Source organism: Phyllostomus discolor, chromosome 2 (assembly GCF_004126475.2).
Source record: "Phyllostomus discolor isolate MPI-MPIP mPhyDis1 chromosome 2, mPhyDis1.pri.v3, whole genome shotgun sequence".
Taxonomy (NCBI): Eukaryota; Metazoa; Chordata; class Mammalia; order Chiroptera; family Phyllostomidae; genus Phyllostomus; species Phyllostomus discolor.
Genome location: NC_040904.2, coordinates 6,196,360 through 7,279,652, shown reverse-complemented (window position 1 = coordinate 7,279,652; position 1,083,293 = coordinate 6,196,360). Strand labels below are relative to the sequence as shown.

At 50.1% G+C, this 1,083,293-nt stretch overlaps 6 protein-coding genes, 1 long non-coding RNA gene and 1 pseudogene across 8 annotated transcripts in view; 4 read left to right on the top strand and 4 right to left on the bottom strand.

Moving 5' to 3' along the window:
• The first annotated feature begins 174,965 nt into the window (after positions 1-174,965).
• DSCAM (DS cell adhesion molecule) lies at positions 174,966-706,981 on the top strand. Its single transcript, XM_036017445.1, has 33 exons — positions 174,966-175,121; positions 281,002-281,319; positions 291,206-291,352; positions 480,302-480,448; positions 490,112-490,390; positions 494,064-494,339; positions 501,057-501,353; positions 502,068-502,343; positions 521,558-521,836; positions 533,824-533,943; positions 548,466-548,639; positions 584,243-584,439; positions 585,436-585,532; positions 586,222-586,350; positions 593,018-593,185; positions 601,360-601,430; positions 615,804-616,044; positions 617,604-617,750; positions 623,247-623,402; positions 629,700-629,833; positions 644,379-644,532; positions 647,082-647,199; positions 648,552-648,715; positions 650,533-650,631; positions 653,690-653,878; positions 655,057-655,347; positions 658,656-658,832; positions 672,160-672,190; positions 678,197-678,312; positions 681,524-681,673; positions 689,866-690,063; positions 691,385-691,687; positions 704,435-706,981. The coding sequence occupies exons 1-33, from the start codon at positions 175,079-175,081 to the stop codon at positions 704,785-704,787; spliced, it is 6,039 nt and encodes a 2,012-aa protein (XP_035873338.1). The 5' UTR covers positions 174,966-175,078; the 3' UTR covers positions 704,788-706,981.
• A 69,374-nt stretch (positions 706,982-776,355) lies between these two features.
• PCP4 (Purkinje cell protein 4) lies at positions 776,356-830,933 on the bottom strand. The gene is made up of 3 exons (XM_028505059.2): positions 830,794-830,933; positions 804,479-804,530; positions 776,356-776,778 (listed from the first exon to the last, which is right to left on the bottom strand). The coding sequence occupies exons 1-3, from the start codon at positions 830,800-830,802 to the stop codon at positions 776,651-776,653; spliced, it is 189 nt and encodes a 62-aa protein (XP_028360860.1). The 5' UTR covers positions 830,803-830,933; the 3' UTR covers positions 776,356-776,650.
• Positions 830,934-873,222: 42,289 nt separating this feature from the next.
• IGSF5 (immunoglobulin superfamily member 5) lies at positions 873,223-910,857 on the bottom strand. Its single transcript, XM_028505204.2, has 9 exons — positions 910,195-910,857; positions 906,863-906,941; positions 900,362-900,679; positions 895,297-895,596; positions 887,563-887,706; positions 884,472-884,496; positions 880,927-881,027; positions 879,353-879,426; positions 873,223-873,990 (listed from the first exon to the last, which is right to left on the bottom strand). Exons 2-9 carry the CDS (start codon positions 906,918-906,920, stop codon positions 873,895-873,897), a joined length of 1,116 nt encoding a protein of 371 aa, XP_028361005.1. The 5' UTR covers positions 906,921-906,941; positions 910,195-910,857; the 3' UTR covers positions 873,223-873,894.
• A 39,856-nt stretch (positions 910,858-950,713) lies between these two features.
• Positions 950,714-955,986, top strand: LOC118498767. The gene is made up of 4 exons (XR_004901224.1): positions 950,714-950,726; positions 952,221-952,223; positions 953,252-953,254; positions 954,334-955,986. It is a non-coding gene; the product is annotated as an uncharacterized LOC118498767 (long non-coding RNA).
• An 810-nt stretch (positions 955,987-956,796) lies between these two features.
• Positions 956,797-990,688, bottom strand: B3GALT5 (beta-1,3-galactosyltransferase 5). 2 transcript variants are annotated; one of them, XM_036017444.1, is made up of 5 exons: positions 990,464-990,688; positions 980,639-980,728; positions 971,571-971,649; positions 959,923-960,083; positions 956,797-959,055 (listed from the first exon to the last, which is right to left on the bottom strand). In XM_036017444.1, the coding sequence occupies exon 5, from the start codon at positions 959,053-959,055 to the stop codon at positions 958,120-958,122; it is 936 nt and encodes a 311-aa protein (XP_035873337.1). In that variant the 5' UTR covers positions 959,923-960,083; positions 971,571-971,649; positions 980,639-980,728; positions 990,464-990,688; the 3' UTR covers positions 956,797-958,119. The 2 variants fall into 2 exon arrangements, with proteins under 2 accessions (XP_035873337.1, XP_028361039.1); XM_028505238.2 differs by lacking the exons at positions 971,571-971,649; positions 980,639-980,728; positions 990,464-990,688 and adding an exon at positions 966,936-967,410.
• On the top strand, positions 990,465-993,230 carry LOC114490708 (annotated as a pseudogene).
• Positions 993,231-1,035,466: 42,236 nt separating this feature from the next.
• SH3BGR (SH3 domain binding glutamate rich protein) lies at positions 1,035,467-1,066,250 on the bottom strand. Its single transcript, XM_028504483.2, has 7 exons — positions 1,066,002-1,066,250; positions 1,059,122-1,059,307; positions 1,057,494-1,057,574; positions 1,050,384-1,050,458; positions 1,048,913-1,049,005; positions 1,038,516-1,038,657; positions 1,035,467-1,035,907 (listed from the first exon to the last, which is right to left on the bottom strand). Exons 1-6 carry the CDS (start codon positions 1,066,233-1,066,235, stop codon positions 1,038,550-1,038,552), a joined length of 777 nt encoding a protein of 258 aa, XP_028360284.1. The 5' UTR covers positions 1,066,236-1,066,250; the 3' UTR covers positions 1,035,467-1,035,907; positions 1,038,516-1,038,549.
• Positions 1,066,251-1,081,505: 15,255 nt separating this feature from the next.
• Positions 1,081,506-1,083,293, top strand: part of LOC114490707 (lebercilin-like protein) — an 18,949-nt gene continuing 17,161 nt past the window's right edge. Inside the window, 2 exon segments of the mRNA XM_028504747.2 lie at positions 1,081,506-1,081,830; positions 1,082,099-1,082,245. Coding sequence (XP_028360548.1) covers positions 1,081,506-1,081,830; positions 1,082,099-1,082,245 — 472 coding nt within the window.

Sequence of the window (1,083,293 nt, the reverse complement as noted above, 5' to 3'; positions counted from 1 at the left end):
GTTAATATTTTTAGATGTAATAATGGTGGTGTGTGTGTGTGTAAGTGTTCTCATCGAGCAGAGACATGCTGCAGTGTTTATGGATAAAATCAGGTTTCAAAATAATACGGGTCTGGTGGGGAACGTGCCAGGCAGTGCGCTCAATGGAATACAGAATTCTAAAAATAGCCCTATCTGTGGGCACCGTTAGTATGCCCATTTTACAGGTGAGAAACTGAGGCACAGAGTCGATATTTGCTGGTGGCGGGAAGGGGACTCAAATCCTGGGGTCTGATTTCCCAGCCTGTGCCCCTCCCCGAGGGCGAGGGCCTTTTATGGGGCCTCTCTGAAGACCACGGCGTGGGCAAGAGGGGGACCCCCGGAGAAACACAGAGGATGCAACGGGCCGGGGAGGTCCCACAGACAGCGTCCCCGTGTCCATATGGCTCGCTTATCCGCGTGGCTGGGATTTGGGGTGCTGATGGGCACGTCGTCCGTCCTTGCTACTTGGTTCCAGAGCTGGGTCCCCATGTCCTCTTCTGCCCTGTGACCTCACTCCTCTGTCTTCCTCACTGCAACGGGGACAGCTCCCACGTGTCATCCTAGAGGCTGGGAGTCGTGGGTGAGCATCCCTCGGAGAGAGAGTGGACTCCTCTTCCCCACATCCGGTATTCTTCTGGAGTTCACAGCTGTCTCTGACACCATCACGATTAATTAATATTAATGTCAGTGTTGGCGGCAGCAGCAGCAGCGGCGGCGGCAGCATCGGAAGTGGGTTGCTGGCGCGGACCCGCTCCTTCGGCGTCTCCTGCAGAGCGCTGACTTTATTTTGGGCCCCGTCCATCCGAGAGTCTTCATCGCTTCCCTTTCCTGACAGACGTCTGCAGGCGGACAAGTTCGCTCGCGTGAGTGCCTGCAGACGCATCTGTTTTTGACAGGGGCCCTTTGGAGGATGGAACTGTCCTTCGTGAGGATTGAACTGGCTTTGGTGAGCTGGTTGGAGAAGAAAAAAGAGAGTGAAGGAGGGAGGGAGGAAGTGAAGGAGAAAAAAGAAGGAAGAAAGGGCAGGAGGCAAGGCCAGCCAGGCAGCAGTGGGGGGTGGGGTGGGGAGCTGCATTGTCACAACCCCTCCCAGGACACTCCAGTGCTTTTGAGGTTTCAGAACTCCTGGCTGGTCTGGTTTCCTCTCCCCACTGGAGAGAGAAGCCATGTGGGCCCTCCACCCCTGAAACCAAGCTCAGGGTGCAGGAGTCCATCTGAGCCGTCCTGCTGGGGTCAGAGGGGGGGAAGGCAAAGGACGTCCCTATATGTAAAGCAGCCAGCCGTGGCACTTGGCCTCCATGGGCTGCCTGCTCTGGGGTGACGGACATCTGTCTGGTCTGGCAGGGCCCTCCGCAGGCAGCAGGGACCCAGGGGGAGAGGGCAGGGCTGCAGTGCCCTTCAGGGTGCCACAGGAAAGCAGATGGGGGAGGATCCCAGGCAGCAGTGGAGCGCCCGAACCTGCCTAGCCCCTGCGGCGAGCTTCTCTGGCCCTCCCCTTGGCCCTCAGAGACAACGTGAAAATCCCACTGGCAGAGAGAGGCTGGCAGTGCCGGTGGACAAGCCTGGAGCAGTTACGGGAGGACTCATTAAAAATCTCAGGAACTCGCCTGGCTGGCGTAGCTCAGTGGATTGAGCGCGGGCTGGGAACCAAAGTGTCCCAGGTTCGATTCCCAGCCAGGGTACATTCCTGGGTTGCAGGCCATGACCCCCAGCAACCACACATTGATGTTTCGCTCTCTCTCTCTTTCTCCCTCTCTCTCTCTCCCCCCTCCCCTCCCTCCCTAAAAATAAATAAATAAAATCTTTTAAATAAAACACCTTAAAAAAAGTTATAAAAAAAAATCTCAGGAACTCCACAGAGTGACCCCTCAGCCTTTGTCTACACCCCGGAAGGGCCCACGGCCACCCACGTGGCTGAATAGTGCAGCCAGCCCCTGCGAGCTGGTTCTTAGCTGGGCCCTCCTGCCCCCCCAGCCTCCGCACCACCCCCAGAGCACGCCTGCTGGCTGATTCCTGCCCCCCCACCCAGTTCCATTCTCTACTCTCTCCCAAAGACCCCCCCCGGAACTGGCTGCAGAGAGATTCCACACTAGCTTTTACCTGCACACACGTGCAGACAATGAGAGGCCCCCCGACACGGGCCACTCAGCAATGGGGAGGACTTCACGTTTCATTCTGATATGTTTTCCCTGAGGAAAAGTTCAGAAGCTATTAAAGGAAGGAAGTAATGGCTTCGGTTGTGAAACTAAGAACCATTGGAGACCCAAAAAAGAATTCTTGGACATCAAAGCCTCAGGTTGGAGGATAAAGGGAAAACGCAGTAGATGGTGGAAGGGAGCAGCTAAGAGCTGACAGTGATGAATTCCGCTCAGCGCAATTCAAGGAAGCGCCGCGAGCCGGGAGCGAAAAGGCCAACAGGTGGGGACTACAAAGGGGTGATTTATGGAGCAGGGGAAGCCGGGGATCCTGTTTCGGCCGCATCTCGGGTTCGGGCAAGGGCGAGTGGAGGTGGTGGAGCTGAAGCGGTGATCAGAGAAACCAGACATTCTCGAGCTGGAGACGCCGGATCGGAAGTGCTCCCCAGTGCTGGGCGGGATTCCTTTAAAAGGCACTTAGGCATTCCAAGGATAGAGAGAGGGTTTTTTTTTTTAAATGTGTGCCTGGCTGGCGTGGGTGTCCCCCTGGCGGAACCCAGGTCAGCCCCGTCCTTCCTGCGCGGCCAGCAGAGGAAAGCGCGGTGTACAGGGACGGACCCCTTCTGGAAAAGGTCTGAGTCACAAAACACTTGGACCAACTGAAAAGAGCAAACCAGGAGGAGGAACGCAAGGAAAAGAAGGCGTCGTTTATAGGGAGGGGCCAATGAGAGGACTGAAACTCGGGCTGGGCTCTGACCGGCCGTTGGTAACACCACTGAGGGGCTTCAGACGGTTGGTAAGTTTCTCGAAACCAAGGAGGCGTGGCGTAAAGACGAGAAGAGTCCAAAACCACCGAGAACCAAAATTCTGGGTTGTTTCCCCAGGCTCTTTCTGTCTGGGGGAGGGTGGGCGGCGCTGGACGCCGGGGGCCTGGGGAGTTCCTGGAAGGCTTATTTGGAGGAGGAGGGGGACACATCTCGTCCATCGCAAGGACGGCGTCCTGCTGTTTGCCTGCTGTTTGCCTCGTTGCACCGCCTCAGCCTCCTCCTCCTCCTCCGTCAGAGGGGAGAGGGAGCTCACTCCACTGGAGACTGTGAAGTCGAGACGTGACCCGCGCCCATCGCCTCACACAGGGCTGGCTGGCACGCTCTCAGTGCGTCGTAGTCACTAGCTATCACTTTCATTGGTCACGATTATTATGATGGATGGCGATAGGAAAATGTAGATTCAACCATATTTAGTTGTGTTTTGTTTTAAAAACCTAGGACCTCAGTTATGCCATCCTAGAAACTTGCCAGAAACCTTTCCAATGTGCCATTTGGGTTGGAGACGTCGACCTTCCCCGCCTGGTGATAAACCTGTGCCCCGTGGAGTCCTGCGGAGTGAACCCCTTTCCTGTGGACCTGGGGGAGGTGGGCAGGTGGGGTGCCCTGTCTCCGAGAGAGAGCCCCCCCGCAGCTGGAGCCTGGCCCACCAGGGCTGGGTCGGTTTTGGTTCAGAGGGGGGGGTTTGTGTGCTTTTTCTGGGAGGTTGGGGCATCTCCCCCTTGGACGTGGGAGGCCAAGTCCAGGGCCAACAGAGAAGCACCTGACAAGGAACGTCACCCTCTGAAAACTCTCGTCCGGGGCGAAGAGCAGGAGGCAGGCAGTGCTCACAGCAGGATGGCGACCGGCACTTTTCAGACCGCGGGCTTGGGAACTAACTCCCAAGAAAGACAGCTTCACTCAGCGGCTGCCTTCAGGCGTCCAGCGCCTGCTAAGGGCCTTTCTCCCATGTGAAGAGGAGAACAAGGCCCCCGGGGGGGCCCCCGTGGGGCCCCGGGACCAGCAGCTCCCATCTCAGGAATCCTCCCTTAAGGGTCACTTAGTAGCAGTGCGGGTTTTGGTCAGGGGCGGGGACAGGGTCAGCGATGATGGCCGGACGGGACTTTGTGACTTCCTGGGGTGTTGGGGGAGGAGGACTGGGAACTGATCTTCTTGGGTGAATTTAAAGTCAGAGAGTCACCAGTATAACAGTTACTATTTATCAGCGGCTACCTGCTAGGCTTTTGCACACTTTCTCTCATTCAACCCTGAAGCAATGGAGGGCACTAGCATCCCCACTCAGGGGCCCCAGTTTACACGCCAGGCACCCGAGACCCAGCGAAGGTCAGGTCCTCGGCCCGTAGTCGGGGAGGGAGATGCGGGACCTCAGGGCCGGAGCAGCTGGTCCGTCACATCACTGCAGCATGGTTTTGAGGGCGACAGATTTACTTAGGCCTTTCCTTTGTATTTTTAGGTTATTTCCTTTTATTTGGTTTTGAAAGAAAATGCTCCAACGCGCCCATAGTTTGTGAGGGTTTAGAATGTTAATGCCCCCTGCCCTTGAAATGGAAACAACCTTGCCTTATCAGTTCTTGAAGGCTGGCTGCTGTCTGTCTATGAACTTGGCGACTGGGTGGTGAACTTCATGTTGCTTGGGAATGTGATGGCGGGAGTGTTTTTATTTTTCTAGCCTTCCGTGATAACCTTGGGCTAGGTCACTTTGTACTCAAAGCTCACGGCTGAATAAATAAGCTCCTGTCCTTGCCTCCCTGTCGTCACCACATTGGACATTGAACTGGAAGGGGTCCCTTGATGGAAACCAAGTGTGAACCCCGGGGACGAGCTTTTACACCCCAGGAAGGACAACCAAGGGCATGAAAAGAGTCTTCGAGCCCTGGCTGGCGTAGCTCAGTGGATTGAGTGCGGGCTGCGAACCAAAGCATCGCAGGTTCGATTCCCAGCCAGGGCACATGCCTGGGTTGCACACCACGGCCTCCAGCAACCGCACATTGATGTTTCTCTCTCTCTCTTTCTCCCTCCCTTCCCTCTCTAAAAGTAAATAAATAAAATCTTTAAAAAAAAGAGTCTTCGGCTCTGAGCCCCAGAGGGAGTTGGTGAGTTTTCATGTCCATCTGTCCTGAGTCTTTGTCAGCATTTGCTCCAGAGCAGGCTGTTCCCCTTCCTTCTCTTCTTCCCTGGTTTCTCCGCCCACTCTCTCCCCCGGCTCCCCTCTATCCTCTGGGGTCTCCCTCCTGGTTCTGGTTCTGGTTCTGGTTCTCCTCTCCTCAGCCCCCGCGGCTGGAGATGCCAGGGGCAGGCCTCGGTCCTCTCTTGTGCCCCACGGGGTCTCACCCAGAGAGCCGTGGCCTGAAATACGGTGCCAGGTTGGAGTCCCAGCTCAATCCCCTCCTCCACTGCCAGCCCCGGGCCTCTGCAGCCTCCGCCCCCTTGACAGCCCGCTGGGGTTTCCAATAGACACCTCAGTGCAGCCAGAGCGAAGTGGGACTTCTGCTTCCTCCCCTGCCCCTCGGCCCTCTGCCAGCCAGTCCTCTCCACCCCAGCCTTCCAGGTGCTCAGACCGTGAACTCGGGAGGTGCCTGGACTCTGAATGCCCTCGCACCCCACATCCAGTTATCAGGAATCGTGCGGGCTCTTCCTTCCGAGTTCACCAGAAACCAAACACCCAGTTTTCATTCCTCTGCTGCCACCTGGTCCGACCCGCCATCTCCCGCCCACCCTAGCCTCCCAGCGGGTCTCCCTCACGGCCCACAAGCTTTGCTCAGAGGTCACCGCTGCCTACTTGCGGTCACACCTGCGTCCTTTCTCCCCACCCCGGCCCGGGCACTCCCTGACCCTCAGCCTCTTCTATTTTATCTTCCAAACAGCCTTTCTCCCTCCCTCCCTCCTTCCCTCCATTCTCCCTCTCTCTCTTTCCGTCCACAGTGCTTATCACTTCATATCAAACCATAAGACGAATCACGTGTTCTGTCCACTGTTCTGGTCTCCCTGCATGCCTCCCTTCCACACCACATCCGCTCCAGGGGGGGCGCAGTCTTTATCTGTTTTCTTTACTGACACATCCCCAATGCCTCCAGCGGAGTCTCCCTGGCTCTAGGTGCTCAGTGCGTATTTATGGAGGGAAGGAATGAAGGAATCCCAGGGGCCCCAGAGATCGCCCCCCAGGCCCCTCCTGGCTGCTGTGCCTCCTGCCGCCGCAGGCTGCTCTCGCGGTCTCCTGAGCCCCGCTGGCCGCCCCGGAGCCCAGCGATGCTGCTCTGGTGAGCAATAGGCCGCCTGGCTTCCCAGCCGGGCGGGGCCATCTACTCATCTGTGAAAACGGCAGAGCTTTGGGCCCACACGTGCGGTGCGAACCGCTCTCCGTCTTCGCCCGGGACGGACAGTCCGGGTGCTGCGGACCGGAGGCAAAGTCTAGCAGGCAAAGCCTGTAGGAGCGAGCCGAGGACACTGGAAATCTTGTTTATTTTTCTACAGATGTCAACAAGAACATCCCAATAAATAAAACTTGTATGAGCAATCATGTGTAGGGTTTTAGGTCATTTTCTAATGAGTGGGCACTAAGACTTTCTTTTTTTAAAAAATATTTTATTTATTTATTTTTAGAGAGGGAAGGGATGGAGACAGAGAGAGAAACATCAATGTGTGGTTGCTGGGGGTTATGGCCTGCAACCCAGGAATGTACCCTGACTGGGAATCGAACCTGCAACACTTTGGTTCTCAGCCCGCGCTCAATCCACTGAGCTATGCCAGCCAGGGTGGCACTAAGACTTTCATTGACACCTTTTGGCAAACTATTGATGACCCAAAGTTTCATCATTTTGTCAGTGAATACTTAGGATATTACTGTAGGCACCTCCCCTTTGACGTGTCCATGTAAATCAGCACGTTTCTAAGCTATGATTCCTTTAAGCCCATGTATTTCCCATATTCTAAGCTCATTCCCTCTATGACATACTTTTGTGCTATAATGTGTTTGAGAACGGTCACGCTCTTTGGAGTTAAGATATGTAAACTCCGAAAATCCTGCTGATGGGAGCGGATCCGGGTGTGGGTGTTCAGGGTGAGGGGTGTTCAGCTGCGCCCCTAGCCGGAGAACACAGGGAGGTGCCCGATGGGGCCCTGGCTCCCGGGTGCTGGGAGACTCTACTTTTTAACTCCTTGGCACTCTCTGGGGTTTGCTTTGGCGGATGTCCTCTGTCAACCAGGACGACTGACCCTAGAACCTCAGGTCCAAGCACCTGGAGTAAAGCAGGAGGCCTGCCCAGCGGAGGGCAGCTTGGGAGGCTGGCGAACATGGGGGGCTCTCACTGTGTACACGTGTGTGCATTTCGTTAGGTCACTTACGAACCCCCCGCCCTGTTTCACAGAGGCAGAAACTAGGGTGCAAGAGGGTCAGGGTGTAGCCTGAAGAGCAAGTGGTAGGTAGGTAACTGGTGCGAGATGACTTTGTATCTGAGACTATTTTGCGAAATGTGAAATCCTATGTAAACTTAAAACACCAGGGCTTTCTTATTTGTGTATCTCTGGAGGACAGGAAGAATAGCTTAGTCCAATGCCTGAATAAACTATTTCGCTGCAGGAATATATTACAATATTAAAGAAATAATATGACAGGGCACAATTAACCACAGCTTTAAGGGCTTCGCTAGCAACACTTGGGAGCTCTTATCATGTAACAGGAGCTCTTTGTGTGAAAGTCCTCGCCCTCCCTAGAGCCCCAAGGGCCGTTGTCCTCACGTCCTCACCGCTTCTGGCGGGGGAGGGCTCAGTGCCTGCTGCTCCTTCCTCCGCCCCCGCCGCCCTGGACTCCCAGCCCTGCGTCTGCTCGCTGGAAGCCAGCCGGGGGCTCAGACAGGCCCCATCCTCCCTCCTGGCTGACAAGTTCCACTGCACTCGGAGGCTCCCGACCAGCCCAGCCCACAGCGACCTCTGCCCTCCTCCACCTCACATGTGCACACACCCCACAGCACACCCGTGTGCACATCACATGCCACCGGCGCACATGCACACGCAGGAGCAGACGATCTGTGAATGAATTGTGAACCACACGCCACTTAGCTTCTGCTCTCAGTGTGTTGATGCCCGTCCCACCTGGCCCCGCCCAGCACTTGGACTTGGGGCCCACAGCTCTGGGATAAAAGGCAGTTCTCCCAAGAGTGTCAGCAGAGATGGGCTGGGGCCTTGGGGGGCCCTTGGAGTCATGGTGTGGACATGGGCACAGGGCGGGTGGCTGTTCTCCAGGGGCGCTCGCTGCAGGGTCTCCTTGGGGAGAGTAACCTCCAAGTTGTGCTCTTTGCCTGCAAAGGGGGGGTTCATCACTGACCCCGCTGATGGGTGGGCATTCCCAGACACCCCCATTTCTACAAGAGCAGCTGTGCCTCCGAACGTGTACAAAATGCCTTATGGGTGGGGAAAACTGACTGTGTTGGCTTATCCAAGATCAACCCACCCGCCGGAGGAATTTGTAAACCTTGACCCACGTCTTGCCTGCAAACATTTCTCTTCCATCTCGGTCACTGCATTGACGAAGCTTCGGAAGAGCCAGCTAGTCTGGCTGTCCCCCTCCCCCCCCCCCACCGCCCCCCAACACATGGGCACCGTCTCTGCGGCCTGGAGCTTTGGCCTCCAGGGCTGGCGGAATCTGTAAGGTCGGTTTTCCTTTCAGTTTTATCTTGTTGGGTTTCCCCTGTGCCCCTTAGTGGTCAGGCCATCATCCACTTTCCATGGAGCTCCCCTCAGCCCCCGGCCCGGGCTTGCCTGCCGCCCACCGTAGGAGCCTCAGGAAGGGCCGAAAACCGCTCCAGTGACACTTGGGCTCCTTTACGACCAGGTGCATCTTGGGAAATCCCATTTGTGGCAAACGGCCCCTCGCCCCAGGGCCCGCTGCTTCAGCGGGCAGGGTCGTCAGGCGGTGGGGGTGGGAGGGCCTTTGAAAAATATGCATGTGGACAGCTCGTCTGTTTGCATTAAGTTCAGTCTCCCATGGATTTTTCCTTCCTGAAGCAAACTTTCTTTTTTTTTTTTCCTGGCTAGAATATTTTGAAAAACAAACAAAAAGAAGGTGTCTATTGGTTTGTCCACTTTGTGCACGTCTTACAGCCGGGAGGGCAAGGAAGCCTCTTTGTCCGCTCCTGCAAGCCCGGCTTTCGTGCCCCCTCTGCGAGCCCCTGCGTGGAGCCCTGCACCAGGCGAGGAAAGGGTTTTCTTACGTGTCCGTCCTCTGTTTTGAGGGAACGGCAGAGAGGGGGTATTTCCAGGCACGCGCATCCATTCCCAGAATCAAGCGGCGGAGGCAAGAGAATCCTGGAGAACAAAGCTGAGTTGGAGAGACCTCGGGCCGCGTGTCCGAGGGATGACTCACCGCATTCCACCAGGAGAGGGGAGAGGCGGCACAGGGCCAGCAGAGGGGCCTGAACCCGCAGGGACCCGGCTTTCGGACCCGCCGGAGTGGAGCCTCCTGGTACCTTTCCTGGCTTCAGGGCACCCATTCCTAGCAGGTCCTCGGGAATGAGGGCCCGAGGCCTGTGCTGTCCCCACCAGCCCCCTGGAGGCCTCCTGTGCTCAGAGCCTAGGGAAAACACCAGTTTTATCAAGCTAATTAGATTCATGAGCCCCTGCTCTTTTGCAGGGAGAAGCATGAACCTCCCTGCTCAGCAGAACCGCCAGGGAGAATGAGGGAGCTTCCCACGGACCCTCTGGGAGTCCATCGCCTTCAGCCCCAGGAACAGGTCTGAAGGCATCAGCCAGCCTGGCCACACTCTCAGCTGTCACCTGCTGCACCATCCTCTTCTTCTGGGGTGTCCCAGGGTGCAAAGGGGACACGGCAGTTGCAGTCATCCAGCAGAGTGGGATCCACAGGGAGAAGGATGCCGAGTCCCGGCAGCTGTGGGCTCAAAGGTCAGGAAGGAGGGTGGGCAAGAGCCAGGTGCCGGGGTGTTGACGTAATGACTGGAAAATGTGCCTGAGGCAAGACAGGCGTCTCAGGACGTCGTTCTGTTTCCTGGCCTTCTCCGGGCTAGAGTCTCCTGATGTGTCTGTCCTCTGCCCAGCGAGGCCCTCTGCTCAGGTGTGACCCGGAGTGTAGTCTTTTGAGAAAGAACAAGGGTATCTATCCCTCAGGGGCCAGGGGATCCCCCTCCCGTCTGGGGAACCTCTGTGCACTCTCTTTTCCCCCATTCCTCCCTTTCCTGGCTATCCACCCCCCCCCCCCGCCCCCTGCCATGCCTTCTCCTTCCTTAGCATGCAGTGTGTCAGTTCCTCCCTCTGGTGGCACTCAGGACTAGCCACGTTGCTGCCCCCTGGCTCACTCTGCTAAGGGCCTCAGCGACGGACAGGGGTGGCTTCTCAGAGTTCCAGGAGGTCCAGCTGCACCAAGTCCTTGTTCCTCCCGGCAGCCACGGGAAAAGGGGAAGACCCTGGGTTCTTCTTCTAGAGACACATTTATTAGGTTTTAATAAACACTGGGGTTTTTTTCAGACATCACATATTTTTTAAAATAAGATTTCTTGATCAATATACAGTGAGGGTTTTAGGGGTTTATATAATCTGGACTACATCTTTACTACCACAAAGCCTTGGAGGAGAATGTGGTGTAATGACCCCAGTCACCCTCATTTTTCCCTTGACTGCAGGGCAAGGATAAATACATTGCGTTTTTACTGCGCTTTATATTTTGAAAAAAGCATATTCAATTCACAGTATAATGGGATTGTCTCAGCAATCCTGTGAGGTGGGGGGAGCAAGAATTACCCTCTCTAGTTTACATATTGAGGAAACGGAGGCTCATAAAGCAGAACGGTTTGTTTGGAATCTCAAATAACCCATAGACAGCAGAGCTAGAATTCGATTTGAGATTTTTCTGCCTTTTTTTTTTTTTAGCACAGATCTCAATTCTTCCCTAAGATTATGGTTTCTGGGTATGGATACAAAACCAAAGGCCTGTGTCCCTGGGTCCCTTCTTCTGCTGCCAAAGGGAACCCTCAGGGACACTTCCTTCACGGCCCATTTCAGGTGTCCCACGGGACACACACCCCTGTCCGCTCCCCGGCACACACCTTCCGCTCGTGTTTCATGCCCTTTTCTCCAGTTTGTGTCACGGAAGCTGACCCATCGGCACACACAGTCTCTGGTGGCCCCACTGTCCCTGGCGCGGCACCAGAGATAGACCTGCTGGTCCTAAGGCGGCAGAGAGAGGCCGGGCTGGGCTCACCCCCTGACCTGGGCAAAGAGGCTTTCTGGGCAATTTTGCTGAAGGATAAACGAGAGCAGCCACGTCAGCTGATGGTTTAAGAACATGGTCGTCGCTGCTTACCCTACTGGAAGCACTGGTAATGCAATGGTCTCAATAACACGCCCTTTTTATTGGGTGGTGGCTGCGATGTCTTGTCTGCCCCGAGTGCCTCGGAGTCCATGGTGCTCTGAGCTCCTGGAGAGGGCACAGGCCCTGGGGTGGACTCCTGTGATTTGGTCAGCTCAGCAGACCTGGAGCCCCAGGGACCCAGGAGCAGGTGTCAGGCCCGGCGGGCAGGGTGGGGGGTGGGTGGGGAGTCAGAACAGCTGTAAGCCCAGAGGCACCTGGGATTGGGACACAAGGAGGGGAAAGGTGGAAAATAAGGAGGAGACTTCAGCCACGGTCCCAGAAGGACCAGCAGGTGAGGAGGGCCAGCCCAGCCCCCAGGGCCCCTGAGGTCACTTTGAGGTTTTAGAGAAAACCAGAAAAACCAGTTTGGTGACCGGTCATGCTTTCTTCTTGTTTGAGCTCTGAAACACTCAGGTCCCCTCCAGGAAGGGGGCTAGCGGGCCTCTCCCCAAGCCAGCAGGAGCCCTGTGCTCCCCAGCGTTTTCCCCTTGAACCCCTGGTTGGCTGGGTCCCCAGCGCTGTCTTGTCAAAGCTGTCTTCCCGTCTTCAGTCTCCAGGCCACGCTCGCTGGGGCTTAAAAAGCCCTTCCTCATCCTCCCTTGTTTATTCTTCTCATAACCCTCGACAGCACCACCCTGGGAGGGCTCACCACCCTGGGAGGGCTCTCCGCCCTGCAGCCCGCCCCCTGGTGAGACAGGATCTGCTGATTTACAACCCAAACCCGTTTCCACAAAAGCCTGGAGGATCCAAGTGAAACAGCAGTTCCGGGTCACGCAAAGGGCACGGCCTCGAAAGTCAAACATCCTGGCGTCACCTCCTCCTACCCGAGGGACACTGGGTAAAGAAAGGTTCTCGCCCTCCCTGGGCCTCAACTTCCTCCTCTGCGAATCGGGACCAGTCGTGGGCCTGCAGGTGGGCCCCTCCAATGCTGCTTGGTTTCCCCGGCCCCTCTTCCCACCGCTTCAGCCCGAGAACCAAGGACACGCGAAACACTCACAGTTTACTCTGTGACTCATTCAAAAAAGTCAGCTCCAACGTGACCAACATCAGGATACAGGCCCGCTCTGCTTCGCTGTGCACACAGGGAAACTCCGAACACCTTTGTCTGCAAATCCGCCGGATCTGCGGCCAGAGCCAGCCCTTGGTGAACCGGAGGAGGGAGACAATCTGGACGTTTAACAAAGCATCTGATGGGATTCTTCTCCAAAGCACGGGCCGTCCACGCCGGGAGGGCTCGAGTGCAGCGCCGGCAGGGGGCAGCCGTGCGGCTGGGAGGCTGGAGGGCTGCTGACCCCACTTCCGCACGCTCGGCCAGAAGCCCTTCGACACCCTTTCCTGTCGGCCTGGTTGTGCCAACACGGGAAGGACCCTTGTCCCTCCAAGCCGAGGTTGCGTTTGTCAGATCAGGGGGACAGTGTGGTTGCCGGGCTGGTGAGCGGATGAAGGTCTACGGGGCACGCCACGGCCCGTTGGGGCCCCAGGCAGTGAGCACGCCTCTAAGCTGCCCGAATGCACACACGGGAGACTCTCCTCCGCCTGCGAGTGCTTCGAACACCCTGTCAGACCGTGCCGCTCACGGGAGGTGTGACCGCCCGCTCAGTTGTGCAATGGAGGCAAAGCTCTCTGACCACTGAGCGCTAGTGGCTGCTCACCCCAGGGCAGGGTGGTGGCCTCTGGGACACTTTCACAGTGGTGGCTGTCCCTGCAGTGTGGGGCGAAGGTGGTGGCAGGCAGGCTGGGCCGTGGATCCAGCCAGGACAGCGTGGGGACAGGTGAGGGTGCCCGGTCGCAGGAGCCTGGTGCCGCCCTCAGTGCTCCGGCTGCTGTGCTGCTTCCTTCCACTAGGGCGCCCCACAGACAAGGACGCCCAGGTTCGCCCCAGGGGCCCGGGGGTTTCAGCAGCCCCCTCCCACTTTCCACAGCGGCTTTCCCCTTTTCTCAGTTCCCCACGTTGGGTGTTTAAAGAAAGACCCTTGTCCACATGTCCGTGGGGGGGCGTGAAGAGTCCATGTTCAACTGCGTCCTGGGAAGGAGGCGGAGTGAACGGGGCTGCGACAGAGACCCTGGTTCTCAGCGAGGCTGCGGGAGAGTTGGTTTGCTGCGTCATCGTCATCGGAGAGCAGGAGCGGTCAGGGACTTCTGTGTCTAGACACTAAGGTTCTTGCTTTTACACACGTATTTTTTAAATGATTTTATTGATTTACTTGTAGAGAGAAGGGAAGGAAGGGAGAAGGAGAGGGAGGGAAACATCGTCAGTTGCCTCTCGCATGCCCTCAAGCACCCCCCCCCCCCCCCCAGCTGGGGACCTGGCCTGCAACCTGGGCATGTGCCCTGTCGTCAGAATAGAACCGGTGATCTTCCGGTTTGCAGGATGATCCCCGGACCCGCTGAGCTACACCAGTCAGGGCTAAACAAGTGAATCGGAGTAGAGGCAAAGAAGTCCCTTTGTGAGCCCTGGCTGGCGTAGCTCAGTGGATCGAGTGCGGGCTTCAAACCAAAGCACCGCAGGTTCGATTCCCAGTCAGGGCACATGCCTGGGTTGCAGGCCATGGCCCCCAGCAACCGCACATTGATGTTTCTCTCTCTCTCTCTTTCTCCCTCCCTTCCCTCTCTAAAAAATAAATAAATAAAATCTTAAAAAAAAAAGAAGCCCCTTTTTTTCCTGAAATGAAGCAAGAAAGTCGAGACTGTTAAACGCCTCAGTCCAACCCGCCCTAAATGTGGAAAAAGAATTGCCGTGGGTCAAATTCTGTGTTCCCCTCCCACCCAAGCCCATAAGCTGAAGGACAAATCCCCTCCCCCCCCCCCAGGACCGGTGAATGTGGCCTTGTTCGGAACAGGGTCTTTGAGAGGTATTGGGTTGGCCAAAATGTTCGGTTGGCCTTTTCCGTAAGAGGGCTCTAGGAGTGCTTTGCTGTCTTTAACTTCACTTTGAAACAATTTTGTTAGATTGTATTGTGGCCGGTGTCATATCAGTGTGCATTAAAAGAAAAACTTATCAAAACTGGTGAATTTTTGTGTAGCCATTGTAACACTGAAGATGGAAGAAAATAAGCAACGTTTTCAGCATATTACGTTTTATTATTTCAAGAAATGTAAATACACAACTGAAACACACAGAAAAACTTGTGCACGGTATGGAGAAGGTGCTGGGACTGATGGGACATGTCAACAATGGTTTGTGAAGTTTCATGCCGGAGCTTTCTTGCGGGCTGTTGCTCCACAGTCAGGGAGACGGGTTGAAGTTGATAGCGATCAAATCGAGACATTACTTAAGAATAACCAGTGTCACACCATGTGGGAGATAGCCGACATACTCAAAAGATCCAAATCAATAAAGTGATTGGTGAAAATGAAAAATGTGTCTTTTATTTTATGGAAAAAACTAAACCGACTTTTTGGCCAACCCCCAAATTCCTGGGGCAGGGTGGGCCTACCCCTGTTATGACGGTGTCCTTGTAGAGGGGAAATTTGCCCAGAGACACACAGAGAAACACACAGAGGCGACACATCTACAAGCCAAGGAACCCAAGAGCGGCCAGCAACCACCAGAAGCCGGGGGAGAGGACGGGACAGATGCATCCTCACGGACCCCTGCGGACACCTTGGTCTTGCACTTCCATTCTCCAGCGTTGTGAGATGGGGACTTCCTGTTGTTTTGGGCCACTCCATTCGTTGGGGCGGCCCTGGGACGTTCGTACAAGAATCCTGACCGGGCATCAGTCCTGGGCCCTCCTCATTTCTGTCCTGGGCAAAGGGGAGGCCATGTGAACCTGCACCGTCTTGACACAGGGGCGCTGGCTGACCCCGAGCACTAGCGCCGGGAGTGTGGGTCACCCTGCTGCCCCTTCCACCAGCTGCCCCCAGCCTCTGGTTGGGGTGGGGGCTCCTGGGGTGCCAGGTGCTGGCTTCCGGCCCTAAGCCTCCTGGCTCAGTGAGGGAAACCCCTCAAGCTTGCCTGCTCTAGATAGCTTTCCGAGCAAGATTTCTTTGGAAGAAAAAAAAATTCTGTGGTGGGGAAAAAACTGCACACGGCCAATCCAAGCGTGACCCAGTGTGACGTGCCCAGGTCACGCTGCCCTCCGTCTCTCGGTTTGTCGTCCACGGCCCCCTCCCTCCACCAGTGGGCAGAGGGGCACGGGACAGCTGGGCCGCTCTGGCGGGAGTCCACGCTTATTTTCAAGACGTGCCGCTCTCTCTCTCGCCTGTCCCTCTTTCTTTCCAGAAACGCCTCTTCTCTTTTCTCCCAGTGGTAACTCAGCCAACCATCTTCCCTGATTTGTTCTCCCACGCCAAGCACCAGGGGTTTCTAGGGCCACGGTGCCCTGGGGTTGACAGCTCTTTGGGCATCAGGTGGGCGTTTATAACGAAGTACGTATCAAAATTACCCACAAAGCAATGAAACCGAGGACAATGGGGGACTGCCTCCTGACATTCTGTCCGACGCCAGTGGCCAGTCTTTGGGCTTTAGAGCTTCAGGGAGCACTGAGAAACCTCCTCATTCCTAAACAGTCCTCATAACGCCCCCCCCTCCGCCCCCGTCACCCCCAGCCTGGTCTGCCCAGCCGTCCTAGGCGAGAACAGGAGGGCTGGCTTGGGTTCTCCAGGATGTCTGGTGTGACGGAACCTGGAGCTCAGTGGCCCCTCGACACATGTGTGCTGGTTTAAAGGAGCCAGAAAAATCTCCCTGTGGCCAGTCCTGCTTCCCAGTGTCAAGGGCAAATGGGAGAGAGTCAGTTCTGGAAGGCCCTGGATACAGAAGCTTCTGGAGATTATCTTCTAACCCCCTCCCATTAGCAGGAGGGCGATCCAACCAGCTCCTCGACCACCTTGGGCCCCAAGGGACCCCTGAAATCAGAAGAGCTCGGTGTGTTGGGGGAGCTTGTGGACGGCCCCGGAGCAGAGGCCTGGGGAGGAGTCCTGGCTTGGCCGCCTGCCCGCTGGGTGGCCTTGGGCAATTCCTTAGTTTGAGCCTCAGTCTCACCTCCTGTAAGATGGGTATGCTAATAATAGTATCAACCTGCAGGCTGCGTACTGTTCACGTACATGAGGCACCTAGAACGGTGCCAGGCCCAGCACACGTGTGAAATGAGACTGCAAAGCCAGCAGCTGGCGGCGGGCAGCGCGGGGCAGAGAGGCAGCCGCACGGGACAACTGGGAGACAAGACGGGGGCGGGGGTGCCCCTGGGGGGGAAGCGTCCCGCAAGGTGAACTTCTCCTGCCTCACCGTGCGTGCTTCCCGCCTTGGCTCTCTCCGCCCATCCGGATGGGAACATCATGGCCGACTCCCACCGTGGCTTCTTTTTTCTGCCAAAACGCCTCTTCGAGGCAGTGAGCAAGAGAGGCGCTCGCGTGGGGGAAGCCAGAGGCCCACGTGGCAAGAAGGCGGCTTTGGAAAACCATCAGCGCGTGGGCCAGGATGAGTGTTCGTGACCTCCGCGGCCTCACGGGAGCCAGGCTGAGCCGAGTTCCGCTGAGCGAAGGCCGGGCGGCAGATGGACAGAGATGAGTCTCAGACGTCTCTTTGAACCAATTTCAAAATCAAAGAGGAAAAAAAACCCCTTGCTGTCACTTTCAGTTGTGAGGTTTCAGATGTAGACGCGATTTTTATTTTTTATTTTTTTTCCTCCCAGTCAGATGTTTGGAGATGCAGGGATGGGGAAGACACTGGTAAATGTCTTGAGGAATTTCTCACCCCAACACCTATACCCTGTCCTATACTTTTCACTGCCCCTAATTCAAGAAGCAGGGGAGTAGGTTTTTGCTCAAGTGTGTGTGTGTGTGTGTGTGTGATGTTCAAAATGATTATGGTACATTTGAACTAATTCTGTGGGAGTAAATAGGCAGAGTCAGGAGTTTTGGGTCCGCTCACTTCTCAGCTCATGCAAATCAGCCATCCTGTTGCTTGCTTGCTGTCTTGCTTGATTGATTGCTCACTTACCGAGCACCCACTACAGCCAGGCGCGCGGCTAGGCCCTGGGAACCGGCAGTGGATGGAGCAACAAGGAAGCTGCCGTGTGGACCTGACACTGGGCGAGGGGTGGGGAGCCGTGAGGCGGGAGAGGCCGCGTGGAAGGCGGCCCCGAACACGGGTGGAAGCCCACAGGGGAGGGTGGAGGTGCTGCCAGGAGAGAGGGGGGCTCTGCCACAGAGCTATGGGGAAAGCATTCCGGGAAACCCCCCTGTGGGGTGGAAATGGAAGGCTGCCCCCGGATTCCCGGTGCCCCATTTCCACCCACCCTGCTGCAGAAAAAGTCCAATCCCATCTCCGTCATGCTCAAAGCCAAGGCCAAAACCCCAAAGCTCTGTGCCATCGGTTCAGTTCCCGTGAAAGCCGAGTCCAGTCCAGCCCCGCCTCGCAGGGAAACAGCGAGGTGGCACACCAGCAGCGGCCACAGCCGCCGTGCCCTCCCCGTTGGCCTCCACAGAGGACCTGGGCACGCCCTTGGACAGAAACAGTGCTCTCCGGGAGGGCGTTCCAGCAAAGTCTGCCCTGTCCCGCTCCGAGGCGTGAGCCACGCCCAGAGCGCGAAGCACATCCTCCACGTGGTAATGCTCCTCCAGTTAAAGTTGGGGGAGGCTTTCACTTTCCCCTCCTCTCCACCCGCCGTCTCCGGCCTGGCGTGTTCCGTGGGCTTCTCGGCAGTCCGTTCGCTCCCCGCCGTTTCCAGGTTGACACTCTTGTCGGGAAGCGTGACGGTCCCGTTCGGCTCTTTGCCAGCAAGAGGCGGCAGCAGAGTTTTGGCGAGTATTCCTCCTGTGCGGGTGATAGTGCGGGCAGATTTATCATGCATCGTCCGCCCAGGTCTTTCCTCCTTCTTGCCGACTCGGAATGGTCCTTCCTGGGTCAGCTGCCGGTTAAACGGGTCCTCCCAGCCTCCTTTGAGGTATTTACCTGCCTTCTCGAGAACCAGAGGAGTAAGTTGACGGACTGAATTTGCAGCTCTGCAATTTCACCTCCTGCCTCGTTAGCTGCACGGGGTTGGTGTGTTCTCCGGTCTCCCTCGGAACTCTGCAGAAGTCGAGCTGTTCCACCTCTGCTTGGCAGTTTGCGGCAGGAATCTTCGGAAGATGAGTTGACATCGCGAGAGGCTGCTGGCGGTTCTCAGCCATGCCGCCCGCCCGTCCTGGGAACTTGGGGAGAAGCGACCAGAAACCCTGGCGGGCAGCTCCCCCTCCACCTCCACTTCTACTTAAGGACAGTCAGTGTCTGGACCCTCTGGGCTGCGAGGTTTCCCTGTGCCCCCAGGAGGACCGTGGCCAGGGCAGAGGACATGCTTGGGGGTGAGAAAAACACGTTTCCCAAGTTGTCTTCACCCACATCTTTCAAAAGGTTTAAGGCGAGAGTGCCATTAGCTTCCAACAGAGCATCCAAGGGGGTGAGTCCCGGAGGGTTGGCGACGCCACTAGAGTAAGTGGAGCAGGGGCAGGAGCTCCCTGATTCTGGTGGACGAGGAAGAGCCAACCAGGTGAAGATCAGCCCTTTAGGAAGATCCACGAGCAAGGGGAAGGGCCTGAAAGAAGACCTTTGGCAGGTTTGGGGGGAGAAAAGGAAGACCCGGTGGCTGAAGCCTGATGAGAGAGAGCGGACATCTCCGGAGCGGAGCCGGCTCGGGGACCTTGTTCTGAGTGGGGAGGGGGGTGCTCGTGGAGCGTGCTGGTCGGAGGGGAGAGACAGCTCGGCCCTTCCCGAGGCTGCCCCGGCTGCCCGGTGGAGGGAGGGCTGACTGCTGGGGGCTGAGACAGGCAGGAGGAGGACCACTGAGGGGCTGCTGTGTTGTTGTCCCGGGGGCGTCTTGTCACACTGGTGGCGGGAGGAGAAAGGCGAACAGAGCTGGGGACAGTTTGAAGCTCTGGCAGCGGGTCATGCAGGCGGACGGGACTCAGGAGACCAGGTAAACGGGGACGCCGAGGGTGACCTGCTGGTCCAGAGGCGGCGGTTCCACGCGCTGAGAGGGGAAGGTGAGGAGGCTGAAGTGCGGCCGGGGCAGCCGCACTCTCTGTTCTGTTCAGGGGCCTCTGGCACCTACAGCTGAGCTTGGATGCCCTCGGAAAGTGGGCCCTGTGACAAGAGTGCACATGCGCATCATTTATTGGGGCCCACGATCCCCGGGACTGCGAGGAGGTGAAACCCAGGAGGAGGAGAGCCACTCCGTGGGTGGGTGTCATTTCGAGTTCCCACAGTGGGCCCCTGGGCTCAGATGTGCTGGGGAAGGGGAGGTTCCGTCACCCACCGGTGCCCACCCCCACTCCCAGGGGTCACCTCACTGTCCTGGTGCCCCAGGTGCACGTACTGTTGTTCCCACTCGGCCTAGCCAGTGGGCTCCGTGGGCTCCGTGGGTTCCCTGCCGAGCAGCCCCAGAGCAGTCCCGGGGAGGGGGGAGAGCAAGGATGCTCAGGGCCGCAGGGCCAGGTGCTGCCGGCCGCTCCCGCGGGCAGCTGGTGGCACGGCGATGGCCAGAGCGGAAGGCGGCAGAGAGGACACGAGGTGACACTTGAAAGACGTCAGAGCAACACCCGAAAGAGAGGCCCTGTGAACACTCGTACAAAGGAGCCTGGAGCTCAGAGAGAGCTTAGGCCGAGCTATAAATGCAGGAAATGAGGGCAGATGAGGTAAGTGGGTGTCATGGAATCCTGAGAAGTTACATCAGGGCAGGAAAGTCACCTGCTAGTCCCCGGGGAGCTGGTCGGGGGTGTCTCCAGGGCAGCAGCGAGGAGCAGCCTGGCTGGAGGGTGGAGGGGAGGCCGCACGCCAGTTCGAAGGGCCGGGCTCTAATGGAGCAGAGAGTGAGGCCGGCAGGGGAGCCGGGCGCCTGGTGTGCGGCTCAGGTGGACGAGAGGCCCCACTGTGCGCCGGGAGGCCCTGCCCTGCCCCCGTTTGCTGCCCGTGTTCCCTCCCAGCCCTCACAACCTCCTCTTGCGTCACCTGTTATTAGTCACATTTACAGAAATGGCTGTGGAAGGCGAACCTTCCGGAAGGTGGTATTACTTGCCCACGTTCCGGTGGGTAAGGGGCAGGGAGGGGATTTGAACCCAGTGTCGTGGGCTTTGGCGTCTAGTTAGTTTTTGTGTAGAAGGGGCAAAAGCCCGGGGTGACCCTCGTGCAGAAGGGTAAGGGGCAGGAGTCATTCTCGAGGTGGCGTTGCTCTCTGCAGGAACTCGGGTCCTGGAAGTTCACCTTACAAATTCTAACCTCTTTTCCAGAATGGCCCATAACAGTGTCGTTTTCTGCCACTGACCTTTCTGTGACGGGCTGGTTATTGCAGCGCCACTGATGCCATCGGAACATTGGAACGAGCATGGTGGGAAGTCAAGAGCAGGCATCTGACACAACGTGTTCTCAAAACCGTGACCCCCGTTTCTCCATGACCACCCACCCCATCTCCTGCTCCCACCCTACTCCTGTGTGCTGTGCTGAAGACCCAAGCGCTCCACTCGGGGACCCTTGGTGAACATAAGGTAACTGGGTAGCAGTCGGAAACGTTCCCACGCGTTTACTTTTCCTGCCGCCGACGCTCGGACAGCAGGGCTGTGTGAACGTAGCCGGCCGACCAGCTGCAGGGAACGGCAGTGGAGACGCAAAGAGGGACCTGAACAGGTGTCGTCTCGACTACAGATGCGGCTGCCCAGGGACACGGGTCTGCGTCGTCACCAGAGCCATGGGAACGGAATACCAACTGGGGGCGGCCCCCTCAGGCAATGGCAAGCCTCTCTCCATTTCCAGGAGCTGTCCCCGCCCACCAACGATGACCTCCGAGTGACCGGCAGATGTCAGCATGACGTAGGGCTGGCCAGACCTGCTTCCAGGGAGTGGCGTCCGCTCTGGGGACAGCTGCTCTGAGACGCGCAGGGCCCCAGGTGGCACGGGCTGGCCTGGATCTGTGATGCCGTGGGGGGGGGGGGGGGTCGCCTGTCCTTGCTCGTGCCGCAGCGTGGGCAACCGTTTGGGGAAATTCGCTTCCTACTTCAAGGAAAATGCAAAACAATATTCAAAGAGCTGCAAGCATAGAAAGCAAATATTTACTTACGTTAACCTCATTCAAAGGCCTTGAGGTAAATATAGGCTAAAAGAAAAAGCCAAAGAAACCTGATAGGATAGGATATTCTAGAACATTCTAGAAAAATGTTTGTGGCTATTAATGCCATTTATGGCATATTGTTGTTTTTTTAAAAAATACATTAAATTAGCACGCACCACATAATCTTTTAACAAAGTGTTCATTCTATACATTTTAATTTTGGAAAATTAAATAAAAAGATTTTCTTTTGTGCAAAAATAATAAAGCTCTTGAAGACACCCACTGTGTGGCCTCTCTCAGGCAAAGCTGCACACCTGGAATGCGTTCTCACGCTTCGTGACGACGGAGGTTCATGTAGGTTGTGTTTTCTCGGTGGCCACTTCTCTCTGAAGCTGGAAGCAGGGCAGACCAGTCGTGCACTTTATTCCTGGCTTCATGTTTCTTGACCTCAGATTTCTCTAGCTCAGCACAAAAGAAAAAATGCGTCCGCAAGCTTAGTTAGAAAAAAGATGCGTAAGCTTCAGTCATATCCCCCCGGGAATTCACACCTGGCGGGAGACAGAACACTCGTGTATTAGTGAGTGTGGGTACCGCCACTCCTTTCCTGGGACGCTCTGCCTCCTGCCCCTCCTTACCTGATGACTCAGGTTCACCCACCAGCACCCCTCGCCCCCCGGAAGCCTTCCTGAGCCCGTCACATTATCTGAGGGTGGCTTTCACTGTTAGTGACATTACTGATGTCACCTCAGTGACACTAACAAGGTCTCTGAGGGGCGTCATACACTCCTGCGCCTCTTCTCTGTCCTGGCGCCTTCGCACAGAGTGCAGGGCCATGGAACATGCCGGTGATCGCAGCCTCCAGAGCAGCCCTTGGTCCGAGGTGCATGGGAGAAGATGGTAAACACCCAGCTCCTCACCCCTCGGTTGGACAGCCTGAAGGCAGGGACTGCGCCGTCTCCCTGACAACCCCCAGCGGGGCTGGCTGGGCACAGGTGACCAGCCACAGTGTGCACGGCCCCTCCTCTCCTCTGTGCCATTTCCTCAGCCCCCACAGTCTCTATTCCAGCTGGGGAGCTGGTGTCTTTATGGCAGACACACGTGGTGTGTCTGGTCTTTCTCCCTAGGAGACTGGAGACCTCACTGCGCAGTGCATTTGCACAGGCCGTTCCTCCTCCCTGGAGCCGCCCTGAAGCATTCCCCCCGGTCCGGTCCCGTCCGCCCCCTGGGCCTGGCCCACCGCTCCCGCTCGGCCTCGCTCCGGACACCCACACGGAGGGGCTTTACCAGCACGCAGGTCTGCAGACGCTGGCCCGGCCCGGCCGCCCCTCACCCTGGGCCCATCTCCGCCACTGACCTTCACGATGACGTGTGGCTGTCGTTGTCCACTTCCTGTCCTCCCCACCAGCTTGTTCTACGTGTCTTCTGGTGCCTTCTCCGCCAGTGATGGCTCAGCAGTGCGATTCTCCCAGCGCTGTGGCCGCTCTGTTCGAGCCGTGCATTCCACTCCTTCCGGTGTTGCAACTCACGGTTACTATCTCCGCTTTTACCGGCCCATTAGCTTTTAAAGATGCTATATTTTAGAAAGGGTTTGTATGCCTGCCCTGGTTTTTGTCTGTTTTTCCCATTTCTGGAATTCTGCTTTCTTTCGTAAACGTCTGTTTCCACACGGCTTCTCTGCATTGTCTGTGGAAACCGTCCTTAGTGTTTCTGGTTGTCCTCGTGGGCCGGTGGCAGAAGGGTTGGCTCTGGCTTGCCTGAGAAATGCTCTTATTTCCCCTTTATTTTAGAATGATGTTTTTTGGATATAAAAATCACAGATTGACAGACTTTTCTTGTTTTTTTTTTTTTTTTTAAAAAGGTTTTCTTTATTAAGCTATGTTCTTTTTTTCTGGCAAGGAAAAAGGGAGCTCCTATCTTTTCATGGTTTTTCTGTATGCGCTGTGCCTTTCTTTCCCTCTGGCTGGTTTTAGGGTGACGGAGTCTCACTAGTTCTCGGCAGTTTGATGACGATGCGCTTTGGTGTTGGTTTTCCTGAGGAGTTTGTGGGTTTCCATTTTCCATGAAATCTGGAAACATTTTGGCCATTCTTTCTTCACATACTTTTTATGCTCGAATATCTCCTTCCTCTCCTTCCGACACTCCGATTATTTATGTATTAGACGACTTTATCTGGTTCCACAGGCTGCTGAGGTTCTCTTCATTTACCTCCCGCCTTTCTTCCTCTTCACGTTTGGATAATTTCCATTGTTCAGTCTTCAAGGATCAACGATCTTTTCTCCTGAAGTGTCAAACTTGCTGTTAGATCCAGCCAGTGACTGCTTTGTTTTACATACGATGGTTTTCTGTTTTAGAATTTCCACTCCATTCTGTTTTATAGCTTCCACTTCTCTCCTGAGGGTTCCCATATGTCCCATTACTACATCCCTGGGGTTTCTTTAAGTCTGTGACCATATTTACAATAGTTCCTTTGAAGTCCTGCCTGCTAATTCTGTAATTCTTGTTATGCCTGGGTCTTTTTCCAGTGACTGACTTTTCTTCAGGTGACAGCCTGGTTTTCATGAGCACACACCTACTGATTACTCAGTTTCACGCTGGCCGTTGTGGCTGCTGGCTTTGTTAGATGTCCGCATTGCATTGTCTTCCGTAAAGAGTGTTGAGCTTTCTTCTGGCTTAGCTGGTTTCCTGGCAGTTCAGTACAGGTCTTTCGAGGCTTGCTTTTAAGCTTTGTTAGGGTGGGGATGGAGTAGCTTTGACTCCGGGGCCAGAGATCCGGTTTCTGGGGTGGGACATTTCTGAGGTGTCAACGGAGGGTGTTCATTGAGATCTGTTAATCCTGGCAAGCTGGAACGCCCCTGTCTCCAGCTCCTTGCAAGTTTGAGAATCTCTCTTTGGCTCAGGGGTTCCTGGTCATCCTTTGTTGCCTGGCCCTGCGGAGTTTTCCTACACACCCATAGTTGAGTATTCCGCCAGGCTCAAGGGGACCCCTGTACAGATTTCTGGAGCCCCTTCTGTGAAGATCCCCCCTCCCGCTGTCTTGTACTCTGTACCACACACCCTCATTGTCTTAGCACCCAAACTCTAGTCTTTGTCTTCTCTGCGTAGCAAAGCTACCCTGCTCTGTGTGGGCTGGCTTCCTCACGCCATGATCTGGAAGGTGCCTTAAGGCATAAAACTGGGGGAATTATGGGGCTCCCCTCATTTCTCCTGTCTCAGAGATCTCAGTCCCGCCGTGCGTGATGATAACACTGCAAACAGTCGTTTCACGGACTGGGTCCGGTTTGACAGTTCTCTCCGGTGGGTGGGCTGGTCTGGTTCCACTTACTCCCTCTGACCCCTCTGGGTGTTAGGAGTTCAGGAGGTAGAGACAGGGGTTTTAAATCTTCGACCCCCCGGCTCTTACAGAGACAGGGGGTCACAGCTGATTCCTGCGGCAGGTGAATAATGGCCCCACCTGAAGCTGCTCACATCTCAGCCCCCAGGACCTGTGACTAGGGCACCTGATAAGGCAAATGGGACTTGGCCGACGAGACTAAATTAAGGACCCTGAGAGGGGACATTGCTCTGGATTGCCTGGATGTGCCAACCAATCCCAGGGTCCTTTCGAGAAGGAGGTGGGAGTGACAGCGCAGGAAAAGGCGGTGGGACGATGGAGCCGGAGCTCGGAGCGATGAACTCGGAGATGGAAGGGGAGGTCACGAGCCAGGAAGTGCAGCAGCCACCGGGTCCTGGACGCAGCAAGGACACACATGCTCCCTGAAGATTCCAGAAGGAACGCAGCCCCGCCAGCTCCTCAATTTCAGACTTCTGGTTTCCAGAACTGTGGGAGAATAAGTTTGTGTTGTTTTAATCCACAGTACACAGGGATTTCTTACAGGATCCACAGGAAGTGAATAGAGGGCCTTATCCATGTCTGTTCAGCAGACTGAGTAGAAAAGTCTTGAGGACGTGAAGTTTCCTGGATGTGAATGCCTTGGTGATAATTAGCTAAACATGCTTTACAAGTTGTGACAAGTTAGATTTGGAACCAAAGGAGGATCCTTCCAAAGACGAAGACCTGCGAAGAGGCAGGAAGGGGCCCAGGATGTGAGCCGGGCAGTGGGGCCAGGGAGGAGCTGGCTCAGCCGCTCATCCTCTAGACACGTGACGAAGGGGAGGGGCTACTTTGAGCTCGTTCTGCGGATATGAGAGTCAGGGCATCCCTGTATCTGCTGACATAATTCTTCTCCAGCATCTGTCGCCCAAATCTTAGCTCAGCTCCTTGGACTCAGAAAGTCAGGGACCGTTAATGCAAACGTCCGAGAATAACAGAAGGTATTCGTAGGAATGGAAACTGTTGACCAGCCGTAGTATATTTCACAGATATAATGAAGTGACTTGAATAAACTCACACTGAGATGGGATTCAAACCTGGGCCTTTCTGACCCTAAAGCTCAGGGCCTGGATAGCCTCACGGTGTGGCCCTAGTGAAGAACCAGGTAGACACGAACATCTCAGGGGCACTGCTTTAGCTTTACCTGAGCAAACAGGTGAGTCCGTGCATAACCCCTGAGTCCTCACATTAACTCTCTTCAGGATAAACTACTTGCCTATTTTACTTCTCAATTGTCCCTCCTTGGAAATAAAACCCAGCTCTGTCAATAGGAAAAGAACCATTTTAGCCCTGGCTGGTGTGGCTCAGTGGATTGAGTGCTGGCCTGCGAAGCAAAGGGTCGCTGGTTCGATTCCCAGTCAGGACCCACGCCTGGGTTGCGGGCCAGGTCCCCAGTAGGGGGTATGCAAAAGGCAACCCCACATTGATGTTTCTCTCCCTCTCTTTCTCCCTCCCTTCCCCTCTCTCTAAAAATAAATACATACAATCTTAAAAAAGAGGAAAAAAACCCATTTTATTCATACCCCTGAGCCTGGCCCCCCTCCAAAATTCCTCTTTTGGTATCTACACCTCTGGAAGGTGCTAAAATAGTCACCCCAGCATGTGACTCAAAACCTTTCTTTGAGTCACTTCGGGTCTTTTCAACCTCCCCTCTCTCTGCGAAGGATGGCTGGTGGCTTACTGCTACCGGCCGGGCCTGTGAAGGCTTGTCCCTCTCCGTGCGGCCCCTGCCCCGAGCCCTCACCTACAGGGCTGCGTGCGGTGGGGGCTGCGCTGCCCGCAGTTGGCAGCGGCCCCCTCGCGATGCTTCGTTTAAGTCTCAGCCCCTGCGCTGGGGACGAGCCTGCCGTTGTCCACACTTAACTCCGTTCCCCAGTCTCCGCGTGACTATAAATAGCTCGGTGTGTTCCAGGACAAGTAATTCAGGGCTCACACTCCAGTCTCCGTTCGATTGTAATTATGTAATCACATCTGTGCACGCCGCGTGCGTCTCGACGGGAAGGGATAAGTACCAGCTCGCTGACGCTCACGGCTGGCACCTTGGCCGAGGTGGCTGTGCTTCCCCTTGTCCCCAAGAAATGGGTGTCGGGCCGGGCGTTCAGCAGTTACGGAATGTTATACACAGGAGTCCAACCGCCACTGGCAAACACCAGGGGAGACCTTCTGCTGTGTTGGAGGTTGATCTTTTCTGGCACGATCTGAGACTGTGAGGGGGGAGGGCAGAGTGTGGAGTGGTTCTTGATGATGAAGCCACACAGACCAAATTAACGCTAGAGACGGCACTAACTTTATAGAAAGCTCGTCATGTGCTCGAATGTGGATGGCAATGGTAATACTCCCGTGTGCTTGACTTTTAAATGTCTCGCTGAAGATTTTTATTAAGGGCATCTTATGGGCACACATATTAATGTAGGGCTCGCTCTGGCAACCAGATGCTAGTCAGGTGCTGGGGTGTATTTCTGGGGAAGAGTGAAGCGCAAACAGAGCTATTTCTAAGATGATCGTCTTTGCTTGATGGGTGCTAATTTCCTGCTGGCATTTTCAATCAATTCCTGATGTTGACTTGGTATTAAATAGTGGGTACCCTCCCTTTCCTCCAAAGGATGGAAAAGCGGATGGGGAAGGGCTTATTTGGACACCTGGCGGGCTCATCCCCACGGTTAACGGAAAATCGTGATTGGTGATACATGTGCTCGTTGAAAGATTTATGTTCAAAATTTGAAAAAAGCAGGAGGCTTGCGTTAAGTAGGCAACTCGTGCATTTTCTCTTTGTCCGTTTGGACGGCTACCTCCACAGTCTTGGAGGACGCGCCTCACCGCGGGCCCCCCACCCCCTGTAGCCCCCCAGGGAGCCAGCCGCCCCTGCTGCATCAGCTCATTGTGCAGGACACACGAAGCCTTTCTTGTGTGCCAGGCTGCGTTCCGGATGCTGCACGGACTTCCCGTCCTCCTGGAGCCTGCATTCCAGGGGCCCTGCCTTTACGACAGTGGAGAGGTACTGGACAGGCCTTCGTCATGGCTGGAATACCTCCGGCCACATCTGCTCTGGGTGCGGTTCCCTCTGGCCTTTCTGGTGCAGGGACACCGTCCCTGTCACTGCCACCTTGAACGCCATCACTGTCATCACCATCTTGAACGCCATCACTGTCCCTGACATCTTGAACCTCACACACTGGTTGTGCACCGACACACACACACATAGCATTGGGCCAATCCCACTCATTTACATAACTGGGTGCACACTTTTGCACACCCCCTCTCTTACTTTGTTGTTTATTCATTAATGTGTTCGTTTCTTTTTCTTTCCATCCCCACTTCTATTCACCCCTTGTTCAGACAATCATAACACTATGCTTAATGTGTATCTTCTTAATTTGAAGGTTATCTTTTAGAAGGGTGTACTCTTGTTTTATGGGTATATATTTTAATTGTGTGTAAGAAATGAAGAATGTGGCCCCTTCAGCCAGTCAGCGTGGATTCAAATCCAAGTTCTGCCGGGCATCATTGGCTGACCTTGACCTAGTTTCATTACCTCTTTGGGTCTCTGTGTCCTCATCTCCAAAGCGGAGCTGATAATAGTAACGCACACCCCTGGGTCGTTGTGAGGATTAAATGAGCTAATCTGAGTGAGGTGCTCAGAGGGGGTCTGGTGGTGAGTCCTCCCTCCGTCAGGGTTAGCCACTGTCCTCGCTAGTCTATCTGATCTTTGTATTCCCCGCCATAACTAGGGGGGAAGAGCAAACACCAGCTGGTTTAGTTGATTAACTTCGTTAGCCTCGCCCCTCATCGTCTTTCACAAGCTGATGTGTGGGCCACCCTGGGGGTCTGTTGTTCAGACCCCAGTGGCCCCATAAGTGGCCCCTTCCGGCAAAAAACAACTAATGACCCGCCCGAGTAGGACCTTTGCGGTGAGAAGTCTGAGTCTAATGGGGAGGTCGCCGCAGTGGGCCAAACAGAGAGGTTCGATGTAAAGAACTCTGGCCGTGACAAAAGAATAGAAGCCTTCAGGGAACACCAAGAAAGGGCAGACCCCCGAGTTCAGGTCTCCTTGGAGAAGGTGCTGTTTGGCCTCTGGACAGCAGGGGGCGTGCTGGCCGGGCGGGGCCCAAGCTGGTCTGTAGCCCCCTGACCAGACCACGCAGTGCTCCCGGGACTGCAGGGGCATCGGCGTGGCGGCGGCGGTGGGAGCCCTTCGGAGCACAGAGTTGCAGGGAAGGCCTCGGCCAGCTTGCCACCGGGCTGAGTCTCAGAGGGATGCATTCTGGGCCAAAGTCTGGGGCCCGTCCCCCAGGATGTCCTCACACCTACGCCCTGACCTCTTTTCTTCGCCAGAAATAGCAGGAAGCCTCTCCCTTCTACGTGGCCTTCCAGCGCCCTCTACTGAGAAAACGTAATACTGCGCTTCCTTGAAAGGAGAACCTCTTAAAAGAATGCTGTGGGTGGTCACGGAGCAGGGGACACAGAGTGGGCTGTGTGAACTTAAAAAGGCCTTTCAAAGTCAGAAGCAAACACGCGTTTATTTGAGGTTGATGAGAAGAGCGACTCGGGAAGCCCTGATTCAGGCAGAAGCCCAAACACTGCTCCGATCTGGAGACAAAGGCCAGGGGCCTTGATGAGAAAGGCGGGGGAACAGCTCCATCCGTAGCAGGAAGGCATCGCTCCTGGTGCAGAGGACGCACGGTAATCACGTTCATGCTACATAATTTAAAGCATTGTGAGCTGGCAGCCAGCACCTCTGCTTTCTCGTTATCCTTGCAGACAGTTCTCTGGGCACAGGGTTGCTCAGGTGCAGCCTCAGCTGACCTGGCCCTGTTTTGGTGCTCCGAGGTTTGAGGCGCCAGACGTGTGGGGCAGGTCCTCCCAGGGGGCAGCCCCGGCTCCGTTTTAAAGTGGCTCATTTACATTGTTGTTTCCAGGTGTGCTCATCACTGAGCGGCAGTGAATCGATGGTGTCCACCCCCACACTCCACTTTCTGTAGGAAACGCGGCCAGGCCAGGGCATGGGGACATCACCCATCTGCACTTGACTCTCAGCCCTTCTGGAGAATTGCTGGACTATGTGCAATATTTATTGAGCACCTAGTACGTGCCAGATACTGTTCCCAGTGCTGAGGGGACCCAAGGGTCAGGATGGGCAAGGGCCTTGTGCTCAGGGGGCTCACAGTCTCGGGAGGGAGTCAGGTAAGTGAACTAACACACAAGAGCATCTCGGGCAATGTGTACTGCTGTGTGGAAGAAAACAGGGTTGTGGTTGGTCCGGGAAGTGCTCTCTGAGGGGTGACATTGAATGTGAGGTCCAAAAGTCAGAAAGGGCCCTGCCAGTGGAGGAAGGGGGTCTTGGGTGTGGGGGGCTCAGCCCGGAATGCTAACATACATCTCTGACACTCTAAACATGCGTATACTTCCGCTGACACGTCCCATTACGTAGACAAAAGAAAATTGTATGCAGTTGATAACGGAACGTATTGTTTTACATAGATCTGCATTTTATTTTGATGTGCATTTTCGGAAAACAGCAGGTTTTGAACCACTCTGCTGTGTTTCCTTGGGGATTCTCAGCTTTCCTAGGTGAAATGTACCCGTGGCTGAGTTGCGGGTCTGCTCACACAGGGGGTGGGGTGAGAGAGGAGGCCAGCTCTTTGGGGCACGCTCCTCCTCCCCCTGGGCACTGAGAAAGACAGCTGCTCTCTCCTTTCCTTCTCCATTGCCCTCATTCTCCGCCTTCCGGGGGCAGCGTCCCTCTGGGCGGGAACCCGTGTCCTTTCGCTCCTTTCCGGGGCATCTCGGTTGAGTGCTATTCTGCTAAGGAGAGCGCCATGACTCAGAACCACCCTCATCTCTCCCCCATCTGTCGCCACCCATTCTCCCGTCCAGTCGATGACCGCCTCTCAGACAGCCGTCACCAAGAGCCCAGGAGCTGACGGCTCCGGCTCTGCAGCAGCCATCAGAGGGGAGCGGGCTGCCGTGTGCTGCCTAGTCCCGGGTGGATCGGGGATAAGGCATGACTTTCTACAGGGCTGCCTTTGGCCTCAGCCCCGGGGCAGCTGCAAGAGAGGGGCCTGTGGGTCAGCAAGAGGATGCTCCTCCATGCGTGCCCCAGGCTGGCCCCGAACAAAGCAAAATGAGCGCATTTTCCTTCTCGTGCATGTATGTGATCCAGCGGTTTCATTTCATTGTCTGTCCCATTGGACTTCCTTGTTGGCACACCTCCCCCGGACAAATAGCAACAGATAAATGCATAAACAAAAGGTGATACACACACATGCACACACACACAATGACATATTACTGAACAGTTTTAAACAGGAAGGGAGTTCTGATGCAACAGGGACAGACCCTAAAGACACAGTGCAGGGCCAGGGACAGCGGCCACAGCATGAGGGCTGCGGTGTGATTCCACCACCAGGCGGTGCCTGAAGGAGCCACATTCACAGAGATTCACAGAGACAGAAAGTGGAACAGAATGGTGGTTGCCCGGGGCTGGGGGGGGGGGGCGAGAATGGAGGGTTAGTGTTTAGTGGGGACAGGGTCCAGCCTGGGACGATGGAAAGTTCTGGAGATGGATGTACTACAAGGTGGACGTGCTCAACACTGCTGAACTGTATGCTTCGGAACCCTTAAGGTGACGCATTTTGGGTTGGGCGTGTTTTACCGCAGTCAAGGTAAAATCGGAAGGACTCCTGCCCCGAGGCTGCAGGCCCGACTGGTTTCCGCAGAAGGAAGAGGGAAGGAGCGGCAGGTGCTTCTTCCCCAAGGCTGATGCCCCCCCCCCCCCCCGGGACACCCCTGGGCTCGGGGGAGCACCTTATCTGGGCTACTTAGCTCATCTTTCTCAGAGTACAGCTAGTGCTAAAGTTTGCACAGATGCCTTTCATCCTGTCCCAGTGCGCCCTGAGCACAGAGCTCCTGCCATAGACCGGCCTCGGCTCCGAAAGTCCTCCCAGCCCAGGCTGTGGCGCAGCAGGGGATCGGGCAGCCGACTGGGACGGACCGCTGGCGGGAGCAGGCGCTGCGGAATCCTCGTGCCTCTTGTACGGTCTCGACTCCCAATGAGTGGAGTGGGCACGGGGTCTTTCCTCCATTATTCGAGCATCCAAAGAACGCTTTGCCAGCATAAGTGGCAGTTTGTGACAGATTGTAGCTCTCACTGGATGAGCCTCAGCGCTCTCATTTGGCGGAGTCCTGGGCATGTTGCAATATGCCTCCCCGCAGAAGACTTTGCTGGGTGTCTGCCATCCCCCAGAATGTATATAAAGCGATGGCTATTTCCTCTAATTGCATCCCTCTCGAACGTATATAAAACACATTTACCAATTAGCGAGCTATAGACGGGCGGCCAAACCTGAAGCGTCCGATTGATTGACACCATTTCAAAGAGCGGGTTTCACGAGGGCCACTGATGACTGTTATATTGGCTACGACAGCCTATTTCCCACGCATTCCACGGGGATTTGGTTGGTCAGAAGCCTGTGTACTCATAGAGAGAGCAAAACTCACCAACTCTTGGGATCCTAAGCCATCTGGAAGGACGACAGCCACCAATCAAAATCCGTTGACGGTGGCACGTTGCTATGGCATCGGAAGAAGCTTCCCACGTGTGAGAGATGTCGCTCACTCTGGCAGCACCCTGAAAACCACAGTTGCGAATGCCCCCCAGGCCAGCGTAGACGCGCGTGAGGAAGCCGGGTGCTGAGCGGGGACGTTCCCCGGCTCGGGGTTCCCTCGGATTCCCGAGGCCATGCGCTCGGCACGGGCAACGAGCTCCGTGCAGTTTGCCTGTTGTTGATTGCCCACATTCTTCCCTGCTTTTCTGGATTTTGGATAGAATTTAGAGAATGAAACAGCCCTCCGACCACAGGTCTTCCTTCCCCAAAACATACATGTGGGAGGCGGTACAGGTGGATTGGAGAATCACACACACGTTCACGGCAGTGCGTGCGTGTGGGGAGGGCTGGGGGAGGGCGGTGTCGCCGTTGGGGGGAAGGACTTCAGCTCTCTCTGAAACACTGTGTCCGTCTCACGGAACAGCAAAACAAACAGGGTAAGTATTGCTTAATTCTTAGAGTACGGGGCAGTTGCTATATTACAGTTTTTTTTTACTGTAAGTTAAAAAATTATCTACAAAAGCACAGACCAGGCTCACCTCAGGTCCTTGGCACTTGCACACTCACGTGGTGCCGTGGCCACGTCTCTGTTGCTCTCTGCACGGGCTGGTGGCTTCGTCGTCCTGCAGCTGGACGCCGGTGCTCCTTGGGACTCTTCAGTTTGCTCAAAGTCCTGACGTGTGTCAGGCACGTCTGTCGTTTCAGTACCAGCCCATCCCGATAACTCCCTGAACTGTGTGTATACGCTAGATCTTTCTCCCCGGCTTCCGCTCCCGTGAGCCACCCTCACCCATGGGACTCCTCCCTGGTTGTGCCACGGACTTCTCCAACTCAGCGCTGTCTCAGATGAAAACGAATTCCTCGTCCCCAGTCCTGTGTTACCTCCTCACACTTCTGTCTCAGGCGATGTGGTGACATCTTCTGTCACGTAGCCCAAGCCAGAAACCGGGGGGTTTTCCAGGACTGATGTCTCCCCCTGGCACTTCCCACGTTCAATCCTTCCCTTCCTTGTGTTGTTTCTAGAAGTATCGTTGCAAACATTTAGTTCTCTCCATGTCGTAGTAACTCCCCTCTTCCACCATCTTAGACCTGTATTATTATATCAGCTCCTGACAGGCCCCAGACAAGAATCTCCCTAATGCACTGCCCCCTGTGGGCAGAGCAGTCCCTCAGAAATGCAAATATGGCCCTGGCTGGCGTAGCTCAGTGGATTGAGCTCGGGCTGCGAACCAGGCATTGCAGGTTTGATTCCCAGTCAGGGCACATGCCTGGGTTGCAGGCCATGGCCCCCAGCAACCGCACATTGATGTTTCTCGCTCTCTCTCTCTTTCTCTCTCCCTTCCCTCTCTAAAAATAAATAAATAAAATCTTTAAAAAAAAGAAATGCAAATATGGCCGAGTCTGAACTTGCTTGAACCCTTCAAAGGCCCCCCATACTCTCAACCATGCAGTAGGGTGCCTTTCTCTCCAGAACCACCTTTTGCCTCTGGAACTCAGCCCTATCGTGGGGGATGGCTTGCCACCCACGGGCATGGTGCCCACTGTTGCTCCCATTCTTGTTTTCGCCCTCCCCCGGCTCTCTCACTCTAGGCTAAGCCTCGGTCCTCAGGGGCCTACTTGGCCCCTGCCTGGGCAACCTGGTCCTCCCTCTGCCCCCATCCTTTGTGGACCAAGCCAGCTCTTGTCATCCATCCATGGGGACTGACTTCACCCTCTCTCAAGGACGGTCCCCAACCCCACTCATCGAGCTCCCTACGGACCTCGTTGTAGCTCTTGCACGCGCTTCTCCAGTGTCTCCGTACTGGTCGCACCCCTCTCCCCCCCGTAAGCTCTGATCCGCTTGGGTCGCTGCTCTACTCTTGGTGCTTGGCCTCAGAGGTGTTTCATCAGTGTTTGTTCAGTGGGAGAATCAATGGGGGTGATGTGAGCGTTCCGTGGAATGCCGCGCATGGCCCACGCCCAGCTCATTCAAAAACAGGTAGATGGCTTGACTACTTACCTTCCGCATATAAACAAGATTGTGCCATATTTCTCCTTCTGTCTGGCTTAATTTACTCAGCAAAATATCCTCCAGGTTGCTAATTCTGCATTGTATGTATACTTAAAGATCTGCTATGAGGGCTGAACTTATGTTGTGTTCTTATCACACACAAACACACATAAATAAAGAGGACCGGAGACACTTTGGGAGGTGGTGGGTATGTTTAGGGCATTGATCCTGGGGGTGGGATGGTGGGCGTGCACTCATCTCCGAACTCATCACGCAGTGTGCGTTCAATGTGTGCAGCTTCTTGCACGTCAGGTAATAATACCTCAATCAAGTGGTTTTAATAAAACCTGGTAGATGGTATTATTCCTGCAGAGGGCAACCGTGCGAAGGCCCAGTGTCACCGCCACCCACGCAGGGCCTCCGTGGGCACCCGGGAGGCCACAGCAGGACTGGGCCTGCATGGGCTGCCGCCCTGGGAAGGGTCAGGGCTCCCGAGCGCTCAGTTGCCCTGGAGAAGTGGTTCAAGTCGGAGCGGGATGCGTTTTTCTGTCCCTCATGGGAAACGTCACCTCGTTTTACATCACACTCAGGGAGACGCGAGCCCTCGCGGCAGGAGCGTGGGGAAGGGGCTTCGGTCCTCGGGGAAGGCGCGGTCTTGGCCCCAGGGAAGGGCCGACCTTTTCCCCTTCAGATCTCGCTGTCTGTCGCCTGTGGGGGCTGCAGGTGGGAGGCGGAGGGAGAACACCGAGATTCACGTGTAGGGAATGTGAAGACATGTTTAGGCGTTTTTAGGGCATTGTTTAAAGACGTCCCTCCCTTCTGTTCGGTTCGTTGTAGAAATCATCCTCTCTGACCTTGGACAGAGTTTTTACACTTTTTTGCCTGGCATTTCCTCTGCTGTGACGTTGGGCTATTTCTGCTCGCCCAAAAGGTGCACCAAGACCAGAAGGAGTGAAAGGAGACATTGTTCCTTCTCATTGGCTTGTGCTGGGCGCCCAGCTGTTTCCCGTTAACCACGGACCCCACGGCACAGTGGCGTGGAGCCCACAGGTGCGTGGAGTCCGGGAGGGACACAGGGGCACCTGCCGGTGGGCAGCACGGGGCCGTCACCTCGTGGTCATACACGTGTCTCAGCTTGTGGTTGGAGCCACGGAAGGAAGGACGGACGAAGCGGGACGAAGACCAGCTTGTGCTGGGCTGATGAGTTCGGCAGCGGTAAGTGGATCTGCCCACCCTGAGGGAGGCAGGTGCCCACCCTGGAACCAGGCCGCTGGGGCTCCAAGCCCCCCGCCCCAACTTCCCACTGTGCTCACGTGGTGTGCAGCGGGGTCCTTACCTGCACGCTGGGACGGTAATGATTTTGACCTCACGGGAGAGCTGCAAGTTCCCTTGAACTCATACGAATGGGGCTCCTGGGACACTGACTGGCTCGGGATTGGCACCTGCTGGACACTGGCTGTCATCATCATCACCATCATCATCACTGTCATCATCACCGTCATCATTACCATCATTGTCGTCAATGAAAGAGTGACAAAATCCAACTTACACATAGTCTGTTGGTTCACTATCACCACACGGTTCTGCATATTGCTCCGCGTGACTATTTTCTTGAGAGTTAAAGTTTCCCAAATCACTGAAACAAAGGGATGGTTTATAGGTCTCTGATGAGTCCCAGGAGGTAAGTGCTGACCCAAAAGCTGTGCAGCAGGAGACCCCACGGCCATGACCAGCTGGGAAAGAGCAAGGACACAGCGGGGACATGTCCAGGAGGCCTGAGCGTCTGGGCTGAGGGCTCAGTGGCATTTCTGAGCGCCGGCCTCTCAGAACTGTGGGAGGGAGACGCCGCGCCCTGGGAGAAGCAGGTGAGATTTCGGGAATGGGTATCTGCTTAAATGCTGAAGGTCTGCATGTAGGGAGCTGGTTTTCTCACTTAAATGTGGTGGTCATTTTACTTACGTACGTGTTGATTTGTGCCATCTTACTGCGAACTTATTTTTACGAAAGAATGCCTCCAAGGCAGGTCATCCCAAGAAAGACATCCATGTGGATCTGAGCTTCAGGGAACCCCCCCCACTTCCTCACTTTCATTCCCTTCATTCTTTTACTCTAACATATTGAGAAAGTTTAATTTTGTAAGTTAGGTCATTTAAAAATAATTTAGATGCATAAATTAAATACATCATTGGTCTAACAAATTGCTAGAACGTAACTGTTCCAATACGGTCAAACAAACTCACATTTAAGTGAAATGTGAGTGTCCCACCCAATTCTAAACCCCTTCGTCTCGGCTCCCCAAGGCCCCCCGGGGGCCTTCACGCCCTCCTGTCAAAGCCACTTTTTAGTCTTCTTGCTCCTTCCTTTCCTAACGACTTACCCACGCACCCACTGCTCTGCCTTGATGATTGCCTTTCATTAGTTTGGCAGGATATTGTGATTGCCTTTCAATATCATGGCGTACATCTCGTTTGAAACCGGTTGGGTCACACGCGAATGCAGGTTCTTTCCGTCATTGTTGCTAAGGGTTACAGACGCTGCCCCGCGACCACCCTCATCGCTGTGTCTCTGCTGCCCTGCGCTGCTCTGGCTCCTCCGGCCCCCTCTCCAGCTGCATGGGGTCGAATCCCGCAGGAACCCCTGCTCCCCCATCACACCAGCACCTGTTCCTCCCCGAACCCTCCTCTTCACTTTGGTCATAGGCGTCTTCCCACGAGGGGTGTTGCATCTCGGATGCTCTTTCACGGCTCCTGTGCTCCGTGGGTGCAGCAGCCGGCTCTCAGCCTCGCTGGAGGCCAGGTGTGATTTGCGGTGCTGGGCTCTGCTGTAAATGGCTGGCGGATCCGACGATGGCCGTGCTTCCAGCCTTGGGGGAGGCAGGGGCTGGCATCTGTGGGCAGGAGTCCTTCCCGCTCCTCACCATGCTGCCTGGACAGGGTCCCCTCCTTGTGGTGTCCAGCAGAAGGACACGCAGAGAGAGTGAGGACTTGCCACAGCCCCAGTGTGATCCTGGGAAAAGACAAGACAAAACAAAACAAAACAAAACGAAGCTGGTTTCTGTGGTCGCTGGTCTGCAGCAGCAAAGCCAACCAGGGGAGGGAGTTTTTGTGTCCTGGGTGCTCTGTCTGTAGGTAAACGATCACTTGTACGTTTACCTGGCTTGTTTTCAAAGAACTGCACAAGACTAGACTCTGTGGCGGCCCCACCCAGAGAGTTTCCGCCGGTGTTTGTGATATTTCTGTAGCAAAATGCGGGCCATTGATCACACCCGCTTGGCATCTCAGTGAAGGGAAAGTAGTTGAGCTAGTTACCTGGTGACTGGTCTAGCTGGTGATGAGAGTGTCACTGTGTAAAATGGCACACATGTGGGTCCCCTTAAGTCATGACTTCTGTTGTCATACAGAATGTCTGCAGTCACATGTGAAAGCAAAATAATCAAACACCAACAGGGGAAAAGAAAGACACAAGGGCAACCACCTGACACCCTCGGTCAACTTAAAGAGGTTCATTTCCTTGTATGGGGCTCCATACAGCTGCAGATGGACCTCATCTGTTACTGTGGGGGCTGCTGAGGGGCCCCTGATGCTGGGCGCATTCTGCCTGCAGAGTTTGGAGCAGGAGGGACCGGGTGCACCAGCCTCCTGCAGGGAGCGCCGAGACGGCCTCGGAGGGCAGTGGCAGAGGTGGGGCCTGAGGGCGCCTGTGCAGACCCAGCCCCTTCCTCCCTCTGAAATGGCACCAGGGGCTCCGTGACCGCTCTCGGAGGCCCTGACCAAGCCCTGCTGCTGTCCCACAGGGAAACGGGGCTGTGCTCTGTGCTGTCCTCCCTGGTCTGCTGGCTGCTCCACCAGCACGCACGTACCCTCATGTCTTCCACGCTTCCCCCGGTTGCACCAGCTTTCTCCCAGGGACGCTTTCCCCACCTTGGGCATTTGGCCAGGTCTAACCGTCAGCTCATAGAGATGTTCTGGAAGATGTCCGTCTTGGCCCCCTGTGCCCCTTCCCCTGGCTTCGTGTGAGCTAGGTCACCTATGTGTTCCCGTAGCCTCCTGTGCTTGTCTCGCTCTGTCTGCTGCTGCATTTCTCTGCCCTAGGGTTGAGGTTCTGTCGGCATGTCTGTGCTTCTAGCCCTCAGTGTGGTTATGTAACCGGAAAAGACACCGGCGTTTGGGCTGCCTGTCACTACCAAATCCAATAAGCAATGACAGCGATTGAATCTTTTATAGGTGCTTTATTCAGATGGCCGGTGATCCGAGAAGATGGCGGGTTCATACCCTAACAAACCATCTTCCCCTTTCTTTCCTGGCCAGATCTTTTATCAGGGGGTTGGGGGAGGGCAAACAGGAGTTGGCGAAAGCCTTTGAAATTCAACAGTTGTCTCCAAGGGGGGAGGGGTAGTCGCCTGATACGGATGTCTCCAGGCGGTAATCTCTAGCCAGCACCGCAGAAGGTTAGCTGCTTTTTCTCAGGAGCCAGATGGGCCTCCTTATCTGTAGTTTCTTAAACAAAAACTTAACATACACATTACGTGCTAGATTTATGGCTATTTACCTTAAACTAAAATTTTTCCAAGTCTTAAACCCCCTATCAGTAACTGGCACCAGGAAGGGAGTCGATGCTTGTTTCTGTGGATGGACGAGTGGACAGCCCAGAGCCCTAAGTGACACAGGTCTCTGGGCCGATGTGGAGAGCCAGCACTACAGCAGGACTTGCTGGTGCCTGCTGGGCGGGAAGCTGGATGGGGGGGTGCAGCCCAAAGGCTATGCCCACCCGGGCTTGGACATAGACACTATGCAATAATATGTTGACCGTTGCGATGTGTAGAATCGTTTGCACACCTGCTGGGTGGTGCTCATTCAACAGATGTTCCCTTGGCCACTTGTCTGGACACTGGAGTGTGGTCGTGGACCCAGCACAGGGGCCTCTCCGGGAAGCTGGTTTGGAGAGCTCTCCGCCGTGCGCACTCAGAGAAAGACACGTCACGAGGAGAGTTGTAGCCACTCGGCACAGACCTGCTGGTGGGGAGGGGGGCATGGATGCAACTCGGGGCCACGTGTGACACATCATGCCACAGAAAACAACTCACACAAAACTGAGCCCAAGGAGTGGTGTAGCACACGGGAACCACGGGTGTGTCTGGAGTGATGGCACTTCTCCTTCTGGGGGGAGGGAGCACTCGGCTCTGGGTCTTAGGGTCTGAACTGCAGTAACCTTTGAATTTGGGGTAACCCAAAGGTAAAGATTTACTTTTTTACTTAAGGGAAAGATGTACCTTCTACTAAGGTAATGGTCTGTTGATTGGCAGCTACCATGGCGACAGCTTGAATTCTATTTTATTCCTGTTAGAGTTTCACCTGCTGTCCTGGGGCACGGGAGACCCCCAGCTCACCTGGCCAGGGTGCTGGACTGGCACCTGCAACAAGGGGTGGGCCTCCTGCCTGAGGCAGCAGACTGTGTAGAGCATGGAGGGCTGGGTGGAGGAGGCAAGAGTTCCGTGAGGAAAGACCATTTAACTAATGGAATTTTGCTCCAAATTAGAATCAGACCTTTACATAAATATATTTGAAACTTAAACCAGCTCTGTGGTCATTTGGCACTGCAGAATCAGAAGGAATGCAGGCAGATGGATGTGTCTGGGTCATCACTCTTAGTTTTCGGGAGACACCCCACCCAGCCCCCCAGAATCTGGATCAAACCATCTCCTGGAAACAATCACAAAAATCCATGGAGCACAAATAACACAGCCTCTTTTGACGGACTGCCTCTCCTGTGGTCTTCTCCTTAAGGAGAGACGGCCTGTGATGGAGAATTGTCCCCCAAGGTCACAACTAGAACAGGAACCCTCTGAGGTTAAAAGAGCAGCGAGTATTTGCAGGCAGATTCCAGCAGGGCCCTTTGCTACAGCTTAATCTGTGCTACGCTGTGGTCCTTCTTTCTGTTGGGGAGAAAACAGTTCTGGTTTGCCTCCATGCCCTCACTTCCCATGAACAAGTCTCAACATGTTGCCCTCTTGTCCAGTTTCCACGCAGCGAGGCCCTGAGGTCAGGGAGCACACTCACGAGGACAGCGGCCAGCTGGGTGGTTCCTGGCTTAGGCCTTGAACATCTGGCGGCCTCTGAACCGGATGGCATGTGATTACAGCAGGGCAGCTGGGCACCTTCCAGCATAGGTTCCCCTTTAACCTCTCTTCCCTCTTCTCTCCTCGCGCACACGTGGGGAGCGTGTGTTGGCTGCTCGGGGAGCTCGCCCCTGCACAGGTGGTCTCCCCTGAGCACCGCTGGGCTTCCCGGAGGAACCCACAGGCCCGGCGGGCCGCAGCCTCAAACAGAGCATCTCATGCCTTTCAATGGCTCCTGCTCCACCCTTCTCACTACCCCGTCTTCAGGCCTCGCTCGGAAGATGGGTGAGCTGGCAAGTGTGGTCATAGCGCAGAAGGTGAAGAGCCTTACAACTCACTGTCTCTTGGAAAAATGCCAGTTCCTTTTCATTACAGCGACCGCTGCATCGCACGTAGCTGGGTCTCACAGACATCCTTCATGCAAGTCTCCGTGGGCATCGAGTGACTGGGTGGGTGTTAGGGGGCTTCTGAGTCAGATGCGAGCCACAGTTTCTCGGGTGGAGGGTGTCTCGGGTACCTCGCTGGAGGTACGATGCTCCCCCCAGGATAAAAGCCAGGGGAATTATACGAACGACTGGGCACAGACGCTCTGGGAGACATCAGATTTTCATAGGCACCTCTGAGTCATCCTCACATAGTCATTCTGGGCATATGGTGGGCGCTCAAAAACAGCAGCTATTACAGACATGTGGGGAGTGGGAAGTGGCCAAAATGTAAACAGTCGGTTAAAAAAAAAAAAGGGAAACGGGAGTGTTAGTCAGCTAACTGAAGACTCACACTCATGTCATCTGACATTTTTCTCACGCCGCCACGTGTCCTTGGCACTGGGCGGTCCAGTAACCAGAAGCTCATCCCATCGTCCCCAGATTAAGAATGGTCCATGATGCATAATGCTTGTTTTTCATTTGTGATCCTGGGCTTTACGCAGCACTAACACGTTGGGGAATTTGAGTCACAAAACAAAAGTCCATGACACTGTCAAGAAAACAAGACCATAACTATATTCTCTTCAAGGTTCTTGGGTTCGTTCATGGTGTAGGCACTGGGACACCAGCCAGGGCCACCCAGATGCCCCTGGGCGTGCAGGAGGAGCAAGAGTTCACAGGGAGCCCTTCGTCTGAGCGAGGCTGCCGCTCCTCACCGAGCCACGGTCCCCATTGCGGCTGCTCAGACTCTGTGCACTGCTCCCAATGGTGTTCTCATCTGCCTGCGCCCTTGGAAACTCCATTTCTGACTCTGGTGGCTTGCACACTGGCCCCTCCAGATGTCCACGTCCTAACCTCTGGAACCTGCGACTGCTACCTTACATGACACACTTGGTGGGTCTCATTCAGTGAAGGATATTGAGATGGGGAGGTTGTCCTGGGTTATCTGGGCGGGCTCCAAAGGCGGTGACAAGTGTCCTTGTGAGAGAGAGGCTGAGGGAGATATGAGAGAGAATAGGAGAAGGCCGTGCGATTGTGGACGGAGATGTGAGAGTGACATGGCGACAAGCCAGGGGATGCTGGAAACCCCCAGGAGCCGGAAGAGGCAAGAAACAGGCTCTGCCCCGGAGACTCCAGAAGGACCACGGCCGTGCCAACACCTTGAACTCAGCCGAGTGATGGGAAAGAGGATACCTGGTTGGTGAGACGAGAAGGGGGAAGACACGGGTTGTGAAGGCTTCACCGTAGGCTTGCAACGTAAAATCTCTCCCCGTCTTCCTTGAGAAATTGTCTGGAAACTCTGCACTGCTCTTTGAAATTTAGGGAAAATGCATTGACTCATGGGAAATGAAAGAGGAAGGGGATTAACATGTACCAATATCAACCCTCAATCTCCATGTTCTCTCAACTATTAAGAACAATTTCTTTCTACTTTTCTTTTTTTTTTTTTAAGATTTTATTTATTTATCTTTAGAGAGGGAAGGGAGGGAGAAAGAGAGAGAGAGAAACATCAATGTGCGGTCACTGGGGGTCATGGCCTGCAACCCAGGCATGTGCCCTGGCTGGGAATCAAACCTGGGACACTTTGGTTCGCAGCCCGCGCTCAATCCACTGAGCTACGCCAGCCAGGGCCTCCTACTTTTCTTTATGTGTGTCGTTTCAGAATAAATGCCATAGACTCTGCAAAGGGGAACATGTGTTTTTAGCATAAGAAAGTACATTTCAAGTCCGTTGTACTTCAGATGTTTCTGGGGAACTTCCTGGGGTTGTGGGAGAAATTACTAAAGCCTGAGAGTTGCCTTTAGCCACGTGGAAGTGCGCTGCACGAATGAGGACCTCTGGCGTGCTGGAGTGTTGCTGCGAAAGGAAAGGAACGCTTCTAATCTATTTCCTGAGAACTGAACTGTTACAACGCTAATTTCCCTTGAACTTTACCGCCCTTAAACCCGAGTCTCTCTCGTGATTCCAAACTTACCTGGTGCTGCGCGAGCACATATACTTCTATATGTATATATGAATCTATCCATCTATCTATCCTCTATCTATTAGTTTTCAATAAAGAGGTTCCAACTAGATTTGATAGAATCCTGTTCTAGTCCTGACAAGTTGATTTTAAAAACAAATCACTCCCTTATCCCAGTGGCTTAACATGGGTTTATTGCTTGTTCCAATGAGTCTGATGTAGGCAGGTGGCTTTCTTGGGTGGGTGTCTTCCAAAGGCTAACTGAAGAGTCCAAGTTTCTTTCACCGAGTAGCTCTGCCCCCTGAGAGTCCTTCGTGTTTGGCACGGTGGCTGAGAGAGTGGGGGCATGGAGGGCCCCAGGGGACGCCTCAGGGGCCGGGTGGAAGTGGCATTACTCCTACATTCATTGACCTGAGCCCGGGGGGATGGTCCCAACCTAACTTCGAAAGAGGTTGAAAAATGAAAATATTCCTTGTGCCCAGGGAGGCACGTAGGGATTTGGGATGCATCTAGCTAGTCTCTGACACTCATCATTAAGGAAGGTCTTATGTCATTGATAGCTGTCAATCATGTATATACTTCCCACAGGGTAATGTGTGTGTTGTTGCTGTGTTCTTCTAGGGCAGAGCTGGGGGCACGATACTCCTACGATCGCGGCACACGCGCATCATTGTTGTGGGAGGTGCCTCTTTCCTTACTCCCCCTCCTTACACTAGCCCCCTCTCCCTCCTTCTCCATAGCCCCCTCATGTACTTATTACGTGTTCTTTGTTGGGAATAAGAAAATTAAGAACTAAATGTGACCTTAGTAAACAGGAACCGCATTGTAGCTAAAAGGAACTAACCAGGGAGACAGAGGGTAGGATATAGTTAAGCAAATGTCTTGTGTCATGCAAATATTCTCCCCTGGGGCTGCTAAATAAGCAATGCTTTGTTTAGCTTTAAAAATTTGAATTTTACCCTGTTCCGGAGCGCAGTCTCTGTAAGCAAATAGCTAACTGCCACATCAGCTTCTGTAAAACGCTTGCTTGCTTGCTCGCGCCAAAACCCCTATATAAGAACCTAGCTGTGAGCGCTCGGCGCGACTCTTTCATCTGCAGCCCCTGTGGGTACTGTGTGTCCGGACACTTTAAGAGTTCGCCCCTGTGCAGGTTAAACTTGGCCAATAAAGCAACATCTTTGATATCCTGAAAGTCTCCGACATTTGTCCTTGCGTTTGCTGAATATAACATTCTTCAATAGTCACGCATCTTATAGAACAAGCAGTGTAGCACAGAAAATGTCCTCGTCTCCAAATATTTCCCTGCTCGGGGTATTACTTACCATGTCTGCAGAGTGGTCTCTCTGGTTGGTGGTTTTATTTTGATCGTCAGGGATTCGATGCCCATTTGTACATATCCTTCTGTAATTGTTTATTTGCGTCTTTTATAGGTTTTCAATTTTCTCCAGGGTTGTCATTTTCTTTGATGTATAAGACTTCTTGTATGTTCTGGACAGTAACATGCCGCTGAGTTTTGATGTGGCAAATGCCTTCTCTTAGCTTGTCATCTCCCTAGTGACTGTGGCATTCTTCACACCAACGTAAGGATGTTTATGAGTTTACGTCAGCAAAACTGATGACAACGGCCAGGAAGCAAAATCTCAATGGGTTGAGAAAACACTCCAGAAAATGGCAGTTTTGCACCTTATTTTATGCATGACAATAAAAAGGAAGATGAAATGGGTTACAACAAATCCATTGGTGACAGGTTAGGGAGCAGGCGGGGAAAAAGCAAAGTGGGAAAATGTCGGGGATTTGATAAACAAGAAAACTATGGACACAGACTTCTTGTACATCGGTGGGTGCGGGACAGTTATCGGTCAACACTGGCCACAGTAACAATAACAGTGAGTCCCTGGTGTGGTGTCTGTGCTGTGAGGGGTCCGGGAAAAGGAAATCCGACATTCCAAAGGTGTGTTGTCATAGACGCAAAAAGGCAACAGACAGCCTCGGTTAAGGTCAAGATTGACTTTTGTTGGGGAAGACTCTAGCCTAGGACGCGACTGCCCACCACGGCCTGCTTTCAGCTAGAAAGTGTTTAATTTCAGACCCTTCTGTGTGGTCACTCCAGGTCTCTGAGTTTGCGAGGCAGCCACGCAGGCCTCCCCTGAGCTTGTTGGTTTTCGGATGCTGTCCCTTGTTTGTACTATTATTAATATCCACTATTAATGTTTTTCACAAAGGTATCACATACTCCCTTGCAGGCTAATTGTTGTAAAGCACTGATCTTAGTCATAACAAAATTTAATGGGGGTGTGCCTTCTGCTAAGGAGCTTCTTTTCTGTTCCATGACAAAAACCAGCCAGAGTGGGCACGCTTGACTTGTATTTCCAACCTGCCTCTTAGATGGACCCTTCAGAAAATTTTGGAAGCTCCAATTAATAAAATACACTAAGTGCACCCTGGGGTTATGATTTAAGACCTGAGCCCCGCCTGAGTAGGAGAATGCCAGCCAGCCAGCATGGGGTCACCGGCACCGACACCCCTGGGGGCCGTGGGACCTGTGCTTGTCACGTGACCTGCATTCTGAAACGAGGAAGCTGGGAACGAGTGTTCTTTTGGAGAAAAACTCAGGGCTCCTCAAACTTCCCTACCGTAATGTTTGCAACAGAAAAAAAAAGGAGAATTTGTACCCCTAGGGTGTCTAAGGAGCCAGACTAGGGTGGTCTGAGGCCAAGGCAAATTTTATTTTGAAGTCCTGTGCTTTGATAGTACAATTTTGAATAAAATACATATTTCTCCAAAAGACGTTGGTGGCTTCTTCTTCTAGGCATAACACGGTGTGAATGAACGTGGACTGTCCAGGACATCACACTGCATGTAGCCCGTGGCTTTGTGTACCTCCAAGCCCATGGTCAGGGGCAGGGGGTGGGCAGCTGGAGCAGGGTGATCTGATGGATGTGTGCTCCAGTTTGGTCAGGGCGAGTTAGGGGCTGAATTGTGTCCTCTGAGCATTTAGATGTTAAAGCTCTGGCCCCTGGTACCTCAGACCGTGACTGTATTTGGAGATACGGCTTTCAAAGAGGTAATTAAATTAAAAGGAGGCAATTAAGTAAGCCCTGCTCCAATCTGACCGGTGTCCTCATAAGAAGAGATCAGGACACAGACACACACGTAGGGGTGACCACGTGAGGACACAGGGAGAGGACAGCCAGCTACACACCGAAGAGAGACAGGCCCCAGAAGGGGCTCACCCTGTCAGCACCTTGACCTTGGACTTGTAGACTCCAGACTGTAAGAAGTTTCTGTTCAAGCCATCCAGTCTATGCGATTTTGTTGCAGCAGCCCGATCTGACTAAGCAGGGATAGAGCTGTAGTTTAGATTTTTAAGGAGATGCCTCTGCAACCTGGGGGTCCTCTAGCCTTCCCCGGCCCTTCCGCAAATCACTGGCTTCTTGGACTTAAATGCCAGAAAGAGCTTAGTATGGGCCAGAGGAAGGAAGGAAGAAGCGTGAGGAATACCAGGTAGTCCAGCGTGACCTACCTACCAGTGGATGGGAAGACGGGAACTCTCTCTAGCGGTGAAGTGGTGACTTTCTAGAGAATTCTGAGGAAAGCAGGTCACTGGTTGCAACATGATCATAACACTAGGATTAGAACAGTAGGTGAGAAAGGTCATTCTGCCAGGGTCAGGGTCTGAGTGGCGGACTGGACTCAGAGGCAAGCCAGCAACCCCCAGGGTAGGGAACTGGGGGCAGAACAGAGGTCAGGTCATAGCTGGCGTCCAGTTCTAGAACCCCTGGTGATCCTAGGGTGCCATTGGGCAGGGAAGGCCAGTGAAAGACGGACGGCCCAGCATGAACAAAGCCAGCACTCACGAAGAGTTTGGGTGCAGCTCACGGGGCCCTGACCAGTGCACCTGTGATCGGCAGTGGGAGACCCAGCTGCGTGTGGCCGGGCTCAAGGTGGGGCTCAGCGATGGGAACCCGAGAAGACACAACAGCAGGCAGGATGCTCGCTCGTGGCTGGTGTCTGTGCAGACACTTGCAGAAGGGTCTCCCGGGACGCAGGCACTGGGGAAAGTGCTGGAAGATAAACTGGCTTGTTTCCGGTCACACCAGCTACCAAACTGGGACCTGGTCCCCTTCCTTTCACTAGACACACAGAATGGTTCTGCAAACTTGAGCAGGGACCTAGCCTACGGGCAGGAGAAGGACCTTCGGCTCCTGAAAGCTGGAAGGCTGGGGGAGGAGCCTCGGCCAGGTGACTTCAAGTGGGGACTTAGAGGCCGTTTTGGAGGCGAATGCTACCTCGAGGACGGAGAGCCTGAAGCTCTCCAGATGTGCACCCTGTGGCTGGACGTGGGGGACCCGCCCCCAGGGAGAGGGAGGTTGGCGCTTCGTGACGGCACTCGGCCACAGGACAAAGCCCAACGCTGCACGATTCGAAAACAAACAATTATTTTCGCTGAAAATGAGGGACCAGCTTCAAGTCTTCTCGTCAAGGACTTGTTTCTAAACAGCTGAATAATTACCGTCGTCTATTTGAGATTTCCAGATGGTTTCTGAAATTTTCCGCTTTCTTCAACATTTCTCAGCCTTTTTACACTTGTCTCGAAGATTGCTGCAACATATCTAATTGGATCGCTGCATTTACAACAAACAAGTCTGCAAGGCCCCCTCGCTAAACGCTGCTGAGTGAGATGCATGTAAACTTCCGGGCTATTTTAAGGAGAGACGAGGGTTTGTATGGTTTAGTGTTGTTAGGTCCGCCCCCCCACCCTTCATTATTTCACTAGTAAGTCAATACTGACAAATCAAATACTGATTTGATAAGTTGTCTAATTCTGGAAAAGAATAGAAAATTTCATCATTTTCCCATAAAATGGTGTTTTAAGTTGACTTTACGATTTGTTGATTTGTTTGAAAGACTTTTTCTGACATTTCTTCAAATGTTCTCAAACCGGAGTTGCTGTAAAATCTCCCTCCCTCAAGCTGACTTTAAAAACACAGAATAGGAACAGTTTGTGCTTTGTTATCCTACATAAGCACTGTGGGCTTTTCTAGTCTTTTGCAGGAAAGTTAAGTTTTTCTGAAGATTCTCTAGCTCCTAATTTTGTCACTCAGAAAATTAAACAAACATGTCTCCAGGTCCAGAGTGGCCACCAGGCTCACGATGTCGTCTGTTACAAAGATGTGTCATCGACGCGGCGTTTCAAGCCCATGGGTCTCATGAACCGAAGGTGAGGCTTGTTTACGTTGCAAACGTTCTTCTAAATTCAATGCGCAACGCACCGCGGCAAACACGCCGCGACAGGAGATGTTTGCCTCCGTCCCTGCAAAGTTTGCGAAGGGCTCGTATCTGGTGCAAGTGGGGTTTTGGGGGAATGTGGAGGAGCTGGCACGTGCCTGAGGCGGCGTCTGTCCAAATAAACACGATCGGGTGGATCTGCCACTGCGGGCGCACGGAAGGCTCAGGGGCGCCCTGCGCCTCCGCAAGGTGCGAGGACCCAGCGCGCAGGCAGCCGCGGCGCAGGCGAGGCCGAAGTTGGGCTGCGGAGTGTCCCGGCGCCACCTACTGACGCCACGTTCCATGTGACCCGTAGCTTCCCGTTACTACCCGTCTTTAGCCTAGTTTTATGGACGCTGCAGGCTGTGGCATCGGCAGATGACAAGTGAGTGTTCGTTCCCACGTCAGATGTAAGTTTACCAGAACTTTGCCAAGTTTCTCACGATTCTGTTTTCTCCCGGGTTTTAGGAAAAGACAATCCCTGTGTCTCTCTCTCTTTTTAAATAAATGATACCATGTTTGGGGCTTTACATTCAATTCAGAGTGTAAAATAAGGGCTCCACTGAAGGAACGAACTAAGAGATGGTTTGATAATTTAGTTTTTTCCTTTGCTATGTATTACGTACCTGCTAAAAATGGAATTTTTGTGCAGTGCACGCCCGCACACGTGCACCCTTTCATCTCTCTAAGGCTGGCCTTCCTGCTAGTTCCGGACCCCACAGCCCCGCCTTCTGCATAGCCCATGGCAAACTCGGGCTCTGGGCCCCAACCTGACCCCGAGACAGGCCCAGCAGCCTGCTCTAAGGCAGAGAGGGTGGGGTCAAGGTCAACCAGTAGCCTCTCTTGCCTCTCTCTGTTCCCCTTTTCTACTTTGATTTCCCCTTCCTCTCCACCCCTTCCCTCCCTCCGCCTCCCTCTGTCTCCTCTCATGACCTCCTGTTCCTCCTGAGAGAGGGGCCCAGACAGAGGTGGGGAGACCCACGCCCCTTTGTTTCCTGTTTTGAACTTGCCCTCCTGAGTTACGAAATCTTCCTCGTTTGCACACACTTCTGTGTGGGGGGCTCTGAAGGTGGGTCATCTGAATCTCCCACGTGTCTCTCTCCACTGTTCAGGGCGCCTGAGTCCTTTTTCCCAGCCCTCGTACCACTCTTTGAACTGTTAAAATAATGGGGTTCAATGTATGGGTTTTTTCAGAGCCCTTTGGGGTGCCGTGTCTGGGGCCTCTGCGTGTCTCTCCTTTACGTTCTGGACAGAGTGAGGAGGCAGATGGAGGGGAGGGACAGAGGGACACTTCCTGCCGTGTCCCTGACCACCAGGCCTGGCCCTCCTTTTCTCTTCCTCATCATGGGACGTCCCCACCCCGGGACTGTCCCTGGGTGCCCACCGGGACCCCTCGCCGGCCCAGGCCCTGTGGACCCCCACCCAGCAGAGCCGTAAGAAGTTTGCAGTGGATCAGGTGCACATGTGATTCCTAAGCCTAATGCGCTCTTCATTCCCCCTGTCCTCGCTGACACCGTGTTCTTCTGTGTGCGTCATTTAGTGTAGTGTGACGAATGCCTGGGACATCAAACGCACCATTTGAACTATTTTTAAGCGTACAGTTCAGTGCCCCCATCATCCCACCCTGTGTGTGTGTGTCATTTTTCACATGCGCGTTCCGGTGAATCACTTCCGGCCCTCTGTAAGTCATTGGGGATATTTCTGGGCAGTGATGGGTGTTCCGCCCAAAGGAGGGAATTAAGGAAGATGGCTCTGCAGGAAACACAGCCAAAACCCCGGGAGGTTTTAAGTGGCTGCTCCGGCCAGGCCATTTACTCCTCGCGGCCAGCAGAGGGGGCCAGGGAGTTCTCGTTCCTTCCCACAGGCCCCGAGGCCGGGGAGGAAGGCAGGCAAGGCAGGTGCAGAGAGTAAGTCGGCATTTACTCAGCAAACACCCACTATCTAAGCAACCCTGGAGCCGGAAACTGTTTAGTTGTTTAATGTATTTTTCCACTAATTTTTAGGAGTGATAGCATCAAGAAAGAACAACAATTCTCCCCTCTCTTGCAGAGGTTTCTTTCTTTGGTTCCTAGTTCTCTTGCCCTAGGAGGCAATTAACAGCACTATTTGGGTATTTTAAGCCTGGTGGACTGTTCTCGGGTGCCACCCGAGTCGGGGAGAGAGACCCATGGTTTGTTGCCAACTCTGGTGCGGAATGTAAGTCGATCTCGGGAAAGCGAAGTACCGAGGGGCGTTTCTTGGGCCTGGAAGGGTGTGGAGACTGACTGCGGATGCTGGGACCCGCCGCCGCTCCTCGGTGTTTCCGCACGGCGCCGGCAGGGGGCGCTGCAGAGCTTGGAGCCCGCGGGGAAGTTGGGGCTTCCCGTCTCCAAGGTCCCAGGGTGGGTCCGGCTGTGACTGACAGGCCGGTCCGCTTGCAGGCGGATAGGACATTTGTAGCAAATTGCCCACAGTACCCGGAAGAAGTCGTTAGGAAATAAGGCCCTGGCAATGAGAGCCACCGATGGGCAGATAAAAATGGGAGGGTATTGTGGACCAAGAAAGTAAAAAAGATAACTTGATTAATTTAAAACCTGATAACCTAGAGCTAGTTGAGAAGAAAACACAACTTAAATACAAAGAGACAAAAGAGAAAGAAAGAGAGAGAGAGAGAGAGAGAGAGAGAGAGAGAGAGAGAAAGAAAGAAGCAAGCCAGAAGAAGCCCCAGTCCTTAACAAACTTTTACTGGGCAACAACTCATTATCTGACACGAAGAAGCACTTTTTCTCCCTGCCCATTTATTTGCCCTTTATCTAGGACAATTTCCAGAGTCAAAGATAAAAACAGCAACAACGAGAGAAAACAGAAAAACAGAACCCCGAACATCTGCCCTGAGTTGCCTTGACTCATCCTCCCCAAACCACACTTCCAGAGCCACCTTGCTTCACTGCCAGCAGACGTGCCCCGAGCTTCGAGGTTCCCTTTCTTGCCTGTCCGTGGCTGGAAAATGCAGTTATTTATGCAAATTATTGCCTTACCTCTGGCTGTCTTGAGCCCATGTAATGGGGTTGCCGACATTTCTTTGACCTCCTAGTGGAATAATTAGGTGCTCCAGTTACCAAGCAACAGAAAGTCAGATGACCCAGGAGGGAGAGACCTGGGCAGACTCGATGGAAGGATAAATCGGCTTCCGGAAGAGCTGCCACCAGACATGGGGGTGGTGAGCTTTCGGCCAGGGGGGCCCACGCTCCCAGGTGGCCCCCTGCCCGCCACTGTCCCCAACAGGGCACCGGCAGGACGCCAGCCCGGGTGCAGAAGTCGGTAACCCTTCGTGGTTTTATTGGTTACTTTTCATGTGGTTAAACACACACACACACACACACACACACACACACACAACGTGAGATGGACCCTCTGAACAAATTCGGTGCCCAGGACAGGATCACTACTGCAAAACATCGTGGCACGGGAGCTCTTGGGGACGTTTTCATCTTGCGTGATTGAGACTTTATAGCCATGGAACAGCCGTGGCCCGTCTTCCCGCCCGGCCCCTGGGACCCACCGCACATTCTCTGCGACCCTGCGTTTAAGCGCTTCAGACGCCGCGAATGGGGGCGTCATGCCTGCGTGTCCTCCTGGGACCGGCTGGTTTCACTCCGCGTCCGGGTTCCTCTGAGTGCTTGGGCCTGGGAGTGACGCCAGCTGTTTACCTCTCTGGGGTTAGAGCCTCAGCCGGGCGGAGTGAGACGGCCCCAGGCACTGGAGGTGGGGCTGTGGAGGGCAGAAGGGAAGTTGTGGCGGATGAATTCTGTGATTCAGACCCCCAAAGCCCCCAAGAGAAAAACACAGCACCAGATGATTGAGTCTCCCTCCCACGTTTTGTCCCGTGAAACCACATAGCTCCTCCATGGGGCATGTCAGGCATGTCCCCAAGCGGAAGAGACGCCCTTTCCCAAAGTGTATGTGTGTTTGGGAAACAAACAACAAACAAACAAACAGGCAAATAAACCAAAAACCCCAGACCACCAAGGCCGTGTCCCAGAATGCCAACTGTCACTTTGCCCAGTGTTGGGGTTATGTATGATGAATAACTCCTAATTATATTCATACTTTCCTATATTTTTCAACTTTTCTACACTTGACATTGCCTTTATATTGGCAAACATAAGCATGTAAAAATGTATTATGCATGTGGTATATATTGTATGTACAAAGGAGGACCCCCAAAATGGAATTATCATGTAGTATAGACTCCTCTTGTTACTGGGTGAGTGTTCTAGGAATGCCTCTGTAGCAGTGTGCCAGCTGGTGTTGTTGTGAGAGGCTGCGTTTGGCTTCAGTGAATTTTTCTGAAGACTCTTTCAATGTGTTTGCTATTTCATGCCAGGTGATTTATAAACATACCTGCCCACACCGCGCTGAGTGTTCAGCAGTTTTGGGCCAAAAACGGCAGGATCCCTGTGCGCCACTCTCCCTATTCACCCGATCTGACTCCAAGCTACTTTTTTTGTTTCTCTGGATGAAGAAAAGTCCTCAAAGGGAAATGTTTTGCTGATGCAGAAGAGGTAAAACAAAAAACAGCCCCAGAAGGCATCAGAATTGATGAGAGCAAAGCTGTTTTGAGCAGTGGAAGGAAGTCTCAGCAGGCGTGTTGTATCACAGGGAGAGTACTTTGAAGGTGGCTGAAGTTTGAACACGTGAGAATAAATACACAATTTTTTATAAATTCCATTTTTGGGTTCCCCCTCATATGTGTATGCACGCATGCCTGTTATGTTGTATAGGTGTATAATGTCCAGGGGGTTGTTCTCCAGAGAGTGGTCCTCTTTGTAAAAATGAGTTATTGTTACATAAATCTGCCTGTTCTCCCAAGGGGAGAAGTGAAGCCCCTTTTGGGCAGTGACCTGAACTGTCCCAGTCACTGGTGGGGACCAGCCACAGGACTCAGAGGGTAGTAATTCCGTGCCTGGCCCTGCAATGCACTGGCTGCATATCTCAGCCACTTTCCTGAGACAGAGCCTTCACCCATAACTGGTAAAAATGAGAGTCAAGATTCGCTGAGCACTGAACATTTCCAGACCTGCCAAACATTTCCCTCCATCCTCCTTACCCCACACCTGAGAGGGAGGGTTGGCCATCGCCCCATTTTCCGGATGGGAAGACAGAGGCATGAACAACCAGGTGATTTGGAACAGCTGCCCAGGGGGGAGCTGAGTCCAGGAAGTGGCCTTCAGGGCCCATGTGCCCACTACCAGGTTGTCCTGCCCCTTTAAGACAGGGGGGCAGGTATGGGGACAGCCCTCGGGGCCATGTGAGACTTGCAGAACTGGTGGCACTGAAGAGGCCCCGGGGACCAAAGAGCATAGCAATTCATTGTTTCAGATACATTGGGAATTTTGCTATTTACAGGAGTGTCCAGGGTCTTGGCTTCCAGTCCTGAGTGAGAAGGCGCCTTCCTGTGGGGTCCGGCTGGGTTTACAGGGCCGGCGGGATTGTACTTGGACACAATTGTTGCCTGGCCCAGCTCTCTTTAACATCAACCTTCTGCTGTGGCCCTGGGACGGAGCTGACCTGTGAGCACCTGAGCGACCGGGACCTACCCCCAGGCATGGCCGTGGGGGTGAGACTAAAGCAAAGGACTCCAGGATTTTCCTTCCCCTTCGGGGTTTCCCTGGAGGCAAAAACCTCGATGCCTTTCGGAGCTGAGGTGTAGTAGTAGTGTATTGACTGATTCATACCCACATTCAAGAGCGTGGCTGTCTCGGTCAGCCTGGCTGCTCTAACAGAATACCAGGGACTGGGTGGCTGCTAAACAATGGATCTTTATTGTTCCCAGTTCTGGGGGCGGGGAGTCTGAGATCCCCGAGCCATCACGGTTGGGTTCTTGAGGAGGGAGCATGAGCGCCCTCTAGTGTCTCCTCTTACAGGGGCGCTAACCCCATTCATGAGGACTCCACCCCATGACCCCAGGGCTTGCCACAGCCCCACCTCCAACACCATCCCGTTGGGGATTAGGGTTTCAACATACAAATGTCGGGGGAATGCAAAGATTCAGCTCATAGTGGTGGCCCATATAAAATATTTCCCTACAAACAAATTCAAAGAGGTTTCATGTTAATAATTTTAACTCGCAATCACTCTAGAGCAAATAACAGGAAAGTTGAGTTGGTTTCTGTCTGTCTAGGCACACACGGAATCATCTCTCTCTCTCAAGACACAGACTCTTGAAAAACGCTGGCCAGACTGCCTGTAGACGCACCATGTGAAACAGCAGCGTGGTTCGAACGTGGCCCAGCCCTGGGCAACGTGTTGGAGGAGCTTTGGAAGAGGCTCCTGGAATCCTCACTTCTAGTCACCTGCAGTCACGGTGTGACTTTGAATGATTGCAGCCGCCCAACCATGCCCTGACTTCTGAATTCAACTAATTCTGACCACTGCTCTCTTTTGATTGTCACACATTAGAGAAAGACCGCTTCTCAGCTATCCTTCCCTCCATAGATCCTGTGAAGTCTTTTGGGCCAAAGGCAAGCATTCTGTGGTGACGTGTGGCAGGTCTCTGCTCAGATCTGAGCAGTCATTTATTCAGCTAACAAACATTTATTGAAATATATGCCCTGGCTGGCATGGCTCAGTGGATTGAGTGCCGGCCTGCAAACCAGAGGGTCACTGGTTTGATTCCCAGTCAGGGCACATGCCTGGGTTGCAGGCCAGGTCCCCAGGTGGGGACATGTGAGATGCAACCACACATTGATGTTTCTCTCCCTCTCTTTCTCCTTTCCTCCCCTCCTCTCTAAAAATAAACAAATAAAATCTTAAAAAATATATAAAGAAGAAGCAGAAGATAATTGTCTGTCTTCAAGATTCTCCCAAACCTGTAGAGATGCCCACAGCCCTGGAAACAGTTTCTCTCTCTCTCTCTCTCTCTCTCTCTCTCTCTCTCTCTCTCTCTCCAAGGAGAAGAGGAAGCTTGGGTCAGGGCTGAACAGAACCATTTAGGGACTAAATCCATTTCTCTGTGGCTTTGGAGCTGGCCTGGCTGTGCCGGAGCTGAACACAAATGAGGTTGAAATTATGTGCAATTAGAAATTTTCACTTTCCCCTTTTGTCTGGGTTTGCTCATTTCTAATCCCATTTCTTACTTTCATGCCCATCATTGAGCCCGCCATCGACGTAGCAGAACAATGTCTATAAAATTAAATTCGCAAAGGCCTTGGCAGCTAATTGCAGATCCAGCCTTGATGTAGCCTAGACCCTGGGCTGCAGCCAACTGGTAGACTTGATCATGGGGATGCAGAGCGGATGGCTGAGCACCCACTTTAGACTAATTTTTCAATCCTGTCTGGCAGGACAGGTGGGTGGCAAAAAGCTACTGATGTCCAGAGAAACCCTGGGGGTGGTTGAAAACCTTCCATTTGCTTCTTTGGGAACACTGGTCCCCAGTTTTAAGACAGTCGAGTCTGGAGAGGGAGCCTGACCTTTTGAATGATGCCCGGCCCAAGGGTGAGTAAGTTGCTTCAAAACACCCAGTGCCAACAACCAGGATCCCAGGGGCCTAGTTCCGTGATCTTTTCCACTCTGCCAGTTTTCTTAGGGCCCGACAATCCCCATCACCCACGTATTCCCCCTTTCTTTCTCTAGCTGAATCATTGGAATTTTGTGACACAGAGTTACAGAAGGTGATTGTTTTGAGCCTGTTGGGGGATTGGCTATGTAACAGGCCTTTTAATTCCCCCAAAACGCCTTGTTCTGTGCAAAATGTGCTGTACCGTTCACTTCTTAACTCAGCCATTTCTATTCTGACACAGGCCCCTTTCACGTTCGACATGCGGTCTGGCAGTGAGAGCCAACCACCAAAAACTCCTTTGGAAAATAGAGACTTAATGTTTTTCTTTGAAGATCCTTGCCTCTTTTAGACAAGAAATTACTGTCAACTTTCTTGCTGCCTGGCAGTTGTTAACTGGGCTTCCCTCCCCCCCCCCCCATTTTGGAAAGAAAATGTGCCAGAGACCATTTCTAGAAAGACATCTACATTTAGCAATAATTATCTTCAAAAATGGGCATCCGAAGTCATTGACGGTGCTGTATTCACATCAAGGAGCCGAAGTACAGGTTAAACATCTTTCCATTGTCTGCGGACTTGGGAACTCGGGGTCTATTTTAGAATGCTTCAGTTCAGTGTAATTACTGCGGTTTCCACGGGAGTTTCTGTGTAATTACCACGCAGTTTATTGCACAGGAACTATGCAATTAACTTGTCCCACTTCTCTCAACGGAAAATACTATAATTCTCACCCAAATGGTTTGGATGCTGGTTTTCTCAACCGTACTTTAAAATATCTGTATTTTACATGCTTTCTTCATTTTTTCCCTTTGCTTTCTTCAAATACTGTATCTAGTTTAGTTAATTAGGTTTTGCTTTTTTTTTTTGCACCCAAGAAAAGCAAGGTCGCTTAAATTTTATTGTGCATCCCGAATTATCGAGAAGTCTACTGGGACATAGAAAAGTAACGGTGGGGGCTGAAGGATCCACACACAGGAGGGCTGGGCCAGGGTCTGTGGAGAATTGGTTGAGGTCTAACATAAATGAGGCCGTGAGTTCAGAAGAAAGTCAACACGTTTGTCTCTACCTCTTTTTTTTTGTACCTATTTTTTCCCAAAGATTTTATTTATTTATTTTTAGAGAGGGAAGGGAGGGAGAAAGAGAGAGAGAGAGAAACATCCACGTGCGGTTGCTGGGGGCCGTGGCCTGCAACCCAGGCATGTGCCCTGGCTGGGAATCGAACCTGCGACACTTTGGTTCGCAGCCCACACTCAATCCACTGAGCTACGCCAGCCAGGGCTTGTCTCTACCTCTTATTATGTCAGAACTGGCTTTTGGGAGGGCATCTGTGGGGTGTGGGCCCTTTGCATGTTCCGCCCTGAAGGTGGCTTTCAGAGAATGTCCCCGGCCACATTGCCTCCTGTTGGCTAAGGCACAGGCTGGGGAGATGCAACTGGGCACTAACCAGAGGCTTTGACAAGTGACCCCAGTGCTAATGACAACCTCAGGGAAGATGAGGCGTGTTGACACACAGAAATTTTCAAACATTCATTTTGCTTGCTCCCGTCTCTATGACCCGTACGGATGGTGTGTGTGTACATGGCCCATCGAGATGACTGGTGACTTCATTTCTAAAAGCAAATCAACTCACCTGTCAAGCCTTGGGCCCCAGGGCCAGCCCTGGGCATCATTCTTACTCTTCTAATACATCCATCTGTCTATCCATCAGTTCAAACAACCAATACATATGGACTGCCTCGGTGCTAGGGGTAAAGAATAGGCGCTCCCTGCCCTTGGGGACCTTACAGCCCGGCTGTGGGGGGCAGTCAGGGCCCCAGGGATTAGACTGTAGCAAGGGAGCACCATGGTGGCCAGTGCAGATGAGCTGTGAGGACGGGCTCTCCATTTCTACAAATACAGGCATACTGGGCTCTGCCTCAGGGCTGGGCGCTATTCTCTGTCGAGGAGATCTAATAAGGAAGGGGACTCCCAAGGTCCCCATCCTCACCGGGCTGCCGTTGTACCAGGAAGACAGGAAGTAAACAGGTCGACAGGTAAAAAGGCGCCCCAGCTGCAGGCAAAAACGTGTGCTGAAAGGGGCTGGGGGAAGGAATGGGGGGCTGGACAAGGGGGTCAGGGAAGGCTTCTCTGAGAAAGGGACCTTCCAGCGGACATACATGAAGTCAGGGCGTGAAACCCTCGGGAGATGGGAAGGAACCACGGTCTTTAGGGCGGGGTTGGCAGGCCCTAAAGCGAGGAGCAGCGGTGAGGCTGCACAGCAGGGCGCCGGGGTGAGAGTCCCTTGAGATGAGGCCAGAGGGGGCGGGGCTGGGTCCAGGGTCGTGTGTGGCCGCGTGAACATCACAGGGAGCTTGGCATTTCACCATTTGTCTGTCTTTGTCTATTTTTCTCGCGTCTTTTATTTATTTTTCAGTTTAATCTTCATTATATATTTTTTCCATTACCATTTAGTCCTTTTATAACCCCTTCCCCCAGCAATCCCCACACTGTAGTCCATGTCCAGGAGTCCTTTTTCCTTTTTGCTCAGTCCCTCCACCCTCTAACCCCACCCCCTACTGGCTGTCACCTGCTCTCCATCTATGAGTCTGTCTCTGTTTTGCTTGTTAGTTCAGTTTGTTCATTAGATTCCACATATGAGTGACATCATATGGTATTTGTCTCTCTCTGACGGGCTTATTTCACTTAGCATCATGTTCTCCAGGTCCATCCATACTGTTGCAAAGGGTAAAATTTTCTTCTTTTTAATAGCCAAGCAGTATTCCATTGTATAAATGTCCCATAGTTGTTATATACACTCATCTACTGATGGACACCTGGGCTGCTTCCATATCTTGGTGATTGTAAATAATGCTGCAATGAACATAGGAGTCTTGTGTGTTCTTTCCAAATCCGTGTTTTGGATTCCCTTGGATATATTCCCAGAAGTGAGATCACTGGGTCAAAAGGCAGATCCATTTTTAATTTTTTGAGGTATCTCCATACAGCTTCCCAGAGTGGCTGCACCAGTTTGCATCCCCACCAACAGTGCGGAAGGGCTCCCCTTTCCCCACATCCTCGTCAGCACTTGATGTTTATTGATTTATTGATGAAAGTCATTCTGACAGGTGTGAGATGGTATATCGTTGTAGTTTTCATATGTCTATTGACCATCTGTATGTCTTCTTTGGAGAAGTGTCTCTATTCAGATCATTTTCCCATTTTTAAATTGAAGTTGCTTGTTTTTTGGTGTTGAGGTTTGTAAAGTACTGTATAAATTTTGGATATTAATCCTTTATCAGATGTATCAGCAAATGTGTTCTCCTATTGTGTGGGCTGTCTTTTTATTTTGTTGATGATTTCCTTTGCTGTGCAAAAACTTTTTAGTTTGATGTAGTCCCATTTGTTTATTTTTTTCTTTTGCTTCCTTTGCCTGGGGAGATATATCTGATAAAAAATTTCTATGAGCAATGTCTGATATTTTACTGCCTATATTTTCTTCTGGGATTTTTATACTTTTGGGTCTAACATTTAAATCTTTGATCCATTTTGAATTCTTGTGTGTGGTGTAAGAAGGTGGTCTAGTTTCATTTTTCTGCATGTATCTCTTCAATTTTCCCAATACCGTTTATTGAATAAGCAATCTTTAGCCCATTGTATGTGCTTGCTTCCTCTGTTGAATATTAATTGACTAGAAGGGTGTGGGTTTATTTCTGGGCTCTCCACTCTGTTCCACTGATCTGTGTGTTGTCTGTTTTTATGCCAGTACCAGGCTGTTTTGATGACTATGGCCTTGTACTATAGTTTGCTATTAGGTAGCATGATTCCTCCAACTTCTTTGTATATTTCTGTGTGGAATAGAAAGTCATGGAGCCCTGGCTGGCATAGCTCAGTGGATTGAGAGCGGGCTGGGAACCAAAGTGTCCCAGGTTCGATTCCCAGCCAGGGTACATTTCTGGGTTGCAGGCCATAACCCCCAGCAACCGCACATTGATGTTTTTCTCTCCCTCTCTCCCTCTCTCTCTCTCTCTCTCTCCCTCTCCCTCCCTCCCTCCCTTCCCTCTCTAAAAATAAATAAATAAAATCTTAAAAAAAGTCATGGGAAGATTTCATGCAGGGGAAAGACAAGATCTGATTTTTGTTTTTTAAAAGAAAAAGTACTAGTCTTTGGTTTCCGCACCAAAACCAGACCACAGAGGGAGCAAGAGGGGAAGCCAATAATAGTGTGTACGGCATCCAGGGTGAAGGATGACGGTGGCTGAGGTTGGGGTGTTTGTGGTGGAGGTTGTAAGTACAGAGAGACTTCTTGATAGGTCTGGATTGTACAGGCAAAAGGCCATGCTGCTGAGCTGGATGCGAAGGGGCGGAGGATGAGTGGAGGCAAAGACGGCTCTGGAATTACGGCTTGAACAACCAGAAGAACGGACCTCTGGAGGGGGGAGGGCTTTGGGGCAGCGCTGGAGCTGATGAACCAAGGTTCATCGTTAGGTGTACTGTGTCCGATGCTGTGTGGTCTGACAATGGTCATAGCAAAGTGAGCCATTTTGCTAGCATTGTGGCCGTGACAGTGGGAAGAAACACTCTCAGCTCTGAGCTCCGCCCTGTGCCCAGTGGCCACGGCACGGATGCCCTCTCCCTGCCCCTTCCCACAAGCAGAAGGGCTGCAGGAGCCGCAGGGCTGACGGAGGCCTGACAGCAGACAAGCCAAAGGCCTTCCGCTCATCTCCCTGGGATTTCAACATTTTCCTCAGTTTAAGAAGTTGAGGCTTCTGCAAGGCAGTCCCAGGAAGACTGCCATGGAGTGGCTTTATGGCTTCGTCACTCTTTTAAACTAGGTTAAGCTGTTGATGCCATTCTTCCCTAATGTTTTTGTTACAAAATACACAGGTTAATTTTCTCCAGGTGTGTCCTTGGCTGATTTTGGGCTGGCCGAAATTTTAGAAACCAGAGGTGTGTGAGGGTTGTGCCGATCAGAAGACCTTAACTACCTGGGCTGGGGAGCTGATGGCAAGTGGGTTTTATCCTTTTCTTTTAACTTCCACTTCCAGTGCCACTAGTCTTTGTGGTTAGAAACAGAGGGAAACGGTGTTGCCTCATGTTCTCTCACTCCTAAGTCACAGAGAAAGCTGCCATCCTAACGGGGAGTTACAGTGTCATCCAATCACAGCTCTCCAGTGAGAAGGTCAGCCAATCAGGAGGCTTTGCTGAATGCTATGAGATGAGATACACTTGCATTTTGAGTTGGAATTCTGAAGTGTTCCACTCGGGTCCATAAACTCGAACAAGGAAAACAGGGAAGGAACATAAGGTGGGAGAACTTGAAGGAAGCCTCCCTGGTGAGTTGAGTTAGGGGCTTTGGTGACAAAGAAGGTGGGGAGAGAACTCTGGCCAGCTACACCTGGGTCCTTTGCTTTGTTAGGCCTGTGGCAGAGTGAGGGGTGGCAAAGCCTGTGGTTTAAGTCACTGATGAAGCATGTCAGAACTGCAGCCCCTCGTGTCTGCGAGCACAGGAGCCCCGGGAGAAGGCCAGTGGGTCTCTGGGCATGGCCTCCAGGGGAAGTCCCAGCTGGCGGACACCGACGGGCACCTCAGGCATGCCAGTGGGGCCCAGAGGTGGCTTCTGTGGAAAATGACGTTTCCCCCAGTGGATCAGCAGGTCCGACACCTCTGTAGTGAAACCTCTGAATGCCCTCCACTCCCACCCCCAGGTGGGGAAGGGACCGCTGCTTCTGGGTGTCCACCATACCCCCTCACACTTCTCTGGACCTGACCTTTGCTTGTCACTGTCCTCATGGTGTTGCAAGCTTCTTAAGAGCCGGGCGAGTGTGTCACTGACCCTAGAGCCCCAGGCGGCCTCCCAATGCCAGGTTTATAGTTGACACTCAGTACACGTTGGATGCATAAACAAGAAAGATCCTCTAAGTGAGGTGTTGGCAAACTATGGTCCTTGGACCAAATCTGGCCCGTGGCCCGTTTTGGTAAATAAAGTTTTATCGAAACCCAGCTGCACTCATGTATGTGCATTTGGTCTAATGTGCACCCCACAAAGCAGAGTTGAGCAACTGTTACTCTATCACCAGTGATGCCAAATTATTTACTCTCTGGCCCCCTTTATTAAATGATTACTGACCCATGCTCTATGGCAACTGCATCTTCTCTTAGCAATTATATTTTAAAGCCAATTACGATGCTCCATTGAGAACGTTGGGGAAATTTCCTCATTTGGTAAAATACTTGAAATACTCAGGGACGGCTTCAGCCAAATACATTCAGAGTTGAGAATGAACTCCAGCTGTTTCCTTTGTGCGGGGCTGGACTGTCCTTGGAGTCTGAAGGATTTCCTACACCCCAGGATCTTGGCAGGGCTTAGCAGCGCTAGCCTCATGCAAGAAATCCTGCAAACAGTGCCCTCACCCCCAAGTCATTTTCTCGTTCACGTGTGCATGCCTCCTAAAATTCCATCAAGTATCCCCGTGAGTACTGACAATACTACTTATTTATATTTTGCCTTTCAGTATGCTTGCCTCTTTACCTCAACCTCAGATGAGGAACGATGGTGGAATAGAATCTTTGAGAAGGTCTAGGCCTGTGGTTCCCGTGGTCGTGGAGAATGTGGGAGACAGCACAGTTGTTTGGACATGGGCCTCTTTGGAGGGAGAAGACCCGGGTGCTGTCTGAGAGCCTGGACTCCACAAGGAGAGGGCAGCAGGCCCTAGCTTCCCGCAGAGGTGGGAAGAGGCACAGAGAAAAGGGTCGTGGGACAAAGAGGGTCATAGACACGTTTCTCTACTTGTGAGGTGTGTCCTGGTCCAACAGCGGACAGCAGGACCTGCTCAGTAACTGGGCAAATACATCTGGTCCAGGGGCTCCCAGTGGGTGGGGCGTGTATTTTGCCTCCCAGGGCACTTTTGACAACGTGCGGAAACATTTTGTGTTGTCAAAACCGGGTGTGGATGAATGTTGCTGTCCTCTGTGAGTGGAGACCAGGGACGCTGCTGAACATCCCGCAGTGCAGGGGAAAGTCCCATCCTCCCCCAAACACACGCATGCTCCCCGAAGCACAGATCCACCAGAAAAAGATCACGTGCCTCCACGTGTCAGCGGTGCAGAGGCTGAGAAACCCCCGATCAAATCCTCGGCTTGTCTGCCCACTTCCTGCGACATCAGGAGAGACGCGGCCTGCAGGGAAGCTGCACGCGGAAAGGGGCGTGGCCGGGGCCTCGCGAACGCGCGTCTGCCCGGGAGACCGCGCAGTAATTAGATGGGGCGCACGTTGTGTTTGGGAGGAACGGGAAGATTATCTTGTCACCGCGGGGCAATTATCCTGTGAATATTTTGGCAGCACATTGTGTTTTCCTGGGTAATTGCAATTAACGTGAAAGTGACCTAGTGTTCTGCTGTGTGTTGTTGCCGCCCGGAAACTATATGACTCCGGTGAAGGGGACAGGTGCACGGGTGTGACCTGTGTCTAAAGAAGAGGTGGCACAGGAATTGGCCACGCTGTTGGCTTCTTACCCGGCTGGCGCCCCACCTCTCGTGTGGTCACATGTTTGGAATGAAAAGCAGCGGTAAATTACGTTGAGTGTGGTCCTGTGAATATGTCATTTTCCTGTCTCTTAGGAACACTTTCAGGGCCAATGCTGATTCTTTTAAAAATATTTTTAAAATTTATTTTTCACATTTTAAATTTTCAATTACAGTTGACATTCAGTATTGTATTGCATTCATTTCAGATGTACGGCATAGTGGTCAGAGAGAGATGCAACTGACGAAGTGATCCCCCCAATAAGTCTACCACCACCCCACCCCCGGCACCACACACGGTCATTCTAACATTCCCGCCTGTGTTCCCTGTGCCGTACTTCACGTCCCTGTGGCTATCTGGTGACCCCTCATTTGTGCTCTTCAATCCCTTCCCCCTTTCCATCCAGCCCCTCCGCCCATTCAGGCCAACGTATTCTTGATGGCAGAGAATATTCCATCTCCTGTATCAACAGAGGTGAAGTTTCTCTTGCTATGCCTTTAAATGGTCCAATGTGGATTTAAAAATATATATATCTAAAACAAATGTGGATCTTTATTTTTCTATTAGAATTTTTGGGGTGTACATTTTTCTTTAAGGCTCCGTTCTGATATATAATTGTTTCTGTCATTGTGTGTACTTAAGTATCTACTAAAAATAATTTTTCTCTGAATTTTCAATAGCGATTTGCTCATTTTCTTCAGTGAGTAAATTTTCTGACTGTTTTATTTTGAATCGGGTTTCTTTTCTCGTTCATAGTCAGTTCTTGCAGCCAAGTCGGGGAGTGAGCTTGTGTGTTTGGGTGTTGAGTGGGGGTATGGCCAGACCCTGGCGCTGTGCTACACATTGGTGGTGTTGAGGGGGACGGCGGGGAGTCTCCGTGTGGGCCACCGGTTGGAATTGGGGAGGAAGCCCTGGCTTGTGCTGAACTGGTCTCCCCTGTTGAGCACGTGGTTGGCAACCAGCATGGTAGGGAGCCCCCAGCTCTGCAGCCCTTCCCTTTGGATCTGGGGACTCAGCTTCTCTGAGCCTGTGACAGTCATCAGGGCCTTGCAGACCTTACTCACAGGCACTACACCTGCATGAGGTTGCTGCGTAAACCCTCGGGTGATCCCAGCCCTTGGGTGCTTCCATGGTGACTGAATCTGTTATGGTCCCTTGTCCCCCTGTCCATACACCCCAGCCTGACTTCCCTCCATAAACACCCAGTTATCTGGTGACGACGACAGCCTATTTTAGCTATCTGGGCTCACGTGGGCTGGTTTCTGACGCCAGAGGTGTTTGTCTCCTGCGTACCACCATCCACTGGACTGCAGGGTTGTTTTCAGCGTTTGTCTTGCTTCCTGCACCCATCCGTGCGCTGGCTCTCGGTTCCCGCAGCCTCATCATCTAAGTCAGGCAGGGGCTGGGGCAGTGATCTAACAGGGCCGGCACATCCCAGACGCAGCAGCTGGATTCATCGTCCAAAGCACAGGCACACAAAACACAAACCCCAGGAACAGGCATCATTTAACAAGAGAATCCTTCTTTTCCAAAACAAGGAATCAATACTGGTTTTCCTGTCATCGGGAGTGCACATATTAGGTTTTAAAAATAAGATTAGAACTGGAGTCACAGGTGAGCTGTGCTGACTTGCTATCCTTAATCATTGATATTTTTGTGCTTTAAAATAAAAAAATAATCCATTGTATATGCATTATCTCCCCTGGTACACTTAAAGCATAATTTGATTTTCCACAAAGATTTATTTACTCACAATTTTTTTCAGGAAAGTACGGCATATGCCTAATTCGATTCTACAAAGTGAGACGTGAGTTATTGTATGTGAGTGTGCAAAGCCAGTCGTCATTGTACACTTTTTGGTCAAGCAGCGGACCAAAGCCGAGGCCTCGCTCTGGCTCCTCGATCTGTCGCTTGCTTTGACGCCCTGCCCCCCCCACACACACACCCCAGGCTCCCCGCGTCCTCTCTAATCAGAGGCCAATGCTGCCCTCTCCCTCCTGTGCAATCATTTCATAAGGGCGCCGTCGAAGCTGCTCGTTTAATAATTGAGATAATAACACGCTTTATGCGGAGTCATTGATAATAGCAGCGTATTTGTGATCCACGCTGTGAGTGTTTTCATCTTGGGAAACACAATAATGTATTTCTCGTACCAATTTGGAATCCCTACAGGATCTCGCTTGCTTCCCATCAGCGGGTTTCTTCTCGCTGACGTTGCTGTCACCGCATGTCCAGGTGCGGCGGGGCACACCTCGCCTGCATTCACGGTCCCGCTGCCTGGGTCCCCCACTTCTGAAGTCCCAGGGTTCAGTCACGTGTCTTCCCCTCCTTCAGCACCACTGGCGTTTGGGAAACACATCCAGATGCCTCTGGTTTTAGCGCGCACCTTCCAAGAATTAAAAACACTCACAGTCCAATTTCTGCTTAATCAGTGGGGACCCGTCTAAACTGTTTGTAGGGTGCCTTGGACTTTTCCTTCACTCTGAGGGGGTGACACACCTGTTCGTGGTGACGGCACCCTTGTCCTGCTGCTCTCTGAATCAGCCACCCTCTGACTCCTCTGGGTGTGCCCAGGGGAACGGGGCTTATGGTGTGTGTGTGTGTGTGTGTGTGTGAGAGAGAGAGAGAGAGAGAGAGAGGGAGAGAGAGAGAGACAGCGGAGCTTGCAATGGCTCATCTCACCAGTGACATCTTGAGTTGTGTATAAAAAAGTTTAAAAAATGGTAACTGTGTTTAACTATTTTGTTCCAAAGTTGCTGTAAAATGTTTATGAGGATAGCATTTTGGTAAGCTCAACAAAAGTACAACAGCTTTGATCTGGCTCAGATAATAGGAGCTGGGCTTAGCTAAACATTCTTTCTGGAGTGAATTAATGGTTAATCAGTAAACCAGGAGCTCCTATCGGAAGTGGCTGACAGGTGGTTTGCAAATACATTGCAACCGGGTGTCCACCCCCAGGAGCTGCAGGGATTCGCTCCACAAAACCAGGGGAGGCAGACTGGTTCCCTCCTGCGAGGTTAGCTCTGCATCTCTGGGAACACGCACGTCACACACTGTTTCTGCCCTTCTCTTGACCTCTGCAAACTTCCAGGGAAATATCGTTTTAGCATTTGCATATGTGGGCGGGGCAAAAGCAGGTTTACTGTTGTGAGTATGAAAAACATGGAGTTTATTCTTGTATAATTACTTATTATTGTGTTATTTTCCATGCAAACAACTGTAAACTTTTGCCCACCCCTGTACACACACACACACACACACACACACAATTTGCTTAAATGTTAGTGTTATTTGAAATTGTGACAATTTAATGGAAATACATGGTTAAAACCAAGTCAAAGTTGTGCACCAAATCCTGCCTGGTGTTTAGATTATACGAACGCAGAGCAATTTACTACCGATGCACCCATGACGACCTCAGAGGTAGTGAGGCGAGCGGGCGGCAGAGTGAAAACGTTTGCTTTACCGGTGTTTGTGTTTTCACTGTCATGGGCACACATCACTGCGGAGGAGTCTGAAAGCATAAAAAATATGAAGTAGGGTAAGTCACCCCAAACCCACCTCCATGAAACAACCTGTGTTGACAATTTGCCCATTTTTCTCCCAGCCTTCAAAAAATACACTTATTCTTGTTTTAACATAGTTGAGGACACACGTCCATGTATTCCTCCTGACAAGCAAAACAGTGGGCAGAAATCCATAAAATATTGCATTCTGCCATGTGTAATGCCCACTTTTTGGCCCGAATTTTTGAGGGAAAAATAAGGATGCACATTATACATGGGTATAAGGGTTACACACCATGGGTATAGTAATGGGTGTAATAATCCCGTGTATAATGCGCACAAAACCACGAGTGCGCATTGCACATGGGAGTGTATTATACACAGCAAAATATGGGTAAATTCAAACCCAGGTGAATGCAATTATGATGTTTTGTTCAGTAAGTGTTTGTGCCGATGCTGGTTTGGAGAGAGGCCTGGCTTAACGTAGGTCAAGTGGAGAGTATCTTGTTGGGTTTTTGTTGCTGTCGGTGACTGCCCGCCGGACGTGGGGGGACAGGGCCCAGCCAGCCTTGCAGTCGGTGGAGGAGAACACTGTGCCCAGGGCAGGGCAGCTCCCCTGCAGCGTTTTTGGTTGCACAACACCATTGGGAAACAGTTTTGGGCACGTGCTCCAATATGCGTACATTTATTAGTTAATTATATAAATACAACTATAGTAATATATTTTACTTAGATGCATTATCACTTTTGCTTATCATATATACATATGTACACATACACACATGTAATTACATGTATGAAATATAGCATTTAATATATAAATATAGAAATGTATAAGACTATAAAATATATAATTGTGTAATTTATAATAAACATGTAATGTGTTATGAATATATAAACATAAATATATAAAATATATTACTATAGTTACATGAAGGTAATTAATAGAGACATATATACCGTATTTTTTGGACTATAGGACACACTTTTTTCCACATTTTTTGCTTCAAAAACTTTTTGCCTACTTTCCTCCTTTAAAACCTAGATCTGTCTTATGGTGTAGACCCCAGATGCACCTAGGTTTTAGAGGAGGAAAATAGGGGAAATATTTTGAAGCAAAAAACATGGTAAAAGCAGTGCCTCTTACAGTCTGAAAACACGGTGTGTCCTGTATGTTTCCCACATTCTGACTGATCGTCTGGATGTTGGTGTCAGCAGTTACTGCTCTAAAATCCTGTGCTTTGCCCCAGGCGTGCCAGTGTGTGACTCTCACTAGAGACCGTTCCCTGGATGATGAGAAGTCTGGGAGTTGAGTCGGCTCCCAGCTGGGGCAGCCGGGAGACCGGGTCTGCTCAGCAGCTCCGCCAGAGACTGACTTGAGGCCCCAGGGCCACTGGAAGTCCCTGCGTTCTGGTGCCAAGGCAGGTGGCATATTCTCCCCCTCACTCTTGACTTTTACCTCTTCTGTGACCGTGCCCTCTGGGTACAGTGTGACATTTATGACCATACCCTAGCATTTCCAGAACACAGGGAGGCCTTTTGAATCACTCTTGCTGTTAAAAAGAACCAACTGGAAACATCACATAATGACAGAAGTGGCCCCAATAAGAATGTGTGAACACTCGAATCATATCACATCCACGTGAGCAAGACACGCCGTTCAAAAACTCACTCTCATTGCTGGCAACTTTGGGCATAATAAGGATGGGGACATTGGTATGAAAGACCTTTGATTTTCTTTAAAGATGCACCTTGAGATCTTAATACATAGTCCAATTGTCAAATGCAATAACAACACATAACTGTACCCATGGAAGGGCTGAGGGTGGGCTTACCAGAGAGCCAGGCACGGCTGACGCGTGACCCCACCCTTCAGTACCTCCTGGGCCTGAACTTGGAGAGAGAGCGATTGCTTCTCCAGGTCGCCTCCATCCCCACTCTGGCCAGGGGCTCGCTCACGCAGCCATTCACTAGTGTAGGGAGAGAAAGGGCTCCATCAGTTCACAAGAGCTCCTCACTGTGACAGGGAGCAGAGAGCCACCTGGGTTTCTGCAAATGGGGATGCCGGGGGGTCAGCAGGCTCATTCTCCAGCCAAATCATTGGCTCCAACGTGCCAGCTTCCTGGCTGGCAACCCAATACGGGCCTTGGTGAAGTCACCCATAATTTTACGGCATGGACACTGGGGATCGGGAAGAACAGAAAATGGCAATGTTGAATGTTGAGGGGAACGTGTGATCTCTGCTATTTCTCCTTAGTTATCCGGCCTCCTGGGTATGCCCTTGAGATCGTCCCATAGTAGCAGAGGTTCAAGGTACCTCAGACAGGCTCTCATCACCTGTCTCGTTGGGCAGAAGAGGAACTCGAGGCTGGGGATTGGCCCAGGGCACTGGCGGGAGAAGCCTGTGTCCTTGTGTCCACAGTGGCAGCGAGAGGACCACATCAGCGGTGATTGGCACAGACTCCGAGAATTCATAAGACAACCTGGAGCACAATCATCATCCCTCCTAAGCTGGACCCCAGAATCCCTGAGTCTCGATCCTGCTGCGTCTTCAAGGCCACAGCTCTGGCCTTGTCCGTCTGTCCAAGGCTACGGGCTTGGCCGGTGGCCATGAAAAATGCCACTCACAACTCTTCATATAACACAGTGGTCCTATCTTTCTAAAAACAAAATCATCGTTTTCCCCTTTTCTTTCTTTCTGCATCATCATTTTCGAGAAACCTACCTTCAGAGGGAAATTGCCATGTGTGAGTTCCATGAGCCAGTACAAAATTTCCTTTTCGTGAGATATGACCAGAAAGCTTCTCTGTAATAAACAAAAAGTATTGTGTATAATTTCCCACTGGTCTTTTTTGTTAATTGGGCTCTTACTGTGGAAGCCTTTAATGCAGAGGAATAAATGAATAACTAGCTTTTATGCGCAGCCTCCTTTCATTATGTTCGAGGGCTCCAGATTTACAGCGAACTATTTTTAGATCATACATTATGATATAAAAGATTGCTCATTGCTGGTAACGCAGGGAGCAAATTGCATTTCTGTTCCCGCCTGGTTTTGCCTGGTTTCTCCGGGCGGCTCCCGCGAGCTTGCACGCCTGCTGATTCACCGTGTCCCAAAACGACCTGCGTCAACTCTGATCCTTCTGCACGTGGAAGGGAGCGTTCTCAGGCATTTCCAGGACAGCTCGAGTTCAGATTCCGCTTTGGCCAGTCGGGGCGGTGGTTCTTAGATGAAGCGAATGAAGGTGTTCTTACGTGAGCCCCATTGGGGTAAGCCCCACCGGAAGTTGGGGGTAAGCCCCACCGGAAGTGGGGTGTTGTGTGAGAGGGAGGGGGAGCATCCTCGCGATGGCTTTTGCTCCAAAGGCGGGATCTTCCCACCCTCCCTCCCTCCCTCCCTCCGTCTCCTCCTCCAAATCCCTTCTTTCTCTCCAGCTTTTCTCCCCTCCTTCCGATTCATGTTCCAATATTATGACTCTTTTTTGGAATGCGACAGCATGTCGTGGAACCTCGCCCGAGGGTCTTGTATTGTAGTGTCTGCTGTCTTAAAAATAGAAACGACACACAGAAAATGACTATGAACTCAGCCACCTCTTACACGACCATTACTGCACCCACCACAATGGTGTCTATATACATGTAAAAATACGTTCTACATAAACATGCAAACAATGATTGTTTTTTCAATGTATGGGCCAATAAGGACTCAAGGACACTTCACAACAGAGCCGTGGCTGGAAGCCGATGGACTCAGGATGCCTGAGTTTCCGTTCGTTCACTCACTGACTGCTCACTGGCTGCTGCTCACGTCCTGGGCACTGTGGGCAAGTCTATGGGCAGGAGACGGCCCAGCCTTCAGGGGGTCACGTGGGGACCGGTGGGAGGCTGGGTGTGCGGTGGCCGGGTGGGAGCCCTTCTCTCAGCACTCGGCTGTGTCTCCCTAGACAAGCTGGTCTATCTCTTTGGATGTCAGTTTGCTCGTCCATGAGTAGCTTCCTTCACTGAGCCGAGGTAAGAATTAAATGAGTGACAGCCAGGACAGCATTGGGAAGTGGCTGGTGCTTAAGAACTCGGAGTGGTGCTTTGTTGTTTGTAGACAGAGGGGAGGGTGGGGCCACGGGTCCCAGCACCCCCAGCCTGTGTGTGCATAGGACCTTACAGTTGGGTGTGTGATGGGTCTCAGGCCTGCTCCCCTTAGTGTCCCAACAAGGTAGAAGAGAGGGTGCAAGAGGTTTATGGGGAGGGATGGAGGGCGAGGAGCACAGTGGGTGGCTGGGGGGGAGCTTCAGACTACCACACCCTTGAGAGGAAGTCTCCACGCTGCGACACGGTGCCCCAGAGCAGAGGCTGTGTCGCTGGGCTGTGCAGGAGAGCTGGTCCTCGGGTCGGCTGCGGTGGGTCCTGCGTGGGCAGCAGCCGGGCCAGCAGCTCAGGACGCTCCTAGTGGCAGGTTCTCCCCAGAGGGAGGGCACCTCCACGGCAGCCTCTGGGGCCCTCAGCCTCCCATGAACCTCCACACACTTCCCCAGGGACCCCAGGTGTACATCAGGGCGGGAAGTCTGCCCAGGGCTGCGGTCCCAGCTGGCCTCTCAGTGTCCCAGCCACGCGGACACTTGCTCTGGCGCTGTGTGCTGCACCTTTTCTCCCCCGAGGGCAGGTGTTGCCCTGCAGTGGGAACAGGCAATGAAACTCAGCACCGTTTCTCTCCAAACTGGCAGGTGCTCAGAGCAAAGGCACGTGCTTGGTGGACCTCAGACTTGGGGTGCCTCCTAATCACCTGGAGGGTCTTTTAAAAACACAGAAGACTGGGGCCCGGGGCATGGCCCCTTTAATCTGCCTTTTTAGCAAGTTCCCAGTGGGGCTGATACTGCTGGTCCAGGACCCATACTCAGAGAACCCCTCTGTGCAGCATGGTGGAAACATTGTGAGACCCCGGGCCACTGCTTCCCTGTGGTGCTGAGATGTTTCTGCCTCCTTCTCCAGGACTGGCAGGTGCTGATTTACAACCCCCTGTAGCTAGTCCTTGAAGACGCCCGCCCCTTTCTCACCTCATTATCCCTTCCTGGGTCAGGGTAGACAACTGCATGTTCCTTGTATCTTAGAATATAACCATAAAGGGCGTTTGCCTTTTGATTTCCTGTTTTGCCACACTTTATTTGCCTCTTGAAATACTCAGGATTCAAGGCATTGGCTAATGTATTTAAAGGGATCACCCCCTCCCTGCCCCCTTCTCTGGAGCCTCTGGTTGTAGCCCTGCCCCGCCCAAACAGGTAACTCCGGGGACTCTGGCTACGACGGGAAATTAAGACTCAAGCCTAATTTCTCTGGTCTGCGAGTCCCCCCGCGCCGGTGCTGTGTCCTCCCCTCCCTTTCCCATCCCCAGGTGCGGCTCACCGGAAGGGTCAGTGTTGAGGCCCGAGGGCTAGTCTTTGGCTAAGGGCCTTCCAGGGACCAGAGTCCCTCTCAGGCAGCACACAGTGAGCTCTTCGGTCGGCAAAACGAGCTGGTTTGCCTACCCGGAGCTGTCTCTGGGCCGCATCGTGGTTTGGAAACGAGAGGAAGGAAAGCGGGGTTTGAGCGCCCTGCATTTCGGGGGAACTGCCAGCAGGGCGGAGGAGAGGCCAGGCTCCCACGGAGGGCGCCCCCGAACCGCACACTGGGCTGCGCAGAGCCCCGGCGGCCCCTGCCGGAGAGAGCAAGCCGCTTTGGGAAGCAGTGACACAGCGCCGCGCCGCATGGAAGCGCAGCGTAGTGACTGCAGCCAGGCTGTCCCCGCAGGCTCGCGCGCCCCGCCTGCTGCGCTCTCGAAGCCATCTTGCCGCTCCACTGCCACCTCCGGCCGGTGGCAAGACAGGCTCGGCCCCTTCCTCCGCCCGCAGGTCCGTCCTGGGCTCGCCCGGTTTCCGTCCGCCTGCCTCCTGCCTGCGGACCTGGGTATTCCAGCCCGGCTTCTCTTTCTTCTCACCGCGCTTCCGCCCTGGCTCGGGCTTCATTAAAATTTAAATATCGAATGTCTCTGAAACAATACAACTGCCTCTGGAATGGAGGATGTCCTGGCTGATTTTTTATTTGCACCTGATTTGTGGTCAGACAGGATTTTTATAAAAGGATGCTGAGGCGCACCGAGCACACCCAGTAAATGCCAGCACAAGCAATTAAAATGCACCCTGCCGCCCCGGTTAGGGGTCTGTCAGAGGCTCAATTACAAGGGCTCTTTTCAAGAGGCTGACACTGTCAGCTGGTCATTGTCACTCTGGGCTGCAGCCTAATTGGCCACAGTTTTGCATCCTTGGAGTTTCTTTAATTTTGTAAATGCTGTTATTTGTCTTTTAGAGGCACGTGGTTAAAATTGCTCGTTTGTTCTCTTGTAGGGGCATGAGAGGATTCAAACATTTTTGCTAAGAGATGGACCATTTTCTCTGGCTCGGGAGACTCTCCCCCTCACCCCCGCTCCCTCCAGCTGTCCCTCCAGCTGCCCCTTGTGCGTCCCTGCCTCCTCCTCCCCCCTCCAGCTGCTCCCCGCCCCCAGGAATCTCTGAAAGCAAACCCTGTGCTAGACTTTGCACAATTAGGGTCGTGCAATTACCTGACTCTATGGGCAGAAATTGCTTTTAAAAAAAAATTCTGTGTGAAGTTCGCCTTCATTACCATATTCCTTTTTGTGGAGGACTCCTGTCGGTGGTTTAAAGCATTGTAGACTCCGTTAAATAAAGAACCAGGAGGAGATGCGAACAACTTTTCAGCGTGTGACGAGGCCAAATATTGTGAGGTTACGATTGCTTCCTCCTCTCGACACACGCGGTTTCTGAGACGCTCAGGTGGGAGGTCACCGCTGTCCCCGCCTCCACTGTCTCAGGAGCACGAGGCTGGGTGGGTTGGGAGCGGGCTTCTGCCCGCGTTTACCCATCTGCTGGGGTCTGGCTCGCACAGTCTCCATGAGATTCCTGAGCCTCACACATCTGGTTGAGGAATTCCGGACGCTGTGTTCACCTGCACACAGGCCTCTGTCTGCCTTGTTTTCACCTTTGGTTTCTGGTTTTCACTTTACTACCCACGCACTTTCCCTGACCAGCTCCTTTCCTTATTTTATTCATTTGATAAATCTCTACTTTAGGGTTCGTAGCCAAAGTCACCATCTCCATGAAGCTCTCTCCTGCCCCTATAGGGCAGAACCAATGGCCAGCTCTCTTAGGGCGTTTGCCTGTTGTGAGTGTTTGTGTTTTCCTCTCTGAGGAATTGCAGCTCCATGGGTCAGTGAGCCATTGGCCTCATGGAAATCCACAGAGCAGAGGCTGAACAATTTTATTGAAAATAAAAATAGTTAAAAACTAAAAGGAAGAGACACACCCGCACATACATGAGAGAAAAGGCCCTAAAGAAAACAGACACAGATACTTACAGGTAATTAACCAGGACCTAGGTTCGCATAACACGAACAGTGCCTTAGAAATCATGCCCTAAGGTCCTGTCTCCTCTTTAGTGGGAGGAAAGCTTTTAGCTCAGTGTCTAGCACATAGTAAAGGCTTATTACATGCTAACTATGTTGGTGATGGTGAAGGGGAAGAAGACGAGGAGGAAGAGGAGGCAGAAGATGAAGACAAAGATGAAGAAGAATGAAGAGGAAGGGGTAGGGGAGGAGAGAAGAGATGAAAGGTAAGAAGAAAGTGATGATGGTGATGGCGATAATAATGGTGATGACAGTGGCGATGATGATGGAGGTCATAGTAATGGTGATGGTGATGATGGAGATGATGATGATGAAGATGATGGTGATATTGATAGTGATCCCTGCATAACTCTCTCACTCAAAAACTGACTGTAGTTTCTCGCCATCCTTCACAACTTGAAGCCCCTCTAATTTAGTCCCCTCGGTAGCTCCATAGGGCTGCCAAAGGAGCAGAGGCCACAGAGGTTAAAAGATTTTCCCAGAGCTCACAGAGCTAGTAAATGATTAGAATGGAATTCAATCCAAGTCTGTCCAGCACAAAAGCATGGGCTGGTTGGTAATGACTGAATGCACTTAAAACAATTGAATATGCGTGTGTGTACATACATACATTTATACACACATATGCATATATGACACAACACTGATTTCAATTTTATTTTCTTAGCAAAACCTGTCCTGTGCACACAGAGTTATTGTGTATCCCGGGCAATACAACAGGTGACTTATTTAGGAGTATTTTCAAAAGTATTTTGCTTTTTAGAGCTTTAATGATCATTATGGTCTTTTCTACTTCTTGGAAAAGTATACCTGTACTGTAAAATGAAAAATTAATTGTAGGCAATCTGAAGTACACAACATTTGGCTCGTTCCACCATCACAGTAACTAGGAGGAGAGCCTCTCTCCGACTCCCTGCCGAAGGGACACACCGCAGGGAGGGCACGGCCCTGACCACGCCTCTTCCCAAATCCCCACTTCAGTCTGCTCTGCGTCTTGCAAGTGAATGGTCGATGTGGAAAGAAATGTCCACTAATTTTTGGCAGCTTCTCTCACCAAGTGTCAGAGCCCCTTCCCCCACCCTGAGCCTGGGATGGCCCCTGGACCCTCCGTCCAGTGGAGAGCAGCAGAAAGGGTGGTGCGGGATCTCCCTGTCTTGGCAGGGAGAGGGAGGTAGGACCCTCTGCCTCCCCAAACCCAAGCAGGAGCTGAATAAAAGCCAGGTAGCCAGGATTCTAGAATTACAATGAAAAAAAGAAATGGAGCAATAGAGAAATCTATTCAATCTAGCGTTCTTACAGTACAAAAAATCACGATAACTATTCAGGCTTCATCTAACTAGAAATTAATTTTCCCTTTTGTTTGCTGCCTCGCTCTGTTCTCCAACGCATTACCCAGGATTTAATGCTTGATTTTGCACTCCCTTTGGTGCCCTTCCGTTTACTTTTTGTCAAATGAAGTCCGCCCCGTTGCAGGAGGCCCTTTACTTAACTAATGGCATGTGATCAATAAAACAAAATGGTCATTCCTCGCAGACGGTCCAGGGTTGTGTCCCGCCCCTGCACTGGGGCAACAGTGGCACATGGTGGCGAAGTGGGTGTGTTTACTTGGACTGAGTGGTTCACGGTTCACATGGCAGGTTTCTGCACACACGCCCATTGCACCAGCTGCCATTGAGGCCCGGGTCTCTGGCCCTGGCTCGGGATGCTGCCATCTCCTCCTGCTTCTCCACCATTCTGATGGCTTGGTCCTTCTCTCTGCTCCCCAGCATGGCCCCTCTTCCTCTTTCCACCCTGAAGGGCTGGTTCTCCCCGGTCTTTGGTCAGCAACCACTCTTTTCCTCCCTCTGCCTGCTCGCACTGGATTTTAACCAGATCTTTATCACCAGCCTCAGCCTCTGAACTTCACATTCATTGATTTATTCATCCAGTGGTTTTCAGCCACGTGGGCACAGAAGAAGCACCCGGGCTGCAACCCAAAGCTATCCACGTCTGGGTTCTACAGTCATCCCCCCGGATCAGAGTGTCTGAGGTGTGGCCCGGAGATGTATACTTTGGGGTAGCTCACCCAGATGGAGTGAATGGGTACCCAGAGTTGCACCTGGGTGCAGAGGTGGATCTCAGGGCTACTCACACCCAACCTTCATCTTTCCAGCACCTTATCTTTCCTCAGCACTTGTGTCTCTCCGAGATCCTGTCTCATGTTGTGGTTCCGGAGCTTTATCCAGTCTTTTGTCTTTCTGATCCAGGTTCCATGAACTGCCAAAGAGATCATTCTAATATACAGATTTGCTTGTGCCCGGCCCACCTTCCTAAAATGTCCCTGCTTCTTATCACTTGCATGATAAAGCACACCCTATTTCACTCGATATTCTAGGTACATGTGTTCCTGTTAAATATGGAAGCCCCAACATACTGAAGTCCCAGAATCTCAAAGCCTCCGCATCTCAAAATCCAGGGGCTCTGGGCTCAGCTCTCTGCAAATCCAAAGTAACTGGAAATTCCAGTTGTCCAACATGGTGTCACTTACCTATGGCTGCTTAACAAGCCATTCTAGAGCTTGGTGGCTTGGGAAACCAATCAGTTCATTTGCCCAAGACTGTGTGGGTCGGCTGGGCTCAGCGGGGCAGTTCGTCTGCTGGTCTCAGGTGAGGGGGGTCGCACACACAGCTGCAGTCATCAGACAGCTCAGCCAGGATGATGACCGAAGGCGGCCTCAGATGCTGGGCCGTGGGGTGCTCCCACTGGCTAGCCCGGGCTCCTTCCCACCTCCACAGGGCTGAGGGCAGAAACCCCTGAGTCACCATCATGGGAATCTCACCAAGTTCCTGGTAGGAAGTAGGTACTTAAAAAAACCTGCAGAATTCATTCACGAGTGGATCAACAAAAGAATGGACGGCCCGTTCTGCATGGGATTTGGGCCCGTGGCGGTGCCAGCAGCACAGGAATCGAACATGGAGCAGAGCGTTTCCGACTGCAGGTTGGCTGTCGGAGCAGGACGAAACAGGGTAATGCCGCCACACTTCCACGTACGTTTCAGAACCACCCTGTCAAGTGCCACACACAAAACCTGCTGAGATTTCGGTTGGACTTCTCCTGAATCTACAGATTAGTTTGAGGGGAACAGACATCTCAACAATACCAAGCTTTGCCATTTGTGATCATTGTACATTTCTCTATGGACTTAGGTCTTCTTCCGTTTGTTAGGAATGTCTTGCAGCTTTCAACATAGTGCTCTGATGCAGACTTTGCTATATTTATCCCTAGGCATTTAATTTGGGGGGGGGACATTGTAAATAGTATTATTTTTCCTTCCAGTTTTAGGATGTAATTGCCATAGACACTGTGTAAGTTGAAGATGTGCAGCGTTGTGACTTGTCATACATCTGTTGCAAAATGACGGCCACACTGAGTTTCGTTAACACCCATCACCTCACGGAGTGGCAGCTGTTGTTTTCCCGGTGATGAGAACTTGAAGACCTGCTCTCTCTCTCGGTGACGTGCAAACGTACCGCACAGCAGAGTGGACAATAGTCGCTGTGCTGCCCGTTACGTCCCCAGGACCATTTGTCTTATGACCGGGAGTCAAAAGGAACAAACTTCCAGCTACCAGGCAAGGACTTTTGGTGGGTTTCAATGAAGACACATAAGGTTTAATTAAAGCCTCACAGGCCTAGAATTGAAAACGAGTTCCACCACAACCTGGCGGTGACGTTTGGGCCAGTTTCTGAAGCTCTCTGACCCTCGGTTTCCTTGTCTGGCGAGGTACTGGCTCTTTTGACTGGGATGCAGACAGCCAACTGTCTCTTCTCCAGTAATGCCCCACACGATGCCACTGCATCCCCAGGATCTCTGGGATTTGTTCTCCAAAGACCACCCAGCTCTGACATTTGAGGTGTGGAGTCAACAAGGAAAAGGACGTCTGTGGCCAGCATTTTATACATGTGGGAGCCAGAGAGAAATGACCGTGAGGGAGGTACACTGTTTCCGTGGTGGGGAGGGGAAGTGATGGGGTGCCCCAGGAGAACTCACAAATAAGGGGAATCCTGTGGCCCTCTAAGGTTCCTACAGTATCGGAGCAGAGATATGTGCATTTATTTTGAGAACTAAGGCTGCCTCACCCACCTGAGGAAAAAAAAAAACTAGTCTTGACTCATTGTGTAAATAGTATTTTTAAACATTTAAAAAATTTTTAAAAGATTTTATTTATTTACTCTTAGAGAGGGAAGGGGAGGGAGAGAGAGAGAGAGAAACATCAATGTGCGGTTGCTGGGGGCCGTGGCCTGCAACCCAGGCATGTGCCCTGACTGGGAATCGAACCTGCGACACTTTGGTTCGCAGCCCGCACTCAATCCACTGAGCTATGCCAGCCAGGGCTAAACATTTTATTTAGACATTATTTATTGTTTTAGAAACCTAGGCTTGAGTTCCAGTTCTCCCATTGACTAGCTTTGTGCCTTTGGACACTTTACCTGCCTCAGTTTTCTCGCTTGTAGAGGGAGTTACGACGCTCCTTCCCGGTGTGTTAGTGAGCGGACCAGTGAGTGTCAGGGCCGGGCTGAGAGACGCTCACACTCCGCCCCGCCCGGCTGTCACTCCGAGCAGGTCGTGGGCCTTTCTGAGGCCCAAGGTCTAGGAGGACTCAGCGATTCCGACTTGCTTCCCACACATTCCCTTGTGCAGCGAGAGGCTCTCTCTCTCTCTGTGAGAAAATCAAATAGTCAGATCCTTCAGGTGGACGAGGCCCTGCAGAATGCCTGAATAAATCTGTGTTATTGGCTCAAGGGTTCACATTTTGGAAGGGGGAGTGGCTTTCCCGATTCTGTAAGTTTTGCAGCTCCCGGACAGGAAGCCGTCCTGAGAGTTCCGCGGCAGCCTCTCGCAGAAGCGTCCGCCTCGTGACCGCCATCTGGGACGTCACTGTCCAGTGTCCCCAGCACATGTTCTGCAGGAGCTGTTCTCCTAAGTAGACGGTTTCCTTTTGATCACAGTAATTGAAATTCCAGCCCCCTGAAAAGTGGGAGCTTGGAGGCCAGTTGCTCACAGAGCAGGGAAATTAGCTGAGAGGCTATACTTTCTGGTGGACTATTGATGACGGAAAATAGACTTCCTGCAGACAGCTCAGCTGGACACTTCGATCCCCCCGAACCCCATTTTAGTCCTCGCTTTCCCCCTCCCACTTCTCTGCCACATCCACTGAACTTGAACTTCTCCGTGTACCATTGGGGGTGCTCTGTCCATTGAGGGGATGGCATACCAAGGCCTACCTTTCTTCATCCATGCTCAGACCTGCCTGACAGCTGGGGAAACCTCCCCCATAAAAGTTTCCGTCCCCATAGCCACCCCCCCCCCACCCCGCCAAGGCAGATGAGGTCCATCAGGGCTGCATCTGGCTGCACCTCTTGTTCTTGCTCCCCATTCCCTTCTCTCCCCTGCTCATACGGTCTCTCTCCACACTGCTGACCGCCTCTCCAGCTACTAAACGAAGACTCAGACTCTTGCCACGCCTGTCCATATCACCCAGCCTCACGTGCGCACCTTTGAATAAAAGCCATTCTGGGTCTAAGCAGAAAAAAAAAGAAAATGAGTTAAATTTGCAGTTCAGCAACTCAGAATATGCTTGGCAGCTACGGTAACCTGTGCCTCCCGTCTGGAGAAAACATCTAGAAACGCCCCTTGTTACTTAGACAACCGTGAGCTGTCCAGCTGCCGGCATGGGTCCTCATGCAGCTTGGGGGCTGTGTGGGAGTGGGGGCTGGGCGCTTGCCCTGGCGTTTCCGTCTTGGGAGCCAGACACAGTTCTCGTGATGCTTTAGGAGTCATTGCTGCCAATGGCCATGGTGGCAGACAGCCTGCAAGTCACAGGCAGTGGCCCACTAGTGGGAGGCCCGTGGGCCAGAGCAGGGACCATCGGTGCCTGGTGCTCACGGACCCCACGCAGATTTTACTCGTTTCAGTATTTTGGGCACCAGGGCTAATCTGGGCCTTCCCTGGGAAGTGGCTCCCACTTTGGTCCAGCAGTACGAACCGTTGGTGGGGAGAGGAAGGAGGAGCCTCCGGCAGTAGAGCATTCTACTGTGTGAGGGGAAGTAAGACATCTACCCTGTTTCAGGGCACGTCTGGGAAGGGGCTCTGAGCCTGGATCTTTGTCCCAGAGGTGCCGCTGCACGCTGAGAAGCTCAGACTCTGGGCTCGGAAGAGGCCTTGGTCGCCTTCACCTCCCACCACGTAGCTGGCTCTCAGTGGGGGACTGTCACCTAAACTCACACGTGGAGAACCCGCAACAGGGTCTTCGAGGCTCTCTAGCTCACCCCTCCCCCTTCGTTCTCAGGTAAAGAACTGGAGCCCCAAACTGGCTACCTGGTTGCATAGCAACTTGGTGATGACAACTAGGACTCGGGCCTTCTGCCATGTCCCTGCTTCCGCAGGCAGGCCACATGGCCTCTTAGGGTCCTGGACAGAAGGAAGCACTGGCTGGGGTGGCTCGGGGTGGGCCGAACCTCCCACCTGCCCTGTGCTCACCTGCCGTCCTGGGGAAGCAGGGGAGGCCGAGCCAGCGGCACTAGCACGGCCATGGGGAGGGAACTCGGCTGTCCCCGGAAAGTGAGGTCAGTGGGCTCGTAGCAGCATCCCGAGGGTCGCGTCTGTCTCTTCTCAGTGAAGAGGGGCTGCAGCTCTCGGAGGCTCCCATGGAGAACAGGTGTCTAGCGCTTTCTCGTGCCTCCATGCCTTCCCCTGCAACAGGCCCGACAACAATCCCTCGCTCGTTGGGTTTTTGTAAGCACGCCTGGCGCTCCGAGCAGTGGCCGGCGCAGGGCACAGGCACGGGAGATGTGAGGAGTGTTTATTTCTCTTCGTTACGGAACAGCTTGGTCAGCATGTACCCTGGTGGTGAAAACGGCCGGTCCTCCCGGTGGTGGCAGAGCTGGGAGACACTCTCTTCGTCAAGGTCACTTGGAGGACAATCATATCTAAGTGCATGCAGATGGACGGGATGGGCTCTCCGGTGCCTCTGGGCTTCTCTGGGTAAGCTAATCTGTGAAATGTCTTAAAGGAAGACAGTTGAGTTGCCTGGGCTACTTTTTTCTTTTCTCTCTCTGTCTGTCTGTATTTTAATCAGATACTTTGTGGCAAATAAATGAGATGTTCTGATCGCTCTTATGAGGGATATTTTGAAGGTTAATATAACTCCATCTTCTGATTCCCTTATTCCCCCAATGCCTCCCCTCCACCCCGCAAAAAAAAGCCTATCAGTCTGTACCCACCTCCTCTGCCGGAGCTAAACTGTAAATCATAGCGTCAGGTTATCAATGCTCACCCAGAGGATTGTAGCAGAGTCATTAAATCTTATTACAAAGCGGAGTGCAGAAAGTAATTGCACATATTTGTAAGTAGCTTAGAATTGATTAAAAATGCATAAAGAAAATCTGCAAAATGCTCCGCAGGCCCGAGGATGCTACCCCCTCAGGGAAACTCTCACAGCTGCTCGTTCTCTGAGTAACCTTCTCCGTCTCCCTGTGAACGCCACGGAGGGCAAGCTCCCAGCTCCGCAGCCCCTCCGAGCGGAGCTGGCTGCAGCCGGGCCGGAGAGGTTGCCATGGCTCCAGGAGCCTGGGAAGCGTGGAATTCATATTCCGTTTGTGAGGCCTCAGTGAAAGTGCATCCTACTGAGCGGGTCGGGACTTACCAGCTCATGGTCCTGACCTGAGAGGCTGCACTTCTGCACGGCGGCCTGTGCTACCAGGGCGGTGGGAAGGAGAGAAATAGAGATAATGTATTGGGAGGCTAATGGGAAGGCAAGTCACCCGTATGTGCATGGCAAGCTCAAAAGGGGAGCTGGTGTTTTTAGTGGGATTTCAGCACATTTCCAGGGAAACCCACTGCTATTTGTCTCTCCCATTGACACCCTTGTGGTAATCACTACCTGCGGCCATCAGTCCCCCACTGTGCGGGTTCTGGGCCTGCCGTGTACAGACCACTGCGATGGGTGCAGGAGGGTGAGAAATGGCTTCAGCCAGCACACTTTTTTGGAACACCTTTTATGATGGAAGAACTGTGTCAGGGGTGAAACCAGCCCCGACCTCAGCAAGTTCACGCCGTGGGAGAGGGAGTGATGCTCACTATTGATGGATGTGCACGCAAGTGCAGTGCGTGCCCATGGGGAGTATATTAGTTAGGTCAGCGCTGTGGTGAGGAAAACAAAGGATCTCTGGATCTCAGTGGCTGGGTACACAAAGGTTCCTTTCCTTCTTCCCTCCCTCCTTCCCTCCCTCCCTCCTTCCACCCCTCCATTCTTCCCTCCTACTTTCTTCTTCCTTTCTTTCCTTTCATCTCTCTCTCTGTCTGTCTCTCTCTCCCTCAACACCCCCCCCCCCCACTGAATATCTACCATGACACAGGCAATATTCCAGATATCAGAAATACTGGATCAGCAGTTCTCGTTTCCAAGGAATTCATGGTCCTTACTCTAGGTTTTCTTCTGGCAATACACTCTAAAGAGAAGGATATTTGAAATATTTTCCTCTTTCTTCTTTTTATAATAGATACATTAATGAAATGCAGATGGGGAACCTTATGAAGAGAGCTGGTCAAAGTTCCTGGGGTGCACGCACCCATGTAAACTGCACCCGGGTCAAGGAATAAGACACTTTCTGCACCCGAAGCCCTAGTCTGTGCCCTCTCCCTGTCGTTACACCCCTGAGTAAACTAGGGGCTATTTTTGGCATTGTGACCTTCATAAACAAAATCCTACTTTTCACAACAGGATTACAATGTACACTTAAACATAGACTGATTCTAAAAAATGACCCCACATATCTGAATGCACCTAGGCATGGATCTTCGTGCAACATTCTAATTTGGCTGCAGATATCACAACTATTGGTAGACTCGCCAGCTCCATCAGGTTTCTTTTGACAGATTTAAAAGTCATGCATTCCCCCTCCTGACCCAGAGTCCAAGGCTTCTACCCCGGGAACACCACCTTTTCTCCCTTTTTGCCATTCTGCTTTTTTTTTTCCATGACAATCCACACCTATTTTGCAACCAATTTGAGTGTTGCACTCAACCATACATGGGTGCATTCAGATATATTTGTTCATTTTCTAAAGTCAATATACAGTCAAATGTACAGTTACCGCATGTTGATGAACATCTGTCACTTGTAGCAGAATATAAATTCCTTTGGGGCAAGGACCAAATCTCCAGTTCCACTAGCTTGTAAATCCCTTTATTAGTCCAGCACCTTACTTGGAACAAAGTGTTCCCTGAGAAAATGTCATTGAATGGAATTCCTCATTGTAACTGATTTTTTTTGAACAATTGACAAAATCTTATTCCTTTTTGGGGGGAGGTAATTACTTCCAAAAATGACTTCTGGTTCAGAATGAGAGGCTGAGCCATATATATTTCTTTTCTCTTCCTCTCAAAATCCCATTAAAAAGAGAGTAAAGCAATTAAAAATATTAGCTTACAATCCTAAAGAGAATTGGCGGGGGACAATGAAGGACAGCTTTCTATGTGTTTCCTGAAGGTGAAAACAAGTGGGGTCACAGTGACTGATGAATCAGGGGTGGGAGGTCCAGAGGGGACTGTCACTAGAAGAGACCTCAAACTACACATCTGTGTTAACGCTGGTAGATTCCCTCAGAGGCTTTGAACGTAGGCACATTTGGGGGTGGGAGGGAGGTGTGAGAGGCTTAACCAAGAGTTGAACCCTGACAACTTCCTTCCTACCCCTGGAGAACAGAAGAGCCAACAGGCCGATGTTTACCCCTCAGGCAACAAGGCAAAGCATGCTTGACTAAGGAAACTCAGCAAATTGTCTGAGAAGTAGCAGGACGGCTGGTGAGGGCTGGTGCCCCAATGCAATGCATTCTGGGGCCCCAGTAGTATCGCTTATTTCTTTCCTGCTCATGCTGGAGTGAAGCCTCCCAGGGGAGGGGACTTTTTTACAGGTAGAACTCACAGCAGTTTCACTGCAGCATTTTAAAATATAAATGGACAACAAGGGGTCATGAACATTTGGAGAGAGCCTGCAAGGCACAGGAGAAAGGCAAAGACAAACGAGCCGAAGAAGATGACCCAGGAGGAAACAAATAACTCAAGGAATGAAAGCGTGTTTTTAAAAACCCTAATTGGTGTCCTCAGAGAGATCTGAGATGGTACCAAATCCATAATATATGAACAAGATTTAAAAAAAAAAAACACTATCAGAGAACGAGAATGATCTTGTGGAAAGAAAAAAAATTTAAAGTTGAAAATTTAACACAAGATTTAACAATGAAATCAAGGGTATCTCTATAAAGTGGGGCCAATACAAAACAAAGGGACAGAAATACGTACAAGCACCTCAAAAACAACAAAGATCAATTTAAAGGGCTAAGAGGCAGTCAAGAGAATTTCCAGAAAGAGAGAGACCAAAAAGCCACAGCGGAACCAGTTTTTGAAGTAATATTAGAAGATTATTTTCTAGAGCTGACAAAAGCATATGTCCTCTGAAATCATCCTCTGTCCTCTAAAGCATGAGAAAGACAACACTGAGGCACAATGCAGTGAAGGTTCAAGATGCGCCAACTAACAGAAGATTCCGAGAGCCTCCGGAGAGTAAAAATTGTTCGCCTACGAAGAATCAGACTCAGACTGCCTGTGGGATTCTTACAAGAAACAATATCACAAGACAAGGAGGAATGTCTTCTAAATTCTGAGGTAAGTGATTTATAGCTCAGAATTCTATATTCGACAAAATTATCAACTAAGTGTGAAAAAAGATTATGTGAAAAGCCAGAAGTTTTATGTCCAAGAAACCTTTGAGACAAACTCTACAAGGATGTGCTCCAGCAAAACAGGAGAGTGAACCGAAAGTGGAAGACCTAAGGTCCAGGAAGAACAGATTTTATCCAGGTCGACAGTTGTGCAGCAGGACTAGAGGGAGATTAGTCTGGAGCAAGAGGCTCCATAACGATAAGAGAAGAGAAGAAAATGGGTTCTGTATATTTGAAAATGTTCTTGAAACATTAGGTGGTGGTAAGGATCTGATAAAAGCAGACATTACAAGATAGATAGATAGATGATAGATAGATAGATAATTAAGTGCTCCAGAAAAAATAAAATCCATACAAAAGGGAAATTTTACTGTAGTATTATTTTGGATGTTATTAACTTTTATATATCAAGATCCACCTGGAGACAAATTACAATAATGATTATGGAACAAAATTTATATACTGTATTAACCTTGGCAATAAAAAAAGCAAAGTTAACAATCTGAAAAAGTTAAACAGTTTGGAAAAGTTTAAACCTGGATTTAAAATCCATCTCTTTTTTTCTAACTTCCTCTTTACTATTCCAGAGTAAGAAGATACATTTCTTTGGATCACTGAGATTTCTTGGATGTTCCCATCATGTCCAGATGGGACACAAGGAAGGTACAGGTGCCTGTAGTTGTAAAGCTCCCAAAAGTGTCCCCCGTTTCTCCCTCACAGCTGTGGTTTGGGCTTGGGATTGATGAGCAGGCTTCTGTTTGGCCTATCTCCCCTCCCTGGCACCCTTAGGTCTTGTCTCCGTTGACTGTTTCTTTAGATATCAATCTGCCTTTGTCTGTCTCCTTCTTTTTCATTTCACCAGTTTTGCGCCCACGTGGCCTTCTTGCTTGTGGCTCTGCTTCCCATAAAGGCTACATTCCCCGAGTACCTGTGTGGTGATGGCCCCATATTCCACAGCGCAGAGGTACTTTCACCTGTAGAGGAGAGGCGGTGGGCTGAAGGAAGTACCTAATGACTAAAGTTGGCTTTAGTATTAGACGCCATGCCATGTTTATTTGTATCGGCCAGGCTTTCTCTTTGGGAAACGTCACATTCAAAATGGAAACCCAAGAGGTGATCGCTCAGGTGTATTGACTGATGAGTTTAATTGTACTCCTGGGGCAGGGCAATAGAGTTGGGTGGAGGTCACGGGATTTTGCTGCCTCCGTATTTTATCCATCTGCATTATTAAATGCTTATTCTTGGTTCCGGAGACTTGTTTTTGCTAGGCTAAACCGTTACGAGTGCCTATAGCATAAAACGTCATGCCTATGATTTCTTTTTCCTGCAAGCACTGAAAAGTGGGCATCTCCAAGGTCCTATAGTGGGGATTTGGCTCGGCTTGTTCTACTTTTCGCTGCGGGACCTGATAGTGGTGAAAGTGGGAGAGGGGGATGGGGAGGAGCCAGAGACCTGATGAGAAGTAAGGTCGAGTGCCTCACCCCTACTGGTGCAGGAGTTTCCCCTCCTCTGGCAGAAGGTGGCGCTGGTCAGCCTGGTTAGTGCCCACCGGGCTGGGGCGGGGCCCCTGGAGCAGCACCCACCGCTGCCATTCTCTTCCTGGTGGCCGAGTGCAAGCACCAGTGTGGATGAGAGGAAGTCACGGGGGTGGGTGGATGAAAGAAGACATAGAAGAAAAAGGGGGCAGAGGGTGGCCTGTACCCCTATAAAATGCATCGACAATGCTCAGTGTTTACCCTCTGCATGGTTTCCTCTCCTCGTCCTGAAACTTCCTCTCTTTCTGCAGTGTTCCTGCCACTGACAACATGTCCAGATCTGAAGGTGACTGTTCCCCCATGTTCCTGGTCATGCGTGCCTAAGATCTCCTGTCCCGCAGCCACCGTTGCCAGCGTCCCGCCTGGCTCTTCAGGGCTGTGTTCCCTTGCTCTTGAGCTCTGGCCAGCATCCTGACCATTCACTGAGATCAGCAGGGGCAGGGCTGTGCCCAAAGGGGACAGCTGGTTACCTCGCTGTGGGTGGCTCATTGTCCTGCTGCCCAGGATTCAAACCTCATTGAGTAATTTTCTGGTATCAGATTTCTTAAAGGAAGATGGCCCTCTGTGTGTGTGTGTGTGTGTGCACGCGCTTGCGTGTGCATGCATGTGTGAAGAGTTGGAAACATTTAAATGGAATCTCTCTCTCACACAGGCAAGCATCACCGACCGAAGCTCCCAAGAAAAGGCTTCGTTGCCCTCAATGCTGAGATCCCAGGAAGGGCTCCTGGGATGCAAACAATGTCCATCATACTCACACCAAGTGCTCAGCTGATTTCTAAAATATTCCGGGCCTTTCTAGAGCCCCCTCCCCCACATTTGATTCCCCTCTCCGACAGTGCCCTCCCTGTGCTCTGTCCACCGGACTGGCTGCTCTGTCTGTGCCTCGCTTTCCAACCGTGACGACCGATGTGGAGCCACAGTTGTTATTTTCTGCCCTTTTCCCTTTTGTACCACAGGAAACACTGGAAAAATAGACAGAAAATAGAATGCTCTCTCATCAACCAGGGGGTAGAGCAGGTTTGTGCCGAACACCATGATCTTTCCCAGTTTCTGGGAAAAGCCTGTTTTCTTCACCGGATTGGGTTTTAATGCATGAAACCTTGGCCGGAAGGCTGTCCCGGATGCAGGAGCACCCAGCAGGGGGGTGACGCTCGGTGAGTGCCAGATTAGTCACAGTGGACCTGGGGGCCATAGTGGTGGTAGGGATGATGACGGTATGCTGATGATGATATAGATGACAGTGATGTGATGATGATGATGGTGGTATGATGAGGAGGATAATGATAATGATGGTGGTGGTGTTGATTATAATGGTGATGGTGCTAATGATGATCAAGAGGATGGATGATGGTGAGGAGGAGGAGGAGGATGGTGATGATAATCATGATAATGATGAAGCTGTTATAGTGATGATTACAGCTATGATGGTGATGATGATGATGGTGGCAAGTGCTCCACTAGACTGAAGAGCTGAGCTAAGGATGCACACCTGCCTAGTTTCTGGCAGTGAGCGGGCATCAGGGTAGTCAGGGGGGCAGAGAACCTGTTTGGTCACCTTTCTCCTGCCTGTTATTATAGTTTAACAGGATTATTATTATAAATAGGTCTATCAGAGTTACTATTTTTTTGAACATTAGAGGGCTTAGTTTTTTCCTTTTTACAAAAATGATGCATTTTTAAAAACAAATAAAATCAGAAAATAAAGAAAAAGTAAAATAATATGCATTACTTCCTTCATCTTTACATACTCTTCTTATATAGTTTTCAACTTAGATATACACATACAACTCACTAAAATTGCATCATATTGTATAATTTTGGAAACTGGTTTTTTGCCTAAAATTTGAACATTGTTGTTCCTAAAGATGGTTCTATAACATTGTTGGTATCTGCAATCACCTTATAATTTATTTTAATCAGTTCTCTACTCTGATGTTATTTAATTTTTTTGTTAAAGATTTTATTTACTTATTTTTAGAGAGAGAAGGGAGGGAGATAGACAGATAGATAGAGATATCAATGTGTGGTTGCTGGGGGTTATGGCCTGCAACCCAGGAATGTACCCTGGCTGGGAATTGAACCTGCGACACTTTGGTTCGCAGCCTGTGCTCAATCCACTGAGCTACGCCAGCCTTTTTTTATGTTATTTAAAAGCAAGGCTTTTTTTATGTTATTTAATTTTTAAAGTGAGAAGTGAATGACTACAGTGTTATGAATGACCCAGCCCGACACTCTACTTGGACTTTAATATCTGAATAACGAATGAAGAGAAGTAAGGCCCTCTGAGGCGGCGTGCACGCATGTGGGGGGCACAGTCTGATGTTTTAGATAAGTCCTCCAGGCTCCCCTTCCCGTGTCGCTGGGTCGAACTGCCAGTTACTTTGCTCCCTTTTGTCCTCTGGGACCTGGAGGGGTGCCTCAGGGAGGTGCATATCGGACTATATTGTGACGCTCACATTCTAGAAACCTCCAATCAGCTTTTCTTCCACGTGAGATGCTGTGAAATCAACTCCCTGGCCCTCCAGCCAGAATTCGAGTGCGTTCCTCCCTGGGAATGGAGCAAAGACCATGAAAAGCATGAAAAACCATGAAAAACCATGAGTTCAGGAGACCGTGAGTGTTGCATCCAGCAAACGCAAGGACAAATGTCGGAGACTTTCAGGATATCAAAGATGTTGCTTTATTGGCCAAGTTTAACCTGCGCAGGTGCGAACTCTTAAAGTATCCAGAGACACAGTACCCACAGGGGCTGCAGATGAAAGAGTCGCGCTGAGCGCTCACAGCTAGGTTCTTATATAGGGGTTTTGGTGCGAGCAAGCAAGCAAGCATTTTACAGAAGCTGATGTGGCAGCTATTTGCTTACAGAGACCACGCGCGGGAACAGGGTAAAATTCAAATTTTTAAAACTAAACAAAGCATTGCTTATTTAGCAGCCCCAGGGGAGAAAATTTGCATGACACAGGATGTTTGCTTAACTATATCCTACACTCTGTCTCCCTTGTTAGTTCCTTTTAGCTACAATGCGGTTCCTGTTTACTAAGGTCACATTTAGTTCTTAATTTTCTTATTCCCAACAGTGAGCACTGCGATGCCCTAACCTTTATAACCGATGGACCACAGCTGTATGGTGTAGCTCCCTGAAATCCTAATGATATCACTAGATGCGGCTGGAGGTTTCCATGGCAACTGAATGATTCGCTAGCCCTTGAACAAACAGGGTGTCACAGGAGGTCCATGAACTGGAGAGGGGGATGGATATGGGCACGAAGCAGGAAGCCCCGCTTTTCCCGCATTCATGGGGGTGCTGGCACTGGGCCATGTTGTCAAGTTGGAAAGTTTGTCCTCAGCACCTCCCTGCATCTCCCCTCTCCTCCGGCTGCTTCCTCTCTTAGTCCCACCCTGCGGGCGCTTCCACCTGGCTCCCAGCTAGAAGGCACCCGGACAGCCAGGCCCGTGTGCTCCTCCTGCCCTGTGGCAGGCCATTTCTCCACCACCTCCCCAAGGCATGATGTTGCTGATGGAAGCACTCGCATCTGGAAGGCCACAGAGGGCAAATATCCACTGATGAAGTATCTTTGACAGCGTTTTGCATCAGTAGATACACTGACTCTTCCCAACATCGGCCCACAGGGTTCCTTGGGCATTCAGCCCTAGCTTTGCTGGTTGGTGACTCCGGGACCTGTTTGCACGCAAGCATTCTGGTTCGTACCCCAATTTAAACTCCCTTCCGTTATGACACATTCTTACGTCATCAACGTCCTGGGGAAGGTCGACAGGTCAGATGATGAGGGGAAAAGGACACATTCTTTGTCTCCACCACTCAGGTCTACATAGAAACTTGGGTCTGAAAAAAGTAGATTTATCTACTCTTTAGTCATCTTGTTACCCCTCAAGTCTGTCCTTAAGAAAGTATATTCTGGAACTTTGGTCCATGGGAAGGCGAAACCACTTCCCGAGGGTGCAGTGGTGAGCTGGAGAAGCACACGGCCACGTGGTCACGGGTTGCATGCTCCTCAAGTTTGCTTCCTATTGGCCAGACACTTGGAAGACAGGGCCAAATATTTCCCCCAGACTTCCATGTGATTTCTAGAACCTCCTCTGTGAGAACTTCAAAAAGGAACCTCAAATTCAATTCCTATTTAGTGACCTATCCTGCCAAAAACGGAGCATGGGCCTGATAATACAATTGCATTTTAAAAATACATTGTTTGGGATGAAAAGCTGCCCATCTTTGGTAGTGTGAGCAACTGTGATGGTGTTTACACAGCCAGATGGCAGTGACCGTGACCGTGAGCTCACTCGAAGGAGGCAGCTGTGCAAAGGGTTTTCGGCTTTTCTCGGGGTTATCCAGCATGTTGGTTTCCATTGCTCTGTGGCAAATGCCCACAAACCCAGTGGCATCACACAGCACACATTTACCATCTCACGGCTTTCAGGTCAGAAGCCCCAACAGGAGGAGTCGGCAGGGCTGGTTTCCCGACGTCTCCGAGGTCTGTTTCCCGGCCTTTCCCACCTTCTAAACGTCACCCGCATTTCTTCGCTTGTGGTCTCCTCCCCCACCTTTAAAGCCAATGGCGTAGGATCTTTAGCCTCTCTCCTTTCTCTGACTCAGACCTCTCTTCTGTCCTCACATCTCCGTGTCTCTGTCCCTCCTGCTTCCCTCTTGGACCCATCATAGTGATTAGATGGGGCCACTTTAGAGAATCCAGAAAAATCTCCCTGTCTCAGAACCCTTAATCCCAGCTGTAAATTCCCACGTGCCGTGTAAGGTGACATATTCACCGGTCCCAGGGATGAGGACAGGAACATCCTCTGGGACCATTGTTCTGTGGCCACACTAAGGACCAGGGTTCCCTGTGGCCCACTCCCAGCGGGGTCCAGGCCGCCTGGCTAAGATGCTTCAGGTTCTGCCATGAGCGGGGCTGCTGCTGGGTGAGATCCTGCCCTGGAGACCGACTTTCACCTTGGAGAGAACAATGGCAAAACCCTTTGCTCTAAGACAATAAAGAGCACGGAAGAATCGTGCTTTCTCATCCCAAATGCTCGCTGGGGCTCTCTGTGAATTAAGTCAGTTAGATTTTTTTCTAATTAATTTATTACATTTTCTTCTTTTTTTATTCTTCTTATTGTGCCTGTACTATTGTCTCCATTTTCCAGCCACCACTTTCCCATCCTGTGCCATCCACTCCCACCCTCCATGCCCGCCCCTCTCGGCTTTGTCCAGGGGTCCTTCATACAAACCTGATCTTTAGAGATAAGGTGAACACTCTCAAGACAGCCTCTTCAAACAGAGCAGTTTTCCAAATCGCAGGCCCTCAGCGCGTGGTGGTGCAGCGCCTGAGCCACTGGCCCTCCTGCTGCACCGGAAGCACCCTGAGGGTTGCTGTTTGTCTGTCTGTTTGTTTGTTCAGAATTCCGCCCCTGGCACCGAGAGATCTGACCTGGAAGTTCCATGGACTCGTCCCAGTGGAGGGCACCCCCACTGAGTCTGTGGCCGTCCGCCGTGTCCTTTCCCAGAGCTGGGTCACTTTCAACACACCAGGGAGGGAGAGTCACCACCTCCCACAGCCTCAGGCATAGGGGCGGGTCATCGGGGCTGAGCTGGAACCCCGGAGTGCTGGGTCTGGCCCCTCCAAGGAGCAGATCCCCGCCCCCCCTCCCCCCGGGGGAAGGGTTAGCGCAGGCCTCTTTGCGGGGCCTCTTGAAGCCCCTCCACGCTTGATAATAGAAACAGAAGCTCCCCGCACTGGGCTGTCTCGGCGGCAATCAGCACAGTTGTTTCAGCTGCACGACGGTGTTCCAGCCAACTCTTGGTAAACACAATTAATCCTCTTTAGAAGACAGGGAGTGAGAGAAGAGAAATTTCATTTTGAACTTCCTTCTCAGAGCTGTCACCACCGTGGCTCAGCGGGGTGGCTGTTTCCCACACCCAGAAGCGCTCCAGGTTTCCCGTGACGTGATGTGGGCGGGGCCCCGCACAGGCGGGGCGGGGCTTCGCTCCCCTCTGGAGGGTCCTGCCTTTCCCGGGGGGGCGGGGCTGGCTGAGGTCTGGGTCTTCTGCAGCCCAAGGTCTGGGGAAACATCGTGGGGTCTTTTTAAAAATATTATGGAATGGGCTAAAGTAGCCTTTTCCTAGGGCTAGTTTATCTGTCTACTAAGACACAGCACTCCTGCTGTCTGTAATGATCTCCCCTCGGGCTCAGGGAACGATCCCCATTTGGTGGGGACCTGAGCGATGTGTGGTCCTACCTGAACTCTGGAACTTTCTAGGCTATAATGATCGCAGATGAGGTTTTTTCCCGCGGTGCCTGCTCCTGGCCCAGCCCTGTGGATTTCCACCCCGGGCCGGTGCGATTCACACTCCAGGGACTCCAGGTGCAGGTTTTTAGAGCCCTTTCTCCATGTAGCCGCTTTTTCCTTCTCTCTCCGGTTCCCAGCGGCACCAGTTCCAGCTGCCACGTGCTTCCCTCAGCTCGGCAGGTTGCTGGGATCCGTTTGGATGCCCTCTCCCTGTCTCGTGGTCTGGAAATTGCCTCCAGGCCCGGAGCCAGGACAGCTATTGTGCTTACCTCATTTGTTGCCCTTGAACCAGGAACCACAGCTCTGTACTGTGTATTGTCCGATGTCTAAAATTTCCTATTTTATATGCTTTTTTTCTAGTCTGTTTTAATGGCAAGAGTGTAAATACTCTATCAGTTACTCTTCCTTGGGCTAAATTGGGAGTGTGTATTTTTAAACTTAATTCGTATAAGCCTAAGAGGTTAGTATTATTATTAATCTCACTTAAAAAAAACTTCAGCACTGAGCATTCATCAAACTGATTATGTCACTTAGCTAACAATTACTTAGATTTGTACCAGTGACTGATGGATTGATTCAGCAAACACTGAGCAGTTACTTTGTTCCGTGCAAGGGGCTGAGCGTAGAGTGATGAATGAAGCATCCGTACTTTTTTAGCTTGCAACTTCCTGGTGATGTCCAGCATCGTGCCTGGTCTGTCGCAAAAGGTAAACAAAAATTTGTCGAATTTATAACAGCATGTACAATTGATGTCCTAAGATCCTCAGCTAACGTGCAGTTGGAGGCCCTGAGTCCTGCGTCCCCACTCAGTGAACTCCCCCAGTGTTCCTGGTTTGTGGTTTTGTAGCTCTGGCTTGGTTGCTTCCCATGACCGGGAGCTCATGCTCACACAGAGCAGCGCATCCCATCTTGGAACTCTAATTAACTGGAAGGTCCCCCAGCGAGGACATAAGTGGGTGCTAGGCAGATGCAAAAGTGTGGAAGTTTTCTGCAGAGGAGAAAGGGCACAGAGTTGGGAACCTGGGAGTCGTGAAGACAGACTTCATTTATCACTTTTTCCAGTGCCAGTCCGTGTTGCTTGTCTTCCAGTCTCCCGGGTCCCTCCCTCCGTGTCCTCACTCGGCAGCCGAATGACAGTTTGTCAGAGAGGCAGGGCGAGGAATCTGTCATGTATGCTGCATGAGCGGTGGGCTGTGCTGGACCCAGCGACCCCTACGTGTCTTCAGATGTCTGAGACACTTCGGTTCAAGCTTTCTTTTTCTAGTTCCCTTCAGAAGCTTTATTTACAGCCAGACCCAAATGGTAGAAAAGCTAATTTCTGCATATACACCTTATACAGGATTTATTTAAGGTCTGTCCAGTATTGTCCTCTGTGTTGTATAATTGCATTTCATCTGGCCCATTTCCACATTTCCCCCCTTATTTTTCTGAGTCCTTGCTTCCACCCTCAAACTCTACTGTGTGCCGCTGCTCTGGAATCTCAGAGGCAACAGGATTGTTCTCAGTAACAAGGGCCTTAGAAATTCATGTCCCAGTGTCTCTCTCCGGGCCTTGGACAGACAGCCAGGAAACATGGGTCTCCCATGTGTGTGCTGTATTTGTAAACTGAGAGGTTTCTCAAGAAAGTTTTCTTTATTTTAATAAAGCATTTTAATTTACTTTGGAGAAAACGAAAGAAATCTAATTGAAAATAAGGAATAAGATTACCCTGCGAATAACATTCCTCCATCATAGTGATTTCAGGCTTTGAGTAACCTTGTTAATTCAATTCAGCTCTGTGCCTGGCCTGGCTGAGCTGACGCTTAATCCAAGGAGACAACGGGGTAAATTGGATTGCTCGTAGCTAAAGCTCACTCCCTGTCCTGCTGGCTCGCTTCTCTCGGAGGACAGTGGCTGAGGCCAGCCCTTTGGCTTTGGCCATAAATAGACCACCTGCTCCACGAATGGAAGAATATAGTTAAACGAGACAAGGGACCTTTAGAATATAATATCATCTAGGTGACTTTCTGCATAAACATTTCAAATAAAATGGATGAGACAAAAATACCGATGGTCAAGACTGACAGTATTGAAAGGCAAATGGCTCTGCCGTGCCTCACAGATGGGCCCAGGTCAGCCCTGCAGCTGCACCAGTCACTAGGAAGCCCCGTGTGCAGGTCTCTGGTAAAGGGTTTACAAACCCATCAGCAATTCTGGTAGGAAGTCCCAGTTTCTGGAACGTGTAGCCTGACTTTTAAAATGTGCTGTGGTTTGATATTTGATATGCATGACCTCTGCATGGTCACAAAACTCAGTCTTCCCAGTAATAGTCTTCCTGCTCAATGTAACCGCTTTGGCTGTTTGCACTTCTCATTAATCATCCATGCATCTTAACCCTCAAAACCGAGGGATTGATTCTGTAAGAAATTCTCTCGACGTGGCCTTGCATCAATGGTACTAATTATTTTTGCTTTATGTTCTTCCCCAAAGCCATATCCCGACTTTTTATCTTTTTTCTCCCTAAAGTCTTAGCCCAGTACCTGAATACAAAATTATTTTTTTGAGGGGGAAGACAACTTTGAGGATTACCTAGGTTATTGGGGTTTTTTTTTTTTGAGGGGGGAAAGGCTTTTAAAAATTGTATTGTTAAACACAGGAGAGCCAGAAAACCACACAAAACACACGCGTAGCTTAGTCACTCTACTGTGAACACAGTTGCAACTAACGCCTAAGTCCCAAGTCTAAAGTAATACTTTGCCTTCACTCAGAGCTTTTCCATGTTCGCTATTCCAGTCACACCAGATTCCCCCAAAGTCACTGCTGTCTTAACGTCTGTGGCTCTATTTTTTCTTTTATTTTTAGGCTTTATTTTTAGAGAGAGGGAAAGGGAGGGAGAAAGAGAAGGAGGGAAATATCGATGTGAAAGAGAAGCATTGATCAGCTGCCTCTCAAATGTGTCGCGACTGGGGACCGAACCCGCAACCCAGGCATGCGGCCTGACGGGAATTGAACTGGTTCCCCCACCCCCGCCTTGCAGTGTGACGCCCAACCCACTGAGCCACACCAGTCAGGGCTCCCTCACCTTTCTGTATAGTTGAACCCTCAGATATGAATCCCTAGACAGCATAACTTAATTTTATTCATTTTGTGTAATCGGACAGTTTCTTAAGTCTACTTGAATCTTCAGGTTTCCCTTCCATCCCTTTCTTGCCCTTACAAGTCACCTGTTGAGGCACCTGAGCTGTTTGAACTGCAGACTTTTCCAGGTTAGATTTTGCCAAATGCGCACACGACGGCGCAGCCCAGCACGTTGTTCTGCCCTCGTGATCCCTGCGCGTTGGGCGCTGGATCCTGAAGTTCAGGCGGATGGAGATTTTCAGGCGACCAGGCAAGGGTGGTGGGCATTCTGAAAGGGAGGGAGCGCACCAGGTCTCTCCCATTGCCGTAACTCGCCTCCAGCTCCCAACCCAGTTTGCTTCAAGGCTTTCTGTCTTTAGACTCAGGAGAAGATCAGGCTCCTGGAGTCCCAGCTTCTGAAATGCAAGTTTTATCATTTGTGCCTGATACCTTTCATCTGTCTATTTATCTATCCATCCATCCATCCATCCTATCATCTATTTATCTTTGTGTGCATGGCATAGACATATATATGTGTTTACATTTGTACACATATGTACACACTCACCCCCCCATTCATACTCTATATCTGCATCTATATTTATATCTATGCAATACCTTTCAGGCTGTTCCCCTGTCCCCCCAGGAATTAAGAGTGGTTTCCAGGTAGCAGCCCAGGATAATTTGGTGGAGACACCTTGGCTGTGCGCTTGGGGGTGGCGTTCGCCGCTCCTGCACCTGCTCCCGAGTCTGGGGTCTGCCTGGGAGCAGCCCTGGCAGCCCCCACAGAAAGGAAGGGCCCTGCTGACTTGGAGGATGGCTCCAGTCTCACCGGCTCTTACAAAGGAAAAAAACCCCTGCAACTCCCGTGGAAAGCTTGGGCTTGTATAAATAAATAACATGGCTTCTCTCCCTTATGGCAAACCACCCTTCCAGCTTTTTCATGTCCCTTATTTATAGAACAATTGTGAAGTGGAGCATTTAAAACATAGAAATAAGCTTTGTAAAAAAATAAAAACATTTAAAATAAATTCTTGGCTCTCTTCTCAAACTATACATGCCATCATGCTGGGCTTTGATTTTGTCACCATAACCCAGCAACGAGACGGGACTTCTCGGATCTGGTCTTCAGAGTGTCTCTTGCATCCCCGTACTGTGGCTGCATCTGCAGGACGCCCTTGGCTGACTCACTAACCCCTCATCACTCTCCTTCAAGAGCAAGTTCGATGGGCTCTTTTCTATCTTGTTCATCTGATGAGCCCCTCCCTTGAGGCTTTCTGGGTCCTCCTATCCGTTGACTGGCTGGTCAGCCCTCCAATCAGCTCGCACGTACTCCCCAGGCTTGGAGTGCGGCAGGTGGCTGTCCCCCCAATTTGCTCTTTCACGATCTCAAGCGAGCCGCTCAAGCCAGTGGCTCCATTTGTCTCCCTAGCTAAGGGACTCACAGCAACGTCGCCCCCGTGGCAGGCGTCCCGGGCAAAGCTGGAGGTGATTTATCGACTGGGGCAGGTGGAAGCGGAGAGCTTGGTACACCCGGGTGGCAGCCTTGCAAGGTGCGGAGTGGAGCCTTTGTCTCACGAGACGATGAAGAACCGCCCATCCAGGCAGACGCAGCGGTTCTGCCTCTGTTATTTCCTTCGTTTCTCTCATTTGATTTTAATGGGCTCCACATGTGTGACTTGAGCCCCGACCGTGTTCATTCCGGCTGTTCTGGCGGAAAGGGACGGTGCTGGCCACGTGGAAGGCACAGCTCAGCTTCTGACCGTGAGCGAGAAAAGCTACCATTTTTCCATCATTCATCAAGGCCCAGTCACCCGAGGATTTGAACTTTTGCCTCTTGTAGCCGCGTGCCTCTTTGCACGTGTGACAGTTGAGCAGCGTCTCTAAGAAGTTAGGGAACTGGCTTCTGCCGGGGCTAATGCCCAGCCCCATGGCAGTCCCCACGGCATGGAGAGTGGGCACCGGACCCGGAGGCCCAGGGGCCTGGGGTAAACCTGATCTCCCCACTTACTGTCCGGGAGCCCATTTCCTCTCCGAGTGCTCTCTTTTCTACAGAGTGTGGGTGGCCGGGGGCTGCTTCTCAGCACTGGGGTAAACAGTAATGCATGAAGGTACCACGGCTCTTTGAGCAGCCCCCGAACATCAGAGCCACACGTATGAGGACTAGAGGTGGCAGCGGCAGTGTCACCTCAGGCAGGAAAAAGGATTTCTTAGAGAGACACTGAGCTGACCATTTTAGGGGTTTGATAATCAGTGCCCAGGCTAAACTTACAAAATTATATTTGTCTCTTTATTTTGGCAGGGCTGTGGCAGCCCTCTAGAGTTCTGTTGCTCCCAGCATCTATTTTTCACATGCTCACGATGCCCAGAGTGGAAGCGTGGGTGTTGTAATACCATGGGAGTCCTGACCCGTCCCATCTGCGTGATTGAAGGTCGGTTACGCACAGGGACATTGCATTGATTTTGGGGGCTGGCACTTTGGAGAAGCCCCTCGTTTTCATGGTGAACTCGTATAGTCTCTGGTGACAAAGGAGATGCCTTTGACTCAGTCCTGTCTCCTTTCCTGGCCAAGCACGGCAGGAACGGGCAGCGGTGACGCTCAGCATCTCCGACTCAGGCTTTACGGTCCCCTTTGTCCCTTTGTGTTTAAGCCACATCCACTGACCACGGCTCTTGTTCTCCTGACCTCTCTCCCACCTCCCGTTCCGTGCTGGGCACCCGGGACCCGGGACACCCAGGTCAAGGACAGTAGCTTCACATCATACGCCTTCTGCCTTTGCCTTGACCTGGCTCTTGAGAACATTGACCCTTCCGGGTTCCCTCCTTTACACGTGTCCATGTGCCTCCATTTTTATTGGGCACGGTTATGGGATAAATTGTGCCCACCTCGAAATTCGTATGTTGAAGCTCTGGTCCCTCATGTGACTTTTTTTTGAGGTGGGAGTCTTTTTTTTTTTAATTTATTTTTTTAAAGATTTTATTTATTCATTTTTAGAGAGGGAAGGGAGGGAGAAAGCGAGAGAGAGAAACATCAATGTGCGGTTGCTGGGGGTCATGGCCTGCAACCCAGGCACGTACCCTGACTGGGAATCGAACCTGTGACATTTTGGTTCGCAGCCTGCGGCGCTCAATCCTCTGCACTACGCCAGCTGGGGCTGTGAGGTGGTGGTCTTTAAATAGATCATACATGTACAATGAGGTCACTAGGGCGGCTCTCATGCAGTCAGACTGGTGTCCTTTTCAGAAGAGGAGACACACACAGAGGGACGCCCAGGCGAGGGCATGGGGAGAAGATGGCCACCTATGAGCCAAGGAGAGAGGCCTTAGGAGAAAGCAGCCCTGCTGACACCTTGGTCTTAGACTTCTCAGCCTCCAGGACTTTCTGTTGTTTAAGGCACCCAGGCTGTGGAGCTTGGTTATGGCAGCCCAAGAGAACGAATACAGGCATTGAGTGCCAGATAGCAAAGGTCAGTTTGGATTCTCTGACCACGGGAGCAACCAGCATAACAGAGACAACAGTTGGCAAGCGCGTCCTCTGCCCCCGTTCTAAGTCCGATGCAGCACCTCTCGGGAGAGTCGGGGCGGGACAAGGACACCGCACGCTGGCCGAGAATATTTTTACGTTAAGTGCTCCCCGTCCTTCACTCCATAGTAAATAACTGTCGTTGCATTTAAATCAGTAATATGTACATCCCATTTCCCTTTATTATTGTTTTTGTTGAAGTATTGTTGATGTCTAACATTATATTAGCTTTGGGTGTACAGCCTAATGGTTCAATATTTGTATACATTGTGAAGGAATCACCACAATAAGTCTAGTTAACAGCCAACACCACACATGATGATGGTACGTATATTTTATGAGCAAGATGGTACTGGGTTTGTCACTGGGCGTGTTCCCTCTTTCAGTTTTGAGAAGAGTAAGGGTGACATTCAGAGTTCTGGTAATACCATATTTTGCCATGTATAATGTGCAATTTTTGGCCAAATTTTTGATGGAAAAATGAGGATGCGCATTATTCATGGGTATAATGATTATATACCATACGGATAATAATGGATATAATAATCCCATTTATAATGCACACAAAAAATGTGGGTGAATGTTATACATGATAATATATGGTACATTATAAGAATCCCCTTTGAATACAATGGGGTAACCCTTGGGAGGGTGCTGTAGTGCCTTATGTCCTATCTTTTGAGAATGAATTTTTTTAAAAATTTAAAAAGATTTTATTGACTTATTTTTAGAGAGGGAAGGGAGAGAGAAAGAGAGAGAGAAACATCAATGTGCGGTTGCTGGGGGCCGTGGCCTGCAACCCAGGCATGTGCCCTGACTGGGAATCGGACCAGCGATGCTTTAGTTTGCAGCCCGTGCTCAATCCACTGAGCTACGCCAGCCAGGGCTTTGAGAATGAATTTAACAGAGGAAAGATATGTACTGAAAATAATTGAGGGAGGAAGGAACGTTTATTTTAACATTCCAAGAATTTTTAAAGAAACCATGCAATATCCTGGGCCTATATTTTGTGTGAGAAAGAAAATACCTTTTAATAAAAAAAAAACCCACTGGGCTTTCTTGAAACATAAAGTGCCATATTTCCAAATCTCACACATGCAGCTGTTTCCTGAATATTCTACCGCTTCAGACAAGGATGAGCAGGCAGTGACCTCGCATCTGGAACCTCCAGTGGTGCTAAGCACAGCCCCACACGTGTGGTGCGGGTCCTTAACATGCCTGCGCTCACCTCCAGCTGGTCTAGGAACACGGGCAGGAGTCCGGTATGGCCTTCGTCTCCTGTCCTGGTTGTGCCGGGGAGTGCAACTGCAGCACAAAGCACCTGGAGGTTTCAGCCTTCTTGTCCATGGGCTGAAACATCACTAAACCTAGTCGCCCTTAGAAACCCAGGTCTATCACTGAGGCCTGCCCTCCACTTCTCCTGTTACAAATTAAAATCAGAGCGACGCTTTCCTGCTTTAACCCCCTCAGGGACTCTTAAAGAAGAAAGTCTGAACCAACAGGGATTGCAGGATCTGCCCTTGTTGGAGGCTGAGCGTTGCCTTAGACTGTCTGTCCTCAAGGTGTGCGGCCCCAAAGACCATTGTTGAGTTTTTCCAATGTTCTACACCATTTCCAGCTACAGATCAGACAGGTCACCCCAGCCTCCCAACCTGGATGGTGAGCCCTGTGGAATTGCGTCATGGTTCCCTGCACGTTTCCTTTGCGGTGCTGGTGATAACTAACTGTGTGTGATCAGGTGACCCCTGTCTCCCTCTCAACCACCAGCTCCACGGGGGACGGGCCTGGTCTATTCCGTTCACTCTTTCCCTCTGAACTGCGGTCCATCCTTAGAGTCTCACTGGTTGTTGACTATATGAATTAATGAGGCCCAGAACTGTTGTTTTAATGGAAATGTATACGGATCTCCTAAGCTTTTTTTTTCCTTAGGAAAAGAACGCTATCTTGGGACACTCCCTATTTTGCTGATATTCATTAGCAGCTGGGAATGAATTTTTAAGCAGTTTGAGCTGGAGGACACATTCATCACCGGAGGACAAAAGTTACTCTATTGCAGTCTTAAATGAGGTCTCCTAAGAACACTGCCTTGACCTTGGGCCATTGTGCATTTTCCTTACATGCAAATGAGGTAACTCAGATACCCTTTCCCTGGCCACCGCATTAACATTTGATTAGACCACAGACAAGTACAATAGAATGCCTATGCTTGTGTAGCATTTAATAGTTTACAAAATAGGAGTTCTGACATGCCCGTGGATTCTGGGGAAGAAAGTGTTTTGAGCATGTCTGTTTATAATTATTGATTCCCGTCCGTAAAGGCCTCTCTGCCACGCTGCTCAGCCGGCCATGTCCTTCTTCATGGCCCGCCCCAGGGACCTGCCACCGACAGACCACCAGCCACATCCAGTCCACTGTCTGTTTTCGTGTACCCTGTGAGCTAAAAATGACCTATACACTTTTAATTGGCTGAAAAAAGCCATCAAAGGAGAATATTTTGTGACACCTGAAAATCACACAAAATCCGAATTTCAGTGTCCCGCTCCTGTCGTTTTCTTGTGGTCTGTGGTTTGGGCTCTAAGAGCGGAGTTGAGTGGCTGTGACAGATGTGGCCTGCAAAGGCAAAGATATTTCCTAGGTGGTCCTCTGTAGAAATGATTTGCCAGCACCTTGCTTACACACTGAATGCCCCCCAGCCCTCAGCTGCCACCCAGGTCTTCCTCTTGCGTGCTGTCAGCTGTACCACTTTCTTCAGCATCTCAGAGTGAACGTGACTTCTCCTGGGAAGCCTTCCTCCAGGTTCCCAGTCCCTATTTTCTTGTGATTCCTGCCCCTCCCCCACCCACACTGTGCCTTGGCCTCCTCACCCTGGCTACGGTTAACACGGGGCATTCGGGAAACCCATCCCCCTCCACAGACCGTGAGCTCTGCGGGAGGCGGTGCCTGTTTGCTTCACGCACTGTGGTGTCACGGGTAGTCAACAGCACAGAAATGTCTGTGGCATGCACCGTGGAGGTTTTGAATGTCGTCTCATGCAGAGGAGAAGAACAATTTCATGTTACGAGAGGAGGGACCGCTAGGAACTCGGCCACCAGGACCCAGCCTTTGTACCATCCACTGTCCACAGTCTCAGGCCACGAGGCAATCATGGATAATTAGATCCACGGGTACAACCCACGTGCTTTAACTCAGGAAGGCTCCCAGGAACGGCTGGGCAGAAGGAAAATAACCAATGTCTATACTACTCGATGGCAATGTTTATCAAACCGTGGGGCAAGCAGCAGCACGCAGCCCCAACGATGAGCTCATAGCGACGGGTGCATATGTTACATCAGGGCTAAGTTCCGTGAGAATTAAGAGGCGGTTATCCTAGGCCCACGTTACGGATGCAAAATGCGGGTGAAAGAGCATTATTACCCTTGTCTAGTGTCTGGATTAAAACCTAGCGCTGTTTTCCCCGTTGCCCCCTAGGTGGGTAAGTAGTTCCTGCAGAGAGTAGAGTGTAGATCTCCTTGACTAAATGCTAGTCCAGAAGTGGGCCGACACCTTGACGCTCCCGGGGGCTGTCAGGTGTCCCGATGACACATGGGAAGTGGGCCCAGAGGATGGCTGAGAGCCTGTCCCAACCCAGGAGCAGCTGAGGGCCGTGGCTCGCCTTGCTTGGACCTGAGGGTGTGTTTCTAACACACCGCACTGTGAAAATTACCCATTTAGAAGGTATTTTTCTCACGATTTCCCTTGGGTAGTTCTGAAGGGCAAAGTAATTTTGAAGGCAGGAGTACACAGTATTTATGGGGCCACCTTGTAATGGGAATAATGTCACCGTAACTGCTTGGGGCCTCGGAATTCAAAAGCAAGCTGAGGGGTCCACGTAATAGACTTTTCCTGAGACCAGGTAACGCTTGTACACCACACAGACTGTGTACAGTAAATACAACTTCTGACCGCCGACTGCTGAGCAACTCCTAGGCAATAGGCTTCTCTTCGCCTCCACATCCAACCCAACAGACGGCAGCGGGGACCACAGTCTTCCTCGGTTTAGGCGCCACCCAGCCTCTGACTTACACAATTCTCCCTTTTCCCGGAGAACTGATTTCACCATTGCACTCAGCACGGATCTGTTAGCCACGGATTCGTTCAGTCTCTGTCTGAGAAAGTCTTTATGATCCTTCACTTAACAAAGAGGCATTGGACTTTATGCATTATTAACAGAATATGTTCATGGGATAGTCAAACTATTCATCATCTATCGGGCAATAAAGAAAATACTAATTCTCAGAGGAATAATTCTAACGACTATGTTTTTTTAAAAAACTGGAATACAGGAAGACCGAAAATGAATGTCAATATTCTAAAAAAAATAACTTCAACAGAAATGTTTAGGTGTTTCTTGTTTTAAGTATTTAAAAAATAAATCGCACAAATCACAGGTGCTTTAGATAATAGCTTCCCTGTCCCCCGTGGGCAATATAGGACGAAGGGCCGATCACGTCAATCCAATTAAGATTATAGCTTTTCCCCCCAATTCACATGCTTTTTACTAATATACTATCAACAATTTCAATTTAGATTATTATTTTTTATTTTTTAAAAGTTTTAATTGTTGTTCAAGTACAGTTTTCTGCCTTTTACTCCCATCCCAGCCCACCCTTCCAGTGCTCCTCACCTCCCTCCCATTTCCACCCCCCACCCCTTGTTTTTGTCCATGGGTCCTTTATACTTGTTCCTGCAAACCCTCCCCCTTTTCCCCTGAAATTCCCCCACCCTCCCCTCTGGTCACTGTCAGCCTGTCCTCTATTTCAGTGTCTTTGGTTATGTTTTGCTTGTTTGTTTTGCTGCTTAGGTTCCTGTTAAAGGTGAGATCATATGGTATTTGGCTTTCACCACCTGGCTTATTTGGAGCTGGATTGCAATTTTAGCAAGATTTTTTTTTTCCTGCCTCCTAAGTTCCTGTTCCTTGGGTGTGCTCGTTTTCGCTCGATCGTCTCCTCCGAGCATGTTCCGTGCCTCAGGGATGTTGAGCCCCTCGCTTATACGAGTTCAGAAAATGTGGCAGATGTCTTGGTCCTGCCTATTTTTTTTTTTTTCCTGGTCCCTCCCTATACAGGTCAGGGATGACGTCGTCGTCTTCTCAGAGCCCCGGGGGGGGGGGGGGGGGGGGGAGATTTCACTCTGCCGTCCTGCCCGAGCCTGTCACTGGGCGTGACTTTCCCAGACGCCTGATTGACAGTCTCTGTGTCCTCAGCTCTGAACGCTTGGCCCTTTCAGAGTTGCTGAGCTCAGTGCTCCCCTCACACAGGTTCCGACAGGGCTGGTGCCTTGAGAGGGAGACGGGCGTTGTTGTGGCGGCTGAGCTTCTGTCTCGAATAGGGCTTGGTCTTTTAAGCTCTGGACCACGGTCTGAGGTGGCCGTCTGTGTTTGCATCTGGCGGTGGAGCTCAGCAAACGTCTCAGGGGGAAGACACACACGTTCAGGGGCCCTGCTCATCTGCCTCCATCAGTCCCTCCACAGCGGACTGCCCCGTGTCTGCTAGCGGGCCCCCCCCCCCCCCCCGTCACTGTGGGCCAAGCCTGATCTGCCCCTCACATCCAGGCTGGGCCAATACACCGAAAAAAGAGAAGAGCCAGCAGTCCCCACCTCGCCTGGTGGGGCCCCTGTCCCTGGGAGTCCCGGTTCCCCTAGTCTTCCTCGCTTCCAGAGCGTTCCAACCTTTTAAAAACAGCAGTTGTATGATTTACCCAGCTTTTTAGAAAATCTTCATAGTGGTCATATAGGTCTGCCCTGTGTCACTATATCTACCTGAAATCCAAAGACGTAGATCGTTACTTTTTAATAAGAAAAAACAGAAGTCTTTCATGTTGGGCTTGCCCGTGTGGACCGCTCTGGCGGTGGATATCAGCAACGCTGTCTCCTCCTCATCTACGGGCGCATCGGATCGGCTGGGAACACGCAGTCACCCCCACACGTTTCGTGTGGATCTGTCAAGAAGAGGAGGAATCCGCTATCGGTGCTTCCAACTTTGAAAGGTGTAATGAACGTACATCCATCTTTGGTTCTTACGGGCCTGTAAGGCAACACAGTGGAGGAGAACAAGCATCTGTGAAGAGGAGCAGGGAGCACAACATTACACAGAGTGGAAGAAAACCGGCGGGTCCTCTGGGCACTTTAACTAGAGCCCAGAAACCTGCAGTGTCTTCGGAAACAACACGAAGGACAGGAAACACTCAGTGCAGGCCACAGGGGACCCCTTGGAGGCCGACCAAAAACCAGTACACCGGAAGTGACAAACAGGGGAGAGAAACTCCAAAACAAAAGAGGGAAAAAATAATTAACTTAAAAGAAATCTCAAAATGTTTCAACACTCTATAATACCCAGCAGGTCAGCATGCAGCGGAGACACCAGAAAGCCGCCACCTTCATTTCTCAGCATCCCCGGCAAGGATGGGGGCTGGGGAGCACTCCAGAAAGGGGTGAGACAGACAGTCCGTGCGACGTCTAAGTGGGCGGAGTGCGGGGCGGGGCAACGGCGGGTGGGGGCGGGGCGGTGACGGTGTGAGTCTCTGACTGCAAACAGATGTTTGTTCATTGGGGGGGTGGGGTGGGTTCCCTGAGGTTGGAGTGTCTGCCTGATCAAAGTCTGGAGACACAGCACACACGTGTGTTTGTGATGTGTGTGCGAACTAAAGCAAAGCCTGAGGATTTTTGAGTTCTAGTTTTACACTCAGGTATGGAAACTCTCCTTTCCAAATGCAAATGAGAATCATCTGATGGGTGTGTGGGTGTGGATTAAGGGTGCCAGGGAACAGAGTGCTTGCAATCAATAAAGTCCTGGGAAAATTCCAGGCGTATTGGGACGCTGTGCCTGGACGGAGAGACATGGGTTCAAATCCTGACACCACCCTTCACTAACGGAAGAAAATGAGCAAGTCATTAAACTTCCTGAGCTTCAGTCTCCTCCTGGGTGGGGCGGAAATCACATCTACGCTGCAGGGGTTTTGTGGCGAGTACATGGTTAGCACCATGCACAGTGCTGGGTACCCGATGGGTGTTCTGTAAACCACAGCTCTCATAACTACACGGTGCACAGGGAACAGGACTCGTCAGGGCGCTGTTAGCAGGGCGTGGCTGGAAGCGCGACAGGTTGAGTTGAGGGGAGAGGGTCAGTGGGGGCACATGAACTAGATGGAGTCCCTAGGAGATGAGAGGTAGGGGGAGCAGAGCTGGAAGGTGAAGGCGTCTGGTGCAGGTATTACAAGAAAGCACAGGTCCCAGGAAGGTAAGGAAGACAGATGAAGAATGTGGGACACAGGTGGGAAAACGGTGGTCAACCCCTAGGGACTCCTTTCACAGGCTCCTGAGCTGTGATTTGGTTGTGGCCCTGCCTTCCCACCACTTGCAATAAACCGGCAGCCCAGTGTCTCCAGGGCTGTCTCCGTAGAGCTAGTCTGGGGGCTGGCGAAGTTCAGGATTCACCTGGGACCTAATTCCGCTCACGTGAAGTCTGCCACGTGACCCTTGCCTGGCAAGTTCCTCAGCTGCGGCGCTCCCACTGTCCTCATTTGTAAGTGTGAGGGCTGATGTCTTTGAAGACCTTTATAAAGCTACAAATCCATGATGCCTAAATTGATGAAACACCTGATAATATTTCCAAAAAAAGGATCAAAGTAAGAAAAGAAGTAATAGAAGTGTAATATGCAATGAGAGGAAAACGATGCCACGGTCGTAGTGGGCCACAGGCCAGGTGCACATAATCAGTTAGGCCCTCTGAGAAACAGGGTAATTGGGGGCGAGGGTGAGAAGCAGGGGCAATTCCAATGTACGCGGTGAGGTCAAATGACCATCTTGGTGAGGGGAGGTGGAGGTCGAGGGAGAAAAGAAGCTAACACGGAACCTAGGACTCCGGGAAATGGGAGGCCGTGGCTACTTCTCCTTGACAAAGTCACTGTGTAGAAAGCCCTGGAATGTGGCTCACATTTTGCTTCTGTGGCTGCGAGGACTTTTTCTCTCTCTATTTTTAGCCTTTGGCACGATATGGCAAGCTGAGTAACCACCGGCCTCGTAATTAAATTGACCCGACGAAGGAGACAGTTTGTGCCGAGTCAGACAGTGCACGGGGGCCGGGGCTGGACCCGCAGCGGTGAGGGGGAGAAAGTGTACTGCTCACGAGGTCCAAAAAGAATTCCGAGGAAGAATCCAGAAGAAACTGGTCAAAGTCGACAAGGGAAGGATGGACCAGGGTTCCAGGAGCAGAAGCTTCCGTGCGTGACCCCTCATCCTGAATGAAGATGTTGGCTGTGCACAAGGTCAAGCCAAGGGCATTTGGTCCTGCCTGGGGGTGAGAAAGAGGGAGTTGGTGTGATCTCAGGTTTCCCCCGACACCTCAAGTTCACGACACGGTGACATTTCAATCTAGCGGCTCGGAAGTGATCGGACTGTTTTCCCTACCTCAGCCCCACCCCCACTCCCAATGCTGTTGTCTGTGGCCAGTGGGTCAGCGTGATGAATGGGATGGGGCCCTGCCCTCTGGCCTGGAGACCCACTGCCTCGGGACCAGCGGCATGGAAAAGGGGGGGTCCCACTTTGTAGCTCGCTTTTCCCTCTTCAGCGTTTCTCTTCAATGCAGAATAACCGTAGCTGCTGCAAAGTGAGGGTACCACGTCCTTTGCAAACAGCTGCAGGGAAGCTGGGCGGGGGACAGATGCTCTAATTCTTTGTTATTTTATTCCCCCCTCCCCCCCATGGTGGGCAGATTCCCCAGCTGACTCCCCATGACACCTGCCTCCTGGCGTTCTGGCCTTTGTGAAACCCCCTTTCAGAGAGTCTGGCTGGGGTCTACGATTTGCTTCTAGTGAAGGGAATCCAGCAAAGGAGGGGGTGTCTCCCCTGTGATCACATCACGTTATAACAAGGCTCTGTTTCACTAGAATACTGGCTCCTGCTCTCCCGCAGGCCTTGGGGAACCAGGCTGCGGACCGCCCATGGAGAGGGCCACATGGCAGGCAACGGTGGGCGCCTGTCGGAGCTGGGGACAGCCCTTGGCCCGCAGCCACGGAGGAACTGGAGCTCTCATTCCTGTAACTGCCAGAAAAGGACTCCTGCCAACCACCTGCGTGACCCTGGAAGCCCTCCCCGGTCCAGCTTCCAGATGAAACCCCAGGCCAGCTGACACCTTGCCTGCGGCCCATGAGACCCCGAGCAGAAGACCCAGGTGAGTTGTGCTTGAGAACCCCGAACCCCAGAAGCTGTGAGGTGATAACTAGGTGTCGTTTTACGCCACTCAGGTTGTGGTAGTTTGTTATGTTACGTGCAAAATGCACACACTTCCCCAGATTACATTCTCCACGAGGATTGGGTGCCTTCCTGTTGAGAGCCCTCGAGGCCGTGGGCAACGGTGCCCAGCTCTCCCATCCTGCGGGCTGCCCACATGCTGGTGCGAATGGCGCTCCAGGATGGGAGGACCTTCTGAAACACACCTGTGATCTCTAGGTGCAGCCACAGACATGGCCACAGTCTGCCGGGAGCCTCAGGAAGACAGCGCTTCTCCCAGGCATGGACTCACCCACTTCCCGATCCTCCTGTCAGGTCAGACTTTGGGCTGGCACCTCGGCAGAGACAGGAATGGTGAAGACAAGGACTGTCCACTAAAACCTACTGTCCCAGGGAGGAGAAAAACCTAACCTCGATTTAAGGCCCGTCTGTGGTCCAGACAATGAGACAGTGTGAGCGAGGACTGGAGAGGCCAGGGGAGGGTGCTGGCTGTCGGGGGGGGGGGGGGCTCTCTCTGTCTGCCGTGTCCTCATGCAGGCCGACACCTCTGCCCTGTGTTCATGCTCTGAAGCAGGTCACCCAGCAGCCTCAGGTCCCATCCCAGACGGGGCTGATTTTTATGGCATTCTCCAGTGCTGTGCATTCTGTTTTCTACATATTTCATTGCTCAGTGGTGCTCCTTCTTTGCAAAATTTTATATTAAGTGAATCTCCCCTTTCGCACCTTTGATCTTTAATTCTTACATCGTTTTTCCCCCCAGAAGTCTAAAACCTTCTCCTCCATCAAATGCTGGTCTCAAAAAAAATCTGCTGTGTGAGCCCTCTACTCTGACATTGTCTTTCAAGTGCACCTGTGTAACGAAGACCTCTCCCAGGGGCAGTTGCAGGTCAAGTCCATCACTGTGGATTAAAAGGCTTGATTACCGTTTGAGTGGGGCTCACCCATGGGGGAGTGTCCAGGACCTCTGTAGATCAATAGGTAATAACCCGATTTCTTTGTGCATAAGACTAGCTCCTCCAAAGTCACCCGTCGCTAGTGCTACGTGATGCACAGACGTGGCGTCACCTGTGCATTTACGACAGTGATTCTCAACCGGAGCGATTTTGCCCCCTGCTGGACACCTGGCAATGTCTGGAGACCTTTTTTGGTTGTTACAACTCAGGGGCGGGGTTGTCTCTACTGGCATGTGGTTCCTAGAGGCCAGGGTTCCTGCCGAGCCTCCTACAATGCCCAGGGCAGCCCCTCGCAGCGAAGAGTTGTCCAGCCCGAATCGTTAGGAGTGCTGGGGTTGAGAAGCCCTGATTTAACAGGCTTAGAGTCAGCCCCGGATACGTGGCAGAGGAAACAACACTCAGTGAACCGAGGGTCCCTCCCACTGCCCCCAGTCTCGCCCTTCCCACCAGCCCTTCTTACCCCTCGCCTGCTGGCGAGTGAAGCTCAAGGAGAAACGAAGCAGGCTCACGGGTCCCTCTGAACTGCTGTGGGGTTTTAATATTTGTCTTTATGAACTTTATTTTGAAGGTGTACTTGAGGAGTTCTGGATTAGACACCGATGACCCTGTTCATTTATATTTTTTAAATTTTTTTATTTTTAAAAGATTTTATTTACTTATTTTTAGAGAGGGAAGGGAGGGAGATAGAGAGAGAGAGAGAAACATTAATGTGCGGTTGCTGGAGGTTATGGCCTGCAACCCAAGCATGTACCCTGGCTGGGAATCGAACCTGGGACACTTTGGTTCCTAGCCCACGCTCAATCCCCTGAGCTACGCCAGCCAGGGCGACCCTGTTCATTTAGAAAGCACCCCGATTCTTCCCCCGTGGGGTAGAGTGACAGGAGCCTGACTAAATGTCCTATATACACACAAATGTCAAAGTCTTCCTCTAGGTGAAGAACGAATGTTCTCCCCTCCCTTCCTGGAAGGAAAGAGAAAACCTTTGTTCCTGGGGGTGGAAGGGAAAGATGCCCAGGTCCTCATTATAACCTCTAGGAATGTGAACACCTCCCGTCAAGGGCCTGGCAAGCCCTGGGGTTCAGCTTCGGGGACCTGGAGAGGTGTCCCAGTTCCCAGGCCTTATTTCTCCCTGAAATGCAAACATACCTCCAGAGCCCGGTAAAGCTCTCCGGGATCCGTCACTGTCTCTACAGCCACGTGTTAACTCCCCAGGCTCGCTGTGGGCCCAGGGTCCCACATTTGCAGACCCGTGTATCCAGAAAGCCCCCATGCTGCCCCCCACACACATATTTTCTGTACACCAAACCGTTTCCAGGGGCTCTGGGGACTCAGGGGTGACGTCAGGGTCTTGGCCACCTGTTCCTTTCCTTCTGGGGCCGTCGTGTGAGGTAGGCCCTCCTGTCACCCAAGGCCAGCAAGGCCACTTGTCCAGAAGGCGTTCCTGAGTCATGTCCCACAGCAATGCTCCCCGCAAACCTGATCAGAAACTTCTCCTACATTCGGTGGAGGTATCAATCAAGGTGACCCTCCTGCCACTGCTTGGTTATAGTTTAGGGGGAGCCTGGGCGGGTCAACGACCACCGGCCCAGAGGATTATGTCGTGGCAGGAACGGGGCCCTGAGGCTCTGGTGGTGGGCACACTTCTAAGTTCCCCCGAAATCAGTCTGGGGGGAGTTGTGTCACTGGCACCTGAATGGCTGGCAGTTCCGTGTCCCTGTATGTCACAGAGACACCGGCCACGGCAGTACCTGCCGCCCACCCAGCCAGCAGCCCCGGCCTCCGAGCCGATCAAGCACAGTCCTCACACAGTCTTAGCATTTGGCGTGTGTGTATTAAAAATAGGGATGAACATTACGGGAAAGTCCTTCTATGATTCCTTCGAGTTGCACTTGCTGTGCCGGACACGATTTCCAAGGGAAACAAATACTGTTGTGAGTCGCCACTGGATACCTAGACTAGAGACCACGAGGAAGCAGGGGTTTATACTCTATGACATAAAGCTCGAAGTGAAGCGTATTAAATATAGTACCCACGCTCTGCTTTGGAGGTTTAAGTATTCACGGGGGACACGTTGCTGATAAGAAACCAGCTGCTAAGCTTGGATTCTGTCTGTCATCCACGCTCAGTCCCCTGAGTGCGGGAGGCCATTCGCTTGGCATCCGTTTTTCAGGGGCCCGGTGACAAAGCAGGCTGTCAGACCCCTTTTGTCCAGAGAGCAACACAGACAATGGCAGCAGATTGTGAGGATGAGCTATCAGGCACGCTATTCTGGGAGTCACGTGACCAGAAACTCATTCTGGGTTTTCTTTAAAGTAATAAGGAGGTATTTTCAAAGCGTATCCAACTGATAGCTGAGTCTATGGCTAGCCCAGGGAGAAGCTAAGAAAGGGCACAGTGTCCTCCCGGTTCCGGGAGAGCAAAGAACCTGCCACCCGCACGTAACCGAGTTTGAGAGTCCTCAGGGAGAATGCCCTGCGCTTGCTGACTCGGCGATTGCTGTTGGGTGGTGACCGGGTGGCTCCGGGGATGTGGCCAAGAGCAAGGCAGGTCCAATCCCTTCCCTCTTAGATTTATAATTGAATGGAGGGGGAAGACATTGAAATCAGGTGGCAGCTATGAAGTTCAATAAGCAGCCAAGGAAAGACGCAGCCTGCTCCAGGGGTCAGGGCGAGTCTTGCCCAAGAAGCTCTGTCGGAACTGAGAGGTAAGGGTGGGGCACGCTCTCCCAGCAGATGCCAGCCGCTGCCTGGGGCGTGCTCAGACAGTGGAGCACCTTGAGCAGAGCGGGGCTGTGGCAGGTAAGAGAGCTTAAAATTTATCCTTTTGTCCCCTGTGGTTAGGGAAGCGCACGGTGCCCCTCCCACGTCCTCTGTGGAGGCCATATTATAGGAGGCGGTGTTTTTAAGAATAATTTCTCCCTCCCCTCCCTTTCTCTTTTTCTTTCTTTCTCCTTTGCTTTCTTTCTTTCTCTTTCTCCTTCCTTCCATCATCCTCTCTCTTTCTCTCTTCCTCCTTCCCTCCCTCCCTCTCTTTCTTTTCTTTCTTTCTTTCTTCTTTCTTTCTTTCTTTCTTTCTTTCTTTCTTCTTTCTTTCTTTCTTTCTTCTTTCTTTCTTTCTTTTTTCTTTCTCTCTCTCTCCCTCTCTTTCTTTCTTTCTTTCTTTCTTTCTTTCTTTCTTCTTTCTTTCTTTCTTTCTTTCTTTCTTTCTTTCTTCCCTTTCTTTCCTTCTCTCCTTCCTTCCTTCCCTCCCTCTTTCCCTCTCTCCTTCCTTCCTTCCTTCTTCTTCCCCTCCCCATTCCCCTTACCCCTCCACCCTTTCTCCCTTCCTTTCTTCTTCTATTTTTTGTTTTTTTAGAAAACATCAGCCAGACTCATTCATACTGTGGCCTTCCAACATCTGCTTGGGACGGTTCAGCAATCAGATGTCCTGCAAGACAACTGGAGCTGGGAAAGCCGAGCGCTTGCCACCTGAGGCTGAAGCCAGCCCTCTGGTGTGAGGGAGGGAGGGATCGCTACCATTAGACACAAACTGTAGTTGACATGCACTTGGTGATATTTAGCTGCTGCTGGCAAACAATTTTTATTATGACCCTTGCTGTATATTTGGCTGTTGTCTACTAATGCTTGTGCTCTGTCCTTAAAACCCCCCAATGATGGAGCCCTTCCTGGACCAGGAGATGCAGAGATCTGGCACTGGTGAGCGGCACAGGACCCACTGGTCTGGTGCCTGGGAAGCAGCCCTCGTCACAGTGAGGTGTCTGAGCGGGAGGTCAGGGGTCTGTTTCTCTTTCCACCGCACACTCGTGACGGGTTTCCCAGGGAGGAGCGTCTGGGCAGGAGGGCTTCCCTCCTCTTGCTCTGAGACCTCCCGGTTCTTAAGAATAGAGCTTGACCCTGGCTGGCGTAGCTCAGTGGATTGAGCTCGGGCTGTGAACCAAAGTGTCGCAGGTTCGATTCCCAGTCAGGGCACATGCCTGGGTTGCAGGCCATGACTCCCAGCAACCACACATTGTTGTTTCTCTCTGTCTCTATCTCCCTCCTCTCCCTCTCTAAAAATAAATAAAAATAAAATCTTAAAAAAAAAAACAATAGAGCTTGACCGGTCTCAGTGCTAACCTGGAATCACAGAGAAAAATCCTGCAGGCTTTGCCCAGATGGCAGGACGCCTCAGCAGGGGGAGGGGCTCTGCACACAGGGTCAGAGGAAACCAGACACGGCCCCATTTTACGATAACCTACTAATTAAGGGGTGGAAAATAGGCCACCTAGACATAGTGGCTTACAGAGTTTCAAATAACACACAAATCCAAATTGTGTGCTGTAAAATAATATCTTTTTGTGTGAGTTTGGTGTGCTCACCCAGGCAGTTGTGATGACAGACAGGCTGTTGGTGAGCGCAGCCTTTGAGCCCTGGGGTGTGGCCTGGTGGTGCTGGGCACAGACTTTTAATCAGTAACTTTGTGAGTCCTTTTTTTTTTTTTTTTTGAGTAAGGTGAATGTGGGCCATTATTCCCATGGCCTCACATTAATGCTGGCATGCCTTGCAAGAAATCTCATTACATGACTTATTTCAAAGTCAAAGTGCTTACGTTACAAAGCAGCTAAAATTTCACCTGTAGGAAAATTGGCACAGTTCCTTATTTTCCCCTCCTTGGTGCCAAGCATAAAAAAAAATGTACTTTCTGTTTGGGTAATTTTGCACAGCAGAAACTTTAAATTATTTACAGCTTTCCTTATCTGGAACCAGAGGGAGCACACCATTTCCCGTGCCACAGTTTATACTGTGAAATGTTTTTAGGGAGAAAAAAAAAGGGGGAGTAAATAACTGGTAGGTACAAGAATCGGAAAGAACACAGGCACGCCCCAAAAACAAGCGCTGGCTTTCTCTCTTGCTGTAACCAAGGCAGACCCAAGAGACCCTTCCTGGGCAGTAAACACAAAACTGACCAGAAATTGCATTGTTCTTGGAGGCTTCTGCAAAACAGTTCCAAATCAAGCTGCCGTGAGTGACCGAAAGCTTGAGTGACGTGAACAAAGCCTGGGTGTGAAGTGGGAAGCGGCGTGGGCCAAGGCACTGGTGGGTGGGGAGGTCACGGCATGAAGGTTGGCCCATGTTCTGTGGGAGACTGCCAGCCAAAGGCCCGTATGTTAGGACCGCAGTCGTCTTGTTTGCCGGGCAGAGCATCCGCACCCCTGGAGAGGCACAGGGTGAACCGAAGGGCATGCTCCCTTCCTCCCGTCTCGGCTCCCAGACTCCCCCTGGCCTGTCGTCCACGCTCCCTTCTCACAGGATGGCCCTGTGGGCCTGGGGGCATCCTCCAAATAGTGTTACTAAGCATTGCCACGTGTTAATCAGTCCTGGTCCCCACTGCTAATGAAGAATTTCACATCTCGTTTTTGAATTGATCTCCTCTCAATTGAATTAGTGAGAAAGAGCCCGTTCAGAGTCTGGACCACCACGGTTAAAGACTCCCCCTTACTAAGGAGGGAAGGGTGCAGGCATGGTTCTTCCTGGGCTCCCCTCCTCCTATTCATTGACTCAGTTCAGCTAACCAGGACGGCAGTAAACCATCACGCTGTATTCACTGAGCGGGCATCCTGATGAGTATCGTAGGCTTGTCGTCCCTCATCCGCACCCCAGTTAAATGCGTAGATGAACGCACAGTTCCCAGTTAGAGACGCCAGCACTCGCACAGGGAGGAAGAGGTGTTGCTAGGATCCCAACCAGACGCTCCTCCTGCGGAGGCCTCCCTCCCAACTGCCCTGCTGGACTGCGTCGCAAGCCAGCCCCTCTCAGTGCAAGTTACTGTTTGATGCGCTGCATGTAACTCACGGAGCCCTCCCTGCCCATCCATTTCGTCTATCAACGTCCGTTGCAATAACATTCCTGATGACAAAATACTTCCTGAGTATATTACAATTTGCAGAATGTTTTCTCATTTCTTTTGCTCTCCAGCCTCGTGGCGACCTCTCGGGCAGACAGGGCAAGTGTTTTAGCCCTGCTTTATGAGACAACAGTGTAACTCAAGCAGCTGTGCTGAAGATTAACTTGCCAGATGAGCGGAAGAACCAAACATAACCCAAGGCCTTTGTGTTTTGCTCTTTATCACGAGCCCAACGTCTCCCTCCACTCCCAGAAGCTCTGTTCCCAGTCCATAACATCATCTTCGTCAAATTTCGGCAATCACGGGTGTCAGGGTTCCAGCCGGTAAAGCGCAGTGACGGGCAGCCAGGCCGCAGAAGGTGTCAGAACTCATCTGGTTCGTTTCCACCCCGGTCTCACGCCCCAGCCAGGAGGCATGCCAGCGCTCAGGGCAGAGAAGGGGTGAGTCTTGGAAAAGGAAAATTGCCCCTGGCAAGCCTGGGCACGGTCTCCTAATGACAGCACAGGGGGTGGGCTCGAGGCGCTTCAATGAACATTAATAGAGCAGAAAGAGACTTGGGTATTATAATAATTGTTAATTTTGTTGTGCTTGATGATGGTTGTGTCTATGTAGAGGAATATTTTTACTTTTTGGAGAGCCATGATCTCTGAATACATGATCTCTGATACATTTGAAAACATTATATATGTAATGTTTTATGTATATGTATACACATTTATATATGAGTGGGGACCCCCAAACTGGTATTCATTTATAAAAAATTGTGTATTCTTACCTGTTTAAACTTCAGTCACCTTCACAGTGCTCTCCATTTGATGAAATACACCTACGGAGACATTCTTTCCTCTGCTCAAAACAGTTTTTGAATTCATTGGTTTTGATGCCTTTTAGTGCTTCTGCCATTTTTTGTTTCGTGCCTTCCATATTGGCAAAAATTTTTCCCTTTGTATTCATCTGGGGGCTTTTTTTCATCTGGGGAAACAAAAAAAGTCACTCAGGGTGAGATTGTGTTAATAGGGAGGGTGGGGCATGGGGGTCACGCCGTTTTTGGTCAAACACTCCTGAGCCCTCAGCGCAGTGTGGGCAGGCACACTTGTCAATCATACATCATAGAGTGGGCAAACACACTAGAAGAGTCTTCAAAAAATTCACTGAAGCCGAACGCAGCCTCTCACAACAACACCAACTGGTGCACTGATCCAGATGGGTTCCTAGAACACTCACCTGGTGGGGGAATCCTGTGCTATAAGAGGCCCTCCCTCCAGAAGATAATTCTGTTTTTTGGGGTCCCCCTCATATATTTCTGTACATGTTTCTACACACATGTTATATATATTATGTGTGTAAAGTCAACAAGGTAGGTAGGGTATGGGCAAATGTTGAGCCTGCTTGTTGGGTTGAAGATAATAATGAAGAAGACATTAAAACGCTATGAGAGAACACAGCCGTCTGGACAAACAGAACAGCGGACTTGGTGTTCCGACGGGACTTTGCCAGCCCTCCCTGGCTAACCTCCGCACTCAGCGCCCTTGCACGCAAGTCTAACAGCATTCAACGCTGCTAGGAGTAAACACGCTTTCCGAAAAAGAAGTTTGAAAAATTGCAATAATTCAATGAATAGAAAAGATGGATAAGCGAAAAAGAGCCTTAGGCACAGACCCAATTAAATCTAAGAATTTGAAGGTGGCATTTTCCATTAGAGAGGAAAACATTAATTATTAAATAAGGATTGTGGATAACTAGACAGGATTTGGAAAAAATAAATCGTAGAAAACAAATGTTCGACAGCTGAAACTGTAAATATACAAAAAATGAGACACACAAACATTAGAAAATACAAAATGAGAAGTTCCCCTTTAAATATTACACAAGACCTGGATTGATACATTTGACTACATAAAGCCTGGAAGTGGGGAAAACTTCAGCACAAATTCAAAGAACAAATACAGTTTTGCAAACATGCTTGCGATTTTTCTCACGAGTGAGGGGCTAATTTTGCTAGCAAACCAATGAGAAAACACTTGCCATAGACGAGGAATTGAGTAAAGGGTGTCCAGATAGTTTGCAGTGTTCTTCCCAACACAAATACAAATAGCTTCTAGACACGTGGAAATGTGTCACTCCACCTTCAAATTAAGATTCCTGCAATAAAAACCCCAAAGTTCCTGCAAACTTAAATTATATCCTAATTCTGTTGTTCAGGTACACATCGACACGGGTCAAGGAAATGCCCCTTTTGAGGAGGACAGAGAGGAGACTGGCTCAGGAGCAGCTGAGGATTGCTACGGTACTTCTCCTCGGGTGACTTGGGCAATATTTATCACAAAATTTAACTAGGTTTAATTAAGTTACATTGACTTATATATTTATACTTAATATAATATATCAATATACTATATGCTAGTAATATGTTAATTTTTATATATAATATTTAATTTTAAGATAAGTGTAGCTCTCCTCTGGCAGTGATTTATTTATAGATCTATTTCCACATCTACAAATTCATACTTGTAAAGGTTTTGCAGGTTTTTAAAAACTATAAAGCTAGTAGAAAAAAAGAGAAATAGCCCTGGCTGGTGTAGCTCAGTGGATTGAGCTCGGGCTGCAAACCCCAAAGCATCGCAGGTTCGATTCCCAGTCAGGGCACATGCCTGGGTTGCAGGCCATGGCCCCTAGCAACCGCAAAATGATGTTTCTCTCTCTCTCTCTCTCCCTTTCTCCCTCCCTTCCCTCTCTAAAAATAGATAAATAAAATCTTTAAAAAAAGAGAGAAACAATTGCTAAGTATCTGTATTAGGAAACATGTAACTTTATTACCGGGTGTTCACTGGGTGGCAGCTGGTAAAAAGGATGAGGGAAGCCGTTCATTCTGACACTGAGATGTCTCCGAAGTACGCCTGGAGGGAGACAAAGCAGGAACAGAGCACCGGGCTCGGGAGGCTGTCACGCGGGTCGCGTGTGCGTGGGCTGTTCTCTCGCACGCGTGCGGAATGTCTGCTTCTGTGGGACACTCCGGCCGCGGTGGCTGTGTTTGCCTCTCAGGTAGGGCTGTGAAAGGTGATCGGGGAGCGGCGATATCCCACTGTGTGACGTTTTCATCTTAAGTTCGGGTCACCTGCACCTACTATTTGGTCAAATTACGAAAACAACCGAAAACATAATCACTACAATAGCCAATGCGCTTGCACTCTGGGCCAGGCGCTGTTCCCAGTACTGGAGACAGGCCCACTGGCGCCGTCGCCACAGCGACCTCAGGGGGCGGGTACAGTCATTACAGCTGGTGAAACCCAGTGCAAGACCCGTGGCTGCTGAGTGCGCAGGGGACTGGCTTTCTTCCAGCCACCGGCCTCGGAGTCTCTGCTGCTTCAGCTGTTTGTGGCGGAAACACCGGTACAAAGGGGATCTTTCTGTGGTCCATGATGCAGACGAGAGAGGATACCGAGGAGAGAAGGGAGAGCCCTGTAGAGGTGCGAGGGGATGGCGTCCAGGACTCAAGGGGACGGTGCACCTGGTGGAGAAGGGAAGGATCTGGTAAACACTGATGCAATGGGCAAGATCTTTCTTTTTTATCGCTGCATACTATTCCATAGCTGCGTACTATCCCTGTGTGTGTGTGTGTGTATCTCATATCTGCATTATCCATCCATCTATCGATGGACACCCAGTCAATGATATTGTGATAAGTTTGCACCATGACAGATCATTACTAGAATTAGTGGGGTGATCACATTGTAAGGTATAGGAATGTCGAGTCTCTATATTGTACACCTGAAACTAACGGAACTAATATAATCTTGTATACCAACTACACTTGAATAAAAATTAGACTGATACAATCATCACAAGTTTTTAATGTTGATACCAAAGGAATGCGTCATCATGGATTTACATGTTTCCCAACATAGGTATCTAGGGTTGGTACTAAGGCTCCCAATATAGATGTCTGCCGTCTATTATATTTTACTTTACTTTATATTCTTACATTTTCATTTATATTTTATAAGGAGCCTGGGGCAGGCAGTGGGGGGCAGCCCGAGGGCTGGAGGGGAAGGTCGGCCCCAGCTGACTGCCTGGGGCCTGAGTCCGAGGGCCCGAGAGAAACCGGTGTGTTCTAGTGTGAGGTCACACCGGTGCTTGCAGACAGATGGCCTGTCCAGCAGCCCTCTGCGGACACGGGGGAGGAGTGCCCTCTTTGTTTTAAACAGAAGCTGAAAGAGTGCAGGTTTTTCTTAGCTTGCTGGGTCCCCTGCACGTGTGCAGTGGAGGCTGGGAGGAGCCCTATCTGAAGGGCGTCATGCCATGAAAACATGTCATTCCCCTCCCTACTGTCCCCAGTGGGGCTGTGCACCCTGGCTCTGCCCGTCGGCCCAAATGCCTTCCCAGCCCGAGTCATCATCATTGCAAGAACACACGGTGCCCTAACTTTGTTCCTGGAGCTGCGTGACCACTTTCAAGTAGATCGCTTTTGGATTTCCGTAGCAGGGACCCTGCTACTGAATGCCGCTTTATGGGCTTGGAAGCACTGGCAACCTATTCAGACCCCTCAACTTGGGGGCTTTGAGATTTGAGTGTGGGGTCCGGCTCTCGGATTGGTGGGATTTGCAGTATCCCATGGCACATCTTCACGTGCTCAGTTAGTGCTCACTGACTGCCCACCTGTGCCAGGTACACACGCTGGTGGTGAGAATACAGAGGTGGCCTCAAGGTACTTGGAAACCAACGGGGTCACCTCACCCGCCTGTGAACCAGTCACAGCCACCATCTGCACAGGAGGCAAGACTGTCCCAAGACAACCCGACACAGATGATTTGATGCCGCCGTGACATTAGCTGGGTCACAATAACCCTATCAACAAGTACAATTGCCATTCTTCAAAAAACGGTTCATGGCAGGCACTCCCAGACATGCCCGGATCCTTAACTCCTTAACTCTTAATCCTTAACTCTTGCTAAAAGGGATTTGTATTTTCTAGGGTAGCAGTTTCTGTAGTATTTCTTCCCCCCATCCTCCAAACCAACCTTCCTTCCTTCCTTCCCTTCCTTCCTTCCTTCCTTCCTTCCTTCCTTCCTTCCTTCCTTCCTTTTTTTTCTGTCCCTGAGAAGTTATTGCTTTTATGATAAGAAAAATACTAAGGATTTAAAAACATTTTATTAGATCAGGATTCACTTCTAAGGACTGTCTCCCCAGTCACCCAAAATTATACTTTTTAAAGGGATTTTGTGATACAAAATGTTACAGGACAATAGAATGAACATCCAGTTATTGAATTAAGGATTTCCTGCCATAGCTAGATGCTGATAATGAGTGATCTTGTGGCGCAATGTCCTTTCCTTCTTTCTCCCCAGGCCCGTGGCTCAACGGTGTCTGCAGACAGTCAAAAGGTGGGTGTCACCATGAAGCCCACACAGTGCGGGGTTTGTGGTGTGCATAGGACATTTTAATTTTTTAATATTATTCCTTTTTTAGATGATACAGTCTTACAATTTTTTTTACATGACACATTTGCATGATGTTTACAAAATACGTAAGAGAATGCGTTGTTTTTCTTCAGTTCTTTCCTTCAGATGCCCAGCTTCCTTCCCTGGAGGTGGCTGAGCTGTGACACACAGAAGCAAACTGGGGGTGGGCGTTACACACACACACACACACACACACACACATGCATTATGCATATGTGAATAGTACGTGTGTCCACTAATGCAGATATAATATGGATTACAGCTATAGATTGCATGTTCTACGCAAATGACAACAATTGCACATGGTGCTTCACGCTCTCCTTTCATCATCTCCCACGAATCCTGCTCTAATGAACAATGTTCTACAAACCGACGCCAGCTAGTCTAAGATGCCTAAATAATAAGACACACTATTATTTTATGTCATTAAAAAGGGGAGAAATGCCACTAATTAAACTAAGCCACAGCATGGTTTGTAAAACTCGTTCCAGTTTCTAAGATACATCTTAAGAATGAAGAGAGTATAGCAGATTGTCTGTCAAAGCCATACGACGAATTCCCAGAAGTGTAACTGCAAGTTCGAAGCGTCAGTTTATGTGTAGTTGTTAAACACCTAATTGTGCCCGCAGAGGCTCTGCCAGTTTACACTCGAACCAGCCAGTGTGTGAAAATGCCCACTCCCCGCTCCTTGTCAAGTTCAGTGTGCAAACAAACATTTTCCCTTTTTAATCTGATACACAGTAAGTGGGACCTCAGTATAATTGTATTTTGCGCTTTTTTCCTTCTAAGGGGTGACACTGAATGTCACTTACAAGCTATTTGAGTTTTCTTTTCTGAGAACTATTATATTCTTTGCTTATTTGTAATTGATTTCTTTCTCTCTTTTTTTGGCTTTATAGGTGCTTTTTTCTATTTTCAGAAATTAGCCCTTTGTGTGTGGTAAGAGTTACAAGTAATTTTTTTGGAGTTTCTCAGTTGTCTTTTACTTTGATTATGGTATTTTGTGATGCAGATTTTAAAAATCTTATCATATTTACCCATCTTGTCAGGCTTCTGGGTCTGCATCACGCTTAAAAAGGCCATTTGGCCCTGGCTGGCGTAGCTCAGTGGGTTGAGCATGGGCTGCGAACCAAAGTGTCGCAGTTTCGATTCCCAGTCAGGGTACATGTCTGGGTTGCAGGCCATGACCCCCAGCAACCGCACATTGATGTTTCTTTCTCTCTTTCTCCCTCCCTTTCCTCTCTGAAAATAAATAAAAATAAAATCTAAAAAAAAGGCCATTTGAACTTCGAGATAACTAAAAACGATTCATCCGTGTTTATTCGTGATACTTTTATTATTTGAATTTTTAAAAATTCTGCAATTTGTTTTGATTTGTGAATTTACATTCAGATTCATAATTTTCCTAAATAACTATTAAGTTCCCTATAATATGGAATGTCGCCCTAAACATATCATGAAGTCCATGCGTGTGGGTCTGGTTTTGGAATCCTCCCAGGTTCTCGTGACATCGTCACTTATTTCCATTCTCCCTTGATTCTTGTCTTTTTCACCTGGACTCTACCCACTAACTTTTGGACTTGAACAAGGTTTTTGTATTTCTCATAATATAATACACTCCCTCAACCCTACAAAACCACACCTGTGAGTCTACCCATTTTCACCTGGCTTCCAGAAAAAAATTACATTTTCTCTGTTTCCTGACTTTGAATTTACTCCTCAGTTCTCTGCCATCTGGAATCCACCCAGCACTGCACTGAAATCGGTCTAACTGCAGCCACCCGTCACCCCGAGTTCTCCTCTTACTTCAGCCCCCTGGTAGCTCTCGGCGTGGCCGGCCTCATCTCACAGCAGCCTCTGCGCTCAGCCGCTGTGGCAGCGCGTGTCTGGGAACTTTCCATCCTCTTGGATGGGCCATCCTTGATTTCCTCTGTGGGCTGGTCCCTACTGAGCTGTTCATTGTAGGCTCCCCATTCGGGACCCAGCCCCTCTTCCCTCCCTTAGAAGCCGTCTCCCTGGGGGATTCCCCGCCCCCAGCTCCGCCCCCGCCCCTGTCCACAGCTTCCTTTCCAGCCCTGGCCACCCTCGGAGCTGGCCCAGACTGGAGTGCTGACTGCTGCCTGGCCATCTCCATCTTGGAGGTTGGGTGGACAGGTCCGGCTTGACTTATCTGAGGCTAATGCCAGGATCCCACCGGAACGCCTCCCCCTGCGTGCTCACCTGGTTTCCCACTACGGTTCCTCTCTGAGTGAGTGACAGGCCAGCCTTCCAGTCCTGTGAGCCCAGCCTCCAGCTGCGCTCCTGGAGCCTCTGTTTTCTGCGTGAGTCCTATGCGGGAGTTGGCAGGTCTTGCCTCCTGACAGCTGACAGCGAAACTTTCCAGTGTTCTTTGAGCTGGGTTTCAGATACCAAACTATAAAAGTGTAATTATTAAAAATCAAATGACATTAACGTACAAGCAAATGCATTATACTAAAAAGAAATGTAATAAATACTTGAAACCCTCACTTACTATTTTACTGCATGCCGTGAGAGTCAACTTGCTGTGTGGCGTTGACAATAGAGGACGTTATGTATAGTGTGGTGATTTGTAAGTGCTGTGGTGTAGTTCTGCCTGAGAGTGAAACTTACTACCTTGATCCAGTCCTTCCCATCTCTCCAGTGAGTTGCTAGGTTCGGTTCCTAAAGGACCCGCTTATGGCCACTCCAACCTTTTGAAACTTAAACGTGGTCATTCATTTTTCCTTTGATGAATACTTCGTTGAGGGCCTACTATGTGTGCTACCCTAGAAGCTGGGTGTAAGCAGCAGTGGACAAAGCAGACACATATTCCAGTCCTCCATTGTAATGGAGAATTCCATTAAAAATTAATAAATACTCCATAGAGAAATAGAGTGGAATGGGGACTGGGGAGGGCAGGTGGCGGGTGTGCCCCCAAAATAATAAGAATTGCACAACAGTATGGCTGCATACCATTGTCCCAGGGACCTGCTCTGGCCCCACCCCCTGGTGTCACCCTCGAACCCAGCTCGTCCAGTCTCCTTGACCTCAGTGGTAGGTCTCCCCAGCCCCACCCTGTGACTGCTTCCCCTCTTCCCTCACCCAAGGTCCCACGCAGCCACTGAGCACCCAGCCGGGTGAAAGCCCCAGGCTTATCATTTGCTTGAGAAAGGAATTTGAATAAAAATCTGAAGCCTTAGTCTTAGTTCAAGTGAGATTTGTTCCCTGACAGTGATTGCTGGAGGGGAAATGTCTAGGGTGAACTAAAATGCCATTGAAAGTGCAGATGTCTGAAATGCAGCAGGTGGAACTGTACTGTGCAGCGTGATGACGCTGCCGCTACCCAAGGGACGCCGTATGCCAAGGCGCCCGTCTTTCGAGGCCGCTGCACCTGCTCCTAGAGGAGCAGTGGTCACCAGCCCGCCTGGAACTGTCCTGGCTGTGAGAAGGGCTGTTCCCTTCACGATGGCTGAGAAAGTATGTTCGTTCTCTATTGAAGTCACCACGGACTCAAGGGCTTATGGCACCTGTTACATCACAGGTCCGTCTAGAAGAAGTCCAGCATGGCGTGGCTGGATTCTCTTCTCCTCTCAGGGCTTCCAAAATCCAGGTGTCGGCCAGGCTGGGCTTCTATCCGGAGGCTCTGGGGAGGGGCCCTTTCCCCCCTAGGCTCGCTCAGGCGTGGGAAGAATTCAGTTCCATGCATTGATGGGCCAGAGTTCCCTGTTTCCTCGCTGGCCGACAGCTAGAAGTCATTCTCAGTTTCTAGGGGCCCCCGCATTCTTTCTCTCATGGCCCCCTCCGTCTTCGAAGCCGGCAGTGGCCTACGGAGCACCTCTCCTGCTTTGCAGCTCCCTGGCTTCCCCTGCTGTTACTCTGAAAGGCCCTCTGGTTGCACTGGGCCCACCAAGATAATCTAGCGAAACGTTTCTATCTTGAGGTCATTTGCCGAATAGCGTCATTACAGCTGAAATGTCCCTTGTGCCACCTTATGCAACATATTCATGGCACAACACCAGGGGTATAAGTCGTGGTGACCAACGTTCTGCCTGTCGCAGTCTGTCCTGTGGTCCCCAAGGTGCATGTCCACCCCTCACGCATCCTAAAGCCCTCGAAGGCCTCGTCCCATCAGCGCATCAACTCCAAGTCCACAGTCTCATCAGTTCTGTAAGCCAAATATTTTTAAAAATGCAGGAATAGGAGTTGGGATTTCAACAAACTGGAAACACTCACGTGGGTGTGGATGTTTACGCAGCCGCACACATGCACACACGCACAACCTTCTCGTGTGTGCTTTTGTGAGTTCTCTCGTGCACTGGAGCTGCCATCTGCGCACGGCCGCACAGTGACAGGAAGAGCCCAGGGTTAATCAGGTCGGGTGGTTGTCCCTTCATTTCAAGAATAAAGCCCTAAGACAGTCCCCAAGAGGACTAAGTTCTGAGATCCTGATGTTCAGATTTCTCTTGTCATCAGCATAAGAAAAGATGTTCTTCGGAACTCCTTGTTTGTCAGGTTATGTGGATGAGAAATGCCATCGACAAAGTGGATTTCCACCGCATCCCTCTCCCCTGCCTGTGAAGATTTCTTTTGAAGCCTGCCGGGGGAGAGGGGCGATTGTCAGGGGTCCAGGTGCTGTGTGTCAGTCCACATGGGACAGAAAAGGGTTCCCTGGGGGAGAGGAAGAAGAGAAGGAGAAAGAGGCAGTGTGGGCAGGGTTAGCAGGACTTTGGGGGGGAGTTGAGGGAGAAACATCAGACATACTGGTAAATGTGTGGTAGATATCAATGTGGTGGGGTGCTTGGTGACCCCCAAAAGATATGTTTACAGGAACTTGTGCCTGTGAACTTACTTGAAACAGTTTCTTGGAAACTGTGATTACGTTAAGGGTCTTAGGGGAGACTCTCCTGCTTTAGGGTGGGCTTTAGATGAATGGCAAGTGTCCTCAAAGAGAAGAGAAGGGAAAAACACGGATAAGGAGCAGATGACAGGAGAAAGCGGGTAGAAATTGGTGTGACTCAGCTGTAAGTTAGAGACCACCAAGGACCGCCAGCAGAAACTAGGAGAAAGGTAAGGAAAGAATGTTCTCTCCAAACCTTCAGGAGGAACCACCCCTGATAACACCGTGTTTCACACGTCTGGCCTCTAGAACACTTAGAGGACCAACGTCTGTGGCTGGAAGCCACCAAGTTCATGGTAAATCCTCACGGCAGCCCCGGGGAACTAATATATCATGATGTATGGGGTGGGGCAGAGAGGAAGAGAAAGAGAGAAGAATGAGAAAGTAAAGAAACAAAGAATTATAAAAGAGGTTTCAACTTTCAAAGGATTTTAGTACACACATTTCGGTATTTTAACTCATTTAATAAAAACAATCATAAGTCCCTATTCTATGCTCTGGACTGTTCCAGGCGCCTGGGCTTCCACAGTCGATAAGACGGTTCCAGGGACCCTTGGCTTCTTCATGTGACTTGGATTCTTTTTGACTGTGACATCGTCCTGAGGTGAGGACCAAGACAAGCATCTTCATAGGAGATACCTTTTGAAGGTCCACCAGTTATTTCCACCTCAGACACCTACCCGCCCGGCTGCCCCCTGAGTTACCAGCAGTCTGGTCACAGCTATGGCTGTGCTGGGGGGCAAGTTTTAAAGACTTCTGCAAACATTTAGGTGGCATTTCAATGCTTACCTGGTCTTTCTGGACACTGGCACCACATGGAGGTGATCCTTCAGGTGAGAGCGAGCCAGAGGGTCTGATTTTATCTGGGATCTAGCGCCTGCTTTTGAAGCAGACCTAAAAAAACTTTCCTTCTGAGCAGGCTAGTACTTAATAAACCTCATATTGATGGATGTGCAATTTCCCTGCAGGCCAGAAAGAGTTCAAAGGAATTGAAACGTGTTCCCCCATCACCTGGAGAAGCTGAACCATAAAGGTGCTGATGCCGAGTCATGAGCATATAGCTCGGAGCACCCTGGCGCTGGCTGCCATGCTGCGCCCCATGCAGAAAAAGAGATTCCCTGCAAAAAGCAAGCTTCCCACACTCTGCTGTCCCCTGAGGAACACCCACGTCTGATGGCCTCTGATTCTCTTCCGGAAATTCCCTTTGGTCAATCTGGTTTGCTGCAGAGCAGGTGCCTGCCCCGCTGAGCTCTGAATTACCGACAAAGAGACGAGCCGCATCTCAGGGAGTTTCAGCTACATCATGGACAATATATTTGTGTTAAAGGAAACAAACGTTTCATCACGTGTTGTTCGGCACTTGACCGCTACCACAATTGATGGGGGAGGCCTCATGTTATGTTTTTTTTTCCTTCTGCGAAAGCAACACTTGCATGGGAAGAATAGTAACTAACATTTTATCTCATGGATCAATTGATCCTTATATTTACCAACTTTAATTTAGTTTATCTTCCTTCGTTCTGCAAACATTTCTCAAATTCCTACTGGGTGCCAAACTGATTGTGCTGGTTGATCGTACTCATTTCTTTCCATGGTTTTGGTGGCTCACTGTCTACTTCCGTCCTGGGCTGCCTTCCCCTCTGAGGACGGCCTCGGTCACCCCCCCGTTCACCGTGAAGCTTGCTGTTAAAATCTGAATGCACGTCTCTAAGGCAGTAGTGGTAATGACTATGATTATAGCAGGTCAAACTGCTTTACCATGCTCAAATATTGACTTCCTTGCTCATTTCAATGCCAACAGAATTTAAATCACTTATATAAAAGGGGTCAAACGTGACAAGAAAAACATGAAACTCAGGTGCATTGTGCCCATCAACAACCCTTTGAGCTCGTCATAGAACCTTTAAAATTTTGACAGAGTGAAATATATAACTGGAGAGAGACATTTTAAAAAATCACACGCCGTTGTAATAACACGTTCAGCTCACTCATGGGGCCGGCTTGCAGGAAAGGCCCAACCGGACGTCCAGCCCCCAGGCCACAGAAAACGTCCACGGTGTGATATTACGTGCCCGTGGGACGTGGAGGGCGTGATGTGAAAATTACCCCTCCGTCAGGACCCTTGGAGACTTAGTGGGTCAGGCCTGTGCTTTCAAAAGAATGCAAGTGCACTTTAAAAAAAAAATTAAAACCTTAGAGACAATGGTCTTACCAGAACGGTGGTGGTTAGGTGGATTTAGCTGTAATTTTAGACCCAACACGGTTAATTTCAGGGAAGTCTCCACCAGGAGTTTTAAAAAGTTAAAGAAACCAGGTTCACACAGAGAAGTTCCGTGCCGGCTGCCTGGAGACCGGATGAATGCGTGGCCTCGGCTCAGAACAATAACAAACGGTTGCTGAGACCAAAGAAAATCAAAATATTATGTATGGAGTGTACTTAGAGTTTTTCTAGGAGTCTTATTTTATTTTATTTTATTTTTTGCTGAAATTACCTATTCCAGCAGAAAAAGCTGAAATTACATTGAGACGTCCAGTGGAAAATCAAAGCAAGTGCTAAACAACGCAGGTCAAGAGGAACACTTCTCTAAAATCCGTCCATCCATCCATCCATCCCTCCATCCATCCACCCATCTGGTGTTCAAGCCGGAAGGGGGTGGTTGTGCGCTGGGCGTTGACCTCATTCCACACGGCAACCGGCCGGGTCTTTGTTGCACGGCCACAGACTGACAGTAAGTTTGGTCTGAGGGTTTACTATTTTCCTACCACCCGCAGGAATTCCAGGCTTTTTCTCCAGGAGCTTGAAGACTCTTCTCTCTAGCCTTATGTTACCCACGATCTCCGATTCTTCCAGCTTGTGCATGACAGATAGGCGGGTCTCCTTCCTGTCCATGTTCTTGTCTTCCTTTTTCTCTTTCTCTCTTTTCTGTTGCCCCAGGACCCACCACCTTCATTAAGACCTGAGCCCTTGGCTCACCTTAAGCCTGGAAGCCTTCTCCCCTCTTTGCATGTCTGACAGCCCTTTTATTAAGGGCTTCTGCTAGTTTCCTGTGGCTGCTGTCATCAACACGACAAAGTGCATGGCTAAACACAACAAAAAAGCATTCTCCTCCGGTTCTGGAGGTCAGAAGTCCACAGCGAGCCTCATGGGGGGTAAACTGAAGGTGGTGGCAGGGCTGGGTCCTTCTGGGACTCCAAGAAAAACTCCGTTCTTCTCCTGCTAGGTCAGAATGTTCGTGTTCCCTTCACATTCACACACTGACAGCCTAACCCTCATCGAGATGGTATGAGGAGGTGGGGCCTTTGAGAGGTGAAAAGGCCACGAGGACGGGACCCTCATGAACAGGACTGGTGCCCTCGTGAGATGGACCCCGGAGAGCTCTAGCTCTCGCTGACACATGAGGACAGCTGGGTGTCGGCCATGTGCAGTGGGGAAGCGGGCTCTTCCCCGGACTGGACCATGCTGGCGTCCTCCTCACGGACCTCCAGCCTCCAGAGATGTGAGAAACAATGCTTGTTGTCTGACCCCTTGGTTCGTGGCGTTCTGTCATCGCAGGGCTAGCTGACTGAGACCATCGCTGTCCTCAGCCTCTAGGAGCTACCTGCATTCATTGGCTTGCGGCCCCTTCTCTGCGTCACCCTGATGTCGGCTCCCCTCATCATACCTCCTGCTGCCCCCTGTCTACTGCCCCCCCCTTATAGAGACCCTCATGATTGTGTGGGTCTTGGGTAGATACCCCAGGATAATCCCCCTCTCACAAGGTCCTCATTCAACCACATCTACACTTTCTTGCACCACGTTGGGTGACGGTGTCACCAGGAATTGAGATGTGGACACCTTCAGGGCCACTACTCTGCCCACCCACAGGGCTCAGCAAATTCTCTATCACAAGGGGTCCTGTCTCCTGCACCTGCCACATTCTCCTCACTGCCTGGGCCCTACAGCAGCTGTGAGCTAATGATTTTAGTTATTCATTCATGTGCCTGAGAAGTCTCCGGCCCTTAAAATACATACTGGCCACTGGCCGCTGTCAGAGCCTGTTTTTGGCCATTCTGAGCGCTGCTTCTCAACACAGTGGGGCCGGACCCACAACCAAGTCCCCAGGCCATCAGCTGGGTTCATTCAGGCTGCGTTCCTGCAGTGGGGAAGGAGGGAGCCAGGGCATTGCTCATCTTCTCTCTGGGTGGCTGGAGCTCCTGGCATCGGCTGCACGTCCTCCGTGGAGCCCCTCTTGCTGGGGGCTCCTCTCCTGCTTTGGTCCCCTCGCCTCGCCCCTCCAGACGAGGGGTGGCAGCGGCTTTCTTGTCTTGCCGATCCCTGGGTTCCCTCACGTCCCCTTACGTGCTCCTTCAATCTCATAAACACCTTTGTGTTTAGTTCTCCAAATTATATTCCCTCCATTTAATTATCCGATGGAGATTTTGTGTTCCTGGCAAGACCCTGACGGATTCCAGCAGTGCGGGGCAGGTGGAGACAAAAAGTGGCTTAACCCGTGTTCTCAGAGGCTGACGGGAGGCTGAGGACGCCCGGAAGCAAAGGGTGCCCCGCAGTCCCGGATGAAAGAGGCCGCACTCCTGCCCCAACGAGTTGCCACAGGGATGGGGTTCTGCCAGCGACCTGAAGCTGGGCAGCCATTTGATTTTGAAGGATGGGGGGAATTTCAAGATGCTAGGTAGGGGAAAACACACTGCAAGGGTTGTGGGGGGGAGAACCAGCAGGAGCAGGGAGGCAGGAAGGGGCAGGGGGTGCAGGGAGTGAGGAGTGGCCCAGTTTGGCTGCAGGGCCATGCGCAGGGATGGAGAACAAAAGGGCAGTGACAGGGAGGCGTGCTGTGTGTCAGATTCCTGGGGCTGTTGTCACAGAGGGCTGCAAACTGAATGGCTTAAAACAACAGATCGTATGGTGCCTCATTTCTGAAAAGCTCCTCCCGTCTCTGGTGGGTCTCAGCAACGCTGGGTGTCCCCGAATTATGGAAGTGTCATTCTAGGTTCTGCCTCTGTTGTCCCACAGCGCTCGCCCAAGGTGTGTTTTTGTCTTTGCCCCAATTTCCCTCTTTTTATAAAGACATCAGTCATGGTTTTGGGGCCCACCCTAATCCAGCCTGACCTCATTTTAACTTGGTTACATTTGCCAAAAGACCATTTCCAAAAACGTTCACACCCATAGGTACTACATGTTAGGGCATAGACATATCTTTTTTTGGGGGGGGCACAACTCAGCCAACCATGCATGGAGAGTCCCTGATGCCACCCTGAGACGTGTGTATTTGGGGACGGGCTATGGTTTTAGCAGGGGAGTGACCCCTGGGGCTCTTGTCTACTGGTGCATTTTCGTGAGCATTTAAACTAATCCCTGCCTGTCCTTTATGAACAAAGCCAAAAACAAAACAGCAACCTTCCTGACCCCATGCTTCTGTGTCCCTCTTCTCAGGAGACGCCTTGTCCATACTTGCTGTCCTCACTTCCACGCCCCCGTCCACTCCTTCGCCCACCAACATCTAGATTCTGTTCCCACCATTCTCACTGCTCTCTGTGTCACCAGCATCCCACCTGTTTGCTGATGGCACTTGTTCTGCTAGTGGGGCCACTTGCCTGCCCTACCGCACCTGCGACTCAGCATCTCCAAACGGAACTGCTTTCCTCCCCAGCCTCGAGTCCTCCGTGGCAATCAGCGACCCCGCTGACACCCCCTCCTTGGCCCTGTCACTCACACAATATCCCTACATCCCACAGCTCCACCTCTCCCATCTCTCCGGAGTTCCTGGACCCTCAGTCTAGCGGCCGCAACGCGCTCGGAGCAGCCAGGTGGGCCTTCATGACGTCACTCCGTCACGTGACTCTCCTGCTCAGAACCTCCTGGTGCTCCCTGACATAAGTCTGACAGAGAAAGACAGAGACCATATTATTTCTCTTACAGGTGGAATCTGAAGAACAGAACAAACAAACAAACAAAATAGAAACAGACTCAGAGATACAGAGAACAGACTGCGGGTTGCCAGAGTGGGGTCGTTTGGGGGGATGGGTGGGAAAGGGGAAGGGATCGTGAAGCACCAATGGGGACTTACGGAGCAGTCACAGGGATGTCGAGGACGGCACAGGGAATACAGTCAGTAGCACTGTAATAACTGTGTGTGCTCCGAGGTGCAAACACTGGACTGGATGCTTTGTAAAGCATATGGCCGTCTAACCAATAAGCTATACACCTGAAACCAATAGAAAAACCAATCCTGATTGTAAACTGTAATTGAAAAATAAAAAACTAAAACTAAATAAGGACCAAACAGCTCCTCACGCCTCTGACTACCTGGGAGACATACGCCAGCCCAGCTCGCTTCCATTCCTCACCAAGCAGGGCATGTGTTGCTTGTTGCAGGCTCTCTCAGATGCTACGCAACCGACATTTCTGCCCCCTGCACATGCTGCTTCTCTTCTCTTCCCTCAAGGCCTGTGCCCTGGGGAGTAAGACCCTCCTCCCCCCCTTCACCTGGCCAATGCCTCCTGATTTTATTTTAATGAGGCACTGAGCAGGGCCATTGTCACTCTGTAACTCCCCGCTCCTCCTCCCTCCAGGTCTCTTCACTTAGGACAAAACCTGGGCGCCCCCTCTCCTGACACCGCAGGACCTGAGCCAGCAGCCAGCCTGCCCCAGCCTCGCACGCCCAGAGGCCGTGTCCAACCGATGGGAGCATTTCAGATACTCGTGGGATCCGACATGGATGGGGTAGAATGAGCAGTTCCAATAGCTCTTTGATTTCCAAGCCAAGAAGAAATAATGTACATAAACGACAGACAATGCACGCTTCTTCCCATCAAAGCCCCGTGCTGCATGGACCTTCCCCCGTGGGCAGCAGGGGAGGCTAACCGAACCCATGCCCGGAAGAACATCCAAGTGACATTCACCAGTTCGTGTTGGGAGAGAGAACAATGAGATCAGTGCTGAAAAGGGCCCCAGGTGTCACCTGGTCCAACCACTCAGCTCCGTACCGATGAGAGCCGGTGGGTGTCGGTAGCACACTCCAGGTGACTCAGCTCATTAAGGGAGCGGCAGGCACAGGTACTGTGTGTCTCGAGCCCCGTGTGAGTGTTACTTTAACAGGCACTTGTTCTTTCTAATGACTTCCCATCCCCGTGGCAGCGGCGTGAAAAACAAGTCAAGAGAGATTTGGAGCCTGCTCCCCAGCTCTGTGATCCCAAGGAAGCTGCTTGCCTGAGCGCGCGTGGTGTGGGCTGGAACGCGCACTCAAGTAGAAGCGGCACCTCTCTGGCTGTGCTGCCGAGAGCTCCGTGGAACCGCAGAGATCCTTGACACGCACGGGAGTGGCTGGGGCCAGGGCTTGCTGTCAGGGATGCTCTTGGTCCGGAGAGGCCAGCCTGTGCCTGTGACGTTGGGCAGTGGCCTCCGTTTGCTCCAGGTGCCGCTAGCCACTCCGCGGTGATGCCGGGTGCCTTGGTCCGCTCGGGCTGCCGTGACGAATACCTTAAACTAGGAACTGCAACCACAGACATTTGTGTCATCACAGTGGCGGAGGGTAGAAGTTCAAGATCAAGGCGATGACCAGTTCTGTTTCTGGTGAGGCCTCTCTTCCTGGCGTGCAGATGGCCACCTTCTTACCTGGCTTTTTCTCAGTGTGAGTGTGCATGGAGGGAGGGAGGGAGGGAGAGAGAGGGAGAGAGAGGGAGAGAGATGGGGGTGGGGGGGCAGAGAGAGAGCAAGCTTTTCGGTGTCTGTCTCTTCTTATGAAAACACACATCTTGTGGCATCGGCGCCCACCCTTTGACATCATTTAACGTTCATTACTTCCTTCGAGGCCCCGTCTCCGAATACAGCCACACGAGGGGGGGGCAGGGCTGCAGGGTGTGAATCTGGGGGATGACAACCAGGGCAGGGGTGCCCACACTGCTGCTGCTGCTGTCCCCTGCTGTCCCCTGCTGCCCGGACAGCCTGTTCATGTGCTCCTGGTGTTCCCGGGAAAACAAATGTTTTTCAGGCTTTGTTCTTCGCTTGTTCAGATGAGCAGGACAGCATTTACCAGATGCTGATTTTTCTTTCTGGAATGAACGGCACTGCTCTTTCATTCCCCGAGTCCCCGTGGTTGGGGCCGTGACAGCATTGTGGCCATCTTCTGAGCTGATGGAACCCCAGTTTCTAGTTGGGCCCGGGGGGCCCTGGGTTCCTCCATCCCCCTTGCAGAGTGACGATGTCACCAACCACAGATCCTGCCCGAAAGGTCAGCTGCAAAACGCACTTTTGCAAAACACAAATGGACCAGGGGGAGGGGCTGAGATGCAGGAAAAGAGCTGATGAGAGCAGATGGCCACAAAACACATAAATCTAACGGATGATGAACTATTAAAATAAGTATTTTTTGAGGTAGGCAAATGTGGAATTAAACGTGGACAAAAATGGTAAGAGAAAATCATCTTCATCCGATCCAGGGGCTGGCTAGAGGTATGGAAACACACTTGAACATGTTGTGTTCAGTTAAGGTTGTAATAGAGTTTGTGCATTAACGAGTTAAGAGTAACAACCAAAGAAGAGAAAACAATTTGTAATTTCCTAACCAAAGGAAATAAGTACTGGCATAGAAAGCTTAATAAAGAAATCAATTCAACAAAAGACAGGGAAAGGGGAAAAAAAACAAAGCAAAGGGGGAAAAAGTGTGATCACACAAAATATGATAGCAGCCATAAATCAAAATACGTCACAAGAAACACCAGGTTGAACAATGCGAGATTGCTTTCGTTTTGTGCAAGAGTATTTGAATATTGGTGAGTGCACATAGCTTAGCTTATTGTAGGGCAGGGTTACATTTCCTCAGAAAGGATGACAAATAATGGAAAAGACTTTTCAGATTCAACCACCTGGTCCCGGACACAGGCGTGCCTGAACAGAGCGGGGGAGAGAGATGTACAGCAAAGTTGCACAGAAGACAGAGCCGTGGCTGCTAACCCAAAAGAAGCTACTGCAGCTGGAGCCGTGTCAGCAAACTACAATTTAAGGTGCAGAGCGCCACCAGAGATACAAACAGATGCCTTAATGCTGGAACGAACATTTTCCCGAGAACCAGCCAACATGCGTGCGTCTAAAAAAAAAATACGTGGCTTAATATGTACAGAAAAGACAAAGTAATGAATGAATCCACTCAGCGATCTATCTTCCTGTCTCAGAAAATTATAGGAGGAAGTTGACATAGGCACAATATTGGTGAGGAAATTTGACACAAGTCTATCAGAAATTGAGAGAACAACCAGACACAATTGGGATATTATAAGATCTATGCAAACTGCCATGTATGCTAGACTGGAAAAGTGTGTCTATCCTCTCCCTTATAAAGTTAAGACAACACCTTTGTTTCAAGTTCATAGTCAACGTTGGAAAAAATGGTCACGTGTTAGGCCACAAAACAGGTCTTCAAACAATACTAACTAATTAGGAGTATTAAAGTCACAATGAAATTCAATGCAATTGGACATTAAGCATGCAATCGCATACGCATGAAAAATGCTTACTGGGTAGGACGCTGCCTTGGTGCAGCAGGGGGCCCCGAGAACACCCCCAGGCTGCCCACCCCGGAGACGGAGCAGTAAAGGGAGCACCGATGATATCCACATTCAGGTGCTCGCACTCCGCAGCTGATTAAACCGACCTGAGTGGCGGGGGTGGGGCGGAGCACGCTGCGGGAGGTAAGAGGACACACTTCAGAGCAGGGGCAAGGGTGAGTCCCCTGAGTCCTAGGTGACAGCGTGCTCCTGGGCCCTTCCTGTCCGTGGCCGCCCGCACAGCCTTCCCGCTGAGGGTCTGGTCATGAGGATGGAGCCAAGGTGGCCTGGTCCGCTGACGCACACCTGCTCCTTGGAGAGACCGTGGGGACCAGCAGGAGTGGCGCGGCTGGGGCTCACGAGCATGGTGAGGAGCTGTGGGTTTCATCTGTGTTTCCTGGGCAGTGCCCTGGGACCCTGGAGTGGCCACTGTCACGATGGGTGGCGGAAGACATCTGGGGGAGCTACCGTCAGCTCAGATGTGACAATAATCTGGACTTGTTTTGTATCCCTTTCCTGCTGTTGGACAGAGCTGGCATCCTTACATCCCATTTTAAGGATCTACTTCATCTGACCTTGACGCGTCTTACAGGTTGCTAACTTCCAATGCTTTCTACGCTTAATGCCTCTGTCCGTTCTGCCTGCCTTGCACAGGCTGCTTATTACTCATCATCTACACCCATCGCACCCTGTGGGTCCACTGTATCTCATCAACGAAGAGCTTACTTAAAAATCTATGCTTCACTCTTGCTACGGTTTCCCAGTAAACTCTGCAGGATCTTTGGAGCACCCGAATGAGATCTTTCTTTACAGCACTTGAAGCTTTTCAGCCTGGGTACGGACCCACAGGGCTGAATTACTGCTCGTAGAAACACACGCAGGTGCGTGCGCACACACATACGGACTCAATGTACCCAAGGGGGACAGAAAGCGACTGAGCAATTCAGATGGCTAAACTGCATCGTTCAACAGCATTGCCTTTATTCCTAGAGGTCATTTATAACCGTCTGATTATGGAGGTGCTTCCGGCAAGTTCCATTCTGGGAGGAAGTAAGTTTAAACTTCCAGTGAACCCTTTGGTGGCTGTGATTGGAATACACAAAAAATACATTGTTATTTGTATTCTATGGCTATCAATATGTATATCCTATTAGTTTGATCACTATTATATCATAATATTGATAAAATGTCATAAAGTATTCTGGGCCTTGGGCTTGCTAGGACTTTAAATGAGTTCCCCTCGCTCCAAAAACCCCTTGTCCTCTCTCCCTTCGTGCCCGCTGTTTGCATTACCATTAAGCCACATGGTCTTATGAACTCTAGACCATTATGTCAGCCCTGACATGCTCAGTGTCTTCTTTCCCGTCACCTGTTTCCTTCTGAGAAGGCTGGTGGGCTCTTTGACGTTGGCCGGCAAAAATGATCAGGCCTGTCTCACCCTGTCCCTGGAAATGCACATGGAATAAACTCCATCTGAACCGCTCCCGTCCCAGGTCACGTGCAGGGAGGAGCGTGTGCCGCCCCACCTGCCGACGCAGGTGGGGAGGTGGGTGGGGCTCCTTCTCCATCCAAGGCGTGGTTTATTGGAGAAGGGGTAAGGTTTTTTTGAAAGTGAAAATATAACCTCAAAGAGCTCTTTCCATTTTGTCCTTTGACTTGAAGGGAGAAAACTGGTGAGCGTATTGTTTCTGAACTTGGAGGGCGGAGGTGATGTGCATGAGAGGGGTAGGGCGAAAACTACTCCCGTGGCGCCTCTCAACTGGTTAGGAGAATCGCATGCGTGTGAATCAAGAACTCTGACTACGAAGCGGAGGGAGATACATTTCACAGGCCGCGGCCCCGGAAGTGCGTGTTCGTCTCTCTGCATGTGGAGCGTCTGGGAGTTTCAATAATTAAAGGAAAACCCACACCCAGACACTTCCTGGGGGAGCCGGAGACTTCAGGCTGCGGGTTCTGTGTGACCCCCGGCACGCTGACACCCCCATTACGTTGGCTTAAATTGGGCGATTTAGATCAATTTGGCGGTGACGACTGGCAACGTGAAGGCAATAGGAATACATTTCTATTTATTTCTAGGTACTCGTGCAGCTGGGATAAAGTTTCTTGTAGTTGTTTATACAGGCCAACAGGGGTCCAGGCTGGTCCAGCCCCCAGTAGCATCACCGTCCTGGTCTCCATCAGCCCTGCGCAGCTGCCCCCCTCCCAGCTCTGTGGTGTCTTTCTCAGCAACCCCATCCACGTCGTGCTTCCTGGCCGCCCACGGCACAACCACCACCAGCGCCCGCAGCCTCTCCCCCCTGCCTTTGTGCCAGCACAGGCTCGGGTCCTTGTTGCCTTTCTTTTTGTCTATGCGGCCTGGGTTTTGTTTTTTACAAAAACCCTCTAATGAATGAAATGTGTGGAGTCACGATTTCCCAGGGCAGGTGGACATTCTCTGCACTTCCCACCATCACATTAAGAGGGAGCAGTTCCCCTCCAGAGACAGCTCATGGACTGTTTGCATTTGGACTTGAATTTATGGCTAGTCTGTCACTTTTCAAAGCCTCCTGGTATGAAAAGGGGGCAAACGGTAGTCACCCAGACATTCACTGAGCTCAAGGACAGTGTGTGAATTAGAGTGTCCCGGTGCAGTCCAGCAAAACGGCGCCTCTAGTGGGCAGGGTTGTCCTCAGGGACTGCACCTTCGGGTGAGGGGCTGGGCTGCCCACTAGCACTTGCAGCCTGAGTCCATGGTCACCCCTGGAGTTACTCCTTGGGTTCCATGTCATCCTGTGTCACTTACGTAGAAAGGATCAGGTAAGGTGCAAGCAAGCTCCTAAGCTACTGCTCTGCATGTGAATTACAGTTCTCGCTGGAAATGCACAAGGTGAGTTCGGGGGGACAGGGACTCTTACCCTCGTAGCACCAGGCTCTTGTCAGAGTTCACCGGCGGGGTGTCAGACAGAGGCAGTCACAGACCCTCCTCCAAGCATTTTACTGAGTAAATCTTTCCTTCCCATGAACGTACATGAGTCCCCCTCCTCATCCCCAAGTGGGAAAGCTGGTCAACCAGGAGCTAAAGGTAGGTTAAAGCAAAGAAGGACAAGAACGAGAAGGGGAAAACACTCTTCAAAGCCCCAAAGCAAAAAAAAAAAACATTTACATGTTGCATTTCTAGAGACATCCGAAACAATTCCAGAACATTAAAAACCGTGCGCCCATTTGGAATCATTGAAACTGAAATGGGAAAGGAATTGCATTTCACTAATCCATTTACGATGGTATGAATCGCTTCTCATAGCCAACTAGCAGACGGATTGCTTTATTTAATAACTTGAATGCTAAAGGTCCCCCAGGCAAGGAGACTGTTTTGCCACCAACTGTGGAATTCCCCCATCTTCTTCCCCCTCCCTGGGTGGCCTGGCTGTGGTCCAGGGCCTCCCCAGATCCTGGCCAGCAGGCAGAGGACCTGCTCGGCCTTTTCCCAGTGCCGCATGGACTTCGTTCCCCACACACGCTCAGTCTCAAGGAGACAAAAAGGGCACGAAGAACAGTTCTGCTTTGTTCCCGTGCCGTGATGGCTCAATTTCTCATAGTTCGTAGGAATAAAATATGCACGACTCTTAGAGACCTGAAGAGCAGGAACAGGCATCCCTAGAACTCTGTCCACAAATAGAATCGTCAGAGAAGCTTCTGAACCAAGGGCACCCCAGGGAAATGGTGTCGGAAGACGCCGGTGGCTGAGCCGCACGAGGCTCAGAGAGTTGCCTGTCCTAGGAATCGGGAGCTCAGGGCCTCATCAGTGAGGCTGGCTTCTCACTGATGCTGAGTTCCCCTGCTAATCAGGGTTGGGAGGACCCAGCGATCGGCCTCACGTAAAGGCTGGAGGTGGCAGAGACGTCTGAAGGAAAAGGGTCCGGGCAGCAGCCCTCCAGGGCTGGGCCGTGGGTCCCTGGCAGTTTCGACCCTGGAAGTACTTTCACGTTGTCACATTATCAACACATTTTTCTTAATACGAAGGTGCCACTTGCCTTTTTCACTCTGTTGACATCCGCACTGGTGGTGCAGAAGCAATGGTGGGCGTTCTAGGGTTCTCCAGAGAAACAGAGCCAATAGGGCATGTGTTTGTGTGTGTGCACACATGTGTACACGGGGAGAGAAGTAGTGCTCTTCGGTGGGATCATACACACACTCACACACACACACACACACACACACACACACAAAGTCCATCTGGAAAAAAGTCCATTCTTGTTCATATAACAAGAACGGTTTGTGCAACATTGATGTGACCTGGCAGCCAAGGGGAGTGGACTGGAATGCGCATGTGTGAACAATGACGACTTCACTGTACTAGTCAGTGGGGGCGGTAGACACTGTTGAGTGAGCATGTGTTGTGTGGCCATCACATTCAAAATGACTGAGTGAGCAGGGCAATGAATCTGTATCTAATTTTATGTTAGGCTTGAACATTTCTCCATGGAAACTCTTTGGAGGAGTCGGAAGGCCACACAGCTAGGAGCAGCTGGTGATTGGCAGCTTCATCACCACAATGTGCCCAATCATGCATCAGATCTTATGCAAAGTTTTTTTTTTTCCGGAACATCAAACCACCCAGGTGACCCAGCCCCCCATAATCAAGATTTGGTGCCTGGTAAATTCTGGCTTTTCCTAAGACTAAAATCAACTTTGAAAGGGAAGAGATTGTAGACCATTGGTGAGATTCAGGAAGATATGATGGGGCAGATGATGGTGCTTGGGAGAACTGTGTGAGGCCCCAAGGTGCCTACTTTGAAGGGGACTGAGGCATCATTGTCCTGTGTACAGTGTTTCTGGTATCTCATATCTTCTTCAATAAACGTCTCCATTTTTCATAGTACATGGATGGATACTTTTTGGACAGACCTGTGTGTACTATACGTACAGATATAAATTAGATAAACAGGCAGACAGGCAGATAGATGGTGACACATCCACATAAGAGAGACTCATTTTAAGGAGCTGGCTTACAAACTGTGGAGGGCTGGCACGTTCAACCTGTGTAGGGCAGGTGGCAGACTGGAGACCGGAGTGGTGGGCTGGAAATCCAAACCCAGAGAATCGGCTTGGTAGCTCCTGCGCCTAAGCACCTTGGCCCTGCTACCTGTCTGCCAGGCGCCGTGTGAGCCGGCGGCTCTGCAAGTGCTTCCGCTCCGCCACCTCAATTACTCTCCGTGGCAGCCGATGAAGGAGACAGCACAAGGGAGAGATTTAATTGTCCCCCATTCCAGGGGTCAATGAATACACCCCAAGTCATGATGTCCTTGAAGCCTGCCCATGTATGGAGGAGCAGGAACAACATCCTTGGGACTCCGCAGAGGGACTGGGGACCACAGTTGTCAAGAAAAAGGCTTCCACCACCTGATGGGAGCTCAAGCAGCCGGCGAAGGGAGCCACAGCGCATGTCCATCATGGTGGTGGCAGAGGGGGCGAGGTAGCTTCCTGAAAAACCCATGAGGGTGGCCACCAGAAGAGCTGGATAAGGGACCGCAGACAACACTGGGGAGACAAGACGAAACCTCGGGTCTCCAGCCGTCATACTTCCTCCTCGCCCCATCCCCAAGACCTCAGGGAAGGGACGGAGAGAACACGATCCGGGAAGGAGGGAAAACCCTTCTGCTGTCTGCCTTGTAGATTTTCAAGCCTTCGTCATGGCTCACCTGTGGGAAAGTCAATAAGAGGTGAAATTGAGGAATTAGAGTGGACTGACTTTTTCATGTCCGAAAACGAGGCCTTTCGGACATCTGAAATTGACAAGCAAAGCTGTGGGCTCTTCAGAGACATCCTCCAACTCGGTGGAGCGGGGGCTCGAAAGGGAGTTTGAAGATCGTGGTGCGTTACTAAAGTAAGACCGTTTCCCTGATCACCCCTCCCCAAGTTAAGCCCCTTCCATAAGCTGGTTGCACAGACCCATCAACATTGATCCTTTCAATACATTGTGCTGAGGGCGTTGTCTCCATGTTACAGACGAGAAATCTGAGGCTTAGGGCGTTAACTGATTTGCCTGATTTGAGTCGCAAACACACGCTGTTGGGTTAGTACTGTCCAGTTGCATGAAGACCGCCTGAAATTGTACATGATGATTGATGTCTCCTTCACGAGTCAGGTCCCACCTGGATGTTGGACACTTGGCTGTGGTGTGGTAGTAAGATCTCATGGAAGCGATGAGATCAGGACTTCCTGGGAAACTGGTGTGTAGTTAATGAATCATTAATATTCTTGAGAAGCAGCCACTAATTGTGATGTTTGGTAAAGAATCCAAGTCTGAGGTACTATTAATGCTTGATTCTGACACTGATTTACTCAGAAGGACGTTGGTGTTTTATTACTTGGCACGCGAAGGGACCGGGTTGAAATGACAGAACAGAGAAATCAATAATCTCTTGGGAGTAAGGATCTGTTGGGTTCAAAGAGAAACGGGAAAATGATGACAGTGGAAAGACAGTCGTTCCAGACTCAGTTTCCCCAGGATGGCAGCACGGGTCAGAATCCCTGCATCTGAAACTCTGGTGCTTGTAGTAAAAAAAAAAAGGAGAGTGTGATACGTAAGTCCTTGCTCCCATGAAGAGCGAAAACATGTTCATAGCCTTTTAACCTCTGAAAGTTGGCTGTCGGTAGCACTGTCTTTGGGTCAGCCCCAGCAGCCGGACAATCTGGTTCTGATCCAGTTGTTGTTGCCCGTAGCTCCCAGCTGTTGCCTGCGGCGCCTGAGTTGCTTTTCACTATCTTCAGGATTAAAATTATTTGCGTGTCTATTTGCCCTTTAAATCTATACCACATTATTATTGTTATCATTTTCATCACTGCTATCATCATCACTGTACGAGGTCTGTCCGGAAAAAGTCCAGCTGTTGTTAATATAACCAGAACGGTTTGCACAGCATCGATGTAACCTGGCAACCAAGGAGAGTGGACTGGAATGCGCATGTGTGAACAGTGAGGCCTTCACTGCACTGGTCAGTGGGGGTGGTAGACACTGTTGAGTGAGCATGTGCGCTGTGTGGCCACTGAATTCAAAACAACTGTGTGAGCAGAGCAATGAATCTGCATCTAATTTTACGTTAAGCTTGGACATTTCTCTATGGGAATTATTTGGAGGATTCAGAAGGCCACACAGCTATGGGCAGCTGGTGATTGGCAGCTTCATCACCACGATGCGTCCACTCATGCATCACATCTCATGTAGAGATTTTTTGGCAAAACTCCAAACCACGCAGGTGACTTAACCCCCCTACAGCCCAGGTTTGGTGCCCTGTGACTTCTGGCTTTTCCCAAAACTAAAATGGCCTTTGAAAGGGAAGACATTTCAGACTGTCAATGAAATTCAGGAAAACACGGCAGGGTAGCTGATGGCTTTTGGGAGAGCTGGGTGGGGCCCCGAGGTGCCTTCTCGGAAGGGGACTGAAGTATCATTGTCCTGTGTACAATGTTTCTTGTATCTTCTTCTATAAATGTCTCCATTTATCATGTTAGTGTGGCTGGATACTTTCTGGACAAACATCATATTGTGAGTCCCCCTCTGCCAAGAGCACTTGTACTTCTTTCATATTCAAATCAAATTCATGCTGGAAGTCACACGATTCTGTCCGGTGCAACACGCCTGCAACCTGTAGGTGCAGCAGCCACGTGAAAGTTCTCAAAACACCCACCAATTAAATTTACAAGAAAACGCTATATGGAATAATACACAATGGCACTTAAAAATGAAGTCTGGAGGATAGCATGAAAGAGTGGAGTGGAAAACTGAATATTAGCTTCAAGATACTGTATAATGTTTTGTTTTCATTCAGCCTCGTATCTTTGAATCCAAGTGCCTACTAAAAAGATAAAATAAAAGGTTCATGTGTGTGGGTAAACCTTCCTAAAAGAGAGTGAAATTTAACAATTTACTACTAAGTCAACTAAAAGGGCACCAGTGATTTCCTAATTCTGCACCCAGGCCATTGGGTGCAGAATTAGGAATTTACGAAGTTTCACAGCAACATCAAAACAGTGTTTTCCATGCCTCTAACCTACAGCCTTAGGGTGTGGTCATCAGACGCCGGGGGTCCTGCCCAGCCTGCCGTCCTGAGGAGCCCTGGGGAGTTATGCAGGTAGAAGACAGAGCTCACGGATGACGGCCTGATTCAGTTTTCTTTACTCTTTGACATAAAATTGCAAGCAAAGATGGCAGCTTAGACATCATTTTCAAAGGTGACGCCTACTGATTTGTGAGACAATCCAGGGAGCACGCAATGTGCTTCATCACGGCAATGACATTGCTATAAAAAGCACAGGGGACGGAGCGGAGTAGCGCCCCAAGAACGCCACGCACCACATTTGCTGTCTGATGTAAGTTATTTTGTGGCTTACGGGCTTTAGTGCACTTTGCTTCCAAATCACATAGACGCTCTTTCAGTTCTTTGCACAACTGTTTTTCTCCTTCCTCGCAGACAGACCTCTGTAAGGTAGACTGAGCTGGTGACCGGAAATGAATGGGGCCATGAGGAAGGTGCACAAGGATGGCTCTGGAGTCATGACTGGGACAAGGAAACACCAAGACACACTACTTTCAGGATATATTTAGGATTGTCCCTGGCTGGCATAGCTCAGTGGATTGAGCGTGGGCTTCGAACCAAAGTGTCGCAGGTTCGATTCCCAGTCAGGGCACATGCCTAGGTTGCAGGCCAGGTCCCCAGCAACCACACATTGATGTTTCTCTCTCTATCTCCCTCCCTTCCCTCTCTAAAAATAAATAAATAAAATCTTTTAAAAAAAGATTGTAATTACTTGGGAATGGATGCATTACAAGGTGGTTTTCATAATCGACTTAGGTGGGGATGGTCAAAATCTTCGGTGTTAATATTATATCACCCAGAAGCCTGAAATAGCTTACTAAATCATATAAAATAAAATTAAATAAACTTCACCTTATATCCAAATATGAGTTCTTTAAATTAAAATGGTTTTAGATGTGAACATAGCGAATAACAAACCCAACCTTTGCCATTTGTTTACATAGGATGTTAAATTTCTACTGTGCGCACCACAATCTTCAGGCTTGGCTTTCTAAAGCTCTCGTATGTTTTCAACATAACAAGCTTGCCCCCCAACATTCTTTTACCTGGATCTCTCTGTGAGCTTTTAAAAAAATCTCTCTACTGTGAAAACTGATGCCCAGAGCAATGACCATGTTGCTGTACACACTGGTGAAGCTGGGTGAGTTTGACTTTGGGGGCCCTGACCTGACATTCAGACCCTTCTCCCGGGATGCTGTTTCCTTCTTCCCCCTCTCTCAGAACTTAAGTCCTTCTTTTTTTAAAAAAAAATCATACCGATTAAGTGATGCTACAGTTCCCTTTTTTAAAGGTTTTATTTATTTTTAGAGAGGGAAGGGAAGGAAGAAGAGAGAGAGAGAGAGAGAGAGTGGGAAAGAGAGAGAGAAACATCAATGTGCGGTTGCTGGGGGCCGTGGCCTGCAACCTAGGCATGTGCCCTGACTGGGAATCGAACCTGTGACGCCTGGTTTGCAGCCTGAGCTCAATCCACTGAGCTACACCAGCCAGGGCTTTCAGAACTTAAGTCCTTCTTCATCTCCCTTCAAGTTCTGCTTCCGTACCAGTAAGTGCGTGCGCCTCAGGAGGTGCAACATGCAACTCCTTCCGGCTGCACCTGAGACCCCCTGTGAGCAGAAGCCCAAGGCGCAGAACTGACAGGCCGGTGAAGAAATTCCAGGCACCGCCGAATTGTGGAAAGGTGTTCGGGAGGCCACCGGTTGTGACCTTGCATCCCAGAAGCCAGGTGACAGAACTGGCTGTTCCATCCTGAAAACACCCTTTGACCACAAAGGCTTCATTGTGGTCAAATGGTTTGGAGGTGGGGCACTTCAGCGCAGTCTGTTGCATTTAAAGAACAATGATCTGCTCATACAGAAAAACAGTGTTTTTTTTAAAAAGTCTGTGTCAAGAAGTACCAGGCATTGTGCTAAGTGAGTCTTTTCAGATCTGGTGTGTCCTTTAAGCAAGCTCTTGGCCGTGATCAGATATCACTGCCCTCCCCCCACTTTCTGGGTCCACACAAATCCTTGACCTTCAGTAGCTCTTTCCCAAACCTTGCCTCCTCAGTGACCCTGAGCTCCCTGGATAGTGTCAGGTTTGTGGTTAACACATCATGCTGGGCTTTCCAAAAAAATCAGAAGAGAAATATTTGTGGCAGGAGAAAATTTTGTGAAATGTAGCTTTGTGCCCATACATAAAGTTTGGTGGGAGTGTAACCCTGCCCACTCCTTTCCGTGCTGCCTTCGGCCACTTCTGCACTGTGGAGGCAGAGATGAGTAGTTGACCCTGAGGTCCTATGGCCCATAAAACCTCTAATAGTTACTCCCTGATCCTTTTGGGAAAAGGTTGCCAACCCCGCACCAGGCTGTCGCTCTCCCGTGGCCGCTCACACCTTTGACATTTTCTGACCTTCTCACGTCCTGAGACACAGAAAGGGAGCGTGTGCTTCGTCCTGAACGTCACGTGAAGCCCAGGAAGTGGCTGCCACTGGACGTGGATGATTCACTCCGTGGACAGTGGGGATTTGACTAGAGATGAGAAAAGGTAGCCGGCACAGTAAATACACTGGCTATGTGGATTTCGTGTGCTCCGTGATTCAAATGTTTTACAGACACCTTACTTGTCACTTCGGTCCTCTGTGGGGGGTGTTATCACACCTCCTTCGTGGATGAGAAAAAGGCGGCACGCACTGGTGAAGGGATTCCCAAAGGTCGCAGAGGCGGCTGTTAAAACCTAATCAGTCGGACTGTACCAACCGCAGTCTGAGCCACCGTCCTCTGCTGCCTTGAGACCCTTGGGGGGCAGTCGGAGACTGAGTTCAAATCTCTGCTCCTCTCATTTTGGGCGAATTCTTACCTTCTCTGGGGGGCCTGAGACGAGCTTCCTCCTGGGCTTGTTACGATGCAAAAAGGAGGTGGTGCTCGTGGTCGGGACCGGCAGCCCTCGCACAGAACGCGGTGGTCGGGTCTCAGAGAGTTTTGGGCTTTATAAAACTCCCAAACGCCCTGCGACGTGTACCCTTGACTTAAAAGGAACTGTTTCCTTTAGTCACCGTGTTTTATTTATCGCGTGATTTTAACTCTTTTGTGTCAGGAGACTGCGATGTTGGTCTGCGCTGTGGGGAGAGGAACCGGCCCTCGCCCCCCACCCCCTGCCCCCAGCACCTGTTTTATGGGCCGCGGTGCCTCTCTCACAATTTGACTGAACGAGAGAGTGCGAACTGTAGCAGTAATGAGCTAGGGGGAGAGAAAAGGACAAAACAGTTTTTTTCTCCTGGAAAGAAAGATTTGGAAAGCACTGATCACACACACACACACAAAAGTTGTGCAATTTGCCTTTTGCCTTGGGGCTGCCAAAGAAATATGTTGCCACTTTTTTTTAAAACTGAGAACATTTAGTTGAAATTTGCTAGAAAATAGGAAAGGGAACCAGGAAAGGACTCCCGGAAGGCGCCGCCTTTACCCTGCACAGTGAGGTCCGTGGTTCGGCTGAGATGGGTTGGTGGTTCTTTTTCCTTAAATACCCACTCTTGGCTCCTGGCTTAGGACCCTCTGGTCCCGTAAACATTTTATGATTTTCTAAAAGTAATAGAGGTAGTCCGAATAGCTTAAAGTTAAAGATAGCAGTCCCCCTATTATGGGCTAGCAATCAACAGTGATTTGAGAAGATCCCTATAGAATGGGAGCCCTGATTCTCTGCCTGGGGGGAAGGGCTGGGAGAGAAAGTAGAGACCGGGGGCCGGAATGGCGGGAGACCCCGATTCCAACTGGGGGAAGGAAAAGTCCGAGTCTCCTGTTTCCACAATTCTCTCATTCGCTTTCCTCAGATCAAACCCCCTCCAACAGGTATCTGGTCACCAGGAGACTTCAGGAATGGTGGCCACTTTCCTGGGAGTCCCAGGAACCATCCCTGTCAACAGGTAATCCTGGGCAGGCATCGGCCACCAGGTGGAGCCAGACCGCTCCGGGGACTGGCCTGGGCTGGGCCAAGTGCCCAGACGGGATGGGCAAGCTCACCCTGGTCATTCATTAGCCTTGAAAGAATGCCTCCTAGCATTGACACACTGGTTTATTTTAAACACCTTTTTATAAAAATGCCATTTTATTCTAGCATTTCTAGATTTAGAAAGATACGGTGGGGTGGGGGGGTATGTTACTCTACCCCTCCCTATACCCAACTTACACACCCCAGGAGCTACTATCAACTTTTTAAGTCTCATCCACCCCGCCCCCCCAATATTTACCCCCAAGTTTCCCAATAATCTTCTCGTATTGTAGTTTCTTCATTTAGTTCAGGTGAAGAAATAATGGTCTCCACTGCCTGCCGGGATCATGGAGTTTTAGTTCTCATGCATCGTCTTCTCCCAACACAGGCTTCTTCCCAGCCTACTTGCGTGACGACTTTTGGTGAGTTCAGTATTTTAGTATTGCCATGGTCACCTTGCAGATATCGGTCACCGCTGAGCCCTCAGCCCTACAGTTACATTTCCTTTCTTGTACGTGTTTTGTTATTCCCGAAGGTAATAGGCGCTTGGTGCCTTCCATTCACTTTGCTTTCCACATGGCCACCAATAATTAGTCTTACACATTCACACAGAACTATCATTCTCTTCATTCATTCAGAAATATCAGGTGATCTCTCAGTATTTTTTCTCCCCGTGGAAACCTCCCCCTGGAATTCCCGGAGCCCCCATGCAGCATGGACCAGCTGCATTTGCCAGTGGCCAGCAGCTCCCATCCTGGGGCCTCCCTTCCCAGTGCTGCCGGGGGTGCCCCTCGCCTTTCTCTTGTGGGAGTCTCTTCTTCCTGGGGGAGGTCATGGGAACGCCATCCTCTTCCATGCTTCACTCCCCAGTTTTGGTGACGTGTGCCGGTAGAATCCTTCTTTAAGAAAAGATTCATAGCGGACTGCGGACCAAAGTGTCGCAGGTTCGATTCCCAGTCAGGGCACATGCCTGAGTTGCAGGCCATGACCCCCAGCAACCGCACATTGACGTTTCTCTCTCTCTCTCTCTCTCTCTCTCTCTCCCTCCCTTCCCTCTCTAAAAATAAATAAATAAAATCTTAAAAAAAGAGAAAAGATTCACAGGAAGAAACATGTCGGAGATCTTGTATGTCTTTATTTCACAGTTACGTTAGGAGATTGGGACAGGCCTGTATTTTCCCCCTCGGGTTTTCAGATGCTGTTCCTCTGCATTTGGGGTTGCTGCTGAGGAATAAGTGCCCTCCTGGGTCATGGCCCTTGAGTCGGGACTTTGTAGGAAACTTTTAGGGCGTTCTCCTTTATCTCTGGGGGTCATGAAATTCATAATGAAGCGCTTTGGAATTTTAATTAATTACTTAATTAATTCATTGTTGTTCGGTGTGCCTTTTTCCCTTCCAAAAGCTCGTATCCTCCAGTTCTGGGGAGCTTCCTTGAACCATTTTCTTGGTAATATTTTTCTCTCCATCGCCTTTGTCCTCTGTTCTTCAGAGACTCTGCTACTTCAAATATTGGGTTTCCTTGGTTCGTTTTCTCATTTTTCTCCCTCCTACTTTCCATCCCTATTTTGCTATGGCTCTGCTCCTTGGGAAACTTCCTGATGACTTGATTTTCCAATGTTACAAATTTGAAGAATTTCTGCTATTGCATTGTCAGTTTTCAAGAGCTCACTCGTATTGAGGAATCCTTTCATTGCATGATATTCTGGTTTCATGTTTGAAAATGTTTTGTTTATTTCTCTGGGGTCACTAATTGTAAGATTTTTTTTTAAAGATTCTTGACTTTTTTTAAAGATTTTATTTATTTATTTTTAGAGAGGGAAGAGAGGAAGATAGAGAGAGAGAAACATCAATGTGTAGTTGCTGGGGGTTATGGCCTGCAACCCAGGCACGTACCCTGGCTGGGAATCGAACCTGGGACACTTTGGTTCCCAGCCCGCGCTCAATCCACTGAGCTACACCAGCCAGGGCGTAAGATTTTTTTTTTTGTTTCCTTCTGCTTAGGTTGGGACTTCCCTAAAAAAATCTGTTAATCCTTGGCTGTATATTTATATTTCAGAGAGAAAATCCAGGTGTTGATAGGAAACTCTACACATCATTGTGGTGTGTGTGTGTTGGGGGGAGGGGTGGCCAGCTGGGGAGGGGCTTGTTAAATGACTGGGTCTGTCTGCAGGGTCATTGGCTGGACACCCCAGTTTTCCACTGGGGTGTCCCATGCCAGCAGGGGGAGGAGGGTTTCTCCTGTGAAGGTAAATTCCCCCAAGTACAGGTGGCAATTTCACGGCGGGAGAGGAGGGTAAAGGCAGCAGAAGTTCGCCTACCTGCCTTCTGGAGCCTCAGTGAGGGGGAGGGAGGCCATATGCTTAGGGTGTGGATTTCCACTGAATTCCTCTTGTCAGGAGTGACAACCCAGCCCAGTCCACAGGGTTCCTGGGGACTGGTCTGGGCGCTCTCTGGTGCTTTATATAAGTCTCCTGCTGGGACCCGGGAAAGGCCCATGTTAGGCTGCCTGGGCAAGGGCACCCAGGATGCCTCTGCTTCTGAGAGTTGCCCCTTCATGGTATCTGGTGCCTCCAGGCCCCTGGGTCATTCTAGGGCCCTACACCCCAATCACCTGGCCTCTGTTGACCCCTTTCCCACCAACAAAGGCCCCAACTTCTCTCCCCTGCCAGTCAGCACACAACAGCCCCTTCTGTGGCTTTTCAAAAATATGTCAACATCTTGTGTCTGCGGTCATTTCCCCTCCTGCTTCTTGTCTTTTGGGACACAGTTCCTTTACTGCCACGTGACTGAGGTTCCTCGGGGCAGCTGGCGTCCAGCTCTCCACCGCTAATTGGAAACCATGTAATTTCAACAACGTAGTGTACACTTGTAGGCCTTTGGGGAATGATCCACGAAGGATTTAGGAAACATTTTCTTTAAAAAGAAAAGTTAGGAAATATGGGCAATCCACAGAAAACAACAAGGGGCTCAGAACAATGGCCAGGGGCTGGAAAGGCTGAGTTTTGGTCATCGGCTCCTTGCTTGTTCCGGGACAGGCCACACACACGTCTCCACGTTTCCTCCTGCGGACAGTGAGCAGAATCTACCTGCATCACAGCGCGGTCTCGGAGGAGCCGCGGGGAAGCACGCTAATGCTCCCTGAGAAGGAGAAGCGTGGCGTCCAAGGCTGTTTATTTCCATCCCCTCTCTTAAAGGCGGCACATTTGTATGTGAGGTATATTTCTTTAGCCTTTTGAAAAAGAGATACTTTGGACCATGACTGCGATGCAGGGCCCTGCATTCAGCTTGCACACCAGCCCACCTTCGCATTTTGGGGGTTGAGTCTTCTCGCTTCCTGCTCCCCGGCACCCCGGTTCTCCGCTGCTGCTTTAAGACTGCAGAGCGCCCCGGCGGCCAGAGGCAGGGGAGGGGTCCCCGCTCGCCTCCGCTCGGCTGCTCGCTCCTCGCCCGCCCGCCCGCCCGCCCGCTCGCCCGCGCGCCTCCCAGGCAGGGAAGGTGAGCAGGGATCACTGTGACTCGGGCCGCAGGAGAGGAAAGATGCGCCTGCCCGCCCGCCGGCTGCCTGGGTGTGGAGGCTGAGGGGCCGGCGCACCGAGGCCGCTTGCTGTGCAGTCGGGGAGCCGGGCGCCCGGGATGAGCTCACGCCCGCGCGGGCGGCTGTGTGCACCTGCGGACCTGCCGGCGGCCCCCTGAGCTGACGGCGCACCTGGGCTGCAGCCCGGCGGGCCCGCTCTGGCCGCAGCGCGGGGCGCGGCGCCCGGGGGCAGGTGTGCAGGCGCGCGCAGCCCTCGCCCGGGAGCCCGGCCGCGCCGCGCGCCCTGGTGGCTCCGCAGCAGCGGCCCCCCGCCCCTACCCGGGCAAGTGGGGAGTGAGCGGAGCCGGGTGGAAGGCGGGGCCCGGGGAGTAACAGAGGCCCGTGGATGCTGGCCCTCTCCTGGCCCCAGACCTTCGCCCAGGTGAGTGGTCACCGCCCTGCTGGCGTTGCTCCTTCTCGATTTCCAGGACTCAAGAGTGTCATAAAATTAATACCAAGCTTCTAAAAAATATTCAGTGATTTATGCCCTTTTGTGTTACAAGCTGATAAAGAAACCGCAGACAACTCTGTCACCTTTCAAACTGGGGTCGCTGGCAAAGACATAGCTTAATCTAACTTTCAGAAAATGGGCCTTTTATTTTCTCAGCATCCCTGCCTTCCCATCCCCCGCTCCCACCCCGTGTCTGGGTACTTTTCAGAAGAGTCTTTTTAACTTCCCGCCAGGTTCCTCCTCTGGGTGGTTCAAAAGTGACAGATGCCGGGGCTGTGCTAAATAGGCGTGTTCAATCGCACGTTGCTGCCCAAGCTGACGGTGGAGCTGACCTGCGTGTGCCCCAGGTCGGGTGTACGTTAGGGCTGACACCCGCCTGATATTACCCACCCTTTGGTTTTGCTTTTGCATTTGGCCTGAGAGCTCCAGTGGGAAGGCTTTCCGGGACGGAACAGGAAGGGAAATAAACGGACTATTTCTGGTTGCACCCCTTTCAGCCTGGCCTTTGTACCAACCCAACCACAGGGTGCGCAGAGGCGACCGCTTCTGCACCTTGAAGCCGTAGTGGGGAAACCATCCAGGTGAACCGGTTTCTTCAATTCCAGCAGACATGTACCGCTTTCTCCCTCCCGGCGAGCTTGGGTCTCCTCGGTGGACAGTCTTCCCAGTGCTCTCCCCTCGCGGACATCTGGGAACCAACCCGAAGCTGCTGAGCGAATCCCACTCTCCCCTGTGTGTGCCTGGGGCGGAGAAGAGAAGCGGCTGTTCGTCCCCATCGTAGAGCGGGCTCCTGCGTGCCTGAGCCCGGCACTCCCGCAGCGGACGGTCTGTTTGGGGGCCAGATAAGGACGGTTGCTGTGTGGGTCATGTTTTGGCTGCTTGTGTGGTTTTCCTACTGATGACAAGCCACCGTGGCCGGCCTGCAGCCTGGCCTGAGTGCCTGCTGCATCCTCCTGCCCCTGGGCTGGTACCCTGCAGGAGTCAGTGCGTCCGATCCATGCACAGACCCTAAGAGGCCGGTGTGGTCCTCCCCGAGGCCGGGTCCACGGCTGGTACCGGTAGGTGGCGTGCCGGTGCCCACACAGCAGGGGGATGTGAACTCGTGTAATCCAGGGGAGAGGCTCAGGGACTCATGTTCCGAAGTCAGCCCTGACCCTCACACACTGTTCGTGGGCATGCAGACTTGCATGGTCACCTTGGAAAACCATCTTAGAGTTCCTTGGAAAGGTAAAAATCGAGTTACCATATGACCCAGCAAATTACACTCCTAGGTATAAACCCAAGAAAATAAAAAGAAACCTCCCCTCAAAGGCTTGTACATGAACATTCATAGCAGCATTACTCCTAATAACCCAAAAGGAAAAGCAACTGGTGTATCCATCTTCTGACAAACAGGTAAACCAGATGCGGAAGACAAACACAACGGAATATTACTCGGCCACGAAAAGGAATGGAGTACCGTTACTCGTGCTGTGACGTGGGTGAACCTTGAAAACACTGCGACGTGGGAGAAGCCAGACACAAAGGTCACACTGTGCCTGAGTCCGTTCACGTGAGATGCCCAGGACAGGCGAACTCACAGAGACGGCGAGTGGAATGGCCCGCATCTCGGGCTGGGGAGGTGGAGGTGGTGGAGAGAAATGGGAGGGGAAGGTTAATGGGCCCAGGGTTCCCTTGTGGGGTGGCAGAAATCTTCTAAATTATACTTGGTGATGGTATCCCAACGCCCTGAACTGTACAGTTTAAATGGATCAGGCGTAGGATGTGTGCGTTATCTCTTAATGTTGTTATAAGGGACGTCAGCTCTGTACGATGTATGGAGAGTAAGCCATTTAGACCTTGGGTAAAAATACCTGAAAAGAAGAGGGTAGGTTTTCCTTCTTGGACTCTTAGAGCTATTTTTGTCTTGTTGTTGTGGATTGGTTGACAAATAGGGTTGTGGATTTGAAAACATTTTAATCATTCTTTCCTGAGTAAAGTGTTAATCTGTGTTTGCACAAACAGACGGGTAATAATCCACCCTACTTGCTCCTTAATGTAGTTCAATGTAAGAACATAAATAATGGCTCCTGGAGCACCATGAAATTATTTTTAAAAAAATTTTAACCTGCCCTGGCTGGCGTAGCTCAGTGGATTGAGCTTGGGCTGCGAACCAAAGCATCGCAGGTTTGATTCCCAGTCAGGGCACCTGCCTGGGTTGCAGGCCAGGTCCCCAGTGGGGGCCACATGAGAGGCAACCACACACTGATGTCTCTCTCTCTTTCTCCCTCCCTTACTGTCTCTAAAAGTAAATAAATAAAATATTAAAAAAACTTTAACCCTCAGAATTTAAATATTAATATGCAAAACATTTTCTTCTTTCTATTTCTTAATTCATGGTAATAAAATAGAGAATTAATGATAATAATCTGTCATTCTTGTAGGCTTTTATATATTCTCAAGAACTCAATATTCTACATTTTTATTGAACAATATGTTTGTGACCAAAAAAAAGAAAAAAAGCACAAACGGTGTTGCTCCTGTCTTCCAGGTACGTACTGGCAAGGGTTGTAGAAGTTATGTGACTTATGCCTATTCACACAGTTCACTGAGGTGAGACCGAAATCCAGGGTCCCGCACCCCACTCGATCGCACTTGGCTGTGCCATTTTAATACGAAGAGATGGACTGTCTTCCCCCATCCTCATGCCCCGTGACAGATGCACACGGAGGCTCTTCTACACTTAAAGCCCTCTCTCCGATCCTGGTCCCCAACTTCTCCGTGCATCCACGCTCTCAGGAGTCAGTGGGGAGGTTCTGAAGGAAAACGGAGACATTTGCTCTTGGACACAACTTCTCCGTGTGGAACGCCCTCGCCTGGCCCCAGTTCTGAGGCTGGAGAGCAGTCAGGCACCTCCTCCTCCAGCAGATGCAGGGGTCAGTGAGGAAGGGTGGAGCTTTACCCGGAGGCTACTTTATGGCCTCTTTTATTTTTAAAAACAGACCCGGAGGTGGGGATGTAGATGAGAAACGAGGAAAGCCAGACCATTTCTCCTGCGAATATTCTCTGTTGGTGATGGAGACCATGCCCGGAAAGGAAATGCTGCCGGGGGGAGCGGAGGGTACAGGTTTGGGTCGGAGCCCTGAGCCGTAGGCTGGATCGGCAGCTCTCTCCCCACCTGACAGCCACCTCACCTAAGCCTCCTGGGTGTGCATTATTTTACCTGCAAACGAGAGCTGGGCTGCTGAGCATTTTATTTTTCACAGTGCCCGTGGAGGCAGCTGCTTGTTAACGCCACGGCCAGACATGATGGCGCGCAGTGGACATTTTGGTGAGTGAGGTCAGACGAGGTATTGTCCTTGATTTTTGATGACTGCCAACCCAGATGGTGGAGCGGTGGTGCTGCAACCCTCCCAAACCTCTCACATCCAGCCTCCGTCCTCCACGCTCCGGGAGGGAAGAAGGCAAGCGAGCAGCGTTCGCAGAGTCCACCTGGTTTCAGCTGCTCCGTCAGGAGTGTTTACACGGGCCATCCTGCTCAGGTGTGGGTCACAGAGGCTCTGTCAGGTAATCAGATAAGGGGTGAAGGTGGGACCCAGCCCAGAAGTAATAAAGTGTTAATAATGAGAAACTGGAAAGAAATCAAATCTCTCTGAGTCAGCCAGGCATTCCTTTATTTGTTCAACAATCATTTATTAAACATCGTCCCAAACATTTAGTAAGCAGCCCTGCCAGCCCTGGGGGGTTGCAGATAAGAGGCTCACACTGCCAGCCTTGTGAGGGGCTCCCGATGGGGTCCATGTCAGGCTGCGAGGAGGACCGTGGGTGTCCAGAGCGAACCAATCAGCGTATCTTGGTATCTTGGCCACGCCAGCCACTGGCCATGAGACTTTGGGCACATTTTGTAACTTTTTCAAATTTGGGTTCCCACTGAGCGAGAGGGGGAAGCATTTTGTCTGTCTCCGAGGGTGTTGGGAGGCTTGGGTGGGAGGACCCTTGGGAAGGGTGTCACGGGGGAGGGAGGGAGTGTGGCTCAAGCACGGGTGCCCTCGATGGCCCCAGGAGGAGATGTGGGCAGAGAGCCAGCCCCGTGGGGACGTGGGAGGCCAGAGGGCCTCAGGCTGGGGGAGAGGAGGTGGCTTCGGGGCAGGGTCCAGAAGAGATAAGGTCACGGTCGCCCTGGGAGGGGGGTAAGAAGGGCACTTCTGGCAGAGGGACCAGCACGGTGTTTGGTGTTCGGGCAGCCATGGAAGTGCCTCGGGGCTGGCCCTTGGCACTGCCACCCAATAGCAACGTGGGAGAAGATGCCTTCCAGGTTGGGATGTGGTTCCCAAGGTCCCTCTACACTATGGAAGGAGCCTGGGCTTTGTCAGCAGGGACTACTCTATGTTGCCGTGTATAATGCACAGTCCTCCAACCAAATTTTTGAGGGAAAAATAAGGATGTGCATTATACGTGGGTATAATGACCACATACCGTGGGTATAATGACAGGCGTAATAATCCCGTGTATAAAGCCGACGAAGCGTGGGTGCGCATTGCACATGGCGAAATGCGATAGCTGAAAGGAGTTTCCAGACCGTGTTTCCAGAACACTCGTGTTTACACTGTACTGTAGTCAGTGAAGGATGCAACAGCATGTCTAAAACAACAACAACAACAACAACAAAGGTACAGACCTTAATTAAAAATACTTTATTGCTAAAAATGCTGACCATCACTGAGTCTTCAGCAAGTACTACCAATCTTCTTTCATTGTTATTATTATTCGGACTAATATGACCAAAACATGACAGCAGAGACACCAGGGGAGCAAAGATGTTGGGAAAAAGGCGCCAACAGACTTGCGGACACAGGATTGCCACAGACCTCCAGTGTGTGCAAAAAAGTAAAATGCAATAGCCGTGAAAGGCAAGAACTCGAGGAGCAATGACACGAGGTGCACCTGTATTGTTGAAACAAACACAATGATGCAATTTTTAAAAAGATTTTATTTATTTATTTTTAGAGAGGGAAGGGAGGGAGAAAGAGAGAGAGAGAAACATCAATGTGTGGTTGCTGGGGGCCGTGGCCTGCAACCCAGGCATGTGCCCTGGCTGGGAATCGAACCTGCGATGCTTTGGTTCGCAGTCTGCACTCAATCCACTGAGCTACGCCAGCCAGAGCATCAATGATGCAATTTAAAATGTTTGTAACCTCTGTCCTCCCAGATCCCTTCCAGTCCCACCCCTGAGGAGACCAACGTCAGTAGGCTGACCGGCCTCTCTGCCCACACTCGTACAAACGTAGACACACACTTACAGAAACCCCGACTAGTAGATCACCCCGCCACCGCCAAGTGGCTGTGGGGGGTTGATACTCTCAGACACGGGGTCTGCTGGAGGCGCCCCCAGTCACACTGTCCCTGTGACCAACCTCTCCTGCTGTCAGCCTCCATGCATGTCAGAAGGCTCATGATAAGTGAAGCGTCAGAACTGGTCCCCATACTGACCGTGATAGTTGCTACAGGAAAAAAAATGCTTCTAAATGCATTTCCAGCTAGCGTGCTACTGAAGGATCTGGTATCACGTGACCTGAAGGAAAGGAGTAAATAGAGGGCACTGCGGCTCAAAGAAAAATAGAGCCATGCATTTCTTCGCCCACAAGAAAACAACCCAGAACGTTTTACTGTGTATAATTTTTAAGACCAGTTCTTCAGAGATTTGGCATAGTAAGCAAAGTGTGTCTTCTCCGTGGCGTTGCCAGTGCTGGGTGTGCTGTTATGCCTCCCGAGGAAAGAGTGCGGCTGCTAGTGTGACGGTGACACATGGGAGCTGACAGCCGTGTCATCCTGAGCTGGGTCTGAGGACGGTTTCACAGCCGAAGGCAGAGGCGGCTGCTGGAGGCACCGACCAGGACCGGGCGGGAGCCGGGGGTTCAGGGTTCTCCTCCACGATGTGCGTCCCGTGACCTTCGAATGGTATCAGGCCACCAGGTTTGTCTGGCCGTGGACTTTAAAAGTCATTTTGACTCTTACTCTTTTATTGGAGAGATTATAAAGCAGGCCTCAGCCCACACAGTTCATTCATTTGGGAGGAAAAGCTGGACTCTTAAGGTAAAACTATGTTCCTGGTGAGAGGATCTCTGGTCTCGTTAAAAACCAGAGGCTAAAGGCCACCCCGAAGAACCCGGTGATAACACGGCCCGTCCTGCCGATGTAAACCTGAAAGGCCAGGAGCTACTGGTGTCCACAGTCACACGGACACCCAAGGTCGGCCATGATGTGATAAAGCTGAATGGGGGAACGAAGCCTTCCTTTTGACCCCAGCAGCAAAAAACATGATGTGACGTGTCCTGTCTCTGCTGAGGCCCCAGCAGCAAAAACACGGCAGGCACAAAGAAGGACCCTGTTCCCAGAGGTGGGCACCAAGGAGAGAGGATGACCTGACTTAGGAACGGTGCCAGCAGGGAGACGTCCCACTCCTGGGAATGAAGGGGCGGGGGGAGCTGAGGGTGTCACAGGGCCCCCGTGAGCGTTGGGAGAACTGCACCCGACAGGGCTGAGGTCGGCAGACCACAGGCGCTGAGGACTCCGAGGGGGGGTGTGGTGGGGAGGGAGGAGGGACGGTTAACCAGATCTCCCCCCTTCCCGCCCTCTGGTCTCCTGCTCCTGTCCCTAGTGGCTGAACCCTCTGGAAGCCAAAGCATCCGAGAGTGAGAGTGGCTGATGCAGCGGAGAGGTGAGAGGCGCGGAGGGCAGGGAAGGGCCGGGGCAAAGGGACACCAGCCAGCACTCACAGCGTTGACTCTGCGTCCTTATATATTTTTTTTATAAGTTTTGAGATTTTACTTTTTTATACTTTAAAATTTTTTTTTAAGATTTTATTTATTTTTAGAGAGGGAAGGGAGGGAGAAAGAGAGAGAGAGAGAAACATTAATGTGCGGTTGCTGGGGATCATGGCCTGCAACCCAGGCATGTACTCTGACTGGGAATCGAACCTGCGACATTTTGGTTCGCAGCCTGCACTCAATCCACTGAGCTACGCCAGTCAGGGCTGGCGTAGGATATCCTTATAATATAATATCCTTATATTTTTTTAAAATATATATATTATATATATATTTTATTATATATATAATAAATATATAATATATACATTATATTTAAAATATATTTTAAATATAATATATATATTATATTTAAAATATATTTTAAAATATAATATCCTTATATTTTTAAAGTTGTAAATAAAAATGAGGTGAACTTGCATTTATATTCTATTTCTAGACACATTTTTAAGAGATCGTGAGCTGTTGCTCTGAAACACTTGGTCTCGTGGGAAGACTATCATGGCTGCGAGGTGAAGAAAACGTGATTTAGAAAGCAAAGAGCTCCCGTGCTCGCTGAGAAGGGTGGGTGAGTGGGGTCTGTGATACTCTCTGCCCCTCGCTTATGCATTTTTAAAAATAGCTACTTGGCGATCTGACGCACATGCCATGCGATTCTCCCATCTAAAGTGGACAGACAGTTCAATAGTTTTTAGGGTGTTCACAGAGATGCATCCCCATCACCACACCTTATTTTAGGGCGTTTTTGTCACCCCAGCAAAAACCCTTACCCATCAGAAGGCAATTCCCATTCTCCCCTCCCCCCCCTCAACCCCTAATCTATTTTCTGTCTCTATGAACTTGTGCACTCTAGATATTTTATATAAACAGAATCATATAACATGTGGTCCTTTGTGACTGACTTCTTCTGCATAGCATAGAATGTTTTTAAGGTTCATCCATATTGTAGCATGTATCAGTATTTTATTCCTTTTTACAGCTGAACACTATTTCATTATATGGATATACCACATTTTATCTATTTATTAGTTTATGTACATTTGAGTTGTTTCCATTTTTTTAAAGATTTTATTTATTTATTTTTAGAGAGGGAAGGGAGGGAGATAGAGAGAGAGAGAAACATCAATGTGCGGTTGCTGGGGGTCATGGCCTGCAACCCAGGCATGTGCCCTGGCTGGGAATCGAACCTGCGATGCTTTGGTTCGCAGCCTGCACTCAGTCCACTGAGCTACGCCAGCCAGGGCTGAGTTGTTACCATTTTTTGGCAACTATGACTATTATTAAAATATTCACGTACAAGTTTTAGTGATCGTAAGTTTTCATTTCTGTTGAGAAGACAGCCTAGAATTGCTGGGTCATGTGTTAACGCCATGTTTAATTTTTTAAGGAACTGCCAAGCTGTCTTCCAAGGTGGCCGTATCCTTTTACATCTCCAGCATCGCTAACTTCAAATTTTCAGTTACTTCAAATTTTTGCCAACATTTGCTATTATCTCTTTATAATGTTTAGGCAAGTGATATCTCATTGAAGTTTTCATTGGTATTTCCCGGGTGACTAATGATGTTGAATATTTTTTCATGTGTTCTTGTTCATGTGCATATCTTCTTTGAAAAATGTCTAATTTGACCCTAATTTCAGATGGGGTTATTTAGTTTTTAATCATCATGTTGCCAGAGTTCTTTATATATTCTGGGTACAAGTCCCTTATCAGATACGTAAGTTGGAAATATTCTCCCACTGTGTGGGTGGTGTTTACCCTCTCCTGATGGCATCATTTGTAGCACAAACACTCTTCAATCTGATGAAGTCTGATTTATGCATTTTTCTTTCGTCACTGGTGCTTTTGATAAGACTTCACCTAATGCAAGGTTGAAACACTCCTCTGACTTCTTCTCAGAGTTTTATAGTGGTAGCTCCTACATTTAGGTCTGCGATTGATTCTGAGTTAATGTTTTGTGTGTGATGTAAGGAGCAGTCCACTTTTATTCTTTTGCATGTGAATATTGAATTATCTGAGCACCAGGTGTTGAAAAGATTATTCTCTCTCCCTTGAACTGTCTTGGCTCCCTTGCTGGAAACCAGCCCGCCGCTGCTGGCCTCCCAGGTCCGTTCCGCTGATTTACGAGTCTGTCCTTAAATGCCGGTTCCATCCTGTTTTGATCGCTGTGGCTTTGTAGGAAGGCCCCGCCCATTTTATTGATGTTATTGACATATGACGTTGTACAAGTTTAAGGTGCACAATGTAAGGACCTGACATATAGACATGTTGCACCACGGCTACCACATAGACATTCCTGCTGTGCCGGCACTGCAGTGGGCAGAGGTGATTCTTTGCTTAGCCTCATGAGAACCTTGCAGGCGGTGTGCTGTGCGTCTTCCCACCCTGCAGACAAGAAAACTGAGGCCTTGAGAGATGAAGTGAGTTGCTTGAGCTCTCATTACTAGCAATTGGAGGGGCAAGCTCCGACCCGCATCTGTCTGACTCTGAATGCGGTATCGATCTTCATTTGTTTACATGCCATTCGTCACATAAAAGACCCATCTGTTGGGAAAATTCACTTTAAAAGAACACGTCCTTACCTATCAGCACCCTAGTAATAAACCATCGCTATGTCGACTTAAAAATTACCCACAGGAATGGACTGGATAAAGGTCAGCAAAGGTGAAGTTGTCGGTGCTTATTTCATTTGTATTCAGAGCCGCTTTGGTAGATAGAGAGAAAAATAGGACCGATTCCATCATCTTTCACCCCTTCGCATCTTCTAAATTAAGACCGATCATAATGAGGTCGTACGTGCTGGGGTTTTCCAGCCTGAGGAGCAGTGAAGAGTAGAAATATGCCCTTTCACCACGTCTGCCTCCACTGGCCTCTCTGGAGGCGCTGCTGGTGAAATGCCTGGCCTGGGACAGAGCGCTCTCTGGGAGCTGGACCAGGCCCCGTCTTTGTCTCACTGGCCTACGGGGTGAGTTCCGATCATGTTGCTATTACAAGCCAACTCTCATAAAAGTCTGTGGATAAGAAAAGGGAGTGTTCAGCGTCAGGGGGTTTATATTCCTCTCGTGGAGCAAGAAGGTCATTCTGAATATCTGCTTGCAGGGCAATACGGAGCTTGGGACTTTCTCTGCAGGTTCTAAGTTCTCTCCTCTAAGACAGGCCGATGCCGTTTCCTCTAGGAAGCCCAAATATAGAAAAAAAAAAGAAATGGACCGAAAGCACTTGTGTATTCAGCCACATTCCTTCCTCTCGCGGTCGATTGTGGAAACCCCCCACCTGGCAGATGGCTGGGTGTGGGGGCTGTGTGCTGAAGATACTATTATTAACAGAGGAAGTGCGTGTGTCCGCTCCTGAGGGCTCTCGGGAGGCCAGCGCCTCGGCCAGATGCTGATCTGAGGTTCTCTTAGCTGGGGTGAAGGCAGCTCTGCACGCGGAAGGGAGAATGTTAGCATCAGCTCCTTTCACATCCTTCTGAAGGGCAGGGGTAAGAGCTAATTCTGCATCTATCTTCCCTTAATTGGGAGGAGAAAACATCTCAGGCTTCAGAGTACCTTCCTGGGCACTGGACTGATGAAGACCCCAGTTCCGGTGGCTAGAGAGGCCTTAAATGTATACTAATCTGATTAGGAGACACCAATAAAATGGCCAGAGAAGAAACGGACGGGCAGTTGCTAACTGATTCACTGGTTCTCTGTGGTTTATGGAGCCAAACACACTGATAATACCCTTTGGGGATCCATAGTCACCCAGGCTTAACTCTCACTGGGACTGCGCTTGTGGCTTCTCCGAGTCGGGAGGGACCGCAGAAACCTACGCGAGTGAGAGCGGGAGGGAGGGACCTGGAAAAGTCAAGCGGTGCCAGGAGGCTGCAATGATGAAAAATCCAGGTGCTTTTTGGCTTGCTACTTCGTTTTTTATGACTTTATGCTTATACATGGCATCAATAAATACTGAACGACTTAGGTTTCCATGAGGCAAAAGCACCCACTCACTGGGATACTCAAAATATTTGAAAGGCAACCTAGAGCCTTAAGTGATGACACAGTAAAAGGTTAAAGGGACGAGGGTCTCGCTCTGCTGGTGGTTAAACAGGGGGAGAGAGGGAGAGATGGGAGTTATGTTTACAGAAATGCCCGTCTTGTTCTAGAAGGTCAAGTCTGTTCCGTGTTTTCTTCTGCATTAACTCTGCTATGAAGAGCAAAGGCTTGGATATTTCAAAAAACATTCTCTGGCTCCAGGTTTGAGAAGAATATTCTGCTCTGTCTGATAAAACTGTCCGCAATAACCAATGTGGATGATACCTGCGCTGTCCGCATCCTGGCCACTGGCTACAGTGACTGCCGAGCACCGGAAACGTGGCCAGAGTCACGAAGGGACTACATTTTTCTTTCAGTTTAATGAATTCACTCTCAGGGGAAGTGGCCACATGTGGCCAGTGGTTGACATATTGGTTCATGGGGTTCTGACATATTGGACAAAACTACGGGTATAACTTAGAGCTCCTTGGTATCTTTGCATGCTAGTGACTTTTCATGGGAAAAGCACATACATGCAAAGTTAGATGAAATAAAATGAGTAAGAAAATATGTCTATTTGAGAGGAAAAGCTGTGTCACGAGATTATGTATTCCTCCCATGTCCTGCCCCAGTCCCCTTTCTGGTGGAACAATGGACAACGGCTTCGTATCCCTTCGGGGAGTGGTCCATCCACGTGTGCATGAGCACATGCACACACACTTTATTGTGTAAGTGGGAACACACAGCACCCCTGTTTACCCTACTTCTTTCACTTCAGAACATTCTGGAGCTCTTGACATATGGGTGCTAAAGCTGACTCATCTATTTAAAGGCTGCATGGTATTCCACTGCCTAGGTACACTGTTATTCATTTAACTGGCTCCCAGTGGTGGATATTTGAGTTTTTACTTCCATTTGCTATTGCCAACATCACTCAACAGCCATCCATCCACTTATATCTTGGTCTAAGTGTGTCTAAGTGTGGTGTTTTCCACGGCTGTGAACTGCACGAGGAGAGAACTCTCGAAGACAACAGCAGGATACAAGTCAGTTAGGACTTAAGAAGTTGCTCTCAGGAGTGAACCAGAGTCAGTGTAGCTTCCACCTGATGGGGGGCACAATGCTGGCCGAGCCCCAGGGTGAAGCGGTCGCTGTCTGTTCACCGATGGAACTCACGTGCCCACCATCCGCACCCATAGCTGGAGCTCGGTTAGTCTTCGTTGATCAAGTGAGGAGCTGCCCTCGCGATAGCTCGTATTCTGGGTCTTCCGTCTCCTTTGGAACAATCCGCTGAGATTAATAGGTTATCTTTGTCAGAGATTGCCAAGGCTAGTAGTACTTCTGACAAGAAAGTATTTAATTTTTAATAGTGGCACACCCATTCCTGGAGCAATATCCCTTCCTGTTCCCACAGAATGGCCATGAAGAATTTAAAATACTTTGCAAATATCAGGAGTGCTTCAAACCTTTTCTTAAAATTTGGCAAATTTGCATGGAAATGGGTATGCATAAATATGTCACCGCTTGGTCTGTGGACTAAGAGTTCCGCTTAGTTGCTCCCTTAGGCCGTCCTCAGCTGAGGGGACCCCGCCCTTGACCACCCACAGTGTGACTAGGTTCCGCCCAGGCAAGGCCAGAGAGGCCAGGGCAGGAGACAAGAAGGTCGGTGTCTAGGGTCAGCATGTGAACGCTGTACACGCTCCCTTGGGCCGTGACCTTGTCAGGCTTGCTAGGTGACTTTGTGTGTTCCATGGGTGTCTTTCAATTTCATTTTGGACATTCTTATAAAAAATAAAAAGGATCCTGGCTGGCGTAGCTCAGTGGATTGAGCGCGGGCTGCGAACCAAAGCATCACAGGTTCAGTTCCCAGTCAGGGCACAAGCCTGGGTTGCAGGCCACGGCCCCCAGCAACCGCACATTGATGTTTCTCTCTCTCTCTCTTTCTCCCTCCCTTCTCTCTCTAAAAATAAATAAATAAAATCTTTTAAAAAATAAAAAGGATCAGACAACTCAGAAAAGTATAAAGAACAAAACAGATCTCGCACTGCTCACTACCACTAGCATTTTAATTTGACGTTTGTATTTTGTACAAGTGAGCTCACGTTAGACGCATTGCTTTTTCTGAATGAACCCCTTTCTTTTTCCCTGCAATGTTTGTTCCCTTCTCTTGTCCCCTCTCCCCACCTCAGCCCAGGCAGGTAACAGAAGTTTACATTGGGGTGCAGCACTTTCCCACACTTACGAGATTGCTTACAAACACACAGTCTCTAGCATGGTTTGCATTACACAAAATGAGATATTTATATACTTTTTTGCCTCTTGCTTTTCTCGTAATTAAATGTGGTGAAAATGTCCTCACATCACTGATTTTTTTTAATTGTAATATTTCAATGTTTGCATGTTTCAAAATTCAACATTTCCTATTCATGGCACTCAGGTCATGTTCTTTCTTTATCTTTACCTCTTTTTAAAGATTTTATTTATTTTTAGAGAGGGGGAAGAGAGGGAGAAAGAGAGGGAAAGAAACATCAGTGTGCAAGAGAAACATTGATTGGTTGTCTCTCCCATGTCCCCAAACGGGGACCTGGCCTGCAACCCAGGCATGTGCCCTGACCAGGAATCGAACTGGTGACCTTCTGGTTCCCAGGATGACAGAGAACTCACTGAGCACACCAGTCAGGGCTATCTTTCTCCTTTGTTTTCTCAGCAAATAATGCTGTCATGGATAGAATTGTACAAATAGCTTTAAGTACTAGCCCCCCTGCAACAAGATAGAGTTCCAACAGTAGAATTGCTAAATTGAAGGGTGAGTATATATTTTTTCATTTTATTTCTTTAAAAATACATATTGCCAGAATCTGTTAAAAGTAAAGCTACAAAAACATCACATTTCCACTTTTTTGGTAATTTTTAGAGAGAAGGGAGGGAGAAAGGGAAAGAGAGAAACATCAATGTGTAGTTTTGTCTCACATGCCCACCACCAGGGACCTGGCAGACAACCCAGGCATGGGCCCTGACTGGGAATCGAACCAGTGACCCTTTGGTTCGCAGGTCAGTGCTCAGTTCACTGAGCCACACCAGCCAGGGCTCCACTTCTTTTAAATCCTTTCAATTTTGTGGTGACAAGCAATGTCTAATTGCTATTCAGATTTGTATTTCGTTGCCTCCGAATTCGGGGGAACATCTCGGATTTGCTGGCTGTGGTGTCTTCCTCTTGTGTGACCCACCATGTTCAAATCACATGCCCGTTTCCTCGGACGCAATGGTCTCCTGGTTATCGGCTGGTAAGTGTCTGGTCTTTTGCTGATACAAGGACTCTATCTGCTGTGTGTGTGGTGAATGTGCCCCCGACTCAACCCTCATGGGTCCCTCACTTAGTTTGGCTACATATTGCAAGGAACATCTGCAGCTGGCTGTGCTTTGCAGCTCCTGGCGTTCTGTCCTGTGTGCAGGGGTGTCCCAGGCCCCCAGGTTAGACACACTTTCTCCAGGATATCCTTCTATTTGAATTGGTTGGCTTAACATTTTTTTGATCATTGAAATGTTTTTCTTGTTTAGTTTATAAATTAAGCATATTTGAAATGTGTCTGAAATGAGATCAGGGTTCGAGTTGATCTTACCCCCCACTTTGTCTGACTTCTCTAAAGCCATTCGAGTTTGATTCACGTAAATCGAAGGGAACCCTCCTGGTGACTTTCTTCTCTTTTTCACCCCCTGCCATGCTGCTTTCCTTGCTCCTTTTTTCCTGTGTCCTCCATGGTCCTGATCTGACCTATCGGCTTATACTTCGACCATTTCCTCTGCTCTTGTGTTCTCGCCTTGGCAGTAACCCCCCCCCCCCCCCCCCCAGCAGCCACAACAATGAAGACAGCTGGGATAACGGCAGCAAGCACTCACGTTCCTTGGGCTTTGTGCTCTCTGCCCACTGGGACTGTTCTAGGTGCTCCACCCACTGTAGCTCATCTAAGTGCCCTCCCTACTCACAGCACCTCACGTGGCCGAGGCAAAGTGAGTAGCGTGGTCATTTCAGGCTGGAGACTAAGTCTCTGCTCAGGGTCACACAGCTCCATGGGCCCTGCCAGGCCTGGCTCCACAGTCTCCGTCTTCCCTACCCTGTTCCGGACCCACGTCCCATGACGGGAACACAGGGTTCGTTCCCCTTGCTTTTCCCATTTGCTGTTTTGGCCCCTTGCTCCTCCCTGTCCATTATCTGCCCCCAGGAATGACAGTGGCCCCTCAGGGGTGTCATCAGTACTCTTCCCCGGTGGTGCTTGGTGTGCTGCTCATGCAACCACAGAGCTGAGCCGTGCCTGAGGACACAGGGGTCGTCCATTGACCATTGCCTGCTTCCCCTACTTTGCCTTCAAGCCACACCCACTGCCAAAGCCCCTTAAGCATTGCCCTTCCAAATTCAGACATAGGAGGTCCAAAGCATAGCTGCCTGGAACTCCTCACATCTGCAGGAACTTTTGAGAACCCTAGTCTTCCCAGAGGGAGCAGGTTGCAGCTCCTGGTTTTAGACCCAGGTGGACGGACACACAGGGTGCTGGCCAGAATGCGGGATACCTCAGGAAGAGTCCTCCCCGCTCTCCCATCCCCCATCATCCCCCCGTCCTCCCAGGCCCTTTCCGCCGCCAGCCGCCTTCCCTCCACTCTGCTCCCAGTGGGCTGGCGCCATCGGTGCTCTCCACACAGGCTGAGCTTCCCTTTGAAGTCTTCGCTGCTTCTAAACTGTATTTGATACCAACCCCGCCTTGACCTTCTCTTCTAATTCAAATCCCTAGGCTCCAACACTGTCTTCATTTGAAAAGGAACTTGTTAGAGCGCCCATCAGCAAGCCACCCGCCCAGTAGGGAGTAAAGAAATATTTATTTTGATGAAATGTTTATGCAAGTTGGAGTATTTGACATGTAAGAAGGCTGGTTTTTTTCCCTTGCATCTGAGTGTCCTTTCTGTTGCTCCAGTTCTGCGTGTGTCCCAGGGAGGGAAACAGAGGAGATGGGACTGAGGGTCTGTGTGGTTTTGCTTCCCATGAAGTTTCCCTCGGAAACCGAGTCTGTCCTTCTCACCTTGCAGCGGTTACTCACCGAGCGCTCACTACATGCTAGGCGTCATTGTAGGGGTGGTGGGTGCAGCGGTGAAGGCAAAGACAAAGTCACGGTTTTGCAGAGGTGGATGAGCCAATTCATGGATACACATGTTTATGAATAAATATAGAGATGTAGAACTTAGAGGGTAAATATCGACAGGAGAGAAATGCTGTCAGTGGGGGCGGGGGTCAGGAGAGGACCCTCTGAGGAGAAAGCACTTGCGCTGGGAGTGACGGCAGTAGGGGGAGGGCTCTGGGGGTGTCTGAGGGAAGGGGGGGCACGTGCTGGTTGTGTCTGAGGAAAAACAAGGAAGCCAGTGCTGAGTGTGCAAGTGGCAATGTAGCAGATCCACCCTGGAGGCTGGTGGTGGTGGTGGCGGTGCTGGTGGTGCTGGCGGTGGAGAGCACAGGGCCCACGTAAGGACTTTGGATTCCATGCTGTGAAAGATCAGAAGGCAGTGGAGAATTTTGAACAGGACATCATCCATGGATCTGGTGTGTGCATGTGTGTGCTTTAGAAGATCCCACTGGCTGCTTTACAGAGACTCGAGTGTGGGCGTCAGGGTGGAAGTGGAGAGGGACATTAAAACCCTGTAAGGGGTGATGGTGTTCCTGCTCTTGGTCAGTGGCTCCCCTGACCAGAGAGGCGGCCCAGGTGAAACCTGGGGAGTCATCTTGGTGTCCTCCCCATTTCTCGCCACTTCCTGACTAATCCTCACCACTTCCTGCCTATCTCTCACCACTTTCTGGCTTTCCCTCACCACTTCCTGCCTATCTCTCACCACTTCCTGCCTATCTTTCTTCACTTCCTGCCTAATCCTCACCACTTCCTGCCTGTGTCTCAACACTTCCTGACTTTCCCTCACTGCTTCCTGCCTATCTTTCACCACTTCCTGCCTATCTCTTGCCACTTCCTGACTATCCCTCACCACTTCCTGGCTTTCCCTCACCACTTCCTGCCTGTCTTACCACTTTCTGCCTGTTTCTCAACACTTCCTGACTTTCCCTCACCACTTCCTGCCTATTTATCACCACTTCCTGCCTATCCCTTGCCACTTCCTGACTTTCCCTCACTGCTTCCTGCCTATCTCTCACCACTTCTTGACTATCTCTCCACGCTTCCTGCCTCTCACCTCTTTCTAGCTCACTACTTCCTTCCTCTCTCTCACCTGCCCCTGCCTCTATTTTGCCACTTCCTGCTTATCCCTCACCACTTCCTGACTCTCACCACTTCCTGCCTATTTCTCAGTCTTTCTGTTCTTGCTGCTTCCTGCCCATATCTTACCAGGGTTCAGAGAAGACCGATTCTTTCTAGACCGAAGAGCCTTGTGCTTGGACTCAGCTGCCCCAGCACCGCCCCCGACGGGCTGGGCGCTGCAGTGCCTGTTCCTGAGCTGAGGTTTCCCCGTCTGAAGACGGGGAGTGCATCTGAAGTAGGGAGTAGCACTCACCTCCCCGACGAGAACTGAATGCACTGAGCGTGTACAGACTTGGCGTGCAACTGGACAAGCCGATGCCGAGCAAACATCGGTGATGAGCTGAGGAACTGCTACCCTGACGTGGGCAGCAACTGTCATCACTGTTAGTAGTATTTCCGAGTTCTCATCATCCCGCCTTTTAAATGTCTTCCCATATTACAAGACATACATGTGTTCATCCCAGTGCCATGGCTTTCATCAAGTCGAAATCATTTTCCATCTGGATTCAGGCTAATTCTCTAATGGTCTTCCCGCGTCCTTCTCAAATCCCACAGGTCATGCTCCACCGTGCCCTCATCGGGGAAGGCTTCCAACACACAAATCGGATCCTGACACTTTCTCGTCCCCACACACCAGTTGTTTCCTTTTACCTTCAGGGTAAGGTCCAAACACCTCTTTGCACTGGTCCTTCAATGCTGGCTGCATTTTCTGCCGTGCCTACACACGCACACCCACCTGCATGCATCCACACATCAGCTGGCGGAGGCACATGAGCCTCCTCCTGATTGCGGAGCTTATCTCCTCAAATTATTGTCCCTATTATCTGAATCCCGCGCTAAACTGTGAGATTAGTAGGGACTGCGTGTTAGTCATTTTTCATGTGCAGTAAAGTGCATGAAGTACACTAGTCATAATTGTACAGCTTGTTGAATTTTTATATATATATATGCGTCCTAGTGGCTCCCACCCAGATCCAGACAGAGACCATTTCAAGCAGCCCCAAGGCTCCCTGGTGCCCTTCCAGGTTCGTGCTTATTCATCTGCAGACTCAGGACCTATTATAACGACTTGTAGGTAGAGGCATGCTCCAGATATTTGTGGTAAAATGGACACGACATTGCTGACACTCTTGACTGTCACTGTCTTTTGCTGTTCTCAGACCAGAGGTGTAATAACATCTGATTTCAATTTAACCAAAGCTCCAGCAGCCAGAATGAGACTTTGTCAAGTAATAAATTTACTCGAAATGTTTCTAAAGGTCCAGTTGTGAACAGTAATGATTTCATGCAATTGTTCTCTGTAATCTTTATCAAAGCCAGATCCTGTACCCTTTCAGATAAGAAGAAGAGGGAGGATTGATTCATTTTCAAGGGAAGGACCTGAGACTCCAGGATAAATTGTGACCTTCTGCTCTGGGCCTCTGGGGCTTATGGTGCAGGTGAGAGGTGGGGCGAGACCCTGGAGTCTTCACTCAAGTCCGTGTTCCTGTCTCTCAGGAAACCCTTCCCACGCCTCCTGCCTTCTGATGTGAGGCATCTTGCATCTTGTTGTGGGTTGCAATGTGTCTCTCCCAAATGATATGGAGACCCTCACCACCAGGATCTCAGAATGTGACCGTCTTTACAAGTAGGGTCACTGCGAGTTGCAGATGTAATTAGTTAAGAGGAGGTCTTCCTGGCTTAGGGGGAGTCCCTCCTTGTGTAGGACCACTGTCCTTATAGGAGGAGAGGAAACACAGAGACCCACGTGGGGTAGGCCATGCGCAGACAGAGCTTGGAGTAATGTCTCTACATGCTGTGTGATGCTGAGGACTGCTGGCACCACGAGCAGCTGGAAGAGGCATGGAAGGATTCTCCCTTCCAAGTTCCCAAAAGAATGCCCCTGCCGACACCTGGACTTGGGATCCCTGTCCTCCAGCACTGTGAGAGAGTACCTTTCTGATGTTTTAAGTGAGCTTGTTTGTGGTCCTCGTTTCAGCAGCCCGAGGACACTAACACTGGTACCTGCTTATCCTCTGGTTCAGAATTAACTGCATGTGTCAGAAGGCAGGGAGCCATCCCACGGTGGCCACTGAAATGCCTCCTTACGCATCCCATCTGCGTGCAGCCCCTCCCCTCCTTAGAACGAGGCTGAGATGCCACCACTCCAGAGTGGTCTCCTTGTCCTGCCAACAAAAAGCAGAGGAGTAATAGGCAATGTCATTGGTTGAGGCTGATCGTCAGGGTGTGTTGGTTCTCTCTTCAGCTGGGAGGGCTGACAGTAGGCGGGCAGGGTTGGGGGCAGGTATTCCACACAGAAGGCTTTCAGGTCAGAGGTTGATCTTCTGGGGGCCAGGTATTAGGTCAGTTAGGACCTAGATGAAAGAATGGAAAACAATGGAAAAAAGAATTCCATTGTTGGAGGTGGTCACCAAGAGGGCCTGACTGCCCATTGACCCTGGGGCCAGCATGGGAAACTGGAGGCCTCACCCCCCACCTTCCACCCCTCCTTCCGGTACTAGGAGCCTTCAAGGATGAAACTTTGAGACAGTAGGTGTTGCTGGGATCATCTGGATCCCATACATGACTGAACCCCATTAAGGACTCTACATAAACTCTTAAGGTGCTGGTGGGTGGGTGTGGACACCCAGCAAGCTTCATTCCCTATTCATTCCCTTGCTTAATAAAACCACCACTAAAAAATCTGGAGTGGCCTTCCAATTTCACTTGGGAAAGTCCCGAGGAGGTTTTAAACCAATGCACATTACATTGGTTTGATGAAGTTGGCTTTTCCCAATATCTACTGAATCAGGGAAGGATGCCCCTTGCCTTTATTCAATGTTCATGTTGACATCTTACCTGAACTGGAAGGACCAGCTCAATTGCCATTGCTTCCAAAAGACTTTCTGAGGGTGAGTATGAAACATGCTTTCTCTTCAAAATGTCCACAGCCCATTATGAGCACATATCTTGGAGCGTGGGTCACTTTCCATGGGTGTTTGAACTCTGCATCCCATCCCAGGGATATTGATGGGGCAGGCCCATGTGCCAGGCGCTGTGCCAGCTTGGGGACAGCTTCTTGAACTGGGGAGATGCAGTGCCCCATCACGGACCTGACGGTTTCACTGGATGCGTTCTGATACTTAACTATGTTCTAATAATATTTGTGAAAAGAGCTGGGGCTCTGTTAGGCAGAGTCTAGATAATTAACCAGTGGAGTCCGTGGCAGGTGCATTAGACAGACAACCACAGAGCATTGGCTTCATGGGATGGGCCAAAAAGTTCGTTTAGTTTTTCCTGTACGATGGCTCTAGTAGTTCTTAGTTGTCTTTAACTTCATTTGACACAATTTGGTTAGATTGTATTGTGACAGCTGTCACATCAGTGTGCATTAAAAAAATTATCAAAATTGGTGAATTTGTGTGCAGTCATTTTAATATCAGAGTTGGACGAAAATATGCAAAATTTTCAGTGTATTATGCCTTATTATTTCAAGAAAGGTTAAAATGCAACTGAAATGCAAAAAAAAAAGAGATTTGTGCAGTGTATGGAGAAGGTGCTGAGATGGATCGGACGTGTCAAAAGTGGTTTGCGAATTTTTTTGGTAACTATTGACATTTTGGCCAAATAATTCTTTGCTGTGGGCTGTCTTATGCACTGGAAGATGTTTAGCAGCACCCCTGGCCTCTACCCCCTAGAAGCCAATAGCAGAAGATACTCTAAATATCCAGATCAATAAAGTTATTGGTGCCAATGAAAACTGTGTCTTCTATTTTACAGAAAAAACTACACAGACTTTTTGGCCAACCCAGTACGTACACTGAGAACCCCCCACCCTAACAGGCTTGCACTTGGAGTGGAATGCTCTGTAGCTGACTTCCTGAAATTTTTATTCATTTTAAATATTAATTTTTTTTCATGCACGGATGGCTCCCAAACCATGCTGCCTCCTTGGCAGGTGTGCTTGGCTGACCACTCCCCCTCTCCGTGGGGCCCTGGGCCTTGACCAGCCTCTGGCCCCCCATCCTTCAGTCACGGCTGCTTCCCGACAGGGCGACAGCTGGGTCACACTGGAGGAGCAGGCCTGAGTTCTTTCGTTGGTCACTCTCAGTCTGCCTGTGGGGGCCTGGTGTGCACGCAGGGAGTTGGGCATTGTATCCACACCTGGGTGGTGTTTTAGCGTGGGGTCCGGCAGCAACAGGCCCTGCCCCAGGCCACCCTTCATATGGCCGAGTCCGCAAGTGTGTTGTGCGAGCAGCTCTGATGTAAGTACAGTAACCCCCAGCTTGGGGACGGCAATCCCAAGGGTGGAAGCGTAGGGGCGGTGCTCTGTGGGAAAGGGGGATTGACTGCCCCGCCCCCAGCCCTGATCGGGAGCACAGCACGTTGGGCCAGCAGAGGGTGGTAGATGTGGGCCACTGGTGTTGTCCCGTGTCACATGCAGCCACCATGACTCTCCCTATGCCCAAGGAAGCATGACACTAAATAGCAAATAAAAACCACCATGACAAGTGGAGAGATACCAAGAAAGAAAGGGATATGTTTTTATATTTTAGTGTGTTTAATGGTGCATTTTTCCTTTTGAATAAGGAGCCCCTCATTTCCATTTTGCGTGGGGCCTAAATTACGTAGTGGGCCCTGTTCCCAACCTCAGTAATAACCACAGCCATCACTGTGACAGTGACCACGTGCTGGGAATATGCCATCAGATCTCTACAACCGTGATAAATTAGGGGCCTTGATAATCCACTCTGTGTAGGAGGACGATGTGGCAAGGTTCCGTGCACGTGGCCCCGGGTTCCGTAAGTAGCCACGCGGGGCTCTGACCCCAGGTGGGTCTGACCCCCGTGCGTGAGCGCCGGTATTAAGGCTGCGTGGAGCCTCGTGCATGGCTGGCCTGCTTGCCGTTAAGGATCTGTGAATTGACTTGCACACGTCGGGGAGCCGGATGCAGCAATGGAAATTACCCCGTCACGTGCCTCCTGCACTGCATTTGGGAGAGCCTGGGAGCGCCCCTCGCATGCACAGCCCGAGGACACCGGGGCCTGTGCCGGCGCAGGGCTGGGCGGAGGTCCTGAGTGGGCAGCAGCACGTGACCACCTGCAGCTGCAGAGTGATGGCGAGCACGCAGCACTACGGGCTCAGCTGCCCCTTCCTTGTACACAGGGCCTGGCCATCTTGTGCCCGAGTCGGGTAAAGCACCATTTTGTTTCTGCCTCACCATTTGCTTTTCCTGTTTATTTGTGAGCCGCTCCAGGTGTGTGCAATTCCCCGTTTGTGTTTGGAGGGGCACATGGGGCCGGGGCAGACGACATCCAGTGTCCAGCAAGCCCACTCATTTCCCATGAGACCACCCTCCCCCACAAATGCTCCTGCTCAGTGGGTTTGCCCACCCTCTCAGCATTCTGCCTTGGATCCTAAATTGGGGTGCAGTCCAGCCCTGTGGGTCATTATTTTGCAAAGTGAGGAAATGTGGATGCATTTCCTTTTAAAGCCTTTATTTGAATATTATGACTTCAGGAACCTTACAGAATATTCAGGAAGTGTGATCATACTGGCTTTTCACAGCGATGTGGGAGGGGTTATAGGTTTGGAATTACTCAGATTATCAGCAGTTTTAATCAGGGTTTTTTTTTTTGCACCATTCAGAGAGTAAAATTAGAATTGCCTGTGTTTGTAGTTTACAATGTATTTGAGATAATTAAAAATTAGCCGGTGAAACCACAGAGATCTTTATAGTAGCATAAAGATTTGGAAGCATCATTCCCTCCAGGCTGATGAACTGGACTTTTATGACAGTAAATACGAAGCCCGAACCCAGCTGCACATTTTATTAAAACTGCTAACATTTCATGGTCACCTCTGCTTAGCTAACAACCTTCTGGAACAGTCACCCCTGGTCGTATCTTATTTGCAGCCGGCAAGCAAATAACTAAAAATAATCGGCTGTTGAAATGATTATTTAAGCCTCTAAGAAATGCATCCTGATGACTATGCGTGAGTGTGTGGTGGCTGCGCGCTCGCGGGTCCTGCCTCCAGTTCGCCTCCACTTCTCCGCTGCTGCTTTAAGACTGCAGAGCGCCCCGGCGGCCAGAGGCAGGGGAGGGGTCCCCGCTCGCCTCCGCTCGGCTGCTCGCTCCTCGCCCGCCCGCCCGCTCGCCCGCGCGCCTCCCAGGCAGGGAAGGTGAGCAGGGATCACTGTGACTCGGGCCGCAGGAGAGGAAAGATGCGCCTGCCCGCCCGCCGGCTGCCTGGGTGTGGAGGCTGAGGGGCCGGCGCACCGAGGCCGCTTGCTGTGCAGTCGGGGCGCCGGGCGCCCGGGATGAGCTCACGCCCGCGCGGGCGGCTGTGTGCACCTGCCGACCTGCCGGCGGCCCCCTGAGCTGACGGCGCACCTGGGCTGCAGCCCGGCAGGCCCGCTCTGGCCGCAGCGCGGGGCGCGGCGCCCGGGGGCAGGTGTGCAGGCGCGCGGCGCGCGGCGAGCGCAGCCCTCGCCCCGGAGCCCGGCCGCGCCGCGTGCCCGGGCGGCTCCGCAGCAGCGGCGGCGGGCGGGCGGCGGCCCCCGGGCAGGTGGCGAGCGAGCGGAGCCGGGCGGGGGGCGAGGCCGGCGCGTCGCTCGCGGGAGGCCGGGGAGCAGCAGGGGCATGTGGATACTGGCCCTCTCCTTGTTCCAGAGCTTCGCGAATGGTGAGCCTTTCGGTTTGTGATGAATTTCATTTCTTGTATTGACCGGAGCGCGGGGCGGGGGGGGTACTGGGTGCATGGGGGAAGTCTTTCCCTGGTTTCCCCGTCGGTGCTTGCTCACATTTTCATGCTTTTATTTTTAAATTATTTTTATGGTGCGGGGAGGAGAGGAGGCAACGAAGAGAGGCCAGGGGAAAAATTGCTCTCTAATCATTTAGAAGAGCTAACCTAGCAAAGTGACAGCTTGGAGCTGACTCCAGGACTAGGTAGCTACCTCATTCAGAATCAACCCGGTTTGGGGAGAGGAGGAGAGAAGGGGCGATGGGCACTTGGACACATGACAACCTCAGAGGAAGGTGACATTCCAAGTGCAGGCAGGTGGAGGGGTCAATTAAGAGCATTTGCCTTCGGATTCAAAGCCTGACGAACATTGAAAAGGTGTGCTTTGATCCGGTTACCAGCGATACCCAGCAGCAGTGAAGGCTTTCAGAAAGATCTGTCCTTCCACCCCCGCCCCCCTTGGTACTACACTGTCCTCCCTGGCATTTATGGAAAAAAAATATGCACTCATAAGCATTACATCATCTGCAATGTGGACCAGTTTTTAAAAAACACCTGTGCAGTTGTAAAAATGAAATCAGTGAATATTGTCAATAGCCCTGCTTTCCTCATGATCAGCCCAGTACTGCATTTTGAAATGCTTTCCTCCTGGGTATTTGAAGAGCTATGGCTCTTGACTGAGTCAGACCCAATTAGTGAGTGTGCCGGCACCTTCGGCTGCCCGTCGCCGTGTAAACACGAACTTACATGTATGAATGGCTTCCTCTTATTTGGGAACGAGAGGAAATTGTCATCATTTGGCATCGCCTGGGAGTAGCTACAGCGTCGATGCCGATTTCAAATTTTGGAACGCCAATCTGCATAAAATGTGTGACTTGCTGACAGTTAAAATTAAAGCATTAAGCAGATTCCCCTACCCAGGAGAGGGGGGAGGGAGGGAGGGAAAGAAGGAGGGAGGGAGGGGGAGAGACAGAGAGAGAGAGAGAGACCAAATCTCGCCCTTGTCAGAAAATACCAGAAGCTGAGGGGAGGCTCTAAGGTTTTCCTGGAGAATGCACAGGAACGCTCTGAGTGTCAGCTGCATAGAGGCACATTTTCTTTGCCTATCTGGACAGTATTAAAGAATCAACATGCCAATAGGCCCGAGGAAGTGCATACAGTTTGTAAAATTAAACAACAACAACAAAAAAAGGATGACAGAAAGGGTAGGGCTGAAAGAAGGCTCTCCTGAAATGCACATTAAAATGGTGCTTTGCTCTCTAATATAACCTAAAGCAAAGTGTTCGAAACTTTCATTGGGAGATTTCCTAGCAGGAAAGAATTGCAACAAGTTCTGACATGACACCCATCTTTCCCAGAGGGCACTACACCTCATCAGCAGCCTCCCGGGAATTTACCTTGGGGGATAGATCTGCTTTGGCTAATGGGTGGTGATGCGTCAGGGCCCGGGCCCTTCATGCTGCTCTGCTGCTGTGCACACGCAGGAGTGCTCACGTGTGTGTGTGTGTGTGTGTGTGTGCGCGTGCACCAGGGCCACGGAGCCCTGGCGGCCGCTGTCTCGCCTGTCAGGGCGTGCAGCTTCGGACTCCGAGCAGAGGCCGGGATGACAGGATGAAATCACGCTTCCATCCTATGGGGAGGTGTGTTTCAGGATGACGAAAGAGGTTGTGCTTGTAATTGTCAGTCAATCAGTGCCTATGTCCCAGCTTCCCAGTTCTGTGTGGCAAAAATAGTGGGGAGGAATTGCCGATCCGGTCTCTGATCCAGCAGGGCCGTGAATCTGTGAATCAGTCTTCATACTAAAAGAATCATATATAAAACCTCAAATATTCTACTGTGTGGAAAATAGATGCAAAGCCTACGTGTGTGCAGAATACCAAGTTCTGTGAGCATTACGTTCTCACACCTTCTCCCAGACCTTTAAAGCTGATTGATAATCACCCTGATCAGGACTGTAATGAATGCAGGCAGATTTCACACATAAGATACAGATCGAACATGCAAATGAGCATTTTACATCGCTGTGTAATGTGTTCTGATCCTCTCTACCAGGAGGCTATGGGACCCTCTTACATAAAAATGGCCCTCTCTTTATATGATCAAGCACTGACCAAAAAATAAGTAAGTAAATAAATAAATAAATAAAAGCCTGACTATATATTGAGCTGTTTCATTTTGGGGGAAACTAGCTTTAAAGAGTTTTTCAGTGGATGATGCTCAGGGTTCAGTGCATACTGCATGAAGGCCCATAAAATATGTAATCACATTAAAAATGAAATGAGCCCAGTTTGCACGCTGCCCCTACGTAGGACAACATGCCCAAAATGTGAGATTAAATGGTGCCTGCCCGTCGGAATGAGAGTTGGGAAAAAAAAAAAGGAGAAATATTTTTTTTTGACAACTGTCGTCTTTTGGTCTACCTTCCTTTTGAAAAAATTCCCAAATGCATGTGATAAAAGATCCGTGAATTTTAGTACTTAAACTGATTACCGCTAGGCCGCAAACACCAAAAGGTCTGACATAAAAATCTATTTGTAAAAGATTATGTAGTTTGGCATGCAGGGCGCCAGCAAAAATCAGACACAGCTGCATTTTAACAGCAGACAGTAGCCTTTCCCCTGCAGATGTCATGGGATGTACATTTATTTCTTAATAAAAGCGTGGTGGCTGGACAGGCTGCAGACGGCGTTTCGGGTAAAACATGAGAAGTCGGAGGCCAGTGCATCATGGGTTAAAGCCTTGAATGAATTACCTCACCTGATCAGGTGCAGTCGTCACGTTTGAAGCCGTCCGCTTGTTCTGCGATATTCCAGAAACACTCACGGGAGAGCTTCGGCCGCAGTGAAGGATACAGGCCCGGCTGTGTGGCAGGCCCACAGCCGCGCATGTCCCTCCGTGTCTCAGCACAGGCTCTCGCTGTGCTCTGTTTTGTCACAATTTCTCTGGGTCTTGACCCCAGCGAGCACAGTCTAGACTAAATGGGGTTCTTGCTAAAGGCCTCAATGAACCTCCGATGTGCAGGATAGCGAATGAGAAGCCCCTCCACTCTACAGGACGTGTTTCTGTCCACATCCTTGCATCTCTGTGTCACGTACACATGGGTCTCTGACGTCGCCCTTTTCTGAGCTCTGGAATCTGGCGCTTTGCTGCGTTGCTGTTTTCCGGGAGCTCCTGGACACTGGAGAGGGTGCGGTGGTGGGAGCGGGAGGGGGGCCATCAGAGAGAGTGGGGTGTCTGGAGCCTTTTGGGCATCCCTGGTTCCTCTTGACAAGGATTTACGTGCCTCAAACTTGGTATTTTATTTGCATGTAGGAGCAGACCTTTGTGAGTACAAATGCACTTTCAGGGCTTTTAAGAAGATTTTTTTTCTTTCATTGATGTAAATATATGTAAGTAAAGGATTATCAGCTGAATAATTTGGGGGCCACCTCCCCTCCTTCCCCTCTCCCCTGTTTTTATGAAGCAGATTCAATTGCATCCCAGAATTTCAGGGGTCATCCATAATTTCTAAGGTCTCTTGCCCTTACAAAATGCCCTCCATAGGAGAACCAAATGTCATGCAGACCTTTAATAAATGCCAGCCGATCCCTCCCCACTCCTGGACTCTCTCCGGGTGCCACCTTGGTGCGACCAGGGTTCCCTGCTGCCTCTGGGGATCCGTGCCTCTCTGGATGGAACTGGTACAATGCAGCGTGCTGGCATGGAACACAATTGTTGATGAAAAAGAAATGCTCATCTAAATCCATAATTCCTGGACCTCTGTGTGGCTGTCACAATGTTTTATGGTCGACGTGCCCAGGAGGAGAGGCAGTTTGAGTGTTTCCGGAGGAGACTCAGGGTGGTTCGCATGGGAACTGGATGCAAAGGGGCCGGGCTTGGGGGGCGGGGGAGGGAGAGGGAGCTGGAAGGGTCGTTTTATGAGGAGAGACCTGTGAACACTGCAGGAGACCGGGCATTTATGTTTGGAAAACGAGAGGATGCGTCTCTCAGCGGACGCATTGCCACATCCAGGGCACCCAAATTTCACCAAACGAGTTGGATCCTGCAGGCGAGACTGTGAATGTGCCTCATTCATAATTAACAGGCAAGGAACGGAACGCGTTAGGCTCGGCAGCAGCATTTCCAGAGACTCCCATTTTCTTGGTTCCCCCGTGTGTCTGGCGCACCGGGGCGGGCGGAGAGCAGGCAACGGCCCCGGGGGGTGGGGGGGTGGGGGGGGCGTTCGCGTGCAGACCACTGCGTCTGGGCATTTTCTTGGCTGCCGTCCCGAAGTGCCTGCTGCCTCTTGGTGACCAGCTCCATCCGCGGCCTGGGAGGCAGTCAGGTGGTGCTACCTGCATGTCAATGGTGTCCCTGCCACAGGACACTAGTGGGCGGCAGACCTCAGCAGACTGCCGCAGCGAGCTTTCAGCAGAGCAGGCAGCCTGGCCGCCTCACAGGGAGGGAGACGCTGTGCGCGGGGCGGTCGGAGGCTTCCCTCCCCGAGATTCGATTGCTCAAGTTCACCGTGCCCAGGCTCCCGCGTCCGGGAGTTCACTCTAACAGGAGCAGCGCCAAGGCTCCGGCAGGCCCGGCAGGGTCCGAACGCCTTTGTTTCCCATTTTGCAAGGGAGGACCGTGCTCAGAGCGATGTTTTGAGATCCAGAAGGTCCACGGAGAGGCAGAGGAGGTGTCTGGGGGCTAGGGGGCCCGCACCCCCTCTCAGACGGGGCCGGGGAGCCCTGCCCTGCGAGTGTGCGGCTCCTCTGGAGGTGGCAGCTCCAGGAGCAGCCCCGCGCCTGATTGGCTGACCTTCCAATGTCATTCCAGGAGGCGCTGCTGGCTTCTCCTCCCGCGGATGGTGACAGGGGTGACGCTCCTCTGCAGTCCCGTCTCCTGGCTGCGGGGTGGTTCTAGGGAGGGCCGGGGTCCTCTCGCCCTCCCCCGGGGGGAACTGGGCGGCATCTCTTCCCCAGGACCCGACATTAACTCTTTGTGTTCCTTAGAGCTCAGCACAGAAATGCTCATCTCTCTCTCCCTTCCCCCCTCTACAGTTATATATTTTTTTTCATATTTTGAAAATGAGAGAAAATTCAAAGTTGCTTTTTCCTCCTCACATTTATGGCTTAAGATAAGAGAGTGGGAATGTGAGATTCCAGCAACCTGACCTGTGTCCCCGGTGCAGCTCTGGATTCCCAGGTTGCAGCCCAAGGGCGCCTTGTGCAGGCGACAGAGCAGCCACCGAGGTGGCAGGGGGCAAGCAGGATGGGGCTGGTGCCCACAGCCGGGCCTCTGGTTCGGGGTGAGACAGCTCCGGAGCAGGATGTTCGGAGGGGCTGGCGCAGCCAGCTGCGCCCCCCAGACCAGACACCGGCATCGTGTCCTGTCGTGAGACGGTGCTCGCTCCCTTGGTGGTGCCCAGGGCAGTCTCTGACTCTCTTTATTTGGTGCCAATTCCTTGAGTGACTGCCTCCCTCCCTGGACCGTGAGGCCCACAGGGCAGGCTCCTGGGATGCCCGGGTGTGTCTTTGCACATGCGGGTGCAGAGCGCATGCGTGGAGAAGGTGGGCGTCCATGTGCAGTGTCTGAGCAAAGAAGGGCCAGATGCCACAAGGAGCCTTCCTCTCCTCCGGAACCTCCCCTCCCCGCTCCTCCACCCTGGCCAAGGCCCCTCCTTCCCTGATCCCAACGTCTGTTTCTAACTTTGTGAGAAATGTACATACGTACGTACGTACGTACGTGAGCCACCACGTGGCTTCCTTGGCTCCCGCCGTCTCGCCCGGACACGCTGACCCCATGGCTCCAGAGGGGTGAGTTTTCTAGAAATGCTTCGGGGCATTTTCTTCTCTTTTCCAAAAGGGATTCGCATTTGGACTCTGTGATGTGGGACTTCGACACCCACGCAGCACGTGGTAGGGATTCCTTGAGGTGCCCTTCCTGCGTGGCGTGGCTCCTGTGTCTCGGAAACAAGTTTGGAGCCGCAGTGAACGCCTTGCTCTCAAGTGTGTTCCAGCACGCGGCGGGTTCAAAACCCCCCACAGCCTGTAATGCCCTGCCCGTTCTGAACGCCAGTCGTGAGCATCAGGGAAGCATGCGGGTGCTTTTCCTAGGGGTTCCTGGGGATTCGTGTCTCCATCATAGAGCTGTCCAGGACATCCAAGCAAAGCTGAGTTCCTAGGCCTTCAGTATCTTAACAAAAAACAAACAACCCATACTATTTTCTTCTTTTTTAATTTTTGGTTTTATTTATTTATTTTTAGAGAGAGGGGAGGAGAGGGAGAAAGACTGGAAGAGAAACATCGATGTGTGGTTGCCTCTCACTTGGCCACCACTGGGGACCTGGACCAAAACCCAGGCATGTGTCCTGACTGGGAGTCGAACCAGCGACCCTTTGGTTCACACAGCCCACGCTTCATCCACTGAGCCACACCAACCAGGACCCATACTATTTTCTTAAATAACTTATTTACTTACGGGTTTCTCATCAGTATCTTATTTTTTTTATTTTCACAGCAGAACTAAATGTGAAAGTTGGTTCCTTCTTCAAAGTAACATAAAAGGGATATGTTTTTATCATTGTTAAAATTATGATTTTTAGTCAAATACAAGAAGTAATTAGGTGTCTTTTTTTAAAAGATTTTATTTATTTATTTATTTTTAGAGAGGGAAGGGAGGGAGAAAGAGAGAGGGAGAAAGAGAGAAACATTAATATGCGGCTGCTGGGGGTCATGGACTGCAACCCAGGCTTGTGCCCTGACTGGGAATCGAACCTGTGATGCCTGGTTCACAGCCCACTCTCAATCCACTGAGCTACGCCAGCCAGGGCTAATTAGGTATCTTATAGCTTACAGTATTTACCATCATTTGTAGTTTGGAGATCTGCATTTGTTCAATGATGATCAATACTTAGGACTTTAAAAAATTTGTTGAATTGGATTAGGTGTTGGTGTGTAAGCCCCTGAAGTATGGAAATATGTATCTTGATTTAACAGAGAGGCGTGAGTGGGGTTGGTGAGGTCAGAGATGTGGGAAGGAGGAGAAAGAGGCCGCTACGCAGGAAGACAGAATGGTGGGGAGGAATGAATGTTGCCTGCGTCCCCATTTAAGTTATTTTTTACGCAGAAGACAGTGAGTAAGATTTAAGGGTGACCAAACAGTCCTATTTATAGAAAACCCAATTGAAACGTGGCTGCTGAGGCTGGAAAGAAAGAATGGAAAATGCGCGAGAGATCACCTCCACACTACCTGCCGGCTTCCCCTCACCTCCTGGCGCTCTGCAGAATTGTTGGAGGAGGAGAAAAAGCAGAGCAACCCTTGCGGAAATATGGAGAAACCACTTTGACTCAGCAGAACCTTCTAGAAGTGCTCACAGGGTTTAAGTCCTTGTCAGACGTGGGAGGTGGGGCTGGGGTGGGGAGCCAATACTTGCACACAGATTACTTGGAAACTGCCCTCGGCTGGCAATGGGATGTTGAGTCTGCAACCCTGCTACAAATATTTATTTCACCGTGAGCTCTTCCTTTCTGGAAGAATCCACATGCGTGTTTCTAGTAGAGCGGTTACTCAGGGAAGCCTCCCAGGTCAGGGCCTTGTGATCGTCACTGGTTCCTCCGCGTTCACCAGATACTAAGTTCCGGAGATTTAAATCGTGGTTTATGCTCTTCTCCTCGATCATTCAGGTGGGGTGGGCGGTGTCCCCACAGGCTGCTTGATTGACGTCAGTGTCACTGGACAAAGGGAAAACAACACACTGACTCTTAAAGATGAGCTAGCCTCCCCTCCCCCTCCCCAGGACGGCGTCTCTTCCTTGTGACATTCTGGTTGCACAGGTTGCACGTGGGCTGTGTTTTCCATTCAGAGTAGAATCCTCCCGTGTGTGTGTGTGGGGGGGGGGGGCAGGGCTGCTGGTCTTCAGGCTGGAAATCTGGGCAACAGCTGGGTCCTGACCCCGCCCCAGGCCTGATGCTGTGAAAAGCGTTTGCCTTCTATCTTTTGAAGAACCGTCTGCAGGATGGGGCGGGGTACGGGCGCCCCCGATGAGGGGGCGGAGAGAGATGTGAATGGGCTAGTGGCCGACTCCGATGAAGAGGGGCCCTGCCTCCTTTACTATTAAAACGAGGAACCAGGAAACCGTTCGTAGATGGTTTTGCACAGAATTTAAGCCGTTCTTGGTGTCCGCTGTACATAAATACAGTGGAAGTCAGTTTATAATTCTTTCTAGACATCCGAGCTCTCAGACTATTGGAGGCTTCTGCCAAACCACAGTGGCGAAAAGGCTCCCGGTGAAGCCCGATGACCTCAGAGTCCCCGGGGGGCCTTCGGCGTCCTCATGGGGCCGTCACACGATGATCACGTGAAGCTGGGGTGAGAACCAGGCGAATGGGTCGCCTCAGGCAGACAGGATGCTGGCTGAGGTGGCCTCTGTGACACACCGAAGGGCCATGTCATTTAAAATAGCTGATGGCCCTGGAGACTCTTACCCTTAATGCCTTTTTCTGATACTGAGCGACACACTGGTGTCTCCCAGGAGGTCCTGTTTTCCTGCTCACCGCCCCAACTTCAGGGTGACTGGAAAATTTCTGCTCTTCTGGTCAAGACAAAGGCACGGTCTGCAGATAATTAGAATCACGGCAATTCTCTGTGTTTCTAAATCTCATTCCCATTTTTTTTTACTTCCACATAAAGGCCCTGAGCTGTGCTGTGGAAACTTTGGAGTCAACACACCTTCTCATTAGAGCAGCTGCGGATGCACTTCCTCCCTCCACGGCGGCCCCGCTGGGGCGCGATTTTGATCTCGGGTTCCCACAGGACACACAACGCCCCAAACCCCAGTCTGCGCAATTACAGTGTTTACTTCTTAATATCAGTGGTAGAGCATTTTTAATAACTGATTTGTAGCTGCTGGGGTGGAAATAACAATGCTTTGTAACGTTACGCGTGGGACTTCAGGGAGGCGCTGAAGACCCCCTTCGGCAGCTGGCTCTGCAGGCGACGTCAAGCCGCAGGGAGAACAACATAGCGATGTTCTCAGCCCTCGGGACCTGACCGCTGCCGGTTCCCGCAAAGGGTGGTCAGTCCTCTAGTCCAGTGGCCGGTGAAAAGGAAACCTGTAAACAAGGGGGATGCTCTCTGAGGAGCAGAATTCTCTCATCAGTTCTTCGGGTTGGTAAAACCCGGGTTAGTCCCTGTCTGGTACCTTGACGTGCCAGCAGTACGTGGGTGGGATGGTTAATTTCCAGGCGTTCGCGCACGAACCGTGACTTACCAAGACCCATAGCTGTGACATCTCTGGAGGCTGCTGTTTTACCATAGGCTCGATGGATATTTATATAGAAACATGGGTAGGAAAATCCAACCTAGAGGTGACCTTGGCATTTGTTTTGGGTAATTACTTTGAGCGGCGGTTGGTTCCTTTGTGCCTTGTAGGATCCCACAGCACAACTACAACCCTGAGCTTGTTATTAGTAGTCACAAGGGACCCGCCTTTCTCCCTCCCACCCCCGCCCCGCCCCACTGTCCCTTGGCTGAGAACGTAGGCTTGTGTGGGATCGGATGCTTAGAGGCAATGGAAGCAAAGGTGATGAGAAGACCAAGGAGGTGGGGGAAGGGGCTGCACCAGCCCTGATGTCAGATAATAGGGATACGAGGGGGAAGGAGGGAGGAGGCAGGGTGCCTCTTGGCCACGGCCTGTGGGCACCTTGAGCCCCGTACCAGTTAATGTGCCTCTGCCTGGACCTTCCCAGGTAAGGATCAGGGGCACTGGGCTCAACTCCCAGGTGGGCTGGGTCAGAGAGAAAGAAGGTACCGGAATTTCCTAGAGAGCCTTCCCCCTCCTGAGCCTCCCACAGCAGATTTTGTCGCCAGCCACATGGTTTTGGGAACGGGCTGCAGTCTGAAAGCTCCTCGGGTCTAATTCTGGTCTATGTCCTTGACATCGTTTTGACACCCCACAGGGACCCCTCGGCTTGACGGTGCGTGAGGCTCACCGGATGGTGTGGTCTGTTACACTGGTTCCCAGGCCTGACCACCAGAGAATGTGGTTCTGCAGCCACAGGGTATGTGTGCCCCAGGAATCTGCATTACTATGCTGGTCCAGGTGACCCGTAGTTCACCTCTGAAAAAACACCCACTTGAATAAGGGGCTGCCTGGCCCCTGTTTGAGGTAGAAGGTCAGGCATGGCTAGAAAGTCAGCCAATACATTTTCAAGTGCACCTCAATGTACTGTTGGAGAACCCTGTACTGAATATGATTTATTGGGGGGGATGTATGCGCAGGGTTAGGTAGATTTGGGGAGAGTGGCAGTGGGCGCTGCTAACAGGGAAGACCCTGCTTGGAGGGAGGTGAGATCCCTCCTGAGTACTTCTAATTTGGGTGCTGGAAGCCTGGGAATGATTTATGTATATATCTACTGTCATACATGTCGGCATCCACATATATAAATATACATATGTGTGTGTGTGTGTGCACGCACCATTTGTTAAGTTGTCTCAGCATGTTCAATATTCAGGTTGATTGCTAGTGTGCATTTTGCTTGGGGACTTGCTTCCGTCGTGTTCTCTCGCCTGGACCTCAATCAGGGCTCTGCAGAGAACCCCTTTGAAACCTTTATGTGACCACAGGGCTCCTCACACGGTCGGTAGTGGGAGGCCGGTTGGGTTACTGGGTCGATCGCGCTTGAGAGATGAGCCAGGGAGGAGGGGGCTGGGGCAGGGGGAGGGATCTGTTGGCAGCGTGAGGCGGATGCAGGCCGGAAACTGAACATGTGGACCGCCCCATGGAAGCATCGGTGGTGCGTAAGCTTCTCCTGCGGCAGGATGTTGTGCAAACGGCTTGGGGTCGCTTGCTCCTGTGGCTGTTTTTGGCCGCTGCTCCCTCCTTTTAGGCCACATGACCCTAAGTTAGCGCTATTGATTGTACGAAGCACGTATCCTCGGTTGTCATAAAAAGAGAAAATAGCGTCTAGGGACAGGTGTGCATTTTGAACCTTTTCACATACATGATAAAATTGAGGACACTTATTAGTGGCAGAACAATCCTTTGAAAACACTGTGTCCTTAATTTTCGAACTAAAATAGACTGGGATGGGTGCTGGAGAGAAGCCTAAATTCGGAACCTTAAAAATATCATTTTGTGTCCTGAGATCCTATTTTAGGTCATATTAAAAATAACTCTCCCTCCCAGGCATCTCAAACAATTTTGATGTTATAAAGCTTTGGCGGTTTTATGGTGATTCACTATAGAAATTATCTCTCAGAGCGGCTGTTTTGATTTTTTTTTTTTTGAGCTTCAGAAGGAAGCGGCATGGAAGACTCCGTGGGCTGAAGAGCCGCGGTTTCTGCTTACTCACATCCATGCGACTCCGGGCAGCGGCCGCTCCCCTGCACAGCGGGCTCCGGCACCCATGCTCCTTTCAAACGGGGGGAGGGCCCCGTGCGAAGAAGTCGCAGGCTCTGCCAAGGGGAGTGTGTAGAAGAAGATGGTTTAAAATAGCTCACGATTCCTTTCTGATGTGGAGTTTTCCCAGCCTGCACAGCGTTGTACAGACTGTTCCTTTTCAAATTTCCAGCAGAGCGGGCTGACCTTTCTTCCTCTCTCCCCCTTGGCAAAGGCTCGGATACCTCTGTCATCAAGTTGAGTCACCTGAGGTAGACCTATGAGTAGCTGTCAATGGTTAAACATGTTCCTTAGGAGAAAAAAAGAAAGAAAGATGGCGTGACTCAGGTTTATTATTAGATCAAATGACCGTAGCCCAGAGGAAATACTTATTACTTACCTTAGTAAGCGAGGAGTATTCTTCCCTTAGGTTTCCAACATCTCTCCGTAAGAGCGAGCATCAGTGGGTACCGTCTGACCAAGGGCCAGGGCGTTAAGGATGGCCGTGGTAGTGCAGACGCATTTGCAAGGAATGGAGGGGCTGTCTGTAGTCTCTCGTCATCCTTTCACCTTTCTCCCTTCCCTCCTGGGAAACGGGGGGCAAATCCCAGCGCTCAGGTGCACACAGTGAGAGAGTGGGGAGACAGGGATACTTCCGCCCGGGGTCTGAGGCCTTTGTTGCTTCCAGTATCCATTTCCTGCATCACAGGTGGTTTGCTGTCACGTGGGCGGGTGGAGGGACACTGCTCTGATCCCTCAGCTGCTCAGGGCTCACTGCAGTCTGGCAGCAAAGGACAGCGGTCCTCGGGCCTGTGGGTGTCCCCCGTGGGGGTGCCCCTGGAAGTCTGAAGGGGGAGAGACTGGTATTTAGTGATTTTTTTCTGAAGCACACACGCATAGACGTTATGGGTTACTGAGAAGCTCTGAACAGAAGCATGAGGTCTGAGGTCAACTCCATGGAGTTTGTTTTAGGTTTATTATTTTTCGTGGGTCGGTGTCAAACACTTCCCCTCCCTTTACGATTTAATCATTTCCAAAAGGGTATGCTCCTGAAAAGTTGCATTGTTCGGTTAAATCCGTGGCTCTCACCAGGGGCGGTTGCTCCCCCTAGGGGACACTCGACAGTATCCAGAAGCCCTTGTAGTTGTCACCCTTCTAGGGAGGAGGGGCTGCTGCCGGCATCTGGGGGGCGGAGCCAGGATGCAGCGGAACATCCTACAGCTCACAGGACAGCATCCACGACATGCAGTTATTTGGTCTAAGGTGCCGGTAGTGGCAAGAAACAACCTCGACTGAAGTAATTTAGAGCCTCGTTGCTACCATATGACACCGGTTTCCCGTTTGTCTGTGGGTGACGGAGGGATCCTGGCGAGACAGCAGGAAGGAAGGTGGCCCTACATCTCAGCTGTGACTTCCTGGCTACAAAAATCGTAGCCATTGTGGTAATGCTTGTCGTCGACTAAACTCTGTTTACTATGTTTTCCACGAATAAAAAGAAAATCAGAATCTCTGGCCCCTTCCATCAGTCGCTAAGAACATGCCTGCCACAGTCGCCCTGGGTTCCTGGAGCCGTTTTCCCCCTCCAGTGGTTATGCTAATTAGTGTTTGATCAGATGATTAAATTACGATTCTATGAATCCTGCGAGCTGCACGCCCTGACGGCACGTCCTCTCGCCCGGTTTCCCGGTGCCCGAAGCGCTCTGTCCCGCAGCCTGACGGAGGCCGGTGCCTCCTGAAGACACAGGCGTCTGGCTTCCCAGCTCTGCGGGTCGTGGTGGCCGTGTGGGCGGAGGAAGAGGGCGTGTTCTTACAGCCGGTTCTCCCAGGCACTGCTGGGCTGCAGGGGCCTCTGGGAAGTGTGGGACCCTAGTTAGAAAGCTGTGATTATTCAAAGCCATTAGATGCAGAGAAAGGTAGGAGAGGAGGGTATGGCCCAGTGGGGAGGAAGCTCTATGCTCCCTAGTCCCCGAGCCTTTTCTCCTGGGGGAGGGACCGTGACCTCGCTGTTTGCATCCCTTTCACCTCCCGGTGCTGGAGGGCCCCATAGACCGGGCTCTGTGTGTATTGCAAATGTGTCTTTTCCTGGGAACTGTTCCACCATTTTGCTTTTGCTGCTTTGGAGTTCCGAATAGCGTGGCCTAAGGTGGTTGGTGTTCAGCCCTGTTTTCATTTCGTGAGTGTGCGTTCCACGCTGGTACGCCGGTTTGAGGTCTGTTGAGTTAAGGTGCTTCTGCAGTGCTTTCGGACAGAAGAAAACTGGGAGTGTGTAGGAAAGGACATGAGAAATATCGAGGCAGAGTTGCTACTGATGGATTTCTGCTCTTGGCTAAGGGGTTACCATGGTTCATTTTGTCATTCAAGGAGCTCAGCAATGGTTGGATTTGTTTTCATATCCCATTGCTTTTTTCACTCCATATTAGCATAATGGGGTAGTCTGGTTACCAGAAATGTACTTAGAATATGTGTAGTTTTTTTTTTTAAATAAACTTTTTAAAATTTATTTTTAGAGAGAGGGGAAGGGAGGGAGAAAGGAGAGAAACATCCGTCGGTTGCCTCTAACCAGGGACCAAACCTGCAACCCAGGCATGTGTCCTGCCTGGGGATCAAACTGGTGACGTTTTGCCTAGCGGGATGGTGCCCAGCCCACCGAGCCACACCGGCCAGGGCTGTCTAGATTTTTTTCTTCTTTTAAATATCAGGACGTGGGTGTGTTTTATCTTGCCGGTACTCAGAGCAGCTCTCACTGAGGAATGGCCACCGGTGAAACTGTGCATCACTGGCCCCACACACCATATCCTAAGAACCGCCGGCCCACCCGACAGAGGGAGTGAATATCTGCTTAGATGTTCGCATCTCCCCAGTCCACAAATTGCACAACGCCCTGTGTCAAGATTAAAATCTCTTGGTTTTCTTGGAAGAAAGAAACCCCGCCCGCAGTTGTCCCCGTATAAAAGAAGAGGGAGAGTGGAAGGGCACTTACCTCTGCAGAGCACGTAGGTGCGCAGGCACTTGGCGAGCCGTGTTCTGTGTACTCATGGGGACGATTCCCGCAGCAGCGACGACCGTGTCAGTGACAGTCGCCGACCCTGGTGATCGCTAGACGCGAGGCAGCACCATGAGTGGTCCTGGTGTCTCCCATAATGCTCGATGCTGGAGGAGGCACCATCGTGGTCACAACTGTAGAGAAGCTGGGGGTCAGCCAAGTGCCGCCGGTCACACGGCTGCTGAATGGCGGAGCCGGGCCTCCGCCCGCGTCTGGGCACAAACCCAACTGTGGCCTCCGTTCATCCTCAGACGGCCCAGTCAGTAAGGGTTTTAATGCCAGTTTTCAGAAAATGAGGCCAGGGTTTGGAGATGGAGACCATCGGCCCCTGGTCGGACGGGAACCACGATTCAAGGGCTCTGTCTTCTGCACACCACGATCATCCCCGGAGCTTCTGAACAAAGCCCCACGCGCTCATCTGACTGTTACAACTTTGAAAACGGTGTTGTTAAATTTGCTTTCAAGTTGAACAAGAAGAATTGTTTTGAGGAAATGAAAACATCCATTGTTATGAGTCTGGGTATTGATGGGAAAATTCATTTACTTTTTCTTGTCAGCCCCCAATCACCTACTTGAGTTCGGTTAGGTACGAGGAGGTGACTCACTTTCGTTCCTTTTAGTTGTTGGACAGTTTGTGACCCTGTGACCCGTTGGCAGTGTGCTTGAGAGCGAAATGGGGGGAGGGGTGACATTTATGTTACAATTATATTACATTATGGGATCTCTACTAATCTCTGAGTTCAAACTGAATATCCATCTTTAACTACATTTAACATTTCGTTTGTCCAGAACTGACCTTCAGTTTCCTCAACGACAGAATATTAGATACAAATGTTTCTGAAAGTGGTGGTTGGAGACTGATATTCAGTGTGAGTTCTGGATCACTCGGGGCTTTTATGAAAAAAGACACAAATCAGTTTTGTTACTACAAGTTGAGTCTTATTACTGCAGCTGAACTATTTTACAGTAGTTCTATGGGACCTGTTTCTGGAAGAGGGTAGGCAATCCTACCTAGACCTTCTCACCAGCTGAACTTAAATGAAAGCTCTTTTAATTAGTAATAATAACAGATTATTGTGAACATGTGTGTGTGTACCCACGCGAGCCACGCTACGGTGACCCTTTCACTGCCTCTGACATTCAGGTAACATCCAACTTGGTTACCGCATAGAACCTATTTGCCTTCCCTGGAGGGAGGCACCTCCACCCGCATGGACATGGGAAAGAGAGCCCAGCGGTGTCGGGGCTCAGAGTTGGAACGGCCCAGGCTTCCCTTGGCTGGTGGCTGGGAGGTGGCAGGGCTCTGTTCAGTGTCGGGCTGGCTTCCTTGCCCTGCACACTCTCTGCCTGGTCCTCGTGGGGCTGTGGCCTGGGTCCTGCCATTGGACCCCTCTCAGGGGGGTTGCCTTCGTTGCTATTTAACCGGCCAAGTCACAGACCTCGGGCTGTGGCCTACGAAGGGCCCGACCACAGAGAGGAAAAGACATGTGGGGTCCTCTCCACGGGCTAAGCACCCTGAAGTCCATGGCTCCGATAATGCCTACAGAGCCACTTTATTTTTTTTAATGGAGTGAACTTATTTATTTATTTTAAATCCCCTCCCAAGGATATTTTTTATTATTGATTTTAGAGAGAGGGGAAAAGAGGGAGAAAAAGAGGGGGAGAAGCATCGATGTGAAAGAGAAACATCAGTTGCCTCTGGTACGCACCTCACCTGGCAATCGAACCCAGAACCTAGGTATGTGCCCTGGCTGGGAATTGAACCTGCAACCTCTTGGTGTATGAGATGATGCTCCAACCAACTGAGCCACCAGCCAGGGCTGGGTGAACCTATTTATAATAATTTCTAATACTTACCGATCTCTTACTTTGTACCAGGAGCTGTGCTGAGTGCTCTTTGTGTCATCTCAATTCATGATCAGACAAGTCTTTGAGCCACTTACTCAAAGTTTTACACTGGGGGAAAATCGAGTCCACCAAGGTGAAGTGACTTCCTGGAAGTCATATTTTTAGCCAGTGGTAAGGGCAGGATTCGAACCTGGGCAGTCTAATTCCAGAACTCCTGCCCCTGGCTCTCAGGCCATACCCATCAGTCCCCGAGCTCCTGGTATGTGGGCTGGTTCTTGAGGACACACGGTATTTAACATGGTGATACTTACCTAGAGCACTGGAAATATGAGATCCCAGAGTGCTGGGGTGGCCCAGAGAGCAAAGTTATTTTTCTTATGTTTCACAGAAGAAGGTGCCTGAAAAATGTGGCAGTGCAGGCACTAAGTTTCAGGGTTTATTTGTTTTTTTTCTCAAAGATTTTATTTACTTTTAGAGAGGGAAGGGAGGGAGAAAGAGAGAGGGAGAGAGAGAGAGAGAGAGAGAGAGAGAGAGAGAGAGAGACACATCAATGTGCGGTTGCTGGGGGTCATGGCCCAGGCATGTGCCCTGACTGGGAATTGAACCTGCGACACTTTGGTTTGCAGCCCACACTCAATCCACTGAGCTACGCCAGCCAGGGCTTATTTGTTTTAATTACAGCATTTCTAGAACCTCAGCTCACTTCTGAGATAGGATGCTTGGTCACCAGAATATCTCCAAGCCCGTGCTGCCCAGCCTGCGTCACTGAGCACCTCCACTTCCTGCCATGCGGCCTGTGTCCCTGTCCTCATGTTATCTGTTTCTATGGCATCTGTGTTCACGAGCCACCCCTCCCAGCGTGAGTACACAGTGCTAGGTGGCTGCAACCTGTAGTGATTTCAAAACCTTTTCTGGTGTGTCACCTGCCAGGTGGCCTGCTCACCACACACCTTCCCTGCCACATGCTTTCCAGGGACCCATTTCCCGCAGGCGACCATGTCTACCCTGGGTTCCCTTGGGTGCTCAGGGGAGCATGTGATTGGCTCGTGTCAATAATTCCACACGTCTGCAGGCAGGCGGGGCACCGACTTCTGCTACTCACTCTGGGACGAGCAAGAACCCTGCCTGGTCCCTTGATAATGAGGGCTGTTGGCTGGGGGACTTTTCTTTGGGGACAGAGCAGGAGGGGAGAGCCAATGACTGGGACACTTGAGACCCTTTTGACTTTCCCAGACGTGGAGGCAACAGTTGATATGGCACCGTAGCCCATACGTCCTGCCTGCCCTCCACAACGGCGGAAACGGTGGCCTTGTTCTCCTTGAAGACGGAGACCTCCATCTGAGTCCAGAGTTTCACCATCTCCCATCCTCTCGAGGACCTGGCCTTCCAGCATATGATCTAACCCTCAAGCATCTCCCGATTTCCCTGCCCTCTGGGCAGCATACCAAGGCAGCCTTAGCTTTCCTGTAAACATGCACTAACATGTCAGCTTGCCGGGGTGTCCAACCTGTGGCCCAGGGGCCGTGTGCGGCCCAGGATGGCTATGAATGCGGCCCAACGCAAAATCGTAAATTTACTTAAAACCTTTTTTTTTTTTGCTTATCAGTTTTTGTTAGTGTTTGTGTATTTAAAATGTGGCCCGAGATAACTCTTCTTCTTCCAGTGTGGCCCAGAAATGCCAAAAGGTTAGACACCCTGATTAGCTTGCTAACAACCAAGCCCCCCAAACTGGTGATCATTCCCTTCACCCGCTTCGTTTCTCTTACACAATTCACAGCCGAACGGCTGGAGGGAGCTGCCTATGCTGGTGCTTCTCAGACTGACCCAGGGGAAGGACTAGTCTTTCCATTTGCAGCCCCTCGCTGATGGATGTCGGTCCTACCGTGCATGCTCCCTGCCACGTGAGCTCCATGGCACTGGGAGTTGTCTAAACCCAGCTGAGCGCAGAGGCTGCTGGTGACACAGTTGAGTGTTGCAGCAACGTCTCCTTTCTGCGCTTGTCCCTTGGCAGGTGGGAGGCGGCCCTGGTCTGTGCACCCTCTGAGAAGGGCGATCTAGACCGACTTTACACCTGCGTCTCACGTCCCCAGTGCAGGCTGACCAGGGTCTTCTTCAGTTTCCTTGAAACTGACTTCGTTGTTGTCGCTGACAGCCTCCATATTCCTCATCTTCACCCCGCCCGACCTCCCAGGAGCTTTGGACACAGCGGATCACTCTTTTCTTCTTGACACACCCTCCTGGGATCCTGGATATCACGCTCCAGGTCTCTGTTCCATCCACCTCGCTGGTTTCTCCTTGTCTTTGCTGGTTCCTCCTCTTGAATCAAATGCTAAATGGTGCAAAACCCCCGGGCTGAGTTCTTAGCCCTGATTTCTCCCTTCCCTTCTCTTCCCTTCCGTTCTGTTCCTGTGCACACTCACTCTCTCTGTGACTTACTTTAGGCTGAGGAATTAAACGCCATCTCTGTGCTGACGGCTTCCATGTCCATGTCTGTGCCTGTGACTTGCCCTCTGAGCTAAGAGTCAGGTGCTCGAACCCAATGGCCCACTCAGCCCCTCCCCTCAGAAGTCTAACAGGCATCGCAGACTTTCATCCGTCTGAAACAGAACTCCTGGCTACTTCTCCCACATCGGGCCCCGTCCTGTTCCATGTCTCAGTCATCAGAGTTGGGCAGCACTAGTCATTCACTTCTTAGGACGAAAGCTTTGGAGTCATCCTTGCTGCTCTCTTTCCTTTCCATGTCACATTCAAACCGCCAGCCAGTCCCATTGACTCTGCTTTGGGACTATGGCCCCTTCTTGTACTTCTGCTCCGCTCTGAGCTGTTCTCCTCTCTCCCCTGGTCTCTGCGGTAACCTGCCAGTGGGTCTCCCTGCTTCCTCTCACCCTCACTGTTGGATTCCCAGCCAACTATAAAACTATGCAAACCATAAATCAGACCGTGCCAGTCCTCTGCTCTAAGCCTGTAGGGGTGTCCCATCATCCCTAAAATAAACCCAGCATTGCCTTCTATACCCTAGAAGGCCCTGCGTGATCTGCCTCAGGCTGGCCACACCATCTCCCTCCGCTTCAGCCGCACTGGCCTCCTGGGTGTTCCTCCATTGTGCTGACCTTACTCTTACTGGAGCAACTTTCTGCTTCCTGCTTTCTCCCTGGAATGCTCTACCCTGGGGCTCTCACTTCATTCAGTTCTCTGCCCAAATAGCACCTCCTAAGACAGGCCTCCCAAGACCACTTGACCGAAAATAATACGGCCTCTGCCATAGCTCAGTTTCTCTTTGCCTTGCTTTGTGTTTCTTTGTAGTGCTTCTGGGTGCTTGAGCTCATATAGTTATTTGTTTGCTTGTTGTCTGCCTCCTCCAACTAGGGAAGTAGGGACCTTTACTATTGTGCTTGCCTCCATCTACATCTCGGGCACCTGGAGGAGTAACTAAAGACCTCAGGTGTTAGGAAGTATTCACTGATTGAATGGTTGAATCAACAGATACTGTTTAGACTCTCAGGGGTGTCCAACCCATGGTCCATGGACCACATGCAGCTCAGGATGGCTATGAATGTGGCCCAACACAAGATCATAAATTTACTTAAAACAGTATGAGACTTTTTTGTTTTTGTTGGTGTTTGTGTATTTAATGTGTGGCCCAACACAGGTCTTCTTCCAGTGTGGCCCAGCGATGCCAAAAGGTCGGATGCCCCTGGGTTAGAGGAATATAACTCTTAGAGGCCTCATGTCATTGCTCTGTCTGTTTTATTCTATTTTACATATTATTTTTCCTGAAGGAGTAACAGTCTTTCTCTGTATGCCGGGAGTTTTTTTCGTATAAGAGATTTGGACATGCACGTTGATTGAAAGATCAACAAACATTATCCCCTGGAAATTTCAACTCTGACCCATTCCTAGAAGCAGAACTATAAAAATTCCTTCATAAAAAACTGTTGAATATCAGCCCTGGCTGGCATAGCTCAGTGGATTGAGTGCAGGCTGCGAACCAAGCATCGCAGGTTTGATTCCCAGTCAGGGCACATGCCTGGGTTGCAGGCCATGGCCCCCAGCAACCGCACATTGATGTTTCTCTCTCTCTTTCTCTCTCCCTTCCCTCTCTAAAAATAAATAAATAAAGTCTTTTAAAAACTGTTGAATATCTATATAATTATACAAATGTTATATACATCATGGAGAATACAAAGATATTTGGTTCAAAACATTTAGCAAATATTTATTGAGCACCTGTTATATGCACTAACCTGTAAGCTCCAGAGTGAGCAGGGATTTTGTGCTATCCATCATGGTAGCCCCAGATCCTGGAACAGGGCCTGACACACCGGTGGCTTCATAAACATTTGTTGAATGAATACATGAGGTGAAACCATTAGACTGAGGACTGTTCAAGAAATAAAACCCTTCATTCCCTCTTTTATAGGCCATGGCAGAGCTCCACGGAAGGTAGGACGAGCCCACAGCCGCAAACAGGCTGGACACGACGGTGGTTGTCGAGTTGGACGTGCAGAGGCAGTTCTGCGCTGTTTGTGGAGCAGACGCAGCTGCTGATTAGCCTGTTGGAAGGGGGCTGGAAAGTGGGTTCAGGGTGCGTGTGTTTTTGGGTGGGTCGTGCAGAGTGGCAGAAGTAAAAGTGAAAAGCAGAGATCTTCCCGGAAGGGGAGGGGGTCATGCAGCATCATTAAGTTTCTGTGCAATGTCACAGTGGAAGATAACATCTAACAATGGAATAGAGAGCAGAATATGGGGGCACGTAAATTCAAAGTCTCGAATTAAATTTGAGTTTGAGGCTTAAACTCATTATCTCAAAGGCAGGTGAGCGATCAATGCTGTATTTTGGCTATGGTGCACAGGCAAGTTTGCAAAGCTGAGATCTGGTGGAAGGTAACCAGTCGCAGGCCATCCCTGGGGAGCAGGGAGGAGGCAGCCTGCCCTTGGGATGCTGGCGGTGGGTGCAGGACGGACAGGTGGGAGGACGGGGCCAAGGGGCAGATCGGTGGGGACAATCCAAGCTTGACTGCTTCGAAAGTCAGATCTTCCTTATCCCCATGGCAGCACCTCCCTCTGAGGATTTACTGATAAACTACCAGCATAAATAGGTTTGCAACCTCATATGTTTAATTACTACCTATACTTTTTTTTTTTGAGACTCTGTGGCATTTGCTTGTCTGCAAACTGCATGGCAGCGAACTCATGGATGGGGATTTCTAGCACCCAAGCAGAGCCATTCTGAAGTGCAGTGGTCACAGCATAGCCCTGGGATGCGAAACCCGGGCTGCGGCGTGCATGGGTCAGAGGGCACAGCCTGGGAGAGCGGTCAGCGTGAATCAACAAGTAATGCACAATTCTAACTCCTTTTACCTCCTTCACATTTCTCTTGAAAGCAAGGCACACAAAAATGTAAAATCAACGGGGAGTTGGAGTTGAGGTTCCAGTGTCGGGAAGCACCATCTATTATTTCACGGAGGATGAGCTACGCTTCGGTTCCCGTTGCTGTGAACCTGTTTGGGTCCTGCAGTTGTCAGGAGAGGGCAGGTCAACCACAGCTGTGAAGATTTGTCATTGTTGTCATGCGGTGTAACTAAATTCACTTGAGATGCAGCGGTTGACAATGTCATCTTCCAAACACCTGTTTTTTCCTTCTTTATATACCACACTTCATAGAAATCTATGGTACCGTTAACAATATGCTAAATCATTTAATCCATGTTGTGAGTTTCCAAAGTCTCTCTGTTCTTAAAGTCAGTAAAATTTAACTTAATATAACTTCAACTTCAACATAAGGCACAACTTGGTTCATATTTCACATTCATTTTATCACTCATTGATCTAATCTTTATTGTATTTTTTTCCACTACCATTTAGTACCTTTATACCCCCTTCTAGCAATCCCCACATTCTTGTCCATGAATCCCTTTTTTAATGTGACTTATATATTTTTTAATTTCTTTTATTCATCTCCTTTCTCTTTCTTTCTCTCCTCCCCTTCCACACTTGCTCACACACACAATCTGTGTCCTTAGATTAAGCATTACTTCTTATAATAACTTATTTTAAAATTCCTTTGCTTTGTAGTTATTGGTAAAGAATTATGTTTTTAAAACTGAAAAATAGGATAAGCAAAGGCTTATTTTACATCTATCTATCTATCTATCTATCTCCTTGATGCATATTGTGACAAACTGGCATTATCTAAAGTGGCTGATCATTTGTAACAGAATATTACTAATATTACTAATGACTGATCACGAATCCCACATAAACTCACCGATGGGCTTTCTCAGAAGGAAAGCGTTTCTTAATTAACCTAACAATATTTATCATGTGTACTTTGTGCCCTTGTGGAACATGGAATAAGATAAGAAAAGTGTAAAGATGATTTTTTTCCTTAAAGAGTTGGCCATTTCATTGGGGAATTATGACATAAACAAGTACAAGGGAATAAGTTCTTTTTAAAACAGGTATAAATTAATAAAATGAGATAGATTTGGTCATCTAATCGAGTTAGATTCAAAACCGAGCTGCTGATGGTTCAGAAAAGACATTACATTTAAAATGTGGGGAGGGAGCAAGCTTAGTTAGCAGAAGCAGAGCAGCTTCAGAAGAACTCCGCGAGGCATGGCTCGGTGCCGGGCAGCAACCTGAGGAATGGGCTGGGTATTGGCAGCAGTGACGTGTGTCCACGTGGGTTGTATGTGTGCATGCTGCTCGTAGGCTCGGAAGTAGAGGTGAGCCCCATAAATTTGGAGGCTGACCTGTGGCTCTGTAGGAGGCCAAGAAGCAAAATTCAGACAGGAGCAGGAAGTTCCAAAGACTCTCAGAGCAAGGCTGTGTGGGGAAGGCTCCGTGTGGCAGTACAGCGAGACACTTAGGAATGGAAGCAGCTCTACGGAGTTCAGGCTTGTGACCAACAGCCGGCATGCAGTAACAGTGGCTGGAGCTGCTTCAAACCCCAGAATTGGTTCTAAGTTTTTATAATATGGAAAGTAAAGAGTTTTAGTTTTCAACAGGAAAAGATGAATGAGTGAATAAAAGATAAAATGAGGAAAACCTAGTGAGCTCTCTGTCAGCTACAAATAAAAGGGTTGACAAAAGTAAACCCTTTACACAAAAGTAAAATTTACGGCTCTCAGAATTCTGATACCAGCCCGGTTTTATGGTTCTGTAGTGACCTAAAACGTGTCGCCCAAACCTCCCAGGTTTGCACTGCAGGTAGTAGCATGGGTGACGTCTGCACGCAGATGGTTTGACCAGAAGAGGGTCCTTATCGCCCTCTGTGAGGAGGAGTACCAGGCAAAAATATCTTTATTTATTAATGAAATTTATAACCTAGTCACATTTAGTCTTAGCTGAGACCTTCCCCTTAATCCTTTTCATAAGCGAGTAAGATTCATGTTTTAGTTCTCCGACTTCTTACGTGCTGTTTGTTAGCTGTCCCATCAACACGCCCGAGTGTCCCAGAGCCCGGCCGTAGTCTTCCATGGCTCAGAGCAGACTCGCTGCCCAGACAGCCTCCCGCTTCCTGTTCCACAGGCTCCTTCTTGAGAAGCGTGACTCTGGCTTTCAGGTGGCTGCTGCGGTGCTCCTTGAGCGGTGCCTTCAGAAAGGAGCTCAGGACGTGACCCAAAGGAACGACTGGACCCTGGGGAGCACTGAAGGTGCACACCCTTGGCCAGGCTGTCAGTGTAGCCACCCAACATGAAGGCTGGGACCCAGAGGTGGTCATTGCAAGGGAGGAAGGAAGCATCAAATCAAAAATGCCCTGACTCATAGGATGTGAACAGTCAAAAATGGCATCTTGACAAAATCAAAGTTGTAAGGTGGAAATGTTTTAAGAAATTAGAGTAGATGTGTTTGCCCTGTTGTGCTGAAGACACTCGCTTTACCAGACCATGGACAGTAGATGTTAGAGAAACTAAGTTATTCCCTCCCCTCTCCCCCCGGTCACCGTCAGCCTGTTCTCTGTTTCAGTGTCTTAGGCTATATTTTGCTTTTGTTCGTTTTGTTGATTAGGTTCTGAGAATTTCAGGGGAAAAGAGGATGGGTATACAGGAGCAAGTATAAAGGACACGTGGACAAAAACTAGGGTGGGTGGAAATGGGAGGGAGGTGGAGCGGGGTGGGTGGGTGGGCTGGAATTGGGGTAAAGGACAGAGAACTACTTGAACACGATTAAAATAAAATAAAAAAAAAGAACTAAGCCCTGGCTGGCATAGCTCAGTGGATTGAATGCGGGCTGCGAACCAAAGTGTCGCAGGTTCGATTCCCAGTCAGGGCATATGCCTGGGTTGCAGGCCATCACCCCCAGCAACCGCACATTGATGTTTCTCTCTCTCTCTCTTTCTCCCTCCCTTCCCTCTCTAAAAAAATAAATAAATAAAAATAAAATCTTAAAAAAAACGAACTAAGTTAAAGGCATAATGAAATACAACCTCTGATCCTGCTCTAGAGCAGTTATTGCGTAACAAGGAAGTTCATGCCCATCCCCACACTCAGACCTGCGGGGTCCCTGATGTTTAAGCCGACGTCAACCCCAGACGGAGTGGGCTTCCAGCCACACCAAGCTGCTCATCCAAAGGTCCCCCCTCTCGCTTTTCTTGTCTTACTGTTTTCTCAAAACCGTGGACTTCAACTTTAAGGTAACGATTTGTATTTTTTTCAATATACATGTACATGAGTACTTGATTGTGTACTCAAGTGCTTTTTGTATTTCTGGTCACATGGAGGAAGCCTTCAGTTGTGTGTGTCAACACACCTTATCTTCTTCCACAAGCATTCACCTTCTCGCCACAGCTCATTCCTGACAAGTAACGCCCTGCTTTTCCAGGGATGAGGCCTCAGGATTTTAGAGCCATGATCATCTGGAGATGGAAGGGACTTGGGCCACCACCTGCCAAAGTTTTGTTTGAAAGATGAGAGGGAAGAGAGGACCAGAGATGTAAATGAACTACGTCCACAAGACGCAATATGATTTGGCCAGAGCTGGGATTCAGCCCAAGCCGACCTGTACCCCCAGCTCTAGACAGGCGATGTGATTCCACATGCACGGAAGGGAAGGGTGTTAGAGGCAGTCGGAAAGGAAAGTAGAGGTCCGGGCAAATGGGTATGGGGTCTGCATGGCCTCATCAGGGGTCCTGAGAGCCTGGCCCACGGTCATCTCTGTGGGCAGCCGAGACGGGTGCTTTACACCTGAAGTCTGTGACGTCAGTAATTGCTTGGCATTAGCTCTGTGTTCCTGAACTTGAGGTGTAGTGGATGCTAAATACGGCTGCTGCCAGAACCACGTGCCCAGCCATATGGGCCCTGCATTTTCCTCCCAGGACCGGGTGTCATTTGTGAGCACCCAGGGAGATGTGCTAATGACCAGGGTTACCTCTCTGGCCTGGCAACGTTAACACAGGGCCGGAAAGTACCCGTCGCTGGGCACGGCCCAGAGGATGCTGTGGTTCAAGGCGATCTGCGTTCAATTACGGTAAAATGTTAAATTAGCTGAGAGAGAATTTTTCTGGTTACTTGAATCCGCCTTTTGGACTCCATTAATCATTCACTCATTAAATCATTTACGTTAACCCTTTCTCGCTAGTCCTGGAGTAGTCGGCTTTCAGGAGGCTTGCTGCTCTGTGGTTTCCCATTCGGGGTTTTCTGGGACGGTGGCCCTGGGCCATGGCAAAGACGCCAGCGCACCTTGGGCGTTCAGCGTGCAGTGAGAGGTTGGAAGAAAAGGACACTATGGGCAGCTTATTTGGTCGCAAATTCTGGTTTCTTCCTACTTCAATGGGGAACATCACAGGTGCACTGTAGATCTAAACTTCATATGAAATCTAGAACAAGTGCTTTTTTAATAAAATAATTGATCATTTAAAAGTAACGATGTCTTAATCCAAAAATCATCTGTTTTCTTCTTGAACATGTATTTCTTTTTCCAGAGGGTTTTAGTTGCTCTAGAATGTAGTGTTAGCTTCGATTTGTATCACATGTTCTGAAAACGATATTTTAGAATAAAGAATGTTTTTCATGCCACCCCTCCTTTAACCGTCTCGGTGGGAACTGGAGAAACTATATGAAGTTGGGAATTTGTTTCTAAACCTGCAGTTAACTCTGGCTGTTCCAAGAGCCCATCGTTCTGCTCGTGCTTGGGCATGGAATAAATGTGTTATGCGAGTGTCTCGCTTATTGAACAGAAAAGCAGCGCATCCCGTGGTGGGAGGGGCTCTGCGAGCATGTGGCCCTGCAGGGACAGGTGACGCCTGCTTTCCAAGGCGGGTCCTGGGGAGCTCTGGTCACCAGGAGGTTGGGCAAGTGGTGCACCGTGCAGCCTTATGCCCCTTCTCCTTTTCTCCCCCTCTCTTATAAATAAAGGATGACAAATTGCCTGGCTGTAAATTTGGAAGTCCCTAAATGGCATTTTTGTCAAAGCCTTTAGAACAAAGTGCTTACTCGGAGAGATTTTTACGTCTTGGGAGACGGGGCGGCGGGGAGCAGGCCTAATTATTATGCATCGTGACACAATGCATTATGCATCACGCTGGCTTTTCCGCTTTTTAAACACTTGTTATGGATGATGAAACTAATTTAAATGGTCAAACAGGGGGCTCTCCTGCACGCTGTGCCTGTGATGTCATATTCTTCTTCCCATGGACATCCCTCCACTGTGCGTATTTTAATAGTACACGTTAATAATGAGCTTAGAGATAATTGTCCATCAAGGGGAAAACGCCCTTTTATCAAAGGTGTCTTGAAAGGGTGTATTCGGGGGAGAAACAAGTGATCTGACTTGCACTTGCTCTTGCTTCCTCCCCCTCCCGGCACTTGCACGGAATGAAACCCTGCAAACCGGGTAAAAAAAGGCGAAGTGTGGGTGTGGAAGGGGAAGCCAGAGCTGTCAAATTGTTAAGACAAATGGGGCTTAGAGAATCCTAATTAAACTTGAAATTGCTTAGAAACAGGAAGTATGTATTCCTAATTGTTGGCACCGGGAAAAAAAAATTCTAACTTACTGCATATCTTTAAATAAGGATAACCCGTTATTCAGCTGTACAGGGTTCCCAGCCTCACCTGTTTTCTTTGCACAGGTGAGTGCAGTGATTGTCAATGCCGTGAAATTCACCTCTAGCATCCGGCATCAGATACAATGGGGGCGTTCAGAAAGGAGCTGAGCTGGAAAGTCCGCGTTGATTTTGTTTTAAATTTCCTTGTCCTGGATGTAGTCTAGCCGTATCCTGGGGATGTTTTAGAATGTCTAAATCCCCAGAAATGTTATTTGATCATTTGAAAAATAAATACAAGTATATATTCTCCAGGCTCAAGGTATATGTTCTGAAGAAAATAGACTCATTCTGAAGCCAATCCTGTTGTGCTGTTTAAAAAATCATAAATTGCCATGGACTGGGCTGGGGTTTTGCTTCTGGGAGTGTGCTCGGGACCTCCGATGAAGTGGTGACAGGCTCCCCCCTGCACTGCAGCTCTTGCTGGAGATGATCAACCCCTTCCCCTCCCCCATTTTTGGGGGTGTGTGTGGGTGGCAGAGTACAGGGAAGGCTGCCAGCATCTTGAAATCTTGAATTCATCATCGTACGGTTAGGGGCAGAGCTAAAGGCAAAGCACAAACCTTTGCCAAAGCTTCAGACCACACGGCCCCTCTCTCTCTGGCTCCCATTTATTTAAAACACACACTTGACCCCAGAGCCCCACTCTCTGCATCTCTTTGCTGCTTTTTACATTGTTTTCATGGTGGATTGGAAGAAGCCATAGACTAGGGGTCAGGAGTGGCATCTTCTACTTCTGGTTGAGTTTCTCACTTTGGGATCTTACTGGCTACGAGCCAGGTGGCCTCCTCGGTGGCGATGGTGACAATGACAGCCGATAGAAGAGTGGCAGCAGCAGCCCACCAAGCTTTCTGTGTGCCAGGCACTGTACCGAGATACTCGGTTATCACATTTAATTCCCGTAGCAACCCTTTACTTTGGAGCTCTCTGCCCTTCACAGAGGAGCAAACTGAGTCATGGGAGGGTTGAGAAAATTGCCCCCAACAAAATCCCAGATCTTCTGACGCAAGGGCCAGGATCACTCATCCAAACCCCTAAACTCTGGCTCATACCACGTGTCATGTACGCCTCTCAAAGCTATTGTGGACATCAAATCAAATGGTTTCCGTGAACATGGAAATACCTCGAAAAAGGAAACGTATCCCAGTGTCCATCACGTTGCTGCTGTTATTACCACTTTTTCAGGATATCATTTGCAAAGTGCACATCATTGCAGCTGCCCTGGCGGGGAGACACTGGCACTTATCAAGTGGAAGAGATTTGGTGAGCGCCGGAAAAGTTTGCCCTTTCATTTTTCCGTCAGCGGTTGGTGCCCGCTTTGTGCTGGGAGGCAAAGGGACTGACATTTGCTCAGATTCACCAAATAGTGTTTCGTGTCTCAGTGAGGGGACAACTGTCCTCGAGGTGTGACCTGTGTGAGCCCAGGTTGCAGGCTCCAGGAGTGGAGCCTGCTGGTTGAAACAAGCGTGTTTCGTTTAGGGGGGAAATAGCCTTATATGTGGTCAGTCCATCCATTCCTGTTTGTCCCGAGAAAACTACCAAAGGGTGGGCGCCTCCTGGGGTGCACATACGGTTTAGATTCAGATTGCTTTAGGTGGCCTTTTGTTTTTGACACTAGAAAGAAACAAAAGGGCGACCACAGGAAGGTCGAGGGTGGTGACGCTAGGTTTCCTTTCCCCAGTGAGCGGCGACCCTGCCGTGTCACCGCGCTGTGGCACTGGGCCCTTTCCCTCCGAAGCGGATCAAGCCACGTGCAGGAGAGCTGGTACGTGGCTCTTCTCAAGCGCTGGTTTTCCTGTGTGTTGATCTGAACTTGTAAATTGTCATCACATTTTTAAACCTTGTAATTGCCTTACAAATTGCTATTTTTCCACTAATAAGAGTGTGAGATAAATGGGCTGTCACAGTATTTCCTTTTGTTATTAAATAATTGAAGCGTGAAGCACCTGGGTGTTTCGGTTATCTGGTCTACCTTCTGTTCCCTGGCTTGCCCAGTCGCCTCTTGTGGATGGCCGTACTGTTTTGTTTCTGCCCGTACAGCTGCAGGGGTGTGGTTCTGACGTGCGTCCGTCACAGCTACAGGTCAGCGTCTCGTCGTATTCGTTCCTTACAGCCTTTTCCGTCCCTCCCTCAAGACTGCCTCCGATCCGGGCCTGCCAATGAGCTGCTCATTTGTCACTGTTGCTGCTGAGACTTCCGTACCAGCATAGTGGGGATACACAGCTCCCTTCCTCCTCCACGCGCCTCTCTCTGCGAGCTCTAAAAATAGCTATTAGATGTAACTGAGAAAAAGCAATATTTCTTTTTTTCACCGCACATCTTTTCAGGAGAGATTGCGGCATATCTAACTCTGCTCCTTTTTCTACTACATTAAGGTGGGGCTCCCACCCTGATTATTCTTAAAGTTCCAATGACGACACTCGCGAAGCTTCAAGCATTTTAGCTTGAGGTTACGCTTTGAAAAGTTTTCTGAAAGGTTCTGAAGGGAGCGGTGGGATGCACGCACAGCTGGAGAGCCTGCACGGTTCGGTGGTTCTTCATGTGGACGAGAATGGCTCAGCTGGTACACCCAGCCCCTCCTTCGGGGGCCAAAATAAATGGGTTTAGCAGCACGCTCCAGTGACATTCTGGTCACACGTGCTTATTAGTGCCTTTGCTTTCCGCTGCTTCTTGGGTATTAGGTGGTTACTTGGCTGCAGTGGCGATTTTCAGCTGTGTCTATGTGACCCCTGGAGAATCGCAAGTGACCTGGAGATTGAGTCGGGCCTGCCCCAAACCCTATCTGCATGGGCCGTGCTTATTTAACGACTACATTTGTTCTCATTTGCTTCTTGCCCAACTGTGGTCTTCAGGTCAAAGTGATGTGGGTCTACTGTCTGTCAACTCGTCCCCCAGGCGTTTGTGGGGGATGAGGTAGTGTTTCGTTTCTGCTCTTTCCACCATCTCTATGGTGCTAGTTAGGATGCATTTGTCTGCATCTTCATGCGCATGAGCTCTTTCTTGTTTACTTCGCCTTCTATTATCCTCTTCTCTCTGTCTTCGTACTTCAAAGCCATATTTCACCAAACACATGTCTATACTCACTGACCCCATGTCATTACCTTGGACTCACTCATCACCCAGTCAGCCCTTTCCTTTTATTGTAACAGTTTTCTCTGAGGTCGGCAGTGACTTCCATATTGCCAAGTTCAGGGACAATTTTCAGTCCTCACAGTACTTTTCAGGACTGATGACCCCTCCATTCTCATGGAAACAATCTCTTTGTCTTCCAACTTCCCTGACTCTCCTGCTTTCTCCTGTTTTCCTGGTCTCTATCTCCAGCTTCTTTGGCAGCCCATGCATGGCCATGAAGTGTAACAAGTCTTTAATGCTCAGTTCCAGGGTCTCCTCTGTCTTTACCCTCTCCTCTCTTCCTGGCGATCCCATGCATGCATGCATGCCCATAACTTACTATTTCCAGCTCCACTCTGAGTTTCAGACCTGTATATTCAATTGTCTAGCCATATCCACTTGGAACTCTCAAAGCCACTTCTAAAGCAAACAGTCCACACCGAATTCCATCTTTGTCCTTTGCTCCCCTCAGATAGCCATGCCATAAGAGTATTCCTCTGCACCCATAAAGAGAGTGCAGACATGCGTGGGAATTCAACTGTCATGGCTGCCCTGCATGATTGTTTGTTGAGAGCTGTGGTGGCAGGGGTGGCTGTCTGCTTGTTAGGGGACAGTGCAAGGGAGCCAAAGCGGTGAGTGCCAGGAGGTCCCCTGGGAAGCCAGGCTGGCCGTCGCCATCTTTCACATGCTCTGCTTGTGGCCTTTCACCCAAACACCTGCGGTGCAAGGGCAAGGTCTGTTTCTTGTGAAGAGTGGCTATTGGACCGGGGCATCTGTAAGGGTTTCTGGCTGCCTTCTGGTGGTGGTGCACTCTCGCCGCCCCTCCCTGGGTATTTTCCCCACATCTGAGGCAAGCTTCCCTCTGCAGCCATTCAACAACATCTCTGCAAACCTCACAGCCTTTCCTTGTTCTGTTGACTTTCCCTTATCAGCCATCACTTCTATCCCACCAGGACCAGGAGGTTGGGGGATGGAGAAGGAATATTCTCTTCTCATGGAAGCACCGGAGCCTCACATGGAGAACACAGTGCTCGTAAATGACCAAAGTGGACATTCAGTGGTCCCAGGTGCCTGTCCCCCAGGAGGTTCCACACGAGGTCTCATCAAGAAGTCTACCCAGCCTGACTCAGCCCGCAGGGGGGTTAGGTAGAAAGTGCAGATTTCTCAAGACGAGAAAGTAGGGCCAGACCGGAAGTGGGACCCAAAGATGGGCCAGCTGCTTTCCTGGACCCCAGGCTTCCACAGGTGTCACCCTCGTGTCAGCTCTGTTCTCTCTCTGCTCACCTCCTTTCTCTGGTCTCTGGCACGGGCCCCAGCTCTGTGGCGCCAGGCCGCCCTCCCAGTTCCTGGAGGAAAGAATCTGTCCCTGCTGAGGCCCACCTTTGGGTGAAACTTAAGTTTCTCCAGAGTACACTTGCTCCTTACGATTCACATTGGTGAAGCTGCGAGAATAATTAAGTCAATTAACATTCAATGGTCATGGTTCACCGCTCTTTTAGGTTTCAGACCAAGTGAAGCCAGATTTATTCTTGGAGGGTCAAAGTTTAAAATAGAATGCGCACTTGAAGTGAAGGCTCTCTAAAATATGCAGTCTCAGATGCTAATTTGGGGTTCTGGCTGATAGGTAATGCCCGCAAGAAGTCATTGTGTGGTTCGTGTGTCACAGGGTGCTCTTATTCTTCCTCCTGGAGTCTGCACATTACAGCTCGGGTGTGATGAAGCCAGACTCTCTCCCCATTGGCTGATGCTCCCTGGAAAGGTCTTTTGAACTCCGGCCAAGGGCATGCCGCGCCCCTGGTTTCCTGCAGTGACTGGCTGCACCAGGGCGCTGCCCATTGAACTGAGTGACCAGTTCTTTGCTGGGGGCTCCATGGCACCTAGCCAAGAGTTTCTTCCCTACACCAGTCACGGTACACCCTCTCGTTTCAAACCTGCAAAGACCTGGAGAAGAAGATGTTCTTATTATTCCAGTTGCACAAGTGAGGAAACCAAGGTCTGGGGAGGTTAGAGCCGGGGCAGCAAATAACAGATGGGGCCAGATGCAAACCCAGATCACTCGGGCCCCGAAGCCTAAATGCTCCACTCACCCATCTACATTCCTGGTTAAAAAGCTTCCCATCAGGGGTGGTTGTTGGGCCTGCAAGGCCAAGGAGAACCTCCAGGGAATCCAGCCTCCACAGAGGAAACGGCATTCCTAAAACAAAGAGCAGCTTCAGCCGCCTTCCTGGTCCAGGAGTCCAGCCACGTGACCATCACCCGACAGTGTCAGTGGAGGTGCCAGCAGCCTCTGGCGCTCTGCATCGGAGCCGTGGATGCTTGGCTGCACCCTTTTTTAATTATTTGCTTTCTCCAAAGACTGGCTCGCTGGGTCTTGAGCTAAATGTCATGTCTGCTTCTCACACCCAAGCCATCTCACTTTTCCTGCACTGTGCTCGTCAGCTGCTTACCAGGGACCGTTTCAGAGGAAGGGTTTTGTCAAACCTGTTCTTAAAGCATTATTTTTGTCATATATTTTTTGTCCTCACCCAGTGATATTTTATTATTGATTTGAGAGAGAGAGAGAGAGAGAGAGAGAGAGGGAGAGAGAAAATGCCAGTTGGTTGCTTCCTGTACATGCCCCAACCAGGGACTGAATCCGAGACCTACACATGTGCCCTGATCAGGAATTGAATCAAACCCACAACCTTTTCGCTGTACGGGATAATATTCCAACCAACAGAGCCACCTGGCCAGGGCTTAACACATTATTTTAATGTCCAGAAAATGTCTTTTTTTTTTTTTGCCTGCACTAGAGTTCAATTCAACAAATAATTATTCAGCAGTCACAACAAAGGGCTCTGCTGCGAAGATGACTAAGATGAAAAGGCCAGCTGACAAGAAGCATCCCATGCAACGGGGACACAGACACACGTCAGCTGACTCTGGGCTCTAGCAGGTGGCGGCTGAGCACAAGGCGCAGTTAATTGGCCACTTACCTAGTTTTATCGTTAACATCTTTTTTGAGGTATAATTTATGTAGCATGGGCTCCATTTGTTTTAAGTGAACAGTTCGCTGAGTTTTAGTAAATTTACAGAGTTGTATGAGTATTGCCACAAGAAAATTTTAGAACCACCCCAAAATGTTTTTTAGCACCCAAATTTGTAGTCGCTTCCCATCGCCACGCCCAATGTCCAGCCTGGTGACAACCCTTTTTTTACTTTATTTTACCACGGTGGTTTTAATTTGCATTTTCAGGTAAAGGCTTTATGTTGAGCACCCTTTCATGTGTTTACTAGCCATTTGTATACATTATTAGGTGAAATGTCCATTCAAATCCTTCATTTTTTCCTACTGTTTTTTTTTTTTTTTTTTTTTTTTTAAAGCTGTAGACAGTCCTGGCTTGTGTGGCTGTGTGGATTGAGCACCGGACTGTGAACCAAATGGTTGCTGGTTCGATTCCCAGTCAGGGCATATGCCTGGGTTGTGGGCCAGGTCCCCAGTAGGGGGCGCTCAAGAGGCAACTACTCACTGATATTTCTCTCCCTCTCTTTCACCCTCCCTTCCCCTCTCTAAAAATAAGTAAATAAAATCTTAAAAATAAAATAAGCTGTAGAGAAAGTTAAGCAAGGTAGAAGTCCACAGGTGTGGGTGATGCATCACCCATGAGCATGCAGTCAAAGGGTGCTGGTAGCTTGTGAGATGCAGCATCTTTCCCAATAACATGTCGTCATATGTGAAAATGCTCCTTGGCCCCGTGATGGAAGAGGTGGGTAGGCAATCGGGTTCTTGTACTCTCCTTAGCAGTACCGCCCCCCACCCCCCAAGTCTTCTCTTCTCCCTCTCCCCTGTGCCCTGCCGGAGTGCGGCCACCTTGTGGTTCTGGCTTCATTGTTACTTCTCTATCCACTTGCCAGGTGCGCCCTTGAACTCTGCTTTACCTCTGGATCTTTCCGTGGTCAGCTGTTGTGAATAAGTCAAGGTTTCCTCCTGCTTGGTGTGTTGAAAAGAGCTGGGAGTCTCTCGGTCACTTATCTGGAGTGCGTAAGCCTAGCGAGTGGGTTGAGTTTCCTCCGGGGCATGGATGGGAGGTGTCCCCCAGAGGGAGTGTGAGAGGAGGGAGACCAAGAGCCTGCAGTGTGGTTGGTAACAGTTAAGGGGTATCAGAAGACCACGGACAGGAACCGGTTCCTAAGTGGCCAACCGGAGGCTCAGGAGGCTGACCTGGAGGAAAGGCTGGTGTGGGAACCCGTGTTTAGGCCACAGGCATATGGAATATAAATGTCTTCCTGACAGGGAAGGAACCGACACCATGGGGTTAAGTGGCCAGTAAGCAACAAGGTTCAATAATAATAATAAACCACTGATCAAATATTTATAACCCTTTTCATTACCTATTACCTTGGGTCTGCTGTGCAAGGCCGATGTCTTAGGATGGTGAAACTGATCTGGCCCTCCAGTGCATTCGTACCTATTGTGGAGCATTCATTAATTTTTCAGACCTCCCGATTGTGAAAATGAAGGATGAGTTTTGAGTGCCTTTAGGATTTGGAAATGAATGATGTCCCTTCTTAGCCAAGGTCATCCAAAGCTGTTTGTATAGCAGTTCTACTTTATAATGTAAGAGCTCAAATGAAACTTTAAATATCAGATACCCACCAGGTATCTTAGGGAAATGAGTTTGTTGGTTAACACCTATTTATTGAGCACCTACGGGGGGCCCGGCACAGGGGGATTTGGGTACCACCCTCATGGTCCCTGCCTTGTGGAGCCAACGTTAGAAATATGTTATGAACAGCAGCCTTTCAAGGTCAGCAGTGGCAAGGTGGACTGCACGTCACGAGCGTGTCGTAGATGACTTAACACACAGCCTGTGTGTCTCATGGGGCAGCGGGAGCAGCCTCAGTTGCGACAAAACCCCCAGGACGTAACACTGGGCATACGGAAGCCTCCGAGAAGAGGTGGGCAGGACTGGCGTGCAGAGCACAAGGGTGCACCCGGCAGGATCCCCACGGGAACCGGCTGGCACTCTCCGGTTAGAGAAGACTGGGAGGGTTCAATAAGGGGACCATTTACAAAGGGGTGGCTGGGCATCAGGAGAGCACAGAGGGAGGTGCAGTGCCATGGGTACCGTGGTGGCTGACTTGTCACTCTCCATAAGTCTGGTGCGGGGGAGGGAAGGATGGAGTGGCTCCCGGAACCCGGAAGGAGAGGCTTACTTCGACAGGAGGAGTGATCTGTGGTTGACAGAGGCAGCCAGCTAAGAAGACCATGAGGGTGTGAGCCAGGGGGACTCAGAAGCCGGGGGCATGGGCAGGGATGTGGATGACCAACAGAAGGGCTCTTTCCAGACACAGAGAGGGTGACACAGGACTGGAGAAGCGAGCAGTGGCCAGATGAGAAAGAGGTGGTTGGTTCACACCAAGGATTATGTTTTAGTGAAAGGCCACCGGGCAATTGTTGAAGTGTTTAGGCAAAGGAGTGATGTTACTATGTTATAGGAAGGTAACAAGGCAGCAGAGTGGGGGTTGGGTTTGCGAGGGACAAACATTCTGGACTGCGGTGCAGCAGGTCATTGTAGCTCCCCAGGAGAGACAGGAGCCTGGACTAGGGCGGAGGAATGCAGCTGGAGAGAAAGCCGCCAATCTGAGATAGTTAGACGAGTCCAGTTTGGACAGCTGGGTGGACGAGCCTTTCATGGGTAAAGGGATCATTGCAGTTAGAGCGGTTTGGGGAGTGAGGAAGGAGCGAACCGAAGTCCAGCTGTGGTCCCAGTCAGTTTGAAATGCCCGGAATACATCCAAGTGGGGCACCAAAGCACAGGTGGAACTACGGGTTGACAACTCAGGAGATGGGCCCGGCGAGAGTGGAGATTTCGCTTATCCATGGTGAGTTAGGCAGCGGGTATGGCTGAGGTTTCTAAAGAGCAAGTGTTGAGTGAATTGAGAAGAGGGCCTTGCTCGGTTGGAACCCTAAAAAGGCCACCATTTCGGGGTCGGACCCAGAGAGGTGACTCGGTAGAGAAGACTGGCCATAGATGGTAGGGAACTGAGAGGGACGGGGCGGGAAGTAGGTTAGAGTGGGGTGTGGCGTGACTCAGAAGTGCAGCCCGGGGTGCTTGCAGCTCCTCAGGGCTGGCCCGCTGGGCGTGGGGAGGAGAGGGAAAGGTAAGGGGTGGGGGCGTCGAGGAGAAGCCTACTCAATGGGCAGACCTGAGTGTATTGAGATGGTGACCAGTCCGTGGAGAAGGAATGGTGGTAGAGAGGACAGGAATCCAGGAGGACCTGGATAACAAAGAGAAAGTTCAGAATGAGGAGGAAGCCGGAGCCTTGTCATTCTTGGCAGTGCCCATCCCAGCTTCGTAACCCGGAAGAACAACCCCGTGGTTCCACGAAAGGCAGGTGTGCAGACTCTGGGCTCTCCTGCTTCGGAACTGAACTCAGCTTTGCGAGGCCACACCCACACTTGGGACTCCAGGGGGCCTGCCTGCCACCTCCTTGCAGACACAGCCGGAGGGGTGGCTTGCATTGAACCTGTCATTGTCTCCATTGTGACCCAAGTGAGGGAAGAAGGGATCAGATCCTGGCAGGCTGGTAGCTTTGGTGGTGGTGGTGGTGGGGTGGTGGGGAAGCAGTTAAAGGGATTTTTAACCGACTGGATCCGCCTTTTCTCTATGAAGAGGGAGGGAAGGCTCACTCCTGAGAGTGGAGGTCTGAGGCTGGGGGAGGTTAGAGAAGGTGAGGGCCCTTTTGGAGAGCAGGAGAGGAAAACTCTCCTTGGAGCCGTGGAGGGGTCTGGGCAGCTTAGTGGCCATGCGTCTGTTGTGACACAAACCTTCCCAGCTGTGTGATTTTTCTCCAACAGGGCCAGGTATGGGCTTGAAGGTGACTCTCCCCAGCCTTTCTCCTTTTCTCCCTCCCTTCCTTACTAATCCATCCAAGCTGGAGTTCAGTACTGAAGTGTCTATATATTCTAGTCATTGCTTACCCACCAAATAACTCAGAGATCCAGTGATCACAGAAACACAAATAGGTGATGAACTACGAGGAGAAAGAGAAGGGCAAGCTTGGAGGGTTAAGATTGCTCCCTGGCGGGTGAGGCAAACACTCTCTCAGGAGTGATCAGCCTCCGTGGCCTGGTCTTCCCCATGGTGTCTTTATTTGACAGGTTCTCGGTAACCTCCGTGGGTGGGTCACTTTCGTTGTCCTCAGTTGGAGTCTCGGGCTTGGGGAGGGTGAGGGGGTGGCGCACGTGCATTCCCATGGCGGGTGGTGTCTCCTTCTCTCACGGCTCTCTCAGCAGAGAGAGGCCAGAGGAGAGTCGAAGCCATCATTTGCATTCGTGAGGCAGAAGCCTCCGATCACATCTGTATGGACCATATGGCAGATGTGCCGTGATCGTCGTCAACAACATGGGCGTGTTCAGCTGTGCGGCACTCGTCCGAGACTCGGGGGGAGAAGGGGAAATTCAAGACTGAGCATTCCTTTTCCTCCTAGAAATCCGCTTATTTGGCTTGCCTTCCATTAAATCCTTCTGAAGAGAATTACAGTTTATCATGATTCTAAAATATCAACAAAAATATGCCAAAGTGCTGCTCTCTGGAGAACTCTGTAGGCTGGGCATTGCCTAGTTGATTAGCAGGTGTGGTCAGCCAGATAATGCTGCCAGCTGCCCCAGGGCGCTCAGGTCCTAGCCCCCGGAACCTGTGGATATTATATTCTACGGCCGAAGAGATTTTGCAAGTATGTTCAATTTAAGATTTGGGCTGTGGGGAGATTGTCCTGGATTATCTAGTAGGCTTGGTAGAATCACAGGCATCCTTCTAAGAGGGAAGACAACCAGAGGGATGGTAGGAGATGGGATGATGAAACAAGAGGTTGGAATGATGTGAGGGAGGGGTCACAAGCCAAGGAACACAGCCTCAAGAAGTGGGACAAGGAAACAGAGTTTCCCCGGCAGCCTCCAGAGGGTGTCCTGGTCTGTCCACCCCTTGATTTTAGTCTCATGAAACTGGTCTTGGACTTCCAGCCCCTGCAACTAAGAAATGATTTTGTGTAGCTTTAAGCCACCATTTTTGTGTTAGTCACAGTGGCAGCCAGAAATTTATACTGTACTATAATTTATTTTAATTTTTTTCTCGTGCTTTAATGACCCATACCCTGACAAAGTTACATGACTGGATCCTCTAGAAAAGGGGAGATGATGATACAAGCAATCAGCTCGAGTCGACATGTTAGCTCCCATCTCAACCCGCTGGCGGTGTGGACTCAAAGTTAGGGCAGAGGCACCGTCCCATAGAAAGCCACAGGCGTCTGGTTCCCCCAACAGCACTCACTGCAGAATATGGTAGATGTTCACCTGCAAACACAGACTCAGAATTGAGGAAGTGGAATTTTTCTTTGGGTCCAAGCTGTCTCCTGACACATATGACTTAATAGTGTCCTTCGCCTATAAACGTAGCGGCTGATATCTAAGAAAGTATCAATGTAGGGTAATGACATTTGTCCAGAATTTGCCAGTTTACTCTTGGAGGTAAGATATTTTGATTGTTTAGGCTATAATTTTATAGAATTGGAAATAATTTTAACCTCTCATTCATGCTAAAGTCTTTGATCTAAATTGTTCCAGTTTCTAATTATTTTAAATTTTTTACAATGCTGATGATCATTTTTCTCTATCTGTGCAACAATATATACTGAATGTGTAAAATTTGTAAAAAAAAAACTTGAAGTGCACAAGCAAAGTTAAGAAAGCAGTTGTAGTTCTAAAATGTAGAGTAGAAACCGTTAATGTTTTGGGTTGTTTATCAGATATTCAAATTAGGTGCTTCTCTCTTTTTTTCTTCTTCCATAGCATTCTATTTTATTATAAGTATCTTCCACAATTGACTTAGCCAGTCCTCCTGTTGTTGTGAGTTTAGGTTGTCCCTGAAATTTTTTTTTTGTTGCCTGTTCATTTGCTTTGCCCATTTCTATTTTGATATGTTATTTGGAAAATAGGTTTGCAAACTTTTTGTTGTTGTGTGTTAGCATTATTTATTTTTTAACAGATATGTAAAGTTTAAAGGTCACTTTTTGCATTATAATTTTGCTTATGGTGAACTTTTTTGATATATACATATGATTAAATTTTATGTACTCTAAACTGTGGCTTTTTCTTTTTGGGTGTATCTGCGGTTGTTTCTGTTCTTTATTCATTATCCATTGATTTTCTTCAATTCTGATAATGTCCCAGAACTTAACCATTATCTCCTTTTAGATCAGATGGGGCAGCGGTCTTTCTAATTCTTAACCTACTACTTAGGTCATTCTATGCTAAGAGTAGTCTTTTTTTCTTTAGCATATTTTTGACCCCAGATCTCCTCTGTTGGCTCATTTGATGGTTTACCATGTAATTCCATCTTTTAGCAGCTTCAGGCTGAAGTGAAAATATATAAGGATCAATATTATATGAGCCTGTGAATGTGCACCTACCTACATTGTAAACTAAATACCCATGAAAGGGAATTTGCATCCAGTGAAGGCTCTTCTTTACCCTCACATGATCCTGGAAGAAAATTCCTGACACGTAGCCTCAGTTTTCCATGTTAAAATGATGTTTCTATGCTTAACAACATAAACCGATCAATTAGAAAATAACATCAGATCCTTTCCATTGCATTAAAATTTGAAGAAAAGGAATGATTTTTTTTCCTAACAAGGCAAGGAAAAAAAATGACAAGCTGAAAAAACACTGGGCTTCTGGAGTTTCCCATTCAGCTCTTTCTCTGTTTATGTTCCAAACAACTGAGCTAAAGCAATCCTGCACAAATGTGGTTAGAGGCTGCACTCTGAAATACTCGCTGGTAATGAATGCTACATAACAAGCACACCCTTTTCCCCAGCTGTTTGAATTTCAAGGATGCATTTTGCAGTGATTTTGATGACTTCATCTTGAAACAGTTCTTAACAGACATTTAGGTAATGTCTCACGTCATGAATTTATTCATAAACCAGCCTGTCAAAAACCTTCACTTTTTCTGGGGAGAATGTATCTCAGATGCTTGGGTAGCTGTTCGACCTGTATCGTCTGCCATCTTGGAAGATCATGACTCACTTCCATTACTATCTGGATGTTCTGGCTCAGGACCGCTGGGTTTTTGGACTGGGTAAGGGCTATAGTCCTCTTCATATGATCATGATAACTCGTGCTTGGGAAGCTATGGTGTTTCCTCTGATGGTTAATGGTCAGTGCCACTCCTCAAAAAGGTGATAAACCACTAATGGGGTCTTGGACCAGGAGAGAAAGATAACCATGATGTGTCATTTTGTTCACATGCTAACAGCTCCTCATGAGGACTAATAGGCTTTAATATTTATTTATTCAATGACTAAGTCATCGGGTTGTAAACAAGAGGTCAGCATGGCCAGCAGTGAGTGGGAAGCGCTCCGTGGAAAGATGTTATTTTGTGGCCAGAGAAGGTACTTGTAAGTTTTATAATAATATCACGGTAGTTACAGCACATGGTTCTCCCCCCTTTGATCTCTGAGGGGTGAGGAAGATAAGTGTGTGCTGGTGCCTTTCCATTTCCAACTGGTGGCCCTTTGACCTTCCCCTTCATGAAGCACAGCCCTTGTGCAGGAGTGAGCGTCAAGCCAGCACTTCCTACGCGTCAGTGTGAACAGACATCACCTGGAATTTTTGTTTAAAGGCTGATGCTGGAGTGGGAGGCTGATATTCTGCATTTTGAACCAACTTCCAGGTGATGCTCATGCAGTCGCCAGTCCATGCACCGCACCTGGAGCACCATGCTGATTCCAGCTTGCGGGATGGCGGGAACAGAGCCCAGCACAGTAGACCCGGGGCCTCTTCTAACAATAGGGCATGTGTTTAAGGGGGCAGAAGAGTGTAGTGGATAAAAGCGTAAGTTCTGGGTGGGAACCCTGGCTCTGCTATTGTTAAGTCTGGGGTATTAATAACCCATTCCCAAATCTCTATGGTCAACGATAACAAATATTTATTTTTTGATCACGTGTTGGAAGTATCAGGCTGAATATTGGCCACTGATTTCATTTAAAATCTACCTTGAAGGCAGCTTTATCTGGAGTGGATTCCCCCACATCTGTTGGGAACCTGTAGTGGCTCCTACAGCTTCTCCTTGGATTAGCATATGTTATGTCTGCTGACATGCCATTGGCTAGAAAAACCATATGGCTAATCTTAAGTCAGTAGGCGGGGAAGTAGACTCCTCCCATGTGACTGTAGATGGGAGTATATCAGGAAGGGTGGTGAAAAGTTGGGACAAGAACACGGCCTTCACAGCCACTGGGCAGCTCTGTGCTCCTGTTATTTTCACAGGAAAGTCACCAGGACTGAGTGAGCTGGAATGGATAGCACAGGGGACCTGACACATAGGAGTAGCCTGAAAAAAGTTTGTAATCATATTGTTATTGTGTTTGTTCTTGTTCTTCACCCTGATCCTCACTGCCGAGTTGTTGCATCTCCCAGGCAGAGGAAGATCCCCCTCCCTGCCTTCTCTGACACCTGGGACACACAGAGGCCTGGCATGAACCCTGGGATTAAGTCACTGGAGGCCATTTGGTCAGTGAGACACTCACCTGCCTTTCTGGCTGGTGGGTTATCACACAATCAGTTATTTCCAAATAATTCCAGCCAGTGGAGTACTCTTTCTTCCCATCACATGTTTTGAGTATGCTATCACTCGATTTCTCTTGTCTATTCTCGTATTTTATCTTATGACCCATTCTTTGATCACTTATTCTACAGATGTTTATTGAGGATCTAGTGTATGCCAGATGTTGTGTGGGGAGCAGATGCAGATATCTGTCTATCCGTCTCCCCATCCATCCATCTGTCCGTCTATTCATCTGGTCTGTCCAGAAGGTATCCAGCAATGCAATATGGAAAATAGAGACATTTATTGAAGAAGATACAAGATCTGAGAAACACTGTACATAAGACAGTGATGCCTCAGTCCCCTTCAAAGTAGGCACCTTGGGACCTCACACTGTTCTCCCAGTCGCCATCAGCTGCCCTGTTGTATTTTCCTGAATCTCATTGATGGTCTGAGTCTCTTCTCTTTCAAAGGTTATTTTAGTTTTTGGAAAAGCCAGAAGTCACAGGGCACCAAATCTGGGCTGTAGCAGGGCTGAGTCACCTGGGTGATTTGATGTTTTGCCAAAAAACTCTGTATGAGACGTGATGCATGAGTGGGTACATTGTCGTGATAAAGTTGCCAATCACCAGTTGCCCATAGCTGTGGTCTTCTGAATAATCTGAATAGTTTCCATAGAGGAATGCTTACGCTTAATGCAAAATTTGATGTAGATCTGTTACTCTACTCACTCAGTCATTTTGAATACGATGGCCACACAGTGCACAGGCTCACTCAATGACATCCACCGCCCCCCACTGACCAGTACAGTGAAGTCATCACTGTTCACGCATGTGCATTCCAGCCCACTCTCCTCAGCTGACAGGTTACATCGATGCTGTGCAAACCATTCTCCTTATATTAACAATGGCTGGACTTTTTCTGGACAGGCTATATATACATATATAGATAGATAGATATAGATATAGTATACAGGTATCTATATACCTGTATACTATAAATATATAGATCTATATACTATATCTACTATATATACTATATAGTATATACTTTAGCATATACTGTAGGCCTATATATCATATATATAGGTCTATATATATAACATATACTATATGTGGCTATAGAGACATAGACCTATATACTATGGTATGTAGATACCTATATACTCTATCTATAGACAGTATATCTATACCTGTAGATATCTATAGGTATGTATATACTATGTCTGTATATAATATAGTTACTGTTGAATGAGAGGTTATGAGAATCCGCTACATGTAAGCCCTCATTCCTTACCATCCAATTGCCAAGTGCTTGCATATGAGGCTGCAAAAGAGGGATCAGCCCTGAAGAAACGGGAGCATGGGAAGCTTGGGAATGTTCGGTAAGTCGAGGGGAACCATTACAGGTCTGTGAGCAGGGCAGGTGCTTTACCAGGGCTTCAGGCAAAAACAACTGGGTACTATGTCAAGGTTGTCGGAGTGTCCAGCAGCCGGGGACTCGGCAGGGGGAGAGATTACAGCAGTGTGGGCTGTGGTGGAGTGGTGGGGCTGGGGGCTGTGTGTGTGTGTGTGTGTGTGGGAGGGGCTGTAACCAGATGTAACCTCTGAAGATGCCGTAGGGAGACGCATTGCGATTAGGAAAGCAGTCGAGGTGAGGGGAGAATAATGTGTTCACTTTGAAGCATGAACTAGTGCTGCAAAAGGGATAACCAGATAGGGGTGTCAGTAAAAGGGTTTCCCGTAGTCTGCACACCGGCCAACCAGATCGACTAGCCGAGGATCCATTACATCATGTGGGTCAGAGATGTATCAGTCTTCGTGAACTGAAGGGAGGGTGTAGACAAAGATGCAGGAGTCCTTAAACAATGCTGAAGGGTGAGGCCTTAATGCAACGGCTCATCTTACCAGGTGGGTGCTGTTTATCTTTTTTGTTTGTTTGTTTGACTAAGAATAGGCACACCGTACTCTACACTCTGTCTTTGGAGCTGCTGCACGTTGCAAAACCAAGTTAGTGCGTTAAATTTCACCGTGGTTTAAATCGATGCCGCCTGAGTGCCCAGAGCCCTATGAGGTGCAAGTGCGGTGGCAAGAACAGCCACTTGCGCTGCTGCTGCAGGGTAGGGGGGATCTGAGAATCCAAGGCGTTGGCTCAGCCTCGCTGTGCAGCGAGGAACAAAACCGAATTAATAATGAATACGCTGAATAAATAATTTAAATATATCACTTACCGCCTCTTTATTGCTCAACACTTGAAAAATTATTTCAATTAGAAACTTTAAGCGGCGTTTGATAGACGGTGAAGAGTGTGCAGCTGAAGATAAATGCAAATCCCTTCGTGATATAAAAATTTGATTTGGCAGGATGAGGTCTATTAAAAAGAAATTAATAATCTCCAGAAAAAAAAAAGAGGTCACGCCAAGAAAGGCTGGCCCTTTCCCACAGAATGTGACTTATTTTAAGAGGGAAAAAAATCAATAAGCTTATTACAGAGATAATTTTTTAAGACAAACCACAAACTACTAACCGCCAACCTCCCAAGCTATAAAACGAATAAACCTTGGTTTCTCGGGTTTTATATGAAAATCGTAGAGTGGGAGTGAGTGCTCCCTGTGTCTCCCGAGATCTGAATTTTCCTCTCTGCCCAAGGACTCGCTTCCTTCCCTGTGAGTGGTGGCCTTGTTGAGCCCAGCAGAGCGATGTCCACTAGTTGCACCTGCGAAGGGAGGGATGTGCCTGGCCGAAGCCACACACGGGGCATTGTCCAGGACAGGAGTGCCTTCGAAGGTTGGCTCGCTTTCTGTGCTTCTGTGTCCTGGAGCTGCCACGCCCTCCCTCCACCATGGGAGACAGGATGCTAATGAATGGGAGCACCAGCTTTGGTACGTTCCATCTGAACCCCAGAATCCTCCCGGTCCCAGGACTCGGGGGAGTCACCGCTAGTTGATCCGAATGAGGGGGGTGCCAGAAAGCCTGCCTGCCATCTGTCTGAGGACCGAGGAACGAAGGATCTGGCCCTGTCTATCTGGCATAGTAACAGTTTGCATTGTCTGTTGGCTACAAGCTCACACCCGCCGACTGAGGTTTTAGTTCAGGCTGTAGGAAGGAGGTCGGTCTGTTCCGTCTGTGGGCAGTAGCGGCCAGAAGGAGAACTTTAAGGAAAAGGAGTGACACGTGCCGTCTACCTCTCGTCCCTCTGTACAAACCCGAGGGAAGTGACTTGGTGCCAAGAATCAGCTCCGCCCCTCCCCCCACCCCATAAGGATCGGGAACCTCATCACCCGACAGAGAGTGAACACCACGCCGGAGGACAGCTGGGCCTCCCGTGCCGGCGTGGTCAGCTCATTTTGAAAGCTGCCAGAAGTTCTACAACCGGGATTGGAAACGGATATTCTTCAGCCCGTGGATGTGTTTTGTGTGGACAGCTGGGTGTGTATGTCTTTCATTTGCCCGTGTGGGTCCCCTACTCTTCGGAGGCCACAGGCTCCCTCCTTGCCTATCATCGCCGTCCCAGCAGCGTCTGAAGACAATCGGCGTCATGACTCCTGGCGGCCGACTTCTGTCCTTCCTCATTCTCAGTCGTGTGCCTGGTCCTCCCGCCTGTCATGGACTGAAATGTGTCCACCCCAAATTCCTAAGTGGAAGTCCTGCGCCCCCAGTGTGACCCTATTTGGGATAGGGCCTTTAAGGAGGTGACTAAGGTTAAGGGAGGGTGGGGCCCTAATGCAATAGGCCCGGTGTCCTTATAGGAGGAAGAGACACCAAGGGGGTGTGCACGCAGAGAAGAGGACACGGCGAGAAGATGACCATGGACAAGCCAGAGACAGAGATCCCGGAGAAACCAGCCCTGCTGGCGCCTGGCTCTTGGATTTGCAGCTTTCGGAATGGCGGGGATTGAGTGGCTGCAGCATCACTTGCTGCAGCAACCTGAGCAGACTCTGCCACCTCCCCCTCTCCTGACGTTATGGGCGAGCCCCAGTGCCCTCTGCCCAGGGCTGAGACGGGACCCAAACCGGTGCTCCGCCCTTGAGGGACAACTCGGGCTTCCTCATGTTTCTCTTGTCTGAGCATTCAAGAATCAACCGGATCCCTGAGCAAGGGGACCCACACCTGAAAGTCCAGAAGAACTCAGGGCTTCTTACCAGAAACCTGAATTTTTGAAAGGGCGACAGACAGCATTTTTACGTTGAACATCGGTTAGGAAAGGAAAAGATAGGGCGTTAAAAGCAGTTGCGTTCTTTCCCGAGCCTCTCACCTCCTCCACTGTCCCCTGCGAAGGAAACCCCTGTGTGGAAGGGGAGGCCATCAACCGGAGGTTTCTTGGGCAGCCTGGGCAGAGGGACACCGACAGTGGAGGATCCAGCAAACCGAGGGGTTTTATACCAGGGAGGGCAGAGCATCGCTGTGGAGAAGGGTCCTTTGAAGACGGAGAGAGATGCAGAGGAGGTGGGGATGGCTCACCTGGAGGACTTGGGGTGGGATGGGAGAGTCATTGGAGGATCGGCAGCTTAGTGTGTGCGTGTGTGTGAACGTGTGCATGTGTGTGAGCGTGTGCCTGTCTGCTCTTCCCCTCCTTGATGTCTTAGGGCCCCTTGGCAGGCGGATATGAATGCACATCACCCTTCATTCATCCCTGGGGGTGCTCGGGCAGGCTTCTGCTTCCGTCAGCCAGTCAGTGCTAAACGCATTTCCACAAAACGCCTTCCCCGTCACAGGAAGCACCGGTGTGCATTCTGGATGAATGACAAACACGAGTGGAATATTTACTATTTGTTTTATGGTTCCTAAAAAAATGGATAAACCCTATGTCAGTCATCGGTTAGGCTGTGTCCTGGAGCATCCCAGACACCTGAGTCCTTCACGGCACAGTAAATGCCACAGGTTCACTGCGTCGGAACCACCCCCCCCCCCCCCCCCCCCCCGCAACCCCGCCGTCATTATTCTTTCCAAAAGTCAGCCAGCCCCAGTGGCCTGTTCCAGTGCTTCCACGTCACAGGATGATGGGAATACAAGCACCAGAAAGCCTTGATGGAAATCATTTACACGAATGCATCCTGCGTCATGTTCTTTAATAATAATTTCAAGCCCATCCCTGGATGAGGAATTCTGAAAGTAATTCCCTCGTAGACAGCCAGACAAGCTGCCAGGCCCACGATGAGCTCCATTATGTGTAAGAGAAATTGGAGTTTCATCAAGGCCGATGAGAAAAGCCACCTGCGATAAGCTCAATACAGGTAAACATTCACGTGGGGAGGGGGTTGGTAACTAAAAGGTTTGAGGCTCCTGTGGATTCTGGATAGTGGCTCGTGATCCTCGGATGTTGGGAAGGAAGGAGAATCACTCATCTGTCTCTCTCTGTTTTTTTTTTTTAAGATTTTATTTATTTTTAGAGAGGGAAGGGAGGGAGAAAGAGAGAGAGAAACATCAATGTGCAGTTGCTGGGGGTCATGGCCTGCAACCCAGGCATGTACCCTGACTGGGAATCGAACCTGCGACACTTTGGTTTGCAGCCTGCACTCAATCCACTGAGCTATGCCAGCCAGGGCTTCATCTGTCTCTTTACTGAGCCCTAAAAGCCAAGGCTCACCCCTCGCTGGGAGTGGCAAGCGAGACCTACTGACGCCACAGCGGCTGAGACCCCAGTCCGAGCCTTCGGCTGGTACCTACACGGTCCAGGCTCCCGGCACTGAGTCTGGGAGCGCCCATCTGACATCAGAAGTAGAGCAGAAAAATCAGTCTCCCCTTCTGCATCATGTGTGACATTTTAATTACCTAGGCGGCTTCTCCGGACAGAAGGGAGCAGCTGCTATGATTATGGAATTTTGTCCCAATTACTAACCAAGCCACACGGTGACTTCCGCGTCCCCGTCGTCACATCTCGCAGGCCTACTGCGTGCGTTCTAGAGCAGGTGTTAGGCCAGGTCTGTCGTCCCGCTGCGATCGTCACTCTGTTGCTGTCGCTCTTTCTTTGGCACGGCAGGACTAAGATTGGAGTTACTCCCCCAAAGTGTGATTCAGTTTTATCTCAGCTGTTTTCGTCCGCTCTCGGGGGCCCTTTCTCATCTCCCCGAGGGTCTCGGTGCTTCTTGGGTTTCGTTCTGCCTCAATGGGTTATGGGTCTCAGCTGCTCTGTCAATACCCTCCCCGCAGACGGCGTGCAGCGCCCTCCAGTTTTCCCGAAGGACAGAATGAAGCATTTGTAGTAAAGTAATTGTCACTGTTTCTTAGTAATGTTTGATGATTGTTTCAACTTCAATGCCAACCGTGTTTGGGGCAATGACATAGAAAAATATTAATATTAATAAAACATTAATAAATGTTAATAAACATATTATTTATAAATAAATATATTTATAAATAAATTATAAATTTATTTATTTATAAATAAATTTATTATATATACTATATAATAAATTAATTTTATATAAAATTTATTTTTATTTTATTTTATATTGAATTTATATTTATATAAAATAAATTTATTTATTTGTAAATTTATAAATATATAAATATAAATATATTATTTAATAATAAAACATTAATAAAATATTAATATTTTCTAGTAGAAATTCTATACTTTGACTCTGATTGCTAAGTGGAAAATGATTCTTATACTGGTTAAATCTAGAACTATGGTGCTGTTACCTTGTTACATGACACCACAAAGCCGTGTAAAAACTGCTAAATTAATCTTCGTGGTCGATTACTGAATGTCCTTCAGTAATCTGGTCTAAATTAAAAGTTGGATTATGGCTTTAGATTTAAATCACCCTGGAATCCCTTCCATATGTTTTTGTAGTAAGTGGATTCTGACGTTGAAACAAAATCCACATGTAATATTCTCCAGGGCATCAGGCATGCCCAGACCACTGAATTTATAGGACATCAGTGTTTGGAGAATGTGGTTAAAAATAGCGATTGCCAGAAGTCATCTAATATTATTAGTTCTAGGGCAGGGAAGTTGGAGGCAATAACCAGCAATCCGAACCCAGAATGAAATGCAAGAAAGAGACCAATACTGGTGAGAGATGCAATAGTTTTAGCAGGTTATGGTCCTGCTTCCAGTCTGGCTGGGAAGGCCGTGGTGGTCTTTGGGAAGGCCGTGGTGGTCTTTGCTCCTGCGAGGCGATAAAACGAAGGTTCTTTGTCTCAGCAACCAAAGCTGCCTTTTAACACAAAGGGGAGCCGGACTGATCTTCAAACAAGATGCAATAGGCAGGGTCCCATCTCTCTTGCCCGAATTTTCATTTTGTTGCCCTTTTAGATTAAAATGGAGATTATGCATGATGGTCAAACACTTATTTTTATTCAGAACACAGAGATATGGCTTTAGGAAAAAAATCCACACCTATTTGTGGGATGCTGTTTTCTTAGTGAATAGCATGTATTCATTTCAGAACTAAACACATTTGGTTAGTTGTGAACATTTAAGGAATTCTTGGAAGAGGTGAGGGACACGGAAGGCGTGTTGGATGCTGGTGTTAATTTGCTGGGGTGTCAGCACACACAGGCAGTCAGCTTCTGTTACAGCAGCACACGCCTATCCCCGGGGTCAGCTCTGCCAGCCAGCAGGGGTGTGCTCCCTGCTCACACAGCTCGGTGCCGGGTTCTGGCGGCTGCGTGTCCTACCTCGTGTTTGCCGGGCATGACCGTCTCCAACGGACTTCTTCAGCACAGTGCTGGGGAAGGAGTGGAGAAGGTGGATATTATAGCCTGATTGTTCCCGTGTCTTCTGGGTCCTACGCTCCCCGTCGCCCAAGTCCGTGAATGGTGCAATGCTGTATCTGAATATGCTAGAATGGCTCCCACTGCTGAGTGCACAGTAATTTTGGCTGGAGCAGATGGATCCCAGCTGTACATGGGAAGGGCCTCGTGTGAGGTGGAACCGCTTCTTGGTACGTGGTAGGAATGCAACGAAGAGGCTCAGAACGGGTGCACGACAGGGAGCATGTGTGCCTCAGCCACCGTGAGCAGATTCTGAGAGGGGCCCCCGTTCAGTTTTAAACAATGCAAGACAGCCCAAGTGACTTGATGTTACAAGAAAGGTGACTCTTTATTTCCCTTTTTATTGCATGTATCGGGGTGACCCTGGTTAACAGAATGACACGGGTCCCAGGTGCTCGGTCCCAGGACACATCACCTGGGCACTGTGCTGCTGTCACTGCCCCGAGGGAAGTCTAGGAAGGTGAACTTTGGGTGGGAAATGATGGAGGACACGAGTCCCAAGCATGGCATGAGCAAGTGGTGTGCCCATTCGGACCAGCCGTTTAGTGATGACGGCAGGAGTGACCGAGGTGCACTCTGTGTGTGGACCAGGCCATACGTGGCTTCTATGTACAATATGGTGGTGGCATGTCAATAAAGACAGGTGAGTGAGCAGGTGCATCTGATGTCCCAGGTCTGGAGGCAACCTTTAAAATCTGTTTTGACCCACTGAGGGACCAGAGTGCAAGCTTTACATTACAAAAAAAGAACATGTATGAATGACCCGTGGGCATGGACAGAGCTGTGCAGATGGACTGTGGGAGTCGGGGGGTGGGTGGGGCGGAGGAGGGCAAAGAGGGAAAACTGGGCCAACTGCAATAGAATAACAATAAAAAAGAATAAAAACATAAGCTTGATGTTGCCCTTGAAGGCACCCTGCACCCCACATCGCTGGGGGCGTCCCCCTGTGAAGTGTGGATCTGCTGCATTGTGGCCACTCTGGGTTTTGTGAGAGACTTCCCCAGCCTGTATTCCGTGGCCTAGACCTACAAGACCTTTACACAACAGCAGAAGGTTGTGTCCACGCTGGGGGAAGTTCAGGAATCAAACAGGTTTTTAAAACTGCCGCACGTCTCTAACTGAGCTCTCTGGCTTTGGGATCGGGCAGGCTCGGTTCTCGTCCTGGCGGGTCAGTTGCCAGCTGGGTCCTCTCGGGAAAATGAGTCGGCCTCTCTGAGCTTCAGATGGCCAGTTTGAAAAATGACAATGAAATGCACTTTTTGGTTTCATCTGAGAATGACTGTACACATGTATAGTTACATCCAGGACACGGCTTCAGCGAGCACTCTATGAATATCATCAGCTGCCATCCTTGGTTGTGTTTTGTGCTCCCGCACGCTGCTGGCTCACGGACCTTGCTGGGCGTGCAGGGGCTCAGAGTGGGTGGCCCGAGGAGCTGTGTTCCTGATATTTTTCTCCAGGTGATTTTTTTTTAGATGAAACGATACCATATCGGCAACAAGGGCAGAATGTCATCTTAGTGGGAAACATGGAGAGGCGTGTGTTCAGAGGAAAGGCACACACGTGCACTGTTGGCCTTGAGGCTTTGGTGACATGACTGTCCCCTCCGCCCTGACTAAGCTCTGAGGAGAGGGACCTGTCCTGACTGCCGGGTGCTTCTCTTGCCACCCCACAGGCAGATGAGCACGTATGTAATGGCTGACTGGGTGGCTGAGTCACTGAATGAATGAATGAATGAACAGACTTCTGTTTACCCTGGACATCTCATGAGATGCCGCACCGCAGAGTTTGGGGTGAGTCAGAAAGACACGCACAGGGCTAGGACTGAGGGGGCACGTGAAAGACAGTCTGTTCTATTTTCTGTGAGTGAAAGGTTTTTCCTGCTGTCACTGTGACAAGGGTGCTGGCCCGTGGAGGTCATCCCTGCCCTGTGTTGTAGGCCAGTGGTCCCCAACCTGTTTGGCCCCAGGGACTGGTTTTGTGGAAGGCAATTTCTCCATGGACTGGGGTTTCAGGACGATTCAAGTGTATTACATGCAAGCTCCCCTCCTGTTGTGTGGCCTGGTTCCCAACAGGCCCGGACTGGCACCAGCCTGCCACCTGGAGGTTGGGGACCCCTGGTTTAGACAACTTTGGGGGCATGTTGGGGCTAGGAAGGCCGTTTTCCACCAGAGTGAGTCCACGGTGAGTTCATGGAAGGGAGCGTGGGCGGGTCCAGTGATCTCTTTGCTTATGGCACTTTCTTACTTGCGTGGTATCGCAGCTCCTGGAGAACAATCAGAACCAGTCGGAAAGGTCCTCAAACGCAGGGTGCTTGTGAATGTGTGTGTAAGGGATGGGTGGGGTGGGGGTGAGGTTCCTGTTTACAGCTCTGAACCCCAACTGGAATTCTTGATGTTTGTGTTCAAAATGAACGGCCTTGCCCTCATATAAATTTATTCCCACTTTGATTGCATTGCTCCCTACTTCCCAAAAATGTGTGGTGCAGCGTCTTTCAGTTTGTTCAGAAACTATCTTTTTGTGCATTCAGACTTTGTGAACCTGGGGACAAAACAGTGTGCCTTAAGTGGGTAACCAAAATCATTGAATTAATAAAATATGCCATGATGGCTCCACTAGAATGGATGTGTTTATGTGAAAGTTCTGTTAATCAGTGTTGACTCGTGTCTAGAAATTAATCTACAGCATGTTTTATATGTTTTCTCATAAAACAAGGCACATAAGTAAAACCTATTTAAAAAAAACTTGCCTTGAAACAAATTTTTTTCCTTAACTCCCCAAATACTGTACGTTTGTTAGATTATAGTTAGAGTCATATCTGACCTTCACAGTATGACCTTCAAGGTGATGTGAGGAGGGCAAAGCAGTTTCACCCTCTGCTTTGGGGAACAGGCGTCTTCGGAACACGACGGGTTCCTCCAGGTGGGTGCCATCGAAGCGCTGTGGTCATTTGCTCCTCAACAACTCAGTGCCAGTGGACATGGGAAAGATGTTGTTGTGTCATTTTATGGGCGAGGGGTTCAAGATGCCCCCCAAGAGCCTCATCAGACCAGTTGTATCCAGTTTGCCCATCGCTCTGGTTTTCTAGAGAGCTCCATTTAGGAGGCTTGTCCTTGACCCCTTGCCCCACATGACTCCATAAATGCCCTTCCTTTGTCTCCCAGTGGAGAATTTCTTTTCCGTTTCAAGTTCTTTTGCAGAATGAGCCTTCTCCCAGAGAAGGGCTGAGGCCTCCCGGTGCGCTGTTATTTCATAGACACATGCACGCACGCCCCAAATCTTACCCCACCTACTGCTCCGCAAGTGCACGGTCAGTGCTCTGTAGGGACAACAGATAGATTGCTCTGTGTGTTACTGCAATGGCATGTGTCACTGGTGGTCAGAGCTGGAGAACCAGCGACCCCTGCTCTCATGGTGTAAATCCACACTGGACGTGGGGGAAATTGTGTCCCTGGACTAGCCTCCGGGGCCTGCCGATGTGCTGTGGGCCTGTCTCGGCCACGCTGCCACCTTCAGCAGCATACTGCCGTTTCCCTGGGCCTCGTCCAAGGCTTATTTCCAGTCCTCTCCCTCTCCTTTCTCACGGTAATTTGATTGCTCTGTCTGAAGGTTGGAGAACAATACCAGTAGAGCCACCAGTTGGCTCCCTGACAGGTCCAGGGGACGAGTCCCGTGGTCTGGACCTTTCTCAGAGAAGTTCGTGAAGGCAGGGGACTTCGGGGCTGCTGTGGCCAGCTTCAGGGCAGGTCACGGGACATGGTGACCTTCCTGGAACTTAATGAAAATGTACCCTGCGAGAAGAAGTGGCAAGTGTTACCATGGTGTTATTTTAAAAAAACACGGATGATGCCTCAAGAGAGAAATGTTTAATGACCTGTTTTGCTTCTGTGGAATTGAACTCCATGACTCACCCCGCACGTGGCCGCAGCACTATCCCAGTACTGTGCAGCACATGCAGTCTGTACGGCTGCCCCGTGGACGAGCGTGCTGTGGCTGCGGAGACAGAGGACCGCAGGCTGGGCAGCCTGAACCACAGAAACTTACTTTCTCCCAGTTCTGGAAGTGGAAGGTCAAGGTGTCATGGTGTCGGTCCCTCCCGAGGTCTCTCTCTTCAGTGGGCAGACGCCATCTTCTTCCTGTGTCCTCACACGCCCATTTCTGTGTGTGTCTGTGTCCTGATCTCCTCTCCTTATAAGGACACCATTCATATTAAATCGGGCCCCCCCCCCAATGACCTCCCTTTATCTTATCACCTCTTGAAAGGCCTCATCTCCAAATATAGCCCTATTCTAAGGTGCTGGGAGTCAGAACGTCAACGTATACATTTTGGGAAGACACACGCCAGTCTATCGTTCTTCATATTTGGCTTTTCATTGCCTGGAATGTCAAGACAGGAAACTAAATTGTTGCCACAAAGAAGCGATCAGAGTAGCAGGCCTAAATGCTGTTGCTCCGGACTGTGACTGTCACCTTCAAAGCAATCTTTTTATGGAAAAGTCTTTCCATTCTCAGGGTCATAGTCTGAATATGCGTACCCAGAATTCATTCTCTACTCTAAGGTAACACGTTTGGCATCGTGAAAAAAATCCCTTTACTTGTCAAGTAACTGTTATTTCCTCCTCTGGGTGGAACTCTTAAAGTGCTAGGGACAGGTTACGCAGCAGCTGCTCCAATCAGAGCTTCCAGCCCCGGGTTACCCACCTCCCAGCTGCTTGGGCGTGGCAGTTTTTGGTTTTGATTGAGAACTACCAGCTCTCTTCTTGGGGGGGCCTCAGGGAAGCTGGATCCATGTGGAAGAGCCTCTTGTGAATAACTAGGTAAACCTAACTGTTATAAAGCCAAGCCACACATTAGGATTTTTCTTCCTTATCCTTTTCTCTCTTCCGTCTTTGCTTTAATCTGCCTTCAGAGAGAGAAAAAAAATCTACTGTGCACCGCAATGTCAGCCTGTGACATTGACATTTGAAGATGGAACCCGGCGTTTCACTTTCTGCAGGGCTGGAGAGCACTGTCTGAGCTCAAGTCTCCCCAAGCGAGGGAAGCCATCCATCCAAAGGACTGCAAAAATACAGCCTCTGGCACAAATAACGCCCCTTTTATTATAAAATCCGTTATTACAAAATCATGCGCGTGCAGTTCCGTAACATAACAATATCACACTCAAGCACACCATATGACATTTTAGGTGAAGTGTTCCAGTTGAAACTATGAATTATCACACCCATATTATTACCCCACCAACCACACTCAAGCAGGCGTTTCTTCTGCCGGACCTTGTAGGACACTCTGCTCTTGGGTGCTTTCCCCCGCCCAGTGTGCATGGTAGCAGAGGGAAGATACACCACTTGCCCACACTCACATGGGCAGTTGGTAACAGCTCTGGTCAATAGAGCCACTCCCACTCCGCCATTCCCACGACTCCACTGGGTTAATGCAGGCATTGAGTATGAATAATGCATGGCACAGATTTCAACGGAGGCCTCTGACTTCTTACATAAGAAATGCAGATGGGTGACGGAAGACAGTTGGAAGTCCTCCCAGGCAGATGCTGTAGTAAATTAGACAGAATTCCATAATTATCCAATGAACTGGCCGGGCCAGACTTCAGGATGACAAGCGGCAGCCGTGATTAGAACGCGCTGAGGTCACTCTGCGAGCAAATGTAAGAAGTCCTGCAAACAGTGACCTGGCTGAGTCCCGCAGGAGACATCACAGCACGGTGGTAGGGAGCCGGGAGCCTGGAGCCAGGAGCCCGGGGCCAGCACACCTGGCCTCAGATGCTGGCTGTGTGGCTGAGGGACTGGGCGACTTCAGGCAACTTACTACATTTCTTTTTGCTTCTGGTTCTGCACTGTAAGATGCAGTTAATAATAAGGCTCTCTTATAATAATGTTGTGATGGTTAAGTGAATTAAATGTATAAAACATTTAGAACAGTATGGCATCACACAGTAAGGGCTACATAAACATTGGCCACTCTTACAGTTATCTGTTGGTGTCATACCGCGCCCTGATGTTTCCGACTTTCCAGAACATTCTAATGCTCACATAGGTAGTGTGTACCAAGTCGTGTGAGAAACGATTCCTATCGGTGTTTCTGACTGATGAGGATCACCTTGTGGTGACCCACTGATGCATCTTTGTCACCCGCCTCCTCGGCTGAGTCTCTGCACTTGAGAGATTCTCTTCTGTATCCTGTGTCTGCATGAACGTGGCTGGGAAGTTACTTTTTAAAACATTAAAATAATGCAAGCGGAGCTCAGTTTTAACTCTGTGCGAGTCCACATGCGTTTATTAAATTTCCCTAACACCTCAGAGCACTTACACTGGAGATGAGATCTCAGGTGCGATGGCAAAGTGAGTCTGCGACGCGGTTCCTCCTGCCCCTACACATGAGTGCACTAAGCGAAGCACAGCAAAAAGTGCGCATGGGCAGAAACTCAAAACGGGACAGGAGCTCATGGGTGGATTCTGAAAAGTGGGTCCTCTCCTCTCCAGGTAAGGAGAGGTAGGCAGTCTCAGGAACGAGCTTCCGCCTCAGCAGTCAGCCCAGGAAGTTGAACAGGCAGTTCTGGGAACTTCAAGAACATCCTCACCTCCACCAGATTTGGAGAAAAGCAGACTGTTGGGGGTTGGGGGGTTATGCCAGGTACGGCAAATAAAAAGAGAGGATTCCCAGTTAAATCAGCTTCAGATAAACAGTAGATACTCTTTTATGTAAGCATGTCCCCAGCACTGCATGGGACATGGTGTTAGTGTCCTAGAATGGTCCCACGGAGCCCCACGGATCGTGGGGCTTAAACAACAGAGATGTGCTTCCCCGCAGCCAGGAGGCCGGAAGTTGGGCCAAGGTGTCAGCGGGGTTGGTTTCCTCTAGGGCTGCGAGGGGGCATCTGTTTCATGCTTCTCTTGGCTTCCGGTGGTCCCAGGTGTTCCGTGGTGTGCAGCTGTGTCACCTGAATCACCCATGGCGTTACCCCTGTGTGCATGTTTGTGTCCAAACCTCCCTTGTAAGGACACCAGTTATTTTGGATTAGGAACCAACCAATCCTACTCCATATGGCCTCACCTTAACTAAGTCTGCAATGACCTTATTTCTAAACAAGGTCACATTCTGAGATCCTGGGGGTTAGGACTTCAGCATAGTCAAACATCTTAAACATTGACATGATGGAATTCTATTTGGCTATAAAAAAGAACATTTTACTCTTTGCAACAGTATGGATGGACCTGGAGAACATTATGCTAAGTGAAATAAGCCAGACAGAGAAAGACAAATACCATGTGACGTCACTCATATGGGGAATCTAATGAACACACTGAACTGACAAGCAAAACAGAGGCAGACCCATAGATGGAGAGCAGATGACAGCTTGTGTGCGGAGGGATTAAGAAAAAAGGAAAAAGGACTCCAGGATGTGGATAACAGTGTGCTGATGGCAGAGGGGAGAGGGTATAAAGGGACTAGATGCTAATGGAAAAAATATAATAAAGATTAAATTTAAAAAAGAATTTATAGGAGGGGATACAATTCAGCTCATAACACACATGTTCATACTTTGAAAGTATTTGTCGTTTATCTGAAATTTAAGTTTAACCGGGTGTCCTGTCTGTTCATTGGCTAACCCTGGCAGCCCCAGAGGGAGGTTGGGGTAGTCGGTAACACAGGGGCACCCTGGAGCCTCCTCACCCCCAGAAGAACCCTGAGGGAAGACGAGCTGGAGATAAACAGTGTGTTTTTTTATCAGTTTGCAGGGAAGAGAAGAAGGGAGGTCACTAGACTGTAATTGCCCATAATTAATCCTGTCTAGTGATAAACAAGCATTCAGTGGAAGGCAGTGGCCAGAGAAAACAATTAGCCCCGGAAGCCTGTGGCCCTAGGCAAAGGGTACGGAAAACCCTTCTCAAATTCTCTTCATTCTCTGCAGACTGACTGGGCCCAAACCCAAGGCCTTTTCCTCTCTTGTTTCTCCAGCCCTGGAAGTAGAGGCAAGGGGACTTTGCGGGCAACGGGGGGCTTACCATTTCTGGTACAAAGTCTCCCAGGCCCCTTTGGGGAGAACAATCGGAATCACAGGCTCACCCACCTCCAGCACAAATAGGCTGTGCCACTGCCTAGCTGGGGTGAACCTGGAGTCAGATTACACACGAAGCAGCAGAGACTGGGGGGGGGGGGGGGGGGCTTCCAGTCCCAGGTTCTCACAGGCCATCTGGGGCTCAGCACCCAAGCAACTCCCCCACCTCGGCTGCAAAATGGTCTCAGAGAAGCCCACGGAATGCAAATCTAGATACACATGGGAATTTCTGAAGGGAAGGGCAGCACGTTTCAGTTGAAGGAGGAGGAGAACCAGGAGAAATGGCACCTGCTCTAAAAGAAGTAGAAGGTCTAGTTTGAGCTGCTCAAATTGAATGTGATTAGTATAAGGAGAAATTGCTCAGGAACTATGCAGAAATAATGCACAGAAAGAAGAGCAAAGAAATGCAGTGTGTAAATGACATATGAGAAACCCATCTGAGAAGAAAAACACTCTGAAACAGAAGAAACTACAGTGTTTTGTTTGTAAGGGAACTTCAAACAATAAGAAATTAATGGAATAGAAAAGAAAACGATTGATTAAAAAAACAATAAAAAATGTATGATTACTAAGAAACAGGATGAGGCCCAAACTAACCTTTTACGAACTAATATATAAAGTAGATGTAGCAATAAAGGAGAAAGACACTGATGGAAAACTAACTGACTTGGATGGCACATAATAGGTATGGTATTCTTAATATGGTTAACTAATAACCCAGCCACCTGCCTCCACAAAAACAAAACAAAACAATAAAGCAGGTGCTAAAGGCGGAATGTTTGTGTTCTTCCAAAAATCAGGTGGACATTCCAACTCCCAAGGTGATGGGATTAGGAGGCGGGGCCTTCGGGAGGTGACCAGGTCGCGAGGGAGGGACCCTCCGGGTGGGATTAGTGCCTTTATAAAGGAGACTCAGACAGCGCCCTGACCCCTGCCGCCGTGTGAGGTCATAGCAGGAAGGCCCCTTCTGTGAAGGAAGAGGGATCTCCCCGGACGCTGGATCTGCTTGGTGCCATGAACTTGGACTTCCAGCCTCCAGGCCCGTGAGGAACACCTGTCTGCCGTTTGTAAGCCTCCCGGGCCACGCCGTTCTGGCAGAGCAGCCAGATCTCGGCCAGGATAGCAGGGCTCGGGAGCACTCCCACACCGTCACCCATCTCAGGACGGACTTGCTCTTGTTGTGTGAACTCCTGCATCTATGGTTTTATCCCCCAAGTGAGGCACTTTATTCTCGTCTCACTCAATGATGCTGGTTTGGATTTTTACCTACAGTGTTGGCATTGCATGTGTTTATGCCTACTCGGATCTCAGACTGCCCTTGCAGGATCGCGTTCTTTTTTCTTGAACGTTGTGTCCTAGACCCCCCTTTATTCCCGGACTCGGCGGTGCGCCCCCTTAGTTTCTGCTCTAGCTGCCCTTACTCCGTCCTGTCCGTGAAGGAGGGATTGCCTGGGCACACAGCGCTGCAACGTCTGGTGCTTTCCTGCTCCGCTTCGGAGGTTATAGATCACCGTCTCGGGTTTTACTGGTGCAGCCGGGACATCGGCTGTCATTTAGATTGTTTCTAGAGGTGATTTGTCGATTTTCTCCGGCTGCATTTATCTTCTCTCTGTATTTTATGTCCTGTAATGTTATCAAAATGCGCTTAAGTATAAAATTTCTTTTTATATGTCCTACTTTAATTTATTTCAGTGTGTTGTGCTTTTGGGGGATTTGACCTATGTTTTCTGTCAGTCCTGGAGATTTCGCTATCAACTTTCCTTTTAATTATTTCCTCTCGTTCATTTTTATGTTCCTGAGGTTCCAGTGAGATGCCTGTGGCCCTCTCATTCTAGTCTTCGTTTCTCCTCACGTCACTCATACTTTCTGTCACTGTGCTATTATTGCCTTCGAAATACAGGATCTTCCAGGATTCCTCACTGGGTATTTATTAGAGATAGTGATAATGATGATAGTAATGACCTAGCTGTTTTTTTTTTCCTGAATTATGTCTCACCCAGGGTTCAGGTTCTCCCATTGATTTTCCTTGGTTATTGCCTTTTATGATGTGGGCCTTTTATCATTCTTTCCTTGAATGCCTAATGGCTGTTGGTCCTGTATTTATATTCAAGTTTGAACAAACAGGGAGAGGAACCGGGAACATTATGTAAGTGGTTGGGGCTCATGGAATTACCAACTTTGCCTTGTGGCGTGAGGGTCTGCACTTCAGAACCTGTTGGCATTTCTTGATTGCTGATAGTCCTGCTTTCTTTGCCATCATCATGTGTCCCCATTTCCTCTTAGTCCATTACTCTTATTGAAAGGATAGTTGGGGAGAGAAGAGAGAAAGGTTACAGGCTTATTCTGCCATCTTGAATTAAAATGCCAGCGTGATTTTTTTAAAGAAGATTCTCATCATATTAACCTCTTGCTTTAAGCATAATAGTTTCCCATAGAACAAAGGCCAGGATCTTTACCTTGATCTCTGAAGTTCTAAATAGCTTTCTCTTCTAATGCACTCTCAGCCTAACATTAAGTGATTCTTTTCCCTTCTCCTCCATCCATGTGCCCCCAAACCCCAGAACAGACAAAACTCCCCTCATAAATAGCCTCATGGCATCAAGTATCATTTGTAGCACTTATCAGACAAATAATTTTACTTTTGCTTCTAAGATTATCTGGCTAAATCCGTCTCACCCGCAAATCTAAATGCCTTTAGGACAGTGGTTTTATCTGACTTTGCTTATCTTGTTATTCCCTAGTTTCTATTCAGTGAACAAATGCTGAGTAAATGAATGACAGGTGAGTAAGAGCAACACGATCTGTCTCAGCCTGTTTTTCCAGATTATTTAGATCTGAGATGAGTCCTTTGAGTGATTATAGCAAGGTGTTTAACTAAACTGATTCTCAAACTCATCTGAAATACAAGTAAGACTAAGTAATGATTAATGTGGCTTCTAGTATAAAGACGCTTTATTTATGTCTGAGGTCTTTAATGTGGTGTTACATATTTGGGCTAATTCTGTCTTTATAACTTTATGGCAATATTATGCTGGGTCATTTTACTGCACTACAGTAAGACTGATTCATGTCACTGTAAGTTATGAGAGATCATTGGAAAGGATCCATTTGGGAGTAAGAACGTTAAGATCCTCAGATACACAACCGGATGTCAGGAAAAAAAAAGCTATTGCCCAGGTGAACCCTCTGGAAACTGGAACGGGAAGCAACAGAGCCTTCCAGACAGCTCCGGAGTCCCCGTCTCATTGGCCCTTTGCACGCGCTGCACGGTCTGCCCTCTGGTTCCCGCCGTTAGCTTCGCGTGGTTAGGTTTGGGGCGTGGCCGCTTTGATCTGTGTGCCTCTTACTACGCGGCCCACTGTGAATACGCTTGTCTTCCTCTTTGCCCCTCTGATGATCTTTGACTCTGTCGTTTTTATTAGAATCTGAGAGAGGAAGAAAAGGTTGGTTCCATGGCAAAGCTCTCACAGCAGTCAAGTCTGTGGAGACTGTCCGTGTGGGACGTGGTGGAAAGAGGACAAGCGTCTGAAGGAGCTGGGGGGCTCTCTCCTGAGTGCCAGACGGGGTCTCAGCTGGCGCTTCCCCCCTGCTCCCAGCCGGCGGGGCACTCCAGCCAGTCTCGGCTTCCCGAGGGACCAGTGACTTCCTTCCCATTGGGGGAGGGGTGCACCTGAACCCAGCTTCCAGTGGATCCCCCAGGCTTTTAGGTGCTGGGCATCCCGCCCTCCCCAACAACTGCTGTGAACAGCTGGCATCTCAGCCCACACTGCCCCGGGCTCCAGCGGCCTGAGTATTCCCCTGCTTTGCAGCGTTGTGCTCACACTTGCCTTGTAAGAGGGGACAGCAGCACAGTGGAGGGGACGTCCCCGGAACTCACAGCCACAGTGGCGCGCCCATCAGTGGCCTGGCCCAGTGTGTCTTTCCGTGGGGTCAGAGAGATCAGGAACCCCGTGCCTTCCCTTGCTAACCCTGCCTCCTAGGCACTCTGCTCAATTGTCTCAGTTTGGTGTAGTGCGTTGAACAGTGTCCCCCCAAACCCGTGCTCATGGGAACCTCAGAGTGTGACCTGATTTGAAAATAACCAACAACCAAACAAAAACGCAATCGACCAAATGGGCGATGATATCGACAGACAACAGCCCTGACAAAGGGTTAATATCTAAAATTCATAAAGAACTCATAAAACCGAACACCAAACAGTCTAATTAAAAAAATGGCAGACGACGTGAACAGACACCTCTCCCAAGAGGACGTACAAACAGCCAACAGGTACGTGAAAAGACGTTCCGTTCCACTAGCTGTTAGGGAGACGCAAATCAAAACTACAAGGAGATGCCGCTTCACACCTGGTAGGATGGCTGCTCTGGACCAGACAGGCAATGACGTGGGTCCGGGAGGCCGTGGAGAAAAGGGAGCTCTCGCTCATTGCTGGCGGGGGGTAAACTGGCACAGCCACCACGGAAGACAGTTTGGAGGTGCCTCAGAGGACTAAGAATGGACCATAGGACTCAGCAGTCCCTCAGCAGCCAATTGCCTTTTGGTTTTGTTGTTGGTGATCCACCCGAAAAACTCAAAACCATGTATTGGCAAAGGTACACGTGCCCCTGTGTCCCCTGCAGCATTCTTCACAGTGGCCAAGACATGGAGACAATTAAAGTGCCCCATGACTGAGGACTGGATGGAGGAGATGAGGCACATATATCCAATGGAGTACCACTCCAGCCGTAAGAAAAGATGAAATACTGCCACGTGTGACCACATGGGCGGACCTTGAAAATATTACGCTAACTGAAATAAGTCAGAAAAAGTTAAAAACCGTATGATTTCACTAGTGTGTGGGATAGAGAACTGACACTTGTGTAAACAGCAACGTGGTGGTTGCCAGAGGGAAGGGGGTGGGGGGTGGAGGGGGCCTAACATGTGGTGACGGAGGATGGCTTGAGTTTGGGCGGTAGGTACACAGTGCGGTGTGCAGACCTTGTAGACACGTACACTTGAGGCCTGTGTGATGCTGTTGACCAATGTGACCCCAATAATTTAATTAAAAATGGGGAAAAATAGGGTCTTCAGATCCAGTCGGGACCTGGAGATGAAATCATCTTGGATTTAGGGTGGGCTCCAAGTCCAGTAATGGGCGTCATTGTGAGAGAATGTAGAGGTGATTTAGACACCGAGACGCAGAGAAAAGAAGGCCATGGGAAGGCGGAGGCAGACATTGGAAGGATGACTCTCCAAGCCGAGAAATGCCGAGGACAGAAGATGAACACCAGGAGCCGGAAAGGGCATCGTGGGCTTCTCTCCTCAGAGTCTCCAAGAAAACCACCCCGCCTACACTTCCGTTTCAGACTTCTGGTCTCCAGCACCGTGAGATAAGGAATCCCTGTTGTTTTAAGCCCCCCATTGTGTGGTGCATGGTTATGGCAGCCCTAGGGACCTAAGAGGGTTGGTTCCCTGGAGGCAGAGCCTGAGAAGGGGGTTCCTGTGCAGGTGGGTGAGTGGAGGGTCCGTGGGACAGGGGCAGTGTGAGGAGCTGCGTGAGTTAAGGACACCATGGTTTCCGAGGGAGACCGGACGTGGCCCGACCTTCCTGGAGAGCTCTGGGGCACCCAGTGTCCTGCAGGGTTTGTTCTCCCTCTGGCAGTGGGGCCATGCTTGTGAACTTGAGGTCAGCCAGTTACTGACTGGGGGCTCCCTGGGAAGAGAGGGGAGTGTCCTTCCCCTCTTTGTGGGCTCCCCAGGAAGAGAGAGAGAGGGTGAACTTGGCCTCACCAGGCACATACACTCTCAGGGGCAAGTGGGTGAGGGGAAGCTGAGAGGCAGTGGCTGTCACACTTATGGTAGTCAGGAGATGGGTCCACCGGTTTGGAACAGGGGCTCCTTGACGGGCTGCCACAGATCCCACCGTGTCAATAACGATTTCTTACTCCCAATCCCATCAAGTTGTGAACTTTGTTATAGGTCTTGATGGCTGACAAGTGCCAAGCACTTTGTGTGGCAGGAGATGCTTTTCGCATGGCAAAAGGTACTGTGTTGTATAGCGCGTCAGCTGTCCGCCATGGTGGCAGCTGTCTGCAGCTGGGAAGGGGGCGTGCCACGATTCGGAGGCTCAGGGAATTTGGCAGGAGAGGCTCAAAAGCCATAGAGGCTGTTGGGATGGGCAGGGCTCCTGCTGAGGGGAGGCCTGGGCAGTTCCTACGTCTGCGGGAGCTCCATGAGGACTGCGGAGAGCAGGAGGGGTAGGATGGATGCAGGTTCGAAATGCCTTTAGCTGTGGGGAAAGAGGCGGTAACCACGGCGTCGCTGTTTCATCTATTACTGGCAAAAATGAGGAATGAATTTGTGTTGACACAACAGGACATTGTATCAACCCTTATTATAAAAATTCTGACCTGGCTGGCGTAGCTTAGTGGATTGAGCGCAGGATGCGAACCAAAGCATCGCAGGTTTGATTCCCAGTCAGGGCACATGCCTGGGTTGCAGGCCACAGCCCCCAGCAACCGCACATTGATGTTCTCTCTCTCTTTCTCCCTCCCTTCCCTCTCTAAAAATAAATAAATAAAATCTTTAAAAAATTCTGTATCTATTCCATCAATCTTAGCCACCTTATTTTGCAGTATCAGCCTACGTAGCATAAAAGGAATATTTTTCATGGCCTTCTACCCATTAACGCGGTCACATTTTATGAAATAATATGAAACACTCACATAAAGGTGACATTATAAACTCCAATCTTCCTTTCTTTCTTCCCTTCATTGTATGCAACCCATGCAATTCCCCTGGAAATAAAACACGCGTGTAAAATTAAATTACCTGGCGGTTTCAGGTTGCCGTCCCAGTGTACCCACTTGGAATGCCTTTCCAAATCAAAAAACAGTTTTTGAGGCGGTAACAATAGCATCACAAATCAAACAAATTGGTTTCAGAGTTTTACCTAAAGTAATTCAGACTAAAAATGCACCGTGCGGCTTCCCCATTGTATCGGCATCCCATCTTCAGCTTGTGCTTGATTTACTTGGAGGCACCGTTGAGATGCAAATGAACCGTGCACCGAGGGCCTGAGACAGCAAGTTCTGGAAACACACCTCTTGGCTCTGGGGTCCAGGAGGCACCCCGTCTTGCCCGGTGTAGGTGCCAAGTAAGGAAAACTTGTTTGCCATCCTAGGGAGCAGCACGCACTTTCGAAACTCTACAGTCCAGAAAAATTTCTAAAGCGCGCTGTTCTTGGAGATGACCTTCACCGCTTTCCACTGGCAGCAGCCAGAGCATGCACCCAGGCCCTTGAAGGACGCCCGGTGCCTGCTTACGAACCACGTGCTGCTCGTGCTGATGGCTCATTCCCTTGCTCAGCCCCTCTGTCCCTCCCTCCTGTGTTCAGCACGTCCGGCTGGCGCATGTGCTACGGTTTCAAGCTGGAACTTCTCTCTCGGCCCAGGATACTCAGCAGCGCCCCCGCCTGGCCGATGCCCCAGCTGGCCCCTCGACAGCCGCCCAGCCTGGAAGTGTTAGGAGCATTGATAGCTCTACACCATCTTTTCTAGAAGGTAGCTGAGAAAATTCAAATGACTAAGAATATTTAAGGGGGAACAAGTAGGTTATCACACAGAGAAGTGAATGTCACTTTTTGCTCTGGAATGTTCCTGGTGTGTGTATGTGTTGAGAGGGCAGTGGGGGGAATCTGAGGCTGATCATGGCCACTCGGAGCCGGGGCCGTCGAGGAGATGGCCAAGGGCAGGGCGGGACCCCGTGAGCCTCCGCAGTGTGGACTCCAGGGGGTCATTATGAGCAATGCCCTCCTCACTGCCCTCCAGAGACATTTTAGCCCCAAACCACTTCACTCTGATGTCAAGAAAGGTCTTGACCTACCGTATTTTGTATTGATCCCTCTGATAAACCTGCCCTTTTGGATACACTTTGGCCATGTCCCATGTAGACCTCCACTTCCTCTCGAAAGGAAAAGCAGGGTTTTTCTCCTTCTCCACAAGCCCCTCCATCCTTACCCCCAGACCCCGCCCACGGTTCAGTGCTCGACCTGTGCTCCTGGTACCTGCTGGCTTCCCTCTGACCACAGCCGGCGCGTTCCTTGGGAACCACGCCTCTACCTGGCACCCTTCCGGATGGGACGGTCAGAGTGCTCTGGCGCTTCCGACGGCAGACGGACTTCCGCCCCGACCAGGGGAGACCGTCCCGTGGTGCTCACCAGCCCTCTCGAACACCCGGGAATGGAACCTGCGTGATGAATGTAAAGTCGGGTCTGATCGGTGCATCAGGCCCAGATCTTGGCTGGTCGTTAGTCTTGTCCTCACAGGTTACCTCGGAAGAGATTGCTGGGAGGGGCAGAGAACAATCGTTTCCCTTTATGGAAGACAAGCTGTGAGTGTGGCAGCGTTAGATCAGATAATGCCCATAAAATCACTTGGAACCCTGCATAAAAATGCAGGTGGAATATACTGTATGTCATGTGGCTGTTCTCAGCACGATCACACCGCAGACCCCAAAGGCAGTGTCGCTGCAAAGTGACAGGGCAGGTGGGCGGGTCCCCATTAGTGGCCCAGCCCTGCAGTCCCTCTGAGGGGCTGGGTGGGCTGGGGGTGACCTTGTTTCCTTTAGTGAAGTCACAGCCTATGCGGGAACAGCTTGGGTGAATTTCTAAAATCCACATTTATGTTGTTTGCCATTATCAGTCAATGTTGGAGTGTTTTATAAGTCGTTTTCTACTTAATCACACTTTTTGTTATTCTTGTTTTTTTTTCTTTTTGAGCCTGTCACCAAACCTCTATACATGTAGGGAAAATAAATATGTGCGTGTGTGTGCATATGTATATATGTTTGTATATGTGTATATGTGTGTATGTGTGTATATATATAAATGAGTAGAGAGAGAGAGAACACAACTGGCAAACTGGTGATGTCATATCACTGTGGGTAATACAGCTCAGAAGACCCCAAATGTCACATGGGGCCGCCATCTGGGGACCTGGCAGCTCCTCCCCTTGATTAGCTGTGATGCCCTGGACCCCATATGAGCAGGGCTGGAGTTCATACTGAGTGATGTCTTGCATCTGAAATTCATTCAGGGCTGCTGTGAGGTGTCCAGTCCTGAGGTCGCTGTTGTGGGTATGACAAGGCCGGCCCTTCAAAGGAGGGCTTGTGTTCCCTGGCGTCGGGAGAGCACGGGTTCTTGCCTCTCCTCCGGTCCCAGCTGCGAAAGCTTACACAGAGGATAAAGGTGCTGTCCTAAATGTCGGTCTGCTCAGGCTGAGGCAGCAAACTGCATCGGGCAAGCACACCGCCCCTGTGTGGGGGAGTGCAGGCCTGCCTCGGGTGCGGGGGTGGGGGGGTGCGGGGTAGTTGCAGCTACCAGCTGCCCAGGGCCTGCTTTGGGCCAAGGGGGTGTGGACCCCGAGCTCTGGGCGGGATCCGTCCCTGCTCCAGTTTCGCCCTGTTCCAGTCACCCGTCCAGTGCGCTGCGGGTATTTCAGACAGAATCCTTCTACGACCTGCGCCTTCAGGCTGAAGGAGCTCTGGTTACTTACGCGGGCTGGCAGAATCAGGCATGTCTGAGTCAAAGTGTTTAAAATGTTCTCTCTTATTTTTCTGAACTCACCCCTCCCCCTGGGCTGCTGACATATTTTTTGATCTTTATTTTAAAAAAATGTAAATTGCAGTTGTTATACAATATTATATATTAGTTTCGGGTGTACAACATAGTGCTGGGACATTTACAGGACTTATGAAGTGACCCCCCCCCCCCGCAAATCTAGCGCCCCCCTGCGCCGACACCACGCACAGCTATCCCAGCGTCACCCATGGCGTTGCCTGCGTCGCGCTTCGCGTCCGCGCGCGGGGTAGCGGTCACTGCAGCGAGGTTGGCGAGGCTTTGTCTCTCTCCGCCGAATCCTCACCGGCCATCCTTTTCTCACGGTGCAGAATCACACGGGAGGAGGGTCTGCAATGACCCACTTGGGAAAGAACATCGAGCCGTAGTGTGCGTACTCAGTATCGTCATATCGTCTCCCAGTGTTTAGGGTGTTATGTCACCTTCCCCTGGGTGTAGGGATGTCCTGTGTCAGATGTGCCATCGAGAGATGTTCTCCGTTCTTGGGCGATGTGTCCGCCTGCACCACATGCATGTACAACGGGAAGGATCTAGGCTGCGGCTTCCCCTGTGGGGGGGCATAGGGAGCATTTCCTTACTCTGCAATTTGGTCCTAACAGTTCATTATTTTTAATAAGTAGCAATCTCTCCAGCAGCACTTTCCAGTGCAGGTTTAATAAGCCTTTTTCCCCTCCTCTTGCTCGCTGACAGAGCTGAGAGGAGGGAGACGGCGGCAATTTGAAACCTTGTTAGAAATTTATGAAGTGCTAAAATGTTTTATTCCCAGAGGCTGGCTTGCCAGCTGTCAGCGGCTCGCTGGCTGTCTGCCTCCCCCCGGGGTCCGGGGAGCAGGGTGGAGGTGTGGCTGCCACGTGGGGCAAATGAGGCCGCGTAATTAGCACAGCGCCGGGGAAGCGAATGATTTTCCCCACCACTGGCCAGTGGTGTGGGAGACGCAGGACCAGGGGCATCTGGAGAGGGGAGCGCAGAGCCGGAGAGGCTTTGCCTTTCATGTAACGGAACACACTGGTAGCGGCATGAGAAGGCTCCGCATTGGGCGTGGACGTCAAAGCAGATGAACACCTGTCTGACAGGAGTCCCCAGCAGATACTCAGCCTCGTTCTAGCAAAATGCCCCTGAACTAATTTCTTCTGGAGAAAACGACTTCCCGCAGCAGCATCTTTTACAAGGCGTCAAGGCCAGCCCTGTGCAGGGACCGGTGCATCCCTACGGCCAGGACGTGATGCCTCCCAGTCCACCCCCTGCCTTTTCTAGAGCCTCGTATTCCTTTCTCAGGGGGCAGGTTGTTTTGTTTTGCTTTGGTGTTCTTAATTGGAGATCGCTATTTGTGGCCGCAGGCACCACGGAGAATAAACAAGGCAGAACGAAGGTGCCGTGCGTGCCCATGGAGCTCCGGGCTGCAGGGAGAGTTGCCCCTGGCACGCGCCGGCCTGTGCCTTGGTGGAGACCGGGAGGTCCTGTAGAGGCAACAGGAGGAGCAGGAGGGCAGGCCAGGGCCCAGAACGGGGCCTGGCACCGTCCGGGCTGGGAGGAGCTGGGGGCCCCAGGGACGGCACGCTCTGCCTGTCTCAGAGCGCCTCACTGGGGGAGGGGCAGGTGCACTCACTGTCCATCTTTGCTTTAATCTCCATGCGCCCAGAGGTGGCAATGACACTGTTAGGAACTGATGCCCTGAGCCCCCTGCCCCACCCACCTCTGCTTCCTCTCCAAGCTAACAGTTAGAGTCAAACAGTTTGGGTTGCACCGAATTTTCCTACAAGTTATTTATTTTAAAAAAAACCACCTTAATTTCGATGTACAAGGACCTTTTTGAATGAGGAGCTTTATTACCTGGATCAGTTTGCTGGGGCCGTTGCCCCTGCTAAATAAATGCTCTCTGTTTCAATTAACACATCATTTTGCTCTCGAACGGGCCTGTCGGCTAATGTGTGGGGGGCTTGTGTGCATGGGGACCCCCTGCTCCCCACACCACGGCCGTGGACGGCCATGGTGCCCCCTCAGCCCTGCTCTGCCGTGTTCTTTCCCTCTGCCAGCCGTTTCCATCGGGATGTGGCCTCTCAGGGGACACGGCGGATCTCCCCTCTCCTTTCGGCCCCTCCCTCCACCTCTGCAGAGTTCCTACTTCTCAAACCCCCTCTTCCCGCAGCACTGAGACCCCCCTCAAGAACAGAGACACCAGCTTGTCCCCACCACAGCTCTCCGTGTCGCAGGAACCCTGTCCTGAGGGCCTACCCCTGGTCTCTCTCAGCCGGGCTCCTTCGTCAGCCCTCCAGACTTTGCTTGCCCTTAACAGATGAGGATTCGGGAATTTAGAAAAATCCCTTTTCCTCTCTGTCACCCACGAAGCTTGGCTTTCTAACTGAATGCTCACCATGGACTCCAGGAGCAAAATTCTCCAACGCAATGACTGCCACCGACTTGGTGTGTGCAGGAGCCACAGGACAATGAGGAAACGAAAATGCCCGGTTTTGTAGCGGGTGCCACGGGCGCCCACGCAGTCTCCGTCCCTGGCATTTCCAGCAGGTGGTCCCACTTCCAGCTCCGGGCAGTGGCGACACTGTGCCTGAGGGCTCCGTCTGGAAGACAGAAGTGCCTGGGCCTTGACTCCTGGGAGCAGCCCTCCCCCATGACTGCGGGGGTGGGGGAGACACACCTGAGCCCCTTGGGCAGGCTGAGGTGCGTGGTCACGTGCTGGCTCTCCGAGCATCGCAATCGCAACAATGACGCCAGACTTGTTCATAGTGGCCACTTGCGTGACAACTCACCCGCCATTGGGCATCTTCTGTCTCCTGTCTTGCTTGCTCACTGCCCTGCCTCTGTTCTCTGAAATTCCTCCCAAATAAACTACTGTCACTGGAGTCCCTGTGTCAGGGTCTTCTTCTGGGAGAAACCAGAGGTGGACTGATGTAGTAGTAGGTCAAAAGTACGGCTCGTGTTGCCAATGTCCTAGAGAAATACCCGTTAGAAGGGTGGAGGATGGATGGGAGATGTGACACTGGAGAGGGCGCTGGGGCAGTGGTCCTGGCGCAGTGTGCTGTACGTGCAGGGAGTGGCGGTGAAGTCAGGAGGACAGGACTGTCCTGGTGACGGGGTCACCGGAGGGATTGGGCGTGGCTCCAAGGTGTTTGGTGTGGCGCAGGTGTTGGTCCCTCCCCCTGAGCTGAGCATTGGAGGAGGAGCCAGACTCACAACAAGAAAGACTTTGTCGTGAGTCCCTTCCATTTTTGTCACTGCTGTATTTGTAGGTTCAGTGCCCATGGGACATGAGAGAAAAGTCACACACTGGCACAACCCCCTGCAATTTTCAGATGGAAATTTGAAATACAGAGGTGCCAAATGGCAGGCTCGAGGTAATTGTTGACTCTAAAGCAGAAGCTGACTAGGAATTCTATCACCAGAAGAATTTATTCCGCCAAAAGAAGGGACCGCGGTTTGATACCTGTGGACAAGGAGAGCCAGGTGCAGCAACGGCGCTGGGCAGGGCGAAGGAAGTACTTCCCGGAGGGAAAGCGGGAGCCGAACTTCAGGGGAGGGGCTGCACGGCCACGGAGCTCCGCTGCAAACCGAGTTCATCCCGCAGGGTCTCGCAGTGACCCAGAGCCTGAGAGCAACTCACACGGTCCCTTCAGTTTCTGCCCGGGTGAGAGCCCGTGTCATCGTTTCAACATCATAGACGCAGAAGCTGCAGGACCGTGAACTGTGGCCACGGGGCCTGGGGCCAGCTTCGCTCTGAGGGCCGTTCAGGTTTTTGTCTGAATGCATGCCACAAAGTTAATTTTTTGTTAACTTTTTACTTCTGACTCTCGCAGTTGTCCTTTTTATGCGTATTAGGTGTGTGTCCTCCGTTAGCTTGACCCAGAGCATTTCTACAATAGAAGAGGGAGTTAAATAGGATGTTGAAGATGACTGTACTCATCTTAAGGTTATTTAAAAGCAATTACTGCTAGTAGTTGGAAGGGCCACCTCGGGCCACTCTGATTGTAGGTACACCTAACAAGCCAATTGGTTTGTAAGTGGATTAGTCTCTTGACCAAGGCACTGGCTTTCAAATCAGTGTGACCCAGGTCGGAAGAGTGTCTGTCAGTTCCAGCTGCCTACCCTTTGTGTAAATTTGTTGTTTCGTCCTCAAGTGGAGAACCTACTCATCCTCTGTCCTCAATAAATGTTACTTTATTTATATTTTTGCTTTTTAAACTCTGATTCATGTCTTTTTTAAAATTCTATAATCCTTATTTAATTACTTAGCCCTTTCTGCAATTTTAAGAATTTCTAGTGGGCTTATCCTAAGCATCTCACTGAGGCACGTTCCCAGGCGGAGGTGATATTGGGATGATGGGAAGGTTCTAGAACATGAAGCCATTTAGTGGCTGGTGCTGCTGGGCAGAAGTGACTGCTGAGCACTTGCAATGTGGTTAGAATGACTGAGGATGGAATCCTTCGTTTTATTTAATTGCGATGAACTTGAGTTTAACAGTCAGCTGGTGGCTGCCCTATGGGACAGTACATTCCTGGAGGACCAAGAACTAGAGCTGAGCCAGGGAAGGTTTGGACCAGTCCTTCCCGGAGATACAGATCTTGGTGTCGCCACACTGGTCTCACCAATTACAACCAAAGTTTCCATGGAGTACGGTTATCTTGTGGGACCCGCAGATGAGGAAAACGCCCTGATGTAATGGCTTGGATGCACCCTCGTAGATACTCTCCCTGAACACGCACTGACTAAGTAACACGGGGTGCTTGTCCAGCACCTGACTGGGAGCAGGTGCACAGACAGACTGGCAAGAGACGGGCAAAATGCTTTTCACCTGAGCTGCTCACGCGGTGGAAGCTGCAGGGCTGATGGCGCGGATTCAGGTGTGGCATACCTGACAACGTGGTAGAGACTTGGGGCCGTGTTTTCTCCTGTTATTTGACGTCCAATCCACTCCTTCCTTCACTTGATAGACATTTCTCTAGCGTCTATTGTGTAGTAATTGCTGTGGCTACACTAGCGAACAAAACACTTTTCTTCCCCGTCTCTCCCTCCTTCTTTTCCCTCTTTCCGTCTTTTCTCCACTTCCTTTCTTTCCTTCCCTCCCTCCTTCCTACATTCATGCATTTATTTATTTATTTCCTTGGGCTCCATCCACAGGGCTTCACGGAAACACCCGTGTCCTCATCCCGTGCTATAACAATACTTTAAATTAACTGCCTGTCTTCTCACACACTGCCTCAGGCTGTCCTGGTCTTCGTGCCAAATTGTCAGATGGCAGTGGAGCCACAGGTAATTTTCCTAAGAAAGAACATTTAATGGTGTCTCTGACTCATGACATGGTTTTTAGCTGCGTGAGCATGTTGAGGACCCACGTGAGTGGGAGCGGGACCCAAAATGCCCTCCAGGTAGGAGGAAGTGCGGAGCCTGCATTTCAGAAGAGGAGGAATGGAAGTAGAGAGAAGGCACCCTGCCCGCTCTTGATGAAGTTGTGGGGGACCCATTCTCTTTTCAGGGTTCTGATGCTTGTGATACTAAGCAAGACCCCGAGGTCTGTGTAATGAATCAGTAACCATTTTCATCCTGGCCAGGGCAAAGTGCTGCTGGGGTTGCAAAGTAAGAGATAACCTCCACCTTCTTCTCGACTTGACTGTCCCTGGGGGTCAGTCCCTTGGCGTGAGTTTTGTCCTCCATTTGGGCTGTGGAGCTCAGAGAACGTGGCCTGATTTGGCTGTGCAGTGAGTTTGTAAGATAGCCAAGTCAACAGAACAGATCACCAGATTAATGGTGGGACCATTTACATTGGGGAGATGCGAACACTGGATTCTGATGTGCTTTAAATGACTTGTCTTTTTAAAATGCAACTGAAAACTTTGCTACACTGACAAAATAGAAGCATGTAGAAAATCCTTGTCTCATTTAAGAAATGGAAGAGACTGTCCTTGAAAATTCCCAGGTCCCCACTCTAATCCCCCCAGAGAGGGACCCCTCCCCTGAACTCGATGTTAGTTACTCCTTGCTTTTCTCCCTAATTGCGCCGCATATGTTTGCAGCCCTAAATAGCATCTTGCTAAATGTGCGTGCTCTTGAACTTTATGTAATTAGAACCGTAGAGGAGGTGTTCAACTGGGATTGGCTTTGTTCTCCTCCACATTATTGCTTTGAGATTTATCCATGATGATGCGCGCAGTTTGTTCATCCACCCGACAGGTGATTTGGGGGGAAATTACTGTGTCGCACGTGGATTCTGAGTGCTGGGGAGATGGAATGAACCAAACAGGCAAACCCCATGCCCTAAGGTAGCTGGATTCTAGTGGATGAAAGGGGACGGATAAAGAGGTTAAACAGAGTATGCAGCCTGTTGTATTATAATGGGGTGCACAGAAAAATGAAGCAACAGAGAAGAGTGATGTGGGGGGAAGAGTAATTTTAGGGGACCTGTGGAGATTCAGGTGGGGGGCTGAGAAGGGACTGTTTGGGTGAATACCTGGCGGAGGTGAGGCAGAGAGCCGCGGAGATGAGGGGGGTGGTGAAGAGCCTTCTAGGCACAGCGGGCAGCAGGCACGGACGCCTGGCTGTGAGTGAGGCTGTGTCGGTGAGTGTCGGGTGCTGGGGGAGGCCGCTGTGGCGGAGCAGGGGAGGGAAGGGGGTGTAGTAGTTGATGAGGACAGAGAGGAAGTGGGGGTGGAGCCCACAGCAGGGGTTTGAGCAGAGTGATATTCTATGACATACGTATGACAAGGTTTTTCTGGCGACCATGGTGAATGCAGGCCTGATGGGGCAGGGCGTGGAGCCAGACAACTAGGTGGAGGTCCTTGCAGTACTGCTAACGACAGATGACACAGACGTGGTGAAAGGTGGGCATGTGTCCAGTAGATGCAAAGGCTGAGTGTGAAGGTTTTCTGGTGGGTTGAATTCGGGGTGACTGAGGAAGAGACAGTTGCTTTCTGGTTTCAGTTATAACTGCTCTAGGCGGAGCAATTAGGGTAGCAGGGGTGCTGGGGAAATGAAGAGAGGAGAGGTTGAAGGTCGTGGAGAGAAGGATCAGAGGCTCAGTTAGGAGTGTGTTGTTTGGGATGCTAAGTCAACATCCTGGAGGAGACTGGGGCGTGGGGGCATGGAGGCCGCTGGGTGTAGAAGCTTTGAGTTCAGAGGTCAGGGTGAGAAATAGAGCTTTAAGAGCCAGCCACCTGAAGATACTATTAAAACCCTCTGGGATGGATGTGCTCATCAAGGGAGGGGGTACAAATGGTGAGAAAAGGACCAGGTACTGAATGCTGGGGGGCTTCAAAATTCAGAAGCTGGGAAATGAGAGGGAACCAGCAAAGGAGACCAGGAGGGAGCAGCAAGAATCTTCCCACCCGAGGGAGGGAAGCCAGGTATGGGCCACAGTGTCGGCATCCCTGCTGGGGACATGTGGGTCACTGCTGGCTGCTGTAAGAGCAGTTTAGGGGGAGTCGTGGGGACAAAAATCTGCTTAACATGCGAGAAGAGGAGGCTGGAGTGGAGAGTGGAGCCATGACGGGGTTCGAGAGGAGAAATAGCAACATTTCATGCATTTATATGCTATTAGGAGCAATCTAGTAGAGATGGGAAATGTGATGGTTGAAAAGAAAAAAGGAAAAGTTTCTCCATAATATCCCTGGTCACATACATGCAAAGATAGATAAATAAGTAGCTGATAGATTTGAATATGTAATTAGTAAATAATATGCTCTATTATTGACAAGCATTAGTACAGTACACAGGTTTATGTGTCCTTTGTACAAGTATATACTAGCAACAGAAGCATATTTCTTTTTAAAAATAATGTATTTTTTAATTACACTCGACAAACAGCATATGTTAGTTTCAAGTGTACAACATAGTGATTAGACATTTGTATATTTTATGAAGCGATCATCCCAGTAACTCTAGTACCAATCTGACACCCTACCCGGCCATTACAATATTATCGGCTGTATTCCCTGTGCTGCACTTTACATCCCCGTGACTGTCTTTCTAACCGGCAATGAGCACATCTTCGTGTCTCCTCCTTTATCACTCGTCCCCCAACACCCCTCCCATCTGGCAACCGTCAGAGTGTTCTCTCTATGCATGTATTTCTGTTTGGTTTGATCATGTATTTTGTTTTTTTAGATTCCACTTTTAAGTGAAATCATATGGCATTTGTGTTTCTCTGTCAGACTTATTTCACTTAGCACAATACTCTCTAGGTCCATCTATGTTGTTAGAAATGGCAAGATTTCATTTTTTATGGCTGAGTAATATTCCATTCTGTGTGTGTGTGTGTGTGTGTGTGTGTGTGTGTATTCACCTCTTCTGTATCCACTTCATCTATCTACAGGTACTTGCTTCCGTATCTTGGCTTTGTAAATAAGGCTGCAATGAACACTGGGACGTGTATGTCTTTTCAAATTAGTGTTTTGGGTTTCTTTGGATACATATCCAGAAGTGGATTTGCTGGGTCCTTCTTTGTCTCTTGTTATGGCTTTTGTTTTAAAGTCTATTTTGTCTAACATACATCTTGCTGCCCCAGCTTTTTGTGTTCCCATTTGCATGAAATATCTTTTTCCATCCCTTTATTTTCAGTCTTTGTGTGTCTCTTGATATAAAGTGGGTCTCTTGTAGGCAGCATATATAAGGGTCTTGTTTTCTTATCCATTTAGCCATGATACGTCTTTTGATTGGAATGTTTAATCTGTTCACATTTAATTATTGATAGGCACATAGTTATTGTAATTTTATTAATATTCTTGATTTTCTTCTTCCTAAAGAAATCCCTTTAACATATTTTCTAATACTGGTTTGATGGCGATGAATGTCTTTAGGGTTTTTTTTTTTTTTGGTCTGGGAAGCTCTTTATCTCTCCTTTGAATCTAAATGACAGCCTTGCCAGATACAGTGATCGTGGTTATAGGTCCTTGCTTTTCATCCCTTTGAATATTTTGTGCCAGTCCCTCTGGCCTGCGAAGCTTCTTCTGAGAAATCAGCTGAAAGCCTTATTGGAGATGCCTTGTACATAACTAACAGCTTTTCTCTTGCTGCTTGTAAGATTCTCTCTTTGTCTTTAACCTTTGGCATTTTAATTATAATGTGCCTTGGTACAGGCCACTTGGGTTCTTGTTTGGGACTCTCTGTACTTCCTGGCCTTGTATGTCTATTTCCTTCTCCAGGTATGGAACGTTTTTAGCTACCTTGTGTTCCAAGCTGCCAGTTCCATCCTCTGCTTCATCTGGTCTATTGTTGATTCTCTCTAATATCTTCATTTCAGTTATTGTATTTTTTATTTCTGACAGGTTCTTTTTTTCTATTTCCATTGTTATGTTTCCTATCCCTTTATTAAAATTCTCACAGAGTTCATCTACTCTTCCCCTAAGTTCATTGAGCATTTTTATAATAATCAGTGTTTTGAGCTCTGCATCTGTTAGATTGCATGTCTCCAGTTTGTTCAGTTATTTTTCTGAAGATTTGTTCTGTTCTTTTATTTGGGATTCGTTTCTTCGTCTCCTCATTTTTGTCTGACTTCCTGTGCTTGTTTCTATGTATTAGGCAGATTTGTTATTTATCCTGGTCTGGTAGAGTGGCCTCATGTAGTGCATGTCCTGTGGGGCCTAGTGGTGCAGCGTCCCTGGTCAGCTGAGCCATCAGATGCTTCAGGTGGGTTTCTTGCATGTGTTGCGTGTTCTCTTCTGTTGTGGTTGAGCCTTGCTTCCTATTGGCACATCCATGTGGGGACCTTCAGGCTGATGGGCATTGGGATGGGTGTGACTATAATAGTGGAGCTGTTGTGCAGGGGCTGACCCCACAGAGCAGGGTTCACTTCAGTATGACTCCAGTGCCTACTGAGTCCACCACTTGGGTGTTACTTATGGAGGTGGTGGGTGGTGCTAGGATGTGGCCTGAAGCTGGCCTTTGAGTGTGTTGGCTCTGGAGCCTCTTGGGTGGGGCTCTGGTACAGGCCAAGGTCAACTGTTACCTATGCCTGGTCCAGCATCACCAGGTAGGAGCTACTGAGTGATGTACAGATAGTGCTGGGCTTTGGGGTGCCTGCGAGAGGCTTAGCTATGAACCAAGGTTGGCTGCCACTAGTGATGGGCTTAGGACTGCTCAGCAAGAGGTATAGGACATGCTGAGGCCAGACACTGCTCATTTAGGATTTGTGGATCTTTGAAAGACTTTAGGAAAGTCCGTAGCATGGGCTGAGACAGGTTGTATGGAAAAGCTGCTGAAAGCATCTTGAGTGAGCCAGCAAGCTGGGTGGGGCAGGGTTTCAGGGAATCACCAGGAAGTGGTGAACAGTGCTAGCCAGGTCGATGGAGACTCAGACGTGGCACCCATGCAGGCTGGGTGGGGAGAGGGTTCCCCACAGGGACTGTTGTTCCTTCCCAGGCAGAGCTGCCTCTCCAGCCCTCACCCTGAAGCCAGACAATTCAGTTTTTCCTTGTGTGTCCCTGGTGCTTTTTGAGCTGCTGCCCTAGCCCTGGAGTTTCGAGCAAGTGAGTGTGTCAGCAAGTAAGTTTGTGTATAAGAATGCCTGGGACTCCAGCAGCCCTCTGTCTCACTCAGCCACAATCTCTGCTGGTTTTCACCAATAGTTATAGGGGATTCTCTTTGGGCACTGGAGCCGTAAGCTTGGGAACCCGGTGTAGGGCTGGGACCCCTGCTACTCAGGGTCACTGCCATAGCTGAAGTACCCCTCCCATTTCTTAACTACCACACCAGCCCGCTCAGCCCCTCCTACCAGTCTTCACATGACTTCTTCTGTATATCCTTAGTTATAGGACTTCTGTTCAGCTAGACATCGGGCAGTACTCGATGATGATTGTTCTGTAGTTTTGTTATAATGTTGATGTGGTCACGGGAGGAGGTGAGCCCAGCATTTACCTATGCTGCCATCTTGATCGGAAGCCCAACAGAATCATACATATTTCCATTTCACCACATCCGTCCCAGCATGTGGTACTGCCAGACTTCCTAATTCTATCAATTTTGTGTGTGATATCTACATCTCCCATTGAATTTTAATTTACATTTACACTTTAACTAATGAAGTTAAGCATCTTTTCACATGTGTATGGACCGTTCATTTTCCTAATTCTGTGAAATGCTTACTAATGCCTTTAGTCCAATTGTGTTATTTATCTTCTTTCTCTTTTTCTCTCTTTAGTTCATTATGCATTCTCTGTACTAACTCTTCTTAAGTTATATTGTTATTGGTATGGTAAATATCTTCTAGTTTGTGCCTTATATTTTACCCTTTTGTTGCTTTTTTGATGAATAGGTGATCTTAGATTAATTTTACAGTTGTTAATTAGTGTTTTGTGTCTTAAAAACTGCTTTCCTACTAAAGAAAACCTCCTTTTCTCCCCCTAGAACATCTTGCATTGTCTTTCTTCTCATTAAGGCCTTAATGAAGGCAGAATTGATTTTCGTGTGGTGAGAGATAGGGATTAAATGTTATTTACCTCCACCTGGATAGCAAATTGTCCCAGAATCATTAATTGCACTATTTCTTTTTTCTTTCCCATCATCCCTCTGCCTCACGCATACAGGTTTACATGTATGTGCGGGTCCCCGGCCTCTCTAGTTTGTTCCAGAAGCCCACGGACCTACCGCTGTGCCAGCCCCACACTGACTTCACTGCCAGGGTTTCATAATCAGTCTTGTCTTCTCAGAGGGCAAGTTCTTGCTCTTCTCCCCTCTTCAGATTTTTGGGATAAACTCCATTTTCAGTGACCTACACTTACAGTCACTGTTGCTTTTTTTTAGGAGGTTCATTGTTTAGTGCAAACTGTATTTTGGAAATTACACTTTTGAGTCAGGAGACATGGGTTCAAACTCAAACTTCTTTCTTACCAGGTGGGTGATTTGGGGGGACATTGCTTAACATATTTTGTAGTTAAACTTTCTTTTTTTTTTAAACTAGATGAAATTGAATTACAATTCAAGAAAGTGAAGCTTGGTACATAGCAGATGCTCCATTAATGAGCAAATGAGTCTTTTTAAAATTTTATTATTTTTTAAATATATTTTATTGATTATGCTATTACAGTTGTCCCATTTCCCCCCTTCTCGCCCCTCCACCCTGTACCCCCTCTCCCACCCACATTCCCCCCCTTTAGTTCATGTCCATGTGTCATACTTATGAGTTCTTTAGCTTCTACATTTCCCATACTATTCTTGCCCTCCCCCTATCTATTTTCAACCTACATTCTATGCTAGTTATTCTCTGTACCTTTTCCCCCTCTCTCCTCCTCCCACTCCCCTGTTGCTATCCTTCCATGTGACCTCCATTTCTGTGGTTCTGTTTCTATTCTAGCTGTTTGCTTAGTTTCTTTTGGTTTTGCTTTAGGTGTGGTTGTTAATAATTGTGAGTTTGCTGTCCTTTTACTATACATGTTTTTTCTTTATCTTCTTTTCTTAGATAAGTCCCTTTAGCATTTCATAAAATAAGGGCTTAGTGATGATGAATTCCTTTAACTTGACCTTATCTGAGAAGCACTTTATCTGCCCTTCCATTCTAAATGAGAGTTTCGTATCTTTAAAACTGCAATGATGATGATGATGATGATGATGAAGGAGGAGGAGGCAGTGGTGGTGATGAGGGTGACGATGACGATGATGCTATCACCTTTCTCGTGTGATTGCTGTGAGCTTGAGACCTACTCCACGTAAAGTGACCAGCACACAGCCTGGCCACGAAAGCTGGGTTGGGGGAGAGGTCATTAAATTTCACTTGCTCTTAACTTCTCTCTCAAACCTCTAATAGTCTGAATTTTCTTTATTTGGGTATACAGAAGGGTATCGGTGTTACACTGCTGCTGTATCAGATAATCGCAAGCACACATTTATTCTCTTATAGTTTTGGAGGTCAGAGGTCCAAACTTGGTTTCACTGGGCCCCGATCAATATGCCAGCAGGATCATGTTCCCTGTGGGGCAATGGGAGAGAGAGCATCTCCTCTCTTTACTACTCCAGAGCGCCATCCCTCGGACCCCTGGGCTCCTAGCCCCTTCTCTCGGGTGTATGGTCAAGAAATGCAGCATCTTGCCAACGGTGGTCACACTGTTTTCTTCTTCTGCATCAAATCTCCTTCTGCCTCTCTCTTATGAGGACCCCTGTGATTACATTCATGACCCACCCAGGTGATACGGGATAATCTTCCCATCTCAAGGTCTTTAACTTAATCACCTCCGTGAAGTCCTTGTTGCCATATAAGGAAATGCTCTCTGGTTCCAGGAATTAAAGCCTGGATACCTTGGGGGGCCACGATTTAGCCTACCCCAGTGAGAACAAAGTAACTTCAAAATGCAAACACTCTATATCGGTACCAGTTCATTACAAAACAAAACCACCATGCTCAGCAAAGTCATAATCCTCAGTGTCCCTCGGAAATTAATAAACAAAGCAATTATACATAACAGAGTGATGCCAAAGCACTTCACTGGCCTTGGTACTATTGGGAATTTCTGTAAAGACTTTGTCTGTGCCAACAGCAGAGACTTGGGACTTACATATTCCGCATCCTTAGGTGACGAGGTTACCTTGGGCTTCAACCTCAGCTGTTGTGCATGGCTGTCCAGGATGCATGTAAAGACGGGAGCTGTGTAGCGCCCAACTTGTATGGTGGTAAATGGTGGGTCTTGTGTGATGCCCACCAGACTATAGATAGACTCCAGAACTGTATGGGCCACGGCTGCCCTATGCCCCCGTTGCCTCCTGCAGTGCTTGGCACACGGTAGGCATTTGCACTTCGGGGAGCAAAGGAAGGAAGAGATGAATGTTCAACACGAGAACCACTGAGTAACTGCTCATCTGTGGGACGCAGAGCGGTGGTGTGCCGACCGTGGCTGCACATTCAGATCACCTGGGAGAGAGCTTAAAAAATACAGCTCTGGGCTTGGACTCTATTCATGGAAATTCTGACTTATTTGATTTGGTGGAGCCGGGGTGGGGGGGCGCATAGTACTTATGCTTTCTGGAATGGTCCCAGATGAACCTACAGTGCGGCCAGGGAGCTAACCATTGGTCCAGACTAGTGGTTCTCAAAATTCGGTGTGCTTTATGATAACTTGGAGGGCTCATTCAAACACGGGTTTTCTGATTGCATGGGTTGGGTGGCCGGGGCTAAGATGGGCATTTCTAACAAGCTCCCAGGTGAGGCTGATGCTGTGGGTCTGGGGAGCCACACTTTGAGAATCACTGCTATGGAAGGTCATAGGCAGGTCCTGTTGCTATGCACAGGGGCAGGTAGTTGGGAGGGGGTGTCATTCTGAAAGAGAGCGTGTGTGTGTGCACGCATGTGTGCACGTGTTTATGCAGATACAAAAGACGTTAAGCGCCCTCTCTGTGCATTTTAAATGCGCAGTTTCATTCCTGGAGCCCCCTGGCCTTCCACAGCAGGCGCGGTCACTGTCCGTCCGCCATGCTGGATCTCTTCAGCATGTCACAAAGGCACAGTTGCTGGGAGACAGGAGACCGTTGTCGCTATTTTGTGTTCATTGCTTTTCTCCACTTGTGATCACTGTCCTGGCCCTGACCGTAGGTGGCTGTGCTGTGAGAGGACCCTTGGGGCGTATTCTGTCCTCCCCACTCACTTCCGGGCGGGAGGAGCAGCCTCGGCCTCCCCGAGGAGCGCACAGTGGCTGCCTACCTAAGAGAGCTTGAATGGACACGAATGGAGACCGTGTGCTGACCCCCCGGGACACGGGGAACGACAGCATTCTGATACCTGCTGAGATTAGCATCCTTCCCAACCTCGGATGTTTTGGACTAGGGCCTGGTGACGTACAGGAGACATTGTCAGGGCCTTGCCACTTAGCTCAGAGCCTCCAGGTGCAATTTCAAACCAGTCCCTCACTCTCTGCTGGCTGGCCTTCTGGCTCTCTGCACCCCATGCTCACCCCCAGGGTCCCCACCACCCAGACATGGGCGGTCCCCAGTCTTCCCAGCTCAGGTCCAAGGCCTTGACTCCATCCAGATGGACCCAACCCTTGCCTTCAATCCCCTTTATCCGAGCTGAAGCTGTGCATTCTTGAAACACACAGCAGCACGCAACCAATGCAGAGAATCATGCAGTGCAGGTAATTAGCACTCAGATGTAAATGGGGCTTGATGCTCTGTGGAAATCTGGAATTGTGAAGAGGAGCCTTTCATGGTTGTCCTGCGGGGGCAGGGGTTGGGGAAGGGGACCGCTCCTTACCTGGGCCACCCTGAGTTTGTCTGGCAGGCTCTCACACAGGCCTTTAGGTCTCTGACCAAGCTGCCCACCCCGCCCCACCCTGCTCCGCTCCCTGTATTTTTGCCAGCAGGTCGGACTTGGGCTGCCCGGCTCGGAGCCGACTGCATGTTTGAAGCTCCCCAGCTCAGATGTGGAAGAAGGCCACATCTGTGTCATTTCTTCCTCCGTACAAGGGCTTTGGGATTCAGTTACACCAAAATGTGCAGGGCACTGTGCCAGGTGCTGTCGGGCAGTCGCTCTGAAGGGGGCCGAGGAGAGGGGGTTCCTGTGGCCACGCACCGTTCTCGGGGAGAGGCCAGGGCAGGTCCGCCAGCAGAGGTTTGCTGTGGCTGCGGGTTTCAATGAGGCTCGAGGAAGCCTCGCCTGCTACTTCCTGAGCTGGTCTTTCCCCATGAGAGTTCCCCCCCACCCCTGGGTCGGGGGGGCCAGCTGCGGAAAAGCCCGTCTGAAGACTGCGGACCGAAGGGAGCCGCTGAGACGGAAGTGCCGGCCAGATTCAGGAGATTTTCTTTGCTGGAGAAGACCGTCACCTACAAGTTTGAAGTGACACGGCGATTGCAGTGACCGAAGGAAATAAAAACTGTATCTTATCCTCAGTGTTAAGGGCTGAATGATGCCCCCCCAACCCCCCAAATAAAAGTTCTTCTATGGACGCCCTTCCTCCTAGCACCTCAGAATGTGACTGGGTTTGGAGACGGAGCCTTTACAGAGGTGATTTAGGCAAAGTGAGTTCGTTAGGCCGGGCCCTAACCTGATATGGTTTGTGTCCTCCTAAGAGAATAGGACACGTGTATACTCCGAGGGGGGGCAGCCATGTGGGGACAGAGAAAGTGGCCAAGGACAGGGACCTCAGAAGACACCACACCTGATCACACTCTTAGCCTCCAGAGTTGCCGCAAAGTGCACCTCTGTGGTTTGAGCCGCCCAGCCTGTGGTATGTGTTACAGCAGACACGGCGAACCAATACGCTGGTATCAAATCAATGAAAGAAAGGGAGAGGTTATTGGTGAGCACACCCCTTTCCTATGCCAGCTTCTCTGTCACTGCCCAGCCCCCACGCAGGTCCCCGGGCGGGACCCCCAGCCTTCCCTGCTGGGGTGTTCCTGCCCACCGGGCTCCTCCCTGTGTCCTGTCGTCCCCTGTCCAGATCTGGCTGAGGTAAGGACAGGCGATGACAGGAGGGACAGAGGGACCTCCCTCACCTAAGGGTGCAAAGCAAACAAAATGTACATAAGATCTTTAGTATTGCTGCTATTTTAATACTAACAATACTAACTACCCTCATTGAACGTGTATTGGCCAGAAATAACACTAACTATTACATGCTTATTTGCAGACACCTCAGCCGGTTTTTAGTTCCCCTTTAGTGATAAATAAACTGAGGCTCGGGTAAATTAATTTGCCCGAGCTTCTATTGCTGTCCCGCTCAACAGAGCTCCTTGGAGCAGCCCTGCAAACAACCGTGGTCCAAGGAAGCGTCCACATGCAGTCAGTTCCCTAAACGTCAGGTGAGGCAAAGGCACAGGAAGGAGCTGCCCTGGGCCCTCCCCTCCTGGCTTTAGGTTTGTAGGAGGAGGAGACCAGGCAAGGCTGACCCTGGATGGATGGCTTGCTCTCGCCTCACTTGTGACTCAGTGCCATCAGCCCTGTCATTAGTAGTTGGTCTGTGACACGGGAATCACTGCCCAGAGAGCTTGCTGAGCTTTTAAGTGCAAACTCCTCCGGTAGCTGGGTGAAGCGGTGATTTATTTCCTTATACAGCTGGGTCTCTCTCTTTAGCAAATGTGTGATCTTTAGGAAATTCACTGTTTACGGATTACAGCGAAATCAAAACCTGCCTTTCTAACTAACAGTCAGAATTCAGAAATCCATTAGTAAAAGTCACCCATTGGTAAAATTAAGAAGTTTGATGAAGGGAAAATATCTTTTATAGTCCTAACTCCCATAGTTCTAGAACATGCCTTACAGTCTTTTTTTTACATAGAAACTTATCTTTCTAATTGAAATCACAGTGTAATCCCAATTTTGCTTTCTGCTTTACATTGTATCTTAACTATTTCTATAGTACCTCATAGTCTTTATTAATATAATATTCCATTAAACTAGTGCTCCATAATTAATCATTTTCTCCTTGTGGCTTAGTTAGATAATTTCCAACTTGGTAGGGTTTTGAATAAGATTGGGAAGGATAATTGATGCAGAAATCGTCTGTGCTATTTAAGGTCGTAACCCCCGAATGCATCGGGGAAGGAAAAGCCCGGATAGGGAACCCCACAGACGTGGCTTGAGTCGTGGCTCTGCCACTCTTTAGCCACGTGGCCTCCGTAGCTGTCCATGATTAGCCAAGTGTAGGAGCCCCGTTTCTCATTCTTATCAGATTGTTGCTGTCTTTTCAGGATTAAAGGGTAAAATGACATTGAAGTTTGTCAGCATGGTTGTAGCTAGATGCCTCGGCAACGGTAAATATTAATGCTATGAAATACGCTCCCCGAAGAGGACATGTTGGGTTGAAGATCTTTCAGGGTCCCGACGGGCTTTTCTGAGGCTCCGCCTATAAAGACGCCCCAGAGCAGAGTGTCCGACAGTTGGAGCCCCCTCGGTTCTTCTGGATCCTGGCACCTGTTACCAAGTTGCTTTCTAAAACGTGCACACACTTTCATCTCGAACGAGTGCAAGTGCGTTTTAAACACTGAGGCTACTTGTGCATTTCTGTAATTGCTATAACTAGTTTCCTTTCCTCTTTTGTGGCTTGTCTGCTCACATAGCCTCTGAGTTGAATTTGGCCCCATGAACAGTACCCAATGTGCACCGGCACTGCGCTAAACACTAGAAATTCGGGGGCGAATGGGATTTGGTTCTTGCCTCTCTGGAGCTTTCCTTCTACTGGGGGAGGAAAAGTGCAGGAAGCAGTATAACAGGACGGTACAGACGGTAACCGCCCTGCGGACAAGGGAGCGCGTGGTTCCCATCTGTCTCCGGACGCCTCCGCGGGTTTTTAAACTGACTCGGGAGCGGCTGACGGCGCACAGCTCACAGCAGCCAGCTCTGCTGCTTGTCTCCTAGACGCAGGTGACCACAATGAGTCAAAACCCCAGGTTCTCCCACTTCGTGTCCCCTTCTCCTCTTCCGAAAGTGTGATGCATGTTTTCTTCCACGTGAGTACATGAGGCGATGCCTCACCCCTCGGAGCCCCGGAAGATGGAGTTGACAAAGGCAGAGGTGGGGTAGAGACTGCATATGTGAAGCAAGGAGAAGAACCACCTCCGTGGTTTGGGAAGCATCCATATGGCGTTTGTGAGGAAATAAGAGGTTAACTGACAGGATAGTCCCGGACAATCCAGGGCGAACCACCCCTATCCAAACTCTGACTGCCATGCTGGGTCGGAGGGTGTAATTGAACTTGGAGCGACGAGACTGGGGTACGTCATCTGCAGACTTCATAGCAGGCCTGTTCCCCTTCCTCGAGGCAGAGCGGCTCACACAACAAGTGGGAGAAGAAAGGGCAGGGACTCGCCGCGGCCAGTCCTTGGGGGACGGACCTCCTGCCCTCCCAGCTTGGCTCCAGGCGCTGGGCGTTGGCTCTGAAAGAGGCCTTCCCCAAAGTGTGTACTGATCATTTGCAAAATATTATCTGTAATTTACATAGAATGTGATTTTTAAATGGCGATAGAGTCGACCTGTAACGTGTATTAGTCTCAGGTGTGCAACAGGATCCCCATTCAGCACACGTAACACTGCGAAATGACCCCTACGGCGAGTCTAGTTGACCTCCATCGCCACACACTGGCACATTTTTTAAATTAAAAACGTATTTCCATCCCCCCCCATGGAAAGAGCAATACAGCATACAGATGATGTGTTGTGGAGCTGTGCACCTGGAACGGGTATACTGTTGTGAGCCAGGGTCACCCAGTAAGTTCAACGACAAGGAAAGGAACCACGTTTCAAAGGCTCCTCTGGAGCAGCCCACAGCCCGATGGTTTCAGAAGCTGTTCCAGCCGAGAGTCCCCGCTTGGGTCTCCTCGGACTTGAGGCCCACAGTTTCCTCTCCAGCCCACGTCCCAAGTTCCTTCGGGGACGTGTGCACCTCCGGAGGACCCCCGGCCCACGCACATCTAATTCAGGCCTCGCCAAGCCTGACCTCTGCCTCGTTCATTAAGGGCTGACATTTGGAGAGTGTAGTTAAAGGCCTGTCTTATACTTGAAATGTCAGGGCATCTGATGTGGGGATTTGAAGGAAGCTGATGAGACATCCGGGTTTCCTTCCCACACCTGGGATGAGAGAGGGATGGGGATGGGGGTGAAGATGCGTTCCTTCCAGGACAGTCTCGGTTGGAGCCCCAGAGCCGACCACAGGCCATGGTCCCCACAGGCGGACAGGTGCCAGCAGGAGAGGGGAGGAGAGGGAACCCTCCCTTCTCCCCAGCTCGCCTCCTTCCTGCCTGGGGCGAGGGAAGGAAGGAGCGAGAGTCTGTGGGCATCACACTTACTCCGAGGCAGGGTTTCTCAGGCGTGGCAGCCCTACTGACCTTTGGCGCTCGATGATAATCTTTACCGTGCGCCCTGCCTGGGTGTCGCAGAGTGTTCAGCAGCAGCCCCAGCTTCTACTCATCAGATACTGCGGCACCACACAAACCCTGAGCCGTAACCATCAACAGTGGCTCCAGGCATTGCCGAACGGCCCCCCAGTAGAGAACCACTTCTGCTGTATAAGGAACCTCCGAATGGAAGAAAAGACCAGGACTGGGGAACGGAAACTGCCCAGCAGCCGGCAGGCAGCACTTGCCCCAGCGCCCCTCGTGAGCCCAGCGGGCGGTGTCCACTGCCCTCCTCGGCCCTGTCCCAGCTCCGTTCATACCTCCTGCTTCCCTCTTCCTCCACCCTCCCTTCTTGTCATTGCTGTAACCTGCGGGTTATAGCGAGGGCAGCGACTACCTGGCTTTGTGGTCTGCCAGAGCCTGCGTGCACCCCATGCCCTCCCCACCCAGTGCCCCGCACAGCCCTTGGCGTAGCGTGGCTTCATGGGCGAAGGGTGGAATTGATTTTACAGAATGCGTTTCTCACGTATTAGAAGGAAAATGGATGTGAACATTTTTCCATATAAAACTTGAGCTGTCGGAGTAATTTCCCCGAATCATTGTAGGCAGCCACCTGACCTGCCAAACGCATAGATCTTACCCCGGCGCGGAAAGCAGACGTTGAAAGCAGGAGGAACAATAGAGCAAGCGATCGTCATTTGGTGGTGCTGGCCCCACGCCCAGCCCTCGCACACGGCATCATTAAATGCTGATAATGGTCGCACATATTGCCTTCTCCGCATTTTGAGTCCTCTCAAAAAGTGATTTGAATTCATCATTCTTATGCTTCTACCTTGGAGTCAAGCTATCACCTTCCAGTGAGATGACACATGCAGCTAATGAGCACTGGGTTTGGGGCAAAAAGTCAGCTATCTTGCCAAGCGCGTCCACTTGGAATTGTTTCAATGATTCTATAAGCTACTCCAGGGATTACAGCCAGTGGGTAATTAATCACGGGGCCCGTTTCACGTCACTTGCACGCAGAAGGAGGTTCCAAGAGGATCACATTATGGAATCGATACATGTCTTCGAGGCAGAGAAATGTGCAACTCTCCCGTTATTTCATGCTTCTTAATGGAAAGGCGTGAGAACCTGGGCGTTGTCCAAGCGACCTTCAAGGCCTGTGGCTGCATCAGCATCTCACAGCTGAAACGCTGCAACACGAGCCCCGGCGCGGGGCACTTCCCACAGTCGGACGCTCTGCCTCATGTGGAGGCCAGGTCTGCCTGCCCGTCACCTCCTCCTGGAGGAGGCTGGGGCCGCGAGAACATCTCGTCCAGTTGCCCTTTGCTGTCATCGCAGAACCTTCAGCATTCCCCCATCCCACGTGCCTCAGATTCTCCTTTCAGACCTCCCCCATCTTTGTTTCCCTCCGGTACGGGCTGAATTGTGCCCCCCAAATCCCCATGTTGAAGCCCTGATGGCTAGTTTCTCAGAATCTGATGGTATCGGAGAAGCAGCCTTTAAGGAGGTGATCGAGACCGCCCGAGGCTATCGAGAGAAGGTGGCCGTCTGTGAGCCGAGGAGAGAGGCCTCGGGAGACCACAAACCTGTGACACCTTGATCTTGGACTTCCAGCCTCCGGAACTGCCGGAAAATGTGTTTCTGTTGTGTAAGCCCCCAGGTCTGTGGTGTCCTGCCGTGGGTGCTTGAACAGACCGACGCCCTCCCTCTCCCTCCACCCCTCCCCGAGTGCGTGATTTGTCAGGGTCCTGACCTGGCTTCCGCGCTGGGGGCGGGGACGGCAGTGGCACCTGCCCCGAGGAGCCGATGGGGGCCGGAGGAGACCGTGAACGGTGTCAGGAGCAGTGCCGAATGAGTGTTACTTACTTCTTGTTAATGTTAGTGTCGTTGCCACTGCTGTCGTTATGTTATTTTTGTGTCAGTGACTAATACGAATTAACACAGCGCTAGGACCCCTCCAATGCCCCGAGAACTCAGCACTTCCGTAAGGCTGGCTTTGATCCGTTCCTGAACGCTGCTTCGGACACTTCCCCCTGCAGGTCCCACTGTGGCGTCCACACGTGTCCTCACTGAAGTTGCAGTTCGGCGCCTGGGACATGCTGGGAGCTGAGCTGACTGGGCTCTTATGTCTTAAAGGAATGAGTCAAAAATATTCCAGTTACTTTGATTTCAAGATTGTAGAGTTGATTCCAGGAGGCAAAAACGCAAACCGTTCTCGTGAGGGTTCCTTGGAGCCGCGGGTTCCAAGGTTTACTTTCTATTGGATAGTTTTTGCTAATAGGGATAGGATTGCTTTATAATAGTCCCCAACGGGGTCCATGCTGAGCTTCAGGAATCATGAGGGAGTTGCATGTACTATGGTTTTGGGTGTGATACCGCGGCCATCCCAAAATATGCAAATGGGGGCACAACTGATGGAGAAGCCAGAAGATTGTGAGTCCGGTTCCAGCCTCCCCTCTCCTCCTCTCCTGCACTTGGGGTTGCCCTGGTGACTCTCCTGTCAGCGCCTCACACCAGATTATGTTCACGTGGGGGGAGTCAAACCGGATCAAGAAGTGTGCTGGGCTTTGATGGACTGGACGTTATTTCCTCCACGTGACCATTTAAGGTCAGAACTATTTTGTCTTTCCCGGTGAGATCTGGTTTTTATCCCACACTGGGAAGGGCTGCGGTGGCGGGCCCTGTCTTCACACACCCTCTTGGAAGTGAGCACGACCAGGTTGGTTTAATTTAAAAATTTCCAGCAGTAACTCTCAGGCATTACAGCTCAATTTGATTTTCAGAAGCCCTCGTGAAGGCACTATGTTAAAAGTCTCACTCCTCCACGTGGAAGACTGTTCTGGAGAATTAATTTGGCAACAGCCAGCCACCCACTCCAACCCCAACCTCCTGGAAGAGGTACGCCTCCAGGACATTGGCCCAGATGAAGTGTCAAATCCAAATCAAGTCCAATTTCCAGTGTGGGACAATAGACTCTATTTCCCGGCCGCCTTCGGCGCCCCAGGGCTGCTTCAGCCCATTACACAGCTGGTTGGTGCAGATCGGGCAGGGAGCTGGAGCAGCTGTGAGGTTTCTGCTCGGTGGAGCCCACGGCACGCTGCGTAGGCTCTGGGGTTATTAACAGTGTGTCTGGTTGCCCTGAAAATATTCGATCCCCATTCTGTTATGAATATTTAATAGCAGGAAGAACGTGATTCTGCTCTTCCTGGTTCCTATGACTCAGCGAACCCATTCTAGTGTGATAGGCAAACTGTCCAAATTAATGAATTCCAGCTGAGATTCGGTCCCTTGAGGGAACAGCCTCGTGCAGCTGTAAATTAGCACTAACGCCACAGTGTATTTTGAACATGCTACATTTTTCACCGTGGATTCGGGCCTCGGGGATGTCTTTAGAGGAAACCACTCTGAAAATTGCGTTTTCTGGTTTGGTTGTTTGAATCCTTAATCACAGTTTTAATTTGGGGAAGAAGTACGCCAAGGTGGATAATTAGGGTTTTCTAGAACAAAGGAAGGGAGGGAGGAGGAAAGGAAGGAAAAAGGAAGGAAAGAAGGAAGGAAGGAAGGAAGGAAGGAAAGGAAGAAAGAAAGAAGAGAAGAAAGAAAATAAGTGTTATAATCATTTCAGGGGCAGAGTTTTTTTCTTTTTTTTCTGTGCAGTTCTAGCTTAAGGATATCTTTGCTGAGCCTCCGTCTAGCTAAAAGGAAGCGATGACAGAGACGAGAGATGACAAAGACTCAGTGTATAAGGCTTTGTTTGCAAGGACCCCTGAGAAATGCAGCCCCTAGCCCAGCACACCTTGTGATGAGAATCGTGAGTCATTCTTCTGCAACAATGTTCAGATCAAAGGTGTTTTAACTTGGGGACTTTGACATTTAAGGAACAAAACAGAGAATTATAGGCAATTTTGCCTCCCTTCTGAGGAGATGACTAGGCCCAGGACTAGCCTTTATTTTTCTTTATTCTCAGAAGGTCTGAGCCCTAATAGTCCCTGTTCGAATGGCTTCTGGGATCAAATCCCATATCTGCTCCTTCCCACAGAGTTTGGAGTTTGTGTGGTTTCTCATCTCTAATGTGAAAATAGCAACGATAATGGCCTGTAACACTTATTTTGAGGGTTAATGAAATTTTGCATTAAAGTACTTTGTATAGTCCTGGCACATAATACACATTCAATAAATGTTAGCTCTTCAATTACAACCAAAACAAAGGCAATGATTATAGATTTCAGCTCAATTTAACATTTAGTAATGCATCAGTGAGACTGTCTTGGTAGAAACCAGGCTAGCGAGCCACTGAAGGAGAGATTACGATGATGTCACATGCAGATGCACCTCCCTGACTGAAGGGGGCACTCTCTCGTCCTCATGCCGCCCAGGGGCCTTGGATAACTGACTCCCGTCCCTCCTCGAAGCCTCTGTCTTGACACCCAGCACAGGGTGTCAGAGTCAACACTCCCTTGATTTAATGAGACGGTGGTGGGAGAAAGAGCTTTGGAATGGACCACAGGCTCTGTGAACCTACAGGCGGGATTAATGAGTCACTTACAGCCAAAGACACATTGTCAAAGGTTGTATTTCTCCGAGATTTATTTATTTGTATGTAATTGAACTGAGCCCAGCACTCATGTTTTCAAGAAGTGTTTGTGGAGATATATCAGGGAATAAACCCAACCAAATATCTACCCTTTAGGAACCAACATTTGAAGGGGAGGGAGAGACAATCAAAAGAGACAATTCGCAGGGAAATTCTGCAGCACACTATGTATGGGGCAGCGAATGCTGTGGACAGAGCCAGCAGAGGGGGCGGTCGGGAGTCCTCACTGTGGCCGAGGCGCTGTGCTCAGAGCAAAGCCTCAGGGAGAAGGAGGGTGGCTCGGCTTGGGCTTGGAGCATCCCAGACAGAGGGAGGACCGCGTATGAAGACCCAGAGGTTGAAGCCAGCAGGGACGGTCAAAGGACAGGAGGAAGAAGGCTGCTGTGGAATGAGCACGGGAGAGGGAGAGGAGGTGACCTCAGAGACCTGTGAGCAGGGACCATGGGGAGAGGTTGGCTGTCTTGGGAGCGAATGGGGGCCCTGGAAGGTTCTGAGCAGAGGGGAGGGCTAACTGGACATGTGTAGCTGGATCCCTCAGCTTGATGGGTCAGAGTGCAAGGTGGGTGGGTAGGGGCGAAGTTAGCGGCAGAGAGAGAGCCACGGGACACTATCCAGGGGGAGGGATGGTGGTGGCTTGGACCCGGGGAGGTGGCAGAAGCAGTGGCAAGTGTCCGATTCTCAGTCTGTCCTAGAGGTGCAGCGGGTGGACTTTCTGATGTAGTGGACCTAGGGAAGGAAAAAAAGAGGGGTGTCGCAGTGGGCCCAAGCGTTGGGTCCAAGCCACTGTAAAGATGGGTGGCTCTTAGCTCTTTTTTTTAAAAAAAACTAACATAACCCTGGGTGGCGTAGCTCAGTGGATTGAACGCGGGCTGCAAACCAAAGTATCGCAGCTTCGATTCCCAGTCAGGGCACATGCCTGGGTTGCAGGCCATGGCCCTCAGCAACTGCACATTGATTTCTTTCTCTCTCTCTTTCTCCCTCCCTTCCCTCTCTAAAAGTAAATAAATAAATCTTTTTAAAAACTAACATAAGAATAGAATACTTGTGTGCGTATCTTCTGTGCCTCCAATTTAGCTCTTTCTAAATACTGACCAATGAGGAAGGGCATCACTTGGGAGAGAAGGAAGACAGGGAACTATTTGAATTTGATGTGTTGAGGCCGTTGGACCCCACACGGTGGGTGTAACGGGGAGGACCAGGAAGTTAGGGGAATAATTGGCCTGGGTCCCAATCAACAGAATTGGTTTCTAAAGTCTGAAGTGATCGAGACCCCCCAGTGAGCCTGTGTAGGTGTGATTTCTGTTTACGTCTGCATTCCAGCACCCCGAGCGTGTGTGGGGTCGGTGGGCTCCGTGCTGGCGGGTGGAGGCGGAAGAGCAGGCCCACCGTGATGCACTTCTGGAAGCATCGTTGTCCGTCATGGTCAGTCACAGATGCTTCTTAGCACGACTGGAATGAAACACACTCTCCAGAACCACGTTTACCTATAGGCTTTGCTTTCAGTGTTGTTTTTTTTTTTTCCTTCCTAAGCTCTTTCTCCTAGTATTCAGGTCTGTACTGGGGTGGGCAAAACTAGGTGTACAGTTGTATTATGACATTTTTTGAGTTAATAAAGTTATTGCAGTAATCACAACCTGCAGTGTCTTTTTCCATGCGAACAACTGTAGATTTACTTCTGCCCACCCTGTATTTTCAAATCCTCTTTTTATATGGAAATATTTATTTTTAGGCTTATAAATCTATTTAACTTAATTTTATAGGCTGTGAATGCCTTTCCTCCTTATCTAGGTTTCCATATAATGATACTACCACTTTGGGTTAGATCAACATGCAGGGTTTACACTGTGGTAACTAGGTAAACATTGGCTGCCGCTGAGCCGCATAGTGTGTTATGCACACTTTTCCTTTCTCCCATTGCCTTGTGTGTTTCCTAGGATTAATTAATAATCACGTACTTTTTTATTTACTTGGTTTTCACTGCGTGTGTGACAAACTCATTGCCCAAAGTCTGCAGCAGGCCTGAGTACTCCTTCTAATGCATCTGGTCTTCAGCCATTTCTTTCTTTTTTTTTTTTTTTTTAAGATTTATTTATTTATTTTTAGAGAGGGAAGGGAGGGAGAAAGAGAGAGAGAAAGAAACATCAATGTGCGGTTGCTGGGGGTGATGGCCTGCAACCCAGGCATGTGCCCTGACTGGGAATCGAACCTGCGACACTTTGGTTCGCAGCCCGCACTCAATCCACTGAGCTACACCAGCCAGGGCTGGTCTTCAGCCGTTTCTTCATTCATTTATCATTTGAACCCTCTCTCTGGGGACCTTCTGTCTGCGCCCATCCAGACTGGTTTCTGCCGCCCAGTGGTTACCCGGGAATCTCTCAGAGTGGCTCTGGAAGCTCCTTCGGTTTCCCGCCTGTGGTCGAGCCTGTTTCCTGCCTATAACATCTTCCTCTTTCTCGCTTTGCTGCCTTTTCACTCCTCGTCCAGTAGCTTGTTGAAGAGGGTCCGTGACAGTTAACATGGTGGCCTTTGCATCATCTGAAAATGTCTTTTTTCACTTGCCTGACACTGCAAGCGTAGGTCCCCAGATCAGCCTCATGCGTTCTTCTCTAAATGGGCACACAGAGGTCCAGAGAGGCGAAATAGCAGGTCCTTGTCCCCCTCTTGTTGGAGAGCACGCTGGCAGGTGTGCGCTCCGGAGAACCCCTGGGAAGATGGCCCCTTGTGTCCCAAAGACACACCCTCCCTACTTCAGCAGAGGCCTGGCTTGATGGTGCTTAAGCGTTCCCTGCGCTATCTGTGTGCTCGGTGCTGCGTAAGCAGGTGGTGGACGAGGACGATGACGTCCCGTTGGGTACATCCAAGGTACACCTGTTTCAGCAGTGGCTAAAGTCACACACGTGAGCACTATCTTGATGGAGCAAAGGCAAAGAAAGGCAACCCTGGATCGGTTGCTATGCGAGTACAGCTGACCATGTGAAGTCCGGCGAGTCCGGCGGTGAGACAGAGGGCGTGTCACACCGGGAGCCCAGACACAGGAGGGTCTTGTCGCTGCCTCCGAGCCAGCACGCATGCGGGAAGACGAAGCAGCGGAGCCTCCATGCGCTGTCTCCATTCACCCATCTTCCCCCGAAGCCCCATTAAGATGATAGTAAATCAAATGACACACAGTCCTCAGGACAAGGAGCAGAGAGGTCATGCGGCGGCAGCTGTGAGATGCGGCGGCGGTGGACCGGTGGCGCGAGATTTAGGGAAGCGGAGAGCGCGCCGGCGGGGGCATGCGCAGACTGTCACCGAGGCTGGCGCACTGCCACCCGTGCACTGCACGGACCAGGGTCAGCTACAGTCAGGTCTCTAGGAGCCTTTCTCATTCAGAAGATTGTCACTTAGGGCTTAGGGCGTATTTGCAATTACGAGAACAGTCCTTCGTTTTGTTACTAAAACAAAATGCACGAAACTTAAACTTTGGGCATTGCCTGAACAATAAATCACTTTGAAAATCAGACTTATGTCTGTCTTCGAGCCAGAGGAACAGGGAAAAGTAGGTGCCCCGGGGCAGGGTGGGGTTCGAGCCCAAGAAAATGACACTGAGCAGTGAGATTAAGAAGAGTGGGTGTCATTTGCATCACTGACTTCCGTTCTTTCACTTTACCCTGGAGCTTAGGGTTTCACTACTGGCCTCAGATTTTACAGTTCTTTCCTGTCCTGGCACCGTTGGAGTCCCTGGGTTCAGATCATCTCCGTTCTGCAGTCACAGGAGAGGTGATGGAGTTGGCTTCAGTTGGTTCCATTGGGCCCGCCCCTTTGCTAGTCTTGTTTCAGCGTCGCTTTGCTGTTCTGTTTATTTTTAGTTTACGTTGCTGTGTTTTTGGACATTCTTTTTTTTTTTTTTAGTTTTCTCCCTCTCATTGAGCCTTTTTAATCTGTGCAAGACAAATTTGTCAACTGTATCATAATGTAGCTTTTTTCCCCACTCTATTTGTTGATGATTTGCTTCATTTATAATTCCTTATGTGAATTTGCATTCACCCCTCTCCATTAATTTGTTCTATTTTTGTTCCCAGATTCTATGCTCCCAAGTCTTAAGGAGTCATTTACATTATTTTGGTTTATTCATGTGCTTTGCTGCTTATAATTATCATTCCCCCAATATCTTCTGCTCTTCCCAAATCACCAGCCACTTTCATGCCTTTTGAAACCTTGGTGCCTAAAATATAAATGCCGGGACACAGCAAACTACTTACATATAACTCATTATTCTTCTCCAAAAATGTACACTTGACCTCCAGTAATGTTAGTGAGTGACCATCGTCCATTTAAAGGGACAGAGACGTTATCTCTGAATGAATTCCCTGTACACATGTGGAAATCATTCTCTGGAAGGATATTACGAACAATACTTAGACGTTTTCTGCATAAAACATTAACATTTTTCTTATTTTTTTTCCTCCAGAGATTTGTAAAACCTATAGCAAAATTGAGCTCCTATTCCTTGTTGCAAAATCAGTACATATATTGGATAAAAAGAACATTCTCACACATAGCAGCTACAGTCTCATAAATGTGTTCTTATAATATCTGAGAAGTTCTCCCAGCCACTCACTCGTGTTCCTTGACATCTATGTGATGGAATTTAGATTGCATTAGATGATGCATATGAAGAAATGTTTAAAATCATTCCTTTAAAGGAATTATGTATATGTAACTATAACATACATTATTTATATATTTTATTTTTATTGTATTGTTTCCATTACCTTTTGGTCCCCTTATGCCTCTTCCCCCCACAATCATCACACTCATGTCCTTGACCACGAGTCCCTTTTCCCTTTTTGTTCAGTCCTTCCAGCCTCCTACCCCCTCGTAGCGGTCAGCCTGCTGTCCATCTGCGAGTCTGTCTCTATTTTGCTTGTTAGTTCAGTTTGTTCATTAGATCCCACACGTGAGTGCAATCATATGGCATTTGTCTCTCTCTGACTGGCTTGTTTCACTTAGCATCATGTTCTCCAGGTCCATCCCTGCTGTCGCAAAGGGGAAAATTTTCTTTTTTTTTTATGGCTGGGTACTATTCCATTGTATAAATGTTCCATAGTTGCTTTATCTAGTCGTCTACTGATGGACACTATTTTTAAATATTTACTTATCCCTTTTTGAGGGCTTCTATTATGTACTACCCAGTGCATTATGTACCAGACATAAGGTTGCAACATTTACACAGGGCCCCTCGTGTAGATTGTAATATAGTGTGTATGGCGGGGGGAGGTAACCCACAGCAAACAACTAAGATAAGGGCTGGAAGGAATGATGTGGGAAGCTGAGAGGACCTGGGGTCTAGTCTGGGAGGCAGGAGACCAGGAATACATTCCTAAACGGTTGACATTGAAGCTGAGAGTCAAAGGATAAGTAGCACTGGGTGAAGGATGGTGAGTTATTCTGGCAGAGAGTCCAGCATTTTCCCAGGCCCTGCAGGGGGAGAGGGTCTGGGAACCCAAGGCAATGAGGAGACCACTGTGGATGGAGCCTTGGAAACCAACTCTGGCAGTGAGAGATAAGATTGGATTTCCGTATGCACAATTTGTTAGTGTCAGAATGCAAGAAGTCAAATTGATACTCAACGAAAAACACTGATATATCATTCTAATGGCAGTTATCACTGGATAAGAAATAAACTTACTTCCCAGTTCTCTGTACTCTGAAGTTCTCTTATTAGGCACATACACATTTAGGATCGTTGTCCTGATGAGATGACCATTTTATTTTTAGGAAATTACCATCCTAGTACCATTCCGTATCCTGAAATCTACTTTGATGTTTATGTGATCACTCAAGCTTTCTTTTAAGCAGTGTTAGCTTGGTGTACTATCCTGTGCTTTTGCTTTTAACCTACTTGATTTAAAAATATTTATGGTGTGTTCCCTCTGGAGGACATATAGTTAGGTCTTGATTTTTCATCTATTCTGACAATGTCTGCCTTTTAATTGGACTGTTTAGGCCATTAATATTTAATGGACTAACACCAATTTAGTTGGATTTAACTATAACATATTGATAATTGTTTCCTACTTAGTCCACCTAGTCTCCATTTTTTTCCATTGTCCCCTATTGGATTATCAGAGTATTTTTTTAATAATTACATCATCTACATTATTAATTGGTTAATATCTAAGTTTTATTGTGCTTTTTGATTTTTTTAAATGATCACTTTAGGGTTTACAATATATCTTTAAACTAACACAGCCTGCTTTCAAATAATATTGTTGTGTAACACTTAACGTGTAGCCAAAGAAGCTCATCAGAGTAGATTGTCATTTCCATCATCACCTGCCTTTGTGCTAATAATGTCATTCATTTTTTTCTCACTGTAGGTTTTAAACTCCATGATACATTATTATCACTTTTGCTGTAAACAGTAAATTGTCTGATGATTTTTTTAAATGAGCAAATGTGTTTTCTTTAAATACCTACCCACATACTTACCATTTTTGGCATTCTTTTATTTCTTTTGTGAAGACACAGATGTCTAACTGATACAATTTTCCTTCTATCTAACAAGCTCCCTTTCACATTTCCTGTGTTTCTGGTCTATTCTCAGTGAATCCTCTTAGTTTTTGAATGTTTGAAAAGTCATTATTATTTCACCTTCATTTATGAAAGGTACTGTCTTTTGCTGGGTTTAGAATTTCAGATTGATATATGTCTTTTTTCTTTTTTAAATAACACTTTAATTTTTTTCCTCCTTTGTCTTATGGCTTGTGTTGTTTTGGAGAAGTCCGCCATCATTTATTGTTTCTCTGTGTATGATGCATGTTTAAAAATATCCAGCTGCCTTCAAGAGTCTTCTTTTTCTCACTGGCTTTCAGCAATGTATTCAGATTTCGTAGTCACTGATGGACAGTTTCCCACAATGATTTTTATCAATGTACGTTCCTACCTGCAATTTAGGAGGTTCCTGCTCCTCTATATTCTTGAGACAATATATTCTGTCTTTTCCATTTTAGTCATTGAAGTGGGTGTCATTGAATATTTTTTCAATGTGCTTATTGATCATTTCTGTATTGGCCTTTGTGAAGTGACTGTCCAAGAGTTTTGCCCATTTTTATTATATTACCTGTTTTTTCTTACTGACTTACAGCATTTCATTATGTTTTTTTTAAATTTTTAAATTAAAAAAATTTTTTAAAAAGATTTTATTTATTTATTTTTAGAGAGGGAAGGGAGGGAGATAGAGAGAGAGAGAGAGACATTAATGTGAGGTTGCTGGGGGCTGTGGCCTGCAACCCAGGCATGTACCCTGACTGGGAATTGAACCTCTGACACTTTGGTTTGCAGACTGCGCTCAATCCACTGAGCTACACCAGCCAGGAATTTTTAAAATTTTAATTGTTTAAGTTTTTAAAATTAGTTTAGCATTTCATTATGTATTGGGGGTGCAGTCCTTGGTCAAACATCCTTTGCTCAACTTTTATGTATGAATTAATGATTGATTAATTATGTATCTCCCCAGGGTCCCATCTCTGGACTGTGTGTCTGCTGGTTGTTGACCCTCTCCTTGGCATATCTCACCCAGGGACGGGCGTCAGCTTCCCTTACTGCTCCATCTCTGTCTGGGGTCTTGGATCCCTGTTCCTGACTCGCTGGGGTGGTCCAAGAACAGTGCCCCGTAGCCTGAGCAAAACATTGTCGTTTCCTCTGCCCAACCAGCTCTGCCTTGTCTGTTCCCTGCCTTTAGTCAAGGTGTAACTGTGCAGCCAGGTATACAGGCTGTTAAATTAGGATCATACTGGCTTTTCCCCTGTCCTCGCTCTCATGGCTCTTACACCCCAGACCACAGACTCCGGTGGGATCATATCAGACATGTCTGTGGAGGTGGGCTTTCTCCTCCCTTCACACCGTCATTGCCTGGGGAGGCCTAAGCCACCCCCTGTCCCCCCGCCCTGCCACCACAGCCTAGTCTGACTTCCTGCCCATGGGGTCATCACTCCTCATGCCAACCCACCCAGTGTTTACTCTGTAAAACTACAGCCTGGAAAATGGCTTGTTCAGTGTCAAAATGTTCATTGACTCCCTATTTTCTTAAACAGCTTTATTGAGATAGAGTTTACATACAATAACATTCACGCATTTGTACAACTCAGTGGTTTTTCTGTAAATTCTCAGATGTGTACAACCTTCACCAGGATCAACTTTAGACTGTTTTAATCACCTCAGAAGGAACCGTTACATCTTTAGCTATCTCTCTCCCACCCTGTCATCCTTACCTCCAGCCCTAAGTAAGCCGTGCATCTCCTTTCTCTCTCTGTAGAGTTTTCTCGTCTGGATGCTGCATATGGATATAATCATACAGGATGTATTTGTTTGTGACTGGCTTTTGGGGGCGCTTAGCATCAGGGTGTCAAGGGTCATTCGTGGCTAGAGCATGTATCAGTATTTTGTCTCTCTTTTGCTGAGTAAAGTTCCTTGGCGTGGACATACCAGATTTTGTTTATCCATTTTTCATTTGATGGACACTTGCATAGTCTGCACATTGGGCAGTTATAAACAACGCTGCTTTAACCTTGTGTGCGCAGGTTTCTGTGTAGCTGCAGGTATTTATTCTCTAGGCGTATGCCCTATGGGTGGGACTCCCTGTTGCCTGTAGGATTAAGCGTCTGCTTTTCAGCATGAGATTTGACACTCTTATGATCCAGACTTTATGAGAAGCATCTGAAATGGGAGCTTCTGGAGATCCCTGCGTCAGCCTTGGCTGTCAGTATGTCCCCCAGGCCTTGGCACACAGCCAGGTGATTATTAGTTGTGAGTAGCTATGCAGAGAGTAAAGGAGTGCTCGTCAAGAACCTCAAGTTCCCTCTCCCACAGGGCGCGTCCCCAGTAGCTCTGCCCGAGGTTCCTGTTTCCCAGCATCTTCTCGCTTCCCTCCTTCCTACGACAAGTCAGCATCCTAACACTTTTATGCCCTCTGCCTAGCATCTGCATCCGCTCTTTCCCCTGGAAAGTGTTCTCGTCTTCCCCGGACTGGGTCGGTTTCTCCATCACTTAGCCTCCTGTAACGTGTTGTGGATAATTCTGTCCAAATACGCAGCCAAAGAATTATCATTGATCTTTTGCCAGCCGTGCACCCTCTACCCAGAAATTCCTTGGGAGCAGCACCGTGACTCACACAAGTGTGCGTTCCTGGGGCCTGTCCCCAGGCCTGGGCCCCGGCGAGGACTCAGGGAAGACTGTTGCACACAGGGGAAGGACGGCGGCATTGCTTCCTGGGACGTTGCCGCCTCTTCTCTTCTTTTCGCCTCCCTTGGGTTTCCCAGAAAGCGATGTTGTCTTGTTTTTCTTTTTAGCATACATTCTTCTTCCTGTTGTCACTCGAGCCACGGTTATGCCATCTGTTACAAGGATATAAAATATGGAGAAATCTGGAAGAAAGGAGCAACGTGCCCAGCCCCTCCTACGGCGCCCTTGGTGTCCGTACCCCCGGATGTTAGACCCGAGTTAGACGACGGGGGATGCCAGATGTTTCCTTTGGCTTTCTGTTATTAAACTGCCTTTGCTTTCAAGGGGCTTTCACACCCCTGTGATTCACGTTGAGATTGCCTTTGCACTTTCTGGAGGGAGCAAATGTTACTGTATTTAAAATGCATGCAGCACTCCATAAAATGAAGTACTATTATTTAAGCAGATGGATGGTCCCTTAGAGGGAAGAAACAAAAGCTGTTGGAATATAGGTTTTTTTTCTTTGTTTTTTGTTTTTTTTTTGCCTGTGGCCATATGATGTGTATTTTAGGGAATGAGTTTGTTACTTTATTGAACCCAATGGTGTGAAATAGAAAGACTAATGTGAAATACCTAAAAAAAAAACCCTTAAGGAGAAGTCACAGTAATTCCCCAGAGGACACTTACCTTTTTCACTACCAGGATTAAACATTTATTTTGCATTTTTCTCACAGTCATTTAAATGATTTCACAAGTTGGCTCTTGAAATGTGGTTTACGATAGGAAACTCTACGTTTGATTTGTAAATATATGTTATATATATTCGCATTTTCAAAGAATTGTTATTCTTAACGAGGCTACTCTTGTGATACAAAATAAATTCAAATGCATCTAAATTTTATTTAGTTCAGATGACCCAAATGCAGTTGACAGAAGAGGCATGTGGGGAGGAGGAGAAAAGAACCTAGGTGGAATGAATTAGCCCTGAGGAGGGAGGGACAGTCATCTTGGTCCTAACAATATGTCTGGGGTGATACCAGTTTCCTAGAAAGCTCAAAAGTAAAATCACAACTCTCTGAACCAATTTCTTAGTTAGCAGTGATTTTTTTATATTCTGATTTATGGACCACTGCTAAAGACTTGAGTTTGGGTTGGAAGAGAAAACTATTAGTTCCTACTTGATGAACTCCTGTCTTCTCTTGGAGCAAGTCTACTTCTATGAAGTGCATTTTCCTCTGCCATCCAATGACAGATGGCATTCACTCCGCGTTCCCAGCCCAGAGACAGTCAGCATTGGCCCCCGGGGGCGCACTCAGGGCTCCCGCAGTGAGAGGGACCAAGAGAAAGCAGGCGGATGTTCAAGGAAGAGAGCCGGAAGATACTAAAGCTCAAGAGCACAGCTTCCCCAAGATGTGGCTTTGTGGAAGAAAAGGAACTATATCATGAAATGAAATCCTCATGAGAAAGATGATTCCTTCAACCTCTTAGTCCTGAGAGTCAAGTGATAACCCCTCTGAATCTCCACATTGTCGTCTTCACAGAGGGGTCTACAACCACCCGGCAGCACTGCTGTTCATGAGAGTACATGACATAACCCCCTCAGTGTCACGGCATCACCTGGTTCAGCGTCAGAGCTCAGTAAACATTATCCTCATCTCTGCCCGGTGACGTTAATTCCAGGTGTCTAGGGCTCCTTTCGTCTCCCGTGAGGATGGTAGGCATTTGGTTTTAGAAAGTCACATATAAACATGGGACTTTCTGGCCAACGTGGGGGCATAGGTAGATATGCTTTGCTTCCTTGTACAACCAAAAGAAGGATAACAACCAATAAAAACAAACAAACAAACAAACAAAACAACAACCAGAACTGCCAGAAATCAAATTGCATGGAAGTCCAACAACCAAAGAGTTAAAGAAGAAATATTCATCCAGACCGGTAGGAGAGGCTGAAACCTAAAACTGGGGCAGCAAAGGTCGGCCTGGCGAGGCAGCAGTTGGAGGACTGGGATATCCAGCATTCCCATGTGGATAAGCTGGGAGGAACAACTGGGGAGTGAGACAGACACTGCAAACCCAGGGTTCCACTGCAGGGAAATAAAGCCTCAAAACCTCTGGCTATAAAAACCTGTAAAGGTTGTGGCAGCGGGAGAAAATCCCAGTCTCACAGGATAGTCCATTGGAGAGACCCACAGGGTCCTAGAACATACACAAGCCCACCTGCCTGGGAGTCAGCACCAGAAAGGGCACAGTCCACTTGTGGGAAGTGAGGGAAGTGACTAAAGTGGGACAAGGGCTGAGAAAATGACATGGTTTGCTCTCTGACCCCTCACCCCCAGACAGTGCCACAATGCAGCAAAGTGGGTTACCCCAACATGGTGAATACCTAAGGCTCCACCCCTTACAACATAACAGGTGTGCTGAGACAAAGAAATATGGCCCAAATGAAAGAACAGATCAAAACTCCAGAGAAAGAACTAAGTGATGAGGAGATAGACAACCTGTCAGACGCAGAGTTCAAAACACTGATGATCAGGACGCTCACAGAAATGACTGAGTGTGGTCACAAAATAGAGGAAGAAGTGAAGGCTGTGCAAAGTGAAATAAAAAATATATATATACAGGGAACCAACAGTGAAGAGAAGGAAACCAGGACTCACATCAATGATTTGTAACAGAAGGAAGGAATAAATATTCAACTGGAATAGAATGAAGAAACGAATTAAAAAAATGAGGAGAGGCTTAGAACTTCTGGGTTGCAACTTAAATGTTCCAGCATCCGAATCATAGGGGTGCCAGAAGGAGAAGAAGGAAGAATAAGACATGGAAAACTTATTTGAAAAAAATAATGAAGGAAAACTTCCCCAGTCTGGCAAGGAGCTAGACATGCAAGTTCAGGAAGCTCAGAGAGTCACAAAGAAGTTGACCCAAGCAGGAACACACCAAGACACATTGTAATTAAATTACCCAAGATTAAAGATAAGGAGGGAATCTTGAAAGCAGCAAGAGAAAAGGAGACAGTTACCTATAAAGAAGTTCCCATCAGACTATGAGTTGATTTCTCAAAAGAGACCTTACAGGCAAGAAGGGGCTGGAAAGAAGTATTCCAAGTCATGAAAGGCAAGGACCTACATCCAAGATTACTGTATGTAGCAAAACTATCATTTAGAATGGGAGGGCAGATAAAGTGGTTCCTAGATAAGGTCAAGTTAAAGGAGTTCATCATCACCAAGCCCTTACTATATGAAATGTTAAAGGGACTTATCTATGAAAAAGATAAAAAAATACAAACAGTAAAATGACAACAAACTCACAACTATGAACAACCAAACCTAAAAGCAAAAACAAACTAAGTAAACAACTAGAACAGAACAGAATCACAGAAATGGAGATCACGTGGAGGGTTATCTGAGGGGACGGGGAGAGGGGAATGGGGGAAAAGGTGCAGGGAATAAGTAGCATAGATGGTAGGTACAAAATAGACAGTGGGAGGTTAAGAATAGTACAGGAAATGGAGAAGCCAAAGAACTTATATGTACAACCCATGGACATGAACTAAGGTGGGGAATACTAGAGGGGGGTGGGCAGGAGGGAAGGAGATAAAGGGGAGAAAAAAATGGGACAACTGTAATAGCATAATCAATGAAATATACTTAAAAAAAGAAAGTCACATAAATGCAGATGTCAGCAAAGTAGATCTTAGTGACATTTAAAAATATTTTAATTTGGGGGTTCCACGTGTTGAGTTTCCTTTGTTTGCATAAACCAAACTTTGTAACTATTTGTTCCTGAGTGCAATATAGGTGTTCCATGTATGAATTAAAAAGCCAAGTATGTGCGGATAGGTTAATAGGCATTTTATTTCCAGTAATTAAAGTAGAAACCATTTAAGTAACCAAGATCAGGAAAATAGTTTAGAAAATCATATTACCTAAAATATTTTTTAATGTTGGTTAATGTGTTTTTAATGTACATATTTTTATTGTATTTTTTTCCATTTTAAGATGTTCATTCACTCCCATTTACTTGTGAAGTCCATATAGGAAAATGAAATTATATATATGAAATAATGTTGAGACGGAGCAGTCCATAACAATTATCTATTTTATGTAGGCACATTCCAGGGTAATTACATGGGTAAGGCACGCAGGCAGATGGACCAGAAGAGAAAATGTAAAATCCGAAACAGAAACTGTCATAGTCCGATGAAATGAAATGATGCTTTTGTCAAAGTTCTCTTTATTACGGCTACATATTGTCAATTAAACATGCATTGTTGCTTGGGCCCTATTTTCGGAAAACCAGTTTTGCTTTTTAAAATGCTTTACATATGATCTTCGCTGTTAATTTAAAAAATCAGAACTAATTTCTTTTCAAATGAGCCCTCCACGCCCCTGCCCACCGGAGCGACATGATCCTCGCTGCTGGCTCTGGTCATTCGCCCATTCAGCTTCCCCTCACTGGGCGCGGGGCCCTGTTCCCCGGGCGTGAGCCCCTGGGTGCCTTGTCCTCAGAGGGCGCATGTTGCAGAGGGAGACGGATCGGAAAGGAACATAAAATATGAATTCTGAGCATGGCCAGTGCAGTGAAGACAGAGCAGGGCGTAGGGCATGGGACAGAGTAATCTGTTCCCAGTTAAGAACCTGGAAAACGTTATCAGCTTGTGCGCAAAACATGAAATGCAGGTGGCGCCTCACTTCCCAGGACCAGCCTCTCTGTCCATAGTCAGCTGGGCAATTTTGAACTATTTGGTCTTAGTTACATCCTCTGATTTTTTTCTTAAAAGAGCCCCCTTAGGCCAGCCAGGCTGATGGGAAGTCAGGTTCAGCAGGAGCACGTAACTGACCGGCTCTTGTGTTGTTTTCTTGCAGTTTTCGGTGAGGACCTTCACTCCAGCCTCTACTTTGTCAATGCATCTCTGCAAGAGGTAGTGTTTGCGAGCACCACGGGGACCCTGGTGCCCTGCCCGGCCGCGGGCATCCCTCCGGTGTCTCTCAGATGGTACCTGGCGACGGGCGAGGAGATCTACGATGTTCCCGGGATCCGCCACGTCCACCCCAACGGCACTCTCCAAATTTTCCCCTTCCCTCCTTCAAGCTTTAGTACCTTAATCCATGATAATATTTATTATTGCACAGCTGAAAATCCTTCAGGGAAAATTAGAAGTCAGGATGTCCACATCAAGGCTGGTGAGTAGAGGCTGTCAGGCTTTATTCCTTTGGTGCCTGCTTGGGTGGGCGGGGGAGGGGTGGGGTGGGGGCGGGGACAAACCTTAAAGTGCCCTCAGCTGGGACTCAGGAAAACCCTTCATCCGTCCCTTCGGACACTTCCAGTGTCTCCTTGGCATCTCTCGACTGGATTTCAGAGTCCTGGGCACTGGTGGGAAAAAAATATATTGAAATGACTAGTTCTCATTCTCAGTGAAACAAATGAGCATATGCTTGTAAAATAACCATCTTTTGCTTGTTTCTTACTGAGGTGTCCCTATTTCCACTCCACGTTTGCCATTTGAACAACATGCCAAAAACTGTTCCGTGCGTTCATAAACCCCTTACAACGCTGCTTCTGTAAATCGCCAAACACTGGGACATTGGGGGAAGTCTTTCTGCAAAACTGACATTACGTTTGCGATATGATGCCTGGGTAATGTTGCATGTATTCACTCAGCAAATATTTTTCTTGAGCTTCTGTTACAGTTCTGGCACTCTGCCAAGTGCAGGGACGATGAGGTCTGTTCAGAGGGTATGCAACCATGTAATATGAAAAATAGACATTTATGGAAGAAGATACAAGATATAAGAAACATTGCATAGGACAGTGATGCCTCAGTCCCCTTCAAAGTAGGCCCCTTGGGACCTCACACAGTTCTCTCAGTCGCCATCAGCTGCTCCGTTGTATTTTCCTGAATCTCACCAACAGTCGGAAATCTCTTCCCTGTCAAAGGTGACTTTAGTTTTGGGAAAAGCCAGAAGTCACAGGGCGCCAAGTCTTGGCTGTGGTGGGGCTGACTCACCTGGGTGGTTTGATGTTTCGCCAAAAGACTCTGTACGAGATGTGATGTGTGAGCGGATGTGTTGTTGTGACGAAGCTGCCAATCACCAGCCACCCTTAACTGCAGCCTTCTGAGTCATCTGCATGGTGTCTGCAGAGGAATGTTCAAGCCTAATGAAACATTCGATGCAGATTCGTTGCTCCACTTGCTCAGTCATTTTGAAAGTGCAGTCCACACAGTGCACATGCTCAGTGGGTGTGTACTGTCCTCACCGACTAGTACAGCTGTGTTAACAATGGCTGGACTTTTTCTGTACAGACCTTGTATATGGGAAAATGAAATGGTGTCCACCCTCATGGAACTCACATCCTAATGGGGGAGTCAGACATAAACAAAGAGAGGAAGTCGGGTCACAATTTACAACGGGAAGTCGGCCTCTGTTCCAGGCATTCTGAAATTTGTGAGGATACTGAAAAATTCCGGAGAGGAAAAAGAACCCCAAACAAAAACACTATCAGTGAGCACCAAGGAAAACCCTACCATTGGTTCAGTCTGAAACTGCCAATGGCTTCTTTGAGATGCCAGAGTGTCTCTGGACGGGATTTCAGAGTGCCTCACATTGCGGGGACTGAAACTTGGAACCAGGGACCTTAAGTTGGTAAGGTCCAAACTGTTACCGAGCAACAAGGGGGAGGGGGCAAAGGCAACCTTCATTCCTTCCCTGGAAAGACTACCATGAACCGCACAACCAACCAAAGTATCAGGCTTTTCTCGTGGGCTTACACTAGCTTCGCAAGTCAATCCCAGTTCCTCAGAGCTTTCTGGTGACGACCAGAGCCCATACGTGCCTCCTTTAGGCGTGACATTCCAGTCAAAGTCTTGGTTAACAAAACCACTATTAATGACTGATCTTATTGGTTTTATGCAAAGAACTTACTGGTTTTTATGTCATCACTCACTCCTTCAGAATGCCAAATTCTGGAGGGGTCAGGTAGGGAGAAAAATACAAAGTGTGAAGGAAAATCCTTTTCCTTCTGATATCCACCAGGCTTCTCAAAACTTTCCTACAGAGTGTGAAGTTTCAACCTTCCCTGGAATCCTCAATTTCCTCTTTAGAGCAGATACAGAGCAAAATCCAAAACACAGAGTTCCAGAACAATACACAGGTACGGCATTCTCTAGCACCAATGTGTCCATCAGTGCCTTGCAGAGACATGCTCCTCCAGGCCCGGTCTCTTGGCAGAGACATGCCCCTTTGCCTCTGGCTGAAGCACTCGTCACCCCCAAATGACCCTTCCTGGGTCCCGAGTGGCAAAGGCATTCTCCCCGACTGGTTACAGGTGACCTTTCTTAGGTCTTACAGGCGACCTTAAATAGGTCTTCAAGTACAGAGGGTTTCTGATCAGAAACAACAGCAATGTTAGAAATTTGCTCTTTTCCCACGAAACCAGAAAACAAATAGTTGAGGTTTCCTTTACTCCAGGTTTAAAACTTTCACATCCTTTCTACATAATTTTACTCATCCAGATTTAACCATCATTCTCTTTTAATCCTGGTTCCTTTCCCACTCTGGGAAGGACTATACTTAAACTCAGTATGTGGCAGCCAAAAATCCCTTGCACTACAGGTACCTTCCACTAGAAGTCTCTAGATTTGCAGGGACATCCTGCAGCTTTCTGAAGCTTAGACCTTGCAAACACCCTATAAATCAGATGGTCACCCTTGGACCCTAGTTCATGGCCTTCAGAACCAGAGGCATTCCTATCAGAACCAGTTGCACAGAGAACCTGACTGGTGCAGTGCCCACACAGCAGCAGCATACAGCCCATACTCTGAAGAGAACCCTTAGCTCCCCACCTTGTCCAGTTCCAAGATGGCAGCTCCCATCCACACTGGGTTGTCCAAGATGGTGATGCCCATGCACACTGGGTTGTCCAAGATGGCGACAACCATGCATGCCAAGTCATCCAAGATGGCGATGCCCATGCATGCTCAGTCCTCCATGGTGGGGCACTCACGTGGCTCATCCTCCATTTCACCCAAAATGGCGGTGCATCCACATGGCTTGCTGTCCGATCCCCAACATACATGCAGGCTCGGCTTACGGAGTCTACAGGTTTGCTTCCTCCCCAAACCTGAGTGCAGGTTCCCTTACTGCCACCTGGGCTCCCCGAAGTGGTAAGTGAGCAGATAAGGGCACCCTGGGAGCAGCACACTAACCAAACCATCGTCCACAGCTCCACTGTTCCAAAACGGTGTTCAGAAACCAGTTTTCAACCAAACCACTTTCCCGTTTCTGCTCCCTCCCCGTGTCATTTCCTTTCCACCTTTCCAGGTGTGATAGGCAGCTGATGCCCTCAGGGGGAGCACGGAGAAACTCTCGAGACGGGAAAACCCCGAAGTCCCACTCTCTCGCACCTGAGGGGGTCGGTCTGCCATGGACAATTATCGTCCCACCGGAGTTGCCAGAAACTGTCACCGAGCAACAAGGGGGGGCAAAGGCAGCCGAGGCAATATCCTATTACCAAAAAGGACCCCCCCCCCCAGGTTTGCTATGTCTGCCGCCAGAGGAAAGACGTCTCTCAATGCCAGAGATTCGTGAAAAGGAAAAGAAATGTTTATTTAATGCTATACAAATTTAAAGTAGTGACCTAATGTCTTCACCAAAATCCCAAAGTCCCTTAAACACCCACAAACACATGCAGTCCTTCCTTCCCCCTTTGCCCAGTCTAGAGTACCGTATCTCAGGAAAAGAAATAGAAGTCCATGGCTCAGGCAGCCCCCGGTTCTTCCCAGTAATCCATCTCGGCTGGTAGGCCTCCCTCGGTTCCCAGCACCCTTAGCTGTGTCACTGGGATCTCTGCTAAAGCTGTGGTGATTCCCCCTTCTAAAGCTGCGGGGGTTGCCACTCTGGCAAAGCCACGTGATTCTCCCCTCAATGGCTGCCGCATCTGGGCTTAAATCCCCGCGCCAATCTCCCTCTGCAGCCTCACTTCCGACTCCTCCCACCATCAGCTACACCTGCCAGCACTCCCCTATCCTTCCAGCTTCACTGGGCTGCCATCGTGGGTCTGGGCAGGTGTGGCCCCATATCATAGAGCCAATCTTCTCCAAGCTCCCACCCAGGTGCTGTAACTCAGGGGCCTGCCCCCCAATTACATCTTGGTGGGGAAGTTACTTCTATTCCCCTGGCTCAGAGCATGGCCACAGCTGTTGAACGTATCTATGCAACCAGTTAAAGGTTACAGATATGTTAAATGACTATGCCAGAGGCTAGCTGCAAAGCTGTTGCTATGCAAAACAGCCCTCAGTGGCCCTGCTCCATGTGTCCCTTCCCCGAACCCACACCTGTGGAGGTGGGGTGGTGAGGACATCTTAATATTTCCTGAACAGCTTGAGTTCTGGACCCCACTTCAAATCCCTATTTGGGGCCCACCCTCCTGGCTGCACCCTGTTCTAAAATTATACCCCAAATTTTCATTTTGACTAATTGGCACTCACATGTCCAGGGTCTCAAACCCGGTGTGTTTGCTTTCTGTCCCCTCTCTGTGCCTCTCCTCCCCCCACCGTGTCCCAGAGGTGGGCAGGGGAGAGAGCGGGGCGACAGAAAAGAAGGCTGAGGCTTCCACTGGAATGAGACCGTAGCATGGGTGGGTGTTGGGAGTGAAGCAATCTCAGTCTCATATCCTTGCGTTCTTTGTGAAATAAGAAAGGCACTGTTCACGCTTTTGACTGTATCACATGTCGCTGGCACACTGTTAATGAATGAACCTTGAATTGGTTTGTTTCTCTGAACATCATGATGCATTTGAAAAAAAAACCCCCAAAAAACTGTCATTACTACGAGTCAACCTGGGGACACAGCCGCTGATTCACGGACATCAAAGTTGTACATCCAGGACACACTGCGTCATTCTAAAGACTCAACAAAACCCTGAAAAACAAGCACACAGCTGGGCTCCAGTCAGCAGACAGTGTTTTAATTTTTTTTTTTTAAGCCTGGCCTTTCAAAGGCTGGTAGACGGACTTAACGTAATGGCGGGACAAAGAGAACGTGACTTCGACTGCTGCCTTGCGCACCGGGCAGCCGGGGGAGCTTTGCTGTCATTGCTGCAGCAGGGGAGGAGGCGGGACGTGAAGGCATCACGTGACCTGAGCGGGCCATGGAACGTTCCGGAAGGCCCGCGAGCGCGCTCTTTGATGCGAGCCACCAAACGTCAGCCCGTGATGCGTTCCGCCAGCGAGCCCTTCTCCCAGCTGCATTTTGATCTCCGTGACCCACTCGTGCGTTCTAAGACTTGCGCAGAGATGCACTTAAGAAAAGAAGAAAACGATTGGTTGTAATCAAGAGATATGAAGAGCTGATATCCCCGAATAATTCAAATGAAGCAAATGAAAGTGGTGTAGGGACCTCTGACCCCGACGGCAGGGGAGTTAGGCGCAACCCCCGTTACCTAGCGGGCTGCAGACTCTTTGGAATGTGTCCTAAAAGCCACATTCGTGGACTGCAAAGTACCACTTTGCAGAAAAACCTGGAACTTCCAGCAGCTGTGCTTGGCTGGGTTCACCGGCTCTCCCTGCCTCCAGCTTCCCGCCAGGCAAAGGCACTGCATGCTCGCTCCTGGTTTAGCTGCTCTGCCCCAGATTCGTCACAGAGCTGACGGTTCTCGCCCGGCAGCGGGCGTTTAAGAGGCGGAAATGCCACCGTCCTGTCTGGAGTCCGTGCCACCTTCCACATGCTGAGTCGCGGCTGCTGACGTGTGGGGGTGTCCCCGACACCTGACGCCCCGCTGCGGCAGAGCCCGGCAGCGCACGGTGCCTGCGTGCTTCAGACTCACAAGAGGGACAGTCACGTTGTCCCAGCGAAACTCCTTTTCTCATTCCATTTCCCTTCTTATTGTGAGCACGCCGTGGCTGCAGTACTTCTTTAGATTGTTCATTGGGCGCCGGGAAACTTGGCTTCCCCGCTTCTACGTGGTTCCTGGAGATACAGAGCTGGGCGGCTGAGGGGCGGCTGAGCCTGGTGACGGCTGTCGGGCAGGTTTCAGCAGCACAAGCACTGACTCCCGGGGCATCGCCTGTGTTCCAGGTCATCCTGAACGTCTGAAGTCCCTTTAGGTGGTTTAGCTACTTTCCTGGAGTAACCCGTTGAGTCAAAGGGCCTCATAGTCTCTCCTTTGGTAGCATGAAAAATTTATTAATTTTTTTAATTAAAAAAACCTTCACCTGAGGATATGTTTATTGATTTCAGAGAGAGAGCGGAAGGGGGGTGGAGAGAGAGAAACATCAGTGTGAGAAACATGCACCAGTTGCCTCCAGTATTTACCCCACTTGGGGATCGAACCCGCTACCTAGGTATGTCCCCTGACTGGGAATCAAACCCCTAACCGTTTGGTGCCTGGGATGATGCTCCAGCTAACCGAGCCTCCCCGATCGGGGCGAACATTCTTATTCTTAATAGTCTGCAGCAAGTTGACCGAGGTCTGCGTGTCGGTGGAAGAGTAAAGGGCCATCCATCCTGTCCCGTTCACTCACCACAACCTCCGTTTCCCTAGCAACTAAAATACTGTCTGGCCCTGTCTGTCCTAAGGCCCGGAAGGCAGATGGGCCACCGGAAGTGGCACTGTCCCTTGCCCATGCTGTATTTACTGCTTAGCAAAGGGGCGAGTCAAAAAAGTTCTAGTGGCTGCCTCTCCCTTTGTGAGCTGGGGTTAAATGACCTTGGACTGGAACTGCTGCTGCTGATGGCCACGACGGAGGAGCGGGGGCTGACCTTGCCCTTGTGTCTGAAGCAGCAGCAGCCACAGACGGACACAGCAGGCGAGGCACCAGTCTTCGAGACCGCCCATCCTGGGGTGAAGGAAGGCGTCCCTGAGACACTGGGGAAAGGCAGCTGAGCCCCACGGTCGCCCTGGTTCGCTGCCCGAAGGAAAGGAGGACGCGGGACCCTGCACGTGAATTTTCACAGCAGCCTCACCCATAATCACCCAAACTGGGGGTGACACAGATGTCCTTCCGCGTGTGAGGGGATGACGACCGAGACTCTGTCCTTGGCTAGAGTTTCCTCCGGGTCCTCTGAGCCCCTGTCCAGCTAGTCCTCGGCCTTGGCCTTCTGTGACCGTTTTCCCTGGGCCTCCTTTTCCTGAGAGTCCTGCGAAGCCATCCTCACCTCTGATGTCTGATATCGGGTCACTCCTAACATGGGATCGAGTTCCTCGTCTTACCTGCCGCGTGTGCGTCTTTCGTCCACCTTTAACAGGAACCCCCCAGCCTTCGTGTCTCCCCTTTGGAATTTTCTGCCCACCGACCCGCTTGTCGGCCCCCTCTGTGAGTGTTCGTGAGTTCTGGCTGGGTTCAGAGTTGAGCACGATTTATCTCCCTATTGAAAGAGTCATAACTCCTACTGCAACGTTTTGAATAAAGTATAAGAGTATTTTTAGCAATAAACTATGGTATATCCATACAATAGACTATTATTCAGTGAGAGAAAGAAAGAGACTATCAAGCCATGAAAAGACAGAGAGGGACCTTAAGTGCCTGTGACCAAGTGAAAGAAATCCAGCTGCAAAGAGGACCTACTGTACGAGTCCTACTATGTGACATCCCGGAAAAGGCAAAACCACAGCAACAACAGTAAAAGGTCAGGGGTTGCCGAGCGTGGTGAGTGGGCGGAGCACGGGACATTTGTAGGGCAGGGACTCTATCTGGATGATGCCTGCATGAGGAATACTGGGCATTAGTACTCGGTCACAGAACTCACGGAGTGAACCTTACTATAAACATGGGCTTCAGTTGATAAAAATGTATCGATATTGGTTTGTTAATTATAAAAAGTGTATTACACTCTTTCGGATGCTAAGAATGAGAGACAGTGTATGGGAACTCTCTGTATGCTCCAAAATATTCTGTAAACCTGCAACTGATCTGAAAAAACTTTATTCCAGAAGCTACTTCAAATAACTTAATATACAAATAGAATCCCCAAAGGAATGGATGATAAAACAAAAAAAAATAGTTGAACTATTGGCCAAAATGGTCCAAATTTGATGAAAACTAAAAACCCACAGATTCAAGGATCCAAGGGAACCCAAGCACCAAGGACATGACGAAACCCACACCAGGGCACATCATTGTCACGAAACAGCTCCTCGGGGCCCAGGACAAAGAGAAAATGGTAAGAATGGCCAGAGGACAAGGACAGGTCGCACACGGAGGCACATCGGTGAGGATGGCGCCTGCCGTCGTCAGAATGGGCGGGAGCAGCAGGGACGTGGCATCTCGGAAGCACTGAAAGGACAGTGTCCTGTGACCCGGAGGTCTGCGTCAGCGCGCCCTCCAGAAATAAAGGGGCGATGCCGGCCTTTTGGACACTCAGAAGGTGAAAGAGTTCATCAGCTGCTGACTTGCTCTGCTAGAAATCTTAAAAAAAAAAGTCCTGCCATCAGAAGGAAAAGGACACCTGATGGCATCTCCTCAAAGGGGAGAAGAATAATGAAGAAAGTGATGACATGGAAAAACAAATCATATTTGTGTTGTTTAAAGCCCTTTAAAAGGTAATTGACTGTCTAAACAAAGGAATAGCAGTGTCTCGTGGGGATCGTAACGATGTGCAGATGAAGGGGATGACCGCAGTTGCCTGAAGCCCGGAGTGAAGACGCAGATGCAACCATGTTTGAGGGCTCTCTTGTTTCGTGGGGGGCCGTGTAGCCTCGCCTGCCTGTCAGTGGTGACCGTTACGGATGTGTGGACCGCCAAACCCAAAGCAGCCACGGAGTGGCCAGATGGGGAGTGTGGCTAACAAGCCAACGAAGTAGAGACACTGGACTCATTAAAAAAATCCCAGACAAAGAAGCAGAAAGAGAAAGAAGGAAACAGAGAACAAGGTGGCGTTGCTTACCTCTGCCTGTCAGGACATGTCCCTTTTGAAATGACGGTCTTCGTTGACAGGGTCATTTTCTTGAAATTCGTTTCATACCCGTGTTCTTGGCACGTATCTTTCAGTAAATGATGAAAATTGGAAGAGCGCTAATTAGTCCATAAAAAGCTGTTTTCAGGGATATTCTTAGGAAGTCGAAGGTTTGTAAACTCCAGACCTCCCCTGAGGATCTCCCTGTGCCGATGCCTCCATGCCCAGTGGGAGGGCAGTAAAGCCCAGAAGGGGGCCAGCATCCAGGTTTCACCGAGCCGCAGGGCGCTGTAATTTGGGTCAGACACATGGGTATCTCCTTTTCCTGGGGACAGAGGTCTTCCCCTCAGTGGCGATGGCCTGGGTTCGTGTCACCATACCTCAGCCTGTTGTGAGAGGTTTATCCACAATAACTGAGTTGTTACAGTCGCCCTATGAGGGCATATTTTCATCAAAATCGCTAGTATATAGATGGCAGGAGAGACAGCTTGCCCCCTGGGTAAGTGGGGCTTGGATTTGAACCCAGGCAGTTGGGATTAGAGGGCGGGCAGTGAACCCCAGCACTACCCTGCCGTTAGCCCAGACCCCCTCATTCAGGGAGGCCCCCGCCCCGAGCACTTGCTGTGATACTCTGTGGTTTGGGGTCTGGGCAGCTCCCCCATCAGCACCCCGCCCTAAGTGATGGGCAGCAGGACGCTCGTTTCCCAGACTGCTTTGCAACTGTCATAAAAACGTCACTTATGAAGCTATTTTCATTATACAGTTTTCTAGGATTTCCAGGAGACGTTACCTTTCTTGAATTTTTAAATTCCCGTTCTTCATAGTCTGAAAGTTTTTCCCTGGTCCTCAGAGGGTATGGGGGGGCAGTTTCCTGTCACCCTAACTCCTATTAGAAGCTATTTCCTACAACCAGCTGCATTGCGGGGCAGGGGGGACAGCGAGCTCTGTTTCGATGCCCTCTTGCCCTGCAGTACACAGTGCAGCTTACTGTCAATGAAATGAGAGCCCTACACTCATGAGATGTAGATCGCTTAAAATTGTCTTCGGTACATCGCTTCGATGCAACTCGTCACATATGTAAGGTACCACGTATGTACTCGAGTGAGATGCTCGCAGGACGAGGTTGTGCGTGCGTGCGCGTGCGTGTGTGACCCCAGGTCCTCTTCCTGTCTTCCAGTTTTACGGGAGCCCTATACAGTCCGTGTGGAGGACCAGAAAACCATGAGGGGCCATGTCGCGGTCTTCAAGTGCATTATCCCCTCCTCGGTGGAGGCGTACATCGCCGTCGTCTCATGGGAGAAAGACACTGTTTCACTCATCTCAGGTAGGCTCTGCGCCCGGGGCGGGGCCCGCCCGGCCGGCGGGTCCGGACGTCCCCTCGCTCCCTTCTCTGTGGGTGTGACGTCACGGAGACCTGGTGCACTTAAGAGCGGTGCTAGTTCGTGATTAACTGCCACATTGGTGTTTCACATTGACTTACCTGGCTCGACGCCAGGCTTCAGTTACTTGTATTAGTTACTTCTGCAAGGAAGCTGTGGTTTTCTTCTTGCTGCTGGAAATAGGGAAGCAGGAGGGTCATGTCTGCTAGAGGCCTCAGCGATGCCTTTAGGGTGGATAGTCCGTAATGGGACCCTGGAAAACGGGAGCCCCGATTTCATGCCGTGCTGAACCTTTTGCAGGTCTTTGAGTGATCTGGTGTCTCTGACTTTGGTTTTGAAGATTCTATTTAGGATATCCGTTCAGCACTGAAATATATATATTTGTATGTAAGTTACCTCTGGGCTTATTTGCGGCGGCCACAAATGACACAACAGAAAGCTTCTCAGAAAGTGCGTCCTTCTTTGCTGGCGGTGCTGAGGTGGGGTCTTGCTCCATACTCTTCCCCTGGAGGGGCCGCGGGGGCCCGGGGCTTGTCTGCCTGCTGCTCACGTCGCTGGGTGACGGCTGCTGGCGGCCTTGTGGGGACAGGGCTGTGCTGGGCACTGAGTGTGGTCTAACAAACTGTCAACAATTGCTTTTCTTTACATGTTGTGTATGTGGATGCAAGTGTGCGTGCCCACACGTTTTCGTGTAGTCCTTGAATGCCATCAACATTTTGTCAATTTATAGAGATGAGAAATTGGAACCAAACTCTCATGGTGACACGGCATTTTCATTTTTTGGGATATTGATTTGCCAGACAATATAGGTGACTATAAAAGAACAAGGAAAAAATCATCAAACCATTAAAAAGTCCCAATCAAAAGTTAAATATTTGGTCTTTAAAGTATGTCACGGTAAACTAGGATGGAATAGATGTTTTCAGCTTCTCTTAATATCATCTTTACGGTGAGTTTGAAATCCCTCACACGTCACTGAATAATACAATTCTAGCTATTATGTTGATTCATCATCATACTTGAGTATTGAAAACATAATACACTTAAGAGCTGAAAATGATTGCAACAATCAGAGTAGATACTCACCCGTATACTTCTATTGGCTAATTTTGGTTGTCAATGGTCTTACTTGCTTCTCTTTAGAAGTCATTTTGGTTTCTCGATGGCAGATGGAGAGGTTTGATTGTGAGGAGTTCACCTGGCTGAGCCCAGAGTCAGATCTTGTTGGTTTGGGGAAGGGGGGAGCTTGGGACCTGCCGTCTCCCACACTCAGGCGTTTAGGCTGATGGGGGCCCTGCCTGTGACAGGGAGGCTCACAGGGGAGGGCAGGCTGAGACCTGCCCCCGCCAGGCCTCAGGGCGGAGTGTTCGGGAGGCGCTGGGATTCTTTCCTTTGTTCCTTTGAGGGTTTGCATGGTCCAGTTGCATAATTCCTGACAGAGCAGCAGGACTCAGGACCGTGCGACACCGGTGTCCAGACGAGCAGGCAGGTTTGCAGAGCTGAGTGGAAAGTCTGGGAGGGAATAAACACAGGCACAGCCCATTGACTTTGCTATAATGTACGATTAGCGTACAGTGTTCTGTTCAGTCTAGGTGCACAATGAGCGGACTCAGCACCTACTTACATTACGGTGTGATCACCGTGAAAGGAAAGTCCGGCAACACTCTGCCATCGAACCAAGTTACTGTGATGTCAGGGGCCACGTTCCCTGGGCTGCAGGTCACGTCCGGTGACTAGACTTGACTTTGTAACCAGAGGTGGGACTTCTCAGTTCCCCTCCCCGCGTTTCCCCTTCTCACCGCCACCCTTCACTCGGGCAGCCACCAGTTGCATCTCTGTCCTATGAGTCCGTTTCGTTTTGGTTCTAAGATTCCACATCTAAGTGAAAGCACACGGGGTTTGTCTGTCTCTGCCCGGTTTCTTGCACTCAGCATAATACTCTCTAGATCCATCCGTGTTGTTGCACATGGCAAGGTTTTATTTATTTACCTTTTTTACGGCTGAGTAGTATTCCAGTGTTCCATGCACCGCGTCTTCGTCCATTCGTCTGCTGGGGACACCTGGGTGGCTTCTGCACCGTGGCTGCTGTAAAGGACGCTGCAGCGAGCGTGGGGAGGCATATGTGTGCTTGCATCCGTGTCTCTGTGTTCTCCGTGTGGATTCCCAGGGTGCAGTTGCTGGGTCCGACTGCAGGGCCCGGCCCGGAACAACTCGGAGGCCCCGGGAACCAGGGGGCTTTTCTGGCCTTAGCCGTGAGCTCCAGGAGCCACGCCGCAGGTGCCGGGCGCTCCGCAGGTGGTCTGTGAAAGGCTGGTGTGTCTCTGGTTGGTGACCCAGCTGAGAGGCCCAGGGACTCCCTGTTGAACCAGTTTAGACTGAGTCACCGGCAACGACTGTCACCCACCTCTCTCGTCCTGAGATTCCGAGACGTCCCAGCCTCCCGGGAGTCCGTCGGGCTGGGCACACTGCCCTTCGTCCTGACTCTGCGCCTGGAAGGAAGGTTGTGGACGCAGGCAGCCGCGCACGTGGGCCGGTGTTGTTCTAAGGCTGTGAGTGGAGAGTCGGACAGGGCGCCGGTGCTGGTGGCTGATCTGAGACAGCTGGGAGCTCACGGTCGGCACGAGAGGGCCAGGAGCCGCCTGCAGAGGGGGAGGCCGGCCTGCCTGCCTGCCTGCCACAGCGGTGGCTGCTCCCGCCCCTCAGCTCCCTGGCTCTGAGCACCCTCCTGGGAGCCCGAGCAGCCAAGGCCTGCTTTTCACAGCTGGGCATTGGGCTTATTATGCAAACGTCCCAGGCCAGGGCTCTCGGGACATGTTGGCTGAGGCACGTGGGTGTTTGTCACCTGAGAATTCCTTTTCAATGAAAAACATTAAAGTGGTGGGGTATTCCTGTAAAGAGAAACAACGTGGTTTCCGTTGGCCCATCCTACTACCTTTTGCTTTTCGTCATCGATGAGGAAAAGCAGTGGCCGGGTTATCGTCTCGCAGGGGAGAGAAGCGCCCGTCGGGGGTCTGTCTGGCCTCCCACGTGAGCTGCAGAGCGGTGTTAGCCACGCCACGGCGGCTCCCGCTGGCCTGTCGCGCAGGAGGCTGTGCACTGCTTTCTCCCCGGGGCAGGCCGGAGAGGCCCCGGCTCTAGACTCAGGGGTCAGGCTGGGCCTCTTTGTCCCAGGAGGTCAGCAGGTCACTGATATTAAGGACATGAATAAGCTCATTTATTTGAAACAGACTTTGGAAAGAATGCCCCAGTGGCCTCGCTATGGACTGAATATTTTTGTCCCCTCAAAATCCGTATGTGGTAGCCCTGCCAAGCCAAGCCACACCCCCACAATGTGATGGTGTGTGGAGGTGGGGCCTTTGGGTGGTGATCAGCAGGAGATGAGGTCACGAGGGCAGGGCCCTCAGGATGGGACTCGTGTCCTTATGAGGGGAGACACCTGAGCTCTGTCTACCACGTGGGGGCACAGTGAGAAGGCTACCGCCTACAGCCCAGACCCTGCTTGCACCCTGATCTTGAACTTCCCGTCTCCAGAACTGTCCACAGTAGATGTATCTCATTGAAGCCACCCAATCCATATGTCACTACAGCAGCCCAAGATGACGAAGACAGGACTAAAAGTAGGGCTCGCATAATTTCCCGGGGGAAGGAGAGGCTCCTAAGAAGGTCTGATGCTGTCTTTCCCCTGCTGGGCTGCCTACCTGGGCCCTTCACCTGGGCCCCTCACCTGGGCCCCCGGGGTCTACAGGCTGACCTTCACTCTCGGACTCCGAAACAGTGGGCAGTAAGAAGCTTGGAAGTATGTGGAGGAAAAACATCTCAGGGACAGGTGCATACCCCGCCACCGAATGTCCTCAGTTTCTGCAATGGGTCCCGCCTTGCTGCCTTCTGAGCTAACTAAAGTGAAAATGAGTGATGATGTTCACATGCACTTTTAAAACACCCTTATGGCCTCTCTAAGCTAAAAGGAGAGCTGTCTACATGTCAGCATATCCGTGCAGCCCGGGAAACATGTGGGAGTCGGGATAGTGCGGTGCCCGGGCAGGTCGTGCTGCTGGCGTGGAGAGAGACGGACACTGAGACTCCATCCGGGAAAAGAACAGCAACAACAGCTTCTCGTTCGGGCTTCTCGTTCGGGCTCTGTGCAATGGTCTGGCGAGGATGTCTCCCCAATCAGGGAGGCCGGCGATGAGAGAGCCCAGCACCCCGCGTCTGTTCTCACTGATAAAATGCTGAGACTCTCACTGGGGGTTTAGCTACATCACCATCAAAGCCACAGCCCAAGGGTAGCGGATTTGGAAAATTGAGAAAGCAAATAGTTCACTCTTCCCTGAATATCTGCCTCCCTCTTCAGCACGGGCCCGACTTGCTGTTACAATATTGTTACAGGGTACAGCCAAGAGGGGGGACCCCAAATGGGCATTTGAAATGGGGTCCAGAACTCAAGGTGTCCAGGAGATTTTAAGATGTCTCCACCCCTTCCCCCACAGGTGTGAGTTGGGGGAAGGGGCACACAGAGCAAGAACACGCAGGGCAGCTTTGCAGCTAATCCATGGCATGGTCATTTAGCATACCTATAGCCTTTGGCTGGTCACTTAGACATGCTAAATAGCTATGGCCATGCTCTAGGACAGGGGGATGGAAAGGGACCTGCCCCCCAAGATGGGACTGTGGGGCAGGTCCCCCGAGTTACAGCACCTGTGTGGGAGCTTGGAGAAGATTGGCTCCATGACATGGTGTCACACCTGCGCAGACCCATGATGGTGACCAGAAAAGCTGGAGAAGACAGCAGATTGAGGGCAAGTGTGCCCGAGTGTAGGAGGAGTCGGAAATGGGGCTGCAGAGGAAGATTGGTGCGGGGATTTAAACCCAGACACGGCAGCAATTGGAGGGAGAAGCATGCGGTTTTGGCTGAGTGGGGACTCCCGTGGCCCTGGGAGAGAGAACCACGTGCCTTTGCCAGAGTGGGGACCCCCGCAGCTTTAGAAGGGGGAACCACCACCTGGTTTTAGTAGAGATCCCAGCGACACAGCTGAGGGTGCCGGGAACCGAGGGAGGCCTACTAGCCAAGCACAGAGTACTGGGAAGAACCGGGGACTGCCTGAGCCATGGACTTCTATTTCCTTTCCTGAGATACGGTACTCTGGACTGGGCAAAGGGGGAAGGAAGGAAGGACCATGTCTGTTTGTGGGTGTTTTTAAGGGACTTTAGGATTTTTGATAAAGACATTAGGTCACTACTTTAAGTTTGTATAGCATTAAATAAACATTTCCTTTCCTTTTCACGAATCTCTGGCATTGAGAGACGTCTTTCCTCTGGTGGCGGACATAATGGACCTGGGGGCTTCTTTCAACAATAGTGTATCATCCAAGCCCCCCCCCCACCCTTGTTTGTTCTGTAACAATATGTCCCATCGGAGCATCTCTGTTAGTGATGAGTCAGGGAGGACTTTTTCTCTTGGGATCAATGAGTTCAAGTCCAGGGGTAATTATCTTCTTCCTGTGTTTTGGATAGAAGTGAACAATTTTCTCCCTACCTTAAATTTCAAAGGCCATCAGCTTAGCACTTCACACGAGACGTTTGTTGTAGCTCCTGGATGTGCCCTTTGGGTCTGGCCATCCTAGACAAGGCAGGGCCTGTGCCTTCAGAAGCGTCCCCCAACTCGGGCCCCCATGGAGGGGGCTTCTGCTCTTAGGGAGCCACCGGGGAGGTGACTGCGATGCGTGGAGAGTGAGAGCTCCCATGGGCACAAGGCCAAGGTGCTTCAGGACACGTAGCCGCAAACGGTTGCCTAGGGGCGGAGGTGGCCCTTTAGGAAAGTCTGTTAGCACTGGAGGATTTGGAAAAAAATACATTATAGATACAGTCAGCCCAAACAGGCAAGGTTTCCCTTCAGTATGCTCCCTCCCACAGACTTAAGGTGGGAGCAGCTTCGATGGAGCCTGCCGTCTTTGGGAGGGGAGAGGGGCTCAGCGGTTGGGGACAGCGAGGGTCATGCTGCGGCGGGTGTGTCAGCGTACATGTGTTCTTGGACTGTGACGTGGGGCTCTGGGAGTCCACGTCCCCTCCTCCTAAACCACTTCTGTTTAATGGTATTCCTAGTCACTGAGCATTGTCCGGGCAGCCTGCTGCGTAGCTGCTCAGGTTGTCATGGCGATAAGACCTCATCCTGCCCTCCAGGTGCCCATGAGTAAAGGGAGTGAGACCAGCATCGGCATGACTTAGGGAGCAGACTTGTAGTCACAGGGAAGTGCCCTCTTGGAGTGGGAAGTACCAAGGAGCTGCAGAATCAAAGAAGCATTTCTGTAATGCTCCCTGAAAACAAGTTGGTGGGGCTACATGGAAACTGTGCAGGACATTGTCTACCTGTCTGTCCTTCCTCCCTCCCTCCCTCCCTCCCTCCCTCCCTCCCTCCCTCCTTCCTCTCTCCCTCCCTCCCTCTTCCCTCCCTCCCTCCTTTCCTCCTTCCTTCATTCCTTCTTCCTCCCTCCCTCCCTTCCTTCCTTCTTTCCCTCCTTCCTTCCATCCACCCCTCCATCCATCCCTCCATCATCTGATGTCCAGCTAGTGGGAGTCACCTTTCCAACACTGGAGATTATTCTCACCACGGGAGGCATGCAGCGGACTAGAATTAGAAAGGAGGAATGATGCAATATTTTCACGGCGCTATTTTCTGGGGAGCGAGGTAACTGAAGGACACAGGGCCGGGCAAAAGTAGGTGTACGGTTGTTCGCACGGAAAAAGACACGCAGGCCATGGTTATCGCAGCAGCTGTATTAACTCGGCAGACAGCGACAGCGTCACCACCCACCCGTCTTTGCCCACCCCGGTGTAGTCCGTGTGGAAGTTGACAGGAAAGGAGGGACTTGGTCTCTTTTTCTAGAGCCACTAATTGCTTACAACTTTGCCATTAAGGCCATTGCTCACTCAGTTCATTTGTACACGTCACTCCACTGCACCTGGAAGTGATTAAAACTGGGCTGTTTACGGACCTGGAGGACATTCTTCTGCATGCCACCGAGAACGAAGGTCGTGGTGGAGGAGTGGCTCGAGTCAGTTACCCCAAAAATAACTCTCTGATGAGCTCCTGAAAGATCCAGAGCAAACAGAGAGTCTAATAAGTGTCAGCCTTTGTACAGAAGACGAATTCGCCTGCTCAAAATCGGAAACTGTGTATTGTAAACCGTAGCCACTCCGGGCCCCAAAGTATGTTTTGACTTCCCAACTGCTGGGACAGATAGACAGTTACATTGGGATAAGCACGTTCACATAATATTTTTTTTAAAGAGAAAGAAAACCATGTAAGTGTGGTATCCTTTCAGGTTTGAGGATCTCAGGAGAGTCGTGTGTGTGTGTGTGTGTGTGTGTGTAAAGTGCCCCTTGACTTCCCACTCCAGGTGTGACCGGGAGAACATGACCCTTAAGTGCCGCTCTAACGCAGATCAGCTGCGTGACCTAGAAAACGTGCCTCCTTCCCCCGCCCCCGCTCCCTCTTCCTTATGCGGATAAAAGGTGGTTTCCCTGGGCCCCTCCCAACAACAGGATATGAAAATTCCAAACTGAATATTCCATTTCTCAAGCCCACTGTGGTTCAAGTGATGCTTTTCCATCGTAGACCGAATCTCAGAATGTTTATTTCCTGCGTGTGCAGAGGCTCCGGGCTCCACGGGGTGCGTGCCCAGGGCTCGGTGCGGAGTCCTCTAGTTGGCTGTGATTAGTTACGGGGACAGGGCGCAGAGCAAAATCAGCCAAGGGAAAGCACCTCGGGGGAGAATTCTTGGGGAGACCAGCCAGGAGCCTCCAGGAGTTCTCCGCATCACACAGGAAACACTTAACCCCCCAGCCGGGAGCTGTGACAGCCAGTGTGGATGCTGCTGACCAGGGAGGCTCGTTGGAGACTCGGTGCCCAGCAGTTTTACCGGGGGCTGGTCCCATGGGCATCCCCGACTGGCACGCACGCAATTTCCAGCTCCCAGAAGGAAGGCGGGCGCCATGCACACACAGCACTGTTTGTGCCGTCCAGGCACGATGAGCCACCCCCACGCTTCAGGCTGGTGGAGCCCTAGGGCGACCCCAGCTCCTGGACCCCAGCCGAGAGTCAGCCTGGCAAGCGGGCCTCTCCCTACGGAACCTCTTGCCCCTAACTCAGTTTCCCCAGTGGTGGTGGCTCGTTTTTTCACTCATTCAACTCACTTTGTGGATCTGCTCCTGCTCAGCACCGAATGCTGGCGGAAGCCATGGATGAGACACTCTTACTCAGGGACCTCATCACCTCACGTCCGGATACTCCCAGCCTGTAGTCAGAGCTCCCCCCAATGACTCTAAAATCCCCAAACACAGTGACCCGGATTCTTTCCTGGCTCCACCTAAATGCAAACCTAGTCCTGTGTTGAGCTGGGAGGGGTCTTCAGCCTGCTCTCCTCTCTTCCTGTGACGTCTGGCCCTTTCTAGGCACGGGAAGCAGATGGTCAGCCAAGTCAAGCAGATATAACTGGGACCCAGGTGTACTTTCTGGGCTTCTGTTCCTCTGTGAGTTGTCATAGCGGGGCCATTCACAAAACAGTATCAGGCAGTGATAACAACAATACTGTTAGTATTATCAGAGTCCCCAAGCTAAAATCAGATATCCTTAATCAAAATTTGCCAAGGCAATGTGCCTTGGTGTAAGAAAGCAGGATCCGAGATTTATAAGCATACCTCTTTAACATAAAGATTTGAATGTCAAAATCTGTAAGCATCAAGAATAGGAGGCCAACATGAATCAAGGTCAAGGCCTGAGGTGGACTGAAGGGGGGTCTCCATGCTGCTCCCTTTGCGCTGGGCGGGGCCGAGGGGAGGGAAGTCGCTCACTGGGTGGGTTGGTGGCGGGAGCTCCAGGACACTGCCACGCAGAGCCCCAGTGCTTGTCGGCCTTTGGTGGCGTTACTGCTGAGCACACGGGTCAGGGAAACAGGACCGCCAGCACCCTAACCCCCTCCTTCCTCAGCAGCCGCGTCATCACCCGTAGACTCCCGTCCAGGGCGCGGCTGCCGTTTTACTTCCCTCCTCCCCCCGGTGAGCATTGCCGAGGACTGGTCCACAGGTCCTTCACGCTTTCTCCAGGCCTTCGGGTATTTCTGGGGACCCCTCTCATGTCGTTGCTGAAGGTGGCTCGGCCAGGCTCCTCCTCCGAGTCTGAAGCTCCCCACTCCCAGCCCCCCCCTCCTGGGTCTGCTCTCCGGTCTTCCAAGGTGACCTTTTTACACTGGGGGGTTTGAAACCAGCCCTCCCCGCTCCCCTCCCGCCTTGGCCCCGGACCTGTGTTCCTTTCTCCCCCAGGCTGACGGGCTCTCTCTCCTTCCGGTCTCCTCCCCAGCCAGCCTGCGCTGTTGTCACGATTCCTGGAGTGTTCTAGGACCCGGTTTCACCAGGTTTCTCCTCCTCTTGCCTCTGCCATCATCTCTTTAGCGATTGCTGTGTTCCTTCAGACACGGGTGCTCAGGTCCCCTGGTTTAAAGAAACTTTCCCTTTGCCAAAGTTGCATCCCTGTGTGTTTTCATTGTTTTTTTTCTGGAACACGTATTAAAATAATAGTCTACACCCACTATTATTGCCAATCTCTCCTAGTTTGGGCTATGCCTCTTACATTCTCCTGCAACTTAAATTCTCAAGGTCCCCCGTGACTTCCTAACGTCAGATCCAAAGATGCTGTCTCTCGGTGCAGGTTCTCTCTGACTTCTCTGCAGACTCTCACAGCTGGTGTCCTTCCTCCCTCCGTTGCCCTCCTTGGGGTGACAAGCGACACCATGTCATCCTGGTTGACTTTCTCCTCTCTGGCCATTTATGCACTATCCTTTTCTTTTTTCCCTTCCCTCCCCTCCCCTCCCCTCCCCTCCCCTCCCCTCCCCTCCCCTCCCCTTCCCTTCCCTTCCCTTCTCTTCTTCCCTTCCACCCTCCCCTCCCCTCCCTTCCCCTCCCTTCCCTTCCCTTCCCTTCTTTTTTCTATTTTTTTCTTTCTTGCTCCGAAATGTCAGTAGACCCCACACCTCTCAGTCTTCGTTCTCTTTTCCGGTCAGCCTCTACTTTCTCAGCTGCTGACGCCACCCCTTGCCCAGACCCTCACCCATCACGTCCGTGGAGATGATCCTGACTCCGGACCTGACTTCCCGCCTGGACTTGCTTGTCCCCCTCTCCCTGCTCCGCTCCCGCCACCTCCGGCCAAATGGGGATTTGCCCTCGCAGTGCTCGTCTTTTTTAGATGGGAACTGTTTCCAAAGCATCACACAGACTAGGTGAGAAACAACATACATTGAAATGACAGAAATGCATTCGCTCGCAGTTGTGGAGGCCAGAAGCCCGCGATCAGCGCCGGCGCCGGCGCAGGGCCACGCCCCCTCTGAAGGCTTCCCGACCGGAGCGTTCAGGCCACGCCTCTCTGCTGGCTTCCAGTGCTTCCGTCAGTCCGTCAGTCCTCGTTGCTCCTTAACGTGCAGATGCAGCGCTCCCATCACTGCCTCTGCTGTCACATGACCATCTGCCCCCTGTGTGTGTCCCGTGTCTCTTCTCCTTTCCCTCTGAGGACACCAGTCGTATTGGATTGAGAGCTCACCCTACTGCCTTATGATCTCACCTTCACTAATCATGTGTACAATGACCCCATTTCCAATTGAGGTCACATCCCGGGGTTCTGGGAAGAACATGAATGTTGGGAGGACGCTGTTCAACCCAGGATATTAGCACATCCTTCCAATTCCTTTCTGACCTGCTCTCGCACACATTGTACATCTCTCTGTCTCCTGTTCGACATGTCATCCAGAGCTGATAAGTGCATTCAATGAGACCCTTAAATGAACATAAGGTTTGAGAGGGAGAAAACAAAAAGCAGAAGTCCCTGGCGAGAAGGACGGATACCAGAGTGCTCCCGTGCTGTGGCTCGCGTCCCGCCCCAACTGTGTCGGAGTGCCGGCTGGCAGCCGTCCCGTCCGCCACCTGTCCCTCAGCTGATGTAGCCCGCCCCGTGTCAGACTGGGCTGGGGGCCAGGATGGGGACAGGATCAGGATGGTCCAGAGCCAAGACACCAGGGACTGCAGGCAAACGGCTAGGCGTGCATTTCCAGATCATGCTACGGACCGAGCTGTGCCCCTAGCTGCCAACGCATTTGGAGATAGGGCCTTCGGATGGTGATGCAGGTTTATGAGGTCGTAAGTGTTGGGCCCTCCTCTGATAGGAACGTGGCCTTGTAAGAAGGGGAAGGGAGACATGTGAGCACACAGCGAGGAAGAAAGCGTGATCTCACCAGAACGTGACCGTGCCGGCACCCTGCTCTTGACCTTCCCGCCTCCAGGACTGTGAGCAAGTACATGTCCATTGCTCAAGCCACCTGGTGTCCCAGGTCCTGTCCACAATTCCTACTCTGGAGTACAGACTTTTTTTGTAATGTTTTTTCCAGTTTCCCAGAGTGCATAAATATAGAAGAGTCAAAAACAAACAAACAAAAAACTAATAAAACCAAAGCCCAAAACTGTCAACTGAAGGACATGCAAATTATAACGGCCATAACTTGGAAGTAGGGACACATTTAATCCAGAAAACCATTTTTACTGTGGTACGATCCGGGTCAGATATAACTGTCTGGACATGACATAGTCAGGGGCACATCACTGTGGTTTGAGGACATTATACTTAATGCTGTTTTGAAACAATACTGCACAGCGGGAGAAATGTCAAAATAGGTGAGGCTGTTTCAGATTAAAATAGTTTCTTAATTTTAATTTAAGATCTTCTCTTCCCATTGACCTAAGTATAACATTATGATGCCTGCCACATAGTAGGATCTTACTATTTACTGAATAAATGTTGAATGAGCAACTTTTCCATCAAAATGAGGGAGCTATTTTCTTTCAAATTGTTCTTAATGTTTTAAGAAAAGCTTTCACTGTCTTCTAGTGTTCCCACTACTTCAAAGCACAGTTTCTCATACGCCACCCTCCCACTGCAGAGCATCTGGGCCAGCAAGCAAAGGGTGGCTGGGATTTCGTGGCTGACTTCTGCACTGTGACACCATCCCAAGGGTCATAGGTGTTCCAAATCCCCAAGACTTATTAGCCCCAAAGCCAAAGCTGCCTCCTTTGATCTTCATGAGATGATTTTATATTTAAAACCTCCTTACCATTTTATGTTGTAGCCTTTGTTCACATAAAGCACTGAATACGGGTGGGTGTGCGAGTCCATGGAAATCTTTACACGCCGAGACCTTCAGAGGCATGTTATAGCATTTCCTGATGTCCTGGGTCCGAGGCCATGCCACTGTGTCTGAGACTTCCCTTGTTTCTCCAAGGGGATACACACACACACACACACACACACACACACACACATATACACTCAGTAAATACAGAGAGCCAACTCTATCTTGATGGCTTCTGTGTGTGTGTGTGTGTGTGTGTGTGTGTGTGGATGGGTGGAAGGGTGGGGTGCCCTTTTCAAATAGGAACCAGTGTGCTCCATCAGTTAATGAAGCTGCACGTAAAAAGTGTAGAGTTTCTGTGTGTTAGAGTGCCAGAGCACCTTTCTGACCTTGGCGGTGGCGCCCTGGAAAGATCTGAGGGTGGGTAGCAGGAACAGCGATGCCTAGGCCATGGGCTCGCCCACGTGAGCCCGGATGAGGCTGGGAGAGCTGCCCAAAGTGTCCACCTGTCTCTAGCACGGATGGGCCAGGTTGCCCTGGAAAATGATTTCATGGACAAGGGAAGAGTCTCCAGGGCAGGGGGTGGCAAAGTGGGGACTCACACCTGGGGTTTCGTGGTGGTGGTTTTTGCTCTAGAACTTGAAAATTCCTTATTACTGTCCTTGAAGCCCTTATTATGCATAAGGCATTGTTTTTTTAAAGTTGCCATTTGTCATTTTATGACCCATTTAAAAGGCATGGGGGGCAGCTGGAGGCACTCTGGACATGACATTTAAAGTCAATAGGCTTCCTGCATTGGAGAAACTGCCAGGAGTAATGGAGTGATTGTAGCTATTGATGTAAAAGAATTCTATTGAAAATTGCACTTCTCAAAAGGAATCATTTTGAAGTAGACTTAACATTCTGAGTTTCAAAGTTTTACTTCAAGATCAAATAAATACTTATGATGCATTTTGGTGCAAGCAATATGCTATATATATGGCAATGTTTACTTACAATTTCTGAAAAAAAAATACACCCGTATGTACTCCTTTCCAGGTGGAAACGTCCTTAGATGAACATTTCTTGACTATTTTTGAATCAGGGGAGAGGTAATGAAAACTGTGGAACACTGGATGTCCAGAAAGACACGTAGGCCCCCAAAGACGCATGAATTTCGGGCCCCTTTTCCTACCCTTCGCACTGGTCGGCCATCGCTTACACTGACTGAGGGTCACACCACGTTAAACACTCCGAGAGAGGGTTGGGCAGTGCCTTTTTGTAAACTAACTTTCGTGTTGATGTCTTCAGCCCCACCCCCTTTGCCTGACCTCCTGTTTGTCCTTGCTGCCTCGATTCTTTGTCACGCACACATTTTTTCCTCTTTCTGCGCCCACTGCATCGTGCCAGTAACTTGCACTACAATTGTTCCTGTACCAGGAAAAGTACAGGGTCTTTATAAAGAGCCCTCATCAAGTCATTTTCGAACCGCAGATGATATTAGCAGAGAAAGGCCACACTGCGTTTCCCGCTCCCTAATTAGATGGTGAAATTTTTAGTTCTTGGCATTGTTATCTGTTTGAATTGAAACCCTATCATTGAGGAAGCCAAATGAACTTGAAACAGAGGATGGCTATTTCCCAAAAGGGAACGCAGCCAGGCGCGAGCCCTCCGCGGAAAGCCGGGGCGCCCACCATCTGGACGCACGTGACCCGTTTCTGCCGCTCTGATTCCGAGTTCGGCGATTCGTTCTTCAGAAAACTGTTCTAGGGTTCGGGGTTTTAAGACATGGCCTGTATTACACATTCCTGCCATGGATCATCCAATGCTGAAGAAAAAGTCTTAGCAGTTAATTTTTTTATTTTTATTTTTTAAAATTGTTCAGGTTTCCCTATTTTTTTTTCCTTTTAAGATTCTATTTATTTATTTTTAGAGACGGAAGGGAGGGAGAAAGAGAGAGAGAGAGACAGAAACATCAATATGCGGTTGCTGGGGGCCATGGCCTGCAATCCAGGCATGTGCCCTGACTGGGAATCGAACCTGAGATGCTTTGGTTCGCAGCCCGTGCTCAATCCACTGAGCTACGCCAGCCAGGGCAGAGCAGTTAATGTTTAAATGATCCACAAAAATCACTCAGGGCCTATAATCTTTGCATTGTCGTGATTTCCTGTCAGTCTGGGCCCCGATCTGTGTCCCAGCTATGCCCAGTTCTGCCGAGTTCTACTCTCTCTCTCGCCATTGAGTGAGGAAAGGAAGACCAGTATGTGTCCAGCCATTCCCCCTCCTGCTGAATGCACTGAGTGGAGAAGACGGGAACCCTCTGGTGCTGGTCACGACGTCAACAATTCTGCTCCGAACGGTTCCCGTGAAATCCTGAAGTCCATTTCAGACGGAGGTCCGCAGACCCTCTGGCTCCTCTGAGGCTGGATGAATGGCTTCCCCTGGGGCCCTCACATGGTTTGTCTGTGACCTTGAACATGGGAATGCAGGTTTCTTTTCCGAAGTCTCTTGTTCTTTGTTTACTGAGGTTGATTTGTTGATACAAAAGATGAAGCCATATATGTCCCTCGTTTATCAAAATGACCAAAATATTTATTTTAAATATTTTTAATTTTATATTGAGGTTTTTAAAAAGAATTTTTTTTTGTGGGTCATAAGTGCATGCAAAATTGTCTATTAAAGACACATAATGAAGCTAGAAAACTACTTTTCTGTACTTAAAATATACATTTGCCCTGACCTGTGTGGTTCAGTTGGTTGGGCATCATTCCACAGAGCAAAATGTCACCAGTTTGAATCCTGGTCAGGGCACGTGGTTAGTGGGTTCAGACCCTAGTCGGGGTGTGTGTGAGAGGCAGCCAATTGATGTTTTTCTCTGACATCGACATCTCTCTCCCTCTCTTTCTCCCCTTTCTCCTCCCTCTAAAATCTTATGCATATGTATGTGTGTGTATGTACACATATACACACATTTATTGCATATTCATTACAGATAATCTCAGATTAAGACCTATTTGCTATACATAGAAAACATATCCAAATATCCATTCTATTTTCAATTCAGGATCTACTATTAGACTGTGTTTTACTAATTGTGGCTTGATTCACAGATTCTTTATCTGTACCTTATGAAATAGTTACTCAGAGGGCAGATCTGAGGGTCCATGCCACGTGACCAAGGGTACTTCTTTTCTGGAGCACCTGGTAAACTGAGGCAGCATACGTGTCAAGTGTTTTAGACCCCACGTGTAACAGCTTGTCAAGCTGATGAGAGTCAGAACTGCCATAAAGATTCAGTAAAATTCTTTGTGTACGGCAGGTTGTTACACAGGATGTGAACTCCAGTTTTATAGAGAAGTTTCTTTGTTTATAAGTAACTGTCATATGTTACCAGAATGAAAAGACTGGTGAAAAAAGAACATTTTAGAATTTACTTTTTCCTTGGATGTACATGTGACTCGCTAATCTTTGGTCCCAAGTCCTCTTGTAAAAGAATTGGGTGGGACAGAAGCTATAAATGTAAACTCAGTTACAGAATTCTGTAGGAGGGACTGAATTTCCGATGGAAATGAAAGAGAAGTAGAAGAAGAAAGAAGAGGGAACAGGCCATACGTATACATTTCATTCAGTGCACCCACGCTCCCTCTGATGGCCGCACGATGAATTCAGAGATTGATTGGTTTTCCTCTGTGCTCCCTGCTGACCTGCTGGGGTTGACAGGTCTGTGTGGACCGAACGCTCTGGCCGTGAAAGGCGTGCTGCCGTACCAGTCCCCGAGGTCCGGAACAAACGTTTCGTGCCGAGTCCGTATCAGCATAACCGGGCATGGACGGGCTCCGTGAACACACCTCTCGGCCCCGCCATGAAGTGAATTTGGGGACGTGAGCCTAAAGTCTAAAGCAACTGGACTTATGTGTGTTAATAAATGTGCCCTTTGTCTGTGGGTATTTGTGTACATGGAAATGTTGGGGCGGGACTTGTGGCTTTTTTACTCATCGTAACACACGTGAACCGACATGTAGTTCTTTAAAAATACCTTTATGGTATCTGGAATTTGCTTCAAATGAGTCCAGTGTGTTGGGGGGTGTGCAGCGAGTTGATCGATGTTGAACAGGGTGGTGGATACACGGAGGCTTTCTGTGCTCGTTTTTGCCTGTTGTGTGCATTCAAAACACTCGCTAATGGAAAACGGAGGGAAATGCACCTGTCCAAGAAACCGCGGTGTTCTTTGTTTGAACCTTCAGAGTACACAGCTAAACACGGACCATTGGCGCGTCATCAAACCAGGACTAGGCAGATTACGAATGTCATGTTTTAAACATTAATGAGACATTCCGTGGAGTGTTGTCTCCCTGCTGGCCACGAACTCTGCAGCCCTGGGGCAAGACCAGACGCATACAGAAGACTGTCCTCTAAAGTTAGCGGTGCTCCTCCAGGTGGAGAGTGACCCTTCTCAGGTCAAGGCTGGGATCTGCACAGCCGGCACTGCCCAGGCCATGTGTCCCTGCAGGGAGAGGCTACGTGGGTAGGAGAAAGGTCACGTAGATCTGGGTCCAAAAAACAACTGGGAAAGGAAGTGCCAAACAATGACAGCACAGTGCTTTACCAAAGGACCGTGCACCACGAATCCTAAATGGTCGTGGCAATTTTTATTTTACTCACTTTTGTCTTTCGAGACCATCCGTGATACTCCCTATAAGACAATTTGGGAAATACAGGGTCCGGCACAAATCACGCCCCTTTCTTATTACAAAATTTTGTATTATGAAATCATAAGCGTGTAATTCTGTAACAGGACAACATCACACTCAAGCACACCATGTGACATTCTAGGTGACACGTTCAAACTGCTGTGCAGCTCATGTGAGACATTCACGTATCCTACCAGCCACACTCAAGCAGGTCTTACTCCTGCCGGGCCCCTTCTGACTTCAGAATTTAAGGCAACTGAAGCTGATTTATAGAAAAGTTGTGCTCCTCTAAGCCTTAGGTTTAGTGACTAAAGATCAAGTCCAGGCTAGCTGTTTTCAGAGGACACACAACACTCACGGACAGAACAAATCTGGATGTCATATTTTTTTAGAGTCTAGTTTCTAGATGTCAAAGGTTTTATTGGATTCAGATTACATTCCCTACCTAGCTAGGCAGGGAAGGTATTCAGGTGAGGCTGCATCAGAGAACTGAGTGGTTTAGGCATTTGAGACAAAAAGAGAGATGGTGGATTCTTCTCAACCCTCCACCCCTCCAATCCCGGGATACCGATTGACCCCTCTCTCGGTTATTCACTCTTTAATTTGGCTTAATTTATCTAAGCACCGCGTAGAAATGTCAAGAGCCTATTCTGCTCCTTTGTCTGAACTCGGTGTCTTGGAGAAGGGTCTTATGTGCTCCTCACTCTGCTGTGGTCCGTTTCCATGGAGCTTCCACGTGTCTTGAACTCATCTTCACAAGTTTGAACTATTTTCTGCTTTGCCCCCCAGTCGCCCCTTTCCTCATCCTTGTTTAGTGTGTGGATTCTTTATTTTTTTTCTAGGCTATTCTCAGTCATTTCCTCTTTAGAAGAAATTCTTTCAACCTCTTCTTAGAAGTTTTACACATTTCAACCTTTGGGTCATTTTCTTTGCTTTCTTTGATCTCTCTTCAAATACTTCTAAAAGTTTCTTCTAAAATCGAGTGGTGAGGAAAATTAACTTTTATATTTCTTCAAGCAAGTGAATGTGGTCAGACTCTAATCAATTTTCTCTAGAGAAATGTTATGTGGTCATGTTTCTAATTAGAACATGGATACGAATCATGCCCTTTCCAACGTGTGCCACACTTTTGTAGTGGAGAGCAGTGGTCTTGCTTTTTCTTAGATTTAACTTTTAAATCAGGATGCGTTTTTTTCCTAAGGCAGAGAAGTGTTATTTGATGAAGACCAAGTATTTTCTTTTGTACAATTTTTATGAAAAAATATATATATATATTTGACTTGTCTTCTGTTTGTTCTAATTGATCTTGTTTTAAGAAAGAATGATGGGCCACCTATGCAAAAGCATCCGGAGACTAATTTTGAAAAATAACTCGTTGAGGAGATATTTGCATACCCATGTTCACAGCAGCATTATTCACAGTAGCAAATTCACATTTGCTGTGACCAACGCAAATGTTCATAGACAGATGATCCGCTGAACAGAATGTGATCTATATATTCAGCCTTAAAGAGAAAGAATTGTTCTTCCATGCCACAATTGTCCCTTTAGGATGTTATGCCAAGTGAAATAAGCCAGTCACAGAAAGACAAATACTGTGTGGTTCCACTTCTGCCAGGGCCCTAGAGCAGGCCCGTCTGTGAACCACCCGCCGTGTCTGGGGTGGTAGTGGTGGGGACAGTGCTCTGATGCCAGGGGAACCCCGGCGCTCCATAACCGGTGTGAAAGGGGTGGGGGGGGAGTGTTGGCAGTGTGGACAGTCCCATGTCCTGCAAGGCTGGCCTGTGCGTGGTGGGGTGGCCTGGGCACTCATGCCAACAGGACATACACACACACACCATTGATAATCAAAGGTGATACCACTTGCATACTTCCAGAAACCTCTCAAGTTGGGCTTCCGGTGAGTACTCTGTGGCTTTTATTTTTTTACTTCCAGTTTCTCTAAGTGCCTTGAAAGGGAGTAAAACCCATCCCAATGGTATGTTTGGGGGTAAAGCAAGACTTAGAGAGGCCAGCCCAGGATACATCCTCTCCGGATGCCCGCTCGTGGGTGCCAAGAGGGGAGGTTTGGGCTCGTGGCCACTCTGGGCCATAGCGCACGCTCTGGGAAGCCTGCTGTCACTCTCCAGCCTGCCACTCTCCAGGTAAGGCCCAGACACATTACATGGGCGGACCTGTCTGTCATAGAAGTAACTCTGATAGATGGTAAATAAGAGGAAGGAAATGGATACACTGTAGGGCAAAGAGAGCCAAGAGTGGACCTCCCCAGAAAGAAATATTGACAGTGAACTTCCTTGAGACATTTGTTTCTTATAGGATTGTAGACGCTCATAACCTCTAATGCTTTTGCCCCCTTGCAATCTTTTCTACAACGTAGTATTTCAGGCTGTCAGGGTTTCTCTGTGACGCTTACCACGGCCAGTCCCCGTGGGCCACCGAGAGGCCGGGCGGGCGATGCTATGCTCCAATCCCAGGTGCCCAGTATGGACACTGAAGAAAGAAAATAAGTTGATAGGAATATTCCAAGTAACGAAAAATCTCAATTTTGTAGTTTCATGTCTTTAAATACTTACTTACTTATGGTTTACATTCATTGACCAAGCCAGGAACCTCTGCTCAAAGAAGCAGGCCCCGTTTTGGAAACCGGGGTGACACATCTCCCCATTTTCACATTGTCTCTTGTCCCTCGTTCACGCTCTGCAGCAGAGAGCCTGCTCCCAACAGACACCGTAAGAGTCTCTGGTCGTCCCTGCCTGACCAGCCCCCACGTCTTTGTACAATTTGGGGCCCTGTCCGCTTTGCTAGGGAACCTGTGACCGTTAACTCTTTTATAATCTACACTCCACTACATGAAGCAAATCCGCAGCATTCTCGTCTATGCTGTGAAAAGTCCGTTTGTCTTCTAGTGCTAAAGAGATGCAGTCAATGAATATGACCGGTTATTTTAATTATGAAACCTTTCACATTAGCATTCTGTCTGTCTGTCTGTCTTTCCCTCATCTGGTTGTGTGCCTGACCCAGAGCTGGCATTCAGTGAGGAGTTGTTTGTGGAAATGATGGTTGAATAAATCCCTGCATTTCAAATAAACAGAAAAAGACAGAGAATAATAAAACAGGCACTTCCATTCAACACAGAGACAGAGGTTTATACCTCACCACACTTTATTCTCTTTTCATAAATAATAATTTATATAGAACACAGTCCCACTTGTATTTTCTATGCATATTCTGATGCCCTTACAACGTACTTACGAATCCTAAACCACAGAAGCTGTTACTTGGTGGATTGAAAAATATATCTAAATGAAATTTTATATGTTAAGATTCACCTTTAGGTTTCTTTTAAATCATTCCTCCAAACCCTCCCTGTTTTTCTACAGAAACTGCACCGAAATATTCTGCTTCCCAAACCTCAAGGTCAAGGGTTGGTGAGCCTGGGGGTGCAAATGTAATCAGGGTCCAGCAGTGGCTGTCCTCGGGCCCGGACGAAACTGGGTTATGAAATTAGCCTGGAGGGGAGAGAGGATGATGTCAGATCCTAATGCGATAACCCTGCCCTGGGCTCTCATTGCCATGGAGCAGCCTGCTATTTCCATCAGTTATTGAGATGTATGCTGCTCTCTTCATTACGTTTCTGTCATTGTTGGTTCAGCTTGGGTCACGAGTTACTTTCGGGTGGCTCTCATCGTCAAGGACATCTTGTGGCAGAGGGATTCCTTGGGCCAGCGGCCACTCAGTCCAACCTTGGGGACCACGTGTGTTTCAGAATGTCTCAGATCTCAGACAGGCAACACTGTGTGTGTTCTGAATGTTCTGTACACCTCTCCCCTCCCCCGCCCCCGCCCCAGTGGAGCCTGGACACAGGACCGCTCCTATCTTTCTGCAGACCTCTGGGGTTGGCATTCCGGGTGTGATAATAAACCAGGACCAAACCGTCCCCCGTCGGCGAGGGCCGGGTTTTGCCGGCAGGCGAACCATGAAGATGCTTTCTCAGTCTTCGGATGTTTTTCGACTTTGGAATTGCAGCTAGGGTGCAGCTGTGTCCTGTTGCAGTAGTCCCTGTTACGTTGTACATTTCTACGCTCTCCGGCCAGCCGATGGCATCCAGCACCCACTCAGGGCCCCCTGCTCCCTCCGTCCCTCCTTCCCTTCCTTGCTTTCACTTTCTCTCTGTGTTCGCTTCCCTAGGGTCCGGAGAGAGGCCACCGTGCACACAGTCTTCAGGGACTCGGGTTTTAAGGCAAACAGACCTACGGCCACACTCAGTCTCTGCGGCTCACGCCTGAGTGACCCTTGTGCCTTGTCACTCCCAGGGCTCGCCCCCTGCGATAACCACATCTACCTGCTCAGGTGCTGTGTGGACACCACCAGGTGACAGGTGTAAAGACACCAAATGTGGTTCCTGGCACATACCCAGCGCTACGTGAGTGGCGGCTGCGGTTATCGCCGCTGTTGTCACATCGCACACACTGTCCCCCAACGCTTGCTCCTCTCTTCTAAGCAACAAATTTTGTTCACGGTGATTTTTCACATTGTGAAGTGTATTTTTTTTTTGCTTACATGCAAATGATTTGGCAATACGTGTCTGAAAATATCGTCCATCACAGTTTTCTTCATCAGCCTTTGCTGTAAAGGTCGCCTGAAGGTTACGTTGCACACAGCCCTGCTTGTCTTTGTGAGGAGGTTAGATAGACAGATACATAGGCAGATAGACAAATAGATACATAGACAGATACACAGACGGATTGGTAGGTAGATGTGGATGGATGGTAGGTAGGTGACAGATACGGACAGGTAACTGTGGATGGATGGATGGATAAGAGATAATAGATAGGTCAGTAGATACAGATGGAGGGGTAGATAAGCCATGGATACAGATGGATGGATGGATGGATGGACGGACAGATTCATCTGAACCTCAAGCGGCTGTGCACAGGAAGTGCCGTGAAACACCACCGGACTCTGCATTTACCAAGACTAGAACACACCCAAGATTCTTTCCAGAAGGGAGAAGGGAAGAATTTATACAGGCAAAGGTTATTTCTTGCTAAGAAGGCATAGCCTTGCCAGAGTTTTAATGGCCTCTCTTTTTATCAGACAGGTACACGTATGTATTTTAGACCCCGGATGACACGTCAGCACACCTCGGCGTGCGGAGCGGGACTGCAGACGGTCCCGTCCGTGTGCTGCCCAGACCCCTGACCCTGGCTGTCTCAGACGCCCCGCCCCTCTCCAAAGGAACCCTTAGGTTTCCCATTGATCATTGCAGGGGCTTCAGGCCGAAGCCTCATTGGCTATGACGGAACAGACGGGATGTGCATTCAGCCTCTGCAACTTCCTACTCATCTCAGTGGCTGAATCCACACTCATTTCAGGACTCATGTCTTAAATCCGTGATTTTATTGGACTTTCTATTCACCAATTTGCATATTATGGCTGATTGCAAGTACACACTCAGACCTTTCGTGAGATCAGTGTTTTCATTTTTCTGGGTAAATAGAGTGCCTCTTGATCTGTTTTTAGTTCTCTTGCTTTCCCTCCTAATTCCCTTTCCCCGTGCCTCTGCATAACAGAGCGGGGGGGGGTCTCCTGGGGACCGCAGTTTCCTTGTTCACGCTCCACACTTGAAAGCAGTATTCAAATGCAGCCACATTTTACAGATTGGCAATTTTGCTGTAATTAAGCTTCATGAATATGAAGATTCCTGTAGCATTCCCACGATGCCCCGTGGTGAGGGTGTGCAATGAAACTCCTTCCTAGCCACGGTGACCTGTCAGGGTGTCGCTCTGGCTCAACCGCACCAGGATGTCGGCTCGTGCGCAGTACAAACGCCATGTTAGTCCGACGCTCCGCCTTCACAGAAGCTGTCCGAGGGGCACCTTTGTCCAGAGGGCTTGAAAAAAAACCCTGAGGAATGTCTGTGTGTCCGTGTTGCATTGCAGAGCCGGAGAGATTCTGCAGTGAAATGCTAACATGGTGAACCTGGGGCGGGGGGCAGGGACAGGAGGACTTGCCCTTGTGATGGTTTCTTCTGCCAGGATTGGCTTTGCCCTGGTAAAATCTCTGAAGGAACCAACTCTCTGTGACTGCTAAGGGGCTCTTCCTTGGGGATAGCTGTCTGGTGCCAGTTCCTGGCAGGAAAAACCTTACCTGACCGATCTGTGGCCCCGAGGTAGCATCTTCTGCAGTGGGGGTGACTGCTGGCTGGTTCTGGTTATGCTAGTTACTTCCGGACATAGGTAAAACATTCTCGATTCAGAACTCAAAAAGTACTTTTTAAAGAAATACAGAAAAGCCTCATTCTAGCCCCTCCCCGCCCCCCAGGTCTGCAGACCCCACCCTCAGACACAGGTGCCTGTTGTACTGTGTTTGTGGTCTAGCCTCCCAGAAATTCTCTGCGCACAAACAAATAAAAATCTGTTGCTTTGTATGGGTCCCTTGCTGAGCCCTTTCTCATCTAACCGCCACGTTCTGGGACCTGCCTGCCTGCCCCTGGGACTTCTGGGAAACGGGGCCCTGCCGCTTCGGACTCCGAGCCTGTGGTTGCGCCCCCATCCATCCTCGCAGCCCTCGGGCTTTCCTGTTCTCGGGTGAGACAAAGCCCCTGATTAGGTCCATTTTACTTTTCTCCTTGCAATTCGAAAGGCATTTGGGCCAGCCCCCCGGTGTGGCTTTTAACTCCTTTTACGTTTTCAGAAGAGCTGTCTTCTGGTTCATTTGCTCCCATTGTCTGTGAAAATGGCCCAAATAATTAGGCCAACAGAGAAGCGCATCTTAAGGGCCGGTTATTGATGTATTTCTCGTGTCAGCCTGCACGTCACCTCCGGGGATGGGAGGCTGGGCAGTGCGGCCCTGCCAGAGCGTGGACACTGCTCATTACTCTGTGGGCCTCCGTGCACCCAGGATCGTGCCAGAGGGAGCATGTGCTTCATTACAGTCCAGGACGGCGGCCACCTACGTGAGGAGTGTAGACACCAAGTCAACTCATTCCTGCGAAATAACCAGGTTGTATCATGCAAGATTCGGTTCATCGAGTCACTAGAAAACCTTTAAAAACCTTTAGTAAGCCCATATTTTGATTTTTAAAGTGGTTGCCTTTCTTGTTCGGTAAACATTCAATGTGGGGGGACCAGATGTGCGTGAAGGGCGTTGACGTGGAGCAGCACTTTGAATGTGGGGGGCACTCAGCGTTCTGGACCCCCAGGTCCGCGGCTTCGGTCTGCATTCGATAAGACAAGACCAGGTGCACACAGCCCTCGGCCCCCGACTTACACTGAGCTCACGGCACTCAGCTCGTCCCTCTCCCTCGCTTTCCTCGCTGAGGGCCCGAGACGCCTCCGCTTGGCCATCTCTGTCCCCAGGTCAGACCCGATTAAACGCCGGCCGTCCAGCTACCAACCTCCAAGACGGCTGGGGAGACAAATGACAGGCCGGCGACTCACTGTCTCAAGGTGGCAGCCACCTCGGAAGTGATGCAGACACGGGGCAGTGGCTGTGCAAAAATGACGCTTCTCCTGCTTTTAAGAGAGGAGAACATGGCACACTTGTGTGGACACACACTTTTTTTAAGATTTTATTTATTTATTTTTAGAGAGGGAAGGGAGGGAGAAAGAGAGAGAGAGAGAGAGAGAAAAACATCAATGTGTGGTTGCTGGGGGCCATGACCTGCAAACCCAGGCATGTACCCTGACTGGGAATCAAACCTGCGATGCTTTGGTTCACAGCCCGCACTCAATCCACTGAGCTACGCCAGCCAGGGCCGGCCACACGCTTTCCGTGTAGAAGCGTCTGTGAGTGTGTCTCAGCTTTTCCCTGTCAGCGTGAAGGCCGGGCCAAGAAACAACTCACAGCTGGTTTGACGGCCACTAATGGGTCAGGTGACAACGGCTTTTGCTCAAGCACAATGGGGCTTGGCTACGGGTTGGCAAAAACAGATGAAAAATGTGCCCCTTAGGGCTCTGAAGGGACTCGTAAGGAACCTGTGGCCATTACCATTTGTGTGGGAAGATGAAACAGGAATTCCAGGAAAGATAGCAGGCAGCTTTCAAAGGGGGGTGACAAGCAGGGAATGAAATGAGAGTGACAGTGCCACTTCCCCAAGGGGGACCAGGAGAGGCGGAGTCCTCCCACGGCCACCTCCTGGCCGGCTGTCCCCACGCGTGTGGCCGGCTCCGGGCTGCTCACCGCACGAAGGCTCTCCCTTCCTCCGGCTGCTCAGCCCCTGCCTCGGCCAGCGATTGCGGGGTCTGAACATGCACCCATGTCTCCCTGCAACCGAGAGCACGTTGAGGGCAGAGGCGAAGTGTCGATTCGTGGCTGCCTCCCAACCCCTGGGCCGGAGCCTGGTCCTTACTGAGTGTGGGCAGCCGGATAACGGGTTCCAAAGGTGTCCACACCCTCCCTTCCGGAATGCGGGGCTACAGCGCCTTTGTTGGCGAAAGGACGTTGCAGATGGAATTAAAGCTCTTGAGACAGGGAGGGCACCCGTGTTATCTGGGTCGGGCTGATGTCATCACAGGGGTCTTCCCAAGGGAAGGAGGAGGCTGGAGGGCCAGCTCAGAGGGTGGGATGGTGAGAAAGACACAGCCCCCCACCGCTGGCAGTGAAGATGGAGGAAGGGGCTGCCAGCCAGGGCGTGCAGGCCGCCTCTCGAAGCCGGAAAAGCCAGGGAGCGCATTTGCCCCTGGAACCTCCAGAGGGAACACAGCCGGCCAGCACCTGGATTCTAGCTCAGTGAGACCCACTTAGCGTTCTGGTCTCTAAATCTATAAGGTAACACATCTGTGTTGTTTTAAGCCACCCAATTTGTGGTAATTGGCTGCAGTGGCCGCAGGAATTTAGCACAGTCAGCAATCAAACTGGGGCGGATGCCCTGGCCACACACGTAGCCTGTGATGGTGCCCGCATCAAAGTCACGAAGTCCTGCTGGGAGACGCTGCTGTTTCTGTTTAATTCTGTGTGCTTGTTCCTATGTGTCCGTTTCCATCTCTGGCTTGTGTCTCTCGTGTTTGTGTTATTCCCCAGTAGTTCATGTGATTTGTAAGGAAAACAAAAAGATTCTTACTAACCTGAGGAGTATCGCACTGGTGGTTGGGTTAAAAAGGTAACATATTTTATGTGTGTTGGGTAAGATTAGGCCACAAATACATTAGGCGTTAGAACTGCTATTTCTTCCATATAGCCCCGCTTCATTTATAATGCATACCGCATTGCGCTGAGCGATGGGATCGCCGTTTCTTTGGTTCATAACAATCATACTCAGTTGAAGGAGTTCTCAGGCAATTCATGGTCTCCTCCAGCTTGCATCCAGGGGGCTTCTCCGGGGTGGTCCAGATGGAGGTGGTGCGGACGGTAGAACAGGTGAGGGCTGAAGGCCTATGCAGAGGGGCGGTTGGGGGGCCGGACACCAGCCCTTTAAGTTCAGGCCACATGGAAAGGGCTGGCATCCATGACGCATCTAGTTCAAACACTTCCTGTGTGACCAGGTGCAGGGGCCTGGTGACTAGCGACCTTGGGGAAGTTAGGAAAGCAGGTGGTGCCCAAGCACGGCTCAGCCAGGGCCGCCCTTCGGCCCGGGACGTGCGTGCCCAGCAAGCCCTCACGGCAGCAGCTTCTCACGCCAGGAGAACAGGATTGACTGGGTAGGACACTGGTGCTGTGGTTTCGGACGCTCGCTGAGCAGGTTTAGTGTGTGTGTGTTGGGGGGGGGTGTGGACAGACATATGTATTCAGAGGAAAAGGTTATTTTTTTAACTTAGTGAATGATTTATGTAATCATACAGGTTGCTGAATATTTCAATATTGCCCTGGAAACACGGGCAGCACAGTCGTTACTGAACCTTTCATTCTACTTTTTCACAATCCCACTGGCAAGGATGTGACCACCACCACTTGTGCCATCTTCGTCCTTCTGTTTATTTTTTGTCAACCTGTGCGTCTTCTCCTGCATGTGCCGACTGCACTCCTTTCGTTCTCGAACTCGCGTCCATGACCCAGCCCCCCACCATGTGTGACACTGCCGCCCGCGCAATCATCATTTGGCATTTTCAACGTGCGAGACGCATGCGTGGGTGACTCCAGAGCATCCGGATGTCTGGAAACAGCTGGGTGCTGTTCAGAGTCTGATTTCATGCAGATGTGCAGCATCTCACAAACCGGCCGCATTTTCACTACTCCTGGAAGTCCTGGGGATTCTGAGTCACGAGATGAAAGATCGCTGTCACTCGCCACAATCTGATGAGTCTTGAAGGAAAATAGTTGCAGAAGGAATACCTTGAACTGCCTTGACTGCTCAAGCGGTATATAGTTTATCTGGTAACTGCACCAAAGGTTCTGTGTTTTTGCTAGATGGCACCGTGAGCCCTTTGTCCTGCGCCTAGCAGTGGCGCCACGCCAGACAGGGCAGCCAGACCTCGGGCTGCAGTTTGTGTAACGGGGTTCCCTGGAGGTCAGCCACATTTATTTAACAATGACAAAAAAGGACTTACGTAAAATTTGCCGTGATACATCATGTTACTCTGTGTCATTAACTTAAGCCTACTGTTCAATCAGGTTTTTTGTTTGAAATGTGAGATTCGGCATATTTTATAAGCTGTTTACAGTTATTTTCTCGAACTTGTCTGATAGAAACATGACAAGATTCAAAAGCACTGCAGAAATAAATATAATTTAGTAAATATAATGTATTAATAAATAAAACCACTAGAGAAACAGCCCTCGTACACATAACGCTAAGGCCCAGAATGTCGCTACGATAACACAGGTTCTTGGGGACCGTAACCGCGCCTCCAACACAGAGCCCAACCAAGTGACGACTGTGTCACGGGAAAACTCACCGTCACAGGGAAGAGTGACATGGCCCAGGGAATAGTCACGGCTTGACCTTTCCCTCTTTAAAAACCCAGACTAAAATGTAAACAGCTGCACATCTTTATGAAGTCGCAGATTCTCAGCATGAATGTGCAGGGTTACAGCAGAGAGCTAAGAGACACTTTGGAAGAAAATACTAGAAGAAAACCTGGGGGACCTGACCAGAACCCCACTTCTCATCCCACGTGTGTGCACGCAGGACACGGAGCTGCTGGGAAGCGCCGGTGAGACCCGGGGGACCGTGCAGCCACCGCGGTGAAATTCGGCCACGTGCCGCGCTCCCCTTTCTAGGTTTACTTCCCGTTCCACTCTCTCCCGTGATCCTGTAGGCCCGACAGTCTTTCCTCTTACTTTGTGTTTGAGGTCAGTATTCCTGTCATCTCTAAATATTTCATCCAAGGGAAAAAAAAAAACTAAGATAAACTTAGAGGGGAAATCCCCCGCCCCAGAAAGTGAATTTGTAAAGTTCAGTGGACAAGAAAATGGACTCTAGACCAAGTCAGTGGATCACTGTTTCCCTTTGGGAGCAAGAAACCCGAAGTCAGGGTATCCCGTCTGTGTTTCTTGTGTTTCACTCACGGTGTTTTGTTTTTGTTTTTTATCCAGCTTCCCTCATTGGCTAGAACAGTCCTGTGGCTTTAGCTCCGCCTCCTCCCCGGAAGCGTATCTCTTTAGTTACCCCGGTGACTTTCATGGCCAGAGGTGTCGGGGTTATCAGAGACACATACTTTCATCCTGCGTTATCCATGCTGTAGCCATGGTACTTGCAGAGGAAATAGAAGTACAGTGTCACGAGACTGTTTGAATAATCCATTGCTTTGGAATGTTCCATATACAAAACAAATTATGTTTTAGTGTAAACGGTGCCCTCTTTCCTCTTTCTCTCCCTCCTTCTCTTCCCTCCCCTACGAATTACCCCTAGTTTAGCAAGAAACTGTGGTAAGTAGGTACATAGACTTCCATGTTAAAAGGGTCCATGTTCCCCTTTTGCTCAACTGAGTCCAATTGAAGAGTGAGGTAGAATACTGTATGATAGCCACGTGGTATTTAGGCCCTTCGCCCAGTGCCACTAAATGTGACATTATGTAGATGATGTGTTTTGTAAACTATGGGAGTGCGAACCAGAGTGCGCGTTTGTCACCTAACTGGGACGGAGAGCACCTTGTGTGTGTGCTTGCTGACCTGCCGTGAGATCTGGGGACTCCTCTGACCCTTTGGAGCTCCTATCACTGGTGGGTAAAGCCGTAAGGAACTGGGGACTGCTTTTAAAGGGACAGCATCGAAGGGCCCAGCTACCCCACAGATAAATGGGTCATACCCATTCGCACTGCTTCCTGATAATGCAACCCACCGCCCTCCACACGGCAGCCACTTCTCATACTTACCTATCATCATCCCTTATAAAATCTTGTCTCTGTGGCTCATGAGTTACTCTTTATGAAGTTGTTCTTTATCAGGGAATTCGGATTTCGTTGCTGTGTCTTCGTGGCTCTGAGTGCCCACACTGCACATGGAGTCACCACAACCAGGAGACAAAGTGCTGGTTGGCATTCCTGGGCCCACGGACACTTGTCTTGACTGCCACAGCTTCCAGGACGTCAAACAACTGCCACAGAGGGGAGCGGTGGGAAGTATCAGGGACAAGGGAGGCAGGGAGAGAGCACGTGAGTGCTTCCTGAGAGCGCCCATTGGGCTGTCACTCTGGGAGAGTGTCACCGACGACGGCTCCCAACGTGCTGCGGTCGAGCCTGACGTCGGGGCAAAACTGAGCTTTTCTTTTTCTCCACGTGTCTTTGTTTGTCAACGTTAATGGACAGGTGGGCGTGCCTGCCTTCCAGTTCCTTCAAAAATAATTTTTAAAAATCTCGCAGTTGTGTTTTTAAGAAAATACATGTTTTAAAAAGGAAAAATATAGATATCCTCAGATTTCAAATGACTGGTCTAGTCCTTTCCTGTCCCAAGCTTTCAAGATTACGCGTGAGTTCACGAAGGTCCAAACTGCAGAGAAATGGCCCCAGTTTTTCCCCCCGACGCTCCTTGCCGGTGTGACACGTGTCGTCACATCTGAGTTCGGCTTTCCGCTCCGCTGAGAAAGAGTGGGTCCGTCCACCCGTCCGGAATGCATTTATCAAGCATGCATCCCACACTGGCTTTTCTCGCCCTGCCAAGCTGTGGGACCCAGTGGCGTTCCGAAGCCACCTCCTCCTGTCTGAACCCCCGCGCTGAGCCAACCGAGTGAGGATCTGTGGGCTGGACCCTGGGAAGCTGGGCGTTGTTTAACAAGGTCCATGAGGACTCTTATGCCCAGTAAGCCTGGCAGGCTCTGCGGAGCAGATGTGGATGGAGCCGAGCATGCCTTGCTGGGCTCGGCTGCCACAGCCAAGTACCACGGCCTGAGGGACTGAAACCGCAGGGAGGTGTCTCCTCCCATTCCTGGAGTCCGGAAGTCCAAGACCAAGGGCAGGCCACGTTCTCCCTGTGTTCACGCGTGGTCATCCCTCTGTGCACATATGCCTGCCCTTTCTCCGTGTCCAGATATGTCCCTTCAAGTGGATATCAGTACAGGAAACACACCACCCTCCTTGGGCTTCTAGAGGAGCAGGACACACCTGTGAATGCGATTCCTTTTGTGCAGGGGAGACTCGTGGCCTCCCCTTGTACATTTGTCACCTGCGCAGCTGCAGTGACGTACCCTTAGATGTGCACCCCACAGACCACGGGTGCTGCCACCAAGACGGTGGCACGGGTCACTGGATGCCCTTCTCCTCATTCCACACCCTCTGGTCTTCTCGGGAAGAAATCCCCTCTGTGTATGGCAAAGGCAAGAGGAGAACAAGACCGGACTTCCAAGTACACAGTGCTATATGCAGGGTGTTCCCTTACGGACCAACGGTGGGGGTGGGGGTGGGGGAGGGGGAGGGTGGGGGAGGGTGCTTTCCTTGAGGACCGCGCCCTCCTGCCCCTGGCCCAGGGCTGGGGTGCAATTGTTCTCTTCCGACGTGGGCGCCTGGGGTTAGGCGAGCTCATTGTTTGTATTCCTCCCTGAAAGTAGAAATGTTTTCCTAAATTGCTTCCACCTACTGTTTTAAAAAAATTATGGAATTTCTTGGCAGCTCCTCTCACAGCGGCTTCCCTCCTGCAGTGTGGTCTGTGCATGTGTGTGTGTGCTGCGTCTGTGTCCCCGTGTGGCGTGTGTGGTCTGTGAGTGTGTGTGTGTGTGTTGTGTGTGGTGTGTGTGTGAGGGTGCTTGGTGGGGGAGAGAGGGACGGAGCAGAGGAGGAGCTACTTGATTCTGTTCGTGTTTCTGCCTCTTTCCTTCTCTGTAAGCCTTTCTGGCTGTTTACACGAGTGACTAGTGGCAGATTGCACCTGTGCACACATGACACGAGTCTAAGGAACCTCTCCCACACAACATGCGTCTTGGGAACCTCTACCCTCCACCTTTCCTTTTTTTTTTCCCTAGGCTCCGCTTGGCCTTAACACCTGGCTTCCCAGACTCTCCAGCCCCCGTGTCCCCCACCTATCCATCCATTAATCGTTGGCTATCCGTGAGCCAAACTGACTTTCTTAAAAGCTTTACAGTATTTATTTTCTCTAGTACGTTTTCAGCTAAAATTCTGTGAGGCAGTTCACGCGCAATTAAAGATAGGCCTGGATGGCTGCCTCACGCTTCCCTTTGTGAACGGGAGGGTACGGGTCACGGAGGGAAGGCCCAGGGTGACCCAAATGGGAAAGGGCAGAGGCCAGAGTTGAGTCCAGAGCTGCCTCATTCCAGCTGTCTTGCAAGCGGCACACAGGGTTATTGCTGCAGCGTGAGGTCTGAGCACGTCATCTGGGGAGCTGCAGAGTCCCCTAAAAGGGAGGAGGCGTCCTTGCCTCCAGCTGTCCCCTCAAGCTCTGCCCCCACCCCCACCCCCCACCCAGTCTCTTTCCTCCTCTGCTGTTCTTGGTGCCCCTCCTGATGGCTGCTTTGAGGCGGGTTTCCTCCAGCCACATACTCGTCCCTGCTTTGCATTTTGCATCCTGGTAGCAGCACCATCCAAGGCTCATTAAGGGAACTAATCAATCCCATGCCTTGCTGTAGCACAGCAGATTAGCACACGCAGCCATTAGGAGCCATGTGTTAACACATGGCATGTCCATGAATCAATATGTAGCCTGTGTGAGACAAGGCTTTGGGCTCCCCCCCCCCGCCCCCATTAAGAAAAATGGATGCTGGAAACCACTTTTCAGATGTTTTGACATATGCCTTTTAGGAAAGAAGAAAGCTTTTTTTTTTTTTCTTGCAAAAATCATGCTTTCATAGGGGCCAATTACGGACCACGATGGCTTTTTCCTCTCCTGGGGCTGTGCCGTGGGACTCGGACTTGGAATTTCACCCTAGGTAATTGTGGTGCACGCAAAAAATGGGTTTGAAGCACCACCAAGAACTGTGCAAATGGAGAGTGTGTTATTTCACACCCAGGGACTTGCTCTAAGACGGACTCCGTAATTAGTATTAGTTAAAGCCCATGTTCCGTGAATAAGTCTACATGTCCTCTCTTGTCATTAGTATTTTTTTGAAATATACAATTTTCTAGCCCACAGAAATTAAAACTTAATAATACAGCTAGAAACACGGTTACTAAAAATAAATTCAAATACAGGCCCCCACCGGTGTTCGAAATACTGCCCATGTCTTGTTCGGTACTAAAATGTAAACATCACGCAGCCTTAGAATCAACGTCACTTGTACCGAAGGGCTTCGGAGGGAAATCTGCCTTGTTTACTGGACACTGTGTATTAAGGTTGTTCCTCACAGTGGTGGCAACAATAGCGATACATTGTTTTCATCGTTTTGTTTTTTCTTTGTTCCTTTTCCTTCAGGCACAGGTGAGTCTGTGCGTTGCTTGGCCTCTGGATACAAAAGGGGTGCAGGGGAGGTGTGTAGAGGCTGCCGGAGGAAAACAGGCGCAGGGGGTTATGGGGCTGTGATGCCTGGGACGAGCAGTACATGTGGACATTCTCTGCTGAGGAGCCGTCACAGAATGCAGGCTGCCTCCGAGGGCCCCGAGAACGCTGAGACCGTTTCAATAGGATCTAAAATGAGACTTCTGTCAACAGGGAGAGGGAGACAGGCCTCCTTCTATTTTTAAAAAAGTACCCATCATTCATGTTTTTCATATTTTTCTAGCCTGTAATTACTGCTAATCAAAGTACAACAAATACTAAACAGTAAAAATGAAATAAATGTCGTGACAGTTTGCCAATAACGAGGAGAAAATGTTCCATCTGTCTAGCCGCGAGTGAAATGGGTGTAATTACTGCTCATTTTTCCCGTAATTGCTGAGTTATTCGTTTAAAGCTCATACACCCAACTGGTGAGCAGCGAGTCCTACCCATCCCCTAATTACAGCCCCACGCTGCCGAGCCGGCGGAACCATCTGAGTTCACCCCGCTCACGGAGAGCGGTGACTGTCTGTTTCATCTGAATTTTATAAACGCCCGCTCCACTTGCCACCCAGATATGAAACCCCAGTGCTTGCGGTTCTGCTTTGAATTGCAATTTCTTTTTAGGCTAATAGTCTTGAAGCCATACCCAGGGATGGACTCATGAGGTCATTTTTTGCTAGCGCCGATCCAAGCAGACGACCACCTTTGAGCCATGCTTGTTAATGTCATACTTAGTTTCTTTACAGTCAGGGGCCTATTCCTGCCTGTGTTAGCATCTCGGCATCAAGGAAATCCCATGGGAAAGTCCAGGGATACGCGTGGGTAGTCAACCCGGACAGTACAGATTACATAGCAGGGCAAATATAGAAAAGAAGAATCTTCCTTGGTCATTTCTGCTTAATACAAATCGACACCTTAAAGCAACTATAGCTGTAGTTTATTTATTCCTAGAATGCATGGCCTTATCTCTGAGATTAGCTTAAGGAAGACTAAATTTGATTATGCCCTCATCAGAAAAAGGAAGTGTGTGGATACCCCGGCCTATGACTATTCCAGCAAGACCAGCTATTTCTGGGTCAGTTCTCCGCGGATGCAGCTCTTTGCTCTACATGGGGAATTGGAACCCGCTTCTGACAGAGGTAGTGTCCAGGTGATGAAGGGGAGCTCGCTTCTGTGCCGGCCACTGGGCTCTGGGGCGCTCTGGATGGAACCTGACTGTCCAGCAGGCCTCCATCACAGGGACATGGATTTGAAAGGCACATTCTTAAGCCAGGGAGTATTTACTGAATCCGATGTTGTGAAAAGCAGTCACGAGAATCCTAGCCTAAACTACGTAGACTGTAGGGGCATTTCCCCGCCCCCCTGTACCCCTCCCCTGTCATAAGTCAAGCCACCGGACTTGTAGAAGAGAAGATGGTAGAAATACAGCCTAGCGCCTTCACTGCCTTCCTCTCAGCCCAAGTGATAGCGAGGCATGTTTGCCGGGGGGAGGGGGGGTGTCGAGGTACTACCTGAAAAAGAAGAAGGATTATGGTACAATTTGGTGTGGAGTTTTTACTGGTGTAATCTCACATTTCAGAAAGAGGGGAGATGAGGGGAGGCCTTAGTTGCTTATGAGATAACCTAAAATCAGAATCGAAGTCATTTCCACGCCTAGCTGCAGAAGCAGCAAATCGCTCGCTCTCTCTTCTTTTCTCTCTCTTTCTCTCTCTCTTCCTCCCTCCCTCCCCCGCTCCCCGCCCCTGCAGTAGAGAGAGCACATCTAACCTCTGGGTTGAGATAAGCTAGTGCAAACCAGGGAACTGTATTTTAAAAATCACCGTCCTAAGCCCCCCGGGAGCTGCAGCCTCCGAGATTCTTTGGAGCTGCGCGCAGCCGTCCCTGCTGCTGTGGGTCCCAGCGCATTACGCATAATCCTCGGGTCGTGCGCCCGGCCGGCTGGGGCGCTGAGATAGGCGAGGCTGGAGCCTGCCGCTTTCAAAATGGTGCCGCCGCTTCGCCCAGAAGCAGAGAAATGAGACGGGAATTTGCATAATCTATCTAGAGTTGCCCGGGCGTCTTTCAATCTTCTTATCGTGGTTTTAGAAATCTATTAAGAGAACGTGAGAACAAAATGCATTTTCCTCTTCAGAGAATTCATTTTGCCTCTGACATTGGGTCCTATAGGGCTTTTCATTTATTTTAATTTCTCGTGCAGGGCATTTAATTTTTTTTTTAATTTTTTTCGTTTTTGTTTCCACCATTGTCCGTTTGAGTCCATGGCATGTTTTGGTCAGTCCTTTGGACTTGGGGACTTAGCTCAGAGCTATCGTGAAATAATAACTGAACAAGGTCCTAAATAAATCGGAGTGTGGGCATTGCGATATCTTATCTCCTGGAATTGAAGCTGAGAAACTAAAATTCCCAGTGTCCGCGGCATTTTAATTTCACGCTGATTTCTCCCATTTCCTTACAAAGGAAATGATGGCACAGTTAGTCCCTGTGTGCTTGAAAAGGCAACCCGTGCTGGGTTCTACCCCCTTCTCAAGCAACACACAGGCTCAGACACACACTGTACACACAGAGACAGGCACTCGCACACACTCGGACATGTGCACGCGCACACACACACTAACACACAACTTCTGCAGTAATGAGCCTTCTCCCCAGGTTCCGAGCTGCCTAGACCCACTGGCGGGGTGGCCTTCCTCTCTGCCTCTTTCTTCCTCAATGACATTATCCTCACTAACTCCATGTTTTAAATCTTCCCTTTAACTCCTTAGCAGTTTGCCAGCCTGGAGCCTTCTACTGCAACCGCTTTCTGGAAGGTCCCCAGCACTGAACCCCAGACCCCACAGCCAGCACACTCTAGACCCCACACACCCACCCTCGGCGCTGGTGTTGCTGTCTGTCCCCCAACCCCCCACCCTTCCTGGCTCCCTCCTTTGTCTCTGTGCCTCTCAATGCCCTTTCTTTCCCGAGGATTCCTGTTGATGCCTGCTGTTCTGCGCGGCTGCCGGTCTCCAGGTGTCCCCTCTTCCTCTTACACTGAGACTGCCACACGGGCTGCTCCCGATGCCCTCCTTCTCCCATCCCGGGAGCCGCCCAGCACCGGGGCACATGGAGAGCAGGGCAGGCAGGAGCTGCTGCCTCGGCCCAGCTGGCACTCCAGTGGGGGAAGAAGACAGAGAGCTGCTGAAGTGAACTTGTAACACACGGGGGTTTGGTGCAGAGAAAAACCGACCAAGGAAGGGTGAGACAAAGGGGAGGCTGTTGCAGCTTTCGCTGGGGGAAGGCCTCTCAGAGAGCGGCCATTTGGGCACAGACACGAGGGGGAAAGACGAGGATATATGGAGGGAGTGCCTTCCAGGCGGACAGAGAGTGGGACGTTGGTGTGCATTTCCATGGGAGAAGCCACAGAGGCCCTGCAACTGTGGAGTGGAGCGTGAGAGCTGACGTTCAGGCTGCTGTGGGGGAGGCCCACCACCTGCGGTGTGAGAGGCTGGGGACAGGGCAACGCACCCAGCAAAGAGCTGATGGCACGGGTCACGGGCAGACCAAGGACACGGCCCTTCTCCGGGGGTCTATAACTAGAGGTGCTTGCATTCTGTGTCTTTGAGACTTTTTTTAAAGGAATATGTCCCGATGTACTTAAGAAGAAATAGCTAGTAGGGTTTCTTTCCCTTTAAATAAATTAGTCTGTGTTCCTGGGGGGTTGGAAGGAAGAGAGAAAAGAAAAGAAAGAAATGGCAAATCCGTCATGTTCTTCCTTTGAGAGAAAATAAGCTTGTGTTTTCAGTAAATGGTTCTCTCCAAGTTACACACACTCAAACATCCGGTACCTTTGACCTCTTCTTCCGGTACTCACCCGGGCCCTCGTGTGTTTGCTCTATTGTGCCCATCAAATTGTTCTTACCCTGCGGTCCAAACTGATGCTCATATGGGAGGTGATCTTGTCTCCAACATCTGGCTGGCCCCTTCTTTCATCCCACTCAGTACCTGGCCAATGGAACCAGCATGTGTACATACTAAGGACATACAGATGCATATACAGGCTTTGAACTAATGTGTTGAAATCAATGCATTTCCTTAACCTGGGATTTTCTAAATATTTTTCTGAGATTTATACATTTTTAATTTTACTGGTTGCTTATTTGACTTATTCAGTTGCTATTTGCCAAGCATCGGAATTCTAGGACATACCAAGAGGGAACAGGCTGACGGGTTGGAAGTCAGGGCTGTCCCGGGGCACCGGAGCTGCGGTGCGTGTGTGTGATGTTAGCACAGCACATACCGCACGCCCAGAAGTGACGTGAGAGCAACTCTTGTGGTTGGATCTTGCAGAGTCATTGCCCGCCTCCCGGGACCCCACGGTGGACTGTGCAGAGTCTGCATTCCCCCATGGCCATGTGGCAGATGCCATGGGAAGAAATCATTACTCTCGACATCCAAAACCCACACATTGCATTCAGAGTGGGAATCTGTTAAGGTAACTAGCATTCAGCATCCTCTTCATTCTCTGGTGATGATACATTAAATGGGGGGGGCCACAGACGAGGAAGCTATCCATAAACACCGTAAAGGGGTTTGGAAAGCAAGTCGATACGGAACAATGAATGGAGGCAATGACCAGGAAATGTGTAATTAACTCCCCTCCAAGCTATTTTGCAACATCTCTGGGAATGAATTCCCTTAGGATAAATCAAAGGAAAAAGTGATGCCAATGAAAACCTTAAGCATATGGTCTGAGTGTTCATACCTACCATCCTTCAGGTGGTGCCATGGGGTGCAGGTGAGTCGACACATTTTGCAGGTACTCTCTCTCCGTCACTTCCTCTGCTCCGCACCTGAGCCGCTGGGCTCCACGTGGACCCAGTGCAGGTGCATGGCTCCTGCTTTCTTAAAGGGCTGTCCAAAGTCGAGAAACTGCAAACCACAGGTGGAGACACGGGGAGGAAGTGGGGGCACGTGCTCCCACTCTCAGGGTCTGGCAGCTGCTTGGCCTGGGCTCTCAGTGGGGCCCTCGCTCCCTGGCCGGTCTCCGAAACCCATTCTTTTCATCTGATGTCCCATGGCCTCAGGGGCCCTTAGCTGTGACTCCTCTCCTCCCTCCCGAGGATGGTCAGAGAGCAAGGGCCGTGTTCTCCGTGTTTCCCCCCTGCATGTCCGCCAAGAGCCCTGGTTAAAAGTTAAGTTGATTGTCCACTTTCGGATAACACTCTACCATGCCATAGGCCAAAACAGGTCCCTCGACCAGTCCTGACATCACAGTGTGTGGGTGTGTGACCGTCCGCAAGGAGTGTGGCTGGTGTCATTTGGGTGGATAGACGGCCCGTACACAGGAGATACACAATTGTGTATCTCCATAAAACTTGCTCCTCCAAAAGGAGTAACTTCTGTTCATTGTATGTCATTTTAATTTTTACTCTCCCAGACTCGAAGGGCTTACAGAAATTTATAAAGATAATTTATAAAGAAATTTCTTGGTCAATTCTAGGAGTGTTTGGCCCATACTTTCTGACCTTTGTGTGGGCCTTTGTGTGGGGCTAGGGACTGAATTATGTCAAAGAGCACCCAGTACTGTATATATACTATGTGCTAGTATATATAAGTATATATATTTATATATACTAAGTAGAATACACACACACACAGATGTAGATAGACAGACAGATAGGCATCTGGAGACAGACAGACAGATAAGCAGGCAGACAGAGAGAGAGAGAGACAGAGAGATTTGTTGTTCCACTTACTTATGCATTCATTGGTTGATTCTTGTATGTGCCCTGACCCGGGACTGAACCTGCAACCTTGGCCTATTAGGACAATGCTCTAACACACTGATTTACCTGGCCAGGGCTGGGTTTGTTCTCCCTCTCTCCCTCTCTCTCCCCCCCTCTTTGTTTTTAATCCTCACCCAAGGACATTTATTTTCATTGCTTTTAGAGAGAAAGGAAGGGGGCAAGAAAAACATCTATGTGAGAGAGAGACATTGATTGGTTACCTTCTCGTATGTGCCCCGACCAGGGATGGAACCCTCAACCCTTCGGTCCATGGGACAACACTCCAACAAGCTGAGCCACACCAGCCAGGGCTGGACTCTTCCTTAGTTTGTGTTATTTCTCCTGTTTGCTTTAGTTTGTTGAAGAGGCAAACCCTGGATATCATACAACCTCAGGTGAATAATGTGCACAGAGGAGTGTCTGAGAGATGGGGTGTGAGGGGAAGAATCTAGATTATGTTCAGCCTAGATCTGTTGTCCTACAGTTCCCTCGAACTGGCTGTCAGTAACGTGTGCATTTCATGCATTCCGTCATAAATGGCGGGTATTTTCTTGCTCAGTGGGAAAGATAGGAGATGTGAATGTGTCATTTCTCAACACAGAATCCTCAAGATTGCCACTTGGACTAGGACCGTTGCCCCAGTTTTGTTTTAAAGCTGTTTGATCATCATGATTTCCCTTGCGCCTGAGATATCATCCATCTCCCCATGAGATAGAATCGCAGTGTCTCATAAATTGAGCACTGTGACCCTCTGCGATGGCCTGTTACCGGCATCATCTTGACGTAAGGACACTGAGTGATAAGAACACTACCCAGACCGTGAGGCGTCTTGATGGTCTCACTACCTGCTGCCCATCCCGGGAGTAGCCGGCCCACCCTCTTTGCCAAAGCCAATACTGGCCTCCTCCCATTACCACCTAATTCCAATGAAGTGTTTCCATTCTAGAGCTCTCCTTTCTGCCCAGTTAGCATCTCCGGTTTCATGTGTGCCTTCATCCCAGCCAAGTGCTCTTCTTCCCCACCTCTTTCTTTGACTCCAGAGGTTCAGCCCCACCCCCGCTGCGTGATTAGAAGGAACATCGCGTCGTGTTATTCTACACAGAGCAGAGATGCGGAGCGCGTCCTGCGAGCATGAATCTTAACTGCCATGCTTGCCATAAATCATAAATAACCTTAGCCCGAGCACCAACACGCGTGAGGAGGAAGAAAGCCAGGCAGAACATCATAAAAGGGTATTAATTGATATCCAACCAGGTGTTCTATCTCGCTTCATTATCAATTTTATGACAACGATTTTGCTTAATTGCTTCCTCTGGCATTGAAAATTCCATACGAGGTGCACGGTTTAACCCTTCCTCGGCCAGACTAGAAAGAAAACGCTGGTTTAGAAACCTGAAGCAATTTGCCCTAGTCAAAGTATTCTCCCCAGGAAGAGCCTGAGACCGGCACTGGGTGTGAATCCATGGTTGCGCAGAGAGCTAACACGCACATTTGCGGAAGGAGAGGCAAAAAGGTGGCCGGGTACCCTTGTAACCACAGGTGCTGCATCGTTTAGGAAAATTGAAAGTTTAACTCCTTAGCCTGTGAGTTATTATTTCAGTATGCCAACAAATAAAACACATCGGTGTTCCCCAAACCAGGTGCCGTTAAACACTTCTCAGGGCGAATCCGAGACCTGTGCCCTTGCACACCGGCTTCGGCGGCCAGCGGACTAGAAAGCCACTTCACAGCAGAGATCTCTTCTGGGGGGTGCAATGCGTACAAGCTCAGAATACAAGCGCTCAGGGACTGCATAGTAAAACACCCATCTAACTCTATCTGACCCGCGTTTCCAAAACCCGTTTGGACACATAACCGTTAGCTGTGAGCCCCATCTCTTGTTTTCCTTAGCGCACCGTGCAGGAAACGCCAGCCCCCACACTGATGCTGTGTAGGTGCCTCACGTGGATGGGCCGGTTTCTATCTCGTTCCTCTTCTGGGACGATCTAGCCGGTTTCCCCTCATTTTATTGACTGCCTTTAATTGCAGAATATTCTGTTGTTTTTTACACCTTAAATATGTATATTTAAAACACCAGTCTCTAGACCTAACTGCATTCAAGTATACTTCTGCGGCATTCCAAGGTTGGAGCAATGAAACATAATGTGATGCCACCAGGTTTGTAGGACAATTTTTTTTTCCTGCTGTTGATGTGGAAATCTTTCGGTCGGGTGTCCATTATGACTGTATGCATTTTTCATAATCAACCGCTTCCTGGCGCTCATGCGCTTTTAGTTTGATACTTCTTTCTTCTGAGGAGCAGATTGCAGGTGGGAGCCACGGTGAGTGCATGGCGGGGCCTTCCAGCAACTGTCCTGCTGAAGGCTTCGCTTCCCGTGCTCTCCCTCCCCCGTCAGCCCCGTCAGCCCTGTCAGCCCCGGTGAGGTCGCACTGGCCTCCCCTTGGCCCCCACTTCCTCCCGTTTGGGATGGAGCGCAGGGAACAAGACCCGAGACCGTCAGGGGGCGAGCACTCCAACCAATCCCCTGTTTCCATTTTGCCCCTAAACAATTGAGGGTTGCTTTCTACTTCAAAAAAAAGAGATTTAAACTGAAATCCTTGGAAAGATTTTTTTTTTTTTTGGCTTAGACCAAGCCTGTGTTAAACAGGACTGGGTTGCCCAGGGATGTCAGCTCTGAATAAGTGGAAACACATTGTTGAATAAGATGTTCTTTGCAGACTTCCTGCCGCTGATTGGAACCATTTATCTTGCTGTGATTTCACAGCACACACATAATTGTGATTGTTTTATTAGTTCCTTGCTGATTAAGTGAACTATGATTGTGCTCTCTGGGGGGAAAAAAAGCAGAAATTATGAAGTTCGTTGATTTTAAAAGCTGCCTAGGAACGTAAGCACGGGGGTTGTTGGCGTCACCAGTGGAAGACTCTGTCGCGGTGGCTGGACTCAGGGCCGAGCAGGGAAAGGTTAATTCTGCGGAGGCAGCGCAAACGGTGCATCGGGTGGGAGCTGTGACCGGCGGGGTCCGCGGTCTACTGGGGAGCTACAGCACAGGTCACTCTCGGCCAGCTCCGAGGGGCGGCATGTTGGGCAAATTCTTACCTCCTGGCACCCCCTCTGGTGAAACTTGGGGTTGGCCTAGATCGGGGACAAATTCAGCCAAGAGCCAAGTTCAGCCAGACAGAATATTTGTGTTCGGTCTACATGGCTTTGTCCTGTAGGATGCTGGAAAGGTTATTTTCAGAAATTGCCAACATTTAAAATGTCAAAGGTTCCGTTGAATTTAGATGAACAGTTCTATTTGAAAACCTGTATGTTGTGCAACACAGGCCCTTACCCCCACGGTGGCCCTTTGCGCTCTCCTCTCCCGGTCATTGCTGTCCCTGCCACCCCCTGGGGGTCTCTCACATGGATACAAAATGCCAGCCACCAGTTACAGTCGCAATGTGAGGCTATTTCCTTATGGTAATTTACAAGTATTAAATAATGCGTGGTAGCCACATTGGTATGGGGAGTAAAAGATTTGTTTCAAAAAAAGTGAGACACACCATCTTTTTTGTAGACATAAAGAATATGTGTTTAATATACAAATGCACAATATTTTATTTTTTTTAACTTAAAACCCATCCAACTTTGGCCTCTGATGACATTTCAGTGTGTGACCTTTAGTCTAGAGCAGGGGCTGGCAAACCATGGGCCACAGGCCAAATTCAGTCTGCTGCCTGTTTTTGTAAATAAAGTTTTATTGGGTCACAGCCACGCCCATTCACTTGCACACAGTCTGTGGCTGCTTTCACATTCGCGCTCAGACTGGAGCAGTGGCAATGAAGACTGCGTATCTCGCAAAGCCAAAAAGATTTGTTATTTGACCCTTTGTAGGAAAAGTCTGCTGACTTTCAGTTTTAGCTCAGTTGTGTGCACACCTTGGGAGTCATCACTCCACCCCTCACAACAAGAAAGCTGAACAAACTGAAAACTGATGGCGTTGTTAAGATGCATCAGACAGTTGAGGTCACAGGGCAAACGGCCCCTCTGAAATCTGGAGAGAGGCCCAAACAGGGAACAGCCGTCAAGGTTACCTCACTGGGAACAGAGCGGGTAGGAGCAGCTGAATGGTGTTTGACAGATTGCTGGCAGCTCTGTCAACTGGAGAGTTAGAATGTCCTGGGAGTCCCCATGCTTTCCTGGGTTTTACCTCCAGGAGCCTCACCGTGTTCTCACATGGAGATCTGAGAAAAATCCCTTCTTGTCTTGAGTATGCGGAGTTGGAAGTGTCACCACTTAAAATAATCCCAGCACATCGTCGATGATAAAGTCCTGGCTCCTCAGGCAACGTGTTTGACCAGAACCTTGTCTGACCCGGGACAGAGCAATCAGCCAGCTGCAGGCTCTTTAGCCTCCCTCCCATCTCATGTAGAGGGAGGGAAAAACTTAGCAAAAATAAGCAAACTACTTTTGAAGTTTACAACCCAGGGAGGGACTCAGGGGTAGGTACCAAACTTGAGATTTAGTCATAAAATTATGGGAAGCCTCCTCTCGCCACACCTTACTAGCACGTCCTTAGAAATCTAGAATAATAGCAGTGTGTTACAATGAGGAGAGTTGCCAAACACGGGCTCTAAGAAGGCATTCCTGGAGAAACTGAAGGACCCCCGGAGAGAAAAATAGAAATAAAATAAGGAGACCGAAGCCTCTGACACCCAGCGCTATATCCAACAATAAACACAGCCCAGCTCCAACCACACTAAAAGCCTGATTATCTCAGTTCCTATTACTCGATCTAGCATGACCATCTTTCAACAAAAAAAATTGTAAAGAATGAAAACAAGTGGAAATGCATGTGAAGAGACAAAGCGGGAGTCAGAAGCAGACTCAGGGATGACACACGTGCTAGAATTATCAGACTTTAATTTTAAAATAGCTGTGGTGACTATTCTCAGGGCTCTAATGGAAAAAAGTAGACAACATGCTAGAAATGATGGGTAATGTCAACAGAGAGATGAAAGTCCGAGGAAGAATTGAAAGGAAATGCTGGAAATTAAAATCAGTGTAACAGAAATGAAGAGTACCTTTGATGGGCTCGTTAGTAGACTGGACACAGCCAAGCAAGAATCATGGAGCTTAATGATACGTCAATAGAAACTTCTCAAACTGAAATGCAAGGAGAAAAAGAAAAAAAATTCACATTGCTTGAATAGTGGGAAGATTAAAAAAGGTGTAACGTATGCATCATGCAAATGTCAGAAATAGAAGAAGGAAAAAAACAGAACAAAAGAAATATTTGAAAAGCAACAGCTGAATATTTTCCAAAATTAATGACAGACACCAAATCACATATCCAAGAAGCTCAGGGAACATCAAGCAGGATAAATGTCTAGAAATTGTACATCTAAGCATGTCATATTCAAACTGCAGACACCAAAGTAAAAAAGAAAATATTGTAAGAAACTGGAGGGAAAAAATACCTCACCTATAAAGGAAGTAGGGTAAGAATTTCATTGGGCCTTTTGCCTCAAACCATGCAGCCGAGAGAGTGGGGTGAAGTGTGTAATGTGTTAAAGAAAAAAATCAACTAACATTAGATTCTATGTCAATATAGTGATTCTTCAAAAGTGGAAGACAAATATTTTCTTTAAAAATTAAAAAAATATATTTACTACTTTTAGAGAGGGAGAGAGAAGCAGAGAGAATGAGAAAGAGAAACATCTATGTGAGAGAGAAACATCGATTGCTTGCACCCTATAAGCCCCAGCCAGGAATTGAACCTACAACCTAGGTATGTGCCCTGATCATCAATTAAACCCTTAACCTTTGGTGTACAGCTCAATGCTCAACCAACTGAGGCAAAGGCACAAAGGACAAATATTTTCTTAGACCATGAAAAACGGAAGGAATTTATCACCAGGTGACCCGGTGACCCGCTTGGGAAGCATGCTAACAGTTCTTCAGAGAGGAAAGAGCAATGATGTAAGTCAGAAGCTCAGATCTACATAAAAAGGGAGGGGCACTACAGGAGGGATAAATGATGGTAATTTAAATTTGCAAGAAAAAAAATAGACCACTCCATTGTTAGAGAGACCGCAACACCTCCTGTCAGCGACTGACCGAGCGCTGCAGCAGAGTCGAGACCCAGCAGACTGCAGCTGCACCATGAAACTGCAGCATCCGCTTGACCTTCGCAGGATGCTCACTTCAGCAGCGGCAGGACGTGCGTCCTCTGTAACGTGTGGAGGACATTCACTGGGACCACACCCTGGGCCATAAAGCACACCTCAGCAAATTTGGAATTGTAGAAATCATACCAAATATGGCCTCACACCACAATAAAATGGAACTGCGGTGGCCTTACATTTGATTCAGTGACAGAAAAATAGCTAGAAAATCTCTAAATATTTGAAGAACAGAAACACACTTCTAAATATAAAACAACTCTCAAGGGAAACTTAAAAACATTTTGAAATAGATGAAAATATAACTTATAAAAAATGTATGGAATGAATTGAAAACATCTCTTCAACAGCAACTTCTAACATAAAGGTATATGAGAAAAAGCGGACTATCTAAAATCAATCATAATGCCTTATACTTAGGAAACTAGAGAAAAAAATGCAATCAGCCTAAAGCAAGCAGAGGGGAAAAAATAGGTATTAGAGAGAAACCAATTACCTAGAAAGCAGGAAACCAATAGGAAAAAAATCGATGAAACTGAAGTCGAATTCTTTGACAGATCAATCAAACTGGTGAACCTTCCCACTAAGTTATCAAGAAAAATGGCAAAGGCACAGACTGCTAGTATCAGAAATGAAAGAGGGGCCATCACTCACTAGTGGCCCCATGGACATGAACATGATAACGAAGGCGTGTTCTAAATGACACTGTGCGCACAAATTTGGTGACTTAGATGCAATGAGCTAATTTTTTGGAGGATACAAACCACTGAAATTCGTGCAGGAGAACTAGGTCATCTGAGTAATGCTGAATCTACTGAAGAGATCCACTTCAACAACCCATGGCCCTCCACAAGACAGTGGTGGGCCCGGATGGTTTCAGTGGCGAATTTTGCCAGCCATTTGTGGAAGAAATGGTGCCATCCTCTACGATCCCTCCCCGAGAACAGAAGCAGAGGAGATACTTCCCCAGTCGTCCCGTGAGACCAGGAATGCCGCACGCAGCACAGGCCTGCCCCCCGCTGTCCACCTTGCTTTACCATGCTTCACGGTTACTGCATTTCTTTACAGATGTAAGTGTGAGACCAGCAAGAAGATGATGAATCACTGAAGGCTCCACTGATGGTTAGCATTTTTTAGTAATGAAGTATTTTTAATGAAGATATGTACATTGTTTTATTCAGACATAAGGCTATTTCATGCTTACTAGACTACAGTGTAGTGTAAATGTAACTTTTACATGCAATAGGAAACAAACATTTTGTGTGACTTATTTAATTATGATATTTGCTTTATTGTGGTATTTGGAACTAAATCTGTAATATAGCTGAGGTATGTCTGTACCAAAACCAGATTAAAGATATTATAAGAAAGGAAAACTGCAGAACAATATCTCTCATGAACAGAGATCCAACATTCCTGAACAACACTAGGAGAACCAATCTAACAACGTATAAAAAGAATTATACACCATGATCAAATTGACTTATAATATTTCATGTATCGAAGGCTGATTCAACATTTGAAAATCAATTAATATAATCCATTACATTAACAGGCTATTGAAAAGTAAACACATGATCATAACAGTAGATACATTTGATAAAACCAACATCCATTTGCAATTAAAAAATGCTCAGCAAATTTAGAAATGTGGGGTAACTTTCTTATTTTGGTAAAAAATACCTACAAAAAATCTGCAGCAAACCTCATAGTTCACAGTGAGAAAATAAGTGCTTTCCCTCTAAGACTGGGAACAAAGCAAGGACACCGGCTTTCGTCAGTGCTACTCATCATACTGGAAATCCTAGCTAATGCAATAAGATAAGACAAAGAAATAAAGGGCATATAGTTTGGGAAGGGAGAAATAAAGTGTTGTTCACATATGACATAATTATCCATTTAAAAAATTCCAAATAATTACTCTAACAAAATATGAACAGAGTTTATATGAAAAAAAACTATGATACTCTGATGAAAGAAATCAATGATCTATGTAAATGGAGAATAGTCCTTATTAATGAATCAGAAGATTCCATCTTGCTAAGATGTCAGTTCCTCCCAACTTGATCTATAGATTCAATTCAATCCCAATAAAAAAGCCCCCAGCAAGTTGGTGTTTGCAAATCAACAAATTGAGTTGGAAGTTCATGTGGACAATCAGAAGACCCAGAAGAGGCAACCCAATATTGCAGAAGAACAAATTAGCACTGCCTGGCTTAAAGACTTCCAGTGATGGCAACAGTGAGGAACTGGCAAAAGAACCGTCTATTATACCGATGGGACAGAGCGAGGACCCCATGCATACATCCACGAAACATGCTCGCCTGGTTTTTAACCAAGGGGCAAAGGCAATTCAATGGGGAAAATGGCTTTTTCAACAAGTGGTGTTGAACACAATTGGACGCCCACATGTAAAAATATCAGACTAGACACATTATTTAACAAAAACTTTACAAAATTTATTTTTTCACAAAAATGTGTAATAGAGTTAATATAAAATGCAGAACTATATGACTTCTAGGAGATAATATAGAAGAAAATCGAGGTGACCTTGGATTTGGTTATGACCTTTTAGATAAAACCACAAAAGCGTAATCCATGAAAGAGAAATGGGTGTTGTACTTCATTAAAAAGTTGTTCTCTGCAAAAGACACTGTTAACAGCATCAGAAGACAAGCCACCAACTGGGAGAAAATATCTGTGAAACACACGTATAAAAAGTTTTGCGACCGAAACATGTAAAGAACCTTTCAAATTCAATGCTACTTAAACAGTCCAATTTTAAAAAGAGCAAAAATATATGTAAGTGGCAAAAGAGTGTATACAAAGATGTTCAGCATTTTATGTCATTAGAAAATTGCAAACTAAAAAGACACCACTGCATATCTATTAAAATGGCTAAAATTAAAAAAAAAACTGTACCCAGTGCTGATAAGGGTGTGTGGCAATGGAAACTTTCTTTCATTGCTGGTGGGAATACAAAACGGTAGAACTACTTTCAAGATATGTTGGCAGCTCCTTTCAAGCCAAATGTAGTCTCATTATGTGATCCGGCGATCATTGTTCCTAGGTATTTACTCGGATGAGCTCCGTGTCCACACGCAGTCCTGCACACAGATGCTTATGGAAATCTCATTCGTAATTGCTCCGCACTGGAAGCCGCCCCAGCACCCCTCGCTAACGTAATGGTTCAGCACGTTGCAGTGTGCCTACACAGGGCGGGAATATAGTCTAATGTTTAAAACATGTGAATTCCATTTGGCTCTAAAGACATTCCTTGACTCCTTCCAGCGGGCCCTTCTGCTGCCGACCTGAGTCTCTCCAGCTCGTTAAAAGCCTTGTTAAGAGGCACCAGCCCAGGCCATCGTGGACCAAAGGAGTCTCTTCCCCGGCCTGTATAAACCCTGATTTCCTGTCTTTATGGAATGTCCTTACTGGTACCTGGATTTAGAAATCAGCAGAACCCCTTGGAGAACAACATCATTTTAAGGCTAATTCCTTGCCTTAGAATATTACATATATGTATATAAAATTCAGATTAAATTTACATTTAGTGCAAAAACTCTATTGGGATATTATCCCCTTCCTGGCAGATGTAGGCCTTCTCCTCAAATGTGACACCTGCAGCCATTCTGAGCGCCACCGGGCAGCTGGGCTGGGAGGGAGAGTCCTCGCTGAGCAAGGTCAGAGAAAAGCCCTGTTTTTCTTGGGCAATGATGTGAGTTCTAGGGCAGCCAGTTCTCTCACTTGTAAAGTGGGCTGACGTAACATCTCCTTCACAGATTTGCTGCAAGGATCCAACAAGCTGATCCTAGGGAAATAGCTGGTCAGCTGTTGAACGAGATATAAATCCAAGGCACTTTTTTCCTGGACCATTCATACAGTTACTACATGCTTGGCACGTGACTGAGGGGTTGCAGTGGAAATTATTAAATTAGCATTCACATGTCCCTCCCATAGCCATGAAACTTGCCTGGAATGTCTCTAGAGCCTGCACATGCATGTTCATGCCTCAGAAGCTCACTGGCTTCCTCCCGAACTCGACTTGAATGGAGCCACACAGGGACCTCAACCCCGGCGCACCCTTCGCTTCTCACGGCAGAACCGACGCTCTCAGTACAGTCCTCCCCTGGGGGTTTCAAACGTGTAAAGCCCTGTAACCGAATGCAAGTTCAGTGATCTTTTCCAACTTGAATCACATTCGATATATGGGCCCAAAGAGTCTGGAGTCTTTTAACGAACAGTATTTTATTAAAAAATAACATGATGTGTTCAGGCAGCAGCGTGCTCAGCTCTTCATTGGCCACGGTGGGCGTGGCCGTTGCCAAGTCCCTGGCCCCAGGGCCACAGCCGCCAGCCAGGCTGGGATATCTTATATCTTAAAAGATCCCTTATGCCTTTTCATTGTGTTTTTCAGGAAGGCATGCATGCAATATTAATTGCATTGTATTAGCTACCAAAGTATAGACATCGGATTTTGGAGGGAGAGCCTCAGGGTAGGTCAGTGGTTCTTTATTGATTATTCTCATGAAAAATCCAACTTACTGCTAGATTGCAGTTTTGTTTGAAATAATCGTTATTTTTGCGGTCTTTGAACAATGACACCTGAGAGGCTGGAAGGGCTGTGCTGGCGGGCTCTGATTTGTCACACGAAGTGACTTGCTTGGATCTCCCCTTGTCCGTGTAAATACAGCTTGGTTCCTGATTAGTAAGATGGGAAGTTTCGCTCTTGAAAATAACTCTATAGGATAATGGTGATTGATGGTGATTTCTTTTTCTTCCCATAAATGATTTTCCTTTTTTTTTCTATGAGGATGAAGTTTTTCTTCTTCCTCAGTCAAAATGATTCCTTTGTTCTTGTTCAGTTATTTTTTTTTGTGAAACCGTTTTTTTTTTTTTACATGTAGAGTAGCATAAATTGAATAGTTTACCTAGGAGAAAAAAATCCTATGTTTTTTTCTTTTGTCTGCATCATGGGAAAATGAAAGATTAGAATATTTATGAGCATTCTATACTATAATTATGTATTTTAAATGATCATTATTTAGTCCTTTGCTAGTCAGTCATTTTTATCAGTTTTTTTGAATTTGTAGTAAAACAAAGATAAAGATACAGTCTTCATGATTTCAACAAGTAGAACCTATTGCTCAAAAACATGACTGTGTTTTTTTTTTTATCATTTTCCCCTGTCATCATGAGCTGAAGCTTCTGACATCCACTAGTGCTTATAAAAGCTTTTATCCTCCAGGTTCCTTTTTGAGATTAATTATAAGTTTATTCCTCCTACTTAGAGATGTTCTGACTAATGTTGATCTTAACCAAGCCACATTCCCAAAGTACCTTCTCCTGAACGTGTGACAACATATCATATCAGGAGGTCGTGCGACACAGTGGAAGTGGACTTGGAGCAGCTGAGGGGCCGGCCAAGGTCCCTGGGAGCAAGCCCTGGGGTGTACGGATTAGGAACAGTGGGAGGGCGAGCCTGACAGCTGTACCTCCTGTCACTTGCTCAGAGGCAGGAGGACCAGGGACCAGCTTTGTCTGTGCTTTCTGCTTCCAAGGGCTGAGCAGGAGCCTGCATTGTAGATTCTCCTTGTATCAGTTCAGTGAAGTCCCGTGTATCTGGGACACCTGCCTCCCACGGAACGGAACCAGGTGGAACCAGGTGCAAGTCCTAACCCTGGGGGGTAGCAGGGCACCAGGAGCATCTCCCTGTGCTGGAGATGCAAACGACTGACTGTCGACTGACTGTCAGGCTGACTGTTGGCAGAGATAAGACCCAGGCCCACCTGGCTGGCGCCGGCTTTGATCTTCCGCAATCCACCAAGACAGCTGCAATTCCAATTTCACGGGAAGGTGACAAGGACTTTCTAAACCAAATGCAAATAGACGTTACATTTGAAGCTTTGGCTCCAGCCTGAAGGGTTTGTGAGTACATGAAAAGAAAACCCCGGCTTGTAAATCAGAAAAAAATTGATATTTACAGAATATTCCAATTTGAATGGGCTAAAAGTTAAATTACAGGCTCTTTAAAAGCTTCCAGTTCTTCCGTAGCTGATGGTCCTTGTAAGATTTCGATGGCAGACACGCGGTAAGGAGGGATCATGGTGCCCGAGTACTCCCTGGGACCTGGGGAGGACTCAGGGACTGGCAAGTTGAGTGCTTTGTGGTGGAGACCATGCGGTCTCACTCTTCCCAGAGTGTGGACAGGTACGGGCTGTGCGCCCTCTTTTCTTCTTTCATTAACCCCAATACATTCAATTAAAAAGGAAAACAGTGCAAACATTTGCCACAAAAAAATCCTCGTGTAAGTAGGCCCACACAGTTCACACCCATGCTGGTCCAGGGTCAACTGTACTCTAACAAACAGTGCGCCTCCATTTCTAAATAATGACTTTAACAATGAATAAGGATATCTTTAAATAAAAGAAGAAAATAATGTATAAAACTTAATAAACCAGAAAACATGTCCTAACATGGAAAACACGTTATAATGAATGTATACTTGTGAATGCCTTGTTAAAGTATCAGTGTATAAATAAGCACTTTTATAGGGAAAAATATGTAGTTGTGAGTTACAGCACAGATTTTGCCCTGAAAAATTACGTGCTTTGGGTTCAGACGTGGCCCTAGTTTTCTGGTCAAAAACATGTGGAGATAAAAATTAGGTGATTCCAAGGTACCGTATTTTGCCATGCATAATAAACCCCTTCTGCCTAAATTTCTGAGGGAAAAATAAGGATGCACATTATACATGGGGATTAGCACTAAAACGTGGGTGCGTGTTATACACGGCCAAACACGGGTGATTTTCAGGGGAAAGCCAGCTGTCTGTGACTTTTCCCAGGGTTCTGTGTCTCATTGAGGAGCTCATCACAGGCGTCATTATTATTAATTTACTCCTAAAGCTATCATTCTCCTTTTAGTGTGAGTTATTGTTTAGGTTTTTGGGTTTTTTTTTTTTCAGTGCAACGGTTTTACTAGACTTTTTTAATTTTTAGAAAGGAGTCTGCCTTTCAGTGGAGCCCTTGCATCTCTCGTCTGCTCTTTTTAATTGTGGGGCGATGGGAGGAGTGCTGGGCCTTCTCCTGAGATGCCACAGGGTGTGGCTGCGACCCCCGGTGTCATCTGTGCTGACGTTCAAAGTCCAGTCTTGCCCTGTGGCTCCGTGTTGTGGTTGTAGGGTTGGAGTAGGGGACTCGTAGGGACCGAGGTCGCCCTAGAAACAAGCTGAGGATCGCAGAGGCATGGAGGGAACGTTTCCAGGAACGTTGGTTGCGATGTAGGCATGGACCTCCGTCTACACCCCTCATGTCTTCTGGGCACCGTTCTACCGCCGTGTCACCAGAAACATCTCGCCGCCCGCGAGGCTGTGTGCGGCTGTGGCCACCACCTGGAGGCCGGTCAGGAAGGCAGGCCCCCAGACCTCCCCCAGACCTCCTGAACCAGGGCCCCCACGTCACACATCCCAGGGGAGGGTCTCACACCCACCCGGGTTTCAGAATCGCTGGCGAAAACGTCCTGTCCTTCACGTCAGCCTTGGGCCGGAGCGTCTGAGAGCTCCCGTGCAGGACACAGCTTTTTCATTGTGCCTACTCCCCTCTGCCTGTGGGACACAGGACATCAAACGTGCCGCTCTCCCTCCATCGGCCACTTCTGGGGAGAGGTGCGCGGGGTCGTTTTCCTGTTGGCACTGCCCCAGGAACAAGAAACCCTGCCTGACGTCATCTGGGTTTCTTGCTACTGTATTCATGCACTGAAAAAAACCCTGTGGACATATTAATACTCATAATTTTACAATGTGTGTCCCTATTTCAGTGAACAAAAAAGAGAGGAAAGAAATCTTTAAATACTGAATTTTACTTCCTGTGAGTTTTTTTTTGTTTGTTTGTTTGTTTTTGCGAAGCTCAGCGTGACAGCCCGTGGTCACACTCTGAGATGCAGCCGCTGAGTGCGAACGCGAATGCGCAGACTCGGTGGCCGGACCCCGCTGCCCCAAACTCCGCCTCCCTGCAGAGCGTGCGCCACCCCCGGCTGCGCTCCCCTTCGAGAATGGGGCGGGGGGGCGATGATGTGATGGGAACACTGGGGACTTTTTTTTTAAAGCTGGTAACTTTCTCTCACAAATGTGGTGATTTTCTTTTCCTTTTGTTTTTAGTCTTTATTGTATCGTTTCCTTTACCATCGAGTCCCCCTGTACCTCCCTCCCCCCAGCAATCGCCACACTGCTGCCCCCGTCGTCCATGAGTCCTTTTTCCTTCTTCTGCGTGGAAGGAGGCCTTTGTTCCCCAAGGACCGTGTTCGGGGGGTGCACGGCGGTGCCCTGCGTGGGGCGATCGGGACCAAGTCGGTCCCCACTTCTGGGGTTTGGCTCCGGCATCTGGAACAGCAGGTGAAGCCCCAGGATGCTCTGCATTCTGCCCTGCGGGTGCTGCGGCCCGACTCATCCTTTGCGCATGCCTGTGAGCACAATTCTTCGGCATCCTTCTGAGACTATCTGATTCTTTATTTGTTTTGTTGAATATTTTGGAAAGACTCGAGTGTTTTTTTAGACCAAAAGGGAATTCACGTTAAAAAAATTTTTGAATATATTCTCATCTGTGTGCTTTTCTACTTTCTCCGGCCCTTCCCTCTGGTTGGTCCCCTCTGAGGACCCTCGGCGTTGGGGTGATCTTGGGAAGAGACCACGGGGGGGGCAGCTGAGGCCAGGGGCGGGGGTGTGGTGTATAAAGGAAGGCGGGGGAGGCACCCATGTTCCCCTCTCCACCCCCACCCAGAAGCATATTCGCATCTGTGGGTTCACCTGTGGCCTGGAGCTGTGAAAGCCGATAAGCCACAGATGCGAGTCTCGGGCTGTCCAGTGACCCAGCATCAAGTCAGCGGAACTCAGACCCAGCCTGGGCTGGGTGATATGATTACCAAGCTAGAAACCTAGAAACCTCAACCTAGAAACCCGTGGATGCGCTGGATGGCACAGTGTGTGCTTGGCTCAAGTAGCCCCTCTGCGTTGCTGGCGAGGCCCGTACCTTCCATCGCTTCCCTTTCGCAAAGCGGGTCTCCCGGAGAAGACGGCACTGGTTTGACAGACATCCTTTCCTCATTCCATCTCGCACTTTTCTGGGTTCCTCAGCAGCCGTTCTTTTGTGGTTCATATATATAGTCAGCTGTCCTTAGTCTGGTTTTCTTTTATTGCTTTCTAAGGTTTGGCGGTAAGTTTAATCCAATTCTCTCATCTAGTTATGACTTTAATAGTTCGTTCCAACGATCGCACTGCTTCTCCATTGCTCAGGTGTCAATGGGCCATCCGCGTGAAGCCGGGCCCCTCGGCGTCCCTGGGGACAGTCGCTCCAGGTGTCTGCTGTGTCTCCCTCTGGCCCAGGGGGTGGGTCCTGCTCCTCACTCGTGCCCCCTCCCAAATCCAGAAGATTTTGTTCCCTGCGCTGACATTTTGCTCTCTGTGTTAGGCAATGCTCAGAACCCCATTTTGACTTCTAGTAAATATTTATGAGTACGGCCATGTGCTATCTAACCCGAGTTTCATTTTCTCTGGATCTTATCGTCATGTGCCTGGGACACACACGGAATCACAAGGACTGGAAATCCCTTAAATATTTATTAAGTGCGTTCATATCTGTTTCTCCACATTGCTGGCTGTCCTCCTTCCACAAACGGGGCATTTTAAAAGCACTTCCCGGGAACTGTTACAGAGCTTGTGTGTTTGCTACATATATGTTTGTGACATACAATCTATGGATTTTTTTTGGTTGTTTTTGCTTCTTTTTGCTGGGACTATTGTCTTTCTTTCTGAATTGTGGTGTGTGTGTGAGAGAGAGACAGAGAGAGACAGAGAGGGAAGGAGGGAGAGAGAGAATGAGAATGTATTTCTTCATGTGTTTTTGTCCATCTGGGAACTAAAAGAAAAAAAGTCGCTACAGCCCGAAAGTCACAGTGGAATCATTTGGTATAGGTACTTTATGATTTGTGCCCTTTGAATAAGACTCTCATTATTTCAACACAATTGCGCATCTCTTCTCGCTGGTGTCTGATGGGAAGATTCGGATTGAGACATGACATCAGCCACTGGGATCTACACTCAGAACGAACTTACGAATGAGTTACTTTGTGAATTACCTTTATCATATACATACAGTTCCCAGGACTAGGTAGCCCCAAGGAGGGCTTAATTGGTTGCTGTGAAATACCGGACTTGAGGGCTCTAATCCTAAACCACAGCATGACATTTATCTAAAGCAGTTGCCTGCGACTCGGACACATTTCCCTAGTATTTGCTAATCTCACCAGCACATGGGACCAGGGAATTAAAAACAAGAAGCCGCTCAAATAAATGACATTTTACAGGACCCTTACAGGGTAACATGTGACTCTGGGACTGAAAATATGTTTTACTTGTTTATATTTTTTAAAGGAAAAATGAAAAGAAATAAATGCTGACATGAAGATGTTGTTCAGCGTTAAAAGAGAGGAAGAGTAAACTAGTATAAGCTATGAATGAACAACTTCAATTCCTTTTCATCTGTTTCTGGGTAAGGCCCACGTGTGCAGATTCCAGTGAACCCACGAAGGCATGGGTGCGTGTGGCGCCCCCAAACCATGGGAAAATACCCTGTGCCAGGCTGACCGGAGTGGAGGAAAACCCACACGGCGACCTGGCATGTCCTTGCATCTCTGTCCCCATCCCAACCCCCCACACCCACACTGGGGAGAGCCTGGGGAAGTTGCTGCGGTTTTAGGACTATGCTCTTCGGATTGAGACACAGCTCAGTTTGCGACCGGCTTCCCCACCGAATAGCGGAGCAAACGTGGATGTGCTGTTTGACGGTCCCAAGTCTCTGTTTCCTCACCTGTGCAACAGGACGATGGTCCTCACCTCGGTGCCGGAGGATAAAGATGTGAACAGGTGCAATGCGGGTGCTCTGGCTCAGAGCTTAACCCCGAGCCCTGTAGCTCAGAGAGCTGTGTAAGCAGTAGCAGCAGCCGGGCCTGGCCGGAGGTGGTCGCTGGGCGTCAACACCAAACCTAGACTCCCTGCCCCTGCAGGACACTCCCTGAGCACTCGTGAGAGGGGGCGGGGTGTCAGTTCTTCCTCTGAAGGGCTGGCTCTCTGATTCAACGGGACTGCTGCGCTTCCCCCACCGGGGTGTCCCCTCTTCGCTCCCAGCTGTCATTTGAGCCTTGTCGAAACGTTTTTTCCTCTAGCACTCTTCTTTCAAATATATAACTTTTGGGGTTTTAAATCTCTTGTTTTACTCTTTATATCTTCCTTCTATTTTTTTGAGCTTACTTCATCCTTCTGGCTTATAAAAGTAAATAATTTACTGCTTCGTTTCCAGTCTTTCTGTCTCTTAAGAGAAGCATGTTTAAAGCTATAAATTTCTCTAATGAACACTGCAGCCACACTCCCTGAAATATATTTGGAATACATTGTAGTTTGTTTCTAATAGGCTATTTATGTCCATTTATATTTCCTTGGATTTCTGATGTATTTGGTGTTTTCTATTTGTCACACTTTGTCATTGACTCCTCTCCGGGCCTATGGAATGTCCCTCCTGCCCTTTAGATCGCTAAGTTTGTCTTATTTCCCCTGCTGGTGTTGACGTCACAAGTTCTCCCTCTTTCATTTGTTGTTCCTCTGATGACTTCGCCGCCCACACTTCGCTTACAAAGTTTGGAGTTAGTGAGCGTATTTGTCCTTCTGAACTTGACTCCTTTCATTCTAATCTCTTTTCTTCTACTTTCCATGTTGGCTTTTTTCTAGAATTTTAACTCTACCTTATTTTTAACACCCCCATTAGTCTTTTTAAAGTTTTTAAAGTTAACACTTATTGAGACTTACTATCCTATTCCGGCATTCTATTCATTATTACCTTTAACGAGATGCTCTGGGCAGTTGAGATCTGCTGTGGCATGGACCGTCACCAGTCGGGGCAGGGGCCTGTCCGGTCAGGATGGGCATGGCTGGGCACAGCGGGCACAGCGGCCGAAGGCCCACTGTTACTGCAGGACCCTTTCCTTCTTGCTGAAGTATGACCTTCAATAGTTTCTTCAGCGAAGATCTGAGACTAGTTAGTTTTCTCATTCTTTTTATGACTCAAAAGATTCTTGATGTGCTTTGTTTGGGGCTGATAATATAGCTGGGTATAAAACCCTATGATGACATTTACTTTCCTTGAGAATTTTTGTGATACCTTATTATTTTCTCACACATTGTATTGCTTATAAGCAGTTGGCCGTCAACTTATTTGTCCCTATGTTGCTAGTCATCTGCCTTTTTCTCTTTGATAGGTTTTAATATTTTTCTCTGATGCCATGAAGGTCTATCGTTTTATATAGTCAAGCCATTAATTTCTAAGAATGTGAATCAGCTTAGCTTGAAACCTTTCTAGAATCTGAAGATTCATGTTGTTCATACATTCTGGAATCCTGGTTTTGTCTCTTCACATTACTGTCCCTCCCATTGTCTTCTTCTAGGATTCCTATGAAAAATGCTTTGGATTTGTTATTCTTTCCTCTTTTTGTTTTCATTTCTTCTTCATAGTGTTCAACTCTACTTTCTTTGTTGCACTTTGGTCAATTTCATTATATCATCTCATATCATTTTTTAAATTTACTGTTCCTTTTTCCTTCTATATCTAGTCTGAAGTTTTGTTTTTGTTTTGAGCTTAGTTTCAGAGGATTCTGGGAGTCTGCTGTCGCAGTGCATCACACCGTGGTCATTGTGAGAATCCCACCCCTTTCTTTCTGTTTATTTCCTTTTATTTCCATTGTCCAGTCCCTTGGGGTTCCCCCGTCATCTGAAATGTGCTAATGTGTTTAACTTTCATCTTTTTTGTATGTATTTTTATACATTGTGTATTGCTTTGTGCAAATGTTGGTTTAAATTTACATGTTCAAATGATGTCATTCACTGTTTTATTTTCATCAACCCTACATGTTTGGGATTTTTTCCATGCTGCTATGTGTAAACTGAATTTCTTATACTTTATAGCTACATTGTGCTCTGTGGTTTGTAACCACCACATTTTTATTTATCTGCCTCCCCAGAAATGGACACACAGATTATCTTTAAGATCCCACCGACATAAATATCACTGCACCGGATGTCCTCATATTTGTCTTTTCCTAGACCTGCGTTAGAGTTTCTCTGGGAGATACGCACAGAAGGGTTGGACTGCATCTCCCCAGATTGCCCTGCGCCATGGCTGCGTTAGCCTTTGCCCTATTCTCAGGGTGCGAGGGTTCCCATATCCTTATATTCTCACCAACCCTTAGGAATATCTGGTTGTCTAATGTTTGATAAATGAAAAGCCATAAAGTATTTCACTGTTTTAATTCTTATTTTTTTCTGATTACAAACTAATCTCAGGATTTATATATCCATTTGAACTTGTGGGTTTTCTTTTCTAAAAATTGCTCATTCCTATCTTTTGCTCTATTGCTATTAGAATTTCTGTCTCATTTTTTTTGATTTTTAGGAGTTCTATATTTTTTTTTCAAAACTAAGTTTTATTGATTTGAGACATCACAGATATCTTCTCCTATTAGCTACCATTTCAACTTTGTCCATGGTCTCCCACATTATACAGAAGTTCACAGTTTTCCTTAGTTGATTTTCATGTTATAATTTATATACAATAAAGAGTACTGGTGACAAGTTCTCAGCTTAACATGTTTTGTCATTTGAATATACTCACATTAACATCTCCCAAAACAAGGTGTAGAACATGGCAATGAACTATAACCATAGAGAATCCCCCGGTTCCCACTGCTAGTCAATGTCCAAACCCCACCCCCAGGATGCAGCCCCATTCTGGTTTCTATCAAAGCAGAGTAGTTTTTACCTATTTCTGGTTCCTAGAAACAGAAACGCTGTAGGCATTTTTTGGTGCCTGGCTTCTGTTTCTCAATGTAATACTTGAGAAATTCAAACGTGTTGCAGCTTGGGAAGTTTGGGCCTTCATTTAAAAGGAAAATTTCCATTCTCCTGTTGTCAGACTTCTGGGCTATTTCCAATGTTTGACTAATATGAGAAAAGTTGGCATGCTATTTCCAAATATTTATTTTTAAAGCTCATATTATTGATTTTAATGTTAATACCATTTTTGTCAGATAACATACTTCATATGAATTATTATGACTTGAGGATTGTTTAAATGTTCAGAATATGATTTATCTTAGTGAATGTTTAATGTCCTCTTGGCAAGAATCCATATTATGCAGTTTTTCAGTGGAGAGTTCTATAAATGCTAAATATGTCAAATTGGTTGGAAGTATTACTCAAATCTTTTATAATTTTTTTTTTATTTTAGGTTTACTTGTTTATCAGTTATAAGGAGAGATATGTTAAAATCTTCCACTATAAATGTAGGCTTAATTTTTTTTACTTAATTATGTCAATTTTTATATTACGTGTTTTGAAGATCTCTGTAAGGTAAATATAAATTTAGGTTTGTTATTCTTGATAGAGTGACTCTTAATATTATGAAATACTCCCTTTTATTTCTGGTGTTACTATTTGTCTTGAATTGTACTATATCCAATATACACATAGTCTTAGAGAGTATATAGTTTTAACATTTTATTTTCAGCCATCCATTTCTTTATGTTTTAAATGTGCTTCTTGAAAGACGCATCTTTTTGGATTTTGCTTTTTTAAAAAAAAATCTAGTCTAGTCTTGAAGTGCTATTTAGTTCATTTATATTTAATGTAATTATCACATGACTGTGTTAAAGTATTTTATCTTGGTATAGGTTTCTCTTATTTCCTGCTTCCTTTTGAATGATCAAGTAATTCTTTTACTCCATTTAACTTTATGAATATACATTTTTGTTATATTTAGGGTTGCTAGAAATGAGACTATGTTCTCAAACTCATTGTTGTCTAATTTCCAACTATATTAAGCTCTACAAGATGTAGGATCTTCATGACTGTATAATTCCATTTACCTCACGCCCGCCCTGTGTGCCCTCATTTCTCTGTATTCTGTGAACATGTTGTTACTATTTTTGCCTTGAAAAATTATAGCATAAATCTATACTTCATGTATATTCATAAATATCATAAACATATGTTTATCTGCATGCACAAATACATGCATATTGAAGATAATTAATAGGTTCCTTATTTTTTACCATATATTGTATTTTCTGTGGTTTTAATTCATTCCTGCAGACCTGAGCTTCTATCTGGAATTATATCCCTCTTCCCTGAAGAAGTTCTTTTAGCATTTCTTGTAGCCACAAAATCTCTGAGTGTTTTTCCTTTGGCTGAAAGAGTCTTTAGTTAGCCTTCTTTTTTTATGTATACTTGGGCTAAATATACAATTCAATATCAGCAGCTATTTTTCACTTTTGGCACTGAAAATGTTATTCTACTGTGAGAAATTCCACCATCATCCTTATACATCCTTCGCCAGCCTGTGACACTGCTTTTTTGCAGACTGCTTTTAAGAATTTTGTTTTTTGGGTTTTAGCAGTTTTGCCTCTGATGCACTAGATGTGATTTTTAAATTGTTGCTTTAATTTATCACACTTGTGGTTTGCTGAGTTTCTTGGATATGTATCTTGATATCTTTCATCCACTTACATAGTATTGACTATTGTCTCCTAAAATACTTTTTCTCCTACATTTATTTCTTTTCCTTCTGGGACTCTAATCATTGATATTGTTTGAGAGTATGTTACAGGTCTTGGATGCTTTGTTTAATTTTTTCACTTTTTACCCCCTTCGTGCTTCAGTCTAGGTAGGATCCGTTGGCTTGCCTTCGATTTCACTGGTATTTTTTCTCTGCTGTGTCTCGCCTGCTAATTAACGTACCGACTGAATTCTTCTCTGATATCACATAATTCCATTGTGATTGTTTTATTTGAGTTTTGTTTTTATTGCTCCCAGTTTTCTGAAGAAAGTTCTCTCATCTGTCCACCCATGTTGTCAACTTTTTTTCTAGATCCTTCATTATCGTGACTTTGAAGCCCCTGAGTGATAATTCCAACATCTGGGCCATTTTCATACTTGCTTCCATAAACAGCCCCCTTTGTAAAATATGGGCCCCATTTTCTCACTTCTTCGTGTATCTTATGATTTTTTTATTCCGTGCTAACCGTTGCGTTGGGGTTGAAATAAGCACTATTTGCCTCCTGAGGAGGACACGCCCCGCTGTCAGACTCGTGGGGTGGGGCCGAGTCAGTCCAACCCAGAGCTGAGCGGGTTCTGGGCTCCGCTGCAGAACTAGACTCCTTAGTTAGATCCAGCTCACCAGGGCCTTCACACGTGGGGGAGGCGGGCTTGACACCTGGCTGCATGGGACATGGGGTCTGAGCACCAGCCCGACTCAGTGGGTCTCTGTGTGCTTGGCGGAGCCTGCCCCAGCTGCCAAACCAGGAAAACGCTCCTTCTGCGTCACGGCCTGCCTGCCAGCCTTCCGAGTTTCTGGGGTGTTCGCTTTGCTCTCTATTCTCATCCCTGGCTTTCTGCACCTGGGGGCGTGTCCTTCTTCCCTAGGGGAAGTGACCCACCCTCAGCCTTGGGAGGGTCACTACAGTGTGCCTGGTAAATGTCTAGGGACGTTTGTCAGGAGTTGTCTCAGCTTTTCTGGCCTTCTGCAAGCTCTGGGCATTTATCTTGTTGCTATATCTATTCTTGCCTCTTTACTTTTCTACCATCAACTTTCTTTTGCTATTTATCAATTATGTGCTATGAGATATTCTATGTATTATGTTATATTTAAATGTATGGTATCTTGCTGAGTTGATATCTTAAGTCCAGTTTGGGGGAACAAGGGGGGCATAGAATAACAAGGAAGCAAATAAACAGGGGAAAACCCCTAAGCTTCATAAACCTAAAAAGAACATTTCCCTTTATACACAATGTAAGCGTATGAAAGATATTATATAGCTCTGGGGCCAGGTGGGTGTGTCTGTCAAATAAGTCAGTGTCCATTGAAGGAAAACACCAGCAGGAGATAGATAGATAGATAGATAGATAGACAGACAGACAGATGATGTATTTCAAGGGCCTGGCTCACCCGGCATGGATTCAGGGTGGGTGAGTCTGAAACACACAGGGTGGGCAAGGCAGGCAGGGATGCTGGGGCAGGAGCCAATCCGTAGCCCCCAGGCAGAGTTTCTCCTTCCCCAGGGAAACCTCAGTTCCCCTTTCAGCTGATCTGATGACGCTCAGCCAGAGTATCCAGCGTGACCGCCTTTACGTAAAATCAGTGGATTGTTGGTGTTAACCAACATACACCTACAACAAAACACCTTCATAGCAACACCTAGACTAGGGTTTGAATAACTTGATGTGAGTGCCTGGCCACCAGTTACCACATAAAACTGTCACAGTGGAGAAGGGTGTATTTCACAGTGCGGCACAGAGCACGCTGGGAACGAACATTATGGAAGAGAATAAATGTAAACAAAAAAATGAGCGGGTTTACGATCATCCCACTGAGAGGCAGGTTGGGGCTAGGTATCCTAGACAATGGGTGGGTTCAGCTGAGGAACCTCTGTTGACCCCAGGACCCTGCTTTCTTATAAGACTGTGAGAAAGTCTCCTGAGTGGGTGATAGGCATCCAGTCTGGGTTTAGTTTCAGGGGCTGCTGGAGTTGTCTAAGACAGCCAGCTGCTGGCACCTGGAGACGCCCAGGTCCGTGGGGAGGGAGGCACAGTCCCTCCAGCCAGGGAGAGGAAGCCTCACTCAGAGACATTCCCCCCCCCACCCCCGCCAGCAGCAAGGGGCCCCCAGCGCCAGCGGGCTCACTGTCCAGGCCACCCTGCGTGAGCTCCTGGGCCCACTTCGGATCACTCTGCTCACCGCATCCAAACAGCCTTGAGGGTCTTCATCGCAATGTTAACTGAAGGCACTTTGTTTTTCCAACTTTGTGATCACGGTTCTCTTTTATTTCCCACCTTTCTATATTCTCGGAAGTTTTTTCCAAGGTGAATCCATTACTTTTATCATAAAAAATCAACCAATGTGACTATTAACATTTTGAATAAAGATGTATATATGGGTTTGCATTCCATAAGGAAGAAAACAGGATTGTTTATATTTTTGCCTTTTCCGTAAGTCCCACGTGTAAATACCATAAGCATCTCTGTGAACGTGCAGCCGGCGTCCCTGTGGTGGCCGTGGACCTGGGAAGACCGAGGGAGCCCTGGACCTCCGGAGAGCTCCTCCTTGTGGGGCAGGGGGGAGCTTGTAGTTCAAGGTGTTAGCAATTACCAGTCCAATAGTTCAAGATGTTAGCAATTATCAGTCCCGAGTTATTATATTTTTTCAGCTAGACCAGAAAATCTTAAAGAAAAATATCTATTTGAATCATATCCTAAAACACTCTCTGCTTTAATGAAGTTAGCCCAGTAACTTCGCTCATATGCCCTCTTTGCTCTTCCTGACTTAGGGAAAATGTTAAATTGATATAAAACTTAGATGCGAAGTTCTGGCATATAAAGAAGAATTTGACGGGGGTGGGGGTGGGGGGAGCAGGTCGTGCACATGCATCCTGCACCCCTTGCTGGAGTCTGCAGCCCAGAATTGCTGACACACCAGAACAGGAAAGAGGAGAGACGGAGAAAGTGTTCTCCGCTGTGAGACGTGCTAGGTCAAGAGCTGTAGTTATTTATGCAGAGGAAAAAACTCTCTTGGAAAGGATCAACAAGGATGCTAAAGGCTTTCATGTTTTTCATGACCAGCTCGCTTTACCGAGTAACGTTCACTGAGAGCTTGTGGCGTGCGTGACACTGACCCGCGTGTCGGGAATAATGACACAGCAGTCAACAACGCGGACCAGCGCTCGCCCTTGCAGCGCTAATGCCCCAGGGAGGGGAGGCAGATGACGGGTGTCGTGAGTCGGGGGCAGAGGGTGTTAAAATGATAGGTGAGGAAGAGAAGGCCTGGGAGATGGAGTCTGGTGTATTAGGAGAATTATTGTGAAAGGTGAAATAAAAACCCTGCTTAGTACACTTACGGAAGTGGGACGAGTTGGCCAGTTCACTTCACACTGAGTGGGTAGGTGGCCAAAACGGCTCCCACCTCAGGACACTCACTTAGTCCGGGTGCTCTGGTCCCGTCTACGAGCTCCCAAGGAGAGGCCCCCTGTGTTCTTGCCGCCGCGAGTGTCCATCAGCCTCCAGAGCACTAAACTGTATTTTCATCGTTAGCTGGTGGGGGAAGGGGGAGCAGAAACAAAGAGTCTGAGCTACGCCCCAAGCACAAAGCCAGGTGCTATCATTTCCATTTCCTTCATCCTAGCAACAAGGGCATGTGGCATTTCCTTGCCCGGGACAGGCGGCTCAGTTGGTTGGAGCACTGTCTCATGCACCAAAAGGTTGCAGGTTAGAGCCCTGGTCAGGGCACACACCTAGGTTGCAGGTTCGCAGCACAGTTGGGGCGCATATGAGAGGCAACCGATTGATGTTTCTCTCTTGCATCAAGGTTTTTCTCCCTCTCTCCCTCTCCATTCCTCTCTGTCTGAAAATCAATTTAAAAAAATAGAGAAGTGAGCTGTGTGTGCAGGAGCAATGCAGTTAGCAGGCGTGGGGAGACTGGGCCGCTGGTGTGAGGGTCTCTACGCCAGGGCCGGTTTATTCCCTGTGCAGGAGGCACACTGTCTAGTGTCGTCATGATTTTGGGAGCCTATGCAAACCTTTTCATTCCTTTTAAAATCAGAAGAAAAAAGTGAGCACAATCCATCCCAGATTATACATGTTTTTATGCCGGTGGATGCCGTCAGAAAATATAATCTTTAATCATTTTTCCTGGCGGGAGGACTGTGACTGTCCTGATGTGGCCCTGCGCACAGCCCCATGTCCTTCCTGGTACCATTGCCAACATGCGTCCTGCTATTTTGTGGTTGACATTTCTCTTTCACTTTGAAGATAAGATGCTTGTGTATGGAATGGAGCATCTTCAACTGGCACTCACGTGCACCTTCCTCATTTGCCATAGAGGTGCGTGTGGAGGAGAGATGAGGTCAAGGTTATCACCTTGCACAGCACCCCGTACTGGGTTGGTTGTGTGAGGCATATCTGTCAAATGCGTGAATACATGAGTAACTGGTGAATGGATGTTTCAATGAATGGATGCTTCCATGAATGAATGAATGAATGAATGAATAGGAGGGCTGAGTGATTGAATGAATGAGTTTATGAATGAATAACTGAGTGAATGAATGAGTAAATGAATGACTCCTGAATGAATGGTAGACTACTTAAGTCAATAAATTTTTGAGTGAATAAAGGAATGCTTCAGTGAGTGATGAGAAATGAATGAATAAATTTTAAGTAACTGTGTGAATGGGTTAATGCTTGAATGAATAAATGCTGGAGTAAATGAGTGAATGAATGGAGTGAATGATGAATGGATTCTTAAGGGAAGGGGTGAGTGAAGGGATGAAAGCATGAATGAGTAAGCGAAAGACTGAAACTGCCAATGTCCATGCTGGTGGTGGTGCCGCTGCCCTTTCTTCCCGGCTGACGGACTTGTTTTCAGAGAAACACGACATCAGCCCAGCGAATGTGGCGGACACTGAGGTGGTTTTAAAAGCATTCTCTACTACATAATATATACTGCAGGAGAATTATCGTAGAATTAAACTACATGAGAATTTGGACTACTGTAGAATTAAAAATAATCTGGAACTCAGTTAAATACAAATTCTCCGAACCCCGTCCATGATACATTCACAGGACTTTTGAGCCACGGGGAGCACAGTGAGTGGTGAGCAGCAGTGTGAGAGCCGGACTGGGCTCAGCCCCAGCCTGGGGCATCAGGGCACACAGAGGGTCTTAAACTACTTGGGTAGACTTGAGGGTCAAGGGGTCAGTCGTTTCTGGCTTTCAGTGTGGAGCAGGTCGTGCCAGTTCCCTTGGCGACGTTAGTAAGATTTCAGTCCTGCTTTTAGTCTTTCCTCCCCTCTGTGTGATGGAGTTTTGGGGTGTACGTGGGGGTCTGGCCTCCCGCCAGCGTCTCAGGATCTAGTTCCAGAAAGGACTGGCTGTCCCAGCCGCGGTTCCCCGAGTCACTGTGCCAAGTGCCCCGCTGGCAGCAGGCTGATTGGGAATCCCTGAACCGTGAAATTTAGGACAGCGATAACCCGTGTGGAAGTGGGGGAAGGATGAAGCCAAACGATCCATTTCACAGGGCGGATGGGACTGGGTTTAAATCTGAACTGGAATGTCCCCCCTTGAGGTGCGGAATTCCCATTTTAGCTTTATTCATGTTCCTTTCTCCACGAAGCTTCTATGGGCTAGTGTGTGCCGTTTGTACAGAAAAGGCTCACCTGTTGTGGTGTGAGTTGGGGTGAGGGCCCTGCGTGTGGGGGGCTGACCGGAGCTGTAATAATCCCCTTTCCCTGTGGGCGGTTTGGGAGGAAGACCTCTGTGGGTCCCTAAGTGCGGCTGAGAGTGATACATGAGGCCGTATTTCCCCTCTCTTCCTGTTAAACCTCACCTTATTATGGGGTGTGCAAAATGAGCATGGAGCCAGGAGCCCGCCCGCAGATAAGGCAGCCCAGCTGCCCTTGCTGTCCGCCCCGAAGGCCCCGAGGCACTGGCGGCGAGCGTGTGGCCGTGGTGATAACTCGGCAGCCACTCACAGCACGGGGCCAGCAGTGGAGTTCTATGCAAATGACTCCCAGCTCAAGTCTGATACGTTACTTACGCTGGCGTGTCCCCGGTGGGGGACTTATCTCTGAGGACAGTGCCATGGACACCTCTGCTCCTTAGCATTCTTTTGTTGGGACCGACACCAGCCGGGGCTGAAATGCTGGCCAGCCTGGGGTCCGCTCCAAGGCCCGGGATCACCGCCCCGGCCCGAGAGTTCGCGCCTCTCCAGGCAGCCTCCTTTCTGTACGAGCGGAGCCTCCTCTGCGTTCTCTTCTCCAAGTTCACGTCTTTGCATCTCATTGCTCCAGACGGCGCGTGAGCTGTCAGGTGATGTGAGCCTCACTGGCCACGTCAGTCATGCAGTCCCAGGTGCAGCAGCCCTGGGAAGAGAGCACAGGCCTTGTGCCTTTCCTTCGGAGTCTTAAGAGCACGTCACCTTAGAATATGACGGCGAGGACACCGCTTTGGGGTAATGCACGGGGGAAGCAGCACTCTCCCCGTCCTCTGCCCTGCCTGTCGCCGCCCCGCCTCCCCCTCCTCCAGCTTCCTTGGCGGGCCCTCACCCCTGTCTCAGGGCTGTGCGAACCCACCATGGTGTCTCGGCTTCCTTCTGCCTCTCTCTCTGCCTCCTCCTCCCGAAGGCAGCTCGGTTCTCTTCACCCTGCATCAGATCTCTTTCCATCCGCCTTCCAGCCACCCAGACCCCTCACGCAGAGGGTCTGCTGTTCAACATGCTGGCAGGGCACGCCCCTCCCCCAACGGTCAGCCTCAGGCCCAAACGGCTGTGGCCAAGGAGGTGCAAAGCCTGACCCTCTGGAAGGAAATCCTGGGGGGTGGGGGTGGGGAGGGGAGGGAGCCTTTCTCAGTTTCTCAGCCAGGGCAGGAGAGCTCTGCACCTCACTGCACCGTCTGACCCCTACAACTTTGTGTTACTCAGCTCCTCCTCTCCCTTCCCAGGGGCTGTTTGTCTCTCTGTTTTGTGCAGTTTTTTAAATATTTCTTTAAAGGTTTTATTTATTTAGTTTTAGAGAGGGAAGGAAGGGAGAAAGAGAGAGAGAAACATCAATGTGCAGTTGCTGGGGGCCATGGCCTGCAACCCAGGCATGTGCCCTGACTGGGAATAGAACCTGCGATGCTTTGGTTCACAGTCCGAGCTCAATCCACTGAGCTATGCCAGCCAGGGCTGTTTTGTGCAGTTTTTAATATCCCCTTTCACGTTCCAACATAGGCTATCCTCTTTCATCCTCCAGCAAGTCTGGAGAGCCGAATGCATTGTTCAACCTGAAAATCAGGAATGCGCTTGGTGCTTTAGGAGACGTGAGAGCTTTAAGGTGCTTCCTTGAGGGGGGGCACTGTGGGGGGCTGGGGACAGCCTGGTGCCGTGAGGCTGGTCACGGGAGGCAGGTGAACCAGGAATGGGTCCAGGTCTGCCTCCCACTATCCCCGTGATCTTGGTCTTTTCACTGTGAAATGGTGCTCCATTGCGTGGAGACACCACGTTTTGTTTACCCGTTCATGAGTTATAGACCATGTTGCTATGAGCACTTGTACACGAGTCTTCTACAAAGGTGTTGAAACATCGCTGGGGTCAGAAGGTAGCACTGTCTGTTGTTTTCAGGAGGGCCGTTGTTGCCTTTCAAAGAGTGACATTCTCTTAGAAAAGTTCTGAGCTGAAACCAGACAGACGTCCTTTAATTTATGTAATGATTACACAGTAATCACATTCTTGAAAAATTCAATCTGCATGTGGACTGGGCACAAAATATTCATGTTTCTAAGCTAAACAGAATTAGACGTTGGAATCTGGTAACAATGAACAGGTATATTCTCATCTATATCAACCCAGCAGGGTATTAAAAGGCTTGTGAAACTCGGTGCCATCATTCCCCACGGAGGACTGGTCTTCACACTGAGGACTTGGGAACCTCAGCTCCACTCCGGCCTGCAGCCCACCAGAGCCCCGGTTACACTGGAAACACCAAGTCCCCGTAGGTTTCCAGGCTGGCAGCCCACTGCCATTGCACTAATGGCGCCCACAGGCAGCCCTCTGCGGACTGTGTGTAATGTGCTGATCTGCGTGCTCACGTCTTGCCGCCTCCTTCATTTTGTCTGGACAACAACCCCAGGACGGAGGGCTTGCTCAGGGAGGGGAGCTAAGTGGTGGCTTGTGGGACGGAGGCTGCCGTCTCCAAGTTTGTGCTCAAAGGGAACCCAGAAGTGGTGAGAGAAGCAGGAGGAAGAGAGTGGGAGGAAGGGCACAGGATAAATACAGCAGCCCTGCCCTGATTGGTGCTGAGGCTCCATGGGTTGGGCTTCGACCTGCAGACGGAAAGGTCACTGGTTAGATTCCCAGTCAGGACACATGCCTGGGTTGCATGCAGGCCAAGGTCACAGTTGGTGGCATGTGAAAGGCAACCAATTAATGTTTCTCTCCCTCTCTCTCTCCCTCCCTCCCCCTATCTCTAAAAATAAATAAATAAAATCTTTAAAAAATATACAGCAGCCCGCCTCCCTCACTCGGGCTTATTCCTGTGCAAGTATCAGACCTGTTTCCTCCAACTCACTCTGAAGATGCATGACCCAGCCGGTGTGAAGAAGAACTTCGGTGAGGCCAGCTTACCACCGTTTCCGTTTCCCTTCCTCCTGGGGAAATTCATGCTGTAGAACCGTCATTTCCTTCTGAAGATGGTCTGTTTCGAAGCATTCCCTAGAGCACACTGTTTCCCACGATACCTGTGTTCCGTCCTCTAGGGCAGGGTTTCAAGGGGGGAAACCTGCCAAAGGTGTTTGATGGTGGGCTCTGTTTCCATCCTTCAGACGCCTGAGCAAACTCGTAGATTGTGGTCGTCATTAAATGTTTGGTATTTAAAACAGAGGGTGGGCGTTGCTGACAGACCGGAAGGCCGAGCCAGGGGCTGTAGCCACTGCCTCCTCGCCTCTTCCTCCCGCCAACAGACTGTCCCACTGGAATGTGCTTGTTCGGGAGGCTCGCTTTGTTGTGTATTTTTATAACTTTGCTTCTAAACGTGCAACTGAAAATCATGAGTTCCTAAATAAACGAGAGGTGATCACCCACCAGGGAATTTTATGATATATACCAGGTCTCTATGGAAAAAGTACAGCCATTGTTAACATAACAAGGAGGATTTGCACGACACTGATGTAACCTGGCAGCCAAGGAGTGTGGACTGGAGTGCACATGTGTGAACAATGACGACTTCACTGCACTAGTCAGTGGGGGCAGTAGATGCTGTTGAGTGAGCATGTGCACTGTGTGGCCATCGCAGTCAAAATGACTGAGCGAGTAGAGCAACAAATCCGCATCAAAATTTGCATTAAGGTTGAACATTCTTCCCTGGAAACTATTCAGATGATTCAGAAGCCCGCAGCTAAGGGTGACTGGTGATTGGCAGCTTCATCATAACCAGATGCCCACTCATGCATCGCGTCTTGTGCAGAATTTGTTGGTGAAACACCAAATCACCCAGGTGACTCAGCTCCCAACAGCCCAGATTTGGCGCCCTGTGACTTCTGGCTTTTCTCCAAACTGGAATCACCTTGGAAAGGGAAGAGATTTCAGACAGTCGATGAGGTTCAGATAATGTAACCAGACAGCTGATAGTGACTGGGAGAACCGTGTGAGGTCCCGAAGTGCCTACTTTGAAGGGGACTGAGGCATCATTGTCCTATGTACAATGTTTCTTATATCTTCTTCAGTAAGTGTATGTATTATTCATATTGCATGACTGGATACTCTCTGGACAAACCTCATCACACATTTTTTTCAAAATCAAGGTGAAGTCCTTGATCCAGTGGAAGTCTGCCAACTCCTGGATTGCTCTTCTTTGCTTGTCTGCTGCGCGTTAGTGGGTCTCACGGTAGCAGGGTGACTAATGCTCCTGGTGAACCAGGGACAGAGGAGGTCACCAGGACACATGGCTGGACCGTTCTGGGCAAACAGGTCACCCCTTGAGTGGTTTCCATTTACAGGAGCACCCGGGCAGTTTTGCCATTTGAGATGGTGCCACCCTTCTTGACCATGGGCTTCTCCCGCCTCCGTGTGAGCGTTTCTCAGGGAACAGTCAGCCTGTCTTGTGCTCGTCCGCCATGGCCCCCGACAGCTTCTTCTTCACTGGCTTCATTTTCACCTCTCCCTCCTGTGTGTCGGCTTGCGTGCGTGGGCTGCAGAAGTCGCACCGCCGTCGCCTGCAATGGTCATTTCCCAGGGCACCCTGCAGCAAAGAGGGGGGTTCTGTGTGTGCTGCCATGAGACCCATTTCCTTTCCCCATTCAGGGCCTCCCAGGGGACCCCTGGCTGCGCCACCGCATCACAACACAGGATGTCAGCTTCCCCCACGCGGACCCATCCCGGGCCGCCTGGTTTAAGACCTGTATCATTGTGTGTAATTATGTTCCATTGCTCATTCTGTCTCTGATCACTTTCTAATGAGCTGGTGTTTCCAAGGGTGGTAGCACATCGGTTCAGGAGGAGATGGTGATGAGAGGGAATAAACAGGGGAGTGACTGACGAGAAGGAGTTCGAGGTACACAGCTCGGCTTTCCCGGGAGGGAGCACAGCTCGGTGCTGGGAGGATGCAGGAGAGCAAACGCGGCTGTGAGGGGGCGGAGCTTCCTCTCCCCGGGAGAGGCCAGTATATACTGGTGAGGTCAGTAAAATGGACAGATGGCTAGGTTTGTGTGGTCTTTGAGAAAGTCAGCAAACTCTTTTTTTTAAATTTAAAGACTTTATAAAGTGTTTTAGGTTCACAGCAAAATAGAAGGGCAGGCACAGGGATTGGTCATATGCCCCCTGACCCACACAGGCACAGCCTTCCCCGCGATCAGCTCCCTCCATCAGAGGGTACGTTTGTCACAGCTGACGAACCTCCACAGACACGTCGCTGTCACTCAGAGCCCATAGTTTACACCGAGGTCCATTCCTGGTGTTGCACAGGCTGTGGGTTTGGAGAGACGGGGAATGATCAGTATCCATCATCACAGTCCTTTTCCCTCCTGTATCTTCACCGCTCTGAAATCCCCTGTGCTCTGCCCATTCCCAGGCCCCACCCCCGCCCCTCCCAGCCCCTGGCAACCCCTGGTCCCTGTCCTCTCTCCACAGTGCTGCCTCTTCCGGAACGCCGTACAGCTGGAATGACACGGTGTGCAGCCTTTCCAGCCTGGCTCCTTTCCCTGTGCGGTGTGCACTCAAATTGCCTTGACATCTCTTCACGGCTTGATAGCTCGTTTCTTTTTGTCGCTGAATAATATTCCATTATCTGGATGTACCACAGATTTTTTTTTTATCCATTCAGCTACAAGAAATCTTGATTGCGTCCAAGTTTCAGCAATTATGATTGAAGTCACTTTGAAATAATGAAAAGCATGGGAATTGAACAGTTGAAAAAATGAAATGTACCCTGATGTTATGAAAAATTGAAATGCGTGCACAGGGCCCCCACTCTGTTCATCCTTTTCCCTAACCAGTTTCAGCAGCTACCCCTACCTACCCTCCCCTCCCCCCGGATGGAAACGACCTCTTGGTCTGCTTGCATTTGTCGTCATTACGTTTCACGACTGTCACCTGGAGAGCTGGGACCTGAACTAAGATGGAAACAACAGGGAAAGAGGAAGTAAGGAAAACCATCTTGTGGGGATAAATCTTCACGAATCCCATGTTTTATTAAGATGCAAACCATTTGGTGAAAAGCCGGGGGAAAGCAGAGGAAATGAGGTGTCATTCCACCCAACAAAAGCTGGTGGGTGACCAGATAAAGGGTCTCAAATGGCAGCCCCCAAAGCAGTGCGGTGTCTTTGTGGAAACAGTTACTAGAAAGAGACTTCTGTGAAAAGGAGGCGTCTTACATTCTTCCTAAGACCTTTTCAGTGAGAAAATGATGGGATGACAAATATTCGACATATGCACGTGAACTTGTTTTTCGTCAGGGGGTGGTGGGTCCTTGCACGTTCAGTCTGAGAGACTGGGCTCCCGCTGCAGATGGTTGTCACTGCTAGCCAGGGCCAGGTGTGGGAGCGGAGGTCGTGCCGTGGAGGTCACGCCGTGGTGTAGGCTCCAGCCACGTTCCTTACCGACGCAGTCGGAGCTGTTAACTATCATACTGCACTGTCCAGTCCGATGCTGGCAGTATCAGAGTTGGCCATTTCAGGTTTTTCTTTTTGACTCCCAGTGTAATCCCCATAAATAAGGAGGACCTAGTGTTGATGTAATATTAACAGCGGATCAACTGGACACATCATGTCCTCACCTGGTTCAACACGGGGTGAAGTTCAACATCAAGGCGCTTGTAGATATTCATAGGAAAGTGGGGTCAGATACTCCGGAGCTGGCCAGGAATGACCAGATCACACCTTCCAGCCTCCTACCTGCCCCAGGTGTCCCTGGGGAGCTGCCTTGCCTACCTGGCTGCGGGGCTTCCAGTCTTGTTCTGAGCTGGTCCAGGTACCTCCTCATTCACAGGAAGAGGAAAGATCCTTCCGTGGGGTGAGGCAACACGGGTGGACTCCCTGAGGATCTTGCCACGCAAGCCTGACATCTTCTCATCGCCCTTAACGGTGGGTGAGCATTGGACAAACGTTGAGTTTAAAAACCAGACAATTCTGAACAACACGAAGACAGACTTTATAGAGTCACCAAGTACTCAGGTAACCTTGTGCTGCTCCATCTCAACAGACACTGTGATAAGAGGGCTTTTGTATGCCTCGCACACTCTCAGTCCGTCATATTTGATGCCTGCAAATATTTGGCTGCTGCGTTAATGAGACCGTCAGGCCCAGAACTACAATATGAACTTCTTTCTAGTGAGTTCTGTTTCTACACCCACACTGGGAAAGTTTTCATCATTTTCTTTTATACTTTCTACGGACACCCACAAGGGGAAAAGGTAGCAGATAGCAGTGCCACCTACATTTTATGGCAACATGGAAAGAACAGGAGTCAACAATTTCAACGAAGATTCTTAACTATTTTTTCTCATTTTGTTAGCAATGAAACAATTTGTCAAATGGGCCTTGGGAGAAATAGTGAAAATAATAATAATTAAGAAGAATTTTTAGTAAGGTTTTAAAAAACTTAGACTAAGCAATTCTAATTTGTTTTGGTTGTGTGAGGGACCAGATAAATATTTTTCTCTTTGTATCATATATTGATAACCAAGAGACAACAAAGGGTAATGGATTGTCAGTTGTGGCCTTTGTCAAATGAAAGTGAGACCAGTTCTAATGTTCAAGTTGGTTTAACTGGTTGGCAGAAAGAGACATAAAGTATCATTCCCCCACAATACCACTGGGAAAACCTCCCACAGGGAGAGGGTCACAGTGGGAAGCCTCAAAAAATGCCCAGTGGGACCGCCGGAAACCAGTTCATTTTCTAGTCGACGCCACCGAAGTGTGGGACAGGGAGCCAGGGGTCCCGGCCAGCGGCTGAGCACGCAGCTCCAGGGCCCCGAGCCCAGGCCCGCAGCAGGTGGCACTCAGGTGCTGAAAGTGCCTGTTCAGGTGTGCTCAGCCGGTGGCCAGAATTGCTTTCCGGGTGTGAGTGACCCTCCCCACCCAACGTCACTGCAGGGATTCCTTGCCAGGTGCGTCCTTTCTCTTTGGAAGGTAGTAGAAGGCAGTTGTGTGTGTGTGTGTGTGTGTGTGTGTGTGTGATGGAGGGGGTGTTGCCCAGACCTGCCTGGTGGGGGGACCTTTGTGCTTCTCACAGCGACAGTTGCTGGGCTCATACGTGTTAGCAACATTCAGACGGAGCTTTTGGCGTCTTCGGAACATAGATTTTTCAAGGTGCACAGTAATCACACGGAAAACTGAAAACGCAGCTGTCCTTCCCTCCCCAGCCCCCCAGAGTCAGAAAGTCTCGGAAAAGGGCGAGGACTGTGGAGTCAAGCTCCCCAGTGGAAATGGGGACTCTGCCCTTGACCTCTTCTGCCACTTAGGACATTGCCCATTTAAAAACTGGGCACGTACACGTGAACACTGCTTGTGCACATTTATGTGCATACATAGATATCTCCTTAAAAGAGGCATGCATGGATTTTTTGACTTACAAGTGGTGAGGGAGTAGTAACACTTGCTTTTTAAAAATATTACCAAAAACCCTGCAAGGCACATGTTCGCTTGGTGGCCATCAACATTTGAGCAAATCATTTCCCCACTCATTTTCCTTTTCCTCTTCAGTGTAGTCATCCAAACACCATCATCTCGTTTTCTCTTTTCTGGGGAATTGTTGGTTTTAAAATGGCTTTTTTCTAAGAGTAGATTTTCTTCATTCCTAAAGGAAATGAAACATAGTATAACATGTGTCTCTTTCTTCCTCCTCCTCCTCTTCTTCCTCTTCTTCCTCTTCTCCTTCTCCTCCTTCTTCTTCTCCTCTTCTCCTCCTCCTCCCCCTCCTCCTCTCCTCCTCCAGTGAAAGGCAATGAGAGAGCCACCCACCTTGGCCACCTCCCAGAAAACACGTTCCTATTTAGTTACCAGTTTAGAATTAGGGTTTAGGTATTTGTTTCTAATTAAGCAGAGTCTCAAATTTCCAGCGTGGCTTCGCACTCCGGACCGCCTGCCATCCTGTTGCACTTGGGAAGGTATAACCTCGCTTCCAACGCTGACAAGACTGTGGATCCCGTGAGGCATCTGTGACCGGAGGGGACGCTTCTCTGAACTTCTTCTTCTGTTTACAATCCTCCGTCTACGCTGGTACCGTCCTCAGCTAGGAGAGTGGGTTCTCCAGATGCTCCCATTCGTGCTGCTTCGGGCTTTGCTCAGTCACCTTTCTCACCTTTGTGTTGTGAGAGTTTCCACTTTAAACTTTACGTGTCTTCTAAGGTTACCTTTAAATAAAAGCCATTTTCTGGAATGACCTAGGCAGGCTGCTGGGGGCAATGTGGCTGTCCTCTAACTGGGAGCTGTTTTATGTGCATAGTAAAAATGATTTCTGCCTCTTTATCAGATCTGTGTGTGAGCTCATAAACCCCCCGTGTCATGGCGAACCCTCATGAAGGACATTTCTCCATGCACTGCCAGGAACAATCAAGGTTTACAATTATTTCCAAAGGCGATAAAATAACCAGGATGGTATGTGAAAAGGGATGGAAACTTGGTAAAAATAGCACCCAGCGTCTCACCACTTAGAGAAGGAAGACCATCCCTTCTGAAATAAACGTGAAGAAGAAGTGTCCCAGTGCTTGTCGGTACGGGTGTGGGGCTGTGACGAGAACCATCGGCACTCCTGCCTTGCCGTCAGTGAGGCACAGGGCAGGGCTTCCGTCACCGGCTTGCGGGTCGGCGGTCCGATTCCTCTTTACTTGCAAACACAGCCACCATCTCACGCTGCAGTTGACCTGCTGGACCTGAGCCTGTACTTTGTAAATGACAGTAACTTAGGTTATTTTAGTGACAACTGAGGATACAATCAAGCGATGGCATCTTTTTCTCAGTGACAGAAATCCATGATGGAAAGTTTCTGAGACGGAGAAAGGGGTGGGCTTTCCTTGAACGACCTGTGGTTATGAGTCATTTAGGTAGCCTTGTGTCACGCGTGGAAAGACACGAGGTCTTTTTAAAATAGCGTCCATGGGCATGTGCCCAAGAGCACGTGTGTTAAATGCCTCTATAAATTAAAGCACTGTCAGATTCCAAAACAAGGCCAGTATCCCTAACACCTGCAGCCAAACTCTGTTGACCCAATGCCTGCCGGATCTTTCTGACATGCTCTAGTAAGATATCCACATGTACGTAATCTCGTTTCTAAATGTTATATCACCATCGACATCCAACACACATCTTGCCTTAAAGCTGGTGATTCTACATAATGATCTTGATTTTTTTTGAATTTTAAAAACAATCTTTTTTTTAGATTTTATTTATTTATTTTTAGAGAGGGAAGGGAGGGAGAGAGAGAGAGAGAGAGAAACATCAATGTGCGGTTGCTGGGGCCCTGGCCTGCAACCCAGGCATGTGGCCCAACTGGGAATCGAACCTGTGATGCTTTGGTTCGCAGCCCGCGCTCAATCCACTGAGCTACGCCAGCCAGGGCTGATCTTGATTTTGAGGTAGAAAAAAAATTAGGGCACATAAGTAAATGTTAAAATCACTTTCAGTCTGCACATTCTCTGTTTGTACTTAGAGTAATGTTTCTTCAATAACTAACAGTATGATTCAGTTGCTTCCTCTGTCCTCCAAGTAAAGTAATACATTTTTTACTGTGAGAGCAAGAATTAGTCACAGATTTGTCAGTGTCCTGTAGTCACCATTATAATAATTATTTTATACAAGAAGGTTAAATTAATGCCATTTCTGTAGCTGAGTAGAATTTTATTTGAATCGATGATAAAATTTTCATTCTGATTCCTATTTTGGCAGCATGAAAAAGTACTATTGCAAATGAACCTTGATTTTAAGCAAGTTTCAGAAGCCAGTTTAAGAGTGTCTTCAATAAATCCGTGCTGTAGAGGTAACATGTGATAGGTAGGTTGCTGGTAGTGAGCCACGGCTATTGCTTTTGGGGCTTTACCATGAAAACATTTCTATAGCCATCTATAAAATAACTGCTTGAGTAAAGCTTTACGTGCCTTAAGCAGTCGAGGTCACATGCGCCTCTGGTCTTCCCTGGGGTCCTCGAGCAGATGGCATGCGGCCTGGGTTCCGGTTCGGCTCTCTCCTGTGAGGCCTGCACAGGCCGGAGCTGGTTGGTGAACCTCTCCGTCTTCTGAAAAGCGGAGACAGCAATGTCTGACTGCTTAATCTTCCAGTACACGTGTTAATAATTTATACAGTGTTTCGGAATATAGGCGTTTATCATGTTATTCATTCATTCATTCATTCCTTAGTTGATTTATTCATCAACCCATGCATTTGCCAACAATTTATAGGACGCCTTCTCTGTGCGAAGCTCGGGGCTTGCTGCTAGGTGCTGAAAAATAAATGAGACATGGTCTTTCAGGAGCTCACAAGGCAATGGAGGAGACTGGAAAGTAAATGCACGATTCCCACACAAGGCGTTAACTGATGCATCCTGGGACAGTGCGCTAACGGTTACAGAAACGCTGCGAGGTATCGCGAGAGTAGAGAGATCATGCATAGTGTCCTACAGAAGGTTCCCCAAATGCATTCTGTGTTTCACGTACAGTCTTGTCTGGTGTCTTCCAAGCACACCTACAAATAGGACCAACCCCTGTAATTTGTAAAACCCTAATCCAGTGGAAGACAGCCTCCGGGGAGGCATGTGTCTCCGTTTGTGACCGAAGTAATCGTCTCTGGATACTTTTCTGGGTGAGGATCACCATTCACGTTCTGTGCCCAACGCCCTGCTCAGTGCACGGTGGAAACCCAGGGACTGCGGACCGGGTGCCCGTCCAACTGTCGGCACTGGCTGATCTCCGAAGAGTTGCCCGCACGTGAGAGACTCGAGGGGCCCTGGGGAGGGCAGGTTCACACAGGGCCATCGCCCACAGCACTGGCCAGGAGCCATGAATGTGCCTGCGGAGACAAACATGTCCCGGGTGCACCGAACCATTGTTTTCGCTCCTTTTCTGCCCCAGAGTTCTGCTGTTAATCTAATTCTGTTTCACGTGAAGTGAACATAAGATATATTTCAAAACTTCATGAAAAACATATGACAAAGCTTAAAGCAAAATTCTGAATGATGAAACCATTTTCACCTTTTTTTTTTTTAAAAGTGTGTAATAGTTTATGCCATCACACGAATGGGAGCTACCCTTTCCTCCGGGTCTTCTCCTCCCTACATAAGGCTTCACCAGAACACGGTCCCGCTGTGCTCAGCTTGTGATTATGTTCTTTCACGTCTTAAATTGGTTCAATGTAACAATTTGTAACAGCATAAAAAAAACAAGCAATTAAATAAAAAAAAAACACCAACAATCTCAACTCGGACAAATGACAAGACCACGAGCCCCCGACTCTGGGGCTCGGGCTCCTGGTCTCCTCCCAGGCCTGGCACCTCCGCTGGCTGTGACCCGGCCGATCGGGCGGCCCCTCGGGCCTCCGTGCAGACACGAAGGAGCGGACTGGACTCTGAGTGATCTCTCGGGGACTTTCTGTCGCCGATAGTCTCATTTCAGTGATGCAATGGCTACCTCGGGAGGTCGAAAGAAATAACTCCGGAGAAAATTACAATTGCACTGAACTTGAGAAAAGAAACAGCAATTGCAGGCAAGTGTCTGCAGTACGTTTTTGGGTGCAAACTGACGTGCTATCTTGAGGAATAAGAGTTTTGATAGTTTATCACAGTTTTTGGTTGGCGGAGGAAGGATTGGTAAGAGAAAAAAGTTGAATGTGTATTTGGTTTAATAATATAAAAATATCTCATCTGTTTGCAAAGAATTAAGAGTTTGCCTGTATTTTCCTGCGTCGCCCGACCTTACGCAGGGGCCTCCCCTCTGCACACCATGGGGGGGCGTCTTCCACACAGAACGGTCTCTGAGGAGCCCGGGTGGCCCAGCCCGGCCCTTCCGTAGGAAATGCTCGTTCAAACGAGGCAGTGTTCTTGTGTGGGTCTCTAGAATTCTCCGGAAGTTCTCAGAAGGGAGTAGATGACCCCCAGCTAGCACACGTGCCCTTTCTGAGACGTCAGAGATAAGCCTTCCTGTACTTTCATAACGGCACTGCTTGCACGTAGCCACAACACTTGACAGAGCTTCGCTGGAGCTTTAAAATCTAGAAGGAAATGCTGGGGTGTGTGCTGCCTCTTTTCATTCTTTTTTTTTTTTAAAGATTTTATTTATTTATTTTTAGAGAGGGAAGGGAAGGGAGAAAGAGAGAGAGAGACATGAATGTGCGGTTGCTGGGGGCGGTGGCCTGCAACCCAGGCATGTGCCCTGACTGGGAATCGAATCTTTTCATTCCTAAATGCACCGGTGGAGACTGTTGCTAAGAGGCTTGGTCCCTTGATCCGAGCTGATTGTTCAGCGATTTGTTGTCCAGCAATTGAGCGCAGATGGTTTTGAGCAGTAATCAGATAAACAACGACACAGTTTAGGGATGGTTCAATTTCCGGCTTGGATTTGCATCCTAATCCTAGACTAAAAAAAAAATTAGAAAACCGTTTCCAGATGATCGGCAATGTGCTTCCACGGCCATCACAGGAACGCGCCCGGAGTCCTTGTACACAGGACCTCACGCCCTTGTTCCACGGCACGTAAAGGCAGCTTTTTAAGAACACAGCCTGCAAGTGTGGTCTCCAAACTATGCAGGGGGCACAAAGATCATAGCGAAATTCGTTCACAAAGGCAGGTGAAAGGTGGCAATGCATCAAGGTTGCGTGAGTGCCAGTTTCTGTCGATGAATGAAAGAGTTTTCCCCTGGGTTTGGTCAGCCATATTAGATTTCAGCGCAGTTTGGAACATGGCTCAGGACGCAAGTGCACGAAGCAGCTAACGTTGGGTGGGCAGCCCTGTGCATGCGGGATGGCTCAGGCGGGGTATCAGGTGGGTGAAGACGCTAGAAGCATTTCTAACACGAGGAGGCTTTCAGGGCAGTGTGGCAGGGGCTCGCCGTTGCTCCTCCTCTGGGAGCCCCGTGGGTGGGTGGGCACAGAGTCCTCGGGGAACCGTTGGACCCCAGCATGGGAGTCCCCAGTCGAGCCCGCGTTGGGAGATGCTGTGTGCCGAAGGCCACCGCCCTGATTGTCATCGTCCAGCTGAAGGCCTCCTGTCCTTGGCGGACGGGGCTGGGAGTGGCTGAGTGGCTGCTGGCATTTGTCTGGCTGTCTCACTCTGGATCCTCCCCTTTCCTTTGGGCTGTTTTTCCTGCCACTTCTGGCACCGAGGACAGGGGGTGACAGCCAGCTCCCGGAGCCTGGCAGCATCAGGCCTCCCCTTTCCAGCCTTCCCTCCCAATCCGGAAAAACAGTGAAATCACCCGGGAAAGTCCGACCTCAGACTGGCCCGACGGCGCAGTTTCCAGTGCAGGGAAGCCATGGACGGGCCCACTCCCTGCGTGCCCACACGCCCCATGCTCGTGTGCCTTGGACTCTGGGGTGCGGTGACTGGAGGCTACCAGTAGGGCCACGGGGCGTCTCCTGCCCCCACAATTCAGTTTCTTATCCAATGTATCCTAAGAGGTCCATGGTTTGATCGTAGAGTGTTTCTTTTCAGGATTTGGCTTCCTCTTTTACCAGAACTCAGCGCGGGTCTGTCTGGGATGCGTGGTGCGGTTCCCTGTGGATTCTCCCCCTTCACATGAAAAGGACGGAGGGCATCCCCTGCATGCTGGGGGTGGTGGGCAGAATTCCAGCAGGAACCCCGAAGACCTTGCCTGTGTCTGATTCTCTCCCACCGAGTGTGGCAGGAACCTGAGAGTAGGCTGAGCTCCCTTTGCTGTGACTACCTCCTGTGACAAAAGTGACTCCTTGGGCCTGATCGAAGTCCCCAATAAGCTGACCTTAAAGTAGAAAGATGGTCAGGGTGGGCCTGATCTAATCCCATGATCCCTTTTAAATCAGGGCCAGAGGTCAGCAAATGAGAAGAAGTTGGGTAGAGGGGGCCGCGTGGCGAGGAGCCGAGAACAGCCTGTAGCTGGCAGCCTGCAAGAAAACGGGGGCCTCAGTCCCCAAACCACAAGGGACTGAGTTCTACCAACAACAAGGCTACGCTCGGGAGCGGAGTGCTCCCCGGAGCGCCTGATGGGAACCCAGGCCGGCGATGCCTTTGCTTCGGCCTGTGCCATCCGCGGGCTGAGGGCGGAGAACCCAGCCCTGGGGAGCACCTGTGCACAGAGCTGTGCGCTAATAAAAGAATGTAATTCTGAGCTGCCGAGCCCGTGGGGATTTGTCTGCAGAACAGACAGCCAGTGCACAGGCTCATCCGTAGTCAGGCAGACCCGTTTGTTTGTGTGATTTCGTGGTTCCACCCCAACCCACGTTCGCCCCTCTGCACTGGCACACCGGGGCTGGCGCTCTGCACCCCTGCTTTCTCCACCCGCTTCTCCGTTGGGCCTGATGGCCGGGGCAACCAGGGTCGTCTGGAAGGCTGGTGGGGAGAGGAGGGACAGGGTCCCATGGACGGATGGACGCCTGTTTCTATCAGTAGCACGTCAGCTTTGCCCCACCGGGGCCGCTGAGCCCCGGAGCCTCATCCGGTTTCAGCTGGCAGAGGTATCATGTCTGCCCTGGCAAAGCCAGCCTCGTTGCACCCTCTCGAGGTGCAAAGGTCAGCCCACAGTGTCCTGGGTTGACAGGGTTCCTCTTCTGGGCTCCTGAAGTCCAGCATCTGCCAGTCTCCAAGGTGCCACACAGTGAGTCCCTGGTTAGTTCAGGTCCAGCTCTGCAGGCCCTTCCTTCGAGCCCCCAGGCTCCCGTGGCCCACGTGCTCCCTTTCCTTCTCTCAGCCCTGCACTTCCCGACCGTGGGGCTGCATGGTCTCCTCGGGGCTTTTCTTATCTCCAGTATCTGGTTAACAATCCTTGGTATTCACTTTTCTCGGTTAAGAAGGAGTTTCTGTGTTCCTGACTTGATCCTGAGTCTTTGCCTTCTTATTGTGTCTCATGGGGTGGGCAGGAAGAGAGGGCGTTGGAGAGGGGGCCTTGGTGTTTCTGGATCCCATGCCCGCAGCTGCCACCCGTTGTAGAGGATGTTCTGTAGGCCGAGGAATGGACAAATGCAGCCGTCCCTGGTGGGGGGGTGGGGGCTGGGCAGGGGATGTGGGCGAGCGGAACAACCTTCTATGCCCTGAGCCCAAGGAGCACGCCCTCCTCTGAGTCAGCTGACTCCAGCCTCACCTGGAGCTGACAGTCAGCCCGTCAAAGGATGAACGCATTGGGAAACACCCTCTTGTAGGAACTGTGGACCCCGATGAACACTCGGCCTGTGTTCTTGCTTTAGGGGCTCTTAACATTTTCTGCGTAATTTACGCAACCCGGAGTAAGAAAGCTGAGGCCTGGGTGAGGTATGGGTGGTGTTGCTTCGGCATGCAGTGCAGCCCGCTGTCCCCCTGCCACGGCCCCTCTCCATCCGTCACCCGAGGCCCCTGACCAGCTGGCCTGGACTGAGCCTCCAACACAGCTTTGAGGCCGGCTGGGCACCCGGTACTCTACAAAAGCACCCGAGGGTGTGGTGTGTTTGTCGGGAGTATCTTGTTAAACAGGAAGAAGGGAAGATGCAAGCAGAGTGGTGGGGGGTTAGAGCCTCTTGATTGTAATTCTGACGAGAAACCAATTTTTCTGTGCCTAGGGATTTACAAAGGCTGTGCAAAGTGTCACTGAGGTTTTAGTAAAACATCTTGAACCCAGGAACTGAGGGGCAGAAGGCCCCGGGGGGAGAGCTCAGAGAAGGGGTGTTGGCTGAGTCAAGTTGAGTGTCAAGCCTGGGGCTAGGTGGTTGCTTTGGAGCTGGGACCAATCAATGGCCAGCTCCCAGCGGGTGATGGTGGACACTCCCTGTAGAAGCAGAGCGCTGGTCTTCTGATAGGCCTCCGTTCCTTCGTCAACGAGACTAAGAACACAAAGACCCACCCACAGCATCTGATGCTTCCTAGACATTCAATAAAGCCGGGCTCTTTACTGAAATGTTCATTATGTCACTCATTTCAGTGTCATTTCACTTATTGCAGCATCTCATTTATTCACTTTATCCTGCAGGGCCTTGAGTAACAAGGCGTCACCCCCATTGTGTTGTTGTAATGTGGAGGCAGTGCCGTAGGAACTTAACATTTCCTCGTGTATCCGTGAGCCCGTGGGACCCCTGACGCATTACCCCTTCTTTCACGTCAGGCCGCAGAACCTGTGTTCGCTGTCACGTGAGGACCTGCTGCATAGGCCGCACGGAGGGGGCCCGGGGAAGCCTTGGCTCAGCAGCCGCGCCTTGTCGGCGCGTGGAGCAGCACTTCTCGGCAGCTTCTTACAAGGCCCACCTCCCAGTAGTTTGTCCCATGCCCAGACCTCACCCCTTCTCTCCGTTTGCTCAGCTACTGTTTCAAAAGCCTCAGTATAACAGACACAGCCCTTTGGTCAAATAAGCGGGAACGGGAGGCCAGGGTATGACTTGTCCCAAAATTGAGCACCTCATCCGTAGAAGGGGCAGGACGAGACGCTGGGTCTTCCAGGCCCCAGGGCGAGCTCTCCCACGCCTCATCCATGTCACGTAAACACGTAGTTTACATGACTCAGCACCACAGATGAACACTTCCGGGAGCCTTATTTCATTTTGTGTGGCCACACAAGTGCTGAGAGGCTGTCATGGTAACGGCCACCACTCACCCTTCTCAGCGGTTCTCTCCATCCTCACAGCGTCACAGCCTCGAGAGTGTTTTTTTTTTTTTTTAAATCTCAAAGCAGATGACCAAAGAACCTTCTGGAACATTCTGGAATGAAAATTTAATATCTTGGTCCCTTTGCTGCTCAGGCCACGCCTTAGGAATATTCTGCCAAGATTGGTTTAATTAAACATTGAATCTTCCCCTTAATTCATTTCTAATTTTTTTTGTACTTTCTCAACATAGGAAGATAGAAGGCATTCTTTATATTTTACCTTATTTCCACACTTGGATGGCTTTTGGGGAATGCACTAGATTTTGACTCTCTGGACCGCTTTCAGGTACAATTCCAATGCGTGCTCCCCTCGACACGCTAATTCGCCTTCTGAGTCCCGCCTGCTCTGGAAGGACGGGCCAGCTGAGCGATCACCGTGGTGTTGGACGTGAGGTCTGACCCCAGCCTTTCAGCTCGGCTTCACCCAGCGCGGTAAACAGAGAAAGGATTTCAAGAGAAGAGGGCTCTCTTTGGATGTCGGAATTGAGTGACTGCTTTAATAAAACTGGAAATGGTTCCAGGAGCTTGCTTCCGCTATTAAGCTCTTTCGCTGGTAATTCCAAAGAGGAAATAAAAACCGTAATATGTATTTTCATATATCGTGGGTAGCACGGTAGCACGTATTGTATAGAACGTACATTCTAGTCTACCAGTTTATTATAGATGTTCTACTGCTCTTTTCTAATTGGAAATTAATCACCCAGGGTCCTAAATGGCTCACGGCCCATTACCAGTCACCTACAGTCTTGCAGCCGTGCGGGAAATTTGATGCGGGCGCTTTAAGCTGAGCTGGTTGGGCATTTACTTACTTAGTTAAAGATCATCACCAAGCAGAACCCCCTTGGGAGGAGTCGCTGGCTCGTTGGGCCCCATGGGGAGGGCGGTAATTAAACTCTGAAGGCAGCTCTGATGTTCAGCTAAAAGCTTGTCTTTAAATAGTAATACACTCGCGTTGTAAAGTGGTAGGCCCTCGGGTGGCTGTTGACACAGTGAGAGGAGCCGGCGTGTTTTTTTTTTTATATATATAAAAGCCAAATTGAAGGAACTGTTATGAGCTCATCTGCATAAAGCAATATGATTCTGCCCGAGGGTGCAGGCAGCAGGGAGTGATTAGTCACCGGCGCTTTCTCTGCTCCTGCGTGGCTCGCGGCACACACGCCGCCACTTGTCACTAAAAAATTGGAGACGCCATATGCCAGGCTGCCTCTGCCAGGCGCCCCTTGCTGATGACACAGCGAGGATTCCTCCCTGACGCCGGAGGGTGCCTGGGTACCGCGTGCACGCTCCTGCCCCTCCTCCTGCTGCCCCCTCCTCCCAGCCACTCCCAGCAAGGGCGAGGACAGCCCATTGTTCCTGAAAATGTGGCCGGGCCCCGTGGGCTCGCTGAGACCATTTGATGCACATCTGAAGGGCGGGTGAAGCTCTGGGCCCCCCAGGGATTGTCCTGATGCTCCGTTTCTTCTCTTTTCTGGGCCCACGGCTTGGGTGGCAGGCAGCTTTGGGGACGGGGCTCCCCTGAGGTGCAAGTCATCACCCTTAGGAGCAGGAGAGGCACCCACGCTCCCTCCTGATCCACTGGTCCCCGCATGGCTGTGTCGACAGGTCAGGAGGCCCTTCCTCCTCCTCCAGCCCCTTTTTCCCCTTTACAACATACCTTGCATCCTGTCTCTCAGGACCCGGTGCTCGGTTAGTCATGCAAACCTCTTTCGCTTTGATGTGTAAACAGCGCATTAAAATTTTAACCTTGAGGAGAATGGTTTTCACTCGGCCTGACAGCTGAACGCAGGCCTGCGAGAAGGAGATGGCTGCGCTAGGCTCTTGAGGAATTCGCTTTGAGGTCCCCCCAGGGGACGGGTTTGGTGCAGGGTGGCTCCGGGGCCAATGTGAATTTGAGCCACCCTTCATGTTTGTCTCGGCCGGTGGTCAGGTCAGCTGGGACTAAGACCTTTGTCACGGCAGGTGCTTGAGGAGGAAAAGGGAGGCTGCGGTGTGGTGCGGTGTGGTGTGGTGTTGGAGGGAGGGGGTGATGGCGAGGCAGCTGCTGTGTTCCTGCAGATGCTGGGCCTTCCCCCCCCGCAGAGTGAGGCCACCTGCTTGCCTCCCAGGACTGGGCGGGGCCCGGGAGAGGCAGGATGGCACAGGTGGCCCTGGGGGGGGGTGGGCTGCTCAGGGCACCGTTTTGGTCCCTCTGCTTGGCCTTCCAGGGGGATTTGGGTGGGGCTGTTTGGGCCCAAAGCAGAAGTGCTCTCCGGTAACCCCCATCAACGTGTCAGCCTTCCTAAACTGTCCTCCAGGCCCCCCAGGCCGGCCCCTGCCACCGCCACAAAGCTACCTTCTCACCAACCCTCTCCGTGTGAGTCTCATCCAGTCTTGGACAGACTGTTGTTATGTCAATTGTGTTTTTAAATAAATGACCTCATCCAAAGGGATAAAAATAACTTACAAGCCTGAAATCACACGAGGCCCTCTCGTCTCCTTAGATGCCCACGAAATATATAAGATGTATAGAACCAGGACTGCTCTGGCTGAATGGAAATGAGATTTCCCTGCCACAGTGCACCCCCTCCCCCTCCCCCAGAGGCCCCGCCCCCTAGCCCTGAGAATCCCGGGACCACAGTCTGAAACCCATCTGTCTGACTTCCGCATTGTGTGGGAGGGGACCCCGGGCCAACAAATGTTCCTGTGACATGCTTCACCCTGACATGTCTCTCTATTATTATGACTTCAAACTCACATTGAGTAGGTCATTTCCAACCGTGCCTATGAAGACCATTTTACCTTTCCTCCTTAGAGATCAAATACTTATTTGTGAAACACTCTCTAGATTTGGAATAATCGAGCCCCTCTTCCAAAGCGAACTAGCGCCTTAGAGCACCCCAGGGAGACAGTCTCAGTGAGCAGCCAGAGAAGCAGCAAAGGCCACGCGAGCTCAGAGGAGTAGGCCCCCGTGGAATCTGCGAGCTGCTGGGCCTCTTCCTCCCTCTTCTTCGAGTTCTCCTTGGCTCCCTCTTTGTTCCCAGCCACTGACCTACGCAGGTGGTGTTCTCCTTGAGCATCATGGCTCCCCCATTATTCCAGCCAGCTTCCTCCCGTTCTGAGACACCTGCTGAAGGCCACCACCAGGCACTACTGCTGCCCGTTGTGACACTGACCAGGTCCAAAGAGAGCAAAGATACATGCAAATGTACCCCCAACGCCTACTTTGGATTACTTTCAAGGTTGTACGTGCTGTGGAATTTAGGTGCATTTCTTCAAAATCTTTGTGGACATCAAAAACCTGGAAAATGACTCTTCCTTGAGAACAATCTTATTGTTTAACATGTGAAGATTCATTTCCATAGATATAATAACACCGCAATTTGCCAAAAGTTCATCTTAAGGGCTTATACTCCATATATTGATGTGCACACAGATGTGTATGTGTATGTAATACCTGAAAACCCACAGGATTCCACCCGCTAGGCCAAAGTGACTTTTCCTGAACTACGTCTTGATTGCTTAAGTTGCTGGCTGCCTGTGTTCTTGTACCTTGCAGTAGGTTTCAAAGTTCAAAGTGCCTCAGATTTGAGACCTGTCAGAAAGGAAAATCCACTCCTGTGAATTCTATAAAGCCCTGCTGAAGAATGGTGAGCACACACACTAAAATGCTGTGTAGTGAACACGTTAAAGTTTCCACTCGGGAAAGGCTTCTAGTCGTTTTAGTAGCAAGAGTAGCTTTTAATTCATGCAGCAAACCGAGCCAGAAGGTGGGAACACCAGCTTGTGAAGACAGCTCTTGTTGGGGCGCGTCCCCGAACAGACTTGGAATTTAGGCTTTGCCGTTTATTCTTGTGTATTTGCAACTTTTTGTTGTCTGACAAACCGTGCTGACTTGCATGGACCTTATTCTGTTTATAAATTCACCTCCACACAGGTCCAATTTCAAAGAAAATTTAAACGCAGTCTGTGGCTAAGACACGGTGCAGGGTAAACCTTGGGACAGGGGACAGGCTCTTTGCGGAACCTCCGGGGCCGGCCAGCGTGCACAGATGTGAGTCGCCTTCTGCTCGTTGAAAATTCATACATTTTTCTGTACTTTGGAGACAACACAGATAAGCAAAAGGAAAATAATGATGGCCTGTCAGACTAATGGCATTCAGTAGTATGTTTACATAGAGAAAAGCTTCCCCAGCTCTCCCATAGTTTCATTTTCAACACCTCATCTTTTAATATATTTATGATTTCTTTTAATACAGTGTATGCCATCCACGGTTAGGTGGCTGGCCCAGGACTACTTGTGGATGGAGTCGTGGGGCTAAAACTAGGCTGGAGTCGATCCGAGTGAGAACAGATGTTCAGAAAGGGCAGGTGACTCTACCAGGGCATTTGACACACAGCAAAGGAGATACAATGGGCGGTAGGGAGACAGTGGTGTCTTTTTGTGAATGTTTGCTTCCTGATTTACAATATTTAAGTTTTTGTATCCTAGAGAATTTTATTCGTTGGCCCCTTTACTAAGCTTCTTCGTATACTTTGGAAGAACTAGAGCCTCGGTTAGTGAGAGTGGAACACGCACACGAAGAAAGGGAGCCCCGTCTCGTCCCCCAGACGCCCCCGGTGCCCTGCAGGGTGATGGAGGGAAGAGCCAGGGTCACTGAGACTGACAGGGAGGAGAAGACGGCTCGTGTGCAGGCGGAATCTCTGAGCCTTCTGGAACTGGTGGGGGGGGTGAGAGATGGGGTTGTACCTGGAAGATCGGTGGAGGCTTCTTAGAGAAGTTGTTTGATCCGTCCTTTACCTTCTCAAGAGTCTAAATGGACTTTAATGAACGCTGAGTGAGTGAGATGATGGCTACAGAGTGTTTCGTCCTCTCTGCTGTTCGGTTGTGCGTGGGAGGGGCGGTGAACGGGCATCGCAGGTAGCAGGAAAAGCCCGTAAGCCTGACAGCTGACAATCAGTCAATATTTTTAAGGAATTCCTGAATTCTAATAAGGATATTGAGGATGATAGTGCCTGAAAATAAAGCACCCCCACATGCATAACGCAACTCAACATAAAAGTGTTTACAAAAAGTTGTTTAGACCACAATACTAGGTACTAGGCCCGGGAGGATAGTTATCTTTCTTTTTTTTTATATCGTATTTCTTCCATAGCACCTGACAATTTAGAAACGTAAAAGTATTTGTAAATAATTATTTGTGAAAAAGGATTTTTATTAATAAAACCGTTAGGTGAAATGAGGCCCGCCAGGAGTTCCCTGGATGATGCCCACCTAGGGAGAACGTGCTCTAAAACCCCACGTGGAAACTGAGGCCATGTTTTCCTTTGTCAGAAACCCAGGAGCTGATTTTTCTTTTCGGCTGGCTGACCCCGGCGTCCCCCTGCGTCCTGTGGCAAGCAGGCACTCACAGGTTCCTGCTCCGTCACTGACGACAGGTGATTGGGCCACAGTCCCTCTCGCGGTGGCTGTTGGTTGCTTTGCAAATGATCGCAGGCTCTTGCGTTTGTGTTTAAGCCATAGAATCCTGGTATCAAATAAGATCTCATTTGACATTCAGTGTTTCTAGCAGGCAGGCCACCTCGGAAGCTCTGGTTGGCTCCAAGCGGGCAGCTGCAGTCCAGCCCCGCCCCTGTTCCCAGCACCTAAGCTTTTCCCTGGGAATCCTGTTATATGTGGTGGGGTGGGTGGAATGGGGGGGTGCTCCCCAAACACCCCCTGGGCTGTGATCAGGAGGGTCTCTCCAATCCCAGATCCTAACCTGTGAAAAGTGCTTCTGCATTTCTCTTTCATTCTATGAAGTACAAGCCTTTCTCTTCAGTACACGGCTCAATTACCCTAATGCCACCTCTGTCCCCTATGACTGGGCCTGTGTGAGAAAGAGGGGACCTGGAGAAATACGTCCTGACCGTTGGGAACCAGCCGGATGCTAATTCACAGGCACAGCGCTGTCCTGCTTCTCCCCCCCATCCCCCACCCCCAACCCTGTGCGCCATGCTGCCTCCCACTGAGCAAGTCAGTCTGAGGGGCCTTTGGATCTGATTTGAAAACAACATCCTTGATGCTTTTCACAGCAGGTGGTCCAGAGGGCACACTCGGAGGGAAAAACAAGACAGAAAAATTAACCTTGCTCTGGAGTCCATCTGTGGCACACATGGAAAGGAAGCCCAGAGTCACAGCAGCATTTCGTCTGGTGCTTAGCGATTGCTTCCGTTCTAACTGGGGCCAAATTCTATTTTGCACCAAAACAGAGAAATCGGAGTTCTTTTTTAAGGATGGAATCCTTTCCAAGGGGCAGTTTAAACGTGGGCACTGTGTAGTGTGGGGTCCTCATCCTAAGCCCTGTGTGAGGAAGCCGCCCACCCTGGTGTAGCCAGCAGCTCTCAGTCCCATCCAGTGGCCTCGGCCTGGGGGCGGGGCTCCTCCTGCTGCGTGAGGTGCCCCGTGCTCCCCCATTCCTTGTGTTGTGCTGTGCGTGAAATAAGGATCCCCTCATCTCTCTCGACTGAAAATGCTGGGGTGTATAACCTTGTTGGGGTCAGTGACCGAGGTTGAGGGGTTATCATCCTGCATTATTTACTTGCCCATCCAGCAGATTTTTCTTTATCTATCCTCAGTGTGAGCCAGTTTCTACGTTGTCCCTTCGTCCGTCCCCTTTCCACGAGCCCAGCCACTCACCTACTACTTAGTGTGTACCGAGCACATTGGGGAAACATCACCTCATCTCTGCCTGCATCTTTACGGGGAGTAGGGCCACCCTACTCCGGTGTGGCCTCATAGTGTCTAATCACGTCCACGACAAGCCTGTTTTCACACGAGGCTCTGAAGTATCGGGCATTTGAGATACTGAGTCTGCCCAACATGACTTGGCCAACCTGTGCTAAAAGAAAGGGAAGGGAGGTTGGAGGCAGGGAGGAAGAGACAGACGGACTGAAGACAGACTGACTCATGTAGGGGCTATCATACCTTTTGTCCTTGCAAATATTTCCAGAAATAGACAGTAATTTGGAATAACTTTGAGAAAACAAAAATTGTCCTTTCATTTGTGGCCGATGTAATGTTCCAAGAAGAAATTAATGAAAGAAAATTCTACCCGTTAAGGATTGCACTGTGCCCCCCCAAAGTCACATGTAAGGACACATTCTCTCTCCCTCCCTCCCTGCACTGCCCCTTCCTCCCTTCACCCCCTCGTTCCGTAGGATGGACGGACGGATGGATGGATGGATGATGGATGATGGATGGGTGGATGGATGCATGGATGGGTGGATGGATGCATGGAATTTTTTTACAAATATAAGTCAGATCATACTTTCTGCTCACAACCCTCTGATGGCTTTCTCTTTCATTAGAGGAAAACACGAAGTTCTAGAAAGTTCTTCCTTAACTGCCGTGGTATAAGTAGAACCAGGCCTCCTCACCTCTGACCCCCATGACCTTAACAGCATGTGACATGTCATAATCTTCTTTGTTTGTTACCCGCCTCCCCCGACTGGGAGCTGCGCCGTTCTGTGGACTGCTTTGTGGGCTGCTCTGCCCCCAGCATGTGGGGCCATTCCCAAAGGCCTTAGAAACTGGAGGGATATGTGTCAGCGTGCTGACCTCGACGACCCCTGGGGAGGGGGATGCACATAAAGGATTTACATACGCCATTATGATTTGCCAACCTGTGCATGTTAATTTATTTCTCTGGGCTTCAGTTTCTTCAGCTGGAAAATGGGGACAATAATGGTGCCAGCCTCTTTGCGTGACTCAGAGAGTTTAATAGTTGATATTGTGTGCCCTGACAGGTATGGCTCAGAGGGTTGGAGTGTCCTCCTGTAGCCTGGAAGGTTGCAGGTTTGGTTCCTGGTCAGGGCACATGCCTAGGTTGAGGGTTCGATCCCTGGTTGGGGCGCATGTGAGAAAGCAACCAATCAATGTCTCTGTCCTCTCTCTCTCTCTCTCTCACTCTCTCTCTCCCTCTCCCTCTCTCCCTCTACCCCTTTCTCTCTTTCTCACACCCCTCTAAAAGCAATGAAAAAATGTCCTCATGTGAGGGTTTAAAATTTTTTTAAAAAATTAATATTGTAAAGCTCTAGGCCAGTGCTTGCATTTAGTGAGAACAGCTAACTTCATACATTTTAACATCTTTATTCCCTTACTGTTTCTCTTAAAGTTTTCTATTGTGAACTTGAATTATTTTTATAATCAGAATTTTTAAAAAGCAGCACTTAAAAAAACCATAGAAGGTAAAAACAACAATTCTCTGGTGTCTGGGTTAAATATTGGTGCCCAGGAGCTGGGCCCTGGGGTCGGGTCTGCGCCAGGGGACTTTGTCACCACAGGCACCACACGCTGTGACGACCCAGAACTCCTGGGTCTGCTGGCGGTTTCCCCACGGCATGATAATGGTGCAGCACACAACAAACAGCTCGTACTGCCTGTTCTACCAAGGCTCATCTTATTATTTTTCCCAATTTATACATTCTTTAAAAAATTCCTCTGATCCTCAAAAACCACCCTGAAGGGCCATTATACATTTTGGGTGTCAATAATGTGGAATCTGGCCCTGGCCACGTGGCTCGGTTGGTTAGTGCATGACCCTGGTACGCCAAGGTTGAGGCGTCAGTCCCCAGTCAGGGGATCAGCTAAGAGTCAACCAATGAATGCGTAGATAAGAGGAACAATGTATTGATGTTTCTTTTCCTCTCCTCCTTTCCTCTCTCCCCCCTTTTTAAATTTCTCCCTAATGATAACAATAATGTGGAATCTGAGGCTTCGATTTCTCCCCCAAATCATGTCATTAGAAGGTGTCTGAAGTAAATGAGGAGTGTCCAACTTCAGTTATAGCTCTCCTGCTCCAGGCCGCCTCCATTGTGTCGCAATATCGCTTTCCTATAAATCTCTTTCAAACCATGCCCAGCCATGGCTGGCATAACTCAGTGGATTGAGCTCGGGCTGTGAACCAAAGTGTCGCAGGTTCGATTCCCAGCCAGGGCACATGCCTGGGCTGCAGGCCACGGCCCCCAGCAACCACACATTGATGTTTCTCTCTCTCTCTCCCCTTCCCTTCCCTCTCTAAAAATAAATAAATAAATCTTAAAAAAAAAAAGAAAACCGTGTCCAAGCCTGCCAATGCATAACTCCGTGCCAACGAGGCTGGGTATGTCTGCTAGCACCTCCTCCACGTCGCAGCCGCCGGCCCGTGGTGTCTTATGTATGTATCTGCCTGTCGTTCCCACTGGGCTCCGAGCCTCTCAAAGACAGACACTGGCTCTTGCTGCATACCCCTGTACCCTCTGCTCCCAGGACAGTGCCTGGTCCATAGTAGATGCTCAAATAATGTCTGATAAGATTTCAAATGAATATGTTTTTTAAAATATATACTCTCTCTGAAGTCGACTGAATTTTCACAGTATGATGCTAATAATGTAATCGTTGACCCCATGAAACATCGTAAACCTCATGACCTGATGAGTGAATGCAGAACGAAGGCCCCGAGGAGGCTCGCGCCCACGGAGACGCAGCGTGGCCGGCGTCGCCAGGAGCTCCACACATGTTGCCACAGTTAGTTTTCTGTTCCTGTTTCCGCCTGACTTTATGGGAGAGGACTCGAGTCTGGGGAATTGTTTGCCCAAGTTCCTACATGTTGTCAAAAGATGCGTAAACACCATTTTAAGTTATTACTCTGCAAGTAGCAGTGTTTGAAGTTTCCTAATATGTATTATCTCATTTAATTCTCCCCAAGACCTCTGGGACAGGAAGTATCCTTGTATCCATTTGACACATAAGGACAACTGGGCACAGAGAATATTAGGAAATACACAGATTGTTTAGGGATAAGTGGCAGAACAGGGTTAAAACCCAGTGACTTGGTGTCAAAGGTTACACTTCCCCCTGACTGCCTGCTGGGTGACGAAACCCCACCCACAAAGGTCTGGCACAAAAGCCCATTGTCTTCCCCGCACTGCAGCTCCCTCTTTGCCATATCCCCGGTTACATGGCTGAACCTCAATTCAGAGACTCAATTAAAATTCTATGACGGGTCCAGAGGTGATGCTGGGAGAGATCATTATGGCCACCTATTATTTGATACAGTCCTATCCATTAATTCAAATCAAAACCTAGTGCATAATAGAGAAAATAAACAATGCGGAATAAATTTAAAAATACCTATCACCTTTAAATAATGATCCCGGATAATGAGAGGGATATATGCCCTTTAGACGGAAAGGATGTGGGTCAAGGCAGCATTTCAGAAAATATGTGCACACAAATGACCACGGTGACAGACGCCATCGGCCTGCAGAGTGAAATGACAGAGCGGGTGACACTGGCAGGAGCTCTGGGTCACATCTGGAAGCCGGGCCCATGCATTTAATCACCTGGTTCTTCTCTTGACGCGGGAGGCCCCCTTCAGCTCCATACAGTCGAGACAATGCGTCTTCTAGTCGCTCTTCCTGTTTTTTAATTTGTCTTATAAACGAGAGAAAGTAAAACCTTGACTCTCTCCTGAACTGTCACAAGTGACATTTACTTTTTTCCCTGTGGAAAGCACTCCGAATAATTAATATCCAAGAATATAATCTTTATACGACTACTTTGCTCCCGGAAACGTTCGAAGGTTAGAAAATGTCAGAAGGAATCAGCACTGATTTTGCCACCTGGGGTCAAATCTCCTGGTCTCGTTATAAAAGTCAGTTTTTATTAAAAATTTTTACATACAACGACTTGGGACTATCCTAATTTCAATGGGTAAAAAAACTCATACAGTTGCCTGCTTAAATTTTTATTGTAATACAGAGCACCGGTATTGAGTTTACTCTCTATTGTATAAATTTCTGGTCTTTTCTGGTCCTCTGCCAGAATAACACAGACATGAAGTCACTTGAGTAAATTTTAAAATATCAGACTACGTTAAACTTAGATCACACTTGTAATGCACCAGGTGTCTCTAACAGAGGATTTATAAAAAAACAATCAGAAGGACTCACGTTAGGGAACTCACTCCAAGAAGTTTCCTTCTAAGCAGCTAGAATATTGTACGGGATGGCACGCTGAAATAACTCAAAGAAATAACAAACCCAGGTGGAGGAGGGAGACATAGCTGGTTAGATGGAGGGATGTTTGGATGAGTCGGGGTGGGTGGGTGGGTGGATGAGTTGGTGGGTGGACAGATAGAGGGATGGATGGATGGATGGATGGGTGGATGGATGGATGATGGATGGGAGGGATGACGGATGGACTGACAGACTGATGGGTAGGTGGGTGGGTGGAGGGATAGGTGAATGAAAAGATGGGAAAACGGATAAGGAGATGAATTCATTTCCTATAAAAATGCTTTGCATTGGTTAAGGTTTTTGCTTCAGATCTTTAATTAGGAAACCAGGAAATAGAAGCAATTTTTAAACATGTTTGGAATATTTAAAATATTGTGTGCCTGTATGTATATAGGACAATGCAAAGACAATAATTTTTACACACATTCACACACAGACCCAGTCATACACACAGGCAGAGATGGGGGGAGTTTTGATCATTACGAAGCCAAAAGAATGAGGCACCACTGTGTTTGCCATATTCTTCAACAATCTTAGGGCCCTCGAAGCCCCCGTGACCTTGAGGAGCTGACCATTTCGTCAGAAAGAGAAGACACAGGCACACACAGTTTATCGGTAACGTAGTCAGTGGTGTCAGCACATGACGGTCACAGCAGAAACCACTCTCTTGTAGTTCAAGGGCGCTCATCATGCGGTATATACAGGGAAGGGATATTTTAACGCAGGGCCGTCCTAGAAAATCCAGGACAAATGGTGAGACATATTCCATTTGTAAAAACATGTATTTTGAAACAGTTGAAATGTGTGTAAGAAAATAGCGGAGGCCAGGAATTAATGTAACAGAATGACTCCGTCATGTTCTTAGAGGAGCCGCGTTAGTAGTTAACGTGGTGGGTGTGGCCTCGCGCCTGTGACACGGGCCTGGAGCCACAGGCAGGAAAGGGGGGGATCCCGGCAGATGGCGGAGTCCTGGAGCTTCACCGCTCGCTGCGGCCCAGCGTCCGCCGGCCGCGGCCATGCCTGTCTCGTGGAGACCTTTGCGCAGTTAAACCGATCCCTTGCCGAGCCACCAGGAGGACTCTGCGGGAACTCTGTGTACGGTCTCTGCCGTGGAGGCACTCTGAGCTTTAAGATGGGGCTGTGGTGTTCTGGCACACGGAGACCGGGCATGGCTGGCAGCAAGCGTCACCCACGCTGTGGCAGCGTCAGAGACGACCGGACTAGAGGCTCCCCCTCGTTCGCACAGCTCTGCTGAGCGCAGGTGTCGGGGGGGGGGGGGGAGGGAGGCTCCCCCTTCACGGGCAGGAGCGGCTTTGTGTCTCCCGTGCACCCGGAGCGACGGCAGCCCAACCAGGCGTGGCAAGGCGGGGGCACTGGATTCGTTCCAGAGTAGATCAGTTATCACTGCAGCCGCAAACCCCTCCCCCTCGGTGGCTTCAAACGAGAGCCGCTTACTTAGCTCGTGATTTCGGAGGCTGGTGATTTGGGCTGCCCCCAGCTGGACCTAGTCGTGAGTCTGGGATCAGCTGCTGCTCAGGAGGCCGGATGGGAGGAACTGGGCCCGTTGTCTCTTGTCGCCCAGCAGGCTCACCCGGCATCTCACCGGGGGTCAGAGATAGAGAGACAGAGAGAGAGAGATGGAAAGAGAGAGCAGGGAGAGAGACAGGGAAAGAAAGAGGGAGAGAGGAAGAGGAAGGGAAAGGCGGGGAGAGAGCGCAGAGGCGCCTGAGGCCCTTGAACCCTTCAGCTGGCACCGTGACTTCTACCAGGTTCAACAGGCCGATGCAAGATCCAGAGCCACCCCGTGTGCTTCTCTTCAAACTGCCTCAAAACCTGGCCCGAAGGGTTCCTGGCCCTGCAGCAGGTGCTCAGAATGCTCTCATTGTCTTCTAAACACCCACCCTACCTGCCCTCCCACCCCCAGACCAATGCTAACCCGAGCCTTCTCTTGGCAGACACCTTGTCTGGTCTTCCAAGCAGCTGGAAAACGGAGGGCAATGGACCAGCTGCGGAATATTCTGAGCACAGGGCCATTGTCCCCTAAAGAGCCCTCCCACCTCCTCTCGGGAGCCCGAACAAGCCACGGCAGAGTGGGTGGGGCTGGGCAGTGTCCCTGGCAGTCAGTTACCAGCCAGGTGTGGACAGTGTGCCCGCCCTTTCCCCTCCACTCAGGATGCTCCTCAAAAAAAAGTGGTCCCTGCCTGGGGCTCAGAGGGGTCAAGGCGAGCGTCGAGTAGACCTTGGACAGTCACAGCTCTGCATGTGGGGGCTGTTCCCCACCTGAACTGCCGATGGGGTCTCTCTGAGGCTGGGATCCCCCAGAAGCGGACAGCCCCTGAGACAAGAAGCCGAGCACAAGCAGTTAAGTTCAGAAGCGGCGTCGGAACACACGCTAAGGACCTGGGGAAGGGGGATGGGAAGGGAAGAAGCCAGTAAGAGGGGTGACGCCCTGATAGTTACTGCCGACTGTAGCTGGAGCTCAGGCCCCCCTGGGACCCCTGAGGGACCTGGGAGAGCATCCTCCAGCACGATGTTGCCCGGGGAACGAGGCAGCTGCGTACTTGTGGCTGAGGGCTGCTCCTGTGGCTCTGGCCCCCAGCACCCGCGGTCCTGTCTGCTGGCTTGAGAAAGCTCCCAGGTGTTTGCAGGAGGACCCCCCTCGGCAGGAACTGGAACGTGGTGGCTCGAGGCATTAAGAGAACTTCATGAGGTCACACAGCCAGGAACAAATCTGCCCATCGATACCTTGTCCTGTTTCACTGGCAGAGGCCCCAGGCCACCCCCAGAGCGTGCCGTGCCCCGATGGGAAAGAGGAGACTGGGGGAACAAAATGGGCTGGGGAAGGGAGGGTCCGTGAGCTTGGAAGGTCCCTCCCACTGGAATAGCTGGGCATGTAGACCAGCCAGGTAAAACAAACAAACAAACAAACAAAGCAGGAGAGAAGAGGAAATGGTGATAAAAATGGTTGTTCAAGTCTGAGATGCAGAGGCTGGACATTTCACTGGTGCACAGAAGGCTTGGTGTTGAAAACCAAACGCACTCTGAAAAGGTACTGTTTTAAGGTTTTAGCAAACTACCGATCCATTCAGGGAAGGGTTTGTTGGCAACGTGTGATTGTTCTTGTTACCTAAATAGTGTTTGTTTCACGTCACTGGGGGGCTCCAGCACTAGGTCACTGACAACAGGTTTTGTACGGCCCCTGTACAGACTCCACTGGTCCCCAAGGGTGTCTGATCTGATCTGGTTTTAATTGGGCCCCTGCCCACTACTGGATGGAAAGGAGGGGTCTGCACCACCCTGCAAACTGCAGGCAGGGCTCACTCTTCGGTTCAGCTTTCTGTTCCCACGTGTGCACATTTGGTGCTATGTTGGGTGGAATATTACAGAGAATATTATTGCGGGCAATCAATCCATCACAGAGGCCCACTTTGGGAACAATATCTATAAACACAAATAGTCTGAGCATATTTATTTACAAAGTTATGATGTATTCTCCTGAGGCCTCTCATGCATCAAGCCATGTGAATTTCACAGATATCTGTGAAAATTTTAATAACACGTTTCTTTAAAAAATGCCCCTTTTGTCTCTGGTTGGTGTAGCTCAGTGGATTGAGCACAGGCCTGCAAACCAAAGCATCACCAGTTTGATTCCCAGGCAGGACACATGCCTGGGTTGCAGGCTATAACCCCACTACAGGGTGTGCTAGAGGCAACCATACACTGATGTTTCTCTCCCTCTCTTTCTCCTTCCCTTCCCCATCTCTCTAAAATAAATAAATAAAATATTTTTTTAAAAATGTCCCTTTCACCTATTTTTAGAAAAAGCTTGTCCTTAGCCTACTAAGTCACCCTTCATGAGATAACTTGAGCAAGAAAAAAAAAATGAATGAATTAGTTTACTAGCCCAGGTTCTGTATTGAGCTGCCATTCCGCATACAAAGAATGACAACAAAAAATGCTGGAAAAACCTTAACTCTAGGCAAAATGCATGTATCTATGTGTGTGTATATATAGTTTTATATATAATATATGATCTTAAATATATATTTAAGATTCTATGTAGTACAATCTTTACCATTACATGGACTTTGGTAAAGTAATCTAATATTTTTGAATTCCTTTATCAATCAGAGCCCCCAAAATAGGAAAGACTTTACAAGTACTTTTTATGTGACTTCTGTGCATTTGTATATCTGCACTAGTGAAACTGATGTACGAGTTTAGAAGTGAAAGTAGAGAAAAGGAAAGGAAGAAAGATAATACTTACGTGGAGAATTCTCCCATAACTACAACAACGATGAAAGTTTTGGAATATCTCCTTGCTCCTTTTTCAAATTTTAGATTTTTATGTGACATAATATTTGACAATGTCATAAAAATAAAGCTTACTTTTAAAAAATATTTGTTCACGGAAACTCTCCGATGTTCATGATCCAATTTTTCTTGGGGACCAAACTGCCATTAAACGTTTTTTTTTCTTTTTATCTGATGAAGTTCTCCCATTCATTAAGGTTCTTGAGAAATAATGAGTCTTTAAGAGTTCAAAAGTACTTGGGTGTCCGCGAGCATGAACTCATTAGAACGCTTAAACAGGAGTCGAGTTACTTCTCCAAGGGCAACGGGATTAGTAAATATATCTAGTCTTTATGTGAGCCTTCATCTCTTCTTCCTGGTCCAGAGCAGTGTGTGAGCTAATCATGAAACCAACCTCCTCCCGGCCCTTGGGTGGTCACTCTCCAGGGAGCATCATCATACGGTGGACTCACGGACTTCCTCCCTGAGCCCCAGACCACCCCCGACCCTGAGCCAAGGGGGTGCTGCAGAACTGATAGTGGTGGAAGGATAAAGGGGGTGTTGTCACACTGCCAGCCTTTGACATTCGAGCCCTCCCCATGCCCCTCACAGAGAGAGATTTAATACCTTCCTACAGTAGGATTTGTTTTGCTCATGAGCTACCATAGGCACAGCCGGCCGATTTTGTTTCCTTTCGAGGGACAACGTCTGCTGTGGACCAGCCAGGGTTCAAAGCTCCAGTCCAAAAAGACGCGCCGCGGAGCGTTCTTCCGTCTTTAAAACCGAGGGACTGAAGCCCAAAGAGATCATGGGACCAAGATGTAGTTATCAATATTTATTGTTTTAAAAGGGGAAAAATCAAATTAATGAAGGCATTTAGAATGACATGGCATTCTTATTAAATCCATTCTGTAGGACTAGCGCTTGATGATCGTGAACATCCAATCTGACTTCGCTGTTGAGCAAAATGAACGATAATCAAGTGGAACGAGTTGCATCGCCCTTTTCCCTCTGTGCGGTTTGCGGTGAGCACGTGGTAACTGGGCTGAGACGGGCTTTGTGTGCGTAGCTCCTCTCCTAGGGAGACCCGCAGGCCATTTTGCACGGCGAATTGATACCAGCTTTCTCTCCACTGGCTGCCCAGTGCCGCCCTTGCTCCCATCAAGAGGTCTACGTCCCTCTTCAGTTTAATCATAGCACACACCGGTAGACGGCACCTAGTGTATGCCTAATTTTGTTCTAGAGCGTTTTTCACCCTCAGGGTTGAGGCTGGATTTCTCGGCCTCAGCCAGAGTGACATGGGGGGGTGGGGGGGGCAGCAACTCTCTGCTCCGGGGGAAGCCGAGCTGTCCCGTGTATTGTAAGAGATCCAGCAGCATCCCGGCCTCTGCCCACTAGATGTCAGTAGCACCCACCCTCCCACGCTCAGCTGTGACCAAACCTGCAGGTGCTTACCGAATGGGCCCCGGAGGGCAAACTTGGCCCCAGTTATGAACCCCTGTTGTAGATACAGTAGGGGTTGTAGGATTATTGTAAAACCACAGAGAGAGAGAGAGAGCTTCTACAGCCTCTTGAAACCTTATTATATTAGATCTATGAGAAACTAACCGAACAAAGCCCCAGTTCTTCTTGGTTATTGTGTGCTAACCCAAATCTAATTACTTGTGATGCCCCATATACACACTGTATACAGGGGTGGGCAAAAGCAGGTCTACAGTTGTTCGTGTAGAAAAATGACGCAATGAATAAATAATAATACAAGGAAAAAATTTATATACTTACAACTGTAAACCTACTTTTGACCACCCCTGCATTTTTTTCCATCCATTTTCAGTTTAATGTCGGTGAGTTTATTTTTTTCCCCTCAAGAACTTGCAAGAACATAAACATGTTTAAGGCAGTTAAATTGTTGACAGCCCTCTCGGATTTTGAAGCACTGTAATGGGAAACACACTTGCTTAAATGTAGCGGCATTGCATTTAATCTCGCCCCTCTTGATTGGCTGGCTATAATTGGTGTAAAGAATCGCTTTTCGTGAAGAGGAAAGCCATTTAAAGTCAGGCAGAGCCACTGACACGCATGCCTCCTGGATTTCGGTGCACCACTGAAATTTAGCTCCAAGTTCATAGGTTTCTGGCTCACAGAATTTCTTCTAATGGAAACGAACCTCTGTGTGGCAAGCTACTCTACTGCATGCATAACGCGGGACAGGCAGGTGGCTAATGTCACTCAGCAAACTCACCGGTTCCAAGGAGCTGCATGCCTTCCAATAGCCAGTAGACCTGAAATAAGGTCATTGTTCACTTGTATGAGGAGGCAAGTGCCACAAATTTTGGAGCCTAGAATGATGCAAGGAAGCAAGTCACGTGCTTTATGATTGGATTTAATTTGCCCGGTGATTTAAGTTTCAATGGCGCCTGTGTTTGTTGTTTCTTGTTTGTTTTTTTTTTAAATTCAAACATTAGTCAAAAATATATCGCATCAGGGTTTTCCAGAGAAATAAAACTAATAGGATATATATTTCTGTATATATAGAGGTAGGTATTGATATAGATATATACGCATATCGAATGTATATATGCATATGCGTATATGTGTGCATATTCTATCTCTCCCTATCTATCTATATATCTCTGTATGTCAGTCGCTTCTCCAAGGTCAGCAAAATTCATACATATAAAGCCTTCATCCGAGTTTCGGTTTCCTGATTCCAGGTTAAAGGCTGCGCTGTGTGTAATGGAAACATAAAGCCCACTTACTCGTGTGTGTTGCTCGTGGGATACGTTCATGTCACTGGTTTGGTGCCTGCCTGCCCGTGTGGCCGCTGTGCTCTGCTGCCGTGTGGGACCGACGAGGCAGGCCAGGTGTGCCTGTGACAGCCCTGCGTCTGGATTTCGCCTCCTCCAGGAAACTCGGGGATTCCTCTGAAGAGCCTCCCGCTGACCAGCGGGGCCCATCTGTCTCATCGACGATAATCTTCGTCGCAGGAGGCCAACGCACTGCAGATGTTAACCGCACCTTCAAAACACCTTCACAGCCACAGCTAGATTAGCGTTTGATTAAATCACCAGGTTACTGTAGTCAACCATGTCGACATACAAAACTAACCACATGTCAGAGTATAAACACACATCTAGGAGGAATAAAATAGAAGGCCACTTGGACACTGCCAGGTTCATAAATGCTGATGCATGCACTTTCCTCCTAAAATTTGGCCTCATGGACAATGCGTGCAAGATGGTCTGTGAGATTCTTTAACCACCTGGCCGCCATGTCAGTCAGTGATGCTGGAGCCCGTGTGTCATCCAAACAGCAAAGCAGGACAGGTCTCAGGCGTTTGGGGTCTCTTGCAAATGGTCAGAACACAAGGGTGACGTGCTTCTACGCTGCAGGTGTGCGGGAATGCGCACACAGATTCCGGCTGAGATGGCACGGCTGTTGCCGCTGCTGTGTTCAGTAATACCATTATCCTGATCCCTCAGCCTCCTCAGGCCCCTGCACCCCTGCGCCCTCCCTCTGCATTAAGTACCAATGGCTTTGTGAACCAAGAGGTGTGTCAGCTCAGGGCGCGGCCAGCAGACCAGGGGCCCCAGGGTGGGGGGCTTGGACCTCGAGCTGAGGCTCAGAGTCACGTGCAGAGCCAACCAGACGACTCCCGTGAGACTGGCGCCTCACGGATCCAGGCCTAAAGCAGGGCCGGGCTGCAGCCGCAAGTCCCCAGTGACGAGGAACTGGGGGCCTGGGCCCTGTCGGCACAGACCGCATGTCGCTGACCTTCCTTTTGCTGTGACAGGAGCTGAGGGTTGGGCCCGCCCAGGCTGGCAGCCCCCAGAGACACCACCAAGTCATATCCCTGATGTGGGGGGAGCAGAGACCTATGATGTTTGCTTCTACTTAATTACTGTCCTTATGTGCTCGGTCCTATCTTCATGTGCTTAAACTGTGGTGTGTAAGTTTCTGGGCGGACGGGCTAAGGAGCGTGTATGAAGACTGAACACCAAACGCTCAACGGCGCCATAGAGATACAGGAACGGGACGGCTTAGCGACCCTTTGGGTCACCCTCCCTGTGAGGCAGGGGAGGAAATGGGGCCCTACGGGTGTTATGTAGCAGCCCTGAAAGGCTGGGTTTAGGTTCTAGGGAAAAGAAAAAAAGTACTTGGATCTGTTACTGTCTAATTAAAAAAACTAAACTGAAGGCGATTTACATTCTAAAGCAATTAGAAACAGTATGGTATGGTCGTTCCCTCTTACCCGTGGTTTTGCTTTCCGAGTTTTCAGTTACCTGTGCTCGGTCACAGTCCGAAACTATTCAGTGGAAAATTCCAGAAATAATTCGTAAGTGTTCAACGGTGCGCCACTCCAAGTAGCGTGATGAAATCGTGCGCCACCATTCAGCTCTGTTCCGCCTGGAACGTGAATCATCCCCGTGTCTGGTGTGCCCCGCCGTTCATGCTCGAGAGTCGCTCAGCAGCTCTCTCGGCTATCAGATGGACCGTCACGGTGTCGTGGCACTTGTGTCCAAGGGACCCTTATTTTATTTTATTTTTTTTAAGATTTTATTTATTTATTTTTAGAGAGGGAAGGGAGGGAGAAAGAGAGAGAGAGAGAGAGAGAGAGAGAGAAACATCAATGTGCGGTTGCTGGGGGTTGTGGCCTGCAACCCAGCCATGTGCCCTGACTGGGAATCGAACCTGTGACACTTTGGTTCAAAGCCCACGGGGACCCTTATTTTAATAAGGACCCCCCCCCACCCCGAGTGCAAGAGCAGTGATGCTGGCAACTGGGATATGCCACAGAGACGCTGCGAAGTGCATGTATCTACAGGGAGAAAATGACATATATAGAGTTCAGTACTGTCTGAGGGTTCAGGTCTTACAACCTATCCCCCCCACCCCCGGAATAACAGGAGCTACTATGTTTGGCATGAACACAGACATACAGGTCAATGAGACCGAACAGAGTCCAGAACTAAACCCACACGTACATGGTCAGCTCACTTATGAGAGGGGCCAAGAATATATATATATAGGGTTAATATTCAAAACTTATAAATAACTTGCATAACTCAACAGCAAAGAAACCATCCAATTACAACGTGGGCAGCGGACCTCAGCAGACGTGTCTGCAAAGAGACGCGCAGATGGCCGGCGTGTGCATGAAAGACGCTCAGCATGGCTCACCCTCAGGGAAACGTGAATCAAACGCAGTGAGGTACCACCCCACACCGCCAGCATGGCTATTGTCAAAAACACGAGAAGCGAGTGTTGGCAAGCATGTGGGGGGAAAACCCTCTTTGGTGGGAAGGGAAGCGGATGCAGCCGCTGTGGAAAACAGGGTGTAGGTGTCTCAGAAGCACTAGAACAGAGTGACCGTGGGAGCCGGCAGTCCCACTCTCACTGCAGCACCGTTTGCGAGAGCCGAGACAGGGAAGCAGCCGAGGCGGCCCCCGGTGGAGGGACGGACGCCGACATCGTGCTGCGTCTGTGGCCGTGCTCACACCCATGTCTCCACCAGCATGCTCCAGTGTTACACTCCGCCAGAGAAGTGAATGAAATCTTGTCATTTAGGACACCATTGGCAGACCTCAAGAGCAACATGCTAAGTGACAAAAGTCAGAGAAAGAGAAATGCCACATAAACTTTCTTATCAGTGGAATTAAAAGCAAAAACAAGCCCTGGCTGGCGTAGCTAAGTGGATTGAGCGTGGGCTGCGAACCAAAGTGTCCCAGGTTCGATTCCCAGCCAGGGTACATTCCTGGGTTGCAGGCCAAAACCCCCAGCAACCGCACATTGATGTTTCTCTCTCTCTCTCCCCCCACCCTTCCCTCTCTAAAAATAAATAAATAAAATCTTTAAAAAAATAAAATAAAAGCAAAAACAAGCAAACCAACAACAACGACAAACAAGCTCATAGACATGGAGAACAGATTGGTGGTCGCCAGAGGCAGGGCGTGGTGGGGGGAATGGGGGGAGAAGCGGGTAAAGGGTCAAAAGGCAAAAAAAAAAAGAGAGGGGGTGGACTCTTGCCTCTTGTGAAGACTTTTTGAGGCTTTAACGTGTAGTGTCTGCATATGTAAAAGGGAAACGTGGGTGAGAACGTTGGTGATAGTGCGGAGAGTTCTCAGGGTTTGGATATTTGCTGTTGCGGGGCACTGTGGGAGGCACTTCCCATGCGTTATCGTGTCTGATCCTCGGAGGAACCCAGAGAGAGGTGCTACTCTGGTCCCTGTCCAACAGATGAGGAACGGGGGCACGGGGGAGGCGCCCGGCTTGTCCGAGGGCACGTGGACAGCGAGCGGTGGCTCTTGGGCGACCCCGCTGTGGCAGCACAGGCGCCCCCGCAGATCGGAGCCCTGGCGTCCAGCCTCGGCCGTCTCGCTAATTCTGTGACCGCGACGTCTCCCAGGCTCTCTGGGTTTTCAGGGGTTTCTTGTTGTCGGCCTCTGAACAAACGAGAACGCTGGAAAACATGGACTTTACATAAGCCCTTTCTCTCTCCAACATTTGGGAACACGGAGAAATCACACTGAGAGTAAAAAGGGCCACCAGAGTGGACAACTACATAGAATTATTTCCCATCACATGTGAAAAAAATCACATGTGAAACTGGATATAATTCTAGCCCCTACAAAAGAAGATAAAAACCAGCAAGGACAACAGAAGAAGAGGTTGCCGACCCGCCGATCACACTCGGTCTCGACAGACCCCTCCGCACAAGCAGAAAGCGGGTGGCCATATCGTACTCCCCCCCGCCCCCACCCCCGCCCGCCAAGTGCTCAGGGCAGATCGGGCCTTTGGCCATTGGCAGGTCGGCGATCTCGGCCCCAGGCCCCATCCCTGTGCCTCTGTGGGGACTGAAGGGACCCCTGAAGGCGGAGCATTTAGGGGTAACAGCAATTCCCAGACCCCGACTTGGTTCCTCCAGTGGAATTCTTTTGTTTCTGTTTCCTTAGCATCCACATGTGGGTACTGGCTTGTCTCTCTGAGGCCTAGCCCAATTATTTTATTACTATTAAAAGATAATAAACAAAGGCAACGATGTGTGTGAATCCAGAAAAAGGCAACAGGGTTTCTCCACCCCCGCTGGGCACGGCAGAGCCGCTCCCTTCCCTCATTTTCCCTCCCGCCCCGGGAGCCAGCCTTTCCTTCCTTTCTGACCCCTGCCTAGTGGCCCAGAGAGATGGATTCTGACAGGGCCAGGGAGAGTTGTGCTGTTTCCACGGCAACGTTAATTCACATTCTGCAGGTACATCCGCTGCCACTTAGGCCACTGACTAAATGAAGGCTCCTGAAGGTTCTGTGTGCTGCGGTGCCTGGCCAAAAATAACTTGGCATGCCACCGCTCCTCCCAGCCCCGTGGAGAGAGGCCCCAGCCCGCCTGGATGCCAGCTGTCAGCTCCGGTCCCGTCTTCTTGCTAAAGAGGAAGAAACGGGAACAGCCTGTGTCGGGGGGAGGGGAGCCCCGGGGCCCTGGCGAGGGTTCCGTGGTCTCGGGAATAGCTGAATGGAACGGGAGCTGCATGCTACTTGCTCACCCCGGGGCACCAGATAATTTGTATTTCAGCAGAAGTATTATAATTACGTCGTTTAGAGTTAGAATTAATTAGAATGGGGGGAAGTCGTGATAAAAGCAAGCAGTTATTAAAAAATTTATTTTCATAGAAGTCAATTTGGAGAGTTCTTGCTTTCCTTTTGAAGATTTTTTTTTCATTGGACCCAGGGGTGGGGGGAGATAAAGGGATAACATGATGCAGGGATCCCACGATCAGTCTGGCGTGTCCTGGGTGTTAGCACCGGAGGTTTAAAATCCAAATCAATGGCAGCCATGTCCAGCATTTTCAAAATAAGCCGAGTTAGGGGTGGTGTTTCAGGTTTATCTGTGTGTGTAGGGGGCGGGGAAGTGTCGTATAGTGTTTTAGACAACATGCTCCCAATTACTCGGGTCACATCGGCCTCAGTGACAGTCCCCATAGCTGAGGATCCCTTTGTACACGGGGTGTGGCAAACGTGGGTTTACAGTTGTAAGTGGAACAGAGTTTTTTCTTGTATCCTTGTTTACTAATTATTGTGTTATTTTCCAACAACTGTCAACCTCCTTGTGCCCCACCCTGTATTGTTCCAGACGCACAAGATACATACATTCCAGATGAGTAACGTTTGAAACCAGCAAACACTGTCTCTGGGTGTGGTAGGTTCGAGGCTCTCCTGGGGGCCCCTGGGCCCCTGGCAATGAGGAGGGGCCGATCTTTTCTCTCCAGAAGCCTTTACTGTTTAATTCCTGGGAGTGAGGAGTCAGAAAAGACCTGATAAGGAAGGGAAAATGATTTTACCATTGACTGAAGTTTTATAGCAATACCATTCGTAAGTTATTAAATTCAAGGACATTCCCAGTTAAATTTTAATTCTCTAAAATCGATCATTGCGCCGTGGTTACATAAAAGCCTGCCCTTAGAGTCTTAGAAGATAATTTTGAAATGCTTGGGGGCAGAGAGGTAAGTTATGCTCCAACTGGGGAGCGGCAGCAAGGAGAAGAACTGCTGTTATCAGAGGAGAGCAGAAAGCGATGGAGGGAACTGACAACCTGTCTTCAGGTGACCAGGCTCAGGGAAAGCCGTGCTGCAGGTGGCTGTGATCTTTTTGTAACTGTTCCCTTCCAAAATTATAAGTGAAACATCCATGGATTATATGCACTTTAAAAAAGAACATTTATTTTTAGAGCAAAGGGAAGAGAGGGAGAAAGAAAGGAAGGGAAGCATCGATACAAGACAGAAACATCCATCGGTTGCCTCTCATATGCACCCTGACCAGGGACCAAACCTGCAGCCCAGGCATGTGCCTTGGAAATCAAGCAACCTTTCCCTCTGTGGGGTGACACCCAATCAACTGAGCCCCACTGGTCGGGGCTGGAGGACATACTTTTTGACGAAATAGTGATTTCCAGAAAAAAAGTTAAGAAACCATTGCTTTAGAAATGGTACTACTTCAAAAACGTGGATACATTCAGAAAGGAGCAGAAAATAGTGTTTTTAAGAAGAGGCAGTGGGCAGAATTTGTTTTCACTTTTCCTTAAAGAATGACTTCCGAGCGTCTAATAAAATCTAGATCTTCAGTACGTGCAGGTTTGCCACTTTGATTGCATTCAGTTTCGAGAATTGGAGAAGTGAGGAACCTGTACATATTGAAATTCTAGATTTTAATAAAGGCTCCGAGCTCATTCTTTAAGTAAAAACAAAAACAAATTCCGCACACCCCCTTGTATCCCTCCTCCTCCTCCCTAGACCACACCCTTACCGCTGTTTGGGGCTTCAATGATCAGGTGACCCCCTCAACATCTTTGTGTTGGAATCGCAGCCATTCCGTTCAGAAGGCTCAGGAGAAGGATGGCTGGGGTTTCATAGGCTCTGTGAATACACCTGTAATAGAAATGGTTTAGTAACCACTCTGATTTTATGCACCTCACACATTTATATCACATTTACTAGTACAAGAGAGAAAACAAGAAATGAGAAAGGAAGTTGCTCTGCAGGGTCTCTTTGTGCATTACTATGCGCCATAAAGAAAAAAAATCCGCCTTCATATTTAAATAGTGTCGGTATTTTTCATCCTATTTACACCATTCAACATCGCCTCAGAGCATGAGCACGGACGCTGTGACGAGATGTCCAGCTCTTGTGCATGGAAACTTCTCTCGGTTTCATGCGGCGTCAAGAAAGAAACCAGATCCCGGGGGCCCACGGTGGATCTTGAGTCAGGACATAAACTTCTTACCCAAATGCTAAATGTTCTGATGTGCTGAGTTGGAGGCTGGGGCATTTTCTTACCAATTCAGAGTTCTAGCAATGAGCTGTGTTCTAAGAGGAATAAGCATGAAATAGTAAAATTAATAGGACAGACTTGTCCAGTTCCCCTGGGATGAAGAGGCATCACGTGAGCCCAGGCGTGGTGACCACAGCGGGTGGGGGAAGGGGACTCGGGAAGTGGAAGAGGGGCGCGCAGGACCGAAGCAACCGCTCTGATCTCACTCTTTGGGAACAGAGAGTACGGTTCCCCGTATTTGTTTGGTTTTCTTTGTACTCGTCACTGTTCCCCTTAAATTATTTCAGGAGGTTGCTCTTATTTTTTGAAAGGCAATTTTTTAAAGGTTGTATTTATTTATTTTTAGAGAGGGAAGGGAGGGAGAAAGAGAGAGAGAGAGAGAGAAACATCAATGTGCGGTTCTTGGGGGCCCTTGGCCTGCAACCCAGGCATGTACCCTGACTGGGAATCGAACCTGCGATGCTTTGGTTAGCAGCCTGCACTCAATCCACTGAGCTATGCCAGCCAGGGCTGAAAGGCAAATTTTTGAAGAAAAATGTGTGCCTGCTAGTCCGTGCCCAGCTGTCCCCGTGCACACAGATGGCCTCGGACATGTGAGTTCTGCATGCAATCCATCACGGCACTGTTTACCTGGCAGTCCCGAGACCAGGGACCAGGGGCTTGGAAATTTATGAAGTGCCCTTCCGTTTCCTCCTCCGGTCTGGGATTTAGTTCCTGAAAGAGTGAGACTATTTTTCACTGAGTTATGTTTTCTTCTTGGTTAACATACATCTTCTGATTGTAAAATTCCCCTACATATGTTATTTTTATTATAACCTCTCCGTGTATTCAACACGCGTATGCATGGTTTTTGTTCTTAGATTTTTGTTTGTTTTCAAGAAGGATTGTATTCTCTTACCCGCTGCGCTTTCTGCGCTCCTGTGTAAAGAGTGCGCATGCACGTTTGGGGCGGTCGCTCCCTTATATCTAGACAAGATACCTTGCAGCACCCACATCTTCCTGTAGGGGGCACAAATCGCCTCTCTTCGGAGGTGACGAGTGACCCGGGTGAGCAGTCACTGCAGTCTCCTGCTAGGACCCGTGTTCCTCGTGGTTGCTAATCACCCCTCTGTGCTACAGTACGGTGAACTTTCTGGCGGGCAGAAGCGAAGACAAAAAGAGAAGGCAAGCTGAGTAGGATAGATAACAACAGGATCCTAGGATGTCGGAAAAGGAAACAGGAATGAGAGCAGAAGGAAATTGGTCGTAAGAAAAAGGCAGAGAGAGGAACACGAGAGCCCCCTGTGATGCACCACTGAGACACATTGTTACAAGTTGTGCAGGAAAGGGACCAGCCGGGAAGCCAGAAATTTGGGGTCCTTCCCTGCAGTTCTGGGAGCGGCCACCAGGGACAGAGCTGTGCTGGTAATCACTCCAGTGCAGGGGCCCCGCCCACTGTGACCTGGGGGTCCAAGCGCACAACTACAGAAGGTATATACTTACTGTGAAAAGATGAAGTGTGCAGCAAAATTTAAAGACCGTGTGCAAAGAGACAAAGGGACGACCATTCCCGTTACTGATTAACCGAGGAGTCAGAAAGCTGATGCTGGCTGCAGGACGTCTATTACAGGAGCCCCTGAGAGCTGCCTGCTCCTGGGCGGAGGTGGACAAGGGGTAATGGAGGCCACGGGAAGACGGCCTCTCACTCTCTCCCCCGCGCCCTCTACAAGCCCGAGGACCCTTCAGCTCCATCGTCTCGGACGGTTTAGACCCCAGAACATCACACGGCGCCTGCTATGCCCAGCAGCTGGAGTCGTGGGTGTAGACGCAGAAGCCAGTGAGCGGTGCTGCCTGCTCACCACCGTACCTCCAGTGAGCGTTAGGGCGACGCCACGGGGGAGGTGTTTCGTCGTCCCTTGTGACCTGACAGGGAGGAAGGAAAATACGCTCGGCCATTCTTGGGAGTGAGAAAGCACAGGGCTTGGTAGGGATAGGACGGACAGACCGGTGTCTCCGCACTTGCGGTCCCCGAGTGGAATTTAAGGGGAAGGAGGTCTCTGCTTGGTTGATTCCCTCACCCAGGCGGGCTCGGCCCCTCTTACTGCAGAGCTGCGTGGCCCGTCTCCCTCCCTGCTCTCTTTCTAGAGAACCTCTCTCTGCACGCGGGCCTTTCCTTCCCTGCAGTCTCGTCCCTTCCATGCTGGAGAAAGGGGGCGGGCGTGTAGCCCTGAGTGCCAGGGCCTTGTTGGGGAGGAAGGGCAAGACCGTTACTTTATCCAGTGAGAATTATAGGCTTCGTAGACACGTGGAATGTTGGGACTGAAAGGGGTGTTTGTGATCTAATTCCGGTCTAATTTTCTTCCTATCTTTTTAGTCAAAGACGCCTTTTCTTTGAAGAAGTGGTAAAGTTGCTTAACCAAGATTATGTTCATTTGGATTATTTTTGTGATTAAGTAAATGCATTGAATGCATATTTCTTTCTCAGTGAGAAGTCATATGTTACTCTAATAAAGAAGTGTATGGGAATAAGGTACATTAATCTTAGTTCTCCCCCTTTTTTAATTGTATCAAATATAAATATATTTTTAACACCATTCCTTATTAGCTGTGTTTTCTCAGGCCCTGCTATGGAATTTCTATTTCTTTATCTTTAAAATGGGTGTAGTAGTATCTGTTCTCTCCTCTCCTCTCCCAAGGGTGTTGAAAGTGTGGGAAAGCACCTTAGGAACTGTGAAGCAACAAACTATGAATAGAACTACACAAATTAATAGAAATCTTCCCAAATAAATCTAGTCTTTATTACTGACACATATGTTCATAATAGAAGGCAACTCTGACATTTTTTAAAAACTAGGGATTTTATGGAGTTTTTGGGCTATGATTTTTTCAAACATAAATTTCTTGCTTTTATTCTAATATGTAAATGAGGATGACTCTAATGTCTTCAAAACTTGACAATTAAAATACACATTTTAGTTCCTAAAAGAAGGATTTATGAGAAGGCAACAACAAGATAGGTATTAGTGATAAAAATACTAGCTTTACTGAAATTAATAAATTCTGCCCTCAATTCAATTGCCTGTTATTGAAGTATAGCCCAGATAGAGTCTATTTTTATATTAGATTTTACTATAATATAGTGAGTCCACAGTGATTTTTTAAAAATTTACTTCAGCATGTGTTAGGGGTGTTTTGGAATCTTTCAGAAAAAAATTCTAAGCGTTTCTTATAAAATTCTGTTTCTATTCTAGTTTTGGTTTGCTTCCCCGTGCACACGTGAAATTTTGACCTCTTCACCCAGTGTGAGGTCACTGCTCGTGGGCCTCGCTCCTGCTGTTTGCTGGGACTCTGCGTGACTCGCGCACAGGGCTCTCGCTGGCCCGCTGCTGTGTGGGCGGTGCTGCTTGTCAACCAGGTCCGCGTCTGGTCTCCTTGTCAATCTGAACCCCCCTCGTAGTGACCTTTGCCATTGGGGTGACTGTGCACAGGGGCAGGGAATGTTCCCTAGGGAATCAGGGACAGGCCCCTGGCTCTCAGCGAGCTTAGCAAGGAGGAGCTATCATCCCCCCACGAGGTCCCCTCTGGGGAGAAGAAAATCGAGTCTCCATAGGCCGATGCATGTCGGCGAGGCTCTGCCGGCCGTGGCGCCACCCACTGGCGTGAAAGAGAAGTCGTCTTGGAAGAGGGCCTTCTGCTCTCCCACGGGTCCCTGAGGACTAGCGGAGAGGTTTGGCATCGCAGTGGGCCTTGATGGTTCCTGTCCACGCGCCTTTTAAATTCTGCTTGGTGTTTTCTTTTCTTGGAATCCATGGCCACCAAGGACTCTGTCTGGGACCTGGGGCTCCAAGGAAAGCTCTTCCCTTTCTTCTGTGGCACACGCTGGACTGCCGATGTCCACGTCCCAAAACACGCAGGATTTGCCTGGCCTTCCATAAGCTTGTCCTTGGGTGAATACTAAAAACAAACAAACAAAAAACAAAAACAAAAACTAAGAAAAAAAAAGAAAAGAAGAAGAAAGAAAAACAGAAACAAAGACAAAAAAAAAATCACACCTTCAAATCTACCCATTTTCCCCCAAGCCTACTGAGCAAAGAGCTGTGGCTTCTGGTCACAAAGGCCCAGGGGCTGGTGCTTTTGTGCGGAGGCCTCGAGTGAAGGTGGGACACAGGGAAGGAAGGGGTCCCCGGGGGCCAAGAAGTCGCCCTGTAACAGCCCCTCTAAGGGGCAGGTCTAACCACCTCCCATAAGTGCAAGTTGTTTTAAAAAACGGGCCGCGGCTGCACGCAGCGCCTGACTGCGCACCTGCGTGCAGAGGGAGGGCACGTGCCCCTGGGCGAGGACTGCCGGCCGCCACTGCGCCCATGTCACTGGGTGAGCTGCAGGTCCTCGTGCTGCGGGCGACTGTTTTCTCACATAAGACCTGGCGTTTGGTGATCACCACTGTTATCGTAAGTTTGTCTCAAGTCCAAGTGCGACTTCTCTGATGACACGCTTTCCATTGGTGGCTGACGTCTTCCTAACTGGGACCGTCCTTTGCCTGTTTCCTCCTCTGGTCTGGTCCAGAGCACTGTCTTCCCTGCTGTGTGTGCGGTGAATATTCTAGGCACACAAAAAGGCAAAGACGTTTTATGTTTCTTCTATTGTCTGTAGCCGTCATGTTTTGGCCACCTCCAGGTCCGACACGTTGCAGGGCACAAAGGGGGAAGAGCTGCTCACCTGTCCCACCTGCTTCCCAGCAGTGGTGGGGCTTGGGCACCATTCGCTCCATCTTTGAGGGAACCAGACATTGTTTCAACCACTCGGGTTCGCCCTCGAAGCGGGATGGGGCAAATGGCGAGCCAGACCCTCTTGAACCTGTCCATCCTTCCTGTGTGAAGTCAGGGGCCAGCAGGCCCCCGGCTTTTCCCGAGCTTATCAGGGAAGCTGTGGGCAGGGGTGGGTTCCGAAAGATGGTGCCAGACCTTCAAACCGCGGCTCTCATTAGCTGGGCGACTCCTTCTTTACCACCTGGCTGGGGAACCAGAGGTGACGGGCCGTCACTCTCCTGGCGAGGGTGAGCCTGCAGGTGGAGACCAGTGGCGAGGAGGCCTGGCTGAGGCTCAGGTGTCTCTGAGATTTCCAGGGCAGCTTACGAAATGGGCTACACGTTTTTGGAATGCAGGCCTGCCCCGGGTTAGTAGCAGCGCTTCCCCGGGACGCCGCGACGGCCTCCCAAGGAGCACGAGTTAGTTCAAGAGCGTTGGGTTCCATTTGGTTTTACACCGGATGGTTTCCTATCCTAAATCATCCTGGTGTTTTTGTTTCACGGCTCTTGGCATCATTTGAAACATCTCCCAGAATGAAAGAGAGCCCGATACAGCGAGGTTGCTCATTTCATAGTTATCCACGCCGATGCATGGAATTTTTGGTGAAATGTTAAAGGTCAGGAATGCTGTTATCACCACGTCCTCAGGGACAGGACATGGGCCACGTGTGGGATTTTAAACGAGGGGCACTGCCTGTCGCCATCATTAAGCTGCTCCCCGAGTGATGTCATGTGATGAGCCGAGATTCCCCAAAGAGCCATTTAATGGGCATCTCTAAAGCTAGAAGGTTCTGACAGCCACCTCATACCTTAGCAACAGCCTGTTCTCTTAGAAACGCCAGCATTCCTGTAAACAGGTGAGGACATTAAGGGCTTCCCAGTGTTCATCAGGGGGAGAAACCTCATTATAGCACTCGCCACCAGAGGGTTCTGTGGAATCCCGTGGGACAGAGTGTAAGGAGGCAACACGCTGCAGTAGGAAGGATGAACGTCCGAGAAATGGATTTTTTCCTTAGAATTTACCAGTCTTTTCTTTTCTTTAGACTATTATGAGTGAATTATAATCCTCACTAGACTTTCTGATTCTAATCAAATAACAAGTAAACGAGTTAAAAATAACTGGAAGGACGTGTTAGCACGCGAGAATATTCACCAACACACAACAGCTTCGCCCCGCTGTTGACAGCTGCCCGGTACAACGGCACGGCGTTGCCCTCGTGACGCCGCGCCGGATCCCTGAGTTTCTGGGCTCCGCCGCCCGCCAGGGCTCGGGCCGGGCTGTGCGTCCCAGCGCAGCGGCCACCTGTGAGACGGCCGCACAGGCTGTGCGACGCAGTTCCAACCCCGGAACCAAATCGTGGGAAGGGTTTCACCTCCACAGAAATAATCAGGGACGATGCACCGTTCCGAGTGGGGGTGTCCTGCATTCCCACGCAGCCCAGTGTGGATGGCGGCGGCCCCGGAGCGGTACAGCGTGGGGACCCGAGACCTCGGCCAGCACTTGGTGCTCCGTGTTATTAGAGTCGCTTCCGTGGCCTCTGCGGTTTTGCTTTGCTTTGCAGACTTGGGCACCAAGCTGGCCGGACAGGGGAAAGCCCACTTTCACCCTGGGCAGAGTCACGCAGGACGGGCAGAGCGGAGTGGTCCGCACGGACACCCCTGTGCACGGTGAGAGGGAATGCCGCTCCCCGGGGCAGGGCTGCCCACCTCCCGCCCAGCTCTGTGTGCTCGGGGCCGTCACCATGGTCATGACCTGAGTCTTAGGGCCACATGGCCTAGGGGTCAGCCCCCTCCTAGTACAGACATGGTCTCCAGGATGGGAAAAGCCTCCTTTCTTCTCCTCTCCTCTCTCCTGCCTGCACTGTTCCAGGCCTGGCGCACCTGGTCCCCCAGGGCTGGCCGGACGGAACGGCAAGGTGAGATGTCTGTGCCCCCTGGGTTGGTCCTGCCAGGCGCTCAAGCTGCCAAGGAGAAACTCGAGCTGTTATGAAATATCCCATAGCACCTCTCCTCTGAAAACCTGGGACAGTGGTTCCGCTGGCCCGAGAACCAGCGACAGTGACACACCATGGCGGTAGTCAATGCTAATCAATCATAAATGGTCATCAATGCCATAAATCAGGGCTGAGGGTAGAGCTGCAGTTGAGTGTATCCACTGGGGTTCCACGTTCCCCAGGGAAGATGCTACCAGCTCCAAACCAGCAACAGAAACAGGTCTTGATCGTTGCGACTGGACAGATCCAGAGGAAATAGACTCCTGACTGCATCCTTCCAGTGAAGAGATCGGTCCCCAGGGACTTAAAGACCCAGGTTCCAGTTCTTCAGTGTGTTTTCGTGTGAGAGTTCTTGCCACCCCCCAAGGAAGGTAGCAGGCTGACACCCACACCACGCGTGTGGAGGGCATGGTCAGCTCCTGGAGAGCGTGGTCAGCGCCCAAAGAGCCTTCGCGCCGGCTTGCCGATTCATTCTAGCCGCTGCAGCGGCGGGAGAAACATGCATTCCCATCATAAATGCACGTTAATAAGGTCTCATTTGATACTTCGAGCAAGCTAGCAACAGGAGTGACTGGAGTCTTTTTCCAAAATGTTTTTCTATTCTGGTCAGGTGCCTTCGGAAGAGGGGGCATGTGTGGGCTGAGGTTAGCACTAATTTTTGTCTTAGTCTGAGCATGGTAGGCAGGCAGTGAGCACACTGTGATGCAGAGCAGCCTGAGAGCGGCCCCAGCTCCGAGCTGGCACAGCAGACCAGAGCAGCCTTCGGATCAGCTCTGTGACCCATCAGCTGAGTGGCCTTGGGCAGCCCGCTCCCCAGATCCCGGTTTCCTCATCTATTATGGGAACACAATAGATCCTCTCACTGAGGAAGGTGTTAGAAGTGGGGATTCCAGGGGCTATGTGAGAGCGCCTTTGTGGCAGATGCTTCCTGAGACGCGTGGTCCTCAGCGTCACTCGCCTGCGTCGGGGCCTGTCGCCCGCTGGGCACCGTGGAACTCTTTGGCAATCTGATGTGGCCCGTGGAACCCTCCTCAGAACAGTGTTTCCAAATGCATGAAACAAAACATGCCGCATCATAAAGGAAGCCATTGATCAAATGTGCGTTTATATGTGCTAGGCAGAGTAGGGACTCCCAAAGATATCCGTGTCCTAATGCCCAGAACCTGTGAGTGTGCTATGTGACATGGAGCACTGCAGACCAAATCCAGGTCACTAATCAGCTGACCTTGACATGGACAGATTGCCCTGGCATATCTGCGGATATCACAGTTTTGCTGAGTCGGTGAATCATTATTTTTGCTCTGAAAGACAGTCACTATCGAGTCTTTGTTCATTTAAATATTCCAGTGTGGCAATAAAATCTATTTTAAGTGATGATTTTTCAAAGTCTCATTTCCTAGAACCATAGGAACATAACTGAGTCGACATCTAATGGGTGTGAGTTACTGCTTTGAAACTACAGCGCTCATTTCTTGGTGGCAGGTCTGTTGTGAGGGAGAATGTGCTAATTGTGCTCAGCGGCAGAAATCGCGTGTTCACATTCCGCTCAGCAGAAACCCCCCTTTCAACGAAAGGAGAAAAGTGTCACAAAAGATTCAAAAGTTGTGCTCGTTAGAGAGCCCTCATTACTCCAGTAGGTGGAGGACGGTTGAGGGGAGGCCAGGGCGGACCGCCGAGGGTCATTGTCATACGTGAGGATGGACTGAAGCGGCAGCCGCACTGAGGCCAGAACACAGTCACTGAGCGGTCCCTCCAGACCAGGTCTTGAGTGGCCAGTGAGGGTGACTGAGCTGACCCTTCGACAAAAGTGCAGGAATGCATGACAGTGAGAATAAATCTGAACCTAAACCCCTCAAATAAGAGATGGGTTAACTCAAGAGTGGCGGGGACCCTCTATCTCTGGCTTATCACTTGACGAATAATCAGGGATCTCGCCGAGAGGTGACATGGCGCCCTGGATGGACCGCTGTTCTCTGACGGGCAGCCCGCACGGCGCCCTCCTTGCTCTCCCTCCTGTCTGTTTCCACCTGCAACTGGCAAAGCTTCAGCAACTACGGACTCTTTACGACCGCACAGATAAGACGTCACATTGAAAAATTTTAACTTTACGTTTGCAGTGAATTTCACAGAGAATTTCAAGGAAGTCTGAGTGGGGGGTTCATCTTGGTCTTTGAAACTGGCTACCGTTTCTCAGAACCACCCAGGTCCTGGAGTCTGGGCCCAGATATGCCTGGGCTGAGTTCTGGTCACCCAGCAAATTCCTGTGATGAACTCTTCACCCCCCCGGACCTCAGAATGTGACCTTATTTGGACACTGTCACTGCCCATGTAATTAGCTCTGTGAAGACGAGGTCACACTGGAGCAGGGTGGACCCCTAAGACAGTATGACCGGGGTCCCTATTCAAAGGGAAAATTCAGACACACACGCATGTAAGGTGAATGCTGTGTCAAGCCGAGGTCTACCAGAAGCTAGGAGAAAAGGCTGAAAAAGATTGTGTCCTAGCACCTTCAGAAGGATCAGAGCCCCATGACTCCTTGGCCTGACCTCCCGTCTCCAGGACCGTTGTTGAGGCCCCTCGGTTTGCAGTGCTTTGTTACGAAATTCTCAGCACACTAGCACCACCCCTTTCCCAGGTTTCTCTAGCCGGAAACCCACGGGCGCTCAACCCCTTCAGACACCAGGCACGTCACCTTCCTAAAGAGGGGGAGGCCCGGCGTCTGGAGAAATAGCTGATTCTAACATCTCCATTAGGCAGGGCTTGTCTGGGCCTTAAGTTTTATTCATCTGCTAATTGAGTAGGTTTCGTTTTTCTTGAATCTCTCCATTCGCCTACCCCTCAGGGCAGCACGACAGGAAACCCAGAGGATTTGGGATTCGCCCAGAGCAGCCAGCTGCCAGCCTAAACCATCTGCGGAACCCGTATTGAGTCTTAAAAATTCATGTGGGTTTTTATTCTTGGCAACATTGTATGCGTTTGATTTGATATTCAATTATGGGTGAGATTGCTCACCACTGAGTATCACTGAGACACTGGTATCGTGCACCACGCTTAGGCCTCAGGTTCATGTTCACGGGGCCCGGCCACTGACACTTCAGCTTGAGGTCTGCGGGCCGCACTGTCTACAGTCCTTTCCGGCGCTAACAGCCTGAGCTCCTCGGCGTCTCTGCACATGAGTTACGTCATTAAGGACCAGATTGTGAGTCCCCCCCACGTAACTTTGTGGACGCCAACACATGCACTTACGGGATGAGTCAATATGAAATGAAAGGCCCCTCGTTAAAACCGTTTCACTGGGTTGTACGAAAGTGACGTGCCCAAGTGGTACACGTCTGCTGGGCCACTCCCCGGCGGGGCGCTGTGGTTGCTGCAAACTGCTAAGGCATCCCCTCATTCTGTGTATGAGAACCGAGGACAGTCGGGAAGAGGGCCTCCGATTAGATCCTGTGATCATACGCTACTGCTTTCTCCACTGAAGTCATCTGTGACCAGGCCCCTTGAAACCAAGGCCATCACGCACGGCCTCAGCACCCCTGCGAGGGAAGAACTACCCTTGGACTTGGTGTGGCCGTGGGCCCTGCTTACACTTCTTGCCACCAACCCGGCAGGTTTTCTCCTCTGTAAAACTGGGAGAACCATCCACTGTGGGTCCACCGGGAAGACTAAGGAAGAAACTGTGTGTCAGACGTTTTTATGAATTCTGGAAGGCTGTGTGAGTGTCGTGAATTATTTGGCACATTTCTAAATAGACCCAAAGGGCACCAAGGGGCGGGGGGGGGGGTCCCAGTGGGGCTGACATGCTTCTGCTCGGGGCCAGTTTAGTTTACAATGAACTTTAGGAGGATGAGACACTGAGAGTGAGGTTCTTAAGGCTTCAATTAATGTAAACATTTTCAGGGAAGATAAGAGTAACCTCATGGTGAGACTGAGGGCAGCCCAGTGCCCTGTAGGTCAAGCGGTGAACAGATATCAAACGTATTTTTCAATAGAGGGCATTCTGACCAATCACCTTCCAAGAATGCAGTGGGTTGTGTTGTCGAAGAACCAGCAAGACCATCGGTGACACTCAAAAGGAGCCATGTGGTACGTTAAGGGTGAAGTCGAATAACAAAAAAGTGATGGACAGTTGGGCCACAGTGGCCCCTCTCCTCAGCCTCTGCCACCCAGGGCAAGGTGAGCCACACCGCTGGCGCCATGAAAGCAGGGATTCCGGAATGTTCATGCTCCACCAGGGCTGCCCAACCTTTTGGCATCTCTGAGCCACACTGGAAGAAGAAGAGTTGTCTTGGGCCACATTTTAAATACGCAAACACTAGTGAAAACTGGTGAGCAAAAAAAAGTTTTAAGTATATTTATGATTTTGTGTTGGGCCACACTCATGGCCATCCTGGACTGCGTGTGGCCCCCGGGGCGTGGCACGCAGCCCAGGAAATTCCCTTTCCTTCATTAAGGCCCCGGACCCCTTTCAAGCTGTGGAGCTGCCGTCTTGCTTGCTCTTGTAATTGTTTTTATAAATGTACGTGTTTCTCGTCTTTAAACCTATGCTGAAGATTCCTAAATGAGGGCTGTTTAGAGCATCTGCATTTCCCATCCACATAAACAAGAAGCAAAACTTCAGTGCCTTGTGACAGAATGCTAAGCCTAGTGCCTTTTTTTTAAAACAAAATAATTCTCATGAGAAAAGAGGCAATTTATGGGTGACCTCAATGGGGATAAAATCAGTACATTCTCAATGGAGACAATCTTTATATATCTCAACGAATAAAAATAGCATAATTTTTAAAAAGGGAGGGCCCAAGAAATTAAGTTGGACGGGGAAGCCAAAACAGGAAACTCACAGGATGAATACTAAATATAACGCTCGGTGGGAACTCGTGGTTTGTCCTTGTCCTGTGGGACAGAAGTCATCACTTCATGCAAAGAGACGGGGCTGTCAGATTAAATACCTGGTGCCACTTACATTTGATGCTGATAAACAATAAATAATGTCAGTACGAGCACATCCCAAGTACTGAGCGGCTCACAATCACACTGAGATCACGTACCGGTAATCAGAAATCCAGATGTCACCAGTGTCCTGCATTTTGGGCAGCTAAATCGGGCAGCCCTACGCAGGAGACGTGCCGGCTCATTATCCGCAGGCTGTGTGCAGTGACTCGTTTCTGCGGGAACAGCCGGAGGTTGCGCTGAGCGTCCTCGCGGCCACCGTTGCGTCTGGCCTTGCTGTGTTCGAGAAGGGCAGTGTTGGCCACGCCCCTTCCATGCTCCTCCCCAGGTCCTCTGTCTCCACTCTGCTCCAGGCCCAGCAGGGGGCGGGCACCGGGGGAGGGGGTGGGGTCCCTGGTCAGCTGGCTTCCCGCTGGGCTCAGCTAATGGGAGGCACGGACAGCAGGTGGGAGGGCAGGAGAAGATGGCTCCTTCCCTACCAGGTTGTGGCTCCTGTTGGGCCTTATTAGGCTTTTGGTACCAAGGGAGGCAACAGCTTTGAGCTGCTATACGCCTCCGGAAACTGCGCTGACTTTGTTCGTTGGTGGTGGGTTTTGTTTTTGTTGTGGTGGTGCTGTTGTTAATTCTCCTCAAATGACTAGGTGTGAAGGTGCTATTTTGCCCCCTCTGGAATCCTTTTGTGATAAAGGGTATGAAATAGATATCCAAGGTCAAGGGTTGTGTCTACAACCATGAAAACATGGCTAGCAAAATCGGACAAAAAAGATTGAAAAATAAAATGGCAGAGTTGGCATTCTGGCTTTGCCATTCAAACAAGAAGTCTTGATGGGCACTTAATCTCCCTTATACAATGGATATCTGCTCCTGAAAGATCCTTAGAAGAACGGGTAGAAATGACTATTAATCAGCCAAAAGAAATAAAAAATACCTCTGCCGAAATCAGCAGTGCATCCCCAGAATGCCCACGTCTCCCATGAAACAAGACCATGAATTTTGTAATGAGAAAATGTTGGACTTAAGAGGGTTTCAGAAATTTTAGAAACCAAAATATTTTGTGAGTAAAAAGGCAAAAACTAGCCAACAAGCCACGTCTCGTCTTGAAACATCGTTTCCTGCAACCTCGGGTGCCATAGGCCCCTCCCTCCCCGCGCTTCTGGGCTTCTCCTCCCAGGAATGGGTTCCGCGCCGACCTCCAGCTCAGACCCGGGCGTGACTCCTCCCTCTGCAGGTAGTAGGTGTCCAAACAGTATTTTCTAAACTTAATTACATTTCTGCTCCTTTGGCCCAATTGTCTTCGATATGGTTGGAAAAAGCAATAAAGAAATCGAGTTAAATTCCTTAACTGTTTCTCTCCACTTTCCCATACATGAATGCGCATATGGGCACGTGGCTCACCCCACGTGGTAAAGAAGCCGCTCCCTTGCCAATGGGTAGATTCTTAATCAAGAACTGAGGCCTTTTGTCTAGAGGCTGGCCCGCATCGGAAGGTTCTAGCTACTGACATCCTGCACCTAGTAGAGTCCTGTTTGTTTGCTGTAATTGGAATATCTGAGCAAGAAAGAAGAGAAGAGAAGGCAGGAGAGAAGGAAGTGAAGATACTGGCTGTTCTTGTCAACACTCTGCAGCCCTAACCGATTCCGTGGCCGGAATTAGTTGTACTGTTGCGCTGGGACCCCTCAGCAGCCGACCACGCGTCGGATGTACAGTGTTTTGCTCTGTTATGCTAGATGACCACGTGAACAGATACAGTGATTCCTTCTCAATTTTTAAATAGTAAGTATTCATACACGTATTTCAGTGTAGTCCAATTTCTAGCTAGGGTACGTTTAGAATTTCACTTGATAGTGAATTAACAATCTGCTTTATTCCCAGGGATGTTCCCCATCCTCCGTGATGGTAGGCAAAGCTCCAACTCCCGTCTTAGACCAGGAGCGGACTGTACATCGCCTTGTTTCGAGAAACTCTCTTGTGTTCTAATTAGCCTTCCCTCTTAGACAGCTCTGGGCACTCTGTGGATTCTGAAGTTCTGTTTGAGAATTACAATCGTGTTTATCCTCCCTTTATAATCTGTTTTTTCATGTATTAGTGATGGATACATAAATAAAATATTGCCTATTATAATACATATGCGTACTTTCTTATAGATTCTGAACAATGCTAAAGGCCTCTTTCATGATCATCTCAATGATGTATGTAGAAGTCAAACCATATTTGCAGTTTTCTTCCAGTCTTAGAGAAATCTGTCCCAGATGCCCTTCTAAACAGGAAGTAGCAGTCAGGACCCCGTATCTCTGGACGAGTCACTAGGTTCAGCGCTTTGCATCCTTTGTTTCATCCTCCCAGCAGTCTTGAGGAGCGGGTGGTGTTGCCCCACTTTTTGAGGAGCCAACTGAGGCTCACTGAAGTAGAGTAAGCTGTCCAAGTTCACTGAGCTAGAAATGGTGGCATCAGACATCATAGAAAAGTGACAACGGCATTCCTGTGATAACAATAGCCACTGTTTCCCGAACACCCGCGGGCGAAGCAGGCATGGTGTGCAGAGCCTGCAGGCCACCCAGTAATAAGCAAATGTTATTGTTCTTCCCACTTTACAAACAAGGAAATGGGCCGAGCAAGATCAAGTCCCATGCAGAATCCCAGCCCAGCTCCAATGCCACGGCCCACGTTCTTCACGCTGTATTGTGCAGCCTGCCGCGTGCTTAGCTTTTTGAGGACATTGAATCAGGTTCTTTATATTCCACCATGACAGCAGTTTGAAAGTTTGTGGCACACACATGAAAAGATCACGTCAGCATTTCTCAACATGAGCTGGAAACGCAAGTTGGGAATAAGCCTCCCTTTAGTGGACACAGAGCTGTGCAAAGGCATGTATCTTTTTTTTATGGACAGCAAGAAAGGTATCCAAATTACCTTTCCAGCTGAGTTCTTAGAGCACACGTGGGCAGTGAGGGATTCTGGTTGAGAGGAGAGTGACATATATAATAAATGCTAGCTGTAGCACATTTTTGAAAGCATGATCTGAATCATTCATGTTCGTTCAGTCACCACGGAGAGTAAATTAGTTCAGTGCTCGCTGGGGAATGCCCGGGCCGTACTGCACGGTTCAGTGGCTCTGCTGTGCTCCCGTGTAAAGGAAGTGGTGGCCTTCCAGTGAAAACACTCACTGTTACCTTCTGGCCGCTAGACACCCCGGTCGAGACTGGGGTGTTATGGTTCTCTCCTTCAGGCTTCTTTGCTGTTCTTCTGTGGATCTGAGAAACTTGTGGAACCACCTAAAACCGAGTGACTTGGGGAAGCCTGGCCTGGGCAGGTGTGAGGTTCCCTACCCCGTGGGGGTGGTGAGGGGGCGCGTCTCTAGTCAGCTGTGGCAAGCCTTGAAGGAAAGATAAACTCTGAAATTAACAGACACAAAGCAAAGGTAATTTTATTCTATGTTCCTAACCTCCCAGAAATTAAGAAGAGTCATGTGTCTTTTAAAAAAAATTAGTCACAACTACTTTGCTCTCCAATCTGATGAGACGTCGTTGACCGGCACCATCGGTCAACATATAAAAAGCCAATCAGATGCATTTTTGAAAATCCGTGCACAGCCAGCACAGCGAGGCCGCCTTAATGACACTCCCCAATTAGGCAGGCTGTGTGTCATTAGTGTCCCCGGTAGCACGCCGCGTCTTACCGCCTCATTGGCGAGCACACAGCTGTTGGAAGTCAGCCACTCCGCCGTCTAGTCTCAGTGCTTCTTGGCTCTGCACCTCCGCAAGTGCAGAGGTCCCTGCTCAATTAGGAATTGCTTTGCTGAAATTCTTTGGGAAAAAAAGTACAGGAGCCTAAGGGAGTCAAAAATCCTAGAATCACAGCATTGATTACCCTCCCCCGGGAGGGCCTCAGCCTCTGGGAACATGTGCTACCTGGTGCTCTAATTCTTTTTGAAATGACTCCCGAGAATGGCCAAGTGTTATGATTTCTCTGGTCTTGATGCTCAAATCCAATAAAGTTGTCCTTGAGTCCAATTTCAAAAACATGAAATTGCTTCCAGTGATGCCTGTGCGTAGCAAGGAAAAACTTTGAGAAATCCTCTACTTAAAAAGAGAAGAAAAAGCGTGTAAGGAGGAAAGGCCGGTGTGATATATCTCCATGTAACCTAAGCAGTCATTGTTTTTTTTTTATTTGGAGGGCTAAGCGTGGGTGTTTAATGGGTGCAAAGAAAACACGCCCAACTCAGTTAAGCTGTTCCATAGCTTTAAGGGCATAAAATTAATGCCTGCTAACATCTACTCTGTGAAGAGTAGGTAAGTGTACGGTAGCTATGATTAGAATCGTGGTTAGCATGGCCGTACCAAGAGTTACGACATGTAGGGAAGATCTTTACTCTTGTGCATAAAGAAGCTAGGAGTGGTCTCCTTCGCTGTGCAAGGCGGCCCTCGGCAGGGGAGGGCCTTGTGGAGACATTTGCATGTGAGAATAAGGGAGAAGTGAGCGCACAGGAAGGAAGAAGACCGCTCTTGTTCTTCCCATGGAGTAGTGTTGCTCTATCAGTGAGTAGAGTGGCGCCAGCATCTTCTGAGATGTCTTGTTTCATGCTCAACTGGGGACCTTGCATGGACCACCCCCCTGGGGAGAGGGAACAGCCTTGTGTCACTAGCATTGGCTTCCAGTTCTGGTTCTCCCTCGGTCATTCATTTGCTGGCTCATGGCTTCAGGAAATTGCTGCCACTCACCCAGCTGCCCCCTGCCCCCAAGGTACCCGACTCCCACCCTCCCAGGGGAGTCAGTGACGGAGAGCCTGCCTGTTCTAACAAAGTAACTAGGCACCCCGCACAGGAGTTAGGACAATGCTTTCTACTGTCGTGATTTACTGTTCGTACTCTTAAAGGGGCTCTGGCTTAATTGTATGTGTTCTAAAAAGTAGAAGAAAGTCACGCTTTTTGTAGTATGTTGTTTGTAGTATATAGTATGTAGTATGTTGTTGAATGATTTGGGGGCACTTCCAACAAATACTGAATAATGTTGGGCGTTGGGTTTGTTTCATGTTCCTGAGCAAGCCTGTCCTTTGCTCCCATGAGCTTCCTGTACAGTAAGTGGTTTCTGTTGCAGGGGCTTCTGTGGGAGGAGTCAAACATGAATTTAGTAGCTTTAAAAGGTTGTTTGTTTGTTTCCCTAGCAAGTGTTGCTTATTGGTTGGAGCATCCTGAAAAGTTTTGGGGTTCAATTTCCAGACAAGGCACACGCCTACTCTGCAGGTTTAGTCTCTGTGTTTGGGAGGCAACCGATTCATGTTTCTCTCACATCAGTGTTTCTCTCTCCCTCTCTCTCTCTCTCCCTCCCTCTCTCTCTCCCCACCACCCACCCCTCCCAGCCCTTCTCTCTCCCCATTCCCCTCTCCCTGGAATTAATGGATATATGCTCAGGCGAGGATAAAAAAATTTTCCCCCAGATGAATAGACATTATCAATTCTTTTCCAAATCAACATAATTGGTAGATTGACTAAAAAGTTTTTGATTGCATCAGAGAGAAAATACACACCCGTTATTGTCTAGAGTATCTTTTGTCTTTGAACCGATTGTAGAAAGTCCGAGTGGGGATTAATGATGGTGTTTCTAGTGTGCACATTTGCACAGGTTGTCACTCTAACTTGTTACACTCAGAATGTCTGGCACCTCGTCCTGTAACCATGACACAGTCTAGTACTGAGCCCTAAATTAATACCTTTCAGCAACAACGGTGCCAAATTTCTATCATCACAATCATGTACATTACATATTTAGACATGTTGTAATATGGAATGTACGTGAGCCATCCGTGATCTCTACGACGGTTGAAAATTCATCTTGACTGTATTTCAGGTGTTTAGAAAGCAAAGTCTATGGTGTTTCTCAAGGTTGCCTCAATGTGTTATGCGTGGAATCTGACCGGCTGTAGGTGAGCCTGTGAACTGACCACATCAGCCTCTGGCACGCTGTGTGTTCGACGGAACTTCGCCGTTTGAAGGGAGAGACCCTGGGGCGGGAGAGAATTCATCACCCTCCCCCACAAGCTCTGGGAAATGGCTGAGCTCAGGCTTCCATAATTCTGTGACTTTTACTGGTGGAGCTGCATCCGCATGAAGAGAACAACCCTCTTCTGAACAGGACCCCAGGCCAGGACACAAGAAAACATCTCCAGACCCTGAGGCCAGAGCAACCTCTAAGCACGACTCATGGGGAAGCGGCCTCCGACTGTGTATCTGACCCCAGGCCTCCCCTCCTTACTTCTCCAATCATGTACGGGCAGTTTCTGCCTCCACCCAGTGTGAGGGGAGGGCATTAGCGCGCAGCATTCAACTTTGCTGAGACCAACAAACAGCATGGTGAGAGGAAGCCCGACTTTATGTATGTATTTGTGTTATAGCTCACACATGTCACTACCATTTACCTGCTGCAAAGGACCGCTCGATATGTGTGTGTGTGTCTGTGTGTGTAGGCATGCGCGCTTGCACGCATGATCATAAAATCTAAAATATTAGCAACGTACGTCTCTTCATTGCCAGAATACAAAGTTTTACAATTGAAAGAGAATCACTTATGACAACCCACTTGAGAATCCCATGTGAGATGTTTCTCGAAGAACTAGCAAAGTAACCACATGAAGGAACCCGGATGAGCAATATGATAATGACCCCTCCCTCTACCGGATGTTAGTGACGCGTTGCCCCATGAGCTCCCGGGAGCGGAATCAGGGGCCTTGGGCTGCACAGAGCTTCCCAGAGCTCGGGCTGGAGTCCAACAGGCCTGGCGCGTGGCTTTGTGATCTTGGTCAGGTCACCCGTAGTTTATGTCTCTGGTTTGTTGTATCGGGGACAACTGGGGACAGTCAAGGACTCCACAGGACCACGGGGAAGAGCACAGGCACGGCTGCGTAAAGCACTCGGCACAGGCCTGGCACAGACAAGGGGGGAGTGGTGACGTGGTATGTGGTGGCAGTGGTGGCGGTGGCGGTGGTGTTAGCAGGAATCATCATGGTTAGATGGATCATTTCTTCTTCTCTCTTGCCAAGAATTGATTTTTTAGGGTGTTCCATGTATAGGGGAGGTTGCATGCAACAAAGAAATGACCATATTTTAGTATAACATCGTATTTTTATAGTTTACGACTTCATCTGGCATATAAAAAGAAAAGCAAGCGCAAGCACTGTGGAAAACTGTCACTAACTTAGAAAGCGGTCATGTGCCTGTTCTTCGACAAAGCCGTTCCCTACCCGGGTGTGTCCCCAACAGAAATATTTACCTCTGTGCACGAGGCACAGGTACTCGGATGCTCTTAACGGCACTCTCCATCATAGCTGCAAACAGGAGGCTAGCCAGATCCCCCCAAACGGCCACATGGAGAGAGGAGTTGACACATGGTCACCTAATACACAATGCTGCAAGGAGGTGAGAATGAACCGCCAGCAGGTTCGCACGCACAATGTGGATGGATTTTACACAGGCAATGTTGAGCAAAAGGAGCCAGACAGGAAAAAATATGTCACATGTGGCTCTATTTACATAAAGTTCAAAAACAGGCAAAACTATCCTATGCTGTTAGAGCGTGGTTGGCTTGGGAGGGCGAGCGGTGACTGCAAAGTCATGGGCCTGCGGAGGCGCCGCCGGGGGGCTGGCCATTTGTCGTGTCCTGATGTAAGTGCTGGCTGCCTGGGCGGGGTCCGCGGGTGAAAATCCAGTCGGACTGTTCACTTAAAATACACGTCCTCTTCCCTGGGTATTTTATGCTTTGCTGAAAGATTTTTTTAAGTAGGCAGAAAAAAAATGTCACTGTAGAACATGTATCATCTTTAACTCATAAAACACAGAGCACAGTTTTTTTTTTTCAAAGATTTTATTTATATTTATTTTTAGAGAGGGAAGGGAGGGAGAAAGAGAGAGAGAGAAACATCAATGTGTGGTTGCTGGGGGTTATGGCCTGCAACCCAGGCATGTACCCTGACTGGGAATCGAACCTGCAATGCTTTGGTTCACAGCCCACGCTCAATCCAGAGCTACACCAGCCAGGGCACAGAGCACAGTTTTAACAGTTTAACTGGGGTACGTGTCTGGATTTTAAATCAAATATACAATTTTGATAAAATTCTAAAATAGTTGTAAATGTGTGTCCAAGTTAAGAACCTACCTCTCAGGGTGGACAGACACTCTGTGTAACTGAGCACGTTGAGTGCCGTGGGGTGTCACTTTCTCTACGACAGAAGAGAGGGAACCGCTGGGCCGGACGCTCTTCCCAGTGAGCGGGCTCGCTGGAGAGGGTGTGAGTGCAGATGGTGGAAACGCTTACAGGTGGCCCGTACACATCAGCAGAACATTCCTCCGAAACTCCAGTGCACTCCGCTGCTGAACATCAGAGAATTTACAAAATTCTTTGAGCAAAGACTAGCAGATAAATGCTGTCTTAGCCATTACCACTTTTTGTTTTACTTCCTCCTTTTTAAATTATATTTTTTAAGGATGAGATCTCTTTTCTCTTATTCCTTTATTTTGGTTCTTAACTTTCATTAGCTCAAGGTTGAGTTTTCTATGGCAGAGAAAGAACTGTTTTTTTTTAGACTATTCAGTAAAAAGAGATTATTTTCATATTTCTCTTAATTTGTGAATGATATATATATATATATATATTTTTTTTAAATGTACATATAACCTTTCCACAGCACTCAAGAACTGCGTTTTTTGTTTGGGGGGGCTCTTCCAAATCTTCTAGTTTTATTCTATGAGAATATATACTTTGTCATTTAGACTTAGAAATACACAGTTTTAAAAATACTATTTTCATGAGGTCGAAAGGCCTAGGCTTGTCAGAGCTGCGGTGACTGGACTAAGGTGAGGGGGTGAATCGCCTTCCCCCTCCCTCTGCACTCCCCTCAAACCTGCTTTCCCGCTCGTGGGTGACTGCGTCAATCATACTGACTCAAACTGCATAAACACACCCAAAACCTCTTTGGTTGGTTAATTAAGATGACAGACACTTCAGCTGACAAACTTGTGAGCGAGCTCTAGTTTAAATTTTCATTTTACTAAATATTTGCAATCACCATCATTATCAACTTCATCATCCGTGTTATCATTATAAATCAATTAACTGTGTGCCAGCCACTTAGCTGTGCATTCTGCAGGCGTCATCTAAATATTTAAACCTCACAACCACCCAGTGGGGGGTATCAGCCCCCAGCTAGCGAAGGAGGAAACTCAGTTTCCGGAAATTCACACCGGAAATGAATGGCGTAGCTGGTGCACAAACTCAGAGTTAGCTGGCCTTCTCCATACTGCGCTGCTTCCTTTAAATTATCAACGTGTCTGGGCGAAGTGCCTTCCCATGGGGACCTTTCGATAGAAAACAACCACATTTCAGATAAAGCGCCTTCTCCCAAGGAGGCCCAGGGTTTAGCTGGGGAGGGGGGAAGTAGCCACACAAAGACAAAACATGGCATGGAATCAAGTAGCCTGTGCTGTAGGATAATTAATAACATAACAAGTTTGAACCTCTGACAAAATCAATAAAACAAAAGGCCAGGGGAACCTGAAACCACCCAAAATGAATAGGCTGACCATTTTGCGTGCAGAAGTCAGCACACAGTAAGAAGCAGGCTGATAATGCAACTGAGGGCGGCAGGCTCCCAATGCCCACGCTGGGGCGGAGGCGATGGGAAGAGCCCCCGACTGTAATCTACAACCTCGGGAAAGGAGGCCCCGGGGGGCGGTCCGGGAGAAGCCTTCCCGCCAGGTCCCATCCAGGGCTCTGCAGGAGGGGGAGGAGCCCCTGGGCCAGGCAGCTCTCAGAGCCAGGGTGTGCCCTGTCCCACCCTTCCGAAGGGCACAGGTCTGAATGCGGAGACGGAGATCAAAGGGGAGTTTGAAACCTCGGCCACAATACCCTCAGGAGCCCTGCGGGGCCCCTCACTCCTGGGAAACCTTCTGAAAGCTTTTCGGGTCCCTGGAACCCAGAACCAAGGGTGGTCCAGCCACCGCCAGCCTGGCTGTGGTCTGTGGGGACGGGCATTTTTTCTCTCTGGAGAGATGCAGCTCTTCAGCTGCCCCAAGATGCCTTTGCAGGCTGCCACGTCAGGCTCTCGATCTGACGTTCCCATGTCCACAGGAGCCAGGCTTCCTGCGTGGGGGGCGGGGGTGCTCCTCGCAGGGACTCTCAAAGGACGTGGCAAGAGCATCATTTCCCTCAGTCTCTAATGCACTGGGACCCCTCCCCCACACGCATGCACACGTGCGCGCACACACACACACACTCTGCCCGCACAAGCCTGCGGTCATCATTATTTATTATGTCGGGGGAGTGCCTCCAGCCCCCGTGACAAGCGTGATTAATGATAATGTGCAAACCTGAGGTAATTTGCTGACATATTAGATCTTTGCCGGGCACCAGAACGGAAGGGGCATTTTTCAAACTCTGCTCTGTCGGAGCCCCAGGGGCAGCGCTGGCCCGGGTGGGGGAGGGGGTGGGTGGAGAGGGCAGGAGTTCCTGTGGCGGCTGTGGAATTTTTAGCTACTTTATGGGATTACTGGTGTATCATTCTTGTTCATATCTTAGATCAAGATAAGTAAGTGTTGCCTACAAAAAGAATTAGAAAACAGTAGGGTGGGATATTCTGAGCTGCACAGGAGCATGCCAGGGGAATTCTTGGACCATTTTCTGGAATGTTCTAGACCTGTGTGTGTGTGTGTGTGTGTGTGTGTGTTTCGATGATCATCTGTAGTTGTTTGCTAGGGCTGCCACAACAAAGCTCCACAGACAGGGCAGTTTGAACAACAGAAATGTATTTTCACATGGTTCTGGCGGGCAGAAGTCCGAGGTCAAGGTGGTGGCAGGGTTTGTGGAAAGCCATCTTCTGCCTGTGTCCTTCTGTGTCCTCTCTCTGCGTGTGTCTGTGTCCTACTCTCTCCTTCTTAGAAGGACACCAGCCACTGGGTTACGGTTCATCCACATGACCTCTTTAAAGACCCGTCTCCGAATACAGTCGCTTTCTGGGGAGCCAGGGGTTAGGGCTTCCATGTATGATTTGGGGGCAGCCCACCAGCTGAAGAACTTGTATGTGCATCTCTTGATCTCGTGGGACCTGTATGATCCACATTATAGGTGACCCCAGGCCAGTCAGAGCCCGCATTAGTGGCCATACTTCACCTTGCGGCCTGTCGGAAGGCGTGGCTGCCTGTAGGGCACCCTGTTGTTCTGTTGTCATAACGGCTTCTCCTGCGTCCTCCCCTTTAGTTGCTCTTATTTCGGTGGTAGATTTTCAGGGAGCTCCTGGTGAATTCCAACCTTGGCCTCGTTGTATTCAAATTGCACACTTGCTGTGACGTTAATCATGGGCGGTTCCAGAAAGAATGTGTTTCTCTACCACGAACGCAGGTCACTCTGGCGTTCTATTTCAGTCTGCATGGTAAGTGCATGGACCTTGACTGAGATTAGTTGGTCGTTCTTGACCACAGGTAATCTGAGTTACTATGGCTGCTTGTAGCTCGCTCTCTGCCAGATTGGTGGACTGGTCCTTCGTCCTCTCGGAATGACCGATACTTCTGCTCAAATAGATGAGTGTTCCGAAGGGACTGTCTGGGAAACAGGTGCACAGCCCACCGAGAGGCGGAGCCGCACGAGCAGAGCAGCAGCGGCACCACCAGGGGCGCTGCTGTGTTTCTGTGATGGAGCCGCGAGGAGCTGCAAGCACCTTCTCCTCCACGGTCTCCCATCCTGGGGTGCCGTGAGGCTGCACCCTGGCTCTGCCTTGCGCTGGCCTCTCTGGGGAGTGGGCGATCCAGAGGGGTCAGAACAGGACACACACCATGTCATCGTTTTGAGAAATGAGAATGAGGGGCTTTTTTAAAAAAAAAAAACAAAAAACACATGAACATACAAAAGCTAAAAACAAGCCATCCCTACTGAAAAACATATACAGAAGAAACGAATCAAACCCCCTGTTTCTGTTTTGGATTTGGACGTATTTGCAAAATCATCTTAAATGTTCAAGTTCCCACAGACTTGGTAGTGAAAAATCCAAGATAAAATTATTCCAAAATGAAGTTTTGCCACTCCTTTTCTTCCGTTTAAGAAACAATATATCCCCTGGCTGGCGTAGCTCAGTGGATCGAGCGTGGGCTGCGAACCAAAGTGTCACAGGTTCGATTCCCAGCCAGGGTGCATGCCTGGGTTGCAGGCCATAACCCCCAGCAACCGCACATTGATGTCTCTCTCTCTCTCGTTCTCTCTCTCTCTCTGTCTCTATTTCCCTCCCTTCCCTTTCTAAAAATAAATAAATAAAATCTTTAAAAAAAGTTGGTGAAACAACCAATTGTTTAAAAAAAAAAAGAAAAGAAACAATATATCCAACACAAAAAGAGGCATGTGTACCTCCAATTAAACCAAAACAAATTTATGCAAGTTAGAACTGGTACGCTAATAGGATTAGAAGATGGTTACTTCCCAAAAGTTTTATTCAGTTTAAAAAAAAAATGATTGGCTTTGGGATTGCTTTAAATAGCTCTCCGTGGACTTAAAATATGATTCATTATGAAAAAGAATTCGCACCCACCAGCTCAGGAACATATGTTTTCGGGTGTGATGCAATCTTGAGCTCTACATTCAAGGCTCGAAGGGCGAAGTGTCCATATTCCTCCCCCTGTGTTTGTGCTCAGACACACTCGCACTTCCACGTGTCTAAACCGCGTAACAGAACACAAAGCTCCCACAATGCAACTAAGGCTCAGGAACGTGGGCTCAGTCCAGCTCTGTCACCGGACAAGCGCCGGGGACTCTGGGCCGTGTCTCGGCTCCTCGGAGCTTCCCTTCTGGTGAAATGACAGGGAAAGGACTTCTCCCTCCCAGCGCAGGGTCTGATGTGAAGACAGCATCGTGGGGTGGGCAGCGGGCTACCTGGGAGTGAAGGCTGGCTCCACCCCACCCCTTGTCAGGCCTGTGTGCTGGGGCAGGTGGCTTGTACGTGCTCAGTTTCCCCTTTATTACAATGAGGAAAAGAGGACCCAGCGACCCAGTTGGCACGAAGGAGTGAATTATTTGATGCCCGCAAAGCACTTAGCACAGAACTGGAGACCAAGTGCAGCCCAGGTCCACGGTCGGCGGCTGGTCCCTGCTCGCTGTGCCAGGCGGTCTCATAGCCTTGACATGAGCTTCTTTCTGGTACACATGAACAACCCGCTTTTTTCTTTCCACATATAAGGTCAGAACTTTAGAAGTGAAGAGTTTCGGTTGATGGGCTAATAGGCTGCTAATTTGGTCGGAGTTCATGTCCATGATGCTAAACCTGCCAAAAAAATTTGCTGTTTACAGATCTTTACCAATTATGTTTCACCTCCTCTGATGCACTAAAGGGAGGAAGTACCAGAGAAGAAATGGCTACATAAGATTGAACTTGGCAGCCAGAGTCCAGGGAAGGGAAACTGTAAAATGTCCATAATAAAAATAAAGTGGCCAAACACAACCAAAGAATTCAGTATAATTTTCCTTGTATATGTGGAGTTCCAAGATTTGGAACTGATTTAAGATTGTGGGTTATTTATTAGCCTTGAGTTAATAACGTTAATTTAAAAAAATAAAACAGTGCCAGTTTCTGGTCTGAGAGAAAGCTTCATGCCGGGCTCCCAAGGAGGAACGCTTAGGAAGGCGCCTGGGGAACTGACCTAGGCCCCGCTTTGCGGGTGACTCCGCCCACACAGGCAGGCGCCGACTCTGGACTGTGGTGAGGGGTCTTGGACCGGCAACCCTTGCCCAGGTAGGGGAAGTGCCACACAACACGGGTGGCTTTGGCGTGACATTATTGTAAGCCTGACCATGGCAGAAAGCATAGGAATCAAGGCTTTTGGGTCACTTCCAGTTACGTAGGCTTATCAATTTTGTGTCATCATCCACACTTCGGAGTATGTGCCTCCAGAAATCTCCTATATCCCTGAAAACAGAGCATTCACTCTATCCCATAAAATAATCATTTGACACAAAGATACATCAGAATTAAAAAAAACAATTTGATTTGCTTAACCTCAATACATGATCCATCTCCTTACACATATATGTAGTCACACACAGATTTAATCTATAATTAGTCTTTATTTGGTCTTTACCCACAGATTTTAATTATTGTTATACGCTCTGCCATAGTCACCCGGGTTCCTGCTTCACAGGCAACCGTGGTTACGAGTGTTCTGTGGATTCACAAGCATGCAAATATATAATTTATTTGAGCAAGTGGTACACTATAACTCACAGCTTTCTGAATAATAGTTTGATTTGCACCAGTTTTCCTGCTCTTGAACAGCAGTCTAGTTTCTAATGGATGTACTTCAATGTACTTAGCCATGCTTTCGTGATGAATATTTGGTGTTCAGCTCTTTTGCAGTCACGAACAGTGCTGCCACTAATGTTCTTGTAAATTAGTAAGTTTGTACATAGCCCTGTTTCTGCTACAGAAATTCCCAGAAGTGAGCTTTCTGAGTCAAAAGTAGTATGCTTTGTAAAATTTGATACATATTGCCAGGTTTGTCTCTCGAGATCTTTTATCCATTTTCACTCCCACTGGGGCCACATGTGAGTGTCCACCCATCCTTGGCTGGCTGATGTCATCAGGCGCCTGCATTTCAGACAGTGTGACAGGCGAAAGCAGAATTTTACACACTAGAATAACATTTCTTCTTTTGAATGAATTAAGCATCTTTTCAAATACTTCTTTGCAATCCTATTTCCTTTTCAACTAACCATCAGTTTATGCCCCTCCTTCATGTTTCGTTTGGATGGCTGTTTTTTTTAAGTGTATTTTATTGATTATGCTATTACAGTTGTCCCATTTTTCCCCTCTCCTTTACACCCCTCTGAACTGCCCCCCACCTCCCTCCAGCATTCCCCCCCTTAGTTCATGTCCATAGGTCATAGATATACGTTCTTTGGTTTGTTGCTTTTATCCTTAATGATCAGTTTCTAGGATTTCATCACAGTTTAAGAAACTATCTCTTTTGCAAACTATGAATTACAAAACTTTTTCTCACTTTGTTTGCTTTCAGTTTTGCCTTACAAAGGTATTTTTTAATATGGTTAAGTTTATAAATTGATTATGATATCACAGTTTTGTATCATGCTTTGAAAGGCATGTGTTATTTCAGGTTATATAACAGAAAAATTCACACTTTTCTTCTCATAATTTTATTATTTTATTTGTGTCATTTAAATCTCTGGAACTGTTTTGATTTGATGAGTTAAGCAGTGATGCAATTTCAATTTTTTCTAGAAGTCCCAGTTGCCTCTAGACCATTTATTGAATAATTGTTTTACTCTCCACTGATACACAATACCATTTTTATCACATGCTAAACATTCATGTTTATTTGCCTTTTCAGTCTCTCCTTTCTGTTCCATTTGGCTGCCTATTCATGAACCTTCTTCAGCCTTGAAATGCAAGGTCTGTCCAGAAGGTATCCAGCCATGTACTATGAAAAAGAGACATTTATTGAAGAGGGTACAAGATACCAGAAACATTGTGCAAAGAACAATGACCCCTCAGCCCCCTTCAAAGTAGGCACCTTGGGACCTCACACAGTTCTCCCAATCACTGTCAGCTGCCCCGTCGTATTTTCCTGAATCACATTGATGGTCTGAAATCTCTTCCCTTTCAAAGGTGATTTTAGTTTTGGGAAAAGCCAGAAGTGGTAGGGTGCCAAATCTGGGCTACAGGGGGGCTGAGTCACCTGGGCGATTTGATGTTTCACCAAAAAACTCTGCATGAGTGGCGATGCATGCATGAGTGTGTTGTTGCAATGAAGCTGCCAATCACCAGTTGCCCACAGCTGTGGCCTTCTGAGTCATCTGAGCAGTTTCCATGGAAGAATGTTTAAGCTTAACGCAAAATATGATGCAGATCCATTGCTCTACTCACTCACTCATTCTGAATGTGAAGGCCACACAGTGCACATGCTCACTCAACATGTCTCCCGCCCCCACTGACCAGTGCAGTGAGACAATCATTGTTCACTCATGCGCATTCCAGTCCACTCTCCTTGGCTGCCAGGTTACATCAATGCCACACAAACTGTTCTCACAGAATTAACAATGGCTGGACTTTTTCCAGACAGACCTCTTATATTTAAATATGTGGTAGATCTTTCTCTGAGATCCTGACACCCTTCCTCACCTCGGTATGCACCTCTTGTAGCTGGGAACAGAACCCAAACACAAGGAGAGAAAATCCTCATAACGTGGTGAGAGCTTTGACATTTGAAACAGATTAGAGAAAACAGGAAATTGCCCTTATTTATCACGAGCAGACTGCCATGGTGACAGACTGTCTAATTGGCTCACGTGTGGCTTCTCTCCGAGTGCACGATTCGCTCATTAGCATGCTGCTCTCCTTATCCCTGTTGGGCAGGGGTTCGGGGCCACTCACGGACATCATCTCCACGCGGGGCCCTGTTGGAGAGGGAGGTGGCTCTCATGGGACAGTCCCGGCCCAGGGCTCACCCCTCCCTTTCCTGCACTTACACACTAGCCTTCGCGCATCCAGAAACAACGCTTTTACTTCTTTCTCAGTCTTGTTAGTGAGCGGTCAGTGCATCCCCTGGTGTTGTCCGCTGGCGCCTCCTACAGCAGGGTGGGGGCTGTTGGCTCTGCCTCCCGCCTCGGTGCTGCAAGCATTTTCAGTTGCTAACTGATTGCTGTCCATTCTTAAGGAAGAGTTGTAGCACTTTAGAGGTTCTACATGTGTTTATCTCTCATCCCCATCAACAACAGTAGACATTTACTGACATTGTACTGTCCAACACTCAGACGGATGTTAGATTTCTCCTCCGAACTTCCTGGATCAGGAGAGGGGCCATGGTCTCCCAGGACGGCCCGCTGAAGGTGGGGGCAAAGGAAGCTCTCTCAAGCCTTTGTGGAAATGCAGAGGAAGCCCTGGCCCGTGTGGCTCAGCTGGTTAGGCATTGTCCTAGAAACCGAAGGGTCTTGGGTTCAATTCCCCATCAGGACACATGCCTGGGTTGAGGGTTCAGTCCCCACTCGGGTGCATGTAAGAGGCAACTGATCAATGTTTCTTTCTTACATTGATGTATCTTTCCCTCTCTTTCTTTTCCCCTTCCTCTCTCTCTGGAATCAACAAAAGAAAAAACGTGCAGAGGAAAACATGCATTTTGTTGTTGCAGGCATTTTGTGCAGGGAGGGCGTAACGTCATTTGCCAGGGGTGCTACAGAATCTGCCGGAACTGCAGCTGTCAGCTCGTCAGCGTGACCTTTTCCAGTGTCACATGCCATGGCATTTCATGTCACACATAAGGCAGTATGACAGAACTCTGCATTGCCTTTTCACTAGGTCTCCCCATCCCCCTTACCTTCTCGAGACGGAATACAAAATCCAAAAGAGAAAAAGAGAATATTCATCATATATCAATCCAATGAGCTCAGAAAACAGGTAGGAAGTTTGCACATTAATTAAGCTTTATTTCCTGTAATTCTATACACAAGTGTGTGTATTACGCGTGTGTGTATGTACAATTATGTGCACACACTCACACACTCACAGCCCTGATGGTTCAGAAGCAGGCAGCCATCTTTCTGTCTCACAGTAGGAAAGATTGGAAATATCAGAACTCATTTTAATGTCACTCTGAAGTTCATATGGAATTACCTAATTACATCTAATTGAACAGCTGAGACATAAACTACTAATTTCAGCCCCAGCTAGAATTTTGCAGACGTGCCCTGTTTCCTCGTATAGAATCCAGCATTTGGCACCAACCCTAGACCAGACCTTTTGTTGCAGCTGCATTGGCAAGTATTCGTCTTGAGAGAGAATTACTTGCATTGTGCACCAAGAAAAGTTTTACATCCTGCCACACCCCGTGTCTTTTTTCTCCTGGCGGAGAACTCTCACACATAGCGTCATCCCACCACCTGGGGGCGCTCACCGCTCCCCTGAATGCCGGTCACCTGCTGTGTGCTTGGTGTCACAAAAGACAAAGTTTTGCTCAATGCCGATAACCAGATACTGTATTTCATACCTTGTATAACACTGTAGGTTATTATACTAACTATTGAAATGCATGCTTATTGTAAAAATATGTTTACACGGCAAACGAGAGCTGCATGTGGTATCACTTTAACTCCTTAACTTCCCCAAACAGCCTGACTTTACTGCTGTCTGTGTGCCCACATCTCCCAAACCAGCTAGTGTCAGATTAATATTCAATTTAATAGTTGAATATTAAATTTTTTATTTTCCAAGTCAGACTGCTGCATTTACAGGATATTCCCCAGTATACCTCTCTTTCTTAGATAACTCTTGTATAGATACTGGGTTGGCCAAAAAGTTCATTTAGTTTTTTTCTGTACGATGGCTCTGATAGCACTTAGTCATATTTAACTTCATTTAACACAATTTTGCTAGATTGTATTGTGACAGCTGTTATATCAGCACACATTAAAAAAACTTATCAGAATTGATGGATTCTTATATACCATTTTAATATTGAAGATGGAAGAAGATATGCAACATTTTCAGCATATTAAGTTTCATTATTTCAAAAAAGGTAAAAACACAACTGAAATGCAAAAAAAAAAGATTTGTGTGGTGTATGGAGAAGGTGCTGTGACTGATCAAACATGTCAAAATGATTTGTGAAGTTTCTTGGTACTATTGACATTTTAGCCAAGTAATTCTTTGCCGCGGGGCTGTCTCATGCACTGGAAGGTGTTTAGCAGCACCCCTGGCCTCTCCCCACTGGAAGCCAATAGCGGGAGGTAGCCAGCACACTCAACATATCCAAATCAATCAAGCTATTGGTGAAAGTGAAAAGCCTGCCTTAGTTTACGGAAAAAACTAAACAGGCTTTTTGGCCAGCCTAATACTTACTGCTCTGTATCTACATCTGTCATGCATTTTTCTCCATATTTTAATCATGGTTTTGGTCTAGATGAGCAAAAACAAATTTTATTTTTGAAGTTTGCCTGCTTGAGGGCCTCTCAGTACGTCCTTGTCTCAGGAAGCAATATTATTGGTGACTTTCAGCAGAAACAGTAAGTATTGAGAGACCACGATCCAGTGTGCTGGGTCTCCCAGTTTCACTGTTGACCCTTCCAAGGACCCTTGCTTTGACATATTTTAAACCCGGCAAAGAAGTGAGTAGTAGCTCATGTTAATATTTCAAAGGCAGGAGGGAGAAAAGAAGCGGTGGTTTTCTATAGTCCTGTGCACCATTTCTTACCTTAAAAGAAGCCTCAATCAACATAAAATCGAGGTATTGAAGTGCTGTCCCTTCACTCATTTCTTCTAAATTTTCATTGAAAATGCTAGATTGACAGCCAGAAAGCTGGACACAAATGGCGTCTGTCAACTTTGTAAAGCAAATGGGAATATCAGCATGACGTAGAGCTTTAACGATTAAAACGTTCAAGTATCTCATGCTTCGTCCCCTGCGCTCGCGGACAGCGGGCGGATGGGAAGCCAGAGGACCCCGCGCCCATCTCCCCTGCCCCCGCCGGCATCTGTTGTTGGGACAGGGCATGGCCTCATTCTTGATCCTGTCGGTGGGAGGAGGCTGACCAAAATGAGAAGGCGCAGGTTGCTCATGTGATTTTACTTTTTGAAAATAATGGTGCTTTTTATTTGGACGTACAAGAAATGGACTATACCTGGATTTTACGGCGAGAACGGAGACTCCTCGTCATGCGTAGTGGGGCCGTGGGGAGCCCGCTTCCCCAGCAGGGACGCACACGCAGACCCGCTTGCGTGGAACCCCAAAACCCATCTGTGGTCGCCACCCTCTCACTCACAGGGAGGCCGCAGGAAGACGAGAGAGTGCTGGCGGACTGTGAAATGTTGCCAAAATAAAAAAATGGGTGTTCGGTAGCTTTACCAATCTTCTCTTACAGAATATATCCAAGTGAGGAATGTTATGTGTGAGGGCTCTATGTCAAAGGCAATGCAGATTTTAATTACAATCTTTCTTTAAATTGTTATTTTAGAATGAGTTAGAGGTTTACACTGGTGTAAAACGTTGATTTAGGGAGGTCCATAAGTAAGCCGGCGCTCACAACAAGAGCTGCAGTCTCCCCGAGGCTGACCTAGGTAGACTCCTACGGTCCGCGGCTCTGCGAGCCCCACAGGCTGTGCGCTGCCGTGAGGGCGGGAGTCACTGAGGGGGCTGCCGGGTCTCGGAGTAGACGGGTGCTGCCTCCGCGGCTGTTTTACGTGCTTCGTTGTCTCATGGTCTCACGCACATGCCGCACTGGGGGGGGGGCAGGGAAGAGGAGGTTCATCCGTGTGTCACGTGTGGTCGGTCTCTTTCATCACAGAGTACGTAGTCCCTTTGGAGAGTCTAGACATTAATCAACACTCGAATTGTGCAGGGATTCTAAATTGCACTTTGTGCTCTAAACCATGTGATGCACAAGTCGTACATGCCCATCATTGAAAAAACCACCAGGAGATACAGGTCAGTAAACCTAAAAAAAAACGTCCCTCTGGTGTCACCAGACTAAGACGGATGCTGTGACCATGCTGGTCTCCACGCCCAGACTGATTTGTTCACGTGCGCCTCTAAGTGCTTTAAAAAGTTCTGCACGTGGTATTTCACATGGATATTTTAAAAGAGATCACACAATATGTAACTTTTTAATAATGACCTTTTTTTTTCTCAGCAGTATACTATGAATCACCTTTCTCTATTGACAAATATACTTGTAGAGCAATCCACTTTTTCTGCAAATACATTTTGGTCCCTTTCCATGTGCTTTCTCTCTGGTACGTGAGTTATGCAGTTTTGTTCATCCCTTCTCTCTATCCTGTGGAGACAGCCATTGATAAATAAACAAATAAGTATTTCAAATTATGAGAAGTGTTATGAAAGCAAAACAAACAGGGGACAAGGAAAGAGAACCATGGTGGGGTGGGAGTGTGCTTGAACAGACACGTAAGATGTTGCCAGTGAGCTCGGGACCAGTTCAGCGGGAGGGACCCCCCTGGGCAAAGACCACAAGGCAGGAGGGAGGCTGGCAAGGGAGAAAGAGGAGGAGCGGTGAGCACGGTGAGCCAAAGATGGGGGCTATTCACGCGAGACTCTGCAAATCAGGGCAAGGCGTTTCAATGTTATTATCCTAGGGTCTGTGCATATCTCTTAGGCTGGGGAGGGGAATGCTCTGTGTCTGGGAACACGAAGTTCACTGGTGGCTTTGGCAGGGGAAGTTTGGGGGAAGTGGTCAGAGGCGGATGGGTGCCTCCAGAAGTGGTTATGCTGTAAATGGCTTCCTCGACTTGCAGTTATGGGTCTGCCCTTGTGTGTTTCATAAGTGGAGTGTTTAGCATCTACTTGGTTTATTACCAAAACAGAATTGAAGAAAAAAAAGACAAACTTCTGTCACCTGGGTAACTAAGTCAGGATCAGTAAACCCGCCTGTTGAGGTGCAGGACAACTGGACGCTCCGGGGTCTAAGTGCCCGGGGGCCAGACGGAGGGGAAGACCAGGGATGCACTGTGGACCAAGGAGGGGGCCTTCAGGGGTGGCAGACACACTGCTGGGGCCCTGCCCTCCTGGGCCGGGCTGTCAGGGAAGATGGCCCTACTGCTGCCTCTCCGTGGAATCCCTGGGTCAGGGTCTGGACCCGGTCTACCTAGGGCTCAGGCAGCGTCTCATCTCCTTCCTGTCTGGGAGGGGCCTCCCCTGGGTTCACCACCTCTGGCCCCCAGACGGGTAGGAACGGAGTGTCCGGTTGAGTCAGTCCAGTGTGGGGGGTTAGGGCTGAGGAGGCTCTGAGCCAGCTTCCATCCTAGGCCCCAGGCGGCCCTGTCTAATAGCATGAATGATAACTGTCAGTCACAGGAAGAGCTAACCCAGAATTCCCCCGTGTCAATTCACACACTCCTCGTTATAATCTTACCTGGCGGGCCCTGTCCTGTCGGGTGGCACCGGGACTCAGAGGGGCTGAGCAGGCTGCTCTGCAGGGCACAGCCAGGACTCGAACCTGGGCCCTCTGGACTCTGCACTGTTCGCTGCTGACCCTTTATGATAATGCCTTCCGCCGTGTGTCTCCCTTGAGACCTGTTGTTGACTTGAACAATGGGCCAGATGTTCAAAGAGTTGGAATTTGGGGCACCAGTCTCATCGTGGCCTTTCATGTCATGACTCATAATGTCAGTAACATGACAGAGACATGTCCCAACAACTTATGTTCATGGAATATTTTTTACCCTGTAGCCAGATTGCCTTATAGTCAAATACTAGGTTTTTTTTCTCCATATTTAATTCAGGTTTCCCTAAACAAGACATGGATTTTATAACATTCATCCCACCTGACTTTCCTAAGCTTTAAGGTTGTTGATGAGGTTGGCCTTTGCTGGGGACCCACATGGTCAGAGGGAGCAAGTGTCTATGTCAAAGGTCAAAGGACTATGCTGTCAGAGGCCCGCAGGGGCCACGACCGATTGCTGATGCTGGCTGCTGGGCCTCCCCCCTCTTTTCTCCCCTCCTCCCTCCTGCCAGCCCATGAGAGGAGGCTTGGACAGGCTTGGTGCCAGGGCCCTGCTCCAAGGACTTGGCCACAGTGACAGCTGATGGTCGAGGTCAGCGATCCTGCTGGTTCGGGCTGAGGCATTCAGCGTCGGGACCGGGTACAGAAGGGAACGTGCTGGATTGGAGGATGGCTCGGTGGCCCCCCTGTGTGCAGGGGGCTCCGAGCTCTGCCAGCGTCTCTCTGAGGCCCCCACCGTAGGCCTACTGAGTGCTCAGCACTGCGTTCCTTCTGTCCCAGCATCTAAAGTGGTGCTAGCCTTGCCTTCTCAAGGATGTCTTCCTCTGAATGTGAGCCTGAGCTTTCCGACAGACTCGACACTGGCGCATTTGGATGAGCAGCTGCACAGTCTGCTCCAGGCCCGGGCTGGGCTGGGCTGGGCCGGGTGACATTTTCTCGCGGGGATCTTTGAGAAGTGATCATCTGTGTTCGCATTCTCTTTTGCCCGAGAACATGGTGGTGGAGCTCACGGGAACTAATGGTGAGAGCCCTCGCCGTCCACACACACGACCACAGATGCCTCGAGGGCCCTGTCCTAACTGAACTCTCACCCCAGCTCCGCAATGCAGGGGGTGACATTAATAACAACCAACCCCGTTTTAGAAATGAGGAAACTGAGGGCCAGAGAGGTTAAGCAATTTGCCTGACTACACACAGCTGACGCCTGGTAAAAAGGGCTGTTGCTAGTCCATCTGGCAACTTCAGGAAAAAAGAGAAAGATATTTCTGCTTCAGGATACTTCCCTTTCATCTGCCAGCCCTCGGCTCCAGCTGTGGAACATGGGAAAGGTACTTCACCTGTCTGTGCCTCCGTTCCTCACCTGTGAAGTGGAACTACTAATAGAGCTTGCCTCCGAGAACTCTTATTAAGATGTTGAAGTAATTCCCGAGAAGCCTTATGCCTGCCCCATAGTGGATGATTGATGAAGCTTGGCTGCTATGAGGATGAGGATGAGGAGGAGGAGGAAGATGATGATGGTTGTTGTTGTTGTTGTTGTTGTACTTGTGACTGAGTGGACACCCCCATGTGGTCCAGCGCTTGCGCTCTCCCTGCTTGGGATGCTCCGGCGGAAGTGTCCAGTGCAGGGGAGCGGCCTCCCCGACACAAACTGAATGGCGACGAGGCCCACGAGCCCCTTTGCCCCCCTCCCAGAGGAAGCCATCTACAGAACATTCAACAAAACAGTTTTTAACTCCACTTTCCTGATCTTGATCATTTTCAGAAATTCTGAAAATAGAGTTCTACCTTTCAGTCAACTGTCGTAGATCTCCTGGGTCTCAGGTGCTGCATCTCATTACAGGTCCGAGGTGTGTCTGTGATGATTGTAACACAGCATTCCCCAAAAACAGTCACCACACATGTGTGCGCACACACACACACACACACACACACACGCATGCAGAACCAAATCCACCTGAAAAACAGTGCAGATCCTTCCTGTAATCTCAAAATGTGCAATAGCATAACTGTGGCTACTTTCCAACATTGTGAAGAAATAACCTAATGCCGGCTAGCTGGACGAGGTCCTGTACGTCCTCTCGGTTAAGGTACGCTCTCCGGAACACCTGGATGTCGTGGTGGAGCCCGTAATTCTTGTGACACCTAGTGTATGCCGATGACCGATATAAGTTTACTGAGGATAATGAATAATTATGCAAATCCAAAAATCCTTCCACTTCTCCTCACACAGGGCATGCTGGAATTGCTTTTTGTAATTATAATCGAGGTGCTGCTGTGTTATTTCGTTAATTATTTCCACTTGATGGCCTGATTAGGAAAATGGCTCACTTTGTTTTTCCTGCATAATGTGCCCTAAGGGGACCGGTTGGTGAAGAGCCTGTGCCCCGAGCCACCCCCACCCCCACCCCACCCCCACCCATCCCCCCTGAGCCGCGTCCCAGGGGGAGCCGGGCCTCGGAGTGTCCAGTGGGACTCTGAGTTCCGTCCCTTGATGTTAGCCTTGAAGTCAAATCAGCTGTTTTCTATAATCACTTTTTAATTTTTTTCAATTACAGTTGACAATATTATATATATATATTTTTAATGAAAAATCAGTCACTTTATTATTTTTTCATTTTGTCTTTTTCCTGTATTTTTATTGTTGGAAACAATAACATAATAATTATTATTATAACAATTATTATAATGGTCATAACAACAGTGTTGGCAGTATCACTGTTTCCCCCCTTTGCCCGCTCCCACGCCTCCCCCAGCCCCTCCCCTCTGGCCGTCACCACGCTGTCGTCTGCATCTGTGAGTTACGCACGTCTGTTCTTTGGCCAGTCCCGTCACCTTCTATTAGTTTCAGCTGTGCTCCCTAGTGATGGGCCATTCTAGAACTTGCTAAGTGGCCATCCCGTAAGTCTCGTACCCGTTGACTCCATGCAGGTGTGAGAGTGTTACCGACTCTGCCGCACGCACTTTCTGTCCCCGTAACTGTTCGTAACGACCACCTTGTCCTTCATAATCCCTTCGTGTTTCTTACCCACTCGCCCCCAGCCCCTCCCACCGGGCAACCATCAAAATATTCTCTGTATCTGTGAGTCTGTTTCTGTTCTGCGTGTTCATTAATTTTAGTTTTTAGAGTCACTTGTTCGTAGATGCGTGTTGATTGCCACTTTTCAAGACCGGTGTTTTGGTTAAACGGAGACGTAGGGAAGCTGCCGCGCTGTTTTCCATTTGCTGGTGTTTCACCAGGCCTGCATCCCGGATTGAGGCGCGTCAGAATCTCCCGCCGTGGGCGAGCTGTTCACCCACACGGGCTCTGCACCGGCCGGAAGGGTGGCCATTTCCCCTACACGTGCCCATTGGTGGGGCCACGAATATCGTATCTCCCGGTGGCGTTTGTGTGGCATTGACGTGTAAGGATGGGTGTGACCTGCCACTGAGTTATCAGGTGTGTGCAAACACTTGAGGAGGAAAATAGGAACCTGCGGTGGGTCGGGAAAGCAGTGGAATCGCCCGGGCTGCTCTGGTGATGTCTCTCGGCGTTGCACTGTACCTGGTGTTTTGCAAACATCTGCAAAGTGTTCCGCGGTGTTGTTTGCCATGAAATGGCTTTCCGCTGGTGCCATCTGATAACACACACAGTTGGGATCCGACTGTAGGCTCCATCAGAGCAAAGATTTTGTCTCGTCCTCACCACTCTACCTCCCGTGTCTGGTAGCCCAGCACCACGGAGGGAGCGTGTGCTCCGTGTGCGCATGTGGACTGTAAGTCATCACGTGGCGGGGGCTACCGTGGTCCTTGTGGAAGTGCCTGAAATGCAAGGTTTCTACACACGGACGCCACTCCTGCTTTATCATATTTTATTTTCCTGAATAGAAGGATTCACATGGTATGAGGTGTGTGTGTGTGTGTGTGTGTGTGTGTGTGTGCTGGGCCATCGTATGAAAAGGAAGTGCCGTGGTAGTGTTGGATATTCCCAACGCTGGCTAGGGACATTTGCCTGGAGGGAATTTTACCTTCCTTATCTTCCCCTTTGCCAAAATGCCACATACGGGGTGGGGTGAAAGTAGGTTTACAGCTGTGCATATGGAAAATGATATAATAATTAATAAATAACATAAGAATAAGCTTTTATTCTTGCATATTCACAACTGTAAACCTACTTTTGTCCCACCCTAAACACATATGAAAACACACATATATACATGTATACACATATGATATATATGGTGAGCATGTGTAACTCTAGAAGCCTATTGTTTGTGCCTGTATGTATGTTTGCATATACATGTGTACATATACACATCTATGTGTGTATATGTACAAAATGTTGACTAGGAACTACAGAATTTGAAGAAAATATATACCTCAGAATTTACCGAAGCAGAAAAATGGCTGTAATCCAATTTCATCTGGATGAAAAGAACAAGAAACGTAGGGGGAGACAACTGTAATCTCAGGACAGCATTAACTTTTTGGCCCTGGCATTCATTTAAGTGAATCAGACCTTAGTTCTGTTGTTTACTGCATGGGAGGATGGTGTTATTGTTGAAGTGTTTACTGGCATTGCATTCTGGGATAGATATTTGACTTCAGTCCACGGTACACTGTGTTGGCTTTCTGTGGCTGCCAAGATGGATGACCGACAACCATGTGTTTGCAAACAACAGAACTCTACTATCTCGCAGTTTGGAGTCCAGCATTTGGAAACCCTGGACACCCACTGGCTCGTCACTACATCACTCACTCAGGTGGCCACTGTCTTCTCCTAGTGTCTCCATATCAGCCCCCTCTGTGTGTGTCTGGCTGTGGGTCTGCACACTCCCTTTCTATAAGCACACCGGCCAGTCATACTGGCTCACAGCCGGCACTGGTGACCTTCTCTTACCTCGGTCACCTCCCTCTTCTCTCACCCACAATCCCCAACTCAGATCTTTGCCCAAGAAGACTGATAGCAGGAACATTCATATTTATTTTTTAAAGATTTTATTTATTTACTTTTAGAGAGGGAAGGGAGGGAGAAAGAGAGAGAGAGAGAAACATCAATATACGGTTGCTGGGGGTCATGGCCTGCAACCCAGGCATGTGCCCTGACTGGGAATCGAACCTGCGATGCTTTGGTTCACAGCCCACACTCAATCCACAGAGCTACGCCAGCCAGGGCCTATTTATTTATTTATTTATTTAAAGATTTTAAGCAGGAACATGTATAAGGTGCCATTACTGATTGTGTTTCACCACCGGGGAGGGCCCAAGTGAAGACCCTCAAATTGTGCGCCCATGTTTTCAGGTGTGATCCTGGCTGGAACCTGAACTCCTGCTGAGTTGGAGGCTGGGGGGCATTTCCTGTGAGGCGGGAACCCCGGGCCCCTGGCGCCGACTTGAGACTCCTGGCAAATTTTGCCACTTGATCCATAGCTGCCAATACACCCCCACGGGGCACTCTGTGCCACCAATGTCCTTATTCGAGCCATGGGCTGTAGCTGACACTTCGTTAAAATCGCTAACTTTTACTGGAACACGTAGCCTTGTTTAGGGACATTTATTTTTGTGAATCCTGAAGTGCAGAAACCAACATTCTGTTCGCATACGTGTTCTCTCTCGCTCGTGCCTTAGAGATAATGAGTCCATTAAAAGTTAGTGACTTCCCTTGTTCGTGCAACCCATGCACACTGTTTCTGTTCAGAGCCCCCATCAGGAGAGTGAGCCTGGGGAGCAGGTACTCTCTCGTGCAAAACGCTTCCCGCTTCTCCCCTAAGCCACTGCCTGGCGAAGTCAGAAAGGGTAGATCCGCTCCCCCCGCAATACCTTCCGTGCCCCCTGCACTCTGGTGCCTCGTTAGGGTCTAAGGTCACAGGAGAGAGGAACGGAGCCCCGGGGTTGCCACAGAGACATCCGTCCTGTCACCACCTCCTGCTCCACTAGTGACAAATGGTACTTATTACATCAGGACTAATTTCATCGGATGCAGCGCAGATAAAGATACTTAACCTTTACTGATAAGATTGTGTCATCACAATTACTTAGCCAAAGACTTTATTAGACAACAGTATTCCTTGTCTATAGATGCATATTTTTTGAGGCTTATTACCTATTACATGGATGGCATGCCTAAAAGTCAGCTTTTTTGGCGCAACCTTTAACTATTGAGAAAAACCTGTAGTAATGAGATTTTGGTTTTATGGCTATTTTGTTTGAAAAAAAAAAAAGAAATGAAAAGCATGCTTTCTGCAAGTTGTTATTGAAAATCCTAAACAACATACATGAAGGTTTAAAACTTAGGCTTTGCATTAAGGCTGTTAAAATAAGGCTTTCTATCCGTGCACATGAAATTAAACTAACCAGATACATCACACACCTTTTTGGGCATTTAGGGGATGTGCCCTCTAAGCCAAGACTGCAAATAAGCTACATTTCAAGGGCCAGCTCCATCAGATTGGGAGGGGCTGCCTAGGATGCCGAGCCAAGAGGCACTGAGGTCTTCTGGCTCACCAGAAAGGAGTGTAGACATCGATTAGTAATGTCTGCCATGGGCGCGAGCAGGGCTGGAGTCAGTGGACATCGCCACCCCTCGTGTCAGACCGAGAAAGAGACAGATAGGGTGTGGGCGGGGCATGCGCTGTGTCACAGAACTTTTTCTCCCTTGTTCACGTGGGCCTCCCGCTCAGAGCCCCCTCGTCCACTGTCGTTCCCAGGCAGGGAGGCCACAGCCTGGTGCGCTGTGCCCCAGGGTGGCAGGCAGGGAGCCGGGCAGGTTTCCTATCAGCCTCCCCGCTGCAGGGCGCCCAGGAAACGGTGCGTCCTCTCCCCACAGCTGTTCGTCTGGGCACCGCCACCGGCAGAGTCATGGAGACGCTGATCTTTAGGACCCACACGCGTTCCATGTCCCTTCTCCATTTCAGTGTCGCCTCCTCGGGGGCTAATCCTGCTAAAGCAGTACTTGGCGAGAGCCCGAGCTTGTCACTCCTGGCACCCGAAGACACGACCCCTCCTGGTGAAAATGCAAAAACCGGGCGCCATTGGGAGGAAGGATCTGGGGGCGTGGCTGTGGTTGCTGGTATGCCTCAGAATCACACAGCCTGGGAAGCCCTGGTGAGAACAGTTCTATTTGGAATGTAGTCTTTGTCTCCTTTAGAAAGACATCTTAAAGGGCCCACACCAGTGCCAGGAGCACACGGACAGTTCTGCATGAAGGCATGGAGGGGTCGTGGAACGGGGGCATGCACTGCTTTCCGAGCCGGCTGCACTCCTTCTGCAGGTGTCTGAGCTCATCGAAGGCCAGCCTTCCCTTTGAGGAGGGTGGGTGGGACTGCGCACCTAGTCCCTGCCCTGTGCCCCAGCAGGTCTAGAGGCAGGCTCAGATTCTAATATCAGGGGAGCGGTGCAGCCAGCCAGGGGAGGAAGGGCAGGGGAACGTGTACAGGTGAGCGGCCTCTCCATAGGCAATCGTGGCTCAAGCTCTCCTCTAGGTTTCCCAAGGTTTCAGAATACACAGCTTCCTCTGTCTTCCTATATAGCTGTAACAATTGGCAGGTTCACAGATTACCTTAGAAATTGGTGAGCTGACACTTTTTATATTGTGCCCGAGGGTATAGTAGCTCCCAGGGTCTCTCCCAATTAAACTTCTGTATCAGTCTTCCATTAAAAAGTACTGCAGACTGGCTTCACCCAAAGAAATGAGTTGTCACACAGCTCTGGGGCCTGGAAGTCCAAGATCAAGGTATGGGCAGGGTTGCCTTTTTCTCAGGCTCCGAGGGAGAATCCGTCCCATCCTCTCCCCCAGCTTCTAGTGTCTTGCTGGCCATCTTAGGGTTCCTCGGCTTGTACAGCATCACCCTGATCTTGGCCTTCCTGGTCACATGGCGTTCTCCCTGCAGGTGTGCCTGTGTTCAAATGTCCCCTTTTAATCAGTTCACCAGTCACATGGGATTATCACTCACCCTAATGAGTGATAATCCTCCTCTCAATTTATTCTACCTGCAAAGACTTGGACCTGACTCCCAAATAGGGCCACATTCTCAGTCCTGGGGCTTAGGACGTCACTGTGGAAACTTATGGGGAACACAATTCAACCCGTAATGACATAAGTTAGATTCCAACCTTACGAGTTTTCTCTGTTCCTCCCATCTGCAAGTTTCTGATTTTCCTACTTGTTCCATAAAGTTCAACTTCACTTCTTCAGTTTTCCTCAGAATCTTAGTTGTCAGCATCCTGGAAAAACCACACCCACAGGGATTCTTGGTTATAAATTTTTTAAAATATTTTTATTTATTTATTTTTAGAGAGGGAAGGGAGAGAGAAAGAGAGAGAGAGAGAAACATCAATGTGTGGTTGCTGGGGGTCATGGCCTGCAACCCAAGCATGTGCCCTGACTGGGAATCGAACCTGTGATACTTTGGTTCGCAGCCCGTGCTCAATCCACTGAGCTATGCCAGCCAGGGCATTTGGTTATAAATTTAATACATTCTCATTGTAGCAGATTTACATTTGAAAGGGATAAGGTACAACTAAACCACAGACCACCGATCACAGATCTTGAGACGCAGCCCAGCCCCTGTGCATGCTTGTCTGTTTCCTTTCAGACTTTTATGTACACGCAGACCCATTTTACAATGAGAACTGGGGTTGCTTACACATACTATCTCGCCCAGGTTATTTCGTGAATGTTTATATTGCAATTATTTCATCATATTATTCAATATTCTTGAAAACATGAGTTTCATTGAGCTATAAAGTCATTACAATTGGTATCTGTTATTTTTGTCCTGTGCTTAATGTTTTCATTGTGTCCTATTTTCAGTCTCTTAGTATTCTTAACATGTCCTTGTTTTAAACATTTTCTATATGATCTCATTTTCACGACTGCTTTTTCTCTCGAGTTTTGAAAGGCACGCATTCACTATTTAGTGTACCCATGATTGCTTCTACATATTTATAGAAACATATGCAAACATATTTTCTAGTTATAAAAGCTAAGAATAAAAAAGTCTGTGTTTCTCAGGAGGAAGGTGAGTAAGTTAGTATCCCTTTCGTTTAGTTATTTTCTTTTCCTGCCAGTACTTTGACTCAGTACCAAGAGTCCGGAACTCTACAAGGGCATGATGATGATGATGATGATGATGGCGGTGGTGGTGATGGTGATGGTAGAATTGATTGGTTATTTTATGAAGTTTTATGAACATATCAATAACACATATTTTCATGTATTTTATATTTAGCTGCATTATTGTAAGACATTCAGTATATTTCTGAGTTCTTTATGTAATCTTTTGATAGGTTTCAGTATGATTTAATGTTTTTCCAGGAAAGGCACATGGGTGGTATAGCCGGTGAGACCTTGAATGTAGAAAAATCTCTTTGCCCTCATGCAGGAGAGATAAGATGGCTGGGTATAAAAGTTTGCTCGAAGAGCTCCATATCCTGCTCCATGTATAGATATCCTGTTATATCAGCCTCTATAATTAGAAGAGTTTTTAATCCTATATTTCAAAAATTCTTCCATATGCTTAAAGTTTCTTTTATTTTCAGTAAAACTGCCTGGTACTTCATGAGTTCTTTCTACCTGAGCACAGGATTTTGTGAGCTCCTAAATACTTTTTTTACTATTTCTTTATTTTCCCCTTTAAAATAATTTCAATTATTATGATTTATGGCCAAAATGGGTTGGATATTCATGCTCAGTTCTTATTTCTTCAATTATATTAGTGTTTTAATTTTTACTCTTGATTTTTAAGGTTTTTGTTTTATGTCACTTATTCAGTTTTATGTAACATTTCATCTTCTATTTAAAGTTTTTTAATTTAACCATCATGTTCTCTCATGCCTACCTAGTTTGTTCTCGCCTCAACTTACCCTTTCATTTTAGCAGATTGTTCTAGTTTTCATAGAGGCAATGTCTTCTGTGCATTGGGATAATGAATGAGGTGTTTCTGAAACCATCTCCGATCTGTAATGTTTGCTGTAACACTCGTGCTCTCACCCTCTGGCACTAGAGGCCCTGAGCAGGAGAGGGATTGCCTTCACTGAAAACAAACAAATCCCATGTTTGTGTGGCTCTGAGCACATTTCATCTAAACATCTTCTCTGAAATGTTGCAAACTTCTCCCATGCCCAGCTACAGAACCCTAAGAATTAGACTCATAGTTCATTTGCTTCAGCATCTTCACCTTGAATTTGAGTTTCAATCAAAACTGGGTGATTGAAACATGAGCCCCTTTATATAGGGTGGCTTGCTCGGGTGGCACGGGAGGGTGTAGAGTCATTTCATTGAATCCTTCTCTCTGGCCAGCCTCATTCCCATGACTTCCCAGCTGGGCAGCTTGCCAGAGTCCGGGGTGGCTGGCACCGAAACGCTCACTCCCTGTAAAGCTGCACAGCACGTCCGGGGTCAGTCCCGGAGACGCTCCCCCACCTTCTGCTGAGAAACCTGAGTGTGCAAGAAAGAGCACGCACACTCAAGCGAAAGATCTGGGTTTGAGTCTGCGTGAGTTGTTCATTCCCTGAGTGATTGTTAGGTGAGAGATTTAACCATTTGTGTCCTCACTTTCATTATTCGCCCATGGGGATCACAGTACAGGGCAGCATTCTGCTTAAAAAGAAATGAGATAATATATATGATGAAGCTTGTTATGTCTTATTACCGTGGTCACCCGTGCCCATTCTCTAAGGAGATTTAACTGTCTGACAGGGATTTTTCTTCAAAGTTCTTTGCCTTCTTCTTGGAGCTGTCATTTATTGAGGACAGTGATTATTATTTGCTGAGTTAAATTGAATTAATCTAGAACCATACCAGAAACCTCTGGTGCCTATGGTAGCTTCAATTTACAACGGTAACAAAAGTTTGAGTTATTTACTGTCTAACATGGAGATATATACATACATACATATATATACACATATAGATATACATATATATCTACAAATCTCTTTATTTTCCTTGTCTTCATTAAGTATCAAATTCAATATATTAGACATAACAATTAACTTATGTTCATGTTTCTGAAATGAATTCTAATGTGTTTTCTGCTATACCCAGAAATTCAATTTCTTTGCAAAATCCTTATGATTAGTAGAAATCAATTATTTCTCCTGTATTATGTCTTAAAAGGGACTCTTGATCTAAAAGAACAAAATCTGTGTGAAATATCATAGATTGACAATAAAAAGCAAAATTAAAATAAAAATAGATATAGGCCCTGGCTGGTGTAGCTCAGTGGATTGAGCGCGGGCCGCGAACCAAAGCATCACAGGTTCGATTCCCAGTCAGGGTGCAAGCCACAACCCCCAGCAACCGCACATTGATGTTTCTCTCTCCCTCTCTTTCTCCCTCCCTTCCCTCTCTAAAAATAAATAAATAAAATCTTAAAAAAATAAAAATAGATATCTACTTAAATCTGCAGATTCACAATGCTAATAAAAGAGTAATTTTGGGAAACTTCCTGCTCAGTTGGGAGTGGCCGCACAGGAAAGGAAAACACAGACGCCAGAGAGCCTCCACCCCATCAGGTGACTGTCACTTAGTCAGATGACAGAAGGTTAGGTTGAGCACTAATGTGAAAGGACTCATGGACATGGATGACAGTGTGGTGGTTGTGGGCTGGGGGAGAGGGGGTGTCAGGGGACTGAATGGTAATAGAAAAAATACAATAAAAACATTTAAAAAGAGAGAAACGTGAAGAAGCATAAGCATTTCAGTGTCCTTTGACTTGCACGAACAACAGCAGTTAGCTACACGAGAAGTTCTTCGATTTTTGAACTATACAGATTTTTTTTCACAAAATTTTCATTGAATAATGGTATTTTAAATGTTATGCACACTGAACTCTTTGCCTTTCAAAAAAAAATCTTGAATTTATTCCAAGAGCATTTTGCTCTGGAATCTGGCCACTAGAGAGTACTGCAATGCTATGCTAGACACCGCCAGTCACGAAGTAGCATCGTGCCTTTTAAATACAGTATCTTTATTGTCTTATTTTATTAATTCAAGTAGTAACTAAATTTACCTTAATATAAATCCCCTTAATTTTTTTTTGCAAATTACTGAGTGTAATTTTACCCCTACATCCTGAAACTATTATTTTTCATTTTCATCTTTGCCTTAAAATAGAAAGAGTAGGTTTCATTTCTGTCTCCATACTGTTTGTCTGCTCATTTTAGCAAAACAGTAACATTTATGCAAGAAGTAGTCAAAGTAACATCTGTTTTGTTTATGAGACAGAAATTCAATACACACCTATTAAATATAAGAACCTAACAGGCACCTGGTGCTAATTACCATATTTCTACAAATAGTTGCAAGGCTTTCCCTGCCTAGACTGATAAAGCACACACAGGCATGTGAAGACATAACCTCAGGTGCACGCAGTGGGTGGAGAGATTGGTGCAGGACGGGAACTTGGGACAGGGAAGAAGCCAGTGTAGAGGGGGGCGGTCAGGAAGGCACCAAGAAGAAGCAGGAAAGTCAGAGGGAACCCAGGCTTGAAGGACAGGTGGGAATTGAAGAGTTACAAGCAAGTAGCACGGTCCAGAAAAACCTTCAAACCCATGCACCTGCTACACTGGGCTGCTTGCAGACATCCACGCTGTCTCCCCAGCGTCTTCAACAGTAACCGTTGAGTCCTGGGTGGTTCTTCGGCTTCCCCACCATGTACCCATTTCCCCTCCGAACTGTGTCCAGAAGTCAGTGTATTAACAGCACTGGCAGTATAGACAGTCCAGCAGTGGTGCTTCCGCCTCCTGGAGAGCTGTGTGGAGGGGACCAGGGATGACGATATGCTCTCACATTCAGGCACGCTGCACTGCTGTTTGTACTAGGCGTCAGGACAAATGCCATCTGCTTTTCTTTTTTTATAATAACTCTTATAAAAGAATGACTTTTAATTGTAAGTACTAAGTCTTCCACTGGAAAAAATTTGCTCCCACTGATCCCACCTTGTATCTATACAATTGATCCTGGAAAAAGTTTCAGGAATGTGAGATATGTCCAGAAGATATCCAGCCATGTAATATGAAAAATAGAGACATTTATTGAAGAAGATACAAGATACAGGAAACATTGTACACAGGACAATGATGCCTCAGTCCCCTTCAAAGTAGGCACCTTGGGACCTCACACTGTTCTGCCAGTTGTCATCACTTGCCCTATTGTATTTTCCTGAATCTCATCGACAGTCTGAAATCTCTTCCCTTTCAAAGGTGATTTTAGTTTTGGGAGAAGCCAGAAGTCACAGGGTGCCAAATCTGGGCTGTAGGGGGCCTGAGTCACCGGGGTGATTTTGTTTCACCAAAAAACTTTGCACGAGTAAGCGTAAGTGTGTTGTTGTGATGAAGCTGTCAGTCACCAGTTGCCCATAGCTGCGGCCTTCTGAATCATCTGAATAGTTTCTGTGGAGGGATGTTCAAGCTTAATGCAAAACTGGATGCAGATTCATTGCTCTACCCACTCAGTCATTTTGAATGGGACGGCCACATGGTACGCATGCTCACTCAACAGCATCTACCGCCCCCACTGACTAGTGCAGTGAAGTCGTCATTGTTCACACATGTGCACTCCAGTCCACTCTCCTTGTCTGCCAGGTTACATCAATGTCACGCAAACCATTCTTGTTATATTAACAATGGCTGGACTTTTCCTGAACAGACCTCTTATATCACAAATCTCACTATATGTAACTGTGGTTATATTTTATTGAGGGCAATAAAATTTTCTTTCAGTTACTCATGAGTACTCATATATGTGCTGAATACAGCTGGAACTTTTAAATATCTCTTCCTGCCTTTCTCCCATCTCTTGACAAATCTCTAGCTTTTCAGCCTCAAGGTTCACCAGATGCTTTACCTGAACACTTTGTAGCCTCAGGCAGGTTCATGTTACCAGGTGGGTAACTTGTTTGAGACCTTTTCTGTGCTTTGATTATAATAATCTGTTATTTTTCAAGACAAGCCTCTGTGGCTGACTGAATTCGTATATTTCAAACTGCAGGATGCAACCCATTGTTGGGTTAAAAATTAGTTTCATGTTTCAGGACAAGCATTAAAGACAAAGATTCAGGGGAGGAAAGGATAGACTAGAAATCTCTAGATAGAAAGAGTAAGTTATTTACAAATGTTTTCATTCCCACAAGTAATATAAGAGAATTCCAGTTCTCTCATTTCCTCACCAGCACATTTTAATGATAGTTATTCTAGGAATGATATAGTGAGTGGTATCTAATTGTGATTTTATTTCATATTTCTCTGATAATGAGATTAAGTACTTTATAATATGCTCATTGGCCATTCATATATCTTCTTTGATGAAGTGACTGCTTAAATATTTTGGACATTTTTAATGGGGATTTTTGTCTTCTTACAATTGAATTCTAAGAATTCTTTGTACATTCTAGTCACAAATTTTTTATCAGAATTATGCTTTGTAAATATGTGCTTTTAATCTGCAATTCAACTTTTCATTTTCTCAATAGTAATTTTGAAAGAGCAAAGGGTATTCATTGTGAGAAAATTTATTTTATCAATGTTTTTTTCTTTTCTAGTTTATTTTGTGACCTAGATAAAGCATCTTTGCATAGCTCAAGGTCATTTTGGTTTCCTCCAATGTTCTCTTCTGGAAGTGTTAGAGTTTCAGCTCTTATATTTAGGCCTGCAGTCTACTTCAAGTTACATTCTATATATGGTTTGGGGTAATAATTGAGGCCAATTTTTGGCATATGCATATCTAAGTCATTTTGTATATGAATAACCACATCTTCTAGCACAATTTTCTAAAAAAAATTCTTTCTCCATTGAATTACTGAGGTATACAGCCCAAAATCAATGGATCGTATAGGTGTCAGTCTATTTCTGGACTCTATTCAGTTCCTTTGACCTATTTGTTTATTTTTATGCCAGTAATTACTTTCCTGGTTGCATAACTCTATAATTAGACTGAAACCAGGTAGTGTACGCCTTTACCTTTGTTTTTATTGAAAGTTATTTTAGCCGTTCTCTATCTTTTGAATGTTTTCACACACTGTAGAACAAGCTTGTCAATAGCATGCTGGGATTATAAGTGGGACTCTTGAACCTAAACATAAGTTTGGGAAGAAGTGACGCCTTAACAATATGGGGTCGTCTCAGGATTGTGATGTATCTCTCCACTTGTCTAAGTGCCCTTTTATTTCTCTCATCGATATCTTATAGATTTTAGTGTATCGTTGTTGTGTATCTAAACGTTTTACTGAAGTATGTTTTATTATTTGCCCTATCATACATGGTCTTGTTTTTAAACGTAATCTCTGTTTGTTGCCAATATATAAATATGCAAGTTTATTTACTAGTATATTGATTCTGTAGCCTTGTAAAGCTCAAGTTTTAGTTCTGGTATCTCCTCTGGTAAATTACTTAAGTTTTGTTATGTAGGTGTCATGACACCTATGAATGTAGTTTTAGTTGTTGCCTTCCAACTGGCATGCGTTTTATTTCTTAGTCTTCTCTTATTGCACTGACTAGGATCTCTACTGCAATGTCTGGTGGCAGTTCTGAGAGCAGGTGTCTTTGCCTTGCCCCTGATCTTAAGGGAAAGGCATTCTTCTTTTGCATGTGTTGAGATGATCATATGTTTTTTTCTCCTTTAGACTTCGTGTCATTTGGGATCTTCTAAAAGCTGCCCAAACAGAAGAGATGTGTGAAAAATACACTAGGGACAATGCCTGCTCAGGATAAAGGGCAACAGGAACAGGTGTGGGTGAAGGGAGCTCTCAGATCACAGTGCAGGTCGGACACCCGGGGAAGGACAGAGGGAGGGAGGAGCCTCTGGCTGTGGTGCATTTCTGAGAAACTCTCAGCCAGGCAGGTGAGGAGCCCAGAGCAATCACAGCTTGTTAGAAATGTCCCACATCTAGCAGAAGTGGCTTGTTTAGTACCTACCTTGTATCCAATACTCTTCTGTGAGTAATCTGGTTACAGTGTGGTTTTGGCATTAATTCTGTAGTGGGTCTGAAGTCTTGGCAGGTGGTGGCAGTCAGCCGGCTACAGCAGCCGCAGCAGACTCTGTTGAAGAGAGATCTGACTCACGCCCCTCCTCTCCCATGCTGCCAGAGCCTGCAAATCTAGCACATTACACTGTTTGTTTTCCAGATGTTAAACCAATTTTCTCTAACCAAGAGAAATCACGCTCAGCCAAGTATGTTATTCCTGGTGTATAGTGTTGGATTCAACTTGCAAATGTTTTTAAGGATTTTTTTTTCCCTTTAATGTCTTTGGTTTTGGAACAAGGTTAATATAGGCCTCATAAAGTTAGGAAGTGTTTCCTTCTTTTCTATTTACTGAAATGCGTGATATAGAATTGCATTATTTATTTTTTAAATGTTTGGTAGAAGGTGTCAGTGAAGCCATCTTTGCCTGGGCATATTCGTGGAAAGTGTGTAACTGTAATTTAATTACTTTAGTAGTCATAGGACTATTCAGAGGTTATCTGTTTCATATTGGATGAATATTGGTAGTTTGTGGGGGGTTTTTTTTGAGAAACGGATTCTTTTCATTTAAGTTGTTGATAATACGCACAATGTCCATGTTACTTCTCTATTATTCTGTTAATATGTTGGCGATTTTAGTGATATTCCCTATTTCATTGTTTAGATCTTAGGAAGGGGGAGAGAGAGAGAAAGAGAAAGAGAAAGAGGGAGAAAAAGAGAAAGAGAGAGAGAAGGGAAGAAAAGGGAAGGGAGGGGAGGGGAGGGGAGGGGAGGGGAGGGGAGGGGAGGGGAGGGGAGATGCAGCCCTGGGGTTCTATCTTTCTGGGGTCCAGGGTAGGGTGCCTGGGGTTTCTCAGGGTCAGTCTTTTTCAGTGACTCTAAGACAAGAACAAGAGTGAGAGTTAGGGCATGAGAAGGGAGAAGTGAGGTCATGACAGAGGTCAGTTAACTAGTCACCTGGGGCTTTCTTAAAGGGGCACTTCATGGGCAGGGCTGCCTGGTGCTCTGTCTGGTGGTGCAGCTGGCAATGAGTTTATTCTACATGGATGTCTTTGCGGTGGATGCCTTGGTAATCGAATTTTACTGTTAGGCACTTACATTACAACCAAAACAGCTAACTGTCAGGGACTTACACCGACATCACTACAGTGTTCACCTCTGGTATTTTTTCCGGGGCATTCTGGTTCCCCCACCTCCTCCAGCTCGATGCTCTTTGTCCTTCACCCCAAAGAGAGACCCTTGGGTTGACTGGGTTCTGCCCACCTGCCCCGCATCGTGACTGGGGACTTCCCTCTGGGCAGCAGACGAGGGCAGCCCTACAGATCACCCACTGGTTTTCTAACTTCATGAACTGTCATTTCATCTGTCGTGTTTGTTTCTTCGGTTAGGAGGAAAGGGCACCTATGGGCCTTGTTACTCTATCACACCTGAACGTGGATGGGATTACTCTGTAACCTAAAATTTTCAAAGTCCCGGTAACTTTCTCATGAAACTTTTTCATGCTAAAAACCTCTTAATATCCAGTAGCTAAAAGCATTGGCTGTCTCAACTGTAAAGTTTTTTCATATGAGTACATATTTGAGATGTAGCATTTAACTCCACACTGAAGTATTCGAATCACTTCTTATGGTTCAGTTTGTTCACCAGCTTCCACATATGAGTGAAATCATATGGAATCCTCCTGTTGAGTAGTCACATGGTGCAGGGCTTACGTTGTGCTGTGTCCCTCAGTAACAGTACAAGCCTACTTTCGGGCGGAGATACCCAGGGTCTCTTATGGTTGTTACTGTTGTTGTGGTCAACAACTCAGTGGACACAGAGCCACCAAGTAGCCAGAGAGCCTTATAAAGAACTGGATTCCTTTAATGCGATCCCTGAGAGACAGCACTGTATAGGGAACCATTTTGTGTGGCGTGGGAATGTAGCCCAGCCCCCACTCGGAAAAGCCAGTGGGGAGCAAGGTTCAGCACACAGGTGCTACACCCATGGACAGGTTCTCTCATGGGGAGTCAGGCCTGTGTTGTACCTAGGCTGCTATGAGACTTGCTTTTGCTAAAACTCCCTCACCCTGGACTGAGGCAGCAAGTGCTTACTGTAACTTCCTAAAGTCTGTGCTAAACCTCCCCAGTATGGAGTGTGACCGGTTCAACCTCTTTCTCCCCTGATCTGCAACATCCTCCTCTTTGAAGTAATTAGCAGCATTCTTTCCTTTGTTATTTGCAAAAGGTCATCACCTGCAGTGAACCTGTGCATAGTAAATGAGGACCATCCTCCATGTAATGGTCCTCATTGGACCATTAAGATCCAGTGGTCCAGAAGAGCAATAAAAGTCTGTCCAGGCAGGGGCTGGGGCCCTCTCTCTCACTTAGAGAGCGGCCATGCTGTCCATTTTTCTCCACAGGACGTCTGTAGTCCGTGTGAATTCATCTCTCATGGCCGCCACACACGGATCCTGCCAGCCAGGGTCCGCATCAGCCTTGCACCGTGGGTGGCCTGATCGGATGTGGTCCACATGGAAAGGTCGTGTCCATTAAGTTATTAGTAGATGCATAACAGATCACCCTGAAACGTAGTGCCTAAGACGAACATGATCTTGTAGTTCATGATTCTTGGGGACAGAGCCCTTTGCAGGATGGTTTTGTGCTTGTCTCTACTCCTCATGGCATCGTCTGGACTGGGGCTGATGTACCAAAGGCAGCCTCTCAGCTGTCTGGACCCTCAGCTCACAGCACCGAAGGCTGGTCTCCCTGCGTGGAGGCCTCACCTCTCCTTCATGTGACCTTTGTGTTTGTAAGGAGCATCTCCTCCTCCCAGGTCCACTTTCCACACGGAAGGTGCCTCTTCCCATCATTATAGTTTGGACTCCTTCATACGGCTGCCACCATTTACTTGAACCAAGATAAAAACTATATATACCTTTAAAAGGTTGGCCTTGAAACTTCCATGATGTCACCTGTGTGGCACTCTTTTGGACAAAGCAAGTCACAAAAACCGTTCCAGATATAAGAGGCAGGAGTCATAGATTCTACCCCTTGAGTCTAGGATTCAAGGCAAAGTCAGAGACAGAGGAAATGTTGACATGGAGAGGCCTGGTTTATCGGGGACCATTTTTAACAGATATCCCTAAGGCTTGTTCCAAGACTGCCCCAGTGCATACAATTCTAGGTCATGGTAAATAGCACAACTTCTACATTTGAACATAACTATTACACACCTGTGGTCTCAGAAGGGTAAAGCGATAAGAAGGCTCCTCTGACCCCTCTTAGATGGGCCAGGTGCCCTGTGGTGTTTTCCCAGAGTCCCCCTTGCTCAGTGCCCTCAGAACATCAGTGTCTCTCGGGAGGGAAAGTGTCTTTGTGTCTCCACCAGACTCCTAGCTCCTGGCAATCTCGCCCTGTTCTTCTTTGCATTTCCCACACTTGGCACGGCTCCTCTTGTACAGGAACTCTCTGTCCATGGAGTGAAAAGAAATAATTCTACTTTAATATTACCTATGTTGTATGGAGCAAAATTAAATTTTTATTGTATCCCCGCTGGATTGTATTTCATATCTCCTAGGTGCTGGATCATCTGTGTCTGGGAACCTAATGCGTGGGCGAAAAATGTCTCAGATGCGGCTCTGATTTGGCTCCGCTCCCTTCACAGCACACGGAGTGCTGCTCGTCTCCTTCTGTCACTCACTGTTCTCGCCAGGCTCCCCTCGATCTGAATGACAGTCGGGGCTGAAACAGGATTCTGTTCAGTGATTTTACTCTGCCACATAAAATACGTGGGATCGTGTGCACTGGGTATGCCTGCAGACCTCACGGAAGCCGGTCATCCTGGGAAGGAGCGCCCATTCATCAAATCCAATGGGAATGAACGCCAGTCAAGCCGTGTCAGGTGTGCGCACCAAAGGGCCTTTCTAGATAGTGATAGCGTGATAAGCCCCTTTAAGGGGAGAGCACACTTTCTGCTGCTCCTCCTTCTGTTCACAGCCGAGGGCACAGAGCCATAACGACGAGGACCGCTATTTGTTCAGTGGACTTCAAGCAATGGTAAAACTTTCAAAAGAGGATATCTGAGGAATAGTCACATTCTTCCCCACATGTATTCCCTGAATGAAGTGTAATCCATAGAGCGGATTTCTAGACACAGAGCAAGCGCTTGGAAAATGTGACACCCGAGGGGGCCTGCGCTGTGTTGAAGAAGCACCTTGTTTCCAAGGAGACACTCCGAGCCCTGCGCTCACCCTTGGGTCTCCCGTCCTCAGGAGGCCACGTGAGCACACCGTCCTCCTGACCCTTGGGAAGAGTGGGTCTCAGGAACCCATCTGCATGGTTTTACCCCATGTCACACACCTCCTCTAAAACTGTTGATTTAACAGATCTCCAGCTTCCTCCTTGTTTATGGACTCAGGAAGATTAGGCTAAGTTTCATGTCCAAATCCTCTCTTTTTGGCTGTGCATGTGGATTTCAGAGCATTGCAAACGTGAAGTGTTTGCAACAGCATTTTCATTTATGCCGCAGACTAATCCCTTTGAGATTAACCCCTAGTGAGACGGCTGTCAGGGGGCATGTTATGGACATCTGGTTACTGGAGACGAGAAAGGTGTTCGGTGGGCGTCTGAGACAAGAGGGAGTCAACGTGAGACACTGAAGTCCCTCTCAGAGCTCTCTCACTTGTTGGGGAAGCACTATGGACTAAACATGTGGGTCCCCCTACAATCCTTCTGCTGAAACATGACCCCCACTGTGGTAGAGTTGGGAGGTGTGGCTCTCGGGAGGTCACGCGGTCATGATGACGGCCCCCTTACGAACAGGACCAGTGCCCTTCTAGAGGAGACTGGGGAGACCTCCCTCGCTCCTCCCACCCTGTGAGCGCACCGCCGGAAGACACCTGTCCGCGAACCGGGAGTCGGGCCCTCAGCAGACACCCAATTTGCAGACACTTTGATCTTGGACTTGTAGCCTCCAGAACGGGGAGAAATTAATTATGTTGTTTATCGGCCACCCAGACTGTGGTGTTTTCATTACAGCAGCATGGGCTGAGTGAGTGGGGAATGAGATTAGATCTCCTGCGCACATTACTGGGCTCGCTGCTGAGCAGGTGGTTCGATACATTGTCGGCCCCGTGATGGTGGTGATGGCTACTGTCACGAAAGCAGAAATGCCTGACTTCCATGGTACTTTCTGAAATATTGTGTTAATCAAATTTTCTGAGCACTTGAAACTGTAACTGCCATATCGCTGAAATACAGTCAGGAGAACATCCATACGCAAGCTTTATTGTAGATCATAACATCTTCACCAGCTTCCAAGTCTAGGGCCCTCATCAACGTTTTAGGCTCCGGTGGACTTTGCCTGATTTGGTGATCGGTATCGTCGTGACAGCATCCGGGATCCCAGTAGGAGTAGGAAAGTGCGTGTGTGCACGCGTGCTGCCTCTGTGCACATGGATGGACATCCATGACAACGAGAACGAGGATGTCAGTGTCTCGGCAGGAAGTGGACATCCCCGCGGAAGGCAAGCCGTGCCAGGGGCGCTTCCCGGCCGGCCAGTAGGCAGGCCTCTCTGGCCTACAGCTTTGAGTGTATCAACAGCATCAGCCCGGCAAACCGTCCCCAAAAGACCCGGGGTCCTATAGGGTGGGGTTAGATTTTCATGGGATCTGATTCCAGGGGGCTCTGGCCTTAATTTCTCCTTTGGAAAATATATTTATAACCATGTATACTTAAAATACTGAACACACAGCCCTGGCTGGCGTAGCTCAGTGGATTGAGCGTGGGCTGGGGACCAAAGTGTCCCAGGTTCGATTCCCAGTCAGGGTACATGCCTGGGTTGCAGGCCATAACCCACAACAACCACACATTGATGTTTTTCTCTCTCTCTATCTCCCTCCCTTCCCTCTCTAAAAATAAATAAATAAAATCTTTTAAAAAAATAAATAAATAAAACACTGAACACACATTCGCTAATTAAAGTAGGCTAGCCCGTGGGGGTATTGCAAAGGATCGTGGGTAATGCGTAATGGTGAGTTTCACATTGCCGCCCGTTCTGATCACCCTGCATCTCCCGGCACTTGCTTGGGTGCCCATCTACACACTGTGCGTCAGACATGTGCCTGACGGGAATGACGCCAGGTGGGGCACGTGAACACCTGCTTTGGGAGGGTCATGGCGGACGTGGACAGACGATTAAGTGGGCTGGCATAGGGAATTACTCAGATAAAGGAGAGAGAGGAGTGATGTGCCTTCCAAATGTTCTCAGATTTGCTAATTCACTTTTTTCCTCAACTTGTCTCTGTCGTTGCTATAAAGGGATGATTTATTGCTAGTTGCTATAGTACTCTGAGTGTTCGCATTTCATTAAAATCCAGCCTTCCATTTCTGTGTTTCAAAAGATTTTTTTTAGAAGTTAATAAAGTCATGACCTGTTTTCCTAAAATTCAAATTCAAATGTATATTTTAAGATAAACTGAACTTAGAACCTTTCCCTTGGGCGATAGTTATTAAAAACACATGGACAAAGACAGTGTTGCTTTTGAGGTAGTTCCACTTTTTAACTCGGTTACCTGCAGGGAACCACAGTCCGCCTAACCTCAGGTAAACAAAAACAATACCATTTGAAAATTCACCGGTATTTTACTCTTTTTGGAAAAATGGCTTTTTTTTCCATTTAGAAATCATCTCATATTAAGATCTCTAGAAATTTTCTTTTTCCCAAAGCAGATGCCACTTGCCCCAGAAAGTATGACATTTGCGAGACCATCAGAAGTCACAGCAGTTTCCCGTCCACGTGTGCTGGGAGTCGCACGGGGAGTCGCACGGGGAGTCGCACGGGGAGTGCACGGGGAGTCGCACGGGGAGTCGCACGGGGAGTTGGCTGCTTTTCCAGGGCCGCTGTGTCTGTCTGCGGGAAGCACCGCCAGCAAGGCTGGGCGGGCTTCTATGCGGAGGACTAGAAGACCTCACAGAACCGGCCCTTGTGAGGTCACCAGGTCAGCTTTCTGCAGAGGCAGAGACGGGCACGTTGGGGAGGCTCAGCCTCCGGAACAGCCAGGCTTCGCCGTCCTCACGGGACTCTGATGGGCACAGGGCTGTGGGGACGCCATCATTCATACCTGCCCCCCCCAGACCACTCGATGCACGCCATGGCTCCACAGCACGCTTGGACACCGTGGGAGAGAGCAGCAGCTCTCGGTCAGTGGCCCTGGACCTTCGAGTGGCTCCCAGACACTGGTAGGGACCTGCAAGGTCAAAGGCATTTTCAGAATGGTACTAACACATTATTTTCCTTGTCCGCTGCTTTGATATTTGCAAGGCCGGGTGACAACGCCATGCCTCAGCTCGAATCTAGACCTGGGCCCAGCTGCACTCGAGCTGGGCAGGGATAGAACCCTGTCCTCACTGCCACACCCCCACAGTGGGGGCGGGGGAGGAATCAGCATGTCCCTCATGCAGCCCTGAAACTATTCATTTTACTCAGCCTCAACTCTTGTGTACGTGATTTCCTCATATCCCATGTGAAGGAATGGGAAGTCCACGTAAGTTACTTCAGCAACTTGCCCAGGAAGGCTGGGTCTAGCAGGACCAGTGTGGGCGCGGCTGAGCTGCGGGCTGAGCTGCCTGTTGGTGTTTGCCGTGGGACCCCACCGACACCTAAGCGAACAGTGGGTGGGACAGCGTGACTAATGGGACTCTCCGAACTCAGCGAGCCCTTCCTTGAAAATGAATCAAGGTGAACCCGTCACCTCATGGAAAACAACAGACAGCTCAGTGGTAACAGCTGAACTTTCGAGCAAAAAATTAAAACGTAAGAAAACTTTCATCCACCATTGCGTGCTTGACAGCCTCCCAATAGTTAAAGACTTTTTCTGATGAGATCAGCGAGGATATTCACAAACATGAATTGTACATTGTATTTGGGAATGTGTCAGCAGTTAGAGGATTCGCGTAATTCAGCGAACCGGCATTTTATAGATGACCAAGGTGTGGTGTCGCGACGATCATGCACCAGTAATGGGTCTGTCAATGTTCGAGCAGAGCTCAGAGCAATGGGCTTTAGTGGAACAGTAAGAAAAGACTATTGCAACTAACGGCTAAGACCAAAGCAATTATCCACAATTATCTGCAAAGGCTATTAAAACACTCCTTCCTTTTTCCAGCTATGTATCTGTGCGGCCTGTCTTCCCGCCAAACAGCGTACCGTCAAAGACAATGCATAAGCCGGTATGATAACTGCATAGTCTTCTCTCAAGGCAGACGTTAGAGAGCTTTACAAGAATGAAAACAATGCCACTCCCTCACCCTTTTTTTTTGTTTTAGAGAATTTTGTTTCCGTTCCTTGTCATAAAGATGTTTATTTATATGAACATAAATGGCTCTCACTTCATCTTTATAAGAATTAATACATATGTCACAATCCTTTTACAGTTCTACCACACTAAATAGCTATAAATCACATTAACAAGGCTCTTTGGGGCCCCCGATGGTTGTAAGAATATAAGAAGGTATCCTGAGATCTAAGAATGTCAGATTCACTGCAGGAAGCCACTGGAGGAAGGTGCCGCCGGGAGGGGGGGCGGAGGGGGGCTGGGGGACTCTGTGCCCCCGTGCCCGCTCTGATCACAGCCCATTGACCGCTGGCTGCCGCTCACCTGGCGTTCCGTGCAAAACCCCATTGGGACAGTTCGCTCCACATCTGTGGGAAATTGAGAGCTATGTGACCTGTAGCGGAGACATTTGGGGACAGAAAAAAGCATCACTTCATTTCAGTTGCCAGGTCACATCAAAAAGTATAACTATTTTATGTGAGTCCATGTTTGTGACGCATGTACAACATGCTTCTTACTACTTAGTCTGAACAAGTGCGTGTCTAATAAAACTGACAGCAAAGTCTCCACATCTCTGAGTTATTTTCTTTTTAAGTTTTATGATTTAATTAAGAAAAAGAAAGTGAAGAGAGATTTCTTGCCATGGCACCTGTGCAACCCGTGCAGAAATCTTCAAATTGTATTATTAAAGCAATTACCACTAATTTTAGTAGTCCTCAAATATGACCTTACAAATTACTCTCAATTGTTCCAACCCAAAGCAGAAGAAAATGTTAATAATTTTCAGATCGAAACCCTGCATCATTTTACAGCCTCAATACCAAAGAGACTGAATTTTTCATGCAAAAACAGATTCTGAAAGTAAAAATAGATGTGATCTTTGAAAAAGAGAAATTCCCTGCCTTCAATATGACTTTCATTAAGACAAAAATAAAAATAAAATATCCCAGAATAGCCTCATCTCAAGTTAAAAATACAGAGCCGCATGGAATTATTTTTGGAACCAGCCAAGAAAAGAACGGGAGGAAGTTCAAATATAAGACATCACCGTTTCTTACTGGAGCTAGCATTTTCGTAAAAACCTTGCAAGTCCTTTGGCAAATTATATTAACTGGACTCATTACGCTTGTATCAACTACAATAATAAGCATCCTTTGACACCTCCCCCCCTCAATTTAACTATGCAGAATTATCTAATTCTACCTTTCCTTCCTTTTACATGTGCCTGAGGTCTCCTTGGGAAATAAGTAATACATATTAAAGATGGTGGGATTCGCTGATTTTTTAAGCTTCTCTCTCATCTAGGACTGCCTGTCTCTCAACCTTTACCCCAATGCCTCCTGAGACTCCCCAGTCAAACCCCCCAAAGTGAATGTGAACTTGTGTGCCTTTGTTGAAAATCCTCCTTTTCCCTCACCTTGAATTTTTGAAAATTCACCCATTTTCAAAAACTGAGCACAGGATCATTTCTCCCATCCTTTCCTCCTCCAGGGAAGGGATGGCATTGTCCTCCTCCTCTGCCCTTCCCTTCTGCACAGATTTCTGTTCGAGGAAGGGGCTGGGGGACTCCCTGTGCCTGCTGGGCTCAGACCCAGGAAGGGAGATGCTCCCCTCCCAGATACCTGCATGGGCAGGGCTGCCAAAGCGGTTAGGATACAGCCAGGTGCACGGGGGGCAGTGCAGGTCCATGTGGCATTGGGAATACGGCATTGGGAGTCAGGCAACCTCAGCTACGTAACCTTAGTCCTCAAGTGACATGACCTCGCTGAACCTCAGATTCCTCACTCAACCCATAGGGGGTGTTAGGAGATTGAGCGAGGTAATAACGCAAAATGCCTAGAACATGGTACTCAGTGCAGGTCACTCACTGCTCTGCTCTGTACCCACCCACGTCCACGAACAGCCTGAGTGAGGTCCACCGAACAGTCGCTGCTGTGTGTACACCCCATGCAGATCGCCGCTGTGTCAGCCCACTCCACAGCCGTGGCGTCGGACTGACTCCTTAACTAGTCTGCAAGTTCACTGACCGAATGTCTTTCTTCAAAAAAGCATAGGTTTGGCCCCAGACACTTTACGTAGGGGATCTAGTTAGAGAAATGATTAGGAACACGAGTAAAGATCTATGTGGGGAGTTTTATTTTATTTTAATTATCATAGTGAAATATTAGAAGTACCCAAGAGTGGGGAGGCTAATTAAATTATTGTGTATCCACCCAATGAATTATGACACAGTGTTAAAATGATGTATTACAAGTTTTTCGTGACAGGAAGTCCTTCATGATTTAGCAACATTTGGACAATACCCACTGAGTACACACATAATAAAAAGATCAAGTAAAATAAACTAAATGCAAAACTGTCCAAGTAACAATATAATCTCCATTATCTGAATATACATGCATATATGCAGAAAAAAGTATAAAAGGAAATACACATAAACATTAATTAATAGTGGTCAGCTATTCTGCCCAGCTAGTGGAATTAGGAAGGATTTATATTGTATTCTGTATCATTTCTTTATTTTTTAGAGTTTTTGCGGTGTGCCTGTATTTGCAATAAAAATTTAATTTTAAAAGCCTATAAAAATGAAAATATGGATTCTATATACACTGAAATTTAAATATATGCTAATCAACATACATTGAATAACAAGCTAGATTTTTCTTTGTGTTTTCTCTTCCAAAAAATATAAGCTCCCAAGGGGTAGGATTGTCTTTCATGTTTAAACCCCAACTCACTTCTTGGTGGAAATTCATTCACCTTTCGCTTTTCTCGTAACTGGTATTCATTGAATGCCATTCTGTGCCATTCGGATGCTATGTATGTGGCCCTCGGAGATTCTCAGGTGCATCTGGAGAGGGTACATACCAGATTCCTTGGGTGTGGCTTTTGGAAGTGAATGAAATTTGAAAATAACCAGCTCATTCGCTAGCTTGTATTTCTCTGAACTTGAGCTCTGGATAGGAAGGCATTCTAATCCTTCCATCCAAGAAGGCTTCCGGGGTCTCAGCCTGAAGTCGGCATGAGAGAACCACACGGGGCGTATTAATGCGCGCAGGGTGGGCACGGCGTGTGGTCTGACACTTGACACAAAGGAGGCGGAGCGTGAGCCATCTCTAGCTAATGCGCTCATGACCAGTTACGTGCACGTTTATCATCTCGTGCCTCTTGCTGATGCTGCCTTTTTGTGTTGGACTGTATGACCTTTGGAATCTTGTGTTTTAAAAATGTTTTGCATTACTAAATGTGGGCCTGGTGGCTCTCCTGAGCCTGGTGCGTCCCAACAACCCGAGTTTCTGGCAGTGTGCATGGTCGATGTGCTGGTCTTTTCACCAGTGCCGCAGGTTTCAGAGTCCCGCTGAGTCCTAACCGCGGCTTCTGGGTTGCATCGGCTACGCTGTTGCTGCTGGGTCCCTCGGTGCAGTGCCTCTGCGGCTGCGTCTCATGGAGCGTGGCGGGAGCCCGGAGCGGGAGCTCAGGGTTCGCAGGGCCCACACGTACCGTACGCCCCGCCCCGGGGCTGCGGTGCTATAACAACACGGGTTCTGTCTCATTTGTGTCTCGGAGGATCCTTAAATTCAGGTGATTATGATTTTCTGTTTTATTTGGGATGATTTCTTAGAAAACAGTTGCTAGTTTGTTCTGTACAGGAAGATTATTTCCTAATCCACTCTTGTTCGATAACTATTTTAAAAGGCTTCATTTTAGAAAGGCCGTGACCTATACAGACAAACCTCTGACCTGGTCACCTATGGGTTGTGCGACAGGTGTTTGCATCTAGTTATCAAATGTTGTGTTAAATACTTATTAAATGTTGTTTTTCTTTAGCTCACGCTGGGATAATAAATTATTTTTAGAATCTTGATAAATGCATATAATTATTTATCACTTGTAGACATTTTAAAAATAGCATTAGCATGATTACAAGTTCAGGAAACACGGAGAAGGAAATATTCAGGGATTCCTTCCCTTTAGTCAGTGTTCCAGGGTGAGACTTGAGGAGTGTATTGAATGCTTGGTGAGGACCCGTAGATGCCCCCGGAGATAAGGAGCGGAATAAGGCAGAGGGATGCAGAAGTGCAGATTCATCCTCAGGTGGTTAATACGCGCTGGCTGCCACAACCCAAATTCGTTTCTCTTCTGCACACCTGCGACCCCCTTGGAGGGGAAGATTGAGGGGCTGGTCAAAATCCCTCTCCTCGGAGCAGAGCCAGGGCCACGTGCTAACCCCTAGTGTGTGCAAGTTGTATTTACACGCTCCAGTCAGGATGGCATTTGTGGAGTTAACAATTCTTCCAATTCTTGTAGTAAGGAACTTCCCATAAAAGCAATGGAATGACATGCTTCTGTAAACCCTGTTAATAAAAAAGCGTATATTGAATGACATGCCTAGTGCTGTGCGGGGTGCCGTGGGGGCACCGACCCCCACCAGTGCATGAGGCGCGTGCAGCCTGGGGGTGTCCTGTTGCTGGCGTCGTGCCCACCCTCCCACCTGCCTGGAGGAAAGCTCTGCAGCGTACTGGAGATGCTGCAAATACTGCAGCGGAATGCATCCCAGCAGGGGCTGGCAGAATTAAGAGTGTTTTCCCCCAAAGCCAGAAAAATTAAAATCCTCTGGACTTGAACTTTCAAATCACTTGCAGGCATTTTATTTCATTTGATTAGATTGAGAGGGTCCTTTCCTGTTTTCACTGATCTGTAATTTGTATTAAGAATGGTGGCTTTCTTATCTCAAAGGCGAGGTTAGCACGTTTTCTAAAATTCCCTCAAGATTTCTGTATTTTGGGACTTACGTGCCCATAGACTACTTTGTGTAGAATTGGCTGCTGAGTTCAAGCTCATCTGGATGATTCTGTGCTCTGGAAGCCTCTGTGCTCATCGTCATTGCCCAGGCCATCCCAGGGGAAGAGCCCCCACCTGTGTGTGCACACACTGCTTGAGTGGCAGTGGCCGTTCCACGGAGCGTGTTCACAGTGATCGCGTGCCACTGTCCTCGTCGCATATGAAATGTTACATGTCTCAAAATCTCCTTCTGTGATCAAGCTATTCTCTTAGGAGAAACTCTTTCCACCTTCCTCCCTTGCAGGAAGCTGTAGGAGGGTTTGCTCACTCTTATTTCAGCCTCGTTCTGTGTGATACGGGCAGGGTATGTGCTACTTGCAGATGCTGCTATAGGTTAAATTGTGTCTCCCCCAAAATGATATGCTGAAGGCCTCACCCCTCCACCTAGCTCAGAATGAGACTTGATTTGGAAATGGATCACTACAGGTGTAATTAGTTACGATGAGGTCCTACTGGCGTGGGGAGGGGCCTTAATCCAATGACTGGTGTCCTTGGAACAAGAAGGACATCTGGGCACAGATGCAGAGGAAATGTGGGCAGGTGGACCCAGACGTAGAAGTTGGAGTTATGTGGCCGTGCACCAAGGAATGGACGGAACTACCAGGAGCTGGAAGAAATGAGGAAGGACCCATTTCCAGAGGTTCTGAGGGGAGGTTGACTTAGTCAGCAACTTGATTTCATGCTTCTGGCTTCCAGAAATGTGAGAGAAGACATCTCCATGGTACAAGCTACCCAGTTTGTGGTACTTGGTTGCTGCGGCCCAAGGACACGAACACGGATGCCGTGTTGAAGGAGGAAGCCGAAGGCAAAACACAGAACAAGTGGCTAGAGCAGGCGGCTCTTCGAAGACCTTCCCTCACCTGCCATGGATTACTCAGATCCATGGCGTGTGCCTGTCAGTCTGGAAATGGGGACTGGCATCTCTCGGAAGGCTGTGGGGGCCTTCTAATCATTGCCGTCTCACCGATGACTGATAGACCGCACACTCTATACTTCTGCGAGGTACAGGAAAAAAGAACAAGAATTGTGGATATTTGGGTGAATTCTGACCATACGCTCCCACACTTCTGAGGAGGTCAGAATATGAAACTGGGCAGAAGGGGTCAAAGGACACTCACTTAGGCAAAACGAAACGGAGACACCACCTGTCTCTTCTCCCCATGTGGTCACACGGCCGGCTCCCTGTCCAAACAGACTTCATGGGGACAGGAGGCCGAGTCACATGATGGACAGGTAACCGCTGGGATTTATTCTCAATGACATGCCATAACGATCCCCAAGATCGTGAGTGCCCAGATTTCCGGCTGCAGCCACACAATCTCTGAGATACACTTGCCCTCCTTTACTCTCCTTGGCTTCACATGTGGTGTCTCGCTTCACGTCCTAGAAAAAAGGTGCCTATGAAAAGGAAAGCATGCAGGCAGTAAATAAATAAACAAATAAAAGTTGGCCAGTGTACATGAACAAGATTTTGGGGGGAGAGCTTCTCCATCCAGTGATTGTAACATTATATTTTCTTTTTAGTCCAAGAATTAGGGGTACGCTTATAACTCATTTTATTCATCTAAGTTGTTGAGTCCAGTTGTCTGTTGCCCTTCAAGTATGGTTTTGACGGTAACATCATTGTCAGCTGGATCATATGGTTAAAATGATTTGGAAAATTTAACCAAGAGTTTTCTTAAGGGGCCCAGAAAGTATTAATGCTAAGAGATCCTTGATGATGATTCAGCCTTGACTTTGTGTAACCCTTCGTGGTATTTGTCATACACAGTGTGTCTTCAGAACAGGCCAGAAAGAATAGTGCCCATGAGTTAGATGTCTTTTTTATAACATAGTTTTTTTCCTTAATAGCCTCATTGATGCTATTTTTCTCCACCAAATGCTGGTTATTTAAAAGATATTCTCTAATTAAAGTTTAATATCAAGAAATGAAAGAAATACGGCTTCCGTGCTAGACGTTTGCAATGACTTTATTACATCCTGCCCCAGTGACAAGGTGAGGTTTTCTCAGCATGGCAGGGGGATAATTTATCAGAAAATAGCACAGTGAGTAAAGGGGATGTTGGAGAAAACCCTTTTGCCTTTCTCTCAAGGAGAGAGCAAATTATCTTCAAACACAAGGAATTTTTATTCATCCTTTATAAGGGAATGTGCTACTTTTATTAAACACATGTTGAATTAGATTGAAGGAAAGAGCAAATTTACCATCTTGTAACTCATGGATTTCTGAATGGTTCAGGATGGTTACTCTCTACACTATATTACTGTGAGAATTGCTTATATAAGCCAATATAAAATGAACATATTCTACATGGATTTCTAAACAACTGCATGGGAAAATGCGGGAAGAAAGTGTAGGAAATATTTTTGAAAAGCAAAATTCACTTACTCTGGACCATGAATTTATACAATCATACCCCAGTAGGTCATTTGCATTGGAATGCAGTCTAATAGCTTTTAGTAAGACTGGACACATTTCTCGGCATATCAAGTTGACAATGCTTATGATTTCACAAATATTTTCAAAGAATGCAGCCTGACCTGTTAGTGGAGGGATGGGGGTGCGGTGTTCAAATGGCCTGTATTCCCACAGTTTTGCTATGAAGATTCAGTAAAGTAATGATAATAAAACTCCTTTGTAAACCACAAAGCACATGGGCTGGTTTCTCAGGTGGTCAGTAAGTGCCTACTGGGTGGGGACAAGGGCGGACTGGGATTGGTGGGTCAGGGTCACAAAGGTGTCGGAGACACCGCTTCCCTTCAGGTACAGGTACAATGACCCCAACCTCCCTCGTGCTGAACAGCCAGCCTGCTTTGACACCCCCCCCCCACCTGAAAGGTGGTTGTGCAGTGTCCTAGGCACATCGTGTTTTCAGATCTACCGTACTAGACATTATCACTGTGATCGTTTCGTGCAGTCGTTATGGGTTTAGAGTTGCTCATTCATGCCCGCTTCTTTGCCTGCCATTCCTTTTTGGACCCCGCTCTGTCCTCGGGTGCACCTGCCTTTCCCAAAGCCCGTCCTTTCCTCCCGGGGCAGAGTCTGTTGTTATTCGAGAACTTATTTCTTACCAATTCCGGGAAAATTTCAGATTGTTTTCTCCGGATATTGCTTGTCTGCCATTTTATCTCCTTTCTCCTTCCGGAATTGTAATTCTCCGTATCGATCTCCATCCCTCTTCCAGGTATTAATTTCTCTTTCTTGTCTGTGTTTCTTTTTGTCTTTGGGCAATATTCTGGGTAATTTCTTTAGACCTATTTCACTGTGTACCCATCTCCCCAACTGTGTCTAATCTAAATATTTATATCGAGTTGTATTTTTTTACTACTAGACATTTTATGTCATTGTTTATCTAATGTATCCGTTTTTTTGGACATTATCTTTTTCTCTTACTCTCGATTCAATTTTACATTTCTGCACACATTTCAAAAATATTTATCAAGTACTCTATGTGCAGTGATTCCATTTTCTGAGGTCTCTGACTCTTATGGTAGGTTGCTCTCTGGTACGGTCAGTGGTTTGGGGTTGGGAGCCCAGGGCTGGAAGGAGGAGTTAGGCTTAACCTGCAAACGTTCACGGTAGCTCAGGCCTCCAGAGAAGACTTACCTTTGCTTCTGCCAGATGTCCTTGGAAACCGGGTTACCGTGTGTCCATTTCTAGGCTTCCTAGATCCTGGAGAGCACGTGAGTCCAAATCCCAGACCTGAGCAAGGCTAGAGCTATGGTGAGACGTGTTTCCTACCCAAAGCTGAGGCAGGGACAGGAAGGATATCTGCTAAAAACTTTTTCAGTCCACTCATTTAGCAAGGTAGCATCATTCTGCAGAAGCTTCCTCAACTTGCAGAGGACTGAACTCCCCACCACACCTACTGCATCCACGCGGTCTTGTCCTGGTGGGTTCCTTTCCCCCTCCATTGAAAGATCCCTCAGGGTTTTCCTTCCCTGAGGACGCTGCTGTTCACTTAAGTGGGTGTTTATTCTATTTACCCAGCATTCTAAGTTTCTAATCCCAGGAAGCAGTTCATAGTAATTAGTTTTTGTATTGTCAGAAATCAGAGTTGCTCCCAATCACATTTGAGTTATTGGCCATAATAAAGTGTTTGGGAAAAAATGTAAAACTAAGATTCTAAATGTTTTCATGACAGAAATGACCAAAAGTTAATCCAAAGAGGAATTTTTATCTCAATATTCTAAAAGAAGTTTCACTAGATGGTTGTATAACAAAAATGCAATTTTAAGAAGTAAGAATATATAGAGAATTGAAAATAGTAAGTGCTCACACTTCACGTTGAATGGGCATTTGACCACTGAAAAACAGAATTTTGCTGGTCACCCGTTTCTAGCAGAGCCAGGAAGGAGTAAACATAGGGGTTGGTCACAGGGAAATAAAACAAAAATCACGTACCGTGAACGAGGAAGTATTATGGGTTGCAGAATGCACGGGAACCCGCATTTCACTTCTGAGGGCATTTTCCACAGCGCGCTTCCTGCACCGCGCACGTGCTCAGTCCCGTCCTCCGGGGCGAGTCCGGGCCAAGCCGCGGGGCCTCCGACAGACCAGTGGGGGCACCCAGCACTCTCCACGCAGGGACAGGGCGGGGCCGGCCGCTGGAGTAAATGCCAGGCCGACTGCGGCATGGAGCACTCGGGGTCCTGCTCACCGCGGGTCTCACGAACAGCCTCGTACCTTCCGCAGGCACCTTCAGCTTCCAGCCTGGGATTCCGATCATCCGCAGAGAGACTCAGGGTCCTGCGTGGGTTTCGCTTTTAACTTTTCCAAGGAGGTTAGAAAACCCATTGACAGCTACTTTGCAATAAAAAAAGAAGTATGTTTTATTCTGGTGTTTATTCCCCTTTAAAGGCTTTATGTCATTTACATTTGACGTGGCCCACGGCAGAATGAAATAAGGCACCGTGTTGAGGTCTGCAGGGTTACCCCGGTAATTCGAGAGCATGACCTTGCCTTCCCGTGCCGGGCATCAGCGTTCCTGCAGGGCGCTTGCGGGGTGGTGGGGTCCACCCTGAGCCTGCTGTTACCATGGACGCCCTGGGCAGCGTGCTTCCAGGCAGAGGCTGAGGTTGCAGGCCACACCCCAACAGCCCAAAGGTTCCCTGCCCTGGCTGCGAATCATTTTACACTTAGGATCATCTCTTTTTTACACTATTTTACACTTAGGATCACTTCTTTACCTGGAATGACTCAACCTCTTCTTTCTGATAAAGGTTTATCGTTTTTAAAAAGATTTTATTTATTTATTTTTAGAGAGGGAAGGGAGAGAGAAAGAGAGAGAGAGAGAAACATCAATGTGCAGTTGCTGGGGGCCGTGGCCTGCAACCCAGGCATGTGCCCTGACTGGGAATCGAACCTGCGATGCTTTGGTTCGCAGCCTCGCTCAATCCACTGAGCTATGCCAGCCAGGGCTTATCATTTTTTAAAAAGGCTATAATGATTTTGAAGGAAAGACAGAGAGGTATTCAGGCTGCAGTTGGGGACGAACAGGCACATACACACTCCCACCCCGTGTCCCAAGGTCTCGTGAGCACCACCCGCCTGGGCCTCGGCACCCCCGGTGCCCCAAGCAGGCCTTTCCGAGGTCACGTGGCATCGCCAGGAAAACGGGAAACACAGCCCCTCTCAACCCAGTAATTACATACCCTTGTATTTGTCAGTGAGACTCTCAATGTGTGCCGAGGAAATCTTGTCTAAGTTTGCCTGATGAGACTTGTTTTTTTTTTGAAATAGTGGACTGTTGACATCAACCTTAAAGTGGAATGCTTTATTCATGGCAGATGTTTATGAGCAACCGGCACGCATGTGTCTCGTGCTGTTCCAGGTGCTGGGGCTAGAGAAATGCACAAAAAGACAAAGAAAAGGGTGCGTGCCTTGGCCGAGCCCCACTGCGGTGGGCTTGATGTGTTACACAACACAGCAGTGTGGAACACACTAGGTGTCTCGATGTCAACGTGGAGAGAGCCTAAGAAAGCATGATGTTGGGTGGCAAAAGCAAGTTTTTCCACAATCAATAGTAAACTGTGTAAATTTGAAAAGAAAGGAAATGCAGCATATGATGGGTAGTTCACAGATGCATGCCTGTGTGTGACGGAACAAAACCTGTCACCCGGGGATACAACCGCTGACTTCCTGAGAAAAGTGGCTTTTTTTTAGGAGAAAAAGATAGGATAGGGGAGGGAGCGAAGAGAGAAATGTACCTTTTTCTGTACAGTTTTCTTTCTTTCATGAAAGTAAGTGTTAACAGTGATCGATTCTGAGCGAAGGGCACACAGATGAGCTTTTTATGTCTGTGTGGGTGGTTGGTGGTTAAATTTAAAAAAAAAAAGGGGAAGGAGGGGGAGTGGCAGAGGAAAGCGGAGAGGACGAGGGAGGACCGGATGGAAGGACACAGACCACCGAGAGGCCGGAACATCCCTGAAGGAGCGGTCCCTTGCAAACCCGAGCAACCCCCTGCTGTGAAACCGAGCCTGCCCCGCCCCCCCCCCCACAGTGTCCCTGCCCTGGCCTCATGCTGCTCAGCTGGCTTTCCCCTGGTGGGCAGGGCAGGGGGCGGTTCATCTGTCCTGTGCCTTTCAAATCCCCCCCCCACTCAGCCCTCAGCCAGCTTCCCTCTAACCACCCCGATTTGACCTCTCCCCCTCCTGAGTCTACCTCTCGCCTCGCCATCTGAAAACCGTCCACCGCTGTCCTGGCGTGGACCCCTTGACCTCCCAGAACCCCTTGTTACTGTGAATGACTTCTGTGGTCTAACACAGAGGGATCCTCCATCAAGGCCACCCCCGGGTCACCCCCTCTGCCACTGGGCTGGCCTCCTGTGAGCCCAGATTTCTCTACAGCAACCTCGGGAGGTGTTGCGTGCAGGCGACCCGCCCACCTCTTGTCACGCTGTCCTGGTGAGTGGCCCATCCTCCCTTTCTCCCCCTGTCTTGGAGGAATCATGTGTAACTCACCTCTTCTCCGACCACACCCTTTGCCTCACTCCTGCAGCCGGGCCAGTTCTATGACAGTCACCTCTGTTCTTTAAACATACCTTGTTTCAGCTCCTTGACCCACCTCAGGACTGCTGCACGTGCTCTCTCCTCTCCTTTGTTCTCAGCCCCACTGTTCCAAGCACCTTCTGTGCTTCGTCTCAAATGCCCCCTCCGCAGACACCCTTGCATGCATGACCCCCATCTGAACAGCTCCCCTTTACCTAGTTCCGCCTCCATGTCTTAATTCTCTTCAGAGCATATGCCATAGTTAGTGATTATTTTCTTTGTCTACTTACTGTGTTTGTCTTTGTCCCAGACTAACATATTGGGTCCTACAGGTCAGGGACAAAACTGTCTGGTTCATCCTGTAAATAAATAAATACATATAATTTAAGTTTTATAAAGTTGTTTGGCTCTTTTATAAACTCCTTCAAATAATTTATTTAAATACGTCATTTTCTTTTTTTTCTAAGGATTTGCTCTTTTAAATAACTAGAAATCTAACTAGAGGAAAGATTAATGGCAGACTCGAATATCCGCTCAAGAGCGAAGATCTGATCATTAACAGCCTAAATAGGGTAATTAGGTGTACAGTCGGAATGCAGTGTGCGGGCTTAAATTAGCAGTGTGTAATTGAGCCTCATTTAACTGCAGGAGAATTTCACTGAGAGAATTTTATTTACATAAGAGACACGTCTAAGTGTGATTGCCTTGAGAGAATTTAAACATCTGTATGCCAAATGACTCCTCACTTCTCAACCCCCAGCCCAGGACTGCTAGCTGGTTCCTCACTCACGCTCCAGGTACAGAGGTCATGTATGCACTCTTTCCGGCCAAGGGACCTCTTCCGGGCAGCTCGAGGTCCAAGCTGAGGCTTCACGATTCTTGGATACTTTGGTGGTACTTCATAAACATAACAGGCCCCAACGATGGGATGCCTTATTATACAGAGCCAATTTGGGGGGGGGGGTTTAAACTACGTATGTGAACAAGATCCAAACAAGTATTGAATGCAGCACCCTGTGGGGAGTGGGGGGTTGGGGGTGGAAAGATTGGGTAAGTAAGGCAGACGGGGCTCACTTTGTCCTCGGAGAGGCTGCTGCCCTGGGGGGTGGGGGGGTGGAAGGCGGGGCCCGCACACGTAACCAACTCGACAGCATGCGGTTGGGTATGAAGCTGTGTGTTAGCCGGGCAGTTCAGGAAGATCAAGGGAAGGGACCCATGATGCGTTGGATTTGGGGGTTAGGTGTTGGGAGGGGAAGGCTTACAAAGACCCAGGGCAAATATTGGAAGCCCTCCCTTCCGTTTTTAAGCGTGCACAGATGTGATCAGATTGAAAGCCAAGCAAACCAAAAGGCCATTTTGACACATCGACTCCCAACATAAATATTTCCCCAGATTCCCCACCTGCCCCCTGCCGTGCCGCCGGCTCTGTCCATATGCTCACCACCCTCCGACGCACTCTTCAAAATACACTTCAGCTGCACAAGCGGTTCACTGATAGAACTTCTTTTAACGCTATCCCAGCCGGGCCTGTGAAATAAACAGAATTCTCCCTCCCTTTCCCTTAATCTACTCATGACGTCACAGGTAACTATAGTCTACACTTTGGTGGGTGTCCGCTGACACCTTCCTCTCTGTTCACGTCACACACACGCTTATAAGCACATGCACACATCCATTGCCTTTTGTACATAACACTGTATGTGGTTTTGTAATTGCTTTGTGCGATGTGTTAGAGATCTTTCCATGAAGTACGTATACATTTACCTAACCGTCCTTTACATGGCTACATGGTGTGGGCATACCCTAATGTATTTATTTATGTAACTCACCCTTTGATTGGCCTTTAGGTTTGTTTACGATTTTTGATTTTTAAACAATGCCGCAGTGCATTTCCTGCACACACCTTGAGGTGTGCACAAGTGCGAGTGTTCCCATGGGATCAGGTCTTCGAAGGGGGCAAGCTGGATCGAAATGCATTCATTTCTTACGTGTGGAATATGCCAGCAGATTGCCCAGCAAAAAACAAATGGCTCCATGAATTTATACTTCCCCATAGGTGCTCTTGTCCCCACACCCTTGCCAAGACTATGTATTACTAAATATGTATTTTTTAAAAAATTATTTATTGGTTTGAGAGAGAGAGAGAAAGGAAGAGAGAGAGTCATTGATTTGTTGTTGCACTCAGGCACTCATCATATGTAGGTGCCCCGGCTGGGGATGGAACCCGCAACCTTGGCACATCAGGATGACGCTCTAACCCACTGAGCTATCTGGCCAGGGCTTACATACATATTTTAATTATTTTCTAATCTCCTGGATGAAACTAGCATCTTGTTTAATCTGCATTGACTTGGCAAAGTCTAAATAAATTCTGTTCAGAAATCAAGTAACATGTAATTAATTTCATTTGTGGCAAATTGACACCTTTGCAATACTGAGTTGTCTAAATCCTGGAATTTTATGTGCCTCTCCATTCCTTCGGGTCTTCTGTTATGTCCTTGGGCAATGATAGATAGTGTTCCTTGAGTTCATTTTATGTATTACAAGTTGTTTGGGTAGGTATTTAATATCTATTGATCTAGCAAGTGGGATGTTATATCATCATTATTTATTGTAGATTACAGGTATCCTGGAGTGCCTCTCACTGGCAAGCATTTACACGGACATTCTCATTTAATGTCTCAGTCTCCCCAAGAAGGCGACATTGTCCCATTGTACAGGAGAGGAAACTGAGGCTCTTCTTTCTATTCTAGGTTATGGTAAAAAGAAGGCACAGAGCTGAGAAATTTGTGCCATCTTGTTTGGAAGTCCTCCCTCCTGTCACTTGCATAATCTCACACCTCCTGCTCTCTGTCCAGTCTGTCCCACCATGTATGTTGCTGGCCCCCTTCCCTCTCTGCCCTCCCCGGGGGTTCCTGGGCATCGGTTCCCATAAAGGGCTCCTGACATGTCGAGTCCCCAAAACTGCTTCCAGCTTGACTTTTACCTCCTCCTGCAGGTGACCCGGCCTGTGCAGGGCGGAAGTCCCGTCTTCCCTAAAACAGGGACACACAGCCTGGCCCCACTTCTCTGCTCTGTCCATGCTCTGTCAGTCCCGTGGGGCCCTAGGACCCAGCGCTGGGGGGCTCTTCCCCCCAACCATGTCTGTTGCTCCTTCAGTTTCAATATGTTTCCCCGTGTATCGCTTCCGTCCCACCCCGCTGTTCCACCCTTGGCCCGGCTTTGCTGTCTCATACTCTGGCCTCACCCAGGACCTGGGAACTCAGTGGGTGAGGTCCCAGCCATGACCCCAGGGCAACGTGCCAGCCAGGCTACTGGTAGTGCTGTGAACACAGGCACATCACGTACCCTCTCTTCTCACTCGTCTCACCCGTAAAGATGGGGGTAATGACAGTACCTGGCTCGTGGGGACATTGTCAGAACAAAATGGGCCCAAGCACACGGTGGTTGGAGCCATGATGGCTCGTGTTAAGCCTGCAATACCTGTTGGCACTGGTTAGGATTCGTATTAATGCCCAGATGTCTCCGTGTCCACATTTCTGCTAAAACCATCACATTGGATTGGCTTAGGGGTTCACCCTATTTCAGCGTGACCTCGTCTTGACTCATTACACCTGCAATGACCGTATTTTACAAATAAGGTCACATTCTGATGTGCCAAGGGCTGGTAGTCAACTTATGGATTTTGAAGGGAACCAAATTCAACCTATAACTCCAGGTTAGACATCTTATCTTAAGGACCTACCTCCTTCTCTCTGTCAGATACAGCTTCAGATGTAGTTTTTTTTTCAGCAGTCATTTCTACCAGGTCACTCGGTCACTCAAGAAATGCGTAGTTTCTTCAGGCCTGTGTCTAATCATGGCTTGACACCCACTCACCACATCACAGAATAGACACGACTCAGACCCACACTGAGTTATTGACAAATTTCATTCCAATCCACATCTGAATTAAGAGAAATTGGCCACTTTAAACTTATCATAGATTACATATTTTTTCTATTTTCACTTTTATTTTAGTTAATACTAATTTACCTTTCAAACGAAAAAGTGTAAGATAACCATTCAGAAACTCATTTCTAGCGTTACATCCTTAGAACTTAGATTTGAACGTTGTGTTCCTCTAAGTTTTCAGAAACTGTTAGGACAACTGCTCAGGAGAAAGCTCAGCTTCATGTTGCAGTACGGCTGCTGATCGGAGGTGGCAGGCACAGCTGGAAAAGGATTCATGGTGCTCTACCGCCCTTTGGCACCTTATTAGAAGAACCATTTGTTCTTGTAATTACTACTAACCCAATTCACATTGCAATAGCAAATAAAAACCCTAAGATATGTTTTTGATTAAGCAAAAAATCAAATATACTTTTAAAAATCTTCCTGAAAATATCATTGTCTCTATCGAAGATCAAATAGCTTGGCTGCACAGGAAAAGGACAGAGAACATGACAGGAGAATAATTAACACCAAAATCTCTAAATATGCTCATTTTTATAGAAGAATACATTGTCGTCACTCCAAGAGAGGAACTTATTCTCTTTATGTATGATACATGAGGAAGTTTCATGTTGGAACCTAAAAAGAGGTATTTTAGTTTGCTTTCTTTTTACCCACACTTAAGGAGAGACCTCCTTCTGTGTGTCGGCAGTGACAGGCTGTTTCATCCACCCATCTCTTTAACAAGTATCTTCGGACAGCCTCGCCAAGCACTTTTTCTGTGTGATGGAGAAGAAAAGTCGAACAAAACAAACCAAGTTCCTGGTATTTTAGTTTCAGGAGAGCACTGTGAAACCCATCTCCAACACACACAGGATAACCTCACATCGATGTGTAAAATCAAGTGCTCTGCGCATGACCATGAGTGTGGTCAATGTGGGCAGACATCGCTGGACAGTTGGCTTAAGCACTGAGGCCAGAATGATGGGGAGGAGCCAGCCAGGTAGGGATCTGGGTTCGGGGCCCTCCAGGTAACGTGATGGAAGGGACAGTGTGGCGGGGCATGGTGGAGGGGGGAGGGAGTGCAGGAATGGCTCTTGGAGATGTGCTCAAAGCCTGAATCACATAGTCTACCATTCGGTGTAGCACCACTGTTTGACACTAAATGTTCTAAATGATTCACTGTGTTTTTTCAATAAAGATTTCTTGTCAGAGAAAGGGGAAAGGAAGGAGAAAAAGAGGGAGAGAAACATCAGTGTGTGGTCACCTCTTACATGCCCTATACTGGGGATCTGGCCCGCAAGCCAGGCATGTGCCCTGACTAGGAATCAAACCAACAACCCTTTGCTTCATAGGCCAGCACTCAATCAACTGAGCCACGCCCGCCAGGGCTGATTTGCTGTGGTAAAAGCCCATGGATGCTGAGTGGAGAATGGGCTGAGAGAAGCAGGAGAAGAAACAGGATGTGGAAAGGCTGGATCCTTAGCCCTGGGTGGTGCACTGGAGGGAGAGGGAAGTGGATGATGATCAGGACATATTTTAGGAGAAGAAACAGTCGGACCTTCTGTTCAATGAGCTATGAGGGATGAGGAATGATTTAACTCGGAAAACTTCAGATTATGTATCTGATGTTCGATACTGACAAATATGCCAAAGAAGTTTCTTTTTTATTATTAAATTTATTGGAGTGATATTGGTTAATAGATTATATAGGTTTCAAGTATACATATTTCCCAAAGCAATATACCAGTTCAATGAAATCACCATCAAAATTCCAATGACATTTAAAAAAAATAATACAAAGGTTATCAGATTTATATGAAATCACAAAACACCCTGAATGGACAAAAACATCCCGAGGAAAAAAGAATGAAGCCAGAGGTATTACACTCCCTGACTTCAAACTAGACTACAAAGTGACGATAATCAAAATAACCTGCTACTAACAGAAAAACAGACGCACAGACCAATGGAACAGAATTGAGAACCCATAAACCCACATGCATTTAGGCAAATAATTTTCAGCAAAGGAATCAAAAGCATAAAATGAGAAAGAAAGCGTCTTTAATAAATGGTGCTGGGAAACTTGGGAAGCCCCATGCAAAAGAGTGAAACTAGACTACAGGTTGTCCCCATGTACAAGGATTAACTCAAAATGGATCACAGACCTAAATATGAGATCTGAAGCGATAAATTACATAGAAGAAAACATAGGTGCTAAGCTTACAAACCTGGGTCTTAGAGAAGATATTATGAATTTGACCACAAAGGCAAGGGAAGTAAAGGCAGAAATGGATGAATAGAGCTGTGTCCAACGAGAAAGCTTCTGCTCAGCAAAAGAAACCACCAACAAAACAAAAAGGCAACCCACTCAAGGGGAGAAGATTCTGGCAAACAACAGCTCTGACAAGGGGTTAATATCCACAATATGTAAAGGAGTCACACAACTCAACAGCAGCTACTATTCTCATTCAAATAATGGGATAATGCTTATGGACAAAGTCCCGGGTCTCTGTGCATATCCCTTTCTGAAAACAATGTCTACAAGGCTCCTCCCCCCACGCCCCTCCTGGCACACAGATTCCGTCTGAGCCTCGGGGGCTGCTGCTCCCTGCGCTCTCCCCCCACTTAGTCCCGCCGCAGCCGGAGGAGTGTCGCTGTAGACTTTTACCTTGAGTGTTGCTACGACGTTCCTAACTGGGTAAATGTCCCATTTCCTTGGGTACTTTTATGTCTCTAGCTAGAAATATCCCAGAAGTCCCTGGGCGGAGCCGAGCCAGGCTGGCCGAACCGCCTGGTGCTGAGCTGGGGGTTAGTTTCCGTGGCTCTAACGTACAAACGCCATCCAACTAACTAACTAGCATTGGAGAGCCGCTTCAGCACTTACTCGTAACCCATTTACCCTCGGTTTATGTAGAGTTCTCGCAGCGCTGCCATGTCTGCATTCTGCCTCTCGGCACCCCGAGTGCGTCATGTCATGAGTGTGTCCGTAGGGATTTTGACAGCAGAGAGCAACAATGGCTTTTAGCTTCGGAGGGAAAGGGGGAGCAGGTGAACTGTGAAAGACAGAGCCCAGAGCCAGGGACCGTTAAACTCCCGGGGGGCCGTGTCGTGCATGCTGAGAAGCCACCCCTCTAATACCCGAGCAGCGCAGCTCAGTAACCCATGTTCCCAGCGATGACCCTGAACCCCCGAATCACTCACTGTTGTTCAGATGACTGGCTGGCAGTGCGTTGGACGTGACACTACGTATGCACTATAATTTAGAAACGCTTTCATCTGAAGTGGTAATAGCTTTCCAAGGGAAATAAAGTTGCCCATGCAGTTTCGGTTTGCACGGTTTTACATGGCCAGACAGTTCTGAATAGTAAAGTGTGTGTGTGTGTGTGTGTGTGTGTGAGAGAGAGAGAGAGGGAGAGAGAGAGAGAAACAGAGAGAGACAGTGTGCAGCTTATTAGTATCAGTGTTTTATATTTTAATATGTTTCTGTTCTAATGGAAGCACCTTCTTCAATCCCATTTAAGAGACCATTTAATTCCAACGATACAAAAACCATGTGTGATGTAAAGCAGGAAGTGGGGTGCAGCGGCGAGTATTCCTTGCCCCCACGGGGCCAAGACACCTCCGTGGTGCCCTCGTGGTCCCCTGAGAGTTTCATGAATCTCGGGAATTGAGACTTGACCCGAGGACCCTGGGCCTTTGTGCCCCACCCCCCCAACCAAAGGCTTCTATTCTTCATCCTAGTTCTATGTGTTAAAGTGTTGACTGATTCTGAGATGGGTTTCAGTGAGCGGTAAGGGGCTAGACAGACAGAGTTCGAATTAGTCTCAGTAATTCATTCAATGTCTCTCCTCCCTTCAAGCGACTATCTCAGAAAATGTTGGAGACAGACGAGGTTCACGTTTTTCGAAACAATGTGTCTCTAGAGAGTCTTATTTACATGCATGCTGAGGTTTTTGAATGTTAGCTGTTACAGAAGCAAAGTGAGCGGTGGGATGGCATGTGCCCGCACAACGGAGCCCTCCCAGGAAGCAGCGGGTTCATAAACCCGTGCGCGCCGCCGCGCCTGTGTCCTGGGCAGCCCGCAGCGCGTCTGCGCAACGGTCCGTGGAGCGCTCTCCACTGGCCTTTGCCGCCGCTGACGCCGCGTCAATTCTATTGAAAACGCTGCACATTAGGGTGACAGAAGTCACAAGCATAATGTTCCTGGTCCTTCTTTTCTGTCACTCTGTCGCTTCAAGGAGCTGGTTATTAAAGCATTATATACGTATGCAAAATATGTTGAAAGGGAAAGTTTTTCAATTGCACACAATATATACTAGTGAGAAATGCTTGGTGTGTGATGAAGGGTGACAACTGCTAAAAAGGTATTTTTAGTTTCTTTTGTGGGGAGGATGAAGTGAAAATATCTACAATGTATAGCATTAGCTTTTCCAGCTATTTTTATATTTAGTGTATTTATAGCATTTATACACTATAGCTCATAGTGTATTTATAGCATTTATACCATGTAGTTGCTTAAAATAAGTGAATTTATTACTTAAATTGCTTAAGTAATTTAAAATGTAGTTGCTTAAAATAAGCAACGACATGGAATTGTTTAAAAAGTGAATTTATTACTTAAAATATTTGATGCAATATTTAATTTGTGTTCTTTTCAAAAGTTTATGCTAGATTAGTGTTTGTCTTATGATTTTTTCTTATCCAATTCCTTTTGAATTGCTCTTGCATAAGAAATCATGAGCCCTTTTTATTGTACTCGAGCCACTGGTCTATGAAGAATGTATGGTCCTTATACAAGATACCAAGGACTGTAGGGTTTGTGTTCGCCGTGTGAGCGTTTGAGACCTAAAGTCAGCGAAGTCAAGATCCCTGGTAAATTCTAATTAAAGTAAACCCAAGGATGTTTCCAATGAGCCTAAGGAAAATGATAAGAGAAGATGAATTGTGGGCATGTTAGTCTTTTCCCAAAGAGACAAAACCACATTCTCTTTCAAGTCCAATTGCATCAACTGCAGAAATATTCCACAGGAAAGAGTCCAACAGCGGCAGAATGTGGGCTGAGGCACCTGCTGTGTAGGGGCAACGACTCACTTTGAGGCTTATTCTTTTGCTGTGTTTTGGTTTACCACCAAATTGTAATTGAACAGTAAGTATCAGTTACATTTTCAAAAGAAAAAAATCATTGTCCTTCTTAAAGCAATACATAGTTATCTCTAAATGTTGGCCATTTCTGTACAACTAGAGCTGTACCGGCAGAAATTGTTATTGAGCTAAAAGGGATCATTCATCTGGCTGCATTAAAGCCCCATCAAATGTGAACAAGAGTTGGCCGCCAAGAAAGGAAAGGTTTATTTTTAAGGAGATGGCGCCACGCCTGTGAGCTCACACTTAAAGACCTGGCTCCTGATGGCTCAGGGGGTGGGCTCTGTAGAGGGAAACCATTACTCATGGTGAATTAGAGAGCTGGAACTGTCATTAAGGTCATGGTCGGTGCCGGGGTGCAGGGGGGTTGATGATTGCACTTGGTCCCAATGTCAGCCGCGGAATCGTTCTGTCTGGCTTCATGTGCATTTTGCTTGTGGGATTGTTCTGCTTTCCTGCATCCAGAGCTCAAGCACAGCTGAAGCTGGATGTTACCTCCCTCTGTGGTCGAGAGACCCCAGGCTTTGTCCCTAAGATTATTTGACAGAGACCGAACTTGACTGTCCCGAGGGCTTAATGATTAAGGGGATGCACGTGCAAGGAAGAGGGAGGCAGGTGAGTCTGGGTGCTAGGATGGGAAAGGCCAGTTTGAATCCAAAGGAAAGAAGGAGAAAAGGTCAGATTAAAGAAAACGAGGCTCCGTCTGCTGAGAAAGTCACAGGTCACATATAAGAGAACACTGTGTCCCATGCTGATAAGGAGTGTGGCTGAGTATGACAATAACAATAGTTATTGTCAACTACTTGAGTAGTGACTAAGAAATAGCATGAAGTCTATAGAATTTTATTAATCATTAATACCCCAAATTCAATAAATATTCTAAAAGAAGAAATAGCAAAGTACTCTAAAGCACTGAATATAAGAGGAATTGACCTTTGTCTTCAAATGTAGCAATCAGTGTCCATTATCGTGATGGGAAGTCAGATAGTCTTTTCTGAGAAGTTTGTGGAATATTTTATTGCTGTATTTCTGTGCATTCATTGAAGTACTTTAAACTGAGGCCAAAGCTTAGACTTATATGAGGTAAAAATTTGCAAACTAAAGCTAATACTTAATCTATCACATGCTAAGAGAAAAGCAATGATCATAGAAAATCTGCTAAATTAGTTATGTGCCAATTATATGCCAACTCTGTTGCTACAATATAAACGCATGACCTAGACCTAAAAAAAACTTATGACATTACATTTTCTAAGTATATATTTCTTGTGTCACATACTAAAAACTCCTAATTCAGGCCATTGAAAAATTTAACACTGGACCCTTAAAGGAACACACACACCTATCATTAGCCTCTCTAGGAGGTTTCTTCAAGTGTGAACAGTCATTCCGTGACTTTGTTTATGTGACCGGGCTGCTTCTGTCCCTCTCTTGCAGGATCTAGATTTCTCATCACATCCACGGGAGCCTTGTATATTAAAGATGTACAGAACGAAGATGGATTGTATAACTACCGCTGCGTCACGAGACACAGATACACCGGGGAGACCAGGCAGAGCAACAGCGCCCGCCTCTTCGTATCAGGTGAGAGCCCGCCGCGCCTGCGCCCGCCGCCTCTGCTCTTCCCGTGCGGGAGCCCCGCGGCGGCACACTGCACACCGTGAATTCACGGCTCACAGGAAGCCTTCGGGTTTTCCCCCCAAATATTTTATCAATTGCAGGTCATTGGTTTTTTTTTTTTTTTATTTCACCAACACCTCTACCATACAGTTCAAATCTAGACATTTCAAGTGAAGTCATTGCACACTTTTGTGAAATTCCAAATCGCTTTGGCCCAATATGCTTTCTCGTTGGAGGACAACACCTCCTTGTCCTACGTGTTTGTGTGATCTGTCACTGACACTGCCCACCGGCCCCACGGTGCCTCGCACGCGGCAGAGCCGAGGCGGAAGAGCAGGGTCATACGGAGCACACCTCTGGGTCCGCAGATGATGCCTGCAGTGTTGGGGAGGTCATCCGTATCCAAAGGTAAAGGGATATCCATGCCCTCCGGGACCCTTCCAGGATTATTCTGGAGTGAAGGAAATCTGAGAGCAGTTGATTCTACTCTGATAAACATACCAGCTTTGTGCTCTCTTTGATGGGATTTGTCCTTCGAGAAAGTATCAATCTTTGGCATAATCTCCACAATCGGCTTGTTATTGGCCCATCTGTCAAGCAAATAAGCACACGGTGATGTGTTAGCACCTTGTGGGACAAACTAGACATGTGAGGAGTTCATCTCAGAATTAGAAAACTAAATGCCAAATATCTGAACTTGCCCTATAAAATGTAAAATGGCTCCGTGTGATGAATATTTTAATTTTGCTGGTAGCGATGCTTTGTGCGGGAGAAGTGATGGGAAGATGTTCCATGTTGGGAGGTAATTAAAACCATTGCCCCCCTGGACACCTACGGATCACCCCACTAATGGTCTATTCGGACTCCCCTTCCCCACGCCCCTCAGAATAGCCTCAGCCCACCTGTTTCCTAAGGTCCAGCACAAAACGAAAAAGGCAGATTTAAGTGATTTCTCCATTGAACTTGAAAGTATTTCTTCTACCTGTTTTTTTTCAAGTCCATTGTTCCTTTCCCCCTTGTTGTAGTTATTTTGTCTTCTTGCCTCTTTTAAGGAAAATTGTTAATGCTAAATGGTGAGAACAGAGTGAGTGCAGATTACTTTTCTGAAATTCTAAGCTTTCAAAGCAAACATAAATGAACTTCATTTTTTATTAGATTTACATTTGTTTTTTAAAAATGTACACACGGTGTACACATGGTCATGGTGGAGACATGTTAATAGCAATATTTTTAATGATTTCAAACTTCTACTGAAATTAGAACAAATTGAATAACAGGAGGAAAAGTGCATGGATGACGTCTTCAGCAAACTTGGGTGATGGAAATCCCCCCAAACTCCTGGGTGGGTGTGGATAAACTACTGACAGCAACAGGACCACAGGTGACAGTAGCCATGCTGCAGAAGCAGTAGGCAGTGTAAAGACATTTTGGAACTACTATATATTCACAGAACTGCAAAATAAACAACAATGCTTATCTCCAAAAGCAGAGGATGACCTTCCAAGTGGCGACCTGGGAAAATGTGTCTTAGTCACAACCTGCAGACGGAGCTGCATGCACTCTGAGTTGACAATGGGTGCAAAGGCCATAGGTGGCAGTGCTCACACAGTTCAGGCTGGTCTGAGTCCTCAGAGATACTGGAGGTACTCAGCAAACACTCCTTTTCAAAGGATAGGTACTCACCCTGAGGGAAACTGCTGGAACAGAAGTCAAGCTGGCTGGAGAGAACGCTAGCAGTCACAGAGAGAGAAGTCTCGGGCAGCATGGGGGCTCTAGGGGAATTCCATCGCATATAATGTTATAAAAGAAAAATATGCCCTGGCTGGCATAGCTCAGTGGATTGAGCACGGGATGTGAATCAAAGTGTCGCAGGTTTGATTCCCAGTCAGGGCACATGCCTGGGTTGCAGGCCATGGACCCCAGCAACTGCACATTGATGTTTCTGTCTCTCTTTCTCCCTCCCTTCCCTCTCTAAAAATAAATAAATAAAATCTTTATAAAAAAAAGAAAGAAAAATATAGCATGAAAAATGAGAGCAAGTAATGTGGTGATCTAGGAGACACACAGCTAAAGGCGGGAACCCTCCCAAACCAGGTTTGGCTCTGAGAAATGGGCTAAATGTTGAGTTTGTTCGTGGTAATACCAAGGCGAAAAGCCAGAAGTGCCTTTTATCCTCTCCTGCAAGGAGCTTCTCCTAGTTAACCAAGAGCCCTATCTCATTTTAAAATGGAACAAAAGGAAAAAAGATGTAACCTCCCACAACTTTATTACAAGAGGAAAGATGAAAATGAATCAAATGATGTTTTGACAATTAGAAGTAATTTTAAAGATTGTCTACAAATCACATGAAAACTATAATTTAGCATCTGAAAATGACTTAATGCTCTGAAACAGCAGCATAATTCAGAAATAAAGTTCACAAATAAAGTGGCTAAACACATGAACCCGTGAAACAATGAAATGGTATAATTTAAGAAAAATATTAAAAAATGCTGTTATGCAATTAAAATTAAATTAGAAGGAATACATCAGAGAATACACACAATGGAAAGCATGAAGTGGGAGTAAAGACCAGGAAGTAAACATTTGCGGAAAATCAAACAACTAGAGGTAAGAAGGGTTGGTGGGAAAACATATACATGACGGGCAAAGATGGTAAAACACATGTATATTTAGAGTCCTTTAAGAAGAGAACCAAACAATAGGTCCAAATATGTACTTAAAGCAATAATTCAAGAACAATTCCTGTAATTGAAGAGTACATGTTACTATACTGAGGTGATACACTGATGCCTGAGAAAATGAACCCAGAATGGTCAACATGCAACATATTTTAATAAAACTTACGAACTGTAAATATTAACACTAAATAATTTGTTTATGATGACCATTCTGACCAGTGTGAAGCGGTATCTCATTGTGGTTTTAATTTGCATCTCCTGATGGCTGGTGATGCTGAGCATCTTTTCATATGTCTCTCCTCTGTATGTCCTCCCTGGAGAAGTGTCTATTCAGGTCCTTTGCCCGTTTTTTAACTGGGTGGTTTGTCTTCCTGGAGTGGGGTCATGTGAGTACTTTATGTATTCTGGAGATCAAACCCTTGTCCGAGATATCATTGCAAATATATTTTCCCATGCTGTTGTTTCCCTTTTCATTTTACTGCTGTTTTCTTTAGCAGTGCAGAAGCTTTTTATTTTGATGAGATCCTATTTGTTTATTCTTTCCTTTATGTCCCTTGCTCTAGGGGACTTACCAGTGAAAATATTGCTGAGTGGAATATCTGAGATTTCCCTGCCTATGTTCTCCTCTAGGACTTTTATGGCATCACAACTTATATTTAACTCTTTTATTCACCTTGAATTTTTTGTATGGTGTATATTGGTGACCAAGTCAGCAAACAACAAGTGCTGGAGAGGTTGTGAACAGAAGGGGACCCTAGTGCACTGTTGGTGGGAATGCAGACGGGTGCAGCCACTGTGGAAAACAGCATGGAATTTCCTCAGAAAACTAAAAATGGAACCGCCTTTTGACCTGGCAATTCCACTGCTGAGATTATACCCTAAGAACCCTGAAACACCAATCCAAGAGAACCTGTGCACCCCAATGTTCATAGCAGCACAATTTACAATAGCCAACCACTGGAAGCAACCTAAATGCCCACCAGTAAATGAGTGGATAAAAGAACTGGTACATTGACACAATGGAACACTACACAGCAGTAAGAAAGAAGGAGCTCCTACCCTTCGCAACAGCTTGGATGGACCTGGAGAGCATTATGCTAAGTGAAACAAGCCAGGTGGTGAGGGACAAATACCACAGGATCTCACCTATAAGTGGAAGCTAATTAATAAAACAAACAAGCAAGCAAAATATAACCATAAATTAAAATAAAGAACAAACTGACAATAACCAGAGGGGAGAGGGATAATGGGAGAAAATAGGGGAAGGTCCATCAAGGAATATGTATAAAGGACACGTGGACAAAGCCAAGGGGGGTAGGTTCGAGGGTGATAGGCAGGGATGGATGGGGCGGGGGGCTGTGGTGGGGTGGAAATGGAGACAACTGTACTTGAACAACAATAAAAATAAATAAATTTAAAATACTAAATCATTTGAGCATCCAGGGAACAAGTTTAAGTTACTTCTAAGGGGAAAGTGTAAAGATCTTAATAAAATAGAAAACAGATTAGAAACAGTAAAAGAAATGATAAGTCTTCTTTAAAATATCGATAAAACAAAGTAGGCTGGTTTCAAAAACAGCGAAAAAGGTGGTGATTTCTACACTAGGGCTAAGTTATTTGGACTAATCATTTTTCTCTCAGGACAACTAAAAAGGCTATTTGTGAAAAAAAAAATCTTGATGTTGTTAGAAGCTAATGTGAACAATACCAGGTAAAAATCCCGAAGAAAACGGCGGTGGGAAGCTAGTCTGTCGCCGAGGGCTGCTTTTGCAGAAGGGGCAGTTCCAGGGGAGACAGATGAAAGCCCGAGATGGTGAAATACTCTTGTGAAAGCTTAGTAGGGTCAGGTAGGTAAGAATTGTAGCCTAGGTCCCATCAAAGTAGAGCATAATAATAATAAACACCCCGTGCTTGGGGTTGAAATGTCACAGGACTGTAAGAATATGAGAAAAAAACACAAAAAACAGAAATAGGACTGCCTCCCAGGACTAATGCTCATCTTCGTATCATCCAGGAATTAAGATTGGTCGAAGTGACCTTGGATTACTAGTGCTGTAGTGATACCCCTTGTGCATTGCTTTGGGGATTTCTGCCCTCTCACCTCCCCCCAGTTCTCGATCAGTCTCTCTGAGCATTTTAAAATTAATACACCTTCGCCCTACAGGATAATGATCATATTAATAACATTTGCCACTCCCAGTGGTGGAGTGGCAAAGGAATGTCTTATGCACAGTTACTAATTTGAAGAATTTCTTAAGCAAAACCTTAGTATCTGTCAGTAGGGGGATAATTACGTAAATTACGGTGCAGACACTGAATGGAGCAACATACAGACACAAAAAAAGAAGGAGGATGAGCTCTCTTACTGAGGTGGAGTAATCTCCAGGATACATTGTTAAGCGGAAAAAAAAAGTGAGAACAGTATATAAATTATACTGTCTTTTATGTAGGGAAGAGAGAGGAGTATATGTATGCATCTACTTTTAATTGTGAAAAGCAATGTTGGAAGGGTGAATTAAAAACTAACAAAACAGTTTGCCTCTAAGGGGAAATAGTGGAGGGGACGTGGATGTAAATAAGACATATTTGAGTGTATCTTACTACATAGTTTCAACTTGAAAATCATGTATATGTTGGGGGTGGGGGGAGTGGTGGGAGGGAATGGAGACAACTGTACTTGAGCAACAATAAAAATGTAAAAAAATAAAATAAAAAAGAAGGAAAGAAATATCAATTCACACCACTCAGAATGACAATTATCAAAAAGTCAACAAATAGCCCTGGCTGGCGTAGCTCAGTGGATTGAGTGCGGGCTGTGAACCAGGCATTGCAGATTCGATTCCCAGTCAGGGCACATGCCTAGGTTGCAGGCCATGGCCCCCAGCAACCGCACATTGATGTCTCTCTCTCTCTCTCTTTCTCCCTCCCTTCCCTCTCTAAAAATAAATAAATAAAATCTTTAAAAAAAAAAGTCAACAAATAAGAATTAGTGGGATGATCACATTGTAAGGAGTAAAAATGTTTAATCCCTAGGTTGTACACCTAAAACTAATATAACCAATATAAGATTGTATACTGACTATACTTCAATAAAAAATAAATAAAAATAGTAAAATAGAAAAAATCATGTTTGATATTTTGAAATATTAAATTAAAAGCTTAATGTTAAAAATCGAAAATACTCTGAAACAAATAAATCTATATGCATAACAAGTTGTTAAGATTTTCAAACAGAAAATAATTATGTAAAGTAACTTTAAGATATAATATTTACCATATATCTATGAGAAATGTATTTTAAAGATAAATACAGCTTAAAATAAATTATTCATTTGCTTGCCTTATTTTAAAAAATATCAGTTATTTTTTGAAAAAATATTTATTTATAAAAATATTGCTATTTTTGAAAACTATATTTATATTTCTAGTAAATGAGAAAGGAAGAAAATAATTATGCTTATGTTATTTTTATTTGAAACCAAGACTTCTGGTGTAAGAAAAAAACTTAAAATCAAAAATTTAAAGTAAAATTGTTGGTGTGTCAAACTTCAAACTATCAGTACACACTTGATTTTTTGTTCTGGGGATTTTTTAAGTGTGTACTTAAGGCCTAGAAATGATGGGCAACCAATAGCAGCAAGCACCTCTACCACCTGAATGATAGTGTCTTTTAAATATCGTTCTCCATGAGAAGGGACTGTGGCCTCTTGGAAAAATCGTGGATTATAGGTCTGGGCAGGTCATGTATAAGATGAGCCTGAAACATTCATGAAGTCTCCTCAAAATGATACAAGAGCCAACTTTTCAAAGAACTTTTATTGATCAAAAGTGTGATGAGTTGAATATTAAAAAACAATTATTATATTTTACTGATAACTATTAAATATGTAAACATCTCTTGAGTTTACTATGATTCTGTATATGTACTAATGTACCAACATGCACCTACAGTATACACTCCCATGTGCACATACACATACATACATTTAATAATAACAAAAACAATAATAAGACTCTCTTTTATCTACATAGTAGTAACTAGGGTACCAGCTAAATATTCTCCCTGTCTTTCCCGTAGCTGCTGTATTTCAGTATAACCAAATAACCCTAGTTCACGTTCTTATTTACAGAGTATTTACATCTACCAAATATGGTCAAGGAAAAAAGGAAATTAGAAAATCACCATTTCAAACCCTAATAAATTAACTAATTCAAGACATACCTCATCACATAAACTTGCCGATCTGTTTATCACTGCTAAGTTTAGGAAAGCCACACGTGACATGGCGCAAAGACAAAGACACAAGGTTGAACTTGATCTAGTCAGCCCATTGGAGGTAAACTCCAGTTATGAGAGAAAAGGCACTAGCAGAACAAGTTAAAGGACTCCATGAAGACACAAATTCAGATGCAGGATTTTCTGCAGACAACTCACCCGGTTTCTTCAATAAGTCAATGACACGAGACAAAAAAAGAAAGCGAATCTGCTCTGGATTACAGAGACTCAAGATCAATAGGAACAAAATGTTAACTGTAGAACAATCCCGAGTTAATTAGCTCAATCGTAATAACCATCATAAGCTTTTTTTAGCTCATCAGGAAAAAAGGAATATAGGGTAGATAAAAGATAATACCAGGAATGTATTATTACTGTAGTATAATGTTGGCACTGTGGTTGCATACGGAAATTCATTTGTATTAGAGAAACATGCTAATGATGTAGTGGTAACAAAGGGTCTGTGATTTGACTCAAGTATGTTAGCACCGAAAGCAAAGGCCGTGTAGAAATAGATGAAGGATTAGAAAACATTGATGCCTGTTGAGTCTGGGTGATGCATATATGAAGTGCATTATATTATTTTTCACTACTTTTGTGTGAGCTTGCAAATTTTTGTGATAAAAGCTATTTTAAAATAGCTTTTAAATATTTAAATAAAATGTTGGAAGACTAAGTGATAAAAATTAAATACAGTGCTGCTGTTTAGTTGTGCTAACTCTGTATATGACCAAACATCACCACGAGAGCCTGCCCCGAGCGTTGAGCACGAGGTCTGCACGGACAAGGGCTCCACAGCTGGCACTGTGGCCTTTTAAATGTGTCTAACCCCTGCGGAGCCCCGCAGTCTGACAAGTGCGTGAGTGTAATTACGGAATACACATCCTTCCCTTCACGAAGGACGGAACTTCAGGAGAGCCCTGGAAACTCCCTCGCAGATCCCTTAGGAGATGATTTAGGTCCCCTCATCGTATCCCATGGAACAGCCACATTGTTCTCCTAAGCACCAGGGAAGTGAAGGGAGCTGCCGGTTGGCTGAGGGTCTGTGTCTCTGTGGTTGCAACAGAAGTCATGAAGTTACAGCTGATTTCATCCTGTCTTCATCTGTGCCTGCTGGCTCCCCCGGTGGCTGACTATGGAATCACAGTGTGTTAAAGAGATCTTTCTAGAAGGTTCTTACTGGGAAAGTGAGAGGATATCCAGTTCGCACTGGGGTTTACTACCAGGCGGGCCAAACAATCATAGCACTTTCCTCACGGAGACCAAGATAATTAAGTGTCAGGAGCCCACGTCTGTTTTGTAATGTCCTCGTGGAGACCAGTGTGGCTGCATCTGCTATTCTAAATAGGAAGGAGTAGAAGAGAGAGCAAGGCAAGGCCATTGAGTTTCATTTGAAACATCCGCCCTGGCTGGCGTAGCTCAGTGGATTGAGCGCAGGCTGCGAACCAAAGGGTCGCAGGTTCGATTCCCAGCCAGGGTACATGCCTGGGTTGCAGGCCATAACCCCCAGCAACCGCACATTGATGTTTCTCTCTCTCTCTCTTTCTATCTCCCTCCCTTCCCTCTCTAAAAATAAATAAAATCTTAAATAATAATAATAGTAATGATTTAAATTTACCTTTAAAAAAAAAGAAACATCCAATCAGGGATCTCTATTCTACATTCTCCGTGGTTATCCCTGAGGACATGCCTTCCTCCGAGCGAGCTTGGACACTGAGCCGAGTGGTGTCCATGCCCCAGATCTTGAGAAGGTTTTGTCCTTTCCCGCATTTGGCTCAAGACCATAATGCAGGCCAAACATCATTTGGTAGAACAGCTAAGGATGCATCGTAAGTTTCTAACAACAGGGCGATGCTATAATTGATAATCCGGAAGCTTCTTTATTTGAACCATTTAATTTTTGCCACACCTTGTCTTCATTCCTTCCTCTCAGGTCAGATAGGGTCTGTGCAGAGAGCTCACCCATAGAGACCACTCCCAAAGCCCCTCACGCCGCCCCCAACACGTTCACCTTCACTCGCCCTGCCACCCCACGTGTTCCCTTCACCGCACTTGCTACGAGCCCAGCTATCTTCGTGTGTGGGTTGCTAACACACTTCCTGGGCCCCCCCACACCCCGCCCAACTAGAACGTAAGCTCTGCGAGGGCACCTTCCCCATCGTCTCCACCACTGCGTCTCCTGTGCCCAGCTCTGGGCTGGTTCCGGGCTCGGGGTGCCCATAGTACGTGTGAAATAAATAACCAAAATGAAACCCTTCCAGATTTAATAACTATGTATAAAAATCTGTTTTGTGGCCTAACGTACACTAGTGTTAAATATTTCTGCTATTGCCGCTCTCTTGAAAGGGACAATATTCTCTGGTTATAAAAACACCCAGTTCTTGGCCTGAGAGGGCAGCTCCCACGGAAGCACACTGTTTCTGAAGCTCTTCGTGTTTAGCAGGGCATGAAAAATAAAGATGTTTCCACTTCAAACTCGTACAAATTTTGAGCAGAAAAAAATTTATATAGATAAGGCTTTTTTTTTCTGTTTCTCTACAAAACCTTAAAGATCTGTATCCATAGTTGGTATGCCATACAGAGTTTCAGTTACACATGCGGTCCTGTGAGTCTAAATGACCACTCCAGCCCCTCCTTCACTGTGTCTAAGAGTTTTTCTTCCTTCCACAGACCCAGCGAACTCAGCCCCATCCATACTGGATGGGTTTGATCATCGCAAAGCCATGGCAGGGCAGCGCGTGGAGCTGCCTTGCAAAGCGCTTGGGCACCCTGAGCCAGATTACCGCTGGCTGAAAGACAACATGCCCCTGGAACTTTCTGGAAGGTTCCAGAAAACCGTGACGGGGCTACTCATTGAGAACACTCGTCCCTTGGACTCAGGCAGCTATGTGTGTGAAGTGTCCAACAGATACGGAACTGCTAAGGTGATAGGCCGCCTGTACGTGAAACGTAAGTTGGATGGTAACTTACCACGGCGATGTCGGCTGCCACTGATGGAGCTCTTGTGACAAGCTGACCTCCGGGCTTTCTCTGTAGCATTCCACCAATTTTCCACCACAGTCCTGCTGACACCAATGTTAGCCCCATTTTGCAGATGAGGAAATTTGACCCTCAGATGACTCAAGGTTACACAGCTGGAGAGTTTGGAGCTTAGGATTGAATTCGGTCTGATTCCCATTCCCAGAATTCCGAGACTCCCATTAGGCCCCAGATCGCAGGCCCAAGATCCCATTACCTAGCTGTTGAATTAGGAAGGGCCAGCCTTCCTGGAAATCGACAGAGGAAGAGGGGCAGGGCTGTGCTGCCAATCACAGTCAGGTCACCGCGGCTGTCTTTGGCCTGTTTCCAGATGCTACTTTACATTCCCCAGTGGGGCTATAGCTGGTAGAAATTTTGGGCTGGAAATTATTCAAATATTGGATGTGGACTCAACAGTGTAGGCCATTTAGCCCAAGTGTGGTGGATCTGTCAAGTTTCCAGCTGGCGTGTGGGGTCTGTCTCGGGGACTGTGCAGAGGAGGGTGCTGGAGGCAGACTCGGAGGGAGGAGGGGTGTGAGATGGGGGGGACACCCTAGTCCTGAAGGATACCCTCCGTCTGGCTCCCGCAGAAACCCAGTCACAATGAGTCACCCAACACCACGTGGGCAGGATGGGGCGGCAGAGTGTTGGTCAAAATAGATGGCTCTAAGTTGCCAGTGTAATGTTATATTATATATATATATATATATATACACACACACACACACACATATATAGTGTTATATATGTATATATATGTATATATATATATATCTAATTCAATGAACTGAACTGAAGAAACTGGATCACGAGAGTCTGATACAGAAAGGGAGGCATGTTCTTCCCCTGGCTTTCCCCCCGCCCCTGCCTGGCTGTGGAAGTGCTCTTCAGTGTCACCCTGAGTGTAGATTGCTTGAGCACAATCCCAGCCCAAAAGAATATACTTAAATATCCCAGCGACTGTCTGACCTAGCAGCCCAGGGTGCGTCCCACAAACATCGCTCCAGCTTGCTCAAGCTGGGGTCAGAAAGCAATGGCACATGACGCTGGCACCGTTCCATGTCTGGTGCCGAGGAACCTCGCACATGAAATAATGACGCATTGGGCAGCAAATAAGAATTATTCCCACAGGCTCAAAATCTCCTTTACAGAAAAACATGTTTTATGGCTCCCTATTTGCTGTTGAAAAAAAGGTTATATCTTCTGAGATTATCGAAAGCATCCCAAGGGAACTTGCCTGGTCATATTTCCCATGGTTTTGCTTCAAAACAACCTGCTAAGCCTATCCACACCTGCTAAATAAGTGTCCCCATTTCCTAGTCCCTGTACAAACCTGTTCTTTTCCTAGTTGCAAGTCACGTTGCTCCCTCCACCTCGAGGATGGGCTTCAAATACATGAGTGTCGGAAACTTCCCATCTTCCTAAATTCAAGGCAATGCCCTTCCCCAAAGCCACCCCCACCCCCTCACCCCATCTTCTGCTCAGCTCAGAGCACTTTGTGGCTTTCTCTGCAAAAGCATTGAGCACGCTCTACATTTTTAAAGCCATTTGTGGGAACGTCTTAATTCTGAGTGTACGTTTTCATCACTGGACTCTTCTGTCACGTTTGGACAGGTTCTCAAAGGCTTCTAGAATGTTCCCATCCTCCCTTCTGACTACTCCTTTTATTTGTTTTTTTTTTCCTTCTTCTCTTGACTAACAGCATTCTCTGGGGTATCAGATCTCCATTTGATCTCTTCTCTTCCTATGGCGCTCTCTTTTATTCTTCTGGCTCAAACTCCTCCCCTCTGGAAAGAGCCCTGAATACAAATGTTGAGCCTCTGCTCTTTTTTTTTTTTGAGTGCCAGGAGAGCGTGTCTCCCAATTTTATATCCAATGTGTAGGTGGCACTTCCAAAGGGCAATGTCCCAAACCCAACTCTCCACCATCTCTCCCTTGTACATGGCTCTCCTCAGTATTCCAGGCATCTCCCCACACCTTCAGCCATCTCCAATGGCAAAGTTTAAATTTTGGGCCCTTTTTAACCCTTCTCTCTCCCTCCCTCTCTCTCTCTCTCCCTCCCTCCCTCCCTCCCTCCCTCCCTCCCTCCCTCCCTCTCTCTCTCTCTCTCTCTCTCTCTCTCTCTCTCTCTCTCTCTCTCGGCAAGTCCTACAGAATCCTAGAGGTTGAATCTCAGTGTTTCTCAGCTGTGCCATTCACCTCTGCCCTGTCTCAGATGGAGTCTTCATTGGGCCTCAGCTCCTCATATCCGATGCCTCTCCACTGACCAATGTCCCCATTCCGGTTTGCCCAACACAATGTGAGCAACCCATTCTCCTAAAAATGTGCTCGACTGTAGCACTTCCTTCTTAAAATCCCAGCAAGCTTTCTTTTGTTTCCTCTGAATGAATTGCAAAATACGGAGGCTCTTTGCAGCCTTGCCCCAGGCAGCCTTTGTCGTTTTTCTCCCGCTCCTCCCCTGCAGGACGCAGTCTGGCACCCAGACCAGGAGCTCTTCCTGCGCTGTGGCCGTGGCTGTGCTCCGCCCCCGTTCCGCAGGCCCCGGTCTCTGCAGCGCCCCCTAGCCGCAGCTCTACCCATGCCTGCTCTCTGGGGACTTCCTGTTGATGCCCTGCCACACATTTATATGTCTCTATTAGACTTCTTTGTTACCAAATTCATTCTTGTGTTTGTTTTATCCACCTAGAACCCTAGGCTCCTTGGAACCAAAGACTTCACAGTGTGATGATGTAAGCAGGAGGAATAACTGGGGTAAAACACTGGTGTTTGCCATTTACCTGTTGAGTGGATGTGGTTAGTTAATTTTTCCAAATAACCATTTCCTCTTCTGCAAAATGGAGATGACACAAAACTTGCAGGATTGTGGGAAGATTGGCTTAAATAATGTACCAAAGGTGTTTGCTAACTTTATGGTATGTGCTAGTTGTACCACAAATGTTATTCATCTTTGTCTCACCTGTGATTTTAATCCCGTCCTTGGTATACAGTAGATGTTCAATAAAAGCTTGCTAAACTGAATTGGGTTTGTTGAATGAAAACATAGGAAGTCAAGGATGAGGTTTCCAACCCTGCCCAGACCAGTGAGCCTCATTTTAATCAAGCAAACAAAACAAAACCCTGCTTCACGGTCATGAATCCTCACACCAGCTTGTTTCCTTACAACTGGTGCTAGCCCTGGTTTAGCCACAGAAGGGATGTGACTGAGTACATGTGTGTGTGGGAATGGCCCAGAGCAAACCCACCTAATCCACCTTGCGACAAGGCAGGTAAGATTTAAATATTCAAATATTTCTGTCCATCCTGGTAACCAGTGCATTGCATTTCTTATTGCCAGTGACTTAATACTCATGCGTATTCAGTGAGAAAGCAATTTGACCAACGTTAGTCTACGTGCTCCGTAGGGAGAGAAGTCCAGGAAAACAAATGGCAAAGAGGGTGCTTCCACACACAACGCCGTGCCCTCGCACAGCCCTGAGCGCAAGAACTGACGGAGTGGGTCTGCAGTGAGGGGCTTGCCCCGTCAAGAGCCCAGCGTGTTGTTGAAATGCTGTCTACACGTGTGATATCTTTACCTTCTCTGTTTTCTCTTGCCCCACCCCTCCAGAGCCACTGAAAGCCACCATCAGCCCCAGGAAAGTCAAAAGCAGCGTGGGCAGCCAGGTGTCCTTGTCCTGCAGTGTGACAGGAAGCGAGGACCAGGAACTCTCCTGGTACCGAAACGGTGAAATCCTCAACCCTGGCAAAAATGTGAGGATCACAGGGATCAACCACGAAAACCTTATCATGGATCACATGGTCAAAAGTGACGGGGGCGCGTACCAGTGCTTTGTGCGCAAGGACAAGCTGTCCGCTCAAGACTTTGTGCAGGTGGTCCTCGAAGGTCAGTGGGCCTCCTTACAGGGTTCGGCTGAGAGAGATCCCAAACCCAGAGCTCTCAGAGAGGAGAATAAAGGGCGGAACAGGGCTGGGAACTCTCCGCTTTGTACCTGTCTGACCTGTCTTTACCTGTCTGACCTTTCTACCCCTCTACGCCTTTCTATCTATAGGACGAGCTAATAACGCTACATAATTTTGCAAGATAAATCAGGCAAATGAAAGAATGGGCTCTGGCAAAATGGAAATTGTGCATGGTAGAAGTCACATAAGTAATGTCATGTCACATATAGTTAATTAACATAAACCTTGCCCACTTCCATGTTTAAACTTACTTGGCACAATAGAGACCTCTGAAACTTTGAAACTCATGGTTTGCTTGACAGTTCACCCTCCCCTAGGCCAGGACATCTCAATTGTGTTCTTTTTGGAGGGCTATTAAATTTTTGCCACACCTCTGGCCTCCACACACTAGATGCCAGTAGCACCTTCCTACAAATTGTGACAGCCAAAAATGTCTCCAGATGTTGCCAAATGTCCCAGGGGTGCACAACAGTCCCCTTGTTGAGAAGCACAGCGTTAGAGGCAAAACGCAAGGCAGCATTTCAATATAGTGTTTGACGGAGTGAAAAATGGCATCTGGCTTGGAGCGTTGTCCCCGGTTGGGTCCAAATATTCAAAGATTTAGGTGAATGGAATTTCTGAGGGATTACCATGTAGTATAATGATAGGCTTCAGGTATGTTTTATTGTTGTGGTTGTTTATTTAACTGTCTACAACCTACTTGCATCTTCAAGCTCATTGATCAGCCAGGGAAAGACGCTATTAAAGTAACATTCGAGTGAGACATATGTTCATCACCAGATCATTGAACTAGCTTTTATCTTTATATTTGTGTGTCTTCACTGTGTCTTTACATATAATTTAGAATTTTCCTGTTATCAATATATAAAATAATGACATGACTTTCACGGATTCTAAAGGGAGAAAAAATAAAATCCTTTTTATGTATGAAAATAAGTTTAAATATGTCTTGGTGCTAAAAGGATATTTCCGTAATTTCTTTTTTAGCCTCAGTCAATTTTTAAGAATAAGCTTAAAATGACATTCTTATTTTGATTCAAGCATTTACGTGCTGGCAGTGAGTTTTTTAAAGCAGAGATGAAATTAGCTGAAGGCACGGAACTCATAAAAATGCCTGACACTGTGTTCCACATAATAATTAGGTGCAGAAAGTAATCAATTTGTACAGAGCTGGATTGTTAATGATGATGCACTGCAGTCCTCACATAGTCCCTATTTTTAGAGTCTTTGTAGAAAAGGGAGAGATTACCTTTCCAGGCCCAGTTACCATGGCAACCATCTGGTGCCTAAGAAAACCTAAAGAGCATATTGATAATCCATAATGATGTCGAAAGGGTTCAGGTTATCACAGAGTGACAGCAAGAAGGATTTCAAAGACACTCAGGTCTCACCGGGAAATTAGCGTCTGCTTTCATCTCCAAAGAAGCCTGTCACTTGAATGAGGAAAAGGAGGAGGAGGAGCACGCTGAGCGTACTCGCGGATTTGTTTGCCGCATGTCAGTTTCCATTCAGGACAAGAAGCTTCAATTTATTTTTTTCTCTTCTGAGAGATGACAGTGCTAATGTAGCAAAGGAGAGCAGAAACGGAACTACACGTATGTACCTAGTATCTGCCTTAAAACGGTGCCTAACTAGCTCCACTATAACCTCCTGTTACTACCAATGAAATACTATGGGTTCACATAAATGTAAAAACTCATGATCCCCCGAACTAAGAATGGCCATTGATATCATGCAGAATTGGAGAGTATTCCCTGTCAGGCCAAAGGAACGGTAATGGAAGTCTTACAAAACTGGAATCCAATATTCACACATTCAAGATCAAAAACCAGAATAACTGCAAAATGGAAGAGCAAAAAAAAATGAGAAAAGGTCCTATTTGTTGAAATGATAGAATAGCATGTATCAGACTAATGAACCTGCAAGAAGGTAAAACGTGTGGAAAATGAAACTAGATGCACACACTGAAGAGACAGCCCAAGGGAGGCAGAAAGGGTTTAACCCTTAAAAGAGGGGAAAAGATTAGGTGACATCTCCAGTGACACCACATTTCCTCTGAAGATGTTCTCGAGTCCTCATGGTGGGGGTGACGGGAACACGGAGGGAAAGCAGGAGAGCACAGCCTGTGGGATTCAGGTGTAGAAGGACAGCGGCCTGAACTGGTGAATCACCTGCCAATTGAGAAAGGGGAGTGGAGATTCTAAGAAGGAAGAAATAACCTTCCTTTTTAAGTAGTGATTCTTAAGATATGAAAATGAAGTAGCTTGAAAAACTTGATTGGTACCTGAACTGAAAAAAATTGAAGGAGAACCCAAGAATATGATAAAAATAACTAAATGTTGAAAACAAACAAAAAAATAGGATGCCGTGATCAGAGGTCACATGGCAAACATGTGACCTGGGCATAGAAGCAGGTCCTGAGAGGATCCAGATATTGGAATCAGCAGGCAAGGGCTTCACAGCTATTTGCAACATGGTCAGTAACTCAAAGGAAAATCCCAGCATGATGAACGGACATGTGGGAGAGACCAGCAGAGAAACAGCAACTATAACATGGAACAAACAGAAATGAGCAAATTTACTGTGTTGGCTTTAATGGAAGATTGCAGAAGGGAGAAGAGAGGGCGAGTGAACCTGAGGACAGAGCAGAAGAAATTACCCAAGCGGCAGCGCAGGGAGAAGAGGACTCCAAATGTCATTACCAGAGCCTCAGTGATGTGTGGGGCATCCATCCGATCCCCTGGTATACATACGATTACAGGCTCTGAAAAATAGGTCTTAGAGAATGAGGAAGAAAACTATTTAGAAATAGTTTTCTATTTAGAAGAAATAATGTCCATCATTTCCAGAAATTTGGTGTAAGAAATAACGTCATGGATCTAAGAAACTCAGCAAACCCCAAGAAGAATAAAAACAAAGAAAATCATATGCAAGCACATCAGAGTCTAGTTGCTGAAAATCAAAGATAAATAGAACCCTGTATAGTTAGTTCTAAGGGAGGAAAAACATTACATCAAGGGGCTATCAATGTAAATGGTGCACGACTTCTCATCGGACACTTTGGAGGGCAGAAGACAATGGAGTGATGTCATTAAATGGTGAAAAAGATTTTTTAAAAGCCGTCAGCCTAGACTTCCATATATTTTCAATAAACAAAAGCTCCAAGAATATGATGCGAAAAGACCTGCATGTTAAGAAACAGTAAATGACCTCATTCTGGATGAAGAAAATGAGCGAAAATAGAAACTCAGATCTATAGGCATAAAAAGCATGAGACATGATAAATACTTCAGTAAATGTTTAGCAAAATAGTGTTTTCTCTTTCAATTTTTTAAAACAACAATTGACAAATTAGAAAATTATAACACTATATTATTAGTTTATCACATAATTAGATATAATAACACAAAAGACAGAATATAAATTATTTGAAGCTATTTGCTGCGATGTTCTTATATTTGACATGAAGAACTATGATTTTACCTTTTAGATGTGAGTGGAGTTATAGGTACATACAGATTTATACATGCACATATAAGTATTAATGTAGATAAAATATAAATTAAGTATATGTAACTATGGACCAATAGAGAATATTTTATACACACATTTATATGTAATATATGGCAGAAGTAACACCTACTTGAGTGTGGTTGATAGAGTAATGAGTGTAATAATTTATAGTTTTAATTTGAACATTTCACCTAAAATGTCATAGGGTGTGCTTGAGTGTGATATTGTTATGTTATAGAATTACATGGTTATGATTTTGTGATAAAAGATTTTTTAATAAAACAGGGGTATTATTTGTGCCAGACCCTGTACTATATATATATATAGATAGATAGATATAGATATAGATATATATAGATATATCTGACAAACATTATATATAATTTATGTAAGGTATCTGACAAATATATCTTACCATTATATCAGACATGTGTATGTACAAGGAAACTTGTACTGACTTATGTGTGTGTGTGTGTACAGTTGTATTCAGTATCCATAAAGAACTCCTACAAATTAATAACTAAGGCAAACAGTCTAACATAAAAATACACACAAAATCTCAGAAGACATTTCACAAAGGAAACACACAAATGGCCAGTAAGCAAATGAAAACAACATCGCTTCCATGGTATTTGCCAAAAATGCACAACCTGCATCGAATCATGAAGAATTATCAAACAAACTGGATGCGATCAGCTGGCTACCAAGTAACCAGTTTCCAAAATGTCAACATGAAGAAACACAGAAGAACCAAAAAATGTTCCAGGTTAAAAGACAGTGGAGAGACCTGATAAATCATTGTTAAATGTGGCACTGATCGGGCTGGGAAAAAATATGTGGAAGGGGCATCACCAGTCAGCTGGCAGACTCGGGGTGGCCCAGGCATTACAGTGCTGTTCCGAAGCCCCCTTTCCTAACGTTGCCAACTCTGCCATCCTCGTGATACAATCAGTGCCTCCAGAAAGAGTACGCACTCTAGGATTACATCGTTTTGGAGCTCAAGAACGGGCAAAACTGACACATGGTGATAGAAATCAGAACAGCGCTTGTGTATGGCGGGTGGAGACCCACCAACACTGGGGGTCATGGGAAAGGGCTGTATCTTGAGTGTTTCGGCAGTTACAGGTGTACCTGAGTTTTACCGAAACTCATTCTGTTTGCACACTTAAGATACGTTTCGCTGTATGTGAACTTTATTTACAAAAAATAGTATAAACTTTTCCAAACAGACTTTAGAAGATGAGTTTTCAGTGCTTAGGGTACCAATTAGTGCAAAGACATTTATAGCTAAATGCATCTTTAAAATAAAAGATTGAATTACAAGGTGGCATGAGATAATGTCAACATTCCCAAGGGCTGGTTATGTACAGAGACTAACACCCACGATGAGGTCTAAATCCTCTGTTGGCTATATGCAAGGTGTGGTGAGGCAGGCTCTGCGTTGTCCCACGAGTTCTTCATTGCAATATTAGGAAGCTCTTTTTTGCACCTTTGACAGCTAAAGTGAGATGCCCGCAATCCAAGGAAATGAAAGATGCTATGTGTGTGTGAATACCCCCAGGAAAAACATACTTGAGGGCTTTCTCCAGCCACCTGAACCATGAGTTGGAATGAAGAAGTTGAGAGTCAGGAATTTGCAGATGAAAATATGGCAGGGAGCTGTAGGGACGCCCCCCAGAACGGACCCCCCAGCGAGAGCCCTACGCAGCCGGCCCAGCTGGCCACAGAGATGGCTGCAAGGTTTAGGGTGGCGAGCACCTCTTTCTGGCAGGGTTTTTGGAGGTGTCAGCAGCTGTTTTTCCGTGCTGGGATTTCAAGCTAGCTTCAGTTTTGTTTCCCACATTCATTTTCCTTATACTTTTCAACTACACACACACACACACACACACACACACACACCCCTACATATATACATATATATATACACACACCTTAAACTTTTAAAATAAAAATTAAAACTCTAAAAAATAAGATCTATTAACTATCATTTTCATTATGGATAAGCCCTGAAAATGAAGACAATTAAAAAAATTCCCTCCAGCAAGGGTTATTCCCAGACTCAGAAATCCTGTTTCATGTGATCACAGTTATGTCTGAAGGACCCAATGACGCCCGGGCGGAAAAAAAAGCACCACGTTAATGTGTGTGCCTGAGGCTGGTAGGCCTGCCGGTAACTTTTCCTTCTTTTCGCTCAGATGTCTCTCTTTAATGTGCATGTGTTTTCCTATTTTTAATGGAGAGTCATGTGAAAAACATGCACTTGTGGTTATTACCATACACTAGGAGGGAAATAGTCCTCATATGCAATAGAAAAATAATGGGGTGTGAAAGTGTGGTCTTGTGGGACATTCCCATGGAAACTGCCCTCCGCTTGAGCCCCCGGTTGGCCTGGGACCGTCGGGCTGTGCCTGGTCTCCGAGCGGGGTCGTCCGCAGGACCCATTTCACTCTCCACAGCGTCCCAGGGTGGGTGACAAATTACATGGCCACCTCACTCAAGATACTTAGAGAGATAGTTAATACATGCCGAAAGGGTCAGACCTTATTTTCCACCCGTTCCAGAGCATTCACGGAAATTTATGTGTACTTATCATGTCATTAAAACTATAAAAGATGATTTCTTATGAGAAAATGAAGATGAGATCATCAGCTTCTCCGTCTCTCCCTCTCCCTCTCCCTCTCTCTCTCTCTCTCTCTCTCTCTCCCCCCTGCAGTCCTTTCCAGTTCCTCAGTGAGCAATCCCTAATTAACTGCGGAGAAGCGGAAAGCTGAAGGGCGGGGGGTGGGGGGTGCTTCTTACCCTGTGCTTCTAACTTCGGGTGGGGCCGTCCAGTTTTAAATCCCAAGACTCCTTGGGAGCTGGCATTGTTTAACATGACTGCCTGGGTTTCATCACCATTCTTCTTATTATGAACATAGGAAATACATCAGTGATTGAATAAAGCTTGAATAACACTGCTTTTGAAAATGAAACCTAGTTCTGACTAGAATGTAGCTTTAGCAGTAAAACCACTTTGCTGTAGTATTAATAAGCATAACATCTGCCTCCCAGTCATGAAGCCAACAGACTTGGAAGTTGTTTGAATATCTGTATGTGCCACTTGCTTCCATCCTTTGTCTTCCCGCAGATGGAACTCCCAAAATCATTTCTGCCTTCAGCGAAAAGGTGGTGAGCCCAGCAGAACCGGTTTCCCTCATGTGCAACGTGAAGGGCACGCCGCTGCCCACGATCACGTGGACTCTGGACGACGACCCGATCCTCAAGGGCGGCAGCCACCGCGTCAGCCAGATGATCACGTCGGAGGGCAACGTGGTCAGCTACCTGAACATCTCCAGCTCTCAGGTCCGCGACGGGGGCGTCTACCGCTGCACCGCCAACAACTCGGCCGGCGTCGTCCTGTACCAGGCTCGAATAAACGTAAGAGGTGCTTGTCAAATCAGCTCCTCAAAAAACACACGTAACTCACGGTAGCGGAAAAGGAGGTCTCTGCATGCCCCGAGCTGGGTCTTGGAATGCCGGAGCAGGCGAGCCGTCCTGCCCCCCCTCCCGCCCCTCCCTCCCCGCTCGGGAACGGCACTGACCGGGACAACGCCGGAAATGCCATTTCGGGTTCTTAGTCAGCTTGTCCTGCGGTTTTACTCTTCGTCGTGTCCACTTGATCGATCCTTTCCTGGTTCATGCTCTGCATGCTCGCTCCTCCCTACTTTTCTTCCGTTCTCAGGCATTCATGGGAAACCTTCATGGACATGGTATTTAACTTACATTCGTAGTGCAAATTGGCATAACCTCCATCCTCATAGCAATAGAGGGAGTTAAACCTTGGAGTTGCTACCAGTGTTCTCAAGAGCATGCTTGTTCAGTGCAGGCTAGTCACTCTTTATTGGTGAAATTGCCCTCGGTCACATAATTCAAAATATTTTAATAGAAGTAGTCGACAATTAAAGTACTTCACATGCACTGAGTTCTAAAAGGAAACGAAGCCATCTTAGAGAAAATGCCAAGTGCGGAAAAATGTAACTGAAAAAGTTGTCCTTACACGAGAACCATCTACATGTGTAACCCAAGGAAGAGTGTACCCATTTCTGCACATAAGAGGTGCCCCTAAATCATTTTCAAGAGTTCCTTTGTGTCTCCCTAGGGCCCGCGAGTATTCGACCCATGAAGAACATCACAGCCATCGCGGGGCGGGACACGTACATCCACTGCCGTGTGATCGGCTACCCGTACTACTCCATCAAGTGGTACAAGAACTCTAACCTACTTCCCTTCAACCACCGCCAAGTGGCGTTCGAGAACAATGGGACTCTGAAACTCTCGGATGTGCAGAAGGAGGTGGACGAGGGAGAGTACACGTGCAACGTGCTGGTTCAGCCGCAGCTCTCCACCAGCCAGAGCGTCCACGTGACAGTCAAAGGTGAGGCCGGCCCGCCCCTCTCCGCCCCCACTCAGCTCACCCCATTACTTAGCTCCACTGTTTCAACAGTCAGGAGCGGGATAAGCTAGAACCTGCGTGTTTAAAATAAGACAGGTACACTCCTCAGTGATAAAGACTGAGGGATGCCGGGCTGCATTAGATGCTCTGTCCTCTCTACCACCGCATCGTCACCAGACCCGTGCTCCATACGCTTTCCTTTCACGTGACCATTGGCTCGGTGGTCCGGAGGCCATGTGAGCTTAATATGACGCTAGGAAGAAAGAAACACGTCATTGGCTTGGTTATGTAGTTGTCTGACAGGTCATTTCAAAACATCTTCCTTTTCCTAAAAACTCTCAAGAGGGAGTTCCTTTAGAATCCAGCTGGAAGAGAAAGGGGTTCAGGTGGATGATGACTCATCTCGAAGAGATGAGCAGGTCAAAGAACAGTATTGGGATGACATGATTAAAGGGCCCCACAGAAAATATTCCTGACTTCACTTATTCTTCACATCATGGCATGGACCAGCATGGAATCTAACCTTCAGGATAAACTGTAGAGGTCGTGCAACTCACCTTCAGTGTGCTTATTAGTAGAGACAAATGAAATGACAAGTCTCGGACACACGCTTTATGGTGGCAGATGCCGAGGGGAAACCGTCTTCTCCATTCCCGAATTCCGTTTCCTCGGCAGAACGTGACGTGGAAAATTTCAATTATGTAAACAATCTGCATGAAGCAGGTCATGAAAATAGCTAATATATTATGGAAACATTTCAAAACTGTGTGGAAGCAGCCTCCTGCCCCACTCAGCCGCCTGCCCGAGTGGTCCGTGTTATCTTCCCCGGTCCCAGTAATCGCCTCTCGGTGTCTGGTTGCAGAGCTGCACGGGTTTATCATGGTCTTCCCCAACCTCCTGTGCACACAAACCCTGCTAGCCATCTTTTTAGGGACGCCTGTAAACACACAACACAACATGTCATTTATTATGTATTACATGTTATATAATAGGAATTATGTATTTTATATTGCATATACCTGCACATAACTAATTGTGAATATTTTATTTTAATAATGACATGTCTGGGGGATTTCCTCAAATAATTAGAAATTTTTGGCAGACTGCGTAAAGTTTATTTTGTGGTTGAATTTATTTCTTCAACCACCATTTACTGAACATCTACTGTATACCAAGCGTTATTCTAGGCATTGAGAAAAACAATACTGAAGGAGGTAGACAGGGTCTGTTTTTCTCTTGGAGTTCTGCTTCTAATCAGGAGAGAAAAACAATCACCAGATAAAACAAGTGAGGAAACCATAAAGAGACTTTGTAGTACTCAATACTGTGTAGAGAATTATGCCATGACACAATCTTGAAGGTTAGCTGCAATGGGAATTAGGAACCATAGCAATGAATTTTTGGTACTCTTGTCTGAAAGTTATTGGGTTGTGATGCCCTTTGAATGAATGTTTCACCCACATGTGGTTTTGTAACGTGATAAGTTGACCATTTGAAAGTTATTGTTTCACTGAATCCTATAGATGTTGCAAAGGTCGACACAAGTCATTGTACAATGTCAGAGTTTCACCACGGTCTCATCAGAAAGGGCTTCAAGTGTTGGGAAGCTGTCAAGCTCACGGTGGCAGATACAGGTGGCAAAATTCTGGCTTTTAATTGAAAGTTTGAATTTTATTATTTGCAACAAACAGCATCAGTTACAATCCTAGGAGCAACAGACTCATTTTTTCTCTTTTACAGAAAAATGCCTGCCAATTATACAAGCTTGAATAAGTACAGTGTTTTTTTTAATCCTCACCCAAGGACATGTTTATTGATTTTAGAGAGAGAGGAAGGGGAAGAGAGAGAAACACTGATCAGTTGCCTCTTGTAGGTGCCCCGAGCGGGGATCAGACCTGCAGCCTAGGTGTGCGCCCGCACTGAGGATCAAACCCACAACCTTCCTTGGTGCACGGGGTGATGTTCCAACCAACTGAGCCACCCGGCCGGGGCATGAATAACTGTGGCTTTCAGATAGCCATTTTTAAAGAAAAATGGAATTCCATGAAAAAGGAAAGTGACTAGTCGGGTCTGGAACTCACGCACGTGCACACGCGCATTTTGCTCCAGGCCAGCTCGCGGACCCTGTGAGCAGCGGGTGTGCTCCGCATCTCCCCCCACTTTGTCAACGCAGAACGGAGAACATGACAAAGGACAGGACCCCAAGGGCCATGATTTGTTAAAATCATTATTTTCATGGCTTTGTCAAGTGTTTTTAAATAAAACTGGTGTAAAAAATCAGGAGTGTGGGGCAGTAAACAATACGTGACTACTCGCACATTTTGGTGTCAAAACTGTGGTTTACGTATGCCAAGGCCCCAAGAGCCTTACCCACCCCACCCCCATCACCTTTGCGCATCTATGCAAATGGCAGCGCAGTAAGAAAGGCGAGTAATGTCTTAGTATTATTATGAAAGTGGTTGTCCTCTTACAAACCCCCTAAAGAGATCCCTAGGTTTCTGCAAACTACATTTTGAAAGTATGTATTCTAGTGCCAAACATTTAGTTTATTGCTAATATTTAGCCATTATGAATGATGTACCAGTGAACTTGAACTTCTTTATGCATTGGCCTTTGCTTTTAACATTGCTTCTTTCAGAAAAACCTTCAGACGTATGGTCATTGGAGAAACATAAATATTTTAATTTCCATTTTTTAGAGGATATAAACTCAAAGGCCACTTGAATCATTAACTTATACTCTTAAAATGTTCCAGGCAAACATCAGTTGATGTGTTAATCTAGATTCTTTTGATTTTAAGTGACAGAAACCAACTCAGACCAGCTTAGGCCTCACAGGAGAATTTATGGCCCCTTATGACCAATGTAGCTATGATTTTAAGAAGTAGTTGAATCAAGTAGTTTTTGTTTTCAGGAACTTTTGCTTTTAGACACATATTACACAGTATATACATTTGCAGCTCCTTTGTGAGGACGAGATCATTTAGTACAGTCTTTCATTGTAGTTACCTGGTGACAAATGGCTGGTGAGTGGGACGGTTTGGGGACTTGGAGTTTGTGGTATTTAATGCAGTGGTCAAGGAAGGCTTCTTTGAGAAGGTGAGATTTAAGAAAAGCTATAAAGGAGTTCACAGTAGCCCGATATATATCTGGGGAAAGAACATTCTAGGAAGAGGGAACCGAGGGAACAAAAGAGTCAGAAGTGTTCTTGGAAAGCTTGAAGAATTGCAGAGCAGGCTGGCGAAACTGGACCAGAGCAAACAGGGGCGTGTGAACAGGGGATGAGGTTACAATCAGCAGGGTCATTTCACGTGTGACCTGGCGTACCAGGGCTGGGGTTGGAAGGACTTGAGCTTTTCCTCTGAGTGAGATGGGGGAGTTTGGGGAGGATGTTAAACAGAAGCCACGTGGCCTGACTCAGGCCTTCAAATCCTACTCTGACTCCTGTGCTGAGAATTATGCTAAAGGACAAGAAGGGACAAGGAGGGCGACCCATTAGAAAGCTGGTCCAGGTGAGAGGTGGGGAGGCTTGGACCAGGGAGAGGGGAGTGGAGGTGGTAGGTAGAAGACAGACACTGGACATGTTTTTAAGGTTTATTCCATCAGACCTCCTAATGGGCTGGATGTGGGCATGAGGGACATAAAGATGGGAGGTAAGGCCCAAATGTTGGCCTGAGCAATGGGAAGAGTAGGGCTGCCATCAGCGGAGCTGGCAAGAGATGCAGAGAAGACGTTTAAGAGAAGAAATTAGAAGTCAAGTTGTTGATGTGTTGAGGCTGAAATATACATTAGACAAACCAGTGGATCCATTAAGTAGGAAGTTGAATATATGAGGGAATGAAAGTTAGGAATCTGGACTGTAGATTCGGAGACATCGGGAAGAAAGAATATGTAAAGTTAAAAATAATGTATAAGGCCACAGGTCTAGGTGTGACCACCAAGGGACTTTGTGTACCTTACTCCAGATTTTGACATCATATAAACAGACTTATGGCTCAGACCGGGTAGTTTAGTAGGTTGGAGCATCATTTCAATGCACTGAGGTTGTGGGTTCAATCCCCAGTCAGAACACATACAAAAATCAACCAATGAATGCATGAATGGATGAAGTAACAAATCAATCTCTCTTTCTCTCTCCCTTTCCCCTTTACTTTCTCTCTTTAAAATCAATAAATTAAAAAAGAAGTTAAACAGACTTAGATTCACATGAAAACCAATTCACCAAATATCTGAAGACAATGTCTGATAAAAATTCCAGCAAGGACTGCTTGAAATTTAAGTTTATCTCTTTAATTTTCAAGATTAGATAAATCAGTGTATTGGCCATGACCTCATTGATTGCCAAGTGCAGGAAGCTGAATGAAGCTAGCTCAACACCAGTTCCAACAGTGTGTTGGGGAGATACGAATGGGGCCTCTAGGAAGTATTAAACCCATTTCTGAGAAAAGCTGAGACAGTTTAGGCCTCAGGGCAGAGCTGATCTAGACCCTAATGAGCACCTGAACCTCCTCTCTTTCCGGTACTTCCCTCTGCACATGGGCTCAGTCAGTCCCCTCAGAGTAACTTCTTCGCATTTGGTCGGTGAATCGGTCCTGGCTCTCTCTGGACGCACAGCCTACTGTGGGAAAGAAGAGAGCCCTGCCCTGACAACTCTGCACAGGCAGATTTGGGGCAGGGACTCTGTATTGGCTGCCTGTAGGCCACCAGCCCATTCCTGGCCCAATCGCTGTGGCCAAAGCTGTGAGGTTCCTGGATAAGCTGCCAGCTTGCAGCCACACCTTCAGGCTCAGGACAAGATCGAGTTATCAAGAGAGGAAGAAAAATTAAAACAACAGACGTGAAGATAGCGAATTAAATACAAACAGGCCTGCTAGTGACTTCGAGAATGTGTGTTCACTTCACTTATTAACACGTGCTTAGTAGAGAACGGCCCTGAGCAGGTCAGCACCTTAGGAATGAGTTGTACCCACCCACCGTCTAAACACTCTCCCTGAAAGAAACCAAGCCCAGAGATGACCTGATTAGGCGATGGAAGCCAGGGTGGGGGAGGGGCCGGATGGAAGGAGGACGTCAGGCATGGCCATCAAATTAGACAAAGGCGGCAGAATGCCCCGCAGAGGCAAGATTGTCGTGAAACTGAAAGATCTCCGTGAAACTTACAACCACCCCCAAAACTTTCAACAAAGCAAGTGCCTAATAGTGGCCTTCTAGGTGACATATCACCTCACTCCATGGGCCCCATCTTATGAGAATGTCACAGACTAGCAATCATTTGATTGGAAAAGCTTTAACAATGGGTTTGCCAAGAAGTGGGAATCCAGAACTTGCTCCAGAAATACCTGTTCAGGTGGTGTAATTCAGATGTAAGTTAGTTTTTCGCGAACACCTGGGCAGAGGAGAGAGCATATGCTTTTTGTTAATCATCGCTCCAAAACATTTTCTTCAATGTTAAGGAGCGCTTTCTAAACTAAACACAATTGTTGCCTAGTCATCCTACCTTTTATTTAATTTCATCTTTTTATCTTTTTGAGACAAATGAACATGTACATATCAAAAGAGGAAAGAGAGGAAGAAAATGTAAGCTGGGTGGATAGGGTTTGGCCTGTTTGAACCTGTGTAGGACTTCCAAGATAAAAAGTTCTGGATTCTTCTGGCTAGCGTAGCTCAGTGGATTGAGCGTGGGCTGCAAACCAAAGTGTTGCAGGTTCGATTCCCAGTCAGGGTACATGCCTGGGTTGCAGGCCATGACCCCCAGCAACCACACATTGATGCTTCTCTCTCTCTCTCTTTCTCCCTCCCTTCTCTCTCTAAAAATAAATAAGTAAAATCTTTAAAAAAATAAAATAAAATAAATTTTAAAATTCTGGATTCTTGTATGTCAGCTTAGGGTGTATTTTGTTATATTCACATGCATTGAACCCTAGCAAAGATATTGAAAGTAATTCGGTTTAAGATACCTCTCACAGGTCTTACTTACAATGACTTCTAACTTTCATTATATAATAACGATTCTGCACCATGAATAAGCTTAGCCTTCACTCAGATGTCATTAGAAAGGCCGTAACCAAATTGACTTCTGATCACTGAAATTTGAAATGAAACATATAAATAAAATAATACGCCAGTGGTCAAAATTATAGTCCATCAAAGCTTTTGTTTAAAAAAATAACAATAATGTTGACTGTTTTCAATTATGATAAGAATATCATAAGGGGAAGAGAAGGGATCAGCTGAATTACAGGAAAGACAGATGTTTTCCTCTCCCTGTGGGTCAGGGTTGAAAAACTGTCTTCCAGCCCTGGCTGGCGTAGCTCAGTGGATTGAGCGCGGGATGTGAACCAAAGTGTCACAGGTTCGATTCCTAGTCAGGGTACATGCCTGGGTTGCAGGCCACGGCCCCCAGCCGCACATTGATGTTTCTCTCTCTCTATTTCCCTCCCTTCCCTCTCTAAAAATAAATAAATAGAATCTTTTTTTAAAAAAGAGAAAAGAAAAACAGTCTTCCTTGTTCTATTCACATAAATACAGTTCTACTACCTTTCCTGGTAGACTATAAAGAGCAAATACTTTTTTCAGGTAATTTTAGAGGCGTACATGTGATGCCTTGAAAGTTGACATGCTTTGAAAGAGGGCCCGTTTGTTTGCACCAATAGTGCTGCAACGTGAGGCCGAGCCATTCTTATCTTGTGTCCAGGAGGCTCGTCTCTAACACGGGGCAGAGGTGTGTGTGCACATGTGTGCGTTTAGACATTTGAAAACAATGCTATCTCCCAGCCCTGTCTTTTTTGGAAGTAGTCAGGGCGCTTTGCTTTTTTTTATATCATGACTTGGAAATTTGAAAAAAAACCCTCAAATATTGATATAAATAACAGAATTATTGACAACGCCTGAAACAGAAGCAGTTCTGAAATAGACCGACTCACCAGAGGTGTGGCTTTGCTGCCTTCCAGCATGCGGGGGGGGGGGGGGGGGGGGGGAGTCAGAATCCTTTCTTCCCCTTCAATTTCACAAGCAGCGTTACATGTAACACATTTCAAAGCTTTTTTCTTTCTCATTTTAGGTGCCACATTGAACTTGAACAGTGGCTAATTGAGTGTTCTAATTGCTAGGGACCAACACTGCTAGGAACTTAATTGGCTGCTAGGTAAAAATGTCACCTTCTATTTATATTTATACTAAACTTTATGGTTTGCAAAACACCTTCGTGTGTGTAACCTTAATTAATCCTCACAGTGACTCTGTAATGTGGATCAAGCATAATCAGAGAAACAGAGTGAGAAAGAGCAGGAGACTTACTCAAAGTTGTCCAGTAACGAATTCAAGACTCAAGTACACAGCGTTGGATTTCAATACAATTCTATGAGGTGTTTTTAGAAAAGTAATTTATATTGCAGTGGGAAACCAAGGTTGAAGTGAGGAGAAATTGAGGGAAAGAACCCAGAAAGAAAAGAAAGCTTTTTTAAATCAAAGAAAGAAGATTAGTTTAAGTACAGGCATACAGTATTGAGGGCCTACTTGAAGAGAGAGAGAGAGAGAGGGAGAGAGGGAATATTAAATTAGAGAGATAAAAAGGAAGGAATAGATTTGGTAAGTGAGGGTGGGTAAAAACCCAAGATGAGTCCGGAAGTTCCGGTCTGGATGATGGGGAGGCGGAGACAGGGAACCTGGAAGGAACATGAGTGGCTGGAGAAAGCCTTGCGAAGGACACGGTCTGGTCTGCAGTGTCTGTGGACCGCCATCCTGGACTCAGAGCACGGGAACTCGGAAACGCGGATTTGGAGGGCTAACGCTGGTGGCGAGACGCAGTGGAAACTAAGAATGGGCGAGTGCATCTAAGAAGAATCAAGCTTTCAGAACTACACTTTATGGGTTTTTAAAATCAACGTTTGCCACTAATGAGATAAAATTATAATGCCATAAATGAGAAGAAAACCATCATGAGCGTTAGCTCCTTCATATTTGGTTTCTGTTTTACATGTGCAACGCTGTCCCATTCTGGTTTAGGACCCATACGTACCATGTCCTGCTTCCAACTGAAGGAAGGATTAGGTGTCCCTGAGAGGGTTTCCAACCCGTGGGGTAGTGAACCTCTGTGTCCTGTAACCTAATAGCGACCAGGTTCTGCCCAGCCGGGCACAATTCTGCTTCCATGGCAGCATTTTGCAGTGTGCCGCATCTTGTCTGTGACCGTAGGATTCTCACGGAGCGCCTGCTGGTGCCGGGGGAAATGAGAGAAAGTTCACAGTGCCGCTGAGACTAGGTCTGCACCCCCCGCTTCTCTACGTGAATGGCCCAGAATGCCGCCTTCTAATGCCGTCATTCTGCAAGGGGTCCTGAGCGCCAATGGCACCTGGCCCAAGCAGCGGCACAGCTCTGTGCCCCAAAACAGCCTGGACGGTGTCACCCACTCTGACTTTCTGACATGTGCTCATGGGCTGTTCCAACCATCACCGCCCACCAGTTTCCCAACCCAGCCCCGTTGGAGACGCAGAGTCTTCCTCGCTGTTGCTTCCACGTCCTTCCCCTCCCTCTCGTGCTCTCTAGCTATGAGAGTCATTTCCGAGACTGTTGAAAGGAAACAGCATTTCAAGGTCATTTTTTTTCCTGTAGGTGACCCATTAAAGTCGAACAATGTTTAATTCAGGGTCCCATTTGCTAGGATGTTGTGTGGCCACAAATTTTAGTCATTCACAAAATTTTTATATTGATTTTCAACAACTATGGAGGGAATGCATGGTTTCTCTTATGCATAATATGGGAGGAAATCAACCTGGCAGGGGACCATCAAGGGGATGCATCAAAGATGTAGTTCTTTGGTGGCAATTTATGATTTCAACTGGGAATTTAAATTCTCTTTGTTCACTTAACATCCTGATGTGAAAAAAGAAGGCTGATGAAGAGGGGGACTTTCACCCTCCCTCCTTTTAAACGACCGGAGAAGAACTCGGGTTCGAATATGCCCCGATGGCTGCCTCCACTCTCCTGGGCTGAGGATCTGTGCTCTCAATCACCCACATGCTCCTCCCTTTTCTCGAGGACGTCAGAATGGAGCTCCAGCCTCTGCTTGGGTCTGTTCCTACGTGTGGGTTTGTCCTGGAGGTAGAAGGCTGTGTAATTCTTCTTTTATTCTAGAAAATGCAGCTGGCACCTTTCTTCAAGGAAACTCTTTCTTAATTTTTTTAGAAATAATATCTCAAATTGCTTTTCTCTAAGTTGTATCTTTTCCAAGACTGTTTTTTTTTTGTCTTTTAACTTCATCTTTGATTGCCTTCATTGGGATCTTGATTAAGAAGTCTCTGAGTTCATGAACGATACATTTCTACGTGTTTCTCAATATTTACTCTATGTGTATATTCCCGCTGTCCTCGCTTAGGTCTCTAATCTACACTGCGGGTTGTAGGTATAGTAGAAGTAGGTGTCTAGTTTCTTCTTTCTCTATATATTGAGTTAGTTTTCCTTATACCGTTTATTGAATGCCGAACACTTTCTACCCTTCCCCATATGCCAAGATACCATGGAGGTGTGGTCAGAGACAGTTTCAGCTCTGTGAATTGTATTGAAGCTTTCTCTGTGGAAGTTTCATTTTGTAAATATTCATTTTTCTTATAGTACTGTGTATAGATGTCTATGTGTTTGGTTACATTTAATAATCATATCTTCCTAAATTCCCTTAATTGATCAGTTCCTAGACTGACTGTTAACACTACCAAATAGAATTGTTGATGTACCTATTTTCTGCTATAATCTCTGATATTTTCATCTTTAATTATTATATATTCAAAAAAGTACTCTTCTTGCCTCCTTTGTTTCATATTTCCCTGGTAGATCCTTTCTTGTTTCTTGAACTCTTGCGTTTCTGTGGCCTTTATGATGTAGGAATCCCATTGTTAATCCTCGTCCGTGTGTATGACTTTCAATGCATGTTTAACACACATGTTTATTTTAATTAAGCTTATATGAAAAGTTACTGTAATCGGCCCTGGCTTGTGTGGCCCAGTGGATTAAGCACCTACCTGCCTGTGAACCAAAAGGTCACCAGTTCAATCCCCAGTCAGGGCACATTCCTGGGTTGCAGGCTAGGTCCCTGGTTGGGGGCGTGTGAGAGTCAACCAGTCGATGTATCTCTCACACATTGGTGTTTCTCTCCCTCTCTTTCTCCCTTCCTCCTCATCTCTCTAAAAATAATAAATAAAATCTTTTTAAAAAGTTATAACCAGCTCTGGCTGGCATAGCTCAGTGGATTGAGCGTGGGCTGAGAACCAAAGTGTCACAAGTTCAATTCCCAGTCAGGGCACATGCCTGGGTTGCAGGCCATGACCTCCAGCAACCACACATTGATGTTTCTCTCTCTCTCTTTATCTCCCTCCCTTTCCTCTCTAAAAATAAATAAATAAAATCTTTAAAAATTATTTAAAAAGTTATTTTAATCATATATGAAGAATTATTTTAGTAATTTTAGATTTTACTTATATCAGTAGTTCATATTTTTATTTACTCTCTATTTTCTGTTCTATTTCTTTACTCTGCCCTAGATAGACTCACTCAAGTACTAGTAATTAGCTTCATAATGAGATCTGTTGTAAATATGCTGAAGTCATATCTTCATACACATACATTTCCTTGTGTTGACTATTCAATTTAGTCCAAGAATTTGCTAGTTTATTTGAGAAAGAACCAGTTGCTAGGTATGTGCATTAATCTGGGCATGGGAACAAAATACCTTGATTTTGCAATCCTGAATTTTCAAGTTATCTACAAGTGATAAAAATACCTGGAAGATTCCACTCTTTACCTTTCATTAAAAAAAAAAAATTGGGCCTGGCTGGTGTAACTCAGTGGACTGAACGTGGGCCTGCACACCAAAGGGCTGCCAGTTCAATTCCCAGTCAGGGCACATGCCTGGGTTGCAGGCCAGGTCCCCAGTAGGGGGTGCATGAGAGGCAACCACATATTGATGTTTCTTTCCCCTCTCTTTCTCCTTCCCATCCCCTATCTCTAAAAATAAATAGATAAAATCTTTAAAAAAGTGAAAAATTAAAAATCAGTACATGTCAGTGCTGAAAGCCATCTTGCCCCAATTGAGACCAAGAGAATGAAGGAGACCTGGGCAGGGACACACCATAACCTGGAAGGCTAGAGAGCCCATCTGTGTTATCAGTTTTCCGGATTTATGCTGTGATGTGACTGTTGTGTGGGCAGAACACACAGAGGCACCATAGACCATTTTACTGGTCTATTTTCAGGCCTTTCACAGTCTTTCTCTGTTGTTATATCACCAATTCAATGTACCAAAATTAGCTAAAATAATTGACAAAGTTTTGTTGAAATATCATAACTACCTTTGTATACCTGCCGTCACTATGACATATTTTATCATTTTGCTCAAAATGCAGCCACTTCAAGTCAGTTATGATTAGAAGCTCAGTTAGTAACTGGGTGACCTGAGAGGATGACCTTTTCCAAGTTAAATTAATGGAAAATACTCCTCCAGTAAATAACCTGCAATTACTAACAATCCTTATTTTTAAAAAGCCAGTGGAAAAACAAGCTAAGATTTCAAATGCGTGCCGGTGATTTGGCTGTCCCTGTCACTGAGCCCCGCCGCCCTCCCTGTGCTTGTGGTCATGTGGCATTGCCCTCACCAGCGGTCCATACGCACTACAGTAAAATAATCACAGCCCATGTAGCTGCATCGTTTTCCACCCGGATTACCAAAAAAGGAGATATGTGGGGGGTGGAGGTACAGAATTGGTTAAGGGGGGTTGGGGTGGATTTCGTGTGAGGTTAGTGGGAGGGGAGGGGGGGAGAGTGAGGGGCGTGGAGGGACAAAGGAGAGGAAGTAATTAAGAAGGACAGGAATAAGGCACGGAATTAGGGATTTCGTTTTTCTTTCTCTTTATTTTTTTCTTTCTTTCTTTAGGGGCGGGTTGATGTATTTCGAGGGATTTAGGGGGGGATGGTACGAACTCACCACCTCCCTCATATTACTTCATTCCTTTTCCTTTCCCTTCCTTCCTTCCTTCCTTCCTTCCTTCCTTCCTTCCTTCCTTCTTTCTTTCTTTCTTTCTTTCTTTCCAATGTAGCCTTTCTCCTCCATCTGAGGTGACTCATTGTTAAACTCAGAAATTCTCAGGAATGCTAAACTTGTTCATTATTTTTAAATGTTAAAGAAATATTTATTTCAACATAATGTGGTTATGGCCGTACAACTCCTGCCGTGAAACCCCTTGAAGAAACATCCCCTGTGACTAAGGACTAGAATCACCTCAGGAAACTGCATGATTCCTTCCACCATACCCCACTGCAGGCATCTGGTCGACCTGTTTTCTTGCAAGTGCTTCGGAAAAAGGAACTCAGAGTCAGTTTTACAGTTTTTACATTCCAACATTCCAAGCAGTCTGTCATTTTTCTTCTTTATGTCTAATTTGTTTAATATCTTTTTAGCTGATGAAAATAACAGGTGGTTTCTCATCCTTATAATTCTATATTATGCCTTAAGGATTTTTTCCCAGAATGATTCTATTATATTTTCTCTCATGAACTTAATTAGTAATTTTGAAGAATTTTTAGGAAAAAAGGTGTTTTTTCTTTACCTTTCCACTTATGTTGTCACGTTTATGGCCCCACGGTTCTCACCCTCTGACAGTCCAAAATGCCCTGTTCAAAAATCACCGTGGAAGAGTTCGCTACTCTTTTCTCTGATCTATTCCCAAGTTAAACTATTGTATGTTAACTTTGCTACTCTGTTGGTTAAATCCTATTTTTTAGTCCTCCCCTACCGAGAACCCTTTATCCAAAGTATGTGTTGTGTGTATGCGCTTGTGTATTTATATGTGTGTTTTGATTATTTTTTGCCATGGTTTCTTATTTTTCTGAGTTGATACTTTGTGATTTCTTGAAAGCTAATTCCAATATTAGCAATGAATGAATTCTTCCTCAGTTATGTGTGACATGTATTCTTAATAAACTTATGAATATGCATAACCCTATGTTAAAAACAAAGACAATTTCAGTTCTGAACACTGGCAGAGTTTAAGACAGTAAACTGAGTAAAAACAAACACAGATGTTTTGTGGGTCATGGGAAGCAATCTTTTTTTTTAAAAGACTTTATTTATTTATTTTTAGAGAGGGAAGGGAGGGAGAAAGAGAGAGAGAGAGAAACATCAATGTGCGGTTGCTGGGGACCATGGTCTGCAACCCAGGCATGTGCCCTGACTGGGAATTGAACCTGCAATGCTTTGGTTTGCAGCCCGTGCTCAATCCACTGAGCTACACCAGCCAGGGCAGGAAGCAATCTTAAAATTAACCTTTACACTATGTTCATCTGCTTTTATCATCCGTCTTCTGTTCTGCAAGAGAATAGGAAGTTAATGCTAACCATATACAGAAGAGTCTCATTGAAAGAGAACCCAGTATACACGATACTTCTCCCTGGGTCATAATCTGAAATGAATAAATGTAAGGTGGATGGATGGATGGATGGATGGATGGGTGTAATATGCAGAGGAAAGTTTTCAAATAGGCCCAGTTTTATTATTAATAGTACATCAATTTTTAAAAAACTTTAGATGAAGCAAACTAGATGTTGCAGGTTAGATTCTCCAGGGAATGGTCTCTGAGAAGGGGGTGAGTGTACAGGGCATTTATCAAGGAGGCCTTCTGGAGTAACACCCGTGGAAGGAGGGAAAGAGAGAAGAGCTGGGCACAGCCTGAAGACAAGCTGTAATGCAGGGGAATGGCAGCCTCAGCCAACCCCACAGCCAGCTCTAGAGCACGAGCGGCCCCTTAGAGCTGTCCTGAGCTGGGGCAGAGTTGCCCCCCTCAGTCAGTCACTGGATGTAGGCCGCCCAGAAAGGACCTGTCCGTGGCGAGGTGGATATCTGGAGGGGCCATTTAGGAAGTGGCTGATAATCGAAGAATGCCACCTACCATCACCCCCAGAATCTGGGGCACACCTCCTTTCTTAGGAAGGACTCTGGGCCACTTGTCTCTATGTACATCACCTCCTACCAGCTCCATAGAGGTCAAAGGGCTATAGGTGTGCATTTAAAACACCTTTCACTAAAAGACTTTGATTAAATTGCTCCCACTTCATAGAATGACATTTGTCCAATATTTCAAATAAGAAATGAAAACAATCATAGCGTGTGATAATAGCATAATTGGACTCTGCCTTTGTCATCAAAACTATTTTTAACTCAAAGAATCTCTAGGGTTTTTTTAAAAAATTTGTAGAACTTCTTTAATTCAGGTAATATCTGTGCATCGACTATCAATGAGACCAAGTAGTAACAGGATGTCCGCCAACAAGAGGTTGGGGTGAGTGGGGGACCTACAGACAAACAACTATAATGCACGGCAGGGGGTAGCAAATGGCTTGAGAGGGAAACAGCGTGGGGTGAGAAGCGGAAACTATGTCAGCTGGCTGTGGGAGAACAGGGAGAGCAAATGAGAAGCGTGCTGACTTCAGTAAACACCATCAAAGGTACATGCACGAGGTGTGTTAGAGGATGGACATCTAGCCAGTTCTGCAGGTGAGGAGGCATGGGAAGTCTGGAGTCAAAAAGAACTTTCCAGGTGAAACTGGGTTGAGTCTCAAAGGCATCTGGAGCCTGTGGGGGTCTCCAAAGGCAGGTAACACCCGAATGAAGATGAGAGGGAGAGAATGGGGTCCAGGTGGGGGGTGAGGGCAGAAATAAGGAGAGGCGTGGTCCCTCACACTCAGAGGCAATACATGGAAACGAAGGGCACCCTTTGCAGGAGGACGCCGAGAGGCAGGTATCGAGTCTTGCAACATTGCAGCGTTTAGCTTCCTCCTGATCCTAGGGGCGGTGGGGTGGCCGAAGCAGAGGGGCCTGCTCCCCAGTGTCTGGGGAAACCTAATCTGATTGAGGTATATAAAATGATTGCAAGTGCGGAAAGATTTTAAAAACTAGGACACAATGGGAACAGTTTTAATAGAAGGTGATGGTCTTGTGTTTGGGGGAAAAAAGGAGCCAGGCGCCAGGGGTGTGGGGAAGAGGGGTAGACACGACAGCACCGCCCACTGACGGTGGTTGGGGACAGAGAGACCTGCACAAGCAGGGGCCCTGGCATTAATCTGAGCTTTCCTCTTGCATCTGGGAGTTTATGTAGCACAGATGGGAATGGAGAATTGAAGATGACACTTAGCGCGAGGGAAATATGATACGTTTGGTTTGGAATTTGGGGGGCTTCTGGGACACCCAGATGAAGATATTAGCAGACAACAGCACAAGCAGATAAGAAGCTTGAGAATGGGTTTTGGCTGGAAATGTAGATCGGGGAATAATGGCAGTGAGCTGACCCTGGAGCAAAGGGACAGATGAGCTCATCAGGGAAGCAGAGGAAGGAGGCAAGGCAGGGACAGGCATGGAGGAGTTACACAGCATTAAGAACAAGAATATTTAATTGATTAACAAAAAAGAAGAGTCTAAATGACCACTTGACAGCCTTCAATAGCTCTGATCTGTCTTGGGAAAAGGATCTCTCACCTTTGTAGAGAATGGAGTATACAACACTCGTAGTAAGTGACACTTAGCAGGTGGGCACATATTTGTGTAGGAATATGTCGGAACCTATTGCAGGTCACACTCGGGATTTCCGCCCCTGTGATACCACAGACTTCACTGTCAACAAGGCTCAGAGAACGTACTGTAAAAGGTGATGCACTGAACCAGACGGAGTAAGCACTGTGTCTCAGAGCGGCGATTTGGCTTTACCAATATCATGCTAAGAGCTTTTTGAATTTCTTCGTTTACTTTTTGTCTCCAATTTTCATGTCTTATGAATGCAAAATACAAGATTTGGGACTCTTTCAAAACTTTTTTAAGCATTTTACACAACAGGCTCGTGATTCATGGCTGAGGTGAGGGAGACGTTTGTAGTGGGGAGAGAAGTGATAGGATCGACAAATCGGTCTCTGGATTTAATTTGCATTTTAAAAAGCGCATCCTGCTCCAATGCTGGCAGCAAAGCAAAAAGTAGCAAAACTGATTCTGACATTATTCTGGGATAACGACTTTTCCCTCCAATTAAATACTTCCTTTCATCATGAAAATGCTTACTTTAACTATTTGAATAGGATTTTATATGAATGTTTTTAAGTATTTTAGCTATATCTTTTTTTCCATTTACTATGTGAACTATAACTTAGGATTCAGAGTCTTAGTGGAGTGGTACTGTGATGTCGTTGTAATGGCATGCAGGCTGACTGTTCAGGGGCCCAGCTCAGCGCGTATCCCCACTTCTGTGTGTGCTGCGATTCTTACGTCTGCTCATGACAGTCTACACTCAGTTCCTCGCTCCCTGTGACATGCCGGCCACGGCTCTGACTGAGCCCTCGTCACCACACCTGGATCCTCAGCAGCTGGTTTAGATGCAGAAATGAGATGAGCAGGAGCACTGCAACAGGTGACAATGTGATGTGCAGAACACGGGACTTGCCTCTGAGTGACAGGCGTGAGAGTGAGGGGGCCGGCTCCCCGACCTCTGTGTTCACTGCGTTCGAGGCACGATTCTTCATTTTCAGATTCACTTCTGTAACTACAACGATATTCCTTAGAATTCTGTGAACCGATACATTACAGATACTTTGCAGTTATAGAAGGCATGGTCTTTGTTTTTATTTTTTAACTCTGACTCTTCCGTAGCGACTTCTTGTCTTCACTACTGAGTAACAGGATAGACATGCCCTTTCTGTATCCTGTAACCGTCTTCTCCAAGAGGATAGTCCTACATTTACTGGTTACTGGCAGCCCATGTCCTACGTATTGTTTTCTTGTTAAATAGATTGCTGAAAAATATGCTATGCCCTACCTCCTTCTTTTTTTTTGATCTGAGAAGTAGAAAGTAAGTCCTTGTAAATTTGTTCCCCCTATTACAGCTGATAAAAGAAATCGAGTTCTTTCCCAATAACCTTACAACTTAACAGAGTTTTTTTTCCCCCTCATCTTGAAGACTTTGGGAGTAGAACCAGGGCTAGCGAAGCGATGCGGGTGCATGTGAAAGTCTGTGAACGTCTGTGCTCACGGACGCACCCCTCACAGCGGCGCTTCTTGGGTTACAGATGAGGAAACTGAGGCGCGGGGGGCGTGGATAACTTCACGTAGTAGCACCGCTGGCCTCCAGCCCAGGGCGCCCGGCTCCAAAGTTCTCCTCTTCAAAAAATCATCTGCACCTCAGATAATGACCCCCAAGCCGACACTGGGTGTCCAGGTTTGTCTGAGTAAACAGACAACCAAGACTTCTGTTTGCCAAAGAATCAAAGAAGAAGAAGAAATGTAGTTATTTTTATTTAAAAATGGAAGATTATTAAGTGTTAATGGTATTTACGCATAGAATACACATTTATGCCACCGGGGGGCGAGATTTAGAGAAATGGGAGCCCCTTTGCAGCCAGCTGGCGCTTCCCCCACCGGCTGTGGCTCTGAGTGACCCCAGCATGGGCCAGCTCACCTCTCCTGCCGGCACAGGTGGGACATCACCCTGAGATCTTTCTCTCTTCACATTGGGTCCACTCATAGCAGCCCCAAAGCTCAAACTTGACACCGAGGACCCGCAGCAGTTTGGCATTGAATGTCCTTGTCTACCTGACGCTGCTTTCTTTACTTGCTTGTTTGCTTCTCTGGTAAGACCCAACTTGACCCATCTAGTCCTCCGGACACTGGCTGTGTTCGCAGTTGTGAGTTCTGGCTCCTGGCTGCTTATGGAAGCATATAATAGTAACAACAACAATAATAGTATTAAATGACGGAATAACCGTGGCTGTGCTCTGCTGATAGCCATTGCCCGGGTCAGTGCACGAAGGCTCCCCTGGGAAGAGAGGCTACACGTTAAGTTCATTGCCGTACACCCAGCACACAGTGCTGGCAAGCCCATACCAGGGGCTCCATGAGCACTTCTTAAGTGACCGAACGAATAAGTGGTTTCTATTCAGATGTTTCTCAGCTGGACCCCTTACGTCTCTGCCAAGCTGATAATTGCAATGAAACCACAATTGATTGAATGAACAAACATCCTGCTATTTAATAACTTCATTCTGTGAAATCACCTAGTATAATAACGGGTTAATATTGGCTATTGAATGCTTAATAATCTTAGTATGGCCCCTTGGTTATTTCCAAATTCCTGAAAAACAAAAACAAAAGCAAAACAAAACAAAAAAACAAGATCTGAGCCCTTACCCTGCAGTGAGGTATAATAGTTCAGTAATGAAAGGCAAGTAACACGTGAGTTTCAGTTCCCCCTTTTATGAGGCGAAGCCGTGGAGAACTACCCCGCGAGGCTGACAGGGAGCACGTGGGAAACTTGCCCACGATCCCATAACTAGTAAGTAACCGAGGCAGGATTCAAACCTGGCTCCTCCGGCTCCCTCTAAGCCATTTTCTGACGCTGAAATCCTAAGAGGCCATCTAGGAAGGTAGTGAGAAAGAATCAGGAGTTTATCAGGGGAATTAAGTCAGGAAAGAGTTGTCCGGACTGAGCCCCACCGTATCTACCAGCAGCTGAAGGCCAGAACCTCATTCTCATCTTTACGAATCAGAAACTGCCCCAAACTGAGTCACTTGTAATGAAGGTCATGCTCACGGAATGGGTAAAACCAAACCAAGGGGTTGAGTAAAGGTGTGATTATCCTAACAAAGGATACCCAATTGTAACTAACATCTGCTATTAGTTGGAGGCTGGGTGTAAGAAAATGCTTAACAAATGTAGGCACCCCTCCTTCTTGCTCAGGTGCCTATGAGCGAGGCAGAGGGCAGACCAGGGGATGGGAGTGTCGTGCTGATGACAGCCAAGCAGGACACATTCTTTTATAAGGCTTCTCAGGGAAAAGCAAAGCCCAAATTCACAAAATTTACACTGCAAATAACAGAGACTGGAATGCTTTTATTCCAAAACGGTTATTGAACTTAAAAAAAGTTTATCAAAATAGGCTACATAAGCATATCTGCTGAAGGACAGGTCCAGCCACGGCTTTCATTCAGAATGACGCGAAAATTCAAATAATAGGAGCATGCAGGTTCCCGCCTTCTAGTGGCTCATGTGTGTGCGTGCTAGAGCGGTGACCGCGTTCCTCTCTCGGCGTCCCGCAGGAGGGTTATAGGAACAGAGAATGCCGAATGCTTACACTGCTCATTACAATCTTTTCTCTGTTGCCTTTCCCCCTTTCTTTCAGTCCCACCTTTCATCCAGCCTTTCGAGTTCCCGAGATTCTCCATCGGACAGCGGGTCTTCATCCCGTGCGTGGTGGTCTCCGGGGACCTGCCCATCACCATCACCTGGCAGAAGGACGGCCGGCCAATCCCCAACAGCCTGGGGGTGACCATCGACAACATTGACTTCACCAGCTCCTTGCGGATTTCCAACCTCTCCCTGATGCACAACGGGAACTACACCTGCATAGCCCGGAACGAGGCGGCGGCCGTGGAGCACCAAAGCCAGCTGATCGTGAGAGGTGAGTGGGAGGCGTGGCCAGGGCAGAGGGTGTGCTGGACGGCTGGCAAAAGTGTCAGTATGGGGAAAGATTAAAGAATCACACGACTGTAGAAGCCAACTGTGAGCTCCCCTAAACTCCAAGCCAAGGTTTCATCCACCTAGAAAATGAAGTTTCTTTTTTTACTGCATTGATTGGGGTGACATTGGTTGATAAAAGTGTGTGGGTTTCAAGGGTACGACTCAAGAAAAAGGAAATGTGTGAATGGGAACATGGGAGCTTTAGGACCTAATTCATCAAGCAGGGCTTTCCTACCAAGGTAACCCGGCGACCTTTGAGTACCGAAGTCCAAGAGCTCTTGCTGTGCTGTATTTATTTCATGTAGCACTTCTTTATAACATTATTTAGTTTGATGGTTTAAAAAATATTTGTCAAAGCCATATATCACAGTTTTCCTAAAAAATGAAAAAATAATAGCTTTTTATATTTGTTATTTTAGTTTTAGAAATGTGATTTTCTTCGTTCCTATCTTCAGTTTAGCGCTAAATCTGTCACAATTTGGGGGAGGCTACCGCACCATTAATTAAATTAAGCAAACTGTGAGAATGTTTATGTGAAAATTAAAAATAGGGTAGTCTAACTTGTAGAAAACATTGGCAGGGGTCTCAGTAGATCTAACATGTAGGCACCAGTCTTACTTCCAGTCTCCATCCGAGCACCGAACCCCCATTTAGGTTCACACCCCTCATCTGCAAAGTGAGCAGCTAGTCTTCTGCGAGGTCTCCTGGGCACGGGTAGTCCGGGCTTTCCTGGTTCTCCGAGAGCTGTGTGCTTTCATCTGCCAGTACATCATTCACCCACATTGCCGAAGTACCTGGGTGAATTTAAAGATTTACATTATTGATCATTTGCATCTTAAAATCCCCCGACATTGGGCTCTCAGTGTAACTACCAGGAAGGGATGGTTTTCATCATCTTGAGAATAGTAGGAGACTGGGGCAGATTCTTTCTTGAGTAGCAGAGACCTGTGTTCTCCCTCAGTCCTTAAACCTGTCCCCATGACAGCTGACCTTCCTGTCCGACAGAAAAGTCATGAGCTTTCTGTCTATTTGCCAACAAGAGAAACTGAAGCATACAGACCCGTATGAAGAAATTAACTGTGTTTTTGTGAAAGAGACTGTCCATGAGTAAATGATTAAGAAAACTTGTCTTCATTTAGATATAAACTAAAGATACAAATGACATTTTCCCCTTTATACCGTGTATCTTTGAGTATAAGACTGGGGATACCTGAATATTTCCCATTTTTAAGAACCAACTTGGTATCTGTTTCCTAAATGTTGTCTTTTTAAAATCATTTTTATTGCTATTCTATTACAGTTGTCCTAATTTTTCCCTGTTAGCCCTCCTCCACCCATCCCACCCTCCCCAGCCCCACAGTCAATCCCCACACTGCTATCCATGTCCACGGGCAGGAAGAAGGGGGAGGGACTTACAAGAACAACTGACTCTTGCTGCATCGTCTGTAAAGGGTGGAGTACCACATCAGCCTGTCCTCCATGCAATGCACTCCGAAGGACCCAGGTCAGAGGACAGAAATGCGCGATAAAAAGGCACACGGGTGCCCTTTGCATCACTTCCCCCTGCAGGAAAGGCAGCGAGGCTTTAGACGCAGGCAGAGGTCAGATACACCGAGATGGAGCCTAGCCACGTGGGATGATGCAGCTGATCACGTTCTGAACGACGGCTTCACGTGGTTGTTCTCCAGCCATGTTCAGTAAGCTGCTGTAATGTTAGCATTGAGGCTCCAGTTGGGAGCTCGAACCCTGAGAAAAGAAACACGCTGCACAAGCAGCGCGGTGGCTGGAGAAGTAGTCGAGGGCACGGTGACGTGGGGCAGTGGTCCGTCTGGAGAGTTAAGAAGCCACCAATGACTATTTTCTGGCCCCAACAAGCCCCAGCTAAGTCATAACCTTTGGGAATAAACCCAACTGCCACATCTCCGGGTCATTTTTTCCCAAGAATCACCCACAACGGCTCTTAAATTTTGTCACACATTAGAAATGCATGGGTAGCTCTAAAAAATTCCTGATGTCCAGACTGCAACCCATACTAATAAAATAATCCTCTTCGGAGGTGAAACCCAGGTTTCAATAGTTTGTAAAACCCCAAAGTTGATTCTAATATGCAGCCAAGTTTGAGCCCTAGCACACTGGGTAATTTGAGTATGTAGCTATTTTAGAAGTCTAGATATTTTTTCTAAATGCAGATTGGTCCATGGTAACTTTAACCAGGTCAGTGACATGGCCTGATTTATCTTTTTAATTATCACACTAGCAGCTGTGTAATGGACGGACTGGTCCAGAAAGCAAGGATCATAGCTAAGAGGCTATTTCCAAAGTTCAGGCAAGATATGAAGTGCCCCGAATGAAGGTGGTAATGGTCAAGGTAATGAGAAGCAGTTGGATATGCAATAGGTATCGGAGGCAGAGCAAACCAAGCATGTTTATTAAGTGAATGTTGCAAATGAGGAAAAGAAGAATTTATAATGAAGGTAAAAGGAATTGTCTTCAATATAAGTGGGGAAGATGCAAGGAGTAGCAGTTGTGACAAGAGAAACAATAATGTGGGAGAAACAAGAGGGTCTAGACCCAGGCACTTCAATGTTTAAGGTTCCAGCCTAAGAGGAGGGATCAGCAAAGGAGACAGAAAGAAGGAGCAGCCAGTGAAGTAGGAGGAATTCCACGGGACTGTAGGGTCCGTAAAACAAAATAGGAAATGTATCCAGAGAGGAAAGTAATGAAGTGTATCAAATCCCACTGGAAGTAGAAGAGGAGAACCAATAATTGGTCATTGAGTTTAGAAAGACAGATGCTATTTGTCACCTTGAAGAGTGGCATGGCCGCAGTAAATGCCTGATTAGTGGGGCTTAAGGCGGGTGAATGAATGTGTGCAAACTCAAGGAAAGACAACTATTTTCATATTTACAGGTGTGTTGCTATGGCAGGAAGCAGAAAATTGAGAGCTTAGAGACGGACATGGGTCGAGGGTATGCTGATGGGAATGAGTCGATAGAGAGGAAAAAATATGTGGCAGGATAAAGAGATAATTACAGTATCAAAGTTATGAATTAATGAATCAGGGTTGAATTCTTTGCTTTCGTGGAACATGTGCAAACTGGTATAGTAATAACCATAGTGTGGGAGGGGCTGGAAGGTAGAACCAACAGAAATAGTTGGAAACCTCAGTGAGGCAAATTTGGGGTCCACTAACTTGAAAGACAAATTTAAAAATTTATTGAATGGGGCCATCAGAGGGTGATAGGTAATGTATTTATTCTCCTACCAAAAACAACTACAATATTGGACAAAAACTTATAAAACAACCACTTTCAGGCAGTGGAACAGGCAGCACAGGACTGTGACTCTAAGAGAAGGGAGGTATATGAGCTGAACTCCCAGCTCACCCTGGATTTCTGACTGCAGCACTTTCCAAACCGTGGCAGGGAATGCACAACCTAAATGGATTAGAGTGACCTTGCTGGGTGGGGAAAAAAGGGATGGGAATTCAGTGGGAATTTAGAGCTATTAGTGCTCTGGGTTTTGCAGGGCAAAGCACTGGAAAGTAAGGAGCTATCCAGAAGTGAATTCCTAAAAATTTTTATATGGCTTCCTTAGAGTCTTTAGCTGATCACTACACTTCACAGGCATATGGTGAGACTCCATGAAATCTAGCAGACGACAAAAACCAGGAGCATGTGAGATGAATAAAGATTTCAGAGATTACAGAGTGCTGAAAAATGTTGGGATTCTGACTAACCAGAGTAGGGAACACATGAGAAATTCAGTTGAAGTCTAAGAGAGATCACATACTAAAAGCAGGGCTAATCTTACCCTGGAATAAAGGCTACTCTAGACCAGCCCTTAAAAGCCTAAAGAGAGCCTTGGCAGGATAAAGCTTCTCCACCATCAAATCAACCTTCTTCAAGAATAACATTGGATACTCTTAAAAACAAAGCAACAAAACCCAGATGCCCGATAGAATACAATATCCACAAATGTCTTGCACACAATTACTAAATAAGTGAGGAAGCAGGAAAATGTGAGCCATGAAGAAAAGAAAGAAAACTTTTCAATTGACTAATGGACACACAGATGTTAGAATTAGTAAGCAAGGTTTTGAAACAACTATCATGTCCAACAATTCTAATGAAAAGATGTACGCAATGAGTGAAGGAGCGAATGCAAGAAGAGAGCATAATTTAAAAAAATGTGCCCAAAGGAAATTCTAGATCTGGGCACAATATCTAAAGTGAGAAAATCACAGCATCTGTTTAATAGGGTGTTGGATATTGCAGAACAAGGAATGACTGAACTTAAAAGAGGGCAAAAAAAAATCCACATTTTTTCACGGAGAGTTGAAAGACAAGAATGCAGTCAACAGTGCCTCAGAGAACTTGGGACATTGTCAAGTGGTCCAGCATATGCATCGTAAGAGTGTCGGAAGGAGAGGAAAGGAAAATATGTCTCCTTGAGTAATAATTGACTGGAAAATGTCCAAATGTGATGAAAAATATGTATCAACAGACAAAAGCAATCAGCAAAATGCTAGAAGAATAAGCACAAAGAAGAAATCATGCCACGGCACATCATAATAAAATTGTTAAAAACTAAAGATAAAATATTAAAAGCTACCAGAAAAATTAGACTCGTAAAGTAAAAACCAATCAAAACCTCAGACTGTTCATCAGAAAAAAATTCAGGCCCAAAGAGAATGAAACGGTATCTTTCAAGTGCTGAACGGGCCAGAGGAGGAAAAATAGTGTCAACCTAGGATTCTAGAACCAGCAAAATGTATTCTTCAAAAACCAAGGAGAAATAAAGATATTTTGGACAGGCAAAAGTTGGGAGAATTGAACTCCAACAAGATTTCACAACAATAAACATTAAAGAATGTTCCTGAAACTAAAGGAAAGCAAATCCAAATGTAGAAACTGATCAAGAAGGGGCATGAAGGTCTCAGGTTATAGTAAATGTGTGACTAAATGCAAAGGACATTTCATTATTTTTATTTCTTTTAAAAATGTGTCAATGTTTAAGAAATAATACTTTAGTGTGTGATTTATAACATACAAAAATAAAATATTCAACAACAATATCACAAAGGACAAGAAGAAGGAAAAGGGAAATTCACCATTGTAGAATTCTTCCTACATTATGCATGAAGTGGTATAATATCTCTGAAATAGATGTTGCTACTTAAATATGTAAGTACATTCTAAACTATTGAGCAATTACCAAAAGTAAAACAAATAGGTATAGCTATTAATTCAATAAAACAAGTAAAAGAGAACATTAAAATATATTCAATTAAGCATAAAAAAAGTTAGGAAAAGAGGGAAAGGGTAACAAAAAAGAGACAGAAAAAAAATGGAAACAAGTAAATGGAAAAATACTTGCATTAAGTATAAATGGACTAAGAACATCCACTATAAAACGAAGGTTGTCAATCTTAATAACAAAGCAAGATTCAAGTACATGCCGTCACACTTTAAATATGAAGGTATGGTCCTATCGCCTAACCGGTAGAAGGCCCTCCCAATTATTCTCCACTGGACAGATGACTAAAGACAGGACACAGGTGTGCAGCCATATTTTGTGAAGCCCCTGAGGAATAAGCAGCACCCGGTAAAACACAGAGACTGCCACTGTCGGAGTGTGCTCATCAGCTGGCGTGCTGCCTGGAAGCAGCACGTGCTTGCACAGGAAGCGATGGGGAACTCTACGTTGCCTTGAACCCATTGCCTGGAGGGAGAGGACCTGTCCCGTCGCAGCGGACAGGCTGCGGCTCTGCAAACAAAGGAGCCAAGGCAGGGTCTGCTGGCCTGCAAACCTGACTCCTAGGGCCTTCCCTGCTTTCCTCCTTTTCTCTCTGGTTTCCCTCTTACCCCTTATCATGACTTCAACACCGATCCGCTGTGACTTTGGGACCTGACTGAGAGCGAACCAGTGAAAGGGGACACAGGGTAATCCAAGTACCAGGCAGTTAATGAGAATGATGGCCTTGGGAATGCAGTCAGAAGGTAAAAACACAACATTTTTTTCTAAAAGATTTTATTTATTTTTTAGAGAGTGGGAGAGAGAAAGACAGGGAGAGAAAGATTAATGTGTGATTGCCTCCCGCATACCCCACACCGGGGACCTGGCCCGCAACCCAGGCATGTGCCCTAGACTGGGAATCGAACCAGCAATGCTCTGGTTCACAGGACGGCACTCCACCACTGCCACTGAGCCACACCAGGGCAAAACACAATATTTTTTATTGTCATTCTATTACAGTTGCCCCATTTTTCCCCCTCTGCCCTCCTCTGCCCAGCCCAGCCCACCCCCCATCCCCATAGTCAGCTCTTTTTGAAGAAACTACAGCATTTGGGGATAAATTCCATGTGTAAATGGAGCCCATAACTACAGCATTTGAGCTAGGGTGTAGAATGAATGCGTGTGATAGAAATGGAACTTGGGGCCCCATTCCTAGTTATTTCTTCAGTCACAGTCATATGGCCTTGGGCCATTATGAAGCTTTTAGCACATTTTTTATAGCCTGGATCACTGGTAGGTTTACACAGGCTTAATTTAAGATAACTGTTAGAAGGTAAATTAAGAAAAAAAGAAAAGAAAGGAAGTCTTACCTCTCATGTGTGTGCCCTGTGGCTTGCACTGGCAGTGGACCAGTGATCTCCCTAGTGTCATACTCAGTTGGGTGACCTGGGCATTAATGAAGCCATTTGGAGGGAAAGTGCTGGACTTAATGACACAGCCACCTGCCCTTTGGTTCATGTTGTTGGCGCTGCACCAGAGGGAAGCTGCCAACATGAGGATTTTTTTATCAGTGATTTTTCTCACACTTCTTACACCCTATGATGCATTTGTTGTTTCTGGCTTTTAGTGATGAGTTAACACAAAGAGAAACAAATACACTATCAAAAAGGCTTTTGTTGACTTTTATTTGGCAAGGAAAATAAAAATTAGACAAGTCTGCTATATTGTTGCTATGTTTATTGATCCAATTTTTGATACCATATCCATGCTATCATACTATACCTACCTATTCTCCCAACAAATGTATATTAACATTAATTTTAGAATAGGTGTTCTGAGTGGTGGGGGTACAGTAGTGGTCAGAACAAAGAGGCTGAATCCTGCCCCATGGAACCCACATTCTGGTGGAAGAGAGAGACAAGAAACCAACAAACAATGTCAGGTCTCTTTCCACGTGCCCTATGAGGAGTGAAGATTGGCGAGAGGGCTAGGAGTTACAGGATGGACAGTGCAAGCCGTTCCGGAGAGTCTGCGCAGAAACTTGACTAGAGCGAGGGGCTCAGTGACAGAGCTCTCTGTAGGGAGCAAGTCCCAGGCAGACAGACTAACAGATACCAAGACACTGAGCCAGGGCTGAGTTTTGTGTGTTTCCAGGACAACGAGAGGCCGAGGCGCTCCCTGTTCAGTAACAGAGGAGAGTACGTTCCAAAGGCAGGGCCAGGCCCTCCGTTCTGGGTGCGATGGAAGTCGTGGGATGTTCGTTTCCAGTGTCTCAATCAAGTCTTACCTAGACTCTGACCAATTACCACCTTGACTAAATGCCATCCGGTAGACAATGGCAATATTTATTTATGCTGCCTCCCAGCTGCCACCACCAACTAGCAGCCTTAATTGTTCAATTAAGGCTTAATTGTTTTGCCTTAAACAAAGTGGAATCCTCATCTCAGTTCACAGCTAGGGAACCCTACATTTATTTGGAAATATATAGCTACTGGGGCTGCACCCAAGATTGAAAATACCTGTCCTATCATAAACATACTATTCCCTCTTGAATAAACAGATGCAGCCAAAGATCACACTGTATTTTAAACAACCCTCATATTCAGTAATATGAGTAGGAACTTCCTCAAAGCAATCCGACTGAGGTTTCAGATACTATCAGAATATGTGGGTATCGTGACAGGATTTGTGTATTTTAGAATATCTCTATCATCTCTCTATATGCTTCAGATAAGTGTGTGTCAAAAATGACATACTTTGCCTCTTGGGACATAATTATTTGAACATATCCCTTCCTTCTCTTTAATCACCCTTGTCCCCACTAGAAACATCTCTCTATTAAAATCTGAGTATATTGGCAAATATCCTCACTATAACATACCAGACGAATTGTTACAAAGACAAAAGGTAACCAAAAATATAATTTTAAAAAGAGGAAACCAGCAACTTTGGGGAATTACACACCCAAACAATATAGAGAATTTAGAATCTTTGGTTTTATCAGAAGTTTTGGCCTGAATTGTGACAGTCCTAGAGGCTCCGCCACCTCCCACGCCCAGTTCCGTGTCTCTGTGGCCAGAATCCCCACAGTGCCTTGCTCTCTTCTCTCAGTGGTGCTTCTGGGACCTTGAGTCGTGGGGTCACTTTGATGTGAGTTATTCACTGAGCCATGCCAGTTTGGACAAGGTCTACTTCCCTATTTTATAAACTAGAATAATAATATCAATTTATTTACTTGTCCACTCAGCAAGTACTTGCAGAGTGCTTCCTGTTTCCTAGCAGAGTGCTCCATGCTGGAGATACGATTGTTTGTGAGAAAGGAATGGTTCTTCTTTCAGAACACACAGCCCGATGTAGGAGATGGGCAATTAAACTGGCCATTCAAAACAAACTTGTGCTAGGATATTGCAGGGTTCTGTGGAAACACTTAAGTTCATCCACAGCATCAAAAAATGTGTCCCAGACTAGGTGGGCTTTGATCTATGATAATAATAATAATAATAATAAATGAGGATTCATTAAACCAAGAAATGCAGAAATGTGTGAAGACCCAGCAGCAGGAGCAATCATGGGGGCCACAGAACAGAGACTTTAGAATGGCTGGAGCAAAGCCCTGAAGAGGGGAACATCAATAGGTGATGCTGGAGACCAGGAATACAAGTCATAAAGAGACTTAAGATGTTGTAAGAGTCTGGACTGTATCAAGAAACAATGGAAATGCACTGGTGACTTTAAACAGGGAAGTCCCAGTCACCTAGCTCGGGTCTCAGGAGGATTCTCAGGCCACTGTGCGGAGAACGGATCCTAGTGGGGCAGTAGGTGGTAGGTAGGCCAGTTTGCAGGCTGTTTCAGAAACCTGGGTAAGTGCCATCACCAGCCTTGTCATAGGCTGAGTTCCTCCGAATGTGAGTGCCGGGTACAAAACTGACTGCTGATCACGTATTTGAGATGTAGTTTCTGGGTCCCAAAGCGAGAGAATATGGAAAAATGAGATCAGAAAGGAGGAAAAGCCAATCAAAGCTGTTTTAATAAGCTAGTTGCCACCATGGGCAGTGGGCTCATTTGTAGTGATTTGAAAGCCTCCAAGGAATCCCATAGAACGGTGGTTCTCCAAGCGTGGATTCTGAGCCAACAGCCTCCGCCTGACCTGGAAGCTTACTAGAAAAGCAGAATCTTGGATCCCACCTCAGACATGCTAAGTCAGAATTTCTGGAGATAGGGTTTGGCAATTCATGGTTTAATCAGCCCTTTGGGTGATTCTGATGCTCCCTAGTGTTTGAGAAGCACAGGCATAGAGCATGTCCCAGAATTGTCCTACAGACTGCAGGACCGAGAACTGGGGCATTTGTCCCATCTCCTGTCCTTCAGGGATGTATGATTGTCCCCCACATTTCTGGGCTGCATCAGCAACGGTGTATAAGCATTGATAACTTCAGAGAAGGTCCTGAGACAGCAAAGAGACAGACACTCATGGCCTTGGTGTAGTAACCTTGGCGAAGTGTGGGGAACTGTCCAGCCCCTGGGGTGCTGAAACCAGATAGGCAGAGGGTATGTGGTGCTTCCCCACACACTCTATCTACCCATCATGACTAGGGCACGGCAGTGAGGAGACGCGGCATTTGAAGATATGTGATGTATTTGCCAAGAACCATCAGCACCTGACACAGGAGATGAAAGAGAGGGATACGAAAGATAATTCTCAATTTTATGGGCCATTTCCATCTGTAATTACCTTGCACACACAATATGTCAATGGTTATTTCCCATGCAAACCTCTTTGATCAGCTCTTAAGTGACATCCCTTTGGATTAGGACCAAATTAAGGGGAGTGGTCATGGATCAATTATAATTAGACGTCCTTCCAGGGGAAATACAAGAGATTAGTTACCTGCCCATATGACAAGGGGTTCCTTGCTCTTAGCAGAATTCGAGCCAAGCAGAGCACAGAATGTAGATGACTGTGTATTTCCTTGCACCCGGGCAGAGTGAATCTGCCACGATGTCTTAAACTTTGTAATTTATCCTAGAGGTTGATGGATATTTTTTTACTAGAAAACTTTGCAAATTCCCTAGCACTTTTCCTAGAGATAATTTTCTCAGCGTGAGGGAGTCATCCCTGATCATGTTATTTTAAATATATTTACATTTTATTGAATATACTGGCCTCAGAATACCACCTAAATGGAGTAGAATTGCTTCCTGGTTAAGCAATATTGAAGAGAGACACTTAAATTTGCAAGTTCGGAACTGTTAGAGCTGGACCTACCTGCATTGCCCAAATTAACCAGCAGTCCCACAGCACCTGATGTCTTCCCAGCACTGTTCTGATGTCCTAGTTCATTGGATCCCCACACCAATCCTGAGAGCGATATAATTGTCCCTCACTTACCTGTAAGGAAAATGAAGTTAAAAAATGAGATCACCCAGCTGGGAGTAGCGGAAGTGGAGATCCAACCCAGGTGTTCCGCCCTTGGCTCTGCACACCTAGACTTCATCGTCGTCTCTTCCAGAAACACAGCGGTGGGTTCCAGCGACAGCAGCTGCTGGTGTCTTGGTTCGTTCTCTCCTCCTTGGTTGTTTCCTGGCCAAAGTGATCTTCCCTACGGCTCACATAATTTCAGTGTGCCTGCAAGCCTCTCGCTATGGGTACATATAGGTCCGCTTTTCTGTTTCAGAGTAAAGAATTCTAGCAATTGCAAGGCAGACAAGGTTGGCTTTCCAGGGAATTATGGAAAGGAGAGGAAGAGCACCCATAATGGTTGCTAAGGGTATAATATGTGTGACATAATGCACTTTCTGTCACATAATCCTGCCTCGTGGAAAGCCCATCCCATAATAATCATTTATCTGCTGGAAAAAAATTATGAGGTTCTAACACCTTCAGATGCTACGTTTCCTTGGAGACTCTGTATCTTTAAGAGAAGACTTGAGTACTCTTAAAATCACAGTACCTTCACTCAAAGCATTTGCTTTCGCCTGGCAGGTATGTTTTCAGTGGAGGATGTGTGTATGTTTCACATAGAGATGGAATTTTTGAGTGCCATACAAAATTTACCAAAGAGGCAGCTACTTAATCTGCTTTTTGAAACAGCTACACAATAAAGGCATCAGGGTACCTCACTTCAATGAGCCTCCGTAGTCCCCCCTTGGCCAAGAAGGGTGCTGACATCGGGAATAACAGTCTGTGTGTCTTCATCGGATCTTTGGGAGAAGCTCAGTAGCATGCTGTGTTCTTTACTTCCTTTAGGGAATGCCTGTTCATTCTGCCTTCATCTCCTGTTTCAGGAAGAAATGATATCAAATGCTATGAGTAGTTCACATCAACAGGAATACTGACCCTTGATAATGACCCTTTGATGAGCAAATATGTTTTATCTGCTCTTTACATTGTGATTCTGATTCCATTTTCCATGGAGTGGATTGCTGAAGACCTTCCAAACCACAAATCAAAAACAGAATGTCACTTTCCCTTGGTTTTGGTCCAACTCCCACACTCAAGAGTCTGGTTTTCCCCAGGGCCAAGTAATCTCTGTCTGCAGAGGTTCACTGATATACATAAAAGAAGTTGCCTGCAATGAGGTGGCCTCCCTAATTTGTATTTTAATGTTCATTAAATTATTAGATTTCTTAACATCATACTTTTGATAAGTTGCAGTCTTGTCTGAATCACTGGTGACATTTCTCTTTCAGTTCCTCCCAAGTTTGTGGTGCAGCCACGAGACCAGGATGGGATCTACGGCAAAGCTGTCATCCTCAATTGCTCCGCTGAGGGTTATCCTGTGCCCACAATAGTGTGGAAATTCTCCAAAGGTATGAAGTCGCTTGTTTGCTCGTTGTCTGCCAAATGTGTGTACATTCCAAAGAATTAAAGGAGAGTTTCTAGTGCTTTCAGAGATGTCTCCTGTGAGTAGATGTGCACCCAGGTCCACCAAGCCTATCTTTCCCTCATGTGTACCACTAGGAGTCAGCCTACATGCTTTTATTCAGACCACGAAGGTGTCTGTTCTTGTACAACAACACGCCCTGGGAAAGATCCTGAACGGGGAGGCAGGTCCCTCAGGTAAGTCCTTTCAGCACCTGGGAAGGTTAAGCAGCTTGTAAAACCGTCATCTGCTTGGGGACCGCAGCAAAGCCTACCAGTGGAAGTGCACGTATAAATCGTCAGGATTGCTCACTTTGGAGCTTTGTTTCCACAGTATTTACTCATATGAGCTTCAGTTGTTTTAGAAGGTTAGGAATAAAATTGTGGATTGTTTTATTTCCCTGTTTATCTTGGAATATACAGGCTACACACAAAAACAAACATGCCCCATGTCTGTTTGAGCTTTTATTGCTAAGCATGCTTTCTCTTCAGAGGCAAAGCATCATTTCCCTTTTGAGGCAGCACTGCGAACATGACAGGAGTGGGAATGTGGGAAGTATGAACTAATTCTAAACACTGTAAAAGGGATTTGCACCCATCTTATCATCTTCTCCAGGAAAGATTCCTTAACAGTGCTTACGAGCCTATTGGAAGTTCTTCTTCTTTTCTCATTTTGGTAATTTATCCAGCAGTCAAGGGCCAACTATATACCAGTGGGATAGACAAGCAAATAAATACATTTACTACTTTTAATAATCTGAGACCTACTCTATGTGTATAATTCTTATCAATATATTTATTTATGTTTATTTAATCATGGTTTATATTCTGGATGTTGTCTTTTAAAATACCATGTTGCATTTTTGTATGAAAATTAACAACAAGGGAAGAAGACAAGAGGGCACACTTACCACGATCCCTTCTAGTGTATTTCCTTTCGGGGAAAAGAGAATGGGGAGGTAGGGGGCGTTAGACACCACTGGATTGCAGGGGGAGTCGATTGGGTGTTTTAGAAACCTCTGAGGCTACTCCCCCGTGGCATGCCCCCTCCACTGTCCATGTGAAAAGCACTTCATTCTCAAATGAAAGCCTGTCATTTTTTTGCAGGCTGTCTGCCCATGTGACTCCTTACTTTAGGCCGTCTGCGAAGCCCCCGTTGCGTTACACGGAGACACATGAGCATCATGCATTGAATTCAGTTCACGTAGGTGTGCCTATGTGACAGTACAAACACTGTCCAGGACACTTCTGTTCTTCAACGTTATTTCTAAGGTTTGCCGTCGTGGGTGTTTCCTGTCTCTCCCTCAGCCTGCGTCCGGGCTCTCACTCCCATAGCCACCACAGCAGCAAACGGTTGTGTGTGTTCACGCAGCAGGGTGCACACGTGTGATTACAGCTGTGTGTGTTCACGCAGGGTGCACACGTGTGGTTGCTTTCTCCAGCCGCATCCCGAGCAGCAGGGCAGCATGGCCACGCTCAGGGGGTCTGTCTGAGGCAGCCCGGGCCCTTTGGAAAACGTCAGAGTAATTATTACAGCGCCAGCCTGTGTGTGAGGGGCTGTGTGTGTCCCTGCCTCCTTGCCAGTTACATCAGGCCATTTTATGCTCCGTCTTCACAGTGCAGGGAGTGAAATGGGTTTCTGTTCTACTTTGCATAGTTAGGCCACTAATGATGTTGAGAATGTTTTGTCCTGTGATAACTGACCACTTCTGTTTCCCCCACCCCGGGAAAACTCCTTATCCATGTTGCTTGCGCACATCTCTCTGTATCATTTATTTGTAAGAGTGTTTTCCATGGGTTAAATAATGCTTGTCTGTCAACGGTATCACATACGTTTCATTTCTTCCCAGTACTGATGTGCAAATTAAACTATGGTAGCCTTATTATCTTTAGATTTCATTTGTTATATAAAATCAAAGGAAAAATTATAAATCGCAACAACTTAAATTTTTAAAAGTTCCTCTCAAATAACATCATTTAGAGATAACCAAAGATGCCCTGGCTGGTGTGGCTCAGTGGATTGAATGCTGGCCTGTGAACCAAGGAGTCGCTGGTTTGATTCCCAGTCAGAGCACATGCCTGGGTTGTGTGCCAGGTCCCCAGTAGGGGGCACACAAGAGGCAACCACACATTGCCATTTCTCTCTCTTTCTCCCTCCTTTCCCCTCTCTCTAAAAATATAAATTAGATATTTTTTTAAAAGATAAGCAGAGATGACTATTGCAAACATTTTTTCTTAGCCTTTCACACCTGTCCCCAGACAAATATAAATAACTACATATATATACATACACATACATATACATGTATATTGTATATATACCTATACATATATGTGTGTGTGTGTGTGTGTGTGTATATATATATATTCCTGACATAATCTTCGTTTTCCAGTTAACAATACACTGTGAATGCCTGCCCGTGTCAATAAACATGGGTGTTCAATATGACTATGACTTTCTGGTGTCTGTGTAGAGTCTATATTGATACATCAATAAGTACATGTAACTACCGTTTGCCTTTGCTAGGGTTAAATTCAGTGACTCAAAGCCACAAGGAGTCTGGACATAGGGGGTTTGGCCCTAATTTGTTTTCTCCTCCAAGTCACCAGGGGCCCGCCCTGCCTGCACCTCTCTGTTCCGCTACTCTTAGCGAGCACCTCCCACTGTCAAACAGTGGCCACCGAGCGCCAGCCGCCACTCCCACATTCCCGTGGAGGAGGAGCAGCACACGCAGGGAGAGGGCTGCCGCTCCCACCGGAGCCCACTCCCTCGTAGGATCTTTCCAGAAGGTACTATTCATCAGTTCTGCTAGCATGTTGCTGGCTGAGCCACCCTGAGCCATCGGGGGTCTGCAGGCCGTGCCATCACTGAGCACACCACCCTCAGGACCACAGCCTGTGCCCCGTCACCGAGAAAAGGGGAGGGTGGACATGCGGCAGTTAGCTGTGTCCGACGCCATGGTTGGACACTGTGTGTTTGTTTTTCCCGGTTTTTCACTGTTATAAAAATGTCACGACGACTTCTGTCTCACTGATCTCAGTGCACGTCACCATTTTTTCCCCTAGGGATAATTTTTATACAGAGACGTGCTGGCTAGAAGAGTAAGCCATGCCTACGGCCTTCCGCCTGCACCGACCACGGGCTGGAACTTGAATTTACACACTCTCCCACTGTCTGCCACATTGCCTGCTTCTTACGACCAAGAAAATACCAAGTTTTATGCTTCTTTTTAAATATTTCCCAATAGAATATAAGGATATTTTATATTATATGAATATGCAAGTAATAAAGGTATTTCTTAAGAAAATTTGGACTTGTTGATGGAACATGTTTCCAGTAGACGAATGCTCACTGAGAGCACAGGTGCAGCTCCTTCACACGTGACCAAGTGACTCCCACAGAACGGACTCGGCCGTGTCTCCAAGAGCTGCGCCATCGAATCCTGCGCCTGCAGCGTTTCTGAGTGCATCGCGGTGGGCCGAGGGCAGCTCCTGCAGAAACGAAACAATCTTTGCTGAGCATGACGTTATTACCTTTTTGACCTTGGGTCTGGATACACGAATTCTAAGACATTCAGTGCTGTCTCCTGATATTTTTTTCCCTTTTACATGAACAAACAAGGCTGCTTATCTAAAGAAAAAGGTTTTAAAAAAGTCATGGCTTGATACTACGGTGGGCCTCCTCTGTGTTCCCAGAAGCCCACAGCCAAGCATGCGTGTGTCGTTAATGGCGGAGCGAACGGCTTTCAATCAGCATCTCCGGGACCAAGGCTACTACTCCCTAGCTGGCTGCTGATGTCACAGGTCGCCAGTGCTCAGGCCCACGGCCTGCTTGGCCATCCTTGGCTCTCTGGCTGCCCACGACAGAGCCTCTCTGACCTCCAAGGAAGCTTTGGTCATGGGAACCCCAAGGAGGAAACTCAGAGTGTGCCTGGGTTTCGAGGGAGGGATGGTGGGAAGCAGTTTGCATTTAAAATGGGGTTGTCGGGGAAGGCCCCAGGCGAAGGTGGGTAAGGATGGAGCAAAGACTTAGAAGAGACGGGAGATGAGTGGGGTGCACGGCCGCAGGGGAAGTGTTGAGGTCAAGGGACCAACCAGGGCCAAAGCCAGGGGCAGGAGAGGCCTTATGCCTGGAACATTCCAGAAAAGCCAAGGAAGACACTGAGCTGGGGCAGAGTGAGGGCAAGGAGGTGCTAGAGGCCCTGGGAGGGCAGGGGGTGGAGACCTGTGGGTGGGCCTGGGCCCTGATGCAGCTTGGATCCGGGGACGGCGGTGAAGGGGCGACAAGTAGCTGGGCTCTATTCCACTTGGCCGGTGGGCTGGGTGTGGGTGTGAGAGGAAGGGCGCGGTCAGAGGCGGGGCCCAGGTCTTGGAGAAGAGAGGAGGCGCCACTCACCGAAATGCAGAAACCCCAGGAGAGCCGTGCAGGCCAGGATCAGGGTCACGTTCCGGGCCTCTCTCTCTGTGGGCACTACCACCAATTTCCAGTATAAACAATGATACATTTCTAAACACTCTAAGGTTTTTGGATAAATACCTTCTTCACTGTCAAGGCTTTCACCTCCCGCCTTCTGGTCTGCCACCCCGGCCCCACCGTAGTTTCACGTGGGTTCTGTCGGGCGAACCTGCGCTCGCCAGCGGCCCCTCAGCCGTCCTTTCCCCGCTGGGGCACATTCCGACTTTTCCTTGCCTGTTGCTTTTCTGCGCACGCGGTCAGTTTATTTGGTGGGAGACCGGTGGCTCACAGCATGACCCAGGAGGGAACAGAGGCTGCCTGGCTTCCCGTTGGAAGGGACTTCGTCACGCTCCGTGCACCTAGGAGCTGCCGTGGGAGCCCGGTACACCTGCAGCCGGCGCCTCGCTGTCCCTGCCCTGGGCTCAGTCCTCCCCCAGATGTGGTGTGCCTGTTCGGTGGGTCAATTCGCATCATCTCTCCTTTAAGGAAACTTTTTCTTTGATGTACCTGTCAAAGCGTTTGTCCTCATCTGTGCTCTCCATTTCCGCCTAAGGGGCTCCATCCGCGGCGTCGGGACTCCTGGCGCCCGTGTTCCGTAGGTGTCATTTCTGCTGATGTTTTACCTCCTGCCCCCCCCCCCCCCCCCGCTCTGGTTGGTTTGTTCCTTTCCATGTCGAGTCTGTATGTGTTTTCCCCAGCGACGTCTGTTGTCCTTTGCACTCCGCAGTTTTGCCTTCAGTTTTATCCTTATATTTTTCTCCTTTCTTTCCCTCCAGATCTGCCAGCTCCCATTTCATTCTTTCTTGAGCTCTTGCTTCATAAAGTGACTTTTTTTTAGTCTCCTGGTATTTATTACTTATTTATTTATTCATTTATTTATTTTTCAATTGTGGTTTACACTCAATAGCATTTTGTACGGGTTTCAGGTATGCAGGTCAGTGGTCTGACGGTCACGTGCCCTACGAAGGGCTTCCCCCGTCTTCCCAAACACCCGCCGCACAGTCGCCGCAGTGTCATTGACTGTATTCTCTGTGCTGTACTCGACGTCCCCATTGTCACTACCCGTTTGCACTTTGTCATCCCTTCGGCTTTTTCACCCAGTCCCCTAACCCCCTTCCCCTCTGGCAACCATCAATGAGTCCGTTTTAGTTGTGTGTGTTTCTTTGTTCTGTTCTTTGGATTCCACATGTAAGTGAAATCATATGGCATTTGTCTCTCTCTGGCTGGCTAATTTCACTGAGAATAACACCGTCTAGGCCCATCCGTGCTGTCACTAATGGTAAGTTTCATTCTTTTCTGCGGCTGAGTAATATTCCATTGCATCTGTGTATCGCAGCTTTTTTATCCATGTGTCTATCAGTGGGCCCTTGGATCGCTCCCATATCGTGGCTATTAGAAACAGCACAGTGATGAACACAGTGTCCCTCTGTTCCTGCAGTTGCATTTGGGCTTCTTCAGGTGTATACTCAGAGGTGGGATGCTGGGTCACGTGGCAGTTCCATTTGTCATTCTCTGAGGACCCTCCGTGCCGTTTTGCATAGTGGCTGCACCAAGCTTTCATCTAAATCAGGGCAACCTTCCTCTGGTGAGATTGCATTACCTGAGGTCTTTGTCTACTTTTTCCTTCCATTTTTCTCATAGTATCTTTGTTAGATGCCGGCTTCCTTTTCAGAACCCACATTTGCAGAAAACCCCTATCACCAGAGATTGCTCTGCGCTAACATCTGGCTCCTCTCTGGACCCTGACACCCACAGTGGGTCCAGGGAAGCTTCTGCCCCCCCGGACCGCACACTGTGGTCACTGATGTTGGTGTGGTCCCCTGGCTGTCCCCCCACATGCCCACTGCATCCTCTGCCGATGAGTTCGGTGTCACGGCCATGGTCACTCTCTCCCCTGCTTGTCTTTCTGTGTGCCCCCTGCTCAGCCCCCTGCCCATTTGCCTGTTTCGCAGCTGATATCTTAGCTATGATGGCACCCAGTTTCATACAAAATGGAGTTTGTATTTTCTATTTGCTTCTGTATGGTTTCCAGGAGAAGAAGAAATGCTGGTTTTATGCTGCCATCTTTAAACCTTAAATCCTATTGTTTATGCACGAAGCTTGATTAAATTCGGACTGTATTTTAGAGAAATGAGAGAAGGAGGAGCCCAGGAGAAATGACCGGTTAAGAAGGCGGGCTAAGTGCAGACACACGCGGCGCCATCTGGCTGCGTCGCTGCAGGAAACGTGCTGACCCTGCGTGAACCGTGGCTCTCTGGTGTGGGGGGCAGATAGAACCCGGGGATTCACGAGAGGATTTAGTAAGATGATTCACAGAAAACATCTTTATGGTCCTCGGCACATCGCAATGAGCCAGTACGCATTAGCTGTTATCATCCTCGTCGTTATTGTCATTACCATCAGCTCCCACGGTTAGACGGTCGTCCTGAAAACGTTCCTTGAATAGCCCAACCTTTCCCACTATCCTGAACCACTTTATGGTCTATGAAAACAAACGTGCCTGCGGAAGCCTGTTTGTGTCATCCCTCCCCCCTCACCCTGATCTGTCCATTCCGGTTTCATGGCCACATAAATCAGAGGTTGAGCTCCTCCTAACATAGTTTAATATCTAGGAAAATAATACTCTCTTCGTTATTTTTCTCTCTCAAAACTGTCATAGACATCTCACGTGGATTTTTGTTTAGTTGTTGTTTTCTAGATGATTGTGAGGATAATTTCATCGTTTCCTCTAATAATTATTCTGAAAATTGTGGGGGCTGTAATAAATGTCAATGTCAATGTGGAGAACATTGAGTCCGATCCCTGACTCCTGCTGCCTACATCCTTGCAGGTTGCACTTGGCCCCCAACCTTGGCCCGCAGCCTCCTCTCTGGTTGCCTGTCCAAAGCATTTAGCCTCATTTCTCCGCCCTCATGACCACTCACATGGTCCTCGAATGCCAACTCAGTCTTTGGTCAGAACAAGTGTCCCTTCCACCTCTCTGCTCTAGGAGCTGGATCTCTGCCCGGGTCAACTCCTTGGGACCAGCCTTCTAATCCTGGTCCTACCACCCTCTGTTGCACACCCCTGCCTGCCTGTCCAGTTACCACCCCGATATCCACTCCTGAACTCCCCTCTGGTCCCGCTCTCTGTGTGCGTGAGAATGCCCCACGCTGCCAACCCCGGGGGTCCGCCCCCTTCATGCCGTTCATTTCCTGGACCTGCAGCTTCCCCTGAGGTCTTCCCAGCAGCACCCACTCCAAACTCAGGTGTCAGTCTGGCCCAGGCTGTCGGGGCCCAGTCGTTCACCAGGGATCCTTGTCCCCACTAGCATGCAAATATGTGACAAGATACAAACCTTGAATTAATAGTGGGAAGATCTCGAAGAATCTAAATAAAAAACAAGAGTGAGGCAGCACCTCCGTGTGGCACGGACAGTGGAAACAAGCCCCACTCAGAGTGGAACGGGGCTCCGTCGTGTACGACACGAGCAGCTCGGCCCTGTGTTCCCGGAACAGGGACACTGGGTCTCACTGAGCAACAATGAGTTGCTGGAGAAGGACAGTGGCCAGAACAGAGAGGATGAGTGTCCAACACGTTGTTCGACTTACTTCTTCCTTAGCCTCACCGGGGATGAGAGACACTTCTGCCGTCCTCTGGGGTAAAATGAGCCCAGTCTCAGCAGCCCCGGGAGCTGCTCTGAGACCGCTGCCAACACCCCGCCACCCAAGAAGACTGCAATTTCCCTGATCCTTGGGTAGGGTCACCAGGACAATAGACCCTGGGGCCCAACTCGCCCTCCCTCCCCTCCTCCATCTTCTCTGTTTCTCGGCGCCTTTCCTCGGGAACTTTCTAGTAGTGCTCTTGTAGACAGAGGGGGCCACCCTGAGGGCAAGTGTTTGGGGATCTCTTGCTCCAGGGAAGCGGTGGCCGAAGACCTTGTGTGATGGACCCGGCTGCAGGAGCTGCTCACGGCCCACAGTCCCGATACCAAGCCAAGGTGACATGGGCACGAACGAGCCACTCAAACTGCCTCCAGTGTCACCTGTCCCATTCACAGGTGCCGACTCAAGTCCACTCGTGGTTTCATTTTCGGAGACGTGAGTGAGGTACCGATGTGCCATCTTGATGAGAAAAAAGGACCCTTGCAGATTCGGTATTTAGTTAAAGTCGTGACAGTGGCGTTGTGCTCAATCAATGGACTACCAAATCGTAAGAAGCCCCGGGTGGCACTGTGCTGGTCCGCCTGAGTTCACTGCTTCCTTTGAATACACTTCTCCGGCGTAAACATAAAGGGATGGAGGGAAGAAAACTGCATCGCGCCGTGACCAGAATGACGCTTGGATTTACCGCAGAAGCAACCTCGCTGCTGTCTCGCCTAGGGTGTGGGGTTTTATCAGGAAGGGTTTTAGGAGAATTGGGTGTGTGCAAAGCTTTGGGAGGGAGGGCAGGGACTGAGCTGCCTTTCAGGAGCGAGGGCGATGTGGGGCCCCAGGGAAGCTGCTCCCATCTGTGGGCCCTGCTGCCTGCGGCCGTCTGTCCTCTGGGGGTTGGCTGTCTGGGGTCTGCCCCGGCGTGGACTCCCTGCTTCTGAAGGAGGTGACGGTCTCTCCCTCCTTGCACCTTCCAAACCTCAATTCAGTGCTGCTCACTGGTGACATGGGAACCAGACCGGGTAGCGGTGCGTTTTCGGGCTTCCAGCCCCTGCAGTTGAGGGAAGAGCTTGGTGAGGAACAGGAGTGCTGAGGACCAACAGTCCATATGTGACCCAGACGTTCAGGCGAACGTGACACGCACATGTCGTACACGTGGAAGCTTCTTTCTTGGGGCTTGGGACTAGCTCTCCAGCCTGGAGCTGGGCCAGTGTCTCAGGGCGGTGCCTCTGTCCACTTCAGGGCGCTCCTCCGGACCAGGACGCCCGGAACCCAGCACTCTGTCGCGGAGCGAGCGTTCCATTCCCGGCTGCTCAACCGGGAACAGGTGCAGCCGCCCCGCCACGTGCTCTCTCCGCCTCCCATCGCCACCGCTGCCCTTGGACCCGCTCACTCCCTGCAACCCAGCTCTGCTCGGAGCAGGCAAACCCTCTCCCCACACAAGAAAAGCAAACCCCCTCCCCAGGAAAACACCGCACTCTCCAGAAGGATGAGAGGGACTGTGTTTTTCAGTCCTTGGTGAGGAGAAGGAATAGCCGCCCGCCTGACCACTGGGGTACCATGCAGGGAGCATACGGAGTTCTCCTTTTACTTTTTCATTCTCCTTGAAGTCAGCTCACTGCATCCTGCCAGGGCGACTCCCTGAGTGTGCTCCTTGGCCAGCTGCTGGTCCTCACACGTGGGCATTAACGCTAGCATTTATAAACCCTGTGTCCTTCGGTGTGAGCGACGATCTGTATAGTATGGGAACGGATTTGTCTTCTGGTTTCACATGCGACGGAATGAGGGATGCAGAGAGAGTCAGCTGCTTGCTTGCTCAAGGGCGTAGTCCGTAAGTTTCGGAAATTGTATCAGAACCCAGTTCTTCCGACTCTTATTAGCCAAGGGCTCTCGCTGCAGAGGAGCAAAGGCTGAAGAGCGGAAGACGGGAGGGAGCAGTATTTGCTGCTGCCTTCAAAGCGGGCGCCCTTGGCGACAGCAGGCTGTTCTTTCCCACCCTTCCCACCGTCCCAGTCCTTGAGGACACCGCTAGGCACAGCTTCCCAACAACCAAGAAAGGTCACACAGTGTTAGCGTAACCAGTAATTCGGTCAGGGCCTTACATCATGCTTTAACATTTTCTCTTCGTGTAGTGGAACATCATAATTGCCCCCACTTGACCCCAGCTGTCCACAGAAAATTGACAGCTTTTTAATTAATGACTTCTGGTTGCTATAGTGTGTCTTGCAGCTAATTACCCCAAGCGCTTACCTTATGCTAACAAGATTACAGAATTGTGAATATTGTATGCCCTCGGTTAAGTTTTGCTCTTTACAAGCAATGATGAATGTACGGTGGGTGACGGGTAATTCTATCGATTCATGGCGAAACCCATGTCCTTCTGATGAAACAAGTGCTGACTAACCCTGATGATGGATGGAAGGATGCGCTCACTCTTACTCACTGTTTAGCACAGTGAGCAAATTTGTAAGTGGTGCTACCCTTCACATTAAGTTCATTTTCTGGTGAAAAAAACCTTAGTGTTTTTCAAATGCATTTATATTTTATTTCTATCCTCGGTAGGACCTTTTAATAATGAGGCAGCTCCTCTCCCCAGATAGGTACTCGGGGATAAGGCTTTCAGCTGTTTGAGGCAGCTGACAATGTTAAATTTCGTGTTGCAATTTTTTAGTATAAATGTGCCAAATATTATAAGTGTTTTACTGGTGCATTTTCTTTGAGGAAAAGAAAAGGTGTTTTGTTTTGTTTTGTTTTGTTTTTTTACATGAATAGTCCTGTGACTTTCTCATATTCTATCAGCATTTTATTAGATTTTTAAAGTTTTTGGAACATAGTTTTATATAATAGACAAATTCCAGAGCATTTTGAGATCTCTTGTTTCCTGCCCTATGGATTTTCTAAATGCTTCACTTCCCTGAGTTTTCAGTTTGTGTCTTTTAAACAAGACCCAGCCCCCAGTTTGCTGTTAACTGGAAGGAAGGCATTGGTGGCCTGTACAGATTTTCAAACTGCGCATCCAATTTAAACACTGAAATAAAAATTACAGGCTACTTTTTTATCTTAAAGTTCCAAAGTACACATTACACATAAGAAGGAATTTTATGATTTATAAAACCAAATCTTTAAAACACACAATCAACTTTTATGGGAGAAAAATCATACCATCATCTGAATACATGCCACAAAGTTAGCCAATACTAGTCAACAGTCAATCCTGATTAAAAGAGCAAGAACAAAAATAAAGTCTTGTAAAACAGGCAGAGAGAAGCACTTTTGAGACCCAAAGTGCTTTGGAAATTGAAGAAGAAAAAGACAAAAAGTCCAATAGATTCCAGGGCAAAGCATACGGATGGATGGTTCACCAAAGGACAAGTACACACTGGTAATTTATGAAAAGATGCTCAGGCTTACGTAATAAGCAAAAAAGACAAAAAATAGTTAAATTATACAAACTAACATGACGACTTGTATACTGTAATGAAGATTCAAACGATCAGTAGTATACGTGGAAGAGGAAAAAAAAAAACCCAGCCAGCACTGCTGGAAATAAAATTGCTACATTTTTAGTAAACAACTTAGGGATACGTTTTAACATTTAGATGTGCAGATTTCCACTCCAAGGGTTAACCAGAGAGACTGACTACCACTGTGTCGTCCCCTTGAGTGATGGACCGATGGACAGTGAACTGGGTCATGGCAAGATGGTCCTTACTGTCGGGGAGCAGGAAAGACAGACAGTCAGTCATAAAACAATTAAACGACCACAGGGAGCAAACTTTTAAAAAATAAGCAATAGCACAAAACTATTGGAGGCTTTTGCAGATATGCTTGTGTTACTGATTTTTAGTTTTAGTTTTGCCATGGAAATAGAACATAATTTGTATTATGTTTCTATTATAGAATCTACTGGAACGTGCATGATGGCCCACCACACCGTCTCCTTTAGTAACTGCTAGGTGTCCCCCCAAAGCTGATACGTATCCAGTTACTGTAGGGGGCAGACATCTGTAGATGTCAGTTAAGTTAATTGAGAGTGGTATGAAAGTCTTCCATATTTAAAATACAATTTCTTCTGACCCTTTTCTTCTTTTGAGACTGTAATTACTATACATTAGAATATCTGATATTGTTCTGGGGTGCCGGGACCATTTGTTCTGTATGTTTTCACTCTTTTTCACTTCTCGTTCTACTTTGGATAATTTCTATCGACCTTGCTTTGTGCTCATGAATTATTTCCTCTGTTGTGTCCAATCTGCTCATTAGCTTGCTTCAGGAATTCTTCATAGCTGCCACTGTGTTCCTCGTTTCTGCCGTTTTCTTTGTGTACCTGTTTCTTTTTATATAATGTTAATGTTCTTTCTGAATCCCCACCTGTTTATAAATACTAATTGTAATTATTATAAACTTCCTGCCTTTTGGCTCCATCCCAAAGTTCTGTTAATACTGTCTCCTCTGAGCTTGTTTTTCTGTTTTTGTTTTTTGTTGTTGTGGTGGTGGTTTTTCCCTGTTTTGTTTTTTGTTTTGGATTTTGTCGTTTTTTGTTTTTGTTTGTTTGGCTGGTTGTTGCTTTTTTGTGCATCTCACAATATTTTATTGAATTCTGGCCATGGTGCATAAAGAGTAGAGATTGAGGTGGGTTACAGTCATTTCTAGATCTTTACTTTTTTTTTAAAGATTTCATTTTTATTTATTTTTAGAGAGGGAGGGGAGGGAGATAGAGAGAGAGAGAGAAACATCAATATGTGGTTGCTGAGGGTTATGGCCTGCAACCCAGGCATGTGCCCTGACTGGGAATCGAACCTGCAACACTTTGGTTCAAAGCCTGCTCTCAATCCACTGAGCTACGCCAGCCAGGGCTTTCTAGATCTTTACTTTTTACCCGCCCCTCCCACCCTGAGCCAAAGATGAAATTGTTTCTATAACCCGTGTGTACTGGCAGGGCTTTGAATTCTTTGCAACTACGTGTTTACCTAGGGGCCTGTGGCTTCAAACTTCTGATTCATTCAAAGAAAAGTGTGATGCTGCAGGTTAACTGTCTCTGATTTGTGTTAGAATACAGGTGACATTCTTTTTCTGTTCGTCCTGAGCAGAAACGACACTCTGTTTTTCACCTATCCTCCCTAGCAGTTTTATTTTGATAGAAACCCCCAGTTACAAGAATTCTGCTCGCCCCCCTTATTCTGGGTGAGAGACCCCCTCACAGGCACTGTCCGTTCCCTTACCTCTTTGGGGAGCGCGGGTAAGGAAAGCAAGGCGCGGCCTCAGTCTCTGCCCCCGGAAGCCAAGGGGCCCCGAGGGGTGAGCAGTCAGTTTGGCGGGAGACAGTAGGAGGGAGTGTGTCCCCATCTCACGTCCCCAGGTGCAAAGCATGGAGTGTCCTGCATGAGGACCGAGCTGACCACCCACTCGCTCAGCCCCCACGGAGGTCCGAGGGCCCCAGAGACCAGTGGCTGCTCTCTGGGGCGCGCTCATGGCCCGTGCTTGGGCTTTCTCCAGGAAGGTGGAATTCCTCCTCCCCCTGGGCTCCGTCCTCAAACCTCACTCTCGGGTCAGAGAAGAGAGAAGCCCTCTCAGCCTTTTAAGGTTTGGGTCACACACCGCCCCCGGCAGAGGGGCAGGCAACAAGGCAAGTTCACCCAAACCACCGTTTCCCCAGAAATCTCTCCAGGCATTAATGTTCTGATCCGTTATCTCTACTTTTTTCAAAATGGCTTTATGTGGGTCTGTCATTGACACTAGGTCACACTTGTGCCCTGGCCTCCTTGGGCACAAGCCCTCTGAGGAGAGGGGTGCGTTCACACAGTGAGCTGACTTATTTAATTAAGCAGCGTGAAGCGGTTTTAACAGTGCGTGTTTCTGGACTGGAAGGTGACCACACTTAGAGGAGAAACCTGCAAGCACTGTATTCTCTCTGTAGACTCCGACGTGTGTGGCGAGTGAGGTCTTCGAATGTCAGGTCCCCGGAGCACTCTGCCTTCCCGTGAGGTCCCTGGGGACACGGTGTATGTAGTGCCATGACAGATGTCTACCTCTGTAGTCATCCTACTGCGAGGTCTTAGAATAACTTATCAGCTACACTATTTAACACTCATTAAATGTGTCTTTTTATGTGGATAGTATCCTTAAGGCTTCTGGCTCTTTATCCCAGAGTCTGGAATAAACACTGTCATTGTAAACACATGTGCCTCTGTCCGAACAAGAATTTCAATGTGGGAAGGAAGAAAAACTGATAAAAACATAGTGCACCCCACGACTGACGTTGGTGCCCCATGGTGAACATCAGTCGCTTCTCTTTGTTACTCCGGGTGAACTTGACCTCATGGCCCCCTTCCCACGGGAGTTCACGCCCACATCACTGTGCCTCTGCTTCCTTTCGTTCCAGGCGCTGGGGTTCCCCAGTTCCAAGCCATCGCCCTGAATGGCCGGGTCCAGGTCCTGGGCAACGGGTCCCTGCTGATCAAGCACGTGGTGGAGGAAGACAGCGGCTACTACCTCTGCAAGGTCAGCAACGACGTGGGCGCGGACGTCAGCAAGTCCATGTACCTCACAGTGAAAAGTAAGAGGACAAATGCTTTGTTTCACCTCTCTAGGTCTTCGTGGGGGGGGGGGGTGGTTTTCACTTGTCTCGGCACGGAGTTAGTCGAACACAAGACAAGAGAAAGACAAAATGTCGGTGGGCCGGGGCTGCTTTTGACATTTTGCTGACCTAGAAACGCAGTGGGAGAGGAGGGTAGGGTTGCAGCCCGTTGTCAACAGCAAGCCCACGTCCCCTCGCGTCTGGGGCGTGGAGCCACTTGCTTCTCTCCCTTCCGTCCGTGTGGTCGTTGGTGCAGGCCCTGAGCAACCTCTCAGACAAGTGGGTGTCTGCCTGTAGCACCCATGTTTCTATCCTGTTGGCTTCCTTGTGGAGATGCCCAGATGCCCGGTACGTGGTCTCAGCTGTGTTCGTTGTTTCAGAGGTCTATTTTCATGCGTTTTGTTGCTTGCAAGCTGGCTTGTCCACAGATTTCCCGTGTAAGGTCTGTATGAAATCAAGGAACCAGAAACCTCTTTACCAAAAAAAAAAAAAAATCACAACTACAAGACAGAAACGTGTAGCCCTATGCTCAGGGTCCCTGGTGCTACCCACTTTATAGAGAAGGGCCCCTCTAATGAAGTGATTTTCGTGCTTGGGTGACCAAGCCACCAAAGAAAGGCCACAAAGTGAACCAATGTTTACTGAGCGTTGATTATTAGCAGATGGTCGTGCGTCAAGTTTCCAGTGAATGGCTTCCGTCGTTCTCCATGTAGATAATTTTATGCCAGATACATCGTGATTCCATGCCAGCTACAAGGCTTTGATCAGCTTCCTCTTTTATTTCAATCACGCTATTGATCGGTTGGAAAGCATCTCTCCCATGTCATTGATCAGGGGCGTGGAATTTGGGAGTCTGTTCCAGGGGTGTGTGTGTGCGCTACTCAAGGGCTAGTTGCCAAGAGAACGGCATTCATCCCGTTTCGTTAATAATTTATTCCAGTGAGTCTGTTACTTCCAACAGAACAATGAAAATATCAAGTTATCCATTTTCTGTACTTTTCCATCATGGAAAAATAGAGTTCTGAAACACAGTTGCTTCAGAATACATTTTGCACACAAGCCATGCATCATTTTGACTTCTAATTTTTATACTCCGAAGGAGCTGATTTGCAAGAACATGAGGACAAGTTGTTATATCACTCAAATCCCAAGTTGAAATAGTAATTTTAAAAAATAATAAATTGATAAAATTATTCCAAAAGCCCAAAAACTGAGAGCCAGTGTTCACCAATGTTGATCTGTCTTTCCCAGCAAAAGGCATAATATGATTTGCAGTTGCTTTGATATATTTTAAATGTATAACACATTTTTCTAGCCCATATATGCATGTAAAGACATATTCTAATAGATACGAGATGCTGTAAGAATGGAAATGCACTCAGCCATGGACTGTGCTTTCATATATGAACCGCTTCTGTTTGGAAGGGGAGATAAGGGGAGATACAGAGCCCGCTCCTGTGAGTGTCGGGCGCAGTGTAGCATGGTTCGTGGATGTGCCTTTCAGAAGGGAGCGGAACTTTCAGCCTGAGAAGGTTAGGAAAAGCTTCACGGAAAAGCAACTCTACCGTTTAAGTTGAACTTAAAATGGTAGAAATGGAAGATTTCCCACACACGTGCTCTCCCCATAGCTTTGGTGCTGGTAGTGGGGCACAGGGGCGGGACATCAAGGTGACCCCGCCCTCAGGGAGCCTTCTCCGCCCTGGGGCCATCGGGTGGGGGTGTGGACAGCGGCTGCCCAGCAGCGTGCCCCAGTGTCAGAATACAGGGCAGAACACGGGGGTCCCTGGCGAGGGTGCATGTATACCTGTTTGTAGAATCGGTGGCTTCTGAATGAAAACCCGTGGCATCTGAGTTCAGCCCTGAAGGACACGGTGCATGCCAGAAGGTAGAATGAGGCACTTCAGGGGGAGGGAACAGAGGGAGCAGACGGGAGAAGTTACAAGACCTAAGGCAGGAGTGCGCCCTGGGTGAATGTGGCATCCGGTGCACGTAGCCAGTTAGGCAGGGAAGCGTTTAAACTGAGCGTAGGTCAAAGAGAAATGGTCCTTAGTTGGCCAATTTTAGGTCTTCTCAAACCATGCAAACTGTTAGCTGAGGGGCACTTTTATGTAACAATTACACCAGTTCTTTTAATACCCCCTGGGATGGCTTTATAGATTATTTCAGCTTCAAGCATCTGGTACTTTTAACCCTTTAAATTGATAATAATTAAATTCCGAAAGGCAAAAGATAATTTAAGTAAGAGATATAAAAGCATGAAGATAGACACACAGCGAATATATTTGTTGCTCAAAGGGTGTCACTCAAAAACCAAACAAACGCGGGGGTAACGTTTGCTCGTCCTCTGTGGGTTTGTTGAGCCGTCAGGCGTGTGCCAAGGAGCTCCCTGAGGCAGCGGGAGGAATGAGGGGGAGCAGCCGCCTGGGGGTGGTGACTGTACTGACGGGCGGGAGGTTGGAGCTCGGAGTCGGGTGGGGGCGCTGAGCTGTCCCCTGGCAGCAGACCCCCCGGCAGCGGATCCGTGTCCCTGTACGCGGCGACAGGCTCGTACCTGGCATGGCAGCCAGGGAGGCTCTGAGCTCACGTCCGACAGGAACCAGGCGCGTATCAGGCACCATTTCCTTAATGTTGCACGGTTGTGTACAGACAGTAGAGAGGGTGCGTCACGCTGCAGACACACGCACGTCCACATACAAACGTGCACTCCCAGTGAGCGCACGCCACGCCCACACGCCTGCCCGGCAAGTAGCGGGAAGAAGAAGAACTATCATCTCATCATCCTTCCCCGGGATCTCCCAATGGCCCTGAGAATGACGTGGACACACACTCCTGTGCACACACACACAGAACAATCAGCACACCCCAACCACGTTCCAAATGCCGCGGGCCAGGAGGACAGCTAAACAGGAGCGCCGCCGGCCGACCACTGAGGAAAAGGCCTCATGGAGGCGCTGGAAGGCACTCCCCACTTTGTGCCCTCACCGGTGATTATAGTCCTTTGCACCCCAAAGAGCTTCTCCACGTTGTTGAAATGTATTACATAAAAGTGGTGACAAGGCTACGTTGACATGGTTACTGCTATTTCAACACCCTGTAAGTGGTAGCCCCCGAACGAAAAAGCTGTTGGGGGGGGGGGGTATAAAAGGAACCGTACCCCTGGCTGGCGTAGCTCAGTGGACGGAGCGCGGGCTGGGAACCAAAGTGTCCCAGGTTCGATTCCCAGCCAGGGTACATGCCTGGGTTGCAGGCCATAACCCCCAGCAACTGCACATTGACGTTTCTCTCTCTCTCTCTCTCTCCCTTCCCTCTCTAAAAATAAATAAATAAATTCTTAAAAAAAAACTAGTAAATTGAAAAATAAAATTAAAAAAAAAGGAACCGTATCTTCCAGGTGAAAATCGGGGGTGTCCTCTCACTAAAGGAGGCTGATGCAGAAAGGGGTTAGGGGCGTGGCCAACGAGGGGCCCAGGCTCTGGGGAAAAGGCCCCTGGGGTGGCCCCCAGAGGGACCTGGCGCTCCTGGTTCCACCACTTCCAGCCACTGATTTGGGACAAACCGCCTTCCCTCCCTGAGCCTGTGAACCAAGAAGCATCACGCCTTCCTCACGGGGATCACGAACATCAGATGCGCAACGTGCGGGAGACGCACTGTAAAACAGAGAGCTCTGGGCGTGTGCACTCGGACACACGAACAGGGCAGGTCCTGGTGCTCGGAGAGAGAGAGAAAACATAAACACTGACGGCGCCACGCACAGGACGTCTCCAGAGAGCCGTTCTGAAGACCAAAACGAACAGGTCGTAGGACAGGAAGCAGGAAGAGGAGACAGGACCTCCCAGGCCCACAGGGAGGCACGTGTGTCACCCGCGGGGTGCGGGCGCACACGGGCGGCGCCTTTGGGAGTTCTCAGGGCCCGTGTCTTTTCTGACCCCTGGCGGTTTGAGAAAATCAATGAAGTGTTTGGGGATTTCAAACTGAAAAGAGAAATTGATAGAAAGGAAACAGCACTCTGTTGAGTAAAAAAACTGTTAAGTATGCTCCCTTTTCTAGAAGTCATTTCAAAAAAAACACATAGGCTACAAATATTTCTCAGCTCATCAGTAGAGAACTTTCTGTCCAATCAGGTGCGGGCAGGAAGTGAAGGCGGCCTCTCGGATGAGACCGGGTGCGACCGTGAGCTCCCAGCTGGGTTGGTGCCGGGATCTCCGCCTCAGCTCCGCCCGCAGCACGTGCTGCTGGGGGTGCTGGGAGCTGCACATCGAGTCTCCCTTATGGGAACCCTCCTCGCCATTACTGCAACGCTTTCAAAACCCACTGCTCCAGTAACAGAGCAGTTTAAAATTTGGGGGAGTAAGACATGAGGATGCTATGGGAATTGAAAAGATCAAGCCATCAGGTTTAAAGTGAATGGTCAGGCCGAGCAATCAATGAGATAGAACACTAATCAGGGCCCGCCCTTCCAGCGTTATTGGTAGTCTTGTTTCTGATTGTACTTGTCATCTCAGTTCCGTTTTCTTTTTTACCAAAAATCATCACAGGAGTAGGGATCCAACACATCCCACAGTGTTAAGGACCCTGGGAAGAAAAGACAGAGGGTCTAGCCTCTGCTTTCAAGCAAATTTGGCCCCTGGTGGTAACACTGCACCCCACACCCCAGGCCCCCCAGGGGGTTCAGAAGCCTTTTTCTGACAGGCCAGGGGCCTGTTGGGGTCTGGGGAGCATGTCTTTTGTGGTAAGAAAGTAGTTCCCCAAACTCCTAGATCTCTCAAGTGCATGAGCCCTTCCTGACATTTCTCCCAGCGGCCAACATCACAGCCCTGCCCCCCTCCCAACCCCTTCTGCCACTGGCTGACCTGAGCTTGGGTCTTGCCAGGGACACTGGTTCCTGTACGGGCCCGTGGCCCGTGGCGCACAAGCCGCTCTTCCTTGGTCAGCTGCCCCGCCGAAGTCCTTTCCAACCCCCACATGCAGCACAAAGAGCATCCCTTCGCAGAGGGGAGCTGGCGCTTCCCTGCGGGCAGTTACTCTTGGAGTCCAGTGCACCCCCTCCCCCGCTACCGGGACAGCCCTGCTCCTGCACGTGTATTCGGCCACCGCATTTAATCGCTTAGCAAAATGCCTGACTTACGGCAGGTGGAGACTAAAAGTAGCTATTGATGAGGTTGAGGCTGTTGATATTATCATCATCATCATTTCCAGATTACAGTGTAAGACACCTCAGACAAGACAGATCCATGCCCATAATAGAAAATGATGGGTCCCTGATTTAAAACACCCAGTGTACGCATTTCCATAACTGTATAGCCCTCCAGCCCCCGCTGCAGTTCATCCCACACACGCGAGCACTCCCATGGCCCTCACCATTCCATACTGAAGTCCTGTGTCGAACATACCTGTGGCTTTCCTGGGGATGTGTGGGTGGGTGCATAAGTAGGGGAGGGGAAGAAGCATGGAAAAGCAACCACAGAAAACTGTAGAGGGCCGCTGTCAGCTGGTGGAAGGCCCTCATCCTCTCCACAGCTATAGTGCGGATGGTGCGTGATGGGTGGTGGATGGTGCATGATGGCTGGTGGATACGGGGTGGTGGGTGATGCATGTAGATGATGGATGGTGTGTGGTGGATGGTGGATGGTGCATGTGCATGATGCATGATTGCTGGTGGCTGGTGGCTGGTAAATGGCGGATAGTGATGGTGACTGGTGGCTGGCGGCTCACGGCTCCTTCCAGGTAGCATACCTTACACTCCATCCAACCCTTTGCATTGCGCTTCTTCAGTGAGCCTGACATTCCACCAGCTGGAGATCCTCTGGGGTTAGGAAGGAATTGTGAAACGGAAGGGCTAATCTAGCGACTGCAGTGTGTCACCGACCCCAGTTTCCGTCTCTCCCCTCTCTCAGTGATCAGTGTTAAACTGCGTGCCCCCAGGACTCAGATGCTGGAGTTCTAACATGAATATCTCAGAATGTGACCTTATTTGGAACTAGGGTCCTTGCGGATATAACTAATAAAGAGGAAGTCTTCCTGCCTAGTCCAACATGACAGGTGTCCCTAGAAAGGGGGGAAATGTGGACACGGACAGAGGGAACAGAGCCCCGTGCGGACAGAGATAGGAGTTACTCTGCCGGGAGCGGGGGAAGCTGGAAGGGGCGAGGAGGGACACTCGTCCGGAGTCTGCAGAGGGAGCGTGGCTCTACCAACACTTGGATTTCAGGCTCACAGCCTCCAAAACTGTGGTACAATAAATCCCTGTTTCTTGAAGCCACCTAGTTGGTGGTGCTTTGTCACAGCGGCCCCGGAACACTGGGTGATAACAGAAACCTTCTGCAGGCTCTTGTGTCTGACGGAGGCTCACCACAAGCTGGCTCACCGGCCCCAGCAGGCGAGCCCTAATCTGTCTCGTTGCATATTCTCGAATCGAATTCCATAACCAGTGGAAATGAACTGCAGTTGGAACCCACCAAGGGCAGCCTGCCCTCTTCCAACATAATTGGTTTAAGGGTGGGTATGAGACACGATTTTAGACTTTGAAATGTAAGAGGAGATCTCCAGTGGTATTTTTAGAATAGATTTTATTCGCAATAGGAGCATCTGCCAGAAATTCTCATCTCTTTCATTTTCTGACCCTACCTGGAGGTGACACCTTGATCCTCACAATGAGGGTGACTCCCACCTGACAGCTTGCTTCACCAAACACACAAACGGAGAAGGCAGGAGAGAGAGAGAGCTGCAAGGTGGAAGGGAGACTTTCACGTCACCTAGTGAAGGGAGTGACAGCCCGTCACATGTACCGGGTCCTGCTCGCACTGAAGAGTAAGGGATCCCACGATCGCAGGAATACCGGAGGCAGGATCACCCACAAGTCCACCCACCACCAGTCACGTGCTTCTCAGGGGCTGCCAACTCCCCGAGAAAAGTAGAGGAAAGGGCAGAGCAGTGGATGCCTGTTTCAGAGCTCGCTGTCAGGTGAAGTCACTCGCTCCCCCGTGAGCTGAAGCAAGGGCAGCAGTAGGGAGAGGTAAGGAGTGTTACACCAGTGGAGCTGACCCCATGTGGAAGGGCACCTCAGGGTGTTGGGAAACATCTCTCCCTGCCATTAACAATGTACAAGCATCTTGGTAAGTCTCCTGCGGTCTGTTTTCTCTCTCTGCTTAGATGCGCTCACACACTTGTCTATGACTAGAAACCTCTGAGCTCACTCTTGAATAGCCCACCCTTTATTCTGATCTACCCGTTGTCCATGGTTTTCTGTCACTCTGTGTTCTTCTGCTACCTGTTTTTTTAAGATTTTATTTATTTATTTTTAGAGAGGGAAGGGAGGGAGAAAGAGAGAGAGAGAAACATCAATGTGTGATTGCTGGGGGTCATGGCCTGCAACCCAGGCATGTACCCTGACTGGGAATCGAACCTGCAACACTTTGGTTCGAAGCCTGCACTCAATCCACTGAGTTATGCCAGCCAGGGCTACTGCCTGCTTTTTAGCAGTCCCCATTCTCCAGCACACGGCTGGCCCTGCCTGTGTCCGTGCAGCCCCGTCCGTGGTGGCCGGTTTTGTCTCCTGGTCCTTTGCAGTCACCAAGCCCTCCCCACAGTCCGGCTTCTGCACCATATTCCACTGATGACAGAACCAAGGACAACAGGACGGTCCAGAGCAAGGCTGGGGGAGCCCAGCAACCAGCAGAGAGCCCTGCACTGCCTTTGCAGGATGTCACAGGGTGTGGGTTGGGGGTCTCAGCAGTCCCCGGAGCTGGCCTGGGATGCAGGGAAGGGTGCCAGGGAAGACAGAGTAGGGGAGACACTGGGACAGGTGAGGCTCCCAACCCAACCCCTCTCTCATTAACCGTTCAAGTCTTGGATGTGCCGACATAGCCCGTCTTTGAAGCAGCGCTTAATGACCTCCGGCAGCCTGCACGGACAGAGCCTGTCAGCGATCTTTCAGACGCTCTCATTAGCGGGAGGGTGGGACATCAGCCGGACCCAGAGCCACACAGCAGCCATCACCAAGCCCTCACTGGCACCTCAGCGCCGTCTTCACGTGAGCATTGCCCTTTCGCTGATTAGCAACAGAGATCAAAGGAGGCCACGCTGAGGCCATCTGGGGATTCAGGAATTCTGGGTTGGATCTTCCCGAGGAAATGTAAAATGCCTGTGTTTCGTGCTGCCTTAGCAGGCCGTCCATCACATCTGTCCACCGTGAGCATGGAGTTTTAAAACAAATATACATGAGCTACAGAAGGTGCGGTAAGCTAACTTAAAATCATTTCCAGCTCACGTGTCTCCATATACCTACTGTCTCCTTATACTTTTCACTCCTGCCCCCACATCCTGGAATGCTCTAGCTGTGCCGATTGTCTCCCCTTTCCCACACTCCAAATCCCCACCCCTGACTCTCCGTTCAGACACCGAAACTCCCCAGCCCTGTAGGAAATGTTTGGCGATACCACAGACGCCAAGATGAACACCGGGGTTCCCAGGTGCAGCACGGAGGAAGCTCACGAGGGCATACAGGAACGCCCGGCGTCTCCTAGAGAGTTCCACCTGCCGGAGCCCCGGAAGTGCAGTTCCCAGCCCAGGACACACCCAGTCTCCGATGGCAATTGGAAGGTCGTGAAGTCAAGGTCACTGTGAGCAGAGTCTCTGCAAACACAGCACAGGGACAAGGTCCACGAGGAGACCACAGCTCCACCGAGCCTGCACCCTCGAGGGATCATGCCCAGCAGCCTGGCTCAGAGGGCCGTCCCCTGACACAGGCACGGGGATCCGCTCGGGCACCAGTGCCAGCACAGGGGTCATGCTGACCTCAGGGTTCCTGAGGACTCTTTCCGTCTGGGCTGCCCACGTCCCGCCTCTGTCCCCGCATGGTGGCAGAGGCGGTGCCCTTCTCCTCCTCTGGCTGCAGAAAGCTACCAGGCATCCCCACAAGGTCATGACCTCCTCAGCTCTGGGCTTCCCAAAGGTAACTCCCAGCATTCAGGAAGCCAAGGGGGTTCCCGTCTCACCTGCATGTCTTTGTTCACAAGGCGGTAGACCCTGCACCCCGGAAGTCTTGACCCCCCAGTGGGAAGGGACCTCACCCAGCCCCTCCCTTCTGCAGAGGCCTCGGCTCCCTGCCTGCCTGAAGTCCCAGGGGGTCCCTGCAGAAGGGGAGCAGGTGGAGGGTCCTCAAAGGCCATGCTAGTGCCAGCGTGCTTGGCACTAGACTTGGGCCACACCCCAGTCCTCCTTTTGCTCACGCACCCAGGGGGAGCTTGGGTAAATCCTGCAAACGTGAGAAAATGCCAGATGGAAGGACTCGCGCTTGTGGCAGTAACAGCCCCCTTATTCTCCTAATGGGACCCTCCAACTCCGAGGGATGAGCAAGCTCCCTGGGCTGCTTGCGGCCTCTTGGACCAGCGGCACAGCTTTGATACCAGGACGTGCCCTTTAATCATCTGTCATGCGTCATCAGCCCGACAGGCGGCAGCACACACAAGCACCGGTAAATCGCTCTGCAAGTCCCTGGAGCCGTCCTTTGCCGCTGTTCTCTGCCGGCTGTGCCGTGGCCGCTTCCGGTCTGAGGACAGCGCCGCACCTGTTGCGGCAGGGTGGACGGAGCGGCTTCCGGGGAGCTGGTGGGTCTCGGTTCTGCCCTTTGCCTTCCTCTCGGTTTTCTTCGTCTGGATTCTTAACTCTCGTCAGGCTCTCCGTGAGGTCAAGCCCTCGGCCGTCAATCAGTGGGAGTGAGCTCGGCCTGGTTCGCTAATTGCCAGCGCTGCGCGAAACCCCTGTGCGTGCAAATCACGGCAGCACTGAGCTTGCTGGCTTTTCACAGCATCGCTTCCTTCCCCCCAGCCCTGGCTGCTGGAGAGAAATGACCCAGGCAGGGCACATGCCTGGGTTGCAGGCCATGACCCCCAGCAACCGCACATTGATGTTTCTCTCTCTCCCTCCCTCCCTTCCCTCTCTAAAAATAAATAAATAAAATCTTAAAAAAAAAGAAAGAAAAATGAAACACATCTGATCACTTCTGTGGCTTTGCTGCCTCACCTCTCCCTGGCACCCCGACCTGAGCTCGGCTCCTACCTCCAGCTCCTGCTCCCCCAGCTTTGGTGGAGAACACCTTCAGCGGCTTTTGTCCATCACCCCATTCCTTTGGAATCTATCTCTGAGACTTCTTAGGCCTGGACCATAAAAAAAAAAAAATGGAATGCAAAACGGGCACAGGGCCTTAAAGAATGATGAAACGGAATAGTCGAAGGCAGCACAACTGTGAATTCCAGCCACCGCTGGGCTGCAGCCTGTATGATAAAAGACGTGGGCGACGGGACGGCTCAGCCTGCATGTGGCAGCGTGCGGGTTGAGAAGCGGCCTCTTCCCTGAGTTGTCTAACTGTGAAGAGAAGAATCCATCTGAGCGTGGAGGTGCGTGTTTCCTGCTTTCCACTAGCTGTGCGTTCTGGAGTTGGCGGGTCTGGAAGGAACATCACAGAAGGGGAATGAATGCAAGGCAGACCCCCCAGGGCTCCCTCTGTGCTGGATCACTGTCACAGCGGGCCCTCTCTGCGACACAGGGGGAGTCGACGGGATGACAAGTCACGGTGACTCCTGGAAAGCGAGTTCCTCTCTTTCTTTGCCTTACTCCTTTCTCCTCCGGAGATGCCGATCTAATTCAGCTGCCATTAGCCCCGCACTGTCCAAGGTCGGGGAATGTAATGCAAGAACGAAGTGCGCAAGAGCAACACAGATTCTAGAGTCCCGAAAGGCTTTCCTGCTGCAGACAGGGCAGCTCCCCGGGGAGCGGCCAGGGCGGCCACAGCGCCCCTAGCGCCAGGGAGGCCCGTATTGGGAATCGTGCTGTGCGGTGTGGTCTGGAAACCCCTCGGATGTTTTGAATGGGGGTGGGGGTGGGGGCAGGGGGACTCCGCGTTTTCATTTTACATTGAGCCCTGCAAATTACTCAATTGTGTAGACTTTTTACAGGTGATATATGTGAAACTAGCTTTGTAAACACGCTTGTTTCTTTTCTTCTTCACTACCTTTGACTTGTTAAAAAAGAACAAGAAGAACATTAAAAATTGGGTGAGTGCCTTTGAGTCTCACGTCCCTTTGCCAAAGCAAAACAAGCCAACTCAGTGCTCAACGCCCAAAGCGCCTTCTCTGAAGACTTATTTTTCCTGAAAAAAAACCCCACATTTTTTTCTCTTCCTCTATGATTTGCTCATTTCCTTAAGTCTGACCTGTGAAGTGTAGCAAGACTGTCGCAGGAAGACCTTGCTCCCTGAGCTTCTGTGTCCCGCGTCAACACGAACACGCAGGGACATTCAAACACGGGATGACCCCACGCCGGGGCAGACAGCCCAGCAGGAGGGGGCCTCAAACCCAGGGCGCCCTGTCAGGGTGCTAAACTAATGTTGGTCATGCAGTGTCACCATCAAGCACAGAGGTTGGGGAGAGGCCCTTGGCTATGGCTGGGAAAGAGGGGGACGAAGACCCAGAGGGTCTGGACCCGTTCAGGTGAAGAGGTTACGCCCAGCAACCAGCAGCCCCGGATTCTCAGGAATCCATCCGACAGAGCCGTGGACGGTGTGCAAGGTGTGCGAAGCCTCGATGGGGCCGTCTGTGTCATTGCAGCTGAAGAGTTCAGATCTGCCGGGGAGGCCGCCAATACCTCATTAAGAGGGGAGCCGTGGCGTGCGTCACAGACGTCATGAGTATCATGCCGGCAATCTGCTGTGGAAGTGGAGAGGAGGAAGCCAATGTTTTTATGCGAGGCAACCCAAGGGCGCCGCGCAGAGGAGGTGGCGCAGGAGGTGCGTGTGGGATGCACGCAGTAGCAATAAGCAGAGGAACGGAGGGGGAGGGGGAAGGTATTCCTGACACCGGGAGCAGCTTGGACAAAAACCCAGAGGCCAGGAAGCATGTGACGTTTTAGCTGGAGAAGAAACACGTGTAATCTACAGTCAAATTGTGGAAGAAATGGGATGCTGTTGAAAGCAGAGAAAATATAGCCAGAGAGGTGTTTACAGAAAAGTAGTTAACGTCTATCCACACGCGAGATGGAGTGGAATGGGGGGAGTGAGCGGAACAGAAGTGGAGACGAAAAGCCAGTGAGGAGGCCGTTACAGCAGTGTAGATGCAGGGTGGTAAACGACTCCTAACCGCAGGTAAAGAGGCCATGGGGGACCATGGGGAGGGGAGGGGAGGGGAGGGGAGGGGGGGAGGGGAGGGGAGGGCAAGAGCCGTCAGGGGGAGTGTCCATAGGCCTGACAGTAACTGGACAGGCAGAGGGGAAAGAGAGCAGGTGGTACCTGGGGAGGGCACGCTATGTCCAGCCCAGGGCCAGACCCTGAGCATGTACCACCCCCTTCGTTTTTACCAAGAGGGAGCGGCTGCAGGTAATGCTGAACATTCAGAGCTGGAAGATCACTAGCAAGGTGATCACCTTCATGGGTAGAGTTAGGGAGCTGTGTTTGTGTTCTCCAGGGAAATAGAACCCACAGGAGACAGGTTTAGAGGCAGAACTAGAGCCAGAGACAGACAGGAACATATTCAGTATTTTCACCAGAAGCATCTTTGTGCGGACATCTTTGTCACGAGCATTTTGCCACACAATGAATTGGCCATAAGGCAGTTGTGCTATGAAAAAAGATAAAACCACAAAAAAAGTAAAAAAGGCTCATTAAAAAGCACATGCATGACTCCATTGCAAAATACAAACGACTTGACTGCATTTAAAATGCATGCAGATTCATGGCGATGCCGAGTGAGTGATTGTACTGTGTCGATTGCACAAGCACGTGCCTTTGGTAGAAAATGTGGATTCAGCTTCCTGCCCTCAAAGAGAGCCCTCTGCCTTGCTTCCCCCCCCCACCCGCCCCCTCCACTGCAGTTTGTTTCAAAATAACAAACCAACTCTGGGAGCAAATCATTGTCAACTGGAAGAAATGCCAAGTATTTGAAGTCCATTACCTCCACCACCCCTCCGACTCATCACTATGGAGACTGTTCTGAGCACCGGCTGGGATTTAGATGTAACATTAAAATGGGGGTAACTGTGGGAACTTTGTCCGTGGAGAAACGAAACCCAGCTGACAACCTCAATTCTTGAAGTCAGCCAGAGGCCGTTGACTCATCAACAGAGACATAAAACCAAAAAAATAAATAAATGAAAGCCAGTCAACCAGTTAGTTTCTCCTTTTTTTATGGCGATTGATTGATTTGTCAATGGAGAAATGAAACTAGAGAAACAAAGAAAAGGAAACCAGGATGTTTTGTCTCATCAACCAGTTGCTTCATCTTTTTCACAGCAAAAGTGCCTTACAGCCAGCTCACTGCCCAGGGAAGGTGTGTGCAGCACCAGCGCTCGCGGTAAACATGTCCACGGCACAGATGCTGTGTCAAAAATGCCTCGTCTGAGGGGCAAAGGGGGCAGGTTGCTCCTTCCTGCACTCCTCTGTTCTAGTCAGGCGCTCGGGGTTGGGGATGGTGTCCCCCCACATCAGAGGGGGGCAGCAATCTACTGAGCCCACGGACGCAATGCTCTTCTCATTCAGAAACACCCTCCCAGACACCCCCAGAGGTAACGCGTAATCTGGGCGATGTCTCATAGGAGTCAGGCTGACTCAGAGCACTGACCATCACAGGAGACTGACATCCCCCTGGGGCGGGGGGCGGGGGGTGGCGAATGCAGATGAAGACCTTGGCTGAGGTCATGCATGTGGAGACGGCAGGCTTTCACTGCTTGGGCTGAGCCTTAATCCCCAAGGCTCCCCCATGTGGTTGTGTATGTCAGTGCCACCCGAAGTGGGGTCTGGGGGCCCCCAGTGTCAGTGTCACTAGGATCTCCAAATTCTTCCCGTGCCCAGCAGTTTGTGTTCTGTGAAGAGGCCTAGATGGTTGGTGCAAATTAAACTCTGAGCTGCTCCGTGCATTAGTCTGTCCAGGCCGTAACAAAGTCACAAAGGAACAGAGGCTAGTGGCCTCAACTAGAGACACTTTCTTCTCATGGTTCTGGAGGGCGGAAGTTCAACATCGAGGGGCCAGCCATCTGAGTCCTGGTGAGCCCTTCCTTCCTGGTTTGCAGATGCCTGTTTCCATGCTTTGTCTTCACAAGGCCTTTTCTGGTGCTTGCACATGGGGGGGGGGGCAGCAGGTGGGTGAGAGACAGAGAGCGGGGGCGGGGGAGGGAGAGCAGCTTCCTATAAGGCCGCCAGTCCTATCAGTTCAGAACTCCACCTTTTTTATGATCTCATTTACCCTTGACGTCCTAAAAACCCCTTGTCTCCAAATACTATCCCCTTGGGGGTTAGGAGTTCGCCATGAGAAGTTTGAGAGGGAACATTCAATCGGTAGCATACGGTGCGGGTGGTTTACAGCGGAGTTACCCTCCTTGCCCTCGGTGTCTGTAAGGACCTGGTGACAGCAACCTGGGCGTCCCAAACAGATGGGCCCCTACAGAGGAACCCCTGAAATTGATGGGTATTAGACGAATACTGAATACATTTTTTAAAAAGGCAGTATAAGAGCATGCAAAGTCGCAATGAAAATATCTCAAACGCCCAAGTCTTCCCCCTGTATCTGATCACTCCGCCGACTGTCCAGGAGCTGCATGAAGCTGGGCTCCCTGCAGGGCAGCACCGCTCTCAGCTCTGAGTGAGTCAGGGGTTCCCATACGGAGGGATTGTTCTGGGTTATCTGGGTGGGCCCAGTATAGTCACAGGGGTCTTTGTAAGAGAGAGGTAAGAGGGCCAAAGTCAAAAACAGAGATGTGACAAGGGGACCAGAGGTTGGAGGGGTGGGCTTTGAAGGCGGAGGAGGGGCCACCAGCCAAGGCGGGCGGGCGGCCTCTAGGTCCCGGAAAAGGCAAGAAAGCACATCCTCCCCTGGAGACTCCAGAAGGAACTCGGCCCACCCCACCCCTGACCTCTAGGGCTGTACGAGAATACATTAGCGTTGTTTTAAGTCCCTGAGTTCGTGGTACCCTGTCTTGGCGGAGGTAGAAAAGTAGTCCAGCCCCGTAGCAGCATTGTCACAACACCCTTTCCCAGCAAACCCTGACTGCGGCCGTCTTCACGCGGCAGACGGCGCGGTGGCTCCGAGGGTGAGTGGTGGGCACTGGGGCGCCTCAGCCCCGGAGTTGCCGGGAGAGCTGGAGGACGGTCGTTCAGTTGTGAGAAGGTCAGTGTCAGCGATTTAATCAACTGTCCCATGGCCCCCACCCAGCTCTCCCCACACACCCAGCCCCTTTGACAGTGGCGGCCGTGCCCGGTCGGACACCGTGAAGCAGAGCACCTGCGATTCCGTGACCTGTGACCCGGTAGACACCTATGTAGCACTTGCTGTGCACCTGCCATCCTCCCGAGCTGCTGATAACATTAGCTTAGTGACTCCATCACTGTGACTGGGCATGTTGTTAACCTCGCCTCGAAGATGCAAGACTGATACTCTGAGGACTTTTGTACGAGGCCACTGGGCTTGTGCAAAACAGAGTGAGGATGCATGTCTGCATGTCCAGGGGTCCCACTCCGTGTTGTGTCCCCAACAGGCTGGGCATTTCATGACTTCTGCCAAAGGCAACTGTGGCCCAGGCTCTTACTCTGCACGTGTCCCACTGAAATAAGACCCTGCAGAGGCAGTGGGAGTTCTGTGCCAAAACCAGAGGGATAAAGTAGCCCACACCCTCGGGAACTCATTGGAACAGGGAAGGGCCAGCAAGCTGCGCGCCCAGGCGACTGGGCGTCGTGGTGGAGAGGTGCTGGAGCTCAGGTGCTCTTCAGCGCGGGCGCTTTGGGAAGCACATGCTGACTGATTGGTGCATGGGATGCTGAGGCAGACCCCGGGCTCCAGGCTCAGGATACCTGCCCCTTGAGCAGCTGTGTCCAGAGTCTGGGCAGGAAACCTGGGCAGCCTGGCTCAAGGCTGAGACTTCTTTATATTGTGCTGGTATAATTTCGTTCATCCTTCTGTCAGCCTCTGAGGTCGATGGGACTGTGACCTCCATTTTACAAAAGAAGAAACCGTGGCTCAGAGACGTCCCTCAGTCGGCCCAGAGTCACAGAGCTGTCCCTGTCTCATAGGCTGGACCGACCGCAGAGCTGCACAGGCACAAAGTCCACCCTCTTTACAGCTCGCCTGGCCCTGGCAGGGTAACTTAATTTGCCTCGACTCACAACACCAAGTTATTTAAAAAATAATTCCTGCATACCTGCCAGGGAAAAAATAAACCAAAAAGGTATTCAGAGAAACGTGGTGTTACGTGAACAGGACACATTCAGGTCTCCCCAGCCCAGCAGGCCGGCTTTGGACGAGGGCCGTTTCCTCACTGCAGGGCCTGGGGGCGGGGCCTGACGGTGGGGCCTTCTGGCTCAGAGGGGACGCAGCCCTCTTCTGGCTGGGAGCGGAGGTTGAAGCACGAGGAGCTAGACGGGCCAGGGAGTTGTAGGGGCTCACACAGCGGGGAGTTGTAGGGGCTCACACAGCGGGGAGTTGTAGGGGCTCACACAGCGGCCGAGAGAGCCGTGCACAGCCTTTACCTGGGGCCATCCACTGTTCCCACAGCCTAGACGCACCCCAGGGTGCAAGAAGTGTTACCTAGCCGTGGATCACAGCAATCAGGGCTGTGCCAGCTATACTTGCCATTGCGGTGAGCTTTTGCTATATGAAAAAACTAATATGCAAAGAAACGTGTAGTAAATACTCCTTTAAGTAGACTGTGACCAGAACACCGTGCACTGTGTGCATGTGTGCATGTGTGTGCAGGATTATATGGGCACAGAGACAAATGGGAAAAGGCGTACACGGGGTTAGAGAGGAGTCCGCCTCCAAGCCCCCTCACCCAGGGATGAGGGAGTTTGTGCACATGTGCAGAGAGGCAGAGGAAAATAGGGCCAAGGGGCAGGAATGTCCGTAATTAAGTGAGCCGCATAGGTCGTGTGTTTCCATTTACATAGAAGTACTTGTGTGTGCATGTGCTCACACGTGCCTGTGCACATACAGAGTGCCATTGCAAACACAGTGAGCAAACATCGGATTGGATCCGCCTTTTGCGGTTGCATCATGGATGACTTTTCTTTACTTCCTCAGATTTAAGTGTTTAATTTTCTGGGTGCCCTCAGCTACTTTTGAGTAAAGAACAAATGATTTTAAATACGGCTCTGGCTTTAAAAATGAATATGACCATTTATTAAAGTCGTAAGTGCAGAAACACTGGATATTCCTTTAGCTTTTAGTTCAGCTCACAAATTTTATTATTCTCCAGATGAATCTAGCAAATTTGAACAAGTCCTTTTAAGGGATTTTTTGAGTAATGGTTAGTCCCATTTATAAATTTAGTTCATTTTTCATCTTGGCAGATTAAACTGTATTTATAAATTAAATAGATTTGATATGCTTTTTAGGTCGTCCAATTATCTGACTGATAAAAGCTTTCTAGGGATACCAATAATTATTATAAATCAAATAAACTTACAAGTAAATTTAGTTGTTGCGATGATTTCTTAAATGTGACATTATTGCATCTAACCTCGGTAAGAGTTCTACCCATTATCACTTGTCTAAGTCAATTACTCAATTACACATTAAAATTAGAATTACGGATCTGGTGTGAAACACTCACAAAGCTCATAAACATTTATACTGCACAAAGCTTTTGTCAAAGAAGTGATCAAATTTGGACTCTTTCCTCTAAAACATTCCTGTACTGAACTCTGGTTTCGGTAGCTAGAAGATGCTTATCTGGCGAGGAAAATGATGTGTCTACACTTGAGGGCCCCTTCCTCAGGCCCTTTGGGGGCATTGGCTCGTTGGATTGAGGTTGGTGACAACGAGGGAAGCCCCTCGTAGGGACAGCGACGGGAATCCTGTTTCTGAGACCCAGCCCCATCCTGCGCTGTGGTGGCTGCGCAATCCGGGTGGGCTCTGTCCCGCTCCACGCCCCCTGCGTCACGCCGCTGGTTGCCTAGCGCTCCCGCTACTCCCCGGGGGGGGGGGGGGGGGGGGCTGAGCCACGTGATTTGATTCGACAAATCCATTCTGGCCTTCATTAAATTGTAATTCTTTCCACATTCCTCCCATCTTTAGGGTCATAACAACAAATGTGTAATTTACTGCCCTAGTCCACGATGCAGGGTTTTGTCTGACTCATGGTCAGGGTACAGGTCAGCCCACACACGGGGCGGGGGGGGGGGGGGGATTCCATCTGTGTCCACGTCCTGCAACTGCGCACTAGCGAGGGAAGGGAGGGAAGGAGGGAGGAGGAAAGGAGAAAAAAAGAAAGAAACAAGGAGCAACAGTGATGACAGTAGGCCAAGGGACACGGGGGCCAAATGAAAGAACGTTTCATGGCTAAATCTGGGAGAATTTGAGCAAGAAAATAAATAAGCTAATATTGGGCTATAACCCAAAGTACGAAATAAATATCCATGAGTCCATTCTGATATAAATAAATGACTGAATAAATAAATAGGCATAGCAAACAAATTGCCCTGGTAAAAGAACTTAAATGGTTTACGTAGACACTGCCTCGAAGAGGTGTTGGAAAACTCTCATCCTTAAGTGTGGGCTGCACATGGCGACTTCCTCCAAAGTGTGCCCCGCAGAGAGAGGGTGGGGGGGTAACTTCCCAGTGGGGGGACCCGACACGCATGACCTCCGCCAGGTGACCGAGGTCAGCTCCCGCAGCGGTGTCGTGTTAGCAGCATGGGACCTTGACCTGGCGTGAGGAGAATGGCATCTTATCTCCACAGCCTTCCCCTCAGGAAAACTCCTTATTTCTTCAGTCTCATAACGAGTAAGACCTCAGGCGAATCCCCGCTGAGGACCGTTGCACAACATGCCATCCTTCAAAACTTCCAGTCACCAGCGACAGGGAAACCCTGAGAAACCGCCCCTGCCCCGGGGCCCCGGGGAGATGTGGCGAGGGAGTGGATGTGTCGTGGCGCCCTGGACGAGGTCCTGGGACAGAAAACGTGAGTTCGGTAAAAACCCAGGGAACCCGAATAGTAACGTGTCAATATCGGTTCGCCAGTTGTTTCATGGGAGAGGTGTACAGTAGGGGACACTGGGTATGGGGTGTATGAGACAGTCTCTATCTAAAAATGTAAAGTTTATTCTTTACAAAACCAGAAAAGACAAGGAGGCCCTGGCCCCAGGGTCGGGGAGTCAGGGCAGAAATGGGGGGAACAGGCGGAGCTGTACAGCTACAGAGCTCAAAACACCTTTTACCTTTAATTTACTTTCTTATTACTTTTGTGGGCATTTTCTTTCCTTCCCTCGGTGATTTTTTTTCGTTGTTGTTCAATTACCGTTGTCCCCAATATTTCCCCATTGCTTTCCCCTGCCCCCCCCCGCCCCGCTCCCTGAGTCAACCCCCACCCTGTTGTCCATCAGCATGAGTCCTTCGTACATGCTCCTTGACTAGACCCTTCCCCTCTTTTCCCAGTTATCTCCTCCCCCTTTCCCTCTGGTCACTGTCAGTTTGCTCCTTATCTCCACGTCTCTGGTTCTGTTTTGCTCATTGGTTTGTTTTGTCCAAGAGAGCACGACGCATTTCCGAGGTGGGGAAGTGGGATGGGATGAACGGACGTGACTGCTGCCATTGGAAAACTAAGGCACCCTCAGTGTGGTCTGGAATGAGTAAAGTAGTATTTTCCATCAAAGGAGCTGCCTCCTTCCGCAAGAAAGTGGGGAGGTGGATGTGGGGGTTGTGATTCCACTGTGGTTCTCCAGTGGTGTGCCAGCCTTCTCTGAAATCCGGGGCCTCAAACACCAGGGCCGTGTCTTTAAGAAGACGTGGGCCGTGGAGGTCAATGCACACTTCTTCCCACGCTTCATCCGAGCATTGACCAGTCTTTGATCCTTAAGTGATTTCTCCCCCCGCCAAAAAAAAAGCCTAAGAGATTGCTTACATATGAAAAACTAAACTGGCAAATTAACTTTTTTATATACAACACTACACTTCAAAGAGGCATCTGAGCACTTGGGGATGGTTGGGGTTCACGTGCTACCACTGGGCACAGTTGGGTCGTTGGGGAGGACTGCGTGGGTTAGGGGCATTTCGTTGCCTCCAACCTCCTCACCCAGGTCTCGGCTGTATCTGTCTTTCATTCCATAACCAAATGGGTCTGTATTATTTTAATGTAGTTATTTGGTAACTCAGCAGTCAATGCAGCTCCTGAAATACATGCAAGACAGTGAGCTGAGCTGTTCTAAAGTCACCAGTTGAGAGAGAGATTTCTGTTTCAGCCCAAGGAAATATTGACAATGCACTGGACGATCAGTAAAATGATGCTTCACATTTATATGCACACTTTCCCCCAAATTCCCTGTGCATGTCCATGTATTCTTTACTTCAGGAGTAGCCACCGTTTTGAGATAAGGTCAAGAGCTTGGATTCTAGGGGCCACATTATTTACCAAGTCTATTAATACTTCATGTAAAGTGTGCAAAAGTGTAACGTACTTTTAAATCTATTTTATTTATTGCTCAAGCTTTATAAAACCGCACATCACATTTAAGTCTTCGCAGTCCCTCTGATACTATTCCCTTCACACTGTTTGTTTTCCCCTCTGGTTCTTGCCTGCAAACACATACCTTCAGCCTCGCTGGCATGTAAATCCACTTCCAAAAGCAACTTGTGGATGCAAATGCCAGCTGGAGACAATGTAACTAGTATTGTAAGCCCTGTGCCATCTACCAAGGACTTTCTGTGCATTGGGTCTTTGCGGCTGCTCTGTTTTGAGGGAGTGTCACCACGGTCCCGCTGAGTTATCAGCTCGGAGGGTTAGCACTCACCCAAGTTCGTAACCCGTGTATCGGCAGACCAGAGCTGAGAGCCGGCTCCTCTAACTACCAGTCCTGCACCGGTTCCACGGCGCCCTCGCTCGGGAGGCTCGAGTAAGGCTGCAGGTGTGATGGGGGTGAGGGAGGGATGGTGCAAGGACCAGCTGCAAAGGCGGTTCTCACCTGGAGTGCTCTTCAGACAGATTCCTGGCCCCAGAATTTGCATTTCTAGCAAGTTCCCAGTGGATACTTGTGTGGCCTGTTCAGGGACCACTGTTGTAGACAAATTAGTAACAAAGATAAATGATCAGATTGCACACTTGTACAGCTGTTGTCGAAAGCCGTTCAGCATTGTCTCATAACTTTGGAGCTATGCGTATATACCTTGAATAGAGATTTTGCCTGTCTGAATGCTCCTGAGAGAAATTCATGCATGAGTGTCCAGGGTTCACAGGCAAAAATGTTTGTAGTTGCCTTGTTTGCAATGGCCAATGTCTGAAACCTCGTGAATAAATAAACTGCGAAATATTTCTACGAAGAAATGGTATACAGACATGAAAACACCTGTAAGCACCATACATATAGATACAGGTATATGTACAGGTACAGATAGTACATGTATCTTTATCTATAGATATACATATATGTTGTCGATATCACACAAACATAGCACAGAATGAACAAAGACACAAGACAAGACAGGCAATGAGATCGTATCGTATATACAACTCAACACCAGGCAAGACACCCTGGTTGCATCTTACGGATGCGCACCCAGGCGGGAAAAGCATGTGCTGTCGGCATTCTCTGGCTCCAGCACTTACTACCCCTGTGACCTTCCACGAGACGTTCAGACTGTCTGTGCCTCACTCAGTTACTGCACTTTTAAAATCAGGTTAATAATAGCACCGACCTCCTAGGGTTGCTGTAAAGATTAAAAGCTCATAAAATTCTCAGCAGAAGACTTAATTCATGTTAGCTATAATTATCATCATCATTAGTACACCAGGTGTCTCTAAAAGGTCTTGATGCCAGCATAATCCAATGATAAAGACAATGCAGGAAAAATGATAACCGAATACAGTAAACCAAATATACCACCAAATCCAGATGACCGAATTAACAACAACACATGTGCAGTGTGTGCGAGCAAATGGGGAGCCAGCGTTGGTGAAGAGGGGGCGTGGCGAGTGGGCGGTGACACAAAAACCTAGTGGTCACAATGGCTTCAAAGAAAAGATGAAATGTCAGAAATTAAAAACATGACGGGGATTGCAGGACCAAAGTCCTGGGCGCTGGTCCCTCTTGCACAAGAATCTTCAGGTGGAAGAAGCTTCTGGAACGTCCTAGAGACAGAGGTGGCTCGAGCAGAGCTGCGAGGAGACCCTGCCCTGAGTACCAGGGAGCTGGCACCAGCAGGGCGTGAGGCTGGCCACCACCAGGAGCATTAGTGGGGATGTGGTTTACCTTCTTCTCCTCGCTTCTCCGTGCTAACCAGCTGTATGGAAAGCACCTGCTCGAAAGTTAGAACATGGCTTTATACCTAACTGTTCTGTGTGTGCATCCGCTGGCAATTGCCGGTTCTGTTTCCATGGAAACTTCTTGTCTTCCAGGAATTGTATCAGAACCCTATAGGACAGGTGTCCCCAACCACCTGACCACGAGGGAAGCTCCCCTGAGCTCTGCCCCTCCACCCACCCACCCACAGTGGGCAAGCTGGCAGAGCTCACCTGAGCCCCGCCCACGCCCCCCACATCTTCCACAAACCCAGTCCCGGGAGCCACGAAGGTCGGGGCCCGTTGCTTTAGAAGGCAAGAAGGCTCGGCCTGTCTGAGCTCCAGCACGGATTGTTGGCCATCTTCGGGTCCTTGTGGGCCGTCGGCCAGACACCTGCCTCCCTCTCGGTGCTATCCCTGGGCCAGCCGGGTGTCCTGGGGATGTGACGCCAGGCACTCCCTGGAGAGAGAAAGAACTTCAGGGCTCACGACGGAAGCTGCCGTCCTCTGATCCCCGGACCGCAGAGTGGTTCCCCAGCCCTTCTGCTGTATCCATTGGTCATGAAGACCAGCCACGCCAGGGAAGAAACGTCAGGCGGACGATCGGACGGTTGGCGTGCCAGGACTCAAGGGTCCCCGGGGATGGTCTTGGGGGATGGAGAACACACCTGTTATTTTTTCTAACCATTACTTCTTCAAATTAATATTCTGGACCCCATCCGTTTTTTCTTAATAATATAGTCCACATTCATACATACATTTTTAAATTTATTTTTTACTGTCACTGATGGCAGAAAATCAAAGTCTACTTAACTGCTTTTTAACCTAACTATTAACAAGTGTTATTAGCCAAACGCAGCCTCTGGGTGCCTGAGCAGACAAGAAAGAAAGGAAGGAAGGAATGACCTGCCCGTATCTGTGTGGATGCTGCCTTTAATGTGTTGAGGCTCGTGTTCATAGTTGCCATGCAAAATAAATCAACTTCCGTCCAATGATGTGACTTGGAAGAAGTTCAGAGCGAATATAATACAAAACCGAAGTGTTGACGCTGCCGACACAATTCATCACGTCACCAGGCCCCGGCCCAGCTGCCAGGAAGTGGAGACGCTGTCAATCTTGCTCAAGTCGGACATCAAGCACAGCCCCCCGGCCGCTCGGAAACACACATCTGATTAATGGTTATAATCAAAGTAACTTCATTATGTAAGCACAGTAGCCCAGCAGAGGAGATGTTTCTGTACGTGCTAGGAACTTATTAATTTCTGGCTGGAGGAGTCATTTCCTTCATGGCGATCGGAGCTGCCCAGTGGGCAGCCTCGCTTGCTCCAACTCTGATGAACGGCGAGTGCGTGCACGGGAGGAATTTCTGATTCTGAGGCCGCGGTAGCAGCAGCACTTTGCGGTTCTGCGGGGGTCTTCCTGCCGACACACTCAGCGGGCCCCACGCTGGCAACCTCATTAATCCTCATCGCAGCCCGGAGGCTGCGGGGCTCATTGTTCTTCCAGACGAGGAAATGCAGATGAGGCCAAGAGGCAGAGAGCCCAGAGGAGAGAGAACCGCGGCCTGCGAAGGCCGGAGAACACTCAGGCAAACCATTTCCTCTAGCAAAGTGGGGCAGACATTTTCTCTCTCCTGTAAGAATCTTATTTATTTATGTTTAAAGAAAGGGGAAGAGAGGGAGAAAAAATATCAATGTGTGCTTGCCTCTGGCGCACCCCCCTACCAGGGACCTGGCCCACAACCCAGGCATGTGCCCTGACTGGGAATCGAACTAGCGACCCTTTGGTTTGCAGGCCAGTGCTCAGCCCGCTGAGCCACAACAGCCAGGGACCACAGACATTTTCAAGACTCACACTTTGTATCATAGAAGTGATCATAGAAGCATTCGTCACGATAGCCAAAACGGAAAGGCAACCCAAGGGTCCGCACTGGAATGGGCCACGTTTGAATGGATAAATCACATGTGGCATAACGAGGAATGCGATCCCAACACATGCTCTCATGTGAGTGAACCTCGACAACGTTACGCCATGTGAAACAAGCCAGTCGCAAAAGCACAAGTACTGCGCGAGTCCTCTTACAGGAGGCCCCGGAGTGGGCAGGTCCGTGGGGACAGAGGGGATGGTGGGGCCGGGGGCTCGGGGAGCGGGCAGAGGGCAGTGAGTGCTAGTGGCTGCAGAGGTTGCGCTGGGGAAGAGGCCAGCATGAATGCATGAATGCCACTGAACGGCCCCCACTTAAAAGCGGTTAAAACGGCAGGTTTTATGTTCGGGTTGCTGAGCAGAACACGTGTTGGCGGTGACTGGGAAATGCGGCTGTGGGCTCCGGGACAGCCCCCGGTGACGTGCTGACGCGGTCACGGTGTCAGGTTGTGTTGCTTGCTCGGCGGCACCGGGTCAGAAAGGGGACCGAGGGAAACAGCGGCAGCTGCCTAGGAGGCTGGGCACTCACCAGCTCCCAGGCCCAGTGTCCGGGCTGTGTGACCAGTACAGTGACGTGGGTTCCTGAGCCCCCAGGGGCCCTGCACTGGGGGTTTCATGGTCTTTGGCTGCCACCTTGAAATTCTGAATCATTTTGTCTTTAAACCTGTGTTTTAAAGTGAAGTCCAGTGGAACCATGGGGCGGGAACTGGGGACCCGGAGCCTTAGCTCCCATATCGTCCACCTCCAGCCACCTCCCGCCTCCCCAGAATGGGTTCTCTCCTGCGCCCCAGGCCCCGGGCCCCTACGTCTCCACATCCACCCAGTGGCCACTGAAGGTCTTCGCCCACAGGGACCTGGGTGTGTGCTGGGAGGTCGGGGTCAGGCTTCATGAGGGCGTGGGGGCCGCTCTTCCCGCCCAGAGGCAGCCACGCCACAGAGCTGTCAGAGGGTGACTCGGCGAACGTTGGGAGTCATCCGTCCAAACCCTGGGTGTGGCAGTCACCTGCAGGGAGCCCTGGCAGCTGGTGACATGTCCACGACATGCCAAACCTCAGGTCAAGTCCCGGGTTCCTGGGAGGGTCAGCCCTGAACTCGGCCCCGACCTTGAGGGAGCAGGACATTAAATAGAAACTACGAATCACTGTGACATGGAAATAGAGGTCCCAGAAGAACGGAAAAAGCTTTCTAGGCCAGAGCTCGAAGGGCACCCTTTTCCTGCTGCTGGAACGAAGGCCCCCATGCTGTCTTTCTGCTCCGGGTTCTCCGAGCCCCCGTAGCCGGTCCTGCCGACCCCGTGTCTCACATAGGCAGCGGGGTCACAGCAGAGATGCTGGGGTGCCTAGTTCTCGGCCGGGGAAACGGAGCTGTCCAGGATGCCTTGGGGCGTCTGTCTCCCCGAATGGACTCAGCCCCCGATGGAGGAGCTGCCGAGGAGGCTCTGGCTGCCCCACGCCCCTGTGGGCGGAGGTCCTGTCCCCTGGGGACCAGCCCGGGTCCTCCTATGAGGAGGCAAGAAGGCTCTGCACTTGGATTCGGAAGGCCTGGGTGCCTTCTGGGTTTTCCACTTACAAGTTGGATGCTTCAGGCTAGTTACCTGCCTCCCCGACCCTGTGTCCGCGTGACCTAATGGTAGAGAACCCCCTTCTCCGCTGAGAGCACGCGTGCTCTGTGTCTGGGAGGGCGTGTGTTTCAGTAAAGGGGTCTGGGACGTGGGAGGACGCACAGTGAATTATGCACTGCAAGTGGCTCAGCTCAGACCCACTTAGCTGCTTCCTCAGACCCTGGAGGAAGTGAGGAAGAAGGGGCAGGGGGAGCCATTGTCCTGGAGACGAAAGAAGCCGTGTGAGCGCTCTGGTGATACTGATGTTTCAGAAACTCAGATGAAATAGAGCTTTTGGTTAGCAGGGGGGCACAGAGGGAATGGGGTCTGGTTTAGCCAGTTTCCTACCCTCTGGTTCTCTGCCTCTTTGTTTATAAATAAAGGGGAGGGGGGAGACGCCAAGTATAAAATGAATCCGGAAATGCTCTTGTTTTAATCTCCGTTTCCCCCCTTGAGAACAGTTGTCTGGTGTCTGGTTCTCTGTGATGATGTGCGTGGACGTATCTGTTAATACCGGTTTAAAGGCGATGACCCTGCCAGGCCTGTTCTCTCCGCACCCCTCACACGCATGACAGCCCCATTCGGAATCTGCTTCAAGTGGTGCTCGGAAATGTGTCTTGGGCCCTTGCTAGGGCCCGAATCTCTACCCCATCCGGTTGTTGTGTGGAGTAAACACATGCATGGAATGTGGGGTAGTCCCTGACTTACAGTCAGTATGCAGGCAAAGCAGCTATGGTTGTTGTTACGGAATTGGGGGGGGGGGGGGGGAGGGAGAGCAAGAGAGGTGAAAATGGGGAAGGGAGGAAAGAGAGAAGAAAGAAAGGGAGCTGAAGAAAGTGGAGGCCAGGGAGAGAAAGGGACAGGTGAGGAGAACCGGGGCGGGGACAGGCCTCGGGGACCACCCAGCGGCGTTGTTTCAATCTAGGCTTATTTAGGGTCACTTGGGGAGCTTCTCAGGAATCATTCCCAAACCCACCCCAGCTCTGCCAGGTGTCGGGTGACAAGACTGAGGCCCTGGGCAGCCAGCGGGCTTGCCCACTGGTAGCAGCATGTCCCTGGATGGCAGGAGGCTGGAGCCCAGCTGCTTGCTCTCGGTGTCTTCTCTCCCTTTTTTAAAAAATTTTATTTTAATTGTTGTTCAGGTACAGTTTTCTGTCCTTTACTCCCATCCCAGCCCACCCCCCCCCAGCTCTCTCCACCTCCCTCCCATTTCCACACCCCACCCCTAGTTTTTGTCCACGTGTCCTTTATACTTGTTCCTGCAAACCCTTCCCCTTTCCCCCTGAAATTCCCTCCCCTGTCCCCTCTGGTCACTGTCAGCCTGTTCTCTCTTTCAGTGTCTTTGTTTATATTTTGCTTGTTTGTTTGTTTTGTTGTTTAGGTTCCTGTTAAAGGTGAGATCATCTGCCTTTTGACCCAGCAATTCCACTGCTAGGGTTGCATCCTAAGAACCCTGACTCACCCCCTCTTCTGATGTGACCAGTAAAAGAGGCGCACAGCCAGGCCCCCAGATCCCAAGGCCCCCAGACCCCCAGCCAGGGTCCCGCCCCCAGCACCCCAGCAGCCCCGCCCCGAGCTGCAGAATTCAGGAAGAGGGCTGCCCACTCGGGGCCTGACTTCTGAGACACTCACTGACTCATGTTCTCACCTAGCTCTGTATTCAGTAAAGTGATGAAAAGTGTGTATGCCCTGAATTTGGACCGACTGCAGAGAGGGTGGTGAAAACTGTTCCAGGTCCGGTCTGTGTGCAGAAGGTCCACTGTGGAATCCGGGCCCTGGGTGCGTGGCTGCCCAACTTTCTGTGTGTCTGAAAGATCTCCTAGTCAAATTCGGGGAGGGGGTGTTTACAACATAAAGCAGCCGAAGAAGCAGTTTAAAATGTTGGTGTGTCAGAATATGTCCCTCCCTGACCCTCGCAGCTGGAAAACCACGTGGCCCTGCCTCCGTTGTCCAGCTTGGGCATTGGGACAGCCTTGCTCGTGGTCCCGCCCCCGCATGCCCCACCTCCGTTCTGACCCTTTGGATGCACGGAGGGGCTTCCTGCTCAAACACGGGAAGTGCCGGGCATCGGAAAGTAGGTGACGCTCTATGCTGGGGGTCCTTCCTGATGATGATGATGATGATGATGATGATGATGATGGTGTTGCAGTGGGAGTCCTTAAGTCAGATCCTGGTTGACTCTTGGATCTGGGCCTTTGGTGCTCATTCCTCTTCTCTGGTTCCCTCTCTTCTTCTCCGTGAAGTGAAGGGATCGAACCAGGTGATCGTGACAGGCAGGCTGTCTACCCAGGGTGCTTAGTATTTTCTTTCATTCCTTTTTCTGGTGGTATTGTAAGCAGAGCTGGAGAGGGAGAAAGAAATGAAAGTGCGTTTGCGCCACTTCTGTATTATGGGAGGAGCCATTAAAACAGGACGGCATACTTTGGGACGAATTGTCAATACCCATGATTAGTTAACTCCAGCTGTCATTCCGCCTTGGGTTGAAAAAGCCAGTGGATGCGCCGATCCACTGCGGAGTTGCCTGTCCGGGGATGCAGTGATGCGCTGCTCGCGTCGGTAGGTTTGCCGTTATCAATAAGGTTAGCTATTGCTCTTGGTAAGCTCCCCAACTTCTCAGTGCCTCCGTTGTGATGGGGCTGGGACGTGACCTTCCCTGTGGGGTTCCGGCCAAGGACAGACAGCCAGTCATGGGGACGGAGAGAGGAAGCAGCCCTGATCCCTGGCCTCGGCCACATTCAGGGGTGTAGATGCCCCCCTTCCGACCTCAGGCTGACGAGGCACCGTCACTGGCCCGCGGGGCTGGGCTGCAGTGCACGCCATGAGCTCTCCTCGGCTGGTCCCAGCGGAGCCACCGCACCGCTGCCTCTTTCTGCCGCTCGAAAGTGGGTCAGAGGAGGCTCCCTTCTGCCATGAGGCTGCAGACTTGCTGAACGTGAGGGGCCGGTAGACGGTGTCCTGATTACGGGGGAGATTTGTGAATTAATACGTAACGAAGTCACACGGCACCCTCCTCGGGGCCCATTTTGCAGGAGCAGCACGCAGCACGCAGGCTTTGAACAGAGCCCGCTCGGCCTGGCTTTTCTCTGCTTCCGCCAGCAGGGCGGGCACAGCCGCTCCTCGGCCCCGGGCCTGTTCCACACCCCTCCGTTTGTTACCCTTCAGGGGTCCATGCAGGAAGCACTGCTCCACTGATGGGTTGACATCTCTCGGTGCCCCTGACTGTGACAAGGGGAAAGGTCGAGGCTCTGCCATTAGCACTGAGAAGAGCCTGATAATGATCCGTTTCCACGAATCCTCTGAGCGTCCTTTTAAAGGGCCAGAGATGCTTGGCTTGGGTAAGAGCACGTGGGCTTGCCAGCATATTTCTGATCAAACACAGAATGTATTAACCAGGTGAATACACCCATGTTGGCGGGGCCCTCTTCCAAAGGAGAAATATAAAGAAAAAGAAGAAACATGTTTTGCAGAGGAAGATGGACAAACCTAAACCAAACATCCATGATTAGGTCTAGGTATGTCTCCTATATAGAATGCCACCAAGTTTGTCATTATTAAGAAAAGAAAGGGGCAGGAAAAAAAAGGCCTCAAAACAATTCTGTATTATCCTGGAGAGTAACAATGATTCTTCTACCTGATTGTTTTTGTTGTTGTTGTTTTTAATTTTATTTTAATCATTGTTCAAGTACATTTTTCTGTCCTTTACTCCCATTCCAGCCCACCTACCCTTCCCTCCCCACCTCCCTCCCATTTCCACCCCCCCTAGTTTTTGTCCATGTGTCCTTTATATTTGTTCCTGTAAACCCTTCCCATTCTCCCCTGAAATTCCCTCCCCTCTCCTTTCTGGTCACTGTCAGCCTGTCCTCTATTTCAGTGTCTTTGGTTATATTTTGCTTGTTTGTTTGTTTTGTTGTTTAGGTTCCTGTTAAAGGTGAGATCATATGGTATTTGTCTTTCACTGCCTGGCTTGTTTCGCTTAGCATAATGCTTCCAGATCCATCTATGCTGTCACAAAGGAAGGAGTTCCTTCTTTCTTTCTGCTGCACAGAATTCCATTGTGTAAATGTACCACAGTTTTTTGATCCACTCATTTACTGATGGGCACCTAGCTTGCTCCCAGCACTTACCTATTGTAAATTGTACTGCTATGAACATTGGGGTGCAAGGGTTCTTTTTGGGTTGTTTTAAGAGAATAGGGAATTACATTCCAGGGGAACACCAGCCATCACAGCACATCCCCTCCCTGCACATCTCACAAGGTAGGACAGGGCCCTCATTCCGGCATTGGTTCACTCTCATTGGAACACAGAGAGGAGAGACAGCTAGAAGACACAGGACCTGATGACGCAGATGCAGGGAGTGATCACATGCAGCCTGTCCTCACAAGCAATCTGTATTTTTCGTGTCCGACCATTTCACACATTCCCTTTTCCACTTTGAGAACACTGGACCCTGGGAAACCCTCCCGTAGCCTTCAGATTCCCATGACAGTGAGGCAGGCGTAAGCGGGGCTGATTTCTGGAACACAGCTTTGCTGCCCGAGCGCCCCTGTCCTGTGCCCAGGGAGGGGGCGCTGCGGAAATCCAGCCGCTTCCTGGAGGGGCCGGGAACCACGTTTCCAAGCTGAACTGCATGTGAGCATCACAGTTTCTGATTCCTGCTTCCCAGCTCTGAGGAGGAGAACAAGAAGAAAACTTGGGCTTCCAGTAGATCTAGTCACAGCTTTGCAATTTAGGTCACTTGCGGTGGCTTTGCCCTCCGGTAAAGTGAAAAAAAAATATGTCGGTTAGTGAGCATAAGCCCAGACGCAGGGTGTCTTCGGCAAAGACAAAGCCCAGGTCCATTCCTCACCTGAGGGCCCCTCGTCTGCTGGGCAGGGACAGATCCCCACGATCCGGTCCACGGAGGTGCTGTCGGCGCATGCTCTCTTAGCGCTGGCTCCGCGCTGTGGGCTGGCTTCGGTTACCCTGTCAAAGACTATCATCCCCACTTGACAAAGGGGAAACTGAGGCACACTGTGATTAAGTGGCTGTCTAAGGCGACACAGTGAGCCAGTGGCACACCTGTGGATTCCAACTAAGTGATTTCCATGTCCTGTAGGCTGCTGACCACCTGACCCAAACTGACGAGCATGCACCTGGGTGCTGCTGTGGAAACTGTGTCCTTATATTCTTCTCTGCAGAGCCAGCCAAGAGAAATTGTTTTTTCAATGCAGGGCATAGGCCATATTTCCCCGAAGAGTCTAGACCTATGGCTAAGGTCAACCCAAAACAATTCTCAGTCTCCTATTAAAGAAAAATTCAAAATAATAATGGATAAGTAAAATGATTTATTTCTTTCTTACATCACGAGTCAGGCCCAGTTTGGGAGGACAGCTCCAGGGTATCATCAGGGAGCCAGGCTCCCATCGTCCACGTCACCTCATGGTCCGAGATGGCTACCCGTGCTCCAGCTATCGGGTCTTGATTGCAAGCTGGCTCCAGAGGAAGTACAGGCAGCCTGAAGGGAGGCCAGCCGGCTGAGCATGCCTCCCCAAAGTCTCAGATATATCATTGCCGTGAGCTCAGTCATATGGCAACACCTAGCGATAAGAAAGGTTACAATCTTTTATTCGGGCATATATTTCATATCATGGCACCTGTTAAAAACTTGGGAAAGAAAGGAAAAATGAGCTTGGGGAGGCCACTGAAAATCTCTGCTCAGGGTCAGTGGCCCGTATCTACTTATAGAGGGCCCGATAAACCATACCCCTGAGTTCAGAACCAAGCAAAGGACAGACATTTTGTACAGATACTCTAGTGCTATTTTGGCGTTCTTAGACACAATTTATGGTGTTTTGTTTTTCTCACAAATACATGGCTGAGGTTTACTGAGATGATGCCACCCTAAAGCAATCACTCTGTGTTGAAAAGTGATAAGGAGACACGTTGGAAGAACCTCACGGATTGGCCTGCCTCCCCCATAGAGGCAGAAAAGTGGTTCAGAAAAGTGGTCGCAGAGTCATAATGAACACGTGTCACAGTGCCCTGGGACGGCTGGGCTCATGAGCAAGGCCCCGTGGGACAGAGCAGGTGGGGCCCACTGCCCAGGGCATAGGCGGCCAACGCGTCTGCCCAGGTCCTGCTGGTCGAGGTGTGAGCTTCCCTTCCAGCTCTCCGGGCACACACAGGGTGTCCAGGTTCCACGTCCCCTTTTCAGAGGGGTTCAGTAGCATCCAGAACTCTTGGACGGTGAACAGCGAGAAGTTGACAGCAGGAACATCCGCAGTGGAGGGGAGAGAGAGGGAGGGTGGTCCGCTCCTCCCCCTCCCCCCCGCTCCCCCTGGAGCTTCACCCCGATGTCATCCGCTGCAGAAGACACTCGTGGGGTGGGGTGGGGCGGGGGGTGCATACCCTGCTGCCTCTCTGGACAGGCAGACCGGTTAATGGCCCCTTTGCATGGGGCTGGTGAACGCCCAGGGCTTCGGTCCCTTCCGTCCGTGAGGCAGACGACTGAGGGAGGGGACTGCGGTCTCAGGTTCCAGCTCCATGGGGCCTGCTCCCGCCCCTGCCCAGGCTGCCTTCTGCCTTTGTGATCTCCGAGGGGGGAACACGGGCTTGGGAGGCTGCTGAAGATCTCTGCGAAGCAGTGTCCCGGTCCCTGCGTGTGCTTACTTCTCCCAGGTGGCATGTACTGGACACCCCCCGGACCCTGCCACACCACACGCAGCTCCTCCCTGGCGGAGGCGGAGATGCAGGCAGAGGCTGGCCCGGGGCTTGCACCGCCGGAAGGCATCCAGCCGGGCAGGAAGGTGCGGGCTCACTTCCCGCAGCGCCACCCAGTACAGGGTGGAAGGCGCCATTCACCCTAAACTCTGAGTCTTCGCAGCCTGCACCCCTTCCTCTCCTGTGCTCCGTCTCCTTCTGTGGAGATTGCAAAATGGGAAAACAGTGCGGAAGTTCCTCAAAATGTCAAGCATAGAATCACCCTGTGAGTAAGGACTCTGCTCCTAGGAACCTACTCAGAAAAAAGCAAAAACACAGTCCACACGACAACCTGCACACAAGTGTCGGCAGCAGCATTACCCACCACGCCCAGAGAGCAGAAGCAACGTAAATGTGAGTCAGCTGTCGAGCGAATAAACAAAACGTAGTGTAGACGCGCTCTGGACTGTCATGCAGCAGCAAAAGAACACGCTGTGACACGGATGAACCCTGAAGACATCCTCAGTGAAAAGGGCCGGCAAGAACACTTACCGTAGGATCCCGCAGGTAGGGCGTGTCCAGAAAACGCAAACCTGGAGGAGTGGAGTATCCCTTCGTGGGTGCCCGGTGCTGGAGGGCGGGACAGGAAAGCGACTATATTTGGGCAAAGAATCTTTTCAGGGTAATGTGACGGCTCTACATTTGATGTGGTGGCGATCATACAACACTCGTAGTTGCACTGGGTGGTGATTGTGTATGTGAGTGTGGGCTGAGTGATAGAATTGTACTCGTTTGGGGTTGAAGAGTGCCCCCCAAAATTCATCATCACCAGGAGCCTCAGAATATGACCCGATGTGGAAGTGGGGTCTTTGCAGACATAATTAGTTGAGGTGAAGTGGTATTGCATTAGGACGGGTCCCGAATCTGTGAAGACACAGAGCAGCGCTCAAGGAAAATAAATCACCGCGTGAAGGTGGGGCCAGAGACCAGAGCTGAGCTGCCACCGGCTGTGGATCACCGAAGGCCACTAGAAGCAGGTAGCGGGAAGGAAGGGTTCTTCTCTGGGGCCAGCAGAGGGGGGGTGGCCTCGCTGTCCCCCGGGTTTTAGACTCATCTCCAGAAGTATGAGAAAATCCGTTTCTCCTGTAAGCACCCCCAGTTTCTGGAAAGTTATATTATAGCCTCCCCACAACACTAATATGATACTAAACCCCATTCAATTGCACACTTACAACAAGTGGATTTTAGGGTACATAAATTACACCTTGAAAAGGCGTGAATAAAAATTAGACATGTTGTTCCACAGGCTGGAGGGAGGGCGGGATCCCAACTCAGGGCTGGAATCACAGAGCCGGCTGTGGGGCTGCTTGGAGATGCTGGGGGAGGAGCTGCCCAGGTGGAGGAAGGGTGGCGTCCACTCCACACCTGGTTCCCTCTGCCACCTGCCTGCTGACGGAGGAGAAGCTGCTAAGTGCCAGGTGTGCCATGGGCATCTGGGCTCCAGGCATGGCAGACCTTTGACTTGTTGTGACTGGTCCCAAACCACGGTGGCAGGCCGCAGGGAAGATGTGCCCCAGTGTGTGCCAGGCTCAGTGGAAGGCCTGCGGTTTCTGTGCCCAGGTCCCTGGGGGCAGTGGAGGGCTGCTGAGGTGGCCAACAAAGAGCACCAGTATGAACTTGACCTTAGAAATGAGGGAGGGTCTTCCTGCTGTGATTGGGAAAATAAGGCAGAAAGGTGAAAAAAAATATAGATTTGTTTTGGTCCTTTTTCAAATCTTCCTTGTTTTCTTTTTTTATGGCATCATCATGTTCCTTTCTTAGGTCTTTTAAGTATCTTTTAACGTTTCGTGTGTAACTAGTTTAGGGTCTGTATCTGCTCGTGCTAGCATCTGAAGTCCTTGGGCAGGGACTCATTCTCTGGCGCACTGTGTTTTTTTTTTTGTATGTTATGCTTCTGGTTTGTGAGCCGGTGTCCAGCAGGAGTTTACCTGGGGGCATCCCAGTGGGCCTGCCCAGAGGCCGCATCCTTAGCGGGTTTCCGTTTGCTTGTGCTGGTTCCTCGGGCCCATGTCCAGGCTAAGATCACCCACGTGTTGAGCCGTCAACGTGAATTGAACTCTGCACCTACATAGAGTCGGGCCAGCTACAAACTCTCAGGGAAGACCTTTCATTTTCATTCGTAACCTAAGCCAATGCATTTGCTTCTCCCTTTATCCTTGTGGATTTTTTTTTGCACGCATTCTATTCTTGCTCTGAAGCGTGAGCCCTTTGAGGAGCTTGGGTGGGAGGTGTCCCTCTGAACTCTCTGCCCCCCCGCAGCCAGAGCATCAGCACCCTCGATCTCTGGCCTTCCAACGTCCCTTTGGTGTCTGGCTCCTGGGTTTTCTCTTACTCCCTCGTACACTGACTCTGCATTTAAAAAGGTGTTTGTTATATGTTGTCCAGTGTTTCTCGGTGGTTTGTGGACTGGGAGTGGGGTCTTATGCCATGCAGTGGATTACCGAGAATGGAAGTCTAGGGGTGAATTGGGAGGTAGGGGGAGAGGGAACTGGGGATGTTCCCCAAATCCAGGTTCCTGTTTAATGGTGAACTGGGTGAGCAGCTTCCTGGTCTGACGTCCCCCAATGATTATCAAAGTCTGTGACAGCTACGGGGAACGGGAGTGCCTGGAAGAGATTTCAGGGATTGGCTGGCGATGATCAGGGCTGATTAAGGTTTCATGCCCACGGTTGAAAATGGGAGTTAGAAACAGATACAATCACAGAACAAGGAGCGTAATTCTCAACGGAAGCCCCCTCCCCAGCCGAATCATCAAGTACAGTCATTTTCCCGTGTGTCCTAGGGGCCCTGGGCCACGCCTGTGACCCACACCTGTCCTCAACGGGACTGGAAGAGAGCGACTTCCCCTGACCACGAAGCCACACGGCAGTGTGTGTGCTTCGGGCTCATTGAGTCAAATTTCATTTTCCCACCACCTTCCCTCGATCTTCCTCGCGATTCTTGCTCAGCAGTTTCTTGAGTAGATTTCATTTTGATGAAACATCTCTTGGGCGTGATTTGGCGGATGGTCACAGTGGGGAAGCTCGGGAACCCTAGGTCACCAAATAAGTCTGTGTCCCTTTCGGGTTTCCAGTTCCTGCGATGATCACATCCTACCCAAACACCACGCTGGCCACGCAGGGCCAGAAGAAGGAGATGAGCTGCACGGCGCACGGGGAGAAGCCCATCATCGTGCGCTGGGAGAAGGAGGACCGGATCATCAACCCCGAAATGGCCCGTTACCTGGTGTCCACCAAGGAGGTGGGCGAGGAGGTGATTTCTACTCTGCAGGTAAAAGCACGACACACCCCTCGGGTCAGAGTCTAAGTTCGTGGGCGCAGCGAGCCTGCCTTTCCACGCGGGTGGGTACGTGCGGGAGGTCAATGCACAGCAAACAGTCTTTTGGAGGCAATCTGTGAAGCACCGTGCTCGCCTCCTCACACGGGGAGATGAGTGAGCAGACGGCAAAACGCTGCTTTATCCTAAGTGTTATTCGGGGTCAAGTTATTACGAACACAGCGGGGAACCCAACCGTAATAAAGAATGTGAGAGACAGAGTCCCTCACTGACAGTCAGTCCTGGAAGAGTGTCAGCCTGTGCTGGTGTGGGCTCCCGCTTCCTAGAAAAGGAGAAACCAGACAGGCGTTGGGGCAAAAACATGACGAGGGGAGAGATTTTGCTGCTGTGGGAAAACCCAAGGTACCCAGATCCTGTCTTCCAAATGGAATCCCAAAAGCTAGAATAAAAGGATCACTGTCTTGTGTTATTTAGCACCATTGGGAGCTAACGGGGTGGTGCTTTCGGTTTGGATAAGCAGTGGTGCCACGTGCACACACACGGGGAAAGAGCCACGTTGGAAATGTGGGTTCACTTGTGCGGTCCAGCCCTGCCGTCCTCGGGCGCACCTCTAACAAGGGTCCCATGGGACCGAGGCTTTATTGCAGTATTTATAGATCTGTTTCCTTAGGCAGGGTTGCTCTGGATGCTTTAAAGGCAGGCTATGGGGGGCAGGGAGTATATGTGGACTGTATATCAACTTGACCTTGACATCCCACATAAAGTATGCATCCAACTCAGTGAGCTGGCACCTGATGTCACTAGTGTACCCTGGACACATCCGTCTGCACTGGTACAGTTGTGCTGATATGATTGGATGTCACACGTGTGTGTGTGTGTGTGTGTGTGTGTGTGTGTGTGTGCTGGAGGTGGAAAGAGCCAAAGCCCTTCCAGCTGTTGCCTTACTCCATACTCCTGGGTAAGACGGATTTCTTTCTGCTTTACACACAGATTTTGCCGACGGTACGAGAAGATTCTGGCTTCTTCTCCTGTCACGCTATCAATTCTTACGGGGAGGACCGTGGAATAATTCAGCTCACAGTGCAAGGTAGGAAGGACACGGCAGAGCGCGGAACACGTGGCTGCTTTAGGACCGCGAGTGTGCGCCGGGGCTCAGACACCAGCGTGAGCTCGGCTTGCTCTGCAGCACTCCCTGCTTCTCTGGGAAGTTTGAATGTGCAAACGCAGCGTGTTGCGGTGCCCGTGAATACATCCGGGGGCAGCCCCAGGCAGAACTAAGTCCTTAAAGGAACTGGGTCAGATGATTGGCAGTCGTGTTCCTGCTCTGCCCCATCTTGGGAATCCTTGGGCTGGACGATGTGAATAGAAAAGGGAAGCTTAGCATTTGGAGTTTAACCCAACATAGGTTGCAGGTTCAATTCCCAGTCAGGGCGCATGCCTGGTTTGCAGGCTGAGTCCCCGGATGGGGGCACCCAAGAGGCAAATGGATCGAGGTGTCTCTCCCTCTCTTTCTCCTTCTCTCTCTAAAAGTAAATAAATCAAGTCTTTCAAAAAATAATAAATCCTCCAGGTTTGGCCCAGCTCTACAAGAGCTACGATGATTGGCAGCCTGGGAAAAGTGTAATTTCTCCTGCCTAAAATAGATTAGGAAAAAAAATACTTACAGGTAAAAAGCATCTCCCAGTGTAGAGTGCTGAGAGAGCTTCCGTGCGCCACACTCGGCGATTCCACTGGCGCCTCGGTCTGCACTAACCCCGTGTCCTGTTGACCGCGCAGAGCCGCCGGACCCCCCCGAGATCGAGATCAAAGACGTGAAAGCGCGCACAATCACCCTCAGGTGGACCATGGGGTTTGACGGGAACAGCCCCATCACGGGCTACGACATCGAATGCAAAAACAAATCAGGTAAGTCCCTTACTTCCCCCCGCTTTAGGTCCGCTGCTGACACCCTCTTATTCCCCTCCTCCGGTCTCATCTATTTTCCCCGGAAGGGCAAACCCAGACTCACGGACACTCAGAGCGGGCTCTTTTTCCCAGTTTGTCTCCTTCCTGGCTGGAAGTCCACCACGCTTCCTTCCGCGGAGCGTTTGTGTCCAGACGCCCCTCGTGGGCTCAGCTCTGCTCCTCTCCCCTCGAGCCTCAGGCTCGCTTCATGACCGCCACTTTGGGGTTCTTGCCTCTGATTGGCACGGGGGCAGCTGCCGACGGGGCCTGGCCATGGTCATTATCTCTGCCATTTCCCCTGCTGCCCTTTCACTCCCCATTGGGACTTGTACCGTCTCATAAAAAAGATGAGCAATCAGAGCGCCATCAGCACGTGAAGGGTTAGTGGGATTCTCAGAAGCCACACCGTAGCCTTAGTTCTCACCTGGCGGGCACTGTCCAGACCAAGTTCGCCCAAGCGCTGCGCTGTCTGTGGGAAATGGTGTCTGGGACGCGAAGTAACTGGCCAGATCGGAAACACGTGTAGAAAACTCGGGGCCGCTCAGCTGGGTCGTATCAGAGATGCAGCTGGAGACCCGGGCGTGAGGCGGTGCCTGCCCACGGCCCGCGGACACCTCCTGAGGGGAGTCACACGGTCACCCCATCCTCGGGAAATGTGGCACAGCTGGTGCAGGCTGGGAGATGATGGGGAGCGGCAACCCCGACGAGCAGGCTGAGGAGAGCACTGACCCGGCTCCACGGGGATCTTTGAGGAGCCAGGCCGAGGGGGCTTCCCCGGGGCCAAAGGGAGGGGAGGAGGCCCTGCCTCTGCGCTGGGGAGATCAGGTCGGGCGGAGCCCAAGTCAGAGGTCCGAGATTCAGGTCTGGAAGGAAAGGGAATGCCTCCTGGGTGAGGCAGACACGTTCTGGCAGAGAACGGTGGTGGCAACGCGAGCTCGGGGGGAATGCAGACGTGAATCGGGGAGACGCCCCACTGAGTCCCCAGAGGTAGGGACAGGCCAGCGGTCCCTCTGGCTGAGCACTGACCTCAGGTGAGCACTGATCCCCAGCTTCCGTGCTGTTGGAGTGACAGCCCAGGCCACCTCTTGCGGGAGCTCAGTGCCCCCCTGTCTTGAGGGAGAACCATCCTTTCCAGGGGCTGGTGACTATCTGGTTCCACAGGGAGCTGGGGGTCCGGCCTGTCCTGGCTCCACTGCTGGCCCCGTCTCTTACCTGCTGTGCACCTTCGCTGGTTAGCTCCGCTCACTGTCTCCTCTGTGACATGGGTCACCAGAGCATCTCTGTGGCACGGGTCCCTCAAAGGCCACAGGCTGCCTTCTGGCTGGAAGACCCCGTTCCCTGGACCATGCGGTTACTATGGTTCCTCTGCCTCCTCCTTAGGCCCCTCCCTGGTCCACCCTGGAGGCCACGCCTCCCCCTCACCTGCTCCTCCCTCCAGCACCTCTCCTGTCTTCCCGACAGAAGCCGCCATGTGCATTCTCATACTCATGTCTGTGATTGTTTCTTTTTTCCCCCCAAATTCCCAACATTTTCTTTTACCGCATCTGGATTCTGAGGCGCATTGACCAAGCCGCTCTCCACAGTGGGGCTATGAGATGATTCACCGTGCTTTCTTCTCGCACGTGTGTGCCTTCTTCCTCTCCCTCTTTCAACTGTCCATCTCCTGTCCATCCGGAGCGCGTGCTGGTGCATGCTGGGAGACACGGAGCTCCTGTACCGTTTCCCTGATGGGCGTCCGTGTGTCACTGAAGCCCCCCGTGGCTCAGCGATAGCAGACGCCCTCCTTGCCGCGCACGGACTTTCCGTGTGTGCGGCAGCCTGTTCCCGGACTTCGTAGCCTGTCCCAACCCTTGTCTGTCTGTCTGTCTGACTGTCTGTCAGGGCTCCCGTGCCCGACGGTTTCGATCACTGGAGCTTCACGGTCTGCTCTCTGGTGGAGCTAGTTCATCCTCGTAACTTTCTTTTTCAGGGTTTTCTTGGTTTTCCACACACACATTTTTGGATAAACCTGTCTTGCTCCACAAAACCTCTTTTGTTATTTGCACTGGGGTCCTATTACATTTGTTCGTTAGCTTCAAGGGCACTGACATTTTTTTGATGTGGATTGAATCGTGTCCACCAAAAAGAGAGCGCAGAATGTGGCCCCGTTTGGGAGGAGGGTGGCTGCCGTTGTGATGGATGATTCACGGGTCGTCCCCCCCCCCCAGACTGGAGGCTCCCCGGGGCTTTCCGTGCCTTTTTGGTCTAGTTTTAGCCATTCCCCCAGCACCTAATACGTGGTCAGCACTTGGTGGCTACTTGGTGAATTCCCTTTAAGGAGGGAATGCATTTAAGGTGCTTTACCTGCCCTCTGGCACAGGGCAAAGCATCTAAGAAACGGCAGCTTCTGGACCCGCACAAGCACACACGAAAATGCTTCTCTGTGAAATTCATCCGAAACCATCTGTGCCCCTCGCCTGCTCCTCCCGCTTCCAGAGCCCTCAGTGTCTCCCTCATCCCGGGATGGAACCTCCAGGCCAGGGAGCACAAGCTCTCACACGCGCATGGCCACTGGGGGTGCTTTTCTTGATGGGGATTGCTATGCACTTGCTCTTACCTTGGTAGATTTTGTCTCTAGAATTTTCGGTCCCCCTCACCCCTTCTGGCCTCTGCCAACCCTGCTTCAGGTCAAGTTCGCCCTCTTCTATCTGTCTTTGATCTGCCGTCCTCCCGACTCAGGGTATCTGGCCCCAAGCCAGGCTCACTAGTGAGCGGCCAGCGCCACCACGCTGGGGGTCATTTGGAATCACAGAGGCAGGAGTGTGATTCTGACCGTCCCCACGCTTTTATGTCACCCTCTCTCTGGGCCGTTCATGGGGTCCTGCCGACTTTTTCAACACACGCGCCTGACCCCTCCTTTCTAAACCGAAGTGCACGCCCGCCGGGCACAGCTCTCCCTGACCGAGTGCCTGCACACCCACGCGTGTCACAGCCACTCTCGGCCAAGCTCCCCTCTCTCGCACTTGGCCGCACTCTCTGCCTCACTCCGCATCCGTCAGCCAAGTCAACAACTCATCGGGAAGGCTCCGCCTGAGCCCGTGAGACTTCCAGCAAGTGTGTGTGTGGGACACTGACACTCAGCCCTATTAGACATCCTGCAGAGAATACTTGAAGGCCACGTGACACAGGAGAATGACCTGGGTCGCCCTGGCTGGCGTAGCTCAGTGGATTGAGCACGAGCTGCAAACCAAAGTGTCACAGGTTCAATTCCCAGTCAGGGCACATGCCTGGGTTGCAGGCCACGGCTCCCAGCAACCGCACATTGATGTTTCTCTCTCTCTCTCTTTCTCTCTCCCTTCCCTCTCTAAAAATAAACAAATAAAGTCTTAAAAAAAAAGAAAAGAAAGTGACCTGGGTCATGGGCACAACGCAGCTAAGGCCGGAGTCCGCCCCACTTCTCACCAGCTATGTCACAGGACCTGAGTTTCTTGACCCTCCCATGACAGTGAAACCCCGTCCCTCACCAGATGTTGTAGGAGTCCCATCAGATGAAGCTGTCTGTCCAAACTCAGGCTGTGCCTCAGGATGACCCCGACGGTGATGCTTTTGTAAGACACGGGTTCTGGGCACCATCCCCCAGGGAGTCAGTGGGTGCAGCAAGTGCAGTGGTCCGAGCTCCAAGGTGTCTCCAGTGTGCCCGCAGATGTGGGGCCTGCAGACGTCACGTTGCCATCATGCCTAGCACAGCGCTGAGCACACAGATGCGACTTCACAAGTTGCTAGTTTCTTCCTGCCGGCTACCTTGACCTCCACCACGAGCCCACAGCCGGCCCTTCTCCAGGAGGCTGAACCCGTAGACCAGACCACAAAGATTCCTTTCCCCTTGGACTTCTGGTTGGGTCCGCCCGATGGCAGGCGGGGAGGATGGGTTAGACAAGAATCCTGGCAGAGGCTGAGCGCGCCGTGTGCACAGCATCCTGGAGGGGCCCCTCCTCCGAGCCTCCCGCCTGGCCTGCACTAGCAGCCCGGTCCCTTCCCTGGGTGCTTCCGGCTGGGGAGGGGGTGGTTTCCCACATTTGCATGATGCTGGGAGCCTCGGCCTCCCCTTGAGCCCTGCCCACACCCCCGTCCCTAGACATCAGCTGGTGAGACTCCTGAGCCCTCACGATGCTGCGTGTGCTCTCTGCATCTCAGAAGCTTCACCTCCTTCCCCACTGGACAAGGAGACCTTCCATGGAGCCCGAGCAGCAACTCCTGCCTCATCCCCGTGCGTGTCCTCACCCAGACCCTCCCCGTTGGCACCTGCACCCTTGCTCTTGGATTTCCCAGCGCGCATTCCTGTGTGGGATTTGCTCCTATGAAATCTTTATGTTGCCTCTGGCGAATTCTTGCTAGTTATATTTGTATTTCAATTTGCATTTTCATCCTCCCAAGTATCAGGATCGTCCTGGGACTGGTTTCCACGCCCCACATTACAGTCTGAAGCGCACTCTTAATTACCCACAGCCTGCCCGTTTGCACACCGGCCTCCGAGACGCCCCCCCGCCCCCCGACTCTTCTCCTGTGTAGCCGCCGCCCTGTCTTTATCCCTCCTGCAAGGCCACATAATTTGCTAGAGTGTGTTGGAGGATTTTATCTAGATCCACTTTCTTCATTCAGCAATTTTAAAATCCATCAGGGGAAGGCATTCTTCCTCATCTCCCTGACCTTTAGCTAAACGTTCATCCTGTGTTGCTTGGAACCATATTCTGTAATCATGACCATTGAAATCCGCTCGCTCTTTCAAAGTACAGTCACTTCAAGGAAGAAGTTGGAAACACAGCCCCTGGTCTAAGGACCTTTCACGGCCTGCCCAGCACCGCCCACCTTGGCCCCTTCCTCGTGGGCTACCCGTATCAGTTGGTCGGCGGGAGGAGGTGGTTAGCAGAGAGTCATACGTGCCCTCTTTGGGCGCTCAGCCACCTCCCAGACACAACCTCCAGTAGGATGGCCGTGTCTCTATTGGCGCTGCCAGGCCCAGAAGCCTCCGTGTTGCCCTGGGCAGAACCATTGCCCACCGCAGGAGATGGGCCTCCTGGAGCTAGCTAGCAACTTCCTCTGCATCTTGCATTGTCTGGGCTTCCTCTCTCTTGTCCTAGATGTCTTCCAGAAGGTCCGGCTTCCCTTCTTTGGACAAGAGCTCCTCTTTTTGTGCCATTTCATTGGCATGAATGTCCCTATCCCTCCTTCGTCCTCTAGGGAGTCGCCTTGTCTTCCTCTTCCACTGACTGTTGGCACCATCTTTTCTTCTTACGTCATGTTTTCCCACCTCCAATCTCTTGACCCAAATGATACTTCATCTTTTAATGGGAATATTAGTTATTAGCTTCTATTATGCCTTATTCCCTGAGAAGTGAGGGCAAAGGTGGGCTTGAGGCCACATTTTTTCCAGGAGTCCAGAAAATCTCTTGCGTTTCTGGTTCCCTCTGCACAGAGAAGTCCCCCAAACCTCTGTAGTCACCATTCCTGTGGGAAGGGCTGTGGGGTCGCTCCCAGGACCGAGAGGTCTGTGTATCTGCTATTTACTTATTCGTCTGCTAAGCATGCATTTATTATCGGTCAGGCTTGTATGCACACTAGAGGTGCATCATTGAACATGGTGAGCATGCTCTCTGCTCTCCTGGGACTTAAAATCCTGCAGGGAACACAGAATCTCAATGAAATTCTTACAACTGTGCCCATCACATGCAAGAGGACCCTGGGGTGTCGGGGGGGCAGTGTGTGAGCACCCTCTCTGTCCTCCATCTGAATGGGTTCCTTTTTCTACAACCAACAGTATCTCCTGACCACCCACCCCCAATCAGCACCTGCCCAGACTCTTTCTGAAATAGGAATCACTTCCTGACGCTCTCGTGATTGGCTGAAGCCCTAAAATCAGCGGGTGCTGATTGTCACATTGTCACGTATTCAATGGTAACTCTTATAGGAGGCATGGGCCACCTTTCAAATTAGCTGTGGCTGAAAAGTCATGCCTATGGTAAAGGATCTGAGACTAAATCATTTCAAAGTAGGAAGAGGTGAAATTCTCAATGAAATTCTTACAACTGTGTAGGAATTAAGAAAGGCATTTGGTGAGCAGTGTTTATACTGGACACTGAGGTTGATTTCTTTATATGCATTTTATTTTTGCTACTCTTCATTTGGAGAAAAAAACCCAACACAGCTGAAGGTTTTGCTGGGTTTCCAATACATTTTCTTTTTGGTGCAGGGGTGTCCGAACCCCAATTCCTTTTGACGCCTTGTACCGTGTGTGCTTGGACCTGTTGTTTTCTGTGTCGCCGGCGTGAGCTCCCACCACGTCATGCCTGTGGACCCCAGTGGTCCTCTGTGGTCCCCACCAGCAGGCCTGGGGTGTGGCCCCCGAAGCCCCCGGACTCGGGTGCCCGCAGCGCTGGTCCCCCCCAAACCTAGACAATCAGTGTGCGGCGGCATCCCCCCTCAGATGGCCCTCCTGCCAGAACACGGGGAGCAGAGCCCTGAGAATTTCCCTTCGAGTTGCGACCTTCCTTTTTTAAACTTTGTTTTTAATTCCTACTTGTGAACTTTTCAAAGGCAGAGGAAAAAAACTCACATCTCTATCTCTTCTTTTTTGAAAAACAAAACCCCAAAGACTCCTGGGATTCTGCTCAGAGAACCAAAGATGTTTCCCCTCAGCTGAACTCGGCCACCATCATTGATATCCACCCTTCCTCCACCTACAGCATCCGCATGTACGCCAAGAACCGGATTGGCAAGAGTGAGCCCAGCAACGAGCTGTCCATCACCGCGGACGAGGCAGGTGCGTGCGTGCGCGCCGCCGGAGGCCCAGGGGCCCGCGCTGGCTCTCGGGCTCGCGGTTAATGCCGAATCGGGCGTTTGGTGAGAGCTCCGCAGAGCTCCACGGCCCGCCGACACACACTGTGTTCTCCCACGGGGAAGGCACTGCCCTTCAAATGGGGGTTGTCGTGCCCACGACTTAAAAGAAAGACATGTGCCACCAGCCACCTAGTGAGGGTTAAAGAACGCCTTGCCATGGTTGTAGTTCCTTGGTGTGGACACACAGAATCCAGGCAAGCCGGGAGGGGGCAGAGGAGCCAGGAGGGGGCGTCTTGCTCAAGGCCCCGAGCTGTCCCGGGGCAGGGGGAAGGCTGAACTAGGAGAAGGCTGAACTAGGGAACGAACGGCAAGAACATACCCAGTGGGGGTCTGGGGAAATGGCAGTCCAGGTTATTTCATTGACTAGAAATGTCGGTATTTTCTGTAATGAACTTTATTGCTCTTTTTCCTATTACAAAGTATGTCATATTCAATACTGACAACTTAGAAGATAGTTCTACGAGCATTTTGAAGGAGCCAAAACAGGTTCCATAATCCTACCACCTAGGGCTATGTATGAGCACGTTGACATCATCTACGAAATCAATTTTGTAAGCTGTTTCATCACCCCCACACGGATGCACCCACACTCACCCCCCCCACACACGTGCGGGTACACACCCCCTTCTACATCGTGATCCACCCACAGCTGCTGGGTGGGGGGCGGGAATGAACTGGTCTGTAGAGGACCGGGCAATAGGCAGTGGCAATGGTGCTGATTGACAGCCCGCCCACTAGGAGGAGAGGAGGAAGCCAGCACCCTTGGGTTTTCCGGGGGAAGGGAAAGTAAAGAACCAACGCGTGGCTCATCTCTTGGGGGGCGAATAGTGTCCAGCCCCCAGAGCTAACCCTTTTTTTCCTGCCAGCGATCAGAGCTAATCAGCCACTACTTACTGCTGCAGAGGAATCGGGGGCTGAGGCCCAGGTCCTCAGGTCCGTCACCAAGGTTACGACAGTCTTTCCCAAAGGACCGGGAGTCAACGTGAGGTTCATTTCATCTGGCAGGGCTACCCCCGGCTTCCTTTTCACCACCCACTTCTCCGTTGCCCTCAATAACGGCATGACAAACAGACCCCACTCTCACCTGCCTCTTCAGTGCTTGTTGGCAAGTTGCAGTGGTCCCTTCGCCACTGGTTTAACTGGTTCCGTGTTGTTGGGTGTGCCCGTCATAGTTGGTTTTTTCGTCCTTATAAACACCACTGCGGTGAACATCCATGTATCTCTTCTGCTGTTTTCAAGATTATTTTCTTAGGTTAAGTAGCAAGACGTAGAATTTCCGGATCAAAACAAATGTAAGATTTAACTCTTTTGATACTAATGCATAGTCAATACGGTCCTCAGGAAAGCAGGCTAAAATTCACAGTTCTTCCCAAACAGCAGGTAAGTACTCATTTCTCAACCCTGGAACGTAACAGTTGTTGAAAACTGTCTTTAAGGGAGGGTGATAAGATGACCCATTTCTAGTACTTGGATACCCTGTGTGATTTCTCTTCTGCAAAATGGACACTATGGTAGCTTTATCCTTCTTACCACAAACAGACAGGATAGATGGGCAACATTTCAAGCTTTAAAAGTACTTTGCATTTCTTAGAAATAAGTGGGAAATGAGTGTTTGCGTGTTCCTGCAAAAATGGAATCTTATTTAAATATTTATATAAACAACACAGTAACGTCCCAGAATTTCATCACGCTGGATATTTAGGGATGATACACTGCCCTCAAAATATGCAGGGCCCAACCTCCTCCTCCTTCCTCTTCACCCCTGTCCTAAGTCTCCCCCATCCCAACGACCTTCTCCAGGCAACTAGGGTTTGTGGCCGCCTTCCCACCGCCATCATGAATGCTGATGGTGTCGCTGCTTTCTACTCCGTTTCCTGGGTGACCTCTGCAGCAGCCGGCAGTTGCCATGGCAGCGGTTCTCTTCCCAGCCAGGAGGCCAGGTGAACAGCCACTCCTGGCCAGCGGTCTGCAGGGCTGCTCCCCCCGCACCTTTGCAGGCAGGCTGACCGGAAGCCAGCCGCTTGGCTCCTGGAGCTGCCTCAGACCTGCAGAGCCTCCCTCCCTCGCCGTGCAGAGGAGCTGCGGGGAAACGAAGGAGGGGACGGGCTTGAGAAAGGAAAGCTCCGACACAGAATCTGTCTGTGTCACGGTGCATAGGTTTGTGTGGCTGAAATCCGAAAGTCGTTTTCCCTCGTGAGACTCACAGAGAACGGAGGGCAACTACCGCGACCAGAGAGACCCTCACAGGAATTGCCTGCAGTGGCCACAGGCTGCTGCTGCCACTGCCCGGCAGGGACGCCCAAAGGGGGAGCCACCCCGAGATGACCATTCCCCAGTCCAGCTGTCCCCCGTCCTAAAATAAGTCAATAAATAAAATACTCACCTCTCAAACAGTGAAAAACCATTGGGTGGAAGCTTCTGGAAACCCCCCGATTTTTATGGCAATATAGTGCCCAAGTCTGGGCAACCTGAGGACACCTCTCACTCCCCACCTGGCTGGAGAAACGAGGTCTGTGAGGTGTTCAGGCCTGGGTGTCCCCCACCCTACCACGTGAAACTCCACTGGACCCCCTATGGCCCAGTCGGTGCCAGCCCGCCCTTCCTGCCCCCTCCTCTGTGTGGGCGCTGCCCCCTGTCTGGCAGGCCCTCCAAGTTCCGTGTCTCCTGTTCTGAACTCTCCCTTGAGGAGCCTGGTCAAGGGTGTCCCCCAGTGCGATACCTCCTCCAGTCTCCCTGGATGACATTAGTGCCCCCTACCCTAGCACGGAGTGGGAATCTTCCTGACAGTGGCCTTTGAGCCATATTGTCATTTCTCCATAGAAATGTACATGCTACTTACGTTTCTACCCATCGTGTGTGTTCAGCACAAGGGAGATAGCTCAGTATATGTGGGAGGGGATTTACAAATGTGCCTCACAGTGTTGTCTGAGAATAGGTGTAACAATGAGCACTGTGTGTGTGTGTGTGTGTGTGATTGTTGAGAAAACCATATGGTGCATTAAAGCCACACTGGAATTTTGAAGGACCTTACAAAGCAGGAAAAGTAGGGAAAGGCAGAGGGTAAGGCCCAAAGGTGGAGGGACGCAGAGGTGGGAGAAAGGAGGAGGAGCACCTACCAGAGCTGCAGCAGGGGCCCGGGAAGCACCCGAGCCTGCAGCCCAGATGCCCTCCCGTGCTGACGGGTGCAGCGGGCTCCGGGTCAGAGCCGCAGCACCCACGGCAGGCCAGGCCCGTGGGTGTGTTTGGGTTGGGTCTGCCACTGCTACACCAGTCTTTCCAATTTGGTGTCGGTTTTTAAAATCTGGACATTGGGGGTCAAAATCTAAATTTTGAATTTCTCTTGAGTGCCTGTTAAGCAAGAATCCCCTAGAGCTAAGTCTACAGTTGTTACCCCTTAGGGTGGCCCTACACCCCAGTTAACCATCACCTGCACCCTCTTCAACTAAAGGCATCAGTACACTAGATCCCATGGACTGAAGCCCAGTTATAATTCTTGAGCTAAGAATAGGGGTTTTTTTCCTTTTAAAAAAGAGGGAGAAAAAGAAGAATATGCGGCAGAGACCACATGCGACTCACAAAGCCTAAACATGTGCTGCCTGTCCCTGTGCAGAAAAGGTGCACAGATCCTTAACTCAGGTCTCGCCATGGCAGGCATTTGGGCTCTGGATGCCTGCCCCATCGTCCGCCGCAGAGCTCCGGGAGAAGGAACCGCTGCCATTTCCACAGCCCTCCCACCTAATGCTGGAAAGTAGCTTCCACAGCCCTCCCACCTAAGGCTGGAAAGTAGCGTTGTTCTGGCTCCGTAACACTGAGCTCGTTTTCATGCGAACGTGCCCAAGTACGTCATAGCATGCTCCAGTGCACTTGACCTCAGGGCACACAGCCAGGAAGCAGAGATCACACCGTGTAGCACACTCTTTCCGCCTCCCCTCGGCAGCCCTCAGCCCCCCAAAGAGGAGAAGCTGGGAGATAAAGTGGAGGCACTGTCAAGAGTGGATGAGAACAGCTCCTAATGGGCCAGAAGTGCACGGACACGCCAGGTTTCTGCGACACCGGTCAGAGTGTCCCATCCACAGCTAACCCTCACCCTGGATCAGCTTCCCCATTAGCCGCTGTGCCCTTGTCATGTGTCACTTAGTGCCTGTGACCAAGTGTTGGGTGGCTGATCCCTCCTCCCTTTTCTTCATGAGTCTGTCCTCAGAACGTGGAATTTTGGTTATGGGAGAGCGCCTTGGACAGCCGCTGCATTCTCACAGATGCATCAGAGAACGGAAGGTCAGGATTATGGAGTGGTCACCACATGGGGTCACATCACCCAGTGCTAAGTGAATGGTCCGTGCACCATGCTTCACCACATTCCACAGCAGTAGCTCTGGTCCGGAAGAAGAGTTTCCTGTGCGCCAAGCTGGAGGCTGAGGGGGACAGGGCATGAGGAGGGTCCTAAGGAGTAAAGGGCATCGTCCTTGTGTTCAGATAAACACGAATGTCAGTGTGGATTAGCCGACTGGGCCACCCACTGCGCTCTTCACGGGGGGAGTCAGGTGTGCGGGGTCTGCCCACCAAGACCCGGGACGCCCGACCCGAGCCTGTGGCAGTCTGCCTCCACCGTCGGCTCTCCCCAGCTTCCGTCTGGAGACCTTGGGAGTTAAACAAATCCCTGACCTCCTCCAGGTCCCTCATTCATGCCAGGTGTGCTCCTGCCACCTGTCCTGGAATATTCTGGAACATTCCAGAATATTCTGTGGTTGTTCTGAAATGTTCTTCGCCCTCCTTTCATACCCCCTTCAAATCTTTGCTTGAATAACATTCTTTCAATGAGTCCTGCCGGGACCTTCTTCATTAGTTAAAGTTCAACCCACAGAGGTTGAACTGTCACTCTGTCACGCTTGGTCCCCTCCCCCCACTAACACTTTGCTTTTTTAAAAATATCATCTATTCCCATCAAACACACCATACAATTTATTGCTTTATTTTGTTTGTGCTCTATTTTTGGCCCTTCCCACAAGGGCAGGAGTATTTGCTCGTTTTGTTTGCTGCTAGATTCCAGATACCTAGGACACTGTTTGGCGCATAATAGGTGACCAATAAACAATAATTTAAATAACTTAGTTATTTATTTGATACATAGTTATTTAAATGAATCCATCCTTTTACCCTCTAGGTGTCAACTCTTCTTGGTTTTATTTTGATTTTTACTAAACACGGTCTTCATTTCCTTTGCCGAGCAAAGAACATTCCCCTTGCCCACAATACTTCTGTCGGAGAGGACCACGTGGTGGTGGGGTCATGCAGTTCTCCCTCGGCCCGATCTCTGTCCACATCTGTGAGCCAGCCCTTGCTCGGTGTCAGACCCAGCACACAGCAGAAACACAGCAGACTCCTCAGTAAGGAAGCCAGAGAGAGAAACGCCACTGTGGGCAGTGGGGGTGGGGTAGCCTATTGGATGACTGAGTGGTCTCCAAGATGCTGGGGGAAGCCAGGAGACTGACCCGCAGAGGAGAGAATATCCGAGGGCCGAGGAGCGTGCTGAGGCCGAGTCTTGATGTCACTCACTGGGTGTGAGAGAGAAGCCGGCCCGCTGAGAGCCACCAACAGCTGTCAGAGGAGCGGGGAACTGGGGAGCCGGCTCGGGAGAGAGGGGCACAGGGCCAGCCGGGGTGACCCGCAGAGGAAACAAGGGCAGAGACCCGTGGGTCCCGCAGTTACCAAGCGTCTGTCGCCGCAGTCGTTTCAGCCGAACAGAATTAGTAAAAGTTTCCTTGTCTAGTAAAGGCATTAGGAACTATAAACAGAGTCTTCACCTATTACTGTTCTACTGTTTGAAAAGCTTCAACTTCTGTGGAAATGCACTGATTATTTATTTTGTAAAATCACATTCATTATTAATAGTTACTTCCAGCCTTCTCCTTCCAGAGGGAAAAACGAAATATTGTTTTTTTAAGATTTTATTTATTTATTTTTAGAGAGGGAAGGGGGGGAGATAGAGAGAGAGAGAGAGACATCAATGTGCGGTTGCTGGGGGTTATGGCCTGCAACCCAGGCATGTGCCCTGACTGGGAATTGAACCTGTGACACTTTGGTTCGCAGCCCACGCTCAATCCACTGAGCTACGCCAGCCAGGCTTTGTTTTGTCTTTAAAAAGGAGAAACTATGTTCTCTCTATGTATTACACGTTTCCTTCAAGAACTTTGAGTGTAAGTACCCATGAAAACATTACAGCCTGGGAACTATAGGGAAAGGCTAAAATTCTGAAAGCAGACTAGCTTTTTTATAATTTAAAGTTTTTCTTATAATATTTGAGAAATTTAGAGTGGAAAATTGAGTGCCAAAAAACAACGTTTTCCTAATTATATTGGCCACTGCTCCCACGTGTTTCTCTAGGTGGTTTTCGTGCGCTATGATGTAAATTTGATCGCCCCATCATATGGAGAAGGGAGCTGAGGCACAGAGAAGTAGCTTGAAAAAACAAACAAACAGAAAAGCTACTAAATGGTCGAGTCAGAACTTGAACTCAGGGAGAGAGATTGAAATGGCTGTCAGCTTAGCAACCACAGACACTCTCCGACTTATGGTGTGACTTACAACTTTTTGACTTTACGAGGGTGAAAAGGCAATGTGCGTTCCATAGAAAGCACACCTCCGAGTCTGAACTGTGTCCTGTCCCCGGGCCAGCGAGACGCCCCGTGACTCTCTGGTGGTGCCGGGCAGGTGCAGGGAGCCCGGGCCGGTGAGCCCCGCCGTCACGAGGGTGAACAAGGGCAGTCTACAGTGCGGTACTCAGTGAATTTTCTTACGATACTGTCATCTTCCAGTGGGCTCGCCCAGACACAACCTCCTCGCAGGTCAAGGAGCAGTTTTGAACACTGTGTCGCTACTCAGCAGTTCTTCCTCCGAAAGCAGAAAAGCATTTCCCTTGACCTTGCCCCTCTCCAACTGGACCTGTACCTCTAACCTTCCTTTCACTTGCAAATTCTTCAGAATGCATTCGCCTTCACTGCTTCTGCTGTCTCGCCCCATGTGCCCCTCTCCCTCCCGCGAAGGGGCATCCACGGAAAGGGGCCTTGGACAGCTGCCATCCCCAAATCGTTGATCCAGCAACACGTTTGCCCCGACAGGGGTCTCCCCCTGGGTCACCATTTGCTTCCACCTCTCAGAGGACTTTAAAGTGTCTGCTGTGTGGGTCATGGCCTCTGTGTGCCCTCCAGTCGCCCTGGTTGGGTCAGGAGCTCGTGGGGGGCGGGGGGACGAGAAGGCTCTACATACCTTAGTTCCACGCTGCGTGCTTAGCACATGATACGTTTCTAATACGTGTTAATTGACTGTAACTGGATGTCATTGGACTCCATACAACCAATAGACATAGGTGGGTGTGAGTTACACACTTCCTTTTTTAACTTTGCTTTTTTCATCTGTGGCCACAGCCCCTGGCTAACAAGTATTTTTAATTGGAAAGTAAGAAGAACTAAAGCGATCAAAGAGACTCAGGCAGAAGGATCTCGATTTCCTGTTTTTTGTTGTTTGTTTGTTTGTTTGTTTTTGCCTCAGTTACTCTGAGCAACCCGGTCGACCCCAAAGTCATGTCACTAAAAGACACTTAAAGGGAAAGAGAAGTATCTTCAACAGCCACTATGGGCAGAGTTTTATGAAACTAAGCTTCCCGTTTTAGCCATGAGCTTGCTCACACTTGAGGTTCACTAATCACGTTGTCAGAGTCATGGCAGGGACGAACGCAAGGACACCCCGAGGTGCATTCTTGCCGGGGGTGAGAAAGCCCAGGGCGAACTTAGCCTGCAACAACTCCACCGGACTTACCGTATTTTCCATGTGTGATGCGTACTTTTTGCCCAGATTTTTGAGGGGGAAAATAAGGGTGCACATTATACATGGGTATAATGATTACATGCCATGGGTATAATAATCCCGTGTATAATACACACAAAACGTGGGTGTGCGTTGTACACGGCAAAATGTGGTCTCTGCCCAACATGCAGGCCCCTGTGCATGGACGGCCCAGATCCGGGGCCTGCGTCCTGCCGGGTGGGCTTGGGTCCTCTGTGGAACTCACTCCTAACCAGGCCGTGGGTTTCGGTCTTTCAGCTCCCGACGGCCCACCTCAGGAAGTCCACCTGGAGCCCATCTCGTCCCAGAGCATCAGGGTCACCTGGAAGGTAAACTGAGCGCACACGCTCTTGCTTTCCTGGCACGTGTTCTGTGTGTGTGTGGGGGGGGGGTGCGGGGGAGGGGGGAGCACTTCACTCATGTTCAGCGTTACGACGCCAAGACACCGACACTCAGTGTTGCAAAATCAGATTTAAAGCCCTTTTCTTAAAGTCCAATATTTGTATCCACCTTTCAAATAGTTTTACAGCAAAGTCTACCTCCGCAGAGAGTGCAGGAGTTGCGTCTTCTTCTAATTCTTTGAATCCTGACGGAGCTTGAAGTGCTGGTCTGCAGACAAGCAGTGGGAAGGCTGGGCCTGTCTGCACCGCTGACCTCCCCCGCCCCCCAGGGGAGGTGTTTTCCAACTGCTCTTCCCAAGGGGCAGATCTCGGGGCCACAGCGATCGCCCTGAGCTGGCAGGAAGGAGGGAGTCCTCCCTGAACCACCGGCCAGCTGTGTCCTCCAGTACGCGCCCCCGTTTCCTCAGCAGGCACTGTGCCGTGGAGGCTGTGGCATCCCGGGCAGTGGTCCCCAAGCGTGGCCTGCAGATGCAGGCTGGCCACTGAGGGCTTGCTAGCCGTTGCTGGGAGAGGAAGGAAGCTTGGGCCGCAGTGCCCAAGGTTTTGAGCAGGCAGCATGAGGTTTTGTCTGGTCGATGTTTTTTTTTTTTTTATCACAGCAAAACTGTCCCGATAAACACAGTTGATTCCCATTCCAGTGCCAGCTCATCACTGGCCAGCATGTTGGGCATCACTGCCCCAGGAAGCTTACCTGGGGTTACTTACCTGGTGGGCACACCTGCCTTGGGAACCAGTCACCCCTGAGTGTGCCCTTAGACACAACTACGTTGAGCCCAACTCTGTCATACCCGAGTGATATTGTCGGGTCAGAGCTAGACTTACTAGTTCTGGATTTCCTGCACTGCGTGTGTTTTCACCTGGCCTCATCCCCCTCCCTTTTCCCGTGTTCTCACTCAGAGAATGGGGGCGGAGGGACGCCCCAGGACTTCCAGACGCGTGCCTCTTGCAAGCATTCAAAACCAAACCCGTCCTTGGGTTTTTCCTTGGAGCACCAGCCCTCTCACTGAGTGACCGGTGTCTGTAGAAGACAGGGTTTTCGTGGCAGGGGCAGGCCCCCCTTCGGTGTTAACACACGACCCTGCGGCCAGCCCCTTTGAGCCGGCGAGCTGCGGTTCCAGCAGGCAGTGTGGCGTGGCGGTCGGCCGCTCAGACAGCACGGCCGAGGCAGGGGAAGGGGTTGCCGTTCATCTTTGTGAGCGCACCCGCCAGCTGTGAGCATCACACACCGTGTCACAAAAGGCGCTCAGCAAGCCCCAGCCCTGCACGCATCCCAGCCGCTGTACCACACACGAAATGCTGACTCACTCTGGCTTGATGAGTCTCTGAAGCCTCACCCGCGTGCCCTCCTCGTTCCCTTGTGTGTCTGCCCCGAAAGAGACCGGCGATGGCTCTGGCCCCCGACGCTTTCTGGGTCCTGCTGGAGAGATGCGTCTGTCCACAGAGTTCTTACAAACGAAACGTGGAACTTTTCAAGCTTTAAAGGGCTCTACATCCTTTCTGTCTCCATTTTTTTTTAAAAAAGCAGCAAAGTCAGTAAATTGCAGTTACATTTCTTAATGACAAAAGGATGGACATGGCCTGGGCTATTAAAAGGGAGCCTCGCTTCCGTCGGATCATGAGCCGATGGTTAAGATGCTATTCACGGAGCAGTGACAGATGTCAGAGCAGTGGTGTCTGCCACCCAGCCTGTGGGCATGCAGACGGGTATGTGGCTGATCTCACCACCAAATGACGTAAGGGCTGCCCATTTGTTGGCCTGATTATGTGAGGAAAGTGTGTCACTGATTCCACCAAACCGTGTGCTCTTACCCATCATAAAGCACACGTAATGTCGGAGCTACAGAAAGTATGCCTGTACTGCATGTGTACACGTTCCGGGTTTACATTTGGGGGAAGGAGGTGGCAAGAAAGGGAAAGAAGGAAGGAGAAAAACAAGGAGAAATCGCAGTAGCCCAACAAGCAAGGAGCCTCACGTCCGGCAGCCAGGATGGAAATACCAGGAATTGTATGGGAAATGGCTAAGGTGGGAACTCCCTCATTCAGGGTCACGGTAAAAGATGTGCTCGATGGAGCGACACTCGATTTCAGGGAGAGGAGCTCCGGGGTTTGGGCAGGGAGGTAGCCACTTAGATGCTAAACCTCCTCGAGGTCAGGGCAGTGGCCTTTCTGTAACACAGAGGGAGATGCCAGGTTTGTGGGACCATCGCTGTACCAGCAGCACTTCCGCAACATGGCACCTTCTGCTGAACAAAATGAACGGCCGTCCCTTTTTAAATATTTCTTTTTTTTTAAGATTTATTGATTTATATTTATTTTTAGAGAGGGAAGGGAGGGAGAAAGAGAGAGAGAGAGAAACACCAATGTGCGGTTGCTGGGGGCCGTGGCCTGCCACCCAGGCATGTACCCTGGCTGGGAATCGAACCTGCGACACTTTGGTTCACAGCCCACGCTGAATCCACTGAGCTACACCAGCCAGGGCTTAAATATTTCATTTATTTCTTTCAACAAAGGAAAGTTTCCAATTTTGAAATGATCAAGCCAGGCCCGTGCCTCCTGAGTAGAGCTCAAAACCCAAAAGACACTGTAGGCTGCTTAGCATCAGGTGACAGCACCCTGTCTCCCATTTGTCACCCTGTTCCTTCCCCCCGTTAAAGGGGACTGGGCCCATCCCCACGGCTGGCATCTCCTCTCCTCCTCCTCCGTCACTGCGCACTGTCCGCAACGTTCTGTGCTCACTTGTCCGGTCCCGCCTCCTCCACGCTCCGGTCCGGCGTGACCCTCCCTGTGCACATGCATGAAGCAGAGTTGGTCGCTTGACCCTCTGTCTTGCCCTTCACTCTCTGTGATGGCTCAGGGCCATTTCCGTCACGTGGCTTCTGCCGTCCATGTGGTTGCGTCTCCCTGCTGTTCTGTGAGCTCCTTGGGGGCAGGGAGTGGTGTCTCTTCACCGTCGGTTCCCTGCGGCTGGCACGTTTGCATGAGTGAGTGAATGAATGAATGAGTGAATGGGTGAACAAATGGGTGAGCTCCCACGCGCGTCAGGAGTGCCACCCTTCTCTGCGGCCTGCAGTGCGAGGGTTCTGACCGCACGGCCTCGGAAGCTCCTCCTTCAGAAACTGCGGAGATATTTTTTCCTGTGGATGCAAATGTTTTGTTTTAGATGAGGAATTTTTTAGAGCCACCGCCTGTCCCCCACATATGAAATGTTCAGCTGCTTAAATATCGCAGTGCTGGAACAATTGTGAAACTGCCGACCGAGGAGGAAAGTCCGGACGCTAACTTCACCGCTTCCTTGCGCCTCCGCCTGCCGCCCTCCGGCCGAGAGGTTATTCCGAACAAGCAGCGGCGTGGAAGGGACCGCGGCTTCCATGCATATGAGTACCGAGTGTTTAGGCTGCCATTAAGTCTCAGCCATCTGCAGAACACTTGTAAGTGGAACACCGCACCTCCACCACACCTCCACGATCCCCAACGATGCCGACTCCCTGAGGCATCCTTACAGTCCAGTGTGTTCCTCGGGAATGAGCTCCAACGGCGGGGACAGGGCCAAGTCTGCCGTTTAAAACCAACCAGTGACCCCCATCATGGTGACTGATACACGTTGGGCTCCAGTTGGCTCCCACACCGAAATCCCTCTGCCTCCAAGAAGTGGCAGCATGGCAGGAAAGGAGCACCCTCTGGCGCCTGTGTGTGCCGGGGTTCCGGGGAAAGGCCTCCTTCCGAGCACCTGCCCTCCACTGAGCACTGCGCCGGTCTCCCACGTGCGCTGTGCCGTTAGGTCCGAACACCAGATGCACCCTGTTTGGGACAGACGGGGCCCTGAAGCTGGAAGGACTCGCCTACGATCTAAGGGGCATGAGAGTGAGGACCCCCCCACCCAGACCGTCTGACTCTGCTCTGTGGGCTTCTAAGCAACTGATACACTGAGATGTGTGTGCGCATGTGCGTAGTCAGACTCAACAAGCACCGATTCCTTTTCCCAGTCTTCCCGACCTCATGTTGTCAATGTTCCCCAGCCCTGGTAAAGGTAGAGAAAACGGGCACAATTTACACTTTGACCTGCTATCATTTTCTCTCCAAATTACAAGTTTAACCTGGAACACACCCACGCCCTTTGTTTCTGCATCAGTTAAAATGTGCAAGGGCCGCCTTGGATTAATTTTGCCTAAGTTTTTAACGCTCGCTTTAGTCCTCAGGCTATAAAAAGTTATGCAAGTTCACATTTCTTTTATGAGCCTCATCGGTTAGTTCCAGGGTTGGATGTATGGCATCTCTATTAAAAAGCCTGAGGACCAACACACCTCACAGGGATTGAAGGAATTGTCAGCCCTTCTTAACAAGTCAGATCTCTGTGCCCTCTAACAGGGGCTATGAAAAACCAAACCTCCCAAATCTGGTCGTGCACGTGGGGTCGTATCATTCTCTGCTGAGTCCGTGCGGATGACGTCCTGTGTGCTCTGTGAGGTGGAGGGGACGGTTTGCTTGCCACTGCATCCGCAGCAGAAGCACAGTGGATTTTGTTCAGTAGACACATGAATCTGTCCTGGTATTCACCTTCATGCCAGATTATTCACATCAAGAAGGCCAGCTTTGCCTCTAGAAACCTCTGAACTCCCTGCAAAGCCATACCTGACTCTATTTGCATCTTACTTTTCTGTGCGTATGTAAAATATGCAGAGACCTTTAAAAAAAACCATTCATTGCTTATTTGCCGCACTTGGACTAGATTCCGCATCTCTCTCCATCTGCCCGTTGAATTAGCCTTCCTGGGTCAGCCGTGCGATTGGCCTTCTCCAGGGCCCCCAGCTGCCCGTCCCAGAGCAGAGCCAACGGCCTGCTGTGCAAGGGCCCCGGCCGGCCTCCCAACCTCAGCAGGCGGTTCCCTTGGTTCCCCGATTCAGTGTGGCGAGGATGCTGCCCACCTTTGCGGAAGCGGCTCAGCTGCCAAGCGTGTGGGCTCCAGGTCTGACACCCGGGCGTGCTGGGAAGAGACGTTGGCTGGGACTCAGCCAGGGAAGCCTGTCTCCATTCAGGCCCAGTAGAACGGCTGTCCCTCTCCAGCTAATCGACCCTGACAGGGCATAAATTGAACTTGGACTAAAGACCAGGACCAAGGCCATCTACATTCATCAGTTGGCACTCCTTTCCGGTGGCTTCTTCTGAAAGCTCTACATGGAGCCTGGGTGAGCCTGGCATGGTGTAAGATGTCGTAGGGCAGGCTCTTGTCATCGGTCCGTTATGGACGGTTGGGTGGAAGAGAGGTTATGAACTACTCGGTTACAATGAGTTAGGGAGCAAGGATGGTACTTTTTCCCTCTGCTTAGGGAACATATTATCAGAAATGCAAATGTGAGTGATGAGTAGGAACTATGAGGCTACAATTAAAAGACCACTCAGGACCGTTAGTGACGACCAGCCATAGGTCTTTCCTGAATTAGTGCATCGACACCCCATTTCACAAGAAGCATGAACTTCTATAGTTAGGGTAGGAGCGTAAAAATTGCTTATGGTCAGGATAATATTAAAAATGTCTTAATCATCTATTAAGTACACTACAAGTAATTGTAGCTATGAAAACAGTATCATGTATGTATGGCTATGCAATATTTACAGTGGAAAATGAAGAGTATCTGTACAAAGATAACTTGACAGTATGCCATTACATTTGCGTAAAGTAGGACTAGCATAAGTTATGTGCACCTATGGCAAGTACATTGCACATAAGAATACTTTTGACACAGTATGAGAAGGACTTAGGATCAGACTTCAAGAAAACTAGACATTAGTCTGATCTCTCCATCTACTGAAAGTGGCCTTGAGCAGATTTCTTTGTGATTGCTGAAACTTGAACCTTTTCACTAGTTTCAGTCTGGGTGTCCTTCGCAGCACATCAGAGACCATAAATAGCAGCGCATCTGAAAGGCAGGTTCTGTTTCCCCTCGACTCGTAGCGCAGACTTGACACCCACGAGGGCGAAGGACGTGAGATCAGTTCAGGGCACGTCGGTCGGTCCCTCGGATCACATCCCAGGTTCTGACCCCCACCCCGCTGCTCGCCCCCTGAGCTCTGGGCCGTACGGGCTTTCTGGAAACAATGATGCCCCAGTAAATGCCAGTAGTGTGAAGCTTACCTGGCCCATAAATACAGTTTTAATTTTAAATAATCGAACAGCAGATGGATAGGTAGTAAGTGGAAAAGAAAACACCTTCGAAAGACTGCCTTGTGGGACAGTTTTACTGTTCTCATAAAATACCGACTTCACTTTCCACGGAGAACAAATCCGAAGATCAGATTGAAGAAAGGCGGAATGGCGCTTCGGTCAGTGACGAACCACGCACACGGAGGTGGTAGGCCACACAGCCTGCGTGGGTAGTGGGCTATCCTGTCCAGGTGTGCGTTAGTGCGTCCTGTGATGTCCACACAACAATGACATCACCTAACAACGTTTCACAGAACAAGTCTCCACCGTTAAACTGTGCGTGATGGTAACTGCCTGGAATGGTATCCACAGAGCGAGTGAATGCACGAACGCACACTATTTAATAACGTGCTTCGCTTTCTTAGCTGTCACGAAGCCAACTCACTGATGACTTTTCTCATTAGATCAGAGAAATCCAGTGAGGTAGATACGGGAACACTTACAGCACAGGTTTAGAGTGAAAAAAAATCAAAGAAAACCAAGGAGAATCTATGTCTAACCAAGAATCCCACAGACCTCCAATGACATCTGCTGTGTCGCGCACATTCCTCCTAAGGCAAGGCGCACAATCTGCTGTTGCTCTCATCATTTCAAACCGGCTGGGCCGCGTTCTTCTGGGTCTGTTGCAGGAGCCACGCCAGCCAGCACGGCGTGAGCCCGCTGCCCCAGGGGGCTTCCCGCGTCAGCTCCCGCGTGCCGTGCGGACGGTTAACGTGGGGCAGAACCGGAGACACACAGTCTGTGCTCTCGGGTTTACGTCACTGATGCAAACGCATGTAACCTCCTGTTCTAAGGTGTAATCAACTCTGTTTCCAGGAAACCTACAGTTTTTTTTAAAGGCCAAACTTCCCTGTGTAGGAAACACTTTGAAAGCTGATTTTACATTCTTTCAGTGCCTGCAACGGGGCCCTCCCACTAGAATATTCTTCTGAACATTTTAAGTTGAGGCTGAAAATAAAAGTCCCTTGTGCCTTCAGTCATCACAGAAACATAGGAAATGAAACAATGCTGCCTTCTGAAAGTATGTCATCATTCTCGTCTCCCCTGCCAGTCATGATCGGAAGTTGGAAATAAGTCCTGTTTTTATGCAGGTAATGGAAGAAGTCAGGAGGCATATTCTTAGTGACCTTCAGAAGTGAGAATTCCCCAAGAAGGAAAGTGTGATTTGGGGAACACGTTGTGTCGCCCCCAGGGGTCTGTCCAGACTCTGTAGCTCCATCCGTATGTGGACACATCTCAGGGGTGCCCCACCCCGCTTTCTAATGCTCCCTCGTCCAAATGCTTCTAGCATGTTCCCGATGGGCAGAGCAGTGCGTTCGACACTTTTTCAGTGTCCTTCTCTCCCACTTCCCATCCATGCACGTTGAGGAGGCCAGTGCCTTTTATTACCCAGCACAGCTAAGAGACAAGGGTAAATAGCGCCACAGGAGCGATGCCATCCGATGCTTAAATCATCGCTAAGGTATAAACGACAAATACCGAGTCCATGGCCAAAATTCCACTGATGATAAAAGCCTTCCTTCTTCAGAGAGAACCCAAGTCCGAACGTTGCCCTCCCAGGGAAGAGGGGACCCGACTCTGTCCAACCCTCAGCCCAAACCCTGGCCTTTCTTGGACCCTCCAACCTCTGCCTGCCCACCGAACTCTGCTCTGCATGTGTCTTTGCTCCGTAACACCGTGTCCTAAGGGGCTGGCGTACAGTTTCTGCCAAGGGCCAGAGAGTAGATTGTTTCAGCTCTGTGGGTCACAGGTCTGTGTGCTGACCAATCAGCTGGGCCATTCGCGTACAAGAGCGGCACCCGCGCACAGGTGAGGGGTGTGGCCCGGCCCCACTGAGACCACACTTGGGCACACCCACATCCGAAGCCTGTCTGACGTTCGAACACCACAGAATATTCTTTCTCTTTTGCTTTTTTACAACCGTTTGAAAATCTAAACAATATGGACATTCTTAGCCAAGCGCCACACTAAAACATGGGGCCAAACAGACTTGGCTCTGGGACCACGATCTGTCAACCCGGCCTCACCGAACCAGGGAGATGATGCCGGGGAGCGGCCACATGGGATTGGACTACGTCGCCAGGAGCTTCCTGTCTACCGGGCAGACGTGGAAGGCACCAGGGAGCTCTCTCCAGGTGTGACGTCGACGCTGCCCCTCCGTTCAGTGGTCCCTCTGAGCCTCATGTCTTCTTCGGTCCTTCCGGGCAGACCCCGCTTAGAAGAAGTGACAAAGACCAATCTGGGACCAGGCTGAGGCATGCTAAACCTTTACAAAGTGCCTCCCCCCCCCCACCCCCGCCTTTGAAAACCCTGCTTCTCGCGTGAGCTCAGTAGATCTGGGTCAACAGTCCCCTGCCCCTCATCTCAGTGGCCTCTTACTGAGTTAGCCCCACCCTCGTTGGCCAGGCCACCACCCCCAAGGGCTCCTTTTACCTACGGGGTGCCACTCCAAGTTGGTCACCACCACCCCCCACTCTGCATGGAACAGGCTGAGCCCTGCGAGAGCCCTGTGACCACTCAGCCACCACTAACTAGTTGGGTACGTACTCCCTCTTGGCATCTAAACCGAAACCCCTCCGAAAGCTCCATTGCCTACAGGCTTAGTTAGGCATGCAGGCCGGGCCAGTTTCCCCAAACCTCACAGTCTCCTGGTGGATTCTCTCCTGGCTGGGCCCTCGCTACACCTTTCCTTGGCCCAAAGAAACTTCTCCTGCCGACCGGCCCAGCCCACCTTCCCTGGTCTGACCCCAGGGCACCTGCCCTCTGCCTGCTCCGTCTCTCTGACTCACTTCCCTCCCAGGCTCTGGGGCACTCCAGCTGGCTCAGAAGGTCTTTCTAGCTTCTCTAAGCTGCAGCTGCCACCCCCTTCTCCTGCCCAGCGACCCGAGTTGGCAGCAGAACCTGAAGAAGGAGTCAGAGCATCTGAGGGTCTGCGGTTCGGTGCGGCCTAGTCCCAGCGTGCAGCTCTCAGAGCTGCCCAGTACAAAGCAAAGCCTGGTCTGCAAATGTGCCCTCACTCCTCTGCGAGGTCATCAGCAGGTGCCACCCTCTGGATGAGCCTTTATGGCTGGGAGTGAGAAGTGCCGTCTGTGGCTACTCAACAGTGTGATGTGCAAAGGATGGCAAAGTTCACCGAAAGGAGGGACCCAGCAAGCACAGCTATTCAACAAATGCTCGTGAATGTTTGTGGATGAATGTTTGTGCATGAATGAGTGAATGAATTGGGAACCACCCCATAGTTTAGAAATGGAATAAACAGAGTCCTGTTTTTCAGTGGTTAACCTCAATTTTGTCCCATAACATTCTAAGAACCCATTTTGAAAATTCTGCATTTGTGTCCCAAGCCCACATGCACCCTCGGCTGCCACCTCCTCCTCAGCTGCCAAGGCTGACCGGAAGTTAGTGGCTATTGGCCACAAGTCCAAGTTCTTGGCCTCTCGAGAGTGTGTGTGCTTCCAACCTTCGGTCATTCATCGTTATTCCTCAAACCTGAACTAAGTAGCTCTGCTGTGCTAGCACATCTCATGGTCAGATCATGTGTCCCCCTTTCATTTCATGTGTACCCCCTCCTTCCTTTCCAGCCCTCAGAGGACAGCAGTGCTGGGGAAGGGGGCCACGTGGCCACACATACCCCATATAAGACCAGTGATAATGAACACTGCCTTTAGTGGGATGCAATTCTAAGAAGAGACAGAAATGAAAACAGGTCTTGAGGCAACGGTGTGAGACTTCTCCTCTCTGACATCGCTCCCTCAAAAGCCATGCCCTGTGCCCTCCCAGCGAGGCTGCTGTGTGGGTCCTCGGTGGGCTGCTGCCCTGCTCCGTCCAGCAAGGCACCTGTCCCCCCACCCCCCATGTGCTGCAGAGGCCCTTGGCCAGACTGGGAAGCGCTCCAGTTCTGTTTGCATTCATTCTCTTTGGCTCTGCGGAGGGAGACCAGGAAATTAGGTTATCGGTGACCTGAAAACTCAGGGAATGCAGAGTCACTGCTTTTTAACTAAATCCTGCGTCCCAAGTGAGGCCAATTTGAAACCTGTTAATGGCTCTCCGATGACAACGGAGGTTCTTAAAACACAAGTCTCCAGCCCCCTGCCCCAGGAGGGTTTCCATCCAGGTTTCCGAAGGTCAGCGTGGGACCCCAGTGGTGCTTGAGCTTCCTCTACATTCCTGCCACCCCACCTCGCCCACCCGCAGGCACCCAAGTCCCTCCCCACCAGCTCTGCTCCCCATCTCTGGACCCTCTCTGCATCCAGGACACGGTCACATGTGCTGATTGCTTTTGTCGCCCTGTCCTCAGTGATGGTGGGCCTTCCTTTCAGGCTCAGAGGGTGTGCCCCCTTCCCCGGGACTCCTCCGCCCTGTTTGAAGAGGGCGCCTCTCCGGTATCCCTTTCCGAATACACTGCACCAGCCTTCAGCTCCCCAAGGGCGGCCTTCTGCTTTAGTCACAGAGCCCCGCGGGACTCCCCTCTACGTGGTACCTCGTGCAGGGCAGGCTCCGTTCCTGCTGTCGGCATTGAGGAGAGGGAAAGACGAGGCCAGAGGAAGTACACAAAGATACAGAGGCAGGCCCCCACCGCCGTAATCAAAGGGAAATGAGACAGGTTATGTTTAAGTGAACTTGAAGGCATCTACAAGGAATTTGCAATTCGTTTTTCAACCGAATTACTCAGCATGTGGGAGTGACGCCCTGTGTTCTTGGGACGCCAAATTCTGCAGTGGAGGCTTGTAGCTCTCGGTGGTCAGATGCATCTCGGCTTCCAGCAAAGTCCATCCACCTGCAACGAGAAGGGGGAGGGGAGCGGGGAGCACGCAGGAAACACGGCCCTGGCTGGCGGTTTTCTGGAGGAGAGACGCCTGTTCCAATCACTCTCATCCACAACCGGGGGCTGTGTGTGTTTGCACACTCCTGCTTTCACCGTGTCTCTGCAGAGCGAGGGCTCTGCCACGGGCGGCTCGCAGGCTGATTTGGATGGACACAGAAAACACAGGTGCTACTGTTGTCATGGAGATCAAAAGAGACCTTTTCTCAAAGGAAGTGGGGGTGGGGATGGATTCGGAGGCTGGCGAAAGGGCACGGGGAAGGATGAAAGCGGCTGTTTAGAAAGACAATGGGAGGGAAAAAATGCCAGGCTGCAAAGGGGGCGGGGAGGGGGCCTCGTGTGACAGACACCAGAGACAGACAGAAGTCAGGGTCACCGCTGGACCCAAAGGCACATGAAAGGAAGAGGAAAATTCAACGTGGAAAGGCAGTGACGTCTCGCACGAGAAACACAGCAGTGAGCAGGCAAGGCCTGCTGTTGGAACAGTGGTGCTTTCGAAGGGCCTGGGAGAAGGTGGAGTGTCCTCGGGTGTCCCAGCCGCCTGGGAAGACGCCCTGCTCCCTCGGAGAAAGGGACTCAGATCGTTGGGTTCTTGGCTGTAGAGTGAAGGGTTCAGGTTCATATGTCTCCACTCACTTACTTTCCAAAGTCTCCCTTTAACGTGCATTGAGAGGGCTGGCTACCAGGTGATCTCTGCTATAAACCTGGAGGTCTGTCTCAAATGATCCTTCCTGAAGACACATTACCCTCCAGTTTGTGGGACATGTGGACAATCTCTATGGAATTCTTGTCTTTTAGGAAGAAAAAAACAAACAAACAAACAAAAAGAAATGGATGACATGGTCCAAACTATTAGCTCAGAAGAATCTAGCAAGCAAAAATAACCTTTATGTCAGTCCAAAACTAGCAGAATGAAAATTTAGTTCTGAGGAAAATGTAAAGAGGGTTTTATGTATTTTTAACAAAACGTGGAAACCAGACAGAACAAAACCACCTGTGTTGTCTATCACAGTTAAGCTACTTAGAGTGCTTTCTATCTTACCCACGGACAGGGGTGGGGAGGAGAGTTCTCCACCCACCTGTGCAGACACAGCACAGGCAAGGTTAATCCCTGCGAACCCAAGAAGCTAAATGTCAAAGCAAGCCCCTCTGCTTGTGGAAGGTTTTGCTAGGCTGGCTGCTGTGTGCACACACCTTCCTGTGGGCGTTGCCCTTCCCCCCACGTGCTTGGTCCCCGGCCTGACTCCTCGGGTCCCCTCCCCCTCACCACCACCCCTATACTGGGGCCTTCCCTGGGTGTCCTAGGGCCTACAGCTTCAGGGAGAGCTGGCTGAAAAAATTAGAATACGTAATGGGGGCAAACCTGAATTTTTCAAAATATAGCCTTTGGAGGAAAATGGATTGTATTCATTAAACGACACAAACGCGATTCAGTGGTTTAGGTCAAATCCAGGTCATCAAATTCTCCAAGTCTAATACACGTTTCCGTCCGATTTCGAGTCCGAGTGAAAAGCTCTAGTCGGTCCTGGGCACGCGGGACGGCGCGGGCAAGCGCTCACAGTGACTGAGGGACGAGTCCTGCGCGCCCGGGTCCCACGGTGCCGACTGGCGTCACGGCTCACGTGACCGTTCCATTGACGTCAGTGAGCGCCGGGTTCTTGCGGCAAATCAGACCGGCGGAGAAAAGCAACAGGAATCCAGGAAAACCGTAAATGAGGAAGCTTCCTTTAAAGAGAAGTGTGCCTGTACTGCTCTGGTGCGGCTCAGACGCACCCCTGAAGCCGGCGGAGATGCCTCATCCCTCGGGGAGGTGCACACATTGGGCAAATCCAAAGACGTTCGCTGAGTTCGTTAACGCTGCTGTCCGCTCACAGCCTCCTCCTGCCTTCTCCCAGTGGACCCCCTTGTTCACATTTTGCTGGTGGTAGAGACCCGCCCTACCACGCAGCTCCCCTGCCTGCCTGCCTATCAGCTGCTTTGTCTTAGGTGCCCGCCCCTCCCTCTAGCCCCACCCCTTTCTGCAGGCCCATCTGCTCACCCTCCTTCCCCTTCCAGAGCTCAGGCCGCCCTCCCAGGCCCACCTGGGGCCTGCCTCTCCCGACTGCTTCCCACCACTCGCCTCCCACCACTCTGGGGAGCCTGCTGGCCCTCACCGGCCGGCAGCACAGATCAGGGCACTTCAGATTTCTCTAGGGCTCCCCGAGTGTTTGCTTCCTCTCTCCAACGGGCCTGTGGAGCACCTTTCGGGCAGAGAAGGCATTTCGGAGCCCTGAGAGATCTAAATCCACGGTGTGCACTGCAATGTGTGCACACAGACACACGTGCCCTCACTCACATGCATGCGCACGCACACATAAGCACACGCGGACAGGGCACAAATACTTACACGTGCACACGGCTATTGACTGCCTAAAGTCCACAAAACCTTCATTAATTTACAAGGTCGCTTTGGTGGGGTTCTTACCGCAAATTTGAAAGAGTTTGGCTTCTCTTAAAAGGCCAACAAGTCAGCCAACATTGTTCTGTCGTCCCCTGAGCGGACCCTCTGTCGTTAGCAGAAAAAAGCAAACCCTAGCCTCTCCCCGCAGTGTAAACCACCAGAAAGTCATTCCAGAGCATTCCCGAGCGACCGAGGCCTTCCCAAAAGTGCGGCCTTCCCAAAGGAGGGGACTCCCCTCCCAGAAGCGCTTTTCTTCCCGGAAGCCCTTTTCTTCTGGCCTGCTCCCCCAGAGTGTGCGCTCCCCAGAGTGTGCGCTCCCAGCGGGCACCGACCAGTTTTTTGTAACCAGTTCTGTCCCTGGGTGCCGGGAGCCATCTGGCCGAAAGGCCAGCTAAGTGGGCGGTGCCTGTGACTGGGAGATGGATGGCTGGTGGACGCTGGGACCCCACAAACACAGCCCACCTCTCACATCACTTCCCCACCAACCGGGACGGTCAGCCCTGGCCACGTGACAGGCGGCGGCATGGACCACAGGCTCTGGCGCCAGAGCCCCTCTGACCCTCAAGCTTGTGGGACCCGCTGTGTCACGTGGGGGCGGGAGCGGCACTGAGTCGCAGGGCTGTGGTGAGGGCTGCTGCCCTAACCCAGGGAACCGCAGAAGAGCGCCGGCCCAGAGCACGCGCTCCCCGTGCGGGGGCTTCCGCAAACGCCCTTGCCCTCACGCCGCCCTATTTTTCTTCCCGTGGTTATCGGGCCTTAACAAATCCCCTAACAAACACGTGGGTGCTGGCTTCCCTCCCGTCGAGCGTTCCTGAGTGTGTCCTTTCCTCTCCTGTTTAGGCTCCCAAGAAGCACTTGCAAAACGGGATTATCCGAGGCTACCAAATAGGCTACCGCGAGTACAGCACGGGGGGCAACTTCCAGTTCAACATCATCAGCATTGACACCACCGGGGACAGCGAGATTTACACGCTGGACAACCTCAACAAGTTCACCCAGTACGGCCTGGTGGTGCAGGCGTGCAACCGGGCCGGCACGGGGCCTTCTTCTCAGGAAATCATCACCACCACCCTTGAGGACGGTAGGTTCCCCCCTCCCCTCCCCGTGACCGAGGCCCGAGGCTGCCTCCCTCAGGGGCACTGGGTCCCCACACCCAGCCTGGCCCCCTGCTGGCTCTGCAGGGCCAGAGGCAGGTCGCTGGGGCAGTCTGCAGGGACAGGGTCTCCCATGGGGAAGCTTGCCCTTACTCACTCGAGGGCGGCATCCATTGGCTCTCCTTTCCAGCATCTTTCTCACTCATCTCAACACACGGATTGGGCTTTTCCCTGGTGAAGCAACTTGCGCCCTCTCAGACTGCGGAGGTCTGACCAGAGCATGGAAATCTGATTTTCTAAGAATTTCTTCCAAATCATTGTTAAGGAGGATTTTGCCTTCTTCTTCTTCCTTTTCTCTCTCTCTCTCTCCCTTCCTCCCTCCCTCTCTCTTTATTTTTATGATGGCTTTCTATTTTCAAGCATCTGAGACCAGAGAACAGGCAGGAGTGGACTTATAGGAGCACATCTCACGGTGCTGGAGCGCCACCTAGTGCCCATAAGAATTAAGTATCCCTTTTAACACCACACAGTGAAGATAACCCAGAAGCTCAGGTTGATGGTAGCGCCTGAAAGGACCAAGACAATCCTGGGGTCCAAAGGCGCAGTGTGTCAGGTGCAGAGACAGGATGTGGGGTTACCTTCATCACTATGTACTAGTAGACATTAAGGCAAACAGCTTGTACTGCAATGTATCTCTTGGGCAATTGCCCACTGGATCATAGGTTTGAGGAAGCATACGGTGGCTTACATCTAGGAGTTTTGAAAAGTTTTATGGAAAGAGAACTCTGAGGTGACCAGCAACTTGAAGACCGGGGTTTCATTTCTGCCTGCACAATCTCTGCCGTGGGGATTCCACATGCCCTTTGGTTTACTCTTCGAGGCTCATTTTTCACGTGGTTCGCTCATTCTATCCCTCACCTGGATGCAGCGTTTAAGGTTCACATAAGCTCCATGTGAGAAATACTTCAACTGTTTTCCTAACCTGTATCTGAGCCCATTTCCTCTCTTTCCCCTGACAGAATGTTTCAGCACGGAAAGGGGGCTGGGGCTGGGGCTGGGGGTTATGAGTAAGCTATGGTTACATGCCTGCTTTTTAGCACTTTTCGATAGCTAGTCTTCCAATTCACCTGCCAGATATTACCAAATGGAGGCAAGGCGTTGCACAAAGTAAATGCAACTCAGAGCAGCAACTTGCAAGAGTTATGGCAATGTAACCCAGGCAAGCACTGGGCTTCCCTCATGCAGTGAGACCAGAAGTGTTCTCCACTCCTCAAGCCTGGGACGGGCTCCTGACCAGTGAAGGAGTTTGTCTGGACAGGGACTAAGGAAGTCTATCAGGACAGGGGGCAAAAATGCATGACGTGTCACTGAGTCACCACGATATCTGTGCAGGGGAACGGTACTCATTTTTCCTTAATCTGGGGGGCGGAGTGCCGTATTTCCTTGTGCTCACACATTGAAATATGAAACTAATGTTGCCTTTTCAGGATTATTCTCCCGGTCAAACCACTCACCATTATTACAGATTCTAATTGTTTGATTTCAGTGCCCAGTTACCCCCCTGAAAATGTCCAAGCCATAGCCACGTCACCAGAAAGCATATCCATATCGTGGTCCACCCTCTCCAAGGAGGCGCTGAACGGAATCCTCCAGGGCTTCAGGGTCATCTACTGGGCCAACCTCATGGATGGAGGTAAGACAATGGAACTGGGGCTGTGCGTTTGCCCCGAAGGGTCCGCGATGGCATTCGCAGACCCCGGTCCTAATACGGGTTCAGGACATGGCAGGAATTTCTTTATCAGTGAACAGTTTCCCCCTTTTCCCCACATCACTCTGTCCTTCTCTCCCGTCCAGCATTATAACAGGTGCATGCGGCTGTGCAAGGCATCCTTCCAACGAGCAACTGGAGGTGTAGGAGGGGGTGGCACTTGTAAAATCCAGGCATAGGCGTGTTCTCCTAATCATAAGTCCTCCTGCACCCCTACCCCTGGGTCCTGCCTCCTTCTTCCTGCACCCCTACCCTTGGGTCCTGCCTGCTTTCTGCTTTGGGGTGTCTTTCAGCTCCGCTGAGTGGGTGTGGCCTCCTGATGCACACTCACCTCCAGGTTTGAGCAAACACAGCCAAGCCCCCAGATGCATCCCACTCCTTCTCGGGACCCCCTGGGTCTGCTCTGCTGTGCAGGCAAATGGGCCTTGGAGGCTGCGGGGCCTCTGCTATTGATGCCGAAAGAGAGGGAAGAAGACATGTTAGCAAGATGATCATAGTGTGCTAAGTTGATGGCAGTGTCCAAGCCTTAGCTATTTATGTCTGGAACCAGACTTGCTTCTCTGGGCTGAAGACCAGACCCCACCCCTCCCACTGACCAGCATAGCACCATGCCCAGCGCCGGGCCCTGGGAGGCGGCCTATAAAGAGCCACCTGGCCCATCCTGCAGTGGCGGGTTCCCTGAGCATCTGCCCGCGCTGGGCTCCCACTGAGCACAGGCAGCGGCGTCTCCCGGGTGGATGCTCTAGACCCGTGAGCGAGGGGAAGTCTCCTGAATGCAGAACCACAAGCCCAATAGGGCATGGCCAGCCCCCAGGGGACAGACTTAAACGGATGATTCTTTCACCTGTCACTCTCCCCTGCCAAAAATAGCTGTGGAAAATCCTGTAGATATAAAGTTTAAAACCACAAAAATTTGCCAGAGTATCTATGTTGTTGACATGGTACCATAGGATAGCATTGCATATACGTGTTCTGGTTTCTACACCTCCTCTTGAACAAGATAAAATGTGAACACCCGACACACTCACCTAAAGACAGTGTTAACGCTAAAATCACTCCATCTCTGTCCTTGCTGGACGTATTTCCAGGATCCGGTGGTGACTCTTCAGTCACATTTCCACTCCACGTGTCACTCCCGTGTGCTAGCACTGCCCATTGGTGTCTTAGTCCTGTGCCGGGCGGTGAGGTGGGCGTGGCTCAGTCAACCCCACACTCTCGGAGCCTTCAGAACTTAGACGCTCCAACACCCGAACTGGGATAAGGGATGCTGGGAACGGCGTGGCGTTCCCAAGGACACTTTCACTCTCTGACTCGCTGCATTAAGGTCTAAGGGATGTGCTCCGTGTGTGTGCAGAGGTCCCACACGCACCTTCCCTCGCGAGACACGCCTGCCCAGGAACGGCCACACCTCCCCTGCCCCCGGGACATGGTGTACGTGCACCAGCAGGCGATCCCGTGGAGCTCCCGGGCGCTTTGGCACGGGCTCCTCGGGCTGCGGTCCTGAGGTTTCCACAGACGCACAGCAGGTAGTGAGTGTGTAGGGAATTGTGCCCACTGAGCCTTGAGAACACGCTGCACACACATACACATCAACCTACTCACGCCCACTCACCCACATTCTCACACGCTCACACTTTCACCCACACATACTCCCATTCACACAGATACAAACTCACACACATACATGTACACTTTCAGACACACAGCTCACCCACTCACACACATTCTCACACACATTCTCACACACTCACACTTTCACTCATACATACTCCCATTCACACAGATACAAACTCACTCACATACATTCTCACACTTCACTGAAACGTACTCTCACAAGCACATACTCACAGTCTCATGCACACTCACACATACCTCACAAGCACACTCACGTGCTCTCTCATGCACATACACACATGCACACTCACACACCCACACAAAGACTCACACTCACAGATGCACACACTAAAACATACTACCACTCACAAATACATCACTCACACACATTCACATGCTCACACAAATACATGCATGCTCACTCATACATTCAGTCACATACACTCTTACACATGCCTGCACACACTCACACAAACTCACACACACACTCATACAGGCCAGAAGAGACAGACATTGTTACTGCCACTGAGATTAGCAATCGCCCCAAATATTTTCAAAAGTATGTATAAGAGAGCTATGTGTTATTGTTAATGTGACCAGATAAAATAAAGTTGATTAACATATCTAGACAGCATAAGTTAAATATACAATATGTCCGTGAAATTTCTGAGTATTTTATCATCATCAGAAAGTTGAAAAACTTTTTTAGACCTGACAGGAGCAGTTCCCCCGAGACTGTTAGGAAAATTGCACATCTTTTTTTTTTAAGATTTTACTTATTTATTTTTTTAGAGAGGGAAGGGAGAGAGAAAGAGAGAGAGAGAAACATCAATGTGCGGTTGCTGGGGGTCATGGCCTGCAACCCAGGCATGTGTCCTGACTGGGAATCGAACCTGTGACACTTTGGTTCGCAGCCCGCGCTCAATCCACTGAGCTACGCCAGCCAGGGCTGGAAAATTGCACATCTTGAAAAGTGACCTGTTCCATCTGAATCCGAGCTGCTTTTCGTCTCTTTGTCTTTCTTCAAGACGGAGACGGTGGGTTCTAAAGCGAAGTAACATTCAGACAGCAGCCGGGTGTTTGCGGCTGCAGTGAGGGGCTCCTGGCTGGCCATTCCCACCCCTGTTTGTTTTCTGCCGGAAACCACTTCGAGAATGAGAGAGGATATAAACCAGTACATGAAACGGTGTTGTTCTAGAATATAACATTTTTCAAAGCTGTTTGTAAAAGAAATAGTGTGGTATCTGCATTTATTTTACATTATCTCACTCTCACCAACTGAACGCTATTCTCTACTTCCCATACATTTTAAATAACCCTATCGGGGCTGTGAAAGGTAGATGATAGAAATCCATGTTTAAGCCATCAAGAAAGAGCTAGAACTAAAATACAAGAAAACGAAGCCTGCCGCTTTGCATCGGGCCTTTTCCGTAATCTCCCTCCTTGCCCCTCGGCCCCTGCGATCCTGGAGGGGGTGCTGGGCAGAGCCCTTCCCCCGGGCATGAGTAGCCTCGTGCACGGAGCTAGTCGGGCAGCCAGCAGCTTCAGAAGCCTTTGGGATACTTCGGAACGGGAGTGTTGGCTGCCGTGGTACTCCTGGTGCGTGACAAATGAGTGCATCAGAACAATAGGAGCCCCGAGATGAGTAAACATCCCAATGGTAACGCTAACTAGCAGAGTAGTTCTTGAGCAGATGCGACTCTTTGGTTCAACAGCTGCTCTTTAAAAGGACCAGGCGCCCACTTGCCTTCTTCCTCTCACCGCTCTCCTCCTCCTCCTCCTCACCGTCTTGTCCAGGCACCGCCCTCCTGGTGGGCACAGCCTTCTCCCACGTCGTCTGTTAGGGCCCCGTGCTCTGTGAGGTGGGGACCCCGGGCCCCTTTCAAGAGAAAGCAAACGAGCCACATGCAGAGGCCCCAAGAGGCTGATGAGCAGTCAAGCTCTCAGCACGAGCTCCTGGCTCAGCCCATGGGATCCCTCCACCCCCTGAGATGCGTCTCCCTGAGTGTGTGTGTGTGCGTGCGCATATGTGTATCTGCACAGACATGTGTTGCATGTGTGCATGTGTGTGCCATTAATGCATGCTTGTGCTTGTGTGCAAACATGCCTGTGTGCCCGTGTGTATCTGTGCAGGCATGTATGGTGCGTTGTGTGTCATGTATCACGTGTGTTCATTGTGCCTGCAGGTTTGGGCGTGTGTGTGACATCTGTGCGGCCATGTATTGTGTGATGTGTGCCACACACCATGTGTGTGCACATGCCTGCAGGCATGTGTGTTTATCTGTGTGTGTGTATCACATGCCGTGTGTGTGTGCACGTATAGGCATGTGTGCACGTGCATGTGGTTGTATGTCTGTACAAGTGTGTGTTCGTGTGTGTGCTGTGTGTGAAGGCATGTGTGTGCAGGTGTGTATATCTGTGTGTGTGTGTGTGTGTGTGTGTGTGTGTGATCTTTAGCATAATGTAGAATCTTCTAGATCAGGAAAGGTCTTACGATGTCTATACTTACACTTTTCTCATTAACCCTTGGATAACACCACATCAGTTATCCTTGCGAAGACAAGAGAGAGCAGCAGAAACACTAGGCTGCCTTACTGCTTTCCCAATGTGCATGAGGTCAGCCTTCGTGGTCGCCGGCCGCCCAGGGAGGACCTCCTCCGGACCCCTGCCTCCCCTGGTTCTGATGGTAACCAGGCACACAGGGCCACGGGCGGTGCCGGACCTCCCACGAGTGACCACTTGCCCTGGGGGTGAGCCTCTCCTCAGGCCTCCCTCCGCTGCTCCGGCTCCTCTGTAGGAGGCTCTTGTCAAAACCCGAACGCCCGTGGAGGTATGAACACATCTTTGTACGTTTTCTCAAATTGCTGCGTGTACTATATCTAAGAGGAGAGAGCACAGTGTTCCACCTTTGAATATTATTAGCTGATCCCACTCCAGAGAACGAAGCATTTTTAGCCAACGCCACCTTTCTGACACATCAGCGTGTCACCTCCGCAAGGGTGCTGCGAGGGCTCGCTCCTGGCGAAGGGCGTTTGCTGAGCCACCTGGTCTCCGCTCAGAGACCGGAGACGGACTTAGGTCCTTGAAGGCACCTGTGTGTCGATGGAGAGTAGGTTTCAAAAACAAAAACAGAACTTGACTTGCAGAATCTTTTTTGAAAGTGGTGCCAAGTTTACGGTCTTGATTATCTGATGGCATCCAAGTGTGTGCACATGCCCAACTCATTAAAACATATGCATTAAATAGAGTATTTTAAAATTCACTTTTCACCACAGTTGACATACAAATTCACTTTCCACGACAGTTGACATACAATATCATGTCGGTCTCAGGGGCACAGCATGTGGTCAGACATTTATATTGCGAAGTGACCAGCACACAAGTCCAGTGACCACCCGTCACTGCATGCAGTCACTGCACAGAGCTTCTTAACGAGCAGTTAGTTGGCAATGTGTCTACGGAGGGAGCACTAGGTGGTCCTCAGCTTCCTGGGCTCCGGGCGCGAGGGGCATGTGTGACTCGCTGCGGCTGGAGGACTTTGCAGAGTGGCTGGCGTGGCGCTGGTGTTGGGATTGTAACTTGGAGTGAATGGCTCTGTTTTTCAGGTCGATGTCCCGGCCCGGGCCCCGGGGCAGTCAGGAAAGAGCGAGCTTTTCCCAGTGGAAAGGACACGCCCAGTCCCTTTCAGTGACTGCAGGGTGTGGCCCCTGGAGGAGGCGTGTGGCCCGGGGTTGGACGTCAGGGACAGCACTGGGGAAGGTGTGCGTCCCAGCCACGGTAACCGGGCCACGTTTTCCTGTCTTCCAGAGCTGGGCGAGATTAAAAATGTCACCACCACACAGCCCTCCCTGGAGCTGGACGGGCTGGAGAAATACACCAACTACAGCATCCAGGTGCTGGCGTTCACCCGCGCCGGGGATGGCGTCCGAAGCGAGCAGATCTTTACCCGCACCAAAGAGGATGGTGAGAAACGGGGCAGGGGGTGTGGGTAGAATGCTCGGGCCCTGTCTGAAGTGCGGGGGAGCCAGGGGGCTCCTGCCGGGGGGCTCCTGCCAGCGCGCAGCCTTCCAGGGCCAGAGCTATTGTCGGGAAGGCTGGGCCCCAGAGCTTGCCTTAACTCACCAGCCTAATTCTTGACTTCGCTCCGTGGAAACCTTTTTGCTGCCCTCCCAAAGTGTGCTGGCATGATTCAGACCACCACCTTCCTCACTGCCTTGGTTCGATGTGTCCATTGTTCTTCTCTTCCATGTTGTCTTGGCCAGGTGTTATTGTAAGCAAAGATGCCTTTTGTCCCAGAGCTGCAGCACTTGCCGCACCTGTTCTGTGTGCCGCTGAAATAATTTTAGCGACTCTTCAGCCACTAAGTGGAAGTTCCAATTATCTCTCTCCTTCTCCTTGAAAATTATATAACGGTCCAAGTCATGTTATTCCGTGCCGGCTTTAGAATCACTTTAGAATAAGCCCTTAATTGGAGAGCTTCATGCTAATTTTTTTTTAAGTTCTTACAAGAATTCTTGCTGACTTAGTAAAGCTTTATCACAGCGCGTTTTCTTTCAGACCATTAATTCTTGCCATTTCACCTAATCTAGACTTGGTTATGTGACGATTTCCCAAAGTTCCGTGACAAATAGCTTTTTGTGTTGTTTTAAGGGAGCCTCTGAGGGGCCTCATCCAAGGCTATATGAAGAAGAGTTGGGGTTCTAATAAATAGTGTAGCAATAGTGAGAAAGGCAGTCTCCACCTTAGTGAGGCCAGGAGCAACTGCCGTCCAAGTGATCCCCCTGTGGAACCTTCCAAATCAGAGCGCAGAGTTATACCAGAGACCGGAGTCAACCAGGACACGTGGCCTCTGGGCTGATTTGCTCTGTGGTGTTTCTGTCTTCTTTCCAGGACCCTGTCCCCCAGGGAGTTGCGGGGGTGGGGGTGGGGGCGGGGCACTGTCACGCATCACCCAGGGCCTGCCGCGTCCTGGCAGGTTTGACGTCTGTGCCACCTACTCGCTACACGGAGCGTCACACATGCCGTTGCTCCAGCCCATGTCTGGCCTGTGGCAGCAAAGTGGGGACTCGTGCGTGGAGACCTGGGTAGACGCTTCTCATCAGCATGTCTGTCCCCCGACCGACCACAGGTCCCTGACATGCACAGCCCGTCTTCCACCTCTCTCAGCTCTGACCTCAGCGACTCAGGCCCTGCCCCTCCACCCCATCCATCCACCCCACTCCGTCATCTCCCGGGCTCTCGAGCCCCCCTGTACCGCAGAGCCTGCCCGCACACAAAGCCCCGTGTGCCTCCTTCTTTCTCGAACACTCCAGTCGTTCTGCCCAGGAGTGGACAGGTGTCAGCCGATGCTGCTCAAAGGAACGGGATTACTGGGAGAAATCTCAGGTCAACCTGCAATGCCATGAGGAAGTCGCACGTGACAGAGAGGTCGACAAAGCTGTGTCCTGAGTGAAGGTGGCTCCGGTGTAATTGTTGAAAAGTGGCAGATGAAGAGCCATGTCCAGGCGCCGCCCACAGGGCCTCGGGCACCCTGCCCCTCCTCCTGTCTTCACACCCCAGACTCCCACCGCGATCAGACAGGACTGAGACGTGAAAAGTGTGGTGGTGTGCGCAAACAGCCTGTCTGACATGGAGTGGGGTGGCTCCTAACACCCGATGTTTGATTATTTGATCCCGACGCCTTCGGAACGGGGGCAGAGCCCTCCTTCGCATCGCTAAGCAATAACTCGAATGTCACTGGGATTATTATTTAAAGAGCAAATTGATCGGCAACATGAATTCTGACACCTGCCTTTTTCCAGAAGAATGTACAAAACTCCAACGAGAAGGGAAGGCTCTTCGTGGCTCCTTATTGACTGGTCATTCGGGATCAATTTTTCATGAATCTTCCATCGTTAGGAATCCTGGAGTTCGGTCTCAAAGCGTGACCTTGAGGCCCAGGGTCTCATGCGTCAGCCAGCAATCTTCCACTCTCTCGGGGCGCGGCGTGGGGGGGGGGGGGTGCTGATGGCAGGTGGAGAGGGGCCCGACTGTGGAAGGGCGCCAGTTACCCCAGGGAGGGCGCGGGGGGCAAGGCGTGATGAGCATCCATGCTCACCTGGGGTAAATAGATCATCAGCATTTTTTAAAACAAGCAGAGCCGAGATGAGGTAGGAGGAGAGAAAGACCAGTGCGACAAGGGGCTGATCTCCCGGATTCACCTGACAAGTTCGCTGGTTTATGGATGGCGAAGAGCTGCGCCCGCCACCCTCGCGGGCTCGGAACCGAGTGGAAGGAGGCGCCTGGGCAGTTTCTGGAGCCGCACGCAGCTCCGTGTCAGACTGAAAGGAGGGGCGGAAGCTCATTAGCACAGGAGGGAGCTTAACAAAACCGAGAACGCAGATCCCGTGTATCATTCCGCCATGAAGGCTTGTGGTTTTGAAGTTTGGAATTCACCATCAGCATCGACTCAATTGTGTGAAGATGTGGATAAAAGTCCAGTGAAATGATAATTTCCAATACTGATTAAGTTCCTTCTCAATAAGGCCCTATTCTAGGCGCAGGTTGAAGGTTCAGTGTGTATTGATGTTCTCACAAGTAAAGAAATATTAACGCATGAACAGCAAACATTCAATTTCACCCTCTATGCCCAATGCCTCTCTTAAAGTGGGGTCCCCATCCCCCCCCCCAGTGTCAGGAGGCCTAGAGTTTTAAATTGTGAGGTCACTGATCATCATAAAAAGGAAAAATATATCACTTGCTAGTGAACCAGACAACGCCAGAATGTAATAATAAATAAAACCAATCAACTAAATAGAGTCAGAATAAGACAAGATGTTTACTTCTTCAGGGGATAGGTTACTGTTGAAATGGTCAGAGAGCACGTTTTCTGAGCCCCGAGCCGTCTCTCGGCCTCTGCAAGGATTCTCGGGGAATGGACACACGCTCAGGTCCCGGCTGGACGCTCGGGCCCGCAGACGCAGCCCGTCCCCGACCCGCCGGTGCGGCATCTGACCCCGGACACGCGCTCGGCGCCTGCGAGAACTCCTCGCCGCTCAGACTGCCTTCCCCGGACGGCCCAGACGGGGCGAGCGGGTGCCGACAGGAGCACAGAGGAGAGTCTGCTGATCTGGCTTTCTGTCTGTCTGTGAACACAGGGCCACCGGTTCTGGATTCTAAAACGCCCCTGTGACCTTAGGACCGCTGTCCTTGTGGAGCCTGTAACCTGAGCAGAGCGGTGGGGAGGAGAACTCAAGCCAAACGCCATCTGTTAATTTTGCAGCTGTCACTTCCGCTGCGCGGGCAGCAGGTGGCTCCCGCCCTGACCCTCTTCCGTCAGAGTGAACGTCACACGTGTGTGAACAGAGGTGGTTGTTTATATTCAGAGGTTTCCAGAGTGTGTCCCTAAGGCGCGTGGCTCCGCAGGGCTGTCCGTGGGAAGAAGCCCGAGCACAGGAGGGGTCCCCTGTCCGGTGCTGTCTCCCCTGTGACCGACCGTCCCTTTGGTGGGGCGCCTGACAGCAGAGCCGAGTGAGGGCACAGTGAGCAGACGTGTCAGGTGTCCCCGAGCCCTCTGACTGACCCGTCAGTACCGCCGAGGGCCGCGGAGTCCCACGGCGCAGGGCCGTGCGGTGTCGGGCCCCGGGCCGCCCCAGGTGCGTCGGCAGCACAGCTCGCCAGGTGTCCCGGCAGGTCCTCTGCGGCAGGTCCTCTCCGGCAGGGAGTCCCAAGCTCCCTCCACCACAGTCGTGCTTGCCCAGGTCCCTGCGAAGTCCACCGCAGAGGTGCCCAGGGGTGAGCGAGAGGCCCAGTGGGGGGCTCCAGGCGCCCCACTCTGCTTCACCGGAGTTGTGTATCTGCTTCCCACATGACACTCCAGCTAACAAAGAGTCGTCTGCTCTAAAGAACACCGGGAAACCACTGCTCTAGCGGGAGCCAGGGCCGGAAACACCGGGCCCAGCGGAAACGGGAATCAAAGGGACGTGGGTGCACTGCTGGCTGCGGTGGCTGTAACGTGGGCGCGTCTACCCAACAGCATCAGCCTACGGCTCGGAGGGACTGCTGTGACATTGGGGCCCACGGGGGCCCCGTGGTGGATCACTCTGCACATGCATGGGTGCACGCACACAGCACGCCACTCACACACACCACACACATGCCCTAAACACATAAAACACAGCACAAACATACACACTATGCACACATACCACACACACAGGACATGCCAGGCACACACTATATGCACATGCCCTAAACACATACAACACCACACACACTACACACACCCTAAACATGTACAGCATACCACACGTGTACATACTACACACACACCCTAAACACACAGGACACAGCAGACACACACTACACACACATGCCCTAAACACATACAATACCACACACACACATTACGCATGCACCCTAAACACATACAACATCCCGCACATGTAGACACACACACACACACACCCCATAATAAACACACAGGCACAGGCACACCATAAACACACTCACAAAGACACCCAGACACAGGCACACCACACGCACAGTTGCACACACCATAAACACACACAGACACACGCGCACCAAGACCAGGAGGGACCACGGCGAACGGGGGGCCGGGCGCTGTGCCCGCCTGGCACTCGCTCAGACCCCTGCCGCACTTCACACCGAGGCGATGTTTGCTCAGGACGCCAGCTTTGACGCTGGGCATTACGATACGTTATCAGAGGCCTTAACTTATAGATTAGTGTTCTATGTGCTGTAATGATTTGCCGAGAACTTCCTTAAAACATACCCCTTTCCGTGGGTCAGGGCGCAGGGTCGAGTCAGCCGGGTCCCCTGCCCCGCAGGGTCTCATTGGCTGAAACCGAGGTGTCCACAGTCTGTGGCCTCGTCCGGGTTCAGGTCCCCTCCCAAGCTGACTGTGGCTTTGGGGAGGACACTGTCTCCGGAGCTCCCAGAGGCCGCCCTCTGCCCCTGCCACGTGGCCCCTCCGCAGCACATCACGTGGCTCCCTCAAGACCAGACAGAAAGAACCCAAAACCCCAGATCATCACGTAACAGTGCCCTGCGGGGGAAGAAGCGTGACACTCTGGGGACCTCCGAAGGGGACCGATGCTGTGGAACCACAGGGAGCCAGAGGGAAAGCCCGACCACTGGCCCGGCCAGCCCACCATGAGGGCTCAGGGACACAGGGGCCTTGCCCACCTGCTGACAGGGACGGAGGGAGGCGGGCAGAGAGCTCCGAGTCCTGGCCTTGGCAAACCGGACACCTCAGGGTCACTTCCTGCAGAGGGGGGCGGGAGGAGGCCGAGTGGGAGAGAGAAGGAGGTGAATGGGGGGCAGAGCAGGTCCAGGCCCCTGGGAAGCCGAGCGGAGGTGTCCCCGTAGGCTGGACAGGGAGCTCTCGTACCAGCAGTGCAGACGGGAGGGCCCGGCCAGTGGGGGATGGAGAGGGGAAGGTGGCCTGCAGCTGCCTTCCTCACTGCACAGCCGGGCAGGTCCAGAGTCAGAAATCCCACAGAGGACAGGCACGAACTCCTGAAGACGGCCCAGCTTCCGACACCTTCTCAGGAAAAGAGCAGTTGCCAGAACGTAATCCGATGACAGGGAATGCCTTCAGAAAAGACGTCCCCGACACACTGCCGTCAACCCTCGGATCTCACGGGATTCTGGCTGAACATGGGCCCCTGCAGGCCATGCGTGAGGACAGGGCTTCTCGGGGCTCGGAGAGACCACCTTTGTGGTCCCTAAGGCTGCTGCAACGAAGTGTCGCAGACCTGGCGGCTCTAGAAACAGAAATGTGCTGTCTCATGGTTCCGGTGGCCTGAAGTCCAAGATCAAGCCGTGCGCAGGGTCAGGTCCCTGTGGGGGCCGGAGGGAGAGCTGGCTCCAGGCCCCCCTCCTCTGCCGTCTTCTCCCTGGGATTTCCCGTCCCCTCCTCTCTGCGCATGTCTGCACCCACATTTCCCTCTTATCAATAAGGACACCAGTCCTGCGGGACCAGGGCCCCGGATGACCGCATTTCCACTCAATGACCCCTGTAAAGACCTGGTCTCCAGAGGAAGCCCCACACTGAGGTCCTGGGGGTCAGAGGCTCACCATAGGTGTTTTGAGGGGACACAGTTCAGCCCCTCACATGGATTCTCCGTGAGCTGAGCACAGAGAGTCAGGGCCCATCTGGCAGGGATGGGGGAGGGGGTCATGCTAGGCAGTGGGGGGCCTGAGCACAGGCGGAGGCTCCGTTTCCATGACGACTAAACTCCCGGCTCTTGTGTCCAGTTCCAGGCCCTCCTGCGGGCGTCAAGGCAGCCGCCGCCTCCGCCTCCATGGTCTTCGTGTCCTGGCTGCCCCCGCTCAAGCTGAACGGCATCATCCGGAAGTACACAGTGTTCTGCTCGCACCCCTACCCCACGGTAAGCCGGCGAAGGGCCGGGTGCCTTGCCCGCGTCTCTGGCCACCAGCCAGGGGGGCTCCTTGGGGACCGCTCTGTCATCCCCCTGTTTCCTGCCTGCTGGGGTCTTCCTGCTGGTTTCACTCCCCCCACCCCTGATGTCTCCACGCACCAAGCAACATCCTCATTTATACCTATTTGAAAATACACGTCCGAAGCATTATAAGGGATACAGTGGTCTAGAATTGTTGTCTATTTGGTGACTTCCCACGCAACTGCTGGCCTGCTCATCAAAACCGAAACCCAGGGGCCCTCAACTGGGCTTAATGGAGGGTCAGCACAGACCCTATCGATTCTGCCACTGGGCTCACCGCCAAACGCACCGCATGCCCTCGCCCCCTCCCCACCGTCTCCCCTGCCCCCAGCTCTGCCCCCACCCCCCCTCCCTCCCCTGTCCCATCCCCCACTAAGCAGCAGCCACAGGCAAACCCTCTTGCACCAGAGGGACTGGGACTCTTACAGGGACGAGAGCCCGCACAGCTCCCTGTAATGCAATGTGAAGTCCGAGAGCCGAGCACTTCCAAGGGCAGTGTTTGCTGTCGCCAGTGTGATTACCACGGCAGAACGCCCCCACGGTTCAGATGTCTTAGGCCAGATACAGAAGGGAAATTTCAGAGAAAAGAAAGCAAAACGGGTCATCAAAATTATGATGTTTTTATGGAAATGTCTATGACTTTTTCCGAGGTAGGTACCACGTCTGCTCCATCCTTGCGTCGCCCTGCCCTCCGCGCAGAACTCGGCCTGCCCGGCCGTTCCACGAGTGTCTGTGGGGCGGATGCGAATTCACTGCGGTTGTATTCTGGTGCACGTCTGAACTCGCAGTTCACCGTCGTCACTGTTTCAGGAGTGCCGTTCGGTGGCGCTGAGTACATGCGCACCCCTGCAGCCGTGCCCCTCACGTATCTCGGAACGCTCCTTCTTCCTCCGCCGCGTCTCTGTCTCCATGAAACCCAGCCTCCCACTCCCTCCCCGGACTCCTGGCACCCCCACCCTTCTACTTCCTGCCTGCGGGTCTGACCCCCCGCCCCCGGGGGCCCCTGTCCGTGGGACCCCACAGCGTTTGTCCTTGCGTGGCTGGCTCACTTCAGGCAACAACGTGATGTGTTCCAGGCTCATCCACCGCCCAGCGAGTGTCAGGACCTCCTTTTCACAGGGGACTGACATTCCCACCCTAGTTTATTGACCGATCTTTAATTACAGTGACACGTTTTCCCAAGTCTAGAGTCTGCAGGGGTCCCCAAGGCCTGCTGGCCTGTAGACAGTGGCCACAACCAGTGTTGGGGAGACAGGGGACCAGCGTGTGGCCCCTCACCGAGGTCCGGCCGCCTGCTGAAAATATCGAGCTGCGTGTCCTGCCGTTCACAGCTCCGTGGTAGCACGCCGGGGCCAAAGTAGAATTAAATGCGATATGGTCAGAGGTTTGGGCTCCAGAGCTTTTGGGGGGTTTTACCTGGTTTCAAACATGCCATTAATTCTCACCTGCTGGGCCCTACCGTCAACGCCCAGAGACGCAAAGCAGCGTAGAGGCCAAGATGAACTGCTGGGCGGCTGTCTTCCTCTGCCCGGGGCCGGTTCACCCAGGACCCCTCTCGTCAGCCCTGAGAGACACCAAAGTATTGTCACCATTTCACCAAAGAGAGACAGCGTTGCTGCTAAGTGAAGAAGGCCCGCACCCCAGGAGAATGTGAAATGCTTGTTTGTACTCATTCATTTAACCATCCATGCGCCGTGGGACTCGCGTGCTATGTCGAGTCCAGCGGGCGAGGAAGGAAGAGGCTGGCAGGGTGCAGAGCGCACCGGCGTCTCCTTCCGCTGCCGCCTGCCCCGTCTGGTCTTGACCTCCGAGCCAACACCTTCAACCTGGCCGATGTGACATTCGTCCTGAGTGGCTGAGGCTTAGAGGGGCAAGACGACCAAGCCCCTTGGTGGAGGCTGCGGGCGTATTAGTCCCCAGGCTACCAGCCTATGAATGCCATACAAAAAAAAAAAAAAAGGAAGAGTTACTATCCCGAAATCAAGATCACGCAGCATGTAGAACGAGAGAGAAATCACTTGCCCAGGGATTTCCGATCTCCGCATGCGCAGAACACTGGGCTCGGACCACCCACCACCTTCTCTGGTACATGCTTCCAACAGGCGACACCAGTGCGATCCGTCCGCCAGAAACGCTGGGAAACAACAGCTGACGTCTCACCGCGCTGGCGCCTCACAACCACCAGGGGGCGCCTCTGTGCTGCCTGCTGGCCACGTTCAAGGCCGCCGTAGGTCTCGGGAAGGGACCGTCACAGTGGCCGGTGGCCTCCTGGGCGGCCTCAGTGAAGGGAGGAGGCCCAAATCAGTTTCATTCCCTTTCTAGAGCCACACTGCTCCTCATCTACCTCGAAGATCAGTTAAGAGCACAGAGCCCGTGTTTGTGATAGGCTGTGCCGGTTTGAGCCGTTTTCGTTGACGGCAAAAATAGTGGGAGGTTCGGAGATGTCCCGCACAAAGCCTATGTTTGAATAAAAAATACCATTATAAGTCAAGGCCAGAGAGAGCTGATCCGCTTCTCTTCGAACATCCCATCTATTATTCTGCATCTTCCCTATGGAATTAATAAGAAATTATAAATCCCTATAGAAAGCCCCCCCTCCCCCATATTCACTTTCTGTGATTTTAAGTCAGGACACTGGGTCTATCAGATTTTCCAGAGCCTTTTCTGTTCCATGGCTGCCTGTGTGTCGGGATGACCACCAGGGGGCAGTCCTAGCCCTGCGTATGGATTTTTCCTGCTCCTGTCTCTGAGATGCCTTTTCTGCGGTGTGACTCCCCAGCGGAAGGCAGAGCGTGGGAGGGTAACCCGGGACGCAGCACGCCCTGTCATTTCGTCTCCTCTGTTCGAGTCCTCAGCTAACCTCCTGGCTGATGTCGGTGTTCCCTCAAGGCCCCCGAGTCATCCTCGCCCTTCCTTGTAAAGGGACTTTGTTGAAAGACACCGGCTCTTTTCTCTAACGGGGAACATCCCGTGTCTAACCAGACACATTTGCTTCGTGGTGTGCTCTCCATCCAGCTCAGAGAAAGATACTGGAATTCGGAACTCCTGCGTGGCCAGACAAGCAACTGCACATTCTCGCAAGGGTTGGTGGTCCCGAGGTGGAAGCGAGCAGACACTGGTCACCCGCCGTGAGGGGTGGGTACGTGCAATGGGACGTCAGCCTCCCCAGGCGGAGATTGGAACAGAAAAAAAACTCGCCTTCACTTGATTCTCGGACTCAGCCACATGCGCTTTGGACCATGGCTGTTATTTGCACATGTAACAGTTTGGATGACCGGTTCATGCACTGTGATAAGCATCAGAAATCCGAAGAAGCAAGCTAACCTTCTTGGGTCTTGGGAAGACAATCGCTAAGCTGGATTTTCTCTCTGGCACTCCTCTGTACGCGAAAGCAGGTGAAAACTGTTACAGAGTAAATACGCACGAGGGCATAGACATGTCACTTTTACAGTGCTGCGCTGATTCGAGCAGAGCTTGCAGGTGTGACACAAGGCGGCACAAACTCCTCGCTGGTGGAGGACACAGTTAGAAGGCCTGAAATAACGGCGTCACCGAGCTGGAGTCCACACCCGGTATTCTCGTTTCAGAGGGTAACGTTACCCACTTCTGCACGTAGTAGGTGCTGAAATGCTGTCGCTTAGTGAGCACGTGAGGACCTGCCCCTATCCTTTGCATCCAGGAGACTGCCAGCAATGAACTCTCCGTGATATGGCCCACAATTCAGGGTTAACAAGTCTGGGAATCAGGGAAGGTAACCTTCACCAAGGCGGGACAGCGTTGGGTCCAAGGCAGCCGGTGCCCGTCCGCTTCCTCACCCCCCCAAGGCTGCATTTACTAAAGCTGGGGTGGGGGGGGCTGAGGACCAGAGAGAGGGGCCTCAGAGAACCAGGAGTGGGACCTCAAGTCACGGGTGCTGCGGTGGTGGAATCAGGCAAGCCTCATCTAACTTGGCGTCTGCGCTGGCATAAAGGATGCCCCTTGCACGCTCACCGTCCCCCTCTCAGAAGTCACCACGGGCCTCCCCACTGGAAAACCCCACTACCTCTTAGGAAGAGGGGACGGTCTTCCTGTTTCAAGTTTTAGCATGACATTCTGTTACGTCGTGATTTATTTTTAAATTCGGTCTTTCTTACCTCCCGTTATTCTCTTATTCCCTGTCTTGGTTGCTTTCTCCCCCTGGTCACCCTCCCCCCCTTACATGTAGGCAGTTTCCAACCCTCGTCCTTTATCCTCTTCCCGTATTCCTTACTATCTCTGTGAATCCTTGGACCTGTTCTCATAGCTCAACAATCGCCCGAAGTTAAGGAGTTCAGAATTTTTATCTCTAACCCTGACCATCTTGGAGAACCAGCCGGTCTTCTGTTTTCAACTTCCCGCCCTCCTTGTCTTCAGGGAGACCCCACCCACCACATCCAGCATGTCCAGAACCAAACTCGTTCTCGCCCCCTTCTCTCCCGCTTCCCTACCAAGCTAATCATCTGGGAACCTCCTTTCCCTTCTGACTGGAAGCCGTGGAGCTACCTTTGACTCCTCCCCCACCACCCCCTCTCTGGTGGCCCGCCACGTCATTCCCTCACTTGCCCAGCACTCGGGTGCAGAGCACTACTCGGGGCGAAGGGCCGAGCCAAGTTCTGGATGCATCCATCGAGAGAACCTGAGTTACACCGTGTAACAAACAAGCCTAAAGTCTCAGTGATTTACACCAACAAAGTTGTTCTTCTCTCTCATTCACGTCCATCAGGAGCAGGTGATAGTTCTGTCCTGTGTGATCTTCACTCTGGGGGGGACCCAGGCAGGTTTCATGGCAAAGGGACAGCAGTCTCTGGACGTGGACATTGGCCAGAAAAGGTCACAGGATCTCACCGGCCACAGGGGAGCCAGGCAGGAAGCACCACCCCAGCGCACACCCACAGGACAGGAAATCAGAATGTTCAGAAAACAGCTCTAACAACAACCTCGGGGCTGCAGTGGCAAAGGACAGGGTGTCTTTCTTGAGTTTCTAGCTTGAGGGAGGGGGCAAGTTCCCAGAGATGGTCACCGTTCTACGTGGTGTGGCGAAGGACACAGCCATGGTGTGCACAGCACAGGGAGGCCCAGGAGCACAAGCGAGAGGGTTAGAAATGGTCTCCTGGGACGTGTGTCCAGCCCCGGCATGGAGGAGGGGAGGATTCCACCCGATGAAAGGGTGTCGTGACCAGAGGAAGCAGCATCCTCATCGTGACACCCGGTCGTGAGGACTCTCTCTCTGCAATACCTTTTGTTTTTAATATTTAAAATGACAGCTCACCCTTCGTATTATTCTATATCAGTGTCAGGTGCCAGGTGTCAGCACAGTGGCGAGATATTCCCTTTACCCCCCCCCCCCCCTTTCACACCCACTGAGTCACTGCTAAGCTGCTTCGAAGAAACCTGGTGTCACGCTGCAATGATGTTCAGCAAGTGTTGCGTTGAACTAAGTTTTATGGGTTGTGGCGGTGAGTCATCCCATTAGGTTGTATAATGAAATTCCTGCTCAATAAGGCAGGAAAGTGTGTGATCATCTTCCGGGATGCATTCCGTCTCAGGCGGCCTTTGATCCAATGCCTGTGCTTTTGCATCACTGACGCTGGTGATTTAATCCCTCCATGGTTCTGTCTATATGACCTCCTAATGGTGGGTGGCTTTTTTTTTCTGTAATGTCCAAGCTAGAAATGATGGAGATGCCACAAGCTGGCCTAAGAAAGCAGCCACGGTCCATTGACACAGGCGCAACTAATCACCTGCTCATCCGGCTTGGTTCGGTACCTCCATGTGGCAGGTGTGTGCTGGGTTCTCGGTGCCTTTGTGACCAACCAGGTCTTGCTCTAGTGCTCAGCACCTGAGCTTGCCCGCTTCTGGTTGGGGGGAAAAAAAGAACAGACAAGTTTCCTGGAGAGAAAGCTACTTCTGAGCGTCCCCGACCTATGGAAACCAATTCTGGTTTTATAGAAACTCTTGGGGAGTATATTCCTGAAGTTTCCTTGGAAATAACTTCAGTATTTCGTGGCCAGTTCTGGTGGGGATGGTTCTAAATAGTGTCCACATTTTTCACGTTGTCATTTACATCATTCTGTTAGACTGATTCTTTCAGGGAGCGGGGGGAAATTGCGTGTTATCTTTTATACTGTAGTCCCCTAAAATGGTCCTTCTTCCCCCCTTGAACTCATTTTCAACAAACCAGGCAGCAGCTGCTCAGTCTTTCTGCGGAATCTCGAGTTTAATTCTCCTCTGTGCTGAAGTGGTCCTTCAGGTTTATTGGCTGTCCAGGGCAGCTGCCCAGGTGCTGTAATGGATCAAAATGCAGGTGGCCTGTCCTCTCGAGCTGAGAGAAACCTTGGCCTTTAAAATCCCGAGCCCAATTTCGTACTTTATGAAGCACAAGAAATAAGAAACAAGCTCCCAGAATCTCAGCTGGAGCCCAGTCGCACGAGAGAGCCTGCCCAATTTTGCAGACAAATTGCCAATAAGTCTCCCGGCTTTGCGACGACGGCACTCATTCGGGCTGGACGCCGGGTTACGTCACCCTGAATGTGCCCCCCTCCCCCACTGCTGCTCCTGCTTCCCCTGAGCCACAGAGGACCATGCCCTTGGCGTCAACCTGCTTTGAAAAAGTCCAGCTTTGAAAACATCTTACCTTTTTTATTTGGCCAGACATGCGGTACCATTTATTGAAGGGACTGAACTGGCTTCAAATATTTTTCAATTAAGACTTAATGAAAACCGCTATTTTTTCCAACACTGTATGTTATGCTATGTTCCTTGTATCGCTAAGAATACACAGTCTCACTAATTTCTTCCCCCCTGTGAGAAATTATGCGATGCCAAACGGATGTCTTTTTGCAGAATATGTTGAACAGGTGATCACAGTCGAGTTGAATCAATAAAGAACCTTTACAGACAGATCACTGGCATGGCAGAGGCCATGAGAACAGAGAAGAGAGGAGGCAAAACCGCAGGAAACGGAGGGGATTTTGTTAGAAAGAGTCCGGGAAACCCAAGGCTCCCGGCACGTCAGTCCGGCTAACTGGGCCACGCCCCGATCTCAACAGTGACACAGGGAGCCTGGCTCCCGTCACGCGCTTTCTGGATATCGACTTTCATTCACTTGCAATACATTATACCAGTGATTTTATTTTGGAAGGCCAAAAAATGAAGCATGCTACATTTGGAAAGCTTTATATATATATATATATATATATATATACACACACAATAGCAACTGCAGAGCTCTCAGTGAGGTGCAGAGGAAACCACCAAGACTGACTCGGATAAAACAAGTATTTTCAATACACTATTTTTTCCAGAAGCACGGGGCACCCACCATATCCCTTGAGGGAGGTCTTTGGGCTATATTCTAGAGATGAAAATAGTGAAATAAAGTGAAAATAAATTGAATCGAAATATATTATACATAAGAATTTTAAAAACAGAGGCAAATCTTAATTGATACAGCTAATTGCCTCTTCTTAAGGTAAGCCAGGCCATTGTTCTGCCACTAAAAAGAAAAAAAAAATGTATGTTTTGAAAGTGCTATTGCCCAGTCATTAAAAGAGCTGTCCGTTGTGTTCATCCTGCTTTGGGGCAGGTATCTTACACACTCGCTGCTGGGAGCACCCCATCTACGAAATCAGGGCATCCGAGTTTTTTCGTTTAAACTGTATGTTAACGAGTAGGAGTAGCCCTTTTTAGAGCACTATAGTTCTTTGATAGAATTAGTTCTTTTATTAAAAAAATTAATTAGAATTTTAAGTGGAGTTTTTTAATCTCCGTCAGACGCACTGAATAATTTGATCCGAGCACCCTGCTCTCAATACGACACACGTTGCCTGGGGTCATCTCGGGTAGCAGTTAGTGGGTCCCAGCTCCGCAGGGCTCTGGCCCAGGGCCCCAGGGAAACGTGGAGGAGGGAGGGGGAGGCAAGCACCGTGCTCAGAGGGCCCCCGGAGGACACACAAGACCACGTACCCAGGTGAAATGCGGATGAGGATCTCGTAAGACACACGTAAACCAAGGGCAAATGGGGCGCTGGACGGAGGGGATTGGAGAAGCTTCCGAGCCTTGGCAAGTTCATCTGTGGAGCTAAACAGCTGCAGAATTTGGAGGTGAACTCTGCAGTTCTTGGGGAAACATCCAGTTTTACAGAAGTTACCAAAGAGCCTTTCAAGGAACTCGCGGTGGCTAATTTTATCTCATTTACTGGTTTAGACCCATACGGAGAAAGATGGCACGAAAACCATGAGGCAAAATGATTCTGGAAAGTATTTAAGTGAAAGAGGGTCTGGAAGACACTGTTCCCAGGCTTTCCGTGGGGTGACATTGGAGCAGGAGAACCTTCCAGCGACCTTGACATTCTCTGAGGAGCACACTGTCACGTGCCTTAGAAACCCATGCTGCACCCGCCAGCCCCAAAGCAACGATGCAGACAGGCAGGGCACTTGAATGCAAGCCGCCCGCCTGGCTCGGGCGTTGCAACCTTCATACCATCACCGGCATTTTCCCCTCTGGGTGCAGCTTTACGGAGGCGAACATGTCAGAAGTCTTATTTTTAAAAAGTCAAACTCATACAGTTTTCATTTATTTTCCTAGGCATTTTGCCAGTACTAATCATGTCCTCCACCACAACAGGAATAGTTTTAGAAAGGGAATTCAAATGATTTTATTTCTAGATTTTAGCAGAAATGCGTCAGAGTCCTGCTTTGCCCATTTTAATTAATCCTCCGTTTGCGGGGCGGTGACCATTTCTTGTTCCCTTGGGACAGGACTTTCCTTGTAATTTACACGCAGGAATTGAACTCCATGTGTTCAAACTCAGCATATACTCCTGTGGTCTCGCCGTTACTCAGCCTGGCACTAAGAACCCTTGCACAAATGGTCTTGCCACCCCCCAAAGCGGAGGTGTGCAGGGCAGAAAGTTTGGATGGCTGGCCCCGGTGTCCTGTGCCTCTGGCCACTCCTCGTCAGCCACGGCCTCCGCACATCCAGTGGAGCACTGTTGGCATGACACTGAACCACAAAAACCAGGAACGGAACGTTTATAGGTATGGTATTGGGAATAGCTCAACAGATAGACTATATAAATGTTTTACATCTTAAACGTGTGTCTCCAAAAGAGTACCAAAGCCTTCCCTCACGGACAGCATGGATTGTTCCTGTTATGGGACTTCAGCCACAGAGAAAAGTCTGCTCTCCTTACTCCGTGATCTGTGATGCACCAAGAAATAAGCGTCTTGGCTGCCACGTAGAACCGTTTCCACTGAGAGTGGTTAATTGATAAATGTTAGGTTAACTGCGGGTTCTGATAGAATTAACATGTTTAAATACTTAGATGAGGAAGAACTGACTTTACCCAAGTGGCTAGCAGCCGTGTATGACAGACACAAGCTAATTGGCAACCCCAGTCCGCAGACGCCTGGTCTCCTTCATCACCGCCCGGGGGAGCAGAGCCGTCACGAGCTGTGGGCAGAATCCCGGTCAGGAGCCACGGCTGCGCAAGTCAGACGCCTGGCACCCACACTTCCATCGTGCTGGTCATCCCTGTGTCTGCGGAGGTCAGGAACTGACGCTAAGTCTGCCCTTACGACAAGTGCATAGCCCAGTTATAGTCACAGATTCAAGATTATTTCACATGTTGGGCACAGTACAATCTCCTAGAATGGCTGATATCCATGTCAACTCTGCAGATGACAAGCCTAGCGAGTTCGAAATCTACTAGGAGAAAATTAAATATTTCGGTATTTAAATATTGAGAAAAGTGTCTTCCTCCCCTTCCACAAAGGTCTCCTTCTGCCATGCTTGGTTCATCAATCCGTAAGAACCACCGGAAGTTTGCTTTGCAATACGCCACGGTCCTCCGTGTTGTCGCCTTTGAGAGCCAGGTTTGGCCTGGTTTCCTTCTACCCCTCCGTGCCTGCGTAGCGCCTCAGAGTCCCAGAGGTGCCCACCCAGCTGCAGTATCGGGAGACACCTGGAAATAAAACCGATCTCTTCTCATTGAACATTCCCAGGATTTGGAAGGCAGGGTCTCATGATGAAATGCATGTAGAAATTAGCAAGTCCACTTAAACACGGTTAGAGCGTTATATGGGAAAATCTGGTATCCAATAAACAGACAATTCATGAAATGTAAATGTAATCCTTGCTAGTGTAGCTCATTTGAAAATGCCAAGGAAACGTTCCATGAGAAGGCAACCTAGGTCAGTGCTCTTTCACAGAACAGGCATTTGGGGCTGGGCATTAAAAAGGATTTCATCAGATTAGCTTTACTACCCCAAGTGAGCTTCTGATTCATTTTCCCATTTTACTCTTTTTCTCTTACTTAATGCCACCTCTTGAGCATGTGCAATTGTTGAATCGTGCGCCATTTACAGATAAGTGATGCGGTTTAAAGTGAAGAGTAGGGAGTGGGCAGCACACCCCTATACTGGAGGCGTCTCGGGCCCGCCAGCATCTCTCTTGAGACACCCAGTCTCGCACTCGCCTGCAAGACCTGCATGCAAGCGTCCCTCACCCACCGGGCTGGGGGTGACAGCCCGTCCCGGCACAGCCTTCTCTCCTGTCGTGAGCACGGCTGTGACTAGCCCTTAGCCTTCTCAGGTGTGACTCACCGATCTCTCTGTCCTTCCAGACTCCAAGCTCTCTGAGTGGTTTCCCCGGAGTCCAACCCCCCTCTTACCCCTGGGTAATAAAAAGCAAACCTAGAAAGCCGCTAGAGAAAGACACGTTATGCACATATACATCTCCCAGTGCGGATAGCCTACTGCTGACTCAGCCTCCTATGGGGCCCAGAGATGGACACCGGGCAGACCCCGAGTAGCGGGTCTCACATTTCTTGTTAGGAAAGAAGGCACTGCCACCTTTGGGACCATTGTCACCTTTTTTTTTAAAGATTTTATTTATTTATTTTTAGAGAGGGAAGGGAGGGAGGGAGAGAGAGAGAGAGAGAGAGACATCAATGTGCGGTTGCTGGGGATTATGGCCTGCAACCCAGGAATGTACCCTGGCTGGGAATCGAACCTGAGACACTTTGGTTCCCAGCCCACGCTCAATCCACTGAGCTACGCCAGCCAGGGCTCCATTGTCACCTTTTAAGGCTATTGCTAAAACTGCAAGACAACAGCAAAAGTCGCATTGTATATCTAGTTACACAGATTACAAAGAAAACAAATCATTCATAACACTTCAGCTGTTTAAATTGTTCAGTCGGTGGCTTTCTCCTCACTCTTCTCCGGAGACCGAAGACACGGTGCCTGGTCGTGGTGGCCACCAGGGGACGTGGCGGCACCGAAGGTGGCCGTGCCCTGCAGCAGACCCTCCCAAATAACCAGCAGGGGCCTCGGAACAGCCTGATGGTGCCTTTCCCTCCGAGTCCGTAAAGAACTCATTCCCACTGGAGGATGTCTTTATAAATAAGCCTTTTTTCCTTTAGCTTTGGGTCAATCTTCTAGGTAAATGGTGAAACAAGTATTGTTGCATAGGAAATCACATTTTTTTCATAGATTGTAGTCATGCCTTGGGTTGCAGGTAAAAATTAAATATCAACAAAAATGCTTATTTTGGAGGTAGTCAAGGATGAATTGTACCTAATGGGATACTTCCTGAGTTTTGACTAAAAGCTATGTGTTCATCACAGGAAGTCCTTATTTTGTAAATATATTTTAATGCTCTGTTGATGCTTAATGTTCAGTAAGAGCAATTGTTATAATGGGCACATCATTAACCTTTGTGAAATTAATGTGGCAACCACATTAATAGCCTTGGAACATGGTGGAATACAAGTACACACAGTACAGTCTTGGGGTTGTCTCCTCATTCTTCTGGGAAACAAGCCAGATTCCCTCTGATTTTCCAGAGGGATTAGTTCTGAATACAAGACAGGTCTGGTGTGTGCAAGGGGTGGGGCCTGGGGCGCACTTGAGTGTGCATGCACATCTGAGGCATCTGTGCAAGAGCCTGTTTTCTCCCCTTACTCATATGACAATGCACAGTTCTCTGACATTATTTCTGGTTGAGGAAGCATAGAGTTGACGGCAATTAGAGGTCCAGTGAGCAGTCGCGTCCCCAGTGTAATTGCAGGGTTGGTGTGGAAGGTCACGCAACCTACAGACCCACAGAGCTTCACTGAGCAGCTCAGAAGGGTAAAAAGAAATCCTTCCCATGCATGGCCACTCGTAAGCGGCAGCGTGGGGAGCGGAAACAGCTCTGGCCTGGGGTCCAGGATGGAGCTGGAGCCTCTGGTCACCCTCGTCCGGCACTGTGGCCTCCGTGGGTCACTTACTGCACCGTAGTTTTCTCGCCTTAGCCAGATTTGACTTCTTAAAAATCCACGCTGGGTGGCTTATGCAATAGATATTTATTCCTCATAGCTCAAGAGGCTAGGATGTTTGAGATCCAGTGTCTGGTGAGGATCCACTTCCAGGTTTTTCATTATGTCCTCACGAAAGAGAAAGAGAGAGAGAGACAGAGACAGAGAGAGAGACAGAGAGAGAGACAGAGAGAGAGAGAGAGAGCGCCCTAGCTCTGGTCTCTTTAGGCCCTTGCAAGGGCACGGATCCAATTGCCCCCCAAGGGCCCCACCGCCGAACACCAGCACATCGGGGAGCAGGACTTCACCACATACGTGTGGGAGAACACACACGCTCAGTCCCACGCATTCCGCGTCTGTCCAGGGGGTGTCGCAGCAGCCTACCTGCTTCGTGCGGCTTCTCTAGGGAGGACGTGACCTGTCTCAGTCCATCTTCCGTTCCACCAGTTTCTACTTCACGTAACTGGACGCTTTGTTATGAAGTTCGTGAATGTTTAGGATTGCTATGGCTTCTTGATGACTTAACCCCTCCATCGTTCTGAAATTACCCTCTTCATCACTGGGAATATTCTTTACTCAGAAGTCTGCTTTGTCTAATATTAGTACAGCCACCCCAGCTTTTTAAATTAGTGTCAATAGGAGATCGCTCTCCTGTCCTTTTCTTTGTAACCTCCTGGCGTTTTTGTATTTGAGCATCATGTCTTAATGCATATAGTTGAGTATGGCTTTTATATCCAGCTTCACAATCGCTGCCTTTCATTAGGATTTTAAATCATTTATACCTAATACCATTATTGATATATTGGTGTAGGTTTAAATCCATAACCTTGCAACTCAGCCTTTTATATCCTATTTGCTTTTTTTTTTTACAGTTTTTCTGCTTTCTTTGGATTAACTTTGTATTTTTAATCATTCATTTTATTCCTTTTGTTGACTCATTAGCTTTATTTCACTCTCTGTCATTTATTTTTATAATTTCCAGTGGTTCCTTAATAGCATATAACTTTCATTTATCACATTCTACTTTGAAGTGATTTGCTACACCTCACATGTTTTCAAAATGTATCCAAGTTAAGCATGGATGAGCACCTCATTCCTTTATTTTGTTGAATGATACCCCATTGATTGGATACGACACATTTTGTCTCTTCATTGGTCGATGGATATTTGGGTTCTTTATAGCTGAAAAAAAATTCTTGGATGTGAAACATTGTGAATTTTACCAGGTTGGGTACTGCAAATTTTTATTCTTATAAATATTTTTTACTTTTGTTTTGGGATACACTTAGTGAATATTTAATTTTTATAAACCTTGCTTGTAATATTTGCTAGGCAATACCAGCGCGGTTTAATCTAGTGCTCATGATTCCCTGCGGCTGAGCTAAGGCCCCATGCACTCGACCCAGTGCCTGTGAATCTCCAGGGAGTGCAGTCTGGCTGGTGAGAGCCTGGAGGGAATGCCAGGTTCTGGGACCTCCAGTCCTTCCAGGCGGTTCGCTCCTGGCCTCAGATAGCTCCTCACACCGGCGCACAGGTCTGCTCAGCTGCGTGTGCGGGTGGGACCCGCCTCAGCTCCTCCGTGTCCTCTCTCTGAGCAGCTCCCCTCCCTCCTGTCGCCATCCAGGGACCCAGTTCCCTCCCCATCTCTCAGTCCCATCTCCTCAACTCAAGGCGGCAGCCAGCTCCTCCTGGGCGCCCTGCCCTGTGCCTCAGCCTGGAGACTCGCTCCCAGAAACCCAGAAACGGGCAGTCCCTGCAGTCACAGGCCTTGCCGCCTTCGTTTCTGTATTTCACAGATACTGCCCTCCGGGACCTGGTGCGTGCGCACCGCCTCTGAAGCTGGTGTTCTCTGGTTGTTTCCGGTAGGAGGGTCAGTCTGGTCCTTGCTGCTCCATCTCGGCTGAAAACACACGTGCGGTCTGCTTTCACAGTTAGAAGGGTTCAACGGCTGCCAAAGCCACTCCATAGCGAAATGTAGACTATGGGGTGATAGGTGTAGCTCCAGAGTAGACAGCGAACCCGGCCTTTTAGAAAAGGAATCAGTTGCGGGCTCTGTATCTGATGACGCAGAACACGCGATAACCACTCTTTCAGGGAAGCCACTGGTGCCTTCTGCCTCCTTGAATGTGGGAACGTTTCTGTCTCCTCTCACAGGTGATCAGCGAGTTTGAAGCCTCTCCCGACTCGTTTTCCTACAGAATCCCCAACCTGAGCCGGAACCGGCAGTACAGCGTCTGGGTGGTGGCCGTGACCTCGGCGGGGAGAGGCAACAGCAGCGAAATCATCACGGTGGAGCCGTTAGCCAAAGGTGCGCCACCCGGGGCGGGGCCGCGTCTCCCCCTGCGTCTCGGCTGTTTTTAAGTCTCTGCTCCACCGGAAATGAAGCTTGCCACGCCCCAAAACATCAAGTAAACCGCAATAGCACACGTGATCGCATTTCAGCCCTAGAAATAGTGCTGCTGCTAGCGGGCGCTGGGCTTTTGTGAAAATCGGGAAAGGGTGCCGCTGGAGGTGAACGCAGTGCTAAGGGGGCGTGGCTTTACGGCTCCAGGCGTCCTTGGGAAACGCGGGAAAAGGAGCCTCCACTCACCCCTGCGAGTAGGTGAAAGGCACCGCCCATCGGCTTCCCGAGTTAGTGCTCCTTCCCTCAACATCACGTGTCCCACTGCTTAAAGGGACATGTCTGTATTGTCCCTTGTCCCAATACATGTCTGTATTGATCTATCAAATCTGGAACCTTGCAGATACGAGAAAACCATTTGCTCTTCTCCTATTGATCGAATGCTATACACAAAGACCTTAAGTAGCCGTGGGCAGATGAGCCACCGAACAAAAAGTTCCTGGAAGTCAGTAGGATGGATAGCTTCACACTGAGGTGTCGGGCTGATTCTCAAAGACACATACATGCGGATGCAGAATACTCCTGTTCTGCTTCTGGTCAGGCTGCCATCCCGTGCTTAGGGTCCCCCTAAATTACCACTCACCATCAGTAAATGTACTTATGTCGCCATTCCCGGCCAGCAGGAGAGGCCCCTTGACTTTGGAATATACCACGTTGGCAATTACTGATAAGGCTTAGAGGTGCCTGAGAGAGAAAATAAACATCCCAAGATTCCAGTGTTACCGCGACGAGCTCTTGTGCTTGCAGCCGAGATAGCTACAGATGAGGCAGAATGAAACTAATGGGGGGGGAGGGGCAGAGTGGCATCGCATGTTGATGCAGCTAGAAAATAGTCATACCGTTGGAAAGAAAATCAATTAGTGCATCTTTTTCGTCGATTGTACTCTTCTTAGGTCACGATAGCCAGCCACCCCTCAGGTTCAGAAAACAGTGCTCATCGGTGGGCGTAAGGACCGCGCTGGGGGACTGAAAACGAACTGTAGCACAGACGTGGAGTTAGCACCAGCTTTGCCTCTTTGCCGCTGTTGTGCATCCGATGCGATGTCCCCAGACACAGCCGGAGGTGGCCTGCCTGGCGAATGTGTTAGGACGGGAGCTCCTCAAAGGGGTCCCAGCTGATAACTGGCCACTTCCACAGGAGGACGACTTGTCTGGGAGGTGAAATGCCATTTGGTTATTTAGTAAATGATTTGGGGTGTCTGCTGTATGTCAGGCACCATGCTAGGGATACAGGGGTGCCTGGCTGCGGAAGCAAACACCCCGAACGTTTTAGCGGCTCAATGTAATAGCACAGTCAGTCCAACACAGATATTCCTGGACAGGTGGGCGCTCTGGGTGGCATGTTCCAGGTGGCGACTCAGGGGTCCAGGACCCTTTTATCTTAGGGTTTCACATCCTGGGGTCCTTCACTCCCCGGGAGCGAAGTGGATGGGGAAGGGGGAGCATCAAGGCTGGAGCGAGGTCCCAAACCCCAAATGGTGCAGGGGTCCCAACACCACTTCCATCTGTGGGGTTCCAGAATCAGATCGGGGCCACATTCCACCTGCGGTCTCCATGTCTGTGCCCCTGGCCAGGCTGAGCCTCTGGCGGGGGGCGGGTGTCTCCAAAAGCTGTGTGTCCCAGTGCAGGGCAAGGTCAGGCCGATAGCTTTGCCCCTAGCAGACTGTAGCTCCATGCTTCTGTCAGCTTGGGTCTCACTCAAGAAGGTGGAGCAGGAACCTTCCGTGCTGGGCCTCGCCGGTCTGCAAGGAGGGCCCTGCTGCCTGTCACAGGTCAGCTGCGTTTTCTCCCCTCCCCCTTCCGGGTCCCCCGGCTCCTTCGGAACAGGGCAAGTGCCAGAGGCCCTGGCAGATGCTCTGGTTCCTGCAGCGGCATCGCTGCCCCAAGCAAACACTTGTTCCTCCAGAGAGGCCACTCTGAGACGGTTCCTTTTCCTTCACGCCTGTGCTGCAGATCAAGTTGACGTAATAACGTCAGAGAAGCACCACAAAATTGATAAACGGAAGTGGTTTCCATTTACCTTCTTCCTGCCTGTTGAAACTTTATGTTTTGTACTGCCTGTTCTCTTTGATATTAAAAGTGTATTTTAATGTGCAGTTGGGGGAGTTGAGATAAATTGTTTAATAAAGTGTTTTGAAAAATAATTGGGCTCATCGAAGACACAGCTTGGAGCTGTGGGGCTGATGGAGCCCCAGATATTTAATTCGGGCTCTCGCGTTTAGTCAAGAGAAGGGAAAAATGCCACAGGAGGGGTTTGGGGCCGTTTGCACGTTCTTGCAGTGATAATCCCTGACATGGCCCTGGTGCGAGTGCATGGCGTCACCAGGTGGGATGTTACTTAGCAGGCTGCGCTCCCCTTTCCGGCGGGGCGTGGCTGTATTGGGCGAAGTCGTTTTGACCTATTGTGTAGACAAGCCTGAGAGTTCACTGAGCTGCTTCTCTGTCTGGTGCTCCAGCTCCGGCCCGCATCCTGACCTTCAGCGGCACCGTCACGACTCCGTGGATGAAAGACATCGCCTTGCCTTGCAAAGCCGTGGGGGACCCTTCGCCGGCAGTGAAATGGATGAAAGACAGGTAACCAGTAACCCAATGTATGCCCGGAGTGCACGACAGCCCCACGACAGCCCATCAGAGACACTGCGTTGGGTGCGGTGGTCTAATTTTGTAATCATTTACCCTGGTGAAAGCCAGGACACCTACCAACTCTGCTCAGACGCAGAGGATGGAGGAGCGGAGGGACCTCGGCTTTAACATTCAAAGGAGCGGATGTACTATGTAAATCCTTGCTCATTCGGGGCCTTTAAACTCATAACAGAACGCTTGCAAGGAAAAGAGTCCAATCAACCCGATATTCTCTGTGAACGTTTTCTGTGCCTTCTCGTGTAAATGTCTCCTGTAACCGAGGGGAAGGCGTCCAAGGTCACGTGAGACTTAGCACTTTCTCTTCGCCTTCTGAGGTAATGGACAGACGAGTCCTAATTCAAATGCTCTGAGAAGTCACTGTAAGGAAGGCAATCCATCAGGACTCGGCTCCTGTGAAACCTGGTTTTCCACACTCAGTAGTCATTGTTAAAATAATAGCAGCGAAGACAGCAGAGCGAAGGTGGATGAGATGCTTTGTGCTGGTATGACTTTTTTAAGTGCTCCATCTCTATTCAGAGGAAGGATTTAGGGTACAAAGGGCTGACAATTCACCAGCGAGCATGGAGATTTGATGTAGAAAGGATTCAGAAGAGCACCTATTTCCTGATAAAAGCACTTAAAAGATATCAACTCTAGAAAGCATGGTACTTGGTCCAGGGACCATCCCTCTCCTCTCTGTTAAAGACAGTTCACCCAGAGGAAGCTCCCAAGGCCAGGCAGTATTCTCCCTGACTTCGGGATGACCCCACGTGATTGGACAATTGCCACCGGGGCCTTGGCCCCAGTTGTGATGGCGATGGGACGCCCTTCACACCAGGGGCAGCGCATCCCCCCTTGACATACCCCAGTCCATTTCAATGTCAAAGTCATTACAACTCTAACTTGAAGTGACTCTAGAAGAGATTCTAAAATTTAGTTGTCCGCGTATGGCTTAGTCAAAGTGTCACTTCTCCCCGTGAAAGGAATCCCCAAAAAGAGCGCATCCCGGGTGCCTACGTGGCGGAGGAGGGGGAGGCCCACGGAGGACAGGACAGGCATGGACACACGCGAGGAGCAGCACGCAGGCCCTCGACGGGACCTCACTTCAACACAGCGTTCTTTATAGAGAGCACATGTCAGCTGTCCGATTGGTCTCATGATGTAGTAATCACAGTTTATTTCTTAAGAATGCAAGCTTCCAAATGCATTGCGTGCTTCAAAGAGAGTCTTCATGCTCTTCCCCAACCTCAGCTAATTTGGATTGTAATTTCTTTAATCTGTGCCTTCTTCTTCCTGTGAGGCAGTAACGGGACACCCAGCCTGGTGACGATTGATGGGCGGAGGAGCGTCTTCAGCAACGGGAGCTTCGTCATCCGCACGGTGAAGGCGGAGGATTCCGGCTACTACAGCTGCATCGCCAATAACAACTGGGGATCCGATGAAATCATTTTAAACTTGCAAGTACAAGGTACAAAACTGTTGGGACTTTTTGTAATCGTATTTTTTGTACGCCTGCCTACAGGCAAAGGGTAAAGCCAAGCCAATGTAAAAATCAGCCTTCACAAAAAGATATATATATATATCTATATATATATACACACATACACATATATATATATGTTCATTGTGGAAAATATAATTAAGCAAATCAAAGAGAAGAGAAAGCATTCATAGTCCCAGAGATAACACTGGTTATATTTTTGCATACAGAGCGCTGGTCTCATCTTCCTTCATGTCAGCATCGCTGTAAAAGTCCTTCTCAGTAGCTTCCATTGATCGTGTGGTTCACTCTGCAGGTGTGAAAATGTAACCCAGAAAACACACCAAAAAAGTCCGAGTCAAGGTCTTTTATGTCTGCCAATCAACTAAATTCTTACAGGCAATAATTAAAAAGGACACTGGCTGCAACTCTATTATTGCTATAATACTTAATTATGTATTTAATACAGCACATGAAATTTTTCTCATTTAAATACTTATTGAATTTGTTGGGGCGACATTGGTCAATAAGATTATTCAGGTTTCGGGTGTACAGTTCTGTCACGCATCATCTGTGTCCTGTGCTGTGTGGTCACCACCCCGAGTCAAGTCTCCTTCCGTCACCACGTATCCCCCCTGGACCCCTTCTACCTCCCCCACCCCTTTCCCTCCAACAATCACCATGCCATTGTCTTGACTATGTCCACAAAAAGGGCACAACCAACTTCATACTGTGAATTCAAGTCCAGGGTAAAATCCCAAGTGGCCACTGATGGGTTCCTGTTTGGATGCACATGGGTGTGTTCTTAGGAGAGAAATCGAAGCGTATGCTTCCTTGGATTTAACTGTTGTCACAGCCATAATCACAGCAAGTAAAAACAAAGTCAGCATTGTCCTCAGCAGGAGGTAAGGGGAGGAGAAGAACTATATTTTTAAAAAAGTAATGCAAAAGTGATCTGAAATTTCAAGTTGATTGAAGTCAGGAGAATTCCAAAACACTTCAGAAGACAGACACTATAAGGTGACTCTAAAGAGATGGGTCCATTTTTATGCTTTTGGGTTAATATACGAGGCTTCTTTCAGAGAAAAAGAGAAGGACATTTTATGGGGAACTTTCTCTAAATGTGGATAACCTGATTCTGAATTTCTCTGGTGTTCCTGTTCTCAGAGTTCATCCAAAATAATGTCAAGGTTCAGTGGTTAGAAGTACGTATTCTTCAAACCTCGTTATGAACGTTGAAATTCTGGTGCTGCCGCTCAAGGGAGGGACTTTGATTTTTGGAGCTCAGTGTGTGTGGGGGGGGGGTGTTGTGACTTGGGGGAGTAGCTACAAAAAGTGGGGACTTTTGCAATTCTTTGCCCCACAATTCTCTTCTCCTCCCTCATTCTCCTCCTCCCTCGTTCTGAGAACAGAACAGCTAAGTGGGTGCCACTTACCTTCCTCCCTTGAATCACGGTTGAAATTCAAGGCAAACCACTGCCTGTGTCCTTAGGAGGTTTAAAGCAGATTTTCATCAGTGATGAACAACTCTGAAATTCAAAATATCGGTAAGGAAATGAGTTAGATGCAAATCCAAGTAGACATGCAGTTGAGTTTTCTTTAAATAATAGATTCACTCTGTTCTATCTCTTGCGCCCAGGATATCAACTAAATAGACATTTTGACAGGAGTGAATTGCATATTTTGGCATCCTGGAACACTTACTTAATAAGTGGCTGTTAAAAGTGATTGGGTAAATGACTGTTAAGGAAGACTAACGATGTGAAAAACTAATTCTTGTTTTCTAACGACTGTGTCCTATCTAGTGCCACCAGACCAGCCTCGGCTTACGGTGTCCAAAACCACGTCTTCTTCCATCACCCTCTCCTGGCTCCCTGGAGACAACGGGGGCAGCTCTATCCGAGGTAATCTGGGATAGGTGTCCACGGTGATTGATTGTCATTATCCCACAGGCTAAGTGACACATCCTCACCCACTAATTTTATGTTAGCTTATTCCTCAAAAAAAAAAAATACATCCTATAATTAAGTCTTCCATCACCTAAACATCTATTTTTAAGGTATTTGTGCAAATGCATCATTCATCCAAAGAACCCCATTCACAAAATTATTAGTAGTAGTATTGTGTCTCCAGTCTGAGGGGAGGAGTATACAAATGCAAAAACAGAAAGCAGGTACAGGTGCTGTAACCTCTCCCTCGAGATTCCAAACACTGTTGCTTCCCCACGGTGTCCCCATGGTATCATTCATTCATGTACTCAATCATTCATTCTAGTAGCCACGGTTACTCTTCTTGTAAAGGATGAAAAGGTAGGGAACTTAGAGTTGAGATAGAAAACAATGTATTTACCCAGAGCTTTTGTAATGAGTACATAGCAAAATAGAATAAAAGAATAAAGAAAGTGTATCCTGAAGCAGTGAGATAGCATGACAATTCTAGCCTAAGCGGAGTAGGGAAACATCACTCTGAGCAAGCTGTGGACTAAGGAAAAGGAGTCATTCTGGACGAAGAGACTGAACATGCGCAGGAGGGAGGGGCTGAGGGACCGGAAGAGGTCCGTGAGTGGGTGGCAGGGATAGAAGGCTTAGGTTTCCAAAGGCAGGGGATACTCTTTCTTTGAGAAAGGGGGAAGGGTGAGAAGTTAACTGGAAATACAGGGACATGTCAGGGGGACGCCAGTGGGTGCTTGAGCCATTCCTTCCAGCTCCTTCCAGCTCCTTCCAGCTCCAACACATGAGAGCAAGTGGCTACATCCCTTCCCAGTTCTGTACTCAGTGTCCACAGCCGGCCTGGGGATATTTGCACACCAGACAAATCAGAAATACTCTTTTTCGAGAGCATTCTGACTCTTTTTTTTTCCTGAGAGCTAGTTGTTAAATGTTTATTGGCACGCCACTGGGCGAAGGGGAGGATCTTCTCTTTGTTAGGAAAGGAAGAGGTGAGATTATTATTTAAAAATAGTTGGGTGATTAGGGGTGAGGATGCCTTCGTGGGTTTGAGGAGTGTGGGCAAGATTTGTAACAGCTGTCATGTGGATGCACAGGGAGTCATTAATAGATGAACAAAGTCATTGCCAAGTGGGAAGGAGGCCCCAGCTGCAGATGAACAGCACAAATTGTAGTGGTCACTGTTATCACAGTTTAATGACTGGCTCCAGGGATGCCAGACAGCTGGGAAGGAAGGCGGGTCACAGGTAACCAGAGCTGGTGACTGGCAGGATAAGAACTCTAGGAAGTCGGGAGTGAAACAGGACTCTTTGATAAAATGGGCTAGCCGAGGTTCCAGGCTGATTAAAGAACCTTCTCATGGAGAAATGGAGTCCTGTGGGGAGAGTTCCAGGGGCCCTCGTGCTCCAGGCTGGAATGAAATGGAGCTTCGGTTCTGCAGGTGTCAAAGCAGAGGAGAGGTAGTACAGGAAGGGTGTCAGAGCGCCAAGGACTTAGAGATGAAGCCAATCTTAGTCATGGAGAGTTCCCACGAAAAGGCAACTAGGGATCCCCAAAACATGGTGGTGGCCAAAGCCCTCGGCACAGGGGTTCCCATCCCCAAGGGTGAGAGAAGCTTCCCAGAAGCGGTTTAGACAGAGGAGATTAGGACCACAGCACAATCCCCATGAGGTGCAGGGTACCCAGGAGGCAGTCTGGACAGAGCTGGTGTGAAGGTGGGGATGGCAGGTGGGAACGGGGAGCCCACAGGTCCATCGCGCACCTGTCAGGTATTCAAGGAGCTGTGAAGAGTGAAGGTCAGGGACACAGAGGAGACAACAAGGCTCAGGCGGGAGGAGGGGCCCCAGAGGGGGAGGCCGCAGAGGGGAGAGGAGGAGGAGCAGGAGGAGGGAAGATACTGACCGTGACCATGGAGCAGGAATCAGAGATGGGAGATCTCCTTGCGAGAGGTTTGGACAGAACTCAATGCCGCCAGTTTGGGTCCCCGTAGTGTGGAGGTGACAAGCACTTTGCCAGTGTTGAAAGTGGAGTTCCTGGGCGAGACAGAAGGTGCGAGTCTGTTGGTGTGAGGACACCAGGCAGCAGGCAGGCTAGTCCTGGATTGCCTGCGTGTGGACGTTTGGGAGGCAGGAACGGTGCAGACAGGATCCGTTTGTCCGCAGGAAGGTGTTTGGGGTAACAGGGATGAAGGCTGTAATCGGGAGGGATGTCTCAATGACCACGGGGGTGAGGAGCACGGGCTTTAGATTCGGACATTAGGACCCCAGGACGGTCACCTAACCTCTCCGGACCTCAGGGTCTTCATCTGCGCCTTGGAGAAAAGAACCACATAGGTCACATGAAGTCAGTAACTGGCCCAGGACAACACTCAGCATGTAGCGAGAGCTTGAAGAACAGACAGTTGTTGCTAGTAGCAGTGGAAGTAGAGGTGGCAAGGTCATACACAGACATGAAGTGCTGGAGGGATTTTTCAAACCAAGGTAGAAGCCAGGCCTCTGTTGCCACGGGGGAAGGCCACAGGATTGGAGCCGGTTCTGTGTGTGGCTGTGAACTGAGCAGAAGGTGACCGAGAAGGCTCCTGCCACCGTTGATCATAGGTCCCTCTGCTAGAGCTTCGGTCCTCTTAAAAATAACTCGGCTTTAAACCAGGCTGGTGCCCAGGGACCCAAGCACGCGTGCACCGAAGGGCAGCTGTTCAGGGACCGAGTGTCCACCACGGCCCTCTGCCCAGGACACCTGCTAAAAGGGGACGGACAGAAAGGGTTTTGTTCCCACCATGCCGCCCAGCAAGGCCACCACAGTCGTGCCCAGGTGGCCTCAATACCTCACTAACCAGTGCGTCATCACGGCACACCCCCCAGCCTGGGCTGACTGTCCTGGAACCAGGAAAAGGACCGGCGTTCTCTTCCCAAGATGTGAGAGCTCAGAGGACTCCCGTCCACACAAAAATGCAACATGGGCCAGCTTCTAATAGAAAGCAAATAATGCTCTTTTGCTTCTTTCGTGTTTTCTGAAGGCTACATACTGCAGTACTCGGAGGATAACAGCGAGCAGTGGGGGAGTTTCCCAATCAGCCCGAGCGAACGCTCTTACCGCCTGGAAAACCTGAAATGCGGTACTTGGTACAAGTTCACTCTCACCGCCCAAAATGGAGTGGGGCCCGGGCGCATAAGTGAAATCATAGAAGCAAAAACATTAGGGAAAGGTGCGTGCATACGCCTTCTTCGTGTTTCTGGGTGTCCTCGGTTTTCCAGATCGGAAGTGAGGGGGCGGGGGCTGGAATCACAAATGTGTCGTGGAGTCGCATGCGTGTTTGTGTCTTTGAACTCCGTGGTTCCCAAGGGGGGTTTGGCTGTGTCACAGCGAAATGAGACAGATGGGCGGTCCTTACAGAATATCCTGGTTCTTTTTTTTTTTTTTTTTTTTTTTTCAATTTCTCATTGGCAGTCAAAAAGAGGAGGGTCATTTGAAAACTGAGGGCTTTTGCACCAACATACAGTGTCCAGGCTGGGCAGCCAGGAAATGTGACATTTACCCTCTGACCTTTTAGTGCAGCCCCCGCTTCTTACCCCAGGCCCCCTCTATAACTTTCTTGTTGCCTCATCACCCTGCCCTTCAGGTGGGAAGAGACTGGGATAGATCGTCAACCCTTAACGTGACATGGTTTCCTTTCTCTGAAACACGGACCCTCAAGGCGATGGATCCCAAGGGAAATTGCGTTTAGCTGTACAATTGGCAGCCTGGGATGCCGGGGAGAGGGAGGGTCATAGCTGTAGGGGAGTGTAAGTGAGGAGGTGAAGGGAGGGTCTTTGTAGGTCTCCCTCGCATCTGAATTTCAACCCGTGGGGCAGGCTGGATGGTGGGGGAGCAAGAACCGGGAAGGCGGAGGTGCTGTTGGGACCCAGCACCTGAGTTTCAGGTAACGCATGGTAAGCGTTCAGATGCTGAGCGATTGATTTATGCAGAAGTGCATCCATGAGGTCTCTGGGCCCCAGGATGAAGCATCCGGATGGTGAGGGACACCTGCCATTATTTCCCAAATCCAACTCTGTCTTCTTGAGTCGGGCCCACCCCTGGAAACAGGTGAGCCCGGTGGGTCCTTCGGGACCACACAAGGGCACACACACGTGAACGTAGCATTGCTCTTCAGGGAGCAAAAATGCACAGAAATCACCTCTGCCCACCCACGTTTCCCTCTCACACCTAGGTCATCACAGTAGGGGACAGCCCATCGGTCCATAGGGACCCTGTCGATAGCGACTCTAACTGGGACCGAGCTCCCTGCCTAGGTGGAGGGAGGAGTCCGCGGTGAATGCGTGACGCCTCCGACGGCTCTCATTCACGTACCCCGAGAGCTGACCCCCCTTGTCCATCCTCCCGCAGAGCCCCAGTTCTCAAAGGAGCAAGACCTCTTCGCCAGCATCAACACCACCCGCGTGAGGCTGAACCTCATCGGCTGGAACGATGGCGGCTGCCCCATCACCTCCTTCACGCTCGAGTACAGGCCCTTCGGGACCACGGTCTGGACCACCGCGCAGCGGACCTCCCTCTCCAAGTCCTACATTCTGTACGACCTGCAGGAAGCCACGTGGTACGAGCTCCAGATGCGGGTGTGCAACAGCGCCGGCTGTGCGGAGAAGCAGGCCAACTTCGCCACGCTCAACTACGACGGCAGTAAGCTGGCCGGCCCCGCGCCCCCTGGTCCGCGTCTCGGGACCCGCGCATGCGCTCGCTGTCTCCTCCCATCTAACACCCACCCTCGGCCCCCAGCGGCCGCGGCCCGCCGATTCCCCGGGGCTTCAGTGCCTCTCCCTCCAGGGCCCCCTAGTTCACCGTACCCACATGGCCAGGGCTGTCCTTCAGAAATAAGGGACCAAGGGCCACGGGGCTGTCCTTAGGGAGCGCTGGTGCAGGAGCGACTCTTTGGGTTGAAGGATTCTTCGCCACGTGGTTCTGTGCCTTGTCGATGACTGTGCGCTAACACTGCTTTTGTTGTCTCCCACCCCTTCCCCACCCCATCGCAATCCACGTAACAGCTTCCTGTTTTGCTCTCATTAAGCCCTTAAACTGCATGTGCAAAACCCGTTGTTCATGATAAAAGAGCTTAAGTTAGTCTCTGAGCAGAAGTAGAGGCACCGATGGAAATAGAATCACGTCATATAGGACGCCGGTGCACACATACGCACAAACGCACACGGGAAGTTTGCACAGGCTTTTTGAAAACCAGGTGATGGGGGGGGTCTCATGACGTTTAGTGGCCAAAAGTAAACTATTGATTTTATCCTCATTTTCTACCACTGATACTATTCAAGGACCATTTATTGATGCTTGAACAAGTGCCCAACCCAATGAAGCTGAAAGGCAGGCGGTCACCGGCGGGCATGTGTTGAGGGGGCTTTAGAAAGTCCCCGGGACCCGCATGCAGACGCCGACCCCCACAGCCTGGCAGTGACGGGACTGGGGCTTGAACCACGGGCAGGACCGGCTGCACTGTATCGGAGGGTTCAGGGCCCCTGGCTCAGCTCCCAGCAGTGCTGCCTGTCCCATCCTCATGGATCCGACCAGACCACGGTGGTGAGTGGCTTAGCCTAGAAAGTCTGTAGCTAAGCCAGCACCCCAGTATTTTATCTCCCACCAGGCAGGTGGAGGGGGGTTTCCTCCTCTGTTTGTGGGGACTTGGGAGCTTGTTTTGATTAAAGCTGTAGAACTTCCTTGGGGCACAGGTCATGCCGTGTCCCAAGTAAAAAGGTCCATGCCCCCAAGGACCGTGAGGAATATCCAAAGGACATCAATGGGGTGCGATGCGCTGGGATCTTCACTGGGGTGTCTACTCCTGGACTGTCCCCCTCTGGCCCACCCAGAGCCACCCACATTCCCTGTCCGTGGCCATTTCCCTGCAGAGTCCCCCCGGCCAGAGTGCGGGCTCGTCTGCAGCAGGTCAGGCCTGGGCCCGTGAGTGGAGGGCAGCCCTCCGGTGGAACCAGTTACACCAACCCAGGCCCCCCTCTGCAATGCGCGGGACCCACGGCCCTGGGACAACCTGCCCAGCTCAGGGAGAGGAACTGCTCTCCTCCTGGGCCGGTGCTTTCCCGCCCTCGGTTACACGTGACGTCACTCCCAGACGCCTCATCCTGCAGGCAGAGTGCTTCCGTCCCAACATGCTTCGCTCTTTGGCCCCACAAGATAAAGGACCTTGACGCTTGCCAACCACTTTACTTAGTATTTACGTCCCCCGCCCCCAAATCCTCTGCTAGCAGGCACCCATTTGGCAGCAAGTAGGGTTCTCACTCGAGATGACTGGCTCAACATTAACTGACTTACAGTAATCACACCCTGACAGGCGGCTTCTCTAAACCCTGCGTGGATGCCAGAGCAACCAGTGTGCTGCACTGGTGACGTGCGTGCAGCTAATCGCTTCGTTAGAAACCGCTCATGTGCAGACTCCGAAACTGTGGCTCAAGCTCAGACAGTGCTCTACAGACTTTCAATGTTTGTCATCAAAAAGTAAAAAATTTAAGGCTCTCCCTTTATCCAGGATCTTAGAGAATACTCATGAAAAAGCCCTGTGAGCTGCATTTAATTTTCTGAACTCTGAAATGATTTTATTACCCTAAGAAGATTTTATTACACTAAGAAATGAGAGCACGCATTTATAGTTTCCTGGCAAGCGATTACAGGTTTCTCTGAACCGTTTCGTAGATGTAGAGCTTTAATATCCCTTCTGACACATCTGCCTGAAAGATTTTCTTCATTTCTGGAAAGACGAACATTAACGATTAGCCTCACATCTATACCAGTCAGAGTTCAGATTCTTCCATTTCTTTATTGGACTCTTTCCTCTCTCGTTTCCTTAGCCACCTGTTTGCCCGTCCCTGGGAAGGCTTGGTTGTGCAGGTGCATCCTCACCTGCCTCCCGCAGGTGGGCTCTGAGCATTGGCAGGCTCCACTGTCCGGTCAAAACCACTATGAAGTTGCAAGAATTCTCTTCTCAGCCTTAGCAGATCACGTAGAGAAGTGGGGTTCGGTGACCCCTGCTCTGCTTACTAAATGCAGGACCACACACGTGTTTGTTCAGGGGGAACGTGTATCATTTCTGCACTTTTGTCTTAAATCCCTGGCTTCCTGGCCCATGTTTTACATGGAACACACCACAGGATGGAGAGTTTTACATAAAGGAGGGTGCCAGAGGGCACGCCCCGTAAAACACAGTGAGGTCTGTGTTTGAATCTCTGCCCCACCGTATGGAGCCTCTGCGTAGAAGCAGCTTCCAGTAGCTCAGACTTCAGCCTGCTTAGGTGTCCCCTTATAACATTAAATAACCTGAATTTCATAGCTCTGTTGAATAGTGTCTGGTCCATAACCAGCTTGCTTTGGGTACCTGGAAGGTTCCCCTCTGAAAAGTTGCCTGTAGCTCTTATAGCCTGAAATGAGGGTTTCTAAAGTATATTTAGTCTTATGCCTGTGATTAAAGCAAATGCATAACCAAACAAAAGGGATTTTCAGCTTCTTTGAGCCAGGGCATCTGGTACAGTCTCCTTGCGGACTCTCTTCTGTGCACTTGCCAAAACTATTGTTCCTTCTGTGATGTGCAGTTTTTCAAACAGCCTCTGCCAGTTGTGCTGCGGGTGACATTTAGGTCCATGTGAATGCATGTGGCTTTTTTAAGCATCTTGCCCAGACTTCAAGCTTCCAAGTGCCTGTCCCAAGGAAGACCTTGCAAAACAAGGTCTCTTTCAAAGAAATGCGCTTTACTCTCAGGGCAGATCCTGATCTGATGCGCTGTAGAGTAAGTTCAAAGTTGTGCGGAAGAAAGGGGGGGAGCAAGTAGCTAAGTCAGCAAGAACCTAGACGAGGACTTCCTTTCATTCCCCATCACTGTGGACACCTGGGATCCCATGGCGCGACTGTTGTAACCCATCACCCCTAAAACTCCGCCATGCGTCTCCATTAGTAGCCACCTAACATCACGGCCCTGCTTTCAGGTACAATCCCTCCACTCATTAAGTCAGTCGTCCAAAGCGAAGAAGGGCTGACGACCAACGAGGGGCTCAAGATGCTGGTGACCATCTCCTGTATCCTGGTGGGGGTCCTGCTGCTCTTCGTGCTCTTGCTGGTGGTACGGAGGAGGCGGCGGGAACAGAGGCTGAAGCGGCTGAGAGGTGAGTCAAGGCTGGGCCGTCGTGCCCACGGTCGCTCCGCTCTTACTCCCTGTGCCAGGTCCCCTCGCTGCCGGCTCCTGCGATGTCTCTTCCGTAAGGTGATGGAGTGATCAGGGGAAAAGTCAGCCTAAATCCCAGATATCCACCTGGCTGGTGTAGCTCAGTGGATTGAGCGCGGGCTGCGAACTAAAGCATCACAGGTTCGATTCCCAGTCAGGGCACATGCTTGGGTTGCAGGCCACGGCCCCCAGCAACCACACATTGATGTTTCTCTGTTACTCTCTCTTTCTCCCTCCCTTCCCTCTCTAAAAATAAATAAATAAAACCTTTAAAAAATAATAACAAAATAAATAAATCCAAGATATATGTAGGCAAAGAAAAGCACTTTCTTCTGAGTTTTTCCAGCCCACTTTCCTTCATTTGCAGCCAGTCCAGCCATGCCACCAGGTAGGCCTCCTTGAGAAGACCACCCGCCAGGTGTGTTCTGGAGACGAGAGCTGTTCGGTTGGCAGGACGTGCAGATTGAGGGCTGATGGTTCTGGTAGAGCACTCTGGGGCAGAAAACACTCACTCACCTGAACAGAAGTGGGAGCTGAAGCCCAGGCCAGGAGTTTCACTCTAACTAAGGAAAACACCCTGGACAACGGGTGGGAGCCACAGCCGGATGCACCCACTGTTGGCAGGCGCCGGCTCTGCCGAGCTCCGGTGGCGAGGCTGTGTCCAGGTCTGGCCAACAGCCCTTACCTGCCCTTGCTCTGCGGTGTGAGGCCAGCACGTTCTTTTAGACACGAAACCCTGTGCCAGACAGGTGTACCTGAGCCCTTTTCTTTTTACCGTCAGGGTAATTAGTGGAGCCGCCATTTGATAAAATGCGTGTATGAGTCATTCCACATTTCCGTGTCCATGCAGTGTGGGGCACCATCATGCAGGGATCTGTATATTCTCCAGAGTGACATTTGAGGGACAAATCTGGGGTCACCCCCTTCCCCAAACACATCTGTGATACCCCAGACTGTCACGGACATATATGAGAAGCATCAGCCCCTCTGTTAACACTCAGATTGACCGCAGGCCAGGTACAGCTGCAGGACATGGTGATATTTCCCCCCGTCTTCATTGACCGGAGCTCTCCTCTCCGTATGACTCTTAACACACCTGACTATCCATTTGTTTCCCCTTTGCCAACAAATTAAAGTATCTGAGGTGCCCTGCACTCCATCTGCACACTTCAGCAGTCCTTCTGCTTACATCACCTGCAGCCCGATGGTCCCTGTGCCCCATCCATCCCATTGAAATTGCCTTCCTAACACGTGAACCACTCACCTCGTAATGTCACGGACCCTCCTTGAGTGAGTCCCACACCCCAGCCCGCACCAGGTGTCTGATGCACGAAGAAGGCAAGAGCCGCTGAACCCTAGCTTCAGTGCAGGTGGGGGACACATTAGCATCTCCTGGCAAAAGAACAAAAAAATATCGCAGATGCTCCAATGGAGCTTCAGATTTTACATGAGCACGAGACAGCGGGTGATTAATCCCCTCACTGGGGAGAGAGCTGCTTAATACAGCCCTGCAAACATATAATGTTGCCCAGTATGTTGAGAGATTCAGTATTAGGTGAGCTGTGCTGGATTTCATTTCCAGGGTTCAGCGCTGAAATGCCAAAGTGACGTTTTAATAGCCCCTTTCCACAGCAAACAGAATCTCCCAGCCCGGACGTTAGGGACATCGTCACTGAGATACCAGTGACAGACAGACCTAGAAGGGGGTCGGTCCTTGCGGCATGCAGGCAGCCTAGTTGCATTTAAAAGACGATAAATGGCCCACATTTTTTTAAAACCAACAGTAACATTTTCTGATTAATTATCTTTGTTTTATCACAAGGGTGCGGCAGCAAATGGGTTACACGTTGAAGCAATCCTTCCCCACACTCTACCGCCCTCTGCCAAATTCACCTTTTCTTTCCTCCCCCGACCCCGAGGTGCCGCCTCCTGCCTTTTCCCAGCTCCTGCTTTATGTTCTTATTCTGTGTGTGACGTCAGCGCCCCGGCCCCACTCTCCTAACACTGGCCCTGACTCTTGCTGAAATACGACACCGATGGCGTAATTTTGACTCTTCATAATTCCTGCAATTTAGTTATCGCTTGGCAAGGGCTCTGTCCAGAAAGTGTGCGGGGACTGATATTTCTTCTGTAGGGACCCCTACTTCCAGGCACCGCATTCTGTAGAGGGGCCTTGTAAGGGAAGCGATACCTCGCGTCATCAAAGACCGGGGACTTCCATCCCCCAGAATGGCTCTGTTGTCTTTGCGCCAGAGAAGAGACAGAGCCTGCACTGAGGTTTCGGGAGGGAGGAAATCACCGTGATGGCAAAGGGGAGGTATCTGTGAGGGATGCCGAGGAGCAGCCAGTCCCAAGCAGCAGCCCGCCTGGGACCAAGGTGTCTCTCTGCAGACTTGCACCTTATACGAGCTTAACGAAGGCTCTAGGCAAGGGTCTGAGAGGAGGGCAGCCAGGAGGCAAAGCGCCAGTACCCAAGTCTGCATGCTTCCTATGGGCGAGCGTTCATGTGCATGCACAGAAACACAGTTCAACAGGCCTTTATGGATTATCTGCCATCTGCCCGATGTAACATGTTTAAAACCGAGTGGTAAGAACTTCATAGCCATGCTGATTTATCACAAGAGTTTGGCTAGGTCCTGGTGAGAAGAGATTATGAAGACTCTGTCCCTGAACTATGGACTCTGACACTAGTGGCAGTGAGTAAAGTCTTATTAGGGACAGGATCATCTTCCTTTAACTGGGGAAAGTGTCCCATGAAAGGACAGAGTAAGTGACTAGGAGTCCATGAAAGGCCAGGCCTTGCCCCAGGAAGACCTTCGTTAGCCCCACAGGACCCCTGAAATGTTCATTCACAGCACAGAGGGGAACTGCAGGCACAGGGTTTAATGCCGTGGGTGCCTCTCCATTAAACAGAGGCCATTATTGAAATCACTCAGTTACAACCTGACCCACACAGACTCTGGGCCTGGGCTAGAATGAGTTCAAATATATATACAGAGTCTACAGAAAACATTGCTTCATACAGTGATTTTTACTGTCCAAAATAAGGTCACTTCTAATAATATGTCAAATGTTGACTGAGCAACCACTGATCAGGATCAAAAATGGAAATAAGAAAATTTGCGCCCTGGCTGGCATAGCTCAGTGGATTGAGCGCGGGCTGCAAACCAAAGCATTACAGGTTCGATTCCCAGTCAGAGCATATGCCTGGGTTGCAGGCCACAGCCCCTAGCAACTGCACATTGATGTTTCTCTCTCTTTCTCTTTCTCCCTCCCTTCCCTCTCTGAAAATAAATAAATAAAATCTTTTTAAAAAAGAAAAGAAGATGTGGATTACAGAAAAATACTGTGGGAGTTCCTCATAGGCACTGTTTGAGTTACTATGTAGAGTCAACTTCAAATTGTTTGCTTTGTTTGATTGCCAGAAGTGACTAAATATTTACAAAAAGGGTGTGTGTTACCATATAGACAACCAACCTAGGTAGGTGAATATAACAGTATGTCCTTAGAAAGAAAGACAGGAAAGAAGGAAGGAAGGGAGGGAGGATGAAAAGAAAGAAGGAAAGAAAGAAAGAGAGAGAAAAGGAAGGAAGGAAGGGAGAGAGGAAGGAGAGAAAGAAAGAAAGAAAGAAAGAAAGAAAGAAAGAAAGAAAGAAAGAAAGAAAGAAAGAAAGAAAGAAAGAAAGAAAAGAAAGAAAGAAAGAAAATGGGACTCAAGCAATTTAGCCAACCTATATTCTCCCTTCCTGAGTGCTTTACTAATTTTAGAGCACAGCACTCTCCTGAAGTCTAAATTGTCTGTAAGTGCTACATTTTTTTCAATCTATAACCTTATCCAGGAGTTCAGAAACCACCGTTAGCTTTTAATGATGCCCTGATTTTTCTCCACTTCTAGATCTTTGAAGTACAAGGTTACAGGATGAGTCACTGGCTAGGCCAAGAATCCAAGCTGCCCCAGCCTTATAAAAAGCTGATTCCCGTGTCAAATAATCAACTCCGGGATCACTAAAAGCTTCCTCCTTTAAGGAGTTTACCCGAGAGGGTGCAAAGTTATGCTGGCACCAGCCAGCATGTGCCAAGCCAAAAAGCTATTTCCAAGGCTTCAAATTAGCTAAAGATAAAAATCAATGGATGATGTAAAATGGGACCACACTTCTGTGGCAAAGGGCCCTTATTCCCTTTATTACTTCAAACCTGTTTGGAAATGGGTTCACATTGTGCAACTGACCGGTCCAGAAGGCCATGCGCAGAGAGAGTGTGGTTTTGGGGCTAAGGAGTGGGTCACAAGACATCTTCATCCTTCTCTTTGTTCTAATGTGGCCTTTATCTGCTCTGCAAGTGAGGTGAAAGCTCTCCTCAACTGTAAGACCGAAAGTTGGCCTGAGCTTGAACAATCTAAAGGGGCAGGACTGTGCATCTAGCAGCCCAAAGACACGCAGACTTGACCGCTTGAAGTGAGCGTGGAACAGATCCATAGTGTTCCCGTGAGTGCAAGACATCCCCAAGGCAGGGTGGGCACAGCTGCGAGTGGGGAAAGTGATACGGTAATTAGTAAACAATAATGTGAGAATAAACTCTGTGTTTCACATACTCCCAACTGCACACTTACTTTTGCCCACCCTGCATTCATTAGTGAAGAAACTGGGCATGTGCACCCTGGAGACTTCATCACCAGGCTGACAAATGTCCCAAGTGTGGTTCGGATGGGCTCAGAACCATGCACTCCAAAGCTCTTTGCTTCTATGCTGTTTTCTTCCTTCCTTCCTTCCATTCTTTTTTTTCTTTATCTTAAATTTCTTTTTAAATATATTTTATTGATTATGTTATTACAGTTGTCCCATTTCCCCCCTTCACTCCCCTCTACCCTGCACACCCCCTCCCACCCACATTCCCCCCCGCCTTTAGTTCATGTCCATGTGTCATACTTAGAAGTTCTTTGGCTTCTACATTTTCCATCCTATTCCTGCCCTTCCTCTGTCTATTTTCTCCCTACCATCTAAGCTACTTATTCTCTGTACCTTTTCCCCTCCTCCCCTCCTCTGATTGCCCTGTTGCTAACTCTCCATGTGATCTCCATTTCTATGGTTCTGTTCCTGTTCTAGTTGATTGCTCTGTTTGTTTTTGTTTTTGTTTTAGGTGTGGTTGTTAATAATGGTGAGTTTGCTGTCATTTTACTATACATGTTTTTTATCTTCTTTTTCTTAGATAAGTCCCTTTAACATTTTATATAATAAGGGGTTGGTGATGATGAACTCCTTTAACTTGACTTTATCTGGGAAGCACTTTATCTGCCCTTCCATTCTAAATGATAGCTTTGCTGGATAGAACAAGCTTGGATGTAGGTCCTTGCCTTTCATGACTTGGAATACTTCTTTCCAGCCCCTTCTTGCCTGCAGGGTCTCTTTTGAGAAATCAGCTGACCGTCTTATGGGCACTCCTTTGTAGGTAACTGTCTCCCTTCTCTTGTTGCTTTTAAGATTCTCTCCTTATCTTTAATCTTGGGTAATGTGATTATGATGTGCCTTGGTGTGTCCCTCCTTGGGTCCAACTTCTGTGGGACTCTCTGAGCTTCCTGGACTTCCTGGAAGTCTATTTCCTTGGCCAGATTGAGGAAGTTCTCCTTTATTATTTGTCCAAATAGCTTTCCCACTTGTTGCTCTTCCTCTTCTCCTTCTGGTATCCCTATGATTTGGATGTTGGGACGTTTAAAGATGTCCTGGAGGTTCCTAAGACTCTCCTCATTTTTTTTGAATTCTTGATTCTTTATTCTTTTCTGATTGGATGTTTCTTTCTTCCTTCTGGTCCACTCCATGGATTTGAGTTCCAGTTTCCTTCCCATCACTATTGGTTCCCTGTACATTTTCCTTTATTTCACTTAACGTAGCCTTCATTTTTTTTCATCTAATTTGTGACCAAATTCAACCAATTCTGTGAGCATCCTGATTACCAGTGTTTTGAACTGTGCATCTGATACGTTGGCTATCTCTTCGTTGCTTAGTTGTATTTGTTCTGAGGCTTTGATCTGTTCTTCCATTTTGGGCCATTTTTTGTCTTCACGCACCTGTTACATAGTGAGGAGTGAAGCCTTAGGTGTTCACCAGGGCGGGAAAACCCAGGCACCAGGTTGTGATGCTGTATGTGGGAGAGGGGTCCGAGAGGGAACAATGGCGCTTGCTCCTCTCTCCGTCGGATTTCATTCCCTTCCACTGCTTCCCCCAAGCAAACTGGGCCCTTCTGGTGCTGATTCCCGTGTGGGTGGGTTTGTGCACGTTCCAGGACCCTGTGGGTCTGTCCAACGAACTCTCCGGTGAGGCTGGGAGTCACTCCTGGCACCTCAACCCCCACAGGTGTTTTCAATTTGTGTTTTGAGGCTTTGTTTCCCCACACTGGAACCCTGGGTTTCGTGGTCTGTCTCACTCCTCAATTTTGCCTGGTTTATCTGCACATGAATGTGGGACCACCCAGCCTGCCAGCTGCCTTGTGCACCACGCCCCTCCACAATCCGCCACCTTGCTGGGTCCACCAGCTGCTGCTTTACCATGACCCCTCCTACCGGCCTGGATGAATGTGTTTACTTCAACTCCTTGGTTGTCAGACTTCCATTACAGTTCAATTTTCTGTCAGTTCTGGTTGTTATTTTGCTTCTAAATTCTTGTTGTCCTTATTTTGGTTGTGCGAGGAGGCCCAGTGTGTCTACCTACGCCTCCATCTTGGCCAGAAGTTATCTTAAATTTCTTAATAAAATTATCCTTTTAAACCTCCAAACCTATTAAGGCAGAAGTAAGTAAAAAGATTCCTGTTTTAGAGAGTGGGAGCTCAGGAGCACCGAAGTGACTGAGGGTCGAGGGCAGCCAGCGGACTGAGGACCGGAGCACGTTCAGTGGGAGGGAGAGGGCCAGCGTCAGCCCTGGCGCTCTGTCCTGCCTCGGCGTCTGTTTGTCCGTGTTTGGGCTTCACGGTTTTCTCCTATTGCAGGCACATGGGGTGTTCTTATTTGGGCATTTACGTTGTCAGTGCTTTCGAATTGGCTTTCGTTCGAACATGCTGAGGACTGGAAGTCCCGTTTGTGATCTCTCCCGAGCCCAAACGCCGGTCGGTAGCCCCTAGCGCAACAGCTACCTGAGGCGCCCCATCTCCGTCCCACAGGGGAGCAGGCACGCATGTGGGGCGCCTTGCAAATAAGGACCAGTGATGGATGCTATGGTGCAGGGGGAGGGCTGCCACCCCCAAACTGGCTTTTCGTCTTTCTGGATGTGTACGAGTGACTGTCCAATCGAGGAGTTAGCTGGAGCATGTCCCATTTTACCTAACTAGAACTTCGGAAATGAAAATGTTACCCTGCGGCTGTGAACGAGAGAGTCCTTTTCATTTAAAGAAACATTTGAGCACGGACAATGTGAGGCGACTCGGACTCTCGACGAGGGCGCAGTGCGGTGCTGGGGGCAGGCCGCACCCTCCCCCGCCGCAGCACCTTCAGTCCGTGTGCACAGCCAGGGTGGGGTGACGGCCCCCGGGCCGTGTAAAGAACACCGGGATGAGGGAGACCACACTGGGATGCTCTTGACTCAACAGGGGGCGCCTCTCCCACAGAACTACCTGACCATGAATTTTTAAAAAGATTTTATTTATTTATTTTTAGGGAGGGAAGGGAGAGAGAGAGAGAGAAACAAACATCAATGTGCGGTTGCTGGGGGTCATGGCCTGCAACCCAGGAATGTACCCTGGCTGGGAATCGAACCTGGGACACTTTGGTTCCCAGCACGCGCTCAATCCACTGAGCTACGCCAGCCAGGGCTCCTGACCATGAATTAATCAACACAATCCTAGCCTCTCCTCCCTATTCCTAACGCCGTGCTCTGCGCTCTCTTATTTCGTCTCTAAATAACTATGCTAAAAGGTCATAAATAACCCTGACGTTATTCTGCCCTGTTTGCGGACACGAAAACTGGAGGGAACTTGTCCAAACTTACCCATCCGTGGTGGCAGAGCTCAGGGAGCCCCAAACCAGTGTCGCCTGCCCCAGCGTTCTCTCCGTGAAACTTCTTCGGACTTTGGAATATTCGTTCGAGAAAGAAAGAGTCCGTTCCACCCACATTAAGTTAGCTCAAAAAGATTAATCAATGAATCGGAGGATCAAAAGATGTTTTAACAGAGTATCAATAGCTACTTCGTCATTTTATTTTTGCCCATCAAGAATATTTGGTTTATTTCTCTTTTTATCTGTATATTTACTAGCCCCTCAGTCTTCCCCAATATTAAACAAAACAAAGAAGTATTCCTTCTAGTTGGCATATCTTCAACCTACTGCCCCTCGCTCTACTCCTTCCCTCCTTTGAATTCCTGGGAAAGGGTTCTGTACTCAGCCACCCTGCCCCTCCATGACTCCCACACCCAAATGACACTCGCCTCCCAAAGGCAGATGACCAATCAGTCACCTTCTGATCACCAACCTCCCCTTTCCAGTATAACTTTCTAGGCCTCTTTGTGCATTTGGGGTGTTAGCAAATGGTCCTTTGGAAACTCTGTCCTTCCTCATCTGAGCACCCCTGACTTTTCTGCTGGTGTTTCTCCATCATGCCCCAGCCCAAGACAGTGGGGACCCAGAGTCAAGGGCGGATATGCAAGAGTAGCAAGGGGCTGGGAGAAAGGTGTTACAAAGTCTGAACTTCATGCGGAGCTGACATTTGTGAAAAAACGCGACAGGCAATGTAAAAGGCTATTCAGCTGTGTTAGGCAAGAAGAGGCTTTGGATGGTGTGCTTGTATTAACAGACGGCAGGTAGCAACATTGGCTCGCTTTGACGTGCCCCAGGAGGAGTGCCAGTGAGGCCAGAACGTGGGGACCAGAATCACGGAAGACGGAAGGAAGGGAGGGAAGGGCAGGGGAAACTCAGATGGCTTAAAAAAATAATCAGAGTCCCTGCTTATTTAAATTGATGTTTTTTTCCCAATCCTACTATGTTCTAGTCATTATTGGAGGAGGGGAAGGGATTATTTTAGAAAAAATAATATTTCTAAACCGTTGCTGGTCAGGGAGGCAAAACACGTTTACAGTGAATTCTAAGACAATTGCAAAATGCTAAGCAAGACACGGTGGATACCAATCACTGCTCTGGTGATCCACCGAAGGGAAAGATACTGTCCCCACTGGAAAGACTGAGGAAGAGGCCATGGGGTTCTGGCCTGTGGACCCCCACATCCTAATGCTGTATGATTCCGAATGAGATTGCTGTAGACACACTCCGTAGGCCTTTGTGGGTGACCTGTGAACAATCAAATTAGAGGTGCTAGAGAACAGTTATACTCCACACCCATTTTCAAAGATCATAAATTCTAGAGATGAGAGATGGAAATAAATTAGTGTAGCTCATACGAAGGGTAGTTCATGAGCAGCCAGGAAATGATAGCCGCCACCAGAGGCCTGGACAAACCCCGTTTGCGCTCTGACAGGGCTGACGGATGGGGGGCCCTGGGCTGCGGCTGGAACAGAGGCAGGTTGGGCCGGTCTTGAGTTGGCGCTAATCCAGGTGGGAGAGAATCCAAGCTGTAAACGATTTGGAAAGGCTGGATGGAGCCAAGGAGGTAACATTGCTAGGGATATTTGTAAAGTCTTCTACATATACAGTGAAAATTCATTTGCAAGACCTGTGATGAACATTGGGTTCTCGATGGCGCGTGAGAAGGAGGATCTCAAAAAACATTACCCGTTTCAGTGCTCAGCCTCGTTTAATGATGGAGAATAAGAAATCACAGGTCTTCCATAGAGAAGAGTCCCAGGTAGAGAATTACCTAGAAAATTATGCCATCCAAGGAGTGGTCGAGAAGGTACGAGAATTCAGCCTAGAAAAGAAAGTAGACACAAAGAAGCAGACATGGCAGCTCCAGGGACATATCCAAGTGCCTTGTAGATGGTTCCAGAAGGTGTTGATGGCCTTGGAGGAACACAGTGTTCCGGCTCTCTGCAGAGTGTGCAAGAGTAAGAAGCTGGGAGGGAGGGGTCGGGGTCAGAAGTGAGAGCCCGCAGAGCTGGACAGGGAGCTGGGACCATCACGCGAGGGCTGGGCCCCTGTGCTGAGAAGTCTCCTGGGCAGGGAGGCTCCTCAGAGTTTTGAAGCACAGGTGTGACACAGGAGAGGCCGTGTCTCGGACCCTCCTGCAGGGTGGATGTCACTTAGCGAGCAGAGAGCCTGGAGCTGGGGAGACCAGGGAGGGAGGGGTTGACCAGTAAAGGAGGTTTGGACTAAGGAGACAGAACAAAGCAATGGCCCCGTGCAGACAAGCTGAGGTGGGAGAGACCCACAGACTGGATAGGCAGGTCAGTTCTGGGAGCAGGAAGTGGGGCGAGTATGCACAGCGCTTGCATGGGCCCCTGCCGGGGGCTCCCATGGCCCAGCTCATGTCCACATTTATCCAAGACACTGGGGAAGGGGTTCAAACACTGATTAGGAGGCTGATTGGAAAATTCTTTAATGCTCGTAAGGCTCTATGATTCCGTGATTTTTTTTTAAATTGTCTAACTTGTCCCAGATTCTCTATTCCTATATAGAAGTGTGTCCCAGAGTCCCTCATCTCTTTCCAGTGTCCCTGCATGAACACGAATGAGACCCTGAGCCTCACCTCAGGTTTCCCCAAACCGATTCCAAATCTTCCTTGAACGGCTTCACTGAATGCCCCCAGCTCACTTGCATGTACGGAGTGCTCCACTGTGCCTGAGGCCAGAGACCTCAGCCGCCACCCAACTGCTGCTCCAGAGCACCTGCCCCTCCCCACCTCCCCCCTGCCCTCCTTCCGCCCCTCCCCTCGGGCCAGCTACAAGCTTCCAGATTACATTCAGTAATAAGCAGTCCCATCCCCCGAGCTCCTCAATGTCGTCACCCCCTACACTTCACAGCCACACCTGGAACTTGCTCTGTCCTGTCCAACTGACCGGCCCCTCGCTGCACAACTGGAAGGCATGCTAACCTGGGGCCACGGGGCACGCTCCTCCCCATTCCCGTCTGTGCTCCGTGAGCTTCCTGCTCCCCTGGAGATGGGGACAGTCTTGGATCCTTCCAGACTCAATCAGCCTGAGACGTGGCTCTCCGGGGCTCGTTTCCATCAGTCAGCCGGCACTCGGCACCGGCCCCTCTGTGTGTCCCCGAACTCATGACGCGTACCCCACTTTATGTACAAAGGCCTTAAGGACAGTGGTGAAAGAGGAATTTCAACCAACAGACGTTGCTTACGAGTTCCCCCTCGGCTGCAGCCAATGACTGAATGTATCTAGGTCCCGGGTTGCTGAGTAAGGACACAACTCCCAGGCAGGGACTGATGCGGGGGACACACACTGGCAGTTCTAAAGGAACCGGCACAACGAAGATTCCCAGTACAACTGGGAGCCCAGCCCACCCCATGCCCACTCTCCAGAAGCCATTCACACGCGGTCCCCGAAGGCAGCGGGTGCTTAAACTCCAGCAGAGCTTCCCATAGATGAGCTCATGGAAGAACTGAATCTCCGTGAATATAATCATTCTCGCACTATCAGATGAAATCGGGAGGAGTGGCTAGGACTTACAAAGAAGGGATGCGCTCTAAGACGACGGGCAGAGGGAAGGTAGACCAAAATGGCTTTGAGCGCCTCTACCTGGGGGCCCGCTCAAACTCAGCGAAGATGCTGTAGGCAGGACGACTCTCAGGGAGAGCCCGTCAGTATTGGAGAGGAGCTGTGTTCTCACCTGTCGGACACTGCAGTTCCTTAGCACACTGATATTTTTATTAAAGTCACAGGAATAGAAAAGAAAAATGACAAGCAAAAGCAGGAAAAGCAGGTCTCTTTTGAAGACATGTGGATCCGAGTTACCTTCAAATTGGGGACGGAAGTATGATGTTTACGTCTTGGGATTTTTCCCTCCTTTCTTTAGCGTGTTGAACTAGCCACTGCTCGGTTGTTACATAGAGCTAATTATTCCCACGCTTCTGGCATTTTGCATATATATTTGCTTTGCAAGTGTTAAATCATTCAGGAAGAGAAGGAACTCATCATGTTTACTTTGCCTTTGCGGATAAATATAAAGGCATGAGCTGGGAAACTCAGGGCTGTTTGGCTTCCTTGGCTCCGCCAGATGGGTGGGGGGGAAGGGAGCCGCTTCCTTTCCCAGACTGAGCCCATCTGTGCACGCACCCGGGGCCCTGGTGCGAGGCTGCCGCAGGAACTGGCGTGGCTGGCTCCAGGCGCGGAGCTCCGGTTCCTGGGGGTGTCCGCCAGCCTGCGGGCAGTGGCCCCTGTGACTGTCCCCACCTCTCAGGGGCAGCGCGCTCCTCCCAAGCGTGAAAACGGTTGCGTTCTGAGGTCCCCCTCAAAAGATGAAAGATGGATAAAAATGCTCCGATATGCCTATTTCTTCACTGTACAACCAGTTACACTGTCGGCTACATTCTTTTCCAGAAAGTTCTGTTCATTGAACACGATGGTGAACATCAAGACCTGCTTAGAGAGCAATGAGAGAAAAACAAAAGGGAGACTTTTGTGTCTTTAGAAAGAAAGCATTCTTGTTTTACAGGATGAAATATGTAAAAAGAACAAATTGCATTTTAAGGAGAATGAAGATTTCAAGGCACTGTCATCAAAACAGTGTAATTGTTTCTCTACATCATTTCTAGGCAGGATTACTTTGGTCAGAAGTGGTAGTGAGGTCTTGGTAATAAACAGTGTCCTCAGAGAAAAATATTTAAAGGAAAAATTTGTTTCTGAGTTTGAAATAAGCATCTAAGTTTCCAGACAGTGATATGCCAATTATACAATTCTTTATTCAACCCAAGAGACTCACCACTCTGAGGTAATGCCTTTTTAAATGATCTATGGTGCCAGAAGCTTTGTAATTTTCATATTTAGATAATAAAAGTGGTACAACTTACATTATATAAATGAATTACTTTCAAAATGTTAATTTTCTGACTACCAAAAATAAAGTTGGGTTTTGTAAAAGTGGCAAATAAATAAGTTGTAATAAAACTCCTAATAGGGGTCTGAGAATTTATATGGCCCTAGAGCAGTATTATGTTAATTTTGTAATCTAAAAATATGTATAGTAATTTAGATAGATAGATAGATCCCATGTAGAAGAAATTTAAAAAACCCACTAACCTTTTGGTAATTAGTAGTGATATGGGTATATCCTTATTTTTCAGAAGGACTATTGTCACCTGACTCTGTAGAAGATCGACCATAAATGCCTAAGTAAATGTTAATGGGTCGTTTGTCACGTACTAACGTCACCTTTCTCTCCGCAGATGCCAAGAGTCTAGCCGAAATGCTCATGAGGTGAGTAAACGACACCTGTTCCAGGTATCATGCTTAAAAGAACAAGTTACCACTTCCCTGCGTGGTTTTTTGAATGATGCCTTCTTTTTGACATATGATGTCCATTTTACATGCTAACACATAGCACATAGTATGCTTTTACACGTGCCGTAGGCAGTTTTCTTGCCGACTAGACTCAACCAACAGAATGTTTCCCGTTAAACTGGGAATGAAAAGGCCGCACACTAAATGAGTAGCTTTGGTTTTGCTCCCGCCCAAATACACCACCTTTGTGTTCAAGCCTGCTTCCTGAAAGAGTCAGCAAGGCAACCGCGAAGGGCAAAGCACAGAAGGAAATGTCTGGTACCCAGTGCCCCTCCGAGGCAATGGGCTGATCAAGGGAGATTCTCCGTGGCCTCAGTTCGCACGCACCTTCAGCCCCCGCACTCCCCACCAGCACGGGGGCACTCACCAACTTCCGCTGCGAACATCGAGCCTCGTCCTGCCCGGGAGGTCAAGGCCTATGTCAGGACCGTATTGGTACTGCCCAGCCCTGCACTTGCCGTGCCCCCTGATGCTGAGTAGATGTGTGACTATGACTGGTTGAATCCATGAGCGTTCACAGCCATAGAACACACCCAATGTTTGCATTTTAAACCTTTCGTATGGTAATAATTAAACCACAAGTGGAAAAGGATACCCCAAGTCTGAGAAACAAATAAGGACCATGTCAGGGACCCTGGTGGTGAACTTGATGTTGCCCTTTTAGGATGCCTCACATAGGAAAGGAGAGGGATGGGGGGTCTCTTCCCACTCCCCGCCCTACCACCATTGGCTTTCATTTTCTCCCCACCTTTGCATATACAATTAGTACTTTTTGGTTATTCACAGAGAGCCCATGCCCCAAAAGACCTAAGGTCAAGGCGGACTAGCGTGGGCCCATGGGTTACATTTCCCACAGACGTCTTTGTTTGACCGCACCATGTACCAAAGCCATGTGAGCTGTAGGTGAACGATGTGGAGGAATCAAAGATAATTCTGAAATACTTGGTGTGAGCAACTAGATGAACATTGGTGCCATCTGCCAAGATTAGGAAGATAAACGCAGAATATGGACTTTTTTGTGGGGTCGGGGAGGCGGGGTCATTGATGAGAAGGAAAAGGTCAGTATGGGTCATGTTGAATTTGGGTCATGCTTCTTAAGCAGCCAGGGAAAGTGCCAGATGGCTGGTAGCCAGGATCTGGAGCTGAGAGGAGAATTCAGGAGTGCCAGTGGCCTGTAAACTGTCTCCTCCATGACGAGTGTCCAACCACATCCCACGAGCTCAAACTTGCATGAGCAGATTACGCAAATGCACACATAAGGCCTTGAATGCGCATGCTTGTGGAAGTCCGCACTTGTGTACTGAGCGAGCGCGGGGGCATTTCTGTGGTCACCGGGAAGCGCCCGGACACGCATGCCCTGGTGCTGAGCCGACCTTATAAAACATCGGGAAACCCGACAAGCCAAGCTATTTGATTTCAACAACTGAGCTACTTAATAACATAAATGTTCTCACGTAGAGCCTAGAAATATAAATGTATTGGTGGCATTTAGGAGTCAAGAGATCTCGCACACAATTTTGGCTTTCTGACTTTTGAAAACACTCTGGCCACGCTGGGCACAGCCTCCCCGACAATGGCGGACTGGGCCTGAGTCCAGTGCCCCCATCAGACCACACGGGGCTCTGGCGCAGCCCAGCAGGGCCCTGTCCCTCTCCCCGCTTTCATCCACTTGGCCAATCTGTGCCCCAGCCTGGCCGATGCCACTCTCTGGCCACTGCCTCTCTCCAGTCCCAAACCGCAGACCATGCCTCTGTCCAAAGCCCGAGACGCTGGCGTCTGCTTTCTGACTTGTCCAGGGAAAGTTCTAGTTGGGATGATTTGGTATTTATTAGCTTCTCTGCTGTCCTAGAATGCATCCCTCCCCCTTCTCATTAGCCCCAAGCAAGACATCAGAAAGCATCTTCCTCGTTAATAGGGCAATTACTGTGGTTGAAAGACCACCTGTTGATGTGAGCAGGAATTAATCATGGTATTATTCCCAGTTGACCGAGGCCAACATAAATTAGGAACGCTGAAACTAGGAATCACTCCCAGTTTAGGGAGTTGAGGTAGTTTTCCTGCAAAGGGTGAACGTGATTGAAAGGGAAGAGAACTGCCCAGCTCCTCAAATAGGAGGATTTGTATGGGACTGATCCAGAAGGAAGAGCAATGCTTTGAATCTTGCAGGGTCCGTTCAGTCTGGATTAGGCAGGTTCACAGACCAGGCAACAACAGGCTTGTCACCTGCCTGGTGAGTCTACGGCCAACCATATTTCAACGGTAGCTGCAGAGGTCTAGGCAAGTCGTGAGCACTGGTTCAGAGAAGGTCACGAAATTGCTGCCCCTGATTTTTCGCTGCTGCTTTCTTGGGAAGTTGGGGATTTAGCAAGCTTGTGCAGTGAGGACACAGAACCACACACCTGCGTTCTAGGCCCGGTTCTGCCACCAGCTGTTTTGGTGATCTTGGGTTTGTCATTTTCCTTCTCTGTGTCCAACTTCCCTCACCTAAAAATAACAGTGCAAGTTGCTCTTAGCTTCATCCTCTGTGATCTTGGTGCAGGCATCAGGTACCTTCCAACCGTGTCGCACCAAGAAGTCTCTGCGTATTTCAGCGGGGTTCACTGTCCCAGGGCCAGACAGGCAGAGGTGACTGGGAGACAGACATAGACCACCTGGAGGCCTCCAGGGGTCCCTCGATGTGCCACCATCTCCCATCCCTGTTCGTGCCCTGGGACACTCATCCACTTCACCCCAACCTGTCACCCCAGAAAAGGGAGTGAAGAGAGACCTCACCCACCACACCCGGATGGAAGGGGGTTTCCTTTTATATGATGAGGGCAGAAATAATTTTTTGAGAAATCCCAGTCTTCTAAGAGGGAGAGGGGCCAACCTTAAGCCACCAGCCGACACATGATTATTGTCCAAGGACCGATACGAGGAAGTGCTATTGTGAGCAGAGAAGGGCTCACACAGAGAGTTTAAATGAGTTTAGTGTTCTTGATGTTCACATTTTTATGCACATTGTGGAAAAGACCCACCCAGCTATTGAAATGACACCTGATTCTGACAGCCCCAGTTATTTTATACTTACAGACTGTTCCACATCATGTGAGGATGATGGGCAGACATGTTCATCAGTGTTTCTCTCCACAAAGCTCAAGGAAACAGCGAAACTCTGATGAGTTGTAGCAACTGCAAGTAGTTTATTGGCCCAGCCCAGCAATGCCATCCCCTGTGGACCGGCGTGAGCCCTCCGTGATTTTCATCAGACAACCGGGGGGCAGGTGGATGGTGGCAGATTACGGCTCAGTAATAACTAATATATTTAGCATGACCCTGCATTATATAATAGATGCATTTTTGTCTCAATGAAAACATTCAGCGTCTTGTTTGAGGCCCCAAATGAGAATTCTTCAAACAGCATGTTTGTAGGTGGGCTGCAGTTCCAATGACTGAGTGTTCTCGTTTTTGGAGAACCAGCCTTCATACAACAATAGATTATAAGATATGGCAGCAAAGATTAAAATAAAGAAGCAATGTAGTTGGGACCTAGTAAGTCATCTGGAGTGAAAATGTTATGGTCCTTAAACAAAACTTCTGGGAGCCGTACTCACCTTGCATGGTACCCTCGAAACAACATGATCGTCAATAACCTCCCACAAGTATCTAGTGGGCACCTTCTTAGGCCACATACCGTTCTAAGTTCGAGGGAGGTACAGAGAACAGAACAGATGCAAACACCCCTTGCAGAGCTTACATTCCTGTGGGAAAGACGGGTAATAGATAAGTCAATTAAATATGTGCCAGGGAATGCTGAGGGCTAAGGGGACCAGAATAAGCAGACTACGGGGAGGAATGTGGAGAGAGGAAGCCTGAGTCCCCCCCCACCCCAGGGCCAACCCGGCTCCTCTGGAAGGATGGAGGGAGGGAGGGAGCCACCTGGGCACTGGGCGGGGGTGGGACGCAGCGTGTTCTCAGCAAAGGGACAACGAATGCAAAGGGAGGGAGGAATAATTGACCCCCTGAATCTCCAGGTTTATTAGTATGTTTTTGGCTTCTGGTTTTTGGTTTTTTCCCCTGGCCTGCAGGGCTTTTAAAGCAACAGCCCTGAGAGGAGGCGTTTCCCTCCAGCTTCAACTGTCCTTGTGCGCACAGTGTAGTCACGGGCCGGGTCTGTGTCCCCTGTAGCACAGTCACTCGGCCAGCTTGCAGCGTCAGTCTGACAGCGGGCCCCTCCTTGTGACATTCGGCCTGCGCCCGGGCCTGTTGCTGGTTCACAGAGCGGCTGCTGACCACCTCCTAACTATCGGAGATGAGCAGCAGGACGGGCTCACGCTTCTATTTTTGGTACAAAGACAAGCTCAAGTTCCTAGTGAAGTTTCTAAACAGGCCCTTCCGACACTCACAGCGGAGCAGCGCCTGGATGTTTGGGGGGAAATAGAGCTTGTCTAAGCATGACGTACCTGCAGCCCCCAGGCCACCACGATGCCCTTGGTTTTATACGAGTATTTGAATCCTTGTTTTAAAAAAAACATACCCTCACATTAAAGTGAGAACCTACTTAGGTAAATAACTTAAAAGAATGTACAGACCTTGCAAAAAAAATTCAGGCCAAAACGTTTGAATCTGACTCTGTGTAATTAGCATCATCTGGCTACATAACCCAGTTACTCAGCTGTGGAGCAAGAAATCTGGTTCAAGATCAAGTCCTAGGTAGGAATGCTGCACACTGTAGAGGCTGTCATTTTCTTGGGTTGTTTTGTGCACATGCAAATGAAGAAAAAAAGGGCCATTAAAAATATTCAGGATATTAGCACAGACTTCCCCATGCCAAGGTCTAAGGAGCCTCTTGAGTGAACTTGACCTTCAGAAGATGAATAGTCCTTCAGCCACAGGGTGTAAGAGCTCTCAGGGACAAGGAAGGGTGTGGGACTCCTGGTGAAGCTCAGTTAGAACAAAAAGCCCTGGAAAGGCAGAATGGGGTCCCCCCTTTACTCTCCATTAGCTGTCACTAACTCGTCATGGAGGGGACCAGGTTGCAGAAGTCATTCTCAGAACAGACCTTGACGATCACTGAGCTGGATGCTATCGATTATCTATCGCACCGATCGGGTCGTCTGAATGACCACTGCTTCGGAAAGGTGTTTTAGGGAACGCTGCTTTAAACATCTGCCCAGTGCTTACAATTCTGCAGAGACCGAGCACCTGCTCTCCTGTGCAGATTGCTAAGGAGAGCCTTTAGCACCTTTTCTGTATCTTTGTGTAGCACACAGATTTTTGTTTGCCTCAGGCTGTAACCGAGTTTGATTATAACATGCTACTCTTCTTCACTTCCTTTCAGCAGACAGCTCGCTCTAAGAGTAATTTTCTGGTGCACCAATTTTGAGACACATTCTTACAGTAATTGTGGGTTTTTTTTTTCCTATCCTTAAATGCAATATTGGTTAGGAACATGGAGCCCACGTGAGGGAAGCTAACAAGGTGCATGATTTGTTACCAAAACAAAAATCAAACCACACGAGCTCTAACCGCAAACCCACTAGCAAAACCCCGTCCAGGGAACAGCTGGCCCCCTTCTCCCTCCCTCGAGCTCACGTCTGACAAATAAAAATGTTGTTGGTTTAAAAATTGCTTTTTTTGTTGTTGTTCTGCTTAACTTTTATGCAAGAAATGGGAAATTCCAAAGGTTCTATTGATAGATACAGAACCAATCTCTACTGGCAATTTGTAATTTCTGAACCTTACAACTGACTGCCGAAATTTAACAGGAACAAGTATGGTTTGAATGAAGGAAAAATTCTTCTGGCACGTGCTTCCTCCCCCTTCCTCCCCACAAGGCATTCACGTAATGACATAAGAAACCAAGTCGATGCACAAGCCCTCGTGGGCACAGTGTAACGCTGACCTGTATCTGTTAATGTCTCCCTCCTGTCTTACCCCCAGTAAGAACACCCGGACCTCAGACACGCTGAGCAAGCAACAGCAGACCCTGCGAATGCACATCGACATACCCAGGGCTCAGCTTCTGATCGAAGAGAGAGACACGATGGAGACCATTGGTAAGGTGGCGCGTTCGCGACCCAGTGGTGTGGTTGCCACAGCCACACCACCTGCCCTCCGTCCACGCAGTGGGGTGTGGAGAATATTAGATGTGAGAACATCTTGAATGCAACACGAGCAACGAAGTTAGAGGGCAGAGAACTGTTATGGAGGAGAATAACAAGTACCAGCAAATGTGGGGGGGAGTGAACTTGTGTGTACCTCAGAGGTCGCCCGAGGTAGGAGTTCCCCAGCTGTGATCCCCTGGGGGTGTTTCAGTCCTCTCTGGAGGGGCTGTTGGGGCCGCTCCCTCGAACAAACACCTGCAGCCAAATGCACCTGGGAGGGCCACACTCCGACAAAGCCCTGCGTCAGAAACCCGCTCTGCTCTCCTCGGCATCCCCGTTGAGGCCTGCAGTAAAGACAATGTTCAAACGCTACACCCAACAAAGACATGTTTGCACGGGACTTCTCTTCTCCACCCCCAGCACCTCAGACGTGTTCTAGGAGGTTTCTTCACGGTGCTTTCGGGAATCGCCCAGCTCCCTCGTCCCATGATGGCAAAACACACACGTGGAAAGCTTTCAAGACTTGTTTGTCCAGAGCCCGGGGGTCTTGACTACTTCCGGCCTCGTCCCACTCCAAGCCCACCCTCCCACGCTGCCTGCCTAGATGGTTGTACTTGTTCCAGAATCCGAGACTTCGTATTCCCACACAGTAATGGTGGGAAGAATAGCTCCCACTCACTGAGGGCTCTCTAATGTCATGGACTTCTACAAGCACTTCATGGGCGTTATTTAATTTGTCCCTCCCAAACAACACAGGAAAACGTACTGGCCAGTAACTGGGGTGTAGAGAGGTTACGCAGCTTGCGAGGTCACACAGATGGGGAAGAGCAGAAGCTGGGCAGGGTGCCCACCAGCCACCTGCTTTCACAGCCACAGGCTACTTCCCAGAGCCCCGTGCCTTAGAAGTACCACTGAGCTTTGCAGTAGCCATGGAAACGGACTCCGAGGCAGGTTGCAGAGGCTGCTTCTTTTCAAACTTCGCTCTGTGTTTGTTCTGGACAGTGTTTGCCCCCGGCACTCTCTCCCAGGGCAACCCCCTTCTGTGGCTTAGCTGAAACTGCTCAACTCCTGGCACTTACCCTAGATCCCCTCCAGCCACGAAGGCAGTGGTGAGTGGCCAGGTGGGCAGGATACCCCCATTGCCCCTTGCCTCTGCCCCGGTTTATGATCTTCTAATACAACGGCAGAGATGTCTTGGCCTGATGGCTCTTCAGTTCTGAGGTCCGGACTGCCCTGGCTGGATTCAGGTTTGGTCTGGGCGCACTGGCACTTAGGGAAGGTTGGTCCAGTCCAATATGGCTCTTGATCAACCAAGTTTAGGTGAATACGACCCACGTTGTCTGAGGGGTCGCTACTCATCCCGCCACACACATGGTTTTATTAGTTTGCTCACAACAGGATAAAGTACCATGTTTCATTTGTTAATAATGCCACCTATGGCTGTTAAAATAGGCAGGTGGGCAGAGCCTGGGAGGGGCGGAGCCTCCCAGTGGTGCGCCCCTGCCAGCCCAAACCAGAGAGAGAGCCGCCCCTGCCCATCATTTCTCTATATGTGTCACATTCCTTGCAGGATCATCTGTCACCAAAAGCCACTTCCCTCCTGGTGATGCTGACAGTCGGTCGATAGCATTTTCTAATTACTGAGGAAGTAGACATACGATGCTCTAAAACGCTCTGGGCTCAGACTACAAGAATCCAATATGGAAGTGCCATTAATTCCTGCCCGGAACGAATTGTGAACCTCACACACTGACAGCCTCCTGAATTTTTCCATTAAAAGTTTGCAGCCTAGCCCTGCAGGTAACCGGGGCTGCTCCTAGCGGGGCTGCACGTGAGAGGCTGCACCACGTCCGTACGGTTCATGAAAAAGGAACGTGGGTGTCCGCCTGGGACGCGGGGTCCCACCGTGAGGAGCCGTCCCTGTAGAAGGGCCGCCGTTTCGAGGGGTGAGTGGAGGCCGCGGGCCCACCCCCACAGCAGCCCTGCTCCCGCCCGGGGACCAGCCTCCGCTGTGCCGCCACGGGCTGGGATGCCGGCAGTCACCTTGGCAGCCTTCCCTCTCGTTCTCTGCCAAGAAATTTTCTTCTGACTTCGAGAGGCTTTTCCTTTCCTGCCAGAGCCTGAGTAATTGGGTTTCGGAAGGTTCGTGCTGTTCAGGGCCTTTTTTGGGCACAGAAGTCTCGCTGTGCTGTCTGCGACTTCTGCATCCACCGCCCCGTGTCCAGGCATGCTGCCGCTACGTCCCAGCTGGCTGGTCCCTCGGATGAGTGTCGTCCCAGGCCACGGGGCCTGGATTCATGAAAAATCCCTACACCCTAACCAAAGTCTCCCTCGGAGTAAGACAGCTCCTAAGAAAGTGTGAAGAAGATCACAACGAGGTAACAAAAATATGGAGACAACCAAATGATGACACATGGCCCAACCCATGGCTCCTCCCAGTGCTAAGACGCTCCCCTCCCGGTTCACCTGAGCCCAGGCTCCGCCTCTCGAACCTTCTTGTACCTACGCCAACAGGACTTGGGAAATCTGGCTAGTGAGTCATTTCAAGAAGGCAATTAGGGGTTTGTTCTAGAGTCATTAGGTCTCAGAAGAGGTGGAAAGAGAAGGAACATTCCTCAAAGCCATTAGAACAGAGGAATCCTGAACTCTGAAGACTGGCCTTTCTCTTCCCTTTCTTCCCACACCCCCCCCAAACATTTGCCAAGTTCCGCATGAGGTCCACCCCAGCGTGACCTCCGCAGGGCAGTTTCCCTAGTGCTCAAATGGAGCGTACTTCCAACAAACAGCAACCCCAGCCTGGGTGCAGCTGCCATCGCTGGTGACATCCCAGCTGAGCTTTTCACAAACGCGGCACTCCCGAATTCTACTGAACAGGCAGCTGCGACACAAGCCCCGCCCCCCCGCCCCCAAATCAGTGGTTCCCTAATGAAACGACCAAGCCGGGCAGTGGAGCGACCCTTCTCTGTGCTCCTTCTCTCTCCCGGGCTCCGAAGCGAACCCCTAAAGGTCAGCATTCCAGACCAGTCCCAATACGGTGCTTGACTTTTCAGTTGTTTCTGTAGATTTGGAAGAGGTGATTGTGGTGGTGTTCAGGAAAGGCCACGGAGTTCCTTCAAGGGCAGTGAATGAACGTTTGGCTTTCTGTGTCCCCGCTGTCCTGCAGACGACCGCTCCACGGTCCTGTTGACGGACGCCGACTTCGGAGAGGCAGCCAAACAGAAGTCCCTGACGGTGACGCACACGGTCCACTACCAGTCGGTGTCGCAGGCCACCGGGCCCTTGGTGGACGTTTCGGATGCTCGGCCGGGAACGAGTGAGTGGCCCGACAGCACCCGCCGTGGGCGTTGCCGACGCTGACAACCCGTTACTGTGTTTCTCGGACCATAAGACGCACCTAGGTTTTAGAGGAGGAAAATAGGAAAAAAATGTTGAAGCAAAAAATGTGGTAAAATATTTCATAACATAAGTAACATAGTATTTCACCCGTGTAAATGTAAACAGAACTCAACAACAGCATTAACAACCATTATTCCTCCCAAATTTGGGCGGTGGGGGGAAGTACGTCTTATAGTCTGAAAAACACGGTAACGGCCCTGTCCCTGTGAGATGAAAATGGGCCGGGGGGCGGGGGAGCGCGGGGGGGCTGTTGGGCCCTGTGCCTAAAAAACCAGGGGGATGAGAGCACCTTCAACGGGGACCTTGAGATTTTACTGCATGACCTAAGCTGTTAGTAAAATTGTGTCAGTTGGAACCAATAAGTATTGGTTTACTCTGAAAGTGCTAGGAATTTCAGATTAAGTTAACCTATTATATGTAGACAATGCAAGAGAAGAAAAAGATCATTAATATGCGTGCCAGGGCTGAGACATCCCGTGTCACCTTTGCGACAACACTGCAGGGAACGCACTTACACAGTGGACACGACGGCCCCATTTTACAGAGAGAACACTGAGTCTCGGAGGAGGTAGGGGAACAGCCCGAAGTCGTACATCAAATACGTAGTGAAGCCTGCTTTCAGCTGTCAGTCTGTCTGTCCTCAAAGCTCCTACTGTTGTCCTGAACGCACCGTCTGAGGAAAATAGAGCTCTGGGAACCTGGGGATTGTGCTTGGTTTAGTCATTAATATTTGCATACATAATACATGGAAATTAATTCCTCAGTGAAATTAAACTCCTTAATATGTATCTAGAGCTTATTAATTAGATATTCTTGTTCCTTCATAATTGAAATTGTTCCTAAGTCCCTTTAAAGGCTGAGAAATTGGTGCCCCGATTATTATCATTTTCGGAAGCCTTGATGTCTAGCTTTTAAATCTCTCATCACCCTCTTTGCAAAAATTTACATTCTTAGAGGATTGCAGTTAGGAAAATAAATATTATAATGTAAAAAGCTATTCTTGAGGGTTGGGTAGGTGGGCTGGAATGGGAGTAAAAGGGAGGAAAACAAATGCTATTCTTTATCATTTCTGACTGGCAAGGCATTCTCGGAATGCCCTGAGCTTCGTGAAGCAAGCTGGTTGACTCGTAAGTCACCGTGTAATGTGCAGGAACACCACGTGAACCGTATCAAAATTCGTGGGCAAACCGGTTTCCAAGCATAGGCTAAGGAAGCATGTTCTTTCTCCCTTCTGTCTAAACTCACCTCCTCTCCTCTCCGATGACGTCAGTGCCTTCTGGAGACACGTGTGGGGCAGGCGGGGGTGTGGGAATTAGCCTAGCAGAGGGGGTGCGCACAGGAGCCTCGCTCTTAAAATTTGCTGCAAGGTCCTGGACATGCTCTCCGGCTATCGGCTTTCCGTCGTCATCCGCCTGCCCCGCCTCTGGCCACTTTCCCGGCTGCACAGACGGGTTTCTGAGCCACTTACCGCTCCTCACTCCGGGACAGAGTATCCCCCCCAGGGGACTCAGATCAATGCACCCTTGACTCCAGCCTTCCCCGTCCCGGTCGGCATGGAAGTTCATAGAGACAATAGCCAAACAGGAGAGAGGCAGAGAAAACAGGGCACGTGACCAGGTGTTTGGGCTCCCCATTTTCTGTGTGCATCAGAACCGCCCATGGTTTACAGTGCCCACCACAGGGCTCCACCCCCTGGGATTCCGACACACCTGGTCTAGGGTGGGGCCCAGGAATCTGCACTGTAGCAGCCATCCTGGGTGATTCCGATGCTGGGGGTCCGGACCCCTCTTCACAGAGAAACACTCCCCTAATGCTAGCAGCTAGCAGAGGAACGCAGGGAGGGCCCGCAAGCATGCCATGTGCACAGCACACCTGTTCCACCTGCCGCGTCAAAGGAACGTGCATTTTCAGCTCCCTTTCGGTGTTCGATCGGCAGCAACACGCACAGAGGTTAATGGTAAGCAGACAGAATGGGAGAGGAGGCAGTGAAGCAGGAAAATTTTTGACTGCATGGTCAGTCCCCCAAAAACGGGGAAGCTGACCTGTGACACGCAGAGACGTGTCCACAGAGACGTGACTCTGAGTCTCAAGCGGAAGCTGTAACCCGTGAGCTGTGAGTGGCAGGAGGAGGCCCACGGGAGGGGCATACCAAGTCTCTCGTTGCTATCACATTGTAAGCACAGTTGGGGAGCCTCAAGAATTCCTTCATTCGGACTCAGACATGTTTATGAAGGGGTTGCCCTACCTAGGGCCCAGTGCGCAGTGATGAGGAACACTGCAAGACACAAAAAGACACTCCTTTCATTCTAGCAGAGGAAGTTAGACGGTAAACCAAGACCTAATGCATTTTCCATGCATCCATCTGTTCTAGGAAAATCTAGAGCAGAACAATGGGATGGTGAGTCAGCAGCAGGGGATGCTGGGAGAGGCTACGTCTCGGGGAGTCTTTGGGGGAGATCTCCATTGAGGAGATGGTGGGAATCACGACCCGGGTCACAGCCAGGAGCTGACCTGCCAGGCAGCAGGAGCGGGAGAGAACGCTTCCTGGGGCACGTTGGGGACAGAAGTGGCACTGGAATGCACTGAGTGACAGGGATGGCGGTAAGGGAGGAGCCAGAGGAACGGCGGGCCGGGCGTGGGAGGCCTCTCCGCCACGTGAGGCATGGCACTTTGTTCTGAGCGTGCTGGGTTTCACCTGAGGGCCACGTCCCCCGGGGACAGCCACAGCTTTTCGAGCAACACATTGCCCTCCATCTGCGACGAACGTCATTGAATAGTGTGGGCAAACGTTAGGCCCCTCCACTCAAGGTCACGCATCAGTCTCGAGTTCAAAACAAAAAAAAGACTTGTTCACTCAGCATCTGCAGCACATTCTCTATCAGGGAAAGGTCTTTGGGATCATTTGTATTAAACCTTCTCTCCCAAACACATTGTGAGGGAGGAGCTAAGAGCCTTCTTTTTTTACTTAGAAATAGAGTCAGCGAGTGGCTGTTCCCCTGGAGAGTTCCCCTAGGAGTCTGAAGCCGTGCACCTTCTGAAGCCCAGCTCTCGGGCTGCTTCTCGTACCACAGAGCCTGTCCCCTCTGCCCAGGGGTGACACCTGTGTCACCCCGGCCCCTGGAGCAGGCGCTTCTCACTGCAGTCTGGAGTATCTGCAGAGATTCACGTTTCCTCGATTACGAAGAGGTGTAAGGTCTAAGGTCTAGGCTGTCATTGTAGGAATTCTTTATTCTTATGAAGAGCATCTAAAATGCATAGTTTGCAAACTAAACCGTGACAGCATCTTGGAAACAATGTTTCTAAGCATTTTATTAGTTTGCCAAAGAGTTGCGACAAATGCTCATTACGACGATGGGAGAAATCGCACAATTTGCTGTTCCTTGTTCTCCTGTGGAGCACGTGGCCGTGGCTGTGTCCACCGCCCGCTTCCTTTCCCGTCTGCCACGTGGGCCAGGCACACGGAAAGTGGGGACTCCGTGCGTGTCAGCACCCCCACTCCAGGCACAGGCTCCGGCACTCGCTCTGCGCACCGAAATGCTGGCCGACTGTCCCATTCAGAAAGCAGAGTAGAGGGGATGAAAAGAAAGACGTTCAGGACTGCAGACAGGACTGGGGCGATCTGCCCTTTCCCTCCCTGTCCTCCGTGTCCTGAGGCGTCTCGGCGGCCGAGGGCACGTGTCTCTCCCCCAGGTAGACGCGTCCCTTTTCATACATGCACAGTCCCTCCCCCTGACACGCTTCGCAGAGACTTAGCGAGGAGATTGTTGCCAGGAACTTAAATCAGTGTTTTCACTTACAGAATGTGCAGGGTCACACACACACATGCACAAAGGGGTTAATACTAGGTTTGACCTGAGAATTTTTGTTTTCTTTGTCACGTTTACCTGGAAGTCGTCCACTCATTCATCATGCATTCACTTGTGCACAGAGCACTTCCCCGGCCCCTGGACATGTCAGGGCTGGACTGGGAAGTGACCGAGACACACCTCCTGTCCTGCCAGCGCCCCTGACGAGCTCCTCGTCCCCCAGCATCTCCCTGTATGGTTGCCAATGGGCGTTCCCTTCTGCCAAACCCTCTGAACTGAGTTCCTAGCCACCCCAATCCACCTATCAAATGCTCTGCCACCACCTTCCCATGACACGGGACATGTTCCCTGCCCCCTTGCCTTGTGTTTGCCACTGAGGAACTGTGGGCCAGGCCCCGGGATTTCCTGAGCCCTCCCTGGTGCCAGCAGCACTGGAACACGCCCACCCCCCGACATGAGGCTGTGCAGGCGGGCGATGTGGGGGCAGTGGGCACATCCCCCGAGCTCACAGCCAGCGAGGGGTGAACCTGGGCCAAGCGCAGGCTCCCTAACCCCAAAGCCCCCGCCCACGCTGCACCCCACCGGGCTGCCTTGAAGTAGAGACGATGCTCCTTGGAGGATGTCCAGGGACCAGGTGGATTCCGACAGCTGTTAAGTCAGAAGCATTCACAACACGGATGGAGTCCTTTTCGCTGAGGCTTGGAAAAACAGACTCTGTCACCCGGAATGGCACGAGACATAGTGCTGTAGAAAAACACCTAGAGTGAGAGAGAGAGAGAGAGAGAGAGAGAGAGAGAGAGAGAGAGGAGGGTCCGGTGCACAGCCCCGTGTTGGTTTACTAAGCGGCAGGAGTGGCCAGTCCCACCAGTGTTACTCTCTCCCCGAGGCAGCCGGGAAATGCACCACGAAAAGCTAAGGCCTAGGCATCCAGAACAGCAGGGAATAAAAGCAGGTTAATACCCCAACCCTAGTACACGTGACACGTTTTATAACCCCGTTATCCCTACAAGCCTCCCTTATCCCAAGTTCAGAATCATGAAAAAAATGTGATTCAATGCCCAGGAGCTGGATTCAGGTTCAGACCCAACATTGAACGGCCAGGAATTGTTTATATCACTCACCCTCTAATCCGCTGGCCGTTTGGCAAGCATGACGCCTCGCCCCTGAGCGGTGTTTATCTTACAGAGTTGGGGAGCCGATGAAGCACCTCCCGTGGAGGGGCAGTAGATGCCAACACGGGCCTGGTTGGCAGGGTAGCTAGTGAAACACACAAAGGAAGCTTCCGTGTGGAATCCAAGTTACATTTCTATTTTAACGCCTCCCCCGGGAGCTCTCCCGCGGAAGGGTTCAGTTCAGGTACGACACAGCTCCAAAAACCTGATTCTTAAAAAAAAGAAAATGTGTCAACCACCCCAGTATTCTCTATACGGAGACGATCTCACCCGGAGCAGAAGAGAACTGCAGGCTGTGGTCGAAAGGAATTAATATCATGACCTATATTTCCAGCATTTTCAGGGCACTGTAAGGCTCTCCTCGGCCATAGAAAAAAAAGGGGGAAATGAATTGCATTCGCTTGAAAAGAGCTCCTGGCTCTGTAGAGAAGCCGGCATGTGCTTCTGGACCCTGGAGCTTTCCACACAGGGTGGTCTCGGTGAGGAAAGGGGCCGTGGGAGTGGAGTCCCTGCCCCACCGTGGGCAGGTGGGCTTGATGGGAGGAAGCGCAGGTGAGGGCGTTGCAGAAATCGTGTCCTTGAAATGGGACTGTCGCGCTGACCCCTCCCCCACAAGCGTTCGTATCGGGAAGGGACCGGATCCACAGGCGTAGCTGCAGGAAACTTCAGGAACACTAAAACTGAGAACCTTCCCAATTTATGTAAGAGGCTGGGTAATTTTCTGGAAAAGATTCATTAGCATTTAAATAACAAGTTCCACTTGTTTAAGCCCCACTCACCCAGCCCGCAGTGCCTGGAGGACATTTAGCCTCCTACCCACGAAAACGTTTTTCTGTCTCTCTGAGAACCTCTCTCCTGGCATTTCGGGGGAGAGACACAATTATCATTCACGCCTTGCTGTCCAGAGACTGTCACTCTGGCATAACTCACTCACATTCTAATCAAGGCAAAAAAACAAACACACAAAAATTTCCAATAAAGTCCTCTGCGAAATTTCGCGAGGAAGGGATGAAATGTGCCTTCAAATCAATGCCCGCGAGAATGCGCACCAAGGCAGAGCATGCTAATGACCCAGGGAAGCTTAAAACCTATTGATCTGGCGGCCGTGTTAATGCCTCTCCCCAGCTTTGTCGAGTGATGGATTAGGGCTTAAAGTCCAATAACTAGGAACTTGCACAGAGGAAAACGCTCCATTTAAAAAGAAAGGCATTTCACCACTTGCGCGTGTCCGCCTGCCGTGACCCAACATGGAGCCGTGACCGAGCCGGTGCCACAGGGACACCGCGTCAAGACACTCAGATGTGCAGGGTGAGGACATGTGGTCCTCACCCTGTGTGGACCACGGGCCACCTCTGGACCAAAAGGTAGAGTCTTAGGCTCCCTTTGTATCATTGGTCCCTGTATCACTTCCCTCTGAGCTTCCGTTGCTTCATCCGTGAAGTGACCCCGGGTGACACGTGTTCATTCGAGGACCTCCGTGTACCAGGGGTCAGAGCTACCTCTGCAGAGGGCCCCACGGAAGGACCTCTGGCCCCTGCTGGAGGGACAGCCAGGCCCCTGCCAGGGGGTGGGGGGAGGGCACTTCCACGAGCCAGTGTGATCACGCCGCGGCGTGGCCCTCTCGGGTTTTTTCTCTCGAAGTCCTTCACTGATGGTGAGCAGTGAACATAGACTGCCGTGTGGAGAAGTGGACAGGCCACTTTGAAAGGTAACTGCATAAAATCCCTCTTTGGGAAGCAGAGGATTCAAAGGCAGGAAAGGCCCATGCTGCACCTTATCCCGCCTTCGGGCTGGAGCCCAGAAAAATCATTGCAGGCCCCCGAGCCTCGCTGCTTTTCCACAGGGTTCCAGGAAAGGCAACGTACGGTCCACTCCAGTGTCCGACAGTCCGTGCCGTTAGAACAGCTTCGTCTTAGCTCACCAAAGAGTCAAGGGAGGAACTGGGTCCCCCCCACCCCGCATTGACTGGTTGCCTTTGGTTCTGGATTTAGAGAAAGTGAAAGCCACGCGGCAGCAGCTTTGCAAGACGGTAGGCAGGGAAACCGAGACACTCATTAACCACTTGGTCTCCATGTTGAGCATCCGAGTCTTCGTCCAAGTTCAGATCATTTGATTGAAGAGTTAAGCTGCCGTGTGCAAAGGCCTGAGGGTGTTAGGACAGAAAGGTATTGTCCCTCGGCTCTGGGAACTTGCAATTTAATAAATGAATACAAAAGTCATACTCACGGCAGCCGGTCAATGTCAGAAAACAGTGCTACAGGGGACCCCGCCCACGTGAGTTTCCCGGGGCTGCGGCAACAATGGGCCCCAGGCTGGGAGGCTTAGGACAGAGATCGTGGCCTCACAGTTCTGGACCCAGAAGTCCGACAGAAAAAGGGTTACACTTTCTCTGAAACCTGTAAGGGTGGATCCTTCCTCACCTCCTCCTAGTTCCCAGGGGTCACCAACAATTGCTGGTGTTCCTCGCCTTACGGTTGGACCACTGCAGCCCCTGCCTCCATCGTCCCATGGCCCGCTCCCCTCCCGCACCTGCCTCCCCTTCTTCTTGTCAGGACACCAGTCATGTCAGATTCAGGGCCCACCTCCCTGCAGTCTGACCTCATCGGGACTAACTACGTCTACCTGCAGTGACCCTTTCTCCAGGGAAGATCGCATTCTGAGGTCCTGGGCACTGGGGTATGGACAGATCTTCTAGGGGCACGCAGTTCACCCCGCAACGCCACCCGAAGGCGGCAGAGCTGTGGGCAGGAAGCCACGTCAGGGCGTCTTTGGCTGAGCTCCCTCTCATGACAAAAGCTGGGGTTTCTTGGGAGGTTGACGTGATGTCCGTCGGGCCATGAAACTATTCAGAGCCAAAAGCACGGCTCAAATCCGTAACGACCAAGTCCAATTCTAACGTTCTTTCCCTTGCTGGGATCATTTAAATGCTTAAGAACCACATGGGTGTCTCAGATCGTGGGAGAGAGGAGAGGTGTGCTCTGGGCAGGGATAGTCAGGGAGGGCTTCCTGGAGGCATGGGCCTGCAGGGGGGGTCACGGGGCTGGGTCAGGAGCACCGCGCTCGGCACCTTCATCACGGCTGACCACGTGCCTCTCGAGACCAAGACAGACATGGTTCTTGACTCTCCCCAGATCCCACCACCAGGAGGAACGCGAAGGCCGGGCCCACGGCGAGAAACCGGTACGCCAGCCAGTGGACCCTCAACAGACCGCACCCCACCATTTCCGCGCACACGCTCACCACGGACTGGAGGCTGCCCACGCCCAGGGCGGCGGGGTCCATGGACAAGGAGAGCGACAGTTACAGCGTCAGCCCCTCACAGGACACAGGTAGGGTCCGCACCCCCACCCCCAGCCCCCACCCCGGGGGTGAGCACAGCCCACACCCAGGGCTTCACGGGCTCCCGCGGACTCGTGTTCAAGGTCACGTTCAAATGTTTGGACCATGTCTCTGACAGACACCTAAACGCTGTCCAGCGTGGAGGACCCCCAGGGCCCCACAGCGTCTGCAGCACAGAACGAAGGGCATCTAGTTTCCAGGTGTCCCGGACCTCAGGGCCACGCTGCGTTCCCCTTTCCATTCCCGCCCCCACTGACAGAAACAGAAATCTTTACATTTTCACCCACACGGCTGCAATAATTTCTGATTACGCTCGGAGGGCGGCTGACCCACGGCCACCTGCAGGGTCAAGACGCTGCACTTGAAGTTCCGAGGCGGGGGCGGAGCGCCGTCCAGGGTGATCCGTTTGACACTTCAGCCAGGGTCGATTGTTCCATGAGCTCCCCAGTCAGGGCCGTCAGCCACCAAGGTTCCACTTCTCCGGGAAGACAAGGGCTTAAAAATAGCGCCGGGGTGCCTCCCCCCATCTTAAATTTTTGAAAAGAAATTACATCTGAACCTAATAGCTGTAGCCAATTTTAAGACCCATTTTCTTTTGTTCTGCATGATATACTGCAAAAATAGTGCTCCCGGGGAGGAGTGCCACCGTGCACATTTATTTTTATGGCTGTCATTGCTTCTGGAAGAGTCTCGCAGGCCCACAAAGGCGACGACTTCCAAACTTTGAAACTCGTGGGCTTCAAAGGCAGAGAGTCCTCTGACCACATGCATGTACCCCTTTCAGACCTGGTGGTGGTCTCGTCCCCCTAAAGGGTGGCAGACACGAAGCAGGAGCCCGGGGACCGGGGACCGTCCTGCCTAGTGGCCGGTTTCCGTGCAGGTCACAGCTCTGGGTCTAGCACGCACCACGCCTCCCTGGCCAGGCCCGGGCCGGCAGGGCTGCGGTCACTCACGCAGTTAAAGGGGCTCTGGGTTCCCCACCCGTCACACGGAGGGGGCACTGCAGGTCATTTATGCGCATACCCAATTGTTTAAATAAAAAGAGGAATTTTTTAAGGGGGATGCACTCCTGGTTTACGGAAATGTCCCAGACTGGGGGCATCTGACTACAGCGAAACGAAGTTCCCTGAGGCCCCTTTGCTGAGGCTTGCGATGCCGGCATCCCCGTGACAAGGGCGGTCCTTAGACAAAGACCAGGGACTCCTGCGCTGCCCTGCAGGGACCTCGGAGAAACTGCCACGAACCGCAGGGGCTGCCAGTCGGCACAAAGGTGACGCGGTAACACCCTGCCCCATCTCGTTCCCCGCACAGACCGCGCCCGGAGCAGCATGGTCTCCACAGAAAGTGCCTCCTCCACCTACGAAGAGCTGGCCAGGGCCTACGAGCACGCCAAGATGGAAGAGCAGCTGAGGCACGCCAAGTTCACCATCACCGAGTGCTTCATCTCGGACACTTCGTCCGAACAGTTGACGGCAGGGACAAACGAGTACACGGACAGTCTGACCTCCAGCACCCCGTCAGAGTCGGGGATCTGCAGGTTCACCGCGTCTCCCCCCAAACCTCAGGATGGAGGGCGAGTGGCGAACATGGCGGTTCCAAAGGCACATCGGCCAGGTGAGACCAGGGGTGCGCGCGCTGCCGCGGCTGGGGGAGGCGCCTCCGGCTCAGGCGCGTCTGCCCGGAGAGCCCTCTTAGTGTTAGCGTTTGGGCTGGGTGTTCCCTTCACTGACTGCTGTGCCGCGAACCACACCAGAGCTTTTAACTTACGCCAACAACCGCTTGTTTTGTTACTGAGTCTGCAGTCTGCTCAGTGCTTCGTGGGGACCCCTCACCTCTGTTCCAGCAGAGCCGGACAGGGAGGCTCGATTAGGGCTGGGAGGGGGGCGCCCTCTCCTGGAGAGTTGGGGCTAGCCGCGTCCGCCCTGGACAGGTTTCTCCACCGCGAGGTGGCTTGGGCCTCCGCGTGTCACGGTGACTCTCCTGGAAGAGCCAGGGTGCCGAAAGACAGACAGTGGAAAGAGCCGGCTTCTTAAGACTGGGGCTAGAAAGTGACACGTCACTTCTGCCACATTCTGTTGCTCGAGGAGGCCAGAGTCTAGAGAGGGAGGACCCCCCCACCACCACGTAATGGAAGGAACGTCAAAAACCGGGGGCTCGGGTTTGAGGCTGCTGCACTGAGGCTTCAAAGGAGATTGTTCTCGGGGTGCACCAGCATTGGGGCCCAGGCCTTAGGGAGCTCCCCGGTGTGACAGGCACCGGCTCGTGTTACGCCCACTGTAGTAGCGGGGTCCCTGCCTCGAGCGTGCAAGAGCGGTCTGGGTTTGTGGAGGGGGCCGCAAACCCCGAGGCCCCTGGGGCCTGGCAGGCCATGGAAAGGAAGGGAGGGGACAGTAAGCCAGGAAAGGGGGCGAGAGGGGGCCTGAGCGACTCCAGAGCCGAGAGCTCGGGGACTGCCTGGAGCAACGGGACCCCAACAAGCTCCCACCAGCTGACCCCAAGCGGAAACGGGGGCCCGGTGTGATCCAGTGTCTCAGAAGCAGCCAGACATGGTAGTTTTTTGTGGACACTCAGCCGTGTCAGGCGTCGGCTCAGAAGTGTGCAAACACACACCCACGGGGCCAGTAAGATGTATCTCAGACTGAGTCCAAACCGAGGCAGCCGGCTGTAAACATTCCCTGAAAGGTCGCTCTTTTCCGCCCCGAAACGGGCACCCGTAGCCTCTCCTTCCCGGGCTGACCGAGCCCGTCTCCTTGAATCCAGTTTCGGTTTTATTTCTCTCTCCCCCATTTCCTGAGCCACCATACCGGTGCCGTTGCAAACATTTGTCTTCACTTTTAAATTACTGCGATTCCTTCGGGTTTTATGGCCTACGGCCCAGCTGAAATGAGCCTTATAAATGCATAAAAATACATAAAATAAGAATTGTCTATCCAGCAACTAATCTTCCGAACAGCATCCAAGAGCCGTGCCAGCAGTCAGGAGAGGCTGACGGCTTCATTTGTTTTCATCTCGGCTACCTCCCGGGGGAGAGGATAAGTTGTTATTTATGGCTGTTTTTATTTCAAGGATTTTGTTGTTGTTGTTGTTGACATTTATGCGCGAGGCAAATGCAGAAAAGCGCAGGACAGATGCCGCGGTGCCTCTCTGTGGCCGGGTAGCCCAAGGGTGAGGAGGACAGGAGAGGAGAAAGATGGCCCGTGGGCGTGTTCTTGTTCTCGGCCCTGCTGGGGGCTTCGGTCGCTGCACCGATAAAATGGGCAAAACGCTGTTGTCCAGCAAGCACTGGCTGCCCGACTTCGGAGCCGACACTGTGGCACCAGATGTTGAGAAACGTACAGAGCTCTGATTACAGGGTTGCTCGGGGAGGAGGCAAGAAGCGGGGTCCTGGTCTGTCTCCCCGAGCCAGGGTTCAGGGCGAGGCCGGAGGGGTCTCAACACAGAGGCCTCCTGGACAGCGGGCCCTGTGCTGCCGATGGGCTCCGGTCGGCTCAGGCTCTGGTCAGATGTGCTCCTTGGGCTCTGGGGGGTTGGGGTGGGGGTGGGGAATTTAGGGTTCACAAGTGTCACTCCTGAGTGGTGTGTCCAAGATTTAAACTTGGTTCCAGGTCTCGTTAGAAATTCAGGTCAGGACCAGTTTGAACTGGTTCTGTGGTGGCAACGTCAGTGCCCACCCACCCTGTGCCCTGTGGGTTTGTGTGGGGGGTGGAACTCACGCAGGTCAGGGGGTCAGCTGTTGTTCCTGTTGCTGCCTGTTGGTGTCGCTGCTAGCACTCCAAGGGCTGCAGTGGCGGGCTCCCGACTGCTGCTGGCTCCCCTGGGCACCTTCACTGTGCTGGCTCCTTCCCTTCCCTTCCCTTCCCTTCCCTTCCACCTGAGATACATGGCCAGCGCATGCCCTTCATCGATGAGCTCCTGCGTCACAGGACTGCCCCGTTCGTGCCGGCCTTGAAATAAGTAAAGGCTTGTGTTTCTTTCTGATGGCTTGTTCATATTGTTGGTTAATGTTGGGAAAAAGTTTAAACCTTTTCTGCTGCGTAGTTGCCTGGACCCATCGGAGTCACAGAAGGATCGCAACTAAGTAGGTTACGTTGCTATCGTCTTAATATACTCTTGAGACTAAAATCGTTTCATGACTTTAAGTACGAATACTTTTTTAAATCAAGGTGAGGCCTAATGCCCACAAACTATGTTTGGTCCACTGCAGATGGCTATATTGTTAACATTTAAGGGGCTTTTCAGCAAAAAAAAAAAATTCATCCATCTGGAAGCCTTTCTGTCACTCCTTTATAATAATACGGCTAAATTCAGCACCAGGCACCAAAGCCAAGGTCACAGTACGTCCTCCCGCCAGCCGGGGGTGGGTCGGAACCAGCAGCCCTGGAGCAGCACGCCCCGTGGCCATCTCCGGGCAGTCTTCAGAACCTCTGGGCGTCTTTCTTCTCGCCATCAGTTTCTCTTTTTTGATGATTTTTTTTGTTTAATCCCAAGTTTTTAAACTCTCTACGAATCGGGATCAAGTTCAATGAAGCCAGCCACATTGTGGATCCAGAAAGATAGGAAACCCATCTTGGGTGTCTCTCCCAGCGTCTAGCAGATACCAGGTGACCGGGTGACTACTCGAGAGCCATGTCTAAATGATTCAGTGGAACTGAATATATACTCCTGACGCCGTGTCTGGCACACAGTAGGTGCTTGGTAAATATTATCGAGTGAATGAATATGTCACGGTTGTGACAATGACAAGACTGGCCGATTGGTTAAAACGCTGCAATTAGCAGGAATTATCAGTAAAATACCGAGGACACTCAAGTGTGGGTCATCTGCCAGTCTAACTTTGAACAAAGTGATTTATCTTCCGATCGCTCTCAACCGATCAAAGGGAATCTCTTCCTCAGGCGAGGGGGCGTCCCCCACGGAATGTGGGCGGCTGCACCTGAGGCAGACCGCAGAGTCCAGCTTGAGATCTGGAAGGACACCTGAATGTTGCATTTGCCGCATTTTCAGGACTTGTCTATTTCAAATGACATGCGATGTACGTCACGGGTCTGTTTTCTTCCGTGAGAGACGGTTGTTTCCGTCTTTAAGAACAGAAGAAAACAAGGCAAACAGACAATGCTCTCTCTTCTCCTGAAAAACAGCTGGAAAGTATGACAGCTCCTTTTCCTCTTGGTCACCGCGGCTGCCAGGCCTTGGGTTACAGTGCTGCGTCTGGGTTTCAGGCAGCACCTTGGGCCAGTTTCTTACATTCTCGGATTACTGCTTCTTTATTCATGATGTCTGCCCTGTGCCATCAAGAGATGCCATTGCACAGAGCAACTCACATCGAGTCAAAGCATCAAATAGGCAACCTGACACGGCCTGGCCCCGCTAGCACCAGGGGACATGTCACCCCACCCCCACCCCGGGGAGCTCAGCTGTCACCTACACCCTGGAACCCCATCCGGGGCTGTTCGCACATCAGCCGCTCCATGACGAAAGCAGTTAGCGTTTTCCAATCGGAAATGACCGCTGCCTGCTGCCGGCAGGTCCGTGAGGGTCCATCTCTCTGAGCCCTCACGCTCTCCTGGGTGAGGCTGTTTCACCAAAGAGAAGGTGAGCGGAGTGAGGGGCGGGCTCTTAACTGAGGGTAAGTGGCCCCTGCCCAGGGAAGGCCCTCTGACTCCAGCTGGCCTTCCCGTCCTCGGGCCTCACTGTGATCACGCTGCTGTCCCCTCTGTGGTTCGCACGTTGGAATCAGAATTAGATGCAGGAGGTCTTCCCTGCCGAATCTCCCCCTGCCCCACCTCGCCCGCCCCTGCCCCCGCCCCCCCACCTCCCTCACCATGGGAGGACTTGGGCTCTGCAGGCTCCCCGCTCCTGGCCCGAGGCCACGCCCACTGCTCTCAAAGGAGCACGTTCCCTCCTTCCTCTCCTCCCCTGCAGCTGGGCTCCCAGATGGGGCTCGTTTTCTCCTCTTCTGTTTTACCCATCACTGGAATTCAGTTTTGAAATGTCTATCCTGATGGCATCCAATAGCTGTGGAAAGGGTCTCCTTCCAACTGCGAGTATCTTTGACGCCTGTACCTGTGACACACACAGGCACATGCACCTATCATGCACACTACACAGGCATGCACATGCATATATGCATGTGTGCACACACTTGCATGACATACATGTGTGCTCACGGGCACCATGCCCATGCACACACTCACACGCACACTGTTGGGCCGCCCTCCACCCTTCTAGAGCTGGCCCTGCCTCTTCCCCCCGGGCTCTCTGCTTCCTTTGCTTCCTCTCCTTCCTCCAGCACGGCTGTGGAGTGCCCGCTCCATAGCTGGCCCTGCTTTAGGAACTGGGGATACAAGAGCAGACAAGATCCCAAAGACCCCGCTTGGCAGGAACTTCCATCCCTGGGGGAGACAGACACTAATCAAAGAAACCAATAGTGTAGTTACCAGTCGTGGTAAGGGCTGGGAAGGGAAGGAAACCCGAGGAAGGGTATAAAGCCTGCCATTGGTTATTCTGGGGAGGCTGGTCGGGGCAGGCCTCCTGGAGACGAGGAGACGTGAGCTGAGATCTAAACAATGGGTCAGGCAGAGAGCCAGGCAGACGTACGTCCTAGGGGAGCCGTGGTCCGGAGGAAAGAAAGGAGATACAGGCTGGGAGGCCAGAATGACTTCAAGGGCAAGGGTTCCCTCCGAGCTGCCAAGCGTCCAATCCCTCAGATGCCCCAGGAATTCGGGTTAGACGCCCCGGGGCCAGGAGCGACACCTGCGCACATTGTTCTTCTCTCCCCGCTCTGGGCGGACCCAAACACGCAAATGTGCTCATCTCGGTTCCCTGCCGGAAACACAAACCTCTCTGAGGTATAGTTGCCGTTTCATCTTCTTCAGGCCCCGGCTTTAATTTTGGGCTGATGTTCCTCGGACACAAAGTGACAGTAGGACCTACTCCAAAGGGACTCGAGCTTGGGACTCCAAGCCCACTGGTCGGTTGCAGCCGCCTGCGCCTCATCCTGCACGGGCCACCAGCACACGAGCCCGCTCACCTGTCCAGGTGCCGCGTTGCTACAGCTGCTGTTCTCCGCGTCCTCTAGTTCCGAGTCTGGGTTCCTTTGTCCCCACAGCCTTTCCTCGGACCCCTGAGCCCCTCAGACAGCTCACCGTCTGTCTTGGCTGTTTTACTGAGGTTCAGCTCAGCTTGTTGGGGAGCCCCCGGAGGGTGGGAGGTGAGGAGGAGTCTGTGCCCTACAGACCCGTGATGGAGAGGCAGCGGGGTCCCCTGTGTCCTATGGACTGAGCGGCAGGAAGCTCCCAGCTTCTCGTGCTGCAGGTGGCCAGCAGAGACTGGCCACGGCGCTCACGTGGGTGGAAACACAAATCACCTTCATGCGTGCACCCCACACGTACTGGCTCTCTTCTCTGGGAGCAGGTGTTGCACCGGTATCGCTCAAAGACATAAAGTGTTCATACCTCCCGTAGTCTCCTTGGTTGATCAGAACAGCGTGGGTGTAGTGTCACAGGCCACAGACCAAGAGGCCACAGGACACACACTGACCAACGAGGGGGTCAAAGAAGTGAGGCAACACCCAGCGTAGGGGAGGCAGGCACGACCCCTCCTACGCAGCCACACACACCCCCTGCACACAGAGACTACACACGACCCAGTGAGATGTCACGGTGCGTCGGCAGCGACCTGAAGGTCCTGGGAACACACAATGGGGTGAGAGGAGGACAGCAAAGACCGTCGTCCTGTGCTGTGGTCCCTCGCAGATGCGGCTGGCACCAAGGTTAAAGCATCCCACTTCCCGACCTGGGAAGCCAGCAGCCGTAAGTTCACGTGAGGTCGCCGACCCTCTCGGGGCCAAAGCCCTTGCGTGGCCGGCCTCCCCCTGCTCTCAGGATGGAGATCTCTGAGCTTCTGAGAGGCCAGCTTCGTCTTTTTTTTTTTTTTTTGCTTTTTTTCAGAGAGAGGGGGAGGGAGGGAGGGAGAAAGAGAGGGAGAGAAAGATCAATGTGCCAGAGATACACTGACTGGTTGCCTCTCTCAGCCCCCAACTGGGGACCCAGGCATGTGCCCTGACCGGGAACCAAACTGGTGACCTTTTAGTCCATGGGATGACGCCCAACACACTGAGCCACACCAGCCAGGGCCAGCCTCCTCTTCCTCACCAATGGTGGCCCCTGCTCTCTGGGCTCCACCTCTCTGGCCCCCTAAACTCCACAAAGGTCTGTTTCCTCTGTCTGGAGTTTATTCAGTGCCCGGATAACTCAGCCCCGCTGTGGGATGATGCACGATGCACGGGGCTGTTGAGACAGGTCTACCACCCTCACGGCCCGAGCCAGGGCTCCTCCTCAGTGGTCCCCGGTGTGTGGGTCCCTGGGGGTCTCCCCTGGGAGCTGTCTTTGAACCTCAGGGCCCCTTCCTCCTTGGGGGCTCCCCAGCCCCTGCTAATGAGCCTCAAGCTTGCCTGGAAGTTGGGGCAGATGTCCCCATCCTGCTTTTAGTTCAGAAGCACCGTGAGCAGCCGCAGACTCCAAGCCCCGCTTCGCACGCAAGCCTGGTTTTTAAAGTTCACCAGCGAGTGGGGGGATGGGAGCACTGACGCGCTCTTACAAATGCACGGAGCCTCGTCAGCACAAGCCAAGAGCGGGAATAGGATCCGCGCCCATGCACCTCTGATCTCCTCCTCGCATGACTTATTTAGGGCTTTTCCTGGTTGCTGTTGAGGAGTGGAGCTTCATTTACCAAGGGAGGTTGGCTTACAAGTTTGCATTACCGTGCTGTCGCATCAATATTAAACTAAAGAAGTGTGAGGTCTTGCCCGCCTCCGGTTTGGGCGGACTGCATGGTCCCTTTGCAACGAGCCCTCTGACGCTGTCGCGTGAGTGCACGTCTGAGCCGTGTGGTCTGCACCGCAATCGCTAGAACCCAAGGGTAGCAGCACACTCTGCTTCTTGCCTTTGCGTCAATATCCAGCTCCATCCCAGCACAGACATCAAACCTTGTTAGAAATGGATGAAAGTTCCTTTCGAGGCGGCCCCAGGAGAGAGGTAAGCAAGCCCCCAGCTAGGGACCCTGAGTCCCTTTCGTTCCGCACGGCTTCGCTGGGAAAGCCTCTGCCTGTTTCCCGGTTGCTCATAAGGAGGGAAGTCGGCTGTCGCAGTGCGTCCGGCTGTCGCAGTGCATCCAGGAACGGGGGCCTCCCAGAAACGCCCTCATTGGCTCCCTGCTCACTCCCAAATGCCTCGTTCAGGTGTGCTCAACCAGTGTGCGTGGGTGAGACGGTCCAGAGTGGAAGAAAGAATCTTTGAGAAGTAAAGGTACCCTCGGAAATGAGCGTGCCCCCTTCCACGGACCGAAGATAAGGACTAAAACCAGAAGGGGTGGAAGAGCTGTGCAGAGGGCAGGCGGGATTCCGCCCCAAGGCTCAGAACTCTCTCACGCGCACTCTTCCCGCTGTGCCGGCTGCGACCCGTGGGGCCCACCCCTCACCTTTTCCCACAAGCACTGGGGCCGCAGCTCTCTGAGGGCTAGATGAGACCGAGGAGTATGACTCCTTGTCCTGATGGAGTTCGGTGTTTTTCCGGTGAAATGGGGATCCACTCGGAAACATGAACTTGACCATCTAAACGAGAGTTCCTCACCAGCACCCTCACTCTTTGGGGTGGGGCTGTTCTCTGCACAGGAGGATACTGAGCAGCGGCCCTGGCCTCTGTCCAGTAGGAGCCAGTAGCTGGCCCCGCCCTCCACCTGTGACAACCCCATGTGTCCTCAGCCACAGCCACGTGCCCCCTGGGGGCACAACCACCCACGACTAAGAACCATCGATCCCGACTTCAGCCACGTCCCCCTGGTGTGCGTGGTGAGTGCAGGCACCATTGTCTGAGAACAGACTCAGGGGATGCATGCCCGTTATCGATTTTTTGGATCGATTAATTCCTGTTCTGTTTTGGTATTGATTCTGCCCTCCTTCCGAAGCTGAGAGGCATTCAAACTCTGTGAGTGAGTCTGCCGGTACCCAGCAAGCCCAGGAAGCTCGGCTTGGCTGACAGGAAGGGAGGGTCTCCCGGTTTCCGACTGCAGACAGGCGGACTGTCACACAGCGGTTCTCACGCGATGGGGCCAGCCCTGGCCCGGAGGACCCCTTAGCAGGGAAGGGCGAGCTTCAGGCACGTCCCCGCTGGCGGGGGTGGCACCACCGGGGAGAGCTGTGAGGGCTCGGGGCCAGAGGCAACGAGCTGTTCCGGCGCCAGTGAGCAGAGCGGTTAGGGCAGGGGGAGAAATCGATGCCGACTTATTTAGTCTGAACTTTCGGAAATATTAGTGGCCCCAGAGGTCCCGCAGAGCGGTGACAGGAGGATGAGAAATGGACCATTATGTCAAATAATAAGGTACAACATTGAAACAATGGCTAACTTGCCCCTGGTTCCTCCGGGCATGAATCACAGGAGCGCCTGGCCCCTGGCTGGCGTGGGCCAAGGGGCGCAGCTTGCGTTCAGGGGTGCTGCAGGCCAGTGAGGCCACGTGGGGAAATGCTTCTGTGACCCAGCGGCCCCAGGGGAGGTGGCCGTCCTTGTCGGGCCCGGGGAGAGGGCCCTCTCCTCCCCTGTAACCTGCATCTGTCCTCACAGCATCCACTCCTCTCCCCCGCCGTCCCATGACTCAGGTCACTCGTCCCCTTTTCCACCTGCTTTTCTTCGTGGGCGGCTCTTCGTCTCTTGCTCCCTTCTCTCCCTGGTTCTGTCTCCGTGTTTCTTCCCTCTGCTTCCGTGTGTGTGTGTGTGTGTGTGTGTGTGTTTCCGTCTCTCTGATCTCCCAACTCAGAGCGAGAGAGACCGTGGAGAGAGAAGCTGAACACAAACAAGGAGGAGGGGGTTAAGTAACAGACGGTGAAAGTCCTGGCTGAAAATGGACGTGAACTTCACCGTGACAGATCTCACTGGAAACAACCCAAAGGCCGGGCTGCGGCTCTGCCTGAGTCTGTGGCCAGGGCGGGCGTACACATGAGAGGCCTGTGCCCAGCCAGACAGAGGGGCCTTTGGAGGTCACAGCAGGAGAGGACCTGCAGCCCGGGGTCACTGCTGCTTTCAAGCACAGGGAAGAGGTCCCAAGGGTCCTGGCTAATTAGCCATGGGGGCGGGGCCCCGAGGAGCATCTAGAGGGTTGAGAGTCATGGGTGGGCCAGACACGTGCCTTCAGAGAGGTGTGTGATCCCTCTTGGAGAACGTGCCAGGAGAGCCGCTTCTCATCTAACCCTCGGGGACCTTGGGGGGCCAGCTGGGCAAGTGCCTGCTTCCCCGGGGAGCAGGGACACTAGGAGAAAGGACTCTGGCTTGGCCTTGGGAGGGAAGGAAGGGCGGACGACAGGTTGGCCTGCAGAGGGGCTCCTACGAGCTCCGAGCACAGGAATGGAGCCCGTAAGCCATATCCGTGTGGCCTCCAGTTATTGGTCATGAAAGAGAAATCTCCTTTCCCACGGTTGGTGGAAGCAGGGACTGTCACCCTATGGTGGAACTTTCAGAGCGGCCTCACGGCACGTCCCCCAGCCCACCCCAGCCCAGGACGTCTGTCTGCGTGGGTGTCCGGGGGCTGCCGTAACAAAGCACCACAGACGTGGTAGCTGACATCGGAGCACATTTCCTCTCTCACAGTTCTGGGGCCCAGAAACCCAAAATCGGTGTCAGCACAGCCATGTCCCATCCTGGAACTCGAGAGAAGAGCCCTTCCGTTCCTCTTTCGGCTCCTGGTGGCCCCAGGCATCCCTTGGCTTGTGGCCACATCACCCCGACCCCTGCTTCCCTCTCCTGCGGCATCCTCCCCCTTCCCCGTGTCTCTGTGAGATGCGTGCATTTGTCTGATGAAGATGCATGTCGTTGGGCTTAGATCCCGGTGATCTCATCTCAAGACCCTTCACTTACTTACATCAGCAAAGACCCTTTCTCCAAATGAGGTCACATTCACAGATTCTGAGGGTTTAAAACATGGACATCTCTTTTGGGTAAACACTAATCTATCCGCTAAAGACAGAAACAAAGGTATGAAGAAGAGTTCCCTGCTCATTTCGCTGGCAGATCGCCAGCCCCTAACTTCAGCCCTTCCGAGAAGGCAGCTGGCAGTACATTTTCACCTGCATCATCTAATTCAGTCCTCCCCACACCCCTAGCGGGAGAGTCGGCTATCGGTCCCATTTCAAGAGTGAGGGAAACGGCCCGGATTCACAGCAGGTTAAATGCAGGCCATGCCGTCCAGGCCTCCACTCTCCATCACCACCGTTAGAGCCATTGTTTGGTGTCTCGTGCATGAAGATGGACAGAGGGAGAGTCGGGGGGTGGGGGGGTAAGAAAAGCAGGTGCCCAGGTCCCGGTTGTGCGTTTCATGTCCCTCTTTCTGGAGTGAGACATGCTGGGTCGCCTCTGTCTGTTGGCACCTGAAGAACACGCAAGATGGGTGGGTGATTAAAAAACCCGGCTTCCCAAGGGGTCCTTGGACCAGCCCAGGGGGTAGCATTTCAATGGACACAAAATGCCTTTTACAAGCAAAGCTCGCCACCGATTGTGCCGCTGCTTTCTTCTAAGTGCCTGGATGATTAAGAGAGCTCATTTGCAGCATTCACACGGTTGAAAGGGTTATTTTGGGCGCTAATCAGAAAACACACTGTTGAAAGAGCTAATTAGAGCATCACACAACTTAATACAGCTCTCCCTGAAAAAAACTGGTTCACTCAGAGACAGCAGATTTTCAGAGATGCCTGGCAGACCCTGCAGTGTGGACTGCAGACACGGGTAGCCCTTGTGTCACGATGTGGCGCTGAGCTGTTGCCATTAGCTGGGACTCCCCATTCTCATCCATCTTTTCTGGCCACCCGGACCCCGTTGCTTATGAAATCTAAAGCAGGAACCCCTGTGGACAGCGGGCAGCTACCACAGGCTCTGTCTTGTGATTCCACACACATCTGTTCCGTGCACTCGAGGACTGGAGGCTCCTGCACTCCAGCTGAGGCCGAAATGTGATTGCTTCTCAGGGGGTTAATAAGGCCCGTCCGTGGAGCAGGAGCTGCTGGGGCGGAAACTCATTCCCAGATCTGTGGCCACCCGTGACACATAGGTTCAGTGCTCGAGATTCAGTTGGGTCTCGGAAACAGCACCAGGAATTCTCAACCTACATTTTTAAATGACCCGGAGGTACATGAATTCCACATTTGTCAAGTATTTGCTAACAAAACCGTAAGTCTTGTTAATAAATTAAAGGGCAAATTAATACAGTTTGCTTATGAGGCTCTTAGGGATATAGCACTTTTAGGAAATTAGAGATCTAAAAAGTCACACATTTCCAAGTCTAGTAAGTTAGAATATGCTGAGTCATATGTAAAATGTTCTTCACACTACAAAGGAATTTTCCAGTTTATTTTTTAAAGACAGCTGTTAATGCTTTCAGGATATATATTTGTTTGCAAATAATTAACCCCCAATGGAGAAAATGAACAATACATCCATTCTCATGAATGAACAGGATGTTCAATGTCATCATAAAAGGCATTAGGGACATGAGGCTTCATTTTTCTTTAAATTATATACCTTCGTTTTTTCAGGAACAAGACTCTTGCATATTAAAGATACACTTGGACCTTCACCCTTAGCATCTGTAATGACAGACCTCATGCTGTAGTTGCTTCTGAGCCGGAATCCCATGCATCAAGTTACAAAAACCCTTTTCACAAGAATGCCAAATTACGTCATTTCTTTCCCTAAGAGTGTTATGCCAATTTTATTGTCAAGGCATTTATTATCGGGCTTCCCTTTGATCCCGTCCGCTGTATGAAGTCCCATTGAATTAAAGGGCCTTTGATTTCACGGAGCCACATCCAAAGTGTCACTGGAGACATTCCCACCCAAAGCCATCGGAGAAACCCAGTAGCTCCAAGGTCGCCACCCAGTTTTGTGAAACCGCCGAGACCAGGTCCAGGGCCCCGTTACTTTTTCTCTGTTGCCCCTGCCTTCCTCCTCGAGCCCTGTGCTGCCTGAGCACCTCCCATCACGCGTGGGACTCGGTCCAGCACCCTTCACCCCTGGTGCGCACTGTCGTCTTGGTTGTAGCTGTTCTTTCTGGCGTGGGCTCTGGAAGACTCTTGTTACCTCGCTCTGTCTGGTTCAAGTGCGCCATTGAGGAGTGCGCCAGTTCACGTGCCAGCCCATGAGAGGTGAGAAGGCTCCCACCCGCCTTTCCGGCGAGCTCTGACGAGGGGTCTTGACACCCTCACCCAGGTGCAGGGACGTTTCCGTCTCTGAGCCCTGAACGGCCCTCCCCGTGCGCAGAGGGCCACTCGGCACCTGCTCCCCGAACGAGGACACCGACTAACCGCCCTGTGTTTCTTTGCAGGTGACCTCATCCACTTGCCTCCATACCTTAGAATGGACTTTTTGTTGAACCGAAGCGGTCCGGGCACCAGCAGGGACCTGAGTTTAGGGCAGGCGTGCTTGGAGCCCCAGAAAAGCCGGACCCTGAAGCGCCCCACGGTCCTCGAGCCCATCCCCATGGAAGCCTCCTCTTCCACGTCCTCCACCCGAGAGGGACAGCAGTGGCAGCAGGGGGCCGTGGCCACATTACCTCAGCGAGAAGGAGCGGAGCTGGGACAGGCAGCCAAAATGAGCAGCTCCCAAGAATCGCTGCTCGACTCCCGGGGCCATTTGAAAGGAAACAATCCCTACGCAAAATCGTACACCCTGGTATAACAGACAGCATGACTGGACGGCGGTTGTAAATACGGTTTAAAACAATTCAATCAAAGCTACCTTTTTTTTACGGAATTCCAATATTTATAATTAAAGAAAATTGCCAAAATATATTAAAAAAAAAAAAAGAGAAACTACTGAAACCACAGACAGTGCAAAGACTCTCCTGCTTTTTTTCTGTCTGAGTGTGAGCTCCATCCGCCTGGGCATCTGATTTTTTGGGAAAGAAGTCCAGTTTTATGATCTTCACAGGCTACTGCATTTTTACTGATTTTCTACACAGTGCATGGGGGACTAACGAAACCTTCTGACCGGAAGTTCTATCACACGCGAGTCCAGCAAGAAAATAGGAAAACAACGGCGCTCTCTGTGAATCTACAGGGAACGTCGATCCGTGGGCAAGGGGAAACTTTAGTCACATTTGCACACCTTTCTTTCCCATTAGAAACTGGGTCCCCAATCTGACCTGCTTCTGTTGTTAATTAGGATGAGTGCCGTCAGTGAAGGGGAGGGGGGAATCGGTTTGGTTTCCTTTTTTTGTTTATTTTTTAATTTAAAGAGACACTCTTTGCATTTTGTCTAAGCGAAATAAAGAAGAAAAGGTTGTCTGCCTTTATTTTGATGTCTACTTCTCTCGCCTCCTCCTGATTGCTGGGTGCTCCTCCCCACAGACGCTGGTGTGTGCGAGCACCAGGGCTCATCCCAGGACCCGATTTGGTAAACCAGAGAGGCTACCTACACTCCGAACTGCTTGGGAATTTCTGGGAAAAGTGCAGAAGATGCAGCTGGTCTGTTGTATGAGGGGCTGGCCAGGTATTCTAAGCCTGCCAGGTGCCATGCTCTTTGCCTGCTGGCCTTCTATCTAGACCAGAGGTTGGCAAACTATGGCCCGTGAGCCAAAGCCGGCTCACTGCAGTGGTTATAAATAAAGTCTTATTAGAACACTGTGTTCTGTCTGTTTCATGCCACGGTGATGCGTTGAGTAACTAGTTGTAGCAGAGATGGCATGGCCCGCAAGGCTGGGAATGTTCAGCAGCTAGCCCACTACAGGAAATGTTTGCCAACCACTGCTCCAGAGCCTGGTGTAGCCCCAGCTTGCAGAAGAAAGGAAGGGAGGGCCAAGAGTCATCCGTGTGACCCACCCCCAAGACCCGTCCTGTTGCTCTGTGACTGATATCTCAATTGGCAGTCGACCACCGTAGTAGTTGTTGCCTCTGATTCACTCCCATGTACCCAGGGGGAGACCAGTCGATAGTAGGTGGTGTTCCTCTGAGATCTAACTGATCTTCCTTCCTCTCATTTACCTCGGGGCTCATCCTAGCAGAGAACTTCCTCGTAAACAGCATGAGCCGCATTCTTCGTTTACGACCCTTGCACAGTGTGCTTTTAGAAAGAGGATGTAATCCTCCCAAACAACCATTCCAGACTCTCTTCCCTGAAAGGGAGAAAGAGCCAGGACTCCATGCCGGAGGTTTGGCTGGGGACAGAAAACGTGACCAAACAAATGCCCACGGCTGCTCAGTCACCCAGGGAATGGGCTGCACACGTACCCTCCGCTCTGACGCGTTGGCTGGTTCCAGGTACTACCACCTGGGAACACGTTGGGATGTTTCCTCTCTCTTCTTCCTCACTCTCCCTCTTCTTCCCTTCCTATCTGTTCCAGTTTCCTCCTTCTTTCCCTCTTTTCCACTCCTCCATGTTTTGCTTATTTCCCAGGCAGGCCCACGTGCCTGCTTAAATGCAGCCACACTGAGCGCCCACATCACGGGCCCAGGACCTTGTCAGACCCACCTGCTGCTACAAACACTAGGTGACCCCACGGATGTGGGGTTTTTTTTCCTTGCTGCAGTTTCAGACTTTAATCCATGTTGACAGCTGATTATTTGCAAAAGCAACCCCCAAAGGCTGCTTTTTTATGCAAAAGAAATAGAATGCTCCTTTCTGGGAAAAATTAAAGCTCTATCCTTCTTCCATCTAAAACTTCTATATTCCCCCAACTTAGAAGTTTACCCCTTTTTTTAAATTTTTCTCTCAAGCTATGAAACAATAAAAAAACTCGACATCATGTCTGCTTCTGGAACGGATTGCTTTCAAGAATTCTGCCTTAAAAATGCTCATGAAAATGGACTTGACACGTAAACACGGTGTCAGAAAGTCCACCTCCCTGGCTCTTGGGCAGGGGCCCAGCGCTCACGTCCATCCACCAAGAGGTCCAGATCTGTGGATCAGAGGGGCACTGCATATTTAAGGGGCCATTCTTGAGAGTAATAGCAATGAAGTCTCCTCTGGACCTCTGACTGTCTCCAGTCTGAATTATATCATCTCTGAGGGGCCATCCTATCAGCCTAAGGTCTGTAGCCAGGTTGCTGCACCCTAGTATAGTGAAACTCAAATAAACTCTTCATTTTCTGCTCAATAACTCTAGGGTCAATAGATGATAGCTATCGGGTCAATGAACAGGGCTCCCTCTGAGGCATCCCTCTGGCTGGCGGTCTGAAAAATGCCCACCTTCTGAAATGAGCGAGGTCTCCATGCATAGCCAATAAGCTCAACGCTCGTCCAGCTACAAGACCCCAAATGCCTCCAATCAGTTCATGCGTCCACTTGTGCTCACGTCTCCATGGGTAGTCACATTTCTCCATGTGACTACCCATGGAGAAACGAGGGTGGAGAAGTGGAGGTGGGCAGAGATGGAAGTGAGGTGACACCAAGTGGTCACAGGCTAGACTGGACAAGTTCCAACCCATCATCTTTGGGCTCTTGCTGCCAATCTTGATACTCTCTTAAGACACGGAAAAAGACACCTCTGCTTCAATTGCCCTTAAAATACAGGGTAGGGTGAAAGCGGGTTCCCAGTTGTGAGTAGGTGAAACATAGAGTTTGTTCTTGTGTCATTATTATGTATCAACTGTTGTATTTTCCATATGGACACTGCAGACCGACTTTTGCCCTGCCCTGTAAGCAGGAGACCATCGCTCAGTTAAGGCCCCTCTGGCCTGGGACCTTGGCTCCCCATATGCCAAAAGCCTCATGAGACCTGTAAGGAACTACCCGAGGCCTTCCAGAGCAGATGTGGAGGCTGTGAACCTATTTCCAGCGATGGAAGGAGTGCAGACAGCTTCCAGGGACTGAACTAGGACTGGGACTCCAGGACTGGCTGGTTCCAGTTCATCTGTGCAGGGAGGTCCCGGGGGTGTCCAGCCTTTTGGCACCTCTGGGCCACACTGGAAGAAGAAGAGTTGTCTTGGGCCACACATGAAATGCATTGTGACACATAGTCACAAAAAGTCTCATCATGTTTTACATAAATTTATGATTTTGTGTTGGGCCGCAGTCACGGCCATCCTGGGCCGCATGTGGCCTGTGGGCGGCAGGTTGGACACCTCTGGTAGGGGGACTTAACAATATGTCCTTATTTGGAACCTTTTTTAATGCCGTAAAGAACATGGCCCAGAGGGTGTCATCAGCTCCCTGCAGGTCGCTTGGGAGGACTAAGTGTCAACAATTTAATACCCAGAGTTCCTGAGCCCCACGTGACTTCTCCACGCCCCCCCCCCCACCGGGCCCAAGCTGATCCATCCACCACAGAGCCATGGGGATGAGACTGGGGTGGAGGAAAGGTCCCTGCAGCGTTTAGAAACCCAGTTCGCAACCTCTAACAAGGTCTCCAGTCAAAGAGTCTTTGGGCCTGGGGAAAGCTGGGTTTGTTCGCTCTTGTGCACGTGTGTGTGTTTCAGGCTCTTGAGTAGCCTCAGGAACGTCCGAGCCAGATGAGCCCGATCTGGGAGAGAAATGATCGGTGAGGGCAGGATCCTGGCAGAGCCCCTCATCCTGGTGAGTTCCGGCCAAAGACTGGGTGGACTTCAGGGTGCGTTGGGGCACTCAAATGCCACTCCCTACTCCATGGGGGGTAGGGAATGACCATTAAGGGACTATCCTTCATCGTCTTTAACAGGTGTTTGCATCCTCTGAGCGGGGCCATGGACACACCGTGTCATGCGCTGTCTCTTCAAGGGTGTTTTCAGGACGGAGCCCATAGCCCCGGAACATGGCGGCCTGCCTCTCTGCCAGGCAAAGGCAAATGTGGTGGCTGACCAGGGTGATAAACACCAGGTCTCCCTCTGATGCCAAGGTTGGCAGGTGTGCTAGCGGGCCCTCTTAAAATGTCTGGGGTTTCCTGGCCCTAGACACGGACACTCCAACCTTCACCTTCCCTGTCTGTCTGGGTGGTCTCCACCCTGTTGGATCTTCACTCCAATGGGATCTCGGGGAGGCCCTCCCCGGACACCCTAGTTAATGCCACATTCTACCCCACCTGGCCTTCCTGCTGCTCCCCAGGTCTTCTCTGGCTCTCGGTTCCTGCCCTGGTCATCTCTAGTTCACTATGCAGTTACCTGTTCATTCCCTGTCTTCTGCCCCTAGAATGTCGGCTCCACAAGGACGGAATTCTTTGTTCCATTCACTTGTGCCCCCATTCCTAGAACAGCACTTGGCCCATGGTGGACACTCTGTAAACACTGGCTGAGTTGGAGAAAAATTGGAGGTTTTCTAAGTTCAAGTTTCTCAGCTGCGACACAAACCCACTGTGTGCACAGTGCCACCGGGGCAGGTGTGCATTGCCCCGTGGGCCTTGGGCGCACAGGGGGACTCGTGCCAATGGCTGGGCCGTGAGTAACAAAACACTTCATCCCTGCCTCGGGAGTCCTGAGTCTTCCAGCAGCATGCACGGAATCACGGTGGGCCGACTCGGTGGCGTCCACTCATGGGAAGGGCCTGACGCTCTCTCCAGCTCTTGACAACAGCCACCTAGACACGGGCAGCCCCGGCCCCGCTCTCCACTCCGTACGAGGACTAGCTGCAGCTCACACACCTGGGAGCGATCCCCTCACTCACAGGTTTTGCAATTTAGTGGGCACGTTGTTTTTTATCTTTTCCTCCTTTCAGTCTTTCTGAGAGAAAAAACTGGGAGAAAGTCGCTCTGAGCACATGGCAAGGAGCACCTGCTTCATCTCCCAAGAAACGCTTGGCAGGAGAGAAGGCCCTCTGCATCCCAGACACTTCAAAGCAACTGCAGGGAGAAAAGGCAGCGTTTACAATCCCTGGCACTGCGCCTGCCCGAGAGGGCTGTGTTCTGCCTCAGAGGTAACCCTTCTGTGCAGAAAACAACGATGGGGGCCACACAATTATGTGTGTGCTTCGGGGGAGGTTCTCAGAAGTGTCCTTAGGGACAGCAGGGCCTGGAGCCAGACCCCCACCAAAACCCCCTACACTGCAGTCAGACGGAAGCGGCACTTCCAGCCTCGCTGCCTGGGAGTGTGTTCTTGAAGAGTGAATTCAGTGACGGTCTTGGGCCCTTCCTCCTCTGAGGTTCCCCTAAGGGCTGAATGACTCACTAAGGAGCAGGGACCTCTCCTCCCACTCGGTGGAGAAATGTTTTAGCAACCTATGAAAAAGCTGCTTCCTGTTTCCAGATCCAGAATTGTGAGTGTCTTGTGAAGGTGCGACCTCTGAGATGGGGAGACGATGGTACGGGGGTGCTGATTTGGCACTCGAGCCCCAGGTACGTGGGAAACGAGGACCCTGGCCCTGAGCGGGAGCACCATCCCCCGTGCAACCGCCCTGCCCCCACGCGGTGACACACACACACAGCAAACACATCTCCCCTTGCACACCAGCCACCTTCCAGCATCTGTGTCTCCTCCAAGGTGAGAGCCTGCTCTGCCATCGTCCAGGTGGGTGACCCGGTGACAGGTCCGGGGGACGCACTCTGCACCTGCAAAGCAAAGCACAAGCCCGGGAAAGAGGCGTACTTAGGACTGACTGCATTTTGCATTTCCATGTCACGTGGGCCCATCACTCCGCCTAGTTCTCTGGCCGTTTGGCCACATGATAAGGTGCGGTGCCGCTCCACTAAAGCTTCCACTTCTTGTAGGGCTCTCTATGATCTTCAGCACAGCAGGCCTTAGTGGGAGACATGCAGCCCACTCATGTGGCAGGAGCCAATCCTCAGCATCAGGTGCTGGTGCTTCCATTAGGAGGAGTGGCGTCTTTGGGATCAAACCAGGTGTAACGAAGAGGCGTCCAACAAAGTTCAGCAGCGCACGCAGGCAGGGGACCCTCACGTGGCTGTGGAGCTCACCGGAAACCTTCCTGGTCCCATCCTTGTCAAAGACTCGTCTCCAGCTGTGTTTGCCCGCTTGCCTGCCTCACGTGCCCACTGTGCTGAATGTGAAAAATTTTGTTTGTTTATTGATGTCAGATTGTAAGAGGATTAGGGGGTGGCCAGGAACGTGGTATGGCAGCAAGAACACTGCACAGCAAGGCTCGGGTCCAGCACCAATGGTTTCAAGAGTTCACATGGAGACCACGTGCTTGGCCATCTGATTGGCCCAGAAGACCCCTAAGTCCCTCCCAGTGCGACATCAATCTCCTTGGGTAAACACTGGAGCTCCTCGAAGTGTGTGTGAAGGACAGAGGCTACATGTCATTTCTTTCTTTTTCTTTTTCTTTTTTTCTGTATCTCTATGCCCAGCACAGGCATCAGCCAAAGCTGGTCAATGTTTTTAAGTGACGTTCACGAAGTGCATGTTGGTGTTCAGATGTTTTTGTAGAATGTAAAAAGGATGCTCTACATGTCCAGGAGCCCAGGGTCTAAGAGAGATTTTAACCTTTTTAATAAACTCCTAAACTTAGCTAATTATTGTGTGTTTGCTCTTTATTGGGTGGGGGGGTGCGGGGAATGTAGAGAAAGCTGATTGTTTGAAGGTTTCAGGTCACGGAGGCTTCACTGCAGGTTGCATAAAATCCCACATGTGGGTGTTGACGAGATGGATCTCCCCGCTCAGGCCCTTTGAAATAAAAACTCCCCTTTGGGTAGGCACGAGCCCAACATCACACTTAGCAGATGTCTGAGTTTGTGCTGGTGGCCCTTGTGCTCCAGTCAGCAGAAAAGCGATGTGCACTGTTGCTGCCGCCTTCGGGAAAAAGCTGGTGGTTTGTCCTCCGTGAGCACACCCCCCGTCACTCACATTGGCCCACCCACTGCCCCGCCAGGACACGCGGGGCAGCAGATGCCTGCTCCTTCTCACTCTCGGCACCGTGAGCCGGGGTTGCTACGGGGGCCCCTTTAAGGCCAGCGCTTCTGACGCCCACCCGGGTCCACAAGGGCCAAGCTAACCCTTTGGGACCCTCTGCAAACCCACAGCCGTCTCCTCTCCACACCGGGAGCAGGCAGGCACCCCAGAACACAGGGGACCTCGGCAGGGACGCTCTCCTTTTCCTGCACGCACCCCCAGACTCCTCCGAGCTGCACCCTTCCTGGTTCCTGCCTCTCGGGGCGGTAGAGAACGTGCCCCCACCCAGTCACAGCTCACCTCTCCGTCTGTCCTCTGGATCTGCACCTCTCCCGCCTCGGAAAGACCTTCACCCACCCCCTTTCACTTGTACATCCTCTCACAGCTGCGTGTAACCACATTCAGCTCTTTCCCATCCAGAGAAAAGATCTCTCTCCACCACCCTCCCCCCACTAGAGCCACTGTCCCAGGTCTCCCCTTTGCTCCTTGGTGCCTCGTCTTGAAGAACCGTAGCGTGGGTCCCCACTCCCTCGCCACCTGCTTTCCTCCCATCTTCTCTGCCCTCGGTGGCTGCTCTCCTTGAGGCCACCGTTGGCGTCCTTGTGGCTGACCCCATCGCCCCTCATTCTGGTCACCCTCTTCTGCAGCACCAGGGAAATGGTCTTCTTCCATAGCTTCCCGTGGTCTGGGCTCCACGGCTGCCCTGGAGCCGAGGTGCAGAGCAACAGGAGCCGGAACGAGAGCCCCGCCATTGTGTCCAACGGCCGGTGAGGCAGGGGCTTGTCCTGGCTTAACCTCCTCTTCCAGGGCCTCATGCACATGAAGATCCGGCAGGACGCTGCCAGAGCAGGCACTCGGCAAAGGACCTCCCCATCTGGGTGGACAGGCTGGGGAAGAGGTGAGAGAGTCGGGGCTTTGCAGCCAAGGAGGGGAAGCTGGTTTTTGCAGCGGGGCTGCACCCGGCCGAAGGCATCCGCCGTTAGCACGTTCTCATGACACAGTCCTTCCCAGGCTTCTAACCTAACGCGGCTGCCATTTGGGCTGGCAAGGGAGGGCTTTCACAGACAGAAGATGAGGTATTTATAGCCTTGCAGTCCATGTGCAACCTTGAACACCCTTCCCAGAAACTCGAATTCGGCTTCCTGCGAAGAAGGCTCCTGTGTAGCACGCAGGCTCGTGCGGATCCGCCCCCAGCTCTCTGCCGAAAGGGAGTGCGAGCGTCTGCCACCTGTGGCAAGAGATTGTTGATGCCGGCGGAGCACGGGGTTTCAAAAGAGGACCCAGAAAAGAGGGCAGTTCACACGGCACTGATAGGGTCTTTGGACCCAAAAATAACACGGACCAGAGGACGTGCTTCATTAGAACCTCATCACAGAGACACGGAGACAGGAACCACTACGCCACCCCAACACACACCGTGCCCGGGTCTCCCGGTTGGGCAAGGGATCAGAACTTCAGGGAACAGGGCACAGACACTCGCTTGCTTTTCTTCAGCCGCTCCGAAGACGGGCACTGACTTCCCCATGCACACTGACCCTGCAGGACACTCACGGCAAAGTGGTTAAGAGCCTGAGCCCTGCAGCCAGAGCGCTGGCCCCGGATTTGAGCTCCGGAGGTGAGCACTCTCATAGACTGGGGCCCGTCGCTCCCTGCATCCCAGTTTCCTTATTTGTGATGCAGGGGAAATAACGGCATCTCCTCAAATGAGTTAGGGCGTCTGAGAGCTTAGAGCAGGGCCTGCCACATCCTAAGTGCTCAATAGATGGCGACCACTGCGATCAGCTACTCCTCTGGACCCACTTACGAAGGCCATGCGTGCCAAGGAATGCCTGCCTGTGGGTAATGTCCCAGCAGGCATCCAGTTCCGTCACACGAGCCCTGGTTCAATATTTGGGCTGTTACCCGTTTGTGTCCTGGCCGAGGGCAACACTACCTCGGGGCCTCTGAACGGGTGAATGTCCATGACATTGAAATCAAGTCCCGGCCCAGCAGCTTGTATGTGAACATGCAGTTTCCTTTCTGTGCAGTTTGTTTACTCAGCCTGGTGTCCTATCTTCTGCCTGTTTGATCCGGTTTGGTTCATCACGCTAATTATACGAACAAATATTCAAGAAGGGGAAGGGGAGGGGGAGGGGGAGGGAGAGGAGAGCTAGTTAAAGCCACTTCTTAAAGAATGGCTACCAAAAATGTATAAAGGACAGTCCTTATAGCTCAAATTTTGAAAGAAACTGTCCCCCTATCGCCCTAAAAGACACATCTTCAAAACTTCTAGATAATAGTTAATGCCCTGGAGCTTCATGTTCTCCTTTATTTCATGTTTATTCAATGTCATGAAAGTAATAAAAGCAAGTCCCTGTTTCTCAAGTGTTGGGCCTTTTTTCTTTTCTTTTTTTAAAGACTTTATTTATTTATTTTTAGAGAGGGGAAAAGAGGGAGAAAGAGAAAGAGAGAAACATCAATGTGCAGTTGCTGGGGGCTGTGGCCTGCAACCCAAGCATGTGCCCTGACTGGGAATCGAACTTGCAATGCTTTGGTTGGCAGCCCACGCTCAATCCACTGAACCACGCCAGCCAGGAGTGTGTTGGGCCTTTTCTCAATAGCCAGCTGACACTGAGCAGCACTGGAGGAAGTGAAAGACACTCCGTGTAGACCCAGTGGCATGCGGCGCTACGGTGCAGCCTGGGAAGTCATCCTTTCCTTCAGTCCCTCGGGGTCCTGCTTATCCAAGTTCCCCATCCCCCATCAGTTAGATGGGGCTACCCATCTGACACATAACATCCCACAGAGGGGTTCTTAACAGGACCTGGTGAAACCGACCGAAGAGTTCCCTGGAAACAGCTGAACCCACACTGAAACGGAAGCTCCGTGCAGCCGCTGCACTTGTATAACAAGCCTGAAATGTCACCAGCAACCCCTGCCTCCCGACATTCACGCCTGTGTGTAATCCCCTTCCTTCCAGTGTGGCAGGATCTGCCACTTGCTTCTCACAAGTAGAACGTGGCAAAGGTGACGGTGCGTCTCTCCCACAATCGTGTCACAATCTGCCTCTCTTTCACTCCCCAGCGGGCCTCCGAGGAGTGTGCTGTGCGGGGGAGAAGGCCACGTGGCAGGGAATGCTGGGCGGCCCCTGCGAGCTCTGAGCCACCTTTAGTCCTCAGTCTTTTTTTTTAAGATTTTATTTATTTATTTTTAGAGAGGGAAGGGAAGGAGAAAGAGAGGGAGAGAGAGAGAGAGAAACATCAATGTACAGTTGCTGGGGGCCGTGGCCTGCAACCTAGGCATGTGCCCTGACTGGGAATCGAACCTGCGATGCCTGGTTCGCAGCCCGAGCTCACTCCACTGAGCTACACCAGCCAGGGCTAGTCCTCGGTCTTACGAGCACAAGCAAATGAATTTCTGCCAAAAACCGGAGATAGCCTGAAAGTGGAGTTTTTCCTTTGGAGCGTTCAGATGAGACTCAGGCCCGGCCAACACCTTCACCGTAGCCTGGTGAGACCCCAAACCAGAGAACCAGCTATATCGTCCCCCAAATCCTGGCTGACAAACTGTGAGATCACCAAAATATACCATTTTAGCCCCTAAGCGTGTAGCCATTTGTTACACAGCTGCAGGTAACTAATACATGTATTCAAAAGGGTCCGATCTGTAAAGGTGTACTAGTTCTGTTTCCCCATGACCGAGCTCCACCTCCATTTCACCTGAGGACTGCAAGTAAAAAGTCAGTTCAAATAGTTGGTTGTTTCCAGTTTAGAGCTCAGCCTGTGGAGGGAGGGGGAGGATTCCCCCTACTCTGACCTCCTCCCTGCCTTTGTGGGGGGAAATCTAAGTCTGGGGTGGGTGAAAAAAGGGGTGGGGAGAACATACACGGGGTTCAGGGCAGAGGGCAGGCTGCTCGGGGTGAGGACGGGCTCAGTCTCAGGGACGCTGTCCCTCGTGGTCTGTGGGCGTTCCGTGCTGACAGCCACATTTCAAGTCCGTGGTCGCTGCTGTGGCCTCTGTACTTCACTGTTCTGACCTTCTGGGTCCTCTGGTCCCCCTGGGGACCTGCTCCTCCCTGATGCCCTGGGACTTCTTCCGCTAAAGGGACCTCAGGTCATTGGCCACCCCGAGGCCACGAGCTCCGGCCCCATCCTCAGAGCCTCGCAGTGCTCCCAGGCTACACTCGGGGTTCCTTGCATCTCACTGCATGGCTTTTGCCTCGTCATTTCTTTCATTCTGGGAGGAAGAGGACTGCCTGGGCGCTGTCTCAGGTAACTGCCCTGAGCTCTGTTCTAACCTCATTGCCTCCGAAACTTCTTGCTTGTCCAATCTTTTTTTTCCCTTTTTTTTGCAACTAGTTGGAAAGCTGCCTTTGTGTTATATTCTGTGTCCTCTCCAGGGTTTGGGCTTCTCTTATGCTTTCTGTGCTTTGCCCTCCAAGCTTTCTTGTCAAAACTCACAAATCCTTTGTCTCTCAACAAACCCCAGCTCTCATTCCTCAAAACTCCCTTGGTTTGCAGACTCTTGCCTTCACGGTAGCTTTCAGGGGCCCGTTTGGGACCCCAAGTCAAGCATTTTGCCTGTGTTCTAAGCATTGTCACCCTCTCCCATGGGACCTGGGAGGCAAGAAGCTGCCTGAACACTTGTGCAAAGGTGGGAGGAAATGAGAGGCCAATACCACGATGGTCCTCTGACACACAAGCCTCGTGTACCAAGCTATGGGGGTGCAGTGGGAAGATGATGCACCCCCACCCCAGACCATGTGGAAGCCCTGACCTGGCACCTGTGAAGGTGACCTTATTTCAAAATAGACTCTTCGCAGCTGCAATTGAATGAAGATGAGGTCACACACGATTAGGGCGGGCTCCGCTCCAACATGACTCATGTCCTCATAAGAGGAGGAGAGACCCAGGCACGCAGGGAAACAGCCCTGTGATGCCAGGGGACACAGATCCCATGATGCACCTGCACGTCAAGAGACAGCAAGGATGCCCAGAGTCATCGGGAGCTGGAAGAGGCGAGGAACAGATTCTCCCCGGAGCCTTTGGGGGGACACCTTGATTTCAGGCTTCCACCCTCCAGGGCCAGGAGGGGATAAATTCCCGTTGTTTGAGATAATTTGTGATGGCAGCCCTAGGAAATGGATACAGACAGCTCGACAGGGACTGGCTGCTTCCACGACATGATAGCCCGCTGCACCTTTCTTCCCCACCAGACTCAAACGCTACAAGCAGGGCAGCTACCATTCTTCAGGTGCAAGTGGGCCAAGACCCACCCCACCCTGATTTAAGTAAGAAAGGGATTGTGTTGACTCAAGCAGACGTGTGGGAATGGGCACGACCAGCTTCAGGTGCAGCTGGATGCAGGCGCTCCGAGAGTGGCCCCGCCCCCTCGCAGCTTCATCTCCTCCCCCCTCATTCTTCATCCTTCCAAGGCTCCACGTGGGCTGTGGGTCCCAACGTTTGATTCCCCCATTGCTTTTGTTTTCCGGCAATCAATCAGCCAGGCCATCGCCACATCATCAGTCTGTATCCTGAAAGCTCACTCAGCCTGCGGCAGTGTGGCCTGGTGGTTAGGAGCCCAGATGGTGGAGCCAGCCTCCCGGCCAGCCGTGAGCTCTGAGTTCTTGGGCGAGGCACGAAGCTCTCTGTGCCTTATCCATAAAGCAGAGGTAATACCAGGAGTGAGCTCACGGTGTTGCTTGGAATATTAAGTAAACTGGAAGACAGTCAGTACACACAAGTAAGTGAACTAAGATATCTCATTGTGGGGAGCGGGACCTCTGTAAGCACCACATAGGTGTCCCTGTCCTTGGATGTTGTGACATAGTATGCGAAGTCTTTCTCATTTACCAGTAGAGCATTTCAGACAAGCCTGTGCTGTAGACTTGCCGTCCCCAGAGATTACACAGATGAACAAAGGGAAGCTCAGAGAGGCTGAGCGTCCTGTGCAAGACAACCCAGCTGCTCAGCCGTGTGGCCAAGGTTCCAAAACAGGTTCCCATTTGCTGCTGTGGAGCTTTTTCCCTCCGCGTTTGGCCCCTCCCTTTCCTTTGGCGCTTTTCTTCTCGGTCAACCAACACACGCCAGTCTCCCTCGCCCTAAAAATATCCTCCCCCTCCCCTTCTGGGGCCCAATGTCCCCCGAAGGCCCTAGCGCTTCCATTGTCTGTCTCCGCTTTTATGTAGCAGAACCTCTCCCAGAAAGGAGCCTCCGGGGACGTTGCAAGACCTGCGCACTGACCCGCGCCGTTCTGGGAGCTGGCTAAACGGTCCCTGCCAGGCTGTGGTCATTTGCGTGTGGAGCTGGTGCCTCCGGTCCTCCAGGGGGGCCGTGGGGAAGGAACAATGGGTGCAAATGGGGGAGAGCGGGGCCAGGGGGAGCCCACAAGCTGGACCGGGAACCCGTGAGGATAGGCTGGAACCTATGCGGGCTCTGCTTTGAAACCCGCCGCTTCACCTTGTTGGGGAAGGAGGCGTCCGCACCCTAGCGTGATGGGGAGGGTCCAGCTCACAGCACCGGACACAGCACGCTCGTGAATTACAGACACTCAGAGCCCAGCGCGGGAGGACGCCACATGCAGGGCCACGCGAGGGTGACACTCGGGAACGGAGTGAACAAGCAGCGACGGTGGGTGGCAGAGGCTCTGTAGCAACAAGAGGGTGAGGGGACCCCCAGTTCCCATCGGAGGGTGGCGTTGGCTTGCCGGAATAGCTCCGCGGCTGGCAGAGGACCGAAGCCTGCTTCCAGCAGCACGCAGGCCCTGCGCCTGGTCCTCGTGATGAGAGCGGTTTAGCCGGGGGCCTTGATCTGCAGGAGCAGAGCAGGGAGGCAGCCGTGCATGGAAGCCCCTGGAGGCCTCCCAGGTTTCCCCCGGTGTGAAGGCACACATCCTTTAGGTCTTTAACTGGTCTCTGTCACCCTACCCCTCCCACATCACTGACAGGTGGCGGGAGTGTCCGGCAGGAGAAGCCGCCATTCCTTCCCACGGAGCTAAGCCCCTCCCCCTGCCCCGGCCCAGGAGCTGGGGGAGCAGAGTGGGCATTCAGCAGAGACTAGCACATCAGAGCCAGCAGATGAGGGCAACGTGCACAGCGGTGGTGACCATGCCAGGACCTTGGGCATTGACCTCCCAAGGGCTGAAGGACCTTCTCCTTCACCCTGAACACCTCATGCAAATGCCCTGTGGCCCCTAACTCAACCCCATGCAGGAGGGGAATTCTGGGACATGTGGTTCCAGCTTGGCCAAGGCAACGTGGTACAGCCACCACACAGCCCCCCCCCTTTTCTTCCCAGCCCAGAGCAACTTCCACTTCCTCCAGGGGAGGCTTTCCTGAGGATCCCAGCTTAAAACAGCCCCTCCCTCCTCTGGACCTCCAAAACACTTCATCTCTCTCTAACGGCGCTCCTCGCCTTTTGCTAGATGACAATTTGTGATTGCCTCTCGTCTCCCCTAATGATGATAGAGACGCCGCTGCTTGCCACGGCTGCCAGGGCTGCCAGGGCTTGCCATGTGTCACCTCCCATCTTCCCAGAGGCCCAGGACACAAGCGTTATCACCTCCAGGTGCAGAAACACAGCTGGCCTCAAGGGAGGCAGCTTCAGGAGGAAGTGGCAACTAGGCTGAGGGCCCCACCCAACCGCCTCCATTCGGTCCCTGCCCTCAGTGGCCCTGAGGGCAGGGACTGTGCTTTCTCTGTGTAACTTCCATGACAACTGGCTCTGGAGGCTGGAGCCACTCAAATCCCTTCACGGTATGCAAAGGGAAGGACCCATTTTTATAGAGACCGGAACCGCAAATTGGGGGAAATCTCGAGTCGCCATGCCATGCCTGGAAGAGAGAGAGGGAGAAGGAGGAAGAGGAGGAGGAGGGAGCTGGGGAGCAGGTGTGACCCGCTCTGAGGGGCAGGACCAGCCAGCCACAGATGGGACATGGGGGCGATGCCGCCAGGGCCTGAGTGGGGTGCCCCAGAGTGGGGCGGTGCTGAGACCCGCTGGGGCTGAGAAAGAAAGGCAGGAAGTGGCGGGGAAGCTGCTGCCTGGGGAAAGGGGGTTCGCCCTGGCAGCTTGGGAAGGACAGATGCGGGGAAAAAAATCAAACTGCAGGCTCCCTTCCTGGTCTCCATCCCCGTGAGCTGACACTTTGCAGGAGCCCAGTTGCTCTGCACATGCAAGAAAACGGGTCCATCCAAATTTCCAAAGGTGAGAACTGTGAACTTGGACGGAAAGCCAGGGCTCAAGCTGGGTCAATGCCTTCACAAGGGCTTCTTCTCGAGAAATACGAAAGAATAAATAACAAATTACTGGTTTGATAATAGGAGCATCGGACACACAACTCTTGAATCCCTTTTCTTTCTCCCCCTGTTGTGACCTTGAGATGTTCTGAGGCAATAACAAAAGCCATTTTCCTCCTCCTCAGCAACCTTAATTTTTATTGAGAGAAAATCCTCCAAAAATTGGTTGCTTTGGTCAACACCATTTTTACCTTACAAAGACATTCACTATATATGCAAAAAATACCACATATTTACGTAAAGAAGCACCCCATAATCTCAGCCACTTGCTATAAGGCAGGTGTCAGGACCAACCGTTTCAGGGACACGGACTGTGCAAGAATTGCTTGAACAGGGGAACCATTACAGCCCTTTCTGTTTTCAGAAAGTCCCAGCTACCTCTAAAAAGTTAACGTAAAATTATGATCTTTATCATTATCTTTAGTTATAGTTTGTTTTTTATTCCTAAAGTTGCAATTTACTCAATAATGCCCTGGAACCCTGCAGACACGGGTGAGCATATTCAAAGCCCACTGTGAGTACCTGGAGTGTCATCCACGCTGGACCCCAGTGAATTCCTCGAAAGATCCTGCTGTTTATTTTTGTCAAACAGCAAAGGGGAAACTTTCTGGTGTGAGCTTTCCTCGGAGGAGCTCCACAAAGTAGAGGGAGTCAAAATGGAGGACTGGGCCCTGGCTGGTGTAGCTCAGTGGATTGAGCGCAGGCTGCAAACCAAAGTGTCGCAGGTTTGATTCCCAGTCAGGGTACATGACTGGGTTGCAGGCCATCACCCCCAGCAACCACACATTGATATTTCTCTCTCTCTCTCTCTTTCTATCTCCCTCCCTTCCCTCTCTAAAAATAAATAAATAAAATCTTTAAAAAAAAAACCAGAGGACTGGATAAAGAAGACGTGGCCCATAAATGCGACGGAACACCACTCAGCCATGAGAACAGATGAAATGCTGCCATTTGTGACAACGTGGGTGGGCCTGAAGACTATCATGCTCAGTGAGATAAGTCAGCCAGAAGAAAGCTAAGAACCGTGAGATTTCACTCGTGTTTGGGACAGAAAACTCAAACTCATAGACAAAGACAACAGATGGTGGTTAACAGATGGTGGTGACCAGGGTGGGGGGTTAGTTAAGGGTAAAAGGGGCCAAATATATGGGAAAATTAAAAAAGAGGGAAAAAAGTTGCTTTGCCCAAGGTCATGAAGCAAATGCATCAAAAGACAAAGCGGATATGCTCTTGGTCTTCCTGCCAGTCCAATGTCTACCCAGATGGCTGAACAGAATCATGAGGGTCCATCACTTTTACGCCTCCAATGTCAAGGGTATTGAGAAACCCTGAAGACAGGATCTGCTTCCCTAGGCTGTGACTTTGGACGACAGTCACTTCCTAAAAGTGGTCGATGTCAGTCACTGCCCAAGGTATATAGTCTTTTCTTCGGGAAACTTTCACTAAAATTTAAAGAACGTTGCTGACAAAACATCGGTGCTTCTTGCTTAACTGCTCAGTTTAAGAGTTGATCCTGCCCAGACTCCCTCCCCATGCACAGACGCACCAGGAAATGCTTTGCACCTGTCCTATGAAGCGCACCCTTGGGTCTGAGTGGGGCTGAGTGGTTCTGGCCTAAGATACCTGGTGTTGACCACTTCTGATGGCCACCATCCAGCGTGCAACCAACGCGGTCGCTGTATTCTGGGCCACTAACGTGATCCCTACAAAACAAAACCCATTTCAAGTTTTATTTCATCATCACTATCAACAAGGGCACAGGACCACTGTAAACTCAACCTAAAAATCCCAAGGTCAGATCACTGTCCATATTTTCTGGGACTTTCTGTCTTTGAAATAAAACTTCCGAAAGCCAAGCAGAGCAAATGAGTGCAGGTGAGAATGGGGAAGGGCGTCCTGGGTTGAAATATGTCCTCCAAAAAGCTATGTCGGAGTCCCGATCCACCCCCAGCCCGTGAATGAGACCTTACTGAGAAATAGGGTCTTTGCAGAGAGGTAATCAAGTTACGAGGAGGTCGGACTGGATGAGGATGGGCCCTTCTTCTGAGCACTGGTGTCCTTATGAGGAAAGTAAAATGTGAACACTGTGACATGCGGGAGAAGGCCACAGGAGGACAGAGGCAGGACGGGAGCGGTGCAGCTGCAGACCACAGAACACCAAAGACCAGCAGATAGCGTCAGAAGCTGAGAAGAGGCCAGAAAAGTTCTCCCCAGGGTCTCGCAGGAGCCTCGCCCGCCCAGCATCTTGATTTCGGACCTCCAGCCTCCAGCTGGTTTGCGGTTCTTTGTTTCCGCAGCCCCAGGAAACTAGTACATGGCTCTGGGTTCCTGTTTGTTGTTTGTTTGTCTCTCTGTTTATTTATTTGCTTGTCTTCAATTGCAGTTTCCATTCAATAACATTGTGTGTTAGGTTCAGGCATACTGCCCAGCGGTTAGACAATCCTATACGTCACACAGTGGCCCCCCCCCATAGTTCCAGTGCCTGCCTGACACCATCCACGGTCACTACAACATTATCATTGACTGCATTTTCTGTGCTGCACTTTACATCCCTACGACTGCTTTGTACCTGCCAGTCTGCCCCAGTCCCTTTACCTTTCTCACCCCGTCCCCCAACCCTCTGGCAACCCTCCGCCCGTTTTCTGTATCTGTGAGTCTGTTCCTGTTCCGTTGTCTGTTTCTTTAGTTTCACTCACTGCAAAGCACGTGTGTCAGAGGCTGCAAACCTCCCTGACACATCCATTTCTCCCTCGCCGCAGCTCACAGGTAACCGGGAAAATGGGATCCCGTGACCCCCACCCTTAGTCTCCTTAAGCTCGAGGCTGCACTGGGTCTCGTCTGGATCAAGAAATGGCACCCAGACGCACCACACACCTGGATCCCGGCCACGGAGCATGCCTGGCAATCGTCCGGCCAACGGTAGCACCACCCCAACATGTCAGGCTTTTGACAGCCCAGGACGTGCCTCGGGGTGGCCACGGATGATGAAAGCACGTCAAGCAGGACTCCCTGAAGGCCTTGCAGAGACCTGTAGGAGGGCACCCTCGCTGAAACTTCAGTGACAGGAGTTTCCAAATTCGGTCAACTCACATGGAGTGTGGTTAGAAGTCAGAACCCAGGGCCAAGCATCCACAGCGCTGGCGTCCCTACCTCTGTCTCCTTGCTGCTTCTACCTGTGAATCGCCCTCGCCTATCTGGACTCCGGGAACCCCCACGTAACTATGCCTGACTCCCCAGTACGTTAAGAGACCACATTATCACGAGAGGCCTGTGAAAAACAAGGAGTCCCACTACGGCCAACAACTGAGTGATTTGAGTTTTTGGGGGGTGGGGGGGTGGGGGGAAAAGAAAGGCATATTCTGAATATCTGATCCATTTAAGACCTTATGCCTGTATTCGTGGTGAGCAGATGCTAAGAGGAGTAATGAGCCTGCCCATGACATTGACTCTGAGCAGTCACCCTGTGATCATTATTAATAGTCATGACTGGTCTCCAACTCTGTGGCATCCTTCACACGGGCCAGGTTCCGGCCTGCTGTGCACATCTGAGCATCTCAAAAACCTCATCCAGAAAGCCAAGCCCTTGTAGCAATCTGGCTGGACGAGAAAAAAATAAACCCACTAAAGCACGGCCATTCTGAGATGACCTCGAAACCAAGAGTGCGGCTCCTCTGCGAAACTCCGAGCTCTCACTTGGATTCCGAGCGGCAGAAGACCTAAGGGCGCCGGCGCACAGGAGCAAATGCAGGCGGTCCGCGTTGGAGAGGGGAGGGGAGAGTGGGTGGGAAGGGCAGCCCCGGGTGATGGGCGCATGCTATGGGTTGAACTGTGGGCCCCTCCCGGAGATGATACATTGGAGTCCTAGCTCCGAGGGCCTCAGAATACACTTCGTTTAGAGATTGGGTCTTTACAGAGGTCATCAGGGTCCACTGAGGTCATTAGAGTGACCTTAATCCAACGAGACTGGTGCCCTGGTAGAAGGGAAATGTGGACATAGGCACACACAGGTGGGGAGGAGGGGACAGAGGCCTCGAGCAGAGCCCCCTCCCCCGCCCCACCTCGCAGCCTCGGAAGGAACCAGCCCTGCCCGCACCTTCCTTTTGGACTTCTGGCCTCCAGACTGGGAAGCACCACATTTCTGTTGTTTCAGCCCCTCCGTGCGTGGTGCTTTGCTACCACGATCGGGCTTTGTCAGCGAACGAACACAAATGGCATCTCCAAAACCCTCAGTTAAGTCCCTTGAACAGCATTGTTTCTCTGCCTTGTGCTTTCAGGAGCAAACACGGACCCTAAGAAGACGAGTCAGCACCACCGATTGACTTTATTTTTGCCCGCAGCGCGTACTGCAGCAGGCACTCTTCTAAGTGCTCTGGGCACGTCGCCACGGGGCCCACAGGGTACCCCCACGGGCGCACGGGCCAGGGATCAGCAGCAGCGTCTCTAGTCTGCGGCTCAGGGAACCAAGGCCTGGGAAGACCTTGCTCGGGGACACAGAGATGAAAGACACGGCAGCAGTGGCTCTGGGGTCAGTGGCCTGCTTACAGCCCTGCCCTTCCGGCACAAGGGCTCGATGGGGAGGGGGGTGAATGGGGGGAGGGGGCCTGACAGCTCCCTTCCTGCCCCACACAGATGTCGACATGCGGCTTGAGGGTTTGGGGAGCTGCAGCAGGAGGGCCGTTTCATCCCACCGGACAGTGCAGTTACAGGGATCCTACCCCGGCTGCACACCGAAAAGCCCGGCCTCAGTCCGCAGGAATGGGTGCGCACAGTGAGACAGCAGCATCGCAGTGGGCCAGGGGCTCGAGACAGCCCCCACCCTCCCACCTTCCTCCTCCCGAATTCCCAAGATGGTTGAGAACTGGGAGCTGTCCAGGGCCCTGACTCTCCCCGACCAGGTGGTCGTCCGGGGGACCCCGTGCCCCGCAGCAGGTGAGGCAGCCAGTGGGGGCCGTCGTGGTGAACCAGAAGGGCGACCCAAACCTCAGAGAAGTCAGAGGTCAGGGTGCAGGATGCGGGGTGTGGGTAGGCTTTGGGGGGATGGTGTTGGAGGAGGCAGAACTGTACATTTTTTAATTAGGACACAGGAGAACACACTACAGGCTTTTGAAAATTCAGATCTGGAATTCCAGAGACAGGGCAGGGACAGAGCGCTGCCCTTGGGCCTCCGCAGCATGCTTGTGAGCAGACCTGTGGGCACAGGAGGTGTGCCCGGGGGAAAGAGAGGCAGGACGGGCACTGCACCGGCGGGGGGGGGGGGGGGGGGGGGCAGGGAGGAGTCGGCCACGGGTAGAAGAGGAAGCCCCAGTTGCAGAGAATCACACGCAGCCTGGGCCCCTCGGCACCAACACAGCAGGAGCTCACACATGCCATCATTTCAAATGTCACCGAACTCCAAGTCACCATAAAACGCTTCTGTCCTATTCAGAGGCTGGGCTTTTTCAGCTTGTTTCTCCAGCTGTTCCATTTAAACCTGTCCCTCTGTGTCCTCTCTAAAAATGGCATTCCCCAACCCAAAAGCACGGTACACATTTAGGAATCATAGTATTTATATGATTTATACATTCACGTATGAGGAGTTTTACAAGGATACAAAAATAGCGTTTCATTATCTGCTTTTAGCAAATGGACTTTATTGGAAGGAACGAAATTTCAGGGACACCACAGGGGCTTCGGACAATCTCCTGCTCGTTTGGAGAGGTCCGGGGGGGGGGGTGTTCCAGAGGTGCCAGCGCTGGGCGGAGGGCAGCGGGCAGCAGCCCACTACCTGTCCATGCCTTTCCCTGCGTTTTGACCTCAGGGAACAAGGAAGGAAGGAAGGAAGGAAGGAAGGAAGGAAGAAGGGAAGGAAGGAAGGAAGGAAGGAAGGGAGGGAGGGAGGGAGGAAGGAAGGAAGGAAGGAAGGAAGGAAGGAAGGAAGGAAGGAAAGAAGGAAGCAAGGGAGGAAGAAAGAGAGGAAGGAAGGGAGGGAAATTGGAAGGAGAGGAAGGACTAGAAAGATGGTGGGAAAGTCATAGGAGGACATGGGGGCAGGAGGGGCGGGGTGACGGCGTCTGAGGACATGGACTTGTGACTCAGATACTGGAGTGTGTGGGGCTCTCTTGCCGCCAAATTTCAGGGTAGCTGGTGTCCGTGAGCTATTAATTTCGGTATTCTCCCTGTTCCGTGTGTTCTTATGGGAACTGAGGGAGCTCCCAAAGCCATGTGCTTCCCCTCTTTCCCTGTGACGTTTTTTCTGATAAACGTGTTAAGGATCATCGGGTGATGGAAGTGAGCGCCACTTCTAGTGAGTCAGAAGTCTTCCCCGGCCCACCTAGAAGGCACCATGTGGATGCTTGCAGAATGTCTGGGGACAGTGGCCGATCACTCTGTGCAGACCTACTGCATCGCACATGGCACAGAGGGGATGCGGGGTTGAACGTCACAGACATTGATGACCGAACCCAGAAGGAACCTCTCAGTCTGAACTTTACGCTCAAGTCCCACAGTACAGCCCGTGCACTGGGGCCATGACCCTTTAAGCCAAGGTGAGTAATGAGTAGCCCTCACCCGGAGAGCAGGAACCCTGTCCCAACCATGTTTCATCCCCAGCATGCAACGCGGTCGCTGACACAAGGACGTAGGTTTACACAATCCATTAACAAATTAAGTGGAAGAAGGATGCTCCTGTCCTGAGTCTCACCAACTGAGTCCCAGGAAATGCTTTGGTCTGCTGCACAAGGCCCAGGCTGCCCTGTTGGCAGGAAATAGGGATGCTGTGTGAAAACAAGGCTCTCTGTGTGCTGGCCTCTGTGACACCTTTGGAGGCACCCGGGGCCTTAGTGACAGCGGAGGCGATGGTTTAAACATGCTTTGATTGAAAGAGTCGCCCACTTCGAGGATGTAAGGCGAGAATGGCTGTGTTCTGGGTCACAGCATCGGAGATCCCCTCTCCCCCTCCCCAGTCATGGCAGATCAGGGGCTGCTGTTAAAACATGTTAAGTCCAACAGCACATGGCCCACAAAGAAATTATATTCATTCACTTCCTCGTGCATTCAATGAACATTGTTGCATCACCTGCCAAGCGCAGGCAGGGAGAATACAGCCGTGAACAAGGGTTATACACGCCGCACAAGTCTCACAGAGAAAAGAGGTATCAGTGAAACGGGACCCGAGTGGGACTGATCATTTCCCTGATCATGATCTATGCAATGGGGCGAGGTCTTCTCACAAGCATCAGGAGAACACTGGGATATAATAACACATAAACATGGGGTCTTTGTCCCCAGTGCCAGGCACACAGCTCCTAAAGCTCCTGGAATGCCCCAAGTGCTGAGTGTCCTTCATGTGCTAAGGAGATGTCTAGTGGCTGGGCACCCCTCCACAGCCTCAGGCCTGACACCAGAAACACCAAGACATGAGTAGAGGGTTGAAATACCCAGCCGCACCTTCACCTTAAGAGAGAGGGTGTGGAAGTTGAGTTCAATTTCCGACGGCAAGGATTTAATCAATCAAGCCTATGTAATAAACCCTCCGTAAACAGCCCTCAGCGGTCAGGGGAACTTCTGGTTGAGGGACACATCAAGACGCTGGGAAGATAACACGCCCGGGGAAGGCACGGGAGCTCCGTGCCCCCCACTCCCATCCCTTGCTCTAAGCGCCCCTTCTGTCTGGCTGTGTCAGAGTGGTATCTTCTATTGTAAACCAGCGGTGATAAGTACAGGACTTTCTTGTATTATGAGTCATTCCTGCAAACTGTCTCATCTGAAAGGGAGAAGGGCTGGTGGGGATCCCCAACTTTGCAGCCAGGAAGTGTGGGTATGGTAGAAGGGATATATTCAGTCTTTGTTCCCATTCTTGTTTGGCACTTACTTCCTAAAACCCTTGGGATTTCTGGGGTGGGAGTAATAGGAGTGTCTTGTGTCATTCACAACAGGCTCCTTCTGGGGACATCTGAGTTCGTGCTATTGAGGGGACTCAAAGTAAGGCCTGTGATGGGGCTGGTCGCCAAAAACACTGAGTGACCAGACAGACCTCCCAAAAAGGGGGTAGAGGGCTGGAGCATGAGCCCTGTGAAAACTCTGGAACAACAAGGTTTGAGAAGCATCTGGGCGGGCAAGCACACCCATGCTGAGGGGCTGGGAGACTGGGAAACTGGGGACCGCTGGGCACAAACCTCCCACGCCTGGCCCCACTCATCTCACCCACTGGGCTGGTTCTGACTTCTGTTCTTTATGATTAACCAACAAACATACAGTGATATCCTGAGTCCTGCGGGCTCCTCCAGTAAATTAGGAACTAGGATGGGGTCATAAGAACCCACAATTTACAGGTGGTCGCTCAGGAGTACAGAAAGCTTGGATTTGGAATTGGAGTCTGAAGTGGGGGGTGGGGGGTTCTTGTGGGGCTGAGCCCTTAACATGTGGGAGCTGGGCTGACTCCAAGGGGTTAGCGTCAGAACCCAGTCGGGTCCAGAGAATCGAGTAACCGGTGTTGCTGGGAAACACCAGCACCCCGAGTGGGTAACCTGGGGGCCACAGACTTGCAGCTGGCACTTGAAGGAGACAGTCCTGTGGGAATTAGCCCTTCACCTGAGGGGTCTGACTGCAACTCTGGGTGTTTATGTCAGAACTGAACTAAATTGTAGGGTAACAGTTGGTTTCCTCAGACAACTGGAGAAGCGCTTGGTGTGGAAACCCCCACACATTTGGTGTCGGAAGTACTGTGCATCAAAAGAGCACAAGCATTTTGGAGATATTCGTACAAGGTCTGTCCGTGTAACCTGGCAGCTGTGCATGCGCGAACAAGGATGACCTCACTGTACTAGTCAGTGGGGGCGGTAGATGCCATTGAGTGAGCATATGCGCTGTGTGGCCATTACATTCAAAATGATGGAGTGAGTAAAGCCATGAATCGGCATCAGATTTTGCATAAGCTTCAACATTCCTCCACGAAAATGATTCAGATGATTTAGGCCAGACAGCTATGGGCAACTGGTGATTGGCAGCTTCATCACTACAACATGCCTGCTCATGCATCACGTCTCATGCAGAGTGTTTTGGTGAAATATCAAATCACCAGCCTCCCTACAGCCCAGATTTGGCACCCTGCAACTTCTGGCTTTTCCCAAAACTAAAACCACCTTTGAAAGGAAAGAGATTTCAGACTGTGGATGAAATTCTAGAAAATATGATGGGGCAGCTGATGGCAATTGGGAGAACTCTGTGAGGTCCCAGGGCGTCTACTATAAAGGGGACTGAGGCACCACTGACCTGTGTACAATGTTTCTTGTACCTTGTGTCTTCTTCAACAAATGTCTCTATTCTTCATATTATGTGGCTGGATACTTTCTGGACAGGCTTCGTGTGTCCTGACTCCAAAGGTATGCATTTATGGGTAAAGTATGAAGAAGTCCATCTCCACATGCCTGAATTTTACATAGGGAAAACTATTTGGGGGAAAATTACTGTCCTAATCTTTATAAAATAGATTTCCAGGGTAAAGCTATTATTCCAGCTCCCCATTGAGATTCTAGAACTTTGATCTTCTCTTTTAATTTTTTGTTAGAGTATTTAAAGTGTCTTTTTGAGCTTGGTAGTGGTATGAATGTTAACTAATGGGGATTGCCATTGTCTAAGAGAAAAGTCCATTTTTAAAAATAGCCCCCCCCCCGAAATGATCTGGCCCAAGGTGTAGGTGTTCAGCTCTGAGGGCAGGAGGCTCGGGGTCTGCAGGGCACCCTCTGCAGGTCCCCAAACTGGTCAGTGGCGCAACCAGGTCCAAGATGCAGGAAGCCGGATGCTCTTCTCCGTCCAGATTGTCTTGGTAAGATTGTAACTCCCAGTTAAAAAGAAAAATAGAAAGCAGGGAACACTCAATTGAATAGTGCCCCTCCCCCTCAAAAATAATCCCTATTTTCATGTAAGCTCTCTAAGCAGAAACTGTGATGTCGAACACGCCGATTTTGTGGGCAGGCTGGGAGGTCCAGTCCTGATTCTTACGGTCCTGATTGAAGACTGGAAAATAAATCAACCATCTTTTCCTTTCTTGAGAATCCCTTTACTTCTGCCTCGTCCAACCATGGGAAAACAAAATCTATCTTCCTCCACCAGTCAGTCCTACACCTGCTGAAATCTGCATACTGAGCTGGGCTTGGTGGCGGTCGTGCTGACCTACACAGCAGTGACCTACAAGGTTTGTCACACCACCTGCAGGGCCTCGTTCTGACTCGAAGGACCTAGTCAATGTGTTGTAAATATCCAGCTCTTTATACTTAATCTGAGCTTTCCATATCGGATAACTTTATTGCTAACTGCGTAACAGCAAATGGAAAGCAGAGCACTTAATCTTGGAATAAAACTGGAGAACCCCTTGGCTGGACAGACGTAGGGGTGCTTGCAGATGTCGGGGGAGGATGCCTGCCGGCTGGTACACGTGCAAGAAGCACAATGGCCTCCTTTAACTCCATTAATGGATGGGGCAATTTGCTTCTTCTACTCAAGAATCAGTGTAAATTAACTGCCTATAACAACGGCCAGTCATTGGAATTAATTTTTGGTTACTATGTATTTATTTCCTTAATGGAAAATACTTATTAGCTTAAATATTCAAGAGGCACTACAAGCCACTAAAGCTCCATTTGTTCCACAAACAAAGTGCTTGATTATTTTGGAACCATCCTCCTTCGAGCAGCATCCACAACAGAAACTTCTAGATCTGCAAAGTCAGTCTTTCGAGCTTACAATAAAAGACAGGGTTGGATCCGTTTACTGGAAGAGCTGGGCTGTCCCGCTGGGCATTGGATCTCCAGGTCTCGTGGATTTCCCAGGATCGATAGACTTCTGAATTGTACCCTGGACTCCACCATCACGATGCAGTGAGCAGACAGGCTGGACGGAATTGTTTGTTTCCTGAGATGTGCTAGAATGTTCACTTGAAATGGGCTGGGACCACCAGTGCGTGTCTCAAAATTCTGCCAAGATTTTTATAGCTCCAAAAAAATTATTTCGGCCAACAGAAGCTTCACGCTGTAATAATCCTGAAGGCAATTCACTGCCTGCCAGCGAGTTCCGAATGTAAAAAGACTGAGTAAGAAAAATTAAACTGGGAAACCCTGGAGAAAGGGCACAGATTTCCCCAGTGGGCCGTGAGGCCTTAACCCCTGATTTCCTCTTCCCTCTCACTGATGCGGTCCGCCCGCCTCGAGGAGGACCCTGTCTGGGAAAGGTGGGGAGAAAGCAGGAAGAAAAGGGGCCCTGAGGCAGCCAGTAAGAAGGATTTCCCCATTTTTCATGGCCAATATGTGGGCTAATAAGAGATATGAAACTTTAGTCCTTATTGTCAAGCAATTATGAAGGTATATACACATAATTATAAAGGACGCCGTAATGCTCAAAACTTTTTCAAAGGAACAAGCCGTTATATAATTTGGAATGCGGCCAGGACACCTGCTCTCCCACCCCCAGTGGACGTCCTTATCTTCTAAGATGAATGCAAAGAAACGAGCACGTTCTCAAGAAAAGCCATCGGGGTTTTGTGCGGAGACATTTCAGGGGAACCAGGCACACCGTAGCCATCGTAATAATCATGATTATGGAGCGTCTAGTCTGCCCCAGGCGCCGTGCTAAGCGGTCATACATGCCGTTGCCTTGCATTCAATCTGTGGGACAAGATGTTGCTCTTCATACTCATTAGGTGAAGGACCGAGGTTAAGAGAAGTCAAATGACTTTCCCCGGGTCATGAGAAGCTAGAAAATGACTCAGCCGGTGTTTCACGTCCCTCGGGCTCACTCCAAACATGACCGTCTCTTTTCTTGGCAAATCCAACGTCCTAAAAAATGAAAATAATAATGATATTATATTAATGTTATCAGGTTGTTTCCTACTAGGGAACATGGTGCCCGTGTGACTAAACAGCCAGCACATGCGCTCCATGGATAATGTGAGCTGGAAATGATGTGGGGGAGACCTCCACCTGCCCACTACCCTTCCCCGTCACCCTAAGGTGAGACTCTACCCCCTCACTAGTGGGGTGAATAGGAGACAAATCACCAGGAAAATTCATGTCATATGAGTCAAAAAAATCAAAGACTCAAATTTGACCAGAATACAGACAAATGGGGTCTGATGGTCACCACTCATGCCTTCATTCATCACCTACTTGCTGAGTGGCTGCTACATGTCGAGCACTGGGAGTAGGAACTGGGTATCCCATCCCCAGCAGCGAGCATGACAGGTGAGCTCCCCATCCTCACAGAGCCTCTATTCTCATAGGGAAGATGGTAAGCATGAGAACCAGTCAGTATGTACCTTAATCTCAGGTCCTGCTTGATCTTTAAGGCCTCACGCTGGATCTCCTCGCAAGCCAAGTGAGGTGAGGGCTCCCAAGGCCCTGTTACAGAACCATGACTGACCAGCATGGCTTCCAACCGGACCGGCCATATTTAGTGGCAGCCAGGAACAGGAAGACTCTGGAAGGTCACACATACTAAGGGAGAGTTTGCACCCGCACAGTGTTTTATCCCAAAGCCTCCACCGCTGCCTTGGGTGGGGCTCACTCCCCGTGTTCTGCCGTCTTGTAGCTGCTATACTTGCATCTCGGCTTCCCCACACTCACAGTCCCTCGTTGCTCTGCAGCCGTTGCTGCTCATGTCCTGACCCACATCTCCTCATGCATTCCCGCTGACCCTGACCCTCTCATTGTGGGAACGTGGGCCACTCTGCCCACCCTTCCCTGCCTCCGGAATCAACGGCAGAGCTGTCTGAGGGGCCACAGTGGGGAGACCATGCACTGCAGCTTGAAGGCCAGGAGAAGCCACCTCAGACCACCAAGATCTCCTGCATCAACTCTTGAGGGGGGCAACATGCTATTATCTGAGACTAATTCTTTCGGATGTTTACTCACAAAACCCCTTGTCTGAAATGAGAAATTGTCTGGGTAGTGCTGCCTAATTCAAGGATTTACCTCCACTCCCACTTTTTTATGCAAATACTAACAATGCCGGAGTTAATGCAGAGTCCCTCTCCACGATCTAGGTGGGGAATTTCCAAACAATATCTTGGGGGGAAGAAAGGAGGCAGAATCCACATGGAGCGATGCTTCCACTGGTATGAGCTGTGACTTTCTAACAAATAGGTCCTGGAAATCGAGTTACAACAGCACGACGACCTTTCCCTTTGTTTCGTGCTGTGGTTTTCAAGGAGAAGTGGGTTGACTAGGGTCCTCCCTAGAAGACCTGTCAACTTGGGACCATGAGCTTCATGGTTCCTTTATCTGGGGAGAAAAAAGGTCTTTGCCCCCAAAGTTAAGGACCTCAAGATAAGGGTATCCTGGGTCACCCAGGTGGACCCAAAATCCAGTGACATATGTCCTTACAAGAGAAAGACAGAGGGAGGCTATACAGACAGAAGAGGAGGCCATGGGACCCTGGAGGCAGAGGTCGGAATGATGTGGCCACAAGCAGAGGAATGCCTGGGGCCACCGGCAGCCAGAGGGAGGCAGGGAGGCTCCTCCCCCACAATCCTCAGAGGTATCACAGCTCCGCGGGCCCCTTGACTTTGGATGTCTTCTCCAGAACCAGGAGAAGACATTTCTGAAGTTGTAAGCCACCCAGTTGGTGCTCACTTGCCATGGCATGCCTGGGAAACTGCCATGTGGTGAGGGAGGACACCTCTGACCACAGCCATCTCCCCGGCAGCTCCCCAGGGAGCCCACAGGCCACCGTCTGGCATCCACCCTTGCGGGCCTTGAGATTCTTGCACTTTTCAGAAGCTGCATGTTAAAATGTTCACTTAAAATATTTTTTAAAAGCTTCGTGGATATTAATTTTCCAAACATGTCAGCTAGCAAAATAGTAGCCTATAGGTACAAAATCCCATATGCATGTCTATAGGGGAGACACAGAGTATAGGGTAGAGGCCAAGGCAGTGGGGGGTGGGGCATCTGAAATGGGCCACCTACCAAACATTTTTCTGTCTGTCTCTCTCTCTCTCTCTCTCTCACACACACACACACATACACACGCTTAAGAAGACAAATGGCTTTTCAGCCCAAAACTGTGCCTTCCCTTTTCCCCAAGAGCTGAACGTGACTTTGTGATTATTACACAGTTTTAATGACTCACCAAAGCTATGAATCTTGAATATGCAACTGATGCCCGGAGCCCGCTGCAGGCTCCCCGGGAGGCATGTGCCGAGGCTGCTGTCAGGTGCTCCTAATCAGACGCTCTCCGGCACAGCCCTCCCACTCACTGCGCTTCTCTCTCGTGTGACTCCACTCCACAAACCCAGTTCAACGGGCACTTTTGTTTATCCGCAGACCACCGACGGAAGGGAGCTGAGATCATGTAAAGAGGCAGTTATGTGCTTCTGGCAAAAAAAAAAAATACAAATCAGCATTTATGTCATGGCCCTTAGCTACTTTGAGCCAAAAAATATATAGGGCTGCAGCAATTTCCTTCCATTTAAAGTTGACTGTGCATGTTTTTGAGGGATGGCAGGACCCTTGGGAATGGCCTTCTGGGTCAGGAGAGCTCTGGGTGAAGGGGCAGGGGCACCACGAGCAGCCGTGTGTCCTGCCTGAGAGGGTCATCCCACAAGGAAGGGGATACAAGCCTAACAAAAAGCTGACCCTTTCCTGCATGTGTGTGGCATGTGCATCTGGGGCTTAGCAAAAGGGTAGCTGCAGGGTAGAGGTGGCGGTGAATGGCAAACGTTCGAGGGTTCGTGCTCTTGGACAGACATGGGGTTGCTGGCCAACCCTCAGACCGTCTGTACTCATGGCCCTGGTGTATTTGAGACAGTCAGGACTCCCAGAAAGTGGGAGTAGATAACAAACTCATCTACACATAGAACATTCTAGAAACCTGCACAGCCAAACAGCCTATTCATATTTTTTGAAAACCACACACTAAAAAAAGCTAAACAAATCTGATTATTTGCACAGATTTTGGTGGTTGAAAGGAATAGGAAATCGCCATCCAAAGAGATACTCGGAAACAAGCTCACAAGCAAGGCTGCGGAGGAACCGTGGCACCCCGGGACATGCGGGACTGAAAGGCCATTTGTCAAATTACAGCATGTCAAGTTGCAATGGGTGGCTCGACCCAGTGATTTAAGGAAGTGAAAGTCTGTTTCAAGGTCAATGAAATACCTGTAGAGCCGCTCCTCCTAATGACTATTCTGTTTGTTCCGGTGAGACCCAGGGGCCAGCGTGTCCAGACAGCCGCAGTTTCCTGCTGCCTTTCGGAAATACGCAGCCAGAGGAAACTCAGCAGAAAGACCCAACAGCCCCCTGACTCCAGCATGATTTTTAGTGACCTGCAACATCAGACCCAACATTTATCCTTTGGCTTCTTTGGAGACTCTTTGGAAGACCCTGTCAGTCTCAGAGGCTAATCTGCTGCTCTGAGTTGGCTCAGCACCAGCTCCGACCTACAGAGCATTAACTTCCACGTCCAAACCCCAGGGATTCAGATGGGAAATGGGGAATGTTAAAAGAGGGAACGAATATTCTGCTAAAACAAGTAAAACCCTATGTGTTACCATAAAGAAATACATCATGGCTTCTAACTCTCAAAAGGAACACCATTTAACAAATTAACTTTGGACTGGATTTTGGCGAGGTTGGTACACCATCAATTAAAAGGCCGCCCACCCTGGCTATGCCAGTCTGCAGTGAGTGCCTCCACTTAAAAGGCTTTCTTGGCATTTCAAATGTTTTTTTTTTGTACCAGATAAAAGCTGCTTTAGAACACAAAGGTCACCTTTTCAGTGATTTATCCTTTTAAAAGAGGCATGCTGGGTGTCTTTTTAAATGAAGCCATTCAGAATACATGGTGAGGAAACCTTTAACAGGCCAGTTGATGGACAGTGACTTGGGGGAGACCCTTTCCCTATACTACTTTGGGCACAACAAGGACTCCCCAAAAATGGGAGTAAAAAGTTGCCACTTTTGATCATTGCCAGGAAAAGCAATTTCGGTTTCCTCTTCTCTTAACTACAACAGCATCCGCTTACTCCTACTCACTTACCAGGACCTACTGTGTGCCTGGCATTCCCCTTCCTACTCTCGAATCTTCTCAGCATCCCTAGCAAGTAGGTAGTGCCATTGTCTCTGGAAACCAGGCTCTTCCACGGAGTCATAAGGAAAGTATTCCGAGGACCCATGCACAGGAGATTCTAGTATAGCAAGAAGGCTTCTTCGGGTGGAGATAGAGCCCACCCTCTGGGTTCCCAAAGACCCACCTCCCTCTGTTGCACCATGGAAGAAGCCCAGCCTTGTCCTCAACAAGGCCAAAGCAGAGGCCAGGGACCCGAGTTTCTGTTTAATATTAAAGTTTGGTCCTTTGCAGCCCATGCCATCTACTGAAGGCCCCCAGTGACTCATATGGAACATGATCCTGGGGGCAGATGTGTTACAGGATGGGGGACAGAGAAAGAGAGAGAAAGAGGGAGAGAGAGAGCTTCTTTGTTCCCCTGAGATTATATTTCTTTGGGTTTGAAATGGACCAGCTGCTTTTCCAAGAGAACCAATCAACTTCCGATGATTTTACAGGCGTTTGATAGGTCCACACCTCCTGGTTAGACTGACAGGCCTCCATGGTCAAGCTCCTTCCTCTGTGCCCCTCAACAATCCAGTATCAGAGTGGGAAAGAAAGGAATATTAATCTCCTTGGCAATGACATGCTGTGAAGCTGTAGCTTCCCGATGAAACAAACAGGCTCATGCTCCCCAGTTTATTAAGCTCAATATCCCATTCCCTTTGCTCCCCTCTCTTGTTAATAATTAGCTAACTACCTACAGTAACAGTGTTATCTCCCATTCTGCAGAGAAAACCATGAGACGTGGAGACCACTTGCTTCATCTCAGAAACAAGACTTGAAACCAGACTCTTCTGGCTTCCACGCCCTGGGCTTTCTGGGTGCAGGGTCCCTCACCAGAGACACTGAGACTGTCCCCATGCACTGAACTAAGGCTGGTGCAGGTTCATCCAGCTCAATGAGCTGGGCGCAGAATATTAACAAATAACAAAAAAACAAATTCAAAGAAGAGTAAAAATTAGTCCTTGGCCTCAAGGAACTCAAAATACTTTAGAAAATTAGGACTTGTGATGTTTAATTTTATGTGTCCAATTGACTGGGCCCCCAGTGCCCACGTATTTGGTCAAACATTAATCTGGGTGTGTCTGGGAGGATGTTTTTGGATAAGATCAACATTTGAGTTCATTGACTAGGTACGTCTTGGGTAAGTCTTGGTCAAGCAGGTAAAAAGGCCTGAATAAGAACAATAGTGCTAAGGAAGAGGAAACATCTCTCTCTACCTGACTGCTGGAGCCTGGATGCCAGCCTCTTCCTTTAGACTTGGACTTGACCAGAACTACTTGGTTCTCCTGGTCTCTAGCTTGCCCACTGCAGATATTAGGACTTCTCAGCTTCCATATTGGTATGAGCTAGTTCATATATATATATATATATATATATATATATATATATATATATACACACACAAAGAAATGGAGATACAATGGAGAAAACTGCTCACAGAGGCTGCCACACAGAGGCAGAGGCAAATATATGCATATTTGATTCTGCAGGACCCTGACTAAACCAAGACTCCTCCAGGCGCCTCGGGTTATTTCCTTCATCACTCGAGTGGACAGCAGTGTTGAGAACTGGTGCTGGGAACGTGTGGAATTAAGCTTACGGTGAGAAAGTTTGACTTAGAGCTCCCAGTATGAGGCATGAATCAGCCAAAACTGGCTTCAGGCCTTACCTCTGAGGCTTTGTCTTCCAATCTGAAAATCAAGGTGATACTGAAAATAGTGACGATCTGAAAGAGTCTTGAGGATTAAATACATTCATGCCTAGGAGATCATGCATTCGAAACATTTAGTCCAATGTCCAATATTATAAGTGCTTATTTAATAAATGCTAGTTATTCCTGTGTCATTAAGTGTCATCATTCAAGATTCCTACATTCATTTGCAAACTTGAAGATCTTTGCAAGCTCACAGCATGAATACAAATAGCTCTGGAGAGCTCATATCTAAGCTCTTCTCAGCCTTAGGAGCTACTTTAACAAACATTAGTAGACCACCAGCAAAGAGCGAGACCCTATGGCACTGGGGTAAGGAGCTGGGAACCACAGGAAGGAAAGTGGGGATGAAAAAGAGGCAGACCGGAGAGTGTGGGAAATGCAGAGATGGATGTCTGAGACCAAATTCCTGCTTCATAATTTCATCAAAGGCCAGCCTATAGACATTCAATTAGTTATTGCCTATTATTTTAAAAAACCTGGAGAGTTCTATATTGTAAAGTAATGATGATAATAAAATGGTAATAATAAACAACATTTGTCAAGTGTTTATAACAAACTCAACTCCTGCTCAATGGCTCCAGATAAGCCTAACGTTGCTTCCCCTGGGGTCAGGCTGAGTTCATTCCCATAAAACTATGCTTGTTCAAAACTCAGTTGTAACACGGCAGCAAACATCATTGGGAGTTTCCTCACTGAGATTCTGAACATGCTCTGGGGGAAAGCCCCACATGGTACCAATCTTGGCGGACAGCAAGGCTGGGAGTGCCACCCCACCTGCTGCGGGGTGGGCATGGGACTCCTACTTGGCCAAACAAGAAGCTTCTGCCCTAGCTTCTGCATCCAGGAGTGTGACCCAGAGATGCCAGCGTGATGGAGAAAATTGCTCATGGTGGCTGCCACACAGAGGCAGGTGTCCAAGGGACCTCTGCCCCCAGGACATGTCAGTATTGGCATTAGGTGTCCAGGAGTGAGTGGACAGAGGGCTGACCCTGATGTCCACACTGGGGTACCCCTGGCCCCAGCCCTACTGCTGGGTCTACTATAGGCCCTGCCCTTTCTCTGAACCAGATTCTCCAGCCTCCCCTTTAGTTCTAGAAGCTTCCAAAGAATTCATTCCTGCCTATCCCTGGATGTTTTGATGATTCACTCATGGACAAATGACCCTCGAGATGGGGAAGCGGATGTGGCACTATCTGGGCCAACGTTGTCAAGCAGTTCAAGCCACACAGATAGTTGTTCCTCTGTGACTCGGTGACTAATTTAGATTTTATATGAGCATCTAAATTATTAGCATGCATTTGTTTATTCAACAAATACTCTAAATTATGAACATGTATTTGTTTATTCAACAAATAATATTGAGAGCCTCCTAGATGCTAGTTTTATGACTTTGAACAAAGAAATAGAGCCTCATTTTTAGGTAGTCTTCATCAGCAATTAAAAGAGAGACCTTATTTCACAGCCAGCTTTTTCTGAGACCAACGGGAAAGTCATTGAGGGCCACAGAGGACTAACTCTAAGCAACACAATTAGATCTGCATCCTATATCAGTGCTTCAGGAGTCTCATTTTTTAAAACATAATTATAATAATTGATGCGAGTGATAAAAGATCCATGGTTTTGGCTTTCTAATTGAGCTGTAGGAGAGGGCTTTATGGAGAAAGAGGTGCCAAGTCATTAAGCCCTTGGTCTCAGTGGTTGTGAGAATGGTGCCAGCCCGAGATGATGAGAAAACGCTCACTCTAATTTAAAGAGATGTATTGCCCTATTCCCTAGCCTGTTTCAGACAGCCGTCAAGTGTGAGGGAAAATTGGGAGCTTCCTTCTGTTCCACTCAACTTCCTGTTGGTGAAAGCTAGTCGCAGTAGGTGCGGGATGAACAAGAGGCCAAGGTGGCCACGGAGAAGGTTCTGGTCCAGGCGCACCGTGACCATCTGATGTCACAGAAACGCAGCAGGGCTGTGGTGACTGGTTAGTTTCAGCATCTTCAGCCCCGGGGCCTCTTCCGGTGTCCCTCCCCACCTCCACCGGGTCCGGCAGCAGCTCAGACATCACAGCATCCTTCCCCATCCATGGTCCCTTCCGGCTGCAGGGACACAGCAGAATGAGAGCGTCTGCTCACAACTTCTGGGTTTAAAAATAAGCTTTGCAGCAAACTGGAAAACCATAGTTTACAAGGACAGCTGTTTGAGTCACAGAAACCACAGTCCAGAAGGGGCCACGGAAACACATTTTACACCATAAACAACAGGTTTGGAAGAACATAAGACAGAGTGAAAGGAAGTTTTTCTTGTCTCATGCACGAATTCATGCAAGGAATGAAGAATAGATCATGAGACTGTGACAAAATTTATGTCCCTAGGCTGGGATGTGGGAGCACCAGAGAAGGTGCCTGGCAGTCAGTGGTCATCGGGTGTCCTGAGAAGGGGCCCCCTACCCAGGCTGGTCTATCCTCTGCAGCCAGGTCATTCCAGGAAGGCGTGCTGATTGGCATTTTATGTCAACTGAGCCAGGTCAGGGTGCTCAGTTGTGTGGTCAGACACCAGCCTGGATGTGGCTGTAAAGGTATTCTGTAGATGTGATTATCATTTCAATCATTAGACTGCGAGTAAGCAGATTACCCTCCATAACATTGGTGGGCCTCGTCCAATCAGTTGAAGGCCTTAAGAGCAAAGACGGAGCTTTCCCAGAGAGGAAAAATTAAATACATTAAAACACAAAGTGAGTGGTGTAAAGGATGAGGCCATTCACAGCTGCAGGGTCCACCGTCATCCAACCCCAGCACTGTAGGGTCAGGAGCTGTAATTGTAGTCACCCACTTGTATGTGTGCATATTTTGAAAAACAAAGTAAAACTAAAAGACGAACATTAAAACCATAACCATGGAAGCCCATTCCTTCCCTAACACCTAATTTGTACAAAGCGGCGTTGCTATTTTGGAAAAGACATTAATTGTGGAGCACAAATGAAAATGAGTTCAAAACAGCTGGTGGGGCCGGAAGGCATGGATAGGAGAACCTATCATCTTCCTTTTCTCCGTGAAAGAGCTTGATAACTTCCATAGAGGGGACCTTGATCCTGGCACATGGCCTAGGGCACTGAGCGAGTCACAGCCACTGGGAAGTAAAATAATTACCCTATTAAATTGAGTGTAAAGCCAATCAGCAATGCATCATCGAAATAAAAACGCAGCTTCTAAATGTAATTTATCTCCCCAATGATACACTCGTGTTGGAAGCACAGAAAACCTAATCTACGATGCCCGGAAGGTTCCTGGCCAGAGGCAGGAAAGAGATGCTGTAATTGAAAGCGATGGAAATACTTCGTGGGTCTTCCCAAGGGAATGGTTGAATGTTCTTTGTATCCCCCAATCCTCTGAATAGTCTAGTCTTTCCTGCTAGAGTGGGAACCATTGCCTCTTTGCAAGGTGTTTAAACACATTTTCAATTCAGGGTGCGAACAAAAGAGAACTAGACCGTGACAGAATTTACGTACCAGTGCGGGTTGGATGCTGTCAGAGTCACCCCCTTGAGTCCCTGGGGGCTGTTACAGCAAAGCTAAAACAAAGCCACATTGGAATGGCTTTCTGAACTTGCATTTCAGTGAGTCAAGAAACACAGGTTTAAATTATTTATTTGAACCCTGTGCTTAGCTTGCAGGGAAGGCCTGGGGCAACTCCCCTTTCCTCTCCATTCTCAGCTCCCAATGATTTTAGTCGATTCCAAACGTTCGAATCCACCATCCAAGAGCAAGGGTTTGGCAGCTGTTGTTGACCGCGTGTCCCTCGTGCCAGCTCGTAGGACGGCTTTCACAGCCCTGTCTCTGCACTCGTTCGTAATGGTTCGCAGGTGTGCTGCAGGGGCGGACACACAGCTTTCTTCCTCTATGCATCTTAAGTGCATTGGCTGGAACCCCACAAATGAGACTAAAAAAAGACAGATAAACAAGGGAAAGAGTTCACGCATGGGAACCCCCCATGATGAGTGACTGCCGGGGTGGTTAGAACTTGGGTGTATACAGCATCTCTACAAAAACAACAACAATGTATTTTTAGGGAAATGTGGAGACATGGTAAAAGGACTTTGGGTTTCTAGGCGTGGCAAACCCTGGGAATGTACCTGCGTTGGGGAGCGGACAGTGGAGAAGGGCTCAAGAGCACAGTCTGTTATGAAGAGCCCTCGGGAAACTTCTCCGGGCTGACAAAGACCCAGAGCTGTCTCCAGGGGTTAACATCTGTCCTTTCTGGTAGCGAGGGGAAGGGGACACTTTTACAAATGTATGTCCTGCTTTTAGGCAAACAGGAGGAGAACGAAGACTTTCCCCCCTTTTTTTAAGATTTTATTTATTTAAGCCCTGGCTGGCGTAGCTCAGTGGATTGAGCCAGGGCTGCGAACCAAAGTGTCACAAGTTCGATTCCCAGCCAGGGTACATGCCTGTGTTGCAGGCCATGACCCCCAGCAACCGCGCATTGATGTTTCTCTCTCTTGCTCCTCTCTCTCTCTCTCTCTGTCTCTCTCCCCACCTCCCTTCCCTCTCTAAAAATAAATAATCTTTAAAAAAAGATTTTATTTCTTTATCTATTTATTTACTTATTTATTTATTAGAGAGAGGGGAAGAGAGGGAGAAAAAGTGGGAGAGAAGCATGGATTGGTTGCCCCAGCGACCTCTCCCTTTGTGGGACGATGCCCAGCCAACCTAGCCACACCCATCCGGGGCAGAGAGCTTTTCTTCCATCTGCTCCATCTTCAGCTCAAAATAATCCTTATGTCAAAGCTCCATATTTTTGGAGGGACATATCCTGCTACCCTTCAGGGCTGTAAGCCAAGTAGAGCTATTTAGAGGTATGCTCAACTTTTTTTTTTTTTGCAAACGTACTGGTAGTTACCCATCGAAATAAAAATTGTCCATCATTATGGAAAGATGCGTATTAATTGCAAGGATGCTGTTGCTGAGCAAGTTGGTTCTGGAGGTCCTGTTGTTGGAATGCACATAACAAACACGACGGGGCATCACCAGCCCGCCAGGAGTTCTCAGCGAGGCATTCTATCAGCAGATAACAAATGACACCAGACAGAAAGTTGACATAATCCACTGGTTTCTGCATCATTTTAGGGGATACAGCCTGCTACCCAAAAAGTCCTCCGGATTGTGAGTGACTGAGAACCAGGAGGCTGATGAATTACTTAGGAGGTGACCGTGGAAACAGCTAAATACCCAGCCCCTGGAACCGCAGGGGCTGCCGATTGCTGGGGAGCCCACCGGAGAGAGAGGGGAGCTCAAGGGGAGTCATGCAGGACTTTGAGGAGTGCGACCAGCATTTCAGCTGAATCGTAGAGAACAGGTACGATTCCAGTAAGCAAACAGGAACTGAGATATTACAGAATGTAGGAGAGACGGTGAGGCAGGACCGTGTATTCAATGAGTTTCTCTCCTTTTCGGGACTCACAGTGAATGGAGCCCTGCAGCTCACAGACCAGGGACACACGCAGATCCTTCCTGCAAGACTCCTAGCCCAGCTAGTTTTCTTAGCACTCGCAGCTGGGTTTGGGGCCAGATGATTCTTTGTCGTGCGGGCTGGGCATTACGTTTAGCAGCATCCCTGGCTTCGACTCACTAGATGCCAGTGGCAGTGCCCAAATGGTCACAACGTAAAATGTCCTCAGGCATTGTCAAATTCCCTTGGCGGGTTGGGGGGGGTGTGAATACCCCTGGTTGGGAACTACCGCTCTGAGGGAGCAAGAGAGAGAGAGTTAGCAGGTGACACAGTGCAGGGAGGTGACTGTTATGATGGAGACACACGGGAGCACAGAGAAACGCATGCCACCCTGCACCATGCAGCCTGGGGGGCCAGAGAGAGGTGCCAGGTGGAAGGGCAATGGGGACTGAGTCTTAAAGAATGAATGGAGATTATGAAAATAAAATTTCAGACCCAAATATATTGGTTTTAAGATAATAATGGTCCGATTCCACAGAGGTATCGGAGGAGTACTTGCAATCTGGTTTGTTGCCCAAGGCAAAGGTAACAGGCTACGGATGAGAGTTTGGGGTCGCTCAAATAAGCGTGGAAGTTGAAGTCCCGTGTGGTCATGAGCTGAGAGAGAACAGCCAGAAAAGGGTGACGGATGTGCGAACAAGAGCACCTCAAGGGGAAGGAAGGCCAAAGGACAGAGCCGAGGGGACAGTCTGTACGAGTACAAGGGGCTGGGGATTTAGGAGTGGGGGACACTGAGAAACCACCTCCGGATGTTGTCAAGAGGTCAGCCGAGGACCTTCCAGGGAGCTCCCGGAAACCAGCGTGGGAAGGATGAACGTGGGAGAGGAGGCAAAGACAGCTGTGACACCAGGGAGAAAGGGGCAGGCGAGGGCGGCTTCCCTCGGGGGGGTGTCAGGGCTGGGGAGGTGTCAGATCTGGTGAGACAACAAAGACGTGAAGCCGTTGGTGCGCTGGAGGGGCAGACCAGGAGCAAAGGGACCGCTCCTCTGCAGTCCATGGAGCAGGGCCACCGAGGACTCAGAAACGGGAGAACAAATGGGGATGTTTCCTCCCCAAAGAAAGAGACACCCGCGTCTGCCTCGGGGTGGGATGTCGTCGTCACGGCCCGCCTACTCCCCCTGCAATGACCACAGAAAGGTGGATCAAGTACAAAGTTATATTTTTAAAGCACTGATGACTGTGGAAGCCATTAGGACTAGGTGAACTAAGATTCCAAATACGGGAAAACCATTCCGGGATGATGGCCGTCCGCTTTTCCCTGGGGACCTTTCTATTCCTGGTGGCTGCTGAGGATCACGACAAGCAGAGGGCTTCTGTTGAGAGACAGAGAAATAGCAAAGCTTCCAGCAGCGACTGAGGCTGCTGTGGCCAACTGGAACTGAGGAGGGCGCAGGGACACTCTCTGAGCTCTGGAGCCACCGCGGAGACTGAGGAGGAAGGTCAAGGGCACGAAACAATCCCCCTGCATTCTCCTGGTGCTTAAAAACCAAGGCCTGGCACAGGGTCTGCCTCCCACACGCAGCAGCCCCTCCCCTGAGGGCGTTTGCCAGAGTTTGACAGGTGTGTATGGAGGTGTGGTGGTCAGAATGTGTTCACAATTGCTTTCCTTCTCTTCCCTTCTAAGCCCCCTTTCCTTGAGTGGGGGGGGGGGGGGGTTCCCTACATGGTGGCTCACTTCTAAGGACTAGAATGTGGAAGACAGGACGGAGTGTGACTCACGAGGCCATCAGGTCAAGGTCATGAAGACACTGTGCCTTCCACTTTGCTCTCTCTCTTGAATCACTCCTTCCGGGGAAAACCCCCTGCCCTGTCGGGAGGACACACAAGCACCCTGTAGACCGGCCACATCGTGAAGAACTGCGGCCACTGGTCAACAGCCAGAGCGGAAAAAGGAGCACAGGCAACAGGCCAGTGACCAAGCCGCAAGCAGACCTTGGAGCTCCGGTCCGTCTCCATCCTGATGGCAGCCCCGGCCAACACCGCTGTTTTGCAGCTTCTTGTCACCAGTTGTTATTATTATTACAAGTTCACGTGTTCTTATTCCGAGTCCAGCATTCACAATTATTCAATGCTTTGTGTCCTTTTTTAACAGTTTACATTCAATCTTATTTTGTACTAGTTTCAGAGGTATAACAGAGTGGTGAGACAATCATAGACTTTTTACCAAGTGCTCCCCCCGGCATTCCCAGCACCCCCTGGCGCCGCACAGGTTATTACAACGTTACGGACTACATTCCCCATGCTGCACTTCACAGCCCTGTGCCCGCTCTGCAACTGCCAGTTCCCACTTCTCGGTCCCTTCCCCTCTTTCGCCCAGCCCTGTGTCCTTCGTCCCCTACCCCTGGTTAGTCCACTCTCTGTGTCTGTGAGTCCGTTCTGCTCTGTCTGTCCACTTTCAGTATTCTGTAGATTCCACATGTAAGTGAAATCATATGGTGTTTGTCTTTCTCTGACTAGCATTTCACTTAGCGTCATGCCCTCCAAGTCCACCCATGCCCCAGCAAACATCTCAACCATGTCTTTATGAGTGACCTTCAACCACATCACCCAGCTCAGCTGGTTCCAAATTCTTGGCCCACAAAACTCACATAACTATATTTGTTGTCTTAAGCCGCTACGTTTGGGATAATCTGATACATAGAAAGAGATAACTAATACATATGTCAAGTTAAGCAAACTAAATTAAAAACCTCAGAAGGGCAGGACTCAACTTTCTGGTCTTTCAAGGCTGAGATTCCCTGGGGTCTTACTCACAAGTCGGAAATGGTGGTGACCCAGACATGAACTGAGTCTCCCTAAAATTGCAGCTCGGTCCCAACTCGGCTCAACCCTGATGGTACTGAGGTGCTCTGTCTCTTACCCTCTCACAGCAACTGGAGTCTCTATTGTTCTGTTATACATGATGTAAATTTTTAAAAATTAGATACACCAAGAGGAAAGACCAGATGACTGATAATCTGTAGCAACAACATTCCACAGGAGTAGAAACACAGGTAAGCGAGGTATTGAAGATAAGAAACAAAGATTTTAACTTGATTCATTTCATATATTTTTAAATGAATGTAAAGAATTGTAATATTGACAAAAAGATGAAGAATTTTGTCCAATCAAATGAACATCTAAAAATTGAAAAAGGTATAAGTTTCAAGTTGAGATAATAGTGGACAGGTTTAACAGCACATTGGACACACAGAACACAGTATTAGTAAAGCAGAAGAAAAATGGTAGAAATCACCAAATTTGCAGTGAGAAAAATGCAGTGGGGAAAGCAATTAAGAGCATAAATGACATACAACATCCTCTCTCAGAAGGTCCAACCTACATATATGTGGCGACCCAAAGAGAAGAAAGAGAAAAAAATGGGCAGAATAGTCAAACAGATAATGGCAGAGAATTTTCCAGTGATGAAAAGGAAAAGTTACTTTATCTTCTGAAATACTGGAGGAGGAAGAGAAACTCAGATATCGAGGTGTTAAGAAGCCAAGAGTGAGGGAGGATTTATATTTTCTTAGTGAAGGAGGACACAGGTGCACCTTGGGAGAAGGATGCAGTTTAAGGAAGTACGTTTGAAAACTAAAGAGAACAGAAAAGGGACAGATCAGCCACTGCGGGCAATTCACTAGGAAATCAACTAGAATCAACAATGAGCAATGTCGCCTAGCAGGGAGGTCACAGCCCAGGTTCTATAAAATAATTGGGTGCTGAGCATAACCACATAACGGAGTATCTTCCTCTACCAGCATCTAAAGGCTCAACATCAAGACTGTAGAAACAGCCCTGGCTGGTGTAGCTCACTGGATTGAGCGCAGGCTGCCAACCAAAGCATCGCAGGTTCTATTCCCAGTCAGGGCACACGCCTGGGTTGCAGGCCAGGACCCCCAGCAACCGCACATTGATGTTTCTCTCTCTCTTTCTCCCTCCCTTCCCTCTCTAAAAAATAAATAAAATCTTTTTTAAAAAGACTGTAGAAACATGTACACATTCAGTCACACACATGCCCACACTCACACACAGAGATGCACACGTGCACACACACAGGAATGTAATCAACGTTAGGCAATAAACACAGTGAGCAGTGAGGACATTGAAGCCGGTCCTGCCATTCAGGACACCAGAGAGAGACAGTTGAAGTGGGTGGTCATCTCATCCAAACTGAGTAGGGAAACTAAGACAAAAGGAGGCTGATGGACCAGGAAACCCGGGGGGGGGGGGGGAGGTTACGGGACAACTGGTTGGATGAAGAAAATATGACCATTCCGAGTGAGACAGTGGAAGAGACCACAGGTCGTAGCCACGGGAAGGAACCTGCCCTCCTTGGAGGCAGAGGAACACTGGGTACTAGCAGATAGAAGGAAAGGTCACACGGGACAATTTCTGAAATGAAACGGAAGTGAAGATTTTTGATGTGAACATGGTCTTTAAAAAACTGTAAAGCCAAAAGTTACTTCATTCTCCTAATCTGGAGAAAGAACTCAGGCTGGGCCCATCTGCTCTGTCCTATACTTTATCTCGGTTCCTCGGTTTCCTAACGTAGGCAAAAACGTACTGGTTGTCTTTTTTTTTTCTGGGATTTTTAGTTACGTTCTAATTTTTAAGAAGAGTTTCACTCTGTAAGCATCCTTGCTGACATAAAGCAGTCTTTAAAAGTTCTGCTTTTTTCTGCTCGAATTGTTAAAAATAAAAATGTAGAAAGAACACTCTTTGAAAAGTCACCTTTTATAAATGCTTGCCTATTTTCTTTCTAAGCCCCAGCTAAAGATAACATAAAAACCTACAGAATTTGAACTTCCGAATAAACCCACCTCACTCCTGGAATTTGACACAGAAAACATCAGGTCAGCATGTTTCCAAAAAAGAATGAAGAACATTCAGCTCAATCTGACAGCTCAGCTTGTCCATAAAACATCAGCTGGGAGAGGCAGGTTGTTGGGGCAACATAAATACAGGTGACTGGGATAATGCAACGAGGACACCTGTGTAGTGACCATGGCCCCACAGCTGCCCCTTCTAATGACCTTGACTTAATAGTCAAAGATGCCTCATGTGATCCATCCCTAATCCTGGGGACCTCTACCTTGGGGAGTGAGGGTGATCACTTGTGAAAATTTCTGGCGGAGGACTTCTGGCCAAGATGGAGGTACAGGTAGATACACTTTGCCTCCTCACACAGCCAAAAGAAAGACAACAAATTTAAAAACAACCACAAAAAAACAACCAGAACAAATAGAACTGTATGGAAGTACCACAACCAAGAAGGTAAAGAAGAAATATTCATTCAGACTGGTAGTAGGGGCAGAGACAGGCAGCTGGGCAGAGAGGACACACAGCAAGGCAGTGATTTGAGGACCAGGTGGGTAAGGAAGTGGCTAAAAGAGCAGGTGGTCCCACATTTGTGTACAGATAAACCAGGAGGAACAACTGGGGAGCAAGACAGACCATGCAACCCAAGGTTCCAGTGAGGGGAAATAAAATCTCAACATCTATGATTGAAAAAACCTGTGGGGATTGAGACAGCAGGAAAAACTCCCAGCCTCACAGGAGGATTCGTTGGAGAGACGCATAGGGTCCTAGAACATATACAAAACCACCCACCCAGGAATTAGCACCAGAAGGGCCCAGAATGTTTGTGGGAAGCAGGGAGAGTGACTGAAAGTGGCAGAGAGCTGAGCAAGGGGCACTGTTCCCTCTCGGACTCTCTGCCCCACTTACAACATCACAACACAGTGATGTAGTTGCCCTGCCCTGGCGAATACTTAAGGCTCTGCCCCTTAGTACATAACAGGCATGCCAAAACAAAAATAAGGCCCAAATGAAAGAACAGATCAAAACTACAGAAAAAGTGCAACAAAGCAATGAAGAAATAGCCAATTTATCAGATGCAGAGTTCAAAATACTGGTAATCAGGATGCTCACAGAATTGGTTGACTATAGTCGCAAAATAGAGGAAAAAGTAAAGGCTATGAAAAGTGAAATAAAGGAAAATGTACAGGGAACTAACAGGGAAGGGAAACAAACTAGGACTCAGTTCAATGGTTGGGAGCAGAAGAGAGAAATAAACATTCAACCAGAACAGAATGAAGAAATAAGAATTTAAAAAAAATGAGCAGGGGCTTAGGAACCTCTAGGACAACTTAAACATCCCAACATATGAATCAGAAGGGTACCAGAAGCAGAAGAGAAAGAACAAGAAATTGAAAACTTATTTGAAAACGTAAAGGGGAACTTCCCCAATCTGGCAAAGGAATAGACTTCTAGGAACTCCAGGAAGCTCAGAGAGTCCCAAAGAAGTGGGACCCAAGGAGGAACACACCAAGACACATCATAATTACATTACCCAAGATGAAAGATAAGGAGAGAATCTTAAAAGCAGCAAGAGAAAAGGAGACAGTTACCTAAGTTCCAATGAGACTCTCAGCTGATTTCTCAGAAGAGACTTTGTAGGCAAGAAGGGGCTGGAAAGAAGTATTCAAAGTCCTGAAAGGCAAGGGCCTACATCCAAGATTACTCTATCCAGCAAAGCCTTCATTTACAATGGGAGGGCAGATAAAGTGCTTCCCAGATACAGTCAAGTTAAAGGAATTCATCATCACCAAGCCCTTATTATATAAAATGTTAAAGGGACTTATCTAAAAAAAAAGATCAAAAATACAAACAGTAAAATGACAACAAACTCACAACTATCAACAACTGAACCTAAAAATAAAAACAAAACAAAAACAAAAATGAACTAACCAAACAACTAGAACAGGAACAGATTCACAGAAGTAGAGATCACATGGAGTGTTATCAGCAGGGAGGGGTGGGGGAAGGAGGGGGAGAATTTACAGGGAATAAGAAGCATAAATAGTAGGAACAAAATAGACAGGGAAAGGTTAAGAATAGTATAAGAAATGGATAAATCAAAGAACTTACATGTACGACCCGTGGACATGAACTAAGGTGGGGGAATGATGGTGGGAGGGCATGGTACAGGGCAGAGGGGAATAGAGGGGAGAAAAAAAATGGGACAACTATAATAGCATAATCAATAATATACATTTTTTAAAAAGTCAGACAGAACTATTCAAAGGATGCACAGTTGTAAGGTACTTGGAGAGTCAGTTAGCAAAGGTACATTTAATGCCTCTCAAAATGTGTCTCCATATTTAGTTGCATATTCATGGAACCATCTTCATCCTTGGATGAACTGAACTCTGAGACCCTCAGAAGCTCCACTTCTTTTCATAAAATTTAGTTTTCTTACCTTTAAGTTTCCTTTTATATTGAGGGCTTGGAAGCCATCTATAATATCCAAGTCAGAGTCAGCAGGCTCACATTTTTTTAAAACACAATTTCTGTGTACTGTGTACCGCAACTCCCCGAGGTCAGAACTTATTTTTAAAAATCTATTGTGTGGTGTCTGTTGAGAGTGCTAGCACTAGAAAGAAACTAATTTGTCATGAGCTTAATTTAATTTACGTGACATTGGCTTATACATCTAAGCTTTAGAAATATTAGTAAGCTTCTAGAAATAGTTTCCTAGAACAATAGCCAAGGGAACGTGGCCAGTTTTTATTAGCGGGAAGTCTGACTACACTTTTTCTTCTTTGGCATAATAAATTCATCGTACAAAATTTGCTTTGCATTTGGGACTAAGTAATAAAATCCAAATGAAATTTATCAGGAACTCAACAACATAAGTGGTTTCTTAGTTTTGCACCGATGTGTGGATACATGCAAGATTTATAGTATTTAAAATCATTGTCTTCTCATCGATAGGAGATAATTTGTTTTGTTTTCCCTTCAAGCATTTCTTTCTCCAATATAAAGACTTTACATAGCATAACTTCAACAATATTCCAAAACAGTCACTCTTTCTCCCCCAAAACCTCAGCAAAATCAGCAAATAAATTCCAGAGAAACCAACATCTAAATTATTGATAGCTTTGCAAGCAAAGCATTTTTTATTTTAGCCTTACCAAATTAACAGTCTCAACAGTACATCTCTGGGGTAAAATCCCACTGCATGGTAGCTTGCTAACAATTCCACTTTGGGGGCAAAAGGTTGCAGAGCCTGTTACACTAGCCCCTTGCAACTTGACAGGTTGCTTCTATTTCTAGCAAGAAGCACTTCAGATTCTCTCCAAGATCATCCTCCACAGCTGGCTGCAGAGGTAGCTGGGAGAATGAAGTATCAGATCTCACATCCTTACATTTTATAAACTGTTCACCACTCCCTCTTTAAAAGTCACTATTTTCACACCACTCCCTACAGTTGCCCTCTGGGCCAGTCATAGTTGAGGGCTAGGCAGAAGGACCCTGAGCCCCAGGGTTCAGGAGGACAGGGGAAAAGCTAACAAACCACCAGCAAAGCGTCTTCCCTGGAGATCAACTGCATCCGCTGGGGGCGATTTCCAACCCAAACGCTGGAGAACGGAACGAACTTGTCTGTGACTTGTCAGGCTAGACCTCCAGTTTTCAAGCACGAGGCAGGCCTTTGGGCTGGTCAGGTCTTGGGCTGGACATGACATAACATACAACTTGAGACTTTCCTCTATGGTCTCAGGAATGAAGTCAGTCCAATTAAGAAAAGCCGACGTAGACCTTGAGTTTCAAAATAGATTCCCTCTGTCACGCAGCAATACCCAGAGGGCGCTGTCACTTGTCGGTGGGTGTGGCTGGGCCCTCGGCGGCAAGCACCCAGCACACGGTCACTGAACGTCTGCAGAGGGGCCGGGTGCTGAGCTGGGTCCGAGGCCCCGCCACACACCCTCTCCCCGGGCTGCTGTGTTGGTCCTCTCCCTCGTGTTCCAGAACGCTTGACCGGCTTTCGGGGCTGGTTCAGCAGCCCCCATTCAATTCCCAGCTGAACTAGAAGGGTTTTATTCATATTTATGTACAATAATAATAATAATAACAAAGGGTGAGGAACGGGGACTATGTCTGTACCAGATAAAATCCTACTGTGTGCTGGTGCCAGGCCTGGGAGCTTTGAATGTTAGAAAAAAGCAGGTGGCCAGGTTCTTGTCTTTAAATAATTCACAAGCTCAGTGTGTGGGGGAATGGACCTGAGACAAAGGATGAACAACCTTGAAAACATACACAGAGGAAGAGTGTGACAAGGCTCCGTATACACTGGGCAGAGGCTGAGTACGGACAGCCTGCGCTGGGCACTCACACAGTGGTCCATTCAGGGACTGTCTGGAAGCTGACTGTCCGGAGCAAGCCTTGGCTCAGACTCAGAGGGGCTGGAGGAACCAGAGCCCCCCGGGAGCTGACACTAGAACACCCAGAAGACGTGGAGAAAGCAGAGTGCACCAGTCTGGGGGCCCTGTGGACCCACCCCTGGTGCTCCAGGGCAGGACCGGCCCAGGGCACAGAACTCAGAGACTGTGGCCGGCCAGGCTGCCCTTTCTGGAGCTGCCATATGTATCTGAGCCTTCCTCTTCCAAACATTTTGGCTACAGGCCTTAGGAGTGACCTGGAGTTCACCAGATGAGCCCGGGGGGTGACACAGCCCTTTCACCTGGGCTCCAGCTCCGTGTGGCCCACTGACGTGAAGGTATGACACCTTCTCAGGACACAGGAAGCCCTTCTGCCCCAGAGCCGGGGTCGAAGTGCTTCCCTGGTAGCCCAGGACATGCGTACATGCTCCCGGCTTCTCCACGTGGTTCCTTTTTTGGACCCAGAGCACTGTGGTTCCAAACTGCATCAGCCAGGCCGTCCACAATTGCTGGCCTGTCATATCCTGTGTAACAAAGTGGCACATTTAATATCAGTAGATTTTTTATTTACACCATTGGCTGCTTAATGGCCTACTGTAGATCGTCTTCAGAACTTTTACCATAGCCTATTAGCTGTACTCCATTGGTTTCCAGCCCGTTCTCCCCGGAAAGCATTGTCATAGACTCAGCAGTCAGCCGGCTGGTCCCGGGGGCAGCCGGGTGTTCTCAGAATATCGCACGTTTGCCAGACACCAGGGACAAGAAAGACCCCCAGCAGAAGAGCAGCGGTTAGGAGGACCATGCCCGTGTTCATTCCTGTGGCTGCGGTGACAAATGGCTACCAACTCAGCAGCTTCAAAACAAGAGAAAAACATTCTCTCACAGTTCTGGAGAGGTTCCAAAGTCAAGGTGTCCGCAGGGTCACCCTGCCTCTGGGGACTCAGGGGGGAATCCACGCCCTGCCTCTTCCTGCTTCTGGTGGCTCCCGGCGTCCCCTGGCTTGTGACTGCACCGCTCAGCTCTCTGCCTCGGTGGCCACACGACCTCCTCGTCTTTGCACACACTCTCCCTCTGCTGCGTTAAAAAACAAACAAACAAACAAACAAACAAAAAACCCCAGCTGTTATTGGCTTTGGGGCCCACTCACATAATCCAGTAACGATCTCCTCACCTCAGTATCTTCAACTTCATCACATCTACAAAGACCTTTTTCTTTAAAAAAATAATAAATGTATTGGGGTTGTAACCAGAAAAGACACCGGCATCCGGGCTGCCTGTCACTACCAAATCCAATAAGCAATGACAGTGACGGAATCTTTTATAGACGCTTTATTCAGATGGCTGGCGATCCGAGAAGATGGTGGGTTCATACCCTAACAAACCATCCTACCCTGTCTTTCCTGGCCAGATCTTTTATAAGGGGGTTGGGGGAGGGCAAACAAGGGTCGGTGAGGGCTTTGAAATTCAACAGTTATCTCCAAGGGGGAGGGGTAGTCGCCTGCTTCTTCCCAGTACTGATGTCTCCAGGCAGTAATCTCTAGCCAGCACCCCAGGAGGTCGGCTGCTTTTCTCAGGAGCCAGGATGGGCCTTATCTGTAGTTTCTGAAACAAAAGCTTAACATACACATTACTTGCTAGGTTTATGGCTATTTACCTTAAGCTAAAATTTTCCAAGTCTTAAGCCCCTATCAGGGCGACATTGTTTAATAGCATGGTATAACTGTCAAGGGCACAGTTGTAGAACCCGTCATCGGTGTACTGCACTGTGTGCTCACTGCCCAAGGCCTGCTCTTCTGCCATTACCATGTGTGTGACCCCCTTCACCCTCCTCACCCTCCCTATTTTCCAGATGAGATCGCACTCACAGATTCTGGACATCAGGATAGGGGCACACATTTCTGGTGACCGATTGTCTCAGTTTTCTTGAGACTGAGGGGTTTCCCAAGACAAGGGACTTTTGGTGTCCACGTGAAGACTGGCTGGTCACCCTAAGCCTGAGGAGCAGACTCCAGAAGGCGAGCACCCTCAGCAAAATGAGGCAGTGGTTCCCCAAGTGTGGCTCCCAGACCAGCAACAGCCCCTGGCAGCTTTGTAGAAATGCAAATCATTGGGCCCCCTCCTGGTCCTGCTGCATGAGAAGCTTTAAGGGTGAGGCACAGAGAGCCATCATAATAATAGTGTTCCGGAGGATTCTAATATACACTAAACTCTGAGAACCACCGGAGTAAGGTTTGAGCCTCTGCCCAAAGAGAATGAAAGTCAGACAAAGCAAAAAACCCACCGGAGCTGAGGCCCTCAGCTCTGACTGCACAGGGAGTCACATGAAAAGCCCTGGGAGAGCATGGAGGCCTGAGCCCCATAACTGGCCGAGGGGCGGAGCCCAAACGCCAGTGTGTTGTAAAAGTGCCCCAGGTGACTACAGTGCAATCTGGGGCCAGGAATCCAGACCACAAGACTCAATCCGGAGCAGCACACTGTGCGCACGTGAGCCAGTGTGGCTTTCAGAGGAGGCTCACCTCCTCCTTTGTTCTCAAGTCACAGAACTCACATAACTGGGCCTTCACTCTGAACTTACAGAGAATGAAAGACCGCAATTGTCTGGTCGAGCTACAGATGGACTCTAACATGTCATTTCAAAGCAATTTGGGAAACAGGGACATGTGAATAGTTTGGGAGTTTCAGAAGGTCCCAAATTAAGGCAGAATAAGGCAAAGATTTACTGTGGAGAAAGGGCTCAAAGACTGAGTCTTCTGGTGCAGTGGGAGGCTGTTTACCAGGCTTGATGACGGAAGACCACCCAGGACCCGCAGCCGGGGGACAGCCGGCTGCCCGCCGCCCATTGTAACGATATTTGGGCTGCCATCTTTTTTCCTTCCACATAGTCTTTTTTTTTAAGATTTTATTTATTTATTTTTAGAGAGGGAAGGGGGAGAGAGAGAGAGAGAGAGAGAGACATCAATGTGCAGTTGCTAAGGGCCGTGGCCTGCAACCCAGGCATGTGCCCTGACTGGGAATCGAACCTGCGATGCCTGGTTCACAGCCCACGCTCAATCCACTGAGCTACGCCAGCCAGGGCCACATAGTCTTTAAAAAATGATTATTTCTCTCAGATGTGTCTTATATGGAGTTTGAGCGTTGAAAACCAGGCAGCCGATGAGGAAGCTTGGGTAGCCAGCCGACAGAGGCCATGGGTGTAATGAAGACTGTCCCGGGAGAAAGGATGAGGGCTGAGTGTGGGGCCTGACGTGACACCTCCATCTGGTAGCGGGAGGGAGTCAGAGCAAGACCCAGGAGTCAGGAGGGAGGAAGCCAGCGAGACAGAGCAGTGACGAGAGGGCAGGGAGGCGTCGGATAACCTCGGAGAGGGTGCCAGGCCAGACTACTCTGACGCGTGGAAGGCTGGGGAGGGTGGGGGCAGGCCACATGCGTCAGGTGGGTAAGTGCTTTGGAGAAGTGCCGACAACTTTTAAACAGAAGTTTGGCTCCAAAGGGAAGGAGAAGAGTCTTAGGAAACACCAGGGTCACGGGATGATTTTGTCTTTAAAGACAGAGTAGACCTAACCACATCTTACAGGAAGAGGGGGGAAGCGCTGATGAGGGAGAAACTACGAATTGAAGGAAAAGAATGAGTCCTGGAGTGCCTTTCCTCATGAGACCAGAAGGGGCTGACCCCACACGGGAGCCACGGTGCACCCTCTCCAGGACGGGACGTGTCCTCCTCAACAGGAGCAAGAAAAGAGGTGGGGGACTGAGAAATGCCGTCCCCTGGAGGAACAGGGTCTGGGGCTTCTGGTGTGATGAGAGGTGAAATCTTCGTGTTTAGCTCAGCGGTGAGATCACTCACGGAGAGCTTAGGGAACAGCCAGCAGGAGAATTGGTGTTGAAGGGACAGTTGCAAGGGCAGCTGCTGGGGGAAAAGCAGCGGAGTTGACACTGGAAGAGGGAGTGATCCCCTGGGAGGATGCGCCGAGGCTGGAGCCCAGGTGGGCACTGAGGAGACAGGTGTCACCAGAAACAGGAACATTGGTTGAAAGTCCGGGTGAGGGCATCGCATCCTGAGTTATCCCTCTCGACCGGGCAGAAGGCTGACGTTTATTTCCCGGAGAGATTACAGCAGAGACAGAGCATAAATTGCTGATGGCAGGGCATGGACCAAAACTCGAGAAAATTAAATTGTAGTCTGTGTCCTCCACAGTGAGACCCCTGGGCCCTTTCCTGTTCGGTGTGGAGCACACAGGCCACCAGGCTTATTTAGGCCCCTCCCCCTCCGCACCCACACTGGGACAGGGTAGGGTTTCTCGGCAGCTCTGACAATGACCTACAAATAGCAATGAAAAAGCCCAGCCAAGTCTCTTTGCATTGAATCCGCCAGTCCACAAGCCCTGCCAATAGATCATGTTAATGCATCTGACTAAGAGCAGACGGCCAAGGGCCAGCAGACAGTTGACAAAAGCATCTAGCAGCACAAGGTTCCGTCATCTCTCCACTATTGATGTTTTGGACTGGAAAATTCTTTGCTGGGGCGGGGGCATGCCGCGCCTTGTGAAATGCTTAGCAACATCGCTGGCCTCTACCCACCTCAGCTGTGACAACCAAAAATATCTCCTGACGTTGCCAAATGTCCCCTGAGGTTAAAATCCTCCTCCTTCTCCTCCCTCGCCCACCTGCCTGGTGGAGAATCACTGATCTAGCGTGAAAGGAAAGGCACATTCTAAAGCAAACAGATAAGGGAAAGGCAACAAGGGTGATGCAAGGAGAATAATATGTCTTTGGGGGAAAAACTGCTGTTAATATCCTGGTAAATACTGTTTTAATCAAACCAGAATAAGGTGTTATTAAAAGCAAGTACATCCAGTCAACAACAACAAAAAATACATCTTGAAGACTATAAATGTGAGATCAAAATGGAAATGCAATAAAAGTATTGAAAGACAAAATAGAAAAAAATATTTCAGCTAATAAGACAAAATTAAAGAGAAATGAATTATAGGAGAGAAAAATAGACAAAATGAAATGATCATTCCAGAAAGCTAACATCCAACCAATAGGTGTTTCTGAAAGTGAGTTCAAAGAGAAATAACAGTGGAATGAGTTACCAAATAAATAATTCAGGAAAATTCCCATGAACTGAAGGATGTGAGTCTCCAGTTGGGAAGTTTGCTTGAAACATTTGGCAAACAAGAGGATGAAAGACACTTACTTCAAAACACACCATTGTCAGTTTTCAGAACACTGGGACAAAAGGGAAAACCTAAAGGGCACAGACAAGAGACAGTGAAGGAATGGTGTGTGATTTCTCTTCACCAAAATGGAGCCAACAGCAGAATAAGGAGCACCTTCAAACACCTTAGAAAACATACCCAGTGTTGACAAGGAAGCGGAGTTAGTCCAACCCCCACACGCTGCAGGCACAAATGCAAAATGACGCGGCCACTGGGGAAGCCAGGTTGGCCGCTTCTCACAAATCTGAGTACAAACTTACCACATACCCCAGGAGCCCCGCCTACTCACAGGTAAAGAAAGGGTGTAGAAACATAGACCCACACCAGGATGTGTATGTGGATGCTTATTGCAGAATTAGTAATAAGATCCTAAAACGGACCCAAACCAAATGTTCATCAATTAATCCATGAAAAAATGCTGTGTATTCATACTATGGGATACTTCTCAGTCACACAAAGGAATACAGTATTAGTACATAGAGCAACATGGATAGATCTCAAAAACATTATGGGAAGTGACAAAGGACAAACACAAGAGTCTAAAAACTGTGTGATTCCATTTATACAAGATTTTGGAAAAGGCAAAATTAGAGTAACACAAATCAGAGCATTGGTAGCCTGAGGATTAACCATGGAGGGGCAACTTGTTGGAGTGGTAGAACCGTTGTCTCTCTCATAGCTGTGATTCCACAATTATACACAATTACCAAAGCCATCAAATGATAGACTTTTAATGAATGCATTTTATTGTCTAAATAATAAGTCACAATGTAAGTAGAAAACACAATGTAAGAAATGTGAAAATAATTATTCACCACCTAGGATTTTATACCTAGTCAAGCTATCATTCAATTGCCCAAGGTAAGAAAACACATCTTGAAAAATGCGCAGTCTCGGAACATGTACCTTCCAGGTACTGTTTGTTGGTGGAAACCCAGAGACGTATTCCATGACCATGAACGCCAGCCAAGGAGGAGAAACGCAGGGCAGCCTGAAGAGAGGAGAGAGGTGAAGTGACTGCCGGAGGGATGGACAGACAGACAGACACTCCAGGCCGAGGGCTGTGCTGCCGTCCTACTGGGGCAAGAGGATGGAGGAACATGTCAGAAAAAAAACCTAAGGTAGAAAACTACAGACGAGGTAGTTGAATACATTGAGGACCAGGTACACTTTCAGGGGAAAGTCTGAGGTTCAAGTAGTGGTGAGTTCACAAAACCAAAGCAAAGGACAAATGAGACAAATAATAATCACTGGTGAGAGAAAATGTAGCAACAGCACATTAAACGACTCAGCTCTGTATTATATTGCCATGGACATAATGAAAATGCCAACACTGACTGAAACATAGTCATATGGATAGAACAGCAGAAGGGCCGATCGAGGAGGAGATCAACCTTCATATTTCATTTAGGAAGTCTATATATAATTCCTGAAACTGCAGGGTTAAGAGTTGCACTATAAGCATGTTTTAGAAACACGGTGGTAAATGCTCAGAGAAACATCTGAAAATGCTGAAAGATGTTTCCTTTGTTCTTTTTGTTGTTGTTTGTTTTGTTTTGAAAGTGGAATATCCTCTTTTTTATTCTATTTCTTTTTAGAGAGGGAAGGGAGGGAAATAGAGAGAGAGAGAGAGAAACATCAATGTGCAGTTGCTGGGGGCCATGGCCTGCAACCCAGGCATGTGCCCTGGCTGGGAATCAAACCTGAGGCACTTTGGTTCGCAGCCCGCACTCAATCCACTGAGCTATGCCAGCCAGGGCTAAGATGTTTCCTTTGGTAGAGGCCACCTGGAGACGGGGAGGGTGGGGCAGAGCATCGCTGCCTTTGTTCTAAGCCTTAGAGAATGATGTCACCTTTTTTAAAGTAAAATTTAACCAAAAACATGCAGGCAGTGCACCGGGAAGGGAGGGGAATGAGTGCTCTGATAAGTGGCTGAGATGGGCACGGAGCTGAAAAATGGGACGGTGAGATGGGAACGGCTGGAAGGCGAGAGATTAGAGACCCAGGTCATGTGCCTGTGGATGGAGAGCAAGGTCGATGGGGCTGCGGAGACGCGGAAGGAGCTGATGGAGGCGGCGACAGGATTGAGCACTCCGGTCGGAACATGTTGTTTGGAAACCCGTCTTCATCTATTTTCTGTGCCTTTGTAGGTCAGGTCTCCAAACACCTCATTTTATTTCTCAAACAGAATGTTCCTTTTGTTCCAGTTGTTCCATTTTATCAGTAGAGTAAGCAGCATCAGCGTGAAGAACGGCTAGAAAGGCAACAGCTTTTAGTGCCCACGTTCCAGAGCCAGGGGACACTGGATAACTCTGGTTCGTAGCCCCCGGCCAGGAACACTGTCGGCTGCAGGCGACGGTGCTCATCTCCAAACACGCGGGTCTGCGAGCCCAGGTGAACTGAGGGACCACAGCACTCTCGGTGAACAGGATTAGGAAAATAGCGCCAAGCCATTGCCTGAATCCTGGGGTTTGAGAATTCACTTCAAAGAGCTGCAGAAGCACGGGTGGGCTGGAAGTCCTGAGTCTAGAAAACCACCCCTGACTCAATACGTCTTCACTATCAGCTCATCGTCATGCCCACCTCAAAGGGTCAACGTCAGGGTTAGACGAGGTGACACGTGAGAGTACTTGGAATGACACCTGGTACAGCAGGTGTGCGCAGTACTCTTGTCTGCAGTGATGACGGTGGGGGTGGAGGGGGTGGGGGTAGAGGCTGGTGACAGTGATGGTGGTGGTGGTAGTGATAGTGATGGCGGTGGTGAGGGGGTTGTGGCAGTGGTGAGGGTGGTGTTGGTGATCACAGTCGTGGTGGTGGCGGTGGTGATAACAGCCGGCACGGTAAGAAGTAGCTGTAAAGTTGCACAAACTCACCTTCTCCTTACCATGGCATCTGCTTCTTTTTCCTGGCAGATGGCTTCTGTTCCTGTTTCGTGGCTGGGATTCAGTCACACGGCCACACCTCGCTGTGAGGACGGCTGGGAGGTGTGGACCGCTTGTGTTTCCACGACCAGGAGCAGGCAGGCTGGGGCACGGCGGGCCCTCTCTGCTGGAGCGGCCATCTGTAACCCGGCCCGGCCTCCCCTGCTCCCCCAGGCTTCGACGCCAGCACACCAGTCCCAACTCCCCATGCGCTTCCCAAATCGAAATAGCTGCTGCTCTCCCAGCAGAATGTCTTCTGGCCCCTGTGTCTGCCCGCCCCCCGGACAACCCCCCTTCCCTGTCTCCATATGTCAAAGTTCTGTGCTTTCTTCAAGACCCACGCGTACCTCTCCGTGGAACGTTCTCTGAGTTGAGATCGATCTCGCTCCCTCCCCATGCTTCATCCGTCTGTCTGCCAAAGGACCTGACGCTTCTCCCTTATTTGTGGGCACGTCTCTCACCTCCGTTAAAAAGCAGTCTCCTTGCAGACAGATGGCCATGTCTTCCCGTTGCGCCTAACCCAAGCAGGCTGCAGGATCTGTGCGTGCCAGGCGCATCCTCTGCTCCGTGTCCCTATGGCATCAATACCATGCCTTGTGCTCAGCAAGTGGCAGCGGAGCCGGTGCCAGCTCGTGCCCTCGGGTGCCCCCGTCCATGGACTGACCACAGCCCCCCAGCTGCTAAACGGAAATGACTGCATCTGCAGAAACCGAGGCAGGTTTCCCAGACCGTTTAGCAGATGAGGATCTCCAGCTACGCACTTGTCAAGGACATGGAGGGAAATGCCTTTTGTTACCTGCAAACCGAGCTAGAGGAAAACTATTTTCTTTTCCTTCTTTTCTTTCCCCTTCCTGCCTTTCTTCCCTTTTCTCCTTTAAAAAATACTTTGTTGCTCTGCTGTGTGTACACGAGACAGGGTTGGATCAATGGCCAGGGGTGGAGGTGAAATCACACAAGCATCCCTTTGTAACATATCTGCACTGCCACAAGCGCGCAGGGAGTTTTCAAGGGCAGGAAGGGCAGCAGGCACCCTGACGCCCTCCTCCCCATGGGCTGTGAAAACTGCAAGGGCGTCCGGCCCACAGTGAGCCGCGCTGCCCTGGTCAGACAAGGGAGTCTGGATCCACTTCGCACGAGCTGCCGACTGAGGTTTTGCAGCTGGAGGTGGATTGTGCTAGAAACGCAGCTTGTGAGCAGCCAAAGAGGAGGCGAGGGTGCAGGGTCCTCCCACTCAGAGGCCACCGGTGACTGTGCTGGGCCCACAGACATCAGGCTCCACCAGCCAGCCTCTCCCCTCGCCGTTTACTTCAACGACATGGGACACCTGCATTGCCACACCGGCCGATGGACGCCATCCGGCGGCTGGACCAGAAAGTAAGAACTTCGGTTGTTTCATCAGCGTCCACCGAGGTGGCGTTGAACCAGCGGTGGTGGAGGAAAGGACGCTGAGACACTTGGCAGAGTGCAGGAGAGAGCGTCTCGGAGGGAGGGCAGCGCCCGGTGAGCACGTTGCTCCAAGCAGGTCAGGCCCCAGCCCTGCAGAAGGCAGGTCTGAGCGCAGGCGTGTGGAGGAGGGGCCGACTCTGTCCTGTGAGGACAGACAGCCAGGAGTCCGTCCAGCTGGGGGCCTCGGCACACAGCAGCTAAAGGTGTGGGCTCTGAAAGCAGTCTGCTCTGGGAAGACGGTGGTTCCACCTCCTACACGACCTTGGTTTCCAAATCGTTCAAAAACCGTTTGCATTTCCGCTGCCTACTTATCCGGAAGATGGATAACGAACTAAGAGTCTCCGCCCTGGAGGGCCCTTGTGAGGATGAAGATGGGTGCGGTGAGGTTGTCCTTGCAAAGTCCTTAGCAGAAGGGCACCAGGCAAAGGGTGAGTTCTTCCAGAGCATCGCCGGTGCCAGAGCGACCGGCCAGGTGCCCCCGCCTCCACTCCCCAGGCTCCCTGGCGAGGGCAGCTGTGCGGGGGGGCCCAGTCTGTCACCCCCAGGGCGGTGTGGCTGGACTTGTGCGCTGCGCTTGGGCTGACAATGGAACAAACCACGTGCAGCCGGCTGAATGGGGGCCCCCAAAGGATTGTATTCAGATCCTAACCCCCAGCATTGGTGAAAGTGACCTCAGAGAAAAAGGGAAAAGGAAAAAAAAAAAAAACCTTTGCAGATGTAATTAAGTCAAGGATCTCAAAATGAGATCATCTTGGATTTGGGGCAGACCCTAAATCATGTGACAGATGTCCTCACGAGAGGAAAAGAGAGACAGGGCAGACACACAGGCCGGAGGGCCAAGTGAGCGTGGAGGCGGAGACAGAGCTGGGCGTCCGAGAGGCTGGAGGACGGCCAGTCGCACAGACCCCAAGATAAAGGACGCAACGAGGTCACCCCCAGTTTCTCCGCTGCTGCTGCCGACCCTGCTAACCCCTCCACTTCGGACATTGGCCTCCACAATTGTGAGTCAATACATTTCTGTTGTTTGAAGCCATCCCGTTCGTGACCATTTGTTATACAAGCCCTAAGGAAGGGGCACACTAGGCCCTGGCCGAGTAGCTTAGTTGATTGGAGCATCCTTCCAATGCGCCACGGTTGCAGGTTCAATCCCTGGTCAGGGCACAGACAGGAGCCATCCAATGAATGGGTAATAAGTGGCGCAACAGACTGATGTTTCTCTGTCCCCCATCTCTCTCTAAAAATCAATCAATAAAGCCCTGGCTGGCGTAGCTCAGTGTACTGAGCGCATGTTGCAAACCAAAGCATCGCAGGTTCGATTCCCAGTCACGGTACATGCCTGGGTTGCAGGCCATGACCCCCAGCAACTGCACATTGATGTTTCTCTCTCTCTCTTTCTCCCTCTCTTCCCTCTCTAAAAAAAATAAATAAATAAAATCTTTTTAAAAAATCTTTAAAAAAATCAATCAATAATTTTTTTAAAGAAACTAATGTACCATGTGATCCCTCAAGCTCTGCCTCTCAGTAGCAAATGTCCCAAAGGAAGCAGGGTCTCCCCAGAGGTGAGGCCCGAAGCCTTGAGTCCCACCCTGGGCGGAGAGCGGCCCGGGAGAGGTTCGCATGCTCATCAGACCTCGTGGGAGTGAGAGACGTGTTTCTTGTGTGTTCGACCGCTGAGAAGTGGGGCCGTCTGCTGCACCAGCACTAATTCTCCTCAGCAATGCAACGATTACTAAGAGATCGGGGTCGGGATCCAGGTGAGACAGAAGGGAAGAGCCACCTGAACAGCAGGAAAGGCAGAAAAAGGAGGAGGTAAGCAGTTTCACCTCCTCGTCCTCAATGCTGTCTCAAGTTCTGCATCTTTCTGGCTAGTACGGGTCCCGGATAGAATGACCCACACACACCCTGTGCATCCCGCCTCACCCCTCAGACCTACTGGTTGCTGCTGTCTGAGAGCCTAAGTCAGGCCGCTCATTACGAAGCAGAGCGGTCAAGTCCATGAGTGCCAGGGAGAGACGATGACCCAGCTGCCCGGGGAGACTCGCGCTGAGAAGGAGTGTGGTCCCAGGCCAGAGGAACCAGGAGCCACGCCCCAGGACCGAGTCCATCCAGATCCCGCGTCCAGTTTAAAGCAACATGAAGATGGCATAACCTTCTGGAAAACAGCTCAGCTTGTTCGAGCGCCCATTAAGAGAAGTGGGACGTCAGCCTGGGGCTTAGAAACCTGAGGAAAAGAGGAGAGACGGAACTCGGGCAATTTTGAAGAGCCACAGCACAGTCTGCCTCATCCCAAACGGAACTGATCCCAACTGGACCAGCCCTTCATTAATGTCACGGGTGTGACTTGCAGCTCTGTGCAAGCCACAGCCTCACGAGTCCCTGCAAAGCCAGGACCGATGAGAGCTCGTGTCCACCCGAGAAGCATTGTTCCAAGGTGTCAGGGAGCCTGCTGGGAAGCCATCACTCCTCAGGCAGAGAGCCTCCCGATGACGAAGACAGGACGAGACTCCAGGAGCCGTTCTCGGGGGGCGGGGACCATTCTGAGAATGGCCTGAAGGATAAGGGGCCCCAGAGAGCTTCCCCGAAGAACAAGCACGCAGACATCCGGGAGAAGCAGAGAGAGTGGGGGGCGGGTGACGTCACAGGTGTGGGGGAGGGATGGGGATGTACCTGGGGAGAGAGCACTGTCTCTGTCTGGCCCGAGGGGCAGAAGCAGATCCGGGCCCACCCCAGAGCCCTGACCACCCAGCCACAGTGACTCAGTGAAGAAAGCGGCGTCCCCGAGGCGACCTGCAACTCGTGTTCTGCTGAGCTGAGAGAGCAAGAGAAGGTGCGTACGCGGCTCCACGGAGCCGGAAGGGAGGGTTTCCGGCTGACGTTTCCGTGACCGAGCAGCTGAGGTCGGTGCAGACACAGGTGATCGTGTTACAGACACGGAAACCCTCCGTCTTGGAATGTCCTTTCTCTTTCTGTCCACCTCTCCCATCCTAGGAGCCTCTGGCTTCCCAGCCTGCCCGTGGAGACCTCTTCGTTGCTCAAGGACACCCTTGCTTTTACGTAAACACGCGCTCTGACGGGTCGTGTCTTGCGCTGATCTCTCTCGTTTGCCTTCTCGTGTACTGACGCCTTGAATCTCCCAATGGAACGAGCCTTCCAGGGGAGATAGAGGCCGTGTTCTCTCTTTTTTGTGTCCACAGGACTTAGCCAGAGCCCGACCCTGAGCAGACGGGTTACACCATGCTCCTCCTCCTCCTCCTCCTCCCTCCACCCTTCCAGGCCAGTGTCCCCACCAAGGAAGGGAAGGAAACAACCCTCGATGGGGAAAAACACAGTCAGTTCTTAGCCACTTTGATCTGCAGAGGCCGATTTCTTAATAAAAGAAAGTTGTGAAAAATACGATGTAAACACAACCCATGGTCCATATGGTCCAGAATCCTTGGAACCTGGAGTTTAGCTAAAAATGCCCACACGTCTCCCTGGCCATATGTCTTGGGTTAGGCCTCCCCCGGAGAAAACCTTGAAGCAAAGATCTGGACGTAGGTGGTGCGTCTGGGAGGTTATCCGAGGAAGCGGGGGACAGGAAGTGGGGACAGAACACGGGAAGGGAGCAAAGCCGGTAAGGAGTGCATCACGGGCGGGCGACCCACAGAGCACAGGTGCAGGGCTGCCGCGGCGTGCACACGCAGGGCTGCATGTCAGAGCAGGTTCCCACGTGCACGTTCGGGACTAGCCCCTCTAGAGAGCTCTGGGGGGCAGGGCGGAAGAGACTCGGAGCGGAGCGATCTGGCCCGAGGGGCCAGGAAGCTGGAGTGTTTACCATCAAGCCCACCGGCACTGAGCTCCCCCCAGGCTCCCTGTGTGCAGGCTGGGAGAAGCCCCCGCAGAGTGGCACGGCGTCACCCGGAAGGACCAGTGCTGGGAAGAGAGGGGCAGGCACGCTTCAGCACATCCCCAGGCCAGAGGCTAGCTGTCTGGGGAGCTGGGGCCACATGCATGCTCATGTCCGCGGTCTAGGCCCCAGAAGATGTCCCGTGTGGCAGGGACTGTGCGCCATCCCTCCACATCCATCCTCCCTGTCACCCGCCCCTGTGTCCTCCTGGCGCCGGAATGGGGACGCCATGGAGATCCATCCACCTTAGCCCAGGAGGAACGGGGCAAGGCCTGAGGCGGGCAGAGCACCCAGGTGGAGGGGACTCTGGTCCTGACACCAGGAGCCGCTCTCGCGGCACCGGAAACCCTTGTTCAGACTGTCCCAGGTGAGACGGCCCCTGTGGGACCCACCAGTGTTTGGGGGTTTGGTCAAAGCCACCGCGGCGGTTCTGTCCTGACCCCCACACCCTCCCCTCCACTCTCCTGAGATTTAGATTAAAATAGCTCCGAGTGACCCGCAGTTTATGTGTTTCTGATCTTTCTGCCGCTTTCATCCTTAGGGAATTTTAGCCAAAGGCTGTGCCACCTGGCCAGCAAGGGGCCTCTTGAGGCCCAGCTGGGGGGAAAGGCTCCGCCTCACATGGACCTCTGATGGAGAGGGGGGTGGGTGGCGTTAGCCTTGTTTGTGGGGTAAGTTTTACTGGAGACACACCAGCCCCGGAGAGCTCTGGGCCAGGGCCCGGCTGTGTGGCCACAGACACGCCACCCATCTCCGAACTTGGCTTTACTTGTTTACATTATGTAGGTAGATGAGATCCCTGCGGCAACTTGCAGCCCTGAACGCTCTTGGATTTATGAACACGAGGCCCCTAAGGAGGCTGTGGGGGAGGGGGTGGTGAGAATACCCAGTCATGACAGCCCAGTGGCTCAAGAGGGGAGCTAGGAAAGGCCGGTGGTCTGCAACCAGGAATACAAGCGAGTCGTTTTAAAACGGAGACAGGGCTGCCACCGCAGGGGAACCACCCGCACGTCTCACGCGTCAAACCTTGGGATGTTAGGATGGGACAAGGCCACCTGTGGCTGAGCCCAAGCGACGACCGTGTGCCCCGGAGCACCATGTGCAAGGGTAACAGGGAAGCAGCTATGACGACTACTGGATGGAGGACCACCAGAGTGGAAGCTAATCATATTAGTTGGCTTTAGCATCTCTCTGTTTTTCACGCCAACAGAAGTGCAGCCTTCCTGCTCTCGGTGCAACTACCCCCCCCCCCCCCCCCCCCCCCCCCGTCTCATCAATACCCCTCCTCTTCGGCTCCTAATTGGAACACTCTTCTGGCTGCTGCCTGAATCAGTGATTGCCGAAGAGCCATTCTCATTGATCTCAAGGAAAAGCTTGTTTGTCTCTCACTTTGAAAGGCCTTTTTATTTTAGGTGAATAGTCCATTCAGACCCAAACAATCGTCAAAGCCGAGCCCAGCCACTCCCGGACAGCACCCTGGAGTTCCCTCGCCACCCGGGCTCCCCTGGGTGACCATGGAAGTCATCAAGTGTCCAGCTGGCTGCTTTACCCTCCCACCCTCTCCCTTCACCTCCACCTGGAGGGTGACAGAGACACGAGTCTCCCTCTGCTTGGGGCCTGGCTGCAGTGTGGGGCCGGGAGGCCTCAGGGTGCAGAGCCTGCCTGGCTCCCAGCCCCCCACCGCCCACATCTCTGCAGTGGCGAGGCCATTTCCACCGCCACTGCACCCCTCGGCTTGGCTCGGTGCCCTGCGCCGTGGAGGCTGCTGGCTGGGCTGCAGTCGAGTCACATGAAAGAGCCTGAGTTTCACCTGACCCGTGAGACAAGCGGCAGAGACAGCCGGTGCTGCCCGGGCCAGTCTCCAAGGCAGGGCAGCTCCCTGCGTGAGGGGGCCCCACCGAGACTCAGGCTGTGAAAGTATTGTGTGGCTCCCATCCCCAGGGACCGTGTCTGCTGACACAGTGACCGGCCGGTCGTCTCCACGGCCTCTCCCCTGGACCCCAACCCATTCCTACACAACCCGCTGACGTGTCTGCAAGGCCCTTAGGGAGAGGAAAGCCCCGTGGCCCCTTCCGCACGCCAAGGGCGTCTCCCTTAGCTTGGGCGCTCATGTGACACGTGCAGAGCCGTGAAGTTCCAAGGCTGTGCCCAGTGTTCAGTGAGGCCCCAGAGACTCTGCACAGAAAACGCCACCATTGTGTCCGTCCCCCACGGCTGCTGTAGCAAACTACCACAACCGAGAATTTAAAACAACACAAACTTACTGCTCCAGTTCCGGGGGTCAGAAGGTCACCACGAGCTCCAGAGAGTAAACTCAAGGCGTTGGCAGGGCCCAGCTGCCCCCACAGGCTCCAGGGAAGATGCGTCTCCCCGCCTTCTCCGTCTCCAGAGGCCGCCTGCGTCTTCAGCTCACAGCCCCTCCCTCCCTACTCAAGGGGCCTCATTCCAGCCGCTGCCTCCACAGTCACATCTTTCTCCAACACTGTCCCTCTGCCTGGCCCTTCTAAGGCCCCAGGATCGCACAGGGCTGACCCAGACAGCCGGTAGAATCTCCTACCTGGAGATCCTTAACTTCATTGCATCTACAGAGTCCCTTTCGTCATTTAAGGTAACACAGCCACAGGCTCCTGGGGTCAGAAGGTGGACAATTTTAGGGGCCATGATTCCGTCTACCACCAACCGCTGCTGGAATTCAGAGGCAAGAAGGGCCCCTCAGCACTCGAATGAAGGAGGGAGGCATCACGGGGCCACAGAGGACGGTAGAACCCGCCCTGATGGAGCCCGAGGTGGAAGAGACACATCGTGAGTTTTACAGGACGTGTCGGAACTCGGGGCCTCATGCTGGGTGGTGCGGGCCCTCGGTCAGACCCAGGCCAGAAAGCCCGCCTCACCCCTCACCAGCTGCAGGACCCGACGGCTCCTCATTGTCTCCGAGCCGTGGTTCCCTCATCCGAAAAATGGGGAGAAAGTGCCAACTTTACAACATAGTTAAGATTACAAGATAGTTAAGATGTTCGGTGCCTGGTCCATCCTGGCCCAAGGGAAGGGCTCTGTTCCCTCCCGCCACCCTGGGGAATTTATCGTATACCCACATCACAGAGGAGGAGACTGAGGCCAGAGCGAGCTCCGGCTCTTACACGGACATCCCCGACCGCAGTGACTGAGTCGGGCCACAGCCTGGCTCTGCAGGCCCAGGGCGGGCTGCCCCAGGGCGGGTAGGCGGCAAGGCGCGGCGGTGTTTCATAGGGATGAAACAGTGATGGGTGGGACCCTGGATGTGTAGTGTTTGACACCCGCTGCCCTTGAGACCACTGCAAACTCGGGGGGTGGGAGCAGGGGGGAAGCGGCCTAGAACTGTGCCTGTCCTTGTGCCCCTCCGCCCTGAACTCCACTGTCCGTCTGTCCACTGGAAACCAGGACGACAGGGAAATCCACGGCATAGCGTGGCCTTCTAAGACCCTCCTTCGAGAGGAAGGTGCAGAGGCTGACTTTGAACTCTGACCGAATCAGGACCTTTCTTGGCTGTTTGCCGAATAAAAACGTGGGATTTCTCTACGTCCCTCTGCCCTCAGATACGCTGGGGGAGACGCTTCCCGCAGAGGGCACGCAGCAAGCGTGGGCACGTGTGTTCTCACTCACTCTCGCGGCAGGGCGTGCGGAGCCACCGAACTGAACGCTAAGTGGGTGTGCCTGCCCCAGGGGCTGCGTGGAGGCGATGAACATTAGTGGAAGGATCACCTGCGTGCCTGTGAGGTGGACATTGTCATAGGTGCTGCGGTGCCTCGTGTGGGGGGCAGGGGGAGGGGAGGGACGGGGCAGAAACTGCAGTGTGCCCCACAACCTGTGGTCCCCACCGCCTGGGCGCACAGGGAGAACACATGGCCAGCTTCCCGGGAAACCTGGTGTGGCCACCGGCCTGCGTTCCAGCCAGCAGAATTGACCTAAGCCACTTCTGGGCCCGGCCATTCATGATCCTTCGATGCCATCTTCCTCGCAGAGAATGGCCGTGGCCCGGGACACCTGCATCGGGCCCTGCTGTGGGCGAGAGAGAGAATTCCAGCAGCCGCAGCCGCCAGGACTTGGGGCTTATCGTTCACGGTGGTGAGCTTCATCTCAGCGGCCCCAGGGAGTGGCCTGGAGCTCGGGACAAGAGGGTGAAGGGACTTAACCAGACGCAAAGACAGAGGGACAGACTCTGATGAGCTGATGTGGGGGAGGGGGAGGGGAGAGGAGGGCAGGGGGCCCAAAGGAAGGAACCATCCGGAACGTGAGGGCGGAGGGCCCCCTGTGGGAGGTCACAGGCCACACGAGCCTGGGGAAGTTGAGGAAGGGTTTCAGATTCGGGGCCGGAAGGCATGGAAACGATGATGTGGTCAGATTTGTATTCTTCAGAGGTGACTCTGGCGGCCACAGAGGAATGTACTAGAAAGAGAAGAGTGGGTGCACAGTGGAGAAATCAGAGGGGTGGCCGCTGAAACGACCCTGGTGCTCCGTGGAGTTAGCTGTGTCCCTTGTTAGCTCTGTCTAGGCCTTTGGACCAGTCGATAGAGTCGGCCACAGGCTCGCCTGTCTCGGGCTGGACGCCCCGCGTGTGGCTGCCAGACCACAGTGGTGGGTTAAGGACTGAGACTCGGGGGCTGTGGCTGCCCAGGGCGAAATGTGCAGTTGGGGGGGATATTATCAGCCTCAGGGAAGCGTGGACACCTCCCATCTAGGAGGCGTGTGATTAAAAGTATTTTTTAAAGACTTTATTTATTTATTTATTTATTCATTTTTAGAGAGAGTGGAAGGGAGGGAGAAAGAGAGGGAGAAAAACATCAATATGAGAAATATTGATTGGTTGCGCCCCAACTGGGGACCGAACCCATAACCCAGGCATGTGCCCTGACCGGGACCCAAACCCGCACCCTGTGTGGGGCGACGCCCAGCCTGCTGAGCCATACCCGTCAGGGCCGGGAGGGGTGTGCCTGAGGGCTGTGTGATTGCAATCATGTCTGGGTGTTTTTGTGCGGGAATCCACCTTCCAGGCCAAAGACTCGGCCTACACGTGGACATGACGAGCTGACTTCAGTCAGTCAGGGGGACCTCTCGGTCCCCTTCGCCGCTGGACCAGGAGAAGGCCCGTTAGCCATGGGGCTGTGAGACAGACCGAAACTCAGGGAGCTTAACCAGAGAAGCACTTCTCCGACCTTTGGGAACAACCTCGACTCATTCGATGGCATCTCCTTAAACACCCAAGTAACGGAGACCCTGAAGCCCAGGCACTTAGACACCGTGAGAACGGTGAGCTTCGGGAGTTCCGAATCTCCATATGCAGATGGGTTCTGCAGGGCGTGGAGCAGGGTGGCTGCACTTCTGACGTTTCTCTGGTGGCTCTACCCACTATCACCCCTGCTCTGTGGACCCCCAACTCCCAGGGAGGTCCCGCATGGTAAAGCAGCATGCCCTTCACCCTGCAATTCTTATCCAATTAAGTATCTGTTCACCAAAGAGCAACTACTTCCAATAGGATAACGTGGCACTGAACAGAGTCTGTGGTCACAGCCACGAGGAACACGGAGCCAGCGTTAAGGCAGCAACTGAGAGGGGGAGTTGTTGACGGGCACTGGGCGCAAACCCAGACACGTGGCATGTCGGCTGGGCAGGGAGTGGGGTCCGGTGTGTTATTCAGGCTGATCACAGGTTAGCAAGTGACGTCAGGAGACGTGGGGGGCCTGTTCCCGCAGAGGTGGGTGTTGGGCCGAACGTCTGTGCCCCCCAGAAATTCGCATGATGAAGCCACAAGTGCCAGTGTGCTGGCAGGAGGAGATGAGGCCTTTGGGAGGCGGTCAGGGTCAGGGGAGGTCACGAGGGGGAGGCCCCTGTGATGGCACTGGCGCCCGTGTAAGAGAAAAAGACCCCAGAGCTCGCTCGCTCACTCTCCACCGCATGAGGACAGGGCGAGAAGGAGGCTGTCTGCCAACCGGGAGAGGAGCCCTCCCGGGAACCGAGTGTGCCAACACCTTGACCTTGGACTACAGCCCGCAGAGCTGCGAGCAATAAATGTCCATTGTTGATGCCCCTCAGTCTATGGTGTTTTCCCCCAGCAGCCTGGACTGACTGAGACACTGGGCACGGGAGCCCGGCCAAGGTGCCCCACCTCACTGACCCACGCTGGGAACCGGAGCCACGTGAAACCTCCCAAATATGCCACTAGTGAGAACCTGCATCTTAAAGGAAAATCCTGAAGAAGCTCTAACCCTAAACTCTTTCCCTCCAGTCTCCCCTTACAATTAGACTAATGCATCTAGGCTAACTTTCAGGGCATAAAAATATTTTTTTGCATTCAAAGATACAGTGAAGGGACTGCAGGACTTGAACAGGGATGACTCTCTGAGGTTAAAATCAATCAACCCCAAACAGGGGACCTAGGGACATGGCCCCTGTACGAGACGGCCCACCAGCGTCACTTGAGGCTGAAACAATACCTAAGCCTCCCTCCAAACACAGGACAAGAATAATGAAAGGAGCTAAAAAGAGTGGAAAAGAAGAGACAAAGTTGTTGTTATTTGCAGATGATGGGACTGTCTACCTGGGAATCCTAAAGAATCCACCCAAACCTGAACAGAGAGTGCGTAGTTCAGTCAGGTGAGCAGTTTTACAGAGTCAAACACGCAGATATCAGCAGTTTCCCCAGAAAAAAAAAAAAGCAAAACCCACAAGAGAATGCTTCAGGGAAAGACTCTACTTAGGAGGAGAATAAAACCATGAAATAATGAGAAAGAGAACAAAAGACCTATATGAAGAAATTATGAAACTTGACTGAAAGTCACAAAGTGCTATCAAGACATCAATTCTTCCCCCACTGTGCCCCAATTTGTTAACAAATGTGATGTAATTCCACCTGCCGTGGCGCTCTGCTCCTCTGTGGGCGTCGTAGGTGTGCTGTTATGGGGTGGCTGGGAGACCTGAATAGTTAGTTTGCTCTCTCCAGCCCGTGCGAGTGGGTTTCTGCACACGGCACCCACACCACCAGCTCAGCCTCGGCTGCCCTCTGCTTCTCGTGGCCCACGGGTCCAGGAGCTCACACCCTCTCATCCATCCTCCTGTGCCCCTCCCCAAATGGGCTTTTGAAGCTTCCTGGGGGGGAAAGTTTACTTTGTTTTCTTTTAAGAAAAAAAGCTTTTTTTGCAGTTTTGACTGGCCACAATACCAGCTTTGGCCTGGAGTCAACAACTTCATGCTGTTAACTGGCTCGTTTCCCCTGACTGCTGGGTCAGACTCACTGAAGGACTCTGATTGGCTGAGCTCCCCCCTCGGCTCAGGTTTCCACCTCGACCCGCTGGCTGCAGCCAGGAGGAGCGCAGTCCTGGGAACGCTGGGCTGGTACAGGGTGTTGGTGAGAGAGGCAGTGGCTGACTCCGTCACCTAGGTCTCCTGTGACTAACAGCTTCCATTTATCAGACACCCGCACGGAGCCAGGCTCTCGGGGGTTTCATCTTACTTTAGCTCCTAACATTTCTCCATCCCCCTTGCCAAGTAGATTCGATCATCACCTTGACGGGAAGAAAACCGCCTGCTCAAGGCAGGCCACCCTCTGCAGCCACTTGGCCCGCTGACTTGTCAGTCAAAGACGAATCCAGTTGTAAGTCCCAAGTGCTGGGGTTACAGGGCCCCCCCCCCCCCCCCCCCCCCCCCCCGCCAATCTGGTGCTAACAAATCGTGCCTCTGGGCCTGCAGGCCTGAGTCTCTCTCTCCTCCGGGGCCTGGCCCAGCTGCTTCTCTACCAACCAGCCACCCACCCGTATTCACCCGGTGACTCCCACCATCTTTCCAATCGATCTCAGCACAGCGGCCCCTCGGGGAGACCGGGGTGAGCCTGCAAGCCTGGCTGAGCCCGGCTGACCTGCCTCCCCCCTGGACGGCCCCCACATTTTCATGTCTGAATCTCTCCATTTTCGTGTCTGCCTGTCTGGGCCTCTGCTCCCCCAGCCTGCCAGCGCCGTGGCGAGGGATGGCCGCAGCACCAGGTACACACGCGTGGTGGAGTTCAGTAAACACGCATAGAACATCAAGGGTGGGGGTGGGGTGGGGAGAGTGCTGGGGGGGAAATGGAGACACTGTACTTGAACAACAATTAAAAAAGCAAAAAAAACACACTTATGAAACAAAATTAAATTAGTGACACTCCGGCTTGCCCGGGTGCACCCTGGGGACACTCGCTCCTTCCTTCTAGGATGAACCCTGCAGCCCAGGGGAACGGAATGGCCCCTTCAAAGCCAGGAGCCTGAGCCACTCCTCCTCCCTCGGGCTCCACGAGGCCGTAGACTCAGCACGCCCGGTGCCCAGGCAGAAGAGGCCCAGTTAGAATCTTCCCGTGCTGTTAGCTGGACTTCTACACTCCCAGGAATCCAGCTGAGAAGCCATAATTAAATTCCCCCCTGTGGTTCAAAGGAAGCCTGAGGTACCCTTGACCCGCGATCGATCGTGGCGATCATGGCGAGAAGGGTGTATCCTCACGGACCATCACAGCCCTCCCCCCACCCGCGCTCTGTGCCAGTGCTGCTGAGGGAGTGCTTCCTGTCCCCTGAGAATCCGGGGACACGACTGCCCGGGAGCTCCCGCTTTGCAGGGACAGCCCCTCTAGGGGGAGCAACCTCACTGCAAAACCAGACCTGCTTCCAGACGGGTCAGCTGGCGGGGGAGGAGAGGGGGCCAGAGGGGGCCAGACACGCCCAGCAAGGGAGGCCCCGCTTCCTTTCTGTGAAACGCTCAGAGGAACAATGGGGGTGCTGGGAACACAGGGCGTGGAGGGCATTCATCCGAATTACATAAGCACTTGTTTTGTTCCCGGCTTCCTTTCCTTCGGGGCTCCAGGGAACTCTGAAGAACACTGCATCACGACCTTTTTGATTCGTGTGGCGTTTGCGCTGTCCCCATCTCAGGAAACTCTCTCTGGAGCGTCCCCTCAACCTGCTGCCCTCTTTTCAGCGGGGACCACAGGCCACCAGGTGCCCGGGAGCCCTGGCGGGTCCCTACCGCTGAGGCGATTCTCAGTGCCAAAGTGATTCCATTTAGGTTTCTCTGATTAAAGACCCATCAGAGGAACCCAGAGCTCTGCCCCCACCCCGTCCCTAACAGGAGAGGTCCCCTTACACCAAACAACAAATACATTTTCAGATGGATTTTTGAGAGTGAATCCTCCCCAGCATGCCCTTCCTTCTGCCAGGAGCAGCCTCGCCTCTGCCCCAGGCATTGCCTTGCACGCTGCTGGTGGCTTCCACCCTGCTGTACACCTGCACCCCGGGCACGTGTGTGTGAACACACACACACACACACACACACAGCCCTGCCCTCCTCTTCCCACCACATTCCCCCCTCCACCTGGGTCCTCGGCGGAGGAGCTGGCAAAGGGAACAAATCAGATGCTGCACAGCTGTATGCTGTGTTGTCACGGAGCCTCTCGGGGTGCTGAGGACGAGCGGCAACTCCCACACAGGTCTGCGCATGGCAGAGCTCAAACAACAGCCAGACGCGGGGGCTGGGGGTCCTGCCGCCTGGGGCCCTGAGGCAGGCACACACCCAGCCCCCCCCCCAGCCTTTGACTCCATCCCCCCTACAAGATGGACCTCTCCTGGCTGCCTGTGGAGCCCTGTGAGGTGAGGTGTGCGAAGCAACTTACCTGTGAGGTCTGCAGGGGCGGAGATGGGGTTGGAGAGGGGCCGGGCAGCTTCTCCAAATTGCAGGTGGTGGTAAGCAACCCTGACAGGTAGCGAATCAGCATGTGGAGCTCAGGGAGGTGGGGGGATGGGGGAACCACCTGCTCCCCTGGAGCCTCGGGGGTGCAGGGCGCTGCAGGTAAGTGGCAGAGGTTCCCTCATCAGTGCGATGCCCTGTGTGAAGTCCTGAACAGTGTCTGCTGAGCTAACCTGAGCGTCACGTGCCAAATGCAAATGCATCGACGCCCTCTTCTCATTCTTCTTGATGAGTCCTACTCCCCCAGCGACACTTCCAATCTCTGGCACCCCAGGGTGCAGCGCTCCAGTCCCCTCGTAAGCAGAAAATGCATTGCAAGTGCCGGTGGGCGAGTTAGGACTCCCCGAAGGGGACCGGTAGGCTCAGACTGGGCCTCGGCCTGCACAGAATAGCTGCTCACAGAGGCGCCCTGGTGTTCCGGCTCTGCCCTTAAGGGGAGGAGAAAAGAGACACCTGGTTTTCAGGCCTGTGACAGTGGGCACGTCCCCGGTTCACAGAGAGGCAGAGGCAGAGGCAGACACCGGAGTCACGCATCTTCACTCCATTTTATTACAACGTCAGGGGAAGCAGTTGCGGGGGTGGAATGGGGGGGTGTTGGGGGCGGACACAGACAGGAAGCCGCTCACAGCCGCGTGGTCTACACCTTGCTAAGAGGGGGGAGGGTCGGGTGTCTGGACATGCAACGTGGGGCTGCAGTGCGTGTGCGCAGTGGGCAGGCGATTCCTCTCTAAGGGGGGGGGGGGGGCGGTTTCTTTAGTTTCTCGACAGATGGTGGCTGCACCCGGTGTCTCCTGGCCGGCTAGGGAGGGGCTCCCCCGCTAGGACTGGGACCCAGCCTTCTTCTTCTGGAATTTTCTGAACTGGGACTGAATGGCCACCGCCGCCCGTTCTGTCTCTGGCGCGTCCATGTCGATGTCAAACTCTTCCTGAACTTTCTTCTGCCCATCTGCAGCAAGAAAAACACAGACATGAGGCCACCCCTGAGCTGGAAGCAAGCAGGAAGCCAGGCAGCAAGCTGCGGGAGAGCCCAGGCCTCCGGCCACCGTGAGGCGCTCACGGCCCCCAGCACGTGACCACGTCTGCAAAGTGAAGCCCCCTGGTGCGTGGGCTGACCCCCACCCGGGTCGGCTGTCTGCTGGCCGCCCGAACCGCACACCTGCCCGGGGGGAGGAAGCTCAAGGACCCATCGCTACATCTCACACACTTGCTGTGCGCGGTGTTCTGTTTCTCACGTTCATATTTTACATATCGTGTTAAGCGTGTCAGCTGTGCTGCTACTTTCTCCCGGTATTTCATGTAGATGCAGTTGAAACGCTGCTACAGATATTAACCCAATGGTAGCTGGTATTCACAGCAGCTCTGAGTTAAAACCATGGAGTCTCTGGGCCAGCTTCCCCGGCCAATGAGATTTGTTTATTAAGGCTTCTGTTTGTATCACGGTCACGAATGGATGTCACCATCTGACCTTCACAAGGAGGCTGCTTTCACAAGGCTTAACATTTGGTTCCAGCGAGGCTGGCTTAGCAGTTTGTTTGCTGAGGCAGAAAGACTTGACCGCTGCACAGTGTGATGATGGTGAAAACACAATAGAAGCCAAGTCACAGTACAAATGGGAGCTGGTGCCCCTTGGTGCCGTGTACCTAACCGAGCACTGGCCAATGTCCCACCAAATCCTAAAAACAAATAAATAATTAAAATGCTGTAGTCCAAAAAGGGAAGAACCTCCTCAGTCCAGTGAAAGCTGATCATCAGAGCCACGAAAGTCACCCTTGTTTTTTTAAATCCAGACCCGGGCCCACCCTGGACTTGGGGCTCCCTCTTCACACAGCCGCAGTGGGGAGGGCTCAGGAGAGCGAGACGGAGTTCAATAATAGTGTCACTGGGGGCGGGGACCCGACAGCCCCCTTCTCTAAAGGGCTCTCAGGTGGCTCTAAGATGCATTAGGACTGAGATCCAGCTCCTTTGTCTGCAGATGAGGTGACAAGCAGGGTCTGCAGGTGGCTCACGGCAGAGCTGGGGACAGACCCACCCCTTGGCACCTGGGCCATGGCCTCTCTGCCACCTGGCCTTGCGCCTGGAGCCTGGCAGTGGGAGGCGCACACCCAGACGGAGGGCGGGAGAATCAGGGACACTGAGGCAGGATAGAAAGTCCCCAGGCGGGGGGCCGGGGGGCAGGGCAGGGGCAGGGCTGCATTCCTGACTTTGGCATCAGGCTGCCTGAGTGCAGCGAGTAACACGCAGGAGGCCGGTCTGGCCCCTTCCTCCCTCAGGACGGGGAATGGCAGCGTCTAGGCAGCGCAGGGGCACGGGGCGCTGGGATGACCGAGAAGTGGGGCAGGCTGGTCCCTCCTGCTCGCTCTGCTCCCTGTCTCTGCCTCAGATGCAGATCAATCAATCGATAAAGAGATCAATAAGAGATAAATGATAGGTTAGATAGATAATAGAAGATAGGAATTTATATCTACTTTATGCACTGATATGCACATCCGTATGTCCTTGTTACGGATGTGTCTGGCTGTGAGATGCAGCCCCCACAGCCCACGGAACAACCTCCCCTCCCCTTTCCCAGAGACGAGCAGCTCCCGCCGGGGGCCCTGCATTCACCCCTGCGTCCGGGAGGAGAGGACACCGCTCTGCAAGCCCTGCTGACCAATCGCTCCGTGACCTAAATCGGCAGAATTGTTTTCCTCTATCCCAGATTTGCTGCCCAAGCCCATAAAAGCAGAGCTTTCGAGTGCATCCTTGTCCGGGGACTATTTGGGGGCCGTTGCTTTAACCCGTGAGCACCCAGGTGGTGCCCGGGACCGTCTCCTGCAACCGGGAGCCGTTCACTCTCAGATCGGCTCTTCAGGGGCCCTTCCTGCAGGGCATCTCCTCGGGGAGGTTAGACCCCCGGCAGGGGCCGGGGACCCCTGAGGCCCAAGTCAGTGCTTTCAAATGCTCCACAACATCAAACAACAATAAAGTAATTTAAAAATAATAATAATAATAAATAAAATTTAAGAAACAAAATAAAATGCTCCATGAGCAAGAACACAGGAGCTGGGGCCGGGGAGTGAGTATCCCGAGAGCCTGAAACAGGAACCAAGCTTTCGGTGCGAGGAACACCCATGCAGGCAGCCTGTCACCTCCCTTAGATGACTGAGCGTCCCCAGACTTCTCTCTCTGAGGACCCCCTGTGTCTGCCGGGTCACGACTGCAGGGGGGACAAGCTCGCCCTGATCCCCACAGAAACGGGAGAGCTCTGTTTCAGGTGTAAAACGCCGCGGCCGCCCGCCGTTTTGGGACGGGCCTGATTCATCTCTTTCCTTTTATAATAACAAGTAAAAAAAAGCAGCAATATTTTCTTGACAACTGATAAATGAAATTGCGGGAAATTATGTATATTTAGGGAGTATTTAATGAGACCGTAGGACAGGCCATAAAAACAGATTTCACAATTATATCGTAAACTAATATCTTCAGCCAGAAGTGATGTATAGATTCCTGCCTCGTTTGAAAAATAGTAGGGTGTTGAAAAAACAAACCACTCATATTTCAGGAATCATGACACTCCATTGACTTGGAAGCCGAGCGCTCCCTGGGGACAGTCCGAGTTGTTCCTCATTCCCCTGCGCTGGCCGGGGACCGGCAAGGCAGAGGGGGGACCCCGAGTGTGATGGGGAAGGGGCAGCTCATCAGATTCGGTGGCACGGGGGTCCTGGGACCTGGAAAAGCACGGCTCGGAGCCCCCGGACTCAGCAGGAGCGAAGGGGCGACAAAGGATGTGACCTGGAGGGACCGCAGCCCTCAGGCCCCAGCCCTCAGGGCCGCTCTGCAGAGCCTCGGGCCTGGCACCAATTCGAGTCATCGAGTTGCCGCCAAGGCTCCCCGTCTGGGACAGTGGAGACGGCAACCGTGGAAGGGCTCAGGGCGGCCCCTGCAGAGCCTCCCCGCCTCGCTGTCACTCCAGGACAGAGACGGGGTGCCCGCCCACCTCACCAGGGACCCTCTCTGCTGCGGGAACCCAGACAGATGATGTCTGCTGGGAACAGGAAGGGCGCGGGAATGGGGTACACCCAATGGAGCAGCCAGTGGGTGCTCCCCACGGGGTGTACCCCATCCCCTCACCCCGCATCATGGTCCTTCGTGGGGCAATCGCCACCTTACACCACTTCTCCCCGTCCTCCCTGGTCGGCGGCCCATCACCCACCCCGGCACGAGCTCCAGGCCGGGGACACGTCCCCTGCCTTGTTCCAGCAGCCCACACAGGGCCCGGCACGTACTAGGTGTTCCGTTAGTAACGGTCATTGCAAGCAAGTGCGTTAGTTACTGCACCAGGCAGCCACCCGGTGCACGCCTCTATCTGGACGACGAAACCCAGTCACCCGCCGTGGTGACCACGGCAGCTCCACGGCAACGCTGCGGGAGGGTCCCTCACCCCCAGGGCCAGCACCACGCGTTTAACGGAGCGGAGCGGGGGAGGAGTCTGGGAGGTGCGGTGGCAGAGCCTCCTCCGGGCACTGCCCGCAGAGCACACGGGAAGACGACAGGAGTCTCCTCTCCTAAACAGAAAACGTGGCTCCAGTGGAATGGTGTAAGGAGGCGCTTCAGGGGGGCGACTGGCGGGAAGCGGTCAGGGCCTGGGTGGAGAGCAGGGGCCACCGGGGACCAGGGACGGGCACCTTCCTCCACGGACGCAGCTCCTGAGAAAGCCCCGCCGCGTGGGCTCCCGTGCCAGGGAGCTCTGCCACCAGCACCTGGCTGGGGGGGTGGGGGGGACCTGGCCTCGGACAGACCGTGCCCTGCAGCCGTCTCTGGGATGAAGCCGGCTCCCTCCCCACCTTCGGACCCCTGCCCTGCCCTTGATGCGGGGGCCAGGAGTGGAAGCAGGGGTGTGGGCCCAGGGGAGAGCAGATCTGGGGCCGTCTCCGAGTCTCTGTGGCTCTCCGGAAGGTGCAGAGCTTCTCTGGATCTCAACATGTTCATCCCAAAATGGGGAAGTCAAACCTTTATGTATTTGAAAAGTCTGACCCGCCTAGGTACCAGCGTCCTGAGCAGGTCCAGGCCGCCTGTAAATCCAACTGCAGGCGGAGTGGTGTTGGGTAGGAGGTGCAGGGACCGCAGAGCAGCCGAGGGGGGCGTGGCAGCCACCTGGTCCCCCAGCCTCGGAGCCCTGCATCTGCTGGGTGGTGAGACTCTCCGACGCTGGGGTCCTGATGCAAGGGGAATGGGGGGGGGGGGTGCTTTCCAGCAAGGCAGCCACGCATCCCTCAGACACAGCTGGGCCCCGTGTCAGGCCCGCCCCAGCTTTTTGATGGATTGTGACGGGGTGGTCCCGGCTCAGCCGCACAGAGCGTGAAGATGCCACCCAAAGACTGTGCCTAAAGACTTGTGCCGCCCAGGACTCAGGGGCCCTGGAACAACGCCCCTGGGCCAGTGCACGAGCAGGGCCCCGGCCCCCAGAGCTGGTAGGCACGGAGAGCTCCCGGGCCTCTCCGCAGGAGGGACAGCAGAGCTCAGTGCGCAGTCACCTGCAGGCGGCCATGCAGCCCCGCCCTGGTCCCTCTCCTTGGGGCTTCATCGGGAAGCCTGCAGGGGCACCGCCTGACGTTTTGACTTAGGGTCCTGCTGCCTGAGGTGGGCAGACCGCATGGGCACCCTGCTCCCGGCAGGGGCAGCTCTTTGTCGGTCTGAGCAAACAGGCAGCATTTCACCAGAACATTCTGTAGGCTGCCCGGTCTTCCACCGTCATTGCTTGTTTCTGTCTCGGGGTCTGGGATTTCTTCATTTCTGTGTGTGTCCTCCTTGAAGAAAATCTGAAGCCGACCAGGATAATGGTCAAGAGTCCTCATACCAATTAGCGGGTTAAAATGAACAGACGGCGATCAGACCCCCTCCCCCGGAGAAAGCAGAGACCCGGCTTCCTGCCCGCGGAGCTCAGGGCTGAGAAGAGCCCAGTAACCGTAATGTCCTGTGTGCCTGAGGGGCCAGGACCCGCACCCAGCCCTCCAGGGTTCACCCAAACTCCGCCGGGTCCGCTCCCTGAAGTACCCGTTCTCAGAGACAGGGGGCAGTGTGAGGACCCGAGGTGGAGAACCTACCAGGCCGGGCAGCTGGCATCACCCACCCACCCTTTACCCGTCTATCTTCTCCCCCAACCCCTCTCTCAGCACGGAGCACACGGCTGCAGAGCGGTCCCACGCACACGGACCGCTCTCCCTGGGCGGACACCGCATCCGACAGACAACACCCAGCCCGGGGCTCTGCCGGTGGAGAAAGGAGGGCCCCAGGTCTCGGGACGTCTCGTGGTCGGGTTCTGCCACGGCCTCCCCTCCAGGACGGACGCCGGTCCTGTTCAGATTTACCGAGGATGCTTCTGGTGCTCTTCCCCTGAAATATGCGGTTGTTTTCGTTGCAGAAACTGAGCCAGGAAGGGGCCCTACTGTCCGGTATTTTATTGTGTCACAAGAGCAAGCTCAGGCGGCCCCCCCTAAGGATGGCACTGTAAGAACAGCCACCAGCACTGAGTGCTCGATCCACCCTCCCTCGTGGACTTCGGTGGATGTTCTCCCACCGACCCTTTCACAGCTCACGTAAAACAGAGGACCGTCAGCATGGAGGGCAGGAGCTCCTACCAGCGGAACACAATCCAAATGAGCATTGCGAGCCTCCGACATCGTCGTGAAACCCCACCGAACGGGAACAGGGTGCCACACTCGCATCCCGTTGGCGGGCCTCTGCTCTGAGAAACGCGGCGTCTCGCACCGGAGTGGTAGTGATCATCACATCGGCCCTGTACCCGCCGGCCTGCTCTCACGGAGCAGCCGTGTTCCTCTGCCAAGTACCGCCGCCCGGGAGCTTAACCAGCTGACATCCTCCCACAGTCTGGGGGCTGCAAGTCCAAGGTCAACGCGTGGGAAAGGTTGGTTTTTCCTGAAGCCTCTCCTTCTGGCTTGCAGACAGCTGTCTTCTTGCTTTGTGGTGGTGTCACGGTCTTGGTGTCTTCTCATCTTCTTATAAGGACACCCTCCGATTGGACCGGGACTCACCCTAATGACCTCGTTTGAACCGACTCCCCTCTCCAAAGGCCCTGTCTCCAGACACAGCCCCACTCTGAGGGACTGAGGGTCAGGGCTTCTGCCCGTGAATGGCGGGGGACATATATTATAATAGCACCTAACCTAACACTGGGGAGCGACAGATTTCTAAGTAGCTTGTATTCTTTACCTTGTCTGGCTCCTGCAACCATTCATGAGAGCTGCAGGCAATGTCCCTTGTCCCTGTTTTAGAAAGGTACCCAGAGGGCCAGACAGGTCACCCTGGATTACACTGGTGAACACCGGCCGAGGGCTGATTTGGGCGGAATTCAGGTCTTGTTCCGCATCCTGTTCAGCTCCTCAGACAGAGGCCAAGAGCACAGCCTTCCGTGTGGACCAGTTAGTGTGGCTCAAGGTGAAACACGATCTTTTACGCCGTCCAAGTCCAGACACATGGCATGGCCAGCCAGTCTGCAAAATCTGCTCGCTCACCAGGCATTCTAGGAGAATTGCCACCCGGTTCCACCATTTGGCCGATGGTCTGCAATGCCTGCTCAGGGCCCACTGCTTGGCCAGGGGTTGGAGAGAGCAGAGAGCAAACCCAGGCCCCTGCTCTCCCCGGGGAAATGGAAAATGCAAAGGTACACAAACCAATGAGTAATGGAATTTCAGAAATTCCAGAAAGAAAGTGGACTGATAAACTGCAGAGTGCGTGTAAGGCCGGCCAGGTACAGCCTCGGGGAAGGAGACGTGAGAGAAGGAGAGACCGTTACCCAAAGCCAGCCGTGACCCACCTGCCCTTGGGGCAAGGGGTGCTGGAGCCCCTGGTGGATAAGAAACAACACTTTTTGAAAACTTAGTCTTCACTTTTTGAAAAAAATTATTCTTGATTTATGTATTCACAATCTAAGTGGCAGACTCTAAGCAACTAGCATCAATTCTCTAGAAATTAACAGACACTGCCCTGGCTGGTGTGGCCCAGTGGATTGAGCACCAGACTATGAACCAAAAGGTCACCAGTTCGATTCCCAGTCAAGGCACATGCCTGGGTTGCGGACCAGGTCAGGTCCCCAGTAGGGGGTGCGGGAGAGGCAACCACACGCTGATGTTTCTCTCCTCTCTTTCTCTCCCTCCCTTTCTCTAAAATTAAATAAATACAATCTTTAAAAAAACAGAGACACAGTCATTGAAGACAAAACAGAGATAGTCATGGATCCCAAACAGCCCAAGATACGATTTAAAAAAAAGTTTGAAACCTTCATCAATCTGAAATATATCATACTAACCTCCATGCTGATCAACTCAGATATGTATGTTGCTGAGTTTATGATGATGTAAAGGCATTGCCTACGGCAATAAGTCATGAACACAGGGGCTTGTACACACACACACCCACACACACACACACACACACACCCCACATACACACACACAGAGTGGTAAAAGCTTTCGTTGATGTATTTATAACTCTCCATATTTGAAGGTTTATTTTATGGAAACAAATTACCTCCTCAGGTCTAACCCTTAGATCAGAAACGTGTGCCTAAGCAGTAAATTGGGATGTAATTGTCCTCACTGGGAGTCGCCTGATGAGGAGGTGCGGCACAGAGCGTGCTATAAAAGGGCCTACGAGTCCGCACGCCGTCAAGAAATAACAGTCATTTCACTTAAGTGTACGCCTTGCAAACGGGGCGTTAGAATGCCAGGTTCTCAGAACGTCCTACCTCCTTCCCAAGTGTAATACTAACTGGGAAGGAATTAGTAGTTGTCACTGGTGTTGCTCTTGATACACAGAAGGGAGTGGACACCATGCTTGCCTCCCAGCCTCTGAGCAGGGTGCCTGCCCTCTCCGCATGAGGGTCACCTGCGGCCCAGGAGAGCCCATGTGACTTCCTTCAGAAAGTCGCAGCCTCGGCCCTGGAGGCAAGGAAAGCTAAGAGACCCGGTAAGAAAATCAAGTTAGGATTGGAATTTCTACCCCTTAAGCCTCTCGTTGGATCAAAACATACTCGGAGAACAAGGCCTCTAGTGTTAGAGAAAAGGCCAATCCTTCCCAAGAGAGAAAAAAAAATCATAAAAATGAATTTACAGGCCTGGTACCTAGCGATGCTGGCACAGAGCATCCATTTTATGAAATGCCAGTAAAAGACAAAAACAACACGTTCTTTTAAGAAGCAGCAAACGAAGGAGGACCCAGCATCTCTGCTAGCTGTTCCTGGGTCCCAGCAGCCCCTCCCCCGCCCCCCTGCACGGCTGGGCAGAGGTTGGGAGTCCAGCAAGTGGCCCAGGTCCAGCTCCGAGCCATGTCTTGCTCCTGCCTGCCGGCTCGGGATTTATCAGGCGGGGACTGCTGGTGCGGAGAATTGCAATTTTCCAGGCCTTTGCTAAGCAGCAGAGATTAACGAGCATGGTCAGGCATTAGCGGCCGCGGGCAAGGGGGCTTTCTGCTCCTAAAGTGCTCTCACATCAAATAAAAATGCAATTCCCATTTCTGCAAACTTTCCATTTACCAGGTTCGCACCTTCTTGGGTGCTCACAGCCTTTTCCGAGAGAGAGAGAGAGAGAGAGAGAGAACTTCTCCTCTGCCCTAAAATAGAGGCACTCCTACTCCCCCCCCCCCCCCCCCCCCCCCCCGCCCAGTCTCCTCCGCTCACCCTGGGCTTTGATTAATGCGGAGCTTGGTTTGTGCGGCTGAAGGCGACAGCTTACTCACCGCTCCTCTGGGTCTCCGGCTTCTGATCGCTCCATTCCTCTTGTCACTGCCTACGTGCCCCTGGCTTTTACAAAATGGCTCCCCAGCTGTCGTATTGAGGTCATCAAATGAGTCTACGGCCAAGAATGAGCACGGCGAAGACCAGACTTTTCCCCAAGTTCATTAAGAGAACGAAAAAGACAATGGCCACGTGGACGGTGTTCCCACCCCGGGGGTGAGACTCCCAGAGCACGGTCCAACGCGGCTGCCTGAGCACCAGCCCAGGATTCTTCCATCAGAAAAACAAAACCGGTTCCCAGTTGTACTCGTCCGTGCAAGCTGCTGCAACAATGTACCGCAGGCTGGGCAGCTCCGACGACAGAAATGCATCTCCCCGCAGCTCTGGGGGCTGGAAGCCAAGATCTGCGGGGTGGTTCTTTCCAATAGGCCTCTCGCCCTGACGCCTAGACGGCTGTCCCTCTCTGTGTCCTCACATGGTCATCGCTCTGTGTGTGTCTGTATCCTAACCTCCTCTCCTCATGAGGACCCAGCCACATTAAACTTGAACCCACCCTAACAGCCTCATTTTCATGGAATCACATCTGCAAAGACACTCTCTCCAAAAGGAGTCCCGTTCTGAAACACTACACGATCGGGGCTTCAACACCCACATTTTCAGGGGGACACAATTCAGCACATAACACGAGTCACAATGCCTACATTTTTGAGGCAGACAAGGGGTGATAGAAACAGGGGTGCTGAGGAAGGCTCGAATTCAAGGTCCAATGCTGGAGTGTGGTCAGATGAGCCTTTCTGGGGTTCAAGTCCTCCTCCCGTGTTTGCAATAGGGATGAGGATGCACCTAGGTTTGTTTCTCTCTCAGGGCGTTCAGAGGGGCGTGGGGAGGAAGTGCACCGGCCCACGTTGTCATGTGTAGAGGGCAACTACAAGGGCAAGGTTACTTCCGGAGATGGAGGCACGCAGACTGGCTAGCCCCACACTCTCGCCTTCCCGCTCCTCCTCCAGCGCAGAGGCTGAGAGCTTGAAGGACATTCATTCATTCTCAGATGTCCTGAGAGTGGAATGCAGTCTCTGAAGCTTAGGGACCGAGGCAGGGTCATAAAAAGGCAGAAGTGAGCCCATGGATGATGGCCAAGGACAGGAAGGTCCCACCAGCTCACAGGCAGAAGCGCTGGGTTTCCCTGCAGCGGCCGCAGCGATATCCACTGACTGGTGCCTGACGCCACATGCCCGTCGGTGAGTGACAGCAGCAGTGACTTCTGCCGGAATGACCTAAGGGGTGGTGGGGTGCTTCCCATGTGTCCCATCCATGGCTGTGCATGGCCCAGGCTGGGTTCTCTGCCTTCTAGAAATTCTGTGAGGTGCTGATAGCCTGGAAACCCCTGTCTGTGGAGCCAAGTGGGTTCTGTAGCCGGCACCACCATCTCCTTCAGGCACGTCAGCCTTCCACGGGGGCGGACGGCGGACGGGGAAGCTACAACACGTAAGGAAAGGCGGGGCCCCGTGTCTTCAGGGATCCGCTCGCAGGCGGTGCTTACTGGAGAATAACTCGAATGAAAGTCGGTACATGAGACCCCTCTCCGGGTGAGAACAACGTATCAAACATTTCCTTCCTCTTCTGACCACACAGGAAGCATGGAAATTGCTCCTCAAAAACCAGCAGCTAACTTCCCTAGCAACCAACCACTCAAAAAAGCCACCGTTCGCAACTCTGACCAAGAAAACGACGTCACGCTGAATGGGGAGTGGGGACAAACGGACCCTCTCACCTCGCAGACCAGCCCTCCAGGCAAGCCGGCCGGGTACGCAGGGGCTCGAGAGACCCCACGAGCAGCAATGTGCTGTGGCTGCGTCTGCTCATCGCCTCCATGTCCCTCCTTTCCTGCTTTAGTTACCAAACCCCCGATTTGGGACTGAGCACATGGTTACCAAGAGCAAAATTTCCAGCCTTCTTATTGTTGATTGTGGCCACACAACTAAGCTCTGGTCAATATAATGTGGGTAGAAAGGAAGAAGTCTCCTTAAAAGAAAGCTAACAGACACCCTTTGCCCTTTTTTCTAGTTTCTACCTGCTTCCTGCTGGCTGAAATGCAGGTGTGATGAAATGCCGGTGCTCAGGCAGCCATATTGGACCATGAGCTGGAAGTCTTACGCCGAAGATGGAAAAACATGAATATAGATGCTTCATGCTCCTTGAAACTACCCTGACTTCCCCCAACTGCCTGCCTCCAGATTCCTTTTACATGGAAGGGAAATAAACGTTATTGTTTAAGAAGTTGTTATTTTAGGATTTTTGCTTCTTATAGATGCACCTCACCTGCTCACCCATATAAGTGTATAATTCATTTGAAAACATTGCATTTCAAGCTGATAACAAAGATTAAATTCTATGCCCCTGTGCACAGGTGTATAGTATGGCTTCATTTTCCTCCCTTAACTATGAAAATAAATAAATAAATAAATAAATAAATAAATAAATAAATGGTGCTGCTTTAAACCAGCCCTGAAACTGCCCTCCCAGAGGAACTGTCCCACACACCTGGTGCCTCAAGCCTTTGCAATGTTAGAACAGGGCACAATAACCTTCCACTGGGCCTACAGCAGCACTGTGCCCCAAAGAACTGTTCGCAAAGTTAACAGGAAAGCAGATAGGATGACTGGAGGTCTGATGCCTACTGAACAGAAAATCAAAAACATTTAGGGTTAGCCCCCCTGTGGGAGGCCATCTGCACCAATAGCAATGCCTCCCTTCTGTGGGTGCAGTCATTCCCTTCCTGTTTTCGTAAGTACCCCCCCCCCCGGCTTTTGTGTGGTCATGGGAGCACGGCTCGGGCTTCCGCCCGAATCACAGCCTCCCAGACGGCGTTTCTTTGATCTCAGAAAATGCTCGTTGCCTCTCACTTTGAAAGTTTTTTTTATTTTTAGGTTCACAACTATATGCCTTTTCTTCTGATATGTACGTCTGTCCAGTTCCTGATGTGGGTGGCCTTTTCTTTTTAGCACTTGGTTTTTAAAATCTCAGTGTTTTACAGAAACACTCCCTGTGTGCCTGGTAACCTTTGCCAACTGTCACTCTCAGGCTTCCCTAACCGGCGTTACCCTTTCTCCCCTCAGAAGGCATCGGCTTCTCCCTCCACACCTGCCCCCTCCAGCTTGTGAAAGCAGAAAACCTGTCGAGTGCTCCAACATCTAGAAGCAAACGTGAGCGAGGGGTGGCTCCTAGTTGGCGTGACCCTGAGTGGGTGGGAGCACACCTCGCACCTCTCACTCTGCTCCAGGTCCACTTCTTTCTTCCCTTGAAAGCTTTGGAGTAGCTTGAGTTTGCTTCCTCCTTTTGTAGCCCCTGCTTTTACTAGTGCAGAGGGTGCAAACCTCTCAGACTCACTCTTGCCCCAGCTTCTAAACGTTGAAATAGCAGTTTTAAAGAATTAAACGCTGCACATTTCACCACCGTCGAGAGTTTTACAAAATTCCTCAGTTTTTAAATAGAAATAAGTTCAAAAGCAATCACAATTACAGGACACCTTCCAGTTGCCTCAAAGGGGCATTAGTTCACCTAATTAACATGAAATCCTTCTTTGAGTTTCTAACTCACCTCACCGCGTCACTTTGAGACTTTGACCCAAGGGGAAAGGAAGGAGCTAAGGCAACAAAAGGCATTCCAGGACTCAGTGCGGAAGGAGCAGAAAAGCTGGTGAGACTAAAAGCCGGATGAGACCCAGGCTCTCGTGGAATGATCGGTCCAGCTCTGTGACCGACAGGGACCGCAGACAACAGTGTGGACTAAAAAGTTATCACTTGCGTGCAGGAAAGAGGGGGGAACCAACACCGTTTCTCAGCTCTGGGACTGTGGGCTCTGCTCCCTTTGCTGTCTGCACGCTGCCCGAGGGAAGGTGCTGTCCCCAGCGGTGTGCCAGCCCCGGCAGGCGGGTCTGCATTCCCCCTGGACCCCCACGCTCAGCCAAGCCCAGGGGCTGCGCTATCTCACGGACACACTCCCGTCTGGCTCCTCGGCCCCGCGCCTCCCGTCCAGGCTGACAGGTGTTTCCCTTCTCGGGTTTTCAGAGGTGCCGAGCTTTCTTAGATGCACATGACTATTGGGCAGAGGTGTCCCTTGTGTGTAGAACACAAGTTTGGGGGCACAGCTCTGAGTGGCTCCTTGAAAGAGGTCTGTGACACAGAGCCGCAGCCACATCTGTGCCAGCTCCAGTGGCCGCCAGGCTGATACATGCCCATTCCGGCTCAAAGCCTCAAACCCCAGGCTGCCACCAACCTGGGGTCCCCATGCAGTCACGCGTCCTGGGCTTCCCTTCACTCTCTACCCTTTTCACGTGCGACAAGAGAAACGAGCAGAAATAGATAAGACCGCAGACGTCCCTGCCTTCCCTATTTTAAAATGTGTTTCAGTCTTTTTGAACGTGGCCAAGGGTACGTGTCGGAATGCCCTGAGGACAGGGGTGGGCTCTGCACAGAGGTGGGCACCTCTGTGTGCCAATCGTATGTTTGTAGAGATGAAAACGTGCCCCCCTCCCAGTCTCCTCACCCCACAGCCCACAGCCTTGGCTCACACACCCCTTTCCGTGTGTCTGCAGCGAAGACACTTCTTCTGACATCACTTCTGTTTGTTTTGTTGTTGTTGCTGCTGTTGCTTTTTACTGGCACTATTTTAAGAGCTCATGGCCAAGTACTTACTGATTTGTTGGGAATAGCTTTTTAAGGGTGAGTCATTTTAAGCTTTGGGCTTTGTCATTATTCTTACCAGGAGGATGAGTTCACATATTTGTAAAGAGAGAATCAAATCGAGTCCCCACAAAAGGAATAAAGTTACTCAGATCTGAACAAGGTAGCTGAACCACATGGAGTAAACCCAAGTTACCAGGTCTAGCTAACAGTAGCGTTTCGTTCTAGTTTTTGCATTATTCAAGAACAATATTCTGATGACTGATTCCAAGGGGAAATGGAGTAAGAAGTGCTTTCTGAGGAAGTAGGAAAGTTGTGAAGCTCAGAAGAGTTCAGGCGTGGGCTGTGCCTGGCCCGAGAGCCATCGCCACTGCCGAACCTGGGTGTCTGACGTGACATTGTGTCCGGACAGCCAGGCACCTGCCCTTTGCACACAGCCCAGCAGAGCCAGCCCGCCTAGAAGCCCTTATAGACCACAAACAAAGCAGGGTGTTTTATTCCAAGAATGCCCAAACCAGAGAAACGACCAGGGTCAGGCAACGTGATCCTAAATCATGCCATTTTGAAATAGGCTTTTGAAAAACATAACTCTTCAAAGCACCAGCATTGTAATACCCTCCCTGGAAAGCATTTTATCAGTAGAGGTTGTAGAAGTATCTCTGTCTAGATCAAAAATCTAAGCCATGATAGAAACATGCAGTGCTGACGGCTGCAGCTCCAGGGAGCATTGGTGGAGGCTGATGTCAAGAAGCCGCGGGGGGAAACCAGTGCAGGTAGCACACTGGGGAGCGGGTCCCGCATCGTCTGTTAGAGAACAGAGGCATCTGACCTTCTGCTCGGTTGAACCAAAGGAACATGCACCAGGGGTTACCTCCTGCCAGCTGTGCATGGCCAGGGCGACCGAGAGGCTCCCTCCAGCCTGTGTATGACATGGCCAGGATTTACAGTTTTGTTCCACTTCGAGATGTGTGAACCGATGAAGGCTGAACATTTTATCTGCAGGTAGCTCACAACATCTTTCCAGGACCCAGCTCTAGCTTTGCTCGAATGAATCTGGCTCATAATTTCAAAATTATAGTCCCACGCCTCCGCACATTGCCATAATTTAAGGTATCTATGTCCTGGATTCTTAGAAAATGCAAGTGGGACGTTTCAAGAAGTAGCTGTAACTCAATATGCAATTGCCGTGTAGCTGTAAGAGAGGGGACACGTGGGCAGCAACACGAACAGTTCCAATGGTGTGTGGCACCAGGTGGCATTGACCAGCCCCACATGTGAAATGGTTATAAAGATTCCAAAGGAAGCTGGAATGCCTTCTGGCTGGAAAACTGCAGACACCTCAGTCTCGGAGGTATCCGGTGGGCTACAGCCTTGTTATGTGCTCAGGTGTGTCCAGTTCGGCCCTGGGGAGCCCCCCAACACTCCCTCTTGTTCTCGCAGTGAGTGAGCCAGAGCCCACACCTGTCCTTCCCAGAGGGCAGTCCCGGCTGGGCGGCCTTATTGCCAAATCGAATGCATGTTACTGAACTGCAGCTTGTCCAGACAAACGGCCAAATGTCCTCATTTCCCCCCATTTTGTTGGAATACTTACACTCGTTGTTATCACGGGTTCACAGCCCGTGACAATCTGATTCAGATGCTGCCCATTGTACCTCCTTCTTTCCCCTCTACCGCCTCCACCAGAATCAGCGTTGGATTTCTCCTTTGGATTCAGGTCGTATTTCCCCAGTGTTGCCAGAAAATACACCCGAAAGAAATCCAGCATCTTAGAGTGTCCCGAGACACGGACAGACAGAATCATAGTGTGTCGGAATCAGGTAAGTGCCTAAAGACAACACCATCCCACGAGGAGGAACCAGGACCCAGAGAGGTGAGACAGCTCTTCCTGGGGTTGGCCACTGGCAAGTGGCCCTATCAGAGGAGGGCAGGGAGGCAGACCTCTCAGGACTCGCCCATCCCCCACCCTCCGCAGCAAACAGAATCGGAGGTGGCCCCTCGCCTGAGCAGCCAGGCAGGCTCAGAGGCCCTGCCATCAGGGGAACGGCCTCACAATAAAGATCCTAAAAGCAATCGACCACAACGCCCAATGAGGCTGGAGAGGAGGCGGGGGCGTGCTGACAGCTAATCCATGGGTACACGTAGCAAAAATTGGATGCTAAATGGCTCTCAATTTTCTCCTGAAATGCCTAGGAAACGATTATTGAGGACGACTAACTGGGAGACACATTCTGGGCATATTGGTGGCCAGGGAAGGCACTGTAACATCCACCACGGGCATCTTTGTGGGCTGCTTCCGACGACCCAGGCCACTGTCAAAGCACACGGTGAAAACGCTTTCTTTATGGGCCAGTGGGAAATACAGTTTCGGTGAGTGCACATTCATTCAGACCGCCGTTGGCTTTGAAACGCCGAGACCCTACGTCTCAGGAAGGTCGGAGGCACGGAATACACAGTCTTGGGATCAGCACCATCAGCGATTCTGCACATGAGCCGTGAGTTGTGTGGTACCAAGGCAGGGCCTGGCGCTCTTGGGTCCCTGAGCCACAGTAACAGGAGGAGGCTGGGGTGGGAACATCGGTGCCTCACCAGGAAAGCATCTCTCTGCAAAAGCATCTCTCTGACGCCCGAGGAGACTGTGCTCTCTAAATCAATGCAGAGTGCCGTTCAGTGTCTGGTTACCCTCAGGGGCTGGGGCGGCGGAACGGTAGAGGGACGGCGTGCTTTAGAAACACCGAAGGCACTGCTTGCCAAGCACAGAAACAGAAGCAGGCTTCCATTTCGAATGATCACAAATGCCTGGCGTGTTCCTGCAAACACTGTGCAGGCGGCCACGTCGCTGTATTCCCAGCCCCCACCCCTGCCCCGACCGGGGTCTGCAGAATCAATACAGATGTCAGCTGATCAACGGTCACTTGACCCCAGACCCCAACAGGAAAAAGGGACATGGCAGCTGGAACAGGACGACCGCGGCCGGAACACAAAGGACTCCCAGGGGTGGACAGGAAGCACTTACTGCTCAATTCTCTTGGGGGGAGTAGGTGTGTAACCTGCAAGGGGAATATAACTTTTAAATGTCTTACTAAATCAAATCTAGTAATGTGCAAGTTATTAACCTTCTCACTCATGACAAGGGGCAATTTCTGTAAAAAAAACAAAAACAAAAACAAAAAAAATACAAGCCCTGGCTAGTGTGGCTCAATGGATTGGGTGCCAGCCTACAAAACAAAGGGTTACTGGTTCGAGTCCCAGTCAGGACACATGCCTGGGTTGTGGGCCAGGTCCCCAGTTGGGTTTGAGAAGCAACCACACATTGACGTTTCTCTCCCTCTCTTTCTCCCTCCCTTCCCCTCTCTCTGGAAATAAACAAATAAAATCTTTAAAAAAAAAAACAGTAATCATAAATGCTTCTCATGAATGCTGGAGACGGCAAAGTTTATAAATAGTTATCCTGTAAACTCGGTGATCCCACAATACTGACTCTCCTTCTCCCCCTTGAAGGTTCAAAGCATGGCTCACATTAAAGGGGCCGGAACCCCCATTTCTTTAGGGGGCATCCTCGCTGAGCGCCCGAGAGAGAAAGCAATGCCCGGCTGCGTGGGGAAGGCGGGGCTGCGGGGTGGGGCCCAGCTGCACCTCCGCGGGGAGGAAGAGATGCTCGTGGCTCCCAGGGCTCAGCAGTGCATGGTGCAGTCACCAGTCTGCAGTCTAACTCCAGGCCCTGAAACTGGGGACTCCGAGAGGGTCCCCAGGAGACCGCAGGCCTGGTCCCCACTGCCTCTCCAGGGGAGTGCAGGCCCAAGGCAGCACCTTCCACCCCTCCTGCCTGGACCGCTGGCTGGTGACAGCTCCGAGCTGCATCCATTCCCGATCAGCCCCGAAGGCCTGGACCGGGCAGCCGCTAGGCTGAGCCTCCCCAGAGGAGCCGGGGTCGCCCACCTTTCCTGTGCCCAGGGCGGCCATGGGCGGCTTCCAGCTCCAGCTCACCATGGGGTGTATGACCACACCCCACCCCTCTTCGGTCCCTGGAGGCCCCAAACCCCAGACGGCTGGAAGCTGCTGTCACCCCCCTCCTGCTCTGACAAACCTGACTTTCAGGGGACCTGGGTCTGCTCGGCACCCCTATCCGTTCCCGGCTGGCTTGGGCTCCGGCAAGGTTTCCCTTCAGACTGTGTCCAGCTCTGCCCCCACCCCACCCCACCCTGGCTATGTCCCTATGAAGTGCCCCCACCCTGTCACTGGCCCCTTCCCTTTTCTCCCAGAACACCCTGCAGGGGGTGGGGGGCTTACAGGCGCCTCACGCACACATTAACCTTCACGGGGACCCACTAATTGCTCGAAGAATGTCAACCACGTCATCTTTCAAAAATAGCTCTGACAGTGTTCCTTTCTCTAAAAATATTAAGCCGACCGACGATACTACACGGTTAAAATTAAAGGGTGGTATTGATGGGCCGCTTTGTTTTTTCTCTTTTCTTTTTCTGAAACCAGTCCAGAATCTGTTCACAAAAGTCATTCCTACGTTGCCTTTCTAAAGCTGCAGTCCCTGACAGTACAAGAGGCTACATTTTTTAATTACGGAAGATGGAGAGCGGTCCAGGGTGACCTGGCCCCCGGGCCCTGGGACAAAAACTGGGGCAACCTTCAGCTCTGCCCCTCCCAAGCCGCTGTCCACCGTTTCCCTGCTCTCACTCACCACGGGGCTGTAGCTTCGCTTGGGTTTGTCCCAGGGGTGGCACTAGGAGCAATCAGAAGACACCAGGAAAGAGAGCTGCCTATTTATTCCCTTGCTTTCTTTTCCACTCTGGTTGCCAGATAAAATACAGACTGTTCCGTTAAATGCAAATTTCAGATTGAAAAAAAGAAAAACAAATGTGTAGTAAAAGTACGCTCCAAATAGTTCATGGAAAAAAATTGTACTATTAAAAAATTGGTTTTTGCTTATCTGATGCTGAAATTGAACTGGGCATCCTATATTTTGATTTGCTAAATCTAGCCACCCTGAAAGTCTGCAAACTTGCTCAAAGCTCAGGTATGTCTTTCAACAGAAGAACACAGCTCCTGTCGGGCCACCCCCCACCACCCCCCACACTGCACCTGCTCTGCGCTCTGGTGCCTCTCTCCAGCCTTGCGGTGGCTGGTCTGAGGTGCCGCACCGTCCTCTGCAGGCGTCCCTAAGCCCTGCACACACCTTCGCAAACTGTCCCCTGTGTGGCTGACTCCCCTCGACGTCCTCAGGTGGCCTGTGCCTCTGTGTCCCGCCAGGACCACAACTGATACACTCGCCACCAAGGGCTGCCGACTCCACCCAGCCAGCCCCGCTCTTTGAAAACATTCCACCGCCAGCTCTGACTACGACCTCTGGCCCCTGTTGGGTGCTCAGCAGATATTTCTTGATGGGATGAATGAGCGAAGCAAAGCTGGAGTCCGTACTGTTTTGCAACATCTCTTTTCTGGCTGTGAAGGCCCTCAAGGTCTATCTCCTGAAGAGACTGCATTCTCACCAGCGAAGGACAGGAAAACAACTGAGGACGTGCTGAAGTGGAGTGAGAGGCGGGGGGCCCGCCTGCGTCAGCAGGATAAGAGGTGTCGGTTAACCCAGTTAAACGCTGCCGTGGGACGGCCCATCCCGACATTCAGCAGCTTCAACACAGGAACGGAATCTTCTCCCCTCCAGGTCTGTAGGTGGGTGGGCTCAGCTGGGCACCCTTTGCTGGAGGCTTCCATGCAGTGGCAGCCAGATGGCTCCGGAGCTGGCATCACCTGGAGGTCCTTCTCCCACCTGCCAGCCAGCCGGGCCAGGGTAGCCAGCACGGTGGTTGGTTGGCCGGGAATCTCTCCAGCAGCTGCTCCAGGCGGCCAGCTCGGGCTTCCTCTGAACACAGTGGCTTCGAGGTAGTCAGGCTTCTTACGTGACAACTGTCTTCTCCCACCGCAAGTACTCCCAGAGAGAAAAACGGGAAGCTGACAATTTCCCAAGGTCTGGACCCACAAAGTCATGTGCCTCCGCTGTGCATCGTGTTGTTAGTCTGAGGTGCCTGTCACAGGCCGCCCCAATGATGCTGGGGGGGATTCTTGGAAACCCCCAGCGGCCAGAGACTTGGAAGCCATCTTTAACCCCCTACAAAGGATGACCCAAAGCCGGCAATCACACACAATTACGACCAGTCCTCACAGTGACCCGGGCATACTCGCCAAGTCCGTTAGAAAGTACAGAAAACCAGGAAGGGCAGGAAAGTTGTATGCCCCTTAGTCAGAAAAATTTAAATTCAAATTAATTTTCACACCAAGAACTTTCCAATTACCTCTCTTCTGTGCTTCAACCAGGATGTGGTTTAGAATGTACTGGGAGGAAAAATAGTGCATTGGGAAAGAAAGGACACGTGTTTGCTTTGGAAAAAGAGGTTGGGGTGTGGCACCCATCACAGGCCGTCCTCACCACAGGCGACGTGAGCAGGGAACCCCTGGAGGGCCCAGGCCCGGTTCGTGTCTGCCCTGATAACACTGTGTCGAGGGCTGGGGTTAGAGGGCAGACCAGGGGAGGAGGCGGCCGTTGGACAATGCGGCGTGAGTCTCTCGGGCTCCTGTCTTCCAGAGCACACGGCTGAGCGGAACTGTGCCAGTCTCCAGACAAACTCTGATGCGTGCCGGCCCAAGGCACTTGTTTGCTCTCCTGACTCCCCGAAAAGGCGAGTGGGGGTGGCACCTGCCACTGCAGCAAAGCCACAGTGAGGCCACCAGTCCGCTAGATGAGGTCTGAGCACAGGGCCAGAACCACCCACCGTCGCATCTTGAGGCAATGGGCAGCGCAGGGACACAGGCGGTGGTGCCGAGAGACACCTCTGCACAGTGACAGACGGCCACCGGGCTCACCGCGGGGGTCACAGCACAAGGTAAACAAATGGTGAATCCCTGTGTCGTACGCCTGCAACGAACAGCACGCCGTGCGCCAACCGCTGTTTAATAAAAACATTGTAAAGAGGATTCAGGGCCCGTCGGCTCTCAGCTTGAAAACTGTAATGACAACAGGTCCCTCCCTGAAAACTAGGAGAAGCCCACTTCAGAGAAAATCAAAATCGCACGTGGAGTGAAACAGCACCTCTTACTGATTGCACAGTCCAAACGAAGCCAGATCTTCGCAGCCGATTAACGCCGGTGGGAGCCTCCAGTGGGTTCCCGGTGGAGGATGCTGGGAGACGCTGGTCTGGGGTGTGCAGTGGAACTCATGTGAGCTCTTGCCAGGCCCCCAGCTCTCCCCTAGCCCTCTGTTCTAGAATCGTTGGCCAAGAGCTTTCCTGTGAGATTTGGGGAGATTTCTGCCCTCGGGTCTGACGCAAGTCCCGTGGCGGCCGGAAGGATGCCCCAGAGACAGTCACAGGACCGAGGCTCCTTTGGCTCCGTGCGACTCTGGCGGGAAAGCAGGCCCCGCCTGAGAAGGGAGTCCAGTTCCCGAAGACACTCAGGTTCACTCTGTGGGCCAGGGACATCCTTCCCCAAAGCTCTGGCGTGTGCACGGGCCTGTGTAGCCACAGAGGAGCCCGCTGATAGGAACGCACGCAGGCCAGGCTGAAATGCAAGTTGCTCCTCTCTTCTGAAAAGCTGATCACTGTGCAAATTAATTCTACAAATAAAATGGAGTGTTTCACCTACTTACAAAAGGTCAAAGGTTTGCCAGCCCTTGAAAAATATTGTTTCCATACTAATAATTGGTGAGAATACGAAAGGTTCCAAATCTCCTGACTGGGGACAGGATTCCTAAGGGTTGGATTGTCCTTTTCCTGACAAATCTACTTCCTGGGCTTAACAAATCTTAAATGACAAGTTTTTAGCATAATTTATAATTTCAGTTTTGCGCTAAAGCATATGGGCCTTCTCCATGTGACAGGGAACAAAATTCTATCTTCAGTTAGTCTAAAGTTATCCAGGGTTTAATCTCAAAAAGAAAAAAGGAAGGAAGGAAGGAAGGGAAAATAGGGATATGCCCACAGACTAACATATTGCTTTACTGTTTTAGTTTTAAAAACTAACACAGCTCTCCCTGTAATAACTCTGAGATCACGCATCCTTGCCAAAGGCTAAGTTAACGAAACCGATGAGCTTATGGTGCTGTTCAGACCACGTTTTCATTTGGCCAAGATGTAAGCCTGTTAGCATCCTTCTGGTGGGTGGGCTCCGACCACAGCCCACCCCAGTTGCCAGTTTACAACCAAGATCCCAGAGAAGAGGGGGCCACAGAGAGACTGTAAGCAAAACCAGCCTGGTGTGATTGGACCGCAAGCCAGATGACCAAAGCCTTCCACCTCTGATTGATGTGCCCTGGGGCAAATCACCTGATTTCCTGAGAAATTTTGCTTGGCACGGCCTCCCCACGCACCCTCCAAGTCTGCGATGGAATCAAACAGAAGGTCACATGCATGAGCATTTTCAATTATACAATGTATACAGATTCGCAGAACTATAAGGAGGAGCAGGTACAAATCTCCACTCCTACTGACACTGTGTTTATGCAAGGTATTCCTTGAACGCTGAAGCTATTAGAATGCTCAACCGAAATGGCAAAGAAAGCGCTCCCTCTTACAGCTGACACTGAGGGTAATGAAGTGCTTGTCAGCACAGAGTCCCGAACTGACCCCACACAGAATCCTCTCTCTTGAACAATACGGCCACTGGCCAGATTTGTGTGGAGACCCTGATGGTTTAAAGGTCTGGCTTTAATAGGCAAGTACAATCTTATGTTTTCCCCGCATGCACCAAGAGCTGGAAGCAACCCGGGTACCCGTATCTCCCTTCTGGAATACAGATTCTTTAGCGTGTCCTGGGCCAAAGGCACAAGAGACATATCCCGCTGGTAATATTCGAAAGTTGCACTAGTATCTCATCCACTGTTGTTTTGACGTTTTATCCAGTTGCTTCAAATATGGAAAAAGAAGGAGAGAAAAGGCCAAGAGACCCAGATGGAGGCTGGGGCTCTCTGCCTTTTTGCCTCAAAAGCTTCACGCATCTGCAGCATTCCCAGCAGTGCCCACCGTACACCAGCAAGGGCGAGTCCTGGGCTTCCTGGGGCTCGCAGCTTCATTCCCGCAGCAGGAGCGGGGGTCAAGCTCCCTGGCCTGGGAATGGTGGTCCCCCCACCTTAAAGGCTGATGTCTGTAGGGAGGTACTTTTCCCACACCCAGGTGCAGCTGTGAACATTTTATACACCACATTTCCAATGCACGTTGCCTCTCAACATTCTACACTCTGTTTCTCTTTTCCAAGAGGCTTAGCTTCAGACAGCAAATTCCCACCTATAACTCCTACTGCGGCTGCTGCAGAACTGGCATTGTAGATGCTCCGTGTGGGGCAGAGGCGCACAAACCCCAGGCTCCCAGATGCCTGAACGCAGCCTGTGGAAAAGCCACGGGCCTGCACTGCAGGCTGCGGGCTCCCTCCGGAAGCAGAACCAAGTCACGGCAGTGCTTTAGACAAATGCACGGCATGAGCCCTCTGTAGCCTTTCCCGAAATTGCATGCCCTCCTCTTGCCTTCCATCCCAACCTTCCATGCTCAGGAGCAAAGGCAGCCTGGCTGAGCCTCGCACCAGAATTGACCTTCTCTCTCCAGTGGGGCAGTCATGAGCGCTCCATCACTCCCTGGTCCTGGACCCACCACGGCTCCCTCTACTCCAGGCTGGTGTCTCACCCGCTCACGTGAAACCCCACCCACACACTTCCCCAAGCCAAGGAGCAGTGATCGCACAGGTGAGTCCCAGGCCAAAACCTGCCCAGGTCAGTTTGTAGGTACTGACAGATCCTTAGGTACCCAGGCACCAAAGGGGGAAACATTAGCGTCTACTGGGGGACCCACAGCCAAGGGGAGGGTGTAAAGTGCTCTGGGAATAAATATTGCATTTTATTTCTTATTCCAAAAAACATGCTCAGAGTAATAGCGATGTATCTACCTGTCTATGAATCGGGTCCTTCTCAATCAATCTCAACAGCAGAGAAATAAGTGCGCCCTGTGTGTGCACGTGCATGCCCGCCAATCTAAAAGGGAGATACACTTCCGGGGTTTGGGTTATATTCAAAAGGAGGAGGGAGGGTACCCAGTACAATGACACTTCAGATTAGTCACTGTTTGCTTCCCCATAATTATACCAAAGCAAACTAATCTAGGTGCCCCTAGCAAGCCCTCACACCTCCTAGGAACTTCTAAGCCACAGGCTGCTCGCCAAACCAACAGGCACACCTGTTCGATATGATCCCTGAGTGTCTGGTCAGCTGCTCACACCTCCACGGAACTACAGCCGCCCGGAGCCCCGCAGACAGCTCAGGATAATGCTGCCTCCCGGGCGTTTGCTGGCAGGTGGGCTTGTAGGGGATCCTTTTACTGGAATCAGGTGCATTTAGGCCAGTCTCCTCTAGACAGAGCTCTTTGGAAACATTAAGTATCATGAAGTCAGAAGCAATGCATTCCCGTTTTAGAAATTCAATGTAGCTGGGGCAAGCCTCCAGGCTCCGGGAGCAGGCTCCGCCCGAGGCTCCTTACTCACACACCTTCCCTTCGGAGTGGAACCCTCCCAGCAGCTGCTCAGCCTCCGACATTTCTCTACGTTTCCTGTCCATAAAAAATGTAACTCTCGGGGTCTCTCTGGATGAGTTTCAAGATCAAGATAGCCAGCACACCGATGGTCATGCAAACAAATCTTTTGAATGTCTCTGAACAGATGATGAGGGGTGCATACCCCGGATGCAGAAAGGTGTGTCTGCGTCTGTGGACGTGTTGAGGCTCACGCAGCAGATAGGCTATAACCACAGCTGTGAACTGCTGTTTCACTCGAGTAGGGTGCTGTGCCGGAAGCAAATGAACTTCCTGGCTTAAACTGATCAGGTAACGAAGGTGCTTTGTTCGTATGGGAATGGAAATCTCTGAACCACCAAGATGCTAATGAATTGATTTTTAATTTAAAAAAATAGTAATAACCCTAACATTTCTGAGAATCCTATCTTCAAACTGTGGATGAGATTAAAAAAAAACAAAACAAAACACCTGAATTTGTCGGGTTGTATCTTCAGAGGTTAGGGCTCCGGAAAGTGGAAACACATTCTGGGTACAGAGTGGACAGATGTCATATTGCAGGGGCATTCTGGAATCAGAGCGGATCCGTGTCATAGTTCATATCAATAAATACCATGGCAACCGAAACAAGAACCTAGATTCCCAGCCAATGGCCCTCTTGAGGTATATTTAATATAATAACATGCCAACAGCACACCCCCCCCCACCGAAATTTAGATCCCTCTGGAGTTTTAACGTATCTGACTTGTGTCTTCTGTGATCCAAATTATCGTTTCAAGACGCCCATAATTCACTCCATAACCTTCATGCTTTAAGTGTTCAATGGAGATGGAAATTAAATTTATATTTGAAATACGAACACTTTGCCTTGTAGATGACTAATGAAATTTGGGACTAATTGACTACTGATGATGAACTGACTCCTATCCAAATCTCATAACATTTTAATGTTCTGCGCCTCGTCATTCTATTCTCCTGGGTCCCTGATCTTCAACACACATAGGCAGCTCCATTTGTGTTAGTAGGAAATATACATTAAGATAAAAGACCTCTCTAGACACCTGTGATACCAGAGTAAAATAATTTGATTTTCAGTGGAATGTAATATTAGGTTAACACAGAAATTCCAAGGTGATCTTCTCATATTAGGAAGGTAAGAATAAGAAATTAAGCAACTTAGATTTTTAGAAAAATGCCTTTTAGACGGCACCTAGAAGTCTTTCCCCCAGCATTTCTTGGATTGTTATTGACTATTGTCTTTGCTCATTTTAGAGGCAAAAACACAAACATAAGGTCGTAATGAAATATCATGCACATATATCATACATGCGCAGTTTTCTCTGACATTACGGTACACGTTAATAATAAGCGGAAGTTATATAGCACGATTATTCTCTAACTATCAAATAATTTTGACCTCTAAATTTCCCTTTTTCTACTCAGAAATTAATATCCTCTGATATCTAGAGTTATAGAAAGAAGAGCTTAAATAGCATCTTGAATTTTTCCTTTCCATTAATTTTTATACCTCCGGAAAAGACATACTCCATTTTCACTAGAATGGATCCATTTTTGGCTAAGAGAAATTCCATGGCTTGGAATGGCAGAAAGGCATGCTCTCTGTACCTGCTGATCAGTCCCTTTGGTGCAAAGCACTGAGCACTTAGACCCGCTTCGAAGGACCTACGAGACACCCAGGTAAATAAAGCTGAGGGACAGAGACAGCCAACACAAGGGACCCTGTCCTTCTCAGGCATCCCTGTGCCTGCTCTCCAGGCTCCGGGATCCCCGGAGGGGGGTACACAGGGGCTCCTAGAGCATCAGTTCTCCGAGTGTGGCCCAGGCACCCTGGGGGCGCCTCCTCCTTGGGGGGGGGGGCGCTCAAAACCAAGACGATCATTTCTATTCCTAAGGTATTATTTTTATTTTGCTTTTTTACATCTCATTCTCTCACGAGCGCACCATGGAATTTTCTGGCTTCATGGTTTATGATGACATTACGACCGACTGAAGCCGGAGGGACATTCAAGAGATCGGCATGTCAACCGTTGCTACGCTTCCACTAAAACTTTTTTTTTCTGTTTTAGAAGACAGAACTACTCTTCATTTCTAAGTGTTCCTTATGTTCACAAGCCATGGGTTTACCATTTTATTTTTAATGAATGAACGAATAAACCTTTTTAACATGTCTCTGTATCAATTTTGAATATGGGAACCATTCATGATATAGCCAATATAAACAAAACTTCTCTGGGGTCCTCGAGAATTTTTAGACATTAAAAGGAAGGTGTGAGGACAAACGTTTTGAGAACGGGTGCCGCAGGGGCGTCTCCTAGGAGTCTTCTACCCACGAAGCCCCATGACCCCAAAGCTGTGAGGTTCTAAGGAGAGGAACTCCAGTGAGGATATGGACATGACTCTGTGAACCAGGAGAACCGGGGAGCTCCTACACGGCAGGCTGTCCGTCCTCCCCCAAGGCACACAGAGCGGACAGGAAGAGCCCTGGGCATCAGGAAAGCCTCATGAAAGAGCCTATTTCCTTCCCTGCCCTCCCTGCCGCCTCTGATCAAGACATCGTGGGGCACCAAACCATCTCCTTGTTGATATAACAACCTTTCAGCCCGGGGGTCAGCACCTGGCCCTACCTAACAGGATGGCCCCAGACAGCTGGGTGAGAGCGGAGTGCAGGTGCATACAGTACAGAGGAACATTCTAGTACCTGAGTTTTGCTCAGGCCCCAGCTCAGACTTGGGACAGAGCACCCTAAGCCATCCAGAGGCCCCCGAGGAGTCTTTACGGCTGGTATGGGAGCTTGGCACTTCCCACAGCCGGATGAGTCGGCGCCTGCCCAGGTCTCTCCAGAGGGAAGCAGGGCCAGAGGTCCACCAAGGGCAAGTTCACTTTATAATGAACAAAAAGTGAGAGCGCCCAGACTCTAACCTCACCGGAACCACAACCGAAGTCCTCGGTGCCCCCCGGGCATTTTTCATTATTACGAGTCACCCTCCATGACAACCCCTTGCTCCAGCTGTCTCCCTCCCAAGTCCATGCTCTTTCCATTGCGGGTCACCTCCCAGCTCCTCCCCTCCGAGCCTCGGTTTCCCCATCCTTCAAATAGCATCCTTCCTACAGTTTAAGGCCAGGGCGGAGACTGGAGTCCCAGGATGCAAACACTCCAGTCTCCACCGTGTGCTCCCAGTTTCCGGTGAGTGACTGCAGGACACTCCCTGACCCTTGTCCCTCCCCGGGGACCAGCACCGGGCTCTGTGTACGGGGAGGCCTGAAGCAGACTTTCAAAACCTCCTTTAAGGAACCAAGCACTTCACAGCTTTCAGAGCATTTATCTCATTTGATCTTATTTTATCCTCACAACAACTGGGACGGTTCTCACCCACCCTAATGAAGAAAGCAGAGAACTATATTTGCACTGTAATTAGCACGTTGCCCAAAAGGGGAGTCCTCCTTTGCGGAGGAAACTGCTCCTGCCCCTGCACGGAGCCGGCTCCGTTTCCTTGGTAAACAGACCGCGGTGCCCACAGAGTGTCGCCGAACCCCACTCCGAGCCGGAGCGCAGACACAGGGGAAGCTGGTCTCTGCGGGAGGCGTGCTCCCCGCGCGTGCGCATGCGCAGGGCTGCGGGTGGGAAAACCGGAAGTGGCTGGACTACGCACGTGGTCTTACCATTCTCGCCGGGTGTCTTGTCTTTTCCGTTGGTCGCCCCAGCGCCTTGTCGCTACAGGCATTAAAAAAAAAAAAAAAGGGAAGAAAATGTTATCAGATGTATTCAGAATTATTTTGTCCCGTATTGTTTCACAGATCTCTTGCATGGTATCAAGGTCTGTGCTGCTTTAGCTGAGGGTGGGTATATCCAGGTGCTTATGAAACCAGGGAAGGAGCAACCCAGGAAATGATCCAGTGAAGTGGCCGAGCCAGCCTCCCTCGTCCCTAGCAAGGGACAGCAGATGAGACACTGTTGTTGACAAGCATAACCTCATTGGAAATAGGAGGGAACCAGCCGAGGGCACGTGCCAACTGCGAGACGCTCAGAACTGCCACCTGGGTCAGCGGTGGCCCTCACACTACTCTGTTCTCATTCCAGTCACGGTGCCCAGTGTCTTACTGAATAAATTTTAATCAAATAAAAAACTTATGTGGAGATTCACTTTTTTTAAAGATTTTATTTATTTATTTTTAGAGAGGGAAGGGAGGGAGAGAGAAACATCAATGTGTGGTTGCTGGGGGCCATGGCCTGCAACCCAGGCATGTGCCCTGACTGGGAATCAAACCTGTGATGCTTTGGTTCACAGCCCACACTCTATCCACTGAGCTATGCCAACCAGGGCGAGAGTCACATTTTTTCTTATCATAAAGTAATTTTTCTGCCATCATTTATGCCTCTCCTGTGCATGTTTGCTTTACCTGGTCACTGGAAGTATAGGTATTTCATGGTTAGACCTGAATGCTTAAGCTAGGTGGTTTGCATGTGAGGAGCTGTGTGAAAGGCATTACACAGGTAAACACATAAGCATGTTTCCTCGTGGCTATTGAGCTACTGCTTTTAATAACGTGATGTTCTGAATTGTTCTAGGTCAGGGAGAGAAAAGTAGTTTATCCATCAAATGTTCCAGTAGTTATCAGAAAATATGCTTTAAGTTGAAGAGAATTAAAGAGATGTAAAGTCTCTAACTTTTAGGTGGGAAAAAAAACATTGAAGCCAGGTGGCAAGACTGATTGGTCCAAGGTCATGATCAAGACCAGAGATGGGACTTCCTTGCCCAGAGGTCAGTGTCGTGCAGGACCTGTTCTGTTACGTAACTATCTGCGTTGCACCCTGGGAAGAGCGGCAGAGCGCTGGACAAGGAGAAAACCGCTAGAGGTGACTCCCACCAGGGAATAAAGGTGCCCTCAAAAGGTATATTTTTAGTCCAAAACTTCAGCCCCAAAATAATACCACAGCAATAACACTCAGTTCATCAGCTCCCGTTAGCATTCAGTGTTGTCATGAGAAATTCCCAGGTCCCTTAGTCGACCTTCATCAGGAAAATGCTGCTTTCGGGTTCTGACTCGTGTGAACGAGTAGGGTGAATGGTTAGGACTTTTGTTAGTGAGGTTAACCTTCCTGTGCCCGTGTATCGCCTTGTGCAGATGATAACCCGAGAGAGGCAAAGTCAAGTCTCCCATTCATTACCAGCCCCGGCACACAGGCGTGGGCACACGCCCCATCCCAGTCACTGTGGAGTGTAAATGCACCCCAGGTCTGCCCCATTCTGAGAGGGTGGGACCCCTTCTCTCCAGCAAGAAGTGGAAGAAAGGGTGGCAAATTGGAAGGGTTACATCACTGTGGGTCCCTTATCCATATTTAAGTTGGAATGCCTGAAATCTTCAGAATGCTAGATCTCTCCTATGTTCCCGTGGAGGAAGAAGGTTCTTAACCAAACATCAATTGTTCTTCAACACACTCCAGTGCAGCCCCCATGTCACGGCCCCATGTTCTAAAGTGCCCAGCCTGTAACACATGCTGTCTTCATTGAATCCAAACCATGCTTTTCTTAAAGAGAGGAGATGCACCAGTAAACACGCCCCTTTCTTCTGCCTATGTTATTTTTATAGCTCCTTTTTTCCAACACAGAGCAGTAAGTTCAAGTTCGCTGCACTCGATGGAAATCTGATCACCACGGTGGAGGAACAGGCGGCAGCATAGCAGCTGTCGGCGATATTCAAACCCTCCGCCCTTCCCCGCGTGATGTGTAGACGGCTCATTAAAGAAAATCAAATTCCACAAAATGAAAGCACAGTGTTCTAGAGTTGAATAAAGTCCCATTAAACAGCTTACAAGTGCAAAATAGGTGCACACTCAACCCCGCGGTCTTTAACTACCTTAAACATTGACACCTTTCAAATGTCATGAATACTTCATTTCATAAAAGATGACTTTTTAGAAACCTGAAGAAAACCAGAATTGAAATGCACACAAGGGAGAAAAAGGAGTCCTTTTTCCAGGATTTCTAAGACGGGATTTTTGTGTCAGATCGCATCTAAAAGATGCAGAGTGCAGCCGAGAGACGTCATAAGGAGATGGTGTGTCAGATCAGACAGTGATCCTGACAGAAAAGAACTAGTCATGGAAAGCGTTTTTTCTCAGAACTCTTTGAGACCTTGTGACATTTTTCAGGCAAGGCTGAGAGCATGGGGGAATCATCCAAGAGCTTTCCTGACCCCAGAGTCTTGGTGGTCCACATACGACTATTTTATCGCCAGGTGAGGCGGTTGAAATTCCCCTGAATCAGTAAATGAAGAGGGTCCAAGTCAGGCTGCTGTCGGGGGGCAGTCACAGCTCACACGCGCAGCGGCCAGACGTGTTCCACAGGCCCCCGAGCACCATTGACTCACAGAATTCTGACAGCGTCCCTGACGAGGGACACACCGCCCTTCTCCTCATCAGCCCCCTGTACAGGCTGCATCCTACAGCACAGAGAGGACTCGATCGAGGTCACGCAGCTGGGAAGTGGTGGACTCGTAACCCCAGCCCAGAGACCGCGGCTCCGAAGTCTTCCCTTTAAACCCCCAAGCCTGAGCATCTCCCAGCACCTCCCCAGGGCCTCCCTCAGCAGGTGGGGAGAGTCCTGCTGAGGGTCCATGCAACTTCACAAGCGCCCGCAGAGAGTTTAAAGGGCACTTGCCTTACACAAAGCAGCAGAGTCAAACCAGCGGTGCAGGGATCAGTGGTAGAGTTGCTGTGAGTCTTTCACAGAATTTAAATAACAAACAAACAAAAAAAAACATAGCTAGGTTGTGCCGAAATGGGTGGAGGGATGGGTGGATAGATAGATGGATGGATGGATGGATGTCATTCTCCAAACATCCAGTGGGAAAAAGGTTCTTTTCCACAAGATGATAGACGTTAGAGCACCGAGGGAGAAAGCTGCATTTCCCCCCACCCACTCTCATCGCCAAGTGAGAGAAGACCCTGCCTCCTGGATCCATCAGCCCCATCGTGAGCTCAGCAGCCTGAGAATCCGTGTTACCTACTGAGCAGGAGAATATCACGTCTTCGAACTGGACTGATAAACAAGATGAAATGTGAAAGGGAAAAGGCATGAAAAACTGTCTTCGGGACGAACCCTGATACAAGAGTCTGAGTGTCGGGCTCTGTTCTAAGAACTTCAGAAATGATTCTGTGACATCATGGATACCACCACCGGGTCACTCAGTTTACGTATCAACCCAATTTAGTACGTTAGGGCGTGCAGAAGGCAGGAAGATGCTCTCGGACCAAATACACCATCACAGTCACCAGGCTAAAGCGAATGTGTGGAATATACTGTCCAAATTACCTAGAAAACCAGCACATGTGCATGCAGAGCTTCCTACATGGGCATCCCATGCACTTTCATCTGCAGACTTCGCTCCCACGTTTTCACAGGGATCTGGAGCGCCCATCACCATGGCCACAAAGAGCAGCGGTGGTTGGCACACAGGGGCTTTTGCTTATTTCTCCTTTGGTGGGGGAACAAGTGGAGGCAAAGAAATCTGCAGTTTAGTGTCGCAGGTTCGATTCCCAGCCAGGGCACATGCCTGGGTTGCAGGCCATGACCCCCAGCAACCGCACATGGATGTTTCTCTCTCTTCCTCTTCCCCCCTTCCCTCTCTAAAAATAAATAAATAAAAGCTTTAAAAAAATCTGCAATTTCAACACAGCAAAACTGGAAACGGGAGCTCTCCTGATAGTTCTGCTTCCAGAAGAATCTCGCCTTGTTTCTTGTCGCCTGCCCCTGGTCATGGCACCTGACACAGATGTTCCCACTGAGGCCTTCTGGTCAACCCAAGCTCCACTTTCCCCCTAAGCTTTGCATGCATAAGACACTCTTGTTTGGGACCCTCAGAGACACGTGACCCCACACAGACCTAGCACCTTCTTCCATGTGCTCCTAAGGGTCTAGGAAAATAACAGCCCCTGCCTTCTTCGGCTGTCTGATATCCAAGTCCCTGCAGAGCAAGCCGGCTCCGTGCCTGTCTGCCTCAGGCACACGGGCATCCCCTCCTCAAACATATCCAGACAACATCATTCCCGGGACCTCTGGAAGAAACCAGGGTCCTGGGTGAGGAAATGTATTCCACTCAATTGACCCTGAGAATCACAAATAAGAAAATTCCTCAGCTCCTTAAAACACAGACACGTTTTCTCAGAACTTCCTCTTTTTATATTCTCCCCACTTCACCACTAGGAAATGCTAAATCCCCATCTAAGGATGTGGCACAGGAAGTTAAAATCACAGCATTCCAGGAGCCCTGGTCTCCAGCGCAAGCTGGGGTTTGCGTGCAGGCCGGGGGTCCGCTGAGTGGAGGCCCAGCCGGCGGGCACACCTCTCAGACACGCACCGGGTGGCACATGCCTCGCATCCTTCCTGGGTGATGTTAACTAATAACAAGGTAGCATTTCAGAATTTAATGAGCCCCCAATTAAAAGGAGCCTAAATAGAGAGTGAGTATGTGATAGTCCCTTCTGATAATCTGGTCGGTGCCAAGTAGCTATAAAAAGGCAGGAGTGGTACTAAAAAGGTGTAATTTCTGCAGTCATTTCGCCTGACAGTCCCTTTGCAGCCGGGGCTGCAGGGAACGAACAAAGAGTGTGTGTTCGTTTTGCAGAGAGCAGAGCCTGCGATGAACACTGTTTGTGTTGCAGACGGGGGGGGGGGGGGGGGCAAGAAGGGGGGAGGGCGATGGGAGGGTCCCCCACCCTGCTGGTAGTGCCATGACCCTGACCTTGTGCCCTTCCAGGCTGTGCAGCCTGTGTCAGAGGACAGACCCCAGCCGGGAGAAGGCAAATGCGTTGTCACCTGCCCCAGCCTCCCTCTGGTCAACACAGGCGTCACAGAGTGTCAATGTCCAAAGCCTCCAGGCTGGGCAACGTCTCAAATGCAGGACCTGCCTGGGGACACAGAGGAAGCCCCAGAGCAAGAAGTGGAGACCCACGGCAGTGCAGCATGGGCAGGAGGTGACATGCCATTCCTTCACACCTGCCGGAAGTCTGTGGAGCCCACGCCGAGCTGGCCACCCACGGGGGTCCTCACTGCTGGGCCCGGTGAGAGGTGCATGACCCAGCACACTAATTTGGCAGGGTGACTCTTCATGATCACATGGCAAAACCACAGACACTCCCCGTTACCTGAGGTACGTCACTCGTGGGACAAGCCACGGCCATGTTCTGGTCAATAACTGACTTCAGGTCCGCTGCTTCTGAGCCTTGAACTTGGAGTGCCTCTGAAGGCTTATCTGACCACACACATCAGCAGCGTCACCTCCACTAGAAAGCGTGCTGTTTCCCGGACCCTCATCAACACACACACTAGCGGCCTGACTGTGCGGGGCGCGAAGCTCAGGCTTCCTCTGAAAATGAGTGACCGGATCACTCCCCTGCCCGCTATGGTTCCTTGTGAAATCCACACCAAGTCTTACCGTGCTTGGAGCAGTCACGGTTGCATCAGGTGAGTGAGGCATTTCTTGCAAGGGAGGGCCAAGAAGGTTTGAATTCTACCACCTAGGGGCGGCATCGGGGCTCACCCTAGCAGGTCCCTGAGATCCAGGTTTGTTTACTGATTTTCAAAGACCACGAGAATCTGTAACGGAGACCCGCAATTTGAGCGCCTCAGAGCCCTGTGCCACCATCCTCTCTCTTGAGTTAATAAAGCCACTGTCATAGCCATACCCGCACGCCCTGCTCCACACGAACAACTGCAAACCGGCTTTTGCTCAGCCCCGTTGGGGGTGGGGGTGGGGGACCAAGAACCTTGGTAATCCAGACAAACACTGCACAGGATCACTTAGATGCGGAATCTGAAAAAATAAGTCAAACTCACAGAAGCAGAGAGGGCAATGGCAGTTGCTAGGGTCTGTGGTAGGAGACCTACAGAGGCTGGTGAAATGTCACAAACTTTCAGCTCCGAGATGACAAGGACCAAAGAGCTGATGTTGAACATGGTGGTTCCAGGTGACAACGCGGTCGTATAATTAATATTTGCCAGGAGAGTGGAACTGAAATGTTCGCACACACAAAAAAAGGAAACTATGGGAGGTGATGAATGTGGCAATTAATCTGATGGGGGAATCTTTCACAATTTATACGTGTATCAGATCATCACACTGCACTGTTTAAGGGCGTTCAACCTTTATTTGTCCATGACACCTTAGTGAAGCTGAAAAAGATAATAGTTTAATTCCATATTTTAGAAAAATTTTAAATACTGCAAAAAGTCATTAGAAGCAAATATCAACATGTAACATAATAAGACAGGATCCATCGCTGTTTTCCTGATATTTCCCTCAGCCTCAAGCTCCCGCGTGGCCCCACCAGGCGTGGGTCACACGGAAGTAAAAGATTCAAGAAGTGGGGCGATTTCAAGGCTGTAGAAAAGTATTCTAGCACAGTCTTTGAAACCTTCCGTCTGCAGCTTCCTCGTGGGCTGGGGTTGTGGTTATGAATCTGTGCTGCCACCGGGAGAGTTTTTGCTACCTGAGCTCCAGAACACCGCGGTCTTCATCTTTCGGATTACTCCAGGGTGTATTACTTCAACTTTAGGATGAAACGCGAGTTCCCATTGAGAGATATTTATTTTTTTAAGACTTTATTTGTTTATTTTTAGAGAGGGAAGGGAGGGAGAAAGAGAGAGAGAGAAACATCAATGTGTGGTTGCCTCTCATGTGGCCCCCATTGGGGACCTGGCCCGCAACTCAGGTATGTGCCCTGACTGGGAATCAAACCTGCGATGCTTTGGTTCGCAGCCCCCCGCTCAATCCACTGAGCTACGCCAGCCAGGGCAGATATTTATTTTTTATTTCAGAAATTTGAAGAGAATGAACATGAAATGAATCCCAGCGGGTTAAAGGTGGGGTAGAAATGGCAGTCCAAGAGTATTTTCTGAATCTATACCTATAGCCTTTAAGTGGATAAATCTGTATTTTCTCCAAGAACTTGGCTTGATATTTAATTTGGTGAGATATGACTTGCCTAAAAGGTCACCACTTCAAAAGCCCACTGGGGTTGGGGAGCAAAGAGCCTTCTGCAGCGGTAAGGGCCCCAGGTCATCCCCAGGGGTCCCAGGGGCCCACCCACACCCCACCCTTTCTTCCCCCGTCTCCCCGAGAGACTAGCTCCTTTTGCCACCCAATGCTGGAAAGAGCTCTCTCTGCGCGTGTGCTCGCATCAGCCATGCTGGAGAGAAGCCGACAACCCTCACGGAGCCGGAAGGAAGTGGCCCCCAGCAGCCCCCAGCTCCCACAGGCATTTCTGCTCAGCCCGTAACTGAGCCGTCCGTGGGGGAAGGGGAGGGGGGTCTCTCAGACCTGGCGTCAGCCCCTCCCTGTGGCAGCACGGCAAAGCTCCCCAGTGAAAGCACCTGGGTCTCTCCGGGCCTGAGAAACAAAGATCCTCCTGAAAAGCAGATTGTCAAAAGTAGGTACCTTGGCCCATGCCCAAGACCATGGGCAGGTGGTGAAGGTCACGGATTCAGCGTCAGGGGCCCAGACTTAACCCGTGTTTGGGGGTGAGGTGGGGGTGTGGAGGTGACTCATTGTGTGGACTCTTTACTTCTCCAAAAAACCAGGCCCTGGGCTGAGCCCTAAGGGTCCCTGAAAGAAGGGCGCATTGACTCACTGATGGCTCACAACCGGGAGGGACAGGCAGAGACTAAACCCACCATCTCAATATTGTGGCTAAGAGCTTGACTCAAGATGGCTGAGCTCAGGGGCGTGGGTGAGGGACCCCAATGGAAGTCAAGGGAGGCTTTCCCCCTCTTGAGAAGTAGTATGTGCAATAGTACCCCCACCAGCTGCGCTTTGCTGGGGAAATCCCTCATCTAAACCCCATTCCCTCCCTCTGAGGATAGATCACACCCTCTGGCTCCTACTGGCCACAGTAGGCACCAGACACCCAGTAGGTGTGCGCTCCCCACCTGTCCATCCACAACAGTGTTCTCCAGAAGAGGCATCATTTGGTAATATCAGGTCGATGGCATCTATGTGTCAAGAGGAGGGAGAGTACTTGTTTCAAGCCACCTTCTAGCATTCCGCCCTCTCCTCCCAACACCCGCCCCCTGTGGGATTCTGTCTGCCAAGCAGTTGCAGAGAGGGGGCAGAGACAGAAAGAAAAAGGCATCTCACCCCCACGGTGGCTCAGAAGCTCTTGTCAGCAAACGCTACTCAATGCCATCTAGCCCCCGGTGATGCATCTTTTCCTGAGTAATTTTTCTCCGAGGCGCTGTCTTCCTTTCATGCTGTTTCATCCTGAGAGTCACATGTCTAACAGCTTCAGCGTTTCCAGCCCCCGAAATGGGAGCATCGTGCCGAGCAGTCCCTCCGATGGCTCGTCCACACGAGGAAAAGCACAAAGATGCGTGTCTTCGGCGTAGGCCGGTTCAAGTACTGCAGAGCCTTTGCAGAATCAACACCCCGCACGGGAGAGGCATCAAGGCAAAGCTCCATCCCCAAAGATCTCAGGACATCTTGAGAAGCGTTTTTCTGTCCTTTTTTTTGTATCATCATGAAGAAAAAAGCTTCCGTGGTTTTACGTTTCACGCTTTAGGGACGAGGCTTGTGAGTCTCTCTGGTGAAACGTCAGGCTTTAAATGAGCAGAGGAGTCAAACCACAGGGAACGCACCAGGAAGCGAGATAAACAGCCGGGCAGCCAGCAGGTCGCAGGCGGTTGCCTGGGGCCAGGGCAGCCACAAAGCTGGCGGCTTCTCCGGAACATCCAAGGCGGTCAGTTAAGGCCTCTCCCAAATCAGAGTTCCTGAATTTTTCTACAAAGTAGAAGACCCTCTTGCACCCACATCTTGTGATAAGGAAAAGATGGATTTAGTTTCGTGCCTCTGATAGTTTTCAATCGTCTGTAATTCTCCTAGTAACGTTCTGAAAATCGGGCATTGAAAACTCACTAACTTAATCCCTAAAGGTGTGGACAGGAATGGCAAAAGAGAACTTTAGCTGCCTTTAAAAAAAACAAAAAGTTGGTTAAAAAATGTGATGGGGCTTCTCAGTGACAGGGAAGTAACCTTTATACTTCCTTCTAATTCTTTCTCCGGCCAGCTGTCACCTCTGGGAGGCCCAAAGGATGAATTCTGCCTCGAATCCTATGCTCCTGGTATTTTTATCCTGACCTTTACGGTAATAGAAATAACTAGCTTTGCTGTAGTTTAGGGAGACCATTTATGAAAGGGACCCTCCTGTTTAGGGATTTATAACTCAATATTTCATCCTACAATCAATATTTTTAAATGAGTATTTTTCTACCCTTAAAAATTGCTTTGTACCCAGATTCATTTCAAATTCTATTTATAAAAGGAGGGTCTAGTCATCCTGAAAATTTTGGAAAATAAATGCACGAGGAGGAAACCAAAAAACTACATCTAACCCACCGAGTCAGAGCTCACCCATGGTGGCAGTCCACCACGGGGGGCGGAGCAGAGCGGGGGCACAAAGGACCCGCGTTGGCCCTGGGATCACAGCTGGCAGCTGGTGACCACCAGAGCTGCGCCACAACCCCCGATCCCAGAAATGGGGGGTCCGGTGGTGAAGTCAAACATCAGCTCAACAAGCAGGACAGAAAGCCACTCAGACAGACGCCGAGGCTGCTCTGCGTAAGCCGAGGCTTCCCCACTGGCTGAAGGCCGTTGCCGCCGTGTGAAATCTCGGCGTGATGTACAGGCAGCGAGGACCGGAAATGGCATCATCAGCCTCTCTGTCATTTCCGTACAGCGCTACTGCTGCAACCATTAGCAAGGTTTGGAAGTGGCTGTAATACGATGCAATTTATTTGCAAGCCCACGAGATAGAGCTGTTTCCACGGCAGTGTAAACACCTGGCACCATGGACCGGGTTTGTGTTTGTTTAGAGCACACTGGCAAAGCATGCCGGCGCTGGGGCTGTGGGCGGAGGGAAGGGCTGGCGCTGGAGAGACGCGAGGGAACGTTTGGAGGTGGCACAATAACCTCCACGTGTCTGATCTCATCATCGATGCAGCTAAAACGGTAACTTTTACAATACCTCAACGATACCCCAGTAAACCTGATCTGAAAAAGAAGAGAAAGGAAAGAGTGTCCCAGAATCGGCCTCTGTCGGCCACCCCAGCCCTGTTCCTTAGCAGCTGTGTGACCCTGGGCTGGCCACTTACCTTCTCTGAGCCTCAGTTTCCGCTTCTATAAAATGGGAGTAACAGCACACCTACCTCACCAGGTTGAGAGAACCAAATGAGTCTAAAGTCAGTCACGTTGCACAGATCTGGTCCCTAAAGGGGACCTGCTGCAAAGTGATGGGAGAAGAGGCTTCACAAAGCTCCGCCTTTCCCTGTTCCTTCGCACTCTGACGGCTGTCAGTCAGGGTGACGAAAGTGCATGGGGCTCAGCAGGTGGAAGACCCGGAGGAGCCCACGGGTGGCCGAGTGGCCGAATGGCCGTGAGCAGGGATTTCAGAGTTTGCATCCGGGCTTCTCCACCCGCTCAGCTTTTCTTCCTCAAGGATGATGTTAAACTAAACGTGTGTGTCATCTCACATGGCTATTATGAGAATCCAAAAAAGAGAGAATATTAGCATTTGCCACCATTTTTTCCCCAAAGTAAGCAGCGTCTACCTGCTAGCTATTCGGTTACTAATTTCAGTGGAAGTTTCCTGGGCCTCTGACCCCGGCCTGGCTGTGTTTCATGGGTTTGCTACCCATCACAGCTGGTGGTCGGTTTGTTTTCCTAGAAAGAGCAGCCGCAGGAGGAGGGTAGGACGGCGACCAGAGGAGGATGGCGGAAGGAGCTGGGAGAACTTGTGGCCCCGAGACAGCCTGTGTGTCTAGCTCAGTCCTCAAACTCTCCAAAGAAAACTCTTCTGCATCCAGCCCGCTTCCTTTTCTGTCCTCCCTTAGATTCTGCTCAGGAAAAGGCTGTCAGCATAAAAGCCAGATGCTTTCTAGAACGGCAGCTGTGACCGAACGGAAGGCACCAGGCTCACGGACAAAGACACGCATACCCCCACCTATCATTTCCCTCCGAGCACGCAGGAGGCACCCGGTGCGAGCCGAGAGATTTGCTTTCTCTCTCCATCCTGAGAAGTGATGGCTGACCAGCCAGATGCCAAGAGAAGAAAAGAAGAGGAAAAACTGTCAATAAAAGATCAATGCAAAGGCAGAACCCAAGATGTGCCAATAAACTGCCTTACGCTGCCGCTTGAAAGGCAAACACCTCGTGCGGATGGTGAGGGAAAAGGAGCAGGCGTGGCCAGCCTTTTAGAGCTAAGTCAAACCTGTACTGGATCATGGTAAAAATAGCAACCCCGCCCGCCCCCTCTGGAATCATGTGGTTTGGGGAGGACTTTTATGTTTCAAGGGCCGGAGAAGCTGACATGAGGTCAGAAAAATCCACACGTGGTGTGTCCAGATTACGGGAACTGGGCACCGAGAAAGACTCATCTTTGCTTTGTTTTCACAGTAACATCGGCGTTCCTTTCCCCCAGCCCCTCCCCAACACAGCCAGTGAGACGCAGTGCGGGTTGTAATCAAACCAAGGCAAAGGCTGGCCAGAGACCACCGAATGGAAATGCCCCCAGGGCCAGGAGAGTAATGCCCTGATAGCGGTCGCTGCACAGCCAGCCACCCCGGGCATGGAGGGTCACTCACCATGGCCACGTGGCTCCCCCACGGCGGAGCCAGCCATGGTCTGCTGAACACAGTTCCTTCACCAGGGAAACAAACAGGTGAGCAGGAGGAGAACACACGCAACCAAAACCACTGGGAAACAACAGAAGCCACATTCAGGGCTGAGCACATGATGACGCTTCCAGGTTTGGCAACGACGCTTCCTGCCTTTGCACCGAGACACCAGGCTCCGTCTCTGCACTTGCAAACAGCGTAACACTTCTACTGCACGTGCAAACAGCGTGACACTTCCACGGCAACAACACTAGGAAGTGAGTATGAGAACTACTGCGATGTGATAGGGACAGAGTTTAAGTAAGACACAGAGAGGTCTCACAACACACCCAAGGACCTAGAGCGGCTGAGTTGGGGGGATGGAGTTTGAATCTGGGTAGACTGGCTCAGGGTTTTGCACGCTTGCTGCTGGCTTGGAAGAGGGAAGGCCTGGCTTTGACGACCTCCTGTGCCACCGACAACACAGATGTTTATGCCTCAGTCCATGAGGTGGTAGACCCTCCTACCTGACCCTCCTCACTGTGGAAATCCACATCTCACGGAATTCTGTGCCTGAGAATGCATGGACGGTTGCATGGGGAAAGATGGGGTGAGCACACTTCACAAGATCGTCGGGGGCCCTGGTACCGACCGCACTGTCAGGGTGCAGCCTCCACTCTGACACGACACCTGACACCAAACCTGCAGGCGTGTGCCCTGCACCTGGGAGGTCGTGGCTCCGGGACCATGCGGACGGCTCTCGCTCGGCTACCCTGGGTACTCTGGTTTGTGTTAACCAGCTTCATGGATGCGTACGCTGCTCCTACGGGAGCCAGAGCTCAGTCCTCCTACGCCGCCTGCTTGTGACAGAGAGCAGGTGTTGACTTGGCATTCGGGCTCCCCAGTGTGCTCCTCCAAGACGGGGTTATCCGAGGCTTCACGAGCTACAGACTTTCTTTTTTGGTCATGAAGAAGCAACCAGGGTTTCCCCTCCCCACCCCCCAACACTCTACTGAACAAAAATAGCTTCAGGACACAGCTAGAGCCCGAGGTTGTATACTCTTAGAAGAAAGGGGCATGCTTTGTCTTAAATCAGCTGTCAGAGCTCAAGCCAATCGAGATGCAGATTAGAAGTCAGGATAGAAGCTCCCTGGGCCCTGGGATCAGCCCCTCCCTGGGGAGGAGAACCTTCGAGCCACCTCCCCAGGAAGACAAAATGCACTCGCTGCTGCCCCTGCCCCCAGCACCACCTACCAACCCGGTCCCACTGCTGTGTCTCCTTCACCACAGAGACTTGCTCCATACTTTATTTCCAAATCTCTCCAAAATCCAGAACAACACAATTGGCTAGAAAATAAGCCCTGTTGTTGTTTGGTTAAAGGTTGCTTTCTAGGGACAGGGCAGGCGCTCACGCCCCTGAGGTGCCTCCTATCTGCGCACATTGACCTTGGCTCTTCCTATGGTGAGAACTCTTTGCATCCCAAGCACAAGTGTTTCTTTAATGGCACAAGCCTAAGACATGTGCCCTCGGGGTCCCTGGCATGGCAGACCCCCGGGGAGAAGGTGAGGACAGGAGACGAGTGCAGGGCAAAGGTCTCATGGCACAACAGGCCGCCGAGGTGTTCGTGGGAGTGAACAAGCAACGCTCCGTAAGGACGTTCAGGGTGGGGATTGGGGGGATTTCTCACATGGGGGTTACAGTTTCGCATGTATCTGACCTTTAAAAATTGTAGACTTCCCAAGTGTTTTTGAATTGGTTTTTTTTTTCTACTCCATCCTCACAACGGACTTGCAAGGTCAGCCAGCATGGCTTGGCTTGTTCAAGCATCCTGCTAGGTGGGTTCACTCTCTGTCTATCTATCTATCTACCTACCTACCTATCCTACCTATCCCTTTGTTCCACTAAACAGCAATCAGGCAGCCCCACTTGCACCCAGGTGTGCAGGAGGAGAGACGCCACCCTCATGGCCACGTGACTTGTGCCTCTGGCTTAGAAAGTCCCCATGCTCAATTGAATGCTCTGTCCTCATTGTCCTGATCATCTTCACGATGTTCAACACGGAGCCCCGTGGTTCTGCTTTTCCCTGGACCCCGCTGTGTCACCAGCCCCGTCCCTGCAGCCTGGTCGCAGGCTCATTCACGCCTCCCGGTTCCCTCTGAGCTCCTGCCACTTCGCAAGAGGTCTGCTGTAGAGGCGGATGGTGGAGCGAACCATTTCAGAACAGTTGCTTGTTTTTATTTTATTTACTTTTTTACTTAAAGATTTTTATTTATTTATTTTTAGAGAGGGAAGGGAGGGAGATAGAGAGAGAGAGAGAAACATCAATGTGCAGTTGCTGGGGGTCATAGCCTGCAACCCAGGCATGTACCCTGGCTGGGAATCGAACCTGCGATGCTTTGGTTCGCAGCCCATGCTCAATCCACTGAGCTACGCCAGCCAGGGCTTGTTGCTTGTTTTTAATTCGCCTCATTTCCGAGGAGATCTGCTTTGCCCCTCAGTTCATGCCCTGCTGCCTTGCTGTAATACTAAAGGGACTTGGGGACAGGAGCAGGGTCCCCTGAGGGCACTGCTTGTAGCTTGAAAGTCACATTACGCTGCATTTACATTTTTGTCATGTGCGAATTCAAAATCCTCACCCACAATTCAACCGTAGGGGAGCTCTCGCCTGAATTTCAGCCAAATCTGGCTCTCAGTAAGAACTCAGCAAAAAAAAAAACAAAAACCAACAACGATGACTTGGAAATTCACAGCACAGTGCCCAGAAAATGAGACGAATCTGCCTTGAAGATGGGAAAGACGGACTCCAGGTGAAAAAATAACAATGAATCTGCAGGGGGTCTTTGGGAGAAGCGCTTGACAAACGGCTACATCTATTTTAAGCAGGTATCTTCAGGGAAGAGGTAAAATAGCCCACGTTTCGGAGGTATGGAACATGGCCAGAAATAATATTTCCATCGTGGCGCTGCGTTATCTCACTGTTTTGACAGGACGTGTGCATAGGTGAGAATAGAGCTGTAAATATCAGAAGAGCCCATGCTCAGGATCCTGAGAGAAGAAAATAATAATAATATTTGGGAAGCCACCACAGGCTCCGTGACACACGTGTGCAACGGCCCTCCATGACGGACAGGCGCTAACGCTCAGATCCCACGGGACGCGGATTACACACAGGCCTCCCTACACCTGCCCGGACATGCCTCATTCTTAGAACACAGACCTTCTGAGATGAAACAAGAGGCACAATTCCAAAATTCTCACTGACCATCCTCGTGTCATCTGCTTCCAATGCGCTGAGCAGGATTTTCCCTTAACACTTCCAGGGGAAGATACGAGAGGTCAGTAGAACCCAGACATTCACTGATAAGCCTGGGGGAATGTCCGGCGTGCTTAAAGCAACTGATGCCACGAGGCAGGGGGTAGGAATCCGCCCTGGCATCCCAACAGACAGGTATCCATTCGATGATCTTGAAGACCACTGGATTCTCGTGTGGTTCTAAAATTTGTGACTTTTAAGATTAACCCTTTGTTGTGTGGCTATTCTTCCATCCATGTCACATGGCACCCCACTTTGCTAAGCTGTGGCTCCACTGGGGAGGTTTTCCTGACCCCTTCCTTCTGCTCCTCCCGGGGCCTGCCCAAGGACACTGCCCATGCTTCCCTGGCACTTGGTCCATAGGGTGAATAGAGCTGTCCTCCATGTGGACCCTGGAGTCCAGTTAACATCACATGATTCTCTCCCCCCCACCCCACTACCCCATAAGGTCTCTGAGGGGCGAGGGCCATGTGTTACTCACTCCCCAGCACAAACCCCAGCACAGACTGGCTTCTCCATCAGTGTGGGTTCAATGGCATGTGCTGGGGACATGAAAAGGTGTAGGAGTCACAGTCCCTTTCTTTGAAAGTTTCACAATTTAGGAGGCGGAGAGAAACATGACTGACAAAATAAGGGATCGCCGGTGACCCACGCAGTGCTTTTGACCACAGAAAGGGCCACCACTCCCTGCGTAAACATTTTCTAAGGGTTTCGTCTGGGGGTTCAGAATGCTCTTTCTTATGCAAACAGAGCCAGGGAGGGCCAGGCAAGGAACAGAGGCACCTTGCACAAATGCAAGGTCAGGGCGGCTCTGCCAGGCAGGGCAGAAGAGGACTCGGCCCACGGGGGCCTTAGGGAGCTGGTGCCCAGGAGCCTCGAGGCCGACACGCCCCGGCTTCCCCCTCTGGGCCTGGAGGGCAGGGGCGGGTGGTCAGTGTGGACACCTGACTCTCTGAAAATAAAGCAGAAGACCTGGTGAAGGAAAGAATGTCTTTGTCAAGACTCCTGTCGTAGTCCTTTTTTTACCGGAGACTAATAAAAAAATCCAGGACAATATTATTTTTAATACATGTCATGTTCAAGTCCTAAATGGAATTGGGACAAGTGAAAAAAAAATTGGGTTGGGTGGAGGCATTGGCAGGAAATGAGAAATTTAATAGGGTAGGAAATGTGTATGTGAAACCTAGACGGCTTTTCCTCAGACGCTCTGTGATTCTGAACAAGATTCGCCTTTGGGCACGCGCTTCCCTAGTTTAAAATGACTGCTTTGAGTGGAACGACAACTCTGGCCTCCTTTACTTCCCTGAATTCTAAGTAGGACCATGGCAACGACAGTCTCCCTCGAGGTCAGTGGCCTTTAAGCAGGCTGACCGTCCCCCAGGGAGAGGCAGAGCCACGGCATTCAGCGGCCCCTGCACCCAGCACAACTCTAGGGGGCACTGTTGGCACAAATCCCAGTGTGACGACACCTCTGGGGTTGTAAGGTGCTTAATTCTGACAGTCGTGCATAGTGAAAAGAACTCAAGCATTTCTATTTACATCTGTTTAGGATCGCAGATCAATAAGAAAAAACTAGGCTTAACCAATAGCTAATATCTGGGTTGATGTGACCATTGTCACCTGGCGGGTGGGGAAGAGCTGGGGTCCCAGGGTCCCCTCACTGTTGACTTGCTCTCAGAACATGGCCCAGGGCTGCACGGTGGTTCCTCGTGCCCCCCTAAGAGGGTCCGTAGATTGTATGCTCTTCCTTTAACTAATCTCCCAGCAGCAGGTAAGTGGCTTTGAGAAATTCCTTCTCGGTCACGCACTACCACCTGGATGAACCTTGGAGACGCCGTGCAAAGTTAAACAAGCCGGCTGCAGAAAGACAACAACTGTGTGATCCCACGGACACCCAGGAGCGGGAGCCCACGCAGACCCAAAGGGAGCGGAGCCATGTGGACCGGGGGACAGTGGGACGGCCGGGACACGGGGGGTGTGGTTTAGTGGGTGTAGAGTTTCAGTTGTCCAAGATGAGAAGGTTCTGGACCTCTGTTTCTCAACGGTGTCCATAAAATGAACATTCCTGAATGTTACACTGAAGAAGGGGTAAGATGGTACACTTTCTATGTTTTCACCAAAACGCACAACGTGTCCACAGACTGAAAGCGGCACCAATACTGGCGGCAAAGCCGCCACAGATCATGGGGAGTGCTAACTGACCTTCCACTAGGAGAGTACCTGCCAGCGCACCCGCAGGAGCTTAAAAACCGGTTGTACCAGCCTCAGAAAGAGGCGCAGTCACCAAGACCGTGTGAACGACAGATTCCCAGGCTTTCCCATGGACGATTAGCCTGTGCAAGCCCAGGCTGTGCCTCGCAGCGTCGGCACCAGTTAACAGAGCTGTCACAGTCAGCTCGCTCACTGAAGGTCTGGTTCGCTGCACCATTCTCCCAGGGTGTCCACATTCATTTCTGCGTGTTCCATAACCACACCCCACATATCAGCACAGTAGCACAGATAATTTTTAAATAAATCTTAAAAAACTGTGCCTAGGCCCTGGCTGGCATAGCTCAGTGGATTGAGCTTGGGCTGCGCACCAAAGTGTCACAGGTTTGATTCCCAGTCAGGGCACATGCCTGGGTTGCAGGCCATGACCCCCAGCAACCGCACATTGATGTTTCTCTCTCTCTCTCTTTCTTTCTCCCTCCCTTCCCTCTCTAAAAATAAATAAATAAAATCTTAAAAAAAAAGAAAGATACTGTTTCTTTAGAAAAAAACTGTGCCTACACACTCAAAAATGTATCTTTTTAATATTTACTTTTGTATGTTTCATAACCACACTTCACATGTTAGCCCACCAGCGAGTGTGCATCACTTTAAAATGAGTTTTTAGAAACGTATGGTGTATACACACTCAAATTTCCTCCTGAAAGGGCGCAGTGACGACATCGGCGGAGACAGCTCGCGGAGTGACAGCCGAGGCCCCGGCGGGCAGCCACCCCTTGCCCTGTCCCAGAGCTGTGGGCAGACTGACCGGAGACTGGCTCCCTTGAAGCTGATGAGCCTCAGATGTCAGCTGGGAAACCCTGGGCGATGGCAGAACAATGACAGCCAATGGGAAACGTCGAAGGAGGGAACGGGCAGGACAGGGACCTCGAGAGGCGGGGACAGAATCCCAGGGAGTCACCTCGGCCCCTTTGGGGAGGAGGTGTCCCAGGGCAGAACGGTGTGTTTTGCTGGCTGCCGGCTCCATCCACAATTCTTGGAAACGAACGAAGAGATGACGCATTTTAAAGGTGATCTCAACCCCCTCGCCCCATCTTGGGTGTGGGTAGGTTCGGGAGGACACTGGGGTCTGCTGATGACCCCTCGCCCCCCACAGAGGTGAAGAGACTGGCCCCCCGGGTGCTCCGGCACGGTCACGCTCAGGCTCACGGGTGGACGGGTTCACGGCGGCAGGGATTTCCCTGCGAGTCAAACAAGGGTGAGGAAACGCGACAGAGAAAAGCTCCGGCGCAATGAGTCATTTGTCGGGCTCGAGAAAAAAAGTTCTACTTTTCTAACAGGTCCTCATGGAACAGTGGCTGTTCCTTCATAAGGGAATTACATATGCAGGAATCTCCCATTTTAAAACAAGTGTAATTTCTTAATTCGTTTTTAAATATCAGAATTTAGCGCCCTGGCTGGTGTAGCTCAGTGGATTGAGCGCGGGCTGCAAACCAAAGCATCGCAGGTTCGATTCCCAGTCAGGGTACATGCTTGGGTTGCAGGCCATGACCCCCAGCAACCGCACATTGATGTTTCTCTCTCTATCTCCCTCCCTTCCCTCTCTAAAAATAAATAAATAAATAAAATCTTTTAAAAAAAAGAATTTAGCCACATGGTGGACAGAGAAAGTCTATTGACTGCACAACCGACCTTGGGACAAAGGGAGAGCCTGTCTCCTTGTCACGTTTTTACCTCCTTATGTCGTTAAGACAAATGCTGATGAGGATTGTCAACCGCTGGGGCCCTCTTTTCAGGTGTCAGATGACATTAAAATAACTAGTCACCCGGTTAGACTCTTGGCCAAGGCCCAGGCGTGGTGCTGCCGGGACCGATGACCAGCCTTCTGTCGCCCACCCCACACCAGGCCCCGTCCGTCACACCAGGAAAAGCATAGTCTCAAACCAGTCCCGGCGCAAACTCGGCCAGCAGATCATCAGAAACTAGTATTTGAAAACTGACCCTCCGAGGGCATTCCAGATCCCTGAGGGAAGCGGTGAAGTATGGATGACGTGGGAGAGTTCAGTCTTGGCAAAAACCACGATGTCCCCGCACTGGGGACAGAAGAAGCCTTGCAGAGACATGAGCTGGCCCCCTCTTCTCTGGTCTGGTGCCATGGCCATATGAAAATTGCCTCCTTTGCATAGCTCACGCTTTTTTGGCTTCCCCCTTCCATGTTCTGCAAGGGAGTCTTCCATTTGCGGATGATTACCTCCCTGCTCCACGATCCTAATTTGTCTCCCTTCTCTCTGTAAGGTGGCAGTCGCCGAGCACAATATAAAATAACGGCATTTAGCGGGTGATTGATTTTCCCGCTGGCAACGTTATAAATACGGCCAAGCCTTTCCCTTTCAGAAATGAAATGAGAAGTGATTCAGTGCGATTCCGGAGCATAAATTTAAGGCTATTTGCGAGGCACAAAACAATATTCAAGCAGATTGATGCCTGGAATGCGTAACGTATGCTGAATCCGGATCGTTCGTGCAAAGCTTGCAGCCCAGAAACGAGGGCTGGGTGTGCAGGTCTGGGCCAGCGCCAGGTGCGTGCGGCGAGCTTGCTCGGCTGCCAGCACAAAACGGAGACCTGTTCTGGGACGTTCTCCTGCCCGCACCCGAGAGGCACCTGCACCACATTGAATGGAAACTGTTTCTCTGTTCACATTTACACCTCGTTCCGTTCCGATGACAGGGAGGGGAACTGTAGATTCTACGCCTGGAGGTGGCGGAGAGGTGGGGACGGACCCTGTTCGACTGCACGGGGCGGGGTGGGTGCAGGATTCCACGTCCAACTTCCCAGGAGAGAAATGCAACTCGGTCTCTCTTGGCATATGAGTTGTCCTATATTCCTATTTCCAATATAAATTGATTTAACGTATGCACCTATAATTAAAATACGTGTTGTCATTAACATTAACACGGAGGATCCGTGTTTCACTAGGAACTGCAGTATTTAAATGTACCGTTTGCTCTCTGCACCCCTGCCTCCAAGCACGTGCCCACATTTGCTGATGGGCTGAGGGCGATTCCGCACGAGGAGCAACCTGACAGAAGACCAGCCCAGGTTCCTCCTGCCCCATGGCCCCCTGTTTTCCGCAGCACCCGCCAGGATCCCTTTTGTTTGGATCCCACAGAACTTATCTGAAATGAAACAACCTCAATGGGGACAACCCTGAACTCCCGGATATTAAAATTCTCCATCCCTCCTTCAGCTCCCCTAGTTGCCTTTACATGTTCCCAAATGTCAAGGGTTCCTTTCTATGGAGATTCTTCCCCGGCTTTTCTCATTTCCTTTGCCCGCCGTGACAGCATTTGTTTTGCATACATCTATCAATGCATCTCTTTCCACTGTAGGAGGATTTAAATGGGCAAACACAGGCTTCAAACCGGGAGCGCAGAACAAAAGACAGAACCTTTCCTCTCCAAACCTATCTGGGCCACAAATCTTAACATCTAGAAAAGGGGGTCTGATCCGTCGGTCCCAGTCACTGACAAATCCACCCCCCGAAACCCACGTGTTCCTCCAGCGGCTGAACATCAGCAAGTGCCCGACCGGGAGCCCGGCCTCGCTGATGACACGAAGTTGCCCCAGCCCTCAGGAGGTGCACCATCCAGGCAGGGTAATCCCAGTAAACAGAATGCAGCCCTGAATGCCTGCGACAGCCTGGATGTTGTATGTTTCCAAACTTCACATTCTGAAATCCTAACGCCCGAAGATAAGGGCACTAAGAGGTGAGGCTTTCGGCAGCTGAGTAGGCGGTCGTGGGATGATGGGGCCCTCGGGAAGGGGATCAGTGTCCTGTTCACGGAGACCCTGAGAGCTCCCTCGCCCCCTCCCCCAAGGGAAGACTCGGCGAGAAGTCTGCGACCCAAAAGACAGCCCTCGCCTGACGGTGCTTCCCACGGATCTTGGACTTCCAGCCTCCAGAACTGTGAGCAATACATTTCTGTTTTTTTTATAATCACCCAGCTCTGGTATTTTGCTCTAGCAGCCCAAACAGAATAAGGCAACACTGTAACAGCAGGACCCTTAACTGTGTTTTATTAAAATACCAGTCAAACATAATACAAACCTGTGCATATGCAGCCCTGAAACGCCTTCTTCTCCCCCCGTAGGAAGCTCTTTCCAGAAAGTCGTTCTGAATTCATGCAAAGCCCCAGGCTCGGGCTCATGATATTATTCATGCATTCAAAGAGTACAGTGCACCCGGTGGACGAGAAACAGGGCCGCAGACGCACGGTGAATGCCTCCCACCCAGGAGAGCACCGCGACGGAAGCAGGCGGGCAGAAACCAGAATCTTAAAACAACGACGCAGAGAACGGGCTCATCATAAATGCAAGGCCCTCCCCGTCACGAAAGCCCCTGTGTCCCTGTCATCCTGATCGCACGATGCCACCCGGCCTTTAATAAAGTCAGCTGTGACTCATGTATTCAACCTTGCTTTCTGAAAATAAAATAATAATAATAATAATAATAATACATCTCGCACCCTGGCGCTCTTAGCATTCGAAGGAGAAAAACAGTGAGGGTTCTCAGCACCGCCGCCTCCCTTGTGACACGCAGGGAGGGGGGGCCCAGCTGCGTGGAGGCCCCCCCACACTCGCCAGCCCCGCACACACGGCTGTGCGTGAAGCTGTGGCCTCTTCCGGGTCAGGAAAAGTGGAACTTCCAGCCCACGTTGGAATTCGTGTCCCCCTGAACCTCCTGTCTCCGGTTAGAGGGGAGAGAGTGTCTGTCGTTGTGTGACTCAGCAAAACCTTGTGGATCTCGCTGAATCTTCCCATACCGTCACCGCTCTACATGCCCAAGTGAGGGCGACGCCACGTGAGAAATTCAATTGTCCTTTGACCTTCTGTCGCTAGGCCTTGGGGGCCAGCTGCAAAACCCACATGTTACGCAGTGACCCTCAAAGTCTGTGCTCAACTGGTCTGTACAGCTCCCTGCAAACCTAATCGTCCATCCAGCGGCCAGTGGTCCGGTCACGGTGACGTCATCAGGGCGCTCGACCATAATCCTTGTCCCTGCCGCTGGGTTTCATCTGACCGTGTGTCTCACCAGCAGGGTGCTCTAGGGCTAACTAGGTAAGCCCCAAACCAGCGTCACATGGTATTCTGCAACCAATGGCTACTTTAGACAAAAGAAAAATTGCGTCTTTCCTACGCCCCCACCCCAGGATTTCAGTGGGACTGGCTTCCCACTGAAGCCAGTTTGCAGTCTCTGTCCAGCATGATACCGCAGCTTCCTTCTCTCTTTAAAGATGTGATATATAAGGCAGTAATTTCTCATTCTGTGCTAAGGGCAGACGTGTGGGTCTGAAGATTTGCCCTTAAATGTCCTTGGTGTGATCAAACCACGCCTCTGACAGACAGTCCTGTTCTTGTGGCCAATGTCTGGGTGGAAGAAACGGTCATAACCTTGGCACCGAGTCGCAACCTCCCATCCAAGCCGATGAAAGAGAGGCACCCGTGACGGCGAAACTGAAGGCTTACGAGGATGCTTTCCCAGAAGGGTCCCCACTCTAATTAACAGCTGTCAGCTGATGTGTTATGCAACCGCAGCTCCCCCACCCCACCCCCTCATAAACAGGGCGGTGGTGCGTCATTGTCAAACCAGCTCTCCAAATGTTTCCCTTGGTGCACTCACGTTTTGCTGCTGGCTCTTCTAAATAACTTCTTGTGCAATGCAACCTAAAAACACACACCTGGCTAAGAAAACAAGGCTCATTGTTGTTGCTCACGGGACTCTTTTCTTTTAGATAGTGAGAGGTGGCTACTCAAAGGGGACCTTCCCATCCTTCCGTGCGGTGCCTGGGAGCCCAGCAGGGAGCGGAGAGGGTGCGGTGTGTAAACTTCCACTTGGCACCCCGGGTTTCCGATCGGGCTAACACCCCTAGGCCTGCACTCTGATCCCTGCTGAATTATCTTCCCGTTTATTTCTAGATTGCTCCAGGCACATCTGACACACTTTAATACCGAAATGTAAATTAGACACCCCCACAAACCACCTCCGCTCTCTCACATTGCCCTAAATTTGGACTTGACTTGCCTTGTTATACTTGAGCTGCTCTTTTCAATCATGTGTCATTCCCCCAAAAAAGCATTGTCACCAGGGACAAAGAAGACATTGAGTGGTAAAACCGCCCAGTGTGAAGCCAGCTCCAGGCTCAGTTTCCCCCCCACTTTCCGTCCCCTTAAAGGATGGAGGACCTGGAGGAGCAGAGCCTACCCCCGGGAGCAGAGGGTCCTCGGAGGGTCTGTCCACCCAGCCGGGCTCGTGCACTGGCCCAAGGGGGCAGCCGTGCGCTCGGGACTCTGCCCTGGGCACAGCAGCCTGACGGCTGGAGTAGGGACTCTTCGCCCGCCAGCCTCCAAGAAATGCTGAAGCCAGAGGGTGTCTGACGAAACTCCCTGCTCTGACCCTTGCAGCAGTGGGGTCCACGAGTCAATAAAGGCCATCCAAAGCCCGTCCCTGCCTGACTGATCAAAACTAGAAGCCACGAGTCATCCGTCCGACTCAAGAGAAGCTCGAGGAGAAAGGGCAGGGGCAGGGGAGTTTCCAGTCCCCTCGCCAGAAAGGAGCTTCTGTTCGACTTTATTAAATGTTTTAAGCAGATTAAGGTTTGGTCAAAGGGAAAATCCCCCCTCTCCAAGGAGCACACCCCCAGAAACCGGGAGATCAGCCAGAGGGCTGGTCACCCCGAAGGCGGCCAGCGGGCGGGGCTGCACAGGACACCAGGGGGAGGTGGCTACCGGAGGGGCAGGGGGCGCACGCGCAGGAGCAGGAAGGGTCTCGTGGGCAGCTGAGGGGAAGACTGTGCACCTTGTGGGATTTTATCCAGAATCACAGACCGAAGGCAGAGAATTCTTACAGCCGCCTGCCAACGTGTCCGATGGAATGCCGGGGCTGGGCAGCTTTAATGCTGTGTCCAGAAGAAACGAGGTTGGGACCCCAATCATGGGGTGGGGTCTGGGACATCTGCTGTTGCCCCTGGGGACCCGCAGTTCAGTGGGCACCTCGGAGCTGGGGCATTCGAGAGAGCCCAGCAGAAGGGGGTGGTGGCTGAGCCGGCGAGGAGGAGAGCTGGCGGAGCGCCCCCCCTTCTCTCCGGGACAGTCCCCAGCAGCTGACTTGATCAAAGAAAGGGGGCCCCGGAGCCATGCTGGTTTCCAAGTCCTTCTGCCACATGAACCACCAGGTCGTGCATAAAACCTGCCGCACACAGCCATCCCGTCTTGTTGCAAGCAAGGTGAGCTCACACAGACAACGTTCTGGAATCTCCAGAGTCCAGCAGAAAGTCCCCCACCCAGGTGCGTAGGAAATGGAGGCCAGAGACTCATTTCCCTGTGTCCACTCCAGGGCCCCACCTCCTTTTCCTGGGCTCCCGCCCTCCCCCTCCTCCTCTTCCTCCCTCTCCAGCACCTGCTGTGCAGAGAATTCTTTATGCACTTGGACACCGACATCTAAGTTGCAGTTGGCTGCCCAGCATTGCAGCCCAAGCTCTGGCTCTGCCACCCCCTGGTGGCTTTGAACTAGTTGACCTTGAACTCCATGCCTCAGTTTCCTCATCTGTCAAGGGAAGATAATACCAGCACCCACCTTACCAAGTTGGTGGGAGGCTCACATACAGTAGCTGAGGTCGCTGGGCCAGTGGGAGCTGCTGCTGTGGATGCAAGTGTTGTGGGAAGGGTTCCGGCCCTTCCACCTTCCTCCCCACGCTCGCCCGCCCCCTCGCTCGAGCCTTCGGCTCCATCCCAAACCCCTTCCTAAATTTTATCAGGCTTCCCCCGCGGTTTCTCCCTGTCATGTTTATATCAGAAGTCACCCATCCTAGAGATCAAAGCAGGGGAGAAACATGTTAGTTCCGAAGTTGTTAATTTTACTCTAGACTTCCAAAAAAAGAATCTCCCATCTGCCAAAAAAAAGGGGGGCAGAGAAGATAAAAGACTTTTCAAAGTAATCATTTAAGTGCCAACCCAAAGGAAGTGAAAATGGGCTCAGTTGCAGAGTTAGAGGGAAGTGATGTATACGTAATGCAAACGTGCCCCATTAGAAAGAAAGAAAATACGATCTTTAAAAAAATAAAACAAGCCCCGCCGGCGTGCCCCACCAAAGTGTATTCTGTATAAACACATTCAGGGAGGTGACTTTCAATTTTAAATGGTCACTCCTCTTCTGCCAAGGCTCTCCCGTGTTGGGTGCAGGGGCACACGGACACACAGACTGTTCACAGTCCGACCGAGGTGCCTCTCCTGCCCCGGCACCCAGGGAACGGCAGACCTCATTTGCACAGCCTGTGTGTCCCCGCGCCAGGCAGGGGCACCCCCTCCCCACCGCTCTTCCCAAGAAGCCGGCTTTCCCCACGCCGCCTGCCTGCTGGCTCTCCGAAAGGTGTTCCCTACAGCACACACACACACACACACACACACACACAGGGAAGTAGCACAGATCTTCGTGAGACACTCCGACAACCGGCTTTCTCTCCCGAGGGCTAACACCCAAAGCGCTTTCCCAAGTCGCCGTGACATCGGAAGCCCACGATGCATCACCCCTTTCTCTTTCTAAGGCGAATGTTAAAAGTTGCAGACTGAATCCGTTTCTTTCTGCACTTGCCCTGCAAAGCTGGCTATAAATAGTGTCGGTCCTCGGAGGAGCAAAGAGTTCCAGGGCTGCCGTGTTCTCCTTCGCGTTTTCTGAGCTAGCCGAGGTCCCTGCTCATCACCGCTCCGCCCTCCCCGCCCGGGGTGTCCCTCCTCCAGGAGAAACGCCGCTCACCTCGCTCATGATGCCTTCACCGCAGCGCTGGTCCTGCTGCTCGCACGGAGAGCACTGCTGAGGGGTCGCTAGTCCGCGGGTCCTGGCTTTTCTCTTAAAAAGGGCTGCCGGGTGGCATCATGCCTCCCGCGAGCCAATGAGATGCATTCACCTGTCTGAGGGCCTGGCAGATATCTGAGAGCGCCAAGGGCCCCCTAGTGGCACAAAGATGGAACGCACACCACCAGGTCGCTGCTCCAGATTCTGCAAGGGAGAGAGGGAAATGACCAATTTTTTTTTTTTTTAAGAAGTCCAAGTGACCAGAGGGGAGAGAAGAGGGAATTTCAGGGGAGAATGGGAAGGGTTTACAGGAACAAATTTAAAGGACACATGGACAAAAACTAGGGGGAGGGTGGTAATGGGAGGGATGGGTGGGCGGGCTGAGATGGGAGTAAAAGGGAGAAAACTGTACTTGAACAAAGATTAAAATTTAAAAAGTAGTTTAAAAACAAAAAATAAAAATCTATCTAAAACCAAAAAAAAAAGTCAAAGTCAGGAGCACAAAGATCATTCGAGGTTTGCCACTGCTCGTTAATTCAAGGGGGGCGGGGTTTCAGTACTTAAAACCACACTTGTCCGTGTCAGTGAAAAGAAAGTTTGTATGCCGTATTTTATTTTTTATTTCATTTTTCAGGTACAGTTGACACTGAACATTGTGCTAGCTTCAGATGTATGGCACAATGGTTAGACACGTATGTAATTTACGAAGGTTTCCCCAGTAACTGCAGCCCCCACCTGGCCCCACCCGTCGTTACTACAATATTATTGGCTATATTCCCTGTGCTTTACATCCCCAGGGCTATTTTGTAACTGCCAGTGCGTGCTTCTTAATCCCTTCTCCTTTCTCACTCAGCCCCTAGCCCCACCCCCACCTGGCAACCCTCAGTCTGTTCTCTGTGTCTCTGGGTCCCTTTCTGCTCCGTTTGTTCATTCATTCTGCTCTTCAGATTCCACACGTGAGTGACACCGCGTGGGAGTTGTCTTTCTCTGGTCGACCGACGTGTTTCACTGAGCGTAATGCCCTCCAGGTCCATCCGCGCCGTCACAAATGGTAAGATTGCGTTCCTCTTTACGGCCCAGTGGTATTCCGTTGTGTATACGCCGCACGGCTGTTTTACCCACCCCTCCGTCGGTGGGCACCGGGGCCGCCTCCGAGTCTTGCTGTCAGAAAGGTGGCTTTCCGGAGGGAGGGTGGTGCTGCAGCGACAGCGTGCACTCTGCCTCCTCCCTCCTTGTTTTCCGGGCGCCGGCAGCTCCCCCGGCCCTTGGCCGCACAGACCGCAGCCATGAGCGTGGGGCAGTCTCCCTCCCTCCCCTGGCCCCAAACCCTCCAGCCTGCGCGCACCCCAGGCCCTCGCTTCACCCCTGGCCGGAGGGCATGAGCAGGACCGGCACACGGACCTGGAGAGTCACGCTGCGACCCCAGAAGAGAGGGGAGGGGAGGGGAGGGGAGGGGAGGGGAGGAGAGCCCCCAGTTTATCTGTGACCCATACCTTCACCGGTGTTGGGAAGACTCCACTTGGACTCTGGAATCTGCGACAGGTTTGGGAGCCTCATCCCGCCCAGCGTCCCCAGGAAGAGATTTCATCTTGTCGCCCAGTCCTGAGCTTGTGACTCCCTGAGGAGTCTTCATGACACCCAAGGGGACCCTTGACTTCCACAAGGCAGGTGCCACAGACGGGGGAATGTGGCCGCTGCACAGAACCGAGATGCAGGTGGCTGCTGCTCTCCTTGGCCCATCGCTGGGCAGGGGGACCCCTGCAACTTGTAACTTCAACTGCTCCCAGATCCCAGCAGAGCCTCAGCACGAGAACAAGGACACCGTGTCATGGCAAACGCCCCGAATGACAAGGTGCCAAGGACCTGCTGGAGGTACAGACATATAGCCACGTGATGGCTACCAAATATCTCACGTGGATAAATACATGAGAAACGGGGTAGTGGTTACAATCCTCAGATGCCCCGTCGGGCTTCAGCCACACCCCCCGCCATGGAGAGACTCAGCCACAGCTACCCGTGGACTTGGTGCCGTGCACAGCCCGTCTTTGGTTGTCCTCTGCTGGCCTCTGTGTGGCCATGGCAGCTGCACCCTGAACTCCCGCCTCCGTGGGCTCCTCCCACTCTCACTCCACACCCGGGGGAATTTTCATCCCACCTCCGTGCCTTCCTTCTCCAGACTTTCTACTGCCAGTGGCCACCCCGCCTCCCCACCCCAACCACCGGAGCAATCCTAATTCTCTCCCAGCCACATCCTCACTTTCCTTCCTCACTGCCAGGAAACGACCTACTGTGCCTGCTCCTGGCCGAGTCTCCAGACACCTGCTCTGCAGTCACCTTGAGACAGAAATGCGCCAGTAGTGGGACCTGAGAGTATTGGCATCACCTGCTCTCCACACTGACCGGCTGGACGCACAGAAGCTACTCCTCTGGGTCCGGAGCAGGAAGGAGGAAGGGGTGAGCACCGTGCACGTGCAAAACCAGGCTCCTGCAAAAGCCAGCGCTGCTGCCCAGACCCGAGAGTCGGCACCTCCCTCCCTGTGGGCCCTGGGTGACAGGGTCGTGCCACCATGGTCCTGGCCCCACTGTCCAGGTCCCGGGACAGGGTGCGTGAGCTTCCTACCAGAGAACAAACACTCAGGACGGAGGGAATGGGGGCCCTTCTAGGCACTATCAAAGGCGAGACCGTGACCATGGTGCTTTGTCGAGAGCGTTCTAGCAGGAAAGCATGGTTCAGGATGGCGCCAGGAGAGAGACACATGGCCAGCCTGCAGGGAGGGCATCTGATGTGAAACGTCAAACTTCCCCCAACAACATGGGTTATTGCTGGGGATCCCGCCTTGTTCCTGGGGCACCGAGCCGCCAACAGCTTTTCAATAGGGCTGAGCACTCGCGAGAAGGGCTTTGAGAGTGGGGGTGGCGGGAAGGGGGGCTCGGGGAACACTGCCTGGGGTGGGAGTCCACCCTGCGGTGGGAGTCCACGGGCCTGGCGAGAACACTCAAGGGCCTGCTGACACCTTGTCCCCACACCCCCCCTGCTCCCTGTTCGGAGCAGGGCGCCCCACGCCGACCTCGGTTAGTCCTCTTCTTGGCCTAACTCAGCTGCACTCGCTGTGACCCCTCCCCTTGACCTTCAGTCGCCCAGGCCCACTCCCTGCCAGTACAACCGCATTCCTCAGGGCCACCACCGCCAGTGGCAGAAAGGCCACACGGCCCCAGACCAGCACTGGGGAGCGCGGGCCGCCCGTGGAAGCCAAGCCCTCATCCGCGCGGCTCACACGCAGGTGAACACGAGCAGGAAGCAGCAGGAAACATGAGTCTCCACGGCTTGTAGGAGCCCGTCTTCTTCCTTTATAGCCACTCGACGTAGGGATTTGTCCACAGCAAGGCCCCTTCCGATGGGAAGACGGGTGCCTCTGGTGTAACAACTCGTATGTCCCAGAGCAACAGAAATGGGCTGCAAATATTTACCCATGTCTGTATTTACTTAGGCATCCCGGCCGCGTGAACCGTCTGCGCACTAACCAAGGGTCTGTCGGCCAGCGTCTGCTCCCCCCCTTCCTTCCCTGCTCCCAAGCCCACACTCAGGGGCCCAGGCAGGGTGCCTCCGGGGTTCCTGGGTGGTTGGAAATGGGAGACGGGGAGGAGGGGTCTGCAGATGTCCAAGAGAAAGGGGAGCAGAGCCACGCCCTCCCCAGGGACACCCGTCCGGTGGGGGGCCGGGAGGTGGAGGATGAGATCTCCCGGGGCAGCACCCACGCAGGGGCTCTGCAGGCTGTGCTCAGGCAGAGGGGACGAGCAGGCGGGACACAGAGAACCAGCCTGTGCTCCGCCGGTCTGGCCCTGGGGCAAACTTGAACTTTCCCATGATACAGATGCACATAGCGGTTTGCTGCAGCTTGGGGTTTGAGAGGCAGCGGAGGACTGCTGCAGTCTCCAGAGGTGGGGGCAGGAGGAAGAGGCCCCGAGGCTGGGCTGTGGCTCTGCTGAGCAGAGAGTCCGACAGTTTGGGACAGATCAGGGGGTGAGACAGGCCATGGGAAAGAGGATGGATGACATCACAGGCTGAGCTGTATCTCCCCAAATTCCTCTACAGGCGTCCCTCGTTTTATCGCGCTCCACAGATGCTGCGTTCTGACCAACACAGAGGCCAGAGCCTCCACCAGCAAAAAGGAGAGGATTCACTGAGGGCTCCGAGGAGGGTCGGCATTTTTTATCAATGGAGGAATTGTCATTAAGGCAGGTTTTTTTAGGCATAATGCTATTGCACACTTAAAAGACTATAGGAGAGCATGAACCTAACTGTTATACGCACAGGGAAGCCGGCAGAACAGTGCCGCTCGCTTTCTCCTGACACTCGCTTTGCAGTGGTGGCCCGACCCCGACCCCAGCCCCAGAATGTGGCGGTTTCTACTGCCCGGGATCCCAGAACGTGACGGCGTCTGAAGACAGCATCTTGAAAGAGGTGATTAAGGTAAGAGCAGGTCATAGGGTTGGACCCCAACCCCGTAGGTCTGCCGTCCTTATCAGAAGACAGAGTCCAGACACAGGCCCGTCACATGGTCTGCCCGGGGGAAGACCATGTGGGGATGCGGGGAGGAGATGACCGTCTGTGAACCCAGGAGGAGTCAGCCCTGGCCTCAGACTCCCAGCTGCCAGCTTCCAGAATGTGAGGAAGCCAATGTCGTCTAAGCCACCCAGCCTGAGGCACTTTGTTGTCACAGCCCCCCCCCCTCGCCAACCAGCAGACGGATGTGGGTGACGCAGCAAGCTCCTGAAGGCGACTTCCGGGGAAAGAACAGAAGGACCTTCAGGGGGATGTGATCGGGTTCTGCAGGTGGCATTTGACGCAACCCTACTCGCGTCCCCAAGGCGCCTTCGTGTCCTGTGCATGAGGCCGGGGTCCCGTCGGTTTAGAGAGCACACAGCACATGGCCACCAGGGGGAACCAGGCTGCGTGTGGGAAACCAGCACCCACAGCTCACACATGAGACACGTGTGTGCCTCACATGGTTCCATGGGTGCCCACTGGCACCTCATGCCCCGGCAGGTGGGCCTGCAGACCCCAGCTCCCGGCCTCACCCATTCCCTTGGGGCCGCCATGCCCCAGGATGACCGGCCATCACACCAAAGGTCACAAAGACTCCCCGGCTCGTCTCGCAATGCTGCAGGACAAGGGTGGTACTGGGTGGTCTTTGCACCTTTCCGTGTGGGTCTGATAGGCAGTCGAGTTTGAGAATTGTTGCCTACAGCAGTGATCTCACACACACACACACACACACACACACCACTCACTCCTGCCGAACTCTCCAGGCTCCCTCCTGCCTCCCGCCTCCTCGCCTGGCCTCCTTCTAGGGTCTGCGTTACCCTCGTTGACTCTTGCATGGACCGAGCTTATTGATGCAGCTTCAACGCATCCCTGCCTGTGACTCTCTTCCCGTCGGGCAAACGCCCCATTCAATGGTAGACAGAGCCACAGACCGGGGCTTAGGTGCCTCCTCCTTGACGTGAGCAATAGCTTTCCATGGGAACTTGGCAGAGCTCCTCTCCGTTCCTCAGTGTCTCATTTCCTCTGCTGGGAAGGCAGAAATATTAAAAACCTCACATCTGCCAACCTAAGCAAAAATATATGCGCTAAATATATGGAGCTGGGAGATAAATTCTGACGGAACTTCCAGAGAATTAGATCTATGGCTCCGTATATTAGATCTTGGGGAATGCTTCGACCCTGCTGCACTAAAACCCAGACACGTGGTTCTGCCACTTAGGGAAGAAATCTGTAATGCAGGTAGATTATTGTCATCCTCTTCGAAGTGTGACCCTTCCGGCCTGAGGACGCCGCGTTGGACCAGGCCATCTCTCCAAAGCTCCCTGCGGGATTATTCACGGGGACCGGCCTAGGGATGGCCCGGGGCCCTTCCCCAGACTCACGACCCGTGTGAGCACAGGAAAAATACAGTCTTAGGGGCTTGGGGGGCTTTAAAAGGCCCACTCCCCGATTCATTGTCCCACCTTTGCTTCTCTACCTCTTCACGTGCACTGTGTGCACCTGTTCCTCCATGTTGACCTAACCTCTGAGCTTCCGGATGGAGAGAAAACAAGCTCATCCTCCTAGGACCGAGCTGGGCTCCGCCCCCCCTTCTGCATTCATTGATCCCCAGCCAGAGGCCGACTGTCTACGCAGCCCCCACCCCTGAGCTTCAGCCCTCCCCCCCGCCCCACAACGGGGTGGGGGCGGGGGGGCCCAGTGGGTTCCTAATCTTATTTTCCAATGCTTTGAATTTTAATCCTTTCTACAGAGCCCAGCCCTCTGGCAGCCTCTGGGTGTCACATGGCCCAGAGCCAAGAGGGCAGCCCCGTTGCCTCGATGGATGGGGAAATGCAGCCTAAGCCTACAAACCTGTTTATTGCGTTGACTCATTCGCGCGTGTGCTGCTTTACACAAACCTTGCCGCTCACCCCCTTGACTTCAGCCTCCTGAAAGGGGTGAGGCCACACACACACACCCCCAGCTCCCTCCCCCGTCCCCAGTGCCTGGCCCGCAGCCCGGCGTCGCGTCCGCTCCAGAACCACCTGCCAGCAAGTACGTAATCTATCTGTTACCAAGTGTGAATGCCGCTGCAGAAAGAAAACTCTTTTTTTCTACAAAATTAGATTCGCTTTCCAAAGCCCACATGTAAGAATTTTCTCTTTTGAAAATGAGAAAAGAGGATATTTCAAAAGTCTCGAGGCGGTCCGATTTTAAGCCAACTTTTTAAAACGTTAAAAAAAAAACCTATCCTGGCAAAATGAATCTCTACAAAACCTAGATGACTGTGCTTTCTTGCCTTTTTAAAGGAAAAAAAATAGATGAATAGAGATATCACACCATGGCCTTCCAGCGTTTGAGCAAATAACACCACCCGGCTGCCGCTCGGCCCCTGCACTCCGCCAGGTGCTGCTCACCAGCCACCCTGGATAATAGTTGTATACATGTCGTTATTTTTTAAAGGCTTTGAAAATTTGTTGTTGGTGAGCACTCAATGCTTTCTCTCTCTCTCCCTTTCTTTTTCCCTTTCCCCACTCTGTGTCCCTCCCCCTCTTCCCTAAAATAGCTGGTGTTCCCGCATGCAACCTCCCATCCCACCTGGACCCCTGGTGAGGTCTCCCTTCTCTAAAACATGCCAGCCAGTATGAGAGAACGGGAATGACAGATGGGGCCAGGTCAAGCTTTCCGCCCTGGCTCTGGGGACCTCCGTCTTATCTCATCTTCCAGTTTCAGGGGCCGCAGTCTTTCCTGAAGCTGCTACTATTTTTAAGATTTAAATTACTCTCTGCGTATGGATGAAAAGGTCGTCTTACAACCTGCCATCTCTTTTAGCCCAATTAAGTGTCTAAGCCTGTCCTCGGGGTGGGGACGGCCTGGATTGCTCGCAGAACCAGCATGCCACTCTCTGCAGCCCTGTCTTAGATGAAAAGGTCGAGGGCCTCTCCCCTGGGCCCGGCGCTGGGGGCTGCATGGTGAGCCTGCTGATGGGGTGCCAATCTCAGCGGCTGTGGCAGCTTTCAGAATTTTGCTTTGAGTCTCTAATTATCTCTCCCGTGCTCACTTCCTACTCAGGCGAACTCCTCCGATCCCCTCTCCAACAGCTGCTCCCCAAATTTCAAGTCAGGGATTCTGCAGAGCCGATCCACATGTCTGGTGATGCAGAATGAATTGTGTCTCCCCCAAATGCATACGCTGAAGCCCTCGCCCCCGCTGTGGCCGTGTTTGGAGACAGGGCCTTTAAGGAGGTTATTAAAGTGAAGTGAGGTCCTAAGGGTGGGGCCCTGATCCCACAAACCCAGTGCCCCTGGAAGGAGAGGAAGGGACAGGAGGATGGGGGTGCACAGAGGGGAAAAACAACACGTGAAAACACGGGGAGAAGATGGCCACCTACAAGCCGAGGGGAAACCAGCCCTGCTGGCACCGGTGATCCTGGAACTCCCGCCTCCACAACGGTGAGGAATAAGCTTCTGTTGTCCCAGCCCCTCTGCTGGTAGGGCTTGGTTATGGCCGCTCCAGCGGACTTGGGCATCGGGACCACGGCTGGGGTGCCCTCTGGATAGGGAACCCCTGGTCCCCGGCCCTCTCTGACTGAGGTATCCACCCCCCCCCCAAACTGCTAAGTATTGGTGACGGACGCAGCTCTCAACTCAGCCCCCGTCCCCCGGGAAAGCTAGTTTCAGCCAAAGGGGGCTGCCTCGCCCACAGTCAGCATGCTGCTCAGCTGACACACCTACGCCCGGTTCGTTCAGGGACCCGTCTGAGGCCCGGCCCCCTTGTCCCAATTTGAAACCACCTGCAGGGTTGGCCAGCTCCAAAGGATCGACTTCCTGCTGAATCAGCTGGGGCATTTGTTCTGCCTGATTACAGCCCAAATTCCCCTCTGCCCCACCCCACCCCTTCACTTCCACACGGGGGTGATGGCAGGGCACCCCCGTCTTACCCTGTGCACTAACCTGCGCCTTCGAGTCAGCTCCAGGTGAGGCCTGACACAGCCCCACCGGGGGCTAATATACCAGGTCGGTCTGGAACGATGCAATGAGAGCTTTTCCTTCTCCAAAGCAACAAGGCGTGGGCTGGAGAGGGGGCTCCAGCTCCACTGAGTCGCTTGGCGGCATCTAGCCTCCTCAGGCCGGGACTGGTGGCAGAGAAGGTCAAGGCAGAATCAGGCTTCCTGGTAACAATGGATGGAAGGATCCAGAAACTATTGAGACCAAGCGTCAACACTGAACCATCAACAGCAAGGTGGGTGCAACCACCACAATGAGGGGAAAGGTCTGAGGGCCGCCAGCGGGCTTGCCTCGCAGAGCGCCATGCTGACGGGTGTTAACAGAACACAGCACACAGCGGCAAGAGAAGCAGCAGCTGACAAGGTCACTACTCAGTCTAGAGTGGGGGTTCCCATGGAAGAGCAAGGGAACCCCCACAACCAGGGAACACTGGCAATGTCAGGAGGTATTTTTGGGGTGTCAAAACTAAAAGGAGGTATTTTTTATTGTCTCAACTTGGGGTAAGAGGTGTCTTATGGACATCCAGTCTGCGGAGACCAGGGATCCACTAAATTCTCTACGACATTCTGAACAGTCTCCCACAACAAAAAATCAGCCGGCAAAAATGTCAGGAGCGTTGAGGTTGAGAAACCCTAACCTAGACAGAGACGGCCACACGCAGGGAGCTCCACAGACTGGTACAAGAACAAGAGGCTGGGAGCAGCCAGGCCATAAATAGTCTGGACTCCTTGCCCAGTTTTTAATCTGAGCCAGTTTGCAGACTCAGAAGCAGTTGGCTGAAAGGGGGACAAGTCCCCGGGAAAAAAGCCCCACCAACATCGTGGCCACTGTGTGCAGTATGAATTTTCCCAGTTATTCTTCAAAAAGACCTGTGGCCATTTTCTTGAGGAACTGTAAAATAAAAAGGAGAATGCTGCAAAATGTAGAAGGTAATTAAATACCAGGTCCCAGCGGAAACTGGGGACTCATTGTGTCTACTGCTCTGTTAGACCAGGGGCACGTGGGAGCTGCGTATCGGTGGAGTCCCGGCACAGGGCTGACCTGAAGTGGGCCCGCTGGAAATAGCCACATTTGGTCATTTAGAATCCTCATGCTGGATGCACGGCCTGGGGCATAGAGTCCCCACAGTGGGGAAGGCCAAGTAGAAGCTCTGAAACTGCCCCACCTCAGCCAGAATGCTAATAAAAAATATATACATATCACATTCCAATAGAATGGTAGAGTTTTATGCCACCATTAAAGAGCAAAGGATGCCGGGGGTGGGAGGGCAGTTCCCAACACATTTTCATTTAATTCACCAGTCCAGTCTACACAAAAGCCAGTCAAACCCTGGAAGACGTCATGAGAGTAGTTCAAACTCAACCAAATAGCAGCCCAGTTGCAGCAGCTGGGCCAGATGTGGCATCTCCGCCAGAGGGGCTTAGCACGGCCTCAGCTACATGGAACGTGGGCATCGATCTGATGAGGGTGACCCCTTCCTCCATCATCAGGAAGGAGGGTCAGAGGGTTGAACCTCGGATACGATGCCATCCCCCCAGGAGATCAGCCAGCTGTGTGGTTGCAAGTTGATGTCTCTAGGCCTCTCTCACCCTGGGAGAGACTGGAGTTCAGCTTTACTGGAGCTGGGATGTAGTCTGGCGTGAGGTTCCTTTGCTGCCCACAGGTTTCTAGCCAGCCGATTCCAACACTGCCATTCAGGGGCTTAAACTGTTTCACTCACGGACTCAGGACATTGCCTAGCATCACCTTGGGCCAAGGGTCTCATTTTTATGTCAACGGAGTCATGAGAGAGAGCTGGAGGAGATGCAGCGAGTAAGTCTGGAGAACGCAATGAGGCCATTGCCTCTGGCAGGGGCACCGGGGAGGCGAGGGCTTGTTTGCAGGATCGAGCGGCAAAGAGGAGGTTGCTGCAGCGAGAGAGCTGCAGAGCTCTGTAGAGGGTTCCCTTGAATGTCGGACTGAATACTGATTTATGCAAAAAAATACTCCCCAAAGCCAAAGTGGAGGGAACTTTCCAATGCTGGAGAACAATCCCCTGAAAAATCCCTGAAGGTCCCCCAGCACTGGAAATCCTTCCTCTTCCCACCAGCCAAAGTGGAGGGACCTCGAAATACACAGGCACTGGGCGGAGACCTCATCTGGCCACGGCTCAGCGGTCGGGATAGATGAGCCCCAGAATCTATCCAAAGCTGCTCCTGGGTGACCATCACGAAGCCTAACAGCAAGCCTCGAAAGACTCAAACAGATCCACAGTTTTCTTAATTATGTGCCAGAAAAATAATCCAACACTGTATTAAAAAATACAATAGAACCAAGCATCCGTAAGTATGGTGTTCACAATGTCTGGCATCCAACACTTTTACCGGGCGCACAAAAACGCAGGAACTCATTCATTTTGTAGAAACTAATCACCGAGATGACGGCGTTAGTATTTTCTCCATCCTATGCCACTGCTCCACAATTCTGTACCTGGAATTCTGCCAATACACCAGGGTGTGCAGCCACTCCCTTCCAGAATCAGCCAAGACAAAGCAACGCAGGGATTCTGTAACTCTGGGGGAGGGAGGAGGGGCATGTTTCTTCCTGCTTCCTTTTTTCTCCTTCCTATTTCCTTCTTGTTCCTTCCTGTTTCCTCCTTGCTTCTTGTTGCCTTCTGGCCTTTTCTTGTTGCCTTCTTGCTCCTTCCTGTTTCTTTTTTGCTCCTTCCTGTAGCCTTCTTGTTCCTCCATTTCCTTCCTGCTCCTTCCTGTTTCCTTCTTGCATCTTCCTCTTGCCTTCTTGCTTCCTATTTATTTTCTGTTGCCATGGATGGTAGCACCTTTTCACCTTGGCAGTGGCACTTCCTCCCAGCTGGACCTAATCTGTGGTTTCTCCCACATTCTCAGACCTGAAGTTGTGCAGCCTCAGATGCATGGAACACAGACATTGATCTGATGGGTGTGTCCTCTTCCCCAATCATTAGGAAGGAGGATCAGAGGGTCAGCTCCTTTCCATATTAACTCCTATCTAGGCAGAAACTGGTGTGGTTTCTTCCCCTAGAGCCTGCCCGTAGGAGCCTTATTTCTCTTAGTGTTCACGCAACCAAGTGAGGGAGGGAATTGTATTATACTTATTTTCACAGCTAAGGAGCCTGTGGTTCAGAAAAGTTAGTGCTTTGCCCAAAGTCTCACAGTTAGTGACTCAGAAGGCTCATTTGCAAAAGACAAGCAGTTTGGCCCGACGGTTTATGTGCTGGGTTTCACAGCAGCACGTCTGCTAATAGGCCCAGACTCATTGGTATGAAAGGAAACGTCTGTTTGGGGCTACAGAGGATTGGCGGGACTCATAGTACTGTGGGGCCAGTCCGTGCTCACAGAAGCACCAGGAGAAGGCACTGCGGATGGAGTGGGAGGAATGGAGTCACAGCTCAGACAATGTCTACGTGAAAGCCCCCAAGCGACCCAGGAAGAAAAATACCAGTGAAACAGGAGAGTTAGCTGCTCTTGCCCACAATATTAGCTCCTAGTTCTCTGAATTCAAGCAATCCAACTATTTTCCCTCAGACCAAAAAAAAGGTTTATATGGTAATAAAAATTTAAAGTTTGCTCATGTTTTTCTTTTCTTGGATGGATTTGCACAGTGGACCCCATTACTCTTGTTCTCTCACGGTCCCTGGTAGACTCTCTTCCCTGCACTAAGGTTCTGCTGAACAAACAAACAGGGCAAAATCTTGCCAGGGGTCGGGGGTGGGGGGGGGGGTCTCAGGTGCAGGGCTGCAGAAAGGGGTACACTGAATGAAAACGACCACAATACACTCCCTGGGGCCCCTTCTATCCCACTACATTGTGCAGCATTTAGGTGAGTCACGGAAGAAGAATCATTTACGACCACCACTGTCGGCGCCCGATGTGCATGCCACCCAACGCTGCAAACTGCACTAACACCTTTCAAAAGGCAAGCAGAAATGATGTCCAGAATCCATCTGCAAAGCCTTCCTGTCACTGTCGTTATTTCAGGACTGCAAAACATTGGCATAAAAAGTGATGTTCGTTTCATCTAATAGGAATACTTGCTTTAACTAATTCCAAACAGTACATCATGCCGAAGACCTTATTACCAATGTTGTGAAATTAGGAAAAAAACACTCAGTCAATTAAATTCCATGAACTAAAATTCTTCAGGAAAACCTAACCCCCTAATTAAACAGGGAGCGAGGGGTGTGACGCCCCCTCCGGAGCAGCCGGAATCGCCAGCCTTGTACATGAGCTCGTCTGACGGCGGTGCAGCTGGGGAGAATGAAGGTCAGAGACGCAGGAGTGCCGTCATGTGCTTGGATCCCAGGAGGCAAGGCCATTCCCATCACGCACAGGAATTGAGCAGCAAAGCTTTCATGCGTCTCCTGAGACATGGCTTACGCAGCCAGGTGCCTACAAGTCAAAACTATATTGAGTGACGACATTCTATTCAGTGGCCTTATTTTAGCCCGAACAGTCTGATGGCCAGAATGTCCTCTACAGCAGCCCCCCTGCCCAAAACACTAACGTGTGGACAAGCCTGCTCCCCACTCCCCCATCAACATGTATCCCTGAGGATACTAGTGATGCAAATAATAGCATCCATGGGGACGTGGTATCCTTCAGAGTCCTGTGCCTCCTTTGATCTCTAGGGCCATCAAAAAACACCTGAAGCAACATGAACTTCCAGTAGTCCTTGAACTACTGGAAGATCAGCCGGCAACACTGGTGATTTCCCTTCAGAGTGGCTGGCGATAGAGGGCCTGGATGAACAGCTACAGGAACGCGCTTTACCCTTGGGCGAGGGGTGGGGCCGGGCCGTGGGAAAGGAAGGCAGGGCTCTGCAGCAGGCCACTGGCGCTCACCAGATTTCAAGTTCAATGTGGGAGGACCAAGGACCAGAGACTAGAGCGGAAGTAGAGTCAAGCAAGATACAGGAAGGGAGGAGCCAGTAGAAGTCTCCAAAGAGGTGTCCCAAAGGATCATTGAGTGCAGGACAGGGGAAGAGGGCCAGAGCCCAGGAGTAGGAAAGGTCTGAGATCTGGCATGACGAGAGGGAGTTAGGCAGGGCCCGCTAGGTCAGCACCCTGGAGCCAGGCCGCAAGGTTGCAACGCGAAATAGAAAAGGGAGGAAATTCTGGGTCTAGGCTGAAGAGGAAGAGCTGCATCTCAGGGCATCCTGGGTGGAGGGTTCTCACAGATAAAAACTGGGCTAAGCAGGGGGTTAACTGGGAGGGAATCAGTGGGCACTGGTGCTGGTTGTCTGAGAGGTGACCCAAGGGACATCTGCCAGGAACTTGTCTTCAGTTATTGTCCATTGTGTCTGTGTCTAGTGTATCGTGTTGGGACAAGACATCGCTGGGTCACTCCCCCCAGAAAGGTGGGGAAACCAGATTAGAGTTCCTAGAGTGGACAAAAAGGGCTCTCAGCCTGGCCCCAGAGGCTTGGTCCACAAGTTGGTTTTGCCTGTCCGCCCTGGTCCTGGCCCCCCTGTAACCGTATCTAAGATTTGTTCATATTACTCATCTGGGAAGGGGTTTGGGTTTGAGGCTCCAAAGGCATGAGACACGCATACACACACACACATGTACACCCACATACACACTGTCGTCATGAAGCTTTGGACCAGGAGAAATCCCAGCTCTACCTAATATACTCTTCTCTCTGCCCCCAGGGTGAAGGCGCGATGAAGGACGTGCATCCAGACGTGAGCAATCAGGCTGAGACCGGGGGTAACGCAGTGGCCTCTGCAGCGGCTCCCAGCTCCAGACCCCTGGACGTTCTCTACAATGTTAATGGTTCACCTGCAAACTCATCTCCAGCAAAAACGTTCCAGAAAACTCTCATGTATCAAAGAATTTCCCTAAGTGTCTGATGAGCTGAGAAGCCGATTCTTATTGTATAACAGGCACAATCCTTTTCTTCAGAGACCTTGAATGTATTAATTTTTTATAGTGATGGGATCTAGTAGCATAATTATGAAAATACCCTGGCCGGCGTAGCTCGGTGGATTGAGCGCGGGCTGTGAACCAAAGTGTCGCAGGTTCGATTCCCAGTCAGGGCACATGCCTGGGTTGCAGGCCATGGTCCCCAGCAACCGCACATTGATGTTTCTCTCCCTCTCTCTCTCTTTCTCTCTCTCTCTCTCTCTCTCTCTCTCTCTCCCCCCCCCCCTTCCCTCTCTAAAAAATAAATAAATAAATAAATAAATAAATAAAAATAAAAGAAGACCGGTGTCACTGTCTGCTATTGTCACTATCCCTCTCAACATCTGAGGATGGAATTTTTTACATCTAATTTTATGAGTCAGTGTTAAAGGTATTATTGCAAGCGGTTCAGGGACTTTTATGAAGCTAACCCTTGGAAAATAACGAAGCTGGAACACGCAAGCAGTGACGGCCCGAATACAAGGGAAACAGGTGCCCTCGCCACCGCCCATGAAAAACCCATGAGACGAAAGGCATTCGCAGGTAATAGTTATTTGATCTGAAGAGCACCCATGTTCTTACTTAGAAATGTAGTTTGATTATAATACATTCCCACTACATTCAAATTAGCTGCATGAAAAATAGATGGTTATTAGATAAATCTCCAGGCAAATTACAAAACCAATTTCAAAGAGAGATTTCAGTAAAAAAAAAAAAAATGTTAGTCAGTTGGAAAACCGAGAAATGTTTCTTTGGGTTGTTTTCATTAATAACAGCTTCCAGTGGCACAGGTGATTTGTCTTTCTAATTAGGGAAACTTGAGCAGTGGAAGCTCGGTGTTTCTACTCTGAAAATATCAACCTCTGTGGAGTGAAGCCAGGATGCACATCATCACATTTGCATGAGGTTGAACTTGACTTTCTAATGAGGGGGTCTGAAGCATGTCTCACCTTTCACTCGCATTCCACCACGCATGCAAAGCTGGGGCGGGCAGGGTTCTCCTGCGTTGGCTTATTTGGGTTTCAAAAACCAGTAAACATTTCCAAGCAGCTGAAGCCAAAGAGGACTGACAGTAAGAAGCAGATTGCGTCCTGGAACCCAAGAACAGAGAGCAGGTGATGAACAAGGACGGCTGAACTTGGGACCTGGGGAACCAGGGAACGCCGGTCATTGGCTTCCACTCCCTCTCTTTGCACACTGGCCTTCCCAGGTTGCTCAGGGTGGAGAAGATGGAAGATGGCCCCCCACAAGCCCAAGTTCCCGTGTGTGCTTCCTACCACATGGGCTCTCTATGGGTACAGGTGGTCCGGGGTCCCAGGAATTAGCCTGGCTCGGTGAGCTGCCCGCCCCTGGAGGGGGTGGCTATGCCTGGAGAGTATGGTCACAGAGCAGATACGTGACATGGCCAAGAGAACAAACCTGGCTCCAGAAGGCAACCCTGAGCTTGCAGAGACGGCGCATCCTCAGAAGAGGAGCTGGCCGGACAGCCTGCCGGCTCCTGACAGAAAGCAGCCCCCACCTGGGCAGGCTTAGACGCTATTGCCCAAAATACCCTGGGGCTCATGGGAGCCAGGCTGCCAGAGATAAAGGAACTGGCATTTGGGCCAGAATGACTGGCAGCTGCTCAGGAAAGCCCCTCACGTAGCCGGGCACATAGCCCCTGGTCCGCCCGGGAAATGCCGAAAGGCAGGTGCCACACTGAAGCAGCCCGCCCTGTTGCAAGCGCCTCCTTGGAGAACGGCGATGCAGCCTGTGGAAAAGCAGTGCATCTAAGCCTATACTTTTCAAAATACCAGGCGTGGGTCCCAGAGCAAGGTCAAACAGCACAAGCTTTGAGCACAGGACCAACCTCTTGGCCCTTGCAGCCCTAAGGAGACATCTGAACCGCCCAGAACTGTGGTTCTTCACCATCCAAAAAATAATGCATGAAGTGACACCTTTCCCCAGAGACTTATCATGAAGATTAAGGCAATCTGGTGTTAGGTTGGCCAGTAGGAAATGTCTGGTTTTGTAGGTCAAACAATTGAGTGTCTGCAGTTTCCGAGGGTCCAGACCAACACTGAATGGCTTCAGCGCAGTGCCTGGCGTGGGACAAAATAAAAACGTGAGTCCTACAAGGCTGCCAGTCAAACGTGGATTGTGCAAAATACAATTAAAAAAAGAGACAACTTCCAGGTAAGAACATGGTGTCCCTCCCACCCCCTGGCCTTGGACTGACAGTGCAGGCTGTCAGCGTAGCCTGTGGGGGAATTTTAATTCAACACCATCTGTGACAGCTCACGACCATTGGAAGAAGAACAAAAAGAAGGTACTGTCCCAGCGGAGCCTTGGAGCACGGTGGCCATCTGTCCTCCCGTTCTTCTGGAAGGTACTGAAGAATGCTATTATCCGCAAGGGCTGCGGCCTCCCTCCTCTCTCCAGCGAGCGGCCAGCGGGTCTGGGCTGGGCTGGGCTGGCGGCTATAGGCTCTGTGGACTTGGAGACGGCTTTCATTTTTCGTTCAGCCCTACCCGTCACATAATTTTGCATTAAAAATAACTTTTATTTCAATCTCCCCAAGCCCCTGACCTGTCACTTGCGCACAAAAGGTGCCCTCTGGCCCTCCGCCTGGCCAGTGGTCAGGAGAGCGCAGCCCTGATTGACCGCCTGGGTACAAAGCAGGAAAATCTCCCCCAGCACGTCCCACGGGCAGTTAGCTTTTACCATATTTCTCCGTGTATAATGCACACCCATGTTTTTGGCCCAAACTTTCAGGAAAACAAAATCTTTTGTTTCAATTTTTCAATTCAATTTTTATATTGATTTGTAAGGTCAACAAAACCGATGATCGTATTCCAGGGTATTGTTTTTGCATATGGATATCGTTATTGTTTCCTTACACTATTGACTCATAAGCATAAATTAAAGAATTTAAAACATTTATATACGTATGGAATTAGTATTACCCATGTATAATGTGCATCCTTATTTTTCCCTCAAAAAGGTTATGCCAAAAAGTGTATATTATATATAGCAAAATGCGGTAGTTAAAAGGTAAGAAAGATGTTAATTATCAATTAAGAAATTCCAATCTCTCCTCAGACAAGGAAATCAATGTGTTCCCAAAAGCCCTGGACGATCCTTTCTTACAGTCTTTGTGTGTGGGCCGGTGCGGGGGGGGTGGGGGGGGCGGTGATAAAAGTGGACCCGTGTCCCACCCTGGCTTACGGGAACGTGGATTCGCGGGGGGCCGTGCCCACACTTGTTCGCCAGGCTCGACATTTAAGGGCCGAGTTACAGATACCCTTAGGAGGGTGGGCCCCTAACCCCAGTGGAAAGGGAAGCTGTTGGCATGCCGCTGACGAGATGGGTTTTCTCCATGCGCAAAAAGTGGCTGAGGCTCAAAGACAACTCTTCCCAGGTGGGGAGACAGGGGTTTCTCCTCTCTCGTGACCTCCCAGCGGTCCCCGGGGAGAGCCGCCCAGCACAGCCCTGTGCCTTTGGGCTGCCCTTGTTGTGTTATTCACCCCCTGTGATCCCCCCCAGAGAAACCCTCCCTCTGAGAGAGTGCCCCCTTTTCCAGAATAGGCATTTTCTTTCCTTCTTTCCTTTCCTTGGGAGCCAAATTGAACAGGTAACTCTTACTGGATAAGGGCAAGTCAGTTGGCCCCTGAGAATGGGAAGGGGGAGGGGTCAAAGGCATTCACTCCTCAGATGAAGCCCGGGTCCCACACAGCCATCTGAGTCCGGCCAGCGACCTGCTGGGAGGCCACCCACCACCCCCGGCCCAAATACGTTAAAATGTGGGTTAAATCTGCCCTGGCTGGCGTGGCTCAGTGGATTGAGCTTGGGCTGCGAACCAAGGCACTGCAGGTTCAATTCCCAGTCAGGGCACATGCCTGGGTTGCAGGCCACAGCCCCCAGCAACTGCACATTGATGTTTCTCTCTTTCTCTTTCTCCCTCTCTTCCCTCTCTAAAAATAAATAAATAAAATCTTTTTAAAAATGTGGGTTAAATCCAGTAAAAAAATATTTTTTTCATTCATAAGACCCCATGGTAGGTTGTGCTTTAGCTCCTTCCCTGAACCACAAGCATGCTCTGAGGTCACAGGGCTGAGGAAAGGGGTCAGAGGGGAGCTCTGCCAAGGTCAAGCCAGAGACAGCAGCACCTGTCCGCTGAGGTCACAGAGCCCTTCCCCTGGGCACGAGGGGAGGCGTGTTTCCGACCGGCCAGTGACTCCGCGTGCATGAGCCCCTGGGTAGAATCAGAGAATGAAACCAGAGAAAAATGGGAAGAACAAAGAGTGGTGTGTAGGATTTGACACTGAGGTCTTACTTTATCCCCTAATGGGCCTTACAAATACCCCCTAATGCCTTACAAATGTGTGACTTGGAAACCATGGCCACCGGTCCCACTGTGGGGGAGGACTTGGAGGTACAACCCTCTTGTCTGAGTGGTGTCCTACGTGTGGGCAGAGAGAGACCCATTCACAGCCAGCGAGGTGGCTCCTGCAATGGAAACCGGTCCTGGGAAGAAGCCAAAAGTTCCTGGGCACAATGGTGCCAGGGTTTATTGTTTGGCAAGGGACAATGACAAGCTAGTGAATGCAACAGGAGCCACATCCCTTTCATTGGGTGTGACCGACTGCCCTGTGTCCAAGAAGAAAGAGCGCTCACTGTGTCCCTGCTTTGCAGGCGAGCTAGGGAGACTGAGAGTGAGACCAAAGTAGAGACGGGAGTCAGCCTTCCCGGGCACCCCGAGGGGGTGTGCTGACCCTGCCACGGGGGCCTCGGGGGCAGCAGGAGTCCCCGGCAGCACCCAGCCCAACCTGGGGGCCGCCATGAGAAGGCTCAGTCTTCCTAAGGGGAGGGGAGGAGTCCCCTGAAATCCACCTTATCCTCCCGTGAAGACAGAAATGCCTCCCTCTCCATCCAGCAGGGGTCCGGGTAAACAAACTAGAAAGTCCTCAAGGTAAAGACAGCGAGAGCCTGGACACTATGTTGGGATCTGACACAAAGGTTCAGAGCCCCCACCGCCACAGTCGCTACGACCAGGCCCTTCATAAGACAGACCAGTGCTTCCCAAATCAAATGCAAACGAGTTTTTGGAGTTTGAGCGGATAGAATTCCGAAAAGTGTGACTACTCTCACTTCAGTGTGCATTTCCCTCCTGCCATTCACGCCCTGTATCCTCACAGCGCAGCTTCGTAAAACTCCGCGAGCTGGCACTGGGCACATCACCCCTGTTCTGTCATAAAGGCCTTAACCTTACATTACTCTCAACGGCCTTGGGCAGCTCCCTCACGCAAACCAGCAAACAAGGAAACAACAAAAGAAAACACACCCGTAACATCTTGTGGCGAAGGAGGTCATGCTTTCAAGGTCAGGAAGTCCAGTGTCCTAAGTGTGGGACACAGTACCGGAGGGATTCACAAGAGCCTCATGACCCACACAGGTTAAAATTCCTTGCCCTTCACAGAAGAGAGGACCCATTTTACCGCTCCAGGAAGGGTGCGGGAGAGGCTCATTCATTCATTCAATGTCCCAGGTACAAGTACTCGGCACCTACGCAAGCAATATTAACTACATACATGTTGTGGGGAAAGCCGAGAGTTAGCTAGCATCTTGGGGTGCTTGTAGCATGCAGGAAATAGGACTCCATCCTCAAAAAGCCAACATCCCATGAGTGACAGGAGAACACCCACGAGCAACTGGAGCACACGATTAAAATTGCTGAAAGAGAGCTATAGATAGTTAGATTGCTGTGCGGCTTTTTTTTTCTTGCAAAAGTTTCAAAAACGTTGAGCCGAAAAAGGTCAAAGATTACAACAAATACCTATGCATCCTTGACTCAATGCACCAACTGCTAACACATTCCTACATGTGTAGCTTCCTCTCTCTCTGTCATTTCAAAGTACATTGAAGTCATTATAACATGTCACCCCAAAAGTGTCTTCTAAAAAAAAGGGATGTTTGCTACATAATTTGAGTATCATTTTCATACCCTCCAAAAATAAAATTGATACACAATGTTATTGAGTATACAACGCATACCCACGTCCTGGGCAGCTGAGACCCTGTCAAGGGTCATACGATGTGTTTAATTGTCATGCCTCTTTTGTCTCATTTCACCTAAAACAAAGCCCTGGTCTATGTTTTTGTTTTTATGTTTGTTTTCATTTGTGACATACTTTTTGAGAGCCTGGGCCCGTTGTTCTGCAGAGCGTGCTCTAGTCCAAACCGGTCTGACCGCGTCCTCGCTGTTAGATCCAGGTCAGACCCCAGGCCAGAGTGCTGAATATTTGATGTCCTTCCCTTGCATCAGAGCAGGAGCCCGTGATGTCAGCTTCTCCAGTGACCCGATGGCCGATGGCTGGGCTGGGGAGGGAAGGTTTCCTCTGGCCATTAATAATAACCTAGGGGGTGTGACCCTGAGGCCATGTGCGACAATGCTGTCCCCAACCACTCTTCACCTCACGATTTCACCTGACTCAGGGACAGCGGTGATTGCACAATAATGATTTTTTTCTAATTCCACCGTTTTCCATCCGACACCATCTCTTCCTCCTGTCCTGTTCTGTTTTGCATTAGCCACACGGATCTGAAGGAGGAGGGAGCTCCCCAGCTGAGGCAACCTGGGAAACCTCAGAAGGCGATGGCATCGGAGACATGGGAAAAAACTGAAAAATTTCCACTGGGTGCCTCATATTAGGAAAAAGATACTACAAATCCAGATGGAGTGTCCTGGCTGGGCTTGGAGACGGTGCCTCTCCTTTCTCAACCTTCTGCTGGTTTGTGTAGACACCCATGTGAGGAGTCACGTGGTCGGGGGAGGCGGGGCTAGAGCCGTGTGCACAACTGGGGCACCAGGTTGCTGGGGCAACCAGAGAAGGTCAGACTCCGGCCCTGGGCACCTTGGCTCACTGGGACCGAGTACCCCTGAGCTCCTCAGACACGCAGCTGTGGGACACATGTGCTTAATACGGCATCCCGAAGTGACAATGTTGGATATCCAGGGGGAATAGACATTTTTATATTGAAATAAGTAGGACTCTGATAAGAATACAAATCATAAGCAAAATGTGAAACTGGAATGTGAGATCCGTACAAACGTTTCGTGCCTTCGGTGAGCCGTCCCAGGTCATCCCCCAGAGACCCGGGGACAGGCACCTTCTCTCCCTGCCGCCAGGGCAATGCCGAGAGGAGTGTCCTGGAGACAAGGCCCAACGCCAGTGCAGCTGTGAGTGGCCACAAGTGTCGAGGACCAGGGAGGAAAAACAGATAGGAGGAAGACTTGATTTTATAAAAAACGAATGGGAAATTGACTGACTATTGACTACTTTGAAATCAATATAGGGTCACCTGAAGGGAGAATTACTCACAATTCATCTTTAAACACTTCATTTCCTATGAAACCACGATTGGGAGAGAAGGCTCTGACAGGGGCTCCCGTGTCTTACCCTGGAGGTAACAAGAATGCTTCATGGATCCTGTTAATGAAGAGAAAACTGGTTCTAGCTTTTGTAGGGTTTAATTTTAGGGTTCCTTTTTTAGGGTTCGAGTTCTATATTTTGCAGAGAGAGAAAACACTTTTTAAAAAAAGCCCAATCGAATAGAAGAAGGATTCCAAAGTCCTACCAGGATTTGGAATCTGGCCCATCACTTCATAAAACAGAAAAAAAATAAATCAATGCTTTAAATAGAACAAAATGAAGTCATTCTTTTTATGGGATTTTTGAAAAGCCCAAACTCTGAGGATTCGGACTGAGTTTATAAAGTGAAAACCAGTAAGGCCTGTAAGCGTAGATTTTTATAAAGTGGAAACTATGCTAATTTTTATCATTACAGAGTAGGAGCCTTCTTGGGGTCCACCTGTCCGTTCTAACTCTGAGCCCTCTTCAATATTTAGTTTATTGCCTCGTTGGAACCGGAGTCTCAGCAGCTGAAATTTTAATGATGTTGGAAAACACACTGTGCTCACAGCGCCGGCTGTGCCCGGGAGGGTGTTAGGTAACAGACCTCGTGCCCGCAGAGGAGAACGGTTCACTCCAAGAACCCAGAGCCTGCACCGCACCGAGAGCAGCTGGTCACCCCGCTCCTGGGTCCTTCCCACTGGGGACATGTGCAAGGTGAACCACGGCATGTAAAATGCCACCCCAGCTCAAAGCCAGCCAACCCTAGCCCCAATCTCTCAACTGAGTCCTTCTCCTACTTTCCTACCCAGTATTTATCGGTTTACAGTTGTGCATTTACTTGTCTAAGGTCTGTCTCCTCAACTAGACAGGAAGTTCCGTGGGGCTGGGGATCATGCTCCCTGCCTGCACCTCAGTACCCAAGACAAACATGTGCTGAATGAGTGAAGACATGAATGCGTGAATGACTCCCACGTAACAGTCCTGTCTGACAGTTTTCCTCCTTGCCCAGGCATTGGTTACTTGGTAACTGGTCCACAACCAAGCTGGACTTTTATTTCACCAACCGAGTGGGCTCGAGACTCTGACTTCCCGTAAACTCAGTCGTTCATCCAGCTGATGGTCCCTGAGCCCCATCGTGTTCCGGGCACGACGGCAGGAGCTGGGGATGTAAAGACCAACAGAACACAAACAAATGCAAATACACCAACCAGCGCAAAGCCTGCAACCACCGTTCCTTCTCAGACTCAAGCCCATTAATGCTTTCCCTCTTAAAACACAATATGGGCCCTGGCTGGTATAGCTCAGTGGATTGAGCTCGGGCTGCGAACCAAAGTGTTGCAGGTTCGATTCCCAGTCAGGGCACATGCCTGGGTTGCAGGCCATGACCCCCAGCAAGCACACATTGATGTTTCTCTCCCTCTCTTTCTCCTTCCCTTCCCTCTCTAAAAAATAAATAAATAAAATCTTTTAAAAAAAGATTTTAAAAAATGGCATATATTTTTTAAAAAACACAATATGGAAAAAAGAGAAACTATAAACTTAAGAAGAACAACAACCTTGACTCACCTGTATCCTGGCCCAGAGCGGAGTGAGCTCTCTGACTTCACCCCCTGCAGCGCTAAATTTTCCTCTCCTCTAAGCAGCAAACATTAACAGTGACCCCTAAGTGTCTTATACATAGGGACCCTCAGCAACCAAATAACAAATGGCTTTGCTCTCCAGCGCCAACTCCTATCGACTGGTAGCCGTGGGCTGAGAAGCCACGACTGGGCCACGCAGGAAAGGGCCACCATCCATTACTGATGTCTGCCGTGGGTGCCACACGCCATGTTCTTTCAGTCCTGCCCGGGGCCGCAGACATTACTCCGGGGCTGGCATGAGGAAGGTCAGAGGAGCGTTTCCTGGCCCTGCCTTCGCACAGTATTGGGCCTACCATGGGTGCTCGAGAAAAATTTAATTAGGAACTGAAAGGAGAACTCGAACACGTATTTGTTCGAACACCAATGGTCACAAGCACCAAAAGGTGAAAACAACCCAAAAGTCCACTCACAGGTAAGTAGACAAACAAAGCATCGTGCGTACCTACGATGCAATATGTGTTTCAATTTATTAGGGAGGAAGTTCTGCCTGATGTTACAACATGAACCACCCAGAAGACGTCACGCGAGTGAAGCACACCGGAGACAAAAGGCCAGTGTAACATGATGCCCCGTCCATGAGCCACCTAGCACGGCCGGAGTCCCAGAGACAGAAAGTGGAGTGGTGGTCGCCAGGGGCTGGGGGAGGGGAAAGTGGGGAGCTGGTTTTAATGAGGAGAGAGTTTCAGTTTGGGAAAATGAAAATGTTCCGAAGAGGAATCATGGTGACAATTAAGATACATAACCACGCCCTGGCTGGCGTAGCTCAGTGGATTGAGCATGGGCTGCGAACCAAAGCGTCGCAGGTTCGATTCCCAGTTAGGGTACATGCCTGGGTTGCAGGCCCTGACCCCCAGCAACCACACATTGATGTTTCTCTCTCTCTTTCTCTATCTCCCTCCCTTCCCTCTCTAAAAATAAATAAATAAAATCTTTAAAAAAAGATACATAACCACATGAAGGTACTTCATGCCACTTAATAATTATTAGGACGTTAAATTTTATGCCATGTGTATATTGTCCCAATAAAATAAATATATTTATTAAAAGAAAACCCACACGCCCTAGGGATTATGCTATTCCACTTTTGTGGAACGTGTCCTACATGTTTAATCACAAACATGTGAAGTTACATGTGCACAGTGTTATCTGTGGCAGCGTTGTCAATAATAGTAAAATTTTGGATGCTGTCTAAATGGCACAGTGAGAGCACCAGCTAAATAAATTATCATTCCAAGCACACGATGGAAAATTCTGCTGCTGTAAAAATGAATCAAGCTGCTCTCTCTATACTCATATGGAAAATTTTCCCAGATAAATAATTGAGAGAAAAAGGCAGGGTGCAAAGCAGAGTGTATCGCATGCTGTGGTTTGTCTAAAAAACCGGGAGCAGACATGACCTTGAATTGCTTTGCATGGGTGACACTTCTCCTGGGAGAACACAGGAAACTAATGGTCAGTGTTGCCTGTGAAGGGGACAGGGGTGGGGGTGGTGGAAAGGGGGGTTTTATCCCACAGTCCCTGTTTAATTTTTGAGTTGAGAACCATGCAAATGCATTGTCTATTCATGGAGATTGCTAAAAACTCCTTTTTTAAAATAAAAATAAGGTATTCCAACAAAAATAAGAAGGGATTATGGGGAATTTTTACTTCTATTGATACCCCACCATAGCAAGTGACCACCACAGACTAGTTTATAAAAATCAGAGATTTACGCTCTCCCGGGCCCAGAGGCCACACGTCTCAAGTCGGAGGGTCAGCAGGGCCACACGCCCCCTGAAGGCTCTCTGGAGCCTCCTTCCTTCTCTCCTCCAGTTTCCGGCGGCTGCCAACACTCCTTGAGTTCCTCGGCTTGTGGCTACACCATTCCAATCTCTGCCTTTCTTGTCACATGGCCTTCTCCTGTGCATCTCTATCTCTGGGGCCAAATGTCCCCTTTGATGTAGGGCCCATCCTAATGACCGCACCTTAACTTGGTTACATCTGTAAAAGCCCTGTTTCCAAATAAGGGCACATGTGCGGGTTCTGGATGGATGTGGGTGTGAGGGAACACTAGTGAACTCAACACGGGGCTCTAGCAGGGGTCTCCAACTTCCTGGCAGTGGACCGGTACCAATCTAGGCCTGTTAGGAACCAGGCCACGCTGCAGGAGGTGAGCTTGAATGTAATGCACTTGAATCACCCCAAAACCATCCCCATTCTGTGGAAAAAGTGTCTTTCATGAAACCATTCCCTGGTGCCAAAAAGGTTGGGGACCACCACTCTAAAGATTGTGCTGGCCCTGGCTGGCGTAGCTCAGTGGATTGAGCAAGGGCTGTGAACCAAAGTGTCGCAGGCTCAATTCCCAGTCAGGGTACATTCCTGGGTTGCAGGCCATGACCCCCAGCAACCACACATTGATGTTTCTCTCTCTCTCTTTCTCCCTCCCTTCCCTCTCTAAAAAATAGATAAAATCTTAAAAAAAAAAAAATATTGTGCTGGTATCTGAGCATGTTTCTGTCATCACCATCTTTCCTGGCCCCATCGCCGGGATTTGTTGCTCTTCCAAGAAGGCTGGTGTAGAGCTGCACCTAAAGGGAACACCCAATGGCCTAACACAAGAGCTGGTACCTCCCCTCTTCTATTATTGTCACTGTGGCCTTTTCCAGTTCCAATCCTGTGACAACGTTAGGCCCCCCTTTCGGGTATTTCTATTTCAACCAATGTTGGGATTATTTTAATCTTTACATTAAATGGAAGGACATACACTGAGAATGACTATCTTACTGTGATAGATCTTTGAGGGCATTTGCTAAATGGTTAAATCCAGTGGAAGGCACTAATCAGAGATGCAACTATGAGTTAGGTCCTTATGCTTATTTTTCTACCTTAGCAAATAAACCATACTGCTCTAGCTGGGGGAGAAAGCAGGTCAGCTATGCAGCCCTCGTCAGTCCATCGGTGGACCGTGAAGTGATGCCTCATTCTCAGCTACAATGAGCAGCTAGCAGGCTCGCTCTTCATGTTACTCAACATCCACTTGTTCTGTCCCTGAGCTCTGCTGCTCTTGCCAAAAGTGCTCACGAGTTCACGTCCTCCTTGTCCATCGCCTTTGCTTCTCTTGATCCCTTCGGGCCCCCGCAAGCCCCGCCTCATAGTGCATTCTCTGACCCCTGTTGTGAGGGCGGGGAGGCAGAGAAAATAGCGGTCAAAACCTAAGATGTGGAATCAGACCACTGGGTCCAGATCTCACGTGTTACCAGCAAAGAAGGCTCGCACAGGTACCTGAACCTCTCTGAGCCTCAGTTTCCCCACCAGGCAAGGAAGTCCTCTCTGAGGGGGTGGCAACACATCTGAGACCCAAATGACATGAGGACGTATGGGGACTGTGCTCAATGCAGAGGATCGGCAAATCAGAGGCCCTGAGACGGAAACAACATTGACCAATGGGGGGGGGGGGGGGAGCGGGGCCAGGGAGTCCGCAGGAGGCATTGCAGGGTGGTTGTGCACTGAGGGGTGGGGCAAGGTGGGAGGTGACCACCGAAGCCAGGATAAAAGGAGGAGCCAAATTAGGGGAGGCTGGAGGACTTTTTCTCCTTAAGTATGACAAGAAGCCACTGAATAGTCTTAGCGAAGGAATAAATATTATCCGGTTTACATTTGTGAAGATTTCTTGCTGTCTGGACTAAAGCCAGAATGAAACTAAGAAAACCAGGAAAGAGGGTCATTATCTAGGTGAGAAGTGACGGAGGGTCCTTCCAAGACGGGAGCTGCGGGGCTGAGCCACTGGCTGGGCAGGGGGGGCATGCTGCGAAGGTGTTGCTGACGGGACTCCCTCATGCATTTAGGTTGTGGCCATTTACACGGAAAGAGACAAATCAAGGACAACTTCTACATTTTCTTTTTCATTCTATAGTGGGGGACCTTATCTGTTTGGGACTCTTTGATTTGAGAAGGCCGGTAAGCCTTTAAGTAGAGACATCAAGGGGGTGGTTGCCTACGGAGTGGGAGGTCAGGGACAGAGCCAGGCCTGAAGACACACTTGGAAGTCGTCCTCCTATAGACGCTCTTTGAAGTCACGGGACCATGGCAAACCTCGTAAGGGGAAAATGTACACAGAGAAGGAAAGAAGGCTGCAGACAAGGGTTCTTCCACACGTGATCTGGTTAAAAAAAAAAAAAGCAACACAGAAGGCAATTTGAGGGAGGAGGACACTTGGGAGAAGGAAGGAACATGGAAGCCAGAGAAGCAAATGTGTCAGGAGTGCTCGCTCCAATGCTGCCGCAAGGACCAAGGAGAGAACCCGTGTGGCTCTCCGGAACCTTGGCAAGGTGGCGGCCATCAGTGGCCTCGGCATGAGCTGGTTCCACTCTGTGCTGGGGGCAGGGGCTGCACTGAAGTGAGAAGAGGATGGAGGGGGAGAGACCGCACATGCAAAGGGCTGCTCTTGGCAGGGAGCCGGGCACACGGGGAGCTCCAGGACGTGTTATGATATATCATTGTCCATCGTAAGGCATGTCCCGTGTGCAGTCCCACATGGCGCCGAAGTTAACATAGGTTGCTACAGGTAGAAATACCGAAGTCAACATGCTACTCCATCCCAGAAGAGGGTACCCACGGAGGAATTTGGCCAGAGCAAATGAGCCATTTTTTAAATAGGTAAATAAATGTAAATGTCTATTTTAAGTTGCAGTAAAATATGTTTGGTGAAAACTCATGATGTAACCCAAGGAGGCTATAGACACATGAGCGCTGCTGCGCCATCGGGTCCTGGCGCTGGGCGGGAGGAAGTGGGCCGTGGGTGGAAGGGTTTTCCTGGACGTGCAGACCGAAGGAGACACCTGCTAGAATCCCCTTCCCTAGACGAAGGAGTTGTTCCATGAATACGTATCGTTTTAACAGCACATGCCCCGATGCCCCAGTGCTTCAGCGATGTCATCAGAAATGAGAGATGTTAGAAGCCTGACTTGATCGAACAGTCACGCTCACTGACCAGAGCTGCAGGCCGTGACAGCGTGGCACCAGCTCATTTTCTAAGTGGGAGGAGGGGACAATCATCTTCTAGGCCACTAGGACATTCAAGAACTACGTGGGTGCAGCAGAATCCCAACGGAGCAAGCAACCTGCCATGGCCCCTCGCACCGCTGAGCCCTGGGGCAGCAGCCGACCGGCCCCGTCAGACACTCCCCCTGTTTGATTTGCACCTTGAACTCTGCAGCGTTGGAATATGCTCAAGGCACCAGCCAATCCAGCATCTCTGCCGTCCATAGCCCACAGCACCCTTCACCTGTGAACCCACTCCACTGATGTGTTTATCTGTCTGATAAAGAATTAATCATGTAGAAAATTGAGAGCAGCTCTCTCCATTCCCTCTCCAAGCCCCCGAGGAGTGGCAAGGATGGGTGCACCGAATCATGGACTTAGACATTCTAGCCACATTCTGCCCTTAACTCACTCATTCAACAAAAACGTGCTGAACCCCTGTCATACATCAGGAGCTGCTGCAGCCAGCAGTGCCCAAAACAGCAACACACAAGACAAACTTTAAGGGTCCTCATGAAGCTTTTTACTAGAGGCAGAGACAGACAATTCCTATTAGCCCAGGAATGTGTCCATACTATTCATGTCAAATGCTAATAAATGCAATCGAAAATAATGTAGCAGTGAAGGAAGAGAGTGGCAGGAGACGGGACCGGGACATTTACCAATACAGCTGACTGGGAGCTCCTGCCCTTGGAGGTGCCGTGCCAGCATTGACCCGAACAAAATTAAGGCACAAACCTGGTGAATTCCTGGGGAAAGAGCAAGGATTTGAGGAACAGGATGCAGCAAGGATACAAGCCCTGAGGCGGGGACGAGCTTGCCGTGCCCTAGGAAGCGCGTGTCTGCTGACGGCAATGGCCCAGGAGAGAAGGAGGCACGGACACTGCAATGAGCAGTGCGGCGGGCGCCACTCCACGCACCACGCCCTGCAGCTGAAAACAGGAATCTGGGCGGTTACTGATGGCTCCAGCCCTGCTCCCCTTTGGAAAAAGGGCAATGGAACTTACCCCCAGAGCTGGACAGTAGTGGAAGTGGCAGAAACAGATTTTGCTCAGAGCGATTACAGTAGAGGAAGAGACCTCAGTGTAAAACCAGGCTCACCGACCTGGGCAAGTGAGAATGACAGGCAAGCAGCAGGGTGGGCTCCACGGATGGGAAATTCCTCAGAGGAAACATGGGGGCCAGGGCAGGGGTATTCCGGCTAAACCGACCCGCCAGGACCCTCGCTGAAGGCGGGCCGGGAACACCGGCCATCCCCTGGGCCTGGGGGAGGGGATTATATCTGACTATAATCAGATAGTGACGGTGATCAGATACCAAGGGTATTGGGGTCCTTGTTAAACCGACTGAGCAGGGTTCTCGCTAAAAACAGGTTTTTCAAGGAAGTACACACAGAGGCCTGGGAGAAGGTTCAAGAGCCTGACTACAGTTTGGCCAAGCAAAGAATTTTTCCCTGGCTGGTGGCTCAGTGGATTGAGCGCCAGCCTGCAAAGCAAAGGGTCACCAGTTTGATTCCCAGTCAGGGCACATGCCTGGGTTGCAGGCCAGGTCGCCAGTAGGGGGCGTGTGACAGACAAGCACCCATTGATATCTCTCTCTCTTTCTCCCTCTCTTCCCTCTCTAAAAATAAATAAAATCTTTAAAAAGAAGAAGAAGAAGAGAAGATTAGTGTTTCCAGATTTAAACCCATGTGGGAGTATCAGATGGTTCCGGGTCTCACCCCCACGCCTCATCTCCACCTGACCATGTTTACCTTCCAGGGAGGTAAACCTCTCTGGACGGGCTCACACTGTCTAACAGCCCTCAAACTTCCAAGGTCTGTCCTTACAACCCAGGTCCCATGTTTCGATGCAATTTTCTCAGAAAGCTCTAAACAGTGCAGAAACATGAACATATTTTCTCTGCATGTCCCCCGAGAACAAGAATGAACTGAGTGCCCAAGCCTTCCATGGACAGGGGCACGTGACCAGAAGGTGAGCTGAGGACAGTGACGAGCCAGTGTGGTGTGAGGACTAATTGTATGTGTGGGCCGGACTGGACCACTGGGAGCCCAGACACTTTGTTAAACTTGATCCTGGGTATGTCTGGGAGGGTGTCTCCGGGTGAGATTAACATTTGGATCAGTCAACCGAGGAAAGCACGTGCTCCACAGTGTGGGTGGGCCCCGTCTAATCCGCTGATGGGCTCAATGAAATGAAAGTCTGAGCAAGAAAGAATCCTTTCTCCGCCTCCAAGTCTCGGAGCTGGGAAACCCGGTGACGTCTCTCCAAAGGGAGCCCCCTCTCCCTCCCTCGTGTAGTGAACCGGCACGAAACCCACCACCTCGCTGTATCTGTCCAGCCTTCCCTGGGCTGCTCCCCTTCAGACGCCATCTCTCTTCACTCATTTACTCACTTACTTTGACATCTTGGAGAGCCCACCTTCTGACAACGGCTCTTCTTCAATTGCCTAAAAGCTGCATTCTTCTCTGGAAAATGTACTCAGGGTATGTGGGTCACAGTTCCACCTCCACGTCATCTCTGGGGTCGCAGTCTGGACATCCCCCATCCCCTCCTCCCTTCTCACCGTCTCTTCCCAAATGTGAGCCGTCCTTGAACTCCGTTCCTTCCACAGAGCTCACTGCATGAAAACAACAGCAAAACCTCCTGCTCGCCTTCCCCGGAGCGAACGTGAAACCGCACCACCCTCCACTCTGCCTTGCTCCTCGGTGACGAGGCGAAGAGCTCGCTCTTTGAGACGTTCCCCCCAATGTTCTCACAGTTGACTCCCCATTGTGTAGTCTCGCACCTCCGCCGTCTGTTCTGTATTGTAACCTTTTTGAGGATGTAAATCACAGCTTTACATGATGTAGTGTCACATTCAGACAGACGGTACCGTTTTTATCCTCAGACTAAAAAGAGCAGTGACGAGGGTGGTTGCGTCGCTGCCACCCTGAGGCCTGGCCCTCTGCAGCCGCAAGCTCTCAGCACACGGGGCCGCTGGGCTTTGAAGCTGGGGGTTGTGCACTTTCCCGAGAATCGACATTTTGCGTTTTGCTGGTGGCGCTTGCCCTGACAATAGTGAGTTTAAGGTGTCGCTCTCATTAATTGGTAGGTCTGGTTGCTCCTGCAGGCCTTTCGGAGGACCACGGGCAGATCAGTGACCAGGAACGAATGCTTGTCACTACCCCTGGCTTCTTTTTTTATTTTATTTTAATCATTGTTCAAGTTCAGTTTCCTGTCCTTTACTCCCATCCCAGCCCACCCCCCCAACCCTCCCCACCTCCCTCCCATTTCCACCCCCCCTAGTTTTTGTCCATGTGTCCTTTATACTTGTTCCTGTAAACCCTTCCCATTCTCCCCTGAAATTCCCGTGAAATTCCCTCCCCTCTCCCCTCTGGTCACTGTCAGCCTGTCCTCTATTTCAGTGTCTTCGGTTATATTTTGCTTGTTTGTTTGTTTTGTTGTTTAGGTTCCTGTTAAAGGTGAGATCACATGGTATTTGTCTTTCACTGCCTGGCTTATTTCGCTTAGCATAATGCTCTCCAGCTCCATCCATGCTGTTGCAAATACCCCCCCGCCCCCCGCTTCTTCAATGATCTGAACCTAGGAGCCGCTGCTGGGGCTGCACAGTGAAACGCAAAGACCCCAAGTACCCAGTCCCAGTGCCAGAAGCTGTATTAACTGTATCTGAGATGTTAAGTGCTCCCTGTCTACTCTTCCCTTGGTCTTTCTTTGGGGTCCAATAGGAAAAGGAAAAGAGAGATGAAGTTCCCTGTGGCAGGTGCCTCCCACACCCCAAGTCCCGCCTCCACCACCCACTGCCCACGGATGGGGTGAGACAGCGGGAGGAGGGCAGACTCGGCACCAGGCGGCACCCGAGCGCAGGCGGCCACCGTGGCTCTTCCTCTGTCTGTGCTCAGGGTCTGCTAAGCAGATGGGAGACAGGGGGCAGGTTCATGTCCCCGGTCAGAGAGAATGGGACAGGTTACCAGCGCTGCCACCTCCTGTCCTTCTGGGGTCCAAGGCACCCCATACTCCTCGGGGAGTCCTGGCCTGTGCCTTGAGCCCTCATTGTCACAGCAGCAAGCCCCGTTGGCTCTGTGTATTATGCTGGTAACATCCACACCCTTACGTTGGCTCACACTCCTTCCCTGCCCCCAAACCCCACTCCCTAACTCCCACTTCCTGGGATCACTGTCTTCGGTGGGCAGGAGACTCCGGCGAATACGCCCTTCCCCACCCATTTTGCCATTTCTGTTGTCAGCAAGTTGGGTGAGGCAGTAACTGAATTTATGCGCCAATTTTAATGCCTAGTGACAATGTTGGAGCCTCTGAAAATTTCCCTAATTCCTCCAAAAGCCCCGACCCACACATTGGCGGCAATGTGGCCGGTCTTTGGAGACATATAAAGCAGACAGACCCGAGAAGCGAAGATGTTTCCTTCAGACAGGATTAACTCCTGTGGAAACCCAGACGCCAGTCCGCTGGGGTAGTATCATTGTGAGCAGTGGTCAGGCTGAAGACAATACCCTGACAACCCGGCGACCTGGGACTTCCGTGCAGACGGCATCTGATTCGTCATGTTCAACGGAGCTTTGGGAAATCAGTAAATGCTATTGGCTGACTCTCAAGTTTTGATTAAAAAGAGCAAAGAAACGCTCTGAAGCAAACGTGTTGGTCACACATCCACGGTCCTCCGTGTGCCAGAGGGACCCCGGAGTCATCTTGGCCATCAGACCACCGGACAATGGCACGTCTCTCCCCAGCTACTCACACTCGCTTTTCACGCAGCTTTCACTCCTCATGTTTGCTGACTCACACAACAGAAAAAATCTTTTGTTGAAGTCACCTTTTCTGTGTCTCCAATGAACTCAAGGCAAATCACAGCAACGAGTATTCCAGTAACACTCCTTGTGTAGTAAGGTCCATAAAAACAAACTTCAGAAAAGTGTCTGTGTTAAAATTGTTTAGGGTTTAGGCATGAATTTCTGTAATTCTAGGGTCATTTTCATTCTGTGTGTTTCCGTTACATGAAAAGAGAGAGAGAAGTCAGAACCGGAGGACTACCTTATTAGTGATAAGCTGAAAGCCACAAAATCCATGATTTTGAGTTCTAAGTAACATCAGTGCTAAGATCTGACACATAGCATCATAAATTATTTAAGAGAGGTGCATTTGAATATCTTGCATTTAAAGACGACAGAAGAGCCTGTTCAGAAGGAGCAGGCATCGAGGAGCTTGTGTACACAGACAGAGGAGGAGCAGGCGGCTTTGAACGTGGGAAGGGCGGCTCTAGACTAGCCACGCGGCTCGCCTTCCCTCAGCACCCTGGGTTGGGGCCTGCCCCTTGGGGGCTGCCCATCTCACTGCCCCACCACCCCCACCCCACCCAGCAGCTCAAGGCTATTCCTTTGAGCGTAGGGTCAGGCATTTGGGTGGAATTTCCTGCCTTTTCGTCCTCCTCCCTGCCCACCCCGCCCCCACAGTGGAACCTGCGGCGGCTGCAAGCCCACGCAACCAACCGTGCTCTCTCCCACCGCGCTCCGCCCTTCCCGGAAAGCCTGGGGCAGAGGTCCAACGTGTATAGACTGTGCGAGTGAGTGTGACGCCCCAGGGTCTCTCTGCTTAACTCACGCCGGGCCTGTGGCAGCGAGTTAACACTGGAGCCGATTTCTTGGAAGCACTTTGATGGAGGAGGGGGCCCCCTCCTGCCCTGCCACAGCGCTCCACCCTGCCTTTTCTGGGGGACAGTCTCTCCTCCTCCATTGTCAGGCAGCTTGGTCACCCAGGAGCTCAGCTCTCAGACTCGGGGGGTGGGTTCAGGAAAAGCAAGCTATCCACACTGTGGTTTTTTCTGTCTTTTTCTCGTGAAAGTCCATGGCTTCCATGAGAAAAAGCCAGATGTTCCGCTTCCTACATCCCTGGTGGGAGTGGGGCCCATGCCCAGTTTTAAGTGGCAAAATTGTCGCATGCGAATTCCGCATCAGCAACAATGTCTTTTGCAAACAAAACCGTAATGGCCATGAGGCTCTGACGTCACTGACCATTCTCTGAGGTCACTGATCGCCCCCCACTGTTCAAACAATTTTGAAGACACAGGTGAATGTCCAGTTAAGAGGACCAACAGAGGTAAAGAGAAGAGGTTGATACCTGCCCGTGCTAACTTGGGGTCTTGTCTCTTCCCTTTGCCAAACTTCCTTTAGAAGCCAACTGTGACTACGGAAAGGGGGAAACACAGGGACATTCAACAGCTCCAAGGACACTTGCAGACAAGTCGAGAAAAGGCTCCAGCCCTTTCAAAAGTAACCCGGTTGTAAAAAAAACAATTGCAGTCACACCTCGGTACTGGGCAGCGTCAGCACTCTTCAAATCCTGTACTGATCACAGTTTTACCAAAGCAAAAATGTTTCTGCTCTCGTTCTGTTGCCCGGGACTCGTCACACTGGCTAGAGCTTTTGTGAGTCACAACACCACCCCACGAGAGAAAATGCTTCCTCATCCAGGACTCGGCAATTTCAGCACTCGTCACGAGTTCCAGAACAAATTGACGATGGATACTGCCGTGCTCCTGTATTTCTCACGGCCCACTCTGCTATTCTGAAATGAACGTTGTCAAGAACGTGACTTACCTGTATCCCTAAATCTCAAGGCAAAAAACGCCATCATAACGCCCTGCAGAGGATACAGAAGAGACGTAAAGGGAAGTCGTCTATGAGATCGCGGATGCCGCACGCAGCAGGACTCCCCCAGACACAGCGGACGGGCTGCGATCGAAGCCACTCATCCACGTTCACATCCGCCAGGAATGCACCAGCTCTGAGCCCCGGCGGACCCCGCGCGCCTCCGGAGCAACTGAAACACGCCGAGATGCAGGCCTCCTGGAGGCGCCATTTTCCAAAGCGGTGAGCAACTATTGGTGAAGCTTCTCACCAGACCAACCTTGATCTTTCCTCAATTTTCGAGGTACCAGCGGTCATGGGACATCTGATGTGCTTTGCATGCACAGCAAATATTTTATGTTGTATTCATTGTAAAATAGTTATCGTGACAAGCAGGTGCAGGTAAAAAGGTTTATTGCTTACACTTCCTGCTAAGATGGAGGCATAGGCAGATACATTTTGCCTCCCCATACAACCCAAAGAAGGACAACAATGAATTTAAAAACAAAAAGCAACCAGAAATGCCACAATCAAACTGCATGGAAGTCTGACAACCAAGGAGTTAAAGAAGAAACATCCATCCAGACCGGTAGGAGGGGCGGAGACTGGTAGGAAGGGTGGGGACGGGCAGCCGGGGTAGAGAGGACTTGAGGCAAGGTGGTGGCTGGAGGACGGGGGCGAACAAGGCAGCAGCTGGTGGAGGGGATGGTCCCACATTTGTGTTTGCATAAACCAGGAGGAACAACTGGGGAACGAGATAGACCGCACAACCCAGGGTTCCAGCCCAGAGAAATAAAGCCTCTGACTGAAAACACCTGTGGGGGTTGACGTGGCAGGAAAAACTCCCAGCCTCACAGGAGAGTTTGTTGGAGAGGCCCACAGGGTCCTAGAACATACACAAAACCACCCACCTGGGAATCAGCACCAGAAGGGCCCAGTTTGCTTGTGGGTAGCAGTGGGGGGGAGTGACTAAAAGCCGGCAGAGAGCTGAACAAGCAGCATTGTTCCCTCTTGGACCCCTCCCCCACTGGCAGCATCACAACACAGAAACGTGGGTTGCCCCGCCCTGAAGAATACCTAAGGCTCCGCCCCTTACTATGTAACAGGCACGCTAAGACAAAAAAAAGTATGACCCAAATGAAAGAACAGATCAAAGCTCCAGAAAAAATACAACTAAGCGACGAAGACACAGACAACCTATCAGATGCACAGTTCAAAACACTGGTAATCAGGGTGCTCACAGAATTGGTTGAGTATAGTCACAAAATACAGGAAAAAGGGAAGGCTATGAAAAGTGACTTAAAGAAAAATGCACAGGAAGCCAAGAGTTAAGGGAAGAAAACCAGGACTCAAATCAATGGTTGGGACCAGAAGGAAGAAATAAACATTCAACCAGAACAGAATGAAGAAACAAGAATTTTAAAAATGGGGCGAGGCTTAGAAACCTCCGGGACAACTTTACATGTTCCAACATTCAAATGACAGGGGTGCCAGGAGGAGAGGGGGAAGGGCTGGAGTGGCTGTAGTCCCAGCGGCAACCCACCCAGTGTGGTGGCCGGCAGATGAGGCTCAGCGCCCAGGAGCCCGAGCGTATTTCTCTGTTGCCTGGTTCCCCCTCCCCCGGGAACCAGAAAGGGAAGCGTGGCTCACTGACCTAGTACAAAACCATCCAAATGGCTTCGCCAAGGAGAATCCAAAGCATCAGCTTGAGTTGATGAAAATGAAGAGAGAGGAGGTGATTGTTGGAAGCACGTGTAGAGGCCCTGTGGCAGGCAGGACCCTGGATGGACCCCGGATGGACCCCTGTGGCACGTTCTGCACTGTGGCGGCTGGAGTGTGGTGTGTGGAGAGCAGTCATGGTCAGGGAGGGTTGGCGGTAGATGCACCCAGGCCTCTTCGGCCACGAGAGGATTTTAAATGTTACCCTAAGAGTGGTGGAGAGCCAGGGAAAGTGTCACATGGCCCAGAGGGTAGATGCAGCAGCAGTTCTGAAGTCAGAAAGACCTGGGGTCAGAGGACATGCTCATCACTCTGTGACCGTAGGCAAAGGGTGTCAGACCCATTTTCACCGGGGGCCACATCGGCCTCGCAGTTGCCTTCAAAGGGGGTGAAATAATTTCAGGGCTGTATAAACGTAACCACTCCTTAACTGTGAAGGAGTTACATTCGGCCCTTTGAAGGCAACCACGAGGCCGATGTGGCCCTGGTGAGAATGAGTTCAACCCCCCTGCCGTAGGCTCACGGCCTCACTCAGCTCACCAGACGATGGAGGGCAGAGGGCACCAGCACCACGGGGCTGAACAAGGACGGTGTGCGACCACGCAGGACACAGCCCGCGTGCGGGAGACCGGAGTCGGCACCGCCCCTCTGGAGAGGGCCGGAGAGTGACTGTTTCAGGCTCTGTGCCTCACACTGTCCCTGTCACTATGGCTTGTCGCTGTCATTGTGGCATGAAGGTCGCCACAGGCAAAACACAGCTCTTGGCTGGGTTCCCGGGAAACTCCACTGTGGACGCTGAAATTTGAATTCCATTATTACTTTCACATCATAAAATATTCGTCTTTTGATTTTCTCCAGCCACGTAGAAATGTAAAAGCCATTCTTAGCCTGTGGGCCACATAGAGAGAGAAGCAGCAGGCTGGATGTGACTCAGGGTTTGCTGGTCCCTGTGACAGGCACACAACAAACATCTCCCCCTCCCCTTGTTCTTTATACACACGCACACACATGCATGCACACAGGCAAGCGAACTCGCACACACCGCCCCCCCCACAACTATGGAGACGCAGAGGCTCAGACCAAGTCTCCCCTCGCCTGCTAGCACCACACCAGCGATCTGGCTGCCTGCATCTCACCTAACCCAGTCCAATGTGCGCTTTGGGGGGGGGGGGGGGAACAAAGTCAACTGTAATTATTAAACTGGTTTTTGATTTAGATGATGATTTGCTAATATCTGAGCTGCCTCAGACTTTATTGGCCATGAAGTTGAAGCAGAATATCACCAGTTGTTCCCAAAGGGGTACCCCAGGAAGTATCGTGCATCCTTCCGGTTTCTGAGAGGAAATGGAATCCACACATTCTGTGCCACATTCCCCCACACACTTGACTGGAATCCTCTAAATGTTCCGCCTCGTTAGCCGGGTATGATTATGAGGCCGGTCATGGATCTCTCAGTCCGAAGCCAGTGGTTGGCCAACGATTCCCACAAACCCTCCGCCCGTCTGCAGGGTCAGAATCTCGTGTTTTCAGAAATAACAGGACGCCCCCAGCAAGAGAGGGAAGACAGTCGTGGGCTTGCTCTTGGCTCAGGGCCCAGCCTGCTGCCTCTGCTCTGAGATGTGTCCAGGGCCAGCGGAGAGGCTGCTGCACACACTTCATGGATCTGGGGCACTGGGCCCCACCCCCACCCCGAGGCCATAGCCGGTGGCCTGAGTCGCAGGCTGTGCGGGTGAGCATTAAACATTTACCATCTGCAAAGGAGCACAGCTCCCTCCCAGTGCTGCCAGGTGGCGGCTGCAGCCCCGTAACAGCTGGGCCCTGTCGGATGAGGACGGGCAGGGCGTGTGTGCGCGCATGCGCTGGGACTGCCTCTGCAAAGGTAGGTGCCAGAAGGGATCTTCGGGGTCCACCCTCCAGTCCCTTGGCTCTACTAATGTGTCCTTGAACACGTGACCTATTCCAATGCAGGACAGCCAAACTTCCTTGCCCCAGCTGGGGCCCTAGGTAAAGGGATTCCTTCTCAGGCAAAGGGAAAAGTGGACCGCTCGCGGCCAGGCGAACCGTCTCTCCTGGGACTCTGCAGACACATTCTCAGTTCCTTGCTTTCCGGTTCCGAGATTTGGCAGATCCTCCTGGCTGGGTATCTCCCCCTTGCCCCTCCACATCCGTTTGCTGCCCTCCTCCATCCAGGTGGACGGCATCAGTGGGCAGCCCGGACCTCTGGCTCTGAGCGGGCTTGGTGAATGGGAGACGTGAGCAGGAGAGTGAGACGTGGACTGGGAGGCCAGAGGCTCTGTCCCTCGACTCTCCCCCCGCCGCCAGGTTTCTGTGGCCTGGCTGTGTCCCTCCACCTAAGGCCCAGCAGCTGTTGGGGATCCTCTTCCTGCAGGTGCGGCCACCTACCTCCCCCGGCCCATCAGCCCTGTGGATGGTAACAGCTCCCCAGGCCCACGAGTCCTGCCCCAGGCCTGCTGGACCACCGTCCACCCTATCCCGTCTATTACACCCTCCTTACTGTCCTACCTGTTGCCTATTTCTCCATCTCTGAATTCTCTTCGTTCTTGGCTGTTGCACAGAGAAGACTCTCCTCCCTCTGTATGCAGGACGGGGTGCTCCCCAAGGACATCGGAAGCACCGCAGTGGCAGAGTTCACACACTGGCACAGCGCCTCCTGCATGTCTGCAGCACCCATTCACCTTTTAGGGTGTCGAACTCCTAGAAACTGGCAACCCAACGTTAACACCCCTAGTGGTTTTCCCAAGGTCAGAGCCATATGGGGCTCTCTCATTCTCTTCAACGTGTTGACATTGCCACACAAGTCCTTGACTGGGTAACCCATGGATGTTCCTGGCACTGTGGGGGTGGCTAGGAATCTGATGGAGTGACCAGGTCCAAGAGTTCTAGAAGGACGGTCAGGTGTGGTCTCCCTGGCTAGGATTTTATGACACGGGGCTTTGACTAAGGGATGTTTGTTGAAATAACAACAGCCTCACCAGCCATTCACTAGCAGACGGCCATATCTACCTGTCTGAGAAACACCCTTGCCCAAGACACTTGGAGGGACTGACTTTTATCACCCAGTCCTTCTGACCCCATGTCACCTCTCTGCACTGCAGGAGTGAGAGATGAACTTCCCCCATCAGCAAAACAGCGTTTTCCGTTGCAAGCTGCCATGAGGTGTGCAGGGCACCATACATAGAAACTGGCAAATGCACTGACACAACACCAAGAGAAAACAGGAATGGCAGGTTTGTATGAAAGAGCCCATCCTGGACACATGAAGGTCATTGTCAAGTAGCTGGCTCTAGGTCATCATGGTCCAATAGAACTGTCTGAAGCCATGACCCCTGTAATCTGCACTGTCCAATAGGGTAGCTGGTAGTCAGTGTGGCTACTGAACACTTGATACATGGCTTGTGCAGCTGAGGAAATCATCTTACCTTTTATTTCATTTCAGTTAGTTTAAATATAAAAAGCCACAGGTACTACAGGGTTGGACACTGCCGCTCCTGATAGTTGTGTCCAAAGAACTTACCTACCTCCGGTGAACTAAAGACTGGCTGGGATCCTTCAAGAAACTTACCCCTGGAATAAGCTACTATACAACCTCTTCATCCGTGACACGGGAAGACTTCCCACAGACAGGTAAATGTAAAAATATTTAGGGAGTGATTCCATAAGCACATATTAAATTGGAGACATTTTTATGAAAATCATTCCGCATTGTGCTCCTGATTTCAGAACCGGACGTTCAATTATAGTCTACATGCAATCCCCACCCCACCCCCGCTCCTAAAATAACCACAGAAATACAATTCTTATAGCTGGCAGATGGCAAGTATTTGTTATCATTTAATACAGCCTTGCTCAATATTGACCTGTTGGATGCCAACACTTCCTGAACACCTACAGAATGTCACTCTGTAAAGGTTACCAAAGGTGTAAATGGCATGATGTTTGCCTCGTCTTGGGCTCTGAGCTCTGTGGTGGTTGAAGGAGAGTGAATTGCTGAGTGAGGCATGTGAGGGTCGCTCACGGAGCAGCTCTGCCCCAAGGGTCTCCTGAGCCTTCTCACCTTTCTCCTTGACTTGTACCCATTCAAGGACACTGGCAAGGAGTCAAGAATTATTGTCATAAACAAGGGTCTCACTTAAGCAGGTGCATGGGCAGTTTTTTCCATCAAATGGGCTCCTAGGAAAGTGAAATAGTAATGGGATTTTGAAATTTTGCATTTTAGTTCTACTCCAAAGAAAATAAACAGCCAATGCCCTTACTTCATGGTACAGTCTTAGAAGAGATGACATTTTTTTTCATGATCCTCCAAATCATGGTGATATTCAAACTATTTGATAACCAGTAAGGCAGGAATCACAAAAGATAGTGTATGGGAACTGACAAATCAGAGTAGACATTATATGGGCACCAACCAATCAAAATAGATATTGTATGGGTACCGACCAATCAGAACGGGTAGAGTGCCTGCCACAGCCCAATATGCCAGCAAAGCTGCTGATTCATAGGAGGGCATGCATGGTAGGGGCCCCATGTGATTTAAGATCATAAAAGTATTTTATAAGTCAAGGTTGCATATAGACTTGTCTACCATTTCATGGACCATCAAGCATATTTGTTGAGTAATAAGAAACATTTTTGTGATGAATTTGTGCCTTGGACTTAGTAACTTGAAGGAATTCACAACAATCTTAACACATTTTAAAAGTCGAATTCTACTTTGGCAAAAGCATGGCAGGGCACAGGGCATGCTCAGGGCAATTGCTGGTTACCAACCACTGTGGAAATCTGTGCCAACCGGTGCAAAGCTCAGCCAAGTCACAGCCCCACCCCCGGGTGAAATGTGCAGGGACAGGGCACGCAGTGACACACCCTGAGCAGCTCTACACGGAAAAACTATGTAGTTGGAACAGGCAGCAATTTCATCCTCTGTAGGGTGAAGTTCAACACTCATGTGAACTTTAAATAGGGCAAGTGCACAGCAGCCAGAGACTGACGTGAACGTGATTTTGTTTTTACAGACACGCCCTGTTTGCTCCTTAGAGAACACTTGGTTCCTGGGGATGGAAAGAGGTGAATGGGACTGAGCAGAACAAATTACCGGTTACGAAAATAGTCCCAAGGATGTGAAATACAACATATTGTAATACTGTAATTACTAAGTGTGGTACCAGATGGGTGCTACACTTATTGGGGTGATCACTTAACAAGGTACATAAATGTCTAACACTATTGTCATACACCTGAAACTAATGTAATATCGTTATGTCAACAATAACTGAAAAATAAAATAGGAGAGACTCAAGAGATACAGTAAATGAATATGATATATGAACCCAGACTGAATCCTACACACACAAAAAAACAAGTATTAAAAAAACAACAAGACAATGAGAAAAAGTATAGTACTGAATCACTATGTCATATTTAAATTTTTTTCAATGAAAAAAAGAAAGTGCTTGATTCTCCAACACTGTGATCCTGTAAACGAAGCGCATAAAAAGCAAAGAGTTGAGAGAAGCAACACAAGCCTTCTGTGTTTTCTCTTTTATTTATTAAAGTAGACATTGCTCCTTTCCAGTTCCATCCCGGCATTTTGGCATGTGAACTATATAGTCTCTACGGAGAATAATCCACATGTACGTCATCTGAGGACACAGGAACAGCCTATAAGGGGCCCAGAAAAACGAATACCTTCAAGGAAATACCCAACAATGAGATATTTCTCCAGGTGTGCAGCAGTTGCGGAATTTAATCTTATTTTTAACCCATGAGTTCTGATTTTCCAGGCAACCTGAGATGTCTGACATCTTCATTGTTGTCTTCTTCTTTCACTGATGAGATGCAATAATGCCCACATATGACACATACATAAATAGAATCTCCATGTGATGCAAGGCAACACGTCTGAAGTCACGGTAGGGCACAGACTCCACTACCATTTCTTAGACCAGCAAGCAGGAGTGTGCAGTGACGAGACACATGACCGTGACCAACTTGTAGCTCTTAGTGAGTAACTTGACGGAATTAACTGAAATCTTGAAACACATTAACAGTGGAATTCTACTTTGGAAGCTGGGAAAAGCAGTCTTTCTCCGGCTGTGAGACACTTTGTTCGAGGATTCCAGCATCGCTTCTTCCCGACCTCGTCGTGACGCAAGTCGTGGGCCACGGGCCACATCTTCCCTACACCAACGTCACGTTCCTGACCTGTTTGGGGCCGGCCATGAACAAGGTCACCTGCGGGCGGCTTGTCGGGCCCGGCTGCTGGTGATCGGGACCCTGGGAACAAAGGGGAAAAAGGTTTGAAAGGTTTAAATCGGGTGAGATCGCTGTGCAAGGCATGCTTACGCGGAAAGTGCCACTCGTCAGATGCGATAAAACGAGGGCGAGGAAAGGAACACAAATTACATAAGTATTTTCAGTAACACGCACTCCGGAGACGTCCCAAGGTCAGGCCCTGAAGAGCGACCAGCTCCGAGAGTCGATGTGTGTTAAGATGAAGCACACAGCTGCAGACGCACTGTGTTTGCCTTTCAGCTTTCCAGTGGAAACTCTAGCTTCTGAATGAAAACAGAAACTCTTTCTAACATTAATAGCACACGTCTTCTGAAGGAGAGGGGTAAAACCGAGGGTCTCACTCCACCTAGGCCACGCATTGGGCTCCTATCAGGAAGGTGGGCGGGCGGTCTTGGCCGTTCTCCTGCCGAAGCATCATCCCACGCAACCCATGTACCCCTCCAGAGGTGCCACGGCCTGCCCTGGGGTGCTGCCCATTAAAAAACACGCAACATGCTTTCCTGCCAGTCCCGAGAACCACAGCTCAGATTCCAGGGCAGCGTGGCTGCACTTAACGTCTTAAATAATGCAGGGGGCCGCCATGAATGATTCACGCGGCGATGGGATGGCACTGAGTCTCAAGGACAGGCCCACACCGGCTCCTGGTCTCCAGTTATGGAGTCCCCGCCGCACAGACCTGGGGAGCTGGCGGGGCTCCCTCGGCCATGTGCTGTGGGGTTGTGCTTCCTCCTGGACCACGTCTCCGAGTCCTGCTCTCGCCTCCTGCCCTTTATTTCCCCGGCTGGTTGCACAGGCGCGTGGCTGTTTGCTACATTTATCAAGACTTTGTTTACGTCAATCTCAACAGGGGCGTGACAAACAGGGAAGACCTGACCCGGGTTCCAGTTGTCCCCTGCGCTCACCCCCCAAACTGACAGAACAGAGCTGCCGAGAATAACCAGAAACTGGACTGACTACTACGGTCAACGGGGGCCTGGAAAGAAGGGGGTAGTGGGGTGAGGGTTGTTTGTTTTAAATATTCATCAAGATGCGCCCTGGCTGGCGTAGCTCAGTGGATTGAGCTCGGGCTGCGAACCAAAGTGTTGCAGGTTCGATTCCCAGTCAGGGTACATGCCTGGGTTGCAGGCCATGACCCCCAGCAACCACACATTGATGTTTCTCTCTCTCTCTCTCTCTCTCTCTCTCTCTCTCTCTCTCTCTCTCCCTCCCTTCCCTCTCTAAAAATAAAAAATAAATAAAATCTTTTTTAAAAGATGCAAAACATTTCCAAACCTCATGGCTTCAGATAAAAATAAAAGGCGCTTGCCTTTCTCATCAACTGTGCTTTTTTGATAAGAATTTATAGTTGTATCCATTGGGTTTGTCCCAATGCGCTTTATGGGAGGTTACCCCTGAGTTCACTATACTTCACCAACAGAAGCTCTTGTCTGGAAAATAACGTCAGTGTTAGAACCACAGATTCAGTCGGAACAGAAATGATCAGGGTAGAAACGTGTTCTGCTTTGGTGTCAGTTTTGGAAATCAGTCTCTCGGGTTTGATTTTCCTTCTGAACCTCCCTACAGTGTAACGTGCGTGGTCTGGGGTCTCCGCAGCCTAAAACCCTGTTTCTCTCGTTCACACTGCATGAAGTGTGCCTGCAGACGCATCCAAAACCGGGGGGTTTATTTAAAGGGGTTCCCCAGCTCCTCGGACTCTGTTGAGACTCTCCGCCTGACATGCATCATGACACCCCACAAGCATCGCAAATTCTTCCGCGTGCTTGGCGGCAAGCTCGGGGCTGCAGGTTCGTGAAACCCCAGTCATTCCAAATGCACAGTTCTGAGACAACCCCCAGATCTATGAGGTGGTTTTTCCCTAGAAACAAATCTGCAGTTGTAACACTGCGGCTATACGCACGTTATGTTTTCACACTGAGCCGCCAAACATTTCCCTCCGAGCACATCACCCACAGGGCAGGAGGTAAAAATACCCGTTGGTTGGCCCGGTTTCCCGCAGTTGGACCCAGAAAGTCGGAAAGGGGCTCAGGAGTTTGCGCTTGGACAAGCAGCCCCAGAGCCTCCCCGTGCTGAGACCCACAGCCACGCCGGCAGGGCACCTGGGTGCACGTGTCTGTGGGTGTGAGGTGCCTCTCCAGATGTGGGGACCATTCTTCGGGGTCCAGGTATAGGGAACACATCCCCATCCCCACCGCTTGGAGACAGGAGCAAGGACTGTGCCCTCTCAGCCTCTGATGAGCAATGTCACGGCCACGGGAGACCTGGCCAGCGAGTGGGCTGAGAGGTGGGGCGAGCAAAGGAGGGGCCTCCACGGAGCCAGCAGGTGCCTCTTCCCATGGTACGTGACCCAGTGTCACCCCACAGACCTGACCTACACCAGCCGCCGACCCTGTAGCTTCAGGCCACGGTGGCTGCCTTCTGCGGTCAAACCTCCAGCGCTACTGTCCCCAGTGACGCCGTCCCAGAGGCATTGTCCCGTCCTCTGAGGACTGTCAGCACTGAAAGCATCGAGAGACAACTAGGGATGCAGAGAAAAGAGGTTCGCCTAGAAACCAACCCGTTCTTGATCTTCCCCGTGGCGGCGTGGGCCTACGGCGCTCTGGGCCTTCTCAGAAAGGGTGTCGAAGGGGCAAGAGCTACGGGGAGCCGGTGCAGCGGCAAATGGGTTTCCTCCCCTTCCCGCAGCATTAAAACCCCAGTCTCCCATTTCAGTGACTGTTCCGTGGAGAATGGAGTGAATATCGTGCCCGGTGACATGGGATGAGGACGTGGCCGTAGAGGCTCAGGTGTGTGGACACAGGTGTGTGGACTCAGGTGTGTGGACACAGGTGTGTGGATCACTGGGTAGGACAGGAAGTGGTGTTCAAGGCAAGGAGGAGAGTAACCCAGAAACACTGCCCGACCTCAGCCCCAAACTGGCTGTGGTCACACCCCGAGGGGCTCAGTGTCTGTCCCCTCCTCTACTTCCAGAGGAGTCCACACGATTCCAGCAACAGTACTGCACCATCCACCCCGGGAGGGGTCTACCCGCCCCCTCTGCTGTGGAGGTAGCACGGGCACCATGCATGCCTTGGGGCTGAGCAAAGGGTGATGACTGGGCGGTGTGACGTTCCGAGCCGGACAAGCTGATCTTTGGCAACGGCCCACCCTGCGTCCCAACAACCCCACACTTCCGTCTTGCTAAACCATAACCAGTGACCCTTAAACCTAGCCTCCTGTCAGAGCCACCGCAGGTAGATCTAGAACACAGGTGCTCAGGCTGCCTGCCCAACTCTGCCGAGCCGGGGGGTCCACACAGGGGGACCAAGAACCTGAGCCTCCCAAAAGCCACAAAGGCCAGGTGATCACAGGCAGGGCTGTGTTCTCTTTGGGCCAAGGACACAGAAGGCAGCTACCAAGGTCCTAGGCCAGGCCTGGCCCTTTCCTGTCGGTGCTTCACCCAAACCAGCTCAAGGCCAAGTTCCCCAAACGGGCACCTGCACGCAGTGCCTGGGCTTGTCCCTCAAAGGCACCCTTCGGTTGGCAACCAAAGACGGACCTCTTCTGAACTGCTTGTCCTAAGGTCCCCACACCAAGTAAAAAAAAAAATCCAGCTGGTTGAAAACCCTCTGAATGTTTCTAGCCCAGGCGACATCAGTCCCCCTGCCTTGGGTCCTGTCTGTTCCTGAGGGACCCGGAGCTCGGGGCCAAGACCCACGCACCCCTGCGGGCCTTACACACACTTCACAGAGTTCAGACATGGGTGTCCCCGGCCCTCTGGGCCCAGCAGGACGGCCGCCGTTCTTTTTCCACCGATAGATTATTTAGCTGGTTCCGTGTTTCAGTAGCAGAAATGTCTTAAGTTTCTCTCCCTGCGCATCTTCCGAACAACACTTGAAGCTGAAGCAGCGTCCACTCAGAGCCCTGAAACGTCACTCTCCGGTCCAGTTTCCAAACGCAGCTAGAGTTCCCCTTCGTCCTCATCTATACTTCACAGCGAATCAGCTGGCAGGACCCTCTTCTGAAGCTCCTCCCCCTGCCGCCTGCCCCGCCCCCCTCCCCGGCGGGGCCTGAGCACGTTGGCTTGTCTACTGGAAAGACACGTGACAGGGAAAGGTCACCACGAGGTCACAACAGAGTTGGGTGGGAGGGAGCCCCTTCATCACCCTACGATCGCCCCCACTCAGGTCCAGGAGCGGGGGTTGACAGGCGACATTCTCCACAGCCTGGTGGGTGGCGGTGCGTCCCCTTCCCAGCCACCTGTTAGTCCAGGGGCCAGGCCTTCGCCAAGGAACCTGCGACACCTCTGCAGTCACCCCTCCCAGCGCCAGACTCACGCACCAGAAGACAGCGGCGCAGCTGGGAAGGCCTGGAGCTCCGCATTCTCCTGACACCAGCTTGAGGAAGTAGCTCAAACTCACCATCTGTCACGTAGGCCCACCATCCTCTCTTGAGCCACAGGTCCCTCGTACGTCTTCCCGCCTGGCCACCTGGGCTGCCACCAACAGCATCCCTGAGGCCCTCCCGACACATCGCTGGACACCCATCAGAGCGCCCCTTCCCCTGAAGGCCTGTGCGGCCCACATCACAGGCAAGATGTACGGACTGAGCTGAATCCCAACAGCAGGGGGCACTAGTACAGCCTGGAGCTGCCCGGGAGCTCAGGTGAATGAATGCTCAGGTGGGGGTCTGCGAGAGTCCTGTTTCTGTGGCAGGACTGCAGGCTACCGGCGCCTCCCCTGCAGCACAGGGCCAGGGGCCAGGGCCAGGGGCCCGAGCCAGCGCGCTGGAGGGAACCCGGTTCCAGGAGAGTGCAATAAAAATGGACTTTCCAGTTAAAGCTGCTTTTCTGCAGGTCAGAAAATGGCGCTGGTGACATATAGTTTGCCTAATGAGATTTTGGATAAAAAGAATCATATTTTCTGTGTATAAACTCTTAATGCATTCACGTGCGACAGCCACACGGACTCTGTGTCAGAAAATGAACATACTGTGGACTCACGGGTCCTGTTTCCTTGAAGTGAACTTCCCTTAGAAGGACGCCACCCATCCGAATCTGCCCAACAGCCAACAGCACCTGCATGTGGGCCCTCCTGGGAACCCCAGGCTCGTGCACCCCACTGCTCACCCGACACCCTTGCTTGATGTCTAACAGACACCTCAAGATCTACAAGCCCCAGCTAAAACTTCTGGTCTTTTCCCCCAGACCCGCCACAAAGGACAAGAGACGCCCTGTCCCAGTTCCCTCCAGGGTGACCGACCACCTGACCTGAAGAGGAGCCAGGGCCACACTCTCCCTCATTCACCCACAGCCACAAGGCAAGGGTTTTTCAATGGCAAAAAAAAGGGGGGAAACAGTGTAAATCACCTGCTGAGCTTGCCCGCTGCGCTGCCATTGGAGAACGCTGGCATCGTGCAGCTCCGGAGGGAGAGAGACAGGCTCTGCAACAGAGGAATGACCTTGGAGTCACATGTGACGAACCAGGCTACACCGTCCAACGCTTCTGACATGTAAGGAGGTGCACTGGTTTTACCAGAGCACCCCAGTGTAGAGGAATCCTTAGCCACAAACAGACTGGTTTTAAAGTTGCCTGGAGGTTACGTACTTTTAGAACATAGGTTTCCTAAGGAAATAAAAGTATGGTAACCAAGCCCTGGCTGGCGTAGCTCAGTGGATTGAGCAAGGGCTGTGAACCAAAGTATCGCAGGTTCGATTCCCAGTCAGGGCACATGCCTGGGTTGCAGGCCATGACGCCCAGCAACCGCACATTGATGTTTCTCTCTCTCTCTATCTCCCTCCCTTCCCTTGCTAAAAATAAATAAATAAAATCTTTAAAAATATATATATTTTAAAAAGTATGGTAACCAGACTCGAAATCAGTTCCTTTCTTGACACGCCTGTCTCACCCAGGGACACAATGGATCCTCAATGTTCACTGCTGACGGAGGGAAATAAACCCACACAGAGCGGACAGATGGGCAAAAAAGCAGCAGCGAGGTTTGGTCCGGGCCGTGATCCCGGGCAAGCTGCTTGATTAATGGCTCCAAGTACGAACGAATACATACTCGCTCACAGGAAATTTTGCAAGAAGCTGAGACCGCACTATCAGAGGGGACAGTCCACGCTGCGTGGAAGCCTCAAGGTGTGCAGCTGCAGCGTGGACCATCCAGGGGAGGCAGCCATGGCAAAGGGAAAAAGAATGGGCTGCTGAGAATTGCTCTCATTTTAGTCCAAAAAAAATGATTTTCAGGCCTCTCAGCAAGAATCGATTAACTAAAAATCCCTCTGGGGAACGTGTTTTGCGACTCAGCTTATTAGGGCCAGGTCTCCCTCCCCCGCTCCGCTAAGGAGTCATTTTTCTGCCTGAAACAAGGACCCCAGTTCAAACCCCGCCCCTGCCTCTTCCTAGTGACTGTGCCTTCCGAGAAGTGGCCCCTGAGGATGTATCCTCTCAGCACAGGACACTGAGAAGCCACAAAAAGTCCCTTCACAACTGGGTCACGTCGGTCAACATGCCCCCGTGCCCTGCAAAGGCGACCGGGGACAGGGTCTTCCCGAGCTCCGGTGTCTCGGGGACCCAGCCGAGGTTCCGGGGGAGGTGCCCTCCGTGCGCTAAAATGCCTCCTCACACACTTTATTAGGTAGAAGGCTTCAGAGAAAGAAAATGTATGGGAAAATTTTATCTATAAAAACACTTAAGTTTCCACATCACTTTATTTCTACATGTCAGACAAACTAGGGGGGTTTTTGGCTGTCGGTCTAGTCCTGGCACATCCCCAGTTCTGGAGTTTCTTCTCCTTCTCCTAAAAACCCCCCGGGAAGGAGCCACCAGCCCAGGTAAGCCACCTGTCTCGTGGAGGAGCTGGGGTTGGGTGAGCGCCCCCCACCCCCAACCCTTCCCAGCATTCCCAGGTCTTCCTCCGGCCCGCCCACCCACTCACGTTTGGTCTTCTGTTCGTCCAAAGTGTATCCATAGTTTTCATTTCCGCTTGTGAACTTTGGCTCAAGAGTTTCCTTGTTTGCCTTCACATTTGGAGAGTTCCTAGAATCAGACCATGTTTTAAAAACCAGATGTTAATGGCGATGGACCTTTCGTTCACACACTGCTCCGCCCAGAACAGGCTCACACATGGAACTGACCACAGGCCACAGCTCGGCTGCTGGCTCTGCAAGGGGTGAGGCTCGGGACGGACACTCCCAGCCACCCACGAGGCTGGCGGCAGCCTGTGTGCTCACACACTCCCGTGACGGGGAGAGAGAGACGGAGTGTTAGTGTGTGGGGTCCGTGGACTCCACTCCCGAGTCAGGGCTCAAGTCTCTGACACCAGTGGCCAAATAAAGCAGCCCTGGCAAGCTACAGCTCTAGGGCCAGATCCAGCCCACCACCTGTTTTATAAATAAAGTTTTATTGAAACTCAGCCACGCCTGTCTGCTTCCACGTTGTCTATGGCTGCTTTCCTGGAGCAACTGCAGAGCTGAGCAGCTGTGACAGAGAGCATGTGGCCCACAGCACCACAAATGCTCGCTCTCTGACCCCTCATACAAAAAGTGTGTGACCTCTACAACAAAGCAACAATCCCTGCAGCTTCCCAGGGGCAGGAAGCGTGGCAATGGATGGCCAAAGATTTTTAAATATTCACGTTTGACCACTAAGAATTTATTACAGGGAAATAATCTAAGATAGGTGCAAAGATTTACTGTAAGATTCGCTGTATACAGTGAAGCTGCAATAAGTGAACCACAATATAGCGAGGGACAACTGTATACTTCACTGGTAAGAACCCATACAGAATTTTATGTGTTGTTAAAATTACGTAGGTTCAAGAGTGTAGGAAGTGTTTAAGAGCATATGAAGTGTTTATAAGAGTGTGGGAAAGGTTAATAAGAGAGTGGGAAAGGTTTATAGGAGTGTGGGAAGGGTTTATAAAGCCTTGAAATATATATAAATAATAAAATAAATATAACACTGCTACTTCGCGGATTTTCACCTATCACGGGGGTCTCTGGAACGTAACTCCCAAGACAGGTGAGGGATCACTGTACTTGGAGGAATGTTCATTCATGAGCCAGTCACAGTGGCAAAAACTGCAAGCAGCCTCGGTGCCCCAGCGTAGGGGACTAACCAAACAAGCGCCCCTCTGCGGTGGAAGCCCACGCCACCTGGAGGTGAACTTGACTGCAGGCGAGTCACCACCCCGCCTACTTCGGAAAACTGGGCGGCAGGGTCGGCTGCAGCTGCACAGTGCCCACCCTGCAACGCAGCTTCCACGCACAGCTGCATGGAACACGTGCTGCACACGTCACCGAAAGGCACTAGAAACTCGGCACAGCCGAGTTCATCATGGACTTGACCTGAAAACCACCCAGGTGCCCACTTAAATAAGATGGGGAAACGAGCTGCCCATCTGCCCGAAGGCAGTAGTGTGGTATAACAATAAACAATCTCCACCATCGTCGGCGGGATGGGCCGTCTCTCGGCGGGAAGCTCAGGAAGACCCACAGGAATGAGGACACACGATATGATCCCACTTCTACGAAGTGTCTGAGGCCAGGCTCTGGGGATGTGGGGGTGGGCGGCAGAAAACCTTTGAGGAAGGAAGGCAGTGACCGGGTGGGGCCGGAGGGGGTTGTCTGGGCACCTGGGAGTGCTCCTGTTCTGGGCGTGGCATTCAAGGCCCAGGCACACCGGCTTCGTGAGTGTCGATCCAGCTACACACCCACAATTTGTGCACTTTCCTGTACATATGGTATATTTCAGTAAGATACTTTATTAAGCAAAAGAAACACAAATGTCCTAGGGAGGGATTTGTTGGCAGAAATCATCCTCAGAATAATGTCAAGTGAGAAGAGTAGGCTATAAAATAACATTTGTTATAATCCACATTTCACAAAACATCTGTATGTGTGTGTCTGTGTGGACCTACCTGTGTAAGTTTATGCACGCTTAGGTAACAATCATTCCTTCTGGACAAGAGAATTATGGGTAACTTTCAAATCATTTCCTCCCTACCCTTAACATCATTCCCTACTTTTGTTTTTTAATGTTTCTAGAATAAACGTGCATGGATGCTATAGAAAACTAGGGGGGGGGGGTGTCTGTGATGTCTGCTAGCAGCTGGCACCATGGACGAGGGCCCAGGCCTGGGGCGGGACAGCCCAGCTCACGTCCTGACCCGTCCACTCTCCGGAAGGGCGATACCTGGCACAACAATGCTCAGCCTCTCTGCACCTACCCCTCGGTCTCTCCACCCACAAGAAGGAAAAACAGCCTCATAAAATCACAGGGAGAATTCAGGGAGATGAAACCTCTCTCTACCCAGTGTAGAACACTCAGAATGTATGAGCTATTAGCATCGCTACCGCTGCCACATTCATTGCTGTTGCTGTTGTTATGACGATGATCCCCATACCCCGTTGTCCTGCCTAGATGTCGACCACTGTTCTGTGACTGATGTCACCTAATATCCCAGCGACTAGAAATGAAAGACGCTGCATAGTCAGTGACGGTGAGCCACAGAATCCAGGCTGCCGTCCAGGGACAGCCGTCTAGAGAAATGCCGGACCAGCCACCGGGGTCACTTTCCCTTCCTATCCTCTTGCCCTAAGTCCGGCCCCCAAAGAGGCATATTTTCAGGTCGCCATCTTGTGGGGCCCTCAGTGAAGGGGCGGCCGCCTCTCTCACGACACCCCCTCCCCAGGGAGGGCATGGGGTCCGAGAGCGAAGGGGTAGATTCTGTTACACTCGATGACGTATCTTCATTCACCATGTGTAGCCCAAGGCTATTTGACAATCACAGCATCTCAAAACACATGCAATAAACTACTGACAACTAGATGAGGTGTTGTTATAACACCCCCACAAATCCACGGCTGTCTACAGATCCCTCCCCTTAGTATGTTTATCATTATGTAAATATTGCAGACACGCACTGGCTATGGTATGATTGTAAAGTCCTCCACGGTAACCTAAAAAGTGTTTGCAGCTACTCCCGGACAGCTGTACGAGGGTGGGAAGTCTCGGGCCCTCCCCACCACCTGGTTGGTCTGCCTGGTCAGTGTCCTGTGCCTTCGCACCCCATCCAGCTAGTCTCACTGCTTCCACTGCCCCGGAAACTGCAGCAGGACCTCTGCCTGGTTCTCCAACACCCTTGAAACGGCCCTCCATCTCCAGCCTTGACTCAAAGCAGGAGGGACAATAGTCATGGTGCATAGTGTCCTCTTGTGGAAAGAGCTGCAAATGCCAGGCATCAAGGAGAAACTCTCGGTTTTCCCCAGTGAGCCAGGAACCGTCAAAGGCGGACGGTAACCACCCACCTGCTGTGTTCCACACCTAACGAGCCACGGGAGCCTGTGATGGCGTGGGTGTGTCTTGGAGCTGACCCCTTCCAGTGTTTCGTTTTGAGTAACAGAACCCTGAAATCCTTCGGTTATGGGGGGGTGGGGGGGTTTGCTAGTTTTTCAGAAAGTAGATATGACTTGAACTCACCTTACTTCACTTTGATAACTGGATTCTGCAAAAAAAAAAAAAAATCACATCAGCAAAATCAGGACATTTATTCTGAAAATAAAATCTCATCCATTTGTATGGACCTCCCCCCTGATTTTAATACATTACTGAGTATTGGTGACCCAGTAGGTATCAAGTTCCCCCCCACAGAATTATCAAATGACTTCTGAGCATAAGGAAAGAATTCGTTATTTACTGTCATTAATGTAAATCACCCCCAAGTGCCTGAAGTATGGGAGGTTCCTAAGAAGGACTTAGGGAATCCCAAATGCGACTGATGAGACTGTAATGACACCCGTTCACCTGAAGGGGCGCTCTGCTGACTGCGTCTGCTGTCACTCACTCAGCGCTTACCTGCCGTGGGCCAGCGCCGTGCCAGCAGTGGGTGCGGTATTATCTCATTTAATCATCACAACAGCCCAGAGGTAGGCGTTAGTGTGGCCGTATTTTTCCCAGGCTACACTAGACACCACTATATTAGCATTACCATATTTTTAACAGGTGAGGAATGATACGGCTGATAAGCACCGTATTTCTGTAATTCTAAGATACATGTTCAATGAATATGTACCAAAGGTGTGGATTCATACTGTCCTGTCCACCCTCCCCCCAAAGGCTGTCATCAAATTGCTAATGTTTCCACTCAGTGGGCTCTCGGACGGGAGGAAACAGGGGCCTTGACAATGAGAAGTAACAGACACGCAGCAGTCCCATCGTCTGTCTCTGCAGCCAGTGTCCCTTGCAGCCCCGCCGCCCTGTCTGGCCTTCTAGTCTCGGAGTTGCACGAGGTCTAAAAACCAGTCATTTTTCTTTTTGTTTTAAGATAATGCTGTTACCCATTTTCAGTTCTAATAACGTCCGCTCTTTCACACCCCAAACTGAACCTCAGGGGGGATCTCATGAGAAGGAGAGAGGCTGCCCGGCCTCCCTCCGGTACGAAGGGAGTGTCACTGGTGCACCCACCAGGACTGGCTGCAGGAGATGGGCGCTCGGTCCCCCTGCTCCAGGAGCTGTGACCCTGAGGCCCGCAGGCCCACTGGGGGGGTGGGGTCCTCGCCACCCTCCCTCGTCCCCAGGCAACCAGTCAGGGCACAGAATTCTCCAGGCGCCAGCAAAACAGAACGTCAGAGATACTTTTGAAAAAAAACTTGATGTGCCCTGGCTGGCGTAGCTCAGTGGATTGAGCGCAGGCTGTGAACCAAAGTGTCACAGGTTCGATTCCCAGTCAGGGCACATGCCTGGGTTGCAGGCCACGGCCCCCAACAACTGCACATTGATGTTTCTCTCTTTCTCTTTCTCCCTCCCTTCCCTCTCTAAAAAAATAAATAAAATCTTTAAAAAAAGAATCCATTAAAAATTATATTAAAAAAGAGAAAAAAACTTGATGTGTAATATTTGTAAGCATGGACATGATCGTCTTGGGGATATCCAGAACCTGACTGGCCCCTTTACTTCATATCAGGGTGAAGTACATGTCCACCGTGAGTGACACCCAGAGGGGGCGGGCCTTGGAAGGAGGCTCTCACAGACCCTCACAGCCTGCACCTGTCACAAAACAGCTCACTCTTACATGGGTTTTTAACCTCCAAGTTGAACAAAAGATCTATTTTAGGGTGGATCACAGAAGCACTTAACATATTATTAGTTTATGGAATTCTGACAACCAACCAACTTACAGGATGGTACTTATCCCTATTCTGTAAACAAGGAAGCTAAGAATCAGAGAAGCATGCTTCTGCACACCCTACGGGGTCTTTCTCACCGGGCTCGAGTGGAGCAGACAAGAGCCTGTGAGACGCAGAATCCAAGCCACTGGAATCCAAGCCATTCTCCCGCTCTGCCACAACAGCCAGGGCGGGCAACAGGCATCTGACAGCACTGACTAATCCCAGTCCCTTCTGAACCAAAGTGTACATTATCCAATCATTTCCATTTAAACTGCCGTCTATTTTACTTGAGTAATTCATCCGTGGCATCGAGGGTAACCCCCCAGTAAAAGCAAAGTCCCATCAAATCTGGGCCAACCGGGGTTCCCGGTCTTTCATTTTTTGTTTCCTAGGGAATAAAGTTATGTCACAGAATCGGCACCCAAATCACACACCAACTCACACGAGAGCTGAGGCTAGACCACGCTCTTTGCACGGAATATTTCACTGAGAGGTGCATTTTGTGTAAAACGTTTGCTTAACCCGGTGCCTGGCACGCGAGCGCACACACACACAGAGCTCATTCAATGACAGTTAGTGTTAATAAAAGTAAAGATGCAAGTACACTAACATCGAAATTCCGACTTTTAAGGTAAATAACTTAATTGCAGAAAATGTTCAAATAGAAGTGGTTGAAGGTCTGACGAGACAAAGACAAGGACGGACACGCCCTTCGGCGCTCGGAAAGGCCTGCGCCATCCACAAGCCAAAGAAGCGATCGTTTCCGACGTCACAAGCTGCCAAACTCTACAACACGCCCACCCCAGTGTGGCGCCGGACCCCCAAACAAAGCCACTGCCCTCATAGGTCTTGAAGGAGCTCAGAAGACCTCATTCAGAAGACATGTGAGATCATTTTTATCCATTTTACTTGTACTCTTTCTGTTAACAGGAGGCCTTCTGTTTTCCTTTCCACCACTACATCAACATTCCCTTACAAAGGAAGACTTGGAACTCTACAAAATAGGGAACAATCTTATCACGTGTTCGGATGGGTAGCTGTTGTGCTAGAGAAAACACAGCACCTGGATGACTGTTCGCAAGAGCCTTCTATCCTTGCAAAGGAGCACAAAAAAATCACAGAGTCAGTGTCTTGGGTGATAAAGGTGCCGGCTCATCACCTTCTGGAAAGCTTGAAGACCTGTCCTCCTCGGGGCAGGGCGGGGAGGGGGCCCACATCAGGCCCCAAAGGAAATGCTCTATTCTTGAAGAAAGTTTGCCCCCCTCCTGAGACTTTCACACACTTCTTTCAAGGACCCCAAAAGCCAATGTCCTTTTGGAAAGAGCTGATGAGCTCATGAACTTCAGCTGCTTGTACCAAACGTTAAAAATACATGCAAATCTATAGGGACAAAAAAATTTTACCTTTTTCCTGTTTCCTGGAGACGCAGCAGCAGCAGAAGATGATAATCAGAACAATGATGAGGATGAAAAGCAACGAAAGCGACACTGCGAGGAGGACTATGGCCCAGGTAGGCAACGCGGCGGCACCTGCTGTGTCGACACTGCCTGTGAGGTCGGGAGAGGGAAAGAGAAACATTTTAGTGGAGCTGGCCACCGTCTGGGGCCTGTCGTGCCTGGTTCGGCCACTCCACAGGCTAGACTGTGTTTTGCAGCGATATTGTGACCCTCCAGTCTGCTGCAGCTCAGGGTCATGCAACAACTTTTTCCTTTTGCTTGTGTCCAATTCTGGGCAGTGTCTTCCATGGCTATACTTACGGCTGCCCGTGAATACCTGCTTGGTAACACAGCCCAAGTGCTTGTCAGTTAATGGCCTTTCCACGCCAGAAGGAAATGAGGACAATATGAAGGAGGGTCCCTCCTGAGGGAACCTGGTACCAAGCCTTCCCTCGGGGCCACCCCTTCCCCACCCACGAATTCACTTTTCACACAGCAGTTGCTCTTCCCTTGGCTCTGCGGGCACCACCTTAGTCCACTTCGCCCTCTTGTGTTGTCCAGGCCTCACGGAGCTGGGGCTGGGGCGGGAGAGAGGCTGAGCGGGCAGGGCACCCGGGAAATGGGAGGGCGTGGGGAGGGAAGGAAGGAGGGATGGAAAGTCAATTTGATTTGTGACAGCCGTGCCTTAGCCAGAGCCGTCCAATGCACCATCATGTGGCTATCTAAATTCAAGTTTAAATTAATTAAAAGTATATACAGATGGATGCTCCGAGCCTCAGACGCACTGGCCACATTTCAAGGGCTCAAATGCCCCAAATTCTAAACAGGGCCTTTATTAACGAGAGTCCTGTTGGGCAGCGCCACCTAGCCACGCACCATGGGAACTGCACCGATGCTCCAAAGAGCCTTGACCCCACCCCCCACCACCACCACCAAACTGAGCCACGGTGAAGTCAAACCACATTTAAATTCATCTGTTTACATGTGAATTGCTATTCAGTAAAGGCTGCTGCTCAATTCTGAGTGCCTGGGCGGTATCTCAGTGTAAATGCATGTGTTTCATTAGATGCTAGTCATTAGAAAATATTAAAAACAACAGACTTCCTTAGGGAGGAAGATAAGGTTTGCTTAAAAATCAATGAAGCTTCCATAGGGTGGGCTTGGGGCTTCGTGTGCACGGCACCAGTGACATCGGATGGCCGCTGTTTACCTGTGCTCCCTTTGGCCTCTGACTCACTCACCTGTGACAATCCCTGCCCCTCCCCTAGGCTGTTCAGAGACTCCAGAGATACGTGCGAGAGTGTCAGGAACACTAAGGTGTGATGCACAGGTTCAAGGCTGAGGTTTGAAAATATTAGGAGCGTCTGTAAGTCAGGGAGCCAGCTGGGGTTCAACATTAAGGTCTGGCTTAAGATCCAACGGATAGGCGTACAGTTCACCCCGGACCAAGTCAACACACCCGTTGACTTACTGAGCCACTCCGCCCCTGCTGCAGAAGCTATCAGCGTGCCACGCTTCTGTCAACCCAGTGCTGACGCGATCACCTTTGTGTCCACACGATCACGCACACAGCCAGCCTCTTCCCCTCAGGGAGGACCTGTTTACAGACAGGGAAGGGCCACCTCGCTGGGGCTGGTGACCGAATCAAGGAAGACAGCGGGTGGTCATGTGACCTCGCTCCTCTCCTGCCCCTTAATTCAACTACCAGGTTCAGCCAAGGGATGCCTGCACTGCCCTAAGAGCCCCAAACTCTCCCCAAAATGGCAGCTGGTACCCATGGCTCATTCTTTCACTTCCTGTTCTGTGACCACACTCCTTTGGGGTTCAGACCCCCATCCTGAGCTTCACGCCTAGGAGAGCCCGACGCTCTCCCTCCGCCGCAGTGGCGCCCAGAGAAAAGCATGGTGTGCGTGCCGTGCGGAGGTGTATGTAATACGGCACCAGAGCGACACAGACGGACCTTTCTTATTTTAATGATGATGTTTCCATTTATCAGCCATGACAAATACATGTATACACATATGCCTATAGATCATGGATTTTTTTAGTAGGAAACTAATTTTGTAAATGAACACACGTACAGTGGATTGAAAGAAAACTAAATAATGGTCATACATCAATACATCAAATGTCATGACAGTGGAGGGAAAACACAGACTCTTGGCGTGATCTCGTCCTCAATCCAACCCCTTCCTCTTGCAGATGAGACCCTTGGGGCAAAGGGACTCGGTAAACCGGTCAAGGGCGCTCAGAACAGGAAACCCAGGGGCTTGACTTGTGTCTTTCCATTCTGCCGAGTATCACATCCACCGTGGAATGATCCTCCTGACAAAGCTACAGCCCGGGCCTCACGGGAAATGGGCAGTCCAGGTGGGCACTGCCCCCTGCCGCGTGCCCGTAGTGAAGGGCGTGGGCGCGGTGAGTCAGTGCTGGGGAGGCGAGTGTGCCAGGCCTGAGCAACCACGGACAGTGAGCTAGTGACTAAGGAAGATTATCTCCCAGCCCCACACGGCCGGCCTCCCTCCCTGCGGCCCCTCCCGCGGCTGGGCGCACGTTAGGGTGGTGTCACTGAGTTCACTGTGTGACTTCAGTCGCAGCTGGGAGACTGCCCTTTTCCCATCTGCGAAGAAAGGGAAAATAGTATTTCCCAGACGCTCTCACGGGAACGCTCGGAGTTTTGAAAGGGCACACACGACTTCTCGAAACCACCTGGATGACGGCTGAACGTCACCGCCAGCAGGTGCAAAGCCCGCCCCTGTGCTGACGGGAGGGGGCACAGGCCTCTGAATCCATCCGATCAAGGACAGTCACTCACTCGGCTGTCCCGTGTGCCCTGGGGCAGGGCCTGTCCTCAGCACTTTAGACACTGGACCCCGATTACTGCTCACGCCAGCGACAGCCCTAGAAGGTCGGTATGGTTATCTCAGGTGTACAGGTGAGAAGACCAACGCCCAGAGAGGTTCACTAACACACCTGAAGCCACAGAGCGAGGAAACCGGCAAGCCGGCGCCTGAGTCTGGGCTGTCTGAGGTCCCAGTCTGGCTGGTTAGCAGCATCGGATGGGGCTGGGTTGGGAGGGGAGGACCCTGAGAGGTTCCAGTCCAGCGGTCCCCAATCCTGACTGCCCGGTAAAGTCATTTGGCTTTTTCCAAAAAAATGCTAACTCCCAGGCTCCACACAGACCAGTTAACACAGAAACTTTGGGGGGGATGCTCATATGTTGAAGCTCCCCAGGGACAGGCAGCAGGAGAGAGAGCTTCCGCCCGTTTGGTCTCCCGTGTGTTTTACAAGCAAGAAAATGGAGCCCAAAGGTGGGTCAGTGACTTGCGCAAAGTCACAAAGCTAGCGCCAGAGCTCCAACTCGGGACTGTCACTCCGGCCACGCTAGTCCGTCCTGGGAATTGCCACTTCTCACGAAGCTGAGACTGTGGCGAGGAGTCGCTGCGTTGGACCAGGTGCCCGTGCATCCCACAAAGGTTGCTCTGGGCTCACGTCCCACAGCCGGTCCGTTCCAGGAGGAGGAAACTGCCCGGTGGGCAGACAGGGGGTTGGCCAGGCTTTCAGTTGGATATGTGTCTGCAGTGCTTGAAGCTCAAAGCACTTCTGGAATCGGAAAAAAAAAATCGATTTTTTTAAGAAAGCGTTGGCATTGGCCCTTTTCATATGCTTTCCTTTAAAAAAAAATCAATAAGTGCTTCACACAAGTTTTTGCTTGAAAGAATTAGACTTCCGACACTGCCATGGGCTCTCTTCTTTCAGTGGTTTACAAAGGCATCCTTCGGGAAGTGAACGTGAATTCCTTGCGTTTGCCGGAACTGGGTGTCAGCGCCGGCGTGCATCGGATTCCGGGAGGAGCCGGAGCAGGCGCAGCCTCCTGCATCCTGGGCAATCTGCGAACTTGGTGTGCTCCTGGGAGCCTTCTCGCCTGCGGCTCCACCGGCAGAGGCTGTAACGAGGTCCTCAGCTACTAAAACTTACATAAAACACACCCCACGCAGCCAGCCGCCACCAGCTGCTCCGGATCTTGATGAATAATTTAGAAACAAATGAGCCTTTTCCAAATGAGTCCAATAAAGGAAGACTCATTGCAAGGCGCCCGCTGCGCTCTCCTCCGTGAGGCAGCGGGGCTCCAGCTGCCGTGACGGAGGCTGCTCACTTCACTGGGCCTCGTCTAAGAGGGACTCAACCCGGTCGGGGACACCATGGGCCCCCCCCCCACGAGCCCTTCTCCTGCAAAAGAAGAACTTTGCGGGCCAGCCAATCCCCCAAATCCGTTTCCACGGGCTTCATCCATCGGACCTGCATTATCGCCTTGTGAAGGTGCGGGGATTAATCCGTTGATTCCATTCCATTTGGTGCCAATGGAACTTTTTAAAATGTTTCTATCCCAAGCCCAGGCCACACTCTATCATACTTAAATAGCTTAACGCAAGCCAGGTTGGCTCACTGGAGGCTGGCAGGCTATGGGCTGGGACCGGGGAAAGGCTCTGGGAGTGTGGAGCATCTTCTTGGGCCAGGTGCTCAGGAACGAACAGGAGCCTGTCCCGAGGACACCAACCAGCTGGAAGGAATTCCCACGGGCAGGCTATGCAGCAATCCAGGCATCGGAATAAATAAGGCCAGGAGCGAATAATAGCGTATTGAATGAAAAGGAGCCCATACTAAAATTGTTGTTGTTTTTTTCCAAAGGAAGAGAAAGAGAAGGAAGTCTTCTCTGTACAGAAGAATGCCAACTGATAAATAACAGAAAAATGATGGAACCAGAAAATCAGTCTTGTGACCATCAGTCAATAATTGATTCAGGCAGTGACTTACTGAGGAATGGAAAAGCTAGCAAGTGAAAGAGCATTGAGAAAGAAGACACTCACACAGTATTCATAGATTACGGATTAATCACAAAGGCAAAGGGTATCTTTACAAGGAAGGAAGTCGGGGACTCGCCTTAACCAAATGATCGGACTTGCTACCAACGGCGGAGAAAGCCGGCATCGTGCCCCCACATGACCTGGCCCGTGTCTCGGCAAACATATTTAGCCTAAATCTAAGTGTGCTGGAAAAACTCGGACAAATCCGTATTGAAGGGCATCTTGCAAAAATGAGTTTTTAGGAAGGTTTACATCGGGAAAGACAAAAGAGCTGGGCGAACTGTTGGAAATTGGAAGAGACTGAGGAAGACCTACCGACGGGCCAAGGGCGACGTCGGTCTCAGGCTGGCCAGTGGTCTGGGGGAGAACAGAGCCACGAAGGACCGCTGGGGGGATGTGCATGTGGACCGTGTATTGTACAACAACACTGTGTCAGCGTTAACCCCCCCGGGTGCCCGCTCCATCCGGGTCACACAGAATGACCTTATTCCAAAGCACACGCTGAGGAATTTAGGGGTAAAGAGTCATACCCTCTCCAACTAACTTTCAAATAGTTCATTAAAAAAATAAATAAAAGTTAAAAAAGAGAAGCAAAATGACAAACTGTTAACATTTGCCGTATGTAGATAAACATGCATTGATATTCATTGCACTATGCTTGAAATTTTTCTGGGGCGTTTAAGTTTCAGAATAATAAGCTGGAAGGAAAAAAAGCAAGCTAGTTGAATTCCAGCTTCCTCTCTTTATGTAGTCTTGCTGGGGAAGAAGCTACATGCCTTCCAGTGGAATAAGCTAAAATAAGTTGACCTTGACTTAACATCAAGGAAACACCAGTTTCTGTGTCCTTGGCCCTCAAAAGCCCTGGGGCACATCAGAGTGAGGTCAAAGGTCTGGCTGGCAGCCCTGGGTCCCCAGTCCCGTCGACAGCACCAGCTGGAGCTGATGCCACAGCACGCGTGGGCGGGGCGTGCTCTCTGGTTCCCTGCGCTCCATCTCCGCCCCGACACACACTCGCTCGTGCTTTCATTTCTGTGGTCCGCCTCGTCCCTGGGGCATCTGGGTTGGAGACAGATGCAAAGCCCTGACATCGGGGTGGGGGGGGCAACCCTGCAGGGCAAGCACAGAGCCACTCTGCGGACGACAGTCGGGCCCTGAACGGGTCTTCCGAGGCTCGCAGGGACACCATCTGCTATGGGGTGGGCTGTGCCCCCAAATTCATGTGTGAGAGCTGACTTCTGGTACTTTAGCATGTGGCTGTATTTGGGGAGGGACTATGGAAGCTGCAGTTTAGCTGAGGTCAGCGAGGTCAGGCTGGGTGTAGAACGGGCAGCGGGTCCTGATCTGATATGACCAGTGTCCTTCTAAACACAAAAGGGACCTCCGGGCACAGGCAAGCACACAGGGAGAATGCCGCCTGAAGATGAAGACAGAGCTCAGGATGATGCTTCTACAGGTCGAGGGACCCAAAAGGCCAGCGACCCCAGAAGCTTGGGGGGGGGGGGCAGGAAGGAGCAGGTGCTCCCTCATGGACCACGAAAGGGGCCAGCCCTGCCGACACCCTCAAAAGCCCTGGGCTTTTTGAGGGTCCAGACCCTGGAGCTGGGACACGGACCCCTTCTCTGGTTGAGCCCCCACTCACACTTGCTGTCGTCGGCCCTGGGACACGCCTCTGACCTCCAAGGGGCTGCTCCCAGTGCGGGGCTGAGTTGACAGGGGAGCAGATTCAGAAGCCAGACCGGCAGGGTCACCGCCCACCATTTGTAGCTCTAGGGACGCGGGCAGGTGCCGAACCACACCGTGTCCCTGTCACCGCGCCTTTACCACAGGAAGAGCAGCATCTGCTCAGAGGGCTTTGTTTGGTTAATACCTGAGACATTTACAACAGTGTCCCTAGTGAGCAGGAGCTACGCAGCACTGATGACTATTATCATCACTGCTACGATCGCCATCATCATCATCATCATCACCTCGCTGCAGCTGGAGCTTGGCTCTGGACTCTGAAAGTCCTTAAGGAAGGGAGTTTTCATACGAGGACAAGCCTTGGACGGAGAAAGAAGCTCGTTCCGGCTTCCCAGCCCCTCGGCCCCAGCCCCTGTCCCACCCAACAAAGAGCAGCACCCCTCTGCCCTCCCTCTCCCGGCTCTTGTGTAACACGAAGGCACTCGAGTCCATCTCCAGCCCCCGAGTTCCATGTTTTCTCCTCCGTCCTGGCCGACTGGGGCCCAGGCCGGCTCTGCAAACCTGGCGAAGGCGTGTAGTGAGCATTTTTCCTGTCCGAAGACCCTGCAACAAGTGCCTTTGGGACTTAAACTTTCAGTTTATGTTATTTAACCCCATTAAAAAATCTACATCAACTTGGTACTTTGAAACACACAGATTTGTTGGGTAAAAAAAATGAAACCTTGTGATTTCACTAAGATTGGAAGGAATCTGAGAGGACCCACGCACCCTCCTGAAATATTATGAGCGCTTTCTCCTCATTGGCCCAGGAAGGGATCACCTCAGAACAACAAATAAAAGCTGAGAAAAAAAAAACATTGAATTCAAGTATTTATCTCTGAACTTGATGCTGTTTCATGCTACTAATTGTCAAGATTCTCACTGATTTTCCCACGTGAGGAGGAAAGGAGCAATGCCAGGAGAGGAGATTTGCAAATCAAGCGGCATGGCAGGGCCACCGAGCAGGCACTGGAAGTAGCTTGTCTCGGTCACCGCTCGGCCCTGAGGCCAAGGTCGCCGGGCGGATTTCCTGGACGAGGAGCTTCGGCAGCAGCACACACAAAGATAGGCATGCGGTAATAATAGACCTTACATAAAGCAGAAAGTCTTCACTTACCCAGGGGAGGCGGGACCACGGTAAGATTTATCGTGAGGGAATCGCGGGCTTGCAGCCCCTTCATGTTGGCCACACAGGTCACTGTCCCGTTGCCCTGCGGCGTCAGGGCCAGCAGGCTCAGGGCGCTCTGGGGGTCGTCCGGCTCCGGCACGGAGTGGTAGCTCGAGTGACTCACCGGGGCGCCGATCTCCCAGGAAAGGTCGGGGAGCGGCATCCAGCCCACCGCGCGGCAAGTCACATTACAAGGCTCGTCCTCAATGACTACAAGACTGTCACTGGGGGTGAGCAGCTTGCCCACAACTGAAGGAGAAAAGAGAAACATTCTGAAGGAAGGCCCACGCCCCTCGCCTCCCAGGCGCCTTTCATTTTTCAGTGCGCCTTGCGTGTGAGCGCCACCTCCCCGGGCCCGAGTCGGCCGTGTCTGCAGCGGGAAACCTTCATTCAGGGGCACCTGGGTCTTCATTTGCACTTCCCAGGCCCACGGGGAGAGGCGGGATGGCTCACCAGAAAAGGTGTCATTCCAGGGAAATGAAAAAAAATCAGGACCCAGGGGGATATGGATTATGTGGGAAAGGGAGGGCCCCCGTGCCTGCCACGGGGACTCCACAATCCCTAAAAAGTTGCCCTGGACCGCCCGGGATCTCAAACAAAAAGGGCAGTGCATCCAAATTGAATCCAATAGAATTCCAGGAGTAACTGCCCTCAATCACGTATCAGAATATATTGCCCAGCCCTGGCTGGCATAGCTCAGTGGATTGAGCGCGGGCTGGGAACCAAAGTGTCCCAGGTTCAATTCCCAGCCAGGGTACATTGCTGGGTTGCAGGCTATAACCCCCAGCAACCACACATTGATGTCTCTTTCTCTCTCTCTCTCTCCCTCCTTCCCCCTCTAAAAATAAAAATAAATAAAATCTTTAAAAAAAAGAATATATTGCTCGGACAGACTGTTGAAAAGCCATCGCCGAGGACGACTCACACGTGCCAGCGTCCACGCCGTTGGCAACGCGTCCGAAAGCACTCCGGTGCTGCCGGTGTCACCACCCACGGGCCCCGCTGCAGACACAGCCTCCCGGGACCCAGCTCACGGCCACGTGCCAATTACAATGTCAACACCCCCAGCGGCGTGATATAATGGAAAGAACACCGGACTGAGACTCGCAACCTCTGCCCACGGTCCTGGTTCCCCCCAGAGCTGGAATCATCCGCCTGGGCAAGTCCCTGAGAATTTCAGGCTGTGTTGTTCTCCCTGGGCGCGAGGGGATTTGACTGAACTACTAGTTTTCGGCCCTCAGGTTTCCACACCCCCCACACTCTTACAAACCACTGCGGACTCCAGATGCCTCTCATTTGTGTGGGTTATATCTACGGAGACTTACCATGTTTGCAATTAGAATCATTTCCTTTTAGATATTCAAAAATAACAGTAATCCAATTCATAGTAAATATAGATTCATATTTTTATGAAAATACCTATATCTCAAACCAAAATGAATTCGTCAGAAGAGCAATATTGTTTTATGTTTATGCAAATCTCTTTCACCTCTGGCTGGATTTCTCATATCTCCTTCTGTATTCAATCTGTTGCCATATATTGCTTCATTTAAAGGTGATTTTTAAAAAATCTGAGCCCTGGCTGACGTAGCTCAGTGGATTGAGCTCCAGCTGCAAACCAAAGCATCACAGGTTCAATTCCCAGCCAGGGCAACATGCCTGGGTTGCAGGCCACAGCCTCCAGCAACCGCACATTGATGTTTCTCTCTCTCTCTCCCTCTCCCTCCCTTCCCTCTCTAAAAATAAATAAATAAATCTTTTTTTAAAAAATCTGACTTCACAGAGCTGCAGAGCTGGAAAAATGAGGAGCCTTTGACAGGCTTTTCAGAGAACCACGGGTACCCTTTGATACTACACCAACACTTGACAAGTGGTGGCTTCTTGAAGGTCAGGGTCCCTGTAGAAACGGAAACCATATAAAGAAACGTTCGCTGTCTGGTAGGTTACAAATCCATTGCTCTGCCTGGCCCTTGGGATGGCTCCGTTTCGCTCACACATCAGTCCCTTGCACACCACTGGTCCACTGAGTTGCACAGACCTCTCCAGGGTGCAGTGGACAGCCCCTGGTTCACATGTGGGAACTGAGAGTGGGAATGGCCACCAACACCTTAGTACTGTCCTGAAAAGTGTCAGGACCTCACAGATCCTCTTGACAGGGTAGGGGGAGTACCTGGGGATTCCCAGCTGAGACTGAACTGGACCCCCACTGGGAAAGCCCTGCTCACCCAGAAATGTCAGCTTTCCCATCATCCTTTGCCTGCAGAGTGTCTTGGAGGGGGCAAAGCACGGTCACCAGCTCAAGGACGACAGCACCCGCCACAGTGGGAGGGCACCAGGTTTGTCCCTTAAGGCCAAAGAGCTCTGTCCTTGTCCTCGGTTTGGTTTGCTCCTTGTTTCGTTTGTCGGAGCGGTTTAAGACGACAGAAACCCAGAGCAGTGGCATTGCCTCAGCTAACAACAGGAGAAATCGGCCCTCCTCACACCTGAGGGCGGGAGGCTGGCGTGCGGCTACCTGGTGGCTCGGGCACATGCTGCGATCCGAATGCAGCATTTTCTTCTCTGTGTGTATCGGTGATTCAGCTCTTCCCACCAGCTTTCCGGAAGGTCAGCCAGGAGAAGGGCACGTTGTATAAGGTGGTAGCCACAACACGTTACATAGATTTTGGGGTGACTCAGTATGGAATTATGTAAGTTCCCTTTATTGTTCTCGTTGATACTCGAAGAGAACAAAACGATCTTTGGATAATGCGCTTCCAAGGTATATTGGATGTTTGCTCTTTTTTTTTTTTCAAGATTCTTCTCCCCTGAGGGAGACCCTGCTGCTCAGAGAACATTTGTTCCTCTAAGAACAAGGTGACATTCGGACCAGCGGAACCGGGGTAAAACAACCGAGTTCTATCCTATTCTGCAGGGTCCTTCCTCGGGACCTTGGCTGGGGACGATTTCAACTTCCCAAGGTGCTTGCTCTTCTATTTCTTCTAAAACAAAAAGCTACATTCATTATTCACATATAAAAATATGTGAATATTTTTACAGATTTGCAACTTTGGGAAGAGGTGCTACAAAACCACGTGGATTTACGAATTTGGCACCATGAACAGCGGTCACAAGCCATGCCTTGGCCGTGGTTCCTGGATCCAGGAGGGCCCTCTTCCTCCCTCACCTTCCAACCTTGCCTCTCATCCGCAGACCTTTGAGACACATCTCAAGGGGCAACTTCTCCTTGGAGTCATCCTTGGAGATTGCTACTAATTGTCTCACCCCCCTCCCCAGTTTGAACCCAAGCTCTCTCTCCACCCATGCAGCCTCTGGGTGCACACTGTTCCTCCTGTGCTTGCACAAGCCACTCTTCTCGTACAGTTCCAGGGGGCGGGACTGCGTCCTGTTCTGCTGGTCTCTGAGTCCCCCATGACGGTCTAACACAGCGGTGTGCTCCTACTGAGGATGCAGCAAGTAATAGTGGGTGGCTCTCTGGAGATTGCAACGGGCCGGGTGCTGCTCTAAAGACTGTCCGAGACCTGTTCATTGACCGCATGGCAGCCCTGTAATGAGGACACTGGGTCCTGAGCTGATGTGTCCACAGTCACAGGCTCGGTCAGTGACAAAGCTGGGACTGGAACCCAGCACTTGGGCTCCGGAGAGCTGTTAACCACTAGGCCACTACGGTTCCAGAGTCTTCAACCATCCTCCATCCCTTCCTCATCTGATCCTCACCATACACCTGAGCAGTGGGGAGAGGAGTCTTGTCCCAGTTTTAAGGATGAAGAAATTGAACCAATTCAGGAGTCACCAAGGTGGGGAACTGATGAACCCAAAACCAGAACTCACATCTTTGATTCATTTTCCGGTGTTCTTTCCCTTATACCACAAATCATTACAACAAGAATCTGGTCATGCAGGCGAGGCCAGGAATCCAGGTAACTTCGCAAAATCACTTAGCATCACAAAATGTCATCGGGCCCCTAATTAAACCACGTAAAGACACATAAAGTAAAGATGCAGTGATTTGGCCAAATGAAAAAATGCAAGTAGAAATCGGTAGACATGTATCTGCACCAAATGTTACCCAATTTGATTTGATCGCATGAATACAGACCAAATCTTTGGAAATTTCACCTAGACAAGCAAATAAGTAAACGTGAGAAAAACTTCAAAGACACAATGTGGTCTGTTTTAAAAGCTGCTGCTGCTGCAGAGAGCTAGCTCCAACGCATCTAGAAATAGTATGTAATTGCATTTTTAAGGAATGCAAAGTGATTAAACTTTAGAAACGTGTTCTGAATCCGTGTAAATCATCCTTTTATTTTTTCACTATGCAACGTGATCTTCAGAACCTAAAAATCAGCTTCGAAAATGAAAGATAAGTTGCCCCTTTTTATACATTTTGTTTACTCTTTTTTCTAAAACCCTTGACAGCTTTCCCTGGAAGAGCCACCGGGGTGGGGAAACGTAGTAAATTGGGGAGATGAAGCTGAAAAAGGAAAAAGTTACAGCACAATTCAACGTTGATAAAGATGTCCGAGTGATGTAAATATCAAAAATTATGTAAGGCAAAGAAATCGCGCCAAGCATATGAAAAGCTGGGCACAGGGCGGTGACTGTCAGCTCTCCCTGAATCATGGACAAGTGAGGGCAACTGGCCCCAGAAGTGTTCCAGGATGTGTTTCCAGAAAAGCAATTAGGTACTGAAATGGACGAGATGGGAAGTAACAGAAACCTGTTTTTAAGAATCTTAGTCATAGACACACGGAAAGAAAAGACGGAAGGAGGGAGGGGGAGAAACAGAAAGGAAGGAAGTAGAAAGAGGGCCCGAGGGGACGGCGGGAGAGAAATACACAAATAACAAAACCACAAACCCTGGTCAGTTCAGAATTACCCTAAGCGTGACACCAACTGGAGGCGCCGCAGACGTCGCCACATAGGACACGAACCTCGGACGGTGCCTTGCATTTCTCTGACACCTGACCCGCGGGGCTCCGAGCACCACCGCCCTTGGCCGGTCCCGCACACATACCTTGGACGGAGAGGAAGGCGGACCCCTCGCTGTCGCTGTTCTGGAGGCTGCATTTGACGCGCCCGGCATCGCTGAACTTCACGTCGTGGATTATCATCTCCGAGATGAAGTCGCCGCCCTCCTCGTAGCTGGCAGAGGTGAAGCGGTCACTGGTGATGATGGGCTCCTTGGGCGTGACGCTCAGGACCACGGTGCCATTCAGAGCCCACATGATGAGCCTCCAGCCCTGTGAGACCGTGCAGTTGAAGTGGGCCTCCCCGCCCACCAGCGCCGTGGTGTTCCGGGGGCCTTCTATGATCTGGTTGCTGGATCCGGAAGCTGAAACGCAACCCGTGTTTTCAAGTAAATGCATGAATCTGTAGAGATCCACTGTGGCATTTAACCCTTCTGCCTACAAGTGGGGGCCCCTGAGTGGCCACCCCATGGTCCAGGCTCCGTGTCTTACTGTCCCCAACCCCAGGTCTCCCCAGAAGATCAGGAGCTTCCGGGGGATGGAAAGCCACTCCGTCCCTCCGTCCCATGTCCATCCCCTTCCTGCACAGCACTTAGCATCTCAGCATCTCAGCTGGATTGGCAATGAGGAGGCAATGCTCCCCCTCCCCTTCCTGCAGGATGTCACCTTAAGTATCTGGCCCCAGCTTTGCCCAGAGAGCCACCACTAGCCCAGCTCTGTCACATTAGGGGAGTTTTTTGGCCTCGCTCTGAAAAGAGCGCTTTTCCTCCTGGTGAAATGAGGAAGGCCTACTTCCGGGGCTGGGAGGGGACAGCAGAGCACCTTGTCTTTACAAAGAGGATGGAGACGCCCACACACTGTGACCATGGCCCATGCATGCTCCCTGCGCCCTGAGAGCCCCCACAGGGGGTGCTTAAGACAGTGTCTGTGGCTGGAGGACGTGAGGAATGCAGCCAAAGAGAGACGGAAGCTGGGTCCCGTGTGTAGGGACACGGGGCTGTGGAAAAGTCAGTGTGAGGTAGCCAGAAGACGGTACTGTCACTGGGGCCACGCCCCTCCTCCTAAAGCCGGGAGACAGAGAAAGGGATGAGGGGTGGGAAGATGGGGGGAGTCAGAGCCCTTCATGAGGATGCTCAAGGGGTGCATTCGGCAGCCCCGTAGAAGGTCTCACCACGCCTAGTGTTGGGATGAAAGCCCAACGCTCTACAGGGATGTCCAACCTTTTGGCGTCTCTGGGCCACACTGGAGAGTTGTCTTGGGCCACGTGCTAAACACGCAAACACTGACAAAAACAAAATATCTCACAGGGTTTTAAGTAAATTTATGATTTTGTGTTGGGCCATGTTTATAGTCATCCTGGGTCACATGTAGCCCACAGGCCATGGGTTGGACACCCGTGCTAGAGTATAAGACCACGGACCCCAGAGCAACAGTCCTGGCTCACCGGATGAGTTTTCTCCCCTCCCCGTGCCCCACTCCCCACGGCTGCAAAACAGGGGCACTGGTTCCACAGTGACTAGTTTCAAGAACCGAAGAGGACGGTCCATGCAAAGCCTTCCAGGTGACCCCCAGGCACTCAGTGAAAACTCACTATTACATGACCTGCAAGGGGGACGGCACTGACCTACAAGATGAGCCAAGAAAACCATAAAGTAACGTTGTTTCCATTCCACTTTCCACAACATTCTGCCCCTCGCTTGCCGGGTGCCCTCTGACACCGGTTTTAACTGGGGCGACAGTTCTGACTGATCCCCCCATGGAGTGCCCTGGGGGCTCTCTAGCTCACGAGAACTCCGTCATGATCTCTTGACACGGAGCGCGTCCTGCACCTGAAGAACTCAAGCAATCTCTGGGTCACTCATCACTGGTTTTCTTACTACTCTACAAGAGCAAATTGGCGGCCAGAGTTTTCCTAGACTTTCCCACGCTGGTAATAATAATTCGAAGTATGGCAATGATAGTCTTCAAGGTCACTATTTTCGTCTTTCACCGCCTATGGTTTCATGCTGAGAAAACGAAGACCAGGACCTGTGACCACAGTGGTGGTGCCCGGACCTTCCTGCCCTGAATTCCCCTCCTTCCCACTCCTTCCCCTCTGATCTCATTCAGGGTTTGTAGCAAGAAAACGCCCTGGTGGACCACGCACCTGCCACATTGTGGAGCTGCGTGACCCCTGCGGGTGGACCAGGCAGCTCACCCTATGCATCGAGTGTCCCCAGTGATGCAGCAGCCCCCTTTCCTTCCAACCTTATAAGGTCTGGTGGGAAAGCAGGTTCTAAAAGAATTTCATTACAGCCCCAAAGTTTTCTAGGAAAAAAAAAAGCACACAGCTGGACACACGGTAACGCTTCACCAGAGTACCCAGAATGCACTGTGGGAATACGTCACAGGAGCAGGTAACGGCAGAGAATGAACCCCTGCACAGACAGGGTCCCGAGCCCAGCAGGATGGGGCGGGGAGGCAGCCAGGGACAAGGAGGGGCCACCGGCTCCAAAGAGGCAAAACTGAGGGGAGCTCAGATGTCACTGAGGCTACCCCTGTGCTTGGGTAAACATGTTGAGTACTCCCTGGTCCTTGCTTCCCTCTGCTCGCGAGATGGAAAAAAAATAAATGCAACTTAAATATCAACTCCGATTGAGCAAGTTGCTCAGGTCTGGGATCCCTTTGATCTGGGAGTTTATAAAAGGGAAAAACCAGAGGAAAGGAAGTCAGAAACGGCTCCCCAGGGAAGACACCGCTGTGCCAACTGGGCTCTTTCCACGAGCCCTGGACTTGCACCTTCAGAAGGACAAAAGAGCAGAAACAGCCAAGTCTACACCCAGGGGAGGGATAGACGTTCTCACACTCCGCACCGCGATAACAACGCTCTTCCCGTTCCTGACCCGGCCGGTGGGAGTTCCCTGGTCAGGGCCACGGGGCGGGGGGCGGGGCTGCAGAGACGGGCGAGACCCAGACTGGCGACTGCAGCAGAAGAAGCAACGAATAACAATCTGAGACCACAGTCTCTGTGGTCCCTTTGGTCTCTAGAAGAGACCACAGCCTCTTCCCTGCCCGGCGCGAAGTACATGACATAGATTTCAGTCCAGGTGCCGTTCACACCGCGCCTGTCTTCAAACACCCTGCGGACTGCATGCATGACCAAGGAAACACAAAGGCCGCATACCTCACTTTGCAGCTACGGCAGCGAGAGGGAGGAAGGCAGGGAGGGAGGGGCCTGTGCCAGATGGAAACTCTTTGAGTCTGCACTTGACCTTTAAGTTAAATGGGAGGCACCAAAATCCTAAGCAGGGCATGGCCCTGACAATGCAGCCCGCAGCCTGTGCTCCCACCACCGGAGGACGCCCCTCCGGCTCCTCCTTGTGACTCAGAAGCTGCCTTTCTGGAAACCTGTGGCCCTGTGGCCTCATGCCTCTCTCCCCTCTCTCCTATCAGCTGGCTCTGTGCGGAGCCCTGTCCCACCCAGAACAAATATGAGAAAATGGTAAATAGGACCTTTAATCACAGTCCCCTACCTCAACACAAAGCCTCCCTTTCCCCTCTGCTCTCCCTAGCACTTCGTAGAGCATAAGGGCAAAGGAGGGGCAGAGCCACGGGCAAGGTCAATGTCCCCCTCCCAGGAGCCTCCTGTGTCTACCAGCCACAGTGGTCGCCCAGCACCAGGCCCCCCCGGGAGGGTCTTATCCACTTGCAAGATGCTTATTCATGCTGACACTCTCCCCTTCCGAAATGTGCACTTCCAGCCCGCCCTCTCGCTTTCTCTCTTGCCCCACAATCCCACTGCACCGGGCATCTCGGTATAGAGGCCGGGGTGCCCCCCAGGGTTGAAAAGCTCCTCTTCTTCTGCTCGCCACATCCTTCCATCGGCAGAGTGAAACCACGCTCACTGCAGCAGGGCTGCGACCTCCGTGGCTCCCACCGGCCCGCCACCAGTCGATCCTGAACCTAAGTCCTGCTCTTCAGCAATGGCTTTTGCTCAGCACCCCGGAACAGCAGCCGGCTGCCTCCCTGGCTGAGGGGTGTGGAGCCCTCCACTCCTCCACTCTCCTCGTCTCCAGCTCCTCTCACTGCACCCGAAGACCCTCACCACCTCCCCTCTCTTACTCAACACCGGAAATGCATAGAACAGCAGACGGTTGAAAGTCAGAGGGTGGGAAGGGAAGCAGCATGGAGGGAGGGAAGGAGAGCCCTGCTCTGCGAAGGCAGCCCCTGGAGGACCAAGTGGGAGTCCCCGAGCCCCCGGGGCTGGGACCAGCGGGAGGAAGCTGAGAGGTGAGGGAGGGGGTCCTCGGGTGGCTCTGAGCTTCCTGCTGAGTCCTGCTGACGATGGCAGGAGGTGCCAGCATCACCGCTGTGCCACCGCCACCATGCGGCAGTGAGAGGCACCTTCTGAACACAGCAGTACAATCAGGACCCTCCCTTAGGCCCCAGCTCCACACCCCAGACTTCGTTTAAATATTTCCGTCATTTAGGGCAAAGACCAGATAACCCTTAACACTACCGAAGGCCGAGACCCTGCTTAGCCTCACACCAACTTTCTTTGGCCCCAAACCCCGCCCTCTTCCTTGCCAGCCCCAGGGCCTCGGCCCCAGGCCGCGACCAGGCCAGCTCGGCAGTCTCGCTCCGCAGCTCCCAGCCGAGAGGTTGTCACCTCCTCGGGGAGCCGTCCCAGACCAGCCGATTTAGGGTAAATCATCCTATAACAGGCTTTCAAATTAGTGAAGCAATTATCATGGGGTGATTTTATACTTATTTTTCTATCAGTTAACGCCTGTTTCCCCTGCGGCTTGAAACTCCTTGCTGGCAGGGACTCCGCAGGGACTCCGCCTGTCCCCAGGGGGTCTCCAATCAGCCCGCAGTCCTCTCCCTCCTGGAGCAACCACCTCCAGGCCCCCACCAGAGCCGCCCCTGCCTTCCCCGCAGAGCTCCTGGGGAAAGGTCTGCGGAATACTGCCAACCCACAGTTCCGCAGTTCCCCGCTGAGCTGCTGGGAGAGATCTTTGTGCCACTGTGGCCCAAAACAGCCTCGTGGGAGCCGTGTCCCTAAACCTGTGCTGAGCCTGGTTTGCCAGCCACCCAGGTCCCCAGGCTCCGCACAGGGGGGCGGTGTCTTCCCCTCCACCCTGCAAGCCAATGTCGTCACGCACCTTGGTGTTTGTCAACACCGAGCACCGCGCACTGTCGGGCAGGGGCTTTCGAGCGTCCCTGCTCCCAAACACATGTTAACACGGGAGTCTGGCGCCCACGGGCTTCACGTGTAAATAGCCCAAAATCAAAATGTGTCCGACGGTCCTCGCCGCATGGAACTCACTCTGATGGTCCTCACTCTCGTTCTGGTTCACTCCATTTCATTTTATTTGATGCTGGCATGGCCAGAGTGTTAAAAAACATTATGTATCCCTGGCTGGTGTGGCTCAGTGGACTAAGTGCCAGCCTGCAAACCAAAGGGTCGCTGGTTCAATTCCCAGTCAGGGCACATGCCTGGGCTGTGGGCCAGGTCTCCAGTTGGGGGGCACAGGAGAGGCAACCACACATGGATGTTTCTCTTTCTCCCTCCCTTCCCCTCTCTCTAACAATAAATGAATAAAATCTTTTTTTTAAGCATTATGTGGCCATCGGAAATAGAGCACTACGTGTACAAAGCACAAAACCAGCAGCACGCAGCTCCGCAGTTAGAAGTCACAGTAATGGTCCCTTTGGGGAGCGGGGAGGGGAGGCAGGAAGGAAGCATCCACCGCGTGCTCTTGGTCTTACTGTTGACACACGAAGGTGTCCGGCTGGCGGCAGCTCATCGGGCTGCACCTCCGTGACCGTGCACTGTTCCGTCTGTAGCTTTTTCTTCACTGCGGGGCCTCCAAACCACTGCAGTGGGGAGCACCGGACGACCACCCTGAGGGGTTTAAAACCCAGCCAGGAAACGAGAGAGACACACCTGAAGCCGTGAAATGTAGGCAAGACGGAGTCGGAACAGAGCTCAGGGCGCAAACTCCGGCCACCCTGTGGACCCCGAGGTCCACACACTGGCTGTCTGCAAAGCAGCCTGATCAGGGGACCCCAGCCAGGGGGCCACTGGAGGCCACACCCTGGAGGCCACTCCAGACGACACCCTAGGAGGGGTCCAGAACAAGGAGGCGCTGTTGACAAACCAACCCCCCCCACCACCACCCTGTCAGTATGGAAACTGAGATTATCGCCCTGAAAACTGCAAGATCAGGAAGGCTTCCTGGAGGAGGCGACGCCTGAGTCAGCCTTCCTCAAAGACCAGGCGGAAACAGAAGAGGGACAGGAGCAATGGCTTGTGGGAAGGCACCGAACACCAAAGAAGAGAAGCGGTGGGGTCCGCTGCACCCGAAGGACCGCTCCCGGAGCTGAGTCAGTGCGGCAGGAAGGGGACCCCACTGAAGAGACCCCGCTGTGGGGAGGGGACCGGTGGCAAGCACCTGAGGAACACGCTTCTGGCAGCCGTGTGCCCCAGCGGCCTCCCCCGGGCCCCCTCCCACCCACTGCAGGTGGAGGCCCTGGACCAGGCCCCCAAGCTCCCGAGACCGTACCTGGTAGGCCAGCCACGACGACCAGCGCGGCCAGGATACCTCGCCAGCTGCCCTCCATCTCCGCATGTTCCTCCGCACCTGGGGAAACAAAGCAGGCAGGTAGCAGCCTCTCGCTGACGAGCGTTCACCGCGCAAAGCTCTGCGGAGCCCCCCCCCCCCCCGGCCCCGGTGTGACCGAGCACGGCTGCGTCAGCGCTGGTCGGTGTGGTCGGTGGCCCCGGCCTCACCTGGGGACTTGTTAGAAAACCGAATGCTGGCACCCAGAGGACCAGAGACTCCGGAGCTGAGCCCAGCACCCTGTCTACACCAGGCTCAACTCTGGCACGTGCCCAAGTTGGAGAATCACTGTGTCACATGATCTCCCTCGCAAGCCCATGCATAAATTATGGGAGCCCGTGGTGCACCATTACTGCTGGGTTCCTGACCATGGCGGAGCCGCCTGGGCTCCCAGGTCCCCACTGCAATCCCGGCGCCTTAGTCACGGAGAAGAGAAAGCCCGGCACACGACAGCTGCACGGGGTCGAGAGCGGACACAGGCAGCGCGTCGAAGAAGCGGGGCACGAGGCTACTAGAAGGTGGCGAGAGGCATGAGAAAAACAACAGGGGGGACATGTGCGAGGGGTGTGTGCGGGGGGCGGGGGCTGGTTCCCGCCTTGAGTGGGGAGGCCAGAGGAGGGCGCCCAGGAGGTGTCCTCTGGACGGTGAGGGAGGGGAGGGGACACAACGTGGACACCTGGGCAGAAAAGCTGCCCAGGCAGAGGAGCAGCAGGCGCAAAGGCCCTGGGGTGGCATCATGACAGGCATGTTTATGGACCTGCAGTGGGGGCTCTGGGGCTGGGGCCGAGGGAGGGGTGAGTGGACGTGGGAGAAGTCAGAGGTCAGAGGCAGAGTGAGGCCTTACCAGCCCCCAGCAGCACGCCAGGGCCTGTCATGTGTGCCCCTCGGCCCTCCCGTTCACCCCTTTGCTCTCCGATGCCCTCTAGCTCATCCTGCAACCCTGTGTCTTTTCTCTTTATTGTTCCCTTCTCTGCAGACGGGCCTGTCCAGGGCAGAAACCACGCTGCTGGGTCTCACTGAAGCGTTCAGGGCGAAATCACCCGCCAAACATATCATGAACTGTCTACAAAAAAAGAAAAAAAAAAAAAAAACAGCTTCCTAACCTCAGGAAACGGTCTCTGTTTGAAATGTTCTTCAACCACCACCACATGGTGCCTGGTGACAGAGGCGGCTTCGCCTTCATCTCGGGCACCACCCAGGGGGCACAGCTGTGCTGGGGAGCTACTCATCCCTCCAGAACATACGGGGTGCGGGCTTCCACCAGAGCCCCGTGGCAGGATTTGCGCAGTGTGCTGACCCCACCCAGGGCTCCGGTCCGTTTCCTTCCTTACGGGCCGAAGGGAACAGACCCACGGGCTGAAGCACAAGACCTGAACTAGGCCCCGGAAATACCTGCCTCACGGAAGTTTGCGGAGCGCACCTCCCGCAAGATGCAGAGTCGCACAGAGTGGCAGGGTGACGGATGGCAACTATGCTCAGGCCCGACCACCTGTTACATGCCAGCGTGTGACTGGGCAGTCACGGCCCACGAGAAAGACCCTGGGCTCCCCCACCCCGTGGTTTTCCAGTGTCTCTTGACAGCAGAAGTCAGCGTGCCTTTGCTGAACCCTAACTGCTCGTGTCCAAGGGCGAGGGTCCGAGTGTCCATGCCAGACCACCACCCTGCTACGGAGCCCGCCCCTGGCTATAAGCTGAACTAGACTCAGCAAATCCCTAAGCAAACCGTGCGCCTGGGTGGCAAGGAGCACAGCAGCCGCTCATGGCTGAACTGGAGTCACAGCCTTCCGAGCCTAGTTCAAGGTCCCCAGTCAAACCATTCGCCAGTTTTCAAGGTTCAATGAGCACGGCAATCACCACCAATCTAGCTAGAATGCTGGACCCCAGCAGAGGATGAAAGAGAAACTGAGCCCTGGAGTCAGGTTTCGCCGAAAGCCATAAACGAGCAGTGCGGGCCCAACGCTGCGGAAACCCGGGCAACAGCTAAAGGTCACGCGGAAACACTTGGAGTCGCTGATAAGCAGCAACCTGAGTCAGGATGCAGACGAAGGACTGGTGACAGCTTGTCAAGTGCTTCCTTCTGCCTCCGTCCTCACCCACCACTCTCGCTCGTTCTTTGCAGAAGGCTCTACTCCTACCCGGCCGGCAGAACCCAGGGTGGGCGGGGTGGGGTCCGGCCGGGAGCCACAGCCGTGGGTTTGCAAGGGGCCGGCACTGGAAGAGTGTGTGCCGAAGGCACTGTCATAAAGCTGACTCCAAGTCTGAGCTGAGACCAGACGAGCCGCTTGAATTACACTGGGACCTGTGCCAGGTCGTTCGCAAGTTTCTGTCTCTATGGCTTAGTCTGGTGGGCCCCTGAATCTTGCCTTCTCATTCCTTTCCATGTGGAAGGCTGGACTCGCCAACTTTTAGGTGAAAGACTCCTGTCTCCTTTTCAAAATCTTAAATCTTACTAAATTATATTAACTAGATAGGATTTAACCCTCAACCAATTCCCTAATGCCCCAAGATCCCCAAATCACTCGGGTGGTCTGGACCCACCCAGCTGGTCGTCTCAGGAAGAAAACTGGTGACTTTGATCATCCCGCTTAATGTCCTCCCCCTCGCCCCCCGGCACAAACGCTGATTTCTGGGTGCTTGGGAACAGTGTGAAATCAGGGACCTCAAGCCCAGAGGGAAAGAAGGGCTTGGCAGGCAGGGCGTGTGACCACTGACAGGCTTGCTGCAAACCCCCATGCCTTTGAGAAGGCACGGACGCCCCTAATTCTCTCAGCACCCAGCTCCACGCGCCGCCCCCCCCCACGCTGGGGCAGAGGGGCGCTGGCACCGCCTGCCAGACCTGGGGCAGCCCCAGAACCCCCAGAAACCTCGGAGCGGGTCTCCTCTGCACAGGCCTTCTCACCGGGCACCCGATCGCATGCCGTTTAAAAGGTTGTCTGACGAACAACGTGAGTCACAGTAACTTTCCAGCATCTGCACCCTGACCTCCCAAATTCCAGCCCCGGGCTCGGCTTTCCACACATCCCCGAGAACAGCTCCCTGTGAAAGGGACACTCGCTCCATCAGAAACCGTCTCAAGTTCCCACCCTCTCTCCAAGCAAGTGGCTCTTTTAATTTTTAACTGTGGACAAGTTGGGAATCAGAATATGTTGTCATCGGGACCGGCTGACACTTTCCCCGGGAGGACAGCCGGAGTGCCCCGCTCTCTGGAGGAGACCCGGGAGCTGTGGGATGTTCCCTACCGGCCTACGCGAATACCTGTCCCCGAGCCGCCTTACCTCCGGCAGGTGGCTCTTCTCTTCTTCGGGGCTCCGGGGAAGGCTCTCCGTTTCCAGGAGGCGCCTTGGCCTCCGTCCTCTCTCCACACAAACACAGGAACAAATTCAATCCAGCCACGGGAGAATCCTGACCCGAGACCTCAGCAGCGAACAGGAAGTCCCCAATGACACGGTCTGTCACGTCACAGGCCGGGCTGCAGACATGGAGGTGGCCTCTGCCAGCCACAGGCCCTCGCTGCCTGGAGGTGCGTGCCGCCCCGCTGAGCTCCTGTTAATCATTAGCCAGCCCCAAACAGCAGCCCAGGAAGTCCGGCCGGGGCCTGGGAATGCCAAGGCCGTGGGCCGGGACCGCCCTCCAGCTCAGCCTCCAGCCCTGGTCTCTCCTCCAGGCCTTTCCCTGGTCCTGCAGGAGCCAGGACCGGCTGGGCCGTGCCGCACCGTGGTCTCCCACCCGCTGGAGGCTGGTCGGCCGGCCCGCCCGGCCCTGCTCCCGCTGGCCTCTGGCCCAGGCCCAGGGGCTGGTGAAGCCGGTTCCTTCTCCCCGCCAGGCACTTCCACACCCGCAAGAACAGGTTCTTTGTGAGAGAAGAAAAGAGAGTCCTTGGGGTGCAGCGCTCTGGAACGTGGCCACCTTGAGGGGTGAATCAGAGTTTCCTGGGGAGCGTTTGCACGGGACTAGGTAGGGGTTTTCTGACCTCCTTCCCGCCCAGCCCCCCACCCCCGTGCCCCACTCCCAGCCCCCACCCCCAGCAGTAAACAAAGGACCTTGGCTTTTCCGAGGGCTTCGACAATTTCTGGGGAAAAACCCTTCTCCCAAAACCCTGATGCACAGCGCCTTGTTGAACTGCCTTCTCTCTCTCTCTCTCTCTCTCTCCCTCTCTCTCTCTCTCTCTCTCTCCTTTCTCTCTCTCTCTCTTTTGAACTGTCCTCGCTTACATGGTTCTTTTCTCAGTACCTGGCTTGTCTCTCCCACGACATTTAAATCTTGCCGGGAGACTCAGGATCAAGGGCGTCTGTGGAGAACAGGCACCAACAGAAATAAGCGTCGTGTGTTCAGAGTAAGACCCTAACGTCGATCCACAGGGAGATGCCGCCCTTCCCACCCAAGGCCGTCAGAACACGCCACTCTGGGAGACTCGCTTTGGCATCGAGATTAGTTGAAGCTGAAGACATTTGAGATTCAACAGAGGAAAGAAAAAAAAACCTCAGAGCTTCCCTTTTCTGACTTACAGCAGCAATCTGGGGGATGAAGACGGCCGTTAAATCTTCTCCATGGTGGGCCCACCCCCAGAAGGGAAAACACAGCCAAAACCTACTCCAAAGCCCTTTTCCCGGGGACTTGATGGTCCTGAAGGTGGAAAGACCATTTGTATCAATGTACGAGGGGGGATCCAAAACAACCCAGAATTATCTTCGGGAGGATGGGCCCCTTATAGGACAGGCTTCCCCTGCCAGGTGCGTGTTCTAAGAACCTGTCCGGGTCAGTGTACCAGCTGGCGTTGTTGTGAGAGGCTGCGTTCAGCTTCAGTGAATTTTTTTGGAAGACTCAATGTGTTTGCCCATTTCATGACAGGTGATTGACGAGGGCACCTGCCCACACTGCACTGAGTGTTCAGCAGTTTTTGACCAAAAACGGGGTGACCCCTCAGCTCCAACCTCCTGTTCACCTGATCTCACCCTGAGAGACTTTTTGTTGTTTCCCCAGATTAAAAAAATCCTGAAAAGGAAGTGTTTTGCCAGTGTGGAAGAGATGAAACAAAAAACCAGCAGACGCACTAAAAGGCATCAACATTAATGAGTTGAAAATCTGTTTTGAGCCGTGGAAAAATACATCTTGATAGGTGTACTGCACCAAACGGAGAGTACTTGGAAGGCAGCTGAAGTTTAAACATGTGAGAATAAATACACGACTTCTTATATATACATTCTTGTTTGGGGTGGGATACCCCTTTGGAGACAAACATTCCACTAACTTCCTTATGTCCTGCCCGTTCTCCTAAAAATCTACTCCTCTTTCTTAAAGAAACCTATTTGCTCATCACAGAAAAAGCCTGTTCTCCCCCTTCCCCTCACCGTACTAAATTAGGTACCTAGACCTTTAACCGTTTAACCGGCCAGTTACTTCTTCCACTGGCTCCTGTGTGTCTGCAAAATAAAGCTTCTTCTCCAGTTAATCCGGCCTTGGGCAGTTGAACTCACAAGCCGCAGCCACTGAACTTACAAGGGCAGAGGAAAAGATTGGTTTTCCCTCCCCTACAGAGCCCCGTGCTAGGGGCTGGTCAGAAAAGGGGTGAGCAGAACCGACACTCGGGGAGTCGATGTATTAGCCCCAGAGTCTTACAAACCCACACGGGGTCACAGCGCCTCACTCATGAGTCCCTGAGGGCCTCGCGCAATTCAGAACGCAAATAACTTTGGAATAATGAGCTACAAGGATGACAATCTAAGGCCAGTGTCATTCATTTCTGCCCTGCTGTGTTTTTTTGATTTCCTCAGCTTCCGCCCTCAGATGTAGACTGTCGGCCAGCCCTGGGGGACACCCGGGGCTGACCTTCAGGGTCCAGTGTCACAGCTGATTTGCCCCTGAGATACCCAGCCCTGGTCTTCGCCCCAGCCCTACAACCAAAGCGTGTTGTTCGAGCTTCCAGAAGTTTCTGTTATAGAACAATGAGTGCCCTGGGGAGAAAATAAAATTTTTCCTCTACTCTCCTTGGGTCTTGGGCCCTGACCATTAAACTGACAGAAGACAAAGATGAACAAGAGTTGACGAACAGGTGCCGCAGTCACTTCCACGAGAGAAAATCGGTGAGGAGTAGCTCCAAGGGGTAGTTAGAACTCGGGCTTATATAGTCAGGGTCTTAAGACAATGCATCTGCGGAGAAGTGACCAGATGAAGGAAAAGGAATTTAGGCTTTGGGGGGTTGGGGTGGCGAACTGTGGGAAGGTGAGAGAGGGGGATTGATGGGAGAGGCGGGGGTTCTGGGAAGGTCTGTTGCGTGGATGCTGACCGCGTCTCCAGTGACTGAGTTCCTTTCGCCCTTCCTGGGACAACAGAGGGGAAGGCGGCAAGTCTGTGTGGTGTCTGCTATTCCTCGGTTGTCTCTGGCTTCACATAAACCTTATGCCAACGCGGCATGTTTGGGAGGCGGCACATGCTGACCTCCCACGAGGGGCCTGATGACCACACACACAGAGTGGTGATAACCACCCGCAGAAGTTCCGCAGCGAGTCCAGGGTCCCCCTCCCCCCACCCCCGCCCCCACCAACGCTGGGTCTGGGGACGGATGTCCACCACTTCCTGAGCTGCCACCCCAGGGCAACGGTGCAAACACTATTTATAAGTCGTAGGAAACGCAGCTACTTTAACTGTGCCTTCCTGAGGGATTTTTTTTCTTTTCATTTGGGAGATGTGCCTTATTTCAAAGTTTGAGCATAAAGAGAGATTGGACTAATATTTTTAGCCTACGCTATTTTAAAATCACAAAGTTCAGGTTTTAATAAAACATGTTCACACTGCAGTGTAGGTCGTGGTAACGGCTCTGCAGGAAGCGGTGAAGAAGGGGTGGGGGGGGCAGGTCCCCTGAGGAAACTGGGTTTGAGCTCGGATGGGGGTGGGCGTGTACGGAGTGACTGAGGACAAGGCAGGACGGTGTCCTGGAGCGGACGGGGCAGCATGCACCGAGGCAGCACCCTGGCATCTCAGGTGGCAGGCACCCGGTGCACCTGCGGGGGCTGAAAGAGGCCCAGGGGACATGAATGCAAAGGGGTGGGGGCGAGGCTGGCCTCCAATGGGCCCAGAGGCCAGGCGGAGTCCAGACCGAGGGTACAGACCCAGCCGGGAGGTTGGTTTTTGTCTTCAGATATGAAAGGGAATGTGCAGGGCAAGTGGTTAATGACTTTGAAACTGGCAGCGAAGAGTATGGGGTGGTCTGATTTCATAGGACCTGAGCCATCTCTGAGCTGCGGCAAACCCTGCATTTGTGACGGCTAATGCTGTGTGTTGACCTGGCTGGGCCACAGGATCCCCAAGTATGTGGTGAAACACTCTTTCTGGGTGTGTCTGGGAGGCCATTTCTGAAAAAGGTTAGCACTTGCGAGAGTAGACTGAGTGACGCAGCTTGCCCTGCCCCGTGTGGGCGGGTCTCGCCTGGTCCATGGAGGCCGTGAGTAGGATGAGAAGGCAGCAGGGAGGGTGAATCCTCCCTGGGGGGGAATCTCGCTGGGGCATCTGTCCTCTCCTGCCTCCCAACATCGATGCTCCTGGTTCTCCAGGCTTTGCACGCAGGCCGGACCCTGCCCCGCCAGCCGGTCAGTTCTCTGAGCTTCAGAGCGGGACCGGAGCCGCCCCAGCAGCCCTCCTGGGCCCTCCTCACCTCGCAGAAGGCAGATCGTGGGACGGTGCAGCCTCCATAACCGTGTGGGCCGATTTCTCACAACAAATACATGTCTGCTGTTGGTTCTGTTTCTCTGGAGAACCCCGAAGCTGGAAGAAAGTTGCAGCAATACAAATGACTCTGGTACTGATGGAAATGCACATGAACTTCATCTGGTGAACTGCATGCAGTTGATTTTCGCCCTGCAGATGCTGATCGGTGAACGTTTGAAAATGCTTCTGCGTCCACGATGGTGCATGGTACGTGCGTCCTGCGAAACCTCCACGGAGCCCGTTATACCGTCTGGCTGCACCCTCATTGGCTGACGAGTTCATTGAAATCCTGAGCACGTGTTTCTGGTAGATCGGTATGAGAGCCAGGACTTTAAATCTCGTAACAGGACCCCTTTGAGGAATATGAGGACACAAGTGACGTGACCCCCACAGAGTATTTAGAAAATCTTAAAAATACTACATGGGATCATATAAAAGTGTCCACATTTAGCTGGGGTTTCTTTTTTTTGCCCACAGAAATAGCAATTTTACATAAGGCTCAATTGAATATAAAGATGAAAATAAAACCTACCTGTCATTTCAACATCACCCACCAATGGGCATTATGAATTTTCATGAACGACTTCCATTATTTTCCTTATCGTAAAAGTGAGACGCATTCACTGTGGGAAAACTAGAAGATGCAGGTAATCCAAAAAGGAGAAAGGAATTGAAGCAGGCGACTCAGAAGAGCACCACGTGGGGGCGATCACTGTCAGCAGCGCGGCGTGCGGCTGCCGAGAGATGTCCGTGTGGCACCTGCTGCTCGGTGACCAGATGTTGTCCACTTCCCATTCTAAGCTCGGCCCCATCAGCAAGGGCATTGTTTTCAACTACCAGGCATAACGCCCTCCACGCAGGCAGCACCACCTACCTAGGCAGGTTCCTGCTGTCGGCCTTCCTGTCGGCTGCAATTTGCCCCAGCATCCTCGATGGTGAGCACCATCACAGCTGGATCTGGGAGGACACACCCACTCCCTTAGGACAGGTTCTAGAAGATGCGGTTGCTCCATGGTGGCACAAAAACACCAGTGATGGCGGGGGGAGGGGGGAGAGACAAGGGAGAGGATTGGGGGCCGTGCACATGCTCCGTGTGATACTGTAACATTGGATGTGTGTCATTGCACACGTGACAAAACCCATACACAGAATGTGCATCAGGAGGGGACCCGAGCGCAGGCTCTGGACCTGGGGGTGACGACGTGTCCATGCATACTCACCAACGCTAACAGAGGCACGCTCTGGTGGGGGTGTTGATGGGGGAGGTGACACGCAAGGCGGGGCACAGGTGCGTATGGAAGCTCCCTGTACCTTCTGGTCAATTCTTCTGGGAACCCAAACCTGCTCTAAAAAAATGTGTCTATTTTTGAAATGCCATTGCCAAGCCAGAAGACTCGCCCGGTGTACGTAAGTCGTCTGAAAGTCCTGGACCAGCGAGAGGCTCTCAGAGACGACCCCACTGCCTCCAGCAGCCGGAGCTCCAAGCAATCCACACCGCCGGCTTTTTAAGTTTGGACAATGTGAATGGCCAAAAAAATTAAAAATTCATTGTCATTGTAATCACAAAAGGAATGTGTTGTCAATGTAAACGATGTGGAAAATTCAGGAAAAACACACACGGAAGTCACTGAGCAGAGCCCAGGGCCCGGAGCCGGGCCAGCCAGGGAGACCCCTGCACAGCGCCAAGAAGCCTTTGGACCCTCTGCGGCGTGCGTGTGCGTCTGTGTGCCCGTGAACGTGTGTGTGTCGTGCATAATGTTTAACTTCTTGTTGAAGTATTATGTGCCATTTTATACATAATTTTTTTAATTTTTCACTTCATCCACTAGACTGGATTAAATAGAGTCCCCTCCACCAACACCAACCCAAGAATTTATGTCCATTCAGAACCTCAGAATGTTACTTACTTGGAAATAAGCTCTCGGTGATCGGTTACAGTAAGGCGAGTCCACACCGGGGTCCACAAAGCTGTCCGTGCACTACAACTGGTGCTCTTATGAAAAGAGAAATTTGGACAGAGAGAGATACAGGAGACCGTGTGCCGTAAGAGGCGGAGGCTGGAGCCGCGCAGCTGCCAGCGGAGGACCCCACGGAGAGCTGGCCGCCACCAGAGGCTGGGAGAGACGAGGAAGGGAGGACCCTCCCCGGAGCCTCCAGAGGCAGCGGGCCCTGCGACCCCCCAAGTTCAGACGTCTGGCCTCCAGAGCTGGGAGCGAAGACACATGTATTTTTTAAGGCACCTAATTGGGGGTGTTCTTTAGCAGTAGCCCTAGGAAACTAACACACTCAATTAACCAAATGACTTAAATGTCTTTCCCTAATTTTTAAGTGGCTAAAAAGGATTGTTTTATGGCCATACCATTGGTTATTTCAAGAATTCTTTCTTATTAAACATTAAGTTGTAGCTATACTTGAGCAAACACATATGCCTTCACGTATCGTGTGATGAAATACAATGGCCATATGATGTTATATCCGCTCTCACTTAACATTCTGTTTTAAGCCTTGTTCCGTATCATTAAAACCCACTCACGAACACTGTTTAATGGCTTCGTAGTAACATGCTGCGTTATGATATGTAACATAATATCATTATAAGAGCAGCATCATGACTGTGGAAGAGCCACACGGTTCACCATTCTGCCGTTTCCAGCTCTCCCGGCCTGCAGACGACACTGCGAGAGATCTGTTTACATACGGAGAGGGCTGGGGAGTTTTCATTTTGCGCTTGGCACTGAAGCTTACATTGAGCTCTTTTAATTAGAATCATATGTCAGAGCACTTGTGCACTTTAAAATTATTGGTAGCGTTAACTCGGTTTCCAGAACTGTGCCAACTTCCGATCCCACGTGCAGGGTCTGAGCTGACCCTCACCCGCCCTCACCAGCCCTGCACGTGGCCGTGTTTGGGAGCGGGGTCTCACTGGGGTCCGAAGCTGGTAACCCCTCTGCAAGCAGGACTGTGCAAAGCGCTCTCTGTCCGTTGCGCCCATTGGTCCACAGAGGTTCCCCTAGCCGGGAAGTCAACTGGAATGCTGCGTCCTTAAAGCTGCAAGGGCCGTCTCTCCCTCTCATGTAGGAATGCCTTCAATGGCTTTGCTTAAGTAACCTTTAAGGCCATCCACATCAATGGAGACGTAATCAGCAACCCTGGCCCAGGGCAAACAGCAGAGTCTGCACTCTGCATTAAACCCCCCCCAAAATGTGGTGCCTTTAAATAAGAACAATCGGGTATTTTGCAGTCTGGGGGGGGAGGAGGGCTCCATGTAGGTGGCCTCTCCTGTGTCACACAGTGTCAGCTGGGACAGGTCAGCTGGGGCTGGAGGGCCCACCTCCAAGGGGGCTTTTTCACCAGGCTGGAGGGTTGGCCCTGAGCTGTGGCTGCTCCGAGGTCTTCATTCCTCCCGACACAGGTCCCCCGGGGCTGCCTGGGCCTCCTCACAGCGCGGCTGTTCGGTTCCAAGCACAACTGTTCCGTCAGACAGAAGATGGAAGCTGCTAGTCTTTTAAAGCCTGGACCAGCCCTGGCTGGCATAGCTCAGTGAATTGAGCACAGGCTGCGAACCAAAGTGTTGCAGGTTCAATTCCCAGTCAGGGCACATGCCTGGGTTGCAGGCCACAGCCCCCAGCAACCACACATTGATGTTTCTCTCTCTCTCTCTCTCTTTCTCCCTCCCTTCCCTCTCTAAAAATAAATAAATAAAACCTTAAAAAAAGATTGTAAAAAAAAGTCTGACTAGCATAAGACACTACCACCAATTAGTGGCTGAAGACAATGCCCATTGCTCACCTCACAGTTCTGTAGGCCAGAAACCTGGGCAGCTTCGACTGGGATCTCTGCTGAGAGGAAGGTGTCGGCTAGGCCTGGGTCCTCATCTGGAGGCTCTAGGACAAAGCCACGGCCACGTTCATCCACTTGGTGAGCGCAGCTCATGGTGGTTGGCGGACGGAGGTCACCACTTCCTCACCGGCTGTCAGCCGAGAGCCACTCTCAGCTTTGGAAGGTCACCCACGTTCCTTGGCCGCGGCCCCTCCATCGCCTGCACTAGCAACGATGCACTGAACCCCCTCCTGCTCCCAACCTCCGACCCCCCTTTGTGCTGCCCCCTGGAGAGAACTCCTGCTGTGAAAGCCGAGAACCAAATGGTTTCCCTCCTGTGGGACACAAAACCGAAAGCACCGAACGAACAAACAGCACAAAAACTAAAAACCCGCAGACACAGACAACAGTGTGGTGGTCCCAGAGGGAAGGGGGGAGGGGGCGAACTACAGGGCGACGGAAGGAGACTTGACTTTGGGTGGTGAACACACAATACAGGGTTCAGATGATGTGTTAGGGATCGTACACTTGAAACCTGTATAATTTCATTAACCAAAATCACTCCAATACATTTAGTTTTTTAAATGTTGAAAAAATAAAGAAATTAAAGGCTCAAGGGATTGTATGAGGCCCACTTGAACAATCTCCCCTTTGTCCCGTAAGCCAATGGGTGCCCCCCCCACTCAGCGTGCTGGGGGTGTGGGAGGCTGCGGATCACGGGTGGTCATCTGAGAGCCCCTCCCACAGCCACTCCCGCTGTGCGTGATCGGCCAAGCGGTCCAGACTCAGGGCCCGGGGCCTCGGGCTCCTCAGGGGAGACACGCCCAAGAACTTGGGGTCGTTGTATTTTAAAACCAGCCCCTCCTCGGGTCACGGTGCCTGGGAGGAGAAGGTGTGAGGAGCGGAAGGAGGTGGCCTGCGCCCACAAAGGCAGGCCGCGCAAGCAGGCTCCCCACCCTGCGCCTTGGGCCTCGGGGGCCAGCTGTCCTCCCGGTGACCACAGGCCTGGAGAGGACAGTCTGGTGTCGTCCCTGGGCAGAGAGCAGTGTCTGCTGGTGGGTGACAGGGCGTTAAAACATGGCAAAGGTTTTAAGAGCGGTCATGAAACGTGGGGGCTTTCGGTTGGGGCCCTGGCCCTGCTGCGCGAAGGGCCACTCGCTTAACTACTGTCCCGTCCACACGCTCATTCAGGTCCCACACCGGTGGCTGCACTAAACGGGAAATAAAAGGGGCCCTGGCGAATGAACCTAGATTTTAAAAGGCAATTTTTTTAAAATAAATTCCAAAGCATGAAAAGATATAAATTGCCTTTGGAACACCGTCTAATTTCTTCTGTTCTATTTTTACTGCAGGATTCTCGTGTTAGGCGTGTCAAAGCAGCCCGGCACACCGCAGGTGCACGGCGAGGCTGAGAAGTGACGGCGGTGCCCTTGTATGGTGGCGGTGAGTGCTCCCCTGGGAGCTCACGGCAGCTCGGCAAAGGAAACGCCCCCCCCCCCCAACCGGTGCTCACGCTGGCTCCCAGAGTGTCCTGTCGCTGGCTTCCGAGGGTGGGAGCTCCATTTGCTTGGACTTCAGATTTGCACATCCGTCAGGCAAACCACTAGGAGCTGAATGGTACCTCCCCAAAATAGAGACGCTGAAGTCCATGCCTGCAGGACCTGGGAATGTGACCTTCCCGGGCATAGGGTCTTCACAGAGAAGTCAAGTTGAAATGAGGTCATGGAGGGGCGGGGGGTGCACTCTAATCCATTACGACTGGGGTCCTCATGGGAAGGAGAAGTTTGGGCACAGAGGCAGGCGCAGAGGAAAGGACACCAGGAGAGGACAGAGCGGTCAGGCTGCACGAAGCCGGAGGCAGAGACTGAAATGAAGCCACAACAGAGCAGGGAAGGTCGGGGGCCGCCGGAAGCTGGACGCAGCAGGAAGGGTCCTCCCCCTACAGAGTCCGGCGTCCCAGGGCCCTGCCGACACCCTGGTTGCTTGCTCCTGGCCTCCAGAGCTGGCTGCCGGTGCATGTTCTCAGCCACCCAGAGTGGGGTTCTTCATTCCGCAGCCCTAAGACACTGGACCCCCGGTGTCTGCTGACTCCCCACCTTTCCCGCCTGCTTCGCTCCGGTCCCTGAAAATGCTGCCGCCCCATCCACTCTCGCTGGTCCACTATCTCCCGTGTCCCCCATCTCTCATGTCCCCACTCCGCTGCATTCACCTGCTGTGTCTCCTTCAACACTGAAGTCAGAGCCAGTGGGTTATTTGGGTTCTTTATAATATACCATGGAGATCTGTATTTCGAGTCCTGAACTGGCTTATTATTACCTTCACTCCCCGACCCCTTATTAATCAAGTGTGTATCTTGCATCTCCTTCTGGCCACAACCTGTTGGCCGATTGTGCCGCCATATCCATACCCCATCACTGGGCCCTCTCATTCCATGGGCCACACTGGCTATTTCTACCCGCTAATGAAGCTCTGCCTTTGGGGCCTCCCTCTTCTGAATTCGGAGGCAACAACGTGTTTGTCTTTCCACACCCAGCAAGGCTTGACACAGGGCCACACACAAAGGGGGCTCCACGGATAGCAGCTGGTGCACCCCAATACCCATTTTCCCCATATCCCATGGCCACAGAATCCTACCCTTTCACTGGGCAGTAGTACAGGCTGCACCTCCCAGCCGGCCCTCTGGAAGCTAAGCATTGCCTGCACTGCGGTCCCTGCAGCACGGGCGGGTCCTGCCCTTGAAGAGGAGCCTGCTCCCTTCCTATTGGCTGGAGAGGGGGTGGGAATGAGCCACCGTAAGCCACACCCAGAGGCGGCAGAGCAAGGAGAAAGAGAGAAGGGATCTGAGCTCTAGAAGCTCCTCTAAAGAGGGGTACCCCACGTCTAGGCTCTGGTAGAGAGAAATGTCTACTTTGTGTGAGCCCCTGTGTAAGTAGATGCTGATAAGCATCCCCTTGGATGACAGGAGGGTGAACAGATAGATGAGAGAGAGAGGAGATAGATAGACAGATGAGTAGGTAGATAGATACATGGATCTCCATAGCAGCCAAACCCGCATAAGAAACACATGTGGAGACATAGATAAAGGCCAGATACCATTAGGGAAAGTCAGCGCTCACAGGGCAAAGGGTTGGCCCTAGGGGGTTAGGAAGATGTGGATTTGGGGTCACAAACGGTGCAGGTTACTTAACCTCTACTGACTCAGTTTCCCTTCTGGACAACAGGGATACCAATATCGACCACATGCAGTTGCGCTGGGTTAAATTTGATGTGTGTGAGGTGCCAGCACATAACAGTGTCCAGTAAACGGTATCATTGAAGTGAAACATTTCACAAAAGAAGAGTTCATGTGGAAGCCTGAGTCTCACTTAGACGCCAGTGTCCCCTCCTTACCCAGCACAGTGCCCGCTTAGCCCGGGTGTTTAAAGAAGACCCCCCAAAATAAAAAAGGATTAGTGAGCAAGGAGTTTATTAGGAAGGTGATGGCAAGGAGAAGGAACGAGAAACTGAAAACCTGCTGTGTGTCCTTAGGTACGTGACTTCCCCTCTCTGAACTCTCGGTATCTCCTGCCTCCCGGTGGTATTCACGCTTTTGTGTAATGCCCTCCTTTTGACGGAAAAAGTGGGACTTATGGGTGGTGTCTAGCCTGCAGATTTCAGGAAATGCAACGCCACTCCTATAATTACATAAGGTGCTAAGTCCCCCCTTGCTAGCAGCCAGCAACAGGCGGGAGAGGGCTGCGGGGCCAGGGACTGAGGCCCAGGCGGACTCAGCCGCGGGAACTGAATTCTGCCGGCAACCGCGGGGGCTGGGAAGCGGAGCCTCCCCCCATCAAGCCCTCAGAGGAGACCCCAGTCCTCACCGACACTTGGATTGCCATCTGGCGGGGACCCTGAACAGCGCCCCTTTCGACCACGGCAACCAGGACATAACACAGGTGTGCTCCTGTAAGCCGCTCCGCGGTCATTTGTGAGCACGGCGACAGCAAACAGGCATACTTCCCGTAGGTAAAGTGAGACTCGCTCACCTATGAGGAAAAAAAAGGGTGAGACTCGTGTCTCCTCACACAGCTTCGGGAGGACTCGTGAGAAACGGGGTGTAAACTCCCTGCAGAAAGCCGCCGGGAGCTCAGAAGAGCCCATTTGTTTACATCCCGGTGCTTCCCATGCGGGGGACGACTCACGTCTTGGGCACACACCGGGCTCCGGCAGCAGGGGGCGCAGCCGCAGTCTCTCTGCTGTGGGGAAGCTCCTGTTCTAAAACGGGACTATGGATCCTCGGTTAAAAAAAAAAAAAAAAGGAGAGAGAGAGAAATGCATGCTGGGTGGGAAGACAACGAGGGAAGGATGGTAACATGGGAAACTGCTTTAGCTAAGGCTGGTTTCATCAGGTGTGGCAGCCAGGACGGGCTAGGCTCTGTCCTGGTGACAGACAGTCCCGGAATGGGGGTGGCTTGCCCCAGCCCCGGCTTCTGCGTCCCTCACGGGGCGTGGGTTGTGGGAGGATGCAGCTTCCCTTGCTCACTCGGCCACCAGCTTGACGGAAGCTTCACCTTCAAACGGCTGCGCGGGGTCAGAAAGCTGACGCATCAGTGCTGGCTCTTAGAGCCCCCCCCCCCCCCCCCACACACACACACACGGCACCCTTTATTGGGGCACGAGCACGTTTCTGCTCCGATGTCACCACCCAGTGGAACCACCTGGCAGCACCTCGTGGCAAAGGGGCCAAGGGAGTTCAGGTGCTTGGAAGGAGGAAACCGCAGCTTCGGGGAAGGACGCTGCTGGCCTCGCCTGGGGTCAGCGGTTGTCATGGTTTCCGCACGTTGTCTTCGCGGCTCTCCGGCCCTGGCTGGAGCTCTAATTCAGAGGCACCCTCCCTCTCTCTCCTCTACACTTGCCCTTGGCGGCTTCTCTCACTTTTCCACTCACAGACTTCTCCAAACACACCCCTCTCTGCAAGGAGGCACCTTACAAGTGGCCCCCAGCCTGTGCCCTGCTCCCGTGCACAAAGCTCTCCTGGGACACCGCCCTGCTCGGGGCGCCCACGGCTGCGGCGGCTCTTGCACGGCGGCGGCTGCAGAGCTGAGCGGTTGCCAGGGAGAGCTGCGGCCGGCAAAGCTGGAGGTGCTCCCCGCCGGCCCTTTGCAGAGGAAGTTTGCTGGCTCGTGAGTGCGTGGTCCTTCATTCATTGCATTCCCCTTTCTAAGGAAATAATCGGGAGTGTGCATGGGGTTTACGTAAGAGAAGGCACAGTCAGACAGACAGTGTTCGAGAGAGACGACAGACAGGTGAATAGATAGATGGAGAGACAGGTGATAAATAGATACGTAGATAGAGGCATAATTGGTAGTTGGGTAGATTTTAGATAGATCAATAGTAGATAGATAGATACATAGATACATAGGTGATAGGTAGATTTTAAACAGAGAAAGAAGGAGAGAGAGATCAGATGATAGGGAGGTAGAAAGAGTTTTATGTGCCGGCCTGGATGGGCTACAGTCCCCAATTATTCACTTACACACTAATCCCGGTGTTGCTGGGAAGCCATCGCGTAGATGCGATTAACGTCCGTAATCAGTTAGACTTTTTACAAGTTTCCGTTTGTTCTCATTTGTATGTTCCAAGGTTGCCACGGTGAGCACACCACCCTGTGGTCTGCGAAAGCAAGGCGATTATTCTGAAAACTCCGGGCTCCGTCCAGCTCCCCAGGAACCTCCAGGCACCCCCCAGAGAGACTCCCCACCCCCCTGAACGGAGCGGAATGCGTCCGCCGAGTCAGAGCAGCGGAGCCCGCGAACCCACTCTGGCCGGCTCACTGTTCGCTCGCTTGTCCACTGTCCCACGTCACTCTGGTTCCCTCTGGGCCCTCAAGACACTTTCCAGGGTCCTGGAGCCCGAGTGTCCCTGCTCCCCACTGGGGCATCCACGCGCTGTGACAGCCGGAGAGAAGGACGTTATTCGGGGGTCCACGCCGCCTCGTTGGCCCCGGGACCCAACAGTGTCCGAGGCCGGTGCAGGCCACACGCAGGAAGACACCACGTTTTCTAAGCATCGGTTATTTAAACCGCAAATCAGAACCTCAGGGACTTAGATTTCTTTCCTTTGGAATTGATGATACTATCAAATCTGCAATTATTTGCAACTCCTCTGAATCAGGTTAGCCATGCAAATAAGACGCTGGGGTTTGCTTGTGCAGAGTATCATTTTTACAGGACCTGAGTCGGTTCTTCCGAGGCAAATCCCAGGGACCTACAGCAGGCAGTAAGAGACTGCACGGCGTTCCTAGGGTCGACGACGTGCCTGAAAGAAAACTGCGTTACTGGATTAAACACCTCTGCTAACGGAGTTCGCACACTCAGAGGCGCCTCCCTGAGATTCGTCCGGGTGTGGGGCCGTCACCGGCGGTAGGCCCGGGGTGGGGGCCGGCTCTGCAGTCTGGTTAACCGGCCCCGCAGCCATTTGAGAGGTGGGTGTTCTCACGCCCCTCCCAGAGACGGAAAGGAGGCTGGGCAGTTCCTCATGTTGCCCGTTACCATCCGCTGGTAAGCGGGGGTGGGGGGGTGGTTTGCCTCCGACCCTGACTCTGAAGTCTCCCATGTTCCCCCCAGTGTCCTGCACTGGCTTTTAATTAGAATACTAATGATCACATCGTGAAATGGAATAAAGGAAACCCCATTCAAAAGGAGTCAGGAGGCCAAAAGGAGGCGCTCTCACAGGGGCTTGAGCCCCAGCCACGGGCTTCTGGGCCGTGTGCTTGCAGCCGTCTCCCGGTCCACAAACGCTTTCTTACGAAACCTGCCCTGCAGCCCACAGGCCGGGGCCTGGCGGCCGCTTTGATGCTTGGGGGCCTGTCCCTCTGCCCACAGCAGCAGCTGGCAGCAGGGACGCCTGACCCACACGGATGGTCCGAGCCTACCCCCTGGGGACAGAGAATTGAAACCCAAGGCAGGGCTAGTTTCTGGTGGCCGCCTGAGGAGCGGCCGGAGCCTGGGAGGTGGGAGGGTCCTCACGGGAGGACAGAGGAGCGTGACAAGGGGGGGAAGAAGGCCAGAGAGAGAAGCACACAGAGCCGCAACGAGAAACAGGGACCCTGTGGCTTCCTGCCCGCCACCCAGCTCCCGGTTTGGGATCCCCACCTCCACGTGAGCAGCACGCCCCGGGGTCTGGCGGCCCTGAGGCCTCTGTGTGCCCCTTGGGTCCCCCTGTCTGTAGGACACTATCGGCACCGTCATCCTGGGTGACGTCGGGCCCCACCCTGGGTCCTCCCTCTCATGTTCAACGAGCACAAGTGCCATGCGGTCATCATGTGCCCAGGAACAGGTTTCTCTGGAGACCCTTTCCCCAGGATGTCCCCCGTATGTGCACTGCTGGACCCTGGGCTCAGACCGTGCCGCCTGCCTCCCGGGCAGTCAGAGGGGCCCAGAGGAGCTGCAGGGCTCCCGCTCTCCCCTCAAGCCCCTCCGGGCTGCTCCTGCTCGAGCCCTGGCCTGCAGCCTTGCAGCGTCTGCTACATCCCTGCCTTGGGGACACGCTTGATGTTCCAGTCGTCCAGGGATGTCCCTCTTTGGGACCCCGAGTCTGATAGCTCATACCCAGGGACTGAGCCCATCCTCTGAGGTCTGTTGCCACCTAGTGGCCAGGTGGGGCCACTGGAAAGATCCTGCTCAGAACGAAGGTGGCCCGGTGGCCTTCTCTGGGACCAGCCAGGTGAAGCAGCACCACCCATGGGCCCCTACAAGAGTCAGGGGACCCCTGGAGACAAGCAGAATTGGAAGCCACCTAAGTCAGAGAACAGGAGGGTTCCGTCTGCCGGCTGACAAGCCACAGTGAACAATGCAGGGCTGACCGCAGGGCCCCGAGCTTGCTTGCTCCAGCCCCTCACTCTCCCCCTCCCGCCAGGAGCCGCCCTCCAACACTCCACTGTGGACTGGCACAGACTGGTCGTTCCTTCTCATCACCTGGCTCGCCAGGCCACAGCAGACTGCCCTGCAGGTGGACATGGACTCAGACAGGTCCATGAGGGTTCCCCTGGAGTTACGGACACAAGACTCAGAGGGTACAGTCTGCTTTTTCCAGGGCTGGAGGTGTGAACTGCCAATGGCCTGGCGGCCATGTGCACTGCAGGCCAGCAGACACGGTGGGGGGTGGGGAGGGGATGGGAGGGACACAAGTGTAGAGCCCAGCTGTGCCTGAAGCCCAAACTCTGTCTGTGACATCTGGGAGTCACCGTAGCATCCTTACAATAAATCGCTCATTTTGTTAAAATAATGCACACTGGATTTCTGGCACTGGCAACCGAGCAAACTTGGTCCTAGAAGTGGTGGCTCAAAGCCGTGGCTAGACTGCCCGCAGACATCGGTCCCTCGCAGGTGGGCCTTCGTGGGAGGCCTCGCCTGTGACACCCCGCTGGGGGGCGAGCACGGGAGTCCACTCTCACATCGCCCAGCTCTGCCTGTGCTGCCCCAGGCTCCGCACCCACTGCGAGGCGCCCTGAGCTCCAAGCTGTCGTTTCTATGTTACTTACTGTGTGACACTCCTCTCCAGTCTTCCAGCACCTCCCAGCACCTGGGTTCAGTTCTTCCTATGGCCCAACCGCGCTTTCTGCCCTAGAATTCTGTGGTGTTCACTAACTTTAAACAAATGGGCGGTTAATGGTTACAGACCGAGCTTTGATACGCCACCCAGTCCACACACCTGCCTCCCCCCACAGAGGAACCTGTGCTTCCCGGTCAGGAGCGGATTGTGGCCACCGGACCCGGCGCTGCAGTCAAGAGCCTGAGCTTCGTTCTGGGTGAGAGTCCTTTTCAGATGCCGGCTCCGTCCTTCCTCTCCACAGGACCTCGAGTCGCTTAACCTCTCCAGGCCAGGGCTGCCAGGTTTAGCGGGTGCGGTGGGGGGGGGGGGGCGGGGACCACCACAGCAGACCACCCAGTATAAGTATGTCTCACGCATTGCATGGGATATACGTACATGGAAAAGTATGCATTGCTTATCTGAGATATACTACACACAAAAAATGGTTGATTAGCTGAAATTCACTGAACTCCCCATATGTTACCTGGAAAATCTTCAAGCCGCAGTTTTCATCAGTAAAATGAACATAATATTACATTTATTTTTTATGTGTTGACTGTGCTGATTTTAGGAAATGATACATGAAAATGTACATTAGGAAATGATACATTACACTGAGCCTCATAAATGCTCAGTGTAATTATTGCTCTTGTAGCTAGTGTAGGTGTGCCCTTGAGGGCCCCACTTTATGCCTGTTGCCCCTGGGAAATTAGTGATAGTTTTCCTTTTGACATTCCAAACTGGCCACGTTGGGATAACACATTACATTATCATCCCAGGTCCAGGGGTGAAATGTTTCAATTATATACATCTGAATGTAAACTGAAAATGCTTTTTTTTCTTTTCGACCACCAGATGGCACTGCAGGGCAATAAACCAAATGAGAAAGACACAATTTTAATAACATCCCTAAGTCGGTTCCCTCCCTACCCACAACACACACACACACACACACACACACACATTTCCTTTTATTCACTGAGGCTGAATGAGTTGGTTGTTCTATGAGTGCTCACCCTAAAGCTGGAACACAGAAAAAGACTGCAAATCATACTAATTCTAAAATCTCCGAACAATTATTCTTCAGGCATATTTTCTTCTTGAATAAAACGAAATTGGTTTCCTGCTTTCACAATCAGGCTAAAATGAGCCAGAACACGGTTTGTGCTCTACAAGAGTGGGGACCTGTTTTCTTATTTGCTAACAATGCATCTTCAGTGCCCAGAACAATGCCAAGCACGGAGGAGTGCTCGGTAGAGAATGAATGAATCAATTAGTGCTTTACTAAGAGATAAATATGGGGGCCTCCATGGCTTAGGCTGAAACTGGATGGAAGTTGGAATGGTGTGGCCCAGTTAAAAACAAAAGGACCTATACTTATTTACATTTAGAAAGAGGTCTTTATCAGGAATCGTGGACTGTATGTCTTAAGACAGAGAATCAAATGCTCTTCTTGGGGGAAAAGAGGCAGCCAGAATAAAAAGCTAAAATTCTCACCAGCTCCATTTTTTTTTGGATTCCACCCTCAGTATGACAATAACGGGTTTGATTTTTCCTTTCTAGTGGAGAAAAAAGGTACGTTCAAGGGAGATGTGTAAGGCCCAGTGCCCAGGAGATAATGCACCAAGCAACAAACTGGTCAAAAAGAAAAGCACTTCTCCAGGCCAGTGCACCGAGAAAAATATTAAATAATTTATTTTTCAGTTCTATTAATAAGACACACCAGAAAAAAATCACCGCAAAAAAATGTCCGTCAGCAAAAGAGAAGAAACATTTCAAACACTGAGCAAACACTTATTTGCTTTTTGAAATGTAACAAAAAGGGAAGTTTCACAGGACAACCAAATGTGTGTGTTGTTTGGTACAAAATAACCGTGGGGTCACAGGACAGCGCCACCGTTACAGGACCGTCCACAGTCACTCCCCCTGACAGCCGAGAAACAGAAAGGGGGAAGACACACTTTGCATGTCAGCGTTCAACCGCGTCCAGTGCCCGGGACAGACTTTCGAAGTACAGTCATTACAGTCAAAAATGGAAATCTAGAGATAGATGAGTCATCGAAACAGAAAGTTCTTCGTCAAAAAGGATCCTTTTGGCCTGACACCTTCCCGCATCTGAATCTGTCCCTTTTAAGAAAACTCGCCTCACCCTCCACCACCCCCCTGGGCAGGAACTTTCCAACGCCACCTCTGGAGTCCACGCGAGCAGGCAGCGCGCAGGGTGGGGACAGCACGCCGCAGTGGAACCGGCGCCTGCTCAGCCCACGAGCTGGGAGCCCTGGTGGTTCGGAGCGCCCGGAGAGAGCTAGGCTTTGGCCGCAGTGCAGTCAGACCGGCTCAGGTTTCAGGCCGCAGACAGCATCACAGCTCTGGGCACACGCAGAATGTGGAGAGAGGCAGCAGAATGTGGGGAGAGGCGAGCAAAACTCATGAAATTGAATTACGGACAGGACAGTAACTCAAAAACAGTATTGCCCAGGAGAAACGACAGGCCTTTAAGGGCCCCCGCGGGGGTGGTAGGTCCTATCGCCTCCCCCATTTCATTCACTAACTGGGCCGCTTCCAAGCCACAGAGATTTGGGAACAGAGAGGTGCATGCAAATCAACCGGGCAGTCACCCCCAATACACCTGTCGTGCCAGCGGTGGTCTCTCTTCCAGGGCCAGTTTGCATAGATGCGGCACGCAGCTCTTGGTGTGGTGGGTGCATTATTTTCCATCTTTATCAGGAAGGAGGATTAGATGCAGTTTATATGCATACAAGAGGGATAACAGTATTTATTTACAGCTCTGCCCAGGGCTTTATCAACTCTGTCATAATATCATCTGAAAAGACCTGGACCATGCGGACTTTGCTCAGAACGTCACATTGGTCCGCAGGCACGCTGGAGGTCTTTGCAAGACACATGGGCTCCGGAAGGTGGGAGACAGACGCTGTGGGAATCCAGAGCACCGATAAACCCTCAAGGGCCCAAAGGTCTGGGGTCTGCCGGAAGAGCGCCTCCCAAGTCAAGGATGAGTTACTGCATCTATGCCTCCTGCTGCCCCCAGCAAGGGGCACAGGCCTGGAAGACCACCCTGGGTTCTGGAGGGAGCGTGTTCCAAACGTGGGAACACCCCTCCACACACCTACCACGCAGGCAGTGTGGCGGGTGCCACCTCTCAGTGAGGCCCAGGGAAGGAAAGGGCCCTACAGTGGGTCCGGGCCAGTGTGCCTGTCGCTTGGCCCGTGCTGGCTGGTAGACCTCCATTGCTCTGCAGTGGGAACGCACCCGGTGCCGCTTGAGGCACGCCCCGTAGGCGAATCACAAGGTGGAGTCCCAGGATCCTCGAGCCAGATCCTGCCTCCTGCCTCAGAGAAATAAAGCGCTTTCGCTGCTCATTTCCGGTCCTGGGTCCCGACAGAGACTGACTCCCTGACCGTCAACACCAAATGGCCACACGGCCACGACTGCCCGTCACCACCTGGGTGCCGTCAGGACCCGTGAACGCAGAAGGTCGGGCAAGCCATCGGCAAGTAACTCTCACAACGGAAGTGGAGCCAACAGACGGGGCGCCAGCGGGGCTGCAGGGCACAGTAAGCAGGCGGCTGGCCTGGACCCCCAGGTCATGCACCAGGTACACCAGCATTCCTCCTGCAGTTCTCACCTGCGGCCACACGGCTGCAGAGGAGGGGAAAGGATAAGTTGAGTTCCTTCCTGTGTGGCACTACCTGCAGCAGGACTGCTGCCAGGTACCCGGCGGTGGCTCCGGAGGGCATGGGGAGGCAACCCAGCCAAGGGGAAGACCTGCAAATCCTGCACTGCTCATCTGTTCGGAACAGCGGACAGAACATCTGTGGACTCCCGGGAGTCGTGAGTGGCCTGAACTCGGAAAGACTTGAAGGCCATGGCCAAGCAGGTCCGTAGATGGTCCTGCGGGAGTAGGAGTTAAGTGCAAAGGTCTCTGTGGTCTGTGGCAGCATCCACCATGAAGACACTCCCGACAGCCGAGGAGATACAATGACCCACCAACCGAGGCCGGCCCTCCTCCACCACTGACCGCGCCGGAGCTTGCTCAGCGGGCACGCGGACAGAGCCGCCGGGGTGGTGGGAAGGAAGCTAGTCGTGCGCCCACCCGACACAGGCACCAGCCCCCCAAGGCTGACGCAGCCCCTGCTCCTGCTGAACCAACCCACAAGCAACACAGCCCAGCCCTGAACTCCGGGTGCCGCACCGCCATCCAGACACCACCCAGCCACCCTGGAAGGGCGTGACTCGCCTCGATGGCATAACCCCTGTGCCACAGAGGGGTTGGCTTTCCTGTCCACGGGGCCTCGGGGTGTCACAGACTGAGGGCTCACAGGGTATTAGCCCCACCAATAGCGTCTCGCTGGACCCAGAGACCCACTTCATGGTAAAGGGAGTTGGAGAGTGGGCAAAGGACCACCCGGAAGCTTCCGACCCAATGGCACGAAGGGACAATCTTCTGAAGACACAGGTAAAAATTCAGCTTAGAGATGACACCCTACGAGGGTGGGTACTACCCTCCAAAGGGAAGAATCCCCTCCAAATCAATAACCAAGACACGGTACTGTGTCCCCAGCAGGCATTACATAAAACCATGGGACCCAAGGGTAGAAGTCACATCGGCCCTGCATGCCGCCACCCCCTGTGACCGACCTGGGGACTTGTACTCCCCATCACGGCAATTCTGGGCACCACAACGACAGGTCTCGCTTCCCAGAGGCGGGGACTCCTTCCATCAAGGGGCACAGCGAGTCTCATTAAGCTTCAAGGTGTGACTGCCCTGCGACCAGCAGGGCAGGAAAGGACATCACCGTTCTGAAGGAGCAACTGCCCTTCATCATAAACAAGAGGAAGAACACGTTGGACAGTGACACGGCCCACGGGGGCGTCTGCTGGCACTCACTCGGCCCATTCTGACAGTGACGGAAGGGGTGCAGAGCGTGGATGGAGGGAAGCCTGGTGGCTGGGGACTGCAGCCCTCGGGGACGAGAATCTCTGTCACCCAGCCCTCTAGACCACAGAGGTCAAGGCCTAGAGGTGCTAGCTGAGGGTGAGGAGAAGGGAGGCCGGATGGTGGAGTGGGAGGTGAGTGGCGGTCATTCCCCAGGGCTCCTTCGGCACGGGACAGCAGTTTGTCCCAAGAACCTCCCTACTGTAGGTGTCTCCGGGAGAGAGATCAAGCAAACCCTAGAGGAGCTTCTTGCGTGCAGGGTGAGCTTAGTATTTAGTGCAAACTGGCCCAAGCGGCGCAACAGGAGGAATGCAGTGGCCCCCATGGTGTGTTGGCTGCCACCCGCCCTCGGTTCAGGCCATCCGTGACCTCAGACGCCAGAGCGTTTCCTGGTAGGGGCGCACAGCTGTGTCCCTCTTCACGTTTGTCCTTGACCGAACGGAGCTGCCTTATCCAAGGGTCGTCCTCTCTAGAGGTCTCCTGCCTCCAGCAACCCATGGATGCGAGGATGCAAAAACCCGGCTCCCTTACTATGAATTCAAGGCATCTTGGAAATGCCGTCCATGTTTGCAGTTCTCCAGAGATCAGCCAAGGACCCAGGACGCAGGTGGACCCTTACGGCCGTTCAACATCTGCCAGGGCCTGTTCTCGCTCCTTCACAGGTGTTGCTCGAGACAGCCCCTCCCCCACCCCCAGTCACCACCTGCACAGAAACCTCCGCCGCAGGGCCTTCTCCTGGGGACCCTACCCTGTGGCGAGGTCCAAAGTCTAGACTTTGGAGAGGCGGCGGATGAGTGAGCTTGAAGATCAAAGTTCGGGCCCCTGCCCAAATCACATCCTCTCAACCCTAGTTGCCAGTGAATAAACTACAATATTTTAATGGCTATCTGACTCTACTTTTTGGTTTATAGTCATTTGAAATAAAGAAGGGCAATGCACCTCAGAAACCCCAACACACCCGATTCCTCCATTACCAGGTGAGCTGGTCTACAGCCCATCTGGTGGTTATTAGTAAATACCACCAATAGTGGTATAATCAGTGGTATGACCCACACCAATAGTAAATGGTATGATCCGTGTACGTTATTTGGCACGGCGCCTGGCACGCGGCTGGAGCTCTCGAAGTGCCAGTGTCTCAGCCCACAAAACTCAGGGGAGCCGCAGATGTAACATTCCTTGTTTTTGTTCATGTCTGGATTTAACTTCTATCTCAGGCTCTCCCCTACCACCTCCTGGCAGGACATCCATGGATCATTTAGGGTCAACTCCGTTGTGTCTGGGCAAACTACAGCGACCAGAGGTGAGCTCCCTTCTCCCTCATCCCAGGCGGCATTCATTCACTTTCCACGAGTCTTGGCGTCTCCCATGAGGAGGAGAGTCTGGGGCTCAAGTGTCATCATCCCCAGGGCTGGCATCTGCTGGGACATACGATGCAATGCCTACCTGGTTCTCTGCCAGCCTCGGCACCACCCTGTGGGGGCTGCACCCCCTCTGGTCTCTGAGGGTTTGGGCTGTGTGCTTCTCTAGGGCAGATTGACTGGTTAAGAGACAGGGCTTTCAAGCCGGTCCTGCATTTGCATCTGAGCTCTGAGGCTGACTAACTGGGAAATGTTGACGGCACTTTTTAACTTCCCAGCTGCAGACTTCTCGTTGGTGAAGGGGGTTCCCCCTCACAGTTTGCGCAGATGAAAGAGACAATGAAGGAAGTCAGCCAGCCCCGAGCCTAAGTCCCATGGCTGGTGCTTACTGTGTGTGTGTGTGTGTGTGTGTGTGTGTGTGTAATGGACATAAATCTTTGGGAGCCTGGGGGCAGACTGTGGTAAGCTGACCAGTAGCCCCCCAGAGATGTCCGTACTCTGGGCCCCTGGCCACCCGAGGCCACCACTGCTCCACTCTTGATCACTGCAGGGGAGACCAGTTTTTTCTGGGACTCACATCAATGCAACCACACAGTACTAATGTATTTGTGTCCGGCTTCCTTTGCTCAGCCTGTGTTTTTGAGATCGATCCATGCTGTGTGTACCAGTAGTTTGTTCCTTTCTTATTGCTGAGTAGTGTTGCATGGTATGAATATGTCTAGATGGATTTAGCCATTTTCCTGATGATAAACGTTTGGGTCATTTCTAGTTTGGGCTGCTCTAAGTAAAAACGGCTATAAACACTCATATCCAAGTCTTCGTGTGAACAGGTAGGTACTGTTTTTAAACATGAGGAAACTGGACAACAGAAGTAAATTGACTAGCTATTTAGCCACACTTAAGTTGGACTCCCACGGAAAGATTACACATCAGGTTTGGGGCTAAAAATAACAGAACCTTTGTAGAATACAATCCGTGTCTCTATAAATATTCTTCAAGTGCAGTCGAAGCTCTCATTTGCACAATTAGGAGTGAAGTCACGTCAGCCTGGATTACCGAATAAGGCAACCACTCAGTGGTCAAAAAGAATAGCACACTGTATAAGAAGAACTAAATTAAACTATGAAAACTGAAGACACATTAACCATATGAAAGCTTAGTGGAGCGTAACAGCACAGTAAGCTATCAGAAGAGAGAACTGGTCATCTAGAAGCTGTATTAGAAGTAATTACTCAGAGTTCCCTACAAAGACAAAAAGATGAAAAATACACTAAGAAGAAGGGCAGTGTGAGATACTATAGAAGCTATTTAAGGAGAACAAAGTAAGAACACAGCAAAGGATATTTTAGAAGATATTAGCTAATAATGACCCCAAAACTGATGGAAGACACCGCTCCACAAACTCATGGAGTCCAGTGACCGCCAGAGAGGACGGCTAAAAATAAGTGTGTGTCCGCAATGAACCGGCAGAGCACCTGACAGAGGAAACACACTGCGAGCACAGAAATGACAGAGTGGCGGCGGCTCTCCCGGCAGCAGTGGTGGGAGACGTAAGGCAGCTGGGATGAAATCTTCGATACACTAAAAGAAAAATACTGTTTATTGTGTATTCTCTCTCTAGCGAAACTTAGAAGGCAGCAGGAACATGACCTCAGGTTAAGGGTCTGAAATGGGTAAATAGAAGGAAACATTGCCTATAAAATAGCAACCACTAATGGGGTTAAAATAAGGGAATTTAGACACGTGACATTAACCCATGTCAGAAGAGGAACATATAAAATGAACATGTTAAAGTTTTGTACTGTCCAAACAAAGATTTAAAATATTGATGAATTCTAGATTTTGATCAAATAAGGATCTATATCATGGCCTCTAGGGTTATCACTAAAATAATAGGATCGGAAGTCATAATTTCTAAACTATTAGAGGAAAAATAAAGCGATAAGAAATCAAGGTAGAAGACAAACAGAAACAAAATAGGTGCAAAAATAAAAAGCTCAAAATAGTATGGAAATCCAAATATATGTAGTTATGTTAAAGATAAACAAACTAAATGTTCCAGTTAACAGGCAAAAAAAAAAAAAACCCTGTCTGATTAGGGGAAAAAACCTAACTCTATTCACAAAAGATACACCTAAAATATAAGGATACACTGGGGTTGAATATCAAAGGATGGGAAAATAAATCACGAAAAAATAAGCAAAATAAAGCTAATATAACTATAATAAAATCAACTAAAGATGCTAAGAGAAATTGCTTTACTAGGTGAAAATTATGCAAAACTCAATAGATCAGGATGACATAACCAGTTGTAGTGTGTGCATATCTAATAACTTGGCCTCAAAATATATTTAGCAAAAGCCACAATTGTGGTGGGAAGATTTTAACACTCCTCTTGTTGGTAAGTGATAGAACAAGCAGATAAAAATGGTAGACATGAATATCACAAATAATAAATGTTAGCTAATGAGTACATCTTGAACATCTTCAATGTTCGATAGTAAACACATTTATAAACTATGCAAAATTCTGAACTGAAAATGTACACTGGCTATCACACCTGGAGGGCCGCTGCCCAAGCTGGGTTAGGAAGAGGTGGATGGGCTGGACTACACGTGGTGGAGAGGAAAAGAGGCTGAAAATCCACTGCAAGGAGTAAGAGAAGGAACAGCAAATACAATGGGAGATGAGCCCAGGCATATAACACAGTGCCATAGAAGCACATGCTACACATTCTTAGCCTCATTATAAGGTGAGGAAATGTCAATGAAAATCTCAATGAAATGCCATTGCACACTCACAGTGCACTCTGATTAGCACTGACAGAGAGCAGCGGGACTAAGTTCTACAGAGTAAGGAGACTTGCAGCGATGAGGCCTCTCGGACTGCTGGTCAACCTACATTCGCACAAGCAGGAGCATAAAAGCATAGTCTCCTTATCCACCTGGAAATCAATTTTATCGTTTCTATTCAAGTTGAGAATATGTGTCCCAGAAGACGCACAATTCGACGTTAGGAATGCGTGCCCTGGAGAAGCCAGGGTCTGGGGGCCCGGGAGTCACGACAAGAGCGTTCACAGCACACTGTTATTAAACCAGCAGGGGCCACAACCCAACGCCATCGACAGCAGACACTCGTTTGGGTACATTCACACAATGGAATGTGCCACAGCAACACAGATAATTGAACTACAGCTATAAAACTAAAAAAAATAGATTAACTCAACCGTATTGCTTAGCAAAGTGTACCTAGGCAGCAGAACTATAAAGACGGGCAAGAAATCGATGACCAGAAGAACTTTTATTTCTGAGGAGAAGGGCAGGCAAGAAGCTTCTAGCAGGCCGTTGGCCCAGTGTGGCTTCCTGCGTTCACCTGATAATTAGTCGTTAAACTGTCCGTGAGTTTCCTGTTTTGTGTGTATTGCATTTTTTAAAGTGAAAACGTAAATAAAAGACCAAGAGCATCCACCAAAACCTGAACAATAGTTAAGTTTGGGGATCATTTACCATGCATTGCTCAGGTAAGAAGACAGAATACCCAACAAGCATTCTTTCATTTTAAGAGTCCGTGCAAAACCTATACTGAATAAATAACAAAGTTCCTGGAGACCACAGCGTCTGCGGAGCTGAGTCAGACAACCAGCAAAGGCCATCGAGAGCCTCTTCCATGTTTTTGTGTCTGGAGGACAGCGTCTGCCCGGGGCAGTGATGCTCACGTCTGCATCCGGGAATCGCCTGGAAAACTTCAAAACCCCAAAGCCCAGACGTTGCCAGACCAATTAATTCTGAGCCTCTCGGGAGAGAGCCAAGCATCCGTATTTTTACAGCTTCTTGGCTGATGACAGTATCTGGGCTGGGCTGAGAACCACTCTCCAGATTAAAGGGATCGTGGGAATGTACCTCTTTTCAACGTCCTTTAAATCATGTTGTGCATAGAGAGGCTTCTCTTGGGCCATGTTCCCACAACTACTGGGGAGAGCAGGAAAGGTTAGCAGTGAGCGTACAATTAAAGGACAAGGCTGAGAGCTTTATCTAATCAAAAGGTTCTCAGAAAAAAAAAATACAGGTTTAACCGTTTCCTCTTCACGTTCTCCTGAACTTGGAGGTCTGTCCGGGAGGAGGCAGGTGTTGTGATGTCGTCTTTCTTGGTTTGTGTTGTTCGCTGAGGGGCCAGCTCCCTGCATGGTGGCTGTCTGGGAGGCCTGGGAAAACCCAGGACAGGCCCTGTCGTGGTGGGGACAGTGTCTTGTGGCTGTGCTGGGCGTGGTGGCGGTGAGCAGTAACAACTGCAGTATGTGAAACACTATCTGAAACCAACGTAGTTCAATCTTCGATGGCCACACACCTTTGCACTCACACACCTTTATCTGTAAGCTCAAAAGGGTGCGCTCCGCCCCTACGAGGGAGCCAACCGAGCGGGAAGAAGACATGGATCCCAGGAAACGGGCCCCAGGACGCCAGCTGTGCTGCGAGGCTGGGAATCGACCCGCCACATCCGACCGGATATGAAGAGCTGAGGTCGCCACGGAAAGTTACATCAGAAGGAGGACCCCCTGCCTTTGGCTACACACAGACCAGAAGTGACAGGAAGTGGGATGAGCAGGGAGGAATTATTCGTGGCTACGTATTATAAACTAAGCAAAGGAAAAATGGACCGTTGCCCATTCCGGTGGGGGAGGAGGAACTCTCACGGAAAGAGATCGCTGCAAGCACACTGCGAGCAGGTAATGGTACTGACAGGCCGGTCGGAAATCTCACGCAGCAAATGAGTCTCCGCACCCCCGGGCTGAGCTCAGCCCCGGGAGCTCCTTGCCCAGACGGGCGAAGGTCAAAGGCTCCTACAGCTGCAACAGATGACCGGGCCGGGACACCGACTCCCTGCACAGGCCACCCCCCCTCGTGGGCGGGGCAAGCCGTGATCAATAGATGACGTAAGTTTCAGCCTCCGCAGCAACGCTGCCTGGGCGCCCCACCCCCCCACCCCCGACCCCCGAGGGCAGGGGGTTCCGCTTCCCTCTTCAAGGACCTGGGAGCCGAGCTGGGAGGGTGTTCCTGAGGAGGAATACCTGTGTGTCCTCGGAACAGGGCGCCGACACAACCGTGTAGAGAAGACACACCAAAGAAGCCAGTGTGTTTCTGTTGACAACGCACAACACGTAGGAGCATTTGATGAGGCCAGAGAGTGTACAAAAAGCTTTTTTTAAAGATTTTATTTATTTATTTTTAGAGAAGGAAGGGAGGGAGAAAGAGAGAGAGAGAAACATCAATATGCGGTTGCTGGGGGTCATGGCCTGCAACCCAGGCATGTACCCTGGCTGGGAATCGAACCTGCGATGCTTTGGTTCACAGCCCGCGCTCAATCCACTGAGCTATGCCAGCCAGGACAAAAAGCTTTTTTTTTTTTTTTTTAATCTACATCAAAAAAGCACTGGAATCCAGTCCTTTGGTATACATATTTCATGTCCTCTTCTTTGGTCATATTCGAGTCATGTGGCTTTCCATTACAATATTCAAAAGCATTTTTTTAAAGATTTTGTTTACTTATTTCCAGTTAGAGGGGAAAGGAGGGAGAAAGAGAGGGAAACATAAACTAGTTGCCTCTCCCACACCCCAGCACGGGGCATGGGGCGCCTGGCCAGCAACCCAGGCGTGTGCCCCGACAGGAATGGGAATGTTCCCTGTGCTGGGCGACGCCCCGCCCCCTGAGCCACACCGGTCAGCGCTCCGTGGCAGTGTGGAGTTATTTTTTATACTGCGTTTTATAGGCATCACAAATTATACAGGGAATTCGTAGGCTACGTAGAACAAAAATATTAAAGTCTTGAAGCTCCTCCTCCCCGATGTTTCATCTTTCTTTCTTCTTAAACCTACTTTTAAGCATTTACTCCTGTTGGTGGAACGTGTTGGTGGGAAGAGGTCCGCGCGGGCCCCTGGGGGTCAGATATTGGGTCCGAAAGAGACTCTGTCGGCCACGCATCACCCGCTCCGTGAGTGACGGGGCTGCCAGCAGGCCACTGAGCACACCATGGCCTTCCCTGTCTTGCTCACTGAGATGGCCCCACAGACTGGGGCACAGTCCTCCAGCTCTCAGACTGGGGAGACCCGGCTTTGGGGCTGCACTCCATAAACCAAAGGCAACGCAAGACATACAGTTCTTTCCCTGCTCGACGTGAGTTGGTAATCAGAGAGTGGAATTCTTAGGACAACCCTGAAGCATGCTTTGAACCACCATGTGTCAAACACGGCTTGTGATGATAAACGTGGGAAGTCCTTAAAACTTTCCATCTGGGCTTGGGAAAGGCTTCTGAAAATCCTTGAAATGACATTCTGTGTACATCTGCTATGAAACTATGATTTGGGTGATTGGGATGTAAATGAGTATTCATTGGTTCTCCCTCTTTTTTTGTATTAATCTAAGTCGAGGATTTTTTTGAGGGGGGTGAAAGAAGACACGGTTAATTTCACTTTCAGTAAAGGTGGGGTGAGTAGAAACATTTTTGAAAATTTTGCAAGTCAAAGGTTAACGTCATATGATTAAAACAAAAATGTGTGTGTGTTGAAGGGACGCAGTTTATGCCTTTGCAGGTGCTGTTCCATCCTTTGCAGGTACTGTTCCAGCCTTTGCAGGTGCTGTTCCATCCTTTGCAGGTACTGTTCCAGCCTTTGCAGGTGCTGTTCCATCCTTTGCAGGTTCTGTTCCAGCCTTTGCAGGTGCTGTTCCAGCCTTTGCAGGTGGTGCCCTTCGGTGAACCACTTCCACCCACAGTGCACCTGGTCAATGTCAGTTCATAGCTGAAGGTTTATTTCCCATTTACAGATTTCTTTTTCTTGGAGCTATTTGCATATCTAATTTCCTTTGGAAAAAAATGTTCTCCTACCTTTAAGGCTCAAATTTTAATTTTATCCCCCAGCTCTTACTCTAAATATTGTAACTTAAATGTTGGGAACATCCGATGGGGCAGCAACCAGGTGCAACCATCAGAACATGGGAGAGTTCTTGGAAACTAAAGTATTATCCAGAAAATGGGTGATGGCTGATTCAGTGATCTGTTAACTTAAGAAATATTTATTGAATACCTTCTAGGTGCCTCTTTGAGTTTTGGGCTGCAAGTAGAAGTTGTCTTCAACTTAAATAGAAGAGAACTTCCATGGAAGAAACCAGGGAATTCGCAGAAGCAGTAGGAATGCAAGAAATCCAAGCGTGGAAAGCAAGCAGGAAATCAGGGACGGTGTCAGCAGCAGCAGGGTCAAGGTCACGCCATGCAATAAATAATAAACAGCAAATGAATATTTAAGCAAAAATTGTGATATAATGAGGACAGAAGGGAGGTAAAATCAGGCTAGAAGGTGTGAGATAGCTAAACACTCATCCATGGTCATGGGGGTTTCATAGAAAATGTCTTGAGTGACATAACAAGTCATAGAAATCTAAGCATATTATTTAGAAATATGGATATAAATGCTCAAAGAAACAGCAGAAGGAATCAGGCCTGGGGGTGGTGGGGGGAGGGGGCACATGGTCAGTCCCACTGACAAGCACAGCATCCTGTAAATAAAACTGTCAGTCACGTGGCTGATGACATCACTCGCCAACATACTTCCTTATCTTCCTTATCCAGTTATTTCATTTTGTCCCATCTCTGTAATTCTCAAAAGGTACAAATTGCTTAGGTTCTCTTCATTTTAGCCTGCTATGCCATCTTATAACGGCAATATAGGTCTCTATTAAGAAAGTAAAATAGCCCTGGCTGGTGTAGCTCAGTGGATTGAGCGTGGGCTGTGAACCAAAGTGTCGCAGGTTCGATTCCCAGTCAGAGCACATGCCTGGGTTGCAGGCCATGGCCCTCAGCAACCGCACATTGATCTTTCTCTCTCTCTCTCTTTCTCCATCCCTTCCCTCTCTAAAAATAAATAAATAAAATCTTAAGAAAAAGAAAGTAAAATATATGGGTATCAGGCTGTAGAGAAAAAAATATTCAGTTGAATACACACCCCTGCTCACTGCGATTGTCCAGGATTTTATGGAGGAAACACACACAGCCTCGTCATTAGCTCCCTCAAATGTGCCCTCTGCTACTGATACCAAATGTTGCTTCCGTGGTTCACTGAGACCTAAGCCAGTTCTAACCTGGAGTGCTGCCATTTCAACAAGTGGCCTCGACATGCACTACCAACGGCAAAGAAAAAGCCTGCAGACTTCACAGCTGTTCTCTGTTGCAACCCGGAGGCCACCCCTGACATTTCTGCCTACAGCCTATTGGTGAGAACTGGTCACATGACCTCAACCCAGCAGCTGGGGAGAATCCCATCTCCCGCTGTTCCAGAAAGAGGAATCTTACACAGAATTTGGTGACTCTGTTCCTCTCTTTTTTTAAAAAAAAATCATTTTGTTTTGCCATTGCATTTTTTAAAGATTTTATTTAGTTTTAGAGAGGGAAGGGAGGGAGAAAGAGAGAGAGAAAGATTAATGTGCGGTTGCTGGGGGTCATGGCTTGCAACCTAGGCATGTGCCCGGACTAGGAATAGAACCTGCAGTGCTTTGGTTTGCAGCCTGCGCTCAATTCACTGAGCGACGCCAGCCAGGGCCTCTGTTCCTCTCTCAATGGGGAAATGCAAAGGCCACTGGGAGCTCACAGCTGGAGACCATAGGTGGATGTGGGAGCTCAAAGGGAGGGCATCAGTAAAGAAATCCCAAAGCAATGGATCATGAAAAGATACCTTTAATTGTACACCCCATATAGTTAGTGTTGGCTGAAATGGGGGGATGTACACTTGTTTTTGGCTTAATGAAAGCGTATGCTGAACACAATTCAGCTTCTGTCTGCTGCTCTCAAAAGCAGCCTGGGCAGTGGAATAAACCAAGTGCAGCCCGCTACCCATCCTGCCAACCCTTACCCATCCTGCCAACGGACTAAAAGAAACTTACAGCAAGTCATGAGCCTGCTGAGTTTCATTTCATTTCAACTGCAAAGGGGAAAAGATACACTTGTTCTGCCCAGGCCCCCCCCCAGTCTAGGGTTGTTGTGAAGTCAAATGAGACTGTGTGTGAAAGTGTTTCATTCCATAACGGCCAAGTGCTATTTTCAATTGATTGGGTTTGAGGTTTTTGTCTTGTCTCCCCCCACCCGCCCCCGCAGTAAGCTTCTCTCTAACTCACCATGTTATAGTTTTGCTTTGAAAATAAGACACTAAATTAGGCAAACCAAATTTCACCTTGTGATGGTTCCTCTTACGCATTCTTACTGCTTCGAGTATGATCTCGATTCCCAGGGTTCGGTCCCCAGCTCAGGTGCCCCTCCGGGGCTCCCAGACCTGTGTGTCCAGCTGCCTCCCAGACACCCCCTCATGGGGGCCCCTCCAATTCTTCATCCAAACCTGCACTCTCTCCCCTCCCGTACCTCAGCCCCCTTCTGTTTTCTGCCCAGAAGACGGCACTGCTGCCTACCAAGTTACCAAACCCCGAACCCTTGGTGTCATCCTGTTCTCCTCCTCCTCTCATTCCCCGTATCTAGTGAATCACCAGTTCCGTACATCTCACTCCCTGAGTATCCCCATGCGATTCTCCCCATGGCCTTGGCCATTCCCTCTTGTGCAGATTTAACGCCATGGATCCCCTTACTTCCAGTTGTACCTGCCTCTAACCCAGCCTGTAGAGAAACGCCAGAGCAAGATTTTGTTTGTTTATGGCTTTTTCAAACCTAAAACAGATGCCCTGACCTGGTGGCCCAGCTGGTTGGGCAACATCCTGCAGAGCGAAGGATCGCTGGTCCAGTTCTTGGTCAGGGCACACGCCTGGGTTGTGGGTTCAGTCCCAGTTGGGGTGCATGCAAAAGGTAACAGATCAAGGTTTCTCTCTCACATCAATGTTTCTCTCCCTCTTTCTCCCTCCCTTGCCCTCTCTCTTAAAAAAAAAAAAAAAAAAAACACATTAACAAACACCCATGTACATGCTACCCACAGTTTACATGTTTTTTTTAGACTTTTTACCAAAGAGCCTTTGCCTGTCTTTCTTCCCCCACCCTTTGTATCTCATATCCCCTCCTCTCTCTCCAGAGGTCACTTCCATTTTTCAAAATTTTCCTTGGCATTCTTGGCCCTTTACCCACCTATATTATTTTTAAGACCAGTTTTTCAAGTTCTATGAAAATCTTTATTGGGATTTCTACTGGAATTACATTGAATGTAGAATTTTAGGAGAAGTGATGTCTTACATCATTAGGTCTTTTCAAAACTAGCAGGTCTCTCCTTTTTTGAGGGGGGGCCCAAAATATCCCATAATTATCTTCTGGAGGGTGGGCCCCTTGTAGTCCAGGCTTCCCCCGGTAGGGGAGTGTTCTAGGAACCCATCTGTATCAGTATACCAGCTGGAATTGTTGTGAGAGGCTGCGTTCGGCTTCAGTGAATTTTTTTTTTTGAGGATTCTTCCAACGCATTTGCCTATTTCATGATGGGTGATTTACGAATGCATCTGCCCCCACCACAGTGAGTGTTCAGCAGTTTTTGACCAAAAACAGCATGACCCTCGTGCCCCACCCTCCCTATTCTCACCCAGAACAACGTTTTTGTTTTGTTTCCCCAGATGAAAAGAAAATGCTTCCAAGGGAAAAGTTTTGCTACTGTGGAAGGGGTGAAACAAAAAATGGCAGAAGCAGTAAAACGCATCAACATTGACGAACTCAAACACTGTTCTGAACAGTGGAAAAAACATCGCCACAGGCGTATTACATCAAATGGAGAGCACTTTGAAGGTGACTGAAGTTTAAACATGTAAGAATAAACACACAGTTTTTTATAAATAAATTTCAGGCTTTTAGGGGTCCGCCTCATGTCTAACTCTCATTTTTCTTCCGTTAAGATGTTCTTAAATATTATTGTTAAATTGTTCTTAAATAGCTTATAGTTGTTTCTGTTGCTAAAGAAAATTTTAAGTAATTATCTTTTTAAAACTCTTATTTCGAAATTGTCAGAGACTCACAAGAAGCTGCCAAACACACTCAGAAGGTATTACCTCTCACGTGGCTGTTGCTGGCACGGCCCTGACTTACATGCGCTGACCTTACATCCTGCAACCTCGACGAGCTGCTCACCATATCTCTTCTACTCGTTGTATTGTGCGTGCTTTCTGGGCCCTCCACGGTGCTGCTGAATAGAAACAGTGACAACAAGCCTCCCGGTCTCGTGTTGCTAAGTCGCAGTGTTACTGAGAGTATGTGGGAGGTTTGGCGGCATCTCTGGCCTCCACCCACCGGGTGCCGGGTGTCAGAGCAAAGCGCCCACCCACGCAGGCCTTGACAATAAAAAATCCCTCCAGGCATTGCCAAATGTCCCCTGGAGAGTAACATCACCTCCGACTCAGAAAATTGCTTTGAGAGGTAGTGAGTGCCTCTCACATTTCACTGTCAAGTTTGCTGCCGTAAGCTTTCTGTAGATAGCCATTAGGGTTTATGGTTACAAACAACAGAAACTGGCTCGAGCTAAACTTCTCACAGGGAAGGCAACAACAACAACAAGGTCATTGGGTTTCTATACAGGACCTGTGCCAAGGCTGAAACGGCAGGCTCCGAGAATGGACGTGAACCAAGGCGGCCATGTGGGAACCCAGGGCCCGGGGAGCGCTTCAAGCCTGGTAAGTGCACTTACTGTCCAGATGCTTCTGCACCTGCCTCCAGACACAGCCCCAAACAACACCTGCTGCTCTGTCAGACCCATTCTTGATCAAGGTCCCAGGTCAAGTGCACCCAGTGGCCCAGCATGGGACCACGGAGCGTTTGGGGGGGCTGGTTCGGGATGGGATACGCCTTTTGGACTTCTGGGGTGGGGGACAGGATTAGACGCTCACTGAGACACACAGGAAGGTCGATTTTCTAAATGTGGGAAGAAGGCGTGGATGTTGAGCGGCCTAAAAATATCCGTAAGTATGGAGGGGTAGAAGAGAACCAATATGCACTACACACGGTTACCTTTATCAGGTTGAGGAAGTATCTTTCAGATCCTAACTTGCTTGCTGTCTTGCTGCTGTTTTTTGGCATGAGGGGTATGATTGTTACTTTGATGTGTCAACGTATTGCATTTTGCCATGATAATGCACACTTTTTGCCCAAGTTTTTGAGGGAAAAATAAGGATGCGCACTATACATGGGTAGCACTAATTTGTTACCAGTACATGCAATGTCTTGTACCTTTCATCTGTTCCTGTGTTTTGTAGTTATTCGTTACGTGAAATTTCTTGTGCCATAGTATGTTCCAAAATAAACGCTAAAATTCCTTTATAATACAAAAAACAAGTATCTAAGTATAAATAAACAAATAATTGAATTTAAAAAATTAAAACGAGCTCTGGCTGGTGTGGCTCAGTGGATCGAGTGCCCACCTGTGAATCAAAAGGTCGCTCATTCAATTCCCAGTCAGGGCACATGCCTGGGTTGCAGGCCAGGTCCCCAGTTCGGGGCATGCAAAAGGCAACTGATCGATGTTTCTCTCCCCCTCTTTTTCCCTCCCCTCCCCCTTTCTAAAAAGAAATAAATAAAATCTTTTTAAAGAGTTAACATGAGAGTTTTTTTTTTCCTGAAAGTTTAGGCCAAAAACATGGGTGTGCATTATACACAGCAAAATACGGTAACCAGACTAGAGTCCCCAGTTACCCAATCAGACACTCTAATCAACGTGTGGCTTGGAGGTATTTCATACCTGTGTTTAGCATCTACAATCAATGGACTTTGAGTACAAACCAGATTATTCTCCATAATGGGGCGGAGGGGGGATGTCGTCCAATATAATTTTATGACAACACGCAATTGCGTGTCGTCACGCAATCCTATTGCGTGAAAGCAGTAAGAGCAAAAGGAGAGGTTTCCCGGGGAAGGAGAAATTCTCCCCAAAGACTGAAACGCCAGCCCCTACCTAGGAGCTTCCAGGCTGCCAGCTCTCAGACTCACCGGCGCGAGCAAACACCTCTCACAAGCTCAGGGACCAAGAGTCGCCTCCCGGGGTGACCTGACCGCAAACTCCTAACTGGGCTGCTCAGGGTGGGTAGTCATGCCTCAGGCCTGTAACTCCCCCAGCTGGCTTCAGCAAGCCCCGCCCACTGTTCCCGTGCCTTTAGGTGAACACACCTTTCAAATGACAGAGTGAACCTCGTGGACCAAACCCTTCAGGTGCGACCACCCCAAGAGGGCACAGGCCCCCCTTCAACTACCCCGGAGTCCATCCCAGACTGCCCTGCCTTACTTTCTCCCAGCTTCACGGGATCTTTCATTAGCTCCCTTCTTCGTTGGAGACACAGAAAAAGAACTGCAAAACTGTCACTCTTGAGAGCATGTGGAGATCTCGCTTCCTGGCGCATCGTCAGTGGGCTCAAATAAACCCTAATAAACTCTCATAATAATTCTCCACGGGTTTGAACCTTCCGACGTCAACACCAGCCCCCACAAGCACGTAAGCCGATTACTAGGAATAAATCTCTGTGTTTGTGTGTATAAATATTAGTCTGTTTCTCTGCAGAACCCTGGTACAAAAGGTTTTATTTTATTACATAAATGCTTTCTCTGTCTCCTTTGGGCCAGAGAGCTTGTTTTCCCCCATTATTTTTCTTGCATGGTGACGAAGTTTCAGGGACACATGGCCCCTCAAATAGTGCCCCCTTATCCCTGGCATCGAGACGTGGCCACATGGCCGCGTTCTGGCTAATGAGCTGTGAGCTGAAGAAGGGTACACAATGTCCACGCTTCCCCTCCAAGGCGCAGGGAGCAGGTGGGGTGCAGAGAGAACGTGGGGCCACTCCCCCATTTTACCGTTTCCGCCTTTTTGCTGGCCTGAGTAGATCACGGAGGAAGGAGCTGGAGAAGCCACGTGAGTGTCAGGATGGAAGCCGTGCGTTGAAGGAGGCAGGGCAGGACTGAGTCCAGGTCGCTTCTGACCGGCGAGTCACCGGACCAGCTTCAGCCCATCGGCCCACCAGGGTTTTATGGGAGACGCAACAGGGCATCTTGTGCAAGTCGCTCTTGCATTAGAGCGCTGTGTTCCAGGAGGCAGACTTAATCCTGTTGTGCCCTATTCATGTCAATCACACAACACATTTTCCAACGCTAGATAATCCTCTCGTATTTTTTAACGTGCTGCGACATTCATTTCCGCAGTGGGTTATTCGAGATGTTTACATCCGTTTTCATAGGTGAGATTGGTCTACAGTTTTCCTCTCTTTTACTGTGCCTGCCATGTTTTAGTGTCAAGGTCACACTGACCTCAGCATGGTCATGGGCTCGAATGTTAATTTCCTATTGCTATGTGACACATTGCTGGGCTCTTCATCTCCCGGCTCTGCAGGCGAGACGCCTGCACGTGCTGCCAGGGACCTCACACGGACCGCTACCGGGTGTCCGCCGGCGGGGCCCTTGTCCGGAAGCTTTGGGAAAGAATCCACTCCAATGCCCTCCAGTCTGTTGGCAGATTTAGTTGCTGGAAGCTGTGGGGCTGAAGTCCCATTCCCTGCTTCCCGTCAGCTGACGACACCCACGTTCCCTCCGTGTCTAGGCCGGTGACAGTGTGTTGCATCTTCAGTCTTGGAATCACTCTCACTTGTCCTTCTCCCACCAGCCGGAAACACTCTCCCTGCTCGTACAAGGCTCATGTGATCCAACTGGGCTCACCCTGATGACCTCCCTTCTCGTTAACGCAAAGACAACCGATTAGTAGCCGCAATTACGTTGACAAACCCCTTTGCCGTGCCGCATGCGTCATCACGGCTGTGACATGCTGTCACAGCCCCCCCCCCTCCGGGGGACCTGGGTGGGAGAACGCTGGCCTACCACACCTGGTCAAGTCACTCTTCGCGCGGCTCTGAGCGGTCCAGTCCTGTCTTGGTCAGCCCGGGCACCACACCTAATACAGCAGACTGGGTGGTGGGAAGCGCAGGAACTCACGTCTCCCAGCACTGGAGGATGAAAGTCCCAGACTGAGATGCCAGCTGCCTCAGCTCCCAGTGAGACCCCTCCTCCTGGCCTTCCCACGCCACCTCCTCCTCAGCCTCCTGGCCGAGTCCGAGTCCGCACGTGGAGGAGAGACTGCCTTGCTCTGGTCTCTTCTTATAAGGACACTAATCCCATCCATGAGGGCTCCACCCTCATGACCTCATCACCTCCCAGAGGCCCCGCCTCCCAATTCCATCCCATTGAGGATGAGGCTTCGACACAGGAATTTGGGAGGGACACAGACATTCTGTCCACAGTAAGTCTTGCCCCACGGGGCTCTGCTGCTGCTGGACCGAACACTATTTTCTCCTTCAATTCACAGTGCTCCTGCTCACATCCGGCCTTTGCACACACTCCTGTCTCTCCCTGCTGGCTCCTCCCACGGGGCTCCGTCTCACGCAGGAGTTGGGTTAGGTTGCCCGACTTCCACGGCGCTTTCCTGGCCGCAGGAACACAGTAGGTGTGCACCCACTGCACCCGGCATGAAACCCATCAAGGCCCTTTCCCGCTGCTCTGTGGAGGCCTGTCTGCAGACCATCTGCTGTAACAGAGAGTAAGTTCCATGCGGACAGGAGCTCTGGCATCCAACAAGCATTCGACAAAAATCTGATGGATGAATGTGTAGCAATTGTCGGTCAGTACGCCCTTGGAAATATTTTTATTAAATTTATGGGGGGGACATTGATCAATAGGGTTGTATAGACTTTGAGAGGGTCATATGGATACATGAGCTATGTATTACATCGTGTGCCCACCACCTGTAGTAGGGAGCAGGGAGTAAAGGGGGCCAAATACATGGTAATGGGAAAAGATTTCACTGCCCTGGCTGGTGTAGCTCAGTGGATTGAGCGCGGGCTGCGAACCAAAGCATCGCAGGTTCGGTTCCCAGTCAGGGCACATGCCTGGGTTGCAGGCCACGGCCCCCAGCAACTGCACAGTGATGTTTCTCTCTCTCTCTCTCTTTCTCCCTCCCTTCCCTGTCTAAAAATAAATAAATAAAAATAAATAAATAGATTTAACTACTGAAAACTTAAGCATATAATTTCGTCATGCCTCCTCCAAGATGTGTGCCTCGGGCGTACACTTGAATTCTAGGCTCCACGGCAGTGGCGCTGGTGAGAGAAGAATCACCCAGCCAAAGTGAAGGGAGCTGGTGTGGTGACGTCACAGTTCATGTGTCCTTTAGCTTCTCAATCGTCTAATGTGTTGCATCAGTAAAGTGGGAATAATTCAGTAGTTACTCAATGGGAACTAAATGAGATAATATACACAAATCAATTACTCAATGCTTGTTGTTAGCTGGCCATTTAGGCTTCTCAGGATGAGTGGACTCACGGGTAGAACAAGTGGACAGCATTCTGATTAAGTAGTGTCTTAAGGTCGCGACACCTGACCCTTGAGTCAAGGGCACTGAACTCTTTTCCCTTAGATTGTCAAATTAAAAAATGACAACAATAGCCCTGTCTGGCGTAGCTCAGTGGATTGAGCTCGGACTGCCAACCAAAGCATCACAGGTTCGGTTCCCAGTCAGGGCACATGCCTGGGTTGCAGGCCATGGCCCCCAGCAACTGCACATTGATGTTTCTCTCTCTCTCTCTTTCTCCCTCCCCTCCCTCTCTAAAAATAAATAAGTAAAATCTTTAAAAAATTTTTTTAAAAATGACAACAATGGCCATCTGGTGTGAATGAATCAACATCATATCTATTTTTTGTCAGATTGCCAAAAAATGTGTTTTTCCGGTGTGCCGCAGAAGTTTAGTCGTTAGTATATGTGTGCCATGAGATGGCGACGTTTGAACACTGCTGTCCCAGGGCACGCGTGGAGGGGCTCCTCCCCCCAAGACATGCACACCGAGCCCCTCTGCTCACCTCACCAGTACGGCTGTGTTCCTTCTGCTTCCAGAGCTCCGCCCAGCGCTCTCTTGGCGGACTCCTGTTAGGTGGTCTGGGCAGCATTCTCCGCATACGACAACGTCACCCCCCTTGCTGACCCATGTGGTTCGGATGACACTGTATCAGCCACTGTCTACAACCCCTCAAGGCTACAGAGCCACAGGAACAGGCCACGGCTCAGGTGTGGCCAGCCGCAGCTCCCCTGTCAGCAGCACGACCAACCTGAGGCACGGGCCGGGACACAGGCCAACCGGTCAGAGGGCTGGGCAGGGACTGACCCCCGTGAGCTGGTCAAGAGTCTCTCCCCCTCTGCAGGCTGTCACTACAGAGCCCAGGGCCTCTGCCACTAGCAGAAGACCTGACACCGTGGGGCATAACACGGTTATATGCAAATGGAAGCAGGGGAAAGACTGCCTGCCAGGGAGTCCTGGGGTCCTCTCCACTTACAGACCAGCTCCCCGCTTCGATTCTGGGGGGCCCTCAAGAACCCAGCGGCCAGGTGGGCCAGAAAATTGCCCCTTGGATTAAAGCTCTTCGGAAAAAGTTTCTTTCACTTATCATTAAAAACATCCTGGGCCCTGGCTGGCGTAGCTCAGTGGATTGAGTGCGGGCTGCCAACCAAAGTGTCGCAGGTTCGATTCCCAGTCAGGGTACATGCCTGGGTTGTAGGCCATGACCCCCAGCAACCGCACATTGATGTTTCTCTCTCTCTCTTTCTCCCTCCCTTCCCTCTCTAAAAATAAATAAGTAAAATATTTTTTAAATGTTTAAAAAAAAATCCTCACTCGGGCAATATTTTTTACATTGTTATTTATGGGAAGATTTACTTTACATCTTCATGAAGCTGAAATATCTGAACAGAGATTGCCACATACGCCAGGCATCCAGAATGGATCGATGCAAAATGGTAAGGAAAGAGATGATATTTTTAGCGGCCTTGTCACAAAAACTAATGGAGGAATCAAGCAATAAAAAGAAAAAGAAAAAGAAATCATGGACATGGGCAACAGTGTGGTAAGGGGGGGAAGAGAGAGACGGGTAGAGGTAGAAGGAGGTGTATGGGAACAGGGATAAATACAAGGAAAATAACATTTAAAAAAATAACTAAAAATTGTGTGACCCTCCGTGAGCCCCCCCAAATTTCAGGAGTCCAACTAAGATAGCCCACGTTCCCACAAGATGCCCATCCAGTCTCACGGAAGAGGAATGAACAGCTTCCATTTGTCCCTGAGACAGCCGTGTCTCCTCACACTCAGGCAGAGAGATGACGCCCAGTTGCTAAGTGCATGCCGTGGCACCCAGGGGACCACCACGTTTGGCACTGGGGACCCCACACTCACCCTGGGACGTGTGCTGCAGGAAGAGGGGGTGTCACTGCCCCTGTTCCATCGCCCTCTCCCAATCGAAGACCCCACCCGGCAGCCCCCAACTATTCTCTGGTCCTGGCCATTGGAGCCACAGGCCCCCTCTTCTCCAGCTCATAAAATCAAGTGCATCCTGGCTCAGCTCTCACAAATCATAAGCTTATTTGTTTGTTCAGAAAAATAGGTCACTGGGTGAGAGGCGCTGCTTCAAAGGCAAGTGTTCGCAGGAGAGACGGCAGAGGTATAAACAGCAGGGATGAGTGACATAAAGGAAGACGGAGTCAAGGAACGAGGGGAGACTAACAGGGCGGAGGAGGGGCCCGCTGCAAGCCAAACTGCGTCTCTGCAAAAACGCACATGCGAAGCATCAGACTGTGACTGTGTTCAGAGATACGGCCTTGAAGGCCAAACGAGGCCAGGTGGGTGGGCCCTAATCCAACCTTACCGGTGTCCTTGTAAGAGGTTAGGACACGGACACACACACAGAGGCATGACCTCGTGAAGGCACAGGACGGCCGTCTGCAAGGGACCAACCTCATGGCCACCTTGACCTTGGGCTTCCAGCTTCCGGAACTGTGCACAGATACATTGCTGTTAAGTCCCCAGTCTGCAGCATTGTGTTGCACCAGGGGAGCTCATGGGTGGGCATGGAAACCGGTCATTCGACTTCGAGCGAGTGCCAACAGAGAGGAAAAGAGGAGGTCTGAGCCCTCAGCCCTGGAGTGTTCCAGAACGCTGGCTGGCAGGGTTCAGAGGGGAGGAACCAGCCAAGGAAACCAGGAGGGGAGGGGAGAGGAAATACAGCAAGACGGGGTGTCCCAGAAGCCAGGGGAGACCTGAGCAGGAGGCTGGGCTCAGGGGTGTCAGGTGGCGCCGAGGCCTCCAGCAAGATCCGCTTACCAGCCAGATGGGGAGCACAGGTGCCTCCACCTGCACGGTTGCCCACACAGGTGTGAGGTGAGGAGAAAGCGGGCCTGGCGGATGTCTGCTGGCAGGATGGCTGCTCTTTGGACAAGTTTTATTAGCATCAGGGGGTGAAAAAAGGAGAAGGAGGGATGGTAGAGGGAACCTATCCATGTGGCACGGCGAATGTAGCCCACCCCAACTCGGAAAACCAGGGGGAAGCGAGTCAGCACGCAGGAACCGAGCCCACGGATCGGTTCTCCGTGGGGAGTCAGGCCTGCGTGGTACCTGGTCTGCTGTGAGTCTTGCTTGTTGCTGAAACTCACTCACCCTGAATTGAGGCACCAAATGTTTACTGCATATCTTTAAAGCAACTTCCTAAAGTCTGTGCCAAACCTCCCAAGGATGGAGTGTGACCAGTTCAACCACTTTTCCCTTCACATCTGCAACATCCTTTTCTTTGAAGCAATTAGCAACCTTCTTTCCTTTGTTATCCATAAAAGGTAATCACCTACAGCGAACCTGTGCATAGTAAATGAGGACAATCCCCAATGTCATGTACCCAGAAATCAATAAAAGCCTGTCCGGGCGGGGGTGGGGTCCCTCTCTCTCACTCAGAGGGCGGCCATGCCGTCCCTTTTTCTCCACGGGACTTCCGTAGTCCGAGTGAATTTGTTTGTCGCAGCCACAGCACACGGACCCCTCGGGCGGGAGTCCGCATCAGGGTGGTACTGGTACAGGAGGGAGCATCTAGAAAGTTGTCTCTGACTGGGACGTGAGAGCATATTTGTGTGCGGTGAGAATGTTCTAGAATGTTCTCGACTGGAATGGGCAGAGAGAGTGGTGGGAGGGACGCCTGTGAGGGGAAGGGGAAAGTACCGGGGTGGGGCAGAACGGGCCTTCCAGGGGCCACGGACAGCCCCACGCTGGAGGGCAAGGCCCGGCCGCAGGGCAGGGAAGAGCAGGGCATCCATCCTCCTCCGCCCGCCCCAGGCATCCACGCCCCCCGACACGCACCCTGCACCCCCAGCCCGTCCCTACAACTTGTTCTGTTCCCACGAGGAGCGAAGGTGAGTGGTCCTTCCCAGGCCCGCAGCATCGCGAGAACGGTGGCAAATACATGCTCCAGTCACAGCAAGCACGTCGGTTTCAGTCCTTTTATTTTCACTGAAAGATCAAGGATCCAGTCCACGCCTCAGAGATAAGTTACCAGGAAGCCTCAAAAGGTGCAATCACAGCCTTCCCCAAGGCTTGGTTTCCTGAGCTTAAACAACAGCTTTTCTCAAATACACATGTTCCTGAGAGAAAGGCAGTGAGGGGGATGCCTGCTGGAGAATGCCCGGGCGGAAGGAACGCCCCGAGGGCAGACCGCAGCCCTCCCGCGCGGCCATCCCCGCATGCCTGCCCCCGCCCCCGATGCCTCCAAGGGCACCCCCCCCACTGAGGGGGGGGGCCTCCCTTCTCTGCTTCAAAGTGCAAGTGAAACAACAAATCTCCATCTCTTACAAAGTACTCCCAGGCTATTTAACATATTTTGCTAAACTTATAAAATCAAATCGAATTTTAAAAATATTTTCCCAAACACAAAATAAATATAAATCATCATGTAAAAATTAAAAAAAAAAAGAAAGATTGTCCAGACATTGCAGAGTTTTCAGGAGGAGCACGTTTATCACCTCTAAGAACTAACCCACGCAAGTGCATCGTTATTTAAGTAATTTAATTTTTATTAAATACGTCTGTCATTATTAATAAATCATAAATAAATCATACGCCCACTCCCCAAGTTATGACAGAAGGGTCTAGGAGATCCCTCTACATTGCAGGAAGACGACATTTTCAAGTGTCCTTCAGTTACATATAAATTTACTTCTATTTGACAGCTGACCACCAAGTCTCCTGGATTGGCATTAAGTGACTTCCAGTCGTGCTGGAAATTTTTCTCGCTTTCCTGTTTGACCGGGTGCAAACTAAGCCCAGTTCGGCCGGATCTGGTTTTACCTAAGGGGTTGTCACTCCTTGGGTCCATCTCTCCGTCTGCAGACTGAGGGGCCGGAGCCTGGAGACCTCGGGCCCCGCACCCACGTCCCAGGAGCGTGTGCGTGGTGGGACCTCTGCACCAGGCTGCGTGAACGGCACACCGGCCGCGGAAACTCGGAACGCCCGAGGCACCCGTGTCTTAAACCCAAGAAGGGAGGTAGTGCAACAGGCGGACAATGCAAAACAGGGTGACGCCAAAAATACACTTGGCTACGGATGTGATTCTTCCACTTAGATCTGAGGGTGACTACTCTGACAACCTGTCAGCTGGGCCCCTGAAGTCCTTGAGCACGTGCTCACACACCCTGACTCGGGCCGGACACCGCCCCCTGTGTGGGAGGGCGACAGAGGACCCGCCGTGATGGCGTGGTGGGTAGAAATATTCGTTTGACAGTGAGCCAGGCCTGCAGGGAAACGCAAAGCCGGAAAGCGGGAAAGACTGGTGGGTGGTCACCCAGCACGTCAGTGGTGGAGGCGGGACTAGAACCCGCTGGGATTCTGGGGCGGCCCCTCTCCTGACAAGTGATAAGCACAAGGCCTCAGCAATCTCAGGAGCACACGTCTCCAGGCAGCAGCCAGCGTGACCCGGCGTCCCCCCTTCTGGGGCTCGCTCGTCTCGGAGCCGGGGTAGGGCGGCTACTGAAACCATCTCAGGCTGCACGCCCGTGGGGGAAGGGCCATCGGAAGTTCGCTTTGGATGGTCTCACTATGCAGTGTCAAGGTCGCAGTGCCATGTGCAAGATGGCGAGCGCCAGAGAGTTCTGGGCCGAAGACAAACACAGGGTCATCCACAATGATGAGCATCTACAACCCCGAGGCCCGAGGAGCCCACCAGGGCGCAGAGCAGAGCCCAGGAAGAAAGGGGGACCAAGGCGGGCCCCGGCACGCCCGCGCTGGAAGTCAAAGCGAAGACACGACAGGCAAAGGCGAGGGAAGAGGCGTGCCTGGCGAAGAGGAGGAGAACCCAGAGCACCGGGTGCCCTGGCAGCCAGGGAGGGGGGCTGGGCCGGGAACAGCAAGGCCAGGCGAGGGTGTGGTCGGCAAGATGAGGACTGAGAACGGACCGTGGACCCAGCCACTCGGGTCATCGGCGACCTGGATGAGTACCATCTGATGGAGTCGGGGGGGGGGGGGGGCGTCACCCGAGTCTGATTAGAGAGGGTTTCAGAAAGAATAGGAGAGGGATTTCGGAAGACAAACATATGTCCCTCCCCTGGGGCCACAAAGTGCGAAGGGAACAGAAACGGGGAAGGGGGTGTCGAGGGAAGGCTGCTGTGGTTTTTCGGGTGGGAAACGACAGCCCATTTGCAGGCCTTTGGGGTGACCAGCCCCGAGGGAGAAATGGACAGTGAGGGCGGGCATGGAGCCCGGGCAGGAGTCTGGCTGGAGAGAAGAGCTGGAGTTGGTGAGAAGAGCTGGAGATCCAACCCGGAGGTGGAGGGGCTGGTGCCTGGGGAGCCCCGTGGACGGCAGGGTCCGGGGATTCAGACACTCATGAGGGGGTGCCAGTAGTGGTGGGAGACTGAGGAAACACCGGGAGGCGGGGCCTGAGCAGGGAGGGAGCTCCCAAGTCCTCCTGCACACTGACGGCCTAGGGCCACGGGCCTGCGTGTCACCGACACACGGTGCCCCCAGTGGCTTGGGTTCACGTGCTATTTCCGCTACTTTCAGCTACACAACCTCCAGCCAGCCAGTCACCCTCCCTCTCTGTGCCTCAGCCTCCACGCCGGCAAAGCAGGGACCCTGGGGGTGCCCTCCCAGCAGCGCCGTGTGAGCACGTGAGGAGGCAGCCCCTGCACATGCTTGGGTCACGGCTGACGCTGAGAAGGCCGGATCCCGAGCCATCAGCGCAGAAGGGCTGGCTTGACTGGCCTGGGCCGCTCAGACACACACACCAGACAGGTGGACACCTAAGCACAGACCCAGCCTTACTGCCAACCAACGCCGTTCCCTATGGGGTCAGAGGCGGCCCATCCTACGGGACTGAGGGATGTGGCCCTGGCTTCACAAGACACGCAGAGTGCCCGCTTTTCCCACCTGAAGAGGAGGCTCCTCTGAACGTGACCCAGCACATTTCAGAGCCGCCGGGGGAAGGAAACACGTCTGAAAAGCAGCGGCTCCATCCAAACACACACACACACGCGCACACACACACACACACACTGTGCAATTTAGGACACCAGACCCCACACTGCACTTCAGCGCGGCCGTGGCCAGTGTGCAGCGAGTATCCCTTCCTGAGTGCAGGTCAGAGCTCGGTCCAACACGTCTCTGTTACACAGCCACGTGAGGCCTTTGCCGCGAGTGCTCACAAAGTCAAGTCCAATAAAGTAAACACTAAGAACCATCCATCCCTACGAGCAGCAGCCAGGTGACCTGCACGTCACGTGACGGTGGCCGGATGGGCCAAGGCCCTTGGGAAGAAGTACCCTGTTTTCTCACAACCCTGCACAACCGGCTCACACGTCGCCTGGGAGGACATGGAAGGCTGAACTCTACACCACAGAACTCAGCTGTGTCTTGGCCACATGAGAAATGCAAAGATGACACTGGGGTCAGGCTGGAACAACAGACACAGGTGAAGACCGCTCACTGGAACATGGCTCCGTGCGGCGACCAGTGTCCAGGGGGACCTGGACAGCGTCTTCACCTACATCCACCTGAAGTCCCAGAAGAGCTCCCAGAATACCTCCCCGACCAGGCCTTGCGCCTCACTGCCCTCCGCTGTGAACTCGGAGACCTAACGCACAGCCCAGGGCATCTGGAGCAGACAGATGGGAGGCCGGAGGAGGCTCGGAGGAGACGCCGTGCTCCTGGGGAGGTCAGCAGTGTGCCAACAAGTCCACACAAGGAAGGGGCCAGGCTGTGCAGTGATTTCTGAGCAAAATGTATAAAAACGGGTTTGTTGGGGACCGAGCTGCAGCCATGCTAGGCTATCTCCTGGGAGGAGCTGAGCACCCTGCGACCAGGGACTCCATGCCCACCCCCCAACATCCATGGCAGGAAAGAAGGCAGCTGGGCGCCCGTGCGCTCACCCCAGTCTCAGCAGCACGGAAGAGCACGGCACTGGGAGCTGAGGGGCAGGGACGCCCCTCGTGGCCTGAGTGGCACCAGCAGCAAGGCTGCGCTTGGAGCCTCCTCACAGCCACTCTCTCTCTCCAGGGCACCCTCCGGGGCCTAACAGCCCTCGATGTCCCTCCCTGCTCTGACGTTTGTCGGCCGGGAACCTGGGGACAAGTTCCTGTACCTCCCAAAGCTGCTGCCGCCTCCCGTGTCCAATGGGAATGATGACACCCCCACCCCACATGGACGCTGGCCCCCGAAATGAGAAAGCGCGGGTGTGTGTCCCACACCTGGCGCGATGGTGGGGCTGCTCAAGAGGTGGAGCCTGTTGCTGCCTGGGGTACTAAGTCCAAACTGATCTGTGGTTTCATCCGAGCTTTCGTCCTAGTCTAGATTTGGAACACTGCACGACGTCCCCCTCCCCGCCCTGCCTCCCCTCCCCCTCCTTCCTCCCCTCCCTTCCTGTTCCCTGACAATCTGCAGCAACGCCATCCCAAGATTTCTCGAGAACCACCCCCACGGACTGTCAGAGGCGCGTGCAGACGCGCCGCCGCCACCGGGCCCCCTCACTCAGCCGGACACTCCTCCCCGCGGGAGGTCTCCAGGGCGCGCCAGTAGAGCAGCATCTTCTGGGGCCCGACGAAGTGGCAGGCCACGATCTTCCGGAAGCGGCACGTGGAAAAGCTCAGGCCACCGGGGAAGAAGGTCTGCTGTGAGTGCAGCTCCTCCAGGCCGATGTCCAGCTTCTTGAGGCACAGCCCCACGAAGACGTCTTCCAGCTTCAGGAAAGGGATGCTCTCCGAGACGTTGTACACCCGGCTGGCCACGTCGCCGGAGAACACGTAGGCCGTGCCGGAGCAGAAGGGCGGGTACCGGTCCCACGGGTACTCGTACCTGCTGACGAACCACTTGCTGCGCCGCTGCCGGATCGGGTACTCGCGCATCTTCAGGTAGCCGGTGAAGAAGCGGCTGGTCCTGTTCCTCCTCAGCAGCAGCTCGGTCAGGTAGTGCACGTTGATGAACATGTCCGAGTCCGTCTTCATCACGAACGCCGCCTGCGGGCAGAAGCGGTGCACCCACTCGATGCCCATCATGGTCTTCAGGGTCAGGTTGAAGTACACGTCCACGAAGTCTTTCTGGATGACGTCGCGATGCTGCCTGCTCTCCTGGGCCACCGCCTCCGCCACGTGCTTCCTGGCACTGGTCCCCAGGAGGAAGAGCGTTTTCACCCGCCTGCCCCGCACCTCTGTCTCCCTCCCCCACGTGCTCCGGATGGCCAGGCGCGCGAACTCCTGCTCGGGCGACGAGGTCACCAGCAGCACGAGGAACGGGGGGTCCTGCTGGCAGTCGGCGTCCGGGAGCTGCAGGAACTTCCCGCTGTCTCGCTTGAAAACGAACAGCTCGCCCCCGAAGACCGGCATGTCGCACATGCTGAAGTACAAGCAGAGGGCTCCCAGGGCCACGAGGGACATGTACATCCACCTCATCCTCGCAGAAGCCATCTGGAAGGAGCAAAATCGAATGGTTACACCTCAGACCCAGGGTGGGGGGGCGTGGGAGCTGGATCCCGGGAGGCTGGGATGCAGGAAGAGACCTGTGTTTCGCAGCTGGCGTTTCAGCGACCCTGGGGTCCCCCTGCACACAGACCGGATGCCGTGGTCCAACGGTTAAGCAAGGGTGAGTGTCGGGGTGGTTCACTCCACGCTCTACGATCAGAACCGCAGGGAACAGACGCTGGTCGTGGTCTCAGGGCCAGCCCCCCCCTTGCCGTTCCTTTCTAGAAGGACATGCAGCCACCTCTCTCACTAGCTCCTTCCAGCTCTGCCCTCCTCTGAGTCCACAGTGACGCCCAGCGGGAGCCCCCGCCAGGCTGGCAGCCACGCGCTCTAGATCTGAACGGGCGGACCATCTGCGTTCTTCTCCGACGGAACCAAGCACCGTTCCATCCCTCCCAGAGAGGAGAAGACCAGCTCCCTGGCTTGTATGACTGCCTCGGATTCCGCCCCTGCTCGTGGCGGTTTGTTATCTTATTGTCCTAGGTTATGTCTTCAAATCACCCGTGTCCGCCGTCTTTCACCCATCCACCTCTGTCTGTTCTCAGCAAACGCGAGATGACTCGTGTGAACGTCAGAACGTTAAGAAAGCAAATAACTAGCCCTGGCTGGCGTAGCTCAGTGGATTGAGCTCGGGCTGCGAACCAAAGCATCACAGGTTCGATTCCCAGCCAGGGCACATGCCTGGGTTGCAGGCCATGACCCCCAGCAACTGCACATTGATGTCTCTCTCTCTTTCTCCCTCCCTTCCCTCTCTAAAAATATATAAATAAATAAATCTTAAAAAAAAAGAAAGAAAGAAAGAAAGAAACTCACGTTCTCCTGGGTGAGATGAACCACTGGTTTGACAGCTAAGCCACAGGGGAGACTCCAAGAGGAAATTCGTTCTAATCTGTCATCAGCACAGGCTGTGCTATGCTCTCAGCTTCTGGCTTGGTTAGCTTGCTGAAAATGATGGCACGCTTTCTCAGGAACCACTCTACGAAAACGAGAATAACAAAAAAAATAGCGTCATTCGAATCACTCTCGTCTCATAAGCAGCTCTTCGCCTGCTGAGCCGCACTGGTCGCTGGCATGCCGCCCCACCCCCGGCCTTCCTAGCCTTGGAAGGACGTCACAGCCTCACCCGGCCTCACTCTTGTCACCTGTGAAACGAGGACAACGGAGACAAACTCCACTACCCGGTTCAGCTGTTGACAAATATAACATGACGCAAGTGCCCGAGCGTCCTTGCTGGCCCGAGGTGCGGTATGAGCGGCCCTGGGAGCGCTGTGCAGAGATGCCGGTCAGTCCCTGTCCCGCTTCTCCTGTCACCGTCCATCCGCCTCCTCCACAACCAAAGGGTGGCTGACGCTCCGAGAACTCACCATGGAGAAGAAACCCATCCGTTCTCAACTCAGCGCCTGTGTCTCCAAAACGCCGCCCTACCCGAGAGGACAGAGGGGCCCGGAGGAAAAGAAATGGCCCCGTGACATGAAGAAGCGCTGTTAACTGTCCACTCAGCACCGACTCCGTTTCCTTTGCGAATCAGCTAACGGTGCTGCGGAGCAGAAATACCCCCCCCCCCCCACCCCGCTGCGGACTTCGGGCGGGCCGAGGGGGCGGGGAGACAGGGGTGTGGGGAAGTAGAGGCTCTGGTCCCAGGCGGCCGGGCCCCAGTGGTGGTGTGACTTGGCACAAGGTCCGCCAACGTGCCAGGCCTGTGCCCTCGTCTCCAACGGGGGTGACAAGGCCTCCTTCGCAGGAGGGTCAGAAGGCCCTGGGTGCCGGGCTGTCATTATCCCTGTCGTGGCTTCTTTCCGAAGTGTGCCCTTTGTTTTTAGTCCTCGCCAAAAGATGTTCGTTGATTGCAGAGAGAAAGGAGGGGGGAGAGAGAAACATGGATGTGGGAAACATCAATAGGTTGCCTCGTACCCCGACCGAGGATCGAAGCTGCAACGCAGGTATGGGCCCTGACTGGGGATCAAACCCACAACCTTTTGGTGTACGGACGATGCTCCAGCCAAAGGAGCCGACCAGCCAGGGCAGAGTGTGCCCTTGAACAGCACGGGTGGCACTCGGTCATGTCGACTCGGTCCCCCCTTGCTAGAGCACCCTGCCCACACACTCCCGGTCACAGACCAGTGGAGTGTCCTGTCCGCAGGACGCGACCCAAACCCAAGCAGCAGGGAGGGTGGTCTGCAAGTTGCTCGGACAGCCTCAGCCCTGACTGGTGGCTCACGTGCCCGGCCGCGCCTGCAGAGGCGTCAGGGCCCCTGGGGAGAGAACACAGCCTGGAGGCCACCAAAAAGGGCAGTGAGTGGCCTTTTGAGGCAGACTTGTTGCTCCACTCTCAGTCATTTTGAATGTGACGGCCACACAGCACACATGCTCACTCAACAGCATCTACCGCCCCCACTGATTAGCACAGTGAAGTCGTCATTGTTCACACATGTGCATTCCAGTCCACTCTCCTTGGCTGCCAGGTTACATCGGTGCCACCCAAACCATTCTCGTTATAGTAACAATGGCTGGACTTTTTCCGGACAGGCCTCGTATACCGTGGATCTTTGTAATACGGTTCATAAAACAAAATACTTAGGAACCTGCTACGTGGGTTCAGTGCCTGTTATGGGCTGAATTGCCTGTCCCCCCAAATTCATATGCTGGAGTCCTAACCCCCAGGACCTCAAAATGCCCCCTTATTTGGAGATCAGAAATTGACCCAGGTACGACGAGGTCATTAGGGTGGGTCCTAATCCATTTATGACCGGTGTCTTGACTAAAAGAGGAAATCTGGACCTAGACACACACACACACACACACACACACACACACACACACACAGGAAGAATGTCATGTGACAATGTCACTGATCAGGGTGCTGCTTCTACAAGCCAAGGAACCCGAAGATGGCCAGCAACCACCAGAAACTGGGGAGAGGCGGGGACAGACTCTCCCTCACAGCCTCAGAAGGAGCCAGCCCTGCCAGCACCTGGGTTTTGGGCTTCCAGTCTCCAGCACGGGGAGACGATAAGTACCTGCTGTCTAAGCCCCTCCGTGTGTGGCACTGGCAGCCCCTGGAAACCGCTCCAGGGCCCAGAATCATGGTGGAAGAAGCACTACATTTCAGGTCACGAAAATAAGAAAGTAATTGTTTCCTCATCTAAGGTGCCAGACCCCGGGGGATCGCTCCTGGTTGGCATTCAGGGTCTTCCCGGGTGCACACACCTGACTCTCACATTTCAAAACTGGCGGTGGCGGCGGCGGCGGCGGTGGCAACTCGAGGGGCAGGAAGGCAACAGCCCTGTGGGCACCCGAGGCAAAGGGCGAGGTCGCCCCCGCGTTTTCGGTCGCCCTGAGGTCTGTGGCTGCCGTCGTTGTTTCTACCTGACCTGCCCTTGGGACAGAGCCAGGGCTGAGCTCGGGCCTGCGAGTCAGGGCGGGGGTCGAGCAGAGTGGGACTCTGTGAACAGCGCACTTTTTTTTACCACTCTTTTTGGTAAAAGATTTTTTTTTTGTAATTTTATGAAAAAAATGGTAACCGTGCTGACAAGGTTTCAAATGTTCCTCCTTAACAAAACAAACCGTCCACTCTATTTTGACCCCTCCCTCATTTAAGAAATGTCTTACCCTAGCCCTGGCTGGTGTAGCTTAGTGGATTGAGCACGGGCTGTGAACCACAGTGTCGCAGGTTCGATTCCCAGTCAGGGCACATGCCTGGGTTGCAGGCCATGACCCCCAGCAACCGCACATTGATGTCTCTCTCTCTCTTTCTCCCTCCTCCCTTCCCTCTCTGAAAATAAATAAATAAAATCCTTTAAAAAACAAAAAGAAATGTCTTACCCTCTCCCGAGGCTCCCTGGGGCAGCCCCACGGGGGCCCACCAGGAACTCCCCCCGCCCCCCGGCTGTGGCTTGTCACCCCAGCTGCCCTGGACGCTGTGGGTTGCCGCCCAGCCAGGGGCGGGCAGGGGGGAGGGGTTGCAAGCAGAGGTGTTTAGGGGGCACCTGGCGAGAAGGAAACTCACGTGTCCCAACCCCACGAGGAATGGTTTCTGTCTCGGCCTTTCATGTCACCTCCTCAGCTCAGCCGAGAGCGGGGAACAAAAATCTCATTCATCCCTCAGCTTCCAGGCTGGCGGCGGCTGCGGGAAATGTCACCAGGAAGTGCTCCCCCCACCCCACCCCCAGCACGGCCCCGGGAGCACTCTGTGCCCGTCCCCTGAGGCCGTCCAGCTAAGGACACAATACACCCTGCTGGAAGAACTTCCGCTGGAGGCCACAGCCCGCACAACACAGGCTCTCACCCCAGGCTCTTCCGCGGCCTCAGAAAACCTCATCTGAGGGGGATTCAGCAAAAAAAAAAAAAGAGAGAGAGAGAGAGAGAAAGAGAGAGAAGGAGAGACAAGACTCGCGGACACAGACAACCGTGCGGTGACTGCCCGAGGGCAGGGGCGGGGGTGGATGATAAAAGGTGAATGAATGGTGGTGGACGGAAGGAGACTCGACTCGGGGTGGCGACCACACAATACAATGGACAAAGGATGTGTGATAGAAGTGTACACCTGAAACCCATACAATTGTATTAACCAATGTCACCCCAATAAAATTCAATGTAAAAAAAAAAAAAGAAAACTTCACCCGAGGGTGGCAGGCAGTGCTCCAGGGCCCAGGGTTCAACAAGAAGAAAAAACGAACCCTTGAGGGGTCACAGCCCCCAAGACAAGCAGGGCAGCCACTAGACACGACCAGCTGGGAGGTGAGCGGGCCTGACCGGGGATCTCTCTGAACCCCCTTCTCAACAAGGCCTCAGCCTCTGGACTTCCATGTCTGTCTGCACACTGCCCAGTTCTAGCAGGAACCCTGCTGAGTGGGCTGAGCCAGGACCCCCGCCCTCATTACCTGATCCAACTCCGCATCCTCTGGGTTTGGTGTCTGCCCGGCCTGGCCCGCCCTGGACAAGAACCCTGCCGAGTGGCCGGGATGCCCCCTCGTCACTCCCACCCCGGGAGGCCGCCCTGCCCCTGGCTGGGAAGCCCTGCTGCCCGCGCTGTCCATCACAGCGCCGCCCAGCCCCACCGGACCTCGCCTCCCCGCCCTGCAGTCATTTCTGAACCAAACCCGTTTGGGCGCATTCTCCCCTGTCCAGCCGCTTTTTCTCTGACACACAGAGGGGAGAGCGGGGGTCCCACCTGGGGGTGTTCAGGACAGCTGCCCTGGGGAGACCCACGGGCAGGGGCAGCAAGCCCGGAGGGGCCCGGCGGGCTCCAGAAACAGGGTTCTGTGCAAAGGGAAAGCTCGGGGGCAAGGCTGGAGGTCAGGCAGGGTGGGCTCAGCACAGCCTTACAGAGCAGGTGAGGAGCTGGACCTCTTCTGAGGACAGCAGGGGGTCCACAAGCCTTCTCTAGGCCTCAGAAGCCCATGAGCCTGGGGTCCGATGGGGCCCCTCACCCCCCTCCTCGATCCAGCAGAGAAGCCCCAGCTCGCTTTGCACACGGCACCTCCCATCAAACCAAAGGACTGCGCAGATGGAGTCCAAGGGTTCATGCCAATGACCGCTGGCCTCAGATCGGTCACTGCAGAGCCCGAGGGAGGCGGTTCGGGGACCGGCATCTCAGGCAGCTCGGGGTGGCCCTGGCAAAATGCCACAGGACACCCAGCGTCCACCTCCTCTCAGCTGTCGGAGCTGGAAGCTGGAGCTCAGGCTGCCAGCACATTGGGCTCGCTCTCTCTCCCTCTTTCTAAAGTCAATAAATATACCCTCGGGTGAGGACTTAAGGGGAAAAAAAAAAAAAAAAAAAGATGGCAACTGTTCCATCCACCAAGCTCCTTACAAATCAGCTGCGTCCTGCCCTCCCTGTGCCAGCTGACCTCGACCCACCCCACCCCGCCCCACCCTCGGGCCACACTAGTTCCCTCCCAGCTCACCGAAGAGACCCGGTTTCCTCCCTGTGCACACCACACATCCCTCACGCCTCCTTCCCCTTCTGCCCCACTGCACCTCCGCTCAGCCAGTTCCAGCTTAACCCTCCAGGCACACTGCGGTTTCTCTTGAGAACGCATAAATCTTTCTCCTTTTAACCCTCCAGGGCAATGTCCTGCATTTGTTACCCACGGCACCCACTGGGTGGCATTTTGTCGATTTCATTAATGGGATCAGACTGTGTTATTTCTTTGGGCCAGCCTCGGAGTGCTGTCCCCCTTTCCCACTGGTGAATGACAGCAGAAGGACAGAGCCCTTTCTGTATTTTCTTCCCCCGCTGTAGTGCCGGCCGACGCGCAGTATTTGGCCCACGGGGGCCCACAGGGAAGTCCCGCATGGACCACAAGCGATGCCCGCGTCTCCCAAAGCTGAATCGTGCGTCTGTGCCACCAGGAGAACAAACGCTCGCTTTGTACAGCACCGCCCCGGGGTGGACTCGCTCTGTGAAATTTTCCAGGGCATTTGGGACTTTTGCTGTAGGTACATTTCATTAGACTCTAATTATTTCCCAGAAGCAAGAGAACCTGGCTTATTTCAATGAAAGCGGAAATAATAGCATAATCTCAAGAGTTCCGCCCAGCGCTCCCATTGAGCAGGAGGCTGGCGGGCCCTGGAGGCAAGGTGTGGCTGCTATGGAGAGCGTTCAGAAACTCAGGTCAACTACTGAGAGCACTCAGGAACTCGAGTCCACCGCTCCCCCGTGAGGGGAGCGAAAACCTGTGCGGAGCAGAGAGACCGGAAACTACCTGTGCACACAGAGTGTTAATTCCAGCGCTTCCCGTTGGCCCCAGGACCCGGGCCAAGTAAGAGGAAGGAAAATCACCTTCGCTCAGAAACAAGTGTGTGCCCAACACAAAGCACAGCTGTCCGGGCACAGACTTCGAGTGCGCAGGTGTGTCAACACAAGGGCAGTGACTCAGAAGCAGCTACACCCCTGCGGACCCTCCCGACTTGCATGCCTTCACTCTCCAGGGCACACGGAGACGGCGCTCAACACCCACCGCTTCTCGTGGGAAAACGCCCTCCGCCCGGGGTTCTCCCAACCCCGACAAAAGGGGACCACAAAGCCCCACCAACGGGCCAAAGGCTGAGTCCACACACCCCGGGTGCGGTCCGCACAGGCAGGCCCACTCGCCAGACTGCCGTGGGTAACTGCCATCGTCATCACGTATCTTCTACAAGAACGTTCTTTGGCCTGCGGGCCGTTTGAAAACGCCCTCCGTTGCACTGCAGGAAGCAAGGCTGGACACTTTTCTGTCCCGGGGGAGCCTCCTGTCACCTGTCACGGATGGGTGGTTTCTACCTCGACTCAATGCACCCCTTTCTCAGCTGTCAATTCTCTGTCGCTTTCCTGCACGGGTGATCACACAGCTTCCTCCGGCCTGTCCTGACTTGCTCTCGCCCTCAGGGAAGGGGCAGATTCTACCGAGAACGCAGGACTGGGGAAGGCCCTTGGGGCTGTTCCTCTCGCAGAAGCAGAGCGAAACCTCGCGACCTCTGCCCGCCGCGTCAAGATCACTTGGCCCGGCCTGAAGCCATTCCGGAACCAAGTGTGGAGGCCGTGCCAGCCGGCCAAGAAACCGGCCGGCGGGGGAGGGCGAAGGCCCCCTTTGTAACATTCAACACGGACCTACGGAGTTGCCAAGAGTCCGCACGGAAGCTTCCAGGCCGCTCGAGCTGACCTTCCCGTACAGACGTGAGCCAGGAACAGTGAAACAGCCCGCGGCTGAAGAGAATCAGCAACCAGGAGCGGGCAAAAACCTTTACGGTTTTCCTAAGCAAGCCCATGTCTACGTGACACTCCAGAAACAAATCTCAAAAAGCCATCTGTGTGTGAGTATTGTGCTGGTTACAAGTATTCTTACCCGGATTGTTACTGGACAGGAACCGGGTCCGGAGCGGGTGTGCCTCGGGCCAGCCTGCGGAGTGCGGGTTCTTGGCTTCGTGCAGGAAAGATTTCAGTGTCACAGCAGGAGTCCAGGCGGCGTTGAGAGTACGTTTATGACAGCTGGGACAGTGAGACAAGGAAGGGCTTAGGGTTGCAATAGCAACAAGAGAGAGCTTGGGCAGGGCTGGCTCACTGAGACATGAGGTTCACGGTGAGGGGAGTGACCGAAGGCGGGGCTGCTGCCTGCTCCCCGGGAAGTCGGAGAACAAAAGCCTTTGAGGGCAGGCTCAGGGGGTCAGCCAGGATGAGCCTCTGCTCCCCTCTGCTCCCCAAGTCACGTGGGGACCGTTAGTGCTTAGGGAGAAAGAAACGGGGAAGAAAGGTGTGGGCATGCCCCAGAGGGACCCTGCCCTAGGTCCTTCGTCTTGAGGGCTTTTAAAGGCTGGAAGGTTAAGCCATGGCTGGTGTAGCTCAGTGGATTGAGCGCGGGCTGTGAACCAAAGCATCGCAGGTTCGATTCCCAGTCAGGGCACATGCCTGGGTTGCAGGCCACGGCCCCCAGCAACTGCACATTGATGTTTCTCTCTCTCTCTTTCTCCCTCCCTTTCCTCTCTAAAAATAAATAAATAAAATCTTTTAAATTTTTTTTTAAAAAAAGGCTGAGAGGTTAGGGGAGCTCTTAGAGGGAGATAACAACAGGATGTTCATCAGCTTTGCGCTGCCCGGACTTCATCATCCTTGGGTGGGGCTGCATAAATGATGCGAATTGGATTTCTGCTATCTCCCTGAGCAGGGTGATATCAGCCTTCCCCCCTCTGGGTGGGGAGGAAAAGTGCCAATCATTTATTCTTGAGTCCTCCATTAGGGGAGACAGGATTTTGCGATTCGACTGCTTGGTTTAACTGTCTGCCTCTGTTTCCCTCTTCCACTCATCCCGGCTCACCGGCCCATCCCAGGACCCGAGCACAGGCCTCCTCAGAACACTCCCACAGCCCGTCTGCTCGTCATCCTGCACTTCCCAGGTGCTTCTGAGACGCAGGAGCAGGAACAGTGGATGTTACTATACCTAATCACCATTTCGCTAGTTTAAACTGAACTTCTCCTAAATCACTGAACGTGGCGGGCCCCCCACTGCAGCCGTGACCAGCAATGCTGAGTCACGCCTACCTTTCAGTTCTCTTATTACCGGGGGGTCCAGGAGCAAGACAGCCAGTCACGGGGGAGCCTCGCAGCCCCCGTGCAGGAGATGGGGCGGCCCATCTACATCAGCCTCTTCCCCCCATGGATAAACCACGGCAGCCACTCCCGGGCTCCCAGACCAAACATCGCTCAGCCTTCTGCAAGGGGTCCCACAGTCGCTGCCCATCAGGAACCTCTGGGTCAAGAATCAATGCGCACGGGAAGAAAAGAACGCTGTGTCTGCCTCGCTCCGTCCCCAAGCGCCCCAGGAGCCCCACGGCCCAGCACTGTGGGAAGGAAATCACGGAAGACGCACAAATATTTGTTGAATAAATAATCTAAGATGAATCCGCTGGGTAGAGTCTATGACCACAAAACAAAGAACACTCTTTCTTTCCCTGTATCGATAAGCCCCACAGCGTATCCACATTCATAATTCCGTCCCCGTCACCGTGCTCAGGTACAAAATGTCCATATTCTGGGACCCAGGCTTCCGGCCTGGTGGAACACATATTGTCCGCGGTCATGACAACACATTGACAATGAGCAATGCAAACGGTGTTGGTTTTCCTGCTAAGGTGACAGCCACTGCCTAGGCGGGCTCCTGCGTTACGCATGAGAGCCAAACAAAAATTCACTCCAAACAAATGTTCAAAGCGCCAAATGCCTGCTCAGTCTTGAGTCTCCTCTCCCTTCCAGACGGGTCTTGTGGGACAAACAGCCCGTGCTCCCCCTGTCCCGCCGTGGCCGCTCCCACGGTTTCTCCGAAATCTCTCTGCCAAAGGGGACCCACCGCCTGCGCTGGGTCGGGGAAGAACTGACCTAGGAATGAATGCTCACAGCCTCTTCTCCCCCTCAATGCACCCCAAACCCTGCCTTTACCGGCTTGCCTGTTGCATGTAACTAGGGTAACGGATGAGGGAAGGCTGGGGAATTCTGGACAAAGCAGAGTTACTGGGAGGAGAATAAAACAAAGCGGCAGAGGTGAGCAGCGATGCTGGGATGAGAGAAAGGGCGAGCGAGGGAGGCTGAACCGGAGAGACTCTGGAGAGCTGAGGGGAAGGGGCAGGGGAACTTGGAAGGTGGCAGCTACGGAGTGTGGAGAGAATGTACATTCTTGTTGCGTATCACGAAGAAAACTGTCTTGGGTGTTCTTTGAAAACACTTTTTTTAATTTTTATTTATTTATTTTTAGAGAGGGAAGGGAGGGAGAAAGAGAGAGAGAAACATCAATGTGCGGTTGCTGGGGGCTGAGGCCTGCAACCCAGGCATGTACCCAGACTGGGAATCGAACCTGTGATGCTTTGGTTCACAGCCCGAGCTCAATCCACTGAGCTACACCAGCCAGGGCTGAAAATTTTTAGCAAAGATTCAAATTGCCTTTTGGGTATCAAACAGACAATACACACACACATACACACACACACACACACACACATATATATATATATATATATATATATATGCCAGATAAGATTCTGAAAGACAAAATGTCAACCCTGACCAGCGTGGCTCGGTTGGTTGAATGTCATCCCACAAAGGGAAAGGTCACCGGTTTCATTCCCAGTCACGGCACCTGCCTGGGTTGCGTGTTCGGTCCCCATACAGGGTGTGTATGGGAGGCAACCGATCCATGCTTCTCTCCCTCTCGTTCTCCCTCCCTTCTCCTCTCTCAATAAATAAATAAAATCTTTTAAAAAGGGAGAAGAAGAAAGAACACAGTGTCGACACTGACCCACAGGCACACCGGCTTTATGCTGGCTCAACCTTCCGCACCCTGCCTGGGCGGGTGGGCGTGTCTGCCCCGGCTTTCTTCCCGCCTGGTGCGTGCATCTGTTTCCTCTCCCATCTGCTGGTTTTCCACTCTGCTTCTCTCCTGTTGGCTCCTTTTCCTCATCCCGCCCCTAAAACCCAGGCAGGCATGCCTCTGACCTCTCTTCTCACTGGCACGCCCTCATCCACTTCCGCACAAAACCACCCGCCAACCCAGGTCGTCCCCCCGCACTTTGTAACTCACTCCAAACCCAAACGCGAGCCCCACGCCCCCGAGAACTCCCCACTTCCACCCCTCCCTTCAGGCTGAAGAGCCTCGCAGTCCGCGGCATCAGCACCAGACTTCTTCTGCCCATTCACTGCCACTGCTTCGTCTCGCCAGCCCCAGGCTCAAGCGCCGGCCCGCCAGCCCCCACGCTGTCCATCACCAGAACTGTTCAAAGGCGAAAGTCCGAGAGCATCACTCCAACGATTAGACCTTTCCAGTGGCCGCCCATCACCTCCCCCTGTGCACCCGACTCTCCTGTCACCGCTGGCTGGAGGTGCCATGAGCGCGCCATTGGTGCTTCAGGCCTCCAGGCGGCCCTTCCAGTCCAAGGACTGTGTTCCACCCAGAAACTCCTTTCAACCCCGGCAGGCCCATTCCGAGCTCTGCCCCTGACCCACAGACTTAACCATTTCCCCTTTCGGTACCACAATTTCCTGTATGTGCCCTCACCAGGGTGCTGCTGGATTCCAGTGGTTTGTTTATACATCCCTCTCCTCCTTAGATGCAAGTGGCTTGGGACAGGCAATGCTTACTTAAATCTCAATGCCTCGTACCATACTTTTGGCATAGTGAACACTCAGTAAACACTTAAATATCTACTGTTATGAGTTAAATCGTGTTCCCCCAAATCCCTAAGCTGAAGCCCTCCCCCCAGGACCTCAGAATGTGGCCCCCATTCACAACAGGGTCACTGCAGTTGTGACGAGTTAAGGGGAGGTCATAGAAAGAAGAAATCTGGACGCAGACACTCGTACACAGAACACTACGTGAAGAGGGAGGCAGAAATCAGGGTGATGCTTCTACAGGCCAAGGCACCAAAGACGGACCTCAAACCACGGAAGCTGGGGGAGAGGCGGGGCAGACCCTCTCTCAATCTCGGGCCAGCCCTGCCTGCACCCTGACCTTGGACATCCAGCTTCCGGAGCTGAGAGATGGCACGTTTCTGTTTTCACAGCCCCTCGGTGTGGGGCACCTTGTTATGGTAGCACTACCCTTATACATTTACGAAGTGAATCAGTGAATAAAATCCCTCAGTAGTGGTTCTTGAACAAATAATTTGCAATGTGCCCCTGGTGCACTTTGCTACGTGACGCAGACAAGAGCAGCAGTAGACGGAACCACGCCCACGGCGAGGCCGCGCTCAGTTCCTCCACCGCGTGCCTCCTCCTCTCACCATGAACCACCTGAAAGGGAAATATTTTCCCTACATACGGAAAAAAAAAAATCTTCCCATACTAGATCTTTATTTCTGTTTGGAGAAAACTCTACAGGCAGAAAAAGTTATCAAAGAGCAGGCAAATGGTTGCGTTAAGGGTGTGGAAACCACCGGGGAGCTTTTTCCACTCGGCGGTGCCCCCTCCTGGGCTCGGTGTTTCCGCCGGCCTTACCTACCTCCCAGGGGCTGGGCCCTCTCCTCTGGCCACCTCGAGGCAACCACGGCTTTCCAGTGAGTCTGCGGAAACCACCTTCCCTGAAATAGAAGAAGAAAATGCTAACACGCAAACAACGTGTCCCAGCCAGAGGACAGTCACCTCCTGTGTCTTTGGCTGTCTCTCACGAATCCACAGGGCGAGCCACGAACGTGTGCAAGAGGAATTTCACCGCCCTAGGTCACCAACGCCCAAGTCATCACAGCATGAGACACTGCCATGGGAATGTCGGCCAGTGTGGCTGCAGTGGGCGCAGGGAGAATTAACAGAAAACTCCCTCTCCCCCACTTGGGTTTGCTGTGGACTCTGCTCCGCGCTCACTGTCTTACTCCGCTCCAGATCTGCCTGAAAGTGCACAGCTTTTACAAAAGACAACTTTGGCAGGAAAACCACAGATTTTAAGGTGAGATGATTCACAGTGAAAAACAAGACACTTCTTAAAAGCTCATTAAAAATGTCCGACATTGGTGGGTTTGTTAAAGAGCCCTACTGATCCACGTTAACGACACCTCTTCATTTCCTCACTTTTAGTGCCAGTTGTTACAGAACAGGTTGGGACCGTTTTCCTATTAAAAAAAAAAAAAAACTAAAGCTGGCAATGTGCCCTAAGAATTTTATTAAGGATATATAGTATATTTTAACAATAAAAAGAACAAAACATAGAAATTGAAGAAACAAGAACTCAAAGTTAGACTAAAATAAGTGATTTCTAAGCACCATTTTCAAACCCTCGTCATTTTCATTTTAAACCAGCATTTCCGTTATTATAACTGCATGCACTTCTGAAGAGCAATGCAACTGTCCAGAGATTTAAGAGGAAAACAAAAAGCCATCATCCTGGTCATAAAGCAATAAAACTAGGAATTAATTTTGATCAAGATCATCTAAAATCCCAACCACTTAGAAATAAAGAAAGTTAACTAGGCAGTCAACGTAGAAATTAAATGTGCAATAAGAGATTACTTATAAAACAAAACAGATGATAACACTAGATAGAACTTTTCACGACATGTTCAAAGCTGCCTTTAGAGGCAAATGCATAGCCTTAAGTACTTTCATTATTAAAGGAGAGAAAGCAAAGAACTAAGTTCTCAAAGATTTTACAAACAAAAATCATAGAAAAGAGCAGGAATAATAAAATGAGAAGCAGAATTATATTTATCCAAATATTAAAACAAAATATTACTGATAAATACGTGCATTCTCTCTCTCTTTCAAATGGGCTAAGCTCTAACACATCTAAGACAGAAAGTGGGAAGAAAACAATAAAAATGAGAAACGGACATGGGAACTGCTGGTTTTACATATAGAAGACAACCAAGATGCTAAGAGTTCTGTGTCTGGAACCCAAGGGAACCGGGTCAGACCTTAAGTCTGCCGCTTGTTAGTTATGAGAGACTCCGGGCCTATTTAACTTCTTAAGATAGTTTCCTCTATAAAGGAGAAATGGAAAACTTTTGAAATGAGAAAATAATGCGAATGACCTCTAAAGTTTTTGTGAAATCAAATTAAGTACTTCGTGGCACACCAGAACTAGTAAGCCCTCAGGCAGTCCTCAACGTCATCCCTAAGACTCCTGAGAAGTTCTGTAAGGCCCTGCAATCCCTTCGGACGCGTGCTCAGGACACAGTCACTCGACATGGCCCCGTGAGGTCCACTCACAAGTGTGCAGGGTGACGCTTGTGATTTCATCTTCAAACTAATGCAATTCTTAGCAACTGCTGGAAGGTCAAATTCTTCCAGACTTAGAGTGGGACTGACAGGGCAGAATCTGGTGAGAGAGCAGGCTGACATGGAGGGACTGACAAGGGTCAAAACATTCTCCAAAAAATAAGTCCCGGCAACACAGCTGTGTGCAAAGAGGCGGGGGGGACCCCTACTAAAATGTCCAGAGGTCGCCTAGTTAGAATCTGCCCGCACAAAGGGGGAGAAGTGGTAACAGTGAGGCAACATCTAGGAACAGAACAATGAAGAACAAAGCGTAGAATTTAGAAAGCAAGAGTCAGGAGGGGAAATGAAAAGGGACCCAGTGGACACAACAGAGAAAAAACGTCCTGACAATGGCTAACACTCACACTTCCTGTGCTCCAGCTATGGTGCCAAGCACTTTTGATGTGGGTGCTCGTTCGTGGTCACCATATCCAGGAGGGGGTGCTAACATTCTCTGTGTTTAAGGAGACCCCCCCGGCACAGTGGAATCACTAGCCTGGGACCTAGAGGGAGTTAGGGGTCAAATCCAGCATCCACAGCCTGGAAAAGCACTTGTGGGTCCACAGTCCTAAACCCCACTGCTCACCAGCCCCCGTCCCTCAGAGCCACAGAGAAGCGTCCCACAAGAAGGCAGGGGTCCTCATCAGTGTCAATCCCACAGAAAACCGTGGAGCCCGAAGCTCTCAGACTTCCGAAAGGCAGCTTCAGTGGAGGAACTGGGGCTGACACCCAAGAGCAAGTGGCAATCTTTTAGAAAGGTAAAGAAGGTGATCAGGGCGGTCACCTTGAAACGTCCCATACACGGAACCAACAGCTAGAGAGACCAGGATCCAAATCATGACATGTGGCCGCTGGGGAGCTCCTCTACATCCCTTGGAACCCCGCTCAGACACCACCACTTCTGGGCAGGCTTCTCCCATTCTGTCCTCCCCAGAACCGATCACCACTCTCTTCCCTGGCCTCCCGCAGCCCACTGTCACAGCTACTGGAGTGCTGACTCTCCACCTGGACGATGAGCTCTTTGCCGTCAGGGACTGGCATTCATTTATGTAACCTGGGGGTCTAGCCTCGTGTCCCACTTGGAGCAAGCAGGCAGGTACTCAGTAAACAGCTGTTGCATTAAAAAAAAAAAATGGGATGTGGGCAGGGGTGGGGAGAATAGGGCTGTTCAGTCAAGCCTGAGGACAGGACAAACCAGGAGATGAACGAGCAATGGCTGGTGAAGAACTATAGTAGAAACAAGAAAAGAGAGAAGAAAGAAATGCCAGTCAACATCTGCCCCAGAACTAAAGTACATGACGGTAAGAGTACCTTACCTGTTAACAAGTGGGGGCATTCATCAATGACAAACAGCAAACAACCTGATTTTTAAAAATGGGCAAAGGACGTGGATAGACATGTCTCCACGGAAGACTTTCAGGTGGCCAATAAATTCATGAAAAGACGCTCATCATCACTAATCATTAGGGAAATGCAAATCAAAACCACAATGAGATACGACTTCACACCTACTAGGAGGGCTATTATAAAAAAAATTGTATTAACAAGTGTTGGCAAGTACGTAGAGACATTGGAATTCACCCTGTGCATTGCTGGTGGGAATGCAAAATCGTGCAGTACTGTGGAAAATGGTATGGCAATTCCTCAAAAAAAAAAAGGCTGGAAGCAACCCAAGGGTCCGTCGACAGATGAATGGATGAACCAAATGTGTTTACACACAGCTAATGTATACACACGTGGAGTATCACTTAGCTTTAAAAAGGAAGAACGTGCTGACAAACGCTACAACACAGATGAACTCTGGACGCATCGTGCTAAGTGCAGTGAACGCGCCAGACACAGAAAGACAAACACCGTGTGATTCCACTTACACGAGATACCTAGCGTGGTCAAGTGCACGGGGACAGAAAGTAGACGGTGGGTGCCAGGGGCTGAAGGGCTGTTGGGAGAGCTGCCTGACCGTGGGGACAAGGGTGCCTTTTGCAGTGATGAAAATATCCTGCAACTGGAGAAGGGACGGTTGACAACACTGTGAACAGACTGAACACCACGGAATTGTGGCTAAAATGGTCCATTCGATTTAAGTAGATTAAGTACTGCACCACAATAACAAGACAGAACTTGGGTTTCATTTTATTGTAAAGTTTATGGATAAAATATTTGATATTGATATTATACTCCTATAAAACTATTTATTAAAAAAAAAAGAAAGAAAAGAATCAAGGGTTGAAGGGAAGCCAAGATCAGAGCTAAAGGGAATGTGGAGTGCTTGTTGGCAGTGGAGTCCAATTTCCCAAAACTGCACCCCACCAGGCACCAAGAGGCCCTGGACGTGCTTGGGGGTTGGAGGCAGTGGGTGCGGTATGGGAGAAGGGTGGGATTGCAAGCTGGGGAACCACTGGATGAAACAAAATGAAACAGGCGTCCTTATGGCAGGACTCTTTGGAAACTTACCAAGTTAATGTGCATAGCAAATCTCAAAAAGAAGATTGGTGGGCAGGGTTATCCGGATATCTCTGATTCTAGAACACTTTCTGAGAAATGCACCCCACGGGCTAATGACATGAAATAGATAAATACTGACTGCGTGCGGTTACAGCTGAGTCATCAGGAGAGTGAGAGCCAGCCTGCTTTATGAATCTCAATGGCTGGGAACCAACCACACGAAAAATTCCCTTCTAAGTGACTTCCAGCCAAGATGGAGGTGTATGTAGATACTACTGCCTCCTCGCACAACCAAACAGAAGACGACAACAAATTTAAAGACAAAAAACAACCACAACTGACAGAAAATCGACTGTATGGAACCAAGGAGTTAAAGAAGAAACATTCACCCAGACTGGCAGGAGGGGCGGAGACAGGGCAGCCAGGGCAAAGAGGATGCGTGGCAAGGCGGCGGCTAGAGGACTCGGTGGTCCCACATCCGTGTGCAGATAAACCTGGAGGAATAACTGGGGAGCAAGACAGACTGCTCAAACCCAAGTTTCCAGTACAGGGAAATAAAGTCCCAACACCTCTGACTGAAAAAAACCTATGGGGGCTGAGGCAGTGGGAGAAACACCCAGCCTCACAGGAGAGTCTTGGGGAGACTGACAGGGTCCTAGAATGTACACAAGCCCACCCACTGGGAATTAGCACCAGAAGGGTCCAATTTGACTGCGGGTAGTGAGGGGAGTGACTGACAGGTGGAGAACCAAGCAAGCGGCACTGTTCCCTCTCAGACCCCTCCCCCACATGCAGCATCACAACACAGTCACGTGGATTGTCCCACCCTGATGAATACCTAAGGCTCTGCCCCTTACTACATAACAGGTGCACCAGGACTAAGAAATATGGCCCAAATGAAAGAACAGATCAAAGCTCCAGAAAAAATACAACTAAGCAGTGAAGAGATAGCCAACCTGTCAGATGCACAGTTCAAAACACTGCTAATCAGGATGCTCACAGAAATGGTTGACTATAGTCGCAAAATAGAGGAAAAAGTGAAGGCTATGAAAAGTGAAATAAAGGAAAAAATGTACAGGGAACCAACAGTGAAGGGAAAGAAACCAGGATTCAAATCAACAGTCTGGACCAGAAGAAAGAAATAAACATTCAACCAGAACAGAATGAAGAAACAGGAATTCAAAAAAATGAGGAGAGGCTTAGGAACCTCCAGGACAACTTTAAATATTTCTACATCCAAATCAGAGGGGTGCCAGAAGGAGAAGAGGAAGAGCAAGAAATTGAATACTTATTTGAACAAATTATGAAGAAGAACTTCCCCAATCTGGCAAAGGAATAGACTTCCAGGAAGTCCAGGAAGCTCAGACAGTCCCAAAGAAGTTGGACCCAAGGAAGCGCATACCAAGGCACATCAGAATTAAAGATCAGGAGAGAATCTTAAAAGCAGCACGATAAAAGGAGACAGTTGTCTACAAAGGAGTTCCCATTAGACTATCAGCTGATTTCTCAAAAGAAATCTTACAGGCAAGAAGGGGCTGGAAAGAAGTATTTGAAGTCATGAAAGGCAAGGGCCTACATGCAAGATTGCTCTATCCAGCAAAGCTTTCATTTAGAATGGAAGGGCAGATAAAGTGCTTCCCAGATAAGGTCAAGTTAAAGGAGTTCATCATCACCCAGCCCTTATTATATAAAATGTTAAAGGGGTTTATCTAAGAAAAAGAAGATAAAAAATATGAACAGTAAAATGACAACAAACTCGCAACTATCAACAACCGAACCTTAAAAAAAATGAACTAAGCAATTAGAACAGGAACATATTCACAGAAAGAGAGATCACATCGGCAGGGAGGGGGAAGAGGGAGAATGGGGGAAAAGGTACAGGGAATAAGCAGTATAAAGGGTAAGTACACAATAGACAGGGGGAGGCTAAAAATAGTATAGGACATGGAGAAGCCAAAGAACTTACATGTACAACCCATGAACATGAACTCAAGTGGGGGAATGATGATGGGAGGGGAGTAACAGGTCAGAGGGAGGGCAGAGGGAGATAAAAATGAGACAACTATAATAGCACAATCAATAAAATATATTGTTATAAAAAAGGGGGAAAAAAGAAAAATTCCCTTCTCACCTCCTAACTCTTCTCCAAAGTTTAACCTCCCACGTGGCATTTAGCATGATCAGTGTTCACTGTCCTGAAAGAGTGCCACCGATTTACCAGATGGAATAACAAGTGCGAAATAAGTAATACTTAAATGTTTGAAAGTTCAATCCGAACACTAGGCAACAGTTACAAGAAAAAGAGAATGATAGTTTGATTATTAAGGTGCGCTAAGGTCCTTGTCGTGAGAGAGAAAATGACAGAAATAATGAAAAACTTTAAATTATATATGGTTAAAATTCATCTTCAAAATTAAGGATAATCGTTAAAGGAATGAAAATAAAGTTTGTAGCGTGCAAACCAGCAAAAAGAGAAAATGAGAACATAACAAACTATCAATTCAACAGGAGACAAAAAAAATTTAGAGAACCAAAAAGAAAAAACTGTTGATAAAAACACAGATAATAGAATTAAGTCCAAGTGCCTCAGAAATCATACTTCTTATAAATGGATTAAACTCAGTTATTTAAAAACAGAATTTGTCAGGTTGGCAAAAAAAAAATCCATTAATATTCAGGTTCAAGTGACACTCCCAAAGTAAAGGGACAAAGACAGGTGGGAAAGACACCTGCAAACAGCAGGGGAGGGACAGGGGCAGATGGCTCGTGCAGCTGTGTGAGACCAGAGAGGGTCCAAACCCTGGCTGGTGCAGTGCAGCGGGAGCATCATGCCACAGTCTGAAAGGCTGAGGGTTCAATTCCCAGTCAGGGCACATGCTAGGTTTCGGATTCAGCCAATCCATGTTTCTCTCTCACTTCAATGGTTCTCCCCAACTCCTTCTCCCTCCCTTTCCCTCTCTCTAAAATACCGGTAAGTATGTCCTTGGGCGAAGATTTCATTAATTAGTTAATTAATTTTACAATAACTTTTTTAAAAAGAAGAGAATTAAAGCCAAGACCACCAATATGACACAGCAATTCACCATATCATAGGACACAGCCTTGATGAACCTGTAAGCCTTTAGCATCACCTCAACACACGTAACACAAAAACTGACAGCACTACAAAGGTAAAGTGTATTTTTACACACTTCTCACAGAAAGTATAACACAAACAAAAAATATAGTAATAATAGTGATTTGATCAAAATTAATAAATTTCATTTAATAAATATGTAAAGAAAAAATATAGAGAGAAATAGCGAATAAACATTCTTTTTGATTGCACACATACCATTTATAGGAACTAAAACTTAACATAAAAACATAATGAAGAAAAATGTTTTGAAACTTTTAAATATATACATGAAATAATTATGGATTAGGGAGGACCCAAATACTAATGAAGTTATCAAACATGTGGAATGAAACTAAAAATTACTTAGGAATAAATTTATGGATCAAAAAGGATAATTTATAATAAGTTAAGCACATACTTCAAGAAGAAAGAAAAAAGACAACAAAGGGAACACTTACAAGGCAGAAAGGAGAGAAATGAAGATGTGAATAGCAAAGAAAAAGAGAAAAAAACAAAATAGAGAATAAAACAAAAATGACCTCTACATACTCAAAAACTGTTTATTAGAAAAAGTATAATAAAATGCTAGCATAATTTAACCAAAAGTGTGGCACAAATAAGCCATTTTAAAAATTAAAAGTGTTCACAACCACAGAGAAAAAGTTTAATTATAACAGATTATGAACAACTGTAGTCAATAAATTCCAAAACTTAGATGAAAGTGCTTTTCAAAAATTCACAAGTAACAAAGTTCACTAAAGAACCAGAACCTGAACAAAGATATGATGTCTCTAATCAAAACTCTACCTGACCGCACCTGAAAACACAATAATACAAAAAGATACAGAGGTTAAACTTTACTGACTGTTAAAGGGACAAAAAAAAAAAATCTACCTTTCGTACAAGCTGTTCTAAAAGAACACAAAAAATTCTCAACTTCAGGCAGGGACAGTAAAAGGAAAGAAAATCATAAACAATACCTTCCGAACAAATGGGAAGTTCCTAAATAATACATCAGCTCTTTATTAATATACTCTAGCAATAAGTTTAAGGAGGGAAAAAAATCACATGGTTTTCTCAGAAGATACAATAAAAAAAAGAATAAAATTTAGCACTAATTCATAATAAAGGGAACGTTCGAAATTGGACATAGGGTATTCATCAAACACCTAATATAATTATACTTAAGACTGAAACTAACAGAATTCCCATTAAGATCAAGACAAATATGTCTGTTATCACTGCTTTTATTAAATATTATCCTAGAGGCCCTACCCAATGCAGTAAGACCTCCCAAAAATAAGACATGAGAATTGGAAGAGGGAAAACTAAGCTATTCTTATTTACAAACAATACTGTATCCGATCAAACAGTCCAGATTATCACATAATTGTATTAGATATTTTGGTTCTTTGTGCCTTCCTGGCAAGTGTGAGGGTTGCGCTTCCCTAAACTTGTGAAGTCAGGCACGGTCACATGACTTTTTCTGGCCAGTGAAACCGGAGCTGCAGGGAATGACGCCGACAGATCGAATTGCAGGTGCTCCGCGCTCGAGCTCATTGCTGAGCCTGCGTAAGCACATGCTGATATAAACATGTCACATAATCAAAATATCATGAAATGAATACTCAACAGTTGAAGGTCAGCTGGCTTCAAAAGTATCCTGCATCAGCCCTGGCCAGTGTGGCTCAGCTGGTTGGAGAGCACTGACTCCTAACTGAAACGTTTCAGGTTCGATTCACAGTCGTGGTACATACCTGGGTTTCGGGTTCAGTCCCAGGGCCAGGTGCGTATGGATGGCAGCCAACCAATGCCTCTCTCTTGCATCGATGTTTCTCTCTCTCACCCTAAAAAGCAATGGAAAGACACGCCCTCAGGGGAGGGTTAAAAAAAAGAAAAGTATTCTGAATCAGTAATAGACTTGACCTATGAGAAAATAAATTTTTACGGTATCTGAGAAAATTAAATCTTAAGACCTCTGGGACCCCGATGCCTGGCTCGGAGCCCAGGGCCAAGTCCATGCCCGGGAAGGAGGGACGGAGCCTGGACGCCCACAGGACTGGGCTGAGCTGGCCCGAGCGCCTGACCACGGAAGGAGGGCCGCACACCTCCTCGTCCCCTGACGGAAGGACGAAGACTGTCACCCATGCCAGGAAGCTTGGCCAGGTGTACAGGGTCCCATAAAACCAGACGTGAGCGGTGGTCCTCGTTTATTCAAAGTCCCTGCTTAGAGACCCTCCCAAAGAAAGGGGGCCCGATGTCAGGAGAAAGTTTCTGCACACACAACACTGTCCGGGTCAGTTTGCTGAGAGAGGTGGCTTTACCCTCCGGGGCTGCGTGTCCAGGAGCTCAGTGTCGGGGACCTCACAGTGAGATCCTCGCAGTGCCTCTCCCGGCTTCATTCTTCTCTGACTTGCCCAACAAAGAACCTGCATGAGGTGAACTGACTTGGAACCTGGAGTGTACGATCGTCTAACCCCTAGACTATGCAACTGACACCAACACAAAAGAATCTTGAATGCAAATTGTGAGTGAAAAAGAAATTTTTTTTCATTGCAAAAAGGGGGAAAAAATAAAAGTATTACGGAAAAGATGACTCGGATGGCCTGGGAGTTTGCAAAGTGGGGTTTATTCACGCATGCGGACCCAGAGGAGATAAAGAAAAAATCCAAATTCTGGGCATTGAGCTCAAGCTGGAGTTTCCTTGTATGCTTGTTACACAGGCAGGAGGAGGAGGGGAGGGAGTACAGCTGCTAAAAACGGGGTTAGTGTACGACCCTGAGATATGTTTATCTGGGAACGGCTGCTGTCTGGGAATGGCTTCTGGTCAGCTCCTACCTAAGAATGGCCACTGCTCAGCTGTGTCCTGTCACAGTCCCCCCTTTGATGCTATAAGGTGTTTTTATCCCTTCAGCATCCCTATATGCCTGGCTGTATGGCTGAGGTCCTTGGGAGGGTTGCAACTGAGGATACTGGTGTTGGTACCGCTGGAGAGCTAGCACTTTGGCGGCTGCCCTACGGGTCTCCGTGGCCTCCAGGTGTTGGACCAAGGTCCGGGGGATGCAGGGTCCCATATGCCTGACACCTCCTGGTATCCTATGGCCCTGGATATCACTCCAGTCTGGCATACCTTCCCTCCCCAAGTGCAGAGGGATTGCCATGGCTGAACGCAACCCGATGGCATGTCAGTGGAGGAGCTGAAAGCTGACCCTGGGAGATAGTAAGAGACCACTCTACCGCTGAGCATAATCCTATGCCCGGGGGTAGTACATTTGCAGGCTGGGGCTGCGACAGGGGCCGCATTTGTTCAGCGAAGTATACAATAAACCCAAATGCAGAGACCAAACAGAGATAAACTATTCCTAGGGCGATCCGCTCCGCGGGATTCCATTCCACAGGGGTCACAGTCACTAGTCCAATTCCCAATGCTCCTGCGAAGGTGCCAATTAAAGTCAGGTGCCCTGTGGAACAACGGTCCATTCCTTGGTGTCTTCTTTACTGGCTGGCGTCCTCCGGAGCCTCAGCACAGGTATTCTAGGTGCAGGCCTAGTCCCCGGGGCCTCGGGATCTGCTGCTGTTTTGGCCCAGCTGTAGTGGATCCAAGGGGTGACTCCTGCAACCTAGGCAATGCTAGCAGCAGCAAGTCTGTCCAGGGCAGTCCAGTTTCCTGGTAGAACTTAGCTAAGGTTCCATTTTCCGTCCGCGCCCCTGATCATGCCGTGAGTACTCCCAACAAGCCTGGTTGCTGAGCCTGCGCTGGGTGATGCACTGGAACCCCGAGGGAGCTCGTAGGCTGCTGGGGCAGGTGCACCCGATGGAGCACCGAGAAGGGCCATGACAGAGGACTGTGCAGACGGCTGGGCGGGGGGTGGGGGGGCACTTCAGATACACAGCACGTGCCCTCTGCAACTCGACGTGAAGAGCAGGAGTGTGTTCGGGATGTGCTTCTGGTGTCCTTTCCTTAATCCAGCCAGGAGCTTCGGCAGCGTGTGCGTTCCCTCCCGGCACTGTTCCTGGGATGGGGCCGCCAGGAGGAGGTCGTCCATGTACTGCAGAATCGTCAGGTCCATCCCACCTTAGAGAGGGGCTTTAGGCCTCCTGCTAGGGCTTCCCCAAATAGGGTTGGGGAGTTCTTAAACCCCTGGGGCAGTCTAGTCCAGGTTAACTGAACCTTGACCGCTGTGTGCGGATCTTTCCATTTAAAGGCAAAAATGGGTTGGCTGGAAGGTGCCACAGGAATGCAGGAGAAGGCATCCTTCAGATCAAAGCAGGTGAACCACGTTGCTGTTGGGGGAAGCTGGCTCGGGAGGGTGTACGGGTTCGGGACGACTGGTGGAGGGTGACGGCTGCTTCGTTGACAGCCCGCAGATCCCGGACTGGCCGATACCCACTCCCGTCCAGCTGCCATCATGGGTCTGGGCAGGTGTGGCCCCATTTTATGGAGCCAATCCTCTCCGAGCTGCCACGCAGGTGCTGTAACTTGGGGGACCTGCCTCCCAGTCACATCTTGGGCGGGGAGAGTCTTTTTTTTATCTCCCTGGCCCGGAGCATGGCCACAGCTATCCAGCATATCTAAGTGACCAGCCGAAGGTTATAGATACAGGTACGTCAAATGACCATGCCATGGATTAGCTGCAAAGCTGCCCTGCATGTTCTTGCTCCGTGTGTCCCTCCCCCAACTCACACCTGTGGGGGAAGGGGTGAAGACATCTTAAAATCTCCTGGACACCTTGAGTTCTGGACCCCATTTTAAATGCCCATTTGGGGTCCCCTCTCTTGGCTGCACCCTGTAACAATCTCTCATTTCAGATATACACCCACTTTAAATTCTTTTAAAGGACAATGGACGAAGGTCTTATCTTCTTGTAACTACTTCTGTCTGGAAATGGACATTGTCCTACCTACCCCGTGGGTCAGGGGTGCCCTGAAGAGGGGGTGCAGCACAGAGGGAGTCCTTCCTGTAAGGGGAAGGACCTTACAGAATCGTGGTCAGTTGGCTGTCACCAGGAAGTTACAGGCTCGGTGTCCAAAGACTGGCATTACTGGACCATTGACATCCTGGTCATATTCTGGAGGTGACAGATTTGGAAAGAGTTGGAAGGCACAATTAAATCATAACCACTAAATGACAAAGGCAGAAACTTAAGTAAAGAATGGCTTATCTGGAGGAAGGTGTACAAGGCATGCTACACCTATCCAAAACTCTTGTGGCCCATTATACTTCACTCAGGCTGAGGAGAATATATTAGGATTTCCCTCCTTCCAGATATCTGAACCCTTCCTGTCCAAGCCATCAAGACAGAAAAGGGAAAATCAGTTCTAAAGTGAAGCCCACAGATCGCCCGAACTGCTCACCAACCCAACCACTCAGTTCAGCCAAACCGTTGAGTCTCAGGGGGTGATGATGAAAATGGGCTCCTTAAGTGAGGCCTATATTGCAACCAGTCACTCAGGTAATGAAGTCATAGGCATACGTCCTATGAAAACTTGAAGAACCCTGGCTGGCGTAGCTCAGTGGATTGAGCGCGGGCTGGGAACTAAAGTGTCCCAGGTTCGATTCCCAGCCAGGGTACATTCCTGGGTTGCAGGCCATAACCCCCAGCAACCGCACATTGATGTTTCTCTCTCTCTCTCTCTCTCTCCCTTCCCTCTCTAAAAATAAATAAAATCTTTAAAAAAAAAAAAAAAAAAACTTGAAGAACACACAGGTTAATTCACACAATAGTCCCCAAACCAGTCTCTGTGCCTGTGAGACTGTCTTTTGGGAAGACATTCAGTTGCAAGGTCTTTCCTGCAATAACATTCAGCATTGGCAATTTGACAGGTCCTCCATACCTGTAAATTGTACATTTTTGATGATATTACAAAACCAGTTTCAACTTTCAAATGAAAAGAAACTTTCAAGACAGTTAGCTGCGCCATTCTGGTGTCCAATAGTGAGCATTGTGATTTTCCTTGAACCGTAATTTTTCTCCTTAAGATCACCCTCACTGTTATTAAAGGGACTACTTTGAGTTCCACTTTTCATTTTGACTGTTCATTTGCATAAACACACCAAGAGTAGCCTGGATCACTTATGATCTTTAAGTCTGCTTTGCTGGAACTCACACAGGGAACCTTTAGATTGACTTCTCAGTCCTCCCCTCAGAGCACAGAAGCAGAGCCACACATCGGCCATCTGGCTTCGCCTGTACCAGTTGTTTCACTCAGATCCTTGAGGCTTCCATTGTGCCCACAGGTTCCTTTTTGGCCATCTTTCATGAAAGCAACCTTCGTTCCTTCCCTGGAAAGACTGCCATGAACCGCACAATTAACCAAAGTACCAGGCTTTTCTCTCGGGCTTACACTAGCTTCACAAGTCAATCCCAGTTCCCCAGGGCTTTCTGGTGACAACCAGAACCCACACATGCCTCCTTCAGGCATGATATTCCAGTTAAAGTCTTGGTTAACAAAAACACTATTAGTGACTGGTCTTATTGGTTTTATGTAAAGAAACCTTGTGTCATCACTCACTCTTTCAGAAGGCCAAATTCTGGAGGGATCAGGTAGGGAGAAAAGTACAAAGTGTGAAGGAAAATCCTTTCCCTTCTGGTATCCACCGGGCTTCTCAAAACCTTCACTTCCAGACATTCTGCAACACTCACAAACCCTCTATTCTCTCTTTCATACAGCTTCTGATATCCACCAAGATTGCATCTCCATGCCTTATACCTTCTACTATTAACTAACACCACGTAATTCCTTCCTAAAACTTTTACTTTTCCATTTATTTTTGCAGTTTCCCACAGACTTTCTTCATTTATATATATTTTATTTTTTATTTACTTTCCTACAGAGTGTGAAGTTTCAACCTTCCCTGGAATCCTCAATTTCCTCTTTAGAGCAGATACAGAGCAAAATCCAAAACACAGAGTTCCAGAACAATACACAGGTAGAAGCATTCTCTTGCACCAATCTGTCCATCAGTGCCTTGCAGAGACATGCTCCTCCAGGCCCGGTCTCTTGGCAGAGACATGCCCCTTTGCCTCTGGCTGAAGCACTCATCAGCCCCAAATGACCCTTCCTGGGTCCCGAGTGGCAAAGGCATTCTCCCCGACCAGTTACAGGTGACCTTTTCTAAGTCTTACAATACAGAAGGTTTCCAATCAGAAACAAAACCAATGTGAGAAACTTGCTCTTTTCCCACGAAACCAGAAAACAAATAGTTGAGGTTTAGGTTTAAAACTTTCACATCCTTTTTATACATAATTTTACTCATTCAGATTTAACCATCAATCTCTTTTAATCCTGGTTCCTTTCCCACTCTGGGGAGGACTATACTTAAACTCAGTATGTGGCAGCCGAAAGTCCCTGGCACTATAGGCACCTTCCACTAAAAGTCCCTGGATTTGCAGGGACATCCTGCAGTTTTCTGAAGCTCAGACCTTGCAAGCACCCTATATATCAGATGGTCACCCTTGGACCTCAGTTCATGACCTTCAGAACCAGAGTCATTCCCATCAGAACCAGTTGCACAGAGAACCTGACTGGTGCAGTGTCAACACAGCTGCAGCATATAGCCCATAATCGGAAGAGAGCCCTTAGCCTGGCACCTTGCCCAGTTCCAAGGTGGCAGCGCTCTCACCTGACCCATCATCCAAGATGGCAGCACCCATGCATGCCACGTCATCCAAGACGGCAATGCCCATGCACGCTCCACCCTCCATGGCGGGGGCACTCCCGTGGCTCATCCTCCATTTTACCCAAAATGGCAGCGCACCCACACGGCTTGCTGTCCGATCTCCAACATACATGCAATCCAGTACTGTGGCAGAAGCTGCCCCCACCCCATGATGAATTCTCCCGTCGGCACTGACAGACAAGGGAAGGGACTCTCAGGTCGCCCGCCTGGCCTCGCCCCTCTCGGGGCACTGAGGTTCCATCCTAGCTAAGGCTGCCCGTGTAGGATTCGGGTTAAACTCCCAGCCGTTGTGCCGTGTGACAGACGGAGGAACCGCAGGTTGGGGCTCACTCACGCTCCGTAGGCTTCCACCCGTGGAGCAACAAACACAGCCATTCACACAAACACACCGAGTTTATTACATTCCCACCCGCCCGCCCGAGCTGTGGGAGCCCTGCCTGGGCCCCCCGAACTGCGGGAGCCCTGCCTGGGCCTTCCGGCCGGAGGGGTCATCAGTCCCTCCTTCCACTCCAAGAGTGGGTCTGGTTTTCGGGCTCCTGGTCCCCGGGGCACTTACCAGACGGGCGCCTTCCCAGGTTCCACCAGTCCGCACCCTGCCAGCCCGGGTCAAAGAGCGGTCCAGGGGCCGAGCCTGCGGAGCCCGGAATGTTCAGGATTGGAAGTCACTGGGGCGTGCCTCCTTATCACCACAGGGCCCCACCAGCCACCCCAAGGCCACCTTCACCGGAGACAACAGCCCGCTCATGGGAGTCGCTTCCCGGCCGGGGAACCAACATGTTATGGAAAAGACGACTCAGACGGCCTGGGAGTCTACAAAGTGGGGTTTATTCACGCATGCAGACCCAGAGGAGATAAAAAAAAAAATCCAAATTCTGGGCATTGAGCTCAAGCTGGAGCTTCCTTATACGCTTGTTACACAGGCAGAAGGAGGAGGGGAAGGAGTGCAGCTGCTAAAAGCAGGGATTAGCCTACGACCTTGAGATAACTGCTTATCTGGGAACAGCTGCAGTCTGGGAACGGCTGCTGGTCTGCTCCTACCTAAGAATGGCTACTGCTCAGCTATGTCCTGTCACAAAAGGAGATAGAAAACAGGTCTTAACAGAATGCAGCCACTCCTTAAAAGAAAGAAAGAAAGGTAGATAGGTAGATAGATAGATAGATAGATAAGTTTTTACCAGGCCGTACATCATATCCCCAGAATTTACTGTTCCTACAGCTGGAAGTTTGCACCTTCTGACCCCTGCACCTGTTTTGCCCATGCCCCACCCCATCGCTGGCAACCACCAACCTTTTCTCTGCCTCTGTGAGTTCAGTTTTGAAATGTTTTGTTAGGTTCTACATATAAAGGAGATCATCCAGTATTTGTCCTACTCTGACTTATTTCACCAGAAGGAAGGTACTGAGTGTCCTCCCCCTGCAACAATCTGCATATGACATGCACCAGTTTAAGAAGAAGTGCCATAACGATGGGTGGGCGTGTACAAGACTCTATCGCTTCGCTGAAACATGTCATTGCTGGTGAGGATGGGCAGAGGCAGCACGTGGTTCCCCACCCCTGCGAGCCTAGGAATCTCCTGTCCGTGGAGCGCGGGGTGCAGCAGCCCTGCCCCGCCCCCAGCACCCCCCCGGAACACGACCCTTCCCCAGATCTCTATCTTCCTTAGATTCTCCTCCTCCGTCTCAGCAAACAAGGGCACAGACAGTAACTGAGAGAAATGCAGAGATGGAAGGTGATGTCCATTATTTACAAAAGGTAATTATTTTTAAAGACTGTCATGCTAACGTGAAGAGAGTCCAGGAGCTTTTACGGCATCTGACTCCCGCAGGTTTGAAAGGGTTTTCTGTTACTGAGAGCTATACTTATCCCCAGGAAGTCAGAAACCTAAACCAAATAAGAAGTGAAACAGAAAGAGGACTTTGAAAAAAGTCAGAGGCCACACTCACTGGGTATATTCCACACACTTACACACACACACTCGCTGTCTCACACATGCGCACACGGCTGGTACAGATGTTGTCAAAAATGTTAACGAACTCTGAAGGTACCTCGCGGCATGTAGCAATGACCCAAGGGACTCCCTTCCCAGTCCCCCCCACAAAGTCGAAACCCTGCTGCCACTTCTCAGCATGGAGATGTCCCTTCGACACCCTGCCTGTCAGCCTCCCCGCAGCTCCCGCAGCCAGCAGGGAACCGAAGAGGGGACGAGTGTTTTCAGATTAGGTTGTCCGTTTTAACCGTGAGATGTCCAGTCCCTAATCACACGCTGGCACGGTGCCCACAGAGTCACAGACCTGCCTCCTGGGCGCCGTGACAAGGTAACACTTCACCAGTAAAGACATCAAGAGCCAGAACTGCATAAATAATCCAATGAAAATGGGGGAAGGACCTGAATGACATTTTGTCAGAGGACACATGCCAAGGACCGACAGGTACGTGAAAAGGGGCTCGGCGGCCCTCGCCAGCAGGGAGACCCAAATAAAACATGAACTATCAGTGCACACCTATCAGGATGCCTGTCAAAGGGGCAAGAAATAGCGAACGCTGGGGAGGGCGTGCAGGCAAGGGGGCCCTCCTGCACGCCTGAGGGGAATGGGAATTTGTGCAGCCGTGGTGGGCCGCCGCATAGAGGTTCCTCAAGAGGTTAAAAATAGAACCGCCTTAGCTGTATCTGACCACCCCCCTTCTGGGTAAATAATTCAAAGAAAATGAAATATTGTCTCAAAGAGATTCCTGCACTTCCTGTTCACTGCAGCCTCCCCACCCCCCCCCCCCCCCCCACCCCCGAACAGCCAAGGTACAGAAACGACCTAACTGGCTGGGAATGAATGCACGGCCAGATCACGAAAATGTTGTGTGTATCTACAATGGAATATTACTCATCCCTAAAAAAGAAGGAAACCTTGCCCGTTGTGACAATATGGATGAACCCAGAGGGCAACACGCTGAGTGAAATGAGCCATCCATACAAAGACAAGTACTCCATAGTATCGCTTCCATGTGGAATTTAAAAAACTAAAAAATAGGAAAAAATCAAAAAGCCCTGGCCGTGTGGCTCAGTTGGTTGGAGCTTCGTCCTATAACCAAAAGGTTTCGGTTCAGTTCCAGGTCAGGGCACGTACCTAGGTTGCCGATTCCATCCCAGGTCCCGATGGGACCCAGAGGTCACCAATGGGTCACATGCAAGTTTCTCTCTCTCTCCGTCCTCTCTCTCTCTGGAAGCAATGAAAAAAATGTCCTCAAGGTGAGGATTTTTTTAAAAAGTCAAACTCACAGAAACAGAGTACAGAAGTCGTAGCCGGGGCCTGGGGCTGGGAAAACAAGCAGTGGTTCTGCGGCTCCCCGGGGGCGCAGGGGCCACACACCACAACGCCGTATAACTGAAATTTCCTGAGTAGAGCTGGAATGTTCTCACCCCCCAAAAAAATGTAAATGAAAAAAAAAAGGAACACTGGTAGACCAAGTTTGATCAGATTTGGCCTGTACCCATTTACTTTCTTAATGTAAAAATAATAGTACCTCAAACCCGCAGTATGGGGTGCTCCGCGGTCCAAAGCGCCTCCGGCCAGCGCCACCCCTGGTTCACCCGAGACTGCCCGAGTCGGCACCTCCAAGGCGAGCCCGCCATCCCTCTGCCACTCGGGCCCGGTGCTCTCCCGCACCCGACCCCCGTGTCCTCGTGCCCTCCGCGCCCCACCCCCTGAGCGCCCCGAGCGCCCGAGCCCGCACCGGGCTGGTGCTGCCCTGTGCCAGCTCCGCGGCTGGCGTGCATGCCCCTACCTCCTGCGTGCCCCCGCGTCCCCGCGTGTCCCCGCGTGGTCGTACCCCCCAGAGGCCCCTGCGCCCTGGCGCCGGCACAGCCTTTGGCCCCCGTGTGCGCGCCCCCGCGCCCCTGGCCCTCACCATGCGTCCCGCAGGGCTCGGCGGTCCAGCCCCGCTGCAGCGGCAGCTGCAGCGAGCTCAGAGCCGCAGGGGGACCAGCAGAGCCGGGGCAGCGGCGGGACCTGGAGCAGCCGGGTCAGGCGGAGCGCCGCCCGCACCTCCGCGAGGCACTCCGGCGTGGGAGGAGCGGCGCGCGATGCGCACACTGAATCTGATAGGTGAGGAGGCTGGCGGCGGTGTGGGGGGGCGGGCATTGGAGGGCGACACGCAGTGCCCGGCGACTCGCCGTGCCCTCCAACTGTCGGGGGGGAGGCGCGAGAGCCCCGGAATCCCCTTCACAGCCCGGCGCCGGCTCCGAGAAGCCACTTGACAGCGGCTCCGGGCAGCGTAGGAGGTAGCAGGGGCCGTCTGCAAGTTCCGCCTCCGTGGCCCCAAGGGGAAGGGCATCTTTCTCTGAGCGCCAGACGCTCCCTGTGCTGGGGTTTGCTCAGATTCCCTTCGGCCGGTGCTGGGAGCTCCCCTCCTGCCCTCCAAGCGGGCGGTTTCAGAGCTAACTTGTAACCACTCTCGTGTGCTCAGAAGGCAGCGCAGTCTGGTGATCCCCAAACCCCCGAGGCCTCCAGAAGGAACACCCTTCCCCCCTGCAGAAAGGAGATGCATTTTCATAGCGAACAGTTTCCTTGTGAGCAATGATTAGTCAAGGTCAGGTTAGGGGGGTGAGGCTTCACGGGGGGTAGTTTAAACCCTTAGGACAAGGGAATGACGTGAGTAATGTTCCATTTCCCGTTTCAACAGATGAGGGCACAGAGAAGTTAGGAGGTTGTGGCGAGTGGTGAGACAGAGGGGACCCCACTGGGGTGCCAGGGGGACCCCCAGCTTTCCCTGGCAGGAAAAACAGACATATACTTGTGTACAAAAATACGCATGTGTATTTTTAAGAGTTGGGAACATCATGATCATCTGCGATTCGGCAGATGTCCATCCTTGGCTGCACAGTAAAACACCGCTGGAAATTTCTGAAAATCCCCAGGGCTCAGGCCCTACCCCAGGCCAGATGAATCGATTTCTTTTCCTTAATCTCTCGTAGCTCCAATAGTTTCAAACAATGCCAAGCCCCGTGTCCCCGTGGTTAGCATGGGATTCTTCTTGGGCAAAGATGAAGTGGGCTGATGTGTGCGGAGCGGGGTGAAGACGACTCCCGGAGATTCAGGGAGATGGGGTGCCAAAGCTTAAGAGTTACGGGATCTGGATGCTCCCCCAGCCCAGGGGCCTGGCTACCCTGGGGCTGATGGACTGACTGACAGGACAGCTCGCATCACTGGCTCTGGGACAGGCGTGAGGATGGTATTTTGAGGTCTCAGGATCTGGCCCGTGAGAAAGGCATGTGAGAAACCGTAGCACGCCTTCGTCTGAGAGCGGGAGAAATACAAAAGCATCGATGGACACGGGCTTCCTGGGAAACTCTCGGAAGAGGAACCGAAGCGCTGGAAAATCGTTGCTGATGACCTAGACCCCCGCCCCCCCCCCCCCAGTGTCCCACCGGATTCCCCGCAGAAAGATCAGACACAGGAAGCAGCCCCTCCCCATGTACCTGCAGGAGGGGGTTTTTGGAACAGGAAGATGGGGGGCCCCGTGCCCTTCACTGGAGAAAAGAAAGGGAGAGTCTTTGTCGCCCAAGAAAAGCCCTTAGAAACGCATAAAGAAGAAAAAATGAGCCTCGATCCAGAACTGGAAGAAGCCCTGGCCAGGGCCTCCGACACTGAGCTCATGACGCAGTTGGCTCAATAATCCAAAGTCTGATGAGGAAACACCTCCGAGAAAGGAGGCCGAGGGCCTGTGGGAAATGTGGTCAGACGCAGAAGGTCAAGCTTGATATTTGAGCAACCACCGAACCCCACAAATGGGGAAGTGGGGCTGCGGCAGAGGAAAGCCAACGGTGTCAGCCTCCAAGACGCCAGTCTCAACACGGAGAACGTTCCCGCTCCGACCCCAAGGCATCCCGAAGGCTTTGGAGACCAAGGCTCCGGTGGAGAAGTTCAGCCTGGCCGCCACGCACCGCGGCCGCCCCGCGCCCAGGCCCTGTGCAGGAATGCCGAAAGGGAGCCAGCTCCTGAAAAGCCTGAACATGGGGTCCGACCTCACAGCCGGAACCGGGCCCCTGGCCTGGTGGAAGGACTAAGAGAAAAGGACACCTTGACGAAATCAGGGTGACAACCGGAGACCGCAGTTGGGAATGGCCGTGGAGAGGGAAATTGCCCAGATGCTCGAGGAGAATTCAAGGATCCTCAAATGTGTTTGTTTGTTTAATTTTTTATGTTTTTCCATTACCATTTAGTCCTCTCTACCCCCCTCCCTGCCCCCACAGTCACCACACTGTTGTCCCTGCCCATAAGTCCTTTCTGCGTTTTGTGGATCCCTCCCCGCTGGGCCTCCCCCTCCCCCGACACTGGCTGTCATCTGCTCTCCATCTATGGGCCTGCCTCTGTTTTGCTTGTCAGTTCAGTGTGTGCAATTAGATTCCACACAGGAGTGACGTCATAGGGTGTTTTGTCTCTCTCTGCCTGGCTTATTTCACGGAGCGCAATGTGCTCTGGTAAGGGTCCTCAGATTTGGGCTCAGGGTACCAAAGCGAGGTCCACGAGCACAGGTGGCAGTTGCCATCACAAAGAATAATGACCTTGGTTCACAAAAAGCAAGTTGAAGGAGACCAAAGGTAAATTTCTACGAGAAGTGAAGCATCTCCTCAACAGCCGTTTGAAACCGAACAAAAAGCCCAGACCCGGTAGCTCAGTTGGTTGGAGCTTTATCCCGATGCACCAAGGTTGCAGGTTTCGATCCCCGGTCAGGGCACTTACTAGAACAACCAATGATTGTGAAGGTATCTCTCTCTCTCTCTCTCTCTCTCACACACACACACACATACACACATCAATAAGTATGTCCTAAGATGAGGATTTAAAAAATAGAGCCTCCAGCCTTCAGGGACACAACCAAAGTGTAGGTAACAGTGTAGGAACCTGCATCAGTCCGTCTTGTGTTTCATATCTTCATGTAAGTATTTATTTTAGTGTTACTCCAGAATAGTGCAATTTGGGGTACATGGGAATCCCACGGATTCTTAGAAAATGATCACTGACTCTCGGCTGTTGGGGTGGCTGTTGACACGGAGTCTTCATCGTCATGCTCTGTCATTCCGCACGGGGTAGGCCCCCTCCGCATCTTGGTGACTGTGGGGTCCTAGCCCGAACCAGACTCTGCAGTCTAAAAGTAGGCATGCACTGCCTGGCTTATTTCACTTAGCATAATGCTGTCCAGTTCTGTCCATGCTGCTTGCAAAGGGTATGATCTCACCTTTAACAGGAACCTAATCAACAAAAGGAACAAGCGAGCAAAATGTAACCGAAGACACTGACGTCGAGAACAGGCTGACAGTGACCAGAGGGGGGAGGGGAGGGGCTTATAGGGGAAAAGGGTGAAGGGTGTGCAGGAAGAAGTATAAAGGACACACGGACAATAACGGGAGGGGGGTGGGGAATAGGGGAGGGAGGTGAGGAGGGCTGGGGGTGGGGGGAGGGGTGGGGGGAAGGGCAGAAAACTGTACTTGAAACAACAATAAAAAAAATGTTAAGTAAAATAAAGAATTGAGTGTGAGAAAAAGTGGAAAATAAATAAATAACACAAAAATAGGCGTTCATCTCCAATCTTAAGGCTAGAAGTCCCTAGCCCGGGAGGTGATGGAGAAGTAACAACAGCTGGTTGCGCAGCCTCCGGGCTCCCCGGTGAGTGGGCTGCACCTCCAGCTTCCCCAGCCGCGCGCGCCCTGGGCGTGTCCCAGAGCTGTCCCGAGGGCCCAGAGAGTGAGGCCGGAGGCTGGGAACGCTCCTGCGGCGGCAGGTGCTGCCCTTTTCATTCGCCTGAACTCCAAGGCTCCGTCCGCTCTGATTGCACGCTTCGCTGGCGTGTCCGGCACCTCGCCCGCGCCCTCGACACGGCCTGCAGGACACTCGCCACCCCAGCAAGAAACCCGTTCTTGGAGGGACACGTCGTCCTCGTCAGAGAAGCTGTCCACCTGGCTGCTAAGTGACCTGTCGAGGTGTTGACACCTTCGCACTCCAAGATCTTCCTGCACCCCCAGAGACTTTCCCCTGCCCGCGCCCTGTGAACAGCTCCCGACGGAGAAAAGCTGGATTTCTCCACGAGAGAAGACGTTCGCTCAAGCGCATGCGTCTGGCGCGTCGGCTTAATACCTTGCTTGTCCTTCGCGGAGGGCGCCGGAAACAGAAAGGGGATGCCGCAGGCAGGAGAGAGACCACCTGGCCATCGCGGACCAGGTTAGGAGCTGCACCTGGACATGAGTGTTACCAGAAGTTTTACGAAATGGGCGGGGAGTGCAGGGGAAAAGACGGTGACTCTGACCGGTGGTGGGCTTCGTCGGTTGTTTCCATCGTTTTAGTATTGGAAACTCCTCCCTCAAACGGAGGGTGAGTGGGCCTCTACGACCCCACAAGGAGCTAGGTCGGAGCTGTTGGCGGGGGGGGGGGAGGAGCCTGCAGCCCACTCAACACCCTTTTCCTCCCATCACACGGAGATGCACCTGGGTCCCCTAGGGCTGTGTGCCCAACGCTCTATCAACGGTTGGAGACTGAAGCCAGGAAAGTGAGAACTGGAACAGATGGCAAGAACTCTGCCTGGCACAGGGGCAGCCCTAGGTACCTGCCAGCTCCTATGGCTGGCGAGTGACCCAGGGGCACATCTCTAGCAAGTGGGGGCAAAGCACCAGGACCCAGGCTCTGATCCCCCCTCGGAGCCTTCCCAAGCCTGCTATTTCCACGGCCTTCTGTGCCCGCAGCAGCGCTTCTGATGCCCGAAGCAAAGCCAAAAGGGCTAGCCATGCTCGGTGGGTGCAGAAATAACACCGTGCTGTGTAGGCTCCGTTTTTCACGGTTGGTTTTGTTGATAAAGCCTGGGAAAAGAATTAAGCATAATCATTGTAGGAAGCTTCACTCAAGTATCTTTTTTTTAGAAGTAAAGTATTATTGTTATGAAAGCTCCGTGCCAATTATTGTTCTACACACTTCTGCAAGCATAACTCATTTCTCACTGCCGTTCCGTGAGGTGTGGTTCTGTTCCCTTTTCACAGACGAGAACCCTGAGCCACCGAGAGGTCAAGCACTCGGGCCCACACAGAGCAGTTCCTTGCCAACTAGAAATAACCTCATGACATATGCGATTATCGTTAGGCCCCCAACCCCTTCCCACCCTTTGTATTACAAATGTTATGAATCTAAAATCTACAGTGAGAGGAAAGAGTTAAGGATGCAGCGCTTTCACTGTAGCCTGAAGCAAATGAAGAAACTGGTCGAAATTAGTAGAGATTTGTCGCAGAACCGGGAAAACCATAAAGTCGTAATTAGCCCCCGGGCTGGAAGCGATTTCTTTTAAAGAGAGACACAGAACCAATTACCCTACTTCCTCTGAGGCGGAGCCCCCAGGAGTAGGGTGAAGAGCAGCAAGGAAAATTAATTAGAGACGAGGTAAAATGGGAAAGGAAGATCAATGCCAAGAGCACCCAGGCCCTGCCGTGGCCCGGGAAGGCCCGCGGCCATCCCCACAGGGCCTCGAGCTCCCGTGGAGTCGAGAACAGGACTTTGAAAGGTCCTCGTGGTCTGCGTGTGCTGGGGCGACATTACAGAAGTCTGTCCACTGGAGGGTCACACGTGGATTTAAAAACAAAAAGCAGAGTCCAGGATCTCACATATTAATAACTTAGGGACACACTATCTGTATGGTTTTTTTTCCAGTTTTTACGAAGGTGTGATTGTCCTATAACATTGTATGAGTTTAAAGGGTCCAGCCATGTGACATAGTGATATGACACAATCACGTGTCCTATGGACGTAATGAGCTGAGGTACTGAGGTCCTGTCCGGAAAAAGTCCAGCCATGGTTGATACAAACAAGAACTGTTTGGGCGACATGGATGAAACCCGGCAGCCAAGGCGAGTGGACTGGAATGCGCATGTGCGAACAAGGACACCTTCACTGTGCTCGTCAGTGGGGGCGGTAGACGCTGGTGAGTGAGCATGTGCACTGTGCGGTCACCGTCACATTCAAAATGAGTGAGCACGTAGAGCAACGAATCTGCAACGAATTTTGTGTTAGGCTTGAACATTCCTGCCTGGAAACTATCCAGATGATTCCGAACACTGCAGCTGTGGGGAGCCGGGGCGTGGCAGCTGCATCACGACAGTGCGCCTACTCAGGCGTCACATCTAGTGCAGTTTTGGGCAAAACAATCAAATCACCCAGATGACTCATTTGACACCCTGCAGCCTCTGGCTTTTCCCAAAACTAAAGTTACCTCTGAAAGGGAAGAGATGTCAGACCATCGATGAGATTCAGGACAACACGACAGGGCAGCTCATAGCAACTGGGAGAACTGTGTGAGGTCCCAAGCTGCCTACTTTGAAAGAAGACTGAGGCGTCATTGTCCTGTGTACAGTGTTTCTTGTACCTTGTTTTTTTTCAATAAATGTCTCTTTTTGATAGTGTATAGCTGGACACCTTCTGGGCAGACCTTGTATGTATATATTGTCAAATGTTTACAATGACGTTTAGTTAATATCTATCACCTTACAGAGTTACAATTTTTCCTTGTGATGAGAACTTTTAAGATCTGTTCTCTTAGCAACTTTCAGATATGCAGAAGAGCTGGTTAACCATATTTCATATTGTACATCGCTCTACAGTTTTGAGTGTGGGGCTTCTTGGGCCTTCCCTGTGCTTTGTGAAGGTTTCTAGAGGGGCGTGCAGAGGGCAGCCTTTTCCAACCACAACCACGTTTCCAACCACATTTTTCCAAGAGCGTGTTGTAGGACTCATGTCCCAAGATCCCCACTAGAGCAACGTAAAACCAGGAAATAAATAATGATGTGCTACATCTATAACGTTTGCTACTCATCCAATACTCATTGGCAACATGACGTCTAAGTTCCTGACCACCGACGAGAGGAAGCTTGGGGAGGCACTTTGAACAGTGAACTTGAATTTTCAATATGTGCCGAGCCAGACCGCACCATCCCTGGAGTCCATGGGGCACAAGTAACTGCTTTGTCTGGGAGCAAATTTGAATGTTTAAGAAAAGCCAAGGGTTTGTGGAATGTTTTTTCCAGTAGGGCCCCTCCCCTCCCAGAACAGGGACGTGCCTCTCTCAGCACTTTTCCGCCTCACCCACACCAACCACGTGCCCACCCCGCCCCGCCCCCCTCCAACCACGGAGCCGAAGGAGGCCGGGATTCTCACGGCCTCGTCCAGGAAGAAGCAAGTGGGCAAACAGGAAGCTTGAGTCCACTCGTCTGGAGGAGACCTGGGTTCCAGCCAATGGGCCCACGACGCGCCCCACACCGCCCACACTCCCGCCCTGAGCACAAGTGTGTGGGCGGCCTTCTCCCAGCCACGCCGCGCTCCGCCAGCTGCATCTCTGTGCACCTGGCTTGCGGTGGGGACGGCTGGGGCCATGGCTCTGTCTCTCTGCGAAGCCCCAACCCTCGGTCTGTTCTCTAGCAATTGCTACGGCTCACAAGGCGTCAGGTAGGTGGGCCAGGGATGGTGTGCAGAGAAGGGGGGATGTGACCCAGCAGAGTGGCTGTCATTACTGAGGCACAGGCTCCCCCACCAGCCAGCTGGACCTCCGCCAATCACCGTTCTGGATCTGCAGTGACACCCAGGACAGAAGTCTGAGGTCCCGCCTCCCTCTCTGTCACAGAACCTGATACATTCTCCCTAAGCCCGTCTCTCAAGTCCAGCTCTGCCTCCAGCCCCAGGCCGGGCCCCCAGCACCTCTGGCCGGCATGTTGCAGGCACCCCAGGTTGGCCTCCTCCTGAGCCCCGCTGCTGGAAGAGTCTGACCCAATCAAACTGGGCCCTTGCTGGAAAACCGTGGTCGCTCCTGGTCAGGTGCACGGGCCACTCACAAATCGTCCCCCGCTGCTCTACCGGCCTCGGCTCTGGCCAGGAGCACACAGCCCGCTCACCCACCATCTGCAGGTTGTGGCAGACCACTCTGCCATTTTGTATTCCTCTCCTGTCCCCTTTTCCCTTCCCTAGGTCCCCAGGAAATTCCTATTCACCCAACAAAACCCATACCAAATGCCAACCTCCTCTCCCTGCACAGAGTCAGTGGCTTCGTCATCTCCCTGCCCCGTTTGTCTCTGCCCCCGCGGCAGCTCTCACCACACCACACCCCTGGAGCCGCCTTCTGGTGGCTCACGTGCCTGTCTCTTCAGGTGGGGACAGAGATGTGGTGTCATTTGTTCTTAGACCTCGAAGCCTCGCAAAGTGTTACCATCTGGGGGGATGCTAAGGAAATCCCTGCCTGCCTTGCTGCAACCCCCTAGAATCCCACCCTCTGCACCCTAGAGATTGAAAAGGACAGGGAAGAGGTGGCAAGTCTTTCGGTTGTTGGTTTCTCACCCCCATCGCTGGGTACGACCAGGTGTCAGTCTTGCGCACTGAAATGTGGCAGAGCTTTGTTGGAAGCTAGAGCGTTCTGCCCTGGCTGCTGTGGCTCAGTGGACCGAGCACCCACCGGCCTGTGATCCAAGGGGTTGTCCGTTGGATGCCCAGTCAGAGCACGTGCCTGGGTTGTGGGCCAGGTCCCCAGTAGGGGGCGCATGGGAGGCAACTACACACTGATGTTTCTCTCCCTCTCTTTCTCCCTCCCTTCCCTTCTGTCTAAAAATAAAGGAAGGAAGGAAGGAAAGGAGAGGAGAGGGAAGGGGGCAGGGGAGAAAGGAGAGGAGGGAGAGGGAAAGGGGGGGAGGAGAGGAGAGAAGAGGAGAGGGAAGGGGCCAGGGGAGAAAGGAGGGGAGGGGAGGGGAGGGAAGAAGAAAGAAAGGAAACTAAACCATTCCCTGCAGAAGGGGTGGCGCCGAGGCTGTGTGCTGGGACACACGACAGGTGCATTGCAGTGGGAGGCAGTGACCTAGGCCATGTCTGCGTCTCCCAAGGACAGCAGCCTGGGCCACAGGGCTGGGGATGCAGGGAGGGGAGAGATACCAGTGTTGGGGACCTCGGGGGGACAACAACACTCCTGTCACTTCATCTTTTGACACCAGCCATGGTCCAGATTTGGGGGACCGTGTGTGTGTGTTCATTCTGGCACTTACGCCAAACCCTGGTCACAAGAAAAGGGTTTTTGGAAACCATCTGAGCCGATGAACTATTAGCTTGTATCTGCTCAAGAACAGGGTCACCATACGGTTGGTATTTCAGCAACTGCATCCGTTGGGAGCCACATCCCAACGCAGCAGGGCTGGCCCTGGGAGCCGAGCGCTACCCACAGAACTGTAAACAGGACTCGTCCGATTGTTCCCACGGAGAGAGTCATCATCAAGGGTAAAAAAACACTCTCATGGAAGAAAGTGCAGTGTCATGCTGTTAGCAAAAAAAAAAAAAAAAAAAACCTGGAATGAAGTGAATCACTGAGTTAAATTCATAATCTAGCAAACCGAGGAAACGGAATAAATAGTTTTATTTATTTAACTATCTCCCTTTATTTAAATAAAGGGAGAGCGGAAGTTTGCAGTGGGTACAGGTTTCCGCCCGGGGAAGAGAGGTTCCAGTAATTCCCCCAGGTCTCAGAATAGGGACCTTCACAGGCATTTTCCACATCAAAGGCTTTAATCTTAGCAAAGGAAGTGGAGGGCATTCCGCTAAGTGAAATAAGCCAGGCGGTGAGGGACAAATACCATGTGATCTCACCTTTAACTAGAATCTAATCAACAAAACAAACAAGCAAAATGTAACCAGAGACATGGAAATCTGACAGCGACCAGAGGGGAGGAGGGAGGGGGTAATGGGGGGAAAGGGGAAGGATTTTCAGGAACAACTATGAAGGACACATGGACAAAACCAAAGTGGTGGAAACCGGGCACGGAGGTGGGGATGGGGGCGGGGGTGGAGGGGGAGTGGGGGCGTTAAATGCAGACAACTGTAACTGAACAACAATAAAATAATTTAAAAAAAAGAAAAAATAGAAAAGGGATCACGAAAGGACACATCATGACTCCTACTTGACCGCATCAGAACCTGATTTGTGCTGACTGCCCACTTTCTAAATAAACGCTGTTGAGTTTACTTTTGTGTTTTTAGCGATAATAATAGCTGTTCCGAAGTCAGCCAAAGTTCCTCATTGGGAAAGCAAGTGTTTTTTTAAAGATTTTATTTATTTCTTTTTAGAGAGGGAAGGGAGGGAGATAGAGAGAGAGAAACATCAATGTGCAGTTGCTGCGGGCCATGGCCCGCAACCCAGGCATGTGCCCTGACTGGGAATCGAACCTGCAACACTTTGGTTCGCAGCCCGAGCTCAATCCACTGAGCTACACTAGCCAGGGTGGAAGGCAAGTTTTTATTCAATAATTTACAATGCCAGTCCTTCCTAGTCGGTCTCTATAGAACCAGGAAGGACAGGCCCACTTTTCTCAGCCTTTGCACTTGACCTGGCATAGGAGTTCTTGAGACTTCCGGTCAAGATGGAGGCATAGGTACACACGACTCACCTCCTCTCACAACCACAGCAAAAAATACAGCTAAACCACAAAAGAACTATAACCCAGCATCGTCAGAAAATCAAGCTGCGTGGAATTCTGACAACCAAGGAATTAAAGAAGTCACATTCATCTAGACGGGTAGGAGGGACAGAGTTGTGGAGACGCAGAACAAGCAGGTCCACACCCGTATGTGGTGGATAAAAATAGGAGGGGATGCCTCAGGAGCCAGGGATCCCAGCCCCACACCCGACCACCCCGCCCGGAAAAGTGCGGGGATTAAGAAGTACAAATTGGTAGGTACAGAATAGACAGGGGAATGTTTAGAACAGGGTAGGAAGTGAAGTAGCCAAAGAATTTATATGCATGACCCGAGTCTAGGGAGGAAAGGGGGGGGGGGGGAATTGGGATAACTATAATAACAGAAGCAATAAAATATGGTTTTTAAAAAGAGCTATTGAAACTCTGGCTGGCGTAGCTCAGTGGATTGAGCACGGGCTGCGAACCAAAGCATCGCAGTTTCGATTCCCAGTCAGGGTACATGCCTGGGTTGCAGGCCATGACCCCCAGCAACTGCACATTGATGTTTCTCTCTGTCTCTTTCTCCCTCCCTTCCCTCCCTAAAAATAAATAAATAAAATCTTTAAGAAAAAAAAAGAGCTCTTGAAAACATTTCCTTTTAATTTATTAGACATTCTCTGCAATCACCCTTAGCTCCCCCCTCAGATTGCCTGCCCCTCTGGGTCCAAACCGAGTGTTGAGATCCCGACTGCAAGGTCCCCTGGCTTTGCCATCTCGGCTTCACATCCCGCAAACTGACAAAAAAAAAATCATAAACCTTGAAGTGGTGGCTGCAAACCATGTTGCCTTCGCTCATCGGCGACCCACAGGGAGCCCCTGGGAGCCGGGCACAGCGCTGGACACTGAGGAAAGTGGGGCTTCCCTTCGGGTGTTTGCTGCCCGCACTCACAGCACAGCCGCGCCACTAGGACAACCCAGGGGTCAAAGCAGAAAGATAAAAAGATGAGAGCTAAAAACCCCAGAAAGCTCACCCCGTGTGGGTTGCTGCACTGCGCTCGGACCCCTCTCCGACCCTGCACGCTACTTCATCTGTCACAGGCGTCAGGTATTCACTGTCTGTGTTCTTCCAGAATGTTCGGTGGGCTCTGTGGTGGACTCCGGGCTGGCCGGCGCTGGGAGGGGGTGTCTGAGGTCATTGTGGGTGAAGCAATGTTCTTCCTTTGGAAGGATTAATACTCTCAATTATTGTGATGTCAGCTTCCCCCACATTCATTTTTTTTTAAGATTGTATTTATTTTTCAGAGAGGGAGAGAAACATGGATATGCGAGAAAAACATCAGTCAGTGGCCTCTCCCCTCAACTGCAGCCCTGGCCTGCAACCCAGGCGTGTGCCCTGACCAAGAATCGAACCAGCGACCTTTCGGTTCACGGGGTCATCACCCAACCCACTGAGCCACAGCAGGCAGTGCCCCATGTTCATTTTAAACGCTGTGTTTTCACTCTTACTAGTGAGGAGGTCAACAACTGTTTTTTATTTTGTGGCCTGTCTATTCTGAGAAGTCATTTTAATTTTGTTTTCCCAAATCCGGACCCCAGATTTAGAATCAGGAAGCTGCTAGGATCCCTCTGACACCTAAAATATCTTTTCGGCTCCTGAACACCGCTAGACAAACATAAATATTGGCTCCTTTGCTTTCTGAAAAAAAGGTGTAACAAAAATAATTGAGTGTATGTGGCATTCTCTGGATTTTAGTTAAGTCCAAACTACCACAACAGCTCCTGTGCTTACCAAACCCAGAGTGTAAGAAAAATTTAACAAATGAAAAGAGAAGCAAGTCTCCCTGGATTTGTTTCATGGAAATAACGTGTTACTGTAGCTAGGCCTCAGTGCTTCCATACTGCTCAGGCCGAGAGGAATGACACTCATGTTCGCGAGCGAAATCTGGTGCCTTAACTACCTACCAACTGATTTGTTTTAAAAGAGATTTTGTTTCCACATGGAAATGCCCTTCTCAATTAAGGATCATCATAACACCGTTTATGCTTTAAGATGAAGCGCTGGTGATCTGTTTACAATATGTTCCTACTTTAAGGTAATGACTGATAGTATCCTTCTACATGTACATACATGAGGCCTTGAAGAAGAATGTTTTCTTTCATTCTGATATGATTAGTGATCAGAATGAGGCAGGAGACCGCATAGGAAGAACTCTGAGACTGCAGTACTGTAACTGGCCAGCACTTAGCACCCTGGTTGCCAGGAAACGCCTTTTACCAATTAAGTAGAATAAAGAGAAACCGAGGCAGGGAGGAGAAAGGAGATGAGCCTCACATGCTAACTCAGCAGTCCTAAGCCTGTTCTGATAATATTGCCAGGTGTTCCTATATCACAAGAAACACTATATTAACAAGAAAGAAAGTCCTTGAACCTGTGCTTTCATCCCAAGGCCTAAATGTGGTAGAGGGTCCCGGGACTCAAAGAACCCCGCCTACCTGTGCCTGGACTGATTGAATCCACGGCAGTGCTCCGCCAGAAACAGAGCAAGACAGGTTGCCTCTGGGCAAAAAAAGAATTACAGAAAAGTGAATTATGCCACTCCTTGGATAAAGTATAGGAAGTATCAAACATGTATCAATTTAGATGTATCAAGTAGAGAAAGGAGATTAAACAGAAATATGTACTAAAAATGGGAGAGCAACCCTAGCTGGCATAGCTCAGTGGATTGAGCTCAGGCTGTGAACCAAAGTGTCGCAGGTTCGATTCCCAGTCAGGGCACATGCCTGGGTTGCAGGCCACAGTCCCCAGCAACCGCACATTGGTGTTTCTCTCTCTCTCTCTCTTTCTCTCTCCCTTCCCTCTCTAAAAATGAATAAATAAAATCTTTTAAAAAATGGGAGAGCCATATAAAAGGAATCTAAAGCCCAGGGCCTTCCGAATACAAGCTCAGAGCCTCGGGCAAGCTGCTAGCCACCCTCAGCCTGCGAGACTGAGTGAGCGAATGTGTGAGTCAGTGTGGGGTGGGCTGAGGCCCAGGGCAGCAGGTGCGAAAGCGCAGGTAAAGATTCACGTGAATCCTTCATGGCTGACTGACGTCATGTTAAGATTAGCCGTGACGTGTCAAGTTCAAACGGAAGTGGCAGAATTCTTGCTCTTTTCACAGGAAGGCAGAGTACGCCTCCACCCTCCTGGGGGCAGGGGCTACGCAGGCAGGCATGGGAGGCTGTGGCCTCCAAGGGTCTTGGGTGAAAACTCAAGGTCAGGTATTCCCACGTATGTAGTAAGAGGACTCCTTGCTTTTTTTTCTTCGTATAAAAAAGATGTCCTGGATCACCCCCCACAATGACATCTGTTGCCTGAGACGATAAACCCTGGTGAAAAGCCTCATCAATTTTATTTATTTTTTATTTTTTAAAGTATTTTATTGTTGTTCAAGCACGATAGTCTGCATTTACCCCCCCACCACTCCCCGCCACCCCAGCCATCCCCTGCTTCCACGCCTCCTCAGTTTCGTCCGTGTGTCCTTTATAGTTGTTCCTGAAGACACTCCCCTTGAATGACTTCGTTGTAAATGACTTTGCCTCTGCACAGATTTGAACAGCAGAGAACAAATAGGAGCCAGTCTCTTCATCTGAGACAGGCAGGACACTGGGGTCCCCGAGAGTGGGACAGTCCCTCACGAAGCCCTCTCTGTTCGTCGGGAGTGTGGAAAGCCCGGGGGAGTGGACATGCCCTGGCCTCTAAGCCAGTGTCACGTTGGAAGCTCCGTCCTGCCTCGTAAACGTGGCGTGATTGGGAGCAGGTTGTGGGCACTCTCTGAGCCTTGGTTTCTGTGTCTGTAAACTGGGGGCAATACTCATTCTTTTACAGGTTTCCTATGAAGATGAACTCAGACAGCAGAAGCAAAGCACCCAGCACACAGTAGGCACACAGTGTAGATCAGTTAGTGTTCTTCTCCCCAGCATGAGAGCCCCATTTACTTTCCTATCCAGTAACAAACATCTAAGAAAAGAGGATCAATATGACATTGAACGTTTTAATCAAAATAATCACTAGACAAAGAGTTTTCTTTATTTCCTTTTTTCCTCTGCACAGTTGGTCCTTGAACAAGACTGGTTTAAAATGCATGGTCTGCTTATACACAGATTTCTTTTACTAAATACTAGAAATGTTATTTCCTTCTCCTTAATAACATTTTCTTTTCTTTAGCTTGCCTAATTGTAAGAATACAATATATAATATATATGACATAGAAAATACCCACGAATTGACTGTGTCTGTTACCAGTAAGGCTTCCAGTCAATAGTAGGGGGGGGTTATTAGTAGTTAAGTTTGGGGGGGTCAAAAGCTTCACGTGAATTTTCGACTGCACAGGGGGCAGTGCCCCAAGCCCTGCACTGTTCGGGTGTCGACTGTAGTTCGGAAATTATGCTTCCTCCTTCCGTTCTTTCGGGGGTTGTCCATAAAATTAGATGAGGCATACAAGACTTAAGTCCAAAGCTCATCACCTCTCTGGCCCTACTGCATATTGCAGACCTCACAAGTGGGGTGCAGTCTCCCCATCTGGTGCCTCACAGCGCCGTCGTTCTGCATCTGATAGGGGGACTCAAAACTTGGAAAATTTTAGCTTAAGGTAAAAAGCTGTAAGTCTAGCAAGTAATGTGTATATTAAGCTTCTGTTTTAGAAACCACAGATAAGGCCCATCCTGGCTCCTGAGAAAATCAGCTGACCTCCTGGGGCACTGGCTAGAGACTACCACCTGGGGACACGTTGGAGGCATCCGGGCCTTTTGTGTGACCCCCCCCCCAGCCCCTTGGGAACAGCTAACTGCTGAGAACAGGAAGGCTGCAGCTTTGCTCACCTAATCCTCCCTGAGTGTCAAAGCCCTCACCGCACCTTGCTTGTCCTCCCCCACCTCCTCATAAAAGATCTGGCCAGGAAAGAGAAGGCAAGATGGTTTGTTAGGGTACGAACCCACCATCTTCTCGGATCGCCGGCCATCTGAATACAATGTCCATAAAAGAGGCCATCGCTGTCATTGCTTATTGGATTTGGTAGTGACAGGCAGCCCGAACGCCGGTGTCTTTTCCGGTTACACATCCACCTTCTCTTTACTGGTCGTTGTTACTTTTATTTTACATAGTTCATCCTTTTATTTTTAGTAGTCCTTTTCACTGGAGGGGTAGCTCTTTCCATTTTGTCTGTCTGAGAGTGTCTTCTCCTGCCCCCAGTCTTCCGCGACCCCTGGCTGGGTCTAAGTTGAAGGTTGTTTGCTCTGAGCTGGTTGAAGCTATGCGGTGTGATGGTTGTGAGCGCTCAGAGCCCGGGGAATGCAGCCTCAGCTGTGCCGGACACCCAGAGCCTCCAGGCCCGACTCCCAGTGGGCGGTGTGGGGATAACGCTGCTCCTGCCTTTCAGGGCCTTGTGAAGACTGAATGAGACAGGAAATGTCAAGCACTCAGAACATAATACTTCCAAGTGAGGTTCGCTGTTATTTCTATCGTTACTGTATTGCCCTCTGAATTACTGCTGTTGTGGAGGGTCTGATGCCATCTAGTTTGTTTCTTTGTATGTTAATGACTCAGCTTCCTGGTTACCTTTAGGGTCTGTGTTTCTGGTGGTTTTCCCGTTTCCTGTCCATGTATCTAGCTGCTGTCTATTTTTACGGACCCCGCTTAGGCAGGTTTCATCAGCTTCCTGAATCTAAGATTTGTGGCCTTCTATCAGATTAGAACATGCTCAGCCATTATTCTCTTTGACTATTGCTTCTGTTTCTTGTGAGCTCAGCCTTGCTTTCGAAGGATCTTTGCTGAATGTCAGCCAGTATTGCCGGAGCTTGCTTTTAATAGCAGGAGGGTTTTGGGGGAGGTGGCTCACATCAGGGACAGAGGTGGAAATCCTAACCTGAGCACTTTTTACACTTTTTAAATTTAACATTAAATTCTGGACACAGACAACGGCATGGTGATTGCCGGAGAAAAGGGGGGTGGGGGAGGTAGAAGAAGGAAAGGGGGGACAAACAGTGATGGAAGGAGGCTTGACTCAAGGCGAACACACAATACAATACACAGATGATGTCTTATAGAATTGTATACAATTTTATTAACCGATGCCACGCAATACATTCCATTTAAAAAACATGAAGCTCAAAAACAACACCAAAGAACTCTTTAGAGCCCCAAAGTACTTACTTAAACCCTAGAATTTGAATTGTCCTTACAATAATGCTAAGCTAATCATAGAAAAACGAGGGATTGTTTGAATTTAAATTCCCTCTGACTGCACACAGAGGGTGAGCAGAAACCTCACTGAGCCGGCACCCGTTCCCCAAGAACTAACTGCCTGCGGGAAGCCCTGGGAGCCCTCGGCGCTTTGAATTCCCTCTGTGGGTGTGCGCACAGTAGGTTCGTGGGCCAGCACTAACCTGGTATGCTATTCTAGCAACAAGTTCACCTCCAAGTTCTGGTTCTCCTTGGTTAAATGTTCCTCATCCTTTTAACCAGTTCTGTGGAATGATGGTTTTCACTTGTCCATTTCTGGTCCAATCTGGACATTCCTTCTGAACATATGTTGCACATACCAATGGATAAAACACTATAGGTGTGACCTGTACGCCACAGACAATGAAGGGACCGGTTGGGCACCACCTCCCTACTGTGTGGCCTAAGCTTTTCCACAGCTCTAAGTTTTGCCCCGTTTTTAACTCACTGCCCATTAAGTCTCCAGGTCTTTTGCATGGGCATCTAGCACATGCAGTCAGGGGGTGGTGATGGGCTAGGGGGAGATGGTAAAACTAAATGCAGAGATTTACATTTACTCGTTTTCAATCTTATAGTGGTTCTTGGTGAATGTCTTAACATTTAGAAAATGTTGTCATCTAGAGTATCCCATGGGAATTTCCACTTGGTTTTTGTGATTTACAAATTTCATTCACATGCACCGTTTGTTCATTTATTCACTCAACACACACTTACTGATGGTCCACTAGGTGTAAGCCATTAGCTAATTCACGTGAGGCGTGAATTTCTACAAGAGACAGTGACAGCGTGCGGGGACTCTGTGTTCCCATTAGTAAACCTACCAAGTTTTCATCTGCCTGATTGGCAACAAAAAAATCCACCCTGGGGAACTTCCAGCCAAGATGGAGCCATAGGTAGATACACTTTGCTCCTCACACAACCAAAGGAAAGACAACAACAAATTGAAAAACAAAAAACAACCACAACTGCCAGAAAATTCAACTGTATGTAAGTCCAACAACCAAGGAGTTAAAGAAGAAATACTCATCCAGACCAGTAGGAGGGGCGGAGCCAGGCAGCCAGGCAGAGAGGACTCATAGCAAGGCAGTGCCTGGAGAACTGGAGCAGGAGAGGCAGCGGCGGGCAGTCCCACATTTGCATAAACCAGGAGGAACAACTGGGGAGCGAGACAGACCACACAACCCAGGGTTCCAGCATCGGGAGATAAAGCCTCAAACCTCTGACTGAATAAACCTATGGGGGTTGAGGTGGCAGGAAAAACTCCCAGCCTCACAGAAGAGTTCATTGGAGAGACCCACAGGGTCCTGGAATGTACACAAACACACCCACCCGGGAAGCAGCACCAGAGGAGCCCAGTTTGCTTGTGGGTAGTGAGGGAAGTGACTGAAAGCAGGCGGAGAGCCAAGCAAGCAGCACTGTTCGCTCTCAGGCCCCTCCCCCACGTGCAGCACCACAATGCAGCCAAGTGGGTGGCCCCGCCCTAGTGAATACTTAAGGCTCCACTCCTTACTACATAACAGGCAAGCCGAGACTAAGAAATATGGCCCAAATGAAAGAACAGGTCAAAGCTCCAGAAAAAATACAACTAAGAGAAGAAGACATGGACAACCTATCAGATGCACAGTTCAAAACACTGGTAATCAAGATGCTCACAGAAATGGTTGAGTATGGTCGCAAAATAGAGGAAAAAGTGAAGACTATGAAAAGTGAAATAAAGGAAAATATACAGGGAACCAACAGTGACGGGAAGGAAACCAGGACTCAAATCAACAGTCTGGACCAGAAAGAAAAAATAAACATTCAACCAGAACATAATAAAGAAACAAGAATTCAAAAAAAATGAGGAGAGGCTTAGGAACCTGCTAGACAACTTTAAACATTCCAACATCTGAATCATAGGGGTGCCAGAAGGAGAAGAAAGAAACTCAACACTTATTTGAACAAATAATGAAGGAGAACTTCCCCAATCTGGCAAAGGAATAGACTCCCAGGAAGTCCAGGGAGCTCAGAGAGTCCCAAAGAAGTTGGACTCAAGGAAGCGCATACCAAGGCACATCATGATTATATTATCTAAGACTAAAAAGGAGGAGAGAATCTTAACAGCCACAAGAGAAAAGGAGACAGTTACCTACAAAGGAGTTCCCATGAGACTATCAGCTGATTTCTCAAAAGAAACCTTGCAGGCAAGAAGGGACTGGAAAGACGTATTCCAATCATGAAAGGCAAGAACCTACATCTAAGATTAGCCTATCCAGAAAAAGCTATCATTTAGAATGGAAGGGCTTCCCAGATAAGGTCAAGTTAAAGGAGTTCATCATCACCAAGCCCTTATTATATGAAATGTTAAAGGGACTTATATAAGAAAAAGAAGAAGATCAAAAATACAAACAGTAAAATGACAACAAACTCACAACTATCAACAATGAAACCTAGAAAAACAAAAAAAAATGAACTAAGCAAACAACTAGAATGGGAACAGAAACCCAGAAATGGAGATCACTTGGAGGGTTATCAGTAGGAGGGGGATGGGGGTAAATGGGGGAAAAGGTACAGGGAATAAGCAGCATAAATAGCAGGTACAAAATAGACAGGGGGAGGTTAATGATAGTACGGGAAATGGAGAAGCCGGAGAACTTATATGTACAACCCATGGACATGAACTAAGGTGGGGGAATGATGGTGGGAGGCGGGTACAGAGTGGAAGAGAATAAAGGGAAGAAAAAATGGGACAACTGTAATAGCATAATCAATAAAATATATTAATAAATTAAAAAAAAAACAAAAAAAATCCATCCTGGGACAGAGACCTGTGGCCCAAGATGACAGTGCCTTACCTCAAAACCACGTCCTTAATCAGCTCTATTGGAAGACAGCCGTTCCTGCGTTCAGACCCACCTTCCGGCCTCCAGCCTCTCATCCCCCTCCTTCCCCCCTCAGTGAAGAATATTTCTGCCAGAATCTTCATCCAGTGTTTTCATGAGTTGAAAACATGCACGAAGTAGTTCTAATTGAAAACAAGACAGAAAATGAGGCTCACGGGTTATGTGTTTTTGCATCCGGAACCTCAGCTGGCACTCACTGTTCACCGTCTGCCTTTGTAAATGTTCAGGAAGCACCTGTTTCACACACCCTCCCAGAAGCCCCCAGGGACAGACCTGAAGTTTTCTAGACCAGAGAGTCTCCATTGTCCCGGTCCCAGTCCCCTTCCCACGACGATGCATCCCCAGCGGCGCCTGGCAGCAGCTCTGAGAAGGACGCTGGGGAGAGCCCTGTCCGGAGCTGAGCATCCATTTGCCATTTAAGTATGTGTACGATTTTCTGACTCCCTCTCAGCCCCCCGACGTCCACTTCCCCTCATACATTGTTCTGTTCTTTCCAGCTGGAAGACCTCTGGGCAGACAGACCACAGGCTGAGTGACCCTGTTGGCTTTTCTCCTTCTGTGGCTCCAAAGCATCTTCCTCAAGGGAGGCCGTGAGCTCTTCCTGACCCTTTGCTCGCGGGCCCCTGCTGAAGAATTTTCTTCCATTGGAATGGAGCGCCTGGCCCTCCCTCCTGTGCACGCTGTTCCTCAAGGCTGAGCGCTAGGACTTTCCCGTGCAGCCTTCCCTCTCCTCCAGACGCCTTCCCATCTAGGGTCCCCTGTGAGTCCCGATCATCATTCTGTTTTCCCAAACTTCCTATTCTTGTTGGGTAAATGTAGGATCTATAGCCAAGCCCTGACCGGTGTGGCTCCATTGGCTGGATGTCGTCCTGCAAAGCGAAAGGTCGCCAGTTAGGTTCCTGGTCGGGGCGTGCGTCTGGGTTGCAGGTTCAGTCCCTAGTTGGGGGCGCACAAGAGGCAACTGACCGATATTTCCCTCAGGGTAGCAAAGAAATGTTGGGGAGTGGAAGGAAATAAGCACAGTTTTCCCCAGACTTGCACTAAACACATGGAAAAATACACGCCTTTTGTAAAATAATCCGAACGCTGCAGGGCTATTCCAGGACTTGCAGATGCCACAGCCACCACCCTGACACGGACCGCAGGGGACAGTCCCAGGTGAGCCATCCCTAAGATGGGAAGTCATTTTTTTAATCCAAAAACTCTAACGAGCTTTGATGGCAGAGAAGCATCAGACTTAGTAAGGTTTGGCAAACAGGATGTTCTAAACCAAAAGCAACAAAATCATTTCTAAATACACCATTCAGTCCTCGGGGCACCTACCGAAGGTGAAACCCTGAAACGGCTGCTCACAGCCTTGCTATAGAGGCCACCCTCGGGGGGACAGAGGTGGACAGCTTAGCGCCACCCAAACAAACCTACTGGGGAGCTCACATCTCCCCCTATTTAAAAGGATTCCCCGTTCCTCATACCAAAATAAAATGAGATTATGCAAATGTGTATGTAAATATACATATATATGCATATATACACACATAAATGTGTACGCATCCCTCCTTCTCGCCGTCATACCTGAGGCTTCCTAAATGGCTCGGAATCTGCCACTCGCCCTGTTTTACTGTTCCAGGGCTGTCGTAACAAAGCACCCCGCGTGGGCTGTGAACCAAAGTGTCGCAGGTTCGATTCCCAGTCAGGGCACATGCCTGGATTGCAGGCCATGGCCCCCAGCAACTGCACATTGATGTTTCTCTCTCTCTCTCTCTCTCCCTCCCTTCCCTCTCTAAAAATAAATAAATAAAAATCTTTAAAAAAAACAAAACAAAAAAAAACACAAAGCACCCCGGACCAGATGACTTGCACAGCAGAAACTCGTGGCCTCACAGTCCTGGAGACTGGAGGTCTGAGGGCAAGGTGCCGGCACGGGGGCTTCCTCCTGAGGACTGCCAGGGAGGCTCTGCCCCACCCTCTCCCCCTGGCCTGTAGACAGCTGTCTTCGCGTTCACGTGGTTTTCTCCCCATCTGCAAGTCTGTCTCCAAACTTCCCCTGTTTACAGGACAACAGTCATCTTGGATTAGGGGCCTCCATAATGACCTCGCGTTCACTTGGTAAAAACCCTAGCTCCAAAAACTTTCTGAAGCAATAGGGGCCAGGATTTTAACCTATGAAGTTGGGAGCAACCCAGTGCAACCCATAACACACCCCCACCTCCCACGGGCACCCTGGAAGTCACATCAAAAGACAGACCAGATGAGAAGAACTGAGGCTCCAAGGGCTACGCTGACGTCTCATGGAAAGACAGCTTCTAGTTGGCGGGTCTCCATGAAAAACCAGCCTTTTCCCAGGAAGCAAGACACACAAGCTGTGTGACACCAAGGCAGAGAAACAGGAAAGGAAAGGAAAGCACTTCTAGTGGGATGAGAGTTGTGGAGGTAGCAGAGCGGCTGAGTGTCTGTCTGTTCAGCCCATCCACTCAGTCCCGCTGTGGGCCAGAAGCCCAGGGCCCAGACGAGAGTTGCTCCACACACGGGCCACCCAGACCTGTGACACCACCCACAATCCTTAGTGGCACACTTCACCCCTGCAATGTCACACGTGGAACCTACCAGCGACACTGCTGTGCAGATCATCCACTGTCACTGAAGCCATTGTTCCCTCCCATACTCTAGACGCAGGAGGGGCGTCGCAGGCTATGGGGGTGACTTTGCATGGGCCCAAGCATCACTCCTAATCCTACGTGCCACCGCTTCTTTATTAATTCTTTTTTTAAGATTTTATTTATTTCTCCTGGCTGGCGTATCTCAGTAGTTTGAGCACAGGCTGCCAACCAAAGTATCACAGGTTCGATTCCCAGCCAGGGTACATGTCTGGGGTTGCAGGCCATGACCCTCAGCAACCGCACATTGATGTTTCTCTCTCTCTCTCTCTTTCTCCCTCCCTTCCCTCTCTAAAAAAATAATAAATAAATCTTTTTTAAAAAATGAAAGTATTTCCCCTAATACTAAATCCAGGAAGTACTTCCATAAAAAAATGATTTTATTTCTTTTGTGTATTCCTATTTTTTCATATATTTTATTGATTATGTATTACAGTTGTCCCAATTTTTCCCCTTTTGCCCCCCTCCACCCAGTACACCCCACTCCCCCTGGCACTCCACCCCCTTTAGATCATGTCCATGACTCATATATATAAGTTCTTTGGCTACTCCATTTCCTATACTGTTCTTAACATCCCCCTGCCAATTCTATACCTACCAATTTGTACTTCTTAATCCCTGCACCTTTCCCCCTATTCTCCTCCTTTCCCCTCCCAATTGGCAACCCTCCAAATGATCTCCACATCTGTGATTGTGTTTCTGTTTTGCTTGTTTGCTTCATTTGTTTTTTAGATTCAGTTAGTGATAGCTGTGGATTTATTGCCATTTTAATATTCACAGTTTTGATCTTCCTTTTCTCAAATAAGTCCCTTTAACATTCCATGTAATAATGGCTTGTTGAAGATGAACTCCATTAGCTTTACTTTGTCTGGGAAGCACTTTGCCCTTCCATTCTAAATGATTGCTTTGTGAGATAGAGTAGTCTAGGTTATAAGTACTGGCTTTTCATCACTTTGAATACTTCTTGCCCATCCCTTCTAGCGTGCAAAGTTTCTTTTGGGAAATCAGCTGATGGTCTTATGGGAACTCCTTTGTAGGCAACTATCTGCTTTCCTCTTGCTGCTTTTAAGAGTCTCTCTTTACCCCTGGTTGGTGTGGCTCAATGAACTGAGTGCTGGCCTGCGAACCAAAGGGTCACAGGTTCGACTGCTAGTCAGGGCACATGCCTGGGTTGCAGGCCAGGTTCCCAGTAGAGGGCACTCCAGAGGCAACCACACACTGATGTTTCTCTCCCTCTCTTCCTCCCTCCCTTCCCCTCTCTCTACAAATAAATAAATTAAATCTTTTTTTTAAAAAGATTCTCTCTTTTCCTTTAACCTTTGGCATTTTAGTTATGATGTGTCTTGGTGTGGTCCTCTTTGTGTCCATCTTGTTTGGGACTCTCCGTGTTTCCTGGACTTATATGTCTATTTCCTTCACCAAATTAAGGAAGTTTTCTTTCATTGTTTTTTTCAAATAAGTTTTCAATTTATTGCTTTTTCTCTTCTTCTTCCAAGACCCCTATGATTCGAATCTTGGTACATTTAAAATAGTCTCAGAGACCCCTTGCCTATCCTTGTTTTTTTGCATTCTTTTTTCTTTTTGCTATTCTGATTGAATGTTTTTTTTCTTCCTTCTATTTCAAGTCATTGATTTGATTCTCAGCTTCATCCCCTCCACTGTTGGTCCCCTGCAAATTTTTCTTTATTTCATTTAGTGTAACCTTCATTTCTGCCTGGGTTGTTTTTATATTGTTGAAGTACCCAATGAGTTCCTTGAACATCCTAATAACCAGGGCCTTGAACTCTACATCTGATAGATTGCTTCTCTCCATTTTGTGTAGTTCTGTTTCTGGAGTTTTGCTCTTTCATTTGGGTCATCTTTCTTTGTCTCCTCATTCTGGCAGCCTCCCTGCATTTGTTCCTATTTATTAGGTAGCTGCCTTGACCCCCTGTCTTAGTCGTGTGGGCTATTGTAGAAAGGTGCACTCGTAAGTTGCATGGGTGGAGCCTTTCTATGAAGTTAAATATTTTTACTTGAGTGTAGCTGGAGTCTAAGTGAAGCTCCAGTGAAATGGGGTGTGGGGCCGGGGTTACTTCCACCCCACTCAGGCATCCATTTTCATAAGCTTGTTGGGGTGGATGGTGGCTCTGTGGTTGAAGGAGGGAAGTGGGGTTTGGGGCCTGAGGAGGAACTTGGAGGGAACCAGGGAAACTGAGGGTACCCAGCCCATCACTGGGGGCCTCCTTCAGGAAGCAGTGTTGTAAATAAAAGGCAAACAGGATGTTTTGTTTAAGACTTTGTGACATCGGGGCTCAGAGACAAGCTTCTCCCCATCCTGTGTGGACACCATTGTCCCAACCAGCACAGGCCGGTGTAGGGCAGCAGAGCTGCTGCCCAGCCCTGCCCTGCCCTCAGGACCTTCTAAATTTGCAAACTTTCCCAGACTTGGATTGAGAATTTACCTTGCAAGTACCTTCTGAACCTGTTTTTCTTTCATACTCCCAAAGGATTTTGTCTCTGGTAACAAGATTTTAAGACATAAATAACTGCAAAAATTTTATTTAATAATTATGAATTATTGAATCATATCAATTCCTAAATTACTTAAGTAGCCATTACAGGAGGCCGAGAAATGTCTTTCTGTTGTGTCTGGCCACCAGGAGAGTTTCCAGTGATGCCCTTTGAAAGCTGGTCACTGCACCTGTTTAACAAGGATCCGCTACGTTATAAAAGAAAGCATTTTAAATGCTTGGCTTCATATTAATATTCACAATAATGTTTTAGATTGACCTCTCCACGTTTTAAAAGTCCATTTCTATCCTCTTAAACAGCCATGACTTACTCAAGGCTTGCAACCTGTGTGGGCATTTCAGGCTTAAGGAGGCCTCATTGTCTTCTGTGCATTCTCCCTACAAGATCACAGAAGTCATTAATTTTGCTTTTTCTCCAAGAAAAAGTCTGTTTCTAACCACATCATTTCTCAAGCAATAGTTTATGTTTCTCTTGCTTCTGCCAGTGCAAAAAAAAAAAAACAAACAAACAAGTTCTGCCAAGATTTGTATAAAGTTGCCAAGTGAATTCAATCAATGTGCAAAATGTATGTGTTACCTACTGTGCATATGCAGAAAGCTGCCTGAGTGTGAAGGAAGCTCACTCAGCCTCTTGCAACAGGACGGTGGAGCTGCCCAAGCAGAGATGGGTGGCTCACAGTCACTTTATACTCCGTGCTCGGGGTTCTGGAGTAGTTCCTAGTTCAACTTCCTGCAGTCTCACCCCAAGGCTCTCTTTGTTCTTGGTGGATTCTCTCTGCCACCGGCAAACAGGCTGGCCATGCACCCGAACACCAGTTTCTACTTGTTTCCACGTCTCCCCTGGAGACTTCCTCTCACCTTTTGCCCCAGATTAACATAAATGTGATCATCAAGTGGTTTTCAAGTCTGTACTTATTTTGCCTTTTTGGGACAGATTTATAAACAATAGATATAAACCATACTTCAAAAAAGCCTACATTTAGCCAAAAACATCATTCCTTCATTTCACACTAATATTTAGAATTTCTTCTTTCTCCCCACCTTCTCCTGCCCAGCCCACCCTGCGTCCTTCCACTCCTCCCAGTCCGTAGCATTTCCAGGATGAAATACATGGAGAGCAAAGAAGTAGGGCCAGGAGGAGAGAGAAGCCATCCCCTGGACCACCTCTTTCTATACAACATGCATCTGTAGTGGCCGGATGCTGGGGGCCTTTGAAGAAACTAGATAGGATGTTGGGGAAATGAGGCAGCTTTCTCCACTTGTGGTCTTTCCCCCCCCCCCCAAATCCAGAGCCTCGTTCTTCCCTGTATCCCTGACTAGATGTTTGAGCCTCTTCCTCCCTTCCCCTGCTTCCTTAGCACTTGACCCACCACAGGCACACCTCCTATTCTTCAACGGAGGAAATGTTTTTCAAGTAGAATTAGTGGTTACACCTGGCAACAGATGTTGTAGGGTTAGTTTTACCTAGCGACGTTCTTATGAAATAAAATGAACCCACGTAGAAACCCTTCCCCCACAATGCTATCTCAAGAGGACCAGGAATTCAGAGAGCACGCAGAGAAAGGAGGAAATAAAATTACAAAATCGTAGAGCAAAGGCCTCAGACAACTGGTAGACGCTGTGACAGGCATGCATGTCGTCTTTCAGGCTCACACAATGTTCGGGCCCCAGTCTGGTTGTTTTTTTTTCTTTTTCCTTCTCTGCCCACCATCAAAATATGCATATCATTCGGGTCCAAGAGCCAAAATGTTTACATTTTGCTGTTGTAAAACTTGGGAGTGCTTAGGTATTGGGTACTTTTCAGGCCATGAGAGTCAAGCCATGAAACTCCACCCAGCAAGAAGAATGAACTACCTACAACAAGCAATAAATGTAAATGAACCTTGCAGATACACTGTTGAGAAAAACCCAGGCAGCAAAGAGGACCAACTGTCAGATTCTACTGACACAAAACTCAAAACCAGACAAAAGTAATCTCCACTGTTAGAAGTCAACACAGTGGTCACCCTAGCAGCGTGCCAGGGACTGGAAGCGGGTAGGCTCTGAGGTCCTGGTGATATGCTGTGTCTTGTTTGAGTTCTGGGTCAAGGTGTGACCTGAGCACTTAGGACAAGAGCTCTCTTCTGAATGCGCATTGCATTTCCATACATTTTTAAGTGTGTGCTTTCGTTGGTCCATTTCCTACTTGGGCCCCCACTAACCCTTTTTTTCCCCTCACTCAACCTGGAATTTCCACACAGAGATTTTTAGGGATGAATCCTTGTGCTCAGAGAAGACCCATTCCATCATGGATGTAGTTCAATATTGGCACAGCCCCACTGGCTGACTTCGAAGCTGCACCAGCAGAGGGGTGAACCCTGGGAAACTGAGCTTTAAAAAATGTTTGCATATACTCAGCAACAACTAGATTCCACGGGGAAAAGAGCAGATTTCAAAGTTAGCCCAAATAAGTCACTAAACAAGGAAACGATCAGAAAAAAAAAAAAAGACTATTGAAATCACTTAAGTGGAAAATAAGAATCCAAAGTGGATAAAATATACAATGTAAGATAAATTTGCAACAAAAAAATCATAAGATATGCAAATAAAACAGTGACCCATAATCCAGGGGGAAATTTTCTGCCAATAAACTGAATGTCACCAGATATTGGATTTAGCTGACAAAGACGTCAAAGCAATTGGTGTAAATATACTAAAGAAACTAAAGAAAACCATATGTAAAACCTTTTAAAGGAAATTATGACAATGATAAATCAACAAATAGAGATTTTTTAACAAGGAGATAGAAATTGTAAATTTCGAAAAAAAATACAAATTCTGGAGGTGAAAAGTCCAGCGACTGAAAGGAAGCTTTCACCAGAAGGACTCGGTGACAGATTTGTGAGAGCAGAGGACAGGCTCTGTGACCTTGAAGATAGATTATAGAAACTTCCATCTGAAGCGTGGAGAGAAAAAAGACTGCGTAAAAATTAACAGAGACCGAGAGACGTACGAGCAATTGTCAAGCATGGCTACTCCATGTAATGAGAGTCCTGGAAAGAGTAAAGAGAGGAAAGGAAACAGAAAAATAATTTGAAGAAACCGTGGCCAACATTTTCCAAAATGTAAATGTAAAAAAAAAAAAAAATGCAGCCACTTTAAAAATCACTTTGGCAGCTTCTTCAAAAGTTAAACATAATGGCACCAATTGGCTCAGCACGTCCAGCCTATCCAAGAAAAATGAACTCTGAACAATGCACCCCCAAAAACGACCAGAAGACCCTAGAGAGCACAGAAAGCAGGTAGGCGCTGGAAGAGATGGAAACCTGGAAGAAGGGATTCGCTGAGGATGAGATTCCCGTTCTGATGACCTTCAAATGGCTTTCAAGGTCAAGTCAGCACCTCACCAGGCAGCCTAAAAAATCCAAAGGACTCAGGGCTCAGGGAAGCCGCAGCCCCTGAAAAATGAGGAGGGAGTCCCAGAGACGAAAGCGTCAGAGAGGGAGCCCCCGGTGACGTGTCCGAAGTGCCCAAGCCTCTGGCTGACCCCTGAAACCCGGGAAGGCGGAGTAGACTGTCAGTGACCCGCTCAAGACGAGAACACTAACGTGAGCTACGCTCTCGAGCCCGTGAATAATGTATCCACATCAGCTCCTCAGTTGTAACAACTGTGCCACGCCTGTGCAAGACATTAATAGGAGAAACTATGGGGGAGGAAGAACAGGGAGCATAGAACGCTGTACTTTCTGCTCAATTTCTTTTGGAAACCTAAGACCGTCCTAAAAAAAAAACAACAATCATTTGGCCCTGGCTGGTGTGGCTCAGCGGATTGAGCACCAGCCTGCGAACCAATCAGGACACACGCATGGGTTGCGGGCCGGGTCCCCAGTAGGGGGCGCATGAGTGGCACCCACACGTTGATGTTTCCCTGTCTTTCTTCCTCCCTTCCCCTCTCTAAAACTAACTAAATAAATAAAATCTTTAAAAAAAAAAAAAGAAACAAAGAACTATTTGAAAACTGCCAGGTTGACTCTTGGAACCCTGACGGTGCACGTGAAGCAGAAGGGTCAGGACTTCCAGGGCAGGCGGGCGCTGGCGGGAAGACCCAGGGGCTCCGAGACGGGGACGGCCTGGCATCCCTGGGCCACGGAGCCAAAACTCCCAGCAGCCCGCGGAACACAGGCAGGCCCAGGGGACACTGCCTTTGCTAAATCAAAATAAATAGTCCAGGGAGAGGGGCAACGGCATTGCTAAGAAGTTTCAGGGGGTGGGTCCTAGGCACAAACAGGAGAATCCGTCTATGCCAGGACAGTCCCCCCCCCCCACCCCACCCGTCTGCCTCAGCAGGAGGGGCAGCGGCGGACACGGCCGTGGCCGGGGGATGTTCGGTCTCTCTAACGTTTTGGGTGCAAAAGGAGGCAAGGTCATTAGCTGAGAGTGGGGATGGGGAAAGGACGGTGGGAAACAGCTGAAATTGCCGTCAGGAAGAATGAGGAACTGAGCGGACCAGGAGAGCACAGTACTGGGTGCACTGGAAGTGTGTGGTCAGGAAATCGAGTAAGACCCTTCAGGGTGGCTGTGTGGTTTTCTCCTGCAACATTCCGTCGGTTGGATGCAAAGGTGTGCTTGACACATTGACGTTAAGCAAGGTAATGGTTTCACCCAGCAAGCGCAGGCAACCACCAGAAGTCAGGGAGGGGAGAATGTGCAAGCCACTCACTTGCATGTTTGAGCGGGAAATTGAGGGTAAGGGAGGAGAGAGGAAAGGCTCAGGGAGGCAGCTGGGGGGGCAGTGAACAGAGGTTACACGCAGCGAATCGTGTGTAGGTTCGTGAAGAGGTAAAGGATTGGCAGAGTTCAGGCAGTAGGCGGAGGGAACCTGAAAAGCCCAGAGAAGGCGGGCAGGACAGAGAGCGGGGAGGTGACTGGGGGAGCTGCAGCTGCAGTGACTGGTGATGGTGGATTCCTGAGCTGTGCTACAGAGAGTCCCACTGTGATGGGCGCAGGGCGGCCCACTCCAAGACACGCCATACTTAAAAAGCCAAAGGTTAAAGATAGAGAATCTTAGCGTGGGCTGCGAACCAAAGCATCGCAGGTTCGATTCCCAGTCAGGGCACATGCCTGGGTTGCAGGCCACGGCCCCCAGCAACCGCACATTGATGTTTCTCTCTCTCTCTCTCTTTCTCCCTCCCTTCCCTCTCTAAAAATAAATAAATAAAATCTTAAAAAAAAAAGATAGAGAATCTTAAAAGCAGCATGAGAAAAGACATTAGTTATCAGAAGGTTGCCAGATGGGAGGGAGGCAAGGGAGAATGGTGAGGGTGAGGGGATTAGGAAGTACAAATTGGTAGTTCCAGAACAGCGGTGGGGATGTGGAGTACAGCACAGGAAGTGGAGCAGCCAAAGCACTTACATGCATGACCCATGGACATGAACAATGGTGTGGGGTTTGCCTGAGGGAGTGTGGGGTGCTGGGTGGAGGGGGGCAAAAGGGGAAAAATCAGGACAACTGTAATAGCATAATCAATAAAATATAATTTAATAAGTAAATACAGGGGCTGGCAGAGGTAAGGCCTGAGGGCGGTTGGTCGAGTAAATAAAATGGGTGTAATGATTTATAGTTTTAATTTGAACATTTCAATTAAAATGTCACATGGTATGCTTGAGTGTGATATTGTTACATTACAGAAGTACATGTTTATGATTTTGTAATTTTAAAAACTGAGCTATGCCGGAGAGTTCCAGTGGGACTATCTGTGATGATGCCCTAGCCCATGTGGTAGCCGCTGGCCACAGGCATTTGAACGTGGCTGGTGCCACGAAGGAACCAAAGTTTTACTCATCCTTAATTTTAACTGACTTAAATGTAAATAGCCACATGTGACTGACTAGTGGCTACCATGTCAGACAGCAGAGGTCAGGGGTATTATGAACCATAAGGGTGAGAGGGGTTTGGGGTGCAGGACACCATTACTGAAAGAGAGAGATTCAAGGAACAAGAATGTCCGTTGTTAGACGAATCAGCTGCACGTGTTGGAACCATGAGGCATTGAGGCTGGAGAAGTGATGGGGACAGGGGCGGTGAACCAGGAGCCGAAATCATGGAGATGTGAGGGGAGGCGACCAGCAGCCATCAGAAGAGCTGGCTGGCACACCCGGCCCTTTCCGCCCACTGCAGAGCCCAGACTCCTGACCTCACACACAGCCCCCGGCAGCTCCCACCCTTGCTGCTGCAGGAACCAAAAGCCAAGCCACCCACTGGAAGACACAGTCAGGCCTTCCGCTCTTTTTGTCCCTGAGCTCACTTAAGACCCATAGGATACACTGCCGTCAGATTTTCAGAGCTGCGGGTAAAAGCTTCAGAGTGGAGCCAGGCTTATACCCTGCTTGACAATGCCCCGTCCTGGACATTCCCTAGTGCTCCCTTTCCCCAGGTCTCCACCCCAGGCTGGCAGTGGCCCGAGGAACACGGTTCACCATGAGACGTGCATTCCTAATTCTCCTCTGTTGAAAAAGAGAGCACCCTTCATGTCACCAGCCCTTCTTGTCCCCAAGGCAGGGTGCCGTGTGCCAAGCACATTGGTTCACACATCCCACAGCTGATCCTACCGTGATCTGTCACGTCCAGAAGTTGAAGCCAACACCTAGAATAATTTCCATCACAAGCCAAAAATTAGGCTAACTTTGTCCCCTTCTGTCGCCACATTCTGCACTTTTTTATTCCGTATTTGTGCAAATATCCATAGGCTAAACCCTTAAACAGTAACAGTTCCCGCAGACACACACGTGATCGGATGGACGCGGCCATGACCGAGCCACGAAGCATGCACCGACGTCGCAAACAGCGTGGGCCCTTCTGTCAGCGAGCAAAGCGCATCACGCCACCTGCCTCAATCACTCCTCGCAGCACGCAGGGGGCGGGTGCTATTTTTAGCCCCCTTTCAGAACTCAGGAACTGCCTCAAAAGAGGTGAAGTGATTCACCCAAAACCTCACACCTGGGAAATAAGAAAACCCAGATGCAGCCACACAGCCTCGGATCTCACCGCTCCAGCTTCCCACCGAGCCGTTGCCCTGCACCACAGTGAACCGGGATTCAGACACACTTTTACCGTCGCCAAAATTCCCAAACTGAGCGTTCCTCTTTCTTTAGAATTCAAGATTACACCTCTTCTCAGGCTCAGTACTTCCCATCCCAGGCATTTTATGAACTTGGGATCTGTTTTCTCCTCAATTTTATAACATACAGGTTATCTTTGTTGACAACAAACTCCCTACATCTTGTGTCTAAAAATCTTGTGGAAATAGCATCATGAAAAAGGTGCTACTTTCTTTTTTTTAAACTGGTTAGAAAATTTTATTTTATATGGGCAGATTCTAGAGGCCTTATGGGTAGCAATCATTTTTTTATTATTGCTTATTGAGGTATAACACATAAATAACAACATGCATAAACCCTAAATATAGTAGAACTCATGTCTATATATGTATTTCTTTTTAAGATTGTATTTATTTATTTTTAGGTAGAAGGGAAGGGAGGGAGAAAGAGAAGGAGAGAAACATCCATGTGCAAGAGACACATCAATCGGTCGCCTGTCGCACACACCCTAATCAGGGACCTGGCCCGAAACCCAGGCCTGTGCCCTCACCGGCAATCAAACCAGCGACCTGTTGGTTTGCAGGGCGATGCACTACCCACTGAGCCACACCAATCAGGGCATAATTTATATATACATAAAGAATATAATATAATATAATACTATCACACTTCTGCTAACAGATAACAATTTGACCAAAACAAAAAATTAGAATAAAAAATCATTATTCAGAATTCACAAAACTAAATACATGTAAAAGAAATTGAAACTTTTCTAGCCTCTGGTCCAAATCTCAAGACAACACAGGAAGACAGGAGACTCCAGACAGTGGGAAACTCTGCAAGATAAATCAGCCTTTTGCTCAAACAAATAACACACAAGGAAAAAACTAAATGCACAGATGAAAAGAAACTTAAGGCACATATCACCTGGTCTCGACAAAGGGGCTACTTTGATTCCTGCTTTCTTTCCGAGGAGGGAGCCGATGGTGAGACCAGCGCGGGGAGCCGCTGACGGAAACTGAGACTCCCGTGGCCGGAGCTCTGTGGAAGCCCCGTTCTGCAGAAGGGCGGCTTGTGCCATCCCGTTTAGACCACCGAGGCAGCCGTGGTGGCTGCACCCTTTGTACATAAAGTGAGGGATATTTAAAGAGCGCGGCCCAGCCCTGTGGACGAGGAGCGTCAAGTGCATGTCTGGGGGAACGTGGGGAGTGAAGCAAAGACACCTTCCAGGAGACGAGCCCCAATGCCATGGGCACATCCATCAGGTTTGCTAGCATTTTTCATTCATTGTCTTATGAAGTAATCAATGGAGCGAAGATGAAGACTCACGTGTTTTTGCCCTGGCCGGTGTGGCTCAGCTGGTTGGAGCATCGTCCGGGAAACCCAAATGCCGCCAGTTTGTTTCCCGGTTGGGGCACGCACCTAGGTTGTGGGTTCAGTCCCAGGTCAGGGCTCCGCAGGCCAGAGGCAGCGGACTCCCATGAATGCTTCTCTCCCTCTCTCTCTCCCTCTCTCCCCCTCTCTCTCTCTCTCTCCCTCTCTCTAAAAATCACTAAGCACGTCCTCGTTTGAGGGTTTTTAAAAAAGAAATAAAGACTCCCATTTTCTCTTCTGGGTCTTCAGGCTGAAGGTTTGTCAAGGCCACGGTCTGGACCCTGGGCCCGCTGAACCCAGAAGAGGGTTTCTAAGAGGATTTAGCCTCCAGCCTGAGCACATGCAGAGCTCTGAGAGCTGGCCGCCTGCTGGGGCCATGCTGTTTCCATGGTTACTGGGTCCGCACGCAAGGCTTCCCAGGTTACAGATATTGCTAGAAAACAGACTCGGTTCTTGGCTTTTATTCACAGTTTCTATCGGTTTTAGTCTCGGATTGAAAACCATCGTGCCCCTCGGAGCGGGGAAAATCGTGCATCTCCATTCTGGTACTTGAGAGCGCTCCGGGGAGTGTGGTGTGGCCCTACCAACAGGCACACACGTGTCTTGGCAAATGGAACTTCACGCCTTTACACACGTGCCTTTACCATGTATCTATGCCAGGTCCAGGTGGGGCTTCCTACCAGGAAACCCCATGACAAGTTACTTGAACACCCCTCCTCTTCGAACATGCATTACTGACACCTCAAAGTAAAAACAAGGCAGCTTTAACATCTCCCAGGCCTGGGGGACGTCAACCATCCCACATGGAGGAGGCCGTCCATAAGCTGCAATGGGTGCTCCAGGAGACTGATTCTGACCTGGGTTCCATTCCACAGAGGCTGGGACGTGACATCAAGACTAATCATCCTCCCTGGCTGGTGTAGCTCAGTGGATTGAGCTCGGGCTGCAAACCAAAGTGTCGCAGGTTCGATTCCCAGCCAAGGTACATGCCTGGGTTGCAGGCCATAACCCCCAGCAACTGCACATTGATGTTTCTCTTGCTCTATCTCCCTCCCTTCCCTCTCTATAAATAAATAAATAAATAAATAAATAAATAAATAAATAAATAAATAAAATCTTTAAAAAGAAAAAGACTAATCCTGATTCAGCGGGCGAGAGAAACCCAGTTATACAGGGATGATCCGAAATGAAGTCTCGACAGCAAACTCTGCATGCCCACTTCAAGCCAGTGGCTGTCAAGCAGAAAGAGACTATTTACAATAAGACTAGGGCCGTGACACGAGAACTACAGAAGCAAGCAGGCCCGGAGCTGACACCATGGACCGAAGAAGAGCAAGTGGCGGTATAGCAATTAAAATCTTTCGCCAGACTTCTGAAGAAATGGACTTGCAAAAGGGAGCTTTGCTAAAGCATGGAGCAAGTCCAGGGAGATTCAGGAAGATGTCTTGTCAGCACCTGGTGGCCAGGGGTGGGGGATGGCGGAGGAGAGGCCTTGGCCTGGGTGGCTAGACAGTGAGACCCTCACAAGGGCAGGGACTATAAGAAGGGCAGGTGATAAATTTCAGTCCCAAGGCTGAAAAGGGAGTAAAGGGATTTAAATGATATGCTATGTGCACACACGTAGTTTTGCAACTTCAGGCAAGAAAGTGTTAACACTGTGTTGCATCTGCTTTTGCATAATCAGGGTGACACAGACATCCTGGCCTATTGAAAAGGAATGTTTAGGTATGACCAGTCAAACTAGATCATTGTGACCAACTGAAAACCATCACTTGTGTTCCGCAGGCATAAATTCTCTCCCAGAAGTCAGAATCACTCAAGGCCAGGCACAGGTGTATCACCCTGGGCCCTGGAGGAAAGCAGGGGTCTTGGGTGGGGGGGTCGTCAGCACCCCTCGTGTAGTTGCAGCAGGGCCCCTCAGAGACAGGCCACCAGAAGCCAGCCCCGTGCACCAGCTGCGGTGAGAACACCATGTCACCAAAGGCAGGACCGCTCTGTGTGGGCACCAGGACCTTGGCCGTCATTATGAAGGTGAGGTCAACCCAACCTACATGAACATGAAACAATACCAGGGCAGGTAATCATTTACTTTGGAGTTTTACAGAACCTACAAGGTACTTGAAGCCTGGGGGCAGCAGAACCCATGCCAAGAAGGGAAACTACCATATTTTGCCACGTACAATGTGCACTTTTTTGCCCGAATTTTTGAGGGTAAAATAAGGATGCGCATTCTACATGAGTATAATGATTACATGCCATGGGTAGAATAATGGGTATAGGAATCCCGTGTATAATGCCCACAAAACATGGGTGTGCATCATGCACCACAGAATGCAGGGTGTGTGCTTTTTCTGCATGACTAAGCCTGAGACAGACACGTGTGGGTATTAAGGAACAGTGTCCACAACCATGACGAGCACCAGCTTTGAAGCCAGGCAGACCTGGGGTCAAATCCCAGCCCCTTGCTGTTGTGAGAACTTGGGGAGCCTGAGGAGGCTTCCAAGTGTCCATCCCCTCATGGCAAAATGGGGAGGATAACAGCAAATGTATGACTTCATGAGGTACTGCAGGTAACGGGCTTGACACACACTTGGGACATAGAAAACATCCAGCAAGTGGCAGCTGTAGTAACACTGAGAAGAAAGAAGGTGGAGGAGGAGGAAATGGAGAAAGAAAAGGAAGAATGTCAGGAAGAAGAGGGAGAAAGGAAATGAAGGAGAAAGAAGACATGAGAGAAAGGAGGACATACTCAGGGAAGAGAAGGGGAGAAAGGGGGCGAAGAGTCAGAGGGAGGAGTGGGGAGGGTCTGCAGTGTTCATGGTGTCGGGTTCCAGACAAGCACAGAGGAGGTGAGTTGTGGCCCAGGGGGATGCGGTGACCTGGGTTCAGATCCCGACTCCGGCAGGTATGTATTCACAACCTCGAAAAAGTCCCTGGCAGCCCCAGGCTATACCGCCTGGCCTTCCTTCTGCCCACACTGGTTCACTTGTTTTAAAAAAGATGCTTATGCTGATTGTAGAATTTACTCTTGTATATTACATTTAGCCTTTCTTTTTTGTTTTAGTTTTTTATTACAGTTTGCCAAAATGTATAAAGAACTCAGACAGCTCAACTCCAAAAAAGAAAAAACAAACAATCCAATTAAACACTGGGCAGAGGCACCTGAACAGACATTGCTCCAAAGAGAACCTATAGATGGCCAATAAGCATGACAAGATGCTCAGCATCACTAATCATCAGACAAATGCAAATGAAAACCACAAGGGAGACATCGCCTCACACCTGTTAGGTTGGCCGAAGGAATTAGCCCACCCAAACCACCATCTACTTGAGCAGCAATGTTAGGTAGGAAATAAAACTAGTCTCTCCCTGGAGGTTTTAGAACTGGACCTGGGAGACAGGGAGTAAAATTCACCAGAGAATCCACTTAAGAAACAATGCCGCCCTGACTGTGTCTTTTTGCTGAGACATTCCAACGAGGTAACATTTTCCCTTGAAAAATTTCCAGTGGTGAACGGTTTTCCTTCCGTGAACGAAACAGGACTTTGAGCCAAATTTAAGTAAATCTTAAAGGACCGCTAAGCTTGGCTGACATTGAGATTATACGGGTAAAAAGAAAGAGAATTCTGAGACTTCTGTTATATCATTCCTCTTCATAAAAAAAAATAAAAGCCTACCTGCAATTGCATCTTTGAAAAAAACCTTCCATCATCATCACTTACAAATAAGAAGCCTTTCCACTTCTTAGGTATATTTCTAGTGTCTTCCTTTGGCTCCCCCAAGACAAACAAGTCAAATGAACTTGTAACCAAGAATAGATGTGAACAGAGGAAGTACTCTTAAATGAAAAGGACCGCTGGCCTTGGGAACCTCACCCACCACCCATAACCATTTGTCCCGGGTGTCCCTGTGACTGGCAGGAGCTGGGGCAGCTGGGGACACCGCCGTCGCGAGAACTGCGCGCCTGACCCGAAGCTCCCTGCAGTCCATTTCCTGCTCAGAGTTTCCGTCTCTCTGGGGTTATTTTCTTCGGACACACACGCCCCTTCCCATCCTCTCTTCCTGACATGTTTAGCGTGAAGGCTGCGATTGCTTTTGCCTTAAGCTGTGTATTGTTTTTCATTCAAAAATACAGTCTTATCAAGGAAGAGAATAGCTGGGTAGACTAGGAATTTCTGTATTTGTTATGATTTAAAACCAAAGATCTGAAGCCCGAGAAATGTGCAGGGTTTCTGCCCCAAGAGGCCATACGTCTTTATATTCCAAACATTTTTTATTTTATGCGCAGGGCACACAGCTGTGGCCGACTTCCCTCCACTGTGCAGGCAAAAGGAGTGAAGACCATGCATGCAATACTCAACATTAAGTTTGTTTTTCATTTTTATATGCTGTTTTTTTCTTTTTCTTTTTTTTAAGATTTTTATTTATTTATTTTTAGAGAGGGAAGGGAGGGAGAAATAGAGAGAGAGAGAGAGAGAGAAACATCAATGTGCGGTTGCTGGGGGCCGTGGCCTGCAACCCAGGCATGTGCCCTGACTGGGAATCGAACCTGCGATGCTTTGGTTCGCAGCCCACGCTCAATCCACTGAGCTATGCCAGCCAGGGCCTGTTTTTTTCTTTACTTCCTATTTTTTTAATCAAATAATTCTCAAGGATAGACTCTCTGACCAAAAAGGAAAACAGAAAGGCAGGCTGCTGAAATCAGTGTCTACGCAGTCCGTCGGAGGCAACAGAAGAAGCCGTTTTGGAATTAACAGTGGCAGCCTCAGCACTGAAGGACCCCGGCTGAAATACTGGCCAGCACGTAGGGAGCCCTGGGGGTGAGCCTCTGCACCCACACATTCCCCAGCAACATTGTGAAGCAGGTGCTATCTTACCCAATTCACAGATGAGAAAACTGAGGCATAGAGAAGTTGTGTGACTTGCCATAACTTGCCATGCTAGGATGTAGCAAAACAAAAATCAAAAGTGACACTGTCTGACCCCCAAATTCATGCTCACAACTGTTAGTTAGACTGTGCTGGCTACCTGTGCTTCGGCATGACCAGAAAAACGTGGAGATAAAGTCTACCTGGATCGTCTGTTCTTAAAGTATGTGTTTGAAATGTGAGGGGAGAGAGCAATGGATTGCTGGGTTTTCAATACTGAAAACTGAGTTAAGAATGTGATTGGCCTGATACCTGTAAGGTTTTTTTATTTTTAATCATTTTGCCAGGAGTTACATTCAAACGATTTTGTGTCGTGGGGACCGACCGGTGGCAACAGACATGGCTGAGACATCGGAACAGGGCTCAGTGGCCCCGTGTAGAGACGGGGGCTAACCCTTTAGAAGCTGGATTGTGGGGCAGTGGAGAGAAGGGTGGTCCAGGGAGGATCTGGGGCTGCAGGCTGTTTACCTGGTGTCACTGAAGTATTATGTCCACATTTCATTAGTCCTCCAGCTAACCCGGGCCGTTTCAGCACAGGCCAGCCCACCACGGCCACTCTCACCTCGTTCCCGCACTGCAGGCCACGCTGGGCTCTGCTCGAAAACACTCGTGTGCCTGCTTCTCATGCCCGCTGGGAGGAGAGGAACACTGAATCCCCACGAGGCTGTCTTTTTCTCCAAAAGATCCCTGCAGCTCAACAAAAAGGCTCAGGGTAGCCCGCGGACTTGGTGGAAGTGTGGTTTACTAAGACGCAGAACATCAGGAGCCAGATAATTAGTCTCAATTCCCACAACGAAGAATTCGCTGAATAGCAAAATGGTGATAATGTGAAAAATGGGGGTCCGTGTCTAAAATCCAGCTGACGAGTCTCTTGTTTTGGACAGGAAGTGATACGACAACACGGCCAGCATCCCAGAGTGGCGGGTTCACTTTCACCCTTCGCTGCAGAGGGGTCTGACCTAGTCCAGTGGCCAGAAGGGCTCCAGGGAGGACGGGGACGCCGCAGAGTCTGTCTGGACAACTTAAGCATTTCCCGCAAATGAAATCGCCTTAGCTGTTTGGGCAGGCAGCCAGAAACACTGGTCACAAATACACGTGGCCTTTGGAGTCGCACAGGGGACTGGCCTCCTGGTCACACAGCCCACCAGCTAAGTGCTCTGAGCCCCTGTCTCCTCGGCCAGAAATCCAGGTCTGTAACAGTAACAGTTAGGACTGAAGGGCGTTGGAAGGACTAAATAAGATCTTTTCAACAGTGTCGGCACACACAGCAAACTGGGAGTTTCGTTCCCTTTCCTGACCAAGAAACTCCTTTGACACGGAGGTTCGAGGCGCCGTGCTCTGGGTGACCAGGACGATGGCATGCGCACTCTGTCCCCAAACCCTACAACCTTGGTATCGACTCAACAGAAGTAACTACCTTTGTCTGCAGAAAGACTTGTCCACGAGTGTTCGTGGTCTGTATTCAAAATAGCCCCAAACTGGAGATGCCTCCAATGGCCACCCACGGCTGTATGAATGCACAACCTCGGGCAACCCCCTACTCAGCAAAGGAGAGACATGAGCTCTAGATACCAACATTCATGAATATTCAAAACATCTTGAGAAGGAAGAGATGCCAGGCAGATGAAAGGAAAGAAGCGAAGTGTCAGAAAGCCGAGCAGAGGCCACCCGGGGCCGAGGGGAGGGGAGAGATCAGCTGCTGAGGCCCACGGGGGACTTTGCAGAGGGATAGCAATGTTCTGGGTCTCGCTGGGGTGTTGTCGCGTGAACAGACACAGTTGTCAGAACCCATGCAACCCGACAGTCACAGTGGGTGCGGTGGCACAATAAGAGGACATCTGGTCTCGGTCTCCGGCTCCTGGCACAGAGCTCTCGGAAACCTGGGACTGTCCTGAGCGTCAATGGGACCACCTTTTGTTATTTGTGAGGAGCCCCTTCGGACCACGAGGTGACTCTCGAGGAGTGAGGGGATCCAGAGAGCTTCCGACGGGAGCTGGTTGCCGGAAAAGCCGGGCACAAGGCTGGGTTAGAACTTCCGGCCTCATCCCCACCCCCAGCTCCAGGGAGGGAAGAGGAGCTGGAGGTGGAGTTCAAGCACAATGGCCCGTGATCTGATCAATCCAGCCTATGAAATGAAACCTCGATAAAGACCTCAGAAAGATGAGTTTGGGGGAGTTTTCTGGTTGGGGAACATGCCGTGGGCGTGAGGGCGGTGCACCCCTACTCCACGGAGGCATAGGTGCCCCCTTAGGACCCTATTGGCCCTTGCTCTGTGTACATGTTCATGTGGCTGTTCGTGTGTCTCTTGCACAGTAGATTCTAATCATGAGCTGTGTGCTTCTCCGAGTCCTGTGGGTTGTGTTAGTAAATTGTCATGGTAGGGGGAGAGGGACCAAGTCCCTCTGTGACTGGTGGCAGCCACAGCAGGCATCCCGAGGACTTGGAAGAAAAGGAAACGGGACTGCTCCCCATGACGGTTCACCTGGACCATGGTGTCAAGTCTAAGGGCAGAATTTGTGGACCCGAGGAGGCTCACAGGGTGCATGCCACCTACCACCCCAGCCAGCCCCTGTCCAGGGACGAGACCATGGTCAAGGACAGAGAGGAAGGGTTTGCTGGGAAGGCTGGTCCGGGCTTCAGAGTGGAACTCAGGTGGATCTGAGTCCCAGCCTGGCCATGTCCAGGCTGTGTGACCTCACACATGTACTGAACTCACCCCTGCCTCAGTTTCCTTATCCATAAATGAGGGTGGCTCCCCCTCATCGGGTTACCACAGGGATTATGTGAAGCCCTAGAAACAGACTCTGACGCACAGCAGGCTCCCCACGAATGTTAGCAAATTAAAATACCATGAAACACAATACCAGCAGTCTAATTTTAATTCTAAACTGAGTTGGATGTGTGTGAGCAGGTGAGAGAAGGCACCAGGCTCCCTCGCTGAAGGGACCCTTCCCCTGGACTGAACCGAGTTCCCCCCAGTTATTCCCCGACTGCCCGCCCCAGCCCCCCCTCGGCCCCTCCAGGCCCCACACACCGCCTGGCGGAGCCCTTCACACTGTGAGTCTTCACCCCCAGGAGCACTGCGGTGTCTTCAACAACATCAGGACGTCTAGGTCTGGAAAACAACCTGACCTGCTGCTACGTTTTAAAGGGTTAGCAACTCATTTCTCCACTTACGAGAAAGTCTTTCCAAAAGAAATAATTTTTTAAGTGGGTTCTCTTTTTTTAAGGTTGTATTTCTTTATTTTTAGAGAAAGGGGAAAGGAAGGAGACAGAGAGGGAGAGAAACATCAATGTGTGGCTCCTCTCATGCGCCCCCTACTGGGGACCTGGCCCACAACCCAGGCATGTGCCCTGCCCAAGAATCGAACCCATAACCCTTTGGTTTGCAGGCCTGGGCTCAGTCCACTGAGCTACCCAGCCAGGGCAGAAATAATTTTGTTTTTAAAGCTGAGTATCTTAGACAAGCATAAAATGAATGCTTTGGTGAGGGTCGTGAATCTCTTTCCAGACATTTGGGAATGTGTTATATTATGGCCAAAAAGGCTTGAAACAGAGAAGGACAAGCAGCCACTTGGCTCCCCAGGGTTCTGTGCATTCTTCTCTGAGGAGCTGGAACCATTGAAAGGCTACAGGAAGGTCCTGCACCGTTATCAGAACTGTCAGAAGGTGACTGATTGCGGACTCCATTTGGACTCCTGCTGTGTGTGATGCAAAGCTGCGAAATTCAAACCATCAACGGTTGGTTTCAATGGCTTCAAAGAAGGCATCAATAACATTTTGCCCAAAATAAATTATCTTGGGTAAAATCCTTATAAACAATACACTAATTAACTGACCCAGTGGGGTGGACTTTTTCTGTTTGTTAGTTCTTCCTCTGGCTAACAAAGACCTCAAGCCCACCTTCCGACTCCAACAGTGCCCCAAGTTGGACACACTGCCCAGGACGCTGAGGGCAGACACTTTATCAAGAAGCTTGTGTTTTGTCCCCACCTAATGGTCAGTCCCTGTTATTACACCTCACTGGGGCCACATCACGGAACCCTGCGCGCACAGGTGTACAGCTACACTGCTTTGGAAAGAAGACGGTTTTAAATACCCCTCGAGAGCCTTCTCAGCCAATGCATTTCATCTGGAAAACTAAGAACTCGATGACAAGCACAAAGCATTCGTATTGCCTATCTTGGGTTCTTGTACCAAAGGATTTCAACCCGCAGAAACGCAAGGAAACGAGGGAGATGAAGCGGAGAGAGGGAGCACTTCCTGTTTAGCGGTTAGAAAAAATGCCTTCAGATTTGGGGGTATCTGCCTTTCTAATTATAAACACAAAAGGAACTGTTACGTTGAGTCTTTAGGGCTCCCATAGACCAATAAACCAAACTCTTTGAACTTCTATTAGCATCAAATCATCATATAATTATATATGAATCATATAATTATTCCATTTTTTGGTCTTGTCTCTTTTGTGCAGAATGACTTTGCCTGTGCACTGGGTTTTTCTTTACTCTTTTTTACATATTCACAATGCTGTTCAGTTTCCAGAAACTTCCTGCATTGATAAAGCATATAGATTTTTTAAATTATATTTTGATATTGCACAGTCTGTATTTGAGGATTTTCCTCCCTCTGCCACTGGGCCCACTAGCCATTAAAGGTTAAGCCAAATCTTCAAGAGAACTTATTCTATTTATATGGTATTGTTATCCAAGTAATGTCTGCATTTCGATAATCCTTTACAGAAAATGTAATTGTTACAAACAACAAGTGCTAGTGAGGTTGTGGAGAAAAGCAAACCCTAGTGCACTGTTGGTGGGACTGCAGACTGGTACAACCACTGTGGAAAACAGCATGGAATTTCCTCAGAAAACTAAAAGTGGAACTGCCTCTTGACCTGGCAATTCCACTGCTGGGACTATATCCTAAGAACCCTGGAACACCAATTCAAAAGGACCTATGCACCCCGATGTTCATAGCAGCACAATTTACAACAGCCAAGTGTTGGAAGCAACCTAGGTGCCCATCAGTAAATGAGTGGATCAAAAAACTATGGTACATTTACACAATGGAATTCTATGCAGCAGAAAGAAAGAAGGAGCTCCTACCCTTCTCGACAACTGGATGGAGCTGGAGAGCATTATGCTAAGTGAAACAAGCCAGGCAGTGAAAGACAAATACCATATGATCTCACCTTTAACAGGAACCTAATCAACAAAATAAACAAGCAAGCAAAATATAACCAGAGATGTCGAAATAAAGAACCAACTGACAGTAACTAGAGGGGAGGGACGAGGGAAATAGTGGGGAAAAGAAGGGAAAGGGTTGTCAAGGAACATGTATAAAGGACCCCTGAACAAAGCCAAAGAGGGCAAGGATGGAGGGCGGGAGGTGGGGGTGGGTGGGGCGGGGGAGAGTGGTGGGGGGAAAATGGGAGACAACCGTACTTGAGCAATAATTTAAAAAAAGAAAATGTAATGTGAATAAATCATACTCTCCCAGAATATTCCTTTTATGACTACAGAAAGACAACATAACAAAAAAGTAATCCAATTTAAATAAGCGGTCTGGTTTGTTATCTTTGCTTGTTATTAGCACAAAGACTTATTTTCATTTGCAAATGGGAGAAATAGGAAGAAAATTGGCTCCTAGATGAATAAATCTAGCCCCGTCCTACCTTGTCACGGAAGAATTAAACGTCAGCCTAGAGAAAGGGTGAGGCCTGTTTGTGCCCGGGGTTGTTATGAAATAATACACGCTCTTAGATGGGACACAGTTTAGTGTGGTGAAGCACAAACAGAAGTCAATTTATTAACTACGTGAATTTCCATTTCACTGTGGGCTCTCACACTATTTTTAGCAAAGGGAAAAAGGTTTTTGAAGTCATCTGCATCAACGGTTTGGAACAAAGTCATCTTAATTCTCTTCAAAAGGCCTGTTTTTGTTATCAGGGTGGCCGGAAAAGAGCTGTTTCCCAGAATGCCTAAGATCCGCACAGCCTCCGCCACCGTAGAAAACATTCCGAAATAGCACACACAGGCTCAGCTGCAAAACAACCAGCAGATCGGGAGGAGGCAAAGTTGATGGGCACGCCCAGTCGAATTGCCATCATCATCCTTGAATCAGAAAATCATCCTTAAAAAGCAAGGAAATGAGCTATTCCAACAGCACAGAAGCAGCGTTTGCAGCAAGAAAAATACAAGGAATGCATAGCACATTCCCTTAAAAAGGGACGGATGGCAACAAAACCTCCCGAGAAAGAAAAATATCTATAATGAAGCAAGGGGCAGCAGGTGAGCGGAAAAGAGCTGTCGAACCTCCTGGCGGATGAGTCATCGGGGCTGGACCAGCTCTTGGGGGACAGATACTACGGCATCAGGAGGCAAAATCACAGGCCCAGACTTGGCCCATCACAGCCACGGCTGCCGATCCATCGAGAAAAAGCAGCAGCCACCCCCTTCGGCGTGGAAACATGCCAAGGACACGGGGTTGTAAATGTATTTACCCTTGCCGTCATCCCCACACACGTGGATGATAGTGTTACATCTGGGCGAGGCTTCAAAGACAGCGCACGCAGCGGGGTGCACAGCAGAAAGCAGGGCGTCACAAGACAATCAAGAGTGTTTGAACACATGGACCCAGTCATCAGTGAAACCATACACGCCCAACCCGAGCAGACCGAGAAGTTCTGCCGAGATTTGGGCGTGGCGACAGACACATGGAGGGCATGCACGTTCGAGGAGAGGCCACACCAAAAAAACCGGCTGCTCTCGGGACAAGGTCACTGCTATTCATCTTTATTTGTGTGCTTGTTCTCTGGCAAGCATTTTACTTTGAAAGCTAATTCCGAGGCAAGTGGCATAGGGCACATACAGAGAAATACTTGTCCTAGCACAAAGAGAAGTTCTATATTTGGAAATCCTTTTTTTTTTTTCAGGGTATTAGCCGGAAGGTCTATGCATGCAAAGCCAAAGAGAAAAGAAAAAATTAGGCAAAGGCCAAAAAGCCGAGGCCCGGGAAGGCATGCGTGTGTTGCCCTGACATTGAACTTCATGGTGATGTGACGAGTAGAAAGGTTCACGGACACCTGACCGAGCCGGTGCACGTCCTCCGTGGGCCCCGGGTGGGCTGAGAGGTAGGCTCGCCTCCGGCCAAGGCGTGTGTTGAGTCTGGTTTGTGGGGAGACGGTTGAAATGTCGCTTCAAGACTTGGGCTTTCTGGAAGAAAGACAGAGCATTAGGGAGACAGCTGTCAAAGGGAGAAAAAGAAAGTTTAGCACAATCCTCACTGTTCATCACGCAAGAAAGGGGCATATGGCCCCTTTTATTCCGTAAACCACTACTCCTCATTTGTTCCAAGCGCATGAAAGGAAATGGAGTGTTTCTCACGGGAAACCAGACCGGGTTTACATCTTTCTCTGTATTAGCACATGGCGAACACCGTGAGGAAGGCCACGTCTTCAGTGTGGGGGGTGTCCCCACTATTTTCACAGAGAATGAGCGGAGAGGCTCAGCGGACAGTCTGGTCCTGGGGGAGCCCCTCCAGGAATGTGATTTCAGTCCCATGCTCCCTGGCATTTCTCCAGGGGCAGCACCTGAGCGTCAGGGTCAAACACAGGAAACGAGAATACATTCCTGGTTCCATTCACGGTCACGCTCTCCCTACACACCACCAACGTGAACTACAAGACGAGACGGGCTTGTCTTTGGAAGCTGGACGGTGTGCCAAACATCAGACTGCATGGCCGGGCTACAGTTTACAGAAGGATACTGAGTCTCCCCAGGGGTCGGGGTGGGTGGGGGGGATGTAGGGAGCTGTCTGATTCGCTCCTTCCCTGTCAGGCATCCTGACCCCACCGCAGGCTTCTGTGGACGGGATTCCGAACCAGCAGCCACCAGAGAAACTGGCACAAGGCACTGGCCACAGCTGACATCACTTTTTTTTTTTTTAATCAGCCTGCAAAGCCACCTGGGCTCACAGAGGGTTGTCTCAGCTGCGCCGTTCCACGTTCAGTGTGGTGTTGTGACCGCCACGTTAGAACTGCATGGCTCCTGGGGAACTTCACAACCAGAGTGAGTAGAGGTGAATTCACACAGTACCTATGAGTCTTCTACTGTGGGGAATTTTTTTTTTTGCTATCAGGACAAATATCAGCTTATTTTCCTTCCCACCCATTCTTCAGATAAACTTCCGAAAACTAACCCAGCTGTTGTTCTTTTTTTTTTTTTTTTTCAAATACGGCTCCCAACCTATTCCTCACAAATGGGATTAGAGACACCAGTAAGATTGATGCCAGACTTCTCAATAGTGACCATGGAAAACAAATAAGTCAATAAAATAAAGGGGATCATGCCCAAAACGACAGCACTGGGTCTTAAAGTAGAAATACATGTGCCCAGCACAGGAAGGAAACCGCCTGGGAAATACCCGATGATGGGCTACCTTGGCCGTGCGATCTAAATACATGAGCAGTGGAACATTCACGGTCCCATAATGAATGGTGACGGCTGCTCTCACCAGCTCTCAGATTTCCTCAGAATGTATTTAGCTCCAAGATTGTATATTGGCTCTTCAGGTCTAGGTAGAAGTATGTCATGAGAGGAGGTTCATGCTATTCACACCGGGCTTTGGTACCGAGAAACGTGACCACAGTGTCACTCATGAGCAGACACTTGACAAAGCCCCAGGGATTTCTTTCTTCTTCTCCGAGTGACCCCTCCCTGCACCCTGCACTAAACAGGCCCTGAGCTTCACCGCAGACCCTATGAAGACCTGCGGCATGGATGGAGGCTCACTCCTGCCCGGCGCCCCTGATTCCAGCAGCCCCAAAACCCTGTCTTATGTGCGTGTCGGCGGAGGCATGACGTGGACAGGAAGGGGACTTTTTTTAAATTCTTCATTTTGATTTAAATTTTAAAAAGAATTCTTATAGCACCAGAGCAAACCACGGCCTCAACTTTAGGGTCAAATAGTGACAATACATTTATGTAAGTATTTGCTATATGACTTGTAGAATCGGCTATTTTTATAGCACTTAGTGATCTTTAGGTGTTTCTGCACAGTCTCTCCTGTCTGTAAGGCCCACGCTGCTTGAGTGATTCCCCCATGTTCTTATATCTACCACCATTAGATACTATCATTGCCTTATGAATATATGTAGGTGGCGCTTGCTGAACTTAAGGATTATATAATTGTTTTTCATCCTCGGTAGAAGTTTAAAACTACCAGGCAGCAAATGCGCTTCTCAAACTTCCCTAAAGCAACATCACCATGTCCCACGGTGTTTCTGCTCGAGTGTTCTGGTTAGCGCTTAAGGAGCAAGTGTGTCACACCAAGCTCTTATCACTCAACATCTAGCAGCGATATCTGTCTTTCTCGAATGACAGCCAGCTCTGTGGTTTTGTGAAGTTATACAATTTATCGCCACCACTGTGCACATCGACTGTCATTCCCCTGCAGACATGCAAGTAAACGGGTCGGCAGAGGGGTCTGTGGACTGGAAGGCTAAACACGGAACATCGCCTGTGCCTTCACATAACAAAGGTCACGTGGGGAAGGAGGGGAAGATAAGCACACAGCAGGCTCCTCCTCAAAGGTACACTCCTTCCTAGAATCCACACGCTGCCATGCCCCCGGGCCCAAGCCCTGGGCCTGACGGAGTCGACCAGCCAGCCGTGCGGCTCCAGAAGGGGGCAGCCCCAAGCCTCAGGAAGACAGACAGACACACAGATTTGAACTAGAAGCCACTCCCATGACCGCTGAAATGCAGCATAGAAATCATACAGTAAATAAACAAGTTTTCAAGCCCCGGAATTAGGTGACCACCTGAAATAGTTGAAGAAATAAAGCATGGACAGGCCTAAGAATCTTCTTCTCCTTCTTCTTCTTCTTCTCCTGGTTCTTCTCCCTTTTCGGCTTCCTCTTCCTCTGCTTCGCCTTCTGCCCCCTCCTCGGTTACTTCTCCCGTCTGTTTGTAACAAAAACCAGTTTATTGTGGGCAAGAGTGAGGGTCACCAGATACAGTGAGGAATGGGGTGTAAAGTCCCAGGTGAGAGTTGAGGGCCTCCCACACACCCCACCCAACACACACACACACACCCCACCCAACACACACACACAACCACAACGCACACCACAGACTCTCCAATAAACAGGCCAGCTAGCCCACTAACAGTCTGAATTACGTGGTACAGAGGATAAACTTTATTCCTTTAAATTTTATCCTTAATAATTTCAACACTGTTTTCTAATCTTTCTTTTAATGCTTAAATTGTACTTTTAAGCCTTATACCCTCAATACTCTTAATTTCCAATACTTTCTTATTTTTAATTCTTAACCTTTTGTCCTGATTCTCTTATATTTTAGTTCTTATTCTACTTTTATTCATTTAAGACATTTCCTTCTTAAATGCACTATTTTATTGAATGTATATGTTCATGTTTCTAATTTTCTTTTTTTTTAGATTTTATTTATTTACTTTTAGAGAGCAGGGAGGGAGAAAGAGAGGGAGAGAAACATCAATGTGTGGTTGCCTCTCGAGCGCCCTCTACTGGGGACCTGGCCTGCAACCCGGGCATGTGCCCTGACTGGGAAATTGAACCAGCAACCTTTTGGTTCACAGGCCGGTGCTCAATCCACTGAGCCACACCAGCCAGGGCTAATTTTAATTCTTTTTTGTCCTTGGCCATGGAAGGAAGCCTATAACCCAAACAAGGAACTGGAGACTCCTGTATGTCTACGTGATCTCTCATCCTTCCTCCCTGTGTGGAAGGCTCTGGAGCCCAGCTCTCTCAGAAGACCCGCCAGGCGGGGGGGGGGGGGGGGGGGGGGTCTTAGTCACCAGCTGAGGGAGGCAGGCTTCTTGAGGTTCCAAATCACCAGGCGATTCTAGTGCCTGCCCCTGGGTGAGAACCACTATCCTGTAACCTTAGCTGGGGAGGCAGGTTAAAAAGTTCTTCCCAAATCAATAATGTTCTCCCTGGAGAGATCCCCGCCAGAAATTCTGGGACCATATGGTTTCCTGAGGTCACAGAGCCTGCGGACACTTAGTGATGAGCTACACGTTTGAACTTCACGGTGTCCAAGGTGCCCACCTCTGCTGCTGTCCTGACACCTGGTAAAACCGGGAAGACCTGAACGGCCTCACTCTTGGTCCCCCCGCTACTTGCTCTGGCAGATGAGGTCCCCTAGCCAAGCGACCCTCCCCATCACAGGGACGGGGCATGGTATCCGCCTCTCCCCCGAAATGTACAAACAGGCCAAGCACATCCTCTGTGAGAACCAGGGACACCCCATCCTCTCGACACGACAGAGCCCCGATCCAACCCCCTGATTGTGTTCACACCAATTCAAGTGTAACCCCTGTGTGGCCCTGCACTGCATGGCGTCCTCCTCCCGTGACTCACACACCACCGTCCAGCTTGTCTCTCTGGCATCAGGTGCATCAGCCACCCCCATAACCTCAGCGAAGGACAGCGGGGGGAACAGGAAGTGGTCGTAACAGCAGCATGGGCACCGTGCAAGCTGCATAAGCTGCACTGTTCAAAGAGCGGGGTGGAGAGAATGGAGAAGAAATCTCCACCTAAGGACCTGGCCCAGCCCAGCCTGGCTTCGCTGGCAACACCTTCACCACCAGAGGCTCAGAAAAAGGACCAAACCCTCATTCCCAGCCACCTCCCTTGGATACATTTATCTCCAACTCATTATCTCTCCCTTCTCAGCAGGGAAAGGAGGGTTTTCTGGGAGCGTGGGCTGCATCAGCTTCTTTGTATCTCGAAGAACAAAGAGAACTTGGCTGAAGCTACAGTTCTCTCGCTACAAAAGCCCGTGCTTTTTATAAGGACAGCCACTGAGTCTGCTACTGTGCCTCCCCCGCTGCTGTCTCTCCCTCTTCCTCCTCAGGCCCATAAGCCGACATTAAAGGAAAAAATATAAATTGGCATGAGTTTGAAGTTGAATCTAAATATTAAGCAAACTATAATAAAATACACGTTCATCAAAATGAAAGAGAACAATTTATGGATAAAACATACCAAGGGCAAAGGTATGAGGACTAAGCGATACCTACTTATTTCATGCATTATAGATTCAAGCCCTTGGAATACTAGGAGATTAAGACCCTTTTCTGTCACTCATACACCTCAGAAAATAGAATTATTAATACTGCATCATTATATGTTTGATTCTATCTTCGAGTCCCACACCTATTGCAGATCTACAGAGCTGCCTAGTAAATTTCCCCAGATTACCATATACGTAAGCAATCGGAAAACTGGAACAAAACTATGTCTTTTCTGCCTTTGTGTCCTTTTAAGTGTGCCTTACGACAGCTTGGAACCAATTAATAAAAGCAGATCAAACGCCCCTCCTCCACCAGACAGGATGATACCGTTTCTGAGCCGCATACAGCTCACACGCTGATTTCTGCTTAAAAGGAGACACCTACAAGGTGAGGGAGGTGGAGGCTGTCACGGGCTCAGACAGGCCCCCCACTCCGCCAGCCCACTGGAACTCCTCTCTTTTTTTTTCCTAACAAAGTGAGGGGAGGGGTGGCGGCGATATTTATTTTCATTTTTCAATTCCAGTTGACAGTCAATAGCATTTTTTATTAGTGTCCGGTGTACGGCATAGTGATTGGACATTTATATAATTTACCAAGTGATCCCTGGAAAGTCTAGTACCCGCCGGGCACCACAAAGAGCTATCACAGTATTACTGGCTAGATTCTCTATGGAATTTCTATTTTTCCCCCTCAGATCAAAGGCATAGAACCAAGACACACCTGCTAAAAATGCAAGAAAGTAAGAGCCTTCCCATCCACTCCCAAAACAGCCCCCTCTGATCCACCTCCCCGGGGCCAGAGTACTACGGCTGCTCTCAGACAGGGGAGCGGTAATTCCCTAAAAATTCCGCAGCCTCACCGCTCGGGCAGTGCACTCATGGCACCTCGGACTGAGATGACAAAAGCAGCAACCGCAGCCACGGGCATCCTCTCACCCACTTCCTCCTTTGGACGGAGAAGGACAGAGTTAAATAATTTGCCAGTGGCCGCAGAGCAAGCAAGCAGAACAGCTGGAACTCAGTTCAAGGCTCCTGGCTCCTAAGTCAGAGCCCTCCACTCCGGACCTGCTGCCTCTCAGGATCACTCACAGAACAGGGAGAACCGTGGACTGCAAGGCACCGAGGACCCGCCACACTGTCACGGCCCCCAGCCTGGCCCTATGTTCTTGGCCAGGTCCGGAGCAATACTCTCGGGTTTCTGAAGACTGGCATGGAAAATGCAGACCCTGAAAGCCCGGATCCAGCTGGCCAAGGCTGAGTCAGCCCCAGGGACTGACTCAGCGTTAAACGGGACTCCGTGTTAGTGGGACTGTCCTTGCGTTAACCACCACCAATGGCGCGCAAGTTTCACTGCTAAAAGAATGTCCAGGAAAAGAGTCCTGGACTCGAAAAATCCAGAGGTGGGCTCTCAGTGATGCGCTGACTTAACCTCTTTGTTTTTTTTTTTTAATTCATTTTTAGAGAGAGGGAAAGGGAGGGAGGAAGAGAGGGAGAGAAACATCAGTGGGTGGTTGCCTCTCACGCGCCCCCTACTGGGGACCTGGCCCACAACCCAGGCACGTGCCCTGACTGGGAATTGAACCAGCGACCTTGTGGTTCACAGGCCGGTGCTCAATCCTCTGAGCCACCGCAGCCAGGGCATGACTTAGGCTCTTCAATATTGCCTAAACCTGCCCATGCCTTGGCCCTCCTCGCCTGTGTTACTTCGCCTCCAGTCTTCCCTGTCTTCAACCTGTTCTCCACATAGTAGCCAGACACACTGTTCTAAAAGACAACAGACCTTGCCGTGACAACAAAGAACAACAAAACATCTGACTTTTCCAAGATACACCTGTCATCCTCAGAGTGGCTGGAAGGCCACCACCATCGCGGCCCCGTTACCCATCTAGGCTCGACCATCACCCTCTTTGTCTCAGCCACACAACAAACGTGCCATTTTCTCATGTCAGCCACACGTCCAGGATGCTGCTTAAAATGACATTTTCAAGGAAGACGTTCCCGGCCCAGAAGGCTGAGTTAGGGGTCCCCCCAATTGCTCCCACAATCATCATTTCTTATCTGTCTCCCTGACTAGTCTGAGTACTCCTTGAGGCATGACCTGTATCTCACTCATTTGGGATATTTTTCCTTCTTATTGGGTGGATTGGGGTGATGCTGGTTAACAAAATTACACGGGTCTCAGGTGGGCAAATCCCACTCATCTGGGATCTGCGGGATCCAGCCACCATCTGCAACCAAGCGGTGAGCCCAGTCCGAGTGCTACCTGGGTAAAGCAGCATGGAAAGTCAGCCACAAACTCTTTCCATCTCAAAGAACATTAATTGTCCTCTTATCCACATCATATCAAATGAAAATTCACAATGTGCAACACAGAATTACCAACTCTGTGAGTTTTACATTTTTTTTCTAAATCCAATGTTTCGTGCTAACGGTACTCAGCTGAAACAAGTGAATTAAGAAGAGATACAGCCCTGGCTGGTGTAACTCAGTGGATTGAGCGCGGGCTGTGAACCAAAGTGTTGCAGATTCAGTTCCCAGTCAGGGTACATGCCTGGGTTGCAGGCCATGGCGCCCAGCAACCACACATTGATGTTTCTCTCTCTTTCTCTCTCTCCCGCTCCCTTCCCTCTCTAAAAAATAAACAAATAAAATCTTTTTTAAAAAAAGAAATTCACATTAAAAAGAAGAAGAAGAGATACACTATTAAAAATGGGTCATCCTTAGAGCTAGCCCGGAGGGCAGCCGGGGGTCTCACGGGCTGGCTAGTAGCCATTATCACAGGATGGGGACCGTGGGGTCTTCATCAATACCTGAGCTGACCTTAATTTCTTGAAAGAGACACGAAACAGAGAAAGCAATTGCTCAGAGAATTTGCAGAAACGCCCGGGCCGAGCAAGCTCTGGAGAACCTTCGATCTGACCGCCACCAGCTCCATCAGAGCCCACGCTCCGGAGGCCAGGACCGTGTGTCAGGGCTCACACCGGGTCCCTGGAACTGCGCCAGCAGGGGGCAGCACCCCCTCTGTCAACACAGTGTTGGATGAGTGCACTTAGGTAGCTGCTCCTGTCTCAGACCTCCTCAGGAGGGGGTGGGATAGAGGGACTAAACACTTAGATGCCCCTCCTCAGCTCACAGAGCTGTAAGACATCAGAACCAGGCAGATCCTTACCAACACACAATGCTTGGGCTGACTTTTACGGTCGGCGGATAATGATGTTGACAAAAAGGGCTTTTTTAACGGTATTATGCTCGGCAGATCATTATAATGATGAAAAGGTTGGGGTTTTTTTTAATAATTATAATCAACCTGGCTGGTGTAGCTCAGTGGATTGCGCGCAGGCTGCAAACCAAAGTGCCACCAGTTCGATTCCCAGTCAGGGCATATGCCTGGGTTGTGGGCCAGGTCCCCAGTAGGGGGGCACGTGAGAGGCAACCACACATTGATGTTTCTCTCCCTCTCTTTCTCCCTCTCCTCCCCTCTCTCTATAAATAAATAAATAAAATCTTAAACATAAATAAATAAATATAAAAATAATTGTAATCACATGGTCAAACTCTTGCCAAATCTTAGGGCAAGGGTATAAGCCATTCCCTTAACAAAGCCACAACTTTAAATTCCTCCACCGAGTTGCTCTTCTAAGAAAGCCAGGCGGGGGAGCCTCAGAAGTGGGCGCTTGGCCAGGGAAGCAGGCTGCCAAGGCGGTGCGAGGCCAGCAGTAAGGACAGGTGTCAGCTGTGGTGAGGGCCAGGCCCGCCCGGTTAGGACAGGTGGCAGGGGTGGAAGGAAGCCGAGGGCTGGCCAGCAGTCACCTGGGCAGGGCAGCTGGCTCAGGGCAGGGGCGAGGCCTGAGTTCTCCCCGTCGGCAGGCACCTCGGGAGCCAGACAGGGGAGCTGCCCGAGGGCCTCCACCGATGCCTGCCTCCTGCAAAAGCCACATCCCTCCCGACTGGTTTTGGAGGAAGCCCAGTGGCGTGACTTACAAACCATAATCGGGCCAAGGTCTTAAAACACTGTGGAGAGGACTTGAGCTGGCAGAGAACACAACTGAAAGTCAATGAAAACCAAACACAAACATGAACCAGCCTCAGTATTTCCAGGGTTTCGTAACGTCCTAACAATGGCCTGGTCTACAGTCCCTGTGAGAGCGTGGCCCGGAGCTGAGGAGCCCTGTCACTTTCCCCCTTCCCTCCTCAGGTCCATCCACGAGCCCACCGCTGCCCCTCAGCCCCTCATCGCTCCCTGGGACCTCATGGAGCCCCCTCCCCGCCCCAACAGCAGGTCTGCAGCTACAGACCACATCTCCCTGGGCATCCGTCAAGGGTCTCTGCAGCAGCGTACCCGTCCCGCCTCCCAAACGCTGCCCCAGCCTGTCAGCCGGCAGTGGCACACACCCTGGCCCCTTGCGTTTCAGAACCCCAGAGACTTAGACAGAAAATCAGGGAGGTCCACGTCATTAACGGTTCCTGTCTCGTTTCTGGTCTTTTCCACCAATACAGCCTTCTTAGGCGAATATTTCTCCCCACCAAAAGGGCATCGTTTGAGTGTGCACATGTGCACGGAGTGGGCACGCGCAGCGGCTGAGATGAGGTGGACGGGCCCGTGCCCCGGACACTGACTCGGAGGGTCTGTCCTCGGCCTGGTGCTGCCAGCTCCCGCGGGAGTTGGCACCATCATGCACCTGAAAACGGCTCTTAACATGCAAGTGACAGGTTTAAAAAGTGGTGAACGCTGAACAAGGTCTGTAGTCTACACTTAACAGAGATGCAGCAATGACGCATTCCTGGCTCCGATGTCACCCTGCAGCCACATGCCACACAATGTCACCCTCGGGGGACGCCAGGGACAGGGCACACAGACCCGTGCGATGTCCCTGTGAGTCCATAATTATTTTAGAATAAAAGGTTAAAATGCATTTGCAGTCCTTTCATAAACCGTGTGGCTGAATACCAGGCTACTGATTCTCATTTTGTCCTCCCTACCACACGAAACTGTGGGCCCAGAGTCAAGTTGCCGCTGTCCCTCCCATGCTCCAGGAAAATAGCCACACATTTGTCCTGGTTGTCAGCCCCCAGGGAAGAAGTTCTAGGCCTTGCTGTTTAACACCCTGGGCTAATCGAGCTGATGAAGCTACATGGTTCCTGAAAAAAAAAAGAGTTTGGAGCTTAGGGCTTAGAGTGGGGACGTGGAAGCAGCCAGAGGGAAGACAGAGGGGACAGGGGAGGTAGCCTTCCAGGAGTGGCGCTGCCCAGGTCCTGCCTGCACACAGAAGCAGAGCCAGGGACCCCTGGGGCACTCGGGTGGCCCCGGGCTCTCTACAGGGGACCAGCGCCCAACAGCTACGACAGGCAGCCGGAGAGGCGCACCGACGCACGCCCACCACGGACACAGCAGCAGAGCCCTCTCCCCTGCCAGTCACCGCCCGAGACGCAGGATGACCCCGAGACCCTGGGCAGCAGAGGGTCCCCGAAACACTTCCCTCAGGGCTGAACTTCCTGACAGCCATGAAGGCGGGGGAGGCCCAGCCGATGTAATGACCTCCAGAGAAACAGCGGAAGCTGCCGCTCCCCGCACACGACGCAGGAACCAGATCCAAGCCCGCTGAGCCGCGTCCTGCCCGTGGCTCACGGAGCGCTGGGCGCAGCGGGAAGCTGGGGAGCACGGCCGTGTAAACACGGCGGGCCAGGGGGACAAAAAACGTAAGCATCCGGGAAATCTCCTCTAGAAAGGGTTCAACAGAGCCAGAGGTTTTGTCCAAAAGACTTGGCTTTTTCTGGGTTGTAATGTCTAGCAGGACCTACCAGGGTGTGTCCAGTACTTTGAAAATCAACGTTGAAAAGGTTAATGTTAACAAGGTAAAACACTGAGATCTAACTGGCCTTTCTGTTTATTACAAATGCGCCTGTCTGAGCCTGGGGGCCCTGTGGGGAAGGTGTGACGATGAACAGCCAGATGGCCATCCCGGCCTCACGTCTGGGGACAGACCCCAGGCCACAGGAACAGACAGCAGCTCTGAGAGCACGAAACGCGGCTTCTAAACATCAGACAGCTTTTGCCTCTTTTTTGCGTTTCAGTGAACGCTGCTCTGTATTCGGTCCCAAAGCGAATCGTGTGATGACGTCACTTTTCATCTGTCTACTGACAAAGCACGAGGTTGTTTTTGTTACTGAACTGAATCAAAGTCAGGCAAAGAGCATGTGTCACTTCTCAAATGAGCAAAAGTCAGCATCTGTCTATTTCGGAATATGATTCAAAAGTTAAAAAGTGAGTTTGATAGTGCAATGTGAACCGTACCTTCATCTTAAAATTTAAAAACTGTCTTTTCCTCTGTCATATTTTTCATCACAGCCCATGCAAAGTAACAAAAATGATTATTTTACGTTCCTATCAGAATTCACAAGGGTACAATTCACTTTGGGCTCACAATTTAAAACAAACAAAAAAAAAACAGTAACGAAGAGAACCCGCAGACTGGATGGCTCAGCGTGACCCTGAGCTAACCCGGCCCAGGGGCTGAGAGGCGGGAACAGACCCTGCCCCTGATGGGGGAGGCAGATCTGACCCCACAAACACCACCTCCTCTCGGCCCCCACGGGAGAAAGGGATTGGGTGTAACATTCTTATCTTTGTCTCTCTGTCTTAAAAGAAGCAAACTGAATCTCGACATATAAATCAATACTACTGTAGATGCATCAGGCAATTCGTGCCAAGTTCGGAGGATAAAAACAGATTTTTTAATTATAAGATAATGAAACTGTCCCTATATTTCATTTAATTTTATTATTTCTCTTTTTTTATTTTATTTTAATTATTGTTCAAGTACAATTTTCTTTTACTCCCATCCCAGCCCACCTCCCCCAGCCCTCCGCACCTCCCTCCCATTTCCACCCACCCCTAGTTTTTATCCCTGTGTCCTTTATACTTGTTCCTGCAGACCCTTCCCCTTTTCCCCTGAAATTCCCTCCCCTCTCCCCTCTGGTCACTGTCAGCCTGTTCTCTAATTTCTGAATGATACCGGCTGCCGTGAAACCCCATTTCACTTCTAGGTCAAAATTAAAGATGTCATCCTTCTTTAAAATAAAAACATAACTTCAAAGGGCCTTAAACTGTGCATATTTTGAAACGGCAGTCTTCAACTATGAGGAGTTTCCTGCCCTCGGCCCTCCTGGATTTCAATTCCTTAAGACAGAGACGGGCTGCTGCCCACGCCCCACACCCCCACTTTCACGGCGCGGTTGCCAGTGTCGGCACCCTTCCTGGTCACGGCCCAGGTGCTGGGAACAGGGGCCCACCACCCACACCGCTGCGGAATCGGTAACGAGGTGGAAGGGCAGACCATCGGGGCTCAGGAAACAGTCTTGACTACAACCGCACCGACGACATGGAAGCCCACCGGAACTCTGCCAAGGGGGGGAGGCGCAGCCCAGCGCCCACAACCCCCCCTGCGCAGGCTCCCTCTGCACCCGGGTGCCCCCCTCACCTGCCTTCCCAGCCACATTCTTAGAATTCTTGCATTAGGCCGTCCATCTGGTCCCCCATTATCTAGCTTGGCACTTCCAGAATCCGTCTTCTCCCCCTCCTCATGTTCCCCCACCCTTTGCCCTGCAGCTGCTGAATGGGAGCCCCTCCCAACTGGAACAGGCCTCAGCTCCCCTGACAGCCACGATTCCCTGATTGGACTATAACTGATACCGGTTCCCCTCGCCAGGGGCCCCCTGTCTATCCTCAGCTCGTACTGGCTTCCCACCAAACAGCCCGCGCACCGTGTCCCCAGCGGACAGTGCTCTTGGTGGACCTGTGCTGGGAGCCTGTCATTCATTGCTCGTGACCAAGGAATAAGGCCCCTTGTTTCATAAAGAATGAGAATTCAACCCAACCTTAACAGCACAGTGACAAGCTAGGAAAGTCCTGTCTAGACGGCCCCTCCAGGCCTGGGTTCAGGTCCTTCCTCGGGCTTCCTTTCAGCCCTGCACCCACCTCTAGCCCAGCAGGTAACCCGTCACATGAAAATGACCCGCTTCCTCCCCGGCTAAACTCCTGGCTGGCTCCTTGCATCCTCACGCTGTGCCCAGGAGGATCCCCGGCAGCCAGGAGGGGACCCGTGCGTGTTTGGTGAACAGGACTGAGCCCCGCGCGACCACGGTAAGGCAAGCCAGCACTCACGTTCTTCTCTTGGGATTCGGCGACATTGTCCTCATCCTCCTTGTCCTCTTTTTGTGCCTCATTGTCGCCACTTTCTTCAGCTGTCTCTGCTCCCTGGTCATAAAGGAAACCCGCTGTGTCACTCATCTGAGATAGGCTTCGAAGGAAACGCCAGGCCACAAGTGCCATGGTGTGTCCTTACTAGGAAGCGCACCGTATAAACCATGCGATCGTAAACCTCCTGTTCATTAGGTCACTGAGCGACTAGAGACGCAATCTTCAACCTTTGTCATCTCCTGGCACACACAAACTAATCAGTAAAATTCTGTGGCATGCCAAAAAACATATTACACTTCTTGTCAATCTGATTTCAAAAATTAGGTACGATTTTGATTTATTCATAACAGATGGCTATTGTTGTGTTGCTGTTGTCATTTTTTTTATGTGACAATCTAAAGGAAAAGAGGTCAGTGTCACTGACCAAACAGGTATTGCCTGCTTTAAAAACCCTCGAGTCCCCCCAGTGTGCCGCTGCACACCGGGTGACAATTGCTGTACTAGAGTACAGGGTCGCCACCCATCGGATTGGAGCTCTTGGTGAAATCCAACAGATCTGATTCACGAGCACCGTAGAGTAATAAACCGTCAAATGAGGGGTTTCAATTTACCTATTTAAGGCTTATGAAGAGAATACCAAAGGATTCAATGTTTAGGCAAGGTTTGCTTTCTGTTGTTCCTGTGGGAGGGAGGCTTTATAATTTTAGAGATTTTAAAAGATTAGATAGGAGAAGGAAGGAAGGAAGGAAGGAAGAAGAAAGAAAGAAGAAAGAAAGAAAGAAAGAAAGAAAGAAGAAAGAAAAAGAAAGAAAGAAAGAAAGAAAGAAAGAAAGAAGAAGAAAGAAAGAAAGAAAAGAGAAAAAGAGAGGAAGGAAAGAAGGAAGGAAGGAAGGAAAGAAGGAAGGAAGGAAGGAAGGAAGGAAGGAAGGAAGGAAGGAAGGAAGGAAGGAAGGAAGGAAGGAAGGAAGGAAGGAAGGGGATGGATGGATGGGAGGGAAGGAGAGAGAGAGGGAAGATCAATGGGTGGGTGGATGGATGGATGGATGGATGGGAGGGAAGGAGAGAGAGAGGGAAGATCAATGGGTGGGTGGATGGATGGATGGATGGATGGGAGGGAAGGAGAGAGAGAGGGAAGATCAATGGGTGGGTGGATGGATGGATGGATGGATGGATGGGAGGGAGGGAGGGAGAGAGGGAAGATGGATGGGTGAGTGGATGGATGGACGGATGGATGGATGGATGGATGGGAGGGAGGGAGGGAGAGAGGGAAGATGAATGGGTGGATGGATAGATGGATGGATGGATGGATGGAAACACAGAATGACAGATGATAGACAAGATGGACTGACAGATGTAGATATAGAAGGACGAGGACCAAGCTGACACTCTGAGGAAACTGGGCCGCAGCAAGGTGGTTCGAGACACCAGCTCTTACCTCCGTGGTGCTCGGTGCCTCTCCCGAGACGTCGCCATTGGGGAGGGAAGACTCCTCCCCGGTCGGCTTTGTCACCTGCGTCATATAAATTGAAAATGTTTCAGAGTATTTTTTAGGATAATAGCTTGCATTTGAACATCATTTAACTGTTCAAGTTTTTTGTCTTTATCCCTCATTTCATCTGTACAACACTGTGACCTCAATAAGGAGGACAGTCACCACCGCTTACTCCAGAGAGACAAGAAAATAAAGGCAGCAAACGTCAATTACAAGCCAGAGTAAGGGCTGGGTCTATACCACCTGCTTTATGCTCTTTTGATTAACGTGGCTATATATTGGGATTAGGGTATGAAACAATCTTTTGTTCATTATTTGATGCTCTGTAGTATCAGTTTTATTGTCACTTGAATGCGGAGCTACTTTAAACGGTATATATTTGCTTCTCCAATTTTTATGTTTCCCTTTCAGATTGTAAGTCTATACATGGGATAAGCATGCAGTCTGCTAAAACATCCTATTTTGAGATTTATGAAGGTTTCCTGACCAAGTGACCAAATGCATGACAACTTTGGAAACTATTTAATAAGTAAAAGAGGAAAATACATTCTATTAATTCTATGTATTATTATTCTTGTGTGTGTGTATGTATATCCTGAACATATCTACTAAATTAAGCGTATTCATTATATTTGTGTATACATGTTTAAAATAGCTCCTGATACCACTTTCTGTTACACAATACCCCCTTTCCCTAGTTAATGCCTTTGGCTTTGAATTCCTCTTTATCTGACGTTATTAATTCTACTCCAGCTTCCTTTTTGGTTCTATAGGCCTGTTGTAGTCTCCTCCTTTTCCTTGCATTTCTATTTGAAGGACTGTTTTACTGTGCCCTTATAAATGACGTGTGGCTCCATCCCTGTTAAAACTGACAACGCGCCCTGTCTGGCGTAGCTCAGTGGATTGAGCGCAGGCTGCGAACCAAAGCATCGCAGGTTCGATTCCCAGTCAGGGTACATGCCTGGGTTGCAGGCCACGGCCCCCAGCAACCGCACGTTGATGTTTCTCTCTCTATCTCCTTCCCTTCCCTCTCTAAAAATAAGTAAATAAAATATTTTAAAAAATAAGAAAAGTTAACTTAAAAAAAAAACTGACAACGCCACCTGCAGAACAGCCTCGCGGTCCCCTATAGGACCCTGTCCTCCAACACACGGTGACTCTGAACTCAGGGCAAAACATTTTTAAATGAAAATTAAAAAAAAACATTTTTAAAAAGGGCAAAACAAGAATGGACCAACACAAGAAGATTCTAGAAGGAGCTGACACTTAAAAGAGGAGGAGGATTTGCACACCCGAGTTCACTTTGTTCCCAACAGCCAAGAGGTGGCACAGCCCAAAGGCGACCAAAGGATGAACGGAAAAGCAAAGTGTGGTGTATCCATACGATGGACAGCATCTAATTTGAGGACCAGAGAGAAACGAGATGTTTTTTTAAAGGAAGAAAGCTTCAGATGAGTATGGAATAACAACGCAAGGGTTAGCGCACATGTCGTCAGAAGGCCCCAAGGACAGGCGACAAATCCCCACCCACACACAGTGGCCTCATGATACATGTGCTCACAGATATAGTATTCCCCTTTTTCACACGGCCCCTTCCACACTCCGAGACTTTTCCAGGATAGTTGAACATCCTTGATTTCACTATTATTGCAATAACAACAGTGAAAGTGGTTCTCAACATTAGCAGCATTTTGCATTCCCCAGGGAGCTCTCCACCCCCACCCGAGAGTGTAAGGCTTCATGGATCTGGAGGCAGCCCTTCCATTTGATAACTGTAGCAGCTACCCGGGGCAGGTACACCTAGGGTGGGGCTGGCCGCCAGTATCTACCCTTCTCCCTGTTCCTCCTGGGGAAGAGCAGCTCCCAGGGCCTGCCCCCCAGCTCACGCTTGCCGCTCCACCCAGGTGGCAGGCACCCCTACTGCCCACTGCCCACTGCTCACTGCTGAGATGAAGGGCAGCATGGAGGTGAGGGAGAGGGTTCCACCTGCCAGGCTGGTCCAAACCAGGGCCCAGAGCTGCACCCGCAGCTGGAACACACCTCCGGTGGGGTGTGGAGGGCCCTGAGAGCCTCGCCCACCTTTGGCCCATACTGGGACCTGGGTCTCCTTCTTCAAACCAACTGTTTTTGCTTTCCATCTTTCAGGGGTTCTTCTCCAGTTTCTGGTCCTCGGGCAGCACCCTCTCTGGCTTCCCTGCACAGTCTGAGACAAGGAGCCGCAGGGGCAGGAATCAGCGTCGTCTCCAACCGGAAGGCCCTCCCGCATCGCTCTAATCATTCACTCTTCCTGGGACTCCTGTGAGTCACACACCAGGTCCCCTGTGTTGGAGGCCTGATTCTTGACTCTTGACTTCCCCTCGCGATTCCTGTTTCTCTGGGCTTTGGTTCATGTTCAAGGTGTTTCCACCGCTGGTCTTCTTGAACAACAGCGCAGGCCTCGATGGTGTCCGTGTTATCTTGCAGTTGTAAACGAGGAAATTCCAGAACACGTTTCTGCCCCAGATCCATGTCTTTTATGGATCTCACCCACATTTCTCCCTGCTTCCTCCCTTCAGGCTCCTTCATCTGCAGGCCTCGGAACTGTCCGTTCTCCCTCCGTCACGTGCCTGGGACATGCTGCCCTTATTTAGAAAGTTTTGCCACCCTCCAAAGTGCTTTCAAGGGGAGCCCAGTAATCATTTCAGAAAATGAGTATCAAAACTTCTAATCACATGTCATTTGGGGCTGAAAATGGTGTTATCCAGACAAACTATCGGTGTGTTAATCACCAGACCTGGATGCATCCTCGAAATCCACCTTCTGCTAGAAGATGCCTCCGGGTCTCTAACAAGATCTGAAATCTCTCTCTCTCTCTCTCTCTTTTTCTTAAGATTTTATTTATTTACTTTTAGAGAGAGGGGAAGGGAGAAAGAGAGGGAAAGAAACATCAATGTGTAGTTGCCTCTCGTGTGCCCCCTACCGGGAACCTGGCCTGCAACCCAGGCATGTGCCGTGACTGGGAATCGAACCAGCAATGCTTTGGTTGGCAGGCCAGCCCTCAATCCACTGAGCCACACCAGCCAGGGCCTGAAACCCCTTTGGAGCAATGTCGGTATTGCTGCTGTGATGTCAGAGCTTCCTGAGGGGGCTCCCACGAGGACGGACAGCACCCACTGGGACGCACAAGTGCTGACACTGAAGAGTCAACCCCAACGGCACTCGGTAAGTGTCACGCTCTGACATTGTCATGACTGGGCTCATCTCTGCCGATTAGGGGGGATCGCGCTACAGATATAACTGGGTAGTTTCCATTGGTATCTCAGCAATGCTCCCCTGAAATAATGCATAGAAGACACTGATCCTAGTGCCTCACGGCCTGGCATTTGACAACGACGGAATGTGTTATCAACCATAACTTCAGTTACTCACTTTAAATGGTCATGCCTTTCCTTCTTTCATTTCAATCTAGCCAAAAATGACACGCAATCAAAGGTTGCATTTATTCATTTTCTGGTACGATCAGGGGGGCTCTCGTGGAAAGCAATTCGGAGCAATGGCAAAATGAGTTCAATAAGCGCAGCATGTTTCAGGACAGTAGTTTTCAGCTGGGGATGCCTGTCACCTGCACACTTAGTTTTATTAACTTGTGGGTGTCGGGACCTGCCCCAGACCTACTGCATCTCGTTACTCAATAGTGTCGATATACCCCTGCCACACACGGCACGAGTATGCTTAGCATTCCCGGTATACTGCATGGTGCATATGCCTGACATAGTTGCAGTATAGAAGGTGTCTAGATAATTGTGTTACAGCAATAATTTTCCTGCATTCGTCCATTTTTACCAATAAGGTAGAATGTTGGCTGTCTTCTCCGAAAATATCTTCAAAAATAGCCTTTGTGATGATGTTTGTAGACATTTTATGTAAAACTTTCTTGGATTGACTTTTTACTTTGTTTGCACACCACCGAAACCGCCCAATTTTCTTGTCAGGTGCCTTATTCGTGTTATAGTTCATCAAGCCTTTCACATCTGGAAGTTATCAGTAATGAACTATCCACAGTCACCTCGGGTCTCTAGTCATCCAGGGATATTCTTCTTAGCTTGTTTTGCATGGATGCTTCCCTAGAAGCTTTTGCAATCCTAAGTCAGGGTTTCCAGAGCTGCGGTCAAGGGCCAGGTGGCTTCATGAGATTCCTAACCCCAGGCCCGGTGGAACAAGAACCACATTCACAGGACTCAATGAGCCGATGAGGGAGGATGGTAGCTTTTCTTTGCAATATTGTTGACGTTACCTTAGTGTTCTATATTCTGGATACATAAGGAAGCCCTCTGTCTTTCCTCTTAAGCTTCTTATAAATCATAACAATGTAGTTGACTCTACATTTGTAAGTTGAAAGGAAATGTTTGTAAATGATCTTCTCTCTGCCTGACCCCTCCAGACTTTAAAAATTCTTTTTTTAAAAAGATTTTATTTATTTATTTTTAGAGAGGGAAAGGAGGGAGAAAGAGAGAGAAACATCAATGTGCGTTTGCTGGGGGTCATGGTCTGCAACCCAGGCATGTACCCTGACTGGGAATCGAACCTGGGACGCTTTGGTTCGCAGCCCACGCTCAATTCACTGAGCTATGCCAGCCAGGGCTAAAAATTCTTACTGAACCCTTTTATCCTTTGTGGCAATAGAGTTATCTGCCCTGGCTCAGGGAGAATCCGTGTTCCCTAGTACTAGGGCAAAATTGGAAACCAGTTATGCAACCAAGGCCTCCAGTGGAGCATGGGATTAAGAATGATGCTCATTTCATCAGATGTGGCCAGATGCTTGTAAAGAACAAAAGTGGACTTTATGGAGACAGAGCGCACTGAGAAAGACCTCCTGGGAACACTAGCCTGGTACTTGGTCGGGCACAGCCTGCTGAAGACAAGAAAAATGTTCTAAAAGCAATAATGCTCCTTATGGTACTTACTATCATTTTATGAGGGTACATTTCTACATAATTGTCAAGAGTGTCTATTTTTAGCCTGAGGGAGATTAATTTCCTTGCTGACTTCCCCACAATGTTGTTTACTACAAAAAGACACTGTGACAAATAATATCATCTCCATAAATCAACTGCCTGTCTTCCCGAAGGATAGCTGAAGGACTTCCCGTGTGCGCACATAAACACCTACAGCCCCAAGCGGAGCTGGCAGCACCCAAGGTCTTAGCAAAGGCCCGCCGGCAAGTCTCATCAGTCCCTCCTCCAAAACAAACCCCGAGATCACCCACTCCTGTAGAGTTCCATCCCCACCACCCTAGTCCGAGCCGTAACATCTCATCTGAATGACTATCATAGCTTGACCCCTTCGTGCCATTTATCCCACAGTAGCCAAAACTAAAGAAGGAAGGTTCCTTTACTCCTCTGCTCAAAACGCTTACAGTATCTCCATTGCCCCTAAGACAGGGTCCATGGCACTGCGCGCCAGCCCCTGCCGGCTCCCAGGGGGCCCTCCCCCAGCTCCAGCATGTGGGGCCCCTGGCAGGCTGTAGATCTCCCCAAGCTCCTTCCTGCCTCAGGGCCTTTCCACTTGCTCTTCTCTTGGCCTGCGACATTCTTCCCTCCACCCTCCAAGACACAAGTGTCCCGAGTGTCCCCACCAAGGAACGTACCTTATGATGAAGGCGCCACCTCTGAAATGCAATAACTCAATTCACGTGACCCAGTTAACACACTCCTATACCCGACTCCAACACCAAATAAAAAAAGATGAACTTGCATGGAATACCCTTTAGTGCTTGTTTTACACTCTTAATAATGTATATGTAATGGGCTACATTTAAGTTGGCCAAAGCCAGCAAGGTATTCCATTAAAAAGGAAGGTGTTTAAGTCCTGGCTGGCATAGCTCAGTGGATTGAGTGCGGGCTGCGAACCAAAGTGTCACAGGTTTGATTCCCAGTCAGGGCATATGCCTGGGTTGCAGGCCACGGCCCCCAGCAACTGCACGTTGATGTTTCTCTCTCTCTCTCTTTCTCCCTCCCTTCCCTCTCTAAAAATAAATAAATAAAATCTTAAAAAAAAAAAGAAAAGAAAAGTGTTTGCCTCTTACATCCCCTTAACCAACGGTGGAGTCTACGTGTCACCACCTGGGGAAGGCATTCGGGCCGGGCCTGCAGGTGTCAGCCTAAGCACTGGGACACCTCAATGTGGTTACCCGAAGGCTGCTGACTTATGAAAGACACACGCCTCTGAGACAAGCCTACCTCTCCAAGGTCGATTTGGGTTGTTTCTCCTACAGTGAGAATTAATTTGGGCTCAGTCATCTCATAGCTCACTAGACATGAAGCCAGGCACAAACAAGCAAACAGATGAATTAAGAAATAAGCGAATCAAACAGACGTGTGCTCGTCTCGTGTCCACGGAGAGTCCAGCACAGTGAGGCAGAGGTGAGGAACGCAGGGGTTGCCGCAGCGGGGGAGGCTGGGTGATCGTCACTGGACGAATTTGTGACATTAACTTCATTAGCACAATTCTTTATTTGATAAGTATAATTATACATAATCAAAGATGAAACCTCACCAGAAGGGGGAAAAAAAAACTAATGAAACTTACCTTGTTCTTGAGTCTAGATCTTAGTTTTTCCCTCTTTCTCAGGCTAAAGAAGCAGAGCTTAATTTATTGTAAATAGAAAGAATTAAAGTCGGTGATATATCATTATAAAATTAACTAATATAAGATATATGAGAACTCGTAACAAAATTTCATAAACACAACCTGGGAACTCATATTTTTACACGTTTAATTAGCATACTTCAGATTATGGAATGCAATGATATTTCTTTTTTAAAGGTACTGTCAAACTTTCATATTTTGTAAAATAAAGTATAATGAAGCAAAAATATGAAAAGCATAGTTTTGGAATATGTGTCAATAAAAACCTTGCATTATCTCTATGCATAAGAGTTTGTCAAAATAGGGGATGCATTGAAATCATGTTGATTTAAGTGTCATCGTTTATTAAACAGTCTCGGATGCTGATTTCTGTCTGCAGGTGTGACGGCTACACTGGGCCCCAGCGGGACGTTCAAGCCTACCTACCTGCGAGCCTGGTGGGGGCGCCAAACCCAGGAACGAATAAATGATATTCTCTTCTTTTGCAGAGAAGAAAGAGTCAAAATCCTGGAACAAAGGAAAAGAATGTTTAAACCCATTGCACACTTGTGTGCCAGGATACCCGCCTAAGTCGCTCTCTTTCTTATTAGCCATTAATTTAGGTTATGTTGGTTTGCTCCGCCAGAGATGACTAATCCCCAAAGTTAAGAAGTCTGCGAGCTTCACATTTGTTTTTACACGCTTTCAATATGCCTACTGCAACGCAGTGAGAATTCACTCACACACACGCACACTGTCCGTGCTCAGGAATTGCTAACACTCAGATAGGTGTGCACAGTAAAAGGCTTCTTTCTCCAGGAGTTTCACAGCTTTAGCTGGTTCCCTCACCGGCTGGCCCTAGGGATTTGGGGCTGATCCGCAGAGACTAAAACAACACAGGCTTCCTACGCTGTGGTTCTAGTAGCTTCCGAGGGCGCAGACTCATCTCAGGCCCTTCCAATACCAGGAGCCACAATATCACGGACGGCTTGGAGCGGAGGTTGTTTGGGCAAAATGGAGGAAACTGTGATCTAAAACCGAGCAGTGGATTGAAAGCTGAAGCTCAGGGAAGCTCCGCCCCCAGCTCAGGCCCCGCCCAGGGGTCAGCTCTTCGCCGGGCATGCAGCCCTAAACCAACTGTGCAGTAGTGTAGTTGTCAACAACTCAGAAGAGTTCCATTTTTTTTTCTCTACCAGTAAAATACAAACGATCTTCCCCCAGACTACTTTATTACAGCCAATCTTTGTCACCAGGGCTGTGACGCAGCTTCCACGGTGTTGCAGAAGGGCTCGAGGGAGCCTGGGCGGCCTCGCCTGGGCCAGACACCACTCAGACCAGCTCAGTGTGTTACTGCAGACCCCACCCGTACGTGTGTCAAGAAGCCTAAAACCACACACGGGCCGCTTACATTGCGGCACCTGAAGAGTGGCCAAGGAGGCTTAGACGACCCCTGAGATAACTCCCAATTCTCAGGTTCTAAAGTCCTTTGAGTTTTCATATGCTCCTCCTTTCCAACCATTTGATTTACAGAATAGAATCTGTAAACTCTGAAGAATGAGTGATTTTATGGTGAAACGAACCACTAAATGTACACAATAAAGCCGCCGTTGCAATCGGAACGTCCAGGGCTGGGTTTAAACGGCTTAGACACACTTACGCACAGTCATGTACCTTGCACCCATAGTAAGACTGCACCTCTGCGGACCTTTCTGGATACATGGGAGAACCACCCTGTGTCCCCGGGGTGCACGTGTGACCACTGCCGGGCTGATTAGAATTCCTTCCAACTAAAGGCATACTGTGTTTGAACAAGTGTCCTCAGTTCTTCAGATAAAACATAAGGAGCCTAAACTAATCCCGAGAACTTCTGAGTCATCATTTTGTTGTTGCCATCATGCTGTAAATCTCCAGTAATTGCTTATTCACGATGGACCTACCATCTAGATGTTGGACGGTAGAAACAGGTCATGACCTGAAAAATGTGACCTTCAAAGGCTGCCTCAAAAGTCATCTGCTTTAACCGATTTCTGAGAAACATACATGCAAGAGGAATTTTCCAAGAAACCCAAACTCACCCCACAATACTGTTCTTCGTTGAAGATCTGGGGAGGCAAGGGAATCCCGTTCTGAGGTTTTTTCTCTCCAGGAACATTCTCTCTCATCCACCGCCTGTTGTCTTCGTCCCCCGCTATGTCTAACTCCTTGAAGTCGATTTTATTAGCTTCCAAAAAGCCCACCACTTCTTGTTGTTTTTTCCTAATCTGGTCAAAAGAAGAGAAAGACAACTATTAGACTGGTTTTTTTAATGTTTTGCTTATATTTACATAAATCCTGTATCCAACTATACTGTATATACACAACGGAAATAATTTTGCAAAGTATTTAAACAAAAAAAACGATAAAATCACGCCTCTTCATTCTAAGGATAAGCAGAGTGATTACTTAAATTCTGAAGTTTGAAACTCATCAATGTCTGAAACTCATCATGGTATAATCAACCCAGTAAAAAAGAGACACGCTTTCATCACAGCTTTTGTGTGAGATCATCAAAGTCCTTTTCTCTGCTAAGCTTTAAGGCTGAAAAATAAGTAAGAATTGGTTAGGAAGAAAAAGGATGATTGGGAGAAGACCAAGAAGAAAAAAGAAAAATGGCAATTTACTATGAAGCTCAAGTACCAAGTATGCACACATGAAGAATGCACTCAGTCCCAGTTGTGAAAACAGGAACATGAGTCACATTGAATAAAAGGAGTTCAGTAATACAGGTAACCGACAAATCCCACGTGGAGGAGGTCATTGGCAGGGGAAGGACAGAGAAAAAGCCCGGGAAAGCTGGGGGACGTTTCTCCCGGCCCCCACAAGAGTAACGCAGTGAAACAATTCTGTTCTCCCAGAGATTTCTCCCTCCCTGCTCACACCCAGCTCTGAAGGCCGCACCTTTTCTCAGCCGGGGTCCGAGTGACTGGCTGTTCCACCAACTGCCACTTCTCATGCAGGAGGCCATCTTTAAAGCTCAGAAACCCTTTCCAGAAAGAATTACAACAATTTTCTCTCTTCAGTCAAAGAACTCTCTCCCAAAAATGTGTGATGCCCCTCTTTTATAAACACTGGTGAACAGGTCACAGCAGACTCTGGCTGCAGATTTTAACAACATCTGGGAGAAACTTCCAGAGCACAGAGGGGCAAACACAAGGCCCAAGGGCAGAATCCGGGCCCCCACCTTGTTTTATCGGGCCCGGCACCTTTTTTCTACCCAGCAGCAGTGCCGAGCTCTCGCTTAACTGTTAAGGGGTAGTTACATTTATGCAGTCCTAAAATCACATTCAGTCCTTTGAAGGCAACCTGGAGGCTGATGTGGCTCCGGTGAAAATGAGTTTGACACCCCTATTCCAGAGTGATCGATTGAATGATCAGTCAACACTTGCTTATTGATTGTCTAATCTGCACCAGACATTGTGCCAAGCTCATCATCGGAAAGGGTCATAAGCTGTTTATTTAGATAAAAGGAAAATACAGAGAACTCATTGACACAAATTAGATATATAACAAGATAAAGATAATAAAGAGGTGAAATATGGTCATTTTTTGAAACTAAAATTAAAATTTTAAGTGATTTTGACATGAAATATCCAATATCTTAATGTTTAAGTCCTCTGAATACTGTCTAATGATGAAATCAAGACATTAAAAGTGGTTTTAAACCTGATTTCTTTCATGGAGGTTAGTATGCGAACAAAAATTATTTTATTCATTTTTGCCAAAGTGAATGAATCTATCAATGACTTCAGTATTAAGTGTTTCATTCTTAATTAAAGGAAAAGTAAGGTACATGTAGACACTTAAGCCCTAGATGCTTAAGCCCAAATTTGCTTGGAGTGGTTTATTGATTGTGTATGTTATGTTCATTATAAATATAAAATAAACTAATATTGATTTTTAACATAAAGTAAATTATATATAAATTACATATACACATATATATTAATGGCAATCACACATTTACCTTTTAATTAACATTTGTACCATCAACATAGCAAGGATATTGCAAATAAAAGCATTCTCCTAGATTAATCAATTAAAGGTGGTTGGTAGCCACCATACAACACTTCTAATCAGTAAGAGTGTACCCCAAGTGTGGGCAAAAAATAAAAATAAAAGTCATACAGAATGATGTGGAATAATGCGGTTTTTCTTGAGCTTCCAGCGTCAGCACGCTGAAACCTTCCTGAGCGCCGCGTGTGTCGGAGCCCCAGGAGGACCTGCGTGTCCCTCCAGCCCTGCGCCCTCCCCCAAGGCTGTGCCGGGGGGCCTGTGGGGGGGAGGGGGCCGGGGGTGGGGAACAGGCCCAGACCTTCCACCCCTCCTCTGGACACTGGGCTCCGGACCCCACAGCTTCACGGCTCCCTTTCTAAACATTACAAAATCCCATCAGACCTGATGACAGCTGGTTGGACAAAACTGTTATCTTCATTAATCCTGTTTTCTCTACGCACTTTCCAACCTGTCCAAATTACTTGCACCACTTAACACATTCCTTATTCCTTTAGATATTTTTAGAGATGATTTCGCTGTTTTGAAGAGTAGAGGTGTTGCATTTCAGGCGGGTGTACCTTTAATTAAGTATTCAGAACACAACATCCTTTATTCTGTCCAAACCCCTGTCTCCCTTCCTTCCTTCTCAAATACCCCTCAGGAGTCAAATCAGCCCAGCCAAGGTCCACTGCCACCTCTCCAACATTACTTTCATCTCTATCAATCATCCCTCAGCGAGATGACAAAGGGATTTCATTTCATCCCATGATTTCTGAATAGATGGGAAAGGTCCAAAGTCCTCACATGTTTCTTCTGGGAGAAAATCGGAGAGACAGGGGCGATGGAAGGGAAGACCTGTTTACTCTCATTCCTCACAGGACAAGCAATTGTGTCTTCAGGACATCAAGGGTGGTTGGGTGCGTCCTATTGTATAAAATGCTATTCTCAGCCCCCACCAAAAGAAAGGGAAGGAAAGTTAAACGTAACCCTTGGTACCTCCCAAACACCAGTAACTGAAATGGGGCCAAAGGCATAGGCATCTGGCTGTTGGAGCCCTTGACCTTGAGTCCTGCCAGGGCTGGAGAAGGGTTTTAGGATGAGGTCAGGGGAGGGGAGAGGGGAGTAGCAAGCATGTGAGCTCACCTGGCTGGCAGGGCTGCCTTCGCCCACACCCTGATGCCCGCCCCAAGCGGGGGAGGCTCGCCCCTGCAGCCCTCCCCTAGAATGGGTCTCTGTTCCGGAAGCCCCCCAGACCCTCAGTGAAAGCACAGCTCTTCTCCAAGTGTCCTCCTGAGCCAACCTCCAGGAACAAGGCATCCAAGGGCGTCTCCTCTTCAAAGCTTCACGGGAGGAGCAGGCACAGCACCCCAGAAGTTCTCACCGGACACACTGCTGCCTCTACTTCTCGCCCCTTTCACCCTCCAGGGCGCCATGGCCCATGGTGGCCCCCGGGAGATACAGCCCCTCTTGAAGACCTGGGGGTCCTTGGGGGTCTGTGTCGTTTGGAGCCTTTGGGACTGCAGCGCTGGCTCAGAGAGTTTCCTACCCTGTCGCATTGACTCCAACAAAAGTGCCGTGCTCTGTCCTGAAGTCACCCGGCCGCTGTCGGGCCCACTAATGTGTCAGAGTGATCTTTGGGACACTCGCCCGTTTATTGTCTCGTACAGTTAGGAGCCTTTCCAACCGAGGTCACTGGACTGTAGTAAAAAGCACAGCGCACTTGAGGGAGAGGCGACCTGTGTTTCCGCGCTGGCTCAGAAGGATGCTGTCCAAGCAGGCTGGCCACCTGCCTCCTCCGCAGGACGGACAGAGCACGCCCTGCTCATGGGTCCTGCTGAGAACCCTCGAAGGAGGTGCATGGAGAAGCATGCATACCCCAAGGCGAGAACCTGCTCCGTCAGACACCCGGCAGCACCCTTACCTGACTTGCTGGCCCTGAGCTCTGATCACCATTTTAAAATAACGAAGCAGAGGCACCCAGGGATGAAGACAGTTTCCAAGGCGTCTACCCAGATCCACCGAACTCAGGAGCCTTGTTTCCCCGCTGTGTCCACACTCACGCAAGGCTGGAGGAAGGACCGAGGCACCCAGGAGCCCCGTGAGGCTCTGTCCCAAAGACTGCCGTTCCAGAGCTGTGCAAACTGGACAGGGTGAGGGCTGTCCTCCCTCCCTCTGTCCCCCAGCGAGCCGTGACAGTGGCCTTCAGGAGGAGAGGAGGGGCACAGGCCTTCTCTCACTGCCGGGGTCTCTCCACCCAAAGCCCACCGTGAAAACCTCGCTTTCACACCCACTGTTACAGTGGAGCCATAACGCCCAGGGCACAGCTGTAACCCCTCATAAAGAGATGCAGTCTGGTTCTTCCTCTTACGTGTATCTCACTCATCCCACAAATGCCTGGCTGCCCCTGTTGACTAGGTCAGCGGCGCGAATTTGTTTTTGAAGTACACAGGGTAAGGAGTAAAGTGTTTCCAGACCAGCACCACCCACACAGCCTGAGTCGCAGAATCTGCCCTGAGGTCCTCCTCCTACAGAGAAGCTTCTGGGTGAAACACCCCCACCCAGGAAAAGTCGTCGGAACCGACACCACAGAAATGGTCTATTCTCTTTCTTTAGGACAGGACTGAAATTCTTCCATTTATGTGGCTTTGGATGATGCTTATAAAAATAATCATCATACGAACCGAAGCATCACAGTCAGGTTCGATTCCCAGTCAGGGCACATGCCTGGGTTGCAGGCCACGGCCCCCAGCAACCACATATTGATGTTTTTCTCTCTCTCTCTCTCTCTCTCTCTCTCTCTCCCCCCTCCCTCCCCTCTCTAAAAATAAATAAATAAAATCTTAAAAAATAAATAAAACGGTGTTCTACAATCAGTATGTAGAAATTTTTTTTAAAAATTAAAAAAATAAAAATAGTCATCATATCCCTGGCTGGCGTAGCTCAGTGGATTGAGCACGGGCTGGGAACCAAAGTGTCCCAGGTTCAATACCCAGCCAGGGTACATTCCTGGGTTACAGGCCAGAACCCCCAGCAACCGCACATTGATGTTTCTCTCTCTCTCTCTCCCTCTCTCTCTCTCTCTCTCTCCCTCCCTTCCATCTCTAAAAATAAATAAATAAAATCTTTAAAAAAATAGTCATCATAGACTCAGATCTACTCATGTTAATGAATAATTAATAATATGGATTATTGTTAACTAACAATTATAATAACTAATACTTACAACAATAAAATATTAACTAACCAGAGCTAATAATTACAACATTAATAATTACGCGACTTGTTAATAACTGATTCAGCCCCTGACACCCTGCCAGGCCCCCTGTCGGACAAGTATGATTTGTATCCTCATTTATAGATAAGGAAATTGAGGCTTGGCAAGGTGAAACAACCTTTCCAAGGTCACAGGGTCCCAAGCGTCACCAAACTTTTGCTTAGGGAGTTAACGTGGCTTTCCCAAGGCCCTGGAGCAGACGGTGCCCGTCCCGATGCTCCGAGGCTACCTAATTCAAGGCATGTAGGGCAGCACGCGATCCCTCCAAAACCCATCAGTTTATTCGTTGTCTCCGGAAGGATGCACGGGCCCATTCTGACCTGGTCTGCAGAACATGCAGAAGATGGGCAGGTGAGTGGTGATGTTCCCAGCCATGAGCATCGACAGCGTATTTAAAACCCACAAAAACCATTTTCCTCCAAAGTTATTTTTATCTAACTAACCCAACAACGTGCGCCCCTTGCAGGTCAGCTCACAGTTTCCGAGGTCATCGACAACCACGAAACATTTCGCAGAGTTGTCCATTTGGAATGTCTCCTCAACTGTTTTCTGTTAGAAGATGTTCTAGAAATCACTAGCCGTTGCCGATCCGTGGGGCTCAGAACCGACAGGCGGGCTCCTTTCTCTCGCCTTCCCCGCTCCCTCTCCCTCCCTCTCCGGAATCCTCCGCGCGCACTAGGAGCGCGCACTAGGAGCGCGCACTAGGAGCGGGGCCTTCCGTAGCGGCCGCTGGCGCTGTTCCCACCAGCGCCTCACCTAGACCATCGTCCCTGACTCAGTGACTGCTGAAACCCTAGCTGTCACCCGAGCCCATCCAGGACCTGGATATAAAAGGAAACAGCCCCCTCCCTGGTCTCCAGCTCTCAGGATTAATTCAACTGTTTTCTCTCCGCAGCCTCCCAAGCTCCTGCTAAAATGCGGGTCCAAATGTCGGTACCGAAGCCGGGATCATCCCTCCATTACCCGCGTCTCCGAAGGCAGGTCTCTGGCGCCCGGAATGAAGGCTGGGATTGGACAGGCGGAGGGCTGATTCCCAGCCTGGTCCCAGGGAGAGCGCTGCTCTGGGGTCGGCGTTCAGTGCCTATTTTCGGTCTGTTTGGATTCCTGGAGAATTTAAAACTGTGGCCTTAGGGATGTTTGTTCTTGTCACTGTGACATCATTTTCCTCAAATAATAGTATTACACTTTTGGTAGGGTTACACTGCACACACAAGGAATTACACCCAGGAGTCGTTTTAGTCTTCTAGCTCCAAATACTGTTAAACAACTCTCCTTTCTTTGCAACTTTTACCTAAATCCTGCAGAATGAATGGCAAAAACACTCCACCAAAAAAAAAAAAAAAAAGACCTTCGGTCCCATAATATATGCAACACAATAGGACACAAGTCACTTGTTAAGAAGTCTAGAGTCAAACACACCCCCTTCCTCGTGTCTCCTCTCACACCCAGCTTACACACCTCCTCAGCACCGGGGAAACACACGCAGAAAGCAAGGGCGCGCAGGCTCGCTGCAGAGCCGCCGTTTACTTACACACACTCCTCAAAAAGACATTTAAAGCCAGCGCTGGGCCATCCCCGCTCCTTTCCGAGGCTGCGCCACTCGGAAAACAGCCTAGGACGAAAGCCCGCAAACTCCAACAGACACCTACCGCTATGGACCCAGAAGATGTGGCAACAAACACTTTGATAACCATTTTGATAGTCGGGCAGAGGACTCCCCCCAACACACCCCTGAGAAGGCACGCGGCGCCAGACAAATCCTGACAGCGGGACAGCCCAGCGTGCGCCGGGCGGGCGGGGCTGGCGCGGCCCAGCGCTCCTCTGAGCTCCTGCCCCTCCCGCTGCAACTTAAGGTCTGCCTCTCCCGGGAGCAGCCCAGGCATCTTGGACCGTCCTTTCCATTGGCCCGGGAATATTTGGGGACCTGTCAGGAAGATTTTTGATTGGTCGATAAAAGCAGTCCCTGGACCCTTTCCCTTACCACTTCAAATGCCCGACAACAGTCCCTAAAAGGCGAGGCTGCGCCGCGCACCAATCAGAGCCCTGCGCAGGGATGCCTTGGGCTGGAGGCAGGCGGGGCGCCCAGCGGAGGCGACAGGAAGGGGGGAGGCGGTCTTTGGGGAAAGGCCCGGGACGCACCGACTGAACCTCAAGAAGAGGCTGTGTTTACAGGGCTTCTGGCAAACCACGGGCAGGGTCCAAAGAGTCACAAAGGCCTTGAAATAAATGAAGAGCGGCTTCCTTCCTCTATAGTTTCCTGGCGGCCCAAAAAGAAAAATCAGTGAACCGTCATACAATAGATTCCTTTATGAGTGGCCTATTTCCACTTTCTCATTGACCACCTGTTTCTGTTTAAAGAACAGAAACTGACGGGTCGTGGGTGGGTAATGTTTCAATGACACCCATTAGTGCAAAGCCTTCAGCGAGCAAATTGTCTCACTATGTTGGGGCGGGGGAGGAGGGGTGTTAACTGATCTGTTTGTCACAGGCTCTATGCATCTTATTTATATCATTTGAATTATGTTCAAAGTTGGAGGAATTCAAAATCTAGTCAGAAGCCCCAGTGCTAGTCGCCAACTCTTCCGATGGGTTGCAACATCAAGATCAAGGGCATGAGGGGCAAAGGCCCCTCTGGGGATATCCAGTCCTCTTAGATACTTGAGTCTCTTATTTTTGAAGTCCCTGCTCCTCATGGCAGAGGTGGGGCCCTGGCGTCCTGGGACAGGGAGGGATGCCAGGCTTGCGCACGGCCCCTTTGCCAACGTCCTGGAGGCCTGGAGCCCTGCTACCTTCCCACCCAGGCAGGTGCCTGTGATGAGAAAGGAGGCCCCGTCCCTGCACCAGAGCTCAAATTCATTTACATCAGGACTCGAGGTTGAGATGATTCCACCAGAGAGTAACTCACAGCCTCCACAGGCCAAGTTAGCCACTCCCCAAAGTAGGCCCTGAATGGAGATGATTAATGGTGCCCCAGGTGGAAGCCACCACTAACGTCAATTTTATTTTAAAGCCCACCAAAGATCATAGGTCACTGCTGCTTTTGTCTTTTCTGTATTTTCAAACTTTCTACAGTGAATATATACAATTTTTGTCATATATTTTTCAATACCTGGGTCTTAAAAGTTTGTCACATGAGCATGTTCTTTTTCTCCAGATGTTGTTAAGAAAGCAAGAAGCAAGCCCTGGCTGGCGTAGCTCAGTGGATTGAACTCGGGCTGCGAACCAAAGTGTCGCAGGTTCGATTCCCAGCCAGGGTACATTCCAGGGCTGCAGGCCATAACCCCCAGCAACCACACATTGATGTTTCTCTCTCTCTCTCCCTCTCTCTCTCTCTCTATCTACCTATCTATCTCCCTCCCTTCTCTCTCTAAAAATAAATAAAAACTACTTCTTTAAAAAAAAAAGAAAGCAAGAAGCTGTGTGCACTTCTTGACTTTGTAAATTAGTAACATGAACTATAGCTGGATTCACCCGTGCCCTAGGGTGTGTACACCCCCTGATCATGTGAGGCAAAGCTGCCTTCAGTAAGGGAACCCCTTCCATCCACACACCCTGGGAGGAATAAAGTTCCTGCTCAAGGTAATAGCTAACAATTTTTAGGTGTTTGCCTCGGCTCCAAGTGCTTTGCATAAACCGCTCCTTCACCTGCACGAACACCCTAAAACTGGGCTCTATTACTGTGTCTACTCCCAGATGAGGACTTAGAACTGGAGATGATGGGATCAGTGAATGGTGTATCCAAGACTTGAACTAAACCCATTGATCTGCAAACCACCCCAGAAAAAGTCCTGACAGGCTACCCTCAAATTCCTAGAGCTCCCTTTTCTCACTGTGAATTACTTTTAGACGTTTATCCTTTTACTAATGCCATGAAAATGTACAAATCAGAAATGTGAAACCTCTAGCTGAAAGACCTTGTAATTTATCACAGGGATACCACTGAGCTTCAAGATAATGAACAGAAATACCAAATATGCCAAATGAATCCTAAAACAAAGCTCAGTGAGTCTCTGACTTAGAAAATGCACTTCAGAAATGAGCTGTTTAATCCAGTGGGGAGGCAGGAGGCTAATCATTGCACCTCACTAGTCCTTGATGTTTTAGTCGAATAGCAATATGTTTCTATTTGAATCCATTTAACAGAATTTTCTTTTTTCCAGCTTTAGTGAGGTATAATTGACAAAAGCTCTGCAGTATTTAAAGTGTACATCTGGACACATTGTAAAAGGAGGATCCAACCTCATTTTAACGATAAAAGTATGAGGTATGGGCTTCCGAGCTTCGCAGAGATCCCCAGACGATCTCATGGAGAAAAAAAAAAAGGAAACCAGATGCTATGTTTTGATTTACCAAACTTTATTTGTAATCTAAAACAAGAAATAAAGGCATGTTTTCATTACGTAGAATAACAGTGGTGACCTCCATAGTAACTGCAGTGAGTTGAATAACGACCCCCCCCCCCCAAAAAATTCATGTTTACCCAAAATCTGAGATTGTCACCTTACTTGCACACAGGGTCTTTGCAGATGAAAATACCTCGAGATGAAATCATCCTGGGTGTCAGGTGAACCCTAACTCCGGGAACTGATGTCCTTCTAAGAGCATAAGGCACCCCAGAGACACGGAGAAAAACACCACGTGGACACAGAGGCCAAGACAGAAGCGGTGCTGCCACAGCCAAGGACACGGGAAGCCCACCAGAGCCAAAGAGGCAGGAGGGCTCTCCCCAGAAGCCTTCAGAGGGAGCGTGGACCTCGGCTTCAGACTTCTCACCCCCAGAACTGCGGGAGAATACATGCCTGTGGTTTTAGCCACCCAGATCTGTGGAATTCGTCACAGCCACCTTAAGAAATAGAGAAGCCCTGGCTGGCGTAGCTCAGTGGATTGAGCGCGGGCTGCGAACCAAAGTGTCGCAGGTTCGATTCCCAGCCAGGGTACATGCCTGGGTTGCAGGCCACGGCCCCCAGCAACCACACATTGATGTTTCTCTCTCTCTCTTTCTCTCTGCCTTCCCTCTCTAAAAATAAATAAATAAATTTTTTTAAAAAATAAATGGATAGAGAGAAACACATGCGTACGTTTGGTTTGTAGCATAGTGGAGAAAACCACCATAAGAACTAAAAGGCACTTCTTCAACCCTGTACCCCAAGGACCTCTCTCCCTTCTGCATGAGAAGGAAGCACTCCTTCCAAAGGCAGAAACAGAGGCTATCCCCTGGAGGAAGGGGTGGTGATGGGAAGGGAATGCCTTGCCCCACCCACCCAACAAGGCTGGAATGACACAGTCTGCTTGGGTGTGTCCACTGCCCCTGTTACAGAGAAACCAGTGCAAAAAACATAGAGGGAAAATGCAATAAATCCGACTTTCCACAAATATCAAAATACACTGTGAACACAACGAAAAGGTAATTGACTGGGGGGGAACATTTGCAACGTATCTCATAGAACTGAGTTTCACGGACATCAAAAATTTTAACAAATCATTTTTACAAACATGAATAAACACCAAGTGCAAAAGTGGGCAAAAGGGCAGAACAGGCAAATCACAAAATAAGTACAAGTGGCCACTAGCCATATGGAAAAATATTTACCCTTCCTAGTGATCAAAGAAGTGAATAGAATCAAAGATGTCCATTTTTGACAATAAAACGGGCATTTCAAAAAGAAGTGAGATTATCCCCAATGTGGGTTCATGACTGAAGACATTTGCCTGTAAGGCAAACTTTTATCGCCTCCAGAAAGCCTCAACGTGTGCACATCCTTTAACCCTTCAGCTTCTCCTGTAGGAATATATCCTGAGGAAACAGGGGTGACCCCAAGATTCACCCATGAGCATACAAGGCAGCGATACAATGGGGGTAGGAATGAGGAAGAGAAGAAATAATGTAAATGTTCGTTAATACGCATTCCATCACCTAGATGGTTTTTACTTTCTTTTTAAGGTTTTACTTATTTACTTTTTTTTTAAGATTTTATTTATTTCCTTTTAGGGAGGGAAGGGAGGGAGAGGGAGAGAGGGAGAGGGAGAGGGAGAGGGAGAGGGAGGGAGGGAGGGAGAGAGAGAGAGAGAGACATCAATGTGCGGTTGCTGGGGATTATGGCCTGAAACCCAGGAATATACCCTGGTTGGGAATCGAACCTGGGACACTTTGGTTCCCAGCCCGTGCTCAATCCACCGAGCTATGCCAGCCAGGGGTGGTTTTACTTATTTACTTTTTACAGAGAGAGGACGGAAGGGAGAAAGAAAGGGAAACATCAATGTGCAAGAGATACAGTTTGGTTGCCTCTCGCACACCTCCAACTAGGAGACCCAATCGCAACCCAGGCATGTGCCCTGTCTGGGAATCAAACCTGTGGCCCCTGGGTTTGCAGGCGGGCACCCAATCCAGAGCCACACCAGCCAGGGCTGATTTTTACTTTTTCTTGGCACTTTCCCGTTTATTCTAAATTCCCTACACCAAATGTGCGTTGCTTTGTGATCAGATGTTCTTTCTCCAAAGAAATCCAACTTCATAGAGAGAGGTTAATAGGCAAAGACCAGGCATCTACACCTGCCAGTCTGGGCCCACCCCCTTCCCAGGGAACCGGGCGCCCACACCCGCGCGCCTAGCAGCCTACGGGAGCGCTGGCTCTCGGCCCCCGCCCCTCCCCGGCAGGGAACTGGACTCGATCCGGACTCGGATTCAAAACACCCGGTGCGTGGGCAAGAGCAACTGAGCGCCGGACGTAGAGCGGGATCTTCGCGCCCACGGGACATCTCACGCCGGGCCACCGACTAGGGCAGCAGGCGGCTTCCTTACAGGCGTCTGCACAACTCATCCCACTCCGCCCTCCAGGAGAAAGGAACGGCCTAACACGCCCCGTGGGCCACCAAACCCCGCGGCCGGCCGCAGAGACGCAGCCGGAGTGCGCGTGCGCGCGAACCTCACGGCCCCGCCCCCCGGCCCCTCCCCTGCGGCCCGTCCCAGGAGACCCCGCGGGCTGGTTTCCAAGGGGACGAGTCTGAGCCAGGAGGCCGGGGGGTTGGTGCTGCCTCGGGAACCAAGCAGAGCAGGTAACGGCCCCGCCGGCGCCCCCTGCTGCCCCGGTCCCGGCCGAGCCCAAACCAAAACCTCCTGCCAAAGCTTCCGGGCCTCCCGGTGTCGCCTGGCCCCGGCTCCGCTCGGCCTGGGTGCTGCGCCCGCTCTCGAGTTGGTAACGTAGCCGGGTGGTCCGGGTGGTCCGACCGGGCCCTCCCGCGCCCACGGAGTGACCGCACGCACGCCACACGCTCGCAAGACCTCGTCGCTCCGTCTGAGGTCCCGCCAGCCGCGCACACTGGCCGCCGGGGGCTTTCGGGCAGGGACTGCCCTGAGCCGGCCCGGGTACGGCCTGGGGAAGGGGCCAGGACCTTGGGCAGCCTCCGGTCACCCGGCCCTAGGGGACAATTTCACCACCTCCACCCACCCCCGCCCCCTGACTTGCAGGCTGTCACCGATATTTTTCTATGACATCTGAATCTGATCTCTTCAGTACTGCTCCTACCTATTTGCTTTTGCTTTTTTTGTTTTGTTTTGTTTTGTTTTGTTTCTCTGCTCACCTTAGTGGGGACATTTCCCCAGCCCAGCCCGTGGAACTTGGAACCCTTTCAAGTGTCTGCTGTGTTTGTCGCTCACCCGCTCAGCCTTGGAGCGCTTGTGCCAACAGTAACTTTGTTTTAGACCCGTTTTTCACTACCGAACACGGCCTTGAACATCTTCCCCTGTACACTAACTCAACTAAATGAATTCATGCAGTTTCACGGACTCAAAACCCATCTAAATGCCAGTGAGCCCTAAAAGTATATATGTCCAGCCCTGCGCCTCCCTTGAACCTCGGACACTTGTTCTCACACCTGTCCACACCCTTACTTAGATGGCTAAGGCGCCCTCAATGCCCGGCAGGTCCAGAAGAGCTCCTGACATCCCCCAAACCTGCTCCTGCCGCACCTTTACCCACTCCAGGTACCAGAAACTATTCTCCCTTTCGCCCAGACCTTGGCCCTCCTTGACTGCTGTTTTTCTTCCTCCCCACCTTCCGTCTGTCAACCCGTCCTTCCAAATGTACCCAGAATAGATGCACAGTCCTTTTCTACCAACCCCCACTGTCACCACCCTGCTCCGGGCACCATCATCAGGTGCCTGATTATTTCAGTCACCTCCTAATTGGTCTCCCTGCTTGTGCCCTCCCCCCACTCTGCCACTCGCCCCCTCCCCCGCACCCCCCCACCTTGAAGTCAGACAGCCTTATGCTATTTCCTCTTTCTCTGTTCCTTCAAGTGAGTGAGTTTAGGAAAAACTGCACGTGGATTTTATAGATAAAAATACAAGTTTTAGTACGTATTTTGAGAATTGCAACTGTAAAGACCAGGTAGACAATGCTACATAAGCACCTGACTAATCGCAGGCTAAACGTTAAAAGATGTCTGCCCCTTGGCATTCTTGGACCATAAGACAGCGTCGCTGGATGGAACTATGGCCAGAACTTTAAAACTGGCTGTTGGGAAGGATAAAATAGTCCGTGGACTTCTTCCCAGTGAGAAAAAAAAAAGTCACGTAGGAAATTGGGCTCCTTGCTCCCTACCCTTTCTTCTTTGGTTCTGTAGAGAAGCACCAAAAGAGGCCATTGAAATGGAGACAAAGGCTCTCCTCCGTGCTGATGGTTTCCATAGTGACTACCTGGGCTCCGATGCTCTCGTCTGTCAGTAGCAGACTGATGCCCTCATGGGTGTGGCAGATCCCTGCCCGGGGGGCGCTGATGGCTCCCACACACCTGTACCCTTGCCAATCTCAGACCCCCACCTCCACGTTCCCTCTTTCTCCACGGAGTGACACCCCAACTGACCGAAGGGACGCGGTAGGACTGCCGAGACTGGCAGGTCTGTGGGGCACAGCAGATGGTCACCTCCCCGTGCTCACTCAGACTGGGCCTCCCACCTGCCCCTCACGCTGTCCCTTCCTAGGGGACACCTAATGCAGCCCAGGGGGGGTCTCCTCATTCTCCAGCTTCCCCAGCCGCAAGCCTTACCTACCTTGTGCTCATGTTCCGTCCCCCTGTCCCAGGCCGCCCTGCCTTGTGACTCTGATGTCACGTACTCCAGCTTGTCAGCCCTACTCTGTCCCTCTGTCATTCAGTCTCTCTTATTCATTCTCTCACCTGTACAGTCACCTGTTCCTTCTCAACGGGCTCCTTCCTGTGGTTTTAAATATGCGCAAGTCTCCCATCACAAAAAAAGAGGAAAAGAAAAACTCCCCGGATTCTCCTTCAGCGTCCAGTTGTTGCCCGATCTCTCATCCACTTTGAAAGGCAAACTTTCTTTAAGAATTGCCCTCTTCCATACATCCATTCCTGACTCTCATTCCTCAACCCACTGGAGTCTGCCTTCCGCCCTCAACTCTATCATAAGACAAAAAACACTCACCAGACACTGCAGGCCTCACCGGGCTCATTCTCAGCAGCAGCAGCAGCAGCGCTGAAATCTGACACTGCTGCTCCCGCCTCACTTCTGACACCCAGGTCTTCCCTGCCTGCCTGCCAGCCCTCCCCAACCCTTAGCCCCTGCTCCTCCTGCCCCCACCCAGGCTCACTCCCCTCTCCTGGGGTCCTTAGTAGTGCAGTTCCTCAAAGCGCAGTGTCTCTTCTTATTATGCTGTGCCCCCATGTCCCCTATATCCTGACTTAGGCACAAATCCATGCCCACCATTTCTATGCCCTTGACCCCCAACTTCGTCCCTCCCGCTGGGCCTTCTTTTCTGAGCTAGACCACTGTGTCCACGCCAGCTCAACGGTGTTGCTGGCTGAGACTCACAGACACCTCCAACTCAACACGCACGAGGGCGGACAATCTCCCACCACCCCACCCACTGGGACCTCTCCCGTGGGAGACTGGGATTCCTCCTTGACTATTCCGTCACCCCAGCACTGGTGGGTCACCCAGCCCTGGTGACGTCTCCTGGGCATCTTTCACATTTCTGCATCGCCACTGGCTCGTCATTCCCCATCCCCGCCTCCCTTCATCCAGCCTTCTGCAACCCTCTGCCCTGGCTGCCCGCCAGCCGCTCTGTACACCAGCCGGGGTCACCTCTTCAGGAGGCAGCGCTGTCACCTCATCCCTTCCCCGGTCTGCCTCTTTCGCCTACTGCTCCCTGCCCATTGCTCTTGGATTAATGATTCATGTCATGAGCGTGCCCTCCCGGGGCCCTGCAGCTGCTCATGCCCCACACACGCACCCATGTGGAGCCCCCAGTGCTCGTTGCACCCAGCCCCGGGGGCCCCGTCCACCCACCAGGCCTTGGCGCTGTCTTCTCTCCGCATCTGCGGCGTTCTCCCTCCCTCCCCACCACTCCTCTGGGCCTACCGAGTCCCCACTGCCCCTTCAAAGCTCAGGCTGGTGCTTCTGCGGAGGACTTCCCAGGTCACTGTCTCCATCCGGTTTCTTTGCCATCTGTGTCCCCACAGAGTGGTGCCTCCTTCCTTGAACACACTTAGAATAGGCGCTGCCGGGACTGTTTTGTTACCGACACATAATCTCCACCAACAACGAGAACATTTCCGTTTGTGTTTATCAATCCCCATGACTCACACGGATTCTGGCTGATGGGGAGCCCCCAAATATGTGTGGAATGAATAAAATGACCGTGTAACATGCAAGACATATCAAATGGGTGTTATTTTAGTACAGTTTTATTAAAATAAAAAGAGTCTAATTTGTAGTGAAAATAATTAGGTCAACACTGAAAATGAACAGGAAACGCAGCCATGGACGGGGAGCTAAAACGCACACGTTTGGAAACCTGTATTTCCTTTCCCACCACTTGGTGGCAGCAGAGGCACAGTTTCCGATCAAAGTCACTGGCATGCTCAGGCTGGTGACAAATTCAAGCTTTTTATCAAAAATAAACAAAATATGTAAAATTGTTAAATGGCCAAAACCTACCTAACTTCTATATTTAAAGTTGTAGCACATGTCTGTGTTATCAAAGCTTGAGATTTCTGATAGATAGATAGATAGATAGATATGTTTAATTGAAGGGTTTTCGTGCTGGCCTGGACTTCAGAAGTCCGTTCAGCTAATGACATACATTAAACAACCGAGGACAAACAGCTCATTGCCCTGGAAGAGCTGGCGCTGTATATAACTCAGATGCCTTCCCAGAGAAGCATTCTTTTTCTTGTGCAGCACACTCCCTTTCTTCTTAATCCGTGTTCGTTCTTACACTTGTCTCCAGTATCAGAGGGACCAAGTGTTTGAAGCAAAAGTCTGGAAACACATCAATCTCAACAGTGGATATGCGTTTGAAACGGTGTCCTGAGTGCCCGAGGTCTGCGATCGTCCTCCCTCTATCACACTGCTTTCATAAGCTCAGGGAAGAGATGTTCTCGTCATGTCACACCCTGCCTTTCGTCCTGTGGGAGACCCTCACCCTGGGGGTCAAGTGGGTGTGACCTCAGGACCCCACTCGGGCCGGGCTCCTGATGGGAAGACCAAGAAATGACCCCGAGCCCTGCTTGGTCACAGGGACACAGGAGGTCCACCTGTCCCACCACCGGGGATGAACCTGATGGTCACCTGGTCAAGGTGGTGTCTGCCGGGTTTCTCCACAAGGTCACCATCTTCCCCTTCGTGTCTGTGCCAAATCCTGTTCCTTATCCAACTTCCCTTCACGGCATCCGTTGGCAGCTCCTGTTTCAGCTACTTCCACGGCAGCTGCCAAGTGGCCGTCATCCGTTTCTCCCGTTCCGTGTGCGTGTGTTCGTTGTCATCCTACCAAAAGGAGGAACTTTCTCGCTTGCTTGTTTCTATCAGTATGGACTTGCGGGCTCCTGTTTGATGGAATCGGTTCTTCTCCCAGAATCCCCCTCGTCTATTCTGACAGCCACATGTCCTGGGTTTGACCGGTGCAGGCTGCTTCAGGTTGGCTTCTGTGTCCTTTCCCGCACGGCGGCCTTACCTTGAACTTCACCTGCCCCAGGCCTGAATCACCCACTTCCACCAGGAGCCCCGATTCCCCTTCCTGGGGAGTGGCGGGCGCTCACCGGGCTCGGCGTTCCTGGGGTGTCGCGGCGTCCGGGCCTTCGCCAAGAGCAGAGGCAGGAAACGTGCACACGCAGATGGGTGTCCCGGGTCTGCGTGTGTGTCGGTAGCAACCCAACATGCCCCGTTTCAGTCCAGCACCCGGGGCTCCGTCCAGCCTTCCCCGTTTATATGGAAGCACAGCTCTTCCAGGCACGAAGAACCTTGGCCTCCAGGAGTCCGTTTACTTATCCCCTCCATTAACTCACTTGCTCTGTGTAATGAACAACCTGACCTCGCCAGCTCCCTGTCACCTTTGTCACCCCCTCACCTTCCACGAGCCTTCCCCCCACCCCTGCACCCTGCTTTCCTTTCCAACCTGCTGGGGGGCCTCCCCCACACCTTCAGGCATCCATCCAGAGTGCTACCGAGAGACCCTGCCCTGCAGTCCCTCCCACCAGCTCCCCTGCCCCTGGCCTCTTCCCGGAGGTGGCCCAGAGATGGAAGCATGAGGTGACTTCCCCAGAGCCTCTGAACTCCCCGCCTTCTTTGACTTCTTCAGATTTATAAGAGCACATCTCATTTACGGTTTCAGCCTGCTTTTAGTCTCATTCTGATTCCTGGTGTTCTTCAAACACCAAGTAGCCTGTATTCACTTCCTATTGCTGCTATTTAAAAAAAAGAAAAAAAATTACCCCAGACTCTGGCTTAAAACAACACAGTTATTCTCCTACCGCTCTGGAGGTCGGAAGTCTGAAACGTGTCTCACAGGAACTAAAACCGAGGCCCCTCCCGAAGGCTCCGGGGGAACCCCTTCCCTCACCTTCCCTCGCTGACCGACACTCCTGTGCTCAGCCTCTGGCCTGTGCCCCCGTCTTCACAGCCACAGTGAAGCGTCTCTCTCCAGCCTGTGTCCCTCCTCACAGTGCCACCTCCCACCCCCTCCTGTGCCCCTCTGCCAAACAAAGGTGTTTGTGATTGCACCAGCCCCAGGTGGGTGAGCCAGGACAATTCAGGGCCGTCTCACCTAGAGACCCAGCCACCGGCCACTCTGCAAAGTCCCTTTTGCTTTGTGAAGTAACAGGCTCTGCCCAGGGCCAGGGGTTCACGGAGTCTGGGAATGAGCATCCGGACATCGAGGGGGGTGGGAATGAATCGCGACCCCCCCCACAGCGCCAAAGGCAAGTCTTAAATCTTCTCCTGTTTTTAAGTTTTATTTTTCCGTTACAGTTGACTTTCACTATTATTTTGTATTGCTTTGGGGTATACAGCGTAGTGGTTAGACGATCGTATACTTTATAAAGTGATCACCCTGATATTTGAAGTACCTGTCAGGCACCATCTGTAGTTATTATAATTTTATTGACTGTATGCGCATTCCCTGTGCTGTGCTTTACATCCCCATGACCATTTTGTAACTACCAGTTTGTGCTTCTCAATCCCTTCGCCTGCTTCACCCACTTTCCCAAACCCTCTGGCAGCCCTCAGTCTGTTCTCTGCATCTCCAAGTCTGTTTCTGTTTTGTGTGTTCACTTATTTTATTCTTTCCATGCTGCCTATAAATGAAGTCATATGGTACTTGGTCTTTCTCTGTCTGTCTTATTTCACTTCGCATAACACCCTCTAGGTCCATCCACGCTGCCGCAAACGGTAAGATTTCGTTCCTTTTTATGGCCGAGCAAGTCTCAACTGTTAACAAATGGGATGTTAACGCCTTTGATTCTGGCAGGTGCTGAGCTGCACTGAGACATCGCTCAGAAAATGAGCGCGTCTCGGAGATGTTTACATGGCCACGCCCACGGAGATACACTTCGCTCTCTGAGTTTTTGAACAGCTGGGCGGGGTCAGCACTGCTGTCAATCACAGTTACAATGACCACGTTTCCCCCACTTCTTTAGTCTCCGCCATTCTGGTGGATGAACCTGGACTCCGTCTTAATGTCCGTGTAATCAATGCGGAGCGAGTTCGAGCGTCTCACGCGTTCCCGGCTGTCTGTGTCCCGTGACGTGCCCATCCTGTAGCACGTCCGTGCCCCCTGTGCCCGCTTCGGCTCCTTTAGTTCCTGCTGGAAATGGTTCGCCCAGGTGCTGGCGTGCCTTGTTACTCGGTGGTTTTCATCACACAAAAACGTTCAGTCTCTACGCAGCTGTTTCCACTAACTGTTTCCTTTGTGGCTCTGGGCTCGCTTTCTTACCACACTCTGTGTTTTCTTTTCAGGCTTGTTTTTAACACTTACGTTTTTAATTCTCTTATATTTATTTTGCTGTTGGAATGAAGTAAGGATTCGCTTCTGTTCTGAGTCCCAGACAGATATCCAGCCCGTTGCTCCTCCTCATTCATTAAATGCCCACTTTTCTTCACCTGTATCTTCCTCCAGGTTTCCACGATTATTTGTGAGGTCTTAACACTTTCTTTCTACGATATCCTTCTAGGTTTTTTTGCAATATATTCTTTGCTTAAAAAGAGACCAAAGCATGTCGAAAAGTACTACCCTGGGAACCTCATAAATGCTGCATTGTGAAGAGCCCTCCGCCCAGAACGCACGGCCGATCTTCCTGCACCTGTGGAGAGGTTGCTAGAGGACGACAGGTACGCCTTCATTCGCTCTGGACATTTGAGCAGGTGTTCATTCCTCGTCGGCCTTATTGCAAAAGCAGAACTGAGTGGTCCAGGAGCGTGTCTCGATCTTGGACGTTCTCATTTCTAATTCTGCAAGTCAGTGAACATGATGCACAAGTCTATTATTGTCACAGGGAGTTGTCACCTCACTGTGGTGTGCGCCAGAAAAAAGACATTGTTGGCTGGACCACATTTCCACATTTAGAACAATGGTTTTCATCGTGGGTGGTTTCTGAGCCATAACAGTGCAGGAACTACCATAAACCCAGCAGCGATAGCGACGTGCTGAAATGATGCTCCAAGCGCAGTAAGAACAGGCCGCGTTACACTGTAAACCCTGACGGTTCGAAGTGCAAACGCTGCCCGATCTGACCCGTGCCCTGCTGTAAATCTCATGGATCAAAAAGCGGCGTGCTAACCATGGGCATCAATTACGTGATTGCCAGCTTTGCTTATTTTCGAATCCCTGAAGGTAGAAAGACATTGGCCTTCTTCATAACCTCGGTGCCCGGCAGACACTAAGTAAACATTCTCTGCCTAAGATTTTAATCAATCGGTTAATTAAGAATAAGGCAGTTGGTCTAAGCCCCACATTTTTCAATGACGCGCCAGATAATCGGAAAGCCGCATGTTTTTACTGATGGTAACAGGGAGTCATTGCCAATTGGTGTTAACACGAAGACACTCTAGAACAATGCGATCAACTGACAAGTGTAGTTCCAGGCCTGGGCCTGGAGTCAGTTTTTGTCAGGTCAAGGAGAAAACCAGTATTTTTGCGTGGTACATCAATGTTTGTTACACTGGAGACCAGGGTGGCATCCGGCACCGTGTGACACGGGACAGCCAGGGCAGCCCCAGCCCTCGGTGCACCTGAGACTCAGAGGGAACCTCTAGGGACGTAGGTGCGGTGCAGCCAGGCCCAGGCCTCAGCATTCCAGCGTGGGCGTGGAAGGGGGCACCCCGCCCTCCCCCTAACCCGACGTGTCCACCGGCTCCCTGTCCCTGTCACGTCAGATCCGGAGTGAGTTACACTGATTAATCTCAAATGATAAGGAGCATGTGGTTATGTTCAGTGTAGTCTAAGATCCTGAGCTCTAGAACAGAGGTAAAATCATGCAGGCCGAGTAGCACGCACCCTTCTAGTGCCCGGTTTCCTGTTCCCTCTAAGACATTCCTGACCCGTAAACGACGAACCACCGTGTTCAGATTACTTTAACTTGTACTTGGTTTGAATGAACCCCCCTGCACAGAAGAAGTGTGACTCTGTGAGGGTCTTCAGTCAGTTTCCAGTCGTGGCCTTTGGTTACTGGGACTTCTGACCGTGCGGCACCGTATGCCCCTGACTGCCTATTAGGATCACACCGTCAAATTTCATTCCTGTTTTCATCTTCTAAATGTATTCCTTTGAAGTCCACTGTACTATTGTTTAGTCCCCAAATAATATTTTTACTTTTCACATTGAAGAGTTAAACATACAGGGTTCGGCACAAATAACACCCCCTTTTTATTACAAAATTATAAGCATGTGATTCTGTAATCTAACAGTATCACACTCAAGCACAGCACATGGCATTTTAGGTGAAATGTTCAAATTAAAACTATAAATTATCACACCCATATCATTACCCTACCAACCACACTCAAGCAGGCCTTGCTCCTGCCAGACCCTGTATAATAACGAGACAAACTCGGTTTGATTTTTCCAAATCCATTATTTATAAAAGTTTGTTCTTTATGTCATTGAAAAGATGGTTCGTTATTTGCTAAACACATGGAAATTTTTCACTCGGTACATTTTCTTCCAAAGAGTTCCCACCCCTGGGTGATTTTCTCATGCAAATTAGCATGTTTTTCTGAATTGCTGCTTCTGTCATCATGCTGAATACAATCAGGGAAATCATACTCATGTTATAGGAGTCTAAGTAAAACATGAAAAGGCATGCAAATTCCCTGAACGAAAGCATTCATATCCTTATAATCGTGGGTCAAGTGCATTAACCCTAATCTGCAGACGTGTTCCACCTCAAAGGTGCGCGACCTCACCCTCAGTAAGTGCACGCACGTGCGCCTGGACAAACACGTCTGGGGGTCGCACACGTGGAGTTCCGCCCCAGGCACCCAGACTCAGGGAGTGCTGTCACTTCCTTTGGCTCTGACCAAGGCAAAAAAAAAAAAAAGAAAAGCCAACAAACAGCCAGGCCGAGAGAACGAGAGTATAATTCACTAATTCATACATTGTTGTCAGTGTCTTTACCCGATATGAACTTTATCCTATATCGCCTGTGCATATAATTTCACCAAAGTCTGGGCTTAGGCATCCTCTATTTTATGTAGAAAAATATGAAATGTAACAGCCAAACTGGAACGTTCCCAGAAAGCGCTTCGATAGAAGGTGTTGTTTCACGTCCTTAATGATTCATTGTAGTCACACGCCATAAAGCATAGGCTAGTTTCAGCGTGAACAGCCGTACACCTGCCCACACTTTCCTTCCTCTAGGTGTGCCATGCCTTCGGCCGCTACCGCAGAAACCCACGCGGACGAGCATCTCCCAGGCGTGGCCTCCGAGAACAGCCGGCGGTCAGCAGAGCCCGGGGGCAGCCCCGGCACGGCCGCCAGCCCAGGGCCCCGCCACGCGTCCTCCGGGAGCGCCGCGGGCAGCCGGTCCCCCTGCTCCTTCCGGAGCTTGAGTTCTTACGACGACTACTCGGAGGACTTTCTCTCGGAGTGTTCGGAAACCGCTGTCCACAGCAACTACTCGGAGAAGCCTGCGGTCAAAGGGGAAAAGGAGGAGAAGAAAAACTGCGTTTCTCAAGTCTCCCAACGTAAAGGTAAGAAGCTACGAGTCCCAACCGAGAGCAAAGGTGAGTTTATGGTGACATTATTTTTAATGCATTAATATTTGACAGCGGCCCATACCGTTTTGTCATTTCTCCATATTGTAAACGCGAGTTCTAAGTGAAGTGTAATAGGAGGAGTTAGGAAAGAGAGGAACTAAGAATAATTAACAGAAATAACAGAAAGCGAGGTGTCAAGTGTAACGCCGTCTCGCACGGCTTACTGCTGGGGCCCGCGAGTGAGGCTGGCTCCGTTTTTTAGTTAACAGGTGGCCCCGTTACAGAGCACCACCGTACCTGGATTTCACGGGCTTCTTGCCTCTCTTCCCAGCTGAAGAACCCCAGTTCGGATCCCCAAAGAACCACACACTCCTGCCTCGGCAGCCCAAGAAGACGGTCTCCAAGTCCGGTGAGGCATGCTGGCCCCAGAGGTCACTGACAATGTCATTTCCTGGTGGACTGTAGAAGTGCCATCACCGTCCGCTCCTAAGGGTCCAAATTAGAGCCGGCCCTGTGACAGCCCCGGCCTCCCCACTCCCTCCGGCCTCCCGGCCCGATGGGATGACTCCCCGCAGGGCAGGCAGTCCTGGGCTCACGCCTATTCCTTATGCCAGACACAGCCGGACTCTTCCCCACTGTGACCGCGAGAACGGCCATCAGTCAACAGCTGGAAGATAGAGCCTGGGGGGGGGGGGGGGGCCGGGGGGGGGACATCCAACTGCCACCCCCAGCCCCTGACTAGGAGACCAGGAAGGACCCTCTGTGCCACCTCTGGGCCCTCAAGCATCTGTGGTTCCCCCGCTTCCCAGCCAGAGAGCAGGGGTTCTGGACCTCAGACCCGCGCCTGCGAACCGCACGAAACGCCGGCATGGTCTCTGTCTGTCTGCGTTTGTGGGCTCTTCTAGGGAGAGGGGCCCACGGCTTCCAGCAGGTTCTTAACAGGTCAGAAGCCCCTTCTCTGGCAGGCGAGGCTGAGGGCAGGAGACGCGAAGCGTGGGGCCTGCTGTCCCAGCGGGCTCCGGCGTCTGGGAGAGGTCAGCGGTCTCAGCAGGACACACAGGGCAGTCCGCCCCCGCAGCTGCCCGGGCCTCGGCTGCCTTTGAAACCCACGAAGCTCCAAACGCCAAACGTGTCTCCAGTCTCTGGCACCACAGCTGATCTAGCAACAGAAACCTGGTGTAAATGGACGTGGGACTGGTCTTGATCTATTTCACTCAGTGTGAATAGTCACATTTATTTCAAAAACTACGCTTTGATTCGAGTCTGCTGTCCCTGACCATAGTGAGAAGGAAGCACCATGGAAAATACCATACACGCACCTTAAAAGATAAAACCCCCAAATCCAGGAAGGTGTGCCCCCCGCCCGGGTTTACGGCCAGGGCTCGTGGATCCCCACTGCATGTTACACTGAGCCTGTGCTTTGTGGGACAGAGAGAGGGCAGTTAGCATTTGTGAAA

What these genes read in the sequence shown, in the direction of transcription:
- PCP4 (XM_028505059.2), bottom strand. An exon ending in CAAGACACCCGGCGAGAATG is followed by an intron (nt 776,779 to 804,478) that starts GTAAGACCACGT and finishes TTCTTGCTGCAG; the next exon opens with ATGGGCAGAAGAAAGTTCAG.
- SH3BGR (XM_028504483.2), bottom strand. Translation starts at nt 1,066,235, where the DNA reads ATGCCTGGGCTGCTCCCGGGAGAGGCAGACCTTAAGTTGCAGCGGGAG. An exon ending in ACGAAGAACAGTATTGTGGG is followed by an intron (nt 1,057,575 to 1,059,121) that starts GTGAGTTTGGGT and finishes CCTTTGTTCCAG; the next exon opens with GATTTTGACTCTTTCTTCTC. An exon ending in AGGCACCGAGCACCACGGAG is followed by an intron (nt 1,049,006 to 1,050,383) that starts GTAAGAGCTGGT and finishes CTTTATGACCAG; the next exon opens with GGAGCAGAGACAGCTGAAGA.
- B3GALT5 (XM_036017444.1), bottom strand. Translation starts at nt 959,055, where the DNA reads ATGGCTTCTGCGAGGATGAGGTGGATGTACATGTCCCTCGTGGCCCTG.
- IGSF5 (XM_028505204.2), bottom strand. Translation starts at nt 906,920, where the DNA reads ATGGAGGGCAGCTGGCGAGGTATCCTGGCCGCGCTGGTCGTCGTGGCT. An exon ending in CGTGGTCCCGCCTCCCCTGG is followed by an intron (nt 887,707 to 895,296) that starts GTAAGTGAAGAC and finishes CCGACCTCACAG; the next exon opens with GCAGTGTCGACACAGCAGGT. An exon ending in GGACGAACAGAAGACCAAAC is followed by an intron (nt 879,427 to 880,926) that starts GTGAGTGGGTGG and finishes CCTCTGTTGCAG; the next exon opens with AGCCTGTCTCTCTCCCTCCG.
- DSCAM (XM_036017445.1), top strand. Translation starts at nt 175,079, where the DNA reads ATGTGGATACTGGCCCTCTCCTTGTTCCAGAGCTTCGCGAATG. An exon ending in GGCCAACCTCATGGATGGAG is followed by an intron (nt 617,751 to 623,246) that starts GTAAGACAATGG and finishes CCTGTCTTCCAG; the next exon opens with AGCTGGGCGAGATTAAAAAT. An exon ending in GTGAAATGGATGAAAGACAG is followed by an intron (nt 647,200 to 648,551) that starts GTAACCAGTAAC and finishes CCTGTGAGGCAG; the next exon opens with TAACGGGACACCCAGCCTGG.